This window comes from Bufo bufo, chromosome 2 (assembly GCF_905171765.1).
Source record: "Bufo bufo chromosome 2, aBufBuf1.1, whole genome shotgun sequence".
Classification (NCBI taxonomy): domain Eukaryota; kingdom Metazoa; phylum Chordata; class Amphibia; order Anura; family Bufonidae; genus Bufo; species Bufo bufo.
The window spans coordinates 761914062-762989983 of NC_053390.1; the positions used below are offsets into that span (position 1 = coordinate 761914062).

Sequence of the window (1075922 nt, forward strand, 5' to 3'; positions counted from 1 at the left end):
TGTGTCACCTCCAATTCCTCATAGATTGTAAGCTATTGCGAGCAGGGCCCTGACTCCTAGTGTTCAGTTGCATATTAGCCAGTTACTTATGTTTTGTACATGAACCCTATGAATTTGTAAAGCGCAGCGGAATATGGTAGCCCTATATAAATAAATGTTATTATTATTAATATTATTAAGGACCCTGCCATTTTTCGCCTTAAGGACCAGGCCATTTTTAGCAAATCTGACATGTGTCACTTTATGTGGTGATAACTTTAAAATGCTTTTACTTATCCAGGCCATTCTGAGATTGTTATCTCGTCACATATTGTACTTCATGACAGTGGTAAATTTGAGTCAAAATATTTAATTTTTATTTATAAAAAAAAAACTAATTTACCCAAAAATTAGAAAAATTAGCAATTTTCTAAATTTCAATTTATCTGCTTTTAAAACAGATAGTGACACCTCCTAAAATAGTTATTACTTTATATTTTCCATATGTCTACTTCATGTTTGGATCATTTTGAAAATGGCCTTTTTTTTGGGGGGGGGGGGGGGGGACATTAGAAGGCTTATAAGTTTAGAAGCAAATCTTGAAATTTTTCAGAAAATTTCCAAAACCCACTTTTTAAGGACCAGTTCAGGTCTGAAGTCACTGAAGAGGCTTACATAATAGAAACCACCAATAAATGGCCCCATTTTAGAAACTACACCCCTCAAGGTATTCAAAACTGATTTTACAAACTTTTTTAATCCTTTAGGTGTTCCACAAGAATTAAAGGAAAATGTAGATGAAATTTCCATTTTAATCAATATTTTTCTGCTAACAAAGCAAGGGTTAACAGCCAAACAAAACTCAATATTTATTGCCCTGATTCTGTAGTTTACAGAAAACCCCATATGTGGTTGTAAACTGCTGTATGGCAAGACGGCAGGGCGCAGAAGGAAAGGAACGCCATATGGTTTTTGGAAGGCAGATTTTGATGGACAGGTTTTTTGATGCCATGATCCATTTGAAGCCCCCCGATGCACCCCTAGAGTAGAAACTCCAAAAAAGTGACCCCATTTTGGAAAATACACCCCTCAAGGTATTCAAAACTGATTTTAGAAACTTTGGTAACACTTTAGGTGTTCCACAAGAATTAAAGGAATATGTAGATGAAATTTCAGAATTAAATTTTTTTGCAGATTTTCCATTTTAATCAATGTTTTTCTGCTAACAAAGCAAGGGATAACAGCCAAACAAAACTCAAAATTTATTACCCTGATTCTTTAGTTTACAGAAACACCCAATATGTGGTCGTAAACTGCTGTATGGCCACACGGCAGGGTGCAGAAGGAAAGGAACACCATATGGTTTTTGGAAGGCAGATTTTGATGGACAGGTTTTTTGACGCCATGATCCATTTGAAGCCCCCTGATGCACCCCTAGAGTAGAAACTCCAAAAAAGTTACCCCATTTTGGAAAATACACCCCTCAAGGTATTCAAAACTGATTTTAGAAACTTTGGTAACCCTTTAGGTGTTCCACAAGAATTAAAGGAATATGTAGATGAAATTTCAGAATTAAATTTCTTTGCAGATTTTCTATTTTAATCAATGTTTTTCTGCTAACAAAGCAAGGGATAACAGCCAAACAAAACTCAAAATTTTTGATGGACTGGTTTTTTGACACCATGTCCCATTTGAAGCCACCCTGATGCATCCTTAGAGTATAAACTCCCAAAATTTACCCCATTTTAGAAACTACACCCCTCACTGTATTTAAAACTGATTTTACAAACTTTGTTAACCCTTTAGGTGTTCCACAAGAATTAATTAAATATGGATATAACATTTCAGAATTTCACTTTTTTGGCAGATTTTACATTTTAATCATTTTTTCCCGCTAACAAAGCCAGGATTAATAGCCAAACAAAACTCAATATTTATTGCCCTGATTCTTTAGTTTACAGAAACACCCAATATGTGGTCGTAAACTGCTGTATGGCCACACGGCAGGGTGCAGAAGGAAAGGAATGCCATATGGTTTTTGGAAGGCAGATTTTGATGGACCGTTTTTTTGACACCATGTCCCATCTGAAGCCACCCTGATGCACCCCTTAGAGTATAAACTCCATTTTAGAAACTACACCCCTCAAGGTATTCAAAACTGATTTTACAAAACTTTGTTAACCCCATAAGACCCCATTTTGGAAACTATGGGATAAGGTGGCAGTTTTTTTGGTACTATTTTACATCGTACATATGATTTTTGGTTGCTCTATATTACAATTTATTTGAGGCAAGGTAACAAAAAATAGCTGTTTTGGCACAGTTTTTATTTTATGTTACTTACAATGTTCATCTGACAGGTTAGATCATGTTTTTTTTTTATAGAGTAGGTTGCTACGGACGTTACAATACCAAATATGACTTGTTTATGTCTGTTTTACATAATAAAGCATTTAAAAAAATAAAATAAATTTTTGTTGTCTCCATATTCTGAAAGTCATAGTTTTTGTTATATTTTGGGCGACTGTCTTATGAAGGGGCTCATTTTTTTTGTTTGAGATGAAGGTTTGATTGGTACTATTTTAGGGTGCATATGACTTTTTGATCGCTTGCTATTACACTTTTTCTGATGTAAGGTGACAAAAAATTGTGGGATGAGTTGGCGGTTAGATTGGTACTATTTTGGGGGGCATACGCCTTTTTGATCGCTTGGTGTTGCACTTTTAGTGATGTGAGGTGACAAAAAAATGTTTTTAGCACAGTTTTTATTTTATTTTTTTGACGGTGTTCATCTGAGGGGTTACGTAATGTGATATATATTTTAGATCCGGCCGATACGGATGCAGCGATACCTAATATGTCTACTTTTCTTTTTTTCACAACTTTTTTTTACTTTATTTTGGGAAAAGGACGATTTTTTTTTTTACTTGAAACTTTTAATTTTTTGGGGAAAACTTTATTTTTTAACTTCTTTTTTCACTTTATTTTTTGTCCCACATCTGTATTGTCATGCATTGGCTATAAGTATATTACACAGTGTAATACACTTACAGCCTGCCTGCCTGTGAGATCCAGGGGGCTGGATCTCACAGGCTGTCACGGAAGGCAGCCACGATACCTAAGAAAGGCATCGGGCTGCCTTCCCTGCTATTGGGTCCCCGTCACAGCAGCGCAGGGACCTGATGGCCAAACCGCACCCAGCAAGATCCCGCACTAGCCATGGTCAGCGCTGACCGCGGCAGTACGAGGGTTAATGCATTGGCAACGGTGTTTTCACCGATGCCGGCGCATACAGCAGGGGTCCGGCTATCAGCTCCTGCACCCGCCTGGATCAGCCCTCTGTAGATGTACAGCGCTGATCCTTAATTCACGGGCACCAGCGCCGTACATGTACTTATGTACGTGTCCTTATGGGGTTAAAGGTGTATTCAAAGAAGATGAAGTTATCTTCAATCCACAGGATACTGGATAACTATTAGATTTCAAGGGTAACCAACCACTGAGACCCTAACGATCGCCAGAGGAAGCCCTGTACCTCTAGAATGAATGGAGTGGCAAAATCAAAAGATAGGAAGATGCTGTACAGTTATAGTACATGCAAGATAACAAGTAGTACATGAACAAGATAGTAACATAGTACATAAGGCTGAAAAAATACATTTGTCCATCCAGTCCGGTCTGTTATCCTGCAAGTTGATCCAGAGGAAGGCAAAAAAAAACTGTGAGGTAGAAGCCAATTTTCCCCACTTTAGGGGAATAAAAAATTCCTTCCCGACTCCAATCAGGCAATCAGAATATCTCCCTGGATCAACAACCCCCCTCTAGTAGCCATAGCCTGTAATATTATTACGCTCCAGAAATACGTCCAGGCCCCTCTTGAATTCCTTTATTGTACTCACCATCACCACCTCCTCAGGCAGAGAGTTCCATAGTCTCACTGCTCTTACCGTAAAGAATCCTCTTCTATGTTTGTGTACAAACCTTCTTTCCTAAAAGATACAAAAAAAAAAAGAAATACTGTTAAAGGGGTTTTCAGGTTAGATGAAGGTATTTCCTATCTACAATGTCGGGGATAGATATTAAATCACTGAGAACCCTATTGAATACAAGAATGGCACATACTCCCGAAATAAATGAAGCTCCAGGTCAAGCAAGCACACTGCTGCTCCATTCATTCTCTATGGAACTGCTGGAGATAGCCAAGAACAAGTTGTGGATAGGAGAAAACTTCATATAACCTGAAAACCCCTGTTTGTTTGTTTTTCCATACCTTGTTTATATACTATTTATTATCTTGTATGTACTGTAACTGCACAGCACCTTCAACATCTTTTTATTTTGTCTTGTATTTACTTTTAATGAGATATTTTTATATCTTGTACATTTTTTATCTTTTATGCTTTTGTCTTTATATCCTTTTAAAAGTTTATGTTTATGAGCCTAGTTCTGAATAAAAGATTCCCAAAAGTTTCTAAACGTTAACTGACTCTGTGTTTGTTTGCTAAATTCCTATATCACAGAGTGTGTCTGGTCAGCACCAATTCAGAGGGATACAAATACGCTGAAAAGATGCTTTCCCATTGTCTGTATGTCAGGTCAGCACAAAACATTCACTGCATTGCATTAATATTTGATTTCACTCAGGTCTCTGACATTATAGACTTTTCATCCTGTTACTGTAACCCAAAAAAATCACATTACATTAATTAGTGATAGCAAGTTTATTGACAACTCATTGCTGCCAACTGGACCTTAGAGTGGAGTTCACCGGCCGAACGCTTCCCAATTACTTAGTGACGGGATGAAAAGAAGACAGTGCAGTAAATAGTGCTGACATTTAAAATAGTGCTATGCTAGGCTATTTCTATCAGAAACTTCCTACTAACAGCAATCACAGCATTAACTAAATCATACAGTCAGGGGTGTACACAAATCTCATAGGGCCCCATTGCAAAACTTAGTATGGGTCCCTATGCACCGTCTTGTTTTCCAGTATAAGTGTGACAATTGCTCTCAGGCAATGCAGAACACAAATTGAAATACCCCAGATTTCTGATAAATTTCCTTTTTTTTTTAATTAGGTGAAGGAAATTTTAATTTAAAAGAACACATAATTAAAAAAAAGTCTCACCTGGCCTCGCTCACTTTATCTGACTTCTTTGTCAGTAAAATGGAACAGGTGCTTCATAAATATAGTGCTCATTTTGACCACCGTATATCTCAATGTATTTACACGAGAAAACTGCCATAAATACATTGATAAATCACATTTTCTTCTATTACAAAGCTGACTGCCTGCAGCCACCACTAGGGGGAGCTCGGTGCATTGGAATTCATACAATTGCTGTAATCATCTGTTTAGCCTGAGCTCCCCCTAGTGGTGGCTATTTGAAAATAAAGTTTTTACATCAGGAAGAAGCAGTTCAGCTCTTGGCCCCCCTCCCCCGGGCCCTGTAGCAGTTGTCCGGTCTGTCTCCATTGAACCAGCACTGCATGCAGTACATAATGCTGTAGGATCCTTTAAGAAGTGAGAATATACAGTAGATGTAGCAGGTGCCACGTGTAATGTATATTGATATGACACTACTTGCTGTCATTTTGGTGACCCCCTGCATGCAGGTGACCACACATGTCAATAAAGTTTGACTAATGGGAGTGACAATTTTCTACATTCTCTGCCCCTGTACACCCTTGAATGAATATTGCAATAACTCTCTTTCAACTTTATGTTAAATCAAAAAGAAATACAACATTCAAGGGGTTGGTCCATAAAAAATATTCAGAATTTTTTAAACCAGCACCTGGATCTGAATACATTTGTAGTGGCATGTAATTAAAAAATTTGTATAGCCAGTGAGTTATTCACTGAAATCTATCTGTATAGCGCCACCTGCTGTTTGCTCTTTTTCTAATTTCTCTGTCCTGCTCACTGAGATGGAAGCACATGCTCAGTTCCATCCTTTAACTGCTACCAGCTACAGTAGAATAGACACGCCCTGTAAGAGTGCACACCCCCTAAGCTGCTAGGTAACCCTTATTCTCTATGTAACACTTATCCGATACTTTCTCTGACTCACATAATTTATACTATTTAGTGGATCAGTCAGCTTAGATGGGTTACCCCATAAAAAGTATTTGTCACCTATATGCAGGATAGGTGATAAAGATAGTATTGAACCTCGGAGATTCTAAGACTGGAGAGTCCGAAGTCCCCTCTCTGAATGGTGCTGTAGTGTGCATGTTGGTCCACAGCTCCATTCACTTCTATAGGATTGATGGAGAATATTAGATTTATTTTGATAGCAGGAGCTTCCTTCATGGTGTCCTTCCATAATGTTGTATTTGGAGGACAAATAACGCTTTGCACCAAAACCTGATCTCAACTGTGAAGCATGGTGGAGGGGACATCATGGCTTGGAGGTGCTTTGCTGCCTCGGGGCCTGGACACCTTGCGATCAGTGAAGGAACAATGAATTATAAAATGTATCATAATATTTTACAGTAGACTATAAAGGGAGCGGTCCACTACCTCAAGCTGAAGGGATGTTGAGCAACAAGACAACGACCCACAGCACACGAGTCCTAACGTTACCCCCATTGAGGTGCTGTGACATGATCTGAAAAGGGCTGTGTATGCAAGGTATCCCAGAAAAATTTATGAATTGAAACACACTTGTAGGACGTCATGGTTCAAAATTCCTCCTGAATGTGCAGATCTTGTAGGGTTATACAGGTTATTAACCCCTTCCTGGTATCCGCCGTACATATATGGTGGATGCCAGGTCTTTAAAGATGGCACTTGCTTTCTAGTGGAGAGAGTGCCATAGCTGCGGGCGCCTACTGTTTCACATGGCAGACATCTGGGGCTCATGTGTTATGATTGCATGTTGGGGTCCCCTTGTGGCCTAAAACATGTAAAAAAAAACAAGTTTTTAAAAATATAAGAAAAAAATTCAAATGACCCCTTTTCCCAAAAAATGAAAATAAACAATAAAAATTAAACATCATAGGCTTTGTCGTGTCCCAAAATGTCCAAACTATTAAAATGGAAAAATATTTATCCGATGTGGTGAACGGAGTAACCAGGGCCGTCTTTAATATTGATTGGACCCTGGGCAAGAATTTACTTGGGCCTCCTGGATCCTGCCTTCCCACACCCTAGCATGCAATCACGCCCTCCACCACAACACACAAACAAAAAACATGCTACAGACACCAGAACTACTACGTTTAGCTGTTGTGGTTCTGGTGACTATAGTGTCCCTTAAAGGGGTTGTCCGGGTTCAGAGCTGACATACCCTTATTTTCACCCAGGCAGCACCCCTGATGTTGGCATCGGAGCATCTCATGCTCCGATGCGCTCCCTTGCCCTGTGCTAGATCGCTCAGGGTACGGGCTCTTTTGTTTACAATAACACACTGCGAGGCGGACGCTTCCGCCCCCTACAGTGTGTTCGGTGACGTCCTGGGCTCTGATGGGTGATCTTTAGCGCTAGCGTTTTACTGGCTAGGGCAGCGCTAAAGCCCGCCCATCAGTGCCAGTCACTGGCAGCCCCATGGAGAGCCCGGTACGTCACCGGAACTCTTGAAAATGCCTTTGCCCTGCACGATTTAGTGCAGGGAAAAGGAGAGCATCGGAGCATGAACTGCTCCAATGCTCAAGTCAGGGGGGCTGCCTGGGTGAAAATGGAGGTATGTCCGAGTTCAGCTCTGAACCCGGACAACCCCTTTAATATATATATAAAAAAAAGAATCAGCATAAAAAAAAATGGCTGGATCATTATTCTAAAAGTAAAAAAAGCACAACTTCTGACACATATATATAGTATTTTACAGATGACTTTTTTTTTTACAATGTGCAGATAGTACTGTACTACTAACTTAGCAACTAGAGTTGAGCGGACACCTGGATGTTCGGGTTCAACGGGTTCGGCCAAACTTCGGAAAAAAGTTTGAGTTCGGGACCCGAACTTGACCCGAACTTGACCTCGAACCCGAACCCCATTGAAGTCAATAGGGACCCGAACTTTTGAACACTAAAATGGCTGTAAAAATGTCATGGAAAGGGCTAGAGGTATGCAAAAGGCAGCAAAATGTGGTTAAGAGCATGGCAAGTGCTCTGCAAACAAATGTGGATAGGGAAATGACTTTAAATAACATAAAATACGTAAAAATAAAAAATAATAATCTTGATCTAGAAGGACCAGGTCCATATGGAGTAGGAGGTTGAGGAGGCGGTGGATGTGGCGGTGTAGGTGGAAGCGGCGGTGGAGGAGGAGGTAGCCTACACTGGTTTTTGGTTTTAAATTTTATTTAAAAAATTAGGGTACACCCCAAAACATTGGGAAATATAACCTGTGATAACCCCCTCCAGTCATGCTAAACACACGTTCAGACAATACACTGGCTGCAGGGCAGGCCAGCACCTCCAAGGGGTAAAGGGCAAGATCAGGCCATGTGCCCAATTTGGGACCCAGAAGTTGCAGGGGCTGCCCCCTGTCAGTCAGTTTGTGTAGGCGTGTGCACACTTACTGCCCCACCATGTCGCACGTCCCCGTGATGTTCACGATCCAATTTGATATCTGCTCTATAAACTTTCGATGTTCTTTTATGCGGCTACCATGGTGACCACGGGTGGCGGGGAATCAGGGTTCCACGCTGGAGAAGGAGCATTAGAAAGAGAGACCACATCCAAGGAGGGATTCATTTTTTCAAATTTAAAATTAGAGTTGAAATATGGGAGAAATTATTAAAGCATAAAAGTGTGACAACTTTTCAAAGTTTAAGCATTGAATGAAAGGATGTGGTGCGCATTAATTACTGAATAATTTATTAAATTTTATTCCCTGTCACCTATGCATAGCAGGTGTTTATTCACGTCTAAAATTGTATAATGTCAACCCAAGAATGTAACAGAAAAATTATTGAAATTTATTAAGCTGTCAACTACAGTGGGATGCTAAAGTTTGGGCAACCTTGTTAATCGTCATGATTTTCCTGTATAAATCGTTGGTTGTTACGATAAAAAATGTCAGTTAAATATATCATATAGGAGACACACACAGTGATATTTGAGAAGTGAAATAAAGTTTATTGGATTTACAGAAAGTGTGCTATAATTGTTTAAACAGGCAGGTGCATACATTTGGGCACTGTTGTCATTTTATTGATTCCAAAACCTTTAGAACTAATTATTGGAACTCAAATTGGCTTGGTAAGCTCAGTGACCCCTGACCTACATACACAGGTGAATCCAATTATGAGAAAGAGTATTTAAGGGGGTCAATTGTAAGTTTCCCTCCTCTTTTAATTTTCTCTGAAGAGTAGCAACATGGGGGTCTCAAAACAACTCTCAAATGACCTGAAGACAAAGATTGTTCACCATCATGGTTTAGGGGAAGGATACAGAAAGCTGTCTCAGAGATTTCAGCTGTCTGTTTCCACAGTTAGGAACATATTGAGGAAATGGAAGACCACAGGCTCAGTTCAAGTTAAGGCTCGAAGTGGCAGACCAAGAAAAATCTTGGATAGACAGAAGCGACGGATGGTGAGAACAGTCAGAGTCAACCCACAGACCAGCACCAAAGACCTACAACATCATCTTGCTGCAGATGGAGTCACTGTGCATCGTTCAACCATTCGGCGCACTTTACACAAGGAGATGCTGTATGCGAGAGTGATGCAGAGGAAGCCATTTCTCCACCCACAGCACAAAAAGTGCCGCTTGAGGTGGGCTAAAGCACATTTGGACAAGCCAGCTTCATTTTGGAATAAGGTGCTGTGGACTGATGAAACTAAAATTTAGTTATTTGGCCATAACAAGGGGCGTTATGCATGGAGGAAAAAGAACACAGCATTCCAAGACAAACACCTGCTACCTACAGTAAACTATGGTGGTGGTTCCATCATGCTCTGGGGCTGTGCGGCCAGTGCAGGGACTGGGAATCTTGTCAAAGTTGAGGGACGCATGGATTCCACTCAGTATCAGCAGATTCTGGAGACCAATGTCCAGGAATCAGTGACAAAGCTGAAGCTGCGCCGGGGCTGGATCTTTTAACAAGACAACGACCCTAAACACTGCTAAAAATCCACTAAGGCCCCTTTCACACGGGCGAGTTTTCCGCGCGGGTGCAATGCGTGAGTTGAACGCATTGCACCCGCACTGAATCCGGAACCATTCATTTCTATGGGGCTGTGCACGTGAGCGGTGATTTTCACGTATCACTTGTGCGTTGCGTGAAAATCGCAGCATGCTCTATATTGTGCGTTTTTCACGCAACGCAGGCCCCATTGAAGTGAATGGGACTGCGTGAAAATCGCAGGCATCCGCAAGCAAGTGCGGATGCGGTGCGATTTTCACGCACGGTTGCTAGGAGTCGATCGGGATGGAGACCCGATGATTATTATTTTCCCTTATAACATGATTATAAAAGAAAATAATAGCATTCTGAGTACAGAATGCATAGTACAATAGGGCTGGAGGGGTTAAAAAAAAGAAATAAAATTATTTAACTCACCTTAATCCACTTGTTCGCGCAGCCGGCATCTCTTCTGTCTTCTTTCTTCAAGACCTGGGTAAAGGACCTGTGATGATGTCACTGAGCTCATCACATGGCCCGTCACATGATCCATCACCATGGTGAGTTAAATTATTATTATTATTATTTTACCCCTCCAGCCCTATTGTACTATGTATTCTGTATTCAGAATGCTATTATTTTCCCTTATAACCATGTTATAAGGGAAAAGAATACAATCTACACAACACCTAACCCAAACCCGAACTTCTGTGAAGAAGTTCGGGTTTGGGTACCAAACATGCCGAATTTTCTCACGTGCGTGCAAAATGCATTACAATGTTTTGCACTCGCGCGGAAAAATCGTGCATGTTCCCGCAATGCACCCGCATCTTTTCCCGCAACGCCCGTGTGAAACCAGCCTAAGGCATTTATGCAGAGGAACAAGTACAACGTTCTGGAATGGCCATCTCAGTCCCGAGACCTGAATATAATTGAAAATCTGTGGTGTGACTTAAAGAGAGCTGTCCATGCTCGGAAGCCATCAAACCTGAATGAACTAAAGATGTTTTGTAAAGAGGAATGGTCCAAAATACCTTCAACCAGAATCCAGACTCTCATTGGAACCTACAGGAAGCGTTTAGAGGCTGTAATTTCTGCAAAAGGAGGATCTACTAAATATTGATTTCATTTCTTTTTTGTGGTGCCCAAATTTATGCACCTGCCTAATTTTGTTTAAACAATTATAGCACACTTTCTGTAAATCCAATAAACTTAATTTCACTTCTCAAATATCACTGTGTGTGTCTCCGATATGATATATTTGTGCTCGGATCGGCTCATGCTGAGAGTATACCCTACCTAAGCCTACCCTCCCCCGCCTACTAGAAGCAGCAGAGTTGTGCCGGAACTGCCTATAGAAGGGTAGCCTAAAGGGGGCTACCCCAATGATGAGCCCTGAAAGAAGGGAGGGCTCCTGGGTGGGTTGAAAGTGTTCAAACCGACAAGTGGGGGCAGGAGGGCCAGGTTTAAATAGTGCACGCCCCGCCTCCTCCTCACACAAATACGGCACTCTCAATTGCCTACCACTTGTGCTCGGATCGGCTCATGCTGAGAGTATACCCTACCTAAGCCTACCCTCCCCCGCCTACTAGAAGCAGCAGAGTTGTGCCGGAACTGCCTATAGAAGGGTAGCCTAAAGGGGCCAAAAGAACCATGCGTAGGAGTGTTGAAAAGCTTTAATAACAGAAATTATAACACCAACACTTGAAAAGCCAGTGACATTTCGTTATGCGGATCCGGGATATACCGCATGTAACATGCGGAACTCCAGCGACCCAACCGTTTAATAATATGTGCCGGCACCTTATGCAGGGACGCCGCGGCTGCCGCGCCAATGCGTAAGGAATGTCCTGTGATTGAGAGGGGATCGACCCCTGACCCTGCCAGCAGCACCCGAACGTATTTAAGAAAGACCGTGATGGTTAGTCGGGCATTGCCTAGTGCGAGTAAGGGAGAGGATGACGGCTCGGATTCAATGCTGAGGAGCCAAGCATCGAAGGCACGTACCGGACACCACCTGTTGGCCGTGGGGAAGTATCTGACCTCCACCGACTCCCCGGGCCGTGCCGTCTTGGATGAGGCCAAGGTGAGCACATAGATGGACCCGCGCCGGACGAGCTGAGCCTTCTGCAAGCACCCGGCCAGCGTGTTGGCGCCCATGAGCTCACCTGGCCTGAGGAACCCATAGAAGGCCAGATGCAATGCTGTTACTATCAGCGCGCTAACTTGTGGGCCAAATGGTTCGCCCTGTAGTTTGTCTATCACCAACCTGAACAAGCGGCCAGTAAAGGGCTGACGCACCTGTCGTTTTGCGACAGACGTCTTGCGCAAACCCTTCAAGGCCGCTTTGATAGGGTGGGCAGAGAAAAGTGATGGTAGTTCCGGATATAGGCTGTACCGGTGGTGCTGAATACCTGCCAGATATAATTTGACCGTACTATAGGATAAGTGTAATTGAGAGTGGCAAAACCCAACAAAACCCAGTAGGTGAGTGATAGGCCCCAGGCGTGCGGCCGGGTAGGTATTTCCGTATTTCTGGAACAGGCGCCACGCTGTCTTATATACCCTCAGGGTATTGTGGGACAAGGACTTAGCCATCAGTGTCTTAGCTACGGTGAGATGCGAGACTAATCCAAGCGCAGCTGGGCCTGGTGTGGAATTGGTGTCGACGAGAGATCTGCCCCTGGACAAACCTGAAAGAAAAGTGGAAAATTAAGGCGAGATAAGGCGTCTGCAGCGACATTGCGTTCTCCACTGATATGCCTGCATACGAAACGAAAATTATGCGTCAGAGACAACCAGACGAATCTCCTCACGAATGACATGACCAGTTTGGAACTAGACCTGCCCTTCATGACGATGTCCACAACTGCCGTATTGTCCGTGAGAAATAGTACCGTGCAGTTCCTCCACTGCTCGCCCCATGCCACTGCTGCCCCCACTAAGGGATATACCTCAAACAAGGCGGAACATGAAGAGAAACCTGGAATGGATGCGACCTCCGGCGGCCAAGGACCAGCGAACCAGTGGTTGCCGTGCAGCGCGGCAAAGCCGACTGACGACCACTGGAGACTGGTTCGAGACTACCGGAATGAATAGTGACACGCCATTCCAGTGTGTCAAAAACCTGTCCCACATCATCAGGTCGGCCATGGCCTCTGGACCTAACCGTACCATCTCGTTCTGTGCGCGGGCCTGTGGGAGCAGCGCCAAAAGCCTAGAGATGAAGGACCTGCCTTGGGGAATGATGTGCATGGCAAAATTGAGCATGCCTAACAGGGATTGCAGGTCCGCTCTGGAAGCTACTCTCACTTGAGCCCACCTATGCACGGCCTGCCTAATCCTATCTAATTTATCAGATGGGAGACTCGCCTGCATGCGTACTGTGTCTAAACGTATCCCTAAAAAGGTGATGGTGGTGTCGGGGCCTTCTACTTTGTGAGCAGCTATTGGCACATTTAGGTCTGAAAATACTGTCTGCAAGCGCTGTAGGTCCTGAGGCTGCCGTGTCGAGGGCTCGACCAGAAGGAAGTCGTCCAGGTAATGCGTGACATGGCTGACCCTGAAGACGTCTGATAAGACCCAATGCAACGCGCTAGCCAACTGATCAAAGAGCCATGGACTTGACTTGGACCCGAAGGTCAGTTTGCTGGCAAAGTAGTACAGCCCTTGCCACTTTATCCCATGCCACTGCCAGAGTTCCGGTCGGATGGGGAGCAGTTTAAAGGCGTCTGTGATATCCGCCTTGGATAACCAGGCCCCTCTCCCGAACTTGAGTATGACCTCAATCGCCTCATCAATAGAGGCGTACCTCATGGAGAATTCTTCCGAGGGGATCAGAGAATTCAGACTGGGGACTGATATGGAATGTGGGGCCGACAAATCGTACACCAATCTTTTTTTATTGGAAAATTTGCCTGTCACCACCCCGACCGGGTTAACCCTCCAGCAATCAAACGGAGGCTGCCGCACTGGGCCAATCACATAAGCCTTATCCAGCTCGATTTGGATTAATTGGGTGACCGTCTCGGGATCTCGGATAGCCGATGTCAAGTTCCCGCACTCGTGCGGGGCTTGCGGAAGAGCCAGCAAGCCTGTGTGGAAGCCGTACCGCAGACCGTTGAGCACGTATAGTACCCAAGCTGAATCTGGATGACCGTCTAAGAAACAGGCGAGGAGATCCACATTAACCACGCTTAGTCATGCGTGATTCCCCCCTTTTTGCGTGCAAGCGACGCGGGGGTGAGCCCTGAAACACTGGGTACATAAGTGCAACAACCTGCATTGATTGTAGTGGCATATGGCATAATTGAAATTATTGCATAAAGGTGACTTACCGAGGTATTTCACCGGGCGCCCCAACTTGTCATTGGACGCGGAAGCCCTGCCCGCCGGCTGGATGGGGAGAACGCCTGACACGGAAGGCGAGGCTGTGCTGCCGCTCTCCGAGCACCATCCGGCCGTGTGGGCGTAGGAACCGCAACCAGCGCAAGCCGAGCCTTTGAGGCCCGCAAAGTGGCGGCAAAATAACTCGGTATCCATCCGAGACCAGTCTACGACATGTTTGCACTGAGCGAGTGTGGCCGCAGCCTTTGCCGAGAAGGAGCGGTGGTACTCATAGAAGGCGGTGCCTCCATATTTATACCCTAGATCGACGACCTTGAATAAATAAAAGTCAAGCTCCTCCCTCCTAAGGGGGCTAGCAGAGCACACCACATCTCGGTAAAGGCTGAATGCCAACACAAATTCGGCAACATTGAGTTTCCTGTTGAGCCTTGCGTCCCTAGACTTGAGCACAACAGAGACCTCTCCGCAGGAAATGGTCTTATTGTCCGGGGCTTCGTGTGCCGGCACGAGCAGGGACGCTAAATTAATGTCTTTCCCTTCCAGAATATCCTGCCGGATATTGGGAGGAACAAAATGGGAAGGAGCTATGGTTGCGGAAAGGCTGGACCCACCCGGCACTGCGGATGCTGATGAGCTGGCGACAGACCATGTCTGCAACACTGTGTTGAACGCTTCAGGCTGGCCCTCGACAGTCTCCAGCCTAGCCTGCATATCTGACACCGCTGTACCCATGGTGTTGATCGCAGCATGGAGCTCCGTTAGTGAAGTCAGAATGGCACTGAGGGACCCCTCATCTCGGCTAGGAGCCGCGGGTTGTGAAGTCAGAAGGTGGTGAAGTTCCGCCTTCCTCGCGGCGGCCGGGAACGGTATCCCCCTTCTTGATAATTCTGCCGTCAGCCTAGGGACGGTCCACAACCTTATCGGCAACTCCGCCGATCTCACGGACTGCTGCTCCCCGCTGTCCCGAGAAGATAAGGAACCCTCCGGAAGAAACTCCTGAGACATCTCCCTACTAAAAGAAATTCAAACTCAAGTAACCACATCAATGCTAATCGCTACCTACTGGCCGGTCCCCGGGGGGGGGGGACGGGGACCTAGTGTCTGTGGCCAAGGGCCGACGGCGCCCACGGTCGTGACCAGAAGCGCTGCCAGGTCTGCCGCCTGGTCGGGCAGGGATTCTGAAGTCCGTAGTCAATGAGCAGGTCCGAGTATCGTAGTATTTGTGACCGTAGCCGGGATACGCGGCTTCGCTGTTAACTGCCCGACTGTATATATATATTTATTTATTTTTTTTTTTATTTTTTTTTCCTCCGTGGCGTGACTGGGACCCGCTGGAAGACTGAGGCCTGGCTGGCCTAGCCTGTGACCGTGAAGTTGCATACCCAGGCAGTGTCTGGGCTGCGTATGTGGCCGTGGCGCCACCTCCCGCAGCTATCCCCCCCCGTGCCTGTGGTCAACGGGAGTGCGGCCTAGTCCGTGGTTGTGACCGCCTCGCACCTGCAGCCCCGAGGGGTCCCTGCATCGTAGTAGCGGTACCGGAATCCCTCCTACTGCCGTGGTAGTATAGCTGACGGGTATGCCGTCGTGAGGTTACTGCGTGCCGTAGTGGCCGGCCTTGATAATGAGTCTGTAGTCGTAACGGATTTTTGCCTGCAGTCGTGGCAGGGCTTTAGAGCGGGTCTGTAGTCGTGACAGACTGATGCCTGCAGTCGTGGCAGGACTTTATAACGTGTCTGTAGTCGTGACAGACTGATGCCTGCAGTCGTGGCAGGGCTTTATAACGGGTCTGTAGTCGTGACAGACTGATGCCTGCAGTCGTGGCAGGACTTTATAACGTGTCTGTAGTCGTGACAGACTGACGCCTGCAGTCGTGGCAGGGCTTTATAACGGGTCTGTAGTCGTGACAGACTGTTGCCTGCAGTCGTGGCAGGGCTTTAGAGCGGGTCTGTAGACGTGACAGACTGATGCCTGCAGTCGTGGCAGGGCTTTATGAGGAGTCTGTAGTCGTGACAGACCTGGCAAAGCAACATTCCTCTCTGTACAAAATTATTTTACATTTTTTTCCCCCCCCCCAAAGGCCACGACTGTAGGCGCCCCCCTGTAATAGATGCGCCAGCGACTGGACATAGTAGTCCACCATCCCCCGACCCCCAAGCCTACGTAGGAGACAAGAGGGGTTCCGCCCATGCATGCCCCACCCCTGACTCACCTGGCGGCCATGACAGCCACAAACCCCACAGTGTCGTAAGTATAGCCAACCACCTGTGGACCTGGATAAACAAGGACAGACATGTGGGTGAGCGCATGCCGGCGCTCCCTATCTAACCACCGGACTATGGCGACTGCGCTATAACCAACCTCCTGCCTCATCGTACGGCCTTTTGGGCGGCCCGGCTGCGTGCGCAAGTGCAGTGGCCAGCCCCCCCCCCCCCCCTCCTTGAAGCCCACCATGTATTTGCACTTCAACACATCTTCCAACTATATTAAACACACACTTTTTTTTATTTTTTTTTATTTTTTTTTATTTTTTTTTATTTTTTTTTATTTTTCCCCTGCCCTGTTACCTAGCCACTGCCTGAGCAAGTCATGCCTGTGCTTGGACTGCAATACCAGTGTGGGCCTGTAGGTGTCGCCCACTAACAAGCCAGGAGCTGCTGGAGCGCAGCAAGTCAGTGAGCTGTGCTGTGGAGCCGACGGCCGGCGTGATCGGACGCTGCTGCGCCACAGGTGAGGGGTGCCCGCCTGGGGGACACTGTGTGTGGGAGCGGGGGTGCTTGGCGCCGGCCCTGGAGCGGGACGGGGTGCCTGTATGGGGGTGCCTAGAGCGGGAGTGTGTAAGTCAGCACGAGTATACACATGGAAAAAACGGGACATGTCACTGGGGGTGCCGGACGCGATCGGGAGCGCCACATGTTTATGCAGTAGTCGCCAGCGCGGCTGGGGACCGGCAGCACGCTCGGCAGCCCCACATGTTAATACATTGTAAGACGGGTGTGCGACCACCCTGCCTACCTAGTCCCGTAGCGACGAGCCCGACGCAACCGATCGCCCGATCCTCCAGTGACGCACGCACGCACTTCTCTGGCACCAACCCACAAGCCGATTTGAAAGTGTTCAAACCGACAAGTGGGGGCAGGAGGGCCAGGTTTAAATAGTGCACGCCCCGCCTCCTCCTCACACAAATACGGCACTCTCAATTGCCTACCACTTAACTGACTTTTTTTATTGTGACAACCAACTATTTATAAAGGAAAATCATGACGAATAACAAGGTTGCCCAAACTTTCGCATCCCACGGTAGGTAGAGTAGGGGTATATTACACCCAAAAATTTGTGAATTTCACCAGAATATATAACTGACAATTTTTTTTTTATCTGTCTACTAGGTATAGCAGTGGTACTATACACCCACAAATTTGTTTATTTCGCCAGAAAATGTAACTGACAATTTTTTTTATTTTTTTTTACCGTTCCACTATACACACCAAAATTGGTGAATTTCACCCGAAAATTTAAATGACAATTTTTTTTTTAACCTGTCTACTAGGTATAGCAGTGGTACTATACCCCCAAAAATTTGTTAATTTCACCATAAAATGTAACTGACATTTTTTTTTTTTTTTTACCGTTCAATTAGGTATAGCGGTGGTACTAAACACCAAAATTGGTGAATTTCACCGGAAAATGTAAATGACAATTATTTTTTTTGTTTAACCTGTCTACTAGGTATAGCAGTGGTAATATACACCCAAAAATTTGTTAATTTCACCAAAAAATGTTAATGACAAAGTAGTAAAATGATATAAAATAAAACACGTACAAAATAAAATATGGATTTATGAGGTGGAGTTACATATGGAGTAGGAGTTTGAGGAGGCGGTGGACGTAGAGGAGTAGGTGGAAGCGGCGGTGGAGGAGGACGAGATAGCCAACACAGGTTTTTGGTTTTAATTTAATTTTGTAAAATTAAGGTACACTCCAAAAGAGTGTGAAATATCCAAATTACAAACATAAGCAATTGCGCTGCAGTATAACAATGGCTGCTTAGTGCCGGTATACATGTCTATTTTGCACAAGGTACGGACAAGTCCTGAGGGATCCATGCCTGGTTCATTTTAATGAACGTGAGCTTGTCCACATTGGCTGTGGACAGGCGGCTGCACTTGTCTGTGATGAAGCCCCCTGCCGTGCTAAACACACGTTCAGATAATACACTGGCTGCAGGGCAGGCCAGCACCTCCAAGGCGTAAATGGCAAGCTCAGGCCATGTGCCCAATTTGGAGACCCAGAAGTTGAAGGGGGTAGACCCGTCATTTAGTACATGTAGGCGTGTGCACACATACTGCTCCACCATGTTGGTGAAATGCTGCCTCCTGCTAAGACGTTCCATATCAGCTGGAGGTGCTGGTTGTTGTGGCGTGCTGACAAAGCTTTTCCACATTTCGGCCATGCTAACCCTGCCTTCTGAGGTGCTGGCGGTGCCCCAGCTGCTTTGGCGACCTTTTCCTCGTCCTCTGCCTTCGCCTTGTGCTTCCACTGTGCCCCCGCTGTCAGGTGGGAATGCCACCAGTAGCGCGTCTACCAGCGTGCGATTGTACTCATGCATCTTACAATCACGCTCCAGTGACGGAATTAAGGACGGTACGTTGTCCTTGTAACGGGGATCCAGCAGCGTGGCCACCAATGTGTGCCAGGCTGCCCAGAGGCAACAAAAAGCTGTCCTTTGTGGGAGGTGTCGTCTGTGTCCTCTGTATCCCCCCAGCCACGCACCAATGATGGCCATGAGCTGGTCTCGATGCCACCCTGCTGTGAACAGTGTTCCTACTCCTGCATCTCCTCCTCTTCATCCTCCACCTCCTCATCCTCCAGAACTGTGCCCTGGCTGGACAATTGTGTACCTTGGGTTTGTGGGTGCAAGAACCCACCCTCGGAGCCACTTGGGAATGACTGGCCGGAAACCCTACGAAATGATCCCTCTTCCTCCTCCTCCTCCTACTCCTCCTGTGCCACATCCTCTTCCATTATCGCCAGGAGCGTTTTTTCAAGGAGGCATAGAAGTGGGATAGTAATGATTAGAACAGCGTTATCGGCACTGGCCATGTTGGTGGAGTACTCGAAACAGAGCAACAAGGAACACAGGTCTCGCATGGAGGCCCAGTAATTAGTGGTGAAGTGGTGCTGTTCCACAGAGCGACTCACCCGTGCATGCTACAGTTCCACTAGTCCCAGAGCTGCTACGAGATTTCGCCCATTATCGCACACCACCAGGCCGGGCTTGAGGCTGACTGGCACGAACCACTCATCGGTCTGTTGTTCAAGGCCCGTCCACAGCTCCTGCGCGGTGTGGGGTTTGTCCCCCAAACAGATAAGTTTTAAAACTGCCTGCTGTCGTTTACCCCTGGCTGTGCTGAAGTTGGTGGTGAAGGTGTTACGCTGACCGGATGAGGAGCTGGTAGAGGATGAGAAAGCAGAGTAGGAGGAGGAAGCAACAGGAGGCAAACTGAAGCGCCCTGCAATCCTCAGTGGTGGAAGGACATGCCCCAAACTGCTATCCGCCTCAGGCCCAGCCGCCACTGCATTTACCCAGTGTGCTGTTATGGAGATATAACGGCCCTGACGGTGCTTACTGGTCCACGTATCCGTAGTCAGGTGCACCTTGCCACAGATGGCGTTGCGCAGTGCACACCTGATTTTGTCCCCTACTTGGTTGTGACGGGAAGGGATGGCTCGCCTTGAAAAGTAGTGGCGCCTGGGCACGATGTACTGTGGGACAGCCACCGCGATAAGGCCTTTAAAACTATCCGTCTCCACCAGACGGAATGACAGTCATTTATAAATGCTGGCATTCAGGGCTAGGGATCGTGGGTGGGTAGGGGGTACTTCCTTTTCCTCTCCAGCGTTTGGGATATGGAGAGCTGAACGCTTCCGTGGGACATTGTGGAGATGCTTGGTGACCCAGGTGTTGGTGTTGCTGGCAGATCCTCTGTTTGCGGGGTGCCAGGTGGCACTGTCACTCAGAGGTGGATGAAGAGGCCGCGACTGCAGCAGAAGAGGAAGCAGGAGGAGCCAGAGACCTTTCTTGGTTTTTGAGGTGTCTACTCCACTGCAGCTTGTGCTTTGCACTTAAATGCCTGGTCATGCAGGTTGTGCTCAGGTTGAGAACGTTTATGCCTCGCTTCAGGCTCTGATTGCACAGCGTGCAAACCACTCGTGTCTTGTCATCAGCACATTGTCTAAAGAACTGCCAGGGAACTCCTTGGAGCTGGCTTTGGTGTGCTCGGTCCCTTGCTACGGTGGGCAGTAGGAGGCGTTCTGTCTAGAGGACGGCCACTCTGCTTTTGCACCCTGCTCCCTCTTCTGCTGTGCTGGTGGCTCTGTGCGACCACCGCCACTTCCTCCGAACTACATAGGTCACTCGCATGACCTTGATTCCATGTGGGGTCGAGGAACTTATCGTCCTCCACATCATCTTCCACCCAGTCTTCACCCCTGCCTTCCTTGTCGGTCTGCACACTTTCGAAAGCCCCAGCAGTTGGCACCTCTGTTTCGTCATCATCCGAGATGTGCTGCGATGGTCCTCCCCTGTACTCATCTTGAAAGATAAGTATTTGGGAATCGGTGCACTCAATCTCTTCCACTTCTGTGGCAGGGCTAGGTGGATGGCCCTGGGAAACCCTGCTTACAGAGTCATCAAAAAGCAGAAGAGACTGCTGCATGACTTAGGGCTCAGACTGCTTGGCTGATTTGCAATGGAGTGAGGTGAAAGACTGATGGACATCGGCTGCAGGTGCCAACTGTGGTCTTTCAGCAGGAGACTGGGTGGGAGTCAATGTGAAGGAACTGGATCCACTGTCAGCAACCCAATCTACTATCGCCTGTACTTGTTCAGGCCTCACCATTCGTAGAGCAGCATTAGGCCCGACCAATTACGGCTGCAGGTTTTGTCGCCTACTCGCACATGAGAAAGGGGTTTCACTTGTGCATGTAGCTGGCACAGATCGACCACGTCCTCTCCCTGCAACAGGTGCTCCACCACGTGGCACCACGACCTGGGCCACGTCCCTTATTTGACGCTCTCCTCATATTTTTCGAATTTAGGATCTTGCCCTAAATGGGTGTTTAATTAATAGTAGAATAGAACGACAGTATGTAAAGGGAGTATCTCACAGGGCCTGAACCCGTGTAGGCTTGAATTAAAAATATATCTTTGCCCAAAATGGCTGTATTTCAAATGGCTGTATTTCAAATCCTTGATTCAAACCCCTGTTTGTAGAGGGGGTATCTCACACGGTCTGAACCACTGTAGGCCTGAATTCAAAATATCTTTGCCCAAAATGGCTGTATTTCAAATGGCTGTATTTCAAATGCCTGATTCAAACCCCTGTATGTAGAGGGGGTATCTCACACGGTCTGAACCACTGTATGTCACCGCCAGATCTCTGAGAAGTTCTGACAGACGTTCTTCAGTACCTCTTGCATGATGTTCTTTTGTTTTGGTTTCGTTTTGTCATCTCTTCTCCCTCTCCCAGCTGTCATCTATTAGCAGTGATTGCCTCCCTTTATATCCCCTCCCATACTGCCTCACTTTGCGGTTTATACTACTTCCTGAATAGTGCTCACTGCTAGATGCTGCAACTGCTGGTTCCTCAGATAAGTCTATTCCTTTATATTTGTTTTCATGTTGGCTTGATTCTAGGTGACCCTGACTCCCTCCGTATTGAGTGCAGGGAGCCGGTGGTCGTGTCCCCTCACTATTATAGGGTTTTCAGGTGTCACTCAGTCTAGGTACGAGGGCATGCAATTTTCTATCATAAAGATCTTTGCATGGGCTGAGCAGTCAGGGAGAGCTCTAGGGCTTTTATAGGGCTCACCCATATGTTCCTTAGTTTGGGATAAAGTCAGTCGGATCTTTATTTGTGACTTCTAGATTTCTGCAACACCATCCGTGACATTATGAACCGCCAAAACCGTCTTAAGCATGGATCCGGTTTCAGCCTTGATTGACCGTGTGCAGGCTCTTTCACTGGAGGTGGCAGATCTCCGTAAAACTGTCTCTCAGTTTCAGTGACCGGTTCTGCTTGCGTTCATGGAGTTTATTCTGAGCCTAAGATCTCGCTTCCGGATACGTTCTCCGGGGGTAGTGAGAATTTTGTTCGTTTAAGAGAGGCTTGCAAACTCCATTTTCGCCTACTTCCCCATTCCTCTGGTGATGAGGAGCAGAGGGTGGGGATCATCATCTCTCTGCTCAGGGATAACTCTCAGTCTTGGGCCTTTTAGCTACCGGTGGGGGCACGGCCCCTCCGATCGGTGGATGAATTTGTTGTAGCCCTGGGTCAGATATATGATGACCCGGATCGTATTGCTCTGACTGAATCTAAACTGCATCTTTTATGCCAGGGTAAACAGTCCGCAGAGATATACTATTCAGAATTTCGGAGATGGGCAGCTGATTCTGGTTGGAATGATGCTGCATTTCGAAGTCAATTTTGCCATGGTCTTTCAGAGGGATTGAAAGACGCATTTGCCTTTCATGAGAGACCTGCCTCCTTGGAGTCTGCCATGTCTCGGGCTGTTCGTATTGACAGGCGTCGTAGAGAGAGAGGAGAGATCACTCCTTCCTGTCATATTCAGTCCAAAGACAGTGGGGCGGTCTCATTCAGTGCGCAGGGGCCTCAGTCTCTCTCAATCCCCTCTGAGCCGGAGCCCATGCAGCTGGATTTGCTTGCCTCTAATAATAAAGGATTCAGCTCTCAGAGGAGGGTTTGTTTCTGTTGTGGAGGTATAAATCATTTGGCAAATGTTTGCCCCTCTAGGAGATTCAGGGAGTTTTTTGAGGGTAATAAAGAAACAAAAATAAAAAAGTCCTCTAAAGACGTTCCATCTGTTACTATTGGCAAGGTTGATGCTGAAATTGAAGGTTTTCCGTTTGCTTGTAGTTCCCGTTTTGTCCTACCTGCCAGGGTGGCGCTAGAGAGCAAGAACATTGTTTGTGAGATTTTTGTAGATAGTGGAGCAGCTGTCAATCTCATTGATAATCAATTTGCTATAACACATGGTTTCCAGGTATATACCTGTTTTTGCTATCGATTCCGCTCCACTTTCTCAAAAATCGTGAAAGGGTATAGTTCACAATATCCGTTTGACTGTGGGTGATGCTCATGTTCAGGATGTGTCATGTTTCGTCCTAAGCGGATTACCTACACCTCTAGTGTTGGGGCTACCCTGGCTCACTAAACATAACCCCACCATTGATTGGCAAGCGAGGCAAATAAATGGTTGGAGTGACTTTTGCAGAAAGAATTGCCTCTCAGCGTCTCTTTCAGAGGTTTCTACTAAGACTGTACCATCTTTTCTCTCTGAATTTTCGGATGTGTTTTCAGAGAGTGGTGTCCAGGAGCTGCCCCCTCACCGGGAGTACGATTGCCCTATTAATCTCATTCCAGGCGCCAAGCTGCCTAAATCTCGTTTATACAATCTCTTCCAACCTGAAAGGGTCGCTATGCGTACTTATATCTCTGAGAGCCTGAGAAAGGGACACGACCCTCGAAGTCACCTGTTGCCGCTTTTTTTTTTTTTGTTAAGAAAAAAGATGGTTCTTTAAGACCATGTCTGGATTTCAGGGAGCTGAACAGTATCACAATTCGTGACCCTTATCCGCTTCCTCTGATCCCGGACCTGTTTAACCAGATTGTTGGGGCTAAAGTTTTTTCTAAGTTGGATTTAAGAGGGGCATACAACCTGGTCAGGGTCAAGGAAGGGGACGAATGGAAGACGGCCTTCAATACCCCTGAGGGCCATTTCGAGAATTTGGTTATGCCTTTTGGTTTGATGAATGCTCCAGCCGTCTTCCAACATTTTGTGAACAGCATTTTTTATCATTTAATGGGGAAATTTGTACTGGTGTATCTAGATGACATTTTGATTTTTTCTCCTGATTTCAAAACTCATAGTGACCACCTACGTCAGGTCTTTCTCATTCTGTGGGAGAATAAATTATATGCTAAACTGGAAAAATGTGTGTTTGCGGTTCCAGAAATTCAATATCTGTTTTTTTTTTTGCATGGACCCTGAGAAGATCCGCGCTGTGCTTGATTGGGAGCTTCCTGAGAATCAGAAGGTGCTGATGCGTTTTTTGGGTTTTGCCAATTATTACAGGAAGTTCATTTTGAATTATTCTTCTGTTGTTAAGCCACTCACTGATATGACTAAGAAGGGGGTAGATTTTTCCTCCTGGTCGGTAGATGCACGTAAGGCCTTTTCTAGTATCAAAGAGAGTTTTGCTTCCGCTCCCATCTTGGTACAACCTGATGTCTCTCTGCCTTTCATTGTTGAGGTGGACGCTTCTGAGGTGGGTGTGGGTGCGGTCTTGTCTCAGGGTCCCTCTCCTGCCAAATGGCGACCGTGTGCCTTTTTCTCAAAGAAGCTCTCCTCCGCAGAGAGAAATTACGATGTGGGAGATAGGGAGTTGTTGGCCATCAAATTAGCTTTTGAGGAATGGCGCCATTGGCTAGAGGGAGCCAGACACCCTATTACCGTGTTTACCGACCATAAGAATCTGGCCTACTTGGAGTCTGCCAAGCGTCTGAACCCGAGACAGGCCAGATGGTGTTTATTCTTTTCTAGGTTTAATTTTATTGTCACGTTCTGCCCTGGGGTTACAAATGTGAAGGCTGATGCCCTGTCACGTTGTTTTCCGAGAGGGGGGAACTTTAAAGACCAGGGTCCCATTTTGGCTGAAGGGGTGGTCGTCTCTGCTCTTTACCCTGATTTGGAGGCAGAGGTTCAGGCAGCCCAGGCAGAGGCTCCTGATCTTTGTCCTCCTGGGAGGTTGTTTGTGCCTCTCGCTTTACGACACAAGGTTTTTAAGGAGCACCATGATACTGTCCTTGCTGGGCACCCGGGGGGTATAGCCACAGTGGATCTCATTGCTCGGAGATTCTGGTGGCCGGCTCTTCGTAAGACGGTTGAGGGTTTTGTGGCAGCCTGCGAGACCTGCGCTCGTGCCAAGGTCCCTCATTCACGGCCATCGGGTCCTCTCCTCCCGTTACCCATTCCTTCCCGTCCTTGGACGCATCTGTCCATGGACTTCATTACGGACCTGCCTCGTTCCTCGGGGAAGACTGTGATTCTGGTGGTGGTGGACCGTTTTAGCAAAATGGCGCATTTCATTCCCTTTCCTGGGTTACCCAATGCTAAAACTCTGGCGCAAGCATTTGTTGATCACATTGTCAAATTGTATGGCATTCCTTCAGACATAGTCTCTGATAGGGGCACGCAGTTTGTTTCCAGATTCTGGAAGGCTTTCTGTTCTCGCTTGGGGGTTCGCTTGTCGTTCTCTTCTGCTTTTCACCCGCAGTCGAATGGCCAGACGGAGCGCGTCAATCAGAATCTGGAGACATATCTGCGCTGTTTTGTGACAGAGAATCAGGAGGATTGGTGTTCTTTTTTGTCCCATGCTGAGTTTGCTTTAAATAACCGTCGCCAGGAGTCCTCTGATAAGTCACCATTTTTTGGTGCATATGGGTTTCATCCGCAGTTTGGGACATTCTCTGGAGAGGGGTCTTCTGGTTTACCTGATGAGGATAGATTTTCCTCGTCTTTGTCATCTTTTTGGCAAAAGATTCAGGGTAATCTAAAGAGCATGAGTGAGAGATATAAGCGTGTGGCGGATAAGAGACGTGTGCCTGGTCCGGACCTGAATGTGGGTGATCTGGTGTGGTTGTCTACTAAGAATATCAAATTGAAGGTTCCCTCCTGGAAGTTGGGTCCTAAGTTTATTGGGCCTTACAAGATCTTGTCTGTCATCAATCCCGTTGCTTTCCGTCTTGATCTTCCTCAGACTTGGAAGATCCATAATGTTTCTCACAAGTCCCTAATAAAACCTTATGTCTAACCCACTGTACCCTCCTCTTTGCCTCCTCCTCCGATTGTGGTTGATGGTAATCTTGAATTTCAGGTCTTTAGGATTGTGGATTCTCGTACTATCCGCGGTTCTCTCCAGTACCTCATTCATTGGGAGGGTTATGGTCCTGAGGAGAGGATGTGGGTTCCAGTGGCGGACATTAAGGCCACTCGTCTTATCAGGGCTTTCCATAGGTCCCATCCTGAGAAGGTGGGCTCTGAGTGTCCGGAGTCCACTCGTAGAGGGAGGGGTACTGTCACCGCCAGATCTCTGAGAAGTTCTGACAGACGTTCTTCAGTACCTCTTGCATGATGTTCTTTTGTTTTGGTTTCGTTTTATCATCTCTTCTCCCTCTCCCAGCTGTCATCTATTAGCAGTGATTGCCTCCCTTTATATCCCATCCCATACTGCCTCACTTTGCGGTGTATACTACTCCCTGGATTGTGCTCACTGCTAGATGCTGCAACTGCTGGTTCCTCAGATAAATCTATTCCTTTATTTGTGTTTTCCTGTTGGCTTGATTCTAGGTGACCCTGACTCCCTCCGTATTGAGTGCAGGGAGCCGGTGGTCGTGTCCCCTCACTATTATAGGGTTTTCAGGTGTCACTCAGTCTAGGTACGAGGGCATGCAATTTTCTATCATAAAGATCTTTGCATGGGCTGAGCAGTCAGGGAGAGCTCTAGGGCTTTTATAGGGCTCACCCATATGTTCCTTAGTTTGGGATAAAGTCAGTCGGATCTTTATTTGTGACTTCTAGTTTTCTGCAACACCATCCGTGACACTGTAGGCCTGAAGTAAATATTTCTTAGCCCAAAATGGCTGTATTTTAAATGGCTGTATTTCAAATGCCTGATTCAAACCTCTGCATGTAGGGGGGTATCTCACACGGTGTGAACCAGTGTAGGCCTGAAGTAAATATATCTTTTCACAAAATGGCTGTATTTCAAATGGCCGTATTTCAAATGCCTTAATCAAACCCCTGTATGTAGAGGGAGTATCTCACAGGGCCAGAACCACTGTAGGCCTGAAGTTAATATATCTTTGCCCAAAATGGCTGTATATCAAATGGCTGTATTTCAAATGCCTTATTCAAACCCCTGTATGTAGAGGGGATATCTCACATGGTCTGAACCACTGTAGGCCTGAAGTAAATATTTCTTTGCCCAAAATGGCTGTATTTTAAATGGCTGTATTTCAAATGCCTGATTCAAACCCCTGTATGTAGGGGGGTATCTCACACGGTCTGAACCAGTGTAAACCTGAAGTAAATATATCTTTGCACAAAATGGCTGTATTTCAAATGGCTGTATTTCTAATGCCTGATTCAAACCCCTGTATGTAGGGGGGTATCTCACACGGTCTGAACCAGTGTAGGCCTGAAGTAAATATATCTTTGCACAAAATGGCTGTATTTCAAATGGCTGTATTTCAAATCCCTGAATCAAACCCCTGTATGTAGAGGGAGTATCTCACACGGTCTGAACCACTGTAGGCGTGAAGTAAATATATCTTTGCACAAAATGGCTGTATATCAAATGGCTGTATTTCAAATCCCTGATTCAAACCCCTGTATGTAGAGGGGATATCTCACACGGTCTGAACCACTGTAGGCCTGAAGTAAATATTTCTTTGCCCAAAATGGCTGTATTTTAAATGGCTGTATTTCAAATGCCTGATTCAAACCCCTGTATGTAGGGGGGTATCTCACACGGTCTGAACCAGTGTAAACCTGAAGTAAATATATCTTTGCACAAAATGGCTGTATTTCAAATGGCTGTATTTCTAATGCCTGATTCAAACCCCTGTATGTAGGGGGGTATTTCACACGGTCTGAACCAGTGTAGGCCTGAAGTAAATATATCTTTGCACAAAATGGCTGTATTTCAAATGGCTGTATTTCAAATCCCTGAATCAAACCCCTGTGTGTAGAGGGAGTATCTCACACGGTCTGAACCACTGTAGGCGTGAAGTAAATATATCTTTGCACAAAATGGCTGTATATCAAATGGCTGTATTTCAAATCCCTGATTCAAACCCCTGTATGTAGAGGGGATATCTCACACGGTCTGAACCACTGTAGGCCTGAAGTAAATATTTCTTTGCCCAAAATGGCTGTATTTTAAATGGCTGTATTTCAAATGCCTGATTCAAACCCCTGTATGTAGGGGGGTATCTCACACGGTCTGAACCAGTGTAAACCTGAAGTAAATATATCTTTGCACAAAATGGCTGTATTTTAAATGGCTGTATTTCAAATGCCTGATTCAAACCTCTGTATGTAGGGGGGTATCTCACACGGTGTGAACCAGTGTAGGCCTGAAGTAAATATATCTTTTCACAAAATGGCTGTATTTCAAATGGCCGTATTTCAAATGCCTTAATCAAACCCCTGTATGTAGAGGGAGTATCTCACAGGGCCAGAACCACTGTAGGCCTGAAGTTAATATATCTTTGCCCAAAATGGCTGTATATCAAATGGCTGTATTTCAAATGCCGTATTCAAACCCCTGTATGTAGAGGGGATATCTCACACGGTCTGAACCACTGTAGGCCTGAAGTAAATATTTCTTTGCCCGAAATGGCTGTATTTTAAATGGCTGTATTTCAAATGCCTGATTCAAACCCCTGTATGTAGGGGGGTATCTCACACGGTCTGAACCAGTGTAAACCTGAAGTAAATATATCTTTGCACAAAATGGCTGTATTTCAAATGGCTGTATTTCAAATCCCTGAATCAAACCCCTGTATGTAGAGGGAGTATCTCACACGGTCTGAACCACTGTAGGCGTATATCTTTGCACAAAATGGCTGTATATCAAATGGCTGTATTTCAAATCCCTGATTCAAACCCCTGTATGTAGAGGGGATATCTCACACGGTCTGAACCACTGTAGGCCTGAAGTAAATATTTCTTTGCCCAAAATGGCTGTATTTTAAATGGCTGTATTTCAAATGCCTGATTCAAACCCCTGTATGTAGGGGGGTATCTCACACGGTCTGAACCAGTGTAAACCTGAAGTAAATATATCTTTGCACAAAATGGCTGTATTTCAAATGGCTGTATTTCTAATGCCTGATTCAAACCCCTGTATGTAGGGGGGTATCTCACACGGTCTGAACCAGTGTAGGCCTGAAGTAAATATATCTTTGCACAAAATGGCTGTATTTCAAATGGCTGTATTTCAAATCCCTGAATCAAACCCCTGTATGTAGAGGGAGTATCTCACACGGTCTGAACCACTGTAGGCGTGAAGTAAATATATCTTTGCACAAAATGGCTCTATTTCAAATGGCTGTATTTCAAAACCCTGATTCAAACCCCTGTATGTAGAGGGGGTATCTCACACGGTTTGAACCACTGTAGGCCTGAAGTAAATATATCTTTGCACAAAATGGCTGTATTTCTAATGGCTGTATTTCAAATCCCTGAATCAAACCCTTGTATGTAGAGGGAGTATCTCACAGGGCCTGAACCACTGTAGGCCTGAAGTAAATATATCTTTGCCCAAAGTGGCTTTATTTCAAATGGCTGTATTTCAAATGCCTGATTCAAACCCCTGTATGTAGAGGGGCTATCTCACGCAGTCTGAACCAGTGTAGGCCTGAAGTAAATATATCTTTGCACAAAATGGCTGTATTTCAAATTGCCGTATTTCAAATCCCTGAATCAAACCCCTGTATGTAGAGGGAGTATCTCACAGGGCCAGAACCACTGTAGGCCTGAAGTAAATATATCTTTGCACAAAATGGCTGTATTTCAAATGGCTGTATTTCAAATGCCTTATTCAAACCCCTGTATGTAGAGGGGATATCTCACACGGTCTGAACCACTGTAGGCCTGAAGTAAATATTTCTTTGCCCAAAATGGCTGTATTTTAAATGGCTGTATTTCAAATGCCTGATTCAAACCCCTGTATGTAGGGGGGTATCTCACACGGTCTGAACCAGTGTAAACCTGAAGTAAATATATCTTTGCACAAAATGGCTGTATTTCAAATGGCTGTATTTCTAATGCCTGATTCAAACCCCTGTATGTAGGGGGGTATCTCACATGGTCTGAACCAGTGTAGGCCTGAAGTAAATATATCTTTGCACAAAACCCTGAATCAAACCCCTGTATGTAGAGGGGATATCTCACACGGTCTGAACCAGTGTAGGCCTGAAGTAAATATATCTTTGCACAAAATGGCTGTATTTCAAATGGCTGTATTTCAAATCCCTGAATCAAACCCTTGTATGTAGAGGGAGTATCTCACAGGGCCTGAACCACTGTAGGCCTGAAGTAAATATATCTTTGCCCAAAGTGGCTGTATTTCAAATTTCTGTATTTCAAATGCCTTATTCAAACCCCTGTATGTAGAGGGGCTATCTCACACGGTCTGAACCAGTGCAGGCCTGAAGTAAATATATCTTTGCACAAAATGGCTGTATTTCAAATGGCTGTATTTCAAATCCCTGATTCAAACCCCTGTATGTAGAGGGGATATCTCACAGAAATATGAAAGATGTATATATTACACTTAAATTTAACACTTGCAGATCTGGAAAATACAGTTTTTTTATAAAAAAAAAGGGTGTTTTTTAAACTACAGAAAATTATGGGTGTATTTCTACCTTAACCACTTCAGCCCCCAGTGCTTAAACACCCTGAAAGACCAGGCCACTTTTTACACTTCTGACCTACACTACTTTCACCGTTTATTGCTCGGTCATGCAACTTACCACCCAAATGAATTTTACCTCCTTTTCTTCTCACTAATAGATCTTTCATTTGGTGGTATTTCTTTGCTGCTGACATTTTTACTTTTTTTGTTATTAATCGAAATTTAACGATTTCTTTGCAAAAAAATGACATTTTTCACTTTCAGTTGTAAAATTTTGCAAAAAAAACGAGATCCATATAGAAATTTTGCTCTAAATTTATAGTTCTACATGTCTTTGATAAAAAAAAAATGTTTGGGTAAAAAAAAAATGGTTTGGGTAAAAGTTATAGCGCTTACAAACTATGGTACAAAAATGTGAATTTCCGCTTTTTGAAGCAGCTCTGACTTTCTGAGCACCTGTCATGTTTCCTGAGGTTCTACAATGGCCAGACAGTACAAACACCCCACAAATGACCCCATTTCGGAAAGTACACACCCTAAGGTATTCGCTGATGGGCATAGTGAGTTCATAGAACTTTTTATTTTTTGTCACAAGTTAGCGGAAAATGATGATTTTTTTTTTTTTTTTTTCTTACAAAGTCTCATATTCCACTAACTTGTGACAAAAAATAAAAACTTCTATGAACTCACTATGCCATCACGAAATACCTTGGGGTCTCTTCTTTCCAAAATGGGGTCACTTGTGGGGTAGTTATACTGCCCTGGCATTCTAGGGGCCCAAATGTGTGGTAACAAGTTTGAAATCAAAATCTGTAAAAAATGACCTGTGAAATCCGAAAGGTGCTCTTTGGAATATGGGCCCCTTTGCCCACCTAGGCTGCAAAAAAGTGTCAATGCCAAATGACAACTTTGTATAAAAAAATGGGAAAAGTTGTCTTTTGCCAAGATATTTCTCTCACCCAGCATGGGTATATGTAAAATGACACCCCAAAACACATTCCCCACCTTCTCCTGAGTACGGAGATACCAGATGTGTGACACTTTTTTGCAGCCTAGGTGGGCAAAGGGGCCCATATTCCAAAGAGCACCTTTCGGATTTCACAGGTCATTTTTTACAGAATTTGATTTCAAACTCCTTACCACACATTGGGCCCCTAGAATGCCAGGGCAGTATAACTACCCCACAAGTGACCCCATTTTGGAAAGAAGACACCCCAAGGTATTCCGTGAGGGGCATGGCAAGTTCCTAGAATTTTTTATTTTTTGTCACAAGTTAGTGGAAAATGATGATTTTTTTTTTTTTTTTTTTTTTCATACAAAGTCTCATATTCCACTAACTTGTGACAAAAAATAAAAACTTCCATGAACTCACTATGCCCATCAGCGAATACCTTGGGGTCTCTTCTTTCCAAAATGGGGTCACTTGTTGGGTAGTTATACTGCCCTGGCATTCTAGGGGCCCAAATGTGTGGTAAGGAGTTTGAAATCAAATTCTGTAAAAAATGACCTGTGAAATCCGAAAGGTGCTCTTTGGAATATGGGCCCCTTTGCCCACCTAGGCTGCAAAAAAGTGTCACACATCTGGTATCTCTGTATTCAGGAGAAGTTGAGGAATGTGTTTTGGGGTGTCATTTTACATATACCCATGCTGGGTGAGATAAATATCTTGGTCAAATGCCAACTTTGTATAAAAAAATGGGAAAAGTTGTCTTTTGCCAAGATATTTCTCTCACCCAACATGGGTATATGTAAAATGACACCCCAAAACACATTCCCCAACTTCTCCTGAGTACGGCGATACCAGATGTGTGACACTTTTTTGCAGCCTAGGTGGGCAAAGGGGTCCATATTCCAAAGAGCACCTTTCGGATTTCACAGGTCATTTTTTACAGAATTTGATTTCAAACTCCTTACCACACATTTGGGCCCCTAGAATGCCAGGGCAGTATAACTACCCCACAAGTGACCCCATTTTGGAAAGAAGAGACCCCAAGGTATTCGCTGATGGGCATAGTGAGTTCATGGAAGTTTTTATTTTTTGTCACAAGTTAGTGGAATATGAGACTTTGTATGAAAAAAAAAAAAAAAAAATCATCATTTTCCACTAACTTGTGACAAAAAATAAAAATTCTAGGAACTCGGCATGCCCCTCACGGAATACCTTGGGGTGTCTTCTTCCAAAATGGGGTCACTTGTGGGGTAGTTATACTGCCCTGGCATTTTCCAGGGGCCCTAATGTGTGGTAAGTAGGTAAATGACCTGTGAAATCCTAAAGGTGCTCTTTGGAATATGGGCCCCTTTGCCCACCTAGGCTGCAAAAAAGTGTCACACATGTGGTATCGCCGTACTCGGGAGAAGTTGGGGAATGTGTTTTGGGGTGTCTTTTTACATATACCCTTGCTGGGTGAGAGAAATATCTTGGCAAAAGACAACTTTTCCCATTTTTTTATACAAAGTTGGCATTTGACCAAGATATTTCTCTCACCCAGCATGGGTATATGTAAAATGACACCCCAAAACACATTCCCCAACTTCTCCTGAGTACGGCGATACCAGATGTGTGACACTTTTTTGCAGCCTAGATGCGCAAAGGTGCCCAAATTCCTTTTAGGAGGGCATTTTAGACATTTGGATACCAGACTTCTTCTCACGCTTTGGGGCCCCTAGAATGCCAGGGCAGTATAAATACCCCACATGTGACCCCATTTTGGAAATAAGACACCCCAAGGTATTCAATGAGGGGCATGGCGAGTTCATAGAAATTTTTTTTTTTTGGCACAAGTTAGCGGAAATTGATATTTTTAATTTTTTTCTCACAAAGTCTCCCGTTCCGCTAACTTGGGACAAAAATTTCAATCTTTCATGGACTCAATATGCCCCTCACAGAATACCTGGGGGTGTCTTCTTCCGAAATGGGGTCACATGTGGGGTATTTATACTGCCCTGGCATTCTAGGGGCCCTAAAGCGTGAGAAAAAGTCTGGAATATAAATGTCTAAAAAATTTTACGCATTTGGATTCCGTGAGGGGTATGGTGAGTTCATGTGAGATTTTATTTTTTGACACAAGTTAGTGGAATATGAGACTTTGTAAGAAAAAAAAATAAAAATTCCGCTAACTTGGGCCAAAAAAATGTCTGAATGGAGCCTTACAGAGGGTGATCAATGACAGGGGGGTGATCAATGACAGGGGGGGTGATCAATGACAGGGGGGGTGATCAGGGAGTCTATATGGGGTGATCACCACAGTCATTGATCACGCCCCTGTAAGGCTTCATTCAGACGTCCGGATGCGTTTTGCGGATCGGATCCATCTATCAGTGCATCCGTAAAAATCATGCGGACATCTGAATGGAGCTTTACAGGGGGGTGATCAATGACAGGGGGGTGATCAATGACAGGGGGGTGATCAGGGAGTCTATATGGGGGTGATCACCACAGTCATTGATCACGCCCCTGTAAGGCTTCATTCAGACGTCGGATGCGTTTTGCGGATCGGATCCATCTATCAGTGCATCCGTAAAAATCATGCGGACATCTGAATGGAGCTTTACAGGGGGGGTGATCAATGACAGGGGGGTGATCAATGACAGGGGGGTGATCAGGGAGTCTATATGGGGTGATCACCACAGTCATTGATCATGCCCCTGTAAGGCTTCATTCAGACGTCCGGATGCGTTTTGCGGATCCGATCCATCTATCAGTGCATCCGTAAAAATCATGCGGACATCTGAATGGAGCTTTACACGGGGGTAATCAATGACAGGGGGGGTGATCACCACAGTCATTGATCATGCCCCTGTAAGGCTTCATTCAGACGTCCGGATGCGTTTTGCGGATCGGATCCATCTATCAGTGCATCCGTAAAAATCATGCGGACATCTGAATGGAGCTTTACAGGGGGGTGATCAGGGAGTCTATATGGGGTGATCACCACAGTCATTGATCATGCCCTGTAAGGCTTCATTCAGACGTCCGGATGCGTTTTGCGGATCCGATCCATCTATCAGTGCATCCGTAAAAATCATGCGGACATCTGAATGGAGCTTTACACGGGGGTGATCAATGACAGGGGTGGTGATCAATGACAGGGGGGGTGATCAATGACAGGGGGGGTGATCAATGACAGGGGGGTGATCAGGGAGTCTATATGGGGTGATCACCACAGTCATTGATCACGCCCCTGTAAGGCTTCATTCAGACGTCCGGATGCGTTTTGCGGATCGGATCCATCTATCAGTGCATCCGTAAAAATCATGCGGACATCTGAATGGAGCTTTACAGGGGGGTGATCAGGGAGTCTATATGGGGTGATCACCACAGTCATTGATCATGCCCCTGTAAGGCTTCATTCAGACGTCCGGATGCGTTTTGCGGATCGGATCCATCTATCAGTGCATCCGTAAAAATCATGCGGACATCTGAATGGAGCTTTACAGGGGGGTGATCAGGGAGTCTATATGGGGTGATCACCACAGTCATCGATCATGCCCCTGTAAGGCTTCATTCAGACGTCCGGATGCGTTTTGCGGATCCGATCCATCTATCAGTGCATCCGTAAAAATCATGCGGACATCTGAATGGAGCTTTACAGGGGGGTAATCAATGACAGGGGGGTAATCAATGACAGGGGGGTGATCAGGGAGTCTATATGGGGTGATAACCACAGTCATTGATCACGCCCCTGTAAGGCTTCATTCAGACGTCCGTATGCGTTTTGCGGATCCGATCCATCTATCAGTGGATCCGTAAAAATCATGCGGACGTCTGAATGGAGCTTTACAGGGGGTTGATCAATGACAGGGCGGTAATCAATGACAGGGGGGTGATCAGGGAGTCTATATGGGGTGATCAGGGGTGATCAGGGGCTAATAAGGGGTTAATAAGTGACGGGGGGGGGTGTAGTGTAGTGTAGTGTAGTGGTGCTTGGTGCTACTTTACTGAGCTACCTGTGTCCTCTGGTGGTCGATCTAAACAAAGGGGACCACCAGAGGACCAGGTAGCAGGTACAGTCATGTGAAAAAATTAGGACACCCTTTGAAAGCATGTGGTTTTTTGTAACATTTTTAATAAATGGTTATTTCATCTCCGTTTCAACAATACAGAGAGATTAAAGTAATCCAACTAAACAAAGAAAACTGAAGAAAAGTCTTTTCAAGATCTTCTGTAAATGTCATTCTACAAAAATGCCTATTCTAACTGAGGAAAAAGATAGGACACCCTCACATGTATTCCCTCTTAAATTGGCTCAGATCTCACACAGGTATATCACACCAGGTGCACATAATTAGTAGATCGTTACTCTGCATGTTGAATGAGGCTTGCCCTATTTAAACCTCAGACATTTAGTTTGGTGTGCTCCTGACTGTTGAAGTGAGAGTGAGCACCATGGTGAGAGCAAAAGAGCTGTCAGAGGACTTCAGAAAAAAGATTGTAGCAGCCTATGAGTCTGGGAAGGGATTTAAAAAGATCTCAAAAGATTTTGAAATCAGCCATTCCACTGTCCGGAAGATAGTCTACAAGTGGAGGGCTTTCAAAACAAACTGCCAACATGACCAGGACTGGTCGCCCCAGCAAGTTCACCCCAAGAGCAGACCGCAAGATGCTAAAAGAGGTATCCAAAAACCCTAAAGTGTCATCTCGAGAACTAAAGCAGGCTCTGGCTACTGTTGATGTAGAAGTACATGCCTCTACAATCATAAAGAGACTGTACAAGTTTAACTTGCATGGGAGGTGTGCAAGGAGGAAACCTTTGCTTTCCAAGAGAAACATCGAGGCCAGACTGACATTTGCCAGCGATAAAGTTGACAAAGACCAGGACTTCTGGAATAATGTTCTTTGGACAGATGAGTCCAAAATTGAATTATTTGGACACAACAGCAGAGGACATGTTTGGCGTAAACCAAACACAGCATTCCAAGAAAAGAACCTCATACCAACTGTGAAGCATGGAGGTGGAAGTGTCATGGTTTGGGGCTGCTTTGCTGCAGCAGGACCTGGTCAGCTCACCATCATAGAATCCACGATAAATTCTACTGTGTATCAGAAGGTGCTTGAAGAACATGTGAGACCATCAGTTAGAAAATTAAAGCTGAAGCGGAACTGGACCATGCAACATGACAATGACCCAAACATACTAGTAAATCAACCAAAGATTGGCTGAAAAAGAAGAAATGGAGAGTCCTGGAATGGCCAAGTCAAAGTCCAGATTTGAATCCCATTGAGATGCTGTGGGGTGACTTGAAAAGGGCTGTACGTGCAAGAAACCCTCAAACATCTCACAGCTGAAAAGTTCTGCATTGAGGAGTGGGGTAAAATTTCCTCAGACCGATGTCGAAGACTGGTAGATGGCTACAAGAACCGTCTCACTGCAGTTATTTCAGCCAAAGGAGGTAACACTCGCTATTAGGGGCAAGGGTGTTATGGTCCTATCTTTTTCCTCAGTTAGAATAGGCATTTTTGTAGAATGACATTTACAGAAGATCTTGAAAGACTTTTCTTCAGTTTTCTTTGTTTAGTCGGATTACTTTAATCTCTCTGTATTGTTGAAAGGAGAGATGAAATAACCATTTATTAAAAATGTTACAAAAACCACATGCTTTCAAAGGGATGTCCTAATTTTTTCCACATGACTGTATATTAGACGCTGTTATCAAAACAGCGTCTAATATACCTGTTAGGGGTTAAAAAAAACACATCTCCAGCCTGCCAGCGAACGATCGCCGCTGGCAGGCTGGAGATCAACTCTCTTACCTTCCGTTCCTGTGAGCGCACGCGCCTGTGTGCGCGCGTTCACAGGAAATCTCGGCCATCGCGAGATGACGCGTATATGCGTGACTCTGCGCAGGGCTGCCACCTCCGGAACGCGATCCTGCGTTAGGCGGTCCGGAGGTGGTTAAATTGCACACTGACTAATACAGATGTTGTAAATTGCCAAAAAAGTCTTTTTTTGCTAACAGAATATGAAATCTGTATATATTAAACTTGAATTTAACACTTGCAGATCTGGAAAATACAGTTTTTTGAAGAAAAAAAAGTGCATTTTTCAAACCCCAGAAAATGATGGGTGTACTTCTACCTTAAATTGCCACACTGACTAACCAGATGTTGTAGTTTTCCCCAAAAGCTCAGATGCAGTGCTAGTGCACTGAGCATGCATAAAATGCCGCCGCCGCCCACCCACCTAACTAACAGAATTATAAAAGTTATATATTTTTTTGGTCAATGGCCTCAGGGCAGGGTAAAACGATTGTGTCCTGCACCCACACAACTATTTCTAGGTAGATCGCTGAGTTAGATTCTCTCCTATTCTCTCCTGAATCACAAGTCCAGTAGCATCTCTCCCTACACTTGTAACAGCAGAGTGACGTACAGCGCTACGTGACTCAAGCTTATATAGAGCCTGGGTCACATGCTGCTCTGGCCAATCACAGCCATGCCAATAGTAGGCATGGCTGTGATGGCCTCTTGGGGCAAGTAGTATGACGCTTGTTGATTGGCTGCTGTGCAGCCTTTCAAAAAGCGCCAAGAAAGCGCAGCAGAACACCGAACCCGAAACCAAACTTTTACGGAAATGTTCGGGTTCGGGTCCGGGGTCCAAAAATCCTAAAGTTCGGCACGAACCCGAACTTTACAGTTTGGGTTCGCTAACCCTATTAGCAACAGATCGCAAGCGCAGTATCTGCTCCCCACGAGTATAAATGCACAACTGCATTTGGGGTTGAGCATTTCCTTTCTTTTGAGATCACGTATTTTTGTTATTTAAATCGTATATTTATATGTGGTGGTGTATAAACTCCAATCTAAATGCGCCCCTTGATTGCCATCCATAGGCAGCATTGAGGTGCACCTGTGAGGCCTGCAACATATCAGCCAGCCATTGGTGGGACTCTAAGCCTCCCTCCCTCCTCCCATTGTATGTGTGGTTAGTCACACTGGAGGGAACTGGGAGCTGTTTGTTGTAGTCGGACCCTTACGCTTCTGTAATTTGCCCACTGGCTCCTGGTTACTACACATACGGTACAGGTAGGTTTAGCGTTTAGGTCTCGTGCACTTGAGAAACCCTTGGCGTGGTGCACGGCTCAGGTATGTCCTTAATATAAGGATATACTGGCTAAAGTCTCATTTTAACATCAGTGTGAGGGTTTAAACCTGTTACTGTTTGCATCCACCCACAGTAGTGCACCTATTCTTGTAATTATTTATTCTATTTGTGCTCAGATCGACTATCAGAACAACCGTGACCTAAGCATAGCAGTAGAGTAGTGGCGGAACTGCTGTAAAGGGTAGCCTAAAGGGGGCCACCCTATAGGAAAAGAAGATAAAAGGGGTTGGGTGGGAGGGGCACACGCTGCTGTGACGGGAAATCGTGAAGGTAGCTGCCAGGGGGGGAGGGCACAGAGGTGCCTTAAGTAGTTAATGCAGGAGCCCTCCCTCCCACAAATACCGGCAACTACGTTGCCTACACTTGTGCTCGGATCGACTATCAGAACAACCGTGACCTAAGCATAGCAGTAAGTAGTGGCCGGAAATGCTGTAAAAGGGTAGCCTAAAGGGGCCCAAAATACACAACACAGTAATGTGAACAAAGTACTGTATTGACACATGTTACAGTAACAAATTCCGAAAGCTAAAGACATCTCGCGTTTAGGGTTGGGGATGTAGCGAGTGTAGCGAGGCAGCATAATGATTTCCAATGCCCTAGTCTCTTTATAATGTGACCCGGTACATTGTTTTTAGAGGCTGGCTGATGCTGCGCCTATCCTGAACGAATGGCCCGTGATGCTCAAAGGATCTACACCAGTCCTGGCAACAATGATGCGGATGAACCTAAGGAAAGTCTGGATACTGAGTGGGCCGGAGTCGTAAGCCAACAAAGGGGAGTTAGGTGCATCGTGTTTGATCAGCACCGACCATTCGTTAAATACTGCTACTGGGCCACCACGTTGCCTGTGGGAAAATACTTAACCTTGTGGTCTCGCCGGGTCTGGTAGTTTTGGTATGATACAAGTGTGAGCACGTAGTGGGAGCCTAAGTGTTGTAAATGTTGTCTCGGTACGAAAGTATTGCACGGAAATAGGGCACGTGAATTCCCCGGGTCGTAGGAAGCCATAAAAGACTAGATACAGGGTGGTTTTAACTAAGGCGCTTGTCCTTCATTGAAGGGGTTGGTACCTAGGATGGCCGCTAAGGACTTAAAACATGTCCCCGGAGAAAGGTCTCCTGGAAATTCTGCTAACGGCTGCTGAATTCTGGATCCCTTTGAGGATCGTTTTAATAGGATGCGGGGACACAGGACTGATGGTAGCGCTCACCTTTTCTTCTCCGGACAAGCGGAAAGAGGCTTCATCGGAGAATATGACTTTGCCCCAGTCCTCAGCAGTCCAGTCACCATACTTTCTGCAGAAGATCAATCTGTCCCTGATGTTTTTTTTGGAGAGAAGTGGCTTCTTTGCTGCCCTTCTTGACACCAGGCCATCTTCCAAAAGTCTTCGCCTCACTGTGCGTGCAGATGCGCTCACACCTGCCTGCTGCCATTCCTGAGCAAGCTCTGCACTGGTGGCACACCGATCCCGCAGCTGAATCCTCTTTAGGAGACGATCCTGACGCTTGCTGGACTTTCTTGGATGCCCTTAAGCCTTCTTAACAAGAATTGAACCTCTTTCGTTGAAGTTCTTGATGATCCTATAAATTGTTGATTGAGGTGCAATCTTAGTAGCCACAATATCCTTGCCTGTGAAGCCATTTTTATGCAACGCAATGATGGCTGCACGCGTTTCTTTGCAGGTCACCATGGTTAACAATGGAAGAACAATGATTTCAAGCATCACCCTCCTTTTAAAATGTCAAGTCTGCCATTTTAACCCAATCAGCCCTGGACATAATGATCTCCAGCCTTGTGCTAGTCAACATTCTCACCTGAAGTTAACAAGACGATTTACTGAAATGATCTCAGCAGGTCCTTTAATGACAGCAATGAAATGCAGTGGAAAGGTTTTTTTTGGGATTTAAGTTAATTTTCAATGGCAAAAGTAGGATTACTCTTCAATAACATTCTGGAGTATATCCAAATTGCTTTTATAAAAATTTTAGCAGAAACTTTTCCAATTTCCATTATTTATGTTATTCTCAAAAACTTTTGTCCACGACTGTACACATTCAAAATGAAATTGGTGATGTAAAGCCAACCAGATGAACCGTCTCATGAAGGCCATGATTTCACTGGAGTCTGACCTACCCTTATTGATTAGTGCTGCCAGACCTTCGTTATCGGTCAGAATCACACTGTATTCTTGCGCCAGGTAAGCTCCCCACGCCTGTGCTTGCAGCGACAATGGGGTAGATCTCGAACAACGAGGGAGGAAGGGAAAACCCCGTATGGTTGTAACCTCGGGTGGCCAAGCGCTGGCCATCCAGTGGTTGCCGTGAATGGCGGCGAAGCCCAGAGCTGATGAAGCATCGGCGTGGAGGACGGGAGAGTGACTGGACACTGTGGGAGTAAGAAATGAAATACCGTTCCAGTTGGAAAGGAACTGGTCCCACATGACTAGATCGGCCAGAGCTTGTTGATCTAGCCTCACCTGGCTATCTTGGTCAGTAGTTAACGGAAGAAGGCTAAGGAGTCTGGAGATGAAAGTCCTGCCTTGCTGGATGATCCTCATGGCATAATTGAGCATGCCAAGCAGACTTTGGAGCTCCACTCTGGAACAAACGCCTGCGCAAGCTAACTCGTGGATAGTATCTCTGATTCTACGTAGCTTGTCCAGAGGCAAACTAGCTTGCAACGTGACGGCGTCTAGTTGGATACCTAAAAAAGTCAAACTGGTGTGCTTTCCATCCGGCCAGCTTATGATCCGCTACTGGAACACAGAGTTTGCTGAAGACTTCGGTCAAGACCCCTAGGTCCCCAGGAGGCCGTGACGGAGGTTCGATCAGCAGAAAGTCGTCTAGATAGTGGGTGACATGATGGGCACTGAAGGTGTGCTCAAGGATCCAGTGCAGACTTCTGGCAAACTGATCGAACAACCAAGGGCTTGATTTTGAGCGAAATGTGAGACAGTTAGCGAAATAATACAGCCCGTCCCATCTAACGCCATGCCACTGCCATAGTAGGGGGTGAATGGGCAGCAGTTTAAAAGCGTCGGTGATATCTGCCTTTGACAGCCACGAGTGCTGCCCCAAAGACAGTATGACCTGAATTGCCTCGTCTATGGACGCATATTTCATGCCGAATTCCTCGGAGGGAATGAGAGCATTGAGGCTAGGCACGTCTGAAGAATGTGGAGCTGACAGGTCATAAATCAGGCGTTTTTTATTGGAGAACTTGCCAACGACCATGCCTATTGGACTAACTCTCCAGCAATCGAAAGGAGGCTGTCACAGAGGACCTATCAGATAGCCCTTCGCCAACTCTGCTTGAATGAGGCCACTGACTGCCTCGGGGTTCCTGACAGCAGACAGCAAATTCCTGCATTCGTACGTGGTCTGTGGTAGGGATATCTGGCCTGTGTGGAAGCCTATGGTGAAACCGTTTAGGAGGAAACTCACCCACTGTTGGTCTGGATGATCAGCCAGGAATGTGGCTAAAGTGTCTACATGTACCCTGCCTAGTCATGCCGAGTGAAGGCCTTTCTGGGGGCACGCTGTCTTGGGGTGGGCCCTGAAGCAATTGGTGCATAGATGCAGCAAACGGCATTGGCTGTAGAAGCACCCTGTGGAATTGAAGTTATTGCAAATTTGCGATTTGCCTAAGTACTTGATGGGTCTGCCTAATTTATCTACCCGTGTGGCGGGCTTGGGCATGACGCTATCGGGTGCATGGCTAGTCTGGGAGCCGCCTGCTGGAGGATTGCTGGAGGAGCACCACTCTGCGGTGTGGGAGTGAGAACTGCAAGTGGAACAAGCGGGGCTTTCAAGCCTGCAAAATGGCGACAAAAAAGCTCGGTGTCAGTAACTGCCCAGTCGACGGTGTGCTGGAACTGTGTGAGCAAGGCTGCTGCCCTTGCGGAAAAAGATCTGTGGTACTCTTAAAAGGCCGTGCCACCGTATTTGTGGCCTAGATCTACCACTTTGTAGAGGTACAGGTCTAATTCCTCGCGGCGACTGGGCGATACGGAACAGATGACGTCTCGATATAGGCTGAACGCCAGCACAAACTCAGTAATGCTGAGTTTGCGGTTTAGCCTGACGTCCCGTGACTTGAGGATGACGAACACCTCCCCGCAGGCGATGGTCTTATTGTCAGGTACCTCATGTGTAGCGATAAGCAGACAGGCTAAATTGACGTCCTTACCGTCTAGAATGTCCTGCCTAACGTTGGCCGGTATGAAATGTGATGGTGCGACGTTGGGGAAGTTGGGGGGGGGGGGGTCGCCACAGACGTCGGGGGATCTGATAGAGTCATGGGTGTTGGGGTGCCAGCGCTGGAGGTGGATGCCCTGTTTTCAATTGCCTCTAGTCTGGTTTGGAAGCGAGACATGGAGGAAGCGAGACATGTTGTTAATTGCCGCATGTAACTGGGTAATGGAAGTCTGTATGGTATTGGACGTAACCATCTCTTGACTGGAGCCTGGTTCGGACTGTAGCAGGCGAAAAAGTTCAGCCTTCCTGGCAGATGCTGGGAAAGGAATCCCTCTGCGTAACAGTTCGTGTTTATTCAGGATATGGTCCATGACCTTAGGGAAGGGGTAACGCCTCTTTCTGACTGTACGTCCCCGCTGGCTTGGGATGACACAGATCCAGTCGGAACCTGGTTGTGTGGCAGCTCCATCTAGAATATATGAAATGCATAACACTATGGCTGGCTGACCATGACGACTGCCCGTAACCATGCACCCTGGTGAACTAGTTTGGAAAGAAAGACTGAATATGCAAGCTGTGCCTGAGGAAATGACACGCAACTAGCCAGGCAACCCCAGTGTACCCTGACACCCGCCTGCCACCTTGTGTACCACGAGACGGGACATGTACAGCCATGACTGCTGATAGCCGTGGGGGCCCACGTCTACATGTGAATAGGCTATTGCAGTGGACGCATGCGAGACTGGAGGCATGTAAGCGCAAGCTGTAGGCCTATCGAGCTGGGACTGTACTGGCGCCTGTAGACGTGACAGGACTTGCGTCATCTCTGTAGACGTGACAGAGTTGCCTGTGCCTGAAGTCGTGTCAGGACTTTAACTGAGTCTGAGGACGTGACAGACTTGACGAGTGTGCCTGAAGACGTGAGAGGGCTTGAACCGAGTCTGAAAACGTGACAGACTTGACGAGTTTGCCTGAGGACGTGACAGGTCTTACGATGAGTCTGAGGACGTGACAGAACTGACGAGGCTGAACGTGCCGGTACTGCGTGTGAGTCTGAGGATGCGGGGAAAAAGAAAAACTTTTTCCCCTTTTTATTTTGGGCTGTACATGAAACCCCTGGTGAGGAGTGGAACCCCTGGTGAGAAGAGAGAGAGAGAGAGAGAGAGGGAGAGAGAGAGAGAGAGAGGGAGAGAGAGAGGAGGAAAGGAGGGGGAAAGAGAGGAAAAAAAATAATAATTTCCTTTACCGGATCCTGACGGATGAAGTACGTGACTACTTGACTGTGAAGCGAAACAGAGCACCAGGTCAGCTTTGAAAAACCTAAGCCTGACCGAACCATGTTACTGAAATCTACCTGCACCAGGATTTGTAGGAGTTTGATAGTATGACCGTCCGAGCCCCTGAAGCCTGGGAAGACACCTGTTATGGGATAAAATACAGCAATGATCTTGACAGTACCAACTACCGAATGCCAATACCACGTAGATTCAAACAGGAGGGGATGAGATTGGTGCGCATACTGTGCATGAAACCCCTACAGTGCGGACGTCATATGTGGTCGGCGGTTATGTAATCATAAATTTACCGGTGATGGACATGCCAGTTACCTGTTGAAACAATATTATTATTTATTAATTTTTCGAACAACCTGTGGAACATAAAACCCCGGACGTCTAGACAAGTATGTGCAACCCGTATGCTGTCCAGAGCTAGGTGCGAGGAACAAGCTGCAGAATAATTGCATATGACCAGCGTGGGTATGCCTTAAATTGCGTACTGGCTGGTGCGGGTATCGAGAACGGTAATGTGGACGGACTTGTAGCTACGGTATGACAAGACACATAAGATACGGAATGACAGCGATGCAATTCCCTATGCACCATGTGAGAACAGATGTATGGCCCCGGACTGTTAACGCGTAGATGGAAGGGACCCGGTACCGCTGTGACTGCGTGGATACTGTCACGCTGGGGATATGAATCCGGCAGTACACTGGATGCAAGCACGGAGAATAAACAGTTTGAGGCCGCAGCCCTGGAATACGTGACTACGTGACCGAGTGATAGTGGTGACTGTGGTGGCACGACAGCATTCTCCAGCAGAACGGGACGCGCACGGAGGTAGGCGGTACCCAGCCGCTAGGAGGATGCTGTCAGTTGAATGTGCCACGTGCGCGCCACGGCTTACATGGCTGCCCAGCGGGGGAGGGAAGTGGCGCGCGGCTGCCGAACCCTCCGCCGCCTGCTGGACGTGGGGCATGAAGCCAGGGGGCACGCGACCGTTACCCTGTGCCGGGATACAGCCGGACGGTGAGCGGCTGTAGGTTGCGGAGGTTTGAGGCTGTAGTACGCAGGACGGCGGCCCGTCGGACGCTGATCACCACGTGACCCGGAAGTGACGCGGACACGCTGCTGTGCCGGGGAATCGTGAAGGTAGCTGCCAGGGGGGAGGGCACAGAGGTGCCTTAAAGGGCTTCTGTAACCCCACTAAAGTACATTTTTTTTTTTTTGGGCTAGTTAAATTACTTATATTGCGATATATGAAAATATAATGGTCTTACTTACTTGATTCAGCAGTTTCTTCTAAAAACGAACTTTTATATCTATGTAAATTAGGTCTCTACCAGCAAGTAGGGCGGTACTTGCTGGTAGCAGCTGCAGAAAACCGCACCCTCGTCGTGTTGATTGGAAGGGCAGCCGGGATCTCCTCCTCGGCCAGCCCTGTCGGCATTTCAAAAATTGCGCGCCTGTGTTCATTCGGGCAGGCGCTCTGAGATGAGGAGGCCTGCGCCGATGACATCACGAAATAGAAGACGTCATCGGCGCTGGCGCACTGAGGGAGTAGCTGAGCAGGCGAGCCTCCTTATCCTCAGAGCGCCTGCTCCGAATGAACCACAGAGCAGCGCGATTTTCTGAAATGCGACAGGGCTGGCGGAGGAGGAGATCCCGGCTGGCCCTGTCAATCAACACGACGAAGGGGGCGGTTATTCTGCAGCTGCCTACAGCAAGTAGCACACCTACTTGTGGTAGAGACCTAATTTACATATTTTAAAACTTTGTTTTTAGAAGAAACTGCTGAATCAAAGTAAGTAAGGACCATTATATTTTCATATATCGCAATATAAGTAATTTAACTAGCCCAAAAAAAAAAAAAAAGACTTTAGTGGGGTGACAGAAGCCCTTTAAGTAGTTAATGCAGGAGCCTCCCCTCCCACAAATACGGCAACTACGTTGCCTACACATATCATTCCACATCCACACATTTTACCATCTGGTGTAGGATGTCTCTGTGGCACTTGTGGTCTGTTGCGGGCATCCTCCACTGTATGTATTTTTTGCTGGGGATCGCCCTAAGCAACAGACCACAAGCGCAGTATCTGCTCCCACGAGTATAAATGCACAACTGCATTTGGGGTTGAGCATTTTCTGCCTTTTGAGACCACGTATTTTTGTTATTTATACTGTACTACTAACCCCTCCATCCACCCCTACATACAGGGTAAGACAGCGCCACATACCTCTTACATCCAGTGATGTCTCTTTGATGTAGATGTTCTCTTTCCTCATCTTCTCCTTTCAGACCTTCAGACCAGACCACAATTTTTCAGCCATTTCTCATCTCTGCAGTTGACAAACAAAATCTTAGTTTACTACTTTTCCATCAATCCTCCCATCTTTGGACAAATCATCCTACCACTCCCCAATACTGTGCGCTGTGCTCCCAATACTATACTGCAGAAACATGATAATAGTAGTACCATCCAGATAGTGCCCTTCAATAATTATTGGCACATAGTGCCCTAAAATAACTGTGCCCAGCAAATAGTTGCCCCTGACACTAATAGTGTAAACATTAACGTACCCCAAAAATAATTGTGGTAAGCTGATACTGTGCCAAGGTGCCCACACAGTAATTGTGCTCCTACAGTTCCCCCAACATGTCCCCACTGTGCCCCAGAAGTAATAATGCTCCCATAGTGCCCATACTAGTAATCATGTTCCCCATAGACCCCAATAGTAATAAACCCCATCATAATGCCCCCCAGTAGTAATAATTCTCCTTTATACTGTGTCAGTGCAAAAAATACCCCCTTTTAATGCCCCACAGTTGAGCTAATGTCCCTCATAATGCCCCCATAATGTGCCAGTATAAATACCCCTATATAGTGCCCCGAGTAAATGCCCCATAGCGGCCCCTCCCCCCTTCTTCCTAGTGCCCACCATAATGTACCAGTATAAAATGCCCCATATATAGTGCACCAGTGGATGCCCTCAGTGTCCCCCATAATTTGCAAGTTTAAAATACCCTTCTTAGTGCCCCACATAGAGGAGCCCAATAGTATCTCCTCTCTCCCTTCCCCATAGTACCCACCATAATGTGCCCCAGTATAAAATAGGGATCGCCCTAGTGCACAGCCACTTACAGTGAGAACAAGATCCAAAAGAGACATGGCCTCCAGCGTGCCCCGATCGGTTGTTTTCGCTTGTAGTGGCTGTGTGGCTGTGTGCATGTCGACATATCACACAGGGACGGTCGTTCTGTGCCAATGTCACCGGTAAAAATTACCAAATTAGACACTTTATTAATTGTCGCACCAAAGGAGTGATCTATAGGGCAAACTGTAGATGTGGCCTTGAATACATAGGGAAAACTACCGTGAATTGCGACGACGGGTGGGTGAACACCTAGGTGACGTTAGGAATGATAGAGACACGCCCCTGGCAAAACATGCCAACATGGTACATGGTGGCGATGCGTCGGTTCTGAGATTCATGGGAATTGAAGCAGTCACAAGACCAAAAAGGGAAGGAGACTGGGACCGAAGGATTTTGCAGAGAGAGACGTGGTGGATCTTCCACCTCCAAACTGTGGTCCCCACGGGTCTGAAGGAGCAATTGTCGTTCAGCTGCTATATAGAGCCGTAATGCATCCCTCTGCTAACAAGGGATATGAACGGTCCATCCTCCACCCCTGGCGAACGCATAGCATCGATAATATAAACTGAGAGACATAGCAAGCTATTTCATTTTAAATCTGGTTGGGATATTCATAGAGGATGAGCGTTAATCTAGGGGGCGTTATAGCGATTGTCTAGGAATGACAGTTATTTGAGGAACTACCTTATAAACTCTGATATTCTATTGGGCGATTTGCAGACCAGGCAGACCAATGGAAAATATATTGAATTAAAGTGGGAGCAAGGGTTGAGCAAACTTGCCCTTTGACTTCACCTTTGCACCACAATATACCCGCCTCACACATGCGCAGTAGAGAGCGTTCGCCCGTTCGACATATTACTTGTGAAGACGGCGGGTTGCTTGGTTACCTTAAAATGCCCCTGGGCTTCGGCTTCATTGAGAAGGCCGAATACCCCGATGGTTACCTGGCAACAGCAACACGCTAATACACTAAGCGTCGTAGTAAGGAGCGTGGTACTGTGACCAAAGGCTGAAGGCTGACTCATCACGTGACAACAACGCTGCATGACGCTGAGGGGAGCGTACAATAGGGGCGGAGCTACATGGCTTTTTAAATGGACCCCGCGAATGCGGATCAATTGCACTGCTACACGCGGGACGCCGAGGAGCACCCTTCCATACTTTCTACATTATGGGAACAGTTGCCATCTAGAACTGGACAGATAAGTTTATTATGCTGACATGCTTGCACATCACAATGATTTAGCATTGTTAAGCATATAGTATTGAACAGGTCGTTAACCTATACTGGTGATATTACTAGCAGGAGGTCTGTTACAATGCAAACTAAATTGACACTTTGAATCAATGTGATACATTTGTGACCTGACCTGAGGTGTGTTCACTATATTTGGATAAGAGTCGCACCGATGAATACATCTTTAGAGCGGTTGTGATTAGTGACCTAGGCTTATTCTTGGTCAATTATCCGGGCTGTGAGATATATACCCGGATAATAATTTATATTCAATATAATCTGAATCGAGATTAAAGACCAGGAACCATTCTAGGTCACGTGAACAAGAGGGTAGCCAGGCCATACACCTTTGTTATTGAAACGTCTGGTTGGCTGAAGCCCACACTGAAACCTATCTGTGATTTAACAATCATCGTGCAGTCATCCGTTAAAGATGGACTGTGATATCTAATCAGATATGGTATAACAATGTGCGCTCTGTGATCCCTCATTTTGGCCGGAGAAATGACCCCATATTAAGGGGCCTCCTGGATACAATTTTGTCCCCTGGTGAATCAGACATCACTGAGGAAACGCGTCGGGACACTGTGATTATCTGATAATACATATTTATATACGTGTGTGGATTATACCAAGTGCCGCAGGCTATCTACAGCGACACTGTGATCACACTTGATCTCACTCACCACGTATTCTTTGCCAATTTAAGTGCCCTCTTTACAACCGGTTGCGGTCTAGGTCATTTACGGGACCACTTTCTGTCTATCGGGCAAAGCTGGGCAGTCCAAACATAGGGAGGGTGACAATAGGGCTCTTGCATCAGACAGGGGGGAGGAGAGGTAGAGACAGGGACGCCTAGGGTCTGGACCCAGCATTGTGTCTTTCTGCCTTGGTACCTATGTACCTCTCATCCTATCTGTTTCAATTTGTGCTATCCCTACATTTGGTCCTCTCCCATCTCCGCCTATTTTTTATAGGAGATTAGTGTAACCAGTGGTTACAAATTTTGAGTGTTTAGTAATAAGGGCCCATTATTTTACTCTTAGACATTATTAAATGTTAAGTTTTAAATAAAATAAGCTACCCATCAGTTGTGAATTTACTCCAGTATAAAATACTCCTATACAGAGCCCCCATATAAAATACCCCTTCTTTGAGGCCTCAGTAGAAGCCCCCATAGTGTTTCTCTCCCCCTTCCCCCATATAAAATACCCCTTCTTTGTGGCCCCAGTAGATGCCCCCATAGTGCCCCCAATAATGTGCCAGTAAGAAGTGCCCCCATAGTGCTACCCAATAATGTGCCAGTAAAAAGTGTCACCAATAATGTGCCAGTAAGACATGCCCCATAGATGACCCAGAGTGCCCCCAATAATGTGCCAGTAAGATGTGCACCCATAGATGCCCCCCAATAATGTGCCAATAACAAGTGCCCCATAGATGCCCCCCAACCATGTGCCAGTAACAAGTGCCCCCATAGATGCCCCCTAATCATGTGCCAGTAACAAGTGCCCCATAGATGCCCCTAATCATGTGCCAGTAACAAGTGCCCTCATAAATGCCCCCCAAACATGTGCCAGTAACAAGTGCCCCCATAAATGCCCCCCAATTATGTGCCAGTAACAGGTGCCCCCAAAGATAACCCCTAATCATGTGCCAGTAACAAGTGCCCCATAGATGCCCCTAATCATGTGCCAGTAACAAGTGCCCCCATAGATTCCCCCCAATCATGTGCCAGTAACAAGTGCCCCCATAGATGCCCCCCAATAATGTGCCAGTAACAAATGCCCCATATATGCCCCCCAATCATGTGCCAATAAGTAGTACCATATTAAAAAATAAACACTTATACTTACCTCCATCAGGCTGGCAGCGATGCGATGCAGGCCTCTTCCGGCCAGCCTAGTGCCTGCAGCCTATCAGAGGAACGAGGAAAGGAGACGCCTCTCCCTCCCCTGTCCCGCCGCAGCACTTCCATCTGTATCACTGTCCGGAGGAATGCGATGAAACCCAGCGTCTGGTGATGTCTATGCGTTCCAGACTTCAGGCTGTAATTGACTGCAAAGGATTTGCAACCAAGTATTAAAAAGTGAAAGTTTGATTTATGATTATTATTATGTCCTATTACTTTTGGTCCCTTAACAATTGGGAGGCACATATGCAAACTGTTGTAATTCCTACACCGTTCACCTGATTTGGATGTAAATACCCTCAAATTAAAGCTGACAGTCTGCAGTTATAGCACATCTTGTTTGTTTCATTTCAAATCCATTGTGGTGGTGTATAGAGCCAAAAAGGTTAGAATTGTGTCTGTCCCAATATTTATGGACCTATTAAAGAGTGTCGGGCTCAGGCTGCAGCCCTGTCTGACCCCTAGGGCCTGCTGGAAATAAGCCGTCCTCTTTCCGTTCACCTTCACGCTGCATTGGTTCCTGGTGTATGAGCTCTTCATGACATCATGCGTTCTCCCTCCTTTTCCGCTCTCCAGAAGTTTCAGGAACAGGCCCAGTGCCGCACCGAGTCAAACTCCTTCTTCAAGTCCACCAAAACATGACAATATTTTGCAACATTTGGTATAGTGAACGTTGTGTCTCTGATGAGGCTGTGCAGGGTGTAGATATGGTCAATGGTGTGGTGGTTTGGCATGAACCCCAGACTTGGCTTTTGATGAGAACCTCGTGCTGTGTGAGAAAGGTGAGTCTTTTTTCTATTGATGATGCTGTTGAACAGTTTCCCAGAGTTCTGCTGACGCAGTCCCTCTGTAATTGCTGGATTATTTATCTTATCTAATACTATCTATCTATCTATCTATCTATCTATCTATACTATCTATCTATCTATCTATCTATCTATCTATCTACTCATATCTATTTCTATATCTCTTCTCAATTCTCTATATATTATCTATTCTATCTATCTATATTATTATTATTCATATCTCTATATATCTATCTATCTATCTAAAGCAAAAAAAGAAGGCAGCACTCAAGTGATGAAGAAAGTGGAAGGTTTATTCACCCAACCAGCAGCAATGTTTCAGCCTCTCTCTATGGAGCCCTTTGCTCAGCTGAGCTAACATGTGCACAGTAACATACATAAGTAGTGGCAGTGATTAGCATGATTACAAAACAATTCAAAATGTCATAGAAACAAATAAGATAATATATACTAGTGCAATTCATACTATACATCTGATGTGGATTAAATTGGGGCATAAGTGAATACATAAAAATACATGATATAATTCATATTGTGTAAAATAATACCAAATCTTACATAATTGGTAATCATTACAACAGTGAAAACAGGTGTGTAAATAAAATAAAATGATTAAAAACCTTTTGAATGGATCATGCTGGCTGATGCGACATGGTGGAGACTGTGGCGTCCGGAAACGACAACGGCGCATGCGCCGCACTATCTGTTATCGCGAGACTGGTACAGGAGCATGAGTACCATTATAGACCATAACAAGATGGCCACTGTGGGAAATCGCATCTAGGGGCATGGCAAGACAGCACCTGATTGCCCCATCCAGCGTTGGACGTCATGAATGATAGAGCATATACACAGTGTTCAGCAGAAAAGCGATCCATTTGTCGGGGGCCGGCGGGTTCAATGCCGGTCACCGTCAGGATATCTGTATCGACAGGGGGGCGTGGCGGGTCATACCAACTCACCCTGTCGTCAGATATATCGGCGCATTCCGCTCCATGACGCTCAAGAATGCCATGTACTGACAAATCACAATGTGAATCAATCAATTGGCCTGAAAGAGAGCACGGATCCCACTGATCGGTAAACATATGAGAATGAGAATATATGCAAAAAATAAAATAAAAAAAGAGAAAACAGGACAGTCTGCCCGTCTGTGTGATGTGACCCGAGACCAATAAAGGGGCTGGGGCCACACAAGACAGACAGGGACCGTCACTGAGCTGCTCAGCATCACATAATAGTACGAAAATATATATGAGGATCACCGACACAGTTCCTCCAGTCTTCACCATATATGTCCATTCATAGTATGCAGTCATAGTATTTTCCTATATAGGAAAGAGGGGATAAGGAAAAAAAAAGGGAGAAACCAATTAATATATGGCACATGTTATTTTCCATATACACAATCCAAATAAAAGAAAGAATATGCATAATCGGCAATTAGACAACCCTGAACTCCACATTTAAACCCTGGGGTTTCAGGGTGCCTAAAGTGTAGATCCAGTAAAGTTCACGTTTTTTTTAGTAGTTTAATGTGGTCACCTCCTCGTCTGGAGGGAGTTATTTGTTCCAGAATTCTAAATCTCAAATCATTTTGTGTATGTTTGGCCTCAGCAAAATGTTTTGACACGGGAAGATCCATTTTTTGTTTTCGAATGGAATAACGATGTTGGTTGAGGCGGGTTTTTACGTCCCAAGTGGTCTCCCCAATATATAAAAGATTACAGGGGCAAATCAGCAAGTAGACAACATAAGACAAATCGCATGTTAAGTACTGTCTGATTTTAACCCTCTGTCCTGAGACTGGATGGAGAAATCTATCTATCTATCTATCTATCTATCTATCTATCTATCTATCTATCTCATAACTATCTATCTATCTATCTATCTACGTATCTATCTATCTATCTATCTATCTATCTATCTATCTCATATCTATCTATCTATCCGCCTATTTATACCTTAAATACTAATACACTCCGATTGCCTTACTCTATACTGAACTACCTGCGACTGTTACTGCGGCACCTAATACAACAAAAAGACTACACGCTGTGCTTAAATAAAAGGTATTTATTAACACACTACACGTCTACAGTCTAATTATTGCTTATAATTATATATATCTATATCAATGGAAAAGATATATATATTTATAGCAGCACACAGTAATATATATAATAGCACTACAATACACTGTATTATTAAACACAATACAAACCTAACTACACTACACAATACACCAATTCCATTCACCGCACACACTTATCTATACATTACACTTACATACACACATTCAAATATTACAGCAAACCCACCCTCCTGACACTATATTGTCCCTATGGGGATAACAAGGGGTAAATAGAATAGACAGGGCAGCAGGGCAAGGGTTAACAGAGAGTTGGCACTGCAAGGTTCAGGGCAATGCAGTGCAGGGGTATAGGCTGGGGTCTGCAGGGGTTAATGCTGCAGGGATATGGGACAGCAGGGGTTAGATGGGTTCTAAGGGGTTAATGCAGGGATGTATAGGGCAGGACAGTGGGCAGCAGGGATTATTATTATTTATTATTATTTATTATTAAAGCGCCATTCATTCCATAGCGCTGTACATATGATAAGCGGCTGCACATACATATACAGGACAATTGCACTAAGCAGGATACAAGACGGGTTACAGACTGGTACAGAAGGAGGAGAGAGCCCTGCTCGTGAGGGCTTACAATCTACATGGTATGGGAGAAGGACACAGTAGGTGCGGGTGAAGTTGGTCATGGCGGTATAGAGGCAGCAGGGTCACCGGTTGTAGGCTTGTCTGAGGAGGTCGGTTTTCAGGTTTCTTTTGAAGGATTCCACTGTAGGTGAGAGTCTGATATGTTGAGGTAGCGAGTTCCAGAGTGTGGGGGATGCACAGGAGAAATCCTGGAGTCGATTGTGGGAAGAGGCGATAAGAGGAGAGGAGAGAAGGAGGTCTTGTGAGGATCGGAGAGTGCGTGTGGGGGTGTATCGGGAAAGTAGCTCAGAGATGTAGGGAGGGGACAGGTTATGGATGGCCTTGTATGTATTTGTTAGTACTTTGACCTGAATTCGCTGGGCAATGGGGAGCCAGTGAAGGGATTGGCAGAGGGGAGAGGCAGAGCAGTAATAGGGTGAGAGGTGGATTAGTCGGGCAGCAGAGTTGAGGATAGATTAGAGCGGTGCGAGAGTGCTAGATGGAAGGCCACAGAGGAGAGTAGTCTAGTCGGGAGATGATGAGGGCATGTATAAGCATTTTACATATGTGAGTATTAGGGGTTAATACAGTATAGGGCAGGGGAGGTTTATCAGGGGCTCATTGGTGGTATAAGGGTAAATATGGGAACCAAAGGGTTAAACGTTGGTGGTATAGGGGTTGATGGTACTTAGCCACCCAGGGATTAATGCTCATTTTTAGGGGTATTGCTCGTTGTAGGGGATGACCCTCGCTATGATGCTTGTCTCTGGCTCAACTGCTGAGCGTCGCACGGCCGGGGTATTTAAACCCAGCCACGCCCGCTCCTGTCTTCCCGTGCTCAGCCCAGTCCACGTGGGCTGGCGCGGTGATATGACATCACTGCACCAGCCCACGTGTCCTGGCGCGTGCTTCCAGGCGGGGGGATCCTTTGATCCTCCCGCCTGTGAAGATAATGCATACCTCTGCTCCCTTGTCCCTGTTAGGCATAACATCATGTTAACAAAGGGCAGAGGATCTTTATTGATCCTCTGTCCTTTGAAGAGGCCGAAACTGGACATACACTGCGTGCAGAATTATTAGGCAAATGAGTATTTTGACCACATCATCCTCTTTATGCATGTTGTCTTACTCCAAGCTGTATAGGCTCGAAAGCCTACTACCAATTAAGCATATTAGGTGATGTGCATCTCTGTAATGAGAAGGGGTGTGGTCTAATGACATCAACACCCTATATTAGGTGTGCATAATTATTAGGCAACTTCCTTTCCTTTGGCAAAATGGGTCAAAAGAAGGACTTGACAGGCTCAGAAAAGTCAAAAATAGTGAGATATCTTGCAGAGGGATGCAGCACTCTTAAAATTGCAAAGCTTCTGAAGCGTGATCATCGAACAATCAAGCGTTTCATTCAAAATAGTCAACAGGGTCGCAAGAAGCGTGTGGAAAAACCAAGGCGCAAAATAACTGCCCATGAACTGAGAAAAGTCAAGCGTGCAGCTGCCAAGATGCCACTTGCCACCAGTTTGGCCATATTTCAGAGCTGCAACATCACTGGAGTGCCCAAAAGCACAAGGTGTGCAATACTCAGAGACATGGCCAAGGTAAGAAAGGCTGAAAGACGACCACCACTGAACAAGACACACAAGCTGAAACGTCAAGACTGGGCCAAGAAATATCTCAAGACTGATTTTTCTAAGGTTTTATGAACTGATGAAATGAGAGTGAGTCTTGATGGGCCAGATGGATGGGCCCGTGGCTGGATTGGTAAAGGGCAGAGAGCTTCAGTCCGACTCAGACGCCAGCAAGGTGGAGGTGGAGTACTGGTTTGGGCTGGTATCATCAAAGATGAGCTTGTGGGGCCTTTTCGGGTTGAGGATGGAGTCAAGCTCAACTCCCAGTCCTACTGCCAGTTTCTGGAAGACACCTTCTTCAAGCAGTGGTACAGGAAGAAGTCTGCATCCTTCAAGAAAAACATGATTTTCATGCAGGACAATGCTCCATCACACGCGTCCAAGTACTCCACAGCGTGGCTGGCAAGAAAGGGTATAAAAGAAGAAAATCTAATGACATGGCCTCCTTGTTCACCTGATCTGAACCCCATTGAGAACCTGTGGTCCATCATCAAATGTGAGATTTACAAGGAGGGAAAACAGTACACCTCTCTGAACAGTGTCTGGGAGGCTGTGGTTGCTGCTGCACGCAATGTTGATGGTGAACAGATCAAAACACTGACAGAATCCATGGATGGCAGGCTTTTGAGTGTCCTTGCAAAGAAAGGTGGCTATATTGGTCACTGATTTGTTTTTGTTTTGTTTTTGAATGTCAGAAATGTATATTTGTGAATGTTGAGATGTTATATTGGTTTCACTGGTAAAAATAAATAATTGAAATGGGTATATATTTGTTTTTTGTTAAGTTGCCTAATAATTATGCACAGTAATAGTCACCTGCACACACAGATATCCCCCTAAAATAGCTAAAACTAAAAACAAACTAAAAACTACTTCCAAAAATATTCAGCTTTGATATTAATGAGTTTTTTGGGTTCATTGAGAACATGGTTGTTGTTCAATAATAAAATTAATCCTCAAAAATACAACTTGCCTAATAATTCTGCACTCCCTGTAATTGTCCAGTTGTCGGCCTCTTCCTCCTGCAGGCACATTCCGGGGGGGGGGGGGGGGGGCATCCATGGGGGATCTTCTGGCCACATTTTATGTTTCAATCATTTTTATTGAATTTTGTAAGTAAGTCAATCATATAAAACAAAAAACTAAATAAATAAAAAAAACACAGTTGCCAACAATCTGGCATCAGGAAAAGACAAAAATAGATAACATCATTGTTAATATAAGCCTCAAGTTACAAGAAAGGTAAGTATAAGCAATGCAACTGTGTACAGTCGTGGCCAAAAGTTTTGAGAATGACACAAATATTAGTTTTTTACAAAGTTTGCTGCTAAACTACTTTTAGATCTTTGTTTCAGTTGTTTCTGTGATGTAGTGAAATATAATTACACGCACTTCATACGTTTCAAAGGCTTTTATCGACAATTACATGACATTTATGCAAAGAGTCAGTATTTGCAGTGTTGGCCCTTCTTTTTCAGGACCTCTGCAATTCGACTGGGCATGCTCTCAATCAACTTCTGGGCCAATTCCTGACTGATAGCAACCCATTCTTTCATAATCACTTCTTGGAGTTTGTCAGAATTAGTGGGTTTTTGTTTGTCCACCCGCCTCTTGAAGATTGACCACAAGTTCTCAATGGGATTAAGATCTGGGGAGTTTCCAGGCCATGGACCCAAAATGTCAACGTTTTGGTCCCCGAGCCACTTAGTTATCACTTTTGCCTTATGGCACGGTGCTCCATCGTGCTGGAAAATGCATTGTTCTTCACCAAACTCTTGTTGGATTGTTGGAAGAAGTTGCTGTTGGAGGGTGTTTTGGTGCCATTCTTTATTCATGGCTGTGTTTTTGGGCAAAATTGTGAGTGAGCCCACTCCCTTTGATGAGAAGCACCCCCACACATGAATGGTCTCAGGATGCTTTACTGTTGGCATGACACAGGACTGATGGTAGTGCTCACCTTTTCTTCTCCGGACAAGCCTTTTTCCAGATGCCCCAAACAATCGGAAAGAGGCTTCATCAGAGAATATGACTTTGCCCCAGTCCTCAGCAGTCCATTCACCATACTTTCTGCAGAAGATCAATCTGTCCCTGATGTTTTTTTGGGAGAGAAGTGGCTTCTTTGCTGGCCTTCTTGACACCAGGCCATCTTCCAAAAGTCTTCGCCTCACTGTGCGTGCAGATGCGCTCCCACCTGCCTGCTGCCTTTCCTGAGCTCTGCACTGGTGGCACTCCGATCCCGCAGCTGAATCCTCTTTAGGAGACGATCCTGGCTCTTGCTGGACTTTCTTGGACGCCCTGAAGCCTTCTTAACAAGAATTTAACCTCTTTCCTTGAAGTTCTTGATGATCCTATAAATTGTTGATTGAGGTGCAATCTTAGTAGCCACAATATCCTTGCCTGTGAAGCCATTTTTATACAACGCAATGATGGCTGCACGCGTTTCTTTGCAGGTCACCATGGTTAACAATGGAAGAACAATGATTTCAAGCATCACCCTCCTTTTAACATGTCAAGTCTACCATTTTAACCCAATCAGCCTGACATAATGATCTCCAGCCTTGTGCTCGTCAAACATTCTCACCTGAGTTAACAAGACGATTACTGAAATGATCTCAGCAGGTCCTTTGCTGACAGCAATGAAATGCAGTGGAAAGTTTTTTTTGGGATTAAGTTAATTTTCATGGCAAAGAAGGACTATGCAATTCATCTGATCACTCTTCATAACATTCTGGAGTATATGCAAATTGCTATTATAAAAACTTAAGCAGCAACTTTTCCCATTTCCAATATGTATGTACTTCTCAAAACTTTTGGCCACGACTGTACACAATTCTCATCAATGTAGAATAATGGATATTCACATAAGAGATAATAAACAGAACATTGAACAGTTATAACTTTAATAACATCACTACTAGTCATACGTGTCGTCCTGGCTTGTTGCGGTATTTATTGGGGAGACAACAGGCCTAAAGTCGAGCCATGCCTGCCAGTGGGAGTGGAACTTTCCCGACCTTTGGTCCCTATATGCCATCATTTTTTCAAAGATACAGTTTTGTTGCACCCGGGTGATAATCTCAGACAGGGACGGGATCTCTGTTGATTTCCAGTATCTCGTAATATTTAGCTTGGTGGCTATGAATAAGTGAGCTATAGGGATCCTGTGGGAGTTAGGGATGAACATGCATAACAATGCATATTCCGCTAAATTTGGATGCCAACTGATGTAGAAGATCGGATCCGTTCCATAGCTCGGGTAAGGGGGAATTGGGTTATAGTTGGGTAGGGAGGGTTGATCCTATGTTCATTAATTACAATGGATGGAAAGGTGGTTTGTACATGGTATACTGTGTAACTAGATTAATTGATCTTAGGTGCATCTTATGATATGCCTGTTGACATATTACATACTCATGGAAGTAACTCTTTGGCCGATCATGTAATACTATGATACTATTGTTATCAACTGATGCATGTATAATGTGCAGGCTATTTTCTTTCTTTGTATTTTTGTAATTTTCAAAAAATGTCAAATAAAAATTATCTGATTTAAAAATAAAAAATAAATTGGATGCCAGATCAAATACGCTATTCCATAAATTTGTAAGCTTGGGACAGGACCATAGCATGTGCAAGAGTGTACCTTTGGCTCCGCAATGGCGCCAACATAAGTTGGAAGTTCCAGGGAATATTTTGCTCAGTCTGTCTGGAGTCAGGTACCACCTCAGACATGTTTTCATAGCTGCTTCATATAAGTTAGTGCTTATGAAGGTAGCCGAAATGAATCTTAGGGCCGGTATCCAGCTGGAGATTGGGATATGATTGTTGAATTCCCTGTCCAAGCTAAAAAGGAGTCGATTTTTGGAAGGTAGGCTTGTCTCCCCAGGCTCAAGTATAATACTCTGAGATCGGGTATTTTGGGGGTACAATTGGGATCCCCATAGCTCAAACAATTGTCGATTCGCTGTTAGTGCGCCCGGGTTCTGGGACTGTAAAAGGTGGCGTATTTGCAGGTATTTGTAAAAATCTGTGCGTGGAAGGTCAAATTCCTGTTGGAGTTCTATAAACGGTCTAATCTGACCCATGTTATACAGTTGTGATATCCAAAGAAGGCCGCGGGCCTCCAAGAGGCTGAGGTTTGTGTCGGGGAGTCTCAGTTTTAGCAGGTGCAGGGGGACACAGATAGTGCGTTAATGGTCGCCTGTGCACTCCTGTTGTGAATATACGCCAATGGTGTATGGCACTATCTAAAAGGTAAGGAAGGTTGGGGGGTTCGGTTGGGAATGATTTAGACGGTCAATTAAGAGTGATCTTAAATGTTTCGGATGCACCAGTAAGGATCCATCTGGATCCATGGGACAGAGGTGTCAACCCGTCTCCACCAACCAAAGAGGAGGTTAACCTGTGTCGCCAAGAAGTAATCTTCTATCTTTGGTAGGCCGAAGTCCCCCTCCTCATTTGGTTTTGCCATAGTATGGATGAAGCTGTCCTTGGCTTACGTCCCGTCTAAAACAAAGGAGTTGAGAAGGCCTTGTGCTTTTTTAAAGAAGTGAGAGGGCACTTTGATGGGGACCGTGTGAAAATTACAGGAGCTTAGGCAGAGTCATCTTCTGGAAGGTCGCAATGCGTCCCCATCCAGGATATCTCATATTTGCCATAGGTAGAGAAATCTTCCTTAATAGTGTATAAGAGGGGGATGTAGTTATGTTGGAGTAGTAAAGGGATAGATGAGGTAATATTAATACCCAGGTATTTGATATATGTGGATTGCCAGTCCAGTCGGAATTTAGACTGTAAATGAGCCAGTTGTTGTGTTGGAATGTTAAAGGGGAGGAGTTGGAGATTTGTTTTCATTCATTCTTATAGTAAGATAGGTGCTCAAATTGTTCTATGAGTAGTATAGCATTTTCCAATGATGTCTGAGGAGGGGATAGGGATAGAAGGATGTCATCTGCATAGAGAGGATATGCGGTGTTGTTTATTCCCAAAGTTGATGCCCCGTAATGTCAGGGAGTAGCCTGATAGCCTGGTTGGCCGTTAGTGATTGGGAAATTAGCTGACACTGCTCCATTTACAAAAACTTTCGCTGTAGGGACTGAGTATAATGCTCTAATGGCTGTGATCAGAGTCTCCCCCAGGCCCAACTTCTCAAGGACAGAGAAGGCGTACGACCAATAAAGGCGGTCAAACGCCTTCTCGGCATCCAGCGTGATCAAAAACACAGGGGTCTTGTGTCATATAATGTGGTCTAAAATGTTCAGTGCCCTCCTCGTGTTGTCTGTAAGTTGTCTCCCTTTGACAAATCCCACTTGGTCTATGTCCACTAGTAATGAAAGGATTTTTGAGAGCCTGTTGGCTAGTGCTGTGGCATATATTTTGACGTCCGAGTTCAAGAGAGATATGGGTCTGAAGGTTTGGGGTTTGTCTTGTGACTTACCGTTTTTGGCATGGTTACAATGGTAGCAGCTAGCATCTCTTGGGGAAAGGATCCCTCACTAAACGCTTGTGAGAACAGTGACATCAAGTGGGGGATAAGACCAGGGGTAAAGGTTTTATAATAAGCGTTGGAAAGGCCGTCAGGGCCTGGGGATTTGTGCAGAGGTAGAGAAGAGATGATTTGGGATATTTCTGTTGTCGTGAATGGAAGGGATAGAGAGTCTTGTTGTTGTGTATTTAATGAGGGGAGGTGAAGAGAGGTTAGAAAGGTGTTAATTTCCTCCGGGGTTGCTTGGAAAGTTTGTTGGGATTTGTTGAGATTGTATAAAGAAAAATAATATTCCATGAACTGGTTGGCGATATCTTTGGGGTTATATATTTTGCTTTTGTTATCTGAGTGGAGTAGGAAGGGGATCCTAGATTTGATTGATCTCTGTTTGATCCTATTTGCTAATAATTTTCCTGCTTTATTGTTTTGGGAATAGTAGCGGGCTCTAATGAAGTAAGCTGCTTCTCGTACTGTGGAGTAAGCACTCTTTAAGTTGTAATCTCAGGGAGTTAATCTGTGATTTGCGTTTCTCTGTAAAGAGGGATTTATTTAGGGTTTCCAATGTGGATAATTTGGATGTAATAGTATCTATGTGCTGCTCTCGCTTCTTCTTCGCACGGTGACCCATCTTGATAAAAATTCCCCTGATAAATGCCTTGTGGGCGTTCCAGAGGGTGAAAGGGCTAGAGACAGAACCCTCATTAATTGAAAAGTATTCTAATAGTTCTATCTCAATGGCTGGTTTATAAGTGGGATTAGATAATAGATAGTCATTGCAGCGCCACATGGTGTCTCTGACATTATAAGCTTCTGTAATGGATAGAGATATGGCGGGGATCTGCCTAAGAGGAAGAGATCGATACGCGAGTATGCGTTGTGTACAGAGGAAAAAAAGAAAAGTTGCGTTCTTGGAGGTGGTGAATCCTCCAGATATCATAGAGTTCCTCCCTGTGCAGCAGGGGATCCGGGCCGCCCCCTGACTCCTGGAGGGGGCCGTGGAGTCCACGCTGCATCAGGGACCACATTGAAATCCCCACATAACAAAACATGACCTTGTTTCATTTATTCGTTTTAGTCAAAAGTTGTTAAAAAATCGTAATTGATGTTTGTTGGGTGCGTAAACCACAACTACTGTGTATGTGATATTGTTTATATTACATACATGGATAATAAACCTCCATGCGGGTCCACGTTGGATACAATTGGTTGATAAGCGATAGAGGCTTTAAAGGCTAACAACCCCACTCCTCTCTGCTTTTTGTGATAGTGGGACTGGATAATGTGAGGGAATAGGCGGTGAGTCACTCTATATGCATCCTGAGAAATGATATGTGACTCCTGGATACACATAATATCTGCGTGCAATTAAATGCCTCTCTCACATATATGAGCGTTTTTGGGGGCTGTTGGGGCCCTTAACATTAAGGGACATTACTTTTAATCACCATGGTGACGTGATTTAAAGTGCTATTTGTCGTGGGGGATACAATAGTGGTGGCCCGCAAACCCCAGCAAATGTAAGGCATTTACAAAGGAACCCGCAATTGTCAAAGACATCAAACTTCATGAATGACCTAGTAGTGAAACCATATAATAAGGAAAGACAAAGAGAGGTTAAACAAAAAACAAAGTTCTTATTTGTTGAGTCAGATGATTAAGTGGTAGTGGACTTGAATCTGTCATCCTAGTCGTGGACGAGTGTTGTGTGGGAAACAGGGTTCTTGTTGTGCCGCTGGTCGGCATTGTAGTTCTCTGGCACTGTTAGGAAGTCGATTCAGTCAGTGTTTGGTCCCTCGACGGGCGCTAATGGTGCGCCATTCCGATTCTAGAGGCTGCAGTGGATGCTTACTGAATGTGGGTGTATCTGCAACCAAAATCTTCCATGATTCCAGTAACTTTTTACCTCCTCCACTGTATTAATGATGTAGTGTTTTCCCTCTTGCTGCAGCAGAATTTTCACAGGGAAGCCCCATTTGTATGCCATTTTGTGCTCTCTCAGAGCCATAGTAATTGGGGCCAGCATCCGGCGTTGCCGCAAGGTTGCCGCGCGACAGGTCTGCGTACAGTTTACCGTTTGATAGGGTGCCGGTAGTTCTGGCATTTGCCTTGCTGCAGCTAGGGCAGCTTCTTTTACGTGGTAAAAATGTAAGCGCGCTAGAGTGTCTCTAGGCGTAGAGTCGGGCAGATGGCGGGGCTTTGAATTCTGTGAGCCCTATCTATAGTAAAGTCCATAGTGGAGCAGGAGGGAAGAAGTTGTTTAAGAAGGGCTTGCAGGTATGGAGTCAGCGCAGGATGGGCTGATGTCTCTGGCACCCCTCTAAATTTTATGTTATTCGAAGCGGTCTTCCAGATCTATAAGCTTAGCTTTGATAGAGTCCATATCTGCTTTTATCTCCTCGTGGGAATCTATGAGTTGATTGTGCGACCAGGCGGAATTCGCCCATTTTGGTTTCAATATGGGCTACACGTGACTCAGTCTCTGCAATGGAGGATTTGAGCGGGATGAGTAAAGATGTAAAATCCTATCAGCATGTTTTTCATTAGGTTCCCTGAGGCAGGTTGATCAGATGTGGGGAGATGCTGGAGGACACTGGCCAAGTGGTCTGCCTAGTTCACAGTCTGGGCCTACCTCATGTGGAGCGTCCCCTTGGAGCCTCGGTCTCTGCTTCTCTGGACTCCTGGTGGACGGAGAATGCGGTGAGGCAGGTGATTTGTGCACCCCGTCCGATGGTGGGGTGTTTGCCGAGTTCCACTGCGGCAATGGAGGAGAGCCAGCGTACGGGAGGGATTGATGTCGCGGGGAGCTGGCGTCTCCGTGCGGCCGGAGTGGAGGCGCTGGAGTATGCTGAGAAGATGGCGGAGGCGCGTCAGAGTTCGCGCCCTCCGCTCCTGCATCGAAGTAGAACTCCAGCTTCCCCTGCTTCTGAGGCATTCTTTTCCCTCGGGGCATCTTGCTGGAGTTCGGGGTCTGGAACAGAGGTATGTGGGATGCTGTGTGTCGAGGGACCTCGCTATTTCGCTCGCTTGGTGCCGGAGCTTGAGGTTCAACCAGCCATTCCGTTCGGCAGCCAAGCCACGCCCCCTTCTGGCCCCATTTTAACCCTATATATATATATATTAATAGATGCTTGGGGCACATCCATAAATATATATATACATATAAAGATATACATATAAAACTGGGGGTCTGAATGGGCAGCAATAAGCCCACTTACACATATATAATATATAGATAGAGATGTATGCTGACAAGGGGGCATACATACATCTCTATGTATACACCTACCACCTGGACAGGCCTATGCAAAAGGGCTAATATATATGTACAGTACAGACCAAAAGTTTGGACACACCTTCTCATTCAAAGAGTTTTCTTTATTTTCATGACTATGAAAATTGTAGATTCATACTGAAGGCATCAAAACTATGAATTAACACATGTGGAATTATATACATAACAAACAAGTGTGAAACAACTGAAAATATGTCATATTCTAGGTTCTTCAAAGTAGCCACCTTTTGCTTTGATGACTGCTTTGCACACTCTTGGCATTCTCTTGATGAGCTTCAAGAGGTAGTCCCCTGAAATGGTTTTCACTTCACAGGTGTGCCCTGTCAGGTTTAATAAGTGTGATTTCTTGCTTTATAAATGGGGTTGGGACCATCAGTTGCGTTGAGAAGAAGTCAGGTCGATACACAGCTGATAGTCCTACTGAATAGACTGTTAGAATTTGTATTATGGCAAGAAAATAGCAGCTAAGTAAAGAAAATCGAGTGGCCATCATTACTTTAAGAAATGAAGGTCAGTCAGTCAGCCGAAAAATTGGGAAAACTTTGAAAGTAAGGGTTATTTGACCATGAAGGAGAGTGATGGGGTGCTGCGCCAGATGACCTGGCCTCCACAGTCACCGGACCTGAACCCAATTGAGATGGTTTGGGTCAGTAGGACTATCAGCTGTGTATCCACCTGACTTCTCCTCAACGCAACTGATGGTCCCAACCCCATTTATAAGGCAAGAAATCCCACTTATTAAACCTGACAGGGCACACCTGTGAAGTGAAAACCATTTCAGGGGACTACCTCTTGAAGCTCATCAAGAGAATGCCAAGAGTGTGCAAAGCAGTAATCAAAGCAAAAGGTGGCTACTTCGAAGAACCTAGAATAAGACATATTTTCAGTTGTTTCACACTTGTTTGTTATGTATATAATTCCACATGTGTTAATTCATAATTTTGATGCCTTCATAGTCATGAAAATAAAGAAAACTCTTTGAATGAGAAAGTGTGTCTAGTGATATCCTAGTGATATGACCCCAATGTCCCACATGGGACCACTTTAAAGTTTACAAGGCATTAAAACAATTTAAAAGAACAATAAGACTGTGAAAAGTACTGTAAAATCTTTATCTTATTTTTGATTGTCCTATGTGTGTCTAGTCCAGTAATAAACTAATAGCTGTGGGCCCAGCAGCATAACTTATCACCCACCACGACAAACAATTGACTGGTACACATTGTGCTGTATCTGTAACCACTGGCCTAAATAAATGAGGGTATATACTGCATACATGCATTTCCGGACTCCTGTCCCCTTCCTCAGGAGACAAGAAATGTAACATTTGTTTCATCCATGAACATACAATTCTAGTTTATGCAGAATCACTCCATTTGTCTTCTATATATAAAAAGGTTATTTAGGCCGGTGGGTATACGCATCTAGTTCAAATCCATACGAACAGCTTCTTCATCACAGTGAGTGGTAATTTATGCTGCCGGGCTGGACTTCATGCATATTCTATTGTACTTTTTAATATCTTATTTTTATTTATTGTTGTCCTATTTTAAATTGTATTAAAGGGGTTGTCCAGGCTTTTTCATATTGATGTCCTCAGGATAGGTCATCAATATCAGATTAGTGGGGGTCCGACACCCGGCATCCCCGCCGATCAGCTGTTTGAGGAGATGGTGCGCGCAGTGCGCAGGTGCCGTCTCCCTTCTCTCTTCCTGTCTGCTGCTGCATTCCCACAGCGAGCGCCGTCTCCTCATACAGCTGATCGACGGGGGTGCCGGGTGTCGGAACCCCACCAATCTGATATTGATAGGGATAGGTCATCAATATGAAAAAGCCCGGATAACCTCTTTAATACTCTAAAGTAAACTTTTAAATATATACCCTTAGGGAGGGTCTTCCAGGCTCCTGATATTGATGTCCTGTCCTCAGAATTGGTCATTAATATCCGTATAGTGAGGGTCTGACACCTCGCACCCGCGCCGATCAGCTGTTCCCTGTAGGCACTGGCACTAGCACTTTGAATGGAACTGTTGGGAAGAGAGCTGATGAGTATGCATGGCTATGTGTGGTTCCACAGCCCCAGCCACCAGAGAAGCCAACACCTCTATAGTGTGCGAGCACGGCCACCGCTGCTGGATTACAGGGTGGTCGTAATCCCCTGGATACGAGCAGTGTATAATGTGATGGAAAAATTGATAAAGCCAGCAAAGGAGGCAATATGGACAATCACAATACATTAGTAAATGCCTTGTATTAACTTCCTCTACATCATAAATGCCAATCGCTGAAGTGAGACAACCCCTTTAAGGCTGGCAATACACAATGAGATGTTTGGCCAACAGCTATCTCTCCCTACACATCTATATACATGCACACTCGGCTGAGCATACATGTGTCCTGGAAGGGGGGAGAGGAGAAAGCTGCTGACAGATACCCCTTGCAGCTGCTTATCTCTCAAGGATCAGGCATATTGAAGTACAACATGACCTATCCTTATCTTTCCTAACATATGCTGTCGGTAGAGTCCAAGTTATTCAAAAAGTTTCCCAAAAAGCCAGGAATTGTGATGAACTATTGGGAAAAAAAACTATACTCATGTCATCATCACCCTGTGCTCCTAGAGCTGCTGCTCCAGTTCTACCTGCCCGGACTGTACCGGTAACATGCTGTATATACCACATGACTGCTGCAGCCAATCACTGGCCTGGGCAGTACACAGTACAAGACCACTGACACCAGTGATTGGCTGCCACGTGCACGTGGAGTATACGGTATGTCAGGGGCATCACTTGGGGCCTGCGCTCTGGATGTTTTGTCCCAGGCCCTAATGTACTGCCCGCTGGAGAGATACAACTGTATACAATTGAATCACTGTGGCTAGACACGGCAGCCAATTGCTCCCTGCCCCGCCGTTCTCTCTCGTAGGCTGCAGGCAACTAGGCTTAAGGCCTATGAGAAGTAGTATGGCGCAGGCGGGTCTTAGGTGGCACAATGACATCATTGCACACCTGCTCCTAGACGCAGACGGCTTGTTGACTTCAACGCGAGCTCCTGAGAAGATGGTTACTTGTCGCAGTTTTAGGAATGTGAGCACTACAGCGGACATTATAGGGGTCCATTCACACGTCTGTATGTGTATTGCAGATCCGCAAATTGCGGATCCGCAAAACACGGACATCGGCAATGCGCGTTTCCGCATTTTGCGGACCGCACAACGTCAGCACTCTCATAGAAAATGCCTTTTCTTGTCTGCAATTGCGGAACGGAAGTGCGGATCCGTAAGTGTGGATGCGGACAGCACATTACGGCCCCATTGATAATGAATGGGTCCGCACCTGTTCCGCAAAGTTGCAGATGCGGACCCATTTTGCGGACGTGTGAATGGACCCTAAGGATTAGGAACACCACAGGAGGCACTATAAGGTTTAGGGACACTATAAGGTCTGGAGGCACCACAGGGGGCAGTTTAAGGAATGTGGACACTAAAAGGGTGGCACTATAAGGTCTGGGGGCACTACTGGGGCACTGTAAGGACTGGGTGCCTATATGGGGCACTGTAAGGACTGGGGGAACTATAAGAGGGCATTTTAACTACTGGGGCAATATAAGGGGCATTTCTAATACTGGGGCACTTAATACTACCGGGCGCTCTCTAATGGTGCCATATTAATACGAGGGGTCATACAGAGTGACCCTATTACTATGGTGTGCACTATGGTGGGCATTATTATTTGCCACAATATAGGAGCATTACTGAAAGGCATCCTTGGGGAGTATTATCATTATTAGGGGCACTGTTACTAATGAGAGCATTCTGTGAGAGAATTATCCCGATTGCTGAGGCTTTTCTATTACTATAGGGGACTATCTTTATGACAGTATAATTTCTGCAGTATAGTATTTGGGGGTATTGCGGAGCACAGCGGGCAGAGTACTGGGGACAGCAGCAGGATGACTATGTTGGGGCACCAGAGTTCCCAGGATAATGATAGAAAATTGAGGAACCTAAAGGCTGAGATGAGATGAGGCTGGAAGAAGTTGTCCGGGCCGAATGAAGAAGATTATGAAAGATAAGATCTACATCAGAGACGTCACCCGTGGGGGGCTGGATGGGAGAGGTATGTGCTGCTGTATAGTCCTGTATGTTTGGTAGTGTCCATGCAGCAACTAAAATATGTCTTTAGTGCAAGAGCGCCGGACGTGAGGGGGGGGGGGGGGGTGTTTGGGTGACTTAGAGAAGTGGGCCAACATGGCACAACGGGGAGGAATGGAGCGGGGGTGTTTTATCATATTTCTCTTTGCCAATCTCCAACAATGAAATATTGTGCAACAGTATGTTTCACCTTTTGCAATATCTCTGCTGCTCGCTGTCAGTGAATGAAAACATTAGTTACATCCAGAGGCCGCAAAATCGACAAAGATTTAGGGTTTGTTACAACATTTTCTGGTCTTGACAATTCTCTGTGAGCTAAGTACAGTATATATAGTATACATACAGGTGAAACTTGAAAAATTAGAATATTGTGCAAAGTTCATTTATTTCAGTAAGGCTACTTTCACACTAGCGTTCGGAGCTCCGCTTGTGAGCTCCGTTTGAAGGGGCTCACAAGCGGCCCCGAACGCAGCCGTACTGCCCTAATGCATTCTGAGTGGACGCGGATCCGCTGAGAATGCATCCGCCTGCCAGCGTTCAGCCTCCGCTCCGGTCAGTGAGCGGACACCTGAACGCTGCTTGCAGCGTTCAGGTGTCCACCTGGCCGTGCGGAGGCAAACTGATCCGTCCAGACTTATAATGGAAGTCAATGGGGATGGATCCGTTTGAAGATGACACCATATGGCTCAATCTTCAAGCGGATCCGTCCCCCATTGACTTTCAATGTAAAGTCTGAACGGATCCGCTCAGGCTACTTTCACACTTAGAATTTTTTCTAAGATATAATGCAGACGGATCCGTTCTGAACGGATGCGAACGTCTGCATTATAGGAGCGGATCCGTCTGAGCAGACATCAGACGGACCCGCTCTGAACGCAAGTGTGAAAGTAGCCTTAAAAGGTGAAACTAATATATAAGATAGACTCATTACATGCAAAGATAGATATTTCAAGCCTTTATTTGGTATAATTTGGATGATTATGGCTTACAGCTTATGAAACCCCAAAGTCACAATCTCAGGTCCCCTTTGCTCAGGGGGTATGGACTAATTAGCTGACTAGAGTGTGACACTTTGAGCCTAGAATATTGAACCTTTTCACAAAATTCTAATTTTAAGCTGCATTAATGCAATTCCTTTTTTATTTGCATTAGGGCTCATGCACACGACCGTATCGCTTTTTCAGTGTTTTGCGGTCCGTTTTTTACGGATCCGTTGTTCCGTTTTTTGTTTCCATTGTGTTTCCGTTTTTACGTTCCGTTTTTCCGTATGCCATATACATTATACAGTAATTACATAGAAAATAACATTTTCAATAGAAGGTTCCGCAAAAATGGAACAGATACGGAAGACATACGGATGCATTTCCGTATGTGTTCCGTTTTTTTGCGGACCTATGGACTTTAATGGAGCCAAGCTCCGTGATTTGCGGGCAAGAATAGGACATGTTCTATCTTTTCACGGTACGGAAATACGGAAATACTGAAACGGAATGCACACGGAGACACTTCAGTTGTTTTTTGCTGAACCATTGAAATGAACGGTTCAGTATATGTACCGCATACTGAACTAAAAAAAAAACGGCCAGGATACTGAACGCAAAATACTGTTGTGTGCATGAGCCCTTACTGAAATAAATGGACTTTTGCAGGCTATTCAAATTTTTTGAGTTTCGCCTGTCTATACCTCTCTCTTCGCGTCTGATAGTTCGCTACATTGTATCAGCGCAGGTCACTCGTATCAGCTTGGAGTTCAAGCTGTTTAGCTGAAAACCACGCACAACGAAGCCTGAGCTCGGAGGAGAACTGGATCCAGGTGAGATTTTAGCGTCATTTAGAAAGTTGTAGAACTTTTCATTCTACGGAGATTAAGCGTTATTTACAGAAATTGGGAAATCCTTTTACGATAATTCTTCGGGAGCAGTTTCTTTCCGAAGCCCATTCACTGATAAAGGATGCGTGGAGATCTGTGTGAGACGTGCAGGTTAGAAGCTCCGCCTGGAGGCTGATGTGAAGCTGGTGTCTTCTACTGGGAGCGCTGTGTAATAAGTAGCAGATCCAGTTCCCACCAGGCTGTCTGCGGAGTGTCATCGCCGAGCACTGCTCACCCAGGGAGATCTTCTCATCATCGCCAGCAGCAGCAGCGCATTAACCACATCCACTCCTGGAGGAGAGCTTCTTGCTGCTGATGTGCTAGATTTCAGCTAAAGAAGCAGTTCAAGAAGACTGTGCGCTCCTTAAGGCGCAACCTAAGAACCTGATATTTCGGGGGGAACTTTTTTTTGCCTTTTCTTCGCCTTTCTCTACCCGTTGAGAGGTCCCATTATTCTGCTCCATAAGATGAGCACCTGTAGGAAGCGCTGTAAAAGGGAAATCCTGAAGTTTGTGCAGTATCTGGTGAGGCTGGCCACTGGCACGCTCCATGCAGGTAAGACCTCATCCTTTACATTGTCTTCTATGTTCTTTACTGCTGCAGGGAAGTGATAACGCTAGAATCTCTACTATCTGCTTGTATGTTTGGGACTATTGGGTCAATGCAATTGAAAGTGACATTTTATCTGAATCCTAGTCTTGTAGGAACAGAGGCATGTGACTTATTTATATGGGTGCTTATGTCTTATGTCTTGGAATCGTGCAGCCCTGTAGCATTTCTAAAGGGGAAGTCCACTTATTAGGGAGCCAACGTGTTCAACGTTTCTCACATTAAAGGGGTCGTCTCACTTCAGCAAATGGCATTTATCATGTAGAGAAAGTTAATACAAGGCATTTCCTAATGTATTGTGAGTGTCCATATTGTCTCCTTTGCTGGCTGGATTCATTTTTTCCCATCACATTATACGCTGCTCGTTTCCATGGTTACGACCATCCTGCAATCCATCAGTGGTGGCCTTGCTTGCACACGACAGGAAAAGGCGCCGGCCTCCCCGGAGGCTGGGAACGTGGGAATGCACACAGTCCAGTGCTTTTTCCTATAGTGGGCATGCCTGACCACCGCTGATGGATTGCAGGGTGGTCGTAACCATGGATACGAGCAGTGTATAATGTGATAGAAAAATGAATCCAGCCAGCAAAGGAAGCAATATGGACAATCACAATACATTAGTAAGAGCCTGTATTAACTTTCTCTACAAGATAAATGTCATCCATGCGTGTTCCGCAATTTGCTGAAAGGCACGGACAGCTTTCAATATAAATGCCTCTTCTTGTACGGCAAAGCGCGGACAAGAATAGGACATGTTATATTTTTTTAGCGGGGCCACAGAACGGAGCAACGGATGTGGACAGCACATCGAGTGCTGTCCGCATCTTTTGCGGCCCCATTGAAGTGAATGGGTCCGCATCCGAGCTGCCAAAACGGCGGCTCGGATGCGGACCAAAACAACGGCCGTGTGCATGAGGCCTAAGGGCTCATGCACACGACCGTATGTTTCTTGTGGTCCGCAAAACATGGATCCGCAAAAAATATGGATGACGTCTGTATGCATTCCACGGAACGGCTGGCCCCTAATAGCACTATCCTTGTCCGTGGTGCGGACATAATAGGATATGATCTATTTTTTGGCAGAACGGACATGCAAACATACGGACACGGAATGCACACGGAGTCATTTCCTTTATTTTTTGCAGCCGCATTGAAGTGAATGGTTCCGCATACGGTCCACAAAAAAACAGAATGGACACGGAAACAAAATACGTTTGTGTGCAAGGCGTAGAGCCGCTTTCACACAGTCAGTGTTTGATCAGTGATTTTCATCAGTAAGGGTCCATTCACACGACCGTATCCATTTTGCCTTCTGCAAATCACGGATCCACAAAACGGACAAGAATAGGATTTTGTTTTTTTTGGGGGACCGTGAAACGGACATACGGATGCGGATAGTCCATGGTGTGCTGTCCACATTTTTTAGTCCCCATTTAAATGAATGCAGATTGGATGCGGACCAAAAATATGGTCCTGTGAATGGGGCTCAATTGTGAGGCCAAATCTAGGTGCGGGTTAATAAGACAAGACAGGTTCAAGTCTTTAAGTAAAAGACAAATAAGGAGAGCGAGCACTCACACTATGGCATCTGCTAATATTTATTAGAATAAAATAAGTCTGTCTATTGGCTAATAATAGACTGAAATCTAAAATAATCTAGCACATGAAACATATAATAACATAGAATAACATAGAATATAGTTGCATAAGATTTGGTCAATCGGGACCAATAAATATAAGCAATAGCAATATAAGCAATAGACCGCAACACGTTAGCAGCAAATAGCAACAAAATAACTTCTGATAGATGGAAACAATGAATAGTAGTAACCAGTGGTGTGCGCCACCAATAGAGACTGTATCTAATAAAGTGCACTGTGCTTCTGAATAGAAATATAAAAAATAGTGATGATATAACTCAGTCTTAGGATCCAAATCGGGTGAAAGTGTCCCTGTATTGATAAAAAACTATAAAAATTTTTGTGAAACTTCGTGTCACTGTGAAATAACCAGTGGTATAATACACATAAGTGAGTACTAAAATAGCCTCTTCTGCGGCTGTAGATGATTGCCACACCACTAGAATTGTCCCGTTTTCTCAGCTCATCCACATAGGATGCACATATGCCGGTTGGAAGACTCGTGGTTTTTAAACAAGATTCCAATCAGCAGTCCATATCGGACAGTCGAGCTGGATGCATAGGTTGTATAAAGTCCTGGGATAGGAGAAAATTCTTACCTCCTTCCGCGCTTGGTTCAGGGTATAGCTTCTGGCTGTGTGCCGATGGTACTCTGAAGACGCCAATACGGCCTCGTTGTTTGTGTTGTACACTGTTCTCACCTAGATCTCGCGGTGATACAAGCAGGATTTCCGTCCGGTGAGCCGAATGATTCGGCTCACCGGACGGAAATCCTGCTTGTATCACCGCGAGATCTAGGTGAGAGCAGTGTACAACACAAACAACGAGGCCGTATTGGCGTCTTCAGAGTACCATCGGCACACAGCCAGAAGCTATACCCTGAACCAAGCGCGGAAGGAGGTAAGAATTTTCTCCTATCCCAGGACTTTATACAACCTATGCATCCAGCTCGACTGTCCGATATGGACTGCTGATTGGAATCTTGTTTAAAAACCACGAGTCTTCCAACCGGCATATGTGCATCCTATGTGGATGAGCTGAGAAAACGGGACAATTCTAGTGGTGTGGCAATCATCTACAGCCGCAGAAGAGGCTATTTTAGTACTCACTTATGTGTATTATACCACTGGTTATTTCACAGTGACACGAAGTTTCACAAAAATTTTTATAGTTTTTTATCAATACAGGGACACTTTCACCCGATTTGGATCCTAAGACTGAGTTATATCATCACTATTTTTTATATTTCTATTCAGAAGCACAGTGCACTTTATTAGATACAGTCTCTATTGGTGGCGCACACCACTGGTTACTACTATTCATTGTTTCCATCTATCAGAAGTTATTTTGTTGCTATTTGCTGCTAACGTGTTGCGGTCTATTGCTTATATTGCTATTGCTTATATTTATTGGTCCCGATTGACCAAATCTTATGCAACTATATTCTATGTTATTCTATGTTATTATATGTTTCATGTGCTAGATTATTTTAGATTTCAGTCTATTATTAGCCAATAGACAGACTTATTTTATTCTAATAAATATTAGCAGATGCCATAGTGTGAGTGCTCGCTCTCCTTATTTGTCTTTTACTTAATTTCTTCAATTGAGGTCGGGTGTCCTCAATTTGAGTTTGCAGCACCTCACCACCCACAATCAGCAGTGAGCCACTCCATTGTATTGATTACTTTTTACAGGTTCAAGTCTTTCCCTAATGTCCATGTAGGCTCCATTCATGGTTTTGGCTCACAATCACTGATGATAATCGTTGATCAAACACTAAGGCCTCTTTCACACGGGCGTTGCGGGAAAATGTGCGGGTGCGTTACGGGAACACCCACGATTTTTCCGCGCGAGTGCAAAACATTGTAATGCGTTTTGCACTCGCGTGAGAAAAATCGTGCATGTTTGGTACCCAGGTAAAGGACCTGTGGTGACGTCACTCCGGTCATCACATGATCCATCACCATGGTAAAAGATCATGTGACGTACCATGTGATGACCGGAGTGACGTCATCAAAGGTCCTGTTCCTGTAATTAATGCTCACCACAGGTCCTGTTCAGTAAAGGAGACAGAAGGAGATGCCGGGCATCGCGATCAAGTGGACTAAGGTGAGTTAAATTATTTTATTTATTTTTTTAACCCCTCCAGCGCTTTTTTACTATGCATTCTGTATTCAGAATGCTATTATTTTCCCTTATAACCATGTTATAAGCGAAAATAATAATGATCGGGTCTCCATCCCAATCGTCTCCTAGCAACCGTGCGTGAAAATCGCACCGCATCCGCACTTGCTTGCGGATGCTTGCGATTTTCACGCAACCCCATTCACTTCTATGGGGCCTGCGTTGCGTGAAAAATGCAGAATATAGAGCATGCTGCGATTTTCATGCAACGCACAAGTGATGCGTGAAAATGACCGCTCATGTGAACAGCCCCATAGAAATTAATGGGTCGGTATTCAGTGCGGATGCAATGCGTTTTTCACTCAGCCCCATTCACTTCTATGGGGCAAGGGCTGCGTGAAAAACGCAGAATATAGAACATGCTGCGATTTTCACGCAACGCACAAGTGATGCGTGAAAAACAATTATTGAAATGAATGGGTCAGGATTCAGTGCGAGTGCAATGCGTTCACGTCACGCATTGCTCCCGTGTGGAAAATTCACTCGTGTGAAAGGGGCCTAAAGAGTGAAAGCGGTCTAAAGCCTGTGATAGACTGGTGGATTTCCTGCCAGATGATCGCTAACGAGCATTCATAGTAACACTGGTTAGCAATCATCTGGCAGTGTAATGCTGCCGACGATCACCCAATGAACGAGCAAAGGCTTCAGTATAGGGTAGAGCGATGGTATAACGCTCGCTCATCCCCATACTTAGGAGGAGATCGCTTCATGTAGCGACCAGGCGATTGCTGGGAAGGAACACTTCTTTGCAGACAATCGCAGGCAGAATCAAGCATTCTAATACAACGTTAAAGGGGTTATCCAACCCCCAAAAAAGCACCCCCAAATGCCCGAGCTGCCACCGCTGCATCTCCCCTTCGCGCAGATCAAAACATCCGGCAACAGGGGAAGAGGGGCAGCCAATGGCAGGCCGCAACAGTTACGAGCCTCCCTAGCATAACCCGCAATGCTTTGGAGGCTCGTTCCCATTGTGGCCTGGCAACCCACAGCGGCCGTGCAGGCATCAGGAGCAACGCGGGTGCTGGGGAGATGCAGCAGCGGCCGTGCAGGCATCAGGAGCAACGCGGGTGCTGGGGAGCGAGGTAAGTACAATCTATGTGAGGGCCCCGGGCATTTGGGAGGGGGGGGGGGCATTTTTGGGGTTGGTGCAGAAAATCCAAACAAATTTCAGTGTGGATTTCTGTGCCTTTCTGCACCAAAACCGTGCAGAGGACTTTCCACAGATCTCATTCTCTCATTGAAAAGGGTGTAATCTGCAGAGGAAAAACGCAACAACAATTTTAACAGGTTAATTTCCGCACCAAAGAAAAAAAAAGCAAAGTCTACATAAGATTTGTCTAATCTCATATATTTTGCTGGTACTGAAAAGCCACACACAATAAGGGCTCATGCACAGGAACGGATTTTTCTTCTATTTCCGTTCAGTTTTTTTTTACAAGTCTGTGTATATGGAACCATTCATTTCAATAGAGCTTGAAAAAAAAAAACTGAAATGACTCCGTGTGCATTCTGTTTCCGTACATCTGCAAGTCCGTTGTGCAAAAAAATAAAAAAATAGAACATGTCCTATTCTTGTCCGTTTTGCGGACAAGGACAGGTTTTGTTACAATGGATCCGCAAAAAAAAACTGATGCAACACGTATGTCATCCGTTTTGTTTTGCGGATCACAAAATACATTCGGTCGTGTGCATGAGCCCTAATCCGCACACTGTGCACTCGTCTACTCTGGACTCTACATGTTCCCAGGTAAAATTAGTCCCATGTTGAAACCTATTGATCCCTGGCGTTTCAGCATAATCAGCAGTTTAGACTGGTAAGACACCAACTATATTACTATTCAATGAGAGTATTGGCAATCCATCAAGATCCCAGCCCCCATGTACATTTCCCCATGTGTCTTCAGTTCTGCTGACCTCCACTGATTCCTCTATATTCCTAGTATTATGGCTATGGTGGTCTATTGGTTCTTTGACTTCTTTTACGATATGTTATGTTTGGTGGCAAATTGTCATCAAAGGACTATTTCAGGTTTGCATTCCATAATTCATGGTGGGTTGATGACTCTCTACTATTAAGGCTTGAGTGAAGTATAGAAACTCGATCCTTACCAATTGTGACCCTGATTTATTGTTTTAACTTATGCAATGACCGAAGAGCCATCTATGAGAAAACCCTTTCTATTACATTATTTTAAGTAACTGATTTGCTAAATTTAAAGGGGCTGCTCAGGATTAGTTTAGTATAGCTGCTTGCTTCCTGAAACTGCCAATCCTGGACAACCCCTTTAACATCAACTCTGTAGTTCAGGAGATATAACAATCTACAATTGGTTTATTGCTTCCTAAGCAAATTTGAAAGGATATTGTGACTCTCAGGCTTAACTGGTTAAATGGTTTAATGATCCATTGTAAATGAAGTGACTACCAAGTGTTTTTGAATATATTGAGTATTTTTAGACAGTATGGTCCATACTTTGGGGGAAAAAAAGGAATATTAATTGACATAGCTGATATACAGATTGGCTCTTTATGCTTGGTTCTGCTCCATTATGGTACAAGGAGCCTGGAGGGTTATAGTTTAAGCCTTTAAGATTACACAGTACATCGATCAGTCATAACATTAAAACCATTAGGTCCACCTCTGCCACCAAATCAGCTCTGACCCCTTGAGGCATGGAATCCACAACAGAAGAACTCTGAAGATGACCAGAATTGAATTTTTCAGCAATTTGTACTACTCCAGCTCACAAAACTGGAATATAAGATTTAATCCACTAAGTATGGAATAAATAATTCACTGCTTTGTTTGTAATAAAAACTTGTAATAAGTCCCTCGATTCAGAAGTTTTCTATTATGTTCTCACCCCCCTCTCTATTCCCTGGAAGTAAAGTCTCCCTTCTGAAGGTCCCTAAAGTGTTTTGTTAGAAAAGAAACTTTTATTTTACTTGTTGCAGCATCTGATATATGTCTTCTAATGCTTTCAGGGGGCCAGAAGTTTGTCCCACATACTGTACATTACAGATGGAACACGTAGCTAGATACACAACATGGGTCGCGTTACAATTAATATATGTGCAGATTTTATGTTCCTCAGATGTAGTGCAAGAAGAATAAAACTTACACTTACGGTGTCCACATTTGTGGAAACCAAGATAAGACAACCACGTTTTTCTAGGAGCCTCTATAGCAGGGGTCAGCAACCTTCGGCACTCCAGCTGTTGTGAAACTACAATTCCCAGCATGCTTCATTCATTTCTATGAGAGTTCTGAGAAGAGCAGAACAAGTACAGTATGCATGCTGGGAGTTGTAGATTCACAAGCGGAGGTTTCCTACCCCTGCTCTATAGGGATATATTCACTTGGTGATACCATATTCCGAAGGCTCCATACTTTTCTGGAGACAAAACACACCCCATTTTTATGCATTTGAGCAAGTGTTACATCTTGTTCCATATTTACGAACAATCCCTATAATCTGACAATATTGTCGGCTGTAGGTGGTAACAAATGTAACTGTTTCTGGTCGATATTGTTTTTCTTTCTCCTTTTCTTTTTATCATTTCTGTCATTATGTTCCCTTAAAGGGAACCTTGTGTCATGTTCTGTTTCTGGACAGCCCTATTTAATGGTACATGTTTTTGAAGCGTATAATTGCTTTATTCTTTTCCTCCTCAAACACATTATCTTTGTTGCAATTGCGTCTTAGACGCACCAATTCACCGTATGGGATATTTTCTATTACATGTTTGAGACGACAAGATTCTGCAAGCAGTAGGGAATTCCCTGCTGTAGGTTTCCTAATAACCCTAGTCTCTTCATGTGACATTCACATCAAGAAATGACATACTTTCAAAATCAAAACTATGTAAAAACCTCAGATTCATTTGATTACATTTAATATAGGATACAAAATCCAAAACCTCAAGTTGAGTAAAACCCTAGACAAATAGCAAGTCATCGATAAAATGGCCATACCAATTTATCAATGACAAAAAATGGATTGGAATCTGATAAGAGGACGTGTCTCCCACATGCTCATGAATATATAGGAAAATGAAGGTGGAAAGTAAGCCCCCATCGACGTTCTACATACAATATACATATTAATTTATTTTTATTTTTTTAAATCTACTGCCAACAAAAAAAAATAATCTTGTAACTGATGAGTGTAACAGCTGAATATCTTAAAGGGGTTATCCCATGACTAATGTAAAAGAGGAAAATCAGACATCAAATAGTACATGACCATCTCTGTCTAACAAAGCTAGAACCCAAAGAAATAAGAAAAAATAAAAATAAAAATAGCAGGTGGTGCTATACAGATACATTTTATTGAATAACTATGTGACTATGCTAAAATTTTAATTACATGCAATTAAAAAAGTATTCAGATCCAGTTGCTGGTTTGAAAACTAGAATATAGTAGAATATTTTTTGTGGGACAACCTCTTTAAGATGATCTTTTAATGCCATCTTGCCCAATGTATGAAGTACGGAAAACTATAAAGAAGCCCAACTATGTCCTTCAGACCACTCAAGATCACTTAATACTTATAACAAATGTTTTGTGTCGTGGATATAGCTCGGTATTTTGCAAACAAGTGGTTGCAGGAATTGATCCACCCATTTACTAAGCCTCTCGCATGGTGAACCAATTCCAGCAACTATGGCCTGAAGGGAGGCGGAAATACCTCCTTATGTATCTTGGGTAACAAATAAAAAATGCCCATAAGTGGATGTTCCACATAAAGGTACTCAGCCTGTTCTATCTTCATGCACGTTCACACAGTGTGCGGTCTGACATTCAGCATAAACCATTCCTGTCTTCCAAATAAGAGGACTGTTCTTTGTAGTCTAACTTGTTTATTGGTCAACAGGTTGTGCTCTCTGCACGATGCGCGTGAGTGAGAGATTGTACAAGTGTGCGGTAAAACTTTCAAAATACAAATAACATGTGCAAGTATAACGTATAGAATAGCATGTACTGTAACATTTGCATAACACTGAAGCAATGGTAAAATGGCTGCCTGTACATAAGATTACATCTCTAGCTAGCAGTAGTAACAACTCCCAGAGTAACAATTACAACTGACTGAACAGCTCTGCATAACTTAATATCCCTGAAACAAAGGTAGATCTCTCAGCAGATATGCTTTTACAAGGATGGTGGAGTTTGAGAAGGAGATATGCAGAAGGACAGCTCTGCTAATATGTCCTGGTGACTGGAGACTTCTCTTTCCCAGGATGCTTTGCACTCCCACAATGCTTTGCACCACCCACAATGCAGCAGTCTTTGTAATAGTAAAAACAAAGTGTAATACCGCTAGATGGTGCTATAACCACACTAATCACTACAGAAATACCAAAACTGAGGCAGTTGTGATCTGTAATGATTCTCTAAAGGTACTTTCACACTAGCGTTAAAAGAATTAGGAAATCCATATGCAAACAGAGATCATTTGTTTCCGGATCCAGATGACAAATACATTGAAATACCAGATCCATCTCTCCAGTGTCATCCGGAAAAACGGATCCGGTATTTATTTTTTTCACATTTTTGAAGGTCTGCGCATGCGCAGACCGGGAAGCCGGATACGTTTTTCCAGAACACTTGGTACCGGATCCGGCATTAATACATTTCAATGGAAATTAATGCCAAATACCATAAGAGGGACGGAACGGAAGACATCCTGATGCATACTGAACGGATTTCTTTCCATTCAGAATGCATTAGGACAAAACTTAAGCGTTTTTTTCCCGGTATTGAGCCCCTAGGACGTAACTCAATACCGGAAAAGTTTAACGCTATTGTGAAAGTACCCTAACTCTGCTGGGCAGAACACAGCCGTTTTAGTATTCCGGACTTCAAATGATTCCCCCTCTTGTAATATCTTTTTCAGTAGTTTTTGAACATTGGGTGTTGAATCAGTACACACTCTGCGATGTATAGATTCATCATTTAACATTTATCATATAATCCAGAGTTCAGGACAACCACTGAGCCTCCTTTGTCAGAATTCCTGACTAGGACGTCTGGGTTGTCCTTGATCTCTTTGATCACCTTCTGTTCAGCAGCAGATAAATTATTTCTGTTTTATATATATAATTTTATTTTTATTTATTTTTTACTATTTTTCAAATTAATGAGCCCCCCAGGCAACTGGATAAAAACCTGGATTTTTGATGGGTGGGAATGACATTGTTACAATCAGCCGACTCACAGTCTACAGAACGCAAATGTAATAAGTTCATTTGTTCGATGGGGTTAAATAATTAACCCATATTTGTGTGAAGCTGTGTGTTTTCTTCTAGTATATGATCTCTCCATTGTGTACATTCTGATTTATCTTCATTCTGGATGTTTAAATCGTGTGTGTTTATTATCTAATACTTCTTTTTTAGAGATAGAACTGAAATGTTTTTTATCTGTTAAGTTCCTGCAAACGTATTAGTATCCAACAGGGTAGAGAAAACATCAAAGTCAGTAGATGGCACAAAGTTCAGACCTTTACTCAGGATGGAACAATGAGCTCCACTAAGACTATGACTAGAAATTGGGACTAGTAGCTAGTAGATGGCATTTCTTGCTCCTCTGTGGATAGCTTTTCCCTCTCCGATGTTTTCGGCCAGCACGTCTAACCCTGTTTTTGGTGGTAGTCTCTATCACAGTGCTGTTTCTATTCAAGGGTATTTTGCTATCGACAATAGAGGAAACGATGGAGGCTGAGGAAAGAGAGGATTCAGAGGAATCATCTGATGTGTAAGCCGACATGTCAGATATATCGGAGGAATCGATTGCAAAGGTCACATTTCTTTTATCTCCGCGGCCTTTAAAAAAAAATAAAACTCTGGCAAAAGAAGGCACAGGCCTCTTAATAAATGTGCCGCATCTGTGATGTCTGTGAACCAGAAACCGAACCTGGGTCAGCTAGGAGCTGGAGTAGATTTCAGCTATAATTGACGTCAGTTTTCTCGTGTAACATATATTGTGTGTCTGGCTGCGGGTCTGGCTGCTCACTGTTAAAGAAATAATATTGCAATTGACACAAAACATAGAAAGTCACAACATTTTGTGCAAAATCACATTTTCTCCAAATTTTACAACATTATTTACACCAAAAAGTGGCATAAAGCTTTTGTAAATGACCCCCTCGAGTGCACATGATGGTCATCTCAATAACTAAGACTATAGGACAGGGATCAGCAACCTTTGGCACTCCAGCTGCTGTGAAATGACAACTCCCAGCATGTACACTTACTCGGCTGTTCTTGTAACTCCCATAGAAGTGAAGGGAGGATTCTGGGAGTTGTAGTTTCAGAACAGCTGAAGTGCCGGAGGTTGCTGATCCCTGCTATAGGGAAAGAGAACCCTGTTCTTCCCAGGTCCACACCATATTTGCGACCGCACCCTCCAGCAGTGCGTAAAAAACTGATAAATCTCCCCATATGTGTTTACAGAAGTGAATCAAAAGAAAAATAGGTCACAATGAACATTTTAAAAGGGACAGATTTAATAAGGATATTTTTTCAGTTTGATAAATATCCCTCGCCTTGTTTGCTCATGTAACAAGTGTATCAATGGAAATTAGGGACAACACTGGATTTACCTACAAATATATCTGCTGGATTGACAAGCTTCTGTAAATGCACACGTTCACCCTATTAGAGCAAATGGACGTCATAGAGGGGGTCACCATCTATGAGCCAGAGAGTTGAGCAGGTATAGAACAGCAAGCCTCTAGGAGCAATGGGGGCGTTGCTGTTACTCCTAGGGGCTCTGCTCTCTCTGCAGCTGCTGCGCCTTCTGCACTTTGATTGAGAGGGCCGGACAGAGAGAACATCATCACACCTGCCCTGTCAATCAAAGTGCAGATGGCGCGGCAGTTGCAAAGAGAGCAGAGCCTTTAGGTGTAATGGTAACGCCCCCGTTGCTCCTAGAGGCTCATTTGCATATATTAAAACATAATTTTTCTCAGCAGTGCGGACACATATGGACATGGGACCAACACAGATGTCTTTGTCTGTCAAGAGCACATGTAACAGGTCAGCCGGTGTCATAGGGACAGATCTGCTGACAGATGCCCTTTAAAATGTTTATATATTTTTTATAAGACACCTTCTTTATGTTATTTATGGTGCTAAATATTCAGCATTTAAATTAATGTGGTTTATGTCGTTCTCTGTAATGTACTCCTTGAAGCTTGCAGCAAAGTAATAATTACATGTAGCTTAAAAGCATTCATTTGTGCATTTCCTCAGAGGATGCTCTGAGACATTGTAACAGTTGTGTAACAAGAGGATCTCATTGTACTGTTTGGCCCTTGATGGACAGGCAGGATTGGAGCTGTATGTCTGTACTATTAGTAGCTAAAATAGCTAAACAAAACATGTTGGAGCGCTGGAAGAAGACGCTGGATACATACAGCAGTTTATGAGAGCGCGCCCCCCGGTAGTGATTGACAGGCGGCCATGTATGTCATTCACAACAGAACAGGAGACACGCTCTTCCCATGAACACACTGGACTCAAAAATTATATACCTGATCTTTTTTTTTTCTTTTTTACGCACTTATATAGCGCTGACATATTCCACAGCGCATTACAGACATTACAATCACACGCTGTCCCCAATGGGCCTCACAATCTAAATTCCCTATCTCTATGTCTTTGGAGTGTGGGAGAAAACTGAAGAACCCGGAGGAAAGGCACACAAACATGAGGAGAACATATACGCTCCATGCAGATGTTGACCTTGGTCAGATTCAAACCTAGGACCCCAGCGCCACAAGGCACCAGTGCTAACCACTGAGCCACCGTGCTGCCCACCCAGAAGCAGTTGTAATTCCTCAATGTGAATAATAATATCGGATTACTCCACGAATTTCAGGATAAATTCTATTCGCTGCGAAGCCAAACCTCCTCATGCTTCGCGGTAGCGAATCGATTTAACCTGAGATAGTGTGAAAAAAAATAAAAACACTACTTACCTGCTCCATCTGCAGCCATCTTGCTTGAAGATATCGTCCGAAATCCCGCGCGCCAGACCTTCAAACAAGATGGCGGCTGGCCCATCATGAGCAAATGGATCAGGTAAACATTTTTACACTCTTATGTATATCAGATGCCACAATCATGTATGAACGCGGCATCTGAGGGGTACAATGACGGGGAGCTGCGCAATCGCTGCTCCCTGTCATTGCACCCACTAAGTAATTCGTCACAAAGCACATTTTTTTTGTAAAATTTGTTGAAGCAGCCGAATCAAATTTTACAAAACTTCACTCATCTCTAATGACTTCCAGTGAAGTACCTGCTCTTTATGGCAGACCATGTTATTAACACCACGTGTTCCTGTTATACCTGCTCAGTAAATAATGAATGCACTTTTTGCGCTACGTGTTACTCCAGGCACGTGAGATACCTCCATACCCTTTGCTTCTTGTAGACGACTTATGCGCTGCTTCCTATGGATGGAATCATTCTCCATGTGAACAGTAAACCTCTATTCAGAACAATGGCGTGGATACAATATTTATGACACAGAAGATAAATAATGGATTAAAGATTTAGGATTCCTGCATAAAGGTATAGCGTGCGGCTGGTTATCTGAGCTGCTCATGCATAATTGTCTGGCTCCTGGCTCCAATAGAAAGGCTTTGGCTGAGTCCACGTATCCGTGCGTTAGGGCTCATGCACACGGCCGTCGCCCCGGCCGTGGCTGTATTGCAGCCTGCATACGGCGGGTCCGCAATACACGGGCACCGCCCGTGTTCATACCACATCACGGATCGCGGACGCATTCACTTAAATGGGTCTGCAATCCGGAGAATGCGGAATGGAGGCACAGATCGGAAGCCCACGGAAGCACTACAGAGCGCTTAAGTGGGTTTACTGTACGTGCCTCCGCACCGTAAAAAAAGTGCAGACCGTCATTTGCGGATCGCGGACCCCATTCAAGTGAATCCGTCCGCGATCCGCATGCGGCTGCCCCTTGGTCGGTGCCCGTGCAAATTGCTGTCCGCAGCATGGGCCGGACCAGCACATGGTCGTGTGCATGAGCCCTTAAGCTGCATTCAGAAATACAGCGCATGTCCATATTTCTGTAGAGTGGGTGACACGGCTTGTGAATCATGAGCAGAAGCCCAAAATGTAGCTAAAAGTCAGGTCATTGCCCCTAAACTTATGAATACCTGCTATAGCTGAGTGAAAGAGAACTGTTGGGTGCCATTTACCCTACTAGGCATGCCGTTGAAGTGACAAACAGGGGCTAAAAGAAGGGTACCATAGGATTCATACACTCAGCCTGTAATACAATGCCCATTCCCTGCTAGGGGCAATAGTGTGCCTCCAATACATTCCTTCCCTAACACAAACTCGAAAATGCAGCCATATTCCAGCTCTGTGAAACTTGGCCCTTTACACAGGCTGGGAATCTGCCAGATAATCGCTAACCAGAAAGGAACACTGGTTAGCAATTATCTAGCAGAGTAAGGCGAGGGCTACACCGGTCACGGCCAGGATCGCTGAGTAGCGGTGATCCCCAAGAACTGAATGGGATCGCCGTGGTAGTCGCATAAAACTCTTCTTCGTCAGGTAACTGGATCTTTTGTGTAGGCACTAGTATTGGTCGAGCACCAAAGTGCGTTGGTGCTCAGGTAGAACACCTCTGGATGCTCGGGTGCTCTACCGAGGACCCGAGCACAATGGAAGTCAATGGGAGAACCCGAGCATTAAACCAGGCACCCCCTGCTCTGAAGAGGGGAGGGTGTCTGGTTCATAAGAAAAGGTCAGAAATTGATGGAAACATCACTGAAATGGTTCGGGAACAGCATGGGGAGGATGTCTGGATGCATCTTGGACTCCCAGGTCGCTGCTGGTAACGATGTTGTCCGAGTAGTACGCCACTTTTACAGACTGACACTAATACGCACAAAACCGAAGATAAAATCGATTTTAGAGGAAAAATTGTTAGGAAACATTCTTTCCTGTATATTTACTTGTATATAAAGTGCAAGTGCTGCCAAAAATTACCAGGAAGAGGCACTCTGATACAACCTGTATATCACATAAAGGAGGGCCTCATTTACATTGTGGTACAATTGTTCAGGTAGTGGGACTCCTACACTCATAAAGCCTATGCATTAAAGAGGACCTTTCACCGATTCTTACCCTATGAACTAACTATACAGATAGGTAGAGCGGCACCCGGGGACCTCACTGCACTTACTATTATCCCCGGGCGCCGCTCCGTTCTGCCGCTATGCCCTCCGGTATCTCCGCTCACTAAGTTATAGTAGGCGGAGATACCAGTCCCTAAGTTATGGTAGGCGGAGTCTGCCCTAGCGCTGGCCAATCGCAGCGCAGAGCTCACAGCCTGGGAGGTTATTTTCTCCCAGGCTGTGAGCTCTGCAGTGCGATTGGCCAGCGCTAGGGCAGACTCCGCCTACTATAACTTAGGGAACGGAGATACCGGAGGGCATAGCAGGAGAACGGAGCGGCGCCCGGGGATAATAGTAAGTGCAGTGAGGTCCCCGGGTGCCGCTCTACCTATCTGTATAGTTAGTTCATAGGGTAAGAATCGGTGAAAGGTCCTCTTTAAGTGAAAGGGCTGCCAAAAATTACAAAGAACCGGCACTCCAATACACCCTTTATTACACATAAAGGAGGGCATCATACACACCCTTGAAAAATGATGATTCAAGGCCTGCTGGTGACCCTCAAAAACTATTGGGGTGAGGGCCTGCTGCTGATGTGACCATCTAAAACATTAGGGGAGAGGGTTTGCTGCTGAGCTGACCCTCTAAAACATTAGGGGCGAGGGCCTTCTGCTGAGCTGACCCTCTAAAACATTTAGGGGCGAGAGCCTGCTGCTGATCTGACCATCTAAAACATTAGGGGTGAGAGTCTGCTGCTGATCTGACCATCTAAAACAATAGGGGCGAGTGCCTTCTGCTGATCTGACCATCTAAAGCATTAGGGGCGAGGGCCTGCTTCTGAGCTGACTCTCTAAAACATTTGGGGTGAGTGCCTGCTGCCATGCTGACCCTCTAAAACAATAGGGGCGAGTGCCTGCTGCTGATCTGACCATCTAAAACATTAGGGGCGAGGGCCTGCTGCTGATCTGACCATCTAAAACATTAGGGGTTAGGGCCTGCTGCTGAGCGGACCATCTAAAACATTAGGGGCGAAGGTTTGCTACTGAGTTGACCCTCTAAAACATTAGGGGCAAGTGCCTGCTGCTGATCTGACCATCTAAAACATTAGGGGCGAAGGTTTGCTACTGAGTTGACCCTCTAAAACATTAGGGGCAAGTGCCTGCTGCTGATCTGACCATCTAAAACATTAGGGGCGAAGGCCTGCTGCTGAGCTGACCCTCTAAAACATTAGGGGCAAGTGCCTGCTGCTGATCTGACCATTTAAAACATTAGGGGCGAGGACCTGCTGCTGATCTGAGCATCTAAAACATTAGGGGTGAGGGTCTGCGGCTGAGCTGACCATCTAAAACATTAGGGGTTAGGGTCTGCTGCTGAGCTGACCCTCTAAAACATTAGGGGCGAGTGCCTGCTGCTGGTCTGACCATCTAAAACATTAGGGGCTAGGGCCTGCTGGTGACCCGCTAAAACATTATGGGCGAGGGCCTGCTGGTGACCCTCAAAAATATTATGGACGAGGGCCTGCTGGTGACCCTCAAAAACATTATGGTTGAGGGCCTGTTGGTGACCCTCAAAAACATTATGGCCAAGGGCCTGCTGGTGACCCTCTTAAACATTATGGGGTGAGGGTCTGCGGCTGAGCTGACCATCTAAAACATTAGGGGTGAGGGTCTGCTGCTGAGCTGACCATCTAAAACATTAGGGGTTAGGGTCTGCTGCTGAGCTGACCCTCTAAAGCATTAAGAGCGAGGGCAGCCTAATAAGCATGTTAATATTATGGAGGAGAAAAGGGATATTGAACCATATACCCTTTTTAGTGGTGGAAGGGGTGCATGGGAATACAGTGTATTAAATACACCATAAAATACACATTTAGCGTGCCTTTATGTTCAGCAGCTTTCCTCTGGTGGAGTAGAGAAGTCAGGGGCAATCCAGGCCTTGTTCATTTTTATAAGAGTCAACCGGTCAGCATTTTCAGTTGACAGGCGGATGTGCTTATCAGTTATTATGCCCCCAGAAGTACTAAATACACGCTCTGACAAAACGTTGGAGGCGGGGCAGGCCAGCACCTTCAAGGCGTAGAGCGCCAGTTCGTGCCACGTGTCCAGCTTGGACACCCAATAGTTGTAAGGCACAGAGGGATCACTGAGGACGCTGACATGGTCTGCTACGTACTCCTTCACCATCTTCCAAAATTTTTCCCTCCTTGTGACACTAGGCCACATATCAGGTTGAGGGTGCTGGCGGGGTGTCATAAAACTGTCCCAGGCCTTGGAGAGTGTTGCCCTGCCTCTGTTGGAACTGCTGTGTGTTCCCCTAGTCTCCCCTCCTCGGTTGGCCAAGGAACTATGTACTCTGCAGCCAGCGTTGTCAGCTGGAAATTTTTTGAGCAATTTTTTCCACAAGGACATTCTGGAATTGCATCATTTTGCTCGTCCTCTCCACCACAGGAATGAGAGATGAGAAGTTCTCTTTGTAGCGGGGGTCGAGAAGGGTGAATAACAAGTAATCAGTGTTGGCCAAAATGCGTACAACGCGAGGGTCACGGGAAAGGCAGCCTAACATAAAGTCAGCCATGTGTGCCAGAGTCCCAACAGACAAGACTTCGCTGCCCTCATCAGGAGGATGACTCTCAATCTCCTCATCCTCTTCCTCCTCTTCTACCCATCCACGCTGAACAGATGGAATAAAACTTCCATGGGTACTACCCTCTGTAGCTGAGGAAACCGTCTCCTGCTCCCCCTCCTCATCATCCAATTTGCTCTGAGAAGACAAACTGAGGGTGGTCTGGCTATCACCCTGTGTACTGTCTTCCCCCATTTCAACCTCTTCCACATGCAAAGCGTCCGCCTTAATTGTGAGCAGCGACCGTTTGAGTAGACACAGAAGTGGGATGGTTACACTGATAATAGCGACATCGCCGCTCGCCATCTGTGTTGATTCTTCAAAGTTGCGTAAAACCTCACAAAGGTCAGACATCAATGCCCACTCGTCGCTTGTGAAGAGCGGAAGCTGACTGGAAAAGCAACGACCATGTTGCAGCTGGTATTCCACTACTGTCCTCTGCTGATTACAATGCCTGGCCAACATGTGGAACGTGGAGTTCCAGCGCATGCTCACGTCGCACAACAGTCGGTGAGCTGACAATTGGAAGCGCTGCTGCAGCGTTGCCAGACCGGCGGAAGCTATCGATGACTTGCGGAAATGGGCACACACGCGGCGCACCTTCACCAGTAGCTCAGGCAAATTGGGGTAGGTTTGAGAAACCACTGAACCACTAGGTTGAACACGTGGGCTAGGCATGGTATGTGTGTGAGCTTGCCGAGCTCCAAAGCCGCCACCAAGCAGCGATGGACTGGCCATCGGGAGTACCGGGAGAATCCCGGTGGGCCGATCGAATTATGGGCCGGCCAGGGCCGCCATCAGGGAAGTAAAGCTCCAGTAACAGCAGGCAGTGTGGGGGCGGCGCTCACTCACTGACGTCACACGCCTGCTCCTCCCACTAGGCGGCGCAGGCGCGTGACGTCAGTGAGTGAGCGCTGCCGCCCGCACTTGTTACTGGAGGCTGGAGGCGGGAGCTGAATGTAAGGTAGTAAAGACTCTTTACTAAAGAGATGAGCGCTGTGCCCCCACGTGTAGTAGAATACCTACCTGGAGCCAGACTGTGCACAGAAAGGGCACTTTGTCACTGTGGACAAAGTATGGCACTTTCTGTGCACAGATTGGCTCTAGGTGGGTACAGTGTGGCACTGCAGTCACTAAGGGCACTATTTATCTGGGCATAGTAGGGCACTATCTGCCCACATAGTCAACATATGGCGCTCTGGGCACTGCCATATAATAGTGTGGGTACGGCGATATTTGGTTCTATGTGGGCACTGTATGATTGTGGGCAGATAGTGCCATACTATCCACAGATAAATGGCGCATTTAGTGCCTGTCGTGCCCACATAGTGCCATATAGAACCCATACTCGGAAAGCGCCATACTTGTGTAGACAGAGTATAATTATAGGCAAAGTATGGCACTTTCTGCCCACGTTTTAGCTCTAGGTAGGTATGATATGGCACTTTGTGGGCACTGTAGACACTAAATACACAACTTATCTGAGCATAGTATGCCCAGGTCTTCCCACGGTCATACAGTGCTCAGATAGCACCATGTTATGCACAGATAAATGGTGTATTTCTTGCTTATGGTGCCATACAGTACCTACCTAAAGTGAAAACCTACAGTACTTTGGCCACAGTCATACAGTGCCGACATAGAGCCAAAGTATGGCACTTTCTATGCACCTAGGTAGGTACTATATGGGTACAAATGCGCTATTTTTCTGTGAATAGGAGGGCACTATCGTGCTCTATGTGGGCACTGTATCATTATTAGGGCAGATAGTGCCATAGAGACAAAATGTCTCCCAGCACATTATACATGGCTCGTCATCATGGTTACGACCTCCCTGTAATCCAGCATTGGTGGTCGAAAAAAGCACCAAACTATGTGCACTCCCACAATCCCGGCTACTCCTATAGTGTGCAAGCATGACCACCGCTGCTGGATTACAGGGTGGTCAAAACCATGGAAACGAGCAGTGCATAATGTGATGAAAAAATGACTCCCGCCAGCAAAGGAAGCAATATGGACAATCACAATACATTAGTTTTTTTTTGAGTGTGTTTGGGAAAAATAAAGTGGGCCGGTCTGGCTGAAGTCCAGGGCCACTTTATTGTCCCAGTCCATCCCTGCCACCAAGTTACGGCCATTATCAGACACAACCATGCCTGGTTCTAGGTTGAGTGGCGAGAGCCACAGCTCAGTCTGGTCCCTTATCCCCTGCCACAGCTCTGCGGAGGTGTGCTGTTTGTCACCTAAGCAGGTTAGTTTAAGCACAGCCTGTTGCCGCTTCCCCACTGCAGTGCTACACTGCTTCCAGCTACTGACTGGTGTCTGACTGATGCTGCAAGATAATAACTCAGAGGTGGAAGTGGAGGAGAAGGCGGAGGAGGAGAAGGGGGGTTGCAGCCACTAACGTAGGTGGTGGCGGAAACCCTGATGGAAGTAGGGCCCGCAATCCTTGGCATCGGTAGCACCTGTGCCATCCCAGGGTACGACTCACTACCAGCCTCCACAACGTTCACCCAGTGTGCCGTCAGGGAAATGTAACGTCTCTGGCCAAAAGCACTTGTCCATGTGTCAGTCGTTAAGTGGACCTTCCCAATAACTGCGTTGGTCAGGGCACGGGTGATGTTACGGGACACATGCTGGTGTAAGAGTGGGACTGCACACCATGAAAAATATTGGCGGCTGGGGACAGAGTACCACGGGACAGCCGCCCCCATCAGGCTGCAGAAAGCCTCAGTGTCCACAAGCCTAAATAGCAACTTTTCCAGGGCCAGCCATTTGGAAAGGTGCGCATTTAGTGCTATGGTCTGTGGGTGGGTGGCTGGGTATTTGTGCTCTCGTTCAAAGGCCTGGGGTATAGACATCTGTACGTTGCGCTGGGACACAGAAGTTGGTGTGCTAGCTGATAGTGCTTGCGAAGGTCCAGGTGCATGCCTGGAGGCATCCGGGCCTGAGTCTTAGACAGGGGATTGACCAGCACGTAACACATGCTGGTGGTGGTGAGGTTACTAGTGTTCACACCCCTGCGCATTTTGGTACGGCACAGGTTGCAAATGACAATTCTTTTATCGTTCACACTTTCCTCAAAAATGCGCCAGACTGCGGAACACCTATCCCTTGGCATGGGAGATTGCCGCAAGGGGGTGCTCCGGGGAACAGTTGCGGGCCTGTTTGGTGTGGCCCGCCTTCTCCCTTTTGCCACCCCACTGCCTCTTCCAGCCTGTTGCGGTGCTGCAGATCCCTCCCCCTTTGTACTGCTGTCATCGCTTGACTTGCCACCTTCCCAGGTTGGGTCAGTGACTTCATCGTCCGCCACCTCCTCTTCCACTTCCTCACTCTGCTCATCCTCCTGACTTGTTGACCTAACAACAACCTCAGTTATTGACAACTGTGTCTCATCCTCATCATCAACCTCTTGAGACACTAATTGCCGTTGACTTATTGGCAACTGTGCTTAATCGTCATCTTCCACCTCGTGAAACACTAATTGCCGTTCCTCACCGTCATCTTCTTCTGACTGTGGATGCTCCAGAGTTTGGGAATCAGGGCACAAGATCTTCTCATGTCCCTCTTTAAGCGGGCTTGGCGAGAGGCCCAAATTAAGGAATGGCGATGAAAAGAGCTCCTCAGAATATCCAAGTGTGGGATCACTTGTTTTCTAAGACTCTCCTTGGTGGGTGGAAGGAGTATCAGGGTGAGGATTCTGTTGACCAGTTGGACTTTGTGGAAGACAGGGTGGTGCTTAACTGACTGGAAGCATTATCTGTAGCAATCCAACCGACCACCTGGTCGCATTGGTCTGACTTTGAGAGTGGTGTCCTGCGCCGCCCTGCAAACTGGGACATGAAGCTAGGTATTGTGGATGTGTGTGTTTCTTGTGCTCTGGCAGCAGGCACAGTTTCACCGCGCCCAGGGCCACGGCCTCTGCATGCACCATCAGCAGCACGGCCACTTCCCCATCCCTTACTGCTCGCCTTGCGCATATTAAATGTTTCTAACAAGTTTTAGCAATTTAGTGCAGGTTGTACTAAAAATGTATATTGCTGCCACACACAACAATAGTCCTTAAAAGGATTTTTGGGTCTATAACAAGTATAAAAGCTAAAATATTCCTATTTCACTCCCTACACTATCTCTCCCTTCTGCTCTACAGCTCTCCCTGACTAAGACTGAGCCGAACACGTGTCATCGAGTGCTATATAGCACCCGATGACGCGTTTCGGCCAACCAATCACTGTAATGCCAGTAACCAACATAGCTACGGTATTACAGTGAGGGCAGTGCTCACCTGCGGGGAGGAGACTCGATCACACACGGTATTCGGCCGAACACCACGATGTGCCGAGCATCGCAATGCTCGAGTAAAATTTGTGTTCGGCCGAGCATGCTCACCCAACACTAGTAGGCACCTAAATCCATATTAGGGGATCTATTAACCACTTAAAGCCTGGGCCTATTTTTATTATTACATTTTAGATTTTTCCTCGCCACATTAAAATAGCCATAACTTCTTTATTTTTCCACTCACATAGCCATATGAGGACTTATTTTTTTGCGGGACAAGATGCATTTTTTAATGCCACCATTTAATTGACCATGTCTTGTATTGGAAAAATGGAAAAAAATTATTTGTGGAGTAAAATTTTAAAACATAAAAACACAATTCCGCCAAGGTTTTTGGGGTTTTAACAAGTCCTTATTCTGTGGCTCAATACAATTGTGATGGTACCAAACTTCTATAGTTTTTATTTTGTTTAATTATTGTTAAAAAAAAATAATAAAGACCTTTGAAAAAAAAGCTGTATGAGGGCTTGCTTTTTTGCATAACCAACTAGTTTTTATTGGTACCATTTTTGTGGTATGTACAAGTTTTTGGTCACTGTTATTCAATTTTTTGGGGGGACAAGATGACAAAAAAATAGCAAATCACGTATTTTTTTGGTTTTTTTCTGTTACCTCACAGGAACTTTTTACAAATATTTTAAGAATTCAGACTTTTTTGAATGTGGTGATACCTAATATGTTTATTTTTTTATTGTTTATATATTTTTATATGTAAAAGTGGGAAAGAGGGGTGATTTAAAAACATTTATTTATTTTTTTTACTTTTTTTAAATTAAATATTAGGCTACTTTCACTTTAGCGTTTTCAATTCCGCTATTGAGATCCGTCACAGGATCTCAATAGCGGATGAAAATGCTTCAGTTTTGTCCCCATTCATTGTCAATGGGGACAAAACTGAACGAAACGGAGTGCCCAGGGCCACGGCCTCTGCATGCACCATCAGCAGCACGGCCACTTCCCCATCCCTTACTGCTCGCCTTGCGCATATTAAATGTTTCTAACAAGTTTTAGCAATTTAGTGCAGGTTGTACTAAAAATGTATATTGCTGCCACACACAACAATAGTCCTTAAAAGGATTTTTGGGTCTATAACAAGTATAAAAGCTAAAATATTCCTATTTCACTCCCTACACTATCTCTCCCTTCTGCTCTTATTGTTTATATATTTTTTATTGTTTATATATTTTTATATGTAAAAGTGGGAAAGAGGGGTGATTTAAAAACATTTATTTATTTTTTTTACTTTTTTTAAATTAAATATTAGGCTACTTTCACTTTAGCGTTTTCAATTCCGCTATTGAGATCCGTCACAGGATCTCAATAGCGGATGAAAATGCTTCAGTTTTGTCCCCATTCATTGTCAATGGGGACAAAACTGAACGAAACGGAGTGCACCAAAATGCATTCCGTTCTGTTTGGTTGCGCTCCCATCACGGACAGAATAACGCTCCAATCCACAGCATGTCAATTGTCGTTCCATTGTCCTTGTGCATATTTCACCCTTTTCAATGGAAGGGTAAGATCTTTGACAAAAGCGTATAAAATCTGCACCAACAACCATGAAAACTGCACAGAAAACATGCCCATCTGAACAGTGTGCAGGTTTTCTTAAAGGCGTTGTCCGCTTTTTTTTTATTCTGATGACCTATTCTTAGGATAGGTCATCAATATCCGGTCGGCTGGGGGGCCGACTCCCAGTACCCCTGTCGATCATGTGCTTGTACGGGCGTTGTCTTCTCTTTTCTGTTTACCTGCTTGCTGTTGCAACTGCAGCACTGAGCAGGAGTAATTACACCTAAGCCATCCCACCATCCCATTCACTTTAAGGGATGGCTTTTTCCTGTCCAAGGGACTAGTAGGGAGCTTTCCCACTGAAGTGAATGTGGACGGCAGGAGTTGTAATTACACCTGCTCACTGCTGCAGTTGCGATGGCGTGCAGGTAAACAATGAAGAGATGATCTCTTCGAACAGCTGATCTGAGGGCGTGTCGGGAGTCGCCCCCCCCCCCCCCTTACCTCTCCAATCTGATATTGATCACCTATCCTGAGGATAGGTCATCAATAAAAATAACTTGGAGAACCCCATTTAAAGGGCATCTGTCAGCAGACTTGTACCTATGACACCGGCTGACCTGTTACATGTGCACTTGGCAGCTGAAGGCATCGGTGTTGGTCCCATGTTCATATGTGCCCGCATTGTTGAGAAAAATTATGTTTTACTATATGCAAATGAGCCTCTGGGAGCAATGGGGGCGTTGCTGTTACACCTACAGGCTCTGCTCTCTCTGCAACTGCCGCGTCCTCTGCACTTTGACAGGATCAGACAGTGATAACATCATAATGCCTGGCCTTGTCATACGAAGTACAGAGGGCGCGGCCGTTGCAGAGAGCAGAGCCTATGTGTAACGGCAACGCCCCCATTGCTCCCAGAGGCTCATTTGCATATATTAAAACATCATTTTTCTCAGCAATGCGGACACATATGGACATGGAACCAACACCGATGCCTTCAGCTGCCAAGTGCACATGTAACAGGTCAGCCAGTGTCATAGGTACAAATCTGCTGACAGATGCCCTTTAAGGGTAAGTTTAGTTTTTCTGGAGAAAAGACAGGACAGTACAGTCTGGTAGAAAACCAGTGTGAACAAAGCCCAACTGAGTGCAGCTGCTGGGTACAGGGGCATCATAGGACGTGATTCTTCAAGACACAATAATTCTAATGCTTATCATTTTATTATTAATTAGAAATTTAAAAAACTTGCTCAAGTACAAGGCTGACATTAATATTAATATTTCCCTCCGTAGGCCGCACGCTTCTTCTGTGCACCCATGTGTATTAAGTATACTAATTTGCTTAGCATTTTTGTAGCACTCTTCCTACGTTCCGGCGTAGCAAGCATGTCCAGCCTGTTAATGAAAGGCCCTTGTCTGAAATTATTCATCTCCAGACTCAGTTGTGCTGTATTTTAGGCATGGTTACAAGGTGTGAAGGAAAATAACAAGAACAAGGAGAAATACGTGATGGAAATTTTTTAGTCGTCCTGTAAAAAATATTAAATATTAAATCAATGGGGATACTGAAAAATAATGAAGGTGAAGCAAGTTACTTTTCATCACTCACCTGTATATTATTCATTTTATTTCCTGCTCATTCTGGACTATGAAGTCAAGGGAGCGCTCCAGAGGCAGAATCAAGATGGCGCCATAGCCTGTCTCCTGCGGCGAGGAGAGAGAGTGCAATGTGCGTGCGCTTCTCTGTCCTCGTTCTAGCAATCTGCGTTCAGACCCCCGCCGATAAAAACTTTTGATATGTCTCTATGACACACCGAAAGTTTTACCTAAACTCAGTAACCCTTTAATAATCAACAATTACCAATTACAAATCCTCTATGGGGTAGGTTTATCAAGATCAGAGCTTTCTAGGCCAGTCTTGAGATCCCGGAGGATGCACCACAGTTATGACCAGCCGCAGGCCTCATTATGAGTTAGGTGCATCCTCCGGCAGTCTGTGCACCAAAACAGAAATTGACGACAGAAAACTGGTATAAATAAAGATAAATTTGTGGAGGAGGCTGGTCGCACCTCCTTCCTACACTAGGGAAAGGGTCAAGGGTGGCGAAAAATCTGAGAGATGCAACAATCTTTTAAAAGTCGCAGTTAAAAAGTTGCAAACACATTGTTTGCACCTTTTTAACATCAATTTTCAGGTGAAATCCCCCCCCCCCCCCTATATAGTAAGGGGATTTTTTGACTGTACTGATGTACATGATCAGGCATCCAACACCCAGAACCCCCACCAATTAGCTGTTAGCGCCGCGGCTTCCTCACAGCACCGTACATTGGCCAGCGGCTATGCTTGGTATTGCAGCTCAGGTCCATTAACTTGAATAGGACTGACCAGCGCCTAGGCCAGTGATGGCGAACCTTTTACAGACCGAGTGCACAAATTTCAACCCAAAACCCACTTATTTATCGCAAAGTGCCAACACAGCAATTTACCCTGAATACTACAGTCCAATACAGTATATCTTCCATGTACTTTATCATTTATCTATAATAGCTTCCTACAGTCAATGTGCTGTCTATGCTGTACATAGTGCGCCCTGCGCTGATGAATGGTGGAAAAGTCTAAAGCATATTGGTGCACCTCAGACTTTTTCCAGGGTGCGGGTGCCCACAGAGTGGGCTCTGAGTGCCGCCTCTGCCACCCATGCCATAGGTTGGCCACCACTTGCCTAGGCTATGTGACTGATATATGTGACGTCACTGGCCTAGGAAAAGCAGCGAGAAGACCATGACGCTCACCTGACCCTCCCCGTTCAGATACTGATGACCTATCCTGAGGATAGGTCATCAGTAGGGGAGAGCAAATCACGCTTCGGATTCAAGATCCGAAGTCGATTCGTTCACCAGCTTCATTTTAATGCTGTATGGAGACATTAAAATGTATGGGCTTCGTTAAGTCTGAAGTTGCGCGAGATTTCAGTGAAGAACTTCGGCCTTCGATTCTACAACTTTAAAAACATTTTTAAACAGCAATCTGAAGTCGGCTTCGGTACTGACTCGATACCAAAGCCAACTTCGGATTATTTGCACCGCGATCTTAGAGTTTTCCCTGCTCACACCAGGTCTAATAAAGTGAGCGTGGCATGGGCGGCAAGGGGACGGGCCACCAGGCCCGTCTCATTCATCATTTTCTACGCCAGTTTTAGGCATAGAAAATGGTCTAAATCTACACCACCAAGGAAGCTGGCATAGATTTAGACTGGCAGTGGGTACACCTAAGTTACATAGAGGCCGGCACCTCTACATAACTTTGGCACAGCCACCGCCAGCGCAAGGGATATTAGGACCGGCGTCTAAAACGCTGGTCTTAATAAATGACCCTCTACATGCCTGCCAATACGAATATGGTATGTTAGGAATCCTTCTCGTCACAGACGATGCCTTCCAGAAATCTCACCAGCATCTGGTGTATTTTTAGTCCATAGAACTGGTTTATAAATTTACAGCATGGAAACCATCAGAGTAATGGGGGCTGGAAACAGGTGACGAATCCAGTAATGTTCATGTATCATATAGGAGTTACATATGATGCTTTAGTGGAAATGACACCCACTGTACCCAAAGGCTACTTTTGGATCTACATCAGATAGAAACTTAAAGTGTAACTCCATTTTGGACCTACTTGGCATGAGCTCCCTGGAATCGGCGACTATTTATAGGGGATATTCTGAAATAAAGTAGCTCTAAAGATGACACTTTAATTTCCCTTCTGACATTTTACAGTCTACCGTACATAAAAAAGATGAATAACTCACAGTGAGTCACTTGTTACATTATTTGTTTTAGATGGTTCCTAAGTTACAGCTTGTATTTTAGCACAGAGATGCATTTACCGTTCTGCAGACTTCAGAGCTGAAATCTCCAAGCAATACTTGCTTATTCAATGTCTGTACATAGCTTAAAGAGAACCTGTCGCCTCTCCTGACATGTCTTTAGTTACTTCTTACATTCCCCATGTAATAGCAATTGTGGAGCATCTATTCTGATCACTCTGTGCCGTTCCTGTATTATTCCTGCTAGAAGTTTCCAGCAGTCTGCAGTAAGGGTTCTGCTGAGTACCGTTCATATATACAGATTTTTCGTCTAAACGGAAAAAAATATCTCACCGCCAGTGCAAGACGGTTAAGAACCAAAAAGAATAAAGTTTTTATTCAAACAAAAATAGAAATAAAATATTGATTGCACCCCTTTCACTCCGTATTAGGCCTCATGCCCACGGCTGTTGTTGTGGCCTGCATCCGAGCTGCAGTATTTGCGGCTCGGATGCGGATCCATTCCCTTCAATGGGGCCGCAAAAGATGCGGACAGCACTCCGTGTGCTGTCCGCATCCGTTGCTCCGTTCCGTGGCGCCGCAAAAAATATATATAACCTGTCCTACTCTTGTCTGCGGTTTTTTTCGGACAAGAATAGGCCATTATAATAATGGCTGTCTGTGCCGTTCCGCAAATTGTGGAACGCACACGGACGCCATCCGTGTTTTGAGGATCCGCCATTTGCGGACCGCAAAACACACATCGGTCGTGTGCATGACGCCTAAACAGACAGATGGGATAAAGGTTCCTAGAGAGAGAGGGAAACTACACAATGTGGATATTTGTGTGCGACCCTCAGTCGTAGCTAGATGATAGCCACAATCAAAATGGTAGCGGGGTCCCCCTGGGCATCCGTAAATAGGTCCGCGACCAGACTGAGTGCTTCACCACTAAATATTTGTCTACAGAATCTAGAGTTGCAGAGCCTTGGGGACTGACACCGTAATCAGGGCTTGTAACAGGTTGATGATCTGAGATTCCCCGGTTTGCAACCAATGTTACTGATGATACGGTGCAGTGGATAACATTACTGTTCCTGCTCAAGGGAAGCCATCGTTAAGTCTTCCCATCAGATTGCAGGGTAATATCTTTTTGTACATTTGGGATTAGGTCCGGTACCATCTTGCTACAACTGAGGGTCGCACACAAATATCCATATCGTGTAGCTTCCCTCTCTCTCTAGGGACCTTTACCCCATCTGAGTGACAGGGGTGCAATCAATGTTTTATTTTTGTTTGAATAAAACTTTATCCTTTTATTCTTTTTGGTTCTTAACTGTCTTGCACTGACAGTGATATACTGCTGAGTGTTACCAGTAGTGGGTGTGTCTGACTCTGTCCAATCAGTAGTGATGTCGCGAACATAAAATTTTCAGTTCGCGAACAGCGAACGCGAACTTCCGCAAATGTTCGCGAACTGGCGAACCGGGCGAACCGCCATAGACTTCAATAGACAGGCGAATTTTAAAACCCACAGGGACTCTTTCTGGCCACAATAGTGATGAGAAAGTTGTTTCAAGGGGTCTAACACCTGGACTGTGGCATGCCGGAGGGGGATCTATGGCAAAACTCCCATGGAAAATTACGTAGTGGACGCAGAGTCGGGTTTTAATCCATAAAGGGCATAAATCAACTAACATTCCTAAATTGTTTGGAATAACGTGCTTTAAAACATCCAGTGTGTGTATACGATTGGCACTGGCAGTGGGCACACTACAGTCAGTAGAAGCGGGCCTGACACACACTGGCAGCAGGCAAGCAACTGAAATTACACTAAAGTGTAAAAATTAAATGCCTTATTTATCGGCAAGCTACTGTGCCACCCGGTATGAGTGGTTGGCACTGGCAGTGGGCACACTACAGTCAGTGGAAGAGGGCCTGACACACACTGGCAGCAGGCAAGCAACTGAATTTAGACTACTGTCTAAAAATTAAATGCCTTATTTATCGGCAAGCTACTGTGCCACCCGGTATCAGTGGTTGGCACTGGCAGTGGGCACACTACAGTCAGTGGAAGCGGGCCTGACACACACTGGCAGCAGGCAAGCAACTGAATTTAGACTACTGTCTAAAAATTAAATGCCTTATTTATCGGCAAGCTACTGTGCCACCCGGTATCAGTGGTTGGCACTGGCAGTGGGCACACTACAGTCAGTTGAAGTCGGCCTGACACACACTAGCAGCAGGCAAGCAGCTGAAATTACACTAAAGTGTAAAAATTAAATGCCTTTTTTATGCAAAGTCCTGTGCCAGCCGGTATGAGTGGTGGGCACTGGCAGTGGGCACACTACAGTCAGTGGAAGTCAGCCTGACACACACTGGCAGGCAACTAACCTTAGATTAAAGTGTAAAAATGAAGTGCCTTTTTTTTAAGCAAAGTCCTGTGCCACACGGGATGACAGGGGTGGGCACTGGCAGTGGGCACACTACAGTCAGTTGAAGTCGGCCTGACACACACTAGCAGCAGGCAAGCAGCTGAAATTACACTAAAGTGTAAAAATTAAATGCCTTTTTTATGCAAAGTCCTGTGCCAGCCGGTATGAGTGGTGGGCACTGGCAGTGGGCACACTACAGTCAGTGGAAGTCAGCCTGACACACACTGGCAGGCAACTAACCTTAGATTAAAGTGTAAAAATTAAGTGCCTTTTTTTAAGCAAAGTCCTGTGCCACACGGAATGACAGGGGTGAGCACTGGCAGTGGGCACACTACAGTCTGTGGGCCTGCAGCTCCTCACACACAGGCAGGCCAGGCAACTGCAATATGTATATAAAGGAAAAAAAAAAAGCAGACTAATGTTGCAGCCCTAAAAAGGGCTTTTTGGGGTGCTGTCAGGACGCTGTCCTTACAGCAGAGATCAGATGAGTCTTTCAGGACTGGAGTGGACACTGAATTCACTAGCCTAGCTATCGATTTCCCAATTAAATCAGCAGCAGTTACAGTCTCCCTCCTCTCACTAAGACTGCAGCTTCAGAATGAATCTAAAATGGATGCTGTGCAGGAGGTGGGAGGGTCTGGGAGGGAGGGTATGCTGCTGATTGGCTGGAATGTGTCTGCTGACTGTGAGGTACAGGGTCAAAGTTTGCTCAATGATGATGTATAGGGGGCGGACCGAACATCGCATGTGTTCGCCCGGCAGAGGCGAACGCGAACAAGCTATGTTCGCCGGGAACTGTTCGCCGTCGGATAGTTCGGGCCATCTCTACCAATCAGTGCCGCTGGTGTCCGACTGTGCAGGGACACACCCACAACTGGTAACGCCCATCTGTACCTTTACTGCAAGCTGCTGGTTTAATTCCTAAACTTCCAGTAGAATTAACAGAGGAATGACACAACACAGAGCCATGAGAATAGAGGCTCCAGAATTGCTATTACATGGGGAATGCACGGAGCTATTAGAACAGAGATGTCAGGAGCGGGGGGAGGGGGGGGGGGCAGGTCCTATTAAAGAGGTTGTGCATTGTTTGTGTGATCCACAGGGGTCTGACACCCGTCACTCCCGCCAATCAGCTTTTTGTGCGAGTACTGCTTCTTCTTCACAATGACATTCACGTTGTCTCCTTGTCAGCATCAGTGCCGTGTAATTACAACTGCTTGCTCCAGAATGGGATAGGGCAATTGTAATTACACTGCGCGACCTCTACAAAGGAGACGAAGAGGAACGCTCGCACAAACGCCACTTCCCCTTCAGACAACTGGTCGGCGGGGTGCTGAGAGACGGACCCCCACCAGTCTGAGATTAATGACCTATCCTGAGGATTAAGACGCTGCGCAGCCCCTTTCATTAGGCGATTTGTATTTTGGGAAGTGTCTCCTTTACACCAAGGGCCGTACAATGTAAGGAAATCTCGCACTGACTTATATTTGAAAATCTAAACATCTTAAAGGGAATCTGTCAATAGTATTTTGCAGCATAAACTACTGACAGATTCCCTTAGCAAAATGCTACATCACTTTCCGTAATTGACCCTGCGGTTTTACTAAAATCCTGCATTTTCACATCTCTCCGAGATTGTGATCCGGCCACCAGTTCCGGCAGAGAATTCTGGGAATCAGCCGGACACAAACCGCAGCGTGCGGTGGATTCTGTCTGGCCAATTTTCTGCATTTTTGCCAGATTACGGTCGGCATTCCGGTTGGATCTGGAGAATTGCTACAAGCTGTTCTCGGCCAGAATTGCTGTTGCAGATGTGAAACTAGCCTTACTGTTTAGCTGAGAGGACCCCTCCATCGTTTACGCTGCCCTTAGGAGACCTTAAAACTGGCGACAGATTCCCTTTACAGCTGCTTCAGGACTAGCAATATTTTTTACTTGACATTTTAGCCCATTCCTTGAGCTATGCACAATTTTTTGTTCATTTACTGGCCATATAAGGTCATGTTTATTACTTTTTAGGATGTATAATGTTTCTGCATTTTTATGTTGACCTAATACATTTATTTCTCACATTTATTGTACAGAGATAAAAGGGGATACCTAATATCTATATTATTTTTCTGTTTTATGCTTTTTTATTATTATTATTATTATTGAAGTGTTTATTTTTCTGAATAATTGTGTTTAGCCTCTCCGGACAGGTCTGGTGGCCATTATTCTGTCCCTTAACCTCAGCTAATGATGTCATCAAGGTTGTCAGTCGTAGGCAAAAGGAGACTCCTTCATTTTTTTGTTGCTGTCACTACTGTTCATGAAAGTATCAAAGTCTTTGGCCTCATGCACATGGCCGTGGCTGTATCACTTGAATGGGTCCACAATCCGGAGCCGAGGTGCGGACCCCCATGGAAGCACTATGGAGTGCTTCCGTGATGTTTCTGTCCGTGCCTCCACACCCGAAAAAAAATAGAACATGTTCTATTTTTTTGCGGTGCGGACGGATCGCGGACCCATTTAAGTTGAATGGGTCTCGATCTGTCCCAGCCGCCGCACAGACGTTGCCTGTGCATTGGGGCCGCAAATTGCGGAATGCATGGAATGGCCGCACAACGGCCGCGTGTATGAGGCCTTCTCCAGTCCCAGTTGTGTCTGAGCTGTGTTGTCTCTCAGTCACTGCTCCCCTTCAAGGGCTCATACAGGCATAAATGATGAGTCCTAAGTGCTTGTTATAAATGTGTCATCAGAAAATGACCTAACACATTTTTTTGGTATTTCGCACATCAGTGTCTATGTTAAGAAAATCCTGAAATCTTGAAGTTTTCACTCTTTCCACTGAGCCTCATAAAAAGCTCTACTGTTCTGCAGAGATCACATTTCAGCAGTCATCTCATTATCATCCCACACAAGATTGCAATGAAACGTAATACCTTTATTATAAAGCTTGAGGCAGATAACACAGAGATCACAATAAGTGGTGGTCACAGCTTATATCCTTCCCCTCTCTGCACAATGACCTCTATACAGATCACAGAGCATGCGCACAACAATTTCCTGGGAAAACAGTCGTTGTTGCCTATAGCAATCAATCACAGTGGAGCTTTCATTTTTCAAGAACAGAATATGAAAAGAAAGCTGTGATCGAATGCTATGGACAGCTACAACAATTTTTCTTTCAGTTTCATAAATCTCCCCAAATGAGTTATCTCCTGTGTACAGGCTCCTATGGCAGACGTGGCTTCTGTAAAGCATATCCCTAAATGCTGCTAACAGATTACCACCCCCCTAATCATCAATCAGCTGTTTGAGGTGGTCACGGCGCTCCTATGAGCCTCACAGCCACCTCACAACTAATCAAATACAGCGCCAATCATAGGATAGTGGCTGTGCTTGGTACTGCGGCTCACTTCAATGGGACTGAGCTACGACTAGGCCATGTGACCAATGAACAGGACGTCATTGGCCTAGGAAGAGGACATGGCACTCACCTGAGAGTCACAGCCTCCTCAAACAGCTGATCAGAAGGGACCCCGGGTGTCAGACCCCCGCCAATCTGATATTAATGAACTATCCAGAGGATATATCATCGATATCTGAATCTTTCAAAAACCTTTTCAAATCTACAATCAGAAAATCAAAAACTATTGAAAAAATATAATGAATATACTTAATTATTAATATAATAATAAAATAATATAAAATAATATAATAATTAATAAAATAAAATCTATAGATATGGATTTATTATAGCTGATGATAAGCCTGCTGGTCGGCATAGCCATTCCAATAAAGAGCTTGGACTCCAGGCCGTCAATTTAAACCGACTTTTCTATATTATCGCACACTATCGGGTCAGCGGATAGATTTGTGGATTGTCTCCATACACTGTAACAGACTGGCAGCTGTGAGAGGTATTATGTCTGTCCAGGTTTTCAGCCTCTGGGTGTAATCAAGAACGTTCCCACTCACGGACAGAAAGGACATTACAAGTGATGAAGAAATGAACCAAACAAGGGCTGAAGGTTACAGAGTTGCCGAATGATTGTTTCATTTACATATAACATCCAGTAAAAGCACCGGGATATTGCTGCCAAATGGTGCGCATCACTTTAAGACCTAACACGCAGTACAAGCTACAGCTAAGAAATACATTTGCTGATTGTGTCTAATGCACTTAATGGACTTTGAAATGTGTTATCTTTCTACAGAGTGCTTCAAAGTTGTTGTTTTTTCCCCCTATTTACAACTGAAAGTTCCCCCCTATTCAGAAGACATTTTTCCTTTTTATCATTATTTTATGTGTTGTTTATCTTAGTACTTTGATGTTTCCATTGCATGTACTCAATTGGAGTAATAAGACAAAAGAATACAAGTTTCGGAGCTCACTAAAGTAGTCCACACTTATTGGACCTGTCACTTAAAGGGGATGCAGTCTGCAGGCAGCATGTTATCGAGCAGGAGGAGCTGAGCAGATTGATGTAGAGCTTTGTGGGAAGAGATTCAGTAGAACATGTCATTTATACATTTATATTAAGGATGAGCAAACTAGCTCAGACCGAAGCAGGCTTGGTTTGAACTGTGCTACTTTTCGGATGGCAGACGAATCCGAATATTTTAAGGTTATAGTTTCGGACGAATGCGCTAAAACAGCATTTAGTGCCATTTTAGTGTGCAAGTTGGCGGGAAAAAAAAACCCACTAGGGAGGAAGAAGAAGGGTTCTCACATGACCCTGAGAGGAAGTGGGGGGCGGTCTTGCCCTGATTGGCTCCCAAGCTGACAGACAGTCTGGATGAGCCAATCAGTGCCGCAACAGGCAGAGAGGTGCCCGAGCTGAAGGAGCAGAACGCCATTATGTGCTGGGCTCTGAGTGAGGGCGGTTGGGTCTTACAACGTCTGACAGAAAAAATGATCTTAGGGAGTCAAGCAGAGTGAAGAAAAACAATCAGGGACAGTCAGAAATCAATCAAGCTTGTATTCTGCCGCCAGGGAGAGTGAAGGGAAAGGCTAGGATTACTAAGAAGAAGAAGAATTGTGTGTGTAGGATAGGGACGAGCAGGAAAAGCTGTCCGCCAGGGAGTGAGGAGCTGTGACTGCTGTGCCTCCTAGAAGAACTGCATCTGCTGCAAACCACAAAAGCAGCTAGCTGCAAGGAAATACTATTTTTCCCACATTTTTCACAGAAATCTTTTTTTTTGAAAGTGAAAACTGTACAACGTGTTCTACCACCAATCTAGCATAGCATATAGAAAGCTTGTGGGATCTTTGTGTCAGGTCATCTCACATATTTAATTTTTAATTTAACAGTTTTTTTTGTTTGTTTCTTTGAAAAATTGTATCAGTGATCAGTAATTGAGAACTAAATATTAGGGCTAAATCCATGTATTATTCACACACATAGTTCAGTTACAATTTTTTTTTCTTTTGGGGGGGGGGGGGGGGATTGTTATTTAATTTAATGAAACCTGCATATAGGTGATCGGTACACACCAATACAAACTAGGGTAACAATTTACCCGTGAGTGTTAATGCCATATTGAAGGGGTTTTATCACTTCAGCAAATGGCATTTGTCATGTAGAGAAAGTGAATACAAGACACTTACTAATGTATTGTGATTGTCCATATTGCCTCCTTTACTGGCTTGGTTCTTTTTTCCCATCACATTATACACTGCTCGTTTCCCTGGTTGCGACCACCCTGCAATCTATATACCAACTCTCTGGGCAATTGGAGAAACTTCGGTTCGGCCCGACCTGATTCGTGGTCTCTAATTCATAGCTTTGCTTTTTCCACTTCCAATGAACAGCTATCGGTACTGAAAGGAAGGGGTTATCAATAACTGACCGCGATCTCTGTGTGCACACTAATACAGCGCCATCAGTCACTGATAACACTTCCCTCCTGTACCAATAGCTCTTCACAGGAGGTGGAAAAACCAAATATATAAATGTAAAAAATTTGACGTTTTGCTAAATTTTTTCCATTTCAACTATATATCAGCTTCTCCTGCTCTATAACATGGTGTTTTCAGATTGCATTGATTGGTGACGAGTTCTCTTTAAGGTTTTTAAACAGAGCTGAGTCTGAAGATCCTTATAACATGATCCTCCAAAAATCTATCATGTAGTTGACTGCTCTTGTCAGGGGCGGATTGGGAACTCAAAGTGGCCCTGGAAAAAAAGGTATAAGTGGCCCCACATTGTAGGCGGAGCCAAACATGTAGAAGGCGTGGCCAAACAAAGGAGGTGGGGTCTTAAATCCTGTTAATGTATATTTTAACAAAACGTGTGGATTGGCACCTTGCATGTGTCAACATATGCCTGGACTAGAACTGTTCTTACTTGTAAAGACTAGCTTCAACAGTTTAGCAAGCACCAATGTAGTGACCAAGCTAGTGGTGCGTGCTGTGCAGTTTTTGCTTGGTGACCTCCCCACTTAAGAATGGCGCAGCAATGAGATACACATAGGTTCACATTGAGATTGGACCCATTCACACGACCATATCCGTTTTGCGGTCCCGCACATTCTGCCCTATGTTAGAGATGCCTAGGCCTTGTTCTGTGTTTTTTTGCAGGGCCACAGAATGGACATGCGGATGCGGACAGCACACAGTGCAGTCCATTATAATGAATGGGTCCGCATCCGATCGGAAAAATATGCAGATCTGATGCAGACCAAATATACAGTCATGTGAATGGGGCCTTACACATTAATCTTTTTTTTTTTCTCTAATAATACCATATTTTATTTTCACTTTAATTAAAATGTTATTTTATTCTTCCTTTTACCCCCCTTCCCCCCGTATCTGAGGGCCCTGAACTAGCCTGTCAGTATTGATAACTGGGCTTGTAGGCGGCCTGCACAGGGTCACATCGCAAGCTGCCTGCCCTGCTGTGCTGTCATTATGATAATGGGGGAGCACAGCAGGGATGCCAGGGACGGCCGCTTGCCATGTCTGTGTAGTTAGCTGACATGGCCCCATTAACTCATTTATCTTCACACTGGAAGTGTCAAACTCACTCAGGCAGCCTAGGGGCGCTCCACAGCAATGTGAGAGAGAGGGCGGCCGAGCCCCATCCATAGTAGTAAGTCCAGTCAGTCAGGGTAGAGTAGCGCAGCAGGGCTGGCAGACAGGGACGGAGTCACTGACAGAAAAGTAAATGCCCCCGCTGCACGCACGCCACACACCGCCTCAAACACCACCCCCTCTGCACATACAGCCAGAGCCCCAGAAGTGTCAGAGTCAAACAGTCGGGACTGAGAGCAGCGCAGCAGCCAAGCGGGATCTTTGTCAGCCAGGGCGCAGGCGGTGTGTGTATTGGCCTGCGCTGGCTGCAAGTGTTCAAAATGGTTTCAGCCAGGAAAGCCGAAATCCTGTCCCGATTCAGATCCTTCTTCCTCAAGAGGCACGAGTAGAAGGACCTATCCAGAGATCTCGTACCATCGACCAGTCCTGTCACCAACTTACTTTTCACTGACATCTTACAGTTTCTGTAAGGATCGGGCAAGCGGTACTTCCCGAAATCCCTCTCAAAAACCAAAGATGTGTTCCTATCATACTGGCACCTCCTAAGAAAAGATTTCACCCTGGAGATATCCTCTCGGCTACCTCCAGTCGAGACCAGTTGTTCAAGTTTCCTCATCAGACCCTGATACAAGCGGTACCTGTCCAGGGACCTGAGGCTCGAGAGCTGGCGGAAGAACTTTGCCACCCGATCTTTGAATATCTCCCACCACTCAGACTTAGTGTCACAAACACCCAGCAACTCTACCTGACTCTGAAGGAAGTCCTCAAAGGATTGTCTCACCTCTGCTTCCTCCAGGAGGGCCGAATTTAGTTTCCAATAGCCTCTTCCCATTTGGGGGGATTCTGCAACATTCAAAGAGAACATGATTAGACAGTGATCGGAGAATTCCACCTCTACCACCTCTAAAGGTGAAAAAGTAGTCTCCTCCTTTAAATAAAACCTGTTTATTCTGGACCTAATCTGACTACCTCTATAATTAGTGAAACCCCCGTGGCCTGGGGTGTACCTAATGTGGACATCCAACCAGGCGAGCCTCGCTAGCTATGCTATTCAGGGATACACTATTATAGGCCAGCCGGTCTCTGGCGCCTCCCCGGTCTTGGGACCTTGTGACTGTGTCGGGATTCGAACCCGTGACCAGCCACATCCCAGGCGGTAGCCCTGCTTACTAGGCTACCGTCCTCTCTGGACATTACTCCCTGAAACCTATTATGTAACCTCAGTCTTGCCAAGCCTTGCTCATCACCCTTGATTCCCCACACCTGGTACTTCCCTATATAAGTCCAGCCCCTTGCACTCTAGCTTGCTGATTATTGAGCTCCTGAGCCTTGATCAAGCTTCTCCTCATCTGCTGCCTCTGCTACTACTGAAAGTCCACTGCTGACCAGGAATTGCCTACCGACTACTCTTCTGCTTGTCCCTACCTACTGAACTGCTACCACCGTTGCCATCCGGATTGTCTGACCACGCTTACTGCCGCCTGCCCTGACCCACCGCCTGCCTACCGACCACTCTTCTGCTTGTCCCTACCTACTACCTGCCTGCGGTCCTTGCCACTGGGCTCCACTCCTACCTCCAGCCAGCGGTCCTCTGACTCAGGTGAGCCTGTAGGATTGTTACAGAATAATCAGCCCCACTATGGAGTCCGCAATGGCCACTCTGCGTAAGCAGGTCTCCGAACTTCAAGAATTTGGTACTACATATCAGGAGAAATTTGCCCAGCTCCAAGGCGTAGTCCAAAGCCAACAGAGGGAGATACAAAGATTCATTGGCTTCGCCAACTTCTATCGGAAGTTTATCCGGAACTTCTCCAAGGTCAGTCCCCTTCTCCTGGACACCCGAGGCCCAGGAGGCCTTCACCAAGTTGAAACTCCTTTTCACTTCTGCCCCAATCCTAATCCACCCGAACCCTGAGCTCCCATTTACAGTCGAAGTGGATGCATCAGACTCTGCGGTGGGGGCAGTTTTGTCACAACGGACAGGGGAGAGGATGCTATTACACCCGTGCGCATATTTCTCCCGCTAGATGTCCCCCTCCGAGAAGAACTATGACATCGGAAACAAAGAACTACTGGCGATCAAGGATGCCTTCTCCGAGTGGAGACACCTGCTGGAGGGAGCCACCAACCCCATAATCGTACTAACTGACCACAAGAACCTCGAGTTCATCCGCAGCGCTAAGAGACTCTCAGCCAGACAGGCCAGATGGAGCCTATTCTTTTCCCGCTTCAACTATCTCATCACCTATCGCCCTGGATCAAAAAACGGCAAGGCTGACGCCATCTCCAGAATGTTTTCCGAGCCCTCACAGAGTAACAAGGGCCAAAATAACATCTTACCCGAGAGAAGGGTCGTAGGGGCCACCTACTCTAAAGAACTCCTGGGCACAATCAAAGAAGGATACGAAAATGACCCCTTCCTCGCCCACCCCACAGGGAATGTCAGCCTTACGTTTAAGAACGGTCATTGGTTTCATCAGGACCTACAACTATATGTACCAGAAATCGCACGGCTCGAAGTGCTCAAACTCAACCATGACTCCAAGCTGGCCGGCCATTTTGGCACAAGAAAGACCCAGGAGCTTCTCTCCCGCTCCTTCTGGTGGCCAACATACAAGGAGGACATCAAGAGGTACATCTCCCCGTGCGCGGTCTGTGCCCGCAATAAGACTCCTCGTTCCTCCCCCGTGGGTCTGTTACAACCCCTCCCTATTCCCTCCCGCCCCTGGTGCTCGATCTCCATGGACTTTGTGGTAGACCTTCCTCCTTCAAAAGGGATGAACACTATCCTGGTCGTGGTCAACCGTCTCACCAAGATGGCCCATTTCATCCCCTACAAAGCCATACCCACCGCCAAACAGACGGCCGATCTAATTCTCAGAGAGGTCTTCAGGCTGCATGGGATCCCGGACGACGTGGTCTCCGACCGAGGCGTACAATTTGCCTCAAAGTTCTGGAAGAACTTCTGCCTGGCGCTCGGGGTTAAAGTGAACCTATCCTCCGCTTTCCACCCTCAGTCAAACGGGCAGACTGAGAGAACTAATCAGACCCTAGAGCAGTACCTACGCTGTTTCAGCTCCCACCTGCAGGATGACTGGCTTGACCATCTCCCCACGGCCGAGTTCGCCTACAACAATGCTGAGCATAGCTCAACCAAGCACAGCCCCTTCTTTGCTAACACAGGCTCGCACCCGGTGTTCATTCCCCACCTGCCCGTCGCCTCCACCCTCCCAGCAGTGGCCGAACGCCTAACAACCCTACAGGAGGCACAAAAGAACATTATAGACAACCTCCAGCTCGCCCAGAGGCGTTTTAAACAGGGAGCAGACAGACGTCGCAAACCCACCCCGGGCTTCCATGTGGGAGACAAGGTGTGGCTGTCCACCAGGAACCTCAGATTGAAGGTCCCCTCCAAAAAGTTTGCCCAAAGATACATGGGTCCGTTTCGGATCACCGCACAAATCAACGAGGTCACGTTCCGGCTCGACCTTCCGGACTCCATTGGGGTGCACCCTGTCTTCCATTGCTCACTCCTCAAGCCATACGTGGAGAACACCTTCACAGGCCGCCACTCGCCCCCTCCACCACCCGTGAGGGTACAGGGTGAAGAAGAATACGTTGTCGCAAAGATCCTCGACTCCAGGATCCATCGGGGAAGACTACAATACCTAATTGTGTGGGAGGGTTACCCTCCCGAGGATAACTCCTGGGAGCCAGAAGAAAATGTCCATGCCCCCAGACTGGTAAAAGAGTTCCACCAACGGCACCCCGGCCCCTGCAGTGCCCGGAGGTCACCTTGGAAGGGGGGGAGTACTGTCGGGATTCAAACCCGTGACCAGCCACATCCCAGGCAGTAGCCCTGCTTACTAGGCTACCGTCCTCTCTGGACATTACTCCCTGAAACCTATTATGTAACCTCAGTCTTGCCAAGCCTTGCTCATCACCCTTGATTCCCCACACCTGGTACTTCCCTATATAAGTCCAGCCCCTTGCACTCTAGCTTGCTGATTATTGAGCTCCTGAGCCTTGATCAAGCTTCTCCTCATCTGCTGCTTCTGCTACTACTGAAAGTCCACTGCTGACCAGGAATTGCCTACCGACTACTCTTCTGCTTGTCCCTACCTACTGAACTGCTACCACCGTTGCCATCCGGATTGTCTGACCACGCTTACTGCCGCCTGCCCTGACCCACCGCCTGCCTACCGACCACTCTTCTGCTTGTCCCTACCTACTACCTGCCTGCGGTCCTTGCCACTGGGCTCCACTCCTACCTCCAGCCAGCGGTCCTCTGACTCAGGTGAGCCTGTAGGATTGTTACAGACTGTATTAAAGTCCCCGCCAAAGACCACCTGCCGACTTGTAAAAAGGAAAGGTTTGATCCTCATAAAGAGACGCTTCCGATCCAGCATGGTTTGGGGACCATAGATGTTTATCAGGCGAAGCTCTTGACCCTTCATGAGGACATCTAAAATCAAACACCTCCCCATTTCTAACTCAATCACTCGTCGGCTTTCTACTGGTGCGGTAAAAAGAACCGCCACTCCGCTATACAGCTCAGCCGCAAGAGACAAATATGATGGACCACACCTCCACTCCGTTTTTGCTTTATATACAGCCGCCAAATCTGGCAGCCTGGTTGTCACGGCCTATGGTGTGCGCTGTGACACTGTTGCTACACTTGCAGTTGCCCGCGGCAACGTGTTGCTGTGTGTGCATGCGGTGGCAGTGTCTCAGCCTTCTGGGTGATTGCTGTGACATGGTTGCCACGCATGTTGTTGCCTGCGGCAACGTGTAGCTTTCCTATGTTTGTGTGTGCACTTCCCCTTTAAGTGGCTTCCTCCTCTTGTCTGGTGTTGGAAGGGTTAACTCCCTTCTTAGTGTTTTAACACTGGGTTTATGTGTGTGTAGGTGTGGCTGCTTGGGCTATTTAGCCTCTGCTGGATGCCTGAAGCTGAGGGGTACTCCAGCCATGGTGTATGCTGGAGCTATCTTCCTGGCATATTCCATCTGTCCAGTGAGGGCCACCCTTGTTGTCATAGAAGATGTTAAGATAACGTTTTTATGGTGTCTCACGTTATTGCAGCTATGGTGTCCTGGGTTCCTGTGTGGTTTGTGGTGTGTGCTGTGTCCTTTTATGTTGGTGTGGACATCAGCACTTGTGCACGGGTTCCAGTCAGTGTGTCTGTGGCAGGTAGGTGTGTTACTGGTTTCACTTACCTGCCATCTCCATATGCTGTATGTGTTCCCCTCTCCTTGCAGCTTGGCCTCAGATAGAGACTCCTGTTCCTCCATTACTGGGATGAACAGGTTGTCTCTTCCCTGCTCCCATGTGAGGGATTTCCAGGGTGACTTAGGGTCTTTAGGTATCCTGAGTATGAGTCGTCCTACCATCGGGGTCCGCTCATACAGTGAGGAGTCAGGGAGAGGATTAGGGATGCGGTAGGAGGTGACCTGCTCCCTTATTACTCCTTTTGGCCAGGCTGATCCCCTTTTTACCTTTGACACCGCACGGTGGGGGGTTTCCCCCACTCCCCGTCGTGACACTGGTCTCTTGCAAAAATAAAATGTGAGCTTCAACCCGGCTGATAAAATCAAAGGCTGCAAACCTAGCCGCATCCGATTTAATACTGGCGAGTGAGTGCCGCCATACAGAGTGATTAAATTAGACGGCCTTCTTCCTTCCATTTTCCCCCCCCTTCTTCTTCTTACCCCTCCCGGGGCTACAGCCTAAGGAGGCACGATTTCTTTTGAGAGAGACAGTGGTGTCCATCTCAACCACCGCCTCCCCCTTCGCACCACCCTTGTCATTCCCATTCCCAGTGTCCAGACCCGCCCCACCTCCCAAAGACCTTGCATCCTCACCGGAGGGGGGCACGGGCCCTTCCAGAGGCTCCTTCTCTTGCCCCTCCGGCTCCCCACCTTCGACCCCCTCCCGAGAAGAGGAGGTGGAGATCTCATCCAAGGTGAGGTACCGGTTGGAAAGATCAAGGGGAAGAGAGTTAGGATCAGAGAGGTCCAGGGGGGAGCTGGCTTCACCTTCCGATCGGGCTAGATCTTTTTTTGGTCAGACGTTTACTTCTTGTTCTTTTAGACTCTGTCACACTCCCCTCTGTTGCACTCTCGTAGCAAGAGGACAGAGTCACCTCGGAACGGTTTAGTCTCCTGAGTTTCTCATTCACCTCGTTATCCCCCAGGGTCTCAGCTCTAGGAGAGGCATTCTCTTTGGAGGGCGCAGGCATCACCCCAGGGCGGGGTTCCACCTGCCCCCCGCCATTTAACACCCCTCCCTCCGTCTCTGCTGGGACGGGCCGTCTTTTCTCTTCATCGACCCCTCTGCCCTGTCGCCTTCGCAAGCACTCGCCCCGACAGTGGGGGCCTCCCGGCTCGCCTCAGTGCGTGCACGAGCCACGTTGGCGACAGAGCGAGGGCAACGACTGAACGGGTGCCCAAGCTTACCACACAGGTTGCATCTAATCTGCCCACAAGATGCAGCTAGATGACCTTCACCCCCACACAACGCGCACCTCTGCACTTGGCAGCTGGCACTGAAGTGCAAAGGGCTGCCGCACTTGTAACACAGCTTAGGCTGCCCCCTGTAGAACACTATGATCCTATCCCGACCAAGGAAAGCAGATGATGGTATGTGGGAAACCGAACCCCCTGAATGTTTCAACTTAATCTGAAACGTCCAGGCACCCGACCAGATGCCAAACTCCTCCAGGTTCTTGCTAGGAAGACCATGAACGTCCCCGTACCTGCTCAACTAGGTCAAGATGTTAATGGAGATGAGGGGCACTCCGTATAAGGGAACAGGAGACGGTAGTGAAGGATTAAAATTTAATTAAAAATAGCACACTATACATCAGATGGTCATAAATACAAACGTAATATCATATCACAATAGAATAAATCAATGAGAGCAGGGCCCTAGAATAACCAGATGGTAATAAAGGTTCAAGGGTTCATGGGACATTCCCCACAATGTAAGTCAGTCCCAGCAGGTTAAATCAACCTAGATGAGGCTCCAAAAGCGCATAGCTCAGACGGAGGGTATGAATATCCAACACTGTCCAACTTCACACCTCCACAGTAGGAGTATAGACAATTGTGTCAAGTCCAGAAAGGTATAATTATTCGGATGTTGTAGCGAATAAGTGGCAAAACGTCTCTTACCCTGTGTCTTAACTCGGCTTACTGCGGTGAATCCAGGAAACAGCCGATCAAACGCGGCGTCCCACGTGATGTAGAGTCTGAACGTGACGTCTCACGTGACTCATCGGCTGGAGCTGTAGTAACGTAACTAGTTGAATTTGAAAGCAGCCCCTCATGCGAGACTGGCTATGCAGATCACCCCGACCGACGTGATTTCTTCTCGGTCACTTGTAGTGCTTGGGGGAAAAAGGCTCACTGTCCCGACTTGCCCAAACGCGTTTCAGTGTATACACCCCTTCCTCAGTGGTAAAGACAGTGAGCACTAAGCAGCTTTTTATATCCTCCCAGAAAGCCAGCCATGGGTGGGCCTGCTCTAATTGAAACATCATGAGCACCTGGTATGAAAACCAGTTGTATTCAGTGCACAAAACCATATAAAACAACTAGTCCTGCAAAACTAGCATCATAAATAATGAACATATTAAAATACATATAGATATGGCAGTAAAATGTCGACATAATCCCCTCCCCTTTTTCTACTTATATGGGCCTTCTATAAGAATATGATAGAGATGTTTACTTCCCTTGATTATAATCTCTCCTGCGTTTAATCTGATGAAAACTACTACCGTGTATGCTTTTTTAATCTTTTTATGATGTTTCTATGTGATTTTATCATTTTTTTGGAAAAAACGCACCAAAAACGCATTGAAAACGCACCTTACCGCATGTGCGTTTTCTGTGCGGTTTTTTTCCATTTGGCATAATTATTACATTAGTACTGTCATTTATATGTTTTATCAGTCTATAAGATAAATTGTATATGATAAAATTGTTTTTTGGTGGTATAGATTGGGACACCATTTTATATATATTTGTAGTTTTCCCAAATAGATGATTTTTATGTAGGCATATTCTAGACGCTATGGTCGTCTTATGCGCTTTCTTATGCGTTTATATTATTCTCATTATGTCGACATTTTACTGCCATATCTATATGTATTTTAATATGTTCATTATTTATGATGCTAGTTTTGCAGGACTAGTTGTTTTATATGGTTTTGTGCACTGAATACAACTGGTTTTCATACCAGGTGCTCATGATGTTTCAATTAGAGCAGGCCCACCCATGGCTGTCTTTCTGGGAGGATATAAAAAGCTGCTTAGTGCTCACTGTCTTTACCACTGAGCAAAGGGTGTATACCTTGAAACGCGTTTGGTCAAGTCGGGACAGTGAGCCTTTTTCCCCCAAGCGCTACAAGGGACCGAGAAGAAATCACGTCGGTCGGGGTGATCTGCATAGCCAGTCTCGCATGAGGGGCTGCTTTCAAATTCAACTGGTTACGTTACTACAGCTCCAGCCGATGAGTCACGTGAGACGTCACGTTCAGACTCTACATCACGTGGGACGCCGCGTTTGATCGGCTGTTTCCTGGATTCACCGCAGTAAGCCGAGTGAAGACACAGGGTAAGAGACGTTTTGCCACTTATTCGCTACAACATCCGAATAATTATACCTTTCTGGACTTGACACAATTGTCTATACTCCTACTGTGGAGGTGTGAAGTTGGACAGTGTTGGATATTCATACCCCTAGTCTGAGCTATGCGCTTTTGGAGCCTCATCTAGGTTGATTTAACCTGCTGGGACTGACTTACATTGTGGGGAGTGTCCCATGAACCTTTGAACCTTTATTACCATCTGGTTATTCTAGGGCCCTGCTCTCATTGATTTATTCTATTGTGATATGATATTACGTTTGTATTTATGACCATCTGATGTATAGTGTGCTATTTTTAATTAAATTTTAATCCTTCACTACCGTCTCCTGTTCCCTTATACGGAGTGCCCCTCATCTCCATTACCATTTTTTGTCTACCGTGCGGTCTGGGTGGACCGAGAGGTGAGCACCCACTTCCGTTCGGCCTATAGGTTGAGCCGCTGGTTTGTACTACTTAGGTCAAGATGTCAACACAAGAAAGGACTCGTTAGGGTCAGAACAGTCACCTTCTTGACCTCATTCTGGCGGGTTATCGCTTGCACGAAAAACCCCTGCCAGTCCGGCTGGTCTTTTGCCAGTTCATACCCAGACCAGAAAAGTTCAAGACCCTCTGGCCGGGCAAAACTGACATCAAACTCCTGGGTGCCATACGGATGTATCAGGGCAAAGATGTCACATGCCCTGATGCCCATCTGAAAGAGAAGCTCTGCCACCCTCTTCCTAGTAGGACATGCTTCATTGCCTCTCCATTTCAGACAGACAACATTCCGTCTGGTTGACCCGGGGCCGGTTGTGGGTGAGGACCAGGTGGTCTCGCCCCCGCCTTGCTCTCGGAAGGCACGCAGGCCATGCCTGTCTATCCAGAAGGATAGATCCACCTGCTGCCCCCCTACTGTAATGAAATTCTCCCCTCTCCTAAGAGCCTCTAGTAGTTGCCGCTGCAAGTTACCGTCACTAGACATTGGTAATGGGGAGGACAATGAGGACCGCCCCTCCCCCCCGCAGGAGGAGCAGCCAGACCGGGCCGACCCCCACCCCCTCAGACCTATCTACAGCAGGTGCAACCCCAGACCCTTCTGAAGGGGCTACATGAGGCGCACCGGCCACTTGTACAGTGGCCGGCCGACCCCAAACATTCACCCCCCCATCAGGGCCCGGGGCAATACCACAAACAGAAACTGTATTTACGGAAACTGTATTAACACTACTAGAAGTGACCACTTCTTTAGTGGCCACTATCACACTGTCCTCTCCCCCCACACACATTGCTGGGCCAGAGGGGACAGAGTTCACTTTATTAGTTGTCTCTAGCATCATCTTGCTGGACACATTTTTAACAGTCTTTTCAGTTTTTTCCGGCCGGCGGGCTGTGGAACTACTGGTCCCAGCCACGCCGGCCTTATCCACTTGATGGATAGTGCAGGAGGGAGGGGCGGTACGCACCACACTCACATCAGAACCGCCCTCTCCCTCCTTGCCTGCAGACACGCCGCTTTGAGCCTCCCCCCCTCCACCACCAGCGGAAGGGACTGAAGAGCGCATCGGCGCAGTGGAGCTGACCAGGACAGGGGAGACTGGAACCCCGTCAAGCACTTGGACATACAACTTGGGAGGGGCGGAGGCAGCCACCTCGCACCCTCCCCCTGCAACTTCGGATCGGGACGCCGTTGTACCCGGGGCCCCGCCCCCTCCAACCACAGCCACCCCCGCTCCCCCGCCCCCCGCCGCCATGCCTAAACCAGCAGGGGGAACTGCAGGGCGCATGGGAGAGGCGAAGCAGACCGGGGCAGAGGAGGCAGACCCTAGAATAGGGATCCCGGCAACAACTTCTGCAAGGGGGGCGGTGGCAGCCACATCGCCTCTATCCGGCACCTGTCCAGTGCCCTAGCAGAGGCGGGCGGAGCCACCCGACCATCAGCCATGTCCCCCTCGCTGCCCCTCCCGGGAGCCTTCCTGTCTGACCCCTCAGGGATGGCGTCCTGCGTCATCTTTGCCACGTGTTTCTCTCCACTCCTACGCTCCGGTCCCACAGCAGAGCATGGGCCAGGGATGATAATGGGGTTCGTGCCCTGAGCTGGCTTTGCAGCCGGCTCAGGGCACGCAGGGTGGGTCACATAGACATACCTCACCTCTGGTTTTACTGTCTTTTCCTTTTTCTTTCTCCTCTTTTCCATCGGCTCATCTTCAGGTAATTCCTTACCAAAGCAGATGTCTTCACGAATTTTTGGGGACCCCAGGTGGCGTATTTCGGCCATAAGCTGCCCCCCAACACCACTGTTCTCACTGTACTCTCCCTCCTCATCGGAACTAGTGGGGGGCAGGCATAACTGCTCTGCGGCGATACCTGTGGTGATACCTGTTTCCGCAAATTGCCCCCCCATGTCCGACTCTTCCTCCTCACTAGTGGAGTCATCTTCTTGCTGTTTTTGGCTTCCAGCAATTTCCTTGAACCTTTCATTGTTCTTTTTTCCAAAATGGCTACCCTTCTTCCTTCCAGCTCTAAAGATTTCTTTTAGGCCTTTTATTTTATTTGATATTTATGGCCTGTTTCTTCTTGACGCTTTGTCCACCTTCACCCTCTCAAGCTTTAAGCGCTCTCTAAGCTTCTTCAGGTTCTTACTCGCTTCCTCATACTCCTGGAGGTAGGCCGTGATCCGGGAGCTGTAAACGGTGATTAGTTTCTGAGACTTCATGCTGCCCCAGTCAGCCTCAACCAAGCCCGGCCCACCTCCAGGAGCACTCTGCGTACCTCTTGGAGGGCTACCGTCTGCCCTCCTGGAACCTCCGGGGATGGCAGGGGCCACTACATCACGACTCCTAGTAGATCTTCTGATCTCCGGGGCGGAAGATGGAACTGAGGCCGGTAGTTCACCTCCCCTACCTCCCGCCGGCCCACCCCGGGAAGTAGGATCTTGGGTCTTCAGTCGTTTCATGGCCCAGGACCCTACCACCTCCCTAGGGAGAGGCAGGGCCTGGGCTGGGAGAGATGGAGAAAAAAATCCCTGGAAGTCTGTTTGCAATCAACAGGAACTACTCCAAACATAACCACACCCGTTGACTGACCCCAGTATACTGAGGATTACACCCAGTATACAGTGCAGTGTCCATATATACAGAATAAGAGCAGATACTGAGAATATCACCCAGTATACAGGACAGGAGAAGTGGTTCTGTGCAGTGTCCGTATATACAGAATAAGAACAGATACTGAGGACTGAGGAACTCTAATTTTATACAAAAATACAAAAACTTTGCCATAAAATTTTCCAAACAAGATATAAAACAAGGTATAAAGTATATACACTTACCCTACTGGACCAGCTACATGCATACTATCTCATTCATACCTACTAAAACTGAGAAAATGAAACCTAGCCTAACGTAAACATCCGATCCGGCTGAGCCACGACTATATACAAATTTATACAAATTGCTCAGGTCACCTTCTTGACCTCATTCTGGTGGGTTATCGCTTGCACGATAAACCCCTGCCAGTCCGGCTGGTCTTTTGCCAGTTCATACCCAGACCAGAAAAGTTCAAGACCCTCTGGCCGGGCAAAACTGACATCAAACTCCTGGGTGCCATACGGATGTATCAGGGCAAAGATGTCACATGCCCTGATGCCCATCTGAAAGAGAAGCTCTGCCACCCTCTTCCTAGTAGGACACGCTTCATTGCCTCTCCATTTCAGACAGACAACATTCCGTCTGGTTGACCCAGGGCCGGTTGTGGGTGAGGACCAGGTGGTCTCGTCCCCGCCTTGCTCTCAAAAGGTACGCAGGCCATGCCTGTCTATCCAGAAGGATAGATCCACCTGCTGCCCCCCTACTGTAATGGAATTCTCACCTCTCCTAAGAGCCTCTAGAAGTTGCCGCTGCAAGTTACCGTCACTAGACATTGGTAATGGGGAGGACAATGGGGACCGCCCCCCCCCCCCCCCCACGTCGGCGACCACACCGGCATAACTTCTGCCAGGCTTAACCGATGCAGGAGGGGCAACCAGACCGGCTCACTTACCAGGTCAAGGTGGCCACCCACGGGTGGGTCCAATTAGAGTAGGGACCCACTCAAAAGAGGCCACCTTGCCGTAGTAAGTGGGCCTATTCATTTTGATCAAAATGTATACTAATTTCCTAAATGGAGATGTTTATAAATTATCCTGAGAAGCAATGGATCAATGCCTGGCATACAGACTGGTATACTATATATATTCACTTTGTTTTATCCATCATCTATACATGTAAAACATTTTATATACAGAGTACAGGCTTCTCTAACTGAGGCTCATTTTCCACTTCTGGCACTCTTTTTATATAATTCTGCGCAATCCCTTTTATTTAGTTAATTTTTGGAAATGTAGCCCTGACAGAGCCTCTGATACGTTTCCAGCACCCACAATGGGCACTTTTGCAGGCTCTGCCAGATAACCAATAAGCGAAAAAAATATATAACAGCTGCATTAGCAATATCAAAGCCTGTCCTGTTGATGGGTAATTCCTTTGCGATGCTCGTGTGCACCCGAGTACAATAGAAGGTTGTGGGTGAGGACCAGGTGGTCTCGTCCCCGCCTTGCTCTCGAAAGGTACGCAGGCCATGCCTGTCTATCCAGAAGGATAGATCCACCTGCTGCCCCCTACTGTAATGGAATTCTCACCTCTCCTAAGAGCCTCTAGAAGTTGCCGCTGCAAGTTACCGTCACTAGACATTGGTAATGGGGAGGACAATGGGGACCGCCCCCCCACGTCGGCGACCACACCCTTCTGAAGGGGCTACATGAGGTGCACTAGCCACCTGTCCAGTGGCCCGCTGACCCCCAACATTCATGGTAGGACGACTCATACTCAGGATTCCTAAAAACCCTAAGTCACCCTGGTAATCCCTCACTTAGGAGCAGGGGAGAGACAACCTGTTCATCCCAGTCATGGAGAAACAGGAGTCTATATCTGAGGCCAGGCTGCAAGGAGAGGGGAACACATACAGCTATAAGGAATGTGAGACACCATAAGAACATCTTCTATGACCACAAGGGTGGCCCTCACTGGACAGATGGAATATGAAGACCAGGAGGATAGCTCCAGCACACACCATGGCTGGAGTACCCCTCAGCTACAGGCTTCCAGCAGAGGCTAAATAGCCCAAGCAGCCACACCCACACACACATAAACCCAATGTTAACAAAACACTAGGAAGGGAGTTAACCCTTCCAACACCAGACAAGGGAAGGAAGCAACTTAAGGGGAAGTGCACACACAAGCATAAAAAGCTACACATTGCCACAGGCAACAACATCCCTGGCAACCATGTCACGGCAATCACCCAGAAGGCCGAGACACTGCCACCGCATGCACACACAGCAACACGTTGCCGCGGGCAACCGCAAGTGTAGCAACAGTGTCACAGTGCACATCATAGGCCGTGACAGATAATGAGGGAATAACAGACACCTGGCCATGGAACAGCTGAGAAGCCAATTGTCCCATTACTTTTGGTCCCTTAACAAGTGGGAGGCACATATGCAAACTGTTGTAATTCCTACACCGTTCACCTGATTTGAATGTAAATACCCTCTAATTAAAGCTGACAATCTGCAGTTAAAGCACATCTTGTTCGTTTCATTTCAAATCCATTGTAGTGGTGTATAGAGCCAAAAATGTTAGAATTGTGTCGATGTCCCAATATTTATGGACCTGACTATACAGGGAGTGCAGAATTATTAGGCAAGTTGTATTTTTGAGGATTAATTTTATTATTGAACAACAACCATGTTCTCAATGAACCCAAAAAACTCATTAATATCAAAGCTGAATATTTTTGGAAGTAGTTTTTAGTTTGTTTTTAGTTTTAGCTATTTTAGGGGGATATCTGTGTGTGCAGGTGACTATTACTGTGCATAATTATTAGGCAACTTAACACAAAACAAATATATACCCATTTCAATTATTTATTTTTACCAGTGAAACCAATATAACATCTCAACATTCACAAATATACATTTCTGACATTCAAAAACAAAACAAAAACAAATCAGTGACCAATATAGCCACCTTTCTTTGCAAGGACACTCAAAAGCCTGCCATCCATGGATTCTGTCAGTATTTTGATCTGTTCACCATCAACATTGCGTGCAGCAGCAACCACAGCCTCCCAGACACTGTTCAGAGAGGTGTACTGTTTTCCCTCCTTGTAAATCTCACATTTGATGATGGACCACTGTTCTGTCCCCACATGAAGGCGAATGAAGGTGTAACTGATAATGGCTTTGTGACTGGCCTACCTTCGTATCCAAGCAGTGGAGCAGACCGGACCGGCAGATGCTCAGGTTAGATGGATCCAGACGTAGACATGAGGATGCTATCAAACGTGGGTTTATTGATCCAGAGCAGCGACATACAGTGATGTAATACAGGAATACAGTAGATGCTGTCATGTGGATGTCTTTTCTTAGGCTAACTGCTGAGGCAACTGCTGGTCAAAAACTGATGCCTTCACAAGCCGAGGTGTGTGTCTCCAGTCACAAAGGATGCAGCACTGAAAAAGGCTACAGGAAGTGACCAGGCCCAAGGCTGCTAAAACCACGCCCAGAGAGAAAACTTTATAGACAACGAACGAGGCGTGCAGCATACGAATTCCGGCCAGCAGATGGCAGCAGAGAACAATAGACTTAAACAACATAGGTAAAACAAGAAATAATAGAGTGCAGAAATTCAATATGAAAGGAACAGCACACTCCCCGTCTGAAATTCACTTTGGGGATTTCACTATGACGAATGTCCATAAAATATAAACAACCTGTAAAAGAAAACATGTTAAAATGCAAACATAGATTAGTCCTGTTTTCCAACTTGGAATGGAGAAGATCTGCGAAGCTTGATACAGTCCTGTTCACCCATCAGGGACGTTCTCGATGGGTCTCATCCAACTGGAGAAACGTTCAAAGCGCTGACAACTGAAGCTGGCGGTTTGCTTTGTTCCAGTGACTAATGCACTAACTTCAGCGCGGATTTCTGGATCATTATCCGGATCCTGGATGCTGAAAACTTCCTGTACACATTCGTCCGCCTCTCCAAGCAGAAACTCTGGACGAAAGACGAATCCAACGTGATTTTGGTTGTTGGGTTCTGTGACTTTCAGATAGGCAACCGCTGCGATGGCCTCCGTGGAAGCGTCTGAGAACACGTGGAGTTCTTTCTTTATGCTAGAGGAAAGTGAGGTTTTAATATAGCATCTCGGGATGTGGATCTCATCCAAGGCACACAAAGATCGCTTCCAGGCTTCCCATTTTTGCTCTTTCTCGGAGGGAAGTGGGGTATCCCAATCCTTGACTGTTTCAGAAAACTGTCTCAGTAGAGATTTACCTTGTATGGTGATGGGCGCTACAAATCCCAGCGGATCAAATAGGCTGTTTACCACTGATAGGACGCCTCGTTTTGTGAATGGCTTGTCTGCACAACTTATCTGAAAGCCGAAAGAGTCAGCCGAGAGATCCCATCTGAGGCCCAAGCTCCTCTGCACAGGTGGACTGTCCAGTCCCAAGTTAATGTCCTTGAATCCTGGTGCATGATCGCCTGATTCGAAGGCCCTCATAACGGCCAGGCTGTTTGAAGCAATTTTGTGTAGTCTAAGTTTAGCTTGGTACAACATACTTTGAGTCCTTTTGAGCAGATCGATAGCCGCTTCTTCAGTCGGTAGTGATTTGAGTCCATCGTCTACATAGAAGTCCTTTTCTACAAAGTCTCTGGCGTCTTTACCGTACTCGGATTCTCCCTCTAAGGCAGTTCGCCGAAGGCCGTAAGTTGCCACGGCAGGTGAAGGGCTGTTTCCAAATACGTGTACCCTCATACGATATTCTGCCATCTCTGCGTTGGTGTCGTTATTCTTGTACCACAGAAACCTGAGGAAATTCCGGTGGTCCTCTCTGACTACGAAACAGTGGAACATCTGTTCAATGTCAGCGGTGATGGCAACGAGCTCTTTTCTGAACCTCATCAGCACTCCAACTAGGTTATTCGTCAGATTAGGACCTGTGAGAAGGACATCATTAAGAGATACACCTTGATGTTTGGCACTTGAGTCGAAAACAACCCTAATTTGATTAGGTTTCCGTGGGTGATACACTCCAAATGAAGGCAAGTACCAGCACTCGTCGTTCTTCCCTAAGGAAGGAGCTGGTTCTGCATGGTTGTTGCGGAATATTTTGTCGATAAAGGCAACGATGTGTTCTCTCATCTCAGGCTTACTGTTCATGGTACGCTGAAGAGAGTTAAATCTAGACAGAGCTTGTTCCCTATTGTTCGGGAGTCTCACCCTGGTAGCTCGGAAGGGTAATGGAGAAACCCAGTGATTGGTTTCGTCTTTAAGGAACTCATTGTCCATTATCTTGATAAATTCTCTGTCCTCTACTGACAAAGCTACTTTATCATCGTCCTTGCTTGTGTGAAAGACTAATCTTCCCAAGTTGTCAGCAAAGGGAGGAATGTCGCCAGGTGGTTGTATGAGGTCTGGAGGCTTCTCTTTCACCTCATAGTGATGAGGACAAGGCTTAATGCAAGTCGTGCGTCCATCTCCACGCACATACGTTTTGAATGAGCGGATTTTTGGTTGATCCAAGCATACATTTCCTATGACTACCCATCCCAAGTCCAGTCTCTGGGCATATGGTGCATAGTCGGGACCATTACACTGTTGACGCACCTTGTGTACCCTTAGATTGTCTCTGCCAAGCAGGAGTAGAATCTCGGCGTTGTTGTCCATAGGTGGGATAACGTTGGCTAGGTGCCTTAGGTGTGGATGGTGAAATGCAGCTTCCGGGGTAGGAATTTCATCCCTATGGTTGGGTATTTGATCGCATTCGATCAGCGTCGGTAGAGGTATTTCCGTATTTCCACTGACGGAACAAGCGATGAATCCTTGTGCCCTCCTGCCGCTAGTTTCTATGCGACCCGAGCAGGTGTTTAAGATGTAGGGTTCTGATGGTCCCTTTATTCCAAAGGCTTCAAAGAATTTAGGTCCTGCTAGGGAACGGTTGCTTTGGTCGTCAATGATGGCATACATTTTTACTGCCTTTTCTGGTAGCCCCTCCGGGTAGACCTTGATTAGGCATATGCGGGCACAACATTTCTCACTCTGGCCCTCCCCACATACGTCCAAGCATGAGCAGGAAACAGCAGTGGCTGTGTTAGCGTGGTTCTGGGGCTCCCCGCCATGACTTGGAGCAGGACTGGTGGTGACAGCAGCAGGTGAATCCCTTGTGAGTGGAGTTGGGTGCATAGCTGAGGCATGTCTTTCACTATGACACTCCTCACACTTGATAATGGATTTACAGTCCTTAGCCATGTGCTCCAATGAAGCGCAGCACCTGAAGCATACCCCAAGCTCGGTGAGGACTTTCTTGCGCTCCTGTATGGTTTTGGATCTAAATCCTCTGCATTTGTTCAGCGAGTGTGGTTTTTTATGAATGGGACATTCACGATTGAAGGCCTTGTCTCCTGATGAGGTAGTGTACTGTCTACCAGTGGGTACTGCAGATGATGGTAGGTTAGTCTTTCTAACATTCACGCTGCTCTTAAAGTCTCTGTGTTTATGCACAATACTTTCATACCTTGATGATGGTGTCACTGAAGCTGTAGTATTGAACTCCAGGAAGTCGAGGCTGGGGTCATTCCTCATCTGGGACTGTTCATCGATGAATCTACAGAAATGAATAAATGGGGGAAAAGTGACGTTGTGCACTCTTTTGTACCTTGAGACTGATGCCGCCCACTTCTCTTGCAGGCTGTATGGTAACTTCACGACAATTGGGTTCACCCCATGGGCTGTATCCAGGTAGCACAGCCCGGACAGACGAGGGTCTCTTTTGGCAAGCTCCAGTTGCATGAGCAAATCACTTAAATCCTGAAGCTTATGGACATCCTTGAGACTGATCTTGGGGACGTTCTGCAGTCTCCTGAATAGTGCCTTCTCTATTGCTTCTGCGCTGCCAAAGGTGCGTTCGAGTCTCTGCCAGGCTGCAGCGAGACCTGCTTCTGCTTGTCCCACATAGACAGTTCTAAGGCTCTTGATGCGATTTGTGGAGCCTGGGCCCAGCCAGTTGATCAAGAGGTCGAGCTCCTGCTCTGCAGTTAGGTTGAGGTTGGCGATGGCGGCTATGAAGGTTGCCTTCCAGGCTCTATAGCTCTCCGCACGGTCATCAAATTTTGAGAGACTGGTGTTCATTAGCTCTCTGCTCACCATAAACCTGGCAAACTCAGACATATCTGATTTCTCACTGCTTGTTGCCATGACAACTTGTGATGCCCCTGGGGCGTATAGGCTGCGTGGCGTGAAAGGGTGAGATGCTTCCGGGTAGAATGATGTTGCTGCAGGGTTGAGCTGTGGTCTAGCCTCTGTAGATTCTGATGACTGCTGCTTGAGCTGTGGAGGTAGGCCAGGAAACACCTGGTAGCCATCTTGCTGTAATAACTGCCCTTGAGAGAGCACGTCTGGGCGACTGTTATTGGATTGCTCGGGTGCTGTGGGTGTCACTGGCACTGCAGGTAGAGCTGACTTGGGGGTTTCAGTGTTGTTGGCTTGGACAGTACTGCACACTGGGGGTGGTGCAGATAACTGTTTCAGTATGTAGTCGCTGGTGCGATCAACTGGATCGTCTATCTCCTCTGGCGGTAAGCAGACTGAATCAAGGCCTTGGCTCAATGCTTGCTCAAGTAGTCTTACTCTTGCTAATGCGATTTCCTCTTCCCTCTCTGATTCGAGGATCTTTATTCGAGCCTCTGCTTCTGCTTCTGCCCTCTTGGCTTCTGCCTCCGCTTCTGCCCTCTTGGCTTCTACCTCCGCTTCTGCCCTCTTGGCTTCTGCCTCCGCTTCTGCCCTCTTGGCTTCTGCCTCCGCTTCTGCCCTCTTGGCTTCTGCCTCCGCTTCTGCCCTCTTGGCTGCCGCCGTCTGTGCTTCTGTTCTCGCAAGGACTTCTTTTTCGGTGAAGGAACGCCTTACTTTGGATAGCTCTGCATTTATGCGGGCCTCTAGTAGTCTGTCGCTCAGGTTGGAGCTTCTAGAGCATGATGATCTGTAGGACCGTGAGGAATGTTTGGACGAATGCGATCTGTGTGATCTAGTTTCTTGCAAATGAGAGATGCGGAGTTCCACTTTATCTTTAGCATCCAGCACCATGGCGTCTCTTTGTCTGTCTATTGATTCTGCCTTGCACAATTCTGACGGGGCTTCTTCAATATTAGAGTCTTTTAGAAAGGTTATATACCTTGTGGACAGTCTCTTGTATCTTTCATGGGCTGCGTTCAGCCGCCCGACGGCAACTTGTAAACTGGTGGCATCGCCTGAGGAGGACTTAAATCCTGATATGAGGGAGGAAACTCGTTCCCATAGCTCTTCCAGGTTGTCACATAGCTCATCTTTCCTGGTGTGATAATTTTCTGTGATCTTTATAGTTGGTTTGAGAGAGCGCGTTGGTCGCGTGACTTGGTCTGCTGGAAGTGTGGTTTCTACCTCGAGCTCTTCATAATGATCAGTATCAGGTAGCATTTGTTTTGTTTCATCACTGGGGAACTGTACGAGGTCCTTTTCGGCCATTTTTATTTAAGGTGCGCTGTCTCTTTAAGAAAATGAACTTTTGAATTGGGGGCTGAAAATTGCTGTGCGGCTCAGATGAGGCACCCCGATGAGTTTCCCAAAGTCCTTTTAGTGAATTGCGGGGTTTTGGTTTAAGGGAGGCCCCGCGTGCGTGAACAGTTCTTATATCATGCGAGCAAGGGTTAACATCGGATGTAGAAAGTGGCTTGGCGAGTAGTGGAGGACTTCCAGGCGAGAATATATCTACTGCGGACACGCCGTGCTTCCCCTTAGGCTTATGGGACATGCACTGTTGCTGGGCAGATTTGCTGGGAGTGGGCCTGTTGCAGGGGAGGTTCCTGAGTGTGGCCCTGGGCTATGAGGGAACCTGTAGCCGGGCATTGGACATTCAGACGGGTATTTACTGGGGTATAAGGCTTTAAGGCAGTTTTTGACTGTTCTGTCCCCACATGAAGGCGAATGAAGGTGTAACTGATAATGGCTTTGTGACTGGCCTACCTTCGTATCCAAGCAGTGGAGCAGACCGGACCGGCAGATGCTCAGGTTAGATGGATCCAGACGTAGACATGAGGATGCTATCAAACGTGGGTTTATTGATCCAGAGCAGCGACATACAGTGATGTAATACAGGAATACAGTAGATGCTGTCATGTGGATGTCTTTTCTTAGGCTAACTGCTGAGGCAACTGCTGGTCAAAAACTGATGCCTTCACAAGCCGAGGTGTGTGTCTCCAGTCACAAAGGATGCAGCACTGAAAAAGGCTACAGGAAGTGACCAGGCCCAAGGCTGCTAAAACCACGCCCAGAGAGAAAACTTTATAGACAACGAACGAGGCGTGCAGCATACGAATTCCGGCCAGCAGATGGCAGCAGAGAACAATAGACTTAAACAACATAGGTAAAACAAGAAATAATACAGTGCAGAAATTCAATATGAAAGGAACAGCACAACCACAGGTTCTCAATGGGGTTCAGATCAGGTGAACAAGGAGGCCATGTCATTAGATTTTCTTCTTTTATACCCTTTCTTGCCAGCCACGCTGTGGAGTACTTGGACGCGTGTGATGGAGCATTGTCCTGCATGAAAATCATGTTTTTCTTGAAGGATGCAGACTTCTTCCTGTACCACTGCTTGAAGAAGGTGTCTTCCAGAAACTGGCAGTAGGACTGGGAGTTGAGCTTGACTCCATCCTCAACCCGAAACGGCCCCACAAGCTCATCTTTGATGATACCAGCCCAAACCTCCACCTTGCTGGCGTCTGAGTCGGACTGGAGCTCTCTGCCCTTTACCAATCCAGCCACGGGCCCATCCATCTGGCCCATCAAGACTCACTCTCATTTCATCAGTCCATAAAACCTTAGAAAAATCAGTCTTGAGATATTTCTTGGCCCAGTCTTGACGTTTCAGCTTGTGTGTCTTGTTCAGTGGTGGTCGTCTTTCAGCCTTTCTTACCTTGGCCATGTCTCTGAGTATTGCACACCTTGTGCTTTTGGGCACTCCAGTGATGTTGCAGCTCTGAAATATGGCCAAACTGGTGGCAAGTGGCATCTTGGCAGCTGCACGCTTGACTTTTCTCAGTTCATGGGCAGTTATTTTGCGCCTTGGTTTTTCCACACGCTTCTTGCGACCCTGTTGACTATTTTGAATGAGACGCTTGATTGTTCGATGATCACGCTTCAGAAGCTTTGCAATTTTAAGAGTGCTGCATCCCTCTGCAAGATATCTCACTATTTTTGACTTTTCTGAGCCTGTCAAGTCCTTCTTTTGACCCATTTTGCCAAAGGAAAGGAAGTTGCCTAATAATTATGCACACCTGATATAGGGTGTTGATGTCATTAGACCACACCCCTTCTCATTACAGAGATGCACATCACCTAATATGCTTAATTGGTAGTAGGCTTTCGAGCCTATACAGCTTGGAGTAAGACAACATGCATAAAGAGGATGATGTGGTCAAAATACTCATTTGCCTAATAATTCTGCACGCAGTGTGTGTATATATATATATATATATATCTCATACTTCTGATATATATGAATGCATAATATGTGGGAAACTACTACTGATGTTTTTAGCCATTATATATTTACATATTTTATAATATATTCTAAATATATAATAACATATGTAAATATATTATGGCTAAATACTTATATATATTTAAATTCAATTTAGCGTCTATTTCTAAAAGGTTTCTGCTGGGATTGGAACGCACAACCTTTTACATTAAAGCCAAGAACCTTAACCACTACGCTATACAGCTACCTGCTTAACCTGCAGTGAAATATGAAATGATACTTCTGCTGCATTGGAATACTTACTACATGACAAACTACTATGAGGTTTTTCTGACACAAATTATCATTCCGCTTTATAGCTGAGTGGTTAAAGTCCTTGCCTCTAATGTAGAAGCTTGTGAGGTCAAATGCCAGCAGAAACTTTTCAGAAATAGAGGCTACATTGGATTTAAATACACTGACTCGAGCATTGCGCTCGAGCACACAAGGTATTCGGCCGAATACTGCGATGCTCGAGCCGAACTGGTGTTTGGCCAAGCATGCTCACTCAACACTAGTAATTCCCCCTTGAAATGGAATCTGTCACTGGGTACAACCCCTTGTAGGGCTAGTTCAGCTATATGTAACAATACCTTTTACTTAGTGATACTTTGCTTCATTCTGGAAAGAGAGTACTTTAAATTCATATGCAAATTAGAGTAAGTAAGTGCACTGGGGGTGGGCCCTAGCCACTCAGGGCACCCTTGCTCTTTCTGCTTCCAGTGCCAACTCCTCTCTTTCATTGATTGACAGTGCCAGCCGAGATGTGCAGGAACTTGCCCCTGTCAATCGGAAGGAGGGGGAGGGACTGGCAGAGGAAGTAGGAGGAGCAAGAGTCCACGGTGTGGCTTGGTCCTGCCCTCAGTGCACTTAAATACTCATTTGCATATGGATTAAAAGTACCTTTTCTCCTCAATGAAGCAACGGATCGCTAAGTCAAAGGTATCATTACATTCAGCTTAGCTGGTCATTGGTATTTTATCGTTTAACTGAGCGGTGAAGTTTCTGATGACCGTCTCGCTTTAAGGAATGACACAAGTTGGGTCATAATGCAAGAAAAGTTTCCCGTCTTTATAAAACAGCTGAAAGTTGCAAACTGCATTAAAATACCGTGAAGTACCCTGTTTAACTTTACTATTGTCAGTGATGGAATCGAATTAAGTAATTGGACTGACATTACAGGAATTGAAGGAACTGCTAATGAACAGTGATGTAATTTATGGTCTGGAAGAATATAAAGAAAATATCATCATAGCTATTACTTATGTGCTCTATAGCGTCCTGACTCACAGTTGTAGTACTAGAAGTGATTAAAAATTCATCAGAAGATTTTATGTGTAGTAATCATTTCTACGAAGAAATTATTTCATACAGATCTTAGAAAGCAGAATGAGTAGAGTATTGATTTTTATGTCACCGAATACAAGTTGAGCTCACTCTTGTCTTTTGATGGCTTCCTCATAGAGGATGCAGCTCACGCTGAACTGTGCTTTCTAGAAATATTCGCAATATTTTAATTTATTTTCCAGAAAAGAAAAAGTTATCCGGTTTCTGATGTGCAATCAATAGTCGGATGCATTAATGTCTACTCAATAATGCCAGTGAAATCTGTTACTGGACTTGTGTACCATTAGAAGAATTGCTTTATAGACTTGAGTCACAGACCAAAGCTCCCCATACACATTAGTGTATTGTCAGCTTAACCTGCTGTTTTCGGCAGGGCCAGCTGACAATCTAATGTCGATGGGGGGAAAGATGGCACCCAATTCTTTTTCTTGAAGAAGATAAGCCGCCTCCAGAGGATAATTTTCTCTGGTGGTCCCAAGGAACTTCAGTCCAACACTGTGCAGGATTTGGAAGAGGTAACTCTCGACTGAATATATGTTTAGCCAACAACTACTGAAGGTATATGGATGCCTTAACATTCTAAATATAAATTGGTCAAGGAGAGCAACTAGAAATAATTGAAAACACGAAAAACTGCTTTTAAAGTATTTTAACATGAATTGAAAAGATTTGAGAATGAATACGCTTAAGCAGGCTAAGTGAATAAATATATTTACTAAGTGTGATTAAATATAAGATAGCACAGACAAATCACATACAGAATAATAAGAAGTAAATAAACATCACTAGCCTAGGGGTAGGGATCTGGTTAACCATGCTATAACACATAGTTGTCTACCACGTTATAAAACATGACTAATACCCCAGGGTGTACAAGAGATAGGAAAAATCAATACTTACAACCTACCTAGAATGAAGTTCCAAGTGGAGTCCCCAGAATGTATGTGTGCAAACCAGAGTTATTCCCATCAGCCCCGTCTCCAGTGTGCATCATGCATGTCTCTGAGATCACTCAGCAATGTGGTTGTCATGCCCTGCTCAGATTATGTGCGGAGGTCTGCCAGGTTAGCAGCACGTGTGTACGTTTTTGTTTTGGAGTTGAGCTGTATCCGCCTCCCTTCAGGTGCTCTGGGTGGGGTCGTTTGTAGGAGTTTAAATCATGCCTCTTCCCAGTGTTCCGTGCGGGTTATAGCTTCAGTCTTGCTCTGTGGAAGGAAATAAGGATTTGCCATTTCTGCTCTTTGGTTTTCTTTTGGGTGTTCTGTCTAGGCTGTTACGGAGACGCCTGCCTCCTCCAGGTCCTGAGGAAGCAGGCTGTCTCTTTTCCCCTGTCACCATCTTAGGGTATCTTCAGCCTTAGGCATGGGGGCACGTTTATTCCCACCATCAGGGTCTGAACGTAGGCACAGTAGTCTAGGGAGAGCTTCTGGCCTAGACATTTGTTTGTGGTTTTCTGTGCTATCTTGTATCCTGTCCAGTGTGACAGTGGTCTCATCAGCACAATGGGGGATGGGTACTTCTCTAACCCACTACATTACAAGGGAAACTTTATTATACAGAATATTAAAAGTAATATAAAAGAGACAGAATTAAAAAGGACAGAACCAATCAGTACTTGAAAATACCCTTACAATACAAAAGGGATTCTCCAGCCAATATTTTTATACAAGCTCAATGTTGCAAAAAAAATGATTTTAAAAAGTCATACTCACCTCACCAATACCCCACCGAACGACTTCCAACTCCTCCTATGTTCCAGCTGATCTTTGTTTCCTTGTCATTCTGGATATGCAAGAAATGACTACTGAATTTTGACTGTGAGCGTTGGGGGGACCAATGAGGTGAGCATGGCTTTTATTTTTTATAGCATTTCAAGCCTGTCTAAAAAATATCATCCATACAAACTCTTTTAATACATTACTTCTATGCCGACCAGGGCCGTCTTTAATAAGGGGCAAAAGGGGCAGCTGCCCCGGGCCCAGTTGCTCCTGGGGGGCCCAAGGCAGCTGCCTCTTGAGCCCTGCTGGCCATTGCCCCGGGTGTCAGGCTGTTAGCTACAAAGGGGGTGCTGCCATGCCATGCCTGCCGGCACTCCAGGCAGCGTACTGTGAGAGCTGTGATTCTCTAGGACCTTAGATGACATCATCACCATGTGACCAGTAACCTAGCAATATTACTGGTTACATGGCTATGAGGTCATCAAAGGTCCTACCAGGAGTGTGTTTGCCTTAACTGTGGAGCTTTTTTTGTGAAGATTACATCAGAAAAAGGTGACAGGGGCTGTTATGCTAATATATTGTAAACTACTGTATAGTGTAGTGCTGTATAGTGTGGGGTACTGTATACTGTGGGGGGCCTGTATACTGTATACTGTGGGTGCTGTATATTGTGGAGTGCTATACTGCTGTACTGTATACTGTGGGGGGCTGTATACTGTATACTGTGGGTGCTGTATATTGTGGAGTGCTATACTGCTGTACTGTATAGTGTGGGGGGCTGTATAGTGTAGGGTGCTGTATAGTTTGGGGTGCTGTATACGGTGAGGTGCTATACTGCTCTACTGTATACTGTGAGGTGTTGTATACTGTGGGGTGCTGTATACTGTGGGCTGCTATACTGCTCTACTATATACTGTGGGGTGCTGTATAGTGTGGGGTGCTATCCTGCATACTGTGTGGTGCTGTATACTATAGGGTGCTATACTGTATACTGTGGGGTGCTGTATACTATAGGGTGCTGTGCTGCATACTGTGGGGTGCTGGGGTGCACTGTATCTCTAGGGTAAGCCGAGCCCTGGTCTCCTTCCTGCAGAGCGGTGCCCACTTCCAGCCTGATCCCAGCTGCCCAGAGCACTGATCCTGAGCCGCTGGAGTCTTCAGAACTGGAAGTATTTACAGTCATTGTGTGGGAAGGCTGGATTTAGGGGGCCCAAGTAAATTTTTGCCCAGGGTTCAATCAATATTAAAGACGGCCCTGATGCCGAGCTATGATACCATAAAGTTGCAGAGCCTGAAAAGGTCATATTGATGATATCTTGTCCTGTTCTGATTCCTGTTCTACCTGGTATAAAAAATAGCAGTCATGCTCATGTAGGTGGGAACAGCAATGATTTTGGTAATACAGATAAGACTCAGGGTTGCCATTAGAAATGTATGGGCCTACAGTCAGGTCCATAAATATTAGGACATCGACACAATTCTGACATTTTTGGCTCTATACACCACTAGAATGGATTTAAAATGAAACGAACAAGATGTGCTTTAACTGCAGACTGTTAGTTTTAATTTGAGGGTATTTACATCCAAATCAGGTAAACGGTGTAGGAATTACAACAGTTTGCATATGTGCCTCCCACTTGTTAAGGAACCAAAAGTAATGGGACAGAATAATAATCATAAATGAAACTTTCACTTTTTAATACTTGGTTGCAAATCCTTTACAGTCAATTACAGCCTGAAGTCTGGAACGCATAGACATCACCAAACGCTAGGTTTCATCCCTGGTGATGCTCTGCCAGGCCTCCACTGCAACTGTCTTCAGTTCCTGCTTGTTCTTGGGGCATTTTCCTTTCAGTTATGTCTTCAGCAAGTGAAATGCATGCTCAATCGGATTCAGGTCAGGTGATTGACTTGACCATTGCATACATTTCACTTCTTTCCCTTAAACTCTTTGGTTGCTTTTGCAGTATGCTTTGGGTCATTGTCCATCTGCACTGTGAAGCGCCGTCCAATGAGTTCTGAAGCATTTGGCTGAATATGAGCAGATAATATTGCCCGAAACACTTCAGAATTCATCCTGCTGCTTTTGTCAGCAGTCACATCATCAATAAATACAAGAGAACCAGTTCCATTGGCAGCCATACATGCCCACGCCATGACACTACCACCACCATGCTTCACTGATGAGGTGGTATGCTTAGGATCATGAGCAGTTCCTTTCCTTCTCCATACTCTTCTCTTACCATCACTCTGGTACAAGTTGATCTTGGTCTCATCTGTCCATAGGATGTTGTTCCAGAACTGTTAAGGCTTTTTTAGATGTCGTTTGGCAAACTCTAATCTGGCCTTCCTGTTTTTGAGGCTCACCAATGGTTTACATCTTATGGTGAACCCTCTGTATTCACTCTGGAGAAGTATTCTCTTGATTGTTGAATTTGACACACATACATCTACCTCCTGGAGAGTGTTCTTGATCTCGCCAACTGTTGTGAAGGGTGTTTTCTTCACGAGGGAAAGAATTCTTCGGTCACCCACCACAGTTTTCCGTGGTCTTCTGGGTATTTTGGTGTTTCTGAGCTCACAGGTGCGTTCCTTCTTTTTAAGAATCTTCCAAACAGTTGTTTTGGCCACGCCTAATTTTTTTGCTATCTCTCTGATGGGTTTGTTCTGTTTTTTCAGCCTAATGATGGCTTGCTTCACTGATCATGACAGCTCTTTGGATCTCATCTTAAGTGTTGACAGCAACAGATTTCAAATGCAAATAGCACACTTGAAATGAACTCTGGACCTTTTATCTGCTCATTGAAATTGGGATAATGAGGGAATAACACACACCTGGCCATGGAACAGCTGAGAAGCCAATTGTCCCATTACTTTTGGTTCCTTAACAAGTGGGAGGCACATATGCAAACTGTTGTAATTCCTACACTGTTCACCTGATTTGGATGTAAATACCCTTAAATTAAAGCTGACAGTCTACAGTTAAAGCACATCTAGTTTGTTTCATTTCAAATCCATTGTGGTGGTGTATAGAGCCCAAAATGTTACAATTGTGTCGATGTCCCAATATTTATGGACCTGACTGTATATAGCCAAGATGTTGAGGTGCAACTCAACACGTTTCACACTGATATAGCAATATATTAGTTATTTGAAGAGCATACTAAAGAAGGGGCACATCATTTATTTACTTGACAATCTGAGTGTGGTAAAAGAGTGTGAAAGGGGTTGTATTATCTCAGACAATAGGGGCATATCCCTAGTATATGCCCCCATTGTCCGGAGCTGCGCAAAGTGGTGGTTAGAGGACTCCGGTTCGTCCAACACCAATCGCTCTCCCCAAAGAAGTGAATGGGAGTGCTCTGCGCATGACAGGCCACCGCTCCCATTCATTTCTATGGGCCGACGGAAATAGCCAAGCCAGCGCTCTGCGGCCCCATAGAAATTAATAGAGGGCTGCTGCACATGCACAGTGCGCCCTCTACCCCCATCCTGGCTCTGTTCTCGAGGTAGGTGCCGACCCACACCTATAAGACAATGGGGGCATATCCTAGTGATATGCCCCCATTGTCTGAGATAAGACAACCGCTTTAAGGCTCATTTACATTGGTAAATGTACAAATGCTTGTCCCCATAACTGTGCCAGAAATCACCCAACAAAGCAGCAAAAGGCTCCTTTGCAATATCATTGTTTCTCACCATCGTTCCGTGTAAACAGAGATGTGCTGCCAAAAAAAACAATGATACTCTATGGGGACAAATGATCGCAGTAATGATCATTCATCCCTAGACAGCCTGATGATCGTTGCATGTTAATGCATCTAAGAAGTGGGCAATGATTGGGAAAGACGAGTGTCATAGGAGTAAACGAAGAAAATGGTTTCTGGTCCTCCTAAAAATGATGTAAAATTCAGCACCTTAGAGAGTGGGTCACAAGGTGACATAGGGGACTATAACAAAGTAGATAAGTCAGAGATAAAGGCACTAGGAATAAAAGTGCTAACATGCCAGCTAACATTTTTTGTGGGAATTTTTCTTTCAAGGGATTTCCGATCTGAGACACTTAACTCATGAAGTTCCAATTATCTGCATTGCAGCAAATGAGCGGCTGATAGAGGCCACAGAATGCAGGGCTACATAATAATTTAGGTACAATGCCTGCCTTCAGCATGAGAAATGTATTTCTAGATATCTTCATGAGGAAGATAATGCCACAGTCTTTAAACGTATTACTAAATCTGCAGTTCCAATAAATATATATATTTTTTTGCGCTCTCAGTCGTACATTATCCACGGTGGATGTTTTGTGTATACAATTCTGCGATGATTAGATGTTGTGAATTGGATTATATTTCATAATTTAAGCCTCCGAAAAAAAGCAGAACTGCTTAACATAATAATAGCCCAAGAGAAATGTATTTTCCCTTAAAGCAGACAACTAGAAATGAAAGTGGAGGTAGGACGCTTCTCTATGTAAAGATTTCTAGCTGCAATCTAGTTGTAATGCATGTGATGCTGAGCACACTACAATGTCTAAGTAAGATAGCACTACAAAAAAGAAAAGATTACAGAAGAGTTTCACCATGCCTCCGTGGCAGGGGTGGATTGGCCATAGACCTTACAAGAAAATTTCCTGGTGGGCCCTTCTCAGGGCCAGCCAGTGGAAGTTTTTGGAGATGTATTTTGCAATGGACTGTGGCATTTGGCTCTGTTGGGGTGGAATAATGTGCCACAATATTCTATTGCTGGCCCTGGCTTCCATCAATTTGGACCCAACTACAAAACAGGGCAACTTTTAGAAAATTTTTTTTCCAGGGCCACTTTAAGTTCCCAGTCCACCCCTGCCTCCGTAGAAGTTCCATGTCGCTGAAGGAAGAACAGGGTCAAAAGAAGGCAATGGAAAGTTTCTGAGGTGTTAGTGCAGTACGCAGGCCTGCAGGGTATAGCGATGTGAGGTTACGGTTACTTAGGCAAACGAGGGTTGCTATGGGTTACTTACAGCTTGTAGGATGACCCTGGGCAGCATACAGCAGTGATTGAGAGGCTGGTACAATAGTCCTCTGGGGCACTCTCTGTATATAGGGACCAGGCCTGATGGTAGATGAGGTGCCCTGGATGTTGCAGATGTTTAATGTGCCTGGGGCAAGGTCCCTTTAAGGTTCGTGACGCCAGTGCCTGTAACGGTGGCACACCGATTGATAGTTGTAATAAGTGAGGAACACAGTGTGGTGGTGAACCAAGCTTTTCTTTACTAGAAACAGTTAACTTTGTACAGACTTTTGTAAGTTCAGTTCCTCATAGCAGAATCACATCAATAGCAGGCTTTTTACATAAATGGCAGGCAACAAAGTTCTTTGCAAGATACTCAGAGGGTAAAACACAATCACAGACCAGGCTGTACCTTCTCCTCAGAAATACTGTACACTGTTCCTCAGAACTCCTGGCTGTCTTTATCCCAAGGCCCGGATGCCCTAATGCTGGCTTTTATCCTTGGTAGAAATCTTCCTCATATATATATATATATATATCCTTGCTTCAAAGTATAAATCCTTCTGCCCTTCAGCTTACTTGTCTAGCTGGTATTCTGGCTCTGCTTTGCTTATGGGAAACTTAGCTCTTCAGGAGGCAGCTCTTCTCCTGGTGTCAAAATCTTCTGAGCTAACTCAGGCTCAATATCCTCAGGCAGGCTGATCCACACTCTCTAGCCTCCTGGTATCAACTAGAAACCTGGGCTGTCTAGTTGCATGTCAGAGCCTGCACCTCAGCCCCACTTCTGGCTAAAGTGTCTTCTGGCCTCTGACTCCACACTCTCTGGACTCTCAACTGAGCCCTCCCTGTCTGGGTCTAAATATATATACTAAGTGTTCTCTAGCTCCCTCTAGTGTCTAGAATGTTAAATTACACCACAATAGGCCTGCTGCACATATCACAGCGAAAATACACATAAAATACATATTAAAAATGCATTAAAATGTACTGTGAAATACATTGCCACTGTCCCACAGGAGGTGGAGAACAACGTGGCCCAATTGACCCTTGTGTAGTGCCCACATTTACCTAGTGGGACACTACATTAGGCTACTTTCACACTTGCGGCAGAGTGATCCGGCAAGCAGTCTTAGAAATGCCTGATCGGTCCAAAAAATACATTGAAATGCCGGATCCGTCCTTCCGGCAAAACGAATCCGGCATTTATTTTTTTCACCTTTTTTTCAGTCTGCGCATGCGCAGACCGGAAGGACGGATCCGGCATTCTGGTATTTTGAATGCCGTATCCGACACTAATACATTCCTATGGGAAAAAATGCCGGATCCGGCATTCAGGCAAGTCTTCAGTTTTTTGGGCCGGAAATAAAACCGTAGCATGCTACGGTTTTATCTTTTGCCTGATCAGTCAAATGACTGAACTGAAGACATCCTGATGCATCCTGAACGGATTTCTCTCCATTCAGAATGCATGGGGATATACCTGATCAGTTCTTTTCCGGCATTGAGCCCTTTTGACGGAACTCAGTGCCGGAAAAGAAAAACGCAAGTGTGAAAATTCCCTTAGAAGGCCAGGCATATGTAAACATATGCATTTTCACTGGAATAATCCCTTTAACCCTTTCAACTACCAGGACACTTTTGACACCTTTGACTAATACAACTAAAACCGAATTATAAAATAAAGTATTATGATATTTTACCCCATGCCCATGTATTCTCTAAACCTAGACATCTGGAATATTATAAAACGGTCGCCCAGAACTTTGCACTAACAGATGCTTTCATGTTAATACATACCACAATGTAAAATATAGCAAATGCTTGATCCAAGTTAATGCAGTAAACATTACTTATGTCTATGTCTACATACATATTGTTGGACTTTACCCACAGCTGAAGTAAATTCTTGAATCAATTCTTCTAGGGAAGGAATTTACATGTTTGTTTGAGATGAGCAGCCAAGGATTTACATGGCCCGAATATAGGGCAGATTATTGAGAATGAACGTTCCTGAGAACACTCATTCCCTACAATTTGCTCATGCAAATGTGCCGCCGATCACCCGATGAACAAGAAAAACACTTGTTTTCCATTTTAATCAATTTTTTCTAGTTACAAAGCAAGGGTTAACAGCCAAACAAAACTCAATATTTATGGCCCTGATTCTGTAGTTTACAGAAACACCCCATATGTGGTCGTAAACTGCTGTACGGGCACACGGCATTGCGCAGAAGGAAAGGAACACCATATGGCTTTTGGAAGGCAGATTTTGCTGGACAGTTTTTTTGACACCATGTCCCATTTTAAGCCCCCTGATGCACCCCTAGAGAAGAAACTCCCAAAAAGTGACCCCATTTTGGAAACCATGGGATAAGGTGGCAGTTATGTTAGTACTATTTTAGGGTACATATGATTTTTTGTTGCTCTATATTACACTTTTTGTGAGGCAAGGTATCAAAAAAATAGCTGTTTTGGCACCGTTTTTATTTTTTGTTATTTATAAAATTCATCTGACAGGTTAGATCATGTGGTATTTTTATAGAGAAGGTTGTTACAGACGCAACAATACCAAATATGACTACTTTTTTTGGTTGCTTGTTTCAGTTTTACATAACAAAGCATTATTGAAAAAAAAAGGATTTTTTTAATGTCTCCACATTCTGAAATCCGTAGTTTCCTGTAGTTTTTTTTATTTTTTTGGGCGACTGTCTTGTGTAGGGGCTCATTTTTTTCGGGATGAGATGACGGTTTGATTGGTACTATTATAGGGTGCATATGACTTTTTGATTGCTTGCTATTACACTTTTTGCTATGTAAGGTGACAAAAAATGGCTTTTTTTTTTTTTTTTTACGGTGTTCACCTGAGGGGTTAGGTCATGTGATATTTTTATAGAGCAGGTTATTATGGATGCGGCAATGCCTAATATGTCAACTTTTTTTATTTATGTAAGTTTTACACAATGATATCATTTTTGAAACAAAAAAAATCATGTTTTAGTGTCTCCATAGTCTGAGAGCCATAGTTTTTTCAGTTTTTAGGCGATTGTCTTAGGTAGGGTATAATTTTTGCGGGATGAGAACCGTTTTATTAGCACTATTTTGGGGTGCATATGACTTTTTGATCGCTTGCTATTACACTTTTTGCGATTTAAGGTGACAAAAAATTGCTTTTTTTTACACATTTTTTTATTTTTTTTAATTTTTTTTACGGTATTCACCTGAGGGGTTAGGTCATGTGACATTTTTATAGAGAAGGTTATTACGGACGCGGCAATACCTAATATGTCTCCTTTTTTTTTTATCTAAGTTTTACACAATAAGGCTGGGGAAAAGGTGCGGGCGCGTTGCGGGAACATTGTAATGCGCAAAACATTGTAATGCGTTTTTCACGCGCGTGAGAAAAATCGGCATGTTTGGTACCCAAACCCGAACTTCTTCACAGAAGTTCGGGTTTGGGATCGGGGTTGTGTAGATTGTATTATTTTCCCTTTATGAGGCCTCATGCACATGACCGTTTTTTTTTTTTTGAGGTCCGCAAAAACGGGTTCCGTAGTTCCGTGATCGTTGTCCGTTTTTTCTTCCATGGGTCTTCCTTGATTTTTGGAGGATCCACGGACATGAAGGAAAGTAAAAAAAAAAGTCGTTTTGGTGTCCGCCTGGCCGTGCGGAGCCAAACGGATCCGTCCTGACTTACAATGCAAGTCAATAGGGACGGATCTGTTTGACGTTGACACAATATGGTGCAATTGCAAACGGATCCGTCCCCCATTGACTTTCAATGTAAAGTCAGGAGTCCCTATTAATATACCATCGGATCGGAGTTTTCTCCAATCCGATGGTATATTTTAACTTGTTAACTTGGTAGAATATACCATCGGATTTGAGTTAGATCGTGAAACTCAGATCTGACAGTATGAATATAATACTGGGGAGGGAGGGGGGCCGCACTGGCCACCAATGAATATAATACTGGGGAGGGAGGGGGGCCGCACTGGCCACCAATGAATATAATACTGGGGAGGGAGGGGGGCCGCACTGGCCACCAATGAATATAATACTGGGGAGGGAGGGGGGCCGCACTGGCCACCAAAGAATTTAAAACTGGGGAGGGAGGGGGGTCTGGCCCCTGCTGCCTGGCAGCACCTGATCTCTTACAGGGGGCTATGATACGCACAATTAACCCCTCAGGTGCGGCACCTGAGGGGTTAATTGCGCGGATCACAGCCCCCTGTAACAGATCGGGTGCTGCCAGGCAGCAGGGGGCAGTCATATACACAGTTCTTAGTATATTCTAACTTGAAGCGTCCCCATCATTATGGGAACATTTTTTCACGGACCCATTGACTTGAATGGGTCCGTGAACCATTGTCTGTCAAAAAAATAGGACAGGTCATATTTTTTTGACAGACGGCAAACACGGATCACGGACGCAGATGATAAACGGTGATTTTCCGGGTTTTCAACGGACCCATTGAAAGTCAATGGGTCCGCAGAAAATCACGGAAAACGGAACAACGGACTCGGATGCACACAACGGTAGTGTGCATGAGGCCTGACATGGTTGTAAGGGAAAATAATAGCATTTTTAATACAGGATGCATAGTACAATAGCGCTGGAGGGGTTAATAAAAAATAATTTAACTCACCCTAATCCACTTGCTCGCGCAGCCCGGCTTCTCTTCTGTCTTCTTCTTTGTTGTGTACAGGCTGCTTCCTCCCTGCACGGACATCGCATGTGCCGCGGTCCACGGTGACCGGGGCTGTGCAGGGGTTTAATCATTGATGAGCGGCAGGGGCAATATTCGAATTCGACATATTTAGCAAATATTTGGGCGAATATTCGTCATATATTCGCGAATTCGTGATCTCCAGTCATTATTTTCTTGATTGAAAATCGGCAATCTGAAAATTTGCGATAAAAATTCACGATAGAAATTCGCAATACGAAAATTTGCGATCAACACTACTTCTAAAGTCAAAGATATTGCAGCCTTCTCATTGGCCCACAAGCTAGAAGCAGGGTACTGATGAAAAAAAAATCTAGAATATTCGTGATTACGAAGATATAGCACTAAATTCGCGAATTCTCGAACTGCCAATATTCCCGATAAAAATTTGCGATCAGCACTAGGGTTAATGCGCCGGCATCGGTGATTTCACCGATGTCGGCATATGCAGCAGGGGTCCGGCTGTCAGTGACTGCTGGACCCCTGCCGCAGTTTGGGCGGGCGCAGCTCCTGCACCCGCCCGATCACCATGACGTACATGTACTTCTCTGGTCCTTAAGTCACGGCCAGAGATGATGTAAATGTACGTCATGGGTCCTTAAGGGGTTAATCAGTTTCTATGAGGAGGTAAGTTCTAGACTTGACAGCGGCAAATCAATGGATGTCGTGTATCTGGACTTCTCCAAAGCATTTGACACTGTACCACATAAAAGGTTAGTATATAAAATGAGAATGCTCGGACTGGGAGAAAACATCTGTATGTGGGTAAGTAACTGGCTCAGTGATAGAAAACAGAGGGTGGTTATTAACGGTACACATTCAGATTGGGTCACTGTCACTAGTGGAGTACCTCAGGGGTCAGTATTGGGCCCTATTCTCTTCAATATATTTATTAATGATCTTGTAGAAGGCTTGCATAATAAAATATCAGTATACTGCTACAGAGGGATCTGGATAGATTAGAGGCTTGGGCAGAGAAGTGGCAGATGAGGTTTAACACTGACAAATGTAAGGTTATGCACATGGGAAGGAATAATGCAAGTCACCCGTACATAATTAATGGTAAAACACTGGGTAACACTGACATGGAAAAGGACCTAGGAATTTTGGTGAACCACAAACTAAGCTGTAGAAACGAGTGTCAGGCAGCTGCTGCCAAGGCCAATAAGATAATGGGTTGCATCAGAAGGGGCATAGATGCCCGTGATGAGAACATAGTCCTACCACTTTACAAATCACTAGTCAGACCACACATGGAGTACTGTGTACAGTCCTGGGCTCCAGTGAACAAGGCAGACATAGCAGAGCTGGAGAGGGTTCAGAGGAGGGCAACTAAAGTAATAACTGGAATGGGGCAACTACAGTACCCTGAAAGATTATCAAAATTAGGCTTACTCACTTTAGAATTTTTTTATGTACAATAAAGAATACAAATAAAAACCATACAATAAAATAAATAGAAAATTAATAAAATCGATACCATACAATAAAAAACATAAAATGTTGTTAGAAAAATCGTACTGAGCTGAAAAAGTACTCTAAATACTCTCTCTTCCTATGGTATGAGGACCAAACTCATGGCACGTGTGCGGCGTCCCGCTACACAGGCCCAGAGAAACGTGTTCAAAGTCAATAGTAACCACAGTGATCTTGCAGGGATATAGATATGCCGTATATAGCCGTTAGTCCTGAGACACTAGTGCTGTAATGGTAGTGAACTTCTAAAATGCGGAGCTCGTGCATAAAAAATAAAAACATATTAAAATGCGGTTGTTCACTGATATTTGGGCGTGTGATTTGAGATTCAACAATATATTTTTAAAGTTGACTGTGATTAGCAGTTGAATTCCAACACATGTATGTGTACTAATAGTCACAAACTGCACTAATGTGAACAGACTGCAACAAAGAGTTACGGACATCGTATTGCTTGTCTACATCAGATGAACAAATTACTTTATAAAAAAAACATATTGTTAAAAATATATTGTTGAATCTCAAATCCCACACCCAAATATCAGTGAACAACTGCATTTTTATATATTTTTATTTTAAATTTTTTATGCACGAGCTCCGCATTGTAGAAGGACCAGTTTTATCAATTTATCAACTTATTGTGAATACAGTTTGGGGCGTTTATGATATATTGTTTGATTAGTTTTTTTTTTATATATATATATATGTATATATTTTGAGTAAAAATACTTGCAAAATATTGTGAGCCAGCTATATATACACTCACCTAAAGAATTATTAGGAACACCATACTAATACGGTATTGGACCCCCTTTTGCCTTCAGAACTGCCTTAATTCTACGTGGCATTGATTCAACAAGGTGCTGATAGCATTCTTTAGAAATGTTGGCCCATATTGATAGGATGGCATCTTGCAGTTGATGGAGATTTGAGGGATGCACATCCAGGGCATGAAGCTCCCGTTCCACCACATCCCAAAGATGCTCTATTGGGTTGAGATCTGGTGACTGTGGGGGCCATTTTAGTACAGTGAACTCATTGTCATGTTCAAGAAACCAATTTGAAATGATTCGAGCTTTGTGACATGGTGCATTATCCTGCTGGAAGTAGCCATCAGAGGATGGATACATGTTCTCATTCTGTTTACGCCAAATTCGGACTCTACCATTTGAATGTCTCAACAGAAATCGAGACTCATCAGACCAGGCAACATTTTTCCAGTCTTCAACAGTCCAATTTTGGTGAGCTCGTGCAAATTGTAGCCTCTTTTTCCTATTTGTAGTGGAGTGTTTTTTTAAATGGCCCACAGGTGGTCACAAAGGTGGACATGAGTTTGCATCTCTCCTATATTTTAGATATTACAGAAAACAGACATTTTGGTAACTTATTGCTCACAAATTAGATTTCTATTTTTAGGTTTATTTATAACACTAGGATTGGAATAATAATTAAAGTAATAAAAATAATACTAGTAATACCAACTAATAGTAACAACAACTAACAACAATCCTCCGGCTGTTTTCAGTGGTGATCCTTATTTTTTCATGATTATGTATGTGTTCAGTTTTGTATTATATATTAATTCAGATTGCTATTGTTTTCCGACTTCTAGAATATACAATTTTCTTTTATTCTTTTTGTCTACCAGTAGATTAAGAGAGAAGACACGTGGTAAAATTCTAAAATTGTCACATTTTATGGTTGGTTCTAGTCCTGTGTTATATTCACAGCGGGTTCTTTTCTCCTTAGTGCACAGATAAAACAATTATTCTATGCTTGAGCTGGGCTGCATGCCGTGTGATGATGGTCCATGTAATGGGATACTCTGCCACCTCTGCCTAATTGACTTGTGGTCACAGATAAAATGGTGATGCCAGCGCTGTAACTTTTTGTTTTACGTGTAGTCTAAATAGGGCTGCAATTTCCTGTGTTGGGAATATGACATATGTTTAGTTAATTATATCTGTGTTCATTTACTTTTTTTCCATTTATGTACATAAAAAAAAAAACACATACAGTATATTTTTTTATTTTCTATATCAAAAATGAAAGGTTTTGCAAATGAATACATGACTTTTGTCTGGCATAATGCAGACCTGTCCACTGATAATGGGTGGTACTGCATCAGAACTAGGTGAATCTGATATGTAATACCAGACACAGATAAATTCTGGAAGTTGATTTGTAGGAAGCAGGAAGAATGGGCAAGAGTAAGGGATTTTTACAAGGGCCAAATTGTAATGGCTAAAGGACTGTCTCAAAGCATCTCAAAAACTGCAGGTCTTGTGGGGGTATTCCCGATGTGAAGTGGTTAGTAGCAAAGAAGTGTTCCAAGGAAAGACAAGTAATGAATAGGTGACAGGGTCATTGAACTGCATGTGAAGTTAAGGCCTCCTGCACACGACCGTTGTGTGCACCCGTGGCCGTTGTGCCGCTTTCCGTTTTTTTTCGCGGACCCATTGACTTTCAATGGGTCCGTGGAAAAACCGGAAAATGCACCGTTTTGCAACCGCATCCGTGATCCGTGTTTCCTGGCCGTGAAAAAAATATGACCTGTCCTATTTTTTTTCACGGCCAACGGTTCACGGACCCATTCAAGTCAAGGGGTCCGTGAAAGAACACGGATGCACACAAGATTGGCATCCGTGTCCGTGATCCGTGGACGTAGGTTAGTTTTTATACAGACGGATCCGAAGATCCGTCTGCATAAAAGCTTTTTCAGAGCTGAGTTTTCACTTCGTGAAAACTCAGAACCGACAGTATATTCTAACACAGAGGCGTCCCCATGGTGATGGGGACGCTTCAGGTTAGAATATACTAAAAGAACTGTGTACATGACTGCCCCCTGCTGCCTAGCAGGTGCTGCCAGGCAGCAGGGGGCAGCCCCCCCCCTGTAGTTAACACATTGGTGGCCTGTGTGGCCGGCCCCTCCCTCTCCTGTAGTTAATATTGGTGGCCAGTGCGGCTGCCCCCCCCTCCCCTGTAGTTAACTCATTGGTGGCCAGTGGCCCCCCCCCCTGTAGTTAACTCATTGGTGGCCAGTGGGCCCCCCCTCCCCTGTAGTTAACTGATTGGTGGCCAGTGCGGCCGGCCCCCCCCTCCCCTGTAGTTAACTCATTGGTGGCCAGTGCGGCTGGCCCCCCTCCCCTGTAGTTAACTCATTGGTGGCCAGTGCCCCCCCCCTCCCCTGTAGTTAACTCGTTGGTGGCCAGTGGGCCTTCTCCCCTCCCTCCCCCTTCTAATTAAAATCTCCCCCTATCATTGGTGGCAGCGGAGTGTACCGATCGGAGTGTACCGATCGGTAACCATGGCAACCAGGACGCTACTGCAGTCCCGGTTGCCATGGTTACTTAGCAATTTGTAGAACCATTATACTTACCTGCGAGCTGCGATGTTTGCGTCCGGCCGGGAGCTCCTCCTACTGGTAAGTGACAGGTCCGGCCGGGAGCTCCTCCTACTGGTAAGTGACATGACCTGTCACTTACCAGTAGGAGGAGCTCCCGGCCGGACGCAAACATCGCAGCTCGCAGGTAAGTATAATGGTTCTACAAATTGCTAAGTAACCATGGCAACCGGGACTGCAGTAGCGTCCTGGTTGCCATGGTTACCGATCGGAGCCCCAGCGATTAAACTGGGACTCCGATCGGTACTCTCCACTGCCACCAATGATAGGGGGGAGATTTTAATTAGGAGGGGGAGGGAGGGGAGAAGGCCCACTGGCCACCAATGAGTTAACTACAGGGGAGGGGGGGGCGGCCGCAGTGGCCACCAATGTGTTAACTACAGGGGGGGGCTGCTGCCTGGCAGCACCTGCCAGGCAGCAGGGGGCAGTCATGTACACAGTTCTTTTAGTATATTCTAACCTGAAGCGTCCCCATCACTATGGGAACGCCTCTGTGTTAGAATATACTGTCGGATTTGAGTTTCACAATGTAACTCAAATCCGACGGTATATTCTAACATAGAGGCGTTCCCATAGTGATGGGGACGCTTCAAGTTAAAATATACCATCGGATTGGAGAAAACTCCGATCCTATGGTATATTAACTCCTGACTTTACATTGAAAGTCAATGGGGACGGATCCGTTTGAAATTGCACCATATTGTGTCAACGTCAAACAGATCCGTCCCCATTGACTTGCATTGTAATTCAGGACGGATCCGTTTGGCTCCGCACGGCCAGGCGGACACCAAAACGACTTTTTTTTCATGTCCGTGGATCCTCCAAAAATCAAGGAAGACCCACGGACGAAAAAACGGTCACGGATCACGGACCTACAAACCCCGTTTTTGCGGACCGTAAAAAAAAACGGTCGTGTGCATGAGGCCTAAGACTAGCCTTTCATGTCTGATCCTACTATATCACAATTTGCTAAAAAAGTAATGCTGGCTGTGAAAGGTTCTTGTTGTTCTACGCTGACCATTGCCCACTGCCAAAAGTGTGTAGGAGGGTCAGAATGATATTGGTGTACTGTAGATCTACACGGTAAACCACTTGAGGATGGTGTAGACCCAACAATTTGAGGCAACAAGCATTTGTTAACAGTCTTTCACAGAGGGTATAAACTTGATGGTGACAGGATGGTATTTGTCACAGGTAACAGGACAATTTCAAGACTCCACAAGTGGTAGGCACTCGGTCAGACAATCACTGTACTTCTCACAAGGGCTACGTATACTAGGCAGTTACCCCTAATAACAGGTCAGATACTGTTTGCTCTCACAGTAAATCTACCGCAGGCTTAACAGGCAGTAGCCACTAGCCACAGGGCAGTCTCTTTGCTCAGGTCACAGTGCATCTCACAGTACATTTGCCACTACCTTCTATCCACAATATACAGTGCTGCGCATAATAATTATTCATACCCCTGGCAAATTTTGACTTAAAGTTACTTTTATTCAACCAGCAATTTTTTGACGGGAAATGACATAGGTGTCTCGCAAAAGATAATAAGACGATGTACAAGAGGCATTATTGTGGAAAAAAAAAAACATTTCTCAGCTTTTATTTACATTTGAGCAAAAAGTGTCCAGTCCAAAATTATTCATACCCTTCTCAATAATCAATAGAAAAGCCTTTATTGGCTATTACAGCAATCAAACGCTTCCTATAATTGCAGACCTCCTTTTTGCATGTCTCCACAGGTATTTTTGCCCATGCATCTTTAGCAATGAGCTCCAAATCTTTCAGGTTGGATGGTCTTCTTGCCATCACCCTGATTTTTAGCTCCACAGATTCTCAATTGGATTCAAGTCTGGACTCTGGTTGGGCCACTCCAAAATGTTAATGTTGTTGTCTGCTAACCATTTCTTCACCACTTTTGCTGTGTGTTTTGGGTCATTGCCATGCTGAAATGTCCACTGGTGCCCAAGGCCAAGTTTCTCTGCAGTGTAGGAGCTCTGAGGACAGGGGGTGTCCCCGAGAGGAGTGTGGTGGTGTGCTGGAGAGCATGGACCACTTCCTGCTTCACTGTCCCTTTAACACAGAGGTTTACAGCGGGGTGGGGACCTCCATAAGCTGGCCTAGGCTGGTCACTCTTTCTTATGTGAAATGGGCCTATAGAGCATTCAGACACCTAGGTTGTAGGGACCGCCACACTTTATTTCTAGTCAGCTCAGTGGTCAGGTACTACATGTGGCATGTACGATGTTTAGGCTCGACGCAGCGCAAAATTCTTCCCATGGATGAGGTGGTTAGGAACATTCTTGGAGACCTGGTTGAAGGTGCATTCTCTGGAGTATGAGAGGTTGGTGGCAGGTACAGTCTCTTTCCTCTGGAGGGGTTTTTCCTTTAGAGTACCCTAGCCTGTTGTCTCCCTTCCTGGTGGTAGGCTGATGCTGACACTCTAGATTTTTGTTTTGTTTTGGTGGCTGTATGAGGACATAGGGCTTGCAGGCGCCGACCTTGGGCTTTAATAGTTGTGTTTGGCTGAAAAGCCTCACTGTGGGTGGTGTGGGTGGTCTGCCATGTATTTTAGTTTATATGTCTATATGTATATTTGTATATATTGGTATGTAGTGTGTACATATTTGTATAGTGATGTATATATTTTATAATTTGAGTTGTTGGGTGTAGTGTTAGCTTGGGTGGTGGGTAAATGGGGGGAGGGTTCTAGGATTCCATGGAACATTGGGGACTTTTGCGGTATATGAGAAAATCCTGGGCTGGTTCATGGACATCTGTTATCATGTACTGGGGACATGGGATGCAGGACCAGCTCAGGGCCCAAAAAAAACAACAAAAAATGAATGTGTGTGTTTAATTTGGGTGTTGGTGTGTGGGATTTTTGTGGAAGTTTTTTGTAAGTTTTTAGTATTTTGCTGTGTGTATGAGGGTACAACCGCATCAGGAAGGTTAGTACATTGATATTGAAATAGAAATTGTAAATATTGTGAATACTGTATATAGTGGGTGTTCTATGTTTTTTTCTTATGCGGGAGTAAGTGTTGGGCTGGACCGGTGTTCTTTGTACCGTGATGAGGTGTGTTATGTCCTGTATTTTTGGTTTGGGAGTTGCGTTATGTTTTGGTGTGATTTCTGTATTTATTTATTTGTTATGTTTTTAAAATTTTGATAAAAGAAATACAGGGCTGACAGGGTCACAATCTGTGGACCTCTGGAGGATCAGGCTCAGGCTTACCACATTGCAGGATCTTAGGCTGGAAATGGTTTACAACTACTTGTGTTAGGCCTCATGCACATGACCGTTGTGTGCACCCGTGGCCGTTGTTCCGTTTTCCGTTATTTTCTGCGGACCCATTGACTTTCAATGGGTCAGTTGAAAACTCGGAAAATGCACCGTTTGTCATCCGCCTCCGTGATCCGTGTATCCTGTCCGTCAAAAAAATATGACCCCCCGGCCCCCCCTTCCTCCCTTTATTGTATTATCATTGGTAGCCAGTGTGCGGCCCCCCCGGCCCCCCCTCCCTCCCTCTATTGTATTATCATTGGTGGCCAGTGTGCGCCCCCCCGGCCCCCCCCTATTGTATTAATATCATTGGTGGCCAGTGTGCGGCCTCCCCTCTCCCCCCGATCATTGGTGGCAGCGGAGAGTTCCGATCAGAGTCCCAGTTTAATCGCTGGGGCTCCGACCGGTAACCATGGCAACCAGGACGCTACTGCAGTCCTGGTTGCCATGGTTACTTAGCAATATTAGAAGCATCATACTTACCTGCTGCACTGTCTGTGACCGGCCGGGAGCTCCTCCTACTAGTAAGTGTCAGATCATTAAGCAATGCGCCGCACAGACCTGTCACTTACCAGTAGGAGGAGCTCCCGGCTGGTCACAGACAGCGCAGCAGGTAAGTATGATTCTTCTAATATTGCTAAGTAACCATGACAACCAGGACTGCAGTAGCGTCCTGGTTGCCATGGTTACCGATCGGAGCCCCAGCGATTAAACTAGGACTCCGATTGGAACTCTCCGCTGCCACCAATGATGGGGGGGGGGGAGGGGAGGCCGCACACTGGCCATCAATGATATTAATACAATAGAGGGGGGGGCGCACACTGGCCACCAATGATAATACAATAGAGGGAGGGAGGGGGGGCCGCACACTGGCCACCAATGATAATACAATAGAGGGAGGGGGGTCAGGGGGGGCCGCACACTGGCCACCAATAATATTCAAACTGGGGAGGGAGGGGGGTCTGCCCCCTGCTGCCTGGCAGCCCCTGATCTCTTACAGGGGGCTATGATACGCACAATTAACCCCTTCAGGTGCGGCACCTGAGGGGTTAATTGTGCTGATCACAGTCTCCTGTAAGAGATCGGGTGCTGCCAGGCAGCAGGGGGCAGTCATGTACACAGTTCATAGTATATTCTAACTTGAAGCGTCCCCATCACCATGGGAACACCTCTGTGTTAGAATATACTGTCGGATATGAGTTTTCACGATGTAACTCAAATCCGATGGTATATTCTAACATAGAGGCGTTCCCATGGTGATGGGGACACTTCAAGTTAAAATATACCATCGGATTGGAGAAAACTCTGATCCTATGGTATATTAACTCCTGACTTTACATTGAAAGTCAATGGGGGACAGATCCGTTTGCAATTGCACCATATTGTGTCAACGTCAAACGGATCCGTCCACATTGACTTGCATTGTAATTCAGGACAGATCCGTTTGGCTCCGCACGGCCAGGCGGACACCAAAACGACTTTTTTTTCATGTCCGTGGATCCTCCAAAAATCAAGGAAGACCCACGGACGAAAAAACGGTCACGGACCAACGGAACCCCGTTTTGCGGACCGTGAAAAAATACTGTTGTGTGCATGAGGCCTTAATCACAGTCATGTTTTGGGTCAGGGTCACACAAGCAAACTTGTCACTGGCAACAGTCCGCAGCAGGTCCGCAAAGTAGACTGGGGTCTTTTACCGCTCCTCCGCATTTTAGGTTTTCTATCACTGACTACAGCCCAGCTCCAACAATGGATCCTCCTCAGTAATTTTGAGCTAACTACTGATAGGTGCACCCTAGCTTGCTTGACTCATGACTTCAGTGAAGCCAGGTGCGACCAACATAATCTTAAAAATACAGTGCCTCTTAACCACTTACGGGGTGATTTTCTATTTTCACTTTCTTGTTTTTTACTACTGGCCTTCCCAGAGCCATAACATTTTTATTTACTATTTAAATACCTATATGAGGGCTTGTTTTTATTGAGGGACAAGTTGTAGTCTCTAATGGCACCATTTAGTATTCCATATGATGTAGCTGTAGCTGAAAAAAAAAGAAATGTAAATCCCACTACAGTTTTATGGGTTTAGTTTTTACAGTGTTCCCTGTGTGGTAAAACTGACCTGTTCATTTTCTGGGTCAATACAATTACATCAATACCATTTACCGTATTTTTATGGAAGTGATCACTAGTATGCATTAGGTTCCGGGACCGGGGAGCAAAGCACCGCAAGCGCTTGTGGTACTCACCCTCCCCGGTATTCTCTTCTGGCGCTTCACTGTCCTGACAGCATACAGCGTCAGGACGTAGTGCGCGCACTATGACCTAACGCTGCACGCAGTCAAAGACAGAGCAGCGCAAGCCGGGAGGACAGGGCAGCGCAACTTCTTCCGAAGGTGGAGAGGAGCCGCGGCGCAGGAGAGGTAAGAGGAGGTTTTTATTTTAATCTGATCTGAGGTCTGATGGGGTTCTGACAGTGTGGGCTGATCTGAGGCCTGATGGGGGTCTGAAAATGTGGGCTGATATGAGGTCTGATGGGGGTCTGACAATGTGGGCTGATATAAGGTCTGACAATGTGGGCTGATCTGAGGTCTGATGGGGGTCTGACAATGTGGGCTGATATAAGGTCTGATGGGGGTCTGACAATGTGGTCTGATCTGAGGTCTGACGGGGGTTTGACAATGTGGGCTGGTGTGATGTCCTGATAAAGGGGAATACCTTTTTTTTTTTATAGTACAGACATATTTGGGATGTAATGGTGCCTATTGTCATAATTTATTGGGGTCTGACAATGTGGGCTGATATAAGGTCTGACAATGTGGGCTGATATATGGTCTGATGGGGGTCTGATAATGTGGGCTGATATAAGGTCTGATGGGGGTCTGACAATGTGGGCTGATCTGAGGTCTGATGGGGTCTGACAATGTGGGCTGATATATGGTCTGATGGGGGTCTGATAATGTGGGCTGATATGAGGTCTGATGGGGGTCTGACAATGTGGGCTGATATAAGGTCTGATGGGGGTCTGACAATGTGGTCTGATCTGAGGTCTGATGGGGGTTTGACAATGTGGGCTGATATAAGGTCTGACAATGTGGGCTGATCTGAGGTCTGATTGGGGTCTGACAATATGGGCTGATCTAAGGTCTGATGTGGGTCTGACAATGTTGACTGGTGTGATGTCCTGATAAAGGGGAATACCTTTTTTTTTATAGTACAGACATATTTGGGATGTAATGGTGCCTATTGTCATAATTTATTTTATTATTCTTTCTTTTTCTAGGGAAAGGGGAGTAGTTTGAATTTTTATATTTTTGTAAAAACTTTTTTTTTTTTTTTTACTTTTTTTTACTTTTTTAAATTTCCCCTAGGAAATAACATGTGGTCATCTGATCGCTTCTCCCACAGACTGTAATTAATTACCATTTCAGTCTTTGGAATAATCACTATGTTCTGTGGAAGACATTGTAGCTTCTAGCAAGTTGAGGCTACCACAACAAACAAACAGCTCCCCCGCTCTTTACGCAGGGGAACTGTTTGGGCCCTCAGGAGCGCAGTGCTCCCAGGGAAAGCTGCTCAGATGCTGTGGTCACAATTGACCAAGGCATCTGAAAGGTTAAATGTCTGCAATTGGCATTATCGCCAATCGCAGACATTGCCTCTGGGTGTTTGCTGTTGGTAATAGCCATGGTACTGTCCTTGATCAGGCAAGTACAGCCCCTGTGCCCGCAGAATCAGTGCACTGTACATATGTGGCATGGGTCAGGAACTCCCGCTGCACTGTACATGTACGGTGCAGGTCCAAAAGGGGTTGGTTACAGTCCCTTGGTGGCTATCTACATCTGTAGTTCAGAGGCTGTACAAACAATAGTACTAAAGTAGAGGCAGACAGTTCTTTAACTAGTTACATATTTGATGAACAGTCCATAATTAGTCCCAATGGTGACATTACTGCTACAGGGGAAATATCAGGCCTTTAGAACATTGGTGTCTACTTAGGAATCTCCACTCACATTAGTCCTACGGTTGTTTCAATGTTCTGAATGAGCTGATGAAGGGAACAGGGCATTTGATCTGCTTTGACTTGGCAGCACTAACTCTTGCTGCTTCTCTCCCTGTGTCCTTGCTCTTCTCTATTAACACTTTGCTCATCGCTGCAGACATCAAATTCACAGGTGATTCCACCTTGCTGAAGCCTATTCCAGGCTTAGTCCACAACATCTCATCTTGAGCCTGATCTGCAGTTCATCTTCGGAGCACCCCTTTGCAGGAGATGCACACTACATTTGGGGCTACTGTGGCGCTTTTATGAGTCCTCATTCCCAGCAGGGGATGCAAGAACATGTGCCCCACTCCTCCAAAATGACACCTTCAGGACTCCTCCTGCTCCTAGCATCACAAAAAAGGGTCATCCCTTTCCCCCTGCTTTGCTTTCTCTAAATAGCAGAACACTGTTCTTATTAAAAATAAAAGAACTATAATAGATCTAAATGCATCTATTAAACTGAGATGTAAAATTAAAGAATGTAAATATTATATAAAAAAGTTTACACAAATCATAAAAAAAAAGATGAAAGATAACATCAAGCTGTCAAGTTATATTGTTATTTTTCCATATCTAGGGGGAATAACAGGAATTGCACAACACAGTGTTATAATAACTTATAAGAAAGGTTGTCCCAGAGGAATACCAGTAGTTACTGACACACACAAGTAAGGAGAGGTGGTAGGTCCTCTCTTTAATTGTATTCTGTCAAAGAGGTTACACCTGTAGCAGATCACTGTATAGTTATAAACAGGAATGTTTCCATGGGGGAATAGAAATAGCAAATAATACTTCTCTGCAAGGATTTTAGCAAGCAGCTCCATTACTGGGTCACATTGTTTGGATTGGGTTATGTGTCTTTACATTATTTCTGGTCATAAATGAGATAATGAATCACATATCCTGTGTTCTGCGAAAAGTCACCAGATACTCCGAGCCGTGGACGTTACATAGAGCTTTTAGGAGCTGCAAATGGAATTTAAATGGGAACTCTGCAGGAAATGAATCATCTTATTTTATGCTACATTAAACATTTTACACTATGTAATGACTGTTTTTGAACAATGTGATTGCTTGGCATGCTCCAGGAGTATTTCACATAGGTGTCTGGACATAACAAAGGCTGCATTAATTCTACATTATTTTCACTGCAGATCTCAGAAGGAATGGCACAATACAGTGTTATAAGAAAAGACGCTCTAGAATATATTTTTTTAATTATGTTATTATGAATATATACAGTACAGACCAAAAGTTTGGACACCTTCTCATTCAAAGAGTTTTCTTTATTTTCATGACTATGAAGGCATCAAAACTGAGATAACACATATGGAATTTTATACATAACAAACAAGTGTGAAACAACAGAAAATATGTCATAGTCTAGGTTCTTCAAAGTAGCCACCTTTTGCTTTGATTACTGCTTTGCACACTCTTGGCATTCTCTTGATAAACTTCAAGAGGTAGTCCCCTGAAATGGTCTTCCAACAGTCTTGAAGGAGTTCCCAGAGATGCTTAGCACTTGTTGGCCCTTTTGCCTTCACTCTGCGGTCCAGCTCACCCCAAACCATCTCGATTGGGTTCAGGTCCGGTGAATGTGGAGGCCAGGTCATCTGGCGCAGCACCCCATCACTCTCCTTCATGGTCAAATAGCCCTTACTTTCAAAGTTTTCCCAATTTTTAGGCTGACTGACTGACCTTCATTTCTTTAAGTAATGTTGGCCACTTGTTTTTCTTTACTTAGCTGCTTTTTTCTTGCCATAATACAAATTCTAACAGTCTATTCAGTAGGACTATCAGCTGTGTATCCACCTGACTTCTCCTCAGCGCAACTTATGGTCCCAACCCCATTTATAAGGCAAGAAATCCCACGTATTAAACCTGAGAGGGCACACCTGTGAAGTGAAAACCATTTCAGGGGACTACCTCTTGAAGCTCATCAAGAGAATGCCAAGAGTGTGCAAAGCAGTAATCAAAGCAAAAGGTGGCTACTTTGAAGAACCTAGAATATGACATATTTTCAGTTGTTTCACACTTGTTTGTTATATATATAATTCCACATGTGTTAATTCATAGTTTTGATGCCTTCATAGTCATGAAAATAAAGAAAACTCTTTGAATGAGAAGGTGTCCAAACTTTTAGTCTGTACTGTATATATATAATATTTTATGCTATTATAAAAAATGGATACCGTATATATATTTATACACATTATTTATATAGATATATAGATATATAGATATATAGATATATAGATATATAGATATATGGAATAATGGTAATGTGGCGCACTGGGGCAACAATGACCATATGAGGTGCTCACAGTGGAGTAGGCTCACCCAGTCTACTCAAAAGTTGCAATTGATAAAGAACTGGGCACTCTCAGATACTGGAATCAACACTAAATTTAATATAAACCGAAAATGGATAAACCACAATGGGTAGATACGGTATAATCAATAATAAAATCAATAATAAGATCGATAGGTCGATAATAAAATCGATAGCTAAATAACAATAAAATCAATAGTAAAATCACAGCTCTTACTGGAAACAGGTAGCGTTGTGTATAGTAACACAAATAACACGATTATAAGTCCCAACAATTATAATAAGGTGCACCTAGTATGTAGTAGCCTGGGATGGCTTGGTGTGGCCAATAGAAACAATGTCTATTTCTTCAGTGAGTGGGTCACTCGTTCTAATTGTAATATTTACCATATAGTCTTTCGAATTTGAGTTAATAGTACAGTCCTTATATTCCGAACAGATGCACTTTCGAGAGATAGTGCTTATCGCTTCTCCACCCTGTACCCTGAGCAGCGGCGTCCCGCTGTATTGAGGAGTCAGCGGCGTCCCGCTGAAGCAGAGTGAACTGTATACTTTAACAGTAAATTGTTTCTTGCCGGCATAGAATTAAGAATGTTCTTACCATATGAAGATGTCTGTGCTCGAATATTGCTCTAGACGTTCGTCATAAAATTGAAAGGACCGATGTCTTCCGAGCGGTTCCCGTCTGACTTTCCATGCTGGCGGCTTGTGTGCACGTAGACCTTCGTTCTGAATAACGGTCTTAGTTGCAAAATCGTTTAGGTCTCCTTTCGCGCGGCAGACGGTGTTTGAATGAGCACTTCGACACAAACTTATGGCTCCATCATAATCGATCAATGGTCTTTCGGGGGATTTCTCCAGACGCGTTTCGGGACAAGAATGGTCCCTTCCTCAGTGGTTATCGATCCCCCCAAACCACCCCTCCTATATAGGGGTTATGGTATCTTACAAAATCTGTTCCGGATCATTTTTGTGGGTACTGGGTGATTGTGCCAGTCTTGTATAGTCACGTGGGTTAAAATACCACATATATGGTCCATAAGTCATCCCAGGATATTAGTTAACATTCACTTATTTGTGAAAAATTATACAAACTTATAAAAAACATTAAAAATATAAAAGGTTAAAATCAGGGCTAAAGCAATGTTGTAGAATGAAACCATGACATACAGTTAAACCCCCATAGTTGTTGTTTCAATTAGTGTAAAAAACGCATCGGGACCAATGCGGTACCTGTGAGGTTTTGATGCGATTTTACTTAAAAAGTGCTAAACAGGATCAGATTCCTTTATGATAATGATTGTGTCATCGTGTTGCAATTCAAACTGTTAAAACCCCAAAATAAATCCTTTGAAGGGTTATCTTGTCTTGGATTGGAATCTGGTTATGAATTTATATGCGGTACATGAAATGAGGGGATTAGCAGTGGAGAATATGGTAGGGGCCCCTCACCAAGGGAAACCCGGCCAAGAAATAAAAGAACCTGGCAGGGTTAACCATCGGTAAGGGACGCCCACCAACCCTCTAGAGAAAACCAAAGAGTTCAAACTCCGCATTCAATCCTCCTGGAAGCAGAGTATTCAACTAAAAAATTTGTTGAGTTTCCAACCTGGAAATTTTGCTTACATGATCCCCCTCCAATCCTATTGAACCCTGTCAATGGCCGCAAATTTGAGACCTGAAGGGTTTTTGTTATGGGTAACTTTAAAATGGTTGGATAATGAATGGGTTTCTAAACCTTTCTTAATATTAGCTACATGTTCCGAAATCCTCTTTTTCAGGGACCTTTTTGTCCTTCCCATGTATTGGCGTTTGCATGGACACTCTATAACATAAATAACGTCTTTCGAATTACAGGACAAAAATTGCTTTATTGTGTGCCTGTGTTTGTTGGTGGTAGACAGAATTTCACTAGTTTTCCGTGGAAACGAGGTGATCTTACAATTTGTGCATTGACCGCATCTAAAAAACCCACATATATTCGCCCAACTTTGAATTGAGGAGGTATATTGTTTATTATTTTTAATTGTTGGGGCTACTGGTAGGGATCGATAACCACTAAGGAAGGGACTATTCTTGTCCCGAAACACGTCTTGTGAAATCCCCCGAAAGACTATTGATCGATTATGATTGATCCATAAGTTTGTGTCGAAGTGCTCATTCAAACACCGTCTGCCGCGCGAAAGGAGGCCTAAATGATTTTGAATCTAAGACCGTTATTCATAACGAAGGTCCACGTGCACACAAGCCGCCAGCGTGGAAAGTCAGACGGGAACCGCTCGGAAGACATCGGTCCTTTTGATTTTATGATGAATGTCTAGAGCAATATTCGAGCACAGACATCTTCATATGGTAAGAACGTTCTTAATTCTATGCCGGCAAGAAACAATTTACTGTTAAAGTATACAGTTCACTCTGCTTCAGCGAAACGCCGCTGACTCCTCAATACAGCGGGACGCCGCTGCTCAGGGTACAGGGTGGAGAAGCGATAAGCACTATCTCTTGAAAGTGCATCTGTTCGGAATATAAGGACTGTACTATTAACTCAAATTCGAAAGACTATATCGTAAATATTACAATTAGAACGAGTGACCCACTCACTGAAGAAATAGACATTGTTTCTATTGGCCACACCAAGCCATTCCAGGCTACTACATACTAGGTGCACCTTATTATAATTGTTGGGACTTATAATCGTGTGACTTTATTATCGACCTATCGATCTTATTATCGATTTTATTATTGATTATACTGTATCTACCCATTGTGGTTTATCTATTTTCGGTTTATATTAAATTTTGTGTTGATTCCAGTATCTGAGAGTGCCCAGTTCTTTATTTATCATATATATATATATATATATATATACACTGCTCTAAAAAATAAAGGGAACATTTAAACAACACAATGTAACTACAAGTCAATCACACTGCTGTGAAATCAAACTGTTCACTTAGGAAGCAACACTGAGTGACAATCAATTTCACATGCTGTTGTGCAAATGGGATAGACAACAGGTGGAAATTATAGGCAATTAGCAAGACACCCCCAATAAAGGAGTGGTTCTGCAGGTGGTGACCAAAGACCACTTCTCAGTTCCTATGCTTCCTGGCTGATGTTTTGGTCACTTTTGAATGCTGGCGGTGCTTTCACTCTAGTGGTAGCATGAGATGGAGTCTACAACCCACACAAGTGGCTCAGGTAGTGCAGCTTATCCAGGATGGCACATCAATGCGAGCTGTGGCAAGAAGGTTTGCTGTGTCTGTCAGCGTAGTGTCCAGAGCATGGAGGCGCTACCAGGAGACAGGCCAGTACATCAGGAGACGTGGAGGAGGCCGTAGGAGGGCAACAACCCAGCAGCAGGACCGCTACCTCCGCCTTTGTGCAAGGAGGAACAGAAGGAGCACTGCCAGAGCCCTGCAAAATGACCTCCAGCAGGCCACAAATGTGCATGTGTCTGCTCAAACGGTCAGAAACAGACTCCATGAGGGTGATATGAGGGCCCAACGTCCACAGGTGGGGGTTGTGCTTACAGCCCAACACCGTGCAGGACGTTTGGCATTTGCCAGAGAACACCAAGATTGGCAAATTCACCACTGGCGCCCTGTGCTCTTCACAGATGAAAGCAGGTTCACACTGAGCACATGTGACAGACGTAACAGAGTCTCGAGACGCCGTGGAGAACGTTCTGCTGCCTGCAACATCCTCCAGCATGACCGGTTTGGCATTGGGTCAGTAATAGTGTGGGGTGGCATTTCTTTGGAGGGCCGCACAGCCCTCCATGTGCTCGCCAGAGGTAGCCTGACTGCCATTAGGTACCGAGATGAGATCCTCGGAATCCTTGTGAGACCATATGCTGGTGCGGTTGGCCCTGGGTTCCTCCTAATGCAAGACAATGCTAGACCTCATGTGGTTGGAGTGTGTCAGCAGTTCCTGCAAGACAAAGGCATTGATGCTATGGACTGGCCCGCCCGTTTCCCAGACCTGAATCCAATTGAGCACATCTGGGACATCATGTCTCGCTCTATCCACCAACGTCACGTTGCACCACAGACTGTCCAGGAGTTGGCAGATGCTTTAGTCCAGGTCTGGGAGGAGATCCCTCAGCAGACCGTCCGCCACCTCATCAGGAGCATGCACAGGCGTTGTAGGGAGGTCATACAGTCACGTGGAGGCCACACACACTACTGAGCCTCATTTTGACTTGTTTTAAGGACATTACATCAAAGTTGGATCAGCCTGTAGTGTGTTTTTCCACTTTAATTTTGAGTGTGACTCCAAATCCAGACCTCCATGGGTTGAAAAATTTGATTTCCATTTTTTTATTTTTGTGTGATTTTGTTGTCAGCACATTCAACTATGTAAAGAACAAAGTATTTCAGAAGAATATTTAATTAACTCAGATCTAGGATGTGTTATTTTTGTGTTCCCTTTATTTTTTTGAGCAGTATATATATATATATATATATATATATATATATATATATATATATATATAAGAGAGAGAGAGAGAGAAAATCGAAGAATGGGCAGCACTCCAGAAAATCAAGTGAAAAAAGAAATGTATTCACCCATAAGGCAATGCGACGTTTCGGCTCAGTACTAGAGCCTTTCTCAAGCAATGTGTTAAGACAAAGTGCTCAGTATATATAGCAAACTCAATCAATGTGCCAAATTACAATCAAGTGTCAATCAATAATAAGAATAAAAAGTGACATATAATAAATATACCCACATGATACATATCTGATATAAAAGTCATTACAATACATCAATAAAATCTATTTCATGTGCAAAATAACTTTACAGCAAACATGATTCTCAATACAAATACATAAATGATCAGAAATATCATGATTGTGTGTCATGGGCAATCAATTAAATAAAGTGACCAGTGCTTACTGGATGATGTATCAAACGGAGAAAAAGGGAGGAGAGAGCAGGAATATGGCGGCGTCCAGTTACCCATCGCCTGCTTCGGCGTGCCCCATGCGACAGTGCGCATGTCAGGATGACGTATGCAGCTTACATCACTTCATTGTAACAGGCTTTTCTGTGCGCATGCGCCCTTTCTTCTAGCTGTCAAAGCAGCCATATTGGATAAGGGAATATCGCATGGATCATCTGCGATATTCCCTGAAGTGATGTAAGCTGCATACGTCATCCTGACATGCGCACTGTTGCATGGGGCACGCCGAAGCAGGCGATGGGTAACTGGACGCCGCCATATTCCTGCTCTCTCCTCCCTTTTTCTCCGTTTGATACATCATCCAGTAAGCACTGGTCACTTTATTTAATTGATTGCCCATGACACACAATCATGATATTTATGATCATTTATGTATTTGTATTGAGAATCATGTTTGCTGTAAAGTTATTTTGCACATGAAATAGATTTTAATGATGTATTGTAATGACTTTTATATCAGATATGTATCATGTGGGTATATTTATTATATGTCACTTTTTATTCTTATTATTGATTGACACTTGATTGTAATTTGGCACATTGATTGAGTTTGCTATATATACTGAGCCAGGGGCGGACTGAGAACCCTCAGGGCCCCCGGGCAAAATAAATCAAGGGCCACCTTACAGGGCCCAGCCATGTTCTGCTGCAAGCCCCACCCTTGTCCCGCCTCCAGCCACACCCTACACAATCTTTAATAAGATTTCAAAGTTAAAGCGACACAAAAGGCACCCAGACCACTTCAGCTCATTGCAGTGGTCTCTGGGTACAGTGTCCCTTTTGCAAATCGAGCTGCAATGTTCTAGAGAAACTGCATTGTTTACGTTCCAGCAATAAGTCAGCCTCTAGTCGCTGGCAGCCACCTGAGGGCTTCCTGGATTAAAACAGACCTTTGGTCTGGTATCTGACGCTGGACGTCCTCACATTCTGCATGATGACCTCCAGGGTCAGATTTTTTCCCATAGGAAAGCATTGATTCAATGCTTTCGTATGGGGTGATCTAATCTCAGCGTCCATTAGTGAGCCTCTGTTTGAAACAGTCCCCTCCACCTTGTACTTGTTCCACTGATCTGCTACTTGCGGGCTACGTGAGCATGAGTTCAGTCACTTCGGCGCGTGATCCCGCGAGACCCGTGACCTACAGCGGCGGGTCTCGCGGGATCACGCGCTGCAGGACGAGATTGCGCACCAAAGTGACGGAACTCATGCCCGCGCAGCCCACAAGTAGCGGAACAATTAAAAGAGGGGTGGGGAATAGCCAAATTAAAAAATATTTTGAACCAAAAGGTGTGATTCTGGTGGGTTTTGAACTAATGGTGGTCTGTGGATGGCACTGTTGTGGGAGCTCTGTGGATGGCACTGTTGTGGGGGCTCTGTGGATGGCACTGTTGTGGGGGCTCTGTGGATGGCACTGTGGGTGACACATATATAGCACCTTATGCTATATATGTGTCATCCACAGATCCCCCCATAACAGTGTCCCTGTGAGTGAATAACCCCCAATACAGGGTCTGGGGGCCGGCATCTGGTGTTGTAATGGCAGCGGGGCCTGGTGCAGTCACTGTATTCTATTACACCGGGCCCCGCTCACTGTAATACTAATTTTCATATGTGAACAGGAACAAGAGAAATCCTCTGCGATCCTCTCCCTCTCTGTACTCACAAACTCAGTAGCAGGCAGGCCGGGCGGCAGCACAACTCACTGACGTCACGCGCCTGCTCCTCCCACTTTATGAATGAAGCAGGCGGAGCAGGCGCGTGATGTCAGTGAGTTGCGCTGCCGCCCAGCCTGCCTGCTACTGAGTTTGTGAGTACAGAGAGGGAGAGGATCGCAGAGGATTTATCTTCTTGTTCACATATATATATATATCTTGTGGGGATTCGCTCTGGTAGGCAGATATGCAGTACAGAGGCAAAAACAAAGTCTTTGACTTAAACAGTGCAGTGTTTATTCCCACACAAACAAAAAAGACAGTTCGTCATCTTGGTGTTCATTCACACCATGGCAAGTCCACAGAACAAAAAGCATTCACCTTGTCAGCGGTTTTGGCAGTAGCAGTCCCCAACAGGCTTTAGGGCCTGCTTTCCAGCATTACGGCTCTCAGCCCTTTAGTACAGCACACAAAATGCAGATCCCAAACCACAGAGACTCCACAGATATTCACTATGAAATGGAGAATAATCCACACCCAGCTGAGACTGCTGGATGGATTTTATATCCCTAGCCAAAACCCGGCCTGGAAAGTAGGGAACAGCCACCCACCCTGCACTTTGGCTGCTCCCAGTAAGAGCCGGCCTGGATCGGCTTTACAGCCACACTAAATAACCAATAGTGTCAGTCAGTTCTAGCTGCCACTGCCACTTAAAATTACTGGCTCTTACTTCACCGAGGCCAGGAACCTCGGTGACACATATCTTCTGTCAATGACGGCCCCTAGCGCTTTCCTACAATATATATATAGCAAGTGTTCAACAACTGTGAACAGCACAACACTAAACTGTGGTGACGGGTGCCAGCGGCTGATGAAGCAATCCAGACATCAAAAACTAATAATCCCAGGAAATCCACGGCACTTCCTTCAGTAAAAATGTAAGCGTTTATTTAACAGATATACAACGTTTCGGTTCGCACACTAGAACCTTTTTCAAGCAGTGATGATCATCACTGCTTAAAAAAAATGGTTCCAGTGTGCGAACCAAAACATTGTATATCTGTTGAATAAACACTTACATTTTTACTGAAGGAAGTGCCATGGATTTCCTGGAATTATTACAGTATATATATACACTCACCTAAAGAATTATTAGGAACACCATACTAATACGGTGTTGGACCCCCTTTTGCCTTCAGAACTGCCTTAATTCTACGTGGCATTGATTCCACAAGGTGCTGATAGCATTCTTTAGAAATGTTGGCCCATATTGATAGGATAGCATCTTGCAGTTGATGGAGATTTGAGGGATGCACATCCAGGGCACGAAGCTCCCGTTCCACCACATCCCAAAAATGCTCTATTGGGTTGAGATCTGGTGACTGTGGGGGCCATTTTAGTACAGTGAACTCATTGTCATGTTCAAGAAACCAATTTGAAATGATTCGAGCTTTGTGACATGGTGCATTATCCTGCTGGAAGTAGCCATCAGAGGATGGATACATGTTCTCATTCTGTTTACGCCAAATTCGGACTCTACCATTTGAATGTCTTAAAAGAAATCGAGACTCATCAGACCAGGCAACATTTTTCCAGTCTTCAACAGTCCAATTTTGGTGAGCTCGTGCAAATTGTAGCCTCTTTTTCCTATTTGTAGTGGAGATGAGTGGTACCCGGTGGGGTCTTCTGCTGTTGTAGCCCATCCGCCTCAAGGTTGTGCGTGTTGTGGCTTCACAAATGCTTTGCTGCATACCTTGGTTGTAACGAGTGGTTATTTCAGTCAACGTTGCTCTTCTATCAGCTTGAATCAGTCGGCCCATTCTCCTCTGACCTCTAGCATCCACAAGGCATTTTTGCCCACAGGACTGCCGCATACTGGATGTTTTTCCCTTTTCACACCATTCTTTGTAAACCCTAGAAATGGTTGTGCGTGAAAATCCCAGTAACTGAGCAGATTGTGAAATACTCAGACCGACCCGTCTGGCACCAACAACCATGCCACGCTCAAAATTGCTTAAATCACCTTTCTTTCCCATTCTGACATTCAGTTTGGAGTTCAGGAGATTGTCTTGACCAGGACCACCCCCCTAAATGCATTGAAGCAACTGCCATGTGATTGGTTGACTAGATAATTGCATTAATGAGAAATAGAAGAGGTGTTCCTAATAATTCTTTAGGTGAGTGTGTGTGTGTGTGTGTGTATGTGTATATATATATATATAGGAAAACAGCTGTCAGCAAGTTCATCCTGCCCTACTCTTGCATGACATAGTGACAGGCTCACTGGTAACAATGAATGACATTTTACTCTGAATTTTGTTTTTTTCTATTTTTATTAGAAAAAAAACATTATGGTTGTCTTATTACTGGGGCGAGGGAGGGGATGGGGGTTTATTAAGAATGGTATTTCAGACCTAATAAGAATTGTGCTGGAGTAAGATTTTTCAAATCTGCATGGGCTAAGAGGGAGCTGTATAAGCAAGGTGAAATTAATTATTGACAATAATATACAATAATATACAACGAAGGCGACAATCAACCCCCCTCCCCTTTACTTACAGTACAGACCAAAAGTTTAGACACACCTTCTCATTCAAAGAGTTTTCTTTATTTTCATGACTATGAAGGCATCAAAAATATGAATTAACACATATGGAATTATATACATAACAAACAAGTGTGAAACAACTGAAAATATGTCATATTCTAGGTTCTTCAAAGTAGCCACCTTTTGCTTTGATCACTGCTTTGCACACTCTTGGCATTCTCTTGATGAGCTTCAAGAGGTAGTCCCCTGAAATGGTCTTCCAACAGTCTTGAAGGAGTTCAGGCGTGGTTCTAGACACCCTCGTGACAGTACTCCCCTCTCTACGAGGGGCCTCCGGACACTCAGGACCAGGTCTCTCAGGATGAGAGGCATGAAAAACCCGAACTAGCCTGTCGGCGTTTACCTCAGACGCAGGAACCCACATTCTTTCCTCAGGACCGTAACCTCTCCAATGCACCAGATATTGAAGAGAGCGGCGACCCGACGAGAATTAACAATTTTGGATATCTGAAATTCTAGATTACCATCCACAACAACAGGAGGGGGTGGCAGCGGTGACGGTTCTAGAGGTGGAACATATTTCTTGAGTAACGACTTATGAAAGACATTATGGATTTTAAAAGTCTGAGGTAACTCCAGGCGAAAAGCCACGGGGTTGACGATGGCTACAATTTTGTAAGGACCAATAAACCTAGGACCCAGTTTTCAAGAGGGAACCTTCAATTTAATATTCCTAGTAGACAACCACACATAGTCATTCACTCCTAGGTCCGGACCTGGCGACCGTCTCTTATCAGCCATGCATTTGTATTTACCTCCCATATTTTTCAAGTTAACTTGCACCTTCTGCCATACCGATGAAAGAGATGACGAAAACCGTTCCTCTTCGGGAACCCCAGAAGACCCCCCTCTTTGAAAGTACAGAATTGGGGATGAAAACCATATGCACTAAGAAATGGTGACTTGCCAGTGGATTCCTGACGACGATTATTTATGGCAAACTCAGCTAACGGTAAATATGATGACCACAACTCTTGGTTTTCAGACACAAAACATCTTAGATATGTCTCCAGGTTTTGGTTGGTACGCTCAGTCTGTCCATTCGACTGAGGATGGAAAGCTGAGGAAAAGGACAAGTGTACCCCCAAACGGGAACAAAAAGCTTTCCAAAATTTAGAAATAAACTGGGTACCGAAACAACATTGGATCCGAAACAACATCGGAGGGGACCCCGTGAAGCTTCACGATTTCACTGACGAATACCTGAGCAAGAGTCTTAGCATTAGGTAGTGCGGGTAACGCAATGAAGTGTACCATTTTGCTAAACCTGTCCACTACTACCAAAATAACTGTTTTACCCGCAGACAAAGGTAAGTCAGTGATAAAATCCATTGACAGATGTGTCCATGGTCTATTGGAAATGACGAGTGGTAATAGAGACCCTGCAGGACGTGTATGTGAAACTTTTGCGCGCGCACAGGTAGAACAAGAAGACACAATCCAATACATCCTGACGCAACCTTGGCCACCAAAAACGACGAGACAATAGCTCCAAGGTTGCTTTACTACCCGGGTGCCCAGCAAGTGCCGAATTATGATGTTCCTTTAATAATTCGAAGGTTCAACGGTACAAACAATTTCTCTGAGGGGCAAGAGACCGGGGCGTCCCCCTGGGCCTCTAACACCTTCCCCTCCAGAACAGAGTGCACCGCAGAAACAACCACTCCTCTTTGAAGAATGGGTACCGGATCACTCACATTACCCCCTCCAGGGAAACAACGAGAGTGCATCAGCTTTGGTATTCTTTGCCCCAGGACGATAGGTAATCACAAAGTTAGACCTGGTAAAAAAATAGCGACCACCTAGCTTGTCTAGGGGTGAGACGCTTAGCTGATTCGAGGTACAGAAGATTTTTGTGGTCCATAATCACAGTGACGGGGTGGACTGCCCCCTCTAAAAAGTGACGCCATTCTTCAAACGCTAGCTAATAGTTCCCTATTGCCAATATCGTAGTTCTTTTCTGCTGCAGATAGTTTTTTAGAAAAGAAAGCACAAGGACGCCATTTGCCAGGAGACGGACCCTGAGACAGCACCGCCCCCACTCCCACCTCTGACACATCGACTTCAACAATAAAAGGCTGAGAGACATCAGGTTGGACTAGTACAGGTGCTGAGGTAAACCTCTCTTTTAGAGAGGAAAAAGCAACTTTAGCGGCGTCAGACCATTTAGAAAAATCTGTCCCCTTCCTAGTCATGTCAGTAAGGGGTTTTACAATAAGTGAATAATTTTTAATGAATTTCCTATAGAAATTTGCGAAGCCCAAGAACCGTTGCAGTGCTTTGAGGTTCTCAGGAAGATCCCAATCTAAAATTGCCTGGACCTTCCTAGGATCCATACGGAAACCTGAAGCAGATAAAAAAATAACCTAGGAATTGTATCTCTTGAACGGCGAAGACACATTTTTCAATTTTAGCATATAATTTATTCGTCCGTAGGACCTGCAGTACTTGTCTGACATGCACCTCATGTGTTCTCAGATCAGTCGAATAAATTAAAATATCATCTAGGTATATTACCACAAACCTGCCGATAAGATGACTAAAAATGTCATTAACGAAATGTTGAAAGACAGCAGGAGCATTGGTCAGACCGAAAGGCATAACAAGATTTTCATAATGCCCCTCAGGGGTGCTAAAAGCTGTCTTCCACTCATCCCCCTCCTTAATACGAATCAGATTGTAGGCCCCCCTAAGATCAAGTTTGGAGAACCACCTAGCACCCGCAATCTGGTTAAACAGGTCAGGAATGAGAGGAAGAGGGTATGGGTCTCGGATGGTTATCCGATTTAATTCGCGAAAATCTAGGCAAGGACGCAGGCCCCCATCTTTCTTTTTAACGAAGAAAAACCCTGCAGCCACGGGTGAAGAAGAGGGTCTGATGTGTCCCTTAGCCAAGCTCTCGGAGATATAATCTTTTATGGCTTGTCTCTCTGGACCTGAAAGATTATATAACCTGGTCTTGGGTAATTTTGCGCCGGGAATAAGGTTAACCGGGCAATCATAAGGACGATGAGGTGGTAACTTCTGACAACCCTTTTCAGAAAAAACGTCCTCAAAATCCGAAATAAATGTAGGTAGGGTAGTTATGGAGGCGACTAAGCAATTGCTATTTAAGCAATTTTCTCTGCACTGCTCACTCCACTCCGATATCTCCCTGGCCTGCCAATCCACCACTGGATTGTGCGCTACCAACCAGGGAAGACCCAGCACTACCGGAGTGGGAAGCCCCTCCAGAACATAACATGAAAGCATCTCGTTATGGTGGTCCCCTACCCGAAGGTGTAAATTATGAACAATGGTGGTGAGGTTTCTCTGAGACAGAGGAGCAGAATCAATAGCGAATATGGGAATAGGTCTCTGTAGCGTACAGAGACAAACCCATAGTGCGGGCAAAATGGGCATCTATCAAATTTACCCCTGCTCCACTGTCTAGAAAGAAAGAAAGAAATAGTCTCCGTCTTATCACCAAAAACAATACGATGGTAACACAAATTGCGATGTACGTATGGAGGAAATGTATACCCCCCGGCTGACATCCTCCACACAGCCTGGGGTTAGTAGTTTTCCGACGGTCTTTTGTTTCTGAGGAAAGAAGGACAGACATTAATGAAATGACCCCTCTCCCCACAAAAAAACAAACCCCACGCCTACGGCGAGCCTCAGGAGGACGGACCTGACGAGTAGTTCCTCCTAGCTGCATAGGCTCGTCTAAGTCCGTACAGACTAACTGCTGCTTGGGAGGGGTTACCAATGGTTCCGTTTTTTTCAACCTGTCCCTAAGACGTCTATCTATTCGGATAGAAAGGGACATAACCGCATCAAGGGAAAAGGGGGTCTCCTATAATGCAAGCGCATCCTTAACCCTTTCGGATAACCCAGAGCAGAACTGACTCCTGAGAGCCGGGTCGTTCCATTGGGTATCCGTAGCCCACCTACGGAAGTCAGAGCAATACTCCTCTACCGGCCGCTCTCCTTGTAGGAGTCTCCGTAATCTTGATTCAGTCAGTGCGACTCGGTCAGGGTCGTCATATATGAGACCCAAGGCCCCGAAAAACTCATCCACTGACCGAAGAGCCTTTTTTTACCTACACAAAATAAGGGTCAGATATAATGTAATGACCGGCGACACGCACAGGGAGGGAAAAGGGAAAGCCCTGCCCAAGGGAGAGGGAAAGGTGGTGACCCCTGACTCACCTTGCGGCTGGCACCTGACTGCCCTGACGTCCCTAGACGGGTTCCTCACCCGTGCGGTGATCACGTGCCTAAACCCTGGCTTTCCCTAAAATGAGCCCTAGATAGTCCGCACCACTCACACTAAGAGGGAAACACCAGGCAGAGGACAGACAATACAGACAAACACATACACCCAGGTGGGCGACCACAGCAGACCATAAAGGTGTAACAGGGATCCGGAGGGTAGCGTTCTGGACCAACAACCAGAGAACGCAGCAACACAGCTCCAGAGGGTCAGAATAGATGTCCAGGCAGGAAGCTCTATATCTGGCAACCAGAGGAGTGTGAGAGGGGAATATAAGGAGGTTGGTAGTGCTGGACAAGGAACAGCTGAGGAGAAAGAGCTACGGATCCCTGAGTGAGCCAAAAGGGTTTGCAAAGCAAACCCAGAAAGCTACCACAAGGAAACAGCCCTATCTTACATAGAACGCGCAGCCAACCGCTGCGACTTCCTGACCCCGGGTATAACTGAGTCAGGCGTGGTTCTAGACACCCTCGTGACAGCACACCTGTGAAGTGAAAACCATTTTTAGGGGACTACCTCTTGAAGCTCATCAAGAGAATGCCAAGAGTGTGCAAAGCAGTAATCAAAGCAAAAGGTGGCTACTTTGAAGAACCTAGAATATGACATATTTTCAGTTGTTTCACACTTGTTTGTTATGTATATAATTCCACATGTTCATAGTTCATAGTTTTGATGCCTTCAGTGTGAATCTACAATTTTCATAGTCACACATTCTTTGAATGAGAAGGTGTGTCCAAACTTTTGGTCTGTACTGTACATGTGAAATCAAGACAGCAGTATAACCTAACACACTAGAATATTCGACTTTTAAAACTTTAGATTTTTAGTTTGTTTCCCTTTAAAGATTACCCGGGCTCAGAATGTGAAGTGTCTGTGATTGATCTTAGCTCTGAAGATAAAGCTAAACTGTCAGAGAAGGAAGGGTGGGAGAAGAAGTTCACGGCCCAGCAGACTGCTTTTGTTTTTTCTTATAAATCACTACGACCCCGACCTCTCATTCTCACTACAGCCCTTCCCTTCCCTTTACCTTCTTGGAATTTAAGACAATAAAGGTCACCACTTCTTTGGGGGGCTCCAATATTTGAGATTATTTTGTGAATCCTTACTCATGGGATTTGCATACATAATTCATTATCAGAGCTCCTGAAAGTCAGTAACAACTACAATGTGCCATTCATAATACTGGTGACTTCCCTGCTACCCCCGTACCCATATTTAATTTACAAAATAGCAGAAAATCATCTTAATATAGATTTTTTTTTTTTTATCCAAGTTACACCGAATCATGAAATAACATAAAACGCTGGTCCCAATTAAAAGATAACAACCCAACAGACACTTTCTGGATCAATATAATAAGGTAATAAAGCAAATCTATTTCCCAGGTAAAAAGGAATGACATCCAAGAAGCAAAGAAGGACAGAAATGATATGACTTCAGCTTTGAGGTACTACGGGCAGTTTAGGGGGCATTTTGGAGGTGACAGGTTCCCTTTGAAAGTAGGAACTGTTCCTCCAAAAGAGGGACACTTAGGAGGTGTGCCTGTACCCCTTATGCAGATGCCTTTAAATCCCATAAAGGGGTTGTCCAAGTTTTTTTTATTGATGATCGGCGGGGGTGCCCATTCATTTCAATGGGACGACTCGTTCCTATACAGTTGTACAGTTTCCAATTGAAATGAATGGGACGGCTTGGGTGTAATTACACCTGATCACTGCTGCAGACGTGACGGCGTGCAGGTAAGCAATGAACAGGAGGCAGCGCTGTCACGGCGCGCGCCTTCTCTTCAAACAGCTGATCGGCGGGGTGCTGGCTGTCGGACCCCCGCCGATCCTGAGGATAGGTCATCAATAAATATAACTTGGACAACCACTTTAATCTATACTTGCTATTGGATTCCTATTAAAGGGGTATTCCAGTTACATTAAGTTATTATTATTAGATCGGCGGGGGTCCTACTGCTGAGACCCCCACTGATCACTAGAATGGGATCCCTGCAACCCCTGCAATGATCGAAGCGCTGCCCTATCTCCAGAATTCCCATAGAAATTTATTGAGCGGCTGCACTCATGCCAAACCGACTGCTCCATTCATTTCAGGGGCTGCAGGGATTACAGAGCCCCCGTTCTTGTGATCGTGGGGGTCCCAGTGGTAGGACCCCCGCCAATCTAATAATTATTCCCAATCCTGTGGATAGGGGATAACTTAATGGAACAGGAATACCCCTTTAATTTATAGATATATCGTGACAGAGTTGGATTCTGATGTCTTACACGGAATCTGTAGAATAACGTAGATACTATTTTCTACTACTATAAATATATGACTCGCAAAATGTTAAAGTTTTTTGCTAAATATTAAATTCTCCTGCCATCATTTTACTACAGAAACCTTCTATAGAATACTAAAGAAGAGTCTACCACAATCTGTACAAAAATGACGTTACTATTGAATTGTGAAATCCTGTAATGCCCATACTTTATACTGTATAACTGGTTTACTGAGCGATGAGTATGACTCAGATAGGGCTCTGCTGCCACCTGGTGGTTATAGAGAGGACTACAAAATGGTAATTCCAATGTTCTGCCTTAACTTGCTAATAGAACATTCAGAATCTTGGTAAGGCCTCATGCACACGACCGTTGTGTGTTTTGCTGTCTGCAATCCACGGATCCGCAAAACATGTATGGCGTCTGTATGCATTCCACAATTTGCGGAACGGCACGGACAGCCTTTAATATAACTGCCTATTCTTGTCCGCAAAGCGCGGACAAGAATATGACAGGTTATATATTTTTTTGTGGACCACGGAATGGAGCAATGGATGCGGACAGCACACGGAGTGCTATCCGCATCTTTTGCGGCCCAATTGAAGTGAATGGGTCCGCATCCGAGCCGCCAAAACTTAGGCTTAAATGCGGACCAAAACAGCGGCCGTGTGCATGAGGCCTAATACAAAGGGGCAAAGCTATAAGGAGCAGCGAGGTAGCAGTTGCACCCAGGCCCTGTTGCCTCACTAGGCCCAAAGGCCCGGCTGTGACACATGAGGACACCAGTATTATAAATGGCATATGGTCAGTGATGGCACTGGGACAGATTTTGCATTAGTGCAAATGATCTTGGGGTTACATCCCTGGTGATATAGTGCCTATAAGAAATCCACACACAGCTTCCCTGAATAGTCCGTTCAATAAAGGAATAGATTTTATAGACTTAATGGATTTTTATAAACCTAAGTCCAGTTTTATAGCTATATAGACACATAATGATGATATGGCTCCAACATCTGAATCAGGGGTATTGTAAGTGAATATTGAATAAAGAGTTAAATGTTGGTGGTGTTTACAAGGATTCCAACCTCCAATATTTCATAACGGGAAAGAGATACAACACACTATTGCTGACCCCTTCTCTGGGGCCAAATAAATCTCTAGGGCAGTACATTGTGTGAGTTTTACAGTACATTGTGTGAGTTTTATTTATTCCATTACCTTTCATTGGTCCCAATTTTTTAAGTAAGCCACCAAGGGTCCCATAACCATATGTGCCACTCCCAAAAGTCCACCATAGTACCTGCCACAGATATCTCCAGAAAGGCAGCCACAGATGCCTCGAAAGTGCTAAGAGCTAACCATAGACACAGAGAGCTTGACACCTCTTCTTTCTATACAATATACCCGGTGGTTACAGGGCACTGAAGCATGGTGGTTGTGCAGAGCCAGTGAAGAGGATGGGAGTGGTAGTGGCACTCATGTAGTGTAGTTGTGTCACAGGCTGTCGCTCCCTGGGTTCCGTTGCAGTGAAAGTTGTAGCACTGCAGAACAAGGCCAGAATTGAATGTAACAAAATCCTTTTACTAAGTGCAACGTAGAACTTGAGAATGCAAACAGCAGCAGCAGGCTTTAGTGCAATTTTGTTTAGTGCGTTTTCCCTCACTTTACAACAGGGTCTGTAGAAGCTGAATATAGCAGGTCACTCTGCTGTCTCTTATCCTCTCAAGGCTTGACTTGAGGCAATTAAGTTATGGTTGTCTCCGGAGAAATCTATAACCGGAGTAGGAGCACTGCAGCCTGTGTCCTCTCCACTCCGTAGCTACACAGGAACTCCTCCTCTTGGCAGGAAGCAGGATCAGCCCACTCTTCCCGAGGGGAGGAACAGGGTGATTAACCCTGTTCCTATCAACCTTTGTCATATCTTCCTTGCTATTACAAAATTATTTGGGCCCATCTGCCGACGTCAAGGTGATCTCTATAAGATGGGAACCTAACACTAAATACTACCTGTTATAGTTCCATACTGGCCACCATAAAATACAGGGAATGCAGGTTCCACATGCATACTGGGTCCACTATGCCTTTTACCATTTTTGTGTCATAATGGCCTCCAATAAATACAGGGAATGCAGGTACCAACATGCATGTCGAGCCCACTCTATAACTCTGCTGTATTTTATGGCGACCAGTATGGCACTGTAACAGGTAATAGTAACATAGTAACATAGTACATAAGGCCGAAAAAAGACATTTGTCCATCCAGTTCGGCCTGTTATCCTGCAAGTTGATCCAGAGGAAGGCAAAAAAACCCTGTGAGGTAGAAGCCAATTTTCCCCAATTTAGGGGAATAAAAAATTCCTTCCCGACTCCAATCAGGATAACTCCCTGGATCAACGACCCCTTTCTAGTAGCTATAGCCTGTAATATTATTACACTCCAGAAATACGTCCAGGCCCCTCTTGAATTCCTTTTTTGTACTCACCATCACCACCTCCTCAGGCAGAGAGTTCCATAGTCTCACTGCTCTTACCGTAAAGAATCTTCTTCTATGTTTGTGTACAAACCTTCTTTCCTCCAGACGCAGAGGATGTCCCCTCGTCACAGTCCTGGGGATAAATAGATGATGCGATAGATCTCTGTACTGACCCCTGATATATTTATACATAGTAATTAGATTTCCCCTCAGTCGTCTTTTTTCTAAAGTGAATAACCCTAATTTTGATAATCTTTCAGGTTACTGTAGTTGCCCCATTCCAGTTATTACTTTAGTTGCCCTCCTCTGGACCCTCTCCAGCTCTGCTATGTCTGCCTTGTTTACAGGAGCCCAGAACTGTACACAGTACTCCATGTGTGGTCTGACCAGTGATTTGTAAAGTAGTAGGACTATGTTCTCATCACGGGCATCTATGCCCCTTCTGATGCAACCCATTATCTTATTGGCCTTGGCAACAGCTGCCTGACACTGGTTTTTGCAGCTTAGTTTGCTGTTTATTAAAATTCCTAGATCCTTTTCCATGTCAGTGTTACCGAGTGTTTTACCATTTAGTATGTACGGGTGACTTGGATTATTCCTTCCCATGTGCATAACTTTACATTTGTCAGTGTTAAACCTCATCTGCCACTTCTCTGCCCAAGCCTCCAATCTATCCAGATCCCTCTGTAGTAGTATACTGTCCTCTTCAGTGTTAATTACTGTAATATTAGTAATATTGAGTGTTAGGTTCCCATCTTATAGAGATCGCCCTGACGCCAGCAGACGGGCCCAAATAATTTTGTGCAAAATGTATTTGCTAATAATCTCAAACTTATAAAATAAGCGTAGCATTAGCACCAGAATATTTTCTATAACTATGGCATTATTGTATGTTGTTTGTGTTTGCAGCCATGGGGATGTGCACCTGCGCATTGGGATGTGCTGACTGACCCCCTTTTTTTCCTTTCTAGTAGCCATAGCCAGGAAACAAACAGTGACATACAATGCATAACAATCAACAGTTTGGAGTACCCCTGCTCTGGGTTACTACAGTTGCAGTTTACTCTAGGTGGCGCTCTTGCTTGACTGTTTTAGAACATGCTGTAACTTGAACAATCTTTAATTACCAATGGTTATTGCTCTCTCCCAGGTCACTCTTGTCTTCACAGGGAGCTGAGGCTAACTTTGCACCACTTGATAGAGCTTGACACTGTTTATTTCTAACTCTTTATAGAACTTTCTGAACATCAACTGAAGGCAGGTCATTGCTATTCCTGGTCTTTTACTTAATAGTCCCTCCAGTATTAACCATTCCTAGCATGCAATCATTCAGTGCACTGCACAATATGACAGAACCAACCAGGGCAGGGCATGCTACAGGCCTCAGGGCCGCCAACCTTCCTTTACACATTGTTAACTAGTCCATTCCAGGGTGATGTCCCAAACAGTCCTTACTCTTCAGCCTCCCCCGAGTATAAGTCTATCACCACCCAACCCACTTTGGTTCTCTACCAGACTGATGTCTCTCACAGCTCCAGAAGACTCTCCAGAGAATGTGCTCAGCCACCCTGCCTCAGTGACAACCAGCAGAGAGTTCTGCAAGCAGTCCACTTCCATGGCTAGACTATCCCAGCCCTCTACTCTAAGGCTACAATGATTCCCCATGTCAGCTCACCATCTCTGTGACTCTACGTATTACTTGGCAATATCAACCCTTACCTATGGGTCTTCCAAAAGTGTGCCAGGTGACCAAGCTCTGAACCACACACACTCTGGTCTCCAGTCCCACCTCTTATGCAGTGGTAACTAAGCCTACTGACACTCCCTCAGTGGCTGAGCCCACACCATCCTCCAGCTTATCAAAGGCTCCCCCAATGGACAGGTCTCAGGTGCCAAGCACAGGTTAACTCCACTACTCCACCACTTCTGCAGTAGTAACTAAGCCTACTGATACTCCCTCAGTGACCAAGCCCACGCTGTCCTCCAGTTCACCAAAGGCTCCTCCAGTGGACAGGTCTCAGCTCAACTTGACGCAACACGTGGACCATCTGCACTCAACCCTTTGTTGCACCTTATTATTAGCTCCTATCTGCTTCTTCTATTACTGTAGTACAGCATTCCAGCCTACATCAACATGATTGTCAGGATTTTCCTGGGCCTATGTTGATACCTCCATCTGTTAGGTAAAAACCACAAAACTAATAATTCTAAATGTCGACCACCGCCCAATATGAGCACCACCAGCGCCAGATACCACAGGACACTTTCAGAGCTCATTTGCAGTACTGCCTTGATAGGTCAGAGCTGTCTTGCCAGAACAAAGGAGGCCTACAAAATATTAAACAGGCAGTTTTTAAGGGGTGTTCCCATTAACAACATTTATCACCTGTTCACAGGCTAGGTGATAAATCTACAATAATTGGAATCCAATCACTGGGACATTCACCAATTACAAGAACAGAGTCCCCTCTGGGAAAGCAGTGGTAGTGCCAGTTCCATGGAAGTGATAGGAGGGGTATAAATAAATTGAAGTTGCTGAGGATATTCACTTTGTTTTAGGTTGTTTAGAGTCAGACCATATTTATTTTCTTCTCTTATAGTTATTTTTTTAATATCAAACTAGGAATCATTGTAGAAGTACAAAGTATTTTTTTCATTTGATTGCTATAAACATGTCTCCTAAATACCGTAACTCTATTTGCTCAACCATTGCCATTTCATTACCCTCCATACTGAATGTGCAGGATTATTTGTTATATATGATGTCCTTTATGGATGAGAGGTGAATTATTTCTAAAGCAAAGCTCAATCATCCAGAGACTACCAATTGTAACTAATGGGCTGTGATGCTTTATGGTATATATCATTGCTCATTTGGGAATAAATGGCTTATTTCATTTAGATCCAAAATTAAGTCAAAGATCTAAATAAATTGATTGTGTGTGATCTGAGATGGCTCTAATGTTACATTTAGCAGCTACCAACGAAAGGAAGCTGAGATATATTGTACTGTTGTATTTGTTTTTTCCTGCAAGGGAGGTGTATTGTGCAGCCCTGTGATGTTTGTTTGGCTCTGCTGGGAAGGTATTTTATGGAGCGCCTGGTGTTTGGTGCTGCTAGGGAGATATTTTGTGCTACACTGTGGTATCTGTCACTTTTGGGTAGGTATTTTATACATGTATTTGTTTGGTGCTATATAGGAATTTTTTTTTTTTTTCTGCACCGTGGCACTTGCCATTGCTGGCAGTGGCATAACTAGAACTGACTGGGGCCCACAGCAAACGGGGCCCCCCTTGGTTCACCTCTCTTGTCTTCCTATGGGCACCTCCGCTCTTCATTTAGCACTACACTGTGACCTGACATCATACAGCATCAGTTCATAGTGTGCTCCTACGCACGCCACATACTGTCCTGAAGCTGTGCGCTGCCAGGACTTAGTGCAGGCGCTCAGAGAAGAAGAAAAGGGAGCGGTGCGTAATACTAGTGCTAGGACTAGGAGAACTATACTCGCCACTCCCTGGGCCCTGAAAAAGCAGCTGCTTCTCCTGCTTCCATGGTAGCTACGACCCTGATGGGAAAATATTTTGTGCTGCACTATGGTATTTACCTGGAGCTTCTGGCAAGATATTTTAAGAAGTCTTGTAGTACACTATGCAGTGTTATTGGGGAGGTAACATCTGTTCTTGACCATGTGATGAAGTGTTTCAAAATTCAACTTTTATTCTTCTTGCATGATGTGATTTATATTTATGGAAGTGGTGAGGTGTGTGACTGTGTCAAGAAAAACTTGCTGCAAACTATTTTTATGCAGTTTGGGGTTCAATATGATATATAGGTGTAATGCTGGTGGTTCTATTCCAACTGGCATCCTTCAGGGCGTCCCTCAGCTCCCTTTCGGCATGGCCTCCAGGAAGCTCACCTGGTTCTTCTTCTAACTCCACTCGTCCTCCTGCATCTTCCCAGCAGGGAGGACTGCCAGAGCAGTGATCCAGAGGCCTCTTACTCCAGCAATGTGTGGTCTATCTGTCTCCTCCTTCCCTCTGCTTAGGAAGGCTCTTAGAGGGCCAGCACAAACACCCTAACATTTCCCAGCCTATGGCTGACTTCCTGTGTGTATATTACGCACCTTATCTTGTGGGAAGGTCTTGAGTAATATGTTTGTGTAGATTGCTCTTTTACCTGCGAAGGTGTGCTATAGTTCTGTTGTTTGCCCGTGTCTGACCTCTGCCTGTATATCTTAAAATTTACTCTTTGCTATCTTCCCCGACCTTTGGAATGATTTTTGGATTGAATATATGCTACCTGCCCTAACCTTGGCTCATCCTTGACTATGGTTTGTCTGATCCCTTGGTGATACGACTCCAAAGTGGGTAAGCAGAAGTGTTGATCGCAAATATTCAAATTGCTAATTTTTATCGCGAATATTGGCAGTTTGAGAATTTGTGAATATCTAGCATATAGTGCTATATCTTCATAATCGTCACTATTCTAGATTTTTTTTCATCAGTACCCATGACCACTCACTGCTTCTTGCTTGTGGCCCAATCAGAAGGCTGCAATATCTTTGACTTTAGGAGTAGTGTTGATCTTGAATTTTTATCGCAAATTTCCCAATTGCCGATTTTCGCAATCAAGAAAATAATGACTGGAGATCACAAATTCTCGAATATTGCTCCTGCCGCTCATCTCTGGTAAGCAGTCACTGAACAGAGATTACTGGTGGACTGGTGGTTCTCCTGCAGCAGGGTACAGATCCCTATACAGGGGTGAAAGGCTATAGACCAAGGGGGCACTTCGATAATTCTCTTAGGAGTAGACCTAAGTCAGATCTGTTCATTGACACAGGGAATCCACATCCGCTTCTGGACAGATTTTCTGGAAATATACAAGAATAAGAATTCAGTTGCACTTAGTCTATAGTTGTCCTACAAAAGTAAAATTTTGCTTAAAGTGAAGATCCACTATAGAATGTATATGAATCAGTCCTGTAAATAGCTTTGTTTTATTATTTCCACCTCTTGTTCTCAGTAGGCATTTCTTGTGATTTGATTCAAAATGCCTCTCCCTGGGAACCCAAATATGTCAACTAGAGACTGCAGTACTTCCACTTCACAACCAGGGGCAGACTGGGAACTTAAAGAGGCCCTTGAAAAAAAACTTAAAAAGGCCTGTAGGTAGGTCCAAATTGACAGAAGGCAGGTCAACACAAGTAGACAAGGATATTACAATTAGATGGGACCAGCAATATAGTAGTGCAGCACAAAAAATTACCCCAGCAGAACCAAAAACCACAATGCACATATACACTCACCTAAAGAATTATTAGGAACACCTGTTCTATTTCTCATTAATGCAATTATCTAGTCAACCAATCACATGGCAGTTGCTTCAATGCATTTAGGGGTGTGGTCCTGGTCAAGACAATCTCCTGAACTCCAAACTGAATGTCAGAATGGGAAAGAAAGGTTATTTAAGCAATTTTGAATGTGGCATGGTTGTTGGTGCCAGATGGGCCGGTCTGAGTATTTCACAATCTGCTCAGTTACTGGGATTTTCACGCACAAACATCCAGTATGCGGCAGTCCTGTGGGCAAAAATGCCTTGTGGATGCTAGAGTTCAGAGGAGAATGGGCCGACTGATTCAAGCTGATTGAGGAGCAACATTGACTGAAATAACCACTCGTTACAACCAAGGTATGCAGCAAAGCATTTGTGAAGCCACAACACGCACAACCTTGAGGCGGATGGGCTACAACAGCAGAAGACCCCACCGGGTACAACTCATCTCCACTACAAATAGGAAAAAGAGGCTACAATTTGCACGAGCTCACCAAAATTGGACTGTTGAAGACTGGAAAAATGTTGCCTGGTCTGAGGAGTCTCGATTTCTGTTGAGACATTCAAATGGTAGAGTCCGAATTTGGCGTAAACAGAATGAGAACATGTATCCATCCTCTGATGGCTACTTCCAGCAGGATAATGCACCATGTCACAAAGCTCGAATCATTTCAAATTGGTTTCTTGAACATGACAATGAGTTCACTGTACTAAAATGGCCTCCACAGTCACCAGATCTCAACCCAATAGAGCATCTTTGGGATGTGGTGGAACGGGAGCTTCGTGCCCTGGATGTGCATCCCTCAAATCTCCATTAACTGCAAGATGCTATCCTATCAATATGGGCCAACATTTCTAAAGAATGCTATCAGCACCTTGTGGAATCAATGCCACGTAGAATTAAGGCAGTTCTGAAGGCAAAAGGGGGTCCAACACCGTATTAGTATGGTGTTCCTAATAATTCTTTAGGTGAGTGTATATTAATGCCAAGAATGGCCTAGAGTGGGATGGCCAACCTGCGGCTCTCCAGCTGTTGCAAAACTACAACTCCCAGCATGCCCAGACTGTCTACAACTATCAGCCTACAGCAGGGTATGGTGGGAATTGTAGTTTTACAACAGCTAGAGAGCCGCAGGTTGGCCAGCCCTGGCCTAGACTTATCTTGACTAAGGTATAAAGTGTGTATTAAAACTTCACTTTCAATGCAACATAATGATAAAACGACTGTGAGACATAACAAACAATTAAAACACTTTGTTTCCACCCCAAAGAGTTGACAACTTAGTTGCTGCCAGGGTGAGGGAGATGTGCACTACCTCCTATTCACCGCAACTATATCTGCAGAGTTTGAACATATAGGGGCAATGTGTGGATGGACTGATGTTAGCAAACTACCTGTAGTTGCCTGCAAAAACTGATTAAATGGAATAGGTGACTGAGCTCCTACACACAAACGGTTACCGCACAGCACACTTGTCTGACACTACGTCAGTAGCTGTCAAGACGCATTCACACACTGCACATATGCTGCTAAGCGCTCCACCTAGCTCAAAAAAACTTGCTATATTGAATGAAATGTCCTACACAAGGACTTGTAAGCTAATAAGCAACATTGGAGTGGACAACAATTGTTTAAAACAATCAACTTCCCCCCAACATGTTTCACCAGATCACTGGCTTCTTCAGGGGTTTGGGCAGAATGCAATTCTGCTACATTCAATTCTGCCCAAACCCCTGAAGAATCCAGTGATCTGGTGAAACATGTTGGGGGGCAGTTGATTGTTTTAAACAATTGTAATTGTACACCGCAAGTACAGGTATTTAGCTCCTATAAGTAAAAGAGATGAAAGGTCCTCTTTAAAGGCTATGTACACCGTCAGAGGCAATTTTTTAGTGATCGCATGTTACTAATTTTTGGCTCAAAATCATTTTTTCCGTTGGTCTTTATTAACAATATTGAGCCGTTCTGTCACAAATGGTTAACTGTTTTTCTAGCTGTGTGACTGGTACTTTCACTTTCACTTTGTTCGGGTCATCTAATAAACCTTATCTTTAAACTCCTGAGAGGTCATAAACACTTATTTAAGCCACATTCTTATCAGTAAGATAAGGATTGAGCTATAATGAGTGTTTATAATGTCAGAGATCAGAGATAAGAACTCCTGGTCTGAAGGAAAAAAACAAAAATCCAAAGAGTGCTACTAGAGCATCTCAGCTCTGTACAGAAAAAAAGATGCCATATTTTTAATAAACACCCATTTAAAAAAATTGTTTTAGCTCAAAATGAGTACAGTGCAAAAATAAAAAATTGCACCCAAAGGTGCAAAGGTGAATATAGCCTTTAATATTTTTTTTATATTCAGTTGTTTTTCAAATGTTCAGTCATTACAACATGTTTCTGTTCTTTTTGTATATAAATATTGCTGTTTCTTCAGACTGTGGTATTGAGCATAAGCAAGAGACCTGAGTTGTCTCGAAAGCTCGCTATGTACCATCATTGCTTCTATATTTCTTAGCCATTATAACTAGCGTTGAGCGTACTTGTGTTTGAAGTTTGGCGTCCAAAGTTTGGGTTCGGGTTATCGAAGAATCCCATTATGGATTCCGCTACCAAGGACCAAAACGGAATTCGGAATCCATAACGGGATTCCTCGATAACCGAACCCAAACTTTGGACGCCGAACTTAAAACACAAGTTCGCTCAACACTAATTATAAGGTATCAGACCTGCAAGACTCTTACATTGTTTCTCTTAATGAGAGCAATAAACCTGTCCCCACAAATGATTGAGGATGGAGCAGTAATTTCAATAGCTGAGCAATAAGGATCAGTTCACGCCAGTGCCGTGGATTCTATTTGTACAGGAACCATGACAAATATATAGGATCTATTATGATCTGTTAGGCCCCTTTCACACGAGCGTGACGGATTAGGTCCGGATGCGTTCAGGTTGCGTTTTTCACGCGCGTGATAAAAAAACCTGAAGGTTTACAAACATCTCTTAGCAACCATCAGTGAAAAACGGATCGCACCCGCACTTGCTTGCGGATGCAATGCGTTTTTCACGCAGCCCCATTCACTTCTATGGGGCCAGGGCTGCGTGAAAAACACAGAATATAGAACATGCTGCGATTTTGACGCAACGCAGAACTGATGCGTGAAAAACAACGCTCATGTACACAGACCCATTGAAATGAATGGGTCAGGATTCAGTGCGGGTGCTATGCGTTCACGTCACGCATTGCACCCGCGCGGAAAACTCGCTCGTGTGAAAGGGGCCTAACAGATATGAGCAGATCCTGAAGGATAGTATTGTTTAATACTATGTAGATCTGGCAATTTTAAAATGGTTTTCCATCAGCATTTTGATAAAATAGTGAAGATTGCTATCCAATTCTTGCCAGAGAGCAATGGAAACGTGACAAAAACAATGTAACTAGTGTGAACAGAGCCGAACAGACTGGACTGGATTCTATGTGATTGCTGCCTTATTAGACCAGTATTACTCTGAAATGTCCAGCAGGTGGCAGAGCAGGTCCAATCTTTTTTTCCCAATTAGAGCTGGAAGTGGTATATGATTCCATGACTGTAGTTTCTTTATGATCGACAAGAGATTCATTCTTCACAGTTGTTCACCTTTGACTAAGATTTCTTCAGTAACTGTACACTTCAGCATATTTTACCTCAATTACCTACATTTCAATGTGCAAGTGGATAAAAAAAGAAACTACTACGTAGAAACTATTGATCGGCTATTTCCAGCAGTCCCATAAAGAATGCAATGCTCATATTTCATAATTCTGGGAGTACATTGCTCCCCTTTCTTATGATACGTAGGGGGGTCCCATTGGTTTGACCCTCCCTCCCCCGATCTAATAGTTATCCAGAGGATACTGGATAGCTTCTTCTGAGCAGAATACCCCTTAGGCCTCTTTCACACTACAGTTTTTTTTTTTCCGTTTTGCGGTCCGTTTTTCAATGGTTCCGCAAAAAAAACAGAATGTGTTCCGTATGCATTCCCTTTCCATATTTCCGTTTTTCCGTTCCGTTGAAAGATAGAACATGTCCTAAATTTGGCCTGCAAATCACGTTCCGTGGCTCCATTCAAGTCAATGGGTCCGGAAAAAAACAAAACACATACGGAAATGCATCCGTATGTCTTCCGTTTCCGTTCCGTTTTTTTCTGAACCATCTATTGAAAATGTTATGCCCAGCCAAATTTTCTCTATGTAATTACTGTATACTGTATATACCATACGGAAAAACGGAACCAAAACCGAAACACAACAGAAACAAAAAAAATGGAACAACTGATCCGTGAAAGATGGAACGCAAAACACTGAAATCGACATACTGTAGTGTGAAAGAGGACTTAACCTTACAAGTAGCCAATCATTTATAAGTGTTGTCTGAAATAATTAACAATTTTGGACCCCCCCCCATCCAATTTGCTTAAATTAAAAAATGATGTTATACGCACCCTTTCTCAGCACCATTCTCTGCGCCGCTGGTCCGGTCCTTCTGCTATTTCTTGCAGTGATGATGTGCTAGTATATGTGACCACTGCAGCCAATCACTGTAATCAATGGTCTATCGCTGGGACAGTGATTGTCAGCACCGGTGTTGCGCCATACACCTGCATGTTGTTGATGTGATGTGCACAGTGACATGCAGGTATACAGCAAGTGATCGGTCGATCATTGTCTTATCTGGCAGACTACTGAGTCCAATGATTGGCTGCAGCGGGCATGTGCCATATACCGTACCAGCACATCACCGCTGCATTTTGTAAACAGCTGGCAAAAGGAAGAGCGCACCGGCAGCGCAGAGAATGGCGCTGGACAAAGGGGTGAGTATAACATTGCTTTTTATTATTGGTCTTGTCTCAGATTTTTAATTATCTCAGACAACCCCTTTAATAGTTAACTTTTAATGGTATTATACATTAATAATGTAATCACGTTGCATTGTATGGACAACCCCGTAGATATACCGGTAATCATTAACATGTTACACACATTATAGACGTGCATTTATAACATTCTTGAACCACAGTTCAGCTACAGGATATTAAAACCCCTGGAGATACTGTGCACAAAATACAAAGCCGCAAATTGCCTGGAATAATGCTGAACAAGAAATCCCTTTCAGATTAATTCCAAATGGGTTTTACATTCCAATCGTGCATAATGCTGGAATTCAGCCACCACTACCATAGGCAAAGAAGGCGAGCCGTGTTTCTTATGCATCCAATGAAACATCCAATGAAACACGAAATAGAAAGCGGTGCCAGTGATGCCACCAGGAGGGGGAGCTGCCGTGCAGATCTGATAAAGGGGTTGTCTCCCGCCAAACGTATGACGTCTCTGCACTTGTACGGGAAGTTTGGTCCGTATCACAGTTGTGGATGAGAGTTTGTCTAGAAAAGGACAGATTGGTCTTGAAGTAGAGTTATAGAGAAGGGTCATCTTGGATGAGAGATACAGTAGACCAAAGAAGCGTGTCTGTTAGTCTGTACGGCAGACCGGCCAGAGCATCTGGCTAAAAGTATGTAAACTGAGCCCTCATGTAATACTTGTCTCAATGGTGAAAAACCGCTATCTGAGTTGATAACCAGTTCTGTTGAAGCCTGCTGAGATCCTGTTAACCGCCAAACACATGCCATGGTCAGCAAGTGGCCCCCTACTGAATGTATGGTCCAGACACAAGAAACTGCATGTCTATACGATACATAAACCAAAATCGGGGTGGCATTCAGTTGTATTGATAAACGGAACTGCTCAGTATAGCTGAAACAATGATGTACTGACCGATACCAGACAAAACTATGCTAAAGTTACACTAATTTGACATATATCTGGCTAATGGTAGTCTATGGCCACTTTAGACATAGGGGAATGAATTCTGACCTTGAATATAGAGTGGACCTTGCGGTAAGGAAAACTTTTGTGACTGTAATACAGATGTTGGCTTAGCTTGTCCTCCACCCATTGTCTCAGAATTTGCTATGCCTCCTCAGTGGTATACCTACCATAGAGCCAGGGTACAGGACTGCTGTGTGACCAATGGTCAGAGGAGGAACTGATTCCCCTGCTAGCTGTGTCAGAAGGGCTTTCTTCAACTGCCACTAAAAGGAGCATAACTGATATTCAGTTCAAAGCAAGCTGTATAAAAAACATATTCAGTTAGCTCCCCCTAGTGGCAGCTCTATTCAGCCAAAATTATATAAACTGTCAAGACAGACGAATATACTATAAAATTATAACTACGTTTGATAAAATATGATAAAATACAATAAAATACATAAAATAAATTAAACAATGGTAGTAGTTTTGTAATATTCAAATCAACTTATTGCAGACAAAGTATCCTGGATGTTCTCAATAGTGGATGGGTCTGCAATGACACACAATAGATGCTTAACTGCAGATCCTAACAACAGGGTGTTGTCTTGCAAAAAAAAAAAAAGCACTCTAGGTCACTACAGTCCATATGTATACAAGTCACAAAATATTCAGAAGGACTGTTTGAATTCCAGGAGGTTGCATCAAACTCCGGTTATATTCATATGCAAGAAAAACGCACTGAGAGACTCTACATGCAGAAAAGCGCATACAGTGATTTCCTATGCAGGCACTATATTCCTATCTCTGTATATCTAGTTTCTGCAATCCATGCATTCCAAGGTTGTTATAGGAGTTTTTCATAAGAATTTTCTGCATGCATTTATATTTGTATTTTTCTCAAGAATTCTATTTAAGAGGATCCTCAAAGAAGTTATTCCACACAAAGTCCCGATTGCAATATTCACATATGAACGCTATATTGTTGTTTCGTTATAAATGTAAGTTTGTAACGATAACCCACATTTGTGGGCTTACCTGGCCTTTTTATTCAGCTGGTTTTTTCTGGGTAATTGTCGCTTCCGACTTTAGGCCGGCGTCCCGGTCTTTGCTGTGTCAGCGGCTTAGTATTCCCCAGTGATGACTTTCAGCTGGTTGCAGGCAGGTTAATATAGAGCGTCTTGTTTGAATCCTCGATATCCTCTGGTTTTTAACAGTGCACTGTTATTTCGGGGTTCAAATCCTTCAGGGGTGAAACTCTAGCCAGACGCGTTTCGGGGACACTCTCCCCTTCCTCAGTGGCATCACCCCTATGAGTGAATGGTGGATTTTTATATCCCTCACGGTCTTGTGTGGAAAAGGATCATGGGAAAAGAAAGGGATCATGGGAAAAGAAAGGGATCATGGGAAAATGGTATTCTGGAAAAGAAGGAGTATGGATTAACCCAATATAGGTCTTCCCCTACCATATTTCTTTTTCAATCTTTTTCAATCTTATTCATCCATGATCATTCAAGGATTGATAAATGATATGATTTTCTTAATTTTCAAAATATTTTTATGCATGCGTTTTTTTTGCATGCGGTTTTTTGCATGCGGTTTTTTTTGGGATATTTGTTTACATTCTTTACTCCTGAATCTGCTGTAAACCATATTTTCTCAGAATAACATTCACAGATAGTTCAAAGTTCATAAGTCATACGATATTGTTGCTTTTCATACATGCGGTTTTTGGTTGCGGTTATTGTGCGTTTTTTTAAGATTGCGTTTTTTCACCATTTGTTGCATTTTTTGAACCATTTGTTGCGTTTTTTTAAAAATTTGTTGTGTTTTTACTTCGAAATGTACTATACCCCATGTTGCATTAAAATTGATATTTAAAATTGTAGGGCAATTTTAGCAGCTTAAAAATGACCTCAAATTGGGTCGGATGGCGATACATCCGACACATTCAGGGAAGAGTTAGGGGGCGCACGCCCGTGGCCCAGAGAGAGTCACAGTGCTGATAAACAGCCAAACATGCGACTCTCTGTGGACTCACGGGCGGGCGACCCTCCGTCTTATAAAAAGCCAAATATTTCAAGCTCTGAGTTTAGTCCCCTTGGCATCATGCTCCCAAAGTCGTATATACGTCTCGATTCCGCTCTCTAACTCTTCCCTGAACGTGTCGGATGTATCACCATCCGACCCAATTTGAGGTCATTTTTAAGCTGCTAAAATTGCCCTACAATTTTAAATATCAATTTTAATGCAACATGGGGTATAGTACATTTCGAAGTAAAAACACAACAAATTTTTAAAAAAACGCAACAAATGGTTCAAAAAATGCAACAAATGGTGAAAAAACGCAATCTTAAAAAAACGCACAATAACCGCAACCAAAAACCGCATGTATGAAAAGCAACAATATCGTATGACTTATGAACTTTGAACTATCTATGAATGTTATTCTGAGAAAATATGGTTTACAGCAGATTCAGGAGTAAAGAATGTAAACAAATATAAAAAAAAAACGCATGCATAAAAATATTTTGAAAATCATATCATTTATCAATCCTTGAATGATCATGGATGAATAAGATTGAAAAAGATTGAAAAAGAAATATGGTAGGGGAAGACCTATATTGGGAGAATCCATACTCCTTCTTTTCCAGAATACCATTTTCCCATGATCCCTTTCTTTTCCCATGATCCTTTTCCACACAAGACCGTGAGGGATATAAAAACCCACCATTCACTCATAGGGGTGATGCCACTGAGGAAGGGGAGAGTGTCCCTGAAACGCGTCTGGCGAGAGTTTCACCCCTGAAGGATTTGAACCCCGAAATAACAGTGCACTGTTAAAAATGTATTTTATCATATTTTATCATATTTTATCAAACGTAGTTATAATAAATTGTTTCAACTCCGTGGGGCTCCGCGTGTTTTGAGTGTGCCAATCCTACATTGACAGTTATACAATTTGAAGGGTGAATTCATCAGATTGTGCACCTCTTATGGTTGTGGGACTAGTGAGCTATTTCCAATATATTTACTAAATACTATAAAATTAATCAGAACAGAATTTTGGACCTAATTGCAGTGAAAATGTATTTTAATCGTAGTACATTTGTTGGAGGCCTTGAGATCCATTCTGAGTTTTGTTATGGGCCCTAGGATTTCTATGAACCACCCCTATACATCCTTTCTTGTATGATCTCTTGCAGTGCATTTTTTATTGTATAAATCAGTGTTGGGTTGAAAATGCTTTAGACATCATTTAAACCATTTTTAGTAATTTTTTGGGGGGGAAATCTTTGTAATAGGTGTTTATGATAATGGTGCTTTGTTTGACTTCTGCAGTGGTTATGTTTCTCAGTGTATAACATGCTGTTCACAGTGAAATCTATCTGACTGGCTTTCTGATGGTTCGTTCTACATTCCTCTCTGTCCTCTTCTGAACAATCTTCTAAGCGGATTCATAACCAAATCAACGTTTAAGTTTGATTTTGGCATAAATCAGCTAAAAAAAAAAATTGTTCAGAAGAGGAGAGACAGTGGCTGAAAAATGAGCTGTCGTACAGCCAGTCTGATTGATTTATCACAGAAGGTCATTCTGCTGCTTGCTATGTACAGTGAAACTGTTAGGAGCAGTGGCTGGGACCCACTGGTCAAACCGGAGAGTGTGGATTCTCTGTGTCAACCAAGGAATGGCAGCCACTAACCCCTAGGGTGTTTTTCAACACTCTCATAGGAGACAGGACAGAACGCGGCAAGACAGAAATTGAACCACTACCTACATGATTACCTAATATTATTGACAGCTGACAACAGACAACAGGTAACACTCCAATAGCTCAAGCTGCAGTAAGCACCGCAGTTAGTGTGAACGGAGTCCAATAGCAGACACGGTGGTGAGAAGTGGTATTGCAGAGAAGACTGGAGTAAAGGCAGCAGCTGGTGATGATGATTGTCAGAGGCAGAAGCTGAAGCGTGGTCAGAGACAAGCGAGAGGTCAGTAGCGTGGTACAGAGGATCAGACAGGCTCGGGGTCAGACAGGTCTAGTAGTCGATGCAGGCGGCGAGCAAACAGAATGGTCAAACACAGAAGATCAGAATAGAACATCTTTGCTATTACTGTTAGTAACTCAACGCTCAGGAAACTTCCTGGGAGATGAAGTTTCTATTTAACCTTGTAACTCCGCCCGGGGGCCATGCTGGGAGGCAGGAAGCATAAATGACTGAAATTGGTAGGCGCGCGCCCCTATGGGACAACAGCAGAGGATGGAGCACGAAGGCAGCGTGGCCAGTGGACGCTTCTGGCATTCACGCGCCTGCCACATCTTGCGGACAGCGAGGCAGGAGATGCTTGGTAGTGATGAGCGGCAGGGGCTATATTCGAATTCGCGATATTTCATGAATATTTAGTAGAATATCCATCATATATTCGCGACTTTAGAGAATTCGAGATTATTTTATTGACTGCGAAAAAATCGGCAATGTAAAAGTCGCGTATAGCAAATTCGTAACGTTAAAAACAGGCGTGGGTCACTTTGGCTACATTTTTCAAGCTGGTATAAGTTTCCTGAGACTGGAGAAAATGGTTGGCACGGCAGAGCATTGGAATAGCTTTATATGCAGATAGAGTCAAGTTCTCTAATATATTCGCAATTGCGCTAATCGGCAGTGATTAGAATATTTTTTCGCACTACGTGAAACTTCACGTTTTAGCAGGTCTGACTACAGATTACTGATTGGTGCACTAAGTATTGTTGTGAACTTGACATTGCTTCCTTCTCATTGGCCCACAAGCAAGAAGCAGAGAGGAATCATGTGTTCAGATGGAAAAAAAAATGTCGAATATTCGATATAACGAATATATAGCACTATATTCTAAATATTCGCAAATTCTCAAAGTGGCGATATTCGCGATAAAAGTTTGCTATTCGAATATTCGTGCTCAACACTAATGCTTGGGATATGACAGGTGAGACAGCAGGAAGTATGGCAGAAGCACAATTTATAATAAAAACCTATCACAAAAACATTTTTATCTCAAAATACAAATCAATTAACAAACAAAAGTCAATTTGAAATTGGTTTAGGGTTACTATTCTCTACAAGCTATAATTTGAATGAACAGAATGTAAACTGCTAGAAACACATGCAGCGCCTGTCATGCCCCTTATTTTTGTAATTCTTTTTATGCCAGGCTGAATAATGCCGCAAGCTGTGCATTCAGCACATTAAAAGGTCCGCTGAATTGGATTGAAAACAGGAGCAAAATAAAAATAAAATAATCAGTCGAAATTTCCCTAAAATCAATGTGGGCCATTGAGAAACATTCTTATGGTTGGTTAATAAAAGATAAACACCCGCGTGAAGAGACCACGCCGGCGGTATGGAGGATTATTTGTAGCAGAAGGATATAGCTGTGTTTGATGACTTGCTCTGTGTGGAGCGGAATAATCACCTGTCAGTCATGTCTCAGAGATCTGATCTGTAATGCTGTGCTCCATGACAACATGTCTCTCTATCAACATTTTTTTTTACCAACTGTTGTCATAAAGATGAACTGCTGAAATAAGTGAAGTATAGTCTCTGTCAATAAACATTACGTGCCATAAATTTTAAACGAGACAAATAGAGAAATAAAATGTATAAATTCATCAAATTCTAAATTCACAAATGCATAAATTCTAAAAGGAGGCAAATAGGAAAACAAATTTCATAAATTCATCTTTGCTTAAAGAGTTAAAAAGCCAGGGTAAAAAAAATACACTTTTTAGGCTAGGGTTACATGGTGACACTGGTCGAGTGACAGCCGATGCGGCCAGGATTGCTGAGTAGTGGTAATCCCATAAAATGAATGGGATTGCAGCATGAGTCACAAAAACATCTGCCTGAAAACATCTGCCTGTGTCCTCCTACACTTTCAAGTTCAGTTTACCTCATGTTGAGGTTAACCCATTCTGTTTACACTGTCTGTGCTCCAGTCAAGACCCCAGCCTCGCTCGTGTTTGTCTCATCACTACTCCGCCCCCAAGTCTTCCCTGTGTGTGCTGCCTGAATCTCTAAAGAACAGCGTTCAAGTCTTGGTCTTCAGACTATACCTACAGTTTTCATGCATTTTTGGTGTGTTTTCTTTACCTTGAACTTCTGGTGCTTGCACCAGAGTCCCTATTCCCAGTGGGTCAGCAGAAGACATTGACTTCAAAAATAATATGCACAATTCTGTTTTTAAAGGCGTTCTCCAGGCATTTGGTCTAATTAGGGCATGGTGCTAACCTGTGTAGAGAAGCTCTTTTACATCTTTCCCTGCACTGTTGCGAACAGTGGGCTTTGCTACCAGGGTCCCGACAGGATATGGCCACTTCTTAAAGTCTGAAATTTTATGTTGATTGACAAATGCCCCCCCAATGAATATCTGCTCACAAATTACCTGAGCTAGAGGTTAACAAAAGCCCTGAGCTGTCTGTCCCTCAGGTGGTGAGAACATGCTCAGTCTTCAAGTAAGTGAAGTTCCTCAAGAAGCTATTATAGGGGCTGCTCCTCTCCCTCTAATAATGTATTGGAGAAGAGAAGAGACACGAACAACTGGTTTCTTGTGCATATCAGTGAACTATACAAGGACTGACAATGAAAGCTGGAGGCAATTTATCTTCTTCACACTGTAAAGAAGATAACTGGCAGGTAGGGCTTACAGCACACATATATTACAAGGCCCAGGGGAAGCTTTATTAAGACTAGGGTTGTGTATACCAGTCTAAATTTGTTCTGCGGGGGTGTGAGATATGACACAACTATTATGAAACATAACCTCTTAATAATTATGGTGCATATTGGTACATTTCTAGTGAAAAAACTGGCACACCGGTTACAACCCAACTCTTTTTGAAAAAGTGGCAAGGGTGTCAGAGAAAGTTAAAAATGGCGCTTGTGACATTTGTTTTACTTTTCTATGCCAAAACATTTGTGTACAGGCATAATGAATTTCCCCCTGAATATCCTAGGAAGTAGACCTGAGCAATATTCACATCCAGCTCCACAAACAGATACATGGGCAGCAGATCCCTTGATAAAGGTCACAACTGACCGAAACGTCGGGACTTCTGTTTATGACCCTATGTTATGCTTAATATAATACTGGATGAGGAATGACACAAAGTGTTGTGAAGATTAAAAACGTATGAATTAATGAATTAAAATTACTATTTTCTAACAGCAATACGAGTGGTGTGCCATAGATCGCTGAGCAATATGGCACATTGGTGCAGATTTACTAATCCTGTCTAATATTTAGAGAGTGTAAACTCTGTATCAAGATGTAACTTTTTGACTTTTTTTGTAAACGTCTGCTTGGTTTAAAGCCAGTTTTGTTCGCAACAATTGTGATTGTGAGCCAAAACCAGGAGTGTAGGCTGCACAAAGATAAAGTATAAGGGGAAGATTTGCTCCTGTTCTGTGTTTTTGATCCGCACCTGGTTTTGGCTCACAATCACTGATCAAATTACTGAAGTTTGAACTAGGCTTTAGGCCTCATTCACACAGTCAGTGTTTGGTCAGTGATTTCCATCAGTGATTGTGAGCCAAAACCAGGTGCGGCTCTAAACACAGGACAGGTGCAGATCTTTCCCTTATACCTTATGTCTGTGGAGGCTCCACTCCTGGTTTTGGCTCACAATCACTGATGGAAATCACTGACTGTGAATGAGGCTTAATTTGTGACTTTTTTTTACAACTGGCTGTTATGTAGTCCCCCCACAAAACACTTGTCCTCCCCTTAGTACATGCAAGCTGATGGGCATGGCGCAAATCACAGGCAGCGTTTTGGTGTCTGTCTCCAGAGCGGATCGGAGACTGATCGGAGGCAAACTGAGGCATTCTGAGCGGATCCTGATTCATTTTGGACCGCTTGTTAGAGCCCTGAACGGATCTCACAAACGGAGAGCAAAAATGCCAGTGTGAAAGTAGCCTTACTTTGCAGGAGAATACTGGGCTAGAAATTTGGCACAATTCTGTACATTTTAAGTCATGCCCCTTTCCTTCGAAACTACACATCTTTTCTGCAGAGCCCTTGAAGCAGTGGATCATTATTATAATTTTTAATTTTTTTTACACAATTCATCACATTGGATTTTTATGCATAAAACTAAAATATGTCAAACAGTGCCAAATTACAACAAACGTTTTACTACAAATATGTATCTTTCCTTTCATTCTTTTTATTCACTAAGGCCTCATGCACACAACCATTGTGTGTTTTGCGGTCCGCAAACCACGCATCCGCAAAACACGGATGGCGTCCATGCGCGTTCCGCAATTTGCAGAACGGCCCGGACAGCCTTTAATATAACTGCCTATTCTTGTCCGCAAAGCGCGGACAAGAATAGGACATGTTATATTTTTTTTGCGGGGCCACGGAATGGAGCAACGGATGCGGACGGCACACGGAGTGCTGTCCGCATCTTTTGCGACCCCATTTCGGCTCGGATGCGGACCAAAACAACGGCCGTGGGCATGAGGCCTAAGGAGAATAAAATTCACAGTGGCTTAGGACAGTGGCATAGGAAGCCAGTTAGCCAACCTGTTGGAGGAAGCCAGAGTGTCTCGAGGAACCACTCTCAAACATATAGAGAAAGTCCAAACTCTATGGGGGAGATTTATCAAAAGTGGTGTAAAGGAAAACTTGCTTAGTTGCCCATAGCAACTATTTTTCAAAAGAGTTCTGAAAAATGAAAGGTGGAATCTGATTTGTTGCTAGGGGCAACTAAGTCAGTTCTACTTTACAACAGTTTTGATAAATCTCCCCCAATGTTTGTAGATGGTTTAAAGGGCTTGACAATATCCTGATAGTGTAATTGTCCATTGTCTTGAAACAATATTCTGACCTTATATGCTCATGCATGGGAGTACATTTACCAAAGACTGAGATAAAATATATATATACAGTACAGACCAAAAGTTTGGACACACCTTCTCATTCAAAGAGTTTTCTTTATTTTCATGACTATGAAGGCATCAAAACTATGAATTAACACATGTGGAATTATATACATAACAAACAAGTGTGAAACAGCTGAAAATATGTCATATTCTAGGTTCTTCAAAGTAGCCACCTTTTGCTTTGATTACTGCTTTGCACACTCTTGGCATTCTCTTGATGAGCTTCAAGAGGTAGTCCCCTGAAATGGTTTTCACTTCACAGGTGTGCCCTGTCAGGTTTAATAAGTGGGATTTATTGCCTTATAAATGGGGTTGGGACCATCAGTTGCGTTGAGGAGAAGTCAGGTGGATCCACAGCTGATAGTCCTACTGAATAGACTGTTAGAATTTGTATTATGGCAAGAAAAAAGCAGCTAAGTAAAGAAAAACGAGTGCCCATCATTACTTTAAGAAATGAAGGTCAGTCATTCAGCAGAAAAATTGGGAAAACTTTGAAAGTAAGGGCTATTTGACCATGAAGGAGAGTGATGGGGTGCTGCGCCAGATGACCTGGCCTCCACAGTCACTGGACTTGAACCCAATCGAGATGGTTTGGGGTGAGCTGGACCACAGAGTGAAGGCAAAAGGGCCAACAAGTGCTAAGCATCTCTGGGAACTCCTTCAAGACTGTTGGAAGACCATTTCAGGGGACTACCTCTTGAAGCTCATCAAGAGAATGCCAAGAGTGTGCAAAGCAGTAATCAAAGCAAAAGGTGGCTACTTTGAAGAACCTAGAATATGACATCTTTTCAGTTGTTTCACACTTGTTTGTTATGTATATAATTCCACATGTGTTAATTCATAGTTTTGATGCCTTCATAGTCATGAAAATAAAGAAAACTCTTTGAATGAGAAGGTGTGTCCAAACTTTTGGTCTGTACTGTATATGTATATCAATTCTGCCAGAGTAAGATGCAGAAAACTTATTAAGAAGTGCACTCTATTTAATACATTTGTCACATCTTGTGCTACCTGTGCATCACAAATCTATGTTGAATTAGATTTATGCCAGTTTTCTGCTGCCCTGCCCCTTCTGCTAAACTCCACCTCCCTTTAAATTTTTTTTTTTTTTTTTAAACAAGCTCCTCTCCCTATCTCCTCTATTCTGATGTTTGGTGTGAATGACGACTAATCTTATTGATAAGGTCTACATGCAACTCTGCACTGATTTGATGCCACATGATTAACTAATTAGATAAGGAAATAGTGTATTATCTAGGGATAAATGGTGCCATCCCATAGTTGAATTGTCTCTATTCACATCACTCGTGTATTCACTACCTGCTTCTACTTCTTCCTTGGCTTGTCACCCAGTTTCCCTGTTTAGCAACCTGCTAATATTGAAGGCATATTTTGGGACAGAACAGGAGTAGCGGTATTGTAATCTTCCCTGTAGATGTCTTGTCAGGATGTGTTCCTAGATGTAGGTCTGATACTAATTAAGTTTAAACTTAGACGTTGCTTAATAACAGGTAAGATGCACATATAACAATGAGCTCCTCATTAAAGGTGGAGTCTGGTGGGAAATTTCTTCTTTTATAAACGGCTCACAATAGGTTAACAAAATGAAAGATATTCACCTTAGCAATGCACGGTCGCCCCTGTTCTGACACTTCCAAGGTCCCCACTGGTCTCCCCTTCTTGGTCCCTCTCGACACAACAACAAATGATTGCTCAGCCAATCACTGGCTCAGAAGTGACCCGCCACAGGAAGTGATTGGCTGAGTGGTCATTTCCTGCATGTCGAGAAGCACCAGGAAGTACAGACTGGCGGGTACCAAAGAAGCATCTAAATGGGAGTGGTGTGGGATAGATGAAATGAGTATAGCCCATTTACCTTTTTTGACCCATTCTGAGCCTTTAGTGAAAATGTTTTACCTGCTGAAAAACCTGGCATACTGTCTGGTAGGGTTGATCTTGCTGATTACATTGATATCTATCTTGTGAAAATGGTGGTTGCTGCATTCCCGGACTCTAGTGCATTAATGGGCGGTGCCTAGCCTTTTAGTGCACCTCGGCTCCTCATCTTTCTAGTGTTGATCCTACCCCTTGGAAGCCCTCAAGTCTTTTTTTCTCATGAAAAATGGAACTGATTTTCACAAGACAGGTATCAGGATCAGCCTTACCAGGCAGTGTGAATGGTTTGATGGGGTTGATTCTGCTGACAGGTGCTCTTTAAATGCCTAAAGGGAGGGTACTTAAACCTTTTCAGAGACCACAAAGGTTCAGAAACACTTTTCACCTTCAGCTTCCATTGGCTTTGCCCGTTGTTTTTTTTTAGCTTGTACAGATCCTATACAGTTTCTATGTATACATATTCTATATGCTCGAAAAGTAGAGCAGAACTGATGAAAGCTTAAGCTGCAGAGCGCTCTGAGAAATGCTGCAGCCCCTTCGTGGTTTCAGTAAAGGTTTCAGTACCATTTAAGGCCTAGTTCACACAAGTGATTTGGTCAATGATTTCCATTAGTAATTGTGAGGCAAAGCCAGGTGCAGGTCAAAAACACAGAACAGGTGCAGATCTTTCCATTATGCCTTCTCTGTGCAGGCTGCACTCGTGGTTTTGCAAACAATCACTGATGGAAATCATTGGCCAAATAATGATCAAAACCTGGACATGTGAAGTATGCCCTATTTTGTCAGTTGTCTATTTTAGAAAACCATATTCATATATCCTAGGTAATCTTGACCTAAAAGGGATGGGGCACTGGTTTCAAAAATTCTCGAAACTGATAACTCTTATGTGATGGTGATTGCTCAACCCCATCAATGACTATTACAATGGTTAAGCAACTGTCCACTTTGTCCCAAAATAGTGAATAGTTATTTTTTCATCCCTGCATGAAATATTGTTCACATATAACTACTTTATATATAGCAAATAATGATCTCATGGGCCCTCGTCTGACCTATTAATTCAAAATTCTACCATATAAATCTTTTACCCAGGTCCTCAAGTTACAGGTTGTTTCTGTAACAAAGATTTACTTGGGAAACTCAAGCTGTAAACAGTAGATTGAATTTAAGATGATATTTCCAGTTAAAACATTCTCAATCCTAAATGATATGTCTTCATCAATTTCCAAATCAAGACTCTGTTAATAGGATTGTCTCATAACCAACCTCTTTCAAATAGTGGCTGTCAGCCAGAAATGTTGTTGAGCATGGTGGCCATTCAGATGATTGGCTGTCCATGCAATACAGTATATAGAAGGCTTGAGTTTACCAAATTGGAAGCTGCTGTTAAATAGCTGGTTCATAGAGGTGATTAGGCTACTTGTTAGAGAGCTTGGTGCTGGCTTTTAGAGGTGGCTAGTTTACCTGTGGAAGAGCTTTGTTCTGGCTCATAGAGGTGGCTAGGCTACTTGTTGAAGAGCTTGGTGCTGGCTTTTAGATGTGGCTAGGCTACTTGTTCAAGAGCTTTGTGCTGGCTCTTAGAGGTGGTTAGTTGAAGAGCTTGGTGATGGCTCTTAGAGGTGGCTAGTCTACTTGTTGAAGAGCTTGGTGCTGGCTATTAGAAGTGGATAGTATACTTATTGAGGAGCTTGGTGCTGGCTATTAGACGTGGATAGGATACTTGTTGAAGAACTTGGTGCTGGCTCTTAGAGGTGGCTAGGATACTTGTTGAAGAACTTGGTGCTAGCTCTTAGAGGTGGGTAGTCTACTTTATAGGGGCCATGAACAAGATTAAAAATAATATCTTTAAAGGAGTTGTCCCACAAAAAATATTCTACAATTTTCATCCCAGCACCTGGATCTGAATACATTTGTAATTGCATGTTATTAAAAATGTACAGTGCCTTGCAAAAGTATTCACCCCCCCTTGATTTTTTTCATATTTTGTTACATTACAGTCTTAAGTTCAATGTTTTGTTAATCTGAATTTTATGTGATGGATCAGAACACAATAGTCTAAGTTGGTGAAGTGAAATGAGAAAAATATATAAATAAAACTATTGTTTAGAAATAGGAAACAAAAAATTGGCATGTGCGTATGTATTCACCCCCTTTATTAGGAAGCCCTTAGAAAGCTCTGGTGCAACCAAGTACCTTCAGAAGTCACATAATTAGTGAAATGATGTCCACCTGTGTGCAATCAAAGTGTCACATGATCTGTCATTACATATACACACCTTTTTTGAAAGGCCCCAGAGGCTGAAACACCTAAAACACTGCTATGAAGACCAAAGAACTCTCCAAACAAGTAAGGGACAATGTTGTTGAGAAATACAAGTCAGGGTTAGGTTATAAAAAATATCCAAATCTTTAATGATCCCCAGGAGCACCATCAAATCTATCATAACCATATGGAAAGAACATGGCACAACAGCAAACCTGCCAAGAGACGACCGCCCACCAAAACTCACAGACCGGGCAAGGAGGGCATTAATCAGAGAGGCAGCACAGAGACCTAAGGTAACCCTGGAGGAGCTGCAGAGTTCCACAGCAGAGACTAGAGTATCTGTACATAGGGCGACAATAAGCCGTACGCTCCATAGAGTTGGGCTTTATGGCAGAGTGGCCAGAAGAAAGACATTACTTTCAGCTAAAAACAAAAGGCAGTTTGCGAAAAGGCATGTGGGAGACTCCCAAAATTTATGGAGGAAGGTGCTCTGGTCTGATGAGATTAGTCTGATGAGTCTGAACTTTTCAGCCATCAAAGCAAACCCAACACATCACATCAACCAAAGAACAACATCCCAGTGAAACATGGTGGTGGCAGCATCATGCTGTGGGGATGTTTTTTTAGCAGCCGGGACTGGGAAACTGGTCAGAGTTGAGGGAAAGATGGATGGTGCTAAATACAGGGATATTCTTGAGCAAAACCTGCACCACTCTGCGTGATTTGAGGCTAGGACGGAGGCTCACCTTCCAGCAGGACAATGACCCCAAACAAAGCTACAGAAGCAACACTTGAGTGATTTATGGGGAAACATGTAAATGTGTTGGAATGGCCTAGTCAAGGCCCAGATCCCAATCCAATAGAAAATCTGTGGTCAGACATAAAGATTGCTGTTCACAAGCGCAAACCATCCACCTTGAAGGAGCTGGAGCAGTTTTGCAAGGAGGAATGGGCAAAAATCCCAGTGGTAAGATGTGGCAAGCTCATAGAGACTTATCCAAAGCGACTTGAAGGTGTGATTGCCGCAGAAGGAGGCTCTACAAAGTATTGACTTTAGGGGGGGTGAATAGTTATGCACATTGACTTTTTCTGTTATTTTGTCCTATTTGTTGTTTGCTTCACAGAAAAAAAAATATAATCTTCAAAGTTGTGGGCATGATCTGTAAATTAAATGATGCAAATCCTCAAACAATCCATGTTAATTCCAGGTTGTGAGGCACCAAAATATGAAAAAAGTCAAGGGGGTGAATACTTTTGCAAGGCACTGTAGTATAGCCACTGAGTAATTCACTGACGTCTATCTGTATAGCGCCTCCTGCTGTTTGCACTTTTACTAATTTCTCTGTCCTGCTCACTGAGATGGAAGCACATGCTCAGGGTAATCCTTCAACTGCTAAAAGCTGTAGTAGAAAGGACAATCTCCCCTGAGAAAGTGGAAGCCCCCTGAGCTGCCTGCTTGAAATAAATTTAGCAGAGTAATTGGAGCAATGATCTCTGGATCCATGTGAGGTACAGGGCTGGTTCTAAGTTTGTTAGAAAGAGGTTGTCATGTACTATGTGATGTCTGATTTTCATTTTTTACATTAATCATGGGATAGCCTCTTTAAGAATTTGACAAGTCAAGAAGCTACTGTAGAAACAAACTTCCTGCAATTTCTTGAAAAAGTCATCTCAAACTTTATTTAACTTTGTTGCCTAAAGTTCCTTGAAAATAATTAAATGGTCTCACAAATAGGTTTTACTCTCCCAGTCTGAGTCGTGATAGACTTTTCAGTTGACAAAATAAATAGAAAAACCAGTGACCTTTATGAGGAAGCAAAACTAATGATTCTGATTCCTACAGGTATGACATAATAACCAGAAGCCTAAAACGTTCACCTATCAATTGTATACAGTTGTCTGCCAACTATGCTGACAAAAACAGCCATATCAATAGCGATGGAGCCTGGTAAGGTAAACTTTGACATTGTGTTTTTTTTTTTATTGATCTGAAGCAATCTTGTCTGCTTTCCTCAAGGAAACAAAACAGATGAGTGGTCCCCGGTCTTTACCTTGAAAAGGCACAAATTGTGGCTGTTCAGTCTCCAACAGCAACATTTCTCTGCTGACCAGTTTATTTTTTTTGACCTAGGATCTGCTGTATTTTCGCATTGCTTCTATTAGCTAAATGGCACAAGTAGGGTACCCGAGTACACAGGGCAACATATTAGATGAAACCTCCACCCTTACAATACTTAGATGATTTTAGTGGTAATGTATAAATGAAAAATGCTAAAAATGTACAGAAATATAAACATGCTATATTACACAATGAATCATAAGTGGTCAACTTTCTAAAAGTTGTGAGGTTTGGCATATTCTGGAACTGTGTGATTTATTAAAGGGTTTCTGTCATGGGAAAAATCGTTATGTAGCTGACTGACATAAGCGATGTGCTAATGTCCGCAGTACATAACAGTATGCTTGTTAACTCCCTGCCTGCCGCCGTTTTCTTAAAAAACAGACTTTTATAATATACTAATTAAGCCTCTAGGTGCTACGAGGGCGTTTCTGCAGCACCTAGAGGCTCGGTCTACTCTCCTTTTGGCACACCCACATCCACTTGATTGACATCCTTCTTCTCCGCATCGTCCTCATAATCCCACGCCTGCGCCGTCCCGTTTAGTTTTCGGCGCAGGCGCAGAGAGTGAAGGACTGGTAACCCCCAGCTGGACTTTCATTGCAAACTGCAAGTAATTAGTGATGAGCAAAATTATTAAAAAATTTGATTTGGCTGCTTCGCCGAATTTCACAAAGAAATTTGATTTGTGATGAATTACTTTGTCACAAAGTCCTTTGTATGTGGCGGGCGAAATAATGGGGAACGGCGATCGCGCTGCTCCCCCCGTCATTGAACCCCTCAGATGCTTCGATCATCGCTGATCGCGGCATCTGATGCTACAATTGTGGGCTTTCAGGGGTTAATTTGGTTTAAAAAAAAAATACTAACTCACCTTATCCATTTGCTCGCGGAGAGGCCGTTGCAGCCATCTTGATTGAAGACACCGTGCAAAATCTCAGCCAGCGCGCTGGCCTGGTGACATCACACGTCACCTCACATGGTATCTTCAAAATAGATGGCCATGACAGCCTCTTTGCGAACAAATGGATGAGGTGAGTATTTCTTTTTTTTTTGCCGCCATTTCAGGAAAAATAGATTAGCTACCACGAAGCATGAGTAAATTCGGCTTCGCATCAAATCAAATTTTTCCTGAAATTCGGATCAAAGTCAATTTGTTTAGCTTCTATTCACTCAATACTACTAGTAATCCATTCAAAGAATTGTTAATACAAAATGAATGCAAGTAGTTACTAAAACAGACATGTCAGGAGAAGTGACAGGTTCTATTTAAGTAATAAACACATCTCGTTAATAAAAAAAATCTTCAAGTAATTTGCAGCCGTTGGACCCGGAGAAGAACCTGGCAGCAATACTTAAAAATAATAGCCATACTAAGTTATATTATTCCATATTCTTTGTGTTTACATGTTTCCATTTTTACCCGCTTAGTGTTTAATCTGTGAAAGTCATTAACTGAAATCCCAGCTGTGAAATTGGTGGCTAATATTTATTTCATTAATAGCAAATTGCACGTTTCCTTCCGTACCTGGAAATACAGCATTAGCATTTTAATTAAAATGCTGAAATTGCCAGTATTAAGCCTTAGGTAAAACTTTTTTCCATTTTAAATTGAATGACATAAAATAATGTTTTGTGTAATATCAAATGCTGTAAACTTTAAAATGTCTCCGAATAGGGCAAATAATTAGTTTTCAGCATATCCATCATCCAGAGAATTAGCTAGGCTCTCCTCCACTAGAAGTGAAGATTCAGTTTGCTTCCCCCGCACCAAGACTCTTGTCTGCCCTAGCACCCTCTATCCCCCCAAGCTTCCCTTCACCCACTCAGATACATCACTGCATCTTCTGCTACAACCATTTCTAAAGGAGGTGATTACTATGCTACCTCGTACATGTAAAGATAGAAAGTGTTGCCTTTTTTACATGCAAATTAGCTGTCTGTCCAAAAAAACTAAAGAAAGCTGAGCTGCTGATTTTACCTGATGAAGGGTAGCTATCCTATATGTCAATGGTCCACCTAGGCGTATTTCGGATAATAGCTAAGCCAGTACCTCATCTGCAGAGCTGATTGCCTCTCATCTGCGCAGAGCAGAGAAAACTAGTTAACTTAAGCCCAGTCAAGCCAGTTCTCTCTGCTCTGTCTCCACCATAAACATGCATACTCGGATGAGCCGAGCATGTGTGCTTATTTCAATGGTGAGAGAAAAATAACCCACGGCTACCTCCTTATCTCATTTTCCCAACAAGTGCAGCAAGTCCAGTAGAGAAGAGGGATGAGTGATAGTAGCAAAAATGGTGGTTGCAGTTACTCAGTTTGATGCTTTCCAAACATACCCTGGTTCTGAGTTTTCTTCTGCTTGATGGTGGTTCAGGGTGCCCTTGATAGTGATGAATTGTGGGGTGAAAGGCAGGGAACCCTGTAGCGGTAGCGGCAATGATGAGGCAGCTATGCAGTGGAAAAGTTCTTTACTGATGATTAAAGTTTGGATACAGCAGTTACACTTCTCAGCATGCATGGACTGGCAGTTTTAACACAATGTGCAACTTCCACAGTTCTTCCTAATTACACGGCTACAGTCATGTAATAGGCCTAGGTCTCTCTGAAGTAATTTTCAACACACTATAAGTTTCTAGATGACTTTAAGCATCCAGAAACGGAGTGCAATTTTTTTTCTTTTATTATGCAACCACAGGGCGGACCCCAATGCCAGACTATGATCTGCATCTTTTTCACAGGCTGCCATACTCAGTTATTACAAGTTTTCACTGCAGGATGTAGTACAGTGAGCATATCCGTATTCTCCCTTGTTTAAAGGGCTTCTGTCACCCCCCCCCCATTTAGCAATTTTCAGTATCGGACATTAGCTATTTGCTAATGTCAGTTGAGTCCATATATATCACTCTTACCTCTCTCTGTGCTGTAATTTCTTAAAAAATCGTACTTTTATAATATGCTAATTACTTCACTACCAGCACCTTGGGCGGTTACTTGCTGGTAGCCGCCGCATCCTCGGACTATAAACACGCCCCCTCCTCCACTTGATAGACAGGGCCAGCGAGCGCTCTCCTCTTCCTGTTGGCCCTGTCTGCCCATGAAATCCCGCGCCTGCGCCGTACCAGTCCTCATTCGGCACAGGCGCTCTGAGAAAAGGACGCTCACTTGCCCGCACCTTCCTCAGTGCGCCTGCGCCAATGACGTCAGCCTACACCCGGAAAAGCGTCCTTCTCTCAGAGCGCCTGCGCCGAATGAGGACTGGTACGGCGCAGGTGCGGGATTATATGGGCAGACAGGGCCAACGGGAGGAGGAGAGCCCTCGCTGGCCCTGTCTATCAAGTGGAGGAGGGGGCGTGTTTATAGTCTGAGGATGCGGCGGCTACCAGCAAGTAACCGCCCAACTTGCTGGTAGTGAAGTACATAGAATATTATAAAAGTAAAATTTTTTAAGAAATTACAGCACAGAGAGAGGTAAGAGTGTTATATATGGACTCAACTGACATTAGAAAATTGCTAATGCCCGATACTGAAAATTGCTAAATGGGGGGTGACAGAAGCCCTTTAAGCTTGTCCAGGGCTGGGAGCCTTTCTCTTCTGGACAATGTTGATATATAGTTTTTTTTAAAAAGGGCCTTTGTTTGCACCCTAACCACTCGTCTTTCCCACAGGCTCTTTTAATTAGTTCAGTATATTTCTGGAACTTACTTTCCCGGAATTGATTTGAGGCTTGTTGGCACAAGGAGAGGGGTCATTATAGAGTGCTAAAACCCAAAGCATAATCCATTCTAAACTGTCCTATATTCGCAGTTCCTCACCTTATCAGAGGAGCTTCGTCAATAAACCCCACTGAGTTTAGACACTGATTTCTTCAGTATTCCTTGCAGTGTGTTGATTTATTTTTCCTGCAAGCTAAATGTTGAGTGAGTGGTAGAAAAAAAAGTTGAAGGAATGCTCCAGCCGTTCTTTACAATATGATTACAGTACAGTGGCACATGGAAATTAGCTGGCTCCTCTCTTGCTTGAAGCAGAAGGAAGGAAAACATCAATCACTGTCTCCGAGTCAGTGAAGCACCTGGCCAGATTATGATAAAATGTATGTGTTTTATAGAGATACTGTGCATGTTACATTTTATCTAATGTCATTCTGTCCTGAGATACGATAAAATGGAGGGAATAGACAACAGGCTGCACCTGTTGTCATGTTATTCTAATGTGATTCTGAAATGTTGGGAATGGGCCAGCTGAGGCGTGAAGTCTCTTTTGGATTATTGGGATTTGGGATACTTCAGTGATGGTGTTGTTTCATTTGGCAATAGTAATATGCTTAGAAAATCTACCCGGGGCAGCACAGTGTCTCAGTAGTTAGTGATGGTCCCTTGCTGGGGTCATGGGTTCAAACCTCACCAAGGACACCTGCATAGAGTTTGCATATTCTCACTGTGTTTGCGAAGGACTCTTCCCACATTCTCAAAATATACCAATAGGAAATTGACTCTAGTGCATATTGAGGATGAGCACCTATATGGCAGTCATTGGCGTAATGATAGCCATAGCACTTGCTATAGGGCTCAGAGGTACCCAATCAGGTGCAAGAACATTATACCTTTGTGTGGGGAATAACAATATGGTGGCTTTTTGTAATAATGTGGATTTTCTGATACATGGTGCTATTATACATAACAGAACATTATTTTCTTACACTAGGTGGTAGGGCCCTATCTTATTTCTCTCTGGGACCCTATGAATTATAGTTACGCCACTGATAGCAGTCACTGATTTCCCTTGGAGTTGCCCCCAACTACACAACCATCCCTGCACTTTGAGTCCCTTAGTGGGAAAAGAGCATTACAAATGTTTATCATTGTCATATGCAAAGCACTATGGAGACTCCTATACCAACATTGAGTCAAAGAAGAAGGTATTGTAAGCATTCAGAGGCAATAATTCAATTTAAACTGACTGCTTAAAGTAAATGTCTTCCTTTGATAACCGCTTTGTCTGTCAGTAGTCTCACCATGCAAAACTGATCAAAGCACTTGGTAGGTGCTGGGGATAGGAGGAAGAACATTTATTTTGTAGAGGATTCATCAGGGGGAGTGTGAAAATGAACTTTTATTCTGCCAGATTCTGCTCCTGCAAGAGTCCGGGAGGAGGAGCTAAACTTTGAAATGCTCTCTGTATTGAGCTGTTTGCCAGCCCCTACCCTCTATTCTGACTGACAGCTATAGTGGTCTTCTGGTTGGATGTCGCAACTGTCACTCAAAGCAGCTCAATGCAGAGAGCACTTCACAGTGAAGCTCCATCTCCTGGGCACTTGCAGGAGTAGAACCTGGTAGAAAAAAAGTTAATATTCACAGTACTACTGATAATTAAAGGGGTGTTCCAGGCTTTTAATATTGATGATAGGTCATCAATATCAGACCGGCACCCCCGCCGATCTGCTGTATGAAGAGAAGACACACGGTGTGTTCACATGCCGTCTCCTGTATCTTCTCCTGATCACCGCTGCTATGTAGACAGCCAGCAGAAAGAGAGACAGGAGATGGCATGTCAGTGTCGGACAACCCGCAGATCTGATATCGATGGCCTATTCTGAGGATAGCTCATCAATATTAAAAGCCTGGAAAACCTCTTTAAAGTTTCACAAAAAGTATCATAGTCTTGTCTGTAACTAGCGCGGTCATGTCATCAGTTTTTTATGGTCAAAAACTATTTTTAACCGACCATAGGCCCAAAATTCTGGACGTTTTTTCAAACATAGCTATAGTGGTTGGAGCACCTACAGTCACCACTAGAGAGGGCCTACGAGCTGCAGTTTGCTATCAGAAAAAAATGAGCACCAACCCCTTACATAGATATATTGTGAAAGTCAAATAACTTGACTATTTCAGTATACTATTCACTCTGAGGCCTTATGCACATGACCGTGTCCATATTGCAGTACACAAACCACGGATCTGCAAAATATGAATACCTTCCGTGTACATTCAGCATTTTTCTCATTCCCACCATTAGAAATTACTATTCTTGTCTGAAATACGGACAAGAATAGGACATGTTCTATGATTTGCAGAATGGGGATACACCAACCATGTGTCTACATCCATCCATCTGTCCATTTTTTTAGTGGACTTATTGAAATGAATAGATTCATGTACAGCCCACAAAAAAAGTTAATCGGACACAGATGCAGAAAACGTTCGTATACATGAGGCCTAATTTTGTACAGCCATGGCCACTAACGTAAGTTTTAATACATCAAGAGGACTATCAGTAACCTCCAGTAGTAGGGGACTTCTTGTAGAGCACAATATTTGCTCTTGCATGCCTCACTCCGGTAATACTATTGGAATTGTCCACTTTGCCTTGTAGTACAGTTCACGACATTCGGCCACTCTGTCCACTGTTTATATGTTCAATGGGGAGATGAACTCTATGCTCAAACTGATCAAGTGATGGCTCTCCACACATCACAGCGCAATATTACTGCGCCATGTCAAGTCCTGCATGGGCCCATGCTATGCCAGACTCCTCCGTTTAAAAAACAGAAGCTCGAAAATTGTGTTTCGCTGTAAAACAGGCATAAAATCACAAGAAGGGGCAAATATACAAGGCAGAAAGTAGGGGCACACCAATGTTTTTTTTTCTATAAACATGTTACTGTTCGTGTTTCCTTTGCTTCATTTTATGTTACTTTACCTAAACATATGCTGCCCTGAGAAGTTAAACTTCTGCGAAGATTGCGACCTATTTGACTTAAGAAAACAAATTACAATTTATCATAGAAAAGAACACAACCATACCGTGAGAGGGGATAAAAGTCTCCACCCTCCCCCTTCAGATACTCACTTTTCCAATAATATACTGCAGGAATGTTGACAAGCATGCACGATGGGTCACTGATTAGTACTGTGTCTTTTCAGTACTTATTTAGTAGAAATGAGCCAATTTGTTAAAATTCACTTTGATTCCAATTCTATCAATTTGGCCGTCCTATTCAATTGGGGTCCAAATATATTTGACCATGATCAAAGTGCCCTGGAAATTCCCTGGAAAAGTCTCTTCCTCTCTGTCTTGATTTGGGTTGAGTTTTTTTTAATTATAGAATCGATTCATTCATCTCTATTATTTAGTTACATATCATAATCAACTTTACACAGCAAAACATGTTGTATCAATTAAAACAGAGTTTGGTACCGACAAATTAAAAGTGTTCACAAAATGTGTTAGCTTGCTGTCTTCATTAGCTTGCTGTCTATAAGGAATAATGAATAGATACCAGAGGTCAGGGAAAGGAGTAAGGCTGGTTTTACACTAGTGTTATGAGTTCCAGCAGGCTGTTCTGGCAGAGGACAGCCTGCCAAAGCTCTCTGGATACTGACATATTTGCTCTCTGCCGGACTCCAGTATAGTCAAGGCGGCCAATGGGCATGGCGCTAACATGTCTCATCTTCGGATCCAGAGAGCTTATGAACTCATCATAATGTTAGTGTGAAAAAAGCCTATGCAGGTAAGTGGTTGTCATTGGCAGAGAGGAGGTTGCATGAGCGGTAAAAGGATCGAAGAAGTGTTGGGCAGAAAACAATTGGATAGGGATTTTTAGGTTAGTATGAGAATTTTAAATTAGAAAGGGCAGTCAATGGAAGGACTAACAGAGGGGATGAGATGAGGATTGGGATGTAAGGTTGAGGAGTTGTGCCACAGAGTTAAGGATAGATTGATAAAATTCTTTAAGGCAGATTGTCTCAGTAGTGTAGCGGGAGAGTGCTAAATTTTAGGTAGATAATAATAATAATAAAAAGAATATAACTGTAATATAACCAAAGCAGACTGTCAACTACTGTACTGTGTTATGTGTCTTTGCAGAGAAATTTGGATATTGCATTCCTGTTGCACATTCACTTTGAATGCAAGTTTCGGGATTGAATAATAATTCTTTAAAAGTATAAAGAAGAGTTCTGCAAAATTGGCAGAGATAATAGGTCAATGTTATAAGGCTCTGGAGATCTAATTAGTTACCCTTCTTTATGTAAGCGTCATGATATCAGAAGGGCATTGGCTAAGATATTGTCAGAGCAACTACAATATCTCTGCCACACTTTACTTCCCGACATACGAGGCTGTATTTCAGGCGTTGTACATATTCAATGTAGCATTCTGCAATGTGACTTAATGGCTGTGTACCTCTGCTATGTTTAATTAAACCATTCTTAAATGTTAAATAATGGATTTATTATGTAAAAGATTAATACGAGCAAAGAAATTGCTGCTTTATCTTATTGATTCATGCCGAGCTGAAATGTACAATACCTGAACTCAACCAGGGAGGTAATTTAGAAGTAATCAGTCAAAGGCAGAAACCTCCAGAGAAACTGATGGATAACATTTCTCGAATTCAATAAAAATGAAGAAAATTAATGGAGCTCCAATTATTTTTCTAATAACGCGGACTTTGAAAAGCATGGGCCACAAAGCATGAAATGCAGGACGCTTAATATTACCGTTACTGATAACAGTCTCAATGTGTATTTGAAAGTCCCAGCACTTGAGCCACCTACACACTATTTACATTTACAGCTTGGTTCTTAATTGGTTATCCTTCCTTTAATTGTTCATGCTTTCTGCTCTTTAGTTGCTCAGTATAGCCTGGCTCTGTGAATGTTTATATAGAATCCTTCATTCTATTATCCGTTCCTGATTCTAGATGTGTGTGGTGTCTGTGTAATTTGGTCCCTGTAGTCCTTCTTGGCTCCTTCTTTGCTGCTACTGTAGCATTGAACAATGTCGTTTTCCTATGGATTCTGTTAATTTCCTTTTGGCTGAGTTTTGGTTTTTGACTTGTCCCTTGGTCCTGATTGTGGTCTTGCTGGGCTAGTATTGCGGATTAAGGTCAGTCACTGTCAGAGTCATTTATGTTCTGTTCAACATGGATTCGTTCTTTATCTGTATGTGATCGCCATCTTCCACCTGCTCATTGCCCGACTCCATCCACTTATGCTATCATCCATTTCCATCAACACTAGGTTCCTGTCATCTATTGGTGAGTTTACTTCTGCATGTTTGTGGCCTGCCAGTATTGATACGTGCTTCATAATATTATTCTGGACATGGTCCAGTTGTTACAAAGCTCTGCCTCACTATAAGTACTAAAGAGAACTGAGTCCTGGGAAACATTATTACCTTGGAAAGGTGACCTCTATGGATGAAGTCCAGTCATACAGTCTTGTTACAAACTGGTGTCATTACAAATATTACATAGCCGACAGCCACCCGCAGAGGCCGAGATCGGAGATAACTCCAATCCCAGCAGTTTAACCCTTAAGATGCTTTAAGCAATAATGACCTTAGCATCTGAGAGTTTACATAGAGGGTGATGAGCGCAATCGCTGGGAAACGATCAGCTTCTATGTGATCCAGGGGCCTCCTGAAGGCCACAGCTGTGCCATGTTTCAGATCCTATTACACCTTAACTCTGGCAGGGTGTAATAGATTGCTGGCCAAATCGTTATAGAATAGCTAGAATTATTGCTGCGAATGGTACAAGTGATCAAACAATCACAGGTTTATGTCACCTGAGGGGACTTTAGGAAAATTTGAATAAAGTTTTTAAAAATATATAAAAAACATTAAAAGGAAAAAAAAGTCCCATTTCACATATAAAAAGAATACCAGGATAAACATAATTGGTATAAATTAATAAAATATCATGTTATGATTTTCACGCATTGTGAAAGCCATAAAAAAACTAAGGAAACCAGTCCCAACACCAGAATTGATCAATGCCCAACACTTAGTCCAAACTCCAGAATGTTGCACATTCCCCAATATATTAATAAAAACTAGAGCTTGCTCCACAAAAAATGTGTCCTCAAATACCTCCATTAAAGAAAAAAAAAAAAAGGTTGCGGGTGTTAGAATATGGCGACAGCACACCAGGCGAAACACAGTGTATATGTTGTTCTGTGGTTTCCTTTAACCCTTTAGTACCAAACATGTACGGCATTATGTGCAAGGGCTTGTATGGAGCGGATTTCTGCGGTGAGCCCAGTACATACATTGCAGGTGCAATTGTTTAATAGTTTCGATAACTCAGCAAGCAGTCATTTATCCCCTTAGATGCCTCAGTCAATAGCGATCATGGCATCTGTGAGGTAAGACAGAGGGATGTGACTTCCCTCTCCTTTCTGATCAGAGCCCCTGCAGTGAAATCGTGGTGCTCTGATCGTTTACAGTGGCAGCCTGGGGCTGAAGGTTCTCAGGCCTGTCATGGTAAACTGCCTCTGAAGCTGTACATGAGGCACAGCTTCACAGGCAGGCAATGAAAATTGTATAGACCATAATAGTTTTCTCTTACAGTCTTTGGGACAAGCAATCAGAGGGGGCTATAAGTTACGGAATAAAAAGTAAAAAGATAAATAAAATGTAAAAATATAAAAAATTCTAATCACTCCCTTTTCCAATTTTACATATAAAAATATATAAACAATAAAAGAATAAACATAACAGGTATTGCAGCATCTGAAAATGTTTGAACTATTAAAAAATGTAACTATTTTCCTGTGCAATGAACACTGTAAAAAATAATAATAATAAAACTACATAATTCTCCATTTTTAGTCACCTTGTCCCCCCCCAAAAATGTAATACTGGTGATCAAAAAGTTGTACGTACCCCATAAATGGTACCAATAAAAACTACAGTTTGCCCAGCAAAAACAAGTCCCCATGCAGCTCTGTAGACAGAAAAAGAAAAGTTATGGCTGTCAGAAAATGGTGATGCTAAGAAAATTATGATTTTTTCAAGTTAGTTTACTTTGTTAAAAGTAATAAAACAAAATAAAAACTATACAAATGTGGTATCATAATCTTATTGACCTGCAGTATAAGGACTTCATGGTATAAGTAGCGCACATCGTAATATCAAAACCTGAAAAACCTTAGTGGAATTCTGTTTTTTTTTTTTTTTTATTATTTTACCCCACAAATAATTATTTTCCCATATGTTAAATGATGCCATTAAAAAATGCATCTTGTCCCGCCAAAAAAAAAGCCCCCATATGACTGGAATGGAAAAATGTAAAAAAAATTAGGCAAATAGTATGTGAGGCAAATACTATTTTATGTAAACAAGTTCAAAGAGAAAAGGAGCTTCTGTCCGGGATCTGATTATAGAATAAAGGAATATTATTATATAGGTGAGCTCTGCCAAAGAAATATAGATGGCGTGGAGATGAGTCTGTAATTATATAAACTATTACCGACTTTCTTTGTCTCCATCATGGAACCTGTGTCAAAAGATCCATCACTCAGGGAGTGATTTTGGTAAATGATCTCCTTATGAGCCAGTAATTGTTCCATACAGGACAGGCCTGTGACAAACCCTAAGGGCTGTTTCACACGAGCGAGTCCATTGCGGGAATCACGCTCCGTGTGTGAGTGTGATCCTCCGCTCTGGACTTGCAGGAGCGCACGGCATTATTATGATTTATAATGCTATGTGTCTCTGCATGGCCTTTTTTCCAGAGAATCATAGTGACATAAAGCTGTCAGTATGATTCTGTAGAAATAAGGTCAAGCAGAGGCACATGGCATTATAAATCATGATAATGCCATGTGTTTCTGCAATCCAGAGCGGAGGATCACACTCACACACGGAGCGTGATTCTCACAATGGACTCGCTCGTGTGAAACAGCCCTAAAGCTATTCTCAGATTTTTGTAAAAAATTATAATTCATTTTTTTGAACAGTGTCCTATGAATGAAAAATAACTCTAGTTATCTGGACAATTTAGCACAATTATGATAAATATTAATATATGTGAATACATGACTAATAATCCTGAGTCAGTTTGTAAATCATCCTGAGTCAGTCTGTACCCAGCTATAGTTAACCCTGACTTTAGAAAGACACTTTTTCTTCGGAAGTTGATATTTCATTGCCCATAGCAGTTTTTGAAAATCTACATTTTACAGTAGAACATATAAAAAGATAAGCATTATAAAAATCTTGACAGCTGTCAGTTTTGCAGAGAAGAGACCCATAAAACTAATAGAAGGCAGTAATTAAACATTATAAGAGGCACCTCTGAATCTTCTAACCACATCATAAGCTCAGAAAGGCAGTCAACATTGTACCTCGAAACCATTAGCTACATTTTCCACTCCATATCAAAATCCCACTGTTCTTACTCCACAGATGCCAAAATCGTTCCTACAGCTAACCTTCCAAATACCCTCCTAACTACCCCCAAAACACATTAACAACAAAGGCAGGTGGATAGATCACCCACAAGCTCCAGCTTCTACTTTACATTGGCTGGCTTCCCATTCTCTATCTACTACAGGCCACTCTGTTGCTTCTCCCTACCTAACCCCAATCCACTCCCTGCTCTTGCCCTGTTTCCTTCATCCCTAATCCCGAACTGTGCCTCACTGCTGCCATTCTCGCCTCATGTTCTGAGGGTCTATTATTTCTTCACTTATCCTGCAATCTAAGATAAACATATATTTACTATACGGGGATGCCTTGATAGCTCTTGCATCCAAGGCATGGTAATTGAGAAGACCAAATGCTTCTCTTCTACATAAAAATACAGCAGAATTATAAATGGCCCATGTTTAGTGGGAGAGATGGATGGGTCGGTGGCAAAAATAATCTGAATGGATAAGTAGACAATGAGAAGAAGTTCCAAGGCACTCAACCACACATAGGAAGTCCTACTTATTGTACAATATACATACAGTACAGAGGGATAATAGAAAATCTGCAGGACGTGCTATCCTCATGATAGGCCATCAATGCATGATTGGTGGAGGAATGACACCCCATACTCCTGCTGGTCAGCTGTCCGTCAGTAACAATGCCGGAAGTCGGCATTGCACCTACACAGTTGGGCCTATTGCATACAGGGTAGAACTGTTTATTGCCTCACTACTCCCATTGAAGTGAATAGCAGCATGGATGAAATGGATCTACTGCAGAAATGTCATTGCCAAGAAGGGTTGTACTTTGTCTATAAAAATCTTCTTTAGGTAGGTGGTACATATGAAAGTAATATCAGCATGAATGGCAGGACCTATGGTAGAACATTGCCCAGAGCCTCACACTGCCTTCAGTAACTTGCTTTCCATAGTGCAGTGTGATGTGATGTCTTTTCCAAGTCAGAGATGCACAGGCTGTCCACATAATAAAAAAGAAAATATGATTCATCCGATCAAGTCACCTTCTTCCATATCCCCGTGGTACAGTTCTGATACTATTCAGGATTCCTGTGGACACTTTATGAACATATTGCGCTCCCAGTGAATACACCTACAACATTTTCAGTGACATTCAGTTTCCCAAATTGGGATAGAGCGCTAGAAGATAATACCCCCACTTCCCAAATAACAGCATATACTTGAAGTTTCTTGGTGTGATATATATTATTGAATTTATCGACACTATTGAGTCATATGAATATAGTGTTGATCATATCTACCACAATATATGTGATTGTAATGTTGTATATTATTGCTACATTGTTCTTATAAATTTTATTACTTGTATTTTATGGGGATATAATAAATATTTTCTGCACATGTCAATTTGGTTGCCAAGTGTATGAGTGCTCGCTCATTACTCTATTACTACATTTGCCTTTAAGAGAGGGTGGGGTGATTCCCTCTATATGAGCTTGCAGCACCATACCTTAACTACTTGCTAGTGAGCCACCACAACCTACCACTATTTTCTGATACTTATGTGTCTGCTGTTGGAGGTCTCATTGGTAGGGGTCAGCATGGGCACTTCAATGTAACTTGTTTCTGATGCATTTTTATCAGTTCAAGCATTAAAGTGCTGTCTGAGATTTGAGAAAGGTGTTGTTGACATAACATCAGGGCTGCAGCCTTAAAAACAAATTCTGGTAGGGAGGACCCAAATGGCAGGCAATTCAACAGGTAGGTAATGCATTTTAGGGATTTTACACTATCCTCTGCTTGTGCAGGGGATCTTGGACAACCCTTTTAACTTTTTAATCAAAATATGCTACAGTGCATTATTTGTGGAATCAGATCAGATGAGCTAGTCTTTGTTTCCTATGCCTTGGGTGTCCATGACCATGTTGCTAGTTCACAGTTGTACTTTTTTGACCACTTTTGGTGGGTCGTAACCATTGGTACACTAGGAACCTCTTGTTTTGGGGATGCTCTGATCCAGACATCTAGCCATCAACCATGTTGCCTTAGTCGAAGACACTATGGCTCTGATTCATCAAGACCCGCATCTGCTGCGTCGGTTTTGATGGGACCTGTGCTGCAGGAGGAGCTACGTAGTTTAAAATGAAAAGGCTCATGGCTCCTCCAGTGGTCCATGCACTGGAATGAAATCTATAGTAGCTTGGAGATGTAGTTTTTGGTCATTATTTACTCCAGTTTCTGGCTAAAATAATGACAAGTGGCCCTGCCCACAACCCCACCTCACCCCACCTCCTTTTTGTAAAATTGGTGTAAAATGACAATTGCGACTAGGAAAGTTGCAAATCCGGTGAATCTGATGAAACACGCAACAGGCATGGGGGGGGAATTTCCCTTTTACTTTCTTGCACTTGCCCATTTTTCCTGCTTCCATAACATCAACTTCAAGAACTGACTGTTCACTTGCTGCCTCAGTACATGAGAAGTCTCATGGTCACAAGATAATAAATGTTAGCTATTTCGCATGTGCTGTCGATGATGAGTGTTGTGGATGATGTTAATTACCTGGATATTACACATACCCTTCCTTATGTTGGTGAGTTTGCCCACTAGCTCTTATCCTCGCTCAGAGATATTACAGTACAACCTAAAGGAAACTGTTTTCATGCTGGTTGACAACTTTAATCTCATCTGAGATCAGAAGATAAATAGGAGGAAGATACATTATTTATGAATGGAAATTCTTCAAAGATTAAATCTGCATTGCCTTAAAATGCTGCTTCTTCCAGAAAGTACTACTTTCATTCAGATATTCTCTAACATGTTCTTAAAAAAATACTAAATATGGTAAGATGAGAGCATTTAAACAGGTAGTAAATGACAATATTTTACAATTCAAGATTAGCATATTTAAGATTAGCATATTTAACAAATCTCTTGGAATGTTTAGGGGGGAGACCAAGAAGAGAAGGGAAATCTCCTAGGTGCCCCATGTCCTGACCGAATGGTCATCTGCAGAAGACTTTCTGACACAGGAGCAATAATCAGGTCGTTGTCTGCCGTGGTACTCAGGAGTGAACAAGAAGGTAGGAACATAGAAAGGCTAGTATTTGCAGAATCTGATCTGGACTCCGTACTTGTTTAGGGTGGTCTGTATTTATTTAGTGGACCTGCATTTGATTTGAGGTCTGTATTTATAGAGGATGTCTGGGGGTCAATATTTATTTACTGGTTTTTGTTTGGGGTCTGTATTTATTTAAGGCGTGTGGTCTGGGGTCAGTATTTTTCAGTAGTTTGGTAAAGGCTCTGTATTTACCTAATGGGTCTAGTCTGAGGTCTGTATTTATTTAAAGGGCATCTGTCAGCAGATCTGTACCTAAGACACTGGCTGACCTGTTACATGTGCACTCGGCGGCTGAAAGTATCCGTGTTGGTCCGATGTTCATATGTGCTCACATTGATGAGAATAATGATATTTTAATATATGCAAATGAGCCTCCAGGAGCAACAGGGGCGTTGCTGTTACACCTAGAGGATCCGCTTTCTTTGTATTAGCCGCACCCTGTGCACTCTGACAGGTCCAGGCAGTGATGACATTTTCACTGCATGGCCCTGTCAGAGTACAGAGGGACCAGAGAAAGTGGAGCCTCTAGGTGTAACAGCAACGCTCCCTCATTTGCATAATTTTTCTCAGCAATGCGGACACATACTTTGCGAACATGGGACCAACACAGATGCCTTCAGCTGCCAAGCGCCCATGTAACAGGTCAACCAGTCTCATAGGTACAAATCTGCTGACAGATTCCCTTTAAGGGGTGTGTTATGGGGTCAGTATTTTTATGTAGTCTGGTCAAGGCTCTGCATTAACCTAGCGGGACTAGTCTGGGGTCTGTATTTACAGTATATAGAAGATCTTGTATGGGTTCTGTTTTTAAAAGGTCTAGTCTGGGATCTGTTTTCTTCAGGGGATCCATATAAGCCTAGTTGGTCTTGTCTAGCTTTTGTATTTACCTAGGGGTTATAGTCTGGGGTCCCGTATTCGCATAGGGGGATCTTATCTGTGGTCTGTCTGTATATTTTAGGAGGTCTGATCTGGGTTCTGCATTCTTTTGGGGAGGGTGGGGTCTGAGTTCTGTATTTATGTTGGGGATCTTGTCTAGGATGTACATTTTTAGGGTGCTGGTCTGTTCTATATTCATTTAAGGGATCTTTTTGTTTAGATCTGAAGCCTGTATTTATTTTGGGGTGTAATGAAGGTGGTCATATACACTATTTGTGTTTCCAATTCCAAAGTTTTGGGGCACATCTGATATTTATGGACGGAGCCCAAACTAAAAAAATCATGTGCTGCTTTTATATTTATGTCTCTAATGTACCTCCTCAAAAGTTGTCAAGTATGATGATACATGTTGGTGATGATTTTCGATTGACTTATCTGTAATAAATATTTGTATATTCGTCCTGTACTGATCAGTCAGTGGTAAGTGGTGCATCACTGACACTACTTTTGTATCCTGGTCATAGGTCCCTTTAGAACTTTTATCCATGCCATTCTTGCACAAAAATATGCACCTTATTGTGATTTTACGCTGCTCTCACCATTTTTGAAAAGTGATTGGGGAAGTAGGCATATTTATCAAATGCGATTTTTAAAAAGTCACAAAAAATTATGTCTTTTCTCTCCAATAAGTGAGGCAGTATAAAAATGGGAGTAACATGTGTAGATTATAGTGTTGATCGAGCATGCTCAGCTGAACACCAGTTCGGCTCGAGCATCTCGATGCTCGGCACATGGCGGCATTGGGCCCAATACTGCATGTGCTCGAGTGCAATGCTCGAGTCTCCTCCCCACACGTTTGTTGGCTGCTATGCAGCCAATAAACAAGCAGGTAAGTACTTACCTACAATGTAATGCCATAGCCATGTTGGTTACTGTCATTACAGTGATTGGCTGGCCGGAACGCGTCATTGGGTGCTATATAGCACCCGATGACAGGTGTTCGGCTCCGTGTTAGACAGGGAGAGCTGTGCTGAAAAGATAGTGCTGAAAAAAAAAGGGAAAGATAGTGTAGGGAGTGAAATTATAATTTTTTTAGTTGAAAAACTTGTCAGAGACCCAAAAGTCCTTTTAAGTATTGTTGTGTGTGGCAGCAGCAATATATATTTTTAGCACATCCTGCGCTAAATAGCTTGCAATAGTTTGGCCGCTGCAGACAGCGATATTATCTGCGCTATATCTCCTGTGTAACGTGTGACCATCTCAAAAATATCAGTGACATTCAGTGTACTTTTTCCATAGATGGTGTCTGCTGCGGACAGTGACATTTCCTGGGGTACATCTCCTGTGTAACGTTTCCACATCCCAAATACCTGTGACATTCGCTGTAATTTGTTATTAGCCGCTGCTGACATCAGCAACATTATCTGCGGTATATCTCCTGTGTAACGTTTCCACATCCCAAATACCTTTTTTAATTTTTTTGCGCATACACTTACAAATCCTATGCTACTACTTTCAAGCATATATAACATTTTATATGAAGAAGGCGAGCAGTAAGGGGCAGGGAAATGGCTGTGATGCTGATGGTGCACGCAGAGGCCGTGGCCCTGGGCACGTTGAAATTGTGCCTGCTGCCAGAGCACAAGAAAAACAATCATCCACGATACCTAGCTTCATGTCCCAGTTTGCAGGGCGGCGCAGGACAACGCTCTCGAAGTCAGACCAGTGCGACCAGGTGGTCGGTTGGATTGCAGCAGATAATGCTTCCAGTCAGTTAAGCACCACCCTGTCTTCCACAAAGTCCAGTCTCAGTAGCCAATAGTCTGGTAAACAGAATCCTCACCCTGATCCTCCATCCTCCCACCATGGAGAGTCTTTTAGTGCTGCTGGGGGCATAATAACTGATAAGCGCATTCGCCTGTCAACTGAAAATGCTGACCGGTTGACTCTTATAAAAATGAACAAGGCCTGGATTGCCACTGACTTCTCTACTCCACCAGAGGAAAGCGGCTGAACATAAAGGCACTTTAATTGTGTTTTTTATAATGTACTGAATACACTGTATTCTCATGCACCCCTTCCACCACAAAAAAGGGTATATGGTTCAATCTTCCTTTTCTCCTCCTCCTCCTCTTACATCATATCAACATGCTTATTAGTCTGCCCTCGCTCCTAATGTTGTAGAGGGTCAGTTCAACAGCAGGCCCTCACCTACAATAATTTTTCAAGGGTGTATGATGCCCTCCTTTATGTGTAATAAAGGGTGTATTGGAGTGCCGGTTCATTGTAATTTTTGGACGCCCTTTCACTTAGTGCATAGGCTTTATGAGTGTAGGAGTCCCACTACCTGAACAATTGTACCACAATATGAATGAGGCCCTCCTTTATGTGATATACAGGTTGTATCGGAGTGCCTCTTTCTTGTAATTTTTGGCAGCACTTGCACTTTATATACAAGTAAATATACAGGAAAGAATGTTTCCTAAGAATTTTTCTTCTAAATCGATTTTATCTTCGGTTTGGTGTGTATTATTGTCAGTCTGTAAAAGTGGCGTACTGCTCGGACAACATTGTTCCCAGCAGCGACCTGGGAGTCCAAGATGCATCCAGACATCCTCCCCATGCTGTTCCCGAACCATTTCAGTGGTGTTTCCATCCATTTCTGACCTTTTCCTATGAACCAGACACCCTCCCCTCTTCAGAGCAGGTGGTGCCTGGTTTAATGCTCGGGTTCTCCCATTAACTTCCATTGTGCTCGGTAGAGCACCTGAGCATCTCGAGGTCTTCGACCCGAACACCTGGGCACTTTGGTGCTCGATCAACACTAGTAGATGAAATTATTTTTTTTCAAGATGCATCAAATTAATCACATAATGTACTATGTTTGGTGCAAATTAGGGTCACGCAGAATCAAGAGAAAATGACTTTACCTCATAATAAATCTTCCCCATTGTTCTCTGCAATGCATTTATTTTATAGATGATCGGATGCTCCTGCGTGAAATAACTGAACAGAGAATAGCGTTACAGAATGCAGAATAAATCACATACAGTATATTACATGTATTGTGTAGAAGGCAATTTACATTTAGCTCATTCAATGCCATTATAAATCTGACTAATAGAATTATTTTCTTATCCGCCAAAAATGAGAACAATGTCTCCAAAAGCATCTTCCTGGTAAATTGTAATTCTATTACCAATGAACCACAAAATGTCTATTGCATTACGAATACTACACAATGGAAGCTCTCGGGTGCTAATCCTCTCACCACATATTCAAGTGTGAAGGAGGTCATATGCCTGGATGGAAAGGATAGATGAGTGAGCTGATTCCTCCTGCAGACATGACACCTTTTAACTGGAAAAGCGCTAAAAGCAAGATGAGAATTTCCTAGAAGTTGGCAGAAAATCACTGTACACTGACAAATGCTTACTGATTACACCTGAAACAGTTATTGATTTAAATATTAAACAAAACACAAAATGTTTTTGTATGAAATTGGTGATTTTTCAATTTCCCCACACAAAAAATACAAGTTCTTTAGTACTTCATATTTATTACAGACAAAACAGACCCTCATACTTACTCGGTGCCATCCTTTTCATCTTTCCAGCTGCAGATCTACCCATTTCTGAGCTCTGCTTTTGCCATCTCCAAGATGGCCTTACCTCTTCTCAGACTACCTGATGCATACTGTGCATATGGTAGTCCAAGACACTTCCTTCTGCCCTTGGATTGGACAGCACTGCTCACATGAACAGTGCTGGCCAATCCAAGAGCAGGGCCGGTCAAACAGGAAGTATCTTGGACTACCAATGTACAATGTGCATCAAAAAGTCTGAGAAGCAGTGCAGATAAAAAGGAGGTCACCATGTAAGTGTTCTGTTTGTTCCCCAGTTAAAAAAATGTTTTTATTCAACCAAAGGGACACTTAAAGGCGTTTTCCCATTAACAACACATCCTCTGTCCACAGGCTAGAGGATAAATGTCTGATCACTGCAGGTTCTGACTCCCGGTGGTCACAAAAGTGGAGTTTGCAGAGCCCATATGACCATGAGCTGTATGGTGCATATTTGACCACTACTCCATTCACTTTCTTCATCAGTCTCACAGAAGTGCATGGAGCAAAGGTGATGTATGTACGTCACAGCTCCATTCTCAGAGGGGGCTCTGGGTTCTACATTTTTGAAATATGGCTTTTGAGTTCTATCAGGTCCTAGCAGTAGAGATTTCATGGTATGCCCAGACTGCATGCTGTCATACTTTAAGGATGAAGTATAATGAAGTATAATATATACCGTCGGTCTTTCATATAATATGATCTTCAAGAAACCTCTTAAACCCAGTCCTCAGACCCATCTTGTGTCTCTAGTAATAGTTGCTCTTAATCATTAGTTGTAAATGTTGAAATCGTCTTCTGAGAAAAATATATATTGACTGGAGTAAGGCTTCAGGAGCAGGCCCGTGAATCTTTGTTACATGTAATCATAACACAGAAACCATAGCTTCCTAGAGGCCCACACTGCACCCACATGTGCAGTACCCCAGAACAGCGTTACTGCAAAAAGGTTGATTGTTCTAATGTTGAATTGTTAAGTGAAATGTTGAGATTTATAGAATTTGTGTACTCAATAGTATTGTCTGACTCAACCTCTTTGAAGTTGCTAGGAGATGGACCTGGTTCCAGCCCTTGTGTGACTTTGCGCTTAGCTTAGGAAGAGGGAGGACCTACATGTGCTTCCTCCTCAGGGCTACGCCTGAGTCCCAGATAACTATCATCTCTGAGACATCTACGGCTAAAGCTACTTCATTCAAAAGGGCTCCATACCATACATATATGTACAAGGGGTGTTATATAAGTTATCTACCCCAGCATGTTCTATCAGTTTTAGGGAGCTGAACTTGTCTGTGCAGGTTGAGACATTTCTGGACATGTAACACACACAGTAGCAGTTCCGTCTTATGAAAGCACTGGAAGTGTCAGGAAAGCAAGTGCAGTACAGTGCAGGTTTACAAAGAAAGTGAGGGATTTACAGCTTTGCTTCATGATTACATTCCTGAAAAAGAAGCCAAAAGAAATCCATAAAAGGATGATTGCTGTATATGACGATGATGCAACTTCCTACTACCAAGTAAAGTTTTGGGTCAAGCAGTTTAAATGGGGTAGGGAATCAATTGAAGATGACCCCCGTTCAGGGCGACCTGTTGAAGCATCTTCAGAGGTAATGTGCAGTAAAGTGGAGGCCAGGCTTTTGGAAGATTGTCTGGTAAAAGTCTGTGTTATAGCTCATGAATTAGACATTTCATTTAGCACAGTTTCCAGTATCATTCATGATGTTTTGATGAAGTCAAAGGTTAGTTCCCGATGGATGCCAGCAATGTGAGCAAAAAACTTGTCACCACCAATTTAGCCAAGAGAATTTTGACATGCGTAGAGAAAATCCAGGAGACTTCTATTCTTGAATTATTGAGGGTTATGAACCATTGGTCCACCACCATGATCCTGAGACCAAACAAGAGTCCATGCAATTGAAGCAGAAGGGGTCACCAACTTCAAAAAAAAAATAATAACTATAATAAAATAATCTCCATTTTCCATTAATTCTCGTGGAACACCTAAAGGGTTAACAAAGTTTGTAAAATCAGTTTTGAATACCTTGAGGGGTGTCGTTTCTAAAATGGGGTCATTTTTGGGTTGTTTCTATTATGTAAGCCTCACAAAGTGACTTCAGACCTGAACTGGTCCTTAAAAAGTGGGTTTTGGAAATTTTCGGAAAAATTTCAAGATTTGCTTCTAAACTTCTAAGCCTTCTAAGGTCCTCAAAAAATAAAATGGCATTCACAAAATGATCCAAACATGAAGTAGACATATGGGGAATGTAAAGTAATAACTATTTTTGAAGGTATAATAGTAATCTATTACAAAAGAATAGAAATTGAAATTTGAAAATGTGAAAATTTTTCAAAATGTTTGGTAAATTTGGTATTTTTTTTAAATAAAAATGACATTTTTTGTCTAAATTTTAGCACTGTGTCATGAAGTACAATATGTGATGATGAAAACAATCTCAGAATGGCCTTGATAACAATTTTTTTTTAAAGTTATTACCACATAAAGTGACACATGTCAGATTTGCTAAAAATGGCCTGGTCCTTAAGGTGAAATATGCCTGGTCCCTAAGGGGTTAAGCTGGATTCACATTGCGTTTTAGCTGTCCATCCGAGGTTTTCACACGGTATTATAATGTATATATCTAGAGTTGAGTGGACACCTGGATGTTCGGGTTCGGCCCAACTTGACCCGAAAAAAAAGTTCGGGTTCGGGACCCGAACTTGACCCGAACTTGACCCCGAACCCCATTGAAGTCAATGGGGACCCGAACTTTTGGGCACTAAAATGGCTCTAAAATAGTCCTGGAAAGGGCTAGAGGGCTGCAAAAGGCATCAAAATGTGCTTAAGAGCATGGCAACTGTTCTGCAAACAAATGTGGATAGGGAAATGACTTAAAATAACATAAAATACAGAAAAATTTTAAATAACAATCTGGATCTAGGAGTAGGAGGTTGAGGAGGCGGTGTATGGGTGGATGTAGCGGTGTAGGTTGACGTGGCGGTGTAGGTGGAAGCGGCGGTGAAGGAGGAATAGGTAGCCAACACTGATTTGTGTTATATGTTCCAATATTTTGTGGGATACCCCAATTTAAAAATAAAAAATAACAAAATAAAACAAAGAATAAGTGCACTTGAGTACAAGAATGGATGGTTGAGGCTGGTATAAATGTCTATTCTGCACAAGGTACGGACAAGTCCTGTGGGATCCATGCCTGGTTCATTTTAATAAACGTAAGCTTGTCCACATTGGCTACGGCCTGTGATAATGCTCTCTGCCGTGCTAAACACACATTCACACTATACACTGGCCGCAGGGCAGGGCAGGTCAGCACCTCCAAAGATGAAAGGAGGAGGGGCCAGCTCCTGGTGGTGTCGGGCACACGGCGCAAGCATGGCAGTGGAGGATCTGACTGAAGCCTAAAGACCAGACATCAAGGTAGACCTGCAGAAGAAGGTGACAGCGCAGTATGTGATGTATACATGTGTGTAGTGCAGTGTGTGATCATCACATACTGCACTACATACATTACACACATGTATACATCACATGCCCCCTCACAGTAATAATGCCAAGATATGTGCCCTCTTCACAGACTTAATGCTCGCACATTCCCCCTCACAGTAGTTATGCCCAGATATGTGCCCCCTCACAGTAATAATGCCAAGATATGTGCCCTCTTCACAGACTTAATGCTCGCACATTCCCCCTCACAGTAGTTATGCCCAGATATGTGCCCCCTCACAGTAATAATGCCAAGATATGTGCCCTCTTCACAGACTTAATGCTCGCACATTCCCCCTCACAGTAGTTATGCCCAGATATGTGCCCCCTCACAGTAATAATGCCAAGATATGTGCCCTCTTCACAGATGTAATGCTCACACATGCCCCCTCACAGTAGTTATGCCCAGATATGTGCCCCCTCACAGTAGTTATACCCAGATATGTGCCCTCTTCACAGTAGTTATGCCCTGATATGTGCCCTCCTCACAGTAGTTATGCCCTGATATGTGCCCTCCTCACAGTAGTTATGCCCTGATATGTGTCCTCCTCACAGTAGTTATTCCAGATATGTGCCCTCTTCACAGTAGTAGTGCTCATTCATGCCCCCTTACAGTAGTTATGCCCTGATATGTACCCTCCTCACAGCTCACAGTAGTTATGCCCTGATATGTACCCTCCTCACAGCTCACAGTAGTTATATCCTGATATGTGCCCTCCTCACAGTAGTTATACCCTGATATGTGCCCTCCTCACAGTAGTTATGCCCAGATATGTGCCCCCTCACAGTAGTTATGCCAGATATGTGCCCTCTTCACAGTAGTAATGCTCACACGTGCCCCCTCACAGCGTTTGCATTTCTTTCTGGCAAAGCTACCTGGTTCCGGCCCGTGAAATTTATACCAAGTCTAGTGCGGCCCTCAGACGAAAAATGGTTGGGCACCACTGTGCAATAGTATTTTTTTTTAATAGTGTACATTTTTAAAAAATCTGAAGTTCAGAAGAGACAAAAAAAATTTGACTATAAAAAAAAAGATTATAGCACTATATTAGCTAAATTGCAGTCTATATGTGTATTTTAAACGAATATTCGCTATATTGCTATATATTCTTGTTTTAGAATATGACGAATATGACGAATATTCTAAAAAAGTTATAGCAATATAGTGAATATATTTGTTATTTAGAATATTCGTCTTTTTTTTTTCAATGTGTACTGTTATTCCACTTTGGCATACTCCTCCCCGACAAGCGTCCCCGTCACCATGGGAACGCCTGTGGGTTAGAATTTACCATCGCATCTGAGTTTTCACGATCTCAGGGAAAACTCAGATCCGATGGTATTTTCTAACCCACAAGCGTTCCCATGGTGACGGGGACGCTTGTCGGGGAGGAGTATGCGAACAACTGTACAGATTGGAAAAAAAAGGCGAATATTCTAAATAAGGAATATGTTTCCTATATTGCTATATATTTGTTTTTTAGAATATTCGTCATTTTTTTCCATATGAAAACATGATTCCTTCCTGCTTAACAAAGTAGGATATCTGTGGATCACTACAGCTAGACAATATGGAACAGGTGCTCTAGGTCTATGTGGCCCACCCAGCCACAAAAAAGGTATTTAGAAAAAGAAAGAGAAAGACCTGGCACTCTGAATATGTAGCCAAAATCGAGACGTGATTATTACAATATTTGATTATTTATTTAAAAATATATTTAGAAATATAACACAGCAGCGTATAGATTAAATATTATCTATTGTGACATAGCAGCATAAAAGTGACTTCAATGATAAATAAAATACATATACAATAGCATAAAATAGCAGCAGTGAAAAAAATCAGCAAATGATGATAATATAATCAAATGATGGCAATGATTAAAATTCAACCATAGAGAAACCACAATCTGTAAATGGGTTTTAGCATAAACTGTTCCTCCTATACCGCAGTTTAAAGTGCAAAAAGTGCGTTCAATAGCAGCAATAGTTAGTGTCCAGCAGACCCCAAACTGTGTACAGGTCTTTGCATATGAAATCGCTGTTCCACGGGATAAAACTATCCAGGACGGATATCCTTAAAGAGGACTTTTCACTTGTATAAACTATGTGAACTGAGTATGCCCCCATATAGAGCGGCGCCCGGGGATCTCACTGCACTTACTATTATCCCCGAGCGCCGCTCCGTTCTCCCGTTATAGGCTCCGGTACCTTTGCTCCTTAAGTTATAGTAGGCGGGTCTTCCCTTGTCCTGTGGGCGTCTCCTTCTCCTAGGCTGCAGCGCTGGCCAATCGCAGCACACAGCTCACAGCCTGGGAGAAAAAAAACTCCCAGGCTGTGAGCTGTGCGCTGCGATGGCCAGCGCTGCAGCCTAGGAGAAGGAGATGCCCACAGGACAAGGGAAGACCCGCCTACTATAACTTAAGGAGCAAAGGTACCGGAGCCTATAACGGGAGAACGGAGCGGCGCTCGGGGATAATAGTAAGTGCAGTGAGATCCCCGGGCGCCGCTCTATATGGGGGCATACTCAGTTCACATAGTTTATACAAGTGAAAGGTCCTCTTTAAGGATATCCGTCCTGGATAGTTTTATCCCGTGGAACAGCGATTTCATATGCAAAGACCTGTACACAGTTTGGGGTCTGCTGGACACTAACTATTGCTGCTATTGAACGCACTTTTTGCACTTTAAACTGCGGTATAGGAGGAACAGTTTATGCTAAAACCCATTTACAGATTGTGGTTTCTCTATGGTTGAATTTTAATCATTGCCATCATTTGATTATATTATCATCATTTGCTGATTTTTTCACTGCTGCTATTTTATGCTATTGTATATGTATTTTATTTATCATTGAAGTCACTTTTATGCTGCTATGTCACAATAGATGAGATTTATTCCATATGCTGCTGTGTTATATTTCTAAATATATTTTTAAATAAATAATCAAATATTGTAATAATGACGTCTCGATTTTGGCTACATATTCAGAGTGCCAGGTCCTTCCTGCCTAAGTTGCTTGTGGGCCAATGACTCATTGACCCACAAGAAATAAGCAGGGAGGAATCATGTTTTTAAATGTTAAAAAATGACGAATATATTCGACGAATATTCGCGATTAATATTCGCTATTCGAATGGTGGTATAGTGGTTACTGCAGGTTGTAGGCTTGTCTGAAGAGGTGGATTTTCAGGTTTCTTCTGAAGGTGAAATTTTGATATGCTGCGGTAGAGAGATCCAGAGTACGGGGGCTGCACAGCAGAAATCTTAGAGGCGACTGTGGGAAGAGGAGATAAGAAGAGAGTAGAGAAGTAGGTCTTTTGAGGATCTGAGATCACAGATGTATGGAGGGGACAGGTTGTGTATGGCCTTGTTTGTCATAGTAAGTGTTTTGTACTGGATTCTCTGGGCAACGGGAAGCCAGTGAAGCGACTGGTAGAGAGATAAGACAGGAGAGGTGGCAGAGTTGAGGATAGATTTGAGGGGTGCGAGAAGAGGATGTTACAGTAGTCTAGGTGGGAGATGATGAGGGCATGTATAAGCATTTTTGCACACCTGTTCATCCCCATATAGTAAGATGATTGGTGTACTATACAAGATGGTGCTCATTTTCTGGCACATAATCTGCCCATGTAAAGGGATCTTTTGTCCACGTTCTTTAGACTGATAGATGTGAGAATGTAATTACTCGTCCTCTTTGTGACTTTTAATTTGTGTACAATCCAATGTAATTTTCCAAATTCCAAGTTTTTTAATAATGTGTTGTAATTACTGGTAGAACTTACTGACCCTGCACTATAATTGTTAGATAGTCTTCTTCCAATACATTAATTAACATGACAAAGTGTTGCAAAAGTCTAATTTCACTTGGTGAGAGAGTCTTTATCTTCCACATCAAAAGAAGGTAGCCTATTTATTTTTAGAGATTTTTCCTCCTCTCATTCTTATCTCTGTACAAACGATGAATAAAAATATTTTAATTGTGAATTATGTGGATCAAGACACTGGCTATAACCGTACGAAAGCAAACAGGACATTTCTGTGTGAGTTGGATGTCTGCTGTCTTCATTAATGAGATTCCTGACAAGGTGGATTCTGGGTCATAGGAGAATTTATAATTAGAAAAATGTCAACAGGTTTATCAGACATTTCTGACTGATGGATATAAAAAAGTGTTAAGAGTTTTCTACAACCTTTAGTTTAACCCCTTAGGCGATGCAGTCAATAGCCACCTTGGCAAGTGGTTAGACAGAGGGAAGGGCTCCCTCTGACATCCCATTGCTATCCCCAATTGACTTGATCAAAGGATACCAGTGGATTCCTAAAAATGTTAGCAAACATTCCAAAAAGAAAGCAACATGGTAAGCTCACCACCATAAGCCATATGTTCTGAACCAGGCTGCGAGTGCAAGGAGGAGAACCCTGAATCAATAACATGCACATAAGCAATAATCCAAAAAAGTTAAGAAAAATTATCCAGCACTACATAAAATCAATGATCTTTATTGTCACTTCATAAAAACATTTTAAAATGTAGCAGTAAAAGGCACTTATGCATTTTAAACAGAGTATGGCTCGTTCTTATAGCACAATCACTATGATTAAGAACAAGTCATACTCTGAAACACATTTACTGCAACATTTGGACATGTTTTTAAAGAAGTGACCATAAAGATCATCGGTTTTATGGTGAATATTATGGAGAAATTTGACATTTTGGTTCCTAGCAATGGCCTTCTATCTTTGCCAAAAGCTTGGCTTAATGAGATTTCTGTAATGTTATTCTAATAGTCATAAGACGTCACATACAGTAAGATGTCATCAGGATCAAGTCCCCTATTAAAAAATGAAAAAGTTAAACAAAATGTCTAACACATTAAAACCAAAAAGACAAACTTTTTTCCTATGAAAAAGGATTATTCATTTAAAAATAAAAATAAGGTGCACATAAAAAGTACACATCCATAATGACCTATACTACAGAATTATCATATTATTTAGTCTGCAACTTAAACACCATACAAAAAACTAAAGCAAAAAAAAAAAACACAACAACTTAAGAACAATGTCCGAATTGCTGTTCTGGCCATCTCCCCTTCCCCCCAGCAAAAAATACAAAGCAATCAAAAAGTTGTATATTCTCCATAATGGTACCAAAAGAACGAGCTCTCACACAGCTTCATAGACAAGGAAAAAATTATACAGGGTGGGCCATTTATATGGATACACCTTAATAAAATGGGAATGGTTGGTGATATTAACTTCCTGTTTGTGGCACATTAGTATATGTGAGGGGGGAAACTTTTCAAGATGGGTGGTGACCATGGCGGCCATTTTGAAGTCAGCAGAAATAGAGAAAAAAAGGGAGAGGGTTATCCAAAAAGCTGCCAGGGACTGTGCTTTGTCCCTGAAGAAAAAGGATAAAGAAAGGGGCGCCACAAGGATGGTATGGAAAAGAAGGGGAATTAAACAGGGAAAAAAAGGTATTGCTGGAGAGGCAGCTCTGGTGTGGGATGAGACCAACCACCACAGAGAAATCAAGATAATAAGTGAAGGGTAGGGAACAGGGGGTAGTCACCCACCCCGAGTTATAACCGGTCACTGTGTAAGAACAGTTGAGCGCCAAACTCCTAGGGGACAGAATAGAGGTGTTGGAAAATCGTTGACAATAGCAAAGATCACCAAACTAAAGTGCTATAGGCTGCTATGTAGAGCACTAATGAGAATAGGTGTTGAAAAATAGAATGATGCTTGTATAATTATTAGGTCAAGTCATATATGATCTTTGCTATTGTCAACGATTTTCCAACACCTCTATTCTGTCCCCTAGGAGTTTGGCGCTCAACTGTTCTTACACAGTGACCGGTTATAACTCGGGGTGGGTGACTACCCCCTGTTCCCTACCCTTCACTTATTATCTTCATTTTGAAGTCAGCCATTTTGAATCCAACTTTTGTTTTTTCAATAGGAAGAGGGTCATGTGACACATCAAACTTATTGGGAATTTCACAAGAAAAACAATGGTGTGCTTTGTTTTAACGTAACTTTATTCTTTCATGAGTTATTTACAAGTTTCTGACCACTTATAAAATGTGTTCAATGTGCTGCCTATTGTGTTGGATTGTCAATGCAACCCTTTTATCCCACTCTTCACACACTGATAGCAACACCGCAGGAGAAATGCTAGCACAGGCTTCCAGTATCCGTAGTTTCAGGTGCTGCACATCTCGTATCTTCACAGCATAGACGATTGCCTTCAGATGATACGAGATGTGCAGCACCTGAAACTACGGATACTGGAAGCCTGTGCTAGCATTTCTCCTGCGGTGTTGCTATCAGTGTGTGAAGAGTGGGAGAAGAGGGTTGCATTGACAATCCAACACAATGGGCAGCACATTGAACACATTTTATAAGTGGCCAGAAACTTGTAAATAACTCATGAAAGAATAAAGTTACGTTAAAACCAAGCACACCATTGTTTTTCTTGTGCAATTCCCAATAAGTTTGATGTGTCACATGACCTTCTTCCTATTGAAAAAACAAAAGTTGTATTCAAAATGGCTGACTTCAAAATGGCCGCCATGGTCACCACCCATCTTGAAAAGTTTCCCCCCTCACATATACTAATGTGCCACAAACAGGCAGTTAATATCACCAACCATTCCCATTTTATTAAGGTGTATCCATATAAATGGCCCACCCTGTATTATAGAGATATATATATATATTAGTTAGGATTAGCTATCTGGTCAGTTTCCATAATTCTTTAATATTCAGTATTTTCTTTATTCGTTTTAATTATTTTATCTTAATAATGCTAATCCTAACTACTATATATATATAAAATAGAAGGGGATATTGGCGCCTGCAACTACTACTATTTTTTTCCTTGTTTAAAAATACTAATTGGAAACCCGTCCCGTTTGGAGCAATCCCCAAGCAAAGGCTGCCTTCACCTTCATCATTTCAGTATCAATTATCATCTGCACCAATTACACAATTTTACCTTATCACCCTTTGGCGCCCTTCTTTCTTTTATCTACTTACTTGGGTTTTACTCCCAACGATTAGAATTAAAACTCCTTTTATTATTTTTTTCTTTACCAGCTCCTTAGACAGAAAGTTAAAGTGCTCAGATTATTGCAACACAAAAGTAGTAAAACGTTAAATAATATAAATATTAGGCATTGCTGTAATCATACTGTTATAAAGAATGAAGTTAATATAAACACTTTAAAAACAAAATGTGCAAAATTGCTGTTTTTTTTTTTTTTGCTCATATCCTCTAAAAATTAATTAAAGCCAATGAATAAATGATATGTACCCAAAAAATCATACCACAAAAAACTATTATTTTTTGGAATGCGAGGTTGAAAGAATGAGTTAAGGGGTTAAAACAGGTGCATGTGTACAATTACAGTATTCTGCCCTATTATAAAGTGAAGGGTCCCCTCCTGTTTTCGAGCCAAGATCTTAATGTTATGGGAAAGTTGGCAGGGTTGGTGTTTGGTCGGGTGTGGAGGGGGGGGGGGGGGGGGGCTGGTGGTGGTTAGTGCAAAGTTGTGTGGTAGAAATTGAGCGGTGGGTCCGGCTACTTTGGTACAACTCAGTGTACATCTCTGCCTCAAGGTTTTACCTTCTCATAGTAAACTTCTAACCAAACTCCACTCTACTCCAACCTGTCGCTATCCCAGTGTCAGTTTACTGTAATAACTAAACATATCTTCAGCGTATATGGACAAATTCTACAGCTTCCACCATATGTTTGTGCTTTCAATGTCAGTTAACAAAAGTTTAGTGCTCCCGAGTTTATGAGGACGCCTGTCCTAAATAAGCTGTTCTATTAATACAGGTGCCAGGTAACAAGAGGAGACTTATTAATGTACAATTCCCATAAGAGTTGTAGAACAATACTGAATAAAATAAGTTGCCCTAGTTTACTTCACAGCTCGTACATCATCCTGGATGATAAGAGGCTAAATCATAAAGTTATAAGCAAGTCTGTCGCTGACCTTTACAGGTATCTCAAAGTCATCTTGCAACTGTTGAAACATATGGACCAACCACTGCACACAGGAAATAAGCTTTGGAAGAATATATATCATTCTAGTATTTCACCCATCTGTACAGATACTGGTCTTACCTTGGCGTCCCGTGCCCACCACTGTCCCGCTCCTTGGTGGGCATGGGCGCCCATCCTCTCAGCCTGCTACTGTCACTGTCCAGCGGCTGGGAACTGCTAGCCCTCTTCTGCTCTCCAGCAGCAGGTCTGACCACTGGTGTCCTGTGTCCCCTCTTAAAAGCCAATGTCTGCACTGGTCTGCTAGGTCTCTTAAAGGGCAAGCACACATGCCTTAATCTTCACCAACCAATGGCTGGTAAACCTGGTGTACAAATCCCTTTTATAGGGGCTGAATACCAGGGGACTGCTAGGATATCGCCCTAAGGTTTTTCCCCTAGTAAAACCAGTTCCACTCCCACTCATTGTTACACTGGGCTTATTATTTCTATTATAGGATGAAGTGGAAAACCGCACTCAATTCAATGGATTCTGGTGCCAATCAAGGGCTGAAACCAGCCAATGTACATATAGTGAAATTGAGGCACACAGATTTTCAGTGTTGCAATTAAACTCTTTATTTAGTTTCGCAGTAGTTTCATCCAATTGCCCAATATTTATCTTGAAGGTACAAACAGAATATCTAGACCGGACGTTTCGGTCACATCAGACCTTCATCAGCGGTCACATTTTTATCTGTTCTGGAGGAAAGAATGAGTCTTCAGGGGTCGGATGTGCGGCCAAATTTTATTTCTATTATTGACCTCAAGTCAAATGAATGTGCTTTACAAAATACATCCATGACCAGTCCTCTTCATACTAATCTTGGTAGGAGATAATATTAAAGGGTTTGAGCCAAGTTATACAGGATAGGGAATAACCATTGGGTGTGGGTCCAACTGCTGAGATACAATCAGGAATGAATGGTGCAGCAGGTTAAACATGACAGCACTGACTCCCTTAATCTCTGTGGAGTTGCTGGAGATAGCCAAGTGCTATACTTGAGGAAAACTGTGCTACTGGTCATGTATCACTGGTCAGATCACTAAAAGTTATATAGTTACATTACAGGTTATGAAATGTTATTCTAGTAACTTGAAGATATAGTCCAATTTTATCTCAACTTTAAATTGGAACAAATTTTTCCAGAATTTCCATAACTTATATTATAGTGAAATGGCTTCTGTCACCCCCAAAACACATTTTTCATTTTTGGGCTTATTAAAATCCTTATTGTATGACTATTCCCTATATAGGGCTCTTACCTTGTTCTGTGACTTTGTTTCATTAAAAATCTATATTTTAAAATATGCAAATGACTTCACTACCAGCAAGTAGGGCGTCTACTTGCTGGTAGCCGCCGCATCCTCCTTTTAAAAAAACGCCCCCTCCTCCTGTCGATTGACAGAGCCAGCGAGCGCTCTCCTCCTCCGGCTGGCCCAGTCAGCATTTCAAATCCCGAGCCTGTCTTCATTCGGCGCAGGCGCTCTGAGAGAAGGACGCTCGCCTCCTCAGCACTCCCTCAGTGCGCCTGCGCCGATGACATCTTCTCTTTCGGTGACGTCATTGGCGCAGGCGCACTGAGGGAGTGCTGAGGAGGCGAGCGTCCTTCTCTCAGAGCGCCTGCGCCGAATGAAGACAGGCGCAGGATTTGAATTGCAGACAGGGCCAGCCGGAGGAGGAGAGCGCTCGCTGGCCCTGTCAATCAACTGGAGGAGGGGGCGTTTTTTTAAAAGGAGGATGCGGCGGCTGCCAGCAAGTAGACGCCCTACTTGCTGGTAGTGAAGTAATTTGCATATTTTAAAAGATCGATTTTTTTATAAAACGAAGCCACAGACCAAGGTAAGAGCCCTATATAGGGAATAGTCGTTCAATAAGGATTTTAACAAGCCCAAAAATGAAAAATGTGTTTTGGGGGTGACAGAAGCCCTTTAAAGGCGTTCCAATTTATCAAAAATTTGGTCAGAAGCAGAGACTATGATAGCAAAGAAAAAAGACAGTACCAGTTTGACCCCCTACTGGATGCAGCATTACTGCTCCTATGCCTCCCTCCGCTCTTTGCTTACTTGTCTTCAGTGGTGATGTCCTGGCATACACATGTGCCTCAAGCCCACTGAGACCAGTAATTGACTGCAGCAGTTATGTAATATATGGGTGCATCACTGTTGTAGTACATCAAATAAATACAATGAATTCTGAATTCTTTAGACTCGCTCACTTATTTTCGCATTTAGTCATGTTGCGACCTTGTGCTAAAATTTTCAAAAAATCTAGTCTTTTCACATCCTTCTGCACTCAATACAGTAATAATGATGACAAAGTGAAAGCAGAATGTTCAAAATCTTAGCTAATTTATTGACAAGGAAAACTAAAATCTTGTATTGACATAAGTATTGAAACCCTTTCAGCAGACTTACTTGATTATAAGCAATTACAGCCTCCAGTCTTCTTGGGTATGATGCCACAAGGTTTGCACACCTGGATTTGGGGATTTTCCTCTATTATTTTCTGCAGATCCTCTCAAGCTCTGTCAAGTTGGATGGGGACCATTGGTAGACAGCCATTTCCAGGTGTCTCCTGAGATATTTTTGATTGGCTTCAAGTAGTTCTTTCCTCCACATAGCTTGGTTTTTGCTCTGATATACATTGTCAGCTGTGGGACCTTATACTGACAGAGCTGTGTTTTCCCAAATCATGTCCAGTCAACTGAATTTAACACAGGTGGACCGTAATCAAGGTGTAGAAACATCTCGAAGAAGATCAAGAGAAATGAGAGAGCTAAATGTCAAGTGTCATAGCAAAGGGTCTAAATGTCTGTTTTCACCATTATGGGGTACTGAATGAAGATTGATGAGGGAAATGTTTACATTTTTTTTATTTTGCACAAAGCCACAACATAAAAAATGTGAAAAAGTTAAAGGGTCTGAAGACTTTCCAAATGCATTGTATGCAAAATCATGCCACTATGGAATCAGCTCACCTCTCGGCTGAAGTGCTGTTGTGTTTGGATGGTTGATTGCAGTGCTCAGAGACACTCACTGAGTGGGTAATCAGGTCCACAAATAATTCATAAGGTGAAATAGTTTTTTTTTTCTACTCTAGCGTTCACTATATTTAATAACATGACAATTTTGCATTGTTTAAAACCATAAAATGTACATCCTTATGTACATACAGCTTATGTATTTTGAATATATTCTGCGTTCTCATCTATGCTGGAGAAAAAATTATTGAACCTTACAGATCAAAAAGACTGGAGGGAGACATTTGATCATCAGCGATAGAAGCATTGGGGGGGGGGGGGTTGGGAATTGGAGAGTATTATTAATTTATTTGCAATGTTATCACAATCCCTGCTTAGGCTACAGTAAAAAAAAATCTTATTATGGCATTTGACAGTCCCGCAAGTGTAGTGAAGGTGGTCCCTTGTGCTAAAGTGGTCTGTGTTCTCTGCATTGAGCATCTTCAAAACCCCTTTTCTCTGCTCTAGGTGATGTCTGTAGTGTCCAATCAGGAGACCACTGAAGGAGAGGGGTAGAGAAGCTAGACACTTCTGCCTTCCATTAGAAGCAAGTGTTAAACTAAGTCACTTTTTACATTGATACTGCTGATAAAAACATCAATAAGTGTACTGTATATTTAATCCTACCTAGCGCAGTCAGCAGTTTGTAAGGTCAAAACTGCTGATAGATTCCTTTTACAACTTGAATGTATAAGTCCATCCTCCTCCTATACAAAATCTTTTTACAGTAATTACCAAGAGCAGAAATTACTGTGTCGGACCCCCGCCGATCAGAAGCTGATGATCTATCCAGAGGATAGATCATCAGTTAAAACAAAGTGCAGAACCCCTTTAATAAGACCCCCAATCAGACCTCAGATCAGACCCCCAGTGTTTCTAGGACCCATATTCAGACCTCAGATCAGACCCCCAGTGTTTCTAGGACCCATATTCAGACCTCAGATCAGACCCCCAGTGTTTCTAGGACCTCAGATCAGACCCCCAATGTTTCTAAGACCTCTAATCAGGCCTCAGATCAGACCCCCAATGTTGATAAAGCCCCCAATTAGACCTCAGATCAGACCCCCATGTTAATCATACCTCAGAGCAGACAAAAGAAATCAACTTGCCTCTCCTGTTCTAGATGCCGCAGCCGCTCCTGAGATCCAGCTTCTTTCTGGTATTTCTGCGGCACTGTGCTATGGCCCAGTGTCGCACAGCGTGAGATCTCAGGGCGCACCAACATCCTCACGCTGTGCGCAGGTCACAGCACAGCGTGTGTCCAAGAAAGACCAGGAAACAGTGGACACAGAGCCCACACGGGGAGTGCTGCATTCACGGTTCCCAGCTCCTCCTGTACTAATGAGCACTTCCTTAATGGAAGCGCTCGTTAGTATTTGCCCCACAAGACGGACTGACATTTTCCACCCACTCTGGGGAGAAAAAAGTAAATCTTATAGGGCTAAAAATACGGTAATTGTATTCAAGTTGCATCCGAATCTAAATTTTTGGTGATTTGAATTGAGCAATTGGGGGCAGAGAGAGAGAGGGGGGGGGGGGGGGACACCGAGACAGAATATAATACAAAAATAAATAAAAATGTGAGAGACCTCAGACTGTTATATGCAGTTCCTCAGAACAGTGTCACTTAGTGTTCTGATTTACTGTATTTTTGCACCCAACAGCATTGTATAAATAAGTCAGGGTTAAAGCGGTTGTCTCACCTGAGACATTGGTGACATACTGCTAGGATATGCCACCAATGTCAGATGGTGGGACCCACACCTATCTCTAGAACAGAGCTTCCAAAGTGAAGGAGAACACTCTGCATATGCACAGCCACCCTTCATTCATTTCTATGGCAGCCCCAAAAATAGCAGAGTGTCGTACTCAGCTATCTTCAGATGTCCCATTAAAATGAATAGAGAGTGCACTCCGCAAGAGCAGCTACCACTCTATTCATTTCTATGAGTCATGCATTGGAGTCAAGACAGCAAGGTGAGAGGGAACATTGTGTGAGAGGGAACATTGCTAACACACCCTTACACACTTTGAGATGGTTTAGCCAGCCCTATCTTAATTCTGTACTCCTCACCCTGGGAATTAATGAAGTATCTACTAAGGCCTCTTTCACACTTGCGTTGTTGGGATCCGGCATGCACTTCCGTTGCCGGAGGTGCCCGCCGGATCCGGAAAAACGCAAGTGCACTGAAAGCATTTGAAGACGGAACCGTCTTCCAAATGCTTTCAGTGTACTATGGCACCCAGGACGCTATTGAAGTCCTGGTTGCCATAGTAGGAGCGGGGAGCGGTATACTTACAGTCCGTGCGGCTCCCGGGGCGCTCCAGAATGACGTCAGAGCGCCCCATGCGCATGGATGACGTGATCCATGCGATCACGTGATCCATGCGCTTGGGGCGCCCTGACGTCACTCTGGAGCGCCCGGGGAGCCGCACGGACGGTAAGTATACCGCTCCCCCGCTCCCCACTGCACTTTACCATGGCTGCCAGGACTTTAGCGTCCCGGCAGCCATGGTAACCATTCAGAAAAAGCTAAATGTCGGCTCCGGCAATGCGCCGAAACGACGTTTAGCTTAAGGCCGGATCCGGATCAATGCCTTCCAATGGGCATTAATTCCGGATCCGGCCTTGCGGCAAGTGTTCCGGATTTTTGGCCGGAGCAAAAAGCGCAGCATGCTGCGGTATTTTCTCCGGCCAAAAAACGTTCCGTTCCGGAACTGAAGACATCCTGATGCATCCTGAACGGATTTCTCTCCATTCAGAATGCATTAGGATAATCCTGATCAGGATTCTTCCGGCATAGAGCCCCGACGACGGAACTCTATGCCGGAAGACAAGAACGCAGGTGTGAAAGAGCCCTAAGACACTCAACTGCATGCCTAAGGTTCTACAGAGAAACTTTAGAAATACAGAGAGATGGACTACCACAGTAGGTGTCTACCCTGGTAGGTGCCTATTTATAGGCATAGATATGCAGCGAGCCCCCATGGGAGCCAGTGTAGAGGATGGGAGTAGTAGTGGCCCTGATGTACTGTAGTTGTGTCACAGTGTACTACCTCTGTCTGTCGCTTCCTGGGGTCCGTTGCAGTGAAAGTTGTAGCACTGAAGAGTGAGGCCAGAGCTGAATGTAACAAAGTCATCTTGCAAAGTGCAACATAGAACTTGAAAGTACAGGCAGTAGCAGCAGGCTTTAGTGCAATTCTCTTCTGGCACCAGCTTAGGAGGTATGGTTGTAGATGGGATGGCTGCAGTTCTGCACTTAGATCTTTCTGGCCTATTGGTCGTTTGGTGTTTTTGGCCCGTTTTCCCTCACCTCACAGCAGTGTCTGTAGAAGCGATGTCTGTAATTCACTCTGCTGACTTGGATCTCAAGACTCCACTTGAGACCTTACTTCGATTCTGGGGAGTGGGTGCTCTAGGAGCTGCTTCTGGGGTATTACAGACGCTGTATGCATGAGGACAGAGGTATACATTGTTAGTAAAAAAAAATCATATTAAAATAAGGGCCTGTTTATACGGTATGTGCATTCGTCTTATTGATGCTCGTAAAAATCCATGTGTTTGCTGCCCAACAATATGATTCTGATGAACATTTAAGAACTTTCAGTTGAAGAAATTCCTGCAATAAATATGACGCATGTGAATATGCCCTTAGGATAGTTTTACATACAGCATATTTTGACCAGAATTTTTTTTTTTTTTTTGTGGCATTATTCCAGCCATTTTAATAAGTTTTTACTTGATCAACAACACTATGGCCAAATGTTGCAGTGGAAGTCCATAGTATAATATAAATGTATTTTTGTTAATGGTGTTTTGGTAGATTTTTTTGAATTTATTGGTTCATTTTATTTTTTTTTTTTTTAATGAAACATGCTGTAGATGTAGCAGTTTTTTCAATAGGCTTCTCCATACAGCTGGAAAAATGGGCGAAAAAAAAAATACAGATATAATAGATTAAAAAAATGCAATGAAAAATTACTTATAAAAATGCAATTAAAAAAACTTTTTAGAATCCAGAAAATGCTAAAAAAAAATGTGTTGGAGGCCTTAAAGTGTACCTGAATTTTCAAAAAAAGTAGCAGTGCTTCTTTGTACAATCCTAACTGTGAATTAATATGTGCTTTAGGGGCTTGGCTGATGTATTTTTCAGCTTAATTATTCCTCTCTTCATCTGCACAGCTAGATGCATTTCTCTCAGAAGCGTGGGGTGTCTCACTTCTGTGTAATCTGCCGGCACTGTACTGCTGGGACATCATTTCCCTTGCTTCCCACTATGTTTGTTTTCAGCTCCAGAGCTCACAGAACAGATAAGAAAGGAGAGATCAGACTTACAGAAAAGCAGGATGCTCATGTAATCTTCAGAAGCTATCTAGAGGCAGCTCTTTTATCAGTCTCAGGATCTCAGCTAGATCTGACAAGCCCTATTTTCTGTGAGCTGTCTTCTATGTCTCTGTTACTAGGGATGGATCTTGCCTAACAACAGGCAATGAATTACAACTTAGGTGAAAGTGCGACCCCTAGTGGCCATGACTTTACAGCTTTTTTCTTCAGGTAATACCGGCATATTTTTTAAAGGAAGTGATTTAGAAATTTACTATTTACACCATTCTCTATTAAATGAAATGAAATTGTGTGAAAGTACAGTGACTCCTTAATGTCCCTTTTAGGCATTAACAATATCTAAAAAAATATGTAAAATTATAAAATAATTTTTTAAGCATTCTTTTATCTATATATAATACATGTGTTCGTTCATTACTAGAGATGAGCGAATCGAATCCCATGAAGTGGAATTCGATCCAAATTTCAGGATAAATTCGATTTGCCTAGAAGCCGAATTTCCTCGTGCTTCGTGTCAGCGAATCGATTTAACCTGAAATAGTATAAAAAACTAAAAAAAATTCAAACTTACCTCCTCCATCTGCTCGCGACGGGCCGCCAGCCTCCATCTTGCTTGAAGATCTCGGCCAAAATCCTGTGCGGCGCGAGATTACATCATCACGCCAGCCGTCACGATGACGTTATACGTCAACACGCCAGCCAGCATTATGACCTAATCTCGCGCCGCACAGGATTTCAGCGGAGATTGTCAAGCAAGATGGCGGCGGCCGGCCCGTCGCGAGCAAATGTAGGCGGTAAATTTGATTTAATTTTTTTATTGTTAATTTTTACACTCAAATTCCATGATCCTGTATGAACGCGGCATCTGAGGGTTACAATGTCGAGGGCAGCACTATCTCAGCTCCCTGTCATTGCACCCACTACGTACAAAAAAATCCGCTTCGTGACTAAGTAACTTTTTTTGTGAAATTCGGCGAATCAGCCAAATTGAACTTTTAAGTAATTCGCTCATCTCTATTCATTACTATGCCAAATCCGTATACAAGCCTCTGCTGTGTATGTATAGACAAAAGTAATAAATCTTTAGGCTAATTAGTAAAATAATCTTAGTATATGTTTTCATTTTCCGACTGGGTAAAGAAATACATCTGATATTACTAATGTGATGGCACCTGAGACTGGCACAGATTACACTGAGCAGTCGTCCTATTTGTGTGATACCACCTTGCTCAATGGCATCAAGTAGTGTGTGAGAAGAAGAGATTGTCATCTCCACAGACTTTGTCACACTCCTTAAGACATAATTAACAGCTTTGAGGGGCCTGCTATGAGAAGCTGTCACTGCTGGGGGACCATATGGGATTCTCTGCTGGAAAGGAAATAAATATTTGTTAACTTCTTTACATGTATATGAGGTGTAAAGTGAAAGTGTGTAATAGAAGTAATGTAGGCAGTAAATTGGTGTTTCTCCCGTGGGAGCTGTGCCATTCACGTCTTCTTATTCTCCGATGACCATGACATAATACTGTTGTCATTGAGTAATACAGCCGACTGGCACCGCAACATGTTCTTCAAAGTAAGAGGCTGCTTGGTATAAAACAGACACGTACGTTGATGGTCAGCACTAGGACAACACTGTGAAGTTTAATAAAGCTGAGTTCAATTCTTCATATAGACCATATAACCTAGAACAGTTATAAGAACCTATGAGCTCTTAAAGAAGGTGTCCAATAGAGACAATCTCTGTCCCTATGACCTCTTAAGAACATACGGGCGTCACATAGCTCCTCTACTTGAGACCACCTTCTAAGTGAAGAGGCACTAACATGAAGTAGCTCTAGATCTGCCTAACATGGGTCATGTAATACTACAATTCTCCAATAGTGGCCGCTGCAGGAAGAATGATCAGCTAATCGCAACTTCCTGCTGAAAAAAATCTGCTGTTTGCTCATGATTTCGGGAGCCAGAATGACAACCCCTGATGAGGCAAACCTTTTAATATGTAAGTCTATAATTAAAGGGGTTGTTTCACGTCAGCAAATTACATTTATCATGTAGAGAATGTAATAGAAGGAACTGTAATACAAGGAACTTACTATGTAATAGAGATGTAATACAAGGCACTTACTAATGTATTGATTGTCCATATTGCCTCCTTTGCTGGCTTGATTCATTTTTTTATCACATTATACACTGCTTATTTCTATTGGTTACGACCACCCTGAAATTCAGCAGTGGTGGTTGTGCTTGTACACTATAGGAAAACGCGCCGGCCTCTCTGGTGGCTGGGACCGCGGGAGTGCACATAGGGTGGCACTTTTTCCTATAGTGTGCAAGCACAGCCACTGCTGCGAGCTGTGTATAATGTGATGGGAAAATGAATCAAGCCAGCAAAGCAATATGGACAATCACAATACGTTAGTAAGTGACTTGCCATTTGATAAAGTGAGACAACCCCTTTAAGGTTTTTTGGTTCTTAAAAACCAGATTTTTGCAGCAATCTTGCACATGAGGGTGTTTAATGACTGTGATTTTTTTATTTACTTATTGTACTATTTAAATTATTTTGAATATTTTTCATAACATAGCATTTTTTAAAAACTTTTTTTACCATTTATAATGAAAACCCCAGAAAGAAACTGCAGCTATATGCGGTGAATTTATGATGCAGTCAGAATCCATCATGTGAGCATACCCTTATAGTCTACAGCACTCAGATGTAAAGTCAATTAGCAATACATAGATTTTAATAATTCTTAGAAATATTAGGATATGTTCATATCAGAGGCTCTGTTATTTTTCCCATCAAAACACTGAGTGGGTCATTTATTAACCAAAAATACGCCTATATCAGGCATATTTCTGGAGCAGATTCACAAAGGCCCTTTGCGTCGCAATCTGTTGACTTTTCCCAGCTTGCGGCAGGTCTAAAAAAGTGGACGCAGGCAGGGAAGGGGACAGGTGGGGGGCCCGTCTCATTTACCATTTTGTATGCCCGGTTTAGGTGTGGAAAATGGTCTAAAGGAAAGACAGCAAGGAAGCTATCTTACATTTAGAAGCGGCGGTGGATCTGCCGAAGTTATGTAGAGGCCGGCGCCTCTAGATAACTCCGGAGGATCTTAATAAATGACCCCATGAATATCTTGGTGGATCCCAACTGCCCATGGTCTGAGTCAATGTGATTCATGGGACTCCATTGTTAACTGTCTTTCCATTTACAACGGAAACCAAAAAGTACATATAAGTCTAATTACAGATCCTTATTAATTGTGTTTTAAAATGAAAAAATGGTGACCATACATTGAAATCATTTTATTCACATTTAGTGCATGGCATGTTTTCAGTAAGCAGAGTGTTCCAATGGATTCTTATTGGTACTTCTGTTAGCCCATAAAAGCAATGGGAAGATTTTTTCTTATTTTTTTAAATGCCTGTTCCGCATTTGCATAGTTGACATGTGAGTTTTTTCTTTTTTACATTTACATTTGTATTTCAGCAGTATTACGAAAACAGCATATAAAAGAACTAGTCATTTAGCAAAAGATGGAACAAATAATAGAAAATTTATAGAAAAATAAAGGACAAATATAGAACACATTGCAAGGAAAACGTCTGTATTACATTTTCGTACTTGAGCCGTACTGTTAGACGCAATGATAAAAAAGCCTCGAGGCTGACAAATCTACAAATAACAATAAATGGATAAATCCATTCAAAGAAGTCACCAGAGAGATCCTGCCAATTATCCTACAACTTCACATTAATTAATTTAACCAATTCAATTCACCCACAGTGAAAACACAATTACAAGGTCGTTTTTGAAAAGAGTTAGAAGGCTTCTTATATCTACCATAGGGCCGAATGTGGCTAGCAAACATGCAAACCAATGCATTGTCACAGATCTTTATCTTCAGGATAGGCCATCAATATTTGATCGGGGAGGGTCGGACTTGCAGCTGTTCCCGGATAGCTCTGGTGCTGGAAGTAGGTGCCGGGACTAAACAGCTCCGTCCATTGTGTAGTGGATAGATTTGATTACTGATGTATCACTCCCGTTCATTTCAGTGGGAGCAGTGCTGCAGGACCCGCCACTACACAATGTGCTGCAGTCATATTGCTGATCATGGGGGAAGCATTGTGACAGTGCCTAAGCAATTACACTGTTATGGAGGTGGTCCGTGTCTGCTCCACTCCTTCCATGGCTGTCACTTTGCTCACTTACACCTCCACTCCTGGTCTCAGGTGGCTCAGACCTGTCGACGTCCTTCTCCCCCTACCTGGCTGGCCCAGCCTCAAAAGCAGCACTGCACCATCCACTATATGCAGGCTGAGGTCGGCTCCCTGTCTGGACCCATTGACTGGGAAATGTGATAGTGCTTTGCTGGCCCTTTAAGTTCCAAGGGAGCTTGTGCCATTTTGTCTATTAAATTCGACCGACCGTATCACTGCCACCCCATGTAGAGCAGGCAGACTACAGAAAGCAAGGTGTAGAATTGTGAACCGAGAGCAAGGCAGGTGGTTTGAGCTCCGCGACCAAAAAAGAACGCACACGCAGTGGTCAAGTTTAAGGGAATCTGTCACCTATTTTAACCATATAAAACCGTTAAAATAGCAATGTGCAATAAAGTACCTTCTTACCTATATGTGTCTTCTTTCTTTTAGGGTCCATTCACACGTCCGTAATTTGGGTCCGCATTCGTTCCGCAATTTGCGGACCCATTCACTTTCAATGGGGCTGGAACGGATGCAAATCCACATTTCCTGGATCTGCATCCTTTTTTTGGGATCCGCATCCGTTTTTTCGGGATCCGCAATTTCGTTCCTGGAAAAAATAGAACATGTCCTATTCTTGTCCGCAATTGCGGACCAGAAAAGGCATTTTCTATTTATAGTGTCCGTGTTTTGCGGATTCTCATACTTACCATTTGGGGCACATAAGCCCCACCCCTGAGAACACCACTTAAAGGGGTGGGGGTTGTATTAGCCACACCCATTTTCGGCCCAAGGCAGCACAGATTTGCCGGGACTGCCTCTGAAAACCAGGGACAGTCCAGTCAAATTTGGGACAGTTGGCAACTATGGACCATGCGACTGCTATGGGGCCCAGGGCAAGAGGGGGCCCAGTTCTTAGTTGGGATTATCTCCTTTTCTACTGGAGTTGAAAACTTGGTCAGGACCCTCTAAAGGAACAACTTTTAGTAAATGAGGCAGTGGAAAAATGGCCCAAGGGTCATTGAAAGGGGTTTAGGCAGAAACCCTTCTGTCCTGTGTGGGGGGCCTGGTTTGATCCTTGCTATGGGGCCCTTACTTCTCTATGTGCGCTACTGACTTTGAGGCAGTTCAGCACAGCACAGGCTTCATCTGCGGCCTAGTCAGTGGTGTATCTTGGTTTTGTGCTGCCCTAGGCTAGACTAAACTCGGGCACCCCCCTAATATAAATTTGACCCACCTCTTCCTGTCAAGGCCAAACCCCTTCCTCTCTAAACCCACCACTTCCTATGTGCCATCCACAGATCCCCCCCTAAACAGTGTCATCCACAGATCCCCCTCCCCTAAACAGTGCCATCCACAGATCCCCCTCCCCTAAACAGTGCCATCCACAGATCCCCCTCCCCTAAACAGTGCCATCCACAGATTCCCCCCCCTAAACAGTGCCATCCACAGATCCCCCCCCTAAACAGTGCTATCCACAGATCCCCCTCCCCGACGCTCACAGGAGTACATTTATAAACTGTAATCGGTATTTTAACTTTAATCATCGCTGATCTCTTTACTTGGATACCTTACTCTTAGCTCCGGTAACAGCAGGCAGTGCGGGCGGCGCTCACTCACTGACGTCACGCGCCTGCGCTGCCTAGTGGGAGGAGCAGACGCGTGACGTCAGTGAGTGAGCGCCGCCCGCACTGCCTGCTGTTACCGGACCTAAGACAGAGTAAGGTATCCAAGTAAAGAGATCAGCGATGATTAAAGTTAAAGTTACTGATTACAGTTTATAAATGTACTCCTGTGAGCGGCGTGGCCCTGTATATTCTAACCCCCAGGCAAGTGTCCCCGTCACCATGGGAACGCCTGGGGGTTAGAATATACCATTGGATCTGAGTATACCGGCGTATAAGACGGATGGGACAAGGGGCAAACAAGACATTTTGCCTCCCCATTGGCAAGTGCCGCCCTAGGCAAATGCCTTGTTTGCCTCGTGATAGATACGCCACTGGGCCTAGTAGGAGACATCAAAGGATCTCTATAATGGCACCCTTCAGGTGATGAAATGTCAGGAGCATGTATAGCTCTATGACTTTGGCCAAAGGATGAATTTTTAGTTTTTGCATGAAGTGACCATTTCAATCACAAGAGAATGTATCCTAATGATAGGCCATTGATTGAAAATCACCGAAAATCCCTTTGAAATTGGTAGCAATCACTCTTAATTGGGCTGAGGATAACTAGAGAACCATAATGTGCTTACACAATACACTAGGAAGGACAGTCTTGATCCCTGTGCGCCAGAGTGAGATGCACCTCATTTATTAAGAGAGAGTCAAATTAGTTGCATCTCTGGCAGTCATGTGCCAGAAACTGAAGTCTATGCCAGCTAGGGGCTGGCATGGATGTTAGCTATAACTTCTGCCAGTTTTTGGCATAAGTAATAGTAAGGCCTCTTTCACACGGGCATTGCGGGAAAAGGTGCGGGTGCGTTGCGGAAACATGCACGATTTTCCGCGCGAGTGCAAAACATTGTAATGCATTTTGCACGCGCGTGAGAAAAATCGGCATGTTTGGTACCCAAACCAGAACTTCTTCACAGAAGTTCGGGCTTGGGATCGGTGTTCTATAGATTGTATTATAACATGGTTATAAGAGAAAATAATAGCATTCTGAATACAGAATGCATAGTACAATAGCGCTGGAGGGGTTAAAAAAACAAATAAAAAATTTAACTCACCTTAATCCACTTGCTCGCGCAGCCCGGCTTCTCTTCTTTGCTGTGTACAGGAAAAGGACCTGTGATGACGTCACTCCGGTCATCACATGGTCCATCACATGATCTTTTACCACGGTGATGGATCATGTGATGGACCATGTGATGACCGGAGTGACGTCACCACAGGTCCTTTTCCTGTACACAGCAAAGAGAAGCCGGACTGCGCGAGCAAGTGGATTAAGGTAAGTTAAATTATTTTTTTATTTTTTTTAACCCCTCCAGCGCTATTGTACTATGCATTCTGTATTCAGAATGCTATTATTTTCCCTTATAACCAAGTTATAAGGGAAAATAATAAAGATCGGGTCCCCATCCCGATCGTCATCTAGCAACCGTGCGTGAAAATCGCACCGCATCCGCACTTGCTTGCGGATGCTTGCGATTTTCACGCAGCCCCATTCACTTCTATGGGGCCTGCGTTGCGTGAAAAACGCACAAAATAGAGCTTGCTGCGATTTTCACGCAACACACAAGTGATGCGTGAAAATCACCGCTCATGTGAACAGCCCCATAGAAATGAATGGGTCCTGATTCAGTGCGGGTGCAATGCGTTCAACTCACGCATCGCACCAGTGCAGAAAACTCGCCCGTGTGAAAGGGGCCTAAATCTGGTGGGCCTTGTGAAGCCCCACTCCTCCCGCTAACCCCCGCTCCTTTTCTGGCCATTTTTAATTAGTGGAGAGAACCTTTAAAATTTGCAAATTATGGTGCCATAATTTGCAACTTTTTTTTACACCACAACTGTTGATAAATGACCCCCTAGGTACCTTTTTTAGGCATGTCTGTCCCATGGATGTGACTTGCCTGTGTTCTTCAGCATTACTGTGGCTTGTACACCCTCTACTGCTGATAATCCTCACTGTTACCACAATCTTCTGGTCTGGTACTGAACTGCACACACATATGTGCACACACTGGAGCAGTATACCCTCCCACTTTATGTCCACGCTGAACCTCCTTCCCCGGTTGTCCTGATCATGGATCTGGTGTCTGCTAAACTCCTCCCTGATTGCACTCACTTTACCTAACATGCCTAATATGTCTGGTGATTTTGCATAATGAAGGGTTAATGGTAATATCCCCAATGCTCTAGGTGGTTATGAGTTAATATATAACATTCCTGGAGGTTTAGGCTAGTGATAATATAGCTAAATGATTTACTTTATATGCTTTTGAATGGTGAAGGGGTAAAGGGGTTGTCCCATCTCACACATTGGTGGCATATGTCTTGAATAGGCCACCATTGCTATACCTACCTGTATCTCTAGAACGGGATCCCAAAGCGAAAGAGAGAGCACTGCGCATGCACATGTGCTCTCCATTCACTTCTATAGGACTTTCGAAAAGAGCCAAGCAAATGTGCTTGTTTGTTTCTGGAGCTCCCATTGGAGTTCCGGATATAGGCGAGCCGACGCTCAGCTATTTTCAGCACTCTCATAGAAGCAAATGGAGGGTGGTGGTGCTTGTGTGGTGTGCTTTTGTTCACTGTGGGAGTCCCGTTCTAGAGAGGAGGTAGGACCCGCACTTATCTGACATTGGTGACATATCCTAGTGATATACCATCAGCCCCTTTAATGGCAGAACAGTATACCTGTAATATAACTTTTATTCTATTTGGTCCCAGATTATGAATACATATTGGAGCTATTTTTTTCCGATATGGAGCTCCAAATCCACAACTTTTCTTCATGGACCCATAGTTACCATTAGTTTTGAGCGAATCGAAGTTCACAAAGTGGACTTCAGAGAAAATTTGATTCACCGCGAAGCCAAATTCCCTCATGCTTTGTGGTAACAAATACATTTTTACTAAAATAGCTGTTAAAAAAAAACAATCGATACTCACCTCATCCATCAAAGAGCCACCGCCATCATGATTGAAGATCCCACACAAAATCTCTGTAGGAACGCTACATACGGACGCAGGTCTCATTCACTTGAATAGGGTCCGCGATCCGCATCTGACTACTTTTTTGTGGTGCAAAGTCCATTTCGCACCGCACCTTCCAGATTGTGGACCCATTCAAGTGAATGGGTCCGCATCCATGATGCGGTGCACAAACAGCTGGTGCCCAAATATTGTGGACACGCTGTTTGCGGGCTGCAATATGGGCATCAGCAAACAACGGTTGTGTGCATGAGACCTTAAAGGGGTTTTCTGAGATTTTAATAGTGATGACTTATCCTCATCTGTATCTGATCGGTGGGGGTGCTGCTGCCTTCTTCCAGCTTGTCCTTGACCATTGACAACACGTTCATCGGTCACATGGCCTAGGAACAGCTTAGCCCTACTGAAGTGAATGGGGCTGAGCTGCGATACCAATCACAGCCACTATACAATGTATGGCGCTGTGCTTGCTGAGTTGCCAGATGCAGCCATTTTTTTAATTTATTTCTTTATATTTTTTTTTATTACTCCACACCTTCCAGAAGCCATAGCTTTTTTTATTTTTCTGGCTTATTTTTTGTGTTACAAGCTACAATGTGGTGGGAAGCTGGGAAAACACTTCTCTTCTTTAAAGACGTAGCATCTCCCATACATGTACGGCAGATGTCGAGAAAGGGTTAAAGAGAATCTATCACCACTCCTGACATGTCTAGTTTAGTAAATCCTTGTATTTCCAATGAAATAATCCTGGAGCAATGCTTCTTACAACTCTGATTTGTGTAGTTCCTCTATTAATCCTAGAATTGTACCAATTGTGAAACAGTGAGAGGTTTTGTCTGGGAAAACAGGTATTTTCCTCCCAGCATGTGCTGCTGGACTGATTTACAGCCAGGTGAGGTCAAATACCAGACCGGATTTTAAGTGCCGGTCTGGGTTTTGGCAGCACCTGGCTGTCCTTAAATAGGCAGCTGGGCTCAGAAGCGAGGTCTCTGTGTTGGGATCTGGGAGCCTTGTGTCTGAATGAAGGCTTGCTACCTGTTTGCCGTGAAAACAGGTTGATGCTGCTATCAGCAAGGACTCTTTGAGGCAGAATTGCTGCATGGTGTGAATTACCACCAACAAAGCATGGTGAATTTTTTGCTTGATTATGACTGCTTGTTTTGTCACCTAAAGTGTGAATAAAACACTGAACTGTTTGATCCAAAGAACTTGTAAGCAGCAGCAGAAGAGTAACCAGTTGCTGCTACAACACGTGATGGCTTTGCAGACAGCAGGAGCAACCCTGAGCGTCCACGATGCTCGGAAAGCAGTCAGTGCTGCGATTCCTAAGATGACCCCCGCAGACGACATCGAAACCTACCTGTACGAGAAAGTGGCCATCGGGGAAAAGCTACCCCGTGACCAGTGGGCTGAGGTTGTTGCTCCGTTCCTGGCATTCGATTCCCAGCACGTGTATTCCGACTTGCCGGACAATCAAGCGGCTGACTACCAGAAAGTCAAGGGTGAGATTCTGGCAAGACTGGGGATGAATGTGTTAGTACGGGCCCAGCGGGTGCATCAGTGGGGTTTAACCCGGCAGAGTCTGCAAGACCCCAGTATTATAACTTACTTCACCTCTTGCAAAAATGGCTACAGTCTGATGTGCTGAGTCCCACTGTTATGCTGGATCGTATGTTAGCCAATATGTTCTGGATGGCTTTGCCATTCCCTCTCCAGCACTGGATCGGTGAGGTGTCTCCTGGCAATGCCCTTTAGATGGTGGATCTGGTGGAATACTATGAAGCTACCAGGAATCTAAAGGGGGGTACTGTCGGGACCGGGGTCGGTAAACCCCGGAAATCTCCACCCCAGGCCCAGAGATTTGAGCCGATAAAACCCGCCCGGGATCTACCCACGGCATACCTGGCTCCGATAGTCTGCTGGCGGTGTCAGGAGCCTGGCCATGTAAGGGCTGTTTGTCCCCATCGGGTTGAGCTTATGGACACTAACTATGGCTACTGTCAGTCGCTATATGCCAGGAGGATGTGTTCAACAGGTACCCCAGAGTCTCTAGATCATTTGTGCCAGGTGGAAGTGGGAGACACTCCGACCGAGGCTCTGCTGGACTCAGGGAGTCTGGTGACCCTAGTAAGGGCTACCCTGGTGCAGTCCCCTGAGTATACTGGCTGGAAAGTCGGGGTGATGTGCATCCACGGAGACGTAAAAGACTACCCTCTGGTGTCTCTAACTACGGTGGCCGGTAGATGGACCTATGAGGTGGCTGTCGCCACAAATCTGCATTATGAACTCATAATAGGGAGAGACTTCCCAGCACTGTGACCTGCTATGAGAGTAACTGATACCCATGAGACAGGGGTAACCCTAGCAGAGTGGCCCGGCTCAGGGGGGAGACCAGAACCCTTGGAACCTGAGACCGAAGGGCCAGCAGTAGGGGTGACTGCCACTTTGGTGGAAGAGGGGGAGACAACCCCGCTAAGTGTGATGGTGGGAGCAGTGGCGTACCAAGGGGGGGGCGGGGGGGCGGCCCGCCCCGGGTGCCACTCACAAGGGGGGTGCCAGCCGCGACTGAGGATAAAAAAAAATAAAAAATAAATGTGGCGAGTGGGCCGGCCCAGGCGTGGCGCTGTGATAGGGGCAGGGTTTCAGATGGTCTCTCCCTCCCCCTGTGCTGCTGCCGCCGCGGCGAATAAGAAGAGGGACAGGGCTGGGGGGGGGGGCGCACTGCGCCACCAATGAAGATAACTGAGCTGTTAATACAAATACAGGAGGCGGGTGCCGGAATCAAATAGCCGACACCCGACCTCTGTGACAGGGAGCTGCGATCAGCTGCGGTTAACCACTTAGGTGCCGCTCCCTGTCATAGAGGTCGGGTGCCGCTATTTGATTCCGGCACCCGCCTCCTGTATTTGTATTAACAGCTCAGTTATCTTCAGAGTGCCCCCCCCCCCCCCCCCCAGTATAATGAGACCGGCTGCTACGCGATCAATTGGAGGTGGTGAGTTAATTTTTATTTATTTTTTTAACCCTCATTGGCACTGCCCACCAATGTTTATTATGTTGGGGGGGGGGCGCACTGTGCCACCAATGTTTATTATACTGGGGTGTTGGGGGGGGGGGCGCACTGCACCACCAATGTTTATATGTTTATTATGCTAGGGAGGGGGGGGCCCACCAATGTTTATTATGTTGGGGGGGCACACTGCGCCACCAATGTTTATTATACTGGGGTGTTGGGGGGGGGCGCACTGCACCACCACACCAATGTTTATATGTTTATTATACTAGGGAGGGGGGGCGCACTGCGCCACCAATGTTTATTATACTGGGGTTTAAGGGGGTGCAGGTTTTTATTTTATTAAGGAAGGGTTAAGGGGTCTATTAAGGGGTGGTTAATGGGTTTTATTAAGGGGGGTTAATGGGTTTATTTCGTTAAGGGGGTGTGCAGAGGTTTATTTTATTAAGGGGTTTTATTTTTATTTATAAATATTATTGAAAACATTGAAAAAAGTTTGTGCATGTTTTCTTAACTTTCTTGGGGGGGGGAAGGGGAGGGGGGGGCCAAACAAAGGGTTCGCCCCGGGTGCCAAATGCTCTAGGTACGCCCCTGGGTGGGAGACGTGGAGGACTTGCCGCCGAGTCCTGAATTGGCAGACCTCAATGTGTCCGGGGATAATTCTGGTACCGCCCAATGCCGGGACCAAACCCTATCCTGCGCCTGAGAAAATGTGTTTAAAGTAGATGGTGAACAACAACAACCTGGGGCAGATTCAGTGTTTCCCCATTTTGTGGTTCATCAGGATATGTTGTATTGGGTAAACCAACTACAGGGTGAGCCTATTGAACAGTTAGTGGTCCCCAAGGCTTATCGCAAGCTTGTGTTAGATCTAGCCCACCAACATGTTCTCGAGGGTTTCCTGGGGCTGCATAAAACTCAGGATCGTATTCTACAGTGGTTTTCTCGCCCTTCGAACTAATATATGGCAGACACCCTCGTGGTCTCTTGGACGTGGCCAGAGAGGTGTGGGAACGACAACCCACTCCACAAGTGTCATTGAGTACGTTACCCAGATGCAAGAACGGATAGAGACAGTGTTGCCTCTTGTTAGGGAACATATGGAGGCAGCTCAGTGAGCCCATAGTCAGGTATATAATCGGCAGGCTTGGGTCCGGATCTTTAACTCGGGTGATCGGGTTCTGGTGCCGACCGTGGACAGTAAGTTCCTGGCTAGGTGGCAGGGGCCCTACGAGGTACTCTAGAAAATTGCAGATGTAAACTACAAGGTACACCAGCCAGGGCGGCGAAAGCCAGAGCAGGTTTACCATGTGAATTTACTCAAACCGTGGAAAGATAGGGAAACTTGTACAGAAGACAGCCCGCGGCCGGGTTTTCTAGTCTAGTAGAAGAGGTACCGGCCCCTCTGTCTGATGCAAGAGAGGCGGCTGCCACAGTAAAAATTTCTAACAGCCTCTCCTCTAAACAGACTCAGGAGGCCAGGAAGTTCGTTAGTCGGAACACGGATGTGTTCTTGGACCTCCCTGGATGCACTTCTATAATCCAGCATGACATTGTCACTGGGCCTCAGGCAAAAGTCAGATTAAAGCCATACCGGGTACCCGAGGCTCGGAGATAGGAGGGTGAAACAGGAGCTCTGGATACATGGTAGATACATGGTAGAGGAAAGGAGAGAGAAGGGGCTCCATGAGGATGAGATAGGACAGGATATGGGGGGACAGGATATGGGGGGACAGGTGTCATGAAGGCAAACTGCTTAATGTGGCACTAAAACAACTAAATGGCATGAGGCTGCTGGTCTACAGCATCCAGCAGCAGCTTGAAGTGTTCCCTGACATTCCCCCCACCCCTCCTGTCCCACAGAGGAGAGACAGTCACAGTGCAGACTCACTCACAGACTGTCTTCACACTACTGCTCCAGCCCCTGCGGTCTCTCTCCTCCTCAGGCAGCGCATCCTGTGGAGAGGTGGTGTGTGTAAAGCTTCTCAGGCAAGATATCCTGCTCTGCTGAACAGGCGTGTCTGAAGCTCCGCAGCACAGGAGGTGGGGGCAACATGTCCCTTAGTAGTGCCCACCCTTACGTAGTGGGACACTACACGTGTCTGAAGCTCCGCAGCACAGGAGCTTGGAAGGGGGACAGTAGCAGCCGGCCTCTGCATGCTGTTGATGCTCCTTGTTCCAGTCTGATGCTGCGGCCCTGCTACTGCTCCTGGGCCCCTTCTGCCCTCAGGGCCCGAAGCAGTAGCTTCCACAATAGCTACACCCCTGGAGCTGTGGTTAGTGAATGTAATGACCGCAGATCCCTGCTCTCCAGCAGTGAGGCCTTCCATCTGTATTAATTGCAGCGCTGTGGGCCGCCCATGAGCAGTGGGCCCCGGCACTTGCCCAGGTATGCCAGGTGCTGATGCCGGCCCTGGTCTTACCCTTTGGTCTGCATGGCGCCCCCGCCACTTTTTAGCGACTAATGGACATTGTGCTTAGTCCACATCGTCGACTGGGAAAGTCACCTACCCAAAGTGCAGGCTGTAGTAGACTCCCTTCGGAAAGCTGGTCTAACCGCTAACCCAAACAAATGTGCGGTAGAGTTAGAAGAGACCAAGTACCTGGGGTATGTCACTTGGCGCGGAGTCAGCAAAATACACGATATGAACAAAATAGAGGCGATATGGAATTGGCCCAGACCTGTCACCACTAGGCAAATAAAGTCATTCCTGGGAATGGTGGATTATTACATGAGGTTTGTTCCCCACTTTGCTACTCTTGCTGTGCCCTTGACCGGACTCTTGAAAGGACACAAGTCAATGATGGTTCGCTGGGATGATCGGGCGGAAGAGGCTTTCTCCGCTTTGAAGTTGGCCCTGTGCGGGTCCCCGGTTTTGGTGACGCCCGACTTTAAAAGGGAGTTTATAGTACAGACCGATGCCTCTGAAGTAGGCCCGGTGCTGTACTGTCTCAGGAGGTCAATGGGGAGGAGCATCCCGTTGTCTTCCTCACCTGTAAGCTCACCCCAGCCGAAACCAGGTACAGTATAGTGGAGAGAGAGTGCCTGGCTATCAAGTGGGCACTAGAATCTCTCCGCTATTATTTATTGGGGAGAAAATTCCGCCTGGTGACTGATCACTTTCCTCTCAAGTGGATGAGCCAGGCCAGGGACAGAAATCCCCGGGTCATCCGATGATTTCTCTCCCTACAAAACGTTAAGTTTTCGGTGGAACACAGGGCAGGCCGGTTACAGGGAAACGCGGATGCCCTGTCCCCGGTGCACTGTCTGGCGAGTGTTCACCCCCTCAGGGTTGAACAAAGGGGGGGTATGTTACACAGTGAGAGGTTTTGTCTGGGAAAATAGGTATTTTCCACCCAGCATGTGCGGCTGGGCTGATTTACAGCCAGGTGAGGTCAAATACCGGACCGGATTTTAAGTGCAGGTCCGGGTTTTGGCAGCACCTGGCTGTCCTTAAAGGGTTTCTATCATCACAAAATGTGTGTAACTTTTATCTGCCTACATGCCACCGTTCGCCCAGAAAACAAACTTTTAAAATATGCAAATGAGCCTCTAGGTGCTATTGGGGCGTTGCTGCAGCACCTAGAGGCTCCGTCTTCTCACCATTCGGCACGTGCATTTTGCTTTGATGGACATCTCTGCTCTTCACTTTGAAAGTAAAATCCCGCACCTGCGCCGTCCCGTTTAGTATTCGGCGCAGCCGCAGAGACTGAAGGACGCTCGCCTGCTGCCGGCTTCCTCACTGCGCCTGTGTCGAATACGTCACAGTGCTCCCCGGAAGTGAAGACAGCCAGCAGCAGGCGAGCGTCCTTCACTCACTGCGCCTGCGCCGAACATTAAATGGGACGGCGCAGGCGCAGGATTTTACTTTCAAAGCGCAAGCAGAGATGTCTGTAACACCAGAGAGTTGTGTTGCTAAACTCTTTTACCCCGCTACAATCTGTTAAGGGCATTAGCATTGTCATCTAATGTAATTTAATATTATACCCTCACAAATGTGCATTCAAAAACCTTGTTAAATGTATACTGTTGTCATTCTTCATGTTCACCAGCAGGTGGCAGCAATGTTCTGGCAAAGACTTAAGTCAGTTTAGTATTTCTGAGCTGGAATAGTTTATTCCAGTTTAGCTCCCCCCTCTGTGAGCAGGGTGGATTATGCCCATATCCTGCCTCATGGGGAGGGAAGGAAGTTAGACTGAGTGTGCCAGCCACCCCTGCTAGGGGAAGGCTGTGCGTGTAGGAGCTCCCAGATATAGGGAATCAAGCCAGGATCTTGTCTCGGCTGAGACATTGATCATCATCCCCAGCCTGAGCCTTGCAGCCTCAGCTGGAAGAAGCAAGCAGACAACTCCAGTTCCAGGAAGAAACCATACCCTGTGAAGATAACTGTGAGTAAAGACCAGAGACCCAGAAGAAGCCATATTCCTCCTCAGCTAGTCAGTCCCCAGACAGCAGAAGATAGAAAGTGCAGAAGCCAAATTCCTGCCACACAGTATAGAGCTACAAAGCAGACGTCCTTTCCTGCAAGCTCCAGGTACATGAGAGAGCAAAAGCATAAATTCCTGCTAACCATTGCCAATACCTGCTGGGACCTAAAACTAAAGCTGTATCTTGCTTGGATGAAAGTTACAATCAGTAAAGACAAGTTTGAACTTCACCCAAAGGTCTGGATCTCAATTACTGCTGCAAAATTCCTCTATTACTCCTACTAGAACTACACTCATTTTATTGCAAGTGAGCCAGGATCCAGGAGTCTAGCCATACCCAGGTAGGAGACACCGTTGACACTATTACCCCTACCATACAGAGACATTACACCACTCTGGCATTCCTAGCCTGGGGCGTGAGTTATAACATGTGTTCCGGATTTTTGGCCGGAGCAAAAAGCGCAGCATGCTGCGGTATTTTCTCCGGCCAAAAAACGTTCCGTTCCGGAACTGAAGACATCCTGATGCATCCTGAACGGATTTCTCTCCATTCAGAATGCATTAGGATAATCCTGATCAGGATTCTTCCGGCATAGAGCCCCGACGACGGAACTCTATGCCGGAACACAACAACGCAGGTGTGAAAGAGCCCTAATCCGTTCAGGATGCATCAGGATGTCTTCAGTTCAGTCTTTTTGACTGATCAGGCTTTTCAGAAAAACGTAGCATGTTGTATTTTTACCTCCGGCCAAAAATCCTGAACACTTTGACTGAACGCCGGATCCGGCCTTTTTCCCATTGACTTGCATTAACGCCGGATCTGGTGCTGTGTGTTCAGTCAAAACGGATCCGGCTTTTGCATGTTAAACCAGAAAAATGTGAAAAAAAAGTTAAAGTCCATAAATGGCGGATCCGTTTTTTCCAATGCATTTTTTCATTGTGATCAAAATCCTGATCAGGATTCAAATGTCATCCGTTTTCACACGTTTTTCCGGATCCGGCGAGCAGTTCCGGTGTCGGAAATTGAACGCCGAATCAAAACAACGCTAGTGTGAAATTAGCCTTAGACGCGCCTGCGATTATACTGGGTCTGGTGATACTTGTGCGGGTTATTTTAGTGGTCATTATTATCCTTTCACAGTTTGCAGTTAATGCTGGTAATGATTTCTCATTCGTTAATTGATCTGTAGACTTAGGCCTCTTTCACACGACCGTTTTTTTTTCCCCGTTTACGGGCCGTTTTTTGTGTTCCGTATACGGTCCGTATACAGAACCATTCATTTCAATGGTTCCGCAAAAAAAACGGAATGTACTCCGTATGCATTCCGTTTCCGTATTTTCGTTCCGTTGAAAGATAGAACATGTCCTATTATTGCCCGCAAATCACGTTCCGTGGCTCCATTCAAGTCAATGGGTCCGCAAAAAAAAAACAGAACGCATACTGAAATGAATCCGTATGTCTTCCGTATCCGTTTTTTGCGGAACCATCTATTGAAAATGTTATGCCCAGCCCAATTTTTTCAATGTAATTACTGTACACTGTATATGCCATACGGAAAAACGGAACGGAAAAACGGTACGGAAAAGCGGAAACACAACGGAAACAAAAACCGGAACAACGGATCCGGAAAAAACGGCCTGCAAAACACTGAAAAAGCCATACGGTCGTGTGAAAGAGGCCTTATACTATTTATATGGGGAGATTTATCAAACTGGTGTAAAGTAGAATTGGCTTAGTTGCCCCTAACAACCAATCAGAGTCCACCTTTCATTTTTCACAGCTCCTTTGGAAAATGAAAGATGGAATCTCATTGGTTGCTAGGGGCAACTAAGCCAGTTCTACTTTACACCAGTTTGATAAATGACCCCAATAATCTTTATCATTCGTTACGGTTTTCCAACTTGTCCGTAATTTTTTTTGTCTGTCCCTGATTGTTTGATAATTTGTCAAGTAAAAAGAAAAGAATTCCGGATCCAGACGCAGCATCACTAAGGTCACGGGGGTCTGTCAATGTCAGTGCCTTTAACCGTTAGGCGACGAGCCTTGCTTTACCTAAGTACGGAACCTAGATTACCTTTTAGATGTTAGACGTGGTTACCAAGGGAACTGCCAATCCTCGGCACTTCCAACCGTAACACACGCGAATGAAGAAAAATCGGGAAAGAGAAAAAGAAAAAAATCTCCCAGGTGTTTTGCTGTCAGTCTGTCGGCGTCACTTTTTAGCGAGGACGTTTGCTTGTGTCACCTCCCGGGTCCTTGGGTGATCGTCACATTCTTTAATGCACGGCTGTCTTTCTGTGTAAGCGTGATAATGAGCATACGGGTAAATCCTGACAGGCCTGGGTTTATCCGTCTGCCACTTCTGGCCACTGCTAGCATAGACAGGCGGCACTTTGTGCAGACAGACTCTCCCTCTCTCTCTCTCTCTCTCGCTCCCTCGCTCTCGTCAGTGACAGGCAGTAGTCCTCTTAGTGGAGTTTAATGGCTTGACAAAGAAAGCCAGGGAGCAGAGAGGTGAACTAGCTGGCTGTGGTCAGACCATGACCTAGCTCGCCATGAACTTGGAAGGTCTTGAGATGATAGCCGTACTCATCGTCATTGTTCTCTTTGTCAAATTGTTGGAGCAGTTTGGGCTGATCGATGCGGGTACAGAAGGTAAGGGAGACATCCTCTTCGGTAACTTTTTTGCTGCTTTGTGTTTTTCTGACTTGACAAAGTTTTCTCTAGTTTGTATGCGTGGTCTTGTAAAAATGTCATATTTAGCAGATTTTGGTTTGCGGACGCAGCAGCAATGAGTTTGTCAGGTGGCACTGACTATACAGGAGTAACACTATTTTAGAGCATTATCACCATATATTAGATCAGCAGTCAGAGAGTTAAATGACTGTGCACCTACTTACTTTTTATTGAGCATTGGTGCATAGAAAGCTAAAAGTGCAGCCTGTTAAGGGTTAATATACAGTAGGTAGTAAACTAGAAATGCAGTGACTGCGGGGAGGCTATAGCTTTATCCATTATCCATAGATAAAGTATCGCTTCTAATAGTACACATAGATGAGTCCTTTAATAACAGGCATCCTACGGGAACCGTGATCTCTTTTATTTTTAGATGCAGCAGAGCTGAGTTTGTCATGTGACTTGTCACACTGGTCGGCTGGTTGATGACTCTTCTTAATCACACTCCAGTTGGGTTAAATAATGAATTCAACTCTGCTACATCTGCTTGATTATGATTTGCCATTGATGTTACGACTTTAGATGAGAAGGTTCTCGTTGTGCGGTATAACTACCGGTGGCAGCGGTGACGGTGTAATCTCGGTGTGAGATAAAAGCCGTCCTCTCCTTCATTAGTCGGAGGGGCTCACGTAACATTTTATCAGACCTGTCGCCTCATTACTGCTGCGCTTTGAACAATACCTGTGGAAGTTGTTTCATGGCACGTCCCCAGCGCGTTGAGGCGGACGTGTCCTCGGTGTTTGCATTGCTAATTACTTAGGGAGCGTTCTGATTTTACACGTCGGGTGGCAGGGAGCAGTTATTTTTATCTCTTTTACTTCTTTTACATTGCTTTTTTTTTGTTAAGAAACAACAATCGCTGTGATAATTTATCCTTAGCGGACCTGCCGCCTCTCCCGACTTCTACGTTTTACTAACTACTTGAATTCCCCACGTGATACCAAATTGGGAACATCTTTTCTTATCATTATTAGGCCTCTTGCACACGAACGTTGCCGTATTGCGGCCCACATACGGCGGTTCCGCAATTTATGGGCATCAGCCCGCGTGCACTCCGCATCACGGATGCGGACCCATTCAAGTGAAATGACAGAGATGCAGAACGGAAGCACAGATCGGAACCCCACGGAAGCACTATGGAGTGCTTCCGTGGTGTTTCTGTCCGCACCGCAAAAAAAAAAAAACTTGTTCTATTTTTTTGCGGTGCGGACGGATCACGGACCTATTGTAGTTGAATGGGTCCCGATTCGTCCCGGCCGCTGCAAATTGCTGTCCCCAATGCATGGAACTGATGCACAACATTCATGTGCAAGAGGCCTTATTATATATTATTACTGCTAGACCTTTATACATAATTATACAACTGGGCATTACCAGGTGGGGGGGGGGGGGGGGTGTCCCTGCACAGTCAGATACTGGCAGCACTGATTGGACAGTGGCACACTGTGCAGAGACACCTCCCCCAACTGGTAGTAACTTTATTCATAATCTTGTAGTAGAAATAACAGAGGCATGGCTCAACAAAGAGTAATGGAAATAAACGCTCTATAATTAATATTGTATGGTGGGGGGTGCAAGTAAAACAGACACGTGAGGAGAGGTGAGAGGTCTTCTTTAAAGGGGTTATCCCATGACTAATGTAAAAAACTTGGACATCATATAGTACATGACAATCTCTTTCTAACAGCCCTGTACCTCACATGGGGGCAGAGATCTCTCCATTCATTGCTCCAATTGCAATGTTATAGTTTGATTAGGCTGGTAGCTCAGAGAGTGTGTCCTTTCTCAGAGGGTGTGTCCTTTTTCAGAGGGTGTGTCCTTCAGAGGGTGTGTCCTTCAGAGGGTGTGTGTCCTTTCTTAGAGGGTGTGTCCTTTCTCAGAGGGTGTGTCCTTTCTCAGAGGGTGTGTCCTTTCTCAAGGGGTGTGTCCTTTCTCAAGGGGTGTGTCCTTTCTCAGAGGGTGATTCCTTTGTCAGTGGGTGTCTCCTTTCTCAGGGGGTGTGTCCTTTCTCAGAGGGTGTGTCCTTTCTAAGAGGGTGTGTCTTTTCTCAGAGGGTGTGTCCTATCTCAGGGGGTGTTTTCATTTCTCAGGGTGTGTGTCCTTTCTCAGAGGGTGTGTCCTTAATCAGAGGGTGTGTCCTTTCTCAGGGGGTGTGTCCTTTCTCAGGGGGTGTTTCCTTTCTCAGAGGGTGTGTCCTTTCTCAGGGGGTGTGTCCTTTCTCAGGGGGTGTGTCCTTTCTCAGAGGATGTGTCCTTTCTCAGGGGGTGTGTCCTTTCTCGGGGGTGTGTCCTTTCTGCAACAACTTTCTCCCTATCCTTCTCCCTGAAGGATGGAACTGTGCATGTGCGACCAACTCAGAAGGTAGACATGCACCTTACTATACAGATTGAACACCAGGGGGCACCATTATAATGAAGTATAGAGACTATCTCACAACTTTATCATTTTTGTAACAAAATAAATTACTAAATTAACTAATTTTCCATGCTTGAATTATATTAAAATAACATAAAATTGGGGCACAACCCCTTTAAAGGAGTTATCCAGGAACAGATATTTATGACTTATCCTCAGGATAGGTCAGCAGTATCAGATCTGGGGGTACCCGGACCCCCACTGATGAGCTATTAGAAGAGGTCTTGAGTGCCGCAGCCTCTTCCTAGGTCAATGACATCACTGTACATCGGTCACATGGCCTAGGAGCAGCTTAGCCCCATTCAAGTTAATTTAGCTGAGCTGCAATACCAAGCACTGCCACTGTACGATGTACGGCGCTGTCTTTGGAAAGCTGCCAGGAGCCTGCATCTCTCTCCAGACCTCCGGTGAGTGCAGCGGCTCCCTGAAACAGCTGATTGGTGGGGGTGCTGGGACTTCTACTCTGCTAATGTGATAATGATGACTAGTCTTGAGCGAATCGAACCTCGGATCACAGATGGTAAAATTAGTGTTGAGCAAAGTGAGCTTTGGATGCTAAGTTTAAAGTCGCTTTATTCAAAACTTCAGATTAATACTGTATGGAGATCCGTCTCCTTACAGTATTAAAATGTATGGGCTCTGAGGAGCTGAAGTCAGTTATTCGTGAAGTCGCACAAGACTTCGTCTAATAACTTCGGTAGTTGATTTTTAAAGTGGAAAACCACTTTAAAACTTGGAACCAAAATCGGCTTCCTACCTCGGAACTGAACCCAAGTTGCGCGAGACTTCGGTGAATGTATGGGCTCCGTATAGCCAAAATTCTTCTCAGTCAAAGTTGCGCGAGACTTTGGTGAATGAGTACGGTATTTCTATCTGCGTATTTAAAAACATTTTAAGGGTCCATTCACACGTCCGGAAGTGTCCATTAACACGGACACCGGCCATGTGCGTTCCCCATTTTTCAGACCGCACATGGCCGGCACTATAATAGAAATGCCTTTTCTTGTCCGTGTCTGCAGACAAGAGTAGGACATGTTCTACTTTTTTGTGGGGCCACGGAACGAAAGACGCGGAACTGTGTGCTGTCCGCATCTTTTCCGGCTCCATTGAAAATGAATGGGTCTGCACCGGATCTGCAAAATTGTGGAACGGGTGCAGACCCATTCATTCTCTATGGGGACGGAATGGATGCGGAGAGCACACTATGTGCTCTCCGCATCCGCATTTCCGGAGCGTTCCCCCAATCTTCCGGTCCGCGGCTCTAGAAAAAAATAGAACATGTCCTATTCTTGCCCGCAATTGAGGACAAGAATAGGCAGTTCTATGAGGGTGCTGGCCGGGTGTATTGCGGATCCGCAATGCACTACGGACGTCTGACTGGACCCTAAATCTGTGTTCGTGAGCACTTCTCCTTTGCCAAGATAATCCATCCCACCTCACAGGTGTGGCATATCAAGGTGCTGATTAGACAGCATGAATATTGTACAGGTGTGCCTTACACTGCCCACAATAATAGACCACTCTGAAATGTGCAGCTTGATCACATAGCACAATGCCAGAGATGTCGCAATGTTTGAGGAAAAGTGCAATTGGCATGCTGACTGCAGGAATGTCTACCAGAGCTGTCGCCCGTGCAATTAATGTTCATTTCTCTACCATAAGCCGTCTCCAAAGGCGTTTCAGAGAATTTGGCAGTACATCCAACCGGCCTCACAACTGCAGACCACGTGTAATCACACCAGGCCAGGACCTCCACATCCAGCATGTTCACCTCCATGATCGTCTGAGACCAACCACCCGGACAGCTGCAGCAACAATCGGTTTGCATAACCAAAGAATTTCTGCACAAACTGTCAGAAACCGTCTATGGGAAGTTCTTCTGCATGCTCGTCGTCCTCATTGGGGTCTGAACCTGACTGCAGTTTGTCGTCGTAACCGACTTAAGTGGGCAAATGCTCACATTCGATGGCGTCTGGCACGTTGGAGAGGCGTTCTGTTCACGGATGAGTCCCGGTTTTCACTGTTCAGGGCAGATGGCAGACAGCGTGTGTGGCGTCGTGTGGGTGAGCGGTTTGCTAACGTCAACATTGTGGATCGAGTGGCCCATGGTGGCGGTGGGGTTATGGAATAGGCAGGCGTATGTTATGGACAAGGAACACAGGTGCATTATATTGATGACATTTTGAATGCACAGAGAAACCGTGACGAGATCCTGAGGCCCATTGTTGTGCCATTCATCCACGACCATCACCTCATGTTGCAGCATGATAATGCACGGCCCCATATTGCAAGGATCTGTACACAATTCCTGGAAGCTGAAAACATCCCAGTTGTTGCATGGCCAGCATACTCACCGACATGTCACCCATGGAGCATGTTTGGGATGCTCTGGATCGGCGTATACGACATCGTGCTCCAGTTCCTGACAATATTCTGCTACTTCGCACAGCTATTGAAGAGGAGTGGACCAACATTCCACAGGCCACAATCTACAACCTGATCAACTCTATGCGACGGAGATGTGTTGCACTGCATGAGGCAAATGGTGGCCACACCAGATACTGACTGGTTTTCTGCCCCCCCCCCCCCCCTTCACCACAGTAAGGCAAAACTGAGCACATTTCAGAGTGGCCTTTCATTGTGGGCAGTCTAAGGCACACCTGTGCATTCATGCTGTCTAATCAGCACCTGGATATGCCACACCTGTGAGGTGGGATGGATTATCTCGGCAAAGGAGAAGTGCTCACTAACACAGATTTGGACAGATTTGTGAACAATATTTGAGAATAATGGGTCTTTTGTGTATGTAGAAAATGTTTCAGATCTTTGAGTTCAGCTCATGCAAAATGGGAGCAAAACCGAAAGTGTTGTGTTTATATTTTTGTTCAGTGTATATAAAAATGAGTTTCTGTCTGGACATCTGTCTGTCTGTTCTTTATGCTCGACCAAATGACTGGACCGATATTCACCAAATTTGGCACACGGGTACATCAGGTTTCCGGGAAGGTTTTAGACTGGGTCTCAGCTCTCTGGGACGAACCGTTCCTGAGATATTCCCCCAAAATTACCTGCATTAGCCAATACAAGCCCCCAACTGCCATGCACACGGTCACCTTATCAACCAATAGAAGCTCGCAGGCCTTTAGTCTCAACATACACACAGTTTTATTCCAGGTTTCCATAACAACCCAGCCATTTTTCTACACTTCTGCAAGTTAGCTTTAGGCTAGGGCTACACGACGACATGCACAGCTCAGCAGACAGTATCACACAATAGACTTAGATACACAGCAGACAGTATCACACAGGATAGGATTAGAAACATATTATTACACAGGATAGGATTAGATACACAGCTCAGCAGGCAATATCACATAGGATAGGATTAGATACACAGCTCAGCAGGCAATATCACATAGGATAGGATTAGTTACACAGCTCAGCAGACAGTATCACACAGGATAGGATTAGATACACAGCTCAGCAGACAGTATCAAATAGGATAGGATTAGTTACACAGCTCAGGAGACAGTATCACACAGGATAGGATTAAATACACAGCTCAGCAGACTGTATCATACAGGATAGGATTAGATATATAGCTCAGCAGACAGTATCACACAGGATAGGATTAGATACACAGCTCAGCAAGGATTAGATACACAGCTCAGCAGACAGTATCACACAGGATAGGATTAGATATACAGCTCAGCAGACAGTATCACACAGAATAGGATTAGATACACAGCTCAGCAGACAGTATCACACAGGATAGGATTAGATACACAGCTCAGCAGACAGTATCACACAGGATAGGATTAGATACACAGCTCAACAGACAGCATCACACAGGATAGGATTAGATACACAGCTCAGCAGGCAGTATCACACAGAATAGGATATTAGATACACAGCAGGCAGTATCACACAGGATAGGATATTAGATACACAGCTCAGCAGACAGTATCACACAGGATAGGATTAGATACACAGCTCAGCAGACAGTATCACACAGGATATAATTAGATATACAGCTCAGCAGACAGTATCACATAGGATAGGATTAGATACACAGCTCGGCAGACAGTATCACACAGGATAAAGTTAGATACACAGCTCCGCAGACAGTATCACACAGGATAGGATTAGATACACAGCTCAACAGACAGCGTCACACAGGATAGGATTAGATACACAGCTCAGCAGGCAGTATCACACAGAATAGGATATTAGATACACAGCAGACAGTATCACACAAGATAGGATATTAGATACACAGCTCAGCAGACAGTATTACAAAGGATAGGATTAGATACACAGCTTAACAGACAGTATCACACAAACATAAGATTAGATACACAGCTCAGCAGACAGCATCACACAGGATAGGATTAGATACACAGCTCAGCAGGCAGTATCACACATTACAGGATTAGATACACAGCTCAGCAGGCAGTATCGCAGAGGATAGGATTAGATACACAGCTCAGCAGACAGTATCGCAGAGGATAGGATTAGATACACAGCTCAGCAGACTGTATCATACAGGATAGGATTAGATATATAGCTCAGCAGACAGTATCACACAGGATAGGATTAGATACACAGCTCAGCAAGGATTAGATACACAGCTCAGCAGACAGTATCACACAGGATAGGATTAGATATACAGCTCAGCAGACAGTATCACAGAGAATAGGATTAGATACACAGCTCAGCAGACAGTATCACAGAGAATAGGATTAGATACACAGCTCAGCAGACAGTATCACACAGGATAGGATTAGATACACAGCTCAGCAGACAGTATCACACAGGATAGGATTAGATATACAGCTTAGCAGACAGTATCACACAGGATAGGATTAGATACACAGCTCCGCAGACAGTATCACACAGGATAGGATTAGATACACAGCTCAACAGACAGCATCACACAGGATATGATTAGATACACAGCTCAGCAGGCAGTATCACACAGAATAGGATATTAGATACACAGTAGACAGTATCACACAGGATAGGATATTAGATACACAGCTCAGCAGACAGTATTACAAAGGATAGGATTAGATACACAGCTTAACAGACAGTATCACACAACATAAGATTAGATACACAGCTCAGCAGACAGCATCACACAGGATAGGATTAGATACACAGCTCAGCAGGCAGTATCACACATGACAGGATTAGATACACAGCTCAGCAGGCAGTATCGCAGAGGATAGGATATTAGATACATAGCTCAGCAGACAGTATTACAAAGGATAGGATTAGATACACAGTTCAGAAGACAGTATCACACAGGAGAGGATTAGATACACAGCTCAGCAGACAGTATCACACAGAATATGATTAGATACAGTCCTGATCAAAAGTTTAAGACCACTTGAAAAATGGCAAAAAATCCTATTTAGCATGGCTGGATCTTAACAAGGTTCCAAGTAGAGCTTCAACATGCAACAAGAAGAAATGGGAGTGAGACAAAACATTTTTGGAGCATTCAATTTAATGAAAACAACGAATAAACTGAAACAGGCTGTTTTTCAGCTGATCAAAAGTTTAGGACCACATGCCTTTAAAAGGCCAAATCTGTGCAAAGATGTGGATTCATTGTCATTTTCTGTCAGGTAGTCACACGTTGTGATGGCAAAGGCAAAAAAACTCTCCCATTTTGAACGTGGTCGGGTTGTTGAACTGCATAAGCAGGGTCTCTCACAGCGCGCCATCGCTGCTGAGGTGGGACGCAGTAAGACAGTCATTTGGAATTTCTTAAATGATCCAGAAGGTTATGGAACAAAAAAGTCAAGTGGAAGACCCAAAAAAATGTCATCAGCACTTAGCCGGAGGATCCAATTGGCTGTCCGTCAAGACACTGGATGATCCTTGACCCAAATTAAGGCTCTTACTGGTGCTGACTGCAGCCCCATAACCATCAGACGCCATCTGAGACTGAAGGGCTTCAAAAACAAAAAACGTCTTCAAAGACCTCGTCTCCTTAAACGCCACAGAACTGCTCGTTTGGACTTTGCAAGAGCGCACCAAACATAGGACATTCAAAGGTGGAAGAAAGTTTTATTCTCTGATGAGAAAAAATGTAACCTTGATGGTCCTGATGGTTTCCAGCGTTACTGGCATGACAAGCCGATCCTACCTGAGATGTTTTCGCCTGAGAGGTTTTTTTTTCTCTCAGGCTATGAGCTGAGTGCTGCGATTGGTCAGCGCTACAGCTCGGCTCCACCCAGTTGAGCCGAAAATATGAAGATACCGGAGCCTATACCGGAACGGAGCGGCGCCCAGGGATAATAGTAAGTGCAGGGAGATCCCCGGGCGCCGCTCCACATGTCTGTATGCTTAGTTTAGATTTTTTATTCTAGTGAAAGGTCCTCTTTTAGATCCAGACGTGCTAAATATGATTTTTTTGCCATTTTTTCACTAAACTTTTGATCAGGACTGTACATAGCTCAGCGGACAGTATCACACAGGATAGGATTACATACACAGCTCAGCAGACAGTGGGCGGGGTGCTGTAGAGGTCACTGTTATAGTGGATACTGTCGATATCTTTTAACGACACACACAAACAACAACTGAAAATATGTCATATTCTAGGTTCTTCAAAGTAGCCACCTTTTGCTTTGATTACTGCTTTGCACACTCTTGGCATTCTCTTGATGAGCTTCAAGAGGTAGTCCCCTGAAATGGTCTTCCAACAGTCTTGAAGGAGTTCCCAGAGATGTTTAGCACTTGTTGGCCCTTTTGCCTTCACTCTGCGGTCCAGCTCACCCCAAACCATCTCGATTGGGTTCAGGTCTGGTGACTATGGAGGCCAGGTCATCTGGCGCAGCACCCCATCACTCTCCTTCATGGTCAAATAGCCCTTACTTTCAAAGTTTTCCCAATTTTTCGGCTGACTGACTGACCTTCATTTCTTAAAGTAATGATGGCCACTCGTTTTTCTTTACTTAGCTGCTTTTTTATTGCCATAATACAAATTCTAACAGTCTATTCAGTAGGACTATCAGCTGTGTATCCACCTGACTTTATAAGGCAAGAAATCCCACTTATTAAACCTGACAGGGCACACCTGTGAAGTGAAAACCATTTCAGGGGACTACCTCTTGAAGCTCATCAAGAGAATGCCAAGAGTGTGCAAAGCAGTAATCAAAGCAAAAGGTGGCTACTTTGAAGAACCTAGAATATTACATATTTTCAGTTGTTTCACACTTGTTTGTTATGTATATAATCCCACATGTGTTAATTCATAGTTTTGATGCCTTCAGTGTAAATCTACAATTTTCATAGTCATGAAAATAAAGAAAACTCTTTGAATGAGAAGGTGTGTCCAAACTTTTGGTCTGTACTGTATATATATATATATATATATATATATATATATACACTCACCTAAAGAGAACACCTGTTCTATTTCTCATTAATGCAATTATCTAGTCAACCAATCACATGGCAGTTGCTTCAATGCATTTAGGGGGTGGTCCTGGTCAAGACAATCTCCTGAACTCCAAACTGAATGTCAGAATGGGAAAGAAAGGTGATTTAAGCAATTTTGAGCGTGGCATGGTTGTTGGTGCCAGACGGGCCGGTCTGAGTATTTCACAATCTGCTCAGTTATTGGGATTTTCACGCATAACCCTTTCTAGGGTTTACAAAGAATGGTGTGAAAAGGGGAAAACATCCAGTATGCGGCAGTCCTGTGGGCAAAAATGCCTTGTGGATGCTAGAGGTCAGAGGAGAATAAGCCGACTGATTCAAGCTGATAGAAGAGCAACGTTGACTGAAATAACCACTCGTTACAACCGAGGTATGCAGCAAAGCATTTGTGAAGCCACAACATGGACAACCTTGAGGCGGATGGGCTACAACAGCAGAAGACCCCACCGGGTACCACTCATCTCCACTACAAATAGGAAAAAGAGGCTACAATTTGCACGAGCTCACCAAAATTGGACTGTTGAACACTGGAAAAATGTTGCCTGGTCTGATGAGTCTCGATTTCTGTTGAGACATTCAAATGGTAGAGTCCGAATTTGGCGTAAACAGAATGAGAACATGTATCCATCCTCTGATGGCTACTTCCAGCAGGATAATGCACCATGTCACAAAGCTCCAATCATTTCAAATTGGTTTCTTGAACATGACAATGAGTTCACTGTACTAAAATGGCCCCACAGTCACCAGATCTCAACCCAATAGAGCATCTTTGGGATGTGGTGGAACGGGAGCTTCGTGCCCTGGATGTGCATCCCTCAAATCTCCATCAACTGCAAGATGCTATCCTATCAATATGGGCCAACATTTCTAAAGAATGCTATCAGCACCTTGTTGAATCAATGCCACGTAGAATTAAGGCAGTTCTGAAGGCAAAAGGGGGTCCAACACCGTATTAGTATGGTGTTCCTAATAATTCTTTAGGTGAGTGTATATATATATATATATATATATATCTTCATATTCAGTGATGTTTTTATTACATTATTAATCTTTAAAGGGAACCTGTCACCATGAAAATATAATGTAAGCTACAGGCAACATGTTATAGAGCAGGAGGAGCTGAACAGATTGATGTATTGTTTTATGGGAAAAGATTCAATATAACCTGTAATTTATACAATAAAATTCCTGCTCATTCTGGGCTTTGAAGTCCAGGAGGCGGTCCTATCAGTCCCAAAGCCACTCCAGTAGGGGTTGGTGCAGAGAACTGGCGTAGCATTTCTAGACGCGCATTGTTAGCACAAAGTACGGCAAGGAAAATGGACTTCAAATATTCTCCTCAGGATACATTCCCCCCAGAGTTCACTTTATTCATGTAGAGAGCACTCCCCCCACCACTAATGAGTGACTATGCCACTATGTGAATACAGGGGCGGGAGAAGACCTCCCCCTCTTGCTGTCAGTGAATAGAAACATAGTGTTCATTGAGTCCTATCCTATGCCAGCTCATCATGCATGATGAACAGAGGTTCCCCCTTGACCATTATTTTGCAGTTTTCACATAGAGATATTCTACATAAAAGATAGAGATGAGTGAAGTATTTGAGAATTTGATTCGGCTGCTTCATCACGAAGCGCATTTCTTTATGACAGGGAACAGCGATCGAGTCGCTCCCCATCAATGCACCCCTCAGATGCTGCATTCGTAACTGATTGTGGCATCTGACAGCTATGATACAGAGTAAAATTTTTAAAAAATAAAAATAAAAATTAAATAATACTTTAACCCTCATCCATTTAATCGCAAAGAGCCAGCCACCATCTTGATTGTAGATCCAGTGCAAAGTCTTGAGCGGCCTGTGATGACGTCATCATGTCGGTGAGTTCATACGTCACCGTTAACAGGATTTCGCACAGGATCTTCAATCAGGATGGCCACAGCCGGCTCTTCGCGCTCAAATGGATGAGGTAAGTATATATATATATATATATTTATTTATTTTTTACCGCCAATCAGGGAAAATCGGTTCATTACCACGAAGCACAAGGAAATTCGGCTTCACAGCGAAGCAAATTTTTCCTGAAATACGGATCGAATTTCACTTTGTGGAGTTTGATTCACTCAACACTATTGAAAGATTTATAAAAGTTATACACTGAATGATGTATGTTCATTATTGATGGGATTGTTCCACCAGAAAGGGGTAGTTTTTAAAGGGAACCTGTCACCATGGAAATGCAGTGTAATATACAGGCAGCCTGTTATAGAGCAGGAGGAGCGGAGCAGAGCGATATATAGTTTTGTGGAAAAGATTAAGTAAATCTTGTAATTTATACTCTTAAAGCTCTTTATGCCCTGGAGTCATGTGGGCGGAGTCACTCAGAGACTGACAGCGAATTCTGCTTGATGAGGCGTACAGGGGAGGCTGTCAATCACTGAGTAGCACCGCCCACAGGACTCCTAAGCATAAAGAGAACAGCGGTTTAAATGTATAAATGACAAGTTTTACTGAATCTTTCCCCATAAAACTATATATCAATCTGCTCAGCTCCTCCTGCTCTATAACAGGCTGCCTGCAGATAGCAGACAGATGGGTCCTCTTTGATTCAGTTTTCATAGAATTTTTTTTACCATTTTTGCCTTTTGCATTACCACAGCATTGAAAATTAAATAAAAAATATAGGCGTGACTAAAGGTCTGACAAAGAGGTTTAAGTGAGATTCTCTGCCATTCTCAAACCCCAAGCAAACAAAGAGTTAAAGACACTGGAAGTAGTATACATGAAGTGACTTGAAGGGGTATTTCTATCTCAGACAATGGGGGCAAATTGCTAGGATATGCCTCCATTGTCTGATAGGTGCCGGTTCCACCTCTGTGACCTGCACCTATATCAAGAACAGAGCCCTGAAAGTGGTGGCTGGGGGACTCCGGTCCGGCCACCACCAAGAGCTCTCCCCATAGAAGTGAATGGGAGCACACTGTGCTCCCATTCACTTCGCTCCACCACTCCAATTCACTTCGGCTATTTCCGGCAGCCCCATAGAAAATGAATGGAAGCCGGCATCACCACTTTCGGGGCTCTGTTTAGGAGATAGGTGCAGGTCCCAGTGGTGGTACCCGCAGCTATCAGACAATGGGGGCATATCCTAGCAATATGCCCACATTGTCTCAAATGAGACAACCTCTTAAAATAATTACGTCCAGCAAACCACCCTCCCATTTTTAAAAAAACTTTAAAAAATTCACACACAGGTTGTAAATACGTGATAAAACATTTTTTGCTTATGGAAGTATCCCGTTTAATTCATTGAATCGTATGCCCCACCCCTTCCCTGCCAAGCCCCACCCATTTTACTTGAGTAAAAAAAAATATGGAGAAATCCTAGTTGAGCCAACTTAAAACAGCATATCTCCCAGAATGCAATGCAATATTATGACATCTCAGCTCAGCCATAGAGGATGTCTGCCTACACAGTCTACAGTGCATCCACTGGTTCTAGTAGTAAACAGCAGAATTGTGAATGCAGCTCTGGGATGGAGGATACCAAATGAAAGTCCGGGAAGGACTCCCTGGAGACTCAGGACAGATGCATAAATGCAGTAGTGAAGATTCCATCTGCCATTAAAATACCGATCCAATGTAAGACACGGACACACAACTGATGCGTTTCGGGCTGTCAGTTAGCCTTTAGTCATAGTTACAAGTGTGAACACGACCAAACACTTGATATACACATGTAGGTTCAATAAATTAGGCCCAGCACAATCACCTGCCACAGGTCAGGTAAGTTAGAAGAAAGAGCTGGATTCTGATTTAGGACTGGGACTAAACCACTAAAACAACTTTTCCCCTGAGGAAAAATTCCCCTGAGGAACCCTCCAGGGTTTTGGAGGTGCCATCAACCGGGTCTGTATTTTACAGTTTAGGTTTGGTTACTACTATGTTGTTTCAGGAGGGTGAACCATAGGGCTTGACTTTTCATCTACACCTACTCCTGTGTGTACTTTATGGACTTTTTATCTACAAATATATTTGACCCGTTTCTTTTTGGCACCACCTTGGTGTTTGTGTCTGTCTTTGCCAACTGATACATGTTTTTTATTTGCTCTTTTAACAAATTGAATAAAGATATGTTTTTCTACAATTCTGTGTAGCTTTTTGCATACAGAGTGCTGGGGGTTTCCACATATAAGAGTTTCTGGTATTTCAGCACCTCTGATTTACCTTTAGTTGATTGTTCGGGCCCTTACAACATGTCGTAGTTTTATTCCAGCCACCTCTCGGCATGTTTGCCGTGCTGTCGTCGGAACTCTGGCCTGTCCCCATTATAGTCAACGGGGCTGGAGCGGTAGTCCGGGGACACGCGTGCACTAGCGGCAGCACGGATCCGACAGGCTGTTCACCAGCCGAAACAGCCTGCTGCTAGTGTGAAAGTACCCTTAGCTGGTTTTCACTAAAACATCTTGTAGAAAGAATAAAAACATATGTATACCTCTGTGCACAAATGTTTTAAAAAGTACATGCACATAAACAGTATGAACGGAGAGGAGAGACTAGGCCACCATTAAGAGCTAACCCCATATTAAAAACGTTCATTTTACTAGTGCAAAATGAGGTCATGTTTACCATTAAAGGGGTTGCGTCACTTCAGCAAATAGTATTTATCATTTACAAAACGAATGTATTGTGATTGTCCATATTGCCTCCTTTGTTGGTTTGAGTCAATTTTCCATCACATTATACGCTGTTCGTTTCCATGTTTATGACCACCCTGCAATCCTGTAGCGGTGGTCGTGCTTGCACACTGTAGTAAAATAGTGTGCAAGTACGACCACCACTAATGTCTTGCAGGGTGGTCGTAACCAGGGGTGCACCACCAATGAGGCCAGGTGAGGCGATCGTCTCAGGCAGCACAGGGTAGGGGCAAGAGGGGGGCAGCGGAAGGGCAATGAGCGCTTTCATCATGGCAAAGGGATTAAGTAAAGAAATTGGCTTTGGAGGGGGGCGCCGTTTCAGCTTTCACCTTATGCAGCAGAGAGGCTAGGTGCCCCCCTGGTCGTAACCAGTGTATAATGTATAAAGCCAGCAAAGGAGGCAATATGGACAATCACAATACATTAGTAAGGGCTTTGTATTAACTTTCTCTACATGATAAATGCCACTTGCCCTTTAAGGCGTCATGGAACCCAAGTATCCAGACAGAAAATCCAGAAGGTCTCACAATTTAATAATTTCCTTCTCTAAAGGCGGTCGATACACATTCAATTTTCTGAACTTTAAGAGACGTAACGTCTCCTTTATGATGAGTAGAAAAATGAAACAACAGCGCAGGCTCAATTCTGGTAGTAAGACTTGGAATATCAGAAATGGTTTATTAATGGGGTCATCCCACAATTAATGCAAAAAATGAAAATCTGATATTGCAAATTTCATATGGTATGTGACAGTCTCTTTGTATCAAACATATAACCGGACCTATATCTCACATGGACCCAGAGATCTCTCCATTCATTTCTCCACTTTCTCTGCTAGATTTATGCTAGATTTATTTCAAGCTGGTAGCTGGGGGGCAGGGGGGTGTCCTTTCTGCTGCAGCTAGCGACAGTTGAAGGATAGAATTGAGCACGTTTTTCCATGTCAGTGAGCAGGACAGAGAAATTAGAAAAAGAGCAAACAGCAGGTGGCGCTATACAGATAGATTTCAGTGAATAACTCAGTGGTTCTACTAAATTGTTAAATACATGCAATTACAAAAGTATTCAGAACCAGGTGCCGGATTGAAAAATGTAGAATATTTTTCACGGGACAACCCCTTTAAGCTTTGTTAAGGTACATCCTATATATTGAAGTCGGCATAATGCGCAAGTGACAAATGACAATACAACAAAGTGTTACAATGAATATATTGTTGTATATCATATGTTTTGTGATTGAAACAGTTTCGACCATGCATCATATGGCAGCAGTTGCATATCCGATGACCACACTTAAAATGACATTCAGTCTCCATGTAAATACAGCTCTGGGGTATATGATTGTCATGTCATGCACTAGAACAAAGTATTAGAAAGTTGCTCAGATTAATTAGTGAACATGTCCTTGAACTAATTATACCTTATGTCAATTAATTTTGTTATTTTACAAGATTTGGTCAGATTCCTCCCGCAGGTCAGAAGGAAGTAGGTGCCGAGTGCAGAGACTACGGGAGGTGTTAATGCATAAACTGGCCATAGTAATTCAATAAAGAACATGAGAGCACATTAATGTAGAGTTAAGAAAGCAGTGGACGTTCACAGCTCTGATTATATCATAAGTGCACTGGCGTCATTCCTTCACATCACACATAAGCTGCAGTCTTTAAAGGGCTTCTGTCACCCCCAAAACTCATGTTTCATTTTTGGGCATATTAAAATCCTTATTGTACGACTATTCCCTATATAGGGCTCTTACCTTGTTCTGTGGCTTCGTTTCATAAAAAATCTAGCTTTTAAAATATGCAAATGACTTCACTACCAGCAAGTAGGGCGGTTACTTGCTGGTAGCCGCCGCATCCTCCTTTTAAAAAAACGCCCCCTCCTCCAGTTGATTTACAGGGCCAGCGAGCGCTCTCCTCCTCCGGCTGGCTCTGTCTGCAATTCAAATCCTGCGCCTGCGCCTTACGTGTCTTCATTCGGCGCAGGCGCTCTGAGAGAAGGACGCTCGCTTCCTCAGCACTTCCTCAGTGCGCCTGCGCCGATGACGTCTTCTCTTTCAGGTTTAGAGGTGACGTCTATTGGTGCTCCAGTATTTTGGTTTATATTAATTTCCTTTTTTCCTGGAATTTATTCTCCTGGATTTAATTTTGGATTGTGTATGTATAGACTCAGCGGTGTGACTGCACTGCATTGGCTTTTCTCTAATTGTCTCCTGACGAACCAAATCTAATGGGGAAACGCGTCGAGACGAGAACCTTTTGAATTTTGATTACCTTTCCGATATTTATACCTTACTACATCATATGACCTGGGCATCCATAAGGGTCTATTGCGTGTTGTAGGGCTTTTTCAAGGACAGATAGGGTAGGTACGGGGACAGAGTGCTCCCACCATTTGGTTGCATCTCTGGGCTGAGTACTAGGAAGGGATACCTTAGGGCTCTAATAGGGACCCTTCTGGTCTATCCGTTCCCTGCTATACCTCCACTCCCCCCCCCCTTGTTCTTGATCCAGCCCAAGTATACGTGTTTGTTTTTCATGTTCTATTGTCCCCATGTGAGGGATTTATGGTAATTTTTTATATTTTCTAATAAAAGCTATATTTTAGGTGGTTGACCTCTGTGATAAATAATTCTTTATACAACCACCATTAACACATTTTTTCGGTGTTTAAAACCTTAGAGGTGATGTCATCGGCGCAGGCGCACTGAGGAAGTGCTGAGGAAGCGAGCGTCCTTCTCTCAGAGCGCCTGCGCCGAATGAAGACACGTAAGGCGCAGGCGCGGGATTTGAAATGCTGACAGGGCCAGCCGGAGGAGGAGAGCGCTCGCTGGCCCTGTCAATCAACTGGAGGAGGGGTGTAACGGTCGCGTACACACACACACAGGGGGAAGGGAAGTGACCACTGCGTTCCACCCTTACCCCTGGCCCTGCCTACTTGCCTCGCGAGTCCTAATGACAGGGGACAACTGGACGGCAATCCCTAACTTGGAGTAAGTGCAGGGATGACAGACAGACAAACAACAGGACGTGAACGGACCGAGTCAATACCAGGAAAGCTGCAAAGTACAAATGGAGCAAGCAGAGAATTGTCAGGAGAAGCCGGGGTCATAAATACCAGGAGAGCAGAGAAGTACAAGAGGAGTCCTAAGAGAGTAGTCAGGTGGGAGCCGAGGTCACAATACCAGGACGGATGCGCAGTACAGGAGGATCAGGCAAAAGGATGGTCAAGGAACAGGATCAGGTAAGTATTCAGCAGTCCAACAAATACCAGGAACCTAGAAATTAACAGGCAACCTGTAGCCAGCAGGCTGCCTGTATTTATAGTGGGGAGTGAGGGTCATGTGACGTGGCCAGCGTCACATGACCGACAGACCAACCAGTCGAGCACCGAGTGATCAGCTCGGCGCTCAAGGCAGACTTAGGAGCAAGGAGCCACCCAGCTAGTAAAGCCGCCCTGGGAATGAGGTCAAACACAGAACCTCATTCCAAAAGCTAAGCAACAGTTCTGCGGGCAATGGGGGACCGAGTGCACCTTCGGAACCCCGTGACAAGGGGGCATTTTTTAAAAGGAGGATGTGGTGGCTACCAGCAAGTAGACGCCCTACTTGCTGGTAGTGAAGTCATTTGCATATTTTAAAAGCTAGATTTTTTATGAAACGAAGCCACAGAACAAGGTAAGAGCCCTATATAGGGAATAGTCGTACAATAAGGATTTTAATATGCCCAAAAATGAAAAATGAGTTTTGGAGGGTGACAGAAGCCCTTTAAGTATCAACTCGGCTGCCATGCTTAGCTTATCTAAACGTGTATGTCACATCTAGAGGCTGAAATGTTGGCCCATTCTTCTTGCAAAACAGCTCAAGCTCAGTCAGATTGGATGGAGAGCGTCTGAACAGCAATTTTCAAGTCTTGCCACAGATTCTCAATGGCATTTAGGTCTGGACTTACACAAATAGGCTTTGATCTAAACCATTTCATTGTAGCTCTGGCTGTATGTTTAGAGTCATTGTCCTGCTGGAAGGTGAACCTCTTTCCCGATCTCAAGTCTTTTGCAGCCACTGCCAGGTTTTCCTCCAGGATTCCCCTGTATTTAGCGTCATCTTCCCATCAACTCTGACCGGCATCCCTGTCCCTGCTGAAGAAAAGCATCCCCACAGCATGATGTGCCACAACCATGTTTCATGGTGGGGATGATGTGTTCAGGGTGATGGGCACTGTTAGTTTTCCACCACACATCACATTTTGCATTTAGGCCAACAAGTTCAACTTTGGTCTTATCAGACCAGAGAACCTTCTTCCACATGTTTGCTTTGTCCCATATATGGTTTGTGGCAAGCTGCAAACGGGACTCCTTATGGACTGCTTTCAAAACTAGTTTTCTTCTTGCCACTCTTCCATAAAGGCCAGATTTGAAGAGAACACGACTAATAGTTGTCCTGTGGACAGATTCTCCCACCTGAGATGTGGATCTCTGGAGCTCCTCCAGAGTGACCATGGGCCTCTTGGCTGATTATCTAATTAGTGCTCTCCTTGCCTTGAGAGTAAGTTAAGGTGGCTGGCCATGGCAAGTTTGCAGTTGTGCCATACTCCGTTTATTTACGGATGATGGATTGAACAGCGCTCCATGAGTTGTTCAGAGCTTGGGATATTTATTTATAACCTAACTCTGCTTTACACAACTTTATCCCTGACCTGTCTGGTGTGTTCCTTGGATTTCATGATGCTGTTTGATCACTAATGTTCAATAACAAACCTCTGAGGCCTTCACAAAACAGCTGTAGTTATATGGAGTATAAATTAAACACACACTCTATTTACTAATTGGGTGACTTCTGAAGGCAATTGGTCACACTGGATTTTATTTAGCGGTATCAGAGTACAGGGGGCTGAATACAAATTCATGTCACACTTTTCAGATATTTATTTATTAAAACTTTTGAAAACCATCAATCATTTTCTTTTCGTTTCCCACATACTTGCTACTTTGTGTTGATCTATCAAATAAAATCCCAATAAAATACATTTACGTTTGTGGGTTTAACGGGAAAAAAACATGTAAAAGTTCAAGGGGTGTGAATACTTTTGCAAGGCAATGTACATATGTTTGAAAACTGAAAAATCATGCAGTAGAATAAATGTAGATGCGTGGCAGGCACTGTACTTTCTCCAATGAATAATAGTCAGTAAGTTCACCTTGAATTTCTTGCTCATAACTCTACTGACAGCAGATAAAGATCATTTCAATGATTTAGCCTTCACACTCTCCACAAGATGGACAGCATTTGCTTTTCCTATCTTTAATGTATTGAATATTGCAGGCACAGTAAAGCTATCTTTTGAATTTTATTAGATGCAGCAGGTCACAAAGTCTCCAACTGCTCCAACATACCAGGGATATTGATTATCCGAGCTGGCCTTACTTTGGATGGTGCCTGTGCACTGCCTTCGCCCGCCATAAAAGGCCTAATTTTTAGTGTCATGCAGTATGGTGCCCGAATTATAGGTTGGTAAGGATGCAAACCCCACCTCTGGAACCCAGTATCCACCTTACAGACTATCACACATATAGGCGAGGTGGCGATGCATGGTGGTAATGGTTCCAGAGCACATGCCCGTTGTACCCAAAGACCCTGGTGACCTACATTGTATTAATTAACTAACACTACCTTGCAATATTTTACAGCAAATAGCAATGCTACATACCGTACTGTTAGTGATAGCTGTCTGGGTACAGATAACATACTAGATGTTACCTGCAGTCCTATGTAACACCACAGACAACACACTGATAGCTCTCTGAGTACAGATAATGTAGTAGATGTTACCTGCAGTCCTATGTAACACCTCAGATAACACACTGATTGCTCTCTGAGTACAGATAATGTAGTAGATGTTACCTGCAGTCCTATGTAACACCTCAGATAACACACTGATTGCTCTCTGAGTACAGATAATGTAGTAGATGTTACCTGCAGTCCTATGTAACACCACAGATAACACAGTGATAGCACTCTGAGTACAGATAACATACTAGATGTTACCTGCAGTCCTATGTAACACCACAGATAACACAGTGATAGCTCTCTGAGTACAGATAATGTAGTAGATGTTACCTGCAGTCCTATGTAACACCTCAGATAACACACTGATTGCTCTCTGAGTACAGATAATGTAGTAGATGTTACCTGAAGTCCTATGTAACACCACAGATAACACAGTGATAGCTCTCTGAGTACAGATAATGTAGTAGATGTTACCTGCAGTCCTATGTAACACCACAGATAACACAGTGATAGCTCTCTGAGTACAGATAATGTAGTAGCATCTACATCAACCAGGGAACAGTTGCTACACTTCCACTCCTCTCCTCAGATCTCCCAGTCTCTTGCGCAGCCCGCACTGGCCGGGTCAGGTACTGCTAGTCACAGTCAGCAAGCACTAGTATCCTGCTGTCCTCATGGCCTAATGCAGAGAAGAAATGACTGGCTGAGGCGCATATCACTTTCTGGAGTGTCTACAGCTCTCTCGGGCTGGCAGGTTATTGTGCTGTCTATGTGTGCGATTGTCACTGTCACACACAGAAGCAACTCTGTCCTATCAGAGGCGGCTTAGGTCGGCCTCTGCCCCTCACTCCCGCTCTCTGCTTGCTGTCAATGAGCAGAGAGACCGCACACACACGTAGGCATCGCCATTTCAGGGCCCTGCTTAAGCAGCTGTGAATGGGCCGCAGGCAGTCATGTGACAGAGGGCCCGCCAGAGGATCCTCCAGGGCTCCGGTGGCCCAGTCCGACGATGCTGTACAGTGCCTTAGTACAAGTTTTGCAAAGTACCTTAGGAAAATGAAATAAAAAGTGCTCAAATAATACCAACATACAGTGACCAACCAGCAACTCCATATATAAAGTAATCTTATAACAGAATACAGCTTTACCATTAATATTAAAGGGACGCTCCGGGTTCTAGATATTGATGGCCTATCTTTAAGTCAAGTGAATAGGAGCTGAGCCGCAGTACCCAGCATGGCCACTACACAGTGGACGGAGTAGTATGCTTCCCACTCCCTCCACTGTGTTATTTCCAGCACCCTCGGGTGCTGAGAACAGCCGTGTCGAACCCCCACTGATCTGATATTAATGACCTATCCTAATTATATTTTATATATTTTTTATTATTATTAGTAGTAGTAATTGTAGCTGTATTGCAGCATTGTTACATAATGCTGTTAGGCTATGTTCACATCAGCGTTCAGCCTTTCCGTTCTCCTGCTCCGTTATGCATGCAGGACTTTTGTCTCCGCTCCAAAATCATCTTCTGAGCGGAAACCTAACAGACCCCATTATAGTCTATGGGGGTCTATGAGGTCCGTAGGCTCCGCTCGGCTCAGTTATGAGCCGAATCCGTCCTTTCTGTTCTCCTTCTCCTATAACGGAGCAGGAGAACGGAAAGGCTGAACGCTGATGTGAACAAGGCCTTACTTTTAATCCATATGTAAATTATTAGTTAAAGGCTATGTACACCTTTGGGGTCAATTTTTTTTATTATTGCATTATACTTATTTTGAGCTGGAATCCTTTTTTCTGTACAGAGCTGACATGCTCTACTAGCTGCCTGTAGATTTTTTGTCTTTTCCGTCATCTGAGGAGGAGACAGACTCCTTATCTTTGCTCTCTCACATCATAAACACTTATTAAAGCTCAATCCTTATCTTACTGATAAGAATGTGGCTTGAATAAGTGTTTATGACCTCTCAGTAGTTTAGAAATAAGGATAATTAGGCTACTTTCACACCTGCGTTAGATGCGGATCCGTCTGGTATCTGCACAGACGGATCCGCACCTATAATGCAAACGCTTGTATCCGTTTTGAACGGATCCGTTTGCATTACCATGAAAAAAAAAAATATATATTTTTTTTTTGTTCATGATAATGCAAACGGATCCGTTTTGACTTACACTGAAAGTCAATGGGAGGCGGATCCGTTTTCAATTGCACCATATTGTGTCAGTGAAAACGGATCCGTCCCCATTGACTTACATTGTAAGTCAGGACGGATCCATTTGACTCTTCATCGTCAGGCGGACTTCAAAACGCTGCAGGCAGTGTTTTGGTGTCCGCCTCCAGAGCGGAATGGAGGCTGAACGGAGGCAAACTGATGCATTCTGAGCGGATCATTATCCATTCAGAATGCATTGGGGCTGAACTGATCCATTTTGGGCCGCTTGTGAGAGCCCTGAAACGGATCTCACAACCGGACCCAGAAACGCCAGTGTGAAAGTAGCCATAGATGGTCAGTACAAAGTGAAAGTGAAAGCACCAGTCACACAGTTAGAAAAACCGTTAGCCCCTTGTGACTGAACAGCTCAATATTTTTAATAAAGGCCAATTGAAAATATGATTTTTAGCCAAAAATAAGTGAAATGCAATCCTAAAAACATGACTCCAAAGGTGTACATAGCCTTTAAGTGCACTGTGGGTGGGCTCAAACCACTCTGTGCACCCTTGCTCCTTCTGTTTCCCCTGCCATCCACTCGCTCTCCATCTTGATTGATGGGGCCTTACATACTTCTGTAGAATAGGGATGTGGTACTTTCACCAAAATAGCCAAATGTCCTGATTAAGAAATGTTATTTATAGGCAAGTCTTCAAATGGACACCGTCAAGTTTGAGAAGAAGAATATTTTATGCATTGTTTGGAAGGTGACATTTATCACTGCTCCACAATCCTAAAGGAATTTAAGGTACAGCAACAGAAAATGCTGCACGTCATCCTGATGATGGACTGTATGACACCGCCTTTACTGTTAAAACATAGGAAAAAAGTTTTTTTTTTCCATAAAATAAAGTACACATCTCCTGAGACAGCCATCATACTTGGTTATAACGAAACCTAGATATGTCAGGTGATAAAAAGACTTCCACATTGTCTTCCCCTTGTCCTAGCAAATGTCTAAAATTAGGAGGGAGGTGGAATTTATCAAATTTTCATGGTGATCATAACATATCCATAAGTGAACCTCTTCTCATGACCTCTCCTCCCCCTTCTTTCGCCAGGCCAATTTTTCAGTTTTAGCAATGGGTCTATCTACATACATATAAGATAAATTTTTGAGCCAACCTAGAATGTAGTTGATATTATTTTTAATGGGACGTCTTAGACTTTTCTTTTGTGCCATGAAATGACAAATATAAAAAAAATAAAACTGGGATGAAAAGAAAATGTATATTTTCCCTTTTGTATTTTTTTTCCCCTTACAAAAGTTTAAGACAAAATGTTTCAAAATTTTTACATTTTTTAAGAAAGCAAAAAGGAAAAAAAATGCCTATACCTTTGTATATTTTATCCACACAAGGTACACTAATAAATATGTTTTTTTAATTTTTTATGAACAAAAAAAGGGAGAAAAAAATGTGTATATTTACTCTGCTATGCCATTGCTAAAATTAGAAACTATAGCTATAACGTTTTATTTTCTATTTTCTTTATTTCACATTTCATTTAGTTACTTTTTGTTTTATGTTTAATGCAAAAAAGGGAATTAACCCCTTTCTGCCACAGTCAACATTAATTTTACAGCCAGCAGGGGGCACTCTCACATCAAGGAGTGAGCTCCTGCAGGCCTTTTGACTTACAGTAACAGTGAGACAGATTGCTGTACACTGCGATGCCATGCAGGGAGACCATTTTGCCTGGTCTCAGGGATACTTACTGTGACCGCAGCTGTCTAATGACCGCACAGTCACAGATCTGCAGCTCCACAGGATGCCGGCAGATCGTAACGTATACAGAAAAGAGCTTACTGCCAAGATGTATATAGTCATGTGGCACTAAGCAAAAGGTTAAAATGTAATATAAAATATAGAAATGGGTGAATTTCTGGAAATTTGTTTTGGGTCTGATAGATTTACAAGAAACGGTCGTCAGATAAAATAAAATAAATGCAACGAATTGAAAGTGCCCCAAATTCCCTAAGAATTCATATTTGACACTCTGGGTCTCCTAGGACTGTATGCAACCTCTTTCAAGCTAAACAGCATTAGGGCTCATGCACACAACCGTATGTATTTTGCTGTCCGCAAAACATGGATCCGCAAAAAATACTGATGACGTCCGTATGCGTACTGTATTTTGCTGAACTGAACAGCTGGCCCCTACTAGAACAGTCTAATCCTTGTCCATTATACGGACAATAATAGGACCTGTTCTATTTTTTTTGCGGAACGGACATGTGGAAATATGGAAACGGATGCACACGGAGTATCTTCTATTGTTTTTTTTGCGGACCCATTGAAATGAATGGTTCTGCATACGGTCTGCAAAAAATGGAATGGACACGGAAAGAAAATACGTTCCTGTGCATGAGCCCTTTGTGATATCCATGTGACAGTGACCCATTGTCACAACCAGACAGCTGAGAAGCTCTGACAGAAGCCTTTCAGAACCTCCTCCTTGAGTTTTCTTTGTTTTGGTTTTCAGTTCCTCATCTCGTTAGCCTCTCTCAGCTGTCATGTGTTTGGACTGATTGCATCCCTTTAAATTCCTCCCCATAATGCAATAGTGTGCGGCTTATACAACTTCCTGGAGTGTGTGTGCATGCTGGTCCTATTGCCCAGTCTTCAACAAAAATAAGTGCTGTACTTTTATTTGTGATTTTCTGTTTGCTGGATCTCAGTTGACCCTGACTCCCTCCGTGTCTTGTGTAGGGAGCCAGTGGTCGTATCCCCTCACTATTGTAGGGTGTTCAGGTGGTAGATAGTCGAGGTACGTGGATATGCGACCATCCACCTTTGGGGTGTTCGCATAGGCTGAGCAGTCAGGGAGAGTGACAGGTCTCATGCAGGGGTCTCCCTTTTGTTCCTTAGTTTTGGATCCAGTGAGTCATAGATTCTTTTGCTTTGTCTTGTTTCCTGTACACCATCCGTGACATTATAAGCCGCCCAAAACCGTCTCAAGCATGGATCCGGTTTCACTTTTGGCTGAACGCTTCCAGGGTCTTTTATTGGAGGTAGCTGACTTCCGTAAGACTTTTTCTCAGTTTCAAGTGACCGGTTCAGCTTGCGTTCATGGAGTTTGTTCTGAGCCTAAGATCTCGCTCCCGGATACGTTCTCCGGGGGTAGTGAGAATTTTGTGCGTTTTAGAGAGGCTTGCAAACTCCATTTTCGCCTTCTTCCCCATTCCTCTAGTGATGAGGAACGGAGGGTGGGGATCATTATATCGCTGCTCAGGGGTAACGCTCAGTCCTGGGCCTTTTCGCTGCCGGAGGGGGCACGGCCCCTCCGTTCAGTGGATGGATTCTTTTTAGCCCTGGGTCAGATATTTGATGATCCGGATCGTATTGCTCTGGCTGAGTCTAGACTACGTCTGTTATGCCAGGGTAAACAATCCGCAGAGATATACTGCTCAGAATTTCGGAGATGGGCAGCTGATACTGGTTGGAATGATGCTGCACTCCGAAGTCAATTTTGCCATGGTCTTTCAGAGGGATTGAAAGATGCATTTTCCTTTCATTAGAGGCCTATCTCCTTGGACTCTGCTATGTCTCAGGCCGTTCGTATTGACAGGCGTCTTAGAGAGAGAGGAGAGATCTCTCCTTCCTGTCATACTCAGTCCCGGGACAGTGCAGCGGTCTCATTCTGTGCGCAAGGGTCTCAGTCGCTGTCAGCCCCTTCTGAGCAGGAGCCCATGCAGCTGGGGTTGATTGCCTCTGACAATAGAAGATTCAGCCCGCATGGGAGGGTTTGTTTTTGTTGTGGAGGTATAAATCATTTGTCAAATGTTTGTCCCTCTAGGAGATACAGGCAGTTTTCTGGGAGTAATAAAGAAACAAAAAGGAAAAAATCTTTTAAAAATGTTCCGTCTGTTACTATTGGCAGGGTTGAGGCGGAAATTGAAGGTTTTCCGTTTGCTTGTAGTTCCCGTTTTGTCCTGCCTGCTAGGGTGGCGCTAGAGAGCAAGAGCATTTTGTTGGGGCTCCCCTGGCTCACTAAACATAACCCCACCATTGATTGGCAAGCTAGGCAAATAAATGGTTGGAGTGACTTTTGCAGAGAGAATTGCCTCACGACATCTGTTTCTGAGGTTTCTACTAAGACTGTACCACCTTTCCTCTCTGAATTTTCGGATGTCTTCTCTGAGAGTGGAGTTCAGGATTTGCCCCCGCACAGGGAGTACGATTGTCCTATTAATCTCATCCCAGGCGCCAAGCTGCCTAAATCTCGTTTATACAATCTTTCCCAACCTGAGAGGGTCGCTATGCGTGCTTATATCTCTGAGAGTCTGAGAAAAGGACACATACGACCCTCGAAGTCACCTGTTGCCGCTGGTTTTTTCTTTGTAAAGAAGAAAGATGGTTCTTTAAGACCTTGTCTGGATTTCAGGGAGCTGAACAGTATCACTATTCGTGACCCTTATCCGCTTCCTCTGATCCCGGACCTGTTTAACCAGGTTGTTGGGGCTAAAGTCTTTTCCAAATTAGACCTAAGAGGGGCATACAACTTGGTCAGGGTCAGAGAAGGAGACGAATGGAAGACGGCCTTCAATACCCCTGAGGGCCATTTTGAGAATTTGGTTATGCCTTTTGGTTTGATGAATGCCCCAGCCGTTTTTCAGCATTTCGTGAACAGCATTTTTTATCATTTAATGGGAAAATTTGTATTAGTGTATTTGGATGACATTTTGATTTTTTCTCCTGATTTCAAAACTCATAAGGAACACTTGCGTCAGGTCTTGCTCATCCTGCGGGAGAATAAATTATACGCGAAACTGGAAAAATGTGTGTTTGCGGTTCCAGAGGTTCAATTTCTGGGGTTTCTTCTCTCCGCTTCTGGTTTTCGCAAGGACCCCGAGAAGGTCCGCGCTGTGCTTGAGTGGGAGCTTCCTGAGAATCAGAAGGCGCTGATGCGTTTTTTGGGCTTTGCCAATTATTACAGGAAGTTTATTTAGAATTATTCCTCTGTTGTTAAACCACTCACTGATATGACCAGAAAGGGGGTAGATTTTTCTTCCTGGTCGGTAGAGGCGCGTAAGGCCTTTTCTAATATCAAGGAGAGTTTTGCTTCCGCTCCCATCCTGGTACAACCTGATATTTCTTTACCCTTCATAGTTGAGGTTGATGCTTCAGAGGTAGGTGTGGGTGCGGTCTTGTCTCAGGGTTCCTCTCCTGCCAAATGGCGACCGTGTGCTTTTTTCTCGAAGAAACTCTCCTCCGCAGAGAGAAAATACGATGTGGGAGATAGGGAATTGTTGGCCATCAAGTTGGCTTTTGAGGAATGGCGCCATTGGCTAGAGGGAGCCAGACACCCTATTACCGTGTTTACTGACCATAAAAATCTGGCCTACTTGGAGTCAGCCAAGTGTCTGAACCCGAGACAGGCCAGATGGTCTTTGTTCTTTTCAAGGTTTAATTTTGTTGTCACGTTCCGCCCTGGGGTTAAGAATGTGAAGGCAGATGCCCTGTCACGTTGTTTTCCGGGAGGTGGGAATTTTGAAGACCCGGGTCCCATTTTGGCTGAAGGTGTGGAGGTCTCTGCTCTTTTTCCTGAATTGGAGGCAGAGGTGCAGGCAGCCCAGTCGGAGTCTCCTGATCTTTGTCCTCCTGGGAGGTTGTTTGTGCCTCTCGCTTTGAGACACAAGATTTTTAAGGAACACCACGATACGTTCCTTGCTGGGCACCCGGGGGCAAGAGCCACACTGGATCTCATCGCTCGGAGATTCTGGTGGCCTGCGCTTCGTAAGTCGGTTGAGGGTTTTGTGGCAGCCTGCGAGACTTGCGCTCGTGCTAAAGTCCCTCATTCACGGCCATCAGGTCCTCTCCTTCCCTTACCCATTCCTTCCCGTCCTTGGACACATCTGTCCATGGACTTCATAACGGACCTGCCTCGTTCCTCGGGGAAGACTGTGATTCTGGTGGTGGTGGACCGTTTTAGCAAAATGGTGCATTTCATCCCTTTTCCTGGTTTGCCCAATGCTAAGACGCTGGCGCAGGCATTTATTGATCACATTGTCAAATTGCATGGTATTCCTTCAGACATAGTCTCTGATAGGGGCACGCAGTTTGTTTCCAGATTCTGGAAGGCTTTCTGTTCTCGCTTGGGGGTTCGGTTGTCATTCTCTTCTGCTTTCCACCCGCAGTTGAATGGCCAGACAGAGCGCGTCAATCAGAATCTGGAGACATATCTGCGCTGTTTTGTGGCGGAGAATCAGGAGGATTGGTGTTCTTTTTTGTCCCTTGCTGAGTTTGCTTTGAATAACCGTCGTCAGGAGTCCTCTGATAAGTCACCATTTTTTGGTGCATATGGGTTTCATCCGCAGTTTGGGACTTTCTCGGGAGAGGGGTCTTCTGGTTTACCTGATGAGGACAGATTCTCTTCGTCTTTGTCATCTATTTGGCAAAAGATTCAGGATAATCTAAAGAGCATGAGTGAGAGATATAAGCGTGTGGCGGATAAGAGACGTGTGCCTGGTCCGGACCGGAATGTTGGTGATCTGGTGTGGTTGTCTACCAAGAATATCAAGTTGAAGGTTCCCTCCTGGAAGTTGGGTCCTAGGTTTATTGGGCCTTACAAGATCCTGTCTGTCATCAATGCTGTTGCCTACCGTCTTGATCTTCCTCAGACTTGGAAGATCCATAATGTTTTTCATAAGTCCTTATTGAAACCTTATGTTCAACCCATTGTACCCTCGCCTTTGCCTCCTCCTCCGATTATGGTTGATGGGAATCTTGAATTTCAGGTCTCTAGGATTGTGGATTCTCGTCTTGTCCGCGGTTCTCTCCAGTACCTCGTTCATTGGGAGGGTTATGGTCCTGAGGAGAGGATGTGGGTCCCAGTGACGGACATTAAGGCCACTCGTCTCATCAGGGCTTTCCATAGGTCCCATCCTGAGAAGGTGGGCTCTGAGTGTCTGGAGTCCACTCGTAGAGGGAGGGGTACTGTCACAACCAGACAGCTGAGAAGCTCTGACAGAAGCCTTTCAGAACCTCCTCCTTGAGTTTTCTTTGTTTTGGTTTTCAGTTCCTCATCTCGTTAGCCTCTCTCAGCTGTCATGTGTTTGGACTGATTGCATCCCTTTAAATTCCTCCCCATAATGCAATAGTGTGCGGCTTATACAACTTCCTGGAGTGTGTGTGCATGCTGGTCCTATTGCCCAGTCTTCTACAAAGATAAGTGCTGTACTTTTATTTGTGATTTTCTGTTTGCTGGATCTCAGTTGACCCTGACTCCCTCCGTGTCTTGTGTAGGGAGCCGGTGGTCGTATCCCCTCACTATTGTAGGGTGTTCAGGTGGTAGATAGTCGAGGTACGTGGATTTGCGACCATCCACCTTTGGGGTGTTCGCATAGGCTGAGCAGTCAGGGAGAGTGACAGGTCTCATGCAGGGGTCTCCCTTTTGTTCCTTAGTTTTGGATCCAGTGAGTCATAGATTCTTTTGCTTTGTCTTGTTTCCTGTACACCATCCGTGACACCCATATGTCTATGAGTAAACGGATGGGAGCGGGTGGTAACAAACAGCCTGCTTAATAACACATTACACTGCCTAAAAGAAATGGTCCAAAAATGATCTTTTGGTGTCAGATTCCTTCTTCTCTGTCTTGGGACCTGGTGGCCTTTATTTTGGGCAATTCGTCTGAAACAAATCAAAAATGTTTCTTATTTGCTATAATTCATATTTTGGGTTGAACATACAAAGGTCCATCATGTTTAGCCTTTCCTGGACCCAACTATTTGGTCCAGAGGAAGGCAAAACAAAAGCCCCTGGGTGATTGTAGGCAAACACAATTCTTGCTGACCCCCCAAAGACAGCTAGATCAGTTAGACTGAATTAATTTACCCCCGCTCACAATCCTTTTTAATCCAGTAAAGGCTTATTCCCATCTTCTAAAGTGTTGAAATATTGCTGAGAATGAGGAGGTCACAGTGCTACATCCTTTATACTGTTTTCCCCTACACAGAAAGGAATATGGATGTGCTGCCGGCCTGGTGAGGGCTAATATAGACATGGACGCGGTGCTAAACTGATTCATTCACTCTAAATTTACATTATTTGTGTAACGGGGTTCCGAAGGTGCACTCGGTCCCCCATTGCCTGCAGAACTGTTGCTTAGCTTTGGGAATGAGGATCTGTGTTTGACCTCATTCCCAGGGCGGCTTTACTGCTGGGTGGCTCCCTGCTCCTAAGTCTGCCTTGAGCGCCGAGCTGATCACTCGGTGCTCAACTGGTTGGTCTGTCGGTCATGTGACGCTGGCCACGTCACATGACCCTCACTCCCCACTATAAATACAGGCAGCCTGCTAGCCACAGGTTGCCTGTTAATTTCTAGGTTCCTGGCTATTTGTTGGACTACTGAACACTCACCTGATTCCGTTCCCTGACGATCCTTTGCCTGCTCCTCCTGTACTGCGCATCCATCCTGGTATTGTGACCTCGGCTCCCACCTGACTTCTCTTTTAGGACTCCTCTTGTACTTCTCTACTCTCCTGGTATTTGACCCCGGCTTCTCCTGACCATTCTTTGCTTAACCCTTTGTACTGCGTAGCTCTCTTGGTTCTGACCCGGTCCGTTCATGTTCCGTATTTTGTCTTGTCTGTCTTCCCTGCACATATCCTAAGTTAGGGACTGTCGTCCAGTTGTCCCCTGTCATCAGGACTCGTGAGGCAAGTAGGCAGGGCCAGGGGTGAGGGTGGAGCGCAGTGGTCACTATCCTTCCCCTGTGTGTGTGTGGACGTGACCGTTACAATTTGACTTTTGATCATCTTTTTCTACCTGATTTGTATGGGAAGGAACATCCGTATATACCAATATGAGGGGAAAATTTATCAAGCCCCTTGCACCAAAATAGTGGCATCAAAAAGTTGCGTGTTTTTGCACAAGCTGCTTTTTGCAACAAAAAAAATTTGACTTTTTGCCCTTTTGCTCTGTGCTGTCCCTGGAATACGAGCAGTGTGTAATGTGATGGAAAATGAATCAAGCCAGCAAAGGAGGCAATATGGACAATCACAATACATTAGTAAGTGCCTGGTATTAACTTTGGTATTAATATGATAAATGCCATTTGCTGAAGTAAGACAACCCCTTTTAACCCCTTATTGACCACCCATACGCTTTTTTGCGGCGGCCACTAAGGGGCTTTAGGCCGGGCCGCTGCTTTTTTACGGCGGCCCAGTCTGAGCACTACACGGGTTGCCCATGCGACATGAGAGCCAAGCTCCTGCTCTAACAGCCCGGACAGGCAAGAGCGCTATTCCAGACTGTTTAACGCTTTACATGCCTTGGGCAATGGCGCCCGCCAGATGTAAAGCGCTGATAGAGGGAGCAGAGTCCCTCAGTCTCCCATCGGCACCCTGCAAATGCGATCGCGGGGTGCCGATGCGTGTGAGTATTTTCCAACAGGCTGTGCCTCTCTGGTGCAGTCTGCTGGTCAATTTCAGTAAAGCACTGACATTAAAATGCAATGCACTATAGGAATAGTGCATTTATTTTAAAATCAATCAAAATGTTGTCTGTTGTAGTTTTTATAGTAAAAAAAAAAAGCACATTTATTAAATAAATAAAAATTCTAGTAAAAGAAAAATATGCTTTTTTCCCCATTGAAAAGGTGCTTTTCAATGAAAAAAATTGCAAAAGCACCCCCAAAAACACCCCCATATTTTTGGTATCACCATGTCCGTAACAACCCGCACTACATATATTTTTCCATAAAAAAAGGAAAAGTTTAAAGTTTTCTAAAAAAATAAAAGCCTCCCCTTTAATAAATACATTATTTCATTGTTTTACAATGGTTTACTGTTTTATGGTTTACTGCTTTATAATAAATGTAACTTGCTATGTTTATCACACAGTTTTAGGCCTCATGCACACGACCATTGTTAATTGGTTCCGCATCCGAGCCGCACTCCATGTGCTCTCCTCATCAGTTGCCCCGCAAAAAAAAAAGAAGAAAGAATGTGTCCAAAACGGACAAGAAAAGGCATTTCTATTATGGTCAGCCTGTTCCATTCTGCAAATTGGGGAACGCATACAGGCAGCATCCGTGTTTTGTGGATCCGCAATTTGCAGACCGCAAAACACAGTGCGGTCATAAGATCTCAGTAGCGGAAGAAAATGCTTCAGTTTTGTCATTCATTGTCAATGGGAACAAAACTAAACTGAATGAAACGGAATTCACCAAAATGCATTCCGTTCCATTTGGTTGCATCCCCATCGCGGACGGGGTCAGCAGTACCATAGCGCAAAATACCACATACCACGGTGCCGCACAATATATTGTCTCAAAAGCTGTCCCTCTGAGGTGGCCATCAATACCGTCTGTTTCTCTCCTCTGCTTCCAATTGTCTCTGATTAAGATATGGAGCAGGGGGCTTAGGAGGTGAGATGTGGGACATAGTGAATTCAGGAGGGTATGTCGCTGGCCAGGTACCTGATAGCTTAGTCTGTACCCAACCAGCGTCAGAAATGGGGGCTTGGGCGGCCCCCTGGGAAATTTCCCTGTAAGGTCTATGGCTACCCCTGGTCATGTGCACGAGTCCTTGAATGAAATCAATACATTATTTGTGGTCAAGGCTCCGGGGGAAGTGTTGGGAAGAGGGTGTGCACTGGACACGGTAGAACCTAACCTTGGCTAGTGGTGTGCCTTTAGCCACGTGACGCGGGTAGCCAAAAAAGGGGGCTAACCCAGGGAGTCTGAGCTGAGTGAAGCTGGAAAAGAGGGAGGGTCGGGTGGGGCACTGGCGATGCCGACACCAGAGGGAGGGCGTGAGCCGGCTAAATACCCTATGCCCCTCCCACAAATGCAGGCTGGGAATCCAGCCTGCTATACTTGTGGTCAAGGCTCCGGGGGAAGTGTTGGGAAGAGGGTGTGCACTGGACACGGTAGAACCTAACCTTGGCTAGTGGTGTGCCTTTAGCCACGTGACGCGGGTAGCCAAAAAAGGGGGCAAAACATGCATTTTAGGCAGTTTATTATTTGTAGCTTACAAAACCAGACTGGAAAAGGCTTTGGCAATCTCGACCCGTGGATGAGGGATGTAACGGGAAAAACAGGAAGATTGCCATCGTCCCATCTTCCGTATGACGTGAGCGGGGACGCCATGTTTGGAGGCTGCCGATGCGGCCCCGATCCTGAAGGAGTGTCCGGAAATGGAAGCAGCGTGGAACCCCAGACCTGAAGCTATGGAACGAATGTGCCTGATGAACTGCGCGGACGTCAATGACCGCACGGGAAAAGGCAGTAGGGGGCTATCGGGAGTTCTGTCATGGAGAGTGGAGAGCAGCTGATTGAACACGGACACTGGGCACCAAGGATTGAATGACTTAAAGTATTCAATCTGTACCGGTGGACCGACTTGGGAGGTTTTGGAGGAAGGAAGAGAGAAGGTGAAGTGGTCTAAACTATGGAGGAGCTGGCTGATAACCGGCCCTGGATTCCGGGCTGAGGTGCAGCAGAATTCCCCCGGCCTGAGAAACCCATAGAAGCTGAGGTAGAGAGCGGCTTTGAGGATCGAACTTCTGAAAGGGCCAAAGGGATTACCATCTAGGGCGGCAGAAATTTTTTGGAATAATTCCCCTGTGACTGGTTGTCTGGAGGGAAGGGCAGGGGAAGAGAGCTTCTGAATGCCTCTCAAAACTGCTTTGACCGCCTGGGAGGAAAAGAAGGAGGAATGACTAGGGTGACTGATCATGTGGTGGTGCTGGATGCCCGCTAAATAAAGTCTGATGGTATTGTGGGACAGATGGAGCTCCTTGTGGCAGTATGCCAGGAAAGCCAGGATGAAGGAGACTCTATCCCTGTCCCCCCTGGGGTGAAGGTGGGCAAACCGCCTGAAGGTGTTCCACCCTGTTAAATAGTTCCGGGCAGAATTAGCCGAGAGAGACTCGCGGATGAGACCGTGGGCTGCGGAAACGTACTCCTCTAGTCCATGATCAGGGCTTCGAACCCCGGAGGGTTGATCCCGACTCTCCGAGCTCCTGGCATGACCTGGAAAAACAAATTAAAGTTGAAACGGGACAGAGCATCAGCTGCGGTATTTTTCCTGCCCTCTATGTGCCTGCAAATGATGCGGAAGTTGTTTTGCAGGGACAGCCAGGTGAGCCTGCGAACCAGACGCATGACCTTGGGGGAGCTGGACCTACCCCTGGCGAGGATGTCAACAACCGCCTGGTTGTCAGTCATGAAGCACACTGGCTTGTTACTCCATGACTGACCCCAGACGAGAGCGGCTGCGACGATGGGGTAGACCTCGAGCAGGGGGGAAGACCTGGCGGCCTCCTGGTCTGAGGAGACCTGCGTGGGCCAAGGACCTGCAAACCATTGATCCCCGCAGATGGCCCCGAAACCGAGGGAAGCAGCAGCATCGGAAAATACCAAGGGAGAGGCCTCATTCCACTGAGGAACGAAGAGGGAGATGCCATTCCAGCTGGACAAAAACAAGGACCACATGGCCAGGTCCGCCAGCGCGTCACGCCCGAGGTGGATGAGCGCATGCTGATCTGAGGCTGACGGGAGGAGTCTGAGTAGGCCGGCGGTGAAAGACCTGCCCTGGGGCATGATCCTGGCGGCAAAGTTGAAAGACCCCAATAAAGACTGGAGTTCCAACTTTGACACCGTGCGGGTGCCCACGAGCCTGGCCACGGAGTCCTTTAACCTGTTTAATTTGTCCAGGGGGAGGCTGGCCTCCATTCTGATGGTGTCCAGGGTGATGCCCAGAAAGGTGATTACCCTGGAGGGGCCCTCGACCTTAGCTGAAGCCACCGGAACATTGAGGCGTCTGAACAGGCTGAGGAGGCTGTCCAACCTGTCCGGGGCATGTTCGGCCTGCTCGATGAGCAAGAAGTCATCCAGATAATGGATGACCCTCGGACAGTGGGCATGATTGACCAAGAGCCAATGCAGTGCTTGGGCGAACTGGTCAAAGAGCCAGGGACTGCTCTTTGACCCGAACGTCAAGCGGGTGGCAAAGTAATATTTTGCCCTCCATTTGAGGCCGTAGAACTTCCACAGATGAGGCAGGATGGGCAGCAACTTGAAGGCATCAGCAATGTCCGCTTTTGACAACCAAGCTCCTGCCCCGACCTGTAAAATGAGCTCCACGGCCTCGTCCAGGGACGAGTACTGCATAGAGAACTCGTCCGACGGGACCAGGGAATTCAGGCTGGGGGTGCTGGATGCATGAGGAGCAGACAAGTCATAAATTAATCTTTTTTTATTGGACGATTTTTTGGACACCAGACCTATGGGGCTGACCCGGTACAGAGGGAAAGGGGATTCTGCAAAAGGACCGATCATAAAGCCCTTCTGTAACTCCGCCTCCAGCAGAGCGTCCACCGCCCCGGGATCCGCCAGAGAGGAGAGGAGGTTGGGGCACTCATGAGTGACCTGCGGAAGGGTGACTAGCCCGGTATGGAAACCCTCCGAGAACCCCTGTGAGAGAAACTGGACAAAACTGGGGTCATGATGTAGTTGGAGAAGGGAGAGTAGCAGGTCAACGTTGACCCCGCCTAGTCATGAGCGTTTAGCCGTGCGTTGGGAACAGGAGGACTGAGGATGGGCCCTGAAACAGATGGTGCAGATGTGCAAAGCCTTGCATTTATCATAACTGCAAGAACCCAAGTTGAAGTTATTGCATAGCTGATTCTTCCCTAAGAAGGTGATGGGACGGCCGAGTTTGTCCGTGGTGGGGTTGGGTTTCTGCACCCCTGAGCTGGACGTTGGCCTGGCAGGAGATGGGTTGGCGACATGGGGGCACCAATCAGAAGCATGGAGGACTGATTGGCAACCGGCACAGGCTGGGGATTTTTGCCCGGCGAAGTGCCTGCAAAAAATCTCCATGTCCAACACTGCCCAGTTGGTGACATGCTGGTGCTGGAGGAAAGCCGCTGCCGCTTTGGCAGAGAAAGACCGGTGGTACTCGTAGAAGGCGGTACCGCCATATCTGTACCCCAGCTCGGTGACCTTGTACATGTATGTGTCCAATTCTACCCTGCGGTGGGGATGAATGGAGCACACTATGTCCCGGTACAGGCTGAAGGTCAGCATGAACTCGGGGATGGACAGCTTCTTGTTGAGGCGGACGTCTCTAGACCTTAGCACCACCGACACATCACCGCAGGCGATTGTCCGGTTTTCGACCGTATCATGGGTGGAGATTAGGATGGCGGCCAAATTGATATCCTTCCCTGCCAGGATATCCCGCCTGATGTTTTCTGGAACGAAGAACGCTGGGGCGATGTCGGGAGAGGCCAGACCTGTACCTGGGACGTTGGCCTGGGAAGTAGAAGGCACGGCTTCGGCCTCTGGCGGAGGAGGAGGCGTAGCCATCTTGCTCTCGACGGCCTGGAGCCTGGAGTCGATGTGTGACATTGACGATGCCATGTTATTGATGGTCGCATGGAGTTGGGTCAGGGAGAGCTGGATGGTCGACATGGAGACAAGATCTTCGGAGGCTCCGGGTGGTTCAGAAGCCCTGGGAGATTCAGGGAAGAGCAGATGATACAGTTCTGCCTTCCGTGCCGATGCCGAATGGCGGATCCCTTTTTTTTTCAGTTCCGCGAGCATCCTGGGGATGGTCCAATGCCTGTAAGATGCGCGGCTGGCTGCTTCCGAGACCGCTGACTCAGGGATGGACAGTGAGTCCTCAATATCCGAGACATGCGACATGTTGCCCGAAGAAGACCGGACCCTGTGGGAGGATCTGACGTGAATTGACAACCCCTCGTGCAACCCCAAAACTAATTTTTTTTTTTTTTTTTTTTTTTTTTTTTTTTTTACCTGGAGCCTTAGAAAGTTTAGGATGGAAAAAGTTAGGAAACCTGGGATCGAACAAAAACTCGGGAGCCCGCGGAGAGAGTGAACTTCCCACCCTGCGAATCTGGGATTGGTAAGTGAGGAAAAAATACAAAATTTTTACTGGAACCTGCGGGGAGATGTACCCCGACATCTGCTGACAAGACGAAACTTACGTGATGATGAAACAGGAAAAACGAACCCTGGAGGTGGCAGGCCGAAAACGCAAGAATATCCTGAACGAAATCAGGCGATGGGAGGACAACCTGAAAGAAAACACGAAAAACCGAGCGGCCTGAGCGTGTCAGGTGGTGAGGAAAAGGACCTGACGTGAACAAGTGAATGAATATGCCGGGCCCTGAACAAACCGAGAGCCGAGACGCGACTGGAAACGAGGCCCCAACTGGCTGCCAGCATGGAGTTGACCAGTGTGGCAAGCAGTGAGGAGACATGACCCGTGCGCTCTGGCAAATGGCGAGCAACGGGCCCCAAGCGTGACAGATAAAGAAACCTGAACTGACCGTGATAGGTACACCTGGGGAAGAAGAAGGATGCGACAGGACAGTAAGAGGGAAAGAAAGACGTGGAGTGAGAAGGCGAGCCCAAGAAACGACCCTGAAAAAGATAAAAAGACACCAACAGGACCGACCGGACGGGACATGAACCAAACGTAACAGGAGGGAGGACATGATGAAGGCTTGACCAGCAAGAGGACATGACGAGGGCCTGAACGTAACAGGCAGAAACCAGAAGCAGAAAACCCGAACGTATCAGGCAGACAGACATGAAAAAAACGGAAAAACCTGAACGTATCAGGCAGACAGTGACGAAGATGGAAACCTGAACGTATCAGGTAGATGGACATGAAACGGAAACCTGGACGTACCAGGCAAACAGACACAACAAAAGAGACCTGAACGTATCAGGAAGACGGACATGAAAACGGAAACCTGGACGTACCAGGCAAACAGACACGAAAAAAGAAGCTTGAACGTATCAGGCAGACAGTGCCGAAGATGGAAACCTGAACGTATCAGGTAGACGGACATGAAAACGGAACCTGGACGTATCAGGCAAATAGACACGCAAAAACGAAACCTGAACGTATCAGGCCGAAAACACAGAGAACCTCCAGAACGTATCAGGCAGGAAGACGTGGAGCCAATCCTGGACATATCAGAAAAACACTAGAACGGATCAGGAGGGAGTACATGATGAAAGAAAACCCCGGACGTATGAGGCAACCGGACCTGAAAGTATCAATTGATTGGACAGGCAGTGAGCCTGGACGTGTCGGGCGAGACCCATATTAGAACAAGACAGGAAGAGAAGACCACCTGGACATCCTTGGAGGAAAGCAGGTACAATAGAAAACAGGTGAGAGAAAACGGAACATATCTGCACAACTCTTTTTTTTTTTTTTTTTTTTCCAGGGGCGAAACCGCTGCGTGCCTAGCAACCGGCCCACGCGGCTGCTCCCGGAACGCCCGGCCGCACCGCAAGACCGAGCCGCCCGGCCATGGCATCCCCGCAACATGTCCGCCCAGCGTATTCTGGGCTTTTCATGCAACACTTTATTGAAAAAACACATGTGGGGAAACAAGTGGTCCGGGCACCAGGAGTGGGCGTGGTATGCCTTCCATATTGGAGCCCAGGATTAGGGGTTCCCCCTGGGTGCCCCACGGTGGAGCGCAGGGAGGTTGGGAATATGGGGGCCTTCCTGATGACTGAAGTGACGTGCGGAATGCCGATGCGTTCCACCGTGGAACGCACCGGGGAAGTGATGGAGCTCCGGGAGATGGGCGGGATGCCGATGCGTTCCACCGTGGAACGCACCGGGGAAGTGATGGAGCTCCGGGAGATGGGCGGGATGCCGATGCGTTCCACCGTGGAACGCATCGGGGAAGTCGTGGAGTGGCGTCCCCGTCTGCCGCCCCCCCCAAGGCCTGGCCAAGGAGGAGGAATCAGCCCGGGGGGAAGGGGAGACGCGCGGGACCCCCCGCGGTGCGACGGTTGGAGCCATGGCTTGTTGTGGAGGAGACTGGAAGCGGGGAACCTGAAGCAGCCAGCTCCGGAGCGCCCCAGCTGAATCTTGCCCCAGCGCTGCCTGAGCGGACCGCACCAAGTGTCCCGTCTCCTGCTGCACCGCTCCCCCGCCGGCCACGCCAGGGATGCGCGCTCCCACCAGACCGGGCGCGACGGCCGCGGCCGCACAGAGTTTAGATGGCGCAGTCAGAGGAGCGCAGCAGAGGAGACGCGTCGGTGGGGGAAGCGGAGGTGGGCGGCCGGAGATGGAGTGCGGCGGCGAGGCCCGGAGTAACTTACCCAGAAGGAGCGCCGGCCGGGAGGAACGTACCGCCGCAGCGTCTGCCTCGTCAGTCTAGCCGGAACCGGAAGTCGCACTCGTATGACGTCGCCGTAACACGAGATGCACTGGCGATGCCGACACCAGAGGGAGGGCGTGAGCCGGCTAAATACCCTATGCCCCTCCCACAAATGCAGGCTGGGAATCCAGCCTGCTATACATGTACAGTACACCAAAATAATACCATTATAAACTGCATTTCGAAAATAAAACCCTCCTATGGCAGCATTGATGAAAAAATGAGAAAAGTTCTGTATACAGCAACATAAAAATGACTATTTTCCAAAAAACTAAATGTTTTTAAGTGTTAAAATGTACATTTATATAAATTTATTTTAATTTTAATTTATCGTCGTACATACAAACCCACAGAATAAAGTTTGCATTCCCCTCAACAATCAATCAATATATTATACGGTATACTGTATATCCTAAAATAGTACCATTGAAAAAAAAAATAACTCCTGCATAAAACTAACCCTCACACAGCCATATCAACTAAAAAATAATTAAAAAAAAGTTATAGCTCTTAAATGCCATGATAAAAAATGAAATGAAAAAATAAAAATGATTGATTGGGGTTTTAAGAAGGCGCTGTCACCGCTCCTGACATGTCTGCTTTAAATACTACTTACATTCCCCATGTAATAACATCTACTCTGATGACTGTATGCTGTGCCATTCCTGTATTAATGAATGAACTGCCAGCAGTCTGCAATAATAGTCCAGTTGGGGGGAAGGTGTCCCTGCACAGTATTACAGTACCCAATCAGTGCTGCCAGTGTGAGACAATGCAGGGACACTCTTCCAAATGGTAGCACCCAGCTGGACCCTTATTGCAAACTGCCAGCAGTTTATTCATACATTGTTAGTAGGAATAATAGAGGAATATCACCACATAGAGTCCTAAGACTAGATGTTCCAGAACTGTTATTACATGAGGAATGCAGGCAGTTAGTAAACAGACATGTCAGGGGAGGTGACAGGCCGGCATCCAGAGACGGGTACACTACATTCTCTGCATACTGAGCAGGAGAGACAAAAGCATTGAGGAAACAGAAAGAGTTCTATTTATGAGGGACTGACATGCCAGGGTGGCTAGAAAGCAGCGTGGCACAAAACCACACAGAGATGATCAGAGGATCCCGAGCCCAGAAGTCATGGTAGCAGCATATGGGATAGGACACGGCGTCGCTATCAAACAGATGTGTGTCCTGAATGTATTGGATTAGATCAATCTAAAATCAGGAGGAAACGTAAGTCAGCTCAGCCGCATTCATCTATCTCCAGGGGAAAATGACGGAGAAGATTAAGGAAGCAAGAAATGATGGCACGACAGCTCAGACTAGCAAAGTCCATTACTGTAGAAAACGCCAGCATCCACGTGGTTATTACAAAAACATTAAAAACATCTCGAAAAACATAACTGCTGACGCTTTCCTGGCCTAAAGAATGATCCTTTATCATATCGAAGCATAGCAAAGTCACGGTGTTTGCCGCCCAGGGAGGATGGGTCATGTTGACTGCACTTGTGACCTTTCGGATCTGTGGGATTCCGTTTTATTTCAGGTGTTTCCAATGAAATGACAGGTCTAGAGCATCTTTCCATAGAATCCTGGGTTGTATTGTTCCTCTGGTATTCCTCCTTGAAATGTATGAATTAATTGATCATCCCAGTAGTAATAAAGGCTCCTGTAGTGCCCCCAGTATAAATAATGCCCCTCTGTAGTCCCCTCAGTAGTTATAAAGGCCCCCATATATATTATGGTTATCTTAGTGCACCCAGTAAGAATATTGCCCCTCTGTAGTGCAGTCAGTATAAATAATGCACCCCTTAATGCATCCCATATATATGTTATGGCTCCTGTAGTGATAACAGTATCTAAAATGGCCCTCTTTGTGCCCCCGGTAATGTGATATAGACCCATAGACTGCAACGGTTCTGAAAATTACTGTGTAGCGGCACTTTAAAAAACGTTCGTCACATGGCCGTTTTCCACTGATGTGTGAATGTAGCCTCTGGCTGCTGGCTACACACTACTAAGAGTCCACGGATCCGCAAAACACGGACACCGGCAATGTGCGTTCCGCATTTTGCGGACCGCACATCGCCAGCACTTAATAGAATTTGTCGGGTACGCAATTCCGGATCCTGGCTGCACATCGTGCGGCCCCATAGAAATGAATGCAGAACAAAATTGCGGACGTGTGAATGGAGCCTAACACAGTAGCAGCTCCTAGCTCAAACAGTGGGACCAGCCCACGCCTGGCTACTGTCTCAAGGGGCAAGCTAATTAACTTTTTTTCCCCATACATAGTCTTTGGCTATTACAAAGTGCATAAGGTACAATTCAACCCTTGTGGCAGTGAACCACTGATGACTTACTGCACATGTTCATTTGGCAGATACCCTCTGCTGTGTGACAAGACTTTATATACTGCACTCTTTAGTCCCCCAGTACAAGAACACATGTGCTCCATGTACTGCAAAGGGTGAAACCGGTGTGCAATTTGAAAATCCATAGCATATCCTGAATTCACGTGCACTGTATTGCATACCATTTTAGATTTTGGGCGCCGAACCTGCAACAAAACATGCATAACATATACACAATGTGTGATTTTATATTTAGGGTATTTTCAAACGTGGAGCAAACACTGCAGATTTGAAGCCCGCCGGCCCGCAGGGGGAGGGCATGCAGGGCTGGAGAGGAGGATGGGATTGGTGGTGGCAACAACTAGGGTGGTTGTAGTCCTCACAGTGGCTATTTCCTGCTCCAGGCCACGCATGCAGTGGTTGGAGGGGTGCAATCCTTATTTCTCTTGGGGCACACTCTGGATTCTGGGGGTCTCTCGCTTGGCGGTGACTGGGGTGGCCTTGGTGTTTGATGAGCAGGAGAATACGGACTAATGGCCAGGTGGGTTCTAGTAAAATGTAATCTCTTTTACTCAGCTGATGATGGATGTCACAGTGCTGTTTAGCTGAAACGCGTCACCTCTGCCTGTATTCTGCTTATGGCAATAAAGTGAAGATTTATTAGCATCAAAGGGCGAGTGCTGATCCACTTCTTCCACTTGGACATATGGACCTGCAACCCGGGATACGAGCACCACCACCTTCTTTTAGAGTGCCGACTGATTATTTCTACAAATTCTTATTTATTGCCATTTCTCCCAACAATCGGCCATCATTGCTGGGCCTAGGCTAACTTCACAGAGCCATTAGTAGTTCTCTGGATCCGGCATTGCTGGATGTTACTGGAATTCCTGCCGACACCATTGACTATAATGCTGCAGCTGTCAGAGCATACTGGATGAAATTCTCATGATGTCATCCGTGCACAGTCCTCGTCCGTTTGTCGGCATGTCCGTCCCGCAAAAAAATAGAACATGTCCTATTCTGGTCTGCTGTGCACGCTATCTGTGTTTTGCAGATCTGTGGTTTGTGGACTGGAATACACATATGTTCTGTGTGCATGAGGACTTATCTATACATCAGAGAGTTTTTTTTTACAGGACACTGCGCCAAATTCCTTGATGCTTTTACTATAATCCTCTTAACAATCAATTGTAACTGAATTGAGCAATAGAAGAGCTTAGCAAATTGAACAATCTTTCCCACACATAACACAATTACATTACGCCCGCTACCGTCTGCAGCCTGCCGGAACACAAAGTGATTTTGATGACCCCTTCAAACAGCAGAGCTAAAAGTATTAGGCAAATATGTGGGGGTGGGGGGGAGGGAGAAAAAAAATCAGATAAAAGAAAGAACAGGTCAGAAAATCGAATTGCGCCACTGCAACGTGCGGCCGTGCCCCATGGCCCTCTATGGCGAGTGGTATGTTGCAGCCTAAAATGTCTCTTTATGTGTGTCTCGGTGCTCCTACCTGGATACGGCTGGACCCCAGGCTTTGGCTTTGAATCAATAAATAGGGGGAATAATTGAGGGATGGGAAGAAATAACTTGAGTCCAGACCTTGAGATGAAGTTCAATGGCAGCTTTACTTGAATAAATGTTTCTCCAAACAGTTTCAGGCCTTGTCTTGGTTCCAGCAGGCTTTAGCATTAAACTGGCAGGCAAACTCAACTCTGCTGTACTGACAAGCTAACATGGTGTCTTTGTTTCCTCTTTATGCTGCACTTCACTCTTGTAGTCGGACTTATGTTCAGCCAAAAAGTAGGTTAGAATCCTGCCACACTTCCTTCTAGTAGCAAGCAGGACTAGCCCACTTCTGCCCAAAGGGGGCTCTGCCATTTACGCTGCCACCTGCTGGTAAACCAGGCACATTACATGTAATAAACAGTTACATAACAAGATTATGAATGCACATTGGGGAGGACCTGGAAAGACATACATACGATGACATTATATTAGCTCATTAGAGATAGTAGCAGGGTGCAGTAATGGTAACACCACTCTGGGGTGTTACACCACCATGGGATGATATGGTAAATGCAGCCTTATCAACTATCATGGTCGCATGGCATTCAGATTGAGGTTAGCTGGAATGTTTTGTAATGGTTTAAAGAGTAACTAAACCTTTGTGTAAAATTTGAATAAGATGTCCCTAATAAAAGTTTTTCTAATATACTTTCTTTATTAATTTTGTATTTTTATTAGACTTTTTCCTCCCTAAAGCGCACCATTCACTCTCACTGACTTCTCCGCGGTGTACGGAGTACATTTTATCAATGGGTACGGGCAGGAGAGCTATTGCTGCTCCTGCCTGTGCTCCCTAGAGGATTACTAACTCCTGGCATAGCACATGAGTACCCTGTGCCCATGTACTATGCCAGGATTAGCTGAGCAGAGCAGGGTCCTGCTTCTGGATGGTCCGCTAAGCTAAGAGCTGACATACAGGACTTTTAGCTTAGCGGAGCAGGCAAAAGCAGGAGCCCACTCTGCTCGGCTAATCCTGGCATAGTACATGGGCAGAGGGTACCCATGTGCTATTCCAGGAATTAGTAATCCTCCAGGGAGCACGGGCAAGAGCAGCAATGAGCGCTCCTGGCCGTACTCACAGCGCTGCTGTGGCTCCATTCATAAGTTTCACACTCCGCACACCCCTGAGCTGTCAGCGGTGTACAGAGAACTGAGTTTTAAGCGCACAGGGAATTGTCCGGTTTAGGGAGGAAAAAGTCTAAGAAAAATACAAAATTAATTAATAAAGTATATTAGAAAAACTTGTATTAGGGCATTAGGGACGTTATTAAAAGTTTACACAAAAGTTCCGTTACTAGGAAATGCCATTTTTGGCGTTTCATTGTTGCATATTTTGGTCTATATAGTGCAATTGTGTATATGAATTTGTGTGTATAGTGCAATGAATGTCAAGGTGCACAACCGGAAGGATTGAGATAGGAAAGGGCAGCTATACGACCATTATGGAAGGGGCCCTACGCCGAAATGCTGCTCTCTCTCTCTCTCGCATCGCATATGTGTATATATATATATATATATATATATATAGACAAACAGATTAAGCTCTGTATTTTAATAATGTTGCCCAGCCGCCCATAATTGTCAATGTAAGAATATTTTGTGCACATTTTTCAAGGACTTGTCAGAAGATAGAATCATGGAGGGTCCGAGCTCCATGCCTCTACAGCTCATAGAATACCTTATCTCTAAAATATACGGATGAGCTCTCAGTAATCTTGATGCTCTTCAAAACTTCACTGAAGTCAATGGAGAGCTCAGCACCCCTGCTTGGATATTGAGACATCTTGTGGATATGAGTTAAAGGAGCATTCTGCTTGGAAGTCTTGGGGTCTAAGATCTCCAACTTCTACTAAAGCTATCTTTTAATATATCTCTAACATGGTGTAGATTCATATTTAGTGAATAGAGACTTAAAGGGCTTGTCCACATTATTTCAAAAGCTCCCAAAGCCTCTAAATGTGTTCAAAAACTCACGCCTAAGGCCTCATGCACACGACCGTTTTTTTTTGCGGTCCGCAGGTCCGTGATCCGTGTCCGTTTTTTCTTCCGTGGGTCTTCCTTGATTTTTGGAGGATCCACGGACATGAAGGAAAAAGTCGTTTTGGTGTCCGCCTGGCCGTGCGGAGCCAAACGGATCCGTCCTGACTTACAATGCAAGTCAATGGGGACGGATCCGTTTGACGTTGACACAGTATGGTGCAATTGCAAACGGATCCGTCCCCCATTGACTTTCAATGTAAAGTCAGGATCAGAGTTTTCTCCAATCCGATGGTATATTTTAACTTGAAGCGTCCCCATCACCATGGGAACGCCTCTATGTTAAAATATACCATCGGATTTGAGTTATATCGTGAAAACTCATATCCGACAGTATATTCTAACACAGAGGCATTCCCATAGTGATGGGGACGCTTCAAGTTAGAATATACTAAGAACTTTGTACATGACTGCCCCCTGAGGCGCATTGCTTTGTACATGACTGCCCCAATGCGGCGCATTGCTTATAGCACAGACCTTTCACTTACCAGTAGGAGGAGCGCCCGACCGGTCACAGACATCACAGGTAAGTATAATGCTTCTAAAATTGCTAAGTAACCATGGCAGCCAGGACTGCAGTAGCGTCCTGATTGCCATGGTTACCGATCGGAGTCCCAGCAATTAAACTGGGACTCTGATCGGAACTCTCTGCTGCCACCAATGATGGGCATCTACACCTGGTGCCGGCCCAGACTTAAAGGCCATACAGAAGTCAGCGCATGCTTGCTGAGATATATGTACATATACAATGAGAAATAGCAACAGCATAAGCTTATAAACAGTGAAGATTTTAAATGTCCAGGTCAGACGTGCGCGGTGTGTAGATAGTGAGACACAGAGATATTTAAGAAGATAAGATGTTGAGTCAATATTTGTTTTTGACTGTATTTTGTCTAAGGGAAAAGCTTTTGCTCATGTTAGGTTTTTTCGTGTTATATTGCAAATGGAGGTATCAAACAATATATATACATTTATATGCAGGATAAATGCAGACATTTATCCTGCGCTGGTTGCAGACTGCTATTAAACTAACCAAGGGAGGGGGGGGGATTTTAATTAGGAGGGGGGGGGGGGAGAGGGGAGGCCGCACTGGCCACCAATGAATGTAATACAGGGGAGGGAGGGGGGTGTGCCCCCTCCTGCCTGGCAGCACCTGATCTCTTACAGGGGGCTATGATACGCACAATTAACCCCTCAGGTGCGGCACCTGAGGGGTTAATTGTGCGGATCACAGCCCCCTGTAAGAGATCGGGTGCTGCCAGGCAGCAGGGGGCAGTCATGTACACAGTTTGTAGTATATTCTAACTTGAAGCGTCCCCATCACCATGGGAACACCTCTGTGTTAGAATATACTGTCGGATCTGAGTTTTCACAAAGTGAAAACTCAGCTCTGAAAAAGCTTTTATGCAGACGGATCTGCGGATCCGTCTGTGTGAAAGTAGCCTACGGCCTCGGACCACGGACGCGGATGTCAATCTTGTGTGCATCCGTGTTTTTTTACGGACCCATTGACTTGAATGGGTCCGTGAATCGTTGTCCGTCAAAAAAATAGGACAGGTCATATTTTTTTGACGGACAGGAAACACGGATCACGGCCGCGGATGAACAACGGTGCATCTTCCGAGTTTTCAACAGACCCATTGAAAGTAAATGGGTCCGCAGAAAATCACGGAAAACGGAACAACGGCCACGGATGCACACAACAGTTGTGTGCATGAGGCCTTAAAGGGATTTTCTCACTTCAGTAAAAAGCATTTACCATGTAGAGAAAGTGAATACAAGGCACTTACTAATGTATTGTGATTGTCCATATTGCCTCCTTTGCTGGCTTGACTCCTTTTTCCATCACATTATACACTGCTCATTTACAGGGTTTACGAGTCACGACCACCCTGCAGTCCAGGAGATGAACACATTGACTTCTATGGCAGAGTTTTCTAGGCATGCTCTGTGACCTGTGCAGAGGTCCGGAGGGAGGAGATAAACTTTGATATCACCTATTGCGAATGGTGGATCCTAGGTTATCTGTATATAGGTGATATCTGTCATTCTAATCTTTCCTGTGATGATAATGAGATGACTGCTGGAAAGTGATCTGTACAGAACACTTATTACTAGGCTCAGGCTTCGTTCACATCACCGTTCTGGCTTTCCGTTCTCCTACTCCGTCTAGGAGCAGGAGAACGGAAAGGACGGAAAAGGCACATAACTGACGCCAAACTGAGTCAAACGGAGCCCTTAGGACCCCATAGATTATAATGGGGTCCGTTATGTTTCCGCTCAGAAGATGATTTTTAAGCGGAGACAAAACTCCTAAGGGCTCCGTTTGACTCAGTTTGGCGTCAGTTATGTGCCTTTTCCGTCCTTTCCGTTCTCCTGCTCCTAGACGGAGCAGGAGAACGGAAAGCCAGAACGGTGATGTGAACGAAGCCTTAGCGAAAAACTACAGGATTTTAGGCTATCTTTTAAACATAGATTGTGACATGGAAAATCATAAATAACACTATCAGAAATTAGTTTAATAGTGTTGAGCGAATCGAAGTTCATGAAGTGGACCTCGCTCCGAATTTCAGGGAAATTTAAATTTTCTTGTGCTTCATGGTAACAAACAAATTTTTCCTAAAATGGCAGTAAAAAAAACATTCATACTCACCTCATCCATTTGCGTGCAAAGTGTCCGCCGTGGCCGCCAACTTGATTGTAGATCCCATGCAAAATCTTGTGCGCGGTGATGTCTGACATCACCACACCAGCCAGCTTGATGACGTTATCACACACCGCACGAGATTTCACACTGGATCTTCAATTAAGATGACATCAGCGGACTCTTCACGAGCAATAGATAAGGTGAGTATGTTTTATTTTTATTTTTTTCACAGGATTAACCCCTGAAAGCCCTCAATGGTCATCTCAGATGCTGGGATCAGCGATGAACGTGGTATCTGAGGGGTTCAATGATGGGGACGTCACCAGTGCATTTCCCCATTTTCTGATGACACATTCCCCTTAAAAGGGGCATTTCGGGTGTAACAAGTTGTCCCCTATCTAAATGTTAGGTGGTAACTATTAAAAAGGTGGGTGTCCGACCACTGGGACCCATACCAATCACGAGAACGGGGGCCCTGTAGCGAATGGAACGGCAGGTTGGGCATGCGTATTGCCTCTTCATTCATAGATATGAACGAGCAGAGCGCACATGCCCACCTTCCCAGTCCATTTATTTTAGGTGCCCCCTGCAGAGTATTGGGTCCCCATTTGCCTGATTGGTGTTTGGTCTTTAGGGTCAGACCCCCACAAATCTATTAGTTATCCCCAGGAGCGAACTGGGAACTTAAAGTGGCCCCGGAAAAAATACTAAAAGTGGCCCCGTTTTGTAGTCGGGTCCAAATTAATGAAAGGCAGGGCCAGCAATACCATAGTGTGGTACACTATACCACCCCAACAGAGCCAAATACCACAGTCCATCACAAAATACTGCCAGCAGCACAGAATACATCCTCAAAAACTCCACTGGTTCACCGTGAGGAGGGCTCAGGGGGCCCCCTGGGCATCGGCCAGCAGGGAAAATTCCCTGTAAGGTCTATGGTCAATCTGCCCCTTATTCTACGGATAGACAATAATTTGTTACAACCCTTAAGATAGAATTATTTTTTATTTATTTTGTTTTATTTTAGCTTTAAGAGTTGCTTACTATTATATATCAGAGAAAGCCCAGAGATGATACACTACTTCTTAGACATTCACGGAGCAGTTTCATGAAATATGTATGCAGAAGCTGATTGTATGCTAATAAGTCCTGACATTATTTGCTTGTCTAGCGACTATATTAAAAACTGGCTATTATTAGCAGAAATCAATGGCGAGGCAATTAAAAAGCTGAGGCCCGAGAGGGAACTGTGATGAGCAATCCCTTTTCCCTCCATAAACAATATGGACGGCAATGCTGATACTGAACGTATAGAGCCTAGAATGTAAAAGCTTGTATCCTGGTGCTACAGTAAGTAGCCCTCAGCATATAACTAACCTACCTTCATCAGGACATAAGCTCTGAGAGGTGCTGTCTAATAGGATCCATATTATAGCAAGTGACAGCAAATGGATCCGCTTTTTGTGGACCACATAATACATATGGTTGTGTGCATGATGCCTTAATGAGATATCCAGGAATAGCTATTCTGCCAACCCCTACCAAGTGTCCATCAGCCTCACTTACCTCTCCTGTTCCTGGACGTCGCCGCTCCTCTCCTCCAGCGAGATCTGCATCCTCCGTCTGTCGGCTGTGCTGTGAAGGCTGCGCACAGTATGACGTCACAGAGCATCTCACGTTGTGCGCAGCCCTGCACAGCCGACAGCCGAGGACCAGGAAGCAGTGAGTACAGAGCCTTCAACGCTTCCGGTCCTCTGGTACTAATGAGTGCTTCCATAATGGAATTGGCTCATCAGTATTCGCCCCATAAGATGCAGGGGCATTTTTACCCACTTTGGGGGGGGGGGAATGCGGCTTATGGGGCAAAAACGAGGCAGCTGCCTTGGGCCCCCCAGGAGCAACTAGGCCCGTTTTGCCCCGCGTTAAAGATGGCCCTGGCAGAAGATCCGGTAATGGCAAGCCATCGCTCGGCTGGAACCTCATAGCAGTGAACACAGGGTGGCTGCGCATGCGCACCTGCTCTCCATTTACTCTGGGGTACCCGTTCTGGAGATAGGAGCAGGTGTCAGAATTGGGACCAGCACCTTCCTGACATTGATGGAATATCCTAGCAATATGCCATCAGGAATAACCCTTTAAGGCTATGAACAACTTTTGAGGCAGTTTTTTAATGATCGCATTTTACTCATTTTTGGCTAAAAATAATTTTTTCAATAGGCTTTTATTAAAATATTGAGCTGTTCTGTCACAAAAGGTTAACTATTCTTCTGTATGACTGGTACTTTCACTTTGTGCCTATCATCTAATAAACCTTAAACTACTTCTCTAAACTGCTAAGAGGTCATAAACACATATTATTTAAGATAAGAACTGAGCTATAATGAGGGTTTATAATGTCAAAGAGCAGAGATAAGGAAGGAGCCCCCCAGCTCCTGGTCTGACGGAAAAGAAAGAAAATCCAAAGGGTGCTACTAGAGCATCTCAGCTCTGTAAAGAAAAAAGGATGCCATATTTTTAATAAAGACCAATTTAAAAATATATATTTTTAGTTCAAAGTGAATACAATGCAATAATACTACTATACTACTACTACTACTACTACTACTACTACTACTACTACTACTACTACTACTACTACTACTACTAATAATAATAATAAAAAAATGCCCCCAAAGGTGTACATAGCCTTTAACCCCTTCAGGACCCTGCCATTTTTCACCTTTAAAATGCTTTTACTTATCCATGCCATTCTGAGATTGTATTCTTGTTACATATTGTACTTCATGACAGTGGTAAATTTGAGTCAAAATATTTTATTTTTATTTATAAAAAAATACAAAATTTACCCAAAATTTTGAAAAATTCACAATTTTCCAAATTTTTATTTCTCCGCTTTTAAAACAGATAGTAATACCTCCTAAAATAGTTATTACTTTACATTTCCCATATGTCTACTTTATGCTTGGATCATTTTGTAAATTTTCTTTTTTTGGGACGTTAGAAGGCTTAGAAGTTTAGAAGCAAATCTTAAAATATTTAAGAAAATTTCCAAAACCCAATTTTTAAAGGATAACTGTCACACTTAGACCCTAATTTCAATATTCATATATGTAGTTACTAATAACACGATATTCCAGAATCAGTTACTATTAGACTGACTTACCCCATATTTAATAAGATTCAGCCCTTAGCAACCAGTCTGCATAAAACTGCAATTTTACTATTGAGTTAAGATGGCCGCCACTGCCCTCACCCTGAGGCTAATCCCGCCTGCCCTCACTAGCCAGTAACAATAGCCCCCCAAAAGTGCCAGTAACCAGAGCCCTCCCCCCTAAAGGGTTAGTCTCCTGCAGCACAGAGGGGTCCTCTTACCACATGTTGCTTTCATTTATACACTGAGCAGACGGCAGATCTCCCTTCCCTGGTCTGCGCTGCTTCAACTCTACTTCTCCAGCTCTGCTGAGTGAGGGAGCGTCTGCCAAGCGCAGGGACAGGGAGAAGTGCACACAGCCCAGGCACTGTTATCAGCTGCTGGGGAGGACCTGGTTTAATCATTTACTTACAGTCCCTGGCTGTCAGTAATCTGACCTTGCACGCAGCGTCCTCCGTCCTTCTATGAAGGACGGACCATGCCTAGCAACCCTATTTTAAGCACAGGTAAAAGTAGGCAGTACAGGGAACAAAACTGTGGAATTAAGGGGTAATTGAATACACAGTGAAAAGTTGAAATTGGGCCACCAAGGAGATATTAATCACCACAATCCAATACGCCAAAAAAAATATGACAGTTATACTTTAAGGACCAGTTCAGGTCTGAAATCAGTTTGTGGGGCTTACATAATAGAAACCACCCATAAATGGCCCCATTTTAGAAACTACACGTCTCAAGGTATTCTAAACTGATTTTACAAACTTTGTTAACCCTTTAGATGTAGATTTTAAGTTGCGATGTCACATTTGAAGACCCCCTGATGCATCCCTAGAGTAGAAACTCCAAAAAAAGTGACCCCATTTTGGAAACTACACCCCTCAAGGTAGTCACAACTGATTTTTATAAACTTAGTTAACCCTTTAGGTGTTTCTCAAGAATTAAAGGAACATGTAGATAAAATTTCAGAAATTCACTTTTTGGGCAGATTTTGCATTTTAATAAAAAAAAAATCTGCTAACAAAGCAAGGTTTAACAGCCAAACAAAACTCAATATTTAATACCCTGATTCTGTAGTTTACAGAAACACCCCATATGTGCTCGTAAACTGCTATACGGGCACACGGCAGGGCGCAGAAGGAAAGGAATGCCATATGGATTTTGGAAGGCAGATTTCACTAGGATCATTTTAAGTTGCCATGTCATATTTGAAGACTCCCTGATGCACCCCTAGAGTAGAAATTCCAAAAAAGTGACCCTCATTTTGGAAACTACAGTATAAGGTGGCAGTTTTGTTGGTACTATTTTAGGGTACATATGATTTTTGGCTGCTCTATATTACACTTTTTGTGAGGCAAGGTAACAAAAAATAGCTGTTTTGGCACCGTTTTTATTTTTTACAATGTTCATCTGACAGGTTAGATCATGAGCTATTTTTATATAGCAGGTTGTTACTGACACGACAATACCAAATATGACTTTTTTTTTGTTTTTGTTTCAGTTTTACATAATAAAGCATTTTTTTTTTTTGTGTGCCCATATTCTGAAATCCATAGTTTATTTTTTATTTTTTGGGCGATTGTCTTAGGCAGGATCTTATTTTTTGCAGAATGAGATAACTGTTTGGTACAATTTTGGGCAGCGTATGACTTTTTGATCGCTTGGTATTACACTTATATAAGGTCACAAAAAATTGCGTTTTCTACACCGTTTTTTTTTTTTTTTACGATGTTCATCTGAGGGGTTAGTTTATGTAATATTTTTATACAGCAGGTTCTTACGGACGCGGCAATACCTAATATGTATACTTTTATATTTATTTAAGTTTTACACAATAGCAGCATTTTTGAAACCAAAAAAAAATCATGTTTTAGTGTCTCCATATTCTAAGAGCCATAGTTTTTTAAATTATTGTTTTAGCACAGTTTTTATTTTATTTTTTATACAGCAGTTAGGTAAGGGGGTGGATCATGTTATATTTGTGTAGAGCCAGTCGTTACGGATGCAGTAATACCCAATATGTCTGGTTTTCTTTTTTTTTCAATTTTTGGTGTTTTATTTTCGGCTTTTTTTTTTTACTTGAAACTTTATTTATTTTTTATTATGAAAAACCCATTTTTTTTACTTTTTTTTCCCCCACTCTTGGACTTCAACTTCTGGGGTCTGATCCCCTCTGCAATGCATTACAATACAACCTGTATTGTAATGCATTGGCTGTCAGCTTTTATGCATGCAAGGGGTTAACACACCGACATCGACAGCAAAAATAAAAACCTGCATGCTGGGTGTGGACATCTGCATTCTTGCATATTCTTCGATCTACGTTACATACTTTTCACTTGGAATGGTTTATGTCTTTAAGAAGGACGTTATATTAGGGGCAAAGCAAGAATATTAAAAAAACACACGTGGGATCCTATAGTTCTAGGAAAGAAATGTGGTAAAGTATATGACAGTCTATTGATTGAATTCTCAACTATTGACCGCAGCCTGCTGGAAATAGCATCCCATAGTCAGCCGATGGATTGGTGGAGCAAGTTCTAGGAATCTGAAGTGTCTGTGGCTCTGCAGAATATTATTAGAGCACGTCTGTGGCTTAAGGGAGCGTTTCCCATAATTACGTTAGGATGGAAATTTAATGTTTTTAGTATATTTCATGAAACTGGCTTCCAATGGTGTGTCCCTTTAAAAGGGGCTGTTTCATGTATACAATCTCTTTTTAAATACTTCAGGAACTGGCCTCTTTAAGCCAATCAGAAAAAAATAATTGATTTTTATTTTCTAGTCAACTCCATAACAGTTTTTCCATCAACAGGGCTGTATGATGGCTTGTTTTTTTTGTGGGAGGATTTTTTAGGGGCACATTTATTAAGACCAGCGTTTTAGATGCCGGTGTTCTGTCAGAAAACCTTAAGGCCTCTTTCACACGGGCGAGATTTCCGCGCGGGTGCAATGCGTGAGGTGAACACATTGCACCCCCACTGAATCCGGACCAATTTATTTCTATAGGGCTGTGCACATGAGCGGTTATTTTCACGCATCACTTGTGCGTTACGTGAAAATCGCAGCATGCTCTATTTTGTGCGTTTTTCACGCAACGCAGGCCCCATAGAAGTGAATTGGGCTGCGTGAAAATCGCAAGCATCCGCAAGCAAGTGCAGATGCGGTGCAATTTTCACGCATGGTTGCTAGGAGATGATCGGGATGTGGATCAGTAATATTTTCCCTTTTAACATGGTTATAAGGGAAAATAATAGCATTCTTAATACAGAATGCTTAGTAAAATAGGGATGGATGGGTGTAAAAAATTAATAAATAATAATTTAACTCACCTCATCCACTTGTTTGCGCAGCCCGGCTTCTCTTCTGTCTTCTTCTTTGCTGTCCAGGAGGAAAAGGACCTGTGGTGACGTCACTGTGCTCATCACATGGTCCATCACATGATCCACGTCACCACAGGTCCTTTTCCTCAAAGAAGAAGAAAGAAGAGAAGCCAAGATGCGCGAACAAGTGGATTATGATGAGTTAAAAAAAATTTTTTTAACCCCTTCAGCCCTATTTTACTAAGCATTCTGTATTAAGAATGCTATTATTTTCCCTTATAACCATGTTATAAGGGAAATGTCACGGATGGTGTACAGGAAACAAGACAATGCAAAATAATCTATGACTCACTGGATCCACAACTAAGGAACAAAAGGGAGACCCCTGCATGCGACCTGGCACACTCTTCCTGACTGCTCAGCCTATGCGAACACCCCAAAGGTGGATGGTCGCATATCCACGTACCTCGACTATCTAACACCTGAAGACCCTACAATAGTGAGGGGACACGACCACCGGCTCCCTGCACTAGACACGGAGGGAGTCAGGGTCACCTGAGATCCAGCAAACAGAAAATCACAAATAAATGAACAGCACTTATCTTGCAGAAGACTGGGAAATAGGAACAGCATGCACACACACTCCAGGAAGTTGTATAAGCCGCACACTAATGCATTATGGGGAGGAATTTAAAGGGATGCAATCAGTCCAACTGTATGACAGCTGAGAGAGGCCAACGAGATGAGGAACTGAAAACCAAAACAAAGAAAACTCAAGGAGGAGGTTCTGAAAGGCTTCTTTCAGAGCTTCTCAGCTGTCTGGTTGTGACAGTACCCCTCCCTCTACGAGTGGACTCCGGACACTCAGAGCCCACCTTCTCAGGATGGGACCTATGGAAAGCCCTGATGAGACGAGTGGCCTTAATGTCCGTCACTGGGACCCATCCTCTCCTCAGGACCATAACCCTCCCAATGAACGAGGTACTGGAGAGAACCGCGGACAAGACGAGAATCCACAATCCTAGAGACCTGAAATTCAAGATTCCCATCAACCATAATCGGAGGAGGAGGCAAAGGCGAGGGTACAATGGGTTGAACATAAGGTTTCAATAAGGACTTATGAAAAACATCTGAGGAAGATCAAGACGGTAGGCAACAGGATTGATGACAGACAGGATCTTGTAAGGCCCAATAAACCTAGGACCCAACTTCCAGGAGGGAACCTTCAATTTGATATTCTTGGTAGACAACCACACCAGATCACCAACATTCAGGTCCGGACCAGGCACACGTCTCTTATCCGCCACACGCTTATATCTCTCACTCATGCTCTTTAGATTATCCTGAATCTTTTGCCAAATAGATGACAAAGAGGAGGAGAATCTGTCCTCATCAGGTAAAGCAGAAGAGCCCTCTCCCGAGAAAGTCCCGAACTGCGGATGAAACCCATATGCACCAAAAAATTGTGACTTATCAGAGGACTCCTGACGACGGTTATTTAAAGCAAACTCAGCAAGGGACAAAAAAGAACACCAATCCTCCTGATTCTTCGCCACAAAACAGCGCAGATATGTCTCCAGATTCTGATTGACGCGCTCTGTCTGGCCATTCGACTGCGGGTGGAAAGCAGAAGAGAATGACAACCGAACCCCCAAGCGAGAACAGAAAGCCTTCCAGAATCTGGAAACAAACTGCGTGCCCCTATCAGAGACTATGTCTGAAGGAATACCATGCAATTTGACAATGTGGTCAATAAATGCCTGCGCCAGCGTCTTAGCATTGGGCAAACCAGGAAAAGGGATGAAATGCACCATTTTGCTAAAACCACCACCAGAATCACAGTCTTCCCCGAGGAACGAGGCAGGTCCGTTATGAAGTCCATGGACAGATGTGTCCAAGGACGGGAAGGAATGGGTAAGGGAAGGAGAGGACCTGATGGCCGTGAATGAGAGACTTTGGCACGAGCGCAAGTCTCGCAGGTTGCCACAAAACCCTCAACCGACTTACGAAGCGCAGGCCACCAGAATCTCTGAGCGATGAGATCCAGTGTGGCTCTTGCCCCCGGGTGCCCAGCAAGGACCGTATCGTGGTGTTCCTTAAAAATCTTGTGTCTCAAAGCGAGAGGCACAAACAACCTCCCAGGAGGACAAAGATCAGGAGCCTCTGACTGGGCTGCCTGCACCTCTGCCTCCAATTCAGGAAAAAGAGCAGAGACCACCACACCTTCAGCCAAAATGGGACCCGGGTCTTCAAAATTCCCACCTCCCGGAAAACAACGTGACAGGGCATCTGCCTTCACATTCTTAACCCCAGGGCGGAACGTGACAACAAAATTAAACCTTGAAAAGAACAAAGACCATCTGGCCTGTCTCGGGTTCAGACACTTGGCTGACTCCAAGTAGGCCAGATTTTTATGGTCAGTAAACACGGTAATAGGGTGTCTGGCTCCCTCTAGCCAATGGCGCCATTCCTCAAAAGCCAACTTGATGGCCAACAATTCCCTATCTCCCACATCGTAATTTCTCTCTGCGGAGGAGAGTTTCTTCGAGAAAAAGGCACACGGTCGCCATTTGGCAGGAGAGGAACCCTGAGACAAGACCGCACCCACACCTACCTCAGAAGCATCAACCTCAACTATGAAGGGTAAAGAAATATCAGGTTGTACCAGGATGGGAGCGGAAGCAAAACTCTCCTTGATATTAGAAAAGGCCTTACGCGCCTCTACCGACCAGGAAGAAAAATCTACCCCCTTTCTGGTCATATCAGTGAGTGGTTTAACAACAGAGGAATAATTCAAAATAAACTTCCTGTAATAATTGGCAAAGCCCAAAAAACGCATCAGCGCCTTCTGATTCTCAGGAAGCTCCCACTCAAGCACAGCGCGGACCTTCTCGGGGTCCATGCGAAAACCGGAGAGAAGAAACCCCAGAAATTGAACCTCTGGAACCGCAAACACACATTTTTCCAGTTTCGAGTATAATTTATTCTCCCGCAGGATGAGCAAGACCTGACGCAAGTGTTCCTTATGAGTTTTGAAATCAGGAGAAAAAATCAAAATGTCATCCAAATACACTAATACAAATTTTCCCATTAAATGATAAAAAATGCTGTTCACGAAATGCTGAAAAATGGCTGGGGCATTCATCAAACCAAAAGGCATAACCAAATTCTCAAAATGGCCCTCAGGGGTATTGAAGGCAGTCTTCCATTCGTCTCCTTCTCTGACCCTGACCAAGTTGTATGCCCCTCTTAGGTCTAATTTGGAAAAGACTTTAGCCCCAACAACCTGGTTAAACAGGTCCGGGATCAGAGGAAGCGGATAAGGGTCACGAATAGTGATACTGTTCAGCTCCCTGAAATCCAGACAAGGTCTTAAAGAACCATCTTTTTTCTTAACAAAGAAAAAACCAGCGGCAACAGGTGACTTCGAGGGTCGTATGTGTCCTTTTCTCAGACTCTCAGAGAAATAAGCACGCATAGCGACCCTCTCAGGTTGGGAAAGATTGTATAAACGAGATTTAGGCAGCTTGGCGCCTGGGATGAGATTAATAGGGCAATCGTACTCCCTGTGCGGGGGCAAATCCTGAACTCAACTCTCAGAGAAGACATCCGAAAATTCAGAGAGGAAAGGTGGTACAGTCTTAGTAGAAACCTCTGAAACAGATGTCGTGAGGCAATTCTCTCTGCAAAAGTCACTCCAACCATTTATTTGCCTCGCTTGCCAATCAATGGTGGGGTTATGTTTAGTGAGCCAGGGTAGCCCCAACACTAGAGGAGTAGGCAAACCGCTAAGGACGAAACATGACACATCCTCAACATGAGCATCACTCACAATTAAACGGATATTGTGAACTATGCCCTTTAATGATTTCTGAGAAAGTGGAGCGGAATCAATAGCAAAAACAGGAATATCCTTTGCCAAAGTGCATACCTGGAAACCATGAGTTATTGCAAATTGATTATCAATGAGATTGACAGCTGCTCCACTATCCACAAAAATCTCACAAAAAATGCTCTTGCTCTCTAGCGCCACCCTAGCAGGCAGGACAAAACGGGAACTACAAGCAAACGGAAAACCTTCAATTTCCGCCTCAACCCTGCCAATAGTAACAGACGGAACATTTTTAAAAGATTTTTTCCTTTTTGTTTCTTTATTACTCCCAGAAAACTGCCTGTATCTCCTAGAGGGACAAACATTTGCCAAATGATCTATACCTCCACAACAAAAACAAACCCTCCCATGCGGGGTGAATCTTCTATTGTCAGAGGCAATCAACCCCAGCTGCATGGGCTCCTGCTCAGAAGGGGCTGACAGCGACTGAGACCCCTGCGCACAGAATGAGACCGCTGCATTGTCCCGGGACTGAGTATGACAGGAAGGAGAGATCTCTCCTCTCTCTCTAAGACGCCTGTCAATACGAACGGCCTGGGACATAGCAGAGTCCAAGGAGATAGGCCTCTCATGAAAGGCAAATGCATCTTTCAATCCCTCTGAAAGACCATGGCAAAATTGACTTCGGAGTGCAGCATCATTCCAACCAGTATCAGCTGCCCATCTCCGAAATTCTGAGCAGTATATCTCTGCGGATTGTTTACCCTGGCATAACAGACGTAGTCTAGACTCAGCCAGAGCAATACGATCCGGATCATCATATATCTGACCCAGGGCTAAAAAGAATTCATCCACTGAACGGAGGGGCCGTGCCCCCTCCGGCAGCGAAAAGGCCCAGGACTGAGCGTTACCCCTGAGCAGCGATATAATGATCCCCACCCTCCGTTCCTCATCACCAGAGGAATGGGGAAGAAGGCGAAAATGGAGTTTGCAAGCCTCTCTAAAACGCACAAAATTCTCACTACCCCCGGAGAACGTATCCGAGAGTGAGATCTTAGGCTCAGAACAAACTCCATGAACGCAAGCTGAACCGGTCACTTAAAACTGAGAAAAAGTCTTACGGAGATCAGCTACCTCCAATGAAAGACCCCGGAAGCGTTCAGCCAAAAGTGAAACCGGATCCATGCTTGAGACGGTTATGGTGGCTTATAATGTCACGGATGGTGTACAGGAAACAAGACAATGCAAAATAATCTATGACTCACTGGATCCACAACTAAGGAACAAAAGGGAGACCCCTGCATGCGACCTGGCACACTCTCCCTGACTGCTCAGCCTATGCGAACACCCCAAAGGTGGATGGTCGCATATCCACGTACCTCGACTATCTAACACCTGAAGACCCTACAATAGTGAGGGGACACGACCACCGGCTCCCTACACTAGACACGGAGGGAGTCAGGGTCACCTGAGATCCAGCAAACAGAAAATCACAAATAAATGAACAGCACTTATCTTGCAGAAGACTGGGAAATAGGAAAAAGCATGCACACACACTCCAGGAAGTTGTATAAGCCGCACACTAATGCATTATGGGGAGGAATTTAAAGGGATGCAATCAGTCCAACTGCATGACAGCTGAGAGAGGCCAACGAGATGAGGAACTGAAAACCAAAACAAAGAAAACTCAAGGAGGAGGTTCTGAAAGGCTTCTGTCAGAGCTTCTCAGCTGTCTGGTTGTGACAGGAAAACAATAAAATCTACACAACACCTAACCCGAAACCCGAACTTCTGTGAAGAAGTTCGGGTTTGGGTACCAAACATGCAGATTTTTCTCACGCACGTGCAAAACGCATTAAAATGTTTTGCACTTGCCCGGAAAAATCGTGCATTTTCCCACGGCGCACCAGCATCTTATCCGGCCCAAATCCATGACACCCGTGTGAAAGAGGCCTAAATCATCAGATTCTCTTACCCCACGTGACTTCCGGGGGTGTGCGCAGTAACAGGACATGGGTAAGGTAAAATTACAGTGAGCGTTGACTCATGGACGCGCGCATGGACACAGCGCTTGCGCCCTAAGGGGTAAGGAGATCTGATGGTCTTTTGTCTTGTTGAATCTCCTTACCCTCACACTGCACTCGCGCAGATTGAAGCCAGCCAGAAATGAATCTGAAGCGCTCTGTGTAAGGAGATTTTACAATCCACGCGTGCGCAGTGAGAGGGTAAGGAGTGTCCTTGAGTCAACGCTCACTGTAATTTTAACTTACCCATGCCCTCGTACTGCGCTTGCGTGGAGGCTCCGTGCCGTGGTACTGCGCTTGCACGGAGGCGCATCCTCCCTGGAAGTCACGTGGGGTAAGGGAATATGACGAGTTAAGGTTTTCTGTAAGAACACCGGTCTTAATAACCCTGTGTGCTGACGGTGGATAGCCGAAGTTATGAAGAGGTGCCGGCCTCTCCATAACTTCCGCGCATCCAGCGCCAGTTCTAAATGTAATACGGCTTCCTAGCTGTCTTACATTTATCCCATTTTCTAAGCCTAAAACAGGCATAGAACATGATGAAGAAGTCGCAGATTCTGCCGCACCATGGTGTGCGACAGAATCTGCTCCAGATATACACTACAATAGTGTCATCTATCTGGTCATAAATGACCGCCTTAGTTTTTGCTACCATGATTTTGAACTGCCATTTCCACAATTTTTGTGTGGTTTTTATTCCGTATGTGAATAATATGTTATTTTCTGTGGGTCATTACGATTACAGCATATATTGTATCTGTTATTTTTTACCATTCAATGAAATATGTTTTGTTTTTCTTTTTTGGGTGGCGCATTTGCATTTTACTGATTTTATTTGACCTTAGTATCACTTTTTTTAGAGTAGTAGTAGTAGGAGACTAGAAGCTCTAATTGGTTGTCTGTGATCTCTTCGCTAATGCTTTGGAATACTTAGCATTCTAATGCTTTATTGCTTGTGAGTGCTAGACGGGCAATGTATTAGGTCATTTCACTGGCACGGCCTACTCTAATAGGCTTTTCATGGCAGACCTTGGGACCTTTGTTTGATAGCGTCACCACGGAACTGGTGGGTTGATCAAGGGACCCCGTCCCTCTGTCAAACACCTTAGATGCCATTGAATGATGAGTCTGATCCTGGCATTTGTGGTTGTGTATAATAGCTGTGCTCCTGCCACTGATCTTGCTGGGTACAGTTTTACATTAGGTTTGCCTGACCAGGAGCTACTCTTACAGAGGATAGGTCAACAGTTTATAAGTCTTAGAAAACCCCTTTAAAGAGGACCTTTCACCGATTCTTACCCTATGAACCAACTATACAGATATGTAGAGCGGCGCCCGGGGATCTCACTGCACTTACTATTATCCCCGGGCGCCGCTCCGTTCTCCTGCTATGTCCTCCGGTATCTCCGCTCACTAAGTTATAGTAGGCGGAGATACCAGTCCCTAAGTTATGGTAGGCGGAGTCTGCCCTAGCGCTGGCCAATCGCAGCGCAGAGCTCACAGCCTGGGAGGTTATTTTCTCCCAGGCTGTGAGCTCTGCAATGCAATTGGCCAGCGCTAGGGCAGACTCCGCCTACTATAACTTAGGGAACGGAGATACCGGAGGGCATAGCAGGAGAACGGAGCGGCGCCCGGGGATAATAGTAAGTGCAGTGAGATCCCCGGGCGCCGCTCCACATGTCTGTATACTTAGTTCATAGGGTAAGAATCAGTGAAAGGTCCTCTTTAAGGCCTCTTTCACACTTGCGTTGTCCGGATCCGTCGTGTACTCCATTTGCCGGAAGTGCCCGTCGGATCCGTAACACCGCAAGTGAACTGAAAGCATTTGAAGACTGATCCGTCTTCAAAATGCATTCAGTGTTACTATGGCAGCCAGGACGCTATTAAAGTCCTGGTTGCCATAGTAGTAGTGGGGAGCGAGGGAGCAGTATACTTACCGTCCGTGCGGCTCCCGGTGCGCTCCAGAATGATGTCAGAGCGCCCCATGCGCATGGATGACGTGATCCATGCGATCACGTCATCCATGCGCGTGGGGCGCCCTGACGTCACTCTGAAGCGCCCCGGGAGCCGCACGGACGGTAAGTATACTGCTCCCCCGCTCCCCACTACACTTTACCATGGCAAACAGGACTTTAGCGTCCTGGCAGCCATGGTAACCATTCAGAAAAAGCTAAACGTCGGATCCGGTAATGCGCCAAAACTACGTTTAGCTTAAGGCCGGATCCGGATTAATGCCTTTCAATGGGCATTCATTCCGGATCCAGCCTTGCGGCAAGTGTTCAGGATTTTTGACCGGAGCAAAAAGCGCAGCATGCTGCGGTATTTTCTACGGCCAAAAAACGTTCCGGAACTGAAGACATCCTGATGCATCCTGAACGGATTTCTCTCCATTCAGAATGCATGGGGATAATCCTGATCAGGATTCTTCCGGCATAGAGCCCCGACGACGGAACTCTATGCCGGAACAGAACAACGCAAGTGTGAAAGAGCCCTAACTAAGAAAGTCAAGCCACTATCTGGTCAAAAAATAAATAATAAAAGGCAGGAAGTATCTGTTAGGGTTAGAACAGATGCAAAAGGACCCCATCAACTGTCATGCGATCAATGGATTTGTTTTATTGCGAAAAGCAATGCGTTTTGGAGATATAATTTTCCTTCTTTAGGTTTAAAGACAACATTTTCTTCACTTGCGGACACTCAGTTGAGAGAAGCTCGGGTCTTTCATACTAATATAAAGCACAGATATGGCAGGTGATATTTTCTTTCATTTCAGCTTTCCCGTAAGGTTATCCGGCTGATGGCTTCAATGCAAGTAAATTATTTTTAATGATTGACCATGAAATTTGTAATTTTACAATCTTCACTCTTCCTTCAAAAACTATTACTTGGATTTGATTTATTAAAATTGCCATACTTTTGTGTCTCGAAACTAAAAAAGAAAATTTCCAGCCACACAATTCAAAACCAATTAAGTATAAATTGAAGGCACCCTGGGAGCTTGGATGCATTTTATTTTCTACCATTATGATAGTCTACGTAAGTTATAGCGCCATGTATGTGCCCATAGCTGTTTTAATTCACTGCAGTCGGCTTTCTATTATAGACAATTTGCCAACAAATTAAGCAATTTGTCATCTGTCAAGTCACGGCAATGATGACCGAAAATTTTCAGAATAAACCATCTGTTAGAAGACGTCTCGCATACATATTCACTTCTGTTGTGACATGCAAGAAGGCATCAATGCAAATACCATATGTTACAGACCACAGGGCAAGACACATTATGTTGATACCTCTTTTATCAAGTTTGCAACTTCATCTTTCATGAGGCTTAATTAGAAAACATGAGATTCTACTATCACAGCTTACGATTCCAGAATCGTTATATAAAACGTACTGTCGTAATGTCGCTGTAAAAAACTGACTGAGCAAATGGCTAATGGGATTATGAAGGTAATTTAATACATAGACATGCTATAAAGCAAAAACAATAAAATTATTGAAAAAAAACTATATCATTTATCACTTACAAGGATGCCAACTAGAACTGCTCCCTCGTATTGCCAGATCGGAGCATTTCATGACGTACCGTGTCTCACCATGGGAATGCTAGACGGAGGCATCCGCCTGGCAGTGATCCCGGTGATGTCACTGCACTAATGGTTGGACTTTAGTGCTCGTGCTGATGAGGTCCATAGGATAGATTCAGCTGTAAGACTCACTAGGCTTACTTCATATTTAGACATAGACTTAGGGTCCATTCACACATCTGTAACGTGTTTTGCGGATCCACGGATCCGCAAAACACGGACAGCAGCAAAGTGCGTTCCGCATTTTGCGGACCGCACATTGCCTGCACTAATAGAATATGACTATTCTTGTCCGCAATTGCGGACAAGATTAGGACATGTTCTATTTTTTTCGGGAACGGAATTGTGGACCCGGAAGTGCAGACCCGGAAATTCCGTGCAGCACATCGTGCTGTCCCATAGAAATGAATGGGTCCGCAATTCCGTTCCGCAAAAGGCGAAACGAAATTGCGGACGTGTGAATGGACCCTTACTGTCTGGTGCTTGGTTACTGTGTTTGTCTTCTCCAGGCTTGATCAGGGCCCAGAGGAAAGGAAAACAGCTACATGTTGATTTGGGCATGTTTCTCTCCTCCATGAACTTGATTCTCCTCTCTCACTCTGACTCTAACATAACATTCTGCTCTAAGCTAGACACACCCAAAGCTATATATAGTGTAGTGCCAGCACCACCTAGGGGCGAATGGGTGGATTGACAATGCCGGACTGATAATGTGAAATACCATACATTAGACAAATACATAAATAAGCAGATGTTTAAAGTGTCCCATTTACACACTGATGTGGGACGCTGCACTACCACCTCAGACCGGTGAAAGGAGGTATACTTACCTTCTCCCCACCATTCAGTTCCAGCTCAGTAGGTCTTGAATCTTCACTGCACTTTCAGTCCTGAAGTGCTGTGAAGATCAAGACAGGTTGGGCCCCACTGAGCTGGAACCAAGCGGCAGGGAGCAGGGAAGTATATTTACCTTCATGGTCTGGCAGTGTGGAGGTGGACACTTTTTTTTTTTAAAAGTCAACTTTGGAGAACCTCTTAAACAATGCCACATGCAGTGAATTATTCTTTTATAAAATTGAATTCATAAATAGGTCTAAAAAATCAAAAGGTTACTCAATACGCTAATATTTTGGTGCCTTTTAACCAAATTCTAGGATGAACATTAGTAAATGTGGGACAAGGTATTTAAAAGGGACCCTGTGACAGGTATTTTGTGCATAGAGCTGAGGACATGGGCTGCTAGATGGCCGCTAGTACATCAAAAATCAAGGAAGACACACGGAAACAAAAACAGAAACGGATCACGGAACAACGGAACCCCGTTTTGCGGACCGTGAAAAAATACTGTCGTGTGCATGAGGCCTTAGGCTACTTTCACATTAGCATTTTTTGCGGATCCGTCAGGGATCTGCAAAAACGCTTCCGTTACCATAATACAACTGCATGCATCCGTCATGAACGGATCCGGTTGTATTATGTCTTCTATAGCCATGACGGATTTGTAATGAACACCAATAAAAGTCAATGGGGGACGGATCCGTTTTCTATTGTGTCAGAGAAAACAGATCCGTCCCCATTGACTTACATTGTGTGTCAGGACGGATCCGTTTTTCTCCGCACCACATCGCGAACAGAAAAACGCAGCGTTATTCTGTCCGTGATGGGAGCGCAACCAAATGGAACGGAATGCATTTTGGTGCATTCCGTTTCGTTCAGTTAAGTTTTGTCCCCATTTGAATGGGGACAAAACTGAAGCTGTTTTTCACATGGAAAAAAAGTTTAAAAAAGTGGATCTCGGGCGGAAATGGCTGAAACAGATGCCATATGTGCATAACTAATGCACAGGATCTGTTTTATTACAGAATCCTGTTATTTAGTTTTTCTGGGTGATATGAACTCCCCCGAACACATGCTGCCTGAGGATGAGACGGCATGAATATAGTGACAGTTTCCCTTTAGTAATCAATCAAGATTACTAAAATAATATTCCATACATTTTAGTAATGATTTAATTTTTGCATGATTTCATTTTAACAGATTTGGTGGGTTTGATATTATGGACGAAGTCATAATCATTACAAGGTCTGTCATGTTACATGACAACTGATGGATATGGCTTCAGTTGTGGACATTTGTAACCATTATTGGGTAAGAAAATATACAGAAATGTAATTGCCTTCCACCCAAATACATTGTTTTTTCCATCCTGAGATATGATAGTTTGCAGAAGGTATTCAGACATCTCCAAGCCTGCAGAGATATCCTGTCTGGGCTAAGACAATGTATTTTCCCTTTACTTCTGTGTTTAGGATAGGATTAGAAATAATCAAATTTCCCGGAATTCGATTTACCAAACTTTTCAAAAAATTTGGACCCAAATCAAGTACGTTCCAACTGTCCTGAAAATAGGTATATAACACTCTCTTGTCCCCTGTTTAATCTGAAGAGACTCAGAGAATAAATATGAGAGTGAGGTAGAGCCTAATTTACTTTACTGGGTTTCAGGGAAATATTTATGCATTGTCTGATGGGTACTCTTTCCCAATATCGAGAGTGCCTAATAGGCATAGGGAGTATTTTAGGCCAAGCAATGCTGCTCTTGGTTTCTGCGAAATATATGCACAGATTATCATTTCTTACTTCTGTTGGAAAAGTACTTTGCATATTTGTGAGTTTCTGGGAAAAAATATCCAAATTATCTTTCCTGACAAAAGGGAAAAGAAAGCTGAGCCCTTCTCATGCCACCAAATGTTAGACATGCTAATTTTCATATATTCTTTACCAGAAACCAAGAGAAGCGTTGCTTAGCCTACAATACCCCTCATGTATATTAGATGGTCTCCATAATGGAAATAATAGGCCCAGAGGCCACCTTGGGTGAAAAAAAAAAGGCAATTGTCTGTTCTGCAAAGGGCATTTGCTTGGAATGAGATGTTTGGCTTAGAAATTTTTCTAGTTTGAAAAGCCTGTTTAAAAGGTCAAGATTTGATTTCGTATGACTACACTGCATCAGCTGAAAAGAAGGCTGAATTATGTGTGTTTTTCACATGTTAGCCAGCTGTGTCTTCCTTTCCTGCCATGTGAAAATGCACCCTCATGTGTTGACGTCTGTCTGAAAGAAATTGTAAGAAAATTTGTTGTTTTTAGGCTACATGCGCTAAACTGTATCCATTTTGAGTTCAGGAAACCGCAAATCTGTAAAATTCAAATATCTTCAATCCGCAGTTCCATCATAGAAATTGCTAGTGTTGTTTGCAAAACAGAGAAGAATAGAAAGAATAGCAATTTCTATAATGAGACTGCAGATTGAAGATATTTATTTTTTTCGGATCTGCGGTTTCCTGAGCTCAAAATGTATATGGTTGCATGCATGTAGACTATAAACAGTGATTTTCTATTATATTCTTTCAGACAGACACAGGCAAACATAGATAAGTGTACTCACACATGTCAGAAAAGAAATAGAGAGAAAGCAAATACGTGAGAAACACATGCAGTTCAGTTTTCCTTCCAAAAAATTCTGAGTGTCTCTTGCCAGTAAATGTAGCATAGCCATCAAAAACTACTGGGAAAAACATATGCAAATTAGCTAGTGTTGAGTGAGCATGCTTGGCCGAATATCAGTTTGGCTCGAGCATCACTATGCTTGGCACATGGCGGTACTCGGACGGCCGAGTACCGCATGTGCTCGAGCGCAATGCTCGAGTCTCCTCCCCGCATGCTTCATGTCCCAGTTTGCAGGACGGCGCAGGACACCACTCTTAAAGTCAGACCAGTACGACCAGGTGGTCAGTTGGATTGCAGCAGATAATGCTTCCAGTCGGATAAACACCCCCCTGTCTTCCACCAAGTCCAGTCTCAGTAGCCAGGAGTCTGGTCAACACAATCCTCACCCTGATATTCCTTCCTCCCACCATTTACAGTCTGGCCAAACAAGTGATCCCACACTTGGATATTTCGAGGACCTCTTTTCATCGCCATTACTTAATTTCGCCTTCTCGCCAAGCATGCTTGAACAGGAACATGAGATCTTGTGCCCTGATTCCCAACCTCTTGAACATCCACAGTCACATGATGGTGGGGAACGGCAATTAGTGTTTAATGAGATGGATGATGATGAGACACAGTTGCCAATGAGTCAACCGCAATTACTCAAGAGGTTGATGAAGAGGATGAGACACAGTTGTCAATCACTGAGGTTGTGGTTAGGTCAACAAATCAGGAGGATGTTCAGAGTGAGGAAGTGGAAGAGGAGATGATGGACGATGAGATCACTGACCCAACCTGGGAAGGTGGAAAGTTGAGCGAGGACAGCAGTACAGAGGGGGAGGAATCTGCAGCACCGCAACAGGCTGGAAGAGGCAGTGGGGTGGCAAAAGGGAGAAGGCGGGACACACCACACAGGTCCGCAACTGTTCCACGGAGCAACCCCTTGTGGAAATCTCCCTTGCCAAGGGGTAGATGTTCCGCAGTATGGCGCTTTTTTGAGGAAAGTGTGGGCGACAAAAGAATAGTAGTTTGCAACCTGTGCCATACGAAAATGAGCCGGGGCGTGAACACTAGCAACCTCACTACCATCAGCATGATCCGCCACATGGCATCCAAGCACCGTAATAAGTGGGATGAATGCCTAGGTCCACAATCTGTGTCTGCGGGTCACACCACTGCCTCCGCTTCCCCTGTGTTACGTGCTGGCCAATCCCTTGTCAAAGGCGCAGGCCCGGATGCCTCTCGCCCTGCACCTGGACCTTTGCAAGCACCATCAACGACCACATCTGCTTCCGTGTCCCAGCACAGCGTACAAATGTCCTTACCCCAGGCATTTGAATGCAAGCGCAAATACCCAGCCACCGACAGGCCATAGCACTAAATGCGCAACTTTCAAAATTACTCCGCAGCCTGATGTCGGCGGCCGTCCCTCATTACGCAGTCCCCACCCGCCACTATTTTTCACGGTGTGCCGTGCCCGCCTACACCAACATGTGTCCCGTAACATCACATGTGCCCTGACCAATGCAGTTACTGGGAAGGTCCACTTAACCACGGACACATGGACAAGTGCATTCGGCCAGGGACGCTACATTTCCTTGATGGTGCACTGGGTGAACGTTGTGGAGGCTGGTAGCAAGTCATACCCTGGGATGGCACAGGTGCTACCGACGCCAAGGATTGCGGGCCCTACGTCGATCAGGGTTTCCGCCAGCACCTACGTTAGTGGCTCCAACTCCCACTTCTCCGCCTCCTCCTCCACTTCCACCTCCGAATTATCCGCGTGCAGCACCAGTCAGCCATCAGTCAGTAGCCGGAAGCAGTGTATAACTGCAGCGAGGAAGCGGCAACAGGCCGTGCTGAAGCTGATATACTTAGGGGACAAACAGCACACCCGACAGAGCTGTGACAGGGGATAAGAGACCATACTGAGCTGTGGCTCTCGCCACTCAACCTAGAGCCAGGCATGGTTGTGTCTGATAATGGCCATAACTTGGTGGCGGCTTTGGAGCTCGGCAAGCTCAGACACATCCAATCTTTTACAGGGTCAGCTCACCTGAAGGCCCTCGCATATAACATTTTAGAGGGTCAGCTCACCACCAGGCCCTCACCTACAATCTTTTACAGGGTCAGCTCACCAGCAGGCCCGCACCTCAAATCTTTTACAGGGTCAGCTCACCAGCAGGCCCTCACCTCAAATCTTTTACAGGGTCAGCTCACCAGCAGGCCCTCACCTCAAATCTTTTATAGGGTCAGCTCAACTGAAGGCCCTTGCATTTCATTTTTTAGAGGGTCAGCTCACCTGAAGGCCCGCACATAAAATCCTTTACAGGGTCAGCTCACCAGAAGGCCTGCACCTCAAATATTTTATAGGGTGAGCTCACCTGAAGGCCCTCGCATATAATGTTTTATAGGGTCAGATCACCTGAAGGCCCCTAGCATATAATGTTTTAGAGGGTCAGCTCACCAGGAGGCTCGCACCTAAAATCTTTTACAGGGTCAGCTCACCAGCAGGCCCGCACCTAAAATCTTTTATAGGGTCAGCTCACCTACAGGCCCTCACCTAATTATACCTAATAGGTAATTTGCGCGCATGCTGCCTTGCTTGCATGTGGTAGCCGTAGCTGTTTCTCAGGCTCCCTCTCCGGAATCGCACCATCATTCCCCCGTTAACCATGGTCTACATGGTTTGGGCAGAAAATAACATCGAAAGTTGATAGGTCAGACATCCAAATGGATCGTCGCAGTCGAGGGGCACGTGCTATCGTCCCCAGGTTATCACCAAAGCAGCAGCAAGCCCTCGCCCATAATGTTTTAGATGGTCAGATCAGCAGGCCCTTGCTCCAAATGTTTTTGAGGGTCACCAGCAGGCCATCAATCATAATTTTTCAAGGCTATGTATGATGCCCTCCTTTATGTGTAACAAAGGGTGTATTGTAGTGTCGGTTCCTTGTAATTTTTGACAGCCCTTTCACTTAGTGCATAGGCTTTATGAGTGTAGGAGTCCCACTACCTGAAGAATTGTACCACAATGTGAATGAGGCCCTCCATTATGTGATATACAGGTTGTATCGGAGTGCCTCTTCCTTGTAATTTTTGGCAGCACTTGCACTTTATATACAAGTAAATATACAGGAAAGAATGTTTCCTAACAATTTTTCCTCTAAAATCGATTTTTTTTTCTTCGGTTTTGTGCGTATTATTGTCAGTCTGTGACAGTGGCGTACTATTCAGGCAACATCGTTCCCAGCAGCGACCTGCGAGTACAAGATGCATCCAGACATCCCCCCATGCTGTTCCAGAACCATTTTGGTGGTGTTTCTATCAATTTCTGACATTTTCCTATTAACCAAACACCCTCCCCTCTTCAGAGCAGGGGAGCAGGCTTAATGCTCGGGTTCTCACATTTAATTCCATTATACTGGGGTGCTCGGTCAAGCACCTGAGCATCCCGATGTGTTCGGCCCGAGCCCCCGAGCACTACAGTGCTTGATCGACACTAAAATTAGCATGTCTAGCATTTGGTGACATGAGAAAGGCTCAGCATTCTTTTCCTTTTTGTCAGGAAAGGAAAAATCACTGCGTAAAGGTAATGAGGTTTACGTTCCACCCTGGAGAACTAATCACTGCTTGAAGGAACTTCTTCAAACAAAGGAGAAAAACAAAACGAGCGGCACTCACCGATTGTAGAAAGGTATACTTTAATCCATAGCAGGAGGGGGGTGCAAAAAGTGCAAACACAGCATTAAGCAACAGCCGTTTCGCGCAATGGAAATCCCAGTGTATTAACCTTTGCCGGTCTTGAAATAGTTAACCGCACAGAGAGAGGTGGAGACAGAGAGAGGGAGCTTCTGAGAAGAGAAACAAAGTGGATCCTACACACAGATGCAATGGGTCCCTTGGGATTAAATGAAAAAATAGACATGAGCGTATTCCTATAATGAAGTATTCCTGCATGTAATGTAATTTCGTATTTGTATTGTTTTATTGGTTTATGTACCTGCACATGCACTTTACATTATTGAAGGGGTCCCGCTATCGATTAAGAATCCCTGCCCTCCATTTTGGAACTTCAGGTGTTGATTAAGTAAGTAATTACTGCGATGATGCGGCTTCCTGTGCACATTTGAAGGTGCCGTGACCCCGCCAATGGTGGAAAGCCAGAAGAAGCGCACATACGCGCGAAACGGCTGTTGCTTAATGCTGTGTTTGCACTTTTTGCACCCCCTCCTGCTATGGATTAAAGTGTACCTTTCTACAATCGGTGAGTGTCGCTCGTTTTGTTTTTCTCCTTCGTTTGAAGATATTTTGCATACTTACTGCTGCTACAGGCTGAGCACCACTGTGAGGCATCTCTCCTCGGTATCGGCATCCAGAATAACCACAGGTTTGGTGTAGTGCCACTGGTTTACATCCTCTACATTTTGATACTGCTTGAAGGAACATTTCACATGTATATATGAAAAGGTCAAACTTTATTACATTTCTCATTAAAAACTATGTAGAAAAGGAGTAACTCTCTATGGTCAATTGAATTTAACCCTTGCAGAGCCAGGGGGGGGTATAGGGCTGATTTCAGGTATGTAGCTGGAGGTCACAACACTCACTGACCTCCTCAGTGGTGGTACAGAACCCAAGGGGTTCATACAAAATGAACCTGTGAGGTAACAGGGAGGTCTGAGCCTGACCCCAGGTATCCAGCTGGATATTTACACAGATACCCTCCAGAGCTCCAAGGGTATAAGTGTCTAAAAATGATTGAACATCATCCAACCCATAAACTTGTGGTATGATGTACCAATAACACAAAAAACGCACTAGAGTGTAGCAGGATAGGGGATAATCGTATGGACTAATAGAATCAATGCCACTGTTCAGGTGATTTCAACACTCACTATTGAGGCATACCTCGCCCATCCCCCCTACAGTACTCCTATCCTCTATTCTAATGTCGCTACCTCAGTGCAATTGACGGCTACAGCACCCTATACCTAGCATACATGTGATTAGCTGTGTACAGAAGATTCAACCCTGATAACGCTCAATGCGTTTCTCCATTTAGGTTCATCAGGAGCATAAGGACACATACATTACACAGACATACAGACATAAAGCGCTGCCTGTCTCACGTGTTGAGACAGCAACGTCGGCGCTAGGATGGCCGTAACGCGGGCACCAGAAACAGCTGATTACGAAGAGAAAGCCACTCTCCGAGGGGCGTATCCAGTCCCTGGGCCGGCCAATGGTGGAACAGGAGGGCCGGACACTGCCGCAGTATACCGCTGCCCACCTAGTCCGCACACTCACAGGGACGATCCAGCGATACGAGTGTCAAAACTCTCATAACTGACAGGAACCACCCGGCGGTTAAACAAAAAAGCAGTAGATAGGCATCAGCACTAGAAATAACCCTTTCACAAGGAAGGGAGAACAAGAGGAAGCAAAAGCAGGAAAATGATCGCACCTCGGCAATGATGGACATATGTATGTGCTCTTGTAATGAGGGCATGTAGAAATATACCATACTATACACAAAATTATAAAATGTCACCCTAAAATTTAACCCCTTCCAGTGAAAAGCTGCCCCCGGACCAGTGGGCTGAGGTCGTTGCTCCTTTCCTGGCATCAGAATCTCTTAACCGCAAATACTGCCCCTTCGGGATGCCTTTCTTAAGGGCCATGGGATGACAGCTATCCCACCGTAGTAAGCTGCTAGTGGTGGTCTTCTTACAAAATAGGCGAGTACCCAAGCACCCCTCTTGGTCCCTGAAGATTGTCAAGTCAATGAAGGTAATCTGGTTCTCATGGATCTCGGATGTGAAAAACAGCCCCAACTCATTTATATTTTGCTCCTGTACAAAGTTATCAACTTCAAATTTGTTTCCTGACCATAGTATAAGCACGTCATCAATGTAACATAACCACAGGTTTATGTACTGCGTCCATTTACCATTCTTATCGGCTTTTTTTTTCATATGCTGCCGACAGAATACACTTCAATTTAGCCTGGAAAATCTCTGTGGGGTTATTCTTCAGGACACGATAACACTGATTGTCCCTCAAGATATTGAGGCACATGATCTTATACGGTTCCACTCCAAGATCCCCGAGGGCGGATGACTTTGACAAAAAAAACTACTCCAAAATGAAGCGCAATGGACCTTCAGGCTGCGGACAATGCGTCCAGAGGGTCTAAATGAACATATTTCCTATGTCTGTTTTATTTAAATCAGCTCAGACCAGGATATTGAGGTCAACCTAATCATGGATATGGGATGTTCCCTCTGTTAGGGATTCATTGTCCTACATATAACTATCGTTATTGCGCGGTATCATACAACAATACTCCACCCCACCCCCCCAACTTCGTTTGTTACTCATCAAGTATCCTGTCTACATCTTTGCTTACTTTCACATGTCCCCCCGATAAGTACGGCAGTCTTAAACACATTGCATATTTACCGTCAGCAATTACCTATGTCTGGAAGGGGTTCAATTTTATGGTGACATTTTATAATTATGTGTATAGTATGGTATATTTCTACATGCCCTCATTACAAGAGCACATACATATGTCCATCATTGCCGAGGTGCGATCATTTTCCTGCTTTTGCTTCCTCTTGTTCTCCCTTCCTTGTGAAAGGGTTAATTCTAGTGCTGATGCCTATCTATTGCTTTTTTGTTTAACCACGGGTAGTTCCTGTCAGTTATGAGGGTTTTGACACTCGTATCGCTGGATCGTCCCTGTGAGTGGGCAGACTAGGTGGGCAGGGGCATACTGCGGCAGTGTACGCCCCTCCTGCTCCACCATTGGCTGGCCCAGGGACTGGATCCGCCCCTTTGGGAGTGGCTTTCTCCTCATAATCAGCTGTTTCTGGCACCCGCGTTACGGCCATCCTAACACCAGGACCCTGTAAAGCGTTGTTTTTCCTTTTTCTGCCTTTTCTGTGTGAATAAACACTGGACTTTAGTTTTTTGTACCGTGGTCTTGCCTCTGTATTGCGTCCGCTTACCATGCCTACAAGAGCAAATCCCTACAATTGGTGGCTTGGAGCGGGCAAGGGCAGTGAGGCTGGCGTGATCGCCAACATATTTTTGGTTTGCTCACGGGTGTATGTCGTTTATCAAACCTGCTAGTTTTAAACCTGTGTCACGTGACAAAATGGAGGCTGTTTTGAAGGCCCTCATGGAGGCTAATAAGCAGCAGCAAGAGACCAACCAGTTACTGCTACAACACGTGATGGCTTTACAAACAGCAGGAGCAACCCCAAGTGTCCACGATGCCCGGAAAGCAGTCTGTGCAACGATCCCTAAGATGACACCCACAGATGACATCGAAACATACCTGGCGATGTATGAGAAAGTGGCCACCAGGGAAAGGCTGCCCCCGGACCAGTGGGCTGAGGTCGTTGCTCCTTTCCTGGCATCAGAGTCTCAGCGGGTGTATTTTGATTTGCCTGACGATCAAGCGGCCGACTACCCAAAGGAAAAGGGGGAGATTTGGGCAAGACTGGGGATGAATGTGCTGTTCCAGGCCCAGCGGGTGCATCAGTGGGAGGTACAACCCAGCTGAGCCCGTGAGACCCCGGTATTATAACCTGTTCAACCTGTTGCAAAAGTGGCAACAACCTGATGTGCTGAGCCCCACTGCTATGCTGGACCGGTTGTTAGCAGACAGGTTCTGGAGGGCTCTGCCACCCCCTCTCCAGCAATGGATTGGCCAGATCTCTCTAGGTAATGCGCAGGAGATGGTCGACCTGGTGGAACACTATGAGGCTACCCGGAACTTACAGGGGGGTTCTTTTGGGAGGGTGGCACTCAAATCCCGTATCCCTCCACCCTGGACCCGGCGACTGGTGCCCACCAAACCTGCCCGGGATGTAACCCCTGTGGACCCCGCTCCAATAGTCTGCTGGCAGTGCCGGGAGCCTGGCCATGTTCGAGCGGACTGTCCACAGCAGGGGGAACCCATGGACACGAACTATGGCTTCCGTCAATCCTTGTATGCCAGGAAACTGTGTGCCGTGGGTGCTCCAGAGTCTTTGAACCACCTGTGCCAGATGGAGGTGGGAGACACTCCAGCGGAGGCTCTTTTGGACTCAGGGAGTCTGGTGACCCTGGTACGCTCTACTGAGTACACCGGCCGTAAGGTCGGAGTCATGTGTATACATGGGGACTTAAAAGACTACCCTACTGCTATGGTGTCTCTGTCCACGGTTTCTGGCAGGTGGACCCATGAGGTGGCTGTCGCAGCCAACCTACACTTTGAACTTATAATAGGGAGAGACTTCCCGGGCTTCCCGGCACTGTGGCCGGTTACGAAAGTGACTGATACCCATAAACCAGGGGTAACCCTAGCAGAATGGCCCGGCTCAGGGGGGAGACCAGAACCCTGGGAACCTGAGTCCGAAGGGCCAGCAGTAGGGGTGACTGCCACTTCGGTGGAAGAGGGGAAAACAACCCCGCTAAGTGTAATGGCGGGAGACATGGAGGACTTGCCCGTCTTGCCGCCGGGGCCTGAGCTGTCAGACCTCAATGTCTCCGGGGATAATTTTTAGTACTGCACAACACCGGGATCCAACCTTATCCCGAGCCTGGGAAAATGTACTAATAATAGATGGTGAACCACAACAACCAGGGGCAGAGTCGTGTTCCCCCGTTTTGTGGTTCATCAGGATATGTTGTATCGGGTAAATCAGCTGCAAGGTGAATCTATTGATCTATTGAACAGTTGGTGGTGCCCCAGGCTTATCGCAAACTCGTGTTAGAGTTAGCCCACCAGCATGTTCTCGGGGGTCATCTGGGAATGCAGAAAACATAGGACCGGATACTACAACGGTTTTACTGGCCCAGTGTGTTTAAAGAGGTGGACGATTTCTGTAAGTCTTGCCCGACCTGTCAGGCAACTAGCCCCCAGCACCTTTTTCGCAGTTCTATGGTGCCTCTCCCGATCATCGAGGTACCGTTTGAGCGAATCGCTATGGACCTAGTAGGCCCAGTACCGAAGTCTGCTAGGGGACATCAACACATCTTGGTTGTCCTTGATTACGCCACTCGGTACCCGGAGGCAGTGCCACTGCAACATACATCGGCGAGACTTATAGCTAAAGAGCTATTGGAAATGTTCTCCCGAGTGGGGTTACCGAAAGAGATCCTGACTGACCAGGGGACCCCTTTTATGTCCAAGGTCATGAGGGAACTCTGTAAGTTACTGCATATTAAACAGTTACGGACATCCATGTACCATCCACAAACGGAAACTCTATAAACCATGTTAAAAAGGGTGGTGTACAAAGATGGAAAGGATTGGACCTTCTTCTGCCCTATCTCATGTTCGCAGTGCGAGAGGTGCTCCAGGCCTCTACTGGGTTCTCACCCTTCGAACTGCTATATGGCAGACATCCTCGTGGTTTGTTGGACGTAGCCAAAGAGGCATGGGAACAACAACCCACTCCGCATAAAGGCGTCCTTGAATATGTTACTAAGATGCAACAGCGGATAGAGACTGTTTTGCCTCTTGTCAGGGAGCATATGGAGGCCGCTCAGCGAGTCCAGTCGGATCTATAATTGGCAGGCCTGGGTCCGGATCTTTAACCCGGGTGATCGGGTTTTGGTTCTGGTGCCGACCGTGGACAGTAAGTTCATAGCCAGGTAGCAGGGGCCCTACGAGGTACGCGAAAAAATTGGAGACGTAAATTACAAGGTACACCAGCCGGGGAGGCGAAAGCCGGAGCAGGTTTACCATGTTAATTTACTAAAACCTTGGAAGGATAGGGAATTCTGTACGGAAGACAGCTCGCGACCGGGTTTTCTAGGAGAAGAGGTTTCGGCTCCTCTGTCTGATACAAGGGCAGCGGTTGCCACTATAAAAATTGCTGACAGCCTTTCCTCTAAACAGGCTCAGGAAACCAGGGAGTTTATTAGTCGGAACTCGGATGTGTTCTCGGACCTCCCTGGATGCACTTCCATAATCCAACATGACATTGTCACTGAGCCACAGGCAAAAGTCCGGTTAAAGCCATACCGGGTGGCCGAGGTCTGGCAAAAAGCCATCTCGGAGGAAGTGCAGCTCATGCTGCGGCTAGACGTCATTGAGGAATCTAAAAGTGAGTGGGCCAGTCCTATAGTCTTAATTCCTAAGCCAGATGGGACTTTACGATTTTGTAACGATTTTAGGAAGTTGAACGAAATATCAAAATTCGATGCATATCCCATGCCTCGGGTAGATGAACTAATTGAGAAGTTAGGACAGGCCAGGTATTTTTCTGTTTTGGACCTCACCAAAGGGTACTGGCAGCTACCCTTAACGGAGGCTGCCAAAGAGAAAACTGCTTTTATCACACCAGAGGGGCTGTACCAATATAAGGTGTTACCCTTTGGCCTGCATGGCGCCCCCGCCACTTTTCATCGTCTAATGGATATTGTACTTCGTCCACATCGGAGGTACGCCTCAGCTTACCTGGACGATATTATCATTCACAGTACCGACTGGGAAAGTCACCTGCCCAAAGTACAGGCCGTAGTGGACTCCCTTCAAAAGGCGGGACTAACAGCTAACCCAAAGAAATGTGCGATAGGTTTAGAGGAGACTAAATACCTTGGGTATGTTATTGGGCGCGGAGTAAACAAAATAGAGGTGTCAAGGTATATCTTTTATATAAAATATAAATATTTTATATAAAAAATAAAATGTCAATAAAATATGGAAATCAGTCTGGAAATCCACTAGGCGGACATAAAACGCCTTTCCTTTTATCTTGAGACTCTAAATTTAATTTATGCAATTAATGAAAACAAAGGGGCAATCAATTATGCAAAATATATGTAATAATTTATTTATAAATGAGTAAAAATCCAATATAAAACAGACATAAGACCAATGGATAGACAAATTGATGCGATACCAACAAACCACCACTAGATGGTGGTGTAACCCACTATCACTTTCTCACCAGCACAGAATTATTTAAAGTTACATATGATAAGATATAAATGCTATATCTTTTATCAAACAGACCAATAATTAATACATCAAGAGAAGCTCAGGATTTTCTGTTTACCAACAGGTTATAACATGACAAAATACAGATTAATACAGGAACAATAAATGTTGTCCCTTGACTCTGTCTCAGCCTATGACAATAATATAAATGATATTAATATGATATTATACCCCACTCGGCAATCAGACTATGGAAATATAATTTCTCAGAGTTTTTCCTCTACTCAGATAATGTCTAATCTCCCATTAGCAATATGCATCTTTGCTAAGAGGACAATTAGCATTTAGGGAGGTGTTTAACACTATACGTTGCCACAGTATGGGAACTCTTGACTATATGCTGAGAGGAATATCTTATTAATATCACAAGCAAAAATATAATATATACGTTACCAAGTCAGGGATGGACAGAGTTTAGGAGGGGAGCAATTCTCAGGAGTTCTCTAATAGTCAAAATATAATTCAAGTTTCTTTTGATATCCTTGCTTATGATCTGATCTGATAGTTTGATCTCCCCCCTCTATGTTCCTATTCAGCCATACTTATCCTCCCAGATATTTTACGTTACCTCCTCCTGGATTATGATCTCCCAATCAACTGAGGAGGGTGTAACGTATGTTAATACTACTATGATGTAATCTTAACCCTTGATATGCTGGAGAAAACAAGTTATAAAATAATATAATATTGTCCATCTACCTCTAGATGGCACTTTTGTACCACATAACAATTTCAACATTAATTCTAAATACCTAATAATACATTCACATGACCTTTTTAACCTCCCCAATATGCATCAGTATTAAGGTTTTCTTCCTGACACTTTTAATTACCCATAATCTAGACATGTTGGAGTCACCATCTTCTACTGTTTCTTTAGGGACAATGGGCCCTTTTACTTGACATCCGGGTTCATTAACTTGCCCACATGGCTGGCTAATAATATTCAGCTCTCCTCATGAAACCCAATTAGTAGGAAGACAACTTTAATACTTTCTAAACCTCCTAAGGTTATATCCAATCAGTGAAATATACATGGCATAAAATATATATTCTAAATGATATATATATATATATATATATATATATCGACACACTGTTACACATAAATGATACATTATATAAACCATTGTTTAAGATATGTTGCAAATCTAAATATACCACACAGAAATATATAGAATATAATTATGAAGACATGAATGGGACATTCACACACCCAATGCTTCCTATAAGGCAGACTTTCTACATTGCTATTTAAATGGTTATCTCTCACAGACACATGTCTGTAGGACCCATTATAGTATTAACAAATACACTACATCTGCTCACAATAAGTTTTTAAAAGACAATACACTCTATGTCCGTTACAAACATGTTACCCAAATTGAACTCAGCATGAACTCATCTTGGCCTGTTTCAATCCTATAGAGAAAATATTAGACTCTGGTTCAATCTGTCTCTACTCTTAAAGGCAATGGGCATTGACATTTAAACTAAACTATAATATCTTCAGATAAGACTTATAAAAAAGCATGACAGAGGCGATACGGATTTGGCCCCGACCTGCCACCTCTAGACAAGTAAAGTCGTTCCTGGGAATGGTGGGCTATTATATGAGGTTCGTCCCCCATTTTGCCACTTTAGCGGCTCAGTTGACCGGGCTCTTAAAGGGACGGAAGTCCATGATAGTCCGCTGGAATGAACAGGCGGAAGAGGCTTTCTCCGCTTTGAAGTCGGCCCTGTGTGGGTCCCCGGTTTTGGTGACACCCGACTTTAAGAGGGAATTTGTGGTACAGACCGATGCCTCCAAAGTAGGTCTTGGTGCAGTACTGTCTCAGGAAGTCAACGGGGAGGAGCATCCCGTTGTCTTCCTCAACCGTAAGCTCACTCCAGCGGAGACCCGTTACAGTATAGTGGAGAGAGAGTGCCTGGCCATCAAGTGGACACTCGACGCTATTATCTGTTGGGGAGGAAGTTCCGTCTGGTGACCGACCACTCCCCTCTCAAGTGGATGAGCCAGGCCAAAGAGAGGAATGCTCGGGTCACCAGGTGGTTCTTGTCTCTTCAAAATTTAAAATTTACAGTAGAACACAGGGTAGGCCGATTACAGGGAAACACGGATGCCCTGTCCCGAGTACACTGTCTGGCATGTATTCACCCCCCCAGGGTTGAACAAAGGCGGAATTTATGTAGGAAGGCGCAAGGCTCCGTCATTGACGGAAGGTACAGTTATGTGAAAAAATTAGGACACCCTTTGAAAGCATGTGGTTTTTTGTAACATTTTTAATAAATGGTTATTTCATCTCCGTTTCAACAATACAGAGAGATTAAAGTAATCCAACTAAACAAAGAAAACTGAAGAAAAGTCTTTTCAAGATCTTCTGTAAATGTCATTCTACAAAAATGCCTATTCTAACTGAGGAAAAAGATAGGACACCCTCACATGTATTCCCTCTTAAATTGGCTCAGATCTCACACAGGTATATCACACCAGGTGCACATAATTAGTAGATCGTTACTCTGCATGTTGAATGAGGCTTGCCCTATTTAAACCTCAGACATTTAGTTTGGTGTGCTCCTGACTGTTGAAGTGAGAGTGAGCACCATGGTGAGAGCAAAAGAGCTGTCAGAGGACTTCAGAAAAAAGATTGTAGCAGCCTATGAGTCTGGGAAGGGATTTAAAAAGATCTCAAAAGATTTTGAAATCAGCCATTCCACTGTCCGGAAGATAGTCTACAAGTGGAGGGCTTTCAAAACAACTGCCAACATGCCCAGGACTGGTCGCCCCAGCAAGTTCACCCCAAGAGCAGACCGCAAGATGCTAAAAGAGGTATCCAAAAACCCTAAAGTGTCATCTCGAGAACTACAGCAGGCTCTGGCTACTGTTGATGTAGAAGTACATGCCTCTACAATCAGAAAGAGACTGTACAAGTTTAACTTGCATGGGAGGTGTGCAAGGAGGAAACCTTTGCTTTCCAAGAGAAACATCGAGGCCAGACTGACATTTGCCAGCGATAAAGTTGACAAAGACCAGGACTTCTGGAATAATGTTCTTTGGACAGATGAGTCCAAAATTGAATTATTTGGACACAACAGCAGAGGACATGTTTGGCGTAAACCAAACACAGCATTCCAAGAAAAGAACCTCATACCAACTGTGAAGCATGGAGGTGGAAGTGTCATGGTTTGGGGCTGCTTTGCTGCAGCAGGACCTGGTCAGCTCACCATCATAGAATCCACGATGAATTCTACTGTGTATCAGAAGGTGCTTGAAGAACATGTGAGACCATCAGTTAGAAAATTAAAGCTGAAGCGGAACTGGACCATGCAACATGACAATGACCCAAAACATACTAGTAAATCAACCAAAGATTGGCTGAAAAAGAAGAAATGGAGAGTCCTGGAATGGCCAAGTCAAAGTCCAGATTTGAATCCCATTGAGATGCTGTGGGGTGACTTGAAAAGGGCTGTACGTGCAAGAAACCCCTCAAACATCTCACAGCTGAAAAAGTTCTGCATTGAGGAGTGGGGTAAAATTTCCTCAGACCGATGTCGAAGACTGGTAGATGGCTACAAGAACCGTCTCACTGCAGTTATTTCAGCCAAAGGAGGTAACACTCGCTATTAGGGGCAAGGGTGTCCTATCTTTTTCCTCAGTTAGAATAGGCATTTTTGTAGAATGACATTTACAGAAGATCTTGAAAAGACTTTTCTTCAGTTTTCTTTGTTTAGTCGGATTACTTTAATCTCTCTGTATTGTTGAAACGGAGATGAAATAACCATTTATTAAAAATGTTACAAAAAACCACATGCTTTCAAAGGGTGTCCTAATTTTTTCACATGACTGTACGTGTCACCGAGGTTCCTGGCCTCGGTGAGATAAGAACCAGTAATTTTGTGTGTCAGCGGCAGCTAGTGCTCGCTGACACTGTTTTAGTTAGTGTGGCTGTAAAGCCAATCCGGGCCGGTTCTTATTGGGAGCAGCCAAAGAGCAGGGTGGGTGGCTGTTCCCCATGTCCAGGCCAGGTTTTGGGCTGGGGTTTAAAAACCCAGCCAGCAGCTCAGCTGAGTGTGGTATGATCCTCCAAGTGATAGTGGAGATGTGGAAGCTCTGTGTTTTTGGGAGCTGAGGAGATCCGCCATACTGCATGGCTGAGAGCTGCATGAGAGCCGCCTGCTGGGAGTCAGGCGCCCTAAAGCCTGCTGTAGTCTGCCAGGTGATTTATGTTGTTCTGGGGACTCTTGCTGTGTGAACTAACACCAGGACCCTGTAAAGCGTTGTTTTTCTTTTCTGCCTTTTCTGTGTGAATAAACACTGGACTTTTGTTTTTTCAACCGTGGTCTTGCCTCTGTATTGTGTCCGCTTACCCTGCCTACCAGAGCAAATCCCTACAATAGTTATGTCACAGGCACTGTCACCAACACCTGTGTCATAGACACAATGGTCTGGAGCTAACCCTATTTGCTTAAATTTCTAGGCCTGCTCTGTGACCTATGCAGAGGTCATTGTACAAGAAAAGAATAGATAAATCTTGACGATCACCTATTTTGAATGGTCGATCCTGTCTTATCTATACACATAGGTGATGCAACTACAGGCAGGATTAGAATGAGAGATAAGCAGATAACTTCAGTAAAGTGATCTGTACAGACCATAAAGGTGGTGCCTATTATTAGGCTTAGTGACAAGTGCGAAAACCGCAGGTTTATATTTTTTTGTTTAAATATAGATATTGACATGGAAAATTAAAAATATCATCAAAATTCTTTATAAATATGTTAAACATTAAAACATCATCTAAATAACATGTCATTTTCCCTTTAACATTGCTTCCAGATAAGTACAGATACAGATCATCTTGATAGTGTGAACATTTCATTAAAATAATAGGAGAGTAATCTTTTGCAAGGGTTAAACCTAGAACGATGGTGTATAGAACTCAGTGCATGCACTGCCTGCTTGTTATTTTGCTTCCTACTGTTGCTTTGTAGCTTTTATAAAAGTAAAAAAGTAAAAAAAAAAAAAAGATCTACTCTTCTGACAGGTTTCATGAAGCCAAGAGAATTGGTAGAAAATATTGTATCATTATGTACGGTAATAACATTAGTAAATGGCTGTATGATTATAGCACATAAAGGGATGTTTTATAAAATAACATTTAAAAAGGGTAATGGGCCCCCTACATGACACATCATTAACTAGGGTTGGACTGACCTGCTGGAGGATTGGAGGATCTACTGGTTGATTAGAAGATTACAGTGTCCACTGGTAATTACCCTGTATCAGAGCAGAGATATCTACCTTTGTCTGGGGGAGGGGGTACTCTATCTCATTATGGAGACCACCTAGTATTGTAGTCTAGGCAACACTGGTCTGGGTTTCTGTGAAAAAATATATGCAAATTAGCATATCTTACTTCTGTTATTTTAGAGATGCTTCGCTTTCTTTTCCTTTTGGAAGGAAAGCTAATTTGCATATCCTTGGGTTTCAAAGACATTCAAATTATCTTTTCTTCCAAAAAGAAAGCTAAGCCTCTCTGATGCCAGAAGTATGCCAGGCTAATTTGCATATATTTTTCCCAGAAACCCAGAGCAGTTTTACATATTCAGCTTTCTTTTCCTTTAACAAAGAAAACTGGTTTGCATGTCTCTTTTAATTCAAGTGTTACACATTGGTCTCTAAATCTGAATTAAATATGATGATTTTTTTTTATTTTTCTTATTCAGGTATAGTCAATAGTATAGCTATATCTTTGTCTCTAGATGGGGGAGGGTGGGAGTTAGCAAAAGCTGATTTCAATGTACCGCTGGGAGATGTAACTGCTTAATTGTCCTAAGTGACAAGCTGCTGTCACCCACAGAACGGAAAGACAGAAGTTCTCCAGATAAAGTGAGTAAAAAGAGAAAAAAGTGAGAATTAGACTGCATTGATATCGGTAAAACAATGGTGTGCATTTCTCCAGATATTTTTCTATTTTATTAAATTTGTAGGATAATCCCTCAGGTCCTATGCAGGTCCTATTCCTGTTCATATTTGCAGATGACTATGGCCCTGGAACTGACAAAAAATATGGAAGGTATCCAATTTCACAGACTGATAATCAAATAGTATGTGATGCCTTACATGATGTTTCTTGCACCTATAGAAATACATCATTGAAAAACCATGGGTAATGGTACTGAACATACATCTAATCATCAACGATCAAGGCACTGCACCGCTGATTACCAAAGACCTGACATTGCAACTAACCATTATATGTTGGAGAATTGTACCACTGACCAATACGGACCATATGATAGATGTCTCTTTTTCCACATTGAAGTCAGACTGATGTGTTGCTCTCTGTACATCTGTTGGTATCCGATCGGTAGGGGTCCAACACCACCACCCCTCCAATCAGCTGGACTACACAGTTCTGTCTACAGGGAGTGCAGAATTATTAGGCAAGTTGTATTTTTGAGGATTAATTTTATTATTGAACAACAACCATGTTCTCAATGAACCCAAAAAACTCATTAATATCAAAGCTGAATATTTTTGGAAGTAGTTTTTAGTTTGTTTTTAGTTTTAGCTATTTTAGGGGGATATCTGTGTGTGCAGGTGACTATTACTGTGCATAATTATTAGGCAACTTAACAAAAAACAAATATATACCCATTTCAATTATTTATTTTTACCAGTGAAACCAATATAACATCTCAACATTCACAAATATACATTTCTGACATTCAAAAACAAAACAAAAACAAATCAGTGACCAATATAGCCACCTTTCTTTGCAAGGACACTCAAAAGCCTGCCATCCATGGATTCTGTCAGTGTTTTGATCTGTTCACCATCAACATTGCGTGCAGCAGCAACCACAGCCTCCCAGACACTGTTCAGAGAGGTGTACTGTTTTCCCTCCTTGTAAATCTCACATTTGATGATGGACCACAGGTTCTCAATGGGGTTCAGATCAGGCGAACAAGGAGGCCATGTCATTAGATTTTCTTCTTTTATACCCTTTCTTGCCAGCCACGCTGTGGAGTACTTGGACGCGTGTGATGGAGCATTGTCCTGCATGAAAATCATGTTTTTCTTGAAGGATGCAGACTTCTTCCTGTACCACTGCTTGAAGAAGGTGTCTTCCAGAAACTGGCAGTAGGACTGGGAGTTGAGCTTGACTCCATCCTCAACCCGAAAAGGCCCCACAAGCTCATCTTTGATGATACCAGCCCAAACCAGTACTCCACCTCCACCTTGCTGGCGTCTGAGTCGGACTGGAGCTCTCTGCCCTTTACCAATCCAGCCACGGGCCCATCCATCTGGCTCATCAAGACTCACTCTCATTTCATCAGTCCATAAAACCTTAGAAAAATCAGTCTTGAGATATTTCTTGGCCCAGTCTTGACGTTTCAGCTTGTGTGTCTTGTTCAGTGGTGGTCGTCTTTCAGCCTTTCTTACCTTGGCCATGTCTCTGAGTATTGCACACCTTGTGCTTTTGGGCACTCCAGTGATGTTGCAGCTCTGAAATATGGCCAAACTGGTGGCAAGTGGCATCTTGGCAGCTGCACGCTTGACTTTTCTCAGTTCATGGGCAGTTATTTTGCGCCTTGGTTTTTCCACACGCTTCTTGCGACCCTGTTGACTATTTTGAATGAAACGCTTGATTGTTCGATGATCACGCTTCAGAAGCTTTGCAATTTTAAGAGTGCTGCATCCCTCTGCAAGATATCTCACTATTTTTGACTTTTCTGAGCCTGTCAAGTCCTTCTTTTGACCCATTTTGCCAAAGGAAAGGAAGTTGCCTAATAATTATGCACACCTAATATAGGGTGTTGATGTCATTAGACCACACCCCTTCTCATTACAGAGATGCACATCACCTAATATGCTTAATTGGTAGTAGGCTTTCGAGCCTATACAGCTTGGAGTAAGACAACATGCATAAAGAGGATGATGTGGTCAAAATACTCATTTGCCTAATAATTCTGCACGCAGTGTATTGTATAGTGGACAGATCTGGTAATTGAAGCACTGGTCCCATTAAAGTGAATAAGGATTGGGCGATAGGCCATCAATATCAAAATCCTCTAGTACTCCTTTAAAGCAACTATCCAGTGATAGGATGTCAGGGTTGAATTGTTATTTTCAGTCATGCTATTCTTTTTTCTTAAAGTTTTAGGCTACAATTTCCCACGAGTGGCAATATGGGGGGAACAGTAGCCCACGACTACTGTAAAAGATGTAAGCACAGTCAATATGAATGGCGCAGGAGGTCATCTGTCCACCTGCTTCATTTCAAGTAGTGATGAGCGGGAGGTGCCATATTCGATTTCGCGATATTTCGCGAATATTCGCATGAATATTCGTGTTATATTCGTCGAAATCGAATATTCGCAATTATTCCAATTATCGCGAAATTATTTTTTCGCATATTGCGAAAATTTATCTTGATAGTATAAGGCAACGTTCCTATGCTAATGACTATGGCTAGGCTAGTATGTGTATTTTACGAAATTTCGTACTATTGCTCTAACTTCGTCTTTTAGAATATTACGAATATTCTAAAAGACGAAGTTAGAGCAATATTAAGAACATTTGCAAAAGTCGAAATTGCGATGCGAGTAATAGAACACGAAATAGTCGCATGAAGATTTAAACTTAGCACAGCTATATTCCATATTCTAGCCTAATATGGAATATAGCTGTGCTAAATTAGCACTGCTATATTCCATATTAGGCTAGAATATGGAATATAGCTGTGCTAAGTTGAAATCTTCATGCGACTATTTCGTGTTCTATTACTCGCATCGCAATTTCGACTTTTGCAAATGTTCTTAATATGGCTCTAACTTCGTCTTTTAGAATATTCGTAATATTCTAAAAGACGAAGTTAGAGCAATATTACGAAATTTCGTAAAATACACATAGATTGTATTTAAGCTAATATACTGCTATAGTAATATTTTTTAATAGTGTACATATTTTACAAAACTTAGGTTCAGAAGAGGCAAAAAAAAATTACAGGAAAAAAAAGGGATTATAGCACTATATTAGCTAAATTACAATCTATATGTGTATTTTACGAAATTTCTTAATATTGCTCTAACTTCGTCTTTTAGAATATTCGTAATATTCTAAGAGACGAAGTTAGAGCAATATTACGAAATTTCTAAAAGACGAAGTTAGAGCAATATTAAGAACATTTGAAAAAGTCGAAATTGCGATGCGACTAATATAACACGAAATATTCGCATGAAGATTTCAACTTAGCACAGCTATATTCCATATTAGGCTAGAATATGGAGTATAGCAGTGCTAAGTTGAAATCTTCATGCGAATATTTAGTGTTATATTACTCGCATCGCAATTGCGACTATTGCGAAATTTCGTAAAATACACATATAGATTAGATTGTAATTTAGCTAATATGGAATATAGCAGTAAGTTGAAAACGCCACTGACTGGAGCAGCCAGGAAGCCAGGAATCCAAAGGACAGGTAAGAACAATTTTAGGGAAGTGGGAAAGAAAAAAATATAATAAAAAAAAAAAGAAAAAAACGAATATTCGATTTCGCGAATATATAGAACGATATTCGAAATATTCGCGAAATCTCGAAATTGCGATATTCGAGAAAAAAATTCGCAATTCGAATATTCGCGCTCAACACTAATTCCGTAGGAAGAAGTGGGGGTGCGCAGACCCATTGGGATATGATGGACAGGCCAAAATATGAGTGCAACCAAAAATCTAAATAGATCTTAACAAAGGTAAATTGCACAGTGAACTTAAAGGAGTTATTCAGTGATTAATGTAAAAAAAGAAAATCATACATAATCTAGTACATGACGACCTCTTTGTAACAAAGCTAGAACCAGCCCTGTACCTCACATGGATCCAGAGATCTCAACATACATTGCTATGATTGTTCTGCTAGATTTATTTCAGGCTTAGGGGCATGTCCTTTCTCAGAGGGTGTGCCTTGTATGCTGCAGCTGGTGGCAGTTGAACGATAGAACTGAGCATGTGCTTCTTAGTGAGCAGGACAGAGAAACTATACAAAGAACAGGCAGCAGGTGGCGCTATACAGATAGATTTTATTGAATAACTCAAAGACTATAATTTTTTTTAATTACATGCAATTACAAAAGTATTCAGATCCAGGTGTTGGTTTGGAAACTGTAGAATATATTTTTAATTTACAAGTCCCCTCAGCAATGACCTATATACCTTATGGGAGAGGGGCCTTAATGACAGTAATGCCACAATGATGTCTATATATTACACCAGAGTAAGGTATTCTCAGAAGTAGCATTGTCTGCCAGAATGTAAAAATTTGGGGATCATAAATAACATATTATGTAATTAATAAAATAGATACCAATTTGATTGTTGTTTAATCTAATTTCTGAATAGAATTCTTCTGTGTGCTCTTGATATTATTGACATGTTACGTACCGCTCATCAGTCCTTCCCCCACCCCTAATGAGATACAAATGAGGATTGCGAAACAGCAGTCTGCTACAACCCGCTACCTCCACCACCTTCGTGTCACAGAGTTAATTAAATGTGACATGTGTTTATCCTTTGGCATCACAATAAATAAATGGTAGCTATAGTCATATTTATCTGCATGCAAAATGATGGAATGATCTGACATTTCAATGTCCCATAATACTTTCCCTCCCAGCTGATCTGAAATCCAAATGCCATTTGATTTGTTAAGTGTCTTAAAGGCAGCAGTGCTAATTTTTCTTCTCTTTTTTATGGCATAGATTGGAGGATATGCTTGACAAAGGTATTCTTCTAGAGCAGGGATGGCCAACCTGCGGCTCACCAGCTGTTGCAAAACTACAACTCCCAGCATGCAAAGACTGCCTACAGCTATCAGCCTACAGCAGGGCATGGTGGGAATTGTAGTTTTACAACAGCTGGAGAGCCTCAGGTTGGCCAGCCCTGTTCTAGAGTGCTGTTTTAGAGAGAGGGTTGTTTTATTTTTCTTTATTTCTTTATTTATTTTCTTATTTTTCTTTTCCTTTTTTCTTTTTTTGCATTTTTTCTTAGGATTAGTGTTGATAGATTCAAATTCGTCCTGCTTTAGGCAAATCTGGATCCGTTTGGTACTTTCAGTAAACATTATTTTCTCAATCGCTGTACCTTCCTTATACTGTATTGGATCCATTGCGGCCAAATAAAGATGGCCGCCAGTTACGTGAGATGATGTGAGTCTCATGTCATGCGCCGTTACTGTAAGTAGCGGCACATGACAAATTATATTACAGAACAAATCCAAACCTGGATTCTTTGATTACGCCACATTCCTTAACAAATCCAGGTTTAGATATTTTCAGTAATACAGTTCGGCATGTGCCGCTACTTACAGTAATGGCACGTGTGCGAGACACACATAGTCTCACATTACTGGCGGAAATCTTCATTCGGCCGCAGTGGAGTCAATTCAGTATAATGAAGGTACGGAGATCAGGAACTCGTAATGTTTACTGAAAGCAGCAAGCAGATTTGAATTTGTCCAAACACTATTAGATTTTACTTTTCTTAGGTTGCATAATGATTAGGTTATTTTCCTGGAATATTAGGGGAATGTCAGATACACTGAAGCAATACATTTTCAATTATTACTTTGCAAAATTGACTGTGAAGGGAGGTATGTTTTTTGTTTGGCCATATTGGTGTGGTGAATTAGATTTTAATATGCTGATAGATATATGGATATAATTTAGATCGTTGGTCAAGAGTTAAGATGAAGCATGATCGGGCAGAATCCTCCCTCTCTAGGTTGTTAGCTGAGTTTGGGTTGGGTGGATGTGTGGAGGCGTGTGAATCTGAAAAGACTGATATACTCCTGTCATTCACAAGTCCTTTTTGCGTATTGATATGTTGGTAGCAGATCAACAGGGAGCCTGTTTGGGGAAAAATTCACCTATTTAGCTAGAGGGGTTTCAGACCGTAGTCTTTTAGTGGTTGTTGAGTTTGGTACTGACCCGAGGAAAATCATGGTTTTAGAAAAAGCAGATTTGAGAGAACTAATTTCTGGTCAGTTGATGGATTTTTTTTGCAGCTAATGAGGGAATGGCAGGGGCACATATTGTCATAAATGCAGCCTTTTTTTTTGGGGGGGGGGGGGGGGAAGGGTTATTTAACCCCTTCACTACAGAGCCATTTGTCACGTTAAATCCCAGGCCGATTTTTGCAAATCTGACATGCGTCACTTTATGTGCTAATAACTTTTACTTATCCAAGCCATTCTGAGATTATTTTCTCCTGACACATTGTACTTCATCACAGTGGTAAATTTGAGTCAATATATTTCACCTTTATTTATAAAAGAATCCAAAATGTACAAAAAATTTGGGAAAAAAATCACTATTTTCTAAATTTTTATTTCTCTACTTTTAAGACAGACAGTAATATCTCATAAAATAGTTATCAATTAACATTCCCCATATGTCTGCTTTATTTTGCCATCATTTTGTAAATGGAATTTTATTTCTTTAGGACGTTAGAAGGCTTGGAATTTTAGAAGCAATTTTTCAAATTTTCAACAAAATTTCCAAAAACATTTTTTTAAGCACCAATTCAGTTATAAAGTGATTTTGAGGGGCTTTCATAATGGAAACCACCCATAAATTACCCTAATTAGAAACTACACCCCTCAAGTTATTCAAAACTGATTTTGTCCCACTCTGGGACTTAAACTTTTGGGGGTCTGATCCCCTTTACAATGCATTGCAATACATCTGTATCGTAATGCACTGGCTGTAAGTGTATTACACACTAAGTAATACAATTACAGCTTGCTTGCCTGTGAGATCCAGGGGGCTGGATCTCACAGGCTCAAACAGATGGCAGCCATGATGCCTAAGGAAGTCATCGCGCTGCCATCCAAGCCATCGGGTCCCCGTCACAGCAGTGCGGGGACCCGATGGCATATCTGTGTTTTGACTGATGTCGGCGCTTGCAGCAGTGGTCTGGCTATCAGTCACTGCCGGACCCCTGCAGCTGATCAGGCGGGTGCAGCTCCCATGCCTGCCCAATCAGCACGCCGTAGTACTACGACGCTGGTATTTTAAACACAGTAGTCAGCGCCATACATGTACGGCACTGGTACTGTACAGTTTGAGGGACTCAGTGCAGGAATAGGAAAGAAGCATACACGTTTGAGGACTCTCTGTAGGAAAAGGTTCAAAGGGCTGAGATGTCTTATTCGAGTGATCCATCCCATGGTTGCCAGCATGCACAGAACTCCTGGAGCAAGGAAAATCACTCGTAAATAGTATCCAGTAAAAGGTTATCTTTATTTAAAGCTAAAAGCAGCACAGTATTTGGTTCAGGCATTTCGGGTAAGTGACTTAAAGAATACCAAGGTTAAAAAAAAAAAAGTTTACATAATGGATGTGCTTCTTTGTACAATCATAACTGTAAAGGAACAGTTATGTTTGGACTTCCCTAAACCATATTATTCCCTGTATTAGATGCACCGATACATACATTTCTCTCAGAAGCAGAGGGTGTCTCCCTTCTGCCCGCATTGTATGTACTGACCTCACTTCCCTTACTTCCCACTATGTTTGCTTTCTTCTAGGGAGCTCAGAAAGCTGATATGGAGGGATAGATCAGACTTTACAGAAAGGCAAGATGTTCCTGTGATGTTCAGAAGCACTGTAGAAGCAGTTGTTTTATCCGGCTCACAATCTCAGCAAGCTCCGACACCCCTACACTTTCTCTCAACCATCTGCTACCAGGGATGGATCTTGCCTGATAACAGGCAGTGGATTGCAACTTAGGTGGAAGTTAGACCCCTAGTGGTCATAACTTTACAGCTTTTTTCAGGTGGATGCAGGCAGATTTTTTAAATTAAGTGATTTAGAAATTTCCTAGTTACACCATTCTCTATTAAATGAAATTGTGTGAAAGTAGCGACTCTTTAACCTGATAAAACCCCTCATTTAAAACCACCTGGAAGGTCTGACGTCAGATTTTTACATGTGTTTGCATACTAAATAAAATTAGATTGTCAGTACAAATATAGCAAGCAGTAAAAACCCAAAACTTTACAGTTATATTGGAATCACATCACCTTTATCTATTAGTCATAAATTAAATCATGTCTATGACTGAGAACTTTTGGAGTTTTGCTATCTAGGAGAAAAATCTCTTACGATTCTACTTTTCAAATCCTCCTACCCAGATCACCACTCCTGAATAGATTAAAGACTTTTTCAATGCCAGACACTTTGACGCTAGTTAAGTCTCCCTTATGTATTTCTTTGAAGTGTTTTGATAACATGGATATGTTTACTGCCTTTTCTTGTGTAGCATCTGAGAAGTGTTTGCGCATGTAGGTTTTCAGAGTATTGTACAGCCCACGTATTGCAATTTACACAATATGCAGGTGGCTACATATATAACATTATTGGTATTACCATTTATATGTTTTGATTTTATGTTCTCTACCCGTAGACTGTAAGATTACACTTTCACCCATCTTAATGTGTACACATAGGGACACATTTATTAAGACCGTTGTTTTAGACGCCGGTCTTAATAAGCCCTATATCTGGCATTGGATCCGCCTCAGTTATGTGGAGGCGCCGGCCTCTACATAACTTTGGCAGATCCACCGCTGCTTCTAAATGTAAGACAGCTTTCTAGCTGTCTTACATTTAGACCATTTTCTACGCCTAAAACAGGTTTTTAGACCTGACGTGAGTGCGGAACAGTTGCAGAATCTGCGCCAGAAATACGTCTAATATTGGCATATTTATGTTTAATAAATGACCCCTACAATCTATATTTTTATGGACACATTTATAACATCCTGGTGTTTTCAACCAAGTATATGATTGGATGTTTCCAAATATAAACTCATGGACAATGTTGAACTGCTTTGGAATATAAGTTTCCAATAAAGGCAACCTTTTAGTTAATATCAGTTGCGCTGGAAGCTATTTACAAGTCATACATCCCATGGTAATACAAGAAATTGAAATGAACTTCAAACAAACAATAATACTTTTATTCAGGATAAAATAAAATCCCAGTGAAAGAAAGTTTTTGAAAGACTGGCAGTCTGGGCTTTTTTGGCATCGATGCTTGATACTAAGCAGAAATCACCAGGTATTCCTACTACTCAGTTACAGGATGGAAGTGCATGATAATTCTATTATCTAATATTGCTATATTATCTTTGTTTTTTGGAGTCCCTACTCCTTATATATGTCTCTAGGGTGAAATACACAAAATACTGAGCTGCTCAGTTTCTGATTTTATCGCGGGACTAAAGGCTGGAATTGGATGTCCCAATTACAATAGAGGAGATAAATCAAGCGCTGGGGCAAATGTCTAGGGGTAAAGACTCTGGGTTGGATGGGATCCATATAGAGATACACACGTGGACAAAATTGTTGGTACTCTTCCGTAAGAAAAGAAAGAAAAACCCACAATGGTAACTGAAATAACTTGAAACTGACAAAAGTAATAATAACTAAAAATTTACTGAATATCAACTAATCAAAGTCAGATGTTGCTTTTGAGATTCAATGGAATAATTTATAAAACAAACTAATGAAACTGCCCTTGACAAAAATGATGGTACCGCTGTTTCCCCTATTACCACTGCAGTCCGGGACACTCTGTTTGTATAAGTTATATTGCTTCTGAGGATTCCGCTCCACAGCTTCTATTCAGCCCTGGACACAGCCTGAGTTCAGCTGGTGTCGTGTTACCCTGCTCTAGGGGCGGCAAGCATCACTCCCTGGGAGCTGACCTCGCTGACCAACCCTGGCTCTCCTGCAGGTATTTAAGTGGTTCAGCCCTTTTCCCAGACACTTTAGTGTCAAGGTCCTAGTGTTTGCAAAAGAGCCTGATAACCACTGGTGCTTCTGATCTTGTACTTCGTTCCTGGACTCTGCTTGTCGTCTCTTCCCTGCCTGCTTTGATTCTCCTGTTGCCGATCCGGATTGCATGACCTGTACCTGTGCCGCCTGCCCTGACCTCCTGCCTGCCTAACGACACCTCTGCCTCATCCTTCGGTCCTGCACCATTGGTCCTGGTTGCGTCTCTGCTTATACTTCAGATACCTGCTCAAGTACTGCCTTTATTGGAAACTTCTTAAAATATTCCAAAGCAGTTCAACATTGTCCCTGAGTTTATATTTGGAAACATCCAATCATATACTTGGTTGAAAACACCAGGATGTTATAAATGTGGCAATAAAAATATAGATTATAGGGGTCATTTATTAAACATAAATATACCTGCTCAGGTACTCCCTGGTCCGCCTGGACCAGCTGCCACTGACTTGGTGGTTGCTCTGGAGTAGCTCCTGGCAGCTACCCTAACGGCTCAAGTCCATCATCACCATCTGAGGCTCTGGTGAATACCAGGTAGTTGCTTAGACGCGCTCTTCCAGAGCATAGCCAGTCAGTGGCACAGTGGGTTCACATCCGCTGATCTGTGACATTAATATTTAGATTGCACAACCTTTTGAGGCAATCAATTTCATCAAGCGTTTTCTGTAACTTTCAATGAGATTTCTGCATCTGTGCAGTTATTTTGGCCCACTCCTCATGCACAAATTTCTACAGATGTCTCAGGTTTGAAGGGTGCCTTCCCCAGACTGCCTGTTTCAGCTCCTTCCACAGATGTTTCATAGGATTTAGATCAGGGCTCATAGACGGCCACATCATAATTGTCCAATACTTTGCTCTTAGCCATTCTTTTATGTTTTTAGCTGTGTATTTTGGGTCATTATCCTGTCGGATGAACCATGAGCTGTGACTGAAACCAAGCTTTATGACACTGGGCTGCACATTTCACTCCATAAAGCCTAAATAGTCTTGAGATTTCATTGTACCCTGCACAGATTCAAGACTCCCTGTTCCAGATACAGCAAAGCAGTGCCCAAATATAATCGACTTTCACAGTAGGTACAATGTTCTTTTCTTTGTATGCTTCATTTTTGTATCTGTGTACAGCTGATTTGACTTCCCAAAATGCTCCAGGTTTGCCTCAACTGTCCAAAGGACATTTTCCCAGAAGCCTAGTGTCTTGTCAATATGCATTTTGGCAAATTTCAGACTTGTTTTTTTGTGATTTGCTTTCAACAGTGGTTTCCTCCTCGGTCGCCTCAATTAGTCAAAATTTTCCTCTTGCACCGACATCGAGGGAGGTTGGCTACAGACCCGTAGACCTTAAAATTTAGAACAATATGTGCAACTGTATTAACAGGAACATCAAGTTGTTTGGATATAGTCTTATAGACTTTACCTTTAACATGTTTGTCTATCATTTTTTTCTAATCTCCTGAGACAACTCTCTCCTTATCTTTCTTTGGTCCATGTTAAGTGTGGTACACACCATGATACCAAACAGCACAGTGACTACCTTTCACCCTTCAGATAGAAAGACTGACTGATTACAAGTTTGAAGACACCTGGGATGCTAATTAAAGAAAACACACATATGTTTAACATGTCCTTATGGTCAAATGATTTTCAATCTTTTCTAAGGGTGCCATCATTTTTGTCCAAACCAGTTTCATTAGTTTGTTTTTTAGAATCATTCTGTTGAGCCACAATTCAAAAGCAATGTCTGATTTTCATTAGTTGATTCCCTGTAAATTTTTATTTATTATTACTTTTGTCAATTACAAGTTATTTCAGTGACCATGGTGTTTTTTTTTCTTTCTTTAGCGGATGGGTATCAACTATTTTGTCTGTGTGTGTTTATAGGGAGTTTCAGGAGAAAATCCTTCCTCCTATGTTATGAATGTCTAAGGCGTCTCTAGTGAATGGTTATTTACCTGACTCTATGAAACAGGCTCTACTTACTTTGATTTTGAAGAATGATGAAAGCCCAACATTCCTGGACTCTTACAGAACAATTTCATTATTAAATGTTGATATTAAGGTGATTGCAAAGGTTCTGGCAGGGAGGTTAAAAAAGGCGATAAATTGCTTGATGAGCAATGTTTACGCCTGGCAAGTCAGTTAGTAATAATTTGAGAGTTCTCTTTCTGAATCTCCAGGTAGAACCTCAATATTGGACAGTGCACGGTAATTTCTTTAGATGCTTCAAAAGCTTTTGAATTCATTGAGTGGGAGATTCTGTGGGAGGTCTTGAAGAGATTTGGTTGTGGGGATAATTTTCGGGATTTGGTGGCATTGCTGTACTCTAATCCTCTGCCTAGGATCATGGTTAGTGGGGAGCTTTCAAGCTTGAATTGTCTAGAGGGACATGACAGGGATGTCCCCCCTGCTGTGTAGCCTAGCAATGGTACCATTGGCAGTGGTGATTAGGAATGTTTTATCATGGGATTTAGATTTGGTGTTTGGGAAGATAAACCTTGTTTTGTATGCCTACTGTATTGTACTTTTTGTCGGTAATAATCCTGTAGCTCTGCCAGTTATTACGGAAATATTTCAGAGGTCTGGTGTTTTCTCAGGTCTTGTGAACAACTGATATTACTATACCAAGTCCTTTTACCCATAACCACACCATAGCTAAGAATAGCTCAAAATATTCAATAAAAAAAAAAAAAAAAAAAAAAAGAGCTATATTCATTCCCATAAAAAAAATATTTTATTTAAAAATCTGTTAAAAATCCCACAATCAGTATAAATGACTACAAGATCCAATGTAGGGAGAGCTACCAGTGAACATAAATTGCAAAAATAAGCAAATTAAACGTATTATAGCCCGGCTTAACAGATAATAAATAATGTGGCACTGTCACTTTAAATAGTAATAATATGTACACCAATCGTACTGAAGTAAACGTAACAACATGAGTCCTAAAAGCAACAACAATGAAGTACAACCATAGCTAGTAGCTAATAACATATACAACTATTGGTGGCCTGTACCTAATAACCAATAAAAGCCTGGGCAGTAACATACATAACTGTGATGATCTTACCCCTGTCATTGGACCTCAAACCTTGATGCACATTTGGCTTTTATTTATTCATTTATACTGATTGTGGGATTTTTTTTAAAATATATTTTTCATTTTTTTTATGGCAATGTATCTACAGTAGCTCTTTTTGTTTTTTGGTCTTGTGATCAACTGGCTGAAATCAATTCTACTTCCCTTGGATGCTGGCACTTTCGCTCTTGACTCCCCCTTGGAGATAATTGATGAAAACGCTATGTTTAAACACTTAGGACTGGTAGTGTGTGGTAGAATTGAGGATTATATTGATCTGAATACGATCCCCTTGATCCATGGATTGAGGGGGGAAATTACGGAAATGACTTCCATTATCCTTTGCTTTTCGGTTGGCATTATGTAGAATGGTTTTATGTAATAAAAAAAAAATCCTACATGAATTTTTTTTTCTTCTGTCTAAGGCCTCATGCACACGACCGTATTTTTTTGCGGTTCGCAAAACGGGGTTCCGTTTTCCCGTGATTCGTGACCGTTTTTTCGTCCGTGGGTCTTCCTTGATTTTTGGAGGAGCCAAACGGATCCGTCCTGAATTACAATGCAAGTCAATGGGGACGGATCCGTTTGACATTGACACAATATGGTGCAATTTCAAACGGATCCGTCCCCCATTGACTTTCAATGTAAAGTCAGGAGTTAATATACCATCGGATCGGAGTTTTCTCCAATCCGATGGTATATTTTAACTTGAAGCTTCCCCATCACCATGGGAACGCCTCTATGTTAGAATATACTGTCGGATTTGAGTTACATCGTGAAACTCAAATCCGACAGTATATTCTAACACAGAGGCGTTCCCATGGTGATGGGGACGCTTCAGGTTAGAATATACTAAAAGAACTGTGTACATGACTGCCCCCTGCTGCCTGGCAGGTGCTGCCAGGCAGCAGGGGGCAGCCCCCCCCCTGTAGTTAACACATTGGTGGCCAGTGTGGCCGCCCCCCCCTCCCCTGTAGTTAACTCATTGGTGGCCAGTGGGCCCCCCCTCCCCTGTAGTTAACTCATTGGTGGCCAGTGCGGCCGGCCCCCCTCCCTCCCCTGTAGTTAACTTGTTGGTCGCCAGTGGGCCCCCCCTCCCTCCCCTGTAGTTAACTTGTTGGTGGCCAGTGGGCCCCCCCCTCCCTCCCCTGTAGTTAACTCGTTGGTGGCCAGTGGCCCCCCCCTCCCTCCCCTGTAGTTAACTCGTTGGTGGCCAGTGGGCCTTCTCCCCTCCCTCCCCCTCCTAATTAAAATCTCCCCCCTATCATTGGTGGCAGCGGAGTGTACCGATCGGAGTCCTAGTTTAATCGCTGGGGCTCCGATCGGTAACCATGGCAACCAGGACGCTACTGCAGTCCCGGTTGCCATGGTTACTTAGCAATTTGTAGAACCATTATACTTACCTGCAAGCTGCGATCTCTGCGTCCGGCCGGGAGCTCCTCCTACTGGTAAGTGACAGTTCCGGCAGGGAGCTCCTCCTACTGGTAAGTGACAGGTCATGTCACTTACCAGTAGGAGGAGCTCCCGGCCGGACCTGTCACTTACCAGTAGGAGGAGCTCCCGGCCGGACGCAGAGATCGCAGCTCGCAGGTAAGTATAATGGTTCTACAAATTGCTAAGTAACCATGGCAACCGGGACTGCAGTAGCGTCCTGGTTGCCATGGTTACCGATCGGAGCCCCAGCGATTAAACTGGGACTCAAATCGGTACACTCCGCTGCCACCAATGATAGGGGGGAGATTTTAATTAGGAGGGGGAGGGAGGGGAGAAGGCCCACTGGCCACCAACGAGTTAACTACAGGGGAGGGAGGGGGGCCGACCGCACTGGCCACCAATGAGTTAACTACAGGGGAGGGGGGGGGCGGCCGCACTGGCCACCAATGTGTTAACTACAGGGGGGGGGGCTGCCCCCTGCTGCCTGGCAGCACCTTCCAGGCAGCAGGGGGCAGTCATGTACACAGTTCTGTTAGTATATTCTAACCTGAAGCGTCCCCATCACCATGGGAACGCCTCTGTGTTAGAATATACTGTCGGTTCTGAGTTTTAACAAAGTGAAAACTCAGCTATGAAAAAGCTTTTATGCAGACGGATCTTCGGATCCGTCTGTATAAAAACTAACCTACGGCCACGGATCACGGACACGGATGCCAATCTTGTGTGCATCCGTGTTCTTTCACGGACCCATTGACTTGAATGGGTCCGTGAACCGTTGGCCGTGAAAAAAATAGGACAGGTCATATTTTTTTCACGGCCAGAAAACACGGATCAGGGATGCGGCTGCAAAACGGTGCATTTTCCGTTTTTTCCACGGACCCATTGAAAGTCAATGGGTCCGCGAAAAAAAACCGGAAAACGGCACAACGGCCACGGGTGCACACAACGGTCGTGTGCATGAGGCCTAAATTAAAGGATCTCAGATGGAAATGTCTAAATCGGATGCAAAATGTGCATCATTGAGCATAACGGATGCATAAAATACAGGATCCTTTTTTTTCTTTTTCTATTTTTCTGATGGATCAGAATAATTGAAAACGAAAGGATGATGTGAATCCAGCTTTAGAAACAAGTTCATAAGTAAGGTAAGGTTTACTGAATGATGATATATTGCAAGTGTTCTCGCTATGGGAGCTGCAAAAAATAGGAAAAAGATTTAGGTGATATTTCCATATTTACATTGGGAGAAATGTTTTTCTAATATATTTAATATGCTTCCTGGGTCTGTTCACATTGCTACATTATTCACAGATTATATTATACACCAATTTTTTTTTTCCTTTAAAATCCTGTAAAGATCTTTAGATAAATGTTTTCAGGGGTTCGGCTGACCTGGTTCACCTTAGAGATGTCGGAAGCTTCATCGATATTGGGAGTTAGTTATATTATGATAAATACATAGCTACCTGGTCTCCTTGGATCTCGTCACTCCTGAGGAAGTTTCAGGCATTCTAAAATAAGAACTTTTTAAAATATTTTTTTCCTTTTTCTACCTCTCTCTCAAGTTTAGGTGAGGTGGGTGGGTTGGAGGGAAATATATGTAACTGTTATATATTTTGTTTTTGTTCCATGAATATTTAATAATAATAAAAAAAAAGGCCAGGCAGTGGGAAATCAGAGAGGGACGGGATGGCCACAGAAATTGGTGGAGTTTGGGTGTAGCAAAAGCGATGGTTATGCCCTTATTGCACCAAAGGCCTAATTTGCATACTGAGAAAAAAGCGTCATAACTCAGGAACAGAGCCTCGGATTAACAAAGAGAAAAACAGTGTTTTAATCAGATGGATCACAGCTACTGTATGTATCTATGCAAACAGTTAAATAGGGAGGTTGCTGGTGACAGATTCACTTTAAATGCCACGATAAGTATTTTAAACCTTTTAAGAGAATTTTGTACAATTATATTTTACTAGACATTAAGCCTGTTACAATAACGGGCGCTAGAACGGTAGTGCATAAACATTAGTAGGAACAGTCTATATTAAATGGCACTGGCACGGACTGGTGGCTGTGGCTGGTGGCTGAGACTGTTGGCTGTGGCTGAGACTGCTGGCACTGTGACTGGTGGCACTGACTGATGGCTGAGATGGCTGGCACTGACTGGTGGTGCTGAGACTTCTGGCAGCGACTGGTGGCTTAGACTGCTGGCAGTGACTGGTGGCTAGTGCCACTGACTGATGGTGGACAGCTCTACACGCCGGGCGCGCAGGTATGGGCGGTGCAGGCGGTGTCCGTGCATGTGTGCGGATTGGCCGGCGCGCCGCACATGCGCACTTAACAGATCGGCACACACGCATGGACACAGCACAGGCACACTGGGTTTTATTAGGTAGGATATATAGTATAGGACATTGTATACATGAGGTCCTAGTGATTATAACCTGTGTCGGGGAGTTCTATACATCAAATCCCGGTGACAGGTTCCCTTTAAATAAGAGCCTTCTTGTGTTCTAATGGTTTCATGACCTTAGAAGAAGCGTTACCTATATTGCTTTAGTAACCTGTGAATGCTAGCAATTGTAGAGTGTACTTAGGTGTTATTTAATGCAAGGTGTCTCTCAGCCAGATATGACGAGTGGGGGCAGCTAAGATTGATTAGTTTTGGATGCCGGAGTGCTGACAAAGGGAGGTCCAGCGTGACCCTGCAGGTTCCCTTCCTGAATCTAAGTTTGTGATCCTGACAATGTCAAATTCTGGTAAAGAGTATCCTCTACAATAAAATCCCTCTGTGCCTGCGATGTGTCCGTGCGTGTGTGCCGATGTTAAATGTGCAGGTGCGGTGCGCCAGCCAATAGAATCGCAGTGCACCACACAGCTGCCCGGACCTCGCACATCAGCGCACCACACTGCCGCTCCGGAGATAGTCGAGTCCAGCTTGCCGCTCCGGAGATAGCAGAGCCCAGTTCAGCTCAGCTCACCGCTCCCGACTACGTCTACACTTACCTGCTGATGTGAAGGAGTCCGCCATCCCAGCCACTCCTTAAGATTTCACTGGAAATAAGCAGCAGTGAAGAAAAGAAGAGTTACTGAAAGACCTGGGATGATATCATCACCATATGATTTTTCAGGAGGCGGAGTTTAGAAGTAAAGTGATGAAGGACCTGTAAAGACGTCAATGTCATGTTACCAGTGAGAAAGGGGGCAGAGCTCAGCAGTGAAGAAAAGAAGTGGAGCTGAAAGACCTATGATGACACTACAGTCATGTGATATGAGGGGCAGAGCTGAGCAGTACGAGGCTTTATCACAGGCAGTGCAGCTGGTAGACGGCGGGTTCTGAGCTCAGTGTGAGTGGGAGACACCCGAAGTGGGTGTGCAGCGCTGATCTCTGCCCGGTCACTGCTGTGTGTTATCTGTATACAGAGGATATATATATATATATATATATATATATATATATACAGTGGGATGCGAAAGTTTGGGCAACCTTGCTAATCGTCATGATTTTCCTGTATAAATCGTTGGTTGTTCCGATAAAAAATGTCAGTTGAATATATCATATAGGAGACACACACAGTGATATTTGAGAAGTGAAATGAAGTTTATTGGATTTACAGAAAGTGTGCTATAATTGTTTAAACAAAATTAGGCAGGTGCATAAATTTGGGCACTGTTGTCATTTTATTGATTCCAAAACCTTTAGAACTAATTATTGAAACTCAAATTGGCTTGGTAAGCTCAGTGACCCCTGACCTACATACACAGGTGAATCCAATTATGAGAAAGAGTATTTAAGGGGGTCAATTGTAAGTTTCCCTCCTCTTTTAATTTTCTCTGAAGAGTAGCAACATGGGGGTCTCAAAACAACTCTCAAATGACCTGAAGACAAAGATTGTTCACCATCATGGTTTAGGGGAAGGATACAGAAAGCTGTCTCAGAGATTTCAGCTGTCTGTTTTCACAGTTAGGAACATATTGAGGAAATGGAAGACCACAGGCTCAGTTCAAGTTAATGCTCGAAGTGGCAGACCAAGAAATATCTCAGATAGACAGAAGCGACGAATGGTGAGAACAGTCAGAGTCAACCCACAGACCAGCACCAAAGACCTACAACATCATTGTAACGGAACGCCTAGCACCCCGACCGGGTACCTCCGTCGATAGATGCTCCTAGTGCTTCCAGAGGACTCCAAGCACTCCACTTGACACCGTCAGCACTGCAGACCCCACGAACCGCCGAAGCTTGGTCGAGGTCTCGCCGTCTCCTACCCACCCTTGACCTACGACAAGGCTCCAGGCTCCAGTGGGTGAACCTCTCCTAAATCCAGAGACAGGAACCAGGAGCAAGCTGTTACAAGAGCTTATACTCAGGGGAGTATTGTGATATAGCAATCCCCAAGAGTGTAGTTATTCCATCCCCCAAACATGAGCCAAGACTTCATGAAGGTATAAAACAGGAACACTTTATTGAGGGCTGCCCGTCCGTATTTATGCAGGTCCCCATCTGGTGGACATGCCCCTAGGGGACCAGAAGGAAGACTGTGACACAGGACAGATACGTAGCACTCAGGATACACAGACACAACACATCCCCACAATGCATCATGGTTTTCTCCTCTCTGCCCTGGAGACACCCGAGGAGCAATTCAATTATCTCTCAGGACAAAGGGAAATCGCCAATACACATGTGGAGACAACAGGACCGAAATCACCACCCAAACACCCAATGTCACACCCCCACAGCAAACACAGACATTTAACATATTCCCAGATAGCTCAAGTCTAAGTGCATATCATTAGATGAATGGTAATCAGAATACACGAATACAATAAAATTAGCTATCTGGGTACCCTCACATAACAAAATACCATTCCAAAGACAGATTTAAGCTGTGTCTGTCTTCTCCTTTAAAGTTAGTATGGGTCATAATCCTGAGGCAAGAGGCTGGTAAACAGGCCTCTCCAAAACCCAGTGGCGAGGTTGGTTTTGCCACACATCTCCCCCTCCCAGGGAAGACTAACCAGATACCTGACCTCATGCCGGTCGGTATCTGAGTTAGTCTGGCAGTCCACCCACAACACAATACTGGACCTGTTGAATTTTGGGGCCTGGCTCTGTTCTGTATGTCCCCAGCTGTTGAGGGGGCATCTGCTACTCCTTGCTTCCTTGTTGCTGTCTAGCTTGGAGCTGTAGGTACTTGGTGGGCAGAGGCCGACTGTACTCTGCCCAGATGCCAGCTCTTCCGCTGGGGTAGCCTGTGGGAAGTCCGGCTCTGGAGAAGAGGATAGGGGAGGGCAGTGGCCGACTGCGCTCTGCCCAGATGCCAGCGCTTCCGCTGGGGTAGCCTGTGGAAAGTCAGCATCTGGAGAAGAGGATAGAGGAGGGCAGAGGCAAACTGCGCTCTGCCCAGATGCCAGCTCTTCCGCTGGGGTAGCCTGTGGGAAGTCAGCCTCTGGAGAAGAGGATAGAGGAGGGCAGAGGCTGACTGCGCTCTGCCCAGATGCCAGCTCTTCTGCTGGGGTAGCCTGTGGGGAGTCAGGCTCTGGATAAGAGGATAGGGGAGGCCAGAGGCCGACTGCGCTCTGCCCAGATGCCAGCTCTTCCGCTGGGATGTGGTCAGGGAATCCTATCCCCAGGACCTTGTTGCAGATCGGCTGTGGAGAGGAGGAATTGCTTACCTCCTCCTCCTGGTATTCCTGCAGGGTTGGTGGGGGATCTGAACCAGCCGTCCAGCATCCCGGTAGGCCTGGTGCAGAGACCGCGGTCCCATCTGCACCATCGGAGTTAGGGGTGCTGTCCCCCTGTGGTTGGGGAGAGAGATCAGTGGGTATCACAGGCTCATCCCCTGCCCCCAGAACTCGGTTGGGAAGTAGCTGGGAAGGGGAGGGCTCGCTTACCTCCTCCTCCTAGTATCCCTGCGGAGATGGCTGGGGATCTGGACCGACCGTCCAGCATCCCTGTAGGACTGGTAGAGAGACCTCGGTCTCATCTCCACCTGCCATCTGTGGGTCCTCCCAGGACCAGTCTGTGAGGTCCCTCAACATTTGCGAGTAAGGACCATCTGCGTCCACACCTGGCAACTCCGGCTGGTATGGGTCCTAATCCTGAGGCAAGAGGCTGGTAAACAGGCCTCTCCAAAACCCAGTGGCGAAGTTGGTTTCGCCACAATCATCTTGCTGCAGATGGAGTCACTGTGCATCGTTCAACCATTCGGCACACTTTACACAAGGAGATGCTGTATGCGAGAGTGATGCAGAGGAAGCCTTTTCTCTGCCCACAGCACAAAAAGTGCCGCTTGAGGTGGGCTAAATCACATTTGGACAAGCCAGCTTCATTTTGGAATAAGGTGCTGTGGACTGCTGAAACTAAAATTTAGTTATTTGGCCATAACAAGGGGCGTTATGCATGGAGGAAAAAGAACACAGCATTCCAAGAAAAACCTGCTACCTACAGTAAAATATGGTGGTGGTTCCATCATGATGTGGGGCTGTGTGGCCAGTGCAGGGACTGGGAATCTTGTCAAAGGTGAGGGACGCATGGATTCCACTCAGTATCAGCAGATTCTGGAGACCAATGTCCAGGAATCAGTGACAAAGCTGAAGCTGCGCCGGGGCTGGATCTTTCAACAAGACAACGACCCTAAACACTGCTCAAAATCCACTAAGGCATTTATGCAGAGGAACAAGTACAACGTTCTGGAATGGCCATCTCAGTCCCCAGACCTGAATATAATTGAAAATCTGTGGTGTGACTTAAAGAGAGCTGTCCGTGCTCGGAAGCCATCAAACCTGAATGAATTAAAGATGTTTTGTAAAGAGGAATGGTCCAAAATACCTTCAACCAGAATCCAGACTCTCATTGGAACCTACAGGAAGCGTTTAGAGGCTGTAATTTCTGCAAAAGGAGGATCTACTAAATATTAATTTAATTTCTTTTTTGTGGAGCCCAAATTTATGCACCTGCCTAATTTTGTTTAAACAATTATAGCACACTTTCTGTAAATCCAATAAACTTCATTTCACTTCTCAAATATCACTGTGTGTGTCTCCTATATGATATATTTAACTGACAACCAACGATTTATACAGGAAAATCATGATGATTAACAAGGTTGCCCAAACTTTCGCATCCCACTGTATATTTATATACAGTCGTGGCCAAAAGTTTTGAGAATGACACAAATATTAGTTTTCACAAAGTTTGCTGCTAAATTGCTTTTAGATCTTTGTTTCAGTTGTTTCTGTGATGTAGTGAAATATAATTACACGCACTTCATACGTTTCAAAAGCTTTTATCGACAATTACATGACATTTATGCAAAGAGTCAGTATTTGCAGTGTTGGCCCTTCTTTTTCAGGACCTCTGCAGTTCGACTGGGCATGCTCTCAATCAACTTCTGGGCCAATTCCTGACTGATAGCAACCCATTCTTTCATAATCACTTCTTGGCGTTTGTCAGAATTAGTGGGTTTTTGTTTGTCCACCCGCCTCTTGAGGATTGACCACAAGTTCTCAATGGGATTAAGATCTGGGGAGTTTCCAGGCCATGGACCCAAAATGTCAACGTTTTGGTCCCCGAGCCACTTAGTTATCACTTTTGCCTTATGGCACGGTGCTCCATCGTGCTGGAAAATGCATTGTTCTTCACCAAACTGTTGTTGGATTGTTGGAAGAAGTTGCTGTTGGAGGGTGTTTTGGTACCATTCTTTATTCATGGCTGTGTTTTTGGACAAAATTGTGAGTGAGCCCACTCCCTTGGATGAGAAGCAACCCCACACATGAATAGTCTCAGGATGCTTTACTGTTGGCATGACACAGGACTGATGGTAGCGCTCACCTTTTCTTCTCCGGACAAGCCTTTTTCCAGATGCCCCAAACAATCGGAAAGAGGCTTCATCAGAGAATATGACTTTGCCCCAGTCCTAAGCAGTCCATTCACCATACTTTCTGCAGAAGATCAATCTGTCCCTGATGTTTTTTTGGAGAGAAGTGGCTTCTTTGCTGCCCTTCTTGACACCAGGCCATCTTCCAAAAATCTTCGCCTCACTGTGCGTGCAGATGCGCTCACACCTGCCTGCTGCCATTCCTGAGCAAGCTCTGCACTGGTGGCACTCCGATCCCGCAGTTGAATCCTCTTTAGGATACGATCCTGGCGCTTGCTGGACTTTCTTGGACGCCCTGAAGCTTTCTTAACAAGAATTGAACCTCTTTCCTTGAAGTTCTTGATGATCCTATAAATTGTTGATTGAGGTGCGATCTTAGTAGCCACAATATCCTTGCCTGTGAAGCCATTTTTATGCAACGCAATTTCTTTGCAGGTCACCATGGTTAACAATGGAAGAACAATGATTTCAAGCATCACCCTCCTTTTAACATGTCAAGTCTGCCATTTTAACCCAATCAGCCTGACATAATGATCTCCAGCCTTGTGCTCGTCAACATTCTCACCTGAGTTAATAAGACGATTACTGAAATGATCTCAGCAGGTCCTTTAATGACAGCAATGAAATGCAGTGGAAAGGTTTTTTTGGGATTAAGTTAATTTTCATGGCAAAGAAGGACTATGCAATTCATCTGATCACTCTTCATAACATTCTGGAGTATATGCAAATTGCTATTATAAAAACTTAAGCAGCAACTTTTCCAATTTCCAATATTTATGTAATTCTCAAAACCTTTGGCCACGACTGTATATATATACAGCCCTCACTGGCTGTGGCCCCCAGGATACATTCACACGGCCCCTGTATACAGAGGTTATAAAGTGGATATAAAAAGTCTACACACCCATCAGGTTTCTGTGATGTAAAAAAATGAGACAAAGATAGATCATTTCAGAACTTTTTCCACCTTTAATGTGACCTATAAACTGTACCACTCAATTGAAAAACAAACTGAAATCTTTTAGGTGGAGGGAAGAAAACAAAAAAAAACTAAAATAATGTGGTTGCATAAGTATTCACACCCTCTTATAACTGGGGATGTAGCTGTGTTTAAGCAATCACATTCAAAATCATGTTAAATAGGAGCAGTGGCGTAGTGTGGGTAGCCAGCACCCGGGGCAAGCCAAGTATTGTGCCCCCCAGCCCCAGCCCCAACCTGTGACCACGTCCCTTTTTTTAATTTTTTTTTTACAGATAATGCAGTAGATGTCACCTGCAGTCCTATTTAACACCACAGATAACACAGTGATAACTCTCTGAGTACAGATAATGTAGTAGATGGGTGTGAGGCTCCAGAATTCAGAACACACACAGTGTGACCTGAAGTCTGGGGCCAGACTAAGGCAGTGTGGCCCAAATCCTATATCCCCCACTTCCCCCCTAACCTACCGTGAAACAGATATTTGGATGGACATAACATACATTACTATGAAATATACAGGAGAATACCGCACTATACCTGTTACATCCAGTGACATCTCCTGTGATGTAGACTTTCCTCAGCGTCTTCATTCGGAGATAGGACCGTCATGACAGCGTCTCGTCTCTGCAAAGTTTCGCAGATTTTTTTTTAGATTCCTCACTTTACTATCATCTTCAGATAACAGACCTCCCCTCCCCACGTAGTGCCCATAAGTATAATGCCCCTTGTATAATTATAATATATAATGACCCCCTCTGTATTATTATTATTATTAATATAATGACCACCTCTGTAGTATTATTGTAATAATTATGGCCCCCTCTGTATTATAGTAATAATTATGGCCCCCTTCAGCCACTCCAGCATACAGTCCCATGTAAGATAAATCACACTCCTGCCTTCAGCCCCTCTAACGTACAGTCCCATGTAAAATACATGACTCTCCCTTCAGCTCCTCCAGCATATAGTCCCATGTAAGATACAACCCCCAGAGGATGTCATCTGCCCATCTCTGCTGTTCATATACCAGGCCTACCAGTATTACCCTTTCATATACCGCCTGCCCGCCTGGTCACCCCACACCTAACAGTCTGAGTCACTTGTCTCCCTGAGTGTTAGGTGGGGTGACCAGGTGGGCAGGTGGTATATCAAGGGGTAATGCTGGTAGACCTGGTATATGGACAGCAGAGATGGGCAGATGGCATCCTCTAGGCAGTACTGTCTCTCTGGTCATCCTTCACCAGCACCCTGACTGCCACTTGCTTGGCCTGGCTCTAATGGCACTTCACTGCCTGGTGCTTGGCTATCAGTACTGAGTGACAGTCAGCATTCTTGGCCGAACACCAGTTTTATGCGATGCTCGAGTTTCCTCCCTGCATGTTCGTTGGCTGCTACTCAGCCAATAAACGTGCGGGGAAGTTCTGGCACTCACTGTAATGCTGTAGCCATGTTAATTACTGGCATTACAGGGATTGGCTGGCCGGAACGCGTCATCGGGTGCTATATAGCACCCGATGACACGTGGTTCGGCTCAGTCTTAGTCAGGGAGAGCTGCAGCAGAAGGGACAGATAGTGTAGGGACAGGAATAGTTTTTTTTTTTTTTCAGGCAGGGTTTACTGTTTAAAGGTGTTAGAGACCCAAAAGTCCTTTTAAGGACTATTGTTTTATCTGGCTGCAATATATATTATTAGCGCAACCTGCGCTAAATTGCGTGCAATTGTTTGGCCGCTGCTGACAGTGACACAACCTGCACTACATCTCCTGTATAAAGTTTGTGCATCCTAAATATCTGTAACATTCAGGGTAATTTATTTGAGCATACACTTACAAAACCTGCGCTAGTGTACGTGTGACATACTTGCAAGCATATATACCATTTAATATGCAGAAGGCGAGCAGTAAGGGACGGGGAAGTGGCCATGCTGCTGATGGTGCACGCAGAGGCCGTGGCCCTGGGCGCGGTGAAACTGTGCCTGCTGCCAGAGCGCAAGAAACACACTTATCCACAATACCCAGCTTCATGTCCCAGTTTGCAGGGCGGAGCAGGACACCACTCTCGAAGTCCCACCAGTGCGACCAGGTGGTCGGTTGGATTGCAGCAGATAAAGCTTCCAGTCGGTTAAGCACCACCCTGTCTTCCACAAAGTCCAGTCTCAGTAGCCAAGAGTCTGGTCAACAGAATCCTCACCCTGATCCTCCTTCCTCCCACCATGAAGAGTCTTGGCAAACAAGTGATCCCACACTTGGATATTCTGACGAGCTCTTTTTAGCGCCATTCTTTGATTTGCTCCTTTCACCAAGCCCGCTTGAAGAGGGACATGAGGAGATCTTGTGCACTGATTCCCAAACTCTTGAGCATCCACAGTCATAAGAAGATGACGGTGGGGAACGGCAATTAGTGTTTCACGAGGTGGATGATGATGATGAGATACAGTTGCCAATAAGTCAACGATAATTAGTGTCTCAAGAGGTTGATGATGAGGATGAGACACAGTTGTCAATAAGTAAGGTTCTTGTTAGGTCAACAAGTCAGGAGGATGACCAGAGTGAGGAAGAGGAGGTGATGGATGATGAAATCACTGACCTAACCTGGGAATGTGGCCGAGTAAGGACAGCAGTACAGAGGGGCTGGGATCCACAGCACTGCAACAGGCTAGAAGAGGCAGTGGGGTGGCAAAAGGAAAAAGGCGGGCCACACCAAACAGACCAGCAACTGTTCCCCGGAGCACCCCCTTGCGGCAATCTCCCTTCCCAAGGGGTAGGTGTTCTGCAGTATGGCGCTTTTTTGAGGAAAGTGCGAATGATAAAAGAATTGTCATTTGCAACCTGTGCCGTACCAAAATGAGCAGGGGCGTGAACACTAGCAACCTCACCACCACCAGCATTATCCGCCACATGGCATCAAAGCACCGTAATAGGTGGGCCCAACGCCTGGGTCCACAATCTGTGTCTGCGGGTCATACCACTGCCTCCTCTTCTCCTGTGTAATAAAGGGTGTATTGGAGTGCCTTTTCCTTGTAATTTTTGACAGCCTTTTCACTTAGTGCATAGGCTTTATGAGTGTAGGAGTCCCACTAACTAAACAATTGTACCACAATGTGAATGAGGCCCTCCTTTATGTGATATGCAGGTTGTATCGGAGTGCCTCTTCCTTGTAATTTTTGGCAGCACTTGCACTTTATATACAAGTAAATATACAGGAAAGAATGTTTCCTAAAAATTATTCCTCTAAAATCGATTGTATCTATTTTGTGTGTATTATTGTCAGTCTGTAAAAGTGGCGTACTACTCGGACAACATCGTTACCAGCAGCGACCTGGGAGTCCAAGATGCATCCAGACATCCTCCCCATGCTGTTCCCGAACCATTTCAGTGGGGTTTCCATCAATTTCTGACCTTTGCCTGTGAACCTGACACCCTCCCCTCTTCAGAGCAGGGGATGCCTGGTTTAATGCTCGGGTTCTCCCATCGACTTCCATTGGGCTCTGGTGCTCTGTAGAGCACCCGAGCATCCCAAACCATTCTACACGAGCACCAGAACACCCGAGCACTTTGGTGCTCGATCAACACTAGTCACGACCCAATCCTGGAATGTAAAGGGAGGGGTTGCCTACTCCTAACAATAATTTTGATATCTTGATAGTTCTATCATCACTGACATGAAATGAATAATGCCCATTAGACAAGTACTGGAGTACTTGGCTGGCCCACAGTCAGAAGGCGATAGCCTTGGAACAAATTATGGGGATCTTATAGCTTAGGGTTTTATTCTTAGGCTTCTTTATTATAATACTCTATAATACGTAAAAAAATATATATATAATAGAAAAGCAGGGGCTATGCATTAAAATAAAACCTTGGTGATTGGATGACTGAAGGATCTTTAGTAATAATGGCTGCAATAAGTTGGCTACTTCTGGATCCAACTACAAGAGTAATAACAGGATAGACCATAGGAAGAAAACAGCCACAGAACATTAAGACATCTCATCGCATGTCTGTTTGTGTAAAGATCCGCCTTAAGTACTAATTTGAAGCTTGCAGCTTACATGGTGAAACGAGACAGGAACGTTTACGGCATAAAACTGGCATACACAGAGTGTGCAAATACATATGGTAATTAGTCTGACAAATATTGCACAGAATGATGGGTAAAATCTTTGAGGCCCGACGTATTACTGTGTACAGCTGTCAGAGTTATCACAGGTTCCAGCACGTTCTTTCATATTTAAGGAGATTTGATAGACACTATTTAAGTCCCACATTGAAGAGATGGCAGATGGTGAGCTTCTCCAAAGTGGGGTGTTGTTTCAATTAAGTATGATAATTAAGAACAGTTTGCATATGGTTTTAGAATTTCTATTTCCATCCGGTAAGACAGTAATAGAAAATAATAGTTGATGTTATTTTTTCTTCAGCTAGACAGACCATTTTATAAAGGGATATGCAAAACATTTCTGCTCAGCGCTGTTGTAGGACTTCATAGACTAAGCCAATGCTCAGAAGTAATCAGCCGGAACTATTGATCCAATTCAAATATATGAGTATATATGTATGTATGCATAAATATTGTATATATATGTTTATACAGTATAGTACCTCTGTTATCCAAGGGTAGGCCATCAATACTGTTCTTGAAGGTAGGGGTCCTACTCATGCAAGTGCAGTCAGGCATAGTACACAGAATGCAAAGCATGAAACCCCAGATTTCTGACAAATGTATGGAAGAAATTTTAGGCTATTTAACATGCGTAGAGCCTCGTCAGGCTGTTCCAGTAGAGAACAGCCTGTCGGAGTTCTCTGGATTTAGCATTGCTGGATACTGCCGCCTGCCTGCCAGACCCCATTTACTGTTATGGGGTCCGGCAGAGATCCGGCCACTACCTGGCAAATATGCAGAAAATTCAGCTGATTCCCAGAATTTTCTGCCAGAACACCCGACCGCATGTGTGAAACTAGCCTTAAACTGTAATGGAAAAAAGTCGCCCTCAGCCTCACCCACTTTATCTAACCTTTATGTTGGGAAAAGTGGCACAGGTGCTTCAAACATTTGGCACTCATACTGAACACCATATCTCTCAAAGTAATCACACCAGACAACTGGCATAAATACACTTATACATCTCCCCCATATTGCTCTGAATCACTGGTTCTCTTCTATACTACCAGAAAATGGACAAAGAAAACCTGGAAAACTTAATATGATTAAGTTGAGATTAACAAAGTATAAACTGCTAGTTGTTCTTGGTCAATGATCACGCAACCAAAATAGTGCACCCTTTATACTTGGTTCTGCAGCAGGGTGCATGTTTAGGCATGGTCACATAAATACTCGGTGGCATTTCCCTTTGTGAAGATACAGGTTGCCGCTCTGACATGGTAACAGTCATAGCAGATGCTAGAAGATGTGGTATATCTTCAACTTCAAGCACTTTTAACTTGAACCTGTAGTTCAGCCAAGGTGGTTGTGGCTGCTGTGCATAGGAGATCTGTCACCCCATCCAGTCCCAAACATTCTTAAACTGGCCAGGAGAGCTTCTGGATACCCTGAACAACATGTTCTGTAGTGCCGGCAGTGTGTGTGGGAGAACACTACATCTCTTAGAGTAGTGTTTAGGCCTAAATTCGTTATCACTCAGAGATACTTTTGAGCTCTACCCTGCATATTGGTGTAGCAATCACATGTATATGCTGGCTTGAATATAATCTACAACAACACCCCAAAAAAATGATTGGAAATGTGTGGAGAAAGAAATAAAGGGAAATGGATTAAGGTCTAAATTCGTTATCACTCACTGATAATTTTGTGCATTACCCTGTGTTTTGTTGTATTAATCACATATATATGCTGGGTTCAATAAATTGAACAGTCCCCCAAAAAGTAAATTCCAACTGTGTGGATATATAATAAATGGAAATGGATGATTGATGCCTGACACTCAAATTCATGTTAAGACTCACAGTTTAATTGCAGCCCTATCCTGTGTGTTGTATTAATCACATATATATATGCTGGTTTCATTAAATTAAACAATCCCCCAAACAACTGAATTCCAACCGTGTGGATATAGAATAAACAGAAATGGACAACTGAGGCCTGACGCTTAAATTCACATTAACAGATAAATTGTTGTCCTAGCCTGTTTATTGTAATCATGTATATATGCTGGTTTCATTAAATTGAACAATCCCCCAAATAATTAGATTCCAACCGTGTGGATAGAGAATAAAAGAAACGAATGATAGAGCGATTGAGGCCTGATGCTCAAATTCAAGTTAACACTCACAGGTAAATTGCTGCCCTAATCACGTATACACTGATGAGCAAAAGGGTAACAATATTTTGAACTTTTGATTTTCAGGCTCCATATCTCACCATCCACTACTGCTTCGAACGTGGGACTGCCATTATTTTATAGACAATCATCTTGGCTATCTCATACATAAATTGGACTTGCAACTATTTAGCATATGATTAGTTATGCAGATTCATGTCATGTAACTGCATTGTTATTGTTTTTCTCCTAAAATTCTTATTTTTATTATTTTTTTAGTATTTTGAAAAACCACCTTTGTCTTTCAACACTTCCTGAATCTTTCTGGGCATGCTAAAGCATGTCTCGACCAAAATCTGTTCCCAGGTCTCTTCTGCATGTTCCCAATGTTGGTGTATACTGGTTGACTCACTTGGGTATGCATACAGCTTTTTCTTCAATTCTACCCACAAGTGTTTGATTGGGTTGAGATCTGGGGACTGGGCCAATCCAGCACCTCTACTTCATTGTCATTGAACCATTTCTTTGCCAATCTCGACATATGCTTTGGGTCGTTGTCCTGCTGGAACACTATGTCGTCCTTTTCATACCCATAGTACTCCAGTGTACGAAGTAACTTGTCTTGTAGTATACTCACATATAGCTCAGCATTGGGACCACCATCGATCCTGGCCAATTATCCAATGCCTTTGTCTGTGAAACAACCCCATATCATCAGGCTTCCTCCACAGAACTTGACAGTTCCTTCAATTTCTCAATCCGTTAGCCCCATTTTACCTTGTTTCGTCCAGACCCATTTGCACCTATCAGAGCCCAGTCTATTGACTTTTGGCTCCCTATTCAACACACACAATTATTCTTCTTTGTAATTCTAGACTTTTCCTTCACTGTCCTAGGCAGTAGAATATAAGCTTGATTGGTTTCTGACAGTCCCTGATAGTTTTTTTTCACTCTCCTGACCCCCTAAGATTGTTTTTATGGCACACCCAACCACCCTCATTCATAGCCTAGCATAGAATAGCATTCTGATCATTCTGCTAGGGCACATCCCTGCCTGCTACAGCACTGATTGGCTCATCCAGGTTATCTGTCAAGCTGGGAGCCAATCAGGGCAAGCTAACCCCCCACTTCCTCTGAGGGTCATGTGAGAACCCTTCTTCTTCCTCCCTAGTGATTTTTTCCCACCAACATGTGCACTAAAATGACACTACACATCGTTTATTGGATTCCTTCTAAAAGAACCATGAAAAGATTTGGGTATTTCTGCTGGCCGAAAAATAGCAGTCCGAACTGGTTCTCTCATCCTTATCTGATCATACTGTTTATTAGTGGTTCTCCTGGAAAGGTCCTCTCAAAAGGGGGAACCTTGTGATGCTTTTGAGGAACGCAAGGGCAAGTTTAAGAGGACATATAGGGATTGTCTATTGGTTCCAAACATTCTCATGTGACTAATGTCTTTATAAGAGATGAGCTAATTTTTTACAATTCATTTCGACCCGATTTGCAGAAGAAATTTGATTCAGGTACAAATTGATTCTACCCAAATTAAAACTAAAATAGTGTTGAGGGGCTCACACTATATCAGGATGGACACAGAGGGTTCGCTAACAATCTGGGTCACCCAATCCCAGTAAATAGAGGGTTAAATATAAAGTATATAGTAGGCACTCCTCTTACTGGTTTTGCATGGGAATCAATTCATTTATTGTATCCATATTAAACATTCATAAAATAATTTAAAAAAATATATTTAAAAAAAAAAGATAAAAACCATGAATAAACTATAATATAAAACACCAGGAATACATTTATATACATAGCCCTATTAAATTTATGCTCTAAAAGATTATGCATAATTAATGCTGTATGTGTATCCTTAGATATCCAACAGTGTTAGCAAAAATTAAGCTGATCACTACATATGCATACAACTGATATATATGCGTACAATTGAATACATATTCATAGTCACAAAATGTACCCAATGATAATCCAGATGATCACTCAAAAAAATGCTTTGAAAATGTTAGTGGAGAAAAAATAATAATAAATAATAATAGCGTTAGTAAAAAATATATATATAGCTGGCCGAAGGATGGCTAATAGTGAAGCAATATTTTATCCAGATAGGTACAGTAGTGATATTTTATCCATATGAATAGTAAGTAGTTTGTAGGTTGGTTATTAGTGAAACAATTTATATCCAAATAGATAACAGTTGGCACACACCTACAATTGGTCACAAGAGATCTCTTATACGGTACTTTAAAGGTAAATTCACCCAGCAATATAGTAGTTGTGCAAGTCTAGGTTTAACATATGCATAATAGGATGATGTACAAACCAGCAATTTGACGTAATTGTTGAGTTTCCACGTCTTCTAGAATAATGCTTCCGTAAAAGTCTTGATAACCGGAGAGTTAAAGGATTAAAGTCTCAAGACCATACGACTACAATGTTGATTCCCATCTCTGCTGCTTCTCTACAAGCACTGTCTCTATATTATATATGAAGACACATTGGCACCAGCAACAAAAGATACCAATGAAGAAGCAATGGAAAATAAGTGACCAAATACCTAGAAATTCGGCATTTTCTGTATTGGGCTCTAATGGGTATATTAGTTGGGAATACAATTCAACATGATGTCAGTTATGAGACAACCCCTTTATATGGGGTCTTCTCCCCTCAGTGCTTTACTTTTATGTATGGGTAGCAGACTGATAAAGTCTTCATCCAATGGTTGATTTAAACGTTTCTAGCCCTAATGGCATGAGCACACAGTGGAAATGCATGTTGGTAAAATCCAATGTGTATCAAGGTTAATCCTTGCAGTTTGCATGGCTGCAGTATCCGCTAGTGATATTTTATCCATATAAATAGTAAGTCGTTTGTAGGTTGGTTATTAGTGAAACAATTTATGTCCAAATAGATAACAGTTGGCACACACCTTCAATTGGTCACAAGAAATCTCTTATACTTTAAAGGTTAATTCACCCAGCAATATAGTAGTTGTTCAAAGTCCTCCATTAATGACTACATATAACAGAGCTTCCACCCGGATGTCCTTATTGGTGGGTAACATCATTCACATATTATTTGCATTGAGCTTGCGAATAGTTACAGTGAGTCCGCAGTAGTATGTTATATGGGGTTGTGCACTTTCCCCGTCCCGCTGTTGGTGAAGTAAAGGCTGTTTAGTACAGAGCTTTTGTTTGTATGTTCTCGCTCCTGCAGCGGGGAGACCCGATGGGAAGAGGAGGGCACGCGTGCCCCCCGCAAACCCCGTGCATGCCGCGGTCAGCTTTCACCGTGGCATACAAGGGGTTAATACGCTGGCATTGGTGTTTTCACCGATGCCGGCGTATGCTGCAGGGGTCCGGCTGTCAGTGACTGCCAGACCCCTGCCGCTGATCGGGCAGGCGCAGCACCTGCACCCGCCCGATCAGCCCGCCGTACATGTACGACTCTGATCCTTAAGTCATGTCCACCAGCGCCGTACATGTACGGCATGGGTCCTTAAGGCGTTAATGCAAAGTTTGTTCGGTACGCTTTAATCTACAGAAACATCTCACTCTCTAGACAAAGAGTTAATTCTTCACTGTTTAATTATAGTTTTAATTATTTTTGCTGCTAAACTCAGATGCACTGGTTGGATAAGAAAATGAAGATTATTTTTAGCTCTCTATTATGCAAAACCATATTTATATTCTGAGCAGTCAAGTGGCAATCCATCTTCCCCACCCAGACCTTCAGGTGACAGCTGTACATGACCTTGGAGCCAGCCATTTTTGTATATTAGAAATCATTAACCGGAGAAGATGAATTCAGGTCTGTGCTTGGACCGTGTTCGGCTCACTCTTGCATCTAGAAGAGGTGACGAGGGTCAATCAAATTCCACATCTTTCCTAAAATTCATCAAACAGATGTTCATTTATCAAAGCCCTGAAAACACAGCAGCTTCATGTGCGCATTGGTTGTCATTCTCATGCTAAATATAGGCACGCTATTGTAGATTATCAAATATGGCATCAGGTCTGATCTATTTTGATATATTATTTTACACAATATTTTGCCAGGGGAATCAACAGACAGAAGGTGCAGAGAAGAATTAACATGCAAATGTTTTTTCATTAGTACCAGCAGCTGAGAAACACAACTGAGACTAATACTATGATATGTCACGGTGTATGAGACCTCACAGGGAAAACATTGCAACATTAAGAAGGACAAACTGTAAGGTTATGCAAATTGAGGAAGTGGCAGGTGTAGCAAAGATCTGCAAATTATCAAATTTTCAGCAACTAGCTCCAACCTTTTTTTATCATTTGGATATAATGTTCAACATGTATCGAACCTGTGATTTCCATAATTTCAAAACTTTTCCTTCTTGGTGTTGCAATTTCAGTGTTGAGGAGTGTATGTAATATCAATATTTTATGAATTTAATGGTAATAATGAAACTTTTAAAGAGAAAATACACAGTGACATGTCTGCCAATGTTATTATCAATACGGGGTGATGAACTGAAGATGCACAGTTCTAAAGAGTGCAGGAAACCTTCAGACACAGTTATTAATTTTTCATGGTTCTGTACCACTGAAATTGCTAGATAAGACTGACAGGGATATGAGTGCCCAGACCCCACTGACATCTTCTGATGTAGGCAAAATTCTCTACCTGTATGTATGTAGGATAGGCAGATCCTGTGATGCCCAATGCTGAATGGTTCTTCCTGCAAGTCTAGGTTTAACATATGCCTAATAGGATGATGTACAAACCAGCAATTTGACGTAATTGTTGAGTTTCCACGTCTTCTAGAATAATACTTCCATAAAACTCTTGATAACCGGAGAGTTAAAGGGTTAAAGTCTCAAGACCATATGACTACAATGTTGATTCCCATCTCTGCTGCTTCTCTACAAGCACTGTATCTATATTATATATGAAGACACATTGGCACCACCAACAAAAGATACCAATGAAGAAGCAATGGAAAATAAGTGACCAAATACCTAGAAATTGGCCATTTTCTGTATTGGACTCTAATGGGTATATTAGTTGGGAATACAATTCAACATGATGTCAGTTATGAGACAACCCCTTTATATGGGGTCTCCTCCCCTCAGTGCTTTACTTTTATGTATGGGTAGCAGACTGATAAAGTCTTCATCCAATGGTTGATTTAAACGTTTCTAGCCCTAATGGCATGAGCACACAGTGGAAATGCATGTTGGTAAAATCCAATGTGTATCAAGGTTAATCCTTGCAGTTTGCATGGCTGCAGTATCCGCTGTGTGGCTACATGCCACGGTCTCCCTGCAGAAACCTCCTCAGGAATGATAGTGCCATTTCCCCCCCATTGCTTACAATGGTACTTATACATAAGAAGTAGAGATGAGCAAAGTTTAGAAAAATTCGATTTGGCAGCTTCGTCGAATTTTGACAAGAAATTCGATTTTGTTATGAGTTACTTTGTAATGAATTGCTTGGGGGCAGGCAAAATGATAGGGAATGGTGATTGTTCCCCCCCCCATCATTTATTACCTTAGATGCCACGTTCAATGCTGATAGTGGCATCTTAGACTCACATGAAGCCTTTCAGGGGTTAAAAAAATATATATTCACCTCATCCACTTGATCGGTGAGAGGCTGTCCGCTCCCATCTCAGGCTAATTTCACACTGGCGTTTTGGTTTCTGCTTGTGAGATCCGTTTCAGGGCTCTCACAGGCGGTCCAAAACGGATCAGTTTTGCCCTAATGCATTCTGAATGGATAAGGATCTGTTCAGAATGCATTAGTTTGCCTCCGTTCCGCCTCCATTCGATGCGGAGGCAAATGGATCCGTCCTGACACACAATGTAAGTCAATAGGGACGGATCCGTTTTCATTGACACAATGCAAAATGGATCCGCCCCCCCCCCCCCCAATTGACTTTCAATGTTATTCAAGACGGATCCGTTTTGGCAATGATACAATGATACAAACGGATCCGTTCTGAACGGATGCCTGCGGTTGTATTATCGGTGCGGATCCGTCTGTGCAGATCCATGACGGATCCGCACCAAACGCGAGTGTGAAAGTAGCCTTAACTGAAGAAAACCTGCCAAAGGACCTGCGGCAAAAGTGATGACACACCGTGCGGCCAGCGTAATCATGTGCTGATGTAATATAAAGGCTATGGATGTCTTTTTTTTTTTTTATTGAAATGCATATATTTGTAGCTAAAAATAATTTTAGTAATTATGTTCTTTTACAAACTTTCGACCATTTGGCTTGTTCAGGTTTTGTATATCACAATACATAGCAAGCTGCAGAAAACCTCCCATAGTCAAATCTGTCACACAAGCTCACTTATGATCAAATCAAAGTTGATTGATTTTAATGATTCCAAAAACAGCAGCATTCCTGACCATGGGTTGCACCCATTATTATTGCATGAGCTTCATTTAAATTAATGAGGATCAGCTGCAATATGACACCGTTTGGAGAGTGGTATGGCACTGTTTATGGAAAACACAGTCATCGTTTTTTTTCATTCAACATAATCTGTTTAAAGAGTTTTTCTGGGTGTTTAATGCTGATGACCTATCCTCAGGGGAGATCATCAGTATCTGACCGGTGAGGGTCCAATATCCATACTACATCTCGTCAATCAGGCTGCAGAGCTCTGGTGAATGCCACAGCCTCCTCGCAGCTGCAGAATCACAGCGCTGTACATTGGATAGCTTCTGTTCCTAGTATTCCAGCTCAGGACTATGCACATGAATGGGACTGAGCGGCACCTAGGCCACGTTACCCATGAACATAATGTCACTGGTCTAGGAAGAGGGCACAGCTGATCGGCGGGGGTGCTAGGAGTTGAACCCTCACCGATCAGATATTGAAAGGCCTCTTTCACACGGGCGTGTCCGGATTAGGCCCGGATGCGTCCCGATGCATTGCGGCAAACCCGCGCGAGTAGGAACGCAATTGCAGTCAGTTTTGACTGCAATTGCGTTCCGATGTTCAGTTTTTATCGCGCGGGTGCAATGTGTTTTGCACCCGCGTGATAAAAAACCGACTGTGGTACCCAGACCCGAACTTCTTTACAGAAGTTCAGGTTTGGGTTAGTTGTAGTGTAGATTGTATTATTTCCCCTTATAACATGGTTATAAGGGAAAATAATAGCATTCTGAATACAGAATGCATAGTACAATAGCGCTGGACGGGTTACATATTTTTTTTTTTAACTCACCTTAATCCACTTGTTCGCGCAGCCGGCATCTCTTCTGTCTTTAACTGTGAGCAATAGGACCTTTGATGACGTCACTGCATTCATCACATGGTCCATCACATGATCCATCACCATGGTGATGGATCATGTGATGAGCGTAGAGACGTCATCAAAGGTCCTATTGCTCACAGTTAAAGACAGAAGAGATGCTGGCTACGCGAACAAGTGGATTAAGGTGAGTTAAATTTTTTTTCATTTTTTTTTCAACCCCTTCAGCCCTATTGTACTATGCATTCTGTATTCAGAATGCTATTATTTTCCCTTATTACCATGTTATAAGGGAAATAATAATGATCGGGTCCCCATCCCGATCGTCTCCTAGCAACCATGCGTGAAAATCGCACCACATCCGCACTTGCTTGCGGATGCTTGCGATTTTCACGCAGCCCCATTCACTTCTATGGGGCCTGCGTTGCGTGAAAAACGCTGAATATAGAGCTTGCTGCGAATTTCACGCAACGCACAAGTGATGCGTGAAAATCACCGCTCATGTGCACAGCCCCATAGAAATGAATGAATGGGTCATTCATTTCAACTCACGCATCGCATCCGCGCGGAATACTCGCCCGTGTGAAAGGGGCCTAAGAAGAGCTCCATTAAGGACTGCAAGGGACTCTACACATTACTTTAAACACACTGCTTTATTTTGCATTTACAGATAAGGAAATTATGTCTGGGTGACCTTTTCCTTTTTTCTGAGCATTATGCTTAATTTAGAAGAAAATCTCCACTGGAGACATTGCTGAAACAATATTAATTAAATTTAGGTGTAGGTTTTTGGCAAGGTAAAATGTAAATTATTTCCTTGTTTTGAATTCATTAATGTGCGTTGTTTCTGAGGCATTTTTGCCAAAATCATTAACTTTTCCTTCCCTCTGCCATGCCTACCCATCCGTATACATGGTTTCATGGATTTTATTCACGGCCAATACCAACTCCTGCAGAACATTATCAGAATACAGGTGATAGTCTTTGTGCCATCTTAGTGGTTTTCTTTTAAATTTAGCAAAAGTAACATTTCAACCAAAGTTGACGCTTATGTGTAGTGATGGAAATGAGCTGGAACTTCCAAAAGGTTGTATTAAAGAAATAAAACCTGTTCATGGATACACAGCAAATTGAATTAAATTGATAGTCTCATTACAACTACCCCTGTCCATATGTCTTATTTGGCAGCAAATAAAAATGAAAACCAGACTCTTTACAGAGTGGAAGCAGCCCATCCATGTATTGAATGTGCACCATTGAATTTTCTGTGTCCCACTGCTACTGCAGTCTCACTGCAAATGTGTTTTCTCTGCATTTTCTATATGTATGCTGCTAAAAGGACAAAAATGTGATTTATTGTATATCAATGCATTCTATATGTAATTTGCTCTAAGACTTAAAAGGCCTCAGCAACCAGTTCCTAGGTGGCACTGTTTAGATCATAAGTATTAGTGTTGAGCGAAGCGAAGCATTCGAAGCGGACTACAGGCCAAAGTTTAGGAAAACTTTGAGTTGCAACTAAGCTGAATTTTCTCGCGCTTCGTAGTATCGTCCTTGCTGGCTTACATTTAGATTTCTACACCTAAAAAAGGCATATAAAATGATTAATGAGATGGGCCTACTGGCCCACCCCCTTCCCTACCCATGACACTGCCACTTTTTTAGACCTGGCGTGAGCGGGGGAAAGTCTCAGATTGCGGCACAAATAACCTTTTCTCCGCAATCTGCGCCAGAAATATGCCTAATATAGGCATGTTTCTGATAGTTGATGACCCCCTAACTGTTTAAAAGAGAAACTTACAGTATAAACTCCATAAGAGACATTGTCCAGAATGTAAGCAGCTTTTGGCCCTAGACATGTTTTAAAAAAGGCAGAATCCACATATGCCCACCATACTACATCTCGTAGTGGAAGCCTGTAGGAACATTACGGCAACCGATGAAAAGGCTTGTGGTTGCATAGAAAAAATGAGAAGTGTTGCACCTCTATTTCAGGCTGCTTATGCTAATATGAGTTAGAGAAGTGCAGTTTAAGAAAAATTGTTTTAAAGAGACATCTTGACCTATTAACTGTTACTGCAGCTATGTGACCTGTGAGAAATATGGAAATTGCATCTTGTGTAAGAACTGCCAGTCCATGTATACTGAGAATTGTGGCAAATGTACCTGGACTTGATTCCTCAGTAAAGAATCATTCTGCTGTTAACTTGGCCTCATTATTTCCTGCACCACTACACGACACTGATATGCTGTTAGGGGAACCTGCCGTGCACCTCACAGTAACCCTCAACACCAAGGGCACACCAACCAACACCAGGCAGGACAACCCGAAAGTAAAGGAGTTTGCTGAAGGGAAGAAAGTTGCATACTTAAAAACACACTGCTCTGTTGTATTTGTTGTGCTTTTTCATATTAGAAACATTCCAAAAACGACCCCTTATGTTATGGGAAAAAGACAATGGCTTGTTGAGAATAATCATCCAAAAATTTTGCCTTTACATAGGCAGATGCCTGCCTCTGTTTATACTCGCACAGATGTTAATGTCAGAAGACACAGTGGCTTGTTCTGCACAACTGTTGACAAATCATACCTTACGGGGGCAGATGTACACCTGTATTTATACACATGCAAGTGTTAATTGTCCAAAGAAACAGTAGCTTGTTATGAACAAGCCTTGAAAAATTCTCCCTTATTTTTCAGAAAAGCAGCAATACAGTGTGGGTGTGGAAGAGGTAAGGTAAAGTCTAAGGTGTGTAGGGATAACAGTGACATATTGCAGCAATAGTAGCAGTAGCAGTAGAAGTACAACAAGAAACAGACAAGGCAGTAGATGTGTGTGCGGCTGTTCAAGGGTAATAGCAGTAGTAGTGGAGTAGGGGTAATGGTAGTTTCAGTAGGGGTAGTAGCAGCTACAATGGTGTCAGAAGCAGGAGCTATACAGTACAGCAGTGTTCCTCAACTCCAGTCCTCAGGGTCCACCTACAGAATGAATACCTGTGGTAAGTACTGATGCATTGACACTAATTATATCACATGCTTAATACTAAGGAAATCCAGAAAAAATGACCAGCAGATGGGCCTTGAGGACTGAAGTTGGGGTACACTGCAGTACAGAACATGTTGGTAAGAAGGCAGACATCGGCAGTGGCTAGATGGAACTGGCAGTAAATAGCCACCATCAACAATGGCAAATCAATTCATCTAACTCAGCCTTGTCAGTTGTGTCAAAATACAGCATCACAGTAATTAATGCGCCGTTAGCCGGACCATGCGCATTAATTACTGTGATGCCATACAAGGAATGGGCATTGCAGTGCGCATGCGCCAGACGACGGACTGAGTGCGCAGGCGCGGGATCTCGCCGAAACAACAAGTTAGTAGATAGGCGGTCAGAGGCAAAGGATGGGCGGGCGGAGGGAAGGAAGGCAGGGGGAAGCGAAGAAAAGGCTGAGCTAGCAGGGCACCTACGAGGGTAACGCCGCCCATGGGCACTTGCGAGCCCTCATTAGCATATGCTACAAAGATGTTTTTTGCCGGTTTTAAAAGTCCAGGATTGATGCTAAAGGTAACGTTTTTATTAACTGTAAGGATGCTAGAAACCTATGGGAAGGGTTACAAAGGTGAAATGTTGATGACAGACTCCCTTTAAAGTATGGAAGTATCTTTTAAGAACTTATGAAGTTACAAGGCTTTTCATAAAGTGGTCACTTTTCCATACCCTTTAATAGAAGGAGGAACAGTAATCTGATACTATTGCTTTCAGATGACAGACGCCATCAGTGGTGGACTGGGAACTTAAAGTAGTCCTCAAAGAAAAACTTAAAATAGCCCCCAATGTTGTAGGTGGGTCCATATTGATAGAAGGTGGGGCAAGACAAGTAGATGATGCCATTACAAGTTGGCAGGGTCAGTTATACCATAGTGCAGCACAAAATACCTCCCCAGAACCTGCGCCTCTGTGGTGGCCATCAATAGCTGACGCATTCTGTCCTCCTCCAATTGTCTCTAATATAGATATGGATCAGGGGGCTTAGGAGGTGAGATGTGAGCCACAACACCAGACCAGCCCTATCTTTAGCATGCTGCCTGCACTTCCTCTAATAATGACCACTATAGTTTTCACAGTACCGGACCAGCGGCAGTGAGGAGGGCACAGGTGGTCCTGTGGGAAAATTCCCTGTATAGTCTATGACCAGTCCGCCCCTGCACATCATTATCTAATCCCCTTTCTGGAACTAAGATGCCCTTTTAGCTTTGTATACAGAGGAGTCATTTGCCTTCTGATCATTATGCAATCATGTGTGAAGTCCATCTGTAGGATTTCCTAATATACCATGCTGTTCATTGTCCAGAGTGAAGTAAAGAAGCATAATTGAGAGCTCCTTCTCCAAGGGACCACATCCAACTCTCCTATGAGACTCTTACTTCACGGAAATCACGGACTTGAAGTTGGCGGCACGTGCACCACGCGAGGCTCAGCGTCTCCTCCGATTTTTCAAGTTAGCAGTGTTATTCCTGCTCTTTTCTGGTCTGTTAGTTCAGAACAGCTTCACTTTTACATCTTACACCCGACAAGAGCTTTTGGATATAGGATTATGCAACTTCGACTGTTTTATCAGCAACCTTCGACTCATTACTGAAATAAGAAGAAGACTCGACGCTTCGCAGGCTACTCGGTCGAATGGAAGTGCTCGAAGACAAACAAAGGCGGGGGAACAGCTAAGCTAAGGCTAACACCGCACCGGCTTTCTTTACCCAGCATTTTCCTTTCTAATGTGCAGTCCCTGGTGAACAAAATGGATGAGTTACGACTTTGGATCACTGACAACAGGACACTTATGGATTGTAATGTCATGATGCTCACGGAAACATGGCTACACAGTGAAATATCTGCCAATGCTATCGAGCTAGTAGGACGCCACACTCTCTGGGTGGACAGAATAGCAGATGATTCTGGTAAGACAAGAGGAGGAGGACTGTGCATTTATGTTAACAAGGCTTGGTGTATGAACAAGGAAAAGTTAGTCAAAACCCTAGCGTTTGGTGACTACCATACCTTCACTCTCACTATTACAAATGTCCATAATGCACTGAGCAGCATCAACGTTTGCAAGGCTGCTGGCCCTGACGGCATTCCAGGATGTGTGTTTCGAGCATGTGCTGAGCAGCTTGCAGTGGTCTTTACTGACATTTTCAACCTGTCGCTTGCCCAGGCAGTAGTACCATTGTGCTTCAAGACTACCTCCATTGTGCCAGTGCAGAAACACTCATCACCAACATGCCTGAACGACTACCGCCCTGTAGCACTTACGCCTATAGTTATCAAGTGCTTTGAGCGACTGGTCCTAGCACACCTCAAGCTATGCTTGCCCCCCAGACTGGATCCTCACCAATTTGCCTATTGAAGTAATAGGAGTACAGAGGATGCTGTATCTACAGCGCTTCACTGTGTACTCTCACACCTGGACAACAAGAATTCTTATGCAAGAATGCTGTTTATTGACTTCAACTCAGCATTCAGCAATCCTATCTGTAACTGGATCATGGACTATCTGACCAACAGACCCCAGCATGTTAGGTCATTAAATAACTGTTCCACCACCATCACACTCAACACTGGCACTCCACAGGGCTGTGTGCTGAGCCCATTACTCTACTCTCTTTTCACTTATGACTGCAGGCCAAGGTATGTATCCAACTCCATCATCAAATTTGCAGATGACACCATGGTGATTGGTCTCATCAGTGACAAAGATCAGTCTGACTATAGGGAAGAGGTAAAGCACCTAGCTGTGTGGTGCGCAGACAATAACCTGCTCCTAAATACCAACAAGACAAAAGAGCTCATTGTGGACTTCAGGAAGGAGAAGAGGAACACCCATGACCCCATCCACATAAATGGCATGGCTGTTAAACGGGTTACCAGCTTGAAGTTCCTGGGGACCCACATCTCTGAGAATCTGTCCTGGTCAACCAAGATCTCCAGCCTGGTCAAGAAGGCACATCAGCGCCTCTTTTTCTTGATGACACTGAAGAAAAACCTGTGCGATAGAGAGCATCCTGACCAACTGTGTCACAGTCTGGTATGGGAATTGCTCTGTTGCTGGCCGCAAGGCACTGCAGCGGGTGGTGAAAACAGCCCAGCGCATCACAGGGACGCCACTTCCTGCCATTGAGGATGTTCACAAGAAGAGATGTCTACGCCGGGCACACATCATTCTTAGGGACTTCTCTCATCCTGCCAATAAACTCTTCCATCTCCTCCCCTCCAGAAGGCACTACAGGACCCTTTAGACTAAAACCAGCAGGTTTAGGAACAGCTTCTTCCCCACATCTGTCACCCTACTGAACTCAGTCCCCCGCTGAACCTTCCCATCCACACTCACTTAACCCTCTACACTCCTCTTCTCCTCCATCCCTCCATGATCACTGGACCATGATCATGACTGTCATTTATTCTCAACATTCACTGTAAGTTCACATTGGTTACTGCTATAGTTGGGATACTTGTTCATAGTACATCTGTATACTTGTTCATAGTAACATAGTACATAAGGCCGAAAAAGACATTTGTCCATCCAGTTCGGCCTGTCATCCTGCAAGTAGATCCAGAGGAAGGCAAAAAAACCCTGTGAGGTAGAAGCCAATTTTCCTCACTTTAGGGGAATAAAAAATTCCTTCCCGACTCCAATCAGGCAATCAGAATAACTCCCTGGATCAACGACCCCTCTCTAGTAACTATAGCCTGTAATATTATTACGCTCCAGAAATACATCCAGGCCCCTCTTGAATTCCTTTATTGTACTCACCATCACCACCTCCTCAGGCAGAGAGTTCCATAGTCTCACTGCTCTTACCGTAAAGAATCCTCTTCTATGTTTGTGTACAAACCTTCTTTCCTCCAGACGCAGAGGATGTCCCGTCGTCACAGTTACAGTCCTGGGGATAAATAGATGATGGTATAGATCTCTGTACTGACCCCTAATATATTTATACATAGTAATTAGATCTCCCCTCAGTCGTCTTTTTTCTAAAGTGAATAACCCTAATTTTGATAATCTTTCAGGGTACTGTAGTTGCCCCATTCCAGTTATTACTTTAGTTGCCCTCCTCTGGACCCTCTCCAGCTCTGCTATGTCTGTATATTTGCCCGTTTGTATAGCAATATAGAACAGTTCATCTGTATATATGTATACATCAGCACATCTGGATATTTGTCCATAGTACATCTGGACATTTGCTCTCTATATAGCAATATAAACACCTGTATATTTAACTTATTTGTACATAATCTGTACATAACTATTCCTACCTTCCACACTATCCTTATACGTTTTGTATTGCACTTGCTGCTCGTTGCACTTCTGATTAGATGCAAACTGTATTTCGTTACCCTGTATTTATACATGTGTAATGACAAGTTGAATCAATCAATCTACTAGCAGAAGTTGTTCTAATACAACTTAGCCGTGTGGCAGATTTTTAAGTGTATTGAAGCCAATTTTTTTATGTGAATATATTTAAAGCAGGTTGAATGTCCTATTTGTAGAGCACATGTGCCTCTTTTCCAGAAGAATGTTTCAAGTATTGTGATTTTCTGCGACTTTTCTATGGCAATAAGTTGCAGAACATAAGGTTTGACCTGTAGTTGGTTTTAACACACGGCAGATTTATCAACAGGGAGTACATTGCACAGGGGAGAGAGACTGGCGAACAATTTGTATGGTGTGCCAGTATTGATAAATCTCAATTCGAGCCTTTTCCGGATTTAGAGAAGAGGAAATCAAAAATCTAATAGTTGCTTTTGGAACTTCAGCTATAGTTGATCCATGGAGTGCAGACTACTTGCATCCTGCCGGGCAGCCATGAACTTTTTTTTCTTACTGAATCTCTGCGCCAGCTACTGATGATTCCATATATGTATATTCACATGTAGCTGTTGAAAAGAGGCAAAAACTGCATCAAAACCACACTTAAAAAAAAAAAAAGCATTTTTGCTGAATCTGGCAAGGCTCAGCAAAAACCATCAGCATCCGTTATGAACGGATCCGGTTGTATTATCTTTTACATAGCTAAGACGTATCCGTTTTCTATTGTGTCAGAGTTAAATGGATCGGTCCCCATTGACTTGCATTGTGGGTCATAACGGATCTGTTTTGCTTCACATCCCATGACTTGCTGCAATTTGCTTTCCGGTACGGGAACGCAACAAAACGGAACGGAATGCTTTTTGGAGCATTCCATTCTTTTCAGTTACGTTATGTCCCCTATGACAGATCTCAATACCTGAAAATAGGAACATGCCGTGAAACATATTAAAGAAATATACAAACCGGATTCCAAAAAAGTTGGGACACTTTACAAATCGTGATTAAAAACTGAATGCAATGATGTGGAGGTGCCAACTTCTAATATTTTATTCAGAATAGAACATAAATCACGGAACAAAAGTTTAAACTGAGAAAATTTACCATTTTAAGGGAAAAATATGTTGAATCAGAATTTCATGGTGTCAACAAATCCCCAAAAAGTTGGGACAAGGCCATTTTCACCACTGTGTGGCATCTCCCCTTCTTCTTACAACACTCAACAGACGTCTGGGGACCGAGGAGACCAGTTTCTCAAGTTTAGAAATAGGAATGCTCTCCCATTCTTGTCTAATACAGGCCTCTAACTGTTCAATCGTCTTGGGCCTTCTTTGTTGCACCTTCCTCTTTATGATGCGCCAAATGTTCTATATAGGTGAAAGATCTGGACTGCAGACTGGCCATTTCAGTACCCGGATCCTTCTCCTACGCAGCCATGATGTTGTGATTGATGCAGAATGTGGTCTGGCATTATCTTGTTGAAAAATGCAGGGTCTTCCCTGAAAGAGATGACGTCTGGATGGGAGCATATGTTTTTCTAGAACCTGAATATATTTTTCTGCATTGATGGTGCCTTTCCAGACATGCAAGCTGCCCATGCCACACGCACTCATGCAACCCAATACCATCAGAGATGCAGGCTTCTGAAATGAGCGTTGATAACAACTTGAGTTGTCCTTGTCCTCTTTGGTCCGGATGACATGGCGTCCCAGATTTCCAAAAAGAACTTCGAATCGTGACTCGTCTGACCACAGAACAGTCTTCCATTTTGCCACACTCCATTTTAAATGATCCCTGGCCCAGTGAAAACGCCTGAGCTTGTGGATCTTGCTTAGAAATGGCTTCTTCTTTGCACTGTAGAGTTTCAGCTGGCAACGGCGGATGGCACGGTGGATTGTGTTCACTGACAATGGTTTCTGGAAGTATTCCTGAGCCCATTCTGTGATTTCCTTTACAGTAGCATTCCTCTTTGTGGTGCAGTGTCGTTTAAGGGCCCGGAGATCACGGGCATCCAGTATGGTTTTATGGCCTTGACCCTTACGCACAGAGATTGTTCCAGATTCACTGAATCTTCGTATGATGTTATGCACAGTTGATGATGATAGATGCAAAGTCTTTGCAATTTTTCGCTGGGTAACACCTTTCTGATATTGCTCCACTATCTTTCTGCGCAACATTGTAGGAATTGGTGATCCTCTACCCATCTTGGCTTCTGAGAGACACTGCCACCCTGAGAAGCTCTTTTTATACCCAATCATGTTGCCAATTGACCTAATTAGTGTTAATTGGTCTTCCAGCTCTTCGTTATGCTCAAATTTACTTTTTCCAGCCTCTTATTGCTACTTGTCCCAACTTTTTGGGGATTTGTTGACACCGTGAAATTTTGAATCAACGTATTTTTCCTTTAAAATGATACATTTACTCGGATTAAACGTTTGATCTGTCATCTACGTTCTATTACAAATAAAATATTGACATTTGCCATCTCCACATTCACTGTTAAAATTTAATATTTAGGTTCACCAGTTTAAATCGCTTACTCTGATGAAATGTCGAAGATCAAGCAGTGCAATGGCTGACCATTCTGTCACTGCAAGTTGAGGAGGGAGTGCGCACTATGCATCCCAAAAGGTTATATATGGGTAGCCTTTATAATGCCAGCCTTTAGTTTAGTTGCCAGAGATAGACTGGCCCTGCCTCCCTGGCCTATTAAGTTCCTAGAAAGCAGAGCTAGAGACAAGACCTGCTTTGGTGCACCCTGCCAAGTAGGCCCTAAAGAGAATTCTTATCCAGGAAAACACCATTCCTGAAATCAACTTTATTAAGGGTTATCTTCTTAGAGAATGAAGTACTGTAGCGGTCTGGTGTGGGAGGGACCGCAAGGCAGGATTCCAATACGGTACAGCAGACGAGGAGGCTGAACAAATGCCGGTTTTTATTGGGCAACAAAATGGAACTGCCGGAAAATCGGATTAACAGTATAGTACCACCGCACCAGAGGCACAATGGGTTAATGACAGAGATGGTATAAATAGGTATACATAAATCATAATTTCGCATAGAAAACAGAATGGGCTAAACAGAAAACAGACAGCTTACAAGCTACTCTCACTAATAATTTCCTATCTACCCCTGCTAACCAGGGTACGCTTCTACAGCACGCTGACAAAATTCCCTTACTCTATAATCTATCGCCGATTAGCACCGGTGCCACTCACAGTTCTGGAGTTATCTGAGTAGAGGTCCGTGATGTAGTCTTTTCTTACGAGGTGGATGCTTGTCTTATCCGGAAAACGTGATGGCACATGTCCTCTGGCTCCTGAATCGATCGCTTGTTTGTCTCTGCGCGTGGCCTGCTTGTCTCTGCACGTGGCCTGCTTATCTCTGCGTGTGGCCTGCTTGTCTCTGTGCGTGGCCTGCTTGTCTCTGCACGTGGCCTGCTTCTCTCTCACTTGATTGCAGCTGCAGCACTTCACTTCAGAGCTTATCTTGATCTGTCCTATACATAGCCAGTTTCTCAGGACTCCATCAGTAAGGGCCCATGTCCCATCATTAGTCTCTCAGCTTGGCTCCTGACATGGCAGCCAGCCTCACAGCTTCCAGGGCACACACACCCTTCCAGCCAGGACTCAAACCCCGGGAACTTCTGGCCCCTCCTACCTCCTGTGTGTACCAGAAAACTTCAGCTTCCTCTTACTCAAAGTCACAGCGGCCTCTAGTGGCTGGAATAGGTCATCACAGTCTATGTAACACAATATTGCAGATATCTGTGCAAAGAACAGTATTCTAGGGGCTGACCCCTACAGTACTGAATATTTACAGAAGGTTGAGAACCATTTCAAAGGCTGTGCTTGGACAGACAGTAAGGCAAACACACGTTTATAGCAACAGATTTCACTGTATGTGAAAAGTGTTCATTGCCTCTGGCACCTGCCACACTTCTAAGATGGACCGGCCATCTGGATCTTAGACTGTACCATGCAACTGGGAACTGCAGAAAGCATACTGAGAGTGATTGCATGCTTGTGATTAATTTGGAAAGATTGCATAGCGAATATAGAGAGACTCGGGAGGGATTACTACCATCATTGCCATCTCTTATATACAGTCTTTGGGAAAAGTCTGTGCAATACCTGAGAACTGTGCCTGCTGACATTTATATTGTGACCCCATCATCTATTCAGTAAAGAGAAACTTTATTTATTATAACCAAATGGATCTGCCCTTGACTACAGGGGCACAGTGTACAGAGGCCAAGATACATGCAGTGTTTCCTATGCAGTTTTAATCATACCTCAACTGCAATGTCTGAATACACCCTTAGGATACTACCACACAGCTGTGCTGTGGTTGGGACCTAGCTGCCTAGAAGCTGAGTACAGAAGGAACATATTGACTAATAAGAACCAAATATTTATTCTGTGTCTATTGTTAATGGTGGTGCAGTTTAGCGGGTTACAACGCTGCTATTAAAGGGGTATTCATCTCAGAAATTGATGACACGTTGTTAGGATAGGTCATCAATATCAGATAGGTGCAGGTTACACCTCTGGGGGGCTGCTCCTATCTCCAGAAGAGGGCCTGCAAAGTGAAGGAGTGCACACGGCTGTTTTTGGAAATCCCATAGCAATGTATGGAGAGCACACTGTGCAATCGAGGCCCACCGCTCCATTCACCGCTATAGGCTGCCAGAAGTAGCTGAGCTGCCAATAGCAGTAAATGGAGGTTGGCTCTGTTCACTTTGGGAACCCCGTTCTGGTGATAGGAGCAGGTCCTAAAGGTGGTACCTGCACCTATTTCACAATGTCTTAGATGGGAATACCCCTTTAACAATCAATACTGAATTACAATTAGCTTCTAATTAGTTAATATGATTCTTCTGTGGTTTGTACAACCACATGGTACTTGACTACAAGGTGTCCAAGTCCCAACGACAGTACGATGATGCCACGTGACTGTACCCTTATGCATCACGACATATTACACATTTACCTATTTTCTGAATTAGATGGTTCCAGAGAAGTACAATAAGTAAATTTATTTTAGGAGTTTGAAACATCTTCATACAAAATGCTTATAATAATAATAATTTCAAAAAGTAACACAAACAAAAACTCTAATTTTTTATATTGTTGGATGGATTATACTTTATCTTTGTAGCACTGACAATACACAGCACGCTGAGATCTCTACCAATGATAATATCTTTCCATACTAATACTTTCAGGAAACATCTATATTTAATGGTAATAATTTACAAAAAAAGTCATGATTACATCTGCGTGGCACATTTGTATGTTTCACTTTTTTCCCTGTGATAATTATTAAATACCCTGCCATAATCTAAAAGTAAAAATTATCTTCCCAGCTATACCATGCACATGGGTAAGCAGCCACATATTATTTGGTAATTGCATTAGATTATCATTGCTCCAGCTGGTTTACATTATTCTGGGAAGCATCACCTTTTTCAGATGTGGATATTTACTGTAATGAACTATCCTTACTGATAGGTGGAGATGAACGCCTTGCAGTTCAATTATGTCCTCCTCACTCTGCCTTCAGGAAGACAATATTTCCTCATTGATTTCCTCACTGATGTATGGCCAGGCCCAGCACAGAAGTAAATTGGCTCTTCTGAAAAATTCTGGTCAACTCCTTTGACAGTGTGCTGCACTAACAGGGCACTAGAATATGCAAAGTTCTTGTGCACACTGGCCTCATTTTGGAGCATTCATGAAGGACATCTTATCATAATTCTCTTGACATGTCCAAGGTCAGTCAAGTTTCCCTTCTTTTTTACTGCATAGAATGGTATACTTTGATATGCTTTTCTAATTTCTGAGGAGCAAGGACCCACATGAAACCTAATACAGGGTGAGCCGTAAAAAAAAAAACAGCCCCCTGCTTCCCTTGTGTATGCTTATCAGGCCTCATTCTTCAAAACTGTCTTTGTTGCCCATTCCATTGCAATTAATCAGAGCTCAGCTTTAATTTTACCAGAGCAGTGTAAAAAATATATAAGGTTCATCACATCTTCCCTGCCAGTTGAGTTGTACTCTCTGCAGAGGGCATTAGTGTTGTGTGTGAGCCAACATGCCATATTATCTGATTGGTGAGGGTTCGACACCTGGTGCCTTTGAGAAGGCATCGGTGCTCCTGTGAGTAGTGCGACCTTCTCGCAGATTACCAAACACAGCGACATACATTGTACATCGGCTGTGCTTGGTATCGCTGCTCTGCCCCATTCACTTGAATAGGGCTGAACTGCGCCTAGGCTATGAGACCGATGGTCGTGACGTCACTGGCTTAGGGTATGTAGTGAGAAGGCCACAGCACTCACAGAAGTGCCGGACCTTCTCAAACTGCTGATCAACAGAGATCCCAGGTGTTGTACCTTCACCCATCAGGGGCTATCCAGAGGATAGGCCATCAGTTAGAAATAGTTGGATAACTTTTTTAACAAAGTCTAGGAATAGTGGAGGTCTATGTACACTGGATATAAAAAGTCTACACACCCCTGTTAAAATGTCAGGTTTCTGTGATGTAAAAAAATTAGACAAAGATAAATCATTTCAGAACTTTTTCCACCTTTAATGTGACCTATAAACTGTACAACTCAATTGAAAAACAAACTGAAATCTTTTAGGTAGAGGCACACCCTTAAACTAATACTTTGTTGAAGCACCTTTTGATTTTATTACAGCACTTAGTCTTTTTGGGTATGAGTCTATTAGTAAGGCACATTTTGACTTGGCAAGATTTGCCCACTCTTCTTTGCAAAAACACTCCAAATCTGTCAGATTGCGAGGGCACCTCCCGTGCACAGATGACCCCACAGATTTTCAATTGGATTCAGGTCTGGGCTCTGGCTGGGCCATTCCAAAACTTTAATCTTCTTCTGGTGAAGCCATTCCTTGTTGATTTGGATGTATGCTTTGGATCGTTGTCATGCTGAAAGATGACGTTCCTCTTCATGTTCAGCTTTCTAGCAGAAGCCTGAAGGTTTTCTGCCAGTATTTGGAACTGTTCATAATTCCCTCTAGCTTAACTAAGGCCCCAGTTCCAGCTGAAGAAAAACAGCCCCAAAGCATGATGCTGACACCACCATGCTTCACTGTGGGTATTGTGTTCTTTTGGTGATGTGCAGTGTTGTTTTTGCGCCAAACATATCTTTTGAAATTATGGCCAAAAAGTTCAACCTTGGTTTCATCAGACCATAACACCTATTCCCACATGCTTTTGGGAGACTTCAGATGTGTTTTTGCAAAATGTAGCCTGGCATGGATGTTTTTCTTCGTAAGAAAAGGCTTTCGTCTTGCCACTCTTTGTAACGCACCTAGTTGATCAGTTAGGATCTCAACTGCGGAAGCAATGGACATGCACTATTATCCCACTGCCCTTGTTCTTGGCTGTGGGATTCGCGGTTACTCAGTATGTACCCCAGGCGTCTCTCTCAGTCTTGGGCAGAGAGTTTGGGGTAACAAAATCATTTACCGCTATCCATCTATTTAGTATTACTGCTGGAGAGGAAGGTCTCCCAGTATCACAGGAGTCACAAGTTAGTATAAGCTTGTGCACAGTTCAGAGTTAGTATCTAGTATGCAATAGGTTCAGGGTTAGTATATAGCATGTCCTCAGTTTAGTATATTGTATGCCATAGGTTCAGAGCATGTCCCCAGTTTAGTATATAGTATGCAGTAGGTTCAGAGCATGTCCACAGTTTAGTATATAGTATGGAGTAGGTTCAGAGTTGGTTTGGGAGTATCGTCTCACACCAGTCAGGAACCACCCCACTCAGAGTTCCAGGACATTAATCAGAGCAGGTAACAGGCATATACTTGCGGTTAGCTGGTCCTGGCTAGGAAGCCAGCAGTGGGGAAGCCAGTGGCAAGAAGGTAGACAGTCCTTCACGCTGTTGTTAGGGATCCAGGTCTGGATATGTGGACAGAGTCCTCAGATGCAGTGGAGCTAGCAGGGTGCACACTCCATTAGTGGAACACCCTGCTTAGCACCTGTCTTCTATTTAAGGGCCGGACGGTAAGTGGGCGGAGTCACAGGAGGGCCCAGCAGCCACTGCGTTCCACGCTGGAGCTCAAGCCAGCGTAACAACACAGGCGGTCGCTGCGTTCCACGCTGGAACGCAAGCCAGCGTATCATCGCAGACGGCCGGTGCGTTCCACGCTGGAGCGCAAGTCAGCGTATCGTCACAGGGAGCCGCTGTGATCCAGGCTGTACTGTTACACTCTTCCCCATAGCCCAGACATATGAAGAATACAGTAGATTGTTGTCACATGTACCACACAGCCAGTACTTGCCAGATATTCCTGCAGCTCCTTTAACCCCTTAAGGACTCAGCCCTATTTCACCTTAAGGACTTGGCCATTTTTTGCAAATCTGACCAGTATCACTTTAAGTGCTGATAACTTTAAAACGCTTTGACTTATCCAGGCCGTTCTGAGATAGTTTTTTCGTCACATATTGTACTTCATGACACTGCTAAAATTCGGTAAAAAAAAATCTTTTTTATTTATAAAAAAATACCAAATTTACCAAATTTTTTAAAAAAATTACTTTACATTCCCCATATGTCTACTTCATGTTTGGATCATTTTGGGAATGATATTTTATTTTTTGGGGATGTTACAAGGCTTAGAAGTTTAGAAGCAAATCTTGAAATTTTTCAGAAATTTTTAAAAACCCAATTTTTAGGGACCAGTTCAGGTCTGAAGTCACTTTGCGAGGCTTACATAATAGAAACCACCCAAAAATGACCCCATTCTAGAAACTACACCCCTCAAGGTATTCAAAAAGATTACCAACGTCGTTAACCCTTTAGGTGTTCCACAAGAATTAATGGAAAATAGAGATACAATTTCAAAATTTCATTTTTTGGGCAGATTTTCCATTTTAATATTTTTTTTTCCAGTTACAAAGCAAGGGTTAATAGCCAAACCAAACTCAATATTTATGACCCTGATTCTGTAGTTTACAGAAACACCCCATATGTGGTCGTAAACAGCTGTACCGGCACACGACAGGGCGCAGAAGGAAAGAAATGCCATACGGTTTTTGGAAGACAGATTTTGCTGGACTGTTTTTTTTGACACCATGTCCCATTTGAAGCCCCCCTGATGCACCCCTAGAGTAGAAACTCCAAAAAAGTGGCCCCATTTTAGAAACTACGGGATAGGGTGGCAGTATTGTTGGTACTAGTTTAGGGTACATATGATTTTTGGTTGCTCTATATTACACTTTTTGTGAGGCAAGATAACAAGAAATAGCTGTTTTGGCACCGTTTTTATTTTTTGTTATTTACAACATTCATCTGACAGGTTAGATCATGTGATATTTTTATAGACCAGGTTGTGACGGATGCGGCGATACCTAATATGTATACTTTTTTTTATTTATGTAAGTTTTACAAAATGATTTCATTTTTTAAGCAAAAAAAATCATGTTTTAGTGTTTCCATAGTCTGAGAGCCATAATTTTTTCCGTTTTTTTCCGTTTTTTGCGGGATGAGACAACGGTTTTATTGGCACTATTTTGTGGTGCGTGTGACTTTTTGATCACTTGCTATTACACTTTTTGTGATGTAAGGTGACAAAAAATGGTTTATTTAGCACAGTTTTTATTTTTTATTTTTTACGGTTCACCGTGCAGGAAATGTAATATGACCGTTTTATAGATCGGGTCGTTACAGACGCGGTGATATATAACAGGTGTAGGGAATTTTTTTTCTTTTTAATCAGGGATAAATGTGTTTTTTTTATTTTTACTTTTTTTTCACTTTTTTAACATTTTTTTTTACCCAGACCCACTTGGTTCTTGAAGATCCAGTGGGTCTGATGTCTGTATAATACAGTACAGTACACTATATAGTGTTCTGCACTGTATTTCACTCACACTTTGCCTGAACAGATCTCTGCCTTTAGCACAGTTCTGTTCAGCACCATGGACAGCAGGATGCGTGAGAAGGCATCCTGTTGCCATGGGAACCTTCCCCGTCTGCCACAACTGAGCAGACCCCTCCCTCTGTCACCCCATCCTGTCCGTGGGCTGCAAAGGCACAGCAGCCCCCCGATGGGAGAGGGAGCTCCCTCCCTCTTCACCTCTTCCATACAGCGGTCCCTACGGACCACGGCATGGAAGGGGTTAAAACGGCAGACATCTGCACAGATGTCTGCCGTTTGAATCGGAGTGTCAGCAATGAGCTGACACTCTGATTCAACCACTCGGCCATCCTGAAAATAAACGGGGGGGGGGCGGGCGGAAGATCGCGCACCTGCCCCCCACACTGCCGCACGCCTCCCGCCCGCCTCCCGCACCGCCCGTAATCCTCCCCCCTGCTGCGCCCGCAGGCAAAAAAACACAGAGGGCTGCAGGAGGGGGGGGGGGGGGTAACTATCAAAAGTACAGGCACTTTGAGATTTTCTGATCAGAAACTTGCATAAGCGCTAAAAACCGCAGGTCTGAATTGACCTGCGGTTTGTAGCGATCGGCAATGCGGGGGGGTCACAGAACCCCCCTAGGCATTGTCACAGGGGGCCTGCTGAATGATTTTAACAGGCACCCTGTTCCGATCACTGCCGGCCGTGCGGCAGTGATCAAAACTACACAGGACGTACCGGTATGCCCTGAGTCCTTAAGGACTCAGAAAAAAGGGCGTACCGGTACGCCCTAAGTTCTTAAGGGGTAATTGTTGCTGTAGGCCTCTTGGTAGCCTCCCAGACCAGTTTTCTTCTCGTCTTTTCATCAATTTTGGAGAGACATACAGTTCTCCATTTGATGATGACTGTCTTCACTGTGTTCCATGGTATATCTAATCCTGACTGATACCTTTTAACAATGGGATCCCTCTGATGTTTTGGAAGCTCTCTGTGGACCATGGCTTTTGCTGTGGGATGCGACTAAGAAAATTTCAGGAAAGACCAACTAGAGCAGCTGAACTTTATTTGGGGTTAATCAGAGGCACTTTAACTGATGGCAGGTGTATGCTGACTCCTATTTAATATGATTTTAAATGTGATTGCTTAATTTTGAACACATCCACTTTGGCTGCTTCCTTTAACATCTATTAAAAGTGTCAACTCAGATTTGCCTTGTCCTATTTATCCTGAAGCACCATAAGGAATTTATACCAATGATGTCCCCTACTTTTAGCTTATTCCACCATTGCAGGTCTTTTTTTATATAGTGCCAATTATCCTCCTTGGGTCCCTTTTTTAGCCATGGTCGGGAAATTAAAGTATTAAGCCACCACAAATACCATCTCCCATTTAATACATACCCATATCTGGGTCTGTTAAGGTGTGGGTTGTATGGACATATATCCCGATGCCTATCAGAACACACTAATATGGTCCTCCTATATTGATGCCCATATTCTTGGACAATCTATTTATCTATATTTTGCCCTTGTTTTTGTGTTAAAAACGCTTCCACAGTGTGTATATATCAGTCATTTATTCCTATGTTGGCATTCTATACACTGTGGTGGCTCCCTTCATGCTTCTGATATCAGCATGAGGATTGTTATTCCCGGCGATGTTGGCAGTCTATTTAAAGCCCCAGCGTGTGTATCGGGGCTGACGCGCCTGCGTGGTGACCTCACGCAGGCGCAGTGAGCGTCCTTCAATGCGCGCTGCAATCTGGTTCCTGGCAACTCCTTTGCGCATGCGCCTGACACATCTCGCGATTGTTTACGTCATCACACTGTGCGCTGTGCGCACATGTGGACGCAATACTTTAAATATCGGCGGGCTCTTGCAGACAGCCAGGTAACATCCATGCCTGCGGCGTCAATCGCAAACCGCAATTAGGAGAGGGGGTCCTCTATCTGCCGCTCTTCCTTTTCCCTTTTTTGGCACCCATCTGTGCACTTCACTCCACCGGCAATTACCTTTCCCAGCGGTTTTGTATTTGCTGGCGGATACCTTTTCCAGCAAGTGCTTGCTGGTGGATATCTTCTCCAGCAAGTGAACTACTTATAGCCCGCTTTTATGTTCCTCTGATGAGAGGATTGTTTCCACCTCAGAAACGTGCATGTCGGGATCTACTCAGGGCAAAAAAGGGAACGCAATTTCAGGGTTAGGTTCCGGACGGGGGTCCAACTAGTGGGATACTCCGTGGATAGACAAACAGGGTTATTGTAGGGCCCCATAGGGTCATCCAGGGACATATTGGATTACCTTCCTGTGACTCCCTCTTATTTCTAGGACCTCCAACTATTTAACCGGACCACCCTGCCAAGAAACCCCGAAACAAAGGTGTCTGAAGATTCCATCATCTGTAGGGTAGGACACTGGGTTTCATTGGTGCCGCCGTGCACCTTTTTGATACAGGTGTTGCTGTGCACTAACTTGCATGGTGATTTTTGGCACCAAATCTTTGTTGCTTTTTTGATGCCGCCGTGCATTATGTACATACTGTCATATGTTGTCTTTAACATCATAGTTTAATTGTGTACCTAAGGTGCTAGTGCATACCGGCTCTTGTTACCTTATAATTGTGTACCTAAGGTGCTAGTGCATACCGGCTCTTGTTACCTTAAAGTGTCTCACACTGAATGTATAAGTGTGGACACGGTTGTTTCTGTTTCCAACGAATCCCCTGTGTGTGGGATTGTGGAAAACTGTATTCACATACACGTTTGATCTTTCATGAATATTGAGGGATATATCTTTTAATGTATTAGAAGTAAAAGTTACGTCTTAAATACCCCAACAACCACCTTACGATGCAAAAATTGGTTTGGTTCAAGGCTATTAGTAAATGTATTGTGGGCCCAATCCATGAAACTGTACAAACCACACAACGGAGTTCTGTTTTAATGGCCCACCCTGCAGAAAACAAGGCTATGCTTGCCTCATGCCGCTAGGCTTCTGTTTATAATGAAGGCCATGGCCCTTTGATGGATCCATCTCACTAAATTCAATGACTGATGCACTTATAATTTGATGTGTTCAATCCTTCTTTCCCCTGAAATTTGCAGTCAGGAGAGTCAGGAAACTTCTACACACATCAGATAGCTTGCCAGGCAGCAGGTTCAGACAAATAACATGTACAGTATAATAATAGGCAGCTGAAACCTCTGAAAATAAAACAGATGCAGAAACTAACAGTTAAAACATAACTTTTACTATTAAATAATTAAAAACTCCCATGGTGCCCTCCAGCTGTTCTCCTCCACAAAGTACTTTTTTCTACAGGGAGTGCAGAATTATTAGGCAAGTTGTATTTTTGAGGATTAATTTTATTATTGAACAACAACCATGTTCTCAATGAACCCAAAAAACTCATTAATATCAAAGCTGAATATTTTTGGAGGTAGTTTTTAGTTTGTTTTTAGTTTTAGCTATTTTAGGGGGATATCTGTGTGTGCAGGTGACTATTACTGTGCATAATTATTAGGCAACTTAACAAAAAACAAATATATACCCATTTCAATTATTTATTTTTACCAGTGAAACCAATATAACATCTCAACATTCACAAATATACATTTCTGACATTCAAAAACAAAACAAAAACAAATCAGTGACCAATATAGCCACCTTTCTTTGCAAGGACACTTAAAAGCCTGCCATACATGGATTCTGTCAGTGTTTTGATCTGTTCACCATCAACATTGCGTGCAGCAGCAACCACAGCCTCCCAGACACTGTTCAGAGAGGTGTACTGTTTTCCCTCCTTGTAAATCTCACATTTGATGATGGACCACAGGTTCTCAATGGGGTTCAGATCAGGTGAACAAGGAGGCCATGTCATTAGATTTTCTTCTTTTATACCCTTTCTTGCCAGCCACGCTGTGGAGTACTTGGACGCGTGTGATGGAGCATTGTCCTGCATGAAAATCATGTTTTTCTTGAAGGATGCAGACTTCTTCCTGTACCACTGCTTGAAGAAGGTGTCTTCCAGAAACTGGCAGTAGGACTGGGAGTTGAGCTTGACTCCATCCTCAACCCGAAAAGGCCCCACAAGCTCATCTTTGATGATACCAGCCCAAACCAGTACTCCACCTCCACCTTGCTGGCGTCTGAGTCGGACTGGAGCTCTCTGCCCTTTACCAATCCAGCCACGGGCCCATCCATCTGGCCCATCAAGACTCACTCTCATTTCATCAGTCCATAAAACCTTAGAAAAATCAGTCTTGAGATATTTCTTGGCCCAGTCTTGACGTTTTAGCTTGTGTGTCTTGTTCAGTGGTGGTCGTCTTTCAGCCTTTCTTACCTTGGCCATGTCTCTGAGTATTGCACACCTTGTGCTTTTGGGCACTCCAGTGATGTTGCAGCTCTGAAATATGGCCAAACTGGTGGCAAGTGGCATATTGGCAGCTGCACGCTTGACTTTTCTCAGTTCATGGGCAGTTATTTTGCACCTTGGTTTTTCCACACGCTTCTTGTGACCCTGTTGACTATTTTGAATGAGACGCTTGATTGTTCGATGATCACGCTTCAGAAGCTTTGCAATTTTAAGAGTGCTGCATCCCTCTGCAAGATATCTCACTATTTTTGACTTTTCTGAGCCTGTCAAGTCCTTCTTTTGACCCATTTTGCCAAAGGAAAGGAAGTTGCCTAATAATTATGCACACCTAATATAGGGTGTTGATGTCATTAGACCACACCCCTTCTCATTACAGAGATGCACATCACCTAATATGCTTAATTGGTAGTAGGCTTTCGAGCCTATACAGCTTGGAGTAAGACAACATGCATAAAGAGGATGATGTGGTCAAAATACTCATTTGCCTAATAATTCTGCACTCCCTGTATCTAAAATAACATACCGTATCTCATATGGAAATGGGTAAAACGGAGGCAAAAGGAGCATAATGGATGCTCAAAATAAATTGATCCATTTTTTGTTGTTCTTATTTTTTGTTCTTCTGATGGATCAGAAAAAAAGGAAAATAAAATGGTCATATGAATGTGGCCTAAATCATGTTCTTGTTAGTTTCATATGAATTTTGCTGTAATGAGTGTTTCTGAGCTGTCAGGAGTTCAGAGATAAGGGCTACAAATTGAGCAGCTCCTTGACATATTCAGTTTGAGTGCGAGATCAATAGTCTGTAGATGTAGTGAACGTGACAGCTGTAGAGGAACAACTGTTTTTAAAAATGATCTATTGAAAAAATTATTTGCAGCCAAAAATGAGTAAAATGGTATTATAAAAAAATGTCCCAAAGGGTTCTGTTGGTTATACATTGTAAGAAGGTACCTGGAATCATCGTGGATGGAAGGTATGTGTCACCGAGATCCCTGGCCTCGGTGAAGTAAGAGCCGGTAATTTATGTGTCAGCAGCAGCTATTGCTAATTGACACCGTGAGATTTAGCATGGCTGTCATAGCTGATCCAGGGTGGCTCTTACTGGGAGTAGTCAAAGTGCTGGGTGGGTGACTACTCCCCATGTTCCAGGCCGGGTTTTGCCAGGCATAAAAACCAGCCAGCACTGCCAGGTGCAGTGGATTTACCTCCCTCTGATAGTGGAGCTCAGGAGTCTGTGTGCTGTGAACTGAGGGCTGTGTTGGGATTTGAGGTTTGAGCCGGGCTGGAGGACTCAGACCCCTCTTAAGGTGAACAGGCCGCCTATGGACTTGATGAGGCTGAACTGCTAACAGGGTGTGAATTAACACCCAGGAGAAAAGGTGACTTTTATTGTTTAAGGACTTTCCTTGTGTGTGAACAAACACCAAGCCACCTGTATTTTGTGATACACCTTATCTGCATTTTGTTATACACCAATGTGTGAATAAACACTGCTGTTTGATTCAAGAACTGTGTACTTTGCCTCTGTACTGCATCCAGTAATCCTAACTACTAGAGCGAACCCCCACAACATTTATAAGCAAAATGTACAAAAATGAAATCCCTTGTTTTCTAAGAAATTTCTAGGCTATCTATTAAGCATCTGGTGCAGAGGAAGACTGAGTTCGGTCTAGGTATCTTGGGCATTTTACGTTTATTGGCCCCTACCATCTTATAGCTATCAAAAAGGAAACTTCAGCTGCTTCAACACATTGCATCTAACCAGATGTATCTCTTGAATTTTTATTTCTTTTTGTAAGCCCCTCACTTAAAGTTTACTGGATGTTGAATTTGTCAGGGACTATAGGCTCTCTATGGTCATGAGCCTCCTAGGTACGTCAGTCAACCCCTGATATGGGTGACAACCTGAAGACTGTGCAAGAAGGTGAGAGGGGGCTAAACCCCAGTCCATCATATAGGAGTGGTCCTTGAGAAGACTTCAGTTGAGTGCTGCCAGGCAGATGCAATGGCTAGACATTACAGGTGCTAATCATTGTACTTTATTACTGCATAGAGAAGTAAGCATATTTCTATTACTGAAGCAATGGGCAATTTCCGACTGATTGAATGAACATAATGAATTCCAGCTTATTTAATGTGACAGGCTTTTGTATAATGTTTCAGTGCACACCTGGCTTTAATTGGTGCTATTATGTGTTTAATCCAGTTAAGAAGCGCACCGGAGCTCTGACGAGAAGCTCTTATGAGCATGAAATGACGATTAGTAAGTATATGTAGTGAATGCAGTATCCACCAATTTTAGAGCATACAATAGATCAAAGATTCCTGACATACATTAAAGGGGGGAGGTTCTACTCAAAATTCAAACATGGCTGAATGTTGGTAATTCAAAACTTACAGCGATTAGCAAAGCTTGTTAATTGTTTCACTTTCAATATTTCCTTTGTAATTCAGCCTTTGCCACCATTTCAGCTAAAAAGTGACAATAGGAAATGCAAATATATTGGTTGTCACATTTTCATGACTTTCTTGGTACTTACCAGTAATACTGTCACTGGCAAAATAAAAAATTGTTTCCAAGAAGCTAATTAAAAATTGACAACCAATATGGCTGCCCTTCCTGTTGTTGCAGCGAGCCCATGAGGAGCTGGAGCGGAGGATGGGAGTGATAGTGGCTCTACCTGTCACAGACAATCACGGTGGCTTTCCACGCACTGTTGCCTCCTAGGGCCGTGCAGTGAAAGAAGGGAGCATCCTTTCTTCCCTTGGAGCACACCATGATTCTAAGGCTCCTGATGTTAGCGGTTTGGATGGGTGCAAGGCAGAGCGTGTAGAGTACAATTGCTGGCATATGGTGTTGGAGGTAGAAGAATAAACATCTGTCTTTACTGTAGTGCAAAATAGGCAAATCAGACATAAAAGTTAAACTTTGATAAACTTTCTAACTTCTAATTTAATAGAATATGTTTTTTTTCATTGTCTGTCAGCATCCTCTTTTAATTAGGCTGCGTTCACATGTTTGCTTCATAGACAACAGCAGCCTATTTAAGCGTAGAAGCTCTGGACACCTCTGCACTTTTTTATGGTTGATTTGCATTTTAAGTGCAATATTAAGCAGCTAAAATAGTCTTCATTAAAAAATTTCCGCCAGACTGTGTGAAGTCCTTTAGCTAGTTGCAGGTGCTGCTGAATCTGACATAAATCTGTCAGAGCACTGCTCCTGTTTCTGAAAGCTCTCTCTGCGCTGCCCCTCCCTTCCCGTAGTGTAAGAGATAACAGCAGAAAGTTATACGAAGCAAAATGGGAGAGATTCTGAAGAGGACAGCTCACATGGGCTATAGACAGGGAGGAGAGCACACGTATGGCAGTTTTTAGGGGAAGACAGCAGCATCCTGGACACACTGACCTCATATCCAGCATGTATTTCTGAGAGGAACGTGTCCATGTTAGAAATATCTGAATCTTGGACCAGGTTGCAAAATGAATATCAGATGATCTCATATAAGGTGGGGGAGAGAAACATGTGAAACATGTGAAGAAACATGCCAATGCTCTGCTGATGATGACTGGTGACACAGGAGACAGGAGCCATTAAAGATGAGCGAATTTCTCAAAAATTAGATTTGGCCGGTTCGCCGAATTTTTAAAAAAAATTTGATTTGATCCAAATTTATTCACAGCGAATCGCTTAAAAAAAAACACGCCTATTTCCTGGCTGCAGAGAGCCTTTATAGTGGTGTAGATCACTGTGCCTTGCAGTAACACGCATAGGCAGTCTGCTGTGGTAGTGAAATAATACTGGGAGTCATTATGACATGCAGATGACAGGCGTCGCTCTTAGAATCACTGCACACTTCACTTATTTGAGCAGTTACGGGGCTAAAACTGACCAAATAACTCAGGTGTTGAACTCATCCTTACAGGTCAATAATAGCGTCAGGAAGAAGTGCACTCCTTTTACACCGTCGGCAGCTGATTCCACATAGATGCCTACAGAACCTGTTCTATTAAACGTTTATACAAGTAGAGCCCCCCCCCCCCCGACAGAGTGGAGAGGGTGTCAGCAGTAAGTTTGTGTTGACGTCACTGATTATTTTGCCCTTCCTCTGATCCATCAGAAAAATAACCTCCAAAAAACAGATCCTGTCTGTGGAGCATCCACCTTCACTCGGTCAGCATTTGGTCAGTAATCCATCAGTATTGCTAAATCCAAAAAAAACAGGAGTGAATCCAAAACAGAGATGATACGTGAATTAAATATTTGCATGTCTTCTGTGTTTTGTACCCACTCCTGCTTTTGGCTATCAAATCATAAGCCAATTCTGATGCAAAATAGGGACCATGTCATGCAGGCCTTACAGCTGTTACATAGACAGGATCCGTTGTGCGTCTCATTTTTCCTTCCTTTTGACAGATCAGAAGAAGGGTCTAATAAATGATCATGTCAGCCAGGCCGAAAGGCAAAATAGTGGCCCAGTCATGAAGTGGGGAGAGAGGGAACAGCATGAAAAGTCCACAGAGTGGCCCTATGACATATTGGTGAGGTGGAAGCAGCATGAGGAGACCACAGAGTGGCCCAATAGCAGAGTCTGGAGGTGGCAGCAGCATCAGGAGGATGCCACAGAGTGGCACAATGATGGTGTGGAAGTGGCAGAAGCATCAGGAGGCCACAGAGTGGCACAATGACAGTGTGGAGGTGGCAGCAGCATCAGGAGGGGGCCACAGGGTGTCACAATGACAGTGTGGAGGTGGTGGCAGAAGCACCATCCAGAGGAGGCCACAAAGTGACACAATGACAGTGTGGAGGTGGCAAAAGCAGCATCAGGAGGAGGCCACAGGGTGTCACAATGACAGTGTGGAGGTGGTAGCAGCATCAGGAGGCCGCAGAGTGGCACAATTACAGAGTGTGAAGGTGGTGGCAGCAGCAGCATCAGGAGGAGGACACAGGGTGGCACAATGACAGTGTCGAGGTGGCAGCAGCAGCATCAGGAGGCCAAAGAGTGGTACAATGACAGAGTGTGGATGTGGCGGCAGCAGCATCAGGAGGAGGCCACAGCATGGCACAATGACAGTGTGGAGGTGGCAGCAGCATCAGGAGGCCACAGAGTGGCACAATGACAGACTGTAGAAGTGGCAGCAGCAGCATCAAGAGGATGTCACAGGGTGGCACACTGACAGTGTGGAGGTGGGAGCAGCATCAGGAGGAGGCCACAAAGTGGCACAATGACAGGGTGTGGAGGTGCCGGCAGCAGCAGCATCAGGAGGAGGCCACAGTGTAGCAAAATGACAGTGCGGAGGTGGCAGCAGCAGCATCAGGAGGCCACAGAGTGGCACAATGACAGAGTGTGAAGGTGGCAGCAGCAGCATCAGGACGAGGCCACAGAGTGATACAATGACAGTGTGGAGGTTGCAGCAGCAGCCTCAGGAGGCCACAGAGTGGCACAATGACAGAGTGTGAAGGCGGTGGCAGCAGCAGCATCAGGAGGAGGCACAGGTGGCACAATTACAGTGTGATGGTGGCAGCAGCATCAGGAGGCCACAGAGTGGCATAATGACAGAGTCTGGAGGTGGCAGCAGCATCAGGAGGATATCGCAGGATGGCACAATGACAGTGTGGCGGTGGCAGCAGCATCAGGAGGCCACACAGTGGCATAATGACAGAGTGTAGAGGTGGTGGCAGCATCATCAGGAGCAGGCCACAGGGTGGCACAATAACAGTGTGGAGGTGGAAGCAGCATCAGGAGGAGGCCACAGAGTGGCACAATGAAAGTGTGGAAGTGGCAGCAGCATCAGGAGGCCACAGAGTGGCACAATGACAGAGTGTCGAGGTGGTGGCAGCAGCATCAGGAGGAGGCCACAGGGTGGCACAATGACAGTGTGGAGGTGGCAGCAGCAGCATAAGGAGGCCACTGAGTGGCACAATTACAGAGTCTGGAGGTGACAGCAGCATCAGGAGGATATCGCAGGGTGGCACAATGACAGTGTGGAGGTGGCAGCAGCATCAGGAGGCCACAGAGTGGCATAATGACAGAGTGTGGAGGTGGTGGTAGCATCATTAGGAGCAGGCCACAGGGTGGCACAATAACAGTGTGGAGGTGGAAGCAGCATCAGGAGGAGGCCACAGAGTGGCACAATGAAAGTGTGGAAGTAGCATCAGCATCAGGAGGCCACAGAGTGGCACAATGACAGAGTGTTGAGGTGGTGGCAGCAGCATCAGGAGGAGGCCACAGGGTCGCACTATGACAGTGTGGAGGTGGCAGCAGCAGCATCAGGGGGCCACAGAGTGGCACAATGACAAAGTGTGGAGGTGGTGGCAGCATCTGGAGGAGGCCACAGGGTGGCACAATGACAGTGTGGAGGTGGCAGCAGCATCAGGAGGCCACAGAGTGGCACAATTACAGAGTATGGAGGTTGTGGCAGCATCAGGAGGAGGCCACAGGGTGGCACAATGAAAGTGTGGAGGTGGCAGCAGAAGCATCAGGAGGCCACAGAGTGGCACAATGACAGTGTGGAGGTGGCAGCAGCAGCATCAGGAGGCCACAGAGTGGCACAATGACAGAGTGTAGAGGTGGTGGCAGCAGCATCAGGAGGAGGCCACAGGGTGGCACAATGACATATTGTGGAGGTGGCAGCAGCATCATCAGGAGGCCACAGAGTGGCAAGGTGACATAGTGTTGAGGTAGCAGCAGCATTAGGAGACCACAGAGTGGAAAGGTGACATAGTGTGGCGGTGGCAGCAGCATCGGGAGACCACAGAGTGGCAAGATGACATAGTGTGGAAGTGGCAGCAGCATCAGGAGACCACAGAGTGGCAAGGTGACATAGTGTTGAGGTGGCAGCAGCATCAGGAGACCACAGAGTGACCTGGTGTGACAGAGTGGGAAGGTGGGTGGCAATCCAAGTACCAGCTGAAGATGGTGGGTGAAAGAAGGAGCACTTGGCATCAGATTGGTGGCATCAGGCGGGTGGCAGCATCAGAATAGTAGCTGAGGCAGGTAGCCAGAAGAAACCGGTCTCTTTTGTCAAAGTGTTGGTGTGGCACCATGAATGACCTAGTCTGATGCATCAGGCATTGGTGGGTGGATATCCTGGCTGATCCACACTTTATTCATCTTGACAAAGGTCAGTTTCTCCACATTTTGGGTGGACAGGCGAGTTCTTCTTGGGGTAACTTTAGCCCCCGCCGCACTAAACACCCTTTCTGATGCCACACTACTGGCTGGGCATGACAGCTTTTCTAGGGCAAACTCTGCTAGTTGCGGCCACAAATCCAGTTTGGCTGCCCAGTAGTCCAGCAGATCTTCAATGTGGGGTGGCAGGGTACTGTCCAAGTCTGCCACCACCTGCTGGTTCAGGTCCTGCTCCAGGTCTAGCTGCTGCTGCTGATGATGAGTAGTTTCTTCACTAGGCGAGTGAAGAAAGCTGCTCATCAGCAACTTTAAAATCAAGTTGCTGCTGATAGAGCTGGAACTGCTCCTACCCCCCCACCCTGCCACAGCAGCCATGGCAGAGGAAGGTGAGCGCAGTGGGCTCCCCGGTCAGACCTGAAAGAGGATGGGCGATGGCGCAGATAGGCAGTGGCCAATTGACTACATAGGATGTCTCTATAGTAGTTCAATTTGTCCTCCCTCTCAGCGGGTGTAAAAAAGGCCCCCATTTTGGAACGGTAGCAAGGGTCCAACAAGGTGGAGAGCCAGATCTCATCACTCTGCTGAATGGTGACAATTCGGCTGTCACTACGCAAGCAAGTGAGAATGCATTGGGCCATTTGTGCAAGTGACTCGGATGTACTACCTGCCTCCATCTCCACTGCATACTGCACAGTGTGTCTGGGTCCTCTGCCTAATCTTCCTCATCGCCCTGTAGCTCCTCTGACTGCTCCTGCTCCTCCTCTCCTGTCACCTGTGTCAAAGTTTCAGAGTCCACTACTTGGAAAGGGAGGGACTGCAGCACCAGCAACGTGGACAGGAGCACATTCAGCTTCTGCAACGTTAGATGAGTGCACACATACTGTTGTCTCTTGGCAATCGCTTCGGTGATCGATTGCTGACGGAATGACTGACGAGAAGTAGGAGGAAGAGAAGCAGGAGTATCAGGACCAGCAGATGACAGGAAGGACAGACAGCTCCCTTCGGCTGAGCTGGTGAAGCCTTGACTGCCTGAAATTGGGTGCGTGCCACTGGGTGACGCAGCAGTTGCTGCGGCAGGCTGGACCACCACATTGGAGCCACGGTTCTCCCATTGGCACCCTGGCCACGCTTCACCTTCTGCCCACAGATTCTACAAATGGCCATGTTCACCTCCTCCGGCGGCTGAACAAAAAACTGCCACACTGTCGAGTAGGTGATTTTACCCCCAATACTCTGCACTGACTGACTGCTACCACCGCTGCTTCTGTGAACCCCTGCAGCACTACTTTCCGGGCAGGTAGGCTCCTGCGAAGCGGGTGGTCTACCCTGGGCACGTTTGGCTCCCGACCTGTGCCTGCGCGAGAAACATTTAAGCCTCTGCCACTCACCTGTGCAGACCCTGGCATTCCCTGTTTGACATACTGTTAGATCAAATAAATAAATAAAAAATAAATGAAAACACCCCAAAAAAGTCTGTAATCTTCTCACTTCACCACACAACGGCTAATAAGCCCTTTTTTCCCCCACTAATACACGCCAAAAAGGTCTTTAGAAAATATAACTTCACCGCTGAACGGCAAATAGGCTCTTATTTTTTTCCACTTATACACGCCACAAAAGGCTTTAGAACATATAACTGCACTGCTGAACGGAAAATAATATATATATTTTTGCCACTAATACATGCCAGAAAGGGTTTTAAAACTTAAAACTGCACCTCTGACCGGCAAATAATATATATATTTTTTGCCACTAATACGAAAAAGGGCTGTAATTTTCTCACTCCACCACAAAACGGCAAATAATTTTTTTTTGTGCCACTAATACACACAAAAAAGCGCTTTAGAACATATAACTGCACTGCTGAACGGCAAAAAATATATATATGTTTTGCCACTAATATATGCCAAAAAGGGCTTTAGAACATATAACTGCACCGCTGAACGGCAAATATATATTTTTTGCCACTAATACACGCAAAAAAGGGCTTTAGAACATATAACTGCACCGCTGAACGGCAAATATATATTTTTTTGCCACTAATAAACGCCAAAAAGGGCTGTAGAACATATAACTGCACTGCTGAACGGCAAAAAATATATATTTTTTGCCACTAATACACGCAAAAAAGGGCTTTAGAACATATAACTGCACCGCTGAACGGCAAATTTTTTTTTTTTGGCACTAATACATGCGAAAAAGCACTTTAATTTTCTCACTCCACCACACAACGGCAAATACTTTTTTTTGTGCCACTAATACACACAAAAAAGGGCTTTAGAACATATAACTGCACCACTGAACAGCAAATATATATTTTTTTGCCACTAATAAACGCCAAAAAGGGCTGAAATTTTCTCACTTCACCACACAACGGCAAATACTTTTTTTTGTGCCACTAATACACGCCAAAAAGGGCTTTAGTACTTATAACTGCACCGCTGAACGGCAAATAATATATATTTTTTTGCCACTAATACATGCCAAAAAAGGCTTTAGAACATATAACTGCACTGCTGAACGGCAAATAGGCCTTTATTTTTTTCACTTATACCTGCCACAAAAAGCTTTAAAAAATATAACTGCACCGCTGAGTTGCAAATAGGCCCTTATTTTTTTCCACTTATACACGCCACAAAAAACTTTAGAACATATAACTGCACCACTGAAGGGCAAATAATATATTTATTTTTGCCACTAATACACGCCAAAAAGGGCTTTAGAACATATAACTACACCGCTGAACGGCAAATATACATTTTTTTGCCACTAATACACACCAAAAAGGGCTGTAATTTTCTCACTTCACCACACAACGGCAAATACTTTTTTGTGCCACTAATACATGCACAAAAGGGCTTTAGAACATATAACTGCACCGCTGAACAGAAAAAATATATATTTTTGCCACTAATACACTCCAAAAAAGGGGTAATTTTCTCACTTCACCACACAACGACAAATATTTTTTTTGTGCCACTAATACACGCCAAAAAGGGCTTTAGAACATTTAACTGCACCGCTGAACGGCAAATATACATTTTTTTGCCACTAATACACACCAAAAAGGGCTGTAATTTTCTCACTTCACCACACAACGGCAAATACTTTTTTGTGCCACTAATACATGCACAAAAGGGCTTTATAACATATAACTGCACCGCTGAACGGCAAATATATATTTTTTTGCCACTAATACACGCCAAAAAAGGCTGTAATTTTCTCAATTTACCACACAACAGCTAATAAGCCCTTTTCCCCCCACTAATACAAGCCAAAAAATGCTTTAGAACATATAACTGCACCGGACAAGGGCAAATAAGAACTAGAAATATTTCCTTGTAATAAACCCTGTTAATGGCTGTATCAAACAGGGGGCACTGCAGGGAACATTATAAATACTGTGGGCAGTGGTGGCGGGCATTACCACTGAGGGCTCTATAGGAGTGCCTTAAAGATTGGCCTTATTTCTATTAGGGGTGCCTTATTAGTACTGAGGGCACTGTAGGGGTACTATGGTGGGGGGGCTTCCACCTAGCAGTGAGCCCGTCCATTAGTGCCATCACCGTCACTAATGGATGGGCTTTAGCGCTGCCTTAGCCTGTAAAGCCACCCATTAATGCCAGTGACATCACCGGGAACGTTGCTAGGCTGTAAACAAAACTGCCCTTGCCCTACGCTTTAAAGCACAGGCCAAGGGAGAGCATCGGAGTATGAAATGTCAGAGGTGCTGAGTGGGGGGAGAAGGGGATATGTCCGGGGTCAGTTCTGAACCTGGACAACTGCTTTAAAGGGCATCTGTCAGCAGTTTTGAACCTATGAAACTGGCTGACCTATTACATGTGTACTCAGCAGCGGAAGGCATCTGTGTTGGTCCCATGTTCATATGTGCCTGCATTGCCGAGAAAAATAATGTTTGGAGTAACGGCGGCGTTGCCATTACACCTAGAGGCTCCAGTTTCTTTGCAACTGCCGCTCCCTGTCTACTTTGACAGGGCCTGGCAGTGAAAATGTCCTCACAACTAGCCATGTCAAAGTGCAGAGGGTGCGGCAGTTACTGAGAGAATGGAGTCTCTAGGAGTAATGGTAACGCCCCCGTTTGCATATAATAAAACATAATTTTTCTGAGCAATGCGGGCATATATGAACATGGGGCCAACACAGATGCCTTCAGCTGTCGAGCGCACATGGAACAGGTCAGCCCTTTAATTGTGAAAGCGTATGAGTGGGATAGCTGAAGGCCTAGGGAGCATTTTACTGTCAGCTATCTAAAAAATATGGACTTTAGTGGGGGGAGGAATCCTCAACTTAAGTGCCTAGGGCAGCATAGAATCTAAATATGGCTCTGGCTCCACAGCAGCATGATGTAGTGTCAGACATCCCACTGCTACTGTGAAGGGGGGACAATATATGGGCATAGCTACTGTGAAGGGGGCACATATCTGGACATAACTACTGTGAGGGGCACCTATTTGGACATTACTATTGTGAAGGGGCATGTATCTGGACATAACTACTGTGAGGGGCACATATCTGGGCATAACTACTGTGAAGGGGGCACATATCTGGACATAACTATTTTGAAGGGGGCACATATCTGGCATAACTACTGTAAAGGGGGCACATATTTGGGCATAACTACTGTGAAGGGGCACATATCTGGGCATAGTTACTGTAAAGGGGGCACTTTTCTGGCATAGCTACTGTGAAGGGGTCACATATCTGGTCATAACTACTGTGAAGGGGCAAATATCCGGGCATAGCTACTCTGAAGGGGGCATATATCTGGACATAACTACTGTGAAGGGGGCACATATCTGGACATATCTACTGTGAAGGGGGCACATATCTGGGCATAACTGCTGTGAAGTGGGAAACTATGGCCATAAGTGCTGTGAAAGGGGCAAATCTGGGCATAGCTACTGTGAAGGGGGCACATATTTGGGCATAACTACTGTGAAGGGGGCACATATCTGGCATAACTACTGTGAAGGGAGCACATATCTGGGCATAACTACTGTAAAGGGGGCACTTATTTGGGCATAGCTACTGTGAAGGGGTCACATATCTGGGCATAACTACTGTGAAGGGGCATATATATGGGCATAGCTACTGTGAAGGGGGCACATATCTGTGCATAACTACTGTGAAGGGGGCATCTCTGGGCATAACTACTGTGAAATGGGCACAGATCTGGGTATAACTGCTGTAAAGGGGCGCATATCTGGGCATAAGTGCTGTGAAGGGGGCACATATCTGGGCATAAGTGCTGTGAATGGGGCACATATCTAGGCATAACTGCTGTGAAGTGGGCATCTGTGGTCATAACTACTGTGAAGGGGTCACATCTGGGCATAGCTAATGTGAAGGGGGCACAGGTGGGCATTACTACTATATGCAGGTATAAAGGGGGAATAATTACTATGTGGAGCATTAAGGAGACTGGTTGTGTATAGTTATGCTTTGGGCAGAGTTAGAGGCGTGACCTAGTATGAAAAAATATATATACATACTGTATATGTATTGACCCATATTAACAATTTTTTTTTATTTGCACGTATATATTTATATTTGTACGTGTGGTTTGGGGGGGGGAATGTACATTCCTTGCACAGGGGCCCTCTGCTGTCTGTGTCCATCCTTGTGTAGCACTTCCTGTTCCTGTATCCAACCAAACCCATGATGCACTTCTCCTTTCTCTGTCACAGCTCCAGCACCGCCCCTAACAACACCCAGCTAGTTTATAGCTCTTCCCACCCAGCTAGTTACATAGACACGGCCCTATCACTGCCCCTAGCACCAACCAGCTAGTTTATAGCTCCTCCAACCCTGCTAGTTACATAGACACCCCTCTAGCTATAGCTAAGCTCATAGGGATTTTCTGATATGTTATGGTATGGTCTGTGTCAACATCCCTTGTAAATAATCATTTATGAAGGTAGCTGTAATTTTGTAATATATTTCTCTTGCCTTTTTTGCTCCTATCTTCCATTCTGGGCTGTGGTCACATGATCATGTCCATGCAGCTCTTTCTAATTTCCTGTGATTTCATGTCCATGTGTGTATCAAAGCAGCAACAGAGGCAGTAATAGGGGAGTGTCTATGTAACTAGCTGGGTGGGAGGAGCTATATACTAGCTGGGCGTTGTTAGGGGCGGTGCTGGAGCTGTGGTAGAGAAAGGAGAAGAGCATCATGGGTTTGGTTGGATACAGGAACAGGAAGTGCTACATACAGGATGGAATAAACCTGAGGGATTGGTTTACACGATGAAAACGAGTCAGGAGAGCTCAAACTGGAAAAAAAAAATCCTGAGGAAGATGTACATGAGGTAAGTGTTAAACCACTCTAATCCTGCAAAACCCCTTTAAAAACTTGACAGACTAAAAAAACAGACAAAAAAAAAATATCTAAATTTCTGCAGTATTTACTGCTGCTTTGTTTTAAGGTAAAAGAGAATTGATGTTCAATACTGTATATCGACAACTGCTTCCAGAAATGTAGAAGTGTTTCCAAATCATATACCTCGCACAAAAGTGCTCGCTTGCCATGCTGCCACTCTCACAGCTTGTTTTTCGGGGGCCTTTGGCTAACAAAAATAAATCTTTCATGTAAGCTGAAGGAGCATCACAGATCTAACTTCTAAGGCCTCATAATTGGCAAAACTTCAAAAGAGTTCATTGACTTTTTTTTTTTTACAAATTAACTCTTCACATAAGAACATTTATATTCGGAATTATTTAAGACGTTGGTAGCATGATGATCTCTGTCTCCTTTTTTTCATTAAAGAAGAGAAAATCTCAGTGTTCATATCTGCACTTAAAAATGAGAATGGTGGTATTCAGGGGGGGATTGAAAACCTAAAGTGGCCCTGGAAAAAATACCTAAAAGTGGCCCCATATTGTAGGAGGGTCTAAATTGACAGGAGGTGGAGCAAAAAAGTAGGGGGGGTCAGCAGTACCATAGCGCAAAATGCCACGGTGCCACACAATATATTGTCCCAAAAGCTGTCCCTCTGAGGTGGCCATCAATACCGTCCGTTTTCTCTCCTCCGCTTCCAATTGTCTCTGATTAAGATATGGAGCAGGGGGCTTAGGAGGTGAGATGTGGGACATAGTTGAATTCAGGAGGGTATGTCGCTGGCCGGGTACCTGATTCTCACAGAGTTAATTACTACTCATAGCTTATTCTGTACCCAGCCAGTGGCAGAGATGGGGGCTTGGGCGGCCCCCTGGGCATCGGCCCACCGGAAAATAGAAACATTCAATATTGCATGAAAAAACGGCACTTACTATGCTGTATTATCTGTGCCCTTGATTCTCTCTACCACATTTGTATGTTTCTCTTGTGTTTTAATACTTAAAAAGATAAAAACTTTGGGTAAAAATTATTTTTTTCTTTTCATCGCCGTATTCTGACCCCCATAACTTTGCTATAATTATGTCTATAGAGCAAAAAGTGCAGATTGGATGCAGAACAAAATACAATATTGATCGAAAATACTGTTGTGTGAAGGTAGCCTAAAACAGAGAGGTGGGTTCTGCCATTAGTACAAAACTTAGTACAAAACCTGGAATGCTGGGATGATACTGTAGCAGTGAACCCCATTCCTTACAAGTAGTCCAAGAAGAGGGGTATTTCTTCTTGGTATATGAGATAGTTGTACTACTCTTAGTTGGACTCTTGGACCCAGTAGAGCTAGTGTATTGTTAGGGAGAGAAAAGTCCTCACAGGTAGGGACAGGTAAAATTGTGCTACGGTGTCAGGACCACACTAGACAACTCCCCATATGTCAGCTTTCTGGATCCCCGGGAGTGTGGCATGTGGCGAGTTTGATATTTGTGCCACCTGTAGTCACTTCTCATTATGAAGGTTTTCAGTTGAGTTTCAGAGCCGTAATCTTCTGATACGATTAGCAGTGTGGTGAATGAATGTTCATTGTTAGCCAGTAGAGAGCAGCAGTGATGTATCTGCAATCATACTGGAGCGTACATATGCTGCGCGTTACTGCAGTCCTTGTCACGAGTGATACCGTCTTGTGTATTCACTGGAATATATACATTTTATTTTTCTGTTATTTCTTCTTGTGTGGATTTCGGCATGAATAGCTGTCACGTGGCATCCCAGAGACATGAACTTGAATCTCTTGGGCCCCCATGAAAAATGTATATATACAGGGGTGTACCTAAAGGCTTATGGGTCCTGGTGCAAGAGTTCAGCTTGGGCCCCCCTTCCCTCAGTGCTTTGTAGCCAGGGGCACCCCCCCATGCCAAATTCTCGATCTAACCCCTTCCCTCCGGTCAGCATGCACTTTCAATACCAGTGTCTTTTTATATGGCAAAAGGGTCTTTGGGCCCCCTCAGGCTTCTGTGACTGCTACCTCTGCACTCCTATAGCTACGCCATTGTATACATATATATATATTTATCATACTGGTGTGTTCTGAGGTGGTTGCAAACCCACCTTCTGTACAACTTCTGTACACTCTTCTATTACGCAGTGGCAGTCACATTCAATAAAAAGGCATTAAAGGGGTTGTCTCATGTCAGCAAGTGGCATTTATCATATAGAAAAAGTTAATGCAAGCTACTTTCTAATGTATTGTCCATATTGCCTCCTTTCTTGGCTTGATTCATTTTTCCATCACATAATACACTTCTCGTTTCAATAGTTATGGCCACCCTACAATCCAACAGTGGGGGTCGTGCTTGCACACTATAGGAAAAAGTGCCAGCCTCTTTGGTGTCCGGGACCGTAGGAATGCACATAGGCTGGCACTTTTCCTATATTGTGCAAGCACAGCCACCATTGCTGGGTTGCAGGGTCGTCGTAACCATGGAAACAAGCAGCATACAAATTGATGGAAAAATTAATCCAGCCAGCAAAGGAGACAATATGGACAATCACAATACATTAGTAAGTGCCTTGTATTAACTTTCTCTGTATAATAAATGTCATTTGCTGAAGTGAGACAACCCCTTTAAGATGAGATGTAAATTTAAGGAGGTATTCCAGGATTTTATTATTGATGGCCTATTAATTATGCATTGTACCATTCTTCTGTTATTCCTCCTGGAAGTTTCCGAATAAATTGATATCTAAATGTTACCATATGGGGGGGGGGGTCCCAACACACTGTGGTACTGACCAAATAGTGCTGACTGTAGCTGGCCAGCTAATACCTGTCCTAGGTTGCTAGTATAGCTTGTATGTGTAGCCTTAATACAGTTCCTATGTTTATGTGTTAAAGACAAAAGCAGAGTTATTTACTGTGACATCATGTTTTGGATGTCATATAACTGTTATATTTTGTGTTCACAGAAGCAGAAAAAGATAATATGCCTTTAAGATTCATTTTGTAATGTAAGGTCAGCTCAGTGACACAGCAGAAACAACAGAAAGCATAGTGTTAATCTGTTGTTGCTGGGCAGAAGTCTAGACCAATCACAGCCAGCTTCTCACACAGCAAGAGTTTTCACCAATCACAGCCAGCCTCACACACAGACTGTCTGGGAATTCCCCTAGCAGGAGCGGCTGTAATCATTATTCACCAGAGACAGGAGCCGAAGAGACATTCACTCCACTGAGAGCTGAGTTTTATGGGAACAAGAGGACAAAATAGGTAGTTAAAACAGTTTTATAATGTTTGTATTGTTCAGTTCCACCAATTGCAACCATACAATTGCAAATACAAATTACAAGCTACAAATTGCAAGCATTCAGATTCCATATTGCAATCTAAATAGCATACAACCATACCAGACCATACTCAACCAATCTGCAAATAGTCACTGCTAACTGCATACAGCAAGCAGAACTATTAGTTAGACCTCAGATATACCTCTCAGAGAGATCATAAAGTGCTTAAAAAACTTAAAGTGAGAGTACAGATACTCAAGAGAGAAATATATCCACCATTTTATGTTGAATGACAAGATTGAACAGTTGAACAACCATCTTAATCATACCGCCATTTTGTGATATTGTCACGGATGGTTATGCAGAAAACTAGAAGTCACAAATAAAGATCCAACTGACTTGATCCCAAACTAAGGAACATATGGGTGAGCCCTACAAAAGCCCTAGAGCTCTCCCTGACTGCTCAGCCCATGCAAAGATCTTAATGATATAAAGTTGCATGCACCTGTACCTAGACTGAGTAACACCTGAAAACCCTATAATAGTGAGGGGACACGACCACCGGCTCCCTGCACTCAATACGGAGGGAGTCAGGGTCACCTAGAATCAAGCCAACAGGAAAACACAAATAAAGGAATAGACTTATCTGAGGAACCAGCAGTTGTAGCATCTAGCAGTGAGCACAATCCAGGAAGTGGTATAAACCGCAAAGTGAAGCAGTATGGAAGGGGATATAAAGGGAGGTGATCACTGCTAATAGATGACAGCTGGGAGAGGGAGGAGAGATGACAAAACGAAACCAAAACAAAAGAACATCATGCAAGAGGTACTGAAGAACGTCTGTCAGAACTTCTCAGAGATCTGGCGGTGACAGATATCTTTTCAACACATGTTATGTACATGGACTATTGCTGCGGAGGCGGCAGTGTTACATATGAAGAAAAGTTGAAGTTAATAAAGAAGTTATTTCAAGCAATTGGTGTGCTCTTTAAACCTACTGTTTCTATAGAACGGCATAGAGGAATTACAGAGTAATAGACAGTCTGGTTAGACTAAAAGTCAGAGATACCAAAATTCTTCTAATGCCACAGTGCAAAAGGCATTCATAGTGCTGCACCTGCCACACTGACAGTGTTGGACACGCATGGAGACTCTGTATAGCTGACCTTCTACAGTCTACAGTCCTCCTGAACCAGCACTGTGGTTCATGACTGAGGTATTTCTCTGTGTAAGAACCCCCTAGGGCAGCACACAGAATTCCTGCAGGTCTATTTGTCTCCATATGAACCACATTTTGCTGTAATGCCGCATGTGACAGGGCATGAAACCACTCTGTGTCTCCCACGGCCCTATTATTGGCATTCTTCCTAAACAATCACAGGAAAAAATTATTTTCTTCTTTTCAAAGATTTGTCACTGAGGCGGCTATTAGTATGCTGTATATTATAAAGGGTGGGTGAAATAAGTTGGGGCCTGAGGGACCTACGGTGACCAAGGTCCTGACTCCCATTAAATATAAAGCTGACCATGGTTCCACAGTATTACGGTATTATTTTCCCTTGAAGGGGAGCCCAGTTTACTAGCTGCACATGTTCTGGTATCAACCCATGCATACAGCTAGTAATAAACATTATTATACTATCGGCACTGATGTGCGATAGTTCAATATGAATAATTCATTTACATGGAGGTCCCATAACCTGCGTGCCGGCCCATAGTCATGGGGAACATGGACGCTGATGCAGGATTCCGTCCATCACTTACACTGTGGACCATGGGTGGACTAGGAACATAAAGCTGCCCTGGAAAAAAAACTAATGGGGTCATTTGTAGTCAGGTTTAAATTGACGGAAGAGAGGGCCAACACAAGGAAGCAGGGACAACAATACCATATTGAGACACATTATATCACCCCAGCAGAGCCAAATACCACAGTACATCACAAAATACTGCCCCAGCAGCACAAATTACTTCCCCAGAAACTGCCACTCTGTGATACATTTGCCACGTGTGCCACATTCTGTCCTCTTCTCCAGTTGCCTCAGGATGGCAATACAGTTGAATGCAGTAAGGAGGGTAGCGTCAGATCATTATTTACCTGGCTAGTGGCCGTGAGGAGGGCTCAGGCGGCCCCCGGAGATTTTGGCCCAAAAGTAAGTTTCCCAGAAAGGTCTATGGCCAGTCCACCCATGCTGTGGACTGACAGGGAAAGAAACGCATGTGCAGTCAATCTGCAGTGTAAATAATAGGAGGCCAGGGACCTCCATGTAAACATGAATTATGCATATTAAATATTACCCTTCACCAGCAGGTGAAGGGTAAACTGGCAGGCAAACTTGAATACTTGCTTTCTCCATCTCTGCTGTGCTATTCTCTGGCTTCAGTCTGGTTACTGGACTTAATAGCTGTTCTGGTACCTTTGAGTGGGGTGCCTTTGGTCGTTGACCCCCTAGTAATATTCAGTCTATAAACTGCAAGAAGTCAAGGTGCTCTACGAGCTGCTTCCCCTGGAAGTGTCCTGCTGTAGGAGGGGGGCGCTCCCCTCACTGCGCCATGTCTCGCCTCCTTCCAACTCTCAACTAACTCTAGCTTCTTGCACCCTTCTCTTGGTAGGAAGCAGGATTAGCCCACTTCTGTCCAAAAGGGGGGAGAATGGAATGGTAAGTTCCATTCTATCTAAAGATCTCATTCTGCCAGATACACTGCCAACTGCTGGACAACCAGGCACAATGCATGGTTGTTATATAGCAATGTTATTAAGGCACAGTATCAGAGGGCCTGGAAAAAAGTACACATATGGCATTTTTTGCTAGCCATTAGAGACAGTAGCTAGATGTAAGAATGGTAGTGCCCCCTCTGGACTGCTACAACAGGTATCATTTTAATCGGTAGGATCAACATTACCAGGCAGCATGTGTGGTTTAATACAGTTGATCCTGCTGACTGGTGCTTTTTAGATGTAACATCTGGACATGGCATTATATTTCAATGGAGAAAGCTGCAAGGAAAAATGCAAAGTATGCTAAATGTTGGCAGAAGCTTGTTCTTTGCAATGGTCCAAAGATGTGTTTAATCCTAAATTAGTTCACCTTTTGGTGCCATTTTTTACTTAACCTGTTAACCATCAAGTTTAGCTCAGCTCCATCTGTACGTATTTCAATTTCCGTCTGTAGTACTATCATTACTCATAGCCAGTATTATGTTTGAGCTTTCCTTTTCTTTCCATATTCAATCACTTGCATGCTCCTGTCATCTGCACCTCAAGAACATCTCCAGAATCGGTCTCTGGTGGAAACGGACAAAACTCTTGTTGTAGCTTCGATTCATTCTTGTCTTGACTACTGTAACTCATTACTAATCGGTTTTCCTCTGACTAAACTCTCCCCCCTTCAGCCTGTCCTAAATGCTGCAGCCAGGCTCATCTATCTATTCAACCGCTACACCAATGCCTCTAGCCTGTGCCCGTCACTTCACTGGTTGCCCATCCACCACAGAATAGTTCAAACTTCTCACAATCACCCACAAAGCTCTCCATGGTGTTGCACCTCCCTACATATCCTCTCTTCAGGGGCGTAGCTATAGTGGAAGCAGCGGAAATGGCTACTATGGGGCAGGGTTGCCAAACGTCTAGAAATTTATGGACAGTCTATAAAAATAGGCAATTTTTTCCTGTGTCTGTGATTTTTTTGAGGCTGGAGGTTCTTGACTAGATTATTTTGGTGATAATTATCATCATTTTACAGCTCCCAGTAAATTCTGGTAATTTGGAATTCACAACAGTATATTGACTTATAGACATCTATTACTTATAATCTTTATCATTCATTATGGTTTTCCAATTTGTCCGTAAAAAATGTTGGCTGTTTGTGATTTTGGGATAAGTTGTCTATTAAAAAGAAAAACTCTGCTTGGCAACCCTACAACAGGGCCCAAACTCAGAAGGGGCACACCCAGAAGGAAGAGTGAAAGATTTTATTGTCAGGGTCCCCTTAACAGTATTATAGAATGACATTGTAGACAGTCACAGTATATACAGTGACATGACATACAGTGCAGTACATGGACTGGCCATAGACCCTACAGGGGAATTTCCAGGTGGGCAAATGCCCAAAGGGCCATTTGAACCCTCCTCTTGGCCAAAAAACCAAGTACAAAAATATCTCATGCTCTCAGCATTAATTAATTTAGGCAGTATTTTGTGCTGCACTGTGGTATCCGGGGCCACTTTTAGTTATTTTTTTTCCCAGTGCCATTTTAAGTTCCCAGTCCGCCCCTGCCCTCATTTCTGTCTACCACCCTACTCGTGTTCTTCATTCTGCCAATGATCTAAGGGTACTTTCACACTAGTGTTGTTAGAATCCGGCAGGCAGTCCCGGCAAGCCGTATACAAACGGAAAGCTCTTTTTTCCAGATCCGTGAAATACCGGATCCGTCTCATCCCGGAATCATCCGGAATACCGGATCCGGTATTATTATTTTTTTCAGAGATCAAAAGAGAAATACGCTCCTCCTATATCCCGGCGCATGCGCAGACCGGTAAACCGGATCACGCGATGCGGCAATTTCCGGAACACTTGGTACCAGATCCGGCATTAATACATCTCTATGGAAATTAATGCCGGATCCGGCAAGTGCGGTATTGTTTTGGGATTTTGTCCGGAAAAAATACCGCAGCATGCTGCTGTATTTTGTCCTGTCAAATACAGTACAAGGGACAGAACGGAAGACATCCTGATGCACACTGAACAGATTGCTTTCCATTCAGAATGCATTGGGACAAAACTGATGCGTTTTTTTTCCGGTATTGAGACCCTTTACTGGATTTCAATACCAGAAAAGAATAACGCTAGTGTGAAAGTACCCTAAGACTAACATCCTCCATAAGTCAAACCTTTCACTCCCATCTTCAAGACCTTTCTTGAGCTGCACCTGTTCTCTGGAATGCTCTGCTCCAGAATATCAGGTTAATTCCCAACTTCTGTCGCTTTAAACATACCTTAAAGATACATCCCTTCCCTAAACTGGCCCTTATTCTTCAGAACTGAACGCCATCTTCTGACAGCTCCTCCAGCTCCGTCTCCAGTATTCTATCTAGTAAAAGATAGCTGAACCACGTTATAAAACAACCGATTTTACCTTTAGTGTCACCCCATCTCCTAATAGATTGTAAGCTCTTGCGACCAGGGCCCTCATTTCTTGTGTTTCAATTGTATATAAGCCTGTAATTCTGTGATGTCTGTTTTGATTGCTACATGAATTGTAAAGCGCTGCGGAATATGGTGGCGCTATATAAATAACGATTATTATTATTGTACAAGGTGAAGGGTGCATAGTCATGATATCAGCGTGCTAATAAGAAGAACTGCATGGGTCATGAGCTCTAGAAATAATACACTTGTACTCAGGGCACAGCAAATAACCTGCAGTTTACACTTCATTAACTATCGTTGGTCCTGGGGGAAGGCTCTTACCTCCTGCCTTATGTCACTGACTGTTTCTATACATTTCAGCTCTGCTATTTCTGAGTCGTTGGAAGCAGACGCAGTATTACTGGTAAATAATACTGATGTGTGAGGCGATATACAGGCATCCATACCGGAACATCATTCATGAATCCATTTATCTATGCAGCAGCAACATTGTATCTCCCAGTAATAACCTCGTATAAAGCGCCCCTGTCATGGGTTAGACGCTTAGGCAGTGGGCACAGGGCTCCCTCATAGAGAACCGAGAATTCAGCCAGAAGTTTTCTGGAAGAGCATCTGACGCATGTCACAAACTTACTTTACAAGTCAGTGCTGCCTTGTCTTAGCTGCATTTTTTGTGAAGTGACCTGAACACAACTCAGGGTGCTAGACAGTGTGCTACAATCTTCTCTAATCATGTCATCTCCAGGTCCAATCGCAGACATTTAACCCCTCAGATGGTGAAATGTGAGTGGTAAAAATGTTGGAGCCATGTACTCCAGCTCCGGTAACAGCTTCCCCTGGCTGAGATCGGGAAAGCTGTTACCTTGTAGTGATAGACTGGAGCCTGCCTATAACTGGTCTATTCAAATAAAGGCCTGTAGGTGGCAGCACTGCATTGGAATATACTGAATGGAGTATTCTGTAATAGATAAAATACCATTACAAAATACAAATGGCAATAATTTCTTGTAATAGTCACCATTTGTTAAATGGATTTTTCTGAATATAGGCAAATCATATTTACTATAAAGGCTCCATCAGTTGGTACTCCACCAGGGGGCAGTACACTTTCAACTGTTTGTGTGACTTTCCTTTTACAAAAAGTTGCAATGATAAATCTGGCTAAAATTGTAACCTCAGCCACAAAGCATCTTTGTAAATTTAAACTGACTGACATGGAATAAACCACTCTAAAAGTTTGTTTGTACTGCATTCTGTAATTACTGAGGGGTGTACATATGTTTTGTGGGTAGAGAAATTTTTAGTAAGATTTGCCATTTGCAACATTTTGAAATGACGCAAAAATAGTCGCAAATTCACTTCAGTCCACAGGTGGCGAAGCAACTGACAGCACTATTATAATTAGAGATGAGCCAAAAAACTAAGCTCTAAATGAAGAACTGGTGGGTGACATTTGTTAAATTTGTGATATAAAAATTGACACAGCAGAAACTCCAAAAAATAAACCCTTCATATATTACGCACTTAAACTAGACAGATTAAAGGTGTGTCAGATTTATCATCCACTGTGATAAGGCTACATGCAAAGACTGTATGTGTTTTGCGGTCCGCAAATTGCGTATCCGCAAAAAAAAACAGATGACATCAGTATGCCATCCGTTATTATTTTTGCGGATCCGTTGTAACAATGTCTAAAACGGACAAGAATAGGACATGTTAAAAAAAAAAATTGCGGGGCTACGGAACTAACATACTGATGCGGACAGCACATGGTGTGCTATCCGCATTTTTGGCAGACCCATTGAAATGAATGGGTCCGCATCCTATCGGCAAAAAAAACCAACTGAACGGACACGGAAACAAACAGCGTTCGTGTGCATGTAGCCTAAATCTGTCATATTTAGACCCTCTAGTCTTAAGGGGTAATTTATTGTTTTACATTTTCAAAGTCAGTTTTTGCTAGTTTGTGTTTCCATACATTGTGCTAAATTTATTAAACGCTGAATGATGTTTGATAAATTCGGCTCATCTTTGTACCTTGCACTTTTGTCCAGTTTAGTTATGCTAGCGATCCCCTAACTTTTTTGCTCTACAGACCAGTTTCATGCAAGACAATTTTCCCACAGACCAGAAGGGGGAATGACGCGCATAACAAAACACAATAAAATGCACATGATATAATGATTACATTTACAATGTACTAGCAGTATAACCCAGCTTCACGTGGGTCTATTTTGTTGTTTATGTGTTGTTAAAATATATCCACAGCGCCGCCCATAACAGGGATATCCACAGCGCCCCCATAACAGTGATATCCACAGTGCCCCTATACCAGGGATATCCACAGCTCCCCCATAACAGTGACATCTACAGTGCCCCCATAACAGCGACATCCACATTGCCCCCATAACAATGATATCCACAGTGCCCCATAACAGTGATATCCACAGTGCCCCCATAACAGTGACATCTACAGTGCCCCCATAACAGTGATATCCACAGTGCCCCCATAACAGTGATATCCACAGTGCCCCCATAACAGTGATATCCACAGTGCCCCTATACTAGGGATATCCACAGCTCCCCCATAACAGTGACATCTACAGTGCCCCCATAACAGCGACATCCACATTGCCCCCATAACAATGATATCCACAGTGCCCCCATAACAGTGACATCTACAGTGCCCCCATAACAGCGACATCCACATTGCCCCCATAACAGTGACATCCACAGTGCCCCCATAACAGTGACATCCACAGTGCCCCCATAACAGTGATATCCACAATGCCCCCATAACAGTGATCTCCACAGTGCCCCCATAACAGTGATATCCACAGTGCCCCCATAACAGTGACATCAACATTGCCCCCATAACAATGATATCCAGAGTGCCCCCATAACAGTGATATCCACAGTGCCCCCATAACAATGATATTCACAGTGCCCCCATAACAGTGATATCCACAGTGCTCCCATAACAGTGACATCTACAGTGCCCCCATAACAGTGACATCCACAGTGCCCCCATAACAGTGATATCCACAGATCCCCCATAACAGTGATATCCACAGTGCCATCATAACAATGGTATCCACAGTGCCCCATAACAGTGATATCCACAGTGCCCCCATAACAGTGACATCTACAGTGCCCCCATGACAGTGATATCCACAGTGCCCCCATAACAGTGATACCTACAGTGCCCCCATAACTGTGATATCCACAGTGCACCCATAACAGTGATATCCACAGTGCCCCCATAACAGTGATATCCACATTGCCCCCATAACAGTGATATCCACAGTGCCCCCATAACAGTGATATCCACAGTGCCCCCATAACAGTGATATCCACAGTGCCCCCATAACAGTGATATCCACAGTGCCCCTATACTAGGGATATCCACAGCTCCCCCATAACAGTGACATCTACAGTGCCCCCATAACAGCGACATCCACATTGCCCCCATAACAATGATATCCACAGTGCCCCCATAACAGTGACATCTACAGTGCCCCCATAACAGTGATATCCACAGTGCTCTCATAACAGTGACATCTACAGTGCCCCCATAACAGCGACATCCACATTGCCCCCATAACAGTGACATCCACAGTGCCCCCATAACAGTGACATCCATAGTGCCCCCATAACAGTGATATCCACAATGCCCCCATAACAGTGATCTCCACAGTGCCCCCATAACAGTGATATCCACAGTGCCCCCATAACAGTGACATCAACATTGCCCCCATAACAATGATATCCAGAGTGCCCCCATAACAGTGATATCCACAGTGCCCCCATAACAATGATATTCACAGTGCCCCCATAACAGTGATATCCACAGTGCTCCCATAACAGTGACATCTACAGTGCCCCCATAACAGTGACATCCACAGTGCCCCCATAACAGTGATATCCACAGATCCCCCATAACAGTGATATCCACAGTGCCATCATAACAATGGTATCCACAGTGCCCCCATAACAGTGATATCCACAGTGCTCCCATAACAGTGATACCTACAGTGCCCCCATAACAGTGACATCTACAGTGCCCCCATGACAGTGATATCCACAGTGCCCCCATAACAGTGATACCTACAGTGCCCCCATAACTGTGATATCCACAGTGCACCCATAACAGTGATATCCACAGTGCCCCCATAACAGTGATATCCACATTGCCCCCATAACAGTGATATCCACAGTGCACCCATAACAGTGATATCCACAGTGCCCCCATAACAGTGATATCCACAGTGCCCCCATAACAGTGATATCCACATTGCCCCCATAACAGTGATATCCACAGTGCACCCATAACAGTGATATCCACATTGCCCCCATAACAGTGATATCCACAGTGCCCCCATAACAGTGACATCTACAGAGCCCCCCATAACAGTTAAATCCACAGTGGCCCTAAAAACAGTGACCTTTATAATACCCTATCCCCCTTGAAAGTGACCTCTACAGTGCTCCGCCCTCTTTTCAGTGACCTCAACAGCACCCACCCCCTTAACAGTGACATCCATACTGGTCTTATAACAGTGGAGAAAAGTGGCGGAGTTGTTATAGAAACTGTAAAACTGTGTGTATGTCAGTGAGGCAAAGACTGAAGGACCTGAGAGCTTCTATTGGCCAATAAGGGTCATGTGACCATGTGTATGTCAGCATATGAATACCTCTAATATGGTCATTGGATGGTGCCATATTTGCATTTTTTGTGAATATCTCAAAAACTGTATGTTCTAGAATGTTGTCTAAAACCTTTCTAAGCACCTGATTTACCTTTATGCCAAATTTTTGCAGCTGAAGGCATCTGTGTTGGTCTCATGTTCATACGGTATATGCCCGCATTGCTGAGAAATGTTTAATATATGCAAATGAGCCTAGGAGCAACAATGGCATTGCCGTTACACCTAAAGGCTCTGCTCTCTCTGCAACTGCCGCGCCCTCTGCACTTTGATTGACAGGGCCAGGCAGTAAAAACGTGATCACGTCTGGCCCTAACTTCCCCTGAAGTCAATCAAAGTACAGAGGACGCGGCAGTTACAGAGAGAGCAGATCCTCTAGGTGTAATGGTAACGCCCCCGTTGCTCCTAGAGGCTCATTTGCATATATTAAAACATCATTTTTCTCAGCAATGCGGACACATATGAACATGGGACCAACACAGATGTCTTCAGCTGCCAAGCGCACATGTAACAGGTCAGCCGGTGTTATAGGGACAAAACTGCTGACAGATGCCCTTTAACTGCGTTGCATACGTGAGCTAAACACCAAGAATTTGGAAACGAAAATACAGTATTTCAGAAACCAGGAGGAGTAGATGGCAAAGCCGATGAGTTCTAACGACTCCTTCTCGCATAGAAATATCTAAATCCTCAACTCTATTAAAATCCTCAAGTAGAAAACTGGAAAGAGTGATTAGATCAAACTCAGATTAACCTCCCTGACCCTGCACCAAATATTCACCTGCCATCTCCTGTCTATTTCATCTACCGCCTGGCATCACATACAGGTGCAACATGTTCACTGCTATAATGCAGTAAAAAAAAGCAATTCCATTGTGTCCATTGCAAACTATACATAAAGCAGGTGTCTTACTGCCTGCCAACACTGGCAAGGGCACCCTAGAATATTAAGTATAGGCCCCCTAACCTGTTAGATTTCTGCCCAAAAAAAATTTAAGTTGAAAAAAAAAGCTGATCGGCTGGAGTCCCGGGTGTCAGACCCCATCAATCAGATGCTGATGACCTATCCAGAGAACAGGTCATTACTATAAAAATCTTGGAAAACACCATTAAAGTAATAGCCAAGGTATATAGGACTTACATCACTAAATCCAGTCCAAACCCACCAAAGCTGATTGTCCACAATAAAGTGTTACTTTCCAGGAACATGAATAATTTGGTGGGCACCCTTTTCACCTAAGCATTCGGACAAGCTCAACTACTCATTTCCACCACTTGGGGATGATGAATTTGCTGCTCCTATTCACACTGCGTACAGATTGCTCCCTGGGCAGGGGTGTATATAGAAATCACTGGGCCCCATAGAAAGAATCTACAATGGGCCCCCATGCTTCATTCATAGCCCCTCCCACTACCCATTCCTGGCCAGTATATACAGCAGTGTACTGATATGTGAAGTATGAGATATAATACATGCAATGTGTACATATATATATATATATAATACAAGCAGAAGGACCCGTCTTTGCATGGGTATATTTCATCTGTGTCATTTAATGTTTGTGTGTGTCATTAAAAGATAGCGACAGTGTCCGGCCATATCATGACCTCTACAGCAACCCGCTTCCTTAACAGTGACCTCCACAGCAGTCCACCCTGTTAACTTTGACTTTCACAGCAATCTGCCCCATTAACAGTGAGTTCCACGGCACCCCAAGCCCTTAACAGGGACCTCCACAGGGGCCCTCCCCCTTAACAGTGACCTCTACAGCACCCAGCCCCTTAACAGTGACATCCATAGGGAACAGTCTCCTTAACTGTGAAATACACCATTCCCTGCCCCCTTAACAGAGACCCTAACAGCGCCTACACTTTTAACAGTGACTGCCACAGTACCCCGCTCCCTTAACAGTGACCTCACAGTCCCCTGCCCCCTTAACCTGTTCCGGACATAGGGCGTACCGGTACGCCCTGATTTCCGATCCTTAAGGACACAGGGCGTACTGGTACATCCTATGTATTTCCGATCACCGCCGCTCGGCCGGCGGTGATCGGAAACCGGTGCCTGCTGAAATCAATCAGCAGGCACCCAGGGTCAATGCCTAGGGGGGTCCTGTGACCCCCCTCCCCCGTATCGGCGATCGCTGCAAACCGCAGTTCAATTCAGACCTGCAGTTTGCAGCGCTTTCGGGAGGTTTCTGATCTGATCTGATTTATTTTATATTTAACCTGCCCCCTGCAGCCCTCTGTGTTGTATGCCAGCGGGCGGCAGCGGGGGGGGGGGGGGGGGTGCATGGCGGTGCAGCAGTGTGGGCGGGAGGGCCGCGATCATCATGCTGGGGGGGGGCAGGCAGGCACGCGATCATCCGCCCGCCCCCTCTCTCAGGATGGCTGAGCGGTTTGCAGAGTGTCAGCACATTGTGTTGGCACAAATGTCAGGCGTTTAACCCCTTCCATGCCACGGGACCGCTGTATGGAAGAGGTTAACAGAGAGGGAGCTCCCTCCCTCTCCCATCGGGGTGTCACAACCAGACAGCTGAGAAGCTCTGACAGAAACCGTTCAGAACCTCCTCCTTGAGTTTTCTTTGTTTTGGTTTCAGTTCCTCATCTCGTTAGCCTATCTCAGCTGTCATGCAGTTGGACTGATTGCTTCCCTTTAAATTCCTCCCCATAATGCAGTAGTGTGCGGCTTATACAACTTCCTGGAGTGTGTGTGCATTCTGTTCCTAGTTCCCAGTTGTCTGCAAGATAAGTGCTGTATATGTATTTGTGATTTTCTGTCTGCTGGATCCAGGTGACCCTGACTCCCTCCGTGTCTGTGTAGGGAGCCGGTGGTCGTGTCCCCTCACTATTGTAGGGTCTTCAGGTGTTAGATAGTCGAGGTACGTGGATATGCGACCATTCACCTTTGGGGTGTTCGCATAGGCTGAGCAGTCAGGGAGAGTCTGCCAGGTCCATGCAGGGCTCTCCCTTTTGTTCCTTAGTTGTGGATCCAATGAGTCATTGATTATATTGCATTGTCTTGTTTCCTGTACACCATCCGTGACATTATAAGCCACCAAAACCGTCTCAAGCATGGATCCGGTTTCACTTTTGGCTGAACGCTTACAGGGTTTTTTATTGGAGGTAGCTGATCTCCGTAAGACTTTTTCTCAGTTTCAAGTGACCGGTTCAGCTTGCGTTCATGGAATTTGTTCTGAGCCTAAGATCTCGCTCCCGGATACGTTCTCCAGGGGTAGTGAGAATTTTGTGCATTTTAGAGAGGCTTGCAAACTCCATTTTCGCCTTCTTCCCCATTCCTCTGGTGATGAGGAACGGAGGGTGGGGATCATTATATCGCTGCTCAGGGGTAACGCTCAGTCCTGGGCCTTTTCGCTGCCGGTGGGGGCAGGGCCCCTCCGTTCAGTGGATGAATTCTTTTTAGCCCTGGGTCAGATATATGATGATTCGGATCGTATTGCTCTGGCTGAGTCTAGACTACGGAAAATGCAAATGTGATCGCACACTACATCCAGCACTCTGCCCTCCATGCTGGATGAGACATTGGTTTATATTTTGGCCAAAGCATAGTAAGCCACTCACCGCGTCAAGGTCGTCTCATGAGTGGTCCCTAACTCTTGTTCCTACCTGTTCATGGGCCATGACAGCCACATAAAATCCAGGGAATGCAGGTCAGCATGCAAGCCAAGTACACTTTGCTTGTAACCCCGTCCGGTGCCATTACAGCTTTCATCGGATCCAGGGATGCAAGTACCAACATGCATGCTGAACCCACCATACATTTCTCCTGGAGCCAGATGGCTAATGGTAGGTTCTATACAAGCAGACTCAGTTTTATACTGACTTTAAAACCAGCCTCAAGGACAGATTAACTGGTCAGGTGTGCAATGACTCCAAGGAGATCGCCACGCCTCCAATATATACTACAAAGAAAAAAATAAGGGGTTGGGTCAGCACAACCTGCCTGTAGGTGCAGATCACTATGGCGAAATACATATATAAACGGAAAATGCAAATGTGATCGCACACTACATCCAGCACTCTGCCCTCCATGCTGGATGAGACATTGGTTTATATTTTGGCCAAAGCATAGTAAGCCACTCACCGCGTCAAGGTCGTCTCATGAGTGGTCCCTAACTCTTGTTCCTACCTGTTCATGGGCCATGACAGCCACATAAAATCCAGGGAATGCAGGTCAGCATGCAAGCGCAGTACACTTTGCTTGTAACCCCGTCCGGTGCCATTACAGCTTTCATCGGATCCAGGGATGCAAGTACCAACATGCATGCTGAACCCACCATACACTTCTCCTGGAGCCAGATGGCTAATGGTAGGTTCTATACAAGCAGACTCAGTTTTATACTGACTTTAAAACCAGCCTCAAGGACAGATTAACTGGTCAGGTGTGCAATGACTCCAAGGAGATCGCCACGCCTCCAGTTAATCTGTCCTTGAGGCTGGTTTTAAAGTCAGTATAAAACTGAGTCTGCTTGTATAGAACCTACCATTAGCCATTTGGCTCCAGGAGAAGTATATGGTGGGTTCAGCATGCATGTTGGTACTTGCATCCCTGGATCCGATGAAAGCTGTAATGGCACCGGACGGGGTTACAAGCAAAGTGTACTTGGCTTGCATGCTGACCTGCATTCCCTGGATTTTATGTGGCTGTCATGGCCCATGAACAGGTAGGAACAAGAGTTAGGGACCACTCATGAGACGACCTTGACGCGGTGAGTGGCTTACTATGCTTTGGCCAAAATATAAACCAATGTCTCATCCAGCATGGAGGGCAGAGTGCTGGATGTAGTGTGCGATCACATTTGCATTTTCCGTTTATATATGTATTTCGCCATAGTGATCTGCACCTACAGGCAGGTTGTGCTGACCCAACCCCTTATTTTTTTCTTTGAGTCTAGACTACGTCTGTTATGCCAGGGTAAACAATCCGCAGAGATATACTGCTCAGAATTTCGGAGATGGGCAGCTGATTCTAGTTGGAATGATGCTGCACTCCGAAGTCAATTTTGCCATGGTCTTTCAGAGGGATTGAAAGATGCATTTTCCTTTCATGAGAGGCCTATCTCCTTGGACTCTGCTATGTCTCAGGCCGTTCGTATTGACAGGCGTCTTAGAGAGAGAGGAGAGATCTCTCCTTCCTGTCATACTCAGTCCCGGGACAGTGCAGCGGTCTCATTCTGTGCGCAGGGGTCTCAGTCGCTGTCAGCCCCTTCTGAGCAGGAGCCCATGCAGCTGGGGTTGATTGCCTCTGGCAATAGAAGATTCAGCTCGCATGGGAGGGTTTGTTTTTGTTGTGGAGGTATAAATCATTTAGCAAATGTTTGTCCCTCTAGGAGATACAGGCAGTTTTCTGGGAGTAATAAAGAAACAAAAAGGAAAAAATCTTTTAAAATGTTCCGTCTGTTACTATTGGCAGGGTTGAGGCGGAAATTGAAGGTTTTCCGTTTGCTTGTAGTTCCCGTTTTGTCCTGCCTGCTAGGGTGGCGCTAGAGAGCAAGAGCATTTTTTGTGAGATTTTTGTGGATAGTGGAGCAGCTGTCAATCTCATTGATAATCAATTTGCAATAACTCATGGTTTCGAGGTATGCACTTTGGGAAAGGATATTCCTGTTTTTGCTATTGATTCCGCTCCACTTTCTCAGAAATCATTAAAGGGCATAGTTCACAATATCCGTTTAATTGTGAGTGATGCTCATGTTGAGGATGTGTCATGTTTCGTCCTTAGCGGTTTGCCTACTTCTCTAGTGTTGGGGCTACCCTGGCTCACTAAACATAACCCCCCCCATTGATTGGCAAGCGAGGCAAATAAATGGTTGGAGTGACTTTTGCAGAGAGAATTGCCTCACGACATCTGTTTCAGAGGTTTCTACTAAGACTGTACCACCTTTCCTCTCTGAATTTTCGGATGTCTTCTCTGAGAGTGGAGTTCAGGATTTGCCCCCGCACAGGGAGTATGATTGCCCTATTAATCTTATCCCAGGTGCCAAGCTGCCTAAATCTCGTTTATACAATCTTTCCCAACCTGAGAGGGTCGCTATGCGTGCTTATATCTCTGAGAGTCTGAGAAAAGGACACATACGACCCTCGAAGTCACCTGTTGCCGCTGGTTTTTTTCTTTGTTAAGAAAAAGATGGTTCTCTTAAGACCTTGTCTGGATTTCAAGAGCTGAACAGTATCACTATTCGTGACCCTTATCCGCTTCCTCTGATCCCAGACCCGTTTAACCAGGTTGTTGGGGCTAAAGTCTTTTCCAAATTAGATCTAAGAGGGGCATACAACCTGGTCAGGGTCAGAGAAGGAGACAAATGGAAGACGGCCTTTAATACCCCTGAGGGCCATTTTGAGAATTTGGTTATGCCTTTTGGTTTGATGAATGCCCCAGCCGTTTTTCAGCATTTCGTGAACAGTATTTTTATCATTTAATGGGAAAATTTGTATTAGTGTATTTGGATGACATTTTGATTTTTTCTCCTGATTTCAAAACTCATAAGGAACACCTACGTCAGGTCTTGCTCATCCTGCGGGAGAATAAATTATACGCGAAACTGGAAAAATGTGTGTTTGCGGTTCCAGAAATTCAATTTCTGGGGTTTCTTCTCTCCGCTTCTGGTTTTCGCATGGACCCTGAGAAGGTCCGCGCTGTGCTTGAGTGGCAGCTTCCTGAGAATCAGAAGGCGCTGATGCGTTTTTTAGGCTTTGCCAATTATTACAGGAAGTTTATTTTGAATTATTCCTCTGTTGTTAAACCACTCACTGATATGACCAGAAAGGGGGTAGATTTTTCTTCCTGGTCGGTAGAGGCGCTTAAGGCCTTTTCTAATATCAAGGAGAGTTTTGCTTCCGCTCCCATCCTGGTACAAGCTGATATTTCTTTACCCTTCATAGTTGAGGTTGATGCTTCTGAGGTAGGGGTGGGTGCGGTCTTGTCTCAGGGTTCCTCTCCTGCCAAATGGCAACCGTGTGCCTTTTTCTCGAAGAAACTCTCCTCCGCAGAGAGAAATTATGATGTGGGAGATAGGGAATGTTGGCCATCAAGTTGGCTTTTGAGGAATGGCGCCATTGGCTAGAGGGAGCCAGACACCCTATTACCGTGTTTACTGACCATAAAAATCTGGCCTACTTGGAGTCAGCCAAGCGTCTGAACCCGAGACAGGCCAGATGGTCTTTGTTCTTTTCAAGGTTTAATTTTGTTGTCACGTTCCGCCCTGGGGTTAAGAATGTGAAGGCAGATGCCCTGTCACGTTGTTTTTCCGGGAGGTGGGAATTTTGAAGACCCGGGTCCCCATTTTGGCTGAAGGTGTGGTGGTCTCTGCTCTTTTTCCTGAATTGGAGGCAGAGGTGCAGGCAGCCCAGTCAGAGGCTCCTGATCTTTGTCCTCCTGGGAGGTTGTTTGTGCCTCTCGCTTTGAGACACAAGATTTTTAAGGAACACCACGATACGGTCCTTGCTGGGCACCCGGGGGCAAGAGCCACACTGGATCTCATCGCTCGGAGATTCTGGTGGCCTGCGCTTCATAAGTCGGTTGAGGGTTTTGTGGCAGCCTGCGAGACTTGCGCTCGTGCTAAAGTCCCTCATTCACGGCCATCAGGTCCTCTCCTTCCCTTACCCATTCCTTCCCGTCCTTGGACACATCTGTCCATGGACTTCATAACGGACCTGCCTCGTTCCTCGGGGAAGACTGTGATTCTGGTGGTGGTGGACCGTTTTAGCAAAATGGTGCATTTCATCCCTTTTCCTAGTTTGCCCAATGCTAAGACGCTGGCGCAGGCATTTATTGACCACATTGTCAAATTGCATGGTATTCCTTCAGACATAGTCTCTGATAGGGGCACGCAGTTTGTTTCCAGATTCTGGAAGGCTTTCTGTTCTCGCTTGGGGGTTCAGTTGTCATTCTCTTCTGCTTTCCACCCGCAGTCGAATGGCCAGACAGAGCTCGTCAACCAGAATCTGGAGACATATCTGCGCTGTTTTGTGGCAGAGAATCAGGAGGATTGGTGTTCTTTTTTGTCCCTTGCTGAGTTTGCTTTAAATAACCGACGTCAGGAGTCCTCTGATAAGTCACCATTTTTTGGTGCATATGGGTTTCATCCGCAGTTTGGGACTTTCTCGGGAGAGGGGTCTTCTGGTTTACCTGATGAGGACAGATTCTCCTCGTCTTTGTCATCTATTTGGCAAAAGATTCAGGATAATCTAAAGAGCATGAGTGAGAGATATAAGCGTGTGGCAGATAAGAGACGTGTGCCTGGTCCGGACCTGAATGTTGGTGATCTGGTGTGGTTGTCTACCAAGAATATCAAATTGAAGGTTCCCTCCTGGAAGTTGGGTCCTAGGTTAATTGGGCCTTACAAGATCCTGTCTGTCATTAATCCTGTTGCCTACCGTCTTGATCTTCCTCAGACTTGGAAGATCCATAATGTTTTTCATAAGTCCTTATTGAAACCTTATGTTCAACCCATTGTACCCTCGCCTTTGCCTCCTCCTCCGATTATGGTTGATGGGAATCTGGAATTTCAGGTCTCTAGGATTGTGGATTCTCGTCTTGTCCGCGGTTCTCTCCAGTTCCTCGTTCATTGGGAAGGTTATGGTCCTGAGGAGAGGATGTGGGTCCCAGTGACGGACATTAAGGCCACTCGTCTCATCAGGGCTTTCCATAGGTCCCATCCTGAGAAGGTGGGCTCTGAGTGTCCGGAGTCCACTCGTAGAGGGAGGGGTACTGTCACAACCAGACAGCTGAGAAGCTCTGACAGAAACCGTTCAGAACCTCCTCCTTGAGTTTTCTTTGTTTTGGTTTCAGGTTCCTCATCTCGTTAGCCTATCTCAGCTGTCATGCAGTTGGACTGATTGCTTCCCTTTTAAATTCCTCCCCATAATGCAGTAGTGTGCGGCTTATACAACTTCCTGAGTGTGTGTGCATGCTGTTCCTAGTTCCCAGTTCCCAGTCGTCTGCAAGATAAGTGCTGTATATGTATTTGTGATTTTCTGTCTGCTGGATCCAAGTGACCCTGACTCCCTCCGTGTCTGTGTAGGGAGCCGGTGGTCGTGTCCCCTCACTATTGTAGGGTCTTCAGGTGTTAGATAGTCGATGTACGTGGATATGCGACCATTCACCTTTGGGGTGTTCGCATAGGCAGAGCAGTCAGGGAGAGTCTGCCAGGTCCATGCAGGGCTCTCCCTTTTGTTCCTTAGTTGTGGATCCAGTGAGTCATTGATTATATTGCATTGTCTTGTTTCCTGTACACCATCCGTGACACGGGGGCTGCTGTGCCTTTTGAGCCCCCTGCTGTGCCTTTTCAGCCCCCCTGCTGTGGCAGCAAGTGATGGTTACCATGGCAACCGGAAGCCTTCACAGGCGTCCGGCTGTCCATGGTGCTGATCAGAGGCCGTCCATGGTGCTGATTAGACTTCTGCTAAAGGCAGAAGTCTAATCAGACTTTGTAAAGTGAAAATACAGTACAGTACACTATATAGTGTACTGTATTGTATTATACAGACATCAGACCCACTAAATCTTCAAGAACCAAGTGGGTCTGGGTCAAAAAAATGTAAAAAAAAGTGATAAAAAAAAGTAAAAATTAAAAAACACATTTATCACTGATTAAAAATGAAAAAAAAAAAATTCTCTACACATGTTTGATATCACCACGTCCGTAACGACCTGATCTATAAAACGTCATGATACTTTCCCCGCACGGTGAAGCCATAAAATAAATAAAATAAAAGACTATGATGAAATTTTGCCCACCTTACGTCTCAAAAAAGGTAATAAAAGTGATCAAAAAGCCGTATGTACGCCAAATAATACCAATCAAGCCGTCACCTAATCTCGCAAAAAATGAGCCCCTACATGAGACAATGGCCCAAAAAATAAAATAAACTATGGCTCTCAGACTATGGAGACACTAAAACATGATTTTTTTTTTGTTTCAAAAATGATATTATTGTGTAAAACGTACATAAATAAAAAAAGGATGCATATTAGGTATCGCCGCATCCGTAATAACATGCTCTATAAAAATATCACATGACCTAACCCCTCAGGTGAACACTGTTAAAAAAATTTTAAAAAAACGGTGTAAAAAAAGCTATTTGTTGTCACTTTACATCACATAAAGTGTAATAGCAAGCGATCAAAAAGTCATATGCACCCCAAAATAGTGCCAATCAAACCGTCATCTCATCACGCAAAAAAATTAGACCCTACCTAAGATAGTCGCCCAAAAACTGAAAAAAACATGGCTCTCAGACTATGGAGACACTAAAACATTATTATTTTTGTTTCAAAAATGAAATCATTGTGTAAAACTTACATAAATACAAAAATAGTATACATATTAGGTATCGCCGCGTCCGTGGCAACCTGCTCTATAAAAATACCACATTATCTAGCCTGTCAGATGAATGTTGTAAATAGCAAAAAAAAAACGGTGCCAAAACAGCTATTTCTTGTTACCTTGCCTCACAAAAAGTGTAATATAGAGCAACCAAAAATCATATGTACCCTAAACTAGTACCAACAAAACTGCCACCCTATCCTGTAGTTTCTAAAATGGGGTAACTTTTTTGGAGTTTCTACTCTAGGGGTGCATCAGGGGGGCTTCAAATCGGACATGGTGTCAAAAAACCAGTCCAGCAAAATCTGCCTTCCAAAAACCGTATGGCATTCCTTTCCTTCTGCGCTATGCCGTGTGCCGGTACAGCTGTTTACGACCACATATGGGGTGTTTCTGCAAACTACAGAATCAGAGCCATAAATTTTGAGTTTTGTTTGGCTGTTAACCCTTGCTTTCTTACTGGAAAAAATTGATTAAAATGGAAAATTTGCTAAAAAATTCCAATTCTGAAATTTCATCTCCATTTGCCAATAACTCTTGTGGAACACCTAAAGGGTTAACAAAGTTTGTAAAATCAGTTTTGAATACCTTGAGGGGTGTAGTTTCTAAAATAGGGTCACTTTTGGTTGGTTTCTATTATGTAAGCCTCACAAAGTAACTTCAGGCCTGAACTGATCCTTAAAAAGTGGGTTTTCAAACTTCTAAGCCTTGTAACGTCCCCAAAAAATAAAATGGCATTCACAAAATGATTCAAACATGAAGTAGACATATGGATAATATAAGATAATAACTATTTTTGGAGTTATTACTATTATAAAAGTAGACAAATTGAAATTCGCTAATTTGCTAATTTTTCTAGATTTTTGGTAAATTTGGCATTTTTTATAAATAAGAATGAGATATTTTAACTCAATTTTACCACTGTCATGAAGTACAGTACAATGAGATGAGAAAACATTCTCAGAATGGCCTAGATAAGTAAAAGCGTTTTAAAGTTATTACAACATGTGACACATGTCAGATTTGATAAAAATGGCCTGGGCAGAAAGGTGAAAAATGGCTTGGTCCTCAAAGGGTTAATGACCTGTAGCAAAATAGAAGCTGAGCTGTCATTGGTTGCTATATGCAGCCTGATAAATACCCAGGATAACTGCCACAAGAGACAATGTCTCCTGTAGTTTGGCGGTTAGGTTACTAAGCGTATTTTTTGGCAGTGTATTATATAGAGCAGTGCACTGGTGTGAGAAGTACAAGGTATGATAGATGCAGTGTGTACAGATGTACAGTACAGACCAAAAGTTTGGACACACCTTCTCATTCAAAGAGTTTTCTTTATTTTCATGACTATGAAAATTGTAGATTCACACTGAAGGCATCAAAACTATGAATTAACACATGTGGAATTATATACATAACAAACAAGTGAGAAACAACTGAAAATATGTCATATTCTAGGTTCTCTTCAAAGTAGCACCTTTTGCTTTGATTACTGCTTTGCACATCTTGCATTCTCTTGATGAGCTTCAAGAGGTAGTCCCTGAAATGGTCTTCACTTCACAGTTGTGCCCTGTCAGGTTTAATAAGTGGGATTTCTTGCCTTATAAATAGGGTTGGGACCATCAGTGGCGTTGAGGAGAAGTCAGGTGGATACACAGCTGATAGTCCTACTGAATAGACTGTTAGAATTTGTATTATGGCAAGAAAAAAGCAGCTAAGTAAAGAAAAACGAGTGGCCATCATTACTTTAAGAAATGAAGGTCAGTCAGTCAGCCGGGAAAACTTTGAAAGTAAGGGCTATTTGACCATGAAGGAGAGTGATGGGGTGCTGCACCAGATGACCTGGCCTCCACAGTCACCGGACCTGAACCCAATCGAGATGGTTTGGGGTGAGCTGGACCGCAGAGTGAAGGCAAAAGGGCCAACAAGTGCTAAGCATCTCTGGGAACTCCTTCAAGACTGTTGGAAGACCATTTCAGGGGACTACCTCTTGAAGCTCATCAAGAGAATGCCAAGAGTGTGCAAAGCAGTAATCAAAGCAAAAGGTGGCTACCTTGAAGAACCTAGAATATTACATATTTTCAGTTGTTTCACACTTGTTTGTTATGTATATAATTCCACATGTGTTAATTCATAGTTTTGATGCCTTCATAGTCATGAAAAATAAAGAAACTCTTTGAATGAGAAGGTGTGTCCAAACTTTTGGTCTGTACTGTATGTGATCAGTATATTTATAGTTATTGTGTGAGGTACATGAGGTAATAGTGGTTGTAACTGTTCTCAGTACTATATACAGTATATTGGGGGTTGAAGGACCCGTGGTGATGCTCTGTGCAGTTGCTTTACTAGATGTACAGGACCTGTGATGATGTCATCGCAGGTCCTGGATGATGCTCCTATCAAACCTGGGAACTACACCATTCTTTGTGCAGTTTCTTTACTAGATGTACATGACTGTGAAGAATCATCACAGGCCCTTAAGCTTTCACCACTGATGATAGGGATACTATAGTGGAGCTGGACTGTAATGAGTGTAATTAGGGGGTGGGGCCTTTGATTCACTGTGGGCCCCTTTTCCCAACAGGCCTCATCACCCGTGCCTCTGGGGCTGCCAACCAGTTAATTTTTTCTGGACAACTGATATTTATAACATTTTATGTCCAAAAAATATCAATTTTTTTTGCTGACTGCTCAGGAAATTACGCCTGGTTGGCAATCCTGATTGAACCCTAGTACTGGAATTAGCCTTGTTAAAACGAGATATTTACTATAGAAGCATAAGATACTGTTGGGGCACTTGATGTAGAGAGGGCCAGACCTGACCGGTTCCATCTTTCTTTGCACTCGAAATCCCCTTTTCCATGTATCTGTATCGAACTCCCCTGTTCAGACAAACAGCATTGTCATCAAGCCATGGGATGGGTCTTGGAATGGGCAGAAAGGGGGAAAACATTGAAGGTGAGTTTGCCAAAACTGATGAGCAACGGGCAATTGCCGATATGAAGGTCATCCCGTCTTGCCCCGTCAATCAAAGTGCAGAGGGCGCGGAAGTTGCATAGAGAGCAGAGCCTCTAAGTGTAAAGACAACACCCCCATTGTTCCTAGAGGCTCATTTTCCAAGCACACATGTAACAGATAAGCCAGTGTCATAGGTACAAATCTGCCGACAGATGCCCTTTGACCACCTCCCGTACACCCATAGACTAAAAACATCCGGGAGGTGGTTTTATATCTCTAATTGGACGTTCCTGAACGTCCATTCAGAGATCACAGCTGCACTCTAATCGTGCAGCTGCAGATCGGGTTGCCCACTGTCAGTGACAGCAGGGCAACCCATAGAGAAGGCAGGGACAGTGCCCAGGTGTCCCTGCCTTCTAGATCGCTGTATACACAGCGATCACCGAGCGCTGTGTATACAATGCAGGAAGAGCTATGCGCTTCCTGTTCCTGCCCAGCGGTCATGTGACCGCCGGAGCCAGGTGAGTGCAGGAGCTGTGAGGTCTTCTACAGACCTCGATCAGCCCTGCACTAAGGCTGTACAGCACAGTATAATGCTGAACAGCTTCTCTGGGGGAGTATTTCTCCTGTAACTGGGGCTACTATGTCAGCCGCAGTTACAGGAGAAATTAACAGTGAAAAAAAAAAAAAAAAAGTGAAGTAAATGTCCCCCAGAAGTCTTGTATGACCCTATGGGGGACGAAAAGTGTAAAATAAAAAAATAAAGTGTGAAAAAAAAATAAAAAAAAATTCCCCAAGTAAGGAATAAAAAAAATTTTTAAAAATAAAAATTAATAGAATAGACATATTTAGTATTGCCGCGTCCGTGACGGTTGGCTCTATAAATATATCACATGATCGACCCAGTCCGATAAACACCATAAAAAAAATAAAAATAAAAACTGTCAAAAAAACTATTTTTGTCACCTTACATCACAAAAAGTGCAACATCAAGTGATCAAAAAGGCGTATGTCCCACAAAATGGGACCAATAAAACCGTCATCTCATCCCGCAAAAAATGAGCCCCTACATAAGAAAATCGCTCAAAAAATTAAAAAACTATAGCTCTCAGAACATGGAGACACTAAAACATAATTTTTGGGGTTTAAAAAATGCTATTATTGTGTTAAAGTGAAATAAATAAATAAAAGTATACATATTAGGTATTGCCACGTCCGTAACAACCAGCTATATAAAAATATCACATGACCTAACCCCTCTGGTGAACACCGTAAAAAAAACAAAAAAAAAAACGGTGTCAATAAAAGCCATTTTTGTCACCTTTCATCACAAAAAGTGCAACACCAAGTGATAAAAAAGGCATATGTCCCACAAAATGGTACCAATAAAGCCGTCACCTCATCCCGCAAAAAATTAGCCCCTACATAATAAAATCGCTCAAAAAATTAAAAAAACTATAGCTTTCAGAACATGGACACATTAAAACATAGTTTTTTGTTTCAGAAATTGTATTTTTTGTGTAAAACTTAAATAAATAAGAAAAAATATATATATTAGGTATCGCCACGTCCATAACGATCTGCTCTATAAAATTGTCACTTGACCGAACCCCTCAGGTGAATGCTGTAAAAATAAATAAATAAAAACTGTGCTAAAACAACAAATTTTTTGGTCACCTTGCTTCATAAAGTGTTATAATGAATGATCAAAAAATCATATGTACCCAAAAATAGTACCAATAAAACTGGCACCTTATACCCTAGTTTCCAAAATGGGGTCACTTCTTGGGAGTTTCTACTGTAAGGGTGCATCAGGGCAGCTTCAAATGGGACATGGCATCTAAAATCCATGTAATGCTCCTTTTCTTCTGCGCCATGCCGTGTGCTCATACAGCAGTTTATGACCACATGTTGGGTGTTTCTGTAAACCGCAGAATCTGGGTAATAAATATTCAGTTTTGTTTGGCTGTTAACCCTCGATGTGTTAAAGAAAAAGATTGGATTAAAATGGAAAATCAGCCAAAAAAGTGAAATTTAAAAATTTGATCTCTATTTTCCTTTAATTCTTGTGGAAAGCCTAAAGGGTTAACAAAGTTTGTAAAATCAGTTTCAAGTAACTTGAGGGGTGTAGTTTCTACAATGGGGTCATTTATGGGGGTATCCACTATGTAGGCCCCACTAAGTGACTTTAGACCTAAACTGGTCCTTAAAAAGTGGGTTTTGGCAATTTTCTTAAAAATTTTAAAAATTGCTTCTAAACTTCTAAGCCTTCTAACGTCCTAACAAAATAAATTGACATTTCCAAAATGATGTCAACATAAAGTAGACATATGGGGAATGTTAAGTAATAAATATTTTATGAGGTATCACTTTCTGTTTTAAAAGCAGAGAAATAGAAAGTTAGAAAATTGCGAATTTTTCTAACTTTTTGGTAAGTTTTGGTTTTTTTCATAAATAAAGGTGAAATATATTAACTCAAATTTATGACTAGCATGAAGTACAATGTGTCAGGAGAAAACAATCTCTGAATGGCTTGGATAAGTAAAAGCGTTCCAAAGTTATTACCACATAAAGTGAGATATGTCAGATTTGCTAAATTAGGCCTGGTGAGGAAGGGGGCAAATGGCCCGGATGGGAAGTGGTTATTAAGTTCCTCCTCTTTCTGTTCTAAGTTGCAAAACTTGGCATCATAGAGGTGACCATTTAAATTTTTGCTATGGGTCTCGTTTTCTTCTATGTACTGCACTGGTCTAGTATAGAAAAATAAACACTAAAGTAAAAAATAGTAATTGTAGGTGGTGATATGCTTGAGATACAGCAAGATACATCTTAATATCCTTCAACCTATACCTTCTATACCATACTGAAAAAATAGCTCCTTTCCATATACCTTCCAGGCAGACGGGAACAGCAGGGCGGCTTTCATCCTCTCTTCCCTGTGATAACAGCCCACTGCAGACAGATACAAAACCATTACTCATATGCTTGTAACGTTATAACAACATTACACATGGAACATGCCAAGGGCAAATGTCCTGTCTTGTTTCATGCAATCTTCATTTTATGGTCGAGTTTGCTCAATAGTAACTCGATAGAGGGCTAGCGCTTATTGCTCACCATAACTAAATTAAGTATCAGCAAATATATTGTTGTTTGCTGGTTCTGATTGAACGTAGCAGGTAGATCACAGCCAAAAACACTGAAGACTTTATGTTTTTTTATTTCTGGTCTGCAAGAACATCTCCAGTAAACCACCCAAGTGAAGCAAGACTATCCTTATAGGATGCAACCTGACCGATCATATCTTCTAGTGTAGATATCGATACGTGGGGCAGAGGTGGCTGTGCTGTGCATTTACCACCCGGAAAATCTGCAGCATATACGCCCCATGTGGACATGATCTTAAAGAGCGGCCCTCAGTTCTGAATGATTATGACATCCATATGACCTAATAGTTCATATTACTAGGTGTAGTCTTTATCAGAACCCCCCCCCCTTCCTTCTCCTATTTTTTATTACCTGTGTATTGATTTTTATAGGATTGTGTACATTACAGTATGTATGGTAATTTCTGCAGGGGTAGCCATCTTGCATAAGTTGCTGGTCTGCTCCATTTACAGCAGTTTAGATATTTGCTTTACAGCAGCCACATTGACCTTAAGAACCTGTAGTCTAAAACTGGCTTCTATAACAGCGTGTTGTAGGAATGCTTTAGGAGGTGAGCTGTAAGCATTCCTAATGCTACTGCTGGAACCTATATATAGTTATATCTAACTTTTCATAGTAATCCTGCCTGTGATGATAATGAGAGGACTGTTGAGAAATATTTAAAGAATAGGAAGGCCCAGTGATCAGGGTAAAAACTTCAGGATTTCAGAGTTATATTGTAAAAAATAGATAATAATATGGAAAATAAAAAAAGAAAATGAATATTTTTAAAAAGCAATTGTTTAGCATAAATACATGATTTAAGCAATGCATTTTAACTTATTTCTTTTTGTATACAGTACGACACCATACTGTGCTAGCAGGATGCACCCAGTAGGAATAAAAAATAGATGCTAGTGACAGCTAGAGCATAGGCTTTGAGACCCAAAATACATAATGATAATTTATTCATGCAAGTGAAGTAAGAATAATACTAGTGCGGGACTGAACGAGTTGTAGGTTTTAGAGTAAGCCATCATATCTCATTCTTCAGTGCCCTGTCTAACCACTTAAATTTGTATTTAATGTGATTTTTCCTCATTTTTTACTTATTTTGAATATTAGGTTTTCATTATATGATTCAGACTAACTGAACGGATGATGTGAAGTGGGTGCATTGCAAAGTTGGGGTTCACGGTTATTAGTTTGTGGACTATTCATTTGCAATACCTAAAACATGTTATGGATATACTGGATTAAACCCACCTATTCTGAACTTCCCGAGATGTGTGTGCTGTCATTCCTCTTCTAGCTTTAAGTGATGTGGACTTAACGTGTTGGTAGCTGTGCACTGACTACCTTTTACTGGGAGTGCTTCCATTTTTGTTTGCATCCTAAAACATGTTAGACTGTTGCTACAACCTATTTCACGGTGGTCTCCTCAAAGAGGTGATTTTTTGGAGAGGGCCCAATGCATACACACTCATCTGGTGACTGTGTAAAGCGTATAGGTTGCTGGGAGGCGTACTCTATTCTTGGAGCACTCTAATTTCTTTGGTTGGTGCAGAAAAAAGGCAGGCGGATGCACTTAAAGGGGTTGTCCCACGAAAAATATTCTACAGTTTTCAAACCAGCACCTGCATCTGAATACTTTTGTAATTGCATGTAATTAAAAATTTTGCATAGCCAATGAGTTATTCAATAAAATGTACCTGTATAGTACCACCTGCAGTCTGTTATTTTTTTCTTATTTCTTTGACCTGCTCACTGAGATGGCCGCACATGCTCAGTTTCATCCTTCAACTGCCTCCTGAGCTGTGATAGGAAGAGCTGAGACACGCCTCCTTATCTGTAGCAGAAAAGACACTCCCCTTGAGCTTTCAGCTTTATATAAATCTAGCAGAGCAATGAATGCGGAGATCTCTGGATCCATGTGAGGTACAGGGCTGGTTCTAGCTTTGTTAGAAATAGACTGATGTACTATATGATGCCTCATTTTTTACATTAGTAATAGGATAACCCCTTTAAATATTCTAGCAGCACAAAAAATGTAGAACAATGTCTACTCAATGACATGCCACAGAAGGGCATGGCAATTTGGCATATTTTTTAACACAAACGTACTCATAATGTCTCAGTTTGGGGCACAACCACATGATGGTTACAGTCTATTAAAGGCATAGTATGCAGTCACTCAGAGAAAGCACATACACTTTTCAGTTATATGTCTGCAGTCTAGAGGCACAATGAGTGTATTAATACTCATTTAGAGGCACTCTCATTTAACTATTTAAAATCCATATTTAAAGTTCATGACACTATAGTAGTGCTAGTCCAAAGAGGGTCCTCCATTATTCAGGCTTAATATTCAGCCATTAGGCCTCAGACATCTAGTTTAGGGTCTCCACTCACTTGCGGTTGTCATCCAGCGACCCCATAAGGGCAGAGGGAGAGGACAGGAGTTGTGGTGGTGGCAAGGATTGGAGTAGTAGTCACTGTAACAGTCCTTACTCTGGCACTCCCTGGGCCATGCAGTAAAGGGAGAGCGCACAATTTCTTAACCTCAAGTCTTGGGGTCTTCTGTCTGGTGGTAGGTAGTTTACTCTTAGTGTCATTAGGTTTTGGGGTGCAAGGCGCTCCTTGAGGCGCTGGTAAAATAGGGCAATGGTGTGACATTGCAGGTAGTTGGTGCAAGGCAATAGTGAGGCCGATTTTGGGGGTAATAAGTCCACTGTATTATACAATTTGGGCAGATTACACACACTAGTACTTGCAAAAGTAACTTCAGTCTTTCCAGGTTTCCCAAGGCTGAATATACCTCTGTGAGTCTCTCCAGTTAATCTAATCAAGCTTTTCAATTTGGCCAAGGGATGCAAATTCTCACATAACAAATGCTCACTCTCAATATGGCACTACAATGCCCAACTGTGTGGTGTAGTCTTTTAACAGATGGCCAGTTTGTCTCAGAAGTATGGTGGGGTACTTGAGGCCTAACCAAATGGAGTGAAGTCCACAGCCAACATATGCACATGCACAATCCCTTTTATAATGACCCTCAACTTTCTGTAAAGTTCACTACTACTTTCCCTCAAAGTGTACACTGGCTTTCAGCTGCTTGTTTTGCTGTTTTTAGCTTTCGGGGCTGGTGTATCCCTGTTGGCTGCTTCTCTCGCAGATACCAGCTACACATCTTTGCTGCTCAAACATTCACTGCAAGCTACACACTCTACTAGAGCTCCTAGCTCAAGTGGTGGGGACTGCCAACACCCAGCAACTGTATGTAAGGGGCCAGGGCATTAACCCTCTACTCCCCATACACAGCCCTTGGGACACATAAATGCATACAGCACTATTTAACCCCATTTAGCAGTGAACCATTGGGTCGGCTCAGTCACACTTTCATCACTCCTTCCACTGTTCCAGCATTTTCTGGGGTTGACAAACAGACCAGAGTGTTGACTCCTCTTTGTCCTAAGCCTACTGTCTCTTCTTCAAAGTTCCCAGCTTCTCACCTAACACTTTAATCACTTTTGTTACTGGACATCATTGCTGCTCAGGCCACGTAGGTAGCTGTGTCGTCTGCAGGGCCGTTTCACATGACTGCAGTTGTCATTGTGGCCATCACCACTGCTTATGTCCCTCATCGTGGCATAGTCTTTAGCATAGCCCCAGACAAGGGATGTGGTCAGCATTGGCAGCTATTGCAGCACTTTCCCAAAGCACACCCAATTGCAGGGATTTAGATGTAGATTCGCTGTACCACTAGAGCATATTTGGCTTGTAGCTATTCCTAAGGGTGCTATCTAAATAGATTTCCAGGTCTTCACCCTTTAACCCTTGTACAGGAACCTGGGCTTCGCTGCATGGGTGCAAGAGTACATGCACTCTAATAAACAGTCTGAGGTCGGGGAGGAAGGTCAGGTCAGGGAGGGAAGGGTCAAGTCCTGAAAGCAGGCAGAAGTTAGTACACAGGAAATGGTTCCTTAAATACCCTAAGGTGGCAAGCTATAGGCTGGGGAGAAAGAACTTGAAGACAAGCTGTCCCTTTAAGTGCCAGAGGGAGCACCTGCGCATGCCCTATGGACTGTGAGAGGCAATGCCAGCAATAAGCAGGCCTCAGCTTGCAGATGGAGGTGCAGCTTTATTCTGGAGGCCAGGACCCCCAGGCAGGGAGAAGGAGACACAGGCGAAACCAGACAGCCAAATCTCTGGGACAGCAGAGCTGGCGAGAAAGGCTGTGGCCATGCCCACCAGCAGAGGAGAAGCAGTGGAGGCCATGGACTGCTGAAATAACAAATTTATACATACCCGCTGCACTAGATGGTGCAGCAGACCCAGGGAAGATGAATGTGCAGCACACAGTTCAAAACCATACAACCTACAGGTTGAATTGCATGGACGTATGTCTTTTTTCAGCCTTGCAAACTATGTTACCATATTGATAGCTGAAGTAATAAAATAAAATGATATACAGCATGTATTGCTGGACATCACTGGTTTATTGGAGCAGGTGACTAACATTGATGGTTCTAAAATGTTATGGATTCACAGGGGGCATTATATGGTCATTGAAGTGCCGAGTGGACACCACATTTATATAACACTAACATCTCATTATCATTATATATACTAAGAATAAAAATGTATTCTTCCACATATTAGGAATTTTATATTTAGAAATCTATTGACAACTACACTATGTCCCGGTGACAGTGAGTGTCAGGAGATCTGTGAGACTGGCAACATGTGGTTTGATCTGACAGGTTTTCCCTGTGGATCAATAGGCGTCTGTGCTGTTTCCGGTAATGGCCACACCCCTTGCCTCCACGTGTTGCTTATGCGGTTTATAGCTTCTGTGCCTGTGTATTGTTTGTGGTTGGATCTCGACTGCTCCATAGGCTGATTTTAATTAGAGTAAGTATAAAGCTGTAGCCTGCCCTTATTGTATTTATTAGAAGCCATTTTGCACCAGGAGAAGTATAGAGTGGGCTCAGCATGCATGTTGGTACCTGCATCCCTGGATTTAATGGGGGCCGTTATGGCAACAAAAATGGTAAAAAGCAGAGTGGTCCCAGCAAGCATGTGGAACCTGCACTCCCTGAATCTTATCGTGGCCATTTTGGCACATAACAGGTAATATTTTGTGTTAGGTTCCCGTCTTATAGAGATCACCTTGACGTTTGGCAGACGGGCGCAAATAATTTTTTACAAAATGTATTTTCCAAGAATCTCAAATTTACAAAATAATCATAGCATTAGCACCAGAATATTTTCTATAATTATGGCATCATTGTACTTTATTTGTGTTTGCAGAGTGCTGTTGCATTCTCTTTTTTTCTTTGAGTACCTGGTGCTGCCATAGCCTCTTTGAAGTCTTTTCTTTCCCTTTTGTATTTTGTTTGGGTTCTGTGTGTTGCATTTCTTTATTGTTTGTATTAGGCCTGAAGTAGACTCCTGTTTGTCCTTCCTTTTGGAGGAATGGGTAGTCTTGTCCCTGCCATTAGTACCAGGGTCCTATAGGGCTAGATAGGACTCTAGGTATTCCTGCTTACGAACTCACCTACCTTTGGGATCTGTTAATATTGGTAGTCAGTCAGGATTTTGGTTAGGGTTTTCACTAGGAGGTGTCCACCTTCCTTCCCTAGTTCTCAGGCCTGATTCCCTGTTCCCCCTTCCCTCCCCTGCTCGTGTGGTGTTTCCCTCCCACACTAAAGCGTGACACACTATTAGGGAATGTTGAGTTAATAGAGGGGTGCCTCCATCCAGGACCTTCAATTGTTATCCAGAATGCAAAGAAGCTACAAAAAGTTGCCCAAAAGTAGGAAAACTTGTAATAAATTTTTATTTATTATTTTTTTTTTTTTTTTTTTTTTTGGGGGGGGGGGGAATCTCCTAAAAAAAACAGTAAACATATGTGTTTTAAGTTGAAAGTGGCCAGCTAAATAAAGGACGCTGAGGTGACCTCAGTGCTGGAGGTGAAAGCTATGACTTCCAACTTTTAAGAGCACGGGCTGACAATTGAACAGATCATCGCTAACCAGCTTTACTAATAACGCTAGTTAGCAATGATCGTGCAGAAAAACGTTTGTTCATCGGTTAATTGTATCTTTTGTCTACCTACCATTACATATTCTCTTTAAATAGGTTTCTTTCTTTGTAACTTTCTAGTATAATATAATCCCCAATAGATGAGGGTTTTGTCTCTCTCTCATGATAAAACAAGTATGTACTAAAGATAAGGCTAGTTAATGGTTCACCATAAAACAAAAGGATTTTTACTTTCATTTTTTTGCAATATAATGAGGAAAGTTAGAGTTTCTTCTGTCCTGTCAGTTGACAATTGAAGTGCAACTGCTAATTTAATAGGCATAGATCTTGAAATGATTCAGAGGCCACACAAAGCAATGTTGGATGCTATTAAATAAACTGGCAGCCACAATGAAAAATACAAATTAATAGACTAAAAATGTCAAACACCCACCATCAAATATTTAACAAGGCAGAGGGCATCTAATTCCCACGGCGGAACTCTTACAATGTGGCCAAGTGAAGGTGGGCAACAGAAAAGAGCTAAGAATTTACAAGGCTAATAGCTGGGGGCAGGGAATGAAAGGCAGCATTAATAACTTACAAAGTTAGTTTGAAAACTCTTTATAAAGTTTTATTGTGTCAGTATACAGTATAAAAAGTTTCTTTAAACCTATTTCCAAAGATTTACACAAAACCAGTCCAGGGTCTATGTCTCAGAGCGGACAATAAAACTGCTAGGCTTACTTGTTAAAAATCCCGTATTTTCCCCTTATTTTAATGCAGTTATGTCTCTGGCTGCAAGCTGTATTGATTTCAATAGAATTCCAAGTAAGAAGAAAAGTTAGTTGCTTCCTCCCTCGCTGGTATAAGCACCACACTTTTCAGTACTTTTTTTTGTTAAAACCGAATTGATGATAACCTTGAATCCTGAACATTAAGCTAATGAATCATACACATCATGTAGTAGCATACTGCAGTCTGGACACATCCTAAGAATGCATTTTAATGGTAGGGGCAAGCCATTACTGACTTTTGGTACACAAGTTCCAGACCTTTATCATACTCTACTATAAAGCTGGCCATGCACATTAAATTATGCCAAGCCAACCTGCCAATTATCAGCAGGACCATCTCATATGTATGAGACCTACTGCTACTTTAGGCAGTAAAATGTTATTATTTCCATTCTGACAGTGGGGATGTTTTGCAGAGACTGTTTTAATAAATCTCCTTCTCTCCCTTCTCCTCCACTCCAATGTCTCAGAGAAAAAGGGTTGTCCGGTTCAGAGCTGAACCAGGACATGCCTAGAATTTCAACCCAGGCAGCCCCCTGTTATGAGCATTGAGGCATTTTATGGGGTTCTGTGTGAAATACCAGGCTCTCCATAGGGACTGCTAGCAGAGACTTCTGCCCAGCAGTGAGCCCGGTGATGTCACCAGCTCTGGTGGGTGTAAAATGGCTAGGGCGGGCTATAGCCCGCCCATCAGAGCTCGTGACATCACCGGGAACACTGCTTGGTGGAAGTCTCCACCTAGCAGTGTACCAAAGTAACAAACCCTTGCCCTGCACAATCCAGCGCAGGGCAAGGGGAGAGCATCGGAGCATGAAATGCTCATGACAGGGGGCTACCTGGTGAAATTCTGGTATGTCCAGTTCAGCTCTGAACCCGGACAACCCCATTAATAATTCCTTTCAATGCAGATATCAAAGGAAATAAAAAATGAGATCAAACAAGTACAATCAGCCTTAGGGTCCATTCACAAGTCCATAAGTGTTTTGCAGTCCACAAATAGCACAATTTGTGGACCGCGCATGGCCGACCCTATGATAGAAATGCCCATTCTTTGTCTGCAATAGCGGACAAGAATAGACATGCTCTATCTTTTTTGCGGAGCATAACGGATGCGGACCCAGAACTACAGACGTGTGAATGGACACTTAGTGTGGTGATGAGGCCTGTTGGCCGTCCCTGGCTGGTCACAACTACCACTACTGAGACCTCGTATAGTTATGGCCACTGTTCTTTCTGCAGAAGTAGAGGGCTGGTTACTTGGGCCTTGAGACATTTCCAGCACCTGTGCATCCACAAAACTCACATTTTGCAGTGAGGTAAAGCGTGGTCGTAGTCTTGCGCCTGTGTCATATTCCTTCCGGTAGCATGGAAGAAGTGGTTGGGTGGAGGGACCCCGTGTACTGCAGTAGGGGTGGATGTGAAGCACTGAGGCTTACAAGGGGATACAGGAACCTGAAATGTATTTCCAATAACTTTATCTACATGTAAATCACTCTGTGAGCCACCTGGACTACAGGGCCCAGCTGCAACAACTGTGACTCCTATAGTTACACTACTGTTTCAACATACCTGATCCTTTTGTTTTTGAGAGATAAGTGGCAGAGAGAGATAGCCTTCACCTGAAATGTATGGTCAGGGTGTTGATGCACAAAGAAAACAAACTGAAATGAATGCAGCAATAATAAGTGCATATGCAGAGGGACTCACAAGTAGCACAGGTCACACATTGTACTATTATGCTGTGCATTTGTTGCCTTGCACATCCCATGCTGGGGCTAAAGCAGGTATTTGACTGCATTACGCTTCCTATCTGTAATTGCTGATACTTGAATGGTGCTCCTTAATGATGCTCTCCAGGCATCTGGGGGTTATTTCCATTATCTGTACTATTAGCAACGATGAGTTGAGACGTTGAAAAAGTTAACCCCCTAAAGTATTGTGCCTCCTCACTAGTTGTTGACATTTTGACCTTCAATAATCGGTACCTCTCTATATGCAATTATGATTGTAGCAGCATGCTGTATTTGTATAGGTTGGTTTTCTGGCGCAGTTTGATAATGGTCCAGAAATTGTGGACAGAAAAGTCATAATTAAAGGGTTGTGCCATGAACTACTTTTCACACTGAAGTTATTTTCATCAAAGACTCTAGCTACCATTCCTCCTTGGTTCCCCCCCCCCAATTTACCATTTGCATTTATTCTTATACCCCATGCTTGGATCCTACTTAGTGGGGATGTGTCCTGACATCAGCAGATCATGTGACATTAACCACGCCCTTGTTTTTACCAATGATGCTTGTGTGCCCAACATTCCAAGGCTCCAATAGGACATAGTGAATGACTAGAAATGGGACGGCTCACTCTCTATATACACGGATAGGTGCCAATGTCCAAAAATGAATCACCCCCTTCAAAGACAGTAAATTTAAATAGTAATGGACCGGCACTCATAACATATGGGTTCACGCAAAGAACCAATAAAGTAGAATAGTGCAATTTATTAAAACATAAAAAACATAAAAACATACATACACGTAATAGTGGGATGGATGAGATAATGGGTGGACTATCTCATGTAAGCAAGTCCTAAGAATGCAAGTTTATTGAAGAAAATGGATATTGTCCCGTACTTATGCAAATGATACCTATTGGGCAATATCAATGTATATTATGAGACTGTTTGGTATCGATTTAGCCCAATAGGCATCATTTGCATAAGCAGGTAGGGACAGTGAGGGGCTGCAGTCTAGATCCTCTCTTTCCTTGTCTGTATCTACTCCTACTGACATGACAGAGTGTTGCTAAGGTACAAAAGGGTCACTTTTGGCTATTTTTATAATAGAAATGTAAGATTTGTAGTTAAAGTATATAAAAAAAATGGTCAATATGACTGCCCCTATACATAAAAAAAACAGCTACACTTTAAGAACTAATGCAACATAAAATCATATTTATGGCAAATTTAAGTGTTTAATTTATTTGCATGTGGTGACTATCTGTCTTATAGGCAGAAAAATTTAGATTTAGAAATTTTGCTATTTTTTCCAGATTTTCTGTAAATTTCAGATTTTTTTTATGAATAAAACCAAAACAGATTCACCAAAATTTACCACCACCATGATGTACATTGCCTTATTAAAAACAATTCCATGGATAGTAAAAAATATTCCAAGGTTAATACCACATAAACTGACATACCAGATTTGAAAAATGAGGCTGTGACATTAAAGAGCATCTAGAGCTTAAAAAGGGATTGTGCCAAGTTTTAGGTATCTAATCTACAGGGTAGGGAATAACTCACTGATCACTGAGGGTCCGATTAGCTGCGACCCTTATGATCCTGAGAATGGGGTTCCATCCCCTGTTCTGATGGAGTGAAAGGTCATGCATACACGCTGCTGCTCCATTCATAGTCTATAGAGCTGAGTACAGCCCTCGTCTATCTCCGCGCTCCCATTGAGAATGAATGGAACGACAATGTACAAGCACGACTTGTTGCTCTATCTGAATTCCTGTGAATAGGGGAAACTTGGCACAAACCCTCTAAAGCGAAGTCCTACTTCAGCAAATTACATTTATCTTGTAGAGAAAGTTAATACAAGGCACTTACTAATGTATTGTGATTGTCCATATTGCTTCCTTTGCTGACTGGATTTATTTTTCCATCACATTACACACTGCTCGTTTCCATGGTTGCGACCACCCTGCAATCCAGCAGTGGTGGCCGTGATTGCACACTATAGGAACAAGCACTGGCCTATTTGCGGTCCCACAGTCCAGCCACCAGGGAGGCTTGCGCTTGTTCCTATAGTGTGCAAGTATTGGCCACCACTGCTGGATTGCAGGTGGTTGTAACCCCTGGAAACAAACAGTCTATAATGTGATGGAAAAAAATGAAAAAAGCCAGCAAAGGAGGCAATATGGACAATCACAATACATTAGTAAGGGCCTTGTATTCACTTTCTCTACATGATCAATGCCATTTGCTGAGGTGACACAACCCCTTAACAAGTAGTTCTAAATAAACTTCAATTCCAGATAATAAGACAATTTATAATAATTACCGATTTGGCTATTTAACCAATTCCCATGTTGGTCACATGACCATGTCAACTCTGCAAACCTCCTACTTCCATTGAAGCTGCGACTATATCTCTGTGACTGTGAGCTCTCTACACTTAATTTGAATGGCTGTTCTGTCCACTGAAGCTGCCATGCTTATGCCCTGTACTACAGAATTCCACTTCACCGGCCTGCACCAGCGCAATCACACCCTCCTTCGTCAGAGCTCCGGAGCACTCCAATTAAATAACAATTGCCACTGCGCCAGGGGAGCACCTAGCCTTTCTGCTGCCTAAGGCGAAACTGAAACGACAGCCCCCCCCATGCCAATTTCTTAACCTAGACCCCTTCCGCTGCCTCCCCTCTTACCCCTACCTGTGGCCTTCTGCTTGAGGCGACCACCTCACCTGGCCTCATTGGTGGTGCACCCCTGCCCTGCACACTCCAGAGCTCTGATGAAGGAGATGCTCATAGGAAGTGGCAGTGGATTGCAGGAATGCCCGCACAAATTAAGTGTAAGAGGCCAGTGCAAGAGTTTCAAAGATTCTGATGAAACAGTCCGTGAAGTAGGGCGGTTTGCCACCTACACATGATCATGTGGCCAACAGTGGAATTGGCTAAACACAGCCAAAACAGCAATTATTGTACTGAATAGAATGTCATATATTGCAATTGTAGTTTTAGAACTGTTTACATTTTGGGCAACCCCTTTAAGGCCAAACTGGTTAATAAAGCCAAGAAAATGCAATTATCAGCGCACACTGTGATTTCGTTATCATTAAACTTGAACGTTTCAAACCATGGATTACAAGAACTTTAAACATGGAAAATACTAGCAGGTCATTGTAGTGTTGATCATTAAAGAAAAAGAATCTTAAATACACACATTTTGTGAGTTCTGATCTCTGAAACCATGACAACGAAAGTTAACTTAATATACCTGTAAGAACAAAAGTAATCATATTAGAAGTAAAGTGATGCAGGTCAGGAAGACGGCCACCTAAAGGAACCAATCTGTTGTCAGAAATGTAATTATGAGAAACTTTGTCGTAAAGCACATCACTGGAATACATTTCGTGCTGCGATACAGAACGTGCTGGCACTAGTTTAACCCTTTTGCGGGGAAAAATCTAATCATAATACAAGTTTTATACTTTATCCACTAAAAAAAGTTGTCTCCAACCATTGGCTCTCCAGCTGTTGCGAAACGACAGTTCCTAGCATGCGTGATAGCTGGAGAGCTACAGCTTGGAGACCACGGCATTTAAAACAAGCTACAGCACATGAGGCATACTAGTAATACAGACATAACAAAAACTGTTACATTTCCTGAATGAGACAAAATATGTAACATAAAAACTGACCTTATCACCCATAGTGACCAGTGTACGACCTGTTTGCTATCTACTCTGCAAAGAAGTAGCTAACCATAAGAAAATGTACATTTTACAATAAAGATATAAGACCACAAAAAGGCTCAAAAAGAAATCACTGAATGCCTCATTAGACCCATTGTATATTGTAAGATCAGTCCAGATTGTGTAGATTTCCCTACATACACCTCGAATGGTAGGGTTTGACATATGACACTTTAGAGGCATACGGTGACATATGCCACCTGTAGCGTCCCAGTGTAAAAAAAGTATACAGCATGATGTAACCTATAGGAAGCTCAATCTGCTGGATTATCCTATACATTTGCAAAAAACATATACCAACGCATACCACTTCCAACAAAAGCCGGAAAGATACGCTTTTGACTTTTGTCGTGTAAATGAAGCCACATTTTTTGGGGATAATCAAAAGAGTATAAAAAAGAAAGAGGGAGCAATTCTTTACGAATTGATCTAAAGTGAAACGTGGTACAAAGAGTCTCAAATCTGGCAGAGATTTGCCTGATCTAGTGGTGTGCACTTTAATGGCTAGTGCCAATCACCTCCACTGCTAGTTAGCTCCAAAAAGAATGTCCCAATGTCTTGCAGCTCACACTCAGTGCCTTGCAGCTCACACTCAGTGCCTTGCAGCTCACACTCAGTGCCTTGCAGTTTACACTCAGTGCTTTGCTGCTCACACTCAGTGCTTTGAAGTTCACACAGTACTATGCTGCTCACACTCAGTGCCTTGCAGCTCACACTCACTGCCTTGCAGCTCACACTCAGTGCCTTGCAGCTCACATTCAGTGCTTTGAAGTTCACACAGTGCTATGCTGCTCACACTCAGTGTCTTGCAGCTCACACTCAGTGCCTTGCAGCTCACATTCAGTGCTTTGCAGCTCACACTTAGTGCTTTGCAGCTCACACTCAGTGCCTTGCAGTTTACACTCAGTGCTTTGAAGCTCACACTCAGTGCCTTGCAGCTCACATTCAGTGACTTGCTGCTCACACTCAGTGTCTTGCATTTCACACTCAGTGCCTTGCAGCTCACACTTAATGCCTTGCAGCTCACATTCAGTGCTTTGCTGCTCACACTCAGTGCCTTGCAGCTCACACTCAGTGCCTTGCAGCTCACACTCAGTGCCTTGCAGCTCTCACTCAGTGCCTTGCAGCTCACATTCACTGTTTTGCTGCTCACACTCAGTGCATTGCAGCTCACACTCCGTGCCTTGCAGCTCACACTTAATGCCTTGCAGCTCACATTCAGTGCTTTTGCTGCTCACAACTCAGTGTCTTGCAGCTCACACTCAGTGCTTTGCATTTCACACTCAGTGCCTTGCAGCTCACACTCAGTGCCTTGCAGTCTACACTCAGTGCTTTGAAGCTCCACATTCAGTGCTTTGCTGCTCACACTCAGTGCCTTGCAGCTCACACTCAGTGCCGTTGCAGCTCACACTCAGTGCCTTGCAGCTCACACTCAGTGCCTTGCAGTTTACACTCAGTGCTTTGAGCTCACATTCAGTGCTTTCTGCTCACACTCAGTGTCTTGCAGCTCACACTCAGTGCCTTGCAGCTCACACTCAGTGCCTTGCAGCTCACACTCAGTGCCTTGCAGCTCACATTCAGTGCTTGAAGTTCACACAGTGCTATTTAGTGTACGGGGGACTGTAATGCCCGTCACTACAGAAGGGTCACTTGGTGTGCTGTCGTCCCCCCTTATCTATGGGGAAGTTGGTATAAGTCATCTTCATAAAATGGTAATGTAATGTAATGCTATGTACTTCCCTGTTACTGTAAAATGTGCATGTACAGGCCTGCTAGGGGTGTCATTCTAGCTCTTAGTCACTAGAGGGAGCTAGGGAGTCCTAGTTTTATAAGGCCCAGTCTGGGAAGGAAAAGTCAGTCTGGAGTTGGAGTCTAGAGTTAGAGTCTAGCCCAACCAGAGTGAGAACCAAGTTGGAGACTAACAATGTCAGAGTCAAGTCCAGGCCTGAAGCCTGCGGACCAGGAGAGGGTATTGCAGTTCCCTGTAACTGGGTTCCAGATCCAAGGAGAAGGTCCCCTCCTGAATTTATATATGCAGAAGCAGAAGACCACTGTTAAACAGCCTGGGAGTTCAGAAGTTTCCAGAGTCATGCTGGGGAGAGACAGAGGCAAGCTCAGAAAAGCAAGAGGTACTAAAGACAACAGAGGAGGTACTTGATAATTATAAAACCAAGGATATACGCAGAGCTAGGGCATTGGGCCTTGGAGAAGAGTTTCTATGTTCCAGGATCAGTCAGGAATAGAGTGCAAGCTGCCTGTACTGCAAGTACTGTGTTTAACACTCTAAAGTCACCTTGCTATATATATATATATATTGCCTGCATCAACTGTATTGAAAATCAACTGTCTTCTAAGGAACTGCGCTTCCGTCAATGTCCCTAAATGATGACTACTAAAGTTTGAATTCTGTTTTAACATCACGTGGTTCCTCAGTTATTCCTGCTATCAGCAAACGGCGTGCCACCGTTTAAATTGGCACTGGCGTCACGAACATTTCTCATCATCACCTGCCCTTGCAGAGAGTCAGAGCCGTCTCAGGTTAGTGTCTATTGCACTACAACACCCAGGAACATTTCTAAACCTAACTTGAGTACGCTGCACACCTCTCTTTTTGGCGTCACGAACAGGATACCACGCTTTCTAGTGCAAGAAGCGTGAACTTTGTGCCTTATACAGTCTGCCTGTGACCAAAGTGACAAATTGCCTGTTTTATTAAAGTGGACTTTGTGGACTGAAAAACATACCCAAAGTGTACCTAAAACCTCCAAAAAGCGCTGTGCAGTGTTGCGCTATCAAGAGGAAAAAAAATCGCCACACCGGAGTGTGGTTTTATGGACTTTTCAACAACCCTGCTTGCTGTCAGTGAATAGACAGCGCTGCTACCAAAGATGGCCGCTGAGGCTACTGAAATAGCTGCTGCGTCATCTTCATCCCGAAAAAGCGGGAAAAATTGGCGCCTTTCTGAGGGAATAGCGGGAAGGAGTTCAAGTCAGGCGCCACTGCTTATCTGGACATTTGCATGTCGGCCAGCATGGACTCCGCCTTCCCCATACTGGAATACCTGGGGGCGGCCTCCCAGTGCAATACCAAAGATGGATAATGTTGGAGTAGAGCCTGAGGACGCTCCACCGGCCTACTCTCCGGGACCGGAGAGACCCGCCTGCCCGCCGCTGGAGAAAGAACCAGAGCATCATTATGGCTTCTGGAGAGACTTCTTCCAGCCCTCTTTCAAGTGGTCAGCACTTATGGCGGAGATCCGGGAAGGTCGCCAAAAAGCGGAATACAAAGACTAAAATATATTATGAGGAACTGACCAAGACTATCCATGAACGACACACCAACACCCAACCCCGCCTGGAAAGGAGAAGAGGGAGTGGTGGTGTCTTTGACAAAACCCGTGGCTACGGGTTCATCCAAGATTATCTAACTGGCAGAGACTTATATGTTAACAGAAGATCTGTCAAGAGAGACTACCTCCCTTCCTATCAGCACAGCCTCCGCGAGGGAGAGGAAGTGGAGTTCACCCCTGCCGAGAGCCTGAGAGGCCCTTATGGCAACTGCCGTGACCGTCCCAAGCGAGAACCTGAGGACTGGGAGGCAGAAGAAGACTACTCTGGCTGCGAGCGGGAACCTGAACGCTCTCCAGAGCCGGCCCATCACGCCTTCCAAGAGCGGGGCTCCGTCATTGGGGCCTAATGTCTTCTGGCAGCCAACCGTGTTTGGAAAAATGGTGAGGCCCCTATCCTTCCCCCGAGCTGCCTCGTCGGAGAAGACCGTACAGGACATGGAGAACTTAAAAGGACTTCGGGTTACCTTGGAGAATATTCGGAAGGGTAGGAGACCCCGATGGCGCCACCGGAATCTGCAGAGGGCCGCGTCCGAGCCATCGTTGACTGTACCTGCGCCGGCGGCGCCAGCAGAGGACAGGCGATTCCAACACAGAGAGCAATTGGTGACCAGATCGTCCGGGCTGGAGGAAAAGTTGCGGGAGCTGCGCAAGATTGCCACCGCCAGGGATCCGGACGCCGCCTAAGAAGGATGAGGTAAGGGTGCCTGTCACCACCCGTAGACCACCTTCTGTCACCCCCCGCTCCGTTTGCGGCCCCAAAGAGGACCCGCTATTGCTGTGAAAACTGCTGCACAGAGCCCACCGGACCGCTTGCGGCGGTACCCCAATGCAGCACCACCCACAATCATTATGCCGGGACCGGTACGGTCCACCCGAGGGTTTACCCTCTAGGCCCATGGGGGCCAATACCTATTAGGGGCCCCTTTACCTTGCAGCTGCCCCCTGACACCGTTATGTGGGCACATCCTCCTGTAGAGGACTACTACAGGCCGTACTTGCCAGCAGAGCCGGGTAATTATGACATACCCCTGTGTATCAGCCTGCTAGGCCTTTGATTTATTTCACCAAAGAATGATGGTTGTTAACCCTTCCAGGACAGGAGTCCCTATGTTTTCTGGTCCTTTGTTGCTGCTGCCAGTTCATCCACGGCTCAGTGGTAGGTGTCACTCACTGAAATAATAAACTCAACAAAGCCAAGTTTGTTTCCAGGATCTCCTGCCTGCTTTTGCTATTTTCCACCACGTTGTGCCTGTTCCGTTGTTGCACCTTTTACCCTTAACCCCCTTTTCAGGTTGATCAGGGGTATTACAGCACTTGTTTTATATTATACAACTTTATTGTGCAACTTGATACTAAGGAACCGTGCCCGGAGATAGACTCAAAAGAACCTGAGCCTCTGAGATTTTTGCTCTTTTAAAAGGAAATGTGCCCAGAGATGGACTCCACCGCATGAGAGCCTCTGTGATTTATAGGAAAATAACCTGGGTACGGACTCATATTGTTCTTTGAGCCTCCAAGAACTTTTATACTGTTTTTACCGTTTCTTGCTGTTCTAATATGGACTTATTAATTGTCATGGACTATCCTGGTATTAATGTCACGCTGTGCCAGGTCAGCGCCCCAGTTCCATTCACTATCCTGAGAGAAGAGAACGACGCCCCTTGTCACCACCCTTCACCTTTGCCAATTGGACCTGATATGAATGTAAATGCCGATGAATGACATATATGTATGCCTGCATGTCTCTTTTTCTGTTTCAGGTAAAGATTCCAGTTGGGCGGGCCCTGATGGAGTACGAGGTCGTACTCAGCTTAAAGCAGTGGGTATGTAGTGTACGGGGACTGTAAATGCCCGTCACTACAGAAGGGTCACTTGGTGTGCTGTCGTCCCCCTTTATCTATGGGGAAGTTGGTATAAGTCATCTTCATAAAATGTAATGTAATGTAATGCTATGTACTTCCCTGTTACTGTAAAATGTGCATGTACAGGCCTGCTAGGGGTGTCATTCTAGCTCTTAGTCACTAGAGGGAGCTAGGGAGTCCTAGGTTATATAAGGCCCAGTCTGGGAAGGAAAAGTCAGTCTGGAGTTGGAGTCTAGAGTTAGAGTCTAGCCCAACCAGAGTGAGAACCAAGTTGAGACTAGACAATGTCAGAGTCAAGTCCAGGCCTGAAGCCTGCGGACCAGGAGAGGGTATTGCAGTCCCTGTAACCGGGTTCCAGATCCAAGGAGAAGGTTCCCCTCCTGAATTTATATATGCAGAAGCAGGAAGACCACTGTTAAACAGCCTGGGAGTTCAGAAGTTTCCAGAGTCAGTGCTGGGAGAGACAGAGGCAAGCTCAGAAAAGCAAGAGGTACTAAAGACAACAGAGGAGGTACTTGATAATTATAAAACCAAGGATATACGCCAGAGCTAGGGCATTGGGCCTTGGAGAAGAGTTTCTATGTTCCAGGATCAGTCAGGATAGAGATGCAAGCTGCCTGTACTGCAAGTCCTGTGTTTAACACTCTAAAGTCACCTTGCTATATATATATATATTGCCTGCATCAACTGTATTGAAAATCAACTGTCTTCTAAGGAACTGCGCTTCCGTCAATGTCCCTAAATGATGACTTCTAAAGTTTGAATTCTGTTTTAACATCACGTGGTTCCTCAGTTATTCCTGCTATCAGCAAACGGCGTGCCACCGTTTAATTGGCACTGGCGTCACGAACATTTCTCATCATCACCTGCCCTTGCAGAGAGTCAGCCGTCTCAGGTTAGTGTCTATTGCACTACAACACCCAGGAACATTTCTAAACCTAACTTGAGTACGCTGCACTATGCTGCTCACACTCAGTGTCTTGCAGCTCACACTCAGTGCCTTGCAGCTCACACTCAGTGCCTTGCAGCTCACATTCAGTGCTTTGCAGCTCACACTTAGTGCTTTGCAGCTCACACTCAGTGCCTTGCAGTTTACACTCAGTGCTTTGAAGCTCACACTCAGTGCCTTGCAGCTCACACTTAATGCCTTGCAGCTCACATTCAGTGACTTGCTGCTCACACTCAGTGCCTTGCAGCTCACACTCAGTGCTTTGCATTTCACACTCAGTGCCTTGCAGCTCACACTTAATGCCTTGCAGCTCACATTCAGTGCTTTGCTGCTCACACTCAGTGTCTTGCAGCTCACACTCAGTGCCTTGCAGTTTACACTCAGTGCTTTGAAGCTCACATTCAGTGCTTTCCTGCTCACACTCAGTGCTTTGCATTTCACACTCAGTGCTTTGCATTTCACACTCAGTGCCTTGCAGCTCACACTTAATGCCTTGCAGCTCACATTCAGTGCTTTACTGCTCACACTCAGTGCCTTGCAGCTCACACTCAGTGCCTTGCAGCTCACACTCAGTGCCTTGCAGCTCACACTCAGTGCCTTGCAGCTCACACTCAGTGCATTGCAGCTCACACTCCGTGCCTTGCAGCTCACACTTAATGCCTTGCAGCTCACATTCAGTGCTTTGCTGCTCACACTCAGTGTCTTGCAGCTCACACTCAGTGCTTGCATTTCACACTCAGTGCCTTGCAGCTCACACTCAGTGCCTTGCAGTTTACACTCAGTGCTTTGAAGCTCACATTCAGTGCTTTGCTGCTCACACTCAGTGCCTTGTAGCTCACATTCAGTGCTTTCCTTCTCACACTCAGTGCTTTGCATTTCACACTCAGTGCCTTGCAGCTCACACTCAGTGCTTTGAAGTTCACACTCAGTGCTATGCTGCTCACACTCAGTGTCTTGCAGCTCACACTCAGTGTCTTGCATCTCACATTCAGTGCTTTGCAGCTCACACTCAGTGTCTTGCAGCTCACACTCAGTGCCTTGCAGCTCACACTCAGTGCCTTGCAGCTCACACTCAGTGTTTTGCTGCTCACACTCAGTGCCTTGCTGCTCAGACTCAGTGCCTTGCAGCTCACACTCAGTGCTTTGCAGCTCACACTTAGTGCTTTGCAGCTCACACTCAGTGCCTTGCAGCTTACACTCAGTGCTTTGAAGCTCACACTCAGTGCCTTGCAGCTCACACTCAGTGCCTTGCAGCTCACACTCAGTGCCTTGCAGCTCACACTTAATGCCTTGCAGCTCACATTCAGTGCTTTGCTGCTCACACTCAGTGCCTTGCAGCTCACACTTAATGCTTTGCAGCTCACATTCAGTGCTTTGCTGCTCACACTCAGTGCCTTGCAGCTCACACTCAGTGCCTTGCTGCTCAGACTCAGTGCCTTGCAGCTCACACTCCATGCTTTGCAGCTCACACTTAGTGCTTTGCAGCTCACACTCAGTGCCTTGCAGTTTACACTCAGTGCTTTGAAGCTCACACTAAGTGCCTTGCAGCTCACACTTAATGCCTTGCAGCTCACATCCAGTGCTTTGCTGCTCACACTCAGTGTCTTGCAGCTCACACTCAGTGCTTTGCATTTCACACTCAGTGCCTTGCAGCTCACACTCAGTTCCTTGCAGCTCACACTCAGTGCCTTGCAGTTTACACTCAGTGCTTTGAAGCTCACATTCAGTGCTTTGCTGCTCACACTCAGTGTCTTGCAGCTCACACTCAGTGCTTTGTATTTCACACTCAGTGCCTTGCAGCTCACACTCAGTGCCTTGCAGCTCACACTCAGTGCCTTGCAGTTTACACTTAGTGCTTTGAAGCTCACATTCAGTGCTTTGCTGCTCACACTCAGTGCCTTGTAGCTCTCATTCAGTGCTTTCCTGCTCACACTCCGTGCTTTGCAGCTCACACTTAGTGCTTTGCAGCTCACACTCAGTGCTTTGCATTTCACACTCAGTGCCTTGCAGCTCACACTTAGAGATGTCGCGAACATAAAATTTTCCGTTTGAACGCGAATTTACGCAAATGTTCACGAACGGGCAAACTGCCATAGACTTAATAGGCCGGCAAATTTTAAAACCCACAGGGACTCTTTCTGGCCACAATAGTGATGGAAAAGTTGTTTCAAGGAGACTAACACCTGGACTGTGGCATGCCGGAGGGGGATCCATGGCAAAACTCCCATGGAAAATTACGTAGTTGACGCAGAGTCGGGTTTTAATCCATAAAGGGCATAAATCACCTAACATTCCTAAATTGTTTGGAATAACGTGCTTTAAAACATCCAGTGTGTGTATACGATCAGGTATGATGTTGTATCGATCAGGTAGTGTAAGGGTTACGCCCGCTTCACAGTGACAGACCAAACTCTGATAGACCAAACTCCCCGTTTAACGCACCACAAACAACCGGAAACAACCGCAAAGAGTTGTCAATAGTTGACACACTCATGACATAAATTTTATTCCTCTATGTGTCAATCTTGGTGTAGTGATGACTGTGCTCATGTGCACATTCGGGAGATTGCAGGCGATGGCGGCTTTTCAAAGCCTATGGTCGTGCTGAGGTAGTTCAGTAACATTCAAGTGACCCAGAAAACAATGATTCTGCAGTGTGGGCCCATTGTTGGCCTAGTAGGCTTTAATGATCACCTTAGATGATCACAAAGAAAATTTATGTTTTTTCTATGAAAAATTATCCAGCCGATCACTTTTGGTCTGTTCACAATGAAGCAACGACCTTATCATCTGGGGTGTTCCAACATTGCCAACACACTCATAGAGGTGATCGCTTCATTGTGATACGCAAGCCCCTTCACCACAACAAGGTAACGATCACGAAGGGGAATTGACACATGTATGTGCCTTTTTTTTTGTTTACAGCCACAGTGCAGCACCAGAGGCCAGAAAAATTAGGCATGTACACGTGCCTGAAAAATTAGGTATTGTAGCAGCCGCTGCTGTAGCAGCGGCCGGAAAAATTTATGTTTTCCAGGCATAAAGTGTACTAAAACATTGCGGCTTGAACCCTAGTTGGTGGCGGAGAAGTCACGCAAGTCATCCGGCATGCAGAGATTAAATACAGCTGTGTGGGGACCATTTTTAGCCCAAGGCATCTCATCAGGCCTTTTTTAGTCAAATGCATCCCCCACTGTCAGTCCCTTCGGGATCCATGCCTCATTCATCTTAATAAAGGTGAGGCAATCTAGACTTTTTTGACCTAGGCGACTTCTCTTCTCAGTGACAATACCTCCTGCTGCGCTGAAGGTCCTTTCTGACAGGACTCTTGAAGCGGGGCAGGCCAGAAGTTCTATCACAAATTGGGATAGTTCAGGCCACAGGTCAAGTCTGCACACCCAGTAGTCAAGGGGTTCATCACTCCTCAGAGTGTCGATATCTGCAGTTAAGGTGAGGTAGTCTGCTACCTGTCGGTCGAGTCGTTCTCTGAGGGTGGACCCCGAAGGGCTGTGGCGATGCGTAGGACTTAAAAAGCTCTGCATGTCCTCCATCAACAACACGTCTGTAAAGCGTCCTGTCCTTGCCGGCGTGGTCGTGGTAGGAGGAGTATTACTTTCACCTCTTCCCCTGTTAGATTCTCGTTGTGCTGTGACATCGCCCTTATACGCTGTGTAAAGCATACTTTTTAACTTGTTTTGAACTGCTGCATCCTTTCCGACTTCCGGTAATTCGGTAACATTTCAGCCACTTTCTGCTTATACCGGGGGTCTAGTAGCGTGGACACCCAGTACAGGTCGTTCTCCTTCAGCCTTTTTATACAAGGGTCCCTCAACAGGCACGACAGCATGAAAGACCCCATTTGCACAAGGTTGGATGCCGAGCTACTCATGTCCCGTTCCTCGTCCTCAGTGATCTCATTGAAGGTCATTAAATGACTTTTTTATCTGCAAGGTACTGTGCCACCCGATATGAGTGGTGGGCAGTGGGCACAGTACAGTCAGTGGGCCTGACACTCACTGGCAGGCAACTGCAATTATATTACAGAGGAAAAATGTAATGACTTTTTTATCTGCAAGGTACTGTGCCAACCTATATGAGTGGTGGGCACTGGCAGTGGGCACAGTACAGTCAGTGGGCCTGACACTCACTGGCAGGCAACTGCAATTATATTACAGAGGAAAAATGTAATGACTTTTTTTATCTGCAAGGTACTGTGCCAACCTATATGAGTGGTGGGCACTGGCAGTGGGCACAGTACAGTCAGTGGGCCTAACACTCACTGGCAGGCAACTGCAATTATATTGCAGAGGAAAAATTAAATGACTTTTTTATCTGCAAGGTACTGTGCCACCCGATATGAGTGGTGTGCACACAGTACAGTCTGTGGGCCTGTGGCCTCTCACACACGGGCAGGCAGCTGCAATATATATATAGAAAAAATAAATAAAAGCAGACTGATGTACTAGCCCTAAAAAGGGCTTTTTGGGGTGCTGTCAGGACGCTGTCCTTACAGCAGATGAGTCTTTGAGGACTGGAATGGACACAGAACACTGGCCTAGCTAAGGATTTCCCTATTAATTCACCAGCAGCAGCAGCACTCTCCCTGCTCTCACTAACACTGCAGCTTCAGAATGAATCTAAGATGGATGCTGTCCTTGCTTTTTTATAGGAGGTGGGAGGGTCTGGGAGGGAGGATATGCTGATTGGCTGGAATGTGTCTGCTGACTGTGAGGTACAGGGTCAAAGTTTGCTCAATGATGACGTATAGGGGGCGGACCGAACATCGCATATGTTCGCCCGCCGCGGCGAACGCGAACAAGCGATGTTCGCCGGCGAATAGTTCGGGACATCTCTACTCACACTCAGTGTCTTGCAGCTCACACTTAGTGCTTTGAAGCTCACACTCAGTGCCTTGCAGCTCACACTCTCAGTGATACAGTACATGTCTTGTTCTCTTCAGCATCCCTATACAAGGTTTGCCCACTCTTCTATATTTCCAGGGAAGTGCTAGCCTACTAGAAGGTGCCAGTAGCATAACCCTCACATTAACCTGTGACTTTAGTGCAGGATTTTACCGTGCAAACCCTTTCCACTGTCACCAATGTGCCTTCACATACAGTGCATTATACAGACCTGAAAGGGTGTTTCACCACCCACCCCATGTGTTTTGCTTCCAATGGCCATTGACATCCTGCTTAAGGTAAATGACCCCCAAAGTATCAGTACGCTAACAACAGAACTCAGCAAATGATTCAGTTTCTTTTTGTAAGATTAAGGGCTATTTTCAACCATTGCACAATCAATGTATTTTGAAGCATGTGGAAAAACCAACCATTAGAGATGAGCGGAGTTTAGAAAACTTTGATTCGGCTTCTTCGCCGTATTTCGCAAAGAAATTTGCTTAGTGACAAATTACATTAGTTGTGATTAGCCCCAATCATTCATCTGCCTCGATGCCTCGTTCATCGCTGATCGAGGCATCTGAGTTAAAAAAAATAATGCTTACAGGGGTTAATCGGTAAAAAAAAAAGACTTTATCCATTTGAGCGTGAAGAGGCCACCACAGCCATCTTGATTGAAGATCCCGTATGAAATCTTGCGCGGCGTGTGGTGACATCATACGTCACCGGGCACAAGATTTTGCTCAGGATCTTTAATCAAGATATCCGCAGCGGCCTCTTCGCGCTCAGATGGATGAGGCGAGTATGTTTTTTTTATGAAGCAAGAGGAAATTTGGCTTTGTGGTGAATCACATTTTTCCTGAAATTTAGATCGAAGTCCACTTCGGATACATTGATTCGCTCAACACTACCGACCATCTTAGGCCTCATGCACACGACCGTTGTTCTGGTCCGCATCCGAGCCCCAGTTTTTGCTGCTCGGCTGCGGACCCATGGCCCCGCAAAAAAAATATAACATGTCCTATTCTCGTCCGTTTTGCGGACAAGAATAGGCATTTCTACAACAGGCTGCCTGTTCCGTTTCTGAAAAAAACGGAATGGTTGTCGGCATGAGGCCTTAGAGGCATTACAAATGTAATACTGATTTGTGTGAAAATATGGGAAAAATGTTGATAACCGCACTTCTCCAGCAATATGACTAAACAGATCACTTGGAACAAAAGCTTCAGTATATGGACTCTAAATAGTTAAATTGCAATGAAAAAGACAGACAGAACATGAGCTCTTAATTCCCTTGATATTTGTGCTGCTTAGCATTCATTTTATTTTTCATCAGTATTTTAAAATTGTATAAGCAAATATGACATTTAAAACTCTTGTTGTTTAGAGGGTGATGTACTGTAATAGCATGTATGCCCGAGTCATGAAAATGTTCCATCCTTAATGCGGTAAAATCACACGGAAATCTTCTGGTAATTTATGTCCACTTATGGATACTTCTATTTACTACCCAGAACTTAAGAAAATAAACTTTTCTTTCATGTGAATATATTTTTCCCTGTTTCCATAGAGTCCTAACATATTCCTCAGTGCTGTACAAAGATTTGCATCACTCACATCAGTCCCGATTAGTGTTGAGCGCGAATATTCTAATCGCAAATTTTTATTGCGAATATCGAGAATTTGCGAAGATCTAGAACATAGTGCTATATCTTTGTAATCGCGAATATTGTAGATTTTCTTTATTACTAGATAAACCTATAATCTTTTTTCACTTATTATATATAGATTCTCTTTATCCTTATTATGCTATCTATCATCCATACCTTTTTTTTATAGTTATTATTTTACCTATCATTAATAAACTTTTATTATAAGTATTTTCCTACCTATCATTAATAATTTCTTTTTATAGATGCTATATTATTTTATTTTTTAAATAAATCATTACCTATAACATACAATAGACAACATATAACAGACAATCATACAAAGGCAGGTATGTGCAAGCCAACAACATATCCATGAGTACAGTCAGCATACCTTACAATGGCAGCCTTGTGTGCAATGAGACATTCAAGACCAGCTTTTATTTATTTTTCCTCAGATATGAATATTTACAATCCATCACTCATAAACGTTCCATCCCATCATCATTGGACTTTATTGCATACTTTCTTATCAAGTTCTATCACTCCTAAACGTTCCATCCCGTCTGAGGCATTTCAAACCAGCTCTCATCTGACTGAGAGCCAGTAAGTCTCAAACTTGCTTGATTTTTTTGTTGAATGGCTTGGGGGACCTGCACACCTAGATCATTATCATTTGGTGACAAAAATTGAAAAAAAAATTTTTGGGATGCCAGCTAACTCTTCTCTCACTGCTTAGGAGGCTGCATACAAATTTTCAGTTTTCTCATTGTCCTAACATTTATATTCAATAGCCTTTCTATACTGTTTTGTCATGTAAACTCATTAGCATAAACGTGGGCATATGGGAAAGACATGCATGCAAATAGTGTTTCAGCTAAAAACAAAGCAGATTATGCTAATTTGCATGTCTTTCCCATATGCCCATATGTCATTATCCTATCAGTACACTTATCGAAGGAAACTGAAGTAACTAGAAGAACCTTCGAGGGCATACTAACTTCTGTCAAATTTGGTCAGATTTGTAAACATCTGCTGATAAATATTTTAGTATTATACCATCCAAATTGGTACTGTTGGTGGTAAATCTAGGATTGCAAAAACAAACACAATGCAACAGCACTCTGCAAACACAAATAATCCAGTACATACAACAGTGCCATACTCACTATAGAAAATATACTAGTGCTAATGCTACGTTATAAATGTGAGATTCTTGGCAAATACATTTTGTACAAAATTATTTGTGCCTGTCCGCCAACGACAAGGCAATGTCTTTAGGACAGGAAACTACACTAAATACTATGTCCGCTCGTGCCATATCTGCCTCTATTAAATTCAGGGAATGCAGGTTCCACATATATGCCAAGCCTACACTATATTATACCTCTTATGGTGCCACAATGGCCTCCATTACATTCAGGGAAGCAGGTCCTCATGCATGCTGAGCCCACTCTGTATTTTACCTCTCCTGGTGCCAAATGGCCTCCAATAAATGCAGGGAGAGCAGGCTACAGCTTTATACTTGCACTAATTAAAATCAGCCTATGGGACAGACAGGTTAGGCTACTTTCACACTTGCGTTCAGAGCGGATCCGTCTTGTGTCTGCACAGACGGATCCGCTCCTATAATGCAAACGTTGGGATCCGTTCAGAACGGATCTGTCTGCATTATAGTTCAGAAAAAATTCTAAGTGTGAAAGTTAGTCAGACGGATCCGTCCAGACTTTGCATTGAAAGTCAATGGGGGACGGATCCGTTTGAAATTGCACCATATTGTGTCAACTTCAAACGGATCCGTCCCCATTGACTTACATTGTATGTCTGGACGGATCCGTTTGGCTCCGCACGGCCAGGGGACACCCGAACGCTGCAAGCTGCGTTCGGATGTCCGCCTGCTGAGCGGAACGGAGGCCAAGTGGAGCCATCCTGATGCATTCTGAGCGGATCCGCATCCACTCAGAATGCATTGGGGCTGGACGGATCCGTTCGGGGCCGCTTGTGAGAGCCTTCGAACGGAGCTCACAAGCGGAACCCTGAACGCTAGTGTGAAAGTAGCCTTAGTCATTCACACCTCCAATGCAGGCTGCAAAAAAAAAAGGGGAGTTAGTCAGCACTTCCCAGTGGGCAGATGCTTTTAGCAATGGCAACGTGCAACTGTGCAGTGGTATGTGCTAACTAAACCCTATTTTTTCTTTGAAATCTAGGATTGGTCTGCACTTGCACTGCACAGTGTCAATTGCCAGTCTATATAGTCATAAATCAGGACTCCCATAGTAAGCTACACAGCAGGGGGGTTGTGAGCCATATGTGGCTCCCAAGCCACTGGTTGGGGACCACTGGTTTATATTGACAAAAAAGATTTCAGATATTTCACATTCAGGCCATTAAGCCACCTTAGGTGGAGAGCCCTGTAGCAGCCCCTCATTTTGTTCTATACATTTTCACGGGACTGTGGACTATGAATATGAGTATGGGAATTTCTAATTAGAAAAATGAACCCTTTACCGAAATGTGCTGTAAATGTACAGCAGATATCTGGACTTTAAAGACAGTACCCTCTCACCTCCTGAGTGGGTGGCATCTTTAAAGTGCAGATACGGTATCTGCTGCACATTTACAGCAGCTGTCGGTAAAGGGTTCATTTTTTAATTTAAAATTCCTATATTCTAATAATAGTCATAGTCCACAGTCCTGTGAAAATATATACAACAGAATTAGGGACTGCTACAGGGCCCTCCACCTAAGCCTGGTGCCTGCTGTTTACATGTACAGTTACTGCACACATCCATGGTGAACATACCGGGGCAAATTTACTAATAGTGTTCGACTTTGCACTGTCTAAGAATACCAATCCCAGTGTCAATACAAGAGAAATTTACTATTGCGGTGCATGAACCATTGTCAATTTGGAGTATCTTAAATCCTGCGCCAGATTTAAGATAGAATTCTGTGTGATCCAAATTTTTTACGTGTCAAAAATCTGTCCTTCCACCAAAGAGCGTCTGTGCACCAAAAAAATGTTACACCACCTATAAAGGCCGTGCCCCTTTATCATGAATCCATGCCCCTTTCTCACAAAACCGCACTCCCTTGTTGGGCAAGACTTAAAAAACTTAGAATAGTGTGTAAAGCAGTTGTTTAATGTGGTGCGAAGCATGGACTTTGCATTTTGCACCAAAAAACTGGCACCTTTCCAATAGTCAATCTGCCCTACAGTATTTCCCTTGTATAAATGTAGAATGAGCAAGTATCGAGGATATCTTGACACAGGATTTTCTCTGCTCTGCTATAATATTTTATCCTCCCAGTATATTAAAGGCAACTTCCCTGATTGAGCCCACAGAATCATCTTTCCAGTGCTCAGAACTGATACTTTAGAATACATAAAGTACCATTGATTTTGCAGAATGCCATTGTTTAAGATTATATCAGCTTTGCAGATCACAAGTATATTTCTATTATGTCGAGAATAATTCAGCAATAAAATAGATTGAGCTTTTCTAAATCTAGAGGCTCCATGAGCTGAATGGATCAGACATGGTAGGTGTATGGGGGGGGGGGGGGGGAAAGAATTGTGACATTCACCACATCCCAGCAGCGGAGATAAGGCTTAGAAGATTAAAAGGAAATAAATAGGAAGAAGGGGGCAAAATGTTAGAACAAATGAATCCCTTTCAATAAGACCTCAGAGTCTGAGGGAAAGAAGCAGCAATTACTTTTTATTTGAAATGCGGATAACTTGATAGCGGCAGAATAATGCTTCCTTTTATGCTGCTGTCAATGCATGTATACAAGGAGAGAAGCAGGAAAACATCCCGAACTCCAGGAACAAGATAAACCTGGTGATTTATTCATTAGATATATTCCGTATACTAGATATTTTATCTATAAAACAAAAAATAACCAATATACAACCTGTGACAGGAAAATAGAGCCGACATTTTTTCAGTATTTCCATTTGTATAACCAGTGGTGTACCTTCCATACGGGATATTGGATGTTTAGATTTTTTTTTTGCATTTTGAAGGTCACTGTTGTAATGGGAATGACATTGATTATCGCATGACAAAGGCACCTGTCAAGGGATGGGAATGGGATACATTAGGCCACAAATGGACAATTCTTGAACTTTGTAGATTGTAAGCCCTCGCGGACAGGACCCTCTCTCCTTCTGTACCAGTCTGTAACTCGTCTTGTTCATGCTTAGTGCAGTTGTCTGTATTATGAATGTGCCCCCCTTATCATATGTACAGCGCCATGGAATGAATGGCGCTTTAATAATAAATAATAATAATAACTATTTACACCTTCTGGGGCTTTTTTTATGTTTCCATTTTACTTATTTTGGGCTAAAAATATATATATATTTTTTTTCGGTTGGTCTTTATTAAAAATGTTCAGCCATTTCAGAGATACATGGGTTAAAAAATCAGTCTGTAAGCTGTGACTTACTCTTATCTCTGATTTACACACCTAATAAACCATTATTTAAGCCATATTCTTATGAGGTCAGGAGATCAGAGATAAGAGCTACCCATGAACGCATCAAATGACAGGATAAAAAGAAAACAATTATTTTTTAACCCTTGTATCTCTGAAATGGCTGAACATCTTAAGAAAGACATAGTAACATAGTAACATAGTACATAAGGCCAAAAAAAGACATCTGTCCATCCAGTTCGGCCTGTCATCCTGCAAGTTGATCAAGAGGAAGGCAAAAAAAAAAAAACCCTGTGAGGTAGAAGCCAATTTTCCTCACTTATGGGGAATAAAAAAAATCCTTCCCGACTCCAATCAGGCAATCAGAATAACTCCCTGGACCAACGACCCCTCTCTAGTAGCTATAGCCTGTAATATTATTACACCCCAGAAATACATCCAGGCCCCTATTACACTCTTTTAGTGAACTCACCATCACCACCTCCTCAGGCAGAGAGTTCCATAGTCTGACTGCTCTTACCGTAAAGAATCCGCTTTTATGTTTGTACAAACCTTCTTTCCTCCAGACGCAGAGGATGTCCCCTCGTCACAGTCACAGTCCTGGGGATAAATAGATGATGGGATAGATCTCTGTACTGACCCCTGATATATTAATACATAGTAATTAGATCTCCCCTCAGTCGTCTTTTTTCTAAAGTGAATAACCCTAATTTTGATAATCTTTCAGGGTACTGTAGTTGCCCTCCTCTGGACCCTCTCCAGCACTGCTATGTCTGCCTTGTTTACAGGAGCCCAGAACTGTACACAGTACTCCATGTGTGGTCTGACTAGTGATTTGTAAAGTGGTAGGACTATGTTCTTATCACGGGCATCTATGCCCCTTTTGATGCAACCCATTATCTTATTGGCCTTGGCAGCAGCTGCCTGACACTGGTTTTTGCAGCTTAGTTTGCTGTTTATTAAAATTCCTAGATCCTTTTCCATGTCAGTGTTACCGAGTGTTTTACCATTTAGTATGTACGGGTGACTTGCATTATTCCTTCCCATGTGCATAACTTTACATTTGTCAGTGTTAAACCTCATCTGCCACTTATCTGCCCAAGCTTCCAATCTATCCAGATCGCTCTGTAGTAGTATACTGTCCTCTTCAGTGTTAATTACTCTACACAGTTTAGTGTCATCTGCGAAAATTGATATTTTACTGTGCAAGCCTTCTACAAGATCATTAATAAATATATTGAAGAGAATAGCGCCCAATACTGACCCCTGAGGTACCCCACTAGTGACAGTGACCCAATCTGAGTGTGTACCGTTAATAACCACCCTCTGTTTTCTATCACTCAGCCAGTTACTTACCCACATACAGACATTTTCTCCCAGTCCGAGCATTCTCATTTTATATACTAACCTTTTATGAGGTACAGTGTCAAATGCTTTGGAGAAGTCCAGATATACGACATCCATTGATTCGCCGCCGTCAAGTCTAGAACCTACCTCCTCATAGAAACTGATTAAAGCCATGCTGATATGGCGTTAGTTGCTTATTTACGTTGAGATGCTCTAACATAGCATCTCTCAGAAAACTTTCAAACTGTTTACCCACAACAGATGTTAAACTTACCGGCTTGACCAATAAGACCAATTGAAAAAAAATGATTTTTAGTCCAAAATAAGTAAAATGCAATCATTAAAAAATGTCCCAAAAGTGTACATGGCTGTTAATGTGTTGGAAGCAGAAGATATGGGCAAGGTTACGTATCTGAGCGACTTTGAGAAGAGCCAAATTGTGATGGCTAGAGAACTAGGTCAGAGAATATCCTAATCAGCAAGTCTTGTGGGGGTTCCTGGTATACAACAGTTAGTACCTACCAAATGTGGTTGAAGGCAGGATAGTCGGAGAATTAGCATCATGATTATGGGCATCCAAGGCTCATTGATGGGTATGGGAAGCAAATGCTGGCCTGTGGTCTGATCACACAAATTGCTGAAAAGGTTAACTGATCCACTGATCACTAATATATCACACCTTGCTGAATGCGGGGGCTCCTACTGGAATTTCCACTGATCACTATAACAGAATAGAGGCAGTGCTGGTAATAATGCAATGGACATTTTAGACTGTTTTGCGCTTGACACGGTCCACAAACTGCAACTCAGCTTTATTCTCTCAAATAGGATTATGTTGTCGAATTAAGAGTTGTCAACTCCTTTCCAGAAAAAGTCACTAATGAAAGTTTATCTCCCAGTTCTCTGAAGTTGGTTGGTATCTCTCGGGTTTGTGCTTTTCAGATTTCGAAACGTTAGATCTTTTGTGCAGTTTTGCATGGATTTGTTTCCTTTCATTAAAAAGCTTTTTAAAGTCCTCTAACAATAACCCTGCTCCAAGTGACAACCAATGGGGACTGAGGGAAGGTCTGTTCTGTGCAATGAAGTGATGAAGTTATTGAATAGTGACATTCCTCCATCTGCTATCATGGTACCGACACGTCCCTATATGACACGAGAAGCATTGTTCAATATGTTATTAACCTCCCATTTTCTTCTGCTGGCTATTCTACTGTATCTGAGAGACAATCCACAAATCCTCCTGACACACAGATTCTTCTGAATTTACATTAAGCCGCTTATCGCAATCTCTCGCCTGCCACAGGTATCTGTCAATGGAGTAATTATTGATTTCTTGTAAAAAAGGAAATACATTCTGCTTTCTTTTGAAGTTCTTGTTCCCGCTATAATCTTCACAGGAGAACAGTGTGTTCTCTGTGCCGTCTGCATAATTTGGTTCCTGGGGTCAAAGCATATTTATGTCTCAGGCGTCTATACTTTCTTCATTAACATTCAGTAAGACCTTTCTAATAAGGAACCAGAACAAGCAGTCCAGAGTGTGTTTGATATGACAGATTATAGACTTTGTGTCAGCCCTGATTATGGTGTACTGAGTTACAGAATGTATGTATCTACATCAAGTCTGGAGTTGGACCAAAGAGCAATTGATGTTACTTCTGCCTTGGAGCATGCATAATCTGTTGTATCTGCAAAGGTAAAGAGTCTTTTCTCTGGAACCAGTCAATGTAAGTAGCTCTGAATTTATGAAAAGTCTGATGTCAAGGATAAGCAAGGATGTAACTCAAAACCTCCAATATGGAAAGACTGTTTCAAGAATGGTCATAAAGGGTTTGTGTCACTTCAGCAAGTGGCATTTATCATGTAGAGAAAGTTAATACAAGGCACTTACTAATGTATTGTCATTGTCCATATTGCCTCCTTTGCTGGCTGGATTCATTTTTCCATCACGTGATGCACTGCTCGTTTTCCATGGTCACTGTAATCCAGCAGTGGTGGCTGTGCTTGCACACTATAGGAAAAATGACCACCTTCTCTGCTGGTTGGGACCATGGGCGCAAACATAGGCTGGTGCATTTTCTACAGTGTGCAAGCACGGCCACCACTGCTGGATTGCAGGGTGGTCATAACCATGGAAACGAGCAGTGTATAATGAACCAAGCCAGCAAAAGGAGGCAATATAGAAAATCACAATACATTAGTAAGTGGCCTGTATTAACTTTCTCTACATGATCAATGCCATTTGCTGAAGTGACACAACCCCTTTAAGTTTTGGCATGTTGGTAAAACATTGGTCTCCAACTTGTGGCTCTGTAGTTGAAGATGTGAGAGCACACTGAAAGTTGTTTTGCCTAAACTAGAAAGCCACCGGTTGGAGACATAGAGACCTTTGTGCTAGACAATGCAATAACTTACTGATCTGTGAGGGCTTGACCACTGATCTCCAGATAGCAATTCGGGCACTGGTAGTGGTCACCTCATTAGTTCCTTACATGGCACTGTGCATATGCAACATACCTCAATTCCCTTGAAGAGAATAGTGCTGCAGTTCTCTACACAGCATGTGGTCAATGGCAGGACTGCGCAGATAAAGTACTCAGGGCCACCATCAGTGTGTAATGGTATATCCTAGTACCTAGTGCCAGAAGACCCCTAGAAAAAATGTCCTGCACTTCAGAGGACCCACAATGTCTCTGCATTACACAGAAAGACCATTGATTTTAAGGGGTAGCATGTAATGCTTAATTTCGCCAGTAGTGGTGCTGCAATAAAATTGAAGACTTGCTATCAGCTTCCCCAGCTGCGGGACACCACGCAATCAATTTATTTTTAGTGAAACCTTTTAACAAAAAAGGATTGACCAAAGCAGACAACCCCTTATTACGTGTTTAGGGATGTCTGCATGAAATGAGTGTTATGTTATTTACACACCCTCTAGACTATGACCCATTGTTACAGTTTGTCAATCAGGATGGAAGGAATATGTTTTCTGTATAACCTGTCTTCACGTACACAAGTTGTTGGGCACCAAAAGGTACAAGCTCTCTATAATTACATTACAAATGTATTGAATGTCAAGAGCAGAACAGCATTATTACCTTCCATCCTGGGTTTGGGAGAGACTTTGACGAAGAACAACATCTGCATGAAGTTTGTGTGTTGTCCTCATGTTTTCATGGGTTTCCTCTGGCACTCTGATTCCCCACCATACTCCAAAAATATATTGAGAGCTTACTTGGCTTCCTATGAAAATTTAAGCTAGTGGGTGCTGTGGCCTTCCTGGTCCACTATTCTCAACATAAATACATTGAGGAAGGTTGACTACTCAAAATGCACTAGAATTTTAGAGCAATCTGCACTAAAAAGCTAATGTACAGTTCATACTTTGTGCCATATTTATGAACTGTTTTAGACACTTTTATACACTTTTTGCCAAAATGTTGGATTTTTTTTTAGACAAACAAAAGCCAACAAATTAGATAGTATAAACTTAGAACAGAAAATCCAAGGATGTGGCAGATTTATCTTTCAGCAACAGCCACTGTGATAAATCTGGAGTCTACCTGTCTAAGAGGGTAATGCAGCTGTCTCCTCCACCACATAGAATGTGTCGACAGATAAGAACCATTTGGCCCATCTAGTCTGCCCAATATACTGAATACTATGGATAGCCCCTGGCCCTATCTTATATGAAGGATGGCCTTATGCCTATCCCATGCATGCTTAAACTCCTCCACTGTATTTGCAGCTACCACTTCTGCAGGAAGGCTATTCCATGCATCCACTACTCTCTCAGTAAAGTAATACTTCCAGATATTACTTTTAACCCTTTGCCCCTCTAATTAAAAACTATGTCCTCTTGTAGCAGTTTTTCTTCTTTTAACCCCTTAGTGACCACCCATACGTGTTTTTACGGCGGTCACTAAGGGGCCTTAGGCTGGGCTGCCGCGTTTTTACGGCGGCCCAGTTTAAGCGCTGCACGGCTCCCCCGTGCAGCGGGGAGCGCGGACCTTGCTCTCACATGAGAGCCGGGTCCCTGCTCTAACAGCCTGGAACGGCAGGAGTGCCGATCCGGGCTGTTTAACCCTTTACATGCCGGGCGCAATGGCGCCCGCTGCATGTAAAGTGGTGACAGAGGGAGCGGACTCCCTCTGTCTCCCATCAGCACCCCGAAAATGCGATCGCGGGGTGCTGATGTGCTGGGAAGCTTACCTTGCTTCCGATGAGGGCCCGAGCCTTTCTTCCGTTACTTCCAGCAGGCTGTGCCTCTCTGGCGCAGCCTGCTGGTCAATGTTCGAATAGCATTGCTATTGAAATGCAATGCATTATAGAGATAATGCATTACATTTTAAAAGCAATCAAAATACTGTATATTATAGTCCCCTTGTGGGACTATTAAGTAGTAAAAAAAATAGAAAAAAAATACACATTTATTAAATAAAAAAATTCCATAAAATAAAAAAATATGTTTTTTTTCCATTGAAAATACGCTTTTCAATGAAAAAAATTGCAAAAAGAAAATATCCCCCATATGTTTGGTATTGCCGCGTCCGTAACGACCGGGACTACATAAATATTACATAAATTATCCCCTATGGTGAACGCCGTAAAAAATAAAAAATAAAAAAAGACTGAATTTCAAATTTATTCTTAGTTTCCACCGAAAAAAAACGTAATAACAAGCGATCAAAAAGCGCCATTTACTCCAAAATCATACCAATGAAAAATACAAGTCGTCTTTCAAAAATCAAGCCCTCACACAATTCCATATAAAAAATAAAAATAAAATTATGGGTCTTGTGAAGTGGCAATGCAAAATTATTTTTTTGGTTAATAAAAGGTGTTTTATTGCAAAAAAAGTAGTAAAACGTAAACAAAATTATAAGTATTTAGTATCACTGTAATCGTACTGACCCAGAGAATAAAGATATTATGTTATTTGTACCGAAAAATGAACGCTAAAAAATGTATAATGTAAAAACGCAGTGGCAGTATTGCTATTTTTCCCTATCTCCCTCCCAGAAAGAGTTAATAAAAGTTAATCAGAAAGTTATGTGTACCCCAAAATGGCGCCATTAAAAACTACAACTTGTCCCGTAAAAAACAAGCCCTCATAAAGCTATATAGATGAAAAAATAAAAAAGTTATAGCTCTTGGAACGAGACCATAAAAAAAGGAAGAAAAACGCTTGGTCATAAAGGCCCAAACAGGCTTGGTCACTAAGGGGTTAAATATTTTCTCCTCTTTTACCTTGTTGATTCCCTTTATGTATTTAAAACAGGGGTGCACAACCTTTTTTGGTCTCGGGGCCGCATTGTCACATTGCTGTATTTCAAGGGGCCGCAAAAAAATAAGTTAATCAGCACTTGTTTACATCAGCCTATTACACAGGCTGATGCAAAAGTAAATGGGGAGGAATGATCACTACCACAATCACTGCTCCCTCATTCAGTTCTGTTGATTATTGGCAGCAAATTCCTGATTACACGGTGAGATATGCACGGTGACAATAATTGTACGTCTTTCATCCTGATAAAACATGCAAATCAGCCAACAAGCGAGTGATCGCTTGTTTAGCAGCTGATCAGCGGCAGTGGCGTGCCTAGGCTGTTTGGCACCCGGGGCGGGTCCTTTCTCTGGCACCCCCCCAATACTTTAAGAAAATCGTAACCCCTCACAGTAGTATTGCCCTCATTGTTTTGTACAGATGTGTGCCCCCTAACAGTCGTTATGCCAACATCGTGCCCACTTTATAGTAGTTATGCCCTCATTGTGCCCCTCTCACAGTAGTTATGCCCTCTCTGTGCCCCTTTCACAGTAGTAATGCCCTCTCTGTGCCCCTTTCACAGTAGTAATACCCTATCTGTGCCCCTTCACAGTTGTAATGCCCTCTTTGTGCCTTCTTCACAGTAATAATGCCCCTTAATAGTAGTAATGCCCATTGTCCCCTTTCACAGTAATAATGCCCATTGTGTCCCTTCACAGTAATAATGCCAAATGTGCCCCCTTCACGGTAATAATGCCCTCTGTGTCTCCTCCATAGTAGAAATCCCTATTGTTCCCCCTTAATAGTAGTAATGCCCTCTGTGTTAGTAATGCCCATTGTGCCCCTTTCACAGTAATAATGCCCTCTGTGACCCCTTCATAGTAGTAATGCCCTCTGTGCACTGTGCCCCCTCGATAGTAGAAATGCCCATTGTGTCCCCTTCACATTAGCAATGCCCATTGTCAACCCTCCAAAGTAAAAATGACCATTGTGCCCCCTTTAAAAAAAAAAAAAAAAAAACAAGCAAACACAGTACCTACTCACCTTGTCCCGTTCCGGAAGCTCACATACCTCTCTTCTCTGCCGGCCACAGATCGCTCTGCAGCACTGTGTGGGCGGAGCTTATGAAGATTCCCGGGCTGCAGGGTCCGCCCACACATGCTGGCAGCGCGATCCGTGTCTGCAGGCTGAATGGTGGAGCGGGGAGAAGTCTTCCTACTCTACCATTCAGAGCATTGCCGGCCTGGAGGAGGGGAGGAGCGCGGAGCAGTGAGTGACAGAACTGCAGCTCCCTGTGCTCCAACAAAGAGCGCTTCCATCTGTATTGATTGAAGCGCTCATTGCTTCTGGCACCCACCTGAGAGCGGCACCTGGGGCGGACTGCCCCCCACGGCTCTCCCTTAGTATGCCACTGCTGCAGAGCGCTCCTTGAGAAGAAGGCAGAAGCGCTGATAAACTGCGCCTGCCGTCTCCTCTGCTCCCCCACTCTCACCAATAGCCAGGGACCTGTCCTGCTCCAGACTCCTACTATAGTACAGGGTCAGGAGCTGTCATCCTTCCCTGTGTGGCGCTCCCAGCAGGACGGGGGCCACAAACCTTGGCTCCGGGGGCCACATGCGGCCCGCGGGCCGCAGGTTGTGCACCCCTGATTTAAAAGTTTCTATCATATCCCCTCTATCTCGTCTTTCTTCCAAGCTATACATGTTAAGGTCCTTTAATCTTTCCTGGTAAGTTTTATCCTGCAATCCATGTACCAGTTTAGTAGCTCTTCTCTGAACTCTCTCCAAAGTATCAATATCCTTCTGGAGATATGGTCTCCAGTACTGAGCACAATACTCCAAATGAGGTCTCACTAGTGCTCTGTAGAGCGGCATGAGCACCTCCCTCTTTCTACTGGTAATTCCTCTCCCTATACACCCAAGCATTCTGCTAGCATTTCCTGCTGCTCTATGACATTGTCTGCCTACCTTTAAGTCTTCTGAAATAATGATCCCTAAATCCCTTTCCTCAGATACTGAGGTTAGGACTGTATCACTGATTTTATATTCTGCTCCTGGGTTTTTACGCCCCAGGTGCATTATCTTGCACTTATCAACATTAAATTTTAGTTGCCAGATTTTTGACCATTCCTCTAGTTTTCCTAAATCCTTTTCCATTTGGTGTACCCCTCCAGGAACATCAACCCTGTTACAAATCTTTGTGTCATCAGCAAAAAGACACACCTTACCATCGAGGCCTTCTGCAATTTCGCTGATAAAGATATTAAACAATATGGGTCCCAGAACAGATCCCTGAGGTACCCCACTGGTAACAAGACCATGATCTGAATATATACATTGACTACAACCCTCTGTTGTCTGTCCCTCAGCCACTGCCTAATCCATTAAACAATATGGGAGTCCAAGCCCAAAGACTGCAATTTATTGATAAGCCTTCTATGTGGGACAGTATCAAAAGCCTTACTAAAGTCTAGATAAGCGATGTCTATTGCACCTCCGCCATCTATTATTTTAGTCACCCAATCAAAAAAATTTATAAGATTAGTTTGACATGATCTCCCTGAAGTAAACTCATGCTGTTTTTTTATCTTTCAATCCATGGGATTTTAGATGTTCCACAATCCTCTCCTTAAGTATGGTTTCCATTAATTTCCCCACTATTGATGTCAGGCTTACTGGCCTATAGTTGCCCGATTCCTCCCTACTACCTTTCTTGTGAATGGGCACAACATTTGCTAATTTCAAATCTTCTGGGACGACTCCTGTTACCAGTGATTGGTTAAATAAATCTGTTAGTGGTTTTGCTAGTTCACCGCTGAGCTCTTTTAATAGCTTTGGGTGTATCCCACCAGGCCCCTGTGACTTATTTGCATTAATTTTAGACAGCTGACAACTGAGGTCCTTTTCCTTCATTTTCGTTTGTAAAAACTGAACAGAAGTATTCATTGAGGCAGTCAGCTAGTTCTTTATCTTCTTCCATATACCTTCCTTCTTTTGTTTTTAATTTTGTAATTCCTTGTTTTAGTTTCCTTTTTTCATTTATGTATCTGAAGAATGCCTTATCGCCTTTTTTCCATGACTGAGCAAATTTCTCTTCTGCCTGTGCTTTAGAAGCTCTTATAACTTGTTTGGCCTCTCTCTGCCTAATCTTATAAATTTGCCTGTCATCCTCTTTTTTTTTTATATATATATAATTTCTAAATGCTATCCTTTTGTTTTTAATGATTTTGGCCACTTCTGCTGAGTACCACAGTGGTCTCTTCCTTTTTTTGCTTTTACTGACAAGCCTAATGCAATTTTCTGTTGCCTTCAATAGTGCCACTTTTAAGTAGTCCCATTTCTCCTGGACTCCAATGAAACTGTTCCAATCTGATAGGGACTCATATACCACTAATCTAATTTTAGAAAAGTCAGTTTTTCGAAAATCTAAAACTTTTGTGTGGTGTGACTCAGTCACTGTACTTATAGTAAACCACACTGACAGGGGATCACTAGATCCCAAGCTTTCCCCTACAGTAATAGCAGATACCAAATTCCCATTTGTGAATACTAAATCTAAAATGGCCTCCTTCCGGGTTGGCTCCTCAACTACCGATCAGCAGGTTGTCGGGGAGGAGCGATTCCTTCCCAGCTATCTTCTGTGATCTCGTCCCGTGTAAAGGGACCTTTATTTGTCCCATTTTTAGGGTGTTTTGTGCCATGACCAGCAGTTTACATTTACTAAGGGATGGACAGTAGTGATGAGCGGCATAGGCAATATTAGTTATACCCAGGGGTCGGATAACCCCTTTAATGGGGCAAAAATCACAGAATTCAATAAACTGCATGTGAATTACTATTGATGTGTCACGTGGTATAGTAGTAGTAGTAAATGTGGGATGAACACTGGTGTCCGTCAATGTCCTGTACTCAACGATCTGCGGATCTTACAGCGACGTGCTGCATGCTTTTATCTCTATCGGTGCAATTCTTGACTACCGGCTCCCTGAATGTGTCAGTACGTGAATAGAGATATAAAGGGTTATGGTTTATGCATCTCTCTAAAATGCTGACTGGTGATATTTCTGGCATAAATGTGTTTTTGAGTAACTTGAGGGATCAATCCTGTAATATGAGTGGAGCCAGTCATGGCAGCTGTACATCATTTTGATGGTTGTAGAAGTGATTCATTCATTTTTTTCCCCTGAACAACGTGAGAAATTGTTCCTCAAGGTTACCAGCGCCCAATCAGCTGTACAGCACAATAACATTAGATATGAGCACATGATACATAAAAATCATAATGGTTTATCATCCATAGAAAATAAGAACCAAAAATCTAAAAAAGCCCAAAATAGGCAGAAGGAGCTGAAGCATGGGACCTCATGAGGCACACGCAATTTTGCAAAGTAATTAAACTGTTTATATTGTAAAAAAAATCTGATAATTTTATAGTATAAGTCGTAAGGACATGACAGCAAGTATGTATTTTTTTTCCTATACTTATCACCAGCAAGATCCCTATTCAGCTGTTTGCATGGACACATAGCTGTAGTTCACCTGATTAAAATGTTGCTTTTCTTCTGTTGATCTGAGCCTCCATTCCCGAGGTATGATACTTTTTCTTAACATGCAAATTATGCCTTTGGTGCAATAAGGGCATCACCATTGCTCTTGCTGCACCCAGGCTCCAATCTTTTCTGTGACCAGCCCCTTCCTCACTGCTTTGCCATTGCCAGGCCCTGTCAACCAAATCACTGAGGGAGGGGCTGGCCACATAAAGTAGTGCAGCTATGGTACAACAAGAGCAATGTTGACACTCTCATTGCACCAAAGGCCTTATTTGCATAATAAGAAAAAGTATAACTCGGGAATGGAGCCTCAGAACAACATAAGAAAAGAAGCGTTTAATCAGGCGACCCACAGCTATGTGTCTATGCAAACAGTTGGATAGGGAGGTCTCTTAATGATAACAGATTCCCATTTGACATGTTTGCAAGTAAAAAAAGGCTTTTTTTGTTTTGTTTGCTTTCACTTTTTTAAACCCTTTTTCTTTTTTCACTTTCTTACTTTTTTTTGCAGTAGGAAACTTGAACATGCAGTCCTCTGATTTTCCATATAATACACTGCAATACTTCTTTGTATTGCAGTGTATTATGTCAGTTAATGTAAAACATGGCACAATGCCAGTTGAACTGGAGCTGAGCTGCAGTAAGCTGGCACAGTCACTACACAGAGGTAGGAGCTGTCTTCTTCCGGCTCCACCCACTGTGGTATTTCTCGTGTCGGCAGCAGCTTAGAACAGCTTATGGATGGTGTGTCAGGTGACGGACCCCTACTGGGCAGATATTGATGGGCTATCCAAAGGATAAAGGTCCTTTTACTTGGAACACTGATCAGACAGATTATTAGGGAGTGTTTGTATAAACACTCGATCCTGAATTGGCCTGTGTAAAAGGTGTCGGCAATCATCCGATGACTGAGCAAACGCTCATTCATCAGGAGATCATGTTGTTCAGCTGGCATTGAAAATCATCATTCCTGTTCAGTGGATCGTACTGTCTAAACGATAATCTACTGCGCAGGAACAATACATTTGAGGTGGAGGTGATTGCTGCATGTAAATGTTTAAAGTATATTGTTTGTTCCTGACAATCTGCTTGATCATTGGTCCAGCTAAAAGGACACTTAGCCATCAATATCTATAGCCAGGACAACCACTTTAACCGCTTCCCGACACATGACACAATAGTACACATGACACCCTTTCTCCTGATTTTAAAATAAAAAAAATAGAAAAAAAAGAAAAAACACATATTAGGTATCGCCGCGTCCGTAACAACTGACTCTATAAATATATCACATGATCCACCCCATCCAATAAACACTGTAAAAAAAAAAAAAACAGTGTAAAAAAAAAAGCCATTTTTGTCACCTTACTTCACAAAAAGTGCAACACCAAGTGATCAAAAAGGTGTATGCCCCCCCAAAATGGTACCAATAAAACCGTCACCTCATCCCGCAAAAAATGAGCCCCTAAATAAGAAAATCGCCCAAAAAAAGAAAAACTATAGCTCTCAGAATATGCAGAAACTAAACCATAATTTTTTTGTTTCAAAAATGCCATTATTGTATACATATTAGGTATTGCCACGTCTGTAACGACCTGCTCTATAAAAATATTACATGAGCTAACCGCTCAGGTGAACGCTGTAAAAATAAATAAATAAAAACTGTGCAAAAACAACAATTTTTTGGTCACCTTGCCCATAAAGTGTAAAAATAAATGATCAAAAAAGGTACCAATAGAAACATCAACTCTTCCTGCAATAAACGAGCCTCTGCACAAGACGATCGGCTGAAGAATATAAAAAAATATGGCATTCAGAAAATGGAGACACAAAAACATTATTTTTTTTTCTAAAATGTTTATTATGTAAAACTGAAACAAACAAAGAAAGTAGACATATTTGATATCATCACGTCCGTAACAACGTGCTCTATAAAAATAGCACATGATTTAACCTGTCAGATGAACATTGTAAAAAACTAAAAATGAAAACTGTGCCAGAACAGCCATTTTTGGGTTACCTTGCCTCACAAAAAAACTTACCGTAATATAGAGTGATTAAAAATCATATGCACCCCAAAATAGTACCAATAAAACTGTCACCTTATCCCATAGTTTCCAAAATGGCGTCACTTTTTGGGAGTTTCTACTGTAGGGTACATCAGGGGGGCTTCAAATGGGACATGGTGTCTAAAAACCAGTCCAGCAAAATCTGCCCTCAAAAAACCATACAGCACTCCTTTCCTTCTGCGCCCTGCCGTGTGCATTTACATCAGTTTATGACCAAATATGGGGTGTTTCTGTAAACCACAGAATCAGGGTAATAAATATTGAGTTTTGTTTGGCTGTTAACCCTTAATGTGTTAAAGAAAAAAAATGGAGTAAAATGGAAAATCTGCCAAAAAAGTGAAATTTTGAAATTTCATCTCCATTTCCATTAATTCTTGTGGAATACCTAAAGGGTTAACAAAGTTTCTAACATCACTTTTCAATAACTTGAGGGGTGTAGTTTCTACAATGGGGTCATTTATGGGGGGTTTCTCTTATGTAAGCCCCACAAAGTGACTTCAGACCTAAACTGGTCCTTAAAAAGTGGGTTTTGGAAATTTTCTTAAAAATTATAAAAATTGCTTCTAAAATTCTAAGCCTTCTAATGTTCTAAAAAAATAAAATGACATTTACAAAATGATCCAAACATGAAGTAGACATATGGGGAATGTTAAGTAATAAATATTTTATGAGGTATCACTTTCTGTTTTAAAAGCAGGTAAATTTGGGATTTTTTCATAAATAAATGTGAAATATATTGACTCAAATTTATGACTGTCATGAAGTACAATGTGTCACTCAGAATGGCTTGGATAAGTACAAGTGTTCCAAAGTTATTACCACCTAAAGTGACACGTGTCAGATTTGCAAAAAAAAATGGCGTGGGCAGGAGGGTGAAAACTGGCCCGGGGTAGAAGGGGTTAAAGACTATGGGGGATATTTCTAATTTGCGATTGTTTTTGTATTAATTTAAATTCTGGCTTTGCTTTGTGTGTTTGCACCAATTTTATGAAATTGTACACCTTAATAATATATGTGGCATGAGTGGAATGTGGTCAGGGATGGACTGGCCATAGACTTTACTGGGAAATTTCCCGGTGAGCCAGGTACATAATGATCTGACGCTCTCAGCTTTAATTCTGGGAGCCTCAGGTAAGTATGCATCTGGTCAACTTCTGCAAGTGCCCTCCTGAACTCAACTGTATCACATCCTCAGGACCATGATACAGTTGAACTGTGTGGTGAGGGCAGCAGTAATTTGTGCACTATGGTATTGCAGGCCCTGCCTACTTCTCTTGACACTGCCAAATTGTGTTTCCCCATTTTTAGCTTTTTTCCAGGGACAATTTAAGTTCTCAGTTCGTCTCTGAATGTGGTTTACACCTATATGTGTAAAAGTAGACCAGAGGGTTGCCCGGCATGGATTTGTGACTTTTGTGCGACCTTTCCCAAAATCGCACATAGTAAATGTGCCGTAATCCAGGTCTAATCTCTATATTCCCGAAAACATAGACCACTTTGAAAAGTGGCGAGTCTCACCAAATGCTGCAGAATTTGACCAAATGTCGTAGAAAACATTTTTAAGCCACGAAAATGACGTATCTGATTTGATAAATGCCCCCCTATGTTTCATCTAATGACTTATTCCTAATACTCAGGCATCCTGTGGTTACATTAAAGAGAACCTGCAGGCAGCAGAGCAGGAGGAGCTGAGCAGATTGCTATATAGGTTTATAGGAAGATTTTCTGTATAACTTGTCATATATTGATCTAAAACATTGCTTATTTTTGGGTTTAGGAGTCCAGCGGGTGGATCTTCTCAGTGACTATCAGCTATATATGCATACAATCTCCTAAATTGAATTTTCCCAACCACTGTATAGGACGGCCCACTGGACTCCTAAGCCCCTATAAAGACAGCCAGCACTCTGTCACCAGCCTTTAATATCAGATGAAATAGAGCATATATTGTAAATAAACTGAACAAAAATATAAACGCAACACTTTCTGTTTTGCTCCAATTTTGCATGAGCTGAACTCAAAGATCTGAAACATTTTCTACATACACAAAAGACCCATTACTCTCAAATATTGTTCACAAATCTGTCTAAATCTGTGTTAGTGAGCACTTCTCCTTTGCCGAGATAATCCATCCCACCTCACAGGTGTGGCATATCAAGGTGCTGATTAGACAGCATGAATATTGCACAGGTGTGCCTTAGACTGCCCACAATAAAAGACCACTCTGAAATGTGCACAGTTTTGCCTTACTGGGGCATGGTTGATCAGGTTGTTGATTGTGGCCTGTGGAATGTTCGTCTACTCCTCTTCAATAGCTGTGCAAATGTTGCACATATGCGGAAAGTATGGTCAATAATTCCAATGTGCGAAGGGAGCGGGCTGGGTGAAGACAGAAGTGATTTTATTGAACATGTCACTGCATCACCAGCATCCTTAGCTGATTATAGGAATGTGTTTTACATCATTTTAGCCTATTTATGGCTCTGAATTTGTGTTCCCTTACCTGGAATGAACAAACACATGACCTTCAGTATGGGGATACAGTAAATTCTGTCCTCCCATAAACCAAGATCTGCGTTATTCAGTTCCCCTTTGCTGTTTGTAGCTCTGCTATTCAAGCTTATGAATTTAATATAATACAGTCATACTTGTGGATTGTTGAAGCTAGAAATTATATAGATATTAGTTTATTCTTATGGGGTGCCTATTTTTGACATCTCTTACACAAAGTTACAGAATATTGGCAGGAATTGGAACACGCGCTCAGGATCTCGTCACGGTATCTCTGTGCATTCAAAATGCCATCAACAAAATGCACCTGTGTTCGTTGTCCATAACATACGCCTGCCCATACCATAACCCCACCACCACCATGGGCCACTCGATCCACAACGTTGACATCAGCAAACCGCTCACCCACACCACGCCGCACACGCTGTCACGGGCAACAGCTCTGGTAGACATTCCTGCAGTCAGCATGCCAATTGCACGCTCCCTCAAATGTTGTGACATCTGTGGCATTGTGCTGTGTGGTCAAACTGCAATATTCATGCTGTCTTATCAGCACCTTGATATGCCACACCTGTGAGGTGGGATGGATTATCTCAGCAAAGGAGAAGCGCTCACTAACACAGATTTAGATAGATCTGTGAACAATATTTGAGAGTAATGGGTCTTTTGTGTATGTAGAAAACGTTTCAGATCTTTGATTCCAGCTCATGCAAAATGGGAGCAAATTCGAAAGTGTTGCATTTATATTTTTGTTCAGTGTATAAAATGAACTATTAAATTCATAGAATTGGATATTATACCAGGACAAACATACGGTAGAAAAACCTATTAAATAAAGTAGGGAAGTCAATATTAATATTCAAGGTGATTAAAACAGTGGTTCAAGAATACGTGGTGTAATTGTATTAGCGGTATGAATTCAGAGAACATATTACAGTAATGAAATTCATCGCACAATTTAAATCAAAGCTCCGTATGTAGGAAATAAATAGTTTCCAAGCTGTCTTCCAGATTATAAAAGCAATAAAGCTGTAGCAATCAGGACACCAACATTATCTTTTAATTATTAGTATTACTCAAGGATCATATAGACTCCAGCTTATGGATAGGACCTATTACATTATTCATAATTTATCCATTTTCTGAACCACCTCACCAAAGAAGATGTGTCAGCTATAGAAATATTCTGAAGATTAAAGGGGTTGGCCACTTTCTGGTTACTGTGGACCAATGTGTTTGTAAGATGATTATATGGCACTAACTACTATAGCCTCTGTTGATTTTCTGTGCTATTTTCTATATTTCCTAAGATACTGTGTTCCCCGTTGTTTGCCAAGTTTTTTGTGCTGTCCACACAGAGGTCTTGTCTATAAAATGGCTGCTGATGGAGGGTCAAGTGACATAGTCATAGTCATTGGTCACAAATAGCCAGAGAGTAGCCAACCCCTTTAACATCAGGGAATAATTAGTAATTATTTTTATATATTTGGTTCAAAAAATGTCAGCGTAAACTGCATGAACAAAAAACTCTGCATGTGATTGGTGATTGGTTGCTGTGGGCAAAAAAGGCAGTTCTTATATTAAAGAGTGTTCATAACTGTGGCCGATAAGAGACAGGTTATTGCAGGAACTTAAAAAACATTTGCTTTACGTATTTCCTGTTTTGGCTACTTTCACAATAGCCTGCCGGATCCGTACTAACACTCGCACACGTGTGCTGCCGGAAGTCCGGCCTGGTCGCATTCACTATAATGGGGACGGGCGGGAGAAGGCTGCGCTGGCATGGCGCGCAGCCTTCTATTTAACCAGCTGGTCAGTGGGGATACCAGGTGTCGGATCCCTGCCGATCTGATATTGATGATCTATCCTTGAGGATCGGTCATCAAAAATAATAACTTGGACAACTCTGAGCCCATACCAGACTCAAAGATTCAGACCCCAGATCAGAACCATCTAATTACTTACTTCTTCTTGCTCTTTAGCAGGTCCAGGACCTCTTTGGCTTTAGAAACAATTGACCAGTGTCATGACATTGTGTGCGGTAGCGCCCAGAGCAGAGGAGGGCCTAGAGCTGCTGAAAAGGAGCCAAGAGCAAAGAGCAGTGACCAATATCTAGTGTACTCATTTTACAAAAACTGTAATAAATTCTCTTTCAAAAACAGGGGCAGTCCTGGCTAATTTGGGACTATTGTCCACTATTCATTGAACCGGAGATGAAACTACAGCTTCGATATCAGATAGACCTCTATTGTTTGGTTCATAAGACAGCATGATAAAACACAACTTATTCTGTGCTGGTTGCTTCCATGCTGCCTGTAATATCTATATATCTATAATATCTGTATGACGGACAGATTGCTGCAGTGAGATTGACTTTTTCTCTGGGACTGATTCGCTCTCATATAGGGTCAGCGGCTAAGGACACCAAATTGATGAAGCTTTTCCCTTTTTGCCCATGGAATGACATAGATGTTTTCTTTGCATATCAGCTTAAGGGCTCATTCAGAAGGCCGTATGTGTTTTGCGGTCCACAAATTGCGGATCCGCAAAATGCGGATACAAGCCCGTGCGCGTTGCACAATTGGCGGACCGCACATGGCTGTCACTCTCATAGAAAATGCCTATTCTTGTCCGCAATTGCGGACAAGAATAGGACATGCTCTATATTTTTTTAAATGAATGGGTCCGCACGCGTTCCGCAAAAATGCGGAAAAGTGCGGAGCAAAACATGCGGCCCTCTGAATGAGCCCTAAGGGTGCAGCCACACTTTCAGGATTCTTGATGTAGTTTTAGAAGCCCAAACCAGGAGTGAATAAAAAAAAAAAGGATACATTATATCCGTCCCTTATACTTTATCTTCTATTATGATCTACTTTAGAGATGAGTGAACCTGTCGAGGTTCGTCAAATTTTTTTAAAAAATTTAGTTACAAACCGATGAGAAAGAGAGAGGACAAACTTAATTTGTACCCCAGAAGGGCAGTTAACCAAGTAAGGTAAATTTCTCTTGAGAAATTCTGGTTCTCTTGTCCTTCTAGAAAGAGAAGTAGCTTGCATGTTTCATTGAGAGAAGTCTCATGGGATGTTCTAGTTCTTTTGTCTCACTTTCAGTTGAATGTTACTTTGGAGGTCTCTCTCTGGGTCATCTGAACTTAAAGGGGTATTCCCATCTCAGACAATGGGGGCATATTGCAAGGATATTGTTTACGAGATAAGCGCGGGTCCTAGAGGTGGGGACCTGCACCTATCAGACAATGGGGGCATATCCTAGCAATATGAAAATCGTGAAATAGAATTGCTCATTCTTAAAGGTGTTGTCAGTTTTTACAATACTGATGATCTATTCTCAGGTGAATAGGAAGAAGATGTCCCATTGACGTGAATCGGGACAGTGGAGCTATAATTACACCTGCTTGTTGCTGCACAGTGTGCAGGTAAACAATAAGGAGAACACAGAACCCATATGAGCGCTGCATTATTTTCTCAGAGCTAATTGGCAGGGGTGCTTTCCAGTCTTTTAAACATGCTTAGGTAGCAAGGCTAGAAAAATACTGTAGCTAAGTCAGCTTCACATCTGCAACTAGCTGGCCTAGTACTGTGAGGTACATCAGTATTAGTAAATTTTCCCCAATGCAGTGGCACCATGGAGTATGACCACGCAACTGCTATGGAGCCCAAGGGACATGGGGCTGAGCTGCCTTTCCTGTTCCCGGAATAGAATAAATGGGGGAATTTATCATTTATGAGGGGCTCACCATACAGATGCATTCAAATATTTCCTGCTCATAGAGCAGCAGGATGCTACAAGATTATCGAATACGGGGGTCCATGCAGCAACTCTGAGAAGGTAGGTCCTGGGGAGAAGAGGACACTGGCTAGCTTTCCTCTATACCTACAAGTTATCTCAGCTCTGATCATGTCTATAATAATAAACTGCGAGTTTCTTTAATAATCTAAGTTTTTTATATGCACATAGGCTGGTTGAGGTGCTGTACATTGAATATATCTATGTAGTGCAGTAAGTCTACTGTGTTATGTGCCACTTGTGCAGCAGGTGAGTAGGACTAGGGGCCCACCGTGGGATTCACCTGTAACCCTGTGAGCCAGTCCGAGCCTGTAGCTAACTACAACCACTTTCCCACCCATATTTAAAAACTGGAGTGAGTGGAGTAAAAATGCAGTTTGCCATGTTCTGGGAAACTTAGCGGGAGGGGGGCATATTAAGTTTTGCTAAGGGACCTTATGACATCTGTGTACACCCCTGCCTCTACGTACATTGGTAAGTTGATGACTGCCCTCTGTTAAAGTAACCAGAAAGCTTATTGGATAACGCAATGTCTTGTTCTCTTTAAGGTTGTGCTCCTTCCTATTCTTTTTTCCTATAATTCTGCACCGTCGTGGTAGTTCTAGGTTATTCACATGATAAGCACCAACAAGGTGCCTGACAGATAATAAAAAAGTTGAATCTTAGGCTATGCTTCTTTAACAAAAACATGCCCTTTTCCAGTTAAAGGACGCCCCTTTTTCTGACTAGGTTCTGAAACTTGCTCTAAACATAGATGAGCCAGATTATGCAACATTTTTGGTACACTTATTTAATGCCAAATTCTAGGTGAATGCACATTAGTAAATGTGGGCCAATATATCTGTGGGGACAGAGGAGCTCATATGATTCATGAGAAGAGATAGCATCAGGACAGTTTATCCATCTTACCCAGATCTGCTGAATTCTAAGACTGTTGGCAAAGCAGGGAAGGGCGGGGGGGGGGGCAACCTCCTCTTCTTCACCAAGGCCCCCTTTTTATCATTAGCTTTATTCTATAAAAAAACACTGACAACATGTTAACTCTTTTCTGGGAGGTGATCGGCCAAAGCTTTTATTATCAATACAGCAAACTCAGCTAATTATAACATCGGGCGGTAATGCCAACCAGTGATGGCCAGTTCGCATTGTTCGCCCGCGAACATATGCTGGCTGCCATCTTTTTTCACAAGTCCGGCGAGGCACAGGTAAGCCCTTACCTGTGCCTATGCGCGAGCCGGTCTGAAAACAAGTGCGATCAGCGGGAGCAGGCAGTTCCGAGAACAGCCACCGGGGGCCTTCATCGGGCTGTTCTCGGAAACTGCCTGCTCCCGGTGACCGCATTTGTTTTCAGACCGGCTCGCGGCACAGGCACAGGTAAGGGCTTACCTGTGCATCGCCGGACTTGTGAAAAAAGATGGCAGCCCGCATATGTTCACCTACCCGAAGAGCGGCGAAAAAAGCCAAACTGAAACAGGCAGGGAACAGTACGGCCTCAAAAGGGGAGACACACACACGAGCAAATATCCACTAATTTGCCTAACGTGCTGAACGAGACAGGCCTAGAGACATGCTTTTTCCTCCAACTTCTTAAGGCCTGACGCACAATGAAGTGCTTCGTCACATCAGGCCAGCCACACAACTGGAAGTGGAAAGCCACCCCGGACAACCTGCGCTACGTTACCGGGGCAGACACGCCCTTAGATCGCAACCTAAGCAGCCACTCCACAGTTACCTCTAACCGAAGGTCATCGTGAGAGGCCACGTTCCTCAGACCCACCCCTGACAGTCAATCGGCCCAGGCCTTACCGTGAGCTTGCCAGGTAGACAGGGATACGGATGAGCTGACGAGAGACATCAGTTGCTGACTGCCAACTGCCATAGGTGAGGCGGGCATTCCTCCCCGGTCTGATCTGCTTCCGGATGCAATTCCCCAAAAACCTGCCAATGAAAGCGTGAAATGGCATCAGCAATTCTGTTATTCACACCCGGAACGTGTCGAGCCCTGAAATGAATGTTATGCTCCAGGAAACGCAAAACCAGATGACACACTAGGGAAAGAACCGACAAAGACAATGATGACAAGCTATTTATGCATTGAACGGCCCCATATTGTCTGACCGGAAACAAACGTGGTGGTTAGAGAGAATGGAGCCCCAAATCTCAACTGCCACTATAATAGGAAAAAGTTCAAGAAAAGTCAAGTTCCTGCACAAACCCATGGAACGCCAGGATACAGGCCTGCGGGACGCACACCATATGTTGCCCAGAACAACGCCAAAACCACGTGAACCAGACGCATCCGAGAATAGTGCCAGAACCGCATTTGGGACCTCCTTAGATATTAAAAATGTATGCCCACTCTATGTGTTCAGAACGGTCCTCCAAACAACTAAGTCAGCTTTGAGAGACCTAGTGAGCCTGATGCGGTGGTGCGGGGACTTGGCACCGCGGGTAGCCAAGGACATACGCCTGGAAAAAACCCGTCCTATGGGCATGACCCTACAGGCAAAACAGAGCAAACCCAAAAGCGATTGTAATTGCCTAAGAGTAACTTTACAAACCGCCAAGAAACCATCAACTAAATCAAGCAGCTTACGTATTTTATCTACTGGGAGACGTAATACCATGTCGACAGAATCTATCTCGATACCCAGAAATGAAAGCCGTGTAACCGGGCCCTCCGTCTTCTCAGCCGAGATAGGAACACCGAACTGGGCCATTCGTAACAGGAATGTGTTCAGAAGAGAAATACACCCGTCACCTGTATCCGGGGAAACAAACAAGAAATCATCCAGGTAATGTATCACAGATGACGAACCAGACTCATACCTGACCACCCATTCTAAAAAACAACTAAACATTTCGAAATAGTGGCAAAAAATGGAGAATCCCATGGGAAGGCATGTGTCATAGTAAAACTGGCCTTCAAATTAACAACCCAGAAGGTGAAAACAGTCGGGATGAACAGGGAGAAGTCTAAAGGCCGACTCAATGTCCGATTTAGCAAGGAGGGCACCCTTACCTGCCTCCCTAACCAAAGCTACTGCCCTGTCGAAGGATACGTAAGACACAGAGGCATCTGCGGGGAGAATGGCATCATTGACTGACGAACCCTTAGGGTGTGATAGGTGATGAATAAGTCGAAACTTCCCGGGCTCCTTCTTGGGGACCACCCCCAGAGGCGGCACCCTGAAATTGGTAAAAGGGATAGATGGAAATGGATCCTTAATTCTGATTAACGACACTTCCTTACCCAACTTCTCCCTCAGGATCTCTGGGAGGTCTCTGGCGGACCTGAGATTCTCAGAAAACATGGGAAACCTACACAGAACAAACGGAATAAAAAACCCAAATGTAAAACCAGAGCAAAGCTGAGCTGCAGCCGGCTTATTGGGGTACTTGTCGAGCCAAGGGGATATCTCTACTACGCTCACCGGAGTCCTTGGAGGCACTTGTAGCGGGCTGCTTGGTGAATTTAACGGGGGGGGGACATTGGTTTGCCGCATTGGAGCCCCCGCAAGCCGAGCATTCATGCTTGTATTTACATAAGCCTGCATACTTGCAATGCCCCTTGTTGAATAACCAACACGCTCCAGGGCGGCGAACGGCCACTGGTCCCTGGGAAAATGCTCCGGGACCAGTGGCCGCTCCGTGAAAGGGAGGCTGGCATTGAGACATCATGAGGCGAAGCCAAACATCGGTCGCTTTGACCCCCCACCCAATATCAGGGTGCAATGCCAAACGTCGGTGGAATTCTTCATCATACCGCCACCAAGCACTACCGCCATGGGCCTTGTAAGCGCTGTATATCGTGTCCTGGTAGACGAAAAGCTCAGAGGAACACTCGGGGTGCTTCTGACTCATGATGCATCCCAGGACTGAAAAAGCCTGCAACCAATTATTCATAGTCTTGGCTACCTTGGGCCTATGCTCATAAGGCTTGTCAGATACCCACCTTTCCCTGTCTATGGTATGCTGATCTACCGATTCCAAGGACCAAATATCAACATACTGGTTCGCCCAAATCTTTTCCTTAACTGACTCTTCCACGTGGCATCCCAGAGGACTGATGCCACAGAAAAAAGAGTCTTTATGGACACCAGCTAAAATCGGCGCTTGTTTATGCGAAGGAGAGAGAGGGAGTTGATGGGATTGGGGCAGCTTCTCCAACAGCGACTTCAATAATGACTCTATATTTGTCCCAAACCCTTCCTCCCCCCATGCCCCAATATACTGGTACTCACCGATTGTGGAAGACTCCGTTGCTGCTGAAGGACCGGGTACCGGGATGACATCCTGGTGTACTGCAGCGGTGACCAGGCTGGGAGCCCTGGATGCGTGAGGAGGCAGCTGCCTCTTACGTTTTGATCTTGACGTTCGGCCAGACCCCCCTGATACGCTCGTCGATCAATCCGAAGACGAGGGGGAGCGCCATCTAGAGGATCTGGATCGCCTGCTGCTCCCGGAAGCCCTGGAATGGCGTTGGTAACCGGCGCCGGCGAGAACAATGGCAGAAATGTCTCCTATCGCCCTGCGATGAAGAGGATTAGGCCGATAGCTCCCTGCGCCTGCGCGATCTGTGATAGGCCACCGGTGGAGGAGAAGATAACGGTGGGGCCATAGCGGGGGGAGACAATTGCGGGCCAGCTAGCTCAGCCTGCCCCGTACTGCCCGCGGCTAGTATAGCAGAGGGGGTAACAGCCGGCGAACCAGGAGGGCCAGTAGCTAATATAGAAAGGGGGACTGATGCCGCCGGGGAAGGGGGGGGGGGGGTAAGGCAGCGGTGGAAAATGGACCAGCAGGGAAAAATAGTGCAACAGGGGAAGGGGGGTGGTCGCTCACCTCTTGGCCCACAACCACCGTATCGGCCCGGAGGCTGAGAAGGAGGGGGAGTGGGGGGGAATATATTATAACTGTATTATACCCCTTGTACTGCACACCTATCAATAGTACACCTATACCAGTCCTTAAAAGGACTTTTGTTGACCTATTAGCTAGCGATTTGTGTCCCTAACAGTCTGTCCCTGCTTCACACAGCAACCTCTTCCTACGCTGACAAAAGACTGAATGTAAAATGGCGGCCAGATCAGGTCTATTTATAAGGTGTCCATGTGCTGAAACTTTTCAATTGGCTGTCCTGTACCACCTGATGGATGTGTCATGGGTCAAAGTTCTTTACAATGTAAAATAATATGGCGGTCACGAATATCGCCATATGTTCGGCAAATTGCGAACGCGCAAAGTTCACCGGGCAAACTGCAAGGCCATCTCTACTCAGTACTCTTGTTCAGCTTGGGAGTCCCTGCTCTAACTCCATATATAGCTTTATCCATATATGGAGTCAGTGCTTGGAGACACCCCAGTGTATTTAAATCTAATTTCTGAAAATTTTCTGCCAGGATTTGAACACCCAACATTGTACATTAGAGATAAGGACCTTTTCCACTCAGCTATAAACCTCATAGAAGTTTCTAATGTAGTGAGTATTCCTATTCAGCAGAAGACTTATTTTATATTTCTGTGCAGGTTAACATGTAGCTCTATAGTGTAGTGGTTAACATCCTTCTCTCTAATATACAAGGTTGGGAGTTTGAATACCGGCAGAAACATTTATATATAGATACGTTTTTAGCCATAATATATTAACATATATTATTATATATTTAGAATATATAATATATTATAATATACGTAAATATATTATGGCTAAAAACATCAGTACTAGTTTCCCAAATATTATGCATTCATATACAGTACAGACCAAAAGTTTGGACACACCTTCTCATTTAAAGAGTTTTCTTTATTTTCATGACTATGAAGGCATCAAAACTATGAATTAACACATGTGGAATTATATACATAACAAACAAGTGTGAAACAACTGAAAATATGTCATATTCTAGGTTCTTCAAAGTAGCAACCTTTTGCTTTGACTACTGCTTTGCACACTCTTGGCATTCTCTTGATGAGCTTCAAGAGGTAGTCCCCTGAAATGGTTTTCACTTCACAGGTGTGCCCTGTCTGGTTTAATACGTGGGATTTAATGCCTTATAAATGGGGTTGGGACCATCAGTTGCGTTGAGGAGAAGTCAGGTGGATACACAGCTGATAGTCCTACTGAATAGACTGTTAGAATTGGTATTATGGCAAGAAAAAAGCAGCTAATTAAAGAAAAACGAGTGGCCATCATTACTTTAAGAAATGAAGGTCAATAAGTCAGCCGAAAAATTGGGAAAACGTTGAAAGTAAGGGCTATTTGACCATGAAGGAGAGTGATGGGGTGCGGCACCAGATGACCTGGCCTCCACAGTCACCGGACCTGAACCCAATCGAGATGGTTTGGGGTGAGCTGGACCGCAGAGTGAAGGCAAAAGGGCCAACAAGTGCTAAGCATCTCTGGGAACTCCTTCAAGACTGTTGAAAGACCATTTCAGGGGACTACCTCTTGAAGCTCATCAAGAGAATGCCAAGAGTGTGCAAAGCAGTAATCAAAGCAAAAGGTGGCTACTTTGAAGTACCTAGAATATGACATATTTTCAGTTGTTTCTCACTTGTTTGTTATGTATATAATTCTACATGTGTTAATTTATAGTTTTAATGCCTTCATAGTCATGAAAATAAAGTAAACTCTTTGAATGAGAAGGTGTGTCCAAACTTTTGGTCTGTACTGTATATTAGAAGTATGATTTTATCTATATATATACACTCACCTAAAGAATTATTAGGAACACCATACTATAACGGTGTTGGACCCCCTTTTGCCTTCAGAACTGCCTTAATTCTACGTGGCATTGATTTAACAAGGTACTGATAGCATTCTTTAGAAATGTTGGCCCATATTGATAGGATAGCATCTTGCAGTTGATGGAGATTTGAGGGATGCACATCCAGGGCACGAAGCTCCCGTTCCACCACATCCCAAAGATTGTCTATTGGGTTGAGATCTGGTGACTGTGGGGGCCATTTTAGTACAGTGAACTCATTGTCATGTTCAAGAAACCAATTTGAAATGATTCGAGCTTTGTGACATGGTGCATTATCCTGCTGGAAGTAGCCATCAGAGGATGGATACATGTTCTCATTCTGTTTACGACAAATTCGGACTCTACCATTTGAATGTCTCAACAGAAATCGAGACTCATCAGACCAGGCAACATTTTTCCAGTCTTCAACAGTCCAATTTTGGTGAGCTCGTGCAAATTGTAGCCTCTTTTTCCTATTTGTAGTGGAGATGAGTGGTACCCGGAGGGGTCTTCTGCTGTTGTAGCCCATCCGCCTCAAGGTTGTGCGTGTTGTGGCTTCACAAATGCTTTGCTGCATACCTCGGTTGTAACGAGTGGTTATTTCAGTCAACGTTGCTCTTCTATCAGCTTGAATCAGTCGGCCCATTCTCCTCTGACCTCTAGCATCCACAAGGCATTTTTGCCCACAGGACTGCCGCATACTGGATGTTTTTCCCTTTTCACACCATTCTTTGTAAACCCTAGAAATGGTTGTGCGTGAAAATCCCAGTAACTGAGCAGATTGTGAAATACTCAGACCGGCCCGTCTGGCACCAACAACCATGCCACGCTCAAAATTGCTTAAATCACCTTTCTCTCCCATTCTGACATTCAGTTTGGAGTTCAGGAGATTGTTTTGACCAGGACCACACCCCTAAATGCATTGAAGCAACTGTCATGTGATTGGTTGACTAGATAATTGCATTAATGAGAAATAGAACAGGTGTTCCTAATAATTCTTTAGGTGAGTGTATATATTTAGTAATTACACATTTATTTAGTGCCATACATTTTTTTACAATTGCTAAAAAATATATAATTTAATCTATTTCTGAAATGTTTCTGCCAGGATTCGAACTCCCAACCTTGTACAAGGACCTTATCCACTCAGCTATAAAGCTGAATGCTAAACTGTGTCAGAAAAACCTCAAGTTTTTGATGTAGTGAGTATTCCTATTCAGCAGAAGACTTATTTTATATTTCTGTACAGGTTAACTTGTAGACCTATAGTGTATTGGTTATATGTCCTTGCATCTAATCTACAAGGTTAGGAGTTTGAATCCTGGCAGAAACATTTTAGAAATAGAGATTAAATTTATATATTTTATATTTTTTGTTAGTAATTGTAAAAAATGTATAACACTAAATAAATGTGTTATTACTAAAAAAAAAAATATAATAAAAAAAAAATATATATATAAATAATTATACTTCTGATATATATAAATGCATAATATGTGGGAAACTACTACTGATGTTTTTAGCCATAATATATTTACATATGTTATAATATATTATATATTCTAAATACAGTCAGGTCCATAAATATTGGGACATCGACACAATTCTAAAATTTTTGGCTCTATACACCACCACAATGGATTTGAAATGAAACGAACAAGATGTGCTTTAACTGCAGACTGTCAGCTTTAATTTGGGGGTATTTACATCTAAATCAGGTGAACGGTGTAGGAATTACAACAGTTTGCATATGTGCCTCCCACTTGTTAAGGGACCAAAAATAAAGGGACATAATAATAATCATAAATCAAACTTTCACTTTTTAATACTTGGTTGCAAATCCTTTGCAGTCAATTACAGCCTGAAGTCTAGAACGCATAGACATCACCAGATGCTGGGTTTCATCCCTGGTAATGCTCTGCCAGACCTCTACTGCAACTGTCTTCAGTTCCTGCTTGTTCTTGGGGCATTTACCCTTCAGTTTTGTCTTCAGCAAGTGAAATGAATGCTCAATTGAGCGATTGACTTGGCCATTGCATAACATTCCACTTCTTTCCCTTAAAAAACTCTTTTGTTGCTTTTGCAGTATGCTTTGGGTCATTGTCCAGCTGCACTGTGAAGCGCCGTCCAATAAGTTCTGAAGCATTTGGCTGAATATGAGCAGATAATATTGCCCGAAACACTTCAGAATTCATCCTGCTGCTTTTGTCAGCAGTCACATCATCAATAAATACAAGAGAACCAGTTCCACTCGCAGCCATACATGCCCACGCCATGACACTACCACCACCATGCTTCACTGATGAGGTGGTATGCTTAGGATCATGAGCAGTTCCTTTCCTTGTCCATACTCTTCTCTTCCCATCACTCTGGTACAAGTTGATCTTCGTCTCATCTGTCCATAGGATGTTATTCCAGAACTGTGAAGGCTTTTTTAGATGTTATTTGGCAAACTCTAATCTGGCCTTCCTGTTTTTGAGGCTCACCAATGGTTTACATCTTGTGGTGAACCCTCTGTATTCACTCTGGTGAGGTCTTCTCTTGATTGTTGACTTTGACACACATACACCTACCTCGTGGAGAGTGTTCTTGATCTGGCCAACTGTTGTGAAGGGTATTTTCTTCACCAGGGAAAGAATTCTTCGGTCATCCACCACAGTTGTTTTCCGTGGTCTTCTGGGTCTTTTGCTGTTGCTGAGTTCACCGGTGCGTTCCTTCTTTTTAAGAATGTTCCAAACAGTTGTTTTGGCCACGCCTAATGTTTTTGCTATCTCTCTGATGGGTTGTTTTGTTTTTTCAGCCTAATGATGGCTTGCTTCACTGATAGTGACAGCTCTTTGGATCTCATCTTGAGAGTTGACAGCAACAGATTCCATATGCAAATAGCACACTTGAAATGAACTCTAGAACCTTTATCTGCTCATTGTAATTGGGATAATGAGCTAATAACACACACCTGGCCATGGAACAGCTGAGAAGCCAATTGTCCCATTACTTTTGGTCCCCTAACAAGTGGGAAGCACATATGCAAACTGTTGTAATTCCTATAGCGTTCACCTGATTTGGATATAAATACCCTCAAATTAAAGCTGACAGTCTGCAGTTAAAGCATGTCTAGTTTGTTTCATTTAAAATCATCCATTGTGGTAGTGTATTGAGCCAAAAATGTTAAAATGGTGTAGATGTCCCAATATTTATGGACCTGACTGTAAATAAACTGACTCAAGCATAGCGATGCTTGAGCTGAACTGGTGTTCGGCCGAGCATGCTCGATCAACACTACTGGTGGCCCATCCAGTCCCAGATATTCGCAATGTGGGAGAGATCTGGTGATTGAGCTGGCCAGGGGGGTGCCTGCTGGATACCTTGAAGAGCATGTTGCATAGTGTGGGCAGGAGTTATCTTGCTGGAATATCACATCTCCTAGCTGAGTCAAAATAGGGAGTAGGACTGGTTCCATGATGTCCTGAACATACCAAAGGTTGGTCAATGCTCCATCATGCATACCAGATGGGAACAGGCATGGAAGCTATTGGCAACCCACACTATGACACATGATGCTGGTCCTGTGTGTCTCCACACTATATATGATGGCAGTAGACACTTTCCGGCCCTCCTGCAAACTCTGATGCAACCATTAATACAAAGACAGATTTACTTTAATTACTGGAACTGAATCCTTTTGTTTTCCCAGTCATGTCTCCACTGGGATGTCAGTGGCAGCGCATGAATGCAGTCTTGCTTCAAGTAGATGATTTCATATGGTCCAGGTGGCCACTGCAGGGTCTTCTGCAGAACCAATCTGAAATCTGTATGTAAAGTAAAGATCTTGGAAGTTTGATCACTATAAATAACACCTACTAGCGCTGCCATATTGTAAAATAAGCTTTTTAACTCTTTCTAGGTGTTTTTTTCTTCTTCCATATTTATCTTTGATTTACCTGACAATTAAAACACATAGGACCATTGATGTACCTCACTGATATTGGCGGGTTCAGTCAAGTTTTTTGCTATTAATCATTGAGTAAACATGTATGCATGGTCTAATCTAGACAGTTGTTATGGTGGAGTTGGATATGCTATAGACAGACCAAGGCAACATATTTGTTGTTAGGTAGTTTGCAAGTGTCAAAGGTTTCCTTAGGAATTCACCATGCTTATTATATGCTGTCAGGTCCAGATGTGCATCATATACAATACATTTTAATTTATCACAGAGATCTGAAACACTTGGTTGGACAAGTCCTTAAACAGCATTTATCACCTAGGATAGTTCATTAAGGATAGATCGGGCAGGACTTACTGGTTTGTTGTTGTAATTGTAAGCAGACTTGAGTCTGTTGCTTGCATCCCTTAAAGGGAATTTGTCACCGGTAAATTCCCTGTTAAACCAGACAAAATGCCTTGTAGGGCTATCTCAGCAGAATGTAATCATACATCTCACTTAGTGATCCTTTGCTTCATTCTGGGCAAAATGTACTTTATATGCACCAAGTCCAAGCCACTCCGTGCACCCTTGCTCCCTCTGCTTCCTTTGACAGCCCCTCCATCTCTTTCCTGATTGACAGCGCCAGGCCAGATGACTATGCAGAGAACAGGCCCCGTCAATCAGAAAGGAGAGGGAGGGTCTGGCAGAGGAAGCAAGAGAAGTAAAGGTGCACAGAGTGGCTAAGTCCCACCCCTGGTGCACTTAACTGTTCATTTGCATATGGATTTAAAGTCCCTTTTCTCCATAATGAAGCATTGGATCGTTAAGTGAAAGGTACCATTACATTTAGCTGAGCTAGCCCTACAAGGTATTGTGTCTGGTTTATCAGTGAATTTCCTGGTGATGCCTTCCCTGTATGCTTCTGTTAAAGGAGTAAACCATCCAAAAGGTTGGATATCGAGAGTGGCTAGAGTCCTACCTCTAAATTCCATGTGAAGGAGTCTCAAAGCTCAACTGACGCCCTTTCAATTTGAGGATTGATGGAGGCCCTGGCAATTGGACCCCTATCAATCACTTAGTGATTCCTCCCTCTGACAGGGTCCTTAGGTGCCAGTCTCCCTAGTTACATCTAAGGGGTTACATGGCTTGGATTAGAGGTTTTTCTGACCCTGGCCATTATAGCAATTGCCGCTAAATACCTGCTGTTGATCGCACAGCTTCTCTGGTCATGTAGTGGACAAGAGCAGCTCTGTGGTCTTGGCTCACAGATTCCATATAAATCAGGGATTGGAAAAAAACAGTAGTCATGTATGAAACTCATAAGGGGGAATTTATCACGCCCTGCGCTCCAGAATTCTGTCTTCAAAAAGTTTCAAATGGATCTTCATGACTTTTTGAGGTCAATTGCTTTAAAAACTTTGTGACCTCATTGGATTTTTATACCACTCACTCCAGTTCTGAAAAGTGCGTGGGAAAGTGGGGGGTGGTTAGCTATGTTGAAGACTTTCACTCCAGAAGATTTTTGACTGGGACTTTTTTTCTTTTTTTATTAGTCGCAACAAAAAGTCCCAAAATCACTCCAGTAGAGGGTGGTGTAGAAAACTGGAATAGTACTGAAAAGTATGTCAATACAGGCTCAAGGAGAACTGAATTCAAATATCACCTTGATGATAAATTCTCCCCATAGATTTCTACAGTCGCTGTATTACAGCTCCAAAATGGGTCAGAGCTCCACCAATCAAGCAGTTATTACTGGAATACCTCTTTAAATCCATAATCATACAAAGATGCGCATTGATGTATAAATGTATGAAATTGGCCTTTACATAAATTTGGATCATATCATAAGACGCGCTTTAGATTGTGTTCAGTGAGGAGGTAGACTATAATGGGGAAGCCCATGTTTACCTGATCAGCTTAGTGTCTACACCATGAATTATTAAAAGTAAACTTATAATGAAGGTAATGCTACAAAAAGGGTCATTGTTCATTTCATCTCCTTGCAAAGTTCACAGTCCTTTCATCTCTGTTTAGGTTAGACTTAATGGACATTCTTTTTAGGTCTGACAATGTACTCTGGCTGTGCCAGGGAAGCAGGATACTATACACCAGAAATGCAGGCTATTCACAGAGGAGATTGGGCTTTTCATCAACAATCTTCAAAGGGTCCAACAAAAAAGTAAATGACTAACAGTCCCTTTACATGCACTGATAATCAGGCCAATTATTTGGGATGAGCGTTGGTAGAAACACTTGTACCCAATAATTGCGCATAAAAGAAGTGTAACACCCCAGACTGGTGTTACCACTCCTGCACAATGCTACTGTCTTTATTGGTCTAACCTCATGTCATTTTATGCATTTATTTCCAGGTCCTCCACAATGTGCATTCATAATCTTGTTATGTATCTGTTCGTATGTAATGTGCCTGGTTCACCTGCAAGTGGCAGCAAACATAGCAGAGCTGTATGTAGGTAGAATGGAGTGTTCCATTCCATTCTAACCCCCCACTGGAGAGAAGTGGGCAAGTCCTACTTCCTGCAGGAAGGGTGGGGACAGTTAGAGTTAGTTTAGGTCTTCCCTAGACAGGGGAAGGGTGTGCAGGGGAACATCTTTGCTGGACGTGCCCACACCAGCCAGAGCACCTTAGGCTCTGCTGGCCATGGAGGCCAAAGCTTAAGGACTCAGGATCCAGGAGTAAAGTTCCCTGGCATAATCTAGAGCCAGACTACAGAGAGAAGTGCAGCATACAGAAGAAGCTGAGTTATGCAGCCAGCCTGTCAGTACAGCAGAGTCAGAGAGAAACAGAGACAGAGCAGAGTTGAGTTTACCTGCCAATTACTGTATATGATAAAGCCTGAAACTGTTTGGAGAAATGTTTATTCAAGTAAAGCTGCCATTGACCTTTGTCTCAAGGTCTGGACTCAAGTTATTTCTTCAAATCCCTCAATTATTCCACCTATTTATTGCTTCGGAGCCAAAGCCTGGGGTCCAGCCGTATCCAGGTAGGAGCACCGTGACACACATAAAGAGACATTTTAGGCCGCAACATACCACTCAGCATTTCCTACACCTGGGATGCGATAGAGAGTCCCCTGGGGAAAGGCGCCTGTTGTAGAAGCTGTCAATCACAACATGATTTTCTGCACAGGAACACTGATTTTAGGTGCCGGCAAAAAGACACCATCAGTGTTTTCTTATTCATTGAGTGATTATTTATTTCGGCCAGCACTTAGCATCATCGTTTCAGTGCAGCAGATCATGCTGTGTAAACAGGCATCTTGTCCCCATTTTCTATGTGGACAAGCAAGCGCTGTACTGATGCTTTTCCTCAAGCCGCAGAGGTAACTTCTCTGACAAGCAGGCAATTATCAGGAACATTTGGTTTGTTCCCGATAGTTGCCTGAAACTTAAGTCTGTGTAAAAGGACCTTGGCTTAAACTGGACAGAAAAAAATCATACTAAGGGCTCATGTACACGGCCGTTGCCTGGCTGTGCCCATATTGTGGCCTGCAAGGCACGGGCACTGGCTGTGTGCACGCCTCGTCATGGATGCAGACCCATTCACTTGAATGGGTCTGCAATCTGGAAGGTCGGTGCGGAATTCCATGGAAGTTCTACGGAGTGCTTCCTTGGTGATTCTCTCCGTGCCTCTGCACCGCAAAAAAAATAGAACATGTTCAAGTTGAATGGGTCTGGATCCGTCGTGGCATCCGCACAGACGTTCATTGCCTGTGCATTGGGGACCGGAAATTGCACCCCCCAATGTATTGTTCGGCAGTGTAAATGAGCCCTAACAATTCTGAAAGTAAGTCACATGGAGTAAAACTGGCCATACACATTACGCAACCCCTCCGTACACAAGCAGGCTCATCTTAGTTGAGCATACATGTGTTCTAAATGGGGAGAGTAGGGAAAGCCACTGCCCGACACCTCTGGTGGCAACTTATTTCCCCAAGAACAATAGGATCGAGCAGTTTAACTTCCACATCCTGATTCCTATCTTCCTCAATATCAGAGCATGATACAAAAAATATGGATTAAACTTACAGGGGTTGTCCTGGATACTAAAAAATGTCATTCAATTGTGTAAACTTCTTCTAGCCTCCTACACAGTATCATAGTGCACCTGTCAACTTTTCCAGAGTCTTGACCTCAGTCTCCACGCTCCCGCTGAGCTCCATTATTTACAAGCCGAGCTTCCAGGTTGTGGGCGTAGAAGAGCAGCAGCCGCAACACTTCCCGTAGCTACACCCTTCCCTGGGCGGAAAACTCTGTCCACTACACCCTCCATCATCCCTGCCGCTTCTTCCTAATGTTTCCTCCCACATAGCCTTGATATGACAAGCAGTGGACTCCACCTACCCCGCTTGTGGATTGAGAGGGTCGATCATCCCATTCCAATATTGCATGGGTCTGACATCACAACCATTTGGATGGAGATTCTAACGGAGGGGATCCTGGGAAGTGGTAGTGATGTCAGAGGAAATACAGTCTCGTCAGAGGGCGCACTCACATGACCACTCTCTCAATCTCCGGAGTGATACAGAAAAAGTAGTGCAAGTACATGAGTAAGTTGCAGGGCCTGGCAGGGGAAGCACAGGGGAAAGGGGAAAACAATATACCAGGATAACCCCTTTAAAGGAGTTTTTTCATCTGGCATGCCACAGATGAGAAAATGGTTCATGGTACACTTACGGCATTGCACTTTAACCTTAGATAAAAACAGTGATTGACATATTACTCCTGCATCCAAAAACATTTGCATTGTTCTTTGTGTCTTCAGTGGACTGAGTACATTCACTCACGTCAGATTCTCATGTTACAAATCTGACACAAGTCCTTAGGCCCCTTAGGATTGACACAACACATTTAAGCCTGTATTGGGGCTCATGCAAACAAACTTATTTTCTTTGTGTGTCCATTTCGTTTTTTGGCGAACTGTATGCGGAACCATTCATTTCAATGGGTCTTCAAAAAAAAACCCAAAAAAACCCGAAGTTACTACGTGTGCATTCCATTTCCGTATGCCCGTTCCACAAAATAATAGAACATGTCCTATTATTGTCCGCATTACGGACAAGGATAGCACTGTTCTATTAGGGGCTGTACGGTCATGTGTATGAGCCCTTTCACTGGCAGAAGATGAGCATTCATAGTAATGCTGATTAGCGATCATCTGGCAGTAAAATACTGCTGCCGATTACCCGATGAATAAGCAGCGCTCATTCATTGGTATTTGCCGGCGGCAGATGGTGGTGTCTAATTGTGATCAGCTGCCGGTAGGGATGAGAGAACTTCTGTTTTCAAGTTTGGCGTACAAGTTTCGGGTTATCTAAGAATTCCGTTATGCATTCCGCTACCACCGATCATAAGTTTTATGGTCCGTTGTAGTGGAATCCATAACGGAATTCTTAGATAACCTGAACTCAAACCTTGTACGCCAAACTTGAAAACAGAAGTTCGCTCATCCCTAGCTGCCGGCAAATAACCTGACAGCGTGGGGAGGAGCAATGGCATAGCGATCGCTCCTCCCCATACCCGGGAAACAATGGCTGCATGTAAATGCACCGGTCTCCTCCACTAGCGAGCAGGCCATTGTCAGGAAGGAAAGCTTTGGTCCCGACAATCGCCTGCAGAATCGGCTGGTGGAATACAGGCTTTGCAGTCACAACATGCAACCATTTAAACATAATCAATCCAGATTTGTGGAAATGGAGTGCTCTGCATACAGCAGCTTTGATTTTGTGGTATGCAGGCAATTATCTGCTCTGTAGCCTGTACCTCTGCAGTCTCACTACTTTCCCAGTATATCTACAGGGTTCATTAATCTTTCAGAATCCTTTCGACATCTGAGCCTCGGTTCCAAGAGTCACCACTGACTTTCAATTAGTCATGGAAGAGTTCTGGTCTCTTATCAATAAATTGTATGTCCACATGGGCACGCCCAGGGGTGAAGAGTGTCTTGTAACATTATGTACTATGGTTCCTTTCTTACATAACAGCTCTCACGCTTGTCAGGCTCATGATTAGTTCATTTCCTATTGAATTTCACTCTATAGATGTGGGCTCCTCTTCTTGGATGCATGCGTCAAATTATATCGAAAAATGCAGACTAGCCACAAAGGACCCAGCGCGGTTTTTCTAGGACTTCTGCCAAACAAAGGCCACTGCGGCCCTGAGTTAGGAAGCTATAGCTGGCTATAGATTAACCCTGTGTATTAAACAAAGTAAGGCCTCTTTCACACGAACCTAAGGGCTCCGTGCCCATGCTGTGGGCCACATACGGTGGTTCCGCAATACACTGGTCACCAGTCGTGTGCATTCCGCATTCACTTGAATGGGTCCGCAAATCCGGAGATGTGGTGCGTAACAGAACGAAAGCACGGAACGGAACCCCGCAGAAGCATTACAGAGTGCTTCTGTGGTGTTCCGTTCCGTGCTTCCTTTCCACAAAAAGATTGAACTGGTTCTATCTTTTTGTGGAATGGACGGATCGCGGACCCCATTTAATTGAATAGGTCTGCGATCCGCATGCGGCTGCCCCGCGGTCAGTGCCCATGTATTGCGGAACCGCCTTATGCGATCCGCAGCACGGGCACGGAGCACTTATGTTTGTGGGCAAGAGGCCTAAAGCTGATATTTTAACCACTTGAATGGGGGCGCACTTAGCTGAGGAGATCCAACAATAGGGACTTTGCTTATTGCTCACCCTAAGGTCACGTTCTGTAATGTGGCCATATCTTAGCTTCCATGTTACAGATACAATGTATACCCAAGTAGAGTTCAGAAGAGCCATAGGGAGAGCTTTCTGGGTGTTGTGGCTATAACATACAGTAAAATGTGGCAGCTAAAGTGTCTAAGGTTCCTTAACCCTTAGAGGACCTTGCGATTTTCCATTTTTGTTTTTCACTCTCTGCCTTCCCAGAGCCATAACTTTTTTATTTTTCGGTTCACATAGCCTTATGAAGGCTTGTTTTTTGTGGGACAAGTTGTACTATTTAATATTGCATATGAGGTAGTGGGAACTAGTTTTATGGGTGTTCCCTATGAGGTAAAATTGACCTGTTAAATTCATCCTCCAGGTCAGTACGATTACAACGATACCACAATGTAGCCTCTTTCACACTACAGTATGTCCATTTCAGTGTTTTGCCTTCCGTTTTTCACGGATCCGTTTTTCCGTTTTTTTGTTTCCGTTGTGTTTCCGTTTCGGTTCCGTTTTTCCATTCCATTTTTCCGTATGGCATATACAGTATACAGTAATTACATAGAGAAAATTGGGCTGGGCATAACATTTTCAATAGATGGTTCAGAAAAAAACGGAACGGAAACGGAACACATACGGATGCATTTCCGTATGTGTTCCGTTTTTTTTGCGGACCCATTGACTTTAATGGAGCCACGGAACGTGATTTGCGGCCAAATATAGGACATGTTCTATCTTTCAAAGGAAAGGAAAAACGGAAATACGGAAACGGAATGCATACGGAACACATTCCGTTTTTTTTGCGGAACCATTGAAATGAATGGTTCCGTATACGGACCGTATACGGACCGCAAAAAACGGACCGCAAAACGGAAAAAAAAAACGGTAGTGTGAAAGAGGCCTAATATTGTTTTTCTCTCTGTTTTAATACTGAAAAAAAAAGACCTTGAAAAATGTTATGTGTATGGGGCTGTATGAGGGCTCAATTTCTGCGGGGCGATCTGTACTTTCAGTGATACCATGTAGAAGTGTGTCTTTTTGATCACTTTTTATAGAATTTTTGGGGAAGTAAAGTTACAAAAAAAATGGCGAATTTTTTTCCGTTATGCCATTTGCCGTATGGGATAAATATTGTTATATTTTAATATTATGGGCGTTTACGGATGCGTTGATGACTATAATGTTTTTTTTTGTTTTGTTTTTTTTGGGGGGAAAGGGGGATGATTTTAACTTTTATATATATATTTTATTTTATTTAATATTTTTTTAAACTTTATTTTTACCTTTTTAACACTTTTTTAAATCAGCCTAGGAGACTATAACTGGCAATCATTAGATTGCCAATTGTGTTCTTTTATGGGCATATACCCATCACAGAACAGGCCATTCACTGTATTCCAGTGCAGTGCTGCCACCTGCTAGCCTGTATTGAAATATTCCAGTGATAGCTATTGGAGCCTGCTTGAGTCTCCGGGCTATCACTGCAATATAACAGCTTCCCACGGTCTCAGCCGGGTAATGCTGTTACTGGCGCGGGAGCACAAGGCTCCCGCGTCTGCTTCCGCTCAAATGCGGTGATCATGCAGCTGAGGGGTTAAAGGGATTGTCCGGGTTCAGAGCTGAACCCAGACATAACCCCTTCTTCACCCCTTTGGCCCCCCTGATATGTGCATCAGAGCATTTCCATTGCCCTGCATGTCCATTAGTGCCGGTGATGTCACCGGGCTCAATGCTAGGCAGAAGCCTCTGCCTAGCAGTCCCTATGGAGAGCACGGTATATCACTGGATCTCAAAAAAATGTCTTTGCCCTGCGGGATTCAGGGCAAAGGAGAGCATAGGAGCATGAAATGCTTTGATGCTCATATCAGGGGTCCAGAGGGGTGAAGATGGGGATATGTCCGGGTTCAGAGCTGAAACCGGACATATCCCCATCTTCACCCCTCCGGCCTCCTGATATGAGCCCTTTAAATGTATGTGATCAGCCTTATGGCTGATCACATACATTTGCCCTGGGTTTCTGCTGTTTGAAACAGCAGAAACCTGGCAGCTATGGCACCTGCTGCACGTGCGAGCGGGCACCATCTTTAAAGTCACTAAAGGGTTAAAGGGGTATTTCAGGTTTATAATATTGATGACTAGTGTTGAGCGAAGTTTTGAAAAATTCAATTAGGCTGCTTCACCAAATTTCACAAAGAAATTCGCTTTGTGACGAATTACTTTATCACAAAACGCATTTCTTTGTATGTAGCAGGCGCAATGATTGGAAATGGCAATCGCACCGCCCCCCATCATTGAACCCCTCAGATGCCGCGTTCATCGCTGATCGCCGCATCTGAGAATAATAGTGAGGGCTTTCAGGGGTTAATCCGGTAAAAATAAATAATACTCACCTTATAAATTTGATCACGAAGAGGCTGCCGCAATCATCTTGATTGGAGACTCCGCGCAAAATCTCATGGGTGCGTGATAATGTCATCACACTGGGTGGGGTGGCAACGTCATATGCCGGATTTTGAACGGGATCTTCAATCAAGATGGCAGCGGCGGCCATCAATATCATGAACTGGACTATCCCTTTAATGAGGATAGGTTATCAATACTTTGGAATTGGATTGCCTGTTAAATGATTCAGCTCAGTGCTTCAGGTCTTGGTACAGAGATGTGCAGAGGGTCCCAAAACGCAAGCCACATAAGTGACACTATGTCTTCTATGTCCTCCTGGACCAAATAGCAGTAAGGCACAATAATAAGTTTGTCTCTAGTAATCTTGACCACAGAAGCTGATGTATCTTCCAATGCATCTTCCATTTACTTTTTTTTTTTTTTTTAGTTTTTTTGCTGACTTTGTTATCTGTCAGAACTCATTTACATGTGGTTCTGTGATGTTGCGTGTCTGTGGTATGATTTCAGGTAAGGCTCTATACATATTAAGAAATGATTGTAGAGCTCAGAGACAGGATTGTATGGAGGCACATATCTGGAGAATGGTACAAAATTTTTTGTCTGCACTGAAAGTTCACAACAGCAAAGTGTCCTACATCGTTGTTAAGAAGAGCGATGGAGCGGGGCGCAGCCATAGCGGAATGGCGTATTGACTTAGGGGGAAGTTGTAGGCAGGTAAAGGGTTAAATAAATTAAAGAAAGGGATATAGGTAGTGATTGGTGGAGCAGAGGGTGGGGCAGTGAGGTTGGCGGGCAGTATTTAAAGGAGTTAGGGGTGGAGTTAGTTAATTGACCGGGAGATAGGTTGGAAGTTACCACCCACCCGCCCTTAATTTGTATTGTTTATTTTGGGGAAGGGAGGGTTGTCGTAGCGGGAGGCAGGTAGAAGGGGGATTCTGGGAGGCAAAACTATTTGGAAGAGTTGCATGACTCTTTGGGGGCGTGCATCTTAAGAGGTTTGGTGAGTTGAAGGATGGGGGCTCCTGTTTGGGCTAGAAGGCCTGCAGGGGCATGATGTTTATGTTTGGTACCCTTGGGTCGGTGAGTGCAGCCACGTGTAAGGTTAAACTTTAACTGGAGGATTAATATGATGGGCTTGCCTTCCAGGATCCCTCATTATCAGGGAGTTATGAAGTTGGAACATGGTTCAGATACATGTAAGTTATGCAAAGAAAATGTTATGATGATTATTCTGTTAATAGATGGGCTGCTACGGCCTTTTACACCAAGAGAAGGTCTCTGTGTATTTGTTAATGAGAAAAGGGATGTGGTGGTGAATGGCCGTACTAATCTTCCATCCTATTAAGTCAATGTAAGAAGTTTGGAACAACCAGGACTTCTCCTAGAGCTGGCCGACCCATCAAACTAAGGCTACTTTCACGCTAGCGTTCGGGTGTCCGCTTGTGAGCTCCGTTTGAAGGGGCTCACAAGCGGCCCCGAACGCATCCGTACTGCCCTAATGCGGATCCGCTCAGAATGCATCAGTCTGGCAGCGTTCAGCCTCCGCTCCGCTCAGCAAGAGGACACCTGAACGCAAGCGGATCCGTCCAGACTTACAATGTAAGTCAATGGGGACGGATCCGTTTGAAGTTGACACAGTATGGCTCAATTTTCAAACGGATCCGTCCCCCATTGACTTTCAATGTAAAGTCTGGACGGATCCGTCTGAAGCTACTTTCACACTTAGAATTTTTTCTACAATATAATGCAGACGGATCCGTTCTGAACGGATCCCAAGTCTGCATTATATGAGCGGATCCGTCTGAGCAGACATCAGACGGACCCGCTCTGAATGGTAGTGTGAAAGTAGCCTTAGTAATCAGCGAAAAGGGGCTTTGGTAAAAGGCTGACCTCTAAAGATCCTGTGTGCCGATGGGATAAACTTTCAGAAGGTCAACCATCACTGCAGCTCTCCCCCAATCTGGGCTTTATGTCTCAGGGGTCAGAAAGACACCTTTCCTAGTAAAAGACACATGAAATCCCGTCTGGAGTTTGCAAAAAAAGCACCTAAAAGACTCTCAGACTTTACAAACATTCTCTTGTTTGAATAAGTCAAAATTGAACTTTTTGGTCTCAATTCTAAGTGTCATATCTGGAGGAAACCAGGCACTGCTTATACCATCCCTACATGCTGTAAGGGTGTCTTTCAGCGTCTGGGACAGGGAGACTGGTCAGGGTTGAGGGAAAGCTGAATGAAGCGAAGTACAGAGATGTTCTTAAAAACAAAAAAACCTGATCCATAGTGCTCTGGACCTCAGAACGGGGCTGAAGGTTTACTTTCCAACAAGGCAATGACCCTAAGTACACAGCCAAGGCAACACAGGGGTGGCATTGGGACAACTCTGTGAATGTCCTTGAGTGTCCCATCGAGAGCCCTGACTTAAAGGGAGTCTGTCACCAACCTGACCGGTTTTAAACCGATCACATAGTTCTGTGGGACACAAAGACATGACACAGATGTTACCGTTGTTTCGTTTTTCAGATCATCCAAATCGCCCCAAAAGTAGTTTTATGATATGCTAATGAGCTGTTGCAAGTGCCCAGGGACGGAGAGTTTGCTAAAAGTGCCCAAGTTCCCCTGCCTCAATCGCGCCTAACTCCGCCCCTCAGTAAACTGAAGCCATCCCTGTGGCTGTGTGACATCATATTTCCCTATAGGCTGTTCGCGCATCGCTGCCGGGCCCGGGCATGCGCAGTGTTCTGCCCACTGTGGGCAGAGGCACAGAGATATGCAGTGCGCATGCGCCGATTTCACGCCATACCCAAGAAGACTGGAGGCTGTAATTGCTGCCAAAGGTGCTTTAACTAAGTCCTGTATAAACGGTCTGAATACTTATGTTGAATTGAGCCTAGGAGGAGCAAGTAGAAGATGGGATTGGCAGTGGCTCTGGCAATATTAGTTGTACACATGATTCACAGTGGCAACACTGATGCTCCCTAGGGCCATGCAGTGAATGGAGGGCACACCGTTTTCTTCCCTCAGGTAACACCCTGATATGAGGGTTCCTGCCTGGTGGTAGTTGGGGTGCCCTTGGTGTTTAGTGTAGGTTCAGGTGCAAGGCATTAGGTGCATTGGCCAGTTTATTGTGGAGTCAGTGAAGAGGCCGGCTAATATAAATAAGAAAGTCTCTCTTTACTAAAGTGCAGAATAGGAGTAGTAGTACATGCACCAGTATCAAGACACAATTCCAAGTAAATCACAGTGCAGTTCCTTCCCAATAACACTGTATGGATAGCAACAATGATGGGAGTTGGGGTAGTCCTTCTCTCTGCAGAACCTTAGGCATGTAATTGAGGCTCTTAGTAGATGTTTCTGTAATTCCCGGGCAGAGGAATTACATTACGGTTGGCCAAACCATCTCAAATAATGTTGAGCGCGAATATTCGAATAGCGAATATTGATCGCGAATATCGCAAATTTGCGAATATTATAAATATAGTGCTATATATTCTCTATATCGAATATTCGTCATTTTTTAACATCTGAAAACATGATTCCTCCCTGCTTCTTTCTTGTGGGTCAATCATTGTCATAATCTTTTTTTTATAGTCTAATTTTTTTTGTCTCTTCTGAAGTTCAGATTTAAAAAAAAAAAAAAAAAACTATAGCACTATATTAGCTAAATTGCAGTCTATATGTGTATTTCACGAATATTCGCTATATTGCTATAACTTCGTGTTTTAGAATATGACGAATATGACAAATATTCTAAAAAACAAAGTTATAGCAATATGGCGAATATATTCGTTATTTTGAATATTTGTCTTTATTTTTTTTCAATCTGTACTGTTATTCCACTTTGGCATACTCCTCTCCGAAAAGCGTCCCCTTCACCATGTTAACGCTTGTGGGTTAGAATATAGCACGATCTCAGGGAAAACTCAGATCCGATGGTATTTTCTAACCCACAGGCGTTCCCATGGTGACGGGGACGCTTGTCGGGGAGGAGTATGCGAACAACTGTACAGATTGGAAAAAAAATGCCAATATTCTAAATAGCCAACGAATAGGAAAGTTGCCTTATACAGTTAAAAGAAAATCGCAATACGCGAATAATTAAATCACATATTATTTGCGATAAATAGAATAATGGCGAATATTCGATTTCGACGAATATAAGACGAATTTTCAATCGAATATTCGCGAAATATCGCAAAATCGAATATGGCACCTCCCGCTCATCACTAATCTCAAAGTAAAGAGGGGTGTGTTGGCAATATTCCTTCTCAAATCAGCAAAGTCTCTTGCTGTCTGACTCCAATGCTTGGCCTGGCAGCTTCTGGACCTTCTAATCTTCCTTTTTCTTTCTGGAGCACTTTTGAATTAAGAAACTTTAGCTGTAGATGTCTGAGAGATGGAGGGTTAGGCTAAGGTCTGAGTAGTAAACACAAGTAAGTGCTCTTCTTCCTCAGCTAAAAACACAATCTCTACTGACTGACTAACTGGGATGCGGACACAAGTCCATCTCCTGGCAATCTAAAAGGGGTTGCATCAAGGTATTAACCCTTAGTTATCCATACAATGCTGTTGGGTGCACAAATACAGTAAATCAGAAGACTTTTATTCAATAATACATTATAACTGTTAATTAAAATAATGAGAAAAAACATGATTTTTTTTATTTTAGCACAATGCCGGAAAATAACAAAATGTGAAAAAAGTGAAATGGTCTAAAGACTTTCTGAATGCATTAAAAAAAAAGACACCGTATAATGTAAAGGAAATGGGTTGCAACTAGGCCAGGACGCCGGGATCAGGTCACCTCCTATTGCGTCCCTAATAGGGTTGAGTGAACCCGAACTGTAAAGTTCGGGTTCGTACCAAACTTTACGGTGTTCGGCACCCAAACCCGAACATTTCAATAAAAGTTCGGGTTCGGTGTTCGGGTAATATTAATATACCATCGGATCGGAGTGTTCTCCAATGCGATGGTATATTTTAACTTGAAGCGTCCCCATCACCATGGGAACGCCTCTATGTTACAATATACCATCGGATTTGAGTTAGATCGTGAAAATTCAGATCCGACAGTATATTCTAACACAGAGGCGTTCCCATAGTGATGGGGACGCTTCAAGTTAGAATATACTGAGAACTGTGGACATAACTGCCCCCTGCTGCCCGGCAGCACCCGATCTCTTACAGGGGGCTGTGATCCGCACAATTAACCCCTCAGGTGCTGCACCTGAGGCGTTAATTGTGCGGATCTCAGCCACCTGTAAGAGATCGGGTGCTGCCAGGCAGCAGGGGCCAGACCCCCCTCCCTCCCCAGTATTAAAATCATTGGTGGCCAGTGCGGCCCCCCACCCTCCCTATTAAAATCATTGGTGGTTAGTGCGGCCCCCCTATTAAAATCATTGGTGTCCAGTGCGGCCTCCCCTCTCCCCCCCTAATTAAAATCATTGGCTGCACTGGCCACCAATGATTTAATACTGGGGAGGGAGGGGGGTCTGGCCCCTGCTGCCTGGCAGCACCCGATCTCTTACAGGGGGCTGAGATCCGCACAATTAACTTCTTAGGTGCGGCACCTGAGGGGTTAATTGTGCGGATCACAGCCCCCTGTAAGAGATTGGGTGCTGCCAGGCAGCAGGGGGCAGTTATGTACACAGTTCTTAGTATATTCTAACTTGAAGCGTCCCCATCCCCATGGGAACGATCGTGAAAACTCAGACCTGAAAAAGCTAATACTATTATTTTCTGTTATAACCATGTTATAACGAAAAATAATAAAGTGAAGTTCAGGTCCCCATTCACTTCAATGGGGTTCGGGTTCGGGTCCAAGTTCGGATCAAGTTCGGGTCTCGAACCCGAACTTTTTTTTAAAGTTTGGCCGAACTCCCCGAACCCGAACATCTAGGTGTTCGCTCAACTCTAGTCCCTAATACTCTTCCTAACTCCTAACCGTATGAGCAGACCCTGATGGTGGGACGGCTCATACCCTGGATACCTAAAATCCTGAGTCGCCCTAGAAATCCATCACTTAGGAGCAGGGGAGAGACGACCTGTTCACCCACAACACGGAGGAACAGGAGTCTCTAAAGGCCTAGAAGCAAGGAAAAGGGAAGCCCATACACAGCTAGAGGATCGGCAGGTAAGAACAACAAGACAACTCACTTCCCACACAGGAATCCAGCATACCAGCTCTGCCAGAGCCCCCCATGCTCACACAGTGCATGTCAGCCCCAAACAGCACTGTAAACAGGCTTCAACATACAGGGCAAACGTCAAACATACATGTAGGGACAAACACTAACAACAGCCCAGACATGTAACAACCATGAAGACGTACAACACACCCTGAACATAAACCCACATCTAACAAATAACAAGTGAGGTAGGGAACCAGGAGCAAACATAAGGAAAGAATTTATGTCCAATAAGGTGGCCCTCAAGGACTGGGCAGAATCACCCAGGCAAGGAGCAGAGCTCCATCCCTAAACAAGGCTGTAGAACAACTGCCCCCAGCCTGCAAGCCACAGGTATACATCAAGCTTGTGGCCACACCCAGGACACACCATAATCCCCACTTTAAGAATTGGAACCGCAACAGAGGCAGCACGCTGGGGGATGAGGTTATAAAAAGGATTGGGCGTTGGGAATCCATTTGTTTTCGGTATTATGTACGGCCAGCTCGAGTGTGACATACACGTTTGGTGTTTACCTTTTTATCTGTGTTGCTCCCCGGTGTTTTTCTTTTCTTTTCAGGTTCAGAACCAGCCCAATTGGGCAACAACTCGGCTTTGCTCGATCAGTGGCGGTAGTAAGGTGGTTGGGTCATTGAGGAATGGCTTGGGGTGTGGGTCATTCCCGAGGTTGATCGTTTCGGCTAGACAGGGCTCCGGATGTGTTGGTGTTACATGTAGGGGGCAATGACTTGGGAATGCGGCCTTTTTGGGGAACTAGTTAGGGATGTAAAGTTTGACTTATTAAGGTTGTGGTCCTTGTTCCCTGGGCTGGTTACAGTTTGGTCGGATATTATTCCGCAGCGGGTTTGGCGAGGTGCTCGTTCGGTTGAGGGTCTGAACAGAGCACATGTGAAGGTCAACCAGGCAATTGGGCGTTTTATGTCCCAGAATGGAGCAGTGGCAGTGAGGCACATTTAGCTGGAGAAGGGTATTGGTTTTTTTTTGGCGTGAGGATGGGGTTAATTTGAACGCGGTTGGGAAAGATATGTGGTGTCTGCCCTGCAGGATGCCATTGAGATGGCCATGGGGGTGTGGAGGGACGCGCAGACTTAGGCTACTTTCACACTAGCGTTCGGGGCTCCGCTTGCGAGTTCCGTTTGAAGGCTCTCACAAGCGGCCCCGAACGGATCCGTACTGCCCCAATGCATTCTGAGTGGATGCGGATCCGCTCAGAATGCATCAGTTTGGCACCGTTTGGCCTCCGCTCCGCTCAGCAGGCGGACACCCGAACACAGCTTGCAGCGTTTTCGTGTCCGCCTGGCCGTGCGGAGCCAAACGGATCCGTCCAGACTTACAATGCAAGTCAATGGGGATGGATCCGTTTGACATTGACACAATATGGTGCAATTTCAAACGGATCCGTCCCCCATTGACTTTCAATGTAAAGTCAGGATTATACCATCAGATCGGAGTTTTCTCCAATCCGATGGTATATTTTAACTTGAAGCGTCCCCATCACCATGGGAACGCCTCTATGTTAGAATATACCATCGGATTTGAGTTACATCGTGAAACTCAGATCCGACAGTATATTCTAACACAGAGGCGTTCCCATGGTGATGGGGACGCTTCAAGTTAGAATATACTGAGAACTGTGTACATGACTGCCCCCTGCTGCCTGGCAGATGCTGCCAGGCAGCAGGGGGCAGTCCCGTCCCCCCCTCCTGTATTTAACTTATTGGTGGCCAGTGCGGCCCCCCCTCTACAGTATTATTTGTAACCAGTGCGGCCCCCCTCCCTCTATATTCATCGGTGGCCAGTGCGGATTCCCAGTATTAAATATGACCAGTGCGGCATCCCCCTCCCTCCCTCCCCAGTATTAAATATGACCAGTGCGGCCTCCCCCTCCCTCTATTCATTGGTGGCCAGTGCGGATTCCAAGTATTGTGACCAGTGCGGCCTCCCCTCTCCCCCCCCCCAATTAAAATCACCCCCCCCCATCATTGGTGGCAGCGGAGTGTACCGATCGGAGTCCCAGTTTAAATCGCTGGGGCTCCGATCGGTTACCATGGCAGCCAAGACGCTATTGCAGTCTTGGCTGCCATGGTTACTTAGCAATAAATAAAAGCATTATACTTACCTGAAGAGCTGCGATGTCTGTGTCCGGCCGGGAGCTCCTCCTACTGGTAAGTGACAGGTCTGTGCTATAGGCAATGCGCCGCACAGACCTGTCACTTACCAGTAGGAGGAGCTCCCGGCCGGACACAGACATCGCAGCTCTTCAGGTAAGTATAATGATTCTATTTGTTGCTAAGTAACCATGGCAGCCAAGACTGCAATAGCGTCTTGGCTGCCATGGTAACCTATCGGAGCACTAAGCGATTTAAACTGGGACTCCGATCGGTACTCTCCGCTGCCACCAATGATGGGGGGGGGGGGGTGATATTAATTAGGTGGGGGGGGGGGGAGAGGGGAGGCCGCACTGGTCACAATACTTGGAATCCGCACTGGCCGGCCACCAATACTGGGGAGGGAGGGAGGGGGAGGCCGCACTTGTCATATTTAATACTGGGAATCCGCACTGGCCACCAATGAATATAGAGGAAGGGGGGCCGCACTGGTTACAATTAATACTGGGGAGGGAGGGGGGGGGGCCGGACTGGCCACCAATAAGTTAAATACAGGGGGGGGGTCTGCCCCCTGCTGCCTGGCAGCATCTGCCAGGCAGCAGGGGGCAGTCATGTACACAGTTCTCAGTATATTCTAACTTGAAGCGTCCCCATCACCATGGGAACGCTTCTGTGTTTAGAATATACTGTCGGATCTGAGTTTTCCGAAGTGAAAAATCAGATCTGAAATAAACAGTTATGCAAACGGATCCGTTCTGAACGGATGCAAGCGTTTGCATTATAGGAGCGGATCCGTCTGTGCAGACACCAGACGGATCCGCTCCTAACGCAAGTGTGAAAGTAGCCTTAAGGGGTCAAGCCTGCATGTTGGTGGAGGTGGGAGGTCCTTGAAGTTGGAAAATTCTCAGGTGGGGATGATGGGAGGGCTCCACGGTTGGGGCTGGACTCCCATGGTTGGCGTTTGGTTGTGGCAGAGAGTGGGGGCCATCAGTGGTGCCTCTGAGCTGGTGCTCATCGGCTGGAGGCAAGATGGCTCGCCCCGGACGGGGTAAGGGTACTTTCACACTAGCGTTATTCTTTTCCGGCATTGAGTTCCGTCCTAGGGGCTTAATACCGGAAAATAACTGATCAGTTTTATCCTAATGCATTCTGAATGGAGAGCAATCCGTTCAGTATGCATCAGGATGTCTTCAGTTCAGTCTTTTTGCCATTTCAGGACGGAGAAAATACCGCAGCATGCTGCAGTTTTCTCTCCGGCCAAAAAGACTGAACACTTTCCGGAATGCTGGATCCGGCATTAATTTACATTGAAGTGTATTAGTGCCGGATCCGTCATTAAGTGTTCCGGAAAAACGGATCCGACATGCCGGTCAGCGCATGCGGAGACCGAAAAAAATGGATACCGGATACGCTTTTCCGGATGACACCGGAGAGATGGATCCAGCATTTCAATGCATTTGTCAGGCGGATCCGCATCCGAATCCATCTGACAAATGCCATCAGTTTTCATATGTTTTGCTGCATCCGGCAGGCAGTTCCAGCGACAGAACTGCCTGCCGGAATCCTCTGCCGCAAGTGTGAAAGTACCCTAACTCATTATTTGGGGCTTCAAGGTTTATATTTCTTGGTAATAAAACGGCTGCTGTGGCTGATAAAATCCAACCCTGGTGTCCGTGTTTTATTGGGGTATTAGTTATTTATGGAGGTTTTTGGGTTTGGGGTTTTTAGTGGGAAAGGCATCCAAAAGGTCTGGTAAGTATTATAGGGGTGGAGCGGAAGGTAACCAATACCTCCGTCAAGAACTGCAGGATTATCGGAAATCTCTACAAAATGAGCAGAGAAAATTAGTTATCCTCTGGTTATAAGAGTTAGACTATTATAATACTAGCATTTTGCTCTGGCTTGCTTTCCTGACAATTCCGTGTTCGCACTCTTGATAATCCAGCAGCTTTCAGCTCCTGTTAATACTGAACGAAATGTCATCTTCCTGCGCTGTGCACAATGCCAGTCAGGAGCAGAAAGCGTTAATTTTACCATTAGCTGCGGAATAGGCAATGAGGCATTGAAATTAGCTGCGCAACGTGCTCATCCTAAAAGTTTCCAGGCGTTCTTCCTGTGCTATGAATGGGGATGAGTTGTGGAGCAGAGGATCCAGCAGAACCTCTCCATGGAAGATTGAGCTGCAAGTAATGATGTCAAAGCACAGAGCTGCTGGTGGTCCACCTCAGCCTCTCGAGGAGGCTCACTCCTAACACAAGCACACACTGGGAAGCGTGAAATGCAGAACTAGGCTGCATCCTCTCTCATCCTCCATGAATGCCTCTCTCCATTCTGACCCCATCAGCTGCAAAGTTTGAAACAGGAATGATTTGTCAATCCCAAGGATGATATCGGCAGAGTGGGAGTCAGAGGGGCTACAGACGGTGGGGATTGTAATGATTATCTGCGCATCTCTAAAGCTTCTACATTTGTTGGGGCTCATTGACTTCTCAGAAGGTAAAGTCCTGATGATCACGTCTTCTCCTTCATCTCCTTTTTTTTTTGTTATATCATCCTTTTGCAAGTTTTACAATATTGCAATGACTGATGGATTATTACCTGCGTTGGTGACACATGCCAGGCGGGTACTATGCCAAGGAAAAAAATGATTGCTAATGTTCGCTGCAAATCTCTTGTATGTTGACTTTTGTTAATTAGCTTCGCTTTGTCTAGTTCTGATTATTGCATATTTGTATCATTTATCCTGTGCACAGTTCTAGGTACCCAGATGTAGCAGAGCTGGTGGGTTTGCCGGCAGTCTTTGTAGAAAACCACATGAACCTGGCACTGCTATGTAGGCTTACGTTTACATATGTCTATGAGTTTCTCTGCCGATTAATGCACTCGTTTATCCAGTTAACGTGATGCAGTCAAATTGGTCAATTTCTAGCAGTCGGTTTAGATGCAGGTGCTGAATTTGTCATGCATGATGGAATAATTGAGTAGTTCTGCCTGCCGTCCTATGAAAAGAAAAGCCTAGTAACTCAACGTGATATTACAGTAAGTGCCAAATGACAAACCCAGCCACAATCCAAGTTCATGGACAAAGTTAGCTCTGCTGCATCTGCACGTAGATACAATCTGTGCATGTAAGTGTTTCTTGCTGCACATCTGTACTGAGGACACGAAATCTGCCCCATAAAACAGCATACCGAACGCCTTGTAATTTCAGGATAACTGCGCAGAGATTTCTAGGCTTGATAAAGGAGGGTTTCATGACTTTCTCCAGAAATAGAAGATGCGCCGGAGCAGTCGCCCTACCTTAGGACGTGATACCAGCCTTGCTTTAGAGATCATATTAAGATGTTCATTGCAAAGCCTGGTTCCTTGCTGGTTGCAGTGGTTGAAGTAGTAAATATTCTGTCTCGTGGTAGAAAAAGAAGAAGACGACGCCTCGTGTAAATGAAGGCTAAACATTTACCGATCCCCTGTAATATACGGACACCTACGATTATACGGGAGGTTGTTACAGGCACGTTCAGAAAACCTTACAACTGCATTGCTGATAATGATTGTAATCACCTAAAACCTTTTATACGATGGTTCCCTAGAGACAGTAAACAGATTGTAACTTTCTAATAAACTTCTCCACCTGCTTTATATGTCCTAATTGCTGGGCTTTTAAGGAGTGATAACTGAGGAACATCCGGGCTGAACAGTCATGCGTTTTTTTTTACAAGACTTCTTTTGGGTGGTTGTCTTTTTTAAGTCTGCAAACCCTTATACAATATAAACACGTGTAGTACCTCAGACCTGGGGATATTACAACTCTGTGAATAGTTTATTATTATTTTATACTGTAATGTCACATATTGTGTATTGTATTATATGGCTGTAACTACCAGAAGGAATGGATGGCTATGGTTAACAAGGAACAGGGTTTAACCAACCTGCTCCTCCCCTCTTGGTAAAAGTGGGCTGGTCCTGCTTCCTGCCAAGAGGGGGAGTTCCTGTGCAGCCACAGAGAGGAAGCACAAGCCTGAGCTCCTGCTCCAAAGGAGGATTCTCCACAAAGATCACTTATTCTTTTGCCTCAAGTAACATCTTGAGAAGTTTGACAGGAGAGTGAACTGCTATAACCAGCATCTTCAGACATTGCTGCGAGGTGAGGGACTACAGTTAAGACACCCATCACTCAGAACATTGCTAGGCTAGTACAACATAGGTACTAAATTGTCACCATCCAACCTGCCTCCATAGTCCTTGCTGGTGTTAGAAGAGTTTTGCACTTGAAATCTGCTGTTATTGAATGTATTTGAAGTTCTTTTTTACAATTAGTAAAAAATACTTTGTTACATTTAATTCTGGCCTCATTCTCACTGCCTTTCTACTGCACCGATTCCCAGGTAGTTACAGCCCGAGGGAGTACACTATGACACACTTCATCAGTGCCACTACCACTCCCATCCTCTGCATCAGCTCCTCCAGGGCTTGCTGAAAACGCACATTGCCACCAATAATCAGACATTATATAGGACGTGACAACCTCTTTCTAGCAAAGTTTAAACCGACCCTGTACCTCACAGGGCCTCACAAGGAGATAATCTCTATTTCATTACTCAAATTGCACTGCTAGACTTATTTTGAGCAGATTGCAGTTGAAGGATGGAACTGAGCTTGTGCTTCCATCTTAGTGAGCAGGACAGAGAAATTAGAAAAAAAACAGCAGGTGGCGCTATACAGATAGATTTCAGTGAACAAATCAGTATCTATAACACATTTTTAATTACATGCAATTACAAAAGTATTCAGATGCAGGTGATGGTTTGAAAACTGCAGAATAGTTTTCGTGGTACAACCCATTTAACTATTTGGGTTTAGTTGAAACATGTCATGACTTAGCAGGAGTTAGAGATGTAGTCCAGAATGCCAATTTTTAATATGAATGCTCTTTAAATAAAAAGCTGTGATGTGCAACTAAACACTGACGCAGTTTCTTTTAGTCTTGTGTCCTGTTACTACGCTACTTGGTGAAACGCGTAGGAGTAGAAGCTCTTATACTCTAGGGACTTGACAGGATATCAGCTGGGAAAGGTACCTAAGGTATTGGGGTCATCCTTTTCAGGACGGTTGACCCACTATATAGCAGCTGGTAGGCTGAGTCAATAGGGGTCCCTACGATGCAACAGGGCTGAGTAGACGCTACTGCAGTTCTGCGTAGGGTTCTCCTCAAACCTAATCCCCTTTGCACTGTGCCAGCGGCTCACTGCATAAAGTGTTAATGCGCTTGGTTCGTTAATGCGCTTGCAGTGTGCAAGCTGGCTCCACCTCTTTCTCTTGCAACAAGGGACTGCTGTGTGACCGCTTGTCCAGTAGATGGCGCCAGAACTCAGGTGAGGAGCTGTGGCTGGCAAAGGAAGAAGTCTGTGAAGTAGGAGGAGGCAGGCCTGAGGAGAAGGAAGAGGAGGGGAATTAGGGTAGAAGGAGGCTTGAACAAGGGAGGAGTGTGCATTACTCTGGACAGAGAAGGAGGCCTCGGGGGTCTGCAAAGTAAAGAGAGCAAAGGAATTGCTGAGAGCGAGCTGCAGTGCAAAAGACTGGAGAGAGACAGCTGGTGGGTGAGGTCTTAGTAGACTCGTGGACGAAGAGTTGCGCCAACGAAGAGAGATCACACTGCTGAAAACGACTGTAAAATTACTCTTTATTTCTCTTATGATCACGGTATATTTGGTTATTTGTTTCCAACTGAAATCTTCAGTAAAGTTCTGCTAACGCCCAGTGGAGTCGTGTTTGTCGCCAGTACACAATGTTACACCCCAGTGCAGAAGCAGTTCAGTTGTGTGTAGACTGTGAGGGAGCGAGCAGCAAGGAACAGAGCTGAACTGGGAAACTAAGAGCAGCCAGCAGAGCAATGACATATGCACCAGCCTCGGAGACTGTGGGACCTAACAGAAAGTTCAGTGACCATACTAGGAGAGTGCTGAGCAGCAGTCAGAGAAGATGATGCCGATACTTTGGCTATAGACTTTCTGCTATATTAAAGAGACAGACTGGTCATCTGTTTAAAAGATAGAGAGGGCATGTAATTGCACACCTTGGCCAAGCTGGGAAGATTGCACAAGTTATCTGTAAAGAACTCAGAGGGGAACTTTCTGCTGCTTGAACCCCCTATGCACAGCCTTGTGACATGAGTGTGATAAGAACCTTTACTACCTTTGCCAGCATGTGTGTGCTTTTGTGAACTGCTGAAATTCTTAGTAAAATGATCCATGTGTTATCTCCAAAACCAGCCACATCATTGCATGCACCAACATATGCATTGCTGCAGTATCGTATTGTGTGTGTCACTATACGGGATCCCTGCCTTATACCTCCTAAATTCACTTACATTAAAGAAACCCCAACTGCCAGGAGGCAGGCACTCCCAAAACCAGGGTGTGCTCGGAGGCAATCAGGGTGCGCTGTTCTGTCTTCATACATGTTCACACAGTGTGCAGTCTGACATTCAGCATAAACCATTCCTATCTTCCAAATAAGAGGACTGTAATTTATAGTCTAACTTGTTTATTGGTCAACAGGTTGTGCTCTCTGCACGATGCACGTGAGTGAGAGATTGTACAAGTGTGCGGTAAAACGACAAAAATACAAATAACATGTATAAGTATAACGTATAGAATAGCATGTACTGTAACATTTGCATAACACTAAAGCAATGGTAAAATGGCTGCCTAACATAGGACTTGATGTCTAACTAACAGTAGTAATAACTCCCAGAGTAACAATTACAACTGACTGGACAGCTCTGCAAAACATAATATCCCTGAAACAAAGGTAGATCTCTCATCAGATATGCTTTTACAAGGATGGTGGAGTTTGAGAAAGAGATATGCAGAAGGACAGCTATGCTTATGTGTCCTGGTGACTGGAGACTTCTCTTTCCAAGGATGCTTTGCACTCCCACAATGCTTTGCACCACCCACAATGCAGCAGTCTTTGTAATAGAAAAAACGAAGTGTAATACAACTTAACACCGCTAGATGGTGCTATAACCACACTAATCACTACAGAAATACTAAAACTGAGGCAGACATGATCTGTAATGATTCTCAAACTCTACTGGGCAGAACACTCCCTCCCCGTTTGGTGTCAACAGACACCACTACTAGATCCTTCAATCTTAGCAACCCATTTTGGTCAATCATAGAATCAAGCTTCATCAAAGCGCCATCCTTGGAAACTGTTTGGCCTTTGCTGAGATAGTCTATTTCTTTAGCATAACATTCATGTTGTATCGTGCAAATTATTATGTTCTTGGACCATTCCAGATTAGGACCGGTAAAGGCGTGTTTGCAGTGATGCCAACCTTTGCAGGGCTTCTGGCTCACAGGTAATGTCAACTTGTAAGACAGAGCTATATGAACTACACAGGGTATAGCACAAACGAGCAACATCCAGGTGGTGAATTGTAATGGACGAACATCAGCCGGGACGATTCGCAAACGCGAACAAATGGCCCATTCACTTTAATAGCGGGCGAACCTGAAAAACCTTCAGGTCATATTTGCAGCCACCAAATACTTATTAGAAGTGCACAAATTGTCCCACAACATGGACAGTGACATACTAGAGGGAGATCATTGACAACAATTCCCAAATTCCCACAAAAAATATGTATTTTAATCATGGGCCATTGGAGTACAGGCCCCAAACATTAGGCATTCACCGGACAGAAAAGGCCTTTTATGCCGCTGTATTTACATAAGACAGGGATCATTCTTTGTTCTGGGTGGTGGCGGATATGTGTGGGCTGGCATGCGAAAATTCAATTAAATGTGGTCCTCACAGGTGTTGAATTCCTCCGAGATCCATGCCTCATTCATTTTTAGAAATGTGAGGTAGTCCACACTGTCGTGAGCTAGGCAAGTGCGCTTATTGGTCAAGATCCCCCCTGCTGCGCTAAACGTCCTTTCGGACAGGACACTCGACGAGGGGCAAGCCAAGAGTTCCATGGCAAATTGTGCCAGCTCTGGCCACAGGTCAAGCCTGCACACCCAGTAGTCCAGGGATTTCTCGCTTCTCAGAGCGTCCACATCGACCGTTAACCCGATGTTATCGGCGTTCTCTGAGGCTGGATCCGGAGGGTGGTTGTCGATGGGTTGGCTGCAAGAATGATCTCATATCTAAAGTGACCAACACATCTTCAAACAGCCCTCTTCTTGCATGCATGGTAGGATTGGTACCCGCAACTGTTTCTCTTTAGGTGAAAATTACTCTGCCAGCACCCACAACATCAGAATTCAGCATCTCTCGCAGCAAGGCCTGGAAATGCTGCATTCAGGATGTGTGCCATACATGGCACGTGTGTCATTTTGCCCTGTTTCAGCATGCTCAGCAGATTGGCACTGTTGTCGCACACCACTTTACCAACTGTCAAAATGAGCGGGGTTAGCCACTGATCGGCCTGTGACCGCAGAGCTGAAAGCAGTGCAGGACCAGTGTGGTTCTTGGCTTCCAGGCACAACAGCCGCAGCACAGTATGGCAACGTCTCACCTGGCATGTTGAATAGGTTCTGGGGAGCTTGGGGGGTGCAGCAGGAGAGGCGGTAGCAGTGGAAAAGGAGGAGTCAGATGAGGAGGAGATGAAGTATGGGGTAGGAGAAGGAGAAGAAGAGGCAGGCCTGCATGCAATCCGTGGCGGTAACACCAAATCCACACGGGTGCCATGGGTTGCAGGCTTGACAACCGTCAGAAGGTTCACCCAGTGGGCAGTAAAAGTTATGTACCTTCCCTGCCTGTGTTTGCTAGACCACGTGTCTGTGGTCAGATGTATCTTGGCACCGACACTGTGTGCCAGAGATACATTCACTTTTCGCTGAACGTGGCCATATAGCTCTATGATGCCCTTATGGGAGAAATAATTCCTTCCAGGGACCTTCCATTGTGGTGTGCCAATAGCCACAAATTTTCTAAAGGCCTCCGATTCCACCAGTTTATATGGCAGTAGTTGGCGGGCTAGCAGTTCCGACAAGCCAGCGGTTAGCCCTTGGGCAAGAGGGTTATCCGACGTCATCAACTTTTTACGTTCGAACATTTGGGCCACGGAAGCCTGCCTTTTGCCAGATGAACGCGACGACGGCACAGGGGGAGGTGGAGTGGAGGACAAATGGGAGGAGAGAGGAGAAGGAAACAGGCAGGACGTGGAGCGCCGGGAGTGTGGCTTTGTGGGTTCTGACGGTGTTGTTCCCACTGGGATCAGTGATGGGAGGCCAGGTGCCTTCTTAAAGAGGACCTTTCACTAGAATAAAAAAATGCAAACTAAGCATATAGACATGGAGAGCGGCGCCCAGGGATCTCCCTGCACTTACTATTATCCCTGGCGTTCTCCCGGTATAGGCTCCGGTAGCTTCATACGTTCAGTTCAACTGTGTGGAGCCTGCCGGCGTCTCCTTCTCCCAGGCTGCATCGCTGGCTAATCGCAGAGCTCAGCTCATAGCCTGAGAGTTTTTTTTTCTCTCAGGCTATGAGCTGAGCGCTGCGATTGGCCAGCGCTACAGCCTGGGAGAAGGAGACGCCGGCAGGCTCCACCCAGTTGAACTGAACATATGAAGCTACCGGAGCCTATACCGGGAGAACGGAGCGGCACCCAGGGATAATAGTAAGTGCAGGGAGATCCCTGGGCACCGCTCTCCATGACTGTATGCTTAGTTTAAATTTTTTATTCTAGTGAAAGGTCCTCTTTAAGGCGGTCGTCCCTAGGTGAGTGTTGGGCTTACCGCCACTTATGCGTTGACAGCACAGGCTGCAGATGGCAGCACTATTGTCAGCAGCTGACATGTTAAAAAAAGCCCACACTGCGGAGCCATTTTCCAGCATCCTGGGAGCACCAGATGTGAGCATGCATAGTTGATGGCTCGCTCCAGATACATTTGCAGTCTGCTTTTTGCCTCCTGTGCACTGCGAGTTCTGCCTGCTTCTCCTCCTTCTACCCCCTATCTGCTGCTCTGTCTCTCCCTCTGAACTTCCCTCCTCTTCATCTCTTGTGGGCACCCACGTGACATCCATCGACAAGTTATCATCGTCCCCTTCACCACCACTGACATTGGAGATCTCGGAGTAGGCAGCAACATCTGGGACCTCCGTCCTTGGGCTGATCTGGGTACTGTCGTCAGACCGCTGGGTGGAGGCCGTTGCTACCTCCTCTTCCTGATCCGATTCCAAGAATCGCTGCGCATCGGTAAGGTCTGGGAATAGATGGGAAAATAATTCCTCTGACTCAAGTGGAAGGGCTATGGTGGTTGTGGTGGTGTCTTTGGGGGTGCAGACAGCAGAGAGTGAGGAGGGTGCAGATACAGAGGATAAGGAGGGTGCAGAAGCGGAAGATTGAGTGAGTCACTCAACCAACTCTGGTGCGTACTTTGACGTAATCGCATGCACCTTCTCCAACTTCCCACGTAATCGCATGCACCTGCCCGACCCCTAACACCCCTGTGGAATGGCCTGCCTCTTCCTCTGCCTGTCATTTTCAAAATGACCTTGTGACAAAGTCCCTATAGAAGAGCAGTATTTGTGGAAGATGGTGTATCGCAGGCCTCAATCAATATTTGGTGGAAGCCGACATATCAATCCCCTCTATCAGTATTTTCTGGAAGCTGGTGTATCGCAGACCTCAATCAATATTTGGTGGAAGCTGGTGTATCGCAGGCCTCAATCAATATTTGGTGGAAGCTGGTGTATCGTAGGCCTCAATCAATATTTGGTGGAAGCCGGTATATCAATCACCTCTATCAGTATTTTGTGGAAACAAGTATATAGAACCTCTTAATGAGTATTTGCTGGAAGCCGGCATATTAAACCCCTCAATCAATATTTGGTGGAAGCCGGTGTATCGCAGGCCTCAATCAATATTTGGTGGAAGCCGGTATATCAATCCCCTCTATCAGTATTTTGTGGAAACAGGTATATAGAACCCCTTAATGAGTATTTGCTGGAAGCTGGTATATCAAACCCCTTAATCAATATTTGGTGGAAGCCGGTGTATCGCAGACCTCAATCAATATTTGGTGGAAGCTGGTGTATCGTAGGCCTCAATCAATATTTGGTGGAAGCCGGTATATCAATCCCCTCTATCAGTATTTTGTGGAAACAAGTATATAGAACCTCTTAATGAGTATTTGCTGGAAGCCGGCATATTAAACCCCTCAATCAATATTTGGTGGAAGCCGGTGTATCGCAGGCCTCAATCAATATTTGGTGGAAGCCGGTATATCAATCCCCTCTATCAGTATTTTGTGGAAACAGGTATATAGAACCCCTTAATGAGTATTTGCTGGAAGCTGGTATATCAAACCCCTTAATCAATATTTGGTGGAAGCCGGTGTATCACACCCCTTAATTAATATTTTGTGGAATTTGGTGCATCACACCCCTCAATCAGTATTTTGTGGAAGCAGGTATATCAACCCCTTAATTAGTATTTTGTAGAAGCAGGGATATTGCACCCCTTAATCAGTTTTTTTGGGGGCAACAGGTATATCACACCAGTTGCAATTAGTTATTCCAATACCGTCTGTCCCTCTATCTAGCTGCGGTATCTCAGCAGAACCGCACACAACTGCTGCACAATACAAATGCACTATATTATACTTTCTATGTTAGAAGGTATATAATAGGTATATCACACCCCTCAATCATAATTTTTTGAGGCGCAACAGGTATATTACACCAGTTGCAATTAGTTAATCCAATAGCGTTTGTCCCTCTTTCTCTAGCTAGCTGCGGTATCTCAGCAGAACCGCACACAACTGCTGCACAATACAAATACACTATAATATACTTTCTATGTTAGAATGTATATTATAGGTATATCACACCCCTCAATCAGTTTTTTTGGGGGGGGGGGCAACAGGTATATCACAGCAGTTGCAATTAATTATTCCAATAGCGTTTGTCCCTCTATCTAGCTGAAGTATCTCAGCAGAACCGCACAGAACTGCTGCACAATACAAATGCACTATAATATACTTTCTATGTTAGAAGGTATATTATACTGTAGGTATATCACACCCCAAAATTTTTTTTTTTTTTTTTTGGGGGGGGGGGGGGGGGGGGCAACAGGTATATCACACCAGTTGCAATCAGTTATTCCAATAGCGTCTGTCACTCTATCTAGCTGCAGTATCGCAGCAGAACCGCACACAACTGCTGCACAATACAAATGCACTATAATATACTTTCTATGATAGAAAATATATTTTAAGTATATCACACCCATCAGTATGTCACACCTATCGATAGCACACCTATACCAGTCCTTAAAAGGACTTTTGTGGCCCTATTAGCTAGCGTTTGGTGTCCCTAACAGTCTGTCCCTGCTCCATACCGCAACCTCTCCCTACACTGGCAAAAAACAGAATGTAAAATGGCTGCCAGATCGGGTTTATTTATAGGGTAGGGGGTATGTCCATGTGCTGAAATGTCTCAATTGGCTGTCCTGTCCCACCTGATGGATGTGTCATGGGGCAAAGTTCAGCACAATGCAAAACAATATGGCGCCGGCGGACATTGCCATAGGTTCGCTTGTTCGGCGAACCGCGATCGAGCAAAGTTTGTCGCAAAACAACCGCCGGGCGAACCGCAAGGCCATCTCTATGGGTAAGTACCAACACTCCTCGGATTCTTGGAGTGTGGATGCCATTTCTGCATGATTATTCTGGAATATTCTTTCCATGAAGGTAAAGAAATGTTCTCTTGTTTCAGGTGTCCTCTGAAGTTTATGTTTGAGGGAGATAAATCGACTGTAGAGAAGTCTTTTGTTTTTAGGTAGGCGTTGTCTCCGGGGTTTAAATAGTAAAGGTGCGACCCAGCTTTTTGACTTGTCTTTTACTATTCCTTTATCCATGATATCCAAGAACAGCCTGTCTTCTATTGACATTGCGACCCTGTTGTCTTCTCTTGTTCTGTGCAAAACTGTGCACCCTAAGTGATGTTACTCACCATCACAGACGTGGTCTTCACAGGAGGGATCTCCAAAAAGACAAGGCATAGGAGCGCTGTGTGGCAATTCTTTTATCAGGAAACTGCTGTGACATGGCTGGAATAGGGAAGGATGTCCATTCTCAAGTGTGTTGGTGAGCATACTGTTAACTGAGGTCGGCTTCTATGCTCCTCCTAGACAGACGTCTCCTATGATGACACATTCTAGGTCAAGTCTCTGGGCGTATGGAGCATTTTGGGGGCTGTTAATCTGTCCTCTAGCCTTGTGAATTCGTAGTATGTCTCTTCCAAAGAGTAATACCATAGGGGCTTCTGGATCCAGTTCTTGTATCAGGTAAGCTATACGACTCAGGTGGAGGTGGTATGCTGCTACTTCTGGTGTAGGTATCTCAGAACGGTTGTCAGGAATAGTGTTGATCACGAATATTCGAATTTCGAATTTTTATCACGAATATAGGTACTTCGAAAATTTGCGAATATTTCGAATCTTTTTTTTCGAATATTCGCTATATTACTATAACTTTGTTTTTTTGAATATTCGTAATATTCTAAAACAAGAATATATAGCAATATAGCGAATATTCGGAAAAAAAAACGAATATATAGAGCAATTTAGCTAATATAGTGCTATAATCTTTTTTTTTTAATAGTTGTAATTTTTTTCCAATCTGGACTTCAGATGAGAAAAAAATTACAACTATTAGACAAAGAAGATTATAGCACTATATTAGCTAAATTGCTCTATATTCGTTTTTTTTTTTCGAATATTCGCTATATTGCTATATATTCTTGTTTTAGAATATTACGAATATTCGAAAAAACTAAGTTATAGCAATATAGCGAATATTCGAAAAAAATAACGAATATAGAGCAATTTAGCTAATATAGTGCTATAATCTTCTTTAAGATTAGTTGTAATAGTAGTAAGTTGAAAAATTCGCAATAAAAATTTGCATTACAAAAAATCACATATTACACAATCATTACCTTGCCGATTTTTCGAGTAAAAAAATCGAATTCGAATATGACCCCTGCCGCTCATCACTAGTCAGGAATGTGGTTGCACTCCAGTATGGTTGACAGGGACAAGCAGGTCTAACCATCCATGGCCTCTACCTTGTACCAAGTTGCTTTCCTCCCCGCCGTCTCAACGGTACCTGCACATGTCCTTAAGGAGTAGGAAGAAGTGTCAAAGAAGGTGGATTTAGCTAAAGACCTGTTGCTTTGATCATCTAAGATTGCATATACGTTGATCGCCTTATCTCGGTGGCCGACCAGATAAACTCTGACAAGGCAGATTTTTGAGCAGGACTTCCCTCCTACGAGTCCGTTACAGATCTCTGTACAGTGAGAAGTGACTACTTGGGTATCTATGTCGGTGTCTATCTGCTTTCCATAATGCTCCTCTGCTTGGGATGATGCCTGAGAGGGTGGTCCATGGTGTAAAGCGTGTTGTGTTCTGTGCTACAGCATTCTCTGCATGTCACACTGACATTACTGTTCCTGGCGAAGTGCGATGTTGTAGTGCAGCATCTGAAGCAGATGTTGTTTTCTTTGAGGAATTCTTTGCGGTCCTCGCAAGATTTCTCCCTGAAGGCTCTGCATTTTAGTAGAGAATGTGGTTTCTTGTGCAGGGTGCATTGTTTGGTAAGATCTTTGGTTATGTTCTCTTCTTGAGAAGACTTAAACTGCCTGTAAGAAGAACCTGTTGAGGCAACATTAGTTTTGTGGACTGCCACTGGTGTTTTATGAAGTTTGACACCAGGAGTAGTGGGACATGACAGAGTAAAGTCAAAACTGGGATCAATTCTAATCCTCGCCTGTTGAGTAACAAAGTCTACAAACACCCTGAACGGGTGTCCAGGAATGCTAGCCCTGGTAGATCTCCTTCTACCTGAGCAACCTGTACCTCTATCAACAAGTCACTGAGTTCCCTGAGCTTCTGGTAACTCCTATTTTCTATAGCTTCTATTGACCCATAACACTTATCATGTCTTTCCCACACCATCTTTAAGCCTTTGCCTGGATAGTTTATGTTAACCCCTTAGTGACCAAGCCTGTTTGGGCCTTTATGACCAAGCGTTTTTCTTCCTTTTTTTATGGTCTCGTTCCAAGAGCTATAACTTTTTTATTTTTTCATCTATATAGCTTTATGAGGGCTTGTTTTTTTACGGGACAAGTTGTAGTTTTTAATGGCGCCATTTTGGGGTACACATAACTTTCTGATTAACTTTTATTAACTCTTTCTGGGAGGGAGATAGGGAAAAATAGCAATACTGCCACTGCGTTTTTACATTATACATTTTTTGGCGTTCCTTTTTCGGTACAAATAACATAATATCTTTATTCTCTGGGTCAGTACAATTACAGGGATACTAAATACTTATAATTTTGTTTACGTTTTACTACTTTTTTTTGCAATAAAACACCTTTTATTAACCAAAAAAATAATTTTGCATTGCCCAAGACCCATAACTTTTTTTTATTTTTTTATATGGAATTGTGTGAGGGCTTGATTTTTGAAAGACGACTTGTATTTTTCATTGGTATGATTTTGGAGTAAATGCCGCTTTTTGATCGCTTGTTATTACGTTTTTTTTCGTTGGAAACTAAGAATAAATTCGAAATTCTGTCTTTTTTTATTTTTTATTTTTTATTTTTTACGGCGTTCACCATAGGGGATAATTTATGTAATATTTATGTAGTCCCGGTCGTTACGGACGCGGCAATACCAAACATATGGGGGGATATTTTCTTTTTGCTATTTTTTTCATTGAAAAGCGTATTTTCAATGGAAAAAAATACATATTTTTTATTTTATGGAATTTTTTTTATTTAATAAATGTGTATTTTTTTTCTATTTTTTTTACTACTTAATAGTCCCACAAGGGGACTATAATATACAGTATTTTGATTGCTTTTAAAATGTAATGCATTATCTCTATAATGCATTGCATTTCAATAGCAATGCTATTCGAACATTGACCAGCAGGCTGCGCCAGAGAGGCACAGCCTGCTGGAAGTAACGGAAGAAAGGCTCGGGGCCCTGATCGGAAGCAAGGTAAGCTTCCCAGCACATCAGCACCCCGCGATCGCATTTTTGGGGTGCTGATGGGAGACAGAGGGAGTCCGCTCCCTCTGTCACCACTTTACATGCAGCGGGCGCCATTGCGCCCGGCATGTAAAGGGTTAAACAGCCCGGATCGGCACTCCTGCCGTTCCGGGCTGTTAGAGCAGGGACCCGGCTCTCATGTGAGAGCCAGGTCCGCGCTCCCTGCTGCACGGGGGAGCCGTGCAGCGCTTAAACTGGGCCGCCGTAAAAACGCGGCAGCCCAGCCTAAGGCCCCTTAGTGACCGCCGTAAAAACACGTATGGGTGGTCACTAAGGGGTTAATGTCTCTGATTCTTTTGCCGTGTTCAGCAGACTAGCTTCCAAGCCACTTTACCAAGAGATCTAACTCCTCACTGCAGGAAAGATCTAAGTCCCTTATGGCATTCTGGAAGGAGGCTCGCCATGCCCTGTAGTTCTCGGGGCGACCGGTGAACTTAATAAGTCCTTTGGTAACCAGCTTCCGTTTAGCAAAGAACTTAGCGAAGTCCTTGGCCACCTGGTTAGCGCCAATACTACCCAGTGTGTTGTTGTTATGCTGCATGTGTGGTGTATCACCATACCTTTTAGGGGTTTCTGGCTTAGGGAAGTATGTATAATACCGTTCTGACGCGAATGTTGTCCTTTTAAGTTGAAGCGAAGGCTGTAGCTTTCGTTTTGCAGGGCGGTAGTTGAGGTCAGCATCGCTTTGTCGCATACCGCCCTGCTCGAGGTACTGTGGTTCAAGGTAGGATCTTTGGCACTCTGTATAATCTGGCTGATATACTGGATCACAGTTGTCATCTGTCTTGGGATACTGATGGACATATTCTAAGATGCGCTGTTCTGGATCTTGTTGATCTAGGTCTGGTACAAGTACTTTGCTGTGTTTCTCAGATTCGGGGAACTCCAAGGCTTCTAGGAACTCTGCTTTGGCTACTGCGGCTGCCGCTTCTTTCTCTGCTGCAAATTTTTCCAGTGATGCTTGCAGGCATGCTCCCTCCTTTTTCAGTGATGCTTGCAGGCATGCTGTCTATTTCTTTAGTTATCGCATCTCTTGTGCGGCAAAGGAAGACCTTACTTTTGCAGCCTAAGCTTCTGCATGGGCGAGAGCAGCCTTTTCTTTTATTGAGGACTTGCTAGAGTATCTTGCTCGTGACCTGGTGCTGTATGATCTGATCACTGTGAAACCTCAGCACACGTTTTGTCAAGTGGCTTTTGTGGGTGCACGTCTCCTGACAGATTCCTTCTACCCGAGGAGTTAATGAGTAGCTTGTATTAGTAGTTCAGAGACAGCACACCAAAGACAGCAAGTAGCTTTGTATTCAATCTTTATTTTACCAGTGGTACAATCTCACTGGAAACATTATGACCGGCCTCACAGCTTGACAAAGGGTACCGAACTGGGCCCGAAACGTTGCTATAAGCAATAAATGTTATGAGATTGTACCACTGGTAAAATAAGGATGAATACAAAGCTACTTGCTGTCTTTGGTGTGCTGTCTCCGAACTACTAATACAAGCTGGTCCTGTGTGATGATGCCTGGCTAGCGGACATTGTGTGCCTTTTGCTGGCTGCTTAACGTCTCTGTGAAGACTCAGTCTAGGTAGGAACGGACTTCAGCGTGGTCTGGATCGTGCTGCACTTGCTGGGAGCTGCACTCTCACTTCTTGTGACTGTATGGCAGCCACTGCAATCTTGTATGCAGGACCGCGTGTGTGATGGCGGCTCCATATATGTCCGCATCTTTATAGGGTAAAAAGAGGTGACAAAATCCCTTTAAATTCTTCTGGGCAGAACATGCGCCCTCCCATCACTGCACACTGTGATAATGATGGTGCACTTAAAGACTCGCTGTCTAGAGGTCTGCCCTATCTATGGAATCTAGACCGCGGGGTGACCCTGGCCTAATATTCACATATAGCTCTGCTGAATATGCATGTTTTGACTGCACATATACAGTGGGATGTGAAAGTTTGGGCAACCTTGTTAATCGTCATGATTTTCCTGTATAAATCGTTGGTTGTTACGATAAAAAATGTCAGTTAAATATATCATATAGGAGACACACACAGTGATATTTGAGAAGCGAAATGAAGTTTATTGGATTTACAGAAAGTGTGCTATAATTGTTTAAACAAAATTAGGCAGGTGCATAAATTTGGGCACTGTTGTCATTTTATTGATTCCAAAACCTTTAGAACTAATTATTGGAACTCAAATTGGCTTGGTAAGCTCAGTGACCCCTGACCTACATACACAGGTGAATCCAATTATGAGAAAGAGTATTTAAGGGGGTCAATTGTAAGTTTCCCTCCTCTTTTAATTTTCTCTGAAGAGTAGAAACATGGGGGTCTCAAAACAACTCTCAAATGACCTGAAGACAAAGATTGTTCACCATCATGGTTTAGGGGAAGGATACAGAAAGCTGTCTCAGAGATTTCAGCTGTCTGTTTTCACAGTTAGGAACATAGTGAGGAAATAGAAGACCACAGGCTCAGTTCAAGTTAAGGCTCGAAGTGGCAGACCAAGAAAAATCTCGGATAGACAGAAGCGACGAATGGTGAGAACAGTCAGAGTCAACCCACAGACCAGCACCAAAGACCTACAACATCATCTTGCTGCAGATGGAGTCACTGTGCATCGTTCTACCATTCGGCGCACTTTACACAAGGAGATGCTGTATGCAAGAGTGATGCAGAGGAAGCCTTTTCTCCGCTTGAGGTGGGCTAAAGCACATTTGGACAAGCCAGCTTCATTTTGGAATAAGGTGCTGTGGACTGATGAAACCAAAATTGAGTTATTTGGCCATAACAAGGGGCGTTATGCATGGAGGAAAAAGAACACAGCATTCCAAGAAAAACACCTGCTACCTACAGTAAAATATGGTGGTGGTCCCATCATGCTGTGGGGCTGTGGGGCCAGTGCAGGGACTGGGGATCTTGTCAAAGTTGAGGGACGCATGGATTCCACTCAGTATCAGCACATTCTGGAGACCAATGTCCAGGAATCAGTGACAAATCTGAAGCTGCGCCGGGGCTGGATCTTTCAACAAGACAACGACCCTAAACACTGCTCAAAATCCACTAAGGCGTTTATGCAGAGGAACAAGTACAACGTTCTGGAATGGCCGTCTCAGTCCCCAGACCTGAATATAATTGAAAATCTGTGGTGTGACTTAAAGAAAGCTGTCCATGCTCGGAAGCCATCAAACCTGAATGAACTAAAGATGTTTTGTAAAGAGGAATGGTCCAAAATACCTTTAACCAGAATCCAGACTCTTATTGGAACCTACAGGAAGCGTTTAGAGGCTGGAATTTCTGCAAAAGGAGGATCTACTAAATATTAATTTAATTTCTTTTTTGTGGTGCCCAAATTTATGCACCTGCCTAATTTTGTTTAAACAATTATAGCACACTTTCTGTAAATCCAATAAACTTCATTTCACTTCTCAAATATCATTGTGTGTGTCTCCTATATGATATATTTAACTGACATTTTTTATCGTAACAACCAACGATTTATACAGGAAAATCATGACGATTAACAAGGTTGCCCAAACTTTCGCATCCCACTGTATGTATGTATGTATAGTAATGTCATATATCATTATCAGCCCCACATACAGTTTAGAACAGACAGAAGTGTAAAGGCAGTTGTGCCCCTGGATTCACTCTGGCCCTTTTATGGTATTTTCTGGTGTTTTGCAAAAATTAAAGGGATTTTCAGTTGTTACTATGGTTTTTAACAAATTTGCTCATGTAGTTGCTTACCTCATATATATCCCCATTTTTTTTTTTTTTTTCATTTTGGACTTTCCTGACCCATTTTCACCATGTAAATCAATCACTCTGGTTTGTTTCCTTCCTGTATGTGGCACTTCTTGTTCCTGTATCCAACCGAACCCATGATGCACTTCTCCCTTACATCTACCGTCATACATTATTATTTGAAAGGATGTACCGTAAATGGAAACCAGAAAATCCCTTTAAGCTTATTCATTGTATGATGAAACTTCTGCAGTTTTCTAATATACTATATGTATCAAAGTTGGATTTCAAAATCTCTGCTTGCAGTTACTGAACTGAGCCGTCATTGTCAGTGCCTTTCAGAAATCCAGTGTAGATACTACATAGACTGTAACCCTGGTGCACAGACAGTAGCAGACAAGATGTGTGCTGCCATCCAGTGCCGTGCCCACAGGTACACAGCTTGTTGGGCAAGGAGTCCGCGGGGAGCGAGTGCAGTGATTGTGGTGAAATCGCATTGCGGTAGTCATTGTGTAACTTTATCCCATTAGGAAAACACTGAGGGTGTGCACAGTAATTCACAGATTGTACCACACTCACTGCCCAACCAAAAGTTCCTGTGGAAACCTAGCCTCAGGCTGGGACTTTACGGCCATCTCTGTCTCTACCTCTTCTTCTCCCCTTCTTTCCCTCTCTCTGTCTCATATCTCTCTATCTCTTTCTTTTCCCTCTCTTCCTCTTTCTCTCTAAGGCCTCTTGCACACGACCGTATGGCTTTTTTCAGTATTTTGCGATCCGCAAAAAACAGATCCGCAAAAAATATGGATGACTTCCGTGTGCATTGTGTTTTTTGCGGAACGGAACAGCTGGCCCCTAATAGAACAGTACTATCCTTGTCCGTAATGCGGACAATAATGGGACATGTTCTAAATTTGAACGGAAAAACAGAAATACTGAAACATATGGAGTACCTTCCGTTTTTTTTGTGGATCCATTGAAATGAATGGTTCCGTATACGGTCTGTATACTAAATGCAAAAAAACGAAATGTAAACGGAAAAAAAATGTTCATGTGCAAGAGGCCTAAGGGTACATTCACACGACCGTATAATTTTATCCGTTTCCGATCCGCATCCATTCCGCATTTTGCGGAATAGATGCGGATCCATCCATTCCTATGGGTGTCCGCATCCGTGTTTCCGCATTTCGAGTCCGCAAAAATATGAAGCTTGTGCTACTATTGTCCGCACAGAATGGTCTGCAGCCCCATTCAAGTCAATGGATCCGCAAATTGCGGATGACATACGGAATGGTTTTCGTATATCATCCATTTTTTGCAGATCCATTTCCGTATTATTAAAGGCCTTAATAAGGGTCTATTGACACGTCCGTAGTGTATTGCGGATCCGCAAATTGCGCATCCACAATACACCGGGCTGGCACCCCTATAGAAATGCCTATTCTTGTCCGCTATTTGTCTTTCTCCTTTCTGTCCCTATTAAGAATGAATGGGTCCGCACCTGTTCCGCAGAATTGCGGAACGGATGCGGACCCATTCTACGGACGTGTGAATGGACCCTAAGGCTACATGCACACGACCGTATGTGTTTTGAGGTCCGTAAATTGCGGATCCGCAAAAAAAAAAACAGATGCCATCCGTTTTTGTTTTTTTTGCGGATCCATTGTAACAATGCCTAAAACGGACAAGAATAGGACATGTTCTATTTTTTTTGCGGGGCTATGGAACGGACATACTGATGCGGACAGCACACGGTGTGCTGTCCGCATTTTTTGCGGACCCATTGAAATGAATGGGTCCGCATCCTATCCGCAAAAAAACCCGAAACGGACACGGAAATAAAATACGTTCATGTGCATGAGGCCTTGATCTGTCTCTCCCCCTCCTATCTCTGTCTCTTGCTATATCTGTCTCTCTTCTACCTTTCTCCTCCTATCTCTCCCCTGCCCTCTTCCCTCTACCTTCCCCCTCCCTCTCTCTCTCATCTCTCTTCCTCTACCCTCTTTATTTCCCCTCTTTCTCTGTCTCTCTCTATCGCTTCCCCTGCCTTCCTCCCTCCCTCTCTCATCTCTATCTCTTACTATCTCTGTCTCACGCTCTGTCACTATGTCTACCTCTCCTCACTTCCTCTCTCTGTCTCTATCTATCCCCTTCTGTCCCCCCTCTGTCTCTGCCTCAGTTTTCTCTCTCCCCCCGTGATTCACCCGGATCAAATCACACAAAAGTTGAATTTTAGAATTAATTCACAAAATTTAGATAATTTTTTATTTAATTTTTTACTAAAGGTTCTGATTTTAGTGTGTGAAGTGCAGCTTTACATCCACATTTTGTCAGATGTGTACATTTTAGGAAATATATGAGGATATATAATTATTTTTAATTGTATAATTGATCTTTTTTATGTGCATCAAACAAGTAAAAACCACAGGCAGACTTTGGGCAAATCACAACTTGTTTTTTCCAGTCGCACAATGATTTTCCATTCGCACCAGGTGATAAGACCGTCCCAATAATGAAAGATTATTCTACATGATAAGCGGCAATATCAAAGCTTAGCGTAGATAAGAATATTTGCAGCTACTGTATTTATACACAGGTTCACACCAGTCCTGCATTATTAAAGAGCTCCACCATTGTTTTCTGACATTTCTGGCGTCTCATATGTTACTGTTTTTTGAGCATACAACCCTTCCCTTTGTGTAGTAACACTGTAGTGAAAAAAATGCATTAAAGGCATGGGGACACCACTCCATGATCGGAATCGGGGAGATCAGCCCCAATGGCACGTGCTGGGTCAAGGTCTGATTTGAAACTTGCTGAGGGGCCCACCTGACACAATAATCGGGATGTAAAGGAGCACTGTCTTACTCAACCAACGACTAGTCCATGTGTGACCCCCGGGCCTTAGCGATTTGTGAATTATGGGGTCACACAAGGAAGATCACCTGTTTCTACCGAAGAGGACATCACTGGCCTTGATGGCCTGGGTCACATACAGTCATGGCCGTAAATGTTGGGATCCTGAAATTTTTCAAGAAAATGAAGTATTTCTTACAGAAAAGTATTGCAGTAACACATGTTTTGCTATACACATGTTTAATACCTTTGTGTGTATTGGAACAAAACCAAAAAAGGAAGGAAAAAAGCAAATTGGACATAATGTCGCACCAAACTCCAAAAATGGTCTGGACAAAATTATTGGCACCCTTTCAAAATTGTGGATAAATAAGATTGTTTCAAGCATGTGATTCTCCTTCAAAGTCACCTGGGGCAAGTAACTGTTGTGGACAATATAAAAATCACACATGAAAGCAGGTAAAAAGGATAGAAGTTCCCTTAGTCTTTGCATTGTGTGTCTGTGTGCGCCACACTAAGCATGGACAACAGAAAGAGGAGAAGAGAACTGTCTGAGCACTTAAGAGCCAAAATTGTGGAAAAATATCAGCAATCTCAAAGTTACAAGTCCATCTCCAGAGATCTAGATTTGCCTTTGTCCACAGTGCGCAACATTATCAAGAAGTTTGCAACCCATGGCACTGTAGCTAATCTCCCTGGGCGTGGACGGAAGAGAAAAATTTATGAAAGGTGTAGACGCAGGATAGTCCGGATGGAGGATAAGCAGCCCCAAACAAGTTCCAAAGATATTCAAGCTGTCCTGCAGGCTCAGGGAGCATCAGTGTCAGCGCAAACTATCCGTCGACATTTAAATGAAATGAAACGCTATGGCAGGAGACCCAGGAGGACCCCACTGCTGACACAGAGACATAAAAAAGCAAGACTACATTTTGCAAAAATGAACTTCAGTAAGCCAAAATCCTTCTGGAAAAACGTCTTGTGGACAGATGAGACCAAGATAGATCTTTCTATCATTCTACTGTTTACCAAAAACCGAATGAGGCCTACAAAGAAAAGAACACAGTACCTACAGTGAAATATGGTGGAGGTTCATTGATGTTTTGGGGTTGTTTTGCTGCCTCTGTCACTGGGTGCCTTGAATGTGTGCAAGGCATCATGAAATCTGAGTATTACCAACGGATTTTGGGTTGCACTGTAGAGCCCAGTGTCAGAAAGCTGGGTTTGCGTCCGAGATCTTGGGTCTTCCAGCAGAACAATGACCCCAAACATATGTCAAAAAGCACCTAGAAATGGATGGCAACAAAGCGCTGGAGAGTTCTGAAGTGGCCAGCAATGAGTCCAGATCTAAATCCCATTGAACACCTGAGGAGAGACCCTTCAAAATTGCTGTTGGGAAAAGGCGCCCTTCCAATAAGAGAGACCTGGAGCAGTTTGCTAAGGAAGAGTGGTCCAAAATTCCGCTTGAGAGGTGTCAGAAGCTTATTGATGGCTATAGGAAGCGACTGATTTCAGTTATTTTTTCCAAAGGGTGTGCAACCAAATATTAAGTTATGGGTGGCAATAATTTTGTCCAGCCCATTTTTGGAGTTTGGTGTGACATTATGTCCAATTTGCTTTTTTCCTTCCTTTTTTGGTTTTGTTCCAATACACACAAAGGTATTAAACATGTGTATAGCAAAACATGTGTTACTGCAATACTTTTCTGTGAGAAATACTTCATTTGCCAACATTTACGGCCATGACTGTATATGCACCAATCTATGGAGGGGTAGGTTCACTTCATTAGTGGTGTAGTGTTATTTAGGAAACTGTCAAGCAGAGTTGTGTGACCCATGTATGACTGTATTATATGGGCACTGTATATATGGTACACCATATGAGTAATGCGGTAATACAAGATACTGTACTGCATAGGGCACTATTCAACTTAAAGGGACACTGCATTAAATTTTATCACATATTAATACCCTATATATGGATATTCTAAGTCATTTTCTTTTTTTACAAAAATCTAGTGGATGATTTTCTGGATATTTCTTGGAGTGACTCTATGTATTCTACTTCCTGTTAGCTTAATTTGAGACAGATTTTTACACCAGAATTGGGGCACATCCTATGCCCTGCCCATTTCCCATGAGACCCCACCCCATTTGAGCTAAGCCGTACTCCTTCATCAAGCATTTTTGAAAAAAAAGTATAGAATCCCTAATGCACCAGATTGCACCAAACTGCGCCACTTTTGACACAGACACATTAGCATACCTCCCAACTTTTGAAAAACACAAAGAGAAATAATATGTTTAGTGTGCAATTTTTTTCATACTAGGCCACGCCTCTAAGCCTTCCAAAAACATAACTATACACACACAGTCCCCGCCCCATATGGTAATTATTCCCCTTTGTGCCAGCACACAGTAGTAATGCCCACACTGTGCCCCCTTCACATCAGTAATGCCCACATTGTGCCTCTTCACAGTAGTTATGCCCACATTCTGCCCCCTTAATAGTAGTAATATCCACATTGTGTGCCCTTCACAGTAGTTATGCCCAGATGTGTCCCTTTACAGCAGTAATGCTCACATGTGTCCTCTCACAGTAGTTATGCCCAGTTATGTGCCCCCTCACAGTAGTTATGGCCAGATATGCGCCCTCTCATAGTATTTATGCCCGAGATGTGCCCACTCACAGTAGTTATGGCCAGATATGTGCCCTCTCACAGTAGTTATGGCCAGATATGTACCCTCTCACAGTAGTTATGGCCAGATATGTGCCCCCTCACAGTAGTTATGCCCAGATATGCCCCCACACAGTAGTTATGGCCAGATATGTGCCCCCCACACAGTAGTTATGGCCAGATATGTGCCCCCTCACAGTAGGTATGGCCAGATATGTGCCCCCTCACAGTAGTGATGGCCAGATATGTGCCCCCTCACAGTAGTTATGGCCAGATATGTGCCCCCTCACAGTAGTTATGGCCAGATATGTGCCCCCTCACAGTAGTTATGGCCAGATATGTGCCCCCTCACAGTAGTTATGGTCAGATATGTGCCCCCCTCACAGTAGTTATGGCCAGATATGTGCCCCCTCACAGTAGTTATGGCCAGATATGTGCCCCCTCACAGTAGTTATGGCCAGATATGTGCCCCCCTCACAGTAGTTATGGCCTGATATGTGCCCCCTCACAGTAGTTATGGCCAGATATGTGCCCCCTCACAGTAGTTATGGCCAGATATGTGCCCCCTCACAGTAGTTATGGTCAGATATGTGCCCCCCTGACAGTAGTTATGGCCAGATATGTGCCCCCCTCACAGTAGTTATGGCCAGATATGTGCCCCCTCACAGTAGTTATGGCCAGATATGTGCCCCCTCACAGTAGTTATGGCCAGATATGTGCCCCCTCACAGTAGTTATGGCCAGATATGTGCCCCCTCACAGTAGTTATGGCCAGATATGTGCCCCCGCACAGGAATAAAAAAAAAACAACAACCTGTAAATACTCACCTAGTTCCTCTGATGATCACAGCTCAGCTGCCAGATACTGTCACACATTGCGCTTGCTGCGTAGGAGGAGCAAAGGGCTGATTCCACCGCTCCTCCTACACAGACCAGCAGCGTGATGTGTGACAGATATCATGCTGCTGCTGGGAGCACCGGCAGCTTAATGGTGAAGCGGGGAGTGGACGGTTGCCTGCTTCACCATTACAATCAGCTGTCTGTGTCCATAGCTGAGAGCGGGACATACCTCAGCCGTTCCAGAACCGTGAGACAGACACTGGAATCTGGGACTGTCCCTCCAGATCCAGGACGCTTGGGAGGTATGCATTAGTGAATCTGGGCCACAATTTAGTATTTCATTTTCATTGGATTAATACTGCTCAAACTAAAAACATATTCTAAAATAGATTGAGCTTAGAAATACCCCTTTCTAGCGGAAGTGTCCCATTAAGACCAGCCCTTCACTGTCAGGTTCATGCATCTAGTCTTCTGCTCTGAACTATGGGGCAGATTTACTAAATGTAGCCTGCCTGTAAGGGAGGGATGGACCCTTTCTCTGACTGTATATAAACTGTGTTTGAGACAGAATTTTAGACCAGATTTGTTTAGCAATTTTGTCACAAACTATTACATACTAGGCCACACCCCTTCCCACGAAGCCACACCCCTTGTCAGGGTACATGCAGAGAACTTCTCTAAACCTAGATGCACCAAGCTGAACATTTTGGCACCAAAAATTCATATAAAGAGGACGGACGTGTCTTTTTTTAAAGATAATTGAATGACACTTGGAAACTTATGAAGAACTTATTTTTGTCGTCAGGAAACCCTTTTAACAACTTCTAGGAGGAATAACGGAGGAACATTTCCATGTAGTTGCTCCGGAATTATTTTATTGCCTTTGCATCCTTATCCCATTATAGCATCCTGTTAGATTAGATGTCATCGGTTTACCTTTAAGTTGGCCATACACATGAGAGAGCTGTCAACTGAAAAGAAACACGATACGGGGAATCTCCCCCTTACCAGCTCAATCAGAGAACCACAATAGCCACAAGGCTTTCGGCATGTCACGCTGAGTAGAGACTCGGGGAATGTGAAAAAAGATAAATCACTTCTGTGGACATCAAAAAAATGACGAGAAACCGCAGAGGCATTCAATGCCTTTTCATTGTTTACATCGGATAAATGTTTCCAAATCCTCGTTTTTAAGGTATTAGTAGTGCATTCGTTTGGTCACCAACTACCTCTTCCAATTCTCCCATGCATGCTCGGCCGGTTAAAAAGTTTGCCGTGGCATCTGCCTCCTCAGGACAGTGACTTCATAACCACTGGACACACCGGGGCACATCTGCATTTAGAGATCTGCTTTGTTCACAGTGGGAATGTATCCACTTGGGGAGTACATAATGGGATATTATACTGGATGGGGCATATAGTCAGCTGTTCTACTGTGTGAGCGGGCACATAATGAAGCATCATATTGCATAGGGGGACATAAAGGGGCATCATACTGTATTGGAGGCACATATGGGGGCATTATACTGTTAGGAGGCACATAATAAGACATTATACTGCAGAGGGGGCATATAATTGGGCATTATACTGAATGGTGGCACATAAGGGGGCAATAAACTGTGCAGGGAACATAATGGGGAAATATAATAATTTATTATAGACATATAAGGGGGCATTTTACTGTGAGGTGACACATGAGGGGACACTACACTGCATGAGGGGCATTTAAGAGGGGCATTATACTGTATGGGGGCATATAAGAAAGCATTATACTGTGTGGGGCATATAAGAGAGCATTATGCTGTGTGGGGGCATATTAGAGGGCATTATACTGTGTGGGGGCATATAAGGAGGTATTATACTGTGTGGGGGCATATAAGAGGGCATTATACTGTATAGGGGCATATAAGAGGGCATTATACGGTGTGGGGTCATATAAGAGGGCATTATACTGTATGGGGGCATATAAGGAGGTATTATACTGTGTGGGGGCATATAAGAGGGCACTATACTGTATAGGGGCATATAAGAGGGCATTATACGGTGTGGGGGCATATAAGAGGGCACTATACTGTATAGGGGCATATAAGGAGGTATTATACTGTGTGGGGGCATATAAGAGGGCATTATACTGTATAGGGGCATATAAGAGGGCATTATACTGTATAGGGGCATATAAGAGGGCATTATACTGTGTGGGGGCATATAAGAGGGCATTATACTTGGGGGTACACAATATAATGTAAAAATGAGTCAAATATAGTATAAAATAAAACACATTTTCTAACAGGAAAAGGATTCTTTGTTTTGTTAAACTAAAAACACCCTGTGCTAGGTCACGCCCCCAACCACACCCTTTTTTTTAGCCGTGTAAACATGACCAGTATTTTTTATTGGGAATAGGGGCAGCACTACTGTAGTTTAATATATATTTTTTTAAATATGAAATCACCTTTTACTAGAGCCAAAGGTAAGTGGTTGCAGGATCCATCGAGTCCCGTGCTCCTTCCTATGGATTGGCAGTAATCCAGTTAAATAAATAGGACTGTGAACAATCCACATGGGGTCGGTGTAATTAGCCTGCTCTTCATGCCTGGCGGCTGTATAATATATATCATAATTCTATAAACCGTCCCGAATATAGGGTTTGTTTCCCGAGCCATTACCTGCCAGTACTGAGGCACACCGCCAATCACTGCCAATCACTTCTACACTGCCCGTCCAAAAAAAAGGCGCCACCAAATATATTTTGTTGGACCGCCTTTAACTTTGATTACGGCACGCATTCGCTGTGGCATTGTTTCGATAAGCTTTTGCAATGTCACAAGATTTATTTCCATCCAGTGTTGCATTAATTTTTCACCAAGATCTTGCATTGATGATGGTAGAGTCTGACTGCTGCGCAAAGCCTTCTCCAGCACATCCCAAAGATTCTCAATGGGGTTAAGGTCTGGACTCTGTGGTGGTCAACCTATATGTGAAAATGATGTCTCATGCTCCCTGAACCACTTATTCACAATTTGAGCCCGATGAATCCTGGCATTGTCATCTTGGAATATGCCCGTGCCATCAGGGAAGAAAAAATCCATTGATGGAATAACCTGGTCATTCAGTATGTTCAGGTAGTCAGCTGACCTCATTCTTGGAGCACATACTGTTGCTGAACCTAGACCTGACCAACTGCAGCAACCCCAGATCATAGCACTGCCCCCACAGGCTTGTACAGTAGGCACTAGACATGATGGGTGCATCACTTCATCTGCCTCTCTTCTTACCCTGATGCACCCATCACTCTGGAACAGGGTAAATCTGGACTCATTAGACCACATAACCTTCTTCCATTGCTCCAGAGTCCAATCTTTATGCTCCCGAGCAAATTTAAGCCTTTTTTTCTGGTTTGCCTCACTGATTAGTGGTTTTCTTACGGCTACACAGCTGTTCAGTCCCAATCCCTTGAGTTCCCTTCGCATTGTGCGTGAGGAAATGCTCTTACTTTCACTATTAAACATAGCCCTGAGTTCTACTGTTGTTTTTCTTTGATTTGATTTCACCAAATGTTTAAAGGGGTTCTGCACTTTCATTTAACTGATGACCTATCGTCTGGATAGATCATCAGCTTCTGATCGGCGGGGGTCCGACACCCGGGACCCGTGCCGATCAGCTGTTTGAGAAGGCAGCGGCGCTGCAGGAGCGCTGCGGCCTTCTCACTGTTTACCGCCGGCCCACTGATGTCACGACTAGTATCAACTAGCGTGGGCGGGGCTAAGCTCTGTTCACTTGAATGGAGATTAGCCGCGCCCACGCTAGTTGATACTAGTCATGACATCAGTGGGCCGGCGGTAAACAGTGAGAAGGCCGCGGCGCTCCTGCAGCTCCGCTGCCTTCTCAAACAGCTGATCGGTGGGGGTCCCGGGTGTCGGACCCCCGCCGATCAGAAACTGATGATCTATCCAGAGGATAGATCATCAGTTAAATGAAAGTGCAGAACCCCTTTAAGTGATCGCCGATCATGATCATTCAGGATTTTTTTCCTGCCACATTTCTTCCTCGAATACGATGGGTCCCCACTAAGATTAAAATAGACAAATCGCCAGGACCGGATGGCATACACCCCCGTATCCTAAGGGAATTAAGTAATGTCATAGCCAGACCCTTATTTCTGATATTTGCGGACTCTATACTGACAGGGAATGTCCCACAGGATTGGCGCATGGCAAATGTGGTGCCAATATTCAAAAAGGGTCCAAAAAACAGAGCCTGGAAACTATAGGCCGGTAAGTTTAACATCTGTTGTGGGTAAACTGTTTGAAGGTTTTCTAAGAGATGCTATCTTAGAGCATCTCAACAGAAATAAGCAAATAACGTCATATCAGCATGGCTTCATGAGGGATCGGTCATGCCAAACTAATTTAATCAGTTTCTATGAGGAGGTAAGTTCTAGACTTGACAGCGGCAAATCAATGGATGTCGTATATCTGTACTTCTCCAAAGCATTTGATACTGTACCACATAAAAGGTTAGTATATAAAATGAGAATGCTCGGACTGGGAGAAAACGTCTATAAGTGGGTAAGTAACTGGCTGAGTGATAGAAAACAGAGGGTGGTTATTAACGGTACACACTCAGATTGGGTCACTGTCACTAGTGGGGTACCTCAGGGGTCAGTATTGGGCCCTATTCTCTTCACTATATTTATTAATGATCTTGTAGAAGGCTTGCATAGTAAAGTATCAATTTTCGCAGATGACACTAAACTGTGTAAAGTAATTAACACTGAAGAGGACAGTATACTACTACAGAGGGATCTGGATAGATTGGAGGCTTGGGGAGATAAGTGGCAGATGAGGTTTAACACTGACAAATGTAAAGTTATGCACATGGGAAGGAATAATGCAAGTCACCCGTACATACTAAATGGTAAAACACTCGGTAACACTGACATGGAAAAGGATCTAGGACTTTTAATAAACAGCAAACTAAGCTGCAAAAACCAGTGTCAGGCAGCTGCTGCCAAGGCCAATAAGATAATGGGTTGCATCAGAAGGGGCATAGATGCCCGTGATGAGAACATATTCCTACTACTTTACAAATCGCTAGTCAGACCACACATGGAGTACTGTGTACAGTTCTGGGCTCCTGTGAACAAGGCAGACATAGCAGAGCTGGAGAGGGTTCAGAGGAGGGCAACTAAAGTAATAACTGGAATGGGGCAACTACAGTACCCTGAAAGATTATCAAAATTAGGGTTATTCACTTTAGAAAAAAGACGACTGAGGGGAGATCTAATTACTATGTATAAATATATCAGGGGTCAGTACAGAGATCTCTCCCATCATCTATTTATCCCCAGGACTGTGACTGTGACGAGGGGACATCCTCTGTGTCTGGAGGAAAGAAGGTTTGTACACAAACATAGAAGAGGATTCTTTACGGTAAGAGCAGTGAGACTATGGAACTCTCTGCCTGAGGAGGTGGTGATGGTGAGTACAATAAAGGAATTCAAGAGGGGCCTGGATGTATTTCTGGAGTGTAATAATATTACAGGTTATGGCTACTAGAGAGGGGTCGTTGATCCAGGGAGTTATTCTGATTGCATGATTGGAGTCGGGAAGGAATTTTTTATTCCCCTAAAGTGAGGAAAATTGGCTTCTACCTCACAGTTTTATTTTTTTTTGCCTTCCTCTGGATCAACTTGCAGGATAACAGACCGAACTGGATTGACAAATGTCTTTTTTCGGCCTTATGTACTATGTTACTATCCTTCCAGTTTTTAATAAAGCGTTGGACAGTTCTTAACCCAATTTTAGTAGTTTCTGCAATCTCCATAGATGTTTTCTCTGCTTGATGCATGCCAATGTTTTGCCCCTTCTCAAACAGACTAACATCTTTTCCATGACCACGAGATGTGTCCGACATGGTTGTTTAAGAAATGAGAAGCAGCTCATTGCACCAGTTGGGGTTAAATAACTTGTTGCCAGCTGAAAGATAATCGCCCATGCAGTAATTATCCAATGGGAGGCTCATAACTATTTGCTTAGTTAAATCCAGGTGGCGACTTTTTTTTTGGACAGGCAGTGTAGATTCCCTGGTGGTGAACATGCCGCAGATGGTGAGTGTATGGGCGTCAGCGCCAAAGATGGAAAGGACATTTTCAGGATGCCTTTTAGTAAGAAGTCCTGTATGCCATAGGGAAAATCAATGCCACCATCAGAAATATGGGGGGGGGGGGGGGATTCTATTGAGAACGACAAAATTATGGACAGGGGCTTAGGGCAAATTATTATAAATATCAGTGTGTCCTAAATGAGGATTTTAGTTACATTCATAATAACAGTATAAAGTCAATCTGTCTGGATATTGCTACAACTGAGCATAAAATATAGTACTAAAAGTGGTACTTTGCGAATAATTAACCGCCTCATTGGAGGCCATACATTTTAATGCTGTACTGAAACGAATTTCCGTAGAGCATTAATCCAAAGTTTTGAGCAATGCAACTTCGGATGTAGCATCTGAAGCCTGCTTCGCTCATCACTAATTAAAACCATACCCATTCCCCCCATCTGTTGTAGCATTTTGAAGACGTGTTTAGAAAAAAATGCAAATTAGTTCTTAAAGGGCTTGTCTCACTGCAGCAAATAGCATTCATCATGTAAAGAAAGTTAATACAAGGCACTTACTAATGTATTGTTATTATCCATATTGCCGTCTTTGCTGGCTGGATTCATTTTTTGTCACATTATACACTGCTCATTTCCATGCTTATGACCACCCTGCAATCTATCAGTGGTGGTCGTGCTTGTACAATATAGGAAAAAGTGCCGACCTCTCTGGCAGCTGGGACAGTGGGAGTGCACATAGGCCAGTGCTTTTTCTCATAGTGTACAGCGGAGCAGAGAGACAGCTGTAACCACCTGATGCTGCGCTGCGCCAGGACCCACAGGGCGGTGCAGCCGGAAGTTAGCAAAAGGTAAACAGATATATGAACAATGAGTGGGGGACCGTTGGAGCCACATAGAAGTGGTGAAAATAGCAGAAAATATATGGAGGCACCTTTATGTAGATGTACATTGTGAGTAAACGTGTTTTTTTTTTTTAAAACATTTGGTCCCGGACAACCCCTTTGATAAATGTTAATTGCTGAAGTGACACAACCCCTTTAAGTGCACCAACGTCCGGCTCTAGCAACCCAAGTGGGGGGCAGTCCTCTGTGCGTCACAGTAACCTGACTGTATTCTGTAAAGTTATGTCTCATTGGCAAAGCCCCTTTAATGAGACTTTGTCTAAACTATTTCAAGCGCCACTCTTTCTTATATTCCAACACCCAAGATTGTACCCTGTGGGTCAATAGACAATCGTTAAGTTAAAATTTTGGCTTCGATTTGGATCATCCAAATTCCTGGAGTGCATAAATAATATATGGTGGACCTTGCGGCAGTTGCCTGACACTACAGCATTTCCTACTTCTTTACAGAGCTCTTTAAGGGTACTTTCACACTAGCGTTTTTCTTTTGAGTTCCGTCCTAGGGGCTCAAATCCGGAAAAGAACTGATCAGTTTTATCCTAATGAATTCTGAATGGAGAGTAATCCGTTCAGGATGTCTTCACTTCAGTCTTTTTGACTGATCAGGCTTTTCAGAAAACCGTAGCATGTTGTATTTTTACCTCCGACCAAAAATCCTGAACACTCTGACTGAACGCCGGATCCGGTCTTTTTCCCATTGACTTGCATTAACGCCGGATCCGGCGCTGTGTGTTCAGTCAAACCGGATCCGGCTTTTGCATGTTAAAACCGAAAAATGTTAAAAAAAAGTTAAAGTACATAAATGGCGGATCCGTTTTTTCCAATGCATTTTTTCATTGTGATCAGGATTCAAATGTAATCCGTTTTCACACGTTTTTCCGGATCCGGCGGGCAGTTCCGGTGTCGGAATTGAACGCCGGATTAAAACAACGCTAGTGTGAAAGTAGCCTAACACCGTCTTATTAATGTACAAGCAGCAGCAGTGTCTCTTACTGAGAACACAATGTACAGACTCAGGGCCGCTGATAGAAATCATGGGGCCCCGTACAGCATACATGATCCACCCCCTGATCCCTCCTTCAGCCACACCCCTGGCCCCGCCCTTGGCCCCTCCCCAGACACCGCCTTCTGTAAGCCCTGTAAGGCTTCATTCAGACGTCCGGATGCGTTTTGCGGATCCGATCCATCTATCAGTGGATCCGTAAAAATCATGCGGACGTCTGAATGGAGCTTTACAGGGGGTTGATCAATGACAGGGGGGTAATCAATGACAGGGGGGTGATCAGGGAGTCTATATGGGGTGATCACCACAGTCATTGATCACGCCCCTGTAAGGCTTCATTCAGACGTCCGGATGCGTTTTGCGGATCCGATCCATCTATCAGTGGATCCGTAAAAATCATGCGGACATCTGAATGGAGCTTTACAGGGGGGTGATCAATGACAGGGGGGTAATCAATGACAGGGGGGTGATCAGGGAGTCTATATGGGGTGATCAGGGGCTAATAAGGGGTTAATAAGTGACGGGGGGGGGGTGTAGTGTAGTGTAGTGGTGCTTGGTGCTACTTTACAGAGCTACCTGTGTCCTCTGGTGGTCGATCCAAACAAAGGGGACCACCAGAGGACCAGGTAGCAGGTATATTAGACGCTGTTATCAAAACAGCGTCTAATATACCTGTTAGGGGTTAAAAAAAACACATCTCCAGCCTGCCAGCGAACGATCGCTGCTGGCAGGCTGGAGATCAACTCTCTTACCTTCCGTTCCTGTGAGCGCGCGCGCCTGTGTGCGCGCGTTCACAGGAAATCCCGGCTCACGCGAGATGACGCGTATATGCGTCGCTGAGCGCAGGGCTGGCACCTCCGGAACGCGAATCTGCGTACAGCGGTCCGGAGGTGGTTAATTGGTTATGTCGAGGCTGCCCGGGCCCCCCTGCCAGCCGGGCCCGGTACAACTGGGCCAGCTGTACTGGCCTATCAGCGGCCCTGTACAGACTACAGTAGCTGCAGCATTGTAGGCCGGGTATCTGGATTTTACAAGAAGTTTTAGAGGGCAAATAAATCTCTAACAAGCAAACAAGGCAGCACAATACAAGCACATCCCAGTGGTGCTGATGAAGCATAGCCGCACAATTAATGACCAATAAAACTCTAGTTTACAATCAGCGCAGAGCTCTGCGGAGAGGGAATTATTCTACACGTGGATATATGCAGCTCTTCATCTGTCCTCACAATCTATCGCTCTTATTCATAGTGTCCACGTATCTCAGACATCCCTTGCCTGAGCTTCAGCACTTGCCTTGACTCTGTTTTCCTGTAAATCTTCATTCTTGATCTTCATGTTGTTTTCCTTTATTTATTATCCACACAATTATGTTGTGTATGTAATCTCTATTTGCTAATGTTTACTTATTACCACTATGAGTTGGTTTCCAGCATGGATGGAGCTTTCCATTATATATCCCTTATTAAGGGTTTGCCCCCTCTTTTGAGTTTAGCATCCCCTGAGTCTATGGGTAGATTCCTTAAAGGAGTTGTCCATGTTATTTTTATTGATGACCTATTGTCACGAGGATGTCACAACCTATCGCTGACCCTGTTGTGCCTGGGGTCCAAGGGTCACAGTGGGTGGCTACTCGCTCTGTTTCAAGGGATCGCTCCATGACCTAGTTGTGGGAATTGATTCCGGTCCAGGTTTTCCTGCTTAGGTTTGATTCTTTTTGTCCCATTTAGGAATCGGTAGCTTTTCCTTTCAGCTGTTCTCTGTCAGCCACTCCCAGCTACTATATATTCTCCCTTATTGCCAGATATAGACTTTTCTTCCAGATTTTCTATTCTGACCTCTGGTGGAGTCAGAGTTGCTGTGGAGCTGTTGGAACAGTTGGAACTGGAGCTGTTGGATCTCTGGTTCTCTCCTGTTGTTGTCCTGTTTGTTGTCTCCCTTTGGGGATTGTATATGGTGTTAGTGTTGTTTGTCCTTTCCCTGTTGTTACCCTAGGTGTCAGTGGTGAGGACTAGTGCTCCCATCGCACCATTCCCTACCTAGGACTTATTTCAGGGTAAGCCAGGGACGAGGTACGTGATTGGCGTACGAGTCAGCAGCCCTTCTAGGGACGTCAGGGCAGCCAGGTGGCAGTGCTAGGTAAGTTAGGGGTCACTCCTCCCTCTCCCTAGTGAAAGGGTACCCACCTTCCCTCCCCTCTGCACCGCACGTCTGTTACCTGCCATATCAGACGTGATATTATATCTGGCCCTTATTTTGAAAAAAAATAAACTTTTTTTTTTTTAGATCCACTATGGATCCTATTGCTGCTTTGGCAAAGCAGTTGCAAGGTCTGTCTCTGGAAGTAACAGAATTGAGGGCGTCGGTTCTTCAGCAGCAGCAGACCTCGAGCTCAGTGGTTGCTTTGGGTAACCAGGTCAATCCAGAACCTAAGGTTTCTCTCCCTGACAGATTTTCTGGAGGGAGAGACAAATTTGTGGTGTTTCGTGAAGCCTATAAATTATATTTCAGGCTGCGCCCAAATTCCTCAGGTAATGAGGAACAACGGGTGGGGATTGTTATCTCTCTTCTTCAAGGGGATCCTCAATCCTGGGTTTTTTCGTTACCAGCTGGTACCCAGGCCCTCGGGTCGGTAGATGAGTATTTTGAGGTCCTCCGTCTCATATACGATGACTCTGACCGAGTCTCCCTAGCCGAGTCTAGATTACGGCGGCTTCAGCAGGGAGATCGGTCAGCGGAGGTTTATTTTTCCGAGTTTCAAAGGTGGGCCACAGATACTAAGTTGAATGACTCGGTTCTCAGAAGCCAGTTTTGCCAGGGGTAGTCAGAAAAAGTAAAAGATGCGCTTGCGCTGTATGAGACTCCTATATCCCTTGAGGCCGCTATGTCGCTATCTATAAGAATTGATAGACGCCTTAGGGACAGGCAGGAGTCAGTTTGTTCTGAATCAGACGAACCTATGCAACTAGGGGGAGCCACTCGTCAGGGTGGTCTTCCTGGGGTTCGCCGTAAGTCTGGAGCTTGTCCATCAGTACCCAAAAAGATACAACCGCTGGAACTACTGACCCCAGGTTGTGTGGAGGATGACAACCTGGGTGTATATATCTCCACCATAAGAAACATCTCAGCTTGTTTTGCCAGCTATGATAGTTTCAGGTAATAAAACTGAGACGATTTCTGGTTTCTTAGACAGTGGGGCGGAGGTCACTTTGGTGGATGCCCAATTCGCTCGGACTCTGGGTATTTCTTTTAGTCCATTACTTAGATCTATCCCCATATTCGCTATCAACTCAGCTCCTCTTACTCAGGGGAACCTGACACACATTGTACATAACATACATCTTCAGGTGGGGGTCCTCCATAATGAGTTTATTTCTTGCTATGTCCTTGAAGGTCTCCTATTCGTATGGTATTAGGTCTTCCCTGGTTGGTTGCGCACAATCCTGTTGATTGGCAGGCCAGGTAGATATTGAAGTGGAGTGATCATTGTAGGGACAATTGCTTAAGTAGCAGTTGCTCAGCCACCTCCATTACAACCTTACCAGCATTTGTGTCCGATGAAGATGTTTTCTCTGAGAAGGGGTGTCAAGAGTTACCACCCCATCGTCCGTATGATTGCCCGATTAACCTGCTCCCTGGAGCAAAGTTAACTAAGGTTAAATAATTTTTCTGGCCCTGAAAGACAAGCCATGAAGGATTATATTTCCGAGAGTCTTGTAGCTGGCCAGCTAAGACCTGTCCTAGGTTTCTAGTATAGCTTATAAGTGTATACAGCTAGACCTGCCAATAGCCTTAATACAGTTCCTATGTTTATGTGCTAAAGACAAAAGCAGAGTTTTTTACTGTGACATCATGTTTTGGATGTCATATAACTGTTATATTTTGTGTTCACAGAAGCAGAAAAAGATAATATGCCTTTAAGATTCATTTTGTAATGTAAGGTAAGCTCAGTGACACAGCAGAAACATTAGAAAGCATAGTGTTAATCTGTTGTTGCTGGGAAGAAGTCTAGACGAATCACAGCCAGCTTCTCACACAGCCTGTCTGGGAATTCCCCCAGCTCCTGCTGCTAGAATCATTATTCACCAGAGACAGGAGCTGAAGAGATTCACTCCACTGAGAGCTGTGTTTTTATGGAAGCAGGAGAGGTCAAAATAGGTATTTAAAACAGTTATATAATGTTCCTGTTGTTAATATAGTAATTAGAACTGTATACTGAACCAGTTATATGTGTGTTTACTTACAGTTCCACCAATTGAAAACTACAAATTGCAAGCTACAGTTGCAAACTGGGAACTACTTAACAAACCATACAAATTGCAACCATACCAGATCATACTCAACCAATCTGCAAATAGTTACTGCTAACTACATACTGCAAACCAAGGTTAGCCAGTAGAACTGCTAAATCTCAGATATACAGAGAGATCAGAAAGTGCTTAAATAACTTAAAGTGACAGTACAGATACTGAAGAGAGAAATATATCCACCATTTTATGTTGAATGACAAGATTGAACAGTTGAACCACCATCTTATGCATACCGCCATTTTGTGATATCTTTTCAACACGTGTTATGTACATTGACAATCTGCTATGGAGGCGGCAGTGTTATATGAAGAAAAGTTGAAGTTAATAAAGAAGTTATTTCAAGCATTTGGTGTGCTCTTTAAACCTACTGTTTCCATAGAACGGCGCTAGAGGAATTACTGAGTAATAGACAGTCTGGTTAGACTAAAAGTCATAGATATCAAAATTCTTCTAATGCCACAGCGCAAAAGGCACTTCATAGTGCTGCACCTGCCACAAGTCTGGCTAAAGGACATATCAGACCCTCCTCTTCATCCGTGGATGCAGGGTTCTTCTTTGTCAAGAAGAAAGTCCTGGCCTAGATTTTCGTGAACTAAATAGGATAACTATCTGAGACCCCTATCCTCTTCCTTTCATTCCCAACCTTTTTAATCAGATTGCGGGTGCAAAATGGTTTTCCAAAATGGATTTAAGGGGAGCCTATAATCTGATTCGCATTAAAGAGGGGGATGAGTGGAAGACAGCGTTTAACACTCCTGAGGGATATTATTAAAACCCGGTCATTTCCTTTGGCCTGACTAATGCTCCTGTTTTTTTTATAACACTTTGTCAACGATATCTTTTGTCATCTTATCGGAAGATTTGTGGTGATATATCTTGACAATATTTTGATCTATTCACCCAATCTCGTGACACATCAAGTACATGTCAGGCAGGTGTTGCAGAAGTTATATGCTAAATTGGAGACATGTCGGTTCACCGTACAGGATGTACAATTCCTGGGATATCTGCTATCAGCTTCAGGGTTCCGTATGGATCCAGAGAAGGTCCGCGCAATCCTAAAATGGGATCTTCCCGAGAACCTAAAAGCTCTGCAGCGTTTTTTGGGTTTTGCCAATTCCTATAGAAAATAAATTCAGAACTATTCGGTGATTGTCAAACCCCTTACTGACATGACTAAGAAGGGGACTGATTTTTCTAAATGGTCTGCTAAACTAGCTTTTTCCTCTCTGAAGGAGAGTTTCACCTTGGCACCCATACTGATCCAGCCTGATGTTTCTCTACTTTTTATTGTGGAGGTTGATGCATCGGAGGTGGGGGTGGGGGCTGTACATCCCAGGGTCCGTCTCCAAGTAAATGGCGTCCTTGTGCTTTCTTTTTAAGAAATTGTCGGCAGCTGAGAAGAATTGATATAGGCAACAGGGAACTTTTAGCTATTAAATTAGCGTTTGAGGAATGGTGTCACTTTTTGGAGGGGGCAGCTCATCCCGTCACAGTGATTACGGATCATAAAAACCTGTTATACCTTGAGTCTGCTAAAGGTCTTACCCCTAGACAAGCTAGGTGGTCTTTGTTTTTTACCAGGTTTAATTTTGTTATCATGTCTAGTTCGGGGGCAAAAAATACCAAAGCTGAGGCGTTATCCTGAAGTTTTCCTGGAGGGGGTGATGTTGACAATCCGGTGCCGATTTTACAAAAGGGGGTGGTTGTCTCTGTGTTACACTCAGACCTGGAGGAGATGGTGTTGGAGGCTCAGGGGGATGCACCGGTCTCCTCTCCCCCAGGAAAGTTGTTTGTGCCTTTGAATTTGCACCTTGAAATATTAAAAGAACATCATAACTCTGCACTCGCTGGGCACCCTGGTAGTAGGACAACCTCGGAACTATTGTCTCGTCGTTTTGGTGGCCAAGATTGCACCAGGATGTAGTTGATTTTGTGTCCACCTGTACAACCTGTGCACGCGCTAAAGTCACACATACTTGTCCAGTGGGGTCTCTGTTGCCACTGGTCATTCCCAACAGACCGTGGACACACCTGTCAATGGATTTTATTACTGACCTACCTGTATGGGTAAAACTGTTATCCTGGTAGTAGTAGACAGGTTCAGTAAAATGGTGCATTTCATTGCCTTAGGGCTCTTTCACATCTGCGTTCTTGTCTTCCGGCATAGAGTTCCGTCGTCGGGGCTCTATGCCGGAAGAATCCTGATCAGGATTATCCTAATGCATTCTGAATGGAGAGAAATCCGTTCAGGATGCATCAGGATGTCTTCAGTTCCGGAATGGAACGTTTTTTGGCCGGAGAAAATACTGCAGCATGCTGCGCTTTTTGCTTCGGCCAAAAATCCGGAACACTTGCCGCAAGGCCGGATCCGGAATTAATGCCCATTGAAAGGCATTGATCCGGATCCGGCCTTAAGCTAAACGTCGTTTCGGCGCATTGCCGGAGCCGACATTTAGCTTTTTCAGAGTGGTTACCATGGCTGCCGGGACGCTAAAGTCCTGGCAGCCATGGTAAAGTGTAGCGGGGAGCGGGGGAGTAGTATACTTACCGTCCGTGCGGCTCCCCGGGCGCTCTAGAGTGACGTCAGGGCGCCCCAAGCGCATGGATCATGTGATCACATGGATCACGTCATCCATGCGCATGGGGCGCTCTGACGTCATTCTGGAGCGCCCCGGGAGCCGCACGGACGGTAAGTATACCGCTCCCCCGCTCCCCGCTCCTACTATGGCAACCAGGACGTCCTGGGTGCCATAGTAACACTGAACACATTTGGAAGACGGTTCCGTCTTCAAATGCTTTCAGTACACTTGCGTTTTTCCGGATCCGGAGTGTAATTCCGGCAAGTGGAGTACACGTCGGATCCGGACAACGCAAGTGTGAAAGAGGCCTTACCCGCGTTTCCAAATGCTAGAACCTTGGCTCAGGTTTTTATCAGTGAAATTGTAAAGCTTCACGGTGTCCCTTCTGATATTGTTTCGGATCGGGGAACCCAATTTCAAAATTCTGGAGAGCTTTTTGTTATATTTTGGGGTACATTTGTCCTTCTCTTCAGCCTTTCATCCGCAGTCGAACGGCCAGACCGAAGGCATCAACCAAAACCTAGAGACTTACCTTAGGTGTTTTGTGTCTGAAAATCAGGAGGAATGGTCATCTTACTTACCTTTAGCAGAGTTTGCTATAAACAATCGCCATCAAGAATTAACTGGTAAGTCACCATTTTTTGGTGCATATGGTTTTGATCCTCAATTTTGCACTTTCAGTGAGGGGGAGCCTTCTGGGATCCCTGAGGAGGAACGGTTTACGTCATCACTCTCTTCTGTTTGGCGAAAGGTTCAAAGTAGGTTTGCGATCCTTTTTGTCCCATTTAGGAATCTGTAGCTTTTCCTTTCAGCTGTTCTCAGTCAGCCACTCCCAGCTACTATATATTCTCTCCTTCTACTTTCCTTATTGCCAGATATAGACCTTCCTTCTAGATCTTCTATTCTGACCTCTGGTGGAGTTGCTGTGGAGCTGTTGGAACAGTTGGAACTGGTGCTGTCGGATCTCCAGTTCTCTTCTGTTTGTTGTCTCCCTTCGGGGATTGTATGTGGTGTTTGTGTTGTTTGTCTTTTCCCTGTTGTCACCTTAGGTGTCAGTGGTGAGGACTAGTGCTCCCATCGCCCTACTCACTACCTAGGGCCTTTTTCAGGGATGAGGCACGTGATCGGTGTATGGGTGAGCAGCCCATCTAGGGACATCAGGGCAGCCAGGTGCCAGTGCTAGGTGAGTTAAGGGTCACCACTCCTCCCTCTCCCTAGTGAAAGGGAACCCTCCTTCCCTCCTCTCTGCGCCGCACGTCTGTTACCTGCCATATCAGACGTAATACCTTTTCTCAGGATAGGTCATCAATATCAGATTGGCGGAGGTCTGACACCTGGTACCCCCACCAATTAGCTGGTTGAAGAGAAGGCCACGCGCTGTGCTTGTTCCCTTCATTGTTTATCTGCTTGCTGTCGCAACAGCAGTGGTGAGCAGGTGTAATTACAACTCCTTTCTATACACTTGAATAAGAACGAGCCATCCCATAGAAGTGAATTGGATGGTTTCTATTCTCTTCTATTCAAATAACTGGCATGCATCTGCCTGCTCCCCTTCCCTTGCCCCCCCCCCCCCCTTCAACAATGACTGACAACTGCCCTTTTCTATCTATCTCCTTTACAACATAAACCGCCCTTGCCTCCATCTTGGCTAGAAATTACTCACAGGGCACTTGTATCTGATGCGCGCCTCCAGCCACGTTCAACATCGCGTCGGCGGCCCTCAGGCATTATCTGTGCCCTTGTAAGTTATTTACCTTAATTCCATGTTTTCCACTACCTGTAACTAGATAATACATTTCTGCCTTATCTTTAATAGTGATTTACTTGGATATCATAGCCAGGACACCGCTCTTTGTTATCCACTCTCGGCCATGGTACGTCATTACCATTGATTTTCTCCCTATGGACCTCGTAATTGGATTATTCAATACCCTCACATCCCTATGGCTTCTTATCCCATCACAAACATCTAGCTGGTCATTTATTAAACAGAAATACACCTAAATTAGGCGAATTTCTGGTGCAGAATGCAGAGCAAATGTTTTTTGCGCCACAGTCTGCGACTTCTCCTCGCTTACACCCGGTCTAAAAATAGTGGGCGTGGGCAGGAACGCCGTCTCATTTGCCATTTTCTACGCCTGGTTTAGGCTTAGAAAATGGTTTAAATGTAAGACAGCTAGGAAGCTGGCTTACATTTAGAAGTGGAGGTGGATACGCCAAAGTTATGGAGAGGCCGATGCCACCGCCAGCTTAGGGCTTATTAAGACCGGCATCTAAAACACTGCTCTTAATAAATGGGCCCCTTGACATTGTTAGTTTATTTCACCCTATAGGAATATACATCTCAAATAATTTTACTTATCTTGTAGAATCCTGGTATTCCACAGTGGGCGTCCTAGGAGGCTTATTGCCTACATTGTGATCCTTCTTACTGCAACTCTGTCCATCCTGGAATTTCCATCCTACATTCGTCTTAATGACTGTGGCAATGAGAGATAGGAATCTCAATATACTGTATAAACGCATCTTATATTGCATATCGACAGTACATCTGAGGCTTTCACGAAGTACGCCAACTCCTTTTTCAACATAACCCCAATGGACTTTTTCTGAATCATCTGCTTCTTGATACCCTGTGCCACCAATACAGGCGTCCACTATTTAGGTTTACATACTTATTTCTTATAGGGTATATGTTTTTGTAATATGTATTGTACACCACTGTTGTATGTACGGCATTTCTCATTGTGCCCTGATGAACCATTGCCTAATGGAGAAACGCGTTGGGACTTTGGAGTAAGGTACTCACAATTTCTGTAGATTTACTGTAAGTACCCACCCAATCGCCGTATTACTTGTACTTAGGGCTTGTTCACATCTGCGCTCGCCTTTCCGCTCTTCTGCTCCGTTATAGGAGATGAAGAACGGAAAGGACAGATTTGGCACATAATTGAGCCGAATAGAGCCTACGGGCCTCATAGACTATAATGGGATCCGTTTTTGTTCAGGGGATCAATTTTGTAGCGGAGACAAGAGTCCTGCATCCTGGAGGTACATTTGTACATAATAATGTAGACATCTCTAGTTAGCAAGCTTGTAATGGAGCTGTCAATAACCTGTCCCAGATCTAGTACTGGGTGCTATCAAACATCCCTTCTTGGTCCAGATCTACTGCTTCTCCTGCATGTTAGTTTGCCATGGCAGAATATTGTGCAGCAACAATATCATGTCTTTTAAACTTGGTTTTGGCACCAGTTTGTTCTTTTCTGTTGTGAATGATCATTATTCTCAACGCTGCTACAGTTTTTGGATACAATTTCACTGCTAAGCTCTGATGCATCCGTTCATTTCTGCTGTGCTACCACCACCATCAGTCACACAACACCAACTCTACTGCATTGCTCCACCAATTATATTTCTCTGCTGCATCAACCCTGCTACATCTCACCTCCAAATCTGCTACATGAAAGCTGCTAAATTGCAGCTGCAACTCGGCTCCACCAGCTCCTCTCTGCCACATACAACTTTGCTATGTCCAACATCTGCTGTGACAGCTCAGCTCTGCAACATCCAGCTCTGCTATATACATTTCTGTTGCCTCAATTCAGCTCTAGCACATCTGCAACGCACCGCCCCCCAGGGCCCTATCGCGTCCCAGGTTTAGTGGAAAGCTAAGTGGTTTGGTGCGGCCTATATGTCTCTTTATGTGTGGCAGTGCTCCAACTTGGATACAGCGGGACCCCAGGCTTTGGCTCCGTAGCATTAAAAAGGGGAATAATTGAGGGATGAAAGAAAAATAACTTGAGTTCAGACCTTGTTGTGAAATTCAACAGCAGCTTTACTTGAATAAACTTTCATCCAAACGATTTGCAGGCTTTGTCTTGTTTCCAGCAGGCTTTGGCATAAACTGGCAGGCAAACTAAATAACTTTGCTTTCTCTCTTTGTCTACTGTATTGACAGGCTTGCTTAAATACTTTTTTCTTTCTCTGTGCTGCGCCAAACTTTGCTAAAGTCTGGTTTCTGTACTTTAGGTCTGTTCTGGTATCTTTGGATGGGGTGCCTTGGGCTGTTATTCCCCTCCTGAAACTCAGTAAAAAAGGTATTTTCAGCCTATTCCTCTTGCTGATATCTCTTATGGTGACCGAAGAACACTTTCCTCTGGTCCCTTCCAGACATCTGCTTCCATGGCCAACAGAGCTTAGGCTGCTCTGGCTGACATAGGAACGCATGAGTGTGCCTCCCTTACTTCTCTCCTGTCCAGACTAGACTGGAACTGCTGCCCCTCCCTAGCAGGACTGGCCCACTTCTGCCCAGGGGGGGGGGGGGGGAGAGAGAATAGAATGGTGAGTTCCATTCTGTCTAAGGATAGCTCTGCCATATACACTGTCACCTGCTGGCGAACTAGGCATATTACATGAAGATAACAGTTTCAAGATGGTAAAATCAATGCACCCTTGTGAAGGACCTGGAAATAAATACACAGAATGACATTGGTGTTAGCAATAATAGACAGTAGCGGAGTGAAAGAATAGTAACACCACATCCAACTCTGCTATGTCCAACATTGCTACATCAATTTAACTCCACTACTCCAACCCTGACGCATCTGTTATCCTGCTCCAGTACCCCAGCTCTACTTCATCCATTATATAACTCTTAGGCTACTTTCACACTACCGTTCAGAACGGATCCGTCTGCATTATAGTTTAAAAAAAATTCTAAGTGTGAAAGTAGCCTGAACGGATCCGTCCAGACTTTACATTGAAAGTCAATGGGGGACGGATCCGTTTGAAGATTGAGCCATATTGTGTCATCTTCAAACGGATCCGTCCCCATTGACTTACATTGTAAGTCTGGACGGATCAGCTTGCCTCCACACGGCCAGGCGGACACCCGAACGCTGCAAGGTGTCCGCTTGCTGAGCGGAGCGGAGGCTGAACGCTGCCAGACTGATGCATTCTGAGCGGATCCGCGTCCACTCAGAATGCATTAGGGCTGGACGGATGCGTTCAGGGCCGCTTGTGAGCCCCTTCAAACGGAGCTCACAAGCGGAGCCCCGAACGCTAGTGTGAAAGTAGCCTAATGCAGCTACATCATCTACTTGTGCAAACACTTTAGCATGGCTGTTCTACTATCGCCACATCCTCAGTTCTATACCACTTACCCTTTATTGTCAACTCTGCTGCATCTACAGTCCTGCTAGGGTATGTGCTAAGCTACATGTCAAGTTCTGCTATGACTGGCTCTTGCCCATCTGTTCTATCACCCTGCTGTGGTGTGCAACTGTGCAAGACCTGCCCATCTGGACCAGAGGCCTATTGAATGTACCTGCGGACAATTAGCAATTGCTTAGACATTGGGTAATATTCACCAAGATGGCACCTGCTAGCCCAATGCACATGCACGCAGGTTTTTTCTCTCAATGTTATGGCAGTTATTAATGGATAGCACCATGGTATGATTTATTATAGAAGTATTATGACTAGACATTTTAGATGTATGGAGGAAAAAGACCGGTCTTTTTCCTCCACACATAGATGGGACGCCAACCCTGGACACGTGCACCACGCAGCAGCAGTGAACGGAGTGCCGACTGTTAGGCCTCATGCACACGACCGTTGTTTGGTTCCGTGTCCGTTGTTCCGTTTTCCGTCATTTTCTGCGGACCCATTGACTTGCAATGGGTCCGTTGAAAACTCGGAAAATGCACCGTTTGTCATCCGCGTCCGTGATCCGTGTTTCAAGTCTGTGAAAAAAATATGACCTGTCCTATTTTTTGAACGGACAACGGTTAGTGGACCCATTCAAGTCAATGGGTCCGTGAAAAAACACGGAGGCACACAAGATTGTCATCCGCGTCCGTGATCCGTGTCCGTTTTTTTCCTATCATTTGAAAGGCAAACTTTTTTTTTTTCACTTTTCATGTCTGGTGATACTCCAAAAATCAATGAAGACACACGGAAACAAAAACGGAAATGGATCACGGAACAACGGAACCCCGTTTTGCGGACCGTGAAAAAATACTGTCGTGCGCATGAGGCCTTACTCTGTAGACATTTTAGATGGACACCAGTTTCCCACCAATTCCTGGGTATTTGCTTCGATTTAGTGAGTCGGGTGATCATGTGTACCTCTTATTTAATATGTTTGTGTGCAGTCCATGCAGACTTGACTGCTGCACCCATCTTTCCTACTGAAGCACTTCATTTTCAGAACATCTCAGTTAGGGCGGGTTCGCATTGGTGTTATTGAATTCCGTTATAACTCTGTAAATACAGTCCTGATCAAAAGTTTAAGACCACTTGAAAAATGGCAAAAAATCATATTTAGCATGGCTGGATCTTAACAAGGTTCCAAGTAGAGCTTCAACATGTAACAAGAAGAAATGGGAGTGAGACAAAACATTTTTTGAGCATTCAATTTAATGAAAACAACGAATAAACTGAAACAGGCTGTTTTTCAGCTGATCAAAAGTTTAGGAACACACCTCCAAAAAACCCTAAACCTCCCCCCAAAACAGAAATCCAACCTCCAAACATGAACTTAGTAATGAGTAGTAGAGATGTCCTGAACTATTCGCCGGTGAACAGTTCCCAGCGAACATCGCTTGTTCGCCGCGGCGGGCGAACATATGCGATGTTCGGTCCGCCCCCTATATGTCATCATTGAGCAAACTTTGACCCTGTACCTCACAGTCAGCAGACACATTCCAGCCAATCAGCATACCCTACCTCCCAGACCCTCCCACCTCCTATCAAAAAGCAAGGACAGCATCCATCTTAGATTCATTCTGAAGCTGCAGTGTTAGTTAGAGCAGGGAGAGTGCTGCTGCTGCTGCTGAATTAATAGGGAAATCCTTAGCTAGGCCAGTGTTCTGTGTCCACTCCAGTCCTCAAAGACTCATCTGCTGAAAGGACAGCGTCCTGACAGCACCCCAAAAAGCCCTTTTTAGGGCTGGTACATCAGTCTGTAATATAATTGCAGTTGCCTGCACGTGTGTGTCAGGCCCACTGACTGTACTGTGCCCACTGCCCACCACTCATATCGGGTGGCACAGTACATTGCAGATAAAAAAGTAATTTCATTTTTTCTCTGTAATATAATTGCAGTTGCCTGCCAGTGTGTGTCAGGCCCACTTACTGTACTGTGCCCACTGCCAGTGCCCACCACTCATATCGGGTGGCACAGTACCTTGCAAATAAAAAAGTCATACATATTTTTCTCTGTAATATAATTGCAGTTGCCTGCCAGTGTGTGTCAGGCCCACTGACTGTACTGTGCCCACTGCCAGTGCCCACCACTCATATCGGGTGGCACAGTACCTTGTAGATAAAAAAGTCATTACATTTTTTCTCTAATGTAATTGCAGTTGCCTGCCAGTGAGTGTCAGGCCCACAGACTGTACTGTGCCCACTGCCCACCACTCATATCGGGTGGCACAGTACCTTGTAGATAAAAAAGTCATTACATTTTTTCTCTAATGTAATTGCAGTTGCCTGCCAGTGAGTGTCAGGCCCACAGACTGTACTGTGCCCACTGCCCACCACTCATGTCGGGTGGCACAGTACCTTGCAGATAAAGTCATTTAATTTTTTCTCTGTAATATAATTGCAGTTGCCTGCCAGTGAGTGTCAGGCCCACAGACTGTACTGTGCCCACTGCCCACCACTTATATCGGGTGGCACTGTACATTGCAGATAAAAAAGTCATTTAATTTTTCCTCTGTAATATAATTGCAGTTGTCTGCCAGTGAGTGTCAGGCCCACTGACTGTACTGTGCCCACTGCTAGTGCCCACCACTCATATCGGGTGGCACAGTACCTTGCAGATAAAAAAGTCATTTAATTTTTTCTCTAATATAATTGCAGTTGCCTGCCAGTGTGTGTCAGGCCCACAGACTGTACTATGCCCACTGCCACTGCCCACCACTCATATCGGGTGGCACAGTACCTTGCAGATAAAAAAGTAATTTAATTTTTTCTCTGTAATATAATTGCAGTTGCCTGCCAGTGAGTTTCAGGCCCACAGACTGTACTGTGCCCACTGCCCACCACACATATCGGGTGGCACAGTACCTTGCAGATAAATAAGTCACTTAATTTTTACCCTTTAATATAATTGCAGTTGCCTGCCAGTGTGTGTCAGGCCCACAGACTGTACTGTGCCCACTGCCAGCGCCCACTACTCATATAGGGTGGCACAGTACATTGCAGATAAAAAAGTCATTAAATTTTTTCTCTGTAATATAATTGCAGTTGCCTGCAGTGAGTGTCAGGCCCACAGACTGTGCTGTGCCCACTGCCAGTGCCCACCACTCATATCGAGTGGCACAGTAACTTGCAGATAAAGTCATTTAATTTTTTCTCTATAATATAATTGCAGTTGCCTGCCAGTGAGTGTCAGGCCCACAGACTGTACTGTGCCCACTGCCCACCACTCATATCGGGTGGCACAGTGCCTTGCAGATAAAAAAAAGTCATTTAATTTTTTCTCTGTAATATAATTGCAGTTGCCTGCCAGTGTGTGTCAGGCCCACCACTGATATCGGGTGGCACAGTACCTTGCATGCATAGTACCACTAATCTAAAAAAAAATGACAGGCAGAGGCAGGCCACCCCGCAGGGGCCGTCGTGGTCATGGTGCTGTGATTTCCTGTTGCCCTAGAATAATGCCCAGTGTTCAGAGGCCACGTACCCTGAACTCGAAAAGTTCTGAGGACATAGTTGACTGGCTTACACAGGACACCCAATCTTCTACAGCTTCTGCTCGGAACCTTGACACACCATCCTCCTCCAGCTCAGCTTCGGGCACCTCTCAAGTTACCCCTCGCCCGCCCGCCGCCACCACCAACACTAGCACCACAGCCACTTCACTTGATCTGTCAGAGGAGTTATTTACACATCAGTTGGAAGAAATGAGTGATGCGCAACTATTATTGCCAGAGGATGTAGATAACAGGGATATGTCTCAGTCAGGCACCATTACACACATGGACGTACGGTGTGATGATGATGATGTTGTATCCGCTGCTGCTTCCTTTGCTGAGTTGTCAGATACAAGTGAAGCGGTTGATGATGACGATGTGTCCGTGGATGTCACGTGGGTGCCCGCTCGAAGAGAAGAACAGGGGGAAAGTTCAGATGGGGAGACAGAGAAGGAGGAGACGAGTTGGAAGCAGGGGGAGGTCGTCGCAAGGAGCTAGTGGCACAGTCAGACAGCATGTATCGGCACCCGGGGTCAGCCAGACAGCACGCCAATCAACGCATGCTGTTGCCACCACCAGAATGCCGTCATTGCAAAGCTCAGCAGTGTGGCATTTTTTTTGTGTGTCTGCCTCTGATAACAGCGATGCCATTTGCAACCTGTGCCAAAAGAAACTGAGTCGTGGGAAGTCCAACACCAACCTAGGTACAACTGCTTTGCAAAGGCACATGATCTCACATCACAAACGCCTATGGGATCAACACATGATGAGTACAAGCAGCATAGAAACTCAAAGCCACCATCCTCCTCCTGGTCCAGCATCTTCAGCCACGTCAACCACTGCTGTCCTCCTTGCCCCCTCTCAACCACCCGCCACTCCGCCTCTCACCTTCAGCAGTTCCTGCTCATCTGCCCACAGTCAGGTGTCTGTCAAAGAAATTTTTGTGCGTAAGAAGTCAATGTCACAGAGTCACCCCCTTGCCCAGCGTCTGACAGCTGGCTTGTCGGAACTCTTAGCCCGCCAGCTTTTACCATACAAGCTGGTGGAGTCTGAGGCCTTCAAAAATATTGTAGCTATTGGGACACTGCAGTGGAAGGTACCCGGCCAAATTTATTTTTCACAAAAGGCAATCCCCAAACTGTACTCTATTGTGGAAAAGGAAGTCATGGCATGTCTGGCACACAGTGTTGGGGCAAGGGTCCATCTGACCACTGATACCTGGTCTGCAAAGCACGGTCAGGGCAGGTATATCACATACACTGCGCATTGGGTAAACCTGCTGCCGGCTGCCAAGCATTGATTGCGTGGCTCTGCAGAGGAGTTGGTGACACCGCCACGACTTGCAGGCAGGCCTGCTGCCACCTCCTCTACTCCTCCTACTCCATCCTCTACGCTAACCTCCTCGGCTGAGTCCTCTTCTGCTCCTGCGTCTTGCTCCACATCAACTGCACCCCCCCAGCTCCCCAGGGGCTATTCCACATCCTGGATACGACAGTGTCACGCCGTCTTGGGGTTGACTTGCCTGAAAGCAGAGAGTCACACTGGACCAGCACTCCTGTCTGACCTGAACGCACAGGTAGATCAGTGGCTGACCCCGCACCAACTGGAGATCGGCAAAGTGGTATGTGACAACGGAAGCAATTTGTTGGCGGCATTGAATTTGGAAAAGTTGACACATGTGCTGTGCATGTGTCAACTTGTGTTGAATCTGATCGTACAACGCTTTGTGCATAAGTACCCAGGCTTACAGGACGTCCTCAAGCAGGCCAGGAAGATGTGTGGCCACCATTTCAGGCGGCAAAACAACATGCCAGTGAGGCGTTTGATTTGCGACAGTCCGACACGTTGGAATTCAACACTCCTAATGTTCGACCGCCTGCTCCAACAAGAAAAAGCCGTCAACGAGTATTTGTATGACCGGGGTGCTAGGACAGCCTCTGCAGAGCTGGGTATTTTTTTTGCCACGTTACTGGACGCTCATGCGCAATGCCTGTAAGCTCATGCATCCTTTTGAGGAGGTGACAAACCTAGTCAGTCGCACCGAAGGCACCATCAGCGACATCATCCCATTTGTTTTCTTACTGGAGCGTGCCCTGCGAAGAGTGCTGGATCAGGCCGTAGATGAGCGTGAAGAGGAAGAGTTGTGGTCACCATCACCACCAGAAACAGCCTTATCATCATCGCTTGCTGCACCTGCGGCAACGCTGGAAGAGGAGTCTGAGAAAGAGGAGTCAGAGGAGGAATGTGGCTTTGAGGAGGAGGAAGACCAACCACAGCAGGCGTCCCAGGGGGCTTGTTGTCACCTTTCGGGGACCCTTGGTGTTGTACGTGGCTGGGTGGAGGAAGAGACCTTCAATGACGTCAGTGAGAACAAGGAACGGGACATGGCTAGCTTGGTATCCAAACTTGTGCAAATGGGGAGTTTGCGGTTGTGCAAATGGACTGTTTGCGGTTGTTTGCGGTGCATTAAACGGGGAGTTTGGTCTGTCAGAGTTTGGTCTGTCACTGTGAAGCGGGCGTAACCCTTACACTACCTGATCGATACAACATCATACCTGATCATATACACACACTGGATGTTTTAAAGCATGTTATTCCAAACAATTTAGGAATGTTAGGTGATTTATGCCCTTTATGGATAAAAACCTGACTCTGCGTCAACTACGTAATTTTCCATGGGAGTTTTGCCATGGATCCCCCTCCGGCATGCCACAGTCCAGGTGTTAGTCCCCTTGAAACAACTTTTCCATCACTATTGTGGCCAGAAAGAGTCCCTGTGGGTTTTAAAATTTGCCTGCCTATTGAAGTCTATGGCGGTTCGCCCGGTCGCAAACATTTGCGGAAATTCGCGTTCGCGAACGGAAAATTTTATGTTCGCGACATCTCTAATGAGTAGCTCTGCCGTTATTGTTTATCACTTCAAAAATTTGTTTTGGCATGCTTGATGCAAGAGTTTCCATGAGGTGAGTGGGAACATTTCTCCAAGTGGTGAAGACGGCCGCACGAAGGCCATCTACTGTCTGGAACTGTTGTCCATTTTTGTAAACTTCCCTTGCCATCCATCCCCAAAGGTTCTCAATTGGATTTAGATCAGGGGAACACACATTGTGTACTGTAGCGTTGTCCTGTTAAAAAAAACAGTCGTTACCACACTCGAGGGCCTTCAGTCATGAGGAATGCTCTCTGCAACATCTGGACATAGCCAGCGGCCGTTTGACACCCCTGCACTTCCTGAAGCTCCATTGTTCCACTGAAGGAAAAAGCACCCCAGACCATTATGGCACCCCCTCCACTGTGGCGCGTAGAAAACATCTCAGGTGGGATCTGCTTGTCATGCCAGTAATGTTGGAAACCATCAGAACCATCAAGGTTAAATTTTTTCTCATCAGAGAATAAAACTTTCTTCCACCTTTGAATGTCCCATGTTTGGTGCTCTCTTGCAAAGTCCAAACAAGCAGTTCTGTGGCGTTCAAGCAGACGAGGTCTTCGAAGACGTTTTTTGTTTTTGAAGCCCTTCAGTCTCAGATGCCGTCTGATGGTTATGGGGCTGCAGTCAGCACCAGTAAGGGCCTTAATTTGGGTTGAGGATCGTCCAGTGTCTTGACCGACAGCCAAGTAGATCCTCCGGCTCAGTGCTGATGACATTTTTTTGGGTCTTCCACTTGACTTTTTTGTTCCATAACCCTAAGGATCATTTAAGAATTTAAGAAATTCCAAATGACTGTCTTACTGCGTCCCACCTCAGCAGCGATGGCACGCTGTGAGAGACCCTGCTTATGCAGTTCAACAACCCGACCACGGTCAAAAAGGGAGAGTTTTTTTGCCTTTGCCATCACAACGTGTGACTACCTGACAGTAAATGACAATGAAGCCACATCTTTGCACAGATTTGGCCTTTTAAAGGCATGTGGTCCTAAAATTTTGATCAGCTGAAAAACAGCCTGTTTCAGTTTAGTCGTTATTTTAATTAAATTGAATGCTGAAAAAATGTTTTGTCTCACTCTCATTTCTTCTTGTTGCATGTTGAAGCTCTACTTGGAACCTTGTTAAGATCCAGCCATGCTAAATATGATTTCTTGCCATTTTTCAAGTGGTCTTAAACTTTTGATCAGGACTGTATAACGGAATCTAGGATGGAATGCAAAACAGAAGCCTTTAAAGGGAACCTGTCACCTGTATTTTGGGTATAGAGCTGAGGACATGGGTTGCTGGATGGCCGCTAGCACATCCGCAATACCCAGTCCCCATAGCTCTGTGTGCTTTTATTGTGTATAAAAACAGATTTGATACATATGCAAATTAACCTGAGATGAGTCAGAGCTTGAAAATATGACTCTTCTCTGGTCACACAAGTAAGATATGACTCTTTTATGTTAATTTGCATATGTATCAAATCGTTTTTTTTACACAATAAAAGCACACAGAGCTATGGGGACTGGGTATTGCGGATGTGCTAGCGGCCATCTAGCAACCCATGTCCTCAGCTCTATACCCCAAATCCTGGTGACAGGTTCCCTTTAAAGGGGTTTTTCCATCGCTTGGATATGCCCCCATTGTCTGATAGGTGTGGGTCCCAGCGGTGGGAAAGTTGTGAAGGGCACACACTATGCTTGTGCAGCCGCCCTCCTTTTTTTTCTATTGGTCTGCCGAAAATAGCCAAGCACTGACTCTGCTATTTCCGTCAGCTCTATAGAAATGAACAGGACCGGCGCGGTGCGTTCCCATTCAGTACTATGGGGAACCCCGAGATCTTCCAGCCATGCCCTCCCCCGCTCCGATCTCGGTGTAGGTGCAGGTCCCAATGGGGGCATGCCCTAGCGATAGGAAAATCCCTTTAAGAGGCATTCCGTTTTGCTCTGTCCTAATACATGTCTATGGGGCCAAATAACGATTTAGTTTTTTGCCGTTATACATTCCGTCCTAGAATTCCGTTATATTCTGTTAAAACGGAACCTACAACAAAATTCAATAACGCCAATTCGAACCCGCCCTTAACTGAGCAAAGCTTTAATGTTGCTGAAGAAGATGGCTGTCAGTCTTTTAAAAGCAGAAATGAGAAAAGCTATTTTATTATAATGACACCGACTGCCGTAATCGAGCGGATTTGATCTTTATCGGCGTCCCTCTGAGCCACGGTTGATAAATAAGAGTTAATTTCAGGCTTGTTGGGGAGTAGGAGAAACTTTCAAGGTCGAAATGAATCATTACCAAGTCTGCAGCTTCCTTCATATCTTCGGCACCGAGCTGAGCTAGCCATATTGGATTCTCTTAATGCCGAATCACTTTGAAAAATGAAAATGTTATTTTTTGTTTACTGCTCTGAAGTCCGAGCTCCTGTTATAATTATTTGGAAATCTGCGCTATTTCTCTGTAGCCAAGTTTTGAGGACTTCTAACCTCAGAGTCAAATTCTCTATTTCTGTAGATGTATTTTCTGCTTTCAGTCTGTAAATGGAGCTAAAATATATGATAAATGATGCTTGTTTGCAGGATTATGACTAGTGATGAGCGGCAGGGGTAATATTCGAATTCGCGATATTTTGCAAATATTTGGTAGAATATTTGTCATATATTCACGAATTAGAGATTATTTTCTTGATTGAGAAAAATCGGCAATGTAAAGACTTGATGAAGACAATGAAGTAATAACTTTGGCTCATTGGAGCCAATACATTCTAATACTGTACGGAGCGCTCACTCCGTACAGTATTGAAACAAAGTTTTATTCTAATCGAATTCGGATGTTTCATACGAAGTCGATTCGCTCATCCCTAATCGTGATCTATGTATAAGGTAATAGAGAAAATTTTATTACTCTGATGATTGCATTTTATGGTCCACTTGGGGACCTAAAGAAAAAGTAAAAATACGTTCTAAAAAATATAAATAAATTAAAATCCGCAAACCAAAATAATAAAAAATAAAAAGGCATGAGGCATTGCCTCATGCAAAAACACCCATACTATTAAAATATAAAAAACTTATCCCAAATGGTGAATGGAATAACATTAAAAAATTAATAAAAATGTTTTTTCTTCACTTTAACTCAAAAAAAAATTAATAAAAAGTGATCAAAAAGTCAGATCATCCTGCAAAAAAATGAGCCCTCACACATCTCCATAGACATAACTATAAAAAAGATATGAGGGTCAGAATATGGTGATAAAAAAAAAATACTTTCATAATTTTTTATTTTTTTTTAAGTATCAAAACGCAAGAAAAACTATACATATGTGATATGTCAGTAATTGTGCTGACCTGGAGAATGAAGAGCACAACTCAGCTTTACTGCATAGTGAACACCACAAAAACAAAACCCATAAATCTGTGGCGGAATTAAGTTTTTTTTCCAATTCCACACCAGCAATATAGGAATTAAAATTTGCTGCACAAAAAAAAACAAGTCTTCATATGCCTATGTGAGGGGAAAAATAAAAAAGTTATGGTTATGGCTAGTTACGGGAAGGCAGGAAGCTAAAAACAAAAACATGGAAAATCAGGAAGGGGTTAAGTTTTACTACTTTTGCACAATAAAAGCCCTCTTTTTTAAGAAAACATTTTTAGATCAATGCATCCAAAGGCACATAACCTTTTTTTATTATTTCATTTTCTATGGAGCTGTAACAATATTGATATCATTTTGGGATACATAACAATTTTTTAAATGCAGTCTGATAGGGCACACACTGAGGACAGAGCGGGGGCCTTCAGTAGGCCCCAGGCTGCCAGTCTAAGACATCGGCACCTCATGATGGGCGGTGGTGCTAAGTGTTGGACTCCCACCAATGTCTTAAACCCTTTTAATAGCTTTTATGCTAAATTATCCCAAAATAGTAAATTTTGCTTTAGATGAAAATTTTTATTTATTTATTTTTTTGCTGCGGGACTCTATAGGTCTATAGGAAAGGTTTGCTTTCTGTCCTGGGATGCGGAGCAAGACGGATCCATCATGACCCACAGTGTAAGGGCTTGTTCACACGACCGTGTGAAGCCCGTGCCCGTATTGCGGACCGCTTGCTCTATCTTTTTGTGTAACGGAGGGATGGCGGACCCATTCAAGTGGATCGCGATCCCTATGCGGCTGCCACACGGCAGGTGCCTGTGCTTAGCGGACCGCAATTTGCGGTCCACAGCATGGGCACGGGCTTCACACGGTCGTGTGAACGAGCCCTAAGTCAATGGGGACGGATCAGTTTTCTCTGACACAATCTGACACAATAGAAAACGGATCCCTCCCCCATTGACTTTCAATGGAGTTCATGACGGATCCGTCTTGGCTATGTTAAAGATAATACAACAGGATCCGTTCATAACGGATGCAGATGGTTGTATTATCAGTAGCCTTAGGCTCTTATGGCATCACGGAGGCTGTTTTACTGTGATGTCATGGCTGTTTTTATTGCAGATTACTTTGCTGAGTATTGTTACTGTATATACTGTTGGCATTATCTGAAGGACAGCACCTCTGCTTGCTATGACATATCACATTCTGTAGTACTCAACAAAAAGTTACTGGAAGGACCCTCTGGGCCACAAGGGTTCTAATCAGATTCTGAGTTCAAGGTTTATTCATCTGCATGAATCAAATTTACAACACAATCCACAGTAAATCCACACCATAAACTGACATGCCGGGAATTTTGAAATCTGCAGCACCGATGAGTTTCAGCTGCAGCAATCATACATTTATCACCAATCTCGTGGTAAACCCTGAAGAGATTGTCTACAGTACATATGTGTATTCTAGGAAAACACAAGTCGATATATGAATGTCTTCATTTTGTCACATAAAACTGCTAAAAAAAAGTAATCTTTAAAAGCTATTTACACCTTTGGGGGCATTTTTTTATTATTGCATTGTACTGATTGTGAGCTAAAAAATTTTTTTTTTAATTAGCCTTTAACCCCTTAAGGACCTAGGACGTACCGGTACGCCCTATTTCCCGAGTCCTTAAGGACCTAGGACGTACCGGTACGCCCTATTTCCCGAGTCCTTAAGGACCGAGGACGTACCGGTACGTCCTGACTTAAAATCGGAACTCCGGCGCCGCAGGGGTTAATCGGAACGGGATTTCGGCTGAAATCATTCAGCCGGCATCCCGTAACAATGCAGGGGGGGGTCATTTGACCCCCCCGTATCGGCGATCGCAGAAAACCGCAGGTCAATTCAGACCTGCGGTTTTCTGCGTTTCCGGTCCATTCGGGTGTCCTGTGACCCGATGAACCGGAAAAAGACTGCGATCGGTGGCGTAATTATACACCACCTATCGCAGTCCGAGGATTTGGAGAGGCGGTGCTGGCCCTGGTGCTGAATGCCGCTGTCCAGGGTGCTGATTGGTGCAGGGGAGAGAGGCGCGAGATTCAAACTTCCTGCGCTCCTCTCTCCCCTCCTCTTCCTGTCCAGCACCCTGACCGTGCAGCATCGTCCAGCACCAGCTCCTGTGTCCCCCTAATCGGAATCCATCACCCTCCTGCACCCATCGCCACCCAGGTAGGTTAGGGTCAGTGAGGGAGAGGCACCGTTAGGCAGGGAAAGAAGGGAAAAGTAAGTTAGAAAAAAAAAAAAAAAAGTACTTTTATTCCAAACTTCCAAACTTCCATCTAACCCTAACCCAGACCCCTCCTGCCACTTGCCCCCCCACCCACCCCCCACCAGCCACTTCCCCCCCCCCCCCCCCCCCCCCCACCCACCCCCCACCAGCCCCCCCCACCCCCCACTCACCACCACTTTTTTTTTTCTGCGTGCGCTGACTGGCCGGCACTTTTTAGCGTCCGTCCACTGTTAGCGCATCGCCCGCCCCACCACCCCACCGACCGCTGATCAGCGTTGTACCGCTGATCAGCAAGTTTTAACTTTTTTTTTTTCTAACACTTGCCCATTTTTTTGCCTGGACTTTTTAGTACGCGAACACCCGTTGCCCCCACACACACGCACATATAATAAAGTTTGCCACACACGCACACCTACACGCACACACACCCATGGCCCACCGGATGTTCTCGGCCGAGGAGGCATACGCCCAGATTGCCTCCGACTCTGAGAGCCCCAGTGAGGATGAGGATGACCCCACATTCCTTTTGTCATCCGCATCCTCCTCATCATCATCTGATGACGATGAGCCACCAAGGCGGCGGAGACGCCGCCAGGCGGAGCCAGGGGCCCCACATGCTAGGGATCCTGTGGCCCACCCTAGTACGAGCCGCCCTGGGGTTCGTACTGGTTTCCCGGCCCACCAAATAAGTCCACCGGAGCCCCCTGCCGATGAACTTAGCTGGTGTCCCCCAGTGGACTTTGAGCCTGAGATTCCGGATTTTGCTGGCAATCCTGGAATCCAGATTCCCACAGTGGGGTTTACTGAAATAGACTATTTTAGTTTTTTTTTCAGTAACTCACTGGTGAATTTGATGGTGGAGCAGACGAATCTGTACGCCCAACAGTTCGTCGCTCAAAACCCAGGCTCAGTTTTGGCTAGACCCGGTGGCTGGACGCCGGTCAGTGCAGCCGAAATGAGGACATTTTGGGGCCTCGTGCTGCATATGGGTCTAGTCCAAAAACCCAGTGTCAGGCAATACTGGAGTGGGGACGTCCTATACCAGACCCCACTGTACAGTATGGTCATGATACGTCACCGGTTTGAGGCCATCCGGAAATGTCTGCATTATTCCGATAATGCAGCATGTCCCCCCCGAAGTGATCCTGCCTATGACCGGCTGTATAAGATACGGCCGGTCATCGATCACTTTGGGGCCACATTTCAGCAGGCCTACGTACCTGGAAGGGAGGTCGCGGTTGATGAGTCTCTCGTTGCGTTCAAGGGGAGACTCAGTTTCCGCCAATACATTCCCACAAAGCGGGCGAGGTATGGCGTGAAGCTATACAAAATTTGTGAGAGTGCCTCAGGGTACACTTACAAATTTCGTGTGTACGAGGGGCGAGATTCCCGTATTGAACCCCCAGAATGTCCCCCCACTCTGGGTGTTAGCGGGAAACTCGTGTGGGACCTTATGTACCCACTGCTGGATAATGGTTACCACTTGTACGTGGATAACTTTTATACCAGCATTCCCTTGTTCAGGTCCCTTGCCGCCAGATCCACGTTCGCTTGTGGGACCGTGCGGAAAAATCAACGCGGCCTCCCTGCCTACCCTCTCCAGGTACCTATCCCCAGGGGTGAGACCCGTGCCCTTACCAGTGGAAACCTGTTGCTGGTCAGGTATAAGGACAAGAGGGATGTCCTTATGCTGTCCACAATCCACGGTAACGGCACCACCCCTGTCCCTGTGCGAGGTACCGCGGCAACGGTCCTCAAGCCCGATTGTATCGTCGACTACAATCGGTATATGGGAGGAGTTGATCTCTCTGATCAAGTCCTCACGCCATATAACGCCATGCGCAAAACCCGGGCATGGTACAAAAAAGTTGCGGTCTACTTGGTACAGGTTGCCATGTACAACTCTTTTGTACTATCCCGAAGCGCTGGCAGCACAGGGACATTCCTCCAGTTCTATGAGGCAGTCCTCAAAGACCTGATCTTTTCGGACCGGGAAAGAGCAGGCCGGAGTACCTCGGGAATTGGAGGCGCCCGGATCGTCCCTGGCCAACACTTTCCAGGTGTGGTCCCCCATACTGGAAAGAAGGGACGAACCCAAAAAAAGTGCAGAGTGTGTCACAAGAGGGGGATACGGAAGGACACCACTACTCAATGTGACACTTGCCCCGATCATCCGGGCCTCTGCATTATCAATTGCTTCAGGGAGTATCACACTTCCATGGAATACTAAATTTTTATAATCCTCAACAGTCCACTGGAGAACATAAAACACTATGGCTCTCAGACTTTGGAGACACGGAAACAATTTTTCTTTCCCCAAAAAATATTAGTTTTAGAGCAGGCATCCTCAAACTGCGGCCCTCCAGATGTTGTAGAACTATAACTCCCAGCATGCCCAGACAACCTACAGCCATCAGCAGGGCATGGTGGGAATTGTAGTTTTACAATATCTGGAGGGCCGCAGTTTTAGGATGCCTGCTTAGTGTCTCCAAAGTCTGAGAGCCATACATATTGGGCATCGTCGCGTGCGTAAAAGTCGTCGCTATAAAAATAACTTTTGACCAAACGCCTCGGATGAACGGTGTTAAAAATATAAAATAAAAACTGTGCCAAAACACCAATTTTTGGGCAAAATTTCAATTTGAATCCATTTTGCCGGTAATAAAGCAAGGGTTAACAGCCAAACAAAACTAAATATTTATTGCCCCGATTCTGTAGTTTGCAGAAACACCCCATATGTGGTCGTAAATGGTTATATAGCCGCACGGCAGGGCATAGAACGAAGGGAACTCCATATGGTTTCTGGAAGGCAGATTTTGATGGACAGTTTTTTTTTTGACACCATGTCCCATTAGAAGCCCCCCCTGATGTAGCCTAGACTAGAAACTCCAAAAAAGTGACCCCATCTAAGAAACTACACCCCTCAAGGTATTCAAAAGTTACTTTACAAACTATGTTAACCCTTTAGGTGTTCCACAAAACCAAATAGTGAATGTAGAAACAATTTTAGAATTACATTTTTTTGTTACATTGCCTCAAAAAAGACTAATATAGAGCAACCAAAAATCAAATTTACCCCAAAAATAGTCCCAAAACAACAACCACCTTATCCCGTAGTTTCCTAGATGGGGTCACTTTTATGGAGTTTCTACTCTAGGGGTGCATCAGGGGGCTTGAAAGGGTACATGGTGTCAATAAACCAGTCCAGCAAAATCTGCCTTCCAAAAATGACGTTCCCCTTCTTCTATGTCCTGCCGTTTAGCCAAATAGTAGTTTACGACCACATATGGGGTGTTTTTGCAAACTACAGAATCAGGGCAACCCATTTTGAGTGTTGTTTGGCAGTTAACCCTTGTTTTACTCCTGGAAAAAATTGATTATATTGGAAAATTTTCCAAAAAATAGAAATTTCAAAATTGTTTCTCCATCTGCCATTAACTCTTGTGGAACACCTAAAGGGTTAACAAAGTTTGTAAACCCAGTTTTGAATACCTTGAGGGGTGTACTTTCTTAGATGGAGTCACTTTTTTGAAATTTCTATTCTAGGGGTGCAACAGGGGGCTTCAAATGGGACATGGTATAAACAAAACCAGTCCTGCCAAATCTGCCTTCCAAAACCCATATGGTGTTCCCCTCCTTCTATGTGCTACCGTTCGGCCAAACAGTAGTTTACAACCACATATGGGGTGTTTATGAAAACTACAGAATCAGGGCAACCCATTTTGAGTGTTGTTTGGCAGTTAACCCTTGTTTTACTCCTGGAAAAAATTGATTATATTGGAAAATTTTCCAAAAAATATAAATTTCAAAATTGTTTCTCCATCTGCCATTAACTCTTGTGGAACACCTAAAGGGTTAACAAAGTTTGTAAACCCAGTTTTGAATACCTTGAGGGGTGTACTTTCTTAGATGGAGTCACTTTTTTGAAATTTCTATTCTAGGGGTGCAACAGGGGGCTTCAAATGGGACATGGTATAAACAAAACCAGTCCTGCCAAATCTGCCTTCCAAAACCCATATGGTGTTCCCCTCCTTCTATGTGCTACCGTTCGGCCAAACAGTAGTTTACGACCACATATGGGGTGTTTTTGCAAACTACAGAATCAGGGCAACCCATTTTGAGTGTTGTTTGGCAGTTAACCCTTGTTTTACTCCTGGAAAAAATTGATTATATTGGAAAATTTTCCAAAAAATATAAATTTCAAAATTGTTTCTCCATCTGCCATTAACTCTTGTGGAACACCTAAAGGGTTAACAAAGTTTGTAAACCCAGTTTTGAATACCTTGAGGGGTGTACTTTCTTAGATGGAGTCACTTTTTTGAAATTTCTATTCTAGGGGTGCAACAGGGGGCTTCAAATGGGACATGGTATAAACAAAACCAGTCCTACCAAATCTGCCTTCCAAAACCCATATGGTGTTCCCCTCCTTCTATGTGCTACCGTTCGGCCAAACAGTAGTTTACGACCACATATGGGGTGTTTTTGCAAACTACAGAATCAGGGCAACCCATTTTGAGTGTTGTTTGGCAGTTAACCCTTGTTTTACTCCTGGAAAAAATTGATTATATTGGAAAATTTTCCAAAAAATATAAATTTCAAAATTGTTTCTCCATCTGCCATTAACTCTTGTGGAACACCTAAAGGGTTAACAAAGTTTGTAAACCCAGTTTTGAATACCTTGAGGGGTGTACTTTCTTAGATGGAGTCACTTTTTTGAAATTTCTATTCTAGGGGTGCAACAGGGGGCTTCAAATGGGACATGGTATAAACAAAACCAGTCCTACCAAATCTGCCTTCCAAAACCCATATGGTGTTCCCCTCCTTCTATGTGCTACCGTTCGGCCAAACAGTAGTTTACGACCACATATGGGGTGTTTTTGCAAACTACAGAATCAGGGCAACCCATTTTGAGTGTTGTTTGGCAGTTAACCCTTGTTTTACTTCTGGAAAAAATTGATTATATTGGAAAATTTTCCAAAAAATAGAAATTTCAAAATTGTTTCTCCATCTGCCATTAACTCTTGTGGAACACCTAAAGGGTTAACAAAGTTTGTAAACCCAGTTTTGAATACCTTGAGGGGTGTACTTTCTTAGATGGAGTCACTTTTTTGAAATTTCTATTCTAGGGGTGCAACAGGGGGCTTCAAATGGGACATGGTATAAACAAAACCAGTCCTGCCAAATCTGCCTTCCAAAACCCATATGGTGTTCCCCTCCTTCTATGTGCTACCGTTCGGCCAAACAGTAGTTTACGACCACATATGGGGTGTTTTTGCAAACTACAGAATCAGGGCAACCCATTTTGAGTGTTGTTTGGCAGTTAACCCTTGTTTTACTCCTGGAAAAAATTGATTATATTGGAAAATTTTCCAAAAAATATAAATTTCAAAATTGTTTCTCCATCTGCCATTAACTCTTGTGGAACACCTAAAGGGTTAACAAAGTTTGTAAACCCAGTTTTGAATACCTTGAGGGGTGTACTTTCTTAGATGGAGTCACTTTTTTGAAATTTCTATTCTAGGGGTGCAACAGGGGGCTTCAAATGGGACATGGTATAAACAAAACCAGTCCTACCAAATCTGCCTTCCAAAACCCATATGGTGTTCCCCTCCTTCTATGTGCTACCGTTCGGCCAAACAGTAGTTTACGACCACATATGGGGTGTTTTTGCAAACTACAGAATCAGGGCAACCCATTTTGAGTGTTGTTTGGCAGTTAACCCTTGTTTTACTTCTGGAAAAAATTGATTATATTGGAAAATTTTCCAAAAAATAGAAATTTCAAAATTGTTTCTCCATCTGCCATTAACTCTTGTGGAACACCTAAAGGGTTAACAAAGTTTGTAAACCCAGTTTTGAATACCTTGAGGGGTGTACTTTCTTAGATGGAGTCACTTTTTTGAAATTTCTATTCTAGGGGTGCAACAGGGGGCTTCAAATGGGACATGGTATAAACAAAACCAGTCCTGCCAAATCTGCCTTCCAAAACCCATATGGTGTTCCCCTCCTTCTATGTGCTACCGTTCGGCCAAACAGTAGTTTACGACCACATATGGGGTGTTTTTGCAAACTACAGAATCAGGGCAACCCATTTTGAGTGTTGTTTGGCAGTTAACCCTTGTTTTACTCCTGGAAAAAATTGATTATATTGGAAAATTTTCCAAAAAATATAAATTTCAAAATTGTTTCTCCATCTGCCATTAACTCTTGTGGAACACCTAAAGGGTTAACAAAGTTTGAAAAAACAGTTTTGAATACCTTGAGGGGTGTAGTTTCTAGAATGGGGTCATTTTTGGGAGGTTTCTATTATCTAAGCCTCACAATATGACTTCAAACCTGAACTGGTCCATAAAAAGTGGGATTTTGAAGATTTCTGAAAATTTCAAAATTTGCTTCTAAACTTCTAAGCCTTGTAACATCCCCAAAAAATAAAATATCATTCCCAAAACAATTCAAGCATGAAGTAGACATATGGGGAATGTAAAGTCATCACAATTTTTGGGGGTATTACTATGTATTACAGAGGTAGAGAAACTGAAAATTTGAAATTTGCTAATTTTTCAAAATTTACGGTAAAAATTGTATTTTTTTATGCAAAAAAATTAACTTTTTTGACCCAATTTTAGCAGTGTCATGAAGTACAATATGTGACGAAAAAACAATCTCAGAACGGCCTGGGTAAGTCAAAGCGTTTTAAAGTTATCAGCACTTAAAGTGACACTGGTCAGATTTGCAAAAAATGGCCTGGTCCTTAAGGTGAAAATGAGCCTGGTCCTTAAGGTGAAAATGAGCCCGGTCCTTAAGGGGTTAATAAAAATATAGAATAATTTTTTTCTGTACAGGGTTATGCTTTAGTACCACCCTTTAAATTTTCTCTCTGTTCCATCAGACAGAAAGCTGACTGGCTCCTTATCTCTGCTCTCTGACATTATAAACACTCATTATAGCTCAGCTCTTATCTTACTGATAAGAAAGTGGCTTAAATAAGTGTTTATGACCTCTTAGTAAATTAGAGATAAGGGTTATTTAAGGACCGGTACAGTTAACCCTTTGTGACAGAACAGCTCAATATTCTTAATAAAGGCCAATTGAAATTTTTTTTTTTTGCCAAAATGGAGTAACATGCAATCATAAAAAAATTGAAGGAATACCTAGCCTTTAAATCTGAGTGATCACAATCAAACTGACATATTTAGTAGGGGAATTGCATCTCACCTCTTCAGTGCGGCCATTTCTTGTTTCCTTCCTGTATTACAGCAGGATGGGTATGCTTTACGGAAGCTGACGTAAATTGTAGCTTATTATTTCAGTTTTCTGGAAATGATGGAATGTGTGCATAGTGTACCTATCCTGCCTTATATTTGCCTCCAGCCAGTACAACATTGCCCACGCCCTTTGCTGACCCTGTCCCGGTATGGACAACAAAGCTGTACAATACAGAAGTGCCACCCTGTTGTGGCTGCTGGTCTAGTGGTGAGTGAATTACTGAGGACCTGTCCCACCTCCTGACATGTCTGTTTCAGTAACTACTTGCATCCCTCCTTGTAATAACAATCCTGGAGAATCTATTCTTATGACTCTATGTTGTACCATTCTTTTATAATTCCTGCTAGAAATGATGAATGAATTGCTATCAGTTTACATTGAGGGTCCAGATGGATGTTACCAGTTGGGGGTGTGTGTCCCTGCACAATCTGACACTGGCAGCACTGATTGGATAATGTAAGATTGTTAAGGGACACACCCCAACTGGTAACACCCAGATGCACTGCAAACTTCTAGTATTTCATTTATAACTTCTAGAAGGAATAATAAAAGAACGGCACAATGTAGAGTCATAAGAATAGATGCTCCAGAATTGTTATTACATGGGGAATACAAGTAGTTGCTAAAACAGACAGGAGAGGTGACAGGTCCTCCTTGGCTTGAATATTTAATGATTTTCCTATATAATGAATAATGAAAGAATAAAATGTGTCTTAAAACCTGACTGATATTCTCATTTTCTGGCGATTCCCTTTCATTTTTTCCTTCCCTTGTTAGAAAGCATTTGCGTTTCCTGAAAGCATGTCTTGGTATTCATTGTGAGAATTACATTCTGGTACCTTAGAGTGGATGATGTAATATAAAGCGACTACAGAAAGTCGGCAAAAGTATTTTGCATTGCAGATTTGAAGCTCTTCTTATCTTACCTTAGATGTAGTCATCCTTTACTGCTACAGGTGCATTTTATATTCAAGGCATGCTTCTAAGTGAGGATCCTTTTATGTCTGGAGCTGTTACATTTGTGCTGTAATTCTTTTTTTTATATAGACCCACTTCAGTTTGATAGCAAAAAGAAACTCAAGGTAATTTTTTGTAGACAAATCATTGAAACAGGATTTTACCTGCGTCCTATGGGACGTCATTAATGTCTGCTCTCGTACAATTACAAAGATGCTGGAAAAACACTGTAAAATCGCTGCGGCGCTATAAAAAGATCACTTTTGAGGGGCATGGCGAGTTCATAGAAGATTTTTTTTTTTTTGCACAAGTTAGCGGAAATTGATTTTGTTTTTTTTGTTTTTTCTTACAAAGTCTCATATTCCACTAACTTGTGACAAAAAATAAAATCTCACATGAACTCACCATACCCCTCACGGAATCCAAATGCGTAAATTTTTTTTGACATTTATATTTCAGACTTCTTCTCACGCTTTAGGGCCCCTAAAATGCCAGGGCAGTATAAATACCCCACATGTGACCCTATTTTGGAAAGAAGACACCCCAAGGTATTTATTTCGTGAGAGGCATGGCGAGTTCATGTAAAATTTATTTTTTGTCACAAGTTAGTGGAATATGAGACTTTGGAAAGAAATTTATAAAAAATCATTTTCCGCTAACTTGTGCCAAAAAAAAAATATTCTAGGAACTCGCCATGCCCCTCACGGAATACCTTGGGGTGTCTTATTTTCAAAACGGGGTCACTTGTGGGGTATTTATACTGCCCTGGCATTTTAGGGGCCCTAAAGCGTGAGAAGAAGTCTGGAATCCAAATGCCTAAAAATGCCCTCCTTAAAGGTACTCATTGGAATTTGGGCCCCTTTGCGCACCTAGGCTGCAAAAAAGTGTCACACATGTGGTATTGCCGTACTCAGGAGAAGTAGGGCAATGTGTTTTGGGGTGTATTTTTACATATACCCATGCTGGGTGAGAGAAATATCTCTGTAAAATGACAACTTTGTATAAAAAAATGGGAAAAGTTGTCTTTTACAGAGATTTCACAGGGCATTTTTTACGCATTTGGATTCCAAACTACTTTTCACGCTTTAGGTCCTTTAAAATGCCAGGACAGTATAAATACCCCACAAGTGACCCAATTTTGGAAAGAAGACACCCCAAGGTATTTCGTGAGGGGCATGGCGAGTTCATGTAAAATTTCATTTTTTGTCATAAGTTAGTGGAATATGAGACTTTGTAAGAAAAATAAAAATCATTTTCCGCTAACTTGTGCCAAAAAAAATAAATATTCTAGGAACTCGCCATGCCCCTCACGGAATACCTTGGAGTGTCTTCTTTCCAAAATGGGGTCACTTGTGGGGTATTTATACTGCCCTGGCATTTTAGGGGCCCTAAAGTGTGAGAAGTAGTTTGGAATCCAAATGCGTAAAAAATGCCCTGTGAAATTCTAAAGATACTCATTGGAATTTGGGCCCCTTTGTGCACCTAGGCTGCAAAAAAGTGTCACACATGTGGTATCACCATACTCAGGAGAAGTAGGGCAATGTGTTTTGGGGTGTATTTTTACATATACCCATACTGGGTGAGAGAAATATCTCTGTAAAATGACAACTTTGTATAAAAAAATGGGAAAAGTTGTCTTTTACAGAGATATTTATCTCACCCAGCATGGGTATATGTAAAAATACACATCAAAACACATTGCCCTACTTCTCCTGAGTACGGCAATACCACATGTGTGACACTTTTTTGCAGCCTAGGTGCGCAAAGGGGTCCAAATTCCAATGAGTACTTTTAGGATTTCACAGGGCATTTTTACACATTTAGATTCCAAACTACTTCTCACTACTTCTCACAATGCCAGGGCAGTATAAATACCCCACAAGTGACCCTATTTTAGAAAGAAGACACGGCAAGGTATTCCGTGAGGGGTATGGTGAGTTCATGTAAAATTTTATTTTTTGTCACAAGTTAGTGGAATATGAGACTTTGTAAGAAAAAAAATATATATATATATCATTTTCCGCTAACTTGTGACAAAAATAAAAACTTCCATGAACTCACTATGCCCATCAGCGAATACCTTAGGGTGTCTACTTTCCGAAATGGGGTCATTTGTGGGGTGTTTCTACTGTCTGGGCATTGTAGAACCTCAGGAAACATGACAGGTGCTCAGAAAGTCAAAGTGCGTAAATTCACATTTTTGCACCATAGTTTGTAAACGCTATAACTTTTACCCAAACCAATAAATATACACTTATTGCATTTTTTTTTTATCAAAGACATGTAGAACAATAAATTTAGAGAAAAATTTATATAGAAATGTAGTTTTATTTGAAAAATTTTACAACAGAAAGTGAAAAATGTAATTTTTTTGCAAAAATCTCGGTCAATTTCGATTAATATAAAAAAAATGTAAAAATGTCAGCAGCAATAAAATACCACCAAATGAAAGGTCTATTAGTGAGAAGAAAAGGAGGTAACATTCATTTGGGTGGTAAGTTGTATGACCGAGCAATAAACCGTGAAAGTAGTGTAGTGCAGAATTGTAAAAGGTGGTCTGGTCATTAAGGGGGTTTAGGCTAGGGGAGCTGAGGTGGTTAAAGGGTCGAACATTGACTTATAGGATAGCTGCCTTACATCAGAGGCTGAGCTTGTTAAGAGCTAATTTGCATCCCTTTCTTCCAAGAATTCAAGAGGACCATGTATGGTCTATAAGTCTCCTCATGCCGATTAAGGCGATCTCTCCCCAAGCAGAGATAGTACCCCCCAAATCTATAAAAATGGGTTTATAAAAATGTGTGTATAAAAAAAACCAGAAAAAAACAGAAATGTGAATAACATGATTGAATTGCATTGGCAATGTTTTTGAATAAAAAAATAGAATTACGCTCAGTTTTTGCTGCCGCGTGTGTTCTTGTGCAGAAAAAACATACTCCAGCAAAGTACGAGATTGACTGAAAGTATGAGATGAGACAAATCTCCTGGACACTTTGCTTTTTTTGTTCCATGTGGAAATTGACCTGCAGATTTTGAAATCCTCAGCATGTAAGTAGTTTGTACTGTTCTTTTGAGCAGATTTCAATGCAAGGGTGAGATCTGCAGAAAAACCGCATCAAATCCACACCAAAAGTAACACGTAAGACAGAAAGGCACAGAAATCCGCATGAAAAGTCGACCAGAATCTCTGCAAGCCAGCCCGCACCCGTGTGCAGATAGCCTTAAAGGGATTGTCTGAGTTCAGAGCTGAACCCAAACATAACCCCTACCTCCCCCCTCCTGCCCCTCTGAGTGGTGCATCGGGGCATTTCATGCTCCGATGCCCTCCCTTGCCCTGCGCTGCACTTTTTCTTCAGATCTGGTGACGTACCGGCTTTCTCACAATATGCCAGGCAGAGGTTTCCGCATAGCAGTGAGCCCGGTGATGTCACTGCCACTAATGGGCGGTATATAGCGCTGCCCTAGCCTGTAAAACAGCCTAGGCAGCGCTAAAGACCGCCCGTCATCACCGGAAACACTGCTAGGTGGAAGCCTCCGCCTAGCAGTGTACAAATGTAGACAAGCAGCCCTTGCCCTGCGCGATGTAGGGCAAGGGGGAGAATCGGAGCATGAAATACGCCAAAGCTCCACTCAGAGGGGCTGGAGGGGTGAAGAACGGGTTGTGTCCGGGTTCAGCTCCTTTAATATACAGTAAATCCATAATACGCCAGTGTGAATGAGCCCTTAGAGTGAATATACTGTAGGCCAATGCTTCCACTTGTGGATAGCTCTGAATACCATATAATTCAGCCCACTGCCAGTTCCTCTAATATTTTTGTATAATACATCGATACATGTTCATCCCATAGACAGATTCACTGGAGATTCAGTGGGATAAAGAAAAGTTGATAAATAAGTCCAGTAGAATTTTAGCATTTTCTATTTTTTCATTTTATTGTATTTTTCTTGCTTTCTACTTTTTCTATTGGAAAAAGTAGGAAGTGAAAAAGAAATTGAGGAGCTAGCCCGTTGCCATTAATCACTGTAGCAGAAGAAGAGCCTGCAATTTATTGATAAAATGCACAGCTCATACATTTCATAATCCATATTTACTGCTTTCCTACAGTAGCCTGTATATCTCAATACCTGATCCATTGCAGCATTTTTAGGAGCAATATTTACTCGGGACGGGATTTGGATTGCAGATTTTATGATACATCTCTCTGCAGTAGGACTGTGGATTCTCGACTGATGCTAGGCCAATCTGTCGGACTACTTTTTGATTTATGCCACATTATGAAAACTTTACCCTGGAAGAAAAAATTACAGTATTCTGCAAACCAGCCTGAGAGTTATAGCTTACCCAGACCCCATGGACAGGTTCATTTAGGGTAATTTAGATAGTTTTTAAGATACTTCCTTGGAGGCTTGGAAGCAGTATATGCACATTTGTAATGCAATTTACTCTGTGCCCATAGTACTGTATTTCTTTATGGTAAATTACATATCAATTGCAATATGATATGTTCCTGGGGTGTTTTACATTTGTTTAATATCAGGAAGCTATAATGAAGTTAATGTAAAATCAAAGGCAATTATGTCAAAATAATAAATCCAGAATGCTACAAAATTACCAGAAGTTGTAAATATAAATAGTTGTAAATAAATACATTCCTTCAAGGGAACGTTGTATCTTCTGCTGAAATATATTTTTCTATACGTTATAGAGAACACAGTCTGTTAAATCCCACAAGCACTATACTGCAGTATTACATGCATAGTACTGCTAGAATGGACTTGTTAAACATTTTGGTAGCCCCTAATCCCCCACTATGCCCCGGCAAAGCACCATGGAAACACATTGAGAGAGCGTGCAGTCCATTAAAAGAGCAAGCTCAGGGATCCTGTCAGTATATTTGAGGCTGCACAGCATGAGTAACAGGGGTGACTATTAACATATTAGTTAGTAATCTGACTTTCATGCCCAATCCCTCTTTATTCTCACATCTGCCACAGGAAAACAGAAGGCACCCCCAACATATTAGATCATCATCCACAAAGGGCAAAATTGTCAGGTTTAGATGACTTTATCTTGTGTATGGCCACCTTGAGGCAGCCAGCTTCCCAGTCTGTTCAACACCTCCACATAGTGCTCCTGGCAGTGACTACCCACAGCAACCAGCTCCTGGTGGCTGTCAGCTCAGGGCTGTTATCATCTACTCTCACTGCTATAGCTCTCCTTTCTATCACTATTAGAGATACTCCTTTTAGAGGAGGGAACAAAAGAGAGAGAAGAGAATCCAGGGCAGAATCTGCAGGAGGAGGGGGAAGAGATCACTGTATGCTGCATCAATGTAAAGCTATAGGAGTGAACCCAGGGCATAGTCTGCAGGAGGAGGGGGAAGAGATCACTGTATGCTGCATCAATGTAAAGACATAGGAGTGAACCCAGGGCATAGTCTGCAGGAGGAGGGGGAAGAGATCACTGTATGCTGCATCAATGTAAAGCTATAGGAGTGAACCCAGGGCATAGTCTGCAGGAGGAGGGGGAAGAGATCACTGTATGCTGCATCAATGTAAAGCTATAGGAGTGAACCCAGGGCATAGTATGCAGGAGGAGGGGGAAGAGATCACTGTATGCTGCATCAATGTAAAGCTATAGGAGTGAACCCAGGGCATAGTCTGCAGGAGGAGGGGGAAGAGATCACCAACACAGGTTGTATTAGTAGAGGGAAGAGACTCCAGTGCAGAATATGCAGAAGGAAGGGGAGAGATCAATCACATGCTGCATCAATGTAGAGATATGGGAGAGAACACAGGGTGGAATCTGCAAGAGAAGGGGAAAAGATCACAAACACAGGAAGTATTACTCTAAACAGAGAGAGAGAGAGAGAGAGAGAGGGAAAAGAGACTCTCCAGTGCAAAACATGCAGAAGGAAGAGCAAAGATCACCCGTATGCTGCATTGGTGTACAGATATAGAAGAGAACCCAGGGCGGAATCTGCAGGAGAAGGGGAGGAAATCACCAATACAGGACGTATTACTCTAAAGAGAGAGAGAGAGTGAAGGGGTGTGTGTAAGGGGGTCTTTGTGGTTGCCTCTGGACTGCGTCCGCTAACCTGCCTACCAGAGCGAATCCCCACAATATGTAAAAATAGGTTTTCTGTGTCAAATTTAATCATAGCTTTTAAGGCTAGAGTCTTGCTACCATTTTGATAAAAGCTTTTTTATTTAGCCAAGTCGGGAGTATATCCTAAGCGCAAGAGGATCGTTAAATTGGTTGTGCCACCATTAAATGCTATTTTAATATTATTCAGCTTGAAAACGTAGTTCATTTGATAGCTTTTTATTTTGTTACAGAATTCCACCAGTTGTAAGATATTATAATGGTACCCACTGGTGCTCAGTTCCATCATACACCCATAAGCTGCCAGCCTGAAGACAACCTAGCAGAGCAATGAATTGGGAGATCCTTAAATCCATGTGAGGTACAGGGCTGGTTCTAGATTTGTTAGAAGGATATTGCCATGTACTATATGATGTCTGATTTTCATTTTTCACATCAATCATGGCATAACCCCTTAAAATCATCATCAATCTCATGCTTCTTCATCCTGCTTAGTTTGATTGGCAAGTGCTATATACAAACAGAGATAGACTTGTCAATCAAGCCGAAGATGGTAGGGAGAAGCTGCACAGTGGACTCTTCTCCTCATGCCCATGATTTGGCAGCATAAACCTGATAATAGGCCCCCTTAAAAGGGAATATGTCCTCAGATTCCATGGAAAATTACCTATTGTTAATATCAAATATGTTAACTCCTTCCCGCTCATGGCCGATGTCCGTGTTTTGCGGACTGCAAAACACTTGCAGATGTGTGAATGGATCCTAATGGTGTGGGATCAGGAGCTGGACCCAAGCCATCACATGCAGGTGTCAGCTCTATTAAACAGCTGGCACCTTGCTCTCACTGCTCCCACATAAAACAAATAAAACCTTCATACAACTATGTTGATATAAAAATGGAAAAGTTATTGCTTTTGATATGTGGCAATGAAAAAAAAAAAAACGCTGAAGCTTAAATTAGGGTGGGCCCTTAAAGGACTAAGCTTATTTTAAAAGAATTTTGCTTATGTTTTTAATCTGTATTAATCTACATTGCAAAAAAAAAATATATAAAATCATATATTTTCCCAGTAGCCAATTAATGGTCTGTGGAGATCACTTTTCAGCAGTCATCTCATTATAATTACAGGTAGGACTACAATGACAGATAACACCTATAAATAGATAGCACATGAGTCACCATTCACAATAGGTGATGTCACAGCTTATCTATTCCCCCTCTCTGCACAATGACCTCTGCACAGGTTACAGAGCATGTCAAAAAACCTTCCACTGACATCAACGAACATCTCCTGTCTATTGTGCCTATGGTGCACTTGGCTGCTGTAAAGCATATCTCTGTTAACAGCAGCTCAGAGAAGATGGCAGCCTCTATAATCATGTAAATATAATAAAACTTTAAAAATCTATATTCAGAAAATAAAGATGGAAAAAAAAATGAATGTGTATCACTATTCAGGGCCGGCTCTATAATAAGGCAGACCAAGCGGCTGCTTGAGGGCGCAGAGAAAGGGGGAGCGGCGCCAGGGCAGAAATTTTCTTTTTTGCTTTTTTTTTTTAAATACATAACTTGCGGACTTGCCCCGCCAGGCCCAGCCACCCGCCACAGCCTGCAGGTGTGTCGAGGTGCCCCGGCCCTCACATCCTCACAGAGTGGCACGCAGGCTCAGCAGCATCAGCAACACAGACAGTCACGGGGTCAGGGGGGTTGTGACTGCCGAGTGGCGCTGCGGCGGCGGGCAGCAGGCAGCAGCAACTGGTGTAGACTGGGGAGCGGAGGTCTGGAGACTGGAGGCGGAGCTGTTGGTGGTGAGTAACTGTGTGTACAAATGTCTCTGAGTAATCTGTCTGTGTGGCCGGCAGGGAGAAATGTATGTGGCATGGGGGGGGGGGGGTGAAATGGACATGATGTAGGGGGGAGAAATGTGACAACATGGATGGAGGGGGAGAGAAATGTGACAACATGGATGGAGGGGGAGAAATGTGACAATATGGATGGAGGGGGGAAATATGGCAACATGGACGGAGGGGGAGAAATGTGACATGGAGGGGGAAAATGTAACAACATGGATGGAGGTGGAGAAATGTGACAATATGGAAGGACGGGGAGAAATGTGACAACATGGATGGAGTGGGAGAAATGTGGCAACATGGATGGAGGGGGGAGAAATGTGGCAACATGGATGGAGGGGGGAGAAATGTGGTAACATGGATGGAGTGGGAGAAATGTGGTAACATGGATGGAGGGGGAGAAATGTGAGGGCTGATGTGACATAGGTGATTTGACATAGAGGGGGAGAAATGTGACATTGAAGGGGTTAAATGTGACATAGAAGGGGAGAAATGTGACATAGAGGGGGAGAAATGTGACATGGAGGCCTTAAAGGGGGAGAAAGGTGACATGGGGGCTGATGGCTGACATGGGGGGCTTATGGCTGACATGGGGGGCTTATGGCTGACATGGGGGGGCTTATGGCTGACATGGGGGGCTGATGGCTGACATGGGGGTATGATGGCTGACATGGGGGCTGATCTGAGTCATTGGGGGTCTGATCTGAGGTCTGATTAACATTGGGGGTCTGATTGCTGGTCTGATCTGAGGTGTAATGGAAAATATTTTTTTCTTATTGTCCTCCTCTAAAACCTAGGTGCGTCTTATGGGCCGGTGCGTCTTATAGGGCAAACATCCGGTCCTCAAACCAGCGATTGTCTGAAGCAGAGCAAAGATACCAAGACCACACAGAGAAGAAGCCAGCTGATGCAGACGGGATCAGGGCCAGCTGAGCTGCGGGGGGACGCCAAAATGTAGCTTCGCTTGTGTTGGCAAAAATCCTTGCACCGGCCCTGTCACTATTAGTTTTTTTTATTAGTAAAAGAAGTGATACATTCTACTCCACTTCTTTCACAGAGGTGGGGGCTAAAACATAAAGGGCACATCTGGGTCATGTAATCTCCAGAAACAAACTGGACATAAGCAGTGCACTTTATATACAGTACATTTTGTAGTATACAGAAAAACCATCACAGGCCTATCTCAGGAGCCCCAGGCTTCCTCTGACATTATCGCTTCACTTCTGCAGCCGTCAGAATTCTTTGCAACTGCAAAATCCAGGGTCAGAGTTTGAGAAATTTTAGTTTTGTGTCAAGATCGGGGAAGCAGATATAGACTTTTCATGTCTTGCCATTTGTCCAGACATATCAGTGTGAGGATCAACAGGCGCTGCAGAATGCTGTATAAAATTGTGTACTGTTACCATGTGGGTTCTGTACGTGAGGCTGCTGATCTGGGGGTGGCAGACAGAAAGGTAGCAGGGACTTGGTGGTTGTCAAGACAAGAGAGATTACACCAGAGCTGACTTTTGCATAAAGCAGCATACAAATATTTTTCTGCAGCGTACAATTATACAGTTTATTTAACCACTTCACATCTGTGCCATTTCTCCCTTCCTGACAGAGACAATTTTTGCAAATCTGACCAGTGTCACTTTATGTGGTAATAACTTTAAAACGCTTTTACTTATCAAGGGCTTCCAGGCCATTCTGAGACTGTTTTCTCGTCACATTAGTGATGAGCGGCAGGGGTCATATTCGAATTGGCGATATTTCGCTAATATTTTGTAGAATATTTGTAGAATATTCGCAAATTCGAATATTCGTTATATTCTACGATTTTTTTTACTAGAAAAATTGGCAAGGTAATGATCGTGTAATATGCGAATTTTCATAATGCAAATTTTTTATTGCGAATTTTTCAATTTACAACTATTAGACAAAGAAGATTATAGCACTATAATAGCTAAGTTACTCTATTATTATTTTTTTTCGAATATTCGCTATATTGCTATAACTTCGATTTTTCGAATATTCGTAATATTCTAAAACAAGAATATATAGCAATATAGCGAATATTCGGAAAAAAAATGAATATAGAGCAATTTAGCTAATATAGTGCTATAATCTTTTTTTTTTATAGTTGTAATTTTTTTCCAATCTGAACTTCAGATGAGAAAAAAATTACAACTATTAGACAAAGAAGATTATAGCACTATATTAGCTAAATTGCTCTATTTTCGTTTTTTTCCGAATATTCGCTATATAGCAATATAGAGAATATTCGAAAAAAATGAATATAGAGCAATTTAGCTAATATAATGCTATAATCTTCTTTGTCTAATAGTTGTAAGTTGAAAAATTCGCAATAAAAGTTCGCATTACAAAAATTCGCATTACGAAAATTTGCAAACAACAGTACTCCTAAAGTCAAATATACTGCAGCCTTCTCATTGGCCCACAAGCTAGAAGCAGGGAGGGATCATGTGTACAGAAAAAAAAAAATGTGAATATTCAAAATTACGAATATATATCACTATATTCAAAATATTCGCAAATTTTCGAAGTACCTATATTCGCGATAAAAATTCGAAATTCAAATATTCGTGATCAACACTAGTCACATATTGTACTTCATGACAGTGGTAAAATTGAGTCAAAAAATTTAATTTTTAATTATATATATATAATTAGCAAATTTCTATTTCTCTACTTGTAAAACAGATAATAATACCTCCAAAAATAGTTATTACTTTACATTCCCCATATGTCTACTTCATGTTTGGATCATTTTGTGAATGCTATTTTATTTTTTGGGGACGTTAGAAGGCTTAGAAGTTTAGAAGCAAATCTTGAAATTTTTCAGAAAATTTCCAAAACCCACTTTTTAAGGACCAGTTCAGGTCTGAAGTCACTTTGTGAGGCTTACATAATAGAAACCACTCAAAAATGAACCCATTTTAGAAACTACACCCCTCACAGCCGGTTCAGAACTGAGCTCAACAAGGAGAAACCAATGCCTCCCTATCGCATGGTTCTCACCTTGGCGTTTTACAGCGCGTACGATCGCGCTGTAAAACGCCCCAAGAAGTTCAGGAGCTTCTTTGGGGCGTAGTGTCGTGCGTTCCCGTACATAGACTTCCGGGAACGCGCGACAATGGGCGTTCGCTTCTGTCCGACGCGCGATTGTAAAAGCCCGTACAATCGCGCGTACTGAGCGTACGTTCAGTACGCTCAGGTCTGAACCCGCCGTTAAGGTAATCAAAACTGAGTTTACTAACTTTGTTAACCCTTTAGGTGTTCTACAAGAATTAATGGAAAATGGAGTTAAAATTTCAGAATTTTACTTCTTTGGCAGATTTTCCATTTTAATAAAAAATTTTCAGCTAACAAAGCAAGGGTTAACAGCCAAACTAAACTCAATATTTATTGCCCTGATTCTGTAGTTTACAGAAACACCCCATTATGTGGTCGTAAACTGCTGTACGGGCACACAGCAGGGTGCAGAAGGAAATGAACACCATGTGGTTTTTGGAAGTCAGATTTTGCTGGTTTTTTGACACCATGTCACATTTGAAGACCCCTGATACACCCCAAGAGTAGAAACTCCAAAAAAGTGACCCCATTTTGAAAACTACGGGATAAGGTGGCAGTTTTGCTGGAACTATTTTAAGGTACATATGATTTTTGGTTGCTCTATATTACACTTTTGTGAGGCAAGGTAACAAAAAATAGCTGTTTTGGCATGGTTTTAATTTTTTGTTATTTACAATGTTCATCTGACAGGTTAGATTATGTGCTATTTTTATAGCGACAATACCAAATATGACTTTTTTTGGTTGTTTGTTTCAGTTCTTCATAATAAATCATTTTTGAAAAAAATATTTTTTTTAGTGTCTCCACATGTTGAAAGCCATAGTTTTTTTTTTTTTTTTTTTTGGGTGATTGTCTTATGTAGGGGCTCATTTTTTTCGGTATGAGATGACCGTTTAATTGGTACTATTTTAGGATGCATATGACTTTTTGATCGCTTGGTATTACACTTTTTGTGATGTAAGGTGACAAAAAATGGCTTTTTTTACACACTTTTTTTAATTTTTATTTTTTTACAGTGTTCACCTGAGGGGTTAGTTAATGTAATATTTTTATACAGCAGGTTCTTATGTACGTGGCGAAACCTAATATCTATACTTTTTATTTATTTATTTAAGTTTTACACAATAATATAATTTTTTAAACAAAAAAAATCATTTTAGTGTCTCCATAGTCTGAGAGCCATAGTTTTTTTTTATTGTCTGGGCAATTGCCTTAGGTAGGGTATGTTTTTGCGGGATGAGATGAGGGTTTGATTGGTGCTATTTTGGGGTGCATATGACTTTTTGATCATTTGCTATTACACTTTCTGTGATGTAAGGTGACAAAAAATTGCTTTTTTGACACCGTTTTTATTTTAATTTTTTTACGGTGTTCATCTGAGAGGTTAGGTCATGGATTAGTAGAACTAATCCAAGTGTGTTTTAGCCAAGGTAGCGTGCACCTGCGTTCTCATATTCACTTATTGTGGAGGTGCTGGTTCGTTTATTTTTTCCCCAGAGGTTAGGTCATGTGATATTTTTATAGAGCAGGTTCTTATGGACGCAGCGATACCTAATATGTATCCTTTTTTTTTTACTTAAGTTTTACACAATAACAGCATTTTTTAAACAAAAAAATGATATTTTAGTGTCTCCATATTCTGAGAGCCATAGTTTTTTATTTTTTGGGTGATTGTCTTAGGTAGGGGCTTATTTTTTGCGTGATGAGGGGGGGCATACGCCTTTTTAATCGCTTGGTGTTACACTTTTAGCGATGTAAGGTGGCAAAAAAAGTGGGTTTTTTTTAGCACAGTTTCTATATAATTTTTTTGACGGTATTCACCTGTGGGGTCAGATCATGTGATATTTTTATAGAGCCGGTCGTTACGGACGTATACTTTCTTTTATTTATTTAGGTTTTACATAATAAAATCATGTTTTAGTGTCTCCATATTCTGAGAGTCATGTTTTTTTTCTTTTTTGGGTGATTGTCTTAGGTTGGGTCTCATTTTTTGCAGGAGGAAATGACGGTTTGATTGGCACTATTTTGGGGTGCATAAGACTTTTTGATCGCTTGCCATTACACTTTTTGGGATGTAAGGTGACAACAAATGGGTTTTTTGTGGCACTGTTTCTATAATTTTTTAGGGGTTGGGTCATGTGATATTTTTATAGAGATGGTTGTTATGGACGCGGCAATACCTAATATGTTGACTTTTTTTATTTATTTCACTTTAACACAATAATAGAATTTTTTAAACAAAAAATTATGTTGTACTGTCTCCATGTTCTGAGAGCTATATATATTATTTTTTTGTGATTTTCATATGTAGGGGCTCATTGTTTGCAGAATGAGGTGACTGCTTTATTGGTACAATTTTGTGGGACATATGCCTTTTTGATCACTTCGTGTTGCACTTCTTGTGATGTAAGGTGACAAAAATGGCTTTTTTTACACAGTTTTTATTTTTTATGGTGTTTATTGTACATGATGGATTATGTGATATATTTATGGAGTTGACTGTAACGGACGCGGCAATACCAAATATGTCTATTTTATTAATTTTTTCCTATTTTTAATTTTTTATTTTTTTATTACTTAATTGGGGGATTTTTTTTACATGTGAAACTGTTTTTTGTTTATAAAACTTTATTTTTCTTATTTTTTTATTTTTATTTTACACTTTGTGTCCCTCATACAAGACTTCTGGGCGACATTTGACTTTTTTTTTTTCACTATTGAGTTCTCCTGTAACTGGAGCTAACATAGTAGCCCCAGTTACAGGGGAAATACACCCCCTAGAGAGGCTGTACAGCACTATACTGTGCTGTACAGCCTCAGTGCAGGACTGATGAAAGACCCGACAGCTCCTGCACTCTCCCGGCCCTGGCGGTCACATGACCATCGGGCCAGAACAGAAAGCGGCATAGCTTTCTCTGAGCGATGTGAGCGATGTGTATACAGCGGTCTAGAAGGCAGGGACACCTGGGAACTGTCCCTGCCTTCTCTCTGGGTTGCCCTGCTGTCACTGACAGCGGGCAACCTGCTCTGCAGCTGCACTATTAGCGTGCAGCTGCGATCTCTGAATGGAGTTAAACATCCACCCATAGGACGTTTATATCCTATGAGTGGATGTGAAGTGGTTAACTGATATGAAATTGTCTTACCTAAGACAATCGCCCCAAAAAAAAAAAACTGGCTCTCAGAATATGGAGACACTAAAACCTGATTTTTTTTGTTTCAAAATGCTTTTATTGTGTAAAACTTAAATAAATAAAAAAAGGATACATATTAGGTATTGCTGTGTCTGTAAAGACCTGCTATATAAAAATATCACATGATCTAACCCCTCAGGTGAATACCGTAAAAAAAAAAGGTGTTTTTTGTCACCTCACATGACAAAAAGTGTAATACCAAGCGATCAAATAGTCATATGCATCCCAAAATAGTACGAATCAAACCGTCATCTCATCCCACAAAAAAATTGACCTTAACTAAGACAATTGCCCAAAAAATAAAAAAGCTATGGCTCTCAGAATATGGAGACGCTAAAACATGATTTTTTTGTTACAAAAATGCTGTTATTGTGTAAAAATTATATACATAAAAAAGTATACATATTACGTATTGCCGCGTCTGCAACAACCTGCTGTATAAAAAATCACATGATCTAACCCCTCAGGTGAACACTGTAAAGTAAACACTGTAAAAAAATTAAAATAAAAACTGTCAAAAAAGCTATTTTTTGTCACCTTACATCACAAAAAGTGTAATACCAAGCGATCAAAAAGTCATATGCACCCCAAAATAGTACCAATCAAACCATCATCTCATACTGAAAAAAATGAGCCCCCCACCATAGACAGTCGCCCCAAAAAAGCGCCACTGCCTTCTCTAACAGCTGATCGGCGGGGTCCCGGGTGTCGGACCCCCGCCGATCAGAAGCTGATCATCTATCCAGAGGATAGTTCATTAGTTTAAACAAAGTGCAGAACACCTTTAAGTATATAAAAAAAGTATGCATATTAGGTATCGCCACATCCGTAACAACCTGCTCTATAAAAACACCACATGACCTAACCTTTTAGGTGAACACCGTAAAAAAAAAAAAAAAAAATTAAACGGTGTCTTTTTTTACACCGTTTTAATTTTTTCATTTTTTTACGGCGTTCACCTAAAAGGTTAGGTGATGTATTTTTTGTCACCTTACATCACACAAAGTGTAATAGTAAGCGATCAAAAAGTAATATGCACCCCAAAATAGTGCCAATCAAACCGTCATTTCATCCCGCAAAAATTATACCCTACCAAAAACTGAAAAAACTATGGCTCTCAGAATATGGAGACACTAAAACATGATTATTATTTTTTTTGTTTCAAAAAAAATATTATTGTGTAAAACTTATATAAATAAATAAAAGTAGATATATTAGGTAGCGCTGTAAGAACCTGTTCCATACAACGTAAAAAAATAAAAACGGTGTCAAAAAAGCCATTTTTTGTCACCTTACATCACAAAAAGTGTAATAGCAAGCGATCAAAAAGACATATGCACCCCAAAATGGTGCCAATCAAACCGTCATCTCATCCCGCAAAAATGATACCCTACCTAAGACAATCGCCTAAAAAATAGAAAAACTATGGCTCTCAGACTATGATGACACTAAAACATGATTTTTTTTGTTTCAAAAATGATATTATTGTGCAAAACTTAAAGTGCATAAATAAAAAAAAGTTGACATATTAGGTATCGCCGCGTCTGTAAGAACGTGCTTTATAAAAATATCACATAACCTAATCCCTCAGGTGAACACCGTAAAAAAAAAATATATACAAACGTAATATTTTGTCACCTTACATCACAAAAAGTGTAATAGCAAGCGATCAAAAAGTCATATACACTTAAAATAGTACCAATAAAACCGTCATCTCATCCTGAAAAATGTGGAGACTTTCAGAATGTGGAGACACTAAAAAATCATAATTTTAAAAAAAAATGCTTTATTATGTAAAACCAGGGCTTTTTTTCTCAGAGAAAAGGTGGTGGAACTCACCCCCCCTCCCCTGGCCACGCCCCTACCCAACCCTAAGACCGCCCCCTACCCGCCCCTAAGACCGCCCCCTACACACCCCTAGGACCGCCCCCTCTACCCAACCCTAGGACCGCAAGTAAAATTTGGGGGGGGGGGGGGGGTATAAAAGTCCAGCCCAGCAAAGAAACCCCCCAGATGGGGATGGCACTGTTAATGGGGGATCTGGGGATGGCACTGTTAATCTGTTAATGGGGGGATCTGAGGATGGCACTGTTATGGGGTGGAGGATCTGGGGATGGCATCCACAGATCCCCCATCCTATAACAGTGCCATCCACAGACCCCCCCCATCCTATAACAGTGCCATCCACAGACCCCCCCTCCTTAACAGTGCCATCCACAGACTCCCCCCACCCCATAACAGTGCCATCCACAGACCCCCCCACCCCATAACAGTGCCATCCACAGACCCCCCACCCCATAACAGTGCCATCCACAGACCCCCCTTAACAGTGCCATCTACAGACCCCCCCACCCCATAACAGTTCCATCCACAGACCCCCCCCCACCCCATAACAGTGCCATCCACAGACCCCCCACCCCATAACAGTGTCATCCACAGACCCCCCATTGCCGCTCCAGTAGAGACTTATAAAATGTGTAATTAAATGAATAATGATTCCTGCTGCCCCTCAGTAAGATAACTTTCAATATATTGTACTCACAGCCGGCTACTGTTATCGTAATGCAGGCGGCCGGGCAGACGAGCGGCAGCGTCACTGACTGACGTCACGTGCGTGCGCAGCCTACTTTATGAATGAAGTAGGCGGCCCAGGCAGGTGACGTCAGTCAGTGACGCTGCCGCTCGTCTGCCCGGCCGCCTGCATTACGATAACAGTAGCCGGCTGTGAGTACAATATATTGAAAGTTATCTTACTGAGGGGCAGCAGGAATCATTTTATCTTACTGAGGGGCACATTTTATAAGTCTCTACTGGAGCTGGGGGCCGGAGCACAGTGAACGCACCGGCCCCCAGCTCCTCTTCCCAGTCCCTCCCCGCTGATACATCGCAGGCTGCGATGTCAAAAGGTGGCGGAACGCCGTTCGGGTGCGTTCCGCCAGAAAAAAAGCCCTGTGTAAAACTGAAACAAACAGCCCAAAAAAGTAGTCATATTTGTTATTGTCGTGTCCGTAACAACTTGCTCTATAAAAATACCACATGATCTAACCTGTCAGATGAACGTTGTAAATAACAAAAAATAAAAACAGTGCTAAAACAGCTATTTTATTTTACCTTGCCTCACAAAAAGTGCAATATAGAGCAACCAAAAATAATATGTACCCTAAAATAGTACCAACGAAACTGCCAACTTATCCCGTAGTTTCCAAAATGGGGTCACTTTTTTGGAGTTTATACTCTTGGGGTGCATCAGGGGCTTCAGATGGGACATGGGGTCAAAAAACCAGTGCAGCATAATCTGCCTCCCAAAAACCATATGGCATTCCTTTCCTTCTGCGCAATGCCGCGTGCCCTTACAGCAGTTTGAAACCACATATGGGATGTGTGGCGAAACCAACCTCGCCACTGGGTTTTGGAGAGGCCTGTTTAAAAGCCTCTTGCCTCAGGATTATGGCCCATACTAACTTTTAAACCCCTGAACCTATTCAAGTGAATTTTGGAGAAGGTTTGTCCCCAAGTTATACTGTTTAAATTGATGTAAGTTATATGTATGGACAATGTAAACTCACAAAGTTGTAACAATTTATAATAAGTGTAACTTGTCAGCTTGGGAGGAATATGCTGGGTGTGTTTCTATTGTCCCATTGTGCCATTGTGTGTTTAAAATGGTGATGTTTGTTCTGTTGTCCCCACATGTGTATTGGCGATTTCCCTTTGTCCTGAGAGATAATTGGATTGCTCCTCGGTTGTCTCCGGGACAGAGAGGAGGAAACCATGATGCATTGTGGGGATGTGTTGTGTCTGTCCTGTGTCGCAGTCTCCCTTCTGGTCCTCTGGGGGCGTGAACGATTGGTTGCTGTACTTACATTGTATGTGTTGTAAATTACTGATTGGTTGTATTTCAAACCCCTGTGGGCAGTACTATGTTTGTTTTTTGTGAATAAAAGAGGCTGTACTTGAAGTACAGTCAGACCACTGCTTGAACCTCAACACGGAGCCTTGTCTCGTTATTGGAGGGATCCACTGTATGCTGTTAGAGACCGATTGCCAGGAGTGTAAGCTGATTCCTGTTCGTCTGCTAGCAGCTATTCGTGAGGTTCCAGTTTGGAGTGCTACTTTGTATCCAGTTCGGGAGTTTGGTGTTCTGCAGTAGCTGTGCCTGTCGCTCAGAAAGGGGCATATCGCCTAAACGGATTTTAACCCCTTGTCTGCTGAAACGGTCCGTTACAGGATGTTTCTGTAAACTACAGAATTAGGGCAATAAATATTGAGTTTTGTTTGGCTGTTAACCCTTGCTTTGTAGCTGGAAAAAATGGATTAAAATGGAAAATCTGCAAAATAAGTGAAATTTTGAAATTGTATCTATATTTTCCATTAACTCTTGTAGAACACCTAAAGGGTTAACAAAGTTTGTAAAATCAGTTTTGTATACCTTGAGGGGTGTAGTTTCTAAAATGGGGTCACTTTTTTGGAGTTTCTACTCTAGGGGTGCATCAGGGGGTCTTCAAATGTGACATGGCAGCTTAAAATTATCCCAGTAAAATCTGCTTTTCAAAAACCATATGGCGTTCCTTTCCTTCTGCGCAACACCATGTGCCCGTACAGCAGTTTACGACCACATATGGGGTGTTTCTGTAAACTACAAAATCAGGGCCATAAATACTGTGTTTTGTTTGGCTGTTAACCCTTGCTTTGTAACTGGAAAAAATGAATTAAAATGGAAAATTTGTCAAAGAAAGTGAAATTTTGAAATGTTATCTCGATTTTCCATTAATTCTTGTAGAACACCGAAAGGGTTAACAAATTTGTAAAATCAGTTTTGTATACCTTGAGGGGTGTAGTTTCTAAAATGGGGTCTCTTTTTAAAAGTTTTTACTTTAGGGGTGCATCAGAGGGTCTTCAAATCTGACATGGCAACTTAAAAATATCCCAGTGAAATCTGCCCTCCAAAAACCATATGGCATTCCTTTCCTTCTGTGCCCTGCCGTGTGCCCGTACAGAAATTTACAACCACATATGGGGTGTTTCTGTAAACTACAGAATCAGGGCAATAAATATTGAGCTTTGTTTGGCTGATAACCCTTGCTTTGTTAGTGGAAAAAAAAAATATTAAAATGGAAAATCTGCCAAAGAAGTGAAATTCTGAAATTTAATCTCCATTTTCCATTAATTCTTGTGGAACACCTAAAGGGTTAACAAAGTTTGTACAATCCGTTTTGAATACCTTGAGGGGTGTTTTTTCCAAAATGGGGTCATTTTTGGTTCGTTTCTATTACGTAAGCCTCACAAAGTTACTTCAGACTTAAACTGGTCCTTAAAAAGTGGGTTTTGGAAATTTTCAGAAAAATTTCAAGATTTGCTTCTAAACTTCTACGCCTACTAACGTCACCCAAATATAAAATGGCATTCACAAAATGATCCAAACATGAAGTAGACATATGGGGAATGTAAAGTAATAACTATTTTTTGAGGTATTACAATCTATTATAAAAGTAGAGAAATTGAAATTTGGAAATTTGCAAATTTTTCAAGATTTTCTGTAAATTTGGCATTTTTTTTTTAAATAAAAATAATTGTTTTTGACTAAATTTAGTCATAAAGTATAATATGTGAAGAGAAAACAGTCTGAGAATGGCCTGAAAAAGTAAAAGTATTTTAAAGTTATCACCACATAAATTGACAGATGTCAGATTTGCAAAAAATGGCCTGGTCCTTAACTTGAAAAATGGCAGGGTCCTGAAGGGGTTAATGTATAACAGGATGTTGGCCCCTACCTTGGCCTAACTCTGCTCGATACCAGCAACCCTCTACTTGTCTCATCAGACTCAACAAGTGAACATCTTAAGGTCACGGGCACATGCCTAATGGTCAGTACTTCGCCTATGGTTTAGCACCTCAGATTATATAAGCATGCTCACAACTGGCATTCATTCTCTAAAGCTGTCTACGCTCCTGTCTACAGGTCTTATAATGTGCCCCATGGTACTAGCACCTATTTAGTATACATTACCAATTATATACATTCATAATTATTAGTTTTACAGTTTTATTTTTATGATTTTATTGTCAACATATTTATATATATATTTCTGCTTTTATTTATAGGAAACCTGTCACTTAGAGCATGTCCTATCTGCCAGCACCATTTTATAGAGCAGGAGAAGCCAAGTACATTGAGTGTGAATTGAGTTAGTAAATTAACCCCTTAAAGACCAGCTAATTTACTTCAGTTTTTGTATCTCTATGTTTAAGCAGCTATAACTTTTAGTTTTTTGATTGACATAGTTGTATATAAGGCCTAGTTTTATGAGGTGGAGGTTGTATTTTTGGTGTTGTTTGAGAGTACATAAAAATTACTTAGTAAGTTGTGCACATTTTTTGCGTATCTCAAATACAGAAAAAGCTATTTTTGCAATTTTTTTTATTTATTGATTATAACTGTTGTTCAGATCAGTTTGGTCAAGTGGATACCTAGTAAGTGTAGTTTTTTGCTTTTACCTGATGTATGTGCAATAAAATGTATTTTATATCAAATTATTGCTTATTATTTTTGTAAGTTTTTTTTTCATTTTTATTAACATTTTCATGACATTTTTTTCTTATAAATGTATTTTATACTTATAATGTATTAGCATGCTCCTGTATGCTACAGTATACTCTGCATTTCTAAAGCACAGGTTGCAGTTAGGACAACACTAGTGTATTTTAACAGCAGGATAACTGAATTTACAGTCCTTTCTAGGTCCTCAGATCTGACTGCATAGGGCTTACCCAGCCTCCGATCAGATCACTTGGAGCCAATCAGTGGGGAACATCTGTAACACCCCAGAGTTGTGTTACTACACGCCTCTACCCCGCTACTAAGAGCCTTTATACTGTCATCACAAATGCACAAATGTGCATACAAAACCGTGTTAAATGCAATTGTTCATGTAATTTGCCTGGTGACCAGTAGGTGGCAGCAACACATTGGCAGGTAAAAGTTACAGTTTAGTGTATCTGAGCTGGAATGAATCATTCCAGCTCAGCTCCCCCTCTGTGGAGAGGTGGGCTGGTCCCACATCCTGCAGCATGGGTGGAGAAGGTAGTTAGTCAGAATGTAGCCCATCCCCTGCTAGGGGTAGGGTGTGTGTGTGTGGGTGTGGAGCTCCCCTGCATAGGGAAGGCAGAAAGGACCTAGTCTCGGCTGAGACTTGGCCATATATCCAGTCTGAGCACCCTCAGCTCTGCTGGATAAAGAAGCAGAAACTATAGACAACCTCCAGAGTTCCAGTAAGAAAACATCCCCTGAGAATCCATCTGAGAGATAAGTCCAGAGTCCTAGGAGAAGCTATTCCCTCCTCAGCTAGTCTGTCCCCCACACAGCAGAAGGTACCAGATAAGTGCAGAAGCTAATCCTGCCACAGTTACAGAGCTACCAAGCAGATGTTTTATCCTGCAAGCTCCACATTCAAAGCAGAAGTACTCATTCCTGCCAATGATTGCCAAAACCTGCTGGGACCAAGAGACCAAAGCTGTATACCGCTTGGATGCAAGTTATTTCAAGTAACGCAACGTTTGAACTTCATCTAAAGGTCTGGACATCATTTCTTCTGCAAAATTCCTCTATTACTCCTACTATCACCACACTCAAATTTATTACAAGTGAGCCAGAAGCCAGGAGTCCGGCCGTACCCAGGTAGTAGACACCGTGACGCAACTACCACAAAACTATAGAGACATTATAGGCCATTACACCACTCTGGCATTCCTAATCTGGGACGTGCGTTATAACACCTTTGAAGGGCCCTGGGATAGTACCCTGCGCACGCTGCAATTGGAGTCACGACAAATACAGTATATATTATCCACCTGCCCGGCCACTGCACTAAAAGTGGCATCAGCGAACCCGTTCCTGGTCACTGCACATCCCCTTTGATCATGTTGTGGTCACAGACTATTGCAATCAAAGTGTTAATGGTTGGGATTGGAGCTACCTCTGATCCTTGCTGCAGAGCAAAAGGCTGCTCTAAGAACCAGAGCTGTTAGCTATAGTTTGTTTCTAGAGCAGAAGTGCTGAGAGAAGTGCTCTGCTCCCTTTACAATAGTGATGACAAAAGATAGTGGGTGGCCATTAAGGGGTTAGTAAATTATAAGCTATACTGGAACTTTTGTTTCCAAAAGTATATATACTAGAACAAATGTATATATCAACTCAGCTCCTCCTGCTCTATAACAGATCAACATGACAGGTTCCTCCTAAAATAAATTTCAGAAATGTGTTACTTGTGTCCTGTATGCCCGTATATGCACGATTTGTTACCAGGGAATATGTTATCAGCAGTTGTAGTAAATCTGGTCCTAGCGATCTATCAGAACATTTTTACAGGCTTTACTGCAGAAATTCATCATGTACCTTGTAGTAAAACTCATCCAATATAAAGTCTGATTGCCTTCTGAGTCATCTCTATATTCCGTTCAATATCCTCATTATTCACACAATTAGGTGCGCTGTTAACAACAATGGAAAAGGAATAAGATGGATTTCATTCCATTATCTCTATAGGTTTTAGAAAAAGTTACTTTTTAAGATATTATATTTTTAACACGTTAAAACTTAGATCCAATAATACCATTATACCTAGCTAGAAATTGCCAATAATGGAATTCCCTAATAACTTTCTCAGACAGCTTCAAGGAGGCGCTTCACTTAGGTCGCTCAGAATGATTTTAAAGTCTTGCTCCTATTCATTTTGTGTCATCAAATAGCAATTTATAAAATGCAGGTAATGTATTAAAATCCATTATTTTTCTTATTATAAAATGCATCTACTATTAAGATATGTTCCTATGACGGATTAAAAAAAAAAATAGCATGCAAGTTAGCATAAATGGAACCTTTTCCATCACTTTCCCTATCCACATTGGGACAAGGCAGGGCTGTTCCCTCTACCCTTTTTATACATTCTTATCCTGGAATCTTTAGCAAACATTCTAAGGTCTAATCCATCAATCCATGGGATAAGGTAAGGGGGTGCAGAACATAAACTTTCATTATTTACTCATCTATCGTTCCATGCCCAGAATCAGCCTCCCTGTGGTCCTTCAAAAGTTTGATAAATTTGGTGGGTTAAGTAATTTCAACGTCAGTGTTCAGAAATCCAAAATCCTGAACATCACTTTACCCAATGGAAAGGTAGTTTGTCTGAGAAGGCTTTCCTTTTACATTGGGCTTGCTGTATGACCTGTATAAACCTCTGGTACATTCTATTGAGACTGACTTCTAAAAGTGGGACAACCTCCAGCTGTCACGGTTTGACAGGATGAATGCCTTAATATTTATGCCCTACCTAGACTCTAATATATGTTCCAGACAGTTCCTTTGGAGGTGCCCAAGTCTTACTTGCTGCACCTAAGGGGATTGGCTACTGCCTTCGCCGTGAAGCAGGTCCATCTGAGATTGTTTAACACGAGTCAATAAGCCATAACTCAATTTGGGAGTACTCATATCCCTAATTTAGCTTTGTACTATATGGCAGTGGTTTGTAACTGTGTGTTAGACCTCCTACATAACCATTCCTCAAAATTGTGGGTTTAGGTGGAGCATGAGCTTTCCCCGGTCTTAGCCCCGTGGACCTTTTTGCTTCCAAGTAGCACCAATTGGTCAGACCTAGATGCTTCTCCCTTTTTAATCTGTCTGCTGATGATTTGGAGTAAGTTTACTCTTTATGTTGTGACTGATAACTTCCCCTGGACCCCTCACCCCCTCTATTGGGCAACCCTTAACTACCTTTTGGTATCCAAGGCCTTCTTTACAGAGCTGTCCCAGAGCTTCCATGCCCAGAATTTGAGATATTGTTGAATCCCTATGGTATATGTCCCCTTTCTAATATCAAAGTATTATTTCCCCAATCCCTGGGCACATGCTTTTAGCATTCTTTAATTATGCAGTCTCATCTCTACCCTGACGCCTGGGTTACAATTCCTCAATTCCACAGCAACAGCTTTTGAGAAGCTATGCATGGTTCTTTCAGCTCTCCAACATGCTGTATCTGTGGTGTATGGAATTATGATTACTGAGCGAGCAGAAGACAGGAATACAAATACAACACCCTTAGTTTTATATCTGCATCGGAGTGGGCGATAGACTATCAATATTCTAAGGTTCTATGCAAAAAATCCCTATTGTTAACCCACAAAATGTCTGTGTCTTGTAGGTTCTAAGAGCTTAGTTAGGAAATATTGACACGGTGGTACAGAACACTGGTATAATGACATAATTTTTTTTCCTTCAGTATACTGGAAATGCTTGTCCAAAGTATGCCAGCATACTCCAAAAGTATGCTGGAAATGCTTGTCTGCCCCAGCCACTATGCTTCATATTTGGTGGTAATGTCCTGATGTGGCCTCCCTATGGCTGGAAATCTTTACATTACACAATGTGCTTTGCTGGACTTCTGTTCCTGCCTCCCTATAAATTGCATTATTTTCTTTTGGCAATGAGGCAAATCATCCAATGTAGATCTGCTACCACCCTGAGCAGAGCCATTTGGGTGGAGGCAGAGGACATACTTAGGAGGATTGAAGAGCTCAGGGCTTTAGAGCATATTGCCTCTGGTGCCTTCCTTTTGACTCCAGTTTCGTAGTTGTCTTCCATTGATAATCTAGATTGATATGAGACAAAACCCTAACATCTGATCATCTGAGCATATTGCAGAGATACCTTTACCCTCGTCTTTCTTCCCCTCTTCTCCTATTGTATCTGTTTAGTGACTGTTTTACATCATGATGCTCCATGATTGTGTCCTGTTCTTGCACCAGAGGTATTATACTTTATTCTGTTGCATTTTCAATAAAACATTTTTGAACCATACGTGTGTTCACTTTAGACAATCCCTACCTGTTAGATTGGTACCTGGAAAATAATGAGGCCACAAATTATTCCCCTGCTGGGACTCCCAGCAATCATCTGTAATTAGCAGGGGGTCCTGGTAGTAAGTGTCTAATTTCCCTGCAGGACTAGGGATATTAAGCATTACACAATGGCCATTCAAATCAACAGAAGAGGTCCTCCAGAACCAGAGATAATCTAGAATTGTATAGACTGTAGTTTATATAAGATTGGGTTTTCTAAACTGACAATTCCTTTAATGTACAAATGTAAACAAGACCCTACGGGGAGAACAGGCTTGGGTTTCTCTGGCAGCCGATTTCTATAATCTTAACTGAAGAAAACATTTTAGGAAATAGTAAAAGCTACGTTAGAATAATTTTCACCGTTTTTTTTGTATCCCTTGTAGATTCTTTGTAAAGTTTTAGGTTTAACAATATAATATTTTATTTATTCTGTGCATTTGTCCAAGAAGAAAAATACAATCATCATTACGTCCTTTTATGTCCTAGATGAAACATAAACGGTCATTTGACAAAGTCTGATTCTGTCACAGAATGTCACACGATGATTCACCATTCTAATGTTGCTATTACTCAATGTTATGACCTTCATATTCATGAAATATCTGCTCCAGATAAGTGGGGGATGTATGTCACCGCCAACTTCCATAATGCAAAGTAGGCATAATGATGGCTTTTGTGTAGTTGAAAATAATACTTCTAGCAAAATGTGAAATCCCGGCATATTGTAGAATGTGGTATCCAAAAATCCTGCTTGAAACAGGTGGTTATAGAATAATTGATATAGAGTTTTTTACACTTTGGCAAACTGAAAAGGCAAGCAGGACATTCTCATCTCAGATGCCAATCCTTCTCGAAGAGAAAATATATTGGAATTCAATTTTCATTGTAAAAATTAATAAATTAACTACCTAATGCATATGGAACATTGGATACACATTTGCCTGCTGGTATATAGACGCTTGTGCTCCTAAAATACAATAGCAACTGCTGTGGACATGTGAAGGGAGCTAGATAGTGCTCTGCCTAGCTATGTAGCACATCTCTACAGTATAGTACAGTACTATATGTCCAGAATTGCTTGTGTCAAGATAAGTGGCTCCTTTAGATATCAGGTGAGGGTGGCTCCATTATATTTTTCTGGAACACTGTGTGCTATGCAGAAACTTTTGTCCTCATCATAGAAAATAATCCACAGCTTCCAGAAGCTAAATGTTAGGACATGCTTTATTAGTTATCTACTTCATTTTCCATAATCCTAATTTTGTTCCCGTATGGGAATAACAGGTTAAGGAGCAAAAAGAAACCAATGTGGATAAATAGAACTGTAAAGAAAGCAATAAATGACAAAAAGAAAGGATATAAATCACTAAAACAGAAGGGTAGCACGGAAGCACTGAAAAACTATAACGAAAAAAATAGAACATGTAAAAAACAAATAAAAGCGGCCAAACTAGAGACCGAGAGATTAATTGCCAAACAGAGTAAAACTAACCCTAAAATGTTCTTCAATTACATAAATGGTAAAAAGTATAAATCTGAAAGTGTCGGCCCTTTAAAGAGTAATGAGGGGGGAGTCGAAGAGAGCGGCGAGGAGAAAGCAAAGCTGTTAAATATTTTTTTCTCCAATGTATTCACTGAGGAAAATAAACTGTCAGATGAAATGCTGAATGTAAAAATAAATTGCCCATTAAAAGTGTCCTGTCTGACCCAGGAAGAAGTACAACAGCGACTTAAAAAGATTAAAATAGACAAATCGCCAGGACCGGATGGCATACACCCCCATATCCTAAGGGAAATAAGTAATGTCATAGCCAGACCCTTATTTCTGATATTTGCAGACTCTATACTGACAGGGAATGTCCCACAGGATTGGCACGTGGAAAATGTGGTGCCAATATTTAAAAAGGGTCCAAAAACAGAGCCCGGTAAGTTTAACATCTGTTGTGGGTAAACTGCTTGAAGGTTTTCTAAGAGATGCTATCTTAGAGCATCTCAACGGAAATAAGCAAATAATGCCATATCAGCATGGCTTCATGAGGAATCGGTCATGCCAAACTAATTTAATCAGTTTCTATGAGGAGGTAAGTTCTAGACTTGATAGTGGCGAATCAATGGATGTCATATATCTGGACTTCTCCAAAGCATTTGACACTGTACCACATAAAAGGTTAGTATATAAAATGATAATGCTCGGACTGGGAGAAAATGTCTGTATGTGGGTAAGTAACTGGCTGAGTGATAGAAAACAGAGGGTGGTTATTAATGGTACACACTCAGATTGGGTCACTGTCACTAGTGGAGTACCTCAGGGGTCAGTATTGGGCCCCATTCTCTTCAATATATTTATTAATGATCTTGCAGAAGGATTGCATAGTAAAATATAAATTTTTGCAGATGACACTAAACTGTGTAAAGTAATTAACACTGAAGAGGACAGTATACTACTACAGAGGGATCTGGATAGATTGGAGGCTTGGGCAGATAAGTGGCAGATGAGGTTTAACACTGACAAATGTAAAGTTATGCATATGGGAAGGAATAATGCAAGTCACCCGTACATACTAAATGGTAAAACACTCGGTAACACTGACATGGAAAAGGATCTAGGAATTTTAATAAACAGCAAACTAAGCTGCAAAAAACAGTGTCAGGCAGCTGATGCCAAGGCCAATAAGATAATGGGTTGCATCAAAAGGGGCATAGATGCCCGTGATAAGAACATAGTCCTACCACTTTACAAATCGCTAGTCAGACCACATATGGAGTATTGTGTACAGTTCTGACATAGCAGAGCTGGAGAAGGTCCAGAGGAGGGCAAATAAAGATATCTGGAATGGGGCAACTACAGTACCCTGAAAGATTATCAAAATTAGGGTTATTCACTTTAGAAAAAAGACGACTGAGGGGAGATCTAATTACTATGTATAAATATATTAGGGGTCAGTACAGAGATCTATCCCATCATCTATTTATCCCCAGGACTGTAACTGTGACAAGGGGACATCCTCTGCGTCTGGAGGAAAGAAGGTTTGTACACAAACATAGAAATGACTATGGAACTCTCTGCCTGAGGAGGTGGTGATGGTGAGTACAATAAAGGAATTCAAGAGGGGCCTGGATGTATTTCCGAAGCGTAATAATATTACAGGCTATAGCTACTAGAGAGGGGTCGTTGATCCAGGGAGTTATTCTGATTGCCTGATTGGAGTCGGGAAGGAATTTATTATTCCCCTAAAGTGGGGGAAATTGGCTTCTACCTCACAGGTTTTTTTTTTGCCTTTCTCTGGATCAACTTGCAGGATGACAGGCCGAACTGGATGGACAGATGTCTTTTTTCGGCCTTATGTACTATGTTACCATTTTAGGTTTACATTAGGGAGGCTTCAGAACCAATCACTAGTTTTCCATAGAGATATGATCGCAAGTTATAATAGTTTTTTTTTATAAATTACAGTGGTCACCCTCAAGCCAATTAATATTATAAAACGAGGTAGACATTGATCCAAAAAATATTCTTATAGGCCAGATGTCAAGGAATATTTTATTATATCTTAATTTATGCTTCGGATATATCTTTGCCTACAATATATTCCGCATAGAGTAAAATACACATAGAAACATCCATCATAGGAATGAAAAAAAATGTGGAATTGGAAAAAAAAAAGAATTTTCACCAAAATCAAAATTTCAGCCCTTTACATTATTTTGTAAAATGTTGTGATGCATCTGAGAATGCGTTGTTACCTCAATGATCACAGCAAAGCAGCAAAGCAGCCTCAAACCATGATGCTCCCCCACCATGCTTTCATTTGAAATGAGGTTTTGGTGTTGCTATGTAGGTGTCTTTTTCCTCCAAACAGCATTGTGTGTTTGTGCTAAAAAGTTCCACTCTTTAATCACCTTTCCATAGAATATTTTCTCCTGAGGCATTTTGGAATATCCAGGTGGTCTTTGGTAAACTTGAGAAGGGCAGCTTCCTTTGTGATATTCTTCCATGTATACCAATATTGTTCACTATCTTTCTAATAATGAACACATGGACGGAGGATTTTGCAGTTTGTAGAGTCTTCTGTAGGTTTTGCCTGGTACCCATTGGTTCTTTCTCATTTCTTTCATGATTGCCTATAAGAGCTATCGGAGTAATCTTAATAGGATGCCCACTCCTAGGGAGAGTAGCAGCCACCCTGAATTTTCTCCATTTGCAGATAATTTATCTATCCCTGAATTGATGTACACCCAGGTCTTTAGCAAAGCTTTTGTAACCTTTTCAAGTTTCATGAGCCTCAATAATATGTCTTCTGAGGTCTTCTAAAGTTTATTTTTTCCTCTAGGAATGATACCAACCAATCTGCCTTGAAAAAAACAGATGGCAAAGCATCCATGGATTAATGGCAAAGCATCCATGAAACTTAAAGTTCCAATCCCATCTTTCCCAAATCTAACCAATTTGCTTTTTCTCCCTCCATTCTGTGAGGTTTATTCATTATACTCAATAACAGACATAATCACAGTAAAAAGAAAGTCTTTTGCAGAGCTCACTTATCTCAGATTTTCAGATGCACGGACGTTGCCTGGACCCGGCTACGAGTAAGAATCCAAAAGAGAAAAAATCCAGCTTCTAAAAATAAGATCCTTTATTCGATAAAGTCAGAAAATGTTTTCCAGACACAGGATAAAAGTACATGGTCTACATGTTTCGGACACTCATATTACGGTCCTTACTCATGGGTCATGAGTAAGGACTGTAATATGAGTATCCGAAACATGTAGACCGTGTACTTTTATCCTGTGTCTGGAAAAAGTTTTTTGACTTTATGGAATAAAGGATCAGATTTTTAGAAGCTGGATTTTTTCTCTTTTGGATTCAATAACAGACATAAACAGTACAACTGTTAGTGTGTTATTAGTTTAGTTAGATTGTGTTTGTCTATAAATGTGACTAAGATAACAATCATCAGATTATGTTATGTAAGTAATCAAAACAGAAATCCAGATTTTTTTTTTTGTAGATTTTGTAGAACCAAAGTTCTTCACAGACAAGCATTAAGTCAACGTCTGATATATTTTGTAACAAAATTACAATAGTTATATAAAGATCAGTGTGGTATGTATATAATCAGGAAAAAAAACATCTTTATTACATCTCAAGATCAGAAATTCTAGTTAACCACACCAAGTGGTGGTCTATATAGAGTTCAACAGAAGTATAAAGAATCCATGAAAAAAAACCATACAAGATAGTGATCTATATAATGCTCTACAGAAGTGTAGAGGTAAATAAAGTCCCTGTAGAAAAAACTTGCAGCAAGACTTAGCATTTCGAATAAATACTTTACAAGAGATGTACGTGTAAAAGAACCTGGTTGGAGGTCATATGGGGGAAAGTAGAGAAGGAAGGGAAGGGGGGAGGAAAGGGAGGGGTAAGGGAAGAACAAGAACATTGAACAAAACAAAACAAAGTCACATGTTTTTTGTTATGATTTAAAATCTGTCTATGGGATTATCCTGTCACTCTAGATGTTTGTTTATTATATCAGATGAAATATAATCGTTCCATTTGGACCAGACCCTGAGGTATGTGTTATAATTCCCAAGAGACGACCATTTGATTTTTTCAAAGCTGTTCGTTAGGTTAATGTCTGTTAACCAATCTTTAATGGTCGGGGTTTCTTCAGTCATCCAGTACTTTGGAATCAGAGTTTTGAAGGTGTTGATAAGAAAGGGAAAAAGTCTATCCCTTAGTATTAAACTGTTTGTATTGTATATTCCTAGTAGAATAAGGTCTTTATCAACCTTAATAGTGGAGCCATATATTTCTGACAGTACCAAGTAAAATTTTTCCCACATAGGAGCAATTTTTACACAGTTAACCCATATGTGGGAATAGGTACCATCTGGTCCCCCACACCTCCAGCAACTGGCAGGAATGTTCGCACTAATTCTATTTAATAGAGTAGGAGTTCTATACCATCTAGATACCAACTTAAAGTGTACCTCTTGGAGTCTCGCTGAGGTAACTTTAGGTATTGACGAATGTAGTATCGTCTGTATTTCATTCTCGTTGAAAGATTTGTTTAGCTCTTTGGCCCAGCTGTTGAAGTATGGAGGTGGGGGGACCCCTCATTGGAAATCGCATAAATGAAGAAGATACCATGTGCAAGTGGGCGTCTGGATAAAGCTAATTTAATGAGTCCCTTGTGGTTTAAGGATTGGGTTATATAGCTTGAGAGAGACTGAATATGTTTCAGCAATTGGAAATATTCTTTGTGCGTAAGTTGTGGGAGTGAGTGAGGGTTTTTAAAGGTCTCAAATTCTAGCAAAGTATCCCTTTCAAGGACATCTTTCAGAGTAATGTCGTTACCTGATTTGATGTTGTTTATTTTTTGCCTAATTGACCTAAATTTCCTAGGAATAAGGACAAGCAAGGGGAGGTCTCTGAAACTAGGAGTTTGTGTGTATTCTCTTCTTAATGTCTTGTGCCATATTTTTTGAGTATAATTAGTGTAGGGATTATTTTTTAAATCTTTAAATAAGTCTTGATTAAATTTAGTTTTCCAAATTACCAAATTGACCGGAAAGGTGGTGCAGCCTTCTTCAAGGTCGACCCATAGTTTACGTTGAGGTTTTACATTCCATTCTACCACTCTCGATATGATGGCTGCTTTTCTGTACCTTTCAAAGTCTGGGAGGCCTATGCCACCTTTTCTCTTAGGTCTGGTTAGGACGTTATGGGCAATCCTGTATTGACCTTTGTTCCATATGAAGGAAAGCACTGTTTTCTTTAATGTTTTGAAAAAACTACCTGGAATATGCAAGGGAATAAAACTTTGCAAGAAGTGCAGAACTCTAGGAAGAGCGATAATTTTAATTAAGTTGACCCGACCGAACCAAGAGACATGCAAGTCATTCCACTCCATTAGGTCGGCTTTAATATTCGCTAGTAAAGGGAGAACATTTTGAGTGCATATTTATTTTTGGGTGGAGGCAATTTTGACGCCTAAATATTTAAAATGGGTGCAGGATGGATTTAAGCAAGCCAGTGTCTTTATATTATTCCAAATGTGGTCCTCAATGTTTACATTGAAAATTGTAGATTTTTTAAGATTTACTTTGAAGTAAGAGAGGTTACCGTATGACTCCAGTTCTTTTAATATATTAGGGATTGAAATAAGCGGATCCGTGACATAGAAAAGAATGTCGTCTGCGTAGGCAGCTGTCTTGTGGGACATATGAGATGTTTCTAGACCGTGGATATTTTTATTTTGTCTGATTTTGGCCAGGAAAGGTTCTAGTGAAATGATAAAAAAGGAGGGGCGATAATGGGCAGCCCTGCCTTGTGCCATTACGGATATAAAAGGGCTTTGAAGAAGTACCATTGACGATTACCGAAGCTGTGGGATTAGTATATAATGCCTTGACTTTGAGAAAATTCCAATTTAGGAGATCGAACGCCTTTTCCGCGTCTGTTGATTTGCTGTATTCAATAGCGAATAAGGTTTTCATGATATTATCCTTGGCCTCGCTGCCGGGAGTAAATCCTACCTGCTCTAAGTTAATAATATCAGGCAAAACTTTCTGAAGTCTATTAGCTAGTACTTTTGTGAATATTTTTAAAACATTGTTTAACAAAGAGATCGGTCGGTAATTTGGGCACAATGTGGGATCCTTCTCTTCTTTAGGTATTACAGTGATGTTTGCCGATAGGATCTCAGGTCTAAAGCCTAAGTCGTACCCAATGTGGTTGAAGAATTTAGTTAAGTGGGGCGACAGAATCTTTTTATATTCCTTTTAATAAGTTAGACTGAAACCATCAGGTCCGGGACATTTTCCATTAGGGAGTGTATTTATGACTTCTTCTATTTCTTCTTAGTTTATGGCGGCAGAGAGTGAAGTCTTCTGTGACTTGTTAAGGCTAGGCAGTTTTATTTTCTCAAGATAGTTGTTCATATCTTGGATTGAGGGAGTATCAACTGAAAGGTTAGTTTCAAGGTTGTATAGTTTCTCATAATAGTTACGAAATGTGTCAGCTATCTTTCCTGGTGTAAGCTCAAGTTTTCCTTTATCGTTTTTAATTTTGTGAACTAATGTTTTATGTCTCTGTTTCTGCACTAATTTTGCTAGTTCTCTACCACACTTATTGGCACTTAGGAAGTGTTTATATTTGTGATAAAAAAGATATCTCTCTGAGTTTTGGTTAAGGGTTTCCTTGAGATCATTTCTGAGCATTAACAGTTCTTTCGCTATATCCCTAGAGCATGGAATTTTATGTGACTTTTCTAATGTATTTTGGCTGTTAAAGCCTCTATTTTGAGTCTTTTTTTCCTTTTTCTTCCTAGAACCTAATTGTATAAGATGTCCTCTGATTACTGTTTTGTGAGTTTCCCAAAGTGTTGACCAATTAACTTCATTAGGTTTATTTTCTTCGAAGAAATATTTTATTTGGGAAGCAATATAGTTTATATCCACATCTAGTTTCAGTAAGGAGTCGTTCAGTCTCCAGGTGAACCTCCTATATAAGTCCTGCATTATGTTAAGAAGAACAATTAAAGGTGCATGGTCTGAATGTATGAATGAGTCATATTGTGCTTTTCTGACATATTCTAAGTTATTTTGTTGTATATAGATATGGTCTATTCTTGAGTATTGGTTGAGGGGGAGGAGAAGTGGGAATAGTTCCTCTCACCAGGGTTATTGTATCTCCAGATATCTACGAGTTGTCTTTCATGGAGCATGTTTTTAATGGTTCTAATCCTTTTGTGGGGAAGAGATGTCTTTCCCCTAGAGGTGTCAATAGTGGGTTCTAAGGAAATATTAAAATCCCCCCTATGATGAGAATTCCTTCCTGGAATGTATCAATAATGTTGAAAACATATTTCAGAAAACCTGTTTGTTTAGTGTTAGGTACATACAAATTTACAATAGTGATAAGTTTGCCGTCCAGGCGCCTTTGATGAGAATGTATCTCCCTTCTCCATCTATGATTTTGTCTGTTTCAACAAAGTTTAGATTTCTGTGGATCAAAATCGAAACTCCTTTTCTCCTTCTAAGGGCTGTGTTGGAGTTGTACCAGTGTGTGTAAACGTTTTTTTATTTTATTTAGGGAGTATATGTTTTTTTTAAATGCGTTTCTTGAATGAGTGCGATTCCCACCTTTTTCTTTCTTTAAGTAGCCCAGGAGTCCTTTTCTGTGGTATGTTCAGACCGTTAACGTTGTAGGATGCGATTATCAAATCCTGCATGGTAGTGAACATAGTGAAGGCATAGAGTTTAAGCATGTGGCATAGATCAATAAATCAACCGTTAAGACGAAACAAGGAAGAACATAACATAGTTTTGGTTGCTTAGGGCTGTACATCTCGTAAACGAGCCTAAGGTACAGCAGTGTGTTGAACTAAGTCTCCAGCAACACGTGGGCTAGCCCTTGGAGCCCAATGGGTGCTGGGTTGAATAAAAACTTGTAAAGAGGGGGTCCTCGGGGGGAAGAGGACAAGCCCCTCAGGTAGTTAGCAGAATGGTCGCCGTCGCCCAGGGTTAACTGGACGAGGGCAGAGGGGCCAGACGTAACTTTAGTGAGTAAAAGAACAAGCTAAGTAACAAGAGGACCTATAAGTCCCCGGCGCCTTATTGTGCGTCTGCTATTTTAAGGCTGATGAGAAAAAGTATTGGGCAAGTGCCTTAGAAAACTGATACTGGCAAAATTCTACACAACAATGCAATAACGCATAGATATATATATATAACCTGTCAAGAAATAACAAGGAGAGGATACTTATGAATATGCATAATACAATCAGTCCCCGACCATCGTTCTCTGGTTCTTTGCTGGGGTCTTGGGGGATGTTTTCTCCGCTGCTCTGTGCCTTTTTGGTTGCGTCGGTGTCACTGTGTTCCAAGAGTCACAAACTGGTAGAGCTGGAAATGGGAGATCACCTTCTTCCAAAAGAGTCCAGTCTTTTAGTTGAATGTCTGTAATATCTAGCTTATTGAAGATTGGCGAGAGGTCTTCTGGTGTCCTTATTGTGTAGGATCTGCCCTGATGAGTGATCAGGAGGCCAACTGGAAATAGCCATCGACATTTTATACTTTTATTCCTCAGCTCTCTTGTCAGAGGTTGGAGTTTACCTCTGAACTGTAATGTAAACCGTGAGATGTCTTGGAATAGGAAAATCTCACTGTCTTCCCACACTATTTTGGGGGCTGTTCTAGCCTTTTGGAGGATGCTTTCCTTCGTTCTAAAGCTCTAAAGACAGCAGAGAACATCTCTAGGAGTATCTGTTTGAATATGCTTAGGTCTGTACACTCTGTGGGCTCTTTCAATGTGTAGCTCCATGTTCTCGTCCTGTTGAAGCAGTTCATTAAAAAGTTGTGTCAAGACAGCCCGAATATCTTTGTCAAGTACAGTTTCTGGGAGACCTTTAAGCCTAATGTTAGTTCTACGTGACCTGTTTTCCAGGTTATCCAGGTGTACTCTCATATTGTAAAGTTCTCTACGGTGATTAAGAATGTTTTTTTCCACATGTTCCTCGTGGACAATAAGCGCAGAGGTAGATTCTTCTATAGAGTTCGTTCTAGAAGAAATTTGACGGATGTCAGCTTTAATTTCAGAGAGTTCTTCCTTAATAGTAGAGGAAAAGTCTTTAAGTAGATCTTTGATGCATTCCTTGGAGGGAAGGGCTTCAAATGTGATTTTTCGCCTCCATTAGAGTGCTAGGAGCTGTGTCGTCCTCCCTTTCTGAGCCGCTGGAGATAGCGTCAGTTGTTTTGTTGACTATCTGTTTAGCGAGCTCTGAAGATTTTTTAAGGTCTTTAAGGCCCTTAGGAGTAGCCTCCATTCTGACTTTACTATTGCCCATTTTGATAGCTTACAGGCGCCGGGTACATAAAAGTCTTTGGATTTTCAGCTACATAACCGTGAGTGTCTCTTTATGTTAAGATAGTTGAAGCACTAGGAGGTAAATCTCACTGGTTATATTAAATAGAGTTACATCCCGCTGTTATCTTGATAAATGTCCGTTCTATGAGGGCACTATGTTTGGTTTTCCTGCTGTCTTAAGCAGGTTCGGATTCAAGTGCTGACTTTACACTGTAGCAGGCTCCAGACTCCGAAGCGCTCAGCAGCATCAACAATAAGTCTTTCAGACCAAAACGCCCGTCTCCTGCAGCCTTGGGATAAACTCTCAGTCCCAGGCTATATTCCCGGCTCATCTGCTGCTATGGTGCGACGGACCTCTGCTGGCCGGCTTCAGGCCCAGACCGAGAGTTCAGTGACCTACTCCCGCTATTATGTTAGGCCCCGATGCGATATTTGCTCTGAGGTTCCTGTGTCACTTATTGCGGGTCGCGAATAGCAGATATCCGCCGGTTCAGGTGTCTCGAAATCCAGATTTCTTTTATTGCATGTGCAACTGTACTTATGATAAAAATCATATACCGTATTTTTTGGACAATAAGACATATTTTTTCCCCCCAAAAAATGAGGTAAAAGTCTGAATGTTAATAACCGCTTCCATTATCCATTAGCATGCGGAAGGTACGGGGAGGTAAGAGCAGCGCTGCGCTGGCTGTATTCATCTTCCCTGGTCTTCTTTCACGTTATGCTGTGGTGTCCTGACCCCACACAGCAGCAGGATGTAGGGCACATAGGCGCGCACTCTGACCTGACACTGTGCGCGTCAGGTCACAGTACACAGTGGGACCTGGAAGAAGCGATTAAGCAGAGGTCTGATGGGGGCTGGGGGTCTGATCTGAGGCTAATGGATGCTGGAGGGTCTGATGAGGATCTAAGATGAGGCTAATGGAGGCTGGGGGGTCTCATGGGGGTCTGATCTGAGACTGATGGAGGCTGGGGGGTCTCATAGAAGGTTGATAAAGGTTGGGGGTTTGTTCTCAGGCTGATGAGCTTGGGGGTTTGATTTTGGGGTTTGATCTGAGGTCTGATAAAGAATGGGGGTCTAATTTGAGGGTCTGATGAGGGTCTGATCTGAGGTCTAATGAAGAATGGGGATTTGATTTGGGGGTCTGCTCTAAGGTCTGATGGAAAAATTTTTTTTTTCTTATTTTCCTCTTCCAAAACAGTCTTATAGTCCAGTGCATCTTATAGTAAAAATTACTTTACATAAAATAAAATATAATAAAAATAAATGATGTGTGTCAAGGAGTAAAAATTGCATTTTTGTTCTTAAACCTTAAATTAGCTAAACAAGTGATGCATTTGGTAGAGAGGTTTACAGTAACACTATTAATTCAGTTTGTACCACATGGTTGATTTTTATTGAAAGTATCATAAAGACTATTTAGTAATAAAAATAATATTCTTTAAATTAGGTCTTAGGGTACTTTCACACTAGCGTCGCTGGATTCCGGCAGGCAGTTCCGTTCCGGATCCGGCAATCTGTATGTAAACGGATACCATTTGTAGACAGATCCGCCTCACAAATGTATTGCAATACTGGATCCGTCTCTGTTGTCATCTGAAAAAATGGATCGAGCATTTATCTTTTTCACATTTTTAAAGATCTGCACATGGGCAGACCGCAAAACCTTATCCGTTTTTCTGGAACACTTAAGCATTAATGCATTTCAATGCAAAATAATGCCGGATCCGGCATTCTGGCAAGTGTTCCGGAATTTTGGACTGAGAAAAAACCGCAGCATGGGAGGAGGAAAATAGGAGGAAAGTATTAATTATAGGTGTTATATCTAATTCTTGACCTCATGACTGGTTATCTGCTTTAAATTTTCAATTAGGTCAACATTCAGTCTCATCTACCTTTAGTGTTGTTAAAAGTTGCAGCAGGGGGTAGGAAAGGAAGAGCAAGAAGTAAAATGGTAAGATGAGCATGTTTTAATAAAACATGATATTTCTTCAGCAAGCTGCAGTCAATGGAGGCCTCTTATTTTAGCTACTAAGGCATGTAATTACATTTTCACTAACATGGCTAAATGGTTTTTAGAAACTATTTTGTAAGACGGAAGCACACGAGACAAAATAACCATGCAGGTGGCAAGGAAACATCTGCGAGAAGAGCAGTGAAAGAAATCCACTACGTGCATAAAACAGAAATGTAGACACTACATCAAGTAAACGGAAAACGTAAGGCAATATAAATCATGAAACACAGTTAAGGTCCATCCACATGTAGCGGGTGGAAAATCCGCTGTGGATCTGACCGAAATCTGCCACCGCAAAAAGCGCCCTGGTTTGGCTAGCGCTTGATCCTTTGCTTTAAAAACCTGCAGTGCAAGTCAGTTTAGCCTGCTTGTATTCTCCGTAGCAGTGAATGGGGTTTCTGAAATCTCCAATTTGCTTGGACTGTAAATGTAAATGCTGCAGATTTTCCGCAAGCAATTCCACTGAGAAGAATCTGCATAATTTAAGCCACGTGTGGCCACATCCTTACATGTGAAATGCATGATTAGACAAGTCTACTAACAATGTCTATGTGAGAACCACATTATGAGGAGCATGCAGGGGCAGACTGGGAACTTGAAATGGCCCTGGAAAAAAATACTAAAAGTGGCCCCGTTTTGTAGTTGGGTCCATATTGCAGCACACTATACCACCCCAACAGAGCCAAATACCACAGTCCATCACAAAATATTGCCAGCAGCACAAAATACATCCCCAAAAATTTCCACTGGCTGGCCTCCTGGGCATTGGCCCACCGAGAAATTTCTCTGTAATGTCTATGGCCAATCCGTCCCCGGGAGCGTGAAATGGGGCACTTACCTTCTGTCTTAGTTATTGGTTATATCACTGGTGTACATGGATGAGTTGGGGGCTAACAGCAAAGATCAAAATATTATAACCAATTATGGTGTCACAAGGGTCTGGTGTTTATTTGGCACACTATTTCTTGGTCTTTGCATTAATTTTCTTAATACCTTTTTATGCAATGTAGTTCCTCTGGAGAGAGGATTGGACCAACCAGAGGTATGTTGAAGACTATAGGAAAAGGGCCAGAGTGTGTTGCATTTTGAAAAATAAAAATGGCAAAGCACTCCCCAAAAAAGGGTGATAATCAGGAGTGAGCAATGCTAGTTCCTGATCAGTAACCTATGTAAACATGTAGCATATCACCCAACAAACTCGCAAACTTTTGGGAAGGATAGAGACAGAGAGGAACAGAGAAAGCGAGAAAGAACACCAGAATGTTATTCACAATTTTTCGGGGAGATTGAAGCACTTTTGATTCAGGTCCAAATCGAATCAGACTCCCGATTCATATGAATTGAACCTGAATCAAATTTCCAGAAATTCGCTCTTCACTAAGATGAACCATTTCTACTTTTGGCTTACAAGTTTGATGCGAAATACTGACTAACTACTATTCATGTGAAGTTGTCCCTACTCTGACACTTAAGGGGGTTGTCTGTTTTAGATCATTTCATTTTGATTTGTAAACCGATGACAAGCTGATCACAGAGAGGTGCACTGTTTGGATCCTGCACTGAACCCAGACATATCCCCTTTTTAACCCAAGAAGCCCCTCTGAGATGAGCATTGGAGCATTTCATACTACAATGTTCTCCCTTGCCCTGTGCTGTATTGCGCAGAGGAAAAGATTTATTGTTTACACTGCTAGGCAGAGGCTTCCGCCTAGCAGTGTGGCCGGTGATGTCACTGGCTCTAATGGGCAGGCTTTAGCACTACCCTAGACTGTTTTACAGGTTAGGGCAGTGCTAAAGCTCACCCATTAGTGCCGGTGATGTCACTGGGAACACTGCTAGGCGGAAGCCTCTGCCTAGCAGAGACCCAGTATATCACCGGATCTGCAGACAAAGCCCTTCCCCCATGAACTGCTCTGATGCTCATCTCAGAGGGGCTGCCTGGGTGAAGAAGGCAACATGTCCGGGTTCAACTCTGAACCCAGACAACCTCTTTAACATTAATATGTTGCCAACCTGACATTAAGGGGGGATTTATTAAGCTTCTATGCCAGTTGTCTGGAATTGAAAAGTTGCCTATTTTGGTGTAAGTCCCCAAATTTGTTACCTTTTTACCCTTTGCAGATGCAATGAGCAGGACACTGGTACGGTGGCCAATGATGCAGTGGGTCAGGATATGTGCATATAAGTCTATGAGTAGTTTGTGACGCCAATTGCAGCTTGCGCAGGTACTGTAACAGGGCTCTTTAAGATGTTATAACTCACGCACCAGGTGAGGAATGCCAGAGGGGGATAATGTCTCTGTGTAGTAGGTATTGTGTCAACGGTGTCTCCTACCTTGGTACGGCTGGACTCCTGGATCCTGGCTCACTTGCAATAAAATGAGTGTTGTTAGTAGGAGTAATTGAGGAACTTTGGTAGCAGTAAATGAGATCCAGACTGGTGATATAATCCAACTTGTCTTTACAGAGTGCAGCATAAATCCATACGAGTTACAGCATAGGTCTTGGGTCCCAGCAGGTATTGGCAATATGTGGCAGGAATCAATATGTATTCTGCTTCTTATCATATGCCTAGTGAATCTGGCAGGTATCTATCTTCTGCTCTGTCTGTCTTCTGCTTGGTGTGGGCCTGACTAGCTAAGGAGGTACTTGGTTTCTCCTGGACTCTGGATAAGTACTCACAGTTCTGCTCGCAGGGTATATTTTGTCCTGGAGGTCTGTAGATCTGGAGGTGGCTGCTTCCTTTGTCACCAGCTGAGGTAGAAGACTCAGGCTGGGAAGAATGATCCTTGGCCTCAGCTGAGGCTGGATCCTAGGTTGGGATCCCTGTTTCTGGGAGCTCCTACCAACACAGCCTTCCCCTAGCAGGGGTAGCTGTAACACACTCTAACTTAACTTCCTCTCCTCTCCATGAGGTAGGATGTGGGAACCTTCCACTCCTCCTCAAAGAGGGGGGAGCTAGCCTGGAATGGACTATTCCAGTCTAGACTTACTAAACTGGCTATGGTCTGCTGAACATATTGCTGCCACCTGCTGGTGTACGTGGAAATTACAGCAAATACATTATACAGGCCTGGAAAATACATATAATGGAAGAATGCATTGTTAGATCACACAAGATGACAATATACATATACACCTGACGTGATGCAGCAGGGAGAAAGAGTTTAGTGACATACTCTGGGATGTTACACAGACATTCTTGCTCCTTTCGTAAGCCAAGGGTGGGAGGAGACGGGTTGTGGACAGGATCTTCATGGCCCAACACATATAATAACAGAAAACTGCCACAACTTACACCTGAAATCTGCTCCAGATGCTGGTTGGAGTAGATTTTAGTTCTGGAGAACAGACGGCCTGACATGTGCCAAAATTTTTAAGAGGAGTGCATCTCTCTATACTTGTGAAACTTCTCATTCGACTAAGTGTTCAATTTACCGGCAGCGCCACCAGAGCAGAGATGTAGCGGTACACAGTTAATACGGACAAGTCTTGTCATGCATAAGCATGTCAGGGCCTCCAAAGCATGGTGAAAAAAAATCCACCAAAAAAAGAGTCCGAATGAGTGGATTTCCTTTAATAACTCATAATTTCAGAATAGGTAGTTGACAATGTTTTTTTTTTAACCAGACAACCCACTTTAGGCCTTGAATTGGTTGCCTAGCTTTGGATAAATGTTGCGACAGTTGTAAATCAGAATCACTGGTTGATTTGTGTACATATTCTTCATCGTCTTTATTTTCTCTTCATCTTCTTTATTTTCTGTAAGTGTTTTTTTTTTCCATATTCAACTATTTCGATGTCTGCATTCATAGTTCTTCAACCAGTCTGACAGTTGTAAATAATTAGGTTTTGCCTCTAGTAAAATAACAAAGCAGAAACGTATTTATTTCTGCTAAAATTCCATTTTATTTCAGCATTAAAGAACATATCTCAGCAATAGGCTTGGTGGCTATTTGATTAGAAGTATAGAGACAAATGCAAATAGACAAGAGAACCATGTTCTCATTACTGAACGTGTCACACATACTATGGAACATAATGAGGTCAGTTTAAGACTTTCTTTAATTTTTCAATAGCCTAGTTTTCTCTCCCTTGCCAGTACAAATAGTACGACAATGTACATAATAAGAAATGAGAACAAAAGGAAATAATAGAAAAGAACAACAAAGAATACAATAGTGTAATAAGGCAATTATACATTAACCCAAAGGCACCTATTACTGTCTCCCATGAGTAAAGCTGCCTATAAACGTTCAATAACTGTTAATAACTCCCTCCCTCCTGGCCGAACATGTATCTGTATTCTATGAGGAGAGCGGAGAAAGCTACTGTCAGACGCTTATCTACCGGGAGAACAAAAGAATTTGGCAAAATTATTAATTTATCTCCCCGGACATAATCTGTTGGGGGAGAGTCAAGAGCTCCCCCCACACATTAGTGTGTCAGCCAAATCCTGTATTCTCGGCGGGTTCAGCAGAGAAAAAATAATGTGCATGGCCAGCTTTCTCATAGGGGTCATCTGCTTTTTGGTCCTTTTCTGACTGATGATCTATCCTTTGGATAGGTCATCAGCCTCTGGTCCAATAACTTGGGGGTTTGTAGTATTGCCGCAGCCCTCTCACTGCTTCCTGTAGGCCAGTTATTACGACCATAGATTATGTGACCTAGACACTGTTCAGCTCTATTCACTTCAATAGGACTGAGCTGCGCCTAGGCCATGTGACCTATGGTTGTGATGCCACTGGCCTACGAGATGCAGTCAGAAGGCCGCAGTGCTAGTGAACGTGTCGCTGCCTTCTCAAACAGCTGATTGATGGGGTGTAGGACCCTGCCGATCAGATGCTGAGATGACTATCCAAAAGTCAACCCTTTAACTTTGCATGTCATGTAAAAAAAAAAATGGATTCCTATGATTCTGCATTATTAGAACCTTCAGATTTATAATTTCCACCATTTAATAGCATATTATTTCAGGTCCAACGTTTATGTTTTTGTAGAGTTTAGAGCTCAATGTATAACTTATACATAGTAAACTACTTATCGCCTATAGTGGTAGCTGCAAGAAACATTTCTCCCGATAATTGGCGTATCTAAAAGGTGTTGGTGATCACCCACTCTCTCTATTATAGGGTGATTGTGTTTTTCAGGCCGGCACCTAAAATCAGTCTTTCTGCTGCCCAAAAATAACATGATCACTATAGTGATTGCTTATCTCCAAACATCAGGCAATTATTGGGAACAATTTGTTAGTTCCCCATAATTGTCTGCTAAATTTATCCATATCAAAGGACCTTTATTGACTGACTGGTACAGAGGGAGCGAGGAACCAGTCCATGAGGGCTCTCAGTCTACAAGGCAACCAAAAGGAGACAGTAGGTTAGGGTAAAAGCTGCTGAGATGGTAGTGTAGTAGCAGTAGGGGCTAATGTAGGCTGTAGGCTTTCCTGAAGAGTAGGGTTTTCCGGCTGCTTTTGAATGTTTGGATGATGGGGATAGGGGATCTACATGAGAATTCTTTGAGACGATTGTGTGAGGAGCAGACAGAAGGGGAGCAAAAGAAGGAGTTCTTGTGAGGATCAGATATGATGTGGGGCTTTATCAGGAGATTACATCAGAGATGTATGGAGGGGGCAGGTTGTGGAAAGCCTGGTATGTCATTGTAAGTCTTTTGATCTAAATTCACTGGGGTTTGGCTGAAGGGAGAAGGGGAGGAGAAACGAGGATCAAATGAGTGTTAGATGGAAGGCCACAAAGGAGGATGCTGGCATATTTCATGCAATTGTATTGTAATAAAGTTAACTTTGAGGTATGTATTAGAAAAATTAAGCCCCAATGCAACAATGGACCGTTTAGAATAGATTTTTTTTTTTAAATAAAAGTGTTCAAGGGTGGCCATGCATGTTATATTTCCAGAAAGAGTTGTTTTAGATACATTATGTATTGCATAAAGAGTGAATGTTATATTTATACATGTTCAGTTGCATTCATTGTAGTGGGATTTATGGACTGTATAGTTCATGTTAGTCATAGGTTCAAACAGACAAAGATATGAAATGTGAGTTCCTAAATGTACCTGATGCATGAACATTCACCATTGTTAGACTCCACGGAGATAATATCAGGAGTTAAATTAAAGGGGTTTTCCGAGATTTTTTACTGATGACCTATCCTCGCTGTGCTTGGTAAGCTGCAAGAAGGCCACAGTGCTATTGCGAGTGCCGGTGCATTCTCAAACAGCTGATTGGTGGGGGTTCAGGGTGTCGGACCCCCACCGATCAGATACTGATGACCTATCCAGAGAATAGATCATCATAAAAAAAAACTCTCTTAAAAACTCCTTGAACTATATAATGTAATTGGTGAACGGACTGACTTTTTTGCTGGTGCCAAACTCAAGTGATAAAAACTATACAGAAAGACAGATGACATGTACATGGACTATACAGGCTGGGGCAGTGTGACACTACAACATGGACACAGATGGTTGGAAGCATTAGGTAGACCATATGACTGACTCTAAAATTGTGTCTGGCAATGATAATGTGGAACTGGACCTTATTTTAGAGGTAGTAATGATTTAGATTATTTTTCCTTATTTACCATGTATTGCAGGGAATCGGGTCTATTTTGTATAATGTATAATCCTCTAATTATAAAACAGTGATACATTTAGCAATGTGATAAGAGCATTGTGTTCCAATTAAGACTTAGAAGATCCAACAATTCAACATTTAACATTTAAACACAGAAATAGAGTAAAAAATGTAAACTGAAATTAAAAGGGAAATTCACAAAGAATTGATTTTCTGGTAGGTTATACATATGTGCCAGAGCATAACTTGGACCATCGCCAATTTTCAGAATGCAGGGCCCTCAAACCTATTTATTACCACCCAGAGGTGGCAGCCGCCACGATCTCGGACACAACATGCCAAGTCAAGGGACATTCAGGGAAATGCCATGCCACTTATAGTATTATTGTGGTAGTCCTTTGGCCACCAGGGTCCCTGTGTAGCTAAAACCTCTGCCCCCTTTGGGCTCACGCACACGACTGTTGTTGTTTTACGGTCCACAATTTAAGGATCCGCAAAACACGGATACCGGCCATGTGCGTTGTGCATTTTGCTGAACAGAAAGGCTGGCCCATAATAAAATAGTCCTATCCTCGTCCGTAATGCGTAATAATAAAACATTACATTTTGCGGAACGGACATGCATACATATGGACATGGTACACACACAGAGTAATTTAGTTTTTTTTTGCGGGCCCTTTAACGTGAATGGTTCCGCATATGTGCTGCAAAAAAAACTGAATGGACACAGATAAAAAAATATGTTCATGTACAGTACAAAATACGCCTACATAGTGCCCCCACAGTGCTCCTCTACTCCCCTCATAGTGCGCTCAACATCATTGTGCCAATTAAAAAAAACACTAATACTTACCTCCATGCTTCTGGCAGCGATGCAATGCATGCCTCTTCCGGCCCGCTTCCCACATTGTACGCTGCCCGACTCAGGCCTAGTGCAGCCTATCAGAAGAACGGGGAAGGGAGACGCTTCTCCCCTGCCCCGCCACATCATCCAACTATATTGCAGTCCTGAGGACGGCGAGACAGATGAATGTATAGAAATGAGCACTTCCACAAGGGAAGCGCCCATTTCCCGCGGCCCTGCTGCTGCCGCCCCCCACTTTATCTCCAGGTCTGAGGTGATCCCCTCACCAAGTCTAATTGGCAGTACGGCTCAAGGGCCCTGGCAGGGGCAGTGGGCCCCGACACTTGCTCGGGTATCAATGACAGGGGGGTGATCAGGGAGTCTATATGGGGTGATCAGGGGTTAATAAGGGGTTAATAAGTGACAGGGGGGGGTGTAGTGTAGTGGTGTTTGGTGCTACTTATTACTGAGCTGCCTGTGTCCTCTGGTGTGCTGACGCTGGGCCTGGGTTAAACAGAGATATCAGGAGAGGTGACCGGTCCTCTTTAACCGCCTCCGGACCGCCTAATGCAGGATCGCGTTCCAGAGGCAGCTGCAGGCAGAGTCACGCATATACGCGTCATCTCGCGAAACGCGAGATTTCCTGTGAACGCGCGCACACAGGCACGCGCATTCACAGGATCGGAAGGTAAGCGAGGGGATCTCCAGCCTGCCAGCGGCGATCGTTCGCTGGCAGGCTGTAGATGCGATTTTTTTAACCCCTAACAGGTATATTAGACGCTGTTTTGATAACAGCGTCTAATATACCTGCTACCTGGTCCTCTGGTGGTCCCTTTTGCTTGGATCGACCACCAGAGGACACAGGCAGCTCAGTAATAAGTAGCACCAAACACCACTACACTACACCCCCCCCTGTCACTTATTAACCCCTTAATAACCCCTGATCACCCCATATAGACTCCCTGATCACCCCCCTGTCATTGATCACCCCCTATCATTGATCACCCCCCTGTAAGGCTCCATTCAGACGTCCGTATGTTTTTTACGGCTCCACGGATACATGGATCGGATCCACAAAACACATACGGACGTCTGAATGGAGCCTTACAGGTAGAGATGGCCCGAACTATCCGACGGCGAACAGTTCCCGGCGAACATAGCTTGTTCGCGTTCGCCTCTGCCGGGCGAACACATGCGATGTTCGGTCCGCCCCCTATACATCATCATTGAGCAAACTTTGACCCTGTACCTCACAGTCAGCAGACACATTCCAGCCAATCAGCAGCATACCCTCCCTCCCAGACCCTCCCACCTCCTGCACAGCATCCATTTTAGATTCATTCTGAAGCTGCAGTCTTAGTGAGAGGAGGGAGACTGTAACTGCTGCTGATTTAATTGGGAAATCGATAGCTAGGCTAGTGAATTCAGTGTCCACTCCAGTCCTGAAAGACTCATCTGATCTCTGCTGTAAGGACAGCGTCCTGACAGCACCCCAAAAAGCCCTTTTTAGGGCTGCAACATTAGTCTGCTTTTTTTTTTTCCTTTATATACATATTGCAGTTGCCTGGCCTGCCTGTGTGTGAGGAGCTGCAGGCCCACAGACTGTAGTGTGCCCACTGCCAGTGCTCACCCCTGTCATTCCGTGTGGCACAGGACTTTGCTTAAAAAAAGGCACTTAATTTTTACACTTTAATCTAAGGTTAGTTGCCTGCCAGTGTGTGTCAGGCTGACTTCCACTGACTGTAGTGTGCCCACTGCCAGTGCCCACCACTCATACCGGCTGGCACAGGACTTTGCATAAAAAAGGCATTTAATTTTTACACTTTAGTGTAATTTCAGCTGCTTGCCTGCTGCTAGTGTGTGTCAGGCCGACTTCAACTGACTGTAGTGTGCCCACTGCCAGTGCCAACCACTGATACCGGGTGGCACAGGAGCTTGCCGATAAATAAGGCATTTAATTTTTAGACAGTAGTCTAAATTCAGTTGCTTGCCTGCTGCCAGTGTGTGTCAGGCCCGCTTCCACTGACTGTAGTGTGCCCACTGCCAGTGCCAACCACTGATACCGGGTGGCACAGTAGCTTGCCGATAAATAAGGCATTTAATTTTTAGACAGTAGTCTAAATTCAGTTGCTTGCCTGCTGCCAGTGTGTGTCAGGCCCTCTTCCACTGACTGTAGTGTGCCCACTGCCAGTGCCAACCACTCATACCGGGTGGCACAGTAGCTTGCCGATAAATAAGGCATTTAATTTTTACACTTTAGTGTAATTTCAGTTGCTTGCCTGCTGCCAGTGTGTGTCAGGCCCGCTTCTACTGACTGTAGTGTGCCCACTGCCAGTGCCAATCGTATACACACACTGGATGTTTTAAAGCACGTTATTCCAAACAATTTAGGAATGTTAGTTGATTTATGCCCTTTATGGATTAAAACCCGACTCTGCGTCCACTACGTAATTTTCCATGGGAGTTTTGCCATAGATCCCCCTCCGGCATGCCACAGTCCAGGTGTTAGACCCCTTGAAACAACTTTCTCATCACTATTGTGGCCAGAAAGAGTCCCTGTGGGTTTTAAAATTCGCCTGTCTATTGAAGTCTATGGCGGTTCGCCCGGTTCGCCAGTTCGCGAACATTTGCGGAAGTTCGCGTTCGCTGTTCGCGAACTGAAAATTTTATGTTCGCGACATCACTACTTACAGGGGGGTGATCAATGACAGGGGGGTGATAACCCCATATAGACTCCCTGATCACCCCCCTGTCATTGATCACCCCCCTGTCATTGATCACCCCCTTATAAGGCTCCATTCAGATGTCCATATGTTTTTTACGGATCCACGGAAACATGGATCGGATCCGCAAAACACATACGGACGTCTGAATGGAGCCTTACAGGGGGGTGATCACCCCATATAGACTCACTGATCACCCCCCTGTCATTGATCACCCCCTTGTAAGGCTGGCTCCATTCAGAGGTCCGTATGTGTTTTGCGGATCCACGGATCCATGGATCGGATCCGCAAAACACATACGGACGTCTGAATGGAACCTTACAGGGGGGTGATCAATGACAGGGGGGTGATCACCCCATATAGACACCCTGCCTGATCACCCCCCTGTCATTGATCACCCCCCTGTAAGGCTCCATTCAGAAGTCCATATGTTTTTTACGGATCAACGGATACATGGATCGGATCCGCAAAACACATACGGACGTCTGAATGGAGCCTTACAGAGGGGTGATCAATGACAGAGGGGTGATCAATGACAGGGGGGTGATCACCCCATATACACTCCCTGATCACCCCCCTGTCATTGATCACCCCCCTGTAAGGCTCCATTCAGACATTTTTTTGGCACAAGTTAGCGGAAATTGTTTTTTTGTTTTTTTTCTTACAAAGTCTCATATTCCACTAACTTGTGTCAAAAAATAAAATCTCACATGAACTCACCATACCCCTCACGGAATCCAAATGCGTAAATTTTTTTAGACATTTATATTCCACACTTCTTCTCACACTTTAGGGCCCCTAAAATGCCAGGGCAGTATAAATACCCCACATGTGACCCCATTTCGGAAAGAAGACACCCCAAGGTGTTCCGTGAGGGGCATATTGAGTCCATGAAAGATTGAAATTTTTGTCCCAAGTTAGCGGAAAGGGAGACTTTGTGAGAAAAAACAAAATAAAATCAATTTCCGCTAACTTGTGCCAAAATAAATTTAAAAAAAATTCTATGAACTAGCCATGCCCCTCATTGAATACCTTGGGGTGTCTTATTTCCAAAATGGGGTCACATGTGGGGTATTTATACTGCCCTGGCATTTTAGGGGCCATAAAGCTTGAGAAGAAATCTGGGATCCAAATGTCTAAAAAAAAAACTCCTAAAAGGAATTTGGGCCCCTTTGCGCATCTAGGCTGCAAAAAAGTGTCACAGATGTGGTATCTCCGCACTCAGGAGAAGTTGGGCAATGTGTTTTGGGGTGTCATTTTACATATACCCATGCTGGGTGAGATAAATATCTTGGCCAAATGCCAACTTTGTATTAAAAAAATGGGAAAAGTTGTCTTTTGCCAAGATATTTCTCTCACCCAGCATGGGTATATGTAAAATGACACCCCAAAACAAATTGCCCAACTTCTCCTGAGTACGGAGATACCAGATGTGTGACACTTTTTTGCAGCCTAGGTGGGCAAAGGGGCCCACATTCCAAAGAGCACCTTTAGGATTTCACAGGTAATTTTTTACACATTTTGATTTCAAACTCATTCCCACACATTAGGGCCCCTAAATTGCCAGGGCAGTATAACTACCCCACAAGTGACCCCATTTTGGAAAGAAGACACCCAAAGGTATTCCGTGAGGGGCATGGCGGGTTCCTAGAATTTTTTTTTTTGTCGCAAGTTAGCGGAAAATGATGATTTTTTTTATTTTATTTTTTTCTTACAAAGTCTCATATTCCACTAACTTGTGACAAAAAATAAAAATTTCCATGAACTCACTATGCCCATCACGAAATACCTTAGGGTGTCTTCTTTCCAACATGGGGTCACTTGTGGGGTAGTTATACTGCCCTGGCAATTTAGGGGCCCTAATGTGTGGGAAGTAGTTTGAAATCAAAATGTGTAAAAAATGACCTGTGAAATCCTAAAGGTGCTCTTTGGAATATGGGCCCATTTGCCCACCTAGGCTGCAAAAAAGTGTCACACATCTGGTATCGCTGTACTCAGGAGTAGTTGGGCAATGTGTTTTGGGGTGTCATTTTACATATACCCATGCTGGGTGAGATAAATATCTCGGCAAAAGACAACTTTTCCCATTTTTTTATGCAAAGTTGGCAGTTGACCGAGATATTTATCTCACCCAGCATGGGTATATGTAAAATGACACCCCAAAACAAATTGCCCAACTTCTCCTGAGTACGGCGATACCAGATGTGTGACACTTTTTTGCAGCCTAGGTGGGCAAAGGGGCCCACATTCCAAAGAGCACCTTTAGGATTTCACAGGTCATTTTTTACACATTTTGATTTCAAACTACTTCCCACACATTAGGGCCCCTAAATTGCCAGGGCAGTATAACTACCCCACAAGTGACCCCATTTTGGAAAGAAGACACCCCAAGGTATTTCGTGATGGGCATAGTGAGTTCATGGAAGTTTTTATTTTTTGTCACAAGTTAGTGGAATGTGAGACTTTGTAAGGAAAAAAAATAAATAAAAAATCATCATTTTCAGCTAACTTGTGACAAAAAATAAAAAGTTCTATGAACTCACTATGCGCATCAGCGAATACCTTAGGGTGTCTACTTTCCGAAATGGGGTCATTTGTGGGGGTTTTCTACTGTCTGGGCATTGTAGAACCTCAGGAAACATGACAGGTGCTCAGAAAGTCAGAGCTGCTTCAAAAAGCGGAAATTTACATTTTTGTACCATAGTTTGTAAACGCTATAGCTTTTACCCAAACCATATTTTTTTTACCCAAATATTTTTTTTTAGCAAAGACATGTAGAACAATAAATTTAGAGAAAAATTTATATATGGATGTCGTTTTTTTAAAAAAAATTTACAACTGAAAGTGAAAAATGTCATTTTTTTGCAAAAAAATCGTTAAATTTCGATTAATAACAAAAAAAGTAAAAATGTCAGCAGCAATGAAATACCACCAAATGAAAGCTCTATTAGTAAGAAGAAAAGGAGGTAAAATTCATTTGGGTGGTAAGTTGCATGTCCGAGCAATAAACGGTGAAAGTAGTGTAGTGCAGAAGTGTAAAAAGTGGCCTGGTCATTAAGGGTGTTTAAGCTAAGGGGGCTGAGGTGGTTAAAGGGCATCTGTCAGCAGATCTGTACCTATGACACTGGCTGACCTGTTACATGTGCCCTTGGCAGCTGAAGACATCTGTGTTTGTCCCATGGTCATATGTGCCCTCATTGCTGAGAAAAAGGATGTTTTAATATATGCAAATGAGCCTCTAGGAGCAATGGGGGTGTTGTCTTTACACTTAGAGGCTCTGCTCTCTCTGCAACTTCCGCGCCCTCTGCACTTTGACCGGGCCAGACAGTAAAAACGTCATCACACCTGCCTGGCCCTGGATTGGACATGTTGAAATATAACTGCCGGATATTTCTATTCCCGAAATTTGCCTTCAAGGGAGTGTCAGAATGCCACTATTCACATTAGATGGTTTGCTGGTCAGTTGCTGTTTTTATAACTTATTTGTATGGCCAATTTTTGATAGTTTCTCGACACAAAATAGCATCAAGTGAAGCTGCCATCATGAAAAGCAGTACACTCTGTTGGCAGCATGTTATTGAGCAGGAGGAGCTGAGCATGTGGCCGGTCCTATCAGTAGCCACCCACGTCCATTCTCTATTACAGGTCCATCCCCTGAGCGTTCTGGTTTAACCATCAATTTTCTCAGATCCTCCTGCTCTACAACATGATCCTGGTAGACTGGTCTGTATTTTCATGATGACATGTTCACTTTAAAATTATTGTACGAATGCTTATCCTGTCTGGTTGCTTTAAAATGTTTCTGTTAGGTGGCTTGTTGACACTGGCGATCCAGTAATTAGATGTTTTAGAAGAAAAATGAAGGTAAATATCCTACAATATGTGAATTTGAGCTTTTTCTGCTTCTTCTTCCTCCAATTCCTTGCACGTTTGAGGAACATGCAGTACATCAGTCAATGTCTTTAGCCATAAAGAACACAATTACTATATCATATAAAAATATCTCCTAAACTGTATGAAATGAATTAGAACTTCAAAACTGTTTAACAAGTGTTCAGCCAAGTAAACTGTGTTCGACCCCAGCCTGAGCATAGACGTTTCCTCTGAAATGTCATTTTTCACGTGGTATCACTGACTAATGAATCTCCGGGATACAAATTGCATCATTATGTCCTTACTAACCACAGTTGTCTCACTTTATATTACCACACAAGAGACAAGCACTATATCATCAATTCTCCAGCTCCTATGACAACAAGAATGAAGGCGTTTGAAGCTGCTGGATGATTTCTTGTTTCTCTGGGAATAGCTTGGTAAAAATGATATTTATCATTAAATAAGAAGTTGATGCAACTTTCCATGGAGATCTTCAGTGTCAGACTCTGGTTCCTTGGGCGCATGAGAGGAAATTATTCTCGGGGGCCCAAGTCTTATATCATCACTAAAGTCTAATAGGTTTTGAGTCAAAGAAATAAACCCTAGTAACAGGTGATTAGCTCCAAAGTCCACCCCAAAATTTTCTCCTCGACCTTTGGGTCCCACTATGGTTTCAGAGACCTCTGGTACTGTGGTGGGCCAGTTCGACACTGGAGATTTTAGATATGTATGAAGGGTTACACTACTCCATCAGAGACTGATAGGATCATTTAGTGGGCCCAGGTTTTGAAACAGCACATGCACAATTGAGTGCTTGAGGTCCAGCTGGGAACAATCCAGTCAGAAGCTGCCAATAACCTCAGTTATGGATGGCATGACCTGTTTATGTTATAATGCACCAGTTCCACATTGGTGGTGTGGGTTTTAAAGGGGTTATCCTGCCTCCAGGAGTGTGTTGTACATAGGGGAAAAAAATCATACTAACCTGCTCCCTGCCACTCCGGCTTCCTGGCCAATAAATTTCCGGATGGTGTTATGCGTGCCACTGAAGACAATGACTGGCCCCAGCGGTGATGTGTCCCCACGAATTTCCTTGTGCTTCATGGTAGTGAATCGATTTAACCTGAAATAGTGTAAAAAATGAAAAAAAATCATACTTCCCTCCTCCATTTGCTCAGGACAGGATGGCCGCCGCCATCTTGATAGAAGATCTCGGCCGAAACCCCATGCGTGGTGACGTATGATGTCACCACGCCAGCAGGCGTGATGACATCATCTCGGACTGATTACCTGATATGCCTCCACACCGTTCACATCATCCTACTGCACAGGTGAATTTAATTGTATCTCACCACCCTATATAATGTGATACCCTAACATACAGCTCTTTACCCCTGAGGAAGCCGGATTGCTCCGGCGATACGCGTTGGGCGTTTCACACTCTTCCAGGTCCACTGCCCCAGCGGCTTATGTAGGTTTGGCTCTCTAATTTAAACCTCATCATGGTCTGTTTGCATTTTTAGTGGTCTTACCTTACTTCATATTTGCCTTATGTTTTGTATTGGATTTTCATATGCTGCTTTATAGTGTATATGCCCATTTTGTGGCAACCCAGTGGACCTGTGTGTGTCGGTTACATATATTACATTGCATATCGCACCCTGTTCTATTGTATACAATTTTTAATGTGTGTCTGTTGGTGTGTCCAATAAACTTTATATATATTTTTAGTATTGACTTATTGTCGGATGTGCATTTATGGGGTGGTTCTTGTGACTCTCTCTTGGGTCAGGTGATATTGATTCATGACATCATCTCGGACTGCACAAGATTTTGTGCCAGATCTTCAAGCAAGATTGTGGCTGGCCCGTTGTGAGTAAATGGAGGAGTTAAGTAAGATTAGATTAAATGTATGATGCTCTGTGCTGGGGACTCCAAGATGGCACTCAGTCCAGATGTCTAGAAGCTCAAGTTCTCGCGAATCTCACGAGAACTTGAGCTCCTTCTCCCTGGCTAAGAGCGGGGCGCTGCGATTGGATGCGCTCGCTGCCAGGGAGTGCATAACCACGCCCACCAGAACTTAGAGAACAACGCCTACTATAACTTTGTCGCCTCATTTGCATATGAGGCAACGATCTAACGGAGAGCGTAGCGGCCGAACGGGGGGTCCATTTGAAAAAAAAATAAAGTGTCCGGACATCAGTGAGAGCAGCCCCATAAGGTCGTATAAGAATTTAACACACCATTTTCTGATGAAAGGTCCTCTTTAAGTAATTTGTCACAAACAGAATTTTTTTGCAAAATTTGCAGGCCGAATCGGATTTTCCAAAACTTCGCTCATCACTAATCATAATGCATTCCCATTTCTTGTTAGCTAAAGTGAAGTGACCCCAGAATACTAAGAATACACAGTTGTACTACACTCACTAGGACATAAGGCATCATGGAAACCCTGAGATTCTATGTTGCCAAATATTTATTCAAGATTAAAGGAGGTTGTCCAGTTTAGAAAACCCATTCATACACTCTATTAGGAAATTCTGTGTTAATACAGGGGGTCCTCTCTTCGGGATCCTCATATCTTGGCCACAGTGGAGAGCAGTTACAATGAGTATCTTGCTTTGGAGGACTTGTCCTGTCTTGCATTACACAGACAACCCATTGATTTGAAATTTCCCTTAGTGACAGGCAGGGGAGCACCACTAGGGGGTCCGAAAGTCCAGAAATGTGGCACGTGTAGCGCGCTGTGCTAATTCTTTTGCCCGCCCATTTTTAAAAGCCCCCTTCATATTTAAAAATGTGGCTCAGCTAGCGCGCTGTGCCGATTCTATTGCCTGGCCATTTCTAAAAGCCCTGTAGGAGTTGATTTTTTAGCCCTGCCCATTATTAAAAGCCCCTCCTACATATAATAGGCCACTCCCAACAAACACTGTACAGCTGAAATTCTATTGTTGAGGCCTGTCTCTACACATCATATGGAGATGGGAGGGCCTGTCCTGGCTGCACTGCCTGCTTCACATTATACAATAAGCAACAGCAGGCTACAGCCAGGAAGCTCCTCCGCTCTCCTGCTTAAGGCCTGTGGTTCCCCCCACCATCTGCCACCTGCCCGTGGCCTGCTTCCCCCCTTGGCCGTCCTCACCCAGCTCTGAATCCTCCTTCTGCAAATGGCAGGGGGAGGAGCCGGAGCATCTCCTCTCCTACATAGCGCCCCATACCTCTTACATCCAGTGATGTCCCTTTTGTTGTAGACGTTCTCTTTCCTCATCTTCTCCATTCAGACCAGACCACCATGATGATTTTTCAGCCATCTCCCGTCTCTGCAGAGATTAACAAACAGACATTGGTTTCCCACATTTCAATCATCTTCACATCTTCTGAACACCCCATCCTGCCACCCCCAATACTATACTGCAGAAACAGTCCCCCTGGAAATACTACTACCACACAGATAGTGCCCCCTTCAACAATTATTGGCACACAGTGCTCTAAAATATAACTGTGCCCAGACATTAATAGTATAAAGATAATGTCCCCCAAAAATAATTGTGCTAAGCTGATTCTGTGCCAGGGTGCCCCCCAAAGTAACAGTCCTCCCTAAAATCCCACCAATAGAAATAATTCTCTGCCAGAGCACACAGTAGTAATAATGCCCCTATAGTGCCCATGCTAGTAATCATGTTCCTCATAGCCCCCCCAGTAGTAGTAAAGACTACCTCTTGAAGCTCATCAAGAGAATGCCAAGAGTGTGCAAAGCAGTAATTAAAGCAAAAGGTGGCTACTTTGAAGAACCTAGAATATGAAATATTTTCAGTTGTTTCACACTTGTTTGTTATGTATATAATTCCACATGTGTTAATTCATAGTTTTGATGCCTTCAGTGTGAATCTACAATTTTCATAGTCATGAAAATAAAGAAAACTCTTTAAATGAGAAGGTGTGTCCAAACTTTTGGTCTGTACTGTACATCATTCTGAGCCTTGTCTTTTTACATTAACCAGACAATGCCTTTAACCAAAAGACTTTCAGAGCTTAATCTAAGTTATCGTAATGTAGAATGATCCAGACTGCAGATTGCTGGCATCTAAAGGAGCTGGGATTTGATGAAGGATTATCAATATTTGACTACAAGATAAAGATATGCATTTTTAAAATGAAATTTTCTGCATTGGGACTTGTGAAATATTGCTTTCTATAGACACAGTCATGAACATAAAGAGTTTTTGAGACAAAGCAGAGCATTTTGGCAGCTGGGCTTTCACTTCATCTAAATTTTATGTAAAAAATAGAAGCAGAAGGATGGTGACAGATGAAGCAGATAAAGGCCAACTGGACATCTCTGTCTTTCATATCTTTATGTGGGTTCTGCGGAGGAAAGTAAAGTGAAATTATCCACCAAACTATTGTTTGCTTTATCATAGATGATGTATGCTAAGAGATGTGTTTACACACAGCAAGTGACCATCGTACATTCCCAGGGGTCCTCTGTCACCTTCTCCATCTAATTCACCAGTCCCTTGTTATGAGTCTACAGAAATTAAGAGACATCCCATATCGTTTATTAGCAAGTGACAAAGCTTTAGTAGCTGAGGGGTCTTCCCATCGAGTAATGCATAGGCATATCCTTAGAATATGACACCACTTTAAATTTGGAGGCACTGGCTACTATGACCTCTGGGACCTCCAGTGATCCAGAGAATCTAGTGAAGGACCCACAGCACTGATTCAGGATCTTCATTCTCAGGATCAGTAATGTTCCTAGAGGTTTAATCCTAAATGATGATAAAGCGATGGCACATCTCAGCGTTTTCATTCACTGACAGGCTTGACAGCAAACAAATGCTGTATTCTGACAATGGTGCGGAACTGAGTTGCAAAGCACATTAGAAAGCAGCAGAACTTTTTATTTACTGTACATAGTGATAATGCTTTATTAACATAAATCCGTAACATCCCTTTAATGAAGGTGTAAGTAATTCAAGCAGGGTATATGGCTTCTGCTCATTCAGCAAAATATGTTATGCAAAATCTATCACCACTGACATTTGCCGCCGGTACAGGGAAGCATAATTAGTTTTTTTTTGCATTATTGTGTGATATTCCGCAACTCTGGTTACTCATCTCACCAGCTTAGTCAAGCCTCATCATCTTTTCAAATGTCAACTTCATTAATTGATTTTTGAATGAAAGAAGATAGGGAGCTCCACTGGAAACAGCAAGCGATGATAATGTCTGTAGAGCGCTGCCGCGCATGTCAGCGCTATAAGCGAGTCAAATAAATATGTATATTGTGTGTGGTGACAAGCACTCTCAATAATTCCTATGACTACATTATTTCATAAAGCCCAGCTACAGTACATGTAACATAAATGCCTCCCTCAGATGTCTCATGAGTAAATAATTCTGTTTCTGGTGGAAAGGATGTTTTAGACGTGTAATGTCATTACACTGATAACTTGCTTTATTGCATCCTTTCATTTACTTATAATTAAAATGTATTTTTACTAGTATCGTAAGTAGGTGTCAATGACAGGCCTCCGGACAGGAGCATAGGCCCACTGTGCCAGTCTTATATATGGCTAAAAGAATAACTGGGGGCTTAGTTAAGGGGCACATTTATTGAGACCGGCATTTTAGACATCGGTAGGGTAGAGCAAACCCGTGGAAGTTCGGGTTCGCTGGGTTCAGCCAAACTTCAGGTCAAAGTTCGGATTCGGGACCTGAACTTGACCCGAACTTCACCCCGAACCCGGACCCCATTTAAGTCAATGGGGACCCAAACTTCACTTTATTATTTTCCGTTATAACATGGTTATAACGGAGAATAATAGGATTCTTAAAACAGAATGATAAATAAAAGAGGGGTCAAAAATAGTTCTGGTCCCTATTTACTTACATTCGGGGTGAAGTTTGTGTCAAATTCGGGTCCCGAACCCGAACTTTGACCTGAAGTTTGGCCAAACCCGACGAACCCGAACTTCCATGGGTTTGATCAACCTATATATTATATGTTTTTGATGTGCCTGTGTGTAATGCCCCAGAGGTGGTCAAATAAGGTTTGCTTTAATGTTGGTTGAAGGCCACGCCATAGTCAGGCTTTGGATGTCAATGGATGTTAGCAGCACTGTTTTTTAAAGGGGTATTCCAGTTTTGCAGTTTTCAGCATCACTTGACAGGAAGTAACACGTTATCACTTACTAATAGTGATTGTTTATCTATAATGCCCCGTTTTCCCGCACTCTCACGGTCACATGACACTTTCCTCTGTGTTGGTTGCCTATCCTGATGGCAACACGTCAAAATCAGAGGAGTGGCAAGGCTTGTAAGGCTCTGCCCTGTAGACACAACATCATCAGTGACCTTGCCTCTCAGGAGGGTGTTCTGCTCATTCCCCTGGATTCTGCCCTGTAGACATGATGTCAGCAATGTGGCTGTGTCTTAGGGTGGTGTTTTTCCAGAAGGGCTTCAAGCAGGCTTGGATTCAGGGCTGCCATCAGGAATTTCAGGACTCTATACAGGCAGACATTGTGCCACAATTTTTATTCACACTTTTTACCAATCACCATAAATAATCTGTTCACTATATTGTAGGGGTTATTATGATTATAGGGATACCAAATACTGTTTGGTTATATAAATTAAAAACAGTAATACTTTAGGGCATAAAAAAATCTGATCTTTACAGAAGAGCTTTTCTATAGTGGGTATACTGCTTTTCTATAGTGGGTATACTGCTTTTCTATAGCAGCTGTTTACGGTACAGAAGGTCTGGGGTTCAATCTTCACTGAAACCTGTAAAAAAAAGTTTTATAGTTATAAAGGAAAAATATAATTTTTACTTTCCAGCTTTTCTCTTTTATGGTAAAAGTTACAATTTTCTGCAATGCTATTGTTACTAAAAATAACAAAGCAAAAACTATTAAAGTTGTTGTAAGATACTAAGTATTAAATATATAAAAAAATGTATTTGGTATCTCTGTTATCAAATTAAGCTATACAATATAATGTACAAATTTGTTATGGTCATTGGTAAATGGCACAATTATAAATAATATTTATTGAGTGCCATGCCTGTGTAGAAAACAGCTTTTTAAGCACAGAACATTCAGTCCCTCCAAAAAAGCAGGTCTGTAGTGTAAAATTAACTTTTCTGCCTGCCATACGGAAGGTCTGTTGTTCAAACCCTAATAAAGACCTGCCAAATAATTTCTTTAATAAAAGTCTATGTGCCTGAAGAGGGCCTCTCCCCCAACCCCTATCAAGCACTGATTCACTGGCATTTACTGCATTGAATTTATTGCAGTCCCTGTTTGGATCTTTGATATTCCAACTGGGAGGAGAAGAAGAGGCAGAGACCTAATGCTATAGACACTCCCTGTGAGTCTTGCGCTGGGATGTAAACACTGGGTGCAGGTCACAGATCGTAGTTACGCTGGTGAGCATAAGGTGAGCATAGGGTTTTGCCTAAGGGATCCTCATGCTAGATAGCATGTTCCTATTAGATTATAAAGAGCTGTGTCTAAAAGCACCTGATGATAAGATGCAGTAAGGCAGCCAAGCGAGAGGAATACTGCAGACAGAGAGAGCCAGCCTAAACTCCATAATAGTTAGCAAGTAGAGGTGATTGGTCCTCACAAATTGGCACACCACCTCTGGGCTTAGAGAGAGTCAGAGCAGTTAACACCTGCAGCAGCGGAAAAGAGTAGCCTCGAGCAGTTCTAGCTCAGTTTCACCTTCGTAGCCTATGCTCCCTGAATCATCAGTGGACTTGTAGAGAAGACAGGTTAGGATAGTAAGATCAGCCAGGTTCCTGCAAGTAGATATGTCTGAAGAGAGCGGCATGCGAAATTAAAAGTGCAGAATGTGCTTGAGGGGAGACAAACAGTGACCTGTGTAGGTATCTATGCACAGTCGGCATCTGACGGCCATGAAGAGAGCTGTTGCGGTCTATAGTTATGGCACTAGACTTGTCGTAGCGTGAAAACAAGCAGCAACAACCATCTTTGGAACTGTCAAGCAGAAGAAGACTTGGAAACAGAGTGAAGTTGACGAATGGAATTAGATGTTATGAATGTTGGAGACAGAGTAAGGCTAGTTTCACACATGTGCTAAAGCTATCGGGTAAGTTGTTTTGGCAGAGGAACAGCCTGCTGGAGTTCCTTGGATCTGGCATAGCCGGATAATGCTGCAAACTACCAGGCTTCTTTGATTATAATGGGATCCAGTAGAGATATGGCAGCTCAATGGCATAAATGCCGATGGATAAAAACTGTTGCATGCTGCAATTTTTGTCTGGCTGAATCTTGGAATTTATGTTAGGTAGCGGCTAGATCCCTGTTGGACCCCAGGCACAGAGATTAATGTATTTCATAGCATGTATTTCGCTGTAGAGAGCCTAGCGGCAACAGTGCGGCTAAGAGGGGGATGTTGGGTGCACAGTCAGCATCCCATTATAGTAATACACACAATCAAATATAATAGTCTATTAATAATACTGTAGTATTTGTGAAAAGAAACTCTTAAAAGCCTAGAAACAGCTAAATTTGGGTAGATTTTTTAGTTTTCTCTATAATATAATACAAAACTGCAAAAAAAAATATAAAAATGGTGACTGACAATTTTGGTGGAATTGGCCAACCATATGGAGCTATCCTGACTTTCTTCTGACAGCACATGTGGGGGGAATATGAGCACTGCGAGTAGATATCAGTGCTAAAATAACACATACAGTGGATATAAAAAGTCTTCACACCCCTGTTAAAATGTCAGGTTTCTGTGCTGTAAAAAAATGAGACAAAGATAAATCATTTCTGGACTTTTTCCACCTTTAATGTGACCTATAAACTGTACAACTCAATTGAAAAACAAACTGAAATCTTTTAGGTGGAGGGAAGAAAACAATAATGTGGTTGCATAAGTGTGCACACCCTCCTATAACTGGGGGTGTAGCTGTGTTCAGAATTAAGCAATCACATTCAAATTCATGTTAAATAGGAGTCAGCATACACCTACCATCATTTAAAGTGCCTCTGATTAACCCCAAATAAATGTCAGCTGCTCTAGTTGGTCTTTCCTGAAATTTTCTTACTCGCATCCCACAGCAAAAGCCATGGTCCACAGAGAGCATCAGAGGGATCTCATTGTTAAAAGGTATCAGTCAGGAGAAGGGTACAAAAGAATTCCCAAGGCATTAGATATACCATGGAACACAGTGAAGACAGTCATCATCAAGTGAAAAAAATATGGCACAACAGTGACATTACCAAGAACTGGACGTCCCTCCAAAATTGATGAAAAGACAATAAGAAAACTGGTCTGGAAGGCTACCAAGAGGCCTACAGCAACATTAAAGGAGCTGCAGGAATATTTGACAAGTACTGACTGTGTGGTACATGTGACAACAATCTCCCGTATTCTTCATATGTCTGGGCTATGGGGTAGAGTGGCAAGACGAAAGCCTTTTCTTGCGAAGAAAAACATCCAAGCCAGGCTACATTTTGAAAAACACATCTGAAGTCTCCCAAAAGCATGTGGGAAAAGGTGTTATGGTATGATGAAACCAAGGTTGAACTTTTTGGCCATAATTCCAAAAGATGTTTGGCGCAAAAACAACACTGCACATCACCAAAAAAACACCATACCCACAGTGAAGCATGGTAGTGGCAGCATCATGCCAAGGGGCTGTTTTTCTTCAGCTGGAACTGGGGCCTTAGTTAAGCCTGAGGGGATTATGAACAGTTCCAAATACCAGTCAATATTGGCACAAAACCATCAGGCTTCTGCTAGAAAGCTGAACATGAAGAGGAACTACAACTTTCAGCATGACAACGACCCAAAGCATACATCCAAATCAACAAAGGAATGGCTTGACCAGAAGAAGATTAAAGTTTTGAAATGGCCCAGCCAGAGCCCAGACCTGAATCCGATTGAAAATCTGTGGGGTGATCTGAAGAGAGCTGTGCACAGGAGATGCCCTCGCAATCTGACAGATTTGGAGTGTTTTTGCCAAGAAGAGTGGGCAAATCTTGCCAAGTCAAAATGTGCCATACTAATAGACTCATACCCAAAAAGACTGAGTGCTATAATAAAATCAAAAGGTGCTTCAACAAAGTATTAATTTAAGGGTGTGCACACTTATGCAACCATATTATTTTATTTTAATATTTTTTCTTCCCTTCAGTTTGTTTTTCAATTGAGTGGTACAGTTTATAGGTCACATTAAAGATGGAAAAAGTTCTGAAATGATTTATCTTTGTCTCATTTTTTTACATCACAGAAACCTGACATTTTGAAAGGGGTGTGTAGACTTTTTATATCCACTGTATATAAAGTAATTTAATAACAGTGCAATACATTGACTAAATAATACTGCTATACAATTGCTATGTAGATGTGTGTGCTATGTTATCTATTGCGCCCTCTACAGTAGGAGACCATTTATTATGGTTTTAGTTTCAATATATTATATTACAGCTGTGGAAAATCTGTCAAGAAATATTTGCTACTAGTGGTTCCTGTAGGATTTTTTCTAGAATTCTGTAGCCAGATATACCAGTGCTAATAAGAAGTCAGGCACCATGAGGGTATTAGTAACAAATGCAGTGTCTTGTGGTATTTTGACCTTTTGCTTTAAAAACAAACTTTTCTGCATTGTGTATATTTATACTGCCAAACAGAGTTCACAAGTAAGCCCCAAAATCTCAGAAACGTGTTCAGCTTTCTGCTCAAATCCTCCGCTGACATCTTGTTGGAGCTCACTGTTCATTAAATTTTAAAACATACATTTCATGGAGAATACCACTGAGCTTTTTGCCTGATCGTTTTGATCTATTTGCTTTCTCTGCATAGGCTAATTTATGGGAAGACATTTGTAATTAGTCATTTCTAGTTTTCTGCGGGGAAAAAAGAATCCATATTCCATAATGAAATGCTCCGGTTTGGTTTATTTCACTAATTTATGAAACATAAATTATGAGATATTTTTCTAGTAAGAAAATCAGGCTTAGCTGTATATTCTGAATTCCTACAATTAGGAACAGAGCGCCCAATTACAAGGGTAATGATGTATGTGGTCCAGCGGTCATAAATATATTCCAGGTGGAAGGAGCTCCTGACCACAGACCATGTGCTATCTGCTCCTTAAAGGGGCTTGTCCCATTAAGACAGCTTATCACCTATCCACAGGATGCAGGATTAGTGTCTGAATACTGGGGCTCCCACCGATTACAAGAATGGGGGCCCATCCTTCCCCATTTAAATGGAGCGGCAGTCACACATCCACACTGCTGCCCCATTAAGCTCTATGGTTCTGCCGGAGATAGCCGAGCGTTGGTTCTTGGTTATACAGTGACTAAATAATACTGCTATACAATTACTATTAAGGGTGGGTTCATAATCACGTTTTTCCCATCCGTTTAACGTATACAAAAAACGTATACGTTAAACGGATGCATCAGGTTGATGCCATACGGTGGCATCTGTTCACCATAGAGTTCCATTGTAAAAAAAATAATGTTTTTTTTTTACTGGAGTCTGCAGGATACAAGAAAGTGGTGTGCTGTGTTTTTGTATCCTTTTATTTTTCTAACATATATGTCAAACGAAGGCATAAAAGTGGATGTAAACCCACCCTTAGGCCTCTTTCACATGGGCGTCGCGTGTGAGGGCTGGATAGGATGCGGGTGCGTCGCGGGAAAATGCGCGATTTTAAGCGCAAGTGCAAAGCGTTTTAAAGCGTTTTGCACGCGTGTGAGATAAATCGGCATGTTTGGTACCCAGACCCGAACCCGGACTTCTTCACAGAAGTTCGGGTTTGGGTTAGGTGTTCTGTAGATTTTATTATTTTCCCTTATAACATGGTTATAGGGGGAAATAATAGCATTCTTAATACAGAATGCTAAGTAAATTAGGGATGGAGGGGTTAAAAAATTAAAAATAAAAATTAAACTCACCTCATCCACTTGTTCGCGCTGACCGGCTCGTGTTCTTTCTTCTTCTTTGATGACCTGGGAGGAAAAGGACCTTTGGTGACATCACTGCGCTCATCATATGTGATGAGCGCAGTGACGTCACCAAAGGTCCTTTTCCTCCCAGGTCATCAAAGAAGAAGAAAGAAGACAAGCTGGGCAGCGCGAACAAGTGGATGAGGTGAGTTTAATTTTTTATTTATTTTTTAACCCCTCCATCCCTAATTTACTTAGCATTCTGTATTAAGAATGCTATTATTTCCCCCTATAACCATGTTATAAGGGAAAATAATAAAGATCGGGTCTCCATCCCGATCGTCACCTATCTTGCGGATGCTTGCAATTTTCACGCAGCCCCATTCACTTCTATGGGGCCTGAATTGCGTGAAAAACACACAATATAGAGCATGCTGCGATTTTCACGCAACGCACAAGTGATGCGTGAAAATCACTGCTCAGGTGCACAGCCCCATATATATTAATGGGTCCGGATTCAGTGCGGGTGCAATGCGTTCACCCCACGCATTGCACCCGCGTGGAAAACTCGCCCATGTGAAAGAGGCCTTAGACTTGTGTGTCATTTAGTGCCCTCTGCCGGAGACAGCCGGGTGCTGGCACAGCAGTCACATAGAGTTGAATGGAGCCGTTTTGCTTTCCGTCTAAATAGAAGTCTATGAGGAAGCATAGCGGATCTGTCTGGTTTCCGTTATGCAGAACATAGAAAAAAGTCCTGTCGACAGGACATTGTTTTCCGTCTTGCATAACGGGACCCAGACGAATCCGTTTTGATTCCCCATAGACTTCTATTAAGACGGATCAAAACGGAGTGCCCCTAAAGGCTTCAGTTTTGACTTGCATCTTATGGATTCCGTTATTTTCCGTTATAACCTTTTTATAACTAATAGCCATAACGGAATCCAGAACGCAGATGTGAACCCACCCTAAGTGATAAATCTCTCCCTAAGCCTAGAACTTGCCCTTGTAAACACTACGCTCTGTTCTTGTAACCATCAATAACCTTCTTAGAGTACTAGTAAAGTTGTGTTGAAGTTAATAGACCATGTCAACTGTATTGCTGCTGCATCACTTTCTTCTGCGGGGTGATGCCCCAGGCCTGTCATGCCAGCCCGGTGTGGTTACATTATAGCTGGACACAAAATCATAGCATGTTCAAGGATATATATCTCAGCCAAAGAATACCGCTCTACACAACACCCCTGGATTTCAAATGTAACTTTTATTTACTGTACCTACCCCCTGCTGTGGATGTCAGACAAGTATGCTAAATATCTAACCAGTCAGATAGATAACTTCCCCTAGTGTCCCTGGTTAATGTATCTGCCTTCCTTCTCTGTGGCTTATTAAGTGAGTAAATGTCCTTACGCTTTTCCCCTAATTAACAGAAGGTTCATGGGGGGAATTAGTTCAAGTATACAGTCACCCAGCCAAAAAAAGATGAAATCATAGATAAATGCAGAGGCTATGGCAGATGATGACACTTTAAAAAGCTAGTGTTGAAGAGAAAACTTTGTGGTACTCTTTTGTGGATACGCTACTGGAAGTCGGGTTCCCACCCCGTAGTATCAAGAAGAATATAAACTCCATTTTTTTGCGATGTGATAAGTTGTATTTAATAGGAAATGCGGTAAATCATATATGCGTGACGTTTCGGCCACAATCAGGCCTTCATCAGACTATGACAAAAATAAAAAATACAAAAAAGGGTACATTATATAATATCAAATTATCATGATCGTGGTGAGAAAATAGTATATACATGATATTACATACATCTAGAATTAATAGTCATATGAATATAAGTCAGGAGAAAACAACTCATTGGCTGAAATTAATAGATAGAACATATCCGGATGAATCCAGAGCAGACTTCCGGCAGCACGGTGCACTAGCGGCAGCACGGATCTGGCAGGCTGTTCCCCCGCCGCCGGAACAGCCTGCCGGAGAAAGCTGCCGCTAGTGTGAAAGTAGCCTTAAAGAGGACCTTTCACTTGTAAAAACAATGTGAACTAAGTATGCAGACATGTAGAGCGGCGCCTGGGGATCTCACTGCACTTACTATTATCCCCGGGCGCCGCTCCGTTCTCCCGTTATGCCATCCGGTACCTTTGCTCTGTAAGTTATAGTAGGCGGGTCTTCCCTTGTCCTGTGGGCGTCTCCTTCTCCTAGGCTGCAGCGCTGGCCAATCGCAGCGCACAGCTCACAGCCTGGGAGAAAAAAACCTCCCAGGCTGTGAGCTGTGCGCTGCGATTGGCCATTAATCCCAGGACGAGGAGGCCTCCTCCAGCTAAAAAATACAAAGAAAACATTGCACTTGCAGCCTTTGCTTGATATATATATATATAGATATAGATACAGGTGTGTAAAGCAGTAGAAGAGAATTGGAGGCTCCACAAGCATGTTTGTGATTTGCAGGCGTGACTTTACTATCCTCAACAGAAAACTAACAATTCAGTTTTGTCTGAAATGTCCCTAATAAATATCTCAGGCTTGTGATAGGGAGGGAGAAGATGATGCAGCCAGGGCCGATGCAAGGATTTTTGCCAACACAAGTGAAGCTACATCTGTGTTGCCGATGCTGCTGAACCTGCGTGCCGATCTGTAAGGATGTGAGGGCCGGGGCCGCACGGCACACCTGCAGTCTGTGGCGGGTGGCCGGGCCCAGCGGTGCAAGTCCGCAAGTTATGTATTTTTTTTTTAAATGCAAAAAAAAAAATTATAGAGACGGCCCTGGATGCAGCCAGCGATCTCCAGCCACATACTACTCGTGCGCCAAATGCCGCCTGAGACTTCAGAGCCAGGTATGAGAACAGAGTGCCTGGCCTTGTCATTTAAAGAGGTGGTAGCGTGGCCAGCAGAGAAAAATGAGCGGAACCCCTCATTGCACCAAAAGACTAATTTACATAACATAAAAACACATGTCTCACACGTATATTGGGGGCACATTGAGAAGCAACAGGCAGCATTAGAAACTGGTGAGAAGCACAGATCTAGAAGGGCATATGGCTTTAGTTGCTCTTATTTGATGACAGATTCCATTTGATCAGAAAATGGCCTATTGATTAAATCACTTTTTTTATATTTAACATATTTTTCAAGACTTTTTGTTATTTTTTATTTTCCATGTCAATATCTATAAACAACAACCATAAAATCCTGCAGTTTTCGCACTGGCCACTAAGAATAATAATAGGCGCCACTTGGTCTGTACAGATAACTTTACTGCAGTTACCTGCTTATCTGTCATTCTAATTCTGCCTGTAATTATATCACCTCTGTGTACAGATAAGACAGGATCCACCATTCATAATAGGTGATTGTCAGAGCTTATCTATTCTTCCCTTGTACAATGACCTCTGCACAGGTCACAGAGCAGGCCTAGAAAATTCTCCCATAGAAGTCAAAAATAGCGGCTACACGTGTGAGGACTGAGGACAATGGGCAAGGAACTCTGGGAAGGCATGCCTGCATGCAGCCAATCAGCAGCCAGCTAGCCCTGTGATGTCGCAGCCCTATAAATACGGCAGCCATTTTAGATTCTGCCATTTTCCAGCGTTCCGAGTGCAGGGACAGACATGTGAAGGCGCTAGGGACAGCAATTAGAAAAACGATTGTGAAAAAAAAAGACAGAAAAAATTATTTATAAGTGCAGGAAAAGGAGAGGAATCATTTCACAGTATCTTAGTACAGGGAGAGACATCAGAAGGCGCTAGGTACATTGATAGGAAAGTGATTTACAAGTGCAGGGAACTATTATTTGAGGATCCAAATAATCATTAGACAGCTCTGTCATTCCAGTTTTTTGTTATTGAACTGTAAGTGTTATGTTAAAAAGCCTTTAGTGGCTTATGTCTTAGTATCTTATTCAGTACAACAAGAAAAATATATACACATTTCACTTCTGCAGTTATTTCTGTTGAAAGCGTATAGGGGCGTATTTCAGTACAACAAGCAAAATAGATACGCACTGCACTGTTGATGTTATTTCTGGGGAAAGCATATAGGGGCGTATTTCAGTACTACAAGAAAAATATATACGCACTTCACTCTAAGTTTTTTCTGGTCATAGCGTATAGTGGCCTATTTCAATCCAACAAGAAAAATATATTCTCAGTTCACTTCTGCAGTTATTTCTGTTAAAAACATATAGAGGCGTATTACAGTAAAAAAAAAATATATATATACACACTTCACTCTTTAATTTTGTTCTGGTCAAAGCGTACACTCACCTAAAGAATTATTAGGAACACCATACTAATACGGTGTTGGACCCCCTTTTGCCTTCAGAACTGCCTTAATTCTACGTGGCATTGATTCCACAAGGTGCTGATAGCATTCTTTAGAAATGTTGGCCCATATTGATAGCATCTTGCAGTTGATGGAGATTTGAGGGATGCACATCCAGGGCACGAAGCTCCCGTTCCACCACATCCCAAAGATGCTCTATTGGGTTGAGATCTGGTGACTGTGGGGGCCATTTTAGTACAGTGAACTCATTGTCATGTTCAAGAAACCAATTTGAAATTATTCGAGCTTTGTGACATGGTGCATTATCCTGCTGGAAGTAGCCATCAGAGGATGGATACATGTTCTCATTCTGTTTACGCCAAATTCGGACTCTACCATTTGAATGTCTCAACAGAAATCGAGACTCCTCAGACCAGGCAACATTTTTCCAGTCTTCAACAGTCCAATTTAGGTGAGCTCGTGCAAATTGTAGCCTCTTTTTCCTATTTGTAGTGGAGATGAGTGGTACCCGGTGGGGTCTTCTGCTGTTGTAGCCCATCCGCCTCAAGGTTGTGCGTGTTGTGGCTTCACAAATGCTTTGCTGCATACCTCGGTTGTAACGAGTGGTTATTTTAGTCAACGTTGCTCTTCTATCAGCTTGAATCAGTCTGCCCATTCTCCTCTGACCTCTAGCATCCACAAGGCATTTTTGCCCACAGGACTGCCGCATACTGCATGTTTTTCCCTTTTCACACCATTCTTTGTAAACCCTAGAAATGGTTGTGCGTGAAAATCCCAGTAACTGAGCAGATTGTGAAATACTCAGACCGGCCCGTCTGGCACCAACAACCATGCCACGCTCAAAATTGCTTAAAGGGAACCTGTCACTGGGATTTTGGGTATAGAGCTGAGGACATGGGTTGCTAGATGGCCGCTAGCACATCCGCAATACCCAGTCCCCATAGCTCTGTGTGCTTTTATTGTGTCAAAAAAACGATTTGATACATATTTTAACCTGAGATGAGTCCTGTCCCTGACTCATCTCACGTACAGGATTCATCTCAGGTTAATTTGCATATGTATTAAATCGTTTTTTTTTCCACAATAAAAGCACACAGAGCTATGGGGACTGGGTATTGCGGATGTGCTAGCGGCCATCTAGCAACCCATGTCCTCAGCTCTATACACAAAATCCCAGTGACAGGTTCCCTTTAACCCCTTAAGGACCGGGCTCATTTTCACCTTAAGGACCAGGCCATTTTTTGCAAATCTGACCAGTGTCACTTTAAGTGCTCATAACTTTAAAACGCTTTGACTTATCCAGGCCGTTCTGAGATTGTTTTTTCGTCACATATTGTACTTCATGACACTGGTAAAATGAAGTAAAAAAAATTATTTTTTTTGCACAAAAAAAATACCTAATTTACCAAAAATTTGGAAAAATTTGCAAATTTCAAAGTTTCAGTTTCTCTACTTCTGTAATACATAGTAATACCCCAAAAAATTGTGATGACTTTACATTCCCCATATGTCTACTTCATGTTTGAATTGTTTTGGGAATGATATTTTATTTTTTGGGGATGTTACAAGGCTTAGAAGTTTAGAAGCAAATCTTGAAATTTTTCAGAAATTTACAAAAACTCAATTTTTAGGGACCACTACAGCTCTGAAGTCACTTTGCGAGGCTTACATAATAGAAACCACCCAAAAATGACCCCATCTAAGAAACTACACCCCTCAAGGTATTCAAAACTGATTTTGCATACATTGTTAACCCTTTAGGTGTTGCGCAAGAGTTATTGGCAAATGGGGAGGAAATTTGAGAATTTCATTTTTTTGTCTAATTTTTCATTTTAACCCATTTTTTCCACTAACAAAGCAAGGGTTAACAGCCAAACAAGACTGTATCTTTATTGCCCTGACTCTGCCGTTTACAGAAACACCCAATATGTGGCCGTAAACTACTGTACGGCCACACAGCGGGGCGTAGAGTGAAAGGTGCGCCGTTTGGTTTTTGGATGGCTGATTTTTATGGACTGGTTTTTTGACACCATGTTCCATTTGAAGCCCCCTGATGCACCCCTAGAGGAGAAACTTCCTAAAAGTGACCCCATCTAAGAAACTACACCCCTCAAGGTATTTAAAACTGATTTTACATACGTCGTTAACCCTTTAGGTGTTGCACAAGAGTTATTGGCAAATGGGATGAAATTTGAGAATTTCATTTTTTTGTCTAATTTTTCATTTTAACCCATTTTTTCCACTAACAAAGCAAGGGTTAACAGCCAAACAAGACTGTATCTTTATTGCCCTGACTCTGCTGTTTACAGAAACACCCCATATGTGGCCGTAAACTACTGTACGGCCACACAGTAGGGCGTAGAGTGAAAGGTGCGCGGTTTGGTTTTTGGAAGGCAGGTTTTGCTGGACTGGTTTTTTGACACCATGTCCCATTTGATGCCCCCTGATGCACCCCTAGAGTAGAAATTCCATAAAAGTGACCCCATCTAAGAAACTACACCCCTCAAGCTATTCAAAACTGATTTTACAAACGTTGTTAACCCTTTAGGTATTGCACAAGATTTAATGGAAAATAGAGACACAATTTCAAAATTTCACATTTTTGGCAGATTTTCCATTTTAATATTTTTTTTCCAGTTACAAAGCAAGGGTTAACAGCCAAACAAAACTCATTATTTATGGCCCTTATTCTGTAGTTTACAGAAACACCCCATATGTGGTCGTAAACCGCTGTACGGGCACACGGCAGGGCGCAGAAGGAAAGGAATGCCATACGGTTTTTGGAAGGCAGATTTTGCTGGACTGGTTTTTTGACACCATGTCCCATTTGAAGCCCCCTGATGCACCCCTAGAGTAGAAACTCCAAAAAAGTGACTCCATTTTAGAAACTACGGGATAGGGTGGCAGTTTTGCTGGTACTAGTTTAGGGTACATATGATTTTTGGTTGCTCTATATTACACTTTTTGTGCAGCAAGGTAACAAGAAATAGCTTTTTTGGCACTTTTTTTTTTGTTATTTACAACATTCATCTGACAGGTTTTATCATGTGGTAATTTTATAGAGCAGGTTGTCACGGACGCGGCGATACCTAATATGTATACTATTTTTTTTATTTATGTAAGTTTTATACAATAACTTCATTTTTAAAACCAAAAAAATGTTTTAGTGTCTCCATAGTCTAAGAGCCATAGTTTTTTCAGTTTTTGGGCGATTATCTTGAGTAGGGTCTCATTTTTTGCGGAATGAGATGACGGTTTGATTGGCACTATTTTGGGGTGCATATAACTTTTTGATCGCTCGCTATTACACTTTTTGTGACATAAGATGGCAAAAAATGGCTTTTTTTACACCGTTTTTGTTTTTATTTTTTTACGGTGGTCACCTGAGGGGTTAGGTCATGTGATATTTTTATAGAGCCGGTCGATACGGACGCGGCGATACCTAATATGTATACTTTTTTTTTTATTTATGTAAGTTTTACACAATGATTTCATTTTTGAAACAAAAAAAAATCATGTTTTAGTGTTTCCATAGTCTAAGAGCCATAGTTTTTTCAGTTTTTGGGCGATTATCTTGAGTAGGGTCTAATTTTTTGCGGGATGAGATGACGGTTTGATTGGTACTATATTGGCATACATGCAACTTTTTTGATCACTTTTATTACCTTTTTTGGGAAGTAAGGTGGGCAAAATTTCAATTTTCTCATAGTTTTTATTTTTTTATTTTTATGGCGTTCACCGTGCGGGGAAAGTAACATGACCGTTTTATAGATGAAGTCGTTACGGATGCGGCGATACCTAATATGTGTAGTGTATTTTATTTTTTTAATTTTTATTCAGTGATAAATGTTTTTTTTTTTTATCTTAACTTTTTTCACTTTTTTTTTACATTTTTGTGACCCAGACCCACTTGGTTCTTGAAGATCCAGTGGGTCTGATGTCTGTATAATACAGTACAGTACAATATATATTGTTCTGTACTGTATTTTACTTACACTGAACAGATCTATGCTTTTAGCACAGATCTGTTCAGCACCATGGACAGCAGGACGCCTGAGCAGGCGTCCTGTTGCCATGGGAACCTTCCCCGTCTGCTCAGAACTTCGCAGACGGGGAAGGGTGAGCACAGGGCTGAGGGGGGCTCTCTGGGGGCTCTCTCCCTCTCCATCGGGGGGCTGCAAAGGCACAGCATCCCCCCGATGGAGAGGGAGGGAGCTCCCTGACCGATGACAGTTAACTTTTTCCATACAGCGGTCCGTACGGACCGCGGTATGGAAAGGGTTAAACGGCTGACATCTACACAGATGTCAGCCGTTTATACCAGGGTGCCAGCAATGTGCTGGCACCCTGGTATAACCACTAGAAGCCAACGATCATTCATGGGGAGGCGGGCGGGGGATCGCGATCCCGCCTGCCGCACCGCCCGCCTCCCACAACGCCCCCACCGCATGCGAAATAATGATTTTAGGCACTCAAAAGTTTCTGATCCCCGCGGTCAGGGCCCGCGGGGATCAGAAACTGCAAAAAGCGCAGCAAACCGCAGGTCTGAATTGACCTGCGGTTTGCTGCGATCGCCGATACGGGGGGGGTCAAATGACCCCCCCCTGCATTGTTACGGGATGCCGGCTGAATGATTTCAGCCGAAATCCCGTTCCGATTAACCCCTGGGGCGCCGGAATACAGATTTTAAGTCAGGACGTACCGGTACGTCCTGGGTCCTTAAGGACTCGGGAAATAGGGCGTACCGGTACGTCCTGGGTCCTTAAGGGGTTAAATCACCTTTCTTTCCCATTCTGACATTCAGTTTGGAGTTCAGGAGATTGTCTTGACCAGGACCACACCCCTAAATGCATTGAAGCAACTGCCATGTGATTGGTTGACTAGATAATTGCATTAATGAGAAATAGAACAGGTGTTCCTAATAATTCTTTAGGTGAGTGTATAGTGGCTTATTTCAGTCCAACAAGATAAATATATTCTCAGTTCACTTATGCAGTTATTTCTGTTGAAAGCCTATAGGGACATATTACAGTAAATTAAGAAATATATACGCACTGCACTGTTGAAGTTATTTCTGGTGAAAGCGTATAGGGGCGTTTTTCAGTACTACAAGAAAAATATATACGCACTTCACTTGTTACGTTTTTTCTGGTCAAAGCATATAGGGTCGTATTCCAGCACAACAAGAAAAATATATTTTCTGTGCATTTCTGCAGTTAATTCTGGTGAAAGCATATAGTGGCCTATTTCAGTACAAACAGAAAAATACATTCTCAGTTCACGTCGGCAGCGCTTATATGTGCTAAAAGCGTTTAGTGGCCTATTTCAGTACAAACAGAAAAATACATTCTCAGTTCACGTCGGTGGCGGTTATATGTGTTGAAAGCGTTTAGTGGCCTATTTCAGTACAAACAGAAAAATACATTCTCAGTTCATGTTGGCGGTTATATGTGCTGAAAGGATGGCTGAGAGTCAGCAGGGTGGCAGCAGTGGGAGGTCGGGAGCCAAACGTGCCCGGGGTAGAGCACCTGCTTCGGTGCAGGGGTTCACGGAAGTAGCGGCGGTAGCAGTCAGTCACTGCGGCGATTATATGTGGTAAAATCTTTATTGAAGTATTTTGGTCAAAAAACAAAAATTTGGGGGGCGGAGCTAGCGCCTGAAGCTGATGGTTGCCTGAGGCTGCAGCTCCGTACTAAACATCACCCTTACAGCTCTTATAATTAGCCCCCAGGCACAAAAATGGTCAAAATTGGTGGCTCAAAGGCTGGAGAATCCTCGGATTCGAGCAGACAGGCGGTAAACAAGGGCGACATGGATAAATTTGTCAAGAAAGCCGCCGCCGCATTTGTAGCCCGAGACAACAAAATGGCGCCGGTATCACCACGCACTGCCGGCTACACACAGAGAGACAAGGAATCACTGCAGGAGGTAGAAGACCCAGCAGACAACCTCCCGATCTCCAGATCCTACCTCAAAGAAGCACTGTCGGCGACCCTGGCGTCTGCGCTTGAACCCCTGAGCACAGACCTCTCTGCCATAAAGCAGGATGTCCGACATATCGGAAGGAGAGTGGAGGTACTAGAGGAGTCGCATGCGGTATTGACGAATCACCAGATCCAAGTGGTTAGCCGCCTATCCTCTGTTCAAAGCAATCTCAATGCTTTATACAGTGCAGTTGAGGATCAAGAAAATCGCGGAAGACGCAACAACTTGCGTTTCCGCGGTATCCCAGAATCGGTCACCACAAGCGATATCTCGCAGACAATCGTCCAAGTTTGCCTTTCCTTACTGGGCCCGAATTCTGCACATGAGGTAATCCTGGAAAGGGCACATAGAGCCCTCCGCCCTAAGCCAGCACCAACGGCCCCCCCCAGGGATATCATATGCAAATTTCTAAGTTTCCAGGTTAAGGAAGCCATCCTCTCCAAAGCGCGAGCCACCAGAGATCTAGCTTGGGATGGTTTTGATATCACTATCTTTCAGGACCTGGCCCAGTCCACTCTGAGAAAGAGAAGAATCCTGAAGCCTTTGACGGACTGGCTCAGGTCCCACAATATTCAATATAGATGGTCCTTCCCCTTCGGTCTGTCCTTTTTTCATGAAGGTCGCAGGATGAATATCACCTCATACACAGATTTGGACCAAGCCTATGTTCAGCTTAACATAGCCCCCTTAGGAATCCAAAACTGGGACGTTATCCAGGACCTTGCACTCCTCCCGGATCTGCCGGCCCCCATCCTGTGGGAGAAACAACGTACCCCCAAGAACGCCAGAGCCAGAAGAGATCCTTCTTTCTCCACTCCGAGGAGGCTAACCATGGAGGACTGAGAATAGCACTTGCCTATCCTAGCACTTATAGTGGTAATATAACATCCACCTGATTAGCGGTAAATGTAAGACACATGTTAATTTTTCCCATTCCTTTCTTACCCATCCCCTTACCCATTTATCTCCATATATCTCTCCGCTGTCCTTTGATACAGGTGCTCTTTTACACCTACTTCTCTTATTAGGTCTGACCATCTCTGTTATACTCACACGTGAAATTTTTCCGGTCTGGTCATACATCCTGGCATAGGGTGATGATTACAGTCACTAAATTTCCCCCCTTACACCTATACACTGGAATCTAAAGTGTTATTACTGTTCTACATTATTATGTGGTTTTCCCTTTTCTCATACTTTTTGAGATTTGTTTTATTTTCTTGTTACGTGGATGTCTCCTTACATTTATTATTTTTATTTACCTGCCAAAATACTACATACATACATCTAAACTGTTTTACAGTGGAAGTACAACTTACTGAGCCTTGTTGGTTTATATACCATATATGGATCCAGGGTCCTCAGTGGCCCCACGTTCAAACTGGTGCGAAATGGCTGATCTAACAATTGCATCCTTTAATGTTAAAGGATTTAATGCCCCCTCCAAGAGGTGTCAAATCTTCTCATTACTCAAAAAGAAAGACACCGCTATACTATTTTTACAAGAGACCCATTTTAAATTTAACCGATACCCTGATCTTTCCCGCTCCAGCTTCCCAACGTGGTTCCATTGTGGCTCAGGCTCCTCCTCTTCCAAGGGAGTCAGTATTGGTTTCAGCAAGAATACTGTTTTCCAATACTCCTCACACATTCAAGACGCTGAGGGAAGATATATAATGTTAAAAGGCTCTATAGCTAACCGTATTTACACACTAATCAACATCTATGCCCCCAATGTCGACCAGGCATCTTGGTTCGACTCTATTTGTCCTATCATAGAGTCTTTCCAGGAAGGCATTGTTGTCATGGGAGGCGACTTTAACGTGGCCTTGAACCCATCCCTAGACTCCTCATCTAAAAAGTCTGCCCTTTCCCAAAAGAAACTTAACTCCATAAATAAAATTATTTATGATCTGAGCCTGGTGGACACATGGAGAACCTTTAACCCCTCTGAAAGAGATTTTACTTTCTTCTCTAACGTCCACGGTTCATACCAGAGACTAGATTATTTATTTATTTCAAAATCTCACCTCCAACTCTGCTCCAAAACTTGTATAGACCCCATTCTTCTATCAGATCACTCCCCTATTTTTATTACGATATCCACCCCTCAAGTAATACCCAAAACTATTAATTGGAGGTTAAACGAACAACTAATTTCCTCAAAAGAAAATAAATCCAAAATACTGAACTCCCTCATAGACTTCTTCTCCCTAAACGCGCTTTCTGACACCTCTCCTCACGTTCTCTGGGACACTCATAAGGCCTTCATAAGGGGCCAACTCATCAGCCTTGGGGCCTACCAAAAAAAACTAAAGAAGGACCGAATTGATAACCTATTAGCGGAAATTTCTAAATTGGAGGCAATCCATAAAAAATCCCTGTCGGAAGCCCACCTTTCTAAACTTAATACCCTCCGCTCGGACCTAAAAAATAATCTCAACTCTATTTCAGCTAAATACCTTCTTAACTCCCAGTTTAAGTTTTATGCCCATGGCGATAAAGCGTCTAAATTTATCATGAACAGGATAAAAAAGAGGAGGAACCACAACTACATATGCAAAATTCACAATAATAAAGGAGAAGTGGTCACGACTTCCAAAGAAATAGCATCCCAATTTCAGTCCTTCTATCAATCCCTATATAATCTACCTCAACCAGCTACAGTAGACAACGCTCTCCCAGTTAAAGAGGCTATAAACAAATTTCTAGACTCAGTCTCCCTCCCACACCTTGACTCCTCTGATAAAAAGATACTAGAATCTCCTTTCTCTTTAGACGAACTGAAAAAAGCTATTAAACTACTCCCAAAAAATAAAGCCCCCGGCCCTGACAGCCTCACTGCCCATTACTATGATACTTTTAGCGAAGTCATTTCCCCTTTCCTATTAAATGTTTGTAACCAAGCACTGAAGGGTATCCCTCTTTCAGTGGATATGACAAGAGCACTTATTACCATCATCCCTAAAGAAGGTAAGGACCCAGCTCACTGCGCAAATTATCGCCCCATTTCCCTACTTAACCTAGACTTAAAAATCATGGCCAAATTACTAGCAAATCGCCTATCCCCTATTCTCCCGTCGTTAATACACAAGGACCAAACAGGATTCGTGATTGGCAGGGAGGGCAAAGACAACTCTGTCAGAGTTCTCAACGCCATTCACCACGCTACCAAGCTATCTCACCCATTAGTCCTTCTCAGCACCGACGCCGAAAAAGCGTTTGATAGGATTAGCTGGGATTTTCTACGCCTTACGCTGTCCAAATTTGGTTTTCCTACACCTTTTATAGAAGCAGTCTTCTCTATGTATTCCAACGCCTCGGCGTCGGTGCTGGTGAATGAAACAACCTCCCCCCCTTTCTCCATTAGAAACGGCACGCGCCAAGGGTGTCCACTTTCCCCTCTGGTTTTCGTACTTTCTATGGAACCACTTCTTCAAGCCTTCCGTCAGAATGACGAAATTAGAGGCATTAAGCTTGGAGACCATGAACACAAAGTCGCAGCATTTGCGGACGACCTGTTGCTCCTAACATCCAACCCTAAATCATCCCTCCCCGTAATTTATGATATCTTCGAAAAAATTAGTCCCCTCTCGAACCTTAAAATAAATATGAAAAAATCTCACATTTTAAGTTTAGGCCTAAACTCCCGTAATAAAGCTGACTTAGCAGCTCACTCCCCGTTCAATTGGGATACTCCCCACATCACTTACTTAGGCATTAAAATTAGCACTGACCTTTCCAAATTATTTCATCTCAATTTCCTCCCTTTATTAAAATCCATACAAGAGCAATTAAATACCCTCCACCCACAAACTTTATCCTGGTTTGGCCGGAAGAACATATTTACCTCCCTAGTCCTCCCTAAACTTAACTATTTACAACAAGTCCTCCCTCTTCCAATACCTAAATCCTTTTTTCAAGCCTTAAACAAAGAAATCAGGTCATTCATATGGAGCCGTAAGAAAGCTCGCATCAGTTTCGCTACCCTACAGAACCCCAAATTCTCCGGGGGTATCAACCTCCCAAACCCCTCACTTTATAATTCAGCAATATTATTAACCAGAGTGGTGGATTGGCTAAGAGATCCTATCTATAAGTCTTGGCCCAGGATGGAGGCGGCAATGGCCAAAATCTCTTTCAGAACCCTCCTCATCCTGCCCCAACAGGACCGAGCCAAGTTTAAAACCTCCAGTCCTTCTATTATTGCTACTCTTGAAGCCTGGAATAAATTCCAAAACTCGGCTCATGGGATCCCTTTGCCCTCTCCCTTAACTCAATTTAGAGACTTAATAGATTTAGCCACACCTGAATTGAAACAAAGTCTCCCCATACAGATCCGTAAATCGGTAACCCCTGTGCTCTCCCTCTTTGAGGAAGATGGGAATGTGATTCACAAAACCCACTTTGACTCACTCTTCCCAGAAGCTAAACCCTTTCCCTCTCTATATTCATATATATCTGCCAACCTAACAAAATGGGTCCCCTATCAGGCACTATTAAGACCTCTTACATGGTTCGAAAGTCTGATTGATTCTAAACATCCCCCAAGTAGGTTGATCTCCCAGCTATACAGAAGATTGAATAGCCCTATATGCCCCCCTAAACTGTCTTTCATTGGAGCCTGGGAAAAAGACCTGAATATCTCACTCTCTACTGATGATCAACTGAAGCTTTTTAAAGAACCCCATAAATCCTCTAGATGCGTTAGGATTCAGGAAAATGGGTACAAAATTCTGTCCAGGTGGTATAAAACACCTGATATCACCTGTAGGTATAGCTCTACTGGTTCTGATGCTTGCTGGAGGTGTGGCGGGGGGGTAGGGAAATTTTTCCATATTTGGTGGTCCTGCCCACTACTGCAAAAGTGGTGGTCTATGATCTTCAAACAATGTAACTCAATTTGCAAAACTGCAATACGGCCCTCGCCTCAATTAGCCCTATTAGGCCTTCCCTTTCCCCACACTACCACCGTCATCACTCCACTGTTTAAAAAACTGCTTTCAGCAGCTCGCCTCCTAATCCCCAGATTTTGGCTATTGCCAGATCTTCCTCCACTGGATTTCTGGATAAACAAAGTGGACTCCATCTACAGGTTCGAAGACATGTCCGCCTGGGAGAATCACTCCCATAATAAGTTTGAAGCCCTCTGGAAACCATGGGCGCAATTCAGAAACTTCAAAGAGGCTTATTAAAAGTAAATGTAAATGAAAAAAACAAATGTACAACCACACTTAAGAATATACTGGCGGCTTTAGACATTATCATAGATATGATGCTAATGCTCAATAATTTGAAATGTATGTGAACTGACATCCACTATGTTAACTGTGTTAACCTTTTGTAGTTATTCTATTGACGACTAAACAGTACTTCACAATGTACGATTAGGTATTACCTATTGATGAGAAATTTCTGTACTGTAATTTTACATCTTTAATAAAGCTTTTGAAAAAAAAAAAAAAAAAAAAAAAGTTATGGGGTCATGCAAGAAAAATAATATTTTATTATGTATTATTTTATTGTGTATTAAAACACAACAAAACTAATAAAAAGGTGTCACTGTAATAACACTGACCAGCAAAAAAAAAAAAAAAAAAAAAAAAAAATTTATTCTGCGGTCAGCGCTGTGGTTATATGTGGTGAAATCTCCATGATGTCTCCATGATAAATCTGCAGCATGGGGGCCCCGTGTGGCTTCTACACACTTTCAAAATCATCCTTCAGCGGAGCAAATAGATGTCGGATGACCGGGACGATCCATGACCTTCCCAGGAGTTGCTGTCGGGAACAGTGGTTCATTTCTGAGAGGTCCATATAGTGTGTGTGTGGGGGTGTGGGGGTGGGGGGGGGGGGGGGAGGAATCCGAACACCCTCTCCATCTCCGTGCTCCGTTATATGTAAAATCTTTTGTGACTTATTTTGGTGTAAAAACTAATTTTATTCAGCGTTCAGCGCTGCAGTTATATGTGGTAAAATCTTTAGTGACGTATTTCGGTAGAAAAACAAATCTTATTCAGCGTCAGCGCTGTACTTATATGCGGTAAAATCTTTATTGATGTATTTTGGTGGAAAAACAAATCTTATTCAGTGTTCTGCGCTGTAGTAATATGCGGTAAAATCTGCATGATGTCTCCATGATAAATCTGCAGCGTGGGGGCCCCGTGTGGCTTCTATACACTTTCAAAATCATCCTTCAGCGGAGCGAATAGATGCCAGATGACCGGGACGCTCCATGACCTTTCCAGGAGCTGCTGTCGGGAGCAGCGTTTCATTTCTGAGACATCCGTATAGTGCAGGGGGAATCCGAACACCCTCTCCATCTCCGTACTCCGTTATATGCAATAAAATCTTTTGTGACTTATTTCGGTGTGAAAACAAATCTTATTCAGCATTCAGCTCTGCAGTTATATGTGGTAAAATCTTTTGTGACATATTTCGGTGGAAAAACACATTTTATTCAGCCTTCAGTGCTGTAGTAATATGTGGTAAAATCTTTATCAAAGTATGTCGGTCGAAAAACTAAATTATTTCAGTGGTCAGCGCAGCAGTTATATGTGGTAAAATCTTTATTGAAGTATTTTGGTCAAAAAACAAAATTTATTCTGCGGTCAGCGCTGCAGTTATATGCGGTAAAATTTTTGTGACATATCTTGATGAACTTTGCGACTCTTCCGGGCTCAAAGCTATCTTGACGCTTTGGCTTGTCATTGTCTGTAGCAACTAGAGGTCTGTTCATGACAAGCAGGTTCCCCCAGAAGTATCTTGGTCGATCGACACTCTGTCATTGTGCCACTCTGTGGTCTCCTCCTGATGCTGCTGCTGCCACCTCCAGACTCTGTCGTTGTGCCACTTTGTGGCCTACTCATGCTGCTGCCACCTCCAGACTCGGTCAGTGTGCCACTCTGTGGCCTCCTCATACTGCCGCCACCTCCAGACTCTGTCATTGTGCCACTCGGTGGCTTCCTCATACTGCTTCCACTTCCAAACCCTGTCATTGGGCCACTCTGTGGTCTCCTCATGCTGCTTCCACCTCACCACTATGTCATAGGTCCACTCTGTGGACTTCTCATGACTGGTCCACTATTTTGGCTTTCGGTCTGGCTGACATCATCATTTATTTGACACTACTTCTGATCTGTCAGAAGAAAGGAAAAATGAGACGCACAATGCATCCTGTCTATGTAACAGCTTTATGGCCTGTATTGTCCCATCAGAATTGGCTTATGAATTGGTAGCCAAAAGTAGGAGTGAGTAGAAAACACAGAAGACATGCAAATATTCCATTCACGTGTAATCGCTGTTTTGGATCCACTAATGTTTTTTTGGGCTTTAGCAATACTGATGGATTACTGACCAAATGCTGACCGAGTAAAGGCAGATGCTCAACAGACAGGATTTATTTTTTGGGGGTTATTGTTCTGAAGGATCAGAGGAAGGGCAAAATAATCAGTGACGTCAACACAAACTTACTGCTGACACCCTGTCCACTCTGTTGGGGGGACTCTACTTGTATAAGCGTTTAATAGAAGAGGTTCTGTAGACATCTATGTGGAATCAGCTGACGACGGTGTAAAAGGAGTGCGCTTCTTCTTGACACTAACATCGACCTGTAAGGCTGAGTTGATACTTGAGTTATTTGGTCAGTTTTGGCTCCGTGACTGCCCAAATAAGTGAAGTGTGCAATGATTTTAAGAGCGACGCCTGTCATGTGCATGAATAAAAAATCTCCAACAAGAAAATAAAAAAGAGATTAGAAGAAAAGGATATTTGTTACTATCTGGTTTTAACTGGCAGTAAAAAAAAAATCTGTGCCACGTTTCCTTTAAGTTCTTGTAAAACTACAACTCCTAACATGTTAAGAGTTATAATTCTGTGACAGCCGGAGTGCCACAGGTTTTCCTTCTCTCCAGTCTTTTATGATTTGTACACAGGCTCTTTTTCTGATCCTGTTTCTTTTTGTGTCTGCTTGTTAAAGGTCACTGGACCATTAACTAAATGCTTCCCAGGAGATTTCGATATCATGTTAATAGCTTCAGACCAGGTTTCATCTATTATCAGGCCCATGCTGGTTTCTTTCAGTTCAGTCTACAAAAAGCCTGAATGTTGAGCTCTAAGCAGTATTTTTTGGTCCTGATCTAAGTTACCGGTATTACAATTTTATCCTTTATACTCCATTTTACGATTTATTCATACAAGCATTTATAGTATCACAGAGGCGTAAATTCTATTACTGGACTTTTTTAGTAGAATATTTTATGAGTTGCGGTAAAGTAATGCACTTCTTAGCATCACTTAAAGGTAAAATATTCATGTCACGTCCCTGAAAGCAAGCAATATTGGAAATAACTCTGTGTTACAGTCCTCATGGTCAAGACTATCTGGAGCATCCATAATAATATAGATAGATAGACAGACAGACAAACAGACAGACGTAGATAGATACATGTATAGATAGATATGGGATGGAGGGATGGGTAGATAGATAGATAGATAGATAGATAGATAGATAGATAGATAGATAGATAGATAGATAGATACAGATACGTAGATAGATAGATAGATAGATAGATAGATAGATAGATACAGATACGTAGATAGATAGATAGATAGATAGATAGATAGATAGATATGTAGATAGATACATGGATAGATAGATAGATAGATATGGGATGGAGGGATGGGTAGATAGATAGATACAGATACGTAGATAGATAGATAGATAGATAGATAGATAGATACATAGATAGATACATAGATAGATACGTAGATAGATAGATAGATCTGTGTTAGTGAGCACTTCTCCTTTGCCCAGATAATCCATCCCACCTCACAGGTGTGGCATATCCAGGTGCTGATTAGACAGCATGAATATTGCACAGGTGTGCCTTAGACTGCCCACAATGATAGACCACTCTGAAATGTGCACAGTTTTGTCTTACTGGGGGGAGGGAGGTCAGAAAAACAGTCAGTATCTGGTGTGGCCACCATTTGCCTCGCGCAGTACAACACATCTCCGTCGCATAGAGTTGATCAGGTTGTTGATTGTGGCCTGTGGACTGTTGGTCCACTCCTCTTCCTCTGTGCGAAGTTACAGAATATTGAAAGGAGCTGGAACATGCTGTCGTATACGCCGATCCAGAGCATCCCAAACATGCTCAATGGGTGACATGTCCGGTGAGTATGCTGGCCATGCAAGAACTGGGATGTTTTCAGCTTCCAGGAATTGTGTACAGATCCTTGCAATATGGGGCCGTGCATTATCATGCTGCAACATGAGGTGATGGTCGTGGATGAATGGCACAACAATGGGCCTCAGGATCTCGTCACGGTATCTCTGTGCATTCAAAATGCCATCAATAAAATGCACCTGTGTTCCTTGTCCATAACATACGCCTGCCTATTCCATGACCCCAGTGCCACCATGGGCCACTCGATCCACTACGTTGACTTCAGCAAACCGCTCACGCACACGACGCCACACACGCTGTCTGCCATCTGCCCTGAACAGTGAAAACCGGGACTCATCCGTAAACAGAACGCCTCTCCAACGTGCCAGACGCCATCGAATGTGAGCATTTGCCCACTTAAGTCGGTTACGACGACGAACTGCTGTCAGGTTCAGACCCCGGTGAGGACGACGACCATGTAGATGAGCCTCCCTGAGATGGTTTCTGACAGTTTGTGTATAAATTCTTTGGTTATGCAAACCGATTGTTGCTGCAGCTGTCCGGGTGGTTGGTCTCAGACGATCATGGAGGTGAACATGCTGGATGTGGAGGTCCTGGCCTGGTGTGGTTACACGTGGTCTCCGGTTGTGAGGCCGGTTGGTTGGATGTACTGCCAAATTCTCTGAAATGCCTTTGGAGACGGCTTATGGTAGAGAAATTAACATTCATTGCACGGGCAACAGCTCTGGTAGACATTCCTGCAGTCAGCATGCCAATTGCACGCTCCCTCAAACGTTGCGACATCTGTGGCATTGTGCTGTGATCAAACTGTACATTTCAGAGTGGCCTGTTATTGTAGGCAGTCTAAGGCACACCTGTGCAATATTCATGCTGTCTAATCAGCACCTTGATATGCCATACCTGTGAGGTGGGATGGATTATCTCCCTTTGAGGTGGGATGGATTATCTCAGCAAATGAGAAGTGCTCACTAACACAGATCTATCTGTGAGCAAAATGGGAGCAAAACCGAAAGTGTTGCGTTTATATTTTTGGTCAGTGTAGATAGACAGACAGACAGACAGACAGACAGATAGATAGATAGATAGATAGATACGCAGATATGAGATAGATAGATAGATTGATGAGATTCATAGATAGATGGACGGACATACGGATGGACAGATAGGTAGATAGATATGAGATGGATAAATAGATAAGTAGATATGAGATAGATAAGTAGATAGATAGATACGTTGATATGAGATAGATAGATACGTAGATATCAAATGGATATATATATGGATATGAGATTCATAGATAGATGGACGGACATACGGATGGACAGATAGGTAGATAGATATGAGATAGATAGATAGATAGATAGATAGATATACATAGATAGAGATACATCATTAGATGGACAGACAGATAAGTAGATAGATGTATAGACAGACAGATAAAAGCTTGGAAAATACATCAGAAATGAACACATGAGCATCCTGTTATATTTTGCAGTAAAACACAGTAAAGCTGCTGAACAATGCACAGGTTAGATGGGGCAGATCAGCAGATATTGTTACAATGTACACAGCAGAGGACATTAATCATTCGACAGGATGGTATGCTGTGGGTGTAAGGGGGAAGTACTGAGCTGAGACCATTCCATTACATTTTATTCCACTCCTGACATGTAAGACGTGTATTTACTTTCAAGTTAGTATTTCGGCTTGAAAAGAAAAAAAAGTTAGAGAAATGGAAATGAAAAGTGTGGACTTTCTTATGGTGCTGCAGGAATGTGATATCATGGGGCCGAGGCAGCAGAGTGGTGCAATTAGTGAGAGGGTTCAGGAGAGGCACATTGTTTTGGAAGAAAAATGGTCATTTGGATAAGCGTGGCTTACGATCTCCGCTCACAAGGCACAGGCCTGCATTGTCAGAACTGAGGAAATTTAACTTCATTTACTAGAGAATGGTATACCTAGCAAATTTCTAAATCACTTCATTTAAAAATATATGCCGGCATTTGCCTGAAAAAAGCTGTGAGGTCAGGGTTCTCACTTCCACCTAATTTGCAGTCCACTGCTTGTTGTCAGACAAGATCCGTCCCTAGTATTAGAGACTCAGAAGACGGCTCACAGGAAATGGGGGCATGTCAGAGCTGGCTGAGATCCTCAGTCTGATAAAACAACTGATTCTATACAGCTTTTAGAGAGTATAGGAGCCTTCTGTGTGTCTGGAAGTGTGATTTCCTCCTCCTTATCTGTTCTGTGAGCTCCGGAACTTAAAATAAACATAGTGGGAAGTAAGGGAAAGGAGGTCACAGCAGTACAGTGCTGGTAGATTTCACACAAGGGAGAAGACCCGTGCTTCTGAGTTAAATGCATCTAGCTATGCAGCTGAAGCAGGATATAATATGGCTGATGGTAAGTGCCATATAATATGGAGCATACAGTTGCAAGAAAAAGTATGTGAACCCTATGGAATGATATGGATTGCTGCACAAATTGGTCATAAAATGTGATCTGATCTTCATCTAAGTCACAACAATAGACAATCACAGTCTGCTTAAACTAATAACACACAAAGAATTAAATGTTACCATGCTTTTATTGAACACACCATGTAAGCATTCACAGTGCAGGTGGAAAAAGTATGTGAACCCCTAGACTAATGACATATCCAAGAGCTAATTAGAGTGAGGTGTCAGCCAACTGGAGTCCAATCAATGAGATGAGATTGGAGGTGTTGGTTACAGCTGCCCTGCCCTATAAAAAACACACACCAGTTCTGGGTTTGCTTTTCACAAGAAGCATTGCCTGATGTGAATGATGCCTTGCACAAAAGAACTCTCAGAAGACCTACGATTAAGAATTGTTGACTTGCATAAAGCTGGAAAGGGTTATAAAAGTATCTCCAAAAGCCTTGCTGTTCATCAGTCCACGGTAAGACAAATTGTCTATAAATGGAGAAAGTTCAGCACTGCTGCTACTCTCCCTAGGAGTGGCCATCCTGTAAATATGACTGCAAGAGCACAGCGCAGACTGCTCAATGAGGTGAAGAAGAATCCTAGAGTGTCAGCTAAAGACTTACAAAAGTATCTGACATATGCTAACATCCCTGTTAGCGAATCTACAATACGTAAAACACTAAACAAGAATGGATTTCATGGGAGGATACCACAGAGGAAGCCACTGCTGTCCAAAAAAACATTGCTGCACGCTTACAGTTTGCACAAGAGCACCTGGATGTTCCACAGCAGTACGGGCAAAATATTCTGTGGACAGATGAAACCAAAGTTGAGTTGTTTGGAAGAAACACACAACACTATGTGTGGAGAAAAAGAGGCACAGCAAACCAACATCAAAACTTCATCCCAACTGTGAAGTATGGTGTGGGGGGCATCATGGTTTGGGGCTGCTTTGCTGCATCAGGGCCTGGACGGATTGCTATCATCGAAGGAAAAATGAATTCCCAAGTTTATCAAGACATTTTGCAGGAGAACTTAAGTCCATCTGTCCACCAGCTGAAGCTCAACAGAAGATTGGTGTTGCAACAGGACAACGACCCAAAGCATAGAAGTAAATCAATAACAGAATGGCTTAAACAGAAGAATATACGCTTTCTGGAGTGGCCCAGTCAGAGTCCTGACCTCAACCCGATTGAGATGCTGTGGCATGACCTCAAGAAAGCGATTCACACCAGACATCCCAAGAATATTGCTGAACTGAAACAGTTCTGTAAAGAGGAATGGTCAAGAATTACTCCTGACCGTTGTGCACGTCTGATCTGCAACTACAGGAAACGTTTGGTTGAAGTTATTGCTGCCAAAGGAGATACAAACAGTTATTTAATCCAAGGGTTCACATACTTTTTCCACCTGCACTGTGAATGTTTACATGGTGTGTTCAATAAAAACATGGTAACATTTATTCTTTGTGTGTTATTAGTTTAAGCAGGCTGTGATTGTCTATTGTTGTGACTTAGATGAAGATCAGATCACATTTTATGACCAATTTGTGCAGAAATCCATATCATTCCAAAGGGTTCACATACTTTTTCTTGCAACTGTACATAACAGTGCCGAGGCTTGTCCTAATAACTATCCGAATTACTATAGCAGTGCTATTGAGTGCAGTGTAGAGATAATTTACTATACAGTACCTAAGTAATAGGGCCTTACAATACCTAAGTGAATACCACCATAGAGTGCTCAAGTAATACCAACATACAGTGACCAAATAACAGCTCCATACATAAAGTAATCTAATAACACTATGGGGATATTTATCAAATCTGATAAGTGAGTTTTGTGGTCTAAAAAAATTTGCAAGTCATGGTAACTGTGATTTCTTTTCTGCAACATTTGGTTACATTTGCGACATTTCGTGATTCCTGCCACGTTTAATAGTGGTCTATGTTTAAGAGCTAAAAGAGATATTAGACCTGGATTATGGCTCATTTACTATGTGGAACTTTTGCAAAAGTCACATAAAGGTGTAATTATTAAGGTGCACTAGTTCATAAATTTGGTGCAGGCACACAAAGCAAAGCCAGACTTAAAAAAGACATAAAAACAACCTCAAATTATAAACGACCCCTTATGTCTAGATAATACAGCTTTCTGATACATTTTAAGATTCATGTGATTGCAAGCCTTGGGTATCAGGCCATCTGGGGTGCCCTTTTTAGCTGGAGTGGCTCATGTGCCCACACAAGTTTAACAACCCAAAGGACATATTCACTAGAGAAGAGCGAATTTTAAAAAAATTCGATTTGGCCGGTTCGCCGAATTTTTGGAAAAAATTTGGTTTGATCCGAATTTTGTTGCGGCGAATCACATTAAAAAACAGCTATTTCCTGGCTGCAGAGAGCCTTTATAGGGGTGTAGAACACTGTGCCTTGCAGTAACACACATAGGGAGTGTGCTGTGGTAGTGAAACAATACTGTGAGTCAGTATGACATGCAGATGACAGGAGTCGCTGTTAGAATCACTGCACACTTCACTTATTTGGGAAGTTACGGGGCCAAAAATGACCAAATAACTGTGAACTCAGTCTTACAGGTCTTAGCATCAAGAAGAAGTGCACTCCTTTTACAATGTCGGCAGCTGATTCCACATAGATGTCTACAGAACCTGTTCTATTAAACGCTTATATAAGTAGAGCCCCCCGACAGAGTGGAGAGGGTGTCAGCAGTAAGTTTGTGTTGACGTCACTGATTATTTTGCACTTCCTCTGATCCGTCAGAACAATAACCCCCAAAAAACGGATCCTGTCTGTGGAGCATCCGCCTTCACTCGGTCAGCATTTGGTTTGTAATCCATCAGTATTGCTAAAGCCAAAAAAAACAGGAGTGGATCCAAAACAGAGATGACACATGAATGGAATATTTGCATGTCTTCTGTGTTTTGTACCCACTCCTGCTTTTGGCTACCAAATCATAAGCCAATTCTGATGCAAAATAGGGACCATGTCATGAAGGCCTTACAGCTGTTACATAGACAGGATCCGTTGTGCGTCTAATTTTTCCTTCCTTCTGACAGATCAAAAGTAGGGTCAAATAAATGATGATGTCGGCCAGTCCGAAAGGCAAAATAGTAGCCCAGTCATGAAGCGGGGAGGGTGGGAACAGCATGAGAAGTTCACAGAGTAGCCCTATAACATAGTGGTGAGGTGGAAGCAGCATGAGGAGACCACAGAGTGGCCCAATGACAGTCTAGAGGTGGCATCAGTATCAGGAGGAGGCCACAGAGTGGCACAATGACAGTGTGGAGGTGGCGGCAGCATCAGGAGACCACAGAGTGGCAAGGTGACATAGTGTGAAGGTGGCAGCAGGAGACCACAGAGTGGCAAGGTGACATAGTGTGAAGGTGGCAGCAGCATCAGGAGACCACAGAGTGACCCGGTGACAGAGTAGGGAGGTGGGGGGCTATACCAGTACCAGCGGAAGATGGTGGGTGAAAGAAGGAGCACTTGGTATCAGATGTGTGGCATCAGGTGGGTGGCAGCATCAGAATAGTAGCTATAGCAGGTAGCCAGAAGAAACCGGTCTCTTTTGTCAAAGTGTTGATGTGGCACCATGGATGATTTAGTCTGATGCATCAGGCATTGGTAGGTTGAAATCCTGGCTGATACACTCCTGAATCATCTTGACAAAGATCAGTCTCTCCACATTTTGGGTGGACAAGCGAGTTCTTCTTGGGGTAACTATGGCCCCCGCCAAACTAAACACCAGCTCTGATGCCACACTACTGGCTAGGCAGGACAGCTTTTCCAGGGCAAACTCTGCCAGTTGTGGCCACAAATCCAGTTTGGCTGCCCAGTAGTCCAGCGGATCTTCAATGTGGGGTGGCAGGGTGCTGTCCAAGTATGCCACCACCTGCTGGTTCAGGTCCTGCCCCAGGTCTAGCTGCAGCTGCTGGCGAGTAGTTTCTTCACTAGTTGGGTGACGAAAGCTGCTTATCGGCGACTTTAGACTCAAGTTGCTGCTGATGGAGCTGGAACTGCTCCTACCCCCCACCCTGCCACAGCAGCCATGGCAAAGGAACGAGAGCGCAGAGGGCCCCCCCAGTCAGACTTGCAAGAGGATGGACGATGGTGCAGATAGGCAGCGGCCAACTGACTACATAGGATATCTCTATAGTAGTTCAGTTTGCCCTCCCTCTCAGCCATTGTAAAAAAAAGCCCCCATTTTGGACCGGTAGCGAGGGTCCAACAAGGTGGAGAGTCAGAAGTTGGCACCCTCGCCACGCTTCACCTTCTGCCCACAGATTCTACAAATGGCCATGTTCACCACCTCCGGCGGCTTAACAAAAAACTGCCACACCGCCGAATAGGTGATTTTGCCCCCAACACTCCGCACTGACTGACTGCTAACGCTGCTGCTTCCATGAACCCCTGCACCACTACTTTACAGGCAGGTAGGCTCTTGCGAAGCGGGGGTCTACCCCGGCCACTTTTGGCTCCCAACCTCCCACTGCTGCCACCCTGCTGAGTCCTGGCCACGCTAGCGACTTGCTGTCTCCGCCGCTGCCTCATGGGAAAGCTGCTACCCTCTTCTCCCGATGATGATGAAGCCCCTAATTGACCTGGCTCCCAAGTGCAATCAGCTACATCATCATCATCGACATCGTCACTGATGTCTTCCTCAACGGTCTCTGGGTCAGGAGCCTGACTGCTCGCAACACCAGCTCCCGTGCCACTCTCCTCATCACTACTTGCCTGCCTACCGGAGGAAGCAGCGGTGTCTCCTCCACATCTTGGCTGGCCAGTAGCTGCTGATTGTCCTCTAGTAACTCGTCCTTGCTGTATAGTGGAGCTGATCCCACAGCATATAATACTTCTCTGGCTGAGGGAACAGAAAAGGACAGAGGTAGGTTAAGGACAGGTGAGGGCACAGTGCCTGCTCCCGGGCCATGCCAACTAAGGGTTGTGTCTGACGAACCCACCGACTCTTGGCTGGGCCGGGGTGTCTGATGTCACTTGGGTGGAAGTGGATGACCGAATCAACCATTCAAGAATTGCTGGGTTGCTGGTCAAAACACGGCTGCTAGATGACACCGGGAGCTCAGGCCTCTCGCTGCGACTCTTGCTGCCACGCCACGTTACTCTGCTGCGACCTGTGCCTGCGCCAGAAACATTTAGGCCTCTGCTACTCCCCTGTGCAGGGCCTGGCACTTCTCTGTCTGACATACTGTTAGATCAAATAAATAAATAAAAAGAAAATTAAAACACCCCAAAAAAGTCTGTAATTTTCTCACTCCACCACACAACGGCTAATAAGCCCTTTTTTCCCACTAATACACACCAAAAAGGGCTCTAGAACATATAACTGCACCGCTGAATGGCAAATAAGCCCTTATTTTTTTCTACTTCCAAAGTGGGGGGAAAAAGTAACTGCGTCTTAAAAAACCGAACATGACACAAATAAGTTGGCTCAGGAGCTCTCACTAACAGCCTTCGGTTAAACAGTTTGGCGGGCTGACGGCTTCACTTAATGTGCTCTGTATGCCGCCAGCCCGCATGTCCATTGAGCTCCCATATGGTTGTAAAGTGTTGGGTGGGCTGGCGGCTTCACCTACTGCGCTCTGCTGCTGCGCTGCCTGCACTTCATTACCATAGTTCAGCTGATTGGTGGTGAGTGCATCCTGCTGTTCGCAATTCCACCAATCAGCCTCCTTCCTATCTCCCGCCATACCAGCTCTGCTCCTGCTGTGTACGGCTGTTTTGTGGATCTAGTCCCTGGGTGAGTCCAGCTCAGGGGCTATAAATGTGTGTCATAAATTACTATAACCCCCTTATCCCTAGGTATCCACTCATATACTGCAGTATATGAATGGATTCCTATGGATGAGGGGGGTTATAGTCATATTTAATATAAACACTGTCCAGGGGCTGTTCTGTAATTAGCACGTGTTTATATTAAAGAGGACCTTTCACTAGAATCGAAAATTTAAACTAAGTATACAGACATGGAGAGCGGCGCCCAGGGATCTCCCTGCACTTACTATTATCCCTGGACGCTGCTCCGTTCTCCCGGTATAGCCTCCGGTATCTTCATATGTTTGGCTCCACCCAGTTGAGCCTGCCGGCGTCTCCTTCTCCCATGCTCTCAGGCTATGAGCTGAGCGCTGCGATTGGCCAGCGCTACAGCATGGGAGAAAGAGACGCCGGCAGGCTCAACTGGGTGGAGCCGAACATATGAAGATACCGGACGCTATACAGGGAGAACGGAGCGGCGCCCAGGTATAACAGTAGGTGCAGGGAGATCCCTGGGCGCCGCTCTCCATGTCTGTATACTTAGTTTAGATTTTCGATTCTAGTGAAAGGTCCTCTTTAAATTAGACTATAACTCCCCTCATCCATAGGAATCCACTCATATACTGTAGTATATTGGTGGATTCCTATGGATGAGGGGGGTTATAGTCATATGCCAATTACAGAACAGTCCCTGGACTGTGTTTATATTAAATATCACTATAACTTCCCTCATCCTTGAGAATACACCAATGTACAGTACCTACAGTACATCAGTGTATTCTTTAGGAAGATGAGCGTTATAATCACATAACAGTGTCATTCACAGTTCCCTCATAACAGTGCGTCATCCAAAGATCCCCATAACAGTGTCATCCACAAATCCCCCCAAAACAGTGTCATCCACAGATCCACCATAACAGTGTCATCCACAGATCCCCCATAACAGTGTCATCCACAGACCACCATTAGTTCAAAACCCTCCAAAAGCACACCTTTTGGTTCAAAATATTTTTTTTCTTATTTTCCTCTCAAAAACCTAGGTGCGTCTTATCATCTGGTGCGTCTTATAAAGCAAAAAATACTGTATATATTTTTTTTCCACTAATACATGACAAAAAGGGCTGTAACATCTCTCACTTCACCACACAACGGCAAATACTTTTTTTGTGCCACTAATACACGCCAAAAAGGGTTTTAGAACATATAACTGCACCGCTGAAATGCAAATAATATATTTTTTTTGCCACTAATACATGCCACCAGAAAGGGCTTTAGAACATATAACTGCACAGCTGAAGGCAAATAATATATATTTTTTTCCCACTAATACATGCCACAAAAGGCTTTAGAACATATAACTGCACTGCTGAACGGCAAATAATATATATATTTTTTTGCCACTAATACACGCCAAAAAGGGCTGTAATTTTCTCGTTTCACCACACAACGGCAAATACTTTTTTTTGTGCCACTAATACACGCCAAAAAGGGCTTTAGAACATATAACTGCACCGCTGAACGGCAAATAATATATATTTTTTTGCCACTAATACACACCAAAAAGGGCTGTAATTTTCTCACTTCACCACACAACGGCTAATAAGCCCTATTTTCCTACTAATACAAGCCAAAAATTGCTTTAGAACATATAACTGCACCGCACAAGGGCAAATAAGACATAGAAATATTTCCCTGTAATAAACCCTGTTAATGGCTGTATCAAACAGCACTTGCACCTCAATAACAAGAACGGTTTGCTGGAATTTCAGAGCTGTATAATGGCAATTTGGATCTGCAGTCTGTGCAGCAAGGTGTAATAGGATTGTTCCTATTACCCAGGCTGTAAACTCCCCTACTGAACCCTGTTCTGCTTCAATACTGTAGAAATGATTCCTCCCTATCCTTTCCCTGAACTTCTATACAGCAAAATAAAAGTTTTAAAGTCTTTTCTACCACTGTCCCTAGCGCCTGCTGACGTCTCTCCCTGCACTAAGTACACTGGAAAATGGCAGAATCCAAGATGGCTGAGGTTATTTATAGGGCTGTGACATCACAGGCTGGCTGGCTGCTGATTGGCTGCATGCATGGCATTGTGGGTGATCCCTCATTCCCAGAGTTCCTTGCTCCATGTCCTAACACGTGCAGCAGCCATTTTAGGAAAAAATGTGATTCTTTACCATGAAGCGTGAGGAAATTCGGATTCGGTGCGAATCAAATTTTTACTGAAATTCGGATCGAATTCCGCTTTGTAAACTTCGATTTGCCCATCTCTAATATTCACATGTCATCCGAATCAAGCATCTGCCTGCCACTTGGTTGGGATTTTGCATCGTTACTCTAGCAGCGTGACAATCACCTGTTACTGTACTTGATGGTATGTTCAATAAAATCTTAGTCTTAGAGAGGCAGATTTACTAATAGCATTGGAGTATCATAAATCCTGTGCCAGATTTATGTTATGTTTTATAATTCTGTTCATGCCCCAAAATTTTTTCCATGCTCCAGAATTTTTTCTGTGCACCAAAAATGTGTCTGCAGGCCAAAAGAAAAGTGTCTGTGCACCCAAAAAACTCTCTACTTTAAGTTTACACCACCTATAAGTTTCACTCCAAAAATGCACCAAAATTTTTGGCACACGGGGGTACAGTTAGGCCATGCGCTTCCAGGAGAAGCCACACCCCTTTTATATGAAATAACGCCATTTGTCAGGCAGGACAAAAAATGCTTACAAAAGAGTGTAAAGCAGTTAATAAATGTTATGCAAAGCATGAACACCAGTTTTTTTCTCTCCAAATGTACCAAAAAGATTGGCACATTTTCAACAGTAATTCTGCCGTAGTGTGTAATTTTTATCTCTGGTTGATCGCAGGTAAACCCTGCTACCTGGTCCTCTGGTGGTCCCCTTTACTTGGATCGACCACCAGAGGACACAGGCAGCTCAGTAATAAGTAGCACCAAACACCACTACAGGAGCTAACAGGATGTTACAGAAGAACAGGATGTTACAGACAAACAGGATGTTACAGACGAACAGGATGTTACAGAAGAACAGGATGTAACAGGATAACAGGATGTTACAGAAGAACAGGATGTTACAGGATAAAAGGATGTTACAGAAGAACAGGATGTTACAGGATAAAAGGATGTTACAGAAGAACAGGATGTTACAGAAGAACAGGATGTAACAGGATAACAGGATGTTACAGAAGAACAGGATGTTACAGACGAACAGGATGTTACAGAAGAACAGGATGTTACAGAAGAACAGGATGTTACAGAAGAACAGGATGTTACAGACGAACAGGATGTTACAGGATAACAGGATGTTACAGAAGAACAGGATGTTACAGGATAAAAGGATGTTACAGAAGAACAGGATGTTACAGAAGAACAGGATGTTACAGAAGAACAGGATATTACAGGATAACAGGATGTTACAGGATAACAGGATGTTACAGGATAACAGGATGTGACAGAAGAACAGGATGTTACAGGATAAAAAGATGTTACAGAAGAACAGGATGTTACAGAAGAACAGTATGTTACAGGATAACAGGATATTACAGGATAACAGGATGTTGCAGAAGAACAGGATGTTACAGAAGAACAGTATGTTACAGGATAACAGGATGTTACAGGCTTTTTCAAGGCAACATAATAATTGATGATGAATTAGTCTCAAACATTTGTTATATTTATGGTGACTGAAGTGCCCCTTTAAGAGAGACTCCTATTTAGGAACTCTCAGAGAATTGCTAAGAATCTTTGCACCCTATTTTCTATTACAAAGAAAAATATTTCCTTAATAAAATATATTACAAAACTATTTAACATCCTCGTCCCTGCACTATATTAAAAATAAACTGAAATGACAGGTACACTTAAACTTTCTTTTTGTCGCTGACAAGGGAGGATATTCCCATAAAAATGCATCAAACGTCTATTGTAAAGTGACAGGAAAAAAAAGCGAATTTTAAATTGCCTTTGTATTGATAGTCCCAGAAGAATCATCAATTAATGGAAGTTAGATGAGTCAGTACGAGAGACGCTGCGCTAATTTGTCTTATAATATTTGCAGATAATATATGGTGTCTGGCCTAATTTTACCTTAAATATGTCTCCCTGAAATATTGTGTTTCCATAGGAACGTTCACTACAGATGTCTTGTGTGAACAGTTGATGTTCATGAAGCATATGCTTGCTTAATTAGGCGTAGATCTTTTTAAATCTCTGGCTATTAAGTCATCCTCAACCAGTTCAGAAATAAGGAAAATTTACAGTTCACGGAGAACATTACAGCTGTGCACAGAATTTGGATTCGCCTTAAACACGGGGTTTTTCGTTTTCATTAACTCCAACAGAAATGTATCTTGTTGACATAATTGTTGTGTATTCTTCAATTGAACCACGGTAATTACAATTTCTTAATTAGCAGAATCTGAACCGCTTAATTTATGATGCAATAAATACCACCGCCAAACATTGATGCCATTATTACAATACAAGGTGTGCGACTCGTTAAACTGGAGATAAAGTCTATGCAGCCATTAGTGAAGAGACAGATAGGATTTAATTTTCAGTGGCTCAACCGTCCCAAAAAAAAACTACAGATCACCGCACACCCACTGTCGACAAAATGGTAATAGACAATATCAAATAGTTTGGAGGGCACGCAAATATCTGGTGTTGCAAGGAATCATGTCATAAGTAGATGCATTTAAGCCATTTATTGCGATATATATATAAGATTGGCAAACAATTGCTAAAAAATAGATTAAAAATATATTAACAATATCTACAGATAAGCAAAATAATGTATGAATAAATAAAAATAAAAATAGAGATACACTCACAGATATGGTAGTATCAATTAGACAATAAATAATTACGTTATACCATTGGATTACAAGGACAGGATTGTTGCATTTATAAAAATATTAAAATAAAAGTATGCTCATAAGTCACATGATTCGCGGTATAATTCCATATCTACTTAATTCATACTATTACGTGATTAGTTGCACAAGTAGGTGCAAATCAGTGATCCTCTCTAGAGATGGCCCGAACTATCCGACGGCGAACAGTTCCCGGCGAACATAGCTTGTTCGCGTTCGCCTCTGCCGGGCGAACACATGCGATGTTCGGTCCGCCCCCTATACATCATCATTGAGCAAACTTTGACCCTGTACCTCACAGTCAGCAGACACATTCCAGCCAATCAGCAGCATACCCTCCCTCCCAGACCCTCCCACCTCCTGCACAGCATCCATTTTAGATTCATTCTGAAGCTGCAGTCTTAGTGAGAGGAGGGAGACTGTAACTGCTGCTGATTTAATTGGGAAATCGATAGCTAGGCTAGTGAATTCAGTGTCCACTCCAGTCCTGAAAGACTCATCTGATCTCTGCTGTAAGGACAGCGTCCTGACAGCACCCCAAAAAGCCCTTTTTAGGGCTGCAACATTAGTCTGCTTTTTTTTTTTCCTTTATATACATATTGCAGTTGCCTGGCCTGCCTGTGTGTGAGGAGCTGCAGGCCCACAGACTGTAGTGTGCCCACTGCCAGTGCTCACCCCTGTCATTCCGTGTGGCACAGGACTTTGCTTAAAAAAAGGCACTTAATTTTTACACTTTAATCTAAGGTTAGTTGCCTGCCAGTGTGTGTCAGGCTGACTTCCACTGACTGTAGTGTGCCCACTGCCAGTGCCCACCACTCATACCGGCTGGCACAGGACTTTGCATAAAAAAGGCATTTAATTTTTACACTTTAGTGTAATTTCAGCTGCTTGCCTGCTGCTAGTGTGTGTCAGGCCGACTTCAACTGACTGTAGTGTGCCCACTGCCAGTGCCCACCCCTGTCATCCCGTGTGGCACAGGACTTTGCTTAAAAAAAAGGCACTTCATTTTTACACTTTAATCTAAGGTTAGTTGCCTGCCAGTGTGTGTCAGGCCGACTTCAACTGACTGTAGTGTGCCCACTGCCAGTGCCCACCCCTGTCATCCCGAGTGGCACAGGACTTTGCTTAAAAAATAGGCACTTAATTTTTACACTTTAATCTAAGGTTAGTTGCCTGCCAGTGTGTGTCAGGCTGACTTCCACTGACTGTAGTGTGCCCACTGCCAGTGCCCACCACTCATACCGGCTGGCACAGGACTTTGCTTAAAAAAGGCATTTAATTTTTACACTTTAATGTAATTTCAGCTGCTTGCCTGCTGCTAGTGTGTGTCAGGCCGACTTCAACTGACTGTAGTGTGCCCACTGCCAGTGCCCACCCCTGTCATACCGAGTGGCACAGGACTTTGCTTAAAAAATAGGCACTTAATTTTTACACTTTAATCTAAGGTTAGTTGCCTGCCAGTGTGTGTCAGGCTGACTTCCACTGACTGTAGTGTGCCCACTGCCAGTGCCCACCACTCATACCGGCTGGCACAGGACTTTGCTTAAAAAAGGCATTTAATTTTTACACTTTAATGTAATTTCAGCTGCTTGCCTGCTGCTAGTGTGTGTCAGGCCGACTTCAACTGACTGTAGTGTGCCCACTGCCAGTGCCCACCCCTGTCATACCGAGTGGCACAGGACTTTGCTTAAAAAATAGGCACTTAATTTTTACACTTTAATCTAAGGTTAGTTGCCTGCCAGTGTGTGTCAGGCTGACTTCCACTGACTGTAGTGTGCCCACTGCCAGTGCCCACCACTCATACCGGCTGGCACAGGACTTTGCATAAAAAAGGCATTTAATTTTTACACTTTAGTGTAATTTCAGCTGCTTGCCTGCTGCTAGTGTGTGTCAGGCCGACTTCAACTGACTGTAGTGTGCCCACTGCCAGTGCCCACCCCTGTCATACCGAGTGGCACAGGACTTTGCTTAAAAAATAGGCACTTAATTTTTACACTTTAATCTAAGGTTAGTTGCCTGCCAGTGTGTGTCAGGCTGACTTCCACTGACTGTAGTGTGCCCACTGCCAGTGCCCACCACTCATACCGGCTGGCACAGGACTTTGCTTAAAAAAGGCATTTAATTTTTACACTTTAATGTAATTTCAGCTGCTTGCCTGCTGCTAGTGTGTGTCAGGCCGACTTCAACTGACTGTAGTGTGCCCACTGCCAGTGCCCACCCCTGTCATACCGAGTGGCACAGGACTTTGCTTAAAAAATAGGCACTTAATTTTTACACTTTAATCTAAGGTTAGTTGCCTGCCAGTGTGTGTCAGGCTGACTTCCACTGACTGTAGTGTGCCCACTGCCAGTGCCCACCACTCATACCGGCTGGCACAGGACTTTGCATAAAAAAGGCATTTAATTTTTACACTTTAGTGTAATTTCAGCTGCTTGCCTGCTGCTAGTGTGTGTCAGGCCGACTTCAACTGACTGTAGTGTGCCCACTGCCAGTGCCCACCCCTGTCATACCGAGTGGCACAGGACTTTGCTTAAAAAATAGGCACTTAATTTTTACACTTTAATCTAAGGTTAGTTGCCTGCCAGTGTGTGTCAGGCTGACTTCCACTGACTGTAGTGTGCCCACTGCCAGTGCCCACCACTCATACCGGCTGGCACAGGACTTTGCTTAAAAAAGGCATTTAATTTTTACACTTTAATGTAATTTCAGCTGCTTGCCTGCTGCTAGTGTGTGTCAGGCCGACTTCAACTGACTGTAGTGTGCCCACTGCCAGTGCCAACCACTGATACCGGGTGGCACAGTAGCTTGCCGATAAATAAGGCATTTAATTTTTAGACAGTAGTCTAAATTCAGTTGCTTGCCTGCTGCCAGTGTGTGTCAGGCCCGCTTACACTGACTGTAGTGTGCCCACTGCCAGTGCCAACCACTGATACCGGGTGGCACAGTAGCTTGCCGATAAATAAGGCATTTAATTTTTAGACAGTAGTCTAAATTCAGTTGCTTGCCTGCTGCCAGTGTGTGTCAGGCCCTCTTCCACTGACTGTAGTGTGCCCACTGCCAGTGCCAACCACTCATACCGGGTGGCTCAGTAGCTTGCCGATAAATAAGGCATTTAATTTTTACACTTTAGTGTAATTTCAGTTGCTTGCCTGCTGCCAGTGTGTGTCAGGCCCGCTTCTACTGACTGTAGTGTGCCCACTGCCAGTGCCAACCACTGATACCGGGTGGCACAGTAGCTTGCCGATAAATAAGGCATTTAATTTTTACACTTTAGTGTAATTTCAGTTGCTTGCCTGCTGCCAGTGTGTGTCAGGCCCGCTTCCACTGACTGTAGTGTGCCCACTGCCAGTGCCAACCACTGATACCGGGTGGCACAGTAGCTTGCCGATAAATAAGGCATTTAATTTTTAGACAGTAGTCTAAATTCAGTTGCTTGCCTGCTGCCAGTCAGTGTGTCAGGCCCTCTTCCACTGACTGTAGTGTGCCCACTGCCAGTGCCAACCACTCATACCGGGTGGCACAGTAGCTTGCCGATAAATAAGGCATTTAATTTTTACACTTTAGTGTAATTTCAGTTGCTTGCCTGCTGCCAGTGTGTGTCAGGCCCGCTTCCACTGACTGTAGTGTGCCCACTGCCAGTGCCAACCACTGATACCGGGTGGCACAGTAGCTTGCCGATAAATAAGGCATTTAATTTTTAGACAGTAGTCTAAATTCAGTTGCTTGCCTGCTGCCAGTCAGTGTGTCAGGCCCTCTTCCACTGACTGTAGTGTGCCCACTGCCAGTGCCAACCACTCATACCGGGTGGCACAGTAGCTTGCCGATAAATAAGGCATTTAATTTTTACACTTTAGTGTAATTTCAGTTGCTTGCCTGCTGCCAGTGTGTGTCAGGCCCGCTTCTACTGACTGTAGTGTGCCCACTGCCAGTGCCAACCACTGATACCGGGTGGCACAGTAGCTTGCCGATAAATAAGGCATTTAATTTTTAGACAGTAGTCTAAATTCAGTTGCTTGCCTGCTGCCAGTGTGTGTCAGGCCCGCTTCCACTGACTGTAGTGTGCCCACTGCCAGTGCCAACCACTGATACCGGGTGGCACAGTAGCTTGTCGATAAATAAGGCATTTAATTTTTACACTTTAGTGTAATTTCAGTTGCTTGCCTGCTGCCAGTGTGTGTCAGGCCCGCTTCCACTGACTGTAGTGTGCCCACTGCCAGTGCCAACCACTGATACCGGGTGGCACAGTAGCTTGCCGATAAATAAGGCATTTAATTTTTAGACAGTAGTCTAAATTCAGTTGCTTGCCTGCTGCCAGTGTGTGTCAGGCCCTCTTCCACTGACTGTAGTGTGCCCACTGCCAGTGCCAACCATTCATACCGGGTGGCACAGTAGCTTGCCGATAAATAAGGCATTTAATTTTTACACTTTAGTGTAATTTCAGTTGCTTGCCTGCTGCCAGTGTGTGTCAGGCCCTCTTCCACTGACTGTAGTGTGCCCACTGCCAGTGCCAACCACTGATACCGGGTGGCACAGTAGCTTGCCGATAAATAAGGCATTTAATTTTTAGACAGTAGTCTAAATTCAGTTGCTTGCCTGCTGCCAGTGTGTGTCAGGCCCACTTCCACAGACTGTAGTGTGCCCACTGCCAGTGCCAACCACTCATACCGGGTGGCACAGTACCTAGCACGCGTAGTACCACTTATCTAAAAAAAAAATGACAGGCAGAGGCAGGCCACCCCGCAGGGGCCGTCGTGGTCGTGGTGCTGTGATTTCCACTGTCCCTGGAATAATGCCCAGTTTTCAGAGGCCACGTACCCTGAACCCGAAAAATTCAGAGGACGTAGTTGACTGGCTTAGACAGGACACCCAATCTTCAACAGCTTCCGCTAAGAACCTTGACGCACCATCCTCCTCCAACTCAGCTTCGGTCACCTGCTCTCAAGTTACCACGCACCCGCCCGTCGCCACTACCACCACAGCCACCACAGCCGCTTCACTTGATCCGTCAGAGGAGTTATTTACACATCAGTTGGATGCAATTAGTGATGCGCAACCATTATTGCCAGATGATGTAGATTACGGGGATATGTCTCAGTCAGGCAGGATTACACACATGGACGTACAGTGTGATGATGATGATGTTGTACCCGCTGCTGCTTCCTTTGCTGAGGTGTCAGATACAAGTGAAGCGGTTGATGATGACGATGTGTCCACGGATGCCACGTGGGTGCCTGCTCGAAGAGAAGAAGAGGGGGAAAGTTCTGAAGGGGAGACAGAGAGAATGAGGAGACGAGTTGGAAGCAGGGGGAGGTCGTCGCAAGGAGTTAGTGGCACAGTCAGACAGCATGTATCGGCACCTGGGGTCAGCCAGACAGCACGCCAGTCAACGCATGCTGTTGCCACCACTAGAATGCCGTCATTGCAAAGCTCAGCAGTGTGGCATTTTTTTTGTGTGTCTGCCTCTGATAAAAGCAATGCCATTTGCAACCTGTGCCAAAAGAAACTGAGTCGTGGGAAGTCCAACACCCACCTTGGTACAACTGCTTTGCGAAGGCACATGATCTCACATCACAAACGCCTATGGGATCAACACATGAGTACAAGCAGCACACAAACTCAAAGCCACCATGCTCCTCCTGGTCCTGCATCTTCAGCCACGTCAACCACTGCTGTCCTCCCTGCCCCCTCTCAACCACCCGCCACTCCATCTCTCACCTTCAGCAGTTCCTGCTCATCTGCCCACAGTCAGGTGTCTGTCAAGGACATGTTTGAGCATAAGAAGCCAATGTCACAAAGTCACCCCCTTGCCCGGCGACTGACAGCTGGCTTGACGGAACTCTTAGCCCGCCAGCTTTTACCATACCAGCTGGTAGAGTCTGAGGCCTTCAAAAAATTTGTCGCTATTGGGACACCACAGTGGAAGGTACCCGGACGAAATTTTTTTTCAAAAAAGGCAATCCCAAACCTCTACCATGTCATTGAAAAGGAAGTCATGGCATCTCTGGCATACAGTGTTGGGGCAAGGGTCCATCTGACCACTGATACCTGGTCTGCAAAGCACGGTCAGGGCAGGTATATCACGTATACTGCGCATTGGGTCAACCTGCTGACGGCTGACAAGCATGGAATGCGTGGCTCTGCAGCGGAGTTGGTGACACCACCACGACTTGCAGGCAGACCTACTGCCACCTCCTCTACTCCTACTCCATCCTCTTTAATTTCCTCCTCGGCTGAGTCCTCTTCTGCTGCGGCGTCTGGCTGCACATCAACTGATTCCCCCCAGCTCCCCAGGGGCTATTCCACATCCCGGATACGACAGTGTAACGCTATCTTGGGGTTGACTTGCCTGAAAGCAGAGAGCCACACAGGACCAGCACTCCTGTCCGCCCTGAACGCACAGGTGGATCAGTGGCTGACCCCGCACCAACTGGAGATCGGCAAAGTGGTGTGTGACAATGGAAGCAATCTGTTGGCGGCATTAAATTTGGGCAAGTTGTCACATGTGCCGTGCATGGCACATGTGTTGAATCTCATCGTACAACGTTTTGTGTCTAAGTACCCAGGCTTACAGGACGTCCTCAAGCAGGCCAGGAAGGTGTGTGGCCATTTCAGGCGTTCCTACACGGCCATGGCGCACTTTTCCGATATTCAGCGGCGAAACAACATGCCAGTGAGGCGCTTGATATGCGACAGCCCGACACGTTGGAATTCAACACTCCTAATGTTCGACCGCCTGCTCCAACAAGAAAAAGCCGTCAACGAGTATTTGTATGACCGGGGTGCTAGGACAGCCTCTGCGGAGCTGGGAATCTTTTTGCCACGTTACTGGACACTCATGCGCAATGCCTGTAGGCTTATGCGTCCTTTTGAGGAGGTGACAAACCTAGTCAGTCGCACCGAAGGCACCATCAGCGACCTCATCCCATTTGTTTTCTTCCTGGAGCGTGCCCTGCGAAGAGTTCTGGATCAGGCTGTAGATGAGCGTGAAGAGGAAGAGGAAGAGTTGTGGTCACCATCACCACCAGAAACAGCCTTGTCATCATCGCTTGCCGGACCTGCAGCAACGCTGGAAGAGGAGTATGAGGAAGAGGAGTCAGAGGAGGAATGTGGCGGCTTTGAGGAGGAGGAAGACCAACCACAGCAGGCACCCCAGGGTGCTCGTTGTTGTCACCTATCTGGGACCCATGGTGTTGTACGTGGCTGGGGGGAAGAACAGACCGTCAATGACATCAGTGAGGACGAGGAACGGGAAATGAGAAGCTCTGCATCCAACCTTGTTCAAATGGGGTCTTTCATGCTGTCATGTCTGTTGAGGGACCCACGTATAAAAAGGATAAAGGAGAACGATCTGTACTGGGTGACCACGCTACTAGACCCCCGGTATAAGCAGAAAGTGGCAGAAATGTTACCAAATTACCGAAAGTCGGAAAGGATGCAGCAGTTCAAAACCAAACTAAAAAATATGCTTTACACAGCTTATAAGGGAGATGTCACAGCACAACGGGAATCTAACAGGGGAAGAGGTGAGTGTAATCCTCCTCCTACCACGGCGGCAAGGACTGGACGATTTACAGATGTGTTGTTGATGGAGGACATGCGGAGCTTTTTCAGTCCTACTCATCGCCACAGCCCTTCGGGATCCAGCCTTAGAGAACGACTCGACCGACAGGTAGCAGACTACCTCGCCTTAACAGCAGATATCGACACTCTGAGGAGCAATGAACCCCTTCACTACTGGGTGTGCAGGCTTGACCTGTGGCCTGAGCTATCCCAGTTTGCGATAGAACTTCTGGCCTGCCCTGCTTCAAGTGTCCTGTCAGAAAGGAGCTTCAGTGCAGCAGGAGGCATTGTCACTGACAAGAGAAGTCGCCTCGGTCAAAAAAGTGTTGATTACCTCACCTTCATAAAGATGAATGAGGCATGGATCCCGAAGGGACTGACAGTGGGGGATACGTTTGACTAACAAAAGGCCTGATTACATGCCTTGGCCTCAAAATGGTCCCCACGCTGCTGTATTTAATGTCTGCATACCGGATGACTTTCGTGAATTCTCCACCACCAACTAGGGTTCAAGCCGTAATGTTTTAGTCACTTTTCTGCCTGGAAAACATAAATTTTTCCGGCCGCTGCTACAATAGCGTCTGCAACAGTGCCATTATTTTTCAGGCATGTGTACATGCCTAATTTTTCTGTCCTATGGTGCAGCACTGTGGCTGCAAAAACAAACCAAAAAAAAAAGGCACATACAAGTGTCAATTCCCCTTCGTGATCGTTACCTTGTTGTGGTGAAGGGGCTTGCGTATCACAATGAAGCAATCATCATCACCTCTATAAAAGTGTGTTGGCAATGTTGCCACACCCCAGATGATAAGGCCGTTGCTTCATTATGGTCAGACCAAAAGCGATCGGGTGGCCACGCTACTAGACCCCCGGTATAAGCAGAAAGTGGCAGAAATGTTACCAAATTACCAAAAGTCGGAAAGGATGCAGCAGTTCAAAACCAAACTAAAAAATATGCTTTACACAGCTTATAAGGGGGATGTCAATGGGGGATTCGACAATGGTTAATCAATTCGACCGGATAGGGTCCGTAACAGGGATTAAACTGATAGCAATAGTACTAGTTAAGACACCACTCATATAGGGTGTCACAGCACATTGCTCTGTGCACGCGCAGTGCCCCAATTTGGGAGTAAGAGGACCGACCAAGCCGCTTTTTCCATCTCCCGGTTCCTGAAATCAATTCAGTTTAGTGTATGAGAGTTTGGTCTGTCACTGTGAAGGCAGTCGAAGGTACCCGGCCTAAATTTTTTTTCATAAAAGGCAATTCCTGATATGGGGCGTAACAGGGATTAAACTGATGAGAATAATACTACAGAAAATACCACTCATATCGGTGGAGGGAGCCAGCGTTTTTTTAACCATCTCCCCGTTCAAAAAATCTATTTAATAAATGGCCCCCAGATTGGGGATGTTAGAGGGATTAAACTGATGAGAATAGTACTACAGAAAATACCACTCATATCGGGTGTGACAGTAAATTGCACGGCGCAGATGCAGTCACCGTGGTTTAAAACAGAGTGGAGGGAGCCAGCGTTTTTTTAACCATCTCCCCGTTCAAAAAATCTATTTAATAAATGGCCCCCAGATTGGGGATGTTAGAGGGATTAAACTGATGAGAATAGTACTACAGAAAATACCACTCATATCGGGTGTGACAGTAAATTGCACGGCGCAGATGCAGTCACCGTGGATTAAAACAGAGTGGAGGGAGCCAGCGTTTTTTTAACCATCTCCCCGTCCGAAAAATCTGTTTAATAAATGGCCCCCAGATTGGGGAGTCGGGGACGTTAGAGGGATTAAACTGATGAGAATAGTACTACAGAAAATACCACTCATATCGGGTGTGACAGTAAATTGCACGGCGCAGACGCAGTCACCGTGGATAAAAACAAAGGGGAGGGAGCCAGCGTTTTTTTAACCATCTCCCCGTTCGAAAAATCTATTCAATAAATGGCACCCAGATTGGGGACGTTAGAGGGATTAAACTGATGAGAATAGTACTACAGAAAATACCACTCATATCGGGTGTGACAGTAAATTGCACGGCGCAGACGCAGTCACCGTGGATTAAAACAGAGTGGAGGGAGCCAGCGTTTTTTTAACCATCTCCCCGTCCGAAAAATCTGTTTAATAAATGGCCCCCAGATTGGGGAGTCGGGGACGTTAGAGGGATTAAACTGATGAGAATAGTACTACAGAAAATACCACTCATATCGGGTGTGACAGTAAATTGCACGGCGCAGACGCAGTCACCGTGGATAAAAACAAAGGGGAGGGAGCCAGCGTTTTTTTAACCATCTCCCCGTTCGAAAAATCAATTCAATTGACCTTTCGGGGACCCTTGGTGTTGTACGTGGCTGGGTGGAGGAAGAAACCTTCAATGACATCACCGGGACGTGGCTAGCTTGGTATCCAACCTTGTGCAAATGGGGAGTTTGCGGTTGTGCAAATGAACTGTTTGCGGTGCATTAAAAGGGGAGTTTGGTCTGTCAATGTCTGTGATGCGGGCGTAACCCTTACACTACCTGATCGATACAACATCATACCTGATCGTATACACACACTGGATGTTTTAAAGCACGTTATTCCAAACAATTTAGGAATGTTAGTTGATTTATGCCCTTTATGGATTAAAACCCGACTCTGCGTCCACTACGTAATTTTCCATGGGAGTTTTGCCATAGATCCCCCTCCGGCATGCCACAGTCCAGGTGTTAGACCCCTTGAAACAACTTTCTCATCACTATTGTGGCCAGAAAGAGTCCCTGTGGGTTTTAAAATTCGCCTGTCTATTGAAGTCTATGGCGGTTCGCCCGGTTCGCCAGTTCGCGAACATTTGCGGAAGTTCGCGTTCGCTGTTCGCGAACTGAAAATTTTATGTTCGCGACATCACTAATCCTCTCAAATATGAATAAAATCTAGTCTATACAGACGGTGCCGTGAACATAATCCACTGAATTGATAATGAATAATAGTTGATGGACATATACTTGGCCAATTAAAATGTAGTAATATAAAGATCTTCAGTTTGGCTCATGCCAGTCCCCCTGGTATAATTCTGTTTCGCTGATGTCAATACATTAATATTATATTGGGGGTATTTAATGTCCCCTCTATAACAGCAGCTTTTTCTTCCTTATATCCTTTATATATTATTAGATATTCTTTATATATTATTAGATAGTTATCACTTGAAAAAAACTTTAAGTTGTTGGTTATGATTAATGTAGCAAAACTTGGTTTTTCATTGCCGATCCCTTCATGTTACAAGGGAGCTCTGTGTCCTGATTGGAGCGGTAATGTAATAAAGTATAACAAATTTGTTTCTATGTTACCAGTCTCTTGGTGTATCAAGGAAGTTTTGCATCCAGTATCTCGTGCCAAACAAAAATGATATTGTCGATATAACAACGCCATCATTTTCGTTTGGCAAAACACAGAGGACAACTTAAATATCTTTCTACAGGAAATCAATATAATTGAGAGGAATTTGAAGTAATATAAGTAGAACACAAATTGAATTTTTAGACCTAACAGTCAAAATTGATAACCGTAGACTTGAATGTAGCACATATCAAAAATCGGTCATGAAGAATAGTTACATTTTATATTCAAGTTGCCATCTTCCTAGGTGGCTATTAAACATCCCAACTAGCCAATTTAGGAGGATCAAACAAAATTGCACTAATAAAGAACAATTTGAGAATGAGGCCAGAAAATTGAAACAACAGTTCCTGGCAAAATATTATCCGAATAAGGCATTGGAAACATCTCTGGATAAAGTCAGGGCTATGAATAGGAACACCTTTTTTACAGGGATACAAAGCAGGATGATAATCTTCGTATCATATTACCATTTCATATACAATACATGACAATTGAAAAAATAATCAATAAACATCGGCATCACCTCCTAAGAGACAAAGGTATAGGACCGGTTTTAGCAACCACTCCCCAAATAATATACACCAAAGCTCCAAACCTAGGTTTAAAAATTGCGCCAACTGTAAAGACAAAATCAGTGGGTACAAAGCCCAATTGGCTATCCTTAAAAGGTTTTCACAAATGCAGCAGATGCAGTAATTGTAAAATCACTAATTTCTCTAAGAAAACTATAGAAATACGTTCAAAGCATAATTCCTTTCATTATGCGATTATGGATAGTCTCACTTGTGACTGATGTAATATATATATTGGAATGCCCATGTCATAAACAATATATAGGAAGAACGAAACGAACATTGAAGAAGAGAGAAGCAGAACACATTACAAATATCAAGAAGGTATTTGAACAACATGTCTCAAGACATTTTAAGGACCACCACAATAAAGATCCCAGTAAACTTACCTTTGAAAAGATTAAAAGATCTTGTCTAGAGTTGAATCAAGAAGAATTTATGAATTTGACACCATGATTCCTGCAGATTTGAACGCAGAAATGGAATTATTCGGATTCCTGTAGAATTGGGTTCGGTGTCATTCAGGGATGAGACATCGAGGTCCGGCTGTCTACCAGCACCTTGATCTTCCCTCCTTGGTAGGCCCCCATCCCCACATAAATATAACGAGAGGTACTGAGGGCACCGTCCTCCCACCTGAATTACTAGGGAACCCAGTCCTGGCCTACTCCGACCATCCAGGAAAGCGGGGTGCAAGGCTTAAACCGATTTTAACAAGATGCAAGATGAAAAGATCAGCCGCACTCACCATCCGTGTTCACACTTTTATTGCAGGGTACATTCCAGGGGGAGACTCACATGGAGCATCGATATACAGCGATGGCCATTTCGCGGTATGACCGCTTCTTCCGGCTGTTTGATCCACTCTGAGAATCGTGCGTGCGCTGACTTTTATCGTCATCCGGGGGAGGGTTCAGCCAACCCATCACTCAATGACCCTTGACGCTGCAACAGCGACGCATGCACGAGACACAGGTACATAAACACATTTGTGCAAAATGTAAAAACAGTAATAGCATAAATACAAAAAATACACCCTATTCAAATAAATACCGATAGATCATTACTTCAGACCCAAATAACCAGTGGCATCGGTTTTAATAATAAACCGAGCTTCCTTTTGGAGCAGGGTACGGTGTCTATCACCTCCCTGCAATAATGGGGGAACATGTTTCAAACCCGCAAATCGCAGGGCGCTCGCATCCCCTCCATGTTGGCACCGTACATGCTCGATGAGGCGAGTGCGTCCCTTGCCTGTTTTAATTGAATTGCGGTGTTCTCGTACCCGCTATATTAAGGATCTTTTGGTCTTTCCTACATAGAAGGATCCACACACGCAGATCAATACATAAACTACCAATGTTGTTCTGCAATTAATAAATTGGTGCACGCAATGTTCAATGCCTCCAAAGAATGGATCAAACAGCCGGAAGAAGCGGTCATACCGCGAAACGGCCGTCGCTGTATATCGATGCTTCATGTGAGTCTGCCCCTGGAATGTGCCCCATCCCCACATACGTCTGCATCCTCCGTATTTGGGAAATATATTCACAAAAACAAAAAGTAAAAAGATAGAGAGGGAAGACAAGGGGAGAAAGGAATAAGAGAAAAATAAGGAAAGAGATAACAGAGGAGGAGAATATAGCTATACATATAACTATATGCAATTATCAATAGAGTGGAATATTATAAATAATTAATTTAATAATCATTTATTTGGTGTATATTTCCATAAACATAACAAATATGCACATTGTATAAAGAGAATACAAAAAACGCACTAAAAACGCATATATATATATTTTTTTTCTTCAGCTACTCTCTCTTTCTAGTTATTCAGATTAGTAAGCTATTAATACCCGCAAAGGCAAAAAACACACTGGAAATGCACCGATATTAATTTGCATGATATTCTGTATTCTATATAGGTTAATTTTATATAAATTCTAATATTGTCAGATGCTTATTTTTGTCCTATATATTAGGCCAGTTTTTTATTTATACTACAGGTTTAATCCGCAGATTTATATATGAGATATCTTGTTATTATTATGTTGTCTTCGATTACTCAACTGAGATAACCCAGTCCATATTTTCATGTGAACATGGATTACAATAAACACCTCCCCTTGATTAAGGAACCACCCTTTAAAAATGACCCATGGATTTGTTCGCTATCAACCACTGAAGAAGCACAACGCTCCGAAACGCATTTGGTAAAAATCGCATTGATAGCGAACATTGGAGCGGTTACTACCTGTTTGCAGCCTACTATACCAAAGAAGTAGTTGGTTGCGTCTTTACAACCAGACTTTTTTATATTCGGATCATCCGTAGCAAGAGGTGTGATCTTTATTAACCACTTACCTGCAGGTTACTAGTGGCAGATCCAATCACGTGGGACACCAAAAGACCCGAACAGGCACAGCTTAACAGCCGCATCATTACAGTCACGCGGGATGCTGAAAGAAGTGAGTCGGCATAGCTCAGAGAACGCGTCATCATAGCCTCATACTGGATGCAAAACTTCCTTGCTACACCAAGAGACTAGTAACGTACAAACAAATTTGTTATACTTTATTACATTACCGCTCCAATCAGGAAACAGAGCTCCCTTGTAACATAAAGGGATCGGCAATGAAAAGACAAGTTTTGCTACATTAATCATAACCAACAACTTAAAGTTTCTTTCAAGTGATAACTATCTAATAATATATAAAGAATATCAAACACAAACAAATCCACTATCACAGGGAAGGAAGGGGAATGTAGACAGTAGGTGTCGGGGGAGTCACCGCAGGGACAAACCTCATATCAATTGCACGACAGGAACAACGTAAACGAACAACGGACATAAATGAAAATTCTCAGGTGATTAACCTCTCCTCGCGGAACCTTAGTGAGATAGAGCTGGTGGTTCTTAAGAGGGGCTTAACATTTGTTCCCACCAGACTTTAAGTCCTTTACTTGGGTGAAGGATCTTCACCTATTCTGCAGAAAGCTAAAGTGGAGGAAGTTCTTTAATAGTAACAACAAACAAACATATGAAAAACTAGGTATTAAAGAAAGTGACTTACCTGATTTGGCCCTATTTATGGAACTGTATGAAGAGGGAACACTTAGCCCTGGTGAAGGCCCTTTCACTAAGCTCTGCCCTAAGAGCACTAAGACACGTTTCCCCCCCTCCATTTAACTATGAGCATATTGATTTTTTTGCGGAATTGGAACAACTAGAGATCAGCCAATTACGTCATAACACTAGAGAAGGACAAAACCATCATTGTGAAACCTTCTGACAAGGGAGAGAATTTGGTTGTTATGGACCACGATAAACACTGTAAGATGTGTATGGACTTATTGAAAGACCATGAGGGATATTGGGTTTTATCTAGTGACCCCTCGACTGTTTTCGTAGCTAAACTTAAATTCATCCTTGATTTTGGTCTGAGAAATAGAGTGATCAGTGTGGCAGAATTTAATTTCATGTTACCAGAGACTCCACAGATTGCCATGTTTTATGGTCTTCCCAAGATCCATAAAGGGACTGACATATTGGATGGTTGACCTATAGTATCAGGGGTGAATTCCATCACCCAAAATTGCGAGTTATATCTGGATCAAGTCCTTCGACCTTTTGGCTTGTCCCTCCCATCGAACACTAGGGACACAATGGATTTTTTTGAACAAGATCGAGTCCCTGGTGATCGAGCCCTCTTACCTTCTGGCCAGCATAGACGTCGAGTCTCTTTATAGTAGCATCCCTCATGATAAAGGACTAAAGGCGGTTGCACAATATTTGGGCACTAGGGGTATCCACTGTAGAGCACATAATGAGTTCACCATCACACGTCTCGAATACATCCTCACGCATAATTTTTTTATTTTTAATATGCGGTTCTACCACCAGCTCAGGGGGACAGCAATGGGTAGCCCATGTGCGCCTACCTATGCCAATCTCTTCCTGGGCTGGTGGGAGGATAACATCGTGTTCCAAGACTGTGACACATGGTGGAGTGAGAAAGTAGCCTTCTGGATGCGTTATATTGATGATGTGTTTATTCTCTGAAATGGCATCAAAGAGGAATTTGCTACTTTTGTGGATACCCTTAATGTCAATAGCATTGGCCTTAGGATTACTTATGAGACACAAACAGAGAACATTAACTTTCTGGTTGTGAAGGTCTCAAAGGTGGGGGACATACTAACCTCCACGATATTTAGAAAACCTACGGCCACCAATTCCATTCTTCATTGAAATAGTAATCATCCCCCTCCTCTTAAGAGGGGTATTCTAAGAGGCCAATACCTCAGGGTTCGCAGAAATTGCTCCAGTAGGGAATAATTCTACTCTGAGTCTGGAAAACTTTATGCCAGACTCAGGGAGAGGGGGTACCCTCTGGGCACTCTCAGGCAAGCCTTTCAATATGCACAGACTAAAGAAAGAACAGATCTTCTGGTGCCCAAACAACTGCCCCAGGTGGGCGAGACAACAATTTGCCTGATCTCCACTTTTGACACAGCTAATGCTGAGGTAAAAACCATGCTCAGGAAATATTGGCCTATCTTATTGTTGGACCCAGACCTTACTTACACTATTTCTCCCTATCCAAGGGTCACCTATCGGAGGGGAAGGAGCCTAAGAGATCGGCTAGTACACAGCCATTACATGGCCCTGTCGAGATCTGGTACATGGTTAGAGCGTCGTCCTCTAGGGATGTGTTGTGGCACGTGCAAGGCGTGTGAGTTTATTCATGTGGCCAAGACTATTGCGTGCTCTGTGACAAAAGAGACCTTCCCAATTCGTGATTTTATCAACTGTAGAAGCAAAGGGCTGGTTTATATTTGCCAATGCCCCATGGATTATGTCGATAAGCCATATAGGGAACTTAGAAGAAGAATCTGTGAGCATGTGAATAATATACTTAAAAAGAACATCACTCCAGTTTCTAGTCATGTCATTGAGAAGCATGCTGGGGATCCTTGGGTTCTTAAGAATTTTTCTGTACTTCAGTTGATTCCCCCTTCACCTAGAGGGGGTGACTGGGACAGAAAAATTCTCGACAAAGAGACTGAATGGATCTTTAGGTGTAGATCACAATCACCCTTTGGTTTGAATAAAAGAGTGACCTTTAACTGTTTCATTTAGGGTTTTTCTTTTTCATTACTACGTCTCCGCCTCAATTAATTAGTAGTACTATTCTTGTCATGGATGCGCAAAGCATCCTAATTTTATTATTGTGGCTTATAATCTATCGCCACTCATATCCCTGTTAGTGTTGAGCCCGAATATTCGAATAGCAAATTTTTATCGCGAATATCGGCACTTGGAGAATTCGCAAATATTTATAATATAGCGCCATATATTCGTAGAATCGAATATTCGTTTTTTTTTTTTTTTTAACGCAGTACACATCCACTAATGCAAATGAGAAGGCTTTGTCACAGATAAGCAACATCCCTAGCAACCAATAGAAAAGTTGCCTACCCCTTACTATATAAGAACCTCCCCAGCAGCTATTTTAAGTTTATTGCAGTTATGAAAGAGACTGCAGTGTCATTGCTGTGCTCTGTGCTTTGTTGTATTACATTAGACAGTTAACTTATATATTTAATTCAGATAGTTAGGGGGAGATAGTCAGTGTAGGTTAGATTAATCTATAGTGTAGCTGATAGGTTCCAGTGCAGGGTGTTAGGCAGTGATAGGTTCTGCTGTCCATACATACATGCTACAGACATAGTGCTGTGATGTCACAAGTTGCAAGTATTGCACAAAAAATATGCGCATTATTAATTGCCAAAAATTCGCAATCGGGAATATATTGGAGCACTCTATCTGCATATAAAGCTATTCTAATGTTCTGACGTGCCAACCATTTTCTCCAGTCTCAGGAAACTTATACCAGCTTAAAAAATGTAACATAAGTGACCCACTCCTGTATTTCGCGCGCATTATGCGAATATTACATTGCTGATTTTCGCAATCAAGAATATAATCTCGAATTCTTGAATTTGTGAATATATGACGAATATTCTACAAAATATTCGTGAAATATCGCGATTTTGAATATTGCCCCTGCCGCTCATCACTAATCCCAGTATTGTGTTCACTATTATCATTGGTTGAACCATTCTTTTTTACTCTGGTATGGCAAGGTTTATCTTCCTTTTTCGCCTTTCAATATGTGACATTTGTACATAGGTATCGATGTGTGCCTCCTATACTACTATAAGTTGGTGTTTTTTGTTATCGGCGCATCTTGCGCTGTTTGATATCAATCATATTTTTCTGTTAGTTTCATCTTATATGGCTTAGTATATTCATAGACACACCTCTGTTGTATTAGTGCTTCATTTTTAGGCATTTCCTATTACCTTATGGGCAGCCCTCGTTCTGGGGGTTTGCATCTGATACCTATCTGACATCAGGCACCTTCCATTTGGTCGTTAGGATCGCAGGCAGCTTAACTTCCAGTTCGCATGCCGGATATGTCATGTGACCGGAAGTTGCGTGCGCTCCACCAGCCGGAAGTCGTCGCTCTGGCGTCAGGGAAACGGGATTTGGCACACTATTTAAATCCATCTGCCTTTTGTCACATGTTGCTGCATCATCTGCACTCCCTGGGCGTCAGGATCAACAAGGGAACCCTCCATGTAAGTGTTCATGGTTATCACGTACCCTCTTTTCCTTCCAATTTGTGATCTGGGATTGAAGGGTTTTTATGTGTTTTCTTTTTAGGTAGTATCTTCTGCCAGTTGACTATGGTGAACTACATATGGTAGGACGTATCTTTTTCCCTTTTTTTAATACGCCTAGTGGGAATTTTTTGTTATTCGTGTATATCTTTTGTTATCCATTTCCTTTGGACCGTTTTTTACCCTTACATACCCCCTGATGAACCCATCTCGGGGAAAACGCATCGGGGTTAACCGGTAATAGGTCCCACCACATAGGGTTTTTTAGGGTATATTAGGACAGGTACGGGGATGGGGAAACCGCACAATCAGAAGTTGTCCCCAGGCTAAGGGTAGACCAGGGCTTTTGTTAGGGACAGTCTTCCCTTCCCTGGTTTACCGGTGACTCCCCCGACACCTACATTCCCCCTCCTTCCCTGTGATAGTGGATTTGTTTGTCTTTGATATTTTATCTTTGTGTATCTCTATCTTGTGTTTATTGGAGTTAGCCTACAAATTAGGTTTGGGATACTTTTTTATCTAAAGAGAAATAAAGTATTGTGTTTTATGGGTCCTTTCTTTGCAGTGTGTGATTTATATTTATATTGGGACACCACGTTATCTCTTTTGTATCAATATATATTTCCCCCATTTTTTGGACATTATTACCCCTAATATAATATTAATGTATTGACATCAGCGAAACTGAGAATTATACCAGGGGGACTGGCATGAGCCAAACTGAAGATCTTTATATTACTACATTTTAATTGGCCAAGTACATGTACATCAACTATTATTCATTATCAATTCAGTGGTTTATGTTCACGGTACCGTCTGCATAGACTAGATTTTATTTATATTTGAGAGGATCACTGATTTGCACCTATTTGCGCAACTAATCACGTGATTTATGAGCATACTTTTATTTTTATATTTTTGTAAATGCAACAATCATGTCCTTGTAATTTAATGGTATAACGTAATTATTTATTGTCTAATTGATACTACTATATCAGTGATTGTATCTCTATTTTTATTCATTGATACATAATTTTGCTTATCTGTAGATATTGTTAATATATTTTTAATCTATTATTTAGCAATTGTTTGCAATCTTATATACAGTGGATATAAAAAGTCTACACACATCTGTTAAAATGTCAGGTTTCTGTGCTGTAAAAAAATGAGACAAAGATAAATCATTTCAGAACATCATTTCCACCTTTAATGTGACCTATAAACTGTACCACTCAATTGAAAAACAAACTGAAATCTTTTAGGTAGAGGGAAGAAAAAATATAAAAATAAAATAATATGGTTGCATAAGTGTGCACACCCTTAAACTAATACTTTGTTGAAACACCTTTTGATTTTATTACAGCACTCAGTCTTTTTGGGTATGAGTCTATCAGCATTGCACATTTTGACTTGGCAGGATTTTCCCACTCTTTTTGGCAAAAACACTCCAAATCTGTCAGATTGCGAGGGCATCTCCTGTGCACAGCCCTCTTCAGATCACCCCACAGATTTTCAATCGGATTCAGGTCTGGGCTCTGGCTGGGCCATTCCAAAACTTTAATCTTCTTCTGGTGAAGCCATTCCTTTATTGATTTGGATGTATGCTTTGGGTTGTTGTCATGCTGAAAGATGAAGTTCCTGTCACAGCCAGACAGCTGAGAAGCGCTCCTTCTCCTTCATTTTCCTTTGTAAAAACTGAACAGAAATATTCATTGAGGCAGTCAGCTAGTTCTTTATCTTCTTCTATTTACCTTCCTTCTTTTGTTTTTAATTTGGTAATTCCTTGTTTTAGTTTCCTTTTTTCATTTATGTATCTGAAGAATGCCTTCTCGCCTTTTTTCCCTGACTGAGCTAATTTCTCTTCTGCCTGTGCTTTGGAAGCTCTTATAACTTGTTTGGCCTCTCTCTGCCTAATCTTATAAATTTGTCTGTCATCCTCGTTTTTTTTTTTTTTATAATTCCTAAATGCTATCTTTTTGTTTTTAATGATTTTGGCCACTTCTGCTGAGTACCACAGTGGTCTCTTCCTTTTTTTGCTTTTACTGACAAGCCTAATGCAATTTTCTGTTGCCTTCAATAGTGCCACTTTTAAGTAGTCCCATTTCTCCTGGACTCCAATGAAACTGTTCCAGTCTGATAGGGACTTGTATACCACTAATCTAATTTTTGAAAAGTCTGTTTTTCTAAAATCTAAAACTTTTGTTTTTGTGTGGTGTGACTCAGTCACTGTACTTATAGTAAACCACACTGACTGGTGATCACTAGATCCCAAGCTTTCCCCTACAGTAATATCAGATACCAAATTCCCATTTGTGAATACTAAATCTAAAATGGCCTCCTTCCGGGTTGGCTCCTCCACTACTTGCTGTAGAGATAATCCCAGTAGGGAATTTAGAATATCTGTACTCCTGGCAGAACTAGCTATTTTGGTTTTCCAGTTTACATCTGGAAGATTGAAGTCTCCCATAATGATAACTTCCCCCTTCAATGTCATTTTAGCTATTTCCTCAACTAGTAGATCATCTAATTCTTTGACTTGGCTAGGTGGTCTATATATCACACCTACACGAGTTACCTTATGATTATCAAGCTGCACGGTAACCCAAACTGACTCTAAATTGTTCTCGCTAACTTGTATCAAATTAGATTTTATGTTATCTTTACAGGGCCACCCCTCCCCCCTTCTTGCCTTCTCTGTCTTTCCTGTATAGAGAGAACCTTGGTATTGATATATCCCAGTCATTACTCCCCTTGAACCACGTCTCAGTAACAGCCACTACATCTATATTCTCAGATGCCATTATAGCCTCAAGTTCATTGATCTTATTCCCTAGACTGCGAGCATTTGTAGACAAGACTCTGAGCTTGTCATTCCTTAACCTTTGTGCTACTGGCCTCTTCTGGCATTGTTCCGGGGGGCAGTTGGACTGCTGGATTATCACTCTTTTGCCCCCCTTTCCTAGTTTAAATGCTTCTTAGCAAATACCTGGAACTGTTCACCGAGGACATTCTTGCCTAACAATATTAAGGATCCGTCGTCTATCCCTGCTAGCGGTAGCACCAGGGAGACATCTCACAACACCATTCTCCTCAAACTTCACACCTCTTATGATGGAATCGCCCACCAACAGCTGCTTACTATCAATCCTCACCTTCTCCTTTTTGTCTTTGGCTGCAGTCTTACATACTTTAGGCATGGGAGATGATTGTTTCTCACCCACTGTGCTTGAGCCATCCTCCATGTTGCTCTTGCACTCTGAAAGTGCTGCAAATGAATTATGGAGAGCCACAGACTGTGGGACATGCCTTCTATCCACAACTCTCAGTCTACCAGAACCTACAGTAACCCATCTCCCTATTCTAGGGGGCCTCTGTGGCAGTGGCATTGCAATGTTCTCAGCCTGAGTTTGATTAGTGGTTAATTTAAAAATCTCATATTTCAAAAAGTTAATTTCCTGCTGCATTATGGAGAGCTGTCTACAGATCAGACAGTATCCAAACCTCTGAAGAGTGGAACCTGAAATAAAAGCACAACAATTCCTGCACAGAACCAGGTCTGCCATTGTAAAGAGGGGAAAGATTTTAAACAAACAAATCTTACTTGTTTAGATTGTATCCACCTCCAGATTACCTCCTGAGTATCTCCTGAATATCTCAATGCTCTTGTAAATCAGCTCTTGGTAAGCAGTCTTGGAAAAGCAGCAAGCTATAATTAGCAAGATAATACTGTGTGGGTATATATACACACCCTCCCACAAAGGCTCCTCCCCCAACAGCAAATTAACACCTTACTTGCCTATGCTCATTTGCAATCAGACAATAGAGATCCTGTGTCTAGCAAATTCCTTACCTTTGGGGTGTTCGCATAGGCTGAGCAGTGAGGGAGAGCGGCAGCTCTATTGCAGGGGTCTCCCTTTGTTCCTTAGTTGTGGATCCAGAGAGACATTGTTTATATGGTATTGTCTTGTTTCCTGTACACCATCCGTGACAGTTCCCCTTCATATTCAGCTTTCTAGCAGAAGCCTGAAGGTTTTGTGCCAATATTGACTGGTATTTGGAACTGTTCACATAATTCCCTCTAGCTTAACTAAGGCCCCAGTTCTAGCTGAATAAAAACAGCCCCAAAGCATGATGCTACCACCACCATGCTTCACTGTGGGTATGGTGTTCTTTTGGTGATGTGCAGTGTTGTTTTTGCGCCAAACATATCTTTTGGAATTATAGCCAAAAAGTTCAACCTTGGTTTGATCAGGCCATAACACCTTTTCCCCCATGCTTTTGGGAGACTTCAGATGTGTTTTTGAAAAATGCAGCCTGGCTTGGATGTTTTTCTTCGTAAGAAAAGGCTTTCGTCTTGCCACTCTACCCCATAGCCCAGACATATGAAGAATACGGGAGATTGTTGTCACATCTACCACACAGCCAGTACTTGCCAGATATTCCTGCAGCTTTTTTAATGTTGCTGTAGGCCTCTTGGTAGCCTCCCAGACCAGTTTTCTTCTCGTCTTTTTATCCATTTTGGAGGGACGTCCAGTTCTTGGTAATGTCACTGTTGTGCCATATTTTCTCCACTTGATGACTGTCTTCACTGTGTTCCATGGTATATCTAATGCCTTGGAAATGATTTTGTCCCCTTCTCCTGACTGATAACTTTTAACAATGAGATCCCTCTGATGCTTTGGAAACTCTCTGTGGACCATGGCTTTTGGTGTGGGATGCGACTAAGAAAATTTCAGTAAGGACCAACTAGAGCAGCTGAACTTTATTTGGGGTTAATCAGAGGCACTTTACATGATGGCAGGTGTATGCTGACTCCTATTTAACATGAATGTGATTGCTTAATTCTGAACACAGCTACATCCCCAGTTATAAGGCTGTGCACACTTATGCAACCACATTATTTTAGTTTTTTTTGTTTTCTTCCCTCCACCTAAAAGATTTCAGTTTATTTTTCAATTGAGTGGTACAGTTTATAGGTCACATTAAAGGTGGAAAATGTTCTGAAATGATTTATTTTTGTCTCATTTTCTTACAGCACAGAAACCTGACATTTTAACAGGGGTGTGTAGACTTTTTATATCCACTGTGTATAGCTGATTTGTTGGAACACCAGATATTTGAGTATTCTCCAAACTATTTGATATTGTCTATTAGTGAAGAGACGCTGATTTCAAACTCTTACATGCCGGTAATCATCATTCACTTTTTTGCCATGTATTAAAGGGATATTAACTAGATAACATTCATTGCCCCCCATAGTGGCCCATCCTCATGGTTTGTTTCTTCTTTGTTATCCTTGGCAATGTCCCACATGGCATGCATGGAACTTCACCTCTATGTCAGCATAGCTGCTATTTTCTTCTCTTTGGGCAGTCAAATAGCAAAAATGTGCAGTTTTGCTGTTGCAATTTGGCAGCGCTTGCTTGTCCTATATATTAAGCTCCTTGGGTTGATTCAGAATTGTAGTTTTCAGTAGTGCAGTTGGTGATCACAAGGTTCAAAGTGCTGGATCGGCCATTTTGCCATCTCAGCAGTAAAAAATCTTTCTGAGCCATGGAGGTGATATTAGGAAGGGTAAACAGCTAGGAGAGAGGTGAATGCTCATTTTGTGAGCATCTGGTCACACTGTTGCCAAACATATTCTGGAAAGCTTCTAAATCATATAATGCACACTATTAGGTTCCATTCACACGTCCGTGTGTGTTTTGAGGATCCACGGATCCATGGATCTGCAAAACACGGACATCGGCGATGTGCGTTCCGCATTTTGCGGACCGCACATCGCCGGCACTTAATAGAAAATGCCTATTCTTTTCCGCAATTGCGGACGAGAATAGGACATGTTCTATTTTTTTCGGGATCGGAATTGCGGACCCGGAAGTGCGGGTGAAAGGGTGAATGTGAATGGGTCCGCAATGCGGAACGAAATTGCGGGCATGTGAATGGACCCTTATACTGTGTGTCTCAACTAGCATAATATTATATTTATGCAGCCAGTCATCTCTGACTTAGGTGTAGCTATTTCTTCATGGGCCAAAATTTACAATGTAAGATCAGCACTGGAGGATTCTATAAAGGGCAGAAGCAATCTACGATTTCTCTCATCTATCAGGAATATTGTGTGTTGTCTCAGAAATCTAGGACTTGCACTACTGCTACCTTGACACATGCTTAACATGGGCAAAGAGAATCAACAGTACAAAAAAAGAAGTCCTCACACCAAATGTGGCTCCCAGGTCACATCATAGCCATTCTAGCTCTAGACTTTAACCATAGAAATGAGTTATCCTGGAAAGATTTAAAATGGCCGCAAGCAACCTGTCCCAGATTGTGAGCACAACTGTTTGCAGGGCTGAACAGCCTGACAGGAACACTCACCAACATGTAGTATAGGCAAGTGCTGATGAGTAGTGTGTAGTGTGACTCTGCACCTTCACCCCCCCCCCCCCCCCCAGGTAGTTCTGCAAGTGAAGGCAGCCAATCCTTCTCACATTTTCATAAAGTGTTAGCATATCGCTACGATTTGCTATCACTTTATGACTGGTGGTGGTCAAACCTCTTGCACTGCCACAGTTCCTAAGAATGAAGGGAACGCAGCACTGGAGTATCACTGTGTGAGCTTCAGTGTTTCTCAACTGTGCATTGCCACCCTGTCTGCAGTTCCCTGCACAGATTGGTGATCGGGAGAGCACCTGTGTGGGCAAAAACATTCTATCTATCAAATAAATTGGAGGTTATGGACAGTCGACAGGACTAATTTTTCCGTCATGTATAACGGAACCAAACGGAACCGTTATTTTTCCCCATAGACATGTATTAGGATGGAACAAAATAGAATGCCTCTTAAAGGCTTCCATTTCGCATTCTGTCTTAAAAATAGGATATATTCTGTTATAACGGAATTCCATAACGCGAATGCGAACCCGCCCTAAGTTGCCTGCAAAGCTGTGCACAAGGCACAGCTCAGCAGGCAGATTGGCAGGATTCCGTTCATCATAAGAATTCTCTATTATGGTAAATGGTACAAGAGATTCAAAGATCCCAGGTTCTAAAAAAAAGTTCAAATCACCTAATTTTTCCAATTTTACATATAAAATAAACAATAAAAAAAAACACATATCCAAGCATACAAAAATGTCTGTACTATGAAAATATGAATATATTTTTCCTGCGCGGTGGATGCTGTAATGGAAAAAAAAAATTTAAACATGCAATTTGCCATCTTTTATTCATCTTATCCCCCCCCCAAAAAAATTATTGAATAACAGTGATTAAAAAGTTTTTATGTACACCGAAAAATTGTACCAATAAAAACTATAGTTCATTCTGCAAAAATCAAGCCTCCCTGTAGACAGAAATATGAAAAAGTTATGGCTGTCAGAAAATGGCAATGCAAAGAACATTTTCATTTTTCATAGGTTTTTCAATACAAGACATGGAGAATTAAATGGTGCCATTAAAAAATACAACTTATCCCACAAAAGGCTATGCGAATGGAGCTTCTACATCGCGCAGGCAGTCCACGGTACTGCGCCTGCGTGATATTTCACATAGCGAAGGGGGTCGGCGGCAAAGAGTTACTTATGCTGGAAGAGGCGTGCTTGGGCTCTAAAGGAAGGCGGGCTGGGCACTGTACGGGTGAGTTCCTGGGCTCCAGATTAGGATAATAACGCCCTCTGGGCACCTTGGACACTCATTTGCATAACATAAAAAGTTGATTTTATCGCTAATGAAACCATGAAACAAAAAATGAAGACTACAGCAAGAAATAAGGTATTTTATTGTACATGGCAGTAGTAACATGACAGATTCCCCTTAAGAACGTCTTTAATTCTTTAGTAAATATTAGTGATGAGCGAAGTTCTCAAAAATTCGATTCGGCTGCTTTGCTGAATTACTTGGTCACTAAGTGCATTTCTTTGTGAGTATCGGTCGAATGACGGGGAACTGCGATGGTGTCTCCCCATTATCATTAAAAGGCTAGGATATGCCCCCATTGTCTGATAGGTGCAGGCACCGCCATTTAGGCAAAATGAGACAATGGCCCCAGGCGGCGCGGCCCGGGTCACAAGTGGGGGGCGGCGGCAGGGCACAGGGAGATGAGCGCTTCCATTGTGGAAGCGCTCATCTCTATAGTCATCTGTATCGCCGTCCTCAGGACAGCTATACAGATAAATGTTTTGCGGCGGGACAGGGGAAGGAGAGGTGTCTCCCTTTCCTATTCCTCTGATAGGCTGCAGGCCTAGTGCCTGCAGCCTATCAGAGGCCAGTGCAGGCGGCGCAATGACGTCATTGTGCCGTCTGAGCCGTACAGCGCGGGACACAGGCCGGAAGAGGCCTGCATTGCATCGCTGCCAGCCTGATGGAGCTAAGTATAAGTGTTTATTTTTTTTTATATGGTACTACTTACTGGCACATGATTGGGGGGCATCTATGGGGGCACTTGTTACTCTGTATAGGGGCATTTTATATTGGGACACATTATAGTGGGTAGTATGGGCAAGGGGAGAGAGGAGTACTATGGGCTCATCTATGGGGGGCACTAAGAAGGAGTATTTTATACTTGCAAATTATGGGGGACACTGAGGGCATCTACTGGGGCACTATATATTGGGCATTTTATACTGGTACATTATGGGGGCACTAGGAAGAAGGGGGGAGAGGAGCACTATGGGGGCATTTACTGGCGGCACTATATAAGGATATTTTATACTGGCACATTATGGGGGCACTATGGGGACATTAGCTCACCTGGGGGCATTAAAAGGGGGTATTTTTTGCACTGGCACATTATAAGGAGAATTATTACTACTGGGGGGCATTATGATGGGCTTTATTACTTCTGGGGGTCTATGGGGAACATGATTACTAGTGTAGGCACTATGGGAGCATTATTACTTCTAGGGCACAGTGGGAACATGTTGGGGGCACTGTAGGAGCACTATTACTACCATGTGTGCTATAGCAGATAATTATTCCTATTAGTGGGACTTTTGGGAGCACTATTACTGTGGGGGCACCTTGGCACAGTTTCAGCTTAACACAATTATTTTTGGGGGATGTTATGTTTACACTATTAGTGTCAGGGGCACTATTTGCTGGGCACAGTTATTTTAGGGCACTATGTGCCAATAATTATTGAAGGGCAATATCTGCATGGTACTACTGTTATCAGGGGGTTTATCTGTTTCTGCAGTATAGTATTGGGGAGCACAGTGGCACAGTATTGGGGGTGGTAGGATGATTTATCCAGAATATGGGAGGATGATGGAAAAGTAGTAAACTAAGATTTTGTTTGTCAAACTGCAGAAATGGCTGAAAAATGGTGGTCTGGTCTGAAAGGAGAAGATGAGGAAAGAGTACATCCACATAAAAGAGACGTCACTGGATGTAAGAGGTATGCGGCGCTGTATTACCCTGTATGTAGGGTTGGATGGAGGGGTTAGTAGTACAGTACTATCTGCACATTGTAAAAAAAAAAAAAAAAAAAGGAATCTGCAAAATACTATACTGTATATTTGTGTCAGAAGTTGTGCTTTTTTAATTTTTAGAATAATGATACAGCCATTTTATTTGATACTTTTGTGCTGATTCTTTTTTCCCCCCTATATATTAAGGGACACTATAGTCACCAGAACCACAACAGCTAAACGTAGTAGTTCTGGTGTCTATAGCATGTTTTTTCTGTGTGTGTTGTGGTGGAGGGCGTGATTGCATGCTAAAGTGTGGGAAGGCGGGATCCAGGGAGCCCAAGTAAATTCTTGCCCAGGGACTAATCAATATTAAATACGGCCCTGGGTGCGCATCCCACCGCTGGGACCCGCACCTATATAGAGAACGGAGCCCCTCAAGGTGGTGGCTGGAGGACTCCCGTACAGCGCTCTGCTATTTTCACCGGCCCCATAGAAAATGAATGGAGGGTGGTTGCTCATGCGCAGTGCTCCCTCCTTCACTTGCAGGGCACCGTTTTCGATATAGATGCAGGTCCCAGCAGTGGGACCCGCACCTATAAAACAATGGGGGCATATCCTAGCGATATGCACCCATTGTTCATGATGAGACAACCCCTTTAAACCCCTCAGATACCGCACTAAACGCTGAACGCTTCATCTGAGATAACTATTGAGGGCTGTCTGTAAAATAAATAAATAAATAAATACTCACCTTATTCATTTGATTGTGAAGAGTCTGCTGTGGCCCTCTTGATTGAAGATCCAGCGTAAAATCTCAAGCAACACGTGATGACAGATTTTGCATGGGATCTTCAATCAAGATGGCCATGGCAGACTCTTCACACACAAATTGATTAGGTGAGTATGATTTTTTTTTTTTTTTTACTGCCATTTTAGTTAGCATTGATTCATTATCACGAAGCACAAGGAAATTTGGCTTTACGGCAAATTGCATTTTCCCTGAAATTTGGATCCACTTTGTGAACTTCGATTCGTTCAACACTAGTAAATATCATATAAGGAAGATGAGAAAGTCTGTTTCCACAATAGAGCAGCAATAAGGAGATGGAAAAGCAGCCTGGTACCCAGTTTTACAGACTTCTGTCAGGGGAACAGTAAACCAGTAATGAAGGGGATCCAATGGGATAGTATAGCCAAAAACATCTCTAATTAATGAGTCTACCAAGCTCTCTGCCCAAGTACTGCTCCCATTACAACATGTATTTATGTTTAATTGCCAAAGTTGAGGAGGGTGAGATTAATAATCCATAGATTTCTGAAATTAAAGCCTTAGAGGATAGGCCCTTGAGGTACAGGCGTTCAACAGGAATAATATGAGGGGTGATAGTTATAGGTGATAATTGAGCCAAATCATTTTCTAGATGAGTTGCGTATTTGAAGGTAAGAAAAAATTGACTTTGAACATTAAAGAGGTTCAGCTGTCAGATAGGAGTAAATAGAAAAGCGGAAATGGCTGAGGCTGTTTATTCGTGGCCAGAGAGACAAGTGCAATCGAGCCAAACAGAATACATACATCATATAGACAGCAGAAGAGAGTCATTGAAGCGGCTGGATGGGGTGCCTCAGAGAAATGAATTGAGATGATTAGGTGCTTCTCTATTTATGTCCACTTGTTATATGCATGGAGGAATAACCAACAAGTAATGAGTCGTAAAGTATTAATCAGCATTAGTGTCCTGCAAAGGTGTGCTGTTCTTAGTCTGCTTGCCAATTTATAGACTTCTGCCTGTTTTCTGGATTTTACCCTTTTCTGCTTAATCTGACCTCTGCCTAATATCGGTTCTGAGTCTGAGCTGACCTTGGACTGTTTATCGCTCTGACTTCAGCCTGTTCCTGACTATGGTTTTACCTGATTCCTCGTTGCTCTGCAACATTGTCTCTTGACCTCGGTGCATCAGCAGTCACTTGAACAGAGATTCCCCTGCAGTAAAGTCAAGATCTCTGTACAGGGGAGTAGTCCTTAGCCAAATCTGTTCACATGATAAAGTGGGTCCACACTCACTGTGTAACAAAGTGGAGAATTGTCATGTTTAGTAGTGTTGATCACGAATATTCGAATTGCGAATTCTAATCGCGAAATCGTCATTTCGAGAATTCGCGAATATTTAGAATATCGCTAAATATATTCGTAATCGCGAACATTCTATTTTTTTTTAAATACCAGTGCATGAAAATTTTTATGTGAATATTTTATGCGAATTTTAAGCGAATTTTCGCATTAAAGAAAATAAGGCCTGGAGATCATGAATTCTAGAATATATGGCGAATATTCGCCCAAATATTCGCGAAATATCGCGAATTCGAATATTGCCCCTGCCGCTCATCACTAATGTTTAGGTCATCAATATCTAAGTATCGAAAGTAAGAGAGGGAAACTACAGTGGTAAAGTATATACCAGAAATGTGATTAATAAGAAAGCCACAGTTGGACATCTTGTACTTTTTTTCTTTTCTTTTCCAAATCATAGATGGTGTCAGAGTGCCTAATGAATAGTTGCAATGGAATATCCATTTTTTTTCCGTTGAGTTTTCAATTACAAAGACCTATCTCCTATCCACAGGATAGGGGATGTGTCTAATTGGCAAGGGTGTCCATGTGGGTACTCCATTCATCTCTATGAGACTGAGCCTTAGTACTCAAGAACTCACGTTCTTGTGATTAGCAGGTGCCCCAGTGGTTGGACCTACACCATTCAGATCATAATCCCTTTAAGGTTACAGTCAGTCAGTTTTGGAAGCCTTTTATAAACCAGTCCTTAGTTTGGCTTTCAAAACCGCATACAGACCTGACTGTGTGGCCGTACCCTAAGAGAAAATGTCACATCCAAATATAATAGCTTGTTTTCAAATATTTGGTAAAAGAAATGAATGCAATGTTTTTGGATGAGACAATGAAGAATAAAGTGCAGTTATGGTGCAGTTTAAACACAATTTGACTTACATATGTAGAAAAAATGAAGTGACAAACATTATCCAATTAACTGAATTCCCTCTGGGTTACAAAAAGCAAACACAGGGCTAATTAAGAAAACACTAAACCACAATATGCTAATTTGAGAACAAAGCCGTATTTCTGTCTTTCGGCAATGCAGAGCAGCTCTTAGGGAGATTATGTAATTAACACGATCATCTCAAAGACTAATGTTAAAGACGACACAAACTCCCCGGAGGATTAGAGAAAATGACACCATTCACAGAGTCAATATTTGTCATAGATGTGTTCACACAACAAAAGTCAGAGATTAGTCAATTCTTCATTTAGATTCAAAGCATTTTATTGATCAATTATAGTAATTTTGTGTAACATATAATGAATGCATGAAGGTCGTAATTAAATTCAACTGGCTTGTCCTCTCTGCAACAAAAAGTTATGTTGATAAGCAACATTTTCTATTCCATTTTGTTTTATTTTTGGAAATATAAAATCTGCATAAAATTTCTCGAGAACATTGCTCAAAATGCCACCCACCATTACTTGAATGAGGCTGTATGAGAAGAGAAAAAAGTATTTTGTCCCCAGATCAGCACTAACCTTCTTCACAGGATGGTATTGAAGTTAAAGGGAACCCGTCACATTGAACAATTTTTGGGTGGAAAAATATTCAGTATAACTTGTATTTCATTCATTTTCATACATTAGAGTTAGAGATGAGCAAAGTTTTAAAAAATTTGACTCAATCCGAATTAATTTGTCACAAAGCACATTAAAAATCTGCTATTTCCCAGCTGCAGGGAGAATGTATCTCAGTGTACATCACTGTGCATGCAGAAACATGCATAGCTAGTCAGCTGTGGTAGTGAAACAGTTACTGTGCGTCAGTATGACAGGAAGGTGACAGATGTCACACTTAAGGGTCATGCACAAAACTGTATTTATTTTGCGGTCCGCAAAACCCGGATCCGCAAAAAATACAGATGACATCCATGAACATCCGCATTGCATCCGTTTTTTTTTGCGGATCCATTGTAACAATGCCTACTAGAGATGAGCGAAGAATTGACGAAGTGGAATTCGATCCGAATTTCAGTAAAAATTCAATTTGCACCGAATCCGAATTTCCTCACGCTTTGTGGTAACGAATCGCATTTTTCCTAAAATGGCTGCCGCACATGTTAGGACATGGAGCAAAGAACTCTGGGAATGAAGGATCACCCCCAATGCCATGCATGCAGCCAATCAGCAGCCAGCCAGCCTGTTATGTCACAGCCCTATAAATAGCCTCAGCCATCTTGGATTCAGACATTTTCCAGTGTACTTAGTGCAGGGAGAGAAACGTCAGCAGGCGCTAGGGACAGTGGTAGAAAAGACTTTAAAACTTTTATTTTGCTGAAAAGAAGTTCAGGGAAAGATCATTAGAAGGGAAAGGATGGGGAAGAATTATTCCACAGTATTGAAGCAGAACAGGGTCCAATAGGGGAGGTTACAGCTTTGGTAATAGGAACAATCCTATTACACCTTGCTGCACTGACTGCGGATCCAAATTGCCATTATACTGCTGCTTTTAGGTTTGCAATAGATGATACCTCTGTAATTCCAGCAAACCTTTCTTGTTATTGGGGTGCAAGTGCTGTTTGATACAGCCATTAACAAGGTGTATTACTAGAAAATATCGGTGCAGTTATATATTCTAAAGCCTTTTTTGGCGTGTATTAGTGGCAAAAAGGGGCTTATTAGCCGTTGTGTGGTGAAGTGAGAAAATTGCAGCCCTTTTTTGGGTGTATTAATTTCCTATTTATTTACTTTCTTGATCTAACAGTATGTTAAACAGAGAAGTGCCAGGCCCAGCACAGGGGAGTGGCAGAGGCCTAAATGTTTCTGGCGCAGGCACAAGTCGCAGCAGAGTAATGTGGCGCGGCAGTAGGGGTCACTTCGAGCTCCTGGTGTCATCTAGCAGTCTTGATCAGCAACCCATCGTTTCTTGAATAGTTGACTCGGTCATCCACTTCATCCCAAATGACATCAGACACCCCCAGCCAAGAGTCGTGAGTTCATTAGACACAACCCTTAGTTGGCATGGCCCAGGAGCAGGCACTGTGCCCTCACCTGTCCTCAACCTGCCTCTGTCCTTTTCTGTTCCCTCAGTCAGAGAAGTATTATATGCTGTGGGCTCAGCTCCACTATACAGCGAGGACGAGCTACTAGGGGACAGTCAGCAGCTACTGCCCAGCCAAGATGTGGAGGACACATCTGCCGCTTCCTCCAGTAGGCAGGCAAGTAGTAATGAGGAGAGTGGCGTGGGAGCTGGTGTTGCGAGCAGTCAGGCTCCTGGCTCAGAGACCGTTGAGAAGGACATCAGTGACATGCAGACAGTACTCAATGATGATACAGCCAATCGCAATTGGGAGCCGGGTGACTAAGGGACTTCATCATCATCGGAAGAAGAATGTGGCAGCTTGCACGTGAGGCAGCGCCGGAGCCAGCAAGTCGGTAGCGTGGCTGGGAGTCAGCAGGGTGGCAGCAGTGGGAGGTCGGGAGCCAAACGTGCCCGGGGTAGACCACCTGCTTTGTTGGAGCCACCTTCTTGGAAAGTAGTGGTGCAGGGGTTCACGGAGGCAGCGGCGGTAGCAGTCAGTCAGTGTACAGTGTTGGGGGAAAATTACCTACTCAGCGGTGTGGCAGTTTTTTGTTAAGCCGCCAGAGGATGTGAATATGGCCATATGCAGTATCTGTAGGCAGAAGGTGAAGCATGGCCAGGGTGCCAATGTTGGCACCATGGCCCTGCATCAACATATGCAGCATCACCATAAAGTGGCCTGGGATAACCATAGTTCCAATGTGGTGGTCCAGCCTGCCGCAACAATCACTGCATCACCCAGTGGCACGCACCCAATTTCAGGCAGTCAAGGCTCCACCACCTCAGCCGAAGGGAGCTGTCTGTCCTTCCCATTATCTACCGGTCCTGATGCTCCTGATGCTCGCCCTCCTACTCTTCGTCAGTCATTCCGTCAGCAATCAATCACCGAAGCGATTGCCAAGAGACAACAGTATAGAAGCACTCATCCAACGGCGCAGAAGCTGGCCAAGTTGCGGGTGCTGCAGTCCCTCCCTTTCCAAGTGGTGGACTCTGCACCTTTCAGAGAACTGATGGCTTGTGCCAAGCCGAGGTGGAGAGTCCCAAGCCGTCATTTCTTTGCCAAAAAGGCAGTACCAGCCCTGCACAGAAGGTGGGCCAGTCTTTGAGCCTGTCGGTGTCTGCCAAAGTGCAGGGCAGTGCCAACGTGTGGAGCTGTAACTACGGTCAAGGACAAAATATTTCCTTTACGGCCCACTGGTTAAATGTGGTTCCTGCCCAGCCAAACCCGCAACTTGGCCAGGTGATGCCGCTTCTGCCTCCACGTTCTCACGCCGTTGGTCCTGCAACAATGTCCGCCTCTGCCTCCTCATCCACCACCGTGTCCTCAGCCTCCACTGCAGAGACAATTCACAGTGCCCCTCCACCATACCACATGTGCAGGGTATGGCGGTGTCATGCTGTTCTACGCCTCGTTTGCCTGGGCGAACGGAGTCACACAGGGGAGGAACTGCTCCATGTCCTTCAGCAAGAAATTAAATCATGGCTTTCTCCACGACAACTCAAAATCGGAACCATAATGACCGACAATGGGAAGAACATGGTGTCAGCACTGCGTCAAGGAGGGCTGAGCCATGCGGCCTGCATGGCACAAGTGTTCAATCTGGTTGTCAAGCAGTTCCTGAAGTCTTCCACCCATCTGCAAGACATCCTAAAAATGGCCAGAAAACTTTGCATGCACTTCAGTCACTCATACACCGCCAAGCTCACCCTCCTTGAGCTGCAGCAGCAGAACGGCAACCCCCAACATAGGCTGATATGCGATGTTTCCACCTGTTGGAATTTCATTTAGAAGAATAGGTGCACTACTGTGGTGGATACAATCAACAAAATCTGACTAGACCCTCACACTGATGTTAAAATTAGACTTAAGCCAATGTATCCTTATATAAAGGACATACCGGAGGAGGCGCACCACGTCAAGGTATCTCAGGTGGCACCGGACCTAACACTAACCTACCTGTCCCATGTGGGCAGTACCAGGGGCCAGTGGGCGAATTACAGAAGCATAAGGTCCGACTCACAGCAAACAGCTCCAAGTTGCCTCCAGTGTGAAACCACACATGCAATGGGAGAAGGGAGGAGGCTGTGAGTCCCACCCAGAGCTGACTGATAAGATATAAGATGCAAGCCTCACAGGTGCACCAAATGCTGCCTATAGATGAAAATAAGGCACATTCAAATTTGGAGTTTATACACCTCCAGACATACATATACAAATTACATAATGAACAACGTCATTACACTGCTTTATATCCTGGAACAGATGCTGGTAAATCTGGCTGGTCAGGGGACTGAAGATGTGGCGCCTACATCTCACAGCCACATGAGCCCTGTGGGGGCTGAAATGGAGGAGATGGAGGAAGAGGAGGACATTGGAGCACAAGCAATGTGTAGCAAAATGGGTGTTTTTTTTACACAGGTGACAAGAGAGAAGGAGCAGGAGCAGCCAGAAGAGCAAGAGGGAGATGAGGAAGACGAGGCAGATGACCCAGGAACACCGTGGCAGTATGAAGTGGAGATGGAGACAGGGAGTCCCTCCGAGTCACTTGCGCAAATGGCCCGCTGCATGCTCACTTGCTTGCGTAGTGACAGCCGAATTGTCACCATTCGAAAGAGGGATGACTTCTGGCTCTCCACCTTGTTGGATACTCACTACCGGTCCAAAATTGGGCCTTTTTATACCTGCTGAGAGGGAGGACAAACTGAACTACTATAGAGACATCCTATGTAGTCAGTTGACCGCTGCCTATCTGCGCCATCGTCCATCCTCTCGCAGGTCTGACCAGGGGGGGGCCCTCTGCGCTCTCGTTCTACTGCGATGGCTGCTGTGGCAGGGTGAGGGGGTAGGATCAGTACCTGTCACGGATGGTGTACAGGAAACAAGACAATGCAATACTATTAATGACTCACTGGATCCACAACTAAGGAACAAAAGGGGACCCCTACATGAGACCTGCCACTCTCCCTAAATGCTCAGCCTATGCGAACACCCCAAAGGTGGATGGGCGCATATCCACGTACCTCGGCTATCTAATACCTGAAGACCCTACAATAGTGAGGGGACACGGCCACCGGCTCCCTACACTAGACACGGAGGGAGTCAGGGTCACCTGAAAATCCAGCAGACAGAAAATCACAAATAAAGGAACAGCACTTATCTTGCAGAGGACTTGGAAATAGAAACAGCATGCACACACACTCCAGGAAGTTGTATAAGCCGCACACTACTGCATTATGGGGAGGAACTTAAAGGGAAGCAATCAGTCCAACTGCATGACAGCTGAGATAGACTAACGAGATGAGGAACTTAACCAAAACAAAGAAAATCAAGGAGGAGGATCTGGAAAGCTCCTGTCAGTGCTTCTGAGCTGTCTGGTTGTGACAGTACCCCTCCCTCTACGAGTGGACTCCGGACACTCAGGGCCCACCTTCTCAGGATGGGACCTATGGAAAGCCCTGATGAGACGAGTGGCCTTAATGTCCGTCACTGGGACCCACATCCTCTCCTCAGGACCATAACCCTCCCAATGAACGAGGTACTGGAGGGAACCGCGGACAAGACGAGAATCCACAATCCTAGAGACCTGAAATTCAAGATTTCCATCAACCATAATCGGAGGAGGAGGCAAAGGCGAGGGTACAATAGGTTGAACATAAGGTTTCAATAAGGACTTATGAAAAACATTATGGATCTTCCAAGTCTGAGGAAGATCAAGACGGTAGGCAACAGGATTGATGACAGACAGGATCTTGTAAGGCCCAATAAACCTAGGACCCAACTTCCAGTAGGGAACCTTCAACTTGATATTCTTGGTAGACAACCACACCAGATCACCAACATTCAGGTCCGGACCAGGCACACGGCTCTTATCTGTCACACGCTTATATCTCTCACTCATGCTCTTTAGATTATCCTGAATCTTTTGCCAAATAGATGACAAAGACGAGGAGAATCTGTCCTCATCAGGTAAACCAGAAGACCCCTCTCCCGAGAAAGTCCCAAACTGCGGATGAAACCCATATGCACCAAAAAATTGTGACTTATCAGAGGACTCCTGACGACGGTTATTTAAAGCAAACTCAGCAAGGGACAAAAAAGAACACCAATCCTCCTGATTCTCCGCCACAAAACAGCGCAGATATGTCTCCAGATTCTGATTGACGCGCTCTGTCTGGCCATTCGACTGCGGGTGGAAATCAGAAGAGAATGACAACCGAACCCCCAAGCGAGAACAGAAAGCCTTCCAGAATCTGGAAACAAACTGCGTGCCCCTATCAGAGACTATGTCTGAAGGAATACCATGCAATTTGACAATGTGGTCAATAAATGCCTGCGCCAGCATCTTAGCATTGGGCAAACCAGGAAAAGGGACGAAATGCACCATTTTGCTAAAACGGTCCACCACCACCAGAATCACAGTCTTCCCCGAGGAACGAGGCAAGTCCGTTATGAAGTCCATGGACAGATGTGTCCAAGGACGGGAAGGAATGGGTAAGGGAAGGAGAGGACATGATGGCCGTGAATGAGGGACTTTGGCACGAGCGCAAGTCTCGCAAGCTGCCACAAAACCCTCAACCGACTTACGAAGCGCAGGCCACCAGAATCTCAGAGCGATGAGATCCAGTGTGGCTCTTGCCCCCGGGTGTCCCGCAAGGACCGTATCGTGGTGTTCCTTAAAAATCTTGTGTCTCAAAGCGAGAGGCACAAACAACCTCCCAGGAGGACAAAGATCAGGAGCCTCTGACTGGGCTGCCTGCACCTCTGCCTCCAATTCAGGAAAAAGAGCAGAGACCACCACACCTTCAGCCAAAATGGGACCCGGGTCTTCAAAATTCCCACCTCCCGGAAAACAACGTGACAGGGCATCTGCCTTCACATTCTTAACCCCAGGGCGGAACGTGACAACAAAATTAAACCTTGAAAAGAACAAAGACCATCTGGCCTGTCTCGGGTTCAGACGTTTGGCTGACTCCAAGTAGGCCAGATTTTTATGGTCAGTAAACACGGTAATAGGGTGTCTGGCTCCCTCTAGCTAATGGCGCCATTCCTCAAAAGCCAACTTGATGGCCAACAATTCCCTATCTCCCACATCATAATTTCTCTCTGCGGAGGAGAGTTTCTTTGAGAAAAAGGCACACGGTTGCCATTTGGCAGGAGAGGAACCCTGAGACAAGACCGCACCCACCCCTACCTCAGAAGCATCAACCTCAACTATGAAGGGTAACAAAATATCAGGTTGTACCAGGATGGGAGCGGAAGCAAAACTCTCCTTGATATTAGAAAAGGCCTTACGCGCCTCTACCGACCAGGAAGAAAAATCTACCCCCTTTCTGGTCATATCAGTGAGTGGTTTAACAACAGAGGAATAATTCAAAATAAATTTCCTGTAATAATTGGCAAAGCCCAAAAAACGCATCAGCGCCTTCTGATTCTCAGAAAGCTCCCACTCAAGCACAGCGCGGACCTTCTCGGGGTCCATGCGAAAAACAGAAGCGGAGAGAAGAAACCCCAGAAATTGAATTTCTGGAACCGCAAACACACATTTTTCCAGTTTCGCGTATAATTTATTCTCCCGCAGGATGAGCAAGACCTGACGTAAGTGTTCCTTATGAGTCTTGAAATCAGGAGAAAAAATAAAAATGTCATCCAAATACACTAATACAAATTTTCCCATTAAATGAAAAAAAATGCTGTTCACGAAATGCTGAAAAACGGCTGAGGCATTCATCAAACCAAAAGGCATAACCAAATTCTCAAAATGGCCCTCAGGGGTATTGAAAGCCGTCTTCCATTCGTCTCCTTCTCTGACCCTGACCAGGTTGTATGCCCCTCTTAGGTCTAATTTGGAAAAGACTTTAGCCCCAACAACCTGGTTAAACAGGTCCGGGATCAGAGGAAGCGGATAAGGGTCACGAATAGTGATACTGTTCAGCTCCCTGAAATCCAGACAAGGTCTTAAAGAACCATCTTTTTTCTTAACAAAGAAAAAAACAGCGGCAACAGGTGACTTCGAGGGTCGTATGTGTCCTTTTCTCAGACTCTCAGAGATATAAGCACGCATAGCGACCCTCTCAGGTTGGGAAAGATTGTATAAACGAGATTTAGGCAGTTTGGCGCCTGGGATGAAATTAATACGGCAATCGTACTCCCTGTGCGGAGGCAAATCCTGAACTCCACTCTCAGAGAAGACATCCGAAAATTCAGAGAGGAAGGGTGGTATAGTCTTAGTAGAAACCTCAGAAACAGATGTCATGAGGCAATTCTCTCTGCAAAAGTCACTCCAACCATTTATTTGCCTTGCTTGCCAATCAATGGTGGGGTTATGTTTAGTGAGCCAGGGTAGCCCCAACACTAGAGGAGTAGGCAAACCGCTAAGGACGAAACATGAAACATCCTCAACATGAGCATCACTCACAATTAAACGAATATTGTGAACTATGCCCTTTAATGATTTCTGAGAAAGTGGAGCTGAATCAATAGCAAAAACAGGAATATCCTTTCCCAAAGTGCATACCTGGAAACCATGAGTTATTGCAAATTGATTATCAATGAGATTGACAGCTGCTCCACTATCCACAAAAATCTCACAAAAAATGCTCTTGCTCTCTAGCGCCACCCTAGCAGGCAGGACAAAACGGGAACTACAAGCAAACGGAAAACCTTCAATTTCCGCCTCAACCCTGCCAATAGTAACAGACGGAACATTTTTAAAAGATTTTTTCCTTTTTGTTTCTTTATTACTCCCAGAAGACTGCCTGAATCTCCTAGAGGGACAAACATTTGCCAGATGATTTATACCTCCACAACAAAAACAAACCCTCCCATGCGGGCTGAATCTTCTGTTGTCAGAGGCAATCAACCCCAGCTGCATGGGCTCCTGCTCAGAAGGGGCTGACAGCGACTGAGACCCCTGCGCACAGAAAGAGACCGCTGCACTGTCCCGGGACTGAGTATGACAGGAAGGAGAGATCTCTCCTCTCTCTCTAAGACGCCTGTCAATACGAACGGCCTGAGACATAGCAGAATCCAAGGAGGTAGGTCTCTCATGAAAGGCAAATGCATCTTTCAATCCCTCTGAAAGACCATGGCAAAATTGACTTCGGAGTGCAGCATCATTCCAACCAGTATCAGCTGCCCATCTCCGAAATTCTGAGCAGTATATCTCTGCGGATTGTTAACCCTGGCATAACAGACGTAGTCTAGACTCAGCCAGAGCAATACGATCCGGATCATCATATATCTGACCCAGGGCTAAAAAGAATTCATCCACTGAACGGAGGGGCCGTGCCCCCTCCGGCAGCGAAAAGGCCCAGGATTGAGCGTTACCCCTGAGCAGCGATATAATGATCCCCACCCTCCGTTCTTCATCACCAGAGGAATGGGGAAGAAGGCGAAAATGGAGTTTGCAAGCCTCTCTAAAACGCACAAAATACTCACTACCCCCGGAGAACGTATCCGGGAGAGAGATCTTAGGCTCAGAACAAACTCCATGAACGCAAGCTGAACCGGTCACTTGAAACTGAGAAAAAGTCTTACGGAGATCAGCTACCTCCAATGAAAGACCCTGGAAGCGCTCAGCCAAAAGTGAAACCGGATCCATGCTTGAGACGGTTTTGGCGGCTTATAATGTCACGGATGGTGTACAGGAAACAAGACAATGCAATACTATTAATGACTCACTGGATCCACAACTAAGGAACAAAAGGGGACCCCTACATGAGACCTGCCACTCTCCCTAATTGCTCAGCCTATGCGAACACCCCAAAGGTGGATGGGCGCATATCCACGTACCTCGGCTATCTAATACCTGAAGACCCTACAATAGTCAGGGGACACGACCACCGGCTCCCTACACTAGACACGGGGGGAGTCAGGGTCACCTGAAAATCCAGCAGACAGAAAATCACAAATAAAGGAACAGCACTTATCTTGCAGAGGACTTGGAAATAGAAACAGCATGCACACACACTCCAGGAAGTTGTATAAGCCGCACACTACTGCATTATGGGGAGGAACTTAAAGGGAAGCAATCAGTCCAACTGCATGACAGCTGAGATAGACTAACGAGATGAGGAACTTAACCAAAACAAAGAAACGCAAGGAGGAGGATCTGGAAAGCTCCTGTCAGAGCTTCTGAGCTGTCTGGTTGTGACAGTACCAGCTTCATCAGCAGCAGCTTGAGTCTAGAGTTGATGATGAGCAGCTTTCTTAACCCGCCTAGTGAAGAAACTACTCACCAGCAGCAGCAACTAGACCAGGAGCAGAATCTGAACCAGCAGGTGGTGGCATACTTGGACAGCACCGTGACTCCCCAAATTGAAGATCCACTGGACTACTGGGCAGCCAAACTGGATTTGTGGCTGCAACTGGCAGAGTTTGCCCTGGAAAAGCTGTCCTGCCCAGCCAGTAGTGTGGCATCACAGTGAGTGTTTAGTGTGGCGGGGGCCATAGTTACCCCAAGGAGAACTCGCCTGTCCACCCATAATGTGGAGAGACTGACCTTTGTCAAGATGAATCAGGCATGGATCAGCCAGGATTTCCACCCATCAATGCCTGATGCATCAGATTAGATCATCCATGCTGCCTCACCTAAACCTTGACAAAAGAGACCAGTTTCTTCTGGCTACCTGCCTCAGCTACCATTCTGATGCTGCCACCCACCTGATGCCACACATCTGATGCCAAGTGCTCCTTCTTATACCCACCATCAGTGGGTACTGTTATTGCCACCCCACTCTATCACCGGGTCACTCTGTGGTCTTCTGATGCTGCAGCCACCTCACCACTCAGGTCTCCTCATGCTGCTGCTGACACTTCCACACTCTGTCATTGTGCCACTCTGTGGCCTCCTCAGGCTGCTGTCACCTCCACACTCTGTAATTGTGCCACTCTGTAGCCTCCTCATGCTGCTGTCACCCCCACACTATGTCACCTTGTCAGTCTTTGGCCTCCTCATGCTGCTGCTAACGCAACACTATGTCACTGGGCCACTCTGTGGCTTCCTCATGCTGCTGCCACCTCAACACTATGTAAATGGGCCACTCTGTGGTCTCCTTATGCTGCTGCTGCCACCTCCCCACTATGTCACTGGACCAGTCTGTGGTCTCCTCATGCTGCTCCTACCTCTACACTATGTCATTGGGCTACTCTTTGGACTTCTCAAGCTATTCTCCCACCCTCCCCACTCCATGACTGGGCCACTACTTTGCCTTTTTGGCCTGGTTGACATCATCATTAGTGATGAGCGAGCATGCTCAGCCGAGTACCGGTTCGGCTCGAGCATTGCTATGCTCGGCTCGTGGCTCTACTTGGCCGAATACCACGTGTGCTTGTCGCATTGCTTGAGTTTCCAGCCTGCGCGTTTGGCGCCTCCTGAAGCATCCAATCAGCGTTCAGGTAAGTGATTCCCTCCAGTGTAATGCCATAGCCATGTTAGCTATAAGCCTTACACTGGTTGGCTGGCCGGAACACGTGGTACTAGTTTATATAGGAGCCGATGCCCCGCGCTCGGATGATTCAGCGTCAGAGAGAGCCGACAGCAGGCAGGGACATATAGCGGTTTGCTGAAATTACAACGATTGAACTCCCAAAAAGCTCTTGAAAGACAAAACAGTCCTCTTCAGGACTAAAGTGTGTGTTTTTTAACAAGGGTTAAATTCAGCAGTATTAGGGACTGGTGTCTACAGGAAAGGACAGATAGTGCAGGGCTGAAAAATCGCCGTGTTCAGTACCAAAAAGCTTTCAAAAGAAAGAAATATTACATATTTCCATAGTTTTGGTCACATCTGTGCGTGAATTTAGTCTGCAACCATATATACAGTAATTCAGCAGAGAATTCTTTCTATTTGGGACAAAAATCCCTAGTTTGGGTTTCATCTGTGTGTGAATTTAGGCCGCAACCGTTATATACAGTAATTCAGCATAGAGTTATTTCTATTTGGGGCAAATTTCACTAGTTTTGGTCACATCTGTATCTGCGTTTAGGCCGCAACCATATATACAGTAGTTCAGCAGAGAATAATTTCTTTTTGGGACAAATTTCAGTATTTTGGATCTCATGTGTTTGTGAAATTAGTCCGCAACCATATATACAGTAATTCCGCAGAGAATTCATGTGACAAATACTCTATCACATTTGAAAAGAGTGTCTGTTGCGCTAATCTAAATAATCTGTGCATAGTCTAGTGTCCATATTCTGTTTATTACTGGGGCATATACTGAGTCAAATGTAAAATTTGTGTGTCTAGTGACAAAATAAATAATCTGTTCAAAATCTAGTGTCCATAGCGCGTGGTTCTCTGTTTTAAATACAGTACCACATGTGAAAACTGTACTTTATCTGTACTGTACTTCATCTGTATGGTAGTCTGTGACATTATCAGAGCTAAATCCCCTGTGTGAAGTGTGCGCATCCAAAATACCTGTTTTAATTGATTGGCGCGTACACGTACATATCCTACAATACTGTAGGTGTTAGATACTTTTAAGCAAATATAACATTTCATATTAAGAAGGCGGCCAGTATGGGACGTGGAAGTTGTCGTGATGAAGATGGTTCACGCAGAGGCTGTGGCCCTGTGCTCAATGAAACAGAGTAAAATAATGTAGATGAGGGCCTCCAGGTGCGCTAACCATCTAAAACAGTGAAGGCGATGGCGAACCTTTTAGAGACTGATTGCCCAAACTGCAACCACAAACACACTTATTTATCGCAAAGTGTCCACACAATCATTTACCCTGAATACTACAGTACAATATAGTATATCTTCCATGTTCCTTATTATTTAGCTATAGTGGCCTGCCTACAGTCAATGTGCTGCCTGTGCCATTCAAGGCGTACCCGACGCTGATGAATGGCAGGAAAACTGTAAGGCATATTGGTGCACCATAGACTTTTTCAAGAGTAAGGATGCCCACAGAGATGGCTCTGAGTGTCGGCCCTGGCACCTGTGCAAGGGTTTCGCTGACCCTATAAAACATTATGAGCGAGGGCAGCCTAAAAAGCATGTTGATATGATGGAGGAGGAGGAGATGGATGAGAAAAGGAAGATTGAACCATATAACCTTTTTGGTGGTGGAAGGGGTGCATGTGAATACAGTGTATTCAGTACTTTACAAACAACACATTTAAAGTGCCTTGTTGTTCACCCGCTTTCCTCAGGTGGAGTAGAGAAGTCAGGGGCAATCCAGGCCTTGTTCATTTTTTTTAAGAGTCGACCTGTCAGCATTTTCAGTTGACGGATGCGCTTATCAGTTATTATGCCCCCAGCAGCACTAAATACCCGCTCTGACAAAACGCTGGCGGCAGGGTATCCCAGCACCTCTGAGGCATAGAGTGCAAGTTTGTGCCACGTGTCCAGCTTGAACACCCAATAGTTGTAAGGCACAGAGGGATCACCGAGGACGCTGACACGGTCTGCTATGTACTCCTTCACAATCTTCCACAATGTTTCCCTCCTTGTGACACTAGGCCACGCATCAGGGTGAGGGTGCTGGCAGGGTGTCATGAAGCTGTCCCAGGCCTTGGAGAGTGTTGTCCTGCCTCTGTTGGAACTGCTGTGTGTCCCCATCATCTCCCCTGCTGGGTTGGCCAAGGAACTACGTACTCTGCCACCAGCGTTGTCAGCTGTAAATATTTCTGCAATGATGTTCTGTTATTATTATAGTTTTTTGTTTGTATTATAGTTGGTATTATAATTGTTATTATGGTTTATGGTTGTAAAATATGTTATGGTTATTTGGTTATTTATGAGTTCTTAAAAAGTTTATGCCATTGGTTTAACTCCACTCTTGTTTGTTAGGTTTTTAGTTATATTAGTGTATAAGTTTGGGATGTTTGTTGTGCATGGTACATATATGCTGTATGATTGCCATGTGTGTGAGCTTGCCGAGCTACAAAGCTGCCAACAACTTATGGCCATTATCAGACACAGCCAACCTGGTCCCTTATACCTTATACCCTGCCCCAGCATTGCGGCGGTGTGCTTTTTGTCACCCAAGCAAATTCATTTCAGCTAGGCCTGTTGCCGCTTCCCCATGAGAATTCTGAGTTTGCAGTGGAGGAGGAGGCGGAGGAGAAGAAGGGGTGGGGTGTCTGCCACTAATGTAGGTGTGGCAGAAATCCTGATAGCAGTAGTGCCCTTTCAATCCTTGGCTAATGGCCTACACAAGGTTCACCCAGTGTGCCGTAATGGAAATGTAGTGTCCCTGGCCAAAAGAACTTGTCCATGTGTCCGTCGTTAAGTGGACCTTCCCAATAACTGCGTTGGTCAGGGCACGGGTGATGTTATGGGACACACACACAATTCCTGGTGTAATGCGGGGACAGCACACCGTGAAAAATAGAGGCGGCTTTGGACTGAGTAACGAAGGACGGCCGCCGCCATGAGGCTGAGAAAAGCCTCAGTGTCCACAAGCCTAGATGGTAACATTTCCATGACTACAAATTTTGAAAGGTGCGCATTTAGTGCTATAGCCTGTGGGTGGGTGGCGGGGTATTGGCTCTTACGGGGGACATCTGTACGCTGTGCTTGGACACAAAAAGGGGTGTGCTAGCAGATGGTGCTTGTGAAGGCCAGGCTGCAGGGCGGGAGTCATCCAGGCCTGCATCTAGGACAGAGGATTGGCCATCACGTAACACAGGGGAGGAAGAGGAGGCAGTGGTGTGACCCACTGACACTGATTGTGGACCCAGGGGTTCGGCCCACCGATTAGGGTGCTGCAATGCCATGTGGCGGATCATGCTGGTGGGGTTGAGGTTGCTACTGTTCCCACCCCTACTCATTTAGCCTCCAGTGTACAGTCTTCCCCCATTATGTTCCTGTGTTTGAGTGTTTATTGTTATGTTTTTAGTTAGTTTATTAATAGGATGTAAAATATGTTATGGCTATTGTTATTTATGAAATGTTGAGTTCTTATTTAGGTATAGAACAGTTACAGTTAGAAAATTCCAATCCTTTTATCGTCCCCACCTTCCTCAACAAAGCCCCAGACTGCGGAACACCTACCCCTTGTCAAGGGGGATTTGCACAAGGGGGAACAGTTGCGGGCATGTTTATTGTGGCCCGCATTCTCCCTTTTGCCACCACACAGCCTCTTCCAGCCTGTTGCGGTGCTGTGGATCCCTCCCCCTCTGTCCTGCTGTCCTCGCTTGGCTTTCCACCTTCTCAGGTTGGGTCAGTGATGTCATCGTCCCCCATCTCCAAATCCATTTCCTCACTCTGGTCATCCTCCTGACTTGTGTTGACCTAACAAGACCCTACTTATTGACAACTGTGTCTCATCCCCATCATCCACCAAGTGAAACACTAATTGTCATTCCCCCCATCATCTTCTTCTGACTTTGGAGGCTTAAGAGTTTGGGGATTAGTGCATAAGATATCCTCATGTCCCTCTTCAGGGAGGGTCAGCTCACCTGCAGGCCCTCATCTACAATTTTTTGGGGGGGTCAGCTGACATGGTATATTATTTTCTATGTTTCAGACTTGGAAGGAAACATAATTTGGTTTCCTTCAGTGGTGAATCTTTCACGCATGTGTTTTTTACAGGATTCAGTTTTTTATATAGTGGCACAGGGGTAAACATTTCAATGTTTTAAAAAATATATATGTCTCCTCTCTCCTTTGCAGATGCCTTTTCAGGAGATATTAGACCCTTTCACATTTGGGGCCTGGAGGAATTACAATTGTATTCCTTTTTTTCATTGTATGTGCCACTTTCCCTAGATCTTTCTTTGGGGTAGACAATAGAATTCCAAGAAAGTCAGATAGCAGCTTGTAATTGTGGTACAGTTCCATAATGTAAAGAGGCAACAAATGGTGACCGCCATTCCCTGCGCTAACTCTGCTATGTGACGTTCTCTGGAACCCAAAGGAACATTACGAATAGAAATTGGTCATTCTTTCTTGGTAGCCTGTGCTGACCGCCATTCCCTGCACTAACTCTGCTATGTGACATTCTCTAGAACCCAAAGGAACATTACGATTAGAAATTGGTCAATTAACTTCTTAGATGGTCAGATCAGCAGGCCCTTGCTCCTAATGTTTTTGAGGGTCACCAGCAGGCCATCAATGATAATTTTTAAAGAGTGTATATGATGCCCTCCTTTATGTGTAATAAAGGGTGCATTGTAGTGCCAGTTCCTTGTAATTTTTGGCAGCCCTTTCACTTAGTGCATAGGCTTTATGAGTGTAAGAGTCCCACTACCTGAACAAAAAAAAATTTATACCACGAATCGCCAGAAAATTTGGATTTGTGGTGAATCAAATTTTTCCTAATATTTGGATCAAATTCCACTTTGTCTACTTCAATTCACTCAACACTAGTTAGAGTAATAACCTTCCTTGAATGCACGCAAAAATAGCATAAAATATAGGGACTCCTAAGCCCAGAATAGTTATAATGAATCTTTCTCAATAAAGTGATATATCAATCTGCTCAGCTGCTTCTGCTCTACGCCATGCTGTCAACAGATCAGACTGCATGCACTATGCCACAGGATCTCTTCCAAAGGAGTTGTGCCAAGTTTACAATTTATCCCCAATCCATAGGATAGGGAATAACTACCTGGTCGCTAGTGGTCTGACTGCTGGAGTTTTTACGAGACTTAAATAAATTACTGATAACTAGTGTTGAGCAAATCAAAGACCATGAAGCGGACTTTGATCCAAATTTCAGGATAAATTAAATTCATTGCAAAGCTGAATCACCTCGTGCTTCTTGGTAGCAAATCGATTTTACCTGAAATAGTGTGAAAAACAAAAAAAAAATCATATTTTCCTTATCCATTTGTTCGTGAAGGGCTGACGGCTGCCATCTTGATTAAAGATCTCGCACGAAACCTCGGGCCACGCGAGATTTTACGCTAGATCGTCAATTAAGTTGGCGGTGGCTGGCCCATCGCGACCAAATGGATGAGGTAAGTATGATTTAATTTATTTGTTTTTACATTGTGTTATTACTGTCATATGCCGCTATCAGGTGGTTCGCTTTAATGCTGTATGGAGACAGATCTCTGTACAGAATTAAAATGGATCGGCTACGGCTAGGCGAAGTGATTTATTTCCGAAGTCTCGCAAGACTTCGGTGAATAACTTTGGCCGTCGATTTTTAAACTTTAAAACCATTTTTTAAACATGGATCCGGAGTCGGCTTCAGTACTGGCTGGTACCTCGGTACCAAAGCTGACTTCGGATCCATGTTTTAAAATGGTTTTAAAGTTGAAAAATCAAATCCAGAAGTTATTCACCAAAGTCCCATGAGACTTTGGGAATAATGAATTTCCCTCGCTGGTGCCCATACATTTAAATGCTATACATGCCATTCAAACGAAGTTTGGAACAAATCAACTTCAGATCTACCATTCGAAGTCCGATTTGCTTAACGCTAGTCATCAGTATGAAAGTCTCGAAAAATCCCTCTAAGGAACACCATGAAGGATTATAGGGGTCATTTATTATGCTGAAATACGCCTATATTAGTGGTATTTCAGGCGCAGATTGTGGAGCAACAGCTAGTTCGGCCGCAATCTGAGACTTAGCCCTGCTCACGCCAGGTCTAAACAAGTGGGCATGGCGTGGGCAGGGAAGGGGACGGGCCGGCAGACTCGTCTCATTTACTATCTTCTATGCCTGTTTCAGGCGTAGAAAAAGGTATAAATGTAAGAGAACTCGAAAGCTATCTTACATTTAGAACTGTTGACCTGTGCCTCTCCATAACTTTGGCGGAGCCACTGCCAGCTCAGGGCTTGTGCCCCTATGTACGTTTAGATGTTAGTTGTTCCATATATTTTTCATCTAGACAAATCTAATATTTTAATATATTTTTTACAGTTATTTTGTGGATTGTAGTAAGATGTTTATTAATGTTGCCAAATACACAGAGATTTAGTTCTTCATTTACTAATTAGAAAAAAAGTTTTCTTAAAGCACTATTCGGTATTAAAGTAGAAACTGATATATTTGCCAATTAGATGGTTACACAAAGGACCTTTTGGAAACATTAAAAAGCTGTGATATTTACATTAAAACAATGTAGTCAGGATACTTCTTGTGAGCACTAATGATCCTGCTGCAAGATTTATCATAATTAGTAAGGGTTCAATTAGTGATTATTTTAAACACATGAAGCTCTTGTTTTGATGCTGAAATTCAGGCAAGATTATAATAAATGGTAAAACCTCACCAAAAGACCACATCTTTGAGAAGACCGTACATTCTCCAGACCAGATTTCCTGTGACAGATTTTCTGTTCCATCACATATTACTACTAAAAAAAATACTAGACACCTTCTTTGAGAAGATCATCCGCTACAACAGGGATGCTCAACCTGCGGCCCTCCAGGTGTTATAAAACTACAGGTCCCATCATGCCCTGCTGTAGGCTGATAGCTGTAGGCTATCCGAGCATGCTGGGAGTTGTAGTTTTGCAACAGCTGGAGGGACGCAGGTTGGGCATCCCTGTTCTAGAAGACTTCTTTTCAATGCAGTTTTGGATGGTCATCTCAAAGAGCTTTCACTGTGGCCTGTAATTCATCTGGTGCATTACCTCCAAGTATTCTTTGGGTGAACTTGAGCTTGCCTTGGAATTTATAACAATGATTGTGGATAATATAAAACAATAACCTGAAAATCAAGCGTGAATATTACATAATCAAAACCACAAAGCCAGCCCTTCCTGACACTAGCAGGAGAACACAGGCACCACTCATGGTCCACACAGAAGTCATAGGCAATGCTGACAGTGGAGAGGGGAGCAGATTTTCTCACTGGGTATGCACAGGTGAATCTTTGATACACTGTATATCTTGCAGTCTTCATAAATGCATCAAATATAATAAATATATTATCACATGTAGGCAAATATCACCATATAAGATGTAAAGCTTATAGATAACATTAAACATACAGCAAGTGCTCCAGACCTCTTCTGCTCTGTGTAAAAGGTTCATCATGATGTTGACTTCAGAACGTTGCTGTTGAGGCAGAATGTTGAAGGGCATCTGTCATGGGTATTCTGTGGATCATCCCAGACACTATATGGAGGTACCTGTGACAGGCAGTCTGAGTGCCACCTAAGGCTTTGGTGTGAATTTTGGATAGCACTATAGAATATATATATGTAGAATGCACTCTGTGGAGAGGTACTTATGGTTGTAACTTTTTGGAGCCATCTTTGACTGGAACTTTGGTTGCACTCTCTGTAGCAGATAGTCAGGGGGGGCATCTGAAAAATCTGTGTGACTTGTTAGATCTAAATTTGTGTGCCATATTCTTTTAAGTCTAATTGATACAGCACTCGCATCCCTTTGTCCTTACTTTATTTGGTCTGTCTTGGTGACGTTGTGTAAAATACCTATAGGAAGAACTGAAAATGTAGACAGTAAACTAATCATCATTGAAAAGATATAACATTCAAAAGTGAACCTAAACAAAAGAATATCCAAAGTCATATTTGCCAGATCAAAGATATACTTGGAAGGAAAAAAGTGCCAAATAACAATTCTTAAATTGGTGAAGTTGGAAGCATTCTTTAATAGCTCTGCTTTTATTTGATGTGAAAGTCCCTACTCATAGGGAATGATGTGTTTTTTGCTGGACATGATGATTTTGATACAGACATCAAATGGGTTAATAGAAGCACTCACATCCCTTTGTCCTTACTTTATTTGGTCTGTCTTGGTGACTTTGTGTAAAATATTGTGACACAGTAAGAGGTTTGGTCAGGTATTTTCCTCCCAGCATGTGCTGCTGGGCTGATTTACAGCCAGGTGAGGTCAAATACTGGACCGGATTTTAAATGCCGGTCCAAGGTTTGGCAGCACCTGGATGTCCTTAAATAGGCAGCTGGGCTCAGAAGCCAGGTCTCTGTGTTGGGATGTGGGAGCCTTGTGTCTGTATAGATAGTTTGCTACCTGTTTGGCGTAAAAACAGGTTGGTGCTGCTATCAGCAAGGACTCTTTGAGGCAGAATTGCTGCATGGTGTGAATTACCACCAACACCGCAAGGTGACTTTTTGTTTGAATATGACTATTTGTTTTGTCACTTGCCTAAAGTGTGAATAAAACACTGAACTGTTTGATCCAAAGAACTTGTTGTTGCCTCTATACTGCGTCCGCTAATCCTGTCTACCAGAGCGAGTCGCCACAATACCTATAGGAAGAGAAAATTTTGACAGTAAATTAATCATTATTGAAAAGCTATAACATTCAAAAGTGAACCTCAACAAAAGAATATCCAAAGTCATATCTGCCAGATCAAAGATATACTTGGAAGGAAAAAAAGTGCCAAATAACAATGCTTAAGGCTCATTGGTGAAGTTGGAAGCCTTCTTTAATCGCTCTGCTTTTATCTGATGTAAAAGTCCCTACTCATAGGGAATGAGGTGTCTTTTGCTGGACATGATGACTTTGATACAGACATCAAATGGGTTAATAGAAGAAATTCACCCTTCTTGTTTACAAAAGTTCTAAAAATCCAAGTAATGGTTTCTTGTTTCCAAAAATGCTGATTACAAGAAGCCAGAAAGTCTAAAGTATTCCATTCACGAGTTTTAACTCTCTATTTTCCACATGAATGGTCATGCCGCTTCTCTGCATTTAAATCTATTTTGGCCACTGGACGATTTTCCTCAGTAAATGGAAGCTACTGAAGCTTTTCCAAATGTATAACACATGGATAAAAATCATTGTGGTCATCTTTACCAGTATAAAATGCTCATTTATTCCTTACTTTGAAAGAAATGCCCTAGAGGAAAGGGCTCTTATGAGTAAACGTCTCCAGAATTCCCATTTATAAACAGCAAAGGTTTAGAGTTTCAGAGAAACCTCCTCCCTTGTAGCATGATAAGGTCTTAAGTTTATCCAAAACATATGGATCTCTGTGAATCTTTTTGCAGCAGAGATTTATATATAGTGATAGGTGGATGGGCCTCTGCCAATGCTATTACTTACCCTACTCACAAAAAAGTTAGGGATATTTGGCTTTCAGTTGAAATTCATGGAAAATGTAAAAAGTTCATGCTACGGTGATATTATATCATGAAAGTAGGGCATTTAAGTAGAAGCATGCAATAGTGATTTCCTCATCTCAAACAATTTTTTGAAACAAAACAGTGGTGGGTATACCCCCACAAAAATGTCAAAGTCTCAATAACTTGTCATGTGTCTTGAGCATCAATTACAGCTAGACAACGATGACTCATGCTGTTCACAAGTCGACTTATTGACTGCTGAGGCATGGCATCCCACTCTTCTTAAAGGGCGGCCATCAGGTCATTGAGGTTCTGGGGTACAGAGTTCCGAGCCTCTACATGGCGACTCAGCTGATTCCCTAGGTTTTCAAAGGGATTCAGGTCTGGAGAAAGTGCAGGCCACTCCATTTGAGGTACCCCAGTCTCCAGCAGCCATTCTCTAATGATGCGACCTCGATGAGCTGGCGCATTGCCATCCATGAAGATGAAATTAGGCATGTGTTGTTCATGCGGAGGCACAATGACTGGATTAATGATGTTATTCAAGTAGTATGGGCTTGTCAATGTACCATTCACAAAGTGTAGGGCAATTCTGTATTGACTAGACACACCTGCCCACACTGTAACACCACCACCACCAAAGGCTTGTCTGGTGGTAAGTTATCATTCTCCTTGAAGTATCCAACATCGTTGGCAACGGTCATTTCTGCTCAGCATGATTTAACTTTCATCAGTGTACGTGACACTTGGGTGCCTCTTACCTCCCTTAAATGTGCCTGGAGTTGTGTGGCATTCATCATCCGATTTTGCAGGACATTGTTCGCAATAAAGCGGTCATCAGTGTGGGATGTAGCCATAGGACATCCACTTCTATGCCTTTCTGTGACTCTTCCCATCTATCTGTATCTCTCTTACTGCCTGCTAATAACACTCTATGACACTCTAAGCTCAGTGGCCACTTCCGTCTGAGGCGTAGTATTGTTGATCAATTGTTAGGTGTCGTCTTGGCAGCACTATGAAGTGCCTTTTGCACTGTGGCATTAGAAGAATTCTGATATCTCTGACTTTTAGTCTAACCAGACTGTCTATCACTCTGTAATTCCTCTAGCGCCACTCTATGGAAACAGTAGGTTTAAAGAGCACACCAAATGCTTGAAATAACTTCTTTATTAACTCTGCAGAAGATTTGTATAATGGAACTGTAAGTAAACATACATAACTGGTTCAGTATATAGTTCTAATCACTATATTAACAGAATGAACATTATATAACTGTTTTAAATACCTATTTTGGCCTCTTGCTTCCATAAAACACAGCTCTTAGTGGAGTGAATGTCTCTTCAGCTACTCTCCTCTAGTGAAATGAATCTAGCAGCTCCTGCTAGGGAATTTCCCACACAGGCTGTGTGTGAGGCTGGCTGTGATTGGCCAAGACTCCTGCTGTGTGTGAGGCTGGCTGTGATCGGTCTAGACTCCTGCCCAGCAACAACAGTTTAACTCTATGCTTTCTGTTGTTTCTGCTGTGTCATTGAGCTTACCTCACATCCATATAATGAATCTTAAAGACATATTTTATGTTCTGCTTCTGTGAACACAATATACAGTATATAACAGTTATATGGCATCCCAAAATGAAGTCACTGTAAATAACTCTGCTTTTGTCTTTAACACACAAACATAGGAACTGTATTAAGGTTATTGGCAGGATTAGCTATATAAACATATAAGATATATTAGCAACCTAGGACAGGTCTTAGCTGGCCAGCTACATTCATGATGTCAAAATGTGAACAGCATGATGAGGTATCACGGTCGGCGTGGCTATCACATACGTGACACAGAGGGAGGGAACGAGGAAGGCCCTGCCCAAGTGAGAGGGAAGATGGTGACCCCTGACTCACCTGGCGGCTGGCACCTGGCTGCCCTGACGTCCCTAGACGGGTTCCTCACCCGTATGCCGATCACGTGCCTAAAGCCCTGGCTTTCCCTGAGCTGAGCCCTAGGTAGTGAACAGGGCGATGGGAACACTAGTCCGCACCACTAACTCTAAGGGAAAACACCAAGGGGAGGACAGACAACACAGACTCAACATATATTCCCAGGTGGGCGACAACAGGAGACAACAATAAGCCAAACAGGGATCCGGAGGGTAGCACACAGGAACAACAACCAGGATTAACCACTCCAGTGGGTCAGTATAGATGTCCAGGCAGGAATATAAGGAGGTAGGGAGTGGCAGACACGAAACAGCTGAGGAGGAGAAGCTACGGATCCCTGAGAGAGACAAAAAGGATAGCAAGGCAAACACAGAAAACAATAACTAAGAAACACCATGATCTTTAGATATAGAGCGCGCAGCCACCCACTGCGACTTCCTGAACCCGGGTATAACGGAGTCAGACGTGGCTCTTGATACCCTCGTGACAGTACCCCCCCTTTCACGAGGGGCCTCCGGACACTCAGGACCAGGTCTCTCCGGATGAGAGGCATGGAAAGTCTGAATTAACCTGTTGGCGTTTACCTCTGACGCTGGAACCCACATTCTTTCCTCGGGACCGTAACCCCTCCAATGCACAAGATACTGAAGAGAGCGGCGGACCCGACGAGAATCAACAATTCTGGCTATTTGAAACTCCAGATTACCATCCACAATAACAGGAGGAGGTGGCAGCGGCGATGGTTCTAGAGGTGGAACATACTTCTTGAGTAACGATTTATGGAAGACGTTATGGATCTTAAAAGTCTGAGGTAGCTCCAGGCGAAAAGCCACAGGGTTAATGACGGCTACTATTTTATAGGGACCAATGAACCTAGGACCCAGTTTCCAAGAAGGAACCTTCAACTTAATATTCCTAGTAGACAACCACACATAGTCATTCACTCCTAGGTCCGGACCTGGCGACCGTTTCTTATCGGCCATGCATTTATATTTACCACTCATCTTTTTCAAGTTAACTTGCACCTTCTGCCATACCGATGAAAGAGATGAAGAAAACCTTTCCTCTTCGGGAACCCCAGAAGACCCCCCCTCTTTGAAAGTACAAAATTGGGGATGAAAACCGTATGCACCAAGGAATGGTGACTTGCCAGTGGACTCCTGATAATGATTATTTATGGCAAACTCAGCTAACGGTAAGTATGATGACCACAACTCTTGGTTTTCAGACACAAAACACCTTAAATATGTTTCTAGGTTTTGGTTGGTACGCTCAGTCTGTCCATTCGACTGAGGATGGAAAGCTGAGGAAAAGGACAAGTGAACCCCCAAACGGGAACAAAAAGCTTTCCAAAACTTAGAAATAAACTGGGTTCCCCGATCCGAAACTACATCGGAAGGGACCCCGTGAAGCTTCACGATTTCACTGATAAACACCTGAGCGAGAGTTTTAGCATTAGGAAGTGCGGGTAGCGCAATAAAGTGTACCATTTTGCTAAACCTGTCTACTACTACCAAGATAACTGTTTTACCCGCCGACAACGGTAAGTCAGTGATGAAATCCATAGACAGATGTGTCCATGGCCTATTGGGAATGAAAAGTGGCAATAAAGACCCTGCTGGACGTGTATGAGAGACTTTCGCGCGTGCACAAGTAGAACAAGTAGACACGAAATCCATTACATCCTGACGCAACCTTGGCCACCAAAAACGACGAGATAAAAGCTCCAAGGTTGCTTTACTACCCGGGTGTCCAGCAAGTGCCGAATTATGATGTTCTTTTAATAATTCAAGACGCAGGTTTAACGGTACAAACAATTTCTCTGAGGGGCAAGAGGCCGGGGCGTCCCCCTGAGCCTCTAACACCTTTCCCTCTAGAACAGAGTGTACAGCAGAGACAACCACTCCTCTTTGTAAAATAGGTACCGGATCACAAACATTACCCCCTCCAGGGAAACTACGAGATAATGCGTCTGCCTTGGTATTTTTTGCCCCAGGACGATAGGTGATTACAAAGTTAAATCTGGTAAAGAATAGCGACCACCTAGCTTGTCTAGGGGTGAGACGTTTAGCCGATTCTAGGTACAGAAGGTTCTTGTGATCCGTAATCACCGTGACGGGGTGGATTGCTCCCTCTAAGAAGTGACGCCACTCTTCAAGCGCCAGTTTAATCGCCAACAGTTCCCTATTTCCAATATCATAATTCTTCTCTGCAGAAGATAATTTTTTGGAAAAGAAAGCGCAAGGACGCCATTTGCCAGGAGACGGACCCTGAGACAATACAGCTCCCACTCCCACCTCTGACGCATCTACCTCGACAATAAAAGGCTGGGAGACATCAGGTTGAATTAGAACAGGTGCCGAGGTAAACCTCTCCTTTAGAGAGGAAAATGCATCTTTAGCGGCGTCAGACCATTTGGAAAAATCCGTCCCCTCCTAGTCATGTCGGTAAGGGGTTTAACGATCACTGAATAATTTTTAATGAACTTTCTATAGAAATTAGCGAAACCCAAAAACCGTTGTAGGGCTTTAAGGTTCTCAGGAAGATCCCAATCTAAAATTGCCTGGACCTTCCCAGGATCCATGCGGAAACCTGAAGCAGATAATAGATATCCCAGGAACTGTAATTCCTGAACAGCGAAGACACATTTTTCAATTTTCGCATATAATTTATTCGTCCGTAGGACCTGCAGTACTTGCCTGACATGCACCTCATGTGTTTTCAGATCAGCCGAATAAATTAAGATATCATCTAGGTATATGACTACAAACCTGCCGATGAGATGACTAAAAATATCATTAACGAAATGTTGGAAGACAGCAGGGGCATTGGTCAGACCGAAAGGCATAACAAGATTTTCATAATGCCCCTCAGGGGTGTTAAAAGCTGTCTTCCACTCATCCCCTTCCCTGATACGAATCAGATTGTAGGCCCCCCTAAGATCAAGTTTGGAGAACCACTTAGCACCCGCAATCTGATTAAAAAGGTCAGGAATGAGAGGAAGAGGGTATGGGTCACGGATGGTTATCTGGTTTAACTCACGGAAATCTAAGCAAGGACGCAGGCCCCCATCTTTCTTTTTAACAAAGAAAAACCCTGCAGCCACGGGTGAAGAAGAGGGTCTGATGTGTCCCTTAGCCAGACTCTCGGAGATATAATCTTTAATGGCTTGTCTCTCGGGACCCGAAAGATTATACAACCTGGACTTGGGTAATTTTGCCCCGGGAATCAGGTTAACCGGGCAATCATAAGGACGATGAGGTGGTAGTTTCTGACAACCCTTTTCAGAAAAAACGTCCTCAAAGTCCGAAATAAATGTAGGTAGGGAAGCTATGGAGGCGATTAAGCAATTGTTATTTAAGCAATTCTCTCTGCAATGCTCACTCCACTCCAATATCTCCCTGGCCTGCCAATCCACTACTGGATTGTGCGCTACCAACCAGGGAAGACCCAATACTACCGGAGAGGGAAGGCCCTCCAGAACGTAACATGAAAGACACTCATTATGGTGGTCCCCTACCCGAAGGTGTAAATTACGAACAATGTGGGTGAGGTTTCTCTGAGACAGAGGAGCAGAATCTATAGCGAATACGGGAATAGGTCTCTGCAGCGTACAGAGAGACAAACCCATAGTGCGGGCAAAATGGGCATCAATCAAGTTTACCCCTGCTCCACTGTCTAGAAAAACAGAAATAGACTCCGTCTTAACACCAAAAACAATGACCGCTGGTAACACAAATTGAGATGTTCGTATGGAGGAAACGTATACCCCCCGGCTGACATCCTCCGCACAGCCCGGGGTTAGTAGTTTTCCGACGGTCTTTTGTTTTTGAGAAAGGAGGGACAGACATTAATGAAATGACCCCTCCCCCCACAGAAAAAACAAGCCCCCCCCCCTACGGCGAATCTCGGGAGGACGAACCTGACGAGAAGTTCCGCCTAGCTGCATAGGCTCATCTAAGTCAGTACAGGCTGACTGTTGCTTGGGAGAGGTAACCAATTGCTCCGGAATTTTCGATCTCTCCCTAAGACGTCTATCTATTCTGATAGAGAGGGACATAACAGCATCAAGGGAAAGGGGGGTCTCATACAGCGCCAGTGCATCCTTAACCCTTTCAGATAACCCAGAGCAGAACTGACTCCTGAGAGCCGGGTCGTTCCACTGAGTATCCGTAGCCCACCTACGGAACTCTGAGCAATATTCCTCTGCTGACCGATCTCCCTGTAGGAGTCTCCGTAACTTCGACTCAGCCAGGGCGACTCGGTCAGGGTCATCATATATGAGACCCAAAGCCCCAAAAAATCCCTCCACTGACCGAAGAGCCTGAGAACCAGGGGGTAACGAGAACACCCAGGATTGCGGATCCCCCTGAAGCAGAGAAATGACAATCCCAACCCGCTGTTCTTCATGACCTGAGGAGTAAGGGCGCAACTTAAAATATAATTTGCAGGCCTCACGGAACGTTGCAAATTTGTCCCTTCCCCCAGAAAATCTGTCGGGAAGAGCAACCTTGGGTTCAGTGACAACCTGGTTACCCATAGCAACCGCTGGGGGTGCGGTCTGCTGCATTTGCTGCTGTTGTTGGAGAACAGACGCCTTCAATCCTGCCACCTCCAAAGACAGGCTTTGAAGCTGTTCTGCCAAGGCATCAATAGGATCCATATTGGATTCTAAGTAGAGAGAGAAAAAAAAACAACAAACAAAAAATTAAAGATTTTATTATTTTTTTTCTCAAAAAGTAAGGGCCAGTTATAATATCACGGTCGGCGTGGCTATCACATACGTGACACAGAGGGAGGGAACGAGGAAGGCCCTGCCCAAGTGAGAGGGAAGATGGTGACCCCTGACTCACCTGGCGGCTGGCACCTGGCTGCCCTGACGTCCCTAGACGGGTTCCTCACCCGTACGCCGATCACATGCCTAAAGCCCTGGCTTTCCCTGAGCTGAGCCCTAGGTAGTGAACAGGGCGATGGGAACACTAGTCCGCACCACTAACTCTAAGGGAAAACACCAAGGGGAGGACAGACAACACAAACTCCAGTGGGTCAGTATAGATGTCCAGGCAGGAAGCTCTATAACTGGCAACTAGAGAAGTGTGAGGGGAGAATATAAGGAGGTAGGGAGTGGCAGACACGAAACAGCTGAGGAGGAGAAGCTACGGATCCCTGAGAGAGACAAAAAGGATAGCAAGGCAAACACAGAAAACAATAACTAAGAAACACCATGATCTTTAGATATAGAGCGCGCAGCCACCCGCTGCGACTTCCTGACCCCGGGTATAACGGAGTCAGACGTGGCTCTTGATACCCTCGTGACATGAGGACTGTTTAAATACCAATTCTAATTGAACCAGGAAATTTATTGGGCGATTCATCAATCAAACACCTGTTGTGAATTTTGCTGTTAAGCTCCTTGTTAGAGAACGGCAAGTTGTGCAAAAAGTACTGAAACATTGAACAGTTGGACATGTGCATTCAATAATTTAGAGAAGGTCAAATTAAGTTCACCTGTAAAGGTTAGACTGTATTTTAGGTTCATCCTAAAATGTCATTCACAAGCCAAATATCCCTAACTTTTTGTGAGCAGTGTAATATTATGCAACTGCGTTAGTTATTTCTTAAAACAGGGGTGCAAAACCTTTTTTGGTCTGAGGGTCACATTTTTATATTGAGCCACACCCAGGGGCCAAAATTAAACTTAAAGTATACCTAAACTTTCGCCTAAACATTATTAAAACTCATTGCACACGTGATAAACCTATATATATATATATATATATATATATATATACACTGCTCAAAAAAATAAAGGGAACACTTAAACAACACAATGTAACTCCAAGTCAATCACACTTCTGTGAAATCAAACTGTCCACTTAGGAAGCAACACTGAGTGACAATCAATTTCACATGCTGTTGTGCAAATGGGATAGACAACAGGTGGAAATTATAGGCAATTAGCAAGACACCCCCAATAAAGGAGTGGTTCTGCAGGTGGTGACCTGACTACTTCTCAGTTCCTATGCTTCCTGGCTGATGTTTTGGTCACTTTTGAATGCTGGCGGTGCTTTCACTCTAGTGGTAGCATGAGATGGAGTCTACAACCCACACAAGTGGCTCAGGTAGTGCAGCTTATCCAGGATGGCACATCAATGCGAGCTGTGGCAAGAAGGTTTGCTGTGTCTGTCAGCGTAGTGTCCAGAGCATGGAGGCACTACCAGGAGACAGGCCAGTACATCAGGAGACGTGGAGGAGGCCGTAGGAGGGCAACAACCCAGCAGCAGGACCGCTACCTCCGCCTTTGTGCAAGGAGGAACAGGAGGAGCACTGCCAGAGCCCTGCAAAATTACCTCCAGCAGGCCACAAATGTGCATGTGTCTGCTCAAACGGTCAGAAACAGACTCCATGAGGGTGATATGAGGGCCCGACATCCACAGGTGGGGGTTGTGCTTACAGCCCAACACCGTGCAGGACGTTTGGCATTTGCCAGAAAACACCAAGATTGACAAATTCGCCACTGGCACCCTGTGCTCTTCACAGATGAAAGCAGGTTCACACTGAGCACATGTGACAGACGTGACAGAGTCTGGAGACGCCGTGGAGAACGTTCTGCTGCCTGCAACATCCTCCTGCATGACCGGTTTGGCATTGGGTCAGTAATGGTGTGGGGTTGCATTTCTTTGGAGGGCCGCACAGCCCTCCATGTGCTCGCCAGAGGTAGCCTGACTGCCATTAGGTACCGAGATGAGATCCTCAGACCCCTTGTGAGACCATATGCTGGTGCGGTTGGCCCTGGGTTCCTCCTAATGCAAGACAATGCTAGATCTCATGTGGCTGGAGTGTGTCAGCAGTTCCTGCAAGACGAAGGCATTGATGCTATGGACTGGCCCGCCCGTTCCCCAGACCTGAATCCAATTGAGCACATCTGGGACATCACGTCTCGCTCTATCCACCAACGTCACGTTGGACCACAGACTATCCAGGAGTTGGCAGATGCTTTAGTCCAGGTCTGGGATGAGATCCCTCAGGAGACCGTCCGCCACCTCATCAGGAGCATGCACAAGTGTTGTAGGGAGGTCATACAGGCACGTGGAGGCCACACACACTACTGAGCCTTATTTTGACTTGTTTTAAGGACATTACATCAAAGCTGGATCAGCCTGTAGTGTGTTTTTCCACTTTAATTTTGAGGGTGACTCCAAATCCAGACCTCCATGGGTTAAAAAATTTGATTTCCATTTTTTTTTTTGTGTGATTTTGTTGTCAGCACATTCAACTATGTAAATAACAAAGTATTTCAGAAGAATATTTAATAAATTCAGATCTAGGATGTGTTATTTTTGTGTTCCCTTTATTTTTTTGAGCAGTGTATATATATAATATATATTGTACATTTTTATTTTTTTTCCTATTTTTTTTCCTAGCGATATAGGAAGTTCAGGTGCCTACAGCCCTTTGGAATTCATGCACGCGTACAACGCTGATTAGCAACGTACTACTGTATGGATTCCACTGAGGCCTCACTGAGTGATGTATAGGCTGGAGCGCACATGTGTGCCAGATCCATTCGCTAAAAGCTCTGCATAGCCCTTCACTAATAGCTTTAATCACTTACACAGGACACAGGACGAGGAGATTTGAACTACTGCATCAATTTACTCCCTGTCTGCTGTCAGAAGGAGAATATATATTAATTTTTTTTTTTCTAGGCAATATCTTAATATACAAAGGGTAGGTTTACTACAATAGCTGGGACTAAAATACAGAACAGGAGGAAAGCTTCCCATTATACCTTATCTCTATGTAGGCTTCACTACTGGTTTTGGCTCAAATTACTGATGCAAATAACTGATCAAATAACTAAAGTGTGAACTGAGCCTAAAAGAGGCTTAATACGATAAGAAAATCAAAGTTTGTTTTTGTGTTGTCTCTGTTTTGCAGCTTAGTTTCATCATAAAGAATACAGACTGCAGTACCAGACACGGCCAGAGGACAGTTGTGGAACTATGGCTCAGATTTTCTAATCCTGTAGATGGCGTAAATTTTGACCGGCTGTCTAGACCTACACCAGATTTATCACAGGTGCTCAGGCTGGATGATGAATGTGGTGTAGAGAGAAACACTTTTCTCTGACTCTATACCAACTATTGTTTGGTGTAGGCTACTTTCACACTTGTGTTGTTGTTTTCCGGTATTGACATCCGGCAGAGGATCTTAAAACGTTTCCATTTAGTCCTCATGAATTCTGAAAGGAAAGAGATCTGTTCAGGATGTATCAGGATGTCTTCCATTCCAGCAGCATTCTATTTTGTGACCGGACACAAAACCGCTGCAAACTGCGGTTTTGTGTCCGGTCATAAAAACGTAAACAAAAACAGATGCTGAAAACAATATAAGTCAATGGTGGTGGATCCGTTTTTTTAGGAGCCTAAAAAAACGGATCTGTCACCCATTGACTTTCCATGTATTTCATGATGGATCCTTTTTTTCCCGTTTTGATTTCACACAACTGAATCCTAACGGAACGGATGCCTCCTGATGTGCAAAATCAAAACGGATCCGTTTAATTTGGGTATTAAGATCCTCTGCTGGATCTCAATACCGGAATTAAAAACGGAAGTGTGAAAGTAGCCTTACTTCCAGACAGATATTTACGCAAGAATTGCGCCAAAAATTTTGTGCAAAATGTCACCGCATAGCACAGCCTCTTTTGTGAATCTCCACCCACTTTTCATGAAGCTCCACCCATTTTTCAAGCATGTTAGGAAAGAAATGTAGAATCCCTACATGCGTCAATTTTCACCATTTTGTGTCACTTTTTTAGACAGAATTTTGGCACAGATAAATTTGTAAATCTGGGCCAGTCTCTTGAAGAAAGCAGCCATGTTTTTATAACTTTGACCAACAACTCTTCTTGAAAAAGCTACCTATACACAATTACAGTTTAATTCAAACCCTTTGATTCGTGTGCCACATATCTTCCATCATAAGATATTATTTTCACAGTAGTGAAGGATATGGGAGCAGAAAACACTTATGAGACTAAACACCACTAAAATAAATAATGACTTCATATTTTATTTGTCTCTAGTCATTTTTCATGCTAACAAAGGTGCAGCGTTGCTGGGCTTAGTATAGCGGTGATGGAGTACATAATTACCAGGAGAGGCAGAAGAATCAACTCCACTAATAGTATTTACTTTCCTAATGACAGAGTTGTAGCGGCTGGAATTTATCAATGTCTTCCTTCCGTTTGGCGCTGTTACTCAGCTGCCGGGTGACGGTAATATTGCCATCTTTTGTTCTGGAGAAGGTTTGAATATTTTATTCCTACACTTTTTATATTGCTGTTACATTTCAGAGTTGAAAAGGAAAAATCCTGGCCTCTAAAGCAAACCTGGAGAAAAACATTTGGGTGCCAAGCCAATATACATGCTGCATGCAAAGTATTATTAACCCCTCAGTGACCAGCCTGTTTTGAGCCTTACTGACTAAGCATTCTTCCTTTTTTCAAAGTTGCCTAAAACTTTTTTATTTTTCTGTCTATGTAGCTGTATGTGGGGCTTGTTTTTTGCGGAACAAGTTGTAGTTTTTATTGGTGCCATTTTGGGGTACACATAACTTCTGCAGTATTAATTTTTCAGCAAAAATATCTTTATTCTTTGGGTCAGTAAGATTACAGTGATACCAAATACATATAGTTTTTTTTTTTTTTACATTTTACTACTTTTGTGCAATAAAATCCCTTTTTTGTGCAATAAATAAAATAAAAGTGGCTATACAAAATTTTTAATTTCATGCAAAAGTATTCAGATCAAAGTGACTATTTCTTTATGTTGACGCCCCCCCCCCCTTCCTAAGGTATTCATCTTGTCAGACTTTTTATTAGGAAAACTGAATAGAATTCTGTGGAGAAAATGAAAAAAAAAAAGAACATTTATGAAATAAAATACCTATATGTGTTGAGAAGTCACACACAAAAGATTGCAATACTATCACTAAAAGTAACACTCTTTTTTTATGAAAAAATGTGTGCACACACATAAAATGATTTATACAAAGTTATATGATGTACAGTCAGGTCCATAAATATTGGGACATTGACACAATTCTAACATTTTTGGCTCTATACACAACCACAATGGATATAAAATGAAACAAACAAGATGTGCTTTAACTGCAGACTGTCAGCTTTAATTTGAGGGTATTTACATCTAAATCAGGTGAACGGCGTAGGAATTACAACAGTTTGCATATGTGCCTCCCACTTGTTAAGGAACCAAAAGTAATGGGACAGAATAATAATCATAAATCAAACTTTCACTTTTTAATACTTGGTTGCAAATCCTTTGCAGTCAATTACAGCCTAAAGTCTGGAACGCATAGACATCACCAGACGCTGGGTTTCATCACTGGTGATGCTCTGCCAGGCCTCTACTGCAACTGTCTTCAGTCCCTGCTTGTTCTTGGGGCATTTTCCCTTTAGTTTTGTCTTTAGCAAGTGAAATGCATGCTCAATCGGATTCAGGTCCGGTGATTGACTTGGCCATTGCATAACATTCCACTTCTTTCTCTTAAAAATCTCTTTGGTTGCTTTTGCAGTATGCTTTGGGTCATTGTCCTTCTGCACTGTGAAGCGCCGAGTTCTGAAGCATTTGGCTTATAATGAGCAGATAATATTGTCCGAAACACTTCAGAATTCATCCTGCTGCTTTTGTCAGCAGTCACATCATCAATGAATACAACAGAACCAGTTCCATTGGCAGCCATACATGCCCACGCCATGACACTACCACCACCATGCTTTACTGATGAGGTGGAATTCTTAGGATCATGAGCAGTTCCTTTCCTTCTCCATACTCTTCTCTTCCCATCACTCTGCTACAAGTTGATCTTGGTCTCATCTGTCCATAGGATGTTGTTCCAGAACTGTGAAGGCTTTTTTAAATGTCGTTTGACAAACTCTAATCTGGCCTTCCTGTTTTTGAGGCTCACCAATTGTTTTTATCTTGTGGTGAACCCTCTGTATTCAGTCTGGTGAAGTCTTCTCTTGATTGTTGACTTTGACACACATACACCTACCTCCTGGAGAGTGTTCTTGATCTGGCCAACTGTTGTGAAGGGTGTTTTCTCCACCAGGGAAAGAATTCTTTGGTCATCCACCACAGTTGTTTTCTGTGGTCTTCCGGGTCTTTTGGTGTTGCTGAGCTCACCGATGCGTTCCTTCTTTTTAAGAATGTTCCAAACAGTTGTTTTGGCCACGCCTAATGTTTTTGCTATCTCTCTGATGGGTTTGTTTTGTTTTTTCAGCCTAATGATGGCTTGCTTCACTGATAGTGACAGCTCTTTGGATCTCATCTTGAGAGTTGACAGCAACAGATTCCAAATGCAAATAGCAGACTGGAATTGAACTCTGGACCTTTTTATCTGCTCATTATAATTGGGATAATGAGGGAATAACACACATCTGGCCATGGAACAGCCGAGAAGCCAATTGTCCCATTACTTTTGGTTCCTTAACAAGTGGGAGGCACATATGCAAACTGTTGTAATTCCTACACAGTTCACCTGACTTGGATGTGAATACCCTCAAATTAAAGATGACAGTCTGCAGTTAAAGCACATCTTGTTCGTTTCATTTCAAATCATTGTGGTGGTATATAGAGCCAAAAATGTTAGAATTGTGTCTATGTCCCAATATTTATGGACCTGACTGTACATAAAAGACTGCTATATGCTAAAAACACAAAAGAATATTAATTTTTTTTATGTAAAAAAGACTTAACGTATTTTTTGCCGTATAAGACCCACCGGCCCATAAGACGCACCAAGGTTTTAGAGGAGGACAATAAGAAAAACATTTTTTTCATTAGACCTCAGGCCACCAATGTTAATTAGACCTCAGCTGAAAGCCCCAATCAGACCCCCAATGTTAATAAGGTCCCAATAAGACCTCAGAGCAGACCCCCAATCAGACACCTTAGCTCAGACCCGAATGTGAATGACCCTCAATCAGACCTCAGATAAGAGCCCCATGCCTTTCATCAGCCCCCATATCAGCCCCCAGCCACAGAGCACATAAAATAAAAAACACTTACTGCTCCTGCTTCAGACGCCACTGCTCCTCACCGCCCGCAATCTTCTTCTTCCTGCGGTCGGCTGTGCTGTGACCTGACGCAGCCACAGCACAGCCAACAGCAGAGGACCAGGAAGTGGTGAGTACAGAGCCTTCACCGCTTCCTGGTCCTCTGGTATTAATGAGCACTTCCATAATGGACACGCTAATTAGTATTTACCCCATAAGACACAGAGACATTTTCAGCCCACTTTTGGGGGGAAAATGCATCTTATGGGGCAAAAAATACGGTATATGTGTGTATATTGCACACAAAAGACTTTTAAAATAACTATAGCTAAAATTTGTAAGTATAACTTTTTTTTTTTTTTTATAAATGGAAAAAATGTGTGTACATATATATCGTATATATTTTATGTACACAATACCTGCTATACTATTGCTAATCTAATAACTTGAAGGGGTTATGCAGTTTGTTTAAACTGATGATTTATCCTCAGCATGAATCGGCGGGGGTCCCAGCTGTTTGAGAAGGCAGCGGCGCTGGCAGTAGTGCCGCGGCCTTCTCACTGTTTACCGCAGGCCCAGTGACGTCACAACTAGTATCAACTGGCCTGGGCGGGGCTAAGCTCTGTTCACTTCAATGGAGCTTAGCCGCGCCCAGGCCAGTTGATACTAGTCGTGAGTCACTGGGCCTGCGGTAAACAGTGAGAAGGCCGCAGCGCTCTGGGAGCGCCACTGCCTTCTCAAATAGCTGATCGGCGGAGGTCCCAGGTGTCGGACCCCCACCGATCAGATGCTGATGATCTATCCAGAGGATGCAGAACCCCTTTAACCACCTCCGGACCGCTGTAGGCAGATTCGCGTTCCGGAGGTGGCAGCCCTGCGCTCAGCGACGCATATACGCGTCATCTCGCGTGAGCCGGGATTTCCTGTGAACGCGCGCACACAGGCGCGCACGCTCACAGGAACGGAAGGTAAGAGAGTGGATCTCCAGCCTGCCAGCGGCGATCGTTCGCTGGCAGGCTGGAGATGTGTTTTTTTTTAACCCCTAACAGGTATATTAGACGCTGTTTTGATAACAGCGTCTAATATACCTGCTACCTGGTCCTCTGGTGGTCCCCTTTATTTGGATCGACCACCAGAGGACACAGGTAGCTCAGTAAAGTCCCACCAAGCACCACTACACTACACTACACCCCCCCCCGTCACTTATTAACCCCTTATTAGCCCCTGATCACCCCATATAGACTCCCTGATCACCCACCTGTCATTGATTACACCCCTGTCATTGATCAACCCCCTGTAAAGCTCCATTCAGATGTCCGCATGATTTTTACGGATCCACTGATAGATGGATCGGATCCGCAAAACGCATACGGACGTCTGAATGAAGCCTTACAGGGGCGTGATCAATGACTGTGGTTATCACCCCATATAGACTCCCTGATCACCCCCCTGTCATTGATTACACCCCTGTCATTGATCAACCCCCTGTAAAGCTCCATTCAGATGTCCGCATGATTTTTACGGATCCACTGATAGATGGATCGGATCCGCAAAACGCATACGGACGTCTGAATGAAGCCTTACAGGGGCGTGATCAATGACTGTGGTTATCACCCCATATAGACTCCCTGATCACCCCCCTGTCATTGATTACACCCCTGTCATTGATCAACCCCCTGTAAAGCTCCATTCAGATGTCCGCATGATTTTTACGGATCCACTGATAGATGGATCGGATCCGCAAAACGCATACGGACGTCTGAATGAAGCCTTACAGGGGCGTGATCAATGACTGTGGTTATCACCCCATATAGACTCCCTGATCACCCCCCTGTCATTGATTACACCCCTGTCATTGATCAACCCCCTGTAAAGCTCCATTCAGATGTCCGCATGATTTTTACGGATCCACTGATAGATGGATCGGATCCGCAAAACGCATACGGACGTCTGAATGAAGCCTTACAGGGGTGTGATCAATGACTGTGGTTATCACCCCATATAGACTCCCTGATCACCCCCCTGTCATTGATTACACCCCTGTCATTGATCAACCCCCTGTAAAGCTCCATTCAGATGTCCGCATGATTTTTACGGATCCACTGATAGATGGATCGGATTCGCAAAACACATACAGGCGTCTCCCTGGAGCCTTCCAGGGGGGGTGATCACCCCATATAGACTCCCTGATCACCCCCCTGTCATTGATCACCCCCCCCTGTCATTGATCACCCCCCCCTGTCATGCTGCATTCAGATGTCCGTATGATTTTTACGGATCCACGGATACATGGATCGGATCCGCAAAACACATACGGACATCTGAATGGAGCCTTACAGGGGCGTGATCAATGACTGTGGTGATCACCCCATATAGACTCTCTGATCACCCCCCTGTCATTGATCACCCCCCCTGTCATTGATCACCCCCCCTGTCATTGATCACCCTCTGTAAGGCTCCATTCAGACATTTTTTTGGCCCAAGTTAGCGGAATTATTTTTTTTTTTTCTTACAAAGTCTCATATTCCACTAACTTGTGTCAAAAAATAAAATCTCACATGAACTCACTATACCCCTCACGGAATCCAAATGCGTAAAATTTTTTAGACATTTATATTCCAGACTTCTTCTCACGCTTTAGGGCCCCTAGAATGCCAGGGCAGTATAAATACCCCACATGTGACCCCATTTCGGAAAGAAGACACCCCCAGGTATTCCGTGAGGGGCATATTGAGTCCATGAAAGATTGAAATTTTTGTCCCAAGTTAGCGGAACGGGAGACTTTGTGAGAAAAAAATAAAAAATATCAATTTCCGCTAACTTGTGCCAAAAAAAAAAAATTTCTATGAACTCGCCATGCCCCTCATTGAATACCTTGGGGTGTCTTCTTTCCAAAATGGGGTCACATGTGGGGTATTTATACTGCCCTGGCATTCTAGGGGCCCCAAAGCGTGAGAAGAAGTCTGGTATCCAAATGTCTAAAAATGCCCTCCTAAAAGGAATTTGGGCCCCTTTGCGCATCTAGGCTGCATAAAAGTGTCACACATCTGGTATCTCCATACTCAGGAGAAGTTGAGGAATGTGTTTTGGGGTGTCTTTTTACATATACCCATGCTGGGTGAGAGAAATATCTTGGTCAAATGCCAACTTTGTATAAAAAAATGGGAAAAGTTGTCTTTTGCCAAGATATTTCTCTCACCCAGCATGGGTATATGTAAAAAGACACCCCTAAACACATTCCCCAACTTCTCCTGAATACAGAGATACCAGATGTGTGACACTTTTTTGCAGCCTAGGTGGGCAAAGGGGCCCATATTCCAAAGAGCACCTTTCGGATTTCACAGGTCATTTTTTACAGAATTTGATTTCAAACTCCTTACCACACATTTGGGCCCCTAGAATGCCAGGGCAGTATAAATACCCCACAAGTGACCCCATTTTGGAAAGAAGAGACCCCAAGGTATTCTCTGATGGGCATAGTGAGTTCATGGAAGTTTTTATTTTTTGTCACAAGTTAGTGGAATATGAGACTTTGTATGAAAAAAAAAAAAAAATCATCATTTTCCACTAACTTGTGACAAAAAATAAAAAATTCTAGGAACTTGCCATGCCCCTCACGGAATACCTTGGGGTGTCTTCTTTCCAAAATGGGGTCACTTGTGGGGTAGTTATACTGCCCTGGCATTCTAGGGGCCCAAATGTGTGGTAAGGAGTTTGAAATCAAATTCTGTAAAAAATGACCTGTGAAATCCGAAAGGTGCTCTTTGGAATATGGGCCCCTTTGCCCACCTAGGCTGCAAAAAAGTGTCACACATCTGGTATCTCCGTACTCAGGAGAAGTTGGGGAATGTCTTTTGGGGTGTCATTTTACATATACCCATGCTGGGTGAGAGAAATATCTTGGCAAAAGACAACTTTTCCCATTTTTTTATATAAAGTTGGCATTTGACCAAGATATTTATCTCACCCAGCATGGGTATATGTAAAAAGACACCCCAAAACACATTCCTCAACTTCTCCTGAATACAGAGATACCAGATGTGTGACACTTTTTTGCAGCCTAGGTGGGCAAAGGGGCCCATATTCCAAAGAGCACCTTTCGGATTTCACTGGTCATTTTTTACAGAATTTGATTTCAAACTCCTTACCACACATTTGGGCCCCTAGAATGCCAGGGCAGTATAACTACCCCACAAGTGACCCCATTTTGGAAAGAAGACACCCCAAGGTATTTCGTGATGGGCATAGTGAGTTCATAGAAGTTTTTATTTTTTGTCACAAGTTAGTGGAATATGAGACTTTGTAAGAAAAAAAAATTTTTTTTAAAAAATCATCATTTTCCGCTAACTTGTGACAAAAAATAAAAAGTTCTATGAACTCACTATGCCCATCAGCGAATACCTTAGGGTGTGTACTTTCCGAAATGGGGTCATTTGTGGGGTGTTTGTACTGTCTGGGCATTGTAGAACCTCAGGAAACATGACAGGTGCTCAGAAAGTCAGAGCTGCTTCAAAAAGCGGAAATTCACATTTTTGTACCATAGTTTGTAAACGCTATAACTTTTACCCAAACCATTTTTTTTTTACCCAAACATTTTTTTTTTATCAAAGACATGTAGAACAATAAATTTAGAGCAAAATTTATATATGGATCTCGTTTTTTTTGCTAAATTTTACAACTGAAAGTGAAAAATGTCATTTTTTTGCAAAAAAAATCGTTAAATTTCGATTAATAACAAAAAAAGTAAAAATGTCAGCAGCAATGAAATACCACCAAATGAAAGCTCTATTAGTGAGAAGAAAAGGAGGTAAAATTCATTTGGGTGGTAAGTTGCATGACCGAGCAATAAATGGTGAAAGTAGTGTAGGTCAGAAGTGTAAAAAGTGGCCTGGTCTTTCAGGGTGTTTAAGCACTGGGGGCTGAGGTGGTTAAGTTATAACTTTTTTATTTTTTATTTTATTAATTTATTTTTTTGCTTTTTTATGGGAAAAAGAATGTGAATTAGCCCCTCGCTGTCACAGTCAGGGCAGGAAGGGGTTAATTTAGAATGACAGCACAATGATACTAAGGGTCCATTCACACGTCCGCAACTGTTTTGCAGTCCGCAAATTGCGGATCCACAAAACATGGACACTGGCCATGTGCTTTCCGCATTTTGCGGACCGCACTTGTCCGGCACTATGATAGAAATGCCTTTTCTTGTCCTTGGTTGCGGACAAGAATAGGACATGTCCTATTTTTTTGGGGGGCCGCAGAACGTAAGTGCGGATGCCACATCTTTTGCGGCCCCAATGAAAATGAATGGGTCCACACCCAGTCCGGAACGGATGCAGACCCATTTTGCGAACGTGTGAATGGACCCTTAACTTTATACCCAGCGTGGTCTCTCCCACACCAAGATGATTTTAGTGAGAGGCCATGCTGGATTTTTCTAAACAGCTTTTATTCATACATTTTTTTTTTTTTATATGGATCACAGGTTGTCACAGTGATCACATACCCAGGGACCACTTTGATTGGTCTCCAGGGTCTTCGCTGTGACCTCAGCTGTCTAGTAACAGTGCAGTCACAGCATTTTGCAGCGCCAGTAGATTGTAATGTAACCTGACGCTTTATACATCAGTTTACAGATAAAAGAAAACTGCCACAACGTATATTGTTATGTAGGCAAGTGGGTATAAGAGCTCACCAATATTACTAAAATGGTCTTTTTCCCCAGAAGCAGTGTAATTTATCTGTATTGTAATGCATTGGCTGTATGTGCATTACTCACTGTAATACACTTACAGCCTTCCTGCCTGTGAGATCCAGAGGGCTGCATCTCACAGGCTGAGAGGGAAGGCAGCCACGATCCCTAGGGAAGACATCGGGCTGCTGTCCCAGCAATCGGGTCCCCATCACAGCCGCGCGGGGACCCAATGGGGACAGGGAGGGAGCCTCCACTCACCCTGCACATGCTGTGGGCAGCGCTGACCGTGGCATAGTGAGGGTTAATGCGCCGGCATTGGTGTTTTCACCGATGCCGGCGCATACAGCAGGGGTCCGGCTAATGGGAACAGCCGGTCCACTGCAGCTGATTGGGTGGGCGCAGATCCTGCATCCGCCCGATCAGCACACCATAGTACTACGGCTCTGGTCGGGAAGTCACTTCCCGCAGTTTCGTACTATTACACCGCTGGTCGGGAAGGGGTTAAGCTCACTTAGCTGGAATCAGTCTGTGCTGCAATACCTGACACATCCCAAGGGCAAGAGAGGTGCTGTTTTTGGAAAAACTAGTACATCAGCAACCTATGTCTATCCACAGTCAAAATATAAGTAATTTGAAAACACCAATACTTTGCCACAAATCCTTGCCACTGCAGGTCCCAAAATGCAAAGTGGGCTCAATTCACAGTATCCGTATGCCTTTCTGTAGGACCGCGCGATTCCTTGATATTTAGCGAAGTAACCTCATAAAGCAGAACCTTCCAATTGTATACTGTATATACAGGTAAGACGCCAGATTAGATAGATATACTCATCCACCTCCAACTCCTGTGGGACATCAAAAACCGCACCAATATGAAGTATTGCAGATAATATTGGCTCACACTCTGTGCTGATATACTCACAAGGGCAGGTGGAATATAGGCACATCGAACAAATATACCGTCTTCTATTTCTCCTATTTTCTCTTCCCACACACTTCCTATGGAATATTAAAAACCGCTTCCAAAGTGAAGAATCATCATTAGATTTAAAAAATCTCTTTTATTATACTCACTATGTAGCTTGGAGCGAAACCCGGGTCGGGCAGAAGCACTAGGCTGTGATTTGTTGTATTTTGCACATTTTACTACTTACACATGTGATTATAATAAAAGAGATTTTTTTTAAACTTATGATGATTCTTCACTTTGGGAGCGGTTTTTAATATTCCATAGGAAGTGTGTGCGAAGAGAAAATAGGAGAAATAGAAGACGGTATATTTGTTTGATGTGCCTATATTCCACCTGCCCTTGTGAGTATATCAGCACAGAGTGTGAGCCAATATTATCTGCAATACTTCACTATTGGTGCAGTTTTTGATGTCCCACAGGAGTTAGAGGTGAATGAGTATATCTATCTAATCCAGCGTCTTGCCTGTATATACAGTATACAATTGGAAGGTTCTGCTTTATGAAGTTACTTCGCTAAATATCAAGGAATTGCACAGTCCTACAGAAATGCATATGTCTATCCAAATGATTTTCAACCACGAGTATACATATGTAATACCCCTTAGTTGTGTTACGAAACTCTTTTACCCCGCTACAACCTGTTAAGGGCATTAACATTGTCATCTTGTGTAATTTCATGTAATTTTCTCACAAATGTGCATTCTAAGCCTTGTAAATGTATATTGCTGTAATTTTCATGTTCACCAGCAGGTGGCAAGGACTTAGCTACAGTTTAGTGTTTCTGAACTGGAATAGTTAATTCCAGTTTAGCTCCCCCTCTATGAACAAAATGGGCAGCGCCCATATCCTGCCTCATGGGGAGAGAACGAAGTCAAGGGAGTGTGCCCGCCACCCCGGCTAGGGGAAGGCTGTGCGTGTAGGGATCCAATCCAGGATCTTGTCTCGGCTGAGACAATTGATCATCATCCCCAGCCTGAGCCTTGCAGCCTCAGCTGGTACAAGCAAGCAGACCACTCCAGAACTCCAGGAAGAAGCATACCCTGTGAAGATTGCTGTGAGTACCGTCCAGAGACCCAGGAGAAGCCATAATCCTCCTCAGCTAGTCAGTCACCAAGACAGCAGAAGATAGATAGCGCAGAAGCTAAATTCCTGCCACATTGTAGAGCTACAAAGCAGATGTCCCTTTCCTGCAAAAGCTCCAGGCACATGATAGAGCAGAAGCCAGATTCCTGCCACACATTGCCAATACCTGCTGGGACTTCAGACTAATGCTGTATCTCACTTGGATGAAAGCTGCAACTAGTAAGGACAAGTTTGAACTTTACCAAAGGTCTGGATCTCAATTACTGCTACCAAATCCCTCAATTGCTCCTACTAGCACAACACTCATTTTATTGCAAGTGAGCCAGAATCCAGGAGTCCAGCCGTACCAAGGTAGGAGACACCGTTGACACTATTGCCATTACCATGTTAGGACCCTGCGCACACTGCAATTGGTGTCACGAACAAACAATAGACTATTATACACATATCCTGACCCACTGCATAATTTGGCATCCGTGTAACCGCACCACGGTCCGGCTCACCGCACATGCGCATCATGTAGTAATTTGCACACATCTAAATTGCCAGTGGGAATGTATGCTGTATATAATGAATAAACTGACACTTCCATTCTCATTCTGTTACAAACTGTTTCATGTATATTTTAGATTTTCCTCTACACCAAGAACAATTCTAAGTACAACATTAAGGAGAAGTTACTCAGCCTCTTTCCCTGCCTGGCTGTCAAAAATACAAAATACAAAAGCAAATTCTTTTCTTCTATGTCTTCAGTGGAGCTTATTGCCAAAGATAAACCAGTTTTATTTAAATGGTTGCGTTATGCACATAATGTACTAACCTATACTGGAACAGGTTTAGAAAATCTTTATGAATATTTTAGTTTTCAATGTATCTACAGCTGAATTAACCTGTTGAATCTCCACAAAGACCCAAGGAAAACTAGGTTTGTCTGAAACCTAGCAAAAAATATCCAACACACTAAAAAATGATTTCCTAAGAATCTCCAGAAATGAATACACTAGTAGATTAGTTAGTATGAAGAGGTTTGTCAGGTTGTCTGATCCTATAAAGGAAAATGTAGTTAATAAAGAGGATTCTCTCATTCAGGATTCTCATCAGTGAGAGCAACGTGTTTCAATTGCCATTCATTACATAGACATCCCATTGATTTCAATGAGTCTGTGTAATGCTTCACTTCCCCTTTGGTGGAACTGCAGAAAAATTAAGGCGGTCATTTATTGAGCTGAAATACTCCTAATACCCTTTGAGCCACAATCTGCGACTTCGCCCCGCTCACGCCAGGTCTAAAAAGTGGGCGTGAAATGGGCGGGGAAGGGGGCAGGCTGTCAGGCCCATCTCATTTACAATTTTTTATGCCTGTTTTAGGCATAGAAAAAGGTCTAGGTTGGAAGCTGTCTTACATTTAGAACTGGCCAAGGATACACCAAAGTTATGTAGAGGCCGACGCCATTGCCAGCTTAGGAGTTTATTAAGACCGGCGTCTAAAATGCTGGTCTTAATAAATATGCCCCTAAGTACTTTGTCAGTAGTTTACCCAGCCAAAATACTGTGCATGGTTGTGCTGCCAGTCAAGCCCCGGCTGGTCAACCTTTCAGTGAGGCTGGAAGCTGAGACAATCAGGTTTCTGGCTCAGGGTCCAATCCCCGAGCTAAGTGAGGGATTTAAGTCTGCAAATCAGTGTTGGCATTGCCTATGAATCCTGGTTCCTTTGTTATACAGGGAGTGCAGAATTATTAGGCAAGTTGTATTTTTGAGAATTAATTTTATTATTGAACAACAACCATGTTCTCAATGAACCAAAAAAACTCATTAATATCAAAGCTGAATATTTTTGGAGGTAGTTTTTAGTTTGTTTTTAGTTTTAGCTATTTTAGGGGATATCTGTGTGTGCAGGTGACTATTACTGTGCATAATTATTAGGCAACTTAACAAAAAACAAATATATACCCATTTCAATTATTTATTTTTACCAGTGAAACCAATATAACATCTCAACATTCACAAATATACATTTCTGACATTCAAAAACAAAACAAAAACAAATCAGTGACCGATATAGCCACCTTTCTTTGCAAGGACACTCAAAAGCCTGCCATCCATGGATTCTGTCAGTGTTTTGATCTGTTCACCATCAACATTGCGTGCAGCAGCAACCACAGCCTCCCAGACACTGTTCAGAGAGGTGTACTGTTTTCCCTCCTTGTAAATCTCACATTTGATGATGGACCACAGGCAGGGCCGGTTCTAGGTGAAATGGGGCCCTGGGGCGAAAAACAATAAGGGCCCCCCCCCCCATGACACTTGATGACTTTTACAGAAGAAACTGTATATTTTGGGGCACAGTGGAGGCTATATGTGTATAACATAAACATATTTCACATGAACACTTACAGTTACCTGACCCTTGGGGATCTCGGACGCCACTTCCACACTTTGGCCGGGGGCTCGGCGGAGCTGATGTTGTGCTTTATCCTAATGAGAAAGATTTCATAATAAGGATTTGGAGAAGGGGCAGAGGGATAGCAGAGCAGGGAGAGGATGGAGCTGCTACTAGGGGGTCATACCATGGGGGAGTAATAAAGCCCATCATAATGCCCCCCCAGTAGAAATATCTCTCCTTATAATGTGCAAAAAATACCCCCTTGTAATGCCCCTAGTTGAGCTAATGTCCCCAAAGTGCTCCCATAATGTGCCAATGTAAAATACCCCTATATAGTGACCCCAGTAAATGCCCCCATAGTGCTCCTCTCCCCCCTAGTGCCCCCCATAATGTACGAGTATAAAATGCCCGATATATAGTGCACCAGTAGATGCCCTCAGTGTCCCTCATAATTTGTAAGCATAAAATACCCCTTCTCAGTGCCCCCGTAGATGACCCCATAGTAGTCCTCTCCCCCCTTCCCCATAGTACCCACCACAATGTGTCCCAGTATAAAATGCCCCTATACAGAACCCCCATATAAAATAACCGTTCTTTGTGGCCTCAGTAGATGCCCCTATAGTGTCACCAATAATGTGCCAGTAAGAAGTGCCCCCATAGATGTCCCCCAATCATGTGCCAGTAGCCTGAGCCCCCATCAACATGTGCCGGTAGCCATAGGCCCCCCCCCCCTATCATGTGCCAGTAGCCATAGGGCCCCCCTATCATGTGCCAGTAGCCTGAGCCCCCCATCAGCATGTGCCAGTAGCCATAGGCGGCCCCCCCCTATCATGTGCCAGTAGCCATAGGGCCCCCCCTATCATGTGCCACTAGCCATAGGCCCCCCCTATCATGTGCCAGTAGCCATAGGGCCCCCCCCCTATCATGTGCCACTAGCCATAGGGCCCCCCCTATCATGTGCCAATAGCCATAGCCCCCCCCCCTATCATTTGCCAGTAGTCATAGGCGGCCCGCCCATCATGTGCCACTAGCCATAGGCGGCCCCCCCTATCATGTGCCAGTAGCCATAGGGCCCCCCCATCATGTGCCACTAGCCATAGGCGGCCCCCCCTATCATGTGCCAGTAGCCATAGGGCCCCCCCTATCATTTGCCTGTAGCCATAGGGCCCCTCCCTATCATTTGCCAGTAGTCATAGGCGGCCCCCCATCATGTGCCACTAGCCATAGCCATAGCCAGCCGCCCCCCCAGTATTGTACAGAAAGAAAAAAAAAGAAAAAAAACACTTATACTTACCTCCTTGGCAGCGATGCGATGCAGGCCTCTTCCGGCCTGTGTCCCGCGCTGTGTACGGCTCAGGGGTCAGGCGGCGCGATGCCGGTCTAGTGCCTGCAGCCTATCAGAGGAAGGGAAAGGGACACACCTCTCCCTCCCCTGCCGCACAGCCATCTGTATCGCTGTCCTGAGGACTGCGATACAGATGACTGGAGATGAGCGCTTTCACAATGGAAGCGCTCATCTCCTACTGACTGTCCTGCCTGTCTAAAGTTAGTTGCGGGCCGGCGCGAGGGGGCCCCTAAGGACTCGGGGGCCCGGGGGCAATTGCCCCCCTTGCTTCTATGGAAGCGCCGGCCCTGACCACAGGTTCTCAATGGGGTTCAGATCAGGTGAACAAGGAGGCCATGTCATTAGATTTTCTTCTTTTATACCCTTTCTTGCCAGCCACGCGGTGGAGTACTTGGACGCGTGTGATGGAGCATTGTCCTGCATGAAAATCATGTTTTTCTTGAAGGATGCAAACTTCTTCCTGTACCACTGCTTGAAGAAGGTGTCTTCCAGAAACTGGCAGTAGGACTGGGAGTTGAGCTTGACTCCATCCTCAACCCAAAAAGGCCCCACAAGCTCATCTTTGATGATACCAGCCCAAACCAGTACTCCACCTCCACCTTGCTGGCGTCTGAGTCGGACTGGAGCTCTCTGCCCTTTACCAATCCAGCCACGGGCCCATCCATCTGTCCCATCAAGACTCACTCTCATTTCATAAGTCCATAAAACCTTAGAAAAATTAGTCTTGACATATTTCATGGCCCAGTCTTGACGTTTCAGCTTGTGTGTCTTGTTCAGTGGTGGTCGTCTTTCAGCCTTTCTTACCTTGGCCATGTCTCTGAGTATTGCACACATTGTGCTTTTGGGCACTCCAGTGATGTTGCAGCTCTGAAATATGGCCAAACTGGTGGCAAGTAGCATCTTGGCAGCTGCACGCTTGACTTTTCTTAGTTCATGGGCAGTTATTTTGCGCCTTGGTTTTTCCACACGCTTCTTGCGACCCTGTTGACTATTTTGAATGAAACGCTTGATTGTTCGATGATCACGCTTCAGAAGCTTTGCAATTTTAAGAGTGCTGCATCCCTCTGCAAGATATCTCACTATTTTTGACTTTTCTGAGCCTGTCAAGTCCTTCTTTTGACCCATTTTGCCAAAGGAAAGGAAGTTGCCTAATAATTATGCACACCTAATATAGGGTGTTGATGTCATTAGACCACACCCCTTCTCATTACAGAGATGCACATCACCTAATATGCTTAATTGGTAGTAGGCTTTCGAGCCTATACAGCTTGGAGTAAGACAACATGCATAAAGAGGATGATGTGGTCAAAATACTCATTTGCCTAATAATTCTGCACGCAGTGTATGCTGTTTATTACGTCTGCATCTGAACTGCAGGTAATTTGACAGTGGCTTGTTTTCTGGATTTATCTCTTGTATGCTTATATGACTTCTATTGATTCAACTGGCATCCTGACTGTAACTTGTGTCCTGGATTAACTCCTTGAATTGGCTTCTATTGATTGTCATGGCATTTTGACTCTGGCTAGTTTTTGGATTTAACTCTCGACTGATGGTGTGGCCCTATCTCTCCTGATTGATTGGCCTGCTTCTAATGAGCTTGCACTAGTTTTCTGTTAACTCCTTCTGCAGACATATCCTGGGTCCCTAGCAGCCACACCGAATAGGCCTTGTGGCAGGCTCTGATGATGACCTAGGGGTAGCATTAGCTTCCTACCAATGAAAGTAGGTAAGGAAGACTGGTAACAGTTTCTGAGTTTGCTGGCTTTGGTTCCAGAATCTGACCATAGTATTTTCTTATATACTTGTTTCCATATCCCTCCTAGGATTACATCCAATCACTAAAGATCTCAGTAGAAGAATAACTTCCATCAGCTTATAGTTACAAGATACTTACAGAAAGGGGTGACACATATGGATATTTTCAAATGTTTTGGACAGCACTTTGTTTCAACATAAAATGTAATGTGTAGAATTAATCAGTCAGCACTCTGAAAGAAGGTGGTGCTTGTATCCTGGGTTGGAGGCCCATACATCCAAGTAGAAGTAGAAGGCTTTTTTGAAAAAGACTGTTTAGCCAAAACATGTCACATCTGTCTGTACATTATGGCAATAAAGTAAAGATTTATTAGCAGCAAAAAGTGAGTGCTGATCCACCTCTTCAACATAAAATGTAATGAAATATACAAAGAAATACATAGTTTAAGAGTCTCACAGGTAAGTTGAACTTATGAGTCAACCTGTGATCCAACAGTTGGCCCAGGTTTAGCAAGAAATATAAAGCCCAATTAGAAGACTGGGAAGTTCAGAAGAGTTTGTTCTTGATCATTTGTTGCTGGAAATTATACTTTGTGATGATACACATATTCTCTGAGTGCAAAAAGAAGATCTCACCATTGCAATATACAGTGTGCCAGGCTAACAGCTAACTTTGCTGGGGGAAGCCGTGGTCATCAACAATTTGTCTTTTTTTTTCAATATGTTTTTCATGAAAATGTAATTTTTCTATCTTTCCAGCCAGTTGTGAACAAACACAACAATAAAGAAGGAGAGAAAGGGAAAAGAAGGTGGGGGTAGTGGGTAGGAAGAAAGTGTCTGGTGGCTTAGCAGTTCTGCATTTTGTCAAAGTAAGACCTATATAAAGAGGACAGAATAAGCAGAATGTAATAAACCCTCATAATCAGTCAGTTAAACCACATTCTTAGGCCTCCTGCACACGAACGTTTCAATGGGTCCGCAAATCCGGAGATGCGGAATGGTGCAGAACGGAAGCACGGAATGGAATCCTACGGAAGCACTACGGAGTGCTTCCGTGGGGTTTAGTCCCGTACTTCTGTTCCGCAAAAAGATAGAACATGTCCTATCTTTTTGCGGAACGGCCGGATCGCGGACCCATAAAAGTGAATGGGTCTGCGATCCGGTGCGGCTGCCCCACGGTCGGTGTCTTTGCATTGCGGCCCGCAATTTGCAGAACGGCCACGGGGCGCACACGTTTGTGTGCAGGAGGACTTATAGGTTTGACAACGGTTTAGTTATGTGTTTATGAGATCAGGAGATCAGAGATAAGGTTTTACATCAGTCATCAGCTGATGGAGGGATAGTCTGTTAATAGACTGATTTTTAACTGAATGTACAAAATAAGTAAAATGCAATTGTTAAAAAAATTAATTGCATTGAAGTTGTTTATAGTCTTTGAGGTGCAGTGAAGAATAAACATAGAACAGAACCACGTGGATGTTCCTATCAGAATAGTGCACTATGTTGTGATGTAGGTAAGGAAAAAACTAGTTTGGAGGATAGTCCAGATGTATAGAGATAATGCACCTGTGGGAGAGAATGGAAAAGGGAAGAGGAAAATGATAAGGGGGTGAGGATGTGAAAAGTAAAAAAATAAAAAAAATAAGAAGGAAACAGTCAAAAGAGGGATAGGAGTGTGAAGCAATTACAAAAGTTCTCTATCAGCCAAGGATTACTCCAATTGTCAAGTTGTAATGTGGAAACATCTCCAAATTTTATTTATAATGAACAGGCAAAAGTTAAATAATAAGGTGTAAAGTAGCGAAAAATGATTGGACTCTAGATACCTTTTGTAGCAAAGCATTTACCCAATCTTAAAAGTAAGGTCAGCTTTATTAAAAATAGATGGATGATTGGGACGTCCGGTCCCAACAACGTCTGCAGAATGGTCTTGTGGGCTGTCCCAGAAAAATAAAAGATGGTTTGCTTGCATATTCAGAGGTTAGAGGTCGCAGTGTCACGTAACTGTGAAATATACACTTTGGGTATTATGTATGCGAATAAAAACTAAAATCCAAGCCAGGTATTTTGCAATATAAGGACAGCTTAGATCTTGCAGGATTGATCTGGCTGCTAGAGGGAGTCCTAAGTGACATATCCCTTCTATGATGTTCATATAACTTAATATGCTATCCCTCTAAAAACGGTCCCTCTAAAAACGGGCTACTAGAATTTCATTCCTTCAGGAATCACATTCTGCTCAAAAAGGGACAGTAATACTATGAAATATTGCAGATGTGTTTGTGTCACTTTTGTAGAGTATTTCTTAAATTATTTACGAGAAAATCTGAACTTTACTGCAGAACTACAAGAACGACATGAGAACTAGCGGCAAACTTCACGCAGAACAAAAGGTTTAGGTTATTCACTCTGATGACACAAGACACAAATTAATGAGCTTCAGTCCAAGAAAGTGTAAATTCATTGCTCATACAAAAAGTCACATACTGTATCTCTAGGACATGTAAACACCACCTGGCTCCTCAGACACTGCAGGATTCATCTAATGTGTCCCCGTATAATACGTAAAGAATCGGACAACTATTGTGTGTAAGAAATTGTAAGGGTGCTGCCACATGTTCAGGTTTTTTTTATGCACTTTTTGAAGCCAAATCCCAGAGTGGATGCAAATAAAAAGGTAAGATAGTATCTGTTCTTTATACTTCTTACTTTCTAAAAAATAAATAAACTGAACATGTGGCAGTACCTTTATTAACTTAGAAACTAAGGGTAATTTTACACTAGTGTTGTTAGAACCGGCAGGCAGTTCCGTTGTAGTGTCCACTATCCTGGGATGCAGAGGGTGTCTTAACTTGTTATCCCTCTGCAGCAGCAGGGCCTGGATCGCCTTAAGCTGGGTTACCTTGCTGTCTCTCTCTCACTGTATCCATGCAAATACTCCTCCTTTAGTTCTTGCTTGCTTGCATCTCATGGAGCTTGTGGAGATGAACGAAGCTCAAGGGCTTAGAGCTGGAGTATATGGAAGAGGAGCACATGGAGACTGCTCCTTTTTTCTCCCTGTGTACAACTATCCTCCTTGACTGTTTTGGTACCAACTGAGTGTGCAGTACATAGCACTACCATTCCAAACATTATATAACAAACCAAACTTTGCAGCTACACCTATATCTGGGGTACCGCTTGTATAGATATATGTAAAGCTCTTAGGCCCCTTTCACAAGGGCGAGAATTCCGTGCGGGTGCAATGCGTGAGGTGGACGCATTGCACCCGCACTGAATTCGGGCCCATTCACTGTAATGGGGCTGTGCAGATGAGCAGTGATTTTCACGCATCATTTTTCACGCAACGCAGGCCCCATAGAAATGAATGGGGATCAGTGAAAATCGCATAGCATCTGCAAGCAAGTGCGGATGCAATGCGATTTCCACACATGGTTGCTAGGAGATTATTTTTAGTAAAATGATAAAAGTCAATTTACTGTATTATTTTCCCTTAACATGGTTATAAAGGAAAATAATAGCATTCTTAATACAGAATGCTTACTAAAATATTGCTTGAGGGGTTAAAAAAATAAATAAAATTAACTCACCTCATCCTCTGGTGAACGCGGTGAGCGCGATTACGTCATCAAAGGTCCTTTTGCAGGTCCTGAAAGATGAAGAAAGAAGACGTGCTGGCTGCGCGAACTAGTGGATGGGGTGAGTTAATTTTAAATTATTTTTTTTTAACCCCTCAAGCAACAGTTTACTAAGCATTCTGTATTAAGAATGCTATTATTTTCCTTTATAACCATGTTATAAGGGAAAATATTAAAATGAATAGAACACCTAACCCAAACCCAAACTTCAGTGAAGAAGTCCGGGTTCGCGTCTGGGTACCACATTTAGTTTTTTCTCACGCGCGTGCAAAACGCATTATACTCGCGTGGAAAAAACTGAACATCGGAACACAATCGCAGTCAAAACTGACTGCAATTGCGTGCCTACTCGCGCGGTTTTCCCGCAATGCACATGCGACGCATCCGGAGCAAATCCAAAAACGCCCGTGTGAAAGAGGCCTTAGGACTGTTTCTTCTTCAGGAGTCAAAGAGGTTGTAATTAGTGTTGATCGAGCATGCAGATGCTCGGCACATGGCGGTATTTGGCCAAATAAACTGCTACACAGCCAATAAACGTGCAGGTAGGTACTACCCCCACTGTAATGCTGTAGCCATGTTGGTTACTGGCATTACAGTGATTGGCTGGCCGGAATGCAACATCGGGTGCTATATAGAACCCGATAACGCGTGTTTGGCTCAGTCTTAGTCAGGGAGAGCTGTGCTGAGAAAGGGACAGACAGTATAGGGAGTGATATAGGAATATTTTTATTAGAAAAACTTTTCAGAGGCCTTTTAAGGACTATTGTATGTGGCAGCAGCAATATGTATTTTTAGCACAACCTGCGCTAAATTGTTATAACTTTACAGACCCAAAAGTCCTGTGTGTGGCATCCTACGCTAATTATCATGCAATAGTTAGGCTGCTGCAGACAGCGACATTAGCTGCACGACATCTCCAGTGTAAAGTGTGCGCATCCCAAAAATATCTGTGACATCCAGTGTACTTTTTCAATAGACGGTGTCCGCTTCTGAAAGTGACATTACCAGTGCCGCATCTCCAGTGTAATATGTGCACCTCCAAAAAAAAATCTGTGACATCCAGTGTACTTTTTCAATAGACGGTGTCCGCTTCTGACAGGGACATTACCAGTGCCACATCTGCAGTGTAACGTGTGCGCTTAAAAAAATTATCTGTGACATCCAGTGTACTTTTTCCGTAGACGGTGTCCGCTGCGGACAGTGACAGTAGCTGCGCCACATCTCCAATGTAAAGTGTGCGCATCCAAAAAATATCTGTGACATACAGTGTACTTTTTCCATAGACGCTGCGGACAGTGACATTACCGGTGGTACCTCTCCTGTATAACGTTTCCTCATCCAAAAAACCTGTGACATTCCCTGTAATTTTTTTTAGCTGCTGGTGACAGCATTAACATTATCTGCGGGATATCTCCTGTGTGATGTTTCCACATCCCAAATACCTTTTTAAATTTGTTTGTGCATAAACGTCCAAATCCTACACTACTGTACGTGTGACATAATATTAAGCATATATTACATTTAATATGAAGAAGGCGAGCAGTAAGGGACAGGGAAGTGGCCGTGATGCTGATGCTGCACGCAGAGGCCGTGGCCCTGAGCGCATTGAAACTGTGCCTGCTGCCAGAGCACAAGAAAAACAATCATCCACGATACCTAGCTTCATGTCCCATTTTGCAGGGCGGCACAGGACGCCACTCTTGAAGTCAGACCAGTGCGACCAGATGATCGGTTGGATTGCAGCAGATAATGCTTCCAGTCGGTTAAGCACCACCCTGTCTTCCACCAAGTCCAGTCTCCGTAGCCAAGAGTCTGCTCAACCCAATCCTCACCCTGATCCTCCTTCCTCCCACCATTGAGAGTCTGGGCAAACAAGTGATCCCACACTCGGATATTCAGAGGAACTCTTTTCATCGCCATTCCTTTATTTGGCCCTCTCGCCAAGCACGCTTGAAGAGGGACAGATCTTGTGCCCTCATTCCCAAACTCTAGAGCATCCACAGTCACAAGAAGATGACGGTGGGGAACGGCAATTACTGTTTATTGAGGTGGATGATGATGAGACACAGTTGCCAATAAGTCAATGGCAAATAGTGTCTCAAGAGGTTGATGAAGAGGATGAGACACAGTTGTCAATCATTGAGGTTGTGGTTAGGTCAACAAGTCAGGAGGATGAGCAGAGTGAGGAAGTGGAAGAGGAGGTGGTGGACGATGAAGTTACTGACCCAACCTGGGAAGGTGGAAAGCCGAGCGAGGACAGCAGTACAGAGGGGAGGGATCTGCAGCACTGCAACAGGCTGGAAGAGGCAGTGGGGTGGCAAAAGGGAGAAGGCAGTCCACACCAAACAGGCCTGCCACTGTTCCATGGAGCACCCCCTTGCAGAAATCTCCCTTGCCAAGGGGTAGATGTTCCGCAGTATGGCGCTTTTTTGAGGAAAGTGCGGACGACAAAAAAATAGTAGTTTGCAACCTGTGCCATACCAAAATGAGCCGAGACGTGAACACTAGCAACCTCACCACCACCAGCATGATCCGCCACATGGCATCCAAGCACCGTAATAAGTGGGACGAATGCCTAGGCACACAATCGGTGTCTGCGGGTCACACCACTGCCTCCTTTTCCCCTGTGTTACGTGCTGGCCAATTCCCTGTTGAAGACGCAGGCCCGCCCTGCTTCCCGCCCTGCACCTGGACCTTCGCAAGCACCAACAGCGACAAAATCCACTTCCAAATGTCCTTACCCCAGGCCTTTGAACGCAAGCGCAAATACCCAGCCACCCACCCACAGGCCATAGCACTAAATGCGCACCTTTCCAAATTACTGGCCCTGGAAATGCTGCCATTTAGGCTTGTGGATACTGAGGCCTTCCGCAGCCTGATGTCGGCAGCCATCCAGCGTTACGCAGTCCCCAGCCGCCACTATTTTTCAAGGTGTGCTGTGCACGCCTTACACCAACATGTGTCCCAGTAATGCAGTTACTGGGAAGGTCCACTTAGCCATGGACACACTGGGTGAACGTTGTGGAGGCCGGGAACGATTCCTACCCTGGGATGGCATGGGTGCTACCGACGCCAAGGATTGCGGGCCCTACGTCGATCAGGGATTCCGCCAGCACCTACGTTAGTAGCTACAACCCCCACTTCTCCTCCTCCGCCTCCTCCTCCACTTCCACCTCCAAATTATCCGCGTGCAGCACCAGTCAGCCATCAGTCGGTAGCTGGAAGCAATGTAGCACTGCAGTGGGGAAGCGGCAACAGGCCGTGCTGAAGCTGATATGTTTAGGGGAGAAACAGTACACTGCTGCAGAGCTGTGGCAGGGGATAAGAGACCACACTGAGCTGTGGCTCTCGCCACTCAACCTAGAACCAGGCATGGTTGTGTCTGATAATGGCCGTAACTTGGTGGCAGCTTTGGAGCTCGGCCAGCTCACACACATCCAATGCCTATCCCAAGTCTTAAACTTAGTGGTTCAGCGGTTTCTCAAAACCTACCCCAATTTGCCTGAGCTACTGGTGAAGGTGCCCCGCGTGTTTGCACATTCCCGCAAGTCATCGACAGCTTCAGCCGAACCGTCAACGATGCAGCAGTGCTTGAAATTGCCAGCTCACCGGCTGTTGTGCGATGTGAACACGCGCTGGAACTCGATGTTCCACATGTTGGCCAGGCTTTGTGAGCAGCAGAGGGCAGTAGTGGAATACCAGCTGCAACATGGTCGTCGCATTTCCAGTCAGCTTCCGCTATTCACAAGCGAGGAGTGGGCATGGATGTCTGACCTCTTCGAAGTTTTAAGAAACTTTGAGGAATCAACACAGATGGTGAGCGGAGATAACGATATTATCAGCGTAAGCATCCCACTTCTGTGTCTACTCAAACGCTCGCTGCTCACAATTAAGGACGACGCTTTGCATGTGGAAGAGGTGAAAATGGGGGAAGACATTACACAGGGTGATAGCCAGACCACCCTCAGTTCGTCCTCTCAGCGCAAATTGGATGATGAAGAGGAGGAGGAGGAGCAGGAGACGGTTGCCTCCCCTACAGAGGGTAGTACCCATGGAAGTTTAATTCCATCTGTTCTGCGTGGGTGGGCAGAAGAGGAGAAAGAGGATGAGGAGATTGAGAGTCATCCTCCTGATGACGACAGCGAAGTCTTGCCTGTTGGTACTCTGGCACACATGGCTGATTTCATGTTAGGCTGCCTTGTCTGCGACCCACGCGTTATACGCATTTTATACAACACGGATTACTGGTTGTTCACCCTTCTTGACCCCCGCTACAAAGAGAACTTCTCATCTCTCATTCCTCTGGTGGAGAGGACTAGCAAAATGGTGCAATACCAGAAGGTCCTTGTTGAAAAATTGCTCCAAAAATTTCCATGACAACGCTGGCGGCAGAGTCTGTAGTTCCTTGGGCAACCAAGGAAGGGAGACAAGGGGAACACACAGCAGTTCCAACAGAGGCACTCTCCAAAGCCTGGGACAGTTTCATGACACCCCGCCAGCACCCTCACCCTGATGCGCGGCCTACTGTCACAAGGAGGGAAAAAGTTTGGAAGATGGTGAAGGAATACATAGCAGACCGTGTCAGCATCCTCAGTGATCCCTCAGTGCCTTACAACTACTGGGTGTCCAAGCTGGACACGTGGCACGAACTAGCGCTCTACGCCTTGGAGGTGCTGTCCTGCCCTGCCGCCAGCGTTTTGTCTGAGCGGTTATTTAGTGCTGCTGGTGGCATTATAACAGATAAGCGTATCCGCCTGTTAACTGAAAATGCTGACAGGTTGACTCTTATAAAAATGAACAAGGCCTGGATTGACCCAGAATTTTCGACTCCACCAGAGGAAAGCTGATGAACATAAAGGCACTTTAAATGTGTTGTTTATAATGTACTGAATACACTGTATACACTGTATTCCCATGCACCCCTTCCACCACAAAAAATGGTATAAGGTTGAATCTTCCTTTTCTCATCCTCCTCCTCCGTTTCCATCATATCAACATGCTTATTCGTCGGATATAATGCCCTCACATACTGTATATGCCCTCGCATATAATGTTTTACAGGGTCAGCTCACCTGCAGGACCTCACCAACAATCTTTAACAGGGTCAGCTCACCTGCAGGCCCTTGCATATAATGGTTTACAGGGTTAGCTCACCTGCAAGATCTCACCTACAACCTTTTAGAGGGTCAGAATGGGAACGAAAGGTGATTTAAGCAATTTTGAGCGTGGCATGGTTGTTGGTGCCAGACGGGCCGGTCTGAGTATTTCACAATCTGCTCAGTTACTGGGATTTTCACGCACAACCATTTCTAGGGTTTACAAAGAATGGTGTGAAAAGGGAAAAACATCCAGTATGCGGCAGTCCTGTGGGCAAAAATGCCTTGTGGATGCTAGAGGTCAGAGGAGAATGGGCCGACTGATTCAAGCTGATAGAAGAGCAACGTTGACTGAAATAACCACTCGTTACAACCGAGGTATGCAGCAAAGCATTTGTGAAGCCACAACACGCACAACCTTGAGGCGGATGGGCTACAACAGCAGAAGTCCCTCCCCTCTGTACTGCTGTACCACTCATCTCCACTACAAATAGGAAAAAGAGGCTACAATTTGCACGAGCTCACCAAAATTGGACTGTTGAAGACTGGAAAAATGTTGCCTGGTCTGATGAGTCTCGATTTCTGTTGAGACATTCAAATGGTAGAGTCCGAATTTGGCGTAAACAGAATGAGAACATGTATCCATCATCTGATGGCTACTTCCAGCAGGATAATGCACCATGTCACAAAGCTCGAATCATTTCAAATTGGTTTCTTGAACATGACAATGAGTTCACTGTACTAAAATGGCCCCCACAGTCACCAGATCTCAACCCAATAGATAATCTTTGGGATGTGGTGGAACGGGAGCTTCGTGCCCTGGATGTGCATCCCTCAAATCTCCATCAACTGCAAGATGCTATCCTATCAATATGGGCCAACATTTCTGAAGAATGCTATCAGCACCTTGTTGAATCAATGCCACGTAGAATTAAGGCAGTTCTGAAGGCAAAAGGGGGTCCAACACCGTATTAGTATGGTGTTCCTAATAATTCTTTAGGTAAGTGTATATCTGTATTACAGTGCATATTACAGTGCGTAGTGACTCTGACAGTAGGATATAACAGCAGCCAGGACATCCCAGGCCTGGGGCCTATCAGAAGGCCCCTGGCTACCATGCTGAGTACTTGGCACACGCAAATTGCATTTGTGGGGTGCTGATCGGAGAACAGAGGGAGCTCCCTCAGATGCCGTGGTTGCTATTTAGGAGTTAAACTGAGGGGTTAAACTGCCAAGATCGGCATTATATATGATCTCAGCAGTAAAAGCTGAGTGCCAGCTTTATAATACAGCTGACAAACATAAGTGATGGCATGGGCCCAGCTCCTGAGCCCGTGCAATCGCCACAACATACTATTACAGCACAGAGCGTTAACTGCCTGGACTCTTTGACATGATGGTACTTCACAGACAGTAAAGGAGTTAGGGCTCTTTCACACTTGCGTTCTTGTCTTCCGGCATAGAGTTCCGTCGTCGGGGCTCTATGCCGGAAGAATCCTGATCAGGATTATCCTAATGCATTCTGAATGGAGAGAAATCCGTTCAGAATGCATCAGGATGTCTTCAGTTCCGGAACGGAACGTTTTTTGGCCGGAGAAAATACCGCAGCATGCTGCGCTTTTTGCTCCGGCCAAAAATCCGGAACACTTGCCGCAAGGCCGGATCCGGAATTAATGCCCATTGAAAGGCATTGATCCGGATCCGGCCTTAAGCTAAACGTCGTTTCGGCGCATTGCCGGAGCCGACATTTAGCTTTTTCAGAGTGGTTACCATGGCTGCCGGGACGCTAAAGTCCTGGCAGCCATGGTAAAGTGTAGCGGGGAGCAGGGGAGCAGTAAACTTACCGTCTGTGCGGCTCCCGGGGCGCTTCAGAGTGACGTCAGGGCGCCCCAAGCGCATGGATCATGTGATCACATGGATCACGTCATCCATGCGCATGGGGCGCTCTGACGTCACTCTGGAGCGCCCCGGGAGCCGCACGGACTGTAAGTATACTGCTCCCCCGCTCCTACTATGGCAACCAGGACTTTAATAGCGTCCTGGGTGCCATAGTAACACTGAACGCATTTGGAAGACGGTTCCGTCTTCAAATGCTTTCAGTACACTTGCGTTTTTCCGGATCTGGCGTGTAATTCCGGCAAGTGGAGTACACGCCGGATCCGGACAACGCAAGTGTGAAAGAGGCCTTAAAGGGTTGCATGTAATTCAAAAGGGTGTGTTTTTTTTCCAGAAACAGTATGAGGCTGCTTTCAGACTGACATAATGCTGTCAGTGTTATCCAATACATTCCAGAACTGTAAGGGTTACATAGCATCATAAATCAATATAATACTATGTGAACCTGGCAGTGCTGGAAGTTCAGGACGGGAGCTGTGATCAGGGGTGCACCTAGCCTTTCTGCTTCCTGAGGTGAAAACTAAAACTGCGCCTCTCCCTCCCGAATGCCAATTTCTTAACCTAACCCCTTCCCTTCATCCCATGGCCCTTCGGCTGCCCCTCTCTTTCCCCATCGCCTCACCTGGCCTCATTGGTGGTGCACCCCTGGCTGTGATATACTCACTTGTCTGAAAGCGGCCTTAAGCTTGTCCACTGGCTTTTTTGGGGGGGTTTCTCTTGAGTACAGAGGAGCTGCAATGCCAGCTGCGGCCTATAAAAAGAGTGGTGCTAAAAGCAGCCTTTTTTTCCCCTAATCTCATAAAACAGCATTCTGTATCTTATTCCTAACCTCAGTGAAGCTGAGCTGCAATACCTGATGTAATCCATGGGCTGGTGTCTCGCCGTTCCTGAAGGAAAGCTGCGGTGTTTATCCAACCCTCTACCATCCCTTTAATCTTTCCCTTATCTTTAATGATATGATTAGTAAATAACGATGAGTAAATACTAATGCTCACATGGGGCTTATACAAATCACTCTTTTCCAGGCTGCTCGTATGCAGTCACTTCCATTTACAACGTCGATTTAGAATGGACATCCCTGACATTTCTTAGTCATTAGATTGAGTCATTTTGAGATCTGCTTGACCTTTGCTGGCATACATTATTAAAGCACTTTTCTATCCAGATAATACTAAAAGTTGCATCTGCTCTTGACCGTTCCTGTTCTGCGCTCTCTTATTTAAAGGGGTTCTCTAAGCTGCAGATATCGATGACCAATCCTCAGAATAGGTCATCAATATATCATCGGTTGAGATCCAACACCCATCACCCCCACCGATCAGCTGTTAGAAGGGCTGCTGTGATCATGCATGCACTGTGTCTGCAGTACCCCAGGATAAGGGTATCTGCAAATGTTTGGTTTTTAATGTTATTTAATGTACACCAACAGGTGAGGTATGGCTGGCATCAGGAGTAGGCCTAACCACTCCAACCACTCCATTCCTCCCCTCTTAGTAGGAATGGGCTATTTCTATTTCCTATCAGGGAAGGGGAGAGTTAGCTAGGATAATGAGGAGTGAGGAAGCACATCCGATTGCTCTTGCTCCAAGAGCCTTAGGGAACAGAGAACCAGCTCATCTGTTAGACCTCTAGTCCAGAGGAACCTCAAAGACAAAACTACAGATACAGTATTCTGCAAAGCTACAGCATTACAGTAAGCAGAGTGACCAGCAACCATAGCTATAAAGACCCTGCTGAAGGTGAGGGACTACAACTCAGACACCCGTCACCTTAGATCACATCCAGACCAGGTCAATAAAAAAAAAAAAGCCTGTATTACACAGTGGACCTATAGCCACAAGTGCCAGCTTTCAGCTGTTAGACAGAAGTTCGGGGAAAACACCAGAAACATAGTATACCAGAAGTGCCATAATCTTTCACTTTGCTAACCACCATACTTTATCATCTGGGGTTAGAAATTTCACTGTGTACAAACTACTGTACAACAACTTCTATTTTGCACTTAGTAGAGAGAGACGTTTATTCTTCTACTTCTGGCCTGATTTCTTATACCACTTTTTCACTGCACTGTATAGGCACAGCCTGGCAATCACTGCTGACAGGAGCAGGAGGAAGCAAGAAGAGAGGGAGGGAGAAATCCCCTCATACATACAGTACATTGATAACTATTGTCGACATCTGTATGTGTGGGGGAGGTTGGCAATGACAGACTTTGCACATTTCAAAAGTTTAAAAGTCTATTAAAAAACAACTTAGTGGCATCAAGGTTCAACATTCACCTTGTCCAATCCACATGAAATAAATAGAAACAAAATAAAGCACATGCCCTTCTGGGCGCTAATTAAACAGATGTTTTTCTCACCTGTGCACTCAGCAAAACACACGAGATTAGGCTTACACAGTGAGCAGGACATGCAGCGTTCAGGCTCGGACACTAAATGATCTTCTCAGCCCTGTATTTACACCCCCTTACTAATGTGGCCAGCAGCTACACCTAGATGACATTGGGCTAGGAGAATGTGCTATACTGGAGTGGGGAGGGAATGGCAAGTCCCACTACCCAAACCTACTTGCCATTCCATAAAAAAGAGCTAATTAATTTGAAAGACTGCTTCAGCAAACTACATTTTAATGAAACAACCAAGTTTTCCTGGATTCTTTTTATCTCAACCAACTAAGCATTCTCGATGATATATACAACCCATCCAGTACTTTACCAGAAACTGTGTTACACTATTTACTATATTCTATAATAGTTCCTATGAGTTAAATATCACTATTTTTGGCTATTGTGGCTAAAAAGAGTGTATGACAGATCCTCATTATTGCCTTAAAGAGGATGTCTAGGATATTGATCAATGGTGGCAAGGGATGTCAGTCAGATATCAATGGCCTATCCTGAGGACAGGCCATCGATATAAAAATCCTGGACAACATTATTAGGCTGTTTTCATACATTCAATGTTTGATCTGAGATTTCCATCAGTAATTGTGAGCCAAAACCAGGTACTGGTCAAAAACACAGAACAGATGCAGATCTTTCCATTGTACCTTATCTCTATGTAGCCTCCAATTCTGGTTTTGGCTCGCAATCATTGTTGGAAATCACTGACCAAACACTGACTGTGAAAGCAACCTAATGGAGATAAGCTGCTGTAAGGAGTCTATCAGCAGCTCACTCTGCTCATAAACATATTTAAGCACACATGCATGCTCAGCCAAGCTAATAGTCAGGGGTAAGGATGAATAGCTGTTCGCCCCACCTAATTACTTAAACTTTTCTAACCAGCTATTTAAAAATGCTGTTTCTAAACCAGACAACACATACAGTGCCAGAATAGTGATTCCTGAAGTTCACTGAACGTGTAGCTGCAGTTTATACTCTTACATATATTTCTGTATTGATTCCAATGTTTTCCTCCATGCATCAGTGGAAAAATAAAAGATGTTGTCTAATAGTGTCCCAACTTAAAGACTTGACACATGGATTATGCTGGAGATATATGAGAATCAGTGACAGAGGCCTGTACAGGCGTCAGCAGGCTTACAGTCCCTGACAGAGCCAAGTCTTGGGTCATTATTTTGGTCGAGGAAATCCCGACGTAATTCCCTCTGACATCAGGAGCAGACGTGTATATATAACTTACGACTTGAGGCAGTATTATATTAGATGACATCTGTACACTTTGTGACTCCAGAAGGAACTATATTGGTAAAAGTAAATTTCCTTCTGCATTTTATGTACAAACATATAACAAATATGTTCCAGGTAATTGGATCCAACCTTAATTACCATTGTTGAGTCATTTACTTTAACCCGTAGGATACCAGCGCAGTACATGTACAGCGCTGGAAACTGGGACAGAAATCCCAACACCGTACAGCTACGGCGCTCTGATCGGACGGGCGCAGGAGCTGCGCCCACCCGATCAGAAGCAGGGGTCCAGCAGTCACTGATAGCCAGACCCCTGCTGTATGCGCCGGCATCGGTGAAAACACAGATGTCGGCACATTAACCCTTGCACTGCCGCGGTCAGCGCTGACCGCGGCACATGCGGTATCCTGCGGAGTGCGGTGTGTCCATTGGGTCCCCGCGCTGCTGTGACAGGAATCCGATGGCAGAGAAGGCAGCCCGACGCCTTCCTTAGGCATTATGGCTGCCATCCGTGTCGGCCTGTGGGGGTCAAAGTGCTCACTACCCCCTAACATATTCTTTAAGGGGTGTAGTTTCCAAAATGGGGGTCACTTTTTGAGGGTTTCCACTGTACGGGTAAGTCAGCGTCTCTTCAAACACAAAATGGTGCCTAAAAACCATTCTAGCAAATCTGCCTCCAAAATTCATATGGCGCTCCTTTCCTTCTGACCACTGCCACGTGCCCATAGAGCAGTTTACCACATATGGGGTATTTCTGTAAACTGCAGAATCAGAGTAAGATATATTGAGGTTTATTTGGCTGTTAACCCTTGCTGTGTTGCAATAAAAAATTGATTAACATAAAAAATCGACCAAAAAAAAAGAAATCTTTTAACTTCACCTCCATTTTCCTTTAAGTCTTGTGGAACACCTCAAGGGTTAACAAAGTTTGTAACCTCAGTTTTGAATAATTTTAGGGGTGTAGTTTCTAAAATGGAGTCATTTATGGGCGGTTTACATTACGTAAGCCCCTCAAAATCACTTCATAACTGAATTGGTGCTTAAAAAAATGGTTTTGGAAGTTTTGTTGAAAATTTGAAAAATAGCTTCTAAACTTCTAAGCCTTCTAACATCCCAAAAAAATATAATGATATTTAAAGCAGAGATATGGGGAATGTTGATTGGTTACCATTGTATGAGGTATTACTATCTGTCTTAAAAGTAGAGAAATTCAAATTTAGAAAATTGTGAATCTTCCCCAATTTTTTGAAAATTTTTGATTATTTTATAAATAAAGGTGAAATATATTGACTCAATTTTACCCCTGTCATGAAGTACAATGTGTCTCGAGAAAACAATCTCAGAATGTCTTGGATAAGTAAAAGCGTTCCAAAGTTATTACCGCATAAAGTGACTCTTGTCAGATTTGCAAAAATCAGCCTGGGATTTAAGGTGAAAAGTGGCCTGGTACTGAAAGGGTTAATTTTGAGGCTTTAAAACTTGAGTAAACCTTCAACCTTCATTGGTCTTTTTGGCTTTATTACATTAAAATTCCTACTAGTCAGTGCTGAGGACCATGAGAAGACCAAAGAGGTTAAAAGCTGCAACACCTCACCAAGATTCAGCAACACCACAGCTTCTGTTCACCACAGAAATCACATCAGGGGTGTACACAGATCTCATAGGGCCCCATACCAAAAATATAATGGGAACTGCCACCTCACCCAGATTTTCAGTATGTGTGCATCAACACTCCCAGGCAATGTGGAACAATTTTTTAGTAGAATAACTTTAAAAAAATTGTAAAACGAAAGTTTTCCTATGCGTCACCAAATTTATCTGACTTCCATACTGGAAAAAACGGAACAGGTGCTTCAAAAATATGAAACTCATTCTGAACACCACATTTTACAATGCATTTACACCAGACAACTTCCCAAATACATTGATAAATCTCACCCCATACAGCTCTATATCTATGGCCTTCCTCATACAGTGTATTATAAAACTGCCTGGCAGAAGCCACCACTAGGGGGAGCTCAGTGCCTAGCAATGTATAAAGTTACCATTGACGGCAGTGAAAATTGTGAAAATTTCTTTGCACTCAGTCTCTACTAGGGGTGGCTGCATGTCAGATCAGAAGGAGCTCCCACTCCCCCCCCCCCCCATCTCCCCCCCCCTCCCCCGTCCCCATAGCAGTTTTTGTGGTCTGCCTTCATGATAGGTACACCACTGGATCACTTGATTGTCAAGTACCCCACCATCTTTACCTGCATGACTTAGCTGCTGGGCCTTAGCAGACCCAAATCACCTGTGCCAGTGACTGTTGTCACCATACGGGACTCTTTTCTCTGTAATTTGGTGCCCCTATTACAGTGGAAAGCTACAAAGTAAAAGAAAAATGATATGTGACTGTCCCCAGAGGTATTTTATGACCACTTGGGGACATATTGGGGCAGATTTACTAATCCTATATACAATGTAAAAGTGACAGACTGTCTAGACCTGCACCAGATTTATTACAGGGGCTTAGCTGGATGATAAATCTGATGGAGGAATAGACCATCAACTCTATATCAACTATAGTTTTTTTTTATTATTTTTGTTTTTTATTTTATCGGTTGGCATAGATTGAGATGGAATTTTACACTACAATTGTTTTACAATTTTGGTTTCTGATGAGGGGTTTTTTGCTTCTTGGAAATTGGAGATTTATGTATATCTCCGTTTTCTATTCCTTCTATTCTATTCCTAGCATGCTGCCCTTGTTTCCCATACAACCCGATTATCCTGTGTATAATTACACCTCTTCCAGTCCTTCATATTCCCCAAGAGCAACACACAACCCTCGCAGATACTTATATATAAAAATAGTTTACTAATAACATAAAGATGACAAAGCAATGGACAATATACATAGAGATACAGATAACACAATACATAGAGGACACCACCACACACAGCCGCCTCCGTACCTGCCCACCCTGGATGCTAAGCAAATGTGGCTAATAATGTGTATGTATATACAGTATATCCAGAGTCCACTAATATACAGTCTACTGGATCTACTCTTCTAACCAACTCACATCCAGTACCTGACCATTAGTACATGTACATATAGAGACTCATGCATACTGCAAATATCTATATGTACACATATAAAGTCTACTGGGATATTATACTTATATACATACCCACATAAGCACACATATAACTTAGCTTGCTCCTGAAATGCTGTTTATCCATCGGTGTCCAGGAAGAGAAGCGCCAGCCCCACTCCCAACTTTCACCTATATGTTCCTGTGTCCCAGCCCCCCCACCATAGACTCCACCCTGTGACCACCCAAATATCTTCCCCCATCTCTTGGTCAAGAGGATGTTGTTCAACTGTTTCACAATGTGTCCTTCCTGCTTAGATATGCTAACAAGGGACACAATGCTGCTGGTCATAATACCACTGGGTCCAATTATTAGGCATATTTGTGTGGTCATCAGGATGAGGTTCTGGCTGAAAGCCATATTTCCCTCAACAGTTTCTAAATGTCATATTAGACGATGCTCCCTTTCACACAGATCCATGTCCCTTTTCCAGTAAGCCCTACCTCTTTGGTGAAAAAGGTGTGGAAGATGTCTGAAGTACTAGTTGGCCAAATTGCACCAAATTGTGGCATAGTTTATGAATGTCTATTTTTTTTAAAAATAATCTAAAGAATTTATCAACAAACAGTCATATACTGTATTGAATGAAGAAGAAATTAAGGTCTCTGTAAAAAAAATATTAAAAAAAATTCACTGCTCAAAAAAATAAAGGGAACACAACAATAACACATCCTAGATCTGAATTAATTAAATATTCTTCTGAAATACTTAGTTCTTTACATAGTTGAATGTGCTGACAACAAAATCACACAAAAATAAAAAAATGGAAATCAAATTTTTTAACCCATGGAGGTCTGGATTTGGAGTCACACTCAAAATTAAAGTGGAAAAACACACTACAGGCTGATCCAACTTTGATGTAATGTCCTTAAAACAAGTCAAAATGAGGCTCAGTAGTGTGTGTGGCCTCCACGTGCCTGTATGACCTCCCTACAACCCCTGTGCATGCTCCTGATTAGGTGGCGGACGGCCTCCTGAGGGATCTCCTCCCAGACCTGGACTAAAGCATCTGCCAACTCCTGGACAGTCTGTGGTGCAACGTGATGTTGGTGGATAGAGCGAGACATGATGTCCAAGATGCGCTCAATTGGATTCAGGTCATGGGGAATGGGCGGGCCAGTCCATAGCATCAATGCCTTCGTCTTGCAGGAACTGCTGACACACTCCAGCCACATGAGGTCTAGCATTGTCTTGCATTAGGAGGAACCCAGGGCCAACCGCACCAGCATATGGTCTCACAAGGGGTCTGAGGATCTCATCTCGGTACCTAATGGCAGTCAGGCAACCTCTGGCGAGCACATGGAGGGCTGTGCGGCCCTCCAAAGAAATACCACCCGACACCATTACTGACCCAATGCCAAACCGGTCATGCTGGAGGATGTTGCAGGCAGCAGAACGTTCTCCTCAGCATCTCCAGACTCTGTCACGTCTGTCACATGTGCTCAGTGTGAACCTGCTTTCATCTGTGAAGAGCACAGGGCGCCAGTGGTGAATTTGCCAATCTTGGTGTTCTCTGGCAAATGCCAAACGTCCTGCACGGTGTTGGGCTGTAAGCACAACCCCCACCTGTGGACGTCGGGCCCTCATATCACCCTCATGGAGTCTGTTTCTGACCGTTTGAGCAGACACATGCACATTTGTGGCCTGCTGGAGGTCATTTTGCAGGGCTCTGACAGTGCTCCTCCTGTTCCTCCTTGCACAAAGGTGGAGGTAGCGGTCCTGCTGCTGGGTTGTTGCCCTCCTACAGCCTCCTCCACGTCTCCTGATGTAGTGGCCTGTCTCCTGGTAGCGCCTCCATGCTCTGGACACTACGCTGACAGACACAGCAAACCTTCTTTCCACAGCTCGCATTGATGTGCCATCCTGGATAAGCTGCACTACCTGAGCCACTTGTGTGGGTTGTAGACTCCGTCTCATGCTACCACTAGAGTGAAAGCACCGCCAGCATTCAAAAGTGACCAAAACATCAGCCAGGAAGCATAGGAACTGAGAAGTGATCTGTGGTTACCACCTGCAGAACTACTCCTTTATTGGGGGTGTCTTGCTAATTGCCTATAATTTCCACCTGTTGTCTATCCCATTTGCACAACAGCATGTGAAATTGATTGTCACTCAGTGTTGCTTCCTAAGTGGACAGTTTGATTTCACAGAAGTGTGATTGACTTGGAGTTACATTGTGTTGTTTAAGTGTTCCCTTTATTTTTTTGAGCAGTGTACTTTCAAACCTGGTCATCATGACAAATGATGCAGAAAGTACATTGGAAAATTGTACAAGTTTTTATTATACGGTACAACGGTAAATAATTTCTTTAAGGAATGAGTCAATTCATTTAAGTCATTGTCTCCTGAGGAATAAGCTGTTTGCATTTTGCAGAGCACTATAGGAATAGGCACAAACTTCTTGGATTTTTTGGTGGATTCTGGAAAGTCTTCATATACCAGTGCAGAATATATTCATCTCTCACTGTCTATCACATAGCTTTCCAGAAGACATGAAAGAAGTGGAATAGGAAACATTGAAAATAATAATTTAATAATACTAATATAAAAAATGTAATAATAATTTAATAATACGAAGAACAATGAGATGTTGAGCAAACGAAGGGCGAGATGAGTGTAAGACGGTGGTAAGCAAGGACAACCTCTGTGATAAACCCTAAGGGACATACATGATGCTTCTCAGTTCTCAGACTTGAATCCTATTTGAATCAATTCTGTTTTAACTCGTATTTTACATTCTTCTTCAGACAGTGTTGAAGATGAATTGGAAATGGCCACAGTTCGGCATCGCCCTGAGGCTCTGGAGTTGCTTGAGGCACAGACAAAGTTCACAAAGAAGGAGCTGCAGATTCTCTACAGAGGATTCAAGAACGTGAGTTTTTTAATTGACTGGATTTTAATAATTGAGCTGCTTAATTAAACAATGGAGGGTTATTAAAGACCAAGAAGTCTATGCAAGGAAGACTTTTCATGGTGACAGTTTAAAACATCATTTTATGTCGAATCGGTACATCATTAGAACCCTGAAAGTGCAACAGTAGTGAATGATTAGGGTGTGGTGTTTTTTGCCTCCTTTTCTGGAGGTTTTGTTCTATAGATGGTAAATGGGTATTGGAATTGGGTGGCTCTACAAGATAGGTAAGATGTATGGGTGCTACTATCAATTAATCCCCCCTATTAGTAAATATTGGATTTTACAATTAGAGATAGGCACAAATATTTGGTTGTGCCTTTGTTCTATAGATATCTATTGTTTGTTTTTTGGCCCTTTTGGAAAAGTGTGTTTGTATGGTGTTTTTAGATTTTTCCTTTTTTTCAATGATGTCATATATTTCTGTAGGAAAACAAATGACTTCCAAAAAGGCATAAAATAAAACTGTGCTTAAGAACAGCATTTGTTAAAAAAAAAACACAAAAAAGCAACATAAGCACCATTAAGCATGCCAAAAATACAGCAGCACTAGGTTTTATTTAAAAAAAGAAGCAAACAAACAAAAAAACATTGTGGCAGTACTCTAAAAATGTATTCCCAAAGATCTGAACAAAAACAGTGTCTGTATCTCATTGCATAAAATTCTACATTCGTCAACATTAAATGTTATCTTATATTGTCTCAAATTGAGAACTCTTCATGGTAAATGTCATTTGCTAAACTGAGACAACCCCTTTAACGAGGTCAACTTTTTTCCTACAAACAGCAGTGCTCTTTACCATGACCGTGCCTGCTATTTCACGTAAACCAGTAAACTGTAATGTCAACCACAGCCTATGGACAGGAGTGACCCTGTTCATTGAAAAAAGCAGAGCCTATTTTTTCTCTTCCAGAAAATACGTATAAACTTTAAAAAGGAGGCGGAGCCAGTTACTCCCGTTCTCACTGATGTCATCAGTTCATTTACCAGTAGCCTTTGCTTTTAACACAGATGAAGATTTAATCATTGATAGGGACTGTATTTCGGACATTAGGCATTTCCTGCTGTTGAGGTTACATGATCCCTGATGGGGGTCTCTGGCTCATTTGCAGACACTTCATTGGTTAGATGTATTTTAAATGTCCTGATTTCTCACAGGTTGTTGCTGGTTATAGCGTTTGTTATATGTGGTGGATCCATTAATCCATTGCTTCCAGTCTCTTGTTCCAGTCTAGCTGAGCTCATAGTGCAGTGGGGTTCTATTCTATTTCTAGTTTCCTGTGCCCCATATTATCCCCAACATCTATTTGTTTTATAGTCTGACTACCATTTACCATCATCTGATTACCATCATCCATCACCATGTGTTCCATCATCTGACTATCATTACTATCCTCTTCCAGTCATCTGTTGGTGAGTTCTTATTACCTTGCCTACTAGTGTTGTGATATGTGTTTCATATTTTTTAGTTTGTTTAATGGTCTGGTTGTTAGGCTACTTTCACACCTGCGTTAGGTGCGGATCCGTCTTGTATCTGCACAGACGGATCCGCACCGATAATGCAAACGCTTGTATCTGTTCAGAACGGATCAGTTTGCATTACCATGAACAAAAAAAATATATATATTTTTTTTGTTCATGATAATGCAAACGGATCCGTTTTGACTTACACTGAAAGTCAATGGGAGGCGGATCAGTTTTCAATTGCACCATATTGTGTCAGTGAAAACGGATCCGCTGCAGGCAGTGTTTTGGTGTCCGCCTCCAGAGCGGAATGGAGGCTGAACGGAGCCATACTGATGCATTCTGAGAGGATCCTTATCCATTCAGAATGCATTGGGGCTGAACTGATCCATTTTGGGCCGCTTGTGAGAGCTCTGAAACGGATCTCAGAAGCGGACCCAGAAACGCCAGTGTGAAAGTAGCCTTACACGGTTTGGTCCTGTAAGTTCTGGGTGTATCTGGGTACCGGGAGCTACTGCTAGTACCCGGGAAAGTGCATTGTTATAGGTGAAGCCCAGGTCTACCCTCCATTGTCTGGCCACCATTGTTACAGAATGGCATAGACACTGGTGGCAAATGTATTGTTAGGGGTACGTTGTCCAACAGCTATAGCTATAGATTGCTTACAAGGCAAGTTGTTGCTTGCAAATAGTCAATTGAAGTTCTGTTTGGCACTGAGGACATAGAAGGGGTGTGAGACCTGGTTGAAGCCAAACGATGCTTTTCTATGCAAAACCTCCATAAATAAAAAAAAACTCGTCATTTTATTTTGTCTGTTCTGACATCCCTAGTCCGTCCCTGTATAAGGCTAGGGCTGCAGGGAGAATTTCTGTAACTACCAATTGATTTTAGCCACCACTCTACAGCTGAAGTGCAAAAGCAATTCTACACAATTTCTATGAGTGCAATTTTTGAGGCCTGTAGCTCCCAGTTGTCATCTCTCATGCCAGTTTTAGTAAATAATCATACACCCCATAACACAATGATTCTGAAGAAACTTTTCCTATAGCTCGATGCTGTGCCATACCTCTGATATTCCTACTAAAACTTTATGAATAAATTGACAACTAGGTGCTGGGGCTGTTTCCTTGCACAGTCTGATACTGATCAATCAGCTGTCAACTTTTTCATAGGCAGAGAAATGGCACAACACAAAATTAAGAAAAAGATGCCCCAGAATTGTTGTTTCATGGGATTACAAGCATTTACTTATACAGACACGTCAGGAGAGGTGAAAGACCCCCTTTAAAGTAAGTTAGTAGTGCTACAAAAAGTCTTTATGTAGCCCAGGACTAACGCTTAGACTATTCAATGCCGCAAGACAGAGTGGTATCCTTCGTGGAAACATAGAAGATTGATGGCATAAAACAATCAACTCGTAAAGTTGATTATAAGCAGCAGGGGTACTCCTACTTCTTCATGTTCTTAGTTACCACTTCATTTGGGTATTTGCTATGAAACTGCCTTGCATCTGAATCTGGGGTTGGTTATCTTCTAGCTTAGTCTGGTTGAATAGGGTGAAGTTGCAGATTGTTGAGCCTATTTATATCCAGGCCTCACTCTATACTGGTTTTTGGGCATATTGTTTGCACATGCATTTCCTCCAAAATTCTGTCATTTAAATCTCCTTTTAGTTAATGTGTCTTCTGTGTATTCTGGGATGGATAGTTCCACAGCTTTTAGTGTGTTTGCTGTTTTTGGTATTTGTTGCTGTGCTGTTGTATCGTTCTCGCTAAATTGCTGGGTTGAATTAAGATGGTGTCAGGTCAGTAGAGATTCTTTTTCTGTTTACTGTCATTCGCCAGCTAACTACCTGCATGCCATGCATCTGCCATCCACTCCATTGCTGGATCGTCTCCTCTTTCCATGACTCTTCCATCAATGTGTTTAAGTGTCTTGTTTCTTGCTAGTATTGATACATGCTTCATTTTATGGTTTCGCGACCATCCGGCTGTTGTTCATCTCAGCCCTACTGTAAGTCCTGGGGGTGTCTGAGCCCCATAAGCCATTGTCAGGACATGAGAAAGTGACGGCTATAGGAGAAGTCTGTGGTCTTGTGCACAATCGGCATCATTACAAAGTTAGAGCTAATTACTTCCCATTGTGGTTGAGCATCTAAGTATAACTTCTTCAGTTCAGATCTCTCCTATGCCTTATTAGTAGATCCAATCAGAGAACACACTGGATATCGTAAATGCAGTCTACGTATTCTATATTCCCGAATGACACCTGCCCATTCAACATCTTGGCTATTCCAGTAACATCTGTTATTGAAACCTGAGCAGGAGCACACACTCCATGATGCAGGCTTGATATCCACATAATCACTGCCTATAACTCAATAATGGTCTTATTTACTGAATAGTAAATGACTTCCCCCAGGATCAATGAAAGTTAAGACCGCATGGTCTGAGCAGCTGCTAAGGAGGTGAATGTCCCTAACCGGGTAGAACGTTTTCTTGGAAAGACAACTATTGGTCATCAGGAACAGGTATGCTGATCTTTAGACATTTTAGGGTACAACCACAAGGTCAGGTTTCTGCATGCAGTTTTGGAAACCAAAACCAGGAGCAAGTTCAAGGAGAAGTTGTATCTGCCCGGCATACTTTCTCTCCTTTTATTATTCACTCTTGGTTTTGGCTTCCAAATCTGCATCCAGAAACCTGGCTTTGTGGCCATACCCTTATGGAAATAATAGTTAGACTTCATACATATGGCAGAGCCATGGAAATGAAGCCTGTACAGCCTCTATGTGCTAGTGTACAGGCGTCATCGGATGCCATATGTGCAAAGCTATCCTTCCTAAGATGCATTGCTTCTTTGGGAGAATGGCTCCATACATATGACTTCTGATGGAGCATGCCAACTCTGTATGCCTCCTTATGAAATCATACTGTATGGCAAAAATGAGATATAACAGAGGTTCAAGCACTAGAATGGGAACTCTATAATAACCCCATGCAAAACGGAGCCATAATACAGCCATGTAAGTGGTAAAGCACTAGTATCTACTGTGAATACTATGTGGCGTAGCTATTTGTATATATTCTGTGGACCAGTGGGAATCTAGGCCATACAAAGGCCGCAGTAGCTTTTAAGTCCAAACTAGAAGTCCCTTAAAATTAGGAAGAGAGACCATTCACAGTGTTTTCGACAGCTGAATTTGAATTACGATCTTGCATTGAAAACCACAGGGTAGCACCTTCCACTGTTTTTAGTTGGAGACCATGCTACCATTCACGCAATTGTGGATTGTTGCCTTGACTGACCAATGGTTTTTGGGGCAGAATAGTGCCAAAATTCAGCTGTCAAAAAACTCTGTGTAGAAAAACACTTACGTGTACAGTGGGAAGCACAATGGTTTATGATTCTATCATAAACAGAGATATGGCACTATACAAATGAATATATGGTATTTGAATAGTATTATATACAAACTCACAGAGCATGGTGGTGAGCACTGTGTGACAAGTAAATATCGGCAATCTGTAGCATCACCTACTACAGAAAGTGAAACTGCCTCTGCAAGTGACGTCAGTACATGAATTGTGCATGAAATGAGTTTCCATGGTTGAGCAGCAACACCCAAGCCTAAGATCATCAAGTCCGCCAATGATTCCTCCATCAGATGCCAGCAGGATTCTACCTACAGGAATGCACAGTGCACAGTTAAAACGTGGCGGAGGAGATATAATGGTGTGAGCAGGGGTGTATACAGATCTCATCGGGCCCCGTAGAAAAACTTAGTATGGGCACCCCCAATTTCCCAGTATGCATGTGTCAGACATTCCTAGGTAATGGTAGAACTGAAACCGCAACGCTCCAGATTTTAAACGAATGTATGATCTTTTTTATTAAGTAGAAGAAATTTTAATTAAAAAAAATTGCAATAAAAAGGCGGCCTCGGTTTCACCCACTTTTCCAACTGCTAAGTGCTTTAAAAATATGGCAGTCATTCTGAACGCTATGAGGGACATTCATCAAGACTGGCATTCCCATACGCCAGTCTTATCTCCCTTCACCAGGGTGAGCTGTGCCTCATTTATTAAGAGGCAGATGCCACATCTGACAATCTATGCGGCAGAAACTGAAGTCTGTGCCAGCTAGGGGCTGGCGTAATTATAGTTCATATAGTTTCTAGCGTTAGTTATAGTAAATCCAGGGAGATATGTGAAGCCCCGCCCCTCCCGCTAATCCCTGCCCCTTTCTCACCACTTCAGAAAAGTGTCAATAGTGATGTAAATAGGTTGATAAATGTCCTGTTCAATTCATTTAAACAAGACAACTGCAAAAAAACGAATACATCTCCTGCTTCACTTCTCATATTGCACTGCTGTCTGCCTGCAGCCACCACTAGGGGGAGCTCAGTGCATAGGAGCTTATACAGTTAACATTGTAATCATCTCTTTGCAGTGAGCTCCCCCTATTGGCAGCTGCATAAAAATGCAGTGCTTTCACATCAGGAAGAGAAAAAGTTCAGCTCTGCCCCCCCCCCCCCCCCCCCCCGGGCTCCATAACAGTCAAGTGGTCTGCTTCCATTGAAAGCATGCCATTGGTATGGGGCTGCATTATTTGGTTTAGGCTAGACCCAACCCCTTATTTTCAGTGATTCTTAACACAATATTTCTTACTGCCTTTATACCAGTTGACTGGCATAAATACATGAAGATATCTCCTTTAAATATCTTACTTCCCTCATAGTATGTTATAAAGCTGCTGCCACCATTCAAGGGAACTCAGTGCACAGGAATGTATACAATTACCATTGCTTTCAATGGAAGCTGTAAATAAACTGTTTGAACTGAGCTCCCCCTAGTGGTGGCTAATGGAGAATGCAGTGAATCTATGTCAGGAACAGAAGAAGTAGTCCATGCTCCATATGAGTCACGTGGTCTTCCAGCTCAGGCTTTTGTAACGGGATCTTGAACAAGATAGTCAGGTGTTTACAGACTTTTGTCCATATAGTGCAGTTTGATATAGTCTCAGCTGTCATATTGATTCTCAGTAAGCTAGTTGACATCTCATTTGGGAGCAGTCACGGTGGCCACCTTGGTTGTCACCCATCTTGCCCATATAAAAAATATAAAAAATCTACTGAGCAAAATAGTTCAAAGATTAACAACTTTGGGATTAATATTTACTGGGCATTGGCCTTTAACTGGTAAATTGTCAATGCCTTGTATTCACAGAAAATTCTATGTATAACTTAATGCTGAATTCTAGTTTGGTCTTTTTATAGTTTTATATGTCAAGTATCATACCAGTTCTATTATGTCACCTGAATAAAAAAAAAAAATGGCGGCAAATGTCACAATACAACTTTACCCTTGGAAGCTTCTGACCTATAACTTGGCCATTTAAATCCTCGGAGAGTATTTTTGTGATTAAAGGGCATGACCATCTCCTGGCATTTACTAAATGAACTAATTTAGGACGAAATATTTTGCAGCGTCTACATGAAAGCCGCCTTAACAGCACCATGTTTCCCACTGTCCTGAAGGACGAAGATAAACACCTATTAAAGGAATTGTTCGCTTTCAGGAGAAAAGTTCTAGTAAATTGATTTCTTTAAGGCAATCTCCCTCAAATGTTATCTTTTCACTTGAAACTCGTTTCCAATTATTTTACGAGATAGCATCTTCATCTACATAATTTCCATAATCAACAACATTAAATGCATAATCGTGAAAAAATTCAATTATCCACCAGACAAAGCGAAAAAATTAAGCTTGAATATCAGTGGAAAGAATATTTACTGCACTGAATATAATGAATCCACATAAGAATCATAAATATGGTTTCCCCAGAATTAATAGAGCTGTTTATTGTTATGTTCATTTTGTGGGGAGGCTTGTAAACTAAACAAAGCGGGTCATTCCTCTGCATCACTCAAGAAATTGGGAGTCACTTATAGAGATGAGCGAATCGAAGCTGACAAAGTGGAATTGGATCCGAATTTTTAGGAAAAATTCAGTTCGCACCAAAGCCGAATTTCCTCGCGCTTCGTGGTAACGAATCCCATTTTTTCCTAAAATGGCTGCTGCACGTGTGAGGACATGGAGAAAGAAACTCTGGGAATGAAGGATCACCCCCAATGCCATGCATGCAGCCAGCCAGCCTGTGATGTGACAGCCCTATAAATAACCTCAGCCATCTTGGATTCAGCCATTTACCAGCGTACTTAGTGCAGGGAGAGACGTCAGCAGGTTCTAGGGAAAGTGCTAGGAAAGACTTCATTGTGCTAAAAAAACGATTTATAAGTTCAGGGAAAGGTCAGGGAGGAATCATTCCACAGCATTTATGTAGAACAGTGTTCAGTGTTGGAGGTTACAGCCTTGGTAATAGGAACAATCCTATTACACCTTGCTGTACTGACTACGGATCCAAATTGCCATTATACAGCTCTGTAATTCCAGCAAACCGTTTTTGTTATTGAGGTGCAAGTGCTGTTTGACACAGCCATTAACAGGGCTTATTACAAGGAAATATTTCTACGTCTTATTTGCCCTTGTGCGGTGCAGTTATATGTTCTAAACATTGTTTGGCTTGTATTAGTGGGGAAAAAAGGGCTTATTAGCCGTTGCATGGTCAAGTGAGAAAATTACAGCACTTTTTGTCGTGTATTAGTGGCAAAAGTAAAATATATTTGCCGTTCAGCGGTGCAGTTATATGTTGTAAAGCCTTTTGTGATGTGTATTAGTGGAAAAAGGAAAAATATATTTGCCATTCAGCGGTGCAGTTATCTGTTCTAAAGGCTTTTGTGGCGTGTATTAGTGGCACAAAAAAGTATTTGCCATTGTGTGGTGAAGTGAGAAAATTACGCTCTTTTTGGCGTGTATTAGTGGTAAAAAAAAATTGCTTATTAGCCGTTGTTGTGCTGAAGTGAGCAAATTACAGAGTTTTTTAGGTGTTTTAATTTTTTAAAATTTATTTATTAGATTTTTTTGGCATTAGCAATACTGATGGATTTCTGACCAAATGCTGACCGAGTGAAGGCAGATGCTCAACAGACAGGATCATTTTTTTGTTAGTTATTTTTCTGACGGATCAGAGGAAGGGCAAAATAATCAGTGACATCAACACAGACTTACTGCTGACACCCTCTCCACTCCGCCGGGGGGCTCTACTTGTATAAGCATTTAATAGAACAGGTTCTGTAGACATCTATGTGGAATCAGCTGACGACGGTGTAAAAGGAGTCCGCTTCTTCTTGGCGCTATCTACCTGTAAGGCTGAGTTCATATTTGAGTTATTTGGTCAGTTTTGGCCCCGTGACTGCCCAAATAAGTGGTGTGCAGTGATTCTAAGAGATCGACGCCTGTCATCTGCATGTCATACGGACTCACAGTGTTATTTCACTACCACAGCAGACTCCCTGCATGTTACTGCAAGACACAGTGTTCTACACTACTATAAAGACTCTCTGCAGCCAGGAAATAGCCGTTTTTAATGAAATTTGCCACATATAAATTTGGATCGAACCAAATTTTTCCCCAAAAATTTGGCGAACCGGCGAATTGAATTTTAAAAAAATTCGCTCATCTCTAGTCACTTACAAAGAGATCTTTGTTCCCCAAGTCGTACACGGGGTGGCGGAGAAAGCGCTTAATTTATGACAAGGTCTCATCGTAAATTAGGTGCAACTCCGGCAGTCCATGCGCCTTTAGTGAAAACTACTCCAGCCTGCTACCGGGGTAGTTTTCACTCCTCTTTTATTCCTGTTTCCAGGTAAAAATAATAGTAAATTTGTCGGGCCGAAGTCCAGGCCCCCGACACTCCATCACCACTCCCAAATGGCGAGGATGACGCAAAAACACTTATGTGACAAAATGTAGTCACATGGCCATTTAAAAAGTCGGAAACCAGGGTCCTGCAACTTATTTTAAAGGGGTTGTCCCATAAAAAATATTCTACAGTTTTCAAAACAGCACTTGGATCTGAATACTTTTATAATTGCATTTAATAAAAAAAATTGCGTAGCCACTGAGTTATTCAATAAAATCTATCTGTATGGCGCCTCCTGCTGTTTGTTTTTTTCTTATTTCTTTGACCTGCTCACTGAGATGGCCGCACATGCTCAGTTCCATCCTTCAACTGCCTCCTGGGCTGTGATAGGGAGAGCTGAGACACGTTCCCTTATTTGCAGCAGAAAAGCTTTCAGCTCAATATAAATCTAGCAGAGCAATGAATGGGCAGATCTTTGGATCCATGTGAGGTACACGGCTGGAGCTTTGTTAGGAAGAGACTGCCATGTCCTATATGACGTCTGATTTTTATTTTTTACATTAGTCATGGGATAACCCCTTTAAGCCTAAGAAGTGGCGTGGTTTGACCCCCACTGTCCCTTGAAGAAAATTAGGGACAGTTTTTGGCATAAAAAAAGTCACAAAATCCTCGTTTTGTGACTTTTTAAATGCCTACATGACAAATTTCTGTCATATTTGCATGTTTACTCCTTTCTCGGCACTCTGGAGTGGGGAGGGAGTGGTGGCGGCCAGGACTTTGACCCCGACAAATTTACCATTGTTTTCACCTGGAAGCAAAAAGAGGAGTTAAAACTACTCCAGTCAGGGGCTTCTTATAAATTAGGCACTTTCTCCACCAGTGCAGGGGGGGAGGGGGGGGGGGGGAATGCCTATCCCTTTTTAAAGATGCAAAATCACAGGTGATCAGCTGATATTGCCAGGGGGAAATGCAGACATGGGGGGTGGTGGTACCTTCCCTACAAAATATTGAGAACTGACTGTTTTCGTTGAAAAGTCCTGTTTCCTTTTTAACCAGCCTTGCACGGACAGTTTTATGTCGTGTTCGCCAGTTGCTTGGGTCATAGCGGAGGCATGTCAGGGGCCCTGCCACGACTGGGACTCCAGTCCTCCCTGGCAAATTTTAGTAACATTTAGAGGCGTAAATGTTGGCAAAAAAAGACGCTAGCCAGGGGCTGGCATAGTTTTTTTTAGCCAAGTGCAAGGACTGCCACAGATGTTCCTAACTTATGATGAAGCGCAAGCCTCATCATAAATTAGCCGAATCTTAGGGCAGCGCAAGGGGGGAACTAAGACTGGTGCAAAAAGCCAGTCTTAGTAAATATGTCCCAATGTGTTTGAGCTACCAGGTTAGTATGTTGTGCATTTCATTTGCAACTTCTTTCCCTTTTAGGGCAAACTTATGGGGGAAATGGGTTAATGCGACCTGTTTATTTAAAAAATACCAAATACCCAATGTGAACATAGTTCTTATCATTAGCAACAAAAACTGAATTGATTGTTCAAGTGCTGAGTGTGAACACTGTTCATGTACAGCAGGAACCAAATCAATTGTTCAGAGATGTACCCTGAGAAAGCTGAATCAATTATTCAAATGCCAAATGTGAACATGGTTTTTATTATTAACCACAGAGACTAAATCTATTATTCAGGGATATTCCCGATGGCTATAACAGTGCACATCTCACATCAGAGAACCCCTTCAATACTAGATAATACTCAATAATAAAGCATAATTTCTCTTTTCCAAATTAAGACCAAGGTATTCTAGTATAATCCAGAAAGCACATTTCCTATCCCACCGCTGATTGATCTTTTGACTAATTCGATTGCAAAACCTCACAATCTCTAACACAGTGATTATGTGAAGTCAAAAATATAAAGATACATTCGAGATATTTCTGTCACCAGGGTTGAAAATATCAGACAAATGTTCTAAAATGTGTTTTTTCACATACAAAACTTGGCATTTTTTATATCGAAAACAAAAGACTTTATGTAGTCCTCAATATAATATGTATTGGTGTTCTGTCCCAGCACTGGGAGATTAATTTCAGTATCATTACAGATCAATTCTGCTTTCAGTTTGCTATTCCTGTTATTAGTTAGGTAACAGCACCATCTAGCTGTGGTAAAAATATATTGCACCTTTTTTACTTTTTAATAAAGTTTATTGTATTGTGGGGATTGCAATGCATTCTTGGAAGGAGACGCCCAGTCTTCAGTCTAAATACAGACCACAGGACATCAGCAGAGCTGTTCCAAGCAGTTCTCCTTCTTAAACTCCATCATCCTTGTACATGCATATCTGGTGAGAATTCTATCTTTGTATCAGGGATATTGTTATGCAGAGCTGTTCAGTTAGCTGTAATATTACTCAGGGATCATGTTATAGCGGTTAGATGTTAGCTATGCAATCCAATGTATCGACAGCCATTTTGGGACATGTGCTCAGAGTAAATGTAATGTTGAAGTACATGTTGTTCTATGCTTTCTGCTGTACATGCTATCTTATCTGCTTTATTCTTATACATGTAATTTGTATTCCTATAGTTTTACCAATCAATTGATCACACATCAATACTCCTGTTTTGCCAATAAACAAGTTAGACTACAGAAAACCGTCCTCTTATTTGGAAGACAGGAATGGTTTATACTGAATGTCAGACCGCACACTGTGTGTACGTGTATGAAGACAGAACAGTGAAACAGATGCTAGTCACCAGCGATAGTGGATCTGACTACACGGAGCCTCCCTTAACACACGCGGTCCTGCATATAAGATTGCAGCGGCTGCCATACAGTCACAAGAAGTGAGAGTGCGGCCCCCAGCAAGTGTAGCACGATCCAGACCATGCTAAAGTAAGTTTCTACATAGACTGAGTCCGCACAAAGACATTAAGCAGCCAGCAAAAGGCACACAATGTCCACTAGCCAGGCATCATCATACAAGACCAGGTCACGAGCAAGCTGCTCTAGCAAGTCCTCAATAAGAGAAAAGGCTGCTCTCGCCCGTGCTGAAGCTGAAGCTGCAAAAGTAAGGTCTTCCTTTGCTGCAAAAGAGATGCAACTAAAGCTAAGGCAAGCAGATCAAGAAACAGAAATAGCATGCCTGCAAGTGTCATTGGAAGAGGAAAGAATACGCCTGCAAGTGTCATTGGAAGAGGAGAGAGTACGCCGTCAAGCATCAATGGAAAAGGAGAGAGTACTCCTGCAAGCGTCACTGGAAAAACTTGCCGCAGAGAAAGAAGTGCAGCCGCAATAGCCAAAGCAGCATACCTGGAAGCCTTGGAGTTCCCTGAATCCAAGAAACACAGCCAAGTACTTGGGCCAGACCTAGATGAACAAGATCCAGCACAGCGCGTCTCAGAATATGTCCATCAACATCCCAAGACAGATGACAACTGTGATCCAGTATATCAGCCAGCTTATACAGAGTGTCAAAGATCCTACCTTGAACCACAATACCTCAAGCAGGATGATATGCGACAAGGCGATGCCCCACAACTACCGCCCTACATAACAGAAGCTACAACCTTCGCTTCGACTTAAAAGGACACCCTTCACATCAGAATGGTATTATACAGACTGCCCTAAGCCAGAAACACCTAAAAGGTATGGTGATACACCACACATGCAACATAACAACAACACACCGGGTAGTATTGGTGCCAACCAGGCCGCTATGGACTTCGCTAAGTTCTTTGCTAAACGGGAGCTGGTTACCAAAGGACTTATAAAGTTCACCGATTGCCCCGAGAACTACAGGGCATAGCGAGCATCCTTCCAGAACGCCATCAGAGACTAAGATCTTTCCTATAGTGAGGAGTTAGATCTCTTGGTAAAGTGGCTTGGAAGGGAGTCTACTGAACAAGCCAAAAGAATCAGAGACAGTAACAAAGAAGGCCTATAGAAAATGCTTTATTTAAGATAATTGATAATTTTCCCAGAATAGTGGTTAGGGGCACCAGAAGCTCAGAGAACTCAGCGACTTGTTAATAGAAGTACAGGTTGCTCAGGCAGAAGATCTGCCAAGGCAAGCATTCCTGGGCACCGCCAGAGGTGTCAACCCGATTGTCCAAAAACTCCCTTATAACCTATAAGAGAAGTGGATTGTGCATGGTTTTCATTATAAACAGGTTCATAATGTACCATTTCCCCCCTTTGTGGTGTTTGTAGACTTTGTTGCTCAACAGGCAAAAATCTGAAATGATGCCAGTTTTGATTTTACATTGTCATGTCCCACTACTCCTGGTGTCAAACCTCATAAAACACCAGTGGCAGTCCACAAAACTAACGTTGCCTCCGCAGGTTCTCCTTACAGGCCGTTTAAGTCTTCTCAAGAAGAGAACAAACAAAGATCTTACCAAAGAATGCCCCCTGCACAAGAAACCACATTCTCTACTAAAATGCAGAGCCTTCAGGGAGAAGTCTTTAGAGGACCGCAAAGAATCCCTCAATGAAAAAAACATCTGCTTCAGGTGTTGTGCTACAACATCGCACTTCACTGGGAACTGTAAGGTCAGTGTGACATGCACAGAATGCGGTAGCACAGAACACAACATGGCTTTACCCTAAGCAGAGGAGCATGACGGGAAACAGGTAGACACCGCAGTAGTCACTTCTCATTGTACTGAGATCTGTAAAAGACCCGGTTCTCCCTACTCCTAAAGGACATGTGCAGGTACCGTTGAGATGGCGGGGAGGAAGGCAACTGGACACAAGGAGGAGTCCCTAAATGGTCAGACCTGCTTGTCCCTGCCAACCATACTGTAGTGCAATCACATTCCTCACAACCGGTCTGAGATACCTACACCAGAGGTAGAAGCATACCTCCCCCACCTGAGGTGTATAGCTCACCTAATACCAGAACTGGACCCAGAAGCCCCAATAGTCTTACTCCTTGGAAGAGACATACTACGAGTTCACAAGGTTAGAGGACAGATTAACGGTTTCCAAAACGCTCCATACGCCCAGAGACTTGACTTAGCATGGGTCATCATAGGAGACGTCTGTCTAGGAGGAGCACACAAGCCGACCTCAGTCAATAGTATGCTCACCAACACACTTGAAAATGGATGTCCTTGCCTATTCCACCCATGTCACAGCAGTTTCCTGATAAAAGAATTGCCACACAGAGCTCCTATGCCTTGTCCTTTCGTGGATCCCTCCTGTGAAGACCATGCCTGCGATGGTGAGCAAGATCACTTAGGCTGCACAGTTTTACACAGGACAAGAGAAGACAATGGGGTCGCAATGTCCATAGAAGACAGGCTGTTCTTGGATATCACGGATCAAGAAATAGTAAAAGACAAGTCAAAAAGTTGGGTCTTTACCGTTTAAACCCCAGAGACAACGCTTACCTAGCAACAAAGAACTTGTGTACAGTCGATTTATCTCCCTCAAACATAAACTTCAGAGGACACCAGAGACGAGAGAACATTTCTTTACTTTCATGGAAAGAATATTCCAGAACAACCACGCAGAAATGGCATCTGCGATCCAAGACTCAGAGGAGTGTTGGTACTTACCCATATTTGGCGTGTATCATCCTAAAAAGCCAGGGAAGATAAAAATAGTATTCGAGCGCCAGGTGCGAAGGCGTTTCGCTGAATGTCCTACTGTCTGGTCCAGACCTCAACAACAGACTTCTGGAGGTACTTCTACGCTTCCTCAGAGATTCCGTAGCATTTATGGCCGACATACAACAGATGTTCTACTGCTTCCTCGTCAAGGAATAACATAGAAACTACTTGAGGTTCTTCTGGTACCGCAACAACGACCCCAATGAAGACATTGTAGAGTACCGAATGAGAGTGCACATCTTCGGAAACAGTCCTTCCCCTGCAGTCTTTATCTACGGCCTTAGACATTCAGCCCGAGAGGGTGAAGCAAAGTATGGGTCAGATGTCAGATCTTTGTGGAAAAAGATTTCTACGTGGACAACTGCTTGAAATCCACACCCACGAATGAGACCGCAATCAGTCTCCTAAAAAGGCTCAAGAAATGCTTGCGCTATCTAATTTGAGGTCTCACAAAATCGCCTCCAACAGCCGTGAGTTAATGGAAGCCTTCTCACTCCAAGACCATTCAAGTGATCTAAAGGACTTGGATCTTAGCACCGACTCCCTTCCTATGCAGCGGAGCCTCGGTTTTCTCTGGGATTTAAAGGCAGACACATTCACCTTCCAAATCAGCAAGGAAAAAGAGCCCTTCACATGTAGAGGAGTCCTGTCCACTATAAACAGCTTATATGATCCTCTGGGATTCGTAGCGCCTGTTACCATCCAAGGTAAAATGATGCTAAGGGACTTCACCACAGAGACATCTGATTGGGATGATCCGCTTCCCATGGAGAAAAAGGACCTGTGGACAGGTTGGAAGAAGTCTCTCGAAGCTTTGTCCAGTTTCATGTGGCACGACCATATGTTTCTGTGCCATCTAGTGAAGTCAAGTTGCAAAGACTGTATATCTTCTGCGATGCTTCAGTCAAGGCAATTGCTGCCATAGCATACCTAAAGACCATAGATGTTAAAGAACGATGCCACATAGGATTTGTCATGGGCCGGACCAAACTAGCACCACTCCGCGAACACACGATTCCAAGACTAGAGCTCTGCGCTGCTGTGCTCGCAGTGGAATTGGCTGAACATATAACTTCTGGAATGAACCTGGAAATCGAGGAACTCAAGTTTTTTACGGAGATCAAGGTAGTCCTAAGATATATCTGCAATGAAATCAGACGTTCTTACGTCTAAGTCTGCAATCGGGTGCTAAGGATCAGGATCCTAAACAGTGGCAATACGTGTCCACATACCATGATCCTGCAGACCACGCTACTAGATCCGTCGCACCAAGCCACCTTAAAGAGGACCTTTCACCAGAATAAAACATCTAAACTAACTATACAGACATGTAGAGCGGCACCCAGGGATCTCCCTGCATTTACTATTATCCCTGGGCGCCGCTCCGTTCGTCCGGTATAGCCTCCGGTATCTTCATAGTTAGGCTCCACCCAGGGGAACCTCCAGGCATCTCTTTCTCCTATGCTGTAGCGCTGGCCAATCGCAGCGCTCAGCTCATAGCCTGAGAGAAAAAAAAGCCTCTCAGGCTATGAGCTGAGCGCTGCGATTGGCCAGCGCTACAGCATAGGAGAAAGAGACGCCTGGAGGTTCCACTGGGTGGAGCCTAACTATGAAGATACCGGAGGCTATACCGGGCGAACAGAGCGGCGCCCAGGTATAACAGTAAGTGCAGGGGGATCCCTGGGCGCCGCTCTACATGGCTGTATATTTAGTTTAGATGTTTTATTCTGGTGAAAGGTTCTCTTTAAAGACACAACCTGTTTTACGGGTCCTTCACTCCTGTACCGTTCAACAACTTGCAACATCGGATCCGACACATTTGAATTGGTAGACCCAGATGCCGATGAAGAAGTCCGGACTGAAGTATCTACTCTACGCACAGTGACTTCGAACCACCAACGCAAATCCCATCATTTCAACAGGTACTCCAACTGGATGTTGCTCTTTTGTGCTATGGCCTGTGTAGTTCATAAAACTCAGACATTACCTGTGAGCCAGAAGCCCTGCAAAGGTTGGCATCACTGCAAACATGCCTTTACCACTGCCAATATATAAGGTCCAATTCACACAATACCAGGGCCGATCCTACACGGGGTGCAGTGGGTGCCCCGCACCCCAGCGCTGTCACCCGAAAGGCGCCGAGCGCAGGGCCGGACTGGCCTGCCGGGATAGCGGGAAATTTCCCGGTGGGCCGGCAAGCCTGAGTGCCGCAAGGCCACGGCCCTGGTGACAAGTGGGGGCGGCCGCGGCAGGGCAGAGCAGGAGATGAGCGCCTCCATTGCGGAAGCGCTCATCTCCATAGTCATCTGTATTGCCGTCCTCAGGATGGCAATACAGATGCCTGTGCTGCGGCAGAGGAGGGAGAGGTGTGTCCCCTCCTGTTCCTCTGACAGGCTGCCGGCTTAGTGCTGGCAGCCTATCAGAGGCCGGTGCAGGCGGCGCGATGACGTCATCGCGTCGCCTGAGCCGTATAGCGAGGGACACAGACGGAAGAGGCGGCCTGCATCGCATCGCATTGCTGGAGGTAAGTATAAGTGTATTATTTTTTTTTATTTTTTTATATAGGTACAATACTGGGCTGGCACATGATAAGGGGGGCTACTGGGCTGGCACATAAGGGGGGCTACTGGGCTGGCACATAAGGGGGGACTACTGGGCTGGCACATGATAAGGGGGGCTACTGGGCTGGCACATGATAAGGGGGGACTACTGGGCTGGCACATGATAAGGGGGGACTACTGGGCTGGCACATGATAAGGGGGGACTACTGGGCTGGCACATGATAAGGGGGGCTACTGGCACATGATATGGGGGGCTACTGGCACATGATATGGGGGCACTCACGCTACTGGCACATGATAAGGGGGGGGCTCTGGCTACTGGCACATGATAAGGGGGGGCACTCTGGCTACTGGCACATGATATGGGGGCACTCTGGCTACTGGCACATGATAATGGGGGGGATCTGGCTACTGGCACATGATATGGGGGGGGCTCTGGCTACTGGCACATGATAAGGGGGGGGCTCTGGCTACTGGCACATGATATGGGGGGCTACTGGCACATGATAAGGGGGGCTACTGGCACATGATAAGGGGGCTACTGGCACATGATAAGGGGGTCTACTGGCACATGATAAGGGGGGCTACTGGCACATAGGGGGGCTACTGGCACATAAGGGGGGCTACTGGCACATGATATGGGGGGCTCTGGCTACTGGCACATGATATGGGGGGGCTCTGGCTACTGGCACATGACATTTATTTTGACTTGTCAAAGCCGTTGACTAAGTTATTGTCAAAGCAAATTGGTGGGGCTGAAGTTGGGGGCTGAAGTTGTTGCCATAGAAACATTGTAAAGGGGAGGAGTTAGTAAGATAACCACGCCCATGTGGGGGCGCCAGAAATATTTCTGCACCCAGGCGCCTGTGACCCTAGGATCGGCCCTGCACAATACAACCATTTTTGGGACATGTGCTCAGAGTTAATGTAATGTTGTAGTACATGTTGTTCTATGCTTTCTGCTGTACATGCTAAGGCCTCATACACACGACCGTTGTGTGCATCCGTGGCCGTTGTTCCGTTTTCCGTTTTTTTTTTTCGCTGACCCATTGACTTTCAATGGGTCTGTGGAAAAATCGGAAAATGCACCGTTTGGCTTCCGCGTCCGTGATCCGTTTTTCCAGTCCGTGAAAAAAATACGTTTTTCCTGTCCTATTTTTTTCACGGACAACGGTTCACGGACCCATTCAAGTCAATGGGTCCGTGAAAAATCACGGATGCACACAAAATAGTCATCCGCGTCCGTGATCCGTGTCCGTGATCTGTGTCCGCAAAAAAAAACTGTCGTGTGCATGAGGCCTTACTTATATGCTTTATTCTTATACATGTCCTTTGTATACTTATAGTTTTACCAATCAATTGATCACACATCAATACTCCTGTTTTGCCAATAAACAAGTTAGACTACAGAAAACAGTCCTCTTATTTGGAAGACAGGAATGGTTTATACTGAATATCAGACTGCACACTGTGTGAACATGTATGTGTGAGTCTTGTTCCATGCAGAAATTGACTTTGAAATCAGCAACATGTTAATTCTTTGTGTGGTTATTTTGTGTGGATTTGACCCTTTTCAATACAAGGATGAGACCTGTGACAACACAGGTGGTCTTTGGTGGAGATATGGTGGGGAAATCCACAGAAATACACACTGAAATTTGTGCTGCATTTCTGCAAGACAGCCCCCACCGGTGTGCAGTCAGGGACTGGGGTAGATTTCACTCCAGGAGCACAGACTGCCAGAGAATGCGGCAAATTTATGATGAGGCCTGAGCCATACCCCAAAATACTTGCAGCTGTAATTGCAGCGAAAGGTGGTCCTACAATGTATTGACTCAGGGAGGCTGAATATAAATGCACGCCACACTTTCCAGATTTTTATTTGAAAGAAATTTTTAAAAACCACGTATCATTTTCTTGTCACTTCACACATACTTGCTACTTTGTGTTGGTCTATGACATAAAATCCCAATAAAATACATTTAAGTTTGTGGGTGTAACGTAAAAAAATGGGGAAAAGTTCAAAAGGTATGATTACTTTTTCAAGGCACTGTAGGCTATTTAGAACCGTCGTAATGTCTATAAATGGTGTTGCCTTTGGAAACCAGAAGTCAGGCCATGCAGCACAGTGAGAGAAATAAAGCACCTGAGGGAACCTTTCTACTGCTGGAATAGAAAGGACCAGCCGCATGAAGTGTTTGTTAGATAGCAAGTAGGGTGAGTGATGCTGACAAACTGGTGCAACACCTTAGGGCAGCGATGGCAAACCTTTTACAGACCGAGTGCCCAAACTGCAACATATTTATTGCGAAGTGCCAACACAGCAATTTAACCTGAATACTACAGTCGAATATAGTATATCTTCCATGTAGTTTATCATTTAGCTATAATAGCCTGCCTATATTCAATGTGCTACTTGTGCCGTTCATTGTGTGCCCTGTGCTGATGAATGGCAGGAAAAGTCTAAGGCTCTGAGTGCCGCCTCTGGCACCCATGCCATAGGTTCGCCACCACTGCCTTAGGGAGACAGGCTGTACAGTGACAGTTGTGAATCTGGCTGACAAATGATGCCCTGATTGCGCCTGTATGTGTGGTCGTGGTACAGTCCTGGAGTGTGAGTCAGCTGTGGGAGTGACAAGTACAGGTGAAACTCGAAAAATTAGAATATCGTGCAAAGTTCATTTATTTCAGTTAATGCAACCTGAAAGGTGAAACTAATATATAAGATAGACTCATTACATGCAAAGCGAGATATTTTAAGCCTTTATTTGTTATAATTTGGATGATTATGGCTTACAGCTTATGAAACCCCAAAGTCACAATTTTGAGGTCCCCTTTGCTCAGGGGTTATGGACTAATTAGCTGACTAGAGTGTGACACTTTGATCCTAGAATATTGAACTTTTTTACAAAATTAAAATTTTAGGCTACATTAATGCAATTCCTCTAAATTTGCATTACTGAAATAAATGGACTTTTGCACGATATTCTAATTTTTGGAGTTTCACCTGTAGGTCTAGTAAACGGGGTTAGGTGAAATGTCATCCAGGAAAGAAGTGCTGACTTAGGGTCCATTCACACATCCGCAGTGTTACCAGGCCGGCACCCCAATAGAAATGCCTATATTTGTCCGCAGCTGCGGACAAGAATAGGACATGTTCTATTTTTTTGCGGAGCCGCGGACAGCAAGTTCGGGGCCGAGGACCAGAAATGCGGATGTGGACAGCACACTGTGTGCAGTCCGCATCTTTTCCATCCCCATTGACAAAAAATGGGTCCGCCCCGGTTCTGCATAATTGCGGAACGGATCCGGACCCAAAGTGCGGACGTGTGAATGGACTCTAAAGCTAGCATGAAAGAGTGAGTGCTGGGGGTCTTAGCAATAAGCCAAAGCAGCCGGTGCCCAGTGGTCCACTAGTCAAAGGAACGTGTCTGTGGAAAGCTGCCATTTGCATCATCTGAACAGTAACATTGTGTTATATAAACTACCACCACCTTGACAACCTGCACCAGGGCACATATCCTGGCCACTATCTATGTTCCTGTATGATGTATAATATGTTTCACCACAAGATTTCTAGAGTATAAAAGAAACAGTGATACTCATACGCTATATCATACCATATGTAATACCCTGATATAGAGAATGTATAGCTTCTATATCCGAACTGTAACAGCATGGTATTCCAGGCTTCTCTGGTTCTGCTGAGCAGCTTACCTCCACATCAGGGGCCCAGCAAGGGAGGGGGCCCATCCCAGTGCCAGCAGAGGCGTATATTTTTTTATCTTATCATATTTTTCATTCCCTACCTCTGCCAACAGGGTAATCTGGGCACCTTGGTGTGGAGGTCGGGAGGTGTCAGAGTTTTTGGGTGGGGTGGTAGGGGCCTGATTAGCGCTTAGGCTACTTTCACACTTGCGGCAGAGTGATCCGGCAAGCAGTTCTGCATGCAAACTGACAGCATTTGTAGACGGATCCGGATGCGGATCTGTCTTACAAATGCATTGCAAGAACGGATCCATCTTTCCGGATGTCATCTGGAGAAATGGATCCGTTATATATTTTTTTCACATTTTTACTGGTCGGGATCATTTCAATGTAAATTAATGCCGGATCCGGCATTCCGGCAACTGATCCGGAATTTTGGACAGCGATAATACCACTGCATGGTGCAGTATTTCCTCCGTCCAAAACGCCGTTCAGTGACTGAACTGAAGACATCCTGATGCATCCTGAACGGATTTCTCTCCATTCAGAATGCATTAGGATAAAACTGATCAGTTCTTTTCCGGATTTGAGCCCCTAGGACGGAACTCAGCGCCGGAAAAGAATAACTCTAGTGTGAAAGTACACTTACTGCGAATCTGCTGCCCGTTTGTGTCTACACTCCATAGCTGAAGGACCTTCGATGACATCATAGTCATGTGATCTTTTCAGCAGTGGAGGTAGGACCTGTGATGAGGTCACCGTCATGTGACCAGTGCAGAAAGAGGCAGCGCTCAGCAGTGGAGACCTGTGATGCCATGGAATGAATGTGTCAGAGAAATGCTGGGAGATGTGGTTCTCCCCATTATACCCCCTCCCTGCTTAGTGGGAGGGAAATATGTTATTTTACTGGGACTGTATGTTAGAGGGGCTGAAGGGAGGGGAGGGGTGTCAGTTACATGGGACTTTATGTTACAGAAGATTGGGGGGAGATGACTGGACTGGATATTATAGAGAACTGGAGGGTAAGGAGTAATGTTATTTATATGGGACTATGTGTTGGATGGGGGTGAAGGAGGGGATTTAAGTTATTTTCATGGGACTGTATGTTATAGAGAACTGTAAGGAAGAGAAGTTATTTACATGGGACTGGAGGGAGAGGACTGGTGTTATTTACATGGGACTGCATGGTATAGAAGACTGAAGGGAGAGGAGTGAAGTTATTTACATGGGACTGCATGGTATAGAAGACTGTAAGAGAGATAGGTTATTTACATGGGACTGCATGGTATAGAAGACTGGTGGGAGACGACTGGTGTTATTTACATGGGACTGCATGGTATAGAAGAAGACTGGAGGGAGAGGACGGGCATTATAATTTATGGGGGCACTACAGAGATGATTATAACTACGGGGGATATGGCAGGAGGTATTATAATTACAGGGGGCACTGCAGGGAACATTATAAATACTGTGGGCAGTGGTGGGGGCATTACTACTACTGAGGGCTCTATATAAGTGCCTTATAGATTATAAGAGGTGCCCTATAGGGAGGCCTTATTAATACTGAGGGCACTGTAGGGAGCCTTATTACCACTATTTGGGGGTGGCTTCCGCCTGGCAGTGAGCCCGGTGATGTCACTGGCACTAATGGACATGCTTTAGCGCTGCCTTAGCCTGTAAAATGGCTAGGGCAACGCTAAAGCCACCCATCAGTGCCGGTCTGCTTTGGGCCCATGTTCATATATGCCTGCATTATTGAGAGGAAAAAAAAGAATATTTGAATATATGCAAATTATCCTCTAGGAGCAACAGGGGCGTTACCATTACACCTAGAGGCTCTGCGGTCTCTGCAACTGCCGCTCCCTGTCTACTTTGACAGGGCCTGGCAGTGAAAATGTCATCCCACCGGGCCATGTTAAAGTGTAGAGGGAGCGGCAGTTACAGAGAGAGCGGAGCCTCTAGGTGTACTGGTAACGCCCCCATTTGTATATAATAAAACATCACTTTTCTCAGCAATGCGGGCACATAAGAACATGGGACCAACACAGATGCCTTCAGCTGCCAAGCGCACATGTAACAGGTCAGTCCTTTAATTGTCCAAGTGTATGAGGCAGTCCTGAGGGATAGCTGAAGACCTAGGGAGCATTTTACTATCAGCTATGGACTTCATTGGGGGGAGGAGGCTGGCACTAAAGTGACTAGAACAGCACCAAATCTAAATATGGACCTGGCTCCACAGCCGTAGCAGGATGTAGTGTCCCACTTCACACTGCTGGTCTGTGTATGAGGAGGAGCGGTGCGGCCGGGAATCTGCTGTGCTCCTCCTCCTACACAGGTGTGACACTACATCCTGCTACTGCTGTGGAGCGCCAGCGGCTGAACTGTGACCATGAGGAACTAGTGTGAAGGGGAAACATACAGTCCTGATCAAAAGTTTAAGACCAAAAATCATATTTAGCATGGCTTGATCTTAACAAGGTTCCAAGTAGAGCTTCAACATGCAACAAGAAGAAATGGGAGAGACAAAACATTGTTTGAGCATTCAATTTAATGAAAACAACGAATAAACTAAAACAGGCGGTTTTTCAGCTGATCAAAAGTTTAGGACCACACCTCCAAAAAAAAACGAAACCCCCCTAAAACAGAAATCCAACTTCCAAACATGAACTCAGTAATGAGTAGCTCCGCCGTTATTGTTGATCACTTCAAAAATTTGTTTTGGCATGCTTGATGCAAGTGTTTCCATGAGGTGAGTGGGAACATTTCTCCAAGTGGTGAAGACGGCCGCACAAAGGCTATTTACTGTCTGGAACTGTTGTCCATTTTTGTAAACTTCCCTTGCCATCCATCCCCAAAGGTTCTCAATTGGATTTAGATCAGGGGAACAAGCAGGATGTGCCAAAAGAGTGATGTTATTCTCCTGGAAGAAGTCCCTTGTCCTGCGGGCATTGTGTACTGTAGCGTTGTCCTCTTGAAAAACCCAGTCGTTACCACACAGGCGAGGGCCCTCAGTCATGAGGAATGCTCTCTGCAACATCTGTACATAGCCAGCGGCCGTTTGACGCCCCTGCACTTCCTGAAGCTCTATTGTTCCACTGAAGGAAGAAGCACCCCAGACCATTATGACACCCCCTCCACTGTGGCGCGTAGAAAACATCTCAGGTGGGATCTGCTTGTCATGCCAGTAATGTTGGAAACTATCAGGACCATCAAGGTTAAATTTTTTCTCATCAGAGAATAAAACTTTCTTCCACCTTTGAATGTCCCATGTTTGGTGCTCTCTTGCAAAGTCCAAACGAGCAGTTCTGTGGTGTTCAAGGAGATGAGGTCTTTGAAGACGTTTTTTGTTTTTGAAGCTCTTCAGTCTCAGATGCCATCTGATGGTTATGGGGCTGCAGTCAGCACCAGTAAGGGCCTTAGGCCTAGTTCACACAAACGTGTTTTTTTTGCGAGTGTACGGGCCGTTTTTTTGTGTTCCGTATACGGTCCGTATACTGAACCATTCATTTCAATGGTTCCGCATTAAAAACAGAATGTGTTCCGTAAGCATTCCGTTTCCGTATTTCCGTTTTTCCGTTCCATTGAAAGATAGAACATGTCCTATTATTGCCCACAAATCACGTTCCGTGGCTCCATTCAAGTCAATGGGTCCGCAAAAAAACGGAACACATACGGAAATGCATCCGTATGTCTTCCGTATCCGTTCCGTTTTTGCTGAACCATCTATTGAAAATGTTATGCCCAGCCCAATTTTTTCAATGTAATTATTGTATACTGTACATGGCATATGGAAAAACAGAACGGAAAAACGGAAAGGAAACGGAAACACAACGGAACTCAAAAACGGAACAACGGATCCGTGAAAAACGGACCGCAAAAAACTATAAAAGCCATACGTTAGTGTGAACTAGGCCTTAATTTGGGCCGAGGATCGTCTAGTGTCTTGACGGACAGCCAATTGGATCCTCCGGCTAAGTGCTGGTGAAATTTCTTTGGGTCTTCCACTTGACTTTTTTGTTCCATAACCCTCAGAATCATTTAAGAAATTCCAAATGACTGTCTTACTGCGTCCCACCTCAGCAGCGATGGCGCGCTGTGAGAGACCCTGCTTGTGCTCGGATCGGCTCATGATGAGAGGGTCCCCTACCTAAGCCTATACTCCCCCTCCTACCTAGAAGCAGCAGAGTTATGCTGGAACTGCTTATCGAAGAGTAGCCTAAAGGGGGCCACACCAATGATGAGTCCTGAGAAGAAGGGAGGGCTTCTGGGTGGGTCGAAAGCGTTCGAACCGACAAGTGGGGGCAGGAGAGCCAGGTTTAAATAATTAAAGCCCCGCCTCCCCTCACACAAACACGGCACTCTTAATTGCCTACCACTTGTGCTCGAATCGGCTCATGATGAGAGGGTCCCCTACCTAAGCCTATACTCCCCTTCCTACCTAGAAGCAGCAGCGTTATGCCGGAACTGCTTATCGAAGGGTAGCCTAAAGGGGCCAAAAGAACCATGCATAGGAGATTGAAAAGACTTTGATAACAGAAACTACAAAACCAAAACTCGAAAGCCAGTGACATTTCGTATTAAGGATCCGGGATATAACGCATGGAACACGCGGAACTGCGACGACCCAACCGTTTGATGACATGTACTGACACCTTATGCATGGACGCCACAGCTGCCGCGCCCATGTGGAAGGAATGGTCTGTGCTCCAGAGAGGACCGAACCCTGAACCTGTCAACTAAACCCGAATGTACCTAAGAAAGGCCGCGGTGGTTAGCCGGGCATTGCCTAGTTCGAGTACGGGAGAACATGCCGGCTTGGACTAAATACTACGCAGCCAAGCCTCCAAGGCCTGCACCGGACACCATCTGCTGTCCGTGGGAAAGTCTCTGACCGCCACCGATTCCCCCGGTCTTGACGTCTTGGACGAGGCCAAGGTGAGGACATAGATGGACCCGCGCCGGATGAGCTGACCTTTCCGCAAGCACCCAGCCAGCGTATTGGTGCCCATGAGCTCGCCTGACCTGACGAATCCATGGAAGGCCAGGTACCAGGCTGTTTCTACCAGAGAGCTAACCTGCAGCCTGAACGGTTTACCCTGCAGTTTGTCTGTCACGGCCTGAACAAGCTACCGGTAAATGGCTGACGCACATGTCGTTTCACAACAGACATCTTGCGCAAACCCTTCAACGCCGCTTTGATCGGGTGAGCGGAGAAGAGCGACGGTAGGTCCGGATGTAGCATGTACCAATGGTGCTGAATACCTGCCAGGTATAGTTAACAGTGCTATAGGACAGGTTTAATTGAGAGAGGCAAAACCCAGACGAAGCCCAATAGGTGAGTGATAGGCCCCCTATGGTGAGATGAGAGACTAGTCCCAGCGCAGCTGGGCCTGGTGAGGAATCTTTTTTTTTTTTTCTCCATGCGTGAGAGACTCTAATGGCGGAGTCATCTGTGTAAACCTAAAGCGGAGAAGCCATGCGCGAGAGACTAATGGCGGAGCCATGCGTGAGAGACTAATGGCAGAGTCATATGTGTAAAACTAAAACGGAGAAGCCATGCGTGAGAGACTCAGATGGCGGAGTCATATGTGTAACTAAAACGGAGAAGCCATGCGTGAGAGCCTCTAACGGCAGAGTCATATGTGTAAACCTAAAACGGAGAAGCCATGCGTGAGAGACTCTAATGGCGGAGTCATATGTGTAAACCTAAAGCGGAGAAGCCATGCGCGAGAGACTAATGGCGGAGCCATGCGTGAGAGACTAATGGCGGAGTCATATGTGTAACTAAAACGGAGAAGCCATGCGTGAGAGCCTCTAACGGCGGAGTCATATGTGTAAACCTAAAACGGAGAAGCCATGCGTGAGAGACTAATGGCAGAGTCATATGTGTAAAACTAAAACGGAGAAGCTCTGCGTGAGAGACTCTAATGGCGGAGTCATATGTGTAAAACTAAAACGGAGAAGCCATGCGTGAGAGACTCAGATGGCGGAGTCATATGTGTAACTAAAACGGAGAAGCCATGCGTGAGAGCCTCTAACGGCAGAGTCATATGTGTAAACCTAAAACGGAGAAGCCATGCGTGAGAGACTCTAATGGCGGAGTCATATGTGTAAACCTAAAGCGGAGAAGCCATGCGCGAGAGACTAATGGCGGAGCCATGCGTGAGAGACTAATGGCGGAGTCATATGTGTAACTAAAACGGAGAAGCCATGCGTGAGAGCCTCTAACGGCGGAGTCATATGTGTAAACCTAAAACGGAGAAGCCATGCGTGAGAGACTCTAATGGCGGAGTCATATGTGTAAAAATAACGCGGAGAAGCCATGCGTGAGAGACTCTAATGGCGGAGTCATATGTGTAAACCTAAAGCGGAGAAGCCATGCTCGAGAGACTAATGGCGGAGCCATGCGTGAGAGACTAATGGCGGAGTCATATGTGTAAAACTAAAACGGAGAAGCTCTGCGTGAGAGACTCTAATGGCGGAGTCATATGTGTAAAACTAACGCGGAGAAGCCATGCGTGAGAGACTCTAATGGCGGAGTCATATGTGTAAACCTAAAACGGAGAAGCCATGCGCGAGAGATTCTAATGGCGGAGTCGTATGTGTAAAACTAACACGGAGAAGCCATGCGTGAGAGACTCTAATAGCGGAGACATATGTGTAAACCTAAAACGGAGAAGCCATGCGTGAGAGACTCAGATGACGGAGTCATATGTGTAAACTAAAACGGAGAAGCCATGCATGAGAGACTCTAATGGCGGAGTCATATGTGTAAACCTAAAACGGAGAAGCCATGCGTGAGAGACTCTAATGGCGGAGTCGTATGTGTAAAACTAACACGGAGAAGCCATGCGTGAGAGACTCTAATGGCGGAGACATATGTGTAAACCTAAAACGGAGAAGCCATGCGTGAGAGACTCAGATGGCGGAGTCATATGTGTAACCTAAAACGGAGAAGGCATGCGTGAGAGACTCTAATGGCGGAGTCATATGTGTAAACCTAAAACGGAGAAGTCATGCGTGAGAGACTCTAATGGCAGAGTCATATGTGTAACCTGAAACAGGAAAGCCATGCGTGAGAGACTCAAATTTTTTTATTTTTTATTTTTAATTTTTTTTATACTATAAACCACTTAAGCAGCTCCCGTATGGGCACAGCTCTGAGTACGAGCATGAAGAGCATGGTATAACGCAGATCACCTGCACGGACTAACTAACATCCTGTGCCTAAATAACCCCCTTGGAACCTTATGTACGGCTGGCAGCAGGAAGCCAGCCACCGCCTATGATCTGCTCCCCCTGACCGAGCCTAGTACTCCTTCCCCTGATCCCTGCCTACCTAACGGCACGGCGGCCCGTGCCAGACTTTATTGAAGATGAGGAGCCTTTACCCCCAGCCGCGTGGGGAGCTCACGCTGCTCCCTGGCAGAATGCACCAGTGCGGGGGAGCCCCCCCCTCAGCTAGGGCCGACCCACCGCCGGCTGGAAACTCGTACCGCGTGGGGAGCAGCGCCGCTCCCTGGCAATGTGCACCGGATCAGAGGGAGCCCTTCCTTTACCGTGGGCCCCGGCCCCCGCGGGTTTGAATCGTGTGCCGCGTGAGGAGCCGCACAGCTCCCTGGCATTGTGCGCCGGTGCGGGAGTGCCCCCCCTCACCTAGGGGCTGGTTGTTGTGACTGGAACCCACTGGGAGACTGAAGCCTGACTGGACCTACCTGTGACCGTGAAGGTTGACCTCCCAGGCCGTGGCTGACCCGCGTGCGTAGACATGACGCCACTACCCGTAGATGCCCACCCAGTACCTGTAGTCAACGGGAGTGCGACCGAGTCTGTGGATGTGACCGACTAGCCCCTATAGTCGTGAGGGGACCCTACATCGAGAGTAACGGTAACGGACCATCGCCTGTAGACGTGGTAGTATTACCTCACGAGTCTGTTGTCGTAAGACTACTGCCTGCAGTTGTGGCCGGCCTTTCTAATGAGTCTGTAGTCATAACAGATTTGTGCCTGCAGTCGTGGCAGGGCTTTAGAGCGGGTCTGTAGTCGTGACAGACTGATGCCTGCAGTCGTGGCAGGGCTTTATAACGGGTCTGTAGTCGTGACAGACTGATGCCTGCAGTCGTGACAGGACTTTATAACGAGTCTGTAGTCGTGACAGACTGATGCCTGCAGTCGTGGCAGGGCTTTATAACGGGTCTGTAGTCGTGACAGACTGATGCCTGCAGTCGTGGCAGGACTTTATAACGAGTCTGTAGTCGTGACAGACTAATGCCTACAGTCGTGGCAGGGCTTTAGAGCGGGTCTGTAGTCGTGACAGACTGATGCCTGCAGTCGTGGCAGGGCTTTATAACGAGTCTGTAGTCGTGACAGACCTGGCAAAGCAAAATTTCTATCTAAATAATTTTTTTTTTTTTTAACTTCCCACCAAAGGCCACGACTGTAGGCGCCACCCCGCAAGACATGCGCCAGTGGCCTGGGCATTGATAGGCCACCATACCCAGTCCCCCAAGCCGACGCAGGAGTAAAGAGGGGGTTGGCCCACGCATGCGCACCACACCAGACTCACCTGGCGGCCATGACAGCCACAAACCCCACAGTATCGCAAAGTAGCCAACCACCTGTGGACCTGAATAAACAAGGACAGACATGTGAGTGAGCGCACCCCGGCTGAGTGACCCTTCACCCACGCAACCGCTCCCTAGCTAACCACCGGTTTGTCGCGGCTGCGCCCGAAACCGACTCACTGACTCCCGACGTACCGTATGGGCTTATGGGCGTCCAGGCTGCTTGCGCAAGGCGAAGTGGCCATCCCCCTTCCTTGAACCCTCTCTTTATTTAATACTTAAAAATGTATTTATTTATTTTTTCTGACGCCTGCCTTAGTGCCTAGCCACTGGTGCTGAGCAAGGAGCCCAGCACCTGGACTGCAGTACCAGCATGGCCTGTAGGTGTCGCCCCCTCTCAGACCAGGACCTGCTGGAGCGCCGAAGGCCAGTGAGCCGCACTGTGGAGCCGATGGCCGGCGTGACCGATGCGCTGTGCGCGATGGTATGAGAGCGGGAGTGTGACTCGCCGCAGCGGAGCCACAGGTGAGGGGTGACCGAGGAGGCCTATAACATGACATAAATAAACGAGATGGGTGGGCATCCGCCCGACCTACCTATACTCCACAGCGATGAGCCCGACGCAGCCGACCACACGAATTAACAAAGAGACACGCGACCTCTCTAGAAGGACAGCCAACCCACGAGTCGATTCGAAAGCGTTTCGAACCGACAAGTGGGGGCAGGAGAGCCAGGTTTAAATAATTAAAGCCCCGCCTCCCCTCACACAAACACGGCACTTTTAATTGCCTACCACTTATGCAGTTCAACAACCCGACCACATTCAAAAAGGGAGAGTTTTTTTGACTTTGCCATCACAACGTGTGACCACCTGACAGAAAATGACAATGAATCCACATCTTTGCACAGATTTGGCCTTTTGTGGTCCTAAACTTTAGATCAGCTGAAAAACAGCCTGTTTCAGTTTATTTGTTGTTTTCAATTAATTGAATGTTCAAAAAATGTTTTGTCTCACTCCCATTTCTCCTTGTTGCATGTTGAAGCTCTACTTGGAACCTTGTTAAGATCCAACAATGTAAAATATGATTTATTGCCATTTTTCAAGTGGTCTTAAACTTTTGATCAGGACTGTATCTGACCATTACTACTGTGAGGGGGCACATATCTGGACATAACTACTATGTATTGGCACAAAGGGGCGAATAATGACTATGTGTGGGCATTAAGGAGACTGGGTGTGTATCATTATGCTTTGGGCAGAGTTAGAGGCGTGACCTAGTATGAAAAGAATATATATACATATTGTAAACATATTCACAAGATGTTGTTTTTTATTTGCACATATATGTTTATATTTGTATGTGTGGTTTTGGGGGGGGCCCAGGTACATCCTTTGCACAGGGGCCCTTTGCTGCCTGTGTCCGCCCCTGCTCCACATTATAGTGGATGAGACATGCCGGCTGCCGCCGTTTATTTTAATCTAATAACACATTGATTTATATTGCATTACATGTCCCTTTGGCCCTGAGAGGAAAACACGTTGCCACTATTGATCCCAATTGAACCGACTGATTTGATTACTTTCAAGATGTTATATGGATATGGCATTCATTTTCCTTTTCATTTCTATTTCTCTAATGAAAAGGCCATTATGTGTCACTCTGAAGCTCAGCGTCACCTCTAGAAATCGGCGCTGGATCTGTAAATTTATACTAAGAGATTGTCTGGCTCAATAAAAATAAAATATGGCCCCTAGTTACTGTATGGGACTGCCAGAAAGTAGAGCAGCATTTAGACCTTGTGTTCGTCCTATTATCCCATTGTTCCCAGTGCACACAGTGGTATAGGCAGATGGAGCAGAGTCATCTAGGTACCTAGTCCTCAGGACAGAGGAGTAACATGAAGCTCCTGGACCCCAATGCAAAGTCTATAATAGGGTCTCCATCTATTATACAAGGTGGCCCACAATAAAGTAGCCCATCTCCAACGATAGTGTGAAAAGATGAAGAAGCAAGTGGATTTTTTTTTTTTTATTACCCACAAGTCACAAAAGATACTAAAAATGGTCCCCGTTCAGGTCTCTGCATTTTTGGGCATGTTGTATTCTGTTGGCTGATACTGCTTGTGATGCTGCGGATGGTGTTTGTGATGTTCTCCTTGAGTTTATCCAGGGGATGTGGATTGTTAGCGGACACTTTCTGTTTTACATTTCCCCACAGATAAAAATCACATGTGGACAAGTCTGGGGGACGTGGTGGCCATAACCCCTTCCTCACAGTTCGCTCCTCCGTAAAACGTTCATGAACCTGTCCAGTGAGGTCTGGCATGTTGTCCCATCTTGTTGGAAAAAGCAGGACATTTTTTCTTCTGGTGTTAGTTGGTTGTTAAACTGTTCAAAGATTTCCAGGTAAATTGTGGTATTCACAATTGATTTGAAGAAAATTGGGCCCACTATTCGTGCTCCTGACACTGCGCACCAAACGCCAATTTTCTGGTTGTGAAGTGGTGTTTCGTGAGTCAAATGGGGATTTTCAGTACCTCATAGTCTGGGAATTACATGACCTGATAAAGTGAATCCAAGCTTGATCCATCATGAAGTACCGCAATGGCCCAAATGTCCGTCAGCAATAATAGTCAGCAACCAAGTCCAGTTATTTCTGCGTTTAGCTTTGTTAGACTCGTTCAGTTCCTGCACACGTTATTCGGTAAGGTTTCAGGTTCAGAGATTTCAGCTCTCGCTGACACATCATTCGTGATATACCAATATATGCTGAGACAGTCTTCCAGTTGATTTTTGGAGGCTACTTGCAATCCACTGCTGAATTTTATGCACAACTTCATCCGTCCTGATCGATGCAGGCCTCGGTTTCTTCATGTATGCAACAGAGCCAGTTTGATGCCATTTGTGAACCAGACTCGGAATACAAGGTTTAGCTGGTGGTTTTGTTCCTGGGTACTTGTCGGCAACGGTCTCTTGCGTTTCCTTAAAAGGGAGTCTGTCACCACTATATGACCTTATACAGCGCTTACATTGTCCTGTAGCACTCCTATACATCATTCTTATGGTACCTTTGTTATTTTCTTTTGACTTGCACAAGCAGGAAAAACGCTGTTTAATCCATATGCAAATGAGCATTTGCAAGTGCCCAGGGGCGCACTGTGATGCCCATTGTGGGCATGGCATCCCTTCACGTAGTGTGCATGCCCCGAGCCGGCGGAGCAGTGAGCCGCGGCTGGATCTCAGCCGGAACCTAGTGATGATGCAGAGACTTGGAGGGCGGGCAAAGGAAGAGGTTGGGGAGGAGTAAAGTAAAAAGAAGGCAGAGCAGCCTGGCCTCCTACAGCCCCAGGCACTTGCGAGTGCTCATTCGCATATGGATTAAGCAGTGTTTTTCCTGCTTGTGCAAGTCAAAAGAAAATAACAAAGGTACCATTAGAATCATGTATAGGAGTGCTACAGGAAAATGTAAGCACTGTATAAGGTCATATAGTAGTGACAGACTCCCTTCAATCGATCTGCTTCGCACATAGCCGTCTACAATCACTATTCACTGTTCCAGGGAGAACACCATCTTTCTGACACAATTTTTTGCCACTTTTATCAAACTGAATAATAAATCAGTCTTATTTGACCATAGCAACCACTCAGAGCCTAGCTTTCAGTACATGTAGAGCTCTGAAAAGATGAAAGCTGAGCTGTGATTGGTTGCTATAGACAACTAAGACAGATTTACTATTAGGCAGTTTAATTTGGAGATATTGGAGGTGCATACCTCCCAACCGTCCTGTATCCGGCAGGAGAATCCCGGATTTCAGTGGCTGTCCCGTGGTCCTGATATGGGGGAAGTATGTTGTGCTTTCAGGCAGCTGTCCCTGCTTCCATAGAAAGCAGAGACAGTAGTCTGTAATGATGAAGCAGAGATCCATCGGCCCCCTGCTCCATCATTCCTTCCCCCTGCTGGCGCTCCAAACTGCAGGTCTGTGCAGGGGGCGGGGCTGGCCAGCAGTCAGCCTCTGCTCCTCCTCCTCTACAGACCAGAGCAGCCGATGTGGATCCTGCTGCTGAAGGAGGTGAGTATGTAAAGAAAGTTTTTTTTTTTTTTGGGCATCATTTCTGTGAGGGTTCATATATCAGGGCATATTACTGTGAGGTGTCATATATCTGGGCATATTACTGTTAGGGGGCACATAACTGGGCATATTACTGTGAGGGGCACATATCTGGGTATAATACTGTGAGCAGGCACATATCTGTTATAACTGCTGTGAGAGGGCACATATGTGGGCATAATCTGTGAAGGGGGCACAATGCTCACATAAATACTGTGAGGTGGCATTTAGGGGACTGGGTGGGATTAGGTGTTTAGTTATGTTTAGGGCAGAGTTAGAGGCGTGCCGTGCCCTAGTGCGGAAAAAAATTGCTGCGGCATGCTTTGTGAGACACACATAATGTCCCTCTTCCTTCTTTTCAAAAGTTGGGAGGTATGGAGGTGGGCTACTTTTTTGTAGGCCACCCTGTAGTAGATAATAGTGCTTTTCTCCACAAGGACCTTTTAGGACTTTTTAGCCACTAGGACCCAGGGAATTAATGCAGCCATGTTACACAAATGTGCAATATTTCAAAACGATCTCTGCAGATGCTCCAAGATATGAATCAGCCAAAATTGATGTGCAACCCATATTTGGTAAATGTGTTCAGTGATTTATAGCTAATCTATGAGCATCTTACCGATGATCCATACATGTCAGACTATATTCAATAACAAACACCTAAAAACAAGTTATTAGCTGCCCAATGTCCAGTAACCCACTGGGATCTGGCAGAGCAGAAAAGTGCATTGGGGGGATGGGGATGAGAACATGTAGCCCCTGAGCTCTGCATCCTGCATCACTTACGGAAATAGGCAAATACTATGGCCATTACTGATGATTTCTTGTCATTTGATCAATAGTTTAAGTGCCCATCAGTCGGTGCATCTATCCATCCATTCTATTACTTTTTTTTTTTTTTTGAAGGAGGATAGGTCTGAATAGTTCATATGATGTCACTTGCAGGTCCCATGTGAATCTGTAAATAAGTGGATAGATAGATAGATAGATAGATAGATAAATAGATAGATAGATATTAAATAGGTATTTTTGGGTTAAAATTAAATCTAAGGTGATTTTCTATTTTCTTTTTTCACTTCTTACGAAGGCCACTAGAGGGCACATCTTCTAGAACAGGGATTAGCAACCCCCGGCACTCCAGCTGTTATTAAACTACAACTCCCAGAATCCTCCTTTCACTTCTATGGGAGTTACAAGAACTGCTGAGTAAGTGTGCATGCTGGGAGTTGTAGTTTCCCAGCAGCTGGAGCACCGAAGGTTGCTGATCCCTGTTCTAGAAGAAGGAAAAAAATTGAGATTCCTCAATGGCTGATACCTTTTTAATGGCTAACTGAAAAGATGATGACAAAATTGCAAGCTTTCGAGGCTACTTGGGCCTCTTAACCAAGCGTCTCTTAAGAACGTGTCTAAAGAGTGACATATTTATACACCAAAGTATGTAGGAATAATGAGGTAGATGAGACAAGTGATGTTAAGCAGATCAATACGAGTGGAGGAGGAAACAAACTGTAAATTGTTGGATCAGTTCATTTTATGTACCAAATGTGTACTGGGAGTCTATGTTGGTGAAACTGGTCAAATACTTGGAGCATGAATGAACTCTCATCATATAAAAGAAGAAAGGAAAGATTTGCCTGTACCTAAACACTTTTGCAGCCATGACCACGACATCACAGACATGAAAGTATTGATATTAAAAGAGAATTTCAAATCTCAGAAGGAGAGGAGAATCTGGGAATACAAGTTCATGACAAGCTTTGACACACTCAGATCAGGAATGAATGTGTCTCATGGATTTATGATTGCCTACATCTCTTAAAGAGGACCTTTCACTAGAATAGAAAATCGAAACTAAGTTACAGACATGGAGAGCGGCGCCCAGGGATCTCCCTGCACTTACTGTTATCCCTGGGCACCGCTCCGTTCTCCCGGTATAGGCTCCGGTATCTTCATATGTTCGGCTCCACCGAACAGGCTAAACTCTCAGGCTATGAGCTGAGCGCTGCGATTGGCCAGCGCTACAGCATGGGAGAAAGAGACGCCGGCAGGCTCAACTGGCTGGAGCCGAACATATAAAGATACCGGAGCCTATACCGGGAGAACGGAGCGGCGCCCAGGGATAATAGTAAGTGCAGGGAGATCCCTGGGCGCCGCTCTGTATACTTAGTTTAGATTTTCTATTCTAGTACAAGGTCCTCTTTAAGGAATGTAGCCCTCAGATCTCTTGGGTTCCTTGCATTCATGGACTGGATATCAAGTAGAGGACAATAAAACGTTCACACTGCTTAGGCCAAGTTCACACTTCAGCTATTTGGTCAGTTATTTCCATCTATTGTGAGCCAAAACCAGTAGTGAAGCCTACTCACAGAGATAAGGTATAATGGAAAGATCTGCACCTGTTCTGTGTTTTTGACCTGGACCTGGTGTTGGCTCACAATACTGATGGAAATAACTGACCAAATAACTGATGTGTGAACTTGGCCTTATCTATAATCCTTAATGTATAAGTGCTCCAACAATGTTCTACAACTGTTTGTTTCCTACTCCACTCATATTGATCTGCTTAACATCACCTGTCTCATCTACCTCATTATTCCTATGTATTTTGGTGTATAAATATGTCAGACACTCTTAAGAGACGCCTGACAAGGAGGCCCAAGTAGCCTTGAAAGCTTGCAATTTTGTAATCTCTTCAGTTAGCCATTAAAAGGTATCAACCACTGAGGAATTTCAGTCTTTTTTCTTTTTATATTTACTGGCTTACATGATATGAATATATATTTTTTACTTCGACATCTTCTAGGCACAGAACCCATGAGCATTGAGCAGAGGGGATTTGCCATCTAGTGGCTACTTCTTCAAGTACAAGTGGAACATAATGTAAGGCCATAATGTAACATGAAGCAAGGACCAAGAAGTGTAGATAGAATATGTTTATTCTGATAAGACATGGAAAGACCGAATCTTGTTAGACGTCTCAATGCCTTCGTCCTTCGAAGATGTATTGATTTTCTGACCTTGTAATGTTAATCATTACATTAAGGCAATCAAGAAAAATCAAAGTCCTGTAAATATTTAAAGGAAATGGTTTTAAATTGTGATTTATTTTTTTAATGATGTAATCATTGTGTATATGTATTCAGGGTTACATAATATACTGGTCCTTCATTCTAAATCCCAGGCTCGGACTGGCCCACAGGGGTACAGGGCAATCCCCCGGTGGGCCCCTGAGCTAGGTGGGCCCCTAGTCTCCCACCCCCGGCACAAGTGGCACATAACACAGTAGATTTACTGCACTAAATACATATATTCCATGTACAGGACCTCAATCAGCCGATGTTCATATAAAAAACTTGTTAGATTATTTATTACATTTAAATGTATCTGTATAGTGGCCTCCCAAAATAAATTTTACTGGTGGGCCCTAGGTGGGCCCCCATATTCCCATCTTGTAGGATAAACTGTATGTTATGTATGCCATCAGGATCGTGGGGGTCTGAGCCCTGGGACCACTGCCAATCCTGAGAATGAAAGAGACCCAGCATGTCCGTCACTGTATTTCCCTGCACAGCAGCAATCATACCACCTACTGTGCAGGAAACGGCAGCGCTTCTCCATTTGATGAACAGCCAAGTAACCAGAGTGCCAATGTGCAGGACATTTAGGAGGGGACACCTAAGTGCTGTAACCAAATCATTCTTAGGATCAAGGGTGGTCCCAGAGATCAAACCCAAACAAATCATAAAGCGATGGCGTAAGATACTTGTTTAACCCTTTCTACCTCTGAGGTTTTTTCGTTTTTGTACTTTCATTTTGCGCTTCCCAGAGCCATAACTTTTTTATTTTCCCATTCACATACAGTAGTTGTATGAGGGTTTGTTCCAATGTACTTTCCAACGCCACCATTTAATATTGCATATGATGTAGTTGGAAGCAGGGAAAAAGTTCCAAATGGGGTGGAACTCGAAAAAAAAGCAATTCCGCCTCAGGCTTAGGTTTTTTTTTTTTATTTGTGACGTTTGATGTGCGATAAAACTGACCCGTTGCTTTTATTCTACAGGTCAGTACAAATCCGGCGATTCCTATGTATAGTTTTTTTTTCCGTTTTGATATTGATAAAATAATAAACCTTGGAAAAAATCTGTTTTATTTTTATCGCCATATGGGCTCATGCACACGACCGTATTCCCCCCAAGACATACGGTCCGTGAGCGGGCCATATGTCCCAGAGCGGCATACATTGTGCGCACGGGAGCTCACTGCATCATAGGTTACCATGATGCTGTGCACATCGGGCCGCCCGTGGGGCTATTGCTATTGCGGCCCGCTGCGCACAGCATCATAGTAACCTAAATATTTTCCCATACAGCAAATGGTGAAACAGAAAAAAAATATCAAAACGCCCAATTCGCCATTTTTGGTTGCTTCATTTCGCGTAAGCACTACAATGGTATTAATGAAAACAGATCGCCCTGCAAAAATGAGTTATAGGGCTCATGCACACGACCGTATGCCCTCCGAGACATATGGTCCGTGAGCGGGCCATATTTCCCAGAGCGGCATACGCTGTGCACACGGAAGCGCACAGCATCATAGGTTACTATGATGCTGTGCGCATCGGGCCGCCCGCGGGGCTATTGTCCCGCACTCATAATATCATATGAGTGCAATAGCCCTGCGGGCGGCCCGATGCGCACAGCGTCATAGTAACCTATGATGCTGTGCGCTCCCGTGCGCACAATGTATGCCGCTCTGGGACATACTGTATGGCCCGCTCACAGACCGTATGTCTCGGAGGGCATACGGTCGTGTGCATGAGCCCTATAACTAATTTTTGCAGGGCGATCTGTACTTTTCATTGATACCATTGTAGTGTTTACGGGAAATGAAGCAACCAAAAATGGCGAATTGGGCATTTAGATTTTTTTTCCGTTTCACCATTTGCTGTATGGGGAAAATATTTTTATATTATGGGCATTTTCCCACAAGGTGATACCCATGATGTGTATTTTTTTATCGCATTATCGCCGGTCGCGGACATGAGCCGTGAGTGTCTGCTGTATGAAACAGCAGGCACCCTGCGGCTATGGCACCTGCTCCACTCAGGAGTGGAGCCGTCTTTAAAGACCCAGCCAGCACCGTACTAGTACTAGGCTGGTTGGGAAGGGGTTCAATATGGGAGACTTGTTTATTGTGGAACTATCTTGACAATTGCTATACCTATGGCTTCCGTCACCCAAAAATAAGATCTTTCATTGATACAAAATACTTAAAGTCCTCTTGCTTACACATATGCTGCACTGAATTAGTGTAGTTAAGGGCTTATTTTTTGTGGGACAAGTTGTATTTTTTTTTTTTTGCTAGCACCATTTAATTTCTCTTGTATTGTTTAGGAAAACTGGGAAAAAAATACTTTGTGAGGTGAAACTGAAAAACTGAAAAAACCCACAATTCTGACAAGGTTTTTGGGGTTTTGATATTACAGTATTCACTGTGCGCCAAAATCATATGATGTCATTATTCTCAGTGTCAATACAAATTTATATAATTTTTATTTTGTTTTACTACCTAAAAAAAAAAAAACTTTTGAAAAAAAAAAAATAATTATTTGCATTGTCATTTTCTGTTAGCCAAAACTTTTTCATATGTCGGTCTATAGAGCAGTATGAGGAATTGTTTCTTTGTGGGGCGAACTGTAGTTTGTATTGGTACTATTTTTTGTATACCTACAGCTTTTTGATCACTTTTATTCAATTATTTTGGGGGGACAAGGTGAACAAAAAGTGGCAAATTGTGAATTATTTGTCTTTTTTTTCCTTATAGAATTCACCGTGCAGGAAAAATTTTTTTTATAGTTCTGCCACTTCACACCTGTTATGGCTATTTTTTTTTGTTAATTAATTTTTTTATGTAAAATTGGAAAGGGAGTTGATTTAAAAGAAAAAAAATTTACCACATAAATGTCAGTCCACTTAGGGAACTGGAACCTGCAATCTTTTGATCACTTGTCCTACAGAGTATTCTATTGCAGCCGATTGGCTTCTTTGACACTGCCTGCTGAGCCACGCCTCACTTTACAGGCAGTTAACATTGAAGGCCGCAGGCTATCATGGTCTGGACAGAGCCCTGCAATTTTGCTGCTCGGGCTCTGATTGGTCATTGCAGTCGGTTGTCTGCTATATTAATTAGCCACCAACCCTTTAACCCCTTAAAGTTGCTCTGTCACCAGGATCAACCCTATTAAACCATACTGGCTAGTAGGACTCAACATGCTGATTAAAACAATACCCGTCTTTTGTCTGTATGTTAAACAGCTGCAGAGATATCTGCATTTTTATTCATATGCAAATGAGAAGATGGAGCACCAGGAGGTGGAGCTGAATCCTTTTAGCACTGCTTTGTAGTACCCCCTGTGTTCTGCACACTTCCCCCTCCTCTTAATTGCCAGGGCAATGCATCAGCATGCTCAGGGCAGAACTGTATCCTAGCATCTACATATCATATACACTATGTACTATAGCTTTACCACACTGAGATCTGCTCAGAAAGCTAATATACATATTACTGCTTTATTCACAAGTGCAGTATGATTATAAATACCCCAGTAAGCACAGAAAAAAACATACAATTCTGTGTAGTAATGTCATAGCTTTGTGGTAAGTGATAGATTTTGCATGTAGAGATCCCAGGTTTGAATCTTGGGAGAGACTTCAAGGTTTTATTTCTTCCACATTTAACCCATAATAAAAGTCCTTATCATATTGAGAATGTTTTCAGGCTTAAAAAGCTAATAAAAATTGCCGGTTTCTTTATAATCATATATTGTGCCTGTGAATAAATCAGTAATAGGGTCATGATAACTAATAGAAGCCCCGCAATTTCACTGCAGGAGCTCAGATCGAAAGGTAGAGGGGGCTGCATCCCTCTGCATAACTTCACAGATGCTGCAATTGTTTTTCAGCATGGCATTTTGGTTAAATGACAGGGTTTGGCGCAGCAGCCCGTCCTATACAATTTCCAGCACATAATGTTGTACATGTACGGCATTATGCATTAAGGGGTTAAGCATAATTATTAGCGTTGAGTGAGCATGCTCGGCCGAACACCAGTTCGGCTCGAGCATCGCTATGCTCTGCATATAGCAGAGCTCGGCCGAACACCACGTGTGCTCGAGCATCTGCTCGAGTCAGTGTATTTAAATCTAATTTGTGATCAGTGAGGGAATCCTCTCAGTGTGAGTCCGCGGCTTAGGAGTCCCTATGTTCATATATGGAGTCAGTGCTTGGGGACACTCCAGTGTATTTAAATCTAATTTAGCATGTATTTCAGAAAAGTTTCTACCAGGATTCAAACTCACGACCTTCTGCATTAGAGGCAAGGTACTTAACCACTCAGCTATAAAAGCTGCATAGGCAGTTACGGTACTTAAAAAATAAAAATAATAATAATAATAATAATGAGACTTCTACTGTACTGTACTTCTACTAAGATCTATACAGTAGAAGTCTCTTTTTTTATTTTTTATTTTTTAAGTGATTGGCTATGCAGCCATATAGTGTAGTGGTTAAAGTTCTGGGCTATGTTGCAGAAGCTGTGAGTTCAAATCCCATCACCAACTTTTTCAGAAATAGAGGTTAAATTAGATTTATATATATTATATATTTTTTTTTTGTAAAAAATGTATGGCACAATATAAATGTGTAATTACAAAAAAAAGAATTATATATATATATATATATATATATATATATATATATATATTCATACTTCTGATATATATGAATGCATAATATGTGGGAAACTACTACTGATGTTTTAGACATAATATATTTGCATATATTATAAATTCTAAATATATAATAATATGTGTAAATATATTATGGCTAAAAACTTATATATACAGTGCTGCCCATATTTATTCATACCCCTGGCAAATTTTGACTTAAAGTTACTTTTATTCAACCATCAAGTAATTTTTTGATGGGAAATGACATAGGTTTCTCCCAAAAGATAATCAGACGATGTACAAGAGGCATTATTGTGGAAAAAAAAACATTTATCAGCTTTTATTTACATTTGAGCAAAAAGTGTCCAGTCCAAAATTATTCATACTCTTCACAAACTGTCTGTGGGAAAATCAAAAGTTCTATACCATTCCAAATAGTCCAAGCTGTTCTAAAGCATCCTAATTACCCTGAATAATTGGGAACAGCTGTTTTAATCAACTCAACAGGTGAAAAACAGCAGCTCTCTGCAGTTGGTTTGTGGACAGTCATGGCTAAGACAAAGGAGCTCAGCGAGGACCTGCGGCTGCGCATTGTGGCTGCTCACAAGTCAGGAAAGGGTTACAAGGCCATTTCTAAATGTTTTCAAGTTCCAGTGGCTACAGTGCAAAGTATTATTAAAAAATACAAGATGTTCCGCACTGTGGAAAATCTCAGAGGACGTGGTCGGAAGCCAAAAGTGACACCGGTGCTGGCCAGGAGGATAGTTAGAGAGGTGAAAAAGAATCCAAGGATCACCACCAAGGCCATCCTGGTGAATCTGGGCTCTGCTGGTGGCAATGTCTCAAGGCAGACAATCCAACGGACACTGCACACTGCTGGGTTCCACGGATGCAGACCAAGGAGGACGCCACTTCTCCAGATAAGGCACACAAAAGCTCGCTTGGCCTTTGCAAAAGCTCATCTGGACAAAGAAGAAGACTTCTGGTCTTCTGTGTTATGGTCAGATGAAACAAAAATTTAATTGTTTGGTCACAATGATGTTTCCTTCACTTGGCGTAAAAAAGGAAGAAGCCTTTAACCCAAAGAACACCATCCCCACTGTCAAACATGGTGGTGGGAACCTAATGCTTTGGGGGTGTTTTTCAGCCAATGGACCAGGGAACTAATCACAGTAAACGGCACCATGAAAAAAGAGCAATACATGAGGATTCTCAATGACAACATCAGGCAGTCTTCTGTGCTCGCTCAACACTAATAATTATGTAAATGTATGTGATTATGCATTAAAAGTTACTTATACTTTCAGGTGACTTGCCAGGATAAGCTACCATTTGTGCACACATGAGGAATAATACTATATCTGACCATTAGATGACTTGTGTTTTCTGTCTGCAGGATCCATCTATAACTGTAACGGTCACGTACACATACACACAGGGGGGAGGATAGTGACCACTGCGCTCCACCCTCACACCTGACCCTGCCTACTTGCCTCACGAGTCCTGATGACAGGGGACAACTGGACGGCAGTCTCTAACTTAGTATACGTGCGGGAAGTGCAGACAAGACAAATAACGGATAGTGAACGGACCGGGTCAAAACCAAGAGGACAACGCAGTACAGAGGGATAAGCAAAGAATGGTCAGGAGAAGCCGGGGTCATAAATACCAGGAGAGTCGAGAAGTACCAAAGAAGTCCGCAAAGAATAGTCAGGTGGAAGCCGAGGTCAAAATACCAGGAGGGATGCGCAGTACAGGTGGAGCAGGCAAAGGATCGTCAGGGAACAGGATCAGGTAAGTATACAGGTATCCAACAAACGCCAGGAACCTAAATTAACAGGCAACCTGTGGCCAGCAGGCTGCCTGTATTTATAGTGGGGAGTGAGGGTCATGTGACGTGGCCAGCGTCACATGACCGACAGACCGACCAGTCGAGCACCGAGTGATCAGCTCGGCGCTCAAGGCAGACCTAGGAGCAGGGAGCCTCCCAGCTAGCAAAGCCGCCCTGGGAACGAGGTCAAACACAGATCCTCGCTCCCGAAGCTAAGCAGCAGGTCTGCGGCTGTTGGGAGACCGAGTGCGCCTTCGGCACCCCGTTACAATAACTCTCAGTTGTCTTTGAGCTAGTGGGTCGAGATTAATAACTATCATGTCTCTCTCCAATAGACTGCACATAGAGACAGGAACTTCTGCTGCCTAACACTCCATCAGAATCACTTATCAGCACCATTTAGAACAATATATAGAAGTAATAAACAGTATTGATGCAAATCAAGCACTTTGGGTGAAATATAACACTTCTTTCATTGCAGCTTACTCCTGCTCTCCTGTTCCCTCTCCATAGACTTCTATACACAGCATTTAATCTCATCCCTCTGTCTGTGAATTGACAGTCTGTCTTCATCTCTAAAGTTAGATTTATCAGAGAATTCAGAGTTAATGTTATTTTGGATAGGGGAGCAGTAAGAAATGAGCCTGAGGAGAAAATGGCATTTTTTTCTGATAAGGTATGTTGCAAAGTTTCTTATATTCACCAAAGGCAGCAACAGCCTGGAATCCAAAATGGGAGAGAAATGACATTTACATTATATAAGACAGGTGATTCCCACCAATCAATAGAAAACTGTCCCCACGCCCCCAATTCTCATCATTGCACTACCACAGTGAGGAGGTCTTTGAATGGAGTGGCAGTCAAGCATGTGCTGTGCCACTCAAAGTCTATGGGACTGACTAATGTAGCGGAGTGCTCAGCACTCATCTTTTTTCATAAAAAAAGTCTCATAATTTGGTTTGGTTATAGTTAGATTTTAATTTTAATTTATATTTGATTTGTTAAAACCAAGCCCCCTCTAATCATAGTTATTAACACACATGTTATTTAGTAAATTAGAATATCTCTTATAAGAGTAGATCCCATGAAAGCGGTGGTTATAACGCTGCAGTGCTTTGCCCTGGTTAAAATTCTGAGCATGCTGGTGATACATAATATCCTCTGACTCAAAATACTTATACAAATACGAATACCAAGCATGATTACACTTGAAATATTGAAATCCATTCCTACATAAATCTCTCCTGAACATTTCCCGTTTCAGTACATTTGCTAGGCTGACATCTCACCCATAAGCTGCTTCCAAATTCAAGCAGCAGAAAGAAAATAGAAAATGAATAACAATGAATATATCACACAATGCAGCAAGTAAATATTAAAGGAAGCCTGAGTGCATCGGTAAGCATTCTCCCAGAGGTGTGCACCCACTGCCCACCGCCGACTTCTACAGATTTTTGACAAACATGAGGTGCCATCTACAGCATCCCTCTTCACACTAGCCAGCAGCTAATCAACTAAAAGAATTACTATAGGGGTAATGTATAAATACTACAGCAGAGAAAAAGCATTTAGAAATCGCCAAAATAACCAATCAGGTTATAGGAGGCAGGTTGGACTATTAAGAGCAGTGATGTAATTGGTTGCGTTAGGTCTTTGCTCAACTTTTGCTCCATACTAGACAATATAAATGTTACTGGAGTAAAGAGATTATTATATTAGTGCTCAACATGACTATTCAGATCAGTCAACAGGACCTATTAATTTCTGTCGAAGCTGGTTGGAATCCATTTTTTATCTAACTAATAAGTAAAGCAGGCTGCACAGTATTTCCATCTGGGACATTTATAGGACATGGCTAGGCTATGTCATACCAGGTGCTCGTCCAACCTCTGCTATTTGCTCTTTTCTCCAGAATGGGCCCCCTGAAGTGATCGGAATACACACCGCACATGTGCAGAATCCTCTCCTTTCACTGTTATAGAACTTCCAATAATAGCAGAGTGAGCATGCGCAGTTATTTTTGGAAGTCCGAAAGAAGTGATTGGAATGCAGAGAAGTGCAAGCGCGGCCACCTCTATATTCAATACTATGGGGCTTCAGAAAACTGCCAAGCCAGCCCCCGACTATTTTGAAAAGTCTCTTAGCAGTGAATGGAGGGCAACTGTGCATGCGTGCTTGGTCTCCTTTCGCTTTCAGGTCCCATTCTGGAGAAAGGAGTAGGTCTCAGAGGTGGAACCCACATCTATCTAACATTGGTGGCATATTCTATTAATATACCATAAATTTCCCAGAAGGGACAACTCCTTTAAAGAAGACTAAAAGTGGTCATCCAGTACTAAAATAGTGGCTGAGTCCTGCCCGATCCAGGGTGGGGGTGATGCTTAACTGATCCCACAGCTGGATCTGGTCTCTTGGGCTCCTCGGCCGGCAGTTCTGCTCCCACGTGCACCGCAGCAGCCTGTGATTTGCTGAAGCGGTCACGTGTGCCCCCGTCGACAGATTTTCAGAGATCTGAATTTTCTCTCTGCTCCGTCAGCCAGCTAATCTAACGGGCTCCTTATCTCTGCTCTCTGACATTATAAACACTCATTAAAAATGATAAAAATTTGGCTTAAATAAGTGTTTATGACCTCTTAGGGTACTTTCACACTTGCGTTGTTGGATTCCGGCATGCATTTCTGTCGCCGGAACTGCCTGCCGGATCCGGAAATCTGTATGAAAACAGATACCATTTGTAGACGGATCCGGATGCGGATCCGTCTCACAAATGCATTGCAATACAGGATCAGTCTCTCCGGTTGTCATATGGAAAAACAGATCAGGTATTTATAATTTTTATATTTTTAAAGGTATGCGCATGTGCAGACCACAAAACCGTATCTGCTTTTCCTGGAACACTTGGGGCCGAATCTGGCATTAATGCATTTTAATGAAAGTGTTCCGGAATTTTGGACGGAAAAAATACCGCAGCATGCTGCGGTATTTTCTCCGACCAAAAACCGTACAGTGACTGAACTGAAGACATCCTGATGCATACTAAACGGATTGCTCTCCATTCAGAATGCATTAGGATAAAATTGATCATTTTTTTTCCCGGTATTGAGCCCCTGTGACGGAACTCAATACCGGAAAAGTTTAACGCAAGTGTGAAAGTACCCTAAGTAAAGTAGAGATAAAGGTTATTAGATGACCGACACAAAGTGAAAGTAAAAAAAGTACCAGTCACACCGTTAGAAAAACAGTTCACCTTTTGTGACAGAACGGCTCAATATTTTTAATAAAGACCAATTGAAAAAATTATTTTTAGCTCAAAGCGAGTAAAATGCAATCATAAAAAAATTGCTTCCGAGGGTGTACAAAGCCTTTAACTCCTTAAGGACACAGCCTTATTTCACCTTAAGGACCAGGCCATTTTTTGGAAATCTGACTAGTGTTACTTTAAGGGCTAATAACTTTAAAACGCTTTGACTTATCCAGGCCATTCTGAGATTGTTTTTTCGTCACATATTGTACTTCATGACACTGGTAAAATGGAGTAAAAAAAATTCATTTTTATTTATAAAAAAATACAAAATTTGCCAAATTTTTTAAAAAAATTGAATATTTACAAGTTTATATTTCTCTACTTCTATAATACATAGTAATACCCCCAAAAATAGTTATTACTTTACATTCCCCATATGTCTACTTCATGTCTGGATCATTTTGGGAATGATATTTTATTTTTTGGGGATGTAACAAGGCTTAGAAGTTTGGAATGCATTGGCATACAGCTTCCGGCCTGTGAAGTCCAGGGGGCTGGATCTCACAGGTTCGTCACCGGAAGGCAGTGCGATGCCTTCCTTAGGCATCGCGCTGCCTTCCATGCCATTGGGTCCAACCTACAGCCACATGGGGACCCGATGGCACCGCCGCCAGCCGCCGCAACCACAGGTAAAAGCCGCAAACCGCAGGTCTGAATTGACCTGGTGTTTGCGGCGATTGCCGACACGGTGGGGCCACGGGACCCCCCCCCCGCGCGCATTTAGCCAAGGTGCCTGCTCAAAGGAGTGTAATACGTGTGTAATGCTACCTGCCTGTGATGGGATCCCTCACTTGCTACTGTGCAGCCATTTTCTGACTTTGGTGAGCGGGGTTAGGGCGAAATAGGAGCGAGGAGGATGCGGCCACTGCGGGGACTAACATGTGCCCCCTGTGCAGACAGATACCTGGGGTCCAGAATCAGAGGTCCCCAGTGCTCCCAGCTTTGTCCTCCCAGGCTCTTTGGGAGTTCTGTGAACTCCAGGATGTGATGCTGCAGCAGGTACGGGGCCACTCTCTGCCCGGTGCGCAGGTGTGGGCGGTACGTAAGGGTGTCCGCTGAAGGATATGCTGTGGCTGGCGGCGGTTGCAGGGCCTGGATCCTGGGGTGTGAGTCGGCTGCAGAGGAAGCTGGAGGGGTGAGAGGAGGCACGGCGGAGCTGGGCACAGCACGCATGCACACTTCACTAATCGGCACACACGCATGCACACTTCACTAATCGGCACACACGCACGGACACGAACGCACACAGTGATTTTACTGTAGAGGATAATAAAAGCCCTGCGTGCGTGCTCAGGGCTGCATCCGTGCGTGTGTGCCGATAACTGAACTGAGCATGCACAGCACGCCATCCTGTCAACACATGGCGCTCCAAACGATGCCCACACCAGCGCGCCGCGCAATCATCGCCACCACACACGCAACCGCGCTGCCCACACCAGCGCGCACTGACCAATCATCACATGGCGCTCTGCATGCTGCCCGCACCGCCCACACCTGTGTGCTGGCCAATCACCTCCGCTGCTCGCAAGTTATGGTGTGCTCTCCATGTTGGAGTGCCACCATTACTGTTCGTGCATCACACAGCCGCACAGTCCCAGCACCAGTCGCTGCCAGCCGTCTCAGCCATTAGTCAGTGCCACCAGCCACAGCCACCAGTCACAGTGCCAGCAGTCTCAGACAGTAGTCAGTGCCAGCCGTCTCAGCCATCAGTCAGTGCCACCAGTCACAGTGCCAGCAGTCAGTGCCACCAGTCTTGCCAGCAGTCTCAGCACCACAAGTCAGTGCCACCAATCAGTGCCAGCCGTCTCAGGCATCAGTCAGTGCCACCAGTCACAGTGCCAGCAATCTCAGCCACAGCTAACAGTCTCGGCCACCACCAACAGCCACCAGTCAGTGCCATTCAATATAGACTGTTCCTACTAATGTTCTAGCGCCCGTTATTGTAACGGGCTTAATGTCTAGTTACCACATAAAATGACACATGTCAGATTTACAAAAAATGGCCTGAGATTTAAGGTGAAAATTGGCTCGGTACTAAAAGGGTTAAGAGCTCAATGTTTTTGTTTACTTATTACATTGTAAGGCCTCTTTATCGTGACTGTATGGCTTTTTCAGTGTTTTGCGGTCCGTTTTTAATAGATCCGTTCTGTTTTTTGTTTCCGTTGTGTTTCTGCTTCTGTTCCGTTTTTCCATTCCGTTTTTCCGTATGGTATATACAGTATACAGTAATTACATAGGAAAAATTGGGCTGGGCATAAAATTTTCAATAGATGGTTCCGCAAAAATGGAACGGATACTGAAGACATACGGATGCATTTCCGTATGTGTTCCGTTTTCTTTGCGGACCCATTGACTTGAATGAAGCCACGGAACGTGATTTGCGGGCAATAATAGGACATGTTCTATCTTTCAACGGAACGGAAAATAGGAATACGGAAACGGAATGCATACGGAGTACATTCCGTTTTTTTTTGCAGAACAATTGAAATGAATGGTTCCGTATACGGTACGCAAAAAACAGCCCGTAAACGGTGAAAAAACGGTCGTGTGAAAGGGGCCTAAAGGGGAGAATAGAACAAACAATTAGCTTTAGTTTCTAGAAACAGCGCCACTCCTGTCAATAGGCTATGTCTGGTATTGCAGCTCAGTCTCATTCACTACTATACGAAATATGAAAATTTGCCTTATTTAACTCTAAGGGGCCACATTACAAGTTCCCTGTGCCTACCCGGTTGCACCCCTGCACCCCTGTTTTACTGAGGTTGAGGCCTGTTGGGTGTTGGATTATGAATGAACATCTATAGCTGAGAAACATAAATAAATCTAAGCACATGCAGAATTATCACTGGCCAAACAGAGCGACACACTGTAGTTAGGCCGCCAACTAAAGATGAAGGGAAGGTTTATCCACATCGATATCTTCTCTGAGGCATCACCTGCAAAGTGTCCATCAAAACGTCCCAAGACAGTGAGAAGACTTCCCGTCAGTAGGCATACATCGTTAGCCTCGGGTGTAGATACAGTGAGGGGCAGATTGGGCGTAATGCATTGCTTCACCATTCCCAGAGCATTGATTTTCTCTACATGCACTGTCTTCATACATTTATTGGTAACCTCAGGCTTAGTGGATGCTGCGGGTGAAATATCTTATTATTCTGCTCTGGTGGAACCAATGTTTTCTCCTGTAGTCTCTATTCTACAGATAAGGCTACATTCACACGAATGTGGTGTTTTGCGGATCCGCAAAACACAGATACTGGCCCATGTGCTTTCCGCAATTTGCGGACCACACATGCCGCCGCCATAATAATAAAAAAATGCCTATTCTTGTCCGTAAGTGCAGACAAGAATAGGACATGTGCTATTTTTTTGCGGGGCAGCAGAACGGAACTATGAAATGAATGGGTCCGCACCCGTTCTGCAAAATTGCGGAACAGATGTGGACTTATTCATAGGGTCGTGTGAATGTAGCCTACTCCTGTTTACACACATACACCTATATGGCCCACAGGGCTGCCGTTACACCTTACTGCCTAATGTTCATGTCACTGGACTAAAGTCTTAGGGCTCATGCACACGACCGTATATTTTTTCTGCATCCGATCCGCATTTTTGCGGACCCATTTACTTCAATGGGGATGCAAACACAGATTCTACAGCGCTTTACAATTTCAGGGGTTCATGTACAAACAGTCATAAATATCATAGCGACAGACAAGTCAATAATTAGAGGAATGAGGACTCTGCTCACAAGAGCTTGCAATCTGTGAGGAGAAAGGGGTGACACAAAAGTTAAAAGTGCTTGTTTTGTACAATGGTCCAGCAATGTTAGGAAAATAGGTGAGTAGCTATAAAGCTGCATGAGCCGGTCACCAGCTGATATATGAAGTGCTGGGTGCATGGGTGCGATGGAGAGTTTGGTGGAGGATCAGGTTCAGGAAATGATAGATGGTCTATATATGGAGAGGAGTTACATCAGGGCACGTGATAAGCCATTTTGAGGGTGTTTTGAGGGAGCGCCTAAAACGGTGTATATTGTGGTTTAACCTAATTTCTTGGGGTAGGGAATTCCAGAGAACTGGTGCAGCTCGGGAGAAGTCTTGTAGCCGGGAGTGAGAGGTTCGGATTATGGTGGAAGTAAGTCGTAAGTCATTAGCAGTGAGAGGGGAAATGCAATATAACCATAACAGGACAGAGGTACATGTCAGAGGACCACATCAATGGAGACCACCACTGATTTCCAGAATATTTTTGGGCCACTGGAGATCTCTTATACAGAAGTGCAGGTATAAGCAGAACTAATTGAATTGATTGGAGTTCCAATCCCACAGACTCCTCAAATGGAATTTCCTGAGAATGATTAATTTTGTATTTTTCATTGGATATATGACCTATTCGACAGTTGTTAAAGGGGCTGTCTGAGATAATTAGAAATGTTACCAATGCCCCTAAATTCTTTAAAATAACACAATTACAATATACTCAGCACTTTCTCTTGCCCTGTTTTCCGCACTGCTGACCCGGTCCCTCTAATGCTGCTTGTTTACAGACTGCAGTGGTATACGGCATGTCACTACTGCAGCCAATCACTGTCCGATGCGACGTGAGACCACAGTGATTGACTGCCGAAGTCACATGCCATATACCTGCACGTCACTGCTACGGGCTATAATCAAACAACGGGAGAAGGACTGGACTCTGCAGTGCGGAGAATGGTGGCAGAGGAAGCAATTAGAGGCATTGCTCAAATTTCTAGTTATCTTGGACAACCCGTTAATAATATTGTCCACCATTAATGACATTAACAAGTATATGAGTTTATTGGTTTGCATGTGGCACAGCTTCATTTGGTATGGATGTTTTTGGCCCCTAGTGGACACATTGTTCCCTCTGCAGATAATAGAGCACACACCACAATTTGCCTTAAAAAAAACTCTTGAAATTCCCACTGTATGCAGCCACCACTAGAGGGAGCTTACTGCATAATGTTTAGACAGGGAACCCAACAATATAGTAGTATGTCATAAGCTTCTTAGTGCCCCTAGTGGTAACTGCAGGAAGTCAAAATTTTATAATTTAAAAGGAGTCTGTCACCAACCAGGACCATCTGTAACTATTTGGATGGCAGTGTAGCTCAACTATAGTCTTTTACAAATATCTTTATGTGCTAATCAATCTTTTACTGGCCCAGAAAAATGCTAATGAGATAAAAAGAGCCCATGGGGCTGTACTTATTAGTGCTGGAGCCCAGCTGCACCCATCAGAATGGGGCCTCACTCCTGCCCTCCTCTTCTTCACTCCACCTCCCAACCTCAGCCACATCATGATGAGTCTGCTGGGAATCCTGCACAGGCGCACATCTCCTTTATGTGTGCGCCTGCGCCGTCTGCTACCTGCTTCGGGCAGTGGCTTAAATAACTAAACTAATACTTCTGGCGCATGTGCAGTTCAGTTTTTGAAGCCGCTGCCTGAAGCAGGTAACAGACATTGTAGGCATTTCCAGTGGATTTAGGATGAAGTCACCAATGCTGGGTGGTGGTGAGAAGAAGGGAGGAGCGAAGCTCCATTCTGGTGGGTCCGGCTAAGCTCCAGCACCGATAAGTACAGCCCCTTGGACTCTTTTTACCTAATTAGACTATTTATATAAACCTAGGGGGTCATTTACTATATTGAAATACTCCTAAATTAGATGTATTTCAGGAGCGACTTCGCCCTGCCCATGCCAAAGTCAAAAATTGAGAGCATGGTGTGGGCGGGGAAGGGGATGGACCGCCAGGCCCATCTCATTTACCATTTTCTACGTCTGTTTCAGGTGTAGAAATAGGTCTAAATGTAAGACAGCTCGGAAGTTGTCTCTGGATGTGCCGAAGTTATGTAGAGGCCGGCGCCTCTTCACAACTTTGGCGGATCCACTGCCAGTTTAGGGCTTTATTAAGACCGGTGTCTAAAACGCCGGTCTTAATAAATGTGCCTCCTGTTTTCTAAGGGCTAGAAAAGATTGATTAGTACAAAAAGGTATATTTATAAAAGACATCCGAGCGGTTGCAGGCAGTTCTGGTTGGTGACAAGAGAATCAGTGCACCGCGCATCTCATCAATACCATTTTAATGTTTATTTCGTTGTTTTTCCAGGAATGTCCCAGTGGGATTGTCAATGAAGAGACTTTTAAAGATATTTATGCTCAGTTTTTCCCACAGGGAGGTAAGTGTCACTTTCTATCGTTGCCGCTCACAGCTAAGATGTATGTGATTACATGTAGGCTGCAATGTTCTGCCACATAGACAAGAGACATGGAAGAACAATATGTCTGTAATGTAATGATCCATCCCTGGGATGAGCGCAGCAGATGCTCGGCAGTAACACTGACACTAGTGCTAAATATTCATCAGTGTGGTTATTATATTCTCCAGAAAGAGCTCATTTACTGAGACATAACTAGAATCAAGACAAAGTGCTATCAAAACCGCCAAAAGGTAGAATACAGATTCATCTATATGTTGTCATATTTAATCCAAGCAATAATGAAGTGTGAAATCTAAAGCTTTTCGTCATGAGCAGCTAACATGTGGTTGGGTAAGGCCATCGACCACTTTCTATGGCCATTATTTTGGAAGACACCAGCAACAGAGCACCCCTGTTCAAGAATATTATAAGGGTCCCCAGTTTTCTGACTGCTTACTGCTGGATCCTGGCTCGTTGGCTTGTCGCCCTCCGCTGCTTGTCTCCAGTCCCTCCAGCACTGAACTGAAATTCCTTGGGCCCACCAGAGGAAATGATTCAGAGGGCTCACGCACTGTGTATACAGGACTTTAGAGGCCCTCTTTTATTTGGGGTCCATCACTGTAAGAGCTTGGGCCCACCGGAGGATCCTCTGTTACTCTTGTGGGCCTGTCCAACGTTGGGTCCCTCCATGCAAACATTCTGTTTCACCCCGCTGCAGCCAATCAATGGCTGCTGCTCCCCTTGCGCCATGTCAAATCGTCACATGATGGAAGGGGAGCACATCAGCGCTGCAGCCAGTGATTGGCTGCAGAAGCATCAAACTGGAAGTTTACATGAAAGGACCTGACACAAGCAGAGGAGGCTGGGGAACCAGGGATTAGGTAAGAACTGTATGATCACCAACTTGGGTCCTGCCAGTCAGAGAGATTTGAAAATTAGTGCACAACAGGGTTATCCAGTTTTAAAAATTGATGGGCTATTATCAGAATAGGTCATCAATATCTGATTGGTAGGAGTGTGAGACCCCTCATAATCAGCAGCTTCAGTACGGCTTCGTCTGTGTGTAGTGGACAGCCCTGGAAACTGCAGCTCTGTCCTGATTCACTTCCTTCACCATCTCACCAGCGCCACCTACTTCATCAAATACTTGAAGATCGTGCAGCTGTCTGATTGTTTTACATTTCTGTTGAATGTATCTTTCTGATTTACTTTGTGCATTAAGTTCTCACCAAAAACGTTATGTAAATTCTCTGTATAACATGGTAACAAATGTAGCAGGATGAGAATGATCCTCTAGTACAGTGTTCCTCAACTCCGGTCCTCAGGGCCCACCTACCGATCATGATTTGAGAGTATCCCACAGAATGAATACCTGTGGTAAGTCCTGATGCACTGATGCTAATTATATCACCTGCTCAATACTAAGGAAATCCTGAAAACATGACCGGTAGGTGGGTCCTGAGGATCGGAGTTGAGGAACCCTTCTCTAGTAGATGCAGGATTTCTGCTCCCTGTATGTAAACTGGAAAATTAATAATGACGTTAGCATTTATCGGTGCACTCTGCCTCCACCTCCCGGTGGTTATTGATCCGCGTATGAAAGTCAATATGCTGTCAACAAAGGCTAATGGAGGGAGATAAAAAATGCATCAGGTTCTAACCTCTGAAATCTCTTTTCTTACATTGCTGCTGCATACATGTCATTCAGTGATTAGTTCTACAGAAAGTGTAACATGATGGCACAGAGCACGGGAATTGTAAGATCAAACGCCTTACCTTGTCCGATTTCTAGAACGAAATGGAAATCTATAGTCATACAGCCTCTGGTTCCACTGAGTATACTGCATATACAGTCAGCAAGATGGAACATGACATATTTTTCAATGTCAAATGCGTAAAAAATCCACCTCCCTTTTTCTGTATGCCATTATATGAATTTCGAGGTGAACTTTGGAGGCATAGCAGTGGACTCAGTCCTATCAGTAGAGATGGCCTTGCGGTTTCGCAGCTAACTTTGCACGTTCGCGATTTGCCGAACATGCGAATATATGGCGAAGTTCGCCGACGCCATATTCTTTTGCATTGCGCCAAACTTTGACCCATGACACATCCATCAGGTGGTGCAGGACAGCCAATTGAGACGTTTTAGAACATGGACACACCCCCACCCTATCATAGAACCCGATCTGGCAGCCATTTTACATTCTGCGTTTTGCCAGTGTAGGGAGAGGTTGCTTTGTGGAGCACGGACGGGCTGTTAGGGACACCAAACGCTAGCTAATAGGGCCACAAAAGTCCTTTTAAGGACTGGTATAGGTGTTGTGGGGCTTCGCTCTGGTAGTTAGGACTAGCGGATGCAGTATAGAGGCAAAGTACACAGTTCTTGAATCAAACAGCGGTGTTTATTCACACATTGGTGTATAACAAAATGCAGATAAGGTATATCACAAAACGCAGGTGGCTTGGTGTTTGTTCACACACAAGGAAAGTCCATAAACAATAAAAGTCACCTTTTCTCCTGGGTGTTAATTCACACCCCTCTAGCAGTTCAGCCTCATCAAGTCCATAGGCAGCCTGTTCGCCTTTAGAGGGGCCTGAGTCCTCCAGCCTGGCTCAAACCTCAAATCCCAACACAGCCCTCAGTTCACAGCACACAGACTCCTGATCTCTACTATCAGAGGGAGGTAAATCCACCACACCTGGCAGTGCTGGCTGGTTTTTATGCCTGGCAAAACCTGGCCTAGAACATGGGGAGTAGTCACCCACCCAGCACTTTGACTACTCCCAGTAAGAGCCCTCTCAGATCAGCTATGACAGCCATGCTAAATCTCACGGTGTCAATTAGCAATAGCTGCTGCTGACACATAACATACCGGCTCTTACTTCACCGAAGCCAGGAACCTCAGTGACAGATACCTTCCATCCACGATGATTACAGGTACCTTCTTACATACCCCCCTTTTTTCAACCCTGAGGGGGTAAACACCTGCCATACAGTATACCCGGGACAGGTCTTCCGTGTTTCCCTGCAACCGGCCTGCCCTGTGTTCCACAGAGAACTTAAAGTTCTGTAAGGACAGGAACCACCTGGTGACTCGGGCATTTCTCTCTTTGGCCTGGCTCATCCACTTGAGAGGGGAGTGGTCAGTCACCAGGCGGAACTTTCTCCCCAACAAATAGTAGCGGAGAGACATCTAGTGCCCATTTGATAGCCAGGCACTCTCTCTCCACTATACTATACTATACCTGGTTTCGGCTGGGGTGAGCTTGCAGCTTAAAAAGATAATGGGATGCTCCTCCCCGTTGACTTTCTGAGAGAGTACAGCACCGAGGCCTACTTTGGAGGCATCTGTCTGTACCACAAACTCCCTATTGAAGTCGGGCATCACCAAAATCGGTGACCCACACATGGCCGACTTCAAAGTGGAAAAAGCCTTTTCCACCCGCTCATCCCAGCGAACTATCACTGATTTTCGTCCCTTCAAGAGCTCTGTCAAGGGCGCAGCTATAGTGCCAAAGTGGGGAACAAATCTTATGTAATAGCCTATCATTCCTAGGAATGACTTTATTGTTTATTGGTGACAGGTCGGGGCCAATTTCTTATCGCCTCTATTTTGTTTACTTGGGGTTTGATCACTCCGCACCCAATGACATACCCCAGGTATTTTGTCTCCTCTAACCCTATCGCACAGTTTTTTGGGTTAGCAGTTAGTCCAGCTTTTGGAAGGGAGTCTACTACAGCCTGCACTTTGGGCAGGTGACTTTCCCAGTCGGTACTGTGGATGACAATATTGTCCAGGTAATCCAAAGCGTACCGACGATGTGGTCGCAGCACAATGTCCATTAGCTTTTGGAAAGTGGCGGGGGCGCCATGCAGACCAAAGGGTAACACCTTATACTGGTACAACACCTCCGGTGTGATGGAGGCCGTTTTCTCTTTGGCAGCCTCCATTAAGGGTACCTGCCAGTACCCTCCTGAGTCTGTTTAGAGGAGAGGCTGTCAGCAATAGTGATGGACGAACATCGGCCAGGACGATTAGCGAACGCCATCAAATGTTCGTGAACCACAAGTTCGCGGCGGGCCTAACTCACTTTAATGGCACGCGAACCTGAAAAACCTTCAGCTCATATTTGCAGCCACCAAATACTTAGTAGAAGTGTACAAATAGTCCCACAACATGGACAGTGACATACTAGAGGGAGATCAATGACAAAAATTCCCACAAATGCACTATAATATACTTTCTATGTTAAAAAGTATATTATAAGTATATTACACCCCTCAGTAAGTCACGCCTATCGATAGCACACCTATACCAGTTCTTAAAAGGACTTTTGTGGCCCTATTAGCTAGCGTTTTGTGTCCTTAACAGTCTGTCCCTGCTCCACACAGCAACCTCTCCCTACACTGGCAAAAGACTGAATGTAAAATGGCGGCCAGATCAGGTTTCTTTATAAGGTAGGTGTCCATTTGCTGAAACGTCTCAATTGGCTGTCCTGTACCACCTGATGGATGTGTCATGGGTCAAAGTTCTTCACAATGTAAATGAATATGGCGATCGCAAATATCGCCATATGGCAAACAGTGAACGAGCAAAGTTTGCCGCGTAACGACCACCGGGCGAACTGCAAGGCCATCTCTACTGGCCTACAGTAACATTTTTAGCCAGTGACCGCCTAATGTACCTCCAGCCACATCATCACAAGTTCTTTTCTGTCAGGTGAATGCCTAATTTTTGGGGCCTGTACTCTCGTGGCCTAAAATAAAAATTTTCTAGGCTCCAGTAGGGCACATTTTTGAGAGTTTTTGCCAATGATCCCCCTCTGGTATGTCACTGTCCATGTTGTGGGACTATTTGTGCACTTCTAGTAAGTATTTGGTGGCTGCAAAGATGACCTGAAGGTTTGTTCAGGTTCGCCTGCCATTAAAGTTAATGGGGCCCGCCGCGAACGCACGTTTGCGAACCTTCCCGGCCGATGTTCGTCCATCACTACCTATCAGTGTATCAGATGAAATGGGGTTGTAATATGACCATGAGCCCTCATTTCACATAGTCAAAAAAAGAGACCTATAAGTCAAGATTTCCAAACGATGACCTTATAAAACTATAGCCACCTCAGCCCCCAGTGCTTAAACACCCTGAAAGACCAGGCCACTTTTTACAATTCTGCACTACACTACTTTCACCGTTTATTGCTCGGTCATGCAACTTACCACCCAAATGAATTTTACCTCCTTTTCTTCTCACTAATAGAGCTTTCATTTGGTGGTATTTCATTGCTGCTGACATTTTTACTTTTTTTGTTATTAATCGAAATTTAACGATTTTTTTGCAAAAAAATGACATTTTTCACTTTCAGTTGTAAAATTTTGCAAAAAAAACGACATCCATATATAAATTTTGCTCTAAATTTATTGTTCTACATGTCTTTGATAAAAAAAAATGTTTGGGTAAAAAAAAAATGGTTTGGGTAAAAGTTATAGCGTTTACAAACTATGGTACAAAAATGTGAATTTCCGCTTTTTGAAGCAGCTCTGACTTTCTGAGCACCTGTCATGTTTCCTGAGGTTCTACAATGGCCAGACAGTACAAACACCCCACAAATGACCCCATTTCGGAAAGTAGACACCCTAAGGTATTCGCTGATGGGCATAGTGAGTTCATAAAACTTTTTATTTTTTGTCACAAGTTAGCGGAAAATGATGATTTTTTTTTGATTTTTTTTTCTTACAAAGTCTCATATTCCACTAACTTGTGACAAAAAATAAAAAGTTCTATGAACTCACTATGCCCATCACGAAATACCTTGGGGTCTCTTCTTTCCAAAATGGGGTCACTTGTGGGGTAGTTATACTGCCCTGGCATTCTAGGGGCCCAAATGTGTGGTAAGGAGTTTGAAATCAAATTCTGTAAAAAATGACCTGTGAAATCCGAAAGGTGCTCTTTGGAATATGGGCCCCTTTGCCCACCTAGGCTGCAAAAAAGTGTCACACATCTGGTATCTCTGTACTCAGGAGAAGGTGGGGAATGTGTTTTGGGGTGTCATTTTACATATACCCATGCTGGGTGAGAGAAATATCTTTGCAAAAGACAACTTTTCCCATTTTTTTTACAAAGTTGGCATTTGACCAAGATATTTATCTCACCCAGCATGGGTATATGTAAAAAGACACCCCAAAACACATTCCTCAACTTCTCCTGAATACAGAGATACCAGATGTGTGACACTTTTTTGCAGCCTAGGTGGGCAAAGGGGCCCATATTCCAAAGAGCACCTTTCGGATTTCACAGGTCATTTTTTACAGAATTTGATTTCAAACTCCTTACCACACATTTGGGCCCCTAGAATGCCAGGGCAGTATAACTACCCCACAAGTGACCCCATTTTGGAAAGAAGACACCCCAAGGTATTCCGTGAGGGGCATGGCGAGTTCCTAGAATTTTTTATTTTTTGTCACAAGTTAGTGGAAAATGCTGATTTTTTTTTTTTTTTTTTTCATACAAAGTCTCATATTCCACTAACTTGTGACAAAAAATAAAAACTTCCATGAACTCACTATGCCCATCAGCGAATACCTTGGGGTCTCTTCTTTCCAAAATGGGGTCACTTGTGGGGTAGTTATACTGCCCTGGCATTCTAGGGGCCCAAATGTGTGGTAAGGAGTTTGAAATCAAATTCTGTAAAAAATGACGAGTGAAATCCGAAAGGTGCTCTTTGGAATATGGGCCCCTTTGCCCACCTAGGCTGCAAAAAAGTGTCACACATCTGGTATCTCCGTATTCAGTAGAAGTTGGGGAATGTGTTTTGGGGTGTCATTTTACATATACCCATGCTGGGTGAGATAAATATCTTGGTCAAATGCCAACTTTGTATAAAAAAATGGGAAAAGTTGTCTTTTGCCAAGATATTTCTCTCACCCAGCATGGGTATATGTAAAATGACACCCCAAAACACATTCTTCACCTTCTCCTGAGTACGGAGATACCAGATGTGTGACACTTTTTTGCAGCCTAGGTGGGCAAAGGGGCCCATATTCCAAAGAGCACCTTTTGGATTTCACTCGTCATTTTTTACAGAATTTGATTTCAAACTCCTTACCACACATTTTGGCCCCTAGAATGCCAGGGCAGTATAACTACCCCACAAGTGACCCCATTTTGGAAAGAAGAGACCCCAAGGTATTCGCTGATGGGCATAGTGAGTTCATGGAAGTTTTTATTTTTTGTCACAAGTTAGTAGAATATGAGACTTTGTATGAAAAAAAAAAAATCATAATTTTCCACTAACTTGTGACAAAAAATAAAAAATTCTAGGAACTCGCCATGCCCCTCACGGAATACCTTGGGGTGTCTTCTTTCCAAAATGGGGTCACTTGTGGGGTAGTTATACTGCCCTGGCATTTTCCAGGGGCCCTAATGTGTGGTAAGTAGGTAAATGACCAGTGAAATCCGAAAGGTGCTCTTTGGAATGTGGGCCCCTTTGCCCACCTAGGCTGCAAAAAAGTGTCACACATCTGGTATCGCCGTATTCAGGAGACGTTGAGGAATGTGTTTTGGGGTGTCTTTTTACATATACCCATGCTGGGTGAGAGAAATATCTTGGCAAAAGACAACTTTTCCCATTTTTTTATACAAAGTTGGCATTTGACCAAGATATTTATCTCACCCAGCATGGGTATATGTAAAATGACACCCCAAAACACATTCCCCAACTTCTCCTGAGTACGGCGATACCAGATGTGTGACACTTTTTTGCAGCCTAGATGCGCAAAGGGGCCCAAATTCCTTTTAGGAGGGCATTTTTAGACATTTGGATCCCAGACTTCTTCTCACGCTTTGGGGCCCCTAGAATGCCAGGGCAGTATAAATACCCCACATGTGACCCCATTTTGGAAAGAAGACACCCCAAGGTATTCAATGAGGGGCATGGCGAGTTCATAGAAATTTTTTTTTTTTGGCACAAGTTAGCGGAAATTGATATTTTTTATTTTTTTCTCACAAAGTCTCCCGTTCCGCTAACTTGGGACAAAAATTTCAATCTTTCATGGACTCAATATGCCCCTCACGGAATACCTGGGGTGTCTTCTTTCCGAAATGGGGTCACATGTGGGGTATTTATACTGCCCTGGCATTCTAGGGGCCCTAAAGCGTGAGAAGAAGTCTGGAATATAAATGTCTAAAAAATTTTACGCATTTGGATTCCGTGAGGGGTAGGGTGAGTTCATGTGAGATTTTATTTTTTGTCATAAGTTAGTGGAATATGACACTTTGTAAGAAAAAAAAAAAATAATTCCGCTAACTTGGGCCAAAAAAATGTCTGAATGGAGCCTTACAGAGGGTGATCAATGACAGAGGGGGTGATCAATGACAGGGGGGGTGATCAATGACAGGGGGGGTGATCAATGACAGGGGGGTGATCAGAGAGTCTATATGGGGTGATCACCACAGTCATTGATCATGCCCCTGTAAGGCTTTATTCAGACGTCCGTATGCGTTTTGCGGATCCGATCCATCTATCAGTGGATCCGTAAAAATCACGCAGACATCTGAATGGAGCTTTACAGGGGGTTGATCAATGACAGGGGTGTAATCAATGACAGGGGGGTGATCAGGGAGTCTATATGGGGTGATAACCACAGTCATTGATCACGCCCCTGTAAGGCTTCATTCAGACGTCCGTATGCGTTTTGCGGATCCGATCCATCTATCAGTGGATCCGTAAAAATCATGCGGACATCTGAATGGAGCTTTACAGGGGGTTGATCAATGACAGGGGGGTGATCAATGACAGGGGGGTGATCAATGACAGGGGGGTGATCAATGACAGGGGCGGTGATCAATGACAGGGGGGTGATCAGGGAGTCTATATGGGGTGATCACCACAGTCATTGATCACGCCCCTGTAAGGCTTCATTCAGACGTCCGTATGCGTTTTGCGGATCCGATCCATCTATCAGTGGATCCGTAAAAATCATGCGGACATCTGAATGGAGCTTTACAGGGGGGTAATCAATGACAGGGGGGTGATCAATGACAGGGGGGTGATCAATGACAGGGGCGGTGATCAATGACAGGGGGGTGATCAGGGAGTCTATATGGGGTGATCACCACAGTCATTGATCATGCCCCTGTAAGGCTTTATTCAGACGTCCGTATGCGTTTTGCGGATCCGATCCATCTATCAGTGGATCCGTAAAAATCATGCGGACATCTGAATGGAGCTTTACAGGGGGTTGATCAATGACAGGGGGGTAATCAATGACAGGGGGGTGATCAGGGAGTCTATATGGGGTGATAACCACAGTCATTGATCACGCCCCTGTAAGGCTTCATTCAGACGTCCGTATGCGTTTTGCGGATCCGATCCATCTATCAGTGGATCCGTAAAAATCATGCGGACATCTGAATGGAGCTTTACAGGGGGGTAATCAATGACAGGGGGGTGATCAGGGAGTCTATATGGGGTGATCACCACAGTCATTGATCATGCCCCTGTAAGGCTTTATTCAGACGTCCGTATGCGTTTTGCGGATCCGATCCATCTATCAGTGGATTCGTAAAAATCATGCGGACATCTGAATGGAGCTTTACAGGGGGTTGATCAATGACAGGGGTGTAATCAATGACAGGGGGGTGATCAGGGAGTCTATATGGGGTGATCACCACAGTCATTGATCATGCCCCTGTAAGGCTCCATTCAGACGTCCGTGTGCGTTTTGCGGATCCGATCCATCCATCAGTGGATCCGTAAAAATCATGCGGACGTCTGAATGGAGCTTTACAGGGGGTTGATCAATGACAGGGGTGTAATCAATGACAGGGGGGTGATCAGGGAGTCTATATGGGGTGATAACCACAGTCATTGATCACGCCCCTGTAAGGCTTCATTCAGACGTCCGTATGATTTTTACGGATCCGATCAGTCTATCAGTGGATCCGTAAAAATCATGCGGACGTCTGAATGGAGCTTTACAGGGGGTTGATCAATGACAGGGGTGTAATCAATGACAGGGGGGTGATCAGGGAGTCTATATGGAGTGATCAGGGGCTAATAAGGGGTTAATAAGTGACGGGGGGGGTGTAGTGTAGTGTAGTGGTGCTTGGTGGGACTTTACTGAGCTACCTGTGTCCTCTGGTGGTCGATCCAAACAAAGGGGACCACCAGAGGACCAGGTAGCAGGTATATTAGACGCTGTTATCAAAACAGCGTCTAATATACCTGTTAGGGGTTAAAAAAAACACATCTCCAGCCTGCCAGCGAACGATCGCCGCTGGCAGGCTGGAGATCAACTCTCTTACCTTCCGTTCCTGTGAGCGCGCGCGCCTGTGTGCGCGCGTTCACAGGAAATCCCGGCTCACGCGAGATGACGCGTATATGCGTCGCTGAGCGCAGGGCTGCCACCTCCGGAATGCGAATCTGCGTACAGCGGTCCGGAGGTGGATAGTAGCAGATTAGTAGCTATGAAACTGGCAGACCTGTTACATAGGCACTTGGCAGCTGAAGGCATCTGTGTTGGTCCCATGTTCATATGTGTCTGCATTGCTGAGAAAAAAGATGGTTTAATATATGCAAATAAGCCCCTAGGAGCAACGGGGGAGTTGCTGTTACTCCTAGAGGCTCTGCTCTCTCTCTGCACCTGCTGAGCCCCCTGCACTCTGACTTTAGGAGAAGTCAATGCAGTGGCCGGGTTTGGGGTGGACCCAACGCTACGCTGGGTCCCCCAGACACCGTCGAGGTGTCACCACTTGTTGCTGCTCTCCGGAAGGTATGGTAAGGCGTGGTGCACCCCAATGGGACATAAGTCCAGAGAGTCAGGGACTGCAGTAAACCAGGGTGCTTCTTTACTGGAGGGATTCAGGTGCAAAACAATACAGGAGAGGCATAGAGCTGACTTCTCCAGTCTCCTCCCTGGCAGAAGAAGGGTTTGTGTCACGGTCCCTCAGGTGACTGATGTCAGGAAATCAAGGAGATTGGCTGAGCGTGGAGGAATCTAACTGCCTCCTTGATTTCTCTTGATTCAGTGTTGATAGGGTTAATGACCACTTCCCTTTTCTTAGCTGTTGCTCAGTTGTCATCACTTCTACACTTTATAGTCTCACCCCACCCTTCTGACTATGCGGTTGATAGCTTCATTTGGGTTTGGCTGAGCTGGTGTGAAATCCTCTCTGGTGTTCCTGTTCTTCCATCTCTACAGAAGTTAAGTGTCGCATTTGTTTGTATTTGTTATATTCCCTGTTGTATCTGGGCCTGAGACAAAGACTTCCATTCATCCATCTGGGGAGGAATGGATTGTCTGTGGTCCTATACTTATTCCAGGGGCTTATAGTGAAATCAGGGCCTAGATATCATGCTTATGAATATTCCTACCTTCAAGGTTTATTCATATTGATAGATAGTCAGGGCCCGGATTAGGGTTGTCTAGGAGGTGACCTGTTTCTTCCCTAGTTTCCAGGCCCAGTTACTGTTCCCCTTCCCACACTGATCGTGACAGTTTGATGCTGAGGAAAGCCCTAAGCTAGCTGTCCCTCTCTCAGAAGGCTGGTACCCTGGCCAAAGGCTGGATGACCACGGTCTGTCACTCAGTAGTCCGGGTGGCTCCTTGGTCACAGGGATAGTGACCCATTGTCTGTGGCTCAGTGTTCCCATCTCAGCATCTTCTGGTCACTCATGCAGACTGGCATGAGTCTCCCCTCCAAGCACTGGTCTCTAACTGCAGCACACTAGGGACTCTGACTGCTCTCCTTATATACAGTTTTAACTAGACTAGAACCTTCTAGTCTAGCACAAACAGATACATTGTAACACTTTCCGTCTCTCATAGACTTACATTAGAGCTTCAATGACACTCAATGGCAATGACACAGCAGTTTTTTTAGACAAAAACAAGTTTCCGACTTCCGGTTCCGGCGCGCGCATGGCCAGCCGCTAGTGAGAGGCGCTCCGCTCGGTCAGCCCGAAACCCGTGAATCCGCCGCTTATCGGGGCAGAGATTAGCCCTCAAAACTCTCGGGAACGACGAGGGGACACTCATGGAAAAATTTGCGGTCAGAGGCGGTTCGCAGAAGGAGGCTCAGCCAGTACTCCCGAAGGGTGACGACCAGAAAACCAGGGGCAAGATGGCGCCGGTACCTGAAAAACGCCATAGGTTCACCCGCTCGACTTCTCAGTCGACCCAGAGAAGCACTGAAGCGTCCGATTCGGAGGATGAAGAAGGGGACTGTGGCCTCCTACCGAAAGGGGATTTAACCTCCTCGTGCAAATCCATGGCTATAGAAGTAGCCAAGCTCCTGGCGCCAGATATAAAAGCCTCTCTAGAGGCCACGGTAGCGATGGCCTTGCAACAGCTGCAATCTGAGGTGGCACAACATACCTCCCAGATCACGGAGGTACAACAGAGAGTGGTACTGGTCGAAGAGTTGGAGAAAGCTTAAAGTAACATCACTGACCTCCAGCGTAGCAACCAGTTCCTGAAGGAGAAGATCGACGATCTGGAGAATCGCTATAGGAGGAGCAATTTACGGATCATAGGGTTACCAGAATCGATCCCTCCGAATCATTTAGCGGACATCTGTGAAGCGGAGATACCGCAAGCTTTGGGTCTGAGAGGAACGTGCATAGTAGAGAGAGCGCACCGTCTGGGACCGCTACTTTCGGCAGGAACACGATCTAACAACTCCAGACCGAGGGCTACGATTGTGAAGTATCTGAATTATGCGGCCAAAGAGGCCATATTGGCGAAGTTCAGACGTAAAGAACAACCCCTAATAATCAGGGGTAGCAAGATCCTCCTTTTCAGTGACTACTCCGCGGAGGTGGCAAAGCGAAGGAAGGAATTCACTCCGGTTTGTTCCTCGCTGGCAAAGAACAAAATCAAATTCGCTCTTTGGAGTCGGATCCTTTATATTCGGACATGGCCAAGTCTCTATCCCAAAGATCCACGACTTCAACCAGAGGAAGAGGAGCGAGACAGAGTCCAGGCAGCTTTATGTCGCGAGCCACGGGAGCAGATCGGCGGGAGACCGAAACTGAATGAAAATGGTCATTCCTGAGCATGGACTGCACTTGATGGATAATCCCTGAAGGGACACGTGAGAGATCAGTGGACTTATTGTTCATCTGCATTTTGATTACGTTCATAGATATTTGTTATACTTAAGACGTAGGGCTGGAGAGTGGGGCATAATGGGAGAATGTCTAGGAACCAGTTGGAGTTTGGTAGCGACAACAGCTACGCAGTAGGATGCGCGAAAAAAGAGAAGTCTAGAAAATGCATGTTTTTGTTGTGGGGTTGGTTGGGGGGGTGTGGGAGGGGGGGGGAGGGGAAGGAACTTTTGCTGATTCGGGTCGAAATGTAGGGCTAATGCTGGTTGCTATCATGTACAATATGGGACCGTTTTCTCCGGGGGGGTCCTCCTGCAGAGATCCTTATTTTGAGAAACCGATATGAGAGTGGCCACATGGAATGTTAAAGGCCTCCGCTCCCCTGCTAAACGTATGGCAGTGCTCCGCCACCTTAGAAAACTGAGAGTGGACATCGCATTTCTGCAGGAGACCCACTTGGAGCAAGCGGATTTTGATAGGATGCGTAAATTATGGGTGGGTAAGGTAGTGGGATCGCCTTCAACAGGCAAAAAGGCGGGAACTATTGTTCTTTTTCATAAACGCTTGCGTTTTAAGGTGTTGTCTACGACAACGGATACACTGGGGAGATGGATGCGTTTAAGTTTAAATTCACCAGTGGGTCAGTTGGTGGTCCATAATGTTTACGCCCCTAATACTTCCCAGGCAACTTTTTACGAGGCCCTAGAGAGGGATATTCTCTTAGAGGATTCGCAGCTATTGTTGGTGGCGGGTGACTTCAATAGGGTACATAGTGAACAGGAAGACAGGAAAAGGGGGGTACTGACGAACGCCATTAGGCGACAGAGAAGTCAGACGCTGCTCCCGTTAATGCAAAGTACGGGACTGCAAGATGCATGGCGGTACCACCACCCGGAGGACCGCGAATATACCCATTTCTCTCATGCCCAGGGGTCATGGTCCAGGATTGATTATCTTTTAACGTCACCGAATTTGATATCTAGAGTGAAAACGGTTGAAATTGACGATCTGTTAATCTCGGACCATGCCCCAGTGGTTATGGAGGTTATGGACATGGTCCCTAGGGGACAAGATTTTACCTGGAGGATGCCACAGCATCTGTTAAAAGACAAGGAGTTCACTGACAAATTAAAAGTATGGTGGTGGGAGTATGAGCAGGATAATGCAGAACATGTTACAAATCAGGGCTTATTCTGGGATGCGGCTAAGGCGGTACTGAGAGGCCGGATAATGTCACACACAATAGGGAAGAAACGTGAGGCGAGGGTAAAATATGACCAGGCTACGATGGAGGTAAGGGAAGCATATACTAGATTCTTAATTCATTTGATGAGGGGAGGGCAGAAAAATTTAAAATGATGTGGAAAGATGGATTTGAGAGATGATCAAAGATATGTATTACCAAGCGAAATTGTCATTAATCTCTGTATGGTACTAATATATGTATTGTATGTAATCTTCCACTTCAATAAAAAGATGTTTAAAAAAAAAAAAAAAGTTTCCAGACATTATAATATAGCTAAACCAGACAGTCACAAGGTCAGATGGTCTGCTTTTGGTGGTAAACCATCTCTGGCTTTCTCCCTCCAAAACATAGTCTTCTTTAAACTCTATGGCAACTGTGGGAAATTACCAGCTTCTCATTCAAAGTCCTAACAGTCTCTCAGTATTCCTTGACCTTTTCCACAGAGCTATGCAAATATAGTGATAATGAACAGGATATATATCACAACTTACATATAATATGCAGTTACACAGTATGAAGTTTTAACTTTGCATAGGGGAAACAGGCAAATGTCTACAAATGTCCAAACATCAAAGTACCCCCTGCTCCAGGGCACTATATCAGGACCAGGTGTGATCAACTTTACACTGCCTGGTCAATCAAAATAGAGAGGGCGCAGCAGTTGCAGAAAGAGCAGAGCCTCTAGGTGTAATGACAACGCCCCTGTTGCTCCTAGAGGCTGATTTGCATATAGTAACACATTATTTTTCTTAGCAATGCAGGCACATATGAACATGGGACCAACACAGATGCCTTCAGCTGCCAAGTGCACATGTAACAGGTCAGCCTGGTGCAAATCTGCTGACAGATGCTCTTTAACAGTGGCGTGCCAAGGGAGAGGCACTGGTGGGGAATGCCCAGGGTGCCAGCATTTAGGGGGGTGTTAGAAGTGATGAGCACTTCCATCAATACAGATAGAAGCGCTCATTTCTTGAGTGCTGGGGAGCTGTGGTCCTGTCACTTACTGACCGGTCAGCTCCACGTGCTCCTTCTCTTGCGCACTGAATGGTGAAGCAGGGAGAGGTTATCAGCTCATTGCACCCAATGGACAATTGTGCACGGACTGTGGTGAAGTAAATCCAGTGAAGCACAAAAGGAAAAATCCAGCACAGTAACGAACCATTCCATAAAAGTATTCTTTATTGAAAATTCATAAAATCCATCCATAAATACAAGATCTTCCAAGGAATAATAGGTCAACGCATTTCGGGCAGAAAGTTAGCCCTTACTCACGACATAACAAAGTCACTAAACCCACCCCTTATATATAAAACATCAGCTTCTGCACCCGAGCCAAATCATTTAAAATTTAAAGGGGTAATAACAAAACAATGCCTTGGCATTTTGCATCTAATACATGCTTTCAGAGGTCCAGAAGTCTGTCCCACATATTGGAGCCAGTGGGAAATGTAGGTAGCCGGATTCACAACAGTATTACTGTTGCAGTTAAAGGATAACTGTCATATTTTCATAAAATTAATTTTAGCATATATTACTGCTGCAGCAGCATTATGCATAAAGCAATCTTTAGTTTCTTCACTTACCACTGTTTTCCTTGAGTTTTCACCCTTAGTTAAGGCTGTTTTGAATCCTACATTATGAGGACCTTCTCAAGATGGCTCCTCTGCCAGTTCTCTGAGGCCAAAACTGCATTCCCTCAGGTCACATACTGTCACTGCCAGTTCTGTAAGAAGGTCTGTTAGACATTCTTCTCTACCTCTTGCATGAGGTTCTTTGTTTTGGTTTCACTTTGTCATCTCCTTTCCTTCTCCCAGCTGTCACCTATTTACACTGATTGCCTCCCTTTATATTCCCTCCCATACTGCCTCACTTTGCGGTTTATACTTCTTCCTGGATGAGTTGTTCACTGCTGGAGGCTGCTACTGCTGATTCCTCAGATAGGTCCTTTTCCTTTATTTGTGTTTCCTTGCTGGCTTGATTCTAGGTGACCCTGACTCCGTCCGTATTTAGTGCAGGGAGCCGGTGGTCGTGTCCCCTCACTATTATAGGGTTTTAAGGTGCCACACAGTATAAGGTACGTGGGCATGCAATTGTCTACCATAAAGACCTTTGCATGGGCATAGTAGTCAGGGAGAGCTCTAGGGGTTTTATAGGGCTCACCCATATGCTCCTTAGTTTGTGATCAAGCCAGTCGGATGTTTATTTATAAGTTCCAGATTTCTGCAACACCATCTGTGACACATACAAACTTGCTATAGCCAGCAGCTTCCTGCCAGCCAATCAGATTGGATTACTGAGAGACACGCCTCCTCACTCTGAAGCCTAATGCAGGCATGCAGTGTGAAGGACCGCCCCTCCGTCTTCCTAGCCGGAGATAGATGAGCCATAGCAGCGGTCTTTTAAGGGAGCAGTGGAAAGGGACAGGAGACATTAATGAAAGCGGTTATTATAAGATAATTACAGATCTTTTGACAATCATTGACAGACTAAGGGTACTTTCACACTTGCGTTTTTCTTTTCCGGCATAGAGTTCCGTCCTAGGCGCTCTATACCGGAAAATAACTGGTCAGTTTTATTCCCATGCATTCTGAATGGAGAGCAATCCGTTCAGGATGCATCAGGATGTCTTCAGTTCAGTCTTTTTGACTGATCAGGCCAAAAATTAAACTGCAGCATGCTACGGTTTTATCTCCAGCCAAAAAAACTGAAGACTTGCCTAAATGCCGGATCCGGCATTTTTTTTTATATAGGAATGTATTAGTGCCAGATCCGGCATTCAAAATACTGGAATGCCGGATCCATACTTCCGTTCTGGGCATGCGCAGACCAGTAAAAATGTGAAAAAAAATCGTAACGGATCCGTTGGTCCGTATGACAAATGGACAGACGGATCCGTTCTTGCAATGCATTTGTAAGACGGATTAGGATCCTGATCAGTCTTAAAATGCATTCAGTTGGCATACGTTTTGGCGGATCCGGCAGGCAGTTCCGGTGACGGAACTGCTTGGAGGATCACTCTGCCGCAAGTGTGAAAGTAGCCTAACTCAGGTATACATGCCTAGCTCTAATAAACTAGCAAATAAAATAAAAAATGACAGTTATCCTTTAATATACCGTAGGTATATGAACCCAGAAAGGACAGCCAGGATTTTGATTTAGCATTTGCTGCTTACTAAAGGTAGCAGTGAAAGTAACAGCTTGTTTAAACCTTCTTACAATCCCTATTCCATTCTGTCAAGAGAGCATCTTTAGTTACAGTATATCCTGGACTGTAGATACAGCTTTGGGATAACCTCTATCTGGTAGGCAACTGCATCATTTATCTTTATCCTCCATAAATAAAATATCACTTGTACAATTCCGTCTAATACGGATCAACTGACCATATGGCATATTTTCCACAACATTGCGTGGATGGCAAGAAACTGTAGATAACATTATGTGTCTACTTCACCGAATGTGAAAAGTGATGAGCGAGCACCAAAGTATTAGGGTGTTCGGCCCGAACACATTGCTATATTCGTGTACTCGGCCGAGCACCCGAGTATAATGGAAGTCAATGGGAGAACCCCAGTCACCCCCTGCTCGGAAGAGAAGAGGGTGTCTGGTTCATAAAAAAAGGTTCGAAATTGATGGAAACCCCATCAAAATGGTTTGGAAACAGCATTAAGAGAATAGCTGGATGCATCTTAGACTCCTATTATGTACAACATACAATAGACAACCACACAAAGGCTGTATGCGAAAAACCAGGTGTGTGCAAGCCATCAATCTACCCATGAGACAGATGACAGGCTTAGTCAGCATACCTTACAATGGCAACCTTGTGCACTATGAGATATTCCAAATCAGCTCTCATCTGACTGAGAACCAGTTATTTTGCAGCTGGATGGCTTGGGTGGACCTGCACACCTAGATCAATATCATTAGGGCGACAAAAAGTTTTCAGATTGTCCTAACATAATATTCAATAACCTTTCTATACAGTTTTGTCATGTAAAAACTAATTTGCATAAACATAGGCATATGGGAAAGACATGCAAATGAGCAGAATCTGCCTTGTTTTTCAAACATGAAAACCAATAGATGGCGCTATGGAGTTATGAATAGCGCCCTCTATTGGTTTCACAGTCTTATGACAAGACAAATATTCTTGTCAGAAGACTATGAAACCAATAGAAGGCGCTGTTCATTAGTGTAGCCTTTTTCATGGAAAATTCACGATTAGAATATTCACGATCTACACTAGGATGATATCTGACACTGGAAAAGCTGGGTAATAACTCATTGATAAAATCTGACACTGGGAAAGCTGGGTAATAACTCGCGATATACACTGAGTTATTACCCAGCTTTTCCAGTGTCAGATATTATCACTGACTTACTACATAATTATTACATAATATTCGCTAAATTGCTATATACCGTATTTGTTTTTTAGAATATTACGAACATTCTTAAAAAAGAATATATACAGTCGTGGCCAAAAGTTTTGAGAATGACACAAATATTAGTTTTCACAAAGTTTGCTGCTAAACTGCTTTTAGATCTTTGATTCAGTTGTTTCTGTGATGTAGTGAAATATAATTACACGCACTTCATATGTTTCAAAGGCTTTTATCGACAATTACATGACATTTATGCAAAGAGTCAGTATTTGCAGTGTTGGCCCTTCTTTTTCAGGACCTCTGCAATTCGACTGGGCATGCTCTCAATCAACTTCTGGGCCAATTCCTGACTGATAGCAAACCATTCTTTCATAATCACTTCTTGGAGTTTGTCAGAATTAGTGGGTTTTTGTTTGTCCACCCGCCTCTTGAGGATTGACCACAAGTTCTCAATGGGATTAAGATCTGGGGAGTTTCCAGGCCATGGACCCAAAATGTCAACGTTTTGGTCCCCGAGCCACTTAGTTATCACTTTTGCCTTATGGCACGGTGCTCCATTGTGCTGGAAAATGCATTGTTCTTCACCAAACTGTTGTTGGATTGTTGGAAGAAGTTGCTGTTGGAGGGTGTTTTGGTACCATTCTTTATTCATGGCTGTGTTTTTGGGCAAAATTGTGGGTGAGCCCACTCCCTTGGATGAGAAGCAACCCCACACATGAATGGTCTCAGGATGCTTTACTGTTGGCATGACACAGGACTGATGGTAGCGCTCACCTTTTCTTCTCCGGACAAGCCTTTTTCCAGATGCCCCAAACAATCGGAAAGAGGCTTCATCGGAGAATATGACTTTGCCCCAGCCCTCAGCAGTCCATTCACCATACTTTCTGCAGAAGATCAATCTGTCCCTGATGTTTTTTTTGGAGAGAAGTGGATTCTTTGCTGCCCTTCTTGACACCAGACCATCTTCCAAAAGTCTTCGCCTCACTGTGCGTGCAGATGCGCTCACACCTGCCTGCTGCCATTCCTGAGCAAGCTCTGCACTGGTGGCACTCCGATCCCACAGCTGAATCCTCTTTAGGAGACGATCCTGGCGCTTGCTGGACTTTCTTGGACGCCCTGAAGCCTTCTTAACAAGAATTGAACCTCTTTCCTTGAAGTTCTTGATGATCCTATAAATTGTTGATTGAGGTGCAATCTTAGTAGCCCCAATATCCTTGCCTGTGAAGCCATTTTTATGCAACGCAATGATGGCTGCATGCGTTTCTTTGCAGGTCACCATGATTAACAATGGAAGAACAATGATTTCAAGCATCACCCTCCTTTTAACATGTCAAGTCTGCCATTTTAACCCAATCAGCCTGACATAATGATCTCCAGCCTTGTGCTCGTCAACATTCTCACCTGAGTTAACAAGACGATTACTGAAATGATCTCAGCAGGTCCTTTAATGACAGCAATGAAATGCAGTGGAAAGGTTTTTTGGGGATTAAGTTAATTTTCATGGCAAAGAAGGACTATGCAATTCATCTGATCACTCTTCATAACATTCTGGAGTATATGCAAATTGCTATTATAAAAACTTAAGCAGCAACTTTTCCAATTCCCAATATTTATGTAATTCTCAAAACCTTTGGCCACGACTGTAGCAATATAGCGAATATTATGTAATAATTATGAAGTAAGTCAGTGATAATATCTGACACTGGAAAAGCTGGGTCATAACTCAGTGTAGATTGTGAGTTATTGCCCAGCTTTCCCAGTGTCCGATATCATCCTAGTGTAGATCGCGAATATTCTAATTGCGAATTTTCCATGCAAAAGGCTACACTAATAAGCTTGTCATAAGACTCAGTCTAATATTCTTGTCAGAAGATTATGAGTCGGTTACAAGTGTATCGAGATTATCTGACCCTATAGAACAGTTGAATGTGTTACATTTATGTGCTTCATTTCCTCAACCCGCTGATTATAACAGTTTCTAATCCTATGGTAGAAAGTAATCCAGATTTTTATCCTGTGGCATCTCATTCTGATCAAGAGAGGTAAGGTAGTAAAACGCGGTGTAATCTAACTGCAGAGTGAATTGCTCTGGAAGAGATTAGGAGAAACACAGACCTACTTGTCAGAAGTTCAGACAAGGGGGGTGTCCTCAATACAGGGCTGTATAATAAATGTAATGATGGACATCTGCCAGAGCTCATGCTGATCCAACCCATAGTGTCCGGACTAGAAGTTATTGCTGGATGGTATAGTCTTATAGGTTCTTAAAGGGGGTTTCCTGGATTGTTTAACAGATGATTTATCTATTCTCTGGATATTTCATCAGTATCTGATCAGTGGGGGTCCAGCACCGATACTCACGGTAGAAAGCGACCTTCTCCCTGCTCCCCATGCACAGCGGCGTACATTGTACAGCGCATGTGCTTGGTATCGCATCCCAGCCCTATTCACTTCTATGGGGCTGAACTTGGTCTAGGTCTTGTGACCGATGAACGTGAAGTCACATAGCCTAGGCAGAGCTAGAGAAGGCCATGGCACTACTGCAAGCGCTGGTGCCTTCTCAAACATTTGATTGGCAGGGATCCCGGCCAATGTCGGACCCCCACCAATCAGATATTGGTAATTAACAATTACTAGAGTTGTTTAGTTGCAGTTATTGTTGTACAAGGAGGTCACACTAGATACTGAAAGCAAAGATTCGAATACTTTTGCCACCTACAGACATGTGAAATTAGATCATTTTCTTCAATAAAAAAAGTGACCAAGTCTAATTCTTTTCACTCATTCCTTTGATTTGGGTATCTCTTTTTCACTCGAATTTTCTGAATGTTAGAATAAAATACAGCAAATTGGCAAAAAGGAATAAAAATAATATCACATCTCCAGAAGGTATCAAAGAAGTTGTGCAAGACAAACCCAGATAATGATGTCCTAAAAAAGGTGGCCGAGAAGAGCTCAATTGGTGCTCAAGCCAAAGAGCAAGGCAAGGGTGCCTAGCAGTGTTCCCGCTTAGCTGTGCATTCTGGAAAGAAAAAAGTTAAAACATACTAATGAGGATTACCGTGCCCAATAAGAGTTCTGCCTGACGAATGGGGAATTTTTTACTTTTAGAATTCCAGTGAACACAGAAAGAGTGGTGCCTAGGGGTGGGTGAGTTATAGAAACAAAGAGGGGATTTATCATGAGGGGAATATTTGAAGTCCGTTTTGCTTGAGTTTGCAATGACGTACTGTATGCCACATTTATCAAATGTCTCATGTTACCTGAAAAATTTGTTTCATCCCTAAACCTAACACTTTTGTCTAGAAAACCTACTCCGCTTTTCCTACTCCTCCCTCTTACTGGCCGCAACTTTTTTTGTGACTTTTTTAAAAATTCTTAGTGATAAATCTGGAGTGAAACTCATTAAAGTGGTTATCCAATATCATACACTGCCTCCTCTTGTGCCAGGCCCCTCGCAGGGAATATACTTACCCCGCTCCCCGCGCCGCTCCTGATCCCCGCACCACCGCTGCTGCTTCTCCCCATGCGCCGATGAAAACATCCGGAGTTGGGGGGAGCAGCCAATGGCAGGCGGGGACGGGGAGGAGCTTCCCTAGCGTCTCCTGCGATGCTAGGGAGGCTTGTCCCCGTCTCCGTCTGCAATTGGCAGCTCCCCCCGACACCGGATATTTTCATCGGCACATGGGGAGAAGCAGCAGCAGTGGTGCTGGGACCAGGAGCGGCGCAAGGAGCGGGTTAAGTATATTCCCTGTGAGGGGCCCGGCACATGGGGGGCGGTTTATGATACTGGATAACCCCTTTAACATAGCTAACCACACCCACTTTTGCACCCACTTTACAAAACTGGAGTGTGTGGTGTAAAAATGCAAAAAGTCACAAAAGCCCTATTTTGCTACTTTTTCACACCAGAATTCTGGAGTGAAGGAATGACAAATCAGGGCCAAAGTGTAAGGCCTCTTTCACACGAGCGTGACGGATTAGATCCGGATGCGTTCAGTGAAACTCGCATCATTTTGCAAGCAAGTTCAGTCAGTTTTGTCTGCGGTTGCGTTCAGTTGTTCAGTTTTTTCCGTGCGGGTGCAATGCGTTTTGATGCATTTTTCACAAACTGAAGGTTTACAAACAACATCTCTTAGGCTCAGTTCACACGGGCGATATTTCCGCGCGGGTGCAATGCGGGAGGTGAACGCATTGCACCCGCACTGAATCCGGACCCATTTATTTCTATGGGGCTGTGCACATGAGTTGTGATTTTCACGCATCACTTATGCGTTGAGTGAAAATCGCAGCATGCTCTATATTGTACGTTTATCACGCAACGCAGGCCCCATAGAAGTGAATGGGGCTGAGTGAAAATCGCAAGCATCCGCAAGCAATCGCGGATGCGGTGTGATTTTCACGCACGGTTGCTAGGAGACGATCGGGATGGAGACCCGATCATTATTATTTTCCCTTATAACATGGTTATAAGGGAAGATAATAGCATTCTGAATACAGAATGAATAGTACAATAGGGCTGGAGGGGTTAAAAAAAAGATAAACAATAATTTAACTCGCCTTAATCCACTTGATCGCGCAGCCGGCATCTCTTCTGTCTTCTTCTTTGATGTGTACAGGAAAAGGACCTGTGGTGACGTCACTCCGGTCATCACATGATCTTTTACCATGGTGATGGATCATGTGATGGACCATGTGATGACTGGAGTGACGTCACCACAGGTCCTTTTCCTGTACACAGCAAAGAAGAAGACAGAAGAGATGCCGGCTGCGCGAGCAAGTGGATTAAGGCGAGTTAAATTATTTTTATTTATTTTTTAACCCCTCCAGCCCTATTGTACTATGCATTCTGTATTAAGAATGCTATTATTTTCCCTTATAACCATGTTATAAGGGAAAATAATACAATCTACACAACCCCGATCCCAAACCCAAACTTCTGTGAACATGCACCCGAAAAATCGTGCATGTTCCTGCAACGCACCCGCACCTTTTCCCACAACGCCCGTGTGACCCCAGCCTTAGCAACCATCAGTGAAAAATGTATCGCACCCGCACTTGCTTCCGGATGCAATGCATTTTTCACTGAAGCCCCATTCACTTCTATGGGGCCAGGCATCATGGAAAGATTTCCACCTGTTCTGCATGTTTGACCCCCACTAGGTTGTGGCCTCACAATCACTGATAGAAATCACTGATCAAACACTGTGTGAATAAGGCTAGGTCTACACGACGACATTTGTCACGCGACAATAAGTCGCGCGACAGATAGGGCGCAACATTTGTCGCGCGACATTTTGTTGCACCAATGTTGCGCGACAATTTTTATAATGGCAGTCTATGGTGTCGCACTGCAACATGCGACATGCTGCGACTGCGACACGACAGTCGCAGAAAAATCCATCTCGAATGGATTTTCTGCGACTGTCGCGTCGCAGTCGCAGCATGTTGCATGTTGCAGTGCGACACCATAGACTGCCATTATAAAAATTGTCGCGCGACATTGGTGCAACAAAATGTCGCGCGACAAATGTCGTCGTGTAGACCTAGCCTAAGACCTGATTAGGAGAAGGGAGAGTTCTCATGTTTGTTTTATTTCTTATTCTTCTGATCCATCAGAGAAAGAAAAAAAACAGGATCCTGTAAAAAAATTAATAAAAAAATCCTGTGCATCAATTATGCATCCCTTTGCATCAGTTTTGTTACGGGATCCTGTAAAAATAAAATAGATCTTGTTGCACATTTGGCATTCATTTGAGCCATTTCTGTCTGAGATCCATTTTTTAGACGGGGAAAGAAGTCCTGCATGCAGTGCTTTTTTTCCTGAAAATAAATAAATAAATGGATCTCAGACAGAAATGGCTGAAACAGATGCCAAATGTGCAACAGAATCTGTTTTTACAGGATCCTGTTTTTGTTTTTCCTGTTCTTCTTCTGATGGAAAATGAAACAGAGATGTGAACTCTCCCTAAACTGTAATTACTCTGAATCACCACTACAATGTAAATAATGATTACTGCTACAGAGGGATCTGGATAGATTGGAGGCTTGGGCAGAGAAGTGGCAGATGAGGTTTAACACTGACAAGTATTAAGGCAATTTGCCTGGATTTGTGGGAGGGGTTGAGGTCCGCCTCCAGCCTATTTAGGGCACTCCCCTTACCTGGCTCCTGCACCATCTGAGGTCTGAGCTTTTGGAGAGGAGGTCACTTGTGGAGTTACTGGAGAGTTACCTGCGAGTTGCTGAGTTTCTGGGAGTTTTTTGTTGACATCAGTTTTCTGGATTTGGAGCATTCCTGCTTCACTCGGTTCACTGTGGGTCGCGTTTGCCCGTTAAACTGTGAGTCATCCATACGGTACAGCCGGGGCCTCACGGTTTGTCCCCTGTACCATTTCATTTCACCAAACGTTGCACTCATGTCACGGTTTTTCTCGTTGCAAGTCACTAGCATTTCATGTCTGTCATGCCTTTTGGTTCATGCATAGGAATTTGACTGCACAGTACCCCTACTCCAGTCACCAACCCTGCAGCAAGCAGGCAGGTTATTTTCCTGTGCTTATCTCCCATTTCAGTTCTCATTTCTATTTGCACCCCACAATCACACACTCATGCCCCCCCCTTGTTTCATTGCAAAACAGCATGACCAGAAGTGCACATACGTGCTCACATAAACCTTCTGTAGCAGTGCACACGGCACACACCCTCCCTTCATGATCAGCATTGCTGGGCCCGCACCGCTGCTCCAGGCGCCCCCCCCCCACTGCCTCCGGTCCGTTCCGCCGCTCCTCCTGCCGCGCTGCCGATGGCGGCCAGCCGCAGTGTCCCGGCAGCCGTCCGACAGTGCGGCTGGTGCGGGGAGCCGCCGTCAGGTCTGGCCGGCGGAGCTCCGGGTCAGGCGTTTCCGCATCATGCCCCCACCCGCACAGTCAGCACAGTCAGGGGGGCATCCAGCATTGCCTGAAAAAAAAAAAACTCCATATTAAACTACCCCGGCCGCTCCCCAAACATAATCAGGAACCCGCTACATTGCACCAAGGAAATATATAAAAAAAATAAATTAAAAAATATTTGAAATATAGACATAGGAAACCCGCCATATAGCGCATGGCCACTCGTTCCAAATAAAAAAAATAATAAAAAATCCAAACTCCAAGACAATCCGCACGTTCACACGTTCCGCATCATCATACGGCCACATCACAGGCCTCATTTCTCACACCATCCGCACTGGCATGCCATTCTCGCAGGCTTACGTTATGATCCTCCTGGATCATGCTAAATGTTCAAACCTCAGTCCACACTCATCATACTACTTTCTGTCTACCCCCCTTTTTAGGCGGTCAAGCTTTAACATATTTGCGCTGCACGTGTGTCCTGTGAATTTTTCTTGCTACCAGGTGCGTACACCTGCTCATAAACGATGGTTCTCCTTACATTTCGGATGGTCCCGTTAGGGTCAGCGTGCTGGCTTTAGGGGCACTATAATCCCACTAGGTTACCCCCTCTTGGCTTCGCCATCAGTTAGTGGTCCCGCGAGGCCAACACCCCGCCTCAAACGTTCAGAGGCAGCCGCCCATCGCGCCACTCGTTAGTAAGCCGCCTCACGTGTTGCATAGAGAGGGCCTCACCTGTCACTCCCTTCCCCTAGTCCTGTCTTACAGTCACCGAGAGGCCAACACTCCTGCCACTACGACAAGTGGCCTCATTAACCCCTCGCGCCAACTCATAGATAGAGCCTCTCAAGCCGCTTGGCAATTAGCAGGGCCTCATCTGTCACCATGCAAGTATAATTTTTTTCGCCGTCCGGCCTAGCTAGCTTGCCAGCACGATCCTGTGTTTCCCAAAGCTAATCAACTGTTTTGTTTTAGTATGTCTCTGGATGGGATAGAGAACTTCTCCCTACCTGGCACCCCTGCTAGATCCGTCACTGCTACCCAGGGAGACGATCTAGCCAGTCCAGCATCCATCAGATCCTGGACAATTCCGCGCATAACGACGGAGTTAAGGAGTCGGCATGTCCCCTTCCCCGCCACGGCGAGGAAAGCGGAGCTTTTCCGGCTACTACGCGCGTCAACCGATAACGCGGAGGCAGGGGAAGGACCTAGCCAGTCCAGCACAGGGGATATACATGCCATGCTGTCCTCTCTGATGACATCCATGTCTAAAGTCAACGCCAGGTTGGAGAGGCTAGAATCGGTCACCACGACCCTCTCCTTGGCAGGGCCACCACCGGCAGTGTCACTGGCACCGGCCGGATTGCCAGTGATCACGCCGTCCGTTAGCCTGGAGGACCAAGAAGTCAGCCCGGCACACATGATACCGGAGCACTTGAAAAGGGATATCCTGGAAGGTAAGGATGTAAACCTGTCCTCCCTTCTGATTGCCTCCCAGGATGTGGTCGAGAACACAACCTATGCCTATGACGATGTTTCGGTTGTGGTCAAGTCCAGGGATGCCTGCCTCAATAGGAAACTGACTATTCCCGAGTTTGTTTTGGCTTTTGGCATCTATAGGGAGGTCATCTGTGCGGTCTACCCCAACAGAAGGGAGGAGTTCGACCTCTACATGCACAAACTGGTGGACCTGGGCAACAAATACGGAGGGTCGGCTTTCTATGATTATCACAGATCTTTTTCGGCGAAAGTGGCGAGGGCTTTCTCCCAGTACGGAGTCCGCTCCAACTGGGCAAGGATCGACATGGTCATATTTTGTCGGCACTTCGCAGGCCTAAGGACACCAGCCTGTGCATACTGCTCCTCCACGGCCCACACCACCAATTTCTGCCTGAACACGGCGGACAGACAGGCCCTCTCACAAGCAGCCGGTCCCTCCGTGGTCTCGGAAAGATCAGCCCGGGACAAGCTGGGTCGGCCGATCAAGTTTCTGGGCAAGTCCCAGATTTGCAACAATTTCAATGAGGGGTCCTGCAATTACAGCGGGTGTAAATTGTTGCATATATGTACCAAATGTTTCCGGGCACATGCCAAGTCCATGTGCCCAAATAAAATGTTTGCAAAACTGTATCTAACAACCATCAACATGCCAGTCTTTACCGCGTTCATGTCACAACACCCATCCAGGCATCTCTCAGATTTCCTCGTTTCAGGGTTGACAGAAGGCTTCCACACGGGCATCCTGCACATGACAACTGGCACCCTGGAATGTCCCAATCTTCTATCCGCTCAACACAACCCCTCCGCGATTGACGCCCTCATAACCCAAGAAGTAACAAAGGGCTTCGTGCTAGGACCTTTCAAAACCCTCCCATTCGCCACATGGCGCACCAACCCCATTGGCATCGTCACTGGGAAATCTTCCCAGAAACAGAGGCTCATCATCGACTTATCGGCGCCACACGGTTCAGCCAACCCCAGTCTCAACTCCCTCATTCCCTCGGAGGAATTCTCTCTGCAATACACCACCATAGATCACGCCATCACCGCCATCATACAAGCAGGGGTGGGGGCATGGCTCAGCAAAACCGACATCGCCAACGCCTTCAAATTGCTACCGATTCACCCTACACTGTGGCACCTTCACGGCATCAAGTGGTCCGGAGACTATTATTTTTTCTCCCGGTTGACTTTCGGTTCCAAGAGTAGCCCGACCATTTTTGACATATTTGCAGAAGCATTATGCTGGTTGCTTTTAAATGTAGCAAGGTGCCCGATGGTATTACATTACCTTGATGATTTTCTACTGGTGGAGGAAAACACTCCCCCCCCCCCCCCCCCCCCCCTCCAGCCTCAGAGCCACCATCAAGCTGTTCGAGGAACTTGGGGTACCCATCTCCACCAAGAAGACAGAAGGGCGAGACATGGTCATCACCTTCCTGGGTATCCAGTTGGATTCAGCCTCAATGCAAGCCAGTTTGCCATCCGGGAAGATCCAGGACATTCTCACCCACATAGACAACTACCTTCAACTCGGCACCTGCAACCGCAAAGAACTACAGTCCCTGCTGGGCTCCCTGAACTTTGCCATGCGCATCATACCTCAGGGCCGCTTTTTTATATCACTGCTTCTGCACCTCTTCCCTTTTTTCCTACACGACTCACACAGGTTGTCCCTGGATGCCCACGCTGCGGCAGATCTGGGCATGTGGAGGAGATTTCTGTCCACCTGGAATGGCAGGAGCCTGCATCTACCACAGGCTTCGCGGCCATTTTTGGGAACGATTGGCTGTGGGGCAGCTGGCCTTCTGCGGTCCGGGATTTGGAAGGATTCTCCACTACCTCAGCGCTTTTCGAGATCTATCCTATCTTGGCGGCTGCCGTGGCGTGGGGTCATTCATGGGCGAACATGTCGGTCCGGTGCTATTCAGACAACCAAGCAACCTGCCAGATCATCAACAAAGGTCGTTCCAAATCCCTCACAATCATCAGGTTTCTGCGGAGACTTACTTGGTTGGCCGCTTGCAATAATTTCTTCTTACATTGTTTCCATGTCCCGGGGGTGTGCAATACGGCAGCTGACAATCTGTCTCGCTTCAAATTTCAGGCATTTCATCAGGCTCTCCCATCAGCGTCACCCACTGCCTCCATCACTCCATCATTTCAACAGCTCATTCTGGATTAGAAGGCATCATGCGGCATAGCCAGACTTTGTCCCGCTTAGCACTGTCAGACAATACACATAGAACATACAACAGAGCGTTCACACTATTCAACAGGTTCCTGTTGGAACACAACATCACGCACCCTTTTGTCATGACGTCTCTTCTGGGGTTTGCTTCTTTTTGCCACCTCAAACTCAAAATGTCATACAACACCATCAAACTATATCTCACTGGCATTCAACATCATATGCTAATCATACACCCCAATAACATCAGCTTCATGTCCTTGCACCAGATCAAAACCATACTCAGAGGTATTCAGAAGACGGAACCTGCACGTCCAGCCCAGAAGCTACCCATAAACAATCAAATCTTCAAAGCATTATCCGACTTGCTGGACGCCACGCCTTTTGAAGCAGATACCAACTCCATCATCAAAACAGCAATTTACTTGGCCTTCTACGGATTCCTGAGACCCGGGGAATTCACTACAACCTCCACGACCCAAACCTCACCTTGTCTTCTTGTCTCCCACTTGTCGAAACACATGGATCATTACATCCTGTCCTTACCTCACTCCAAGAATAGTCAGCACTTACCCGTCAACATTTCATATTACCCCACGCACAACAGATGGTGTCCAGTCAGGGTTCTGGATGCTTACAGTCAGCGTCACACGTTTCTACCCTCAACCGCTACTTCAACTACATGGTTCGGTACTCACCACCACCACCTTCATGACCCATGTCAGGTCATCCCTCACACAACTGGGCCTCAACCCAGCCAACTACTCAGGGCACTCCTTTCGCATTGGGGCCGCGTCCACGGCCTCCAGTGCCAACATCCCCACTCATATCATCAAGAAATTGGGGCGCTGGAAGTCATCCGCTTACGCGCGATACATTCCCAATCCAACACAAGAGTTAAGAGTGGCTTTCCAAAACATGTCGGGTTGAGCTATTCATGTATTAATTGGCTACAATAAACTGGTTTATTTCCATTTTTGCCCTCTTCTTTCTCAGGCCTACCTCATCCTCGGTTTCGGCACACCACAACCGACTGCACTCATTCCCTGCTTTCCCAGGGCTCTTCACTGTACTACCGTAAGCACCTAACACAAATGTAAGGTTATGCACATGGGAAGGAATAATGCAAGTCACCTGTACATACTAAATGGTAAAACACTGGGTGACACTGACATGGAAAAGGACCGAGGAATTTTAGTGAACCACAAACTAAGCTGTAGAAACCAGTGTCAGGCAACTGCTGCCAAGGCCAATAATATAATGGGTTGCATCAAAAGGGGCATAGATGCCCGTGATGAGAACATAGTCCTACCACTTTACAAATCATTAGTCAGACCACACATGGAGTACTGTGTACAGTTCTGGGCTCCTGTGAACAAGGCAGACATAGCAGAGCTGGAGAGGGTACAGAGGAGGGCAACTAAAGTAATAACTGGAATGGGGCAACTACAGTACCCTGAAAGATTATCAGCATTGGGGTTTTTCACTTTTGAAAAAAGACGACTAAGGGAAGATCTCATTACTATGTATAAATATATCAGGGGTCAGTCATCTATCCCATCATCTATTTATCCCTAGGACTGTGACTGTGACGAGCAGGGTGTAGCTAAAAGCTCATGGGCCCTGGTGCAAGAGTTCAGCTTGGGCCCCCGTCCCTCAGTGCTTGTTGGCAAGGGGCAGGGGAGCACATAGCCTTCCTGCTGCCTGAGGCAAACATTGAAAGGGCACCCCCTCATGCCAAATTCTTAACCTAACCCTTCCTTCCAGCCAGAGGTGTAAATTGACCAGTATGCACTTTCTATAATGCCAGTGTCTTATGTGGCACAAGGGTCTTTGGGCCCCCTCAGGCTCCTGGGCCCGGTAGTGACTGCTACCTCTGCACCCTCTATAGCTACACCCTGGTGACGAGGGGACATCCTCCTCGTCTGGAGGAAAGAAGGTTTGTACACCAACATAACAATTCACTGGTTGAAATATAGTAGGTTTACGTTCACCACTAAACACTTTCACTGACGGATAGAACGTTTACATGTGTGTGTATACAGGCTTGGACTGGCCCACAGGGGTACAGGGGAATCCCCCGGTGGGCCCCTGAGCAAAGTGGGCCCCTACTCTCCGACCCCCTGCACAAGTGGCACATAACACATTAGACTTACTGCACTTCATACATATATTCAATGTACAGCACATCAACCAGCTTATGTTCATATAAAGAAAAACGTGTTAGATTATTTATTATATTTGAATGAATCCATATGGTGGGCCCCCAAAATAAATTTTACTGGTGGGCCCTCGGTACCCCAGTCCGACACTGTGTGTATATTAAAATATTAAACTATTTATTCATTTTATTAAAATATTTATTCATTACCATTAAAATATTGGGAAGAGAGTGAATCACTTTTGCAAAAATAACAGTTGGGACAAACCCTTGCTAAGCTATAGAAACAACTAGGGTGGCAGCGGGTATATGCCAGAGAGTCAGTTACTCCTCCTTCATGAACACCCCCAAACAATTACTGCGGGGTGTGAGGAGGAAATGTCTCTGACTCAGCAATTAACCCTGCGGTCCTGCTGTGACCAACAGCCATATACCCAGAATGATATAGCCTGCAAGGTAGATAGTCCCAACAACAAGTAGAGACTGGGCACTAGGGAGACAGAGGCTGCATGTGGGGAGAGGGAAAGAAAAGATTGCTATATACAGTGTTCTGTCTGAGTGCTGATGACTCCTGCTCACACTGTATAAGCTTGGACTTCACCACTAAATCCTCCTAATTACTACCCCTACCACTGTCACCCTAATAAATATATATTATGGGCTCTGGACGGCACAGCGCCCTACACCTAGCAGCTTAAATTTGTATGTGCCTAGACATCGCCCCATTTACGCTCAACGCGTTTCTCTATGTTAAATCATCAGGAGCTCAGGGCATAGGCAAACAATACAGACAAACAAACAAACAGCGCTGCCCGTCTCACATGTGGAGGCGGCAGCGTCGGTGCTAGGATGGCTGTGATGCGGGCGCCGAAAACAGCTGATTAAATTGCCTAGACCAATCCTATAGAGGGCGGAAGCAATCCCCAGGACGGCCAATGGCTAGAAATGCAGTTACTGCAGTGAACCACCGCCCCCCTCTGCTGCCCACTCCAATGATGATCCGTTGTAAGTGTCAAGACACTAGGATTTGAACAGGAATAACCCGGCGGTTTAAATCAACAATCGGGTACATCTGTACTGAGAACAAACTCTTAATCTTAAAGAGAGAAAACAGGAGTGAGAATTGTGAGCCCATATCATGAGCCCATTGATGTATATACAAGTTATATATTCAATAGGATATAGAAACCAAAACTAAAATTATAAGGGTACCCAGATGTCAAAATTATATAGAGGGGACCCATACTCAGACTGATAAACAGACTGATTAATATTTCATAAGAGGTGATGGACTATCGGGAATTAAATAGGGTCCATAATGATGAATACAGTGGCCCCATATTGCTAATTCAATGCAGTAAACCCGATAGAACCGTATTAAATGAAACAGGCAAAGGAGATATATTCATTCAGACCTTCAGGACGCACCGTCCGTAACCTGAAGGTCCATTGTGCCTCTTTTTGCAATACTTTTTTGTCTAACTCATCCCCTCTCACAGATCTTCTCACTGTCTCGATCCCCTGATTCAATTCATTTTCAGGGGATCGCAATGGACCTTCAGGTTACGGACGGTGCGTCCTGAAGGTTTGAGTGAATATATCTCCTTTGCCTGTTTCATTTAATACGGTTCTATCGGGTTTACTGCATTGAATTAGCAATATGGAGCCACTGTATTCATCATTATGAACCCTATTTAATTCCCTAAAAGAGTTCAGGAGGGGCCTGGATGTATTTCTGGAGTGTAATAAAATTACAGGCTATAGCTACTAGAGAGGGGTCGTTGATCCAGGGAGTTATTCTGATTGCCTGATTGGAGTCCGAAGGATTATTTTTCCCCTTAAGTGGGGAAAGCTTCTACCTCACAGGGTTTTTTTTTTTGCCTTCCTCTGGATCAACTTTCAGGATAACAGGCCAAACTGGATGGACAAATGTCTTTTTCCGGCCTTATATACTGTGTTACTGTCTATGTGCAGGTAAACACTGAAGAGGATGCAGTTCTCGCACTAGTGCCACAGCTCCTAAAAACAGTTGACCACCATGGGTGCCGAAAGCTAAACTTCCACCAATCTGATGTTGATGACCTACGGTATCTTGAGGATAGTTTATCAATATTGCAAAACTGGAATACCCCTTTAAGGTATCTAGCATAAATGTGTGATTGTGAACTAAAAATGATCACAAAAAAATAAAAAATCCACAGAAATTTTCCAAAAGAGTACAGCCAACAAGCCACTAGTTGGATATCTTTATACTAAAACAGGCAGACAAAAATTTTACTTTTCTACCCAAATGGCCAATACTTCTTCTGTTTATGAGGTAGCCAATCAACATTGCTGATGACTGTGTGCATGAGCTCCTCCTTTTTTCTTTTCTGATATAGATAGGTAACCTTCTAACCAATGAGTAGTGATGAGCGGCAGGGGCAATATTCGAATTCGCGATATTTCGCGAATATTTGGGCAAATATTCATCATAAATTCACAAATTGGCGATTTATTTTCTTGATTGAGAAAATTGGCAATGTAATATTTGCGTAATGCGCGCGCAATACAGGCGTGGGTCACTTTTGCTAAATTTTTCAAGCTGCTAGAAGTTTCCTGAGACTGGAGAAAATGGTTGGCACGGCAGAACATTACAATAGCTTTATATGCAGATAGAGAGCTCCAATATATTCGCAATTGCGCAAATCGACAATTAATGATGCGCATATTTTTGCACAATGCGTGCAACTTCACATTTTAGCAGGTCTGACTACATATTAGTGATTGGTGCACTAAGTATTGTTGTGACATCACAGCGCTATGTCTGTAGCATGTATGTTTGGACAGCAGAACCTATCAGCTACACTATATCAGGATATAACCTACACTGACTATCTCCCACTATCTGTATTATATATAAGCAAGCTAACTAACTAACTAACTAACTAACTAACTAACTATCTAATGTAATGACACAGCAAAGCACAGAGCACAGCAATGACACTGCTCTCTCTCTCTCAGAACTGCCAAAAACGACTGCTGGGGAGTTTCTTATATAGTAAGGGGTAGGCAACTTTGCTATTGGTTGCTAGGGATGTTGCTAAGCTCAGACAAAGACATTGCAGCCTTCTCATTGGCCCACAAGCAAGAAGCAGGGAGGGATCATGGGTTCAGATGAAAAAAAATCTAGAATATTCGTGAATACGAATATATAGCACTATATTCTACATCTTCGCGAATTCTTAAAGTGGCGATATTCGTGATTGAAATTCGCATATCATCGCCATCATGTAGCAAGTGCAATACTCTTTTCAACCTTAACTGTAGCACACATCACCTGCATTTCGTGTCTCTGTTTCCCAGATTCTCAGTCTACCATAAGCATGTATGGACATCTCGTCACTTCTAGTTTTCTAATACAGTTGGTTGTACTGCACCATAAAATAAAAGTAATTGTACAAATCACTACAAAGTGATTTCAATGATACTAACTGTATATATTTTATTTTGTAGATGCTTCGAATTACGCACACTTTCTGTTTAACGCTTTCGACACAGACCACAATGGATCTGTGAGCTTCGAGGTAGGTCATTTACTTTAATATCAGCTATAATAACAGTGTGAGTTGGAGGATCTATAACATTTTGTATTGATTTATTGTGAAGTTGTTTGGCTTTAATATTAAAAATAAAAATTGGACCTAAATTGATATTCTGTGTCTGTATGAAGCTCACTGGACTTTGAGAAGCTTGTCTATATGTCAGCGAACTGTTCTTTTTCATTCATTGAGTATATCTGGTGCATCCATCTCAGCTTTATGAAATCAGAATAATCAATTCTCCTTCCCTTGCTCCATATACAAAAGTAGGCCTATTGCACGCGGGCGTTGTGTGGCCGTATTGCGGCCCACATACGGCGGGTCCGCAATACACGGGCATCGGCCTGTGTGCACTCCGCATCACAGATGTGGACCCATTCACTTGAATGGGTCCGCAATCACGGAGATGTGGAACGGAAACACAGATGGTAACCCAGCGGAAGCACTACGGAGTGCTTCCATGGTGTTTCTGCCTGTGCCTCCACACCGCAAAAAAATAGAAGTTGATTGGGTCTCGATCCGTCCCGGCCGCCGCAGACGTTGCCCATGCATTGGGGACTGCAAATTGCTGTCCCCAATACACGGAACGGACCCAGAACGACCATGTGCAAGAGGCCTTATTATTACTATGTCATAGCTTTTTAAAGGGAACCTGTCATGTCGAACATAGTACCTGATCTGAAGGCAGAATGAAATAGAGATGGTGGAGATTTGTATATACTGTAGTTTGGTGGGAAAAGATTCAGTAGCACTTGTATTTTATTAATTAAAGTGCCTTTTTGGGCTCCTGATATTGACTAACCTCGGGATAGGTCATCATTATCCGATCTGTGGGGTTTGACACCCAGCACCTCAACTGATCAGATGTTCTCTGCAGCCTTTTAAAAGTATTCCAGGTTGAGCTTTGAGCGTCCAAGTCCTTCAACACGCACATCACCATCACCATCTGGAAGTCAACCTTCGAATCCAGAGGTGACTGGAAGTGACAGAAACAGGAGGTCATCATTGGACTTGGAATCGTGAACAATCCTTTGAATAAACTTCATCTCTGATAATTTTGTCAATGCTTGGACTCTGTTAAAGAACTTTAAAGAGGTTGTCTGCGATTTCAATATTGATGACCTATCCTCAGGATAGGTCATTACTATCTTAGCGGTGGGGGCCCAACTCCTGGCACACCCGCCGATCAGCCGTTTGAAGAGGCTGTGGCGCTCATGCAAGTCTCCAGTTGATTATTCTCTGTAAACTACCAATTTGGCAAATGACTAGCAAATAAAAAAATATGGAAAATGTAACCATTTCTGTGAAACTTAGCTTTGTCGCATTTTAGTATAAACGAAAGTATGGTTGTATTTATGGCTTGTAGAGTGTGTTCTAGGGAGGAAGCATTAAATATTACTTTCCAGTGCATTACGTTGCGTTGTGTATATGTTGCGTTGTGTAGATCAGTCGGTCATTTCATCTGCCATGTCTGTTATTGATGTTTTACAAGATGGTGTCATCTACAAAGCTTGCCCCTTTGCCCTTTGATGTCAGTTTCCAACAGATCCAAGCAACCTCAACAAAGAAGTTCAAAAACTTATCAGATGTGTTCTTTATTATTTCTTAGACTGTGCTAGAATGCAGCTCCTGTTTTACTTACAACTGAACTTCAAATTGGTGACATATATACAATGGAGTCCCTCTAGTGCTCTTATAGACACTTTTGAACTTTCCTACATCTAAAGTAGGGTTGAACTAAACCGACCGGAGACAGCACATTTTCCGATAGAACTAGCATTATCAATCTGTACAATGAATGTGGTATGTATGGTAGCATATATCAAATATAGATGTGGTTGTGCTTAATTCATAGAGACACATAAATTCTTATTACCACCACTATTCTGCTATTAATTGTATCACTGGTACGTATAAAAGAGTGGGGGCCCCAATACTAAAGATGAAAAGCAACCCCCAGTATTATGCAAGGTGTTACCACTAGAGAGAAGTGAATATCTCAAAAATTCGATTCGGTCGGTTCGCCGAATTTAAAGAAACGATTCGATCCAAATTAATTTGTAGCAAATCGTGTTAAAAAACAGCTATTTCCTGGTTGCAGAGAGCCTTTATAGTGGTGTAGAACACTGTGCCTTGCAGTAACACACATAGGGAGTCTGCTGTGGTAGTGAAACAATACCGTGAGTCAGTATGACATGCACATGACAGGTGTCGCTCTTATAATCACTACACACTTCACTTATTTGCGCAATTACTGGGCCAAAACTGACCAAATAACTCAAGTGTGAACTCAGCCTTACAGGTCGATGTTAGCGTCAGGTATGAAGAACCGTGCAGAGGCCCAAGATCCTACTATAGCGTGAAAGAGCGCACTTCTTTTACACCGTCATCAGCTGATTTCACATAGATGTCTACAGAACCTGTTCTATTAAACGCTTATACAAGTAGAGCCCCCCGACAGAGTGGAGAGGGTGTCAGCAGTAAGTTTGTGTTGACGTCACTGATTATTTTGCCCTTCCACTGATTTGTCAGAACAACCCCCAAAAAACGTATCCTGTCTGTTGAGCATCCGCCTTCACTCGGTCAGCATTTGGTCAGTAATCTATCAGTATTGCTAATGCCTAAAAAAAACAGGAGTGGATCCAAAACAGAGATGAATGGAATATTTGCATGTCTTCTGTGTTTTGTACCCACTCCTGCTTTTGGCTACCAAATCATGAGCCAATTCTCATGGGACCATACAGGCCTTACAGCTGCTACACAGACAGGATCCGTTGTGCGCCTTATTTATCCTTCCTTCTGACAGATCAGAAGAAGGGTCAAATAAATGATGATGTCAACCAGGCCAAAAAGGCAAAATAGTGGCCCAGTCATGGAGTGGGGAGGGTGGGAACAGCATGAGAAGTCCACAGAGTGGCCCAATGACAGAGTGTGGAGGTAGTGGCAGCATCAAGAGACCACAGAGTGGCACAATGACAGAGTGTGGAGGTGGCAGCAGCAGCATGAGGAAGCCACAGAGTGGCAAGATGACATAGTGTTGAAGTAGCAGCGGCAACAGGAGACCACAGAGTGGCAAGGTGACATAGTGTGGAGTAGGGCTGAAACGATTACTCGATTGAATCGAGTAATTCGACACAAAAAAATCCTAAATGCAAATTTTTTGCATCGAAGATTTGTTTGTGTCACGTGACCATGGAGTGGGAGTGAAGCGCTTGCTATTACTCCCGCTCCGTGGTCTCCCGCTGGCCTGCAATACTCACCTTTACAGCAGGGGGCCTCCGGACACTCCACAGCACATCCATGGTCCCACGCTGCACTGACCTCCTGACATACGCACGCCGTGACCACCTGACGCGCGGTGTGACGTCAGGCGATAAAGTGTCGGTGGCACCCCTGCTGGAAAGGTAAGTTGGTACGACTAAGGCCGGGTGCCCGGAGTGCACAGCGTCATAGCAACCAATTACGCTGTGCACTCCGGGTGTCACAAGGAGCCGGGGGGAGATGATTTCACAAGGAGTGAGATCTGCTGGCACAAGTGGGTGGGGGGAGAGCGGCTGGCACAAGGTGGGGGGAGAGCTGCTGGCACAAGGTGGGGGGAGATGATAGCACAAGGGGGGAGAGCTGCTGGCACAAGGAAGGGAGCTGCTGGCACAATAGGGGAGGAGCTGGCACAATGGGGGGAGAGCTGCTGGCACAAGGGGGGAGAGCTTATGGCTCTGGGTTGGGGGAGAGCTGGTGGCTCTGGGGTGGGGGAGAGCTGATGGCTCTGTGGTGGGGGAGAGCTGATGGCTCTGGGGTGGGGGTAAGCTGAAGGCACTGGGGTGGGGGAGATCTGAAGGCACTGGGGTGGGGGAAAGCTGAAGGCACTGGGGTGGGGGTAAGCTGAAGGCACTGGGGTGGGGGAGATCTGAAGGCACTGGGGTGGGGGAAAGCTGAAGGCACTGGGGTGGGGGAAAGCTGAAGGCACTGGGGTGGGGGAAAGCTGAATGCACTGGGGTGGGGAAGAGCTGAAGGCACTGGGGTGGGGGAGAGCTAAAGGCAATGGGGTGGGGGAGAGCTGAAGGCACTGGGGGAGTGGAGCTGAAGGCACTGGGGGAACGGAGCTGATGGCACTGGGGGATAGTGGAGCCGATGGCAATGGGGGGTACTGAAGCACTTGGGCTGATGAAACAGGGGGGAACGAAGGGTGTTGGGGACTGATGGCAGGGGGTCTGATGAGTTTTTAAAAAGGAAAACAGTCTATTAATTCATTTTTTTGTTATTAGAATACTCGATTAATCGTAAAAAATAATTTATAGAATACTTGATTACTGAAATAATTGTTTACTGCAGCCCTAGTGTGGAGGTGGCAGCAGCATCAGGAGACCACAGAATGGCAAGGTAACATAGTGTGGAGGTGGCAGCAGCATCAGGAGACCACAGAGTGGCACAATGAAAGAGTGTGGAGGTGGCAGCAGCAGCATGAGGAGGCCACAGAGTGGCAAGATGACATAGTGTTGAGGTAGCAGCAGCATCAGGGACCACAGAGTGACCCGGTGACAGAGTGGGGAGGTGGGTGGCACTAACAGTACCCGCTGACGATGGCGGGTGTAAGAAGGAGCACTTGGCATCAGATGTGTGGCATCAGGCAGGTGGCAGCATCAGAATAGTAGCTGAGGCAGGTAGCCAGAAGATACCGGTCCCTTTTGTCATGGTTTGGGTGAGGCAGCATGGATGATGTAATCTGATGCACCAGGCATTGGTGGGTGGAAATTCTGGCTGATCCACGCCTGATTCATCTTGACAAAGGTCAGTCTTTCCACATTTTGGGTGAACAGACGAGTTCTCCTTGGGGTACCCATGGCCCCGCCGCACTAAACACCCGCTCTGATGCCACACTACTGGCCGGGCAGGACAGCTTTTCCCGGGCAAACTCTGCCAGTTGCGGCCACAAACACAGTTTGGCTGCCCAGTAGTCCAGCGGATCTTCAATGACGGCTCGCAGGGTGCACTCCAAGTATGCCACCACCTGCTGGTTCAGGTTCTGCTCCAGGTATAGATGCTGCTGCTGGTGAGTAGAGTTGAGCGGACACCTGGATGTTCGGGTTCGACGGTTTCGGCCGAACTTCACAAGAAAGTTCGAGTTCGGGACCCGAACTTGACTCAAACCCGAATTAAAGTCAATGGGGACCCGAACTTTTGAGCACTAAAATGGCTGTAAAAATTTTGTGGAAAGGGCTAGAGGGCTGCAAATGGCATCAAAATGTGGTCAAGAGCATGGCAAGTGCTCTGCAAACAAATGTGGATAGGGAAATGACTTTAAATAACCTAAAATACATTAAAAAAAATATATTATAATCTTGATCTAGGAGGACGCGGTCCATATGGAGTAGGAGGTTGAGGAGGTGGTGGATGTGGCGGTGTAGGTGGAAGAGGCGGTGGAGGAGGAGAAGGTAGCCTGCACTGCTTTTTGGTTTTAAATCTATTTATATTTTTTTAAATTAGGGGACACCCCAAAACATTGGGAAATATAACCTGTGATAACCCTCTCCAGTCGTGCTAAATACACATTAAGACAATACACTAGCTGCAGAACAGGCAAGCACCTCCAAGGCGTAAAGGGCAAGATCAGGCCAAGTGCCCAATTTGGAGACCCACCATGTCGCACGTCACTGTGACGTCCACGATCCATTTGGATATCTTCTCTATCAACTTTTAATGTTCTTTTCTGAGCCTACCATGTTGATCACAGTTATCGGCGAATCAGGGTTCCACGCCGGAGAGGGAGCGTGAGAAAGAGAGGCAACATCCAAGGGAGATCAATGGATGAAAATTAAATTATAATCGAGCGGAAATATGGGAAAAGTTATTAAATCAGAAGAATCGAAGGAAAGGAGGGGGTGCGCGGCAATTACCCACTCCCGACTTGGGGAGGTAGTGACGATAAATAACAACACAGGACTCTTAAGATGCCCTGTTATTGAAATGATTAATACAAAATTATAGGGAATGTCACTGTGGTATTTAGGATTTGGAAATGTTAGAAAGGAGAGGCCCTGCTGCCGCTTTGTTGACTCTAGATAACTTTTGCCTGATCGCACATCACCGTGACGTCCACGATCCATTTGGATATCTTCTCTATCAACTTTCTATGTTCTTTTCTGAGCCTACCATGTGGATCACGGATATCGGCGAATCAGGGTTCCACGCGGGAGAGGGAGCGTGAGAAAGAGAGACCACATTCAAGGGAGGTTAATTTTTTAAAATTAAATATGATTGAGCGGAAAAGTTTGACAAATTATTGAAGCGCAAATGTGGGACAAGTTATTAAAGTTTAAGCATTAAATGAAAGAAGAATTTGCGCATCAATTAAAGAAGAATTTTTGGAATTTAATTCTCTGTCACCAATGCAGAGCAGGAGTTTTGTATACGGCAAAATTGGTAAAATGTCACCTTTTAACAGACGATTTTTTGAAATTTAGGTTCCTATCACCTTTGCAGAGCAGGGGTTTAATCACGGCAAAAATGGTCAAATGTCACCCAAGAATGTAACAGACAAATTAGTGAATTTTTTTTACCCGTCTACTAGGTAAAGCAGTGGTATATCACACTCAAAAATTAGTGCATTTCACCCGAATATGTAACAGACAAATTAGTGAAATGTTAACTGTCTACTAGGTAGAGCAGGTGTATATCACACCGAAAAATTAATGAATTTCAACCGAATATGTAACAGACAAATATTAATGATTTTTCCAGGACGTCCCTCCATGACAGTACCCACTGGAGGATGTCCTATTGGATCTCTGTAGGGACAGGAAGCGTGAGAGGTTAAAAGGCCCCTCCCCTACCCTCCCACCAGTGTTCTTCCTGTCCCTACAAGGATAGGAGCAGTGAGTGGATCCCTGCTTAATGTAGGGAGAAAACACTAGGCCGAGGCTGGTCGGGGGGCTCTTGCCTCTCCTCTTCAGCCTCCGTGGGGCCTAAAAGCCAGCACCCCTCTGGGAGGGGTCCCCTAGCTTGTCCGGTACCTTTTTTTCTGAGCAGGCCGCAGGTACCCGGACGCTGAGCGGCTTCTCCGACGGAGCTCTGCGCTCAGCAGCGGCTCCGCCCTCCTCGATGATGCGATCGGCGTCTCTTCCTGATGACCCGGAAGTGACGCGTCCAAGATGGCGGCGCGCATACATGCTGGAGGCCTCGGTTTGGGGCCTCGCATGTGGGGTTGATTTTTCTATGGAAGAGTCCCCCAGAAGAGGAGGCGGTCCCGGCGGCGATGAGGGGAGGGCCTGTAAGGTAGGAACCTTATTTAAATGCTATGATGTATGCTTATGTGGCGGTTGCATCATGGAGGGCCAAGGTGTGAGCAAGCTAGATGCGGTAGCTGACCCCCTCGTCCAGAGTAATGTAAGTAGTATCCGGCTGGCAGGTGTATAGTTCCCCCTAGGCTGGTTTTTATATCTCCTTCTCCCCCTATTAAGGTGGAAAAAGAGGCGGGACATAGACCGCATGGAGACACCAAGAAAAAAGCTAAGAAGTGTGCGACATGCACAAAAAAGCTGTCTGAGTCGTATAAAAAAGCCCTCTGCATGGATTGCTTAGCAAGGATCCTGAAGGAAGAACAACCATCTTTCCTGGAAGAGCTGAGAACCATCGTCAGGGAGGAAGTACAGGCGGCCGGAATGAATCAGCCCCCTTCTCTTCCAGTTCCCGCTTCCCCTCCGTCCAAGCGTACCAGGGTACACTTAGTATCGGATTCAGAGGAGATCTGATCAAAGAGGAATGGGAAGAAGGTGACAAAAAGCTCTATATTCCCAGGGAATTCAAGAGCAGACTGGCCTTCAATCCAGAGGAGACTAAACTTTGGGATGAAATTCCAAAAGTCGACATCCAGGTGGCCAAGGTGGTGAAGAAGACATCTATTCCATTTGAGGATTCTTCACAATTAAAAGACCCCATGGACCGGAAAATGGATGGACCTCAGTGGCTCAAGCTATGTGCTTATGGCTGGAGCAACTGGAGGAGCATCTCAAGATGAAAACCTCCAGGAAGGAAATTCTTGAGTCCTTACCCTTATTAAAATTTGCTGCATCCTTCATGGCGGATGCCTCAGCAGAGTCCATTCGTTTCGCTGCCAGGAACGACGCTCTTACGAATACTGCAAGAAGGGCCCTCTGGCTCAAATCCTGGACAGGAGACATTGCCTCTAAAAACAAATTATGCGCAATTCCCTTCACCGGAACATACCTTTTCGGCCAGGTCCTTGATTCCATTCTGGAAAGCGCAGCCGATAAAAAGAAAGGGTTTCCGGAGGGAAAAGCAAAAAAGCCTGTGCAGCCCTTTCGGAAGACCTCCAAACAGTATACACCCTCAGAGAGAGGGAAAGGTAAAACAGGTAGATGGAGCTACCCTAAAGGAGGGAGAGGTAGGGGGTTCCTCTTCAATCCCAACTCAGGCCCAAGTAAGCAATGACATCAGGCCAGTAGGGGGCAGGCTCCGCTTATTTTGGGAATCCTGGACTCGGATTACCCAAAACCAGTGGATCCTAAAAACCATCCGAGAAGGGGTAAAATTAGATTTCCGTGGTCCTCCCCCGGAAAGATTCCTGGTTACAAAAGTCCATTCAGTGAGTCAGCAGAATCAATTAGGTCTGGACGTGCAGAAGCTACTAAAATTAAATGCTATCGTCCAGGTTCCGGAAAATCAGAAATTTCTAGGTCATTACTCAAGTCTCTTTCTAATAAAGAAACCAGACGGATCCTTCAGGACAATTATCAATTTGAAGTCCCTGAACAAATCATTAACCTATCACAAATTCAAAATGGAATCCATAAAGTCGGCAATTCCGTTGATTTCAGAGGGAGACCTTCTATGCACCTTGGACCTGAAGGATGCATATTACCACATCCCGATTCACCCCCTACACCAGAAATATCTCAGGTTTGCAGTCATTCAGGAGGGGACGGTTCTTCATTATCAATTCCAGTGTCTCCCCTTTGGAATCTCTTCAGCCCCTCGAATCTTTACAAAAGTCATCACGGAAATTGTGGCGCATTTGAGAAAGCAGCAAATAAGGATTGTTCCATATTTGGACGATTTTCTTCTTATAGCCAACACAAAACAAGATCTAGAGGGCAGTATTCATCAGACCTTAGCCCTCTTCAAGGATCTAGGTTGGGTGATAAATTACCCCAAATCCGACCTGGTACCAAACACCAAAAAACAGTTCTTAGGGGTTCTCTTGGACACAGAAAGTCAGTTCTCCTTCCTTCCAGAATCCAAACAGGAGACGATAAGGAGAAAGATTTTGACCTTCCAGAAACAGAAGGGTCATACTTTAAGGGAGGCAATGAAGATCCTTGGCCTAATGACTTCATGCATCTCAGTGATCCCGTGGGCCCAGTTCCATTCCAGGGGCCTACAGTCCGCAGTGCTGGCAGCTTGGGACCGGGATCATCAGTCCTTGGACTCGAAGGTAACACTTACAAGGCGGTGTCTAGATTCTCTATCCTGGTGGACCAATCCCGGAAACCTAAAGAAGGGGGTTGCCTGGAACCTCTCTCCTTCTATAATCATCACCACGGATGCAAGCCAGTGGGGTTGGGGGGCCCATCTGGAAGGACATGTCTTCCAGGGCAAATGGTCCACCCTGGACAGCCGCAGATCATCAAACTACAGGGAGCTGAAGGCGGTATGGAAGACACTAATATCAGCCGAATATATTCTCTCCGACCACCACATCAGAGTGCTGTCAGACAACATAACCACCGTATGTTACCTGAAGCGTCAGGGGGGTACCAGGAACCCTCTACTTCTGGAGTTATCCGGAAAAATATTTCACTGGGCAGAGAGGAAAGTCCTCTCGGTGACAGCGGTCCACTTAAAGGGGACAGAGAACTCCACGGCAGACTTTCTGAGCAGACACTGTCTCGATGCAGGCGAATGGTGTCTAAACCGGGAAGTTTTCCTTCAAATATGCCATCAATGGGGGTTCCCACAGATAGACCTATTTGCCTCCAGAAGGAACACCCAGGTAGATCAATTCTTCTCCCTGAACCCCAGAGACAATCCGAGGGGGGTAGACGCCTTATCCCACAAATGGGACATTATGCCTTTCCTCCGTTTCCTTTAATTCCGCTGGTCCTGAAAAAACTAAAGGCTTGCTCAGCGACCCTTATCCTGATAGCCCCAGCCTGGCCAAAGAGAGCCTGGTTTCCGCTCTTGACGGACTTACTCCTAGAAGACCCAATAGCCCTTCCAGCAAGGAAGGACCTTCTCGTTCAGGGGCCCCTGGAACACCCGAATCTCGAGAAGTTAATGCTAACAGCCTGGATCCTGAAAGGCAGATCCTGAGAAGTAAGGGCCTTTCGGATAAGGTAATCTCAACCTTGCAGCAGAGCCGAAAACCGGTAACCTCTGCCATATACTTAAAGATATGGAAAAAGTTTTTATCATGGCTCGCAGACACTCATCCAGGAATCTCGGTCCCATCTATAGGCTGCATTCTGGACTTTTTACAGGCAGGGTTCGACCTGGGCCTAAAGCCCAGTACCCTTAAGGTCCAGATTTCGGCTTTGAGTAATTTTCTTGACACCCCTCTGGCCGACCACAGGTGGATTAGGAGGTTTGTTAAATCGATTTCCAGGTTAAGACCCACTGTTAGACAGACGGTTCCCCCATGGGACTTAAATGTAGTCCTAGAGAGTCTTTGTAGGCCCCCCTTTGAACCTATTGACCAATTATCAGATAAAATGCTTTTCCTTAAAGCTGTTTTCTTACTAGCTATTACCACAGCTCGTAGAATTGGGGAGATTCAGGCCCTCTCCATCAGAGAACCATTCTTGAGGATTCTGGATGACAGAGTCATTCTGAAATTAGACCCATCTTTCTTGCCAAAAGTGGTATCACCGTTTCACAGAGAGCAGGAAATAATTCTTCCCTCCTTTTGTACCTCCCCCAAGAATACGAAAGAAGAAAGGTTCCATTGCCTCGACGTAAGAAGAACCATTCTCGCCTACCTCCAAAGGACGGAGCCGTGGAGAAGATCACAGAACCTCTTTGTTTCCTTTGGGGGAAAGAACAGAGGCAACAAGGCCTCGAAACAAACTCTAGCCCGCTGGATCAGAGACTTGATTCGAGAGACTTACTCACAAAAAGGACTTCCTTGTCCGTTTCCCTTAAGAGCCCACTCCACCAGAGCAGTCGCATCATCGTGGGCAGAGAAAGCAGATGCTTCTGTAGAGCAGATTTGCAAGGCCGCAACCTGGTCCAGTTTCTCTACATTCATTAAGCACTATAGATTAGATTCCCTGGCCAACCAGGATCTGGCATTTGGTCGCAAGGTCCTTCAGGCTGTGGTCCCCCCCTAGTTGTTTAGCTGGTAGTTCTCCAGTGGGTACTGTCATGGAGGGACGTCCTGGAAACGAAGGTTTAGTCTTACCGGTAAACGGTTTTCCAGGAGTCCGACATGACAGTACCCGTTATTTTCCCCCCCATAATTCTTTTCAGTTATTGCCAGGATCCTTAAAATTATCTTTCCGATGTGTGTCTAACATGGAAGTTTAATAAATACGTTGGATCCTATCTGGTGTAGTAATTGGAAAGAACACTGGTGGGAGGGTAGGGGAGGGGCCTTTTAACCTCTCACGCTTCCTGTCCCTACAGAGATCCAATAGGACATCCTCCAGTGGGTACTGTCATGTCGGACTCCTGGAAAACCGTTTACCGGTAAGACTAAACCTTCGTTTTTTTACCTGTCTACTTGGTATTGCAGTGGTATATCGCACCCAAAAATTGGTGAATTTCACCCGAGAATGTAACAGCTACTAGGTATAGCAGTGGTAAATCACACCCAAAAATTGGTGAATTTCACCCGAAAATGTAACAGACAAATTAGTGAAATTACATAAAATAAAATAAAATATGTACAAATTAAAAAAAATAAACTTGATTTATGAGGTGGAGTTAGGAGTTTGAGGAGGCGGTGGACGTAGCGGTGTAGGTGTAAGCGGCGGTGGAGGAGGACGAGGTAGCCAACACTGGTTTTTGGTTTAAATTTTTTATTTTTATTTTTTAATTAGGGTACACTCCAAAAGAGTGTGAAATATCCAAAATACAAGAATGAGCAATTGCGCTGTAGTATAACAATGGCTGGTTAAGGCCGGTATACATGTCTATTCTGCACAAGGTCCAGACAAGTCCTGTGGGATCCATGCCTGGTTGTTTTTAATGAACGTGAGCTTGTCCACATTGGCTGTGGACAGGCGGCTGCGCTTGTCTGTGATAACGCCCCCTGCCATGCTAAACACATGTTCAGACAATACACTGGCTGCAGGGCAGGCCAGCACCTCCAAGGCGTAAAGGGCAAGCTCAGGCCATGTGCCCAATTTGGAGACCCAGAAGTTGAAGGGGGCAGACCCATCATTCAGTACGTGTAGGGGTGTGCACACATACTGCTCCACCATGTTGGTGAAATGCTGCCTCCTGCTAAGACGTTCCATATCAGCTGGTGGTGCTGGTTGTTGTGGTGTGCTGACAAAGCTTTTCCACATTTCGGCCATGCTAACCCTGCCTTCTGAGGTGCTGGTGGTGCCCAAGCTGCATTGGCGACCTCTTCCTCCTTCTCTGCCTCCGCCTTGTGCTTCCACTGTGCCCCCGCTGTCAGGTGGTAATGCCACCAGCAGCGCGTCTACCAGTGTGCGCTTGTACTCGCGCATCTTAAGATCACGCTCCAGTGAGGGAATTAAGGACGGTATGTTGTCCTTGTAATGGGGAACCAGCAGCGTGGCCACCCAGTAATCAGCACAAGTTAGAATGTGGGCAACTCGGCGGTCATTGCAGAGACACTGCAGCATGTAATCGTTCATGTGTGCCAGGCTGCCCAGAGGCAACGAAAAGCTGTCCTCTGTGGGAGGTGTATTGTCTGTGTCCTGTGTATCCCCCCAGCCACGCACCAGTGATGGCCATGAGCTGGTTTGGGTGCCACCCTGCTGTGAACACGGTTCCTCCTCCTTCATCTCCTTCTCCTCATCCTCCACCTCGTCATCCTCCAGAACTGTGCCCTGGCTGGACAATTGTGTACCTGGCGTTTGTGGGTGCAGGAACCCACCCTCGGAGCCACTTGTGAATGACTGGCCGGAAACCCTACGAAATGATCCCTCTTCCTCCTCCTCTTCCTGTGCCACATCCTCTTCCATCATCGCCAGCAGCGTTTTTTCAAGTAGGCATAGAAGTGGGATAGTAACACTGAGAACGGCGTTATCGGCACTGGCCATGTTGGTGGAGTACTCGAAAAAGCGCAACAAGGAACACAGATCTCGCATGGAGGCCCAGTCATTGGTAGTTAAGTGGTGCTGTTCCGCAGTGCGACTCACCCGTGCGTGCTGCAGCTGAAACTCCACTATCGCCTGCTGCTGCTCGCACAGTCTGGCCAGCATGTGCAAAGTGGAGTTCCACCTTGTGGGCACGTCGCATATGAGGCGGTGAGCGGGAAGGTCGAAGTTACGCTGCAGCACTGACAGGCGAGCAGCAGCAAGGAGAGAACACCAAAAGCGCGCACAGACTGCCAGCACTTTATGCAGCAGCTCTGAAATATCAGGGTAATTTTTAAGGAATCTCTGCACCACCAAATTCAGCACATGCGCCAGGCAAGGGATGTGCGTCAAACCGGCTAGTCCCAGAGCTGCTATGAGATTTTGCCAATTATTGCATACCACCAGGCCAGGCTTGAGGCTCACTGGCACCAACCACTCATCGGTCTGTTGTTCAAGGCCCGTCCACAGATCCTGCGTGGTGTGGGGTTTGTCCCCCAAACAGATAAGTTTTAAAACTGCCTGCTGTCGTTTACCCCTGGCTGTGCTGAAGTTGGTGGTGAAGGTGTTACGCTGACCGGATGAGGAGCTGGTAGAGGATAAGAAAGCAGAGTGGGAGGAGGAAGCAACAGGAGGCAAACTGAAGAGCCCTGCAATCCTCGGTGGTGGAAGGACATGCGGCAAACTGCTATCCGCCTCAGGCCCAGCTACCCAGTGTGTTGTTATGGAGATATAACGTCCCTGACCGTGCTTACTGGTCCACGTATTCATAGTGAGGTGCAGCTTGCCACATATGGCGTTGCACAGTGCACACCTGATTTTGTCCCCCACTTGGTTGTGCAGGGAAGGGATGGCATGCCTGGAAAAGTAGTGGCAGCTGGGCATGACGTACTGTGGGACAGCCACCGCCATAAAGCTTTTAAAACTCTCCGTCTCCACCAGACGGAATGACAGCATTTCAAAGGCCAGTAATTTTGAATTGTTGGCATTCAGGGCCAGGGATCGCGGGTGGGTAGGGGGGTACTTCCTCTTCCGCTCCAGTGTTTGGGAGATTGAGAGCTGAACGCTTCCGTGGGACATTGTGGAGATGCTTGGTAACTCAGATGGTAGTGTTGCTGGCAGATCCTCTGTTTGCGGGGTGGCAGGTGGCACTGTCACTCCAGAGGTGGAGGAAGAGGCCGAGACTGCAGCAGAAGAGGAAGCAGGAGGAGTCAGAGACCTTTCTTGGTTTTTGAGGTGTCTACTCCACTGCAGCTCATGCTTTACACTTAGATGCCTGGTCATGCAGGTTGTGGGACAGGAAAGAAAAAAAGAGGGGGTTAGTCACCTGGCTGTCAAGAATGAAGGTCAGGATACCTAACTCGCAGGGCGCCAAAGGTGTGGATCCGACAAGGAAAGATTTTTTATTTTATTTTATTATATATATATATAGTTGCAATTGTTTTGAATAATTAGTGAGAGTAAGTAAAATAAATAAATATATTAAGAAGGCTGCCAGTGAGATAAACTTAACTAGGAGATGTACCTAGGCAAGAGTAAGCAATTGGAGAGAAATAAAAAAAAGTTTTTATCTCACAAGGTGGCGCCACTCTTTGCTTAAATAATCCCAATATTTAATTTTCAAATGATTATGATATTTAAAATATTTAAAATATCTTCGAATGTTTTTAAAATATTTTACCAGAGTCACTATGTCCGACAAGCTGGAGATAGATTGTACTGTAGATTTTAAGCCAATATCATATAAAACCACATCTGTAAAGTGAAACAAGGTTTGTACTCACTTCACCCAGGAGGAGAGATGGGGGATAAACTCAAAACACCCCCAAACCCTTCCTCCTGCGCCTGGTTCGCTTCTAGAATATCAGGAAATAACGGCAGTCCTGCAGCTGGAACTTCTTGTCAATTCCTTTATTTAGGAAATCAGGGTGGGGTGAGGAGGAGGCCCAACGCGTTTCGGGGATATATATAAATCCCCTTCATCAGGAGCATGTCCACTTGGGGAATCGTTGGCTTATTTAAACTGAATTTGGTGCCAAACACAGACTGTGGGACGTCACTTCCGGTCCGCGTGTGCCCATGCGTTCCAGCATGGAACGCAAACCGGAAGTAAAGGCCAAAAGACGAACGAAATACAAAGCATGATAAATAATACAATAATTTAGCCCATACTCGGCTGTAGTGGGATGCTTAACAAGATACACAGATACATGTCATACAGATTCAAGACACTAAAGTCCCATCGTTTTTATCTTCGCCGGCTAAGGGTGCGTAACCGGAAGTGATATCACTTCCGGTTTGTGGTGTTCACGAGCTCACAACTTAAAGAAACTAATCTGAACGAAAATCTAGCACTAGAGGAGGGAAAGAAAGGAGCTATAGATAAAAGTACCTAATCTTTGTAACAGGAGGTAGTCTGTATGTGTCATCAGAGGGATGATGTCACATCCGAGTCTCCGCCCACTTCCGGTCACTGGAACGCAAGCGGCAGGACTATGGATACTTCCTCTATGTATGGCTTGATATGCGCATGGGCAAGGGAAACAGGAGAGGGATCTAAAAAACTATTATATTAGGTCATAATGAGGAAAGAAGACATTTAATATATTAATATATTAGAATATTAATGGAGAAGATACCTAATGTATTAAAAATAAGGGTCTGGGTGGTGTAAACATATGGCGTTATATCCAGATACAAAATAATATATGTCTTTCTTTCTTGGTGATCTATTCCTAATTTATGTCTACAAAAAGAGTAGAAGACATAAATATCTGTACATAAGCGTAATACAATATACATATATAAATACTAGGGCTGCACGATATGGAAATTTTGTGCGATTGCGATTAGGGCCCTAAAAATTGCGATAACGATGTGCGATGCGATATTTTAAGGGAATTGTGCTAGAGGTCTATTTGCTTGGATTTTCCCATAAGAGCCGCTGACGCGGCTGGGTATGACATAGTTATGGGGTATCTGTGGATGGCGCTGTTATGTGGGGGATCTGTGGATGACGCTGTTATGTGGGGGATCTGTGGATGACGCTGTTATGTGGGGGATCTGTGGATGACGCTGTTATGTGGGGGATCTGTGGATGACGCTGTTATGTGGGGGATCTGTGGATGACGCTGTTATGTGGGGGATCTGTGGAGGACGCTGTTATGTGGGGGATCTATGGAGGACGCTGTTATGTGGGGGATCTGTGGATGACGCTGTTATGTGGGGGATCTGTGGAGGACGCTGTTATGTGGGGGATCTGTGGATGGCGCTGTTATGTGGGAGATCTGTGGAGGTGTAGATCTGTGGATGATGCTGTTATGGGGGATTTGTGGAGGACGCTGTTATGTGGGAGATCTGTGGAGGTGTAGATCTGTGGATGATGCTGTTATGGGGGATTTGTGGAGGACGCTGTTATGTGGGAGATCTGTGGAGGTGTAGATCTGTGGATGATGCTGTTATGGGGGATTTGTGGAGGACGCTGTTATGTGGGAGATCTGTGGAGGACGCTGTTATGGAGGACCTGCGGAGGACGCTGTTATGGAGGACCTGCGGAGGGCGCTGTTATGGGGGACCTGCGGAGGGCACTGTTATGGGGGACCTGCGGAGGGCACTGTTATGGGGGACCTGCGGAGGGCACTGTTATGGGGGACCTGCGGAGGGCACTGTTATGGGGGACCTGCGGAGGGCACTGTTATGGGGGATGTGTGCTATGACACATGGGGCCACGGGGGGGCCAGTATAAGACACACATATAGCATCTTATGCTGGTCCCCCTCATGGCCCCATGTGTCCCTTCATGTGTTAACTCTCCTATTCATAAAATGGCCAGCCTCTGTACTTTCACTATGAATGCACTCACACTGCAGAGAGCGGCAGAGAGCGAGCCGGCCGGCGCGTGACTGACGTCACTGGCACGCTCCTCCCACTTAATTCAGGAAGCAGGAGCGTGACTAAGTGACGTCAGTCCCGCGCCGGCCGGCTGCCTCGCTCGCTCCCGCTCGTCGCTGCAGTGCATGCATTCATTGTGAAAGTAAGTACAGAGGCTGTAATAGGACAGAGGACTTTTTTTTATCAATAGGGGCCCCTTCATATATAATAATCGCGGCATTTTCGGCTCGGCCGAATCGCCAAACCGCATTTGCCGATTATCGCGATTCGATTACTTTTGCGATATATCGTGCAGCCCTAATAAATACACATATAAAAACCTATATAAAACATATATGGTATGAATGATAATAATAATAACGTTAAATGACAACAACTCTGAAAAAATATATTTTTATAATAAATAAATGAATGTATATATTGGCCAAAGGTCCGGTTTAGATACGAGGCAATCAGCTTAGCCTACCCCTTGCTTTATAAGGCAGACGTATATATGAGTATCTTTCTCTTATCACTGTTGGAGAAACCATAATTTATAGTAGTTAATATGATCCAATCCTTTTTATATATAATTTGCTCATATGGGATTAAGTGGTATATATTTATTGTGAAAATACATCGGTCTAGGTAACGGTACTGGGTGTATCTACCAATGTTCTTTACTGGATATATGGTTTTAGTTTTTTGTCAATAATTGGTGTATTCTAATGTTTCATTTAGCCCATGGGGAACTAATGTGTTCAGGCGAAAAATCCAGTGCATTTCTTTTCTGCACAGTGATTGATAAGAATGCGTGATATGTTCTAGATTTTCGTTCAGATTAGTTTCTTTAAGTTGTGAGCTCGTGAACACCACAAACCGGAAGTGATATCACTTCCGGTTACGCACCCTTAGCCGGCGAAGATAAAAACGATGGGACTTTAGTGTGTTGAATCTGTATGACATGTATCTGTGTATATTGTTAAGCATCCCACTACAGCCGAGTATGGGCTAAATTATTGTATTATTTATCATGCTTTGTATTTCGTTCGTCTTTTGGCCTTTACTTCCGGTTTGAGTTCCATGCTGGAACGCATGGGCACACGCGGACCGGAAGTGACATCCCACAGTCTGTGTTTGGCGCCAAATTCAGTTTAAATAAGCCAGCGATTCCCCAAGTGGACATGCTCCTGATGAAGGGGATTTATATATATCCCCGAAACGCGTTGGGGTTCCTCCTCACCCCACCCTGATTTCCTAAATAAAGGAATTGACAAGAAGTTCCAGCTGCAGGACTGCCGTTATTTCCTGATATTCTAGAAGCGAACCAGGCGCAGGAGGAAGGGTTTGGGGGTGTTTTGAGTTTATCCCCCATCTCTCCTCCTGGGTGAAGTGAGTACAAACCTTGTTTCACTTTACAGATGTGGTTTTATATGATATTGGTTTAAAATCTACAGTACAATCTATCTCCAGCTTGTCGGACATAGTGACTCTGGTAAAATATTTTAAAAACATTCGAAGATATTTTAAATATTTTAAATATCCTAATCATTAGAAAATTTTATATTATGATTATTTAAGCAAAGAGTGGCGCCACCTTGTGAGATAATTTTTTTTTTTATTTCTCTCCATGCAGGTTGTGCTCAGCTTGAGAATGTTTATGCCTCGCTTCAGGCTCTGATTGCACAGCGTGTAAAACACTCGTGTCTTGTCGTCAGCACATTGTCTGAAAAACTGCCACGTCAGGGAACTCCTTGGAGCTGGCTTTGGTGTGCTCGGTCCCTTGCTGCGGTGGGCCGTAGCAGGCGTACTGTCTAGGGGACGGCCACTCCACTTTTGCACCCTGCTCCCTCTTCTGCTGTGCTGGTGGCTCTGTGCGACCACAGCCTCTTCCTCCAAACTACACAGGTCACTCGCATGACCTTGATTCCATGTGGGGTCGAGGACCTTATCGTCCACCACTTCATCTTCCATCCAGTCTTCACCTCTGCCCTCCTTGTCGGTCTGCACACTTTCGAAAGCCCCAGCAGTTGGCACCTGTGTTTCGTCATCATCCGAGACGTGCTGCGATGGTCCTCCCATGTACTCATCTTGAAACATAAGTGGTTAGGCATCGGTGCACTCAATCTCTTCCACTTCTGGGGCAGGGCTAGGTGGATGGCCCTGGGAAACCCTGCTAACAGAGTCATCAAAAAGAAAAAAGAGACTGCTGCATGACTTGGGGCTAAGACTGCTTGGCTGATTTGCAAGGGGGTGAGGTGAAAGACTGATGGACATCGGCTGCAGGTGCCAACTGTGGTCTTTCATCAGGAGACTGGGTGGGAGACAATGTAAAGGAACTGGAGGCACTGTCAGCAACCCAATCTACTATCGCCTGTGCTTGTTCTGGCCTCACCATTCGTAGAGCCGCATTAGGCCCGACCAAATACCGCTGAAGGTTCTGTTGCCTACTCACACCTGAGGAAGATGTTTCACTTGAGCGTGTAGCTGGCACAGATCGACCACGACCTCTCCCTGCAACAGGAGCTCCACCACCACGACCGGGGCCACGTCCCTTATTTTACGCTCTCCTCATATTTCTCAAATTTAGGATCTTGGCCAAAATGGGTGTTTTTTTAATAACAGAATAGAACAACAGTACCTAACGCATGTATCTCACAATGACAGATGCAGCAAAGGCTGCAAAATTAATATTTTTGCCCTAATTAGGTGTTTTTTTAGTAACCGAATAGAACAACAGTATCTAAAGTATGTATCTCACACGTACAGATGCAGACAAGGCCGCAAATTAAGATTTTTGCCCAAAATGTTATTTTTTTTAATACCAGAATAGCACAGCAATATCTAAAGCTTGTATCTCACACGTACAGATACAGACAAGGCCGCAAATTAAGATTTTTACCCAAAATGGGTGTTTATTTAACCCCTTAAGGACTCGGCCCTATTTCACCTTAAGGACCAGGCCATTTTTTGCAAATCTGACCAGTGTCACTTTAAGTGCTGATAACTTTAAAACGCTTTGAGTTATCCAGGCCATTCTGAGATTGTTTTTTCGTCACATATTGTACTTCATGACACTGATAAAATTTGTAAAAAAAAAAACATTTTTATCTAAAAAAAAATTGTAAAAAAATTGAAAATTTCTAAGTTTCAATTTCTCTACTTCTATAATACATAGTAATACCTGCAAAAATAGTTATTACTTTACATTCCCCATATGTCTACTTCATGTTTGGATCATTTTGGGAATGATATTTTATTTTTTGGGGATGTTACAAGTTTAGAAGCAAATCTTGAAATTTTTCAATAATTTTCAAAGACCCAATTTTTAGGGACCAGTTCAGGTCTGAAGTCACTTTGCGAGGCTTACATAATAGAAACCACCCAAAAATGACCCCATTTTATAAACTACACCCCTCAAGGTATTCAAAACTGATTTTACAAACTTTGTTAACCCTTTAGGTGTTCCACAAGAATTAATGGAAAATAGAGATACAATTTCAAAATTTCACTTTTTTGGCAGATTTTCCATTTTAATATTTTTTTTACTTTTACAAATCAAGGGTTAACAGCCAAACAAAACTCAATATTTATGGCCCTGATTCTTTAGTTTACAGAAACACCCCATATGTGGTCGTAAACTGCTGTACGGGCACACGACATGGCGCAGAAGGAAAGGAATGCCATACGGTTTTTGGAAGGCAGATTTCGCTGGACTGTTTTTTTTTTACACCATGTCCCATTTGAAGCCCCCCTGATGCAACACTAGAGTAGAAACTCCATAAAAGTGACCGCATGTAAGAAACTACACCTCTCAAGGTATTCAAAACAGATTTTAAAACGTCGTTAACCCTTTAGGTGTTCCACAAGAGTTATTGGCAAATGAAGATGAAATTTCAGAATTTCTATTTTTTGGCAAATTTTCCATTTTAATAAATTTTTCCAAGTAACAAAGCAAGGGTTAACATCTAAACAAAACTCAATATTTATGGCCCTGATTCTGTAGTTTACAGAAACACCCCATATGTGGTCGTAAACAGCTGTACGGGCACACGGCAGGGTGCAGAAGGAAAGGAATGCCATACGGTTTTTGGAAGGCAGATTTTGCTGGACTGTTTTTTTTGACACCATGTCCCATTTGAAGCCCCCCTGACGCACCGCCCTAGAGTAGAAACTCCAAAAACATGGCCCCATTTTAAAAACTACGGGATTGGGTGGCAGTATTGTTGGTACTAGTTTAGGGTACATATGATTTTTGGTTGCTCTATATTACACTTTTTGTGAGGCAAGATATCAAGAAATAGCTGTTTTGGCACCGTTTTATATTTTTTGTTATTTACAAAATTCATCTGACAGGTTAGATCATGTGATATTTTTATAGACCAGGTTGTCACGGATGCGGCAATACCTAATATGTATACTTTTTTTTTATCTATGTAAGTTTTACACAATGATTTCTTTTTTGAAGCAAAAAAAATAATGTTTTAGTGTTTCCATAGTCTGAGAGCCATAACTTGGGCGATTACCTTGGGTAGGGTATGATTTTTGCGGGATGAGATGACGGTTTTATTGACACTATTTTGGGGTGCGTGTGACTTTTTGATCGCTTGCTATTACACTTTTTGTGATGTAAGGTGACAAAAAATAGTTTATTTAGCACAGTTTTTATTTTAAATTTTTTACGGTGTTCATCTGAGGGGTTAGGTCATGTGATATTTTTATAGAGCCGGTCGATACGGACGCGGCAATACATAATATGTATACTTTTTTTTATTTATGTAAGTTTTACACAATAATCATTTTTGAAAAAAAATAAATCATGCTTTAGTGTCTCCATATTCTGACAGCCATAGTTTTTTGAGTTTTTGGGCGATTATCTTAGGTAGGGTCTCATTTATTGCGGGATGAGATGACGGTTTGATTGGCACTATTTTGGGGGTGCATATGACTTTTTGATTGCTAATCCTTTACGATGCATTCCAATACTTCTGTGTGCATTGGCTGTATGAGTATGGCCTCATGCACACGACCGTTGTTGTGTTCCGTGTCCGTTGTTCCGTTTTCCGTGATTTTCTGCAGACCCATTGACTTTCAATGGGTCCATTGAAAACTCGGATAATGCACCGTTTGTCATCCGCTTCCGTGATACAGCATTGGCTGTATGAGTATGGCCTCATGCACACGACCGTTGTTGTGTTCCGTGTCCGTTGTTCCGTTTTCCGTGATTTTCTGCAGACCCATTGACTTTCAATGGGTCCATTGAAAACTCGGATAATGCACTGTTTGTCATCCGCGTCCGTGATCCGTGTTTCCAGTCCGTAAAAAAAATATGACCTGTCCTATTTTTTTCACGGACAACGGTTCGCGGACCCATTCAAGTCAATGGGTCCGTGAAAAAACACGGAGGCACACAAGATTTTCATCCGCGCGTCCGTGTCCATTTTTTTCCTATCATTTGCAAGGCAAACTTGACTTAGATTTTTTTTCACTTTTCATGTCTGGTGATCCTCCAAAAATACTGTCGTGTGCATGAGGCCTAATACTGTGTGTATTACTCATACAGCTTCCGGGGCCTGTGAGATCAAGGGGACTGGATCTCACAGGCTCTTCACCGGAAGGCAGCGCAGCTGTCTCAGGAAGGCATCGCGCTGCCTTCCATGCCATCGGGTCCCCCCCACAGCCCCATGGGGACCCGATGACACGCTGCCCGCACAACAAAAAGCCGCAAACCGCAGGTCTGAATTGACCGTGGCGCATTTAGCCGTGGTGCCTGCTCAATGATTTGAGCAGGCACCGTGTTCCGATCACCGCCCGCCGGTGATCGGAACAATAGATGACGTACCGGTACGTCATGGGTCCTTTAGGACTCGGGATCCATGCCGTACTGGTACGTCATGGGTCCCTATGGGGTTAATACCAGAATAGCACAGCAGTATGTAAAGGGTGTATCTCACAATGACAGATGCAGCAAAGGCTGCAAAATTAAGATTTTTGCCCTAAATGGGTGTTTTTTTTAATAGCAGAATAGAACAACAGTATCAAAAGCGTGTATCTCACACGTACAGATGCAGACAAGGCCACAAATTAAGATTTCTGCCCAAAATGGGTGTTTATTTAATACCAGAATAGCACAGCAGTATGTAAAGAGTGTATCTCACAATGACAGATGCAGCAAAGGCTGCAAAATTACAATTTTTGCCCTAAATGGGTGTTTTTTTTTATACCAGAATAGCACAGCAGTATCTAAAGTGTGTATCTCACACGTATAGATGCAGACAAGGCCGCAAATTAAGATTTTTGCCCAAAATGCGTGTTTATTTAATACCAGAATAGCACAACAGTATGTAAAGGGCGTATCTCACAATGACAGATGCAGCAAAATTAAGATTTTTGCCCTAAATGGGTGTTTTTTAATAGCAGAATAGAACAACAGTATCTAAAGGGTGTATCTCACACGTTCAGATGCAGACAAGGCTGCAAAATTAAGATTGTCTCCCTAAATGCGTGTTTTTTTAATACCAGAATAGCACAGCAGTATCTAAAGGGTATATCTGACACTGACAGATGCAGACAAGGCCGCAAATTAAGTATTTTGCCCTAAATGGGTGTTTTTTAAAACCCAGAAAATTATTGAAGTATTTAAAGCTTGTTTTAACAATAACAGATGCAGTAAAGGCTGCAATATTAAGTACTTTGCCCAAAAAGGGTGTTTTTTTAATAACAGAATATGACAGCAGTATATAACGCTTGAATTTCACACGTATAGATGCAGCAAGGGCTGTAAAATTGAGTATTTTGCCCAAAAAGGTTGTTTTTTAAAACCCAGAAAATTATAGCTGTATTTCTAGCTTAAATTGCACACTGACTAATGCTGCAAAGGCACCAGATGTAGGACATTGCCAAAAATTGGTGTTTTTTTAAACCCAGATTATTAGTGCAGTATTTCAAGCTTGGATTTCAATGTCACAAAAGCTCATATGCAGAGCTGGTGCACTGAGCTTGCATAAAATGTCCGCCGCTGCCCACCTAACTAACAGACGGATAAAAGTTATTTTTGTCTGTCACTAGGCTCAGGGCAGGGTAAAAAGATTGTGCACTGCACCCATACAACTAAATCTATGTAGATCGCTGAGTTCAATTGCAGTTCTGATCACAGATTCTGTCCTATTCTCTCCCTCACAGCAGCAGTGACGTGCAGCGCTACGTGACTCCAGCTTGTATAGAGGCTGGGTCACATGCTGCACTGGCCAGACACAGCCATGCCATTAGTAGGCATGGCTGTGATGGCTTCTAAGGGCACAGAGTTAAACGCTTGTTGATTGGCTGCTCTGTCAATAAATCGCCGCACACCGAACCGAACCTGAACTTTTACTGAAACTTTACAGTTCGGGTTCTCTCAACCCTACACTTAACCACATTTTGCTGGCATTTGCAGCCCTCTAGCCCTTTCCATGACATTTTTACAGCCATTTTAGTGCTCAAAATTTTGGGACCCCATTGACTTCAATGGGGTTTGAGTTCGGGGTCAAGTTCGGGTCCCAAACTCGAACTTTTTTGTGAAGTTCGGCCGAACCCGTCGAACCCGAACATACAGGTGTCCGCTCAACTCTAATTACGTTGTAATGCTGAGACACCACACAATTCCCACCACTAAAAGAAAGTGCTGCCACTGTGTAGATGTGCATACCCTGGTGGAGTAGGTAAGTATTGATACCACCAGTAAGTGTTGTAATACTTAATCAGGGATGCAAACAGTTATATTTCCTCCATTGACTTTTTAACCTTTGCCAACCATACCTCATTCTCTAGAGTAGTATAAGCCTATGGCAGAGGTGGTCTTAAGTGGTGAGCAACCGTGATGAGCAGGACTGCTTGACAGCAAGCGTGGGTGAAGAGGAGCCTCCCTGCAGGTCTGCCAATTATAAGAAATATGACGTCCCTCTTGGAATTAGGGATCCTTGCAAGGACTGTAACTTTCCATCAGAAAAGATATGTTTACTATGACTTTAAAGGGGTTGGCCCATCTTGAACATTGGGGGCATATCACTAGTCTGATAGGTGCGGGTCCTACCTCTGGAAAGGTCCTATGGGAGTGACGAAAATAGCCAGGCAGCGCACTGGGCTATTTTTGCGACTCCCATAGAAATGAATGAAGTGCGGCCGGGTTGTGTTCTACACATACTGTATGTGCGGCTTCCACCTCTGTAATATGACCCAGTGTACAAGATGAGCCAACCAATTTAAGATACTGCAATCACTAAAAATTCTATTTGGCTGCTTCTCAGTTATATTTGTTTTCAGGAAAACCGGGTGATAAGCATTATTGTAGGAACTGCCTGTCTGAGTGACAACCCCTGGGGGAGCAGTAATTGAGCCCATATTGGTTGTCATAGCTTTCTTCTAAAACAGTTTCAATGGGAAAAAACAGCTGAATACTGTAATACTGCACTTTTTTCTCTTTAGTGTGAGTTTTTTTTATTGCAGGAGCAATGAATAATTAATACATGCCTCTCATTATTTCATTTACAAGAATGACTGTGCTCGAGCCCCTACTTACACCATAGCAGTACCCTCAGACTTGAGTTAAACCCTGTAACTGACTTTCCTGAAAACTTTCCTGTATCTGACTTTCCACAAAGCTGTCTCAGCTAGAAGGAAGCAAACTTTCTATTAATTTCCAATGGCATCTCCTTGCTGTAGATATAAATGAATGGTGTCTTCTTGTTTGTGTATACACAGTGCATTATCCTCACAGATAGAACTGTTGTGCACATTGGTCCGCTCCCCGTGGAGCACTTCCTGGCTCCATCTGTTCAGATGATTTATTTATCCACTGTACACGTGTTGAGGAGCATTTCAGCTAGAACACCAGTTGGGGAAGACATTTCAATAAAAGTCTCCTATCGAATAGCCTTGTGTTTATTTCTCACCTTGATTCTCGAGAAACATCTCTCCCTGGTGTCTTATTTCCAACTTTGGCGTCTGCTGTTCTAAGAAACAATGAAATATAAAATTACACTTCAGATTGCACATAGATTCCTTGTCAGGACCATTATTTGTTTCAGTAAACCCTTTCTTCCCCTTTGAAGTCAATTGGGCTTGCTATAAAGAAACCTGTGCATGTCAATTACATTCAAGCTTAGCGGACAAAAGGTTTCTACAATGCTGGATTGTTTGCAAGTCATGCCACCATCCAATTCATTTTTATTGGATCACCGCTACTAGCCCTAGCCTTACTTCCGCCCTGCTGATATCTGCTGTAGAAGCAGATATCAGATGTCAGGATCTGTACATGTGGGCAGTTTCAGCAAAAACACACAGCACAGGCTTCAACAGATTAAAAGTCCAAATCGGAAGCCAAAGTTAAGTCTTCACAAACATAAAGAAAATAGGCACTGCCACACTTTTTTTTTTTTTTTTTCCCTTTTATATAAATATTCTTTATTATTGTATGCTCATTTATGCATTTATTCATACAGGTTATTGTTTACATTTTTCCTATTTTCTTTTACACAATAAACAGTTGATTAAATATATTTTGACCTGTCCCTCCCACCCTTCCTGTTACTTTGTCCACTCCTGAAGGCGGACAGAAGAGGAACCAGAAAAAAAATATAATTATATTAAAACCTCGCTGCTCGCCTGCTCATCTCCCTCCACCCCCCGATCCCTCCCCCCCCTGGGTCCCCCCAGTCCTACCCCTGCCACAGTCTGCTAATTCAACCATCTCTGCCACCTTTTAGCAAACATGTACTTTTTCTTAGGTGACACTAAATGAAATACCTCTCCGACCATTGAGACTCTAGTCAGATTCTCCCATTCCCTAACTGTAGGTATGGCGCTATCTCCCCAGTGTGCTACAATACATCTCCTCGCGTAAAAAAGTAATTTGGATGCTACTTCTTGATCGTTAACATTTTCTATTTTATCGGTCATACCCAGAATACAGATCTAAAGAGAAAGGCGGACTCTAAAGAAATTATATTCCTATATTTTTTAAGTCACTATCCCCCAAAATGTCTGGGTCTTTATACAAGTCCAGAGTATATGAACGTCGTCTACCCCTTCTTCCCCACATTTTTTACAACTAAATTGATTAGATTTGTAGCATTTCATTAAGATCTTGGGGGAATAATACAGACAATATAGTATTTTAAACTGGGTATTTCTAAGAGCGAAACTGTTTGATACTCTGTTTTTTGCCTGTATGACTTTTTCCCAAAATTCTTGCCGTTGCGTATTTAAGACATCTTGCCATCTATGATTTAACATAGCGGTAGCTTTATTTTTTGTCTTCTGATGTAACAGACATCCATATATTTTAGAGATCAATTTCCTCCCTACTGGTATATTCGCAATATTAGCTAAGGTTGATGGAAGAGGAACAATTTGCGTTCCTTTCCCTATCTCCGCTCGCAAGGCTTGTTTCAATTGAAAATAATAGAAACTCAGGTCTTTATTATCTTTTACATATTCCTTTTGAAGTTCGTGGTAAGTAATTATATCTTCCTCTCTCCATATCTGGCCCAATTTAAAGATTCCATATTTCTACCAGACTTTTTGTTCAATTAATTTTAATTCCGATAGATAGGTGTTTTCCCATAATAAAGTATCTGAGTGTCTTCCCTTATGCGACCAAAGTTCTTTTACCTTATTCCAAGATTTAGTCCACAACTCCAATAGGGGTATTTTCTTAACTTATTTTTGAAACAGAATGTCTGCTTCTATTAGTTGGAAAATATTACAGTTTTCCAGGCCTTTCTTAACCCCGGCTACCATAGTCTTGTATCTATGTGAGTAACTCCATATTATCACGTTTCTGATCTGTCCAGGAATAGAGTACAGCTCTAGGTCCGGGACTGACAAACCACCCTCTTTCTCATAGATATGCAGTATCTGTGCTCTTATTCTCGTTTTTTTGCCTTGCCATAGCAGATCTGTTATTAGGGAGGCTATTATTTTAAAGAATCTTTTAGGAATTATTATTGGTGCATTCCATAACATGTGGTTTAAAGGGAACCTGTCACCAGTTTTATGGTGTCCTAACTAAAGGCAACATAAATAAGTGATTGATTCTCTTAGCACAATGCTGGGTCTCTTTCTTTAATTGACCGAGTCAATCTGCCAACATCTTGTATTGAAAAGCTCCAGCTGATAATGATGAGTCATGAATATTCATGAGCTCCTGACTCTCCCCGCCCACCTGCTGCTGAATGACAGTTTGTTTCCATAGGAATCAGCAGCAGGTGGGCAGGGGAGAGGCTATAGCTCTGAATTAAATATACGCTGGACTCAATGACATCACGCTGGACTCCAATCAGCTCATTAGCATGCAGCATCTTTCTGTGTATATTATGAGATAACCATCTGTCACACCAGTAAGTGAATACATCTAAGGTACTTTTTAGTAGTTAATGATTGTATATAATTAGTTAGATTATATTCAAATATCCACATGACAGGTTCCCTTTAAGGAAGGTAAAATAAACATTTTTACCTGCCATCGATATATGATTTTTTTTCTCCAAACCTCTATTTTCTTGCGCGTCTCTTGTATTTTAGGGAGCACATTCAGCTGTAAATAGTCCCTGGGATTAGATGTTATCTGTATACCCAAATATTTGACTGATTCTTGCCTCTCTTTGATTTAAAGTGGCCCCGGTACAAACCCATTCAAAGGATCAATCGGGATACACGCCGACTTGGACCAGTTTATATTCAATCCAGTATATTCACTATATTCTTCAAATACCTGAAAGATCTTCCTCAGTGAGCCATGAGATCCCACAAACAGCATAATGTCATCTGCGTACAATGATATTTTTTCCTCATATGCCGTAAACCTAAATCCTACAATCTCTTTATCTTGTCTAATCATATCCGCTAGGGGTTCCATAGCTATGGCGAATAATAAGGGGGACAGGGGGCAACCCTGTCTAACCCCCCTAGCAATATGTATTTTCTCTGAGTACTCGCCATTTAATATTAGCCTTGCGGAGACTTCAGTGTATTATAATTTAACCCAAGATACAAAGTGGTCTCCAAATCCCATTATCTTCAGTGTAGCAAATAAAAAGGGCCAGTCTATCGTGTCAAAGGCTTTTGTGGCGTCTATAGTTATAATCATACGTTTTCCACAATTCGAGGGTTCCAACTGGGTACCCATGAAGTATCTAATTATGTTATCACTTGTAGTTCTACCTGGCATAAAGCCCGACTGATCCTCATGAATGATCCCGGGCGCCACTCTCCCGAGTCTATTTGCAAAAATCCTTGCTAATATTTTATTATCGGTGTTAATTAATGAGATTAAGGGCGATATGAATCCGGGATCTCCGGATCATTCCCTGGTTTTAATATTAAAGTTATTAAGGCTTCTCTAACAGAATCTGGGAGTTTCCCCATTTCCCTCGAAACTGTCCACATTGTGAGCAATTTCGATATTAATACTTCTTTATATTGAGCATATATTTCAAATGGGATACCATCTGTTCCTGGGGTCTTATTCTTGGTTATCTTGGACAGTGCTATTTCTACTTCAGCCGAATCTAAAGGGACTTCTAGGCTTTCTCTCTGATCAATAGTTAGTTTAGTGATAGTAATTTTCCCTAGGAATTGTTGTATTTCCACCGAACTCTTGTTTATCTTACTACTGTATATATCTTCAAAGTATTCCCTAAGAAGCTCAAATTTTGCCATTTGTTCAACAGTTTTATAACCAGATTTATCTATCAAACAATGAATATATTTATTGTTTTTGGTCTGAGTTGCCACCAGGGCGGGTCTAATTCAAGTGGTCACTATCCACATCCTGTTACAAAATATAAAACCGAGGAAAAGGGGGGGCAACGGGGGGGGGGGGGGGAATAAACGGGAGGGGAGAAGCAGCGAGAAAAAATAAATAAAATAAATAAATAAATACATTGAAATTTTTACATGTAAAAAAATTATAAATTTTCCCTTTTTTCCAGTCCTCCTCTTGCTTCCCTCCCAGGAACGGACGCCGCAACCGGCTAGATAACCCTCCCTTCCTGATTGGTCCAGAATGACATCAAAACCTGGGCCTCTACCTTACATTGCTCCCTCCCGTATGTGCCCCAGCCCTATTAGTGCCTCATTTTTTTATCTTCTCTTTGATCCATTCCCCCACCGCCCCTGCTATGTCAAAGAACCAGGTTTTATTCTCCCATTCAACTCTCAATTTGGCGGGAAACATCATTGAGTACTTAACATAATTTTGGCACAGCGTCTTTTTTACATCAATATAGTGGCTTCTTTCTCTGACTGTTTCTCTTGCATAATCAGAGAATAGCATTATTGTTGTGCCCAGGTATTCTAAATTCCCTTTATTTCTTGCCCTACGCAATACCTCCTCCTTATCTCTAACTGATAGAAAGTTGATTATTATTGGTCGTGATCTTGTACCGGGGGGGGGGGGGGAGCCTTGCCGATAGTCTATGGACTCGCTCTATGAAATTTTTATAATCTGAGATATCCTGACCCAATTGTTCCCTTAGCCAAGTTTGTATAAAACCACACGGGTCTCATCCTTCCACTCCCTCCGGAAACCCCAGACATCTCAGGTTGAGCCTCCTAGACCTAATTTCCAGGTCCAGTATTTTATTTTTAAGCACTATATTTTCCTCCTTTAATATAGTTTTTTTCTTTAACTATTATCTGCAGTAGATCCTCAGAATCAGATGTTCTCTTCTCCACTTCTAATAACCTTTCTTTATATTTTTGAAAATCCGTCCTGAGGAATCCCACCGTCTCCTTAATATTTCCAGTCTGGAGAGAGAGGTCCTGTATTGCCAGGTTAAATTATTTTATTTCTCGGAATATATCCTGCAAACTAGGCGCCTGTTCCTCCTGAGAGGGGACAGGTTTTTACGCCTCTTTTAAATGTTTATTTCCGTTCTCCCCAGACTGGAATTCAATGTCGAATAATCTCGTATTGGCATTCTCTATCGGCCTAAAGGGCTCCCCCTCCTGGATTTGGGATATATCTTCCTTCCTCCTCCTAGGAGGGCTAGTCTGTCCACTTATATTGGTCGGCACTTGTTGTTTCAGTTTTTCTGCCAGCTTGAACATCGGGGAGATCGAGGTATTTAATTCTGGTTGGATTTTCCCCTTTTTTCCTGCCCCCTGTCTAGCCATTTCAAAACTCTCTCTCTTTTTTTTTTCTCTTTCTTTCTTCTTTCCTTTCCTTTCCTACTTTTTTTTTTCCTCTTTTTCCTCTCCTTTCTTTCCTATCCCCCCCCCCTTTTTTTTCCCCTTCCTTCCCTTTCCCCTTTTTTCTCCTTTTCTTTTTCCATTTTTTCCTTCTCCTTGCTTTCCCTCCTCCTTCCCCCCCTCCCTTCCTTTTCCTCCCTACTACCACCTATATAACTGTCAATATTTAATCTACTATTTGCAAACAACACTTTGGTAGGATAATATGTGAAAATCTATTTCCATAAATAAGTTATTAATTATAGAGTAGTTCATTCAAAACACCTTATTAGTACTGCGTACAGTCTTTTTTCCAATATACTGTTCGTCAACCCAGAAACAGCATAGATGATGACGAGGCCACCGGCCTACAACCCAGGCTGGTGAAACATTGCAGTTATAAAAGTTCAAATTTGGTCCTAGATCTTATTAGTTATTAGTAATTCATGCAGTAGTTCATTCGAGTACAACTACACATCGCCCTCTTTACCTGGGTGTTAACCAAGCCGTGGGCCCACGCCACGCTATAGATGGTACAAAATAAAGGTGCAAGTTAGTCCCAAACGTTATTAGTAATATTCGTAGGGAGGACAGAAGGTATTACCACTTAACACATAAAGGGGAGTAAAAAAAAGAGGAGACAAAGGGGAGAGATCCAGAATCTTACAGTCCTACAGTCTTCTTTGAATTCTGATAACAGCAAACAATATGCCCTCGGGGGGAAGGAGGAAAGGGAGCCTCCACAGATTTTTATATTCATGTAACACAACTTCTAAAGAGACACTTATCATCCGTTCCCAGCATCAACTGTTTCATGCACGCCAGAATCAGGTTCTTCAGATAGCATCTCCGTATTAGGTTTACATAACTGGCTTCCCGTCTGGCCTTAGGGTATGAAGCCTCCTACCTCTATTTCCACGTTCAGGATCAGTGCCTCTCTCTCTCCAAATTTATAGAGTCAGAACTGCCGTGCAATAATTCCTTCCATAACCGCAGCCTAGCCCCCTCCAGAACCATAGTCCAGGCTTATCTTCAGGATATAGGCAATCAGGGTTGTAAACTGACGGGGGGGGGGGGGGGGGTAGGGAGGCCAGCTGGATCCCTGAAGATAAACTTTTAGGACCGGTTTAGGCACCCCAGTTCCCCCCAGCTGTCACCCGCTTAAACCGTTTGCCTCACCTTCATGTATTAGCCGGTCTGTTAACCACAGTTCCAGTCCAACAACAGGGGCTATACGTCTTACCTCAGCTGCGGTTCTCCTCCAGAGGGGGGCGGGAGCGGTGGAGCTGACCATACACAGCAGTCCTCCTCCTCTCGCGTCTGCGTCTCCTCTCTCACGCTTAGTCCTCTATCTGTGTCTGTGCTCGGCTCCCTCTCTCCCTCCGAGTCGAGAAACCAGCAGGGCAGCGGCTCACACACAACAGAGTGGAGCGACTGAGCAACGGATCGGCAGGTTGAAAAAACAGCAGAGAAGCCGGGCAGAGAAGCGGCGGCTGGAACGGAGTTTCACAATTGCTGGAGGCTAATCATCCGGAAGGGAGGTGCGCGCGTCACCTGCACTCAGGCAGGGCACTGCCACTCTGACGTTAGACCTGCTACTATGCTGCTTGCACTGCAGTCAGGGGGATATTATAAAAAGAGGTTTTAGGTTCCTGCACCGGTCGGGGTCACTCTTATCAGGGCGGGTGCTCTAACCATGCCAGAGGTAGAATAGTTTAGAGTACTCAGCTAGTTAATAGGGTGAAACTAGACCTCAATAACTGGTACCGGGTTACTATACCCAACCTCTTTAATGGTCTAATGTATCATCTGGGCATAAAGGTACAAAGGATGCACCAGATACACATAAAGTTTTGAAACTACTTCAAATTTTGCATAGTTTTCTTTTTAAACAACACTAATAAATGTTAAGTTTTAGTGATTCCTCCATTTTGAGCTGAACCTGCCTCTGGGCACTAACTTAGCATCAACATTAGATAATCTCTTGCACAACAAGCAGGTTTTGCAGCCTCAAGGCTCTGACACTGAATGAGCTTCTCAGCCCTGTATTCATTCCCCCAGTAATAAAACTAGCAGGTAAACCTGTGTTGCCTCAGGCTAGGGGAAAGTGTAGTACGGGAGTAGGGAGGGAATGGAAAGTCCCACTACCAACCTACCTGCCATTCCATAAAAAAAAGCCAGCCCATTAAACAATTTGAAAAAATGCCTCAGCAAACTACACTTTGCCGAAGCAACCCAGCTTTCCTAGATGCTTTTACCTCGCTCATCTAAGCAATCTGAGTGACATATATAACCCCTCCAGAACTTTAGCACACACTGTTTTACACAGGATATACTATTAAATATACTATTATACAATTCAATATCTTTCATAAGCTAAGAATAACAAGCTGTGTGTGTCTGTAGAGGGAACATGTCCCTGTGATTACAGCAGCCTCTGCGCTGGTGTAACTAGTGTGTGTATATACACTAGGTACTAACAGAGGAGTGCTAAAAGCAATGTGACGTGTCAGGATTATAGCAACAGTGGCCAGTTGTTTTTAGTGAATTAGGAAGAAGAAGAGGTTTTCAGTAATTTTGAGAGACTGTACACAATAATAGATAAGAGTCTAAGGGGTGGCATGACACTTTAATTAGTGGACTTATCACTGTTCCTGTGCTGTCATCCTGATTTTTTTTAGTCTGTCTGTACAGTATGCGTCCTGTGTCTCTCCAGCATGTGTTGTGCCTGTGCCTGAACAGCAAGTGGCAGCATAGAGCAGACTAGCCTGAAGCATTATTGGAAAGAGGAAGTAGTCAGTGTGCAGGGGGTGGCTGCTGTAGGCTCTACAGCTGTAATAGACCCAACCTAAACTTTGCATTGTACTTGCGGAGTGTGGTAGCCACCTATGAGAGCTGACTGGTCCAAGAACTGCAGAAAGACTTTGGACTGTAAAGTCTGGATAAAGAGCACCTGAGCTGGCTATGGTCAATATATAGTCTACACTGTGTTAATTGCTGAGCTGAGAATATGGAATCATTACAACAGTGAATATACAGGATGTTTTCTGATTTGAAAGAATGTATACAGTCGTCCATGGAGTCATAAAAAGTAAATTTTTCTAAGCTGCAGGGGAGACTATTGCTGCTTCTTAGTCCTGAGGGGAGGACATTTTTAGTGGACTCCCGAAAGTTCTAATCACCCCCAGCAGTGACAGACATATGGTTTAGCTTCATCTGGACGTCACACATGGAAATTCTAACCTCAAGTAGAAGGAATGCAAATATTATACATTTTCCATATACTTAGGGGTTGACTCATAGGTGTAGAATAGGACGGGGGTCTGGTATCACCTCAGCTATCACTGCTCAACTTTATCTCAAATATGTAAATAGATACAGAAATCATAGCTTAAACGCTAAGCATTGACTGGATATAGAATAATATATGCCCCCTTAGATACCACTCAGGCTACTTTTAAAATTGCATTGTTAATTCTAGTATTGAAATCCGGCAGATGATCTCAATATCGGAATTAAATGGATCCGTTTTGATTTTGCACTTCAGGATACATTAATTCTGTTAGGATGCGGTTGTGTGAAATGAAAACAGAACCATCACTAAATACATTGAAAGTCAATGGGTAATGGATACAGTTTTTAAGGCTCCTAAAAAAAACGGATCCGTCACCATTTACTAAGGGTCCATTCAGACGTCCGTAGAATGGGTCCAGATCCATTCCACAATTATGCTGAACAGGTGCGGACCCATTCATTTTCAATGGTGCCAGAAAAGATGCGGACAGCACACAGTGTCCTGTCCGCATCCGCATTTCCGGTCCGCGGCCCCAAACTTCCGGTCCGTGGCTCCGCAAAAAAATACAGCATGTCCTATTCTTGTCCGCAGAATAGGAATCCTTTATTAAGTGCTGGCGATGTGCGGCGTCAGTGTTTTGCGGACCGCAAAACACTACGGACGTCTGACTGGACCCTTACATTGTTTTCAGTGCCGTAATCGCTGCAAATTTGTCTCCAGTCACAAAATGGAATGCTGTCGGAATGGAAGACATCCTGATGCATCCTGAACGGATCTATTTCTATTCAGAATGCATGAGGACTAAGGCTGGGTTCACACGAGCGGATGCCGTGCGTGACATCCGCTCCGTGAATGACAGCCAAGACCCGATGCAGACTGCAGAGGCACGGAGCACTGACATGACTGATAATGCTCCGTGCCTCTCTGTGACCTCTTTACTACGAAATCACAGTGACAACTTTCTCACTGTGATTTCGTAGTAAAGAGGTCACAGAGAGGCACAGAGCATTATCAGTCATGTTAATGTTCCGTGCCTCTGCAGTCTGCATCGGGTCTTGGCACTCTTTCACGGAGCGGATGCCACGCACGGCATCCGCTCGTGTGAACCCAGCCTTAAAGAAAAAGATTTTTTTTCCGGTATTGAGATCCTCTGCCGGATCTCAATACCTGAAAACAACAACGCAAGTGTGAAAGTAGCCTAAGAAGGGAGGGGATATGATGGTGCAATTGACATCCATTATTAAGAAGAAGGAAGCATGTCTAGACTATTATAGCGCATCAGTGGACATTTTAGGGAGAGAGGTATAAGAGGACAGAACTACAACTCCCAGCATGTTATGGAGCATTAGTGGACATTTCATATAAGAAAGAGCTACAACTCGCAGCATTTCTAGGATGTTATTATGGGCTATCGGAGGACATTACAGGGAGTAAGTGTAAAGAAAGAACTACAACTCCTAGAATTTTACAACTTGTAGAGGGAAACGCTGACATCTCACCCACAAACAGAACAGGAGCTACGCCCACATAGTGACATCATTGGGCATCGTTCCTATTATTTATTCCACACTTTTGGATTGCATTAGGATGATGTGAGTCAGGCAAAGAGGGAAATCCTGGAAAATCAAAAAAAGCAGTAGTAGTCTATCATGTCTTAAAAAGCATGTAAACATCTCTTGTGAACAGATAATTATTCTTTTTGTGAAGGTAGAGCCATGGGCTTGCATTAATCTTCCATTTATCACTTATCCCTCTTTGAGGAGATAGCACCTTCTCATCCTTTCCAACTTACCCTCTGTGGTGGCTTCCCTGTCCTGCTAAACAAGCAGATCTGTGCCTATGAATTGGGTCTGTATCACTTATTCCCAGGCCAGATCCTCAGGGTAAGACAGGAGAGGCTGATGCACTGGATAGCAATGTAATATGGAACAAGTACACAGCAGTGATTACAACATGTTTCTCTTACATTATTGGATTAAATAGGCTCTTAAAATCAGTCATGCCTTATTGGTAAGTCTGAGTCTAAAGACCCCTTTACACGAGTAGATTGAGCGACAAGCAAGTCCTTATTCAAGCCGCTAAAGTTCCAATGACAACCCGTTAGATGCACAGAGTATCGCGTGAAAATTTGTGACCGCAATGGTGTAATAGCTCATTTGTCAGACAAACATCCGCTGTGCTGGAAATGATACCTGTCTACACTTGTGGGATTCTGGACGACAAAGGAGGATTTAGGTGTCTACATCGATGGTTTTTTTTCCACCCCAGTAAGCAAAAAGCTGTATTTCTGTCCTAAATGTGACACTCACTTATGCACGTCTAATCCTAGATGTGCACTATATGAAACAGATGTTTTCTTTTTCACCCCAGTAAGCAAAAAGCTGTATTTCTGGCCTAAATGTGACACTCACTTATGCACGTCTAATCCTAGATGTGCACTATATGAAACAGGTGAGCTGACCCTGTAGAAGATTGTAGGTGAGTGCCTGTAGATGAGCTGACCCTCTAAAACATTATATGTGAGGGCCTGCAGGTGAGTTGACCCTCTAAAAGATTGTAGGTGAGGGCCTGCTGGTGTACTGACCCTCTAAAACATTACATGCGAGGGCCTGCAGGTGAGCTGACCCTCGAAAAGATTGTAGGTTAGGGCCTGTTTGTGAGTTGACCCTCTAAAACATTATATGCGAGGGCCTGCAGGTGAGCTGACCCTGTTAAAGATTGTAGGTGAGGGACTGCAGGTGAGCTGACCCTATAAAAGATTGTAGGTGCGTGCCTGCAGGTGAGCTGACCCTCTAAAACATTATATGTGAGAGCCTGCAGGTAAGCTGACCCTTTAAAATATTGTAGGTGAGGGCTTGCTAGTGTACTGATCCTCTAAAACATTACATGCGAGGGCCTGCAGGTGAGCTGGCCCTCTTAAAGATTGTAGGTGAGGGCCTGCTGGTGAGCTGACCCTCTAAAACATTATATGCGAGGGCCTGCAGGTGAGCTGACCCTCTAAAAGACTGTAGGAGAGGGCCTGCTGGTGAGCTGACCCTCTAAAACATTACATGCAAGAGCCTGCCGGTGAGCTGACCCTTTAAAAGATTGTAGGTGAGGGCCTGCTGGAGAGCTGACCGTTTAAAACATTATATGTGAGGGCCTGCAGGTGAGCTGACCCTCTAAAAGACTGTAGGAGAGGGCCTGCTGGTGAGCTGACCCTCTAAAACATTACATGCAAGAGCCTGCAGGTGAGCTGACCCTCTAAAAGATTGTAGGTGAGGGCCCGCTGGAGACCTGACCCTCTAAAACATTATATGCAAGGGCCTGCAGGTGAGCTGACCCTCTAAAAAATTGTAGGTGAGGGCCTGCTGGTGAGCTGACCCTCTAAAACATTACATGCAAGGCCCTGCAGGTGAGCTGACCCTCTAAAAGATTGTAGGTGGGGGCCTGCTGGTGAGCTGACCCTCTAAAACATTATATGCAAGATCCTGCAGGTGAGCTGGCCCTCTAAAAGATTGTAGGTGAGGGCCTGCTGGTGAGCTGACCCTCTAAAACATTAGGAACGAGGGCAGACTGGCAGACTAATAAGCATGTTGATATGATGGAAGAGGAGGTGGAGGAGGACGAGAAAAGGAACCATATACCCATTTTTGTGGTGTAAGGGGTGCATGGGAATACAGTGTATTCCGTACATTATAAAAAACACATTTAAAGTGGCTTTATGTTCAGCTGCTTTCCTCATGTGGAGTAGAGAAGTCAGGGGCAATCCAGGCCTTGTTCATTTTTATAAGAGTCAACTTGTCAGCATTTTCAGTTGACAGGCGTATGCGCTTATAAGTTATTATGCCCCGAGCAGCACTACATTCTCGTTCTGACAAAACCATGGCGGCAGGGCAGGGCAGGCCAGCACCAACAAGGCATAGAGCGCCAGTTTGTGCCACATGTCCAGCTTGGACACCCATTAGTTGTAAGGCACAGAGGGATCATTAAGGACGCTGACACGGTCTGCTATGTACTCCTTCACCATCTTCCAAAATTTTTCTCTCCTTGTGAAACTAGGCCGTGCATTAGGGTGAGGGTGTTGGCGGCAGGGTGTCATGAAACTGTCCTAGGCCTTAGAGAGTGTTGCCTTGCCTCTGTTGTAACTGCTGTGTGTTCCCCTCATCTCCCCTCCTCGGTTGCCCAAAGAACTACGTACTGTGCTGCCAGCGTTGTCAGATGGAAATTTTTGGAGCAATTTTTCCACAAGGACCTTCTGGTATTGCACCATTTTGCTCGTCCTCTGCAATACAGGAATGAGAGATGAGAAGTTCTCTTTGTAAAGGGGGTCGAGAAGGGTGAACAACCAGTAATCAGTGTTGTCCAAAATGCATAAAACGGGTGGGTTACAGGAAAGGCAGCCTAACATAAAGTCAGCCATGTGTGCCAGAGTCCCAACAGGCAAGACTTTGCTGTCGTCATCAGGAGGATGACACTCAATCTCCTCTTCCTCTTCTGCCCATCCACGCTGAACAGATGGACTTAAACTTCCATGGGTACTACCCTCTGTAGCGGAGGCAACCGTCTCCTGCTCCTCCTCCTCATCATCATCATCCAATTTGCACTGAGAAGACGAACTGAGGGTGGTCTGGCTATCACTCTGTGTAATGTCTTCCCCCATTTCCACCTCTTCCACATGAAAAGATTCTGCCTTAATTGTGAGCAGAGAGCGTTTGAGTAGACACAGAAGTGGGATGGTGACGCTAATAATAGCATTATCGCCGCTCACCATCTGCGTTGATTCCTCAAAGTTTCTTAAAACCTCACAGAGGTCAGACATCCATGCCCATTCCTCGCTTGTGAAGAGCGGAAGCTGACTGGAAAGGCGACGACCATGTTGCAGCTGGTATTCCACTACTGCCCTCTACTGCTCACAAAGCCTGACCAACATGTGGAACGTCGAGTTCCAGTGCGTGCGAAAGGTCACACAACAGTCGGTAAGCTGGCAATTGTAAGCGCTGCTGCAGTGTTTACAGACCGGCAGAAGCTGTTGATGACTTGCGGAAAAGGGGACACACGCAGCGCACCTTTACCAGTAGCTCAGACAAATTGGGGTAGGTTTTGAGAAACCACTGAACCATTAAGTTGAAGAGGCGGGGTAAGCATGGGATGTGTGTGAGCTTGCTGAGCTCCAAAGCCGCCACCAAGTTGCGGCCATTATCAGACACAACCATGCCTGGTTCTAAGTTGAGTGGCGAGAGCCACAGCTCAGTGTGGTCTCTTATCCCCTGCCACAGCTCTGCGGCGGTGTGCTGTTTGTCACCTGAGCAGATCAGCTTCAGCACGGCCTGTTGCCACTTCCCCACTGCAATGCTACACTGCTTCCAGCTGCCGACTGATGGATGACTAGTGCTGCAAGAGGATAATTCTGAGGTGCCAGTGGAGGAGGAGGCGGAGGAGGAGAACTGGAGGTTGGAGCCACTAAAGTAGGTGGTGGCGGAAACCCTGATGGAATTAGGGCCTTTAATTCTTGACGTCAGTAGCACCTGCACCATCCCAGGGTACGACTCACTCCTGGCCTCCACAACGTTCACCCAGTGTGCTGTCAGAGAAACATAGCGTCCATGGCCGAAAGCACTTGTCCATGTGTCAGTGGTTAAGTTGACCTTCCCAGTAACTGCGTTGTTAAGGGCACGGGTGATGTTAGGGGACACATGCTGGTGTAACGAGGGACTGCATAACGAGGGACGGCCGCCGACATCAGGCTGTGGAAGACTTCAGTGTCCACAAGCCTAAATTACAACATTTCCAGGGCCAGCAATTTGAAAAGGTGCGCATTTAGTACTATGGCCCGTGGGTGGGTGGCTGGGTATTTGCGCTTGCGTTCAAATGCCCGGAATAAAGACATTTGTACACTGCTCTGGGACACAGAAGTGGATGTGGTAGCTGATGGTGCTTGCAATGGTCCAGGTGCAGAGTGGGAGGCATCCGGGCCTGCGCCTTCGACAGGTAATTGGCCAGCACGTAACACAGGGGAAGAGGAGGCAGTGGTGTGCCCGCAGACACATATTGTGGACCCAGGCGTTTGGCCCACCTATTACGGTGCTATGATGACATGTGGCGGATCATGCTGGTGGTGGTGAGGTTGCTAGTGTTCACGCCCCTGCTCATTTTTGTATGGCAGAGGTTGCAAATTACAATTCTTTTGTCATTCGCACTTACCTCAAAAAAGCGCCAGACTGCGGAACACCTACCCCTTGGGAAGGGAGATTTCCGCTAGGGTGTGCTCTGGGGAACAGTTGCGGGCATGTTGCGGTGCTGCGGATACCTCCCCCTCTGTACTGCTGTCCTCGCTCGGCTTGCCACCTTCCCAGGTTGGGTCAGTGACTTCATTGTCCACCACCTCCTCTTCCACTGCCTCACTCTGCTCATCCTCCTGACTTGTTGACCTAACAACAACCTCAGTTATTGACAACTGTGTCTCATCCTCATCATCCACCTCGTGAAACACTATTTGCCGTTCCCCACCATCATCTTCTTGTGACTGTGGATGCTCAAGAGTTTGGGAATCAAGATTTCATGTCCCTCTTCAAGCAGGCTTGTCGAGAGGCCCAAATGAAGGAATAGCGCTGAAATGAGCTTCTATGAATATCCGAGTGTGGGATCATTTGTTTGACTCTCCATGGTGGGAGGAAGGAGGATCAGGGTAATCAGACTGGACTTGGTGGAAGACAGGGTGGTGCTTAACCGACTGGAAGCATTATCTGCTGCAATCGAACAGACCATCTGCTCGCACTGGTCTGACTTTGAGAGCGTTGTCCTGCACCGCCCTGCAAACTGGGACATGAAGCTAGGTATCGTGGATGATTGTTTTTCTTCTACTCTAGCAGCAGGCACAGTTTCAACGCGCGCAGGGTGCACAATCAACATCAATGCCACTTCCCTGCCCCTTACTGCTCGCCTTCTTCATATTAAATGTCATATATGCTTGAAAGTATGTCACACATACAGTAGCGTAGGATTTGTAAGTGCCCAAAAAATTAAAAAAGGTATTTGGGATGTGGAAACGTCACACAGAAGATATATACCGCAAATAATGTCGCTGATGTCAGCAGCAGCTAATATAATATTACAGGGAATGTCACAGGAATTTGGGATGCGCACACGTCACACAGGAGAAATACTGCAGGTATTTGGGATGTGAAAACGTTACACAGGAGATGTACCCCAGGTAATGTCACTGTCCGCAACGGACACCGTCTACGAAAAAAGTACAGTGGTTGTCACTGATATTTTTTGGATGTGCACACGTTACACAGGAGATGTAGCGCAGCTAATGTCATTGTCCGCACTGGACACCATCTACGGAAAAAGTACACTGGATGTCACAGATATTTTTGGGATGCGCACATGTTACACAGGAGAAATACCGCAGATAATGTTGCTGATGTCAGCAGCGGCTAATATAAAATTACAGGGAATGTCACAGGTATTTGGGATGCACACACGTTACACAGGAGAAATTCCGCAGATAATGTCGCTGATGTCAGCATCGGCTAATAAACAATAACAGGGAATGTCACAGGTATTTGGGATGCGCACACATTACACAGGAGAAATACCGCAGATAATGTTGCTGATGTCAGCAGCAGCTAATATATAATTACAGGGAATGTCACAGGTATTTGGGATGCGCACACGTCACACAGGAGAAATATCGCAGATAATGTCGCTGATGTCAGCAGCAGCTAATATACACTCACCTAAAGAATTATTAGGAACACCATACTAATACGGTGTTGGACCCCCTTTTGCCTTCAGAACTGCCTTAATTCTACGTGGCATTGATTCAACAAGGTGCTGATAGCATTCTTTAGAAATGTTGGCCCATATTGATAGGATAGCATCTTGCAGTTGATGGAGATTTGAGGGATGCACATCCAGGGCACGAAGCTCCCGTTCCACTACATCCCAAAGATGCTCTATTGGGTTGAGTTCTGGTGACTGTGGGGGCCATTTTAGTACAGTGAACTCATTGTCATGTTCAAGAAACCAATTTGAAATGATTCGAGCTTTTTGACATGGTGCATTATCCTGCTGGAAGTAGCCATCAGAGGATGGATACATGTTCTCATTCTGTTTACGCCAAATTCGGACTCTACCATTTGAATGTCTCAACAGAAATCGAGACTCATCAGACCAGGCAACATTTTTCCAGTCTTCAACAGTCCAATTTTGGTGAGCTCATGCAAATTGTAGCCTCTTTTTCCTATTTGTAGTGGAGAAGAGTGGTACCCGGTGGGGTCTTCTGCTGTTGTAGCCCATCCGCCTCAAGGTTGTGCATGTTGTGGCTTCACAAATGCTTTGCTGCATACCTCGGTTGTAACCAGTGGTTATTTCAGTCAACGTTGCTCTTCTATCAGCTTGAATCAGTCGGCCCATTGTCCTCTGACCTCTAGCATCCACAAGGCATTTTTGCCCACAGGACTGCCGCATACTGGATGTTTTTCCCTTTTCACACCATTCTTTGTAAACCCTTGAAATGGTTGTGCGTGAAAATCCCAGTAACTGAGCAGATTGTGAAATACTCAGACTGGCCCGTCTGGCACCAACAACCATGCCACGCTCAAAATTGCTTAAATCACCTTTCTTTCCCATTCTGACTTTCAGTTTGGAGTTCAGGAGATTGTCTTGACCAGGACCACACCCCTAAATGCATTGAAGCAACTGCCATGTGATTGGTTGACTAGATAATTGCATTAATGAGAAATAGAACAGGTGTTCCTAATAATTCTTTAGGTGAGTGTATAATTACAGGGAATGTCACAGGTATTTGGGATGCGCACACGTCACACAGGAGAAATACCGCAGATAATGCCGCTGATGTCAGCTGCGGCTAATAAAAAATTACAGGGAATGTCACAGGTATTTGGGATGTGCACACGTCACACAGGAGAAATACTGCAGATAATGTCGCTGATGTCAGCAGCAGTTAATATAAAATTACAGGAAATGTCACAGGTATTTGGGATGTGGAAACGTTACACAGGAGATGTACCCCAGGTAATGTCACTGTCCACAGCGGACACGTCTATGGAAAAAGTACACTGGATGTCACTGATATTTTTTGGATGTGCACACGTTACACAGAAGATGTAGCGCAGCTAATGTCACTGTCCGCAGCAGACACCGGCTACAGAAAAAGTACACTGGTTGTCAGATATTTTTGGGATGTGCACACGTTACACAGGAGATGTAACGCAGATAATGTCACTGTCTGCAGCGGCCTAACTGTTGCATGCTAAAAATAGATATTGCTGCCTTACACAATAGTCCTTAAAAGGACTTTTGGGTCTGTAAAGTTTTAGCAATTTACCTCAGCTTGCGCTAAGAATATATATTGCTGCTGCCACACAGAACAAAAGGACTTTTGGGTCTCTGACAAGATTTTCAACTTCCAAAAAAAAACAATTTCTCTCCCTACACTATCTTTCCCTTCCTCAGCACAGCTCTCTCTAACACTGAGCCGAACACGTGTCATCGGGTGTTATATAGCACCCGATGACGCGTTCCGTCCAGCCAATCACTGTAATGCCAGTAACCAACATGGCTATGGCATTACAGTGAAGGGCAGTACTTACCTGCACATTTATTCGCTGCCTAGCAGCCAAAAAGCGTGCGGGGATGGGACTCGAGCATTGCGCTCGAGCACATGTGGTATTCGACTGAATACTGCCATGTGTCGAGCATCGAGATGCTCGAGCCAAACTGGTGTTCGGCCGAGCATGCTCGATCAACACTAAAGAGGACCTTTCATCAGTTTTGCAAAAGTCTAATTAGGGTGTTATCTTATAGGGCGGCCCCCACGGATGCCATGGCTGTTTTTTTTTTTAAAAGACCGCCCCATTCGTCCGCTGTGGCCCTCCGTTGATTTTGGCGCCTTGTATTATAATGAAGAGTATCGAAACAATGAGGAGGAGACTGAATCTTTCTCTGTGGGCGTCTCCTTCTCCCTGGCTGTAGTGCTGTCCAATCGCAGTGCAGAGCGTCACAGCCAGGGAGTTTTTTTCTCCCTGGCTGTGACGCTCTGCGCTGCGATTGGACAGCGCTACAGCCAGGAAGAAGGAGATGCCCATTGAGAAACCCTGGTGTCTCCTCCTCCCTGTTCCGATGCTAGTAATAAGCATACTGAGCAGGGAAAATACCGGAGGGCACAGCGAGACCCCTGCCAATCAGTTATTTGAGAAGGCATTGGCGCTCTTGTAAGTGCCACAGCCTTCTCTGTGCTCAACAAGCAGAGTGCCATACATTGTCTAGCGGCTGTTCCTGGCATCACAGCTCAGCCCCATTCTATGGGGCTGAGCTGCACCTAGGTCATGTGACCGATGAACGCATCATCACTCGGCCTAGGGAATGCTGCAAGAAGGCTGAGGCGCTACTGCTCTCAAACAGCTGATTGTGGGGGTCCTGGGAATCAGACCCCACTGATCAGGTACTGAGGATAGGTCATCAGTATTTAAGTCTCGTAAAACCCCTTTAATTCTCAGGATCAATGGAGAGTCCCACAGGTCAGACCCTCAACAATTGTAAAGTCATGACATATCCTAGTGATTTGCTATCACTTTATAAGATAGAAAAACCTCTTTCACGGGGCTATGTGGACTCAACCTGAGGTTACTGGTTCTTAATTTTTTTCATATTTCTTTCCTGTCTCTGTAGGATTTTGTAACAGGGCTTTCTACACTGCTGAGAGGGACAATTCAAGAAAAACTCAACTGGGCATTTAATTTATATGATATTAATAAAGATGGCTATATCACTAAAGAGGTAAGGCCCATTCTTATACGGCATATACAAATCAATTTAATGACAGTTTAATCTTCCAATGAAAATGTTAACAAACTCAAGGATTTATGATGAATTATGAAAGTATTTGGATTGAAAAACAATAAAAAAGCACCAATAAAGAAAATCAGCCATCACAGAAAATACAAAACAGGTCATGATCTTATTAGAGTGTAGATGTCATGTTATTACACTTCCTGGCTGAACTTGATGTACCTATGTCTTTTTTCAACCGTACTAACTCTAAAAAAAAAAATCCAGGCTCTTTTAGTGAACTCACCATCACCACCTCCTGAGGCAGAGAGTTCCATAGTCTCACTGCTCTTACCCTAAAGAATCCTCTTCTATGCCGAGTTAGAAACCTTCATTCCTCTAGACGTAAAGGATGTTCCCTTGTCACTGTCGTGAAAAGATCTCTATATTGACCTTTGATTCATACATAGTTATTAGATCTCCCCTCAACTTTTTTCTAAACTAAATAATACAGTAGAGCGACATTTTCGAAATTAATTTCGTGCTCAGTTCACTTAGTTGAACCAATCATCAGATTTGATTTGGGCCTGAATAAATTCGACCCAAACTGAAAGTGACGCAATCGCCCTCAAAAGCCATGTATGACATTCTGTGGTCTCCTAGGACTGTATCCAACCCCTTTTCAAAGTGACAGAAATATAAAATATCCACGGGTGGTAGCCAATGGTGACAAACATCCTGTTTAATAACACACTGCAATGTTGTACTTTACTTTTTAAAAGATGGTCCAAAAATGATCCCTTTTTGGTGGCAGATGCCTGCTTCTCTGTCTTCTGACCTGTAAAATAAGTGGCTGCCATTTTGAGCCCTTTTTCCAAAATGAATTTTGGTTGAAATTTGTAACAAATTCAATTTGATTAGAAACAACTCATCTGTGCAAGATACCACTAACCTCTAATTTTGATAATCTTTCAAGGTACTGTAGTCCACCCATTCCAATTATTACTTTAGTTGCCCTCCTCTGAACTCTCTCCTGCTCTGCTATGTCTGCCTTGTTCACAGGAGCCCAGAACTGTACACAGTACTCCATGTGTGGTCTGACTAGTGATTTGTAAAGTGGCAGGACTATGTTCTCATCACGGGCATCTATGCTCCTTTTGATGCAAACCATTATCTTATTGGCCTTGACAGCAGCTGCCTGACACTGGTTTCTCCCAACTAAAATTTCCCCAAATTTTCCCAAGTTCTTTTCCATGTCAACTTGACCCAGTCTCGTGTAGTAGGTAGTCTTGGTGTGTATGTTCCCTTTGCACATGCATTACTATACATACTCCTCTTTAAACCTCATTTACATTGTAAAGTATGTAATTCCTCACTAATCTAGTCATCTCAGCCAGTAATCCTAGAGGTCACCTCTGGGACCTGCACCTACCGTATGTTGCAAAATGGGCGTCTACCTATTTTTAAACAGGGGATAACCAGCGGCCTTGGCCTCTAGACCCTATCCGATGCAGTATTTTACTATTACGTGATTATTATTACATTATTCTTCATCAATGGAAATAAACTGATAGCCAATAAAATCATATTTCCCAATTCTATATTATCATCATCGTCATTTATAGGTGGCAATGTAGAATTATATCCCGTCAATCAAGGCTGCTGATCTCGATAATCTACTGATCATGTCTTACAGGAGATGCTTGACATCATGAAGGCCATCTATGATATGATGGGTAAATGCACATACCCTCTTGTTAGGGAAGATACACCAAAACAACATGTTGAGAATTTCTTCCAGGTAAGATCAGCATATAAAACTGAAAATATGTATGATAGATAAGAATACGCTTTGTCTGAAGAAGAGATCTCTGAACATACATTAAATGACATAGTGCATTGTTCACACAGTGTCATTTTGGTGCAGCTTCTGCATACGTTACCTTTATATTTTACATAGGATTTACTCCTGATTTTGGCTGGTGAAAATTAAAGCAAAAACTACACCAAAATGGCACTGGATATCAGTAAGACCTCAAGCCTCAAAACAAGGTAACATTTTAAGCAAGTAGATATTTGCTATCAGGCATAATACACTGCAATACAAGGGGATTGCACTAAAGAAGTGTTCCTCAATATTCTGTATGTGTACCCCAAGGGCAGGACTGGCATCGCATTCAGCGATATTTCACTTCCTCAGGACACCGATGGAGTTTAATACTGGGGCACGGCATTGGTCTGCCGCGTCGTTCACTCTCTTAGGCCTCATGCACACGACCGTTGTTGTGTTCAGTTCCGCAAAATGGGGCTCCGTTGTTCCGTGATCCGTTTCCGTTTTTGTTTCCGTGTGTCTTCCTCGATTTTTGGAGGATCACCAGACATGAAGGAAAGTAAAAAAAAGTCTCAGTCAAGTTTGCCATGCAAATGATAGGAAAAAAACGGACGGGGACGCGGATGACAATCTTGTGTGCCTCCGCGTTTTTTCACGGTCCCATTGACTTGAATGGGTCCGCGAACCGTTTTCCGTGAAAAAAATAGGACAGGTTATATTTTTTTGACGGACTGGAACCACGGATCACGGACGTGGATGACAAACGGTGCATTAGCCGAGTTTTCAACGGACCCATTGAAAGTCAATGGGTCCGCAGAAAATCACGAAAAACGGAACAACGGTTGTGTGCATGAGGCCTTAGGTGTAGGCCTGAAGCCTATCAGAAAACAGCACAGGCAGCGCAGTGACGTCCTCGTCCTTGCACCTCCTGAGTCGGGATGCAAAAAGCTCAGAACGCTGGAAGAGGCCTGTGTTCTGCATAGCATTGCGGATGGCGGCATGAAATGAGGTGAGTATATGATTTTATTTTCTGTTTGGGAAGCATAATATTAGGTCACTAAAGCGCTCTTTCACACAAGCGAGTTTTCTGTCCGGATGTGATGCAGGTAATAACGGACTGAATTCTGACCCATTCATTTCAATGGGTCTGCGCACACGTTTTTCAGGCATCACCTTTGCATTCAGGAAAAATCGCATCATGTTGCATGTACAAGTGAAAAACACATGCACTCCGGATATAATCCGGATAGAAAAACACACGCACTGAGCGAAGTCTCCGAAAAAACTGATTGAACTTGCGTGCAAAAGTGTTTTATCCTGAAGAGATCCTGACACACCCCGTATGACTAGTGTAAAAGAGGCGACACGGGTTTATTATTAGTAATGAGAGGAGCTATGGTGGGCTTTACTACTTTAGAGGGCATTATATGAGGGCATTAGTGCCACTGGGGGAACACTATGAGATCTTTATTACTACTGGTTGTCTTTTTTACCTATAGGGGAACATTAGCACTAGTGGTGCACTATGAGGGTCATTATTATCAACTGGGGGCATTATGATGGCCTTTATCCTTACTGAAGGGCACCGTGGTGGGCTTTATTACTACTGGTGCACTAGGGTGGGCTTCATTACTTCTGAGGCACTATGGTGGACTTTATTGCTACCGGGTCACTATAGGGGGCATTAGTACTACTGAGGGCACTATAGGTGGACATTGTTACTTATGATGACATTGAGGTGGGCTTTATTACATTATTACTACTGAGGGACTATGGGGAACATGATGACTAGTATGGTCACTACAGGGTTGGAATTACTTCTGGGGTACAATGAGGGAAATTACTACTATTGGGGGCACTGTAGGGGCACTTTTACTACTAAAGGCACCATTACTATTGGTGGGACTCTTTGGAGCACTATTACTGTGGGCGGACCCTGGCGCAATATCATCTTGGCACAATTTTTTTTTGGGGGGGGCCCTTTACAACAACATTACTGTCAGGGGCACTATTTTCTGGACACAATTATTTGAGAACACTGGGTGGCAATAATCATTGATGAGGGCACTACCTGTGTGCTGCTAGTATTTCAGTGGGATTATCTGTTTCTGCAGCATAGCATAGCATTGGTGGTAGCTGGATGGGTTGTTGCGAAGGTGTGGAGGATGATGTAAAATTAGGAGCCTAAGATGTCTGTGTGACAAACTCTGCACAGACGAGACACGGCTGAAAAAACTCATCATGGTGGTCTGGTCCAAATGGTGAAGATGAGGAAAAGAAACATCTATACCAGAGGAGATGTCAACGAATCTAAAGGGTATATAGTGCTGTATTCTCTTGTATGTTGTTTAGCGTGGAATGTGATTTAAATAGTAAAAGTCATCCATCATGGGTCCTAGGGTGGTGTCTATCGTTTGGACAGTAAGATTAGCTCTGCACACTGCTCTATTCTTTCTGTCAAATCTCACGGAACTGCTCACATAGGCCTAGAACAGAACCGATGACAGCAGCGTAAGAATAGCCTTATTTTGCGTCCTTGGGGTGCTGGTGTGAAAAGGTTGAGAACCACTGCACTATATTATCAAAAACTATTGAAGGATCGCAGAGTCAAGCCCCATAGTAGCGTTAAGTGAAAAAACTTCAATAAAGTTTCCCAAAAATTCTAATTCAAAAAATCACATTTGCGGTAAAACAATTCAAAAGTTAAAAAAATTAAGAAAATACACCAAATTATTGCCAAATCTATTGATACTAATTTTTCTGCTTAGTGAACATTGTTAAAAAAACAAAATACAGGAATTCCTGGTTTTGTTCCATCACGGCTCCCAGTATGAATGCTTTCAGACGAGCGTATTGAAATCCGTCAGTATTCAGGCCCTGGATTATGCACGGATTTCTGATGATGTACCATCAGTATTGTCATCAGTATTGCTTCAGAATTTCATCAGGATTTACATGCATATTCTTTTCTCCATTTTTTATGCACTACCATAGACTTTAATGTGTGTATTTGGAAACAAATACGCACAAAAGTCGGACATGCTGCGGCTTTTACATACTGGTGGAAATTATACGCCCATGTAAATAGCTCTATTCATTAGCAGCGGATTCTAGTAGATAAAATCCGGGCCGTATAGGGATTGCAAATACACTTGTGTGACAGCAAATTAAAGGGAATAAAGTTCCATCAATGGGTTTTGTGTACCCCAAAATGGTACCACTGAAAACTACAACTTGGCCTGGAAGAGTAAGCCCTCATGAACCTTTGTCGATGGCTTTTTAGACGCCGGTCTTAATAACCCCTATCCCTGGTGGTGGATCTGCCAGAGTCATGAAGATGCGCCGGCCTCTACTAAATGTAAGAAAGCTTCCGAGCTGTCTTACATTTAGACCATTTTCTACGCGTAAAACAGACATAGAAAATTGTAAATGAGACGGGCCTGCCGGCACACCCTCTTCTCCGCCCTTGCCATGCCCCTTTTTTAGACCTGGCGTGAGCAGAGAAAAGTCGCAGATTGCGGCACAAAGGACCTTTGCGCCGCAATCTGTGCCAGAAATACACCTAATTTAGGTGTATTTCTGTTTGATAAATGACCCCCATAACCTTTACAAATGTTCATACTTGGTTTTTAGAATATAGCGTTTGATTGTAGCTATTTGCATTTTACAGTATTTTAATCCCTCCCCACTTTGCACTGCAATATGCCATAGGGAACAGTAAGTTCCCAAACCACATCGTAATATTATGACGTAGGGATGGTAGAGGCTCAGGAGCTGCGCCCACATCATCGTCAGCAGGTAACTGCTAGTAAAATAGGGCTGATACTGCACTGCAGTGGCTGATATTGGAGATAACTCCAATATTGGTGGTTTAACAGCTTAGAAACCATGATTTATAGTCACTGTGGCACGAGGGGTGTCCCAGAAGAAGAGGACTACCACAGTAAGCCCACGGACACTCCCATTTGAAGATTACCGTATTACTGTACTGTATTCAACTGCTCTTAGGCAGAACTATAGAGAAGAATGGATTCTGTGCTGCATTCATACGGGCAGACACAGGATCCCTGCCTTTGTGATCAGTAGGGTTCCCAGTGATTGGACCCCCAACGATCAGACTCATCTTGTGGACAGGATATTGGGGACACATCCTTCCTGCATTGTCTGTAGACACAGGGTAGCAGGGTGTGTGTGCTGTATGGCAGATGCAATAAATGGGAGAGATGTCATATAATATTACTGTCGTCAGGAAAAACCCTGACAGGTGAGCTGTGACTGCTCTAGCGGCATGCGTAAAGATAAACTGTTGACTTTTTTTTTTGTTATCCACATACCAAATAATAATAAAAAACGCCAAAAATTAGTAAAACAGGTTTGTAATAAAAACCTGATTTGTGTAATGTTCTAACGATACATTCCTTTAAATAAATGCTCTTGACAGTTGTGCATTTATATATCCAGACATTTTATTTTTCAGAAAATGGACATTAATAAAGATGGAGTTGTGACTATAGAGGAATTCATAGAAAGCTGCCAAAAAGTAAGTATCATACAATCACAAAGTAAGTATCATGTAATAAGGACCTGTATGTGCTCAGTCACTAGCTAACTACATTGCCAGGAATATCACTGCTATAAAAGGGTAAAAAATAAAGGTAATAAAAGGGAAAGAACCACTGAAATAAACCTTGTCACACAGTCCAAAGCATGGAAGGCACACATCTTTTCAATATATGTTTTCTCAGTTGGCTCCACTCCTGGTTTTGTACTGATACAGCAGGTTCAATGATGGCCAACAACTATGCACAGCCATCTCTCCATTCCTAGCCAGATATGCCAGGGTCCCGTTATTGAGATTGGAGTGGGAGAGCGGGTCCCAGAGGTGGGATAAGCTATAAATGTCCCAGGTAGGACAACCCATTTAAGGAACTTATAATTATTGCCAGGAGAAAAGAAAAAAAAGGCGTGACATGATTGAACTTTAAAGGGTTCAAGGTTTAAACAATGTTCAGGTAGATGTCTTCCAAAAGAGCTTTTATTGAGACAGTTTTAGTAGTTTGGAACAAACAATCTTCTGATGTAATGCAAGAATCAACAGTGATTGATTATTAGCAATCCTGGGACAAACATGAGTCCATTCTATAATGAGGAAGCGAGAACTTAATGGGGTTGTCCAGGCAGGAAAGTTTATCTAGAAAACTGCTTTGAATGTGCTAAAATAACAAAAGAAGTCATACTCTAGTACCGATCCCCCCTGTGGGCGTCTCCTTCTCCCTGGCTGTAGCGCGGTCCAATCGCAGCAGAGAGCGTCACAGCCAGGGAGAACAAAAACCTCACCTTCTCCGCTGTGATTGGACCGTGCTACAGCCAGGGAGAAGAAGATGCCTATTGAGAAACAGGACAGTCTCCTCCTCCCTGTACCGATGCTATTCATTAGCATACCAGCTGCCCACAGAGAGGGCTCTGAGTGCCGCCTCTGGCACCTGTGCCATAGGTTCGCCATCACTGACTTAGGGATTCAAAGAACAACCAACAGAAGAGATCTCGCCTATGACCACATCATTTTATCCAGAAGACACCGCACCATTGAGCCAAAAACAAGAAACATTCAAATTTATTTTCTTGAAGACAACCTTGAAAAGAATGTCTGATAGCCAGCAGCAATATGACATGTTCTTCACACTTCACCACAGTCTAATATGTTTACAGAATTCTCAATTTCAAGGAGTCACTTACATACACTAAATGGAGAAAAGTATAGGGACATAGTCCACACCACTTAATCACTGAATTCAGGTGTTTGACTCAGTCCCATTACCACAGATGTATAAAATCCATCCCTAGCTGTACAGTCTGCCTTAACTAACATTTGTGACAGAACTGATCGTTCTAAAGAGATCACTGAATTCCAGCATGGTCCTGTAATAGGATGTCACCGTTTGTGAAATGTCATCCTTCTGACAGTGGTATTATTGCAAAGTGGGACCACAACAACTCAGCCATGAAATGGAGACCACCTGACGTTCGAGAGCGGGATCAGCGAGTGTTGAGGTGCACAGTGCAGAAAAGTCACTGACGCTCTGCTGAACCAACTGCAGAGTCCAACCCTCCTCTGGCATTAACATCAGCACAAAAACTGTGGACCAGGATCTTCATGACATGGGTCGGATGGGCTGGTGTAAAGTATGCCGCTACTGGACTCTTGAGCAGTGGAGACGTGTTCTCTGGCAGTCTGTTGGACGAGTCTGGGTTTGGTGAATGCCAGGAGAACGTTTGGTGGAGGAGGGATAATGCTATGGGGTTGTTTTTTTAGGGATTGGCGTACTGCCCTTACCTCCAGTGAAGAGAATTCATAATGCTTCCAAAAGGAGTGCAAGCTTTTTTTTTGCAAAGGGGACACCAGTTCCATATTTATGCATATGGATTTAGAATAGGATTTCATTAAAGCTCCGGTAGGTGTAATCTGTAGGTGTCCCAATATTTTTATCCATAAAATCACATTAAATAAATGTTTTGTCCTGTTTTGTTACCAAATCACATATTACCGCCCCCGGAAACCAGGGCCGCTAGATAATATCTCTAGTAATAACATTTTATCATCAAGGTATTAGAATTGAACTCCTTTTCCATGAATCCTATTGACTCTTTAAAGAACATCTGATGTTCATTCTTCAACTTATATACCAGAAAGGACAGAACAATTAAACTTAAAGGGGTCGTCTCACTTCAGCAAGTGGCACTTATCATGCAGACAAAGTTACTACAAGGCACTTACTAATGTAATGTGATTGTCCATATTACTTCCTTTGCTGGCTGGATTCAATTTTCTATCACATTATACACTGCTCATCTCCAGGGGTTATGACCACCCTGCAATCCAGCAGCGGTGGCCATGCTTGCACATTGTAGGAAAGAGTGCTTTCGTGTAATCGCACTCCTGCAGTCCCAGTCAGGCCAGCGCTTTTTCCTATATTTTGCAAGCATGGCCATCTCTAAGGACGACGACAAGATTTTCAGCCATGTCAGAATGCTAAATATTCGAGTTGGGGTAATACTGTAATTTTACCACAAATATAACCATGGAACAGGGTTGCCAACCGGAATTTTTCTTTTTTTGGACAATTTATCCCAAAATCACGAACAGCCAACACTTTTTTTCCATAAAAATTGGAGAACCATAATGAATGATAAAGATTCTAAGGCCCCTTTCACACGGGTGTCACGTTTTGGCTCCGGAGGCGTCCCGGGTGCATTGCGGCAAACCCGCGAGAGTAGGTACGCAATTGCAGTCAGTTTTGACTGCGATTGCGTTCCGTTGTTCAGTTTTTATCGCGCGGGTGCAATGCGTTTTGCACGCGCGTGATAACAAACTTAATGTGGTACCCAGAAGTTCAGGCTTGGGTTCAAGGTTGTGTAGATTGTATTATTTCCCCTTATAACATGGTTATAAGGGAAAATAATAGCATTCTGAATACAGAATACATAGTACAATAGGGCTGGAGGGGTTAAAAAAATAAAAAAATAATTTTTTTTTAACTCACCTTAATCCACTTGTTCGCGCAGCCGGCATCTCCTTTGCCTTCTTCTTTGAGGAATAAGACCTTTGATGACGTCACTGCGCTCATCACATGGTCCATCGCATGATCTTTTACCATGGTGGTGGATCATGTGACGGACCATGTGATGAGCACAGTGACGTCACCACAGGTCCTTTAACTGTGCACAGCATAGATGAAGACAGAAGAGAAGCAGGCTGCGCGAACAAGTGGATTAAGGTGAGTTAAATTATTTATATATATTTTTTTAACCCCTCCAGCCCTATTGTACTATGTATTCTGTATTCAGAATGCTATTAGTTTCCCTTATAACCATGTTATAAGGGGAAATAATAATGATCGGGTCTCCATCCCGATCGTCTCCTAGCAACCGTGTGTGAACATCGGACCGCATCCGCACTTGCTTGCGATTTTCACGCAGCCCCATTCACTTCTATGGGGCCTGCGTTGCGTGGAAAACACACAAAGAGGAGCATGCTGCGATTTTCACGCAACGCACAAGTGATGCGTGAAAATCACCGCTCATGTGCACAGCCCCATAGAAATGAATGGGTCCGGATTCAGTGCGGGTGCAATACGTTCACCTCACGCATCGCACCCGCGCGGAAATCTCGCCCGTGTGAAAGGGGCCTAAGTAATACAGGTCTACAGCTCAGTATAACTAAGAACTCAATATCAGCATTTACTGGGAGCTCTGACATGATGAGAATTACCCCCAAAGTAATCTAGTCAAGCACCTCCAGCCTCCAAAAAATCCCAGACACATCTATTTTGTTTTCACGGACACAGGAAAAAAGTTATCCTATTTTTACAGACTGTCTAGAAATTTTCTAGAAGGTTGGCAACCCTGCCATGGAACCCTAGTCCTAGTCAACACTAAGGGCTCTACAAATGTATGTGGACCTTTTAGTACTGAAGCGTTCTTCTCTTTTCTGTGTCTTTCAGGATGAGAACATCATGTGCTCCATGCAGCTGTTTGAGAATGTGATTTAGCTCATGTTCGTGGACTGTGAAGAACGGACATTTTCTCTAGTTTTGACAATAATTTGGAGCTGCATCTTACCATTTTACCATGAATAGACTGTTCAGCTTTATACTAAGTCATATATTATGCAAAGTAGCTTTTCTATGATGCCTTCCAAAAATCAGGTCTCATGACGTATAGCGTTTCAGGTTTGTTTCCACGCTTAAGACATCTCATTGTTGACAGGAATTATTTTACATTCCGCGCCAGGATTTGAACATTAGACCATGTTGTATTGTTTAACCCCTGCCACTTATGAACACTTCATGTACGTTGGCTTGGCCTAAAAAATGGCTAGGTCTGATAAATAACAGGTGTATTTTTGTTAATGTTTGCGCCTATTTATTTCATAGGAACTGTAGATTATATTTATTTGGTTATGAAATGAAAATATAAGTCTGTATCCATAATCCTGACTTTATGCCTTCTGCCTGGGAGAAACACCTACAAACTGATTTTGATGAACTTTGCAAGTTTTGCCGTACTTTTTGCTCTTCTCATGATTAGTTTGGGATGGAATAGGTGACTGTTCTTTTGCCAGAATACCATCACCAACCATGAAGCTTCAGTAAAATACGGATTAGAGAAGATAAAGGTTGTTGATCTCAATACTTGTGTTTAAAGATGATCTGTGGAGTCCAATATTAATGTCAGACCAAACATCTAAAAAAAAACTCTATTACTACATAGTCCTCCAAACTGTGATTGCGGGGCTACAACCTGCACTGCAGTGATCCAGGGGACAGATAGGGAACAATCTCTAAGGTGTGATAATCGGAGGAGGAAATGTCGCTGATTCACGAGAAATTAATGAACAAGACCCCCACAGCCTACATGTACCTTAGGGGATATACATCATGTGCCTAAGGAATACTTGCACTGCAGCATAGTGTATGATTACAGCATTCTGGGAAATTTTAGGCAATTTTTTGAGTAGGGGGTACATGACTTAGGAATGCTGAGGACAATGCACTTAAGTATACTTAGTTTACCTGAAAGTCAAATACAGTGGTGTACCTGAAATCTAGGCAGACCATATGCCTGATACAGGCCTGGAGGGAAGGGGGTTCGGCAATTTCTCCTCCCTGTGTGGAAACACTGTATTATCAAGAAGCCACCACTAGGGGGAGCTCAATGCAAAGACTTGGTTACAGCTGCCATGGTAATTGCATACATTCCTATGCACAGAGCTCCCCCTAGTGGTGGCTGCAAGCAGACAGCTTTGTAATAGAAGGGAAGCAGGAAATTTATCAATGCTTTGCCAGTTTTCTGGGGTAAATATATTGAGAAATATGGTGCTCACCGTGAGCATGAACATTTTGAAGCACCTGTTCCACTTTGTTTTTACATATGGATAAAGAAGTTGAGTCCAAAAGTATTTTATATTAGAGTTTGCATTTCTTAAAATTTTTATACTTCATTTAAAAAAAAAAAAGTGTAAATTCATCGGAAATTTGGGGCATTACACTATATGTTCTGCAATGCCTGGCAGTGACGGACACACACCTACTTGGAAACCGGTTAGGGCAAGGGGGCCCATACTAGGTTTTGCTGTGGGGCCCTATGAAATAGGTGTACAACCCTGATCAAAGATGATGCCATTTTTCAGTGTAGGTTGTGGACCCCTTGTCACTGTTTGACTGGTCATGATAGAGTACAATTAGAGACCATGACGTCTACTACAGTTGTGCAAAGAGACCATAATTCATATGGACTTGCCCTTGAATGATACTTTTCAAAGGGCCTGTGTACTTGATACTTTATTCTAAGTTTCTTCAACTGTTGTGTAGAGAGAACCTCAGATCATATTGGATGCTATGGGAAAGTCAACCAAGGTGATATGCATCTGATTAGGTGTGGGTTCAACCAATACGAACCCACTGATCACAAAAATAGGGGGTCCTGTGTCGCCTAATATGAATGAAGCTGGGATGACTAGGGGACTGACAAAGTTGTGCACTAAACACCCGTTCTTGTGAACTGTGAGGGTCCCAACTGTCAGACCCCCAACAATCAGAAAGTTATCACCTATCCTGTGGATAGATAATAGGTTTGACTCTTTGGACAACCCTGGCCAAAGCTTTATTCTTGTTTCATAGAAACCAGTTCACATTCTTTTATTCTAGCTGGTTTCTAGGACTTATGATGACCCATGCATCCAAGCTGGTCAGTAAGGGTATGTTCAGACAGAGGATTTTGAGCGTGGGTTTCCGCTTCCCACTTGTTCTCAATCAGAGGCCGCAGTTCATGTGGCCGAGAATTTTGGGCACGTGGTTACTGTGTGGACCCTTCTCAAAGCCGCTGAGGGAGCCTTCGTGGTTTAGCTTCATTCAATGGAGCTTTACAGAGAGCGGGTCCACAGAAACCGCAGAACAGCGTAACTGTTCCGGCCGCTGGAGTTTGTCATACATGTTCCTTACATCTTAATTAGGAAATACAGTTCTCATACCTTTGATAGACTGAATCATGCATTAAACTCTATGAAAAACTGATATAGCAATCTCATATAAGTGGGCTCACACTAATGTCAAAGTAACGGTCTACAGAACGCTTGCTGCACTTCCATCGAAGGATTGCTTTGGTGAGATTATCACTAGGGATGAGCGAATCACTAGGTCGATTTGCCCATCACTAATTATCACATTATGACTAAAAAAATATAGTGAAACAAAGGGTGAGAACAGATGTGGCTGAATAAGTCAGGAAGAGGAAGGTGGTGGTTATTTCATCTAAAGGTCATTTGCGAATGTACCTAGTTTATTGGACATGACCATCAAACTTGGAATTTGGAGTTGACGTGAATCACTGAGTGACCACCAACAGGACGAATGGACACAATCACATGGTATTCAGAAGCTTGGAGACTGAACCAGAAGACAGGACATTATTCATATGGTCACCAGGATGCAAACCAATTTGATGACACTAAGAGGGAGCACAGTGTCCCCCTTAATGTTCATGAGAAGTGAATACACGTTCATATGAATGCTCATCCCCAATAATTATCCCAATCCTTGACCGGTGTAAGTGGCCTTTACAGAGTGCCTCTCCATTTTGGCTCAGAGTGGAGTCTGAGTCTCTCATGAGACAGTTCTTTTCCATCTGCTACGGACCAGTAGAGCATATGAACTGTATTAACCAGAGGAACTCCAGCAGCCCTGGACCGTCCATGTCTTACACGGTCAGTCCTTCAGGGGTAATGCATGTGATACTAAAGCACAGTGACATCAGCCAAACAAGATCACAGATTAAACCTCCTGAATGAAGGGAATTACAGTTTACTGGTTTGTGACAGCCAGGTGCAGAAGTGTGACTAGCCCTTTAATACGGAATCCTATTTTCTACAGATTTTTGAGCATTGTTACCAGGACGCCATCATCCCCATAGCTCCGGTCTCTCCTCTCATTAGCTCAGCGTACCTTTACTTTGAAATGTTAATGTTGACAGAAGGATGACAGCGGAAGAACTGAAAACAGTTATCAGATCCTCAGGAATCTGGAGCATTAGCTCGGTGCAGAAATACTTGACAAAAAAAGCTCTGAACAGTGTTTTTAGAGCTTCAGTGGATGCCAAGAGCATACAGAGTAATGTGCCGCAGAACGCAAAAGCGCGAGAAGAAGGGAGAAGAACCAGGTTAAAATCCCATATGGCATGTTTATGTTGCAGCCATTTAAAGAGGACCTGTCAGCTCTTCTGGCATGCCTGATTTAGTAAATGCTTGCACCTCTTATGTAATATCAATGCTGAAGCAGCTTTTCTTATAATTATATGGTGTAATGTCCCTTTATTATTCCTCCTAGAATTGAATAAACTGATGGCTAGGTTTCACCAGTTGAGGGGATCCCTACACAATCTGACAATATTAAATCAGTGCTGCCAGTGTCAAACTGTTGAGAAATAAGGGGAAGTGCAACACCAAGTTGGCAATTTTCATATACATACAGCCAGGGCCGGCGTCAGCACCCGGCATACCCGGGCAAGTGCCGGGGCCCACTGCTCCTGGGGGGGACCACTGTGCAGTGGCATGCTAAGGGGGGTGTTCCAGTCTAGGGGGTGCTGGGCTGGCTGCTATGAGCACCTCCATCAATACCGATGGAAGTTATCATTGCTGGAGTGCATGGGAGCTGGCGGTCCTTTCATTCACTAACTGCAGCTCATCTCCCTGTGCTCCTTCTCTCCTCCAGGCCCAGCCCAGCGGTGACGTCATGATGTGTGGAGGGGAGAAGCGTAGGGAGATGAGCTGCGGTTAGTGAATAAAAGGACCGCCAGCTCCCCTGCAATGATAATAATGTGAGGGGGCTACTGGGAGGGGGGGTCATTACACGGTGAGGGGGCCAGGGTTATAATACTGTTGAAGGGGGTCACTGGGGGAGTCATTATACTGTGTGAGGGTCCCTTGCACAGTATAATAACCCCCATTCAGTATAATAATGCCCAATCACCCCCATACAGTATAATGAACCGCAGTGCACACTCCATACAGTATGACCCCTAGTAATGTGTCCACTGGGGATCATTATACTTTGTAGAGGGCCATGGCGGGTCATTATACTATATGGAGGACCACTAGGAGATCATAATACTGAATGGAGGGCCACTGGGGGGGTCATTATACTGTGTGGGGGGCCACTGGGGGTCATTATACTGTGTGGGAGGCCACTATACTGTATAAAGGGCCACTTGGGGTCATTATACTGTATGGGGGGGGGAAACTTGGGGGTCACTATATTTTATGGGGGCCCTGGGAGTAATTATTCAGTGTGGGAGCCACAGGGGGACATGCAAATGTAAAAAATGCCACAAGAGGGCCCAAGGGCCCATATAAACCTGGGGCCAGCCCTGCATACAGCAATTTATATACAGTATCTCACAAAAGTGAGTAGACCCCTTACATTTTTGTAAATATTTTATTATATATTTTCATGGGACAACACAGTCAGTGTACAGCTTGTATAACTGTATATTTGGTGTGTCCTCAAAATAACCCAACACCCAGCATGCCACCTCCTAGCCTCACTTAAGGGACATTCCCATCTCAGGCTGCGATTGGAAAACCAGTTGTATGGAGCAGCCAGGGTTATAGTAACAGCATAGCAAGCGCTGCTACATGGCTTCCTTAACTTGCATAGAGGTGAATGTGAGTTTTGGAAAGACGGTAACATAGTCTGCCTAAATGTTTCTGTGACGCTAGCCACCTCTGACCGACAACGAATAACCCCCTAAAGGAGTTATGCGGTGATTGATGTAAAGAAATTTAATACATCATACAGTGCATGACAATCCCTTTCTAACAAATATAGAACCAGCCCTGTACATCACATGGATCCAGAGATCTCCCCATTCATTGCTACAATTGTTGTGATAGATCCTCTTCAGGCTGGCAGCTCAGTGGGTGTGTCCTCTCTGCTGCAGTTCTCTCCCTGTAACTGCCCCAGCTTCTAGCAGACCATATGGCTGGTGGCAGTGCGTGTTCAGCAGGTGGCGATATACAGATTCATATACTACATTTTTAATGACATGCGATTACAACAATATTCAGATTCAGGTGCTGGTTTTAAAAATGTAGAATTAGTTTCATGACACAGCCCCTTTAAGTGACAATTTAAGGCTTGTTCCATAGTCTGTGTATAGCAGTAGCTGGCAGGGCTTATCGACCGCCACGTTCTGCCTAGGTCAGCAAGGATTTTGTGCAAGATACATTAGGATTCATAAAATCAAATGGGAGTAATTTCGGCAACCGATCACATCACTTCTGAAATTCCCCGACAAAATGGGGTTGCTGCACATAGGTCCTCGAGCCCTTCTAATAATGTCCTGCGTCAGCAGTATAATGGTGCCAGCTACCTATGCTCATGGGGGAGAACTGTGACATCAACAGAAGACGTGTCCCCTTCACATGACTGGGGGATATGGACTTTCAGGGTCCATTACTGCTTTGGGGGAAAAACAACCACCAATTACCCAAACATAGCAGATGCCATAAAAAACTGTTTTTTGCTCAAAAAAAAAGAAAAAAAAAGCCAAACCATGAAAATCACTGCACTTCATTTCTAGTCATCTCTTATCAGACATTGAACTTGATACATTACATAGCAAACAATGTATAACAGTGTCCATGATGCCGACCCGTCCTGTACGGACATGAGCACCAGCCCTGGTATCTGTACTGTAAGCCAGTGATGCCCAACCTGCAGCCCTCCAGCTGTTGTAAAACTACAGCTCCCATCATGCCCTGTTGTAGGTTGATAGCTGTAGGCTGTCCAAGCATGCTGGGACTTGTAGTTTTGCAACAGCTGGAGGGCCGCAGGTTAGGCATCACTGCTGTAAGCCATAGCAGCCCATCACAATAAAACCTTCTTTCATCAGAATGGAGTCTTTGGATCTTATTATATCGACAGTCAAGTTTTGTGCTTTTTTTAAAATTTTATTTAAAGCAATCCTCCGGTTCAAGAAGAAAAGTTCACATTAACAGGGGAACGAACAAAGCACTTACCTGGCGACCTTCAGCCGCAGATCTGCCAATTCCCAGGCTACTCTTCTGCCATGTCTAAGCCCAGGACACTTCCTGCTCCTCTCAGATTGGCCAGCATTGCTCGTGGCAAAAAAAAGTCAGCAGCTTCACTAAAGTTCCCCAAGAAATTTGATTTGTTCCAAATTAATTAGTCACGAATCGCTATAAATCAGGTATATCCAGGCCACTCTGGCTTTGGGTACGGCCACACGAAGCGACCGTGCTGCGGGCAGGTTGCGGCCATGCTGCGGTGAAGAACCGCTTGGCCAATTAGCCTGCAGCTGCCTTTCATTTAATAATGAAGACCGCACTGTATAGTCCTTCATTGTAAATGCCTGTGCGGCATCTTTAAACAGGGGCTGTTGCTGGTACGGGGTTTGGCTGGTTAGGTGGGGGCACAATATGCTGGAACACCCACTTCTCCAACCCCCGCGCTCTTCTGCCCTAAAGGTGGGAGCCCTTCTTCTGCCATCTGCTTTTCCTCCTTTTCCACATAATCTAAGGCTACTTTCACACTAGCGTTTTAGTTGGATCTGTCATGGTTCAGCAAAAACGCTTCCATTACTGATAATACAACCGCCTGCATCCGTTATAAACAGATCCTGTTGTATTATCTTTAACATACCCAAGACGGATCAGTCATGAACTCCATTGAAAGTCAATGGGGGATGGATCAGTTTTCTATTGTGTCAGAGAAAACGGATCCGTCCCCATTGACTTGCATTGGGGGTCATGCCGGATCCGTCTTGCTCCACATCCCAGGACGGAAAGCAAACTACAACATATTGTGGTTTGTTCTCCGGTCTGGGAACGCAATTAAACGGAATGGAATGCATTTTGGAGCATTGCGTTCTGATCAGTTCAGTTTTGTCCCCACTGACAATGAATGTGGACAAAACTGAAGCGTTTCTTTCCCCGGTATTGAGCCCCTATGACGGATCTCAATACTAGAAAACGTAAACGCTAGTGTGAAAGTACCCTAATATTGATGAGAAAATGTCATCAGGAACATCCGTCTCCTCCTCTCTCTGCATCTTGCTGACTTTTCTAGGAAGTAAGGCCAGCAAAAGAGGAGGATGGTCCCATCATTAAGACATGGGCCCCCCCTTAAGGGGTACAGACGGATGGTATTGGTTGGCACGCTGGCAGTGGAATAATAAAGGCTTCCATCTTATTAGAATTTAATTCTTCTATTAATTGTTTTCAGCAACACTGTCCCTAGCACGTGAGTGCCTGTCACGTCTCTCCCTATGCTCCGCTCAGAGGACAATGGTTGTGACATCACAGGCGATGGCTATCTGCAGGGCATTATGGGTGATCTTGCGTTCCCGGGCTTGTCTCCTCTATACTTAGTTTAGATTTGTAACACGTGCCGCTGCCATTTTAGGAAAACCTGATTCATTACCATGAAGCTCGAGGAAATTCGGATTCGTTTAGAATCTAAGTTTTCCTAAACTTTGGAACAGAATTCAGCTTTGCTCAACACTATATGTAGCATACCCCTTTTTTTACACCAAAAAATAGACGAAGGGAAATGATAAATTCCCCCCATAATGAGTTTATCGCACTTAGGCAATGGTACATGGAGCATAATTCATCAATTCTCTCATACACAATTTTCTATATATATATATATACGGACATCCTGAATAAACCAGACAATTAGTATCAGGCTCTGCTCAATAATAATGTGCACTTTATTATTTGGAGTAATAGGTGGGGTAGAGGAAGGGCCCCCCTCCACTTTGTAACTGATATTTAATAGTGCAGTGAATGATCCCCTATGATTTGTACAAATAACTGTAAATTATTTTAATAAATACAAGAATACTGGATTTCCATTCAGAAAAAAACACTTTTGTAAACTTTAAATCCAGCTACATGAAATGCAGGATGAACTGCACCTGATATATGATCACAAGAAATCTTTTAGGGCGAATACTGAGCTTAAAATGATAGGAAATGAGCAACACTTTTCCACATGAAGGCACTCGGGATTCACAGGGCAAATACTAGCGCTGCTTAGTCATTAGAACAAAACCCTGATCTGGTTCATCGCCTTTTACACATGTACAGTATATGGTGCACCGCGCGCTGAAGCCTTGAGGAAGAATGTAAAGTGGAGGCAGAACTGCAGCAGGTATTCACTCTAGAGCAGGCACGCTCAACCTGCGGCCCTTCAGCTGTTGTAAAACTACAACTCCCACAATGCCCTGCTGTAGGCTGTTCGGGCATGCTGGGAGTTGTAGCTTTGCAACAGCTGGAGGGCCGCAGGTTGAGCATGCCTGCTCTAGAGGCTCAGAACTTCTTAAATGGTCGCTGTAGTTTCAACAAACTTTGCATAAAACAATAGTGCAGGGCTGGTGACTATAGGAAACTTTGTAATATATCTCATAAATAAGGGAAAAAATGCCTTTTGAAGCTATCACAATTATAACACAACGCTGTTCTCTTTTTAATAACAAAAGTCAAGTGAATACAATTTTCCAACACTTTCTAACCACATCCTCATGGAAGTAAATAATGAAGGATCTCATGGGATGACAACAAACAGAGACCTTAACAAGCGGGCTACGTAAACTGGATATATCTTATCACTGCACCGCTAAATTTAAAGGGTTGTCTCACTTCAGCAAATGACATTTATCATGTGGAGAAAGTTACTACAAGGCACTTACTAATGTATTGTGATTGTCCATATTGCCTCCTTTGCTGGCTGGATGCATTTTTCCATCACATTATACACTGCTTGTTTCCATGGTTATGACCATCCTGTAATCCAGCAGCTGTGTCCGTGCTTGCACACTAACAAAAAGCACCGGCCTATGTGCATTTCTGTAGACCTAGATTACAGGATGGTCGTAACCCCTGTATACGAGCAGTGTATAATGTGATGGAAAAATTGATCCAGCCAGCAAAGGAGACAATATGGACAATCACAATACATTAGTAAGTGCCTTGTATGAACTTTCTCTACATGATAAATGCCACTTGCTGAAGTGAGACAACCCCTTTAAAGGAAAGAAAGTTTAAGCGCAGTCCATGTCAATGTGAAGTCTTCTACTGGACATCAGGTGTGAGGCCGATCTCATTACTGTAAGACGTCATCTGTTACCCATCATTCAGCTGTATATGGAGCAGTATGTCGGTATTTTAGCTTTGATTATTCCTAGGCTTTCCTATATAGGAGAAAGTAAATAAAAGTTAGAACTGACTTGAATGAAATTTATAAAAGTCTCCATTTAGTCTAGTCTAATCAGATTAGACCGTGACAAATGAAAATCAATGACTCCCCCAAAATGTGTGTTTAAAGGGATTCTGTCACCTGGATGCTAGTGACAGAGCTTTTAACATCATCACATCAGTCTGCTCGTTTTGTATTAAAATATACTAGTATTACTACCCTAAGTGTGGTCATTTGTCTCGAAAATCGCTTTTATTAATACGGTGATTACCTGAGTAAGGAGCCCAAGGGGCTGTCCCTCTGTCTTCTCCTGGAGCCCAGCACCGCCCCACTGCTAATTTATTCACTCCTCATTGCCGGCTGCGTCCTGTGAGGCCGATTCCAGGCGCCGACATGTGTATCCACGGCGCATGCGCGAGATTATGGCTCAGCGAACGCATTCCGTGGGGTGGGGTCTGGTAGAGGCCATGCAGGGATACTGCAGCTCAGCTCTCATTTAAGTGAATAGGAACTGAGATGCATTACGCCATACAACGGTCTGGATTCTATGTCATATGTGCTTATTTTGTCCCACTCCCTCTATCACTTGTACTGGGGGGGTGCACTTTTTGATACTTACTGCCTCCATTGCTGATACAGTACTTCATGCCTTCACTGACATTGTCAAAAAGAATGGCACATACATTTACCTTTCCCCCATACTGTTCCAATTTCTGTAGTGCGGTTGTGACTCCGTCCTTATACTTCCTGTCCATTAATCTTTTGGATAGCTAATAAGAAAGAAAGAGACAATTAATTAACACCAGTGACATCATTAAAGAGGACCTTCCACCGGTCCTGACATTACAATACAAGTGCCTGGCAGTGTAGGGCATACTGATGACATGTGATAGCTAATTTTTTTTCTGTAGGCTGCCCCGTTCCCCCGCTGTGCCCACCCTTTCTGGTTTCCTGCCCTGTATGTAAATCCATAGGCCGTGTTTCTCTGGGGGCGTCTCCTTCTCGTTGACTGAGCTGGCCAATCGCAACGGAGAGCGTCACAGACAGGGAGAAGGAGACGCCCCTTGAGAAACGCGGACATCTTCTCCTCCCTGTACTGATAGTATGGATTTACATACAGGACGGGAAACTAGAACGGGGGAACACAGCAGGGGAACGGCGCAGCGCGTAGAAAAAAAAATAGCAATGTCACATGCCATCAATATGCCCTACACTGCCAGGAACTTATATTGTAAAGTGAGAACCGCTGAAAGGTGCTCTTTAAAGGGTAAATGGACATTAAACAAGTGCAGACAAAGGTAAAAAAACATTGCAATATAAGTATCTCAACAGAAAAAAATAAAATTCTCCAGTTATCGTGACCACTACCCAATGTAAGTTGTTCACTTACTCTGAATTCTCTGCTGCAAATTGCTTATCCGCAAAACATGGATACCGGCAGCGTGCGTCCCACATTTTAAGGATCTCCATGTCCTGCCCATTCTTAGACATGCCTATTCTTGTCCACAAAACGGAGAAGCATAGGACATGTTCTATTTTGTAGCAGGGCCGCGGAATGGACTTACGGATGCGGAAAGCACACGGAGTGCTGTCTGCATCTTTTGTGTCCCCACTGAAATGACTGGGTTTACAGCTGATCCGCAAAAAATGCAGAACAGATGCGGCACTGAAACTACGCTTGTGTGCGAATGCCCCACCAAAATCCATCTTGGGAGACAATATGGACTGTTAGCTCATTGAAGGATCAGAACATATGGTGCCCATAGAAACCTATGGAGAGTAAGGAGGAGGGAAGAGAGTGACACACACAGACATGCTGCCTATAGGCGTCTATCGAGAGGGAGAGAGAAGGAAAAAGAAAGAGGAGCCAAAGGAAAGAGAGACTGACACACAGAGGCCGCTGCAGCTAATAATTCCCATCTATACTGCTCAGTACTTCTTTATAATGTCCTATATGGTGCTATATGTGTGATTGAGAGTGAGTTAGGGAGGAGAATCTCCTGTTTTCTCCATGTGCAGTCTATGGGACGCATCACAGCAGCTACTCTACACTGGCTAGGACAGGGACTCCAGCTAGTTTGTATTAATGAGTCTTTTATATTTCCCGGTGACATTTTTTTTTTTTATCAGTGCTATTTGCAAATGTGTTTGTGCAGTGGGAGCTTTGTGTTTTATAGTTTTGCTTTAAAATAGATTTTCTAAGATATATTAAAGGGGTGTTTTCATATTAATGGCCTATCCTTAGGATAGGTCAACAATATGAGATCCTGGAGGCTGGACACCAGCCAATCAACTGTATGAAAAAGCCGCAAAGCTCTTAGGCCTTTTACTAGGCCATGTGACATCACATTCACTGGTCAAATGGCCTAGGTGCTAGGGATCGACCGATTATCGGTTTTACCAATATTATCGGCCGATATTAAGTATTTTGACAGTTATCAGTATCTGCATCTATTTTGCCGATATTCCGATAACTTATTGGGAACACAGATCGCGCTGCTGACAGCGCTCTCCGTGTTCCCTCAGCAGCACAGGGGAGAAGGAAGCAGTGTCTCCTCCTCCTGTGCTGCTGCTGCCGCTGCAGCCAGCGAGAGGAAGGAGGACAAGAGGAGGGGAGGGGCTGTGGCCACTGCGCCACCAATGAAGAGAAATCTCTCATTCATTTATTTACAGGAGGCGGGAGCTGGCTGCAGAATCACATAGCCGGCTCCGGACCTCTATGAGCGGTAGCTGCAATCTGCGGTAGTTAACCCCTCAGGTGCCGCGGATCGCAGCTACCGCTCATAGAGGTTGGGAGCCGGCTATGTAATTCTGCAGCCAGCTCCCGCCTCCTGTATATGAATAAATGAGAGATTTCTCTTCATTGGTGGCGCAGTGCGCCCCCCCCCCCCAAGCCCCTCCGGTATTAATCATTGGTGGCGCAGTGCGCCCCCCACCCCAGTATTAATCATTGGTGGCAGTGGCCACAGGGTCCCCTCTCCCCTGCTCCTCCAATCGGAGCCCCAGCAGTGTAATCCTGGGGCTCCGATCGGTTACCATGGCAGCCAGGACGCTATTGAAGCCCTGGCTGCCATGGTAAGCTCCATGCTGCTGTGTGCACTATGCACAGAGCAGCAGGGACAGTGTGAGATCCTATTCACCCTGATAGATCTCTATCAGGGTGAATAGGACAAGGGCTCTAGTCCCTAAGGGGGCTAAAAGTTAGTAATAAATAAATAAATACCAAAATATTAAGTATAAATGAAAGAAAGATTTTAAAAAAATAATAATAATACACGTTAACAATAAACACATTCATTTTCAGCAGATTTGTGTAGGAATTATATTTTTTTCAAAAATGAAAATTACCAGAATATCGGTATAAATTATCGGCTATCGGCCTGAAAGTTCACAAATTATCGGTATCGGCCCTAAAAAATCTATATCAGTCGATCCCTACTAGGTGCATCTCAGTCCCATTCAAGACAAGAGGGCTGCACTGTGATATCAAGCACAGCTGCTATCAAATGGATGATGCTGTGCTTGGTAAGCTGGCAGGAGGTCCGGTGAGGGCTGCGGCTTCCTCAAACAGCCGATTGGCGGGGATGCCAGGAGTTGGACCCCCACTGATCTCAGATTGAGGACATATCCTGTGGACAGGCCATCAATATAAAAATCCTGGAAAACCCCTTTAAGGACCTATCCTCACAAGGGCTCTGACTCCTGGCACTCCCGCCGATCAGCTGTGTGAAGTGGCTGCAGCTCTAGGACGAGCGCTGCGGCCACTACGCTGTATAGCGGCTGTGATTAGTATTGCAGCTCAGTCCTGCTCACTTGAATGGGGTTGAGCTCCACAAAGCCTATGTGACAGATGTGAAATCTCAGGTCTCTTAATACAGCTAATCAGGGGGGTTCTAGGAGTCGGAGTCCCTCCAATCAGATACTGATGACCTGTACCCAGGATAAGTCATCAATATTTAAATCTCAGCAAGCCCCTTTAAATATCTAATTCCACTGAATCACAAGACGGGCTAGAAGAGAAAATGATTCCAAATTAACTTTGCTGAATTTGCCCAAAATATAAAAACCTTATTACTTCACATCTGTGGCCCTTTAAGCGTCAAAGACATCAACATGAGCATGAATGATTTATAAGTCTGAACAAACAAACAAACCGGCCAGGACCTTTCCAATCAAGACAGAAAATGTATTTATTCTCGAATATTTCTCACATAATGACAAATAGTATAAATTATTTATAGGCAACTAAACCACAGGAAACTGGGGCCCTAATAATGATCCGGGAAAGGAAAAATCGAACTTTAAGAAAATGAAATAAAATCAAATTTTGTTTCCTACAAATGGCAAGGACTTCACCATGAAATGCCCGGCTGCAGCTTACCTGGTGAAGTCCGTTTGCAGATCAGATCATCACCCCAGGGGTTGCATTTTGTGATGAGACAACCCCTTTAAGTAACCATGCTGGGGGCACGTAGATCATCAAGCTGTAAATAAATCATCCCCAGTCCTCTCATCTACTTACACTGGTTAACAGATTCTTTAGATGAATATTCAGCGCCGGCCCCACCACAGCGCTCAACTGCACCAAACCATTCAGTCCTCTTTCAAAAACTCCACCATCAGCGTGCACCTACAAACCAAACACAGACAACCGTGTATGAAAAAAGGAAATACTGAAATATATTCAATATATATGTACATATACACTCCTCAACATTGATATTGCAACACCAAGAAGGAAAAGTCATAGAAGTATGGAAATCTTAGGATGGAGTGACATGATAATGATACCAAAGCATTCAGAACATCTAGATTTATTCAGTATTGAGTGTGAGCGGCACGCTCAGAAATATCACACCCATGAGCTTTGGCATGCGATCAATGAGGTTATTATTGGTTGTCTGAGGAACATTCTGCCACTCTGAACGCATTCGGGCACGCAAATCATCAAGATCTGCTGCTGGTAGCTCCTTTTGCAATTGCCAATCAATGACGTCCCAGATGTGCTCGACAGGAGACAGGTCTGGAGACACAGTAGCACGAGCAACATGCGGCCTGGTGTTGTCCTGTTGAAAAAAGACTCCTGGGGCATTTTGGTGAAATGACTGTACCACTGGTTCCACGACCAAATCAATCTAACGTTGAGCTCTTAGTGTACCTGAAAAGAAGACTAGAGGGGTCCAGCTCCTGTGCATTATGCCATCACTCACTATAATCTCATTGTAATGTTTCCTTGTGAAGGCCTCTTCATGGTGTTGCCCGTGTGGTCTCCAGATCAATCTCTGGCTATCACTGTCTCTAAGACAAAAGTGGGACTCACTGAAGAGAAGGATAGACATCCATTCCAGCCTCCTTTGCCATCTTGCTGTGCACCATGATAGCCTTTGAGAGTGGTGACGTCATTGGAACACCTGTAGCTGGCTGTCTGGCTCGTACCCCAATGTTATGCAAACGCCTTCTGATGGTTTGTGTAGACACTGTTTGCCGCCCTAGGCTTGGGATGTGATGTTCAATTTCAGTTGCAGTACAGAATGGATCACTACGCGCCTTCTAATTAGACGATCTGTCCACGCAGAGTTCACCTCTGTGCCCCTGCTGCTCTCATTCCAGTTTGTCATTGTTCTCTCCCAACCACCGGGACATGCAACGTTGAACAGCGCTGATATCTCGGCCTAGGCGAGTAGTGATCTGCCAGAGTGATAAACCAAGGTCTCTCAATTAAAGAATCCTGTCCCCTCTCAGTTTGCAATAACTGGCACGTCAACGAACAGTATGCAATGCACAATCATTCCGAATGACTTGATCCGAGGTTTGCGAAAATTTCTGTTCAGTTAAGGCATTTAGAGATCTTACTTTTAGGTACAATTTCTGTAGGCTACCACTGTAGGACCAGGGGTCAGGCTTAAACAGGTGTTGCTTAGTTTGAGCATCCTTGCAGAGGGCAGTGGGGGAAGGATTTTGCAATAGAGGGCTGCCTACCAGCCAGAGACTGGTATAATCTGGAGACTGTGAGAAGGAGGGCGAGGAAAAATGGTTCCCTCATTGTACACAAGTTAAATGATAAGAATATCTTACTGATTGCTCTCTATTCTATTTTTTGGAAAGCAGAATGAGCAACTCTGGCATTGTGTTCACTGTTATGGATGTGGCAAAGGGTTTTGTGCATCTCAACATCAAGCACAGTCACTATACAAGGAATGGTGCTATGCTTGGTGACATGTGAAGAGGCTGCACCCCCTTCCAACTGCTGACTGAAGATAAGTCATCAATTCGTAAAAACCCCCACACATACAGTAATCATATCTAGAAAATGCACCTCCTTCACTTTTGGATTTTGACCCAATCAGACCATCGTGGCGTATTCAAGTGATAGGACCTAAGGGGGTCATTTACTAACCAGAAATACACCTATATTGATTCAGTTACATATTTATTCCCAGAGAATCTTGTACAGTCACTCAGAATTGAGAAAGCTCGTTGGAAGTCCGTTGGAAGAAATCTACAGTAAGTCCAGTTGCCTTGATTTATTCTTTACAGATATACCATGACCTGGATAAAGGAGAGCCTTCACAGACACCTATATTAGGCGTAATTCTGGCACAGATTGCGGCGCAAAGGTCCTTTGTGCCTCAATCTGTGACTTTCCCCCACTCACTCCAGGTCTAAAAACGTGGGCATGGCATGGGCAGAGAAGGAGACGGGTCGTCAGGAAGCTGTCTTCCATTTAGAAGCGGCTGTGGATCCGCCGGAGTTATGTAGAGATTGGCGCCTCTACATCCACCGCCAGCTATAGGGGATATTAAGCCCGGCGTCTAAAATAGCTACAAAGAAAATACCAAAAAATCAATCAGTAGTATTTTTGTTTACACATTTTTTGTTGTTGTGAAGACCTTTGAAGACAATACAGTATACCAATGTACTAGAGCTGAGATTGTCATGTGGGAAAACTCAGATTGACGTTTTCTAGTGCAAAAAAAAAGTCACTAGTTTTGGAGCAAGTCCCATTTGGGGCCAACATTTGTAACTATTTGCCGTTTTCTGACACTCATGCCTCTTTAAGAGAAAGTGCGGCATGGGCAGGCCACATGTGGGACCTCTGTGGACAGGGATATTTAACAATATGCATGCCAGAAAAGTGGTACACATTATGCCAAAAATCTATGCCAGCTGGTTCATGGATCTCCTGAGGATGCGCATGGTAGGCCAGCGAGTATTCTTATTAAGACTGGCATCCGAAATACCAGTCATAATAAATTTCCCCATACTGGAGTTTGCCTGCGTACATAAAGAAGGGTAGGTATGAGGTATACATACGAGGGCACCTTTCAAAGCAGCTGCAAGCTTGGGTAAGATGGGCATAGCTTTTTCAGCAGCACCAGGAACCATCAGGAATTCCTTAAATCCTTCCTGGGATACGAACGTGTAAGGGTGCCTGGTTTCTTTAAGACCCTGGACAGAAGACATGGAGAGAAAAAAAAAAAATACAGTGTTAAGAACAAGAAAACAGCTAATACATAGTAATGTTCCTACACAACAACTTGATGCGTGCCATGGTGCGTCTTCAGCTATGGTTCCTCCTACAGAACTGCAGTGACTTGCACAATGTCTGGGATTCAGGTCACCCACAACGGCAGATGTAACCAGACATACGGCAGACATATGTGTGTGTCCGATATGTGTGCTTTTCTGAACATAGGTCATATTATAATTCATCCTCTCCACACATACCTGGATAACGTGACCCATTCTACAGAAGTCATATTTATAAGCATGCATAGGTACAAGACTGAAGGTCATGCAGAGTACCCACCTTCAGGGTGTAGATTAGAGTGCACTGTGGGGCTCACCTTACTAGGGAGAACAGTAATGTATATTCCTTTCTCTACAAAATCATATAGGCACATATCATACTGCCTCCCCGTCTCTCCTAGTAAATGATGTAGGCACAGATGGTACTGCCTCCCTGTATCTTCTAGTAAATGATATAGGCACAGATAGCACTGCCTCCCTGTATCTTCTAGTAAATGATATAGGCACAGATGGTACTGCCTCCCTGTATCTTCTAGTAAATGATATAGGCACAGATGGTACTGCCTCCCTGTATCTTCTAGTAAATGATATAGGCACAGATAGTACTGCCTCCCTGTCTCTCCTAGTAAATGATGTAAGCACAGATGGTACTGCCTGGTCTCTCTTTGTAAATGATATAGGCACAGATGGTACTGCCTGGTCTCTCTTTGTAAATGATATAGGCACAGATAGTACAGCCTCCCCATATCTCCCTGTAAATTATGTTGATGCAGGTCTTTCCCGTAAATTATGTAGGCATAGATAATGCTACCTCCTTAGGTCAATAAATGGTGTAGACAAAAACAATACTGTCTCCCGTGGTCAGTAACTAGTGCGGAATCCTCCATAGGTCAGTAAATGGTGTAGGTACAGATAGTACTGCTTCTCTGTTTCTCCCTGTAAATGATGTAGGCATTGACAGTACTGTCTCCTTGTAAATTGCGTAGATACTTATAGTACTGCCTTCCTGTATATGACATAGGCACGGATAGTACTGCCTCCATATGAAGAGCGTAGATACTTGTAGTACTGTGTCCCTGTAAATGATGTAGATACAGATAGTACTGCCTTCCTGTGCCTCCCTGTAAATGATGTAAGCAGAGAGTACTACCTCTCTGTAATTAGTGTAGAGACTTATAGTACTGCCTACTTATCTGTCCTGTAAATTATGTAGACACAGGCAGTACTGCCTCCTAGTAAATAGTTTGGGTACATATATAGTACTGTCTCCCTCTTTCTCCCTGTAAATTATGTAGACACTGATAGTACTGCCTCCCTGTAAATGATATAGACACAGCTAGTAAAGTCTCACAGACACAACAATAAGCAGGAAATTCACGATCACTAAAAAATAAATATACGTCATAAAGTAAGATGATTTTACTGTACATAAGACCTGCAGATTGTCTATCAACAGGTAGAATGATGGCTGCTTCTGGCATTAATAAATGCACTGACACATGAAACTCTCATGATGGGATTTACATCCTTACAGTGAAAATAGAAGAGCCGTCAGTTCTCCCGAGAGCGAACATAGACGCACAGAGCACACAACTCAGCCAGACACCGCCGCGCCTGACAGATATATAAAATGGTTGTGATGGGGCATGATTAATCCCTCCGATGGTTGATAGGTGTGAGACACCTCACAATAATTACTCTGCCGCGGCTTCCTTGCCTCTAAAGCGCTCTGACAGATGTTGGGAAGTATTCGGATGCTAAACGGCAATCAATCACTTGTGCACTTTAGATAGGAAACAAATGTGATGTCTCTGCTTTCCAGACATCTGAAACCGGCTATGAAATATAATGTGCAGAGGTAGAAATATATCGCTAGGAGATCCGGACTGGTATATAGTAAAGCAACTTCATTGTGTAAATGTTTATACTGCATGTTCGTATTAGATAGGTCAATAAGTAACCTACAAATACAGGGGCACATTTATCAAGACCGGTGTTTTAGATGCCAGTGTGAATAAGCCCCTGCGCTGGCGGTGGATTGGCAAGTTTATGTAGCGGTGCCGGCGTCTTCATAACTTTGGGGTATCCAATGCCGATTCTATATCGGAGACAGCTTCCTAGCGGTCTTACATTTAGACCATTTTTTACACCTAAACCAGGCGTAGAACATGAAGAATGAGATGGATCTACCTGCCCAACCCCGTCCGAGTCTTCTTTTTTAGACCGGGCGTGAGTGGCGTGTGACAGAATCTGCGCCAGATATACGCCACACAAGTGGCGCATAATGTCTGTGACACTAGGACCCAGTGACTGTAGACAGCTTTAGACTAAACTAGTGGCTCAACTTCCAACACAAGATGCACCTCAGGCTGCACAATCAATGCACATGGGACAGTGGATTGCACCAAAGCTGCCGATGACTGCATCACTGATCAGCCTGGAACAATCACTATCATATTAGGAGGGATGCTTGACTTTAGCAATTCACTTAAAGGCTATGTATAGCTTTGGGGGCATTTTTTTTTTCATTATTGCACTGTACTCATTTTGAGCTAAAAATATTTTTTTTAATTAGTCTTTATGAAGGGCTGTTTTAGACGAGCATGTTCAGTCTGGAAATCACGCTCCGTGTGTGAAAGTGATACTCTGTTCTGGACACAGGTGCGCACGGCATAATACTGATTTATAATGCCGTGTGCCTCTGCTTGACCTTCCTTCTACAGGATCATACGGACATAAAGCTGTCACTATGATTCTGTAGCAATAAGCTCATGAAGAGGCACACAGCACTATAAATCATTATAATGCTGTGCGCTCCTGCAGGACGAGCAACGTCACACACTGAGCGTGATTTCCGGACTGTAGACACTTGCGTGAAAAAGCCCTAAAAATGTTAAGCCCTTTTCTCTGTACAACCTTGAGATTTTCTAGCAGCATGCTGTCTTGTTATTACTCTGTTCCGTCAGGCAGCTCAGCTGACGGCTCCTTATCTCCTAAACACTTACTGATAAGAATATGGTAGAGATAAGAGAACCACTAGAGATTTGGTTTGGTTCAGGTTCGCCAAACCAAACTGGCTCCAATTGCCCTAAAAATTGGCATAGAACACCCTCTAGTCCCTTAGGACTCTGAGTTTTTAGGAAAACTTGTTATCGCTTTTCGTTTATTTTTTAGGATTTTTTTCTTTTTCACTTCCACCTCCCCAAGTTTTGGAACACAATGACAGCAATAGTAAATGATGTATGAGCGACACTGACATACATAGCTGCGGGTAAGGGCACATTTGACGGCGTTAACATATAGCGTGTTTTAAAACAGACCGCGCTGGCATGTGTGTTATGCTTTTTCAGATTCCAAAGCTTCCAAAAATTGTTCGTTATTGGGGGCAGGTTATGTTTAAACACAAACAATGTTATGGGCTAAAAAAAAAAAAAAAAAACAAAAAAGTGGATTGGGGGACCAAGCGTCCAAAAATGATATCTTGACAGGATGTCTGTCCATACGACACACACAAGTTGTCAGAAGAAAAAGTGGCTCGTTATGAACGTCTCCCTTTTAATTGGAGGCAGCAGCAGTGCAGTGTGAATGTGGAAAGGGTATGGTACAGACATAGCGGCATGTGCCCGCAATAGTGGCGGCAGCAGAAGCAGCATAGTATGGAACGTACAAGTCAGTAGGTCAGCTGTCTATGGGTAAAAGTAGTAGTGGTGGTGCTAGTAGTAGTGGGGGCAGATGCTTTGCATTAATAATGATGGCAGTAGGGGATTAGCAGTGAGGAGCAGCTGAGGCAGCAGTACCCATATGGTACATGTTGGCAGGCAGGCAGCAGCCTTATAGAAAATAATGGTCGGCAGACCGTAGCAGTGGCAAGATGGCGGCGGCAGCAGCTTCAGTCGGAGGAGTGTGAAAATCCAGGATTGGTTTATTTTGACAAAAGTAATGTTTTGGACACTGGCCGGGGACAACTTGGTCCGTCTGGGTTTCATCACGCCCACCCACAGCACTGAAAACACTGGAGGCTGGGCATAAAAAGAAAAAGAAAGAGAGCGTGCTGTGCCAGTTTGGGACACCTTTCTAGTCTGCCTGCCCAGAAATCCATAGGGTCAGGGAACAGGGTATGCGCCAGCGACTGGCCAGGGTGTAGGTAGGCCTCAACCTGGGCGTTAAGGCGGTTAGGGTGGGTTCACAACACGTTTTTCCCATCTTTTTAACGTATACAAAAAATGTATACGTTAAACGGATGCCTCAGACTGATGCCATACAATGGGATCCTTTCACATAGTTCCATTGTTAAAAAAATTTATTAAAAAAAATACTGTAGAATACAAGGTCCCCAAGATAGTTTTTTCTAGCAGACATTGCTCCACCCGTCCACCGAATGACATACTGCTCGTTCTCCTAGGACACCTGCCTGCTGCAGCACTGACTGGCTCATCCAGGCTGTATGCCAGTCGGTCATGGGAGCATCATTCTTCTTCCTCCCTAGTGCTTTGTTCCTTTGACTCGTGCAGTAAAATGAAGCTAAGCGCCGTTTTACTGGAGTTGTCCGTTACAAACTGGTGCTCTCATCTTCAGAGTGTGGCCTAAATAAGTATTTATGACCTTTTAGTCATTTAGAGATCAGCGTTATTAGAGGACAGGCACAAAGTGAAAATGAACAATGCATGCAGCTTCCCCGATTTCTGCTGGGGGAAGCCGGAGCACACCAGGAAGCGCACGCTTCCAGGTTTTTGCACATTCAGATGCCTTGGTCACATTTGAAGAATCAAAAGTCCGCGATCAGCATTACCGTTTACATGCGAGCGGGCGCCATGTTTAAAGGGGTTAAACACGGCATCTTCACACTCCATCTGCTGCGGCGGCGCCGTATGTGATCCCATTTGCTACTAATTTCTGCACAACACTAGCGCCTACGGTGGCAAGAGAGGTATCGTTTTCAACATCATGATCAACCCTACCATGGTTGGGTTTAATAGGATTTATCATTATGACAGAGCCTCTTTAAATTGGAGTGTGAATCCACGGGGAAACAACCTACCTGCTGCTGGGATCAAAGAAAGTTTCAGCCTGCCTCTGGCCTCTGGAGAAATATAAAATCCAAACCTTTCTACAGCAGCTTACCTCAGCTAAAGTGATGAGCAGGGGGTCAAATGGTATCATTTCTGGAGGACGCTCCCACTGTAACTTGTGCTTGACTGAACCATGAACCAACCTGTGAAAAAGAAAATAAAAAATGAGTGACAGAGGAGTTACATAATAATAATCATCTTCGTATAGCACCAACATATTCCCTAGCACCTTACACAAAAGGCAGGACGTGCTGGTTTAGTAAAACGTGACCAGCACTGCAAGGCTAAGAAGCTGAAGGACGCTGTGGGGCAGGTCAAGCCCCTTGGTGCACTGAAGTCCTAATTTGCATAAACCATAGAAGTCTTCTCTCTGGAGCTCCGTAACCGTTTTCACAAGATAGGCATCATTTTAATGACGTATGCATACTTTAATGAGGTTGATCCTGCTGACAGGTGCTTATTAAGGAAAGTAAATTACAAATTTAGTTTTGTAAAGTACAAATTTAGTTTTGTAAAGTACAAATTTAGTTTTTTTTTACCCGTTTACTAAAACATATTCAAGTTATAGTTATATCATGGACATGGACATAAAGTCCAGACTTTTAGCTTTCATTTGAGGGAATCCACATTAAAATTGGATGAAAGGTTTAGGAGTTTCAGCTTCTTTACATGTGGCACCCTGTTTTTAAAGGGGCCAAAAGTAATCGGACAAATTGACTCAAAGGCTGTTTCATGGGCAGGTGTGGGCAATTCCTTCATTATTTCATTCTCAATTAAGCACATAAAAGGCCTGGAGTTGATTTGAGGTGTGGTGCTTGCATTTTGAAGATTTTGCTGAGAAGTAAACATGCGGTCAAGAAGCTCTCCATGCAGGTGAAACAAGCTTCCTTCATCTGCGAGAACAGAAAAAACCCATCCGAGAAATTGCTACACTATTTGGAGTGGCAAAATCTACAGTTTGGTACATCCTGAGAAATAAAGCACCGGTGACCTCAACAATGCAAAAAGACCTGGACGCCCACAGAAGACAACAGTGGTGGATGATCACAGAATAATCACCATGGTGAAGAGAAACCCCTTCACAACAGCCAACCAAGTGAACAACACTCTCCAGTATATAGGCGCATCAATCTCCAAATCTACCATAAAGAGAAGACTGCATGAAAGTAAATACAGAGGGTTCATTGCACGGTGCAAGCCACTCATAAGCCTCAAGAATAGGAAGGCTAGATTGGACTTTGCTAAAAAACATCTTAAAAACCAGCACACTTCTGTAGGAACATTCTTTGGACAGATGAAACCAAGATCAACCTCTACCAGAATGATGGAAAGAAAAAAGTATGGCATGGAACAGCTCGTGATCCAAAAGCATACCACATCATCTGAAGAACACGGCGGAGACAGGGTGATGCTTGGGCATGCATGGCTGCCAGTGGCCCCGGGGCCCTAGTGTTTATTGATGATGTGACACAGGACAGAAGCAGCCGGATGAATTCTGGGGTTTTCACTGACATACTGTGGGCTCAAATCCAGCCAAACTGATTGGTCGGCGTTTCATAATACAGATGGACAATGACCCAAAACATAAAGCCAAAGCAACCCAGGAGTTTATTAACCACTTCCCGCAACTGTAACGCCGAAAGGCGTCATTGCGGCGGCTCCCCCAGGCTACGCTAACGCCAATAGGCGTCATCTCGCGTGAGCCGAGATTTCCTGTGAACGCGCGCACACAGGCGCGCGCGCTCACAGGAACGGAAGGTAAGAGAGTTGATCTCCAGCCTGCCAGCGGCGATCGTTCGCTGGCAGGCTGGAGATGTGTTTTTTTTAACCCCTAACAGGTATATTAGACGCTGTTTTGATAACAGCGTCTAATATACCTGCTACCTGGTCCTCTGGTGGTCCCCTTTGTTTGGATCGACCACCAGAGGACACAGGTAGCTCAGTAAAGTAGCACCAAGCACCACTACACTACACTACACCCCCCCCCCCGTCACTTATTAACCCCTTATTAGCCCCTGATCACCCCTGATCACCCCATATAGACTCCCTGATCACCCCCCTGTCATTGATCACCCCCCTGTCATTGATCACCCCCCTGTAAAGCTCCATTCAGACGTCCGCATGATTTTTACGGATCCACTGATAGATGGATCGGATCCGCAAAACGCATCCGGACGTCTGAATGAAGCCTTACAGGGGCGTGATCAATGACTGTGGTGATCACCCCATATAGACTCCCTGATCACCCCCCTGTCATTGATTGCCCCCCTGTCATTGATTACCCCCCTGTAAAGCTCCATTCAGACGTCCGCATGATTTTTACGGATCCACTGATAGATGGATCGGATCCGCAAAACGCATCCGGACGTCTGAATGAAGCCTTACAGGGGCATGATCAATGACTGTGGTGATCACCCCATATAGACTCCCTGATCACCCCCCTGTAAAGCTCCATTCAGATGTCCGCATGATTTTTACGGATGCACTGATAGATGGATCGGATCCGCAAAACGCATCCGGACGTCTGAATGAAGCCTTACAGGGGCATGATCAATGATTGTGGTGATCACCCCATATAGACTCCCTGATCACCCCCCTGTCATTGATTACACCCCTGTCATTGATCACCCCCCTGTAAAGCTCCATTCAGATGTCCGCATGATTTTTACGGATGCACTGATAGATGGATCGGATCCGCAAAACGCATACGGACGTCTGAATGAAGCCTTACAGGGGCATGATCAATGACTGTGGTGATCACCCCCCTGTCATTGATTACCCCCCTGTAAAGCTCCATTCAGATGTCCGCATGATTTTTACGGATGCACTGATAGATGGATCGGATCCGCAAAACGCATCCGGACGTCTGAATGAAGCCTTACAGTGGCGTGATCAATGACTGTGGTTATCACCCCATATAGACTCCCTGATCACCCCCCTGTCATTGATTACACCCCTGTCATTGATCACCCCCCTGTAAAGCTCCATTCAGATGTCCGCATGATTTTTACGGATCCACTGATAGATGGATCGGATCCGCAAAACGCATCCGGACGTCTGAATGAAGCCTTACAGGGGCGTGATCAATGACTGTGGTGATCACCCCATATAGACTCCCTGATCACCCCCCTGTCATTGATTACCCCCCTGTCATTGATTACCCCCCTGTAAAGCTCCATTCAGACGTCCGCATGATTTTTACGGATCCACTGATAGATGGATCGGATCCGCAAAACGCATCCGGACGTCTGAATGAAGCCTTACAGGGGCATGATCAATGACTGTGGTGATCACCCCATATAGACTCCCTGATCACCCCCCTGTCATTGATTACCCCCCTGTAAAGCTCCATTCAGATGTCCGCATGATTTTTACGGATGCACTGATAGATGGATCGGATCCGCAAAACGCATACGGACGTCTGAATGAAGCCTTACACGGGCGTGATCAATGACTGTGGTTATCACCCCATATAGACTCCCTGATCACCCCCCTGTCATTGATCACCCCCCTGTCATTGATCACCCCCCTGTCATTGATCACCCCTCTGTAAGGCTCCATTCAGACATTTTTTTGGCCCAAGTTAGCGGAATTATTATTATTTTTTTCTTACAAAGTCTCATATTCCACTAACTTGTGTCAAAAAATAAAATCTCACATGAACTCACCATACCCCTCACGGAAACCAAATGCGTAAAAATTTTTAGACATTTATATTCCAGACTTCTTCTCACGCTTTAGGGCCCCTAGAATGCCAGGGCAGTATAAATACCCCACATGTGACCCCATTTCGGAAAGAAGACACCCCCAGGTATTCCGTGAGGGGCATATTGAGTCCATGAAAGATTGAAATTTTTGTCCCAAATTAGCGGAACGGGAGACTTTGTGAGAAAAAAATTAAAAATATCAATTTCCGCTAACTTGTGCCAAAAAAAAAAAATTTCTATGAACTCGCCATGCCCCTCATTGAATACCTTGGGGTGTCTTCTTTCCAAAATGGGGTCACATGTGGGGTATTTATACTGCCCTGGCATTCTAGGGGCCCCAAAGCGTGAGAAGAAGTCTGGTATCCAAATGTCTAAAAATGCCCTCCTAAAAGGAATTTGGGCACCTTTGCGCATCTAGGCTGCAATAAAGTGTCACACATCTGGTATCGCCGTACTCAGGAGAAGTTGGGGAATGTGTTTTGGGGTGTCATTTTACATATACCCATGCTGGGTGAGAGAAATATCTTGGTCAAATGCCAACTTTGTATAAAAAAATGGGAAAAGTTGTCTTTTGCCAAGATATTTCTCTCACCCAGCAAGGGTATATGTAAAATGACACCCCAAAACACATTCCCCAACTTCTCCTGAATACGGCGATACCACATGTGTGACACTTTTTTGCAGCCTAGGTGGGCAAAGGGGCCCATATTCCAAAGAGCACCTTTAGGATTTCACAGGTCATTTACCTACTTACCACACATTAGGGCCCCTGGAAAATGCCAGGGCAGTATAACTACCCCACAAGTGACCCCATTTTGGAAAGAAGACACCCCAAGGTATTCCGTGAGGGGCATGGCAAGTTCCTAGAATTTTTTATTTTTTGTCACAAGTTAGTGGAAAATGCAGATTTTTTTTTTTTTTTTTTTTTTTTTTTTTCATACAAAGTCTCATATTCCACTAACTTGTGACAAAAAATAAAAACTTCCATGAACTCACTATGCCCATCAGCGAATACCTTGGGGTCTCTTCTTTCCAAAATGGGGTCACTTGTGGGGTAGTTATACTGCCCTGGCATTCTAGGGGCCCAAATGTGTGGTAAGGAGTTTGAAATCAAATTCTGTAAAAAATGACCTGTGAAATCCGAAAGGTGCTCTTTGGAATATGGGCCCCTTTGCCCACCTAGGCTGCAAAAAAGTGTCACACATCTGGTATCCCCGTACTCAGGAGAAGGTGGGGAATGTGTTTTGGGGTGTCATTTTACATATACCCCTGCTGGGTGAGAGAAATATCTTGGCAAAAGACAACTTTTCCCATTTTTTTATACAAAGTTGGCATTTGACCAAGATATTTATCTCACCCAGCATGGGTATATGTAAAAAGACACCCCAAAACACATTCCTCAACTTCTTCTGAATACAGAGATACCAGATGTGTGACACTTTTTTGCAGCCTAGGTGGGCAAAGGGGCCCATATTCCAAAGAGCACCTTTCGGATTTCACAGGTCATTTTTTACAGAATTTGATTTCAAACTCCTTACCACACATTCGGGCCCCTAGAATGCCAGGGCAGTATAACTACCCCACAAGTGACCCCATTTTGGAAAGAAGAGACCCCAAGGTATTCGCTGATGGGCATAGTGAGTTCATGGAAGTTTTTATTTTTTGTCACAAGTTAGTGGAATATGAGACTTTGTATGAAAAAAAAATAAAATAAAAAAATCATCATTTTCCACTAACTTGTGACCAAAAATAAAAAATTCTAGGAACTTGCCATGCCCCTCACGGAATACCTTGGGGTGTCTTCTTTCCAAAATGGGGTCACTTGTGGGGTAGTTATACTGCCCTGGCATTCTAGGGGCCCGAATGTGTGGTAAGGAGTTTGAAATCAAATTCTGTAAAAAATGACCTGTGAAATCCGAAAGGTGCTCTTTGGAATATGGGCCCCTTTGCCCACCTAGGCTGCAAAAAAGTGTCACACATCTGGTATTGCCGTACTCAGGAGAAGGTGGGGAATGTGTTTTGGGGTGTCATTTTACATATACCCATGCTGGGTGAGAGAAATATCTTGGCAAAAGACAACTTTTCCCATTTTTTTTATACAAAGTTGGCATTTGACCAAGATATTTATCTCACCCAGCATGGGTATATGTAAAATTACACCCCAAAACACATTCCCCAACTTCTCCTGAGTACGTAGATACCAGATGTGTGACACTTTTTTGCAGCCTAGGTGGGCAAAGGAGCCCACATTCCAAAGAGCACCTTTCGGATTTCACTGGTCATTTTTTACAGAATTTGATTTCAAACTCCTTACCACACATTTGGGCCCCTAGAATGCCAGGGCAGTATAACTACCCCACAAGTGACCCCATTTTGGAAAGAAGAGACCCCAAGGTATTTCGTGATGGGCATAGTGAGTTCATAGAAGTTTTTATTTTTTGTCACAAGTTAGTGGAATATGAGACTTTGTAGGAAAAAAAAAAAAAATAAAAAAAAAATCATCATTTTCCGCTAACTTGTGACAAAAAATAAAAAGTTCTATGAACTCACTATGCCCATCAGCGAATACCTTAGGGTGTGTACTTTCCGAAATGGGGTCATTTGTGGGGTGTTTGTACTGTCTGGGCATTGTAGAACCTCAGGAAACATGACAGGTGCTCAGAAAGTCAGAGCTGCTTCAAAAAGCGGAAATTCACATTTTTGTACCATAGTTTGTAAACGCTATAACTTTTACCCAAACCATTTTTTTTTTACCCAAACATTTTTTTTTTATCAAAGACATGTAGAACTATAAATTTAGAGCAAAATTTCTATATGGATCTCGTTTTTTTTTTCAAAATTTTACAACTGAAAGTGAAAATAGTCATTTTTTTGCAAAAAAATCGTTAAATTTCGATTAATAACAAAAAAAAGTAAAATTGTCAGCAGCAATGAAATACCACCAAATGAAAGCTCTATTAGTGAGAAGAAAAGGAGGTAAAATTCATTTGGGTGGTAAGTTGCATGACCGAGCAATAAACGGTGAAAGTAGTGTAGTGCCGATTTGTAAAAAAGGGCCTGGTCTTTAGGGGGGTATAAACCTGTGGTCCTTAAGTGGTTAAAGCAGAGAAGTGGAATATTCGTGAATGGCCGAGTCAGTCACCGGATCTGAACCCAATAGAGCATTTCACTTGTTAAAGACTAAACTTCAGACAGAAAGGCCACAAACAAACAGCAACTGAAAACCGCTGCAGTAAAGGCCGAGCATTAAACCGGAGGAAACACAGCGTCTGGTGATGTCCATGAGGTCAAGACTTCAGGCAGTCATCGCCAACAAAGAGGTTTCAACCAAGTATTAGAAATTAACATTTTATTTACAATTATTAAATTTGTCCAATTACTTTTGAGCCCCTGAAATGAAGGGATTGAGTTTAGAAAATGCTTTAGTTCCTCACATTTTTATGCAATCATTTTGTTCCACCCACTGAATTAAAGCTGAAAGTCTGAACTTCAACTGCGTCTGATTGTTTTGCTCAAAATCCATTGTGGTAATGTGCAGAACATTAGAAAAATGTTGTCTCTGTCCAGATATATATGGACCTACCTGTATATTGTATATAGGTCAGATCAGCTGGGGGTCCGACTCCTGGCACCCCCGCTGATCAGCTGTTTGAAGAGAAAGCAGAGCTTGTAAGAGCACTGCCTCACCGCTGTGGTTGCGACAGCGAGCAGGTGTAATTACAGCTACGCCGTCCCATTCACTTCAATGGGTCATCAAAATAAATAAAATGGACAATCCCTTTAAATTTAATTTGTGGAATTCAATGAGAATAGTATGAGGGGAGCCAGAAGAGAAAGTAAATACTCCCTAGTGGGAGGAAGTCATGCCCTTACTGGTGGAGATGCCGTTACTGCAGATCTGGAGACCCACAACAGGATTTATTTTTCATAAAGTTCATTATCCATAAATTCTTACTAGACCCCTAGAGACCCCACCACCACCCCATACTGGGAAGTGAAGAAGTTTCCGAACCTCTTAAAATTAGACCTCCACAGCAGCCCACCCCCTTAACTTTGACCGTTACAGCAGCCTGCCCCTTTAACAGTTAGTTTCACAGCACACCACCCCCTTGACAGTGACCTCCACAGGGGCCTGCCCCTTTAACAGTGGCCTTTACAGCAATCTGCCCCTTAACACTGACCTCCATAGCAGACCATCCTCTTAACTGTGACCTCCACATCAGCCTGCCCCTAGGGTGGCCATAGGTCCAGTTTTAGGCCGGACAGTCCGGCTTTCAGACTCCCTGTCCTCCATCCGGCACATTGCCTAGACGGACACAGGGATGTCCTTTTGAACAGCTCACTCTCAGACAGCAGCACTGTGCTGTCTGAGTGTGAGCTGCAGGGAGAAAGTCACCCTCCCTCCCACTCCTGCAGCTGACAGAAGTAGATTTTTAACTTCATTTTTTCAATCCCTGTCGCTGAGGAGTGAGAGGGGGCGTGGCCTAACCAGATCGGGGCGTGGATTAGCAGGACCTAGAAGTTGATTTTTAACTTCATTTTTTTTCAATCCCTGTTCGCAGAGTGGGCGTGGCCTAACCGGATCAGGGGTTTGTCCTTTTGAACAGCTCACTCTAAGACAGCAGCACTGTGCTGTCTGAGTGTGAGCTGCAGGGAAAAAGTCACCCTCCCTCCCACCCCTGCAGATGACAGAAGTTTCATTTTTTCAATCCCTGTCGGCTGAGGAGTAGGAGGGGCGTGGCCTAACCAAATCAGAGCGTGGCTTAGCAGGACCTGGGGGCGGGGTTTTAAGTTTGTCTTTCGAGGGTGGACACATTGTGGCAGGGGGCGTGTCTGGGCTCCTTCCTGCACGAGCGACGCCCCTCTGGGCACCTTACTGGCTCATTTGCATACCAGATAAACTGGATTTTCAGAGGATAAAAACATCTATTGCTGGAACAAAGGCATATCTGGAAATAAGGTACTAAGTGCTATTAAAGGGAACCTGTCACCGGGATTTTGGGTATAGAGCTGAGGACATGGGCTAGTAGATGGCCGCTAGCACATCTGCAATACCCAGTCCCCATAGCTCTGTGTGCTTTTATTGTGTAAAAAAAACCGATTTGATACATATGCAAATTAACCTGAGATGAGTCCTGTCCCTGACTCATCTCACGTACAGGACTCATCTCAGGGTAATTTGCATATGTATCAAATCGTTTTTTTTTACACAATAAAAGCACACAGAGCTATGGGGACTGGGTATTGCAGATGTGCTAGCGGCCATCTAGCAGCCCATGTCCTCAGCTCTATACCCAAAATCCAGGTGACAGGTTCCCTTTAAGCTAAGGCTTTTCTTCAATAGCGATTATCCTGGTCACAGATTTCCTTTAAAGCTCTCCTACAGCAGTGAATAAAAATGGCTGGGTTGTTATGGAAACCTGGTGTGAAACTGTGGACGTGAAGGCTAACGGCCTGCGAGATTCTATTGGCTGATAAGGATCATGTGACCAAGCTTCTATTGGCTAATGCATTTTTTGGGAAATATCTCAGGAACGGTACATCCTAGAGAGCTGAGACCTGGTCTAAAACCTTCCCGGAGACCTGATGTACCTGTGTGCCAAATTTCGTGATTGTAAATGCGACGGTGCAGATTCCTTTAGCGGACATACATACACATACACGCAGCTTTATATATTAGATTCTGATGCTAATGCTATGATTATTTTGTAAATTTAAGATTATTGGCGTCAAGGCGATCTCTATAAGACGGGAACGTAACACTAAATACTACCTGTTATGTGCCATAATGGCCACCACAAAATTCAGGGAGTGCAGGTTCCACATGCATGCTGAGCCTGCTCTAAACCTCTCCTGGTGCCAGACACAGGGCCGTCTTTAATATTGATTGGACCCTGGGCAAGAATTTCCTTGGGCCCCCTGAAATGCTAAGGTCCATCTGTCTTCATGAGTGATTATCGCAGGGAAGGCAGGTTAGTTAGTGTACCCAAGCATTAGATTTTAAGACGCCTGTGGCCACCGCGGGGGCACAGGAGGCAGAAGCACAGCCCGTCTCCCCTTTTCAAATAGAAGACGGGTGGCCCTTAGCAACGCTCATTTCAGAGAGCGATGCTAAGGGCCATTTCAGCCACAGTTTTCTACTAAAATGACGCGTATGTATGGCAGTCCCAGTATCATAGTGCCACCCCCCCCCCCCCAAAAAAAAAGTGCCAGTATCAAGAGCCTCTCCCCCCCCCATGTCCCAGTATCATAGTGCCACCCCCCCCCCCCAAAAGTGCCAGTATCAAGTGCCTCTCCTCCCCCCATGTCCCAGTATCATAGTGCCACCCCCCCCCCCAAAAGTGCCAGTATCAAGTGCCTCTCCCCCCCCATGTCCCAGTATCATAGTGCCATCTCCCCCCCAAAAAAAGTGCCAGTATCAAGTGAATCCCCCCCCCCATGTGCCAGTATCAAGTGCCTCTCTCCTTCCCCTCAAGTGCCAGTATCATAGTGCCAACCCCCCATGTGCCAGTATCAGGTGCCAACCCCCCTCCCCCCCACATGTGACAGTATCAGGTGCCTCCCCATGTGCCAGTGCCATGTGTATCATAGTGCCAACCCCCCTCCCCCCATGTGCCAGTATCAAGTGCCTCCCACTCCCCCCATGGCAGGTATTAATTAAAAAAAACAAAACACTTATACTTACCTCCATGTCAGCGATGCGATGCAGCCTCTTCCTGTGTCCCGCCATGTATGTCCATATATGGAATCTAATTTAGCCTGTATTTCAGAAAAGTTTCTGCTGGGATTCGAACCCACGACCTTCTGTATCAGAGGCAAAGCACCTAACCACACAGCCATAAGAGATGCCTTGCCACTGATTGAAAAAAATATGAGACTTTTACTGTTATAGCTGGCTAAGTGTACAGCTATACACATGACAGCTGCCCTAACACACCCAGCTCTGCTACATCTATATATCTCTTAGATGTAGCAGAGCTGGGTGTGTTTGGGCAGCTGTCGTGTGTATAGATGTAGCAGAGCTGGGTGTGTTTGGGCAGCTGTCGTGTGTATAGATGTAGCAGAGATGGGTGTGTTTGGGCAGCTGTCGTGTGTATAGATGTAGCAGAGCTGGGTGTGTTTGGGCAGCTGTCGTGTGTATAGATGTAGCAGAGCTGGGTGTGTTTGGGCAGCTGTCGTGTGTATAGATGTAGCAGAGCTGGGTGTGTTTGGGCAGCTGTCGTGTGTATAGATGTAGCAGAGCTGGGTGTGTTTGGGCAGCTGTCGTGTGTATAGATGTAGCAGAGCTGGGTGTGTTTAGGCAGCTGTCGTGTGTATAGATGTAGCAGAGCTGGGTGTGTTTGGGCAGCTGTCGTGTGTATAGATGTAGCAGAGCTGGGTGTGTTTGGGCAGCTGTCGTGTGTATAGATGTAGCAGAGCTGGGTGTGTTTGGGCAGCTGTCGTGTGTATAGATGTAGAAGAGCTGGGTGTGTTTGGGCAGCTGTCGTGTGTATAGATGTAGAAGAGCTGGGTGTGTTTGGGCAGCTGTCGTGTGTATAGATGTAGCAGAGCTGGGTGTGTTTGGGCAGCTGTCGTGTGTATAGATGTAGCAGAGATGGGTGTGTTTGGGCAGCTGTCGTGTGTATAGATGTAGCAGAGCTGGGTGTGTTTGGGCAGCTGTCGTGTGTATAGATGTAGCAGAGCTGGGTGTGTTTGGGCAGCTGTCGTGTGTATAGATGTAGCAGAGCTGGGTGTGTTTGGGCATCTGTCGTGTGTATAGATGTAGCAGAGCTGGGTGTGTTTGGGCATCTGTCGTGTGTATAGATGTAGCAGAGCTGGGTGTGTTTGGGCAGCTGTCGTGTGTATAGATGTAGCAGAGCTGGGTGTGTTTAGGCAGCTGTCGTGTGTATAGATGTAGCAGAGCTGGGTGTGTTTTGGCAGCTGTCGTGTGTATAGATGTAGCAGAGCTGGGTGTGTTTGGGCAGCTGTCGTGTGTAAAGCTGTAGTGGAGCTGAGTGTGTTAGGACAGCTGTCATGTGTAGAGATATAGCAGAGCTGAGTGTGCTGGGGCAGCTGTAATGTGTATAGATGTAGCAGAGCTGGGTGTGTTTCGGCAGCTGTCATGTGTATAGATGTAGCAGAGCTGGGTTTGCTGGGACAGTTGTCATATAGAGATATAGCAGTGCTGGTGTGTTAGGGCAGCTGTCATGTGTATAGATGTAGCAGAGCTGAGTGTGCTGGGACAGCTGTCATATAGAGATATAGCAGTGCTGGGTGTGTTGTCATGTGTATAGATGTACACTTAGCCAGCTATAACAGTAGAAGTCTCATATTTTTTCAGTCAGTGGCAATGCACCTCTTATGGCTGTGAGGATAAGTGCTTTGCCTCTGATACAGAAGGTTGTGGGTTTAAATGCCAGACACATCTCTCCCTCTCCTAAGGACGGCAATACAAATAACTATGCCTGAGCGCACATACCGTAGGGACGCAAGGGCAGGCCCGGGTCGGAGGTCGGGAGGAGGAGCTAGCATGGCACTGGCCGGCAGACTCGGCAGTAAGTAATTGTGATTGACAGACAAGTCCTTCACTAATGCGAGCAGCGAGCCACACGCCGCTCGCTCACAAGTGAATGTGGTAGTCGGGAAACGGAGCTGCCCGGGGCCCCCAGGAGCAACTGGGTCCGGGGCAGCTGCCCCTTTTGCCCTGCGGCAAAGACGGCCCTGGCCAGACGGCTTCCAATAAACGCAGGGAGAACAGGCTACAGCTTTACACTAATTAGTCTATGGGGCAGCCTATGGGGCAGACAGACTGGTCAGGGGTGCACAACCAACAAGTGTCAGCCACACCTCCAGCTCAGTACAACTGCAAGAAAAAGGGGGCCAGTCAGCACATCCCAAGGCACAGGTGTACACCGCCATGGCTAGAAACACAAAGAAAAAAAACACAATGCAACAGGAGAGGTATAGAGTGGGCTCAGCATGCATGTTGGTACCTGCATTCCCTGGACTTAATGGAAGCCATTATGGCACCAAAAATAGTAAAAGGCAGAGGGGACGCAGTATGCATGTGGAACCTGCATTCCCTGTATTTTATGGTGGCCAATATGGCACTATAACCGGTAGTAGTGTTAGGTTCCCGTCTTATAGAGATCGCCTTGAAGCCGGCAGACGGGCCCAAATAATTTTGTACAAAACGTATTTGCCAAGAATCTCAAATTTACAAAATAAGCATAGCATTAGCACCAGAATATTTCCTACAACTATGGCATTATTGTACTTGTATTTGGTTTGCAGAGTGCTGTTGCATTGTGTTTTTTTCTTTAGTGTTTCTAGCCATGGCGGCGTGCATTGGGATTTGCTGACTGACCCGATTTTTTGCAGTTGTAAAGGCCATGTCTGAGGTAGAACAACAGATCAGAAGTTGACATGTTAAGTGCCCTAGGGGGCAAAAAGTGTGTAAAAAGTAAAAAAAAAAAAAAAGTTAAATAACGTCATAACGGGAAAAAGAAATAAAATTCAACTATTCGTAACCAGGACTCTAAATGTCTCTCTTAGGAGTCTTGTGGGAATTAATTTTTACTTCTCCTGCTCCAAATCATATAAGCTGTATATCACAGCGCTCAGATTCTCAATGTCAATCATATCCTGCTCTGAGAAGGGACGGCAGAAATCACCTGACAGGTTCACGTCAGCGCTATAGTCACCTACTAACCTCATTGAAAAGAAAAAAGTCACAAGGAACTGATTATGATGGAATTGATGGAGACCAACAAAGAATTACCCAAATGATCTGTCTATGCACCTGTACACGTGGCAGCTTTGCTAAGGTGAGAGCTACACCTTAGTTAATAAAGCACTCCAGGTTTTTTTTTGTGATCTCAAGACTCCTTGTGGTCTCTGTATGAACTACATCACCTACCAAATTTCTCCTGGCAGCTCTCAGGTCCCTCCAAGTCCCACCCAATTCTGCTGAAGAAATGTCTCCCCTATCCCCTAAAGCAGCGGTCCCCAACCACCGGGCGGTGGGCCAGCTGGTACTGGTCCTCGGGGAGCGCCGTTATTGAGAGGCGGGGGCGGGAACTATTGGTTCCTGTGCCCCGCTGTTTAGCCTCATATGAGGCTGTGCTAAAGTGCAGGAGGTTGTGATGACATCATTGCGACCTCCTGCGTCGGGTCATAGGCGGCATGACGATATCACGCCAGCAGAAACCCTGTGCCGTAACGCAGGCAGCCAAAGCAGCAGCAGGGTGGAAGAAGGACAGCAGGAGCGAGGCGAGTAGTGTGCTCTTTTTTTTATTTATTATTATTTGGTTTATAGACACTACTGGGGGTACTATTTGTAAAAAGGCACTACTGGGGGGCCAGGCTATATTTAAAGAGACCACTACTGAGGGGCTTTATATGTATAGAGACCACTACTGAGGGGCTTTATATGTATAGAGACCACTACTGAGGGGCTTTATATGTATAGAGACCACTACTGAGGGGCTTTATATGTATAGAGACCACTACTGAGGGGCTTTATATGTATAGAGACCACTACTGAGGGGCTTTATATGTATAGAGACCACTACTGAGGGGCTTTATATGTATAGAGACCACTACTGAGGGGCTTTATATGTATAGAGACCACTACTGAGGGGCTTTATATGTATAGATACCACTACTGAGGGGCTTTATATGTATAGAGATCACTACTGAGGGGCTTTATATGTATAGATACCACTACTGAGGGGCTTTATATGTATAGATACCACTACTGAGGGGCTTTATATGTATAGATACCACTACTGAGGGGCTTTATATGTATAGATACCACTACTGAGGGGCTTTATATGTATAGAGATCACTACTGAGGGGCTTTATATGTATAGAGACCACTACTGAGGGGCTTTATATGTATAGAGGCCACTACTGAGGGGCTTTATATGTATAGAGGCCACTGCTGGTGGGCATTATATGTATAGAGACCACTACTGAGGGGCCTTATATGTATAGAGACCACTACTGAGGGGCTTTATATGTATAGAGACCACTGCTGAGGGGCTTTATATGTATAGAGGCCACTACTGAGGGGCTTTATATGTATAGAGATCACTACTGAGGGGCTTTATATGTATAGAGGCCACTGCTGGTGGGCATTATATGTATAGAGGCCACTGCTGGTGGGCATTATATGTATAGAGGCCACTAATACTATATAGGTGTGTTCAATTTTGCAGAAAGTTGTGGTCAACAGACGTGATCTGTGCAGGACTGAGGAAAAAAAGGAAAGAGAACGACTCCAGTCAGAGGAGACATCACCTGGGGGCCTAAACGGGATTATGGTGTAGCAGTATTATTGGCATTTATGAAGTGTTATTATTGCCAATATTGTATTTTGTTATGTGCGTGACTAACCTCCGCTACATCACCCGCCCGACATGTTTCCCCCCAAGTCCGTGGGAAAAATGTCTTGCTTGAAACCGTTCCCTGGTGCAAAAAAGGTTGGGGTCCACTGCCCTAAAGAACCAGGAGTGCAGATATATGGTAGGTGAGTGTATACAGTGATTAGCAGCAGCTATGTAAGGCTACTTTCACACTGGCGTTTCTGGGTCCGCTTGTGAGATCCGTTTCAGGGCTCTCACAAGCGGCCCAAAACGGATCAGTTCAGCCCCAATGCATTCTGAATGGATAAGGATCCGCTCAGAATGCATCAGTTTGCCTCCGTTCAGCCTCCATTGCGCTCTGGAGGCGGACACCAAAACGCTGCTTGCCGCGTTTTGATGTCCATCTGATGAAACTGAGCCAAACGGATCCGTCCTGACTCACAATGTAAGTCAATGGGGACGGATCCGTTTTTACTGACACAATATGGTGCAATTGAAAACGGATCCGCCTCCCATTGACTTTCAATGTAAGTCAAAAGGGATCAGTTTTTTGTTCATGATAAGGCTACTTTCACACTTGCGTTCAGAGCGGATCCGTCTGGTGTCTGCACAGGACGTTCGGGGACGCTTGTGAGAGCCTTCAAACGGAGCTCACAAGCGGAGCCCCGAACACTAGTGTGAAAGTAGCTTAATGCAAACGGATCCGTTCTTAACGGATACAAGCGTTTGCATTATAGGTGCGGATCAGTCTGTGCAGATACCAGACGGATCCGCACCTAAACGGTAGGTGTGAAAGTAGCCTAAGCCTCCTGACTCCCACTTCCTGTCTCTGCCATCTGTGTGTGCTGACTCTCCAGTGTAGTTCTGTGAGATGTATCTTCACACTGTTCTCCCTGCCTCCTGTATGTAAGAGCTGACAGGGGAGATAGGCTTAAGCTGCACAACACAGGAGCACATGGAGACTGCACAGTGTGAGGGGACAGCTGTTCTGTTCCACTGATCTGTTATGGCTGTCCTTAGATAGGACTCACAGCAATGCAGTGTGATGAGGCCCCAGCCAGCGCCACTCACTCCGCTAAAAGCTCTGCAGAACACATCTGTACAGGTTCTCCTGCACTAATGTGCTATGCAGACATTCTACGAAGTGAGGGGGCGCAGCAGGGCGGATGTCCTATGCCAGAAGTGTGCTCCTACCAGTACAGCGCTCACTGTGGCCCCCCAGTGGAATCCCTACACCAGTACACCGCTCACATGTCAGCAGTGTACGGATCCCAAAGAACTACAGACGCATGAATATCAGGTGCCTTATTGTCACCAGAATAGTAAAATAAGTAAATAAAGAAAAGTTCAGTATATGGTAATTGTGAGGTCTGGTGAAACAGAACTGGATAACCATGGGTTAATTCTCGCTCTACTCTGTGAATGTGAAATTGGATCCTGACTATGCAGGTCAGAGAAAAGAGAAGAAGGGACTTATTATACAGAAGAGGAGATGGAGAGATGCAGTAGAAGGACGCAGGAACCTCACTTTTAACTCTTTCAGTTCTTTATAGAAAAATTCTGTTTATGTAAAAACTTGATTTACCTGCAAGGAATTCCTCCTTTTGAATATATCGCTGCAAACGCAGAGGAAGAGCGCTGGGTCTCGGCAAACTGCAAGCAAAAAGACACATATTAAAGGGCATCTGTCAGCAAATTTGCATCTATTCTCTAAAATATATTTATTAATGATCTTGTAGAAGTAAAACATCAATGACACAAGAGGACAGTATACTACTACAGAGGGATCTGGATAGATTGCAGGCTTGGGCAGAGAAGTGGCAGATCAGGTTTAACACTGACAAATGTAAAGTTATGCACATGGGAAGGAATAATGCAAGTCACCCGTAAATACTAAATGGTAAAACATTGGGTAAGGCTACATGCACACAAACGTTGTTCGTTTCCGTGTCCGTTCCGTTTTTTTTTGCGGATAGGATGTGGACCCATTCATTTCAACGGGTCTGCAAAAAATGCACCATGTGCTGTCCGCATCAGTATGTCCGTTCCATAGCCCCGCAAAAAAAATAGAACATGTCCTATTCTTGTCCGTTTTAGGCATTGTTACAATGGATCCGCAAAAAAAAAAACGGATGGCATAAGGATGTCATCCATTTTATTTTGCGGATCCATAATTTGCGGACCGCAAAACACATACGGTGCATGTAGCCTAACACTGACATGGAAAAGGATCTAGGAATTTTGGTGAACCACAAACAAAGCAGTAAAAACCAGTGTCAGGCAGCTGCTGCCAAGGCCAATAAGATAATGGGTTGCATCAAAAGGGGCATAGATGCCCGTGATGAGAACATATTCCTACTACTTTACAAATCGCTAGTCAGACCACACATGGAGTACTGTGTACAGTTCTGGGCTCCTGTGAACAAGGCAGACATAGCAGAGCTGGAGAGGGTTCAGAGGAGGGCAACTAAAGTAATAACTGGAATGGGGCAACTACAGTACCCTGAAAGATTATCAACATTAGGGTTATTCACTTTAGAAAAAAGACGACTGAGGGGAGATCTAGTAACTACAGTGGAGGAAATAATTATTTGACCCCTCACTGATTTTGTAAGTTTGTCCAATGACAAAGAAATGAAAAGTCTCAGAACAGTATCATTTCAATGGTAGGTTTATTGTAACAGTGGCAGATAGCACATCAAAAGGAAAATCGAAAAAATAACTTTAAATAAAAGATAGCAACCGATTTGCATTTCATTGAGTGAAATAAGTATTTGAACCCCTACCAACCATTAAGAGTTCTGGCTCCCACAGAGTGGTTAGACACTTCTACTCAATTAGTCACCCTCATTAAGGACACCTGTCTTAACTAGTCACCTGTATAAAAGACACCTGTCCACAGAATCAATCAATCAAGCAGACTCCAAACTCTCCAACATGGGAAAGACCAAAGAGCTGTCCAAGGATGTCAGAGACAAAATTGTAGACCTGCACAAGGCTGGAATGGGCTACAAAACCATTAGCAAGAAGCTGGGAGAGAAGGTGACAACTGTTGGTGCGATTGTTCGAAAATGGAAGGAGCACAAAATGACCATCAATCGACCTCGCTCTGGGGCTCCACGCAAGACCTCACCTCGTGGGGTGTCAATGGTTCTGAGAAAGGTGAAAAAGCATCCTAGAACTACACGGGAGGAGTTAGTTAATGACCTCAAATTAGCAGGGACCACAGTCACCAAGAAAACCATTGGAAACACATTACACCGCAATGGATTAAAATCCTGCAGGGCTCGCAAGGTCCCCCTGCTCAGGAAGGCACATGTGCAGGCCCGTCTGAAGTTTGCCAATGAACACCTGAATGATTCAGAGAGTGACTGGGAGAAGGTGCTGTGGTCTGATGAGACCAAAATAGAGCTCTTTGGCATTAACTCAACTCGCTGTGTTTGGAGGAAGAAAAATGCTGCCTATGACCCCCAAAACACCGTCCCCACCGTCAAGCATGGGGGTGGAAACATTTTGCTTTGGGGGTGTTTTTCTGCTAAGGGCACAGGACAACTTATTCGCATAAACGGGAAAATGGACGGAGCCATGTATCGTGAAATCCTGAGCGACAACCTCCTTCCCTCTGCCAGGAAACTGAAAATGGGTCGTGGATGGGTGTTCCAGCACGACAATGACCCAAAACATACAGCAAAGGCAACAAAGGAGTGGCTCAAGAAGAAGCACATTAAGGTCATGGAGTGGCCTAGTCAGTCTCCGGACCTTAATCCAATCGAAAACCTATGGAGGGAGCTCAAGCTCAGAGTTGCACAGAGACAGCCTCGAAACCTTAGGGATTTAGAGATGATCTGCAAAGAGGAGTGGACCAACATTCCTCCTAAAATGTGCGCAAACTTGGTCATCAATTACAAGAAACGTTTGACCTCTGTGCTTGCAAACAAGGGTTTTTCCACCAAGTATTAAGTCTTTTTTTGTTAGAGGGTTCAAATACTTATTTCACTCAATGAAATGCAAATCAGTTGCTATCTTTTATTTAAAGTTATTTTTTCGATTTTCCTTTTGATGTGCTATCTGCCACTGTTACAATAAACCTACCATTGAAATGATACTGTTCTGAGACTTTTCATTTCTTTGTCATTGGACAAACTTACAAAATCAGTGAGGGGTCAAATAATTATTTCCGCCACTGTATATATAAATATATCAGGGGTCAGTACAGAGATCTCTCCCATCATCTATTTATCCCCAGGACTGTGACTGTGACGAGGGGACATCCTCTGCGTCTGGAGGAAAGAAGGTTTCTACACAAACATAGAAGAGGATTCTTTACGGTAAGAGCAGTGAGACTATGGAACTCTCTGCCTGAGGAGGTGGTGATGGTGAGTACAATAAAGGAATTCAAGAGGGGCCTGGATGTATTTCTGGAGCGTAATAATATTACAGGCTATAGCTACTAGAGAGGGGTTGTTGATCCAGGGAGTTATTCTGATTGCCTGATTGGAGTCGGGAAGGAATTTTTTTCCTCTAAAATGAGGAAAATTGGCTTTAACCTCATGTTTTTTTTTTTGCCTTCCTCTGGATCAACTTGCAGGATAACAGGCTGAACAGCCTTATAGACTATGTTACTATCTATGACACTGGCTGACCTGTTACATGTGCACTTGACAGCTGAAGATATCTGTGTTGGTCCCATGTTCATATGTGCCCGCATTGCTGAGAAACATGAAGTTTAATATATGCAAATGAACCTCTAGGAGCAACGGGGGCGTTACCGTTACACCTAAAAGCTCAGCTCTCTCTCTGCAACTGCTGTGTCCTCTGCATTTTAAATTCATAGGGTCAGGCAGTGTTAATGTGATCATGCCTGGACCTATCAATCAAGTGCAGGGGGCTCAGCAGTTGCAGAGAGAGCTGAGCCTTTAGGTGTAACGGCAACGCCCCCGTTGCTCCTAGAGTCTCATTTGCATATATTAAAACATCATTTTTCTCAGCAATGCAGACACACATGAACAAGGGACCAACACAGATGTCTTCAGCTGCCAAGCGCATATGTAACAGGTCAGACAGTGTCATAGGTACAAAACTGCTGACAGATGCCATTTAAACCTGAGGTGGGAATGTCAGACTATTTCTGTTTTCTACGATAGTGCACGGACTCTTTTTAAAGGGGTATTCCCATGACTAGGATATCCCATTACTTTATGATCACTGAGGATCCAACCTTTGGGAGCAGCGCCAATTCTGAGAATGACGAGACGGCGGCGTTGGTGTAATACTGCGTCCCCTTTCTGCTGTGCAGGAAGAAGACAATAAAGCAGACTCAGCACTCCATCAGTCCCTTCATTCCCAAGATGGGTGACGGTGCCAAGGATGGGAACCCCATGATCAGAGAGTGACGTATACCTAGTGCTATGCCACCACTTGAAAATTCAAAAACAAAACCAATCAGCCCCGTGTGTAACAGCATCATGCTATGTGACTACAAACCACTCACCGGGTCTATGGTCTTGGGGTTCAGCTTGTCGCTTGGTTTTGCCCGACTTGCACTGGCAGAAGCTGAAGGCGCTGGAGAGGTCTTGCTTCTTGACGCTGTACTGCTGGACTGGCCTCTAGAGGACGCCGACATTTTCTGACCATAATGTTCTAAGAAGGTAAGATCATATTATAGAGGTCACCCATTGTACCTACAGTGCCTTGAAAAAGTATTCATACCCCTTGAACTTTTCCACATTTTTTTACATTACACCCACAATCCTAAATGTATTTTTGGGGGGGATTTTATGTGATAGACCAACACAAAGTATCAAGTATGTGTGAAGTGAAAAGAAAACGATGCATGGTTTTCAAATTATTAATAAATAAAATTCTGAAAACTGTGGCATGCATTTGTATTCAGCCCTCTGTACTAAATAAAATCCAGTGTGACCAATTGCCTTCAAAAGTCACCTAATAGGTAAATAGAGTCCACCTGTGTGTAATGTATTCTCAGAATGTTACAGCTGTTCTGTGAAGGCCTCAGAGGTTTGTTAGAGAACACTAGTGATTAAATAGCATCATGAAAACCGAGGAACACACCAGACAGGTCAGGGATAAAGTTGTGGAGAAGTGTAAAGCTATAAAAAAAAAATATATATATATATATATATATATATATATATATATATATCTCTCAAGCTCTGAACATCTCACGGAGCACTGTTCAATCCATCATTTGAAAATGGAAGGAGTATGGCACAACTGCAAACCTACCAAGACATGACCGTCCACCTAAACTGACAGCCCAGGCAAGAAGAGCACCGATTAGAGAAACAGCCAAATGCCCATGGTCACTCTGGAGGAGCTGCAGAGATCCACAGCTGAGGAGGGAGAATCTGTCCACAGGACAACTATTAGGCCTCTTTCACACGAGCGTGACGGATTGGCTCCGGATGCGTTCAGGTTGCGTTCAGTGAAACTTCCACCATTTTGCAAGCAAGTTCAGTCAGTTTTGTCTGCGATTGCGTTCAATTGTTCAGTTTTTTCCACGCGGGTGCAATGCGTTTTTCACTGAAGCCCCATTCACTTCTATGGGGCCAGGGCTGCGTGAAAAACGCAGAATATAGAACATGCTGCGATTTTCACGCAACGCAGAACTGATGAGTGAAAAAAAACGCTCATGTACACAGACTTGTAAATGAATGGGTCAGGATTCAGTGCGGGTGCATCATGCATTGCACCTGCGCGGAAAACTCGCTCGTGTGAAAGAAGCCTTTAGTCATCTGCTCCTCAAATCTGACCTTCACGGAAGAGCGTTAATCACAGCTAAGACAATAACCCATCAGAGCGTACGCTGTACGAGGTCAGGACAGTGCAGTGCGGGCCCCATCATAGAAGACCAGGGAGGGGGAGTATCGCAAGCGCTTGCTGCGCTTCTTCCCCGCTCCCGGCAACCGATGCATACTAGTGCGCGCTTCCATAAGCGCTCACTAGTATTCGCTTTAGGACTCATGCACACGACCGTTCCGTTTTTTGCGGTCCGCAAAAAACAGAAGCCGCCTGTGTGCCTTCCGCAATTTGCAGAACGGAAGGGACGGCCTATTGTAGAAATGCCTATTCTTGTCCGCAAAACGGACAAGAATAGGACATGTTCTATTTTTTTTGCGGGGCCATGGAACGAAGCATCTTTTGCGGCCCTATTGAAGTGAATGGGTCCGCATCCGAGCCGCAAAAAAAACTGCAGCTCGGATGCAGACCCGAACAACGGTCGTGTGCATGAGGCCTTATACGCATTATCAGTATATCGGCAAGGTTAGAAGCCAATAATGTACAAAATCCTGAATATCGGTACTTCCGATTATCTGTCAATCCCCAATACATAGTGATAGATGCTAAATGCTATTTCTGCCGTATCTGGTTATATACTAATTAACCAAAAGATACCTTCAGCTTCCAGAGGTCATTAAAAGCAAAGTATAGGTCCCTTTTACCCCAACGCGTTTCGCCCAGTGCATGAAGTGGGCTCATCAGAGGACATCATGACCCGACCTGGTGTCCAGCACTTTTCTGTGACACCAGTTATAGATAAAGGGTAAGCGTTAATAAGACACTGATTCAGCCAAAAGAAAGCAGTAAAGAGGCTGGACCAGTGAAGACCCAGAGGCTGGACCAGTGAAGACCCAGAGGCTGGACCAGTGAAGACCCAGAGGCTGGACCAGTGAAGACCCAGAGGCTGGACCAGTGAAGACCCAGAGGCTGGACCAGTGAAGACCCAGAGGCTGGACCAGTGAAGACCCCTCACATCACATACAGGTCAGATAACAGGTACTGGCGTGCCCCATGTGTTCAGCCAACATAGATGCTGCTCGATAAGGTACACGGACCTCTGCGTCACCTAGTGGATCTGTGCGATATACTCAGTATTGGTTTGTTACTTTGATGTACTCAGCACTTAGTATTTTTTGTGTTTAGAGTACGCTATCTAACAGACCCGCTTCAGGACACCCTTCCTAGGTGTCTCTAACATCTGTCTTCAGGGCCATCCAAGGGCTTTTAGGAGGTTTCCTGAATACGGGATCGCCCTATTCCGTTTTATAGGCAGGGGTTTACGGTATAGGGTGAGGATGAGGGAAAGGCCCCGTATCAGCCCGTCACCACCCTGCCTACAATATTGTGGAATAGTTATGACCGTTCTGTCTACACTATTGTTGATTCAATAATATAGGTTTTTTTTTTTGTATACTTTGTTTTTGGGTAATTTTCGCGTTTATGAATAAAGGCTACGTTTTAATTAGGGTGGTACTCTGAACACTTTATGGAAGAGTGGCAGGAAGAAAGCCATAAGAAGTCCCGTTTGCAGTTTGCCACAAGCCATGTCGGGGACACAGCAAACGCGTGGAAGAAGGTTCTCCGGTCAGATGAGACCAAAGGTAAACTTTTTGGCCAAAATGCAAAACACTATGTGAGGTGGAAAACTAACAGTGCCCATCCCCCTGAACACATCATCCCCACCATGAAACATGGCGGTGGCACATCATGCTGTGGGGAGGCTTTTCTTCAGCAGGGAAGCCGGTCAGAGTTGATGGGAAGATGGATGGAGGCAAATACAGGGCAATCCTGGTAGATGATGCAAAAGACTTGAGTGAAGGTTCACCTTCCAGCAGGACAACGATCGCTACAATGAAATGGTTTAGATCAAAGCTTATTTGTGTGTTAGAATGGCCCAAAGTCCAGACCTAAATGCCATTGAGAATCTGTGGCAAGACTTGAAAATTGCTGTTCAGACGCTCTCCATCCAATCTGACTGAGCGCGAGCTGTTTTCCAAGAAGAATGGGCCAACATTTCAGCCTCTAGAGGTGAGAAGCTGGTAGAGACCCCAAAAGACTTGCGCTGTATTTGCAGAGACGGGTGGTCGCACACAGCACTGACTCCGGGGAGGAACACAAACGCCCTCCGCACTTTCCAGATTTCTACTAATAGCCCCTTCAAACGGAGCCCCGAACGCTAGTGTGAAAGTAGCCGAACCCGGGACCAGTTCTTGTCACCTCGCACTTTGTGTTGGTCGATCACATAAAATCCATTCCAGTTTGTGGCTGTAACGGGAAACAATGTGGATAAGTTCAGGGTGTGAACACTCTCCAGCCGTCAGACTCTGTTCACACGGCCAGTCAGAGCCTCGGTCACAGCGCAGCACAGCGCCCATTAGAATTAGGGATGTGGGAACCTGTGTTTTGTGTTCGGCGTATTTAAGAAACGCGTTATGGTCCGTGGTAGCGGAATCCGTAACGGAATTCTTAGAGAACCCGAACCTTGGACGCTGAACTCAAAATACAAGTTCTCTCGTCCCTATAAGTCACTGAGGTCCGCCGGTGCATTGGGATCGGCATCGGTTCTGTGACAACCCATCAACGTCTCCGTCGGCAAAAGGCTCCGAACAGAACCCAAAATGGCACCCGAACAGGCCGCCATCACAGGAGCTGTCACCCAGCTTTTCCAGGCACCAGAAATCTATTTACACAGGGCAGGGATCGCACTGATGACCTCTATGGGGCCTGTAATGGCAGCCATACTGCTGATCACCCAGCTTTCCCAGGCACCAGAAATCTATTTACACAGGGCAGGGACCGCCAGAAAATGAGGCACATTTCACATTCAGGTGTCTATGGCAGCCATACTGCTGATCACCCAGCTTTCCCAGCACCTGATTAAACTGAAAGTCAAGCTTAGGATCTATCTGTGCCTGTGATTACTGCCCTGTGACTAGAAGAGGCCGTGCGGCGCCGGATCTACAAACTACATGTCACTGGACGACGTCAGGACTCCGGTCAGTGGTTGTCGGGGTACTTACCGGGCCTGAGCCGCCTTCTGCCTGTGTCAGGATCACCAGGCTGCTGCTACAGCGCAAACCTCCTCTGTTGCCATAGAAACCGCAGCCGCTGGACGGCGGCCCGAGAGGGACACACTGCTGCAGAGGGCGCAGCTGAGCGCAGAGCCTGCCTTGTAAGGAGACCGGGTAACTGACTGCAGATTCTATAGGTTTTCAGTAGTTGTCATTTCCTGCTTTTGTATTATTATATAGCAGTGACCGGAACACTCACTCATCCCTGTTCCCACCTTACGTTATTTACCACTACTGTGGTAAATGAAAATTGCTACTAAATCACTCAAAACGATGTGTGTGAATCCAGACTGAAGGAAGCAGTGACAGATACCCCACATACAGCGCCTGCCGCAGATACCCCACATACAGCGCCTGCCGCAGATACCCCACATACAGCGCCTGCCGCAGATACCCCACATACGGCGTCTGCCGCAGATACCCCACATACAGCGCCTGCCGCAGATACCCCACATACAGCGCCTGCCGCAGATACCCCACAAACAGCCTCTGCCGCAGATACCCCACATACAGCGCCTGCCGCAGATACCCCACATACAGCCTCTGCCGCAGATACCCCACATACAGCGCCTGCCGCAGATACCCCACATACAGCGCCTGCCGCAGATACCCCACATACAGCGCCTGCCGCAGATACCCCACATACAGCGCCTGCCGCAGATACCCCACATACAGCCTCTGCCGCAGATACCCCACATACAGCGCCTGCCGCAGATACCCCACATACAGCGCCTGCCGCAGATACCCCACGTAGTGCGTCTGCCGCAGATACCCCACATACAGCGCCTGCCGCAGATACCCCACATACAGCGCCTGCCGCAGATACCCCACATACAGCGCCTGCCGCAGATACCCCACATACAGCCTCTGCCGCAGATACCCCACATACAGCCTCTGCCGCAGATACCCCACATACAGCGCCTGCCGCAGATACCCCACATACAGCGCCTGCCGCAGATACCCCACATACAGCGCCTGCCGCAGATACCCCACATACAGCGCCTGCCGCAGATACCCCACATACAGCCTCTGCCGCAGATACACCACGTACGGCGTCTGCCACAGATACCCCACATACGGCGTCTGCCGCAGATACCCCACATACAGCGCCTGCCGCAGATACCCCACATACAGCGCCTGCCGCAGATACCCCACATACAGCGCCTGCCGCAGATACCCCACATACAGCGCCTGCCGCAGATACCCCACATACAGCCTCTGCCGCAGATACCCCACATACAGCGCCTGCCGCAGATACCCCACATACAGCGCCTGCCGCAGATACCCCACATACAGCGCCTGCCGCAGATACCCCACATACAGCGCCTGCCGCAGATACCCCACATACAGCCTCTGCCGCAGATACACCACGTACGGCGTCTGCCACAGATACCCCACATACGGCGTCTGCCGCAGATACCCCACATACGGCGCCTGCCGCAGATACCCCACATACAGCGCCTGCCGCAGATACCCCACATACAGCCTCTGCCGCAGATACACCACGTACGGCGTCTGCCGCAGATACCCCACATACGGCGTCTGCCGCAGATACCCCACATACAGCGCCTGCCGCAGATACCCCACATACAGCCTCTGCCGCAGATACACCACGTACGGCGTCTGCCACAGATACCCCACATACGGCGTCTGCCGCAGATACCCCACATACGGCGTCTGCCGCAGATACCCCACATACGGCGTCTGCCGCAGGTACCCCACATACGGCGTCTGCCGCAGATACCCCACATACAGCTGATCAGCCGCTTGCGGTATATTTTACCACATGTCACTATTTGAAGTTAGGCGACTTTCACACTAGCGTTTTTATTTTCTGGTATTGAGATCCGTCATTGGGTCTCAATACCGGGAAAAAACGCTTCCGTTTTGTCCGCATTCATTGTCAGTGGGGACAAAACGTAACTGAACAGAACGGAGTGCTCCAAAATGCATGAAAGTGGCCTTAATATAATGCATAAAGAATCACAGAAATTCACAACAGTCCATAAACGATGTCAGACACCTCTTCTCCTCAATATTAGGGCTCAATCGGGGCGGCCACATGCAGATTGCGGACCCATTCGCTTAAATGGTGTCCGCGATCCGCATCCGACTGTCCGCATGCACTACTTTTTTGCTCTGCGGAGGCACGGACAGAAAACCCATGGAAGCACTCCATAGTGCTTCCGTGGGCTTCCGATCCGTGCCTCCGTTCCACACCGCATCGCATCTCCCAGATTGTGGACCCATTCAAGTGCACACGGCCGTGCCCGTGTATTGCGGACCTGCTGTTTGCCTTATCTGCAGGGCCACAGACTACAAGTACAGTTGTCATTGCTGCTGCATTAATCCTTTTTGCCACTAGATGGCACCGCAGCACTGTGCTTTTTCCATTGACTTTCCTCTACAATCTTTGCTTGCATTTTGAAGGCCATTTGCTTCTCACATCTAACTATAAATTCTGATATTTACTGAAACTCAATATTTAGTGAGGAACATGGACCGCCATCAGACAAAACACATTTTATGATGTGATAAAACCGCAGCTTATCAGAAGTTGAATGACTAGTGAACTTCCTGTTTCTTTAGTAGATGTTTGTGTGCTGCAATAGTTTTGGCTTTGGGATGAGGCCAATCAGTGTCTGCAGTTACACAATGTACTGGTGGCTTTTCTGCTTCTGCTAAAAACTTTGATTGTTTCTGGTTTATTCGGGGGGTATCACCAAGGTAGGTAATTCCACTGGTTAATAGAGAAGCTGATAAGATGCTATGGTTCTGGAGGCAGAGATGGCAGATTGCCCCCAACACATGTCCATTCATTCTGTTGTGTGTATCTGGTATTAGTCGTAGTGCCCTTATATCACCAGCCTCAGTGTCCATATTATGCCAGGCATTAGCCACCATGAAACCACCATAATACATATATATATAAATAATACAAGGTGTAGTGACACAAACCAGGCAGAGCGCTCTGATATTACCAGAGATGACACCACCAAAACCAGCTAAAGGGATCTGGAAATGCCACTAAAAAATGCCCAAACAATGAGAGCCAGATAACCTCAATGAGGTTGCTCATTGGGGCAGCACATGGCATGGCTGCAGCAGTCACAGTGAGAGTCAGGTGGCATGGCTGCAGCAGTCACAGTGAGAGTCAGGTCTCATGGCTGCAGCAGTCATAGTAAAAGTCGGGTGGCATCGCTGCAGCAGTCACAGTGAGAGTCGGTTGTCATGGCTGCAGCAGTCATAGTGAGAGTCAGGTGGTGTGGCTGCAGTAGTCATAGTGAGAGTCGGTTGTCATGGCTGCAGCAGTCATAGTGAGAGTCGGGTGGCATGTCTGCAGCAGTCATAGTGAGAGTCAGGTGGTGTGGCTGCAGCAGTCATAGTGAGAGTCGGTTGTCATGGCTGCAGCAGTCATAGTGAGAGTCGGTTGTCATGGCTGCAGCAGTCATAGTGAGAGTCGGGTGGCATGTCTGCAGCAGTCATAGTGAGAGTCAGGTGGTGTGGCTGCAGCAGTCATAGTGAGAGTCAGGTGGTGTGGCTGCAGCAGTCATAGTGAGAGTCGGTTGTCATGGCTGCAGCAGTCATAGTGAGAGTCGGGTGGCATGTCTGCAGCAGTCATAGTGAGAGTCAGGTGGTGTGGCTGCAGCAGTCATAGTGAGAGTCGGTTGTCATGGCTGCAGCAGTCATAGTGAGAGTCGGTTGTCATGGCTGCAGCAGTCATAGTGAGAGTCGGGTGGCATGTCTGCAGCAGTCATAGTGAGAGTCAGGTGGTGTGGCTGCAGCAGTCATAGTGAGAGTCGGTTGTCATGGCTGCAGCAGTCATAGTGAGAGTCGGTTGTCATGGCTGCAGCAGTCATAGTGAGAGTCGGGTGGCATGTCTGCAGCAGTAATAGTGAGAGTCAGGTGGTGTGGCTGCAGCAGTCATAGTGAGAGTCGGTTGTCATGTCTGCAGCAGTAATAGTGAGAGTCGGGTGGCATGTCTGCAGCAGTCATAGTGAGAGTCAGGTGGTGTGGCTGCAGCAGTCATAGTGAGAGTCAGGTGGTGTGGCTGCAGCAGTCATAGTGAGAGTCGGTTGTCATGGCTGCAGCAGTAATAGTGAGAGTCGGTTGTCATGGCTGCAGCAGTCATAGTGAGTCGGGTGGCATGTCTGCAGCAGTCATAGTGAGAGTCAGGTGGCATGGCTGCAGCAGTCATAGTGAGAATTGGGTGGCATGGCTGCAGCAGTCATAGTGAGAGTCAGGTGGTGTGTGGTTTTTCCTCCACAGGTCCTCAGGTGCAGCCTACAAGAATTAAGGCCCCTCTCCTCACCTCACTGCAGTGTCTCCAGCAGCCCGAATGAAATGCTCGTCCCTCCCCCCCCCTCCCAAAAAAAAAAAAAAAGTCCTCTGGCCAAAAGGCAGAGCCAGCAGCAGAGCATCTCCCGGCTTATTGGCCAGATGAATTTTGCTGACAGACAGGGAGCCAATAGGAAGCACAGGCTTCACTTTACGCTGTTCCTGCTTCTGGTGGATTACAGACTGTGTTGGAAAGGGGGTGGGGTCATTCAGCTGGGCCACGCCCCCATCCTCCCGAGCCCCATAGTAATGGCATGGTCTGTCTCTATTGGCAGTACGCCACTGTATTCAGATATCTACACTACAGCCTATACAATCAATAGGCCATTACTGTTTGCAGTGGGAAATCTCCAAAAAGTTATTGGATATACTATATATCAGGCGTGCTCAACCTCAGCTGTTGCAAAACTACAACTCCCATCATTCCCTGACAGCCTACAGCTATCATCCTACAGAAGGGCATCGTGGGAGTTGTAGTTTTACAACAGCCGGAGGACCGCAGGTTGAGCATCCCTGCTATATATACTATGTTTACATCTAAGCATTCATATGTATTTAAAAAGTATTTGCCCCTTCCCAGTTTCTTAGATTTCTTTGATTTTTGCTTGTTACACTTGATAAAGTGGTTTGATGATACATTCAATTAAGATTAGACAATGACGACCAAAGTAAACACAAAGGGGCTCATTTATGAACGAAGGTACGCCTGTTTTCTGCTCTAAAAAAGTCACAGATGGTGTTTTTGCTATTTTTTTAATTTTTTTTGCAACTTTTTGCAGTTTTTTGTGACATTTTGGTCTCTACATCAATTCTGCCGTCATGACTATTTTTTCTGTCATGTATAACGGAACCAAACTGAACCATTATTTGTCTCCATAGACATGTATTAGGATGGAGCAAAACGGAATGCCTCTTAAAGGCTTCCATTTTGCATTCCGTCCTAAAATTCTGTTATATTCTATTATAACGAAACCCTATAACGGAATTCCATAACAAAAATCTGAACCCACCCTTAGTGAATATGTTTTACTGCCCAAACTGCATTACTATACTCGTGTTAGAAAACGTGTTTTACTGCAAAAACTATATTACTATACCTATGTTAGTGAATGTGTTATATTACTTCAAGATACCTTTCAGTTACAAAAAAAGCTTTTTACGACAAAAACTGAATTACTATACCCTGCATTACTTTACCTGTGTTAGTGATCGTATTGTAACATAGTAACATAGTACATATGGCCGAAAAAAGACATTTGTCCATCCAGTTCGGCCTGTTATCCTGCAAGTTGATCCAGAGGAAGGCAAAAAAACCCTGTGAGGTAGAAGCCAATTTTCCCCACTTTAGGGGAATAAAAAATTCCTTCCCGACTCCAATCAGGCAATCAGAATAACTCCCTGGATCAACGACCCCCCTCTAGTAGCTATAGCCTGTAATATTATTACGCTCCAGAAATACATCCAGGCCCCTCTTGAATTCCTTTATTGTACTCACCATCACCACCTCCTCAGGCAGAGAGTTCCATAGTCTCACTGCTCTTACCGTAAAGAACCCTTTTCTATGTTTGTGTACAAACCTTCTTTCCTCCAGACGCAGAGGATGTCCCCTCGTCACAGTCCTGGGGATAAATAGATGATGGGATAGATCTCTGTACTGACCCCTGATATATTTATACATAGTAATTAGATCTCCCCTCAGTCGTCTTTTTTCTAACGTGAATAACCCTAATTTTGATAATCTTTCAGGGTACTGTAGTTGCCCCATTCCAGTTATTACTTTAGTTGCCCTCCTCTGGACCCTCTCCAGCTCTGCTATGTCTGCCTTGTTCACTGGAGCCCAGAACTGTACACAGTACTCCATGTGTGGTCTGACTAATGATTTGTAAAGTAGTAGGACTATGTCTCATCACAGGCATCTGTGCCCCTTTTGATGCAACCCATTATCTTATTGGCCTTGGCAGCAGCTGCCTGACACTGGTTTTTGCAGCTTAGTTTGCTGTTTATTAAAATTCCTAGATCCTTTTCCATGTCAGTGTTACCGAGTGTTTTACCATTTAGTATGTACGGGTGACTTGCATTATTTCTTCCCATGTGCATAACTTTACATTTGTCAGAGTTAAACCTCATCTGCCACTTATCTGCCCAAGCTTCCAATCTATCCAGATCCCTCTGTAGTAGTATACTGTCCTCTTCAGTGTTAATTACTTTACACAGTTTAGTGTCACCTGCAAACATTTATATTACTGCAAAAACTCCATTATTACCATTGAAAATTATCAATACCAGTGTTCAGTGTGTTTGTAGAAGGGGAGGGACATTTAATTGCACCTATGTTTCTAAATTACAGAAAAAACACTTGCAATTTTGCTAGTACCGTTTAATAATCTGTGTACCAAACGTGACTATTCATTTACTGTATACGCCTAATAATAAAATGTTTGGTAAATGGAAGATATTGCAAAATATTAGACCCATGCATCCTCATCTGAGAGACAGAATGTGGCTATTAGTGCAAACAACAGTAACAGCACCAGCTATCTAGCCAGTAGTAGTAGTAGTCATAGGCGACAGTGATGTTTTCAGTTAGTGCCCAGTGAAACAGTTGAGGCTAATGGTCTAAGTTGAATCTTAAGAGCGCCGGCACAGATAGTGTTTGGCGCTGCACCAGTGCAAGGGTGGGCGAGTTATCAGCTGCAAGTGATATAGCAGGGGGCAGCAACAGGGCTGCTGAGGGTGTAGTGTACAAGTGGAGGAGAGGCATGCTTGGGGTCTGTAGGGGGGACAAGCTTTAAAAGGGTTCTCCGAGAATTAAACAAATTATTGAAAATACTTAAATATTACGTTATAAACATATCCCCAAAAACCTTTCATTAGTTATAATGGCTCATTTTGTCTTGGGAGCAATCATCAGGGAAAATAAAATGGCCGCCGTCCTATTAGTACACACAAAACCTGTCCTAATCACACAGGAGGACAGGTTACTTCACAACACTGAGCTAAAGATCTGCCTCAACCACCTCTCTGCTCTACTTGTCAGGTATTACATTCCTGAATACAGTTGATAAGATCTTCTTTCTGTAGGTAATATTTAAGTATTTTATTTTCAGTAATTTGATTTTATAAAATCTCAGAGAACCCTTATCAAGAGCTTAAAAGGGTTGGGGGGTGGAGAGAAAGAGCAAAAAATTGTAAAAATAAATAAAAGAGAGAGAATGACAAGATATAAAAAAAAAATTGAGTCCTTGGAGTGTCATGTGTGAATTTTCAGGCCAATAAGAACACTTTTGATTCAGGTAGAATCAATTCGGTCACAAATTAAATTTTTTAAAAAAATTTGATGAATAGAACACTAAACAAATTTAAATAAGTTCACTCATCTTTATTCTAAAGAGAGTCAAATTCAGATGTCAAACAAAGTAAATAAAGTCTAACAGTCTTCAAAAGGTTACAAAATCATGGCTGAGGCCTCTTGCCCACGACCGTATGCCTTTTCGAGATATACGGTCCGTGAGTGGGCCATATGTCCCGGAGCGGCATTGATCATGCGCACAGCATCATAGATTACAATGGTGCTGTAAACGTCAGGCCGTCCACGGGACTATTGTTCCACATTCTTCTGAGGGCATACGGTCGTGGTCAAGAGGCCAAAGGCTCTGGTACCTCAGTGAACCACAGTGAGAGCCATTATGCAAAAATGTAGAAAAGTTGGAATGGTGGTGTATGTGACCTCCCAAAACTTCACCAAGAGAGCATCAATGACTCATATAGGAGGTCAAAAACACACCCCCCAGATGAGCATCTAAAGAACTGCAGAACTCATGTTGCATTGACAGTTCGTGTCCACCATTGCCCTGCTAACACAGGCTCTGCTCTACTCACTCTGTGTCTGTTGCAGGTCCATTGCCCTGGACAACATACTCTGACAGTCTTAATTGACCCTCACCTCATTCTGCAGCATTGCAGGAGTTAAACCTCCTTTGGTTCTGTGTGCAGCTGCATGGCTGTTTCAAATCTGTTAATTAGCCTTTGCTAATAAGCCTTTGTTATTTCTTCTGTGCTTTTTGTCTCCTTCTCTGCCTGAGCAATAAGTGTATCTAGCATGGTAGTCCCTCCAAAGGTGTTGTGTTCTGTTAGTCTGCTCGTGTATCAACTTCTGCCTGAGTCTCTGCTACTTGACCTGAATGGTACCTGTTTACTGTACGGACCCTGTGCTGCCTTGCCCTGAAGTTCTGACTTGTTTCTCAGCTTTACACAAACTATGGCTGACCAGCCTCAGCCTGTAACTGACTACGAGTCTGACTGTTCCTGTCCCTGACCCTTGTGGGTCAGCTGTCAACCACACCAGAGCTACTCTAAGAGGTAGCAGCCTGGTGGTTCGTCTGCAGCGAAGTCCAGATCCCTGTGTAGTGGTTAAAGGGTGAATACCAGGGGACTGCCAGGATAACACCCTTAGGTTTAGCCTAAATTCAAATCGGTTGGCTGACAAAGTATTTCCACACCTACTGACCGTTACACCTCACTTGCCTCAGTTAAGGTCAATGTACACCATTTCACAATAAGAAAGACACTTGGAAATGTGGTATCCATGGAAGACGTGCAAGGCACAATTCACTGCCGACCAAAGAACATAAAGGCTCATCTCACAACTACCAAAACTAGATGAACCCCAACAGTTTTGGCATAATATTCTGTAGACTGATGAGGTGGAACTTTCAGTTAAAATCATCGATGCGCTATATTTCGTTTTGTAGCAAATGACTGACAAAGACACAATCCTCCACCCAAACAGCAGTTGACGCGTTTCGAACACAGATGTGTTCTTAGTCATAACTAAGAAGTAAAAAATTATTAAAAAGTCATATGTACCCCAAAATAAAAAAAAAGAACTAGAGCTCACCCCACAAAAAACAAGACCAAAAAATTGTGGGTGTCAGGATATGACGATGCTAAGAAAATCCAGATTTTTTTAAAGGTTTGTATTTTTTAACAGTAGTGAAAACAAAATAAAAACTATATAAGTTTGGCACCGTCATAATCATACCAACCCATAGAATGAGATAGTCATCATGACAACTTTCCCAGAAATACTTCTAATTTAGAATTGACTGAACAGTAGCTAAAATTTTCTCTACTAGATTTTCAGTATGTTTTTCTTTTTTTTGTAGGTTCTGGCCTCCTTGTTATTTTATTACAAACCAAGTCAGCAGAGGCAGAGCAGACTTCATCTGTTTACAGGACCTTGTACAGTGGATGGGCGCCACGACAGTAACTGTCAGTGATTGCGCCCTGTAAACGAGGCTACCCGCACAGAAGCTTTGTATGCCGCAGTCAGGGATTGTGCAGCACCGTATACTTGTCTCTTATATAGTTTTGTTATTGGTTATATTGGTCTTGGTATACTATGGTGTGTGGTTCTATATAAAGGGGTGTGTCCACAGTTTAGGGGGTGCAATATTTGGGTTGCCTCCGGTGCAGGCAATACACACTACGCTACTGCCTGGGCGAGTTGTTCTAATTGATGGAACCATGAATTCTGCTCTCTGTAACACATTCCTGGAGAACATCGGCTTGTCAGTTTGCCAATTAAAGCTCAAGCACAGTTGCATTATACAGAAGGACAATGATTTGAAGCACACAAGTTCACCTCTGAATAAGGCCTCATGCACACGGCTGTACCACGCTTTGTGGTCCACCAATCACAGAGCTGTACACAGACAGCCGGTCTGTGTACATTCCACATTTTGCAGAACGGAAGGTCTGGCCCTCAATAGACCAGTCCTATCCTTGTCTGGGATACAGACAAGAATAGGACATGTTCTGTTTTTTGTTTTTTTTTTGCGAGGCCCCAGAACGGAGATAAGGATGCACATCATTTACAGCCCCATTGCAGTGAATGGGTCCGCATCCAAGCCGCAAGAAATGCGGCTCGGAAGTGGACCCAAACAACGTTCGTGTGCATGAGGCCTAACTCAGAGGGGAAAAATATAAGGTTCTGGAGTGGCTCATGACTTGAATCCCGTTGAGATGCTGTGACAAGACCTTAAAGGGGTTGTCCTATCTTGGACATTGGGGGCATATGGCTATGCACCTATCCTTAGAAGGGAGACTGCAAAGTGCAGCAGGGAGCACTGCGCATGTGAGGCTGCCCTCCACTCATTTCTATGGTACTGCCGAAAATAGCTGAGCACTGGTTCAGTTATTTTCAGAAGTCCCATTGAAATGAAGGGGAAGCGCAGCCGCTGCTCCACTTCCATGGGGCTTATGGATATAGCCAAGCCTGCGCTCAGCTATTTTCGGCAGTCCTATAGAAATGAATAGAGGGCGGCTGCTCATGCATGGGGGAACCCTCCTGCACTTTGCGGACTCTGTTCTAAGGATAGGTGTGGGTCTTCCCATATCCTAACAATATGACCCCAATGTCCAAGATGGGACAACCCCTTTAAATAGGCAGTTCATTGTCAAAAACTCTCCGGTATAGCTGAATGAATACAATTCTGCAAAGAAGACAGGGGCATGTTTCCTCCACAGCCGTGTAAAAGACTCATCACAAACTTTTGATTGCAGTTGTTATTGTCAGGGGTGGCCCAAACTGTTATTTGGTTTAGGGGGGCATTTACTTTGTTTTCATGGGTGATTTAGGTTTTGAACAAATTGAAGGATCGTCTAAAATCTGCATTACATTTACTTGTGTTGTCTTTATCTTATATTAAAGTTAGTTGGATGATCTGAAACACTGAGGACCTGTCCCCTCTCCTGACAGGTCTGTTTTAGTAACTGCTTGCATTCCCCATGTAATAGCAATTCTGGAGAATCTATTCTTATAGCTCTATGTTGAGCCATTCCTTTATTATTCCTGCTAGAAATGATGAATGAATTGCTAGCAGTCTGCAGTAAGGGTACAGAGGGGAGGTAACCAGTTGGGGGGGGTGTCCCTGCACAGTCTGACAATGGCAGCACTGATTGGATAGAGTCAGACTGTGCAGGGACACCCCCCCAACTGGTTACCACCCCTCTCTACCCTTACTGCAGACTGCTAGCAATTCGTTCATAAACCTATTTTTTCATTGAACTGTATAACAAATTATTAGGTAAAAAATTGCTCAAATTTAGTTAAAGAAAATTGTAAAAAAAAAAAGTTCTATTTCTGGTCATCTTCCTGTTTCTAGGACAAGGATATCATTCCCACTGACAGTGGAGCATCAGCGTCCAAGGTCAGCTTGTCAAAAAAATGTAGTGACGGCCCCTCCGGGGTAATATGATGCTGTTATGTTGTTCTTTGATCTTCCACCTTTTTGTGAACCTTTTTAATCAATTAACCATGAAAGTACCCAGCTTGTCTCATTGACTCTATATAAAACTGACATCTTCTACATTATAGATGGAAAAAAGCAGGGGGCTTAGTATACTGCCGGGATCATTATGGAGCAAGAAGTATGGTGTCAGTGACATACGGTATAGATGCATTTTAATCTCCACTCCAAGAAAAAAACTGGTTCCTTTAAATAGCAACCGAGGAGACGAGTCAACGCCAGAAATACCAGGGCGTCTCGGGTGAGGGAAATTTATAGCTTCCTATCACTAAAATATGCTCAGAATTCTCCTTACTCTTCCCAACAATAATGGACTGAAGACGGAGTTAATAAATATTCTGTATAACAGAGGTATAGGAAAGGTAAGGCAAGTGTATACAGTTGCAAGAAAAAGTATGTGAACCCTTTGGAATGATATGTATTTCTGCACAAATTGGTCATAAAATGTGATCTGATCTTCATCTAAGTCACAACAATAGACAATCACAGTCTGCTTAAACTAATAACACACAAAGAATTAAATGTTACCATGTTTTTATTGAACACACCATGTAAACATTCACAGTGCAGGTGGAAAAAGTATGTGAACCCCTAGACTAATGACATCTCCAAGAGCTAATTGGAGTGAGGTGTCAGCCAACTGGAGTTCAATCAATGAGATGAGATTGGAGGTGTTGGTTACAGCTGCCCTGCCCTATAAAAAACACACACTAGTTCTGGGTTTGCTTTTCACAAGAAGCATTGCCTGATGTGAATGATGCCTCACACAAAAGAGCCCTCAGAAGACCTACGATTAAGAATTGTTGACTTGCATAAAGCTGGAAAGGGTTATAAAAGTATCTCCAAAAGCCTTGCTGTTCATCAGTCCACGGTAAGACAAATTGTCTATAAATGGAGAAAGTTCAGCACTGCTGCTACTCTCCCTAGGAGTGGCCGTCCTGTAAAGATGACTGCAAGAGTACAGCGCAGACTGCTCAATGAGGTGAAGAAGAATCCTAGAGTGTCAGCTAAAGACTTACAAAAGTCTCTGGCATATGCTAACATCCCTGTTAGCGAATCTACGATACGTAAAACACTAAACAAGAATGGATTTCATGGGAGGATACCACAGAGGAAGCCACTGCTCTCCATAAAAAACATTGCTGCACGTTTACAGTTTGCACAAGAGCACCTGGATGTACCACAGCAGTTCTGGCAAAATATTCTGTGGACAGATGAAACCAAAGTTAAGTTGTTTGGAAGAAACACACAACACTATGTGTGGAGAAAAAGAGGCACAGCACACCAACATCAAAACCTCATCCCAACTGTGAAGTATGGTGGTGGGGGCATCATGGTTTGGGGCTGCTTTGCTGCGTCAGGGCCTGGACGGATTGCTATCATCGAAGGAAAAATTAATTCCCAAGTTTATCAAGACATTTTACAGGAGAACTTAAGGCCATCTGTCCATCAGCTGAAGCTCAACAGAAGATGGGTGTTACAACAGGACAACGACCCAAAGCATAGAAGTAAATCAACAACTGAATGGCTTAAACAGAAGAAAATACGCCTTCTGGAGTGGCCCAGTCAGAGTCCTGACCTCAACCCAATTGAGATGCTGTGGCATGACCTCAAGAAAGCGATTCACACCAGACATCCCAAGAATATTGCTGAACTGAAACAGTTCTGTAAAGAGGAATGGTCAAGAATTACTCCTGACCGTTGTGCACGTCTGATCTGCAACTACAGGAAACGTTTGGTTGAAGTTATTGCTGCCAAAGGAGGTTCAACCAGTTATTAAATCCAAGGGTTCACATACCTTTTCCACCTGCACTGTGAATGTTTACATGGTGTGTTCAATAAAAACATGGTAACATTTAATTCTTTGTGTGTTATTAGTTTAAGCAGACTGTGATTGTCTATTGTTGTGACTTAGATGAAGATCAGATCACATTTTATGACCAATTTGTGCAGAAATTCATATAATTTCAAAGGGTTCACATACTTTTTCTTGCAACTGTATACTTATTGTTGAAGGCCATCCCGTCTTTTTAAAGGGCATCTGTCAGCAGATTTGTACCTATGACACTGGCTGACCTGTTACATGTGCGCTTGGCAGCTGAAGGCATCTGTGTTGGTCCCATGTTCATATGTGCCCGCATTGCTGAGAAAAATGATGTTTTAATATATGCAAATGAGCTTCTAGGAGCAACGGGGGCGTTACTGTTACACCTAAAGGCTCTGCTCTCTTTGCAACTGCTGTGTCCTCTGCTTTTTAATTCATAGGGTCAGGCAGTGTAAACATAATCACACCTGGTCCTGTCAATTAAAGTGCAGAGGACACAGCAGTTACAGAGAGAGCAGATCCTCTAGGTGTAACAGTAACGCCCCCGTTGCTCCTAGAGGCTCATTTGTATATATTAAACATAATTTTTCTCAGCAGTGCGGACACATATAGACATGGGACCAACACAGATGTCTTTGTCTGTCAAGTGCACATGTAACAGGTCAGCCAGTGTCATAGGTACAGATCTGCTGACGGATGCCCTTTAAATAGAACCTGTCACTTCTCCTGATATGTCTGTTTTAGTAACTACTTGCATCCCCCTTGCAATAACAGTTCTGGAGCATCTAGTCTTATTAGGCTTTATTCACACGTCAGTGTTTGGTCAGTGATTTTGAGCCAAAACCAAGGTGCAGGTCAAAACCGCAGAACAGGTGCAGATCTTTCCAATATATCTGGTCTCTGTGGAGGCTCCACTTCTGGTTGTGGCTCACAATCGCTGATGGAAATCACCGAGCAAAAACTGACTGTGTGAATAAGGTCTTACCCAATGTTGTGTCATTCCTGCTAGAAGTTATGAATGCATTACTAGCAGTTTGCAATAAAGGTGTCACCAGTTTGGTGTGTGTCCCTGCGCAGTCTGGCACTGACAACACTGATTGGATGGTGTCAGACTCTACAGGAATATCCCCCCAACTGGTAACATCAAGTTGCAGATTCATTAATAAACGTCTAGTAGCAATAACTGAGGAACTGAACAGCATAGAGTCATAGTATTGCATGGGGAATAACATTATTTAGTAAAACAGACATGTCAGGAGTTGTGACAGGTCCTCTGTGTCCTAGTTAAAGGGGTTGGCCCATCATAGACAATGGGGGAATATCACTAGGATATGCCCCATTTGTCTGATAGGTGCAGGTCCCACCTATGGGAACCACACTTACACCAAGAACAGAGCACTCTCACCATACAAATGAATGGGAGCACACCACGCCCACCGCTCCCATTCATTTCTATGGGGCAGACGGAAATAGCCAAGCCAGTGCTCGGCTATTTTCGGCGGCCCCATAGAAATGAATGGAGGGCGGCTGTGGTCAGCTTTTTTCCCCATATATAATTGCAGCATGCCGGGGCTCCCTATAGAGGATGTGCGCGTGAGCATACTAGTGATAAGGTGCCGAGGATAGTAATACTCACGGATTAGTTGTCCCTTGGGGCCGGCAGTGCAGTGGATGGGAAGACAGCACGGAATCCTCCGGGGCACTCTCTGTTGCAGGGAACACCAGCCAGATGTTGGTTGAGGTGCCCTTGATGGTAATTGGTGTAAGGTGCTTTTGCTGCTGGGCCCCAATGAGGAGGGGAAGTGGAATGATGAGAGAGGCAGTGGTTGAACCAAGCAGGAACTTTACTTGTGAGATGTAGTAAGGCATCCAATAACATCACTTTGTCTTTCATACAGATGACAAAAAGAGTAAAGCTGCAAAATCCAAATTAGCAGGCTACTTATGGTGAAGCGCATAGGTTACCTCCAGCCCACTTGAGTGAAGGATGATGTTCTTACTTGTGTTTGGTTCCTGGTCTTGCTCTGATCCCTCAACCTTTCACTATTCGTTTAGATCCTCTGTAAATGAGTAGTCTGACAGATGGCCCTTTCTGTCCTTGATTATGGTGGAGCTGCCGGAAGCTTAGAATCTCTCCACCTGATGCAAAGGAGTCTGGAGTCTGATAAATGACAGTTACCTTCATTTGTCAATATAGTCTTTAGTACAATGATCCAACAACCCAAGGGCGATCTCCCTCATGGCAGGCAAACACTCTGCTTCATTATTTGAAAAGGTTGTAGTCTTCAAAGTCATAATCCACTTGATAACCCGGAAGGGTACTCTACAGCATATAATCCTATAGTCCTGATCTTTGGACTCAATGGTTGAAACCAGTTAGTTCTCCTGGGCAAGTCCCAGGAGGACAGAGACAAGACTGTCTCCTCTCCTGCCTCCTAACTCCTCCACTCCTATTCTCTAGTCCCCCTCCACTTCCTGCGTCTGCACTATATAAGTAGTGTGTTAGAGACCTAGTGGTGAAAAGTCTGTAGTGCAGGTTACCAGCCTGAAATATGGATTTAGCAGCATAGACAAAGTAATAGTATAGAATAACATTGGCGAACACTGCGAACTGACCATCACTGGTGATCAGAGCTTTACTGTTAGACATTGCTATAGAGAGGATTGACCACCTTCCATTTTCTGACCATGGAATCCCTTCAATCATTGACATCACAGCAGTTCTCTGCTTTGTACAAACCTTACTTCTAAGAAAGGTCCCTGGACAATAAGCAGATCACAAAATGACCCTTCCTGTGGCTGGGATTCCCAGCAATTTGTTGTAATCTGTAGGATAACCTGCCAGTAACTGATCACATTTCCTGCAGCGCCACCACAAGGGAGACTAAATATTACACTATGTCCATTCAAATCAATGGGTTGATTCAGAGGCCAAGGACGGGACCGTACCACCAGAGTGAGAGATGCTGTCTGTAACTGGTCTCCCATCTACCTAAATAGAGGACCCCTCCTTCGATATTAACTCAGAATTCCCCAATCGTGTGTGGGGACCATGGGTGCGCCACCAATGAGGCCAGGTGAGGCGATCGCCTCAGGAAGGGGCAAGAGGGGGGGCAGCAGAAGGGCCATTGGCAATGGGCGCTTTCATTGTGGCTAAGGGGTTAGGTTAAGAAATTGGCATGGGGGGGTGGTGGAGCGCCGTTTTAGTTTTCTCCGCAGGCAGCATAAAGGCTAGGTGCACCCCTGATGGGGACATAGGTTTTCTATACTGGACCGCCCCTTTAATGTAGACACTCTACCCTCCAAGGCTTCCTGGCCCCAGAACTACCGCAGAGTACTATTACCAAGGGAATCCATTCCGTATCACAATAGGCTGCAGAGCACATCCGTAATTAGTACAGTACATCGCGGCCCATGAATAATTCATCCGCCGTCACTCCGCGCTGTCATTTCATTTATTCCAATTTATTTATTGATTTTCCAAATGTCAGCAGTCCCAAACAATAATCAAAATGGTTATTTCAGACATGATAAATTTAATTCCAGCTTTATCTAGCGAGCGGCTGACAGGATTTGAAATATGACTTCTGATGTTATTACATTTATTCTTCTGAAAACCAAAGTGGCAAAACAATGCAACCCGGCCACCCTGAGATGTACGAGACGTAACATGTGGTGCCAAGGCTTGGGAAAAGAGGAAGCCCTTTCACTTCTACGTATTCGCACCGTCACCTTATTGCAGCCATCTCACACTTTCTAGGTATGTTTCCAGCTAATAAAAGACCTTTGAGCAGTGACCCAGAGGGGAAGCACAGGATGATGGGAGGAATGAATGAGGCTATACTGGTGGTAGTAGTACTCGCAGTTCACGGTGGCAGTCCTCACCCTGGCTCTTCCTAGGGCCGTGCTGTGAATGGAGGGCACGCCGTTTCTTCCCTCGGGGCACACCCTGGTATTGAGGCTCCTGCCTAGTGGTAGTTGGGGTGCCCTTGATGGAGGGTGTTTGTCTGGGTGCAAGGCAGAGTCAATAACCAGGCCCAGTATAGTGATAACCAGAAAAGAGTCTCTTTAGTGAGGATGATAAGAGTCATAGTACAAACAGCAGCAACAGGCACAGTTCCAAAATATATCACAAAATAGTATTTTCCCCATGGCTGCACCCGCACTGAATCCTGACCCATTCATTTCAATGGGTCTGTGTACATGAGCGTTTTTCTTTCACTCATCAGTTCTGCGTTGCGTGAAAAACGCAGCATGTTCTATATTCTGCGTTTTTCATGCAGCCCTGGCCCCATAGAAGTGAATGGGGCTGCGTGAAAAACTCATTGCATCCGGAAGCAAGTGCGGGTGTGATGCGTTTTTTTTACTGATAGTTGCTAAGAGATGTTGTTTGTAAACCTTCAGTTTTTTATCACGCGCGTGAAAAACGCATCAAAACGCATTGCACCAGCGCGGAAAAAACAGAACGCAATCGCAGATAAAACTGACTGAACTTGCTTGCGAAATAGTGCGAGTTTCACTGAACGCATCCAGACCTAATCCATCACGCTCGTGTAAAAGGGGCCTAAGCCCCCTTTCACATGGGCGTTGCGGGAAAATGTGCGGGTGCGTTGCGGGAACACCCGCGATTTTTCTGCGCGAGTGCAAAACATTGTAATGCGTTTTGCACTCGCGTGAGAAAAATCGCACATGTTTGGTACCCAAACCCGAACTTCTTCACAGAAGTTCGGGCTTGGGATCGGTGTTCTGTAGATTGTATTATTTTCCCTTATAACATGGTTATAAGGGAAAATAATAGCATTCTGAATACAGAATGCTTAGTAAAACAGCGCTGGAGGGGTTAAAAAATAAATAAAAAATCATTTAACTCACCTTAGTCCAATTGATCGCAGCCCGGCATCTCCTTCTGTCCCCTTTACTGAATAGGACCTGTGGTGAGCATTAATTATAGGTCAAGGACCTGTGATGACGTCACTCCGGTCATCACATGGTACGTCACATGATCTTTTACCATGGTGAATCACCATGGTAAAAGATCATGTGACGTACCATGTGATGACCGGAGTGACGTCATCACAGGTCCTTGACCTATAATTAGTGCTCACCACAGGTCCTATTCAGTAAAGGGGACAGAAGCAGATGCCGGGCTGCGATCAATTGGACTAAGGTGAGTTAAATGATTTTTTATTTATTTTTTAACCCCTCCAGCGCTGTTTTACTATGCATTCTGTATTCAGAATGCTATTATTTTCCCTTATAACCTTGTTATAAGGGAAAATAATAATGATCGGGTCTCCATCCCGATTGTCTCCTAGCAACCATGCGTGAAAATCGCACCGCATCCGCACTTGCTTGCGGATGCTTGCGATTTTCACGCAACCCCATTCATTTCTATGGGGCTTGCGTTACGTGAAAAACACACAAAGAGGAGCATGCTGCGATTTTCACGCAACGCACAAGTGATGCGTGAAAATCACTGCTCATGTGAACAGCCCCATAGAAATGAATGGGTCAGGATTCCGTGCGGATGCAATGCGTTCACCTCCCGCAACGCATCCGCGCGGAAAACTCGCTCGTCTGAAAGGGGCCTAATGCTGAAGAACACAGGCAAGTCACATCCATGGGACAGACATGCCTAAAAAAAGGTACCTAGGGGGGCATTTATCAACAGTAGTGGTGTAAAAAAAAGTAGCAAATTATGACGAACGCCATATTTGCGCCATAATTTGCAAATTTTAAAGGTTCTCTCCACTTTTTAAAAATGGCCAGGAAAGGAGCGGGGGTTAGCGGGAGGAGTGGGGCTTCACAAGGCCCACCAGATTTAGGCCCCTTTCACACGGGCGAGTTTTCCGCGCGGGTGCAATGCGTGAGTTGAACGCATTGCACCCGCACTGAATATCAACCCATTCATTTCTATGGGGCTGTTCACATAAGCGGCGATTTTCACGCATCACTTGTGTGTTGCGTGAAAATCGCAGCAAGCTCTATTTTGTGCGTTTTTCACGCAACACAGGCCCCATAGAAGTGAATGGGGCTGCGTGAAAATCGCAAGCATCCGCAAGCAAGTGCGGATGCAATGCGTTTTTCACGGATGGTTGCTAGGAGATGTTGTTTGTAAACTTTTAGTTTTTTATCACGCGCGTGAAAAATGCATCAAAACGCATTGAAGTTTCACTGAACACACCCGGAGCAAATACGTCACGCTCGTGTGAAAGGGGCCTAAAGATCTTTCTTCGTTAGTGCACTCTTAGGCCCCTTGCAGACGAGCGTGAGCGCATTAGGTCCGGATGCGTTGCAAATGTGTTCAGTGAAAAATGTGCGATTTCGCAAGCAAGGGCATTCAGTTTTGTATCCGATTACGTTTAGTTGTTCAGTTTTTATAGCGCGGGTGCAATGCGATTTAGGCCTCATGCACACGACCGTTGTTCTGGTCCGCATCCGAGCCGCAGTTTTTGCGGCTCGGGTGCGGACCCATTCAGTTCAATGGGGCCGCAAAAGATGCGGACAGGACTCCATGTGCTGTCCGCATCCGTTGCTCCGTTCCGTGGCCCCGCAAAAAAATATAACATGTCCTATTCTTGTCCGTTTTGCGGACAAGAATAGGCATTTCTACAATGGGCCGCCTGTTCTGTTCCGCAGCTTCCGTGTTTTGCGAATCCGCAATTTGCGGACTGCAAAAAACGGAACGGTCGTGTGCATGAGGCCTTAATGCATTTTGCACGCGCGTGATAAAAAACTGAAGGTATACAAACAACATCTCTTAGCAACCATCCGTGAAAAACGAATTGCATCAGCACTTGCTTGCGGATGCGATTCGATTTTCACGCAGCCCTATTCACTTCTATGGGGCCTGCATTGCGTGAAAATAGCAGAATATAGAGCATGCTGCGATTTTTACGCAGCGCACAAGTGATGCGTGAAAACCAAAGCTTATGTACACAGCCCCATTGAAATGAATGGGTCCGGATTCCGTGCGGGCGCAATGCGTTCTCTTCACGCTTTGCACCCGCACGGAATACTCGCTCGTGTGAAAGGGGCCTTAGGCAGAATATAGAACAAACACAGAATACAGAACATGCTGCATTTTTTACGCAACGCAGAACTGATGCGTGAAAAAAAATAAACGCTCATGTACACAGACCCATTTAAATGAATGGGTCAGGATTCAGTGCGGGTGCTATGCGTTCACGTCACGCATTGCACATGCGCGGAAAACTCGCTCGTATGAAAGGGGCCTTAGGCCTCATGCACACAACCGCATGCCGTCCGTGCCCATGCTGCGGACCGCAAATTGCAGTCTGAAATGCACGGGAACTGACTACATGCCCGCATTCTGCGGACCCGGACCCATTCACTTGATTGCGTGCCGCAATACGGGCATGGACCTGCTACGGTCGTGTGCATGAGGCCTTAGTCAGTACAGGCGGAATCTCATTTTGTGGTCATGTTTAGGGAATGGATATGCTGGCCATGTTTCTTGTATATCTCTTTTTGCCAAACCCCCCCATCTCAGTGGACCTGCAGAGAAAAGCATTTTTCCTGATGCTGGGTTTTGGCTCCTTCGGTCCCCCACTGCCATTGACGTGCTTCGGTCCCCAGTTGCAAAATTTTGGTTTCTTGGAGGTCACGTGCACCTGCAGTCAATGACTGGCCGCGGCGGTGTTGTGTCTCCCATGTCTTATGTGACCCATTGACATGACACATGGGTGACACATCACCACTGCAGCCAGTCATTGGCAGCAGCGGGCATGTGACCCCATCAAACCAGAAGTTTACATTAATGGCAGCGGGGGACCGAAGGAGCCAAAACCCAGTAGCAGGTAAGTATTTCTATCTGCAGGTCCAGCGAGCTCAGAGGGTCTGGCCGAAAGACCCCAAAATCTGGACAACCCCTTTAATATGTTTAAATAATCAAATTACTGCGTTTCTTAAAAAGACTAATTTTAATGTAGTTAAAGAGGTGTTCCTGGCTGAGATGGGTCAGTGATTGGCCGAGCAGGTCGCCCCTGGTATGTCGGCATGTCGGAAATGAATAGCAGCATTGGAACAGAAGCAGTGGGGTTTGGTAGAGGTGAGTAAAGCCCTGTTATTTTTAAACATTTCCATCAAAATGATGTGTCTGGAAAGATTTCACGACTGTTTAAAGGGGTTTTAATAATGTCAAAACTGAAAATCAGACATAGTACATGACAACCTCTTTCTAACAAAGCTAGAACCAGCCCTGTACCTCATATATATCTCACCATTCATTACGCCAGTTGTTCTGCTAGATTTATTTCAAGCTGGCAGTTTGGGGGGGGGGGGGGGGTGTCCTTTCTGCTACAGCTGGTGGCAGTTGAAGGATGAAACTGAGCATGTGCTTCCGTCTCAGTGAGCAGGACAGAGAAATTAGAAAAAGAGAAAACAGCAGGTGGCGCTATAAAGATAGATTTCAGTGAATACCGGTAACTCAGTAGCTATAATACAGTTTTAATTTTAATTACATAATACAATTGCAATTATATAATACAATTTTAATTACAAAAAGTATTCAGGTGCCGGTTTGAAAATTGTAGAATATTTTTCGCTTGACAGCCCCTTTAAATCCCACCTCCTTAATAATGAGCAAATCTAAACGTTTACGTCAGATCAGGGAACGATCTCTGCATTTACGGTATTCCTATGTAAACTGCCGGTCCTCTGGAGACTGATGTGTGATGTCCACAGGCCGCGGTATTTTAATTGCTTGTCTTGTATTGGTCGTGCTGAGCGCTTTTTAGAATTGTCAGACACTTAGTCACATTGTGCACTCTGCCCAGAAAATGTAGATGTTCTGCTCTATCTCCTGGAGTAAGTCACCTCTTCTGTCAGGATTAAGATATCTACTATTTCATAGGAGAGGTTAACCCAGTAATGACCAGACCCTTTTAACTAAACACTTTTTGATGGCAAAGTTTTAGGTTTGCATTCTTTATATATAAAAAGTTTTGAATTATGGTTTTGTTGAAGTTTATAGACACGTTTATTAAGACTGGTTTATAGTATATGTTATGAATGTGGGGAGCAAATTTTCGAGAATTCTGTTCATTTTGATATATAACATGTGACAGAAGTTAGGGTTATGGGTAGATTGGATGTGATTTTTTTATTTATTATTCTTTTATTATACTTTTCATTGTTTCATGATTTCAAGTTTTTATATATTTTTTCCCCTGTAGTGGCAGAACTATAGGAGCCCCAGTAAAAAGGGTTTTCCAGGAGAAGAATATCCTCAAGATAAGGTCATCAATCAAATTAGGTGGTCCAACTCCCGTCATCCCCAACGATCAGCTGTTTGAAGGGCGCTGGGGCCTCCTCATAGCATATCAAGCACAGCGCCGTAAATTGTATAGTGGCTGTGCTTGGCATTGCAGCCCAGGCCTATTCACTTGAATGAGACTGAGCTGCACATAGACCATGTGACTGAATGTGATGTCACTGGCCTACGAAGAGGTCACAGCCTCTTTAACCACTTCAGCTCCCCTAGCTTAAACACCCTTAATGACCAGACCACTTTTTACAATTCTGCACTACACTACTTTCACGGTTTATTGCTCGGTCATACAACTTACCACCCAAATGAATTTTACCTCCTTTTCTTCTCACTAATAGAGCTTTCATTTGGTGGTATTTCATTGCTGCTGACATTTTTACTTTTTTTGTTATTAATCGAAATTTACCGAAATTTTTGCAAAAAAATGACATTTTTCACTTTCAGTTGTAATATTTTTTTTAAAAAAACTACATTTCTATATAAATTTTTCTCTAAATTTATTGTTCTACGTCTTTGATAAAAAAAAAATGTTTGGGTAAAAAAAAATGGTTTGGGTAAAAGTTATAGCGTTTACAAACTATGGTACAAAAATGTGAATTTCCGCTTTTTGAAGCAGCTCTGACTTTCTGAGCACCTGTCATGTTTCCTGAGGTTCTACAATGCCCAGACAGTAGAAAAAACCCACAAATGACCCATTTCGGAAAGTAGACACCCTAAGGTATGGGTGTAGTGAGTTCATAGAACTTTTTATTTTTTGTCACAAGTTAGCGGAAAATGATGATTTTAATTTTTTTTTTCTTACAAAGTCTCATATTCCACTAACTTGTGACAAAAAATAAAAACTTCCATAAACTCACTATGCCCATCACGAAATACCTTGGGGTGTCTTCTTTCCAAAATAAGGTCACTTGTGGTGTAGTTATACTGCCCTGGCATTTTAGGTGCCCTAATGCGTGAGAAGTAGTTTGAAATCAAAATGTGTAAAAAATGCCCTGTGAAATCCTAAAGGTGCTCTTTGGAATGTGGGCCCCTTTGCCCACCTAGGCTGCAAAAAAGTGTCATACATGTGGTATCGCCGTACTCAGGAGAAGTCGGGCAATGTGTTTTAGGGTGTCTTTTTACACATGCCCATGCTGGGTGAGATAAATATCTCTGTCAAATGACAACTTTGTATAAAAAAAATGGGAAAAGTTGTTTTTTAGAGAGATATTTCTCTCACCCAGCATGGGTATATGTAAAAAGACACCCCAAAACACATTGCCCAACTTCTCCTGAGTACAGCGATACCACATCTGTGACACTTTTTTGAAGTCTAGGTGGGCAAAGGGGCCCACATTCCAAAGAGCACCTTTAGGATTTCACAGGGCATTTTTTACACATTTTGATTTCAAACTACTTCTCACGCATTAGGGCCCCTAAAATGCCAGGGCAGTATAACTATCCCACAAGTGACAACATTTTAGAAAGAAGACACCCCAAGGTATTCCGTGATGGGCATAGTGAGTTTATGGAAGTTTTTATTTTTTGTCACAAGTTAGTGGAATATGAGACTTTGTAAGAAAAAAAAAAATCATCATTTTCTGCTAACTTGTGACAAAAAATAAAAGATTCTAGGAACTCGCCATGCTCCTTACGGAATACCTTGGGGTGTCTTCTTTCCAAAATGGGGTCACTTGTGGGGTAGTTATACTGCCCTGGCATTTTAGGGGCCCTAATGCGTGAGAAGTAGTTTGAAATCAAAATGTGTAAAAAATGCCCTGTGAAATCCTAAAGGTGCTCTTTGGAATGTCGGCCCCTTTGCCCACCTAGGCCGCAAAAAAGTGTCACACATGTGGTAACTCCGTACTCAGGAGAAGTTGGGCAATGTGTTTTGGGGTGTCTTTCTACATATACCCATGCTGGGTGAGAGAAATCTCTCTCTAAAAGACAACTTTTCACATTTTTTTATACAAAGTTGGCATTTGACCGATATATTTATCTCACCCAGCATGGGTATATGTAAAATGACACCCCAAAACACATTGCCCAACTTCTCCTGAGTACGGCGATACCACATGTATGACACTTTTTTGCAGCCTAGATGCGCAAAGGGGCCCAAATTCCTTTTAGGAGGGCATTTTTAGACATTTGGATTCCAGACTTCTTCTCACGCTTTAGGGCACCTAAAATGCCAGGGCAGTATAAATACCCCACATGTGACCCCATTTTGGAAAGAAGACACCCCAAGGTATTCCGTGAGGGGCATGGCGAGTTCATAGAATTTTTATTTTTTTTGGCACAAGTTAGCGGAAATGGATTTATTTATTTTTTTCTCACAAAGTCTCCCTTTCCGCTAACTTGTGACAAAAAGTTCAGTCTTTCATGGACTCAATATGCCCCTCAGCGAATACCTTGGGGTGTCTTCTTTCCGAAATGGGGTCACTTGTGGGGTATTTATACTGCCCTGGCATTTTAGGGTCCCTAAAGCGTGAGAAGAAGTCTAGAATATAAATGTCTAAAAATTTGAGGGGTATGGTGAGTTCATGTGAGATTTTATTTTTTGTCACAAGTTAGTGGAATATGAGACTTTGTAAGAAAAAACAAAAAAGCAAAAACAAAAAAATCTATTTCCGCTAACTTGTGACAAAAAAAAAATCTTCTATGAACTCGCCATGCCCCTCAAAAGTGATCTTTTTATAGTGCTGCAGCGATTTTACGGTGTTTTTGCAGTGATCAGAAAAAAAAATATTTCTGTCACTGCGGTGGGGCGGACTGAACGCAAGTGTGCGCACAAGATCAGGCCTGATCAGGCGAACACTCCGTTTTTTGTAGAGCCTATAGAACATGTCCTATTCTTGTCCGCAATTGCGGACAAGAAAAGGCATTTTCTATATAGTTCTGGCAATGTGCGGATCCGCAAAATGCTGAAAGCACATTGCCGGTGCCCGTGTTTTGCGGATCCGCGGTGTCCGTGTTTTGCGGATCCGTAAAACACATACGGACGTCTGAATGGAGCCTTACAGGGGGGTGATCAATGACAGGGGGGTGATCAGGGAGTCTATATGGGGTGATCACCCCCCTGTAAGGCTCCATTCAGACGTCCGTATGTGTTTTGCGGATCTGTGGGCCCGCGGATCCGCAAAACACATGCGGACGTCTGAATGGAGCCTTACAGGGGGGTGATCAATGACAGGGGATTGATCAGGGAGTCTATATGGAGTGATCACCCCCCTGTAAGGCTCCATTCAGACGTCCGTATGTGTTTCTCGGATCCGTGGATCCGCAAAACACATACGGACGTCTGAATGGAGCCTTACAGGGGGGTGATCAATGACAGGGGGGTGATCAGTGACAGGGGGGTGATCAGGGAGTCTATATGGGGTGATCAGGGGTTAATAAGGGGTTAATAAGTGACAGGGGGGGTGTAGTGTAGTGGTGTTTGGTGCTACTTTACAGAGCTGCCTGTGTCCTCTGGTGGTCGATCCAAGCAAAAGGGACCACCAGAGGACCAGGTAGCAGGTATATTAGACGCTGTTATCAAAACAGCGTCTAATATACCTTTAAGGGGTTAAGAAAATCGGATCTACAGCCTGCCAGCGAATGATCGCCGCTGGCAGGCTGCAGATCCACTCGATTACCTGCAGTTCCTGTGAACGCGCGCGCCTGTGTGCGCGCGTTCACAGGAAATCTCGCGTCTCGCGAGATGACGCGCCGGCGCGTCCACTCGGGATAACAGGGCCGCCGCAAAGACGCAATCCTGCGTACGGCGGTCCTGTAGTCGTTTAATGGGTGGAGTGCCGGGGGAGTCGGACCCCTACTGATCTGATATGGATGGCCTATCCTGAGGTTATAGGTTTTTTGTGTACAGTCGTGGCCAAAAGTTTTGTGAATTACATAAATATTGGAAATTGGAAAAGTTTCTGCTTAAGTTTTTATAATAGCAATTTGCATATTCTCCAGAATGTTTTGAAGAGTGATCAGATGAATTGCATAGTCCTTCTTTGCCATGAAAATTAACTTAATCCCAAAAAAAACTTTCAACTGCATTTCATTGCTGTCATTAAAGGACCTGCTGAGATCATTTCAGTAATCGTCTTGTTAACTCAGGTGAGAATGTTGACGAGCACAAGGCTGGAGATCATTATGTCAGGCTGATTGGGTTAAAATGGCAGACTTGACATGTTAAAAGGAGGGTGATGCTTGAAATCATTGTTCTTCCATTGTTAACCATGGTGACCTGCAAAGAAACGCGTGCAGCCATCATTGTGTTGCATAAAAATTTCTTCACAGGCAAGGATATTGTGGCTACTAAGATTGCACCTCAATCAACAATTTATAGGATCATCAAGGAAAGAGGTTCAATTCTTGTTAAGAAGGCTTCAGGGCGTCCAAGAAAGTCCAGCAAGCGCCAGGATCGTCTCCTAAAGAGGATTCAGCTGCGGGATCGGAGTGCCACCAGTGCAGAGCTTGCTCAGGAATGGCAGCAGGCAGGTGTGAGCGCATCTGCACGCACAGTGAGGCGAAGACTTTTGGAAGATGGCCTGGTGTCAAGAAGGGCAGCAAAGAAGCCACTTCTCTCCAAAAAAAACATCAGGGACAGATTGATCTTCTGCAGAAAGTTTGGTGAATGGACTGCTGAGGACTGGGGCAAAGTCATATTCTCCAAAAAGGTGAGCGCTACCATCAGTCCTGTGTCATGCCAACAGTAAAGCATCCTGAGACCATTCATGTGTGGGGTTGCTTCTCATCCAAGGGAGTGGGCTCACTCACAATTTTGCCCAAAAACACAGCCATGAATAAAGAATGGTACCAAAACACCCTCCAACAGCAACTTCTTCCAACAATCCAACAACAGTTTGGTGAAGAACAATGCATTTTCCAGCACGATGGAGCATCGTGCCATAAGGCAAAAGTGATAACTAAGTGTCTCGGGGACCAAAAAGTTGACATTTTGGGTCCATGGCCTGGAAATTACCCAGATCTTAATCCCATTGAGAACTTGTGGTCAATCCTCAAGAGGCGGGTGGACAAACAAAAACCCACTAATTCTGACAAACTCCAAGAAGTGATTATGAAAGAATGGGTTGCTATCAGTCAGGAATTGGCCCAGAAGTTGATTGAGAGCATGCCCAGTCGAATTGCAGAGGTCCTGAAAAAGAAGGGCCAACACTGCAAATACTGACTCTTTGCATAAATGTCATGTAATTGTCGATAAAAGCCTTTGAAACGTATGAAGTGCGTGTAATTATATTTCAGTACATCACAGAAACAACTGAAACAAAGATCTAAAAGCAGTTTAGCAGCAAACTTTGTGAAAACTAATATTTGTGTCATTCTCAAAACTTTTGGCCACGACTGTACATTATATTTTCTTTTCTGGTAGTGTCCCTGCTGTTCCTCCTGTGGCCAAAATTCTGGTCCCCCTTTTCTGGCTTTTGGTGATGGACAAACATGCTCTGTAGTTTCCCTGTTATTTGCTCTTCTCAATGCCAGCATAGTGATAGCGATAGTGAAACCCAGGGCCGATCCTACACGGGGTGCAGTGGGTGCCCCGCACCCCAGCGCTGTCACCCGAAAGGCGCTGAGCGAGCCGCCGGGACTTTTTTTTTTTTTTAAGCCGAGCAGCCGAGCCGCCGATTCGCCGAGGAATCTGCGAGCCGAGCGGGATGTCAGAGCCCGCGGCGCGCCGCCTCTGCGGCTGGAGATCATATAGCTCCGCTCGGCTCCACCCACCTCTGCCATCTTCAGACAGCGTGGTAGCTAGGAGGCAGAGGAGGGACTGGAGCGAGCGGACAGCGGAGCATTTTAAAGCTGCTGCTGCCTGATTCAGCTGAGCTGATTGAGCCTGCCCAGTGCCTTGAATGCCTTCTGCCTGGTCTGGCTAGACAGACTGAGTGGCGTGCCATCGATCTGATCATCTGCCTGCTGGCTGCTGCAGTGCCTTGCGAAGTGGGTGCTGACTGCACCTGACCTGGCTGGCTTCCCTGGCTGCACCCTGTGTGTAAGTAATACTGTTACTGTGTGCCATTAAATGCAACCAATGTGCCCATCAAACTGCAGCCACTGTGCCCATCAACATGCAGCCACTGTGCCCATCAAAATTCAGCTACTGTGCCCATCAAAATGCAGCTATTGTGCCCATCAAAACACATACTGTGGCCATAAAAACACAGCCACTGTGCTGTGCCTGTCAAATGCAGCCACTGTGCCCGTCCAAACGCAGCCACTGTGCCCGTCAAACGCAGCCACTGTGCCCGTCAAACGCAGCCACTGTGCCCGTCCAAACGCAGCCACTGTGCCCGTCCAAACGCAGCCACTGTGCCCGTCCAAACGCAGCCACTGTGCCCATCCAAACGCAGCCACTGTGCCCGTCAAAATGCAGCCCCCCCTCCAGGATCCATTAGACCCCATTGTAGTTGCCTAATATATCCCACCCCTTGACATGTGTCATTGTAATAATATAATCAATGCTATTCACTTCACCTGTCAGTGGTTTTAATGTTGTGGCTGATCAGTGTAGTATACATTTGCTTTTCCCCTTAGATGGCTAGCAAAAAAACAAAGTTATCAGGATGTCAATACAAGCAACGCCGAAAAAGAAAGGAAGAAGCTTTGAAAAAAATTACTTCTTCTATTACAAGCTTCTTACAGCCACAGTCTTCATTAAGCAGTGGTCAAGATTCCCTTTGCACTGATGCATCAACATCAAGCAAAGAGTTAAGGTCCAGTGTCATAGACATTTCACATAGGGGAGAAGGAGAAAAAAATAAACAATTGGAAGAATCAGAATGTGATGATGATCTGGTACCCGTGGATCCCGAGTGTTGTACTGAGCCAATAACAACTGGAGATGTAACTTCAGGTTACATTGTTTCAGCAGCAGAGATGCATTTTGACATTGAAGAGGAAGATATATCTGATGTTTCCTCTGAGTCAGACACTGAGTCTATTGTACTTATGGATGATGAAACTGAAATGGAACTTGAAGAGCCATCAACAGCATCACATGGAATCTCAAGTGATCCTGCTTTCTGGCCTGAAAATATAGATGACCAACACAGAATAACTTTGATAAAAATTGGTCCTGTTCAAGAAAAGGCTTTTACTTTTCCAAAAGATGATACCAACAGGAGCTTTTCTATCTCTTACTACCAAAGAGTACTGGATAATGGAGAGAAGATACCAAGAAATTGGTTGATCTATTCTACAGCTAATAATTCGGTCCAGTGTTTTGCTTGCCGGATATTCAACAGTGACAATATGGCTTTGGCCTCAAAACAAGGCTTTAATGATTGGCAGCATCTGACAAGACATTTAAGCCGACATGAAAAAACCACAATCCATATCACAAATTATAAGAAATGGATGGATCTTTCAAGAGCTCTGGAAAAGGGAACAACCATTGATCATATCAATCAAAAGATCATTAAACAAGAAGAGAAACGCTGGTATTCTGTCATACAGCGAATAATCTACATTATCCAATATTTAGCAGGACAAAATCTGGCGCTTCGTGGCTGTGATGCCCGTTTGTTTCAAAACAATAATGGTAACTTCCTGAAATTGGTTGAAATGATAGGGAAATTTGATCCCATCATATCTGAACATATTCAGAGAATTCAGTGCTCCATTTCACAGCATTCACAAATGCCACATTATCTCGGTTACAAGATTCAGAATGAGATAATTGCCATAGTTGGCACAAAAATAAGAGAAAAAATTATACGAAGCCTAAATGAGTCCAAATATTTCTCCATTATCCTGGATTGTACTCCTGATATGAGCCACACTGAGCAGATTAGTATTGTTGTCCGATTTGTTGTTCTAGATCAAAGTGCAAAAAAAATTGAAGTTCGAGAACACTTCCTTGATTTTTGTCCAGTAAACAATACAACATCTGAAGGACTGACATCCTTTTTACTGGCCTACCTAAAGAACAATCACATTGCAATTGAGAATATGCGTGGCCAAGGCTATGACAATGGCGCAAACATGAAAGGAAAACATAATGGTTTGCAGCAAAGAATACTCAATATCAATCCAAGAGCCTTTTTTGTGCCATGCAGTGCACATACTCTCAACTTGGTGGTGAATGACGCTGCAAAGATTTCATTCCTGACAATAGATTTCTTTGGCATCGTTCAAGAACTTTATGTGTTCTTTGCCTCATCCACCCAACGGTGGCAAGTACTCAAGGAGCACGTTACAAATCTAACTTTAAAACCACTCTCCGAAACCAGATGGGAAAGCAGAGTTGCAGCAATTAAACCCTTGCGATATTTCCTACCTGAGGTATTTGATGCACTGTATGACATCTCAGATGATGACAACAGGGACATTAACACTAAACATCAAGCTCAATCCTTGGCAACGAAAATAAAATCATTCAAATTCATCTGTTCCATTGTCATTTGGTATGAATTATTATCAAAGGTGAATGTGATCAGCAAAATAATGCAGCAAACAACATCAAACCTATCAGGCTGTGTACAGGAACTGGAGAAGTTGATCAAGCACTTGGTGGAATACAGGTCTGATGAAGGCTTTGAGAATGCGCTAGCTGATGCCAAAGGAATAGCTGAAAAGCTTGATTGTGAAGCAAAATTTCCTGATGCATTTACAATTAGACCTCGACGGAAAAAGAAGATTTTTGACTATGAACATGAAGATGAGTCTCTTGCAGACCCTACACAATATTTTAAAGTGAATTTTTTCTTTGCCGTTTTGGACACATCCATCCAGTCCATAAATGAGAGATTCACATTACTTCAGAGCCACTGTGACACATTTGCATTTTTATATGAAATCCCAAAACTTGGGATGGACAAAAAGGATATATTGAAGTGTTCCATGGATCTGCAAAACAAATTAACTGACAGCCAGTTATCCCACTCTGACATTAATGGAATAGATCTTTGTGATGAACTGGACACCATTCGACCTTTTCTAACCCAGGAGATGACAGTCACCAACATCTTGCAGTATCTAGTGGAGAATAACTTGACCAACACATTCCCAAACCTTTCTGTTTCACTGAGAATATTGATGACACTTCCTGTAAGTGTAGCTGCTGGGGAACGTTCATTTTCCAAACTAAAGCTGATAAAAAATTATCTCCGTTCCACGATGTCCCAGGCAAGACTTACCAACTTATCCATTATATCCATTGAAAAATCCTTCTGCGAAGACTTGGATATAGATGATGTGATTAGAAATTTTGCTGTTGCCAAGGCTCGAAGAGTTCGTTTTGTTTGATTAAATAATCAATGTGTACACACTGCATGCATCCTTTCCTAGTGTCTCACAACTAGAAGATAATGTACCAACATTTTTTGGGAGACTGCAGATGTGTGTTTTCAATATTTAGTTGGGCTTGGATGTTTTTCTTAAGAAAAGGCGTGCCACTCTACCCCATAGCCCAGGCATTTGAAGAATACTGGAGATTGTTGTCACATGTACCACCTTACAGCCAGCACTTGCCATATATTCCTGCAGCTCCTTTAATGTTGCTGTAGGCCTCTTGGCAGCCTCCCTGACCAGTTTCTTCTCATCTTTTCATAAATTTTGGAGGGATGTCCAGTACTTGGTGATGTCACTGTTGTGACATATTTTCTCCACTTGATGATGACTGTCTTCACTGTGTTCCATGGTGTATCTAATGCCTTGGAAATTCTTTTGTACCCTTCTCCTGACTGATACCTTCTAACAATGAGATCCATCTGATGCTTTGAAAGCTCTCTGCGGACCATGGATTTTGTTCTAGGATGCGACTAAGAAAATGTTAGGAAAGACCTACTAGAAGTGCTGAACTTTATTTGGGGTTAATCAGAGCACTCTAAGACTAGATTTACATCTAGGCTGCTGTGCTGCCTTGATGCGTTTTTCAGGCATGTTTTGCAGTGCTTTTTGTGTTTTTAAACCCTCCTTTTTGCATGCAGTTTTTATGCATTTTGTGTTTTTTTTCCTCTTTAAACACACTGTATATAGCTGGTTGCTAAGAAGGAGGCCGGGAAGCAAGCCACTTTAAGTTTATTTAACTTTATTTAATTGATATTTGCACTTGATTGTATGCATGAATCTGTTATTTGCACTTTAGTTATTGTATTTATTGAAAATGTAAAAAGTACAGAATCAATCTATCTTGCATATTTTGCATCTGTTATTATAGATTTTCTGCTACCTCATTTTCTGTTCAAAAATGTTATATTGTTCAGTTCATATTTATAGTCCAAGTACACTATTTGTACTATTTGCACTATTTGATTTACATGCACTTGACACAGATTTGTCAATAAATAAAACATTTATTTTGAGTTGTCAAAGCCGTTAACTAAGTTATTGTCAAAGCAAATTGGTGGGGCTGAAGTTGGGGGCTGAAGTTATTGCCATAGAAACATTGTAAAGGGGAGGAGTTAGTAAGATAACCACGCCCATGTGGGGGCGCCAGAAATATTTCTGCACCCAGGCGCCTGTGACCCTAGGATCGGCCCTGGTGAAACCTCCTTTCCTTTAGATTTCAATGATGCCCCTCATCCTAAATCATAAAAAGATTAGAAAGATCTCTGCAGTGTCCACTCATATATTTGTACATTGTAATGAAATTATTCTTTAACTGTCTTTTTTAATAACCGCAAGTTTGATAAGCTAGATCTTGGTACTGCAAAACAGCTCTTCCGTTAAAGCGGTTGTCTCACTTGAGCAAGTGGCATTTATCATGTAGAGAAAGTTAATACAAGGCACTTACTAATGTATTGGGATTGTCCATATTGCTTCCTTTGCTGGCTTGATTCATTTTTCCATCACATTATGCACTGCTTGTTTCCATGGTTATGACCACCCTGCAATCCATCAGTGGTCATGCTTGCACAGTATAGGAACAATCTCTGGTGGCTGGGACCATGGAAGCGCAAATAGGCCAGTGATTTTTCCTATAGTGTGCGTGTAGGGCCACCACTGCTGGATTGCAAGGTGGTCGTAATCATGGACACGAGAAGTAAATAATGTGATGGATCCAGAATAACAGAAAAAGATACAAAACATCCTGCACAATATGATAACTGAATATGCCGATGTACATGGTAACATATATAAGGAAAAAAATGCACTAACACAATAGATGCAAACATTATATATGGACTAAGCCCTCATTCTGATATGATAAAATCTGAGACTCTTAGCCAATATATTTTGATCAAAACACATACAGTACAGACCAAAAGTTTGGACACACCTTCTCATTCAAAGAGTTTTCTTTATTTTCATGACTATGAAGGCATCAAAACTATGAATTAACACATGTGGAATTATATACATAACAAACAAGTGTGAAACAACTGAAAATATGTAATATTCTAGGTTCTTCAAAGTAGCCACGTTTTGCTTTGATTACTGCTTTGCACACTCTTGGCATTCTCTTGATGAGCTTCAAGAGGTAGTCCCTGGAATGGTCTTCCAACAGTCTTGAAGGAGTTCCCAGAGATGCTTAGCACTTGTTGGCCCTTTTGCCTTCACTCTGCGGTCCAGCTCACCCCAAACCATCTCGATTGGGTTCAGGTCCGGTGACTGTGGAGGCCAGGTCATCTGGCGCAGCACCCCATCAGTCTCCTTCATGGTCAAATAGCCCTTACTTTCAAAGTTTTCCCAATTTTTCGGCTGACTGACTGACCTTCATTTCTTAAAGTAATGATGGCCACTCGTTTTTCTTTACTTAGCTGCTTTTTTCTTGCCATAATACCAATTCTAACAGTCTATTCAGTAGGACTATCAGCTGTGTATCCACCTGACTTCTCCTCAACGCAACTGATGGTCCCAACCCCATTTATAAGGCAAGAAATCCCACTTATTAAACCTGACAGGGCACACCTGTGAAGTGAAAACCATTTCAGGGGACTACCTCTTGAAGCTCATCAAAAGAATGCCAAGGGTGTGCAAAGCAGTAATCAAAGCAAAAGGTGGCTACTTTGAAGAACCTAGAATATGACATATTTTCAGTTGTTTCACACTTGTTTGTTATGTATATAATTCCACATGTGTTAATTCATAGTTTTGATGCCTTCAGTGTGAATCTACAATTTTCATAGTCATGAAAATAAAGAAAACTCTTTGAATGAGAAGGTGTGTCCAAACTTTTGGTCTGTACTGTATGTGCCCGCCTACCAGCGCCAAGGTGGTCTCAGTCAGGTAGGTCCTACTCTAAACCTACCTATGCCGTTGGGCATCTACATTCAGGAGAGCAAACCCTGCACATATAGTGTGCTGCTCCTAGCAAAAGCAGGCAATATGGACAATCACAATACATTAGTAAGGGCCCTGTATTAACTTCCTCTACATAATAAATGCTATTTTCAGAAGTGAGACAACCCCTTTAATTACCTTGGTTGCCCTCCTGTGTACCCGCTCTTCATCAACTACGTATATCCTTCTCATACACAGTTGCTCAAAATTTTACACAGTATTCCATGTGTGGTCTAACACATGTTTTTTATGGTAGCAAAACAATGCCATGGACATGCATCCTTTGATGGACGCCATTATTTTATCTGTCTGGCCAGCAGCTGTTTGGCACTGGTTGCTAAAGTTAAAGAATCACTCAGGGAATGTTTTTGCCCATGTAGTGCAGGATAGACCGTTATTAAAGAAGCATATAGAGGCTCTTGTGTATACCTTGAGAATACCTGTTTTAGTTGATGTGATATTTTTGGGTTCTCTTGAGTCCTTCTTCCCCTGAGATATGGTTATCTAATAATCCCTACATGTCCCATCTTGCCTCTGGCTCTATAACACAGGGGAGTCTCATCACACTGCACTGCTCTGAAGCCTATCTAAGGGCAGGAATAGATCATTGATATAAAACCGCTGTCCCCTCACATTGCAGAATAAAAGAAACGTCAGAAAAATCCATCTTCCAATAAGAAAAACTGATGGTTTATTGTAGCAAAAAGATAAAACCCAAATAGAAACACATTCACATCTCCCATGTTTCATGCAAATCACATGTTATATGGTGGAGTTCATGTATGTTACTGATATAAGAGTACTCAACCTCTCTAATGAAACTCACAAACACTAATTGATATCATGTAAAACACCACGCAACAAAAAAAAAACTTTTTGTCTGGAACTGGGCAAAAACCATTTGTCCTATACAAAATCGAGTGTGCGGATTACAAATCCAAAGTCAGAATTGTTGGAACACGTCACGAAATTTTACTATGCATAAGTATGCCTAAATGAATTAAGCACTTGGAAAGAATTGAATCATTTTGAACAGAACGACTTTTACTCCAACAATTACCTGATCTACATCAAAGTTTGCATAGTGAACAGTGTATGAAAATGTAATGGAATAACAAATTTTTAAAAAGTCTTGTTTTTCAGTTTAAAAGTCTTACTTGAGCAAGGCCCAGTACTGTTAAAAGTGCTTCAGGCATCTGCTTTTGCGTTTGTGAACGGTCATATTTTCCCGTTGCAAAAACCAGCAGTAGTCCCCTATCATGTTGGGATTCCAGGTGCCTTGATACCTGTTCTCCATTGTAGAAATATCTTTATGGAACCGCTCTCCATGTTCGTCACTTACATGTCCCAAATTGGGTGGGAAAAAGTCAAGATGGGAATGTAAGAAATGCAGCCAAGTTGTTCATATGCTATAAGCATGTCGTCTACTAATTCAGCATAGTTTGCAGCTCGTCTGTTCCCAAGGAAGTTCTGCACTACTAGCACAAATGCATCCCAAACTGCAAGACGCCCTCGCTTTGTCAGATTCTTGCGCTGATCATAAGTAGTGTATTTGCCACATATGTAGCAGAAATTGTCTGGATCGTTAACACATTTGCGTTTTTCCATCTTAAGTTTCAAAACTGATAGCACTATAACAGATCACTTTATCAAAATCTGTCCAGCGTGCCTTATATACTTACTGCTGACATCAGCCTGAGTGCGTCCGAACAGGTCTGGACATGTCCATTGGAATATCCCCATTATAATGCATTAATATTATAACTGAATAGGCTTTGCATGTACTTAAAATCTAGACGTGTCAGGCAAATTCCGAGTTCATATTTGGAATCAGCGCGCTCATTTTAGTATAAATCACATGTTTTTCTCTCAGTAGCAAAATCATTGTTGCGCGGTGAAATTAAACCATATCTGCGGTTCAAGACATGTGGGGCACAAATATTTAGTTGGAACAACCCAAAACATTTCCAATTCAATAATTTTTTGGGGGGGCACTAACAGGTATCAAACCCTGAACTGCCCTTCCAGCAATTTTTTTTAACCCTTTCTATTGTCCATATAGGATATTTACGCTTGGACAGTTTCCTTAAAAAATTCTTTAGAGCAATTATGTCTTGCCCTAATCATCTTTCAATGGGTAGATTATTAACCCTTTCCCAACATGTGACGTACTATTACGTCACATATTGGGTCTTTAAAGACGGCGGCATAGCAACTGGGTGCCTGCTGTTTTGTACAGCAGATACCCGCAGCTAATGTCAGCGACCGGCGGTAATAGCGATCACGGATATTTAACCCCTCATATGCCGTCGTCAAATCCGATTGCCTGTTCTAGTTCGCTATATAAAAAAGTGTAAAACAAAAAATAATAAAGTTTTTACAATATAAACGTTCAAATCACGCCTTTCCCCAAAATGAGAATAAAATATGTAAAAAATTAAAAATACACATTGCCGCCTGTGAAAATGTCCATACTATCAAATTATGAAAGTATTAATCCCATATTGAAAAAGGCAAAATAAAAAAAAGGAGCAAAATTGCCGACTTGGCATTTTTTGTTTACTTTTCCTCCCACAAAAATGTTTATAAAAAGTGATCAAAAAGTTGTACACGCCCCAGAATGGTGTCAATAAAAAGTACAGATCGTCCTGCAAAAAATGAGCCCTCATACAGCTCCACACACACAACAAAAAAAAAGTAATAGGGGTCAGAAAATGACAGCAAGTTTTTTTATTTATTTTTTTCAGCGTCAAAATACAAGGAAAAGTATACATATGTGGATTTGTGATATTGTTGGATTCATACTGACCTGGGGAATGAAGATCACAAGTCAGTTTTACCGCATAATGAACGTAAAACTTTGCCAAAATTGAGTTTTTTTTCCAATTCCATCACTTTTGGAATTTTCTTTCCCACTTCTCACTACATTCTATGCAATATTAAATGGTGGCGTTGGAAAGTACAACTTGTCTCACAAAAAGGCCTCCTACGACTATGTGAACAGAAAAATAAAAAAGTTATGGCTCTGGAAAGGCGGAGAGCGAAAAACAAAAACGCAAAATAAAAAAACCTCTGGGGTAGAAGGGGTTAACTACATGAGTAGGATGGCAAGACGTTTTCACAGTATGGTTTGTTTTACCTGCCATTTTCTTACAGAATGTGATAGTATTCCCCTGAGCTTTAATTACATCTCATTGCAACAATAAATCCATAAAAGATATGGTAGAACAATCATAGCCAACGACAAAGGAAAAATTACAATGATAATTGTTGAGATACAGTTGCAAGAAAAAGTATGTGAACGCTTTGGAATTATATGGATTTCTGCACAAATTGGTCATAAAATGTGATCTGGTCTTCATCTAAGTCACAACAATAGACAATCACAGTCTGCTTAAACTAATAACACACAAAGAATTAAATGTTACCATGATTTTATTGAACACACCATGTAAACATTCACAGTGCAGGTGGAAAAAGTATGTGAACCCCTAGACTAATCACATCTAGCTAATTGGAGTGAGGTGTCAGCCAACTGGAGTCCAATCAATGAGATGAGATTGGAGGTGTTGGTTACAGCTGCCCTGCCCTATAAAAAACACACACCAGTTCTGGGTTTGCTTTTCACAAGAAGCATTGCCTGATGTGAATGATGCCTCGCACAAAAGAGCTCTCAGAAGACCTACGATTAAGAATTGTTGACTTGCATTATAAAAGTATCTCCAAAAGCCTTGCTGTTCATCAGTCCACGGTAAGACAAATTGTCTATAAATGGAGAAAGTTCAGCACTGCTGCTACTCTCCCTAGGAGTGTCCATCATGTAAAGATGACTGCAAGAGCACAGCGCAGACTGCTCAATGAGGTGAAGAAGAATCCTAGAGTGTCATCTAAAGACTTACAAAAGTCTCTGGTATATGCTAACATCCCTGTTAGTGAATCTACGATACGTAAAACACTAAACAAGAATGGATTTCATGGGAGGATACCACAGAGGAAGCCACTGCTGTCCAAAAAAAACATTGTTGCACGTTTACAGTTTGCACAAGAGCACCTGGATGTTCCACAGCAGTACTGGAAAAATATTCTGTGGACAGATAAAACCAAAGTTGAGTCGTTTGGAAGAAACACACAACACTATGTGTGGAGAAAAAGAGGCACAGCACACCAACATCAAAACCTCATCCCAACTGTGAAGTATGGTGGTGGGGGCATCATGGTTTGGGGCTTCTTTTCCTGCGTCAGGGCCTGGACAGATTGCTATCATCGAAGCAAAAATTAATTCCCAAGCTTATCAAGACATTTTGCAGAAGAACTTAAGGCCATCTGTCCACCAGCTGAAGCGCAACAAAAGATGGATGTTGCAACAGGACAACGACCCAAAGCATAGAAGTAAATCAACAACAGAATGGCTTAAACAGAAGAAAATACGCCTTCTGGAGTGGCCCAGTCAGAGTCCTGACCTCAACCCGATTGAGATGCTGTGGCATGACCTCAAGAAAGCGATTCACACCAGACATCCCAAGAATATTGCTGAACTGAAAAAGTTCTGTAAAGAGGAATGGTCAAGAATTACTCCTGACCGTTGTGCACGTCTGATCTGCAACTACAGGAAACGTTTGGTTGAAGTTATTGCTGCCAAAGGAGGTTCAACCAGTTATTAAATCCAAGGGTTCACATACTTTTTCCACCTGCACTGTGAATGTTTACATGGTGTGTTCAATAAAAACATGGTAACATTTAATTCTTTGTGTGTTATTAGTTTAAGCAGACTGTGATTGTCTATTGTTGTGACTTAGATGAAGATCAGATCACATTTTATGACCAATTTGTGCAGAAATCCATATCATTCCAAAGGGTTCACATACTTTTTCTTGCAACTGTATCTAATAACTATCTATCTAATATCTATATATCTATCTCATATCTATCTATCTATTATCTATCTATCTATCTCATATCTATCTATCTATACGTCTGTCTATCTCATGTACAATATGTATATTATGGTGCTGTATACTATTAATTACGCTGAGAAGGGATGGGAATTGTGGTGAGAAGCAAAAATAGATCAATGCAGGGCATATGGATGTGCTATCCATGCTTTTTTCTCTTTTTTGGAATTTTTAATGTCTCTTTCGGCCTAAGTGTTTTTAATTAGCAGGAGACTGCATTAGGGTTAATACAGGGAGTGCAGAGTTATTAGGCAAGTTGTATTTTTGAGGATTAATTTTATTATTGAACAACAACCATGTTCTCAATGAACCCAAAAAACTCATTAATATCAAAGCTGAATATTTTTGGAAGTAGTTTTTAGTTTGTTTTTAGTTTTAGCTATTTTAGGGGGATATCTGTGTGTGCAGGTGACTATTACTGTGCATAATTATTAGGCAACTTAACAAAAAACAAATATATACCCATTTCAATTATTTATTTTTTCCAGTGAAACCAATATAACATCTCAACATTCACAAATATACATTTCTGACAATCAAAAACAAAACAAAAACAAATCAGTGACCAATATAGCCACCTTTCTTTGCAAGGACACTCAAAAGCCTGCCATCCATGGATTCTGTCAGTGTTTTGATCTGTTCACCATCAACATTGCGTGCAGCAGCAACCACAGCCTCCCAGACACTGTTCAGAGAGGTGTACTGTTTTCCCTCCTTGTAAATCTCACATTTGATGATGGACCACAGGTTCTCAATGGGGTTCAGATCAGGTGAACAAGGAGGCCATGTCATTAGATTTTCTTCTTTTATACCCTTTCTTGCCAGCCACGCTGTGGAGTACTTGGGCGCGTGTGATGGAGCATTGTCCTGCATGAAAATCATGTTTTTCTTGAAGGATGCAGACTTCTTCCTGTACCACTGCTTGAAGAAGGTGTCTTCCAGAAACTGGCAGTAGGACTGGGAGTTGAGCTTGACTCCATCCTCAACCCGAAAAGGCCCCACAAGCTCATCTTTGATAATACCAGCCCAAACCAGTACTCCACCTCCACCTTGCTGGCGTCTGAGTCGGACTGGAGCTCTCTGCCCTTTACCAATCCAGCCACGGGCCCATCCATCTGGCCCATCAAGACTCACTCACATTTCATCAGTCCATAAAACCTTAGAAAAATCAGTCTTGAGATATTTCTTGGCCCAGTCTTGACGTTTCAGCTTGTGTGTCTTGTTCAGTGGTGGTCGTCCTTCAGCCTTTCTTACCTTGGCCATGTCTCTGAGTATTGCACACCTTGTGCTTTTGGGCACTCCAGTGATGTTGCAGCTCTGAAATATGGCCAAACTGGTGGCAAGTGGCATCTTGGCAGCTGCACGCTTGACTTTTCTCAGTTCATGGGCAGTTATTTTGCGCCTTGGTTTTTCCACGCGCTTCTTGCGACCCTGTTGACTATTTTGAATGAAACGCTTGATTGTTTGATGATCACGCTTCAGAAGCTTTGCAATTTTAGGAGTACTGCATCCCTCTGCAAGATATCTCACTATTTTTGACTTTTCTGAGCCTGTCAAGTCCTTCTTTTGACCCATTTTGCCAAAGGAAAGGAAGTTGCCTAATAATTATGCACACCTAATATAGGGTGTTGATGTCATTAGACCACACCCCTTCTCATTACAGAGATGCACATCACCTAATATGCTTAATTGGTAGTAGGCTTTCGAGCCTATACAGCTTGGAGTAAGACAACATGCATAAAGAGGATGATGTGGTCAAAATACTCATTTGCCTAATAATTCTGCACGCAGTGTACACTCCTAATTTGTCTCAGTTTGTAGTTCCTGAGACCACATGGAAAGGTGAGCTTTTGACATCTGTTTGCATGGTGCAATACAGTGTGGTTGCTGTGATGCTGTGCCTTTGGGTCAGTGCTGCACAGTGCCAAGAGGCCTTAGTCTGACAGCAGGGGTGCTGTTGGACTGCTGGGTCGCACCGCCTCCCGGCGCAGTGTTGTGGTGGTGGTGGTCACCATGTTGTACCGCACCAATTTAGAGTAGGTACCCATTCATAGAGGCAACCTTAACGAGGTGAGTGGGCTTGTGAATTTTGATCAAAACATATACTCATACCTCGTGTACAGTATGTAGATTATGGCACCCTATCTCTCTTTTCTGCCATAAAACACATATTACATCATCCGCATTTTAAAAAGTATCTATCTCTGTAACACTACCCTATATGATTTCTCCTTTCATTTTCAGATTTATTGTAAATGTGACTCCATGCTTTCCATGATCATCTTGAAACTATTTTATAACTGGAAACAGCCTCGTGGAGGATTTAGCTAATCCTCTATTTCCAATATATTTAAGTTTTAGTTCCTGGAGTCATGAAGAGCTGATAGAGGAGTTGATTTACAGCCGTGCAAAGCCTATTGAGGAGTATTGTTTCTCTAGGCTTGTATTTCAGTGGTGCCATGTAATCAGTGATTGGATGTCAGGTTTTAGGCTTCACAGATAACTACTTAGCAGAAGCAGATAACCCTGACCCGGCAGTGTGCTGCACAGATGGAGGACATGGTCCTCTGAGGGCTTCTTTGTGCTGATGAGCTAGGAGGCCCAACTCATTATTAATAATTATAATCATCACAAAGATCATGTCATGCATGTATGATACCACAGTCGCTGACCTGAGAGAGAGGTTCATTGACATTGCAATGTGTTTAATATTCTTCAAGAATTTGCAATACTTTATCAAAGTTCCTAGGCTCTGATTGATGCGTAGTTGTGTCCACCTTTACCTCTTCTTAAATGTGATATAGAACTCTGATTTCTCACAAAACAAATTCAAAATGATATTGAGGCTGTGAGTCACCACACAGCCACTGGGTGGCCACACATAGACTTATATAGGATAGACCTCTTGTGATACAGTATCATGAAATCGTGCTCTTTTTTTGTTTTTTTTTTATGTTCATCTTGCGCCACACATGACTTAGGCCTCATGAACACTGCCGTTGTGCGGCTGTTCCATGCATTGGGGACAGCAATTTGCAGTCCCCAATGCACGGGCAACATCCGTGCAGCGGCCGAGACGGATCGAGACCCATTCAACTTGAATGAGTCCGTGATCCGTCTGCACCGTAAAAAAATTAGAACATGTTCTATTTTTTTGCGGTGCGGAGGCACGGATAGAAACAGCTCGGAAGCACTCGACCCCAATGGGTCCACATCCATGATGCTCGAAGCACACGGCCGGTGCCCACATATTGCGAACTCGCTGTTTGCGGGCCGCAATATGGCCACAGCCTGGCAACGGCCGTGTGCATGAGGCCTTAATCTGTTAAACCAAATGTAAAGGTAAGGAAGGACTCTTCTGAAGGTCATCATGGACCATCATGCCTATGTTTACATCAAGTGTTTTATTCACATTAATACTGCTCAGTGCTTCTCTATAATGTTCTATATAGTGATTCTTAATGAGTGTGAGAGAGTTAGGGAGCAGCATCTCATGCTTTCTCCATGTGCTGTGTATGGGAGATATCATAATAGCTACACTCCACCCATGAGCTCCAGGAGAACTAAAAATAGGAGATGGGGTCTTGTACATATAGTCTTATTCTTTATGTACCCAAACATGTTAGCTTATCTGAATTTATAGGCAAGAGAGATTGATTAAGGGAAAATGTTAAAAAGGATATCTTCTTAATAATAGATTACATTTAAGCTTTGTGGGAGAGTAGGATCTATCAAGAACAGAATGTTGTCTGTGGGACCAATCAAACATCTGTTCTTAGATTGGCAGTGTTTGGTTGATTCTAGCAAATTATTTTTGCTTTCATTCTATTGTTCCCTCTATTGTTCCCTCAAGAAAAGTGAAACATATGTTCATATGTTATTTGGCTATGTTAATAAGCTTGTTATTAGTGTTGGGCGAGCATGCTCGGCCGAGTCTCCTCCCCACAGGTATTTTGGCTGCTAAGCAGCCAATAAACGTTCAGGGGAATAGTGGCACTCACTGTAATGCTGTAGCCATGTTGGTTACTGGCATTACAGTGATTGGCTGGCCGGAACACGTCATCGGGTGCTATATAGCACCTGATGACATGTGGTTCAGCTCACACTTAGTCAGGGCAAGCTGCAGCAGAAGGGACAGATAGTGTAGGGACAGGAATTGTGTTTTTTTAGGGAGTTTTGAGTGGTAAAAGGTGTTAGAGACCCAACAGTCCTTTTAAGGACTATTGTTTTATCTGGCTGTGAAATATATTAGCGCAACGTGCGCTAAATTGCGCGCAATTGTTTGGCTGCTGGTGACAGCAGCGCCATTACCTGCGCTACATCTCCTGTATAACATTTGCGCTTCATAAATGTCAGTGACATTCAGTTAAATCTTTTCGCCGCTGGTGACAGCAGCGATGTTACCTACGCTACATCTACTGTATAACGTTTGCGCATCATAAATATCAGTGACATTCAGTTAAATTTTTTCGCTGCTGGTGACAGCAACATTACCTGCGCTACATCTCCTTATAATGTTTGCGCATCATAAATATTAGTGACATTCAGTTTAATTTATTTGCGCATACACTTACAAAACCTGCGCTACTGTACGTGTGACATACTTGCAAGCATATATACTATTTAATATGCTCAAGGCGAGCAGTAAGGGAGGGGGAAGTAGCCGTGCTGCTGATGGTGCACACAGAGGCTGTGGCCCTGGGTGTGGTGAAACTGTGCCTGTTGCCAGAGCACAAGAAACACACTCATCCACGATACCTAGCTTCATGTCCCAGTTTGCAGGGCGGCGCAGGACACCACTCTCGAAGTCACACCAGTGCGACCAGGTGGTCGGTTGGATTGCAGCAGATAATGCTTTCAGTCGGATTTTCCACAAAATCCAGTCTCAGTAGCGAAGAGTCTGGTCAACAGAATCCTCACCCTGATCCTCCTTTCTCTCACCATGGAGAGTCTTGGTAAACAAGGGATCCCACACTCGGATATTTCAATGACCTCTTTAAATCACCATTCCTTGATTTGGCCCTCTCGCCAAGCCCGCTTGAAGAGGGACATGAGGAGTTCTTGTGCACTGACTCCCGAACTCTTGAGCATCCACAGTCAGAAAAAGATGACGGTGGGGAACGGCAATTTGTGTTTCACAAGGTGGATGATGATGATGAGACACAGTTGCCAATAAGTCAACCGCAATTATGTCTCAAGAGGTTTATGATGAGACACAGTTGTCAGTAAGTGAGGTTCTTGTTAGGTCAACAAGTCAGGAGGATGACCAGAGTGAGGAAGTGGAAGAGGTGGTGGTGGACAAGGAAATCACTGACCCAACCTGGGAAAGTGGCAAGCCAAGCGAGGACAGCAGCACTGAGAGGGAGGGATCCGCAGCACCGCAACAGGCTGGAAGAGACAGTGGGGTGGCAAAAGGGAGAAGGCAGGCCACAACAAACAGGCCCGCAACTGTTCCCCGGAGCACCCCCTTGCGGCAATCCCCCTTGCCAAGGGGTAGGTGTTCCGCATGTCTGGTGCTTTTTTGAGGAAAGTGCAGACGATCAAAGAATTGTCACTTGCAACCTGTGCTGTACCAAAATAAGCAGGGGCGTGAACATTAGCAACCTCACCACCACCAGCATGACAGGCCACATGGCATCAAAGCACCCTTATAGGTGGACCGAACGCCAGGGTCCACAATCAATGTCTGCGGGTCACACCACTGCCTCCTGTTCCCCTGTGTTACATGCTGGCCAATCCGCTGTCCAAGACACAGGCCCAGATGCCTCCCGCCCTGCACCTGGACCTTCGCAAGCACCATGAGCTAGTACATCCACTTCTGTGTCCCAGCGCAGCATACAGATGTTCATCCCCCAGGCCTTTGAACGAAAGCGCAAATACCTAGCCACCCACCCACAGGCCATAGTACTAAATGTGCAACTTTCCAATTTGCTGGCCCTAAAAATGTTGCCATTTAGGCCTGTGGACACTGAGGCTTTCCGCAGCCTGATGGATGCAGCGGTCCCTCGTTACTCAGTCCCCAGCCGCCACTATTTTTCCCGGTGTGGCGTCCCCGCCTTACACCAGAATGTGTCCCGTAACATCACCCGTGCCCTGACCGTTATTGGGAGGGTCCACTTAACGACTGACACATGGACAAGGCCGGGAGCAAGTTTTACCCTGGGATGGCACAGGTGCTACCGACGCCAAGGATTGCCGGCCCTACTTCCATCAGGATTTCTGCCACCACCTACATTAGTGGCTGCAACCCCACCTTCTCCTCCTCCACTTCAACCTCTGAATTCTCATCTTGCAGCACCAGTCAGCCATCAGTCAGTAGCTGGAAGCAGTGTAGCATTGCAGTTGGGAAGCGGCAACAGGCCGTGCTGAAACTAATTTGCTTAGGTGAAAAACAGCACACCGCCGCAGAGCTGTGACAGGGTATAAGGACCAGACTGAGCTGTGGCTCTCGCCACTCAAGCTACAACCAGGCATGGTTGTGTCTGATAATGGCCGTAACTTGGTGGTGGCTTTGGAGCTCGGCAAGCTCACACACATACCATGCCTAGCCCACGTGTTCAAATGAGTGGTTCAGCGGTTTCTCAAAACCTACCCTAATTTGCCTGAGCTACTGGTGAAGGTCGCCGCGTGTGTGCCCATTTCCGCAAGTCAAATCTACGGCTGCCGCCGGTCTGTCAACGCTGCAGCAGCGCTTGCAATTGCCAGCTCACCGACTGTTGTGCGAGGTGGGCACGTGCTGAAAGTCCACGTTCCACATGTTGGCCAGGTTTTGTGAGCAGCAGAGGGCAGTAGTGGAATACCAGCTGCAACATGGTTGTCTCCTTTCCAGTCAGCTTCCGCTTTTCACAAATGACAAGTGGGCATGGATGTCTGACCTCTATGAGGTTTTACGCAACTTTGAGGAATCAACACAGATGGTTAGCGGCGATGCCGCTATAATCAGCCTAACCATCCCACTTCTGTGTCTACTGAAACGAATGCTGCTCACAATGAAGGTGGAGGCTTTGCATGTGGAAGAGGTGGAAATGTGGGAAGACAGTACACAGGGTGATAGCCAGACCACCCTCAGTTCGTTTTCTCAGCGCGAATTGGATGATGATGATGAGGAGGAGAAGCTGGAGACGGTTGCCTCCGCTACAGAGGGTAGTACACATAGCAGGTTTATTCCATCTGTTCAGCGTGGATGAACTTCTCATCTTTTATTCCTGTGGTGGAGAGGACTAGCAAAATGGTGCAATACCAGAAGGTCCTTGTGGAAAAATTGCTCCAAAAATTTCCAGCTGACAACGCTGGCAGCAGAGTACATAGTTCCTTGGGCAACCGAGAAGGAAATACGAAGGGAACACACAGCAGTTCCAACAGAGGCAGGGCAACACTATCCAAAGCCTGGGACAGTTTCATGACACCCCGCCAGCACCCTCACCCTGATGCGTGGCCTGGTGTCACAAGGAGGGAAACGTTTTTGGGGATGGTGTGGGAGTACGTAGCAGACCGTGTCAGCGTCCTCAATGATCCCTCTGTGCCTTACAACTATTGGGTGTCCAAGCACGAACTGGCGCTTTACGCCTTGGAGGTGCTGGCCTGCCCTGCTGGGGGCATAATAACTGATAAACGCATCCAGCTGTCAACTGAAAATGTTGACAGGTTGACTCTTATCAAAATGAACAAGGCCTGGATTGCCCCTGACTTCTCTGTTCCACCAGAGGAAAGCGGCTGAAAATAAAAGCACTTTAAATGTGGCTTTTATGGTGTATTGAATACACTGTATTCCCATGTACCCCTTCCACTAGAAAAAAAGGGTATATGGTTCAATCTTCCTTTTCTCGTCCTCCTCCATCATATCAACATGCTTATTAGGCTGCCTTCGCTCCTAATGTTTTAGAGGTTCAGCTCAGCAGCAGACCCTCACCCCTAATGTTTTAGAGGGTCACCATCAGGCTCTGGCCCATAATGTTTTAGATGGTCAGTTCAGAAGCAGACCCTTGCCCCAAATGTTTTAGAAGGTCAGCTCAGCAGCAGACCCTCACCCCTAATTTTTTAGATGGTCAGATCAACAGCAGGCCCTCGCCCCTAATGTTTTAGATGGTCAGCTCAGCAGCAGACCCTCACCCCTAATGTTTTAGATGGTCAGATCGGCAGCAGACACTCACCTCTAATGTTTTAGATGGTCAGATCGGCAGCAGACACTCACCCCTAATGTTTTAGATGGTCAGATCGGCAGCAGACCCTCACCCCTAATGTTTTCGAAGGTCAGATTAGCAGCAGACCCTCACCCCTAATGTTTTAGATGGTCAGATCAGCAGCAGACCCTCACCCCTAATTTAATCGTTTGGAATTTTCAGACGTGGCAATATGTCATATGTTTATTTATTTATTGTTTATATATTTTATATGTAAAATTGGGAAAGGGGGTGATTTATACTTAATTTTTTGGTGTTTTCTTAACTTTTTTCTTTACTTTTTATTTAATACCTATTTCCCCCCTTAGGGGCTATAACCTGGGATCCTTTGATCCCTTGTCCTATTCACCCTGATAGAGCTCTATTAGGGTGAATAGGACTTCACACTGTCCCTGCTGCCCTGTGCATAGTACACACAGCAGCAGGGAGCTTACCATGGCAGCCTGGGCTTCAGTAGCATCATGGCTGCCATGGTAACCGATCAGAGCCCCAGGATTACACTGCTGGGGCTCTGATCAGAAGCTACCACTGCCACCAATGAGGAGGAGGGGACCCTGTGGCCACTGCCACTAATGATTTTTATACTCGGGTGGGGGTGCACTGCGCCACCAATGATAATTAACCTTTAATACAGATACAGGAGGTAGGTGCGGCAGAATCACATAGCTGGTACCTGACCTCTGACAGCGAGTTGCGATCAGCGGCAGTTAACCCCTGAGGTGCCGCACCCGCCTCCTGTATCTGTAAGAGGACCTTTCTTTAGTGCAGACTTTATTAACTAAGTAGCATAACATGTAGAGCGGTACCCAGGGATCTCTCTGCACTTATTATTATATCTGGGCACCGCTCCGTTCGCCCGCTGCGGCCCCCATTACTGTCTCCCGCGCTGTATGCTAATTACTACTAAGGGAACACCAGGGAGGAGACATCAGCTTCTCTCCCTTGGCGTTCCTTCTCCCTGTCTGTAACGCTCTGCGCAGTAATTGGACAGCGCTACAGCCAGTAGTAGTTCCCATAGTAGTAATTAGCATACAGCGCGGGAGACGGTAACGGGGGCCACAGCGGGAAAACTGAGCGGCGCCCAGGAATAATAGTAAGTGCAGGGAGATCCCTGAGCGCCACTCTACATGTCCTGCTACTTAGTTAATAAAGTACGGACCCATGAAAGGTCCTCTTGTTAATTTTCATTGGTGGCACAGTGGCCACAGTACCTCCCCTCCTCCACCCACTCTCTCCTCATTGGTGGCAGTGACTGGCCGGCATCACAGTTGGAAGGAAGGAACGCTGTCCTTCCTTCCCCCTGTATGGCCTCCCGCTGTGTGTGATGTGCGCGTCGGCCGCGCATGCACCTGACGTCTCCGTTCTTCTGTATTGCCGCGGCCCATCAAAAAATCTTTCAGGGCCCGGTCCTGGCCCATGGCCCAGCGGTTGGGGACCACTCTTTTAGAGGGTCACCAGCAGGCCCTTGCTCCTAATGTTTTTGAGGGTCACCTGCAGGCCATCAATCATAATTTTTCAAGGGTGTGTATGATGCCCTCCTTTATGTGTAATAAAGGGTGTATTGGAGTGCCGGTTCCTTGTAATATTTGGCAGCACTTTTACTTATTGCATAGGCTTTATGAGTGTAGGAGTCCCACTACCTGGACAATTGTACCACAATGTGAATGAGGCCCTCCTTTATGTGATATGCAGGTTGTTTCGGAGTGCCTCTTGTTTGTAATTTTTGGCAGCACTTGCACTTTATATGCAAATAAATATACAGGAAAGAATGTTTCCTAACAATTTTTCCTCTAAAATCAATTTTATCTTCGGTTTGGTGCGTATTATTGTCAGTCTGTAAAAGTGGCGTACTACTCGGACAACATCGTTCCCAGCAGCGACCTGGGAGTCCAAGATGCATCCAGACAGTGGCGTACCAAGGGGGGGGCGGCCCGCCCTGGGTGCCACTCACAAGGGGGCTGCCATGACGGAGTCACCCCTCCATCCACTGCTGCACCGCGACGCGACTCCGCCAGGCGCCGGCTTCTGTGGAAGGATTATTGCGGCGGCGCGCAACATGACGTCACGACGCTGGCGCCGCCTTCACGGATCTTTTAAAGAAGCGGAAGGATCCATTACCAGCGGTCGGACGGAGCCTGAGGCATCATCAAAATGTGAGTAAATAATTGTGTAATTAAGGGGTGTGTGTGTGTGTGTAATTAAGTGGGGGTTTTTAATTAAGGGGTTGTGTAATTAAGGGATGTGTGTGTGTAATTAAGGGAGGGGTTTGTAATTAAGGTGGGGAGGGAGGGGGTGTAATTAAGGGGGGGAGTGTGTAATTAAGGGGGTGTGAAATTAAGGGAGGGGGTGTAATTAAGGTGGGGAGGGAGGGGGTGTAATTAAGGGAGGAGGTGACGTGTAATTAAGGGAGGGGGTGTAATTAAGGGGAGAAGAGAGGGGGTGTAATAAATATTATTGAAAACATTGAAAAAAGTTTGTGCATGTTTTCTTAACTTTCTTTGGGGGGGGGGGGGGGGCAAACAAAGGGTTCACCCCGGGTGCCAAATGCTCTAGGTACGCCCCTGCATCCAGACATCCTCCCCATGCTGTTCCCGAACCATTTCAGTGGTGTTTCCATCAATTTCTGACCTTTTCCTATGAACCAGACACCCTCCCCTCTTCAGAGCAGGGGTTGCCTGGTTTAATGCTCGGGTTCTCCCATTGACTTCCATTGTGCTCGGATGCTCTGCATCCCAAAGTGTTCTACTCGAGCACCTGAGCACTTTAGTGCTCGATCAACACTACTTGTTATGATTAATGGGATGCTTAGTGTTAGAGAAAAAGGTCAGTGACACTCCATGTCCATAGGCTGTGCCTGCAGGGCTGGATTATAGGGAGCTACAAGCCTAGCAACTAGAGATGAGCGAATCAAAGTTAATTAAGTGCAATATGATCCGAATTTCAGGAAAAATTTGATTCACACCGAATCCGAATTACCTCACGCTTCGTGGCAAAGAATCACATTTTTTAAAATGGCTGCTGCACGTGTTAGGACATGGAGCAAGGAACTCTGGGAACAAGGGATCACCCACAATGCCATGCATGCAGCTAATCAGCAGCCAGCCAGCCCTGTGATGTCACAGCCCTATAAATAACCTCAGCCATCTTGGATTCAGCCATTTTCCAGTGTACTTAGTGCAGGGAGAGACATCAGCAGGCGCTAGGGACAGTGCTAGAAAAGACTTGAAAACTTTTATTTTGCTGTATATGCAACGGACCCACTATGAGGGCGTCTGGGGGATCCCTTGCCCCTTAGGAGGTTTCTACAAAATATGTCCCTCTTATAGAGCAAGTAAATGTGACGCCAGTTGCAGTTAAGCAACAAGGACATGGAGTCCCCTTTGTAGATAACGAGGACATGGAGTTTCATTTGTAGATGGTAATGTTGGTACCCAGGGTAGGATTGCCAGAGTGATGTAGAGTGGCCTACAATCTCTGTAGATGTTGTATACACGTGTCACGGTGTTCCTACCTGGATATCCGTGGATCCCAGATGTGAAGTGGTCCGAAGCAGTGCAAAAAGGGGTAGTTGAACTTGGATGGTGAATAAGTAGAATAAATGGAGTCCAGACTTGTAGTAATGTTGAACACAGCTTTACTTGGCATAAACGGTAATCCAAACAATTTCCAAACGGTATCGTGGCCATCAGCAGGTATTGGCTTAACTTTGGCAGGCAAATGCTTCTCTGCAACAATCTCGTTTCTGCTATGCGGTAGCTCTCTCAGCTCTGCTATGCTAGCTGGAGTAAATAGGAACTTTCCTCTTCTGCTGGAACTTAGGTTAGCTTAGTAGTCTGTCTCTTACTTCAATCCTAGGAACTTCTTATCCCGGCTTTGGAGTACCTTAAGCTCCAGCTTCAGCTTAGATGAAGGCAATGCAAGCCCAGGAGAGGCCAAGCAACCATGAAGATATCGCAGGCAGAGCCTGCAGGCCTAGCAGAGCAGGCAGTGCTCTGCTAGCCGACACACAACCTGTCCCCAAGGAGGGTGGACTAGACACTGACTCACTGACTAACTAAACTCCTCCCTCTCTAAAGAGGGCTGGAAGGAACCTAGAAGGTTCCTCTCCAGAGAAACTAATACTCTGCCAATGTTGCGGCCAACCGCTGGTGAACCAGTCACATTACATGTAACATTACATTATCAAAGGAATGAATACACACATTGCAGGAAATGATATTAAATACAGTTGCAAGAAAAAGTATGTGAACCCTTTAGAATGATATGGATTTCTGCACAAATTGGTCATAAAATGTGATCTGATCTTCATCTAAGTCACAACAATAGACAATCACAGTCTGCTTAAACTAATTACACACAAAGAATTAAATGTTACCATGTTTTTAATGAACACACCATGTAAACATTCACAGTGCAGGTGGAATAAGTATGTGAACCCCTAGACTAATGACATCTCCAAGAGCTAATTGGAGTGAGGTGTCAGCCAACTGGAGTCCAATCAATGAGATGAGATTGGAGGTGTTTGTTACAGCTGCCCTGCCCTATAAAAAAACACACACCAGTTATGGGTTTGCTTTTCACAAGAAGCATTGCCTGATGTGAATGATGCCTCGCACAAAAGAGCTCTCAGAAGACCTACGATTAAGAATTGTTGACTTGCATAAAGCTAGAAAGGATTATAAAAGTACAGTATCTCCAAAAGCCTTGCTGTTTATCAGTCCACGGTAAGACAAATTGTCTATAAATGGAGAAAGTTCAGCACTGCTGCTACTCTCCCTAGGAGTGGCCGTCCTGTAGAGATCACTGCAAGAGCACAGCGCAGACTGTTCAATGAGGTGAAGAAGAATCCTAGAGTGTCATCTAAAGACTTACAAAGTCTCTGGCATATGCTAACATCCCTGTTAGCGAATCTACGATACGTAAAACACTAAACAAGAATGGATTTCATGGGAGGGTACCACAGAGGAAGCCACTGCTGTCCAAAAAAAACATTGCTGCACGTTTACAGTTTGCACAAGAGCACCTGGATGTTCCACAGCAGTACTGGCAAAATATTCTGTGGACAGATGAAACCAAAGTTGAGTTGTTTGGATGAAACACACAACACTATAAAAACATGGTAACATTTAATTCTTTGTGTGTTATTAGTTTAACCACCTCCGGACCGCCTAACGCAGGATCGCGTTCCGGAGGTGGCAGCGCTGCGCACAGTCACGCATATACGCGTCATCTCCCGAGACGCGAGATTTCCTGTGAACGCGCGCACACAGGCGCGCGCGCTCACAGGAACGGAAGGTAAGAGAGTTGATCTCCAGCCTGCCAGCGGCGATCGTTCGCTGGCAGGCTGGAGATGTGTTTTTTTTAACCCCTAACAGGTATATTAGACGCTGTTTTGATAACAGCGTCTAATATACCTGCTACCTGGTCCTCTGGTGGTCCCCTTTGTTTGGATCGACCACCAGAGGACACAGGTAGCTCAGTAAAGTAGCACCAAGCACCACTACACTACACTACACCCCCCCCCCATCACTTATTAACCCCTTATTAGCCCCTGATCACCCCTAATCACCCCTGATCACCCCATATAGACTCCCTGATCACCCCCCTGTCATTGATTACCCCCCTGTCATTGATCAACACCCTGTAAAGCTCCATTCAGACGTCCGCATGATTTTTACGGATCCACTGATAGATGGATCGGATCCGCAAAACGCATCCGGACGTCTGAATGAAGCCTTACAGGGGCATGATCAATGACTGTGGTGATCACCCCATATAGACTCCCTGATCACCCCCCTGTCATTGATTACCCCCCTGTCATTGATTACCCCCCTGTAAAGCTCCATTCAGATGTCCGCATGATTTTTACGGATGCACTGATACATGGATCGGATCCGCAAAACGCATCCGGTCGTCTGAATGAAGCCTTACAGGGGCATGATCAATGACTGTGGTGATCACCCCCCTGTCATTGATTACCCCCCTGTAAAGCTCCATTCAGATGTCCGCATGATTTTTACGGATGCACTGATAGATGGATCGGATCCGCAAAACGCATCCGGACGTCTGAATGAAGCCTTACAGGGGCATGATCAATGACTGTGGTGATCACCCCATATAGACTCCCTGATCACCCCCCTGTCATTGATTACCCCCCTGTCATTGATTACCCCCCTGTAAAGCTCCATTCAGATGTCCGCATGATTTTTACGGATGCACTGATAGATGGATCGGATCCGCAAAACGCATCCGGACGTCTGAATGAAGCCTTACAGGGGCATGATCAATGACTGTGGTTATCACCCCATATAGACTCCCTGATCACCCCCCTGTAAAGCTCCATTCAGATGTCCGCATGATTTTTACGGATGCACTGATACATGGATCGGATCCGCAAAACGCATCCGGTCGTCTGAATGAAGCCTTACAGGGGCATGATCAATGACTGTGGTGATCACCCCCCTGTCATTGATTACCCCCCTGTAAAGCTCCATTCAGATGTCCGCATGATTTTTACGGATGCACTGATAGATGGATCCGATCCGCAAAACGCATCCGGACGTCTGAATGAAGCCTTACAGGGGCATGATCAATGACTGTGGTGATCACCCCATATAGACTCCCTGATCACCCCCCTGTCATTGATCACCCCCCTGTCATTGATTACCCCCCTGTAAAGCTCCATTCAGATGTCCGCATGATTTTTACGGATGCACTGATAGATGGATCCGATCCGCAAAACGCATCCGGACGTCTGAATGAAGCCTTACAGGGGCATGATCAATGACTGTGGTGATCACCCCATATAGACTCCCTGATCACCCCCCTGTCATTGATTACCCCCCTGTAAAGCTCCATTCAGATGTCCGCATGATTTTTACGGATGCACTGATAGATGGATCGGATCCGCAAAACGCATCCGGACGTCTGAATGAAGCCTTACACGGGCGTGATCAATGACTGTGGTTATCACCCCATATAGACTCCCTGATCACCCCCCTGTCATTGATCACCCCCCTGTCATTGATCACCCCCCTGTCATTGATCACCCCCCTGTCATTGATCACCCCCCTGTCATTGATCACCCCCCTGTCATTTATCACCCCCCTGTCATTTAGCACCCCTCTGTAAGGCTCCATTCAGATATTTTTTTGGCCCAAGTTAGCAGAATTTTATTTTTTTTTTCTTACAAAGTCTCATATTCCACTAACTTGTGTCAAAAAATAAAATCTCACATGAACTCACCATACCCCTCACGGAATCCAAATGCGTAAATTTTTTTAGACATTTATATTCCAGACTTCTTCTCACGCTTTAGGGCCCCTAGAATGCCAGGGCAGTATAAATACCCCACATGTGACCCCATTTCGGAAAGAAGACACCCCCAGGTATTCCGTGAGGGGCATATTGAGTCCATGAAAGATTGAAATTTTTGTCCCAAGTTAGCGGAACGGGAGACTTTGTGAGAAAAAAATTAAAAATATCAATTTCCGCTAACTTGTGCCAAAAAAAAAAAATTTCTATGAACTCGCCATGCCCCTCATTGAATACCTTGGGGTGTCTTCTTTCCAAAATGGGGTCACATGTGGGGTATTTATACTGCCCTGGCATTCTAGGGGCCCCAAAGCGTGAGAAGAAGTCTGGTATCCAAATGTCTAAAAATGCCCTCCTAAAAGGAATTTGGGCACCTTTGCGCATCTAGGCTGCAAAAAAGTGTCACACATCTGGTATCGCCGTACTCAGGAGAAGTTGGGGAATGTGTTTTGGGGTGTCATTTTACATATACCCATGCTGGGTGAGAGAAATATCTTGGTCAAATGCCAACTTTGTATAAAAAAATGGGAAAAGTTGTCTTTTGCCAAGATATTTCTCTCACCCAGCATGGGTATATGTAAAATGACACCCCAAAACACATTCCCCAACTTCTCCTGAATACGGCGATACCACATGTGTGACACTTTTTTGCAGCCTAGGTGGGCAAAGGGGCCCATATTCCAAAGAGCACCTTTAGGATTTCACAGGTCATTTACCTACTTACCACACATTAGGGCCCCTGGAAAATGCCAGGGCAGTATAACTACCCCACAAGTGACCCCATTTTGGAAAGAAGACACCCCAAGGTATTCTGTGAGGGGCATGGCGAGTTCCTAGAATTTTTTATTTTTTGTCACAAGTTAGTGGAAAATGCTTATTTTTTTTTTTTTTTTTTTTTTCATACAAAGTCTCATATTCCACTAACTTGTGACAAAAAATAAAAACTTCCATGAACTCACTTTGCCCATCAGCGAATACCTTGGGGTCTCTTCTTTCCAAAATGGGGTCACTTGTGGGGTAGTTATACTGCCCTGGCATTCTAGGGGCCCAAATGTGTGGTAAGGAGTTTGAAATCAAATTCTGTAAAAAATGACCTGTGAAATCCGAAAGGTGCTCTTTTGAATATGGGCCCCTTTGCCCACCTCGGCTGCAAAAAAGTGTCACACATCTGGTATCTCCGTAATCGGGAGAAGTTGGGGAATGTGTTTTGGGGTGTCATTTTACATATACCCATGCTGGGTGAGAGAAATATCTTGGCAAAAGACAACTTTTCCCATTTTTTTATACAAAGTTGGCATTTGACCAAGATATTTATCTCACCCAGCATGGGTATATGTAAAAAGACACCCCAAAACACATTCCTCAACTTCTCCTGAATACGGGGATACCAGATGTGTGACACTTTTTTGCAGCCTAGGTGGGCAAAGGGGCCCACATTCCAAAGAGCACCTTTCGGATTTCACAGGTCATTTACCTACTTACCACACATTTGGGCCCCTAGAATGCCAGGGCAGTATAACTACCACACAAGTGACCCCATTTTGGAAAGAAGAGACCCCAAGGTATTCGCTGATGGGCATAGTGAGTTCATGGAAGTTTTTATTTTTTGTCACAAGTTTGTGGAATATGAGACTTTGTATGAAAAAAAAAAAAAAAAAAAAAATCATCATTTTCCACTAACTTGTGACAAAAAATAAAAAATTCTAGGAACTCGCCATGCCCCTCACGGAATACCTTGGGGTGTCTTCTTTCCAAAATGGGGTCACTTGTGGGGTAGTTATACTGCCCTGGTATTCTAGGGGCCCAAATGTGTGGTAAGGAGTTTGAAATCAAATTCAGGAAAAAATGAGGAGTGAAATCCGAAAGGTGCTCTTTGGAATATGGGCCCCTTTGCCCACCTAGGCTGCAAAAAAGTGTCACACATCTGGTATCCCCGTACTCAGGAGAAGTTGAGGAATGTGTTTTGGGGTGTCTTTTTACATATACCCATGCTGGGTGAGATAAATATCTTGGTCAAATGACAACTTTGTATAAAAAAATGGGAAAAGTTGTCTTTTGCCAAGATATTTCTCTCACCCAGCATGGGTATATATAAAATGACACCCCAAAACACATTCCCCACCTTCTCCTGAGTACGGAGATACCAGATGTGTGACACTTTTTTGCAGCCTAGGTGGGCAAAGGGGCCCATATTCCAAAGAGCACCTTTCGGATTTCACAGGTCATTTTTTACAGAATTTGATTTCAAACTCCTTACCACACATTTGGGCCCCTACAATGCCAGGGCAGTATAACTACCCCACAAGTGACCCCATTTTGGAAAGAAGAGACCCCAAGGTATTCGCTGATGGGCATAGTGAGTTCATAGAAGTTTTTATTTTTTGTCACAAGTTAGTGGAATATGAGACTTTGTAAGGAAAAAAAAAAAAAAAAAAAAAAATCATCATTTTCCGCTAACTTGTGACAAAAAATAAAAAGTTCTATGAACTCACTATGCCCATCAGCGAATACCTTAGGGTGTGTACTTTCAGAAATGGGGTCATTTGTGGGGTGTTTGTACTGTCTGGGCATTGTAGAACCTCAGGAAACATGACAGGTGCTCAGAAAGTCAGAGCTGCTTCAAAAAGCGGAAATTCACATTTTTGTACCATAGTTTGTAAACGCTATAACTTTTACCCAAACCATTTTTTTTTTACCCAAACATTTTTTTTTTATCAAAGACATGTAGAACTATAAATTTAGAGCAAAATTTCTATATGGATGTCGTTTTTTTTGCAAAATTTTACAACTGAAAGTGAAAAATGTCATTTTTTTGCAAAAAAATCGTTAAATTTCGATTAATAACAAAAAAAGTAAAAATGTCAGCAGCAATGAAATACCACCAAATGAAAGCTCTATTAGTGAGAAGAAAAGGAGGTAAAATTCATTTGGGTGGTAAGTTGCATGACCGAGCAATAAACGGTGAAAGTAGTGTAGGTCAGAAGTGTAAAAAGTGGCCTGGTCTTTCAGGGTGTTTAAGCACTGGGGGCTGAGGTGGTTAAGCAGACTGTGATTGTCTATTGTGGTGACTTAGATGAAGATCAGATCATATTTTATGACCAATTTGTGCAAAAATCCATATCATTCCAAAGGGTTCACATACTTTTTCTTGCAACTGTATATATATAATGAAACAGGATGCACCAATCAAGATAGTGGGGGTACAAAGAAGGTGGTAATGCCCACTCTTGGACATTACATATAGAAGTTCAGGGAAAGGATAGGGAGGAATCATTCCACAGTATTGAAGCAGAACAGGGTTCAGTAGGGGAGGTTACAGCCTGGGTAATAGGAACAATCCTTTTACACTTTGCTGCACTGACTGCGGATCCAAATTGTCATTATACTGCTCTGTAATTCCAGCAAACCGTTGATTTGATACAGCCATTAACAGTGTTTATTACAAGGAAATTTTTCTGTCTTATTTGCCCTTGTGCGGTGCAGTTTTATGTTCTAAAGCATTTTTTGGCTTGTATTAGTCGGAAAAAAGGGGCTTATTAGCCGTTGTGTCGTGAAGTGAGAAAATTGTAGCCCTTTTTGGCGTGTATTAGTGGCAAAAAATATATATATTTGCCGTTCAACGTTGCAGTTATATGTTCTAAAGCCTTTTGTGGCATGTATAAGCGGAAAAAAGTAAGGGCCTATTTGCCGTTCAGCGGTGCAGTTATATGTTCTAAAGCCTTTTTTGACGCGTATTAGTGGGGAAAAAAGGGGCTTATTAGCCGTTGTGTGGTGAAGTGAGAAAATTACAGACTTTTTTGGGGTGTTCTAATTTCCTTTTTATTTATTTATTTATTTGATCTAACAGTATGTCAGACAGAGAAGTGACAGGCCCTGCACAGGGGAGAGGCAGAGGCCTAAATGTTTCTGCCGCAAGCACAGGTCGCAGCAGAGTAAGGGGGCGTGGTATCAGAAGTCGCAGTTAGAGGCCTGAGCTCCCGGTGTCATCTAACGGTCGTGTCTTGACCAGCAACCCAGCAGTTCTTGAATGGTTGACTCAGTCATCCACTTCGTCCGAAGTGACGTCAGACACCCCGGCCCAGCCAAGAGTCGGTGGGTTTGTCAGACACAACCCTTAGTTGGCATGGCCTGGGAGCAGGCCCTGTGCCCTCACCTGTCGTCAGCCCACCTCTGTCCTTTTCTGTTCCCTCAGCCAGAGAAGTATTATATGCTTTAGGCTCAGCTCCATTATATAGCGACGACGAGCTACTAGAGGACAGTCGGCAGCTACTGGCCAGCCAAGATGTGGAGGAGACATCGCCGTTTCCTCCGGTAGGTGAGCAAGTAGTGATGAGGAGAGTGGTGTGGGAGCTGGTGTTGCGAGTGGTCAGGCTCGAGACCCAGAGCCTCCTCATCCTCCACTGCAAAGACAATTCACAGTGCCCTTCCAGCATACCACATGTGCAGGGCATGGCGGTGTAATGCTGTTCTGCACCTCGTTTCCCTGGGCAAACGGAGTCACACAGGGGAGGAACTGCTCCGCGTCCTTCATCAAGAAATCGAATCCTGGCTTTCTCTGCGACAACTCAAAATCGGAACCATGGTGACTGACAACAGGAAGAACATGGTGTCGGCGCTGCGTCAAGAAGGGCTGAGCCATGCGTCCTGCATGGCACACATGTTCAATCTGGTTGTAAAGCAATTCCTGAAGTCTTCCACCCATCTGCAAGACATCCTAAAAATAGCTTGGAAACTTTGCATGCACTTCAGCCACTCGTACACTGCAAAGCACACTCTCCTTTAGCTGCAGCGGCAGAATGGCATCCCCCAACAGAAGCTGGTATGCAACGTTTCCACCCATTGGAATTCCACCGTCCATATGTTGGACCGACTATAAGAACAGAGAAAGGCAATAAACGATTTCTTGATGATCCAAGCGGACAGGAGTACTCCCCTATGTAACTTCGATGTCAGCCAGTGGCAGCTCATTCGTGACAACTGCTGTTTGCTCAGGCCCTTTGTGGAGGCCACGTTATTTGTCAGTCGCCAGGACTACGGGATAAACAACATTATTCCACTGCTTCATGTCCTTGAACAGATGCTGGTAAATCTGGCTGGTCAGGGGACTGGAGACGTGGCTCCTAGATCTCACGGCCACATGAGCCCTGTGGGGGCTGAACTGGAGGAGGACATTGGAGCACAAGCAATGTGTAGCGAAATGGGTGGTTTTGCTACACAGGTGACAGGAGAGGAGGAGCAGGAGCATCCAGGAGAGCTACAGGGCGATGAGGAAAACGATGCAGAGGATCCAGACACTGTGGCTGTATGCAGTGGAGATGAAGGCAGGGAGTCCCACCGAGTCACTTGCACAAATGGGCCGCTCCATGCTCACTTGCTTGCATAGTGACAGCCGAATTGTTAGCATTCCTCAGAGGGATCACTTCTGGCTATTCACCTTGTCGGACCCTCGCTACTGGTTCAAATTGGGGGCCTTTTTTACACCCGCTGAGAGGGAGGATAAACTGAACTACTATATAGACATCCTATGTAGTCAGTTGGCTGCTGCCTATCTGCGCCATCGTCCATCCTCTCGCAGGTCTGACCGGGGGGGGGAAGGCCCTCTGTGCTCACGTTCCTCTGACATGGTTGCTGTGGCAGGGTGGGGGGGGGGGGTAGGAGCAGTTCCAGCTCCATCAGCAGCAACTTGAGTCTAGAGTCGCTGATGAGCAGCTTTCTTCACCCGCATAGTGAAGAAACTACTCACCAGCAGCAGCTAGACCTGGAGCAGAACCTAAACCAGCAGGTGGTGGCATACTTGGACAGCACCCTGCCACCCCACATTGAAGATCCACTGGACTGCTGGGCAGCCAAACTGGATTTGTGGCCGCATCTGGCAGAGTTTTCCCTGGAAAAGCTGTTCTGCCCGGCCAGTAGTGTGGCATCAGAGGGGGGGTTATAGTTAGCCCAAGAAAAACTTGCCTGTCCACCCAAAATGTGGAGAGACTGACCTTTGTCAAAATGAATCAGGCATGGATCAGCCAGGATTTCCACTCACCAAAGCCTGATGCATCAGACTAGATCATCCATGGTGCCACACCAACACTTTGACAAAAGAGACCGGTTTCTTCTGGCTACCTGCCTCAGCTACTATTCTGATGCTGCCACCTGCCTAATGCCAAGTGCTCCTTCTTTCACTCACCATCTTCAGCTGGTACTGTTATTGCCACCCACCTCCCCACTCTGTCAATGGGTCACTTTGTGTCTCTGTGCCTCCTGATGCTGCTGCCACCTCACCACTCAGGTCTCCTGATGCTGCTGCTGCCACCTCAACACTGTCATTGTGCCACCCTGTAGCCTCCTCCTGATGCTGCCGCTTCCTCCACACTCTGTCATTGTGCCACTCTGTGGCCTCCTGATGCTGCTGCTGCCACCTCCACTCTGTCACCTCCACCCTGTGGCCTCCTCCTGATGCTGCTGCTGCCGCCACCTCCATGGCTTCATGACTAAGCCACTATTTTGCCTTTCGGCCTGGCTGACATCATCATTTATTTGAAGGAAAAATGAGACGCACAACGGATCCTGTCTATGTAACAGCTGTAAGGCCTGCCTGACATGGTCCCTATTTTGCATCAGAATTGGCTTATGATTTGGTAGCCAAAAGCAGGAGTGGGTACAAAACACAGAAGACATTCAAATTCACGTGTCATCTCTGTTATGGAGTTATGGATCCACTCCTGTTTTTTTGGGCTTTAGCAATACTGATGGATTACTGACCAAATGCTGACCGAGTGAAGGTGGATGTTCCACAGACAGGATCTGTTTTTTGGGGGTTTTTGTTCTGACGGATCAGAGGAAGGGCAAAATAATCAGTGACATCAACACAAACTTACTGCTGACACCCTCTCCACTCTGTCCGGGGGGCTATACTTGTATAAGTGTTTAATAGAACAGGTTCTGTAGAAATCGATGTGGAATCAGTGAATTGGTGTAAAAGGAGTGCCCTTTTTCACGCTATAGTAGGATCTTGGGCCTCTGCATGGTTCTTTATACCTGGCGCTAACATTGACCTGTAAGGCTGAGTTCACACTTGAGTTATTTGGTCAGTTTTGGCCCAGTAACTGCCCAAATAAGTGAAGTGTGCAGTGATTCTAAGAGCGACGCTTGTCATCTAAATGCCATACTGACTCACGGTATTGTTTCACTCTCTATGCGTGTTACTGCAAGGCACAGTGTTCTACACCACTATAAAGGCTCTCTGTAGCCAGGAAATAGCCATTTTTTTATGCGATAATTCTGGCAAACTGTCTGGGCCATAACTGGCACAAATTCACTTATTTATTTTTTGTGTTTACTGTGTGTTCACTTTACACATTTGTTTTGTCACTAGGATTTTTCCGTGGTGCTCTATCGGGCTTCCCCCTGAGGTCTAGGGGATGTGTGTGGCCATTTGGTTCCTCACCCCCTTGCAAACCCTTTGGCCTCTCATCCGGGGAGAGGCCAGACCTCGACTGTTGCTCTTGGCCAACACCTGGGGTGTCAGCCAGGTGCTAGCCAGAGCATCGACTGGCGCTTCTCCATCTTCGGCTGAGGGATGACCACTAGGTCTGGTACCTTGCTTGGTCTTCTGTCCCAGAGGGACTGGGATTGGTTTATGGGGGCCCTTCTCTTATGGAGAGGGCCTGTGATAGACCGTGACATAGTGCACATGTTTGGTGTGGTACGCTGCAAGATTTGTTGTTTGTAAGACGACTATACAGCATTCACTAGTATAGCCTTTGTCAAAATTCTGCACCGTTTTCAAAATTTCATAAGGTATACTACCTTGTTTACAACGTCTTTTGTGCTGTCTACACAGAAGTGCTGTCCATAAATGGCTGCCGATGGAGGGTAATGTAACCAAGAAAATCACCTCCTTCTGATGTCTTCTCTATTTAAAAACATTGCACCTGTCATCTACACTTGTCCTGTTGGGAGTTTAGTGCAGGGGAAGTATGTTTAACAACAAAGACTATATTAGTAAGTACCATATAATCATCTCATAAACACATTGGTCAACAATAACCAGAGAGTGGCCAACCACTTTTAAATTACCCCATAAAATAACAGCTGAGGTCCCAGCCGAGGAGGCCTCTTTTGGTCACATGCTGTCATGGAATCAGGAATATATGTGTAAGTATTGGGTCCTCCTTAATTCAAAATTTGCAATATGTCATAATTTTAAAGACATTTTCAAGAGGAATAATTAATAAAAAAAATATTATTACTGCCCATTCAGCCAATTACTGACTATACAGGCAACCCAAGACATTTCCTGTCCTGGGAACAGGAAGTGGAGAGGAGCAGAGAGCAGAGCTTCAGCTAAACAGTTGCAGCAGGGGATCTGTGAGGTGAGGAATGATCATTTGTTATTTTAACTCTGACCCTATTTTTAATTAAAATGATTCCCCTGGGAATCCTCTTTACTAATTGGAATGTTCTGCTCCATCCAGATCTAAGAAGGAAGATATTTATTTTCCCGGTAAATCTCCCCATAAATAAGTTATTCGCATTTAGTCAGCTGTCTGCGTAGGGAAGCATTATTTATTGATATCAAAGGGCTTGTAGATGTTGTGTGCTGAAGGGCATACAAACCTGTCTCTGGAAGATCAGAGGCACATTTTATTGTAGGTTATATAGAGTAGTTTCTGTGAATAACATAGCAGTCCCGAGCACTTGGTGATTGTTACAGAATCAAAGGACTAAATAATTAAATGGCATTATTGTGCTCACAATTCTCCATATTTTAGTCACCCCCTTTTACAGGTTTATAATATAGCTCTGATGTGTCTCTTATGTCTTTGTTCTGCTTTGCATCTGCACAGTACCTGTATAGAGTCTATAAATCAAACAAATAGAAAATGAATCTCTAGGCAAGGGAAAAAGAAATGTAAAGGGGTTGTGCAGTGCAAAGATATGGGTGACCTATCCTCAGGATATCAGATCGGTGTGGGACTCTCTGCACCTCAGCTATTTAAGGAGGTAGCAGCACTTGTGCAATTGTTGCCTCTGCTTCAAAATTACCTGTATGCCATCTTGCAGCGACACTCAGCCCAATGGGAGAAGCAGTTGTATTTACTCTGCACCACCTCTGCAAGCGAGACAAGGTGCAGGAAATTATGAAGTGGAAGCAGCGATTGCACTAGCACTTATGTGATATCGATGACCTCTACTGAGCACAGGTCATCAATATCTTTACACTGAAAAAACCCTTAAATGCTCCAAGATGGACCCTATTACTTACCTAGAGCCGGTAACTTTACTTGCTATGCACCTGGTTGTGAAATGAGCAAAAGAGTTTTTATTTTTTTTCCAATTTCTATAATTTCCACATTGTGAAAGCCAGTGGAGGCTTGTCTTTTGCAGAATGAGCAACAATTTTCAATGTTACTTTTTTGGAGTACATATTCCATAGTTACATAGTAGTTACCAAATTGTGATATCCAATCAATATAGTTGTTTTTATGTTTTACTACTCTTGTCCAAACATTGTGTTGCCACATTCACGATCCACGTGCAAATAAATAAATTTTCCATCACCATCGTCCACTGTTAAAATCCACAATTATTCGAAGCATTATAAATGTACAGAGACTTGAGCCAATACAGGAGGCAATCTGAACATTGAGTACGTTTTACCAGTACAGAATACTCACTAGATTCTTCATGAGTAAAACAGATACTTCAGGAGTTCCCAATTTTAAATCATTGAATAGGAATGTCAAGAAAGGAGTTTCTTCTGAATCAAAACAAAATGTGAAAATAAATGAAAGTGGACGAACACAATTGGATACAACTGAGTCAGACACCAGTGATGAGTCAGACACCAGTGATGAACAACCAAAAAATGGCAAAGAGGGTGGGACGAAAACACCGATCCAGGAAACAGATATCCAATGAGAAAATGAAGATCACGCAAGTGACTGAGTCAGTGGTAAATCTGTCAAGTTATATCTTGATGGAGGCAAAACTCAGTTTATTGAGTAAGGGACTTATGTTTTCACCTGTGATTGATTTTGAAATTTTTCACACTAATTTGGACATTAATAGGTTTGCCTGCAATTTGACTGTAAAGAGAAATTTTAGTTTTACAGGGAGAGATTTCCCCCTCATTTGCAAATATCTTGTCACCGCCAGTTCTGTGAGAAGGTCTGACAGACGTTCTTCTCTACCTCTTGTATGACGTTCTTTGTTTTGGTTTCACTTTGTCATCTCCTTTCCTTCTGCCAGGTGTCACTTATTTAGATTAATTGTCTTCCTATATATTCCCTCCCATACTGCTTCACTTTGTGGTTTATACTACTTCCTGGATTAAGTGTTCACTGCTGGAGGCTGCTGCTGCTGTTTGCTCAGATAAGTCTTTTCCTTTATTGTGTTTTCTTGCTGGCTTGATTCTAGGTGACCCTGACTCCGTCCGTATTAAGTGCAGGGAGCCGGTGGTCGTGTCCCCTCACTATTATAGGGTTTTCAGGTGTCACACAGTTTTAGGTACGTGGGCATGCAATCGTCTACCATTGAGACCCTTGCATGTGCTTAGCAGTCAGGGAGAGCTCTTAGGGTTTTAAAGGGCTCACCTATATGCTCCTTAGTTTGGGATCAAGCCAGTTGGTCGTTTATTTAGAAGTTCCAGCTATCTGCAACTTCACCCGTGACATTATAAACCGCCTAAACCGTCTTAAGCATGGATCCGGTTTCAGCCATGATTGACCGCATGCAAGGTCTTTCGCTGGAGGTAGCAGATCTCCGCAAAACTGTGTCTCAGTTTCAGGTGACCGGTTCTGCTGGCGTTCATGGAGTTTGTTCCGAGCCTAAGATCTCGCTTCCGGATACGTTCTCCGGGGTAGTGAGAATTTTGTTCGCTTTAGAGAGGCTTGCAAACTCCATTCCTCTGGTGATGAGGAGCAGAGGGTGGGGATCATCATCTTGCTGCTCAGGGATAACGCTCAGTCTTGGGCCTTTTCGCTGCCAGTGGGGGCACGGCCCCTCCGCTCGGTGGATTAATTTTTTGTAGCCCTGAAGCAGATATATGATGACCCGGATCGTATTGCTTTGGCTGAATCTAAACTGCGTCTTTTATGACAGGGTAAACAGTCCGCAGAGATATATTGTTCTGAATTTCGGAGATGGGCAGCTGATACTGGTTGGAATGATGCTGCACTCCGAAGTCAATTTTGCCATGGTCTTTCGAAAAGATTGAAAGATGCATTTGCTTTTCATGAGAGACCAGCGTCGTTAGAGTCTGCCATGTCTCTAGCTGTTCGTATTGACAGGCGTCTTAGAGAGAGAGAGGAGACTACTCTTCCCTGTCTTATTCAGCCCAAGGACATTGGGGCTGTCTCATTCAGTGCGCAGGGGTGTCAGTCTGTCTCAATCCCCTTTGAGGAGGAGGCCATGCAGCTGGGTTTGCTTGCCTCTGATAGTAGAGGATTCAGCTCTCAGAGGAGGGTTTGTTTCTATTGTGGGGATATAAATCATTTGGCTAATGTTTTCCCCTCTAGGAGATTCATGGAGTTTTCTGAGGGTAATAAAAAAAAATAAAAAATAAACCCTTTAAAAACTTTCCATTTGCTACTATTGGCAAGGGTGATACGGAAATTGAAGGTTTGCCGTTTGCTTGTAGTTCCCGTTTTCTCCTACCTGCCAGGGTGGCGCTAGACAGCAAGAACATTGTTTGTGAGATTTTTGTAGATAGTGGAGCAGCTGTCAATCTCATTGATAATCAATTTGCAACAACGCATGGTTTCCAGGTGTGCACTTTGGAAAAGGATATACCTGTTTTTGCTATCGATTCTGCTCCACTTTCTCAAAGATCGTTAAAGGGCATAGTTCACAATATCCGTTTGACTGTGGGTGACGCTCATGTTGAGGATATGTCATGTTTCGTCTTAAGCGGATTACCTACTCCTCTAGTGTTGGGGCTACCCTGGCTCACTAAGGTTTCTACCAAGACTGTGCCATCTTTTCTCTCTGAATTTTCTGATGTGTTTTCCGAGAGTGGTGTCCAGGAGTTGCCCCCTCACTGGGAGTACGACTGCCCAATTAATCTCATCCCAGGCGCCAAGCTGCCAAAATCACGATTATACAATCTCTCCCAACCTGAAAGATTTGCTATGCGTACTTATATCTCTGAGAGCCTGAGAAAGGGACACATCTGACCCTTGAAGTCACCTGTTGCCGCTGTTTTTTTTTTTTTTAAGAAAAAAGATGCTTCTTTAAGACCTTGTCTGGATTTCAGGGAGCTTAACCTCTGATCCCGGACCTGTTTAACCAGATTGTTGGGGCTAGAGTTTTTTCTAAGTTGGATTTAAGAGGGGCATACAACCTAGTCAGGGTCAGGGAAGGGGACGAATGGAAGACGGCCTTCAATACCCCTGAGGGTCATTTTGAGAATTTGGTTATGCCCTTTGGTTTGATGAATGCTCTGGCCGTCTTCCAACATTTTGTGAACAGCATTTTTTATCATTTAATGGGGAAATTTGCACTGGTGTATCTAGATGACATTTTGATTTTTTTCTCCTGATTTCAAGACTCATCGGGACCACCTATGTCAGGTCTTGCTGATTCTGCGGGAGAATAAATTATACGTTAAACTAGAAAAATGTGTTTACGGTTCCGGAGATTGAATTTCTTGGTTTTCTTCTCTCCGCTTCTGGTTTTCGGATGGACCCTGAGAAGGTCCGCGCTGTGCTTGATTGGGAGCTTCCTGAGAATCAGAAGGCGCTGATGCAGTTTTTGGGTTTTGCCAATTACAGAAAGTAAATTTTGAATTATTCCTCTGTTGTTAAGCCACTCACTAATATGACTAAAAAGGGGTGGATTTTTCCTCGTGGTCGGTAGATACGCTTAAAGCCTTTTCTAGTATTAAAGAGTGTTTTGCTTCCGCTCCCATCTTGGTACAACCTGATGTCTCTCTACCTTTTATTGTTGTGGTGGATGCTTCTGAGGTGGTTGTGGGTGCGGTCTTATCTCAGGGTCCCTCTCCTGCCAAATGGCAACCGTGTGCCTTTTTCTCAAGGAAACTCTCCTCTGCAGAGAGAAATTACGATGTGGGAGATAGAGAGTTGTTGGCCATCAAAATAGCTTTTAAAGAATGGCGCCATTGGTTAGAGGGAGCCAGACACCCTATTACCGTGTTTACTGACCATAAGAATCTGGCCTACTTGGAATCGGCCAAGCGTCTGAACCCGAGACAGGCCAGATGGTCTTTGTTCTTTTCTAGGTTTAATTTTGTTGTAACGTTCCGCCCTGGGGTTAAAATGTGAAGGCGGATGCCCTGTCACGTTGTTTTCCGGGAGAGGGGAACTTTGAAGACCCGGGCCCCATTTTGGCTGATGGGGTGGTCGTCTCTGCTCTTTATCCTGATTTGGAGGCAGAGGTTCAGGCAGCCCAGGCAGAGGCTCCTGATCTTTGTCCTCCTGGGAGGTTGTTTGTGCCTCTCGCTTTACGACACAAGGTTTTTAAGGAGCACCACGATACTATCCTTGCTGGGCACCCGGGGAGTAGAGCCACAGTGGATCTCATTGCTCGGAAATTCTGGTGGCCGGCTCTTCGCAAGACGGTTGAGGGTTTTGTGGCAGCCTGCGAGACCTGCTCTCGTGCCAAGGTCCCTCATTCACGGCCATTGGGTTCTCTCCTCCCGTTACCCATTCCTTCCCGTCCTTGGACGCATCTGTCCATGGACTTCATTACGGACCTGCCTCGTTCCTCGGGGAAGACTGTGATTCTGGTAGTAGTGGACCGTTTTAGCAAAATGGCACATTTCATTCCCTTTCCTGGGTTACCCAATGCTAAGACGCTGGCGCAAGCGTTTGTTTATCACATTGTTAAATTGCATGGCATTCCTTCAGACATCGTTTCTGATAGGGACACGCAATTTGTTTCCAGATTTTAGAAGGCCTTCTGTTCTCGCTTTGGGGTTCGGTTGTCGTTCTCTTCTGCTTTTCACCCGCAGTCGAATGGTCAGACCGAACGCGTCAATCAGAATCTGGAGACATATCTGCGCTGTTTTGTGGCAGAGAATCAGGAGGATTGGTATTCTTTTTTGTCCCTTGCTGAGTTTGCTTTAAATAACCATTGCCAGGAGTCCTCTGATAAGTCTGCATTTTTTGGTGCATATGGGTTTCATCCGCAGTTTGGGACATTCTCTGGAGAGTGGTCTTCTGGTTTACCTGATGAGGAGAGATTTTCCTCGTCTTTGTCATTTATTTGGCAAAAGATTCAGGGTAATCGGAAGAGGATGAGTTAGAGATATAAGCGTGTGGCGGATAAGAGACGTGTGCCTGGACCGGACCTGAATGTGGGTGATCTGGTGTGGTTGTCTACAAAGAATATCAAACTGAAGGTTCCCTCCTGGAAGTTGGGTCCTAAGTTTATTGGGCCTTACAAGATCTTGTCCGTCATCAATCCCGTTGCCTTCCGTCTTGATCTTCCTCAGACTTGGAAGATCCATAATGTTTTTCACAGGTCCCTATTAAAACCGTATGTCCAACCCACGGTACCCTCCTCTTTGCCTACTCCTCCGATTTTTGTTGATGTTAATCTTGAATTTCAAGTCTCTAGGATTGTGGATTCTCGCATTATCAGTGGTTCTCTTCAGTACCTCGTTCATTGGGAGGGTTATGGTCCTGAGGAGAGGATGTGGGTCCCAGTGGCGGACATTAAGGCCACTCGTCTCATCAGGGCTTTCCATAGGTCTCATCCTGAGAAGGTGGGCTCTGAGTGTCCGGAGTCCACCCGTAGAGGTAGGGGTACTGTCACCGCCAGTTCTGTGAGAAGGTCTGACAAACGTTCTTCTCTACCTCTTGTATGACGTTCTTTGTTTTGGTTTCACTTTGTCATCTCCTTTCCTTCTGCCAGGTGTCACTTATTTAGACTAATTGTCTTCTTTTATATTCCCTCCCATACTGCCTCACTTTGCGGTTTATACTACTTCCTGGATGAAGTGTTCACTGCTGGAGGCTGCTGCTGCTGTTTGCTCAGATAAGTCTTTTCCTTTATTGTGTTTCCTTGCTGGCTTGATTCTAGGTGACCCTGACTCTGTCCGTATTAAGTGCAGGGAGCCGGTAGTCGTGTCCCCTCACTATTATAGGGTTTTCAGGTGTCACACAGTCTTAGGTATGTGGGCATGCAATCGTCTACCATTAAGACCCTTGCATGTGCTTAGCAGTCAGCGAGAGCTCCTTAGTTTGGGATCAAGCCAGTCGGTCGTTTATTTATAAGTTCCAGCTATCTGCAACTTCACCCGTGACATATCTATATGGCCCATCTAATGAAGTTTACCAGTTTCTGCCACACATATGGTATGACAGACTAGTAGAAAGGAGCTGATCAGTCAAGAGTCACAAAAAATAAAAAAGAAGGGGAAAAAAGAACGAATGATGCTGGTAACCACATATTACCATCAGTTTACACAGGTTACTAAAATAGTGCACAAATATCTCCCCATTCTCTCCCAGGCTGAAAAACTATCGGCTATTCTACAGGGTGGGCCATTTATATGGATACACCTTAATAAAATGGGAATGGTTGGTGATATTAACTTCCTGTTTGTGGCACATTAGTATATGTGAGGGGGGAAACTTTTCAAGATGGGTGGTGACCATGGGCATTTTGAAGTCGGCCATTTTAAATCCAACATTTGTTTTTTCAATAGGAAGAGGGTCATGTGACACATCAAACTTATTGGGAATTTCACACGAAAAACAATGGTGTGCTTGGTTTTAACGTAACTTTATTCTTTCATGAGTTATTTACAAGTTTCTCTTTGTTTACAGCCATTGACATGTCGCCGAGGTTAACACGTGAGGAGCGGATAGAAATTGTGTTGATGTCTGGTGAACGCAGTAACCGGGACATTGCAGCAGATTTCAATGCAAGACACCCTACGAGACCACCCATCTCCCATGCTACAGTTAGCAAACTGCTTGCTAAGTTTCGTGAAACTGGTTCAGTGTTGGATTTGCCAAATTGTGGACGCATGAAATCTATCTCTAATGAAGAAACATCAGTGGCTGTCCTAGCTTCATTCAGCAAGAGCCCACAGCGTAGCACTCGCCGCATGTCACTAGAGAGTGGCATTAGTCGAACATCCCTTCGACGGATATTAGCTACTCACAAATGGCACCCTTACAAACTCCAGCTACTGCAGCATCTCAAGGAGGATGACCCAGATCGGCGCACTGAATTTGCAGAATGGGCAAAACAAAAATTGGAACAGGACCCTCAGTTTACGCAGAAGATTTTGTTCAGTGATGAGGCAAACTTTTATGTGGATGGTGAAGTTAACAAACAAAACCACCGCTATTGGTCTGACACTAACCCACATTGGATAGATCCCTCCAAGACTGTTGGAACAAAAAAATTGATGGTATGGTGTGGTATATGGGGTACAAAGATAGTGGGGCCATTCTTCATCAATGGAAACCTCAAGGCCACTGGATATGCGAAATTGCTACATGATGATGTGTTTCCCTCTTTATGCACTGAAGCTGGCACGTTCCCTGAGTTTTTCCAGCAAGATGGTGCACCACCACATTATGGGTGTCAGGTCCGAGCATTCCTAGATGAACAGTTTCCTGGAAAGTGGATTGGTTGTCGTGGGCCAGTTGAATGGCCCCCAAGGTCTCCCGATCTAACCCCCTTAGACTATTATCTTTGGGGTCATCTGAAGGCAATTGTCTATGCTGTGAAGATACGAGATGTGCAGCACCTGAAACTACGGATACTGGAAGCCTGTGCTAGCATTTCTCCTGCGGTGTTGCTATCAGTGTGTGAAGAGTGGGAGAAGAGGGTTGCATTGACAATCCAACACAATGGGCAGCACATTGAACACATTTTGTAAGTGGTCAGAAACTTGTAAATTACTCATGAAAGAATAAAGTTACGTTAAAACCAAGCACACCATTGTTTTTCTTGTGAAATTCCAAATAAATTTGATGTGTCACATGACCCTCTTCCTATTGAAAAAACTAAAGTTGGATTCAAAATGGCCGACTTCAAAATGGCCACCATGGTCACCACCCATCTTGAAAGGTTTCCCCCCTCACATATACTAATGTGCCACAAACAGGAAGTTAATATCACCAACCATTCCCATTTTATTAAGGTGTATCCATATAAATGGCCCACCCTGTAGAACCATGTATTAGGTTGGGGAGTAGGAAGGCACCCACATTGGGGTCACCACTCTCTCCGAGTTCATTCTTAGATAACCCAAAAAATAGGCATGACTTTAACTTCCAGTGACTTTAACTTCCATTACATTGTGAATGTAATGTATGTAGCAACCTGCAGAGAATGTAGTGTCCAATATATTGGCTGCACGTCTAACAGCCTAAACACTTTTGTGTAAACACTTTTCAGACATTTCTAATAAAAAAGTTACCGATATTTCCATGCTATCAAAAAATTAACCACTTCCAGACCGGGCCGTTTGCCCCCTTCCTGACCAGGCCTAATTTTGCAAATCTGACATGTGTCACTTTACGTGGTAATTGCTTTGAAACACTTTTATTTATCCAAGCCATTCTGAGATTATTTTCTCGTGACACATTGTACTTCATGATAGTCATAAGTTTGAGTCAATATACACTGCCCATCCAAAAAAATATTTGCCAACAAAAATATTTTGTTGGACTGCGTCTAGCTTTTATTATGGCACGCATTCACTGTGGCATTGTTTCGATAAGCTTCTGCAGTGTCACAAGATTTATTTCCATCCAGTGTTGCATTCATTTTTCACCAAGATCTTGCATTGATGATTGTGGCGAAACCGACCTCGCCACTGGGTTTTGGAGAGGACTGGCTGCTGGCCTCTTGCCCCAGGAAAATGGCCCATATACTAACTTTTAAACCCCTGAACCGATTCAAGTGAATTTTGGATAGGTTTGTCCCCACGTTATACTGTTTGAATTAATGTAAGTTATATGTATGGCCAATGTAAACTCACAAAGTTGTAACAATTTATAATAATTGTAACTTGTCAGCTTGGGAGGAAAATGCGGGTGTGTTTCTATTGTGCCATTGTCCCATTGTGTGTTTAAATGGTGATGTCTGTCCTGTTGTCCTCACATTTGTATTGGCGATCTCCCTTTGTTCTGAGAGATAATTGGATTGCTCCTCAGGTTGTCTCCAGACAGAGGGGAGGAGACCATGATGCATTGTGGGGATATGTTGTCCTAAGTCCCAGTCTTCATTCTGGTCCTCTGGGGGCGTGAACGATTGGTTGCTGTAGTTACATTGTATGTGTTGTTAATTACTGATTGGTTGTATTTCAAACCCCTGTGGGCAGTACTATGTTTGTGGTTTATGAATAAAAGAGGCTGTACGTGAAGTACAGTCAGACCACTGCTTGACCCTCAACACGGAGCCTTGTCTCGTTATTGGGGGGATTCACTGTATGCTGTTAGAGGACCGATTGCCAGGATTGTAAGCTGATTCCTGTTCGTCTGCTAGCAGCTATTCGTGAGGTTCCAGTTTGGAGTGCTACTTTGTATCCAGTTCGGGAGTTGGTGTTCTGCAAGTAGCTGTGCCTGTCTCTCAGAAAGGGGCTTATCGCCTAAACGGATTTTAACCCCTTGTCTGCTGAAACGGTCCGTTACATTGGTGGCAGCAGTGGGATCGTTCCTACAGCCAGAAGGACAGCTACAGGAGACACCATTTCTGTGGATTCTACAATTTAAGGACAACGCATGTCCCAGTACAGCGTCCCTGACAGCAGCAGGATGGAACCAGCAGTGTTATACGAGGAGGGGGACCTGGATGGCCGGGATGCATTAAGGAAAGGCATCTGGTACCAGGCCCTGGATAATCTACAATACCAGCGGGGTGAGAGTCTCCCCAGTGAAGAGCAGCGGTTGCAGAAGCAAGTGGCCCTGCGGATGCCCTTCCTGGGAGAGCAGCCCCTGGAGGAATGGGTGAAGGAACTAGAGCACCGGGTATGGCAGGAGCTATGGCTGGAGGATGCCTACCAGGCGCTTTGGTGGTATATGGCACAGTATATACCCTGGACAGCCGAACATGACAAGCCAGAGGGAGAGGAGTTTTATGGTCCTGGCTTGTTATGGGAGTCCTTTGCAGAGCCTGACTTCGGGAGCCCTGCACAGTCCAGACTTCAGGACATTTTTTATGAGAGGGAGGCTAGGTATGAGTGGGATGACCCCCATGAAGTAGAGCAAGACCTGGCTCACCTAGCAACCCTGGAGTGGGAACTGGAGCAGGACTACCGAGATCTCTTCCACTCCATTGAGAAGGCTCAGCAGGACGGTAAGGTGACAGACCCAGATCCAGACCCATTCAGCTGGGCAGATATTGTAGAATGTTACTGGGAAGGACCCCAGGTGGCCGGTAGAGATGGGACCGAGGTCTCTCCACCGGTCCTGCAGGGAATTGGGAGCCCAGTCTCCATTCCCCAGCGGCAGTGTGAAGTGCAGGGAGAGGAGAGAAGAAATGAGAAGCAACTTATTGCACCAGTTGGGGTTAAATAACTTGTTGCCAGCTGAAAGATAATCGCCCATGCAGTAATTATCCAATAGGAGGCAGTGTATTTCACCTTTATTTATGAAAAAATCCCAAATTTACCAAAAATTTGGAAAAATTTGCATTTTTCAAAATGTATATTTCTCTGCTTTTAAAATAGAAAGTGATGCCTCATAAAATATTCATTAATTAACATTCGCCATATGTCTACTTTATGTTGGCATCATTTTGTAAATGTCATTTTTTAAGACGTTAAAAGGCTTAGAATTTTAGAAGCAATTCTTAAACTTTTAAAGAAAATTTCCAAAACCCACTTTATAAGGACTAGTTCAGGTCTGAAGTCACTTTGTGGGGCTTACACAGTGGAAACACCCCATTGTAGAAACTACACCCCTCAAGTTACTCAAAACTGATTTTTCAAACTTTGTTAACCCTTTAGGTGTTCCACAAGAATTAAAGGAAAATGGAGATTACATTTCTAAATATCACTTTTTGGCAGATTTTCCATTTTAATCCATTTTTTTCTTTAACACATAGAGGGTTAACAGCCAAACAAAACTTAATATTTATTACCCTGATTCTTTAATTTACAGAAACACCCCACATGTGGTGGTAAACTGATGTAAGGGCACACGACATGGCACAGAAGAAAAGGAGCGCCATATGGTTTTTGGAAGGCAGATTTTGCTGAACAGGTTTTTAGATGCCATGTCCCATTTGAAGCCCCCTGATGCACCCTTATAGTAGAAACTGCCAAAAATTGACCCCATTTTGGAAGCTAGGGGATAAGGTGCCAGTTTTATTGGTACTATTTTGGGGTACATATTATTTTTAATTGCTCTATATTACGTTTTTTGGGAAGTAAGGTTACAAAAAAATCTCTGTTTTGGCACTATTTTAATTTTTTTTACAGAATTCATCTAACACGGTAGATCATGCATTTCTATAGAGCAGGTTGTTACAGACGCAATGATATTAAATATGTCTACTTTATTTGTTTGTTTCAGTTTTACATAATATGTTTTTTGTGTCTCCATTTTCTGAACGCCATTTTTTTTTGTTTACTGCCAATCGTCTTGTTCAGGGGCTCATTTTTTGCAGGAACAGTTTTTATTGGTACAATTTTTGGGTACATATGATTTTTTGATCATTCATTATTACACTTTATAAGGCAAGGTGACCAAAAAATTGGTTGTTTTAGTACAGTTTTTATTTATTTTTACAGCGTTCACCTGAGGGGTTAAGTTCTGTGATATTTTTATAGAGCAGGTTGTTATGGACGCGGCAATACCTAATATGTATACTTTTTCCTATTTATTTAAGTTTTACACAATAATAGCATTTTTGAAACCCCAAAAATGATGTTTTAGTGTCTCCATAGTCTGGTAGCCATAGCCTTTTTTTATTTTTTGACCGATTGTCTTAGTTAGGGTCTCATTTTTGGCGGGATGAGGTGACTGTTTCATTGGTACTATTTTGGGGGGCATACGCCATTTTTATCGCTTGGTGTTGCACTTTATGTGATGTTAGATGACAAAAAATGGCTTTTTTGGCACAGTTTTTATTTTATTTTTATTACAGTGTTCACGTGAGGGGTTAGGTCATGTGATATTTTTATAGAGCTGGTTGTTACAAACGCGGCGATACCTAATATGTATACTTTTTACATTTTATTTCACTTTAACACAATAATAGCATTTTTGAAACAAAAATTTATGTTTTAATGTCTCCATGTTCTGAGACCTATAGTTTTTTCTTATGTATGGGCTAATTTTTTGCAGGATGAGGTGACAGTTTTATTGGTACCATTTTGTGGGAAATACGCCTTTTTGATCATTTGGTGTTTCACTTTTTGGCCTTTTTTGACAGTTTTTATTTTTATTTTTTTATGGTGTTTATTGGACGGGTAGATCATGTGACATATTTATATATATTACGGATGCAGCAATACCAAATATGTCTATTTTATTTAGATTTTTTTCTATTTTTAGCATTTTTTTTAATTACTTAATTGGGGATTTTTTTTCTACCAGTAAAACCTTTTTTTTGTTTTTTAAAACACTTTATTTTTTTATTTTTTATTTTACACTTTTAACTTCACTTTTTTTTTTTTTCACTATTGATTTCTCCTGTAACTGGGGCTGACATAGTAGCCCCAGTTACAGGGGAAATACACCCCCAGAGAGGCTGTACAGCACTATACAACGCTGCACAGCCTCACATGATGATCACCGGACCGGGACAGGAAGCGCATAGCTTTCTATACAGAGCGTTCTGTGAGCGCTGTGTATACAGCGATCTAGAAGGCAAGGACACCTGGGAACTGTCCCTGCCTTCTCCCTGGGGTGCCCAGCTGCCACTGACAGCGGGCCCCCCCGCTCGGCAGCTGCACGATTAGCGTGCAGCTGCCATCTCTGAATGGACATTTTAGAACATCCATTTAGAGATAAACAACCGCCCATAGGACGTTTATATCGTATGGGCGGTCCTGAAGTGGTTAAAGTGCAACTGTCATTCTTTTTTTATTTTTATTTGTGTAATGTGTAGGGGCAGTGATACTGACCATTTTTGTAATATACTTTCATTACTGAAATCGTACATTTCTATTAGAAAAATAGCTCTAAAGTGGCCCATTTTGATCCTTAGCAACACTCCTCTGTCTTCTGTTTACATAACACAGTCAGTGTGGAGCAAGTCTGTAAACAGAAGACAGAGGAGTGTTGCTAAGGCTCAAAATGGGCCACTTTAGAGCTATTTTTCTAATACAAATGTATGATCTCAGTAATTAAAGTATACTATATTATAAAAATGTTCAGCATCACCGCCCCTATACATTACACAAATAAAAAAAGTAGAAAGATCCTAAATCAAGAATTGTATTGGATTTTCATCTGGATAGTAGTACCAAAAGCTCTGAACCATAGATAGGATCCGATTTCTGGATTTTTATGTTTTTCTACATATAAATATATGTTTTATTAACACCTTAGGGACCCTGCCATTTTTCACCTTAAGGACCAGGCCGTTTTTTGGAAATTTGAAATGTGTCACTTTATGTGGTAACTTCAGAACGCTTTTACTTATCAAAGCGATTCTGAAATTGTTTTCTCGTGACACATTGTACTTCATGATAGTGAAAAATTTTAGTAGATATAATTTCACATTTATTTATTAAAAAATCCCAAATTTACCGAAAATTTTAATTTATCTGCTTTTAAGGCAGATAGTGACACATCATAAAAGAGTTATTATTTTACATTTCCCATATGTTCACTTTTATGTTTGCATCATTTTGTAAATGTTACTTTATTTTTTAGGATCTTATAAGGCTTAGAATTTTAAAAGCAAATTTTTATATTTTTACGAAAATTTTCGAAACCCACTTTTTTAAGGACCACTTCAATTCTAAAGTCACTTTGTGGGGCTTACATAGTGGAAAACATCCATAAATTACCCTATTGTAGAAACTACACCCCTCAAGTTATTCAAAACTAATTTTACAAACTTTGTTAACACTTTAGGTGTTCCACAAGAATGAAAGGAAAAAGGAGATTACATTTTTAAATTTCACTTTTTTGGCAGATTTTCCATTTTAATTCATTTTTTCCTGTAACACATCAAGGGTTAACAGCCAAATAAAACTCAATATTTATTACCCCGATTCAGCAGTTTACAGAAACACCCCACATGTGGTCGTAAACTGCTGTACGGGCACACGGCAGGGCGCAGAAGGAAAGGAGTGCCGTATGGTTTTTGGACGGCAGATTTCACTGGGATAATTTAAGTTGCCATATGACATTCAAAGACCCCTAGAGTAGAAACTCCCAAACTGTGAACCCATTTTGGAAATTATAGGATAAGGTGACACTATTATGTGGTATGTATGACTTTTGATTGCTCTATATTACGCTTTTTGTAAGGCAAGGTAACCAGAAAATGGCTGTTTTGGCACAGTTTTTATTTTTAGTTTTTTACGGTGTTCATCTGACAGGTTAGATCATGTGCTATTTTTATAGAGCAGGTTGTTATGGACACGACAATACCAAATATGTCATTTTTTTTTCTTTTGTTTCAGTTTTACATAATAAAGCATTTTTGAAATAAATCATGTTTTTTTTTCTGAAAGTCATATTATTTTTATTTTCAAGCGATTATCTTATGTAGGGGCTCAGTTTTTGTGGCATGAGGTAACGGTTTGATTGGTACTATTTTGGTGTACATACTACTTTTTGATCGTTTGGTATTACACTTTTTATGACGTATGGTGACAAGAAATAGATTTTTTGGCACTGTCTTTATTTTTTTACGGTTTTCACCTGACAGGGTAAGTCATGTGATATTTTTATAGAGCTGGTTGTTACGGAAGCGACGATACCTAATTTGTCTATCTTTTTATATTTAATTTGGTTTACACAATAAAAGCATTTTTGAAAGAAAACAATCATGTTTTTATTTCTCCATTTTCAGAAAGCCATATCTTTTTTTATTTTTTGGGCGATTGTCTTAGGATCTCATTTTTTGTGGGATGAGATGACGGTTTGATTGGTACTATTTTGGGGTACATACTACTTTTTGATCATTTGGTATTATACTTTTTGTCATGCAAGGTGCCAAAAAATTTATTTTTTGGCACGGTTTTTATTTTTTTACTGTGTTCACCAGACGGGTTAGCTCATGTGATATTTTATAGAGTAGGTTGTTACGGACGTGGCAATACCTAATTTGTCTTTTTTTTTTTATATATTTTGGTTTTAAACAATAAAAGCATTTTTGAAACAAAAAAACTATGTTTTAGTGTCTCCATTTTTTGAGAGCAATATCGTTTTAAATTTTTTGGGCAATTGTCTTAGTTAGGGTCTCATTCTTTGCGGGATGAGATGGAGGTTTGATTGGTATTATTTTTGGGTACATATCACTTTTTGATCACTTGGTATTACACTTTTTGTGATGAAAGGTTACAAAAAATTGCTTTTTTTAGCACCGTTTTTATTCTTTTTTTTTTTTAAAGTGTTGACCATATGGGATGAATCATTTTATGCATGTGGCAATACCTAATATGTCTGTTTTTTTTTTTTTTTCTATTTTTTACTATTTTATATGTCTCTTTTTATTGGAAAGGGGCTTTTTTTAATTGAAACTTTTTTTTTTATTGTTAAAAACACTTTTATTTCACTTTTATTATTTTTTAGTTTTGTCCCACTATGGGACTTCAATGTTACAGGGTCTGATCCCTGTTTCAATGCAGCACAATACATCTATATTGTACTGCATTGACTATCAGTGTATTACACAGTGTAATGGGGAGGGGAAAGGACTGCAGGACGAGAATGCTCGTCCTGGGGTACAAAGGGGTTAAATGATCACCTATGACGGATAGCGCCACCTGCTTTTTAGCGCCACCTGCTGTTTGTTCTTTTTCTTATTTCTTTTTCCTTCTCACTGAGCTGGCCGCACATGCTCAGTTCCATCCTTCAAATGCCTCCTGAGTTGTGATAGGGAGAAAGCTCCGAAAGAACAGACACGCCTCCTGGGCTGAAGCAGAAGAGACATTCCTCTTGAGCTGTCAGCTTATATAAATTTAGCAGAGCAATTAATGGGGAGATCTCTGGATCCATGTGTGGTACAGGGCTGGTTCTAGCTTTGTTAGAAAGAGATTGTCATGTACTATATGATGTCTGATTTGCATTTTTTATATTATCATTGGATACCCCTTTAAAAGTGAAACGTATGTAAAACCTTGTGTTGAAACGCGTACACCTGATGCATTGGCTCAAGTCTCTGTACATTTTTAATTCATTGAATAAAAGTGGATTTTTACAGTATATGATGGTGCTGGAAAATGTATGTATTTATTTATTTGCACAAGATATCCCGGTCCAAGAGTTCTGGGCACATGATACACAAGAAGTGGGTGATCTAAAACTTTACGGAGTTATTTCATAATCCATAATATTTTTATTGTTCTGTCAGTGTAGTTTTTGTATGTGTGAAGAGAAATCCAGCACTGCGTCTTGATTAAACGATTCTTTATTGGTCAATTCTTAAAAAGATCCAAAAAATGCGAATTCACATGCAACGCATTTCAGACTATAACACATGTCATCCTTTATTTTGGCATAAACTTACAATGTCCAATTACACAATAAAACAAAACACACCTCCTTCACTAAGGGTCCATTCACGCATCCGCAAGTGTTTTGCGGTCCACAAATTACCGATTCGCAAAACACGAACACCGGCCATGTGCGTTCCGCATTTTGCGGACCGCACATGGCCGGCACTTTAATAGAAATGCCTTTTCTTGTTCGTGTCTGCGGACAAGAATAGGACATGTTGTATTTTTTGCAGAACAGAAGTGCGGATGAGGAATGGAAGTGCGGATGCGAACAGAACACTGTGCTTTCCACATCTTTTCCAGCCCGCAAGATTGCGGAACGGATCCGGATCCATTTTGTGGACGTGTTAATGGACGCTTGTTAATGTTAACCCCCTGAAAGCCTGAACGCTAAATATAACTAATGAATTAACTCTCATATACCAGGATATAAACAGTAAGGGAAAATAAGGAAAAAAAGTATAGTATATTTTGAGCTCTATAAGACACACTTTTTTCCTCCTAAAGTGTGTGTATGTGTGGGGGGGAAATGTCAGTGCATCTTATGAGGCTAATACTAATAAGCGCTTCTATTATGGAAGTGCTCATTAGTATAGGAGGAATGGGAAGCAATGCATGCAGTGCTCCCCAGGCTCTGTACTCACCGATTCCTGGTCCTTGGCCACTTGCTGTGCTATGACTGCGCACAGCGTGAGACGTCGGCACACTGTGACTTCACACTCTGTGGTGTTGAGTCACAGCATAGCGCGTGGCAGAAGGAGCAGGAGCGGGATCCCCAGAGTAGCTTCCGGAGTAGGAGAGGTAAGTTGATTTATTGTTTTTGTCTGATTTGAGGTCTGAATGGGGGTCTTAACATTGGGGGTCTGATCTGAGCGTCTGATTGGGGATCTTATTAACATTTGGAGTCTGATCTGAGATCTAATTGGGGGTCTTATTAACATTGAGAGTCTAATCTGAGGTCTGAAAAACATTGGAGGTCTGACTGGGGCTCTGAGCTGAGGTCTGATGAAATTTATTTCTTATTTTCCTCCTCTAAAAACTAGGTGTGTGATATGGGCAGGTACATCTTATATGACATAAAATACGGTATTATAGACCATAATTATCACAAAAATTATCACAAAAATCGAATAAAAAAATATGTGCTATCAGAATGTAGATTTAACCTTTTGGGTGTGCGGACGTCTAACTTGAGAATACAATGAAACTCTCTCGCCTGTACCTTTTGGATCCATTATTCTCCTCTGGGTGGTTTAGGCACCTGTTCATGCAGTGGCCGGATTTGGGGTGGCCCCAACGCTACGCTGAGTCCCCAGGACACCGTCGAGGTGTCACCATGTGTTGCTGCTCTCTGGTAGGGATGGTAAGGTGTGGTGCACCCCAATAGGAAATGAGTCCAGAGAGTCAGGGTCTACAGTAAACCAGTGTGCTTCTTTACTGGAGAAATTCTGGTGCAAAACAATACAGGCAAGGCATAGGGCTATCTTCTCCAGTATCCTCCCTGGCAGAAGAAGGGTTTGATGCTGAGGAAAGGCCTGAGCTAGCTGTCCCTCTCTCTCTTCAGAAGGCTGGTACCCTGGTACAAGGCTGGTGATCCAAGGTCTGTGACAGAGTATCCCCGTCTCAGTGTCTTCTTCAGGTCACTTAGTATTCTGGCAGAGTCTCCTTTTCCAAGCACTGCAGAATACTAGGGACTCTGACTGCTCTCCTTATATACCATTTCTAGCTAGACTGGAACCTTCTAGTAGGAGGGATAGAGTGGAGAAACTCAGCACAAACAATTACAAAGTTACCACTCCCATCTGGCATAGATTTACATTGGAGCTTCAATGATACTCAGTGGCAAATACACAGCAGTATTAACCAGACAAGACAAAAACAAGTTTCCAGACATATCAAAATAGCTAAAACCAGACATTCAAAAGGTCAGTCTGTCTGCTTTTGGTGGTAAACAAGTCTGGCTTTTTCTCTCCAAAACATGGTCTTCTTTAAATCCAATGGCAGCTGTGGAAAATTACCAGCTTCTTATTCAAAGTCCCAAAAGTCTCTCAGTATTCATTAACCCTTTCCACAGAGCCTTGCAAATACACTGCAAAGGAACAGGATATACAGATGTAGCAGGATTAACACACAAACTCTTAACTCAAATTTCTTAACTCATCGCGTTATCTTGAAACAAAAGCCATTGAAAAGCAATTGAAGGTATTTGCTTAACGCATTTAGTTTAGATAACACATCTTATAAAGCATGAGTGTTAACTCTACTACATCCGTATATCACAGCACATATAAAATGCACAGTATTAAACAGTGCACGTTAACCCTTTCAAGTGATTTAAAGTGAGAAGTGTTTAGCTCTGCATAGGGGAAACAGGGGAAAATATCCACAAATGTCCAGACTTTAAAGTACCCCTTGCTCCAGGGCACTACATTCATACCCTTGTACTATACCTGAAAGACCACCTGGATGACACTTCAAAAAATGCTGGGACACTGAATATATATTCCTAAGGGAAGGTTTTGACATGTAACCGACACGCTCAGAAATCCTCTTCCTAACTGTGGATCTCACATACTGTTTCTGACATATTGTACATGTAATAAAATACACCACATATGTGGTTCCTCAGTTATTGAATGTGTTAATGCGATATCTGGCATCTGTGCTGGTGGAAGGGATGACCGCCGAGCAACTCACATAGAGGCAGAAATGAGACCTCCTGCTGCCGCATGGATAGGAACCCTTAGTACTCATTTTTTCATTGGATTTCATTGTAGGCCCCAAATACATACTTGGTGACACGTGGTTGCCAATGGTAACCACGCATCTTGCTACAAATCTAACACCTGCAGCGAGTAAAATACACAATGTGTCATCAGTATTTAGTACAGATTTGTGATGATACCCACCACCTTATCATATTGTTGGCTACAAGGAGTGCTAAAAGTCAACATTTTGTTCTTGTATAGAGGTTCCGCTCTGGTTTTGGATGTATCAATGTGGAAAGCTCTACCAATACAATTCTTGCTATACCTACAAGCCAGCAATCTTTTTCTAATGATGCATGTCTCTCTGAGAAAAACATCCTCCTTACTACAACTGCTTCCTTCTCTAATAAACTCACCCACCAGCATATTCCTCATGACATGTCTAGGATGCCAGCTGGTGGCATGCAGCAAGGAATTGCTGGTGACCGATTTCCTATATAGGGAACATGATATCTGGCCCAAGACACTATCCCCCTTTAGACGCACATCCAAGAAAGGAATCGATGTGTCAGGACAAGAAAATGTAAATGAAAAGTTATATTGGTTATCATTCACATATGCCAAAAAATTTCTAGCGAGGTTTGGGTTAATACTGTAATGGCTGTCTTATGTTTCACGGATTTATACAAGGCTGAAACATCACAAGACAACCAAGAGTATTCCTCCCTCCACTTCATGTTATCCATCTGCTTCAACACATCTGAGGTGTCCTTCATATAAACCAGAATAGACTGGACTATAGTTTGTAAAATGCCAATTTCCCAAGTTCTTCATAAGGGACCCCATGCTAGAAAGGATGGGCGTCAATGGAGGGGGGTGTGATGAATACCACCCCTTGTGCCAGCTTGTCGCCAACTACGACGAGCTCACAAGACGCGGTATGGTCCCTGGTTACTAAGGCGTGACGTTACGCCCTCCCAGAGGACTTTGTAAGGTCAGCTTGGTACAGTTTACACAGACACCTCCTGTCCACGCGGGCACAGAGAGGCAACAAGCTCAGAGAGCCTTTTCACTTCTGCAGTGAAAACAGCACTGTCTTAGCCCTGGTAATCTGCCACCAGCTTCTCGTTTGATATAAGCCTGGTCCGTTAACGGGATTATATAGGGTGAGAAACCAACCCACGGTAGCTTAAAACTAGGCCTAAACACGGACGTGGGGATTCGTGATCGAGATACAAGACAGCACAAGATTAAATTATATATTTAATCGCCTTAAGGGCACATTAGATATAACACTGTACACACAGAATATATACAGTGGTCTGAGGTTACAAATACAGGTAATATGGTACACACAGGATTACACAAAGTACAAGTCAGTTACCGGGTAGATGAATGTTCCTTTAGGTTAGGATAGTGTAATAGTCCTTGGCTGCGGTCACGTGGGGGTAATGATGTCATAATCCTGTGGGCACATTAGATATAACACTGTACACACAGAATATATACAGTGGTCTGAGGTTACAAATTCAGGTAATATGGTACACACAGGATTACACAAAGTACAAGTCAGTTACCGGGTAGATGAATGTTCCTTTAGGTTAGGATAGTGTAATAGTCCTTGGCTGCGGTCACGTGGGGGTAATGATGTCATCTGTTTCCAGGTCTCTCCAAACACATGGCACGATGTGACCCCCTTTCAGAAAAAGACACGCCTGCTTGCTGGCACAAGCCTTTTAACCTGTAGCCAGCCCCTCCTCTTCCCTCCTCTGGGAAGGATCCCCTCTTCTGGGATGGCAGCCAAGGACCCACAAAACCCATTAGGGCCAATAGCTCCAGACCAGAACGTCACAGGGGGATGGTTCTGGGACCAACAGATCCGCCTGGGTTCCGGCTACAAGTAGAGTCCAAACATGGTACCGTTATTTGGTTTCTGTGGCATCCCACCACCAAACTAAGACCTTGGGCATGTTCATCATGGCCACCGGGACACAAATATGTATCCGGTTTGCGCCTGTGATGGCCGGGCGATTTATAATCCCTTATAAATCGCCAGTTCCATGCTGTCTGCTTGATTGAACTGGGGAGCTGCAGGGATGTTTTCCTGTAGGCTCCATGCTGTCTGAATGGGGTGTGAAATTGTAAACAAAGGTGGCCTGCAAGAAGTTCCCTGCCATATGGCTGTGGCTTTGAAGCAGGGCCCTACTGTGGAGTTCACTACCTCTGCTATCTTTCAGCAAATGGCTGGTGTGAGAACTTATTTTGCATGTACACTGACCAAGGTGAATTAAATGGAAATCATGGCTGCCATTCAACGATAATCCATATTCCTGACAGGGGGGAAGTACCTTTATTAACCTGGAATATAGGAAACTGGGGAAGCATCTGTTTAATCTGTTTAGAAAAAAATATACCTGTAGGTTTTCCTTCCTCCAAAACCTTCTGATATTTATTAGAATCTAGTCTAGTTTTCTATACACCTGTTGGTCATACAGCAACCTGTGGCCCTCCCTCACATATAGCTGGCTATCTAGGACAATCACAGACCCATCCACAGACCCATCTTTGTCAGAATTCCCGACTATGATATTTGTATTGTTCTTAAACACACTGCTAGCTTTTCGTTTCAGTCGTAACAAATTATCAGAACATGTCATAGAATGTTTCTTTAAACCTCTGACATCTTTTTCTATGAGGTTCTGGAGATCATTAAAAAATATATTTTTAGCTCAAAATGAGTACAATGCAATCATAAAAAATTGCCCCCAAAGGTGTACATAGCCTTTAACATTTAGATATTGCCAGAATCAGATTTACATTTACTTTGCCGCAACCTCACAAATTTATTAATATCCCTCAGAGTCCCAAAGAAATCAAATTTAACAGTGGGATTTTTTTTTTAACCCTTTAGTCAATAAGCTGATTTACAGTTCAGTAAGTATGCATGCTGAAAGGATTAAAACAACAATGTCATCTACAATTCCATTAAGATGTCCATCCTCAGTATTTTTCTGTATGTATGGCCACCTTGATTGAAGACACCTCTCGAAATCTCACGTGGTGACGTAATGACATCATCACGTTATCACACTTACAGCGCCAACGTGATGACGTCATACATCACCCCATGCGAGATTTCACACGGTTTATGCAATCAAGATGGCTGCAATGTCCTCTTCACGCGCAAATATATGAGGTGAGTATTTTTTTTGTTTGTTTTTTACCATTATCTTAGGGGGAAAAAATCCTGAAATTCGTTTGGCTTTGATTCGCTCAACCCTAATGAAAACGTGTTGTGTCGCTCAACACTAATGAAATACATGTTACGCTTTTCTATATTTTTTTGTATTATTTTTCCTCAAGATGATAAAGGTGCCATGTGGAAGTGCCCTCCTTACGCCAAATTTAGTGATAGTATGTATTTTGAGGACAAGGTAAAAAGCAAAATGACTACAGTTCTTTGACTTTTAGTACTCCTTATAGCCAACAATATGATAAAGTGATAGGTATCGTCATAAACCTGTACTATATAACGATGACACATTGTGTAACATATTCACTGCAGGCGTTAGATTAGTAGCAGGATGAGTGGCTACCATTGGCAACCATGTGTCACCAAGTTTGTATTTGGAGCCTACAATGAAATCCAATAAAAAAATATGGCTGAGTATTAAGGGTTCCTACCCGTGCAGCAGAAGGAGGTGTCATTGCTGCCGCTATAGGAGTCGCTCTGCGGTCATTACTTCCACCAGCACAGATGCCAGATATCCAATTAACATATTCATAAACTGTGGAACCACATATGTGGTGTATGTTATAACATGTAGTTTATGCCATGATGAAGGATAACATGCATTCGTCTGAAGCATGTGAATTCGCACTTTCTGGATCTTTTTAAGAATTGACTAATAAAGAAATATTTTATCAAGACGCAGTGCTGGATTTCTCTTATCAGTATTGGACCGTTTCTGGAGCGGCTTCTCCGTGCACCGTCACATTTTCCGGGGATTTGGAACCTGCAAAGTGGTTTAGTGGTGAGCCGTATGACCGTCCCTCATCTTTGTTCATTTGCGAGTTTGTACCATTTTGAGGTACAGTTTTTTTTTTTCACACTTACTTTTTAGTACAGGTAGTTTCATTATCGGTAAGACCTTGGTAGAATTTTTGTTGCTGTCACATTGGACAGCCTAACATTCCCCTATATTTAAAACAACATGACGCAACTATGTTTTCATGTCCATTCCTTTGAAGTGACATTTCCCTTTTAGCAGTGAAGGTTTTTATGATTCATACTTCATTAATCCTTATCACAGAGGCTTGAGAATTTCCATCTCATCTGCATTCTCTCAACTATACATGAAAATATGTCCAAATTATTTACTCTCACTGCCAAACATTGAAAAACAGCATATCTTTATTAGATCCATATTAAAAATGATGGAAACACATCTGAGGAAAACATCTTTAATCGATCGCCAACTCAGACTCCTAATACAAAACAAATCTGGGCGTCTTAGCTAGAACACAAAGTATTCAGCTGAATTCCTCACCAGACTATAGATTTTGCCACAATTGACATTGTTCATGTGCCAAACGCCATGTGTTATGCTGGTCCGCAAACAAAAAAAATTGTAAAACCTTAAAAAAAATAATAGTTTGATAAAAAAAATATATATATCAAACATACAACTTAAGAAATAGCCAGTAGGCTAAGTTCATACTATTCCAACCTATTGAGTTACTGGCAAAAGATCAGTATCCTGGTTATAAATAACCTTCTAAATGGCATCAATCGCCCAAGGATTACTCTAATAGTAAGAACCTTAAAAAAAAATATCAGAATCCAAGGACGCTGTCACAAAAATATTAAAACCAGGATGAGAGGGCTTAAGACATTTACTGCTAAAGTTCTACATGTTTTGTGGTTGGTCTGACCTCTTCCTTAGGTACACATCTCAAGAAGAGGTCAGACCAACCTTGAAATGTGTAGCGCTTTTGCAATAAATAATTTTGTTTTTCTCACCTTGGTTTGAAAGCACAAAATCGACCTCCAAACTGTCTGGAGTACCTGAAAAGTCAACTCCGGTTGTCCTTCATGGGGATCTGCTCTTTTCCAAATGCAGCAAAAACATATTTTTTCACTGTTCCTGCTGTATGTCAATCAGCGGTTCGAAGTCAATGAGGCTGGCACCTTCTTGCCAGAGGTCAAGGTTTCTGTGCCTAAATCTTTCCCCTTCTCTGCTAATGGACATTTCATAGCACAAGTAATGTCATTCCCTGGTCTATCTTTGCCTGTGCTAGGAAATCTCAATCATTGGCGAAGAGGCACATCAGCACTCCGCAATCTCATTTGTGGTGGTGCCAGTGCCTGAGAGAGGGAGCCCCCTTCCCTCTGAAACCACCTAGATGCCACGGTCGCTATTGATCACAGCATCTAAGGGGTTAAACAGCCAGGATCAGAAATTCTGCTGATCTAGGCCATTAGAACAGGAGCAGCCCGGCTATCATGAGAGAGCCATACAGCACTTAGACTAGGCCACCGTATAAGGGCGGTGGCCTAGGCTAAGGCCCCTTAGTCACCACTATAAAAAGTATATTGGTTGTTATATTTAATTAATTAATAATTATACAATACTCTAAAAAAAAGAAAAACACCTTCCCTTAGTCTTACTTAAAGAGGACATTTCACCAATCCTGACATGCCTGTTTTAATAACTTCTTGTATTCCCCATGTAATAACAATTCTGGAGCATCTATTCTTATGGCTCTATGTTGTGCCATTCCTTTAAATAAATTCTACTAGAAGGTATGAATGAATTGATAGCAGTCTGCAGTAAGGGTACAGAGGGGTGGTAACCAGTTGGGGGGCAGAACTGATTGCATAGAGTGAGACTGTGCAGGTATACACCCCCAACTTTTTACCACCCCTCTGTACCCTTACTGCAGACTGCTAACAATTCATTCATTACTTCTAGTAGAAATAATAAAGAGATGGCACAACATAGAGCCATAGAATAGAGGCTCCAGAATTGCTATTACATGGGGAATACATGAAGCTATTACAATAGGCATATCAGGAGTGGTGAAAGGTCCTCTTTAATTTACAATCAATTGAGAGAAATTCTTTGGTCTTGTTGACTAGCTTTTTCTGAAATTGACACTGCAAAAATTTGGATTCCTCAAACTCATTTTGGAAAAAATGATTGCCCTATAAAATCTCCAAAAAACAAAATCAGTAATGAAATATCACCACCCTTCGAAATAGGACACAGAACGTCAGAGTTGCCATTATTTCCCACCTAATATCTGAAAAGGGTTATCCAGCCATATAGGCGTTTTAACTAGCCCCAGAAGCATGTTGTACCTAATATAAAAATCATACTCGCCTGCTTCTTGCCAACACCCTGGCTCCATTACGTAATCTTCTGGTCCCCGGTATAAAAACTTCTGGAAGGGGTCATGTGCACTGCTGCAGCCAAAGACTGGCATCAGCAGTGATGTGTCCCCAGCCGTCTTGTGACCCAGCATTGACTTTTTCATTAGGTACAACACACTCCTGAGGCTAGTTAAAACGCCCAAAAAGGTTGGGAAATCTATTTGCTTATTGAAGTACTGAACATCATGGTATTAGAAAACAACAGTATTCTATGCATTTCATGTAATAAGTAGTGTTGAGCGCGAATATTTAAAAAGCTAATTTTTATCACGAATATCTGCACTTCGAGAATTCGCGAATATTTGGAATATAGTGCTATAGATTCGTAATGACGGATATTATTTTTTTTTAACACATGTACACATCAGGTGATCATCCCTCCCTTATTTTAGCTTGTGGGCCAATGAGAAGGCTTTGTCACAGCTTAGCAACATCCCTAGCAACCAATAGAAAAGTTGCCTACCCCACGCCGATATTTCGCCTGCATTACATGAATAATACATTGCCGATTTTCGCAATCAAGAATATAATCTCGAATTCGCGAATATATGACGAATATTCTACAAAATATTCGCAAATATATTGCGAATTCGAATATTGCCCCTGCCACTCATCACTAGTAATAAGCATAAAACTGCAACATTTGCTATAACAGTCTAATAATCCTTTGTAATTCCCAAAAACTCCTGAGGGTCTATTTCCAGTTTTAAAATAAACAACTCCAAAACAGAACTTCTTGAAATAAACATCAACCACAAAACATGTACAACAATAATCAAACTAACCCTTCAAAAATAACTAAGTATATTAATTATCTAGGAACAAAAATAAATTTTACACTAAACAGTCTATATGACGTGAGCTTTAATCCCCTACTTGACAATTTAGAAAAAGACCTCTCAAATTGATCTAATAAATCTGAATATCTCATGGTTCGGTAGGAACAGTTTAATCAAGATGATAACCCTTCCCAAAGTTCTATAACTCCTCCAAGCTCTACAAATAGACATTGCCTGAACTTTTTAGTTTTTTACCAATTCTTTTTAAAAATCATTAAAAAAAAATATTTGGCAGTTGAAAAGTCCTACAATAAAATTCTTAACTCTGATCAGATCAAGAAAAGCAGGTGGCATAACTCTAGGTCTACCTTTTGAAAAATACAGAGATGCAGGTTCATTGAATGGCATATCCTTTCAAGGTGCAAACTTTTGGTAAATTTAGAACTTAGGGTATGGCCACATGAGACCGGATTTGTTTGCACAAATAAAATTTGAGGAAGCCAATGAAAATTCTGCCAGTGTTACATACGTGGCAGACTAGATTTAAAATCTGAACCCCAGGTCAATTTATGCTGTGGATTCCTTTGCCCAGGAAGAAGATGTCTTGAAATCACATCCACTTTCCTGATACTGTAGAATGCTGGGGATTTGCCACATGGAAATCTGTGGCGACAAATTTTCAGTGTATCCGTCTCTTTTATACAGACCCAAAGTCTGCTTAAAGGGGTTCTCCAGGATTTACATATTGATAGCCTATGCTCAGGATAGTTCATCAATATGAGATTGGCGGGGTCAGACACCCAGCACCAATGCTGATCATCTTTTTGAGGAAGCCACAGCTCTGCTTGCAGCTTACCAAGCACAGTGCCATACATTGCCCCCGTATAGCGGCTGTGCTTGTTATTGCAGCTCAGACCCATTGATTTGAATGCTGCACCTTGGTCATCTGACCGATGATCATAACGGCTAATGCTAATGAAGTGCTGAAGCCTCTTCCTACAGCTGATCGGCACGGGTCCCGGGAGTCAGACCCCTGCTGATCTCATATTGATGTCCTATCCTGAGGATAAGTCATCAATATGTAAATCCCTGAGAACCTCTTTAATGATAATTTGAAAAAATACAAAGCACCTCATAATAAACGCACATATAAAAACCTTGTGAAAAGGATCCTGTCAACAGAAAATTCACTGTTAAGCCAGGCACAATACCTTGTAGGTCTAGCTCAGCTGAATGTAATGATACCTTTCACTTAGCAATCTGCTTCATTCTAGAGAAAAGTACTTTTAATCCATATTCAAATGAGCACTTAGGTGCACCAAAGGTGGGTCTAAGACAATCTGTGCACCGCTGCTCTTCCTACTTCCCTGCCAGCCTCTCCCTCTCCTTGAATGACAGGGCAAGTTTGCTACATATACCATCTTACTTGGTCGTGTCAATCAAAAAGGAGAGGTAGGGGCTGGCAGAGGAAGCAGGATGAAGCAAGGGTGCACCTAAGTGCTCTTTTGAATATGAATAAAAGGTACTTTTCTCCAGAATGAAGCAAGGGATCGCTAAGTGGAAGGTGCCATTACATTCAGCTGAGCTAGTCCTACAACATATTGTGCCTGTTTTAACTGAATTTTCGGGTGACAGATTCCCTTTAACCCACTGATGTGCTTAACTTTAGCTGTTGAGGGTGAAACTTGTGTTGGGTGATATATGGTGTATGTGGTGTCAGAGATTGTGCTTTTATGATATTCCCTTATATTTTGAATATTCAGTGAATAAAAAAAAAAATCTGGAGTTGCAGTCCTTTACTCTTCATATTGTAGAGTATAGATCCAAAGCCCTGCTTTGTGTTATCCTGCATCACAAATTGAAATCCTTAAATGAAGTACTCATTCAATTCTGATTATTTTTATATTAATTGTTAAGAAGCGCAACCTACTTCACTGATAAGGCTGCACTTGAGGCTGCAAAGTTGCCGTATATTTTTGGGGGTACGGTTGTTGACCTGGTCTTTGACTTACAGTATGCTGGCTGCTTTCTGTCCCTAAAGACCTGAAAGTAGCTTCGCTGCCTGGCATATTGGTAGATATTAGCCTCATTTGATGCTTAGTATTTTGTCTGTGTTGGAATAATATAAACATTTCAAAGTCTTGAGGCCAGCTGTGTAACTGTGAATGTTTGACGGTCTACAGGAAAAGGGTGCCTAAGGTGAATATCATGTGTAGTCTGGTCATTATCCCTGAGGACTCAGATCATTCAAGAGAGCCTTACAGGAAGTCATATGGATTGGGGCAGAGTTTGAGAAGATTGAGGAGCTGTATCCTGTTTTACTTTGTAGAACTGAAAGCTATAGAATAGGAAATCTAGGACTTGACAGCTACCCATGAAATGTCAAAGTGATTAGTCTTGCTCCTTTGCATGATCTTGGGCTATGCGATTAAGTATGCACTTTCTCACCTTGTATGGTCCAGTTTCCTCAAGGGACTGCTCAATTCTTTTTCTGATGTAGGATAATTAGATTACAACCTCCAAAGAGACAGGTGGGAATAATAAATTCTCTATGGTTAGAGGTTGCTGTCACATAGGATCTTAATAATATATTGTACATGGTAAATATATTTTCAGGGTTAAAAGAATCACAAAGTTGGAGATAATGTAAGAAAACTACTTCAGCAGAAGATAACCTAAAGTGATAACGGTATCAGCAAACTCATCCATCATGTCCTGAAATAAACTTCATGTGTGTTTTCTATCTTACCAGATTTCTTTAGCTAGAAATGGCCATTCCAGGGGAGCTGTCAATGGCCATTCTAGGAAATGCGGTGAATATTTCTTCATTTGACCTGTGACCTATTGTATTACATCAAAGCTTCACCCTTAAGACCCTTCAACTTCCTTTGACTTTCTCTTGGACAATTCTCAACATGCTGTGATCCTGGGTCTCTAGTGATAGTCTGTCAGACTTCTGTAATAGTCTGCTCTTCAGAGAGGATTACTAAAGTCTAGAATAGCACCTACAGAAGTACACAATAATCCATATTATGCTTTTAGCAAAGAAGAGTGTGGCTGCTGTGTATATTAGGTGGTCTAGCTCGGTGGTTAATATGTTTTTGTCAATAATAAAAGACATTCACCTCTCACAACCTTTGCAAGACCCAACAATTAGAGGAAGGGGGCACCTGCATAATAGTGACCCCCCCACCAATCCAAATTCGGGACCTACCCTCTTCCCTTAAGCTAGAGTTGTAACTTGACCAGCATGCACTTTTTATAATGACGGTGTCTTGTTATGTGGCACAAGGGTCTTTGGGCCCCCTCAGGCTCCTTTGCCCGGTAGCGTCTGTTACCTCTGCACCCCCTGCTCCTGAGTTCTCAAGGAATTAAGTACTGTTTTAGACAGACCCAGATGGCATTCCCCTCTAAGTTCTCAAGGAATTAAGTACTGTTATAGACAAAGTATAATATTTAAGGATTTTTTTATAGCATAGTCTGTTTCAAAGGACTGGCGCATAGCAAATGTGGTGCCAATTTTTAGAGGGGCACAATAATTGAACCCTGAAAACCATAGGCATGTAAGTTTAACTTCTATTGCAGGTAAAATATTTGAAGGCTTTCTTAGAGAATTTATCATATGGAGCAGTGATGGTGAACCTTTTAGAGACCGAGTGCCCAAACTGCAAGCCTACAACCCACTTATTTATCGCAAAGTGCCAACAATGCAATTTAACCTGAACACTACTGTCCAATATAGTATATCTTCCATGTACTTTATTACTTAGCTATAATAGCCTGACTACATTCAATGTGCTGCCAGTGCTGTTCATAGTGCGCCCTGTGCTGATAAGTGGCAGGAAATGTCTAAAGCATATTGGTACACCTTAGACATTTTCCAGGCCGCGGGTGCCCACAGAGAGGGCTCTGAGTGCTGCCTCTGTCACCTGTGCCATAGGTTTTCCAGCACTGGTATAGAGGCTATTAGAGGAGCGAAGTAAGCGCAAGGCAAGAGCTCCATATCACATTGCTTCTCTGCCTGTTCTGCACTGCTAAAGCCTGATATAGCCCATCTATGCCAGGCTTTGACAGCGGAGCGCTGGCACAGGCAGGAGCTGTGATGATCACATTGGAGAGCGTCACAGCCAGGGAAGAAAAACCTCCCTGGCTGTGACGCTCTCCACTGTGATTGGATCGCGGCACAGCCAGGGAGAAGGAGACGTCCATTGAGAAACCCTGGTGTCTCCTCCTCCATGTTCCGATGCTCAGAATTTCCATACTGAGCGCGAAAGCTGCAGGTGGGCGCAGCGGGGCATACGAGCGATGTTTAAAAAAACAAAACATCAGTACCCAGCAAGTACAGATATTGACAGTAAAACAGATGAGAGGTCCTCTTTAAATGTAAAAAAATGACCACATGACCTAAAATAAAAACGGTGACAAAAAAGCCATTTTTTGTCACCTTACATCACAAACAGTGTAATAGCAAGCGATCAAAAGTCATATGCACCCCAAAATAGTGCCAATCGTGTCATCTCATCCCGCAAAAGTGATACCCTACCTAAGACAATTGCCCAAAAAAAAAAAAACTATGGCTCTCAGAATATGGAGACACTAAAACATCATTTTTAAAGCAACTTGATGTGATTATTTTATTTGTCTCTGTTTTATCAGTTTGAGCCTGTCAAGATGGTCTTCGAGCCTGTCATTCCCCCCTCAGTTTTACTTGTGACCTGGATATGGTATGTATATCTGATGTACCCGTTACAGCGCTGTCAAAACTCAATACAAATTGAAAGTTTAAAAAAGAATTGTGATAAACCCAAGAACATAATGGAGGAATGCTATAATTAATAAACTATGGGTTATTTCTGTAAATAACTATGTCAACCTGTTGATATGTGGTTAAACCGCACATATTTTTTTGTTTTTATTGAAAAGGCTCATTTGATTTTAATTTAGCTAAAGGAAAAGCAGTTACAGTCTGAATGGCTACAACTTTGCCAACTTTCCACTTATTTATGCAGATTCTCAAGAATTTATTTTCTATCCATTGCTAACTCTTTTCTGGCACAGTCATTTTCAGTTTTTTAGTTTTTTTTGCTCCCTTTCCTTCTAAACATTATAACTTTTTTTAATTTATTTTTTCCATGTACATAGCCATATGAGGGCTTTTTCATTGCAGGACAAGTTGTACTTTTTAATGACACCATTTCATACTCCATATTGTTAGGTCAGCTGTCAATGGCCACCGCTGCCCTGCTGCTTACAATGAAACTCGGCAACCTTTGCAAGCTGCTGTCACCCTTGCTCCAGTCTCTGTTACCTTAGGGTGTGGCCTCCTAAAGGGTCAATGCTTGCATCTGCAAATCCTATAGGGAAAGACCAATTGACACTGAGCAAGATCTACACGGGCAAGTGGAAAAAGCTACAGAAAAATATCCAGCAAGCCAGGTCATGTGATGTAGAGCACAGTTCCCTTACATGCCTTTTGGTATCGGCTGTCAGCTCCCTCTCTCAGCAGACTAGAAGTTCTGAGCAGAGAAGCTCCGACCAAAGCTACTTCCAGGTGCAAGAGAATGCACTTCACAGAGCTGGCTAGACACACAGCAGAGAAACTGAGCATGATCAACCAGCAGCAGGAGAGAGCACGCAGGTCATAACTGAGAGATGCAGGAGTGTAAACAAGGCAGAGGAAGACTAAAAAGTAGGTAGATATTACTAGAGAATAGTGCTAAAATGTTTATTACAGTATATTAGACCTTTGTAAAACCTGCAAAACGCTTTCAAAGCAGACCCAATTCAGGGAACCGGAATACCCCTTTAAAGGGTGAATATGGGGGAAGCACCAAGACAATGACCTTAAAGGGGTTGTCCGAGTTATGAAAAAAAATTATATAGCACTGAAAATCTGATATATAACTGAGCTAAGCAAGTTTTATGCAAAAAAATAAAATAATATATTTCCTCATTTCCCTGGTCCTTTGTTTCCATGCAATAAAAACAATCTCTTCCCCTCCCCCTGCTCTGCTAATGGAGTGAATACAAGAGCTGCCCTGAGTGACATGTCTGCCTGCTGGGAGACTCTGCAGCATGTTGTATGTGTAGGACTACAAGTCCCAGCTGTATAATGACACTGCTAAGGGAGTGGATACAAGAGCTGCCCCGAGTGACATGTCTGCCTGCTGGGAGAATCAACAGCATGTTGTATGTGTAGGACTACAAGTCCCACCTGTATAATGACACTGCTAAAACACACAGGATCTTCCCCCTACCTTCTTGTGCAATGCTGTCTCTAGTATATCAGCTCCAGTGCCCAGCATTGTCTCCTCACTGCCTGCAGAGCTGTGCAGCTGAAGGGGTTAAGAATCCTAGCAGAGAGTAGACGCAGTGAAGGGGGCGTGGCCAGCACAGTGAGGTTGTTTACAGGCTTGTAAACGACCTTTATCAGAGCAGGGAGAGAAGCTGACATCACAGGTCATGTGACCCTCAGTGAAATCTGAGAAACCAGCCACTGGAGATAAAGTGAGTTAATTGGAAAGCTGTTACATTTGCCCAGTTAGGAACATAGAAAGAACAAAAAATAACTTGGATAACCCCTTTAAGGCTAGCCCTAGGTCAAATTGACAGATGGGCACTGCGGGTCCACAATTGCTGATCCATAACACATAGGATGTAGTAGAAAGCTGGGGAAAAAAATGTCTAAATTGGGTGGAATTGGAAAAAAATGAAATGTCACCATTGTTTTATGTGTTTTGTTTTTACAGTGTTCACTGGGAGTAAAAACCATGTATTTGTTTTATTCTGCGAGCCAGTGTGATTACAGAGATACTAAACATACACAAGGGCGACCTGGGAACTTAAAATAGCCCTGGGAAAAATTATCCAAAGTGGCCCCATGTTGTAGGTGGGTCCAAATTGACAGATGGCGGTGTTATGCACCTGGCCGGAGGCCGTGAGGAGGGCTCAGACAACCTCCTGAGCACCTGGAAATTTCCCTGCAGGGTCTATGGCCATTCCACCCCTGCATGACACATTCCCTTAATGAGGAGTGAAGTTTTCCTTCCTCTCATTTGATACGGCACCAAGGAATGTGCCGCCCATGGAGGCGGAGCCATTACCAGCCCACTCTATGATACAAGGAAGACAGGTGACATGACATGAGCATAAGGAACACTACCCCATTTACTTTGATTGGTCAGAAATTGGGGGGGAAAAACACGATTCTGCCACAGTTTTATGGATTTTGTTTCTACGGCATTCCCTATGTGGTAAAAGGTCAGGTCAGTTTATCAAGGTCAATACAATTACAACGATGCCACATTTTTTTAGTTTTTCTTGTGTTTTAAAACTTGAAAAAAAATAAAAACTTTGTCAAAAATTTTTTTTTTCTTTTCAGCGCCATATTTTGACCTCCATAACTGATTTATGTCTAAGGAGCTATGTGAGGCTTCATTTTTTGGGGAATGATCTGCAGTTTTTATTTAGACCATTATGGGTGTGTGTTTGAGTTTTTGGTCACTTTTTATTCCATTTTTTGGGAGGCGAACTGACGAAAAAATTGTAAATCGGCCATTTTTTTCCATTAGGCTGTTCGCTGTATGGGATAAATATTAGTATATTTTAATAGTATGGGCATCTTCGCACTATTGATTAGACATTGCATCCGGCCACAAGAGAGAGTAGTAGACACCTCAGCTGCTGCAGAACATCATAGTACACACCTTAGCTGCTGCAAAAACATAATGATACACACCTCAGCTGCTGTGGAACCTCATTAGACACACCTCAGCTGCTGTAGAACCTCATAGTAAACACCTCAGCTGCTGCAAAGCTCAGCATGTAGTTATCTCAGATGTGATCTGATGAAACATTGCGTCCTGCCACAAGAAAGAGCAAAAGTGCTTCCCCTTCTGTACTCTAAAAAGGCTCTCTTTAGGTAGTGTACTTTTTGGTGATAGATTGTTGACTGCTATCCCTGCCTCTATTACGCACTCTGAGGCATTTTCACCCAGTTGACAGACTTTTAAAGTGGGCACATCATTGGACTGACAGAAGCAGGATAATCATTTTGATAAATTGCCCACCATTTATGCCA

The 1075922-nt window shown here is 44.0% G+C and overlaps 2 protein-coding genes across 2 annotated transcripts; one reads left to right on the top strand and one right to left on the bottom strand.

The window, feature by feature from the left end:
* Positions 1–71243: 71243 nt before the first annotated feature.
* KCNIP4 (potassium voltage-gated channel interacting protein 4) lies at positions 71244–929946 on the top strand. Its single transcript, XM_040419033.1, has 8 exons — positions 71244–71296; positions 785711–785835; positions 838662–838731; positions 873731–873801; positions 919159–919266; positions 920954–921058; positions 925566–925628; positions 929590–929946. The coding sequence occupies exons 2-8, from the start codon at positions 785734–785736 to the stop codon at positions 929635–929637; spliced, it is 567 nt and encodes a 188-aa protein (XP_040274967.1). The 5' UTR covers positions 71244–71296; positions 785711–785733; the 3' UTR covers positions 929638–929946.
* A 7919-nt stretch (positions 929947–937865) lies between these two features.
* PACRGL (parkin coregulated like) lies at positions 937866–976973 on the bottom strand. The gene is made up of 8 exons (XM_040419034.1): positions 976839–976973; positions 972509–972657; positions 968603–968670; positions 952015–952105; positions 946678–946812; positions 943886–943993; positions 940053–940133; positions 937866–939358 (listed from the first exon to the last, which is right to left on the bottom strand). The coding sequence occupies exons 2-8, from the start codon at positions 972638–972640 to the stop codon at positions 939302–939304; spliced, it is 672 nt and encodes a 223-aa protein (XP_040274968.1). The 5' UTR covers positions 972641–972657; positions 976839–976973; the 3' UTR covers positions 937866–939301.
* Positions 976974–1075922: the final 98949 nt, after the last annotated feature.

Coding starts and splice junctions, on each gene's coding strand:
- PACRGL (XM_040419034.1), bottom strand. CDS start 972,640: ATGTCGGCGTCCTCTAGAGGCCAGTCCAGCAGTACAGCGTCAAGAAGC. Junction 968,671..972,508: donor ACCCCAAGACCATAGACCCG/GTGAGTGGTTTG, acceptor TTTTGCTTGCAG/TTTGCCGAGACCCAGCGCTC. Junction 946,813..952,014: donor TGCTCATCACTTTAGCTGAG/GTAAGCTGCTGT, acceptor TCTTCTGTCCAG/GGTCTTAAAGAAACCAGGCA.
- KCNIP4 (XM_040419033.1), top strand. CDS start 785,734: ATGGCCACAGTTCGGCATCGCCCTGAGGCTCTGGAGTTGCTTGAGGCA. Junction 919,267..920,953: donor ATGGCTATATCACTAAAGAG/GTAAGGCCCATT, acceptor CATGTCTTACAG/GAGATGCTTGACATCATGAA. Junction 921,059..925,565: donor ATGTTGAGAATTTCTTCCAG/GTAAGATCAGCA, acceptor TTTATTTTTCAG/AAAATGGACATTAATAAAGA.